At 41.4% G+C, this 1,089,387-nt stretch overlaps 5 protein-coding genes, 1 long non-coding RNA gene, 2 other non-coding genes and 2 pseudogenes across 19 annotated transcripts; 3 read left to right on the top strand and 7 right to left on the bottom strand.

Annotated features, from left to right (window-relative positions):
- Nucleotides 1-32,370: 32,370 nt before the first annotated feature.
- On the bottom strand, nt 32,371-33,724 carry LOC105738435 (annotated as a pseudogene).
- A 110,219-nt stretch (nt 33,725-143,943) lies between these two features.
- PALM2AKAP2 (PALM2 and AKAP2 fusion) lies at nt 143,944-670,843 on the top strand. Of its 7 annotated transcripts, XM_030823136.1 has the most exons (12): nt 144,017-144,074; nt 289,507-289,552; nt 380,918-380,998; nt 394,205-394,335; nt 437,391-437,505; nt 438,715-438,736; nt 445,562-445,663; nt 520,442-520,527; nt 634,492-636,892; nt 654,645-654,823; nt 660,416-660,454; nt 666,737-670,843. In XM_030823136.1, exons 1-12 carry the CDS (start codon nt 144,070-144,072, stop codon nt 666,833-666,835), a joined length of 3,306 nt encoding a protein of 1,101 aa, XP_030678996.1. In that variant the 5' UTR covers nt 144,017-144,069; the 3' UTR covers nt 666,836-670,843. The 7 variants fall into 7 exon arrangements, with proteins under 7 accessions (XP_030679081.1, XP_003260388.1, XP_030679150.1 ...); XM_030823221.1 differs by lacking the exon at nt 289,507-289,552 and having other exon boundaries at nt 143,944-144,074; XM_030823172.1 differs by lacking the exon at nt 660,416-660,454.
- A 22,655-nt stretch (nt 670,844-693,498) lies between these two features.
- On the top strand, nt 693,499-693,571 carry TRNAR-UCG. Its single transcript has one exon. It is a non-coding gene; the product is annotated as a tRNA-Arg (tRNA).
- A 963-nt stretch (nt 693,572-694,534) lies between these two features.
- C1AH9orf152 (chromosome 1a C9orf152 homolog) lies at nt 694,535-702,444 on the bottom strand. Its single transcript, XM_003260344.4, has 2 exons — nt 702,252-702,444; nt 694,535-696,393 (listed from the first exon to the last, which is right to left on the bottom strand). Exons 1-2 carry the CDS (start codon nt 702,442-702,444, stop codon nt 695,867-695,869), a joined length of 720 nt encoding a protein of 239 aa, XP_003260392.2. The 3' UTR covers nt 694,535-695,866.
- A 26,623-nt stretch (nt 702,445-729,067) lies between these two features.
- On the bottom strand, nt 729,068-729,557 carry LOC100588806 (annotated as a pseudogene).
- Nucleotides 729,558-734,825: 5,268 nt separating this feature from the next.
- TXN (thioredoxin) lies at nt 734,826-747,974 on the bottom strand. The gene is made up of 5 exons (XM_030823116.1): nt 747,745-747,974; nt 742,032-742,136; nt 741,495-741,554; nt 735,517-735,582; nt 734,826-735,028 (listed from the first exon to the last, which is right to left on the bottom strand). Exons 1-5 carry the CDS (start codon nt 747,766-747,768, stop codon nt 734,966-734,968), a joined length of 318 nt encoding a protein of 105 aa, XP_030678976.1. The 5' UTR covers nt 747,769-747,974; the 3' UTR covers nt 734,826-734,965.
- Nucleotides 747,975-748,244: 270 nt separating this feature from the next.
- Nucleotides 748,245-803,986, top strand: LOC115837365. The gene is made up of 5 exons (XR_004032438.1): nt 748,245-748,317; nt 750,767-750,876; nt 766,593-766,775; nt 767,273-767,403; nt 803,834-803,986. It is a non-coding gene; the product is annotated as an uncharacterized LOC115837365 (long non-coding RNA).
- Nucleotides 794,579-829,444, bottom strand: TXNDC8 (thioredoxin domain containing 8). 4 transcript variants are annotated; one of them, XM_030822988.1, is made up of 6 exons: nt 829,333-829,356; nt 825,741-825,845; nt 820,739-820,798; nt 817,370-817,435; nt 795,584-795,649; nt 794,616-794,808 (listed from the first exon to the last, which is right to left on the bottom strand). In XM_030822988.1, the coding sequence occupies exons 1-6, from the start codon at nt 829,354-829,356 to the stop codon at nt 794,782-794,784; spliced, it is 348 nt and encodes a 115-aa protein (XP_030678848.1). In that variant the 3' UTR covers nt 794,616-794,781. The 4 variants fall into 4 exon arrangements, with proteins under 4 accessions (XP_030678930.1, XP_030678848.1, XP_030678952.1 ...); XM_030823070.1 differs by lacking the exon at nt 795,584-795,649 and having other exon boundaries at nt 794,579-794,684; nt 829,333-829,417; XM_030823092.1 differs by lacking the exon at nt 820,739-820,798 and having other exon boundaries at nt 829,333-829,362.
- Nucleotides 829,445-857,111: 27,667 nt separating this feature from the next.
- Nucleotides 857,112-1,089,050, bottom strand: SVEP1 (sushi, von Willebrand factor type A, EGF and pentraxin domain containing 1). Of its 3 annotated transcripts, none has more exons than XM_030822826.1 (48): nt 1,087,727-1,089,050; nt 1,055,910-1,056,165; nt 1,052,179-1,052,355; nt 1,010,093-1,010,251; nt 1,009,090-1,009,269; nt 999,384-999,563; nt 995,386-995,583; nt 993,180-993,298; nt 986,016-986,145; nt 979,978-980,085; nt 978,755-978,886; nt 977,650-977,844; nt 976,050-976,171; nt 972,653-972,764; nt 968,606-968,770; nt 967,803-968,036; nt 965,389-965,550; nt 962,633-962,794; nt 949,625-949,786; nt 949,145-949,236; nt 947,934-948,030; nt 946,259-946,372; nt 941,982-942,095; nt 940,758-940,959; nt 937,629-937,786; nt 936,568-936,769; nt 934,307-934,482; nt 927,198-927,322; nt 926,055-926,178; nt 925,106-925,276; nt 923,242-923,415; nt 922,695-922,829; nt 921,060-921,236; nt 920,693-920,777; nt 919,924-920,115; nt 918,341-918,508; nt 894,861-895,533; nt 890,040-892,831; nt 888,589-888,814; nt 886,517-886,672; nt 881,316-881,379; nt 879,062-879,235; nt 877,666-877,842; nt 871,185-871,355; nt 869,127-869,222; nt 867,238-867,333; nt 861,787-861,880; nt 857,112-858,416 (listed from the first exon to the last, which is right to left on the bottom strand). In XM_030822826.1, exons 1-48 carry the CDS (start codon nt 1,088,255-1,088,257, stop codon nt 858,395-858,397), a joined length of 10,731 nt encoding a protein of 3,576 aa, XP_030678686.1. In that variant the 5' UTR covers nt 1,088,258-1,089,050; the 3' UTR covers nt 857,112-858,394. The 3 variants fall into 3 exon arrangements, with proteins under 3 accessions (XP_030678686.1, XP_030678728.1, XP_030678780.1); XM_030822868.1 differs by having other exon boundaries at nt 922,695-922,814; nt 1,087,727-1,088,451; XM_030822920.1 differs by lacking the exons at nt 857,112-858,416; nt 861,787-861,880; nt 867,238-867,333; nt 869,127-869,222; nt 871,185-871,355 and having other exon boundaries at nt 877,714-877,842; nt 879,060-879,235.
- LOC115836011 lies at nt 861,460-861,566 on the bottom strand. Its single transcript, XR_004031015.1, has one exon. It is a non-coding gene; the product is annotated as a U6 spliceosomal RNA (small nuclear RNA).
- Nucleotides 1,089,051-1,089,387: the final 337 nt, after the last annotated feature.

Below are 1,089,387 nucleotides of genomic sequence, written 5' to 3'. Positions count from 1 at the left end.
TAAACGATGCCCTCAAATTTGAGCTAGGAACATGCTTACACCTAAAGGAAAGACCTAAATATTTTAAAAATCATGCGTTTTAAATCACCATAACAGAAGCAGGAACAAAATGAAAGAATACTCCCCAAATTGGAAAGAAATTAAGTACTCAACAACAGAGGGATGATTAATTAGGTTATGGTACATTAGTTGAAATAATAACTATCTTACACTAAGTTAAAAAGACCATGTTGCAACAGGGAAAACTTACCATACAATGTTAAATGAAAAAAAAAAAACTCAGAAAACAGGTCGGGTGAGGTGGCTCATGCCTGTAATCCCAGCACTTTGGGAGATCCAGGTGAGAAAGTAGCTTGAGCCCAAGAGTTCAGGACCAGCCTGAGCAACATAGCAAGACCCCAGTTTTACAAAAAAAAAAAAAAGTATCCAGATGTGGTGGCATGCACCTGTGGCCTCAGCTACATGGGAGGCTGAGGTGGGAGGATCTCTTGAGCCCGGAAGGTCAAGGCTGCAGTGAGTTGTGATGGCACCATTTGTACTTCAGCCTGTGTGACAGAGCGAGACTCTGTCTCAAAAAAAATAAAAAGCTAAAAACACAAATAGATTGTATAAACATGGTGTTGACACATTCACCAAGACTAGAAGGAAATATGGGAAAATATAACTAGTCATTTTTCTGGAGTAGTAAGTTTGGGTGTTTTTTTAAAGTTTATTAACGTCACAATGACATGCTTGCAATAATAAGCATTTAAAAGATCAAATTAAAAATTATTGTTTTGTGTATATCTAGTTACAATAACTGCTATTATCAAGCTCAAGTATGATGAATATTTTATATATATTCTGTCTTTAATCCTTACCATCACTCTACAGGGTGGGTGTTTTAGCTCAGTTTTACAGAAGAGAAAACAATCTAGGGGCTGTTCACAGCTGTTAAGGGGGTGAGGATTTGAACACAAGTCAATCTGATCTCAAAGTCAGGGTGTTAGATTTTAGGACAGACTGCCTCTCTGTGTAGTAGATTACCGTGTATTGATGATAAGAGAAGCTATATGTCATTAAATTTTGTGGGGTTTTTTGCCTTATTTTCTCTACCCTTTGATGTGTTTGTAGGCTACAGATTACCTTTAAATGTTCTAATCTCCTGTTACTGTTTTATTCTTGGGGCCAAAATGTTAAAGTCTATCCTTTTAAGCTGTTGCACCTGGAGTGACATAAGGTTATTATTACCAATGACAGTTGATCTTATATCATAAGCTCCCAAACCTTACGTAAATGGGGCTTTTGAATGGGCACATAATCTTCTTAGGCTATTGTTGAACTCAGCCAAGTGTAGAGCAAATTAAAGCCCAATTGGGAATAGAGCTGTACTCAGTCTCATATCGACTGGTCCAGAGAGGACCCACATAGATTACCGTCTCTGGGCAATCACTTTGGAGGCAGGATCACAACATGATGGAACCACCTGGACCATGGACTCCTCAGGGACTTTTCTGTGATGAAATGACAGAGAGCTGATAGTCCTGATGATGTTTGCTGAGAGAAAGCCAGGACCCTGAGAGCAGCCCTCCTCTTGCGAAGCTCAAAAATATAGTCAGCTCTCTCTCTTAGTGCCGGTAGACTGTACCTGGCTGAAAAATCCAGAAACCATGAAAAACAATAACAACAAAGAAAACAAAAGAGCATCATTTTATTGGAGAGTAAGATACACTACAAACTGAATATACATCACAGGTAATGGACCAGATTTGTACAAGAGGAACAAGAGATGAACATCTAAACATAGTTATTAGCAGCATTCCCAGAAGCTGCCACTGGGGCAGAAAATCGAGTGCCAGGCACTGTATGCAGGCAATTGGCTAAGGGAATTTATAGGAAGAGTTTCCTGGAAGAATCACTGAGGATTGTCATTCACATCAAGACTTGGGAAGTCTGTCCTACTTGTACTGCTCCAATGATTTACAAAGCAGTGCTCTGAGCTGAGACGCTAATGCTCATCAATTATTTGTGCTGTTAACACAAGCTTATGAAGAGCCCGAGAATCCATAAATACATGGGCAAGTGGTGCTGTTAGAATGACATGAAAAGAATATGATGTAAAATGCACATGGCATGGTATGTGGGAATTAAGTAGGTTGAACTATAAATTACCAGGCAGGGTGCAGTGGCTCACACCTGTAATCCCCGCACTTAGCGAGGCTAAGGTGGGAGGATTGCTTGAGGACAGGAGTTTGAGACCAGTCTGGGCAATGTAGCGAGACCCTGTCTTTACAAATAAGAAAAAAATTAGCTGGATGTGGTGGCACCCATGTGTGGTCCCAGCTACTTGGGAGGCTGAGGTGGGAGGATCACTTGAGTCAGGGCAGTTGAGGCTGCAGTGAGTCCTAGTTGTGCCACTGCACTCCAACCTGGACAACAGAGCAAGACTCTGTCTCAAATAAATATAAAATTGCCATTTTATGGGTCGAAATGGTTGAACGTCGGCAACTTCTTGTATTTCAATTTAATGCATACACATAGAACAAAAACTAGAAAAACTGCACCAAAATATTATTGGTAGTGTGTCTGAGTATTGCATTTATGTGCAGAGAGGCAGGCTACAGAAGTTATCTTTTACAAATTAGGAGAATTTCAAGTCTCTGGGCGTCTATTTTTTTGTATGTCTTTATAATTCTCTAAATCTTTGTTTCATAATCTGGAAAAATGAAACAAATTCAAAAGTTGGCAAGCTAAAGAAAATGATGTAAAGAGAGGGAAAATGGCTACTCCAGAATTGTTCAAAAAAAAGTGAGAGGCTCCTTTCATGGAGGGTGAAGCCCACCCTGCCTACTGACAAAGAGTCACCAGGCGTGGTAAATGACGGCAAGATGTTTATTTCTGGCTCAGGAGCGAGAGGGTGGTCAGCCAGGAGCGTGCTAGAGAAGTGTTAGTCAAATTCAGGACACTTCATTCCCTGAGCCTGTGTTCTGAGGCTCCTGGACTTGATGGATCTCACTTTGAGAAACACAGACATTTCAGCCTAATGTTTTATCCATTGAAAAATGTCTTTCTCGGCTGGGCAAGGTGGCTCATGCTTGTAATCCCAGCACTTTGGGAGTCTGAGGCAGGCAGATCACCTGAGGTCAGGAGTTTGAGAACAGCGTGGACAGCATAGTGAAACCCTGTCTCTACTTAAAAAAAATACAAAAATTAGCCAGGTGTGGTGGCATATCCCTGTAATCCCAGCTACTCGGGAGGCTGAGGCAGGAGAATCGCTTGAACCCAGGAGGCAGAGGTTGCAGTGAGCCGAGATTGCACCACTGACTGCACTCCAGCCTGGGCAACAGAGTGAGACTCCATCTCAAAAAAAAAAAAAAGTCTTTCCTCTGCAAATTATCACTGTAAAAGAGGGATTTTGTCTGTAAAACTGATAAATTTAGTATGAGTACAAAAGCAGTGATGAAGGGATTGTTGTCAATTAGACATTGGTAAATTCATTCATTAAATGTTTATTATATACCCTACTATGTATCAGGCACTACTCTAAGTGCTTGGGAGACATCTGTGAACAAAACAAAAATATCCCTGCTCTCATGGAGCATGCGGTCTAATAGAGCAAGGTACAAGGAATAAACATCATAAATAAATGAATTGCAAAAAGAGCAGGGTAAGTATAGTAGGGAGAGGGATGGGGGGCAGAGAGTTGTAATTTTAAATAGGATTGAGAAACATAATCTCTTAAGCAAACACTTAAGCAAAGACCTGAAGGAGATGAGGGTGTTATTCTTGCCAGTATCTGGGGGAAGAATCTTCTGGTCAGAGAGAATAGGATGGGCGATACCAAGGCCCTTGAGGGAGCCTCTCTAGATTAAAGAAGCTGGTGGGCAAGGGAGAAAGCTGCAGGAGATGGAGTCAGAGAGGTATGAGGCACCAGAACCCGTAGGGCCCTCCCTTCATCCTCTAGTCCCAAGAAGGACAGCCTTTCAGTCTCAGCTGGACAGGGAGCCAAGCCAACCTCATGGCTGCCAAATGTGCTTGTCAACTCATCAAAAAGTAAATTCTTTCCCTTGGGGTGGTCAGTTGGTGCCAGTTTGGTGGTAAACACAGATTCAAATAAGGGAACCAAAATTATATAGCAGCCCTCCGCTATAAGGGGGTCAGCCAGACAGTCCAGATTATGCGTGTATTTTTAATATTATCATAAAGATGGAAAGATGACATTAAAGAATAAACTCAGATGATTCCCAGACCTTCAAGGACACTTGTGGGAACCCTCAAGGATGGAGGGAGTTTGAAAAACACCCTTTGGGTGTCCATACTGTAAAACTGACAGAGGACCAGACTGTAATGGACCTGTGGACCACCATATGGATTTTCTACCACATGGGAAAACAGAAACGTAAGTGTAGGGACTTTAAGATCCTGCTCTGGAAACTCAGAGCATTGAGGATGCTTCCATCAACAGAAGCTGAGACGATGAGACATGCAGAGAGTGGAAGTTGGCGTCCTGAACTGCAGCTGCCGGAAACAATCACCTTCCCTGAAAGGGGTGGTGTCATCTTACAAAACCCAGGGAAAATGGGTTTGTCAGGAGTCTCTCAACCACAACTTCAAAGTTCATATACTGAAAACAGAGGAAAACACCCAGGTAATGTAGAATAGTCATACAGTGGTCATGGCTTTGAAAAACCAGCAATGATGAAGGAAATACTCAGTAATCCCTAATAGAGGATTCTAGGGATGAGAGTCAGTAATAATAGTGAAGGCAGTGTTTCTGGAAGTGTGATCCAGGAGCCATGCAGATCACAGTCACCAGGTCACCATGGGAGAAGAAGTCCGTGTGGAAAACCAGACTCCTGGCCTGAGCCATGAACCTTCTGAATCTCTGGGTGTGGCACCCAAGAACCTGCATTTTATAATTTACTATAATAATTATTTTTGGTACAGAGTCTTGCTCTGTCACCCAGACTGGAGTATAGTGATGTGACCATGGGTCTCTGCAGCTTCCACTTCCTGGGCTCAAGTGATCTTCCCGCCTCAGCCTCTGGAGTAGCTGGGACTAGAGGCGCACGCCACCACACCTGGCTAATTTTTTTTGTTTGTGTCTTTGTTTAGATGAGGTCTTGCTATTTTGTCCAGGCTGGTCTCGAACTCCTGGGCTCAAACAATCCTACTGCCTTGGCCTCCCAAAGTGTTGGGATTACAGGCATGAGCCACTACACCCAGCCTATAAGAATCTTATGTACACCAAAGTTTTATTAACTTCTGTCCTATGACCTCCAATATATGTACACGAAAAACATTGTCTGAGTAATAAACTAAAGAATGGGAAATTTTACTAATGGTCTTCTAGGTATCACTGATGCTTGGATGGATGGAACTGAGGATCAGAACATCAACTTCTTTTTTTTTTTTTTTTTTTTTTTTTGAGAAGGAGTCTCGCTCTGTTGCCCAGGCTGGAGTGCAGTGGCGTGATCTCAGCTCACTGCAAGCTCTGCCTCCCAGGTTCACGCCATTCTCCTGCCTCAGCCTCCTGAGTAGCTGGGACTACAGGTGCCCGCCACTATGCCCGGCTAATTTTTTGTATTTTTTAGTAGAGACAGGGTTTCACCGTGTTAGCCAGGATGGTCTCGGTCTCCTGACCTCGTGATCCGCCTGCCTTGGCCTCCCAAAGTGTTGGGATTACAGGTGTGAGCCACCGTGCCCAGCCCAGAACATCAACTTCTTAAAGGAGGTGCCCATAGAAAGGGGTAGAAGGAGAGGGGAAGAGGAGATGAAGAAAGGGCACGCCCCACCCGCAAGTAGGGACCCTCAGCTCTCAGGCTCTCTGCTCTTGACCTTGGGTCTCTGATGTCATCCACCATGCTCTCCTGGGACCAGAAGCAAGCTAACCATGTGGCTGGAAAGGCAGCAGTAGTAGGGATAGTAGTGATGATGTTTGCTAAGAGCAGTGGACCTTAAAATAAACACATCGAAGTATGCAAGATACACACAAAACTGAAACTGGAAAGGTCATCACCTCCCGAAGAGGAACTGTATGAGTGGGGCAGAGGAGGGATGGAAGTTTACTTTTTGCCATAAACCTTTTTGTACCTTCTGAATTTTCTTCCTTTATTTTTCTTTCTTTCATTTCTCTCTCCTTCCTTCCTTCCTTCCTTCCTTCCTTCCTTCCTTCCTTCCTCCCTCTCTCCCTCCCTCCTTTCATCCCTTCCTCTCTTCCTCCCTCCCTTCCTCTCTCTCTCTTTCTTCTTTCTTTTTTTTTTTTTTTTTGAGACAGGATCTATCTCTGTCACCCAGGCAGGAGTGCAGAGGTGCAATCTCAGCTCACTGTGGCCTCAACCTCCCAGGCTTAAGCAATCCTCCCACCCCAGCTTTCCAAGTAGCTGGGACTACAGGTGCATGCCACCACACTTGGCTGATTTTTGTATTTTTTGTAGAGATGGGGTTTCGCCTTTTTGCCCAGGCTGGTCTCGAACTCCTGAGCTCAGGCATTCCTCCCGTCTTGGCTTCCCAAAGTGCTGGGATTATAGGCATGAGCCACAGTGCCCAGTCTAAATTTTCTACCATGTGATGTATAACCTATTTTAAATAAAAACATTCTCATTTGGAAAAAAGTAATGAAGCATGCCTAATATTTTTTCAGAATTATTTTGTTTTCCATCTTGGCTGCCTCCAAATTTTGCTGACCAAGTGCAAAGCCCAGGTTTCTTAACAAGCCAAGGCTCTAACTGTGACCAGGGCACAACAATGCATACCTTGCTTGAAGGAAACAGCTTGAGATCAAGAACTCTCACTACTACTGGAAATTGATGTGGCTGAGGGATGGAACAGAAGGGAGCTTTTGGATAAGGATAAAAGAAAAGGAAAAATGGTTTCAGTGACCCAGGGATCAGGAATGATGCCTCCCTGATACAGGTGGTAACAGAATGGCCAGAGAAGTAAGATGGAGAATTCCAACTGCTCAGCTCTGCTGGAAGTCACATCCATGAAAAGACAGTCATCTGAAAACCTGTTCTTGCTTGGCTTACCATTTCATTGCTGAGAAACTGGAAACCTGTCCTGGGCCCAGGAGAACACTGTGCTCCGAATTCCTGGTGACATTTTAAGAAAGGGGGATGCTATTCAGCCTGCCCAGTGATCTGGTGCTTCTAGTGTTGCACGGATGACACACCACAGGATTTCCTCAACTGCGCCCTGGCGTCCTGCTAGGATGTCTTTCTCATTTTTTCCATGGTACACACAGTCATTGCATCACAGTCCAAACGGACTGTCCAGCGATGCCTTTGTAAACATGAGTCACATGTGAAGTTAAAGGAATCCGTGTTCAGCCAGGGACAGCAGAGTTCCTAAGGCACATCATCTTCACATAAGGGGTGCAGATTGATAAGGGTCATAGTACTTCCTGCTGAGATGCCCAAGCAGTGCTCAGGGACTCACTTTGTGCAGCAGCCACTGAGGCCTCCATCCATAACACTCTTCTTCATCCCTGTGAAGTTCTTCAGCTATCATATCAGAAAACATTACTGTTTCCCCATTTTTCACCTTCTTGAGTGTCTCTCAGTTGGGTCCTGAATGTCACCCCCTGTCCAGCCTTGGTCATCCCAGCCCAAGTACAGGCACAAACCTCTTTCTTGCTTCCCCTTGAAAAATGAAGGTCACCTATATCAACCTCCCAAAACAACACATTCGACTGTCTCTGCCTGTTGAAATCCTGGTTAAGGTCCATCTTAGAAACTGCCTCTTCCCAGATTTTCTCCACTGGCTATGAGCTCTCTGATCCCTGCACCAGAGAGTATTTGGTCTGTTTCTCTCTTTTTTTTTTTAAGACGGAGTCTCGCTCTGTCACCCAGGCTGGAGTGCAGTGGCATGATCTTGGCTCACTGCAAGCTCTGCCTCCTGGGTTCATTGCATTCTCCTGCCTCAGCCTCCTGAGTAGCTGGGACTACAGGCGCCCACCACTATGCCCGGCTAATTTTTTGTATTTTTAGTAGAGACGGGGTTTCACCGTGTTAGCCAGGATGGTCTCGATCTCCTGACCTCGTGATCCGTCTGCCTCAGCCTCCCAAAGTGCTGGGATTACAGGCTTGAGCCACTGCGCCTGGCCTGGTCTGTTTTCTTTTATGCTTCTCATCACATTTTGACTTGCATTGAGTTATCAATGTGTGTGCCCCTTTTAGAAAGATCTTCTTGAAGCCACACAGGCTGTGACTATTATGTCTAAGCAAGATTTGTAAAGGGCTATGTGCCCCTTACAAAAAATTCCTTGCTTTTCTGCAGTGAGCAAGAAGGGTGATGTTGTATCTAAATGTTCTTTGTCAAAAGTCCTTCCAGAATTTTTCTTGCTAGCTTAATAATCAGTAGATATATAGAAAAGAGATATAGATAGATGTAGAAAGATGTGTCCAGCAGTGTCCCAAATAAGGTATAACTAATCTGTGATTGGATATCACTATGCACTCTAAATTTCTTCCCTATGTGTAACAAGTAAGTCAGGATGTCCCCCCCACCCACCAACCTCCACACCCAAGAGTCATCTAGTTGTGTTAGAAGGGCTACAGGTGGGTAGTGGCTCATGCCTGTAATCCCACTACTTAGGGAGGCCGAGGTGAGAGGATTGCTTGAGGCCAGGAGTTTGAGACCAGCCTGGGTAACATAGTGAGACCCCATCTCTATTTTTTTTAAAGGAAGATCTACAGGTGAAGGGCACATTCCTTTGTTGTCCACCTGTATTGCTGAGTGAGCGAATTCCAAACCAGCTCTGGGGCCTATGACCTCCATATCTGAGCAGAAGAATTAAAAAGTCAGTAAAATCCCTCATTAAAATTATCGGGAAATAAAGGGAAGCTAAAACCCTCTTAGTGTCTCATGGTTTTGATTTCATTGCAATCTAGAATTGTATATAGTGCAATATCAATCATGGGAAGCTGCCCCAATGTTGTCAGCCTCTGTGACAGTATTCTCACACTGTAGGGTAAATGCATTGAGGCAACCTTCATATTTCTCTCAATCCTGCACAATCTGCAGTAACCAGCTTTCTTTGATTACCTAGGTAGGCTCAGGGGCCTCTCCCTCTGCATTATCTACTAGATTCTCACTTTAACACATTATATACAGTTGTTTAAGTCTGCTACTCTAACTGTTAACTGTCTAACATCTTTTCTTCTGCTGGGCTCCTAGATAGAATCTAGCACTTACTGAGAGTTTGATGAGTGAGTGAATCGGTTGACACTGGATTGCCTTATTGATATGCCGAAGTCAGGCCAAGTTCCTTGACTTACTAAGGCCAGTGTATTATTTTCCATTACATTTAGTTCAGTGATATTTTAAAAATGTGCATAATACTAGCACATATTCAAATGCCAATTCACATGAGGGAGTAATTTCCCAACAGTGTTATCTAGCTTCTTCTCAAGTTCTCTGGGTGGAGGTCAGTCTTTGTAGTTCATGTTGGGTTCCTGACCCAAACACAGCTTGTGCCAGTTATGGAAAAGAAAAAAAAAAGGGCAGTTTTCCATGGTTTGGATAAAGAGGTGACCGTGGGAACATGTACAGCTCTGTCTGTAGTTCTGGTAAAGTCACTGAAAACCCAACCCAGCCTGGCTCTCTTGTGTACCCGCACGGAAATGGGGATAGACAAGGCCTGTCAAACAAGAGGAAATGGAGCAAAAGGAAATAGACCCATTCTGCAAAGCCATATGGCATATGCAGCAGAGGGAAGTGTTGGTCCCATTCAGGAGGGAAAATATCTCTTTAGCTATTTATTAGGAAACATTGAAGTAAGCTTAAAAACTGTGCTGTATAAAGAAAAGATATGAACCCCATCTATTCAATGGAAAAATCCAAATGCAGATAAAGGCTTATGAACAGAAATGAGTCATTATAGCACTGCTGATAATTGCCAAAATACATGTAATAGCCGGGCATGGTGGCTCACACCTGTAATCCTAGCACTTTGGGAGGCCAAGGCAGGCGGATCACCTGAGGTTGGGAATTCGAGACCAGCCTGACCAACATAGAGAAACCCTGTCTCTACTAAAAATACAAAATTAGCCAGGTGTGGTGGTGCATGCCTGTAATCCCAGCTACTCATGAGGCTGAGGCAGGAGAATCCCTTGAACCCAGGAGGCAGAGGTTGCATTGAGCCGAGATTGCGCCATTGCACTCCAGCCTGGGCAACAAGAGCGAAACTTTGTCTAATATATATATGAAACAAGCAACTGGATGATTATGAAATAGTATGTCTCACTGATTGTTATATAACTCAAAATTATTTTACAAGGAGATTGTAATGACGTGGGAAAATGCTAGCACTAGTGATAATGCTAGTGATTCAACTCCTGTTGAATCACTGCATTATTTTAAGATAGTGGTTCTCAAACTCCAGCATTCAAAGAGTGTAAGACAGAAAGCTGTATTCCTGGCCTAACTCTGTAAAGAAGAACACACTTATGAGCAAAAATGTGAAAGCAAATGTGCTAAAAGATTTTTCTAGATAATGCTATGACTAGTGATTTTAATTTTTGTTTTTGTATTTTTAAAACTTCTACAACATATATGTGTTATTCCAAAAATCAAAAAGAAACATTAAAAAATCCGTGTAATCAATATCAAACACAAAACTTTAACTTTGCTCCCAGCAACAAATACATAAAATATTTAGGGGCATATTTTTATATCAAGGTGATTAAAGCACTGACCATGGGAATTTTATGACTCTCCTATGGGAGGTTTAGCCATGGTGCTTAAGATACCCCTAGTGTCCTTCTCATCTCCTTTACACCAGCTCTGCTTGCAATCCTGCTGAGTCCTAAAATCCCCATGAGTAGGGGTGACTGTGAGCCATGGACGTGCTTAGCAAGACCAATTGGATTCCTTCACCTAGGAGTTTAAACTAGAGAACAGGGGGGGAAGTGAGAAGATACACAAAGAGATGCCAGGTTCAAGGGGCAGCCACAGTAACTGTGACAGAATGCAGTGATCCCCAAAGAAGTGACTCTCTGGTGTCCACACTCCTGTGAATTCCCCTTTCACGCTGAGGCTGAGCATGGCCATAGGACTTGGTTTTGCCTGTGTGCCAATGCCTATCAAATATCTACCTGCCATGTTTGTCATAGGACAGGTAGATATTTGATAGGCATTGGCACATTGGGGTCGGCCCTCTTGGAAACCTGAAACCACCATGCCCTAAGAAGCCTGAGATGAACAACTTCATGGAGAGGGGCCCAGCCATGCCAGGTTTATCTCAGTCGAACCCAGAGCAGACCTGTAGGAGAATCACCCAACCAACACATTGCATCATGAGGGGGGGAGAAATCATTGTCATTTTCAGCCACTAAGTTTTAGCAGTGTTTTGTTACCAGCAATGGATAACTGAGGCAGTCCCAATAGGAACTTCGGTTGAATCCCTGTATTATTTTAAGATAGTGGTTCTCAAACTCCAGCATTCAAAGAGCTGGGTCAAAATGCAAGTGTCTTTAGGGGAGAGACATTGTTGGCCTCATTTGCCTTTACATCCCAGTGCCTGGAATGGTGTTTACCACATACCTAGAACTGAAGAAATATTTGTAAATAAACGAACAAATGGATCTTGGGAGTTTGTTTAAAATATGCCCACCTCTGGAGATTTCTAATTTGGTAGGTCTGGGCGAGGTCCAGGAAACTGCATCTGAGTGATGCTGAAACAGGTGGCTTACAGACCACATTTTTATCATCAGGGCCTCAAATTATCCTTGCAACCAAAAGAGGCAATTGACCAATCTTCCACCTGGCCGTGCATCAGAATTACCTGAGGAGCTTCTTAACGATATTCCTTCCAGATTCTCACCCCTGACCTACCAAATCTGAAAACCTCTGGAGGGGGAGACTCACACTCTACATTATTAAGAAGCTCCTGGGTGCAGCTGGTGCAGCTGGTCCACAGATTGGAGGGCATTTTTGCTGGCCTAACCAACACAAGTCTCCAAAAGCCATCTGGCAGCCAAACACACTTTTCTCACTCCTGAGAACAAAGAACACACACCTACTCAGTTAAACATTATCACACTAATCTTTAAGGCTTTTTGAAAAACAGCTTTCATTTTTACGTCGAGAAGTGTTTGTTAGGGACTCCTAAATCTCAGTGTCTCATCTGTCAAACAAAATTTGGTAACACCTGCTTCCTGAATGCCATGAAGACTACATGAGGTAAGGTGTGTGAGCACACATTGAAACCGGAAATACCAAGCACAGGATTTTTAAGACTTTAATCATAAGTATGACATACAGGAGATTAAAATAGTTTATCCATTTTTAGGTAATCATTCAGGGTTCTTTAGGGGGTACTTTGTCCCTCCTTAATCAGGGAGAGCCAGGCCTTTGGGGCCTCCTACACAAAATGTTTCAGCGAAGGGAAACCGTGGACACATTTCTTGTTCCTGCACATGGTGTTTAAAGCGCTGTATGCTCTGAACCCTGCATTACCTTGTTCTTTCCTTCCCCTGGTCCTTTTCCCTCCCTCCTCCTGTCCCTAAGTGTCAGCCCTTCCGAAACACTAATACAGTATGCTGGTTCACATCTTTCACTAGCCCTGGCTCAAGCTGTGTACTATATCTGAAATGTTCTTAATTCATTAATTATTATTGAAACAGGGTCTCACTCTGTTGCCCAGACTGGGGTGCAGTGGCACAAACACGGCTCACTGCAGCCTCAACCTCCTGGGTCTAAGCAATTCTCCCACCTCAGACTCCTGAGTAGCTGGGACTACAGGTATGCGTACCACATCTGGCTAATTTATCTTAAAATTTTTTTTTTTTTAGTAGAGACAAAGTCCCGCTGTGTTTCCGGGGCTGGTCTCAAACTCCTGGCCTCAAATGATCCTCCTGCCTTGGCAGTAATCCCAAAGTGGTGGGATTACTGGCATGAGCCACCACATCCGGCGTGGAATGTTTTTTGTTGTCCATCCCGTCCACTTAGACCTCTCCAGAGTCTTCGATGTCTGTTGCTATCTCCCACCCTCTGGTCAGATGAAATTGACTAGCCCCTGTTTCGAGCTCCCCTGGACATTTATCCTGGCCCCCCCCGGAACACCTGGTTGCACTTACCTGAGTACATAACCTTTCCTTCCTCACTGAGTCCAAGCTCTTTGAGGGCAGGGGCTTTTCCTTACTCATCCCCAGGTCTCTAGTCCTTACTGTGCCTAACCCAGAGAATGGACTAGTAAATACTTGTTAATTGAGTGTATGAAAGTTAGGGGTTGTCTTTGGTGGGTTTAAACTTCTGAAAAAAGAAAGCTGTTTATTCCTGGATGTAGTCATGTGTTTGTCTCTGATCCTGATATCCTGATGTTGGCCTTTGTCTTTTTCTGCTTTCTGTGCAGAGACTTATGAAAATCAAACAACATGCAACAAGCTGCTTGCTTGATCTTTAGCTAGTGGGGGTATCTAGCAGGTTTGGAAGAGTTTGCATATTATATGTAAATATAATATTTGATGTAAATATCTAATTAAGATATTAATGAGAAATCTCTTTTGAGGGCCAGTTCTGAATTTTTGTTGCTCCAGCTGGGTGTCCCACATGTACTTCAAGCTCAACAAGCCCCAAGCTAACAGATCAACTTCATCCTACAAGCCTGCTCCTTATCTATAACTATCCACCCAGTTGTCTGGACTCCAAGCCGCATGTCCCAAGATCTCCCTCTCTCTTGCCAAACAAAGAAATGACATGTTCTCTCCATTTGGCACCCCCCAGTATTTCTCACATCCTTCCCAAGCCCCACTTTCTATTTCAGGACCTTCTTGTTTCTCACTAGGGCTCTTGCAAATAGCCTCCCAATTGATCTGCAGACTCCTCTCATTTTTCCCCCCAAATACTGATAACATTTTAATGTTATTAAGGCATGGATTTGAATAAGCTACTCTTCGGCTTGAAAACTTGCAATGGCTCTCCCCATGGCCTACATACTGGTTAAAGTCCAAACTTCTTAGTCTGTGCCATATTTGAGGGTAACAAACGTATCTAATCAGAAGCCTTCTCTTGGGAAGTGAGAATGTGAAGAAGTGGCGAGGGGGTTTTCATTCATTCAAGAAATATTGATTAACACTAACTCCATGCCATGTACTGTTCTAGGTTCTGGGAATACAGTGAAGACCTTGACTCTGTGGAGCTTATCATATGGAGGAGAAGCAAAATAGTGTCATTGATATCTGCTTCTAAGATGACCAGGTAACTAGAGCTCCATCGTGAAAAATGAGGAGTGTGGTAGGCGCATAGACTGTGTTAATGGCTCAAGTTCTTTGCTCCTCTCTGGAGCCATGTTCTTTGCTATGTGACTTTGCAGTTCCTTCCACTAGAGGTAGATGGATTTCCCCGTGCTTGACTTTGGGCTTGGCCTTGTGACTTGCTTTGGCCAGTGGGATGTTAGATGTGAGGCAATTAGAGGCTTGAAATATGCTTATGGGGTTAAGCTTATATTTCTGCTTCTGACATAAAAGACTGCCCAGTAAACCATTGGTCCCAGAAGAATGAGAAAAAGTATGAAACTGCAAATAATGTTGTTGTTTTAAGACACTGAATTTTTCGGGTGGTTTGTGATGCAGCATTAATGGGGCAAGAGCTGGCAGATACAAGAGGTTTTGTTTTTGACTGAGTCTCACTCTATATTGTCTGGGCTGAAGTGCAGTGGTGCCATCACTGCTCACTGCAGCCTCAACCTTCCAGGGCCAAGCCGTCTTCCTACCTCAGCCTACCGAGTAGCTGGGACTACAGGCACTTGCCACTAGGCCTAGCTAATTTTTGAAATTTTTTTTGTAGAGATGGGGTTTCACCACGTTGCCCAGGCTAGTCTTGAACTCCCGGGCTCAAGCAATCCGCCCACCTCAGCCTCACAAAGTGCTGGGATTATAGGTATGAGCCACCATGCCTAGCACAAGAAACTTTAATTCCATCCTCCATGAGATCTACCTGCTGTGCCTGCATTGGAGTTGCTGCTCCAGAGGTACTGGGCTACTGCTGAGGGCAGGGGCGTCTTATACTTCTCCATACAAGAAACACTATCTTAATCTAGCCATTTACATCATCACCTGAGAAACCTGAGTATGTCTTTTCCTTGCAGCCCCAAAGAGCCTGTGTTAATCCATTTTGTGTTGCTATAAAAGAATACCTGAGACTGGGTAATTTATAAAGAAAAAAGGTTTTTTGGCTCATGGTTCTGCAGGCTGTACAAGAAACATGAGGCCAGCATCTGTTCAGCTTCTGGTGAGGGTCTCAGGAAGGCTTCACTTAGGCATAAGGGAAGAGGAGACCATGTGTCACATGGCAAGAGAGGGAGCAAGCAAGAGAAGAGGGGTGCCATGCCCTTTTTAACAACCAGCTCTTAGGTGAACCAATAGAGTGAAAGCCCACTCGTTAACCTTGGAGAAGGCACCGAGCCATTCATGAGGTATCCACCCCCATGACCCAGACATCTCACACTGGGCCCAACCTCCAATACTGAGGATCAGATTTCAACATGAGATTTCAGGGTACACATATCCAAACTGTATCACTAATGAAGACAATGTCTCCCCTGTCTATCACAAAGACCTAGAGGGATGAGTTTGCTCTTGATTACTATACCGGCACAGAATCTGTTGGGGTGTCCGGTGCACTCCGCTAGCTGTGAAACCAGATGTCACTCCTGTCAAAATTAGCAAATTTAATGAAGCCGTCTGCCCTAGGTCTACTCTTGGAAGACCCCTTTCCATGCAAGAGGCTATTACTAATTCAATTGATAAACCAACCCACTCATTCACTCATGATGATAGGAAGATGCTCTGCCAGACACCGGGATACAAAGGCCAATTAGACATGGCTGATCCATTCCTTATAGAGATCATAGGCTAATAGAAGGGACAGATAAACTATTATAAGGTGGTGAGATAAAAAAGAAGTGCGAGCGCGATACTGAGGGAGTGGAGAGTAATCTTGTCTGGTGGGTTAGAAAAGCTTTCAAGGATAAGATGATACTTGAAATGGGTTTGACAGGCAAGGAGGAGTTGACCAGGTATAGAAAGGGGAGAATATTCTTGGAAGAAGGTGACCAAGCATATACATTTAAGATCCATGGTGAGGGTGTAAGGGTGTGTGTAGGGGGATGGTGGAAAGTGGTGGAAAATGAGGTGGAAACTCAGGCATAGCCAGGTGTACAGAGCTTGTATACTACAACCAGGAGTCTGGACTTGGTTCTGAGGGCACTGGGGAGCATTGAAGATTTTAAGAAGGGGAGTAACATATTTGTATTTTGCTTATTTAAAAGACCCTCTGGCAATAATGATTGTGGAGAAGGCAAAGAGTCTTGCTGGGTCATTGCACTAATAAAGGGGAACAATGAAGACCACCGGCAGGCTGGTGGAAAACAAGACAAGTGAAGGGATGGGAGAGGTAGACCTGGTTACTGAAGAATGGGAGAGCTCCCAGGTTTCTACTTAAACTACTGGGCAGATGGTGACACCATTCATTTAGGTTAGGGGACTTGGGAGGTGAGCAGGGATGAAATAGGGGTCCTCTTAGGCCCATGTGGATAGGAGGGAGCTGTGGGGCCTCCAAGCATTCTAGGCAGCTGAATACCCAGAACTCAGGAGACATAGGTATTCGGGTGTCATAGTGTGTAGATAGTGGTAGAAGCCATGGGTTTGATTTGTTACTTTGCCTGGCCATAGCTGGTGCTTGCAGAGGCACTGAAAAGTCAGCCTCACATGTTGAGGATGATCTTTGGAGCCCCAGAAGAATCCCCAGATGGCATCTAAGAGTTATCCTAGGAAATCCCAAGCAGGGACCATTTTTATTCACCTTTGTGTGGCCAGAACTCTCCACAGGGCTTGGAAGTTAATACATGCTTAGTTACATTGGATGAATGAATTGAGGTTCCCTGATCCTTTGAGGTCCCCCAGGCCTGGGGAACCAACATCATCAGGTCCCAATACATGGAGGTGATGCTGTAGGTTCAAATTATGAATTAACCAAGTTAAGAATTATTGTAATTCTGTACTTCCAGAGATCCTCTATCAGTACCCACTGCTATACCATCCAAAGTGCCTGTTCAAGATAGTGGTTATCAAAAATGCATGTGAATTAAAATCAGCTGAGGAAATGTCCTACAACTATGGATTCCAAAGCCTCATAGGTATTTGATTTAGGTCTAGTTTGGAGATAGGTATTTTGATTTAGTAGGTCTGGGTTGGAGCCCAGGAAGTCTGCTTTTGAAACAAGCTCCTGAAGTAGTTCTGATTCTGATGACTATGTGATGGAAACCATAATTTGGGGAAACCTCTGGTGCTGGCTGTTCTCCCTTGCCCATCCAGATGTGCTCTCTACTTCTAGTCACTCTGTCCTGTGCCTGCACAGCTGCCTTCTGTGGCCTGGACCATCTGGGCTTCTTTGGCCTCTGGCTTCCATTGGGTTCCACCAGTGGGAGACCCTAGCAGAAGCTGGGTAGGAGGAGAGAGAGGGTGGACATTGAGTCTCCTGGCCCCTCCCTGCAGGCTGTGGTTTGGCAATGACTGCATCCATGATGCCTGTCAAGCAGGTCCTCTCTCCTGGCTGCAGCTCTTGCCAAATCCTTCACCAGCTCCCCTTCTTCTCCCCTGCAGGCCTAGGGGTGGTTATGGCTTCCTGCAATGGCTGGTCTCCGGGTGCTTCGCTATGGTTTCCTTTAACCCTGCTCAGGTCTGTCTAAATAATCCCTTCATTACACACTCTCCAGTTACCTCTTTGTTCCCTCTGCTCCTGCCAAGACAGGAAAACAAAAACATTGACTGGAAAGAGTAAAGAATTCTGGGCTCAGTTCAATTCAATTCAGCAAACATTTACTGAGTGAGGTCCTCTCAGCTAGGCTCTGTGCCAGGAGCTGAGGTCACAGAAAAGAACTCAGACATGGCACCCACCTCCTGCAGAGTTCACAGCTTCATGGGAGGCTAGAGGGCCCCCAGTGTGACTGCACTGGAGGCGCAGTAGATGCTGGGATTGTCACGCACAGTCCAATGGGAGGCAGAGAGATGCAGAGAGCCTTTGGCCATAGGATGCTCCTGTGGGACAGGTGCCAGTCAGGGTGACCCAGCCTCTAGGTGATCTGTGTGGTCTGGGTGCCTCCTGCCATCTCCCAATCACCGTAATTAAGGCCTCCTTCCTTCTAAAGCAGGTTTAATTCACCAGCCTGCCAAGGCTCCCCTGCCTCCATCCAGAGGGGTGTTTGGGAGAAAAGAGGAACACTCACTGGAGTAATGGGCTTGAGGGCCCTGAGGTTACAACTGAAGTAAAGCTCTGGCTGGTATGTGCCACAGACCTCCCATTCAGGGCTCATAATTCCACAAACCATCTCCATTGACTTTAAAGAAGGGCATGATCTTGAGCAAGTTCCTTCTCTGCCCTGGGCCACAGTTTCCTCATTCCTCAAACAGGGCTGAGAAGGTCAGTGCAGGGAGGCTGACCAGTGCTGTTCATCCAGGAGACTGAGAATAAGAAAGAGCATACTTTAAAGGAGTCTGGCAAACAGCTATTCATCCTTCAAAAGCCAACTGAACGTTTTACTTCCTCCAGGAAGACTTCCTGGAGCCCCCTAACTTCTTCCCTTGTATTCATCATAGTCTCTGGTAACATGACCACCAGCCTGCCTAGTCTACTTGACCTCTAGATTCCTCAAACATCTGTCTCTTTCTCTCCAGGACCCAGCACTGGGCCTAAGGCATATCAGGGCATCAGAAAATGTGTTATGAACTGAGTCAAAAGGAATTCTTTCTGCAACAGAAGAAGTAGTACAGAGGGTTCACGTTACAACTTTCGACTTTACAGTGGTGTGAAAGCAATACACATTCAGCTGAACATCAATAAGAGATACCAATACTTCATTATAAACAAGCTTTGTGTTAGATGATTTTGCCCAACCATAGGCTAATGTAAGTGTTTCAAGCACGTTTAAGGGAGATGGGGCTAAGCTATGATGTTCAGTAGGTTAGGTGTATTAAATGTATTTTTGACTTAGTGTATTTTCAACTTATGATGGGTTCGCTGGGATGTAACTGCATCATAGGTCGAGGAGCATCAGTAGTAATACTAGTGACCTTATCAGCCTTGTTTGAAGAATGAGGAAACTGTGGCCCAGGGCAGAGAAGGAACTTCCTCAAGATCACACAGCCTGTAAATGACATGGTAGCATTGGGACTTGAAGCCAAACAAACTTGCTGACTGCAAGGGCTGGACTCCTCATAGTGCAGGGAGGCTGACCAGTGCTGTTTAGCCAGGAGACTGACAATAAGAGGACACTTTGATGGAGCAAGTTCTCCTTGCCAGGAACTGTTAAGAGCACATTTGCATCAACACACTTAACCCTGACTGCCTTGTGAGGTATATGTGTGAACAATGCCCAGTTTGACAGATTAAGATCCAGAGCCTTGAGACAATTAAGAAATACATCCAAGGGCATGGTGGCTCACACCTGTAATCCCAGCACTTTGGGAGGCCGAGGTGGTAAGGTTCACGAGGTCAGGAGATTGAGACCATCCTGGCTAACACGGTGAAACCCCGTCTCTACTAAAAATACAAAAAATTAGCCGGGCGTGGTGGCAGGTGCCTGTAGTCCTAGCTACTCAGGAGGCTGAGGCAGGAGAATGGCATGAACCCAGGAGGTGGAGCTTGCAGTGAGCCGAGATGGCGCCACTGCACTCCAGCCTGGGCAATAGAGCGAGACTCTGTCTCAAAAAAAAAAAAAAAAAAAAAAAAGAAATGCATCCAAGATCATACCAAGAAGAGGCAAAACTTACCTAGATTTATCTAGAGCCCATGCTCTGCACCATTGCGTTTTCCCCAGGGAACTTGACTCCAATTTCAGATTTAGGAAGAAAGACAGCACACAGCTCAGTGTTATACTGTACTGCATTTGTAAGAGATTTATAAACAGAAATATGCCTCTACATCATGGCTCCCCTACCTCCCCAAATAAAAATAAAGAAAGAAAGAAATGGAAAGGAAAAGAGAAAAGGAAAAAGAATAGTGCTTCTAGGAGCATCCTGAAGTATACGAATTGAGAGTTTGGAAAATTGACAGCATGACAGAGTAAACTGCAGGCGCCTGGCAGAACATGCTTGCTGTGCTGGGGATCAGCTGTGTGATCCTTTCCCTCTCTGGGCTTCAACTGTTTCCTCATCTTTCTTTCAGAGCCTTCTTGACAGTGTTTCCTTTTGGATTGGCAAGTATGGGACAGTTTGTGTCAAGCACACAGTCTCTTTGCGCCCTCTACTGTTCAGTTATAGCACTGTCCGTGGCCTGGTTTGTTAAATTCACGTACGTTAAGGGATGGTGAGCCAAAAAGTGCGTCCCCAGAAGGCCACAATGTCACTAAGCAAAAGCCAGTCCTCTTCCATCCTAGCAAAGACTTGAAAGTCCTGTTGATCCTGTCCACACAATTTCAATTATTTTCCTAAGTGCTTTTTCCTGAGTGCACTTGCAGACACGCACTCTACACCCACACCCAGTACCACCTCTGTTATTAGAGTTATCACATTGTATGGGAATTGCCGGCTGACATGTCTTTTTAAGCATGAGGCCTGGCATTACTCACCTTGATAGTCTCTCGCTGCCCTGTAGGAGCGTGTGTGACATGTAGACCCTCCACTCAAGTGTATGGAATGTATGGAATGGAGAGAACAATGAATCAACAAAAAAAGAGATGGCAATCTGGAGAAAGGTTGGGGTAAAGAGTTGCAGCCAGAGGGGGAAGTTCTGAATTCAATACTTTTTTTTTTTTTTTTTAAGGCAGGGTCTCACTCTGTCGCCCAGGCTGGAGTGCAGTGGTGGAATCATGGCTCACTGCGACCTCCACCTCCCAGGCTCAAACAATCCTCCCACCTCAGCCTCCCAAGTAACTGGGACCACAGGTGCGCGCCCCCACACCCAGCTAAGGTTTTGTATTTTTTTGTAGAGATGAGGTATCGCCATGTTGCCCAGGCTGGTTTCGAACTCCCGAACTTAGGTGATCCGCCCTCCTCAGCCTCCCAAAGTGCTAGGATTACAGGCATGAGCCACCATGCCTGGCCTTGAGTTTGGAACTATTGCATCCCAGTTTCAGTAAGTTTCCCTCTGCCTGCAACATGTCCCACTTCCTTTGCCCAACTTCACCTGCATCACACCTCTCATCCTTGGGGTGTCAGCTTGGGAATGATCCCTTTGGGAAGCCTTCTCTGATTCCCACTGGTCTGAGTGAGATCTGTTTTCTATTTGCTTCCTCGCATCCTGAGGTTTTTCTACCAAAATACTTATCAAACTATATTCCAACTCTGATTTTGTTGTCTTTCCCACTAGACTTGAATTTCCACAAAAGCAAGGACTAGGTCTAGCTTGCTCATCCTGGTACTCCCAGTGCTTACAAGCGTGCTTGTGTTCAACCTTTTATTTGTGGAATGACTATTATGTAGAACTAATATGAATGGGCTAACAAATTCCAAGATGGAAATGGAAATCATAGAAGGGACTCAGGGAGCATCTAGTCTTATCCCTTCATTTTACAGATGAGGAAACCAAGGCTTAGGGAGGGTATGACTGGTCAAAGGTCCTAGAGCCTGTCAGTGGCAGAGCTGTAATTAACGAGTTCTAATGGGGACTTTCTGGGCTTTATTTGCTGTCTGATTTGTCTAAGGAATAAAGGTGTCTTAGGTTCTTGTGACTCAAAGTGTGGATGGCAGACCATCAGCATTAATCACACCTGGGAATATGTTAAACTCTCAGGACCTATCCTAGACCAGGAGGGCAGCTATCTAGGCTTCTAAATCATTACAGTTCCCTGCAGGAAAGCCATCTGGTCAAGTGGAAAAAAAATCCTAGCCAATGTCTTGCGGCATTAAGTGCAGGCTATAGACCAAAGGCCAAAAGTGTGGGCCCTCACCTCTCAAAGTTTCAGACAGTTTGGAAATCCAGGGCCTGGCCTGTTGGAGGGTGATGGCCAAGATTCAGGTGAGCTGACTTGGTGAATAAAGAGGCCGCAAATAAAGAGGACTTCCTGGAAGCATGGCAAAAGCTGACTAGCACGCCTGATGCTGCACATTTCCAACCTTGTAGCTATTACACTAAACAAATATTTTTATAAATGTATATTTATTTGTACAAAGAATTCCACCCACACTGCTCAAGGTGGTGGTGAAAGTAATATACGGGTACCTGCTAGTGGCATTGTAAACTACAGCCTGTTTGGAAAACACTACAACAACATGTAATAACAACTATAAAGTGATTTATCTCCTCAGACCAAGGAATGCCACTCATAGGAAACCATCCTAAGGAGATAATTCAACACAAGTGAAAAGCCACATGCATGAGATGTTTATTAAAGTTAAAAGTGGAAAATACTAAATCAAAAGGGAATGGTTGAGCAAATTATGACACGGTATCTTCATGAAGACCATTCAACTTTAATTATAATATAATTAATATGTCCCGCTTCACCTGCTTGGGGTGCAATACTGATTAAGAATGTGATCTGTGGGTATTCAGTTCTGACTCTACCATTTACTGTGTTACCTTGGACAAGTTTACTTAGCTGTTCTATGCCTCAGTTTCCTTATCTGTAAAATGGGGATAATAGCAATACCTATTTTATAGGATTGTTGCGATGATTAAATTATTTAATTACGTTCATTAAAGTGCCTGGAATAGTGCTTCTCTATAAATTTATATCTTTTTTTTTTTTTTTGAGATGGAGTCTCACTCTGTCGCCCAGGCTGGAGTGCAGTGGCGCGATCTTGGCTCACTGCAACCTCTGCCTCCCAGGTTCAAGCGATTCTCCTGCCTGAGCCTCCTGAGTAGCTGGGACTACAGGCACGTGCCACCACGTCTGGCTGATTTTTTGTATTTTTAGCAGAGATGGGGTTTCACCGTGTTAGCCAGGATGGTCTCCATCTCCTGACCTTGTGATCTGCCTGCCTTGGCCTCCCAAAGTGCTGGGATTACAGGCATGAGCCACTGCGCCCAGCCTATATCATTTTTTAAACAGTCAGATTAAATGGCTTGATAGTCGCATACCACCTGGTACAAGAATGCTTTTCTTTCGTCTTCAGAGTCTGATCTCCTGATAAGTTTCAGCCCTCCAGGCATATTTCCCAAGGACTCCTTTGAAGACTCAAGGAGAGAAAACATGAGAATGTCTTCAACTGGGCTCTGCATTTCATTCTTTATGGCTCTTGTTGCTATGTTGTGTGGCCGTTGAAACAGGTGACCTGAGGACCCTCTGGAATTCTCCTTTTCCAGAATTATGCTCAAATGTGGTAACTTCACCCCATACATGCCTAGACTCCCAGATGTTTAGAGCTTATATAAATGTGTACACACATGCACAGACAACACACACATAGTGTATGTGGCCTTCTGCAAGTCTCTTCCTGAGGGTCCCTGAGTCCCAGTTGCTGAGCATGGATGAGATTCTTTCCTTCCTCTTTCAACCCCTTGGTCTGTTTGCAGTGACCTCCCTGGGATGTCATTCCTTTCAGTGGATAACTGCTTGGTCCAATGACAGTAACAACTGCTGCTGGGCATGGTGGCTCACACCTGTAATCTCAGCACTTTGGGAGGCTGAGGTGGGAGGATTGCTAGAGCCCAGGAGTTCAAGACCAGCTTGGGTAACAAAGAAACTCTTGTTTCTACAAAAAATGAAAATGTTAGCTGGGCCTGATGTTGTGCACCTGTGGTCCCAGCTACTCAGGAGACGGAGATGGGAGGATCACTTGAGCCCAGGAGGTCAAGGCTACAGTGAGCTATGATCACACCACTGCACACCAGCCTGGGAAACAGAGTGGGACCTTGTCTCAAAGAAACCAGCAGTCAAACAAACCAACCCAGCTGCCATTCACTGAAAGCCTGAAGAGTGCCAGTTGTTTTGCTGCTGTGCCTTTACAAACATCCATCCTCAGAATGAACCTATGAAGGAGGTACTATTATTCCTATCTCACAGCTGGAGCCTCTGAAGTTCAGATACATTAAGGAGCTGGCTCAAGACTCACTACTCATATGTGAAACACCTGAGATTTTAACCCAGGTTTGTCTAACTCCAAAGCCCACACTCAGAATCATGACCCTAAACTGCCTCCTGTGTAGGGATATAAACAAGAAGTTTATAATAAATGGTAACTGAAAAAGTAAAAGCTAAGTTGCATTGCCACAATGAGTACAACTGTGTAAAAATATGTCTGCATGTGGACAAAGCCGTGAGAATATTTGCTGTGCAAGACTGAGGATCATTACTGATTCTTTTCCTTTTAAGTAATTTCCTTTTGTGACAGTTATATAGTTTTTTGGTTTTGGTTTTGTTTTGTTTTTGAGATGGAGTCTCGCTCTGTCGCCCAGGCTGGAGTGCAGTGGCACGATCTCAGCTCACTGCAACCTTTGCCTCCCTGATTCAAGTGATCCTCCTACCTCTGCCTCCCGAGTAGCTGGGACTACAGGCATGCACTATCACAGCTGGCTAATTTTTGTATTTTTAGTAGAGACAGGGTTTTGCCGTGTTGTCCAGGCTGGTCTCAAACTCCTGGCCTCCTGGCCTCAAGTGATCCGCCCACCTCGGCCTCCCAAAGTGCTGGGATTACAGGTGTGAGCCACCTTGCCCGGCCAGTTTATTTTTATTATTTTTTACAGGGTCTTACTTTGTCACCCAGGCTGAGGTGCAGTGACATGATCATGGCTCACTGCAACCTTGACCCCTCTGGCTCAAGTGATCCTTCTGTTTCAGCCTCCTGAGTAGCTGGGACTACAGGCATGTGTACCACCACACCCAGATAATTAAAAAAAAATGTTTTTGTAGAAATGGGGTTTCACAATGTTGCCCAGGCTGGTCTTGAATCCCTGAGCTCAAGCGATCTTCCCACCTCAGTCTCCCAAAGTGCTGGGATTACAGGTGTGAGCCACTGCACGTTGCTGTTATAGACTTTTTGCCATTTTAAAAAGCTACCTTCACCTGCAAAAATTAACCTCCTCTAAAGTCCAATAGTTCTCAGCCTTGGTTGCACATGAGGATCATCTTGAGGAGGTTTTAAAGGATACCCAATGCCAGGGCTCCATCACAGATGAAGTAAATCAGACTCTCTAAGGGCTGGGCCCAGGGAGGGGTATTTTAAAAGAGTCCTCCCATTGGTTTTATGCGCAACCAGGATTGGGAAACAACTTCATGGAGAATCTTGGCCTGCCACTCTCCCTCTTCAGGAGAACGTAGCTGACCTATATTCTGCAACCTCGTGCTAATTAACTCAAGCTTTTCCCTCTGTGTTCAGGAAGGGGCTAGCAAGATGACTTTTTCTCTAGTCGTTTTTGCAAAAGGGCACTAGGAGAACTTTTTGGGAGATAGAAATTTTCTATAGCTTGATTGTGGTGGTTACATGACTGTATACCTTTGACAAAACTCCTTAATCTGTATACTTAAAATTGGTGAATTTTGTTATTTGTTCCTTATACTTCATTGGGCTTTAAAAAGTTATGACTCTTGAAAAGGAAGAAATAAAACTTATTTACAGATTATATGTTTTAATATGAAGAAAACGTGAAGTTTATAAAGTATTTGATAAGTAAATTTAGCAAAGGAACTGAATGCGAGGCCAATATGCAAAATTCATTTGTATGTGTATTATACATCCTAGCAATAAACAACTAGAAAATAAAATATTTTAAATACCATTTACAATAACAACAAAAGCCACAAAATATTTAGGAATAAATCTAATGAAAGATTTCAAAGACCGGTACACTGACAACCATAAAACATTGCTGAGAGAAAGTAAAGAAGACTAAAATAAATTGAGGGATAAATCATGTTCATGGATTAGAAGACACAATATTGATAAGATATTAATTTACTTTAAATTGATCTGCAGTTTTAATGCAAACTCAATAAAAATTTCAGCAAGTTTTTTTTTTTAAAGTGGAATTGACAAGTTTATTTTAAAATATATGTGAAGCTGGGTGCGGTGGCTCATTCCTATAATCCCAACATTTTGTGAGGCTGAGGTGGGAGGATTGCTTGAGCCCAGGAGTTTGAGATCAGCCTGGGCAACAAAGTAGGACCTCATTTCTACAAAAAAAGTCAAAAAAATTAGCTGACCATAGTGGCACACACCTGTGGTCCCAGCTACATGGGAGGCTGAGGCAGAAGGATCCCTTGAGCCCAGTAGGTTGAGGCTGCAGTGGGCTGCGTTCATACCACTGCACTCCAGCGTAGGTGACAGAGGGAGCCCTTGTCTAAATAAATAAATAAATAAATAAATAAATAAATAAATAAATAAAATTTATGTGAGAGCAAAGGACCTAGAAGAGCCAAGGCAATAGAAGAAGATGAACAGAGGACTTCTAATATCTGATAACAACTTATAAAGCTATAGCAATTAAGATAGTTTGGTACATGGATAAATAAGTAGACAAAGGAAATAGAATAGAGAGTCTAGCAACAATTCCAGCCATAAATGGTCATTGGATTTATGACAAATTTTCTACAGCAAGTCAGTGGAGAAAGTATCAACTTTTCAGTAAGTGGTGCTGCGTCAACTGTATATCCATAAAAAAAGAAAGAAGAAAGCTAGATCTTTCATACCATACACAAAAAGTCGTAATGAATCACAGACATAAAAGGGATAAAATAATGAAGATTCTAAAGGGCAACATAACAGGATATCCTCATGATCTTGAGATAAGCAAAGATTTAAAAATAGGATATAAAAAAGTATAAGTCATGAGAGAAAAACTTGATAAGTTGGACTTCATTAAAATGAATAACTTCTGGCTGAGTGTGGTGGCTCACACCTATAATCCTAGCACTTTGGGAGGCCAAGGTGGGCGGATAACTTGAGGCCAGGAGTTCAAGACCAGCCTGGCCAACATGGCAAAACCCTGTCTCTACTAAAAATACAAAAATGAGCCGGGCATGGTGGTGCACGCCTGTAATCCCGGCTACTTGGGAGGCTGAGGAATGAGAATTGCTTGAGCCAGGGGCGGGGAGGTTGCAGTGAGCAGAGATTGTGCCACTGCACTGCAGCTTGGATAACGGAGCGAGACACTGTCTAAATAAATAAATAAAAATTTAAAAATAAAATAAAATGAATAAGTTCTTATAGTTAAATAGAAGGAATAAGTTCTAGCATTTGATAGTAAGCAGGGAAGTTATAGTTAACAGTAGTTTGTTGTATATTTTTCAGAATAGCTAGAAGAATTGTAATGTTCCCAACTGGAAGAAAAGATAAATGTTTGAGGTGATGGATATTCTGATTACACTGGTTTGATCATAACACATTGTGTGCAGGTATGAAAGTATCATATGTACCCTTAAAACATGTACAACTATTACATATCAATAAAAATAGATAAGTAAAATGAATAACTTCCATTCATCAAAAGGCACAATTAACAGAGTGAAAAGGCAAGCCACAGACTGAGAAGGGATAGTAGCAATGCACATATATCCGACAGAGGACTCATAATCAGAATATATAAAGAACTCTTACAAATCATTAGGAATACCATCTAATTGAAAAAAATAGGCAAAAAACTGTAAAGATTACTTCACAGAGGAGGACATCCAAATAGTTAATAAGCAAATGAAAAAGTGTTCAACATCATTATGCATTAGGCTAATGCAATTTAAAAGCACATGATATCTCCCCAATCACTTGCCATTAAAAGCATTATAATATCTAGTGTTGGCAATGATATAGAACAAACTGGAATCCTCATACCTTAATGGTGGATACAGCCATTTTGGTCAATTATTGGACAGTATTTACTCAAGTTTAGCAAAAGTAATCTTATGTCCAAACAATGTCACGTGGCAAATACCCAAGACAAATGAGTTCTAATGTTCAGCAAAAGACATGTATTTGAACATTCTTAGCTGCATCATTTATAAGACCCAAACTGGAAACAATGCAAATGTCCATTAACAGTAGAGAGAAAAGATAAACCGTGTTATGTTCATCAATGGAATACTACAGATCAATTAAAAAGGTCAAACTACTGCTATGCACAATGAAGAGGACCCATCTCATAGATGAGCAAAAGAAGCTAGACACGAAAGTGTACACGATCTCTGATTTCACTTATATGAGGTTCAAAAACAGGCAAAACAGATCAATGGTGAGGAAAGGCAAAATAGTGTTTATCTGTGGCAGTTTTTAATTGGGAAAGAAGCCTTTGGGAGGGCTGGATATATTCTTTATCAGGATGGTCATGTCAAGGGTATATAGAGTGTAAACAAACGTTCACTGAGCTGTGCTGTTAAGTTAGTGCACTTTATATATATATATATATGTTATGTCTAAAAAAATTCAAATCTATGTGTGTGTATAATAGCCTTTCCTTTTCCTTCTCCTCCTCCTCCTTCTTCTTCCTTGTGTGTGTGTATATGTGTGCCTTTAGAGTCTGAAAGTGTTAGTTGTACATATCTAATCATCTTAATTCTACTTCCTTGTGTGTTAATTTTCTTTCTTGATAATTGGTGCTCTTCTCTGATGTTGGCTTTCCTTAAATATTTGGCTACTCTTGGCTGCCTACTCTTCTTTGACTTTAGAAATCTCTGTTAAGCTTATCATTATGGTAGATATGGTCCAAGTAAGTGCCTCCCATCATCGTGGGGGAAGGACAGGCTGTATGTTGGTAGTTGTTCTCTGGTATGAGGATTCCTTGTCTTCCACCCCTTGAATTTTCTAGGAACCTGGGACTTCAGTATCTATACTCAGCACTTTCACCTGGGAGAGGTGCTGCTCTCTGTCTCTCATGACACATGAAAGAGGGAGAAGGGCTGCAGGTCCAGCAGCTTCTCAAAGTGGTTCTGAAATTTTGGTCTCCGAATCAGCTGCATCAGCACCATCAGGGAACTTATTAGAAATGCAAATTCTCAGGCTCCACCACAGACCAGCTGGATCAGAAACTCTGGGCTAGGGCACGGCAATCTGTGCTTTAACCATCCCTTCAGGTGATACTGATGCCCACTCAAGTCTGAGAACCACTGTCGGAGAGAGTGCCCCAGTTAATTTCCTAGAAAATCACTCCTCCTCCTCCTTGATCCTTTTTCACAGCAGGAATTCTTGTATTTCCAGCAAAGGCTCCTTTATTCCTCTTTCTCCTTCAGTCCATTCCTATCTGTTCTCTATCATTCAGAAACTCCTCATCATTTCTGGTGGGTTGGTAGCAATTGCTCTTGCTTTCTAGGCTTCTAATGAATTAAAACTTTTTTTAATTGGTAAAATACACGTAGTATAAAGTTTACCACCTTAAGCATTTAAGTATACAGTTTAATAGTGTCAAGTACATTCACATTGTTGTGCAACCATCACCAATAACCATCCACAGAACTTTTCATCTTGCAAAACTGAAACTGTACCTATTAAACAACAACACATCATCTAATAGATTTTCTAAAAGCATATGAAATGGAATGTGTTTGGGGTGGGGATTTACAGTTACTAGATGCACATGCTCTGCATACCGTCTTTTCTTATTTATTTATTTATTTATTTATTGTGGAGACGGGCATCTCACTATGTTGCTCAGGCTGGTCTTGAACTCCTGGCCTCAAACATTCCTCCTGCCTCAGCCTCCCAAAGCACTGGGATTACAGGTGCGAGCCACCATGTCTAGCACATCCTTCCTTATTTTATTGTGGCAAAATATTAATAACATAACATTACTAGTATAACTATTTGTAAGTTATAGTCCAATGGCATTAAGTTCATTCATTTTTTGGTGCCACCATCACCACTAACCACTACCCATCTCCAGAACTTTATCATCCCAAACTAAAATTCTGTACCCATTAAACAACATTTCCTCATTCCCCCACTTCCATCAACCCTTGGCAACCACCATTCTATCTTCTGTCTCCATGAACTTGACTACTCACATAAGTGGAATCATATTTGTCCTTTTGTGATTGCCTTATTTCACTTAGCATGTTTTCAAGGTTCATCCATGTTGAAGCATGTGTCAGAATTTCCTTCTTTTTTAAGGCTGAATACTATTCCATTTACGAATATACCATATTTTGTTTATTTATTCATCTGTTGATAGGCACTTGGGTTGCTTCTATTTTTGGGTATTGTGAATGGTGCTGCTATGAACATGTTGTATCAATATATCTTTCCTCTTTCAATTCTTTTGGGAATATAGCCAAAAGTGGAATTGTTGGATCATTTGGCAATTCTGTTTTTAATTCCTTGAGGGAGTGCTATACTATGTTCCATTGCAGCTGCATCATTTTACATTCCCACCAGCAGTGCACAGGGGTTCTCATTTCTCCACATCGTTTTCCTAACATGTGTCATTTTCTGGGTTTAAAACAAATAATATCCATTCTAATGGGTGTGAAGTGATATCTCATTGTGGTTGTGATTTGCATTTTCCCAGTAATTAGTAATGTTTAGCAACTTTTCATGTCCTTATTGGCTATTGATATATCTTCTTTAGAGAAGTGTCTTTTCTAGTACTTTGCCTATTTTTGAATTGGGTTGTTTTGTTGTTTTTGTTGAGTTTTATGGATTCTCTATAAATTCTGGATATTAATGCCTTATCAGATATGTGATTTGCAGATATTTTATCCCATTTTCTGAGTTGCCTTTTTACTCTGTTGAGAGTGTCTTTTAATGCACCAAAGTTTTTCATTTTGACGAAGCCCTATTTGTCTATTTTGGCTTTTGTTGCCTGTGCCTTTTATGTCTTATCCAAGAAACCATTGTCAAATCCAATGTCATGAAGCTTTTCTCCAAAGTTTTCTTCTGTAGATGTCATCTCGATCTAACCCCTAACAGCAGTTTTCAATTGTCCGCTAGTTATACCTCAATAATATCTAGCTTTTTCCACCCCCATTCTGCCCCTACCATAGCATGAATGTTGAAAACCTGGCAATTTTGCTGTCAGCTCAGAGTATAGATAGGGTGCTCTCTGATGAAGGGCTAAGACAAGCTGGACTAAGGTCAGAAATCTGGATGGCCTTGATCTTATTAACCCTGATCATGCCAAAAGGGTCCTGGGAATTGCAGAATAGGCAAAACTGTTGGAATCAGTTGGTTCTTGCTCAGAATCTTGGTTTACACCCACTTGCTGCCACTATTAGCTGGGGGGTCTTCGGCAAATTCTATAACCTCTTTGGGCTTCAGTTTTGGTTTTATTTTTAATCTTTAAAATGAGGATAATAACACCTACCTTCAGGTGTAGTTTTGAGAATGAGAGATAATATATGGCCAGGCTCCTAGAAGCTGGGAGCTCTACTTACATTAATTACATCATGTGAGATATGGTTGTTACCCAGTACATCCCCTAGATGCTTGGCCTCTAGCCTGTGAGCATCTCCCCAGGCTAGGCTGGTACATCTTCATCTCTGGATCCCGACACTTGATCCTCAGTCTGGCACATGGTAGGACCTCACTAGACATTTGCCAAGTGATTGATTTGGAGGTTAAAAAAAAATCCCTTGCATTCTTCCTGAAAGCCACATCACTGTAATGGGACACGGGTTTGGAGTTGTGAGTATGAGAACTCAACTGAAATGTATTCTACCTCTTTGAATGTATTTCGTTCCACGTTATGGATACCAAAGAATGCCTGAGTTTTCCTTTTTCCTCTTCATTTCTGCTGTTAATTTTTACTTTCCAAATGAATGAGTCTTATGTGTAAGAATTTTAGAAGAGATTTTGGTGGGAGTGAAACTGGGTGCCCAAATGTTCCGATCTTAGCACTGAAAGTCCAGAAAACCCCTCAGTCCTGGGCTTTCTGTCAGTACAGCTGGCCACTCTCAAAAGACAAATGGAAGCTGGCTGGCAGATACACTAACTACAAGATGGAGATTTTTTTGAATCCCCTTTAAAGTGTGATTTGATAGATTCTTTATGGTTCTGGTCAGTTCCATTGAATTTGCTACTTCAGGAAGTATGGAACAGATTAGATTTTCATTCTGGTTTCATCCAGTTTTTTATTCTCTGTACAAAGTAATCCCATTGGCTCTTTTTATTATTATTATTGTTTAAGACCTTTGTTAACAGGTGCTTGCAGTTTGTTGACTTTTTGAAAAAATCAAGTTGTAAATTTTTATTACAAATTAAAAATGAAGTTCTTAAACATCTCAACTTGACCAGATAGGAAACAATTTAAAAACCTTTAAAGGCGTATTGTGAAAAAAAAAAACCAGGCTTTAAAAAAAAACCAACCACCACCACATTTGTTATTACCAAAAAGAGACGTCTTTAGGTGAAAATAATAAAAACCCCATGCTGCTTAGATAATACAGATAGTTCTATTTATCTGGTCAATGGGCAAAAAGCAAGCACTTAAGGTCTTCAGCTCCAACTTTTGTTCATTTCTTATTGCTGGAATTTCATATTTCTTCTTGTTGGATGACTAAACCGGGTGATGATAGAGATGATAAGTTGGCATTTACTCAACCCCGCCCTGCTCAGCCTCGGGAGCGGACTAATTCTCACCTGGTGGATCGGCTGCTTTTGTCTCTTTGCCACCTTGTGGTTTAGGGTTTTCTTTTCTGGGTCACTGCAACCTCCGCCTCCCGGGTTCAGGCGATTCTCCTGCCTCAGCCTTCTGAGTAGCTGGGACTACATACAGGCGTGCGCCACCATACCTGGCTAATTTTTGTATTTTTAGTAGAGACGGGGTTTCGCCATGTTGGCCAGGCTGGTCTCGAATTCCTGACCCCAGGTGATCCGCCCGCCTCAGCCTCTCAAAGTGCTGCGATTACAGGCGTGAGCCACCGTGCCTGGCTGGTTTAGGGTTTTCTGTGCGTCTGCGTCGGTAATTGAAGTTGCGGCGGTACCGACGTTGAGGTGGCTGCTGACCTTGGGTCTCACCTCCTTGATTTTCTTTATCCTCTTCATTGTCGTCCTCTCTAGGCTGTCTTTGGCGAGGAGGGCCCCTGCGGAATCGTGGTCTATATCCCTGATACGTACTCTGCCGCACTGATCTACCTTGTTTTCCTGCACCCTGGTTGTCAGCACCCTCCATCACTTCTCCCTGCACAGGAGGGTTAGAATACTGTGGTCCACGCCCATAGGGTCTCCGCATGTAGGAAGGTGGGAACCTTCCCTGCGGCAGGGCCGGCGTGGTTGAGCTTGGCCTTCGGGAGCACGCTCCCATCCCTCGTTCTTTCCCCCACTCTCACTATTCTGGTAATTTTGCTGGTGATTGGGTGGAGGACACCTGCGACCTGGATAGCATCTATAAGGCTTACGGTCTGCTGCATATTTACTGCCTTGAACTGGAACACCACCAGGACCTATAACATGTGCTGCCTCTGCACCCTTTTCTCCTTCAACCACATCAAACTCCACAGTCTCTCCATCTTCTACACTGCGAAGGTACCTCCTGGGGTTATTCTTTTTGGCAGCCTGGGGTACAAATATATCTTCCTTGATGTCATTCCTGTTGATGAAACCATATCCGTTCCTTACGTTGAACCATTTTACTGTTCCCCAAACCTTCGTTGCGATGACCTTCTTGTCCCCGCCGGCAGGTGCCGCTAATGTGAAGCCGCCCGGGCCACCGCTTCCTGTGCCGCTGCCCGAGGGGCCGGGTGTGGTGTCACCGGCGCTGAGGACGGGGAGCGCTGAGCGGCGGGCGGCTGCTGGGTCTCGGCCTCGCTGCTCAAGGTTGTGGTGATGGTGACTGGGGCGGGCTGCGGCAGCTGCGGCTTCTCCCGGGGTGTGATGGTAACTAGGCCGGTGGTGGTGGGGCCGCTCAGGGCTGTCTGGGGTCCGCTCTCCACTCCCGCTACCGATTGAACTCTTGGCTCTCAAAAAGTTAGTGTGGCCGGGCGTGGTGGCTCACGCCTGTAATCCCAGCACTTTGGGAGGTCGAGGCGGGTGGACCGCCAGAGGTCAGTAGTTCGAGACCAGCCTGACTAACATGGTGAAACCCCGTCTCTACTAAAAATACAAAAAAATATAAAAAATAAAAAATTAGCTGGGCGTGGTAGCTTGCGCCTGTAATCCCAGCTGCTGGGGAGGCTGAGGCAGGAGAATCACTTGAACCTGGGAGGGCGAGGTTGCAGCGAGCCAAGATGGCGCCATTGCACTCCACCCCGGACAACAAGAGCGAGACTCCATATCAAAAAAAAAAAAAAAAAAAAGTTAGTGTGCAGTAGTTTTGGACATGCTAAAGTGACTAAAATTGAGACTAAGAAAAATAATTGTATTAATCGTGGGTCATAGCTTTTTTTCTAAACCTATTTTTGGATTGCATTTTGCTCTAATAAAAAGCAGCCTTACTTCCTTAGTGAAGTATTTGTTCAAAGACAGGTCTTTATGAGTAATCTTTGGAGGAAGATGAAGTGGGTTAATTTTATTTTAAAAGCTCTGTGGGATGCCAGAGCTGGTAGGATGTGTGAAAAGATGGGCTTATGGTATTTAAAAAATCAATTTGAAAAGAATTGTGGCTCGTATTTCTCACCTCAGTTAATATTCCTGAGTTTGAATTTTGTGAAAGATCATTACAACGACTTAACTGAAACATGATCAGGCAGGTATTTCATATTCTGATACATTGTTTATGATCATTCACTGGCTGGCAGACTCCACATATCGTTTCCATGGGTCCAGGAACCTCCCTGCTGTTGTCAGCCTCCACTCAAAAATTTTAGTGTAAAATATAGACCTGATCCAGTCATGTTCCTGCTTAAAAATCTTTACTAGCTCTCCCACTTCTCCCAGGATAAATAAAGTCCAAAGACATACCAGGCTTGCAAGAGCTGATCTTCAGTTGATCTGTTAAGCTTATTTTCTGGCTTTTACACATCCTGTTTTTTTTTTTTTCTTTTTGTTGAGACAGAGCTTCTCTCTGTCGTCCGGGCTGGAGTGCAATCGCGTGATCTCAGCTCATTGCAGCCTCTGCCTCCGGGTTCAAGTGATTCTGGTGCCTTAGCCTTCTGAGTAGCTGGGACTATAGGCGTGTGCCATCACGCCCAGCTAAGTTTTGGATTTTTAGTAGAGACGGGGTTTCACCATGTTGGCCAGGCTGGTTTTGAACTCCTGGCCTCAAGTGATCTGCTTGCCTCAGCCTCTGAGAGTGCTGAGATTACAGGTGTGAGCCACCACACCTGGACATACATCCTCTTTAGAGCCCTCTGCTTCCTCTTTTTCTTTCTCTTTTTAAAATTAAGATGAAATTCAGTAACATAGAATTAACCACTTAAGCAGAACAATTTGTGACATTTAGTACATTTACAATGTTGTGCAACCATCACTACCGTCTAGTTGCAGAGCATTTTCACCACCCCAGAAGGAAACCCTTTACCATGAAGCAGTCACTCCCCATTCTCTACTCCCTTAGCCCCTGGCAACCACCAATCTGCTTTCTGTCTCTATGGATTTGCCTATTCTGGATATTTCATATAAATGGAATAATAATAATATTTGACCTTTTGTCTGGCTTCTTTCACTTAACATAATATTTTCAAGGTTCATCCACATGGTCACATTTATCAGAACTTCATTCCTTTTTATGGCTAAGTAATATTCTGTTGTATTGATATATCACACAACTTGTTATCCATTCATCCATTCATGGACATTGGGTTATTTCTACCTTTTAGCCATTGTGAATGGTGTATGCATATCCATGTACACCGATCTTCAATCTTTTTGGGTATATACCTACAAATGGAGTTGCTGGGTCACACAGTAATTCTGTTTAACATTTTGAAGAACCATCAAACCATTTCCCCTCCTTTCTCTTGTGTTACAATAATACAGTACATTCAAGACAATTTTTGTCAAAGCACAGTGATACGATGCCTTTAATTATAACAGGCTGTATTTGTGTCCAAGGGCAAGGACTGTGTCATCTGTTAATCTCCAGTACCTGGCACAGGGCTGCACAAAGGTGCTCAATAAATGTTTATGGGATTGAATGGGTTACACACAGCTTTATCCTTAGGGAAGATATGGTGTATGTAAGGCTTTGAATATGAGAAGAGATAAGTGGGGGTAGGGGTAGGTAAGGCAGAAAAGACCCTGCCAACTCCTTTGAACAAAGGGAAAGGAAGAAGGTATGGTAGAACTGGTTCCCCTTAGACCTGGCTTCTCTTGCTGGCTTGCCTTTGATGAACTTATTGTAAGTCTCTGGGAAGTTAAATTCCCCTCTGTCAATGAGAAGATTGAATATTTTAGTGATATTCAATTTTTTTGTTTGCTTTAAGTTGTGGAAATATTCCCTGCCCCTCCCTTCCCCCCATCCCCCAATATGAAGTCGTAAATGAAAGCCCAGTGTGGTTGGAGTGTGCATTTGAGGGAAGGGAAGGGGGCAGGGCAGAGTATGGACCTGGCTTCCTCTCTATAGCCCCAAGGACCTTGGCAGGACTCCAAGACTCCAAGGTCCTGGCATTTTCTGAGCCTCCATCAATAGCCTACAAAGCCTCTGTTCTAAAAAGATTAAGAAAGCATTAACAAACACAAGTACACATTATTGTGCAAAAAAAGTATTTTTCCAAGTAGTAGAGGGGTCCTTAAGGATTTACATAGCAACTTAAACAAGAAAAGAACCAAAGTCTTTCTAAAAAATTATAGTGAGTAGTACCCTTGGCTAAAAAGAGAGTTTCCAACCCTCTTCTCAACTCCTTACACTTAAAAAGAAAAGATGTAGGGCATATTACTTGAATAGAATTGTCAAACATTTTTATTTTCCTAGCTGAACGGATTCCTGCACCATGAGAGCATTTCCTCTGAAAATGTCCTGCTCTAAACCAAAGCTGAACATGTGAGTGGGCAGGTCGAGTCTTGTCCATACATTCCGGGTTTCCTTTTCTTTCTCTCTGTCTGCCTGGCTCTCTCTCTCCTGGTGAAATGACTTGAAATTATGACATCTACACTCTACTCTCACGTTGTCTTTTCTTTCTAGTTCTTTGCTTCTGAATTAATCTGAAAGATTGGGGCTTAGCTGAGTCCTCCAGATCACTTCCTGACACGCCAATTGTGTTCGCAAGCCTTACTGGTCCCTCAACAATGATCATTGCTGACACTTGACTTCCTTTGGTCCTGTTCAATTCTTTATTTCCACTGAAGCTCATTTGTAGGCAGCACTTCTGAAAATATACTGCCCAAACTTCAAAATCTTCTATTTGTTCAGGTTGAGAGAAGTTATTCAGGCAATGAGATCGGGAGATGGTTTACACAGATGTCTGAATGAGCCAAAACCATGTTGTTCTTATCACTGACATTCCCACTTGCTGTCATAGAAGTGTAGTTTAAGCCATGATAACCACAAACATTATTCATATTCTACCATTAACCCTCTCATTCACTTTTTGTGAGACTTCCTGAAATTCCAGAATTTCTCCTAAAAGGGAGTTCCTATGCAATGGCTGCCTCTTTTTGTATTAGAGCCCTATTATAGCATAGAAAAGAATTTCAGTTTTAATATTCCTTCGATTTTCCTTCCTTAGTGTTGGCTTTCACTTCAAAACGGGCATAAATGTAAGCACTGCAATATTTTCATCATTTCTTTAAATGCAGTTTTTGAAAGGAACTTACGGTTTTCCGGAGGATGCCCGCAGGATAATCCCTCTTGCTCCACCATGATGCTGTTGGACTACTGGAGAATTGAATGCTGTAATCCTTTACATAGCACTTAAAAAATGATTTAGAAAAGCTAAAGTCTGTCTTAGAAACCTCAGAACTTGTCTCAGAAATCTTGCCTCAATCGGCTTCCAAAGTGTAATGTAACATGATTATTTTGGGGAAACCTGTGGAACAGGTCTTGGAGCTCCATGTAATGTGTCAGAGTTTTAATTGATTCTTTGCTGTGTCTGTTCACCCCATAATAGCAGCGCTAAGCACAGGACGTGTTTTACAGGAATAGTCACCCAGAGCTTAGCTTGTTGTCACATAGCAGGCAGACAATTTCACAATGAAAATAAATCTGTTTCATGCCCCGAGAATTTCTTCCTGATGAAGTGTTCTCTGCTGATGTTGAGAGTGCGATCATTGATATCTGCCAGTTAGCACTAATGTGGTTCCAGGGAAAACTTAGTTGCTATCCCTTGCCGGTTCTAGAAAAACAGTTTGATTCACAAGAGGGGTACCATGGAACTCTGATCCTTGAGTTCATTTACTTTTCTCTTGCTTCTTGGACCACAAGATAGGAGTGATTCTCATGCCCTTATTATAATCTCATGTAAAGTAGCTTCATATATGTTATCTCACTTGATCCTCATGATAACATTGTAAGGAGGGCAGGACAGGTATCATTATCCCCACTTTACAAGCCAGAAAACTGAAGTTCAAAGAAATTTGTAACCTACTCAAGGAACCACAGATAATAAGTGGCCAAGAAAGGACTAAAAAGCAGATGCTCTTTTTAGTAATTACCATTTTCCTGGGAGAGCAGCCAAGACTGCTTCACCAAGAGCTTGCTGCAGCAGAACCTCCCTACCCCCCACATTCATTCATTCCTTCATTCATTCATTCATTCAACAAACACTTGTAGTGCGTATGATTTTTGGGGCTCAAAATTCAGATCTGTAAAACAAAATTAGTTTTCTTCTTTCTTTCTTTCTTTCTTTCTTTCTTTCTTTCTGTCTGTCTGTCTGTCTGTCTCTCTCTCTCTTTCTTTCTAGACGGAGTCTCACTCTGTCACCTAGGCTGGAGTGCAGCAGCACTATCTCCGCTCACTGCATTCTCTGCCTCCCGGGTTCAAGCATCCTGAGTAGCTGGGACTACAGGTGCACGCCACCACGCCTGGCTAATTTTTGTATTTTTAGTAGAGATGGGGTTTCACCATATTGGCCAGGCTGGTCTCGAACTCCTAACCTTGTGATCCACCTGCCTCGGCCTCCCAAAGTGCTGGGATTACAGGCGTGAGCCACTGCACCTGGCCATCTTTTTCTATAACTTTAATTAAACCCTTTCTTGGGCACTCACTCCTCCTGATGGCAGAAACTTAGTCAACTCCAGGTTTTCTCATGCAGCTTAGGGATCTGCCCCTCTTCCCTTTCCCCCCAGGTTTGTATATAAGTTCAAGCCATTGGGTATATGTGTGTTTGTGTGAGAGAGAGAGTAAGAGTGAGACAGAGACAGAGACAGACACAGAGGACATCTGTTAATGACTCGTAATATCCCAAATTCATTTGCGTAACATGTTTTAGATTCCTGTTAGGTAGGGGTACACAGAGATGAGCAGCAGCATCCCTTCCTTAAAACGTTCAGTCTAGTGAGAGAGGAAGAGAAAGGACAGAGGTTGGCCTCACAGTGGGATGCAGGCTAAGAGGGATCCTATGATCAAAACCAATGCAGTAGGACTTGGCTGATTGAAAGATGTGTAAGGCCGGGCGCGGTGGCTCATGCTTGTAATCCCAGCACTTTGGGAGGCCGAGGTGGGCGGATCACGAGGTCAGGAGATCGAGACCACGGTGAAACCCTGTCTCTATTAAAAATACAAAAAAATTAGCCGGGCGTGGTGGCGGGCGCCTGTAGTCCCAGCTACTTGGAGAGGCTGAGGCAGGAGAATGGCGTGAACCCGGGAGGCGGAGCTTGCAGTGAGCCGAGATTGCGCCACTGCACTCCAGCCTGGGCGACAGAGCAAGACTCCGTCTCAAAAAAAAAAAAAAAAAGAAAGATGTGTAAAGTGACACTTGTACCTTCCTCAAAGACCTAAGCAAAGACTGTGATTCTACAGTTTCCCTGTTACCCAAGCTATTTGGTGTTCACAACACTGGGTAACTGATCTGAGCTCAGATTCAACTGGAAAGCCAAAAGAAACTTAATAATAAAACAATTATAATTTTGTATCTATGATCTCATTGGACCTTCTCTACCTCTGTGAGAGCTAAAAGGGTTATTCCTCTGTGGTCTATATCCAGTCACCTGTCTCACATGCAGCTTCTCTTTTCCAGTCCAAACTCATAGCCCAAATCTTTCAAGCTAGCTTGGTTTTAAAAAATAAACATTCCTGTTTCAGTTTCCTCTAACTTTTTTTTTTGTGTATGTGTGTGAGATGGAATCTCGCTCTGTCACCCAGCCTGGAGTGCGGTGGCACTATCTCGGCTTACTGCAATCTCCGACTCTCAGGTTCAAGTCGTTCTCCTGCCTCAGCCTCCCGAGTAGCTGAGATTACAGGTGACCGCCATCATGCCCAGCTACTTTTTGTATTTTTAGCAGAGATGGGATTTCACCATGTTGGCCAGGTTGGTCTCAAACTCCTGACCACGGGTGATCTGCCTGCCTCAGCCTCCCAAAGTGCTGGGATTACAGGCATAAGCCACTGCTCCCAGCTCTTCTTTTTCTTCTTCTTCTCCTTCTCATTCTCCTTATTCTTCCTCTTCCCCTTCCCCTACCCCTTCCCCTTCTCCTTCGTCCTCCTCCTCCTTCTCCTCCTTCTTCCTTCTTTCTTCTTTTCCCTGCAACCTAGTAGCTCTATGTCTTTCCCATATAAGTTGAAATATTAAAAAAATTACTTTGATTTACATAACAGACCTGGGGGAAAAATCTGGTGAAGACAGAACCATCCTTTACATGCTGGGATGAGGGGTGGGGTGATGGGGTAGAAGAAGGAGAGCCCAGGGAAAACAAGACAGAACTTTCCTTGGTGGATGGAGAAGGAGAAGAGGTATGACTACAGTGTTTGCACTGTAGTCTCTCTTCAGTTATTTTACAGATGGGAAAACTGAGGCCCAGAGAATAAAATAAGCTGCCCAAAGTCACACAGCTGGTAAGTGGCAGGACTGTGATTTAAATCTGGATCTCTGACACAAAGTACTATGTTCTTTCTACTCACAAGTGGAGTAAATTCCTGGTTTCTACATAATTCAAACAAGAGGAAAATTCACATAACTGATTTCTCCCCAACCCAAAGCAGTAAAGGAGAAGTCACTTAATGAAAAAAACACATAAAGCCTAACATGAGAACCATGATTTTGGTTCTTGATTTGGAGAAGGTGATGGCCACCTGCTGCCAGAAATGAGGCATGAACCAAGAGAGGCAGTGAGGTGAAGGGAGCTGAGGGCACTGGGTTTCTTTTTTGTTTTGTTTGTGATTTTTTCTTTTTATTTTTTTTTGAGACTGGGTCTCGCTCTGTTGCCCAGGCTGGAGTGCAGTGGTGCGATCTCAGCTCACTGCAACCTCTGCCTCCCAGTTTCAAGCAATTCTTGTGCCTTGGCCTCCCAAGTAGCTGGGATTACAGGTATACGCTACCACACCTGTTTAATTTTTGTATTTTTAGTATACCATGTTGGCCAGGCTGGTCTTGAGCTCCTGACCTCAGGTGATCTGCTCGCTTTGGCCTCCCAAAGTGCTGGTATTACAGGTGTGAAATACTGTACCCAGCTTGTTTTTTTTTCTTTTAGATTCAGGGGGTACATGTGTAGGTTTGTTACCTGGGTATATTGTGTGATGCTGAGGTTTGGACTTCTAATGATCCAGGTAGTGAACATAGTACCCAATAGGTAGGTTTTCAACCCTTCTTCCCCTCCCCTTCCCTTTTATGGAATCCCCATGTTTATCGTTTCCATCTTTGTGCTTGCGTGTACCCAGAGGGTATTGGGTTTTAACGTTACTGGAATCATATGGGTTCCAATAGTCTAGAGAGTTAAGTGTTCCAAGCCATGGGGAAACTTGAGAGATCTGGGTTACTGATGAGGAAAAACATGTCTATACCTGTCAAGCAGTAAGGATAGAAAGCCCCCAGGGCTATTTTCTGATTACAAAATAATACATAAACCTTATTAACTATTGAAATACAAAAGTGTATAGCAGAAAGTAAACAGCTCCTCTAATACCCCAACCCACATACCAATGAAAGTCATAAGAAATCTTCCATATATTTTTCCTGTACAAATACAGATGCTTCTGGATTTACAATGGGGGTATGTCCCAATAACCCATAGTAAGTTGAAAATGCAGTAAGTTGAAAATGTGTGTAATATACCTAACCTACTGAGTTTCATAGCTTAGCCTAGCCTACCTTAAACATGCTCAGGACACTTACCTAGCCTATAGTTGGGCAAAATCATCTATGATATGGTTTGGATCTGCTTCCCTGCCCAAATTTCATGTCGCATTGTAATCCTGAATGTTGGAATTGGGGCCTGATAGGAAGTGATTGGATCACGGAATGAAGTTCTCATGAATGATTTAGCACCATCCCCCCTTGGTGTTGTATATTGAGAGAGTTCTTGTGAGATCTGGTTGTTTAAAAGTGGGTGGCACCTCCCCCCCTCTCTCTTCCTGCTGCTCTGGCCACGTGACATGCAGGCTCCACCTTTGCCTTCCACCATGATTATAAGTTTCCCAATGCTTCCCCTGAAACAGCAGATGCCAGCATCATGCTTCCTGTACAGCCTGTGGAACCATGAGCCAATTAAAACTCTTTTCTTTATATATTACCCAATCTCAGTTATTTCTTCATAGCAATGCAAGAATGGCCAAATACAGTCTGGTAACACAGTTCATGGTTGAGAATCTGTTGTTTACCCTGGTGATTGCATGGCTGACTGGGAGCTGTGGCTTGCTACTGCTGCCTAGCCTTGTGAGAAAATATTATACTGCATATTGCTAGCCTGAAAAAAAAAATCAAAATTGAAAATTTAAAGGATGGTTTCTCCTAAATGCGTATTGCTTTCACACTATTGTGAAGTTGAAAATCTTAAGTCAATCATTGGATGTCAGTAAGCATCTGTACTAATATGGTGGTAGAATAGTAGAATATTATTCACAATTTGTCTGATTTCAACTCTTTTAAATTTGTTAAAGTTTATTCCATGGCCTAGAATATCAACTATCTTGTTGAATGTTCCATGTGAACTGAAAAACAATGTATATTCTTCTGTTGTTTGGTGGCATGTTCTTGGCATGTTCTAAAAATGTCAATCAGATTAAGTTGGTTGAGGCCGGGCTTGGTGGCTCGCTCTTGTAATCCCAGCATTTTGGGAGGCTGAGGTGGGTGGATCACTTGAGGCCAGGAGTTTGAGACCAGCCCCGCAAACATGGTGAAACCCCGTCTCTACAAAAAATACAAAAATTAGCTGGGCATCGTGGTGGGTACCTGTAATCCCAGCTACTCAGGAGGCTGAGGCAGGAGAATTGCTCGAACCTGGGAGACAGAGGTTGCAGTGGGCTGAGATCTCACCACTGCACTCCAGCCTGGGTGACAGAGTGAGACTCTGTCTCAAAAAAAAAAATATTAAGTTGTTTGAGAGTGTTCAGGCTTACTACATCCTTACCAATTTTCTGTGCTTGTCCTATCAATTTCTGAGAGGGAAATGTTGAACCCTCCAAGTAGGATTGTAGATTTATCTATTTCTCCTTTCCATTCTATTATTTTTTTTGCTTCATGTATTTTCAGGATCTGTTTTAAGTGAGTGTGCTTTTAGGATTGTGATGTCTTCCTCTTCCTGGTTAAAGTGACCAATTGACACTTTTATTATTACGTAATGTCCCTCTTTTATACCTGGTAATATTTGTTGTTCTGATGTCTACTCTATCTGATGTTAGCATAGACATATTAGCTGTTTTTTTTTTTTTTTTGAAACAGGGTCTTGTTCTTTTGCTCAGGCTGGAGTGCAGTGGTGCGATCACAGCTCACTATAGCTTTGGCCTCCTGGGCTCAAGTGATTTGCGTAACAGACCTGGGGAAAAATCTAGTGAAGACAGAACCATCCTTTGCATGCTGGGGATGAGGGGTAGGGTGATGGGGAGGAAGAGGTGTACGCCACTATGCCTGGCTCATTTTAAAATCTTCTGTAGAGACAGGGTCTCACTACATTGCCCAGGCTAGTCTCAAATTCCTGGCCTCAAGAGATTCTCCCATCTCAGCCTCCCAAAGTGCTAGGATTACAGGTGTGAGCCACTGTGCCCAGCCAGCTTTGATTTGATTACTGTTCTGGTACATATTTTCCTATTCTTTTACTTTTAACCAATCTATGTCTCTATGTTTAATTTTTTTTTTTCTTTTCTGGGTGCTGTGGTGTGTGCCTGTAGTCCCACCTACTTGGAAGGCACAGGTAGGAGGATCCTTTGAGCCCTGGAGCTCAAGGCTAGCCTGAGCAACATAGCAAGATTTGGTCTCTAAAAAATAAATAATTTAAGTCAGTTTCTTGTAGACAGTACATAGTTGGTTCTTTTTTAAAAATCCAGTTGGATGACCTTTTTTTTTTTAGAGGGAGTCTTGCTCTTGTCGCCCAGGCTGGAGTGCAGTGGTACAATCTCGGCTTACTGTAAGCTCCCGAGTTCAAGTGATTCTCCTGCTTCAGCCTCCCTAGTAGCTGGGATTACAGGCTTATGCCACCATGCCTGGCTAATTTTTGTATTTTTAGTAGAGACAGGGTTTCACCATGTTGGCCAGGCTGGTCTTCAACTCCTGACCTCAGGTGATCTGCCTGCCTTAGCCTCCCAAAGAGCTGGGATTACAGGTGTGAGCCACCATGCCCCATGATCTCTATTTTTTAATTGCTGTGTTTAGACCATTTACATTTGGTATAATTTTTGATATATTTGGATTTAGGTCTGCTATTTTATTACTTATTTTCTGTTGGCTCTTTTAGTTTTTTGCTCTGGGGTTCCCCCTTTCCTGCCTTTTTTTTTTTTTTTGGATTATTTAAGTATACTTAGTATTTTATTCAATTTATCAATTGGCTTTCTGGCTATATATATTTTTTGTATCTTATTTGTTTATTTGCTTACTTATTTTTTAGCATTTGCTCTAGGGAGTATAGCGTACATACCTAAACTTTTACAGTATATTTAGAATTAGTATTTTACTACTTTAGGTAAAATGTAGAAACCTTACAATGATATGGTTCTCTTTACCCTCCTCCTTTTATTTTATAGGTATCATATTTATTACATCTACATATGTCAAAAACCCCACCAGACAATCCTATAATTTTTGCTTTCAATAGTCATGCATACTTTAAAAGATTAAGAGGAAAAGATAGTATTTTACATATCTATATTTTTACCTTGTTTGTTGCTTTTCTTTAATTCCTGAAGTTCCAAGTTTCCCTCTAGTATTATTTCCTTTTAGCCTGAAGAATTTCCTATAGCAAATATTTTAGAGCCTATATACTAATGACAACTTCTTTTAGATTTCTCTCATCTGAGAATGTCTTCATTTCACTTAAATTCCTTTGAGATACTTTCACTGGAGGCCAGGCGCATTGGCTCATACCTGTAATCCCAGCACTTTGGGAGGCCAAGGTAGGAGGATCTCTTGAGCCCAGGAATTCAAGACCAGCCTGGGCAACATAGTGAGACCCCAATTCCATGAAAAAGTAAAAAAGATTAGCTAGGTGTGGTAGTGCACACATGTAGTTCAAGCTACTTGGGAAGCTGAGGCAGGAGGTTGAGCCCAGGAGTTTGAGGCTACTGTGAGCTATGATTGCCGCTGCACTCCAGCCTGGGTGACTCCAGCCTGGGTGACTAGTGAGACTCTGTCTCAAAAAAAAAGAAAAGAGGAGATTTTTCACTGGATATGCAATTTTTGGTTGAAAGTTATTTTCTTTTAACACTTTAAAGATGTTAATGTAGCCACTGTGGTTTATAATGAGAAATCAATAGTCATTTGAATCACTGTTCTTCTGGAAGTAATTTATTTTTTTCTCTAGACTCTTAAGATTTTACAATATATATATTTTTGTTGGTACAGTAAGTTTTCACAATGTTTTCTTGGAAGTAGGTACTTATAGTGACTTTAAGCAAAATGACATATGACAACATTAATTTTACCATAGGCTAATTGAAATAAATGAGTTAAGTTCCTATGGTATATTTCTGGTCACAAAAACATCATCCAACTTCCAAATAAAGGTCAAAACATTTCTAACATTAAACACTGAAGTAAGTGTGAGCTATACAGACATTTAAGAAAGATTAAGTAAAGGCGCTGGGCACGGTGACTCATGCCTGTAACCCCAGCACTTTGGGAGGCCAAAGTGAGAGGATTGCTTGAGTCCAGAAGTTCAATACCAGCCTGGGCAATATAGTGAGACATCTCTATAAAAAACTAAAAAAAAAAAAAAAAAAAAAAAAATTGCTGAGTGTGTTGGCACACGCCTGTAGTCCCAGGTACTCAGGAGGCTGAGGTGAGAGGATTGCTTGAACCCAGGAGGTCGAAGCTGCAGTGAGCTGTGATTGTGCCACTGCACTTCAGCCTGGGTGACAGAACAAGACCCTGTCTCAAAACAAACAAGCAAACACACGCAAGTAAGATACTTATTTACCTAATTATTCCAGCTCAGGGTTGCACGTGGCTGCAACTTAACCTGGCAGCTCAGGGTGCAATGTGGGAGCTGACCCCAGATGGGGTGCCATTCCACTGGAGGGTACACTCATACACACTCACAATCACTCATACTGAGACTATTTAGATATGCCAGTTAATCTAATATGGACAGCTTTGGGATGTGGGAGGAAACTGGAGTACTGGACCAAAAAACCCTGCAGATATGGTGAAAATGTATAGATTCCACACAGACAGTGGTCCCACCTGGAAATTCATTTTTTTCTTTTCAACTTTATGACAAAATGACATTAAATGAAACATTATTTGAGGATGAGCTGTATTTATAAGTTTTATTATGATGTGTCTGGGCATGGTTTTCTTTGAATTTCTCTTGTTTGGAATTTACTGAGTTTCTTAAATCCATACATTTAAGTTTTTCAAGAAATTTGGGAAATTCTGGACATTATTTGCTTAAATTTTTTTTTTCCAATCTCTTTTCTTCTTTTAGGAGTCCAATGACATGAACATTAAATCTTCTGATATTAGTTTTTTTGTTTGTTTTTCTTGCTGTGTTGCCCAGGCTGGTGTGCTGTGATGTCATCATGGCTCACTGCAGCCTTGAACTCCTGGGCTCAGGTGATCCTCCCACCTCAGTCTCCTGGGTAGCTGGGACTACAGGTACATGCCACTAAGCCCAGCTAATTTTTTGTAATTTTTTTTTAGAGATTGGGATCTGCCATGTTGCCCAAGCTGGTCTTGAACTCATGGGCTCAAGAGATCCACCTGTCTTGGCTTCCTAAAGTGCTGGGATTACAAGGCATGAGGCACTATGTCTGGCCACCTTTCAATATTGTTTCACAAGTCTCTATGGCTCAGTCCATTATTTTTCAATCTTTATTTCCTCTATTATTCAGATTAGATAATTTCTATGCATCCGTCTTCATGTTCACTGACTTATTTCTGTCATCTCCATTCTGCTATTGAATCCATCTAGTGAATCATCTATTTCAGATTACATATTTTTAAATTTCAGCATTTCCATTTGGTTCTTTTTATAGGATTTATTTTTCTGCTGATAATTTTTACCTTGCTATTAATTTCAAGAGTGTTCACCTTTATCTCATGGACTATGGTTATGATAGTTGCTTTAACATCTTTGTTTGATAATACAACATCTAGGTCATCTAAGGGTTGGCATCTTTTGTCTTTCCATTGAGAATTAGACATGTTTTTCTTCTTTTTTTCTATACTGAGTAATTTTGGATTTATATATATATATAATTTGGAATAATATTTAAAAATATTATTTTATAAGATTCTGGGTCTCATTAAAATCTATAGAAAATGTTGATTTTTATGTTCCAGCAGATCCCATTAGATTCAAGTTGCAAGTTCTTCATCCCCTTCAGTGGGTGGTTGTTCCAATGTAAATTTATTTTTCAAACCTTTGCTATGGTGTTTTGGGTCTGTCTAATTAATCACTGAAGCCTCATATCAACCCCTAATTGTTTGTGCCACTTAGGGGTTAATATTAAACTTGGGAGATTAAATAATAATTCAGTTCCCAAAGCCTTTTCTATGTTGCTCTGGGTCTTTCCTGTGTATGCACAGCTCAAGATTAAGCCTGGGACTTGTGCAGTCTCATACACAGAATTAGGGAATTCCTTTCCCCTTTGACCCAGCTCACAGAGGACCTTTTTTGTTCTGATGCTCTGGCCAGGAAAATAGGGTTTTACTTAGAGTTTTAAATCTGTTATACCATTGCTGCTGTAACACGGCTCCATGACTGGACCCACAGTTTCAAGGCAAAGAAGCAAAAGGAGAAAGAGAGAAATACAACAACACGGATTCTTCTCACATGTTTCGACTACAGGGGCCTCTTTCCCCGATTACCCTGGCCAGAGAAACAGTTTGGGCTGCCTGCACTGCCACCACAACAGTTCTATGACTGGGCATAAGAGAAAAGGGAGGAAAACTTGGGAAATACATTTTTGTTTGGTTTGCTGCTCCAGATTTGACCCCCATTCCCTATCTGTATGATTTTGTTTAGTTTTCAGGTAACTGCTTTTTATATTTTGTTCATAGTTTTTAGTTGTAACTAGAGATTAGGGAGAGATAGGGTGTAGTGGGCTTGCTTCATTTTGTCTGGTACCTGAAGTCCTTCTAATACTTTTCATGTTTCATCTTTTTACCTTTAAAACTTTGATCCTTCTGGAATTTATTTTGCTGCAAGTAGTAATGTAGTGTTACTATTATTAATGTGGTTGTTATTATTGTTATAGGAAATATTTGGCAGAATAGTAAATTAGGAACCTTAGTGGAAGGGCAGTTAGAGCAGTCTGGGTTCAAGTGGCTCCACCACTTGTAAGTTTATGACCTTGACCATAACCTCTCCTAATCTGTTTTTTCATTAGGATAGTAGGGATAATGATAATATCTGCCCCATGGAATTGCTGTATTAAGTGAGTATTAAGTGAGACAATGCTAGTAAAATATTTTTTATTTATCTGGCACCCAGTAGGGGCTTAATAAGTGGCAATTGTTGTGGTCATGACATGGTGATAATTATTGTTATGATGTGTAATAAGACCAAGTCACCACACTGTGAGTCAGGCCACCACACTGAAGCCTTGGGAAGATGTTTCTTAGCCACAGTATGTACTTGAAACAAGCCAGAAGCTGCTCTGTATCTCAAAATGTATGTGAAGTCTGAATCAATGAGATAAGTTTGAGTTTGTAAGATTAGGAAATATCACTGGGAAATGGAGGATGCTGTAGATAACACCATTCACACCTCACTCAGTTGATGTTAGTAGATAAGGAAAATGAAGACTCCTACATTTTCTAAGATAGTGTTTTGCAAAGTGGGATCAGAATCAACTGGTATACTTGTTAAGATGCAGATTCTTGGGCCCTACTCCTGACCTAAGAAATCGTAACTGTGGGTAGAGCCTGGAGATCTGCATTTAATAGGCTTCCCAGGTAATTCTTTCATGCATCAAAATGCGAGAGATACTTTTCTAGAAAGAAAAGGGAAAAAGGTGGATGTAGGGTAGGAAGAGGAAAAAGAAAGGAAAGAAGGAGACAAAGCAGGAGGAGAAAAAGAGGAGAGGAGGGCTACTACTGAACTGGAGTAGATTAGCAACCTACCTTTCTAAATCTTCATGGGCCCACTGTTAACTACCATAATAAAATATAACCTGGATCCCAGTTCTCCTGATTCACAGATCACTCACAGATCCATTTAGTTAACCAAAAGTTTTTTAGTCTGGCTGTGTATCAGAACACTGGAGAGAGACAGAGGAAAAAGACACATCATCTACTGTTGGAGAGGGACTCACACTCACACTCCACAGCCAACCAGAATGGAATATGGTGGTGCTGTAATAGAGATATGCACTGGGCACAAATGGAAGACTGAACTAGTGGCACCAAACTCAGATTGGAGGAGATCAAGAAATGGCTTCTAGGAGGAGAGATGCCTGGGCTGAGACTTGTGGAGAGTAATCATTCATTAGGAAGAAGGGAAAATATTAGCAGCAAAAGAGGGGAGTGGGAGGTACTCACAGGGAGAAACAGCAGGATATGTCTGGGGAGATGTTGGCTCATTGTGAGGGGGGAGGCTATATAGTGAGAATAGTGGTCAGTAGCCAACATTCCCATATTAGGAGCCACATCACAAATACCCTGTGGACTGTGTCAAGAAACTTGATCAATGAGGAACCATGGAAGAGTGGAAGCAAAGGGTGACTTGGTAAACTTTTCATTGGCATTAAAAATTATTTTTTCAAAATGGAAAAATAGCTTTATTGATTTTTTTTCTGAAAATAAGGGTAACACACTCCAGTTGTGGAAATAAAAGGATAATACAGAAAGATATAAAGAAGAAAGTAAAAGTCACCTGGAATTCCAACAGCCAGAGAAAATCTGCAAGCCTAAATAAATTTGTTTATCCTTCCAGACATTCATCTAGGTATGTGTACATCCAACCACATGCACATACACATAACACATTAAATTTTTTTTTGAGACAGTCTCACTCTGTTGCCCAGGCTGGGAAGCAGTGGCATAATCTCAGCTCACTGCAAACTCTTCCTTCTGGGTTCAAGTGATTCTCTGCCTCAGCATCCCAAGTAGCTGGGACTACAGGTACATGCCACCACACCTGGCTAATTTTTGTATTTTTTGTAGAGACGGGGTTTCACTCTGTTGGCCAGGCTGGTCTTGAACGCCTAGCCTCAAGTGATCCACCTGCCTCAGCCTCTCAAAGGGCTGGGATTACAGGCATGAGCCACTGTGCCTGGCCATATAACACATTTTTAAATGAAGTCATTTCACATGTGTTGTGAAATGCTGCCTTTCAATCCTTTTTCACTTGACAATACTTAGTGGACATCTTTCTCTGTCAATAAATGTAGATTTAAACCTTAATCATAATTTCTGCTATCTCTTTTGCTCACTTTTGACTTGCTTCTCATTCCTTCTCCAGGTGTGGCCTTTCCATTTGACCTCACTCCAAATGTTAGCTTCCTGCTTTGTTCCTTTGTGTCTTCTTGCCCACCACCTCTTCGGTGCCCAAGTCCCTTGCTTTGTCTCTACAGTCATAGCAATTTGGTTCTGAGTAATGCACTTCCTGTCCTATCGCTCATCTGCTTAATGCTTCCTTTTCTTCCTGTGTGTTCAGGATGAAGTCCCAGCTTTCTTGGGCTGGCCGTGGTAGCTCTCTTGTCAACCCCTCCAGCCTCCTCTCCCATCACCTGCAACCACGTCTCCCTGACCGTTGTCCCTGATTTATGGCACAGCAATATTGAACTGCTTCTTTTTCCTACTTCTTGCTTCCCTGCTATTCCTCATGCTATTCCTGCTGCCTGCCATTCCTTCATTCCCCAGAGTATCTGGTTGACCTGGCTAACTCTGATTCATCCTCTAAGACTCTACCAGAGGTATCTCTGACATAATGTAGCCTGGATGAGCTGCACCTCCTGTGTCCTCCAAAGATACTCTGTTTCTCTTTGTTGTTAGCAGGTTGTATTAGAATTATCTCATGTGTGTCTATCTTCCTTATTGGCTTGTAAGCTCCTTGACTCATTCAACTTTGTCTTCCTAGAGTCTCAAATGCAATTGGTACGTGTTTGTTGAATGAACAAACTTGAGTCTTTGCAGAAGGGGTTCTTTGGTACCAGGAGTCAAACTCTTATCATACTACCGGCCCTAGTGGTTCAGATCTCTGCCTTGTGGTTTCTACTTAGACTTCTGCTGATTGCCTCTGTCTCCTGCCTACATGGGCACCTGGATCTTGTACTTAGTTTGGACCTTGGCTTGTGATGCTCAGTTCCTGCCTCTTCCTTCGTTCTTGTACTAATCTAGTAATTTAGGTTCATATGTCTAACCCCTCCCTGTAAACTGATGATCCCCTGTCATCTGGATCTGCCTGAATTCCAAAGCCCAGGCATCTGCATCTAGTCTACCTTGTCACCTCAAAAAAAAAAACAAAACTCTGTCACCTCCAAATTCCCTGGTTCTAATCTATAGACATTAAATATTATTGTAAATTTTATATGATTATGACCTTGACAAAAACGTCCTTCAAAACAACAAATCTGTGCATTTGTGTGGTTATGTGATATTTACAAGATGCTTTCACACAATTTATTTCATCAATTCTCATAACAACTTTGATAATAACTTTGTGAGTTATTATCCCCATTTTAGAGATGAGGAAACTGAGGCTCACTGCAGTTAAATGACTTGCTTGAGGCCTCCTGGTCAGCGAATGACAGAGCATGGACCTTAGTGGAGATCTTTGACTCTAGGGCTTTGAACTCTTTGGAGTTCACCATGACAGTAAAGCATTAGACATATTTGATGAAAAACATATATCTGATTGTGAAGCTTAAAACATGCCCTCTTTAAATCGATTCTCTGTATTACTGTGAGCACAGCTTTTGTTTGTTTGTTTGTTTTGTTTTGTTTTGAGATAGAGTCTCGCGTTGTTGCCTGGGCTGGAGTGCAATGGCGTGATCTTGGCTCACTGCAACCTCTGCCTCCTGGGTTCAAGAGAGCTCCTGTCTCAGCCTCCCGAGTAGCTGGGATTACAGGTGCCTGCCACCACACCCGGATAATTTTTTGTATTTTTAGTAGAGATGGGGTTTCACTATGTTGGCCAGGCTGGTCATGAACTCCTGACTTCATGATCTGCTTGCCTCGGCCTCCCAAATTGCTGGGATTACAGGCATGAGCCACCGCGCCCCGCTGAGCACAGCTTTTTAAAAGCTTAAATTCAGGTCAGATTTCCTCCCTGATTACAGCCTTTCAGTGGACCCTAGACTCTCATCCAGTTACATGAGGTTCTGTTGAACCCAAGACCTCAGTTTTACCACAAATTTTAGCAATGACTACCACTTACCTTTCTTTAAAGGCCAAAAATGGTTCATGCCTTTGTGCCCCTTTGACCTTATCCTCCGCCCCCTAGCCACCAATCTGAGTTTTGCCTGACCAGTGTTTCTTTTCTATCTAGCTCAGGTATCATCTCTATTCTGGAGCCATTTTTAACACAACTTTATCCTCACTCTTCCTAGTAGCCCTTTCATGGTGTAATTGAGTGAGTTGTACACTTTTGTCCCAGCACCTCTAACCCTTTGTGGTATTGTTTTGATGATCTGTCTGCCTCCTTCTGAAGATCTCTGTATCTCTTAAGGTTAAAAATAAGGCCCAAGCCTTCTGTGTTTATAGACACAGTATTTAGCACAAGTCCAGCATAGAGTGAGAGATAGTAGATGTTTATTGGATGGACAGACAGGTGGATCATTGGATGGCTAGATGGGTAGATGAATGGATGGATGGCTTGGTGAATGGATGATGGGTGGATGGATGAATAGAAGGATGCAATAGTGAACTTCAAGTTGTCATTTCAAATCTAGGTATTTGTTCAGTTAGAATGCATTTCCTCTTCTTCCTCTATTTTCTCCAATGAAAAAATAATCAAATTTCTTCAAAAGAATATAGGAAATGGGGTTACCTTCTTTTCCGTGTAGAATAATACATTCATTGAGCTATAGAGGAAACATAATTTCACCTGTTTCAGCCCCGAGCCTCTGACCTGTCAATCTTATTCCTAGCTCATATTAATAATATTCCAATTGCTAGAAGGAAATCCTTATACTGAACCCAAGCCTATTGCCCTGACGTTTCTGCCTTTGAGTCCAGTTTTTGGCTTTTTGTACCAATACAGATGACTAATCCCTGTTTCACAGAGTAGATTTTAACATATGGCATCATGGCTTGCATTACTCAAGGCTCTACTGCAAGTGACAGAAAACCCAGTTCAAACCAGGTAAATAAAAACAGACACTTGTTACCTCCTGTAAGCCAATGGCTGAATGGCGAGGACAGTGCCATCTCCACAGTTGACTGGACCCAAGCACTCCATCTCAGCTTGCCTTCTGGATGGGTGTTTGCTCCATTATTTCTAGCTCTTCTGAGTGGCTGGGATTATGAGTACCCATTGTCTCCGCAAACAATTTCTTTTGTTTTGATATGGAGTCTCACTGTCGCCCAGACTGGAGTGCAGTGGCACAATCTCAGCTCACTGCAATCCCTGCCTACTGGGTTCAAGTGATTCTCCTGCCTCAGCCTCCCAAGTAGCTGGAATTACAGGTGTGCACCACCATGCCCAGATCATTTTTTTTTTTTTTGGTATTTTTACTAGAGATGGGGTTTCACTATATTGGCCAGGCTGGTCTTGAACTCCTGGCCTCAAGTGATCCACCCACCTCAGCCTCCCAAAGTGCTGGGATTATAGGCATGAGCCACCATGGCCTGCCTTGCAAACATATCTTTTAACTCACAATCCAAAAGGATATAGACAAAAATATCAGGGAAGGGCTTTGATTGGTCTCATTCAGTTCATCTGTCTGTGCCTGTAGCTGGAGGTCAGAGTACTGCAGTTGAGAGCCCCACCAGAATCCCAAGGAATGGGAAGGTGCATGTCCTTTACAAAGCAGGAGAGTCAGTTACCAAAATAAGGACACAAACGATTCTGGTTAGACCGAAATAGGACATATTCCATAGCCAGAATTTCCCTTATCTTCATGCTTTAAGTTTATTAAAACATGGGATTAGAGTGGGGCACAGGCATTTACTATCCTAGTTTTTCCTTGGATGTGCTCAAATTTGTCAATATCCCTCCCAAAATGTGACCCTCTACTCTGAACATAATCTGCTGTTCCTCAAGTGGTCTGATAGGCGCAGAGCGTAACAGACCCATTGCTGTCCTTGTCCTCAACGTGGCTATCACAGTGTTAGGCCCAGAGTAGGTGTCCAATAAATAGTGAATGAATAAAAGGATAAATGTGATTCTCAGGCCAATCCTGCCTAAACACTTCTCCCAAAGGCAGATAAGGAGGCCCTTGTGAGATCAATAATATACAGCAGAGGAGATGGGACCAGCTGGACTGAGAATGTGGGAGTGCTGTGGGAGGCTGCAGCTGGCGTATCTCACCGGGTGTGCCTGGTATGACTGCTTCCAGGGAATACTGTGCCCTCCTTAAACTTTTGGCTCATTGGAATAAACTGTTCCTCCCTAAAGGCAGCAACGTTGGAAGATGAAGATATTTGTGAAACAAAACTAAAAAAATACATATCCTTTTCTTGTCTAGGACTTTGGTTGCAAGTGACAGAAAACCCCAAATGACACTAAACTAAATAAGACAGATTATTTATCATTTAAACAAAGTTCAGAGGTAAGAAATCAAGGCTGGAATGGCAGCTCCACAATCACTGGGGAGCCAGGCTTGCTCTTTCTTGTTTCTCCCATCTGGTTGGTCCATCCAAGGTGATGGCATAAGTTCCGACCATCATGCTAACATCCTTTTTAGTAGAAAACGGAGTTCACACCAGATAAATAAAAGGGATAAAAGAAGAAAGGGGGTGAAGACATGTTCCAGTGGTCTTTTAATATTTCCAGACAGCTTCACAATGCTCTCATTTACATTTCACAGCTGAAACTTAGCTTTAGGTAAGAGGGAGGCTGAGGAGTGTGGTTGTTATTCCAAGCAGCTTAGTGCTCTGCTAAAGCAGGAATCTCTATTACTATGCAAGAGACAGGAAATGGATATTGGCCTAGGCAACTAGGATCTCTGTCAATGATGCCAGAAAGAAAAAGGCAATTTAAAAGTGTAAAGGCAAAGGTGGGAAAACAGACATATCCTGTTGTGGTCTGTGTTACATTCCTGGTAGGGGTTTTGTGAAAGAAGGCTTCAGTTCATCAGTCACGCTCCTGCCCAAGGCATCGTCTACAAAGTTAACCTGATCAGATCCAGGATATGATCTTGGTTTCCTATATGCGAGACTCCCCAGCATGGTATGCAAGGCATTCTGTGCCTGTCCCAGTTCTACCTCCCTAGCTTCAGCAATCGCCACTCTCCTGTACTACAGCCACACCCAGCTCCTTGTCATTTCAAAACATGCGCAGGCCACTTGTTTCTCTGTACATACACAGGCAGTTCCTGGTGCCTGGAATGCACTTTCCTCCCCTATTTGAACCAAAATTCCCCAGCTTCGAGTTTGCAAATTGAAATTTTTCTCATCAGCTTGTAGGGGTTCTTTTTATAATTAATAGAATAGTTATGAATATAGGCTATCAATGTGTGGCTCTTTAGCAAAAGTTTACAAATGCCTTTTCTTTCAGTGTGCCTTTCTTCCAAAATATTTTCCTCATCCTGCTGCTCTTTCTGCAGGCTCTTGGTCTGCTTTTTAGGCAGGAAAAGGGTCCCTAATGCCTACTCCTTGTGGTTCCAATGGCTTAAAGCATGTGCCAACTTCCTAGTTGGTGAGAAAATGACTAGAGTCACATGGAAAGAAATCCTTCCTTCAGAGGATGTGTCCACTGGAAACCTCCTGTCTGAGTCTGATACGGAAGAGGCAAACCTAGAGGAAAGGAAAAGAGAAGATAACCATCCGGATCCCTTGACTGGCTGGTCATTGCAGCTGCAGCCTGGAATTACCTGCTCAACACTGGGTTAGGAAGAACTTTGGCATCTTGACTTCCACTTTATCATGGGCCATCCAGCTAGAAAGCAGCCAAAAGCAGAGACAGCATCTTTTCTCCATACCTGGACAGCACTGGGGATTGTGGCTGTGAAGGTAGAGGCGACCCAGCTTAAATGCCTTCTACATGGAAGACCAGCAGGCCATGTGCTGGGCAAATCCTTTCAGCAATTTATTTGTAGAAAGGAACCACATGATAGCTGATCAGAGAATGAGGGTGCTTTTCCAGACATAAGATTTGAGTGTAGAGATGCCAAAAGGAATCTAAGCCCTTAGGAAAACTTGACCTTTGTCAACCTCTGCAACCCCAGAAGCTAGTAGAGGTCTTGTTTCCAGGGACAATTAGCCACAGCACAGCATGGGGCCCAGGAGGACACTGATTCCTGAGAAACATCGGCCATGTCCAGGCTGAGACTGAGACTATCTGCCCCTTGGCTGGGGACCTCGCTCATGGCAGTTCTCCTGCTAGACAGCCAGTGTGTGCGCAGGGAGGCCCAAGCCCACACAATCACGTTCTTAGCATGCAAATCTCATTCTTTACTTGTGTGTCAGTGGCAAGGGTTGCAGTCACACTCTTGGAAACTGGAGAGAGCTGGACGAAAGGAAAGAAAGACAAGTCAGAGTAAGCAGCCCTGAAATGCATGTGGCGCTATTTTAGTGAATGGATTGGGTAGGGAGAGGGCAGTGAGTTGAGGCAGTGGCCCAGTTCCTTGCCCAAGTGTATGAACAACAAGCTTCAGACTACAAGGCTGTTCCAGAAAATTCACCTTAAGGGTGGAAATGTTTTAAGTCTGCATGTTCTGACATGGTGGCCACTAGCTACTTACGGCCCTTGAGCACCTGGAACGTGACTATGACAATAAGGAAGTGTATTTTAAATTTTACTTAATGTTAATTAATTTAGACTTCAATATAAATAGCTACTGTAGTGGCGAGGGGCTGCCATACTGGACAGCAAAATACCAGAGAACAGGGGGCAGGAATTTGGGCTTTAGAGTAAGACAGAGAGTCTTGCCTTCCTCCCTGGCTACCCCTGTGAGCTCAGATAAGCCATTAGACCTCTTTGTGCTTTAGTTTTCTCTTATTTAAAACAGGGCTGATGGTACTAGCCTCTTTGTCCTAGTGCCTGCAGATAGAAGTGCCCAACAGAAGATTGGCTTCTCTTTGCAGACACCTATTCAAATTCCTGTGCACTCAACAACCATCATTTAGACAACTCTGTTCCAGTCCTGAGAATCTCCAACTGTAAGTCAAGGTATAGCTGCCGGGAACTTTCCAGGTTCTATAGGAAGCCCTTGGAGCTGGAGGCAGGAATAAGGAAATGGTTTCTGAGAAACCAGTCTCCTGTTTGGAAGGATCCAGGTTCATGGGCTCCTGTACCTCTGATGATGGAAAAGAGGGTCCCAAGGAGCTTTCCCAGGAAGCAACCATCCTAGGATGCTCAGTTCTGGGCAGACTCCTTTCATGAGATTTGTCTCCAAGACCAAGCTGAGTGCTGCGCAAGAGACTTTGAGAAACTCTAATGAGACCTCAGGGGGCAATCGCACTGGGGGAGGTTGCAGAGGGAGGTGTTGGGATTCATGTCCAATGAGTCTTACTTGCAGGAAAGGGACCATGATGCCATAGGTTGGAGGCAGGTTCCTGCTTCCCAGGCCCATGGCCTTGTCCATGAGGCAGGAAGGAAAGACTGGCCACAGGCACCCAAGACATCAGTGATGGTACTAGTCCCTGGCATGTAAAGTGAGCTTCCAGGGCAAAAGACCTGTGCCCACTGGCTGCCAGGGAGGGGATGGGTACAGAGGAGCCAAAAGCCTGGGAAGACTGCAAGGTCGAGTCCAATTTCCTGCCTCTCACTGTGAACTGGAAAGCAAACGCCTAGCCTGGCTTATTCAGGAAAGATACTGAGGGAGGACAAGATTTCACAACTCAGTGTTTTCTCAAATTTCTGAACTCCAGCCTCATTGCCTGTAGGTGACCTTCAGTGTGTCCGCAGGGGCTGGGAGCTGGGTCCCATGTTAGGCCCCCATGACTGTGGGAGGCAGTGATGTCACTGGCCTCCTGTTTCCATGTCTTCTGTATTCAGCACGCCCTGCGAGTTTGGTGTTCCTGCGAAGCCACTCCTCTCATGGCACTACCTGGCAGCCTGCCATCTCCTCTTGCTCTCATTCCAGGGCCACTCTGCTCTGATGCTTATATTCCCATGGAGTCCCCAGCCACATATCATACCTCTCATCTCTCCCCTTTGGTCCTCTTTCAGGATAATCTTTCATTTGCTGTGTTCTCTGCTAAGAATGTCCTTCTTACCCGAATGCTGTCCCTTTGCTTAAATACATCTCTCTGCTTTTCTGAAAACTTTTCCTATGCTGTGGCCTGAATTCGTCTCTCCTTCCTTGGACTTCTTCAACACTTGTATTTTGACCCTATATCACTCAGTAGGACATTTGATTCTACATAAGGAAGCACCTCATTAGTCCTGCTGTCATAAAATCCTCCCCATCCCACTGCCTGTCCACATCCCCCGCCAAATCCAGCCTCATTGAGGAGTGCTGGGAGCCTGCAGATCAGGTGCAGTCTCTTCTCAGGAAAGAGCTTAAAATGTTTTTTCTATAAGCTCATGCAGTGAAGCCTCCAGGGTTGATACCAGGGAGCAAGAAAATCAGAGCACCCTCAGGGGGTTGAGGCAGGAGCCTGAGAACCCCCTGTGTCCTACTAGATCCTCACTGTGGCCCTCCAGGGCATTGAATCCAGCCAATGCCATCAGGATAAAAGCCCAGACAATGGCAACACCTGGCAAAATCGGAGTCATTGCCTGCAGTAGTATACCAAAGACATGGATCAAAAATGGCAATTTCAGCTGCAACCAAATGACTAGTTTCTTCTTTTCTCTGGCAGCAGTGTGCTACCAGGTTCAGCTGTTTCTTGATCCCAATCCTGGGCCTGAAGGGTAAAGCTACATTGTCAACATAGAGAAGGGTGTCTGTCTGTTTTCATTAATAGGAGAGCATGTGTCTCATTCATTAAAAATAATAAGACATAGTATAGCTTAGATCACATATAAGACATAGTATAGCTTAGATCAGAGAAAAGATTACCGTCTGCTTTATAATTGATTATGACAGGGTGAGTGTGGGAATAATAATTAGAATAACATTCTAACATTCAGGCAGGCTTGGGTTCAAATTTCTCCCCTATTATTTCCTAGTTGGGTGAGTGATTCTGTGTCTCTGAGCCTCAGTGTCCTCATCTGTAAAATAGGAATAATAATGGTAACTACCTCACAGAGTGTTGTGAGGGTTAAGTGAAATCATGCATTTCAGACATTGAGTACAGTTCTTGGGACAGGGTTATATGCTCAGTAAGTATTAGCTATTATTGATATTATTGGGAGAGCAGTATCAATCATCAGATAAATCTGTAGTATTAGAATATAGACACTTACTAGGTTTCAGCAGTAGGTACATGAAATGTACTTGGTTAGAAGACTGTGCAGTTTTGGCTTTCTTGTGACCACAGAAGTGAAATGAACCAAGGACACCAGTGGAATCTGACGCAAGGGTCTTGCCTAAGGACAGATGGCCTGAGTGCCCCTTCTGGTTGCCCATTTTTGAGTTGCTTCCTTGTGCTAATGACATCATGCAGAGCAAAGCCATGCACAGAGAAGTGAACAACGGTCAGAGGCCGAGCACCAGGCGGCTCACAGGCCCCACCTGGAGGAAGGGATTGGGTAGAGTTGGCAGTGGATGGAAGGGGCCAGTGACTGAGATCACCTGGGGAAGAATGTGAGTTCCAGATAAAGGGAAACCTTGGGCCTGGAGTTTGAAAGCCTCTTGAACATGTACCTGTCTGTACTTTCTCCTCTCCAGGCATGGCTGGGACCTGCGACAATCAGCCTCATTCCCCAGTCCCTCCTGCTTGCCTGTGCTCAGGCAGAAAGAACACTCTGGGTTGGGAGAACGCATCAATTACTGCTCTAGTGGCTTCTGCGAGAGGGCTTAGGTTGCCAGTGACCAGGGCAGTCTGCTGCCTTGTCATGTTCCCTGCCCTTTGCCAGGTCTAAAGAGGGAGGGATAGGAAGCCAAAAGGATTATCAGTGTGGCCATTGTTACTGGCACTGCCACCATTCTCAGTTGTAAAGCCAGACAAGGGAATTGGCTAGATCAGAAAACTACCTTCAAGTATGAAGATTCCTCTAATTAGATCAAAGAAGAAAAGAGAAGAAAAAAGACACTAATGAGCAATGAGAGACCAGAATGAACACTGAAGTCCATTTATTCAGAAGCAAAGGTCAGAGAAGGCAATGAGATGTGGTCAAGACAGGAAACTGCCCGGCAGGATACAACACTCCTTGTCTTCCCTATCTCCTTCCTCCTGGCCTAAGACCATTGTCGATGGCCTACTGTGTGGTAGAATTGTCTTATGTAATCCTAGGGACAACCCTATGACCTAGGTGTCATTGTACCTATTTTACAGGTAAGGCAAAGGAGGTTCAAAGAGCGTAGGGGATTTGTCCACATTTATTTAGCTAGTAAGTGAGAGAGTGGAAGTTGAACTCAGGTCTGTTTGCATCTGAAGTTCTCTAATTGGTAATTTGGATTTCACCTCCCATGGCTCCACTTTCCTTCTCAGTAAAATGGGAGAGTGAAACTGATTTTCAGGTCATGCTTCTAACCCCCAATGACTGTAAGTGGCCATCAAGTATTGGAAAATGGGGAAGTATGGGAAAGAACCATTGTCATGAAGCAGCAGCTCTGTGACTGGGTAGAGTAATCCATGCGAGAGGCCTGTGCCAGAGGCTGGCACTTGGCACCAGCAGCATTAGGAGGGAGGAGGGAAGTTCTTAGGATGTAGGGATTCGGACATGTAAGACCATCTGGGTCCTGAAGGAAGGACAAGTCTCCTCTGTGCCTCTCTACCTGTTTCTCCAGCCATGAATCTTGGGTTCTCACTCCTACTTCCTCCCTAGGAGAGACTCAGTCCTGTCTAGCTAGATTTGTGCTACCATACCAGACCCTCAGTTGTTAAAGCTATGTCCTCCTTACCCAGATATTTCTCTTTCCATCCCTCTTTATCACAGCATCAGCACCAGCACCAGGAGGTTCCTGGAAAAGTGGCTGGAGACATGGTCCCCTTGTCCATGTAGCCAGGCAGGTCTGGCTTCTCTGAGAATTGTTGGAAATGACCCAAGTACAAAAGTGTAAATCAAAGCTCCTCACATGCCTTGAGACCTTCACATTTTCACTGAACTGGCAATATCAGCAGCACTGCTCCATGCCCACTACACTGGTATGACTGTTAGGATTTCAAACTATCATCAAAGCCCCAGCAGGAAGGCTTCTCTGACTTCACTAGTGATGCCAGAATATTCTGTGGTCCAGCTCACACTCATATCCACCTACTATAAGACCCTCCAAGGACAATTCTTCTTCTCCTTCTCCTTCTCCTTCTCCTTCTCCTTCTCCTTCTCCTTCTCCTTCTCCTTCTCCTTCTCCTTCTCCTTCTCCTTCTCCTTCTCCTTCTCCTTCTCCTTCTCCTTCTTCTTCTTCTTCTTCTTCTTCTTCTTCTTCTTCTTCTTCTTCTCCTTCTCCTCCTCCTCCTTCTTCCTTCTTCCTTCTTCCTTCTTTCTTCCTCTTCCTCTTCTTCTTTCTCTTCCTCTTCCTCCTCCTCCTCCTCTTCTTCTTCTTCTTCCTTCTTCCTTCTTCTTCTCTTTCTTCTTCTTTTTTTAAATAAAACCCCCCACGGTTCACTTTTGGAAAAAAAATTTTATTGAGGTATGATTTGCATATTACAATGCACCCATTTTATGTGCACATTTGATGACTTTTGACATATTTATACACCTTAAATTTTCATGCAACATAATTGTGAAATAATCAGTATATGGAACATTTCTATCATTCTAAAAAGTTCCTTGTGCCCTTATTTAATTTTCCATGCATTTTTGGTCCTAAGCATCCACTGATGTGCTTTCTGTCATAATAGATTTTTCTTTTTTATACTTTCATATCAATGAAGTCATACATTATGTACTTTTTTTGTGTCTGGTTCCTTTCAGAGCAGCATAAGAATGTTGAGATTCATTCGTGTCATTGCATGTAACATAGGTTGTTTTTATTATTGTTGCATAGTTTCCAATCTTATGGATAAGCTACAATTTGGCCACTCGCTATTAATGGTCATTTGGATTATTTCCAGTATTCGGTTAGTATGAATAAAGCCACAATACTATGAATATTTGCATACAAGTCTTTGTGTAGATAAGTTAGCATTTTCTTGGTAAATACTTAGGAGTGGAAATTGCTGTCTTGCTGTACATGTATGTTTAACTTTATAAGACATTTGGGTTGTGTCAAATGATTCTTCTGCATCTATTGAAAAAATCATATGAGTTATCTTGTTAAGTCTGTTAATATGGCGAAATACAGTAGTTGAATGTCAAATGTTAAATATTCAGCCACTTGGTCTGTGATGTATTATCCTTTTTATACATTGCTGGATTTGATTTGTCGAGATTTTACAGATTTTTGCATTTATATCATGAAGGATATTGATCTCTGCTTTTTATTTCTTGTAACGTATTTTGGTTAGGTATCAGGGTAATGTTGGTCTCATAAAATGATTTGAAAGTGTTTCCTCCTCTATATTCTATAAGACTTTGTGTAGAATAGGTATTATTTCTTCTTTAAATGTTTTATAGAATTTGTCAGTAAAGGTTACTGGGCATGGAGATTTCTTTGTCAGAAGGTTTTAAATTGTAAACTTACATTTTTAAACAGATATTGGGATACTCAGATTTGCTACCTTCTTCCTGAGTCATTTTTGGTAATTTGTTTCTTTTAAGGCATTTGTCTATTTCTTCTAAGTTATTACCTTTATAGGCTAAAAATTGTTAATAATATTCTCTTATTATCTTTTTAATCGCTGTAAGCTCGATAGTAGTATCCCTCTTTCATTTCTAATATTGGAAATTTGTGTTTCCTCTTTTGTTTCTGATATTGGTTGTATTTTCTCTTTTTAACTTAATCAGTCTAGTGGTGTATCAATTTTATTGATTTTTTTTTCTGGGAAATTAGTTTTTGGTTTAATAGATTTTTTTGTTTGACTGTATTCTGTTTTATTAATTTCTGCTTTTGTTTTTATTTTCTTCATTCTACTTACATTGCATTTAATTTGTTTTTTTTCCTAGGTTAAGGTGAAAGTGTAGATAATTAATTTAGACCTTTCTTATTTTATAAGGAGATAATGCTTTAAATTTCCCTGTAACTGTGGCTTTATTTGTATGTACAAATTTTTATATGTTGTGTTTTAATTTTCATTCAGTTCAAAATGTTTTACAATTTTCCAAGTAATTTATCCTTTGACCCATGATTTCATTAGAAATGTGTTTATTTAATTTCCAACTATTTGAAGTTTTTTCAGATTTTTTTGTTATTGATTTCTAATTTACTTCCATTGCAATCAGAGAAGGGGCTCTGTAGTATTTAAATCTTCTGACATCTATTGAGACTTGCTTTATGATTGAACATGATATATTTTGGTGAATGTACCATGTGCACTTGAAAAGAATGTATGTTCTGCTGTTGTTGGGTTGAGTATTCTATAAATATGAACTAAGTCAAATTGATTGATAGCATTATTTAGTCTCCTATGTTCTACCTAATTTTGTGGCTACTTGTTTTAACAATTACTGAGAGAGGAATTTTGACGTCTCCAGCTATAGTTGCCAATTTATCTTTGCTTTTTTGTCAGTTTTTGCTTCATTCAACTTAAAGTGCTGTTATTGGATGTATGCACAATTAGCATTGTTATGTCTTTGTTATAATAAAATGTCCCTCTGTATCTCTTTATCCTGAATGTCACCCTTTCTTATGCTCAATCTTAACATGATATTTTCTTTCTTATGCTCAATGTTAACATGGCATTTTCTTCATAATTTAAATTTTAACCTACCCATATCTTTATATTTAAAGTTGCTATTGTCTAGACAATATGTAGTTAGGTCTAACATTTTTATCTCATCTGACAATCTCTGTTTTTTTAGACCAAGAATCTTGTAACAGGATTTTTTTCTTTCTTCCTTCCATCCTTTTTACTACTGGCATTATACATTTTACTTCTACACATGTAATAAATCCCACAATATATTATATTTGCTTTAAATAGTCAATCGTTTTAATTAAAAATGAAGAAAAATTTAATTTTACTCATATCATTACTATTTCAAGTGTACTTAATTTTATTATGTAGATCTAAGTTTTCATCTGATATTATTTTCCTTCCCCTGGAAGATGTTCCTTTAAAAATATGTCATGGGCCGGTGGCTCACGCCTGTAATCCTAGCACTTTGGGAGGCTGAGGCGGGCAGATCACCTGAGGTCAGGGGTTCAAGATCAGCCTGGCCAACATGGCAAAACCTCATCCCTACTAAAAATGCAAAAATTAGCCAGGTGTGGTGGTGTGTGCTTGTAGTCCCAGCTACTCGGGAGGCTGAGGCAGGAGAATCACTTGAACCCAGGAGGCAGAGGTTGCAGTAAACCGAGATGGCACCACTACACTCCAGCCTAGGCAACAGAGTGAGACTCTGTCTCAAACAAATAAACAAACAAAAAAACATGCCTTGTAGAACAATTTAGCTGGTGATGAATTTCCTTATGTTCTGTTTTTTTCTAAGGGGGTTTTAATTTGGCCACACTTTTGAAAGGTATTTTTACTGGACGTAGAATTCTAGGATTATAGTTGATTTTTCTTTCATCATTTTAAAGATGGATTCCATTGTTTTCTGGCTGCTTTTATTTCTCATAAAAAGTTAGTGTCATATCTTTGTTCCTGTCTATGAAATGTGCTTTTTTCTCCTCTGGCTGGTTTAAGGAGGGTTTTGTTGTTGTTGTTGTCATTTCTTCTTTATTGCTAGTTTTCAACACTTTGATTCTATGCCTTGATGTGATTTTCTTTAAGTTTTCTCTGTTTGGTGTTTGTTGAGCTTCTTGGGTCTGTGTATTTATGGTTTTTATCAAATCTAGAAGCTGTTTGACCATTATTTTCTCAAATATTTTTTCTGCTTATCTCTTGCCCTCCTGCTCCCTCCTGCCACCCCATGTGTGCTGTTTTCCACCTTTGTAGTTATAACTGGGTAATGCTACGCTTAGTACTCTTAATTTGTTTTTCTTTTTATTGACAAGGGAAGCTGGTCAATTACAAAAGGGCCCAAAGCTGGTCCTTTTAGTGACAAAGGAAACTTCCTAGGTTTTGGACCTAGGAGGGGTAATATTAAAAATATTTAACAATCATTACAGTATGGGCAAGGAGCAAAAAAGAATGGTTACTAGCCTAAAATAATAGGCAAGACATGGGGCGTCATTGCAAAAAACAGTCCTGGACCAGGTTCTAGGAGGAGAGAGGGGTGGGATACACCACCTGTGATCATTCTTCCTTCAACAGCCAGCCAAGAGTTGTCTTCATTTTCATCCTCAGGAGTGGAAGTGGTGGGTGATAGGGCAACAATTTCACTTGGTAAAGAAGAGCTGGCTGTCATTCTTGATTGGCTGGTGAGCTGGAATTTTTTTTCTTTGGTATGAGATATTGGAGTATGACTTCTGTGGTTGCACGGTTATGCTTTTTAATATCATTATCAGTTAATAAATTCCAACACATGTATGCTGCATGGACATCCAGAGTTGCTCAGGGGTGTCACAGCTCAGTCACCCATTAATTAATCCCTACCACCTGCCTATGGTCACTTTTCCTTCTCCTCCCTTCCTCCCCTTCACCTCCATGTCATCTCCACTCCCAGATTTGATGACAATGCATCCAGTGATTTTGTGCGATATGGCAGCATACAGACAAAAATCTTATTTTAATTTATATAAATTAACTTTTAAAATAATTTAAAAATTAGAAGTAACTTATTATTTGCAGCTATGTATAAGTTGTGAATATCCTTCCTTCCAGAAACAACTTCATTAAAAATTTTTCTTCTGTTTTCTTTAGTTTGAAAAAAAATGTTATCTACATAACTCCAGATTGTTGTAAGAGAAAACATTACACTTTACAAGAATATATAACTCAAAACTGCAAATTCCTATAATCATCAGAGATAATTATTCTTACAGTTAGCTTATAATCTTTAATTTTTTAATGCTAATCTTTTTTCTATTGGTTTTTATGAGAAGTAATATATGGTTAGTATAATAAAATTTATTTGTAGTTTTCAGGGTGAAAGTCTTCCAAACTTTCCAGAGCTTCCAATGCCTTCTTTGGAAAAGCCTTTTAATTAACATTTTGCTTTTTTTTTCAGAAATAAAATATCTTTGTTAACCTTTCAAACTTACAGAAATGTGTACCTTAGGAAGTGAGAATTTCTCACAATCACATTCCCCAAAGACAACCGCCTTTTAACCTATACCTTACCCACCAAAGACACACTAAAGAGCTTGACACTCTTCTAACACATCACATGCCTTTGAACTGGGCATTATGCTCATGGCATTCCTCCAGTCTGGAATACTCTGCTCAATGTTGCTCACCTGGTAATTTCCTGCTCATTAATTTGCTCCTGCTCCTGCTCCATCTCAAATGCTACCTCCCCCTTAAACCCTCCTTCAGTTCTTCCAATCACAGTTAGTTGTTTTATTCTTGGTGTACCATTGAACTGTGTACATAGCTCTCCTCCGGCGTTCATTGACTCTAAAGGGTAGAATTTGAATATGATCCTTCTGTCCCAAAGTGTACACTTTTTTTTTATGTACTCTGCTGCTTCCATGGAGCTTTTCTATTAGGATTTAGAATGGTTATCTGTGATTCTTGATTTGCCATACTCTTCTTTTTAAAAATTGGGAGATAATTTACTTGCCATAAAATTATCCTTTTAAAAAGTACACAGTTAATTCTAATTATTATAGCTTTTAAATCCCAATTATCTTTATGGAAAGAATTATACTTATCTTCGTATTTCCAGTTCCTAGGACAGAACTTAATATTCACTAGTAAAGCACTCAATAAATGTTTCCTGAATAAAAGTCTAAGTGTTTTACTATACACTATTAGCTAGTACTTTGCAAACTTAAAGTGCATACAAATCACCTGGGGAGTGTGATAAAAATGCAGATTCTGACTAGAAGATGGGACCTGAGATCTAAATTTCTAACAGAGAGGAACTAAAGTGGCTGACTAGATAGAGCCAGGAAAAGCATCTCTCACCGAGAGACCAAACCATTAATAAAAGTGGCATACTCCAAGCAGGTCTTCAGAAGGAAGGCAGTAAGAGTGGATAGAGGGAGGAGGCAGATCTTGGGCTGCATGGGGAGGAAGCTTGGAACCCTGCACAGGGCTGCCGAGCAGCAGGACTCATGCGTGGCCCTTAGCAGCTCCTGGGAAGGGGTGAGTTAAATAGGTGAGGAGTGGCTCACTCTTGCCATAAAATCCTAGAATCCAGAATCCTAGAATCTTAGCTGCAGGAGACCCCACGGCCCTCATGGACATTTGGGCTTACAGGGAGAGCTACTTGGAGAGGTGGCAGGGACAGGACTCTTGCCTGTGCAGAGCCCAGCGGGGTGGTGTGGGTATAGCTGCAGCAAACCACAGCCAGGGATGCCTATTCCCCAAGGCTTACCATGCTCCTTTAGGTGGTGTTGGCCTTTGTTGACTATCTGCTGGAAGTGCAGCCTTGGATGCCCAACCAGGGTGCTTTCTGTGGGCTGCTGCCATAGCTCCTTCACCAGCAGACCCTGCCTAACCACTGGAGAACTTCGAGAGACAGGCCCACTGATGTTCATCTACCTGCAGCCTCCCCCCACTGCTTTGCCAGTGCACACACTTGCCTGCAGCCTCCCACCTAGTGCATTGCCCATGTGCATCTGTGCACTCATGGACCTTACTACCCTTTTGCCACTGGTGCATGTGCATGAACCCCGCTTCTGCCACCCACCCTACCCCCACCGGTGTGCACACATCCTGCTGTGCCACTGTTGCCAGGCAGCATGTGTGTATTTGCCACCAGCCCAATGAAGTGCTTTTGCCAGCACCTCCTGCACTGGAGTGCTGTTGCCAGTGGACTGGGAACACCTCTGCATGAGGAGCCAGAGGACAAAGTCATAGGCCTGGTACCAGACCTCCAGGTTTAGAACATGCAACCCCGGAGTGCTGAGCTGAGACTTGCCCTGCTGATATTATCCAGAAACAAAGCCAGCAACTGAACCCAAAATATAGCACAGTCAAACTTTCAAGGGCATCAAGGAATGTAAAAGCAAAAAACCCCATCCAAAGGACAGCAACTACAAAGGTTAAAGCAACATTAGCCCAAACAGATGAGAAAGAACAACTGCAAAAACTCTGGCAAGTAAAAAAGCCAAGTGTCTCCACTCCAAACAATCATACTAGCTCCCCAGCAATGGTTCTTAACCAGGGTGACATGGCTGAAATGACAGATATATCAATAGAATTCAGGGCCTGGATAGCAATGAAGATCATCAAGATTCAGAAGAAAGTCAAAACCCAATCCAAGGATTCTAATGAATCCAAGAAAACAATACAAGAGCTGAAAGATAAAATAGACATTTTAAGAAAGACCCAAACTGATCTGACAGAGCTGAAAAACTCACTACAAGAATTTCATAATACAATCAGAAGTATTAATAGCAGAATAGACCAAGTCGAGAAAAGAATCTCAGAGCTTGAAGACCAGTTCTTTGAATCAACTCAGTCAGATAAAAATAAAGAAAAAGGAATAAAAAAGAATGAGCAAAACCTCTGAGAAATGTGAGATTATATAAAGAGACCAAATCTGTGACTCAATGACATACCTGGAAGAGAGGGTGAGAGAGAGAGCAAGCAACTTGGAAAACATATTTTAGGATATTGTCCCCAAAAATATCCACAACTTCACTAGACGGGTCAACATTCAAGTTCAGAAAATTCAGAGAACCCCTGTGAGATACTATGTAAGATGTCCGTCCCCAAGACCCATAGTTATCAGATTCTCCAAAGTCAACATGAAAGAAAAAATATAAAAGCAGCTAGAGATGAAGGAAGGTCACCTACAAAGAGAACTCCATCAGGCAAACACCAGACCTTGCAACAGAAACCCTACAAGCCAGAAGAGATTGGGGCCTATATTCAGCATTCTTAAAGAAAAGAAATTCCAACTGAGAATTTCATATTCAGCCAAACTCAGCTTCCTAAGTGAAGGAGAAATAAAATCCTTTTCAGACAAGCAAATGCTAAGGGCTTTTGTTACCACCAGGCCTACCTTACAAGAGGTCCTTAAGGGAGCGCTAAACATGCTAAGAAAAGATTTACCAACCACCACAAAAACACATGTAAGTACATAGACCATTGGCACTGTAAAGCAACTGCACAATCCAGTCTGCAGAACAACTGGCTAACAACATGATGACAGGACCAAATCTACACATACCAATATTAACCTTGAACATAAGTGAGCTAAACATCCCCCTTAAAAGGCACAGAATGGCAAGTTGGATAAAGAAGGAAGACCCAACTGTATGCTGTCTTCAAGAGACCCATCTTACATGCCATGGCACCCACATACTCAAAGTAAGGGGAATGAGAAAAATCTACCAAGCAAATGGAAAACAAAAGAGCAGGGATTAGAAACAAAAGAGCAGCTTTGTTCTTTTGGCTTAGGATTGACTTGGCGATGCGGGCTCTTTTTTGGTTCCATATGAACTTTAAAGTAGTTTTTTCCAATTCTGTGAAGAAAGTCATTGGTAGCTTGATGGGGATGGCATTGAATCTATAAATTACTTTGGGCAGTATGGCCATTTTCACGATATTGATTCTTCCAACCCATGAGCATGGAATGTTCTTCCATTTGTTTGTATCTTCTTTTATTTCATTGAGCAGTGGTTTGTAGTTCTCCTTGAAGAGGTCCTTCACATCCCTTGTAAGTTGGATTCCTAGGTATTTTATTCTCTTTGAAGCAATTGTGAATGGGAGTTCACTCATGATTTGGCTCTCTGTTTGTCTGTGATTGGTGTACAAGAATGCTTGTGATTTTTGTACATTGATTTTGTATCCTGAGACTTTGCTGAAGTTGCTAATCAGCTTAAGGAGATTTTGGGCTGAGACAATGGGATTTTCTAGATATACAATCATGTCATCTGCAAAGAGGGACAGTTTGACTTCCTCTTTTCCTAATTGAATACCCTTTATTTCCTTCTCCTGCCTGATTGCTCTGGCCAGAACTTCCAGCACTATGTTGAATAGGAGCGGTGAGAGAGGGCATCCCTGTCTTGTGCCAGTTTTCAGAGGGAATGCTTCCAGTTTTTGCCCATTCAGTATGATATTGGCTGTGGGTTTGTCCTATATAGCTCTTATTATTTTGAGATACGGAGGTATCACGCTACCTGACTTCAAACTATACTACAAGGCTACAGTAACCAAAACAGCATGGTACTGGTACCACAACAGAGATATAGATCAATGGAACAGAACAGAGCCCTCAGAAATGATGCTGCATATCTACAACTATCTGATCTTTGACAAACCTGACAAAAACAAGCAATGGGGAAAGGATTCCCTATTAAATAAATGGTGCTGGGAAAACTGGCTAGCCATATGTAGAAAGCTGAAACTGGATCCCTTCCTTACACCTTATACAAAAATTAATTCAAGATGGATTAAAGGCTTAAATGTTAGAGCTAAAACCATTAAAATCCTACAAGAAAACCTAGGCAATACCATTCAGGACATAGGCGTGGGCAAGGACTTCATGTCTAAAACACCAAAAGCAATGGCAACAAAAGCCAAAATTGACAAATGGGATCTAATTAAACTCAAGAGCTTCTGCACAGCAAAAGAAACTACCATCAGAGTGAACAGGCAACCTACAGAATGGGAGAAAATTTTTGCAACCTACTCATCTGACAAAGGGCTAATATCCAGAATCTACAATGAACTCAAACAAATTTACAAGAAAAAAACAAACAACCCCATCAAAAGGTGGGCAAAGGACATGAACAGACACTTCTCAAAAGAAGACATTTATGCAGCCAAAAAACACATGAAGAAATGCTCATCATCACTGGCCATCAGAGAAATGCAAATCAAAACCACAGTGAGATACCATCTCACACCAGTTAGAATGGCCATCATTAAAAAAACAGGAAACAACAGGTGCCGGAGAGGATGTGGAGAAATAGGAACACTTTTACACTGTTGGTGGGACTGTAAACTAGTTCAACCATTGTGGAAGTCAGTGTGGCGATTCCTCAGGGATCTCGAACTAGAAATACCATTTGACCCAGCCATCCCATTACTGGGTATATACCCAAAGAACTATAAATCATGCTGCTATAAAGACACATGCACACGTATGTTTATTGCGGCACTATTCACAATAGCAAAGAGTTGGAACCAACCCAAATGTCCAACAACGATAGACTGGATTAAGAAAATGTGGCACATATACACCATGGAATACTATGCAGCCATAAAAAATGATGAGTTCGTGTCCTTTGTAGGGACATGGATGAAACTGGAAAACATCATTCTCAGTAAACTATTGCAAGGACAAAAAACCAAACACCGCATGTTCTCACTCATAGGTGGGAATTGAACAATGAGAACTCATGGACACAGGAAGGGGAACATCACATTCCAGGGACTGTTGTGGGGTGAGGGGAGGGGGGAGGGACAGCATTAGGAGATATACCTAATGCTAAATGACGAGTTAATGGGTGCAGGAAATCAACATGGCACATGGATACATATGTAACAAACCTGCACATTGTGCACATGTACCCTAAAACCTAAAGTATAATAATAAAAAAAAAAGAAACAAAAGAGCAGGGAATAGAATAGAAATTGCTATTCTAATTTCAGACAAAACAGACTTTAAACCAGTAATGATCAAAAAAGATAATGAAGGGTATTACATAATAACAAATAGTCAAATTCAACAAGAAGGCTTAACTCTCCTAAGTATATATACACTCAACACTGGAGCACCCAGATACATAAAGCAAGTTTGTAGAGACCTATGAAGAGATTTGGATAACCACACAATAATGGAGGAAAACTTCAACTCCCCAATGACAGTATTAGACGGATCATCCGGGCAGAAAACTAACAAAGATATTTAGAACCCTAACTCAACATTTGACTAAATGGACCTAACAGACATCTACAGAACACTCCACCCAACGACAACAAAGTATACATTCTTCTCATCTGCATATGGCTTATACTCTATAAAACAAATCTCAACAAATTAAAAAACACCAAAATCATACCAACTACACTCTCGGACCAAGCACAATAAAAATAGAAAATACCAAGCAGATCTCTCAAAACCATAGAATTACATGGAAATTAAACAACACACTCCTGAATGACTTTTGGGCAAACAATGAAGTTAAGGCAGAAATCAAGAAGTTATTTCAAATGAGTGAAAACAAAGATATAACATATCAGAATCCCTGGGACACAGCTAAAGTAGTGTTAAGAGAAAATTTATAGTGCTAAACACCCACATCAAAACGTTAGAAAGATTCAAATTAACAATTTAACATCACACCTAGAGGAACTAGAAAAACAAAAGCAAACCAAACCCAAAGCTAACAGAACAAAAGAAATAATCACAATCAGAGCTGAAGTAAAAAAAATTGAGACATGAAAAACCATACAAAAGATTAATGAAACTAAAAAGTTGTTCCTTTGAAAGGATAAATAAGATTGATAGACCATTAGCTAGACAAATAAAGAAAAAAAAGGAAGAAGATTCTAATAAACACAATAGGAATAACAAGGAGGACATTACCACTGACCCCACAGAAATACAAAAAAGCCTCAGAGACTATTATGATCATCTTTAAGCCCACAAACTAGAAAACATAGAAGAAATGGATAAATTCCTTGAAACATAAATCTCCCAAGATGGAACCAGGTAGGAATGGAAACCCTCAACAGACTGATAATGATTTTCAAAATTCAATCAGTAATAGAAAGCTTACCTACCAGAGAAGGCCCTGGACCAGCTGGTTTCACAGTCAAATTCTACCAGATGTATAAAGAAGGGCTGGTACCAATCCTACTGAAACTATTCCAAAAACGTGAGGAGGAGGGACTCTTCCCTACCTCATTCTATGAAGTCAGCATCATTCTAATATGAAAACCTGGCAGAAACGCAACAAAAAAAGAATTCAGGCTAGTATCTCTGATAAACATAGATGCAAAATATCCTCAGCAGAATAACAGCAAACCAAATCCAGCAGCACATCAAAAAGCTAATCCACTATGATCAAGTAGGCTTTATTCCTGGGATGCAAGGTTGGTTCATCATATGCAAATCAATAAACGTGATTCATTACATAAACAGGACTATAAACAGAAACTGCATAATCATCTCAATAGATACAGAAAAGGCTTTTGATAGAATCCAGCATCCCTTCATGTTAAAAACCCTCAACAAACTAGTCATTGAAGGAACATACCTCAAAATAGTGAGCCATCTATGAGAAACCCACAGCCAACATCATACTGAACAGGCAAAAGCTGGGAGCATTCCTCTTGAGAGCCAGAGAAAGACAAGGATGCCCATTCTACCACTCCTATTTTACATGGTACTGAAAGTCCTAGCCAGAGCAATCAGATAAGAGACAGAAATAAAGGGCATCTTAGACCAGGAACGGTGGCTCATGTCTGTAATCCCAGGACTTTGGAAGGCTGAGGTGCGAGGGTGGCTTGAGCCCTGGATGCAGAGGTTGCAGTGAGGTAAGATAATGCCACTGCACTCCAGCCTGGGTGACAGAGTCAGACCCTGTCCCAAAAACAGACAAACAAAAACAAAAAGAAGGCATCCAAATAGGAAGAGAGGAAGTAAAATTATCTTTGCAGACTATATGATTTTATACCTAGAAAACCCCATAGTCTCTTCCCAAAAGCTCCTACAGCTGATAAACAACCTCAACAAAGTTTCAGGATACAAAATCAATGTATAAAAATCAGTAGCATTTCTATATGCCTACAGTGTCCAAACTGAGAGCCAAATCAAGAATGCAATTCCATTCACAATAGTCATACACAAAAACAAAGTACCTAGGAATATACCTAATGAGGGAGGTGAAAGATCTCTACAATGAGCATTACAAAATGCTGCTGAAAGAAATCAGAGACAACACAAATAGAAAAACATCCCATGCTCATGGATAGGAAGAATCAATATTGTTAAAATAGCCGTACTGCCCAAAGCAAGTTATAGATTCAATGCTATTCCTATTAAACTACCATTGAGATTCTTCCCAAAACTAGAAAAAACTATTTTGAAATTCATATGGAACCAAAAAAGAGCCCAAATAGCCAAGGCAATCATAAGCAAAAAGAACAAAGCTGGAGGTATCACACTACCCAACTTTGAACTCTACTACAGCGTTACAGTAACCAAAACAGCATGGTATTGGTACAAAAACAGACACATAGACCAATGGAACAGAATACAGAACCCAGAAATAAGACTGTACACCTGCAAGTATCTGATATTCAGCAAACCTGAAAAAACAAGCAACAAGGAAAAGAATCCTTATTCATAAATGGTGCTGGGATAACTGGCCAACCATACGCAGAAGGTTGAAACTTGACCTCTTCCTTACAACATATACAAAAATTAATTCAAGATGGATTAAAGACAAATGTAAAACCCAAAACCATAAAAACCCTAGAAGAAAACCTAAGAAATATCATTTTGGACATAGGCCCTGGCAAAGATTTCATGACGGAGATGCCAAAAGCAATCCCAACAAAACCAGAAATTGACAAATTGGGTTTAACTGAACTAAAGAGCTTCTGCACCACAAAAACAAATACAAGCCTATCAACAGGGTAAACAGGTAACCTACAGAATGGGAGAAAATATTTGCAAATTATGCATCCGACAAAGGTCTAATATCCAAAATCTGTAAGGAACTTAAACAAATTAACAAGGAAAAACAAACAACTCTATTAAAAAATGGGCAAAGGATATGAACAGACACTTCTCAAAAGAAGACATGCACATGGCCAACAAGCATATGATAAAATACTCAACATCACTAACCATCAGAGAAATGCAAGTCAAAACCACCATGAGATACCATCTCACAGCAGTCAGAATGGCTATTTATTAAAAAGTCAAAAAGTAACAGATGCTGGAGAGGTTGTGGAGAAAAGGGAATGCTTGCGCACTGCTGGTGGGAGTGTAAATTAGTTCAGTCACTGTGGAAAGCAGTTTGGATATTTCTGAAAGTACTTAAAACAGAACTACTATTTGACCCAGCAATCCCATTACTGGGTATATACCCAAAGAAATATAAATCATTCTATCATAAAGACACATACATGTGTATGTATGTTCATTGCAGCAATATTCACAATAGCAAAGGCATGGAATCAACCTAAATGCCCATCAATGGTGAACTGAATAAAGAAAATGTTGTACATATACACCATGGAATATGATGCAGCCGTAAAAGAGAATGAGATAATGTCCTTTGCAGCAACATGGATGGAGCTGGAGGCCATTACCCTGAGTGAATTAACACAGGAACAGAAAACCAAATGCCACATGTTCTCATTATAAATGGGAGCTAACCATTGAGTACACGTAGACACAAGGAAGGGAACAATAGACACTGGGACCTATTTGAGATTGGAAGGTGGGAGGAGGGTAAGGAATGAAAAACTACCTATCAGATACCATGCTTATTAGCTGGGTGATGCAATAATCTCTACACCAAATCCCTGCAACACACAATTTGCCAATGTAACAAACCTGCACATGTACCCCCTGAACCTAAAATAACCTAAAATTAAAGAGAGAAAAATAAGTATATAAGTTTCTAACAATCATGTATGTGATGCCCATACTGCTGAACTAAGGACCAAACTTTAAATTGCAAGGCTCAAAACCACCTACTCTCTTGAATAAAGGTAGTTACCTTGAGCTCTCACAAGGGGGTGCAATGGGCAAACAATTCTATTGCTATTCATAATGCATTGAATAAATTCATGGGATGTGCTTTTTTCCCCGCAGCTGCTTTGTTAATTATTATTTATTCCATGGAGGAGGCACAGTAGATGTCTCAGTGTGCTAAAAATAGATTTTCCTTTAAGCCATATTTTCTAAGAATTCACCAAGATTATGTTCACAGAAAAGAAACATTTGATACCTCTGTGATTAGAAGTGTCAAATAAAAATATTACTAAAGTTATTAGATATGAAAGATTGGAAATATGTGAAAATAATAATAGTAATAATAAAAGCATAATGATAAGAGCAGTCATTTATTCATACCTATTAAATGTGTGGTAGAGGACTAGCTGTTTTACTTAGATGGTTTCATTTAATCCTCACAACAACTTTATAGGATAGATAATCTTGCCTTCATTTTACAGGTAAGAAAGCTGATGCTTAGAGAAGTTAAATAAAATGCTCAAGTTCTGGAGGTCATAGTGTAAGGGAAGAATTTAAATATGCTTCATCTTTTCCCAAAGTCTACACTCTTTTGTGTTGCTTCCAGGGAATTTTCTGTTGGGATATAGAGAAGTGATATAGAATTATTGATTTGCCATACCATTAAAAAATTGAGATATGATTCACAAACAATAATGTGCAATTTTGACGTTTTCAGAATAAGTACGAGGCTGTGCAACCACCACCGCTATCTCATTGCAGAATATTTTATCATCCCTCTTTTTGAGCTGGGTCATCCATCTTCTGCTCTTAGATGTTTGAGTTCCTGGTTCTCAGGCTTTCAGAATTAGGATAATTACACCACCGGCTATCTCAGTTCTCCAGCTTGCAGACAGCATATTATGGGATTTCTCAGCCTCCATAATTGCATGAGCCAGTTCACATAATAAATTGCTCTATCTATCTATCTATCTGTCTATCATCTATCTATCATCTACCTATCTATCTCTATCGATCAATCATCTGTCTTCTGTTAGCTCTGTTTCTCTATATAGTCCTGACTAATACAATCCCCAGAAGAAATCCCATACTCATTAGCAGCAACTCTCCATTCTCCCTCCTGCAGCCTTTAACAATTACTGATCTACTTTCTATTTTTAAAGATTTCCCCATTCCAGGTATTTCATATAAATGCAATAATACAATATGTGGCCTTTTTGTGTTTGGCTTCTTTCACTGAGTTCAGGGTTTTCAAAGTTTATCCATTGTTGTAGCGTGTATCAGTGCTGCACCCCTTTTTGTGTCTGAATAATATTCCATTGTATAGATATACCACATTTTGTTTGTCTCTCCATCAATTGATGGACATTTGGGTTGTTTCCATTTTTTAGTTGTTATAATGCTGCTACCAATGTTCATATGCAAGTTATTGTAAGCATATGTTTTTAGTTCTCTTTAGTATATATTTAATAGTGGAATGGCTGGGTCCTATGTTTAGCTTTTTGAGGAAATGCCAGACTGTTTTCCACAAAGCCTGCACCATTCTACATTCCCACCAGTGATGTCTGAGGGTTCCAAGTAGTCCATATCCTTTGCCAACACTTGTTATTGATTAACCATACTCTTTTTGTTTGTTTGAGACAGAGTCTTACTCTATCACCCAGGCTGGCATTCAGTGGCATGATCATAGCTTACCGCAGCCTCAAACTCCTAGGCTCAAGTATCCTCCTGCCTCAGCTTCCTGAGTACCTGGGACTACAGGCGTGTGGCACTATGCCCAGTTAATTTTTTTTATTTGTGTAGAGATGGGGTCTTGCTGTGTTGTCCAGGGTGGTCTCAAACTCTTGGGCTCAAGCAATCCTCCTGCCTCAGCCTTCCAAAGGGCTGGGATTACAGATGTGAGCCACTGTGCCCAGCCTGTCATACCCCGTTGATAATAAATTAATTAAAGAGAAAATCACCAAATTCTTAAAATAAGATGCCCTTTAATTTTTTTTTTTTTTTTTTTTTTTGAGGCAGAGTTTTACTCTGCAGTCCAGGCTGGAGTGCAGTGGTGCAATCTCGGGTCACTGCAAGCTTCATCTTCTGGGTTCAAGTGAGTCTCCAGTCTCAGCCTCCCTAGTAGCTGGGATTACAGGCATGCACCACCACGCCCAGCTAATTTTTTATATTTTTAGTAGAGATAGGGTTTCACCATGTTGGCCAGGCTGGTCTTCAACTCCTGACCTCAGGTGATCTGCCCTCCTTGGCCTCCCAAAGTGCGGCAATTACAGGTATGAGCCACCACATCCGGCCTAATTTTTTAAAAACAGTGAAGGGACTTCTGCATGCTTCTCTGTCATTGACTGTGTGACCCTGTAGCATGATGTAGCCCTTTAGATTATCAACTGTGTATTTGGGATAATAAAATACGATTTGTCTCCCTGGTCATCCTGCCATGAAGCTAACACAAAACAGCTAAGGCATGAGAAAGCACTTTCGTGAATGAAAGAACTGTGAGTGCCCCTTGTCGCACGGGCGCTTTCCAAGGCCCTGGCCTGGATCTGCTCTGTAAACCTTCTCCCTTTGCAGAGTGGCATGGGCATGGCCAAGGGCATGTTGAATCAGAGCTAAGTTAAGTTGGCTTCTAAATGACTTGTTTCTAGTAAGATGAGTCCTAGATATCAAGTACCTCAGGGCAGTATTTCCATTTATTCAATAACAAACTGTAATGCGCTTAGTACCTGTACCAAGTGCTGGGAATACAATATTGAATAAGATAATTGGAAATTTTAACAGTCTTCTTGGATACCAATGGACAGAGCAGATATAAAATAAGCAAAGAAAGACACAGAAGAATTAAATAAAGTTATTAATAAGCCTCAGATAGTAGATATATATCACACTTTGTATTCAACAAATCGAATATATACATTTTGGGCACACATTGTATGTTTATTAAAATTGGCCATGTTCTAGGTAACAGAAAAGGCTCCAACTTATTCCAAAGATTCAGTATCATCATGCAAACTATATTCTGTGGTCATAATGCAATAAAATTAAAAATCAATAACAATAAAACTGGTGACAGGGAATATTCCAAAAGAGCTAAAACATTTTCCATTTTCTGGAAAACCAACCAACTAACCAACAAGAACCAAATCAAAACCAAAATTTATAAAAAGTCCCTTAACTCCTTGGGTTAAAGAGATTATCACATGTCAAAATGCATGAGGCACAACCAAAGCAGTATTTACAGGAGAAATTAGAGTTTTCAATACACTGATCAGAAGACAGGAAACTTTGAAGGAAAATAAGCAACACATTCAACTACAATAGTTGGAAGAAGCAACAAAAGAAACCTTACCAGAAGAGGATATAGAATAATACAGCATAATTAATGCTCTGAATTATACACACACAGGATGCTGAAGGAGCCCACTGCAGGGGCAGTTAACCTGGGAGAAGTGACCCATGAGCTGAGTTTGATGAGTCTGATGAATTAGATTAGGATATGGTGGGAAATTTCTGGGAGAAACAAAAACCAAGTGCATGGAGGAGAGAAGCAGCTAGTTGTGCCCAGCTTCAGGGAAGGGTCCCTGTGGATGAGTGGTGGGGGAGAAGGCTGTAGCCATGTCAGAAAGCTTTGTTGTGAAATGGATGGTGAGGAATAACACATTTTTTTTAAAAGAATTGGCCAGGCGGGGTGGCTCACGCCTGTAATCCCAGCACATTGGGAGGCCGAGGCAGGTGGATCATGAGGTCAGGAGATCGAGATCATCCTGGCTAACACGGTGAAATCCCATCTCTACTAAAAATAGAAAAAATTAGCCGGGTGTGTGGCGGGTGCCTGTAGTCCTAGCTATTCGGGAGGCTGAGGCAGGAGAATGGTGTGAACCCGGGAGGCAGAGCTTGCAGTGAGCCAAGATCATACCACTGCACTCCAGCCTGGGCTACAGAGTGATACTCTGTCTCAAAAAAAAAAAAAAAAAAAAAAAAAAAAAAAGGTCAGCATAAGAAGTAGTTAAGGTGATGAACTCTAGAATTAGATGGTGCTGGGTTCAAATCCCATTCTTCCACATATTAGCTGTATGCCCATGGGCAAGCCATTTAATCTCTCTAAGCTTCAGTTTCCTCATCTGCAATTAGATAATAATAATAGCTACTGGATAAGTTTATTGGGTATGTAAAGCACTTAGCACAGTGCCTGGTATGAAGTGAGGGTTTGTCTGTTGTTCCAGTGTAATTACTCATAGCGCACACCCTTTCACTATCAGAGGTGTCTCAGTTTGGCTGATGAATGATATGACCACATCTGGTTGGCACTGTATGTGATTTTTTTTTTTTTTAGAAAAGTCATTCTGAATGCATGTTGGAGAATAGAGTTAATGAAGGGACACTAGACTGGAGACAGAGAGGTCAGTAGGAACGGCCTGAACCTGGCTAGTGGAAACTGATGGGAGAGTTTCTGAACAGAATTTTTGTAAAAAAGGCCAGGTGCAGTGGTTCACACCTGTAATCCCAGCACATTGGGAGGCCAAGGTGGGTGGATGACCTGAAGTCAAGAGTTTGAGACCAGCCTGGCCAACATGACAAAACCCTGTCTCTACTAAAAATACAAAAATTAGCCAGGAATGGTGGCGCATGCCTGCAATCCCAGCTACTTGAGAGGCTGAAGCAGGAGAATTGCCTGAACCCAGGAGGCGGAGGTTGCAGTGAGCTGAGACCATTGCACTCTAGCCTGGGCAATAAGAGCAAAACTCTGTCTCAAAAAAAAAAATTTTTTTTTTTAAAGAAACAGCATTGATACAAGTGGTATCAGCACAATGCTTCTAAATGTATCCCAGTGCTTCCGACTTAGGTGACTGAGGGGATGGTGACAGGGAATTTGCCAAAGTGAAGCCCACAGCACAGATTTGGGATGAAGTCATGTGGGATGGTGAATTTTGGACATGTTGACTTTGACATCTGAGGGATTGCAATGTGAGGAGTTCACTAGAGAATCAGAAAACAGAATCTGACGTTCAGGGAGAGGCTGGGTCTGGAGATGGAGATATGGATCTTCCTGTGTGTGGGAGTGAATGAGATCACTCAGGGACAGAATTGAAAAGTGAGAAGAGATAAGGACTCAAGACCAAGCCCTGAGGAAACTTGGTGCCAGGTAAGAATCCATGAAGGATGTTGGTACCTGGGAGCTTGTGTAAACCAGGAGAAATGAGGGTTACAGAAGCCAAGGAGGGAAGTGTCTTAAGAGGCAGCGCATTGTCAATTGTGTCAACACTACCAAGAGGGCATGCTGTTGGACTCGGCCATGTGCGTGTCATGGCCTCTTCGGAAAGAAAGCTTGTGTGACTTGGCAGGGCTGGAAGCAGATAGCAGAGTTTAGTTTGAAGGGCAGCTAAGGAGAAATGAAGAGTTGTATAAAGTTTCTCAGAATAGTGTAGGTTCAAGTCAAATCCGTAAGTCTGATAATTAAAATAATCCATTAAAAAGTTTTGATATGATTCACCTGGCTGACGTATAAGCATCCCTAAACTGTTATTTATTGTGCCCTGATATTGTGCCTGGCATTTTGCACATATTGTCTTATATGATGCTCACAGCGACTGCCTGAGGAATGTGTTCCCTTGACAAACACAGAAACTGACAAAGACTCTAAGTGATCTACTTAATATGATACCACTCCTGAGGGATAGAGCTGCAAGTTGCATTTATCGCTGACTCACTGCAAAGTCCACGTTCATTCCTCTGAACCTCAACTCCAACTTGAAAACGCCCCTCCTTTTTTAAGTATCTAAAAAAAAATTCAAAAGCACATGCTACACGGTGATGATTTAAAAAATAAAAAATGCTAAAACGTCATGTAAGTATCAAAGAAGGCAATCACTTGTTTGTCACAGCACAACTTGGGGACCTCAGAAATATGAAAGGCATTAAAAAAAAAAGTCACTGTGCTTTCCTGTGCTGAGAGTGGACAGTGGAAAAAGACCTGCCATTTCCACCTGAGCCCCACTTTAGGGAAACAAGGAAACTTTGTGTATCTTTCAGTTCCAGAAAAGGGAGGCTTGTTCCTGAGTTAAAGAGCAAGTTTCATCTTAGCCCTCAAGAATGATGCCTTTTCATGTCTTCATGGGGTACTGGAAGCCCTGCCAAAACTCATGAGTGGAAAACCAGACCCAAATTACCCTGGGCAGTCTGCACTACTAGTCCCTGCCAAATATGAGGCTCCCTCAGGGATGTTAGTACGCTGTTGTCCTTGGGCCTTCGTACCTGTGTTATTCTTCATGTCGCGTGCATATTATATAGAGCCTTTTGGATGTATGGAACATTTCATAATACATTTCAAAATGCATACTTAAAAATGTAAGCAAGAAAGTAGGGGCAATATTTTCAAAAGAAAAAGAGATAAATTTCCGTGGTAGAAGAACCGATAAAAAAAATGGAGTTAATACATTTCATGCAATACTATAGAGTTAAAAGAATGGAAAAGATCTGTTTGAACCTAATTGAGTAGATTTTTTTTTTTGAGACGGAGTCTCGCTCTGTCGCCCAGACTGGAGTGCAGTGGCGCTATCTCGGCTCACTGCAAGCTCCGCCTCCTGGGTTCACGCCATTCTCCTGCCTCAGCCTCCCGAGTAGCTGGGACTACAGCTGCCCACCACCTTGCCCGGCTAATTTTTTGTATATTTAGTACAGATGGGGTTTCACCATGTTAGCCAGGATCGTCTCAATCTCCTGACCTTGTGATCTGCCGGCCTCAGCCTCCCAAAGTGCTGGGATTACAGGTGTTGAGCCACTGCGCCGGGCCCTAATTAAGTAGATGTTAAAAAATACATTGTTACGTGAAAATGGGACATTGCAAAATAACATGTACACTATGATATTTACCTAAATGGAGAAAAAAAAACCCTATGTATTTTCTATGGATATAGTCATATGTAAAAGTATATATTAAGGATCTATGCCAATCTTGCATTTGTGGTTACTTGATGGCTGGGAGGCAGTAGTGATGCTGGAGGAACTGGGGTTACTGGAGAATTAAGAGAAATTCAGCTTGATCTGTGACACTGTGACAGCTTTTTTTTTTTTTTTTTTTTGAGGTGGAGTTTTGCCCTTGTTGCCCAGGCTGGAGTGCAGTGGTGTGATCTTGGCTCGCTGCAACCTCCACCTCATGGGTTCAAGCAATTCTGCCTCAGCCTCCCGAGTAGCTGGGATTACAGGTGCCTGCCACCATGCCCGGTTAATTTTTTGTATTTTTAGTAGAGACGGGGTTTTGCCATGTTGGGCAGGCTGGTTTTGAACTCCTGACCTCGGGTGATCTGCCCACCTCGGCCTCCGAAAGTGCTGGGATTACAGGCGTGAGCCACCATGCCCGGCCAACAGCTATTTTTAAAGTGTGGTCCCTGGACTTTTAGGAGTTCCTATGACTCTTTCAGGGGATCTTCAAAGTAAAAACTGTCTTAGTCCAGTTGGGCTGCTATAGTAAAAGACCACTGATTGAGTAACTTTGAAACAACAGAAATTTATGTCTCATAGTTCTGGAGGTTGGGAGTCCAAGATCAAGATGCTGGCACATTCAGTATGTGATGAGGGCTCAGTTTCTGGCCCATAGACGGCATCTTCTCACTGTGTCTTCCCATGGTGGAAGTAGGAAGGCAACTCTTTGGGACTTCTTTATTAAGGGCACTCATCTCATTCAGGAGGGCTCCACATTCATGATATAATCACCCCTCAAAGCCCCACCTCCTAATATCATTACATGGCCTATTAGATTTTCGATGTTTGAATTTGGGGGGAACATAACATTCAGTCTATAGCAAACACTAAGATGCCATTTGCCTTGTTCACTGGGTTGACATTTGCACTGCGGGTGTGAAACCAGTGGTGTGTAGTACTGCTGGCGGCCTTAGCAGAAATCAGGCAATGGGATCCAACTGTGCTGGTCATCGCTGCCACAGCACTGCCACACAGTTGAAGTGAAAAAACAAGCCTGCCAATTTCACTTAAAAAGTGGTAAAAAATTGCCGGGCGTGGTGGCTCACACCTGTAATCCCAGCACTTTGGGAGGCTGAGGTGGGCAGATCACTCGATGTCAGGAGTTTGAGACTAGCCTGGCTAACATGGCGAAACCCCTTCTCTACTAAAAATACAAAAATTACTTGGGAGTGGTGGCAGGCGCCTGTAGTCCCAGCTACTTGGGAGGCTGAGGCGGGAGAAGCATTTGAACCCTGGAGGCGGAGGTTGCAGTAAGTTGAGATCGCGTCATTGCACTCCAGCCTGGGCAACAGAGTGAGACCCCATCTCAAAAAAAAAAAAAAGATGGTAAGAAAATTATTACTTTTATTAAATGTGGCCTTCGTGTACACATTTTAAAAGGATATTCTGGGTGATGAAGTATGCACAAAGATCTTTTGCTGCATTCCAAAGTACAATAATCGCCTTAAGAAAAAAGCACTTGTGTGTTGGAGTTGAGAGCTTTTTTCCATGAAACACCATTTTTATTTAAAAGAATGACTGTCAGGGAAACTGTGGTTACTCAGACTAGGGCATTTGGCAGATATTTTCCTGAAAATGAACAAAGGAGCCTGTCACTTCAAGAAAAACAACTGACAGTATTTGTTACCAATGATAAAATACAAGTTTTCAAGCAAAAACTAGGATTTTGGAAAACTTGTTTCTGCCATCATGATCTTGACAACCCAAATACTTAAAGACTTTTCTGGTAAGATCAGTAGTAATATTGACAAATGGGATTGTTTTAATATTGTCTAATCAAATGAGCCAACATTTGGAAGATTTGAATAGCTGGTGAACCAATATTTTCCAAATGATCTATATGTTTTGTTACAAAACAAATTTTTTCTTTGTTTTACTGCATTTTCTTTTTTTTTTTATTATACTTTAGGTTTTAGGGTACATGTGCACAATGTGCAGGTTTGTTACATATGTATCCATGTGCCATGTTGATTTCCTGCACCCATTAACTCGTCATTTAGCATTAGGTATATCTCCTAATGCTGTCCCTCCCCCCTCCCCCCACCCCACGACAGTCCCCGGAATGTGATGTTCCCCTTCCTGTGTCCATGAGTTCTCATTGTTCAATTCCCACCTATGAGTGAGAACATGTGGTGTTTGGTTTTTTGTCTTTGCGATAGTTTACTGAGAATGATGTTTTCCAGTTTCATCCATGTCCCTACAAAGGACACGAACTCATCATTCTTTATGGCTGCATAGTATTCCATGGTGTATATGTGCCACATTTTCTTAATCCAGTCTATCGTTGTTGGACATTTGGGTTGGTTCTAACTCTTTGCTATTGTGAATAGTGCCGCAATAAACATACGTGTGCATGTGTCTTTATAGCAGCATGATTTATAGTCCTTTGGGTATATACCCAGTAATGGGATGGCTGGGTCAAATGGTATTTCTAGTTCGAGATCCCTGAGGAATCGCCACACTGACTTCCACAGTGGTTGAACTAGTTTACAGTCCCACCAACAGTGTAAAAGTGTTCGTATTTCTCCACATCCTCTCCGGCACCTGTTGTTTCCTGCTTTTTTAATGATGGCCATTCTAACTGGTGTGAGATGGTATCTCACTGTGGTTTTGATTTGCATTTCTCTGATGGCCAGTGATGATGAGCATTTCTTCATGTGTTTTTTGGCTGCATAAATGTCTTCTTTTGAGAAGTGTCTGTTCATGTCCTTTGCCCACTTTTTGATGGGGTTGTTTGTTTTTTTCTTGTAAATTTGTTTGAGTTCATTGTAGATTCTGGATATTAGCCCTTTGTCAGATGAGTAGGTTGCAAAAATTTTCTCCCATTCTGTAGGTTGCCTGTTCACTCTGATGGTAGTTTCTTTTGCTGTGCAGAAGCTCTTGAGTTTAATGAGATCCCATTTGTCAATTTTGGCTTTTGCTGCCATTGCTTTTCGTGTTTTAGACATGAAGTCCTTGCCAACGCCTATGTCCTGAATGGTATTGCCTAGGTTTTCTTGTAGGATTTTAATGGTTTTAGGTCTAACATTTACTTCATCCCTGGGATGCAAGGCTGGTTCAACATACGCAAATCAATAAATGTAATCCAGCATATAAACAGAACCAAAGACAAAAACCACATGATTATCTCAATAGATGCAGAAAAGGCCTTTGACAAAATTCAACAACCCTTCATGCTAAAAACTCTCAATAAATTAGGTATTGATGGGACATATCTCAAAATAATAAGAGCTATATATGACAAACCCACAGCCAATATCATACTGAATGGGCAAAAACTGGAAGCATTCCCTCTGAAAACTGGCACAAGACAGGGATGCCCTCTCTCACCGCTCCTATTCAACATAGTGCTGGAAGTTCTGGCCAGGGCAATCAGGCAGGAGAAGGAAATAAAGGGTATTCAATTAGGAAAAGAGGAAGTCAAACTGTCCCTCTTTGCAGATGACATGATTGTATATCTAGAAAATCCCATTGTCTCAGCCCAAAATCTCCTTAAGCTGATTAGCAACTTCAGCAAAGTCTCAGGATACAAAATCAATGTACAAAAATCACAAGCATTCTTGTACACCAATCACAGACAAACAGAGAGCCAAATCATGAGTGAACTCCCATTCATAATTGCTTCAAAGAGAATAAAATACCTAGGAATCCAACTTACAAGGGATGTAAAGGACCTCTTCAAGGAGAACTACAAACCACTGCTCAATGAAATAAAAGAGGATACAAACAAATGGAAGAACATTCCATGCTCATGGGTTGGAAGAATCAATATCGTGAAAATGGCCATACTGCCCAAGGTAATTTATAGATTCAATGCCATCCCCATCAAGCTACCAATGACTTTCTTCACGGAATTGGAAAAAACTACTTTAAAGTTCATATGGAACCAAAAAAGAGCCCGCATCGCCAAGTCAATCCTAAGCCAAAAGAACAAAGCTGGAGGCATCACGCTACCTGACTTCAAACTATACTACAAGGCTCCAGTAACCAAAACAGCATGGTACTGGTACCACAACAGAGATATAGATCAATGGAACAGAACAGAGCCCTCAGAAATGATGCCGCTTATCTACAACTATCTGATCTTTGACAAACCTGACAAAACAAGAAATGGGGAAAGGATTCCCTATTTAATAAATGGTGCTGGGAAAACTGGCTAGCCATATGTAGAAAGCTGAAACTGGATCCCTTCCTTACACCTTATACAAAAATTAATGTTTTACTGCATTTTCAACTTAAAGCAATTTTTTGCTGCAAGCTTGCTGTTGTGGACTGAATTATATCCCCCCCAGTTCATATGTTGAAGCCCTAACCCCTGGAACCTCAAAATATGACTGCAGTATTTGGAGACAGGGCCTTTAAAGAAGTGATTCAGTTAAAATGAAGCCATTAGAGTGGGCCCTAACCAGATATTGCTGGTGTTCCTGTAGTAAGAGGAAGAGACACCATGGACATTGCATACAGAGATAAGGCCATGTGGGGACACAGTGAGAAAGCAGCCTACTGTAAGCCAAGGAGAGAGGCCTCAAAGGAAACCAACCCTGCTGGCACCTTGGTCTTTGACTCCCAGCTTCTGGCACTGTGAGAAATTAAACTGCTGCTGCTTGAGTCATCCAGTGTGTGATATTTTGTTAGGGCAGCCCTAGCAAACTAACACAGTAGCTTATCTTATAAGGAATCTAGATTAATAGAACTAAGGTTATTGAGGAATAGGGCAACAATTTCTAGCACATAAAGATCCAAAGAAGTTTCTCTAACATTTCCCCCCGATTATTTTATACTTTATCTTCCTTTTCTGTCATCTCCCTCTTTTCCTGTTTCCCCCCCTTTTTTATGCCCCAAAGCCAAAATGTCAAATCTAGCCAAGGGTTGCTGCTGTTGCTGGTGTGTATGTGTGTTGTGTGTGCGTGCACATGTGTGCAGGGAATGTAGAATTGGAGGGTGTCAAATAATTACTGTTTTTGTTTTCTTTTTCATGTCTTGGCATTAATACAAACCTTTTACTCTGACCTACTATTAAGAGAGCAACTTGGAGATGAGAGAGAAGAAATTTGATCATAAAGCTTTTGCCCCAAATGTCTTAGGCAGAGGTATTTGGGATTAACATAGAGAGCCTTTAAAAAAAACGAAGTAAAGAGAAAAATATGCTTCTAGAAAAATAAGGCCAGGGCTATTATTTCTCAAGGAGTGAGGCCAACATCAAATTAGTGGGAAGAACATATATCCTTCTTGTAGTCTGATTGGGTATCTTTGGAAGGATAATTAATTTTTCTGTTTGCAAGTCTTGTTAGCCTTCCGGTATTTTCAGAAGAATAATTGCCACAGCATGGTAGGTGGAGATAATTTTTTTTTTTTTTTGAGACAGAGTCTCACTCTGTTACTCTGTCACCCAGGCTGGAGTGCAGAGGCATGATCTTGGCTCACTGCAACCTCCACCTCCTGGCTTCAAGCAATTCTCCAGCCTCAGCATCCCGAATAGCAGGGACTACAGGCATGTGTCACCATGCCTGGCTCATTTTTCTATTTTTAGTAGAGATGAGATTTCACCATGTTGGCCAGGCTGGCCTGGAACTCCTGGCCTCAAGTGATCCATCCACCTAGGCCTACCAAAGTGCTGGGATTACATACATGAGCTGCCATGCCTGTCTGGTGGAAAGAACTTGAACTGCAGTCAAAGCACTTACTATTTCCCTGCCTCTTCCTAACTTGGAACTGAAACCACTCCCTCCCTTGCCCAAGGGAAGTCAGCAGAAGTGTGAGAGTGAGTTGGCCACCCAGAATCTTTCATGAGTGTTGTGTGGGTCCAAGCAAGACAGAGCTGCCCTCCCAAGCTTGAGACCCATGTCTGTCCTGGGACCCATATTCGCTCATGGCATCCCCAGCCAGTTCCCAGGGTCCTGTTGAGTTGCCCTTGTTGTAATAATATCAGCAGCAATTAGTATCTATTAAATACCTGCTGTACACTTGAACTATTTATTGCCTTTGTTAAGTCAACCACAATCCTATAAGGTTATCGTCCCTTGGAAGGGACTGGGTAGCTTCTCCCAAACCCGTTTCCCATTGTAGGCTCACAGCTAAACTCTATTTCCCAGACTCTTTTACCACTAAGCATGGCAACACGATTAAGTTTTAGCTATAGGCGTGTGCGTGAAATTATTGTGTGTTACTTCCAGGCCTGGGCTAAACAGTGCTCCCATATCTGACTCTCTACGTTCTTTTCTCCTCCTCCGTCTTGTGCAGACAGGCGCCAGAATATTGGAAGCTGCAAGCTGCTTTTATAATCACATCTTGGAAGAGAGCTGCCACCCATTTCGGACCCTGTGAGAGCAACAAATAAACTCCTATTGTGTTAAGCCACTGAGATTTTTAGGGTTTATTCTAATAGGTTTTTAGAGCAGCTCATAGTAATACTTAGTAAAATACATAGTAATACTTAGCAATACATAGTAAAACTTACACTGTAATACATTCCCATTTTACAGGTTACAAAGCTGAGCCAGGCTGGGCGTGACTCATGCCTATAATTCCAGCACTTTGGGAGGCTGAGGCAGGAGAATTATTTGAGGACAGGAGTTTGAGACCCCCCGTCTCAAAAAAAACATTAAAAAATTAGCTGATGTGATGGTGTGTGCCTGTAGTCCCAGGTGCTTGGTAGGCTTAGGCGGGAGGATTTTGTTTGAGCCTAGGAGTTCGAGGTTGCAGTGAACTATGATCATACCGTTGCACTCTGGCTTGGGGTACAGGGCGTGACCCTGTCTCAAAAAGAAAAAAAAAAACAAGAATAAGCTGAGCCTCGGAACATTTGTGTTGTCCAGATTCTTACAACTAATCAGCAGCTGTACGTAACCTTGAATTGTTTGTATTTCCTTGAGTGTGTGAGTGTGAGTGTGTCTGTGAATAGCACTGATCCATTAGTGTTTATGGGCACTATAAGGTCCCTGAGGGTCCCTGAAGTCCCTCTTAATCTTAAACAGGGAATGAGAAATGCCAGTTTGGGGTACCATACTGTACCTTTGTTAGTGGATGGAGAGCTACACCATATGCTTCTGCTTCTAGGCACTGCTGAGCAAGAAGCAGTGACCCCAAAGCAACTAAAACTTCCTCCCCAGTGTGTCTGCAGCCATGGTGCCGACTGACAAGATCCCAATTCTTATCTGCAATGTGGAGGGCCTGGCTAAGATGACGCTGGCTTATGGGAGAATGTAACTCTATAAGATGCTAGCCTTTCCCAGGGGTATCAGTTTCAGGAGCCTGGCAGCATGTGGAAGGAAAACAATCTCTGGTTGTCTTAACGTGCTCAGGGAAGGTCCCCCTCCCACCTTGCCATGTGGAATCTCTATTGGAGCATAGCAGAAAACAAACCACCCCCAAGCGCTACCATTCCACTTTTTTCTGAGAACTGTATCAGCATAGAATCACGTATTGTGGAAGCCTGGGCAGTGATGTGGCTGGTGTCTGTCTTCTAAGCCTATGCCCAGCTCTCTACTGTGTAGATTTAGAAACTTAGAATGTTGGTGCTCAAAAGGATATTAGTGACTATTTTGGGCTGATAACCTCACTATAGAGTTCAGAAAACTGAGGCCAGAGAGAAGTGACTCAATGAAGGTCACAGAACTTGTTAGTGGCATATTTGAGCCCTTATTACATGCTTAGCATTATCTCATTGTTTCAGGATCGTGTTTCCAAGAAAAGAGACTCAGAGACTCTAAGGCTTGTGTGTAAGAAATTCATTTATTGGATAGACCCCTTGGGAACACACCTGAGAAGGAGTGAAAGAAGCAGGACTGGACAGAAGGAGAAGTTGAACTGTGTGTAGTAGCAACAGATACCTCAGCTGATGCCATGGGGAGCTCTGAAGCTGGAGTGGCCATTCAGAGATGTCCCAAGTTGAGGCAAGAGGGCTGGACTTTCTACCCCACCTGGACCAGTCACTGCATGTGTGCTGCTCCCAGAGAGGGGTGGTAACTTTGGATGAGGTAGCCCCCTTTGGCAGAGGGCAGTTTCCAGGGCTAGTGGAGTGAGTGCCCCAGTCCTAGGTCCTGGAAAGGATCTGGATGGAAGACTGCAGCATTGGCTGTGCTCACATTTACACTCAGAGCTTGGGATGATAGAAACTGAAGCTTTGGTCACACAGCCACTAAGAGAAAAATTCAGGTCTCTGGGTCTCAGTTTTCAGCTTGAAGGCTCAAAGTCGTAAGGAGGCACAACAGAGAGGACAAAAAAAAGAAAGGTTGCTCTTGAGGCTGATGGACTTCCAGTTTAGGGAGGCGGCCTCAGGGGGATGCCTGTTAAGGACTGGACTGATCGCTGAAGTGTATACTGGAGGAGAGAAGAGGTCGTGGGGCTGGGGAGGGGGTGTGTAAGGGAAGGAGCTTGGCAGCAGGGGCAAAGGGTGGGAGAGAAAAGATTGGTGCTGAATTCCAGAAATCCTGGTCTCCCAGGAGGAGCCGAGGAATCCCTGTAATCACAGAGGAATTTCTGTTTCCCTGATGTTAGGGTCTTGGGAGCAATCTAGGTTGGGTGGGTTAGAGGCATCATTCCTAATAGTTCTTGAAACTTGAAAGAGGTTGACCCCTCCCCAGCCAGCAGACCACCACATCCCCTAGGGACATAAAGGCCTTAAGTAATTGATGGTATCTGCCGTATTCTTAGCACCTGGGAGGCATATATTCTGCTCGGAAAAATTGTGAAAGACTTTGAAATGGGCAAAAAAGACTACTGGGTGTCTTATCTAGGGCACCCTTCCTGGTTATCTGCATTACCTTGGAGTTTTATTTTGTAACTGCAATTTGTAGTACACTGAGAGTAATACACGTGATTCTTACCCATAGACGTGCAAATGAATTTTGTCCAGTGGAGATGCAATTGGTTGTTGCACTGTGGATATTGACTAGTTTTACACTTATTTGTAGACTCATTTCAGCATTCCAGATTACTTAGATATGTGTGTTCTTGGAATGATCCTTTGACCTGGTTATAACCTCTTACTGGCTCTCTTAATGAGTTAAATAAATCTTTGACCCATGCTTATTTAAGAAAAGGAGGATAAATAAATCCAGGTTCTCTGTCTCTGTTTAGTTGCTCTAAAACCAGGGAAAGTTGAACCACACTCTGCAGAGACCTCAGAGACTGCAGGAGGAAGGTGGTACCTAAAGGATGGATGGGGAGAGGCTTGAGAACATCCACTCCATACCCTCATGTCAACCAGAGAAGCTCTACCCTTGTCTATACTGTTCTCTTTTTTCCAGCAGGGAGCATCTATGTAACATTTCATTAGAACCAAGGTGTCATGGGTTGAATTATGTCCCCACAAAAGATGTTGAAGCCCTACTTCTTAGTACCTGTGAATGTGGACCATATTTGGAAATAAGCTCTTTGCAGATGGTCAAATTAAAATGAAATCATTAGGGTGAGCCTTAATCCAACATAACTGTGTCCTTATAAAAAGGGGATATTTGGACATAGACATAGGCATGCCCACAGGGAAAGCCATGTGAAGATAAAGGCAGAGTTTGCAATGATACATCTGCAAACCAAGGAATGCCACATTGCCAGAAAGAAACCAGGAGCTAGGAGATAGGCACAGAACAGATTCTCCCTCACGGTCTTCAGAAGGAATCAACCACACTGACACCTTGATCTCAGACTTCTAGCCTCCATTACTGTAAGACAATAAGTTTTTGTGTTTTACTCACCGTGTTTGTGACAGTTTGTTACAGCAGCCCTAGGAAGCTAATACACAGGGTTTCTGCATACATATACAATATAAACCACCAGATTTTGGCTTCTACTCTCTCTTTACCATGAGAAGTGGATTTAGGCCTGTAGAGTGTTACAGTGCTTCAAGTACCTTAAATATAGCTTCGATTCAAGTGGGGAGGCACTTTATCTTTTTGGTTGTAAAACTCACCAGGAAAATACGAGATCCAAAATAGCACATCCAGCTGCAGTTTGACATGGCATAATTACAGCTCTCCTGTTTGTTGTAGGCAAAAGAAGAGACCCTTGCTGTGTCTTAACAAAAGGAACAGAGCATTGCCTAAAAGGCACCCAGTTACTGTGTCCTCAATTTCCCAATCAGAACTGTCAGAGATTACACTTAATTAAGCCATCTTCTCCCAGGCTTGTGGGATCCGGTGGGTTCCAGTGGTAATTACTAAGGCTTCCCAGTAGGACTGACTTTCCTGTGTCTCTGTGCACACTCTCATGGCAGGCAGGGATAGTTTGGGCTGAGATGAGATCTTGGCTTTTTTCACAGCATATTCTGGACCAAGCACTGACTGTTTTTAAACACTATTTTAGTTGAATCTAGGTTGACCTGGTTTTTCAACAAGCATGTAAATGCTGAAGAGAACACACCAGGGCTTGAAGAGAGAGTGACTATGGGTAGGGCAGGGCCACTTTCTTTTTGCCTTGCAAGGAGTTCTCTCACTGTTCTTTAAGGTGCTTTGGGCAATGAACCTGGGGAATCTGCTTCATGCTTATCTGGGACTGAAGAGTTGTCAGCTGTTCAGTTATCCTCTCTGCTTATTGATCCATTTGATGCCTGTCAGGTGCCTATGCATTGCTTGCATTCCCTGGGTTGATTATGCATTTGACTCTGATGGAGATCCTATTATTTGTTTTTCTGCAGGAGATTAAGTAAATGTCTAGAGCTGGAATAATGGCGAGGGCAACGAAGGTGAGGCAGGAATAGAGAGTTGAGATTCTGTTTTGCATCTTCCTTGCTTGCTACAGTGCACTTGGGATAAGGGGATTTATTTCTGTCTTCTGTATTCTGTCCCAGTGGTTTATGTGTCTTTTTATGCCAGTACCATTCTGTTTTGATTATTATAGCTTTGTAGTATATTTTGAAGTCAGATAGCATGATACCTCTAGCTTTATTTTTGTTCAGGATTGCTTTGGCTATTTGGGGTCTTTTGTAGTTTCACACAAATTTTAGGACAGTTTTTCCTATATCTGTGAAGAATGTCATTGGTATTTTAATAGGGATCACATTGAATCTGTAGATCACTTTGGGTAGTGTGGTCATTTTGACAACATTAATTCTTCTGATCCATCAATATAGAATGTCTTTCCATTTTTTGTGTGTGTCTTCTTCAATTTTTTTCATCAGCATTTTACAGTTAAGTAGAGATTTTTCGCCTGCCTGGTTAAGTTTATTCTTAGATATTTGTTTTATAGCTATTGTGAATGGGATTGCTTTCTTGATTTCTTTTTTAGCTAGTTTGTTACTGGTATACAGAATTGCTACTGATTTGTGCATGCTGATTTTGTATCCTGCAACTTTACTGAATTCATTTATCAGTTCTTTTTTTTTTTTTTTTTTTTTTTTTTGAAACAGAGTCTCGCTCTATTACCTAGGCTGGAGTTGGAGTGCAGTGGCTCAATCTTGGCTCACTGCAACCTCCAGCTTCCAGGTTCAAGCGATTCTTGTGCCTCAGCCTCCTGAGTAGCTGGGACTACAGGCTCACACCACCATGCCTGGCTAATTTTTTATATTTTTAGTGGAGACAGCATTTTGCCATGTTGGCCAGGCTGGTCTCCAACTCCTGACCTCAAGTGATCTGCCCACTTCAGCCTCCCAAAGTGTTGGATTACAGGCATGAGCCACCACTCCCGGCCTCATTTACCAGTTCTAAGAGGTATTTAGGTGGAGTCTCTAGGTTTTTCTATATAAATGTCTGCACACTGGGACAATTTGACTTTCTCTTTTCCAGTTTGGATGCTTTTTATTCTTTCTCTTGTTTAATTGCTCTGGTTAGGACTTCTAGTACTATATTGATTAAGAGTGGTGAATTATAGTCTTCTCTTTAAGCTTAGAGTTCCCACTCCATCTTTGGGACTTAGCACATGTTCACCAAAGAAAAAAACCCAGTCGCATCTTGTGTCATGTAAGATCTGACACCTTGGCCTTCAGCTAGTGTTTAACTGAACCTCTCCTGAGTCAGCTAGCCTCCAGGGCACATCTCATGTGAGTTCCTCCATTGAACTGTCAGCACTTTTGGCCACCTCTAATCCTCTGCTGTGAGTTTCTCTCCTGCCTTCAGAGGAGTCTCTTGATCCCTTTGCCTATGAGACTTCATAAAGTAGTGCCTCAACTCTGCCGCTGCTGTGAGCACTCATGGGATGCTGATGTTCATGGCAAGGGGTCTGTCTCCTAGGGATGCTGAAGCTGCCAACTCTTGAAGTGCTCCCGTGTTGTCCCTGCACTGCTTGGCAGTGTTCTGGGCAGGAGTGGGGAAGAGGTTTCCTTCCCACTATGGGCCACACTTTGCCTCTGGTCTGATTTTTAGTTCAGGTTTAATCTACAGAGAAATATGTGCTGGGCTGGGTCAGGCCCAAGCCAACACCAAAGTCTCGAGCCAATGCCAGCGCACAGTCACCAGGCTAGTGGCATGTTCACGTAGGGGCCTGGATCCCTGGCGGTGGAGTCCTATGACCACAGGGATAAAATGGGCTGAGATGACAGTGAGTGATGGCTCCACTAAGAGCTGTCTCCATCAGGATGTCTGCTCTTCTCATCACAAAAGAGATAATACACAAGGTATTTGCTTTTCCTGGCGCAAAGCAGAAACTATTACTTGAAAGTTTCTGACATGCAGACCTAATGGTGCCAGTCACTTTGTGGCTGCTTAGTAAATATTTATCCAAAAAATTGCAAGGCCAAAAAATATGTCTGTCTAGTAGCCTGTGTTCTCATAGCAGAAACTTCTATTGCATTTCTGCTTTTGACTGGGAAGAAGGTTCCAGAACAGACAGTTCCATCTCTAAGTAAATCTAGCAGGAGAAGCAGTAACTTAGACAGGGAAAGCTGAAATCACAATAAAAGAATTCATCCAACAGCAACTCATGAATTTTTGGGAGGAGCTAGAGGAGCTACTCTGAGGGAGATTTTCTCTTATGTTTCAAACCATTTCTGACCCCTGACTTAGCGAATCATTATGTTTCAGTTACAAAAAAAAAAGGTTATCCAAGACTGTGGAGGTTGTCCAGATCTGTTACTTCTCAGTCTAAGAGGAAATCCATCCTGCACGAAACATGGGACAGCCTTCATTCACCTTATCTGGCCCTTTGAACTGCCAATAGAATTTCACCCAGAAAGGAAGTTTACAGCTCCTTATTATGGTAAGTGCTAACATATATCAATCAGGGTCCAGTCAGAGACAGAAACCACACCTGGTATTTAAACAGAAGGAATTATACTAACAATGCATATTTGCATAGAACTTACAGTTTAGAGAGCACTTTTCTTATATTTTGCCCCGTTTAAAATCATCACAAAATTGGAGTGACATAGACAGAACATTTTTTTCTTTATGTAACTAAGTAGATATCTAATTATTCTAAAACTTTTTTGCATGTGTGTGAAAAGCTATACATATGCATGAAAAATATCAAATGGCACAAAAGGGTAAACAATAAAAAGAAACTCTCCCTGCTACCTGTGATCCCTAGTTCTATTCTCCAAAATTTTGTTTTCTTCCAGCAATTTTCTTTGCATGTACGAGTTTACACCCACAAACACATCCACACATAAACATATATAATAGATACATAGTTATATATATCTCCAGTAGTTAAAATTAATATAATTCCTTATAATATACACACATGTAATTTTGTATAAATACATCAAAGATTATGTCACATTAGTCTTTTTTCCTTTTTATTTATTTTTTTGTATGGCCTCCTCCATTCCTCATTCATTCATTTATTTGGAAACTATTTACTGATAAGCTACTATGTTCCAGGCATTGGATTAGGATGTGGGGATACACCAGGGAGCAAAACAGCTCAACACCATGGTGCTGATGTCTCCTTTCCTTTTTCCAGGTCAGCATGTGGCATTTTCATGCCTCAATGGGGTATCTCAGGCAACCCTTCACAGCTCATGGCATGGTGTGGGGGCTTCGTTCTATCTTCCTTTTTTGCAAGAATGTGAGGCTTTGCCGTGTGTCCCTGAGCCTCCCAACCACTAGGGTCCAGGTCTAGTTACTATTCTTCTATGAGCCATTTGGCTTTCATTTTGCCCCTCCAGTTGAGCTGGACATCCTTCTTTCATTATTGGTATCTGTGAATTTCTTTTCCTGCTTTCTAATTCATCTGTGTATTTAAAAACTTTATTTTGAGGAGTTTGTGCGTTTTTATTTAGGATTTCTACATGCTGATGGCTGAGGTGGGAGTGAGGAGGTCCTTCCATGACAGGTCACTTTGTCATGGTGACCCAAAGTGCCCAGGAGTGTTTTGACAGATGCTGGGAGAGACTGATAGAGAGTTATGCAAAGGGAATGGAAAGGTGTTTTGCTGGGCACTAAAAATGTGATCCTCTGCCTTCCACAAAGAATGGTTTAAATTGCTTTTTCTTTTATTTTTATCAAGCTGTATTTTAATACAGTTCCACGCACAAAATGGAGTCACACAGTGCTCCAGTTATATTTGAAATCTGCCTTTAGGTTTCCAGTGATGGAGATGGTGAGTTTATTCATCTCGGTGTTTGCCATAGAGTAGATCCTCAACACATATTGTGGAACAAATGTATGAATTCATGGATGAATGAATGAGTGTTAATTTGTTAGGATAAAAATCTTGCTATTGAGGTCTTCCATCCTTAATAATTTGACAATGCTAATGATTGGAGAAGGTGCTATAACATTGACCATCAGCCTCAAATTAAGTTAGTGATAAACAATGGCATTCCTGATAGAGGCAGCACAGGGAAAATATAAACGGCAAAACTAGAAAGAGGAAGCATGAAGAGAAAACACTTCTCCAAGTGTCTTAGTCCTTTTGTGTTCCTACAAAAGGATACCTGGGGCTGGATAATTTATAAAGGAAAGGTTTATTTGGCCCGTGGTTCTACAGGTTCTACAAGAAACATGGCACCGGCATCTACATCTGGTGTGGGCCTCAAGCTGCTTCCACTCGTGGAGGAAGGCAAAGGGAAGTCTGCCACATGGTGAGACCAGGAAGCCAAAGGAAAGGAGAGAGGTGCCAGGCCCTTTTTAACAATCAATTCCTCCAGGAACAAATAGAGCAGGAGTTCACTCATTACCACAAGGACAGCAATAAGCCATTTACAAGGGACCTGCCCCCATGACACAAACACCTCCCACCAGGCCCCACCTCCAACACTGGGGATCACATTTCAATGTGAGACTGGGCAACTCAAACTGTGGAAGTGACAAGCTGTAACATCAAGGAAGTGACAAATGGAAGGCCAGTTAAAAAAAGAGAAAGAAATGGCATTGATCACCTTATGGCAGAAATGCTTTATTGTCTCTGTGGAGAAAAATCAAGTAGAATTTTAAAAGTGTGAAGAAAAGAACCGTGGGTTTCACATCCCACATTGCCTACAATGTGGTGTAGTGACAGATTTGCCTCAGGGATGTTTTCATGATGACGGGGAAAGGCACCATTACCAGGGGAGTTGCAGGCCAGCTGGGCAGCAGTTGCAATATACACTGAATGGCAGGTTCTTCAGAACATGAAACCAACTCAGAAGAAATTTAAACTTAGGTGTTGTGGGGAAACTAAAAAAGAGGCCTTTGATTCCAAAGAGGAGAGAGAGCTTGATAATCACATGAAGTTGGTGAGGATGAATGTCAATGAAGCAGGTGTGAGATTAGAAGCTAAATCAATGGCAGTTTTCAGTGCACTGGGATCAGAGAGGAAGCCCTGGACAATGGGCAGAGTGGACCACACTTAGGAGGAGGGTGGGTGATATGGTTTGGCTGTGTCCCTACCGAAATCTCATCTTGAATTGTAGCTCCAATTATTTCCATGTGTCATGGGAGGGACCCGGTGGGAGGTAATGGAATCATGGGGATGGGTCTTTCCCATGCTGTTCTCGTGATAGTGAGTAAGTCTCACGAGATCTGATGGTTTCATAAATGGGAGTTCACCTGCACACATCCTCTTGTCTGCTGCTATGTAAGATGTGTCCTGCTTCCGCTTCACCTTCTGCTATGATCGTGGGGCCTCCCCAGCCATGTGGAACTGTGAGTCAATTAAACCTCTTTTGTTTATAAATTATACAGTCTCGAGTATGCCATTATTAGCAGCGTGAGAACAGACTAAAACAGTGGGAAGAGGAAACTTGTGAAGAAGGTACCCCAAAGTGTGTAAAAGAATAAGAGAATGATAAGTCCACAACTGGACCCAGAGGCTACTGACAAAGGAGACAGAATGATTCCAATCTGTTCTCCTGTCCTCTCTCTCAAGGATATGGTCTTCAAACTGAAAAGGGCAGAACAAAGAGTATGTGAAAAGGAAACAGCAGCCAAATAAAGTTCAGAAAATAGTGAGAACCGGGCCCAGATTAATTATCTTCCAGAGATTACAAGAGCTAGAACTATATGAAGCTGTTGTCAATAATCTATGAGAAATTGTAGAAAATTGGTGCTGGCCAGCAGATTGGAGCTGAGTCAACATGATTTTCAGCAGATTGAAGTCTTTATGTGAATTAGAAAAAGGCACCCCTTCATCAAGATGCTTTTCTTCCATCTGTTGGGAAATTATCATAATATACAGATTTTGAAGAATAGGATACTTCATGGCCACCTGCCGGAAGAGTCTTATAATATTCAATCCTCCAGTCTATGATATCTGCTATGCATATGGTCCCTCCTAATATGTGGGCACTCTTAAGTATATAGCACCTGCACACCCTGCTTCTGAGTTTCAGGACAGGAAAAGGGTGGGTTACAGAAATTATAGAATAAGGCCGGGCATGGTGGAGGCCGAGGCAGGTGGATCTCCTGGGGTCAGGATCTCCTGACCTGATCCACTGAGGCAGGTGGATCTCCTGACCTGATCCACCGAGGCAGGTGGATCTCCTGAGGTCAGCCTGGCCAACATGGTGAAAACCTGTCTCTACTAAAAATACAAAAGTTAGCCAGGCATGGTGGTGCGTGCCTGTAATCCCAGCTACTCAGCAGGCTGAGGCAGGAGAATTACTTGAACCTGGGAGGCAGAGGTTGCAGTGAGCTGAGATTGTGCCATTGAATTCCAGCCTGGGCAACAGAGCAAGACTCCATCTCAAAAAAAAATTATGGAATAAGAACATGATGTTTATCCTTAGAAGAACTGAACACTCCACAATCCTACTTGGGAACATTTAGAAAGTAATGTGCTGTTATAAGAATTCATCAAGAATGTTGATTAATGGAGAAGAGTTAACTTGGAGAGAGATTTCTAGGGCAGATTATAGTGCTCTTTGCTTAGCTCTGCCATCTTTAGCAATTTCTAGACAGCATGGGCCTTAAATTTTCAGATGCGATGCTAGGAGTGGGTAGAGGCTGGGCAATAGAACTGGGTGCACAGAACGTTGACAGACTGAAATGATGGACTAATCTGTTAAAATTATATTTAATAGAGAAAACTTGTAGATCTCAGCCATTATACAATGTCGTAAGTATAGAACAGGGGAAGATATGAGTTAGTAGAAACATGAATAAGAGAATTCTGTTGCCAGGAGCCTCAATATAAATAACTAGTGAAAAGTGATCCCTATAAAAGTTTTTGGGGTCCTAGATCACAACAATGAAAATAAAATTATTAGAATGATAGAGGTGAGGGCCCTATTCTACTTTTTTCAGCTCAGACCATGACTTTACATTTTATTCTGGGCCCCACACCTGAAGATGAATATAACTACTGGGAGTAAATTGAAATGTTTATCTAAGAAAGTAAGAGAAATGGAAATTATGTTTATATAGCAGTCTAAGGAATTGGAGATACTACCTTTCGTGACAGAGAAAATTATAAAAGAAAAAGTTACTTGTGATTGATAACTTTCCAATGAGTCAGCACGGTTGAACACTCTTTTGTTTGTGGAAAGCAAAGTCATTCTTGGAATAATGGTCTCTGGCTTTCTGGGATTTGGGGAGAAAGCTAGACACCAAATAGAGAGCAGCCAAAGGGAAAGATGTGGAGGAGAAGGGATGGACTGGGTGGGGATTGGTGGGCTGTGAATCTTCCTTCCACCACGTCAATAAAATCTTTGGTCAATTACATCCTTTCTTTTGTTTGGCGGAAGGTATTTGTTGCTGCAGGCTGGGAAGAAGTGTTGAGTTCTGCTTCAAGATGGATGAGTTTGGCCAGGTGCGGTGGTTCATGCCTATAATCCCAGCACGCTGGGAGGTGAGGGTGGGAGAATTGCTTGAGCACAGGAGCTTGGGACCAGCCTAAGCAACACAGCAAGAACTATCTCTACAAGAATTTTCAAAAATTAGCTAGGTGTGGTGGCGTGCACCTGTAGTCCCAGCTACATGGGAGGCTGAGGAAGGAGGATTGTTTGAGTCTAGGAGGTTGAGGCTGCAGTGGAGCATGATGGTGCCACTGCCCTGCAGCCTGTGTGACAGAGCAAGACCCTCTCTCAATGAAAAAAAAAAAAAAAGATGGTCACCTCAGAAAGGAGAATTTTCATAAGGCAATAGCTTCAAAATGCTTTAAGTTGAAAGATTAGTAAACAATCAATGTAAGCCAGTAGAGCCGAATTAAGACCAGTGAGCAAAAGTTCTAGAGGGGCAGGGTTGTTCTGTGGCGAAAAGGATGCTTTCTGAGAGGTAATGAGCTCCCCCTCCCTAAGGGGTACAAACAGGCCGGATGATTTTTTTAGGAGATAATTTTTGGGAAGTATTAAGCCTGAGAAAGGAATTAAATTCTCATTTAAACCCTTAATATCTCTTCCCAACTTAAAATCATTGGAGTTGCTGGTTCTAATTTGCAGCAGAGATAGCCTGTGGTTCTAATTTGCTAGACTCTACAGACATTCTTTTTTCCTTCTTCCATTTAGGCAGGCCAAATAAGCTCCACCCATTATGTTTGACTGATATATCTTCTCCTTTATATTGAGATGAAATTCATATAACATAAAACCAATCATTTGAAAGTGAGCGATTCAGTGGCATTTGATATATTCACAATGTTGTGCACCTTCCGCCTCTATCTAGTTCCAAAACCCTTGCATCACCCCAAAAGGAAACCCCATGCCTGCTAAGCAGTTCCTCCCCTAAGTCTGTGAATCTACAAGTTTTCCTTTCATCTCCTTTGTCATGCCATTTATTTGTGAAAGAAATGTGATCATTTCCACTGCAGAATTTTCTACATTCGGAATTTGGCTAGTTGCTTCCTATGGTGTTTAACTTGTTTTTCTATTTCTCTCTCTCCTATATTTTCTATAGACTGGTAGTTATGTCTGGAGACCTGGTTGGATCCAGAGTCAGCAGTTACTTTGGCAAGGATAATTCACAGATTTTGCTGCATAGCTCCCAGGCCTCACATCAACATACACAGTGTCCTGATTTTCCATTTTTTTTTTTTTTTTTTTTTTGAGATGGAGTCTCGCTCTGTCACCCAGGCTGGAGTGCAGTGGCGCAGTCTCGGCTCACTGCAACCTCCACCTCCCAGGTTCAAGCAATTCTCCTGCCTCAGCTTCCTGAGTAGCTAGGATTACAGGCATGCGCCACCATGCCTGGCTAATTTTTGTATTTCTGGTAGAGACAGGATTTCACCATGTTGGTCAGGCTGGTCTTGAACTCCTGACCTCGTGATCCACCCGCCTTGGCCTCCCAAAGTGCTGGGATTACAGGCGGGAGCCACTGTGCCCGGCCCCAATTTTTGCGTTATACTGAGATGAGCAGTGGGTTCAATAGCTGTCACCCTGATTCATTCTACATAAGTTTTCCCACCCACCACCCGTTATTCAACGATTTTAGTGTTCACCAATGATTGCTTAACGTTCTAGAGAGGAAGAAGAGACCCCAAAATGTGTAAAAGAAGAAGAGAATTAGTCCTAATGATTATTCTATTAGGGATTGCTAAGTGTCATTTCTATCATTTCTTCTGCCCACATTATCTGGAATTCTATAAAAAAGTATACTTTGGCTGGGTGCGGTGGCTCACGCTTGTAGTCCCAGCACTTAGGGAGGCCGAGGTGGGCGGATCTCGAGGTCAGGAGATCAAGACCATCCTTGCTAACAGGGTGAACCCCCGTCTCTACTAAAAATACAAAAAATTAGCCGGGCGTGGTGGTGGGCGCCTGTAGTCCCAGCTACTCGGGAGGCTGAGGCAGGAGAATGGCATGAACCCGGGAGGCGGAGCTTGCAGTGAGCCGAGATCACGCCACTGTACTCCAGCCTGGGCGACAAAGCGAGACTCCGTCCCCAAAACAAAAACAACAACAACAAAAGTATACTTTTATCGGCCCGGCACGGTGGCTCATGCCTGTAATCCTAGCACTTTGGGAGGCTGAGGCAGGTGGGTTTCTTAGCTCAGGAGTTTTAGACCAGCCTGGGCAACATGGCGAAACCCCGTCTCTACTAAAAATACAAAAAATTAGCTGGGCTCAGTGGGGCGCGTCTGTAATCCCAGCTACTCGGGAGGCTAAGGTACGAGAATTGCTTGAACCCGGAAGGCGAAGGTTGCGGTGAGCTGAGTTCGCTCCACTGCACTCCAGCCAGGGTGACAGAGCAAGACTTTGTCTCAAAACAAACAAACCAACCAACCAACCAAACAGTATACCTTTATCAACTGTTTCGTTTCCCTGAAATACAGTTCATACAGGAAAAACAGGATAAATGCTTGATCCTAGCATGTCATCAGTTTTCTGAATAGTGAGTCAATGGCCTAGAAAGCTCCAAGAAATGACCAGTGCATGCTACTATTGTTATTACTAATTACAAAAATACTGTGGTGTAACCTGGGTAGCACTCTCGGGGGGTTTTACTATTTCTTTAATTATTGACCACACACCCTGTAGTGGTTTAATCTGAATTCACCAGGCTTCCACTGTTTATTCCTTCATAAAGCAGTTTGGAGTGGGACAGCTGATGGTGGAAGCATCTATTGGGGGTGGTTAAGTGGCCTTGGCTTTGAGTTCTGGTCTATCTACATCCAAATTCTGGCTCCAGCACTTAGCAGGTGTGTGGTCTTGACTGCATTGCCAAACTTCTCCAAGCTTTAGTTTCTCCCCTGTGAAAAACAGGATAATAGTATTCATATCGAGTGTTTTGGTGTTAAATAAGATAATGGCGTATGGTGCTTAACACAGAGCCTGGCAGGTAGTAAGGTTAGAAAAACGGGAACTATTATCATGAGAAGCCTCTTGAAACAGTCTTGCACCGCACAGATCCATCCAGAAACACAAGAATCTCCGCCAAATGTTAGTACTTCCTCACCACCAGTCACACGGGGACTTGGCTTGCTCCATCTTGGATCTGAATTCAGCTGTAGCTTTAGTCACCAGATCAGGCAGCTGAGCCCTCTAAACATGTCCCGAAAAGAACTCACTTTCCACCACCCACTGTGCTCACCAATATTATTGAAGTTATTTACCATCTACTTATCTTTCTTTAAACATAAGTTTTGATGAACTCTGTGCATAAGGATGAGAAATATATCTGATGGTTGTAGCATATTTTCCCCTCCTGCCTCGCTCTCCATCCTTTACCCTGCTCCATGCTGGAAGGCTGACCATATGGGCCACATCAATGGGCTTCCGTGTTCTCAGGCTTCTGGCTGGGTTTGGCCGATGGGAGGCACAGGCAGGGGGCCTGGAGTAAGGCTGTGGTTTGATTCCTGCAGCTCCCTCCCTGCCAGGTCATTGTGGCTTGGCTGCATTCCCCTACTGCAGGCTGCAGCTCCTGTCTGGCAGCCCTCTCTCATGCTCTCTGTAGTTTCCAGACATTTTGGCCTGTGGTAGGTAACAGCTCCCCAGCATTTCCAGCCACAGGATGGTGCATCCTCTGAGGTTGCTTTTCCTAACTCCTCCCCTTGACTTTGTAAATAGTACTTTCACTAAACTCTGCTTAAAAGTCCCAATGTAAGTGTGCCACTGTGTCCTCCTGAGTGTTACATACAAAGTGTTCGTGATAGTAGAAGATCAAAACAACCTAAAATAATCAAAAATCATAGGGAACTAGTTTATCAAATTATAGGGAACTAGTTTACCAAATTATGATGTAGTTATCAGATACAATAATACATAGATATCTGAATTCAAGTTTTGTTTGTTTGTTTTTTAGTGACAAGATCTTGCTTTGTTGCCCAGGCTGGAGTGCAGTGGTGAGATCATACCTTACTGTAGCCTTGTAAATTCAAATTTTTGAAAAAGTATTTAATGACAAATGTGTATAGCATAATATTCAGGGTTCTCCAATTTTGTAAAATGTAATGTGTGTCTATGTGTGTGAGCACATAGAAAAAGGTTAGAAGTTGACAGTTCTATATAGGATGTAGTTGAATTTAACTTAATTTGTGCTTTTTTGTTTCTCGAATTAAAAAATGAAAAAGTAGTTGAGTTTTGTAAGAATAAAATCAATACATTTTATGATTTTTACAGTATTTAAATCAGTTTTCTCATTAATGTTGTGATGTCAATTATAGCAACACAGAATAGTTACTTCGCGCAGATGTTTGTTCCTATCTGTATATTATTATGATATTATTATGATGTCTGTAATTTACTTTAAATTACTTTAGTGTAGATATGTGTGTGTGTGTGTGTGTGAATGTGAAGGTGTATGTGTGTGAATGTGTATGTGTTTGTGTGTGTGTGAGCATGTGTGGTTTAGTCTGAGCTATTCTCTAGAGGCTGTCAGTTTGCCTTAATCAGCAGTTCACACTCCAGGGGTGATCAGTACGGCCATACTCCAAAGGCAGCTGCTATCTCATTTCAGTTGTCTACATCTCAATCACCAGCAGAGATTTCATTAATTAACATATCAACTGTCAGAAAAGCATTTTCATGGATAAAATTTATGTCTTGTTAATCCAGATAACAGATGTTAGATATAAGCTCATTTTATTGAAATTAAAGATTTTCCAGAAGTGTGGATTGGCCGTAATATTTTAGAGACAGTCACCACCCCAGCAAGTCCTATAGCCTGTCCTTTTAGGGGTAGCACTTGAAGCTTAGTCCCTAAGTGGTTTTGAGTTGAGCCACGGCGTGGGATGATTCTGGTGCTTTCTTTGGACAATAAGGGTGACAGAATCCTGCCTCTGGAATATTGTGGTATCTGCTTCAGGCATGAAAGGTGGGGTCAGAGCACCTAAAAAACAAAAGAGGTTGTATGATCGGTTTTATGCCTACTCACTAATAAAAATTTGTTTTATTGATCTCTATGGCAGATAGATACATGTGGCATGAGACTTACTTTATTTTTTAATTAAAAAAAATTTTTTTTGAGATAGGGTCTTGCTCTGTTGCCCAGGCTGGAGTGCAGTGGAGCAATCAGCTCACTGCAGCCTCTACCTCCTGGGCTCAATTTAACCTCCCACCTCAGCCTCCTGAGTAGCTGAGACTACAGGCACATGCCACCACACCTGGCTAATTTTTGCTTTTTTTTTTTTTCTTTTTGTAGCAGTGAGGTTTTGCCATGTTGCCTAGGCTGGTCTTGAACTCCTGGGCTTAAGTGACTCGCCTGCCTTGGCCTCTCAAAGTGCTGGGATTACAGGCATGAGCCACCGAGCCCTGGCTGAGACTTGCTTTCATAACAACCAGATAGCAAGGTTATGGGGGTAGCTTACCATCTCCTGGACACCTAAACTTTTTGGCCAAGACAATGATCCTGAAAGTCTTAGATGAACAAAAAAGCTTAAGTCCATTTGCAACATAGAATATTTGGACTCCAAAGTACAGACACTTTCTAGAGAGGTGTTTGGAAGACTCTGAGTTGCAAAAGAGCTATTTGAGGATCAAAATAGGATGGAAAGCCAGTCAAAAATGAAATAATTAAAGAGTATGGAGCAGAAATGAGATGTCAATCATAAGTAAAAAAGTTAATTTATTGTCCATTGTGTCCTGTGACTTTGTAGAGTTCTTGGCACTTACCTGCTCCTAAGACCAGTATGTTGCAGGTAGAGAACAAAACAGAACAGAGTTTCAATTGGGTGGGATCTGAAGCTTGAACATGACTGGAAGAAGATGGCAGACCCTTCCAGGTCAGAGGAGGAGCAGAATGCTTAGGAAAATAATTTCGGGGTGGAAAGGAAAAATGTGGCTTCTGAGGATACTTGAGTATCTTCAGGAGACAGCAGATAGAAGTTAAGTCCTCTAAGACATCAGTGCCTCCTGAAATTAAGAAATAAAACATCAGTAATGATGGGCTTGTCAAGTCTGTTTACAGGCTGAACTTGCTTAGGATTTCTCAGCATTGTCTAAAGTCTCTCAATCCTTATAATAAGCATGGAATATGAAGTCACATATAAGCAATATTTTTATTTGCTCAAACTCTGCCTTTGTTCTAAGACATTGAGGCAGCTGAATAATATTGCCTATATTTGAGGATACATTTTTGTGGGCTATCCTGATACACCTTTCAGATGCATTTCTATTCCAAAGGGTGTCATATGATTAGCTTATTAAACAAGCTCAACTTTTTCTCACCGTTGTCCCTTTGAACTTCTCTGTTGACTCATCCTTTCCTGACCCTGGATGAAACTTCGGAAAGCTCCCTGAGCTTTTTCTGTCATGCTCAGGTTAATACATTGTCTAACTTTCCAGGCATTAAGCCCAGACTGGTTGAATAGCAAACTTCAATCTTTCATCCCCTCCTGCAGCTTGGACCCATATCAGGCAGGAGACCAGCAGTGGGGAAGGGGGTCGGGGTTGGATCACTCACTATTTTCTCAGTCTTCCACTCTTCCTCTTCTGCTCTGTTGCGCTGGCTTCTCCAGTATTAGGGCTCGAAAGGCAAAGAGGGTGAGGGGCAGAAAATGGCTCCTTTGACTGCTACAGTTGTTATTTACATTGGTGCCCTCTGGGGATGGGGCAGTGGACCAATGCCAGTCCCTCCTCTCCAGAGCTCGTTCTTGGGTTCCTCAGAGGTTTCTTTCCTGGGGTCCTCCTACTGCAGTTCCCTAATGTAACATGTTCCTAGGACAGCCTCTGGCCCTCAGTGACTCCCCATCATCCCCTCTGGTGGCATCACTTTATCCCTCCAGGTAACCTGAGACCTCCTCCCTTCTGATGGATCCATATCTAACACCTGGGAAGAAGATATGCATTTTTGCCCTTCCATACTTTTCAAGTGCAAGCCTTTCAAGGCAGACTTCTTCAATCTGCCACCAATTGCTCCTCTGGCCAGCCAGCCAGCATCTCACATTTTGACAGTATCAGGTTTGGGGCAGTTCTAGATTCTGTTTTTCAAACTCCAAAGTATACCTATGAAGCTCTCTGAGACCTGAAACCCATGCTCATGTGGCTTAATATGAGAGTGACTTCCTACATTGGCAGCTGAAATAGCTCAGTTGGGGGAGCATTACACTGGAGAATGACTTCTTACTTCTTTCCCACTTCCCAGTGGGAAGGGAGGGAGAAATGGCACAGCACATCAAGTCTTTTTCTAAAAAGCTCCCACTTCCCAATCTCTAACAAATCCTCAGGCTTGTCCCACTGTGATGAGTAAAGGACTGCAGCACCTGTCTCACAATGCTTAGCCCATCCTACATAGGTGGTCTCGTCCTATTGTTCTCAGCTGAAACTCTGATGAAAAGAAAGATCACATTTAATATCCTGTAACTCTAACCACACACACCCATTTGGAGGCAGTTGTGTTCCAACTGAAACATTGCAGAGGAGTGATGATGATTAAGAGTCTACTACAATGGAAGTGGTGGGTAATGCCTGTCAAAATCTACTCAGCTAACATCATTGCACTCATTGTAACTCACTGTAAAGAATTTGGAGACATAAATCAAGCACATTTAAGACTCAGGGTTACTTGTCTTTGGGAGCTCCCTAGTGACTTCCATTTTGCATCGACTGCCAAGTAGTTTCTGTCAATATCCCTAACAAAGTTAGAGCTGTGCCAACCATCTCTCTGTTTGAGACTCGAAGCAGGCCAGAACAGGCAGCTCACTGCATGGTCTTTATAGAATATGACCTAACTCCATGGCTTTCCTGAGGGCCAGTATGATGAACAACCATAAACAATTTCATTTTAGCTATATGTAAAATGTCAGAAAAAAAGCAGGGCTAATGGAGAAATAGCCTTTAGTCTTCCTATAGACATCAAAGTTGTGAGACAAAACTGGCAATTCCAGAGACCAAAAGTAAAATCCATTGCCTTACAACAACAACTGTGACAAGAAGGGAACATGTAACAAAGAGACCCCAAACTGAAAATTGGCACATTGCCAGTGATTGTTCTGCCTCATTTTAAGACAAATCCTATTACAAGTAGATAGCCAGACATTTTTTTCTGGAATTTGTGATAGTTGTGTCTGAGCCAGAATGGAAGAAGAAACAATCAGAAATCTTTATTTTAAATGCCAAGAACAAGAATAGCAATTTAACAGCAGTAGAAAGTAGCCTTTGATTAAATTAGTCTTCCAATCCCCCAGGCTTCCTCAAATTCTTCACAGCCTAGAGCAGTGTTTCTCAACCTTTTATCTATTATAGCTGAATAAAGAGCTTGTTTCGACATTTTTTTCTAATCTCTTCCTGCCTATGAAATCTTAATAACATGGATATAGCTATATATAGATGTATGAGATTGATGTTTATGTACTGTAGGTATATCTGTTCTTTAGATATAAAAAGAGTAAGATTTTTTTCACCCCCTAGTAAAATTTCCTAGGGCTGCCATAAGAATGCACAGGCACACCTTGTTTTATTGCATTTTATTACACTTTGTAGATATTGTGTTTTTTACAAATTAAAGGTTTCTGTCAACCCTCCATTGAGCAAGACTATCAGTGCCATTTTCCCAACAGTGTGTGCATACTTTGTGTCTCTGTCTACATTTTGGTAGTTCTTGCAATATTTCAAGCTTTATTATTATTATATCTGGTATGGTAATCTGTGATCAGTGATCTTTGATGTTACTATTATAATTGTTTTGGGGTGCCACAAGCCACATGCATATAAGACAATGAACTTAATAGACAAATGTTGGTGTGTTCTGACTGCTCCACCAATTGGTCATTCTTCTGTCTTTCTCCCTTTTGTTAGTCCTCCCTTTTCCCTGAGACGCAATATTGAAATCAAGCCAATTAATAACCCTGCAATGTTCAAGTGTAAAAAAGAGTTTCACATCTCTCACTTTCAATCAAAAGCTAGAAATAATTAAGCTTAGTAAGCAAGACATGTCAAAAGCTGAGATAGGCCAAGAGCTAGGCCTCTTGCACCAAAAAGTTAGCCAAGTTCTGAGTGCAAAGAAAAGTTCTCAAAGGAAATTAAAAGTGCTACTCCAGTGAACACACAAATGATAAGAAGGCGAAACAGCCTTATTGCAGATATGGAGAAAGCTTTAGTGGACTGGATAGAAGATCAAAGCAGCCACAACATTCCCTTAAGCCAAAGCCTAATCCTTAGCAAGGCATTAACTCTCCTCAATTCTATGAAGGCTGAGAGAGGTGAAGAAGCTGCGGAAGAAAAGTTTGAAGCTAACAGAGGTTGATTAATGAGGTTTAAGGAAAGCAGCTGTCTCTATAACAGAAAAGTATAAGGGGAAGCAGCAAGTGCTGATGTAGAAACTGCAACATTGTCCAGAAGATCTAGCTAAGATCACTGATGGAACTGGCTACACTAAACTACAGATTTTCAGTGGAGACAAAACAGCCTTCTATTGGAAGAAGATGCCATGTAAGACTTTCATAGCTAGAGAAGAGAAGTCAATGTCTGGCTTCAAATCTTCAAAGGACAGGCTGACTCTTGTTAGGGGCTAATGCAACTGGCGTCTTTAAGTAGAAGCCAGTGATCATTTACCATTCTGAAAATCTCAGGGCCCTTAAGAATTATGCTAAATCTGCTCTGCCTGGGCTCTCCATAAATGGAATAATAAAACCTGATAATAGCACATCTGTTTACATCATGGTTTACTGAATATTTTAAGCCCACCGTTGAGACTTACTGTTCAAATAAGATTCATTTCAAAATATTACTGCTCACTGACAATGTACCTAGTCACCTAAGAGTTCTGATGGAGATGTATGAGATTGATGTTGTTTTCATGCCTGATAACACAACATACATTCTGCAGCCCATAGATCCAAGAGTAATTTTTACTTTCAAGTCTTCTTTAAGAAATACACTTTATAAGGCTACAGCTCCCATAGACAGTGATTCCTCTGATGGATCTGGGCAAAGTGAATTGAGAACCTTCTGGAAAGAACTCACCATCCTAGATGCCATTAAGAGCATTCGTAATCCAGCCAGGCGTGGTGGCTCATGCCTGTAATCCCAGCACTTTGGGAGGCCAAGGTGGGCAGATCACGAGGTCAAGAGATAGAGACCATCCTGGCCAACATGGTAAAACCCCGTCTCTACTAAAAATACAAAAATTACCTGGGCATGGTGGCGTGTGCCTGTAATCCCAGCTACTTGGGAGGCTGAGGCAGGAGAATCACTTGAACCTGGGAGGTGGAGGTTGCAGTGAGCTGAGATCGCACCACTGCACTCCAGCCTGGCCACAGAGCGAGGCTCCCTCTAAAAACAAAAAACAAAACAACAACAACAACAAAAGAACACTTGTAATCCGTGGGGGGTCAAAATATCAACATCAACAAGAGTTTGGAAGAAGTTGATTATTCAACTCTCATGGATGACTGAGCAGTTCAAGACTTCAGTGGAGGAAGTCACTGTAGATGTGGTGGAAATGATGAGAACTAAGAATTAGAAGTGGAGCCTAAAGGTGTGACTGAACTGCTGCAATCTCATGATTAAAACCTGAATGAAAAAGAAGGTGCTTCTTATCGCTGAGCAAAGAAAGTGGTTTCTTGAGATAAAATATACTCCTGATGAAGATGCTATGAACATTGTTGCAATGACAACAAAGGATTTAGAATATTACATAAACTTAGTTGATAAAGCAGCATCAGGATTTGAGAAGATTGACTCCAATTTTGAAAAAATTTCTACTGTGGGTAAAATGCTATCAAGGAGCATTGCATGTTACAGAGAAATCTTTCATGAAGAAAGAATCAATCAGTGTGGCAAACTTTATTGTTGTCTCATTTTAAGAAATTGCCACAATCACTTTAACCTTCAGCAGCCACAGCCTGATCAGTCAGAAGCCATTAACAAGACCCTCCACCAGCGAAGATACTATGAAGATATCGTATGACTTGTTGAAGGCTCACATGATGACTAGCTTTTTCTTTTTTTCTTTTTTTTTTTTTTTAGCAATAAGGCATTTTAAAATTAAGCTCTGTACTTTTAGCAAAGACAATTATATTGCAAACTTAATAGACTACAGTATAGTATAAATGTAACTTTTATATGCACTGGAAAACCAAAAAATTAGTGTGACTTGCTTATTATGATAATCATTTTATTGTAGTGGTCTAGAACTGAACCCACAATATCTGCAAGGTGTGCTTGTACCACAAACTTCATGACTTAAAGCAACACAGATGAATTCTCTTACGAATCTAGAGATTAGAAGTCTGAAATCAAGATGTCAGCAGGGCCATACTCGCTCACTCACTCACTCATTCACTTACTCATTTCCTTCCTTCCTTCCTTCCTTCCTTCCTTCCTTCCTTCCTTCCTTCCTTCCTTCCTTCCTTCTTTCCTTCCTTCCTTCCTTCCCTTCTCCTTTTTTTCCTATTATTCAACAAATATTTGTCATATGCCAACTATGTGGCAGAGACTGAATTCGGAGAATTAGGGAGATAGAGGAGGCAGCTTTTAGCTGATTAAGAAAGGACTTTATAATGCTCAGACCTTCCCAGAGACAACAATTACCATTTGTACTAAAACTTTGCAATTTACAAATTGCCTGTGTGCACATATAACCTTATTTTCCCTTCACAGCAATGCGCAATGGTAGGCACTATTATTATCTTCATCAATCAAGAAACTGAGCTTTAACAAGAATTTTAGCCAGAGTAACTTAGTCAATTTTGTGCTGCTGTAACAGAATACCTGAGACTGGGTAATTTATAAACAACAGAAATTTGTTCTCTCATAATTCTAGAGGCTAAGAAATCCAAGATTAAGGCACCAGAAAGTTAGAGCCTGGTTTCTCTGTTTCCAAGATGGTAGCTTGAATGCTGTGTCCTCCAGAGGGGAGGAATGCCATGGCCTTAAATGGCAGAAAAGCAAAGAGAAAGAGAGGATGTCTACTCCCGTGAGCTGTTTTTATAACAGCATTAAACCATTAATGAGAGCTCTGCCTAAACACTGCCCATTAGGCCATACCTCCCAATACTGTTGTTCTGGGGATTAAGTCTTCAACACATAAATTTTTGGGGACATATTTAAATCATAGCAATAATTCAGCTGCTAAATGAGGATAGGTGTTGTCTCATGTTTTTCTGGTTTTAAACCTTTTGTATGACCTTTCCATTACCTAATATGCCCCATCACCTATCCATTCCCTGCTCCCTGTGTGATGGGCTTACCCTATCAATCTGTGTGTGTTTCCATTTCACTCAGACAAACTTTTTATTCAGAATGTGAATAACATTTCACATAGTGTCATTTCTATTTTTATTCTCTGTGACTTAAAAGCCAACAGCAATATGCCAAATATATTCCTCCTTTCGTGCTTCAAAGGTTTGTTTCAGGAGACAGCATCTTCCATACAGGGACCATATGAATACTGGTTGGAAAACAGGTGGCTCAGTGTGGCAGTCCCTCAACACTGCATTAGCTGCAACACAAAGTTTTTCAGTCACCACACACCACCACCTCTACCTGGGAGGTGAGGCCTAGTTTGCTTTTCATATACGAGCATATTGTGTGTTGTCTTAGGGAAGGTAAAGCCACGTGTTCTGGAACAAAGCTAGTGCTTGTTACAGTGTGCCCAAATAGCAACTATTAAGGCACTTCTTTCTCCAAAGCCAGTAGAAACCGGGAGAGCATTATTATTATCTATTTATTTATTTTTTTGATACAAAGTTCCACTCTTGTTGCCCAGGCTGGAGTGCAATGGCGTGATCTCGGCTCACCACAACCTCTGCTTCCTGGGTTCAAGTGATTCTTCTGCCTCAGCCTCCCAAGTAGCTGGGATTACAGGCAGGCACCATGCCTGGCTAATTTTGTATTTTTAGTAAAGACGGGGGTTTCTCCATGTTGGTCAGGCTGGTCTCAAACTCTCGACCTCAGGTGATCCACCTGCCTCAGCCTCCCAAAGTGCTGGGATTACAGGCGTGAGCCACCGCGCCTGGCCATTATTATTTTTTGATAGTGGGGTTGGGGAGCTTCCACAGTATGTTCATATTTAGCATGGAGAAATAAAAATGTCTAGGCATTATTTATTTGAAGGTAACTTAAATCATCCCTTTTTTCCTTTCCTTAATCTCATCTTATCTTACTGAAATTCCTCAAAACTATGACTTGTGGATGACATTCTTCCTTAGCTTTCAGAGAGATGCAATTTCCCCCTATTTTATTTATTCCTTTAGTCATTACAAAATGTAAGCCCCTGCATGTGGTGTATCAGTCATGGAAAATTAGGTTATACTTGTGGTAATAATCTACCTCAATAAACAAAGGTTTACTTCTTACCTGTGTCCACTGTGGGTCAACTGGGGGATTTGGTCCTCATTGCTTTTACTCTGGAACCCAAATGGATAGAGTAACTACCATCTAATAGGTGCAGGTTGCTGTGGCAGAGTGAAAAGGAGTGTCACAACCCATGCATTGACCCTTAAAACTTCAATTCACTGAAGCAAATCACATTACCACATCTAACTTCAGAGAGCAGGAAAGTGTAAGTCCACTGTATGCCCATGTAGAAAACTTGTGCTGTCTGCTGAAGTGAGTTAGATACCTGTGTTACACTCGAATCTTATCTGGAAATTTCAGCATATATAATTTTGGCAAAAATCATGGAAAGTTCTACTAGGGTTTTGTAATCTGGAGTCTTACAACACAAGGAGACCCCATCTCTACAAAAATAAAAAAAATTAGCCAGTCATGGTGGCATGCACCTGTGGTCTCAGCTACTTGGGAGACTGAGGTGGGAAGATCACTTGGGTCCATATCTCCAAGTGGGTAGCATATTTGCCTCGCAAAAGCTAGCCCTTTGTTATTATCATCTTTCATTCACTAAACACTAATTAAAAGCATCAAGCACTGTGCTAGTGACCAAGCTAGTATGGATGCATGATTAATAAGACCAGCTTGCCCCTGAGCAGTTCACATCAAATGGAGGAGACCATGATACAAGTAAGGATTCCATGTGCATGTTAGAGATGTCTAAGAACTGTGTCTGAGTGTCCTGGCACTGTAGACAGGGGGAGCCTACTAGTCTTTGGAGGTCAGGAAGAGCTTCTAGTATGAAATAAAATGCACGCTGCATCTTGAGAATGACCAAATTGCCATCAATGCGGAGAAAGAGAATTAGGGGCAAACAAATAGAACATATAAAGCCCTAGAGCCTGGGAATACTTTATGTTATGAAATTTGTATAACTGGGGTCACGATGCCCTGCAGAGCTAGAAGGGCAGGCAGGATTAGCTGTGTGCCAGGGAGGCCCGAGTCTCACTCAGAACCAATTACCACCATCGTGGCGGGGAAGGTTAAACAAAAGTGTAGTATATATGCATGACAGCTTGGGTTGCGGCACAGAGAATGCTTCCAAAGTTTCCCTCCCTTTTTTCTCTTCTGCTCCTTTGCCTCCTGCCCAGCCTCTAATTCCACTCCCTGGGCTCTGGTTCCATTGAGCTGCTACTCCTTACAGCGAAACCCAGGACCTCTCCATTCCTTTGGTCTGAGGTTGCAGAATCTTGGGAAGATTAAGAGTGGCTCCTTGCATCCTTCAGAACAGGGCACCAGCCAGAAAAATTCATCTCTCTCTTGCTAATGCTCATTACCTTGAAAACTTAATTTTGATTCATTATTATGCTAGAGGAATTTCTTCCCATAAGGGAAGAAGACAGGAAGAGACAAAGCATGCAAACAATACAGAGAACCACATCTGTTTACTTTCTGAGGAGGAGATGACAATCTCAGACATCTTTGCAGTTATATCTTTGCATTTGCTCTCTGCCAACTTTGTCTTATCATGGTAAGACAGGTGAGCCCTGCTCTTGGGACAGGGATGATACAAGTTCAAGAGCTTACTTAGCCAGCTCATTCCCAAGGACAAGATTTCTGTTAGACTTTTCCATATTGTATAAGCCAATGGTGTGGAACTCTGACTTGGGGTAGGCAGAATAAACCAAAGAAAAAGTTAGTTGTAATGTCTTGGCAAGGCATTTGGTCTTAGACCATTGGCAGTTGTTCTTTGGAATGTTGAGAAAGGCTGCAGGTCTAGTTATCCCGTGGGCAAGGGTTCTGTTCTTTTGCTTAGCTCCTGTCCTAACTAACAAGTGTTAAAGGCTGAAATGATCCTAAATGATTGTCTATATTTTCAGCCAGGTCCCAGCTGGTCATTTTCTGTCAGTTGTGCCTGCTGAAAATGAAAAAAAAAAAAAAAAGTGCAGCTGACCCATATTACAAAGGCTGCTGTATTCTTAGAGATTTGTTGATCTGATTTTAAAGTCCCGGAAGCTAGCACTGCATTTTGAAACGGCACATTGCTTGACATGAGATTTAAATTCATTTTGGAGTGAACTCTTCACCTCCTGCCCAGGTTCTTACTGACATGTCCTTGAAGCAGGTATCAGAGCGAGTGCTGCTCATCTCTTTCCCCCATGATATGGTTTGGCTTTGTGTCCCCACCCAAATCTCATCTTGAAAATTGTAATCCCATAATCCCCACATGTTGTGGGAGGGACCTAGTGGGAGGTAATTGAATTATGGGAGCAGTTTCCCCTCATGCTACTCTTGTGATAGTGAGTGAATTCTCATGAGATCTGATGGTTTTATAAGGGAGCTTCCCCCTTCGCTTGGCATTCACTGATTCTCTCTTCTGCTGCCCTGTGAAGAGGTACCTTCTGCCATGATTGTAAGTTTCCTGAGGCCTCCCAAGCCATGTGGAACTGAGTCAATTAAACCTCTTTCCTTTATAAATTACCCAGTCTTGGATATTTCTTCATAGCAGTGTAAGAACGGACTAATACCTCCCACATACCATTACATTGTCTTTCAGCTTGCCACTTTGCACTGTGATCAAATTATGCAGTGATTATAACTCAGTAATATCTGTTTTCAAATTTCTCCCCTCTGTGCCAGCATTTAGGGCAGCAACTATGACTCCTTTTTCTTACCAGTAGGTTTCTAATTCCACCACCATGCCTGGTACATAGTAGGTGCTCAATAAACATTTGTTGAATAAATTTTATATAACGTCTCTGCTTACACATTTTCAATGGCTTCCCGTAGACTTCCTGCTGACTTAGGCAGAATTAAGAATCATATTGTGTAGGGTGGGGCAGCGGGATTCAAAGGATTTCCTTGGGTCTATGACCCAAGGCTTCCTTTATTACTGCTAAATACTTATAGAATCTAATAAAACTAGGTAGGCTACTCCACCTCAGATCCTCTCTAGTTCTCACTTGTATTATTATTAAGGCTCCTTGCCTCCTGGCTCTCCCTCATTTTACTCACTCAGCCTCCATCTCCTGAGTTAAGGAGCAGTCACGTAATTTGCAGGGCCCAGTGCAAAATGAAGAGCCCCTTATTCAAAAGTATTGAAACTTTCAACGCAATAGCAGTGCATTAACCAAGTCCAAGGCCGTTCTGTGCATGGGGCTCTTTGTGTCTATGTGACTGCACTGGTTGTATATCCATGAAGCCAGTCCTTTCAGAGTTCAATTCTTTTAAAGCACAGTTTTGGTCATGGTAAGCCCTTGCCCAAAAACTTTCAATAGCTCCATATTGTCTAGGGTTCTAATTTTAGGGTCCTGTGAATTCTGATCCCAGTCAACCTTCCCTGCTTCCTCTCCTAGAAGTCCCTTTATATGCCTTATGTGCCTTCCAAACAGAACTACTTAACCTTTCCTGTATCTGTGCCTTTATTTGTACTATTCCATTACTTAGAATGTGGAACCTCCCACTTTCCATCAACACAAATCCTTTACAAAGTCTTCCTTGATCCTTTCATTTTTCAGAAATCTTTTCTCCATTTGAATTTCTAATAGAATTTTAGCAGAGTTCTTTTTGTGTTCATTCATTCCCCAGTGAGCTCTCAAGATTGTGCTAGACACTGTGGGAGGTACTGAGAAGAGTGCTGTCTATTCTGTTCTGTGACTTTGCTGCTAGACTCCTTTAAGCTCCCAAGGGCAGGTTTTGCCTAGATTCGCCTATGTCTGGCCTTCCAGTCAGTGGGTATGTACTCACTAAATATTTGTCAATTCAATAAAAGAATGAATAAATCAATGGCTGCCAGATGACTTTCAAGAAAGGGGCATACCAAATTAAACCTACAGTGAGATATCACCTCACACTTGTTAGAATGGCTATTATCAAAAAGTCAAGAGATAACAATTATTGATGAGGGTGTTGAAAAAAGGGAGCCCTAGTACACTATTGGTGGGAATGTAAATTAGTACAGCCATTATGGAAAACAGTATGGAGGTTCCTCGAACAATTAAAAATAGAACTACCACATTAACCAGCAATCCCTTCACTGAGTATATACCTAGAAGAAATGAAATCAGTATCTCAAAGAGATATCTGCACCCTCATGAACATTGCAGCATTATTCACAATAACTAAGATATGGAAACAACCAAAACATTCATTGATGGATAATGAGGGAAGAAAATGTGATACATATATATATATATATCACAGTACATACACAATGGAATACTGTTCAGCCTTAAAAAAGGAAAATACTGCAATTTGTGACAACGTGGGTGAACCTGAAAAACATTATGCTAAGTGAAACAAGCCAGATATAGAAAGATAAATACTGCATGACCTCACTTATATGTGGAATCTTAAAAGAAAGGACACATAGAAACAGAGTAGAACAGTGGTTTCCAGGGATGGGGAGGGGAAGGAAATGGGAAGCTATAGGTCAAAGGGTACAAACTTGCAGTTATGTAGGGTAAGTCTAGAGATCTAATGTACAACACGAGGACTACAGTTAATAATATTGTATTATATATTGAAAGCTTGCTAAGAGAGATTTTATGTGCTTTTACCACACAAACATACACGCACAACCATACACACACACACACACAAAGTTAATTATGGAAGATGATGGATATGTTAAATTGCTTAGTTGTAGTAGTCATTTAAGTATGGACACATATATCAAAACATCATATTGTACATCTTAAATTTATACAATAAAAATAAATTTAAAAAGAAAAGGGCATACATTCATTTGTTAAGTAAATATTTTTTGAGCACCTACTACGTGTTAGACTCTAAGTGTTGGGAATACAGAAATGCAAAAGGCAGATTTCTCCCTGTTTGCATGAAGCTTACAGTTTTTATGGGGGAGGCATAGAATAAACAGACAATCAAAGAAACAAACCAGAAAAATAATAACTGCTCCTAAGTGTGTTGGATATCATTATGAATGGATGGTGTGTTTGAGAGTGTCTGAGAGATTCTTTTGGATTGAATTATCAGGGAGGTTGATACCACCAGGTGACATTTAAGCTGAGCTGTGAGTATCAAGAAGGAGAAGCTTTGGGAAAGTAAAGAGCAGAGGGTTTAATGCAGAGAATCTGGGCAGTGAAAAGTCCTCAAGGTGAAGATTAGCTTAGGGTATCAAGGAAGAGAAAGGTCAGAGTGGTCAGAACAAAGTGGACATAACGAGAGAACTGAGATGAGCTGAAAGGGAGTCAGAGTGGATACTTAGGGCTCTATAAGCCAGAAAAAGAGTTTTGATTTTTATTCTAAGTGTGAAGGAATGCCTTTGTGGACTGAGAAGGCTGGGCTTAAGCACAGGAGGAATGATTTGAATTCCATACTGTGGCTTGTGAAGTGGAAAGAATGGAAACAGGAGAGTTTAGGCTGAAATAGTCCAGGGGAGAATCACTAATGGCTTGGACTAGGATAGTAGAGACTTGATTACCCAGGTGTTTGTGCTGTTCTGGGAGATAGAGGAGAATAGGACGGTTGCTACAGAGAAGTTCCACCAAGCAGATGAGGAAAGTCTGGGTGGGTGTGGCATGCAATAAAGGATTACCTTGCCCAAAAGCAGGTCTGACATGTGTCCTTGGCCACTGGGAGGTAACCTCTAATGCCTTGGAATGTCCTGCCTGATGTGTTTACTTGGGAGCCTTGGGCCATGCTAGATAGTCCATGCTAACCATAGGATTTATAATGGGGGGCCTTGGGCCATGAAGTATCAGCTCATCCTCTGGAAGGGCTGGAGACTAAGGTCAGTTAAGGGGGCAGCCAAACATGTCCATGTTACTGGGCCCCAGTAAAAGCTTTTGGACACCAAGATTCAGATGAGATTGCCTGGTTGGCAATACTCTGTGTGCATTGTTATACATCACAGCTGTGAAAGCAAGCACTAGCTGCATAATTCCATGCTTGGAACTCTCCTGAACCCTGCCCTATGTTCCTCTCCCCATGGCTGCTTTTAATCTGTAGCCCTCTGCTGTAATAAACTGTAATCTTGAGTGTAATGGCTTTCAGTGGGTTTTGTGGGTCTTTCTAGCAAATTATCAAGTCTGAGGATGGTCTTGGAGCCCCCTGAACTTGCAGTTGGTATCATAAGTGAGGGTGGTCATGGGGATCCCCAAACTTTGCGATGGGGGTAAAAAAAACCTGACAAAGGGAAGCCCTGAGTGACCAATATCAGCTTATATGCCATTGGTCAGCTGAGTCTTAGGAGGATTGAGGAGTGAGAAGAGAGTAAAGAACCCTGCTGTCCCTTGGCAGTTGTCTCAGGGAATTTTTTTCTCCTCTACACCCACGTTACATTGAGAATAATCTAAACTCTTCTGACCAGAGAGCTCTCTATAGTGTAACCTGGAGAGACAGCAATGAAGGATAATGTCTTTAGTCATTGCACGTGTGGATATCTGTGGGCAGAAATAGCATTTTTGATAAGCCAGTAGCCAACATGGTCTTCATCTAATTGAATTCATTCACTGCTGCATTAAAAAAGAAGCTGACACAATTGAAGAATGAGTTCAATAAATCTATCTTGCCACAGAGACAGTTGTGTGTGTGTGTGTGTGTGTGTGTGTGTGTTGACATGGATCTCATCCTAAAGAAAAAATAAATCTTGGCTTCAATCAAATGAAGACTCATTTCACATGGCAGCCTCCTCGCATATAGCTGACGGTTGAAGCATGTGGAATTACTTAAAATTGAAGCCTTTGAAAATGAGGACATGGCACTCAATATATCATCCTCTTCTCTGAGGCTTAAAGGGTTCTTCAGAACATAAGCCAGACCAGTTGCTATTTTAGCTGTAAGTATCATTTCATGGGCTTAATGAGGGCTTCCCCATTTGGCATCTCTCAGCATCCCCACAAACTTGGCTGTAGACATTGCCATAGATGTGTTGGATAGAGGCTGCTTGGGAAAGTGTGTCTTCTTTCACAGGCTCTACCATGGACAAGGGCAGCCATAACAATTGTTCAGAACTTCAAAAACCAGATATTCCCTCCTGGATACCTCAGCTTGGATCAGGATTGTATTAGTTTTCTACTGCTCCATAGTAAATCACCACAAAATTAGTGGCTTAAAGCTTCTTTGGGTCAAGAGTCTGGGCTCAGTGAGCTGAGTCTTCTGCTTTAGGGTTTCTTGCAAGGCTGCAATCAAGTTGTCAGCCAGGGCTGTGGTCTCATCTGAAAGTTCAACTGCAGAAGAATCCATGATCTGCTTCTCAGCCCATTCAGGTTGGCAGAATTCAGTTCCTGGAGGACTGTTTGATTGAGAGCCTTAGATCATTGATGGCTATTTGCTATAAGCCACCTTCAGATCTTTTCCATGTGGGCCTCTCCAACATAGCCATCTCCTTGTCAAAATACGCAAGTGAGGAAGCAAGAAAGAAAGTTTGCTAACCAATATGGAGATTATAACCTCATCACATCCCATCACCTCTGCTGTATTCTGTTGGCCAACCCACACTCAAGGGGAGAGGATTGCACAAGGGAGTGATACCAGGACATGGAGATCACCAGGGACTATTTTAGCATCAGCCTGCCATGAGGAGGCTGTCTCTGTTTGGAGAAGTTACAGCAGTATCCTCTTATAAAAAATATGCTGCATATTCCTGAGTTTCAAAAATATTCATGCAGCAGGCAAATTGTATCTTTGAAGAAACTGTGATGTCCTGGTGGCAAACTTATGTCTCTATATTTTCATTTATCTTCTCATCTTTCTCATGAAATGCTATTTTCTATTCTCTCCAGAATCTATTTCCTTTTATTCCTCCCCTTATCACTAACCTAGTTGGGGAAGTAGCTGGTCAAATTAGAATCTGGGAAGAGCTCTGATTCCTAGAGGTTGGACAGAGTAGACTAGAACTTAGCTGGTGGGTGGTATTGTTTCTGCTTAGGGAAGCTTCCTGACCTTGGATTTCACAGTTTCACCATTTCTCTTTTATGCTTATGAGGCTCTGAATCGGACACCCACACAGTTCCAGAGCTGTTTCCTAGAGCTGTCTTCATGACAAAGGATTTCCAGGCAATTCCATGCTCTATCTTCTGTAGTTTTAAAACATATTGAATCTGTTCCTGCCAGTTTTCCTTGTAGATATGAGTTAAAGTTACAAATGACATTCAAATAGAAAAACCTACATGTCTTTTTCAACTGGTCAATTATATCAGGGATTAGAAAATTGTTGTTATTGTTTTGTTTGCCGTAACAATCAAGCACTAGACTAACTCATTCAATCTCTCATTCACACAGTCACCTTCTACTCATTCAAGAATAGTCATTAGCTGCGCACTGCAGCTGCTGAGAGTGACAAGATGTCAAAGGGAAAGTTACTGCTCTTACTGGTCCTTGTTCTCCCCATCCTCATGGTATTTCTTCTTAGTGCCCACAAAGTTGCCTGCACACTGCTCTGCCCTTTCCTAGAAATAGTATTTTATCTCTAGTGCCTGGTATGGAATTAATATTTCCTTTGTCTGAACAGAGGGAGTCAAGGGCAATTCTTAGGCCCAATCAAATCAGCAGCCTCTTCTGCAGGTTCTTCTGGGGACCCAGATGCTATCAGGAGCCCGCCTACACTGGGTCTGGGTCTGACCCAAGAGTTTGCAACCATAACCTGGTTGTGGGTAGAGGATGGAGAAGAGAGGGAAATGGGAGGGATGTTAGGATCTTGCAGGCTAGAGAGGGTATTAGAGCCTTTAAAAGACAAGACAAGATGGTGGATCCCTGAGCCTGTAGGGGTCTAGAGGTAGTTCTCAAACACATTAGTGCACATTAGAATCCTTTGAGGGAAGGTTTTTTGAAATGAAAATTATCTGTCTCCATTCACAGATATTTTGACTCAGGGGCCAAAATATGGCCTAGGAGTCTGCATTTGCATTTTGCATTTCTCATAATTCAGATGCTGGAGGTCCACATTTAGAAACAGTGGGACTTTAGCAAAATAGATAGATTACATGTAAACCATAAGAAGAAAGAATCCAAGGAATATATTTACTGCTTGTTTTTCCCTTCATCGATTTCAGATATATAATCGCAAACTCAATACAATCTACTTGTTTTTGACCAGAGGTAGAGTGACTGCAGTGCTTATTAGATGAGTGAGATCTGAAAGCTGAAATTAAACCAACTGGCTACTTAATTCAGTTATTCATCTACTCCAGGAAAGGAGCATTCATTCACTACCTTTCTTTTCTTTCATTCAAGAACGTAGTCACCTATACTTTATGAATGAAAGCCAGCAGCCTTTCACAGCTAGACAAATAATGCCAGCTTTGGACAACCAGACAATGTCTCCTCTGTACTGATGTCTCTAAATCACGCCCTGAGTACCCACTGCTGTTATTCTCTCTGAAAGAAAGCAAACCAAAGTTTTGGAATTGCAAAGACTGAGAGTGGGAATTCTATGGGCTACTAAAGAGAAAAAGAACAGGTTTAAGATGATGAATATAATACAATGTAATATAACACAATATAATAAAATATCCATCCATATGTGTGTATACATGTTTTAATATTTCATGATGTAAACTTGTGACTTTTAAGAAATATTGTGGTATAATATTTTTATGAGCGAAACAGGTGGAAGAAAAACTCCATGCTGTTAATTTTTTTTAACCTAATTGGGGGATTGGGGATGTAGGAAATTATTACTGCTTTTCATATCTTTGTAACATTTTTCCTAAGGTAGAATCCATATTTTTGTATTAAAATTTTTAACAATAGAATATTATATAATAATTACAAGGAATAGGTTTCAGGCATGTCAAAGTTAAAGGAAGAGCCCAAGTTCAAAGTAGATGCACTTCCTAGAAAAGATGTGTTTTTGTTTTGTTTTGTTTACAATTTCACTTGAAATCTGGGTTGCCTTGGCTTCCTTTAATTTAAGATTTTATTACCAGTGATTGTGTAGGACCTGGATTTTATTAAAAAAAAAAAGATTTTGGTATGAATGAATAATTCGAATAAGGAAATGGTGCAGACCAGGCTTAAGGACATAATGCAGAGGCTGACTGTTTTGAATGTGTCAGAGCTAACCCCTCAAGTCTTCTGGAGAATACACAGACGACTGAAATTGCTTCCTTTGACAACCCATTTGGCTGCCATAGGGTAGAGGCCCCAGACTGGCCTTTTTGCTAGCTTCCAGCTAAGCGATGTTTTACCCAGAGCATGAAAATCTAAGTTTGTGTTCCAAAGTGACTTAATTTTTCTGTTTTCCGTCTTCCTTTTCTTTTATGTAAATCCCGTGAGGTTTTTTTTTTTTGGAGGAAATCAACCTATTATTATTTTTCACTGTATACAAATAAACAGTATGCTAATAATTTTACTGTATGTTCTTGAGTTATTTTTTGTTATTCTGGAGATTCTGCTGTGATATAGCCCTTCAGAAAAATGTGCAGATTCAAGGGCACCTGGTCTGAATCTGGTCTGTACCTGCTCCTCTTGGATCCTCGGCTCATCTCTTGGCTCCTGTGATAAGTCTTGGGTGGCAACTGAGCTCTTTGGCTCTCACACGCTAAATCTGATTCTTGGTTACATCTGTTTCTGCTTCTGATTCTTGGTCTGCTTGAACAGAGCTGATTTAATCCATCATGGTGGGAACTATGGTGGAACCTGGGTTTTCATCTTGTGGCCAGACCATTGAATGACTTCTGTCAATTGGCAGCTGACAGGAAATATGGAATCTAGTGTCTGTTAACTTTTTGTTATTTGGCTGAGAATTCTGATGGTTCTTGGTCCTTGATAATATAGAGTCATAAAGTTTTTGGAGTTTTTCTTACTATTGATATAATTCTCTGTGTTTACATGTTTTGCTTTGTATCAATTTGATGTCCTCTATCTGATTCTAAAGCTCAGAGACTTTTTACTTATTCCATAATTAAGTTTTCATGTGCATTTATTCTAAACCCAATAGTGCCAATATCTGTAAAGCTAAAATTCTTGCACCAAAATTGAAAGGAAGTAGAACCCCTAGTATTCAATGATTCACTTTTATTTCTCTACACAACTGAATAATTCCAAAATTTCTCTCTTCAGGACTTATAAAGTAAGGCTAATGAAAGGATATTATCACTATTGCAAAAATATAGACACTAGAAAAACAGAAAAAATACTATTTTGGTAAATTTAGAGGGAAATTGCAAAAGCATATAGATCTATCAGCAATGATGCTTCTCCGAAGGAAATAGTGTTGATCAATTGCATATCTTATAGTATTTGAAATTGAGAATATTGTTTACTTGACCAATATCCTTAATACTGGTGCTGTATATTTCTGCCTTAAATTCTGCTGCTTCTAATGTATAGATTCAATGCTATTTCCAAATTAAATTAAACTACCATTGGGATACTTCAGAGAACTAGAAAAAACCATTTTAAAATTCACATGGAACCAAAAAAGAGCTTGAATAACCAAGGCAGTCCTAGGTAAAAAAAAAAAAAAACAAGATAGGAACTGGACCCCTTTCTTACACCATATATAAAAATCAACTCAAGATGGATTAAAGACTTAAAGGTAAAACCCAAAACTATAAAAACCCTGGAAGACAATCTAGGCAATACCATTCTGGACATAGGAAAAGGCAAAGAATTTCATGATGCAATTGCCAAAAGCAATTGCAACAAAAGCAAAAATTGACAAATGAGATCTGATTAAACCTAAGGAGCTTCTGTGTGGCAAAGGAAACTATCAACAGAATAAGCAGACAACCTACAAAACAGGAGAAAATTTTTGCAAACTATGCATCCAACAAAGATCAAATATGCAGCATCTATAAGGAACTTAAACAAATACGCCAGTAAAAAACAAACATCCCCATTAAGAAGTGGGCAAAGGACATGAACAGATACTTTTCAAAAGAAGACGTACATGCAGCCAACAATCATAAGAAAAAAAGCTCAACATCACCAATTATTCAAGAAATGCAAATCAAAACCACAATAAGGTACCATCTCACATCAGTCAGAATGGCTATTATTAAAAAATCAAAAAATAACAGATGCTGGCAATGTTGTGGAGAAAAAAGAATGCTTATACACTGTTGGTGGGAGTGTAAATTAGTTCAATCATTGTGGAAGACAGTGTAGCGATTCCTCAAAGACCTAAAAACAGAAATACACTGGACCCAGCAATCCCATTACTGGGTATATACCCAAAGGAATGTAAATTGTTCTAAAGATACATGCACACATGTGTTTATTGCAGCACTATTCACAATACCAAAGGCATAGAATCAACCTATATGCCCATCAATGATAGACTGGGTAAAGGAAATGTAGTACATATACACTATGGAATACTATGCAGCCATAAAAAAAGAATGAGATCGTGTCCTTAGCAGGAACATGGATGGAGCTGGAGGCCATTATCCTTAGTAAACTAAAGCAGGAACAGAAAACCAAATACCACATGTTCTCACTTATGAGTGGGAGCTAAACAATGAGAACACATGGACACATAGAGGGGAGCAACACACAGTGGGGCCTATCAGAAGGTGGAGGATGGGAGGAGAAAGATGATCAGGAAAAATAACTAATGGGTGTTGGGCTTAATACCTGAGTGATGAAATAATCCATACAACAAACCCCTGTGACATGAGTTTATATAACAAACCGGCACATGTACCCCTAAACTTAATATAAATGTTTAAAAATATTCTGCTGCTTCTCATAATTAGCTTCTCTAACTCATATAAGAGTTGATAAAAATTCTCTATTTATAAATATAAAATAGTTTTTGAGCAAATAAACACATATACTTTCTGCCTCTAGAGAGAGATATTAGTAACAAATTATAGGAGCTTCTAATATCTAATGGAGTAAGTACCTTTTCCAGTTAGTTTTTATTAAAAATATCAAAATATTAAGTGGTTATACAAATGTAAGGTAAGATAAATTTAAAATTCTAAATAGATTTACATATGTTGACTATAAAAACTTTTTCTTGCTAAAACTGTAACTCTGGGGGGAAAAAAGTTACACTGTAAGTTTCATTAATGACCTGGTTACTAAGTTAGAATATAAAATACAAATATTTGTTTTTAAACATGTCAGATGATTTAATATATGATAATTTGAAGGTATAGAAAACAGCTTTTAAAATATTCATAATCAAGATGACTGTGATAATTAGACTGATTTAATTAATTTGTTTAAGGACAACTTTACCTCTTCCCTCCATGACAGCCTTGAATGTATTTTTTCATGAAAAGCCTAATAAATTTTATTTTCCTAAGTTCTTTCTATTCTCAGATAAACTAGCATCGCTCTGTTAGATGCCAGGTAAACTAACATCACTTTGTTTAAGATTGTAAAATTACAAAATTATGTGTTCAACTAAATTCAATTATAAAAGGTAATTGCTTTATAAAAAGAAATAATGTTACCGTGAACAAAAATAGCTATATAGTCCCTGGTTTTCTGCTTTCAGGCTTTCTGTGGAGAAAATGTTGGTTTCTTTGGTTAAAAATAGCAATTAATAAAAATGCTGAGATTATACAGTGTAACAATTTAAAAAATAAATATATGTATACAAAGATAATATGTTTTATCTTTATCAGGGAAATTGTTACAGTTTATTAATATGACAAATATACACAGTCTGATATATTTTGCAGATTAAACAATTACAAACTTATAGAAAAGTTGGAAATACTTCAAAGACCCTTTACCTTTTATTTTCTGAGCCATTTGAGAATAATTTACCAACCCAATACCCTATCACTGTGATTACTATGTACACTATTTTCTACAAACAAAGCTATTCTTGCATAAAACCACAATACAACTGTTAAAATTGGGAAATTAAACTTGATATATTATTACCATAAAACTATTACCATACAATCATTGAATGGCATTCAAATTTCCTAATAATATCCTTGATAGCAAAAGGATCCAGTTCAGAATTACAAGTCACATTTAGTTGTCATTTCTCTCTTATCTCCTTCAGTCTGGAACAGTTCTTCACTCTTTGCTTGATTTTCACGACCTTGACAATTATAGGTCAGTTATTTTATAGAATGTCCTTTAGTTTGATTTTGTCCAATGTTCCCTTGTGACTAACACAGGTTCTAAGCCTTTGGCAGGAATATCATAGAAGTGATGATGTGTTCTTCTCACTGCACTCCCTCGGATGGTACATAATGTCAATTTGTCCTATCGCTGGTGATGTTCACTTTGGTCACGAGGTTAAGGTGGCATCTGCCTGCCTTCTCCACTGGAAAGGTACCAGTATTAGTTTGTTCTTTGGATGCTAATAAAGACATACCTGAGACTGGGTAATTTATAAACAAAAAGACGTTAATGGACTCACAGTTCCACATGGCTAGGGAGGCCTCACCAGTCATGGTGGAAAGCAAAGGAGGAGCAAAGGCACATCTTACATGGTGACACGCAAGAAGGCATGTGCAGGGGAACTGCCCTTTATAAAACCATCAGATCTCATGAGACTTATTCACTATCAAGAGAACAGTATGGGGAAAAACCTGCCCCCATGATTCAATTACCTCCCACTGGGTCCCTCCCATGACATGAGAGGATTATTACATTTCAAGGTGAGATTTGGGTGGGGACACAGAGCCAAACCATATCAGTACCCTTCTCCATAACCCGTTTGTCATACAACTAAGCACTTTCCCCCCCTTCCCTTCCCTTCCCTTCCCTTCCCTTCCCTTCCCTTCCCTTCCCTTCCCTTCCCTTCCCTTCTCTTCCCTTCCCTTCCTTCCCTCCTTCCATTCTATTGACTCATGGATTTGTATTTTATTCAATGGTTCATAATCTGCTTCTGTCATTTTTTTTCTATTGCCCCTAATTTGGCCCTTGAGAGAAGATCAATTCAAGTGAGTCCCTATGTTCTTTTGAAATGTTCCATCATCCTTTGAGTACTTCTTTGCTTTCTGGCATAAGCTGTTTCAGGCTCATCTTGCACTTTTCCAGTCCTAGCTCTGGAATGAGTCATTTCTCCAAGGAGCTTTGGTTCCTTTTTGTGGAGAATGATATCTGGAAGCCCAGATTTGTGGGCCAAGTGTCCTCATTTTTATTGGGATATTACTGCTCCCAGACCCTCTCTTAGTGGACAGAACTAGGGGATATATGTTTATATATACATATTACATGTACAAACAGATATGCATACATTTGTTTCTATCTATCTATCTATCTATCTATCTATCTATCTATCTATCTATCTATATCTATCACTACGTATTAACACCAACACCACTAATTCCAATCCAACCGCACAGGTTTCATTCTAGTTTTTCCCTTTCTGTCTATATAACTCCCTTCTCTGACACTGAGAAACCCAGCACCCTTATCCATAATGTATTCACTTATTTGCTCAATCTTCCTGTCAGTAACAAATCTCCCATCTGTGCCACCATCTTCATTTTGACTAGACTGATGTTCAACCTTGATGATAATCTTAATATGATATTGTTGGATAATGTTTCACATATGAAAAATAAGGTATACTTTGTTCTGATATACTATAAATTTAAAATACTTTATTATACATACATATATACATAAACATATTTTACTTACAGCTTATTCCATTCAGATAGCCACATTACTAGAGGTTCAAGAGTTAATATTTATACCAATAGTGAATATGTCTTCAGGATTGGTTGTGACTTTGACATGGTGTAAAAATTTTTTTAAAGAAGGTAATAACCTATTGAAGATACTTCAACATCTGAAGAAAATCTCAGTTACTAAGATTAAAGCTTCAGTGAAAGAAAATGCTCCAAATGACTGATATATGAACATCTAACCATTGTTCATATGGACTCCAGGATTCTGTCAAGGCAGAATGAGCTACAGGTAAGTTAAAATCAAAACTATCTGGATTTCTAGAAAAGCTTATTCATTACATTTAGCTGTAATTATAACAATACAATTGATCCGTGAAAACTCCTGTGTTCTCACCCTATAAATGCTTACTGGAGGACCTGTTGGACTTCCTTGACTCTTCCCTTCAAAAACTCTACCTCATTGGACTTCAATTATGCAACTAGTGAGATTTATCATATTTCTTGGGTTTCTTGGGATTCTCACCTTGTACTGCCTCAAGTTTGCTGGCTGTGACCTCAGGCTCTTGCTAATTCTTGTGTCCTCCCTCACCTCTGCTTAGAGTGGCAGACTGCTTTTGTTTCAGTCCCTGACTTGGCTCTGGAAGTGCTGACTGGGGCAGGGGCCACTCTCTTTTTCACAAGGGAATGAAAGGCACATGGCACAGAGCAGAACATATTCTAGAATGTTTTTGCCTTGTAGCACAGAGAGTCAAAGCCCAGAACTATTCTAAAAAGGCTAGCTAGCATTTAATTTAGATGGGAGAGTCCTGTGATTTGTACAGTGTTAAATTTGATCTGGTCAACCTTGCTCCTTTATACTGTAATATAATATTCATTTTAAAAGGTGATATTATTTGAGAACCTTTCCTGGACCAAATTATTTTTCTTGAGACCAGTCACAGTGTTTGACATCAGAACATCAGAGATTCATCTGATGAAAAAGGAGAGCTTTAAAATATTCTTGGTCCTTAATTGCACTCCATGGAAATATTAATTTCCAAGGAAGTATTGTGAGGCTGAGAAAGGTTCTGGAGTTCTTGAGATAAATTTCATGTTTCAGAGCCAGACTGTCTCCTGCCCACTATTTTTGTTTTAACTTCTCAGATATTTTTTAATGTTTTGGTTTAGGAGTGCAGTGGAAATGATGCTTATGAATATGAAAAATTAAAAGGGAAGCAGGACAAACACATTTAGTTCAAGTTCATCTTTTTAAGTTGTTAGCAGAGAAGGGTTTTATCTTAAGTTAAGGAATGCCCAGGAAAAAAAAAATCTGTAATGTTAAATAAAACCACATGTCAAGGCAGGGGGCCCAGAGAATAGGGGAATAGTTTAGGGAGGCCTCAAGGAAGGCTCAGGAAGCAGAATTGCCACACTGGGCAGAGGGTCTAACCATTGGGACAAAGGGGCTTCTGAGCACCATCTCGCACATCACTCCCACAATCGACGGAGCAGCCTTCAGGGCAGTCATCTCATGGCCAAGGACTGCTGCCACCCTGAGTCTGTGAGAGGCACCTTATTCCCCTCCTCTCCACTGGTTGGCTCAGAGCCCAGAAAGTGGCATGTCCTGAAACCCTTGACTCCGACAAGCAACCTTGTGTGTGCCCTGAATGCTTTTACTTCCTAACAACTGACACCTTTTAAAGAAGCCCAGCACCTACCTCTTCTAATCCATCATTAAGTAGCCACGGAGTGTATGTAAACTGTGTGACTCTGCAGGAAAGCTATGAAAATTGATGTGGTCTGTGAAATTCAAACCCATCGCAGCTGATCCCTTAAGCCAGAGCTGACCCCTTAAATAAAAATGGCCACAGGATCCACCGGATTACTTTAAAACTTTTACTTCCTTGTCATTTTCTAGGGGGAGATTTTATACAAAGATAAAGATTTTTCTTGTTTTCCTAGAGAAAATTCAGGAGATTTGGACACACCAGATCTGTCTATACTCCTGCATGGTGATGGTTGACTGGCCTGAGTAGAGGTTAACCCTGTAGATGGTGTATAGTCTCCTTGTCACCACCCCCATCATTTCCTATGGTCTCTCTACCTGGCCCACTTTACTCTTTTAAAGTGCCTGACTTCTGTATGCTGAACTCTCAAAACTCACCCCAAATTATCCTGGCCGGGTTGGGGTAAGGTAAGAGAAAATAACTCAGAGGATGAAAAAGGGGTGGGGAGGACTCCAGAACAAAATTACCCTATTTCAAAATGTTTGAGCAGGACATTCCCCTGCCTGCAGGCCACAGAACCTTAGCCTGATCCTGACTTGGACCTTCTCACTGATTCAGGTTCACTGCCCAGATCTGTGTCAGTGTCACTGGGCAAATATTGGAGGTGGGGGGTGTCAGCATCCTCTCTCACTCTTTGGAAAGAGGCCAGGGTGTAGTTCCATTTTCACAAAACAGTCTTAGAGTTCAGGGACCAAGAATATGGGGTCAGGGAAGCAAGGAGAGAAGCTGCCCTTGTTCCATACCTCCCATCCGCTTCTGCTCCACAAACCTGTGTCCCCAGGGACAGCTGACACATCAGGGGTGGCTGTGAGGGAGACAGCAAGTAGAGTGTGGGAGTGGTACTGCACTGTCCCTTTCCCAGGATTTGATCCTCAACCCAGGAGTACCCCCGCTATTTTCATGTTGCAGTAAGTTTGTAGGTCATGTTTACATTTGGCATGCGAACATGAAATCTGTTGGGAGTAGTTGGCTGGAGTAAAATGGAGGTAAAGTTTTTGAGGTTGAAGAGGTCAAGGAACTTTGAAGGAAGGTTTGCATAAGGCATTCACGCTGCCATTTAAGTCAGTGATATGAGGATGATATAGGCAGAAAGAAGAGTTCTTGGAGTGTTGATGAAGGTGGGCAACTGGAAAAGGAAGCGGGAAGGAAAAGTTGGTATAATTCACTTGGTTAAAAGGAAGACATTTTAAAGTTTTATCTGAGAATGGAGGTGTAATGGGAAGAAGTGGCAAGTGGTAGCTAAAAAATGCCTAGCCCAATTTGCTGATCTTTCTAATGATAGAAAGTTTACTACCTGAAAGCCAAGTTATTTCTTATTGGGAGTGACTTACTTAGTTCTCTAGATTAACATATAACAGAAAATGCAATTTGTGAATAACCAGTTGCATTACTTATTTTCCCCCGAGCCGTCTGATACTATAATTTCACAGCTCTCCAGGAGAGTGTATTGCAGAAAACCAAGTTCAATCAGTTCCTCAAACATTCCAGACTTCTTTGCACAGCTCTAATGCAAAAAGCTGGAGATATGTCATAGGTCACACACAGAACACAAGGTGGTCCTAGTCCAGAGGAAAGTGATGATAAGCTGCTGTTCATTTGCCGAGGTCAGGATCCTCTAGTGGCACCTGTGGGCCTCTCTTGCTGCTCTGCGGAGCTTAGTTGGTGCTATCGCCTTTCAAACTGAGTCATTCGAGCCGTGAGAATCAGGCTCAATGCCTTTCTCTTACCCACACATTCTGAGTCCTGGCATATTTCTTGATTCTCTTTCCTTTCCATGCCAACTTTCACTGCCCTAATTTAGGATCTCATCGTTGCTTGTCTAAACTATTGCAGCAGCCTTCTCACTTGCTTTCCTGCCTCCAGTCTTGTGTACACTAAAATCCACCATCTACACTGTATGCCAATACCTTGTGGACATGACACAGAAGCCATATCATAAGACTGAGTGGGAGATATGAGATCCAACCTCCAGATGATACTTTCCTCCACGTCACAATATACTGTCCCAGTTTCCCAGGGGGGAGAAAATCTAAACTACTTGAAATGAGATAGAACATAAATGATGATTATAGATAAAACCAGCTATGTCAATCATGAAACATGGTTCTATTTGTTCTGTATGTGTCTCAAAAATTTCAAGGAAATAAAAACTATAAACGAAGGAAGACTATGAGTGTCTCCAGTTATGATGGTCTGCTTGTGATTTGGAGGTGAGCTTAGTTAAGCTTCTACATTCAAATCCACTTAGTCTCATTTCCAGCCTTAGCTTCAGCCTCATCTTTAACCACTTCCTTCAGGACCACTGCATTGCACAACCCCAGGGGGCGCTGTCACACAGTATTTTATGTTAATGGTACCACTGGAATTGAGCAATACTGTGGTCCTTCTCTGTGCCTCACATTCAAGCAATTGCCAGAAATATGTAGACTTCATCCTACTGATTCTTGTTCCTTGGTCTTTGATTTTGCTGGTCTCTCTTCCTGGAAAACATTCTCATGACTTTTTTCTAAATTCTTGGACACACAGGCACACAGAGGTGCACGTGCATGCACACACACACACACACACACACTCTCTCTCTCTCTCTGTCTTTGCTGATCAAGTATTAAAGACATAGTCTAAGTATCAGCCACTCCAGTAAGTTTTACCTATTTCTCTACTCACCGTCATTTCTGTCATCACTAACAACCTTGAACTGCAATTTTAATCATATATGTAATCAGATGATTTTGATTATATAGATTCATTTAAAATATACATTTATATTTATAGATATATAAATATATGTATTTCCCCCACTGAACCCTGAGTTCCTTAGGGGCATGTCATGCATCATTGCAGTCCCGTATTCTACTGTAGGACCTGACACCAGTTTTCCTTTAACCCAGTGCTAACATCCCTCTTGGCAGGTTTCCTATCCTGAAACTGACCCTTTCCCAGAATGAGAGCGACACTGTCTACTCCCTTCACTGGAAACCCTGCCCTATCTATAGGGATATGATTTGGTCCTATGGATTATACATTATACATAATACTTCTTCAAACATATTCCCAAAGTCTAGGTTAATTGAATATTAATACCATAGGTGGAACATTAACAATCTAGACCATGTTGTATTGCCTCAAATGTAGTTAAGTTCCTTTTCATAATTTTCTCCAGAATCAAATGAAGAGAAGACAGATTTGCATGTTTTCCTGCATATCGTGCATGTGTGTGTGTGTGTGTCTGTGTGTGTTCACATGGGTCATGTTCTTGATCCCTTAGCTAGCAACATATACACACAAAACAGATAACACTATACAGGCATAAGGCAGTCAGTGCATGCTTAGAGAAAAAAACATTTCTATGGAAGCCATCAACTGTAATGACTTTGATTTGATTAAAGATGCATCTAAGAAAGTACAACTTCTTGGGGTCTTGCTCAGGAGGATTTTTTTCATTATTTTATTCAACAAATATTTATTGAGATCCCACTATGTGATAGGTACTATTGTAGGGAACATGTGAATAAATAAAATTGAAAAATAAATCCTCGCCCCCTCAGGGCTTACATTCAAATGGGCCCTTGATTGTATTTGTAGAAGATGTTCTACTCACATTTTTCCAAGGGTTAAATAACATTCTGCCTCAGGAATAAACCCCAATTTTCCACTCTCAGAAGGGAGAAATGAGTTTTAACTTTCATATGATCCTCCTCAAAAGAGTTTCCAAAAAAAAAAAAAAGTTGAGGTCCATCTCTGCCACAGTTGCTTTTAATATTGACATTTATCCCGTGTGTGGTGGCTCATGCCTGTAATTCCAGCACTTTGGGAGGCCGAGGTGGGCAGATCACAAGGTCGGGAGTTCGAGACCAGCCTGACCAACATGGTGAAACCCTGTCTCTACTAAAAATACAAAAATTAGCCAGGAGTGGTGACAGTGCCTGTAATCCCAGCTACTCAGGAGGCTGAGGCAGGAGAATCGCTTGTACCCAGGAGGTGGAGGTTGCAGTGAGCTGAGATCGTGCCACTGCAAACCAGCCTGGGCAACAGAGCGAGACTCCATCTCAAAAAAAAAAATTGACATTTAATATTGTATTAGATGAAAGTATTTAATGATGATATACATAAGCCTCCCTTCAAAGATATCACCAGGTAACCAAATAGCTTCTCCATCTTCATGTAGGATGGCAGAGCTGATAGGATTATCCTGAGTTAAGTATTAATGGCCTTATATCAATTAAACATCACCGATGTCTTCTGGCTCTCAGCTTAACCAATGTACAGCATATTCGGGTGACATTGCACTTGCCTCTCTCTAATGTGTGGTTAAGGGGCAGCTATTTTCCTCGGCAAAGTCCCCTTGATGAGTCCATGGTGTCACTGGATTATCTCTGAGAGGTCATTGTTTCGCTTCCATCATAGGTCAGACTTGGCAGTGGTGAAATAAATGTTCTTGCTACATCTGTACACACATAATCATGAGCTGTTCTGAACACATACGTCATTTTGTGGATGTGTGAGTGGATTCTCAAAACAAAAAACAAATAGGTCTTTTCAGCTTTCTGAGCTAGAAAAAAACAATAAGTATGCTGCAACAAAGAGGATGATCCCAGGTCAAGTGCAGAAATTTGTGTTGGCTGTGGGACTAAGTCACCCCCAGGATCCCTCCATCCTCAATAGACTATGATTCCAAGAATTACCCAGAGTTAGAAGCCAATGCTTTCAGTGTCTGGTCTGAGCATACCCATAAATGTATATAGAAATCAATAGAAAGACTGTGAAGGGGAGAGATCAATTTTGCCCATGTTTAACCAAAGAAAAGACCAATTTGCATTTTCCCAACATCCTGTCACAATCTATTGGCCACTTTTACCCAACGTCTGCAGAATTATAAGGGACCATTTGAGTGACGTATTTCAGAGAGAACTTACTAGTGGTAGAAGACTGAGACATGAAGGCTAACAGTGACTCCATGATATTAACTCCAGCCCTATAACCAAGTGGGAAGTCTACAGATTAACAAAACTCCATCCATTATTTATTTACTTATTGAGACAGGGTCTTGCTCTGTCATCCAGGCTGGACGACAGTCATGTCAAGTACTCTAGTAATGTCAGGTAGATGAGAAGACTGCCTGTTTTTATATTTTAATTATCAATCTGACAGTTTGCTTTTGGTTTGTTAACATAGTTATAATATAAAGTATTATAAATTTATTTATTTATTGTAACAGGATCTTGCTCTGTCATCCAGGCTGGAGTGTAATGGCTCTATCATAGCTCACTTCAGTCTCAAACTCCTGGACTCAAACAATCCCCTGATTCAGCCTCCCAAGGTGCTGGGATTATAGGCATGAGCCACTTTGCCCAGAACCATAAATTATTGAATTACTCCCTCTGATCCCCCCTCCACCTTACAGTGCTAGATGAACAAATACCTAATTTCCGTTAGAGATGTTTCTTTTCTACACGTCTCTAACAGTAACATTATGTACATGGTAATATAAAAAGGCAAAGCAGTGCATGGTATAAAATGTAACAATGTATAGGAAGCTCCATTGGATATAATACTTCCTACTGTAGGAATACAACTGAAATCCACTAATACCAAGTAGATGAGAAGACTACTTGTTTTTACATTTTGATTATCAATCTAGTGGTTTGCTTTTGGTTTGTTAATACATTGGAAGGCTGAGTTGAGCTTGACAGTGATTGTGCTGGTTCTTATTCCCGTCATCCTCAGATAGACAATTTAAATTATAGTGATCTGTCCATTCATCCAACACTGACAAGGAACAACAATGCCACTTGAACATGGAAATGAATACATTTTCCAAACAACTAAATTTTAGCCTAGCCAAATTGGAAACATTAAGAGCCTAATCTGAATGGAAAATTGTGACAGGCTGTTTAGTTAAACACGGGTGCTGAACATTGTTACTGCTTAATGTTCTTGGGAACTACTGAGATATGTAAGCCTGTGGATTCCCCTTTTAAACAACCTTCACACATGTTGAAGTGTGGTCCCAAACTGGTGTTTTGGTGGCTGTTGTTGCCTTGTGTGCATTTTCAGTTTTTCTTCCTTGTAATGGTTACTGCCTAAAGTACCACTTTTCCTGTTTTTCTCCAACCCCTTCTCATGTGTGTTTCTATTTTTAATAACCAGAAAACCATTTAACCAAACATCCTAAGTGTTATATCTAGTCATATATAGAATTGTGTTTGTTTTGAATCAGGGAACACTGAGATCCTGGTGAGAGGTGTGGACCCCTCTTCTCTACCCCCTACCTCCTCCCAAGCCATAATTCTATCTATAGTCTGAGCCAAATCCCTGACACCCATACATGGCCCCCAGTTCAGGAGTTTCTGTTCTAGTATGGATGTTCTTTAAAGAACTAAAAATAGAACTTCCATTCCATCCAGCAATGCCACTACTTGGTAACTATTTGAAGGAAAATAAATCATTATATGAAAAAGACACATGCACACGCATGTTTATAGCAGCACAATTCACAATTGCAAAGATATAGAACTAACCTAGGTGCCCATCAACCAAAGAAAATATGGTGTATATATACACTGTGAAATACTACTCAACCACAAAAAGGGACAAAATAATGTCTTTTGCAGCAACTTGGATGGAGCTGGAGGCCATTATTCTAAGTGAAGTAACTCAGGAATGGAAAACCAAATATTGTATGTTCTTGCATGTAAGTGGAAGCTCAGCTATCAGGATACAAAGGCATGAGAATGATATAATGGACTTTGGGAACTTGAGGGGAAAGGTTGGGAGGGAGGTGAGGGATAGAAGACTACATATTGGGTGTAGACACTGCTTGGGTGACAGGTGCACTAAAATCTCAGAAATCACCACCAAAGAATTGATCCATGTAACCAAAAACCACCTGTACCCTCAAAACTATTTAAAAAATTTTAAGAAAGTATTTCTGTTGTAAAGCTCATGCATTTTGCCTATGTGAAATCCCATTAGGTTTTTCTGTCCAAGGTGAATCATTCTTTGATAGATCAGGAGGTTGAAGACTTCGGTTCTGTTGATGAATTTGACTCTTACTGCTATGACTTGAACAAGTTTTTAACTACTCTAAACTTAAGTTTTTTCATCTATAAAATGGTGATAATAAATAACTGTCCTATAGGATAATTGCAGGATGAATATAAAACAACATTTAAGCAAGGAAATTGCAAATTTCAGACTAGTAGAACTTAGCCCAAGGTCCATGGACAAGGGATGAGCTTCAGAGCGTCAGCAAATGCCCTGATATTTTCAGCAAAACGTGGGTTTGTGCCACCTGTGTGTTTTTCATCAGAAGTTTATGACCTCAAGAAAGTAAGAATAAGTGCTTCTAGCATGGACTTTATGATATCATTGTTTTGCTTCTTTCCCAATTCTAAACTACATTTCAGATAGGAAGAGCTGTTAGTTTACTGACTTCCAGGTTGGAGAGGCATTAACATGCACTTGGTGTGCAAAGGGTCCTCAGTGAACTCAGCTTAATGAATTAACTGTGATTTCATTAATTAACTAGTTAATGAATTAACTATTAGAGAATGTGTACCCATGTATCTGCATAGTCATACTCTGCTACTTTGTAGCTGATATGGTCTGGATGTGTGTCCCCTCCAAATCTCATGTTAACATGTGATCCTTAGTGTTGGAGGTGGGGCCTAGTGGGAGGTATTGGATCATGGAGATGGATCCCTCACGAATGGCTTACAGCCATTTCCTTGGTGATGAGTGAGTTCTTGCTCTGTTATTTCATGTGATATCTGGTTGTTTAAGAGTCTGGGACCGCTACTCTCTCTTGTTCCCTCTCTCTTGCTCCCACTCTTGCCTTGTGATATACCGGCTCCCCGTTTGCTTTCTACCACAAGTGTAAGCATCCTGAGACCTCACTAGGAGCAGATGCCAGCACCATGCTTCCTGTACAGTCTGTAGAACTGTGACCCAAAATAAGCCTCTTTTCTTGATAAATTACCCACTCTCAGGTATTGCTTTATAGCAATGTAAATGGACTAACACAGTTAGTGATAACATATAGTTCACAAACGGACTAATGGATATAGATAGCTATGCTATATTTACCAATATAATCTATATTATTTTAAGTAAATAAATAGATTACCTGGGCTAACATTCTTACTTCATTAATGAAGATAAACAAATTGGTCTTCTCAGTGTCTGTTATCTGTACTTTTTCCCTTTCTTCAAAGGGATATCATAAAGATAAATAAAGATATGGCTATTAAAATGTTTGAAATTTCAGGGAAAATTGCAATGTAATGAGGATGATATGAGGATTAGCTAATTAGAGTTATTGTTTATTGAGTATCTACTAAGTACCAGACTCCATTCTAGGCATTTAATACACTTTGTGTTTAATTTGCAAAACAACCTTTAAAGATAGGTATTATTGCCCTCATTTTGTAGGTAAAGAAACCTGAGACTTAGGTTAAGTAATAGGTCCAAGTTCACAAAGCTAGTAAATGTAAAGCTGGAATTTTAATCAAAGTCTGTTTGACTCTACAGTCTGTTATTTTTTTTTTCCTACAGTTAATATAGCAGAAAATATATTTGCGACTCTTAATAAGGCATAACCCAGCCCTATAAAATGAATTTTTCTTATTTTCCTATTGCATTTGAAAATTGTAATAATCAGTCTACTAACTTTAAAAAACTTAGGATGTTCCTAAAACTCAATTTAACCTTTATATTAAAGTTAAGAAATGCCCTTGAAAGATTTCAGGCAAGGGGATGATAAGATCAGATTAGTGTCTTTGGAAGTTTGCTCTGGCTGTAGGGTTGAGTGGGTTGGCATGGGATGTGACTGGGGGCAAGGAGGCCAAGAGGGAGGCTGTTTTAACAATATCAATGGGGTTGGAGAGAAGTGAATGGGCTTGATGACTTTTTAGAGGATAGCCTGGATAAATCTTGTTCATTGACTGGATGTGGGAGGTCAGGATGGTTAGAAATCAAGACAGACACCCAGATTTTTGGGTGAGGCCTTACATCCTTTCTGGTATTAGGATAGGGGGCAGGTTATTAGGGAGAGATTTACAGGTGAAAATGACAAGTGCTTCTGGGACATTGAGGTGTTTGTGAAGATGTTACAATGACCTTTGGGTATCAGTTTTGAAGTTTAAGAGCATGATCTGGACTACAAACTTAGTTTTGGAAGTCAGCATCATATTGGTGGTTAAGTTAAGCCATAGAAGTAGATGAAATTGCTCAGGGAGGGTATGTATAGTGAGAAGTGAAGAGAATTTAGGCAAGAATCCTACAGAACACCAAGATTTAAAAGACAAGTAGAAGGGGTAGCTAGAGGTGTGGTACTGTGTTGTCACAGAAAACTGTTTCAAGATGGAAGGGATGATTCTAAATATTTACCACAAAGAGAACACATTTATTCACATAAAGACCTGTACATGAATGTTTATAGCAGTTTTATTTCATAATTGCCATAAACTGAAAACAACAAATATCCCTCAAGTGGTGAATGGTTAGACAAATTGTGTGCATCTGTACAATTGAAAGCTATACTTATCAATGAAAAGGACCTGCTTACCTATATACACAACATGGATGGATCTCAAAAGCATTTGCAATGTGAAAGAAATTGAACATGAAAGGCTATATACTGTCTGATTCCATTTATATGATATTCTAGAAAAAGCAAAATCATGAGAACAGAGATGAGACCAGTGGTTGCCAGAGGCTGGAGGTAGGAGGAGTGGATTGACTATGAAGGGACTTAAAAGAACTGTTTGGGGGTGATGGTCATGTAATATATTGACTATGGTGGTAGTTACATGATTGCATAATGTATCTAAACTCATAGGCCTGTACACCTACAAAGGGTGAATTCCACTGCATATAAATTATACCTGAATAAACCTGACTTCAAGTAAAAAACCAGAAACAAAAGGGAGCTGTTAAAATGTTCAACACAGCTTTAAAATGACATAAGAAGAGGACAGAGACATATCCATTTGGCATTGGGGACTTTACAGGGAGCAGTGGCAGTGGCATGGGGCAGGCAGAAGCCAGAACGCTAAGCATTGAGGAGAATGGCAAAGATTACTGGTTGTCTGTCCCCCATACCCATTTTCCCCTTCTTACATGGGAATGGAGGTCTCAACTTTTGGATAGGCTCATGACTATGCAGAGCAAAGACTTCTTTGTCTACTCTCCCTGGAAACTGAATGTAGCCATGTGATTGAATTCTGGCCAAGGAGATCTAAGTGTCCTGAGGCAGCTTCTGGGAGCCTTTCTTAAGAGGCAGCTGGCGTGCTTCCTTTACCTATTTTTCTTTCCTCTTTCCGCATTTATGTTGGCTGGAATGCAGACATAAGGGCTAGAGCCAGAGCAGCCAATTTGACCATGAAACAATTTTAGGAAGGGAGACCACATATGATAGAGCAATGTTTTGTAGGAGCCTGGATCTCTTTGCTCTTTTTCAGGAGTTGAGCTGATAAACTGGCCCAGGACAGCTTATCTCTGAACTTTTAAGACAGAAAAGCACATCTTTTTCCTGTTTAAGCCTCTTAATTATTCACACATGAACTTAATCCTATATGCAACTGGAAAGGGACATGGATTGGGGGAGGATTTTATGATCTCCGAATTCACATAGAATTTCCCTGTGAAGGGAAACCTGGAGTTGATCCAGAATTTCCTTCCACAAAACAGCTCTTTGAATCTTCACTGGGTTTGACTTTGCAGCTCACTCTCCAGAGGAAAATGAGGAGCAGTGAATCCACTGAGAACATTTTGCACGGTTCTCTTTCCAGCCCCTTGACATGTGGAGCTGTCTCCCATCTAGAGCCACCATACAGGCTGTTGGCTGGCAGGAAAACCCTAGCCCTGTGGCTTGCATATCTGAGCCCTCTCCCCTTTCAACCCCAGTCCCTCAGGAAGGCTTTCCCTGAACACCTACCTAAACACATCCACTTCCCTTTTATTCTCCATCAAAGCATTTTTAAAAAACACGTCTTTATTAAGACATAATTCATAGACCACAAAATTCACCCAGAATGTATAATTCAATAGCTTTCAGTATGTTCAGTTGCACAATCGTCACCAAAAATTAATTCTAGAACATTCATCACAGCATCTAATTACTTAATTTTTATAGTAATATTTTCGGCCTGTGACGATATGTTTATTTTTGTCTTTATCTGTGCTTTGCCTTTCTACTTTAACCCGTGAGCTCCTGCAGGGCAGGGACTGTGATGGCTATGCCTATGCTTGGTGCTGCGTTTTCAGCACCTGGCAGACATCGACTCACAGAGGGACCCGGCTGCAAGATACAAGAAAAGCCTGAAGCTGTCCCATCTACTCTTCATTGTAGCAGGTGCAGGACACCTGGATGAGAACCAGGTTCCTGCTCTGGAAACCATTAGGAGTAGAGGATTCTCAGAGGGGGTGGAGGCAGGGAGTACGTACTCCAGGTGGCTAATTACCGCGGGGCCGGGGCCGTGGTAATTTGGGAAACCATAGTCAATATAGCTATTGTTTTCAAGTAACAGACTAGGGAAACTGACCCTGGACAATGTCTTCCTGGCAGGCGGGAACACGCAGAATTTGGAGTGAAACGGAAAGGGCATGGGGTCGCCAAGGTGGTGAAACGCCGCATTAAGGCGCTGCAAGATAGCTGGAGTTTTGCTTGGGAAACTCAGAGGGATCTCGCCGGGCCGGCACAATGGCGTTTCCGAACCCATGCCCAGCCCACTGGGGGCAGTCCTTGCTGCTTGCAGAGGCCAGACGCTTCTTGCAACTTCTAAGCGGCGATAGCTGCCACCTTGCCAATGACTCACCCGTTTCCCTATGCCCTCTGGGCTGTGCCACCCGCCGCAGCCGCCCTACTCCCCCACCCACCCTTCTCCCCAGGCTCCGCGCCGCGCCGCCAGTCCCAGGGGAGCCCCGGCGCACCTGGCGCCTAGGGCGGGCGGCACTGAGCGCTGGTGGCCACCTCACCCCAGGCGCAGCTGCCAGCGGGCTCCCTCCCCGAAACCCTGAAGTGGGGTGGCTTGTCTAGCGCCCAGCGAACAACATTATCCAATTGCTTCCCGTTTTATTCGCAGGCTGGGAGCCGAGAGAGCCTGAGCACTCACTTTCAACCCTCCAGGGGAGGAGGGGGTGCGGGCGGGGAGGGGAGACGCTCCCAGCTCCACCTCGCACGCGGCGCGGCCAGTGCACTCCGCTCCGGGAGAGGCGAGCAGCGCCGGTGAGCCCCGCAGCAGCGCGCCCGGCTGCCGAGCCCCGCGATGGAGTGAGTATCCCCGCGCCGCGCAGCCAACTGCTCTACCCTCGGCATGTTGCCATGGTGACCGCGGCGGCAGGCAGATCCCGCTCGGGTCCGCGTCCAGGATGGGTGTTTAATTTCAGCCCCGTGTGTACGCCTGGTGTTTCTATAGCAGCCGCCGCGGCGGCAGGAGGCAAGGGGTGGGAGCCCCGGGTGGCGTGGTTTTTGCGGCTGCCCCTTGGCCAGCAGGGCCTGGGGGGCGAGTGAGGGGAGTAGATGATGTTGCTAAGGACGGAGGCACGTTCTGGGCTTTCCTATCCCTGCCCCAAGCTTCCGCTTATCGGGGAGTTGGCCGCAATAGCCATGACTTCCGATTCCTAACCATGTCAGCATTATTGGACTGCAGTTAAAAAAAGAGGGAGGGGGTCACTGCGGATCGGAAGCAAACGCGGTTCGGTGTGAAGCGTGTAATGGAAGAATGATGAGTTAGTGGGTAATATGAGCCAGGGCTGCAATGTCCTGGCTACTAGAAAACATCAGAAGATCCAAAACAATTGATTTGTTCCTGGGGTATTGGAGAAATAAGACAAACATATTGGCGGCAGCCCGGAGTGGAATTACAACGTTTGGCACCGTGGATACTGCATGGATGGGTGGGGAAGAGAGGACATGAAGACAAGAGAGGCGTTAACCAGAAAAGATGTAGTAAAGGGCTCCGGTTGTGGGTCTGGTCTGGGCTTCCTCTTTTCTCTGTGTTTGCATCCCTGCATTGCTTTTTGGACACTCTCTCGAGCTGCTGCCACTGCAGGACCACTCTGACAGGCGACAGCCAGCCGCTCCAAGGAAGGGTCATTTTTGGAGCCGGCTATTAGATGCCGCTCACTTGGTCAGCTTCTCCTCTTCCGTCCTCTTCCCACACTACTCCTTGACATTGAGGCCGTCTGAAATCATATTTCAAGTTAGAGATAAAGTCATGTTTTCAGACATCAGGACCTTCATGCCAAACCCAAGAAACCTTAGCGGCCTTTATCCCTCTGCATATCTGATTGTGTAGATGCAATTTAATCCTCAGAAAGGCTGCTAAAGCAGAAGTGAGAGATGGTGTGGCATTGTAGGAGTCATGGTCACGGATTTCAGGCCCCACCTAGCCTGATACTGGTGTTATTGATTTCCTACTCCAGTAATTGAATGTCTCTGAGCATCGGTTTCCCTATCTGTGCAATGGAAACAAAGATGTTCCTTACTCACTTTGAAGCATTATTGAGAGGATCATGTAATATTTGTATCTCTTCCAAAGGGCTTTGTAAATTGTAAGATATGTACAAATTTAAGGAACTAGTGTCATGATTAAGAGCTGGGTTCTGGAGTCAGATAGGCTGGTTTGAGCCTTCTGACACTTTGCTGAATGGCGTTAATCTCCCTGGGCCTCATTTTCCCCATCTGGAAAATGGGAATAATAATAGTAACTATTTCTTGTACTTTTTGTGAACATTAAAGAAGTTAATGCATGTAAGTTGATACATATACATATAAGGTTCTTAGAACAGAGCCTGGCATAAAGCAAGCTCAATAAATATCTATTATCTATGAATATTATCTATTATTATTAGGTTGGTGCAACAGTAATTGCAGCTTTTGACATTACTTTCAATGGCAAAAACCACAAATTACTGTTGCATCAACCTAATATTATAGTCTACAGCATTTAATGGGGTTTCGGATTGGCATCAAGCTATTTTTTGTTTTAGACAGGGTCTCACTCTGTCACCCAGGCTGGAGTGCAATGGCACTATCATGGCTTACTGCAGTATTGACCTCCTGGGCTCAAACAATCCCCCCACCTCAGCCTCCTGATGGGACTACAGGCATGCACAACCATGCCCAGCTAATCTTTAATTTTTCATAGAGATGGGATTGCCCTATGTTGCTCAGGCTAGTCTTGAACTCCTGGGCCCAAGCAATCCTCCTGCCCCAGTCTTGCTGGGATTATAGGCGTGAGCCACCATGCCCAGTCTTTTTTTTTTTTTTTTAATAAAGAAATACATGGTGTGGTGGTTCATGACTGCAATCTCAGTGCTTTGAGGACAGAGGTGGTAGGAACTCTTGATGAGCCCAGGAGTTCAAGGATTCACTGAGCTATAATTGCACCACTGCACTGGGTGACAGAGCAAAACCTCATCTCAAAAAAAGAAAGAAAGAAAGAAGGAAGGAAGGAAGGAAGGAAGGAAGGAGAGAAAGAAAGAAAGAAAGAAAGAAAGAAAGAAAGAAAGAAAGAAAGAAAGAAAGAGAGAAAGAAAGAAAGAAAGAAAGAGAGAAAGAAAAGAAAGAAAGGGAAAGACAATGCCTGGAGGTCAATTGAGAATAACATAATTCCCAAGATACCACTGTAGATGTGAGAACCAGCAAGAAGCCACAGCAGGCTTGGGTATACAGAACAGACTTGGCCTGATGCACACTTCATTCTTGTTCCTCACTGTCATTTTCTTAGACATGGAGACTGTCCTTTACAAGAGACTGAACATAGATCTAGTCCTCTCACTGGGTAGGGCTAAAGGAGAGGCTGGTCGTTTGCCAGGGCAGCAACTTTCATCTTTATGCTCTCACATGGATAATCTAATATTTGATGTGTTTCTCCCAGACTTACCACTTGGGTGCTCAATAACTGGAACAGCACACAGGATTGGTAACTTTACAAAGGTCCTCAGCTCTTTCCCACATTCCCTCTGAGTCCCCTCACTAAGGTTTCCTCCAGGTGTTCTAAGCTCACACCTGGAACTCCTTGTGAACAAAGACCTTCCTCATCCCATTCTTCTCGCTCCACAGGATCCAAATTGCGGCCTCAATTAGCCTCCTTCTCCCTAATCTACTTGGCCTTGGCTTTCCCATTCCCAAGTGACATTCCAAAGTTCTCACTTCCTGGTTAACCTTTCCAATTTCCAACTCTGTTTTCTGCCCTACTTCCTTTGCTTCCTTAATGTATTAGGCCGTTCCTGCATTGTTATAAAGAAATACTTGAGACAGGGTAATTTATAAAGAATCTGGGTGCTCCTATATTGGGTGCATATATATATAGGATAGTTAGCTCTTCTTGTTGAATTGATCCCTTTACCATTAGGTAATGGCCTTCTTTGTGTCTTTTGATCTTTGTTTGTTTAAAGTCTGTTTTATCAGATACTAGGATTGCAACCCCTGCCTTTTTTTGTTTTCCATTTGCTTGGTAGATCTTCCTCCATCCCTTTATTTTGAGCCTATGTGTGTCTCTGCATGTGAGATGGGTTTCCTGAATACAGCACACTGATGGGTCTTGACTTTCTCTCCAATTGGCCAGTCTGTGTCTTTTAATTGGAGCATTTAGCCTATTTACATTTAAGGTTAATATTGTTATGTGTGAATTTGATCCTGTCATTATGATGTTAGCTGGTTATTTCGCTCGTTAGTTGATGCAGTTTCTTCCTAGCCTCGATGGTCTTTACAATTTGGCATGTTTTTGCAGTGGCTGGTACCGGTTATTCCTTTCCATGTTTAGTGCTTCCTTCAGGAGCTCTTTTAGGGCAGGCCTGGTGGTGACAAAATCTCTCAGCATTTGCTTGTCTGTAAAGTATTTTATTTCTCCACTTATCAAGCTTAGTTTGGCTGGATATGAAATTCTGGGTTTAAAATTCTTTTCTTTAAGAATGTTGAATATTGGCCCCCACTCTCTTCTGGCTTGTAGAGTTTCTGCTGAGAGATCAGCTGTTAGTCTGATCAGCTTCCCTTTGTGGGTAACCCGACCTTTCTCTCTGGCTGCCCTTAACATTTTTTCCTTCATTTCAACTTTGGTGAATCTGACAATTATGTGTCTTGGAGTTGCTCTTCTCGAGGAGTATCTTTGTGGTGTTCTCTGTATTTCCTGAATTTGAATATTGGCCTGCCTTGCTAGACTGGGGAAGTTCTCCTGGATAATATCCTGCAGACTGTTTTCCAACTTGGTTCCATTCTCCCCGTCATTTTCAGGTACACCAGTCAGACGTAGATTTGGTCTTTTCACATAGTCCTGTATTTCTTGGAGGCTTTGTTCATTTCTTTTTATTCTTTTTTCTCTAAACTTCTCTTCTTGCCTCATTTCATTGATTTCATCTTCCATCACTGATACCCTTTCTTCCAGTTGATCGAATCAGCTACTGAGTCTTGTGCATTCATCACGTAGTTCTTGTGCCATGGTTTTCAGCTCCATCAGGTCCTTTAAGGACTTCTCTGCATTGGTTATTCTAGTTGTCCATTCGTCTAATTTTTTTTTCAAGGTTTTTAACTTCTTTGCCATGGGTTCAAACTTCCTCCTTTAGCTTGGAGTTGTTTGATCGTCTGAAGCCTTCTTCTCTCAACTCGTCAAAGTTATTCTCTGTCCAGCTTTGTTCTGTTGCTGGTGAGGAGCTGCATTCCTTTGGAGGAGGAGATGCGCTCTGATTTTTAGAGTTTCCTGTTTTTCTGCTCTGTTTTTTCCCCATCTTTGTGGTTTTATCTACCTTTGGTCTTTGATGATGGTGACGTACAGAGGGGTTTTGGTGTAGATGTCCTTTCTGTTTGTTAGTTTTCCTTCTAACAGTCAGGATCCTCATCTGCAGGTCTGTTGGAGTTTCTGGAGGTCCACTCCAGACCCTGTTTGCCTGGGTATCAGCAGCGGAGGCTGCAGAACAGCGGATATTGGTGAACAGCAAATGTTGCTGCCTGATCGTTCCTCTGGAGGTTTTGTCTCAGAGGAGTACCTGGCTGTGTGAAGTGTCAGTCTGCCCCTACTGGGGGGTGCCTCCCAGTTAGGCTACTCGGGGGTCAGGGACCCACTTGAGGAGGCAGTCTGTCCATTCTCAGATCTCCAGCTGCATGCTGGGAGAACCACTATTCTCTTCAAAGCTGTCAGACAGGGACATTAAAGTCTGCAGAGTTTTCTGCTGCCTTTTGTTTGGCTATACCCTGTGTCCAGAGGTGGAGTCTACAGAGGCAGGCAGGCCTCCTTGAGCTGTGGTGGGCTCCACTCAGTTCGAGCTTCCTGGCTGCTTTGTTTACCTACTCAAGCCTTGGCAATGGCGGGCGCCCCTCCCCCAGCCTTGCTGCTGCCTTGCAGTTTGATCTCAGACTGCTGTGCTAGTAATGAGCGAGGTTCCGTGGGCGTAGGACCCTCTGAGCCTGGTGCAGGATATAATCTCCTGGTGTGCCGTTTGCTAAGACTGTTGGAAAAGCGCGGTATTAGGGTGGGAGTGACCTGATTTTCCAGGTGCCGTCTGTCGCCCCTTTCTTTGACTAGGAAAGGGAATTCCCTGACCCCTTGCGCTTCCCAGGTGAGGCAATGCCTTGTCCTGCTTCGGCTCACGCTCGGTGCGCTGCACCCACTGTCCTGCACCCACTGTCTGACACTCCCCAGTGAGATGAACCTGGTGCCTCAGTTGGAAATGCAGAAATCACCTGTCTTCTCCCTTGCTCATGCTGGGAGCTGTAGACTGGAGCTGTTCCTTTTGGCCCTCTTGGCTCCTCTCCCTGAGACAGGGTAATTTATAAAGAAAAGAGCTTTCATTGGCTAATGATTCTGCAGGTTGTATAGGAAGTGTGGTACAGGAGTCAGCTCAGCTTCCGGTGAGGCCTCAGGAAGCTTTCAGTCATGGAGAAAGGTGAAGCAGAAGCCTGGCAAGTTGTATGTTGGGAGCAGGAGCAAGAGCGAGGGGTGGTGGGGGGTGTCACAGACTTTAAACAACCAGATCTCAGGAGAACTCACTCACTATTGCCAGTGAGCACCAAGGCCCCATCCCCAGGTTTCACCCCCAGGAGCAAAACACCTCCCACCAGGCCCCACGTACAACACTGGGGATTACCTCTCAACATGATACCTGGAGGGGGACATCCAATCTACATCACTTAATATAATGAGCTTTTTCATTCTCACTTTTTTCCCTTTTAGAATATCATCTTTCCCTGTCCCTCCTTGGGTCTCACAACATTTCCCTTGTGCTGAATACTGCCCCTTCCCTTCAATCTAAACACTCCTCAAATTTCATCCCAGGTAGGAAAGCCCACTTTGAATATGAGTGAAATAGGGACTCCATTCCCCTTACTTACTGTAACCAACTTATATTTATAAACATTTATTAAAAGAGGGAATAAAATTCACTTCTTTTATGTTTTAATTTAACCAACAAATATTTGTTGAGATTAGCACTGGTCAACAAAACAGTCATGATTCGCATTGTCTGATGAGAGATAGATGTTAAATCAGTAAACTCATGTGTGTGTATGCTGATTAAATTTCTCGTCAGAAAAAGGGTTTTTCTTTTCTATCACACTGTCAGGCTGCAAATTTTCTGAACTTTTATGCTCTGCTTCCCTTATAAAACTGAATGCCTTTAACAGCACCCAATTCACCTCTTGAATGCTTTGCTGCTTAGGAATTTCTTCCACCAGATGCCCTAAATCATCTCTCTCAAGTTCAAAGTTCCACAAATCTCTAGGGCAAGGGAAAAATGCTGCCAGTTTCTTTGCTAAAATATAACAAGAGTCATCTTTGCTCCAGTTCCCAACAAATTTTTGATTTTCATCTGAGATCTCCTCAGCCTGGAATTCATTGTCCATATCATTATCAACATTTTGGTCAAGGCCATTCAGTAAGTCTCTAGGGAGTTCCAAACTTTCCCACATTTTCCTGTCTTTTTCTGAGCCCTCCAAACTGTTTCAACCTCTGCCTGTTACCCAGTTCCAATGTTGCCTCCACAGTTTTGACTATTTTTTCATCAGCACCCCACTCTACTGGTACAAATGTACTGTATTAGTCTGTTTTCATGCTGCCGATTAAGACATACCTGAGACTGGGCAATTTACAAAGGAAAGAGTTTTAATGGTGAACTCACAGTTCCATGTGGCTGGGGAAGCCTCACAATCATAGCAGAAGGCAATGAGGAGCAAGCCACATCTTATATGGAGGGCAGCAGGCAAAAAGAGAGCTTGTGCAGAGAAACTTCCATTTTAAAAACCACCAGATCTCATGAGACCCATTCACTATTATGAGACCAGCACGGGAAAGGCCTGCCTGCATGATTCAGTCATCTGCCACCAGGTGCCTTCCACAACACATGGGAATTGTGGGAGCTACAAGACGAGATTTGGGTGGGGACGCAGACACAAACCATATCACCAAGGTTTCCAATTTAAAATGAAACTTAGTGAAAATTAGGATACATAGTCATTTTTTTTTTCACAGGCATTGTTGGTTTTAGTAAAATAAGAGCTTCTTAGTTTAAATAATAAAAAAAAAACCCAGCCATAAAAGAGAATGAAATCATGTCCTTTACAGCAACATAGATGGAGCTGGATGCCATTATCCTAAGTGAGCTAATTCAGAATCAGAAAACCAAATATTGCATGTTCTCATTTATAAGTGAGAGCTAAATGATATGTACACATGGACATAAAGATGAAAATAATAGACACTGGGGACCTCAAAACGGGGGCAGGGGTGGGAAGGGACAAGGGTTGAAAAATTACCTATTGGGTAGAGTGTTCACTATTTGGGTAATGGGTACATTAGAAGCCCAGTCTCCACCAGTATGCAATATACCCATGTAACAAACTTGCACATGTACTCCCCTGAATCTAAAATAAAATAAAATTTACAAAAGGTCTATCTTGGAAAATAAGAAAGGTCTAATTTCCATCTTAAGAGGCTAGAAGAGCAAACAAAAAAGCAAGCAGAAAAAGAAATAAAAAAAAGAAAGAAAAATCTAGGTAATAAACAAGAAAAGAGGGTACTAACTGATTGAAGTTAAAATTTTTCTTTGTGACATGCTCTGTACTGGATGTGTAGAACAGAGAAGACCTACTGGAAAACCAGAAGGTGGGGTTGGTGTCATGTTCTGTACCATGTCAGCATTCTTGTATGGTACATGAAACATCAGGCAATGGCAGGTACTTGCTGCCCTCCTGGGTGGGTTGGGTATGAGATCCATGTGTTTGTAGGAATGCACTTTAATACCTGCAGTTATTAATTTGATGCCACACCTATAGATTTTGCCTCACACTTCTCTGGAATGGTCTTCAAAACAGTATGGGATCCAAAAGGCACAAAGAACGTAACACGAGAACTCTAAGTTGTTGCCATCCCTGTAAGCCCTGGGGCTCTGACAATGTGGGTGGCAGTCTTGGACCAGAAGTGGCATTCCCCATCACCAGTCAGATGCCTGTTATCACATGGACTTAGGCGTATAGCATCCAGTGGTGGTCATGAAACATCTGAAGTTTGATTTTGCAAATGCACAAATCTAGGTTCGTGAAAGAATAAGTGCAGTAGGGACATTAAGTTACAGATAACTTAAGGTTCTTAACATATGCCTTCATTCATTCATCCAGTAACTCATTTAGTTAGCAAATATTTATTGAATACTTTCTATGTATGAAGCACTGTGATAGGTACTTGCGATAAAAGGTGATGAAAACATCCCTTACCCTGTCTTCAAGGAGCTTATGGTTTAGTCTACGTGTGACTATGGATACTTTGTGAGTTTGAACTATTTTTCTTGCTAAATCAGTCTTCTGATGACACAAAATGTGGCATTTTGTGTGCTCAGCATATGGTGGGCATTAAACAAATGTGTTTAGAAATGTGTAAGACTTTTAGAAGTTAATTTCTATGATGAAAGTAATGTATGCTTTATAAAACAATTCAAATATTGTAGAAGTTTATGAAGTAAATATCCCCATTTTCCATTCTCTCCCTCATATCTCAGTTCCTAGAGGTGATTACCATGAACACTTGGGAAACCTCTTTCCAGATATTTTTCATGCAAACATCATAGAGTTGGAAACACTTATATATATAGGTTTAAATATTTCTTTTACATAAATGAAATCATACCACATATGTTGTTCTACAGCTTGCTTTTTCCACTTCATATTATATTCTACATACTTTTACTTCTCAATATATGTCAGCATTGTAGCTCAGTGGTAAAACACATGCTTTGAATATCAATATATACACATCTACTTCATTCGCTTTTATAAAACTGCTTAGTATTTACTTTTGGAATATCATTAACCAGTTCTTTATGATGAAGAGTTAGACTTGTTTCCACTTTTTGCTACTATTTTCAATGCTACAATGAACATCCTTGTCCACACTGCAAATGAATCTGCATACAATTTTCTAGAAATGAAGTTGCTGGGTAAGTGAATATGCACATTGTAAATTTTGTTAGATATTGCCCAGGTGCCTCCAAAAGTGTTGTATCCCTTTACATTGCCATCATCATGTTTGAGAGCCCCTGTTTCCCCAAATCCTTGACAACCCTAGCCACATTATATATTCATATTTGAATATTTGTGTTTGACTAGTCTAACTTGATGTACATCATCAAGTGGTGATGATACACTGTCAGTGGTCGTGGTCTGTGCTCTTGCTCTCTCTACTTGTCACTTTCTCAGAGAGCCCTAGGAAGCCACAAGGTGCAAATGTTCAGAAGATAGTGTAAATCACTTACAAAGACAAAGCTTAAAATATCTCATTGACTTTTAAAAGTGATCAAGTGATTGTTTTACAGTTTGTCAAATGTAGACTTTATTGATAGATTTCTTACTCTTAAAGTTGAGGAAATGAGCACACGTCACTTAGCCCCACTTTTACCATTTGTTGCAGTTATAGTGTGATATAGTTTGGCTCTGTGTCCCCACCCAAATCTCATCTCAAACTGTAGTCCCCATGTGTTCAGGAAGGGACCTGGTGGGAGGTGATTGGATTATAGGGATGGTTTTCCCCATGCTGTTCTCATGATAGTGAGTGAGTTCTCACAAGATCCAATAGTTTAAAAGTGGCAGTTTCTCCTGCTCTTTCTCTCTTTCCTGCTGCCATGTAAGACATGCCTGCTTCCCCTTTCGCCATGATTGTAAGTTTCCTGAGGCCTCTCCAGCCATGCAGAACTGTGAGTCAATAAAACCTCTTTGTTTACAAATTATCTAGTCTCAGGTAGTAACTTTATAATAGTATGAAAATGGACTAATACATAGTGTTAGTTTTATGTTTTCAAAGGTTTTAGCCTTTGCAAATTTGAACATAATTATCTTAGTTGATTCAATCAAGAGATTCTTTTTGAGTGCCCTTTTCATCCAAGGCACTGCTCTGAGCACTGAGAATACAACAGTAAATTGTCAAAGAGGCAAAGGAGCTTATATTGTTTTAGAGGAGACAGACAATACATATATTACATATATACTTTGTCAGGCAGCAATAAATGTTAAAAAAAAAAGCACATTAGGAGACTGGAGAGTGATGGGAGGGTTATTTTTGATAGTGTCATCAGGGAACAGCTTTCTGACGTGGCAAGTTTGGATAGAGACTTGAACAAGGTGAGGGGGTGAGACAAACAGAAGAAGGAAGAGCAGTTGTAAAGGTCCTGAGGCAGGGCCATGCTTTGTGGGCTGAGTGTTAGTCTTGGATCTAAATGCGGTCAGAACACCACCAGCCCTTTCATCAATGACATCCTCTTTTTTGAGCATCTTGTAGGTTGATTTAGTGTTTAGTTAAAAGGGTTTGTTTTCAAACAGGGCCAAAGTGTATTAAATTTTAAATGCCTGTTGGTTGTTTCTATGAACAAACAAGTTGAATGTGTATAAAATTATAGAATCATGTTTTTTTGCCCCTCATAATTCTCCAAGATGTCATTCCATTGTGTTCTGGCATTGACCCTTGCTCTGGGAAAGTCTGAGGCTAGACTGACTATTTCTTCTTTGTAGATGGCTTGCCCACTCCCATCCCTCCCAGTCCTGCAATTTTTTTTTTGGCTTTGATGCCGATCAAGTTATTTTTAAACACTGAAAGTTTGGTAACTTCTCTTTGATATTTCTTACTGTACGTCATTGTGTTTTTTTCTCTGGAAAATGGTCGTTCCTTTGATTTGAAGAGTCATATTTTCCTTTATTTTTTTGTAAAGATATTTTCCTTGTGGCTTTCAATTGAAGAATCTATTTGTTCTGTTATCTACTACAGGGACATCTGTTACCCATTGCCCTCCATAACTATTAATTCTGAACTTTTCTCATTTTTTTCCTGATGTTCCTATGAGTTTCCTTACATTTAAAAATCTGTCGTGTAGATAGTTGACTCTCTTTTTAAGCAACAGTTTCTAAGTAGGGTTCACTTCCGAAATGGTTTTATGGTTATCTTCAATTTATTTTCTGGTTTGGCTAGCACATTTTGCACTTTTCTTAAAAAAGAGTTCATGTATTCAATTTTTTTGAATGTATGGAGAATAATTTATCAGAAAATTATCTGTATTTCTTGAGCTATTTATTTATCTGCCATTTGCTGGTAACTCATTTTTATAAAAATAATAACTCTGCATATAGAATCTGTGCATGTTAATGGCTTTGCATTTATTATCCATTTCCACATAGAGGTAATTCTATCCAAACCTACTATTTGCCCAAGAATAGGTAGAGGGGATGGAGACAGTGATTTGGGGGAGACATTAGCTTTTTTTTTTTTTTTTTTTTTTTGAGACGGGAGTCTGTCTCTGTCGCCCAGGCTGGAGTGCAGTGGCGCAATCTCGGCTCACTGCAAGCTCCGCCTCCCGGGTTCACGCCATTCTCCTGCCTCAGCCTTCCGCGTAGCTGGGACTACAGGCGCCCGCCACCACGCCTGGCTAATTTTTTGTATTTTTAGTAGAGACGGGGTTTCACCGTGGTCTCGATCTCCTGACCTCGTGATCCGCCCGCCCCGGCCTCCCAAAGTGCTGGGATTACAAGCGTGAGCCACCGCGCCCGGCCGACATTAGCTTTATATTGGATATTTTGTCTCATAAAAAATTCTTACAACTCTGCAATATCTTCTGTTTAAAAAAGTTGCGTAGAGAGTGAGCAGATCATTCAGACAGGTCACATATCCCAGCTTACTGAGTGTGTGTGAGTTGCAGGAGGGTAGACAGATATCTGGCGCTTTACCACTGCTTGATGACTTGGTTTAGCATTTATGAAGAGAGTGGTAGGGCAAATCAACTACAAAGGTAATTACTCTTTTCCTTCTATTTTCCTACATCTCTTGCCTTGAGATGATTCCTCCATGTTAAGGTTTTCAGTTTTCGGGTTTTGCAGATAATAAACATGAAGGATTCACACAGTAGTGCCATTGGTGTCACTTTCTCCATCAGTTCACTCTGGTAGGAAACCAGCCCCTTCACACAGATGTCCCCCAGTTTTTGCCAGTTCTAACCACAAAATGTTGGGCCTTTCTGTACTCTCTCCTTACTTAGAAATTTGAAAGCCAGTTAAGATCTGTAGAGGACTATATCACCTTTTAGGGTTGTCCACTGATTTAATAAAAATTATACTCTGTTTGGCAGATAATTCTTATAACTTGTGATTTGAGAATTGTAGCTGTTTGCTAGTTTCGTAGTAGATCAATTTATTCATTTATTTATTTGTTTTTTAGAGATGAAGTCTTGCCCTGTCACCTAGGCTGGAGCATAGTAGCACAATCAGAGCTCACTGCAGCCTTGAATTCCTGGGCTCAAGAGATCTTCTTGCCGCAGGGCTCCAAGTAGCTGGGACTATAGGCTTACACCATCATGCCTGGCTAATTTTTAAATTATTTTCATTTTTAGTAGAGACAGACTCTCACTAAGTTGTCCAAGTTGGTCTCAAATTCCTGGCCTTAAGCAATCCTCCCACTTCAGCATCCCAAAGTGCTGGGATTATAGATGTGAGCCACCATTCCTAGCCTCAGAGTAGATACAATTTTCCTTCTAATTTTTCCTTCTTTTAGTTCATTTCAGCAGCTTTGAGGGAAGTACAGAGAAGACTTTACCATATCTTTGAGTTAATGAATCAATGAATCTTGTGTTTCTACAAAAATAATATTAATAACTACCAAATGTCATTGTTGTTAACAAATCTGTTGTTATTATATATCTTTATTCTCTCTCAATTCTTAGGAATGTGTATGGCAAAAAAAGAGTTCATGAATGAGATTATAAATACTTTGCAGTAGAAGTATTTTGGAAAGGGTGTATCTGGTGATGTTCTCCATCTCATCCTTCAAATCCATTTTCTACCCTTCCCTGCCTATGTGCCTCATGAAGCTGTGCTTTGTGCCCTATGAGGCTGACCTCTATAGACTCCCTCAGCTTGCCTCTCCTACTGTTTGACTTCCTATTGAGTTGGATCAATGGAAGGCACCAGCAGGAGAACCATGGATGAGAGAAAATTGAGGTCAGTGTACGGTTTAATCTATGGTTTCCCTTCCTACAGGGCAGTGGGTTGGCCAGGGCATCTTTCCTCTTCTGAAGGCCGCAGCAGCCCTTCCTACTGCTACAGCTACAGCTCTCTCCCACTGCTGGTAGCCACTTCCTTCCTTTGCTCCTTTGGGACTTGATGTGGCGATGGTTCCCTCATCACTTTGTTAGCCCCTGGGTGCTTCACCATTGCTGTGGGTTACTGTCAGCTCTGCCTTTGCCTTTGTAAAGCAGTCTCTTTATTAAGATTATTTCAGTTATCCAGTTGGAGTATGCCATCTGCTTCCAGCTGGGATCCTAGCTCACACAGCATGTGAGGATAGAAGCACTGAAAGTCTTATGAGAACCCTTCTTATTACTGCGATGGAATCTGGTGATTTCTGTTTGTTCATGCATTCTGGTCATTGGACCTCAATGCTCCAATATAGGGAAGAGATATTGAGTGTTGTTATGTGCATACTCAAATATTTAAGAAGGAGACACCCCTATTCCACAGATATCAAAGTGCTCATTTACTTCCCACTGAAAGATGTCATTTTCTTATATATAACTTATAATAAAAATTCCCCAAATTTGAAGCCTTAGAGGGAAGACCAATCTCAGTTGTAAGTAGGCTTAATCAAAATTTGATTTTATTTAAAGAAATGAAATCTTATTTCTCTTCATTATAGGAAGGAACATTCCTGGTCAAAATTCTGCTTTTGTAAATAGGTCTTTATAGTATTTGATGCACTATTTAAAAATGTGATAATTTAACCTATTAATAGTATATAAACGGATGCTACCTAAATTACTACCAAGTCAATTAAGTCTATACCATCGTGTGTAATCTTCTTCACAGACAGTACAAAAGCATAAAATATAGTGTAATGAAAATGTGTGTTTCACAAGTTCTGAATAAATGGGTTATAAATTAAATATATTACAATCCACTGACTTTTATATAGTATTTTGATATAGTTTGGATATTTGTCCCCCCGCCCAGATCTTATGTTGAAATGTGATCCCCAGTGTTGGCAGTGGGGCCTAGTGAGAACTGTTTGAGTCATGAGGGTGGGTCCCTCATGAATGGCTTGGTACCTTCCCTGAAGTAATAAATTAGTTCATGCCAGAGCTGACTGTTTAACAAAGCCTGGCACCTCTTCCCCTCTCTCTTGCCATGTGACACTCCTGCTCTCCTTCACCTTCTGCCATGAGTGGAAGCTTCCTGAGGCCTCACCAGAAGCAGATGCTGGTTTTATGTTTCTTGTACAGTCTACAGAACTGTGAGCCAAATAAACCTGTTTTCCTTATAAATTACCTAGTCTCCAGTATTTCTTTATAGCAATGCAAAAACAGACTAATACATATCTCATACTTGAAAAGTCAGTTGTTGTTTAGACTGCTTGCCCTACTTTTAATACTTCAATTTCTCTGTCAATCGTGTTTATTTATTAATTCATTCAACTCATAATTATTAAGTACCTAGTATGTGCCAGACACTTTTATGGGTATCTGTGGTACAAATGGGAGTAAGACATCGTCTTTGCCTTCATAGGGATCACAATCTAATGAGAAACATAGTTGGTCAAGTAATTATAATAAAACGTGGCAAGTGTTATGCAAAGGAAAGGTTTGAGGGAATACTATCGGTCAGAGGCACATAGCATTGGGGCAGGAGCCTAAATGGATTTTAGGAGTCCAGGGTTTCTAAAATGAAGTCAAAATCCAAGCTTATTTCATAGCCCTTGAAATTAATGTAGCATAAAAAATCTTTAATGTTTGGACTAGTCATCTTACAACTGGTTAAGTCATTTTCTTAAAAAATTAGCAACCCAAATCCTGTATTAAAACTAGTTTGAATAATTGACTTAACCTTCAAATCTTTTTTTTTTGCACTTATGAGTCTATGACTAATGCTGCCTCCGTGATCATGGGTGCAGCAGCATTGTGGAGAATGCCTGCCCCCTTGAGGAATCAGAAACTCAGCTTTCAGATGATGGTGCAAAGTGGGATCACAAACAAAATGAAACAAAAAACAAAGAACAAAAAGGAAACAACACAAAAACCAAAACAGAACAAACAAAACCATATGAAAATTTGGTGGGCACTGCTAAACCCTTTGTACATACTTGGTTTTAGTCACGCTTGCTAAGATCACATCAAAAGCCTCTGAACCTCTGAAAGGCATTAAAAGTTGTCCCACTGCACCTATGAGCCATCCAGAGAAGCGTTAAATAAGTTGGTCCAGAAACACTTTTGAAGTCCTCCATCCTTTCAATACTTTTCTTATCTTCTTTGCTTCTGAGCAGGAGGTGCAGCATTTAAAATCAAAGACATCAATAATAAGGTCTCATTTCCTAAGACAGCATCTTTCCCACTGTAATGTGCATGTGAATCATTTGGGATCATGTTGAAAAGCAGATCCTGATTCTGTAGATAGGGGGTGTGGCTGGGGGGTTCCTGGGTTCCCAACAAGCTTCCCAGGAGGTGATGCTGATGCTGCTGGTCTGTAGACCACACTCTGAGTAGCAACGTTCTCAGTGCAAATATAGAGCACAGGGCTTTATATAACACAAGAAGTGGATGTGGAGTTCCTCATCCTTTTATATTTCCCATCCCAAGACAGTCTCATAGTAGGCGAGTCTGATGATGAATTGGAGTTCAACAATCTGTGTGTGGAACAAGGAAACACACAGAACAAAACCTGGCTCTTCATTTTAATTGGCACAACTTAGCAGTTACATGTGGATAGGCAAAGTTTCTATTTTTTGGGAAATCAGAATGGGGTAGGAGTTAGCCAATAAGTGTATATGAGATAGATAAATGCAATCTTATCTTTTAAAATATGATTTGAAAATTTTGTGGTCATAAATAATTTAAATCCTAAAAATATTTTTCTTTGGTCAGTTCTTTAATATTTTAAAAATAGTGAATCTCATTATTTATGGCCTCATGTGGCTGTAAGCCATAATATCTTGGTATAAATCTCTAGTTATAATTATATGGATATAATATGAATATGATGTGTTAGGCCCAAGAAGCTCATGGTATTCCATTTTCTAAACAAGATCAATAAACTCTGGGATCCTTACTATTAAAAGCAAGGGAAAAGCAACTTGTTTTGTAAAAGATAATTCAAACATGTTAGGAAGTTGTGTTTTCATTTATGTGAGATGAGAATTATCTCCAAAACTCTTTCATTGTAATGGGAGCTAAGCGTTATAAAGACAGTGCATATTTGATAATTAGACTGCACAGAACAAGGTTCAGTTATGGATTCTCGATTGCTTGGTAAAATGATGGCTCTTCAAACCTAATTACATTTGGGTGAGTTAAAGCACAGTTCCGAAGAACTCAGTATGTTCACTCCCAGCCTTCATCAACTGTACAATTTGCTTTCCTGTTAGTTTTACTCCAGATCTTGAAATTAAAAGCATTTTGTTATATCAGGATGGTGTGTCTATGACTTCAGTGCAAGTAGAGGAGGAGTGTTCTATCCTGGAATAACACAAATTAGAGGTGCATATATGTATGTGTATGGTGTGTGTGTGTGTGTGTGTGTGTGTGTGTGTGTGTGTGTATGTGTATTAAACTTTATGCTTTTTAAAGCCTCCTTCTAAAATGCCATCTTTCAGATATGCCTATCTGTGTCTTGTTTTGGTAGTTTTTCTTTTCTTTCCCCATTCAACCATCTCTTGGGAATTAGAAAAGGATTCCTAAGATCAAAATCTCCAATTTTCTGGAAAAGCTTTGGCACTTGTCACTCTCTCCCCACATTTTCCTGCTTCCTAAGACTGGTCAAGGGCAGGGGCTGGGCGCAGTGGCTCATGCCTGTAATCCCAGCACTTTTGGAGGCCGAGGTGGGCGGATCACGAGGTCAGGAGATCGAGACCATCCTGGCTAACATGGTGAAACCCTGTCTCTACTAAAAATACAAAAAAATTAGCTGGGTGAGGTGGCCGGTGCCTGTAGTCTCAGCTACTCAGGAGGCTGAGGCAGGAGAATGGCATGAACCTGGGAGGCGGAGCTTGCAGTGAGCTGAGATCGCGCCACTGCACTCCAGGCTGGCGACAGAGCAAGACTCCGTCTCAAAAAAAAAAAAAAAAAGGTCAAGGGGAGCCATAGGCCCTCTGGGTGACAAGGAACAGAGATTTATACAGTCCGTCTTACAAAATATGGATAAAGGGTCTCTTTCTCTCTATATATGTATTTTGTGTGTGTGGTAAAATATACATAGCATAAAATTTACCATTGTAACCATTTATAAGTGTATAATTCAGTGGCATTAAGTACATTCACCATGTTGTGCAATCATCACCATTTCCAGAACTTTTTCGTCATCCCAGACTGAAACTCTCTACCCATAAAACATCAATTCCCTATTCTCCCCACCCCCTATCCCCCATTCTACTTTTGGTTTCTGTGAAACTGCCTACTCTAGGTGCCCCATATACTTAGAATCAAATACTATTTATTCTTTTGTGTCTGGATAATTTCACTTTGTGTAATGCTTTGAAGGTTTATCCATGTTGTAGCCTGTGTCAAAATTTCATTCTTTTTCAAGGCTGAATAATATTCCATTGTATGGCTATACTACATTTTATTATTCATTCATCTATTGATTGACATTTGGGTGGTTTCCATCTTTTGGGTATCATGAATAGTGCTGCCATAAACACTGGTGTACAAGTATGTGTTTGAGCTTTATATTCTTCTGGGCATAAGGGTTAACAGATATTTATTGAAAGCCTATTATGAGCCAGTACAGTATTTTCTAGAAGTTGAGGCTATTGAGGAAATGGACAGCATCCCAGCCCTTGTATAAACACTAGAATGATAAATAAGCCATTCTAGATACCAATAAAATCCTACCAGAAAAAGAAAATTTAAAAATGGGTTAGACTATCTGAAGTTGGGGCAAAAAGTGGGTGTGGGCAATCTCACGTAACATAGGAGGAAGGCGAGCTCCAGGCAAAAGGAATAGCCAGTGCGAAGCCTGAGCTAGAAAGGGCACCATTGTGGTGGAAGGGGCTCGAGGGTGGCGACTGGGGGAGATGCTGGGGGAGAAGAGGTCAGAGGCTAGGTCAGCCAGACCTTCTAGGTCACTTAGGTCCAGGTGTCACAAGGCTCAAAGTTTATGCAACTTTGAAGGGCTTTGCAGAGGAAGAATAAAAACGTATCTTCCTTTTGCAAACTTTACAAAAACATGGCCATCCCTTGAAAACACATTACTAGGTATCTTCCAGAGTTTTCAGGGGCTGTCCAAGTGAGGGGCCGTGGCTCTTAAGCTTCAGTGGGTCCACAGTGATCTGTCTCTGAGTGCTGTAGCAAGAGCCTGGCTTTTGTTTAGATAATGAAAGGAAACTATTGGGGGATTTTAAGCAGAGAAGTTACACAATCTGATATGTAGTTTAGAAAGATGGTTACGGTTGTTGTGTGAAGAATGGACTGTAGAGGGCAAAGAGGAATTAGGGGATGAGAGGAGGCTGGAGACCTGTTGCAGGTGAGAACTGATGGGTGTGATTGATGGCTGTGCCAGTCCGGATGGTGAGAAGTGGTCGGATTTGACAACAGTCTCTGAGGAAAGAATTCAAAATTGGTACTGCTAATGATGGCGTGATAGACAAACACACTGTGATACTGATGAGAAGGATTCTTCCTTTCCTTTCGTCTTAGCCTCCTCAAGCCCCTGGTCTCACCATTATATTGTAGCAATATTGTCAGTCATTTGAGTTTAGGAGCTAAGAGGTCCCTCCCAACTCTATTGAAGCTGTATGATGTTCACCTTGGCTACAGTCAACACCTATTTCTCAAATGAAGTTACACTGCCTTGTGGCTAAAAGCTTTGACATTGAAAAATGTATTCTCTCTAAAAGAGATGTCAGTGTATCACATTAAAGGTCAGAGACGCCCCAGGGTCAGAATCTCTGTGGTCCTAGCCAAACATTTTGTAAGAAAAAAATTCTCAACCACTATGAGATTGTTTCAGATTCAGGAGCAAAGCAACCATTTGTCATTTGCAATTTATGATTTTTTGCTTCTTCAGGCACCAGCCTGATGGCCTTTCATCTGGACCGTGAAATATCATGACTGATTGGTTTTTTGAGGAGGGAGAATGTTCACACTTTTCAAACCAGCACATCTGGGGGCTAAGAAGGAAGGTTTGCTTGGGAGGAATCAGCCAGTTGTTTAGTGTGGTAGCTTTATGTTTTCTGAGAACAAAAGTGATATGGTGTGTGTGTGTGTGTGTGTGTGTGTGTGTATAAAATCAATGGAGGGTCTTGGGAGCAGGGGAGACAGAGGGAGAGAAATACAGAGGAAGAGAGGATGACAGAGAGAGAGAGACAGACAGACAGAGACAGAAAGAACATACCCATACTGTGTAAACACATTTCTAGGAAACAGAAACAGAAAGACGGGTTGATTGCCTTGGGGGAGGGAGTTGGTATAGTTAAATGATAGGGTTTGGGGTTTTGAATCCTCAGAGAAGCTCAGGTAGAGGCAATGATAGTTGGGTGTTTGCTGATGAGCAGAAGGCTAGGTAACTGAGTGCTAGAACCTAAGCTCTCCCTGCTCATAGCAGTTTTTCTTTGGGTCTTAGGATGTCAGGCAAGAAGTGACGATGGCTGGTAGCTAGGGAGTGGCATGTCATCCCTGGGGAGATGAGAAAGGGTCAGACTTGGCATAAGTTTTGGAGACTGAGCTCACAGATTTGTGTGTATGTGTGTGTGTGTGTGTGTGTGTGTCAGGTTGTATGTATATTGTGGCAAAAAGAGAGGACTCGCAGAGGAGGCCAAAGTATTTTGGCTTGAGCAGTAGGTAAATGATGTGCAATTTGCTGAAATAGGGAACCCTTGTTTGGGGGTGGGAAAGTAAGATTTGGTTTGGGAGCGTGTTAAGTTTGAAATGCTTATTAGACATTCAGATGGAAATGCTGAGAGGGTGGTTGGCTGTATGAGTCTTGTGTTCAGGGAGGTTCAGGAGTTCAACTGGGGAGTCGTTAGTCCATGGATTGTATTTAAGGCCATGGGATGAATGAGATCACTTTGGTATTGAGTGTATAGACAGAGACAAGATTCAAGTTGATAGGCAGAAGTTTCTAGTATTCTGTAATCAGGTTTTCATTCCCTGTATCAATATAGCCAATTTTATAAATATCCCTTCTGGCTTCTCCAAAAATCTTATAAAGATAGAAAGATATATAAATAATATGTGCATGTCTCAAGGGAATTTAGGAATAATGGGTTTGGCACATGAATGTCTACATAATAAAAAACTCTTAGCAAACTAGAAATAGAAGAAAGTTATTTTATTAGTTCACTTTCATACTGCTGATAAAGACATACCTGAGACTAGGTAATTTATAAAGTAAAAGAGGTTTAATGGACTCACAATTCCACATGGCTGGGGAGGCCTCACAATCATGGTGGAAGGCAAAAGGCACATCTTACATGGCAGCAAGCAAGAGGGAGAATGAGAGCCAAGTGAAAGGGATTTCCCCTTAAAGAACCATCAGATCGTGTGAGACTTTAACATCGTTGCTAGATACATGATGAATATAAAAAAATCAATTTCATTTCTACAGTCCCATAATAAGTTGAAAATCTAATTTTTAAGAAAAAATACAATTTCAATAATAACAAAATCCAGAAAGTACTTATAAATAAATATAGCACAAACATGCAGGACCTTTATGTGAAAAAATAAAGTTTAGTACATTTACAGATTGTTTAACTCCATGTATCTCTACAGAAAGTTTCCTTTGAGAGTAAATAAAGCAAATATCTTCCAAACAAACATGAAATATGAATGAAAAAGATATTAATGCTCAATCTCTCTTCGTTATGTCCACCTCCAAATACATATTTCATGTCCTAAAAATGGTAAAAATGCTATGTAATGGGATTTTTTGTGTGAGAAGGAGGGATTGCTTCAGAGAATAGGTTAAATCAAAGTAAGCAGAATTTTTAAACAGCTTTTATGAGAGATGACTTAAATACCACACAATTAATCCATTTATAAAGTGTACAATTCAATGGCTTTTAGTGGTGTATCCACAAAGTTGCCCAGAAAGTCCATCCACAAAGCCATATTGCCCAGGCATCCTTCATCAAAATGAATTTTAGAACACTTTTTTTAAGCCCAAGAATCCCCCCTACTCCCTTACCCATCCCCTCCCAATACCCTATCTTTCCAGCCTTAGGCAGTCACTAATCTACTTTCTATCTATATAGATTTTTAAATTCTGGACATTTCATATAAATGGAATAACACAATACGTGGTCCTTTGTGACCGGCTTCTTTCACTTAGCATAATGTTTTCAAGGTCCTTCTATACCATAGTATATTATCAGTATTCCAGGTCTTTTATTGCTGAGTAATATTTCAATGTATAGTAGAATTTTATAAACATTTAACACTTTGCAAAGATGGGAGCCAGCTCTAAGTAAAATGATATATCCATAATTATAAATTAGACAGATTGTACTCTAACTAAAATTCATATTGCTCCGCTAAAAAACTTTTTATAGAAAATTCAGATAAAATGCTTATACAAAGCATACAACTGTGCATTAATACAAATACAATAAGTGCACTTAGAAAAAACTTTTTAGTTTTATTTATTTTTTTGAGACAGAGTCTTGCTCTGTTGCCCAGGCTGGAGTGCAGTGGTGCGATCATGGCTTACTGCACCCTTTACCTCTCAGGCTCAAGTGATCCTCCTCCCTCAGTATCCCAAGTAGCTGGGAATACAGGCATGCACTACTGCACTCAGCTAATTTTTTTGTAGAGATGGGGGTCTCGCCATGTTGCCCAGGCTGGTCTCAAACTCCTGGGCTCAAGGAATCCTCCCACGTTGGCCTCCCAAAATGCTGGGATTATAGGTATAAGCTACTGCAACTGACCCAAAAACAACTCTTTTAGAAAAATGTGTGGCTTCTTGAGATAAAAACCCCAGCAAAGTATCTTTTTTAAAATTATTATTATACTTTAAGTTCTAGGGTACATGTGTACAACGTGCAGGTTTGATACATAGGTATACATGTGCCATGTTGGTTTGCTGCACCCATCAACTCATCATTTACATTAGGTATTTCTCCTAATGCTATCCCTCCCCCAGCCCCCCAACTGCAGACAGGCCTTGGTGTGTGATGTTCCCCACCCAGTGTCCAAGTAATCTCATTGTTCAGTTCCCACCTGTGAGTGAGAACATGCTGTGTTTGGTTTTCTATCCTTGTGATAGTTTGCTGAGAATGATGCTTTCCAGCTTTATCCATGTTCCTGCAAAGGACATGAACTCATCATTTTTTATGGCTGCATAGTATTCCATGGTGTATATGTGCCACATTTTCTTAATCCAGTCTATCATTGATGGACATTTGGGTTGCTTCCAAGTCTTTGCTATTGTGAATAGTGCCACAATAAATATACGTGTGCATGTGTCTTTATAGTAGCATGACTTTTGATCCTTGTCAAATGGTAATTCTAGTTCTAGATCCTTGAGGAAACCCCACACTGTCTTCCACAATGGTTGAACTAATTTACACTCCCATCAACAGTGTAAAAGCATTCCTATTTCTCCACATCCTCTCCAGCATCTGTTGTTCCCTGACTTTTTAATGATTGCCATTCTAACTGGCATGAGATGGTATCTCACTGTGGTTTTGATTTGCATTTCTCTGATGACCAGTGATGATGAGCATTTTTTCATGTGTCTGTTGGCTGCATAGGTGTCTTCTTATGAGAAGTGTCTATTCATATACTTTGCCCACTTTTTGATGGGGTTGTTTTTTTCTGGTAAACTTGTTTGAGTTCTTTGTAGATTCTGGATAGTAGCCCTTTGTCAGATGGGTAGATTGCAAAAATTTTCTCCCATTCCGTAGGTTGCCTGTTAATTCTGATGGTAGTTTCTTTTGCCATGCAGAAGCTCTTTAGTTTAATTAGATCCCATTTGTCTATTTTGGCTTTTGTTGCCATTGTTTTTAGTGTTTTAGTCATGAAGTCCTTGCCCATGCCTATGTCCTGAATGGTATTGCCTAGGTTTTCTTCTAAGGTTTTCATGGTTTTAGGTCTAACATTTAAGGCTTTAATCCCTCTTGAATTAATTTTTGTATAAGGTGTAAGGAAGAGATCCAGTTTCAGCTTTCTACATATGACTAGCCAGTTTTCCCAGCACCATTTATTTAATAGGGAATCCTTTCCACATTTCTTGTTTTTGTCAGGTTTGTCAAAGATCAGATGGTTGTAGATGTGTGGTATTATTTCTGAGGCCTCTGTTCTGTTACATTGGTCTATATCTCTGTTTTGGTACCAGTACCATGCTATTTTGGTTACTGTATCCTTGTAGTATAGTTTGAAGTCAGGTAGCGTGATGCCTCCAACTTTGTTCTTTTTGCTTAGGATTGTCCTGGCAATGTGGGCTCTTTTTTGGTTCCATATGAACTTTAAAATAATTTTTTCCAATTCTGTGAAGGAAGTCATTGGTAGCTTGATGGGGATGGCATTTTGAATCTATAAATTACTGTGGGCAGCAAGGCGATTTTCAAGATATTGATTTTTCCTATCCATGAGCATGGAATATTCTTCCATTTGTTTGTGTCCTCTTTTATTTTGTTGAGCAGTGGTTTGTAGTTCTCCTTGAAGAGGTCCTTCACATCCCTTGTAAATTGGATTCCTAAGTATTTTATTCCCTTTGAAGCAATTGCGAATGGGAGTTCACTAATGATTTGGCTCTCTGTTTGTCTATTAATGGTGTATAGGAATGCTTGTGATTTTTGCACATTGATTTTGTATCCTGAGACTTTGCTGAAGTTGCTGAAAATCTTAAGGAGATTTTGGGCTGAGATGATGGGGTTTTCTAAATATACAATCATGTCATCTGCAAACAGGGACAATTTGACTTCCTCTTTTCCTAATTGAATACCCTTTATTTCTTTCTCTTGCCTGATTGCCCTGGCCAGAACTTCCAACACTATGCTGAATAGGAGTGGTGAGAGAGGGCATCCCTGTCTTGTGCCAGTTTTCAAAGGCAATGCTTCTAGTTTTTGCCCATTCAATATGATATTGGCTGTGGATTTGTCATAAATAGCTCTTATTGTTTTGAAATATGTTCCATCAGTACCTAGTTTTTTGACAGTGTTTAGCATGAAGGGCTGTTGAATTTTGTTGAAGGCCTTTTCTGCATCTATTGAGATAATCATGTGGTTTCTGTCATTGGTTCTGTTTGTGATGGATTACGTTTATTGATTTGTGTATGTTGAACCAGACTTGCATCCCAGGGATGAAGCCAACTTGATCGTGGTGGATAAGCTTTTTGATGTGCTGCTGGGTTCAGTTTGCCAGTATTTTATTGAGGATTTTTGCATCGATGTTCATCAGGGATATAGGTCTAAAATTCTCTTTTTTTGTTGTGTCTCTGTCAGGTTTTGATATCAGGATGATGTTGGCCTCATAAAATGAGTTAGGGAGGAGTCCCTCTTTTTCTATTGATTGCAATAGTTTCAGAAGGAATGGCACCAACTCCTCTTTGTACCTCTGATAGAATTCAGCTGTGAATCTGTCTGGTCCTGGACTTTTTTTGGCTGGTAGGCTATTAATTATTGCCTCAATTTCAGAGCCTGTTATTGGTCTATTCAAAGATTCAGCTTCTTCCTGGTTTAGTCTTGGGAGGGTGTATTTGTTGAGGAATTTTTCCATTTCTTCTAGATTTTCAAGTTTATTTGCGTAGAGGTGTTTATAGTATTCTCTGATGATAGCTTGTATTTTTGTGGGATTGGTGCTGATATCCCCTTTATCATTTTTTGTTGCATCTATTTGATTCTTCTCTCCTTTCTTCTTTATTAGTCTTGCTAGCGGTTTATCAATTTTGTTGATCTTTTCAAAAAACAAGCTCTGGATTCATTGATTTTTTTAAGGGTTTTTTGTGTCTCTATCTCTTTCAGTTCTGCTCTGATCTTAGTTATTTCTTGCCTTCTGCTAGCTTTTGAGTGTGTTTGCTCTTGCTTTTCTAGTTCTTTTAATTGTGATGTTAGTGTGTCAATTTTAAATCTTTCCTGCTTTCTTTTGTGGGCATTTAGTGCTATAAATTTCCCTCTACACACTGCTTTAAATGTGTCCCAGAGATTCTGGTATGTTGTGTCTTTGTTCTCATTGGTTTCAAAGAACATCTTTATTTCTGCCTTCACTTCTTTATGTACCCAGTAGTCATTAAGGAGCAAGTTGTTCATTTTCCATGTAGTTGTGTGGTTTTGAGTGAGTTTCTTAATCTTGAGTTCTAATTTGATTGCACTGTCGTCTGAGAGACAGCTTGTTGTGATTTCTGTTCTTTTACATTTGCTGAGGAGTGCTTTACTTTTAATTATGTGGTCAATGTTAGAATAAGTGTAATGTGGTGCTAAGAATAATGTATATTCTTTTGATTTAGGGTGGAGAGTTCTGTAGATGTCTATTAGGTCTGCTTGTTGCAGAGCTGAGTTCAGGTCCTGGATATCCTTGTTAACCTTCTATCTCATTGATCTGTCTGATATTGACAGTGGGGTGTTAAAGTCTCCCATTATTATTGTGTGGGAGTCTAAGTCTCTTTGTAGGTCTCTAAGGACTTGCTTTATGAATCTGGGTGCTTCTGTATTGGGTGCATATATATTTAGGATAGTTAGCTCTTCTTGTTGAATTGATCCCTTTACCATTGTGTAATGGCCTTCTTTGTCTCTTTTGATCTTTGTTGGTTTAAAGTCTGTTTTATCAGAGACTAGGATTGCAACCCCTGCCTTTTTTTGTTTTCCATTTGCTTGGTAGATCTTCCTCCATCCCTTTATTTTGAGCCTGTGTGCGTCTTTGCACATGAGATGGGTTTCCTGAATACAGCACACTGATGGGTCTTGACTCTTTCTCCAATTTGCCAGTCTGTGTCTTTTAATTGGGGCATTTAGCCCATTTACATTTAATGTTAATATTGTTATGTGTGAATTTGATCCTGTCATTATGATATTTGCTGGTTATTTTGCCTGTTAATTGATGCAGTTTCTTCATAGCATTGATGGTCTTTATAGTTTTGCCTGTTTTTGCAGTGGCTGGTACTGGTTGTTTCTTTCCATGTTTAGTGCTTCCTTCAGGAGCTCTTGTAAGGCAGGCCTGGTGGTGACAAAATCTCTCAGCATTTGCTTCTCTGTAAAGCATTTTATTTCTTGTTCATTTTTGAAGCTTAGTTTGACTGGATATGAAATTCTGGGTTGAAAATTCTTTTCTTTAAGAATGTTGAATATTGGCCCCCACTCTCTTCTGGCTTGTAGAGTTTCTGCCAAGAGATCTGCTGGTAGTCTGATGGACTTCCCTTTGTGGGTAACTCGACCTTTCTTTCTGGCTGCCCTTAACACTTTTTCCTTCATTTCAACCTTGGTGAATCTGACAATTATGTGTCTTGGGATTGCTCTTCTTGAGGAATATCTTTGTAGTGTTCTCTGTATTTCCTGAATTTGAATGTTGGCCTGCCTTGCTATGTTGGGGAAGTTCTCCTGGATTATATCCTGAAGAGTGTTTTACAACTTGGTTCCATTCTCCCCATCGCTTTCTGGTACACCAATCAAATGTAGTTTGGTCTTTTCACATAGTCCCATATTTCTTGGATGCTTTCTTTGTTTCTTTTTGCTCTTTTTTCTCTAACCTTGTTTTATCACTTTATGTCGTTAATTTGATCTTCAATCACTGATACTCTTTCTTCCACTTGATTGAATCGGCTATCGAAGCTTGTGCATGTGTCACAAAATTCTCGTGCCAAGGTTTTCAGCTCCATCAGGTCATTTAAGTTCTTCTCTACAGTGTTTATTGTAGTTAGCCATTCGTCTAATCTTTTTTCAAAGTTTTTAGCTTCTTTGTGATGGGTTCAAACATCCTCCTTTAGCTCTGAGAAGTTTGTTGTTACCGACCTTCTGAAGCCTCCTTCTGTGAACTCGTCAAAGTCATTCTCTGTCCATCTTTGTTCCATTGCTGGCAAGGACCTGCGATCCTTTGGAGGAGAAGAGGTGTTCTGATTTTTAGAATTTTCAGCTTTTCTCTTCTGGTTTCTACCCATCTTTGTGGTTTTATCTACCTTTGGTCTTTGATGTTGGTGACCTACAGATGGGGTTTTGGTGTAGATGACCTTTTTGTTGATGTTGATGCTATTCCTTTCTGTTTGTTAGTTTTCCTTCTAACAGTCAGGTCCTTGAGCTGCAGGTCTGTTGGAGTTTGCTGGAGTTGCACTCCAGACACTGTTTGCCTGGGTCTCACCAGCGGAAGCTGCAGAACAGCAAATATTGCTGCCTGATCCTTCCTCTGGAAGCTTTGTCCCAGAGGGGCAGCTGCCTATATGAGGTGTCTGTTGGCCCCTACTGGGAGGTGTCTCGCAGTTAGGCTGCCTGGCGGTCAGGGACCCACTTGAGGAGGCAGTCTGTCCGTTCTCAAAGCTCAAATGCCATGCTGGGAGAACCACTGCTCTCTTCAGAGCTGTCAGACCAGGATGTTTAAATCTGTAGAAGTTGTCTGCTGCCTTTTGTTCAGCTATGCCCTGCCTGCAGAGTTGAAATCTAGAGGCAGTAGGCCTTGTTGAGCTGCAGTGGGCTCCACCCAGTTTGAGCTTCCCTGCTGCTTTGTTTACCTACTCAAGCCTCAGCAATGGCGGATGCCCCTCCCCCAGCCAGGCTGCTGTCTCACAGATCGATCTCAGACTGCTGCGCTAGTAGTGAACAAGGTTCCATGGGCGTGGGAGGTGCAGAGCCAGGTACCGGAGAGAATCACCTTGTCTGCCAGTTGCTAAGACCTTGGGAACAGCACAGTATTTGGGCAGGAGTGTCCTGTTTTTCCAGGTAGTCTGTCACGGCTTCCCTTGGCTAGGAAAGGGAAATCCCCCAACTCCTTGAGCTTTCCTGGTGAGGCAACACCCTGCCCTGCTTTGGCTCACCCTCTGTGGGCTGCACCCACTCTCCAACCAGTCCCAGTGAGATGAACCAGGTACCTCATTTGGAAATGCAGAAATCACCCATCTTCTGCATTGATCACGCTGGGAGCTGCAGACCGGAGCTGTTCCTATTCGGCCATCTTGGAAAGCCCTCACAAAGTATCTTTTTAAATGCAGTTGGAGGTCCTTTGTGCCTCTTTTTGATGAATCTCAATTTGGAAAAACAACTCTTAAATGCTTTCTGTATTTTTCATTAAATGGAAGGGTATAGCCCCAGGTGAATGAATGAAAATGCTCTTATACTATTATTTTACATAGAAACCAGAGATGATATCACAAACAGTTAAGCTTATTTCACATTTGTTGGTTGTAGTAAATTTCACTTCTCTCCCACTCTCAGTTCTGGTGGGCTGACTCCATCCTTTATGCCATTGCTCTTGGTTCTAAATGTCCAGGTTCCCACTTGCAATTTGGATTTGCCATTACAGGTGTCTACTCCTTTTGGGTCTGGCACCCTTGTTAGCAGAAGCCTTGGGAGTCAGCAGAAGGCTCCCAATCAATAACCAGTCTGGATTACCAGAGGAAGAAAACATAGCAAAAGCTGGACAAAGGTGGTGACCCAGAGAAGAATCAGGCACAAGAGCCAGACCACCAGAGAAGCACAACAGGAACAGAGTAGTTAGATGTGTTCTGTGTGTGCAGGTGACAGAAGCAAGCAACAGAAATCAGCTCTGCATAACTTGCGCAGAAAATAAATGTTTAGAAAGGATGTTGGGGACCTAACAGCCCCCTTCCTAACAGAAGGAAGAGGTGAAGCATCAGTCTTTGGAAAAGACAGAAGCCAAGGCAACTCCAGGTATCTAAGTACCAGGATTCAGTGGACAGTTCTTCAAGGACCCACAGCTGGAATGAACAACCTCCAACAATGTTCATATTCTGAGCCACTCAATTCAAGATTCATAGGCCCTCCTCTGGAATCAGAGGGAGAGTGGAGGAGAGACAGAAATAGGAGAACAAGGAAAATGTGAGCTATGTTGCTAGAAGAAAAGAGAATGATGACAGATAGATAAAAAGAACAGCTATCCCCTAAAGGAAGACACAGACACCACCCTACTGACACCCAGAGATGACCTGAAGGAGTACCTAGCTGTAGGCTAGGCCAAGATGTTCTTCAAAAATTACTTTTGGATTTTCTTCTAATACAGAAAGACAGCACAGACCTAGGCCCAAAGATCTACACCAGAGGTCATGGTTCAATGATTTTATTCTAAAAGCAAAATGAAGCAAACAAACAAGCAAGGCCTTTTAAACAAATATAACCCAGCTGGGCGTGGTGGCTCATGTCTGTAATCCCAGCACTTTGGGAGGTCAAGGCGGATGTATCACTTGAGGTCAGGAGTTCGAGACCAGCCTGGCCAACATGGTGAAACCCCATCTCTACAAAATAATACAAAAATAAGCTGCGCATGGTGGCACACACCTGTAATCCCAGCTACTCAGGAAGCTGAGGTGGGAGAATCACTTGACCCTGGGAGGTGGAGGTTGCAGTGAGCCAAGATGGTGCCACTGCACTCCAGCCTGGGCATTGGAGTGAGACCCTGTCTCACACAAACAACAACAACAACAACAACAGTAAAATAAATATAACCAGAAGCCTATAGCTCAGGATAGGTTAGCTGTAAAATATAAACAAATGAGGTAATATGCATGGAATTATTGGGAACACCTTTAAAATGATGGCTTTGGTTTTAAAGTAATTGAGCTACATCTCCCTCTGCCAACAACTAGAGAGAAAAGATGGAAACTCACTACTATTCTGTTTATAAAACTGTCATTTGCATATAGCGGAAAACTTAATTTGCTGTTTCTTTCTAGCAGGAGGGCTTTCAATTAGCTCATCCCAAAGAGAAAGGAACAAAACACATTCTTGTTTTATCCCACTGGAAAATATCATGCTCTCTATTAAGAAGCCTGTCAAAGCATAACTCAGACTTTTAGTCAGAGCACAGCTGAAGCTTAATCATATGTATTGGGAGATTAATTATGTATAGATTTTGTGTCTGGGCAAAGGCAAAGCAGAGTGCAGGATACATAAAAGGAAAATCCATTGTCTGGGGCACATAGAGTCTGTCTGTCTCTGTCTTTTTTTTATTTGGTCTGTGGGCAAACTGATTAGCCAACCAACACTATCAAGAAGGCACTATGGCACTATTAGCCAACAACACTATCAAGAAACACTATGATTAGGGAAGGCAGTTTTAGTTATATGAGGGCTTCCAGAGAATGTTGTGATTTCAGGTTGCAGGGTATACAATGCTCATTGTCTGCTCTCTTTCCATTGGTGCCTCCACCTTGGTTAGACCAGGTCTACACCATTTTCTGATTATGTCTTAAGCCCTGTCGCTAGACTTTGACTTTCCGGGTAGCACTAAGGTGCAGATTCCATGTGATCACCAACAGCTGGGACCTTTCTTGATACTCTCAAAGCTCAGGTCATCACTGATTTTCATTCCTAAAATTCTATGGGGTGGAAAAGTATAAACCAGAGATCATGGGTAAATCATTGCCTCAAGTCTGCTTAGCACTGGAATGGAAGATTTGGCTTGCAATTGATGAAGAAAACTCACCTATACTTTAGGGACGTAGACGTAAGCTTCAAAACAGGTCTACATTTGTAGAGGGTAAAAGACCTGCCCTTTTCACTGTTAAGTAGGATTTTAGTTGTAGGTTTTTCATAGGTACTCTGTATCATCTTCAGAATGTTCCCATTTATTCCTAGTTTCCTGAAAGTGTTTTTTTGTTTTTCCTTTTTTTTCAATGAATACATGTTACATTTGTCATATACTTTTTTCTAGATCTAATGAGACAATCATATGGATTCCCTTTGCTAATATTCTGTTCTGGCTTCTGTATCTATGTTCTTGAACAAATATTGTTGTAATTTTTTTTCTTATAATGCCTCTATCAAATTTTGGTTCAGAGTTATGTTGGCATCATAAAACTAGCTGGAATGGGGTGTCTTCCTCTTTTATTTTCTGAAAGAGTTTAGGTTGAAGTGCTATTGTTTCTTCCTTAAATGTTTGATAGAAATCACTAGTGAAATGATCTGGATTGAATTTTTCTTGGTTGAAAGGTTTCTAATTAGAAATTCAATTTATTTAATAAATATAGAACTACTCAGATATTTATATTTCTTTTTGTATTGTTTCAATAAGTTGCATTTTTCAGGAAATTTTTTAAATATCATCTACTTTGTTAAATTTATTGACATAAAGTTTTTCATAATATCCTCTTAATCTTTTTAATGTGCATAGGAATCTATACTGATGCCCCCTTTCATTCCTGATATTTGTATTGTTTCTTTTCTATTAATTTTAAGAGATGTTGATGTTGAGCCTTTTTTCATATGATTATTGGCCACATGTATGTCTTCTTTTGAAAAATGTCTGTTCATGTCCTTTGCCCACTTTTTAATGGGGTTGTTTGGTTTCTTTTCTTGCAAATTTGTTTAAGTTCTTTATTCATGCTGGATATTAGACCTTTGTCAGATGCATAGTATGCAGAAATTTCTCTGATTCTGTAGGTTGTCTGTTTACTTTGTTGATAGTTTCCTTTGCTATGCAGAAGCTCTTTAGGTTTAATTAGATCCCACATGTCATTTTTTTGCTTTTGTTGTCTTCATCATAAAATCTTTGCCCATGCCTATGTCCTGAACATATTGCCAAGGTTGTTTTCTAGAGTTTTTATAGGTTTGGGTTTTACATTTGTCTTCAATCCATCTTGAGTTAATTTCTGTATATAGTATAAGGAAGGGTTCAAGTTTTAATCTTCTGCATATAGCTGGCCAGTTATCCTAGCACCATTTATTGAATAGAGATTTCTTTCCTCATTGCTTGTTTTGTCAGGTTTGTTGAAGAACAGATGGTTGTAGGTGTACAGTCTTATTCTTGGGTTCTGTATTCTGTTCCATTAGTCTATGTGTCTGTTTTTGTACCAGTACCATGCTGTTTTGGTTACTGTAGCCCTGTAGCATAGTTTGAAGTCAGGTAGTGTGATGCCTACAGCTTTGTTCTTTTTGCTTATGATTGCCTTGGCATTTTTGGTTCCATGTGAATTTTAAAATAGTTTTTATTCTAGTTCTGTGGAGAATCTCAATGGTAGTTTAATAGGAATAACATTGAATCTGTAAATTGCTTTGGGCAGTATGGCTATTTTAATGATATTGATTCTTCCTATCCATGAGCATAGGATGTTTTTCCACAGTTTGCATCATCTCTGATTTCTTTGAGCAGTGTTTTGTAGTTCTCCTTGTAGAGATTTTTCACCTTTAACACAGCTAGCTGTATTCCTAGGAATTTTATTCTTTTTGTGGCAGTTGTGAATGGGAGTGCATTTCTGATTTGGCTCTCAGCTTGACTGTTGTTGGTGTATAAAATTGTTAGTGATTTTTGCCCACTGATTTTGTATCTTGAGATTTTGCTGAAGTTGTTTATCAGCATCAGCTTCAGAAGCTTTTGGGCTGAGACTGTGTGGTTTTCTAGCTATAGGATCATGTTGTCTGCAAACTGGGATAGTTCAACTTCCTCTCTTCCTATATGGATGCTCTTTATTTCTTTCTCTTGCCTGATTACCCTGGCAAAGACTTCCACTACTACGTTAAACAGGAATAGTGAAAGCGGGCGTCCTTGTCTTGTGCCGGTTTTCAAGGGGAATGCTTCCAGCTTTCACCCATTCAGTATGATATTGGCTGTGGGTTTGTCATAGATGGCTCTTATGATTTTGAGTTATGTTCCTTCAATACCTATTTTACTGAGAGTTTTTAATGTGAATCAATGTTGAATTTTATCAAAAACCTTTCTGCATCTATTGAGATAATAATGCAGTTTTTGTCTTTAATTCTGTTTATGTGATGAATCACATTTATTAATTTGCATATGTTGAACCAAACTTGCATCCCAGGGATAAATCCTACTTGATCATGATGGACAAGCTTTTTGATGTGCTGCTGGATTTGGTTTGCCAGTATTGTGTTGAGGATTTTTGCATTGATTTTCATCAAGAATATTGGCTTGAAGTTTTCTTTTTTGTGTTGTATCTCTGTCAAGTTTTGGTATCAGGATGATGCTGGCCTCATAGAAAGAGTTAGGGAGGAGTCTCTCCTGCTCATTTTTTGGGAATAGTTTTAGTACGAGTGGTACCAGCTATTCTTTGTACATCTGGTAGAATACAGATAGTCCCTGACTGATGATGGCTTGACTTATAATTTTTTTTACTTTATGATGGTTCAAAAGCAATACTCTTTCAGTAGATATCATACTACAAGTACACATATAACCACTCTGTTTTTCACTTTCAGTACAATATTCAATAAGTTACATGAGATACTCCACATTTGGTTATAAAATATTCTTTGTGTTAGAAGATTTTGCCCAAATGTAGGCATATTTGAAGTAAGCTAGCCTAAGCTATGATGCTTGAGAGGTTAGGTGTATTAAGTGCATTTTTGACTTAACAATATTTTCACTTATGATGGGTTTATTGGAATGAAACTCTGATGTAAGTCAAGGAGCATCTGATTTTCTAACCCAAATAGAAAACTTATCATGTTCAAATATGGTGGGTGAATGCAAGCCCACTGCTGTTTCAATTGCTTTATGTTTTATTTGTAATATTTTCAAGCATCTTAAGCCTGTTATCTATTAAAAGACACTAAGATGCTAAAATTTTCTTCTGAAAATATGCATGTATCTTTCTAGCTGTTAATTACCAATTTTGATAATTATTGATAGGCTATATATTGATAGGCTAAATGCCAATCTAATATAATAATTGGAAAAGTTCTAAGTAGGCAAAAGTTGCCTCCATACTTGTTTGGCCGTGGTTGGCATATGTATTTAGTTTTTTAATCATCTCTTTTTCTTTTTACTACATATTAACAAAATGTCTCTTCATTATGTTAGCAGAATCCTGCCTTTTATTTAGGCACAGAGTTATTCAGCTGTAACATTTCAGTCAACCAGGTGTGTTTCTACTTTAGCATCCCAATCATCATTGTTTTAATTATAACATTTGTTCTTACAAAGATGTTCATACATTTTTGACAGGAACATGTTCCCATCAGACTTTGCTTAGTCCATACTGTCTCCAATTATGCCTGGACACAAGTGGGCATTTTGCATACCTCTTCTCCAGTTGTGCTAGTCAACACTTACCTATGCCTTGTCCCCCTTTGATGACTCTTTACCTTTACCACGTTTATAGAAGTTTTTCAAATTGTGATGGAAAACTGCCACATTAAATGGTATCCTAAGAGCTCTTAAAGCATGCTACATTTCTTAATAAAATATTGAAAGATACCAAAAACAAAAATTTTCAACACCCCAAATTGAGACAGGTGACCTATTGTTACCTTCTAGAAGGAATTTTCATTAATTGTAGTCAATGGAGTTGGGTAGAGAAAAGCAGTCAGGGTCCTAACCATGCTGTGCTTCAGGAAAAGAGAATAGTTTCACTTTCCTTAAAGAGGTAGAACAAGAGTTCCTCACTTGTTCACGCTCTGCTCCTTCATCTGTATTATTCAAAAAATTGGGCAGCTTTATCTCTATTCATTTCAAGGCATGTGTTCTATGATCTTATATTATACTAGAAAAAAATAGGGAGGAATTATTTTTTGTCTGCTGTAATCTTGGAGTGTAGCTAATGAGAAAAGTAGTCCAGGATGAGGAAAAGAGAGTAGGGTAGATGGAGGCACCTTAATGAAGATAGGGAACATGGGATGGGAGAGCAAATTTGGATGAAATATGATTACTTCTGTTTTGTATATACTGTGTTTTTTTGCAATCATTGAGACTTGAGGCACTTCACATTTTATCATCGTTGAGACTTTTCATATAGAATCAGGTGAAATTATGGGTAGGAACTTGGCCAGGTGAATAGACTTTAAGGTGGAAGTGATGTGGATTTGGAAAACATGTTATAGTTGAAACCATGGATATGGATGAGAAAAGAAAAAAGGGCTTGCATAAATCCCCAAGATGCACCAACTTTAAATTTAGGCAAAGGAAAAGGAGCAGGCTAAGTTAAGGAGGGACAGAAAAAGAGATGGAAACAAGTCAAAGAGAGAGTGATCTCTCAGAATCCAAGGGAGAAAAGTGTTCCAAGAAAGAAGGAATAGATCACAGTGTGAAATGCTTCAGATTAAATAGGTATGTAAGCTGTGTGTATGCATTAAGCAAGTATTAAATAAGAGTAAGTAAGATGAATGCTGGGAAGTGATTACCGTAATTGAGTATTATTTGGTCATTGATTATCTTTGGCAAAAACATTTCAGAGGAATGGTGGAGGCAGGAGAGATTCCCATGAGTTGAGTGCATGAGAGGGCCGAAATAAGGGTCATAAAAGTCTTTCTAGAAATTTCACTTTTATCCATGTCCCTACAAAGGACATGAACTCATCATTTTTTATGGCTGAATAGTAGTCCATGGTATATATATGCCACATTTTCTTAATCCAGTCTATCGTTGTTGGACATTTGGGTTGGGTCCAAGTCTTTGCTATTGTGAATAGTGCCGCAATAAACATATGTGTGCATGTGTCTTTATAGCAGCATGATTTATAGACCTTTGGGTATATACCCACTAATGGGATGGCTGGGTCAAATGGTATTTCTAGTTCTAGATCCCTGAGGAATCACCACACTGACTTCCACAATGGTTGAACTAGTTTACAATAATAATAATAATAATAAAAAGAAATTTCACTTTTAAAGTAAAATAATGGGCAGTAGCTAGAAGGTTATGCAGGATCAAGGGAGGTTTTTATTGTTTATCAGAAAGACTTGAACACATTTATATTTTTAAGGGAAGGAAGCAATGAGATTGACAGGAGAGAGAATAAACAGCATGTTCATTCTCTGAACCTAGAGAGGAACAGGTATATTTATTGGCAAAGAGACAACTTACTCTGTGATTCACAGGACCAATTTAGAGATTTTTGGATCCTTGAGTTCTCAAGTGAAATTAGGTTGGTGCTAGGGCTCATAGAGGGCTTTAATGTAAAGTTTGACTTGGCTATAGAATTTTTGCCATACCAGGCTGGGCGCGGTGGCTCATGCCTGTAATCCCAGCACTTCGGGAGGCTGAGGCGGGTAGATCACCTGAGCTCAGGAGTTCCAGACCAGCCTGGCCAACATGGTGAAACCCCGTCTCTACTAAAAATACAAAAATTAGCCGGGCGCAGTGGTGGGCACCTGTAATCCAAGCTACTCTGGAAGCTGAGGCAGGAGAATCACTTGAACCCAGGAGGCGGAGGTTGCAGTGAGCAGAGATAGTGCCACTGCACTCCAGCCTGGGTAACAGAGCGGGACTCAGTCTCAAAAACAAGAAAAAAAAAAAAAAAAAGAATTTTTGCCATACCAAGAATGGGGTTGACTTTGTCCTGCATTTTAAAACAGAGGTTTCTTCTGCCTCAAGCCCCTAACTTCAGCCTGAAATCATCAACATTCATCACGGTAGCAGAACAATAGTAGGAATTGTTTCATTCTGAAAAGGCTTCGAGATGATTAAAATACACAATACAAATGGGTAAAAAGAAATCGGTGATAAAATCAAGACAAAAGGGAAATTAGGTTTGGGAATATTGACTAAAGCAGGCAAAATTAGTACCTGGTAAACTCATAGTACACTGTTCTGCTCAGCTGTTACAGGGAGCCTGCAAATTGCCTCTAAGCTTGTTAGTGGCCTGAGCAAGGAGGGGGGATAACAATTGGTTACAAGAATCAGAATGTCTAAATGACAAAAACAAGCTAGTCATTAAGGAGGCCACACAGCTTTTCTTAGTAGTGAGGCTTGAGAGAAGGGTTCTTTCGTGGATGTTCTACATTTCCACAATAAATACACAAACAGGTTTTATAGGGATTTTCTTACAATGCCCCTCACTGAAAAGTGGATGGCAACATGACTGTCCACATCACTTTTTGTAGAATGAAGTGTCAGCAAGGGCCATGTAATAGGTACTAAATACTTAAAAGATTTTGATCATTTTAATGGGTCTTATTACTTACACTGAATTGTTCCTCAAACAACATCTGTCCACTGTTCCACTCTTAATTTTCATGTTCTTTAAAACTCCTGAGATAAAGATGATTCCCATTTCACTTTAGAATGGATTTAAAAATTGTCTCAATTTCAATTGCCTTTCTCATTGTTTACCATGCTTTATATTCAAGGTGAGCGAAGCAAAGCACTTGTTACTAGGAGATAACAGCATTGGGTTTCATTTATAATCATTAAGATTTTCAGATAGATGCTGTTTTGGGGGGCACATCCTCATCTAGGAGACGTGATCAATGGGCCTTTGCTAGTGTCCAGCAGAGACAAGGTACAGACAGAGGAAATTAAAATTCTGGGAAGAGGAAATCTTTGTTAGCCCCAATGTTATAGTGTTGTTTTCTTTTCTTTTCTTTTTTTTTTTCTGGCTGGAGGTAAGCTAAAATTTAATTACACTCCTGATGGTTTGGGCTTGATAAATGTAATGGATGATAAGTCATAGGTGGCTGAAAATCAATATGTTTTTTCAGCAAATAATAACATGTTTGCTTTGGAATATTTTATCTAAGTGTGAGATACAACGTGCAAAGGCTTTCATATTCCTTTGAGGTGAGAGCTCTGGGAAATGCAATAGGGCAAAGGCAAACTCATGTTTAGGGCTTAGATATGCCCTGGTAGACCTTTGTCTTTAGATTTTAGAAATCTTCATGCACCAAAAGCTTTGCCTCTGGTTACTGGGGACAATGTCTTTATGTGTCTGAAACTACATTAGCTTTCTGCTTGCGCTGCTTCTTATGAGTTTTCCAGATTATGTATTGCCAGGCTGTGGCTGTGCTTCCTGCCGAGAGCACCAACTTAAATGAAAGTGTTTTTATTTTGGAGCTGTACCAGATTAGAGGGAAGGTATTCTCAGAAATAGCTGCTGCAGAAGTGAGAAGAGCAAAGATTTACAAAGAGACAAGTGGTATGAGAACAAGAGCAGTCAATGTGTAGAGCAAGAAGCCATCAGAAGAACTTGAATCTGGTTCCTTCCCTAGCCAGATGACTTTGTTCTCTTCTGTTCCATCGATATGGACCTTGTCTTTCACCAGGTCGGAGTAAATTGCCACTTCCCTTTTAAGAAGAGAACCCATGTATACCTTAGATCCCAATCACTGAGTTTTGCCATCGAAAACTCTGACTTATATAATATGATGTTTGGAAAGGAATTGAACTTCTGGGCTTCAGATGCCTCTTGAGTATGATCTAGACTAATAATATTGGGTTTTTCTTACCCCAGTGGGAGATGCAGAGCTACTCAAAGCATAGAATTCTAAAGCTCAAAAGTCATCTGGCTTAGTCTAGCCCCAGGTATGTGAGCTCAGGGGTATGAGCTCTCCATCACAATTGGACCCACACTAAAAAACAAAAACAGAAACAAAAAAACCAAAACTCTCCTCTTCTTCCCTAGGGTAAAGAAACTCCTCTGGTTGATTATTAGACTATTTTATTAGTCTTATGCAAGTATATTCTCTTTGTTATAAGAAATATGGTTACTGGAGCTGGAAGTAAGATAACATAGATAGTATCCTTTAGTTTGACAAGATGCTTCATTTATTAGCTGCGTGACTTTGTAAATTACCTTGATCATTCTGAATTATTCATCTGTAAAATGGAATAATAATCCTTTCTCTCTAGATTCATGCAAAAGGAGAGAGTTTTTCAACTCATATGTACAAATGTTACTTTATATTTTGTTCACATTTATTCTGGGAACTAACCACTTTACATCAATGACTCACATTTGCTTTGTGGTGCACCAAGATTCCCAGGTGCTTCTGGCTACATCTGGGGCTGTCCAGTTAATTTCTTCCCACCTGGGATATATATGGTTTGGTTTTCATTCAAATGGTGCAGATTATGTTTAAACTCATTTTTCTGAATGAAGCCCAGGCACACAGGCAGACAGGCCCAGAGATACGTGCAGATGGGTCCATTTTATCTCATGGGTGGTCACAGCAGGACAGTCACACAAGGTGCATAGACGCGTGATGTCTCACCTGCTCCCAACACATGGCTGTTCCACAGCAGGTAACCCAAAGCTCAGCTCTGTCTTTGGACATTAACTCAAAGAAAGGTCTCAAATGTATGTTAAGAGTTGAGAATACTACTCTCAGGGCATAAGAGTTCATAAACTTTTTCTGTGCCATGGATCTCTTTGGCAGTTTGGTGAAGCATATGGACTCCTTGAATCATATAAAATATCTAGAATTACAGTTTTTTTAAAGAAGCAATTATATTGAAAGTTAGTCATTAAAATATTTTAAAAACAAATCTGTGCTATTGTAAGGCATGTATTTTTTATTCATTAACTAAATACTAAGCCAAATAGCAAATAGAATAATTTAAAAGCTGTGGTGTGCATAATAGTTATTTTAACTTATCTACAAAAAGTATAATATAATATGAAAGCATCTGTGATTTCTGTTGGTGACAAGGTCACAGGTACTGCTAATCCTTCTGAGGTTTGTTATCTACAATTGCAATTGAGAGGAATGCTAAATTTCCGTTCAAGATTAATGAAAGTAAATATATAATTTTTTACTATCCAACTTCATATATTCCCCTTGATTCCATCCCAGGTAAAGATCTCAGAGTTAGATAATAATGAAAATAGAAGAAAAGGTAAGTATAAGGAAAATGGAAAGCCTTATTTTTCAATGTACAGTTATCTGACAGTTAGTTATATTTCAAACCAATAACATTAAATGTGTTCCAGTTTAGTGATTAGCACAGCTTTTTGCATAGTTTTCTCTCAATAAATATCTTTTGAAGAAATTAACAAAAACTTTGCTTTGCATTGTAATTATCCATCTACTTGTCTTTTTCTTCCACTGGTCTATGAGCTCATTGAGGACACATTAACTGCCCACACATCATTTGTTCAGCTTTTTAATATCCTATTAGATAGGAAGGAGAGAGCTCTCATGAATTTCTGGCAGAATTCTGTTCAATAGCTGCCATTGGTTATTTATTATAAGTCAGAGTAATAATGTCATTTAATACTCACGATAAGCTTACAGGTATACATTATTCCAATTCAATGATGCAATTCAAATGTTGTTGAGGGTTTATGTGTAGTAAGCCAGGGCAGGCATTGCACTAAGCACAATGTCACAATGGGGATGTAGAGATGAAAAAGATTCCTGCCTGCAGATAACATACAATCCAGTAGGGTGGAAAGACATGGATATGCCTAATTATGAGACAAGGTAAACAAGGGCAGGCTGGGGGATCAGCATGACAAAAGACACTAGGGCAGGATGGAGTGTTCATTTTTACAATGGGTTTTTCAGAGAAAGCTGAATAGATAGGCTGAATTTTGAACTGCAGAGCTAAGTATTTTAGACTTATTATATGGATAGTTCAAAAATATCACTGTTTCCTTCAAACCATATACCAATTCTATATCTCATTCCAAATCACTGTACACCAGATGATAATGATTTTGTAGGAGCCTCTGAGAAGACCATAATGAATTTTGATGTTTTTAGATTAAGTTTAATCAGCACCCCTCTCCCCATCCCTAATGTAAGTGTTGCTCAAAGCATTCAGGTGACTGGATTTCTCACAAGAACAGAAGCATTTAAATGCCATCTGTTACCAACCCAATAATTCTAACCTGAAGCCCTGCTTTGCTGTTGGATTCAGTGGTTAAGCATCATAGTAGTGGTTCTTGGTAATTTTTCCAAATCAAAAGTTTAAGAGAATTAATAACATGTAGTAATTTGATCCAACTTTATTCTCTTGGACCAGTCAAGACAATTAAGGAGCCACCATCCATGCCATGCCTCTGTTTATCCTGATGAGAAGTGCGTGGATTGATAAGGAAGGCTGGCAGCTTAATGTAGCTCAAAACATAATTTGTAAACTCTAATGACCAGAGTGTTAGCCATAAGAATGGTATAAATGGAACTGCTTCTCAGAATATATGCTGTTGTGATGTTTCTGGATCACTTTGCTTCATTCACTCGAGGAAAAATATTGCCTTGTACATAATGCACTAGGTAATCATACAGTTGCATCTTCTACTGAAAATGTTTCTCCCAGAATCATGTTTATGTACATATTTGGGTTTTGAATATGTAAAGTCATGGGATATTTGAGCAGAAAGGGCTTATAAGCTCTCTCATCAAATTGCCTTATTTTACAATTAAGATTCTGAGGCCCAGAGAGAAGGGTCTTAACCAAGGCCATCTGATGCCTTACTACTAGACCTGGGATAGGACTCAGGCCCACACATTTGCTCCACACTGAGTAGTTTTTAGGGCAATTGATCTTTTATTTTTTTGGAGTACCTTATGTTGCATGATAAAATTTTTCTCTGTCAGGTTTCCAGAAACTTCTGGCCTAGTGCCATTTTGTATTTTGCACCAAGTGGAGAGATAACGTCATTGACAAAGCATCCTTTCCTCTCCTTTGACTTCTTGCCTTTATTTCTGAATATCCTTCTTGCAGTGGGTTGAATAGTGGCCCTCCAAAAAACATTCTTATGTCCTAATCCCTGAAACCTGTGAACATGACATTATTTGGAAAAAGAGTCTTCGTAGAGGTAATTATTGTAATCCCCAGTATTGGAGGTAGGACCTGGTAGGAGGTGACTGGATCACGAGGGTGGATTTCTCATGGATAGTTTAGCACCATGTCCTTGGTGCTGTTCTCATGTTAGTGAGTGAGTTCTTTTGAGATCTGGTTGTTTAAAACTGTGGCACCTCCCCTCCCGACTTGCTCCTGCTTTCACCATGTGAAGTGTCTGCTCTTTCTTCGCCTTCTACCATGATTGTAAGTTTCCGGAGGCCTCCCCAGAAGCCGAGCAGATGCCACTATGCTTTCTGTACAGCCTGCAGAATGGTGAGCCAATTAAACCTCTTTTCTTTATAAATTACTCAATTTCAGGTATTTCTGTATAACATAGGAAAATGGATTAATACAGATCTTGAGATGAGATCATACTTGATTTAATCCAATGTCAGATATCCTTGTAAGAGAAGCACAGAGGGAGATTTAGACACGTAAGAGAAGGTCATGTGGAAATGGAGGCAGAGATTGGAGTTCTCCTGCTACAAGCCAAGGGACAGAAAGGATTGCTAACCTCCACCGGAAGCAGGGAGAGAAGGCAGGAATATATTCTTCCTCATAACCTCCAAAAGGACCAAACCTGCTGACACCCAGATTTCAGACTTCGGCTTTCAGCACTGTAGAGAATACATCTTTGCTGTTTTAAGTCACCTGGTGTGTGGTGATTAGTTACAGCATCCCTAGAAATCAAATATGCTTCACAAGCCATTTTCCTTGGGCCCCACTGAGGACTGGGCACTGTAGAGGCCACGTATGTGAGCATTGAGGGGAGCTGACTCATGTTCATGTTCTTGTTCCCACAATGACTGGAGCTATGATGCTGGTAGGTTAGATTACTGCTCTGTGACTCAGATTTTTCAACTATAAAATGGGGATCGTTATTGGTTATGATAATGTATATAAATTATACATGATAATGTATAATATATATTATATAGTGTATATTCGTTATATTATAACTGATAATGATCCCCATTTTACAGTTGAAAAAAATGAGATAATGAGATAATGTATATCTCATAATGAGACAATGTATGTTAGTGCTTAGCATGGGTCCTGGAACACACCAAATGTTTAATAATGTGAGCTGATATTATAATGTTGCCAGCCACTTTTGCTTGCTTCCTTGCTTATAGAAAGGGGATTCATAAGCATTTCCTAGCCCGATGAATGGAGTATGTGCTGCTGCTTTTGGTGTGGCAAACTCTGTGTAGGAAGGTAGTCCTTTCTGATACACGGGCTCTGCCCTCTTTCTGCCAGTCGATTCTCATGGCCCCAACATGCCCTCAGCCCTGATGAACCTTCCTTGAGAAACTCTCTTCCTGCAGCATCTAGGGCAGTGGTGCTCATCTCTGGCTATGTGTTGGAACCACCTGTGGAATTTCTAATGAGCTAATGCCCGGGCCCCACTCTAGACCCCTCGGAATCAGAGTGTTTTCAATAGAACAGGCTCAGTGACCACAGGGAGAAGGGCTCAGCTATGGTTCAGGTAACACACCTCATTGGAGTTTCTAATCTGAGAAACTGCAGGGGCAGGCAAGGAAATAGGAGCTGTCACCTAGAGCAGAATTTTTCTATCCAAGGTGAATTACCAACTTTAAGAAAATTTCTAATCCATCACAGCCAATATGTTAGTAAAATACAATAAAAAGTGAATTACGCAAATTCTACCAAATACCCGACCAGTACTCCTCATAAGTTAATTACTTAAAAAACAAAATTTAAAACACACACAAAATAAAACCTCTTTTTGATTATTACATTAAACAGATATAGATCATTTTGTCAAATTGCTGAAAAGAGGTTAAGCATATACTTACTATATGAACTAGCAATTCCATTCTAGGTATCTACCTAAGAGAAATGAAAACATATAAGCATACAAAGAGTTGCACATGAATGTTCATGGCAGCTTCATTCTTAAGAATCCTAAACTGGAAATGATCGAAATGTCCATCAGCAGGTGAGTAGATAAGCAAACTATGGCACATCCATGCAATAAAATGTTACTGAACCATGAAAAGAAATAAATTACTGATACACACAAAACATGAATGAATCTCAAAGGATTATACTAAGTAGAGAAACTAGATCTCAAAGATTACAGTCTATATGGTTCATTTATGTGCAATTCTAGACAATACAAAATTATAGTGATAAAAAGCAGATTAGTGATTACCTGAGTCTAAGGGGTGGTCATAGGAATGGAGTGCAAAGGGACAGAAGGGAGTATTTTGTGGTGATAGAAATGTTCTGTATCTTGACTGTAGTGGAAATCTCATGACTGTGTATGTTTATACACATACTGTGTATGTCATTGAACTGGACACTTAAAATATATGAATTTCATTTTATGTAAATTACACCTTGAAAAAGCCGATTTTTTACTTGCTGTAAAACTTTTTAAATATACACAGTTATATGTCAGAGATATTGTGAGTTCAGTTCCAGACCACCACAATAAAGTGACTATTGCAATAAAGCAAGTCACACAAGTTTTTTTTGGTTTCCCAGTGCATATAAAATTTATGTTTACACTATACTATAACTATACTATACTAAAGTAGTTATAGTATACTATACTGTAACTACACTATACTCTAAAAACTATATAGTCTTTTAAGTGTGCAATAGAATTCTGTCATATATATATTTACACATATGTATATATACCTTAATTTAAAAAATACTTTATTGCTAAAAAATGTGGACAATTACGTGAACCCTCAGTGAATTATAATTTTTTTTTTGGTAGTAGGGTCTTGACTTGATGCTGATGGCTACTGGCTGATCAGGGTGGTGGTTGCTAAAGATTGGGGTGGCTGTAGCAATTTCTTACAATAAGATGACAATGATGTTTGCTGCATTGACGGACTTTTCCTTCCATGAAAGATTTCTCTGTGGCATGCAATGCTGTTCGATAGCATTTTACACATAGTAATTTTTTTTTTCAAAAGTAGTGTCAATCTTCTCAAACCCTGCCTTGTAAACTAAGTTTATGTAATATTCTAAATCCTTTCTGTGATTTCAACAATGCTCACAGCATCTTCACCAGGAGTAGATTCCAAGGAACCATTTTCTTTGCTTATTTGTAAGAAGCAACTCCCTGTCCGTTCAAGTTTGATAATGAGATTGCAGCAATTTAGTTACATCTTCAGACTTCACTTCTAATTTGAGTTCTGTTGCTATTTCAACCACATCTGCAGTTACTTCCTCCACTAAAGTCTTGAACTTCTCAAAGTCATTATGAGGGTTGGAATCAACTTCTTCCAAACTCCCATTAATGTTGACATCATGAATGTTCTTAATGGCATCTAGAATGGGTAATCCTTTCCAGAAGGTTTTCAATTTACTTTGACCAGATTCATCAAAGGAATCATTATCTGTGACAGCTATAGCCTTATAAAATGTATTTCTTAAACAATAAGACTTGAAAGTTGAAATTACTCCTTGATCCATGGCTGCAGAATGGACGTTGTGTTAGCAGGCATGGAAACAACATCAATCTCCTTGTACATCTCCATCAAAGTCTTGGGTGACTAGGTGCATTGTCAAGGAACAGTAATATTTTGACAGGTGTCTTCATTCTGAGCAGTAGATCTTAACAATGGGCTTAAAATATTCAGTAAACCATGCTGTAAACAGCAGATGTGCTGTCATCCAGGCTTTGTTGTTCCATTTATTTATTTATTTATTTATTTATTTATTTTTATTTATTTATATTTTTTAGAGCATTAATCTTTGCAATTTATTTTTTTTATTATACTTTAAGTTTTAGGGTACATGTGCACAATGTGCAGGTTTGTTACATATGTATACATGTGCCATGTTGGTGTGCTGCACCCATTAACTCATCATTTAGCATTAGATATATCTCCTAATGCTGTCCCTCCCCCCTCCCCCCACCCCACAACAGTCCCCGGAGTGTGATGTTCCCCTTCCTGTGTCCATGTGTTCTCATTGTTCAATTCCCACCTATGAGTGAGAACATGCGGTGTTTGGTTTTTTTGTCCTTGTGATAGTTTGCTGAGAATGATGGTTTCCAGTTTCATCCATGTCCCTACAAAGGACATGAACTCATCACTTTTTACGGCTGCATAGTATTCCATGGTGTATATGTGCCACATTTTCTTAATCCAGTCTATCATTGTTGGACATTTGGGTTGGTTCCAAGTCTTTGCTATTGTGAATAGTGCTAATAGAACACAGGCAGAGTAGATTTCACATAATTCTTAAGGGCTCTAGGATTTGGGGGATAGTCAATGAGCATTAGCCTCCGTTTAAAGTCACCAGCTATATTAGCCCCCCAAAAGAGAGTCAGCCTGTCCTTTGAAATGTTAAAGTCATGCATTGACTTCTCCTCTCTAGCTGTGAAAGTGCTAGATGACCTCTTCTAACAGAAGGCTGTTTTGTCCTTATAGTGAAAATCTGTTGTTTAGTGAAGCCACCTTCATTCCTTATCTTAGTTAGATCTTCTGGATTATTTGCTGAAGCTTCTACAAGAGCACTTGCTACTTTGTCTTGCACTTTTATGTTATGCAGACAGCTTCTTTCCTCAAACCTCATGAACGAACCTCTGCTGGCTTCCAACCTTTTTCCTGCAGCTTCCTCACCTTTCTCGGCCTTCATAGAATTGAAGAGAGTTAGAGCCTTGATCTGGATTAGGCTTTGGCTAAAGGGAATGTTGTGGCTGGTTTGGCCACTAAATCTTTCTTGATATCAGCAATAAGACTGCTTCACTTTATTATTCATGCATTCACTGGAGTAGTGCTTTTAATTTCCTTCAAGAGTGTTTCCTTTGCATTCACAACTTGGCTAACTGTTTGGCACAAGAGGCCTAGTTTTCAGCCTGTCTTGGCTTTCAACATGCCTTTCTCACTAAGCTTAGTTATTTCTAGCTTTTGATTCAAAATGAGGGATGTTGTGACTCTTCCTTTCACTTGAACATCTAGAGACCATTGTAGGGTTATTAGTTGGCCTGATTTCAAAGTTGCTGTGTCTCAGGAAATAGAGAGGCTTAAGGAGAAGGAGAGAGACAAAGGAATGGTTGATCAGTGGAGCAATCAGACAACACACAGCATTCATTAAGTTCACCATCTTACATGTGAGTGGTTTGTAGCACCCCAAAACAATTATGATGGTAACATCAAAGATCACGCATCACAGATCACCATAACAGATATGATAATGATGAAGAAGTTGAAATATTGCAAGAATGACCAAAATGCGACATAGAGACACGAAGTATGCACAAGCTCTTGGAAGAATGGTGCTGATAGATTTACTCATCGCAGTGTTGCTGCAAACTTTCAATTTGTAAAAAATGTAATATTTGGGAAGCACAATACAATAAGGTATGCCTGTGTTCTTGATTTCTGTATGTATCTTGTTGCAGATGAACAATAAATCATTTGTAAACCCGTACTGGTCTGTGAACCAAACTTTGAGAACCATTGAACTAGATGATGGAGTGCCCATAGGGTGGCATTCAGAGCCTTGCTCTATCTTGAGTGTCTTAGGAGATTATTGTCAAGGACTTGAGTGCAAGGAACAACACAGCAGCCTGATCCCTCAGAATAGTCCTGCAAAGGGTTGAAAGAGCTGCTCAGGCCCATATTTGGAAACACCAGGTTGGATGTCTGCTTGGCTGCAAATACAATCCAAGAATAGACATTTAAGCCCCCACTTGAATTATGATGAGGCCATCAGACCTCCAGTTTTAAGAAGATATTTAATTTTGACCTCCCTGAAAAGGGGCAGCGAGATTAAGCTTGCAGTATGAGTAGAGATATACTTTATGGAAAGTATATGCTAACAAATAATTATAGGTTGAATGAAAGGCAAATAAATGCTTGCTTCTAAAAAGTACATAATGGTCCAATTCATCAGCCTGCCAAGAAATTAGGCCCTGTAGAGAAGATAATAGAAGGTTGAAACTCTCAAAGGAGAGGCAAATTCGGTTGTAACCTTTTTGATGCCAAATGTATTTTTCTGCAATAATCGATTATGTGAGTTTGAGACTCCAGTTGTTATCATCATCTGGGAAAGATCCCGCAGTTCTTCCATACTTCGCCACCATCAGTCTGTAGGAGGATTACTGTTTTTTCTTTAGGATGGAGATAGGCGCTGAAGGATCACATTCCCACAAGAGGGCTAGTGGTAATAAGAAGAACTAAGTGAGTCCAGTGGTTGACTCTGGGTCTTTTAATAACTTCTGATCTTCAATTTTTTCATCTGTAAAATGGAACAATACCTTCTTTTTTTTTTTTTTTTTTTTTTTTTTTTAGATGGAGTCTGGCTCTGTCGCCCAGGCCGGAGTGCAATGGTGCGATCTCAGCTCTCTGCAACCTCCCCTCCTGGGTTCAAGCGATTCTCCTGCCTCAGTCTCCTGAGTAGATGGGATTACAGGTGCCCACCACGCCCAGCTAATATTTGTATTTCTGGTGGAGACTGGGTTTCACCAAGTTGGTCAGGCTGGTCTCAAACTCCTGACCTCAGGTGATCCACCCGCCTCGGCCTCCCAAAGTGCTGGGATTACAGGCGTGAGCCACTGCTCCCGGCCAAAATTAATACGTTCTTTAAAGCCTTGTAGAGATCCCAGTGTGAGGTGGGTGTGATATATATTTTTAAGAGAACACAATAAATAGCACTCCATTACTTGCCTGAGTTCTGAACACATTGAGAAATAGGACAAAAGATTCAATAGATGGAAAATGAAAGTATCATCTTCATGGTTAATAAAGTTCAAGATGAGCTCAGTGTGAGACTCACCTGAGGCTATAAATCCCAGCCTGGGGAAGACCTACCTTTCCAGTCTCAGGCCACATTGGACCCTGCTGTGGGGACAGAACCTGTCTCTGGAGGAGCTGAGTAAACTTCACGTTCTCTATGTTCTGGCCAACTTCCAAGAGGAAGAGGCAGGATTATGCACGTTAAATTTATGTCACCAAGTTCACCACCCAACTGAATGACTCCCAGGGGAGGAGTAAGCTAGAAGCGGAATGAGGCCAGGAATGTCATGGAGATAGAGAGTCTTCCGTACAGAAAGAGACATCAAGAATGGGGAAGAGTTTTTTGTTTTTTGTTTTCTCCTCTTAAACAATCAGGACTAACCCCTAAACCTGTGCTTATCCATGGAGTGGTTTTCCCCCTGCCAGAGGGGATCAGTGGGTCAGCAGGGCTGTCCCATTCCCATCCTCATGAGGCTGTTCCCCATACCAGCCACTGCTCACCAGGACAGCATCTTGCCTTGGTTTATATACAAAGTAATACTTGTAGTTTAGTTCACAATCTAGAAATATGTACTTTGAAAATTTCTAATAGTTGGTATAGATTTTGAAAGAAATCAGTTGTAGGTAAATATGTCTTCATAATTATGAAGTTAGAGGAATAAATCTTTTTCTTTTCAGAATATTGGCTAAAAAGGGAGGTTGAGAATTCTCTCTTTCTCTGTCTCTCTCTGTCTCTTTCTTGCCTTCCTCCAAAGGCCCATCTGTTCTCTGCTCCAAATTTATGTCTCTCAATCCCAAAAAATATAGTTGGCTTTAAAACTCTTTATAATTTTGAAATGATCTTCTATTTTCCTATAGTTGTTATAGCTTAATACTATGCAATCAGGAAGATTGCCTAATGCTCATAATTTGTAATAGATATGCAATTATAATTGATCTTGTATACACATTTATGATTTTTCCCTCTTCAAACTGAATTCAAAGATAAAATTAACCTAGGGTATGTGGAGACCTGGGATTAAATGTTTTGAAGAACTAAGTAAAGCTGAATTAGTATAGCTTATAAGTGCATAAATTATAAAGACTCTCTCCCTTTATGTGCACCCAGTACCCATGGGAACTGGTTATTAAGTTCGGATCACATCCTATACCTTTAAAGATGAAACAAGATCTCAATTTTACATGTTTTATGTTCTGTGACAGCAATCTGCTCGTCTGTGATATGTCTCCTAACTTCAGCATATGCACACTGGTCACTTCTCAGCATGAGGAATGGATTTATATGTTTCAGAATAAAAGCTGTAAAAATGGATTTTTAGTGTCCTGTAAAGAAGCCTGGAAAATCTTGAAAGAAACAGAAGGGGGGAAGTTGAAGGGGCAGTGGAAGAATTTGCTATTGGCACCAAATCGGAGGAGGCTAAAACATAATCACAGTATAAGATTTGCAAATGTTCTCTTTCAAAAGTGCTTCGATCTCTGAGAAGTACCAATGTTGCATTACTTTGAATTTTACGCACACACACACACACACGTGTGCACACACAGCTTCATATATCCTGCAGCGAACTGTAATCTGTCAGCACAATAGCTGGGATGGAGTGAGAATCAGTATCTGATTTAATAGTAAAGTAGAAATTTCCTTCCTGTCTTTTTCTTTCCTCTTTGAATATTCTACCTATGTTTATTTACAACCTAGCCTCTTGGATCTTTGAGAGATAGAAGGGACCTTGCTTAGAAAGGCAGTCTAATTTCCCACCAAATTTAGGAATGCTCTTTCTAGCATTTCAAATTTTGGTCTTCCTACCTGTATTTGAACAGGTCTAGGAAAGGGATGCTTTCAAATGCTAAGGACAATGGTGTTCTTTGTAGATGCTGCTAATAATTAGAAAACTCTTATATCAAATTTGACCTTTCTCTCCCCGTAATTTCTAGTCTATGGTCTTCATTCAGTCTTTTGGAAGTTAGGAACCAAAAAGACTAAATATAGTTTCCCCCAACCCCTCCTTCTCACAAGACTCTTTGATTTTGGAAGTAACCTCTCATATTACAGTAAGCCTGCCTTCACCCCACCCATGCTTATGTTCAAATACTGCCCATAGTGAGAAGTGGCGTTTCTAGGGGAGAATTAACATCTTATATCAATTTTCCAATCCAGAAAGATTTTATATATATATATATATATATATATATCTGCATCTCAGTATTCATTGATTTGCTTCAGTAATGCTTTTTAATCATTTTAATGTGCAGGTTTGGCATAATTTAGTTAAATTTATCTCTAAGTATTTAATAAAATTTTAAAATTGAGATATAATTCACATATGATAAAATTTATCCCTGTAAAGTATATGTCAATGGTTTTTACTATATTTATAAAGTTGTGCAAAAATCACCATTTCATAGTTTTAAATTTTATTGTAAATTTCAATTTCCAATTATTTACATATAGTATCATAGTTGGTACTACATATATATACAACTGAGTTTTGCATTTTGACCTTGTATCTTGAGACCTTGCTAAACTCATTTATTAGTTCTAATAAGGTTTGTTTTTTTTTACATTCCATAGGATTTTCTATACAATCATGTCATCATTGAAAAATATAGTCTTAATTATTCTTTTCTTATATCTATCTTTCACTTCTTTACTTTGTGTTATTATTAAACTTCCATTAAAATGGTGAATGGCAGTGGTGAGAGCAAGCATATTTGCCTCATTCCTGATCTTAGGAGAAAACATTTATTTTTTCACCATTAGGTATTATGTAGCTATAGGTTTTTTTATACATGCCCTTTATGAAATAGTAGTTTCCTTCAACTCTTAGTTTGCTGAGAGTTATTTTAATAAATGGATATTTAATTTTGTCAAATGGTTTTTCTGCACCTGTTGGTATTACTATATGGTTTTCCTTTTAAAATATGTTGATATGGTGAATTACATTAATAAATTAATTTGAAAATGTTAAATGAAACTTGCCTTTGGGGATGAACCTCACTTGGTCATGACGTATTATTCTTTTTCTTTATTGGTTTATTTTTAAAAAAATTTAAAAGTTTTGCATCTATGTGCACAAGGAATATTGATCTGTGATTTCTTTCCCTTCCCCCCCTCCTCCCTCCCTCTGTCTCTCTTTTCCCCCCTTCCTTTCCTTCCTTTCTTTTTCTTCTTTCTTTTGCTAACAATTTAATGGTGGCCTTATAAAATGAACTTGAAAGTGTTCCCTTTCTTTCTGTTTTCTGGAAGGTTTGTGTAGAATTGGCATTGCACTCCCATAAATGCTTAGTAGAAATTACCTAGAGAAACGTTTTGGGCTTGGTATTTCTTTGTGAGAATGTTTCCAATGCTGAACTCAATTTATTTAATAGATATAGGCCTATACAGGTTATTTATTTATTTATTTCTTGAGTGAGTTTTGGTGGTTTATATCTTTAAAAAATTGCCAATTTAATCTTTGTCAAATTTGTTGTCACAAAGTTTTCTTACAATTCTCTCATTATTCTGTCTGTAGGATCTCTGAGCAGTTTTCCTTATTTCACTGCTAATATTGGTAATTCATCTGCTCTTTTCTGATCAGTCTACCTAGTGTTTTATGAATTTTGCTGACTTCTTCAAAGAACTGTAATTGATTTGCTTTATTCTTTTTCTTGGTTTGTTATTTTACCGATTTCTAATCTTATCTTTATTACTTTCTTTCTTCCACTTACATTAGATTTAATTTACTTTTTAATTCTGGTCCCATAAGGTGGAAGATTAGATAATTGATTTTAAACTTGTCTTCTCTAATAGTGATATTCTACACTATAAATTCTCTCTAGTCATTAGTTTAGCTGCCTCTCATAATTGTAACACACTGTGTTATCATTTTCATTCAGTTTTAAATATTTTCCAAATTCATTTGTGATTTTTTTTTGATTCATGCATTACTTAGAAATATGTTGTTTAATTTTTAAATATTTGGGACTTTTTCAGATATTCTTCTAACATCGATTTCTAGTTCAATTCCGTTGTGGTAAAATTTCAGTCCTTAAACTTATTGATACATGTTTTATGGACTAGACTATAGTGTCTTCGTAAATGTTTCATGTATACTTGAAATGAATATACATTCTGCCAGTACTGGGTAGTGTGTTCTTTACCACAACGGATTTCCTTTATTCGTTCCACATCACTTACCACCATATGATATGATATTACAGATTTATTTATTTACTTGGCTTGTTTTCTGCTCCCCCAATCTCCCCCTTCCCCACCGTACAACTGGAATGTATACTCCGTGAGGGCAGGAGCTTGACTGTTTTGTTTACTCCAGTATTCTCAGTTCCTGAATGATTAAATAAATGAGTGGATGAATTCATGAAATTTTCTCAAAACATCGAGAAAGCGTATATACTAGAAGTTATGTACAGGCTAGACCATAGGGGTCAGATGAGTACTTTAAACTTTTCCTCTTTGGTTAGAATAAAAAATGTGAAAACTTACATCACGTACATATTTACCTAAAAAGTCAGCCATTAAGAAAAATAATTTGTATATGTCACACACAATTACTTCTTAAATTCAGAATTCAAGAAAATACTAACCCACTTCATTTGTCAAAATTTATTTATAGAATTAAGAGGGGAAATATAAACAACAACCACTATAAAATATAATGGAAAATGATCCCATTTACATTAGCAACATTAAAGAAAATGTAGTGATACACTTAACAAAAATGTTTAAGATCTACATGAAGAAATCTTCAAAACACTATTAAGAGATACAAAAGTTTAAATAAATGCTTATTTCTTGGAAAGGAATACTCAGTATTATCAGTTCTCTATTCATATTATATTAATCTACAAAGTTAAAATAATGCCAAAAGAAATACTAAAGGTTTCTCTGGTGTATCAGGAAAGAGAAATCTTCCAGAGTAGAAAGGAAGATTCTGAAAAAGAAGACCAATAGTCAGTGGTGACTGGCCGTCCATGTGTTCAAGTTTATAACTGCTGTAATTCAAACTGTGTAGTACAGAATCAGACTTAGACAATGAATAGATCAATGAAAAAAAAGGGAGTCTAGAAACACACCCAAATACTTATAGGAACTTATGCTATCCCAAAGACACCATTTCATTTTAGTGAAGAAATGATGACTTAATTAATGCATGGTATTAGGACAAGTGAGATGTCACCTGGAAAAAAAAGTATTTTAAAAAGTTGGATTCCTACTTTACTCTTTATACCACAATAAATTCCAGCCAGATCAAATATTTAAATGTAAAAAATAAAGCCATAAATTTCAAGACAAAAATAACTGAATAATTTTTTATAATCTTGGAGACTTTGGAAGCATGACACAAAATTGAAATGCCATTAAAAAGAATAACACTTGACTATTAAAATGTTTTAAATTGTCTTATAAAATGCATAAGCAAAATCAAAAGCGACTTTGGCTATGGTGAATAGTAGCTGCAAAAAACATGGGAATGAAGATGTCTCTTCTATAACTGATTTCCTTTCTTTTGGATGTATTCCCAGCAGTGGGATTGCTGGGTCATGTGGCAGTTCTATTTTTAGTTTTTTGAGAAATCTCCATACTGTTTTCTATAGTGGCTGTACTACTCTACATTCCCACCACCAAGTATATGAGCACGTTCCTTTCTCTGCATCCTCATTGGCATTGTCATTTTTTGTCTTTTTGATAATAGTTATTTTAACTGTGGTGAGAGGGTATCTTACTATGGTTTTGATTTGTGTTTCCCTGATGATTAGTGTTGTTGAACATTTTTCATACACCTGTTGGCCATTTGTATGTCTTCTTTTGAGTAATGTCTATTCAGGTCTTCCTACATGTCCATCAATGAAAGAAGAGTAAAGAAAATGTGTTATATGGACACAATGGAATATTATTTCATATAAAAAAGAATCAAATACTGTAATTTTCAACAACATGCATAGAACTGGAGTTCATTGTTTAAAGTGAAATAAGCCAGGCACAGAAAGACAAATATTGCAAGTTCTCACTCATATGTGGGAGCTAAAACTGTAGATCTCATGGAGGTAGAGAGTAGAACAGTGGTTACCAGAGGTTGGCAAGGGTGGGGGTGATGAAGAGGGGTTGGTTAAGGGGTACAAACATACAGTTAGAAGGAATAAGTTCTAGTGTTTGATAAAACACTAGGGAGACTATAGTTCACAATAATTTATTGTATATTTCCAAATAACTGGAAGAGAAGTATTGGAATGTTTCCAATACAAAGATCAGATAAATATTTGAAGTAATAGATTCCCGGTTATCCTGATTTGATCATTACACATTGCATAAATGTATCAAAATATCAAATGCACCCCCAAAATATGTACAACTATCACATATACATAGAAAATCACTTTGAAAAAAACTGTGAATATTTTTGACAAAGAAAGGCTAACGTCATTGATGTCAAGAGCACTCATGTTTCAGCAAGAAAAAAAAGCCCAGTAGCCAAATTTTAAAAATGGGCAAAGGACACCACCAGTTCATCGAAATGGAAATAAAAATAGCTTTGAAACATATTGAAAAATATTCAGAACTTCTCATAGTAAAAGAAATGTGAATTAAAGTTGCAACAAGATGCCATTTTCTGTCCATCAGATTGACAAAGATTAAAAAATTTAGTAGCATATGTTTTCAGCAGGGGTGCGAGGAGACAAACTCATATGTTTTGGGTCAGAATGTAAATTGGAGAGCAATTTGGCAATATCTATCAGAATTTTAAAGTTTATAGCTTTTGACCTGGTTATTTCGCTTCTAGTCGTTGATCACTCAGCAGTGTTGGCACACGTATACAAAGACATGTATCTACAAGGATATCAGTATTGCTTGTCCTTACAAAATTGGAAAGGATCTAATATCCAATGTGGTATTCCACCTGCATCCCCTTCCCTGGGCCAGTGCATCTGTCTCCCGCCACTGTGAGTGTTGGCTGCTGATGGCTCACAGCTCACCCTTCTCCAGAGAATTACCCTCAACTGACCAGGACCTTCCTGACCTGGAAGTAGCTGGGAGGTTACCCAGACATCCATTTCTTTGTGTATTGGCAATATACAAAGCCAATGCCTATTGTATATTGTGGTACAAAAACTCAAAACGTTTTCCTGCTGCCATGCATGCTCCAGTGCTCCCCATGGGATCATGTTTGACTTGACTAAAACCACATCTTTGCTTAGCTTCTTCCCCAGCCTAACTTTTCTCTCTGGTTTCTATATAAGATTCTCTTGAAAGCACTTCTCGACCAATCGCTTGCATGAGAGTCTCCTCCTTAGGTTGTGCTTCTAGAGAATCTCACCTAAGACATTCATCAACAGGGTACTGGCTAAATAAATTACAGTATTCCATATAATGGAGTACCACCTAGACATTAAGAAGAGAGAAGCAACTATTCTCTATATACTGACATGGAAGTCTCAAAATAGAGTGAAAAAAGCAACTTACAGATTAATATGAATAATATATTACCATTTATGTTAAAATGGCAATTTACAAATATAGTTGAATATTCATAGAATATCTCTTTGTATAGAATATCTCTGCATAACAGTGTTTGCTTGTTGCAGAGGGGAGGCCAATTGGGGTCTATGAAATTAGAAGGAAGAAGATAGAGTGAATATTGCACTATATACTTTTTCTACCTTTTAAATATTCTACTATGTAAATAAATTATCTGTTAAATTATATTATTTTAACAGTGGTAAAAAAGCATTAGTATTTTCAAATAACTTCAGTGTTTTGAAACTGAAAGCGTCAGTAATATCAAATATCTTCAGTTTAGGATAATGTCATTTATCAGAAATCTTTTCTTCTGCCCTCGGGAATAAATTACATTAAAAAAAATTAGCATGTCAGTACTCTAAATGAAAAAGTATGTTTTTGAAGTCCCTAGAGGGTGCAAAAAAACTATCTCATTATCTGTATCTTAATAATTCTCTCTGCAATTCTGTTAATTTTCTTAGTAAACACTTCCCTTATAGATAATGGCATTGCAACTTCCAGCTGGCCCTTTTAAAATGATCACAAATTGCCATGTATCTTGATTTAAATGAATGTGCTTTTTCTTAACCTGAATTTAATTACCATTCATTTTACCGCATTAATTATGATAGATTTCCTGCCTCCTTCATACCTGTGGCCACATAGACATTGCACCATTATTAGTGCTGTTGGCCTTTGGTTACAAATTATACACACACATCTGCTGTGAACTGTGGATTACATTAAGAATCAAACATAATGGATTTAGGGCTTCAACACAGAAAGTGATGTCAATGCACAGTCCTGAAACATGAGACCACACATTGTCTCTGCCTCATAGAACAGAGGTCATGACTATATAAAAAACCTTTTTGCAGCTGAGACAGGGTTCAATATATTTCATGCATCTCTCACTGTCCATTTCATGAGACTAGGATGTGTAACAGCCCCCAGTGGCCTTACCCTTCACCTACAAGTGTGCTACTTTTTATTTGAGACGGAGTTTCGCTCTTGTCACCCAGCCTAGAGTGCATTGGTGTGATCTCGGCTTGCTGCAACATCCGCCTCTTGGGTTCAAGCGATTCTTGTGCCTCAGCCTCCTGAGTAGCTAGGATTATAGGTGCATGCCACCACACCTGGCGAATATTTTGTATTGTTAGTAGAGATGGAGTTTCAGCATATTGGCCAGGCTGGTCTCGAACCCCTGACCTCAAGTGATCTGCCAGCTTCGGTCTCTCAAAGTGTTGGGATTACAGGCGTGAGCCACCGCACCCAGCCTGGTGCTAATCTTTGAGGCAGGCAACACACATCCAAAATGCTTTACCCTACCATCTCCCCTCCCTGCCTCTCACTCCTGCCACATTGGTATATCCATTCAGAGACGGCACAGGAAATGCAGAGTGGGAAGGCTGGTATGAATGCTCTTGTGGCAGTGGTGGTCATTTGTTTGTTCACTTGTTCTTTCATTCAATAAACATTTAGTGATTCCTGTGATGTGCCAGGCACTGTGCTAAAGGAAAGGACAAGCCATGGTGAATATAGTGTCTAGCCCTGAGGGGTAGAGACTTACTTTTGAGAGTCAGAGAGTAAGTAAATGTCTTTTCAATGTACAAAAAGGAGAGGGGGAAACACTGTGAAATTTAATGCTATATGCATGTATAATTATATAAGTAATTTGACTATGTAACATTTAAAAATTCTGTGCACAAGAAATAGAAGAAATAAAGTTGAAAGGCTAAAGATGACAACTTGATTGCAGCACATAGGACATTTTTATGGGCAAGTCGTGCTTAAAAATAACAGAACGACAAAGGGCAAAAAGAAAAATGGGCAAAGACACAAGCAGATGATTCACAAAGAAGGATCACATTAAATCAAACACAAGATACCATTTTCACCCACTGAACTGGCAAAATGTTGTAACTGTATTACCTTATGAAGCAAGAATGTAGTTGAAAAGATTCAACACAGCTGTTAGTAGAATTGGTACCTCTTTTCTGATGCCTGTCTGGTGGACAATCAGACAGTATAAATCAAAAGCTTGAAACCAGTTCTTGCCATTGGAGTCATAATTCCACTTTTCAGAATTTTATATTGAGGGAATAATCAGAGATGTAAATAAAGATTTTTGTACAAGGATGTTTATTGTAGCATTATTTATAATTATGAAAAATTGCAAGCAATTTATTCCAAAATTAGATGATTAAATTTACTGACAAAATTACAGGCCAGAACATTATTCCACCATTAAAATCCGTGTTTTCAGAGAAAAATATGAGAAAGCACTTAAAGTATATTATTAAGTGAAGAAAGCATGACAACACAGTAAGAACCCAAATGGACATAGAGAAGAGGAAGCCAAAATATTAAGATTGATTATTCAGAGGTGATTGAATAAGGAGTGGTTTTTATTTCCATTTTGTTTTTTTTCCCTATATTTTCCAATATCAACTGTCAGCAGCCATTACCTTTTTTTTTTTGAGACAGAGTCTCACTCTGTCACCCAGGCTGGAATGCAGTGGGCATGATCTCGGCTCACTGCAACCTCCGCCTCCTGGGTTCAAGCAATTCTCCTGCCTCAGCCTACTGGGTAGCTGGGACTACAGACATGTGCCACCACACCAGGCTAATTTTTGTATTTTTAGTAGAGACAGAGTTTCACCATGTTGGCCAGGATGATCTTGATCTCCTGACCTCGTAATCCACCCACCTCAGCCTCCCAAATTGCTGAGATTACAGGCATGAGCCACTGTGCCTGGCCTACTTTTATAATAAATTAAAATATTGTACCAAATGGGAAGGAAGAGATACAAATACCACCAAATTCATTCTGCACTTGATATGGTTTGGCTGTGTCCCCACCCAAATCTCATCTTGAATTGTAGCTCCCATAATCCTCATGTGTCATGGGAGGGACCTGGTGGAAGGTAATTGAATCATGGGGGTGGGTTTTTCTCGTGCTGTTCTCATGATACTGTATAAGTTTCACGAGATCTGATGGTTTTATAAAGGCAGTTCCCCTCCACATACTCTCTTGCCTGCCATCATGTAAGACGTGATTTTGCTCCTCCTTCGCCTTCCACCATGATCGTGAGGCCTCCCCAGTCCTGTGGAACTGTGAGTCCGTTAATCATCTTTCCTTTATAAATTACCCAGTCTCAAGTATGTCTTTGTTAGCTGCATGAGAACAGACTAATACAGCACTCCATCCAATATTTTAAATGATTTTTTGCTCAAACTCTTTAATGATTTCTTATGTCCTTCTGAATACAACTGCCCCATGACATCTCTAAATTCCTCTTGGGTAGATTCCTTGTTCACAATTACACTTTGTTGTCTCACTGGAAAGCTTGGGCTCTTTCTAAAAACTTACTCTAAAAAGTTCTTGGCATCCTCCCCAAATATTTATTTGAAAATTTTTGCTGGGCTGTCTCTGTCTCACCTGGAGCTCTTTGGAGGCTTCCCATCCTTTTAATCCAGGAAAGCAGATGTATTATTTCTCTGTTTTCTTTTTCACCACTCTCATGTTTTCAAAGTGTGCATTTTAACACCAAATAAAATTAGCCTTTTACTGGAAGGTCAAACATGAGTGTAGCTGGCAAAAATATACTATGTCAGTAATATGACTGGCATCGTAACAAGAGCAAAGTATGGGGTATTGCATATGATAGGCATGGAAATAAAGGCTGAAATGCAACATTTTGTAGTTCGAAAAGAGGGAATATTTTAAAGAATATTTTGTATTAAGTATTAAATTTTAAGAGATAATGTAAGGTTGGGGTATATAAATTATGGATAGAGACAACAAAACAATCTACAAGATACTATGGTTAGAAAATAAATCCTTGGGCATGATGATGTAACTTTTTTTTTTTTTTAACTTTTTCTTTTCTTTTCTTTCTTTTTTTTTGAGACAGAGTCTCACTTGGTCGCCTAGGCTGGAGTGCAGTGGTGTGATCTTGGCTCACTGCAACCTCCGCTTCCAGGGTTCAAGTGATTTTCCTGCCTCAGCCTCCCAAGTAGCTGGGAGTACAGGCGCATGCCACCACGCCTAGATAGTTTTTGTGTTTTTAGTAGAGACAGGGTTTCATCATGTTGGCCAGGTTGATCTTGAACTCCTGACCTGAAGTGATCCTCCCGCCTTGGCCTCTCAAAGTGCTGGGATTATAGGCATGAGCCACCGTGCCTGGTCTATTTTTTACCATTTCTAAAAGACATTTCCCATTTGGTTGAATTCAGAAATTCAAATGTACATATACATAACTTGGAGTTTGCTGGTATTCAGGTCAGTATTCCTAGTAAAACGTATTCAGCATAATATAACTTAACATAAAAATATTTTCCAGGCTTTATCTGGCATGTGCAGTTTCAGTTTGGTATGTATTTCTGTTGTGACTAAAGAGAAGGATTTTTCTTACTATCTAGGTTTTCTATATATAAGATCCTAGAGTGGTTCTCATTCATTCAAAACATATTTATTGCATACCCAGTATGTTTCGGGCAATATGTTTTTATGATAATTTTATTATGTCCTGAAAATGTCTTACAGTGGTATTTTATAATAGCAAAATTTTTGGCAAGGTTCACAAGTATGTACTTTTTTTCAAAATAGCTTCTTCATTCAATGCCAAAAAAACAGAAATTGGACAAATCATCTTGTCAACTTCAATGACTAATTCGGAATCACTGAGAATAACTGTGCTTATTTATGAAAATCAGAAATAAACACATTCTCTAAAAGACAGGGGGATGGTGTTAGTGTGAAATATCCTGCAGTGTGGTTGTGTTTCATGAACATATATAAACTTTAGATATATCAGTTTAATATTTATAAATGATGGGCAGGTCCTGAGGTAAAAAAAATTAACCTACTTGAGAATATGTTAACTAATCTACAGAGGATATTAGTTTATGCAATCCTTGGATATGAGAAAATTTTTATTATTTTATTTCCTGAAACTATATTAGTCTCTCTGAGCCTCTACATCTGTCTGAAGGAAATTCAATTTTTGTTTTTTCAACAGTCTCCACTTCCACTGACTAAAGGTCATACAAAAATTAGGGGGTCTTTCATAGTCCAGACCCCTGGAGAAGGATCCGCTTGCCTTCAGTCCACACTGGTCACTTTTGAAAGGCTCCTTGGCCGGGCTCTTGTATCTTGGACCTCACTCCGTGAGCCTTGCGGTTTTAGGACAGTGGCGAGGGGACATCTCTAAGAGAATAGATAGATGAGTTCCTGGCACTGGGAGCTTGAGATGGAGTATAGAGCAGAAAAAGCAAGTACTCAAGGGCTGAAAGGAAGAACAGAAGATGCCCTTCTTCAGGCCAGATATTTACCAGCTGGGCAGGTGGGCTGGTGCTCAGAGAAGTTCTCAACTATGACCATAAAGTCAGCAGATTCATGCTTCTTCTAAATTTCCCCACTTTTTAGCCTGTAAAGCCACAGCTAAGCCAGTCCTGGCTCTGAATTACTTCCCTATGCACGATGTGTAAATGATTGAAATCAGATGAGCCATAGACTGTGAATTCACTTGTATAAATGTGTGAATTATTGACATGGATCCAATTAAATGGGGAATGGTAGCAAGAAGTAGTCCTTGGTCCTTCATTGTAGGGGGAAAAAGTTTTAGAGGGAGGATACTGCAGAATGGAGTTTCTGATGGAAAATGTTTCCGCCCTCACAGATTTTAAAGAACTCTTCTTTAGGGAGGTCAGTGAGGCTGCAGGGAGCCAGAGGGTGGCCCCTGCTGACTGTTTCAAGGCTGTCCTTCCCCTCATCTCAGGCCTTTCACCCATTGGTGTCATTTCACACGCGTGATAATCTTCAAACCGAACTCTGCCACCATCTACCTTCCCCATTGCTGCCCTTCTGCCCCAAAGGATTTGAGAACAACATAAAACAATAAATACTCAGCTCCGCATGAGCTGCCATTCACTTCAACTTGGCTCTCACCAGTGCTTGACACATCTTCTCTCCATTTCTCCCTGGCAGGTCTCCAAAAGGGCTGCTTTAAACCATTCCTCTCTCCTTAGCCCCCAGTCCCACATGCTGAGAGTCAAGAGAACATGTGTGAGAACGTAGGTGTAGGCATCAGATGGAACTCAGCACTCACCAGCTGCAGGACCTTGGTTGCATTTCCTAACTACATCTGGAAAAGAAAGATGATCATAAATAGAACTTAACCTTTGAAGGTTTTATGAGCCTGAAAAGATGTCTGGAAAGAACTTAGCCCACCAGGACAGGACTCCGTGAATGTCATCTGTGACTGTGGGTACCCTTCCTGCAAATGAGTGAACAATACCCTCCTCATTGACTTGGAAAACAAGTGCCCCTAGCATGCTCCTTCAACTACTTGATATTAATTTCCACATATAACTCACTATTTCCACTTAATCGCCTTTTCCAAAATGTACCTCCACCCCTGAGTTACTGGATGCCATTGTTTGTGCCTCAGGCTCCTTGTTGTTATCATTATCCCGTCTTCTCTGGGATCTTCCTTGGCCTTTAGGAAAACTTTATACTTTGAAACAATTGGGCTGAAATGCTGTCTTCTCTTGGATGACCTGGCACTGTCGCTACTATGTGTCACTTGTGTCCCCCACTTCTTCCTGTGTCATCTCCTGTGGTTCAGTTCTTAGTGTTTCAGTCTTTGCTTTTGACCCATTCACTCCAAGGGCTTCCAGAGGATGTTGAATGGGACAAAATATTGCTTTGTGACCCACATTCTGAGAAGATCCAATGACAGTTGGAGCCAGACATCTCCCTATGACTTACCATTGGGAGGCAGAACTACCCAGTTAAGGAAGATGGTATTTGTCCTTTTCCAAAGATAGCATAGTGGTTAAGCGCATAGATATTTGGAGTCAGACTACTTGGGTTTGAATCCAACCTCTGCCACTTACTAACTGTATGCTTTTAGTTGAGTCACTTAACCTAGTTGAATTATTTAACTTCTCTGTGCCTCTGGTTTCTCATTTGTTAAGTAGAGATAATAAAAGTTTCTTACTCCATAGGTCTATTGAATTAAATGAATCCACTATTAAGAACAGCAATGATATCACTATAATTCCCCAATCCTTCTGCCCTGCCCCAAGTCCCACTAAGGGAGGAGAGAAGAAAAGAAGGAATGAACCATGCTTGCCTCTAACTTTAAGTCTCCCCAGCAAGGGGTCAAAATCGTGTAGAAGGGAAGGGGAGGGGAAGAAGTGAGATTTCAATCAACATTTGAGATAGAAACGTTTAACGGGTTTAAAATTTTAATACCTTTTCAAAAAAATGCCTGGAAAGCTATGAGATATGTTCACGATGTAATTAAGAACTAAAAAGGCTTTATTGCAGTTTTTTAGAAAAATAAAAATGATTTCATTTAAATTCACCAACTTGATTCCTCAGTAATACTCATAATAATGATGATGATGGTAGCTAGCTGAATTCAGGTATGTTTTTTTGATATTCACTACCATGGCAAACTATCAAATTTAAAAAATCATTTATAACTCATATCCACTAGGCTGGATATTATGAAAAATACAAATAATAACAAGTATTGGTAAGGATGTAGAGAAATGCAAATACTCTTACATTACTGGTGGGGATATAAAGTGGTGCAGCCACTTTGGAAAAAAGTTTGACTCTTTCACAAAATGCTAAACCTAGAGTTACAATATGACCTGGGAATTCTACTACCTACATATATTTCCAGGAGAAATGCAAACATATGTTCACACAAAAACTTGTCCACAAATGTTCATAGCAGCATTATCCATAATTGCCAAAAAAGTAGAAACAACACAAATGTCTGTCTATGGAAAAATGGATAAAGAAAATTTGGTATGTCCCTAAATAAAATATTGTTTTGCCATGAAAAGAATGACATATTTATACATGCTACAACCTGGATGCACCTTAACAAACACGCTAAATGAAAGAAGCAAGTCACAAAACCTATATATTGTGTGATCCCATTTATTTGAAATGTCCAGAATAAGTAAATCTAGAGAGGCAGAAGTTAGATTAGTGGTTTCCTAGAGCTGAGTGTGGGCTGGGGTGGGAAGTGACTACTAAGGGTACAAGGTTTCTTTTTTGGGTGATAAAAATCTTCTAAATTTAGATTATGGTGGCGGTTGCACAACTATTTTAATATGCTAAAAACTATTGACTAGTACACTAAGTGAGTGAGCTTTATAGAGTATGTAAATTTATATCTCAGTAAGTTATTAAGAATCAGTTTATTATTCTCCAAGTTTTGAAAACAGAGTCACAGTTTCCCTGACCTTGGGCTTTAATCTTTAGAATAAATAACCTTTGCCTTCTCTCTCTGCCTGGCCTCTCTTTCTAGTTGGTGATGGCAATGGACATGTGTCATTTTTCTGGCTGCCAGCATTTGAATCCATTTCCAAGTTTAGAGAACTGCCCCCCTACCACCACCATTTATGAGTCTTGGTGGAGTGCATCAGCCGCCTCCCGTTATAAAATGGAAAACACGGGTACCTGCTTGCTAAAGTTTAGAGGCCCCCACCCTGCCCCAGATTTGAAGTCAGGCACTAGGGACAGATACAAAGAAGCAAGGACAGTGGGAAATCCATTCTGATGGCAGTTGAGCAGTGGCAGCAGTCAACTTGGTTTCCAGGGACAGCGTCTATGTCCAGTGCCAGGTAGTGCAACGCATGGCCCCACCGTGCTCAGCAGCAATGATCTCACCACATTGACTTGGCTTGATTTTGCCTGTGATAAATGCTACTTAGTCTTATGGTCCTGCCTGTTTCCAAGCCTGTTTCTTTAATTTTCCCACTAATTGTGTGAGCTGATTAATAGCCTTCCCATTGGTTCCTTTCCTTCCATGCTCAGTTTCTCTGCTTGCTCCTAAGAATCCTGTTTGATACAGTCAGCAGGGCAGGATGATTTTCACCCCAGTCTCCAGGATCTTTCTTTTTAGATTCTGTAAGCATTTACTTATTCAGTGACTCCTTTGTGCCATCCAATAAATGATCTCATAATCGCATAGTGGCGCCGATACCAATAGCTCCCATTTCACAGATGAAGAAACAGGCTCATTGAAATGAATAGCTTGTAGATTCAAACCCAGGCCAAGCCCAGTGCCTTTCCCATTAGATCTTTTTGGTCCCTTCTCCATTTTCACCGACACCACATCTCGCTCATTATTTACGGAACAAAAGGTCCCACTCTTCTCCCTCCCTCCACTATCTTTCTTCTTTAAATCGCTGTGGGCATCATTGTCATATTTCATCCTAAGAGTATTGTTGATTTCTGTGTGCAACAGCTGATGATGACTCCCTATTGTTTAGGTGATCAGACCTCAGGAAGGTGTTTCCTGCTCACATCCAATGCCTCCTTTGTCTCTGGCCATATCTCTTAACTAATTCTAAACAAGCCCATCGCATGCCACAAGAGTAAGTCCTGTTTTCTCTTAGTCTGGCTCAACTTACTATAGACAGCAGGACCTCAATCAATATCCTTAATCTGGAGGGAGACTAAAGACAAAATATTGAATTCACTCTTCATGTTTCTATCATAAACCTCAAATTCTATGACAATGAAGATTTTGGAAACAATAAATTAAGCATCAAACATCATATGGCAAAATCTATTGGAATGTGATATTTTTGGCTGGAAATCATTTCAGAGTGGAAAATGTTTGCTAAATATAAACACTGCAAAGCCATGTGCACCGCCAAGACTTTATTATTAGATTCTCAGGGATTTTTATTTAGAAGCTGAGGAACTTGTGAGGCTGTACAATTCTTGGAATGGAATTTAGGTTTGCTTTCTGAAATCAATCTGGGCAAGCCTTTTTGCACATGAGCATTCTTAGAAAGTCTTTGAATGTCTATTCTTACTCACTTCTACGGGTGGCACAAAATCCAAAAATAAAATTACCATGAGGTTCTGCTTGCTTCCTGCTTTAGCAACACTGGAAATCCTCCAAGGATAGCTCATGTACTTTGTAAGTTCTCCTTTGCCTCTCTCATTGCCAGCATTGGGTAGTTGAAGCCTAGACTCAGGGCAAGGTCTGGGATGGTGTGAACGTCAGGAAGGCTGTGCAGGAGAATTCAGAGGACTGGGCCACAACTGCTAAAGGTAGACCTGGAATGCAAGGGCAATTCACAGAGGGTTAGTCAGCAGGGATGGGGCCAGCTATAGTGGTACTTGAGCCTGTCAAGGGGCTGAGCAGAGAGGCCTGGCCTGACTCCTACCTTGCACTACTCTTCTCTCAAGTGGGGATACCGGGGGATCCAAACAGATCCTGGTCATTAGCAGGAGAGATTGGAGAGACCACAGCCCACATGCTGGGGCACTGCAGCATGTTCCTTTTATTGCTGGATCTGGCTCTAACTTTGGGCCCTGAATGTGACACCCTGTGTAGTTATCTTGTCAAATCCCCTCGTAAGGCCCAGCCTGGTGCTTGGATGCCTGACACTTGCGTCTTCTTTCTGTATGCTTCTTCCTGCCTCCCATGTGACTTTCTCAAGATGGCTATCACTCCATCTTTGTTGCTATGAGCTTTGAGCCCATTGGACAACTCCCCTGGATGCTGCTTGCTCACCTGGGCCACTGCCTGTTGTTCAGGCCATGGCTTTCCATCAACACTATCTTTTACTGTCTCTTGCCAAGTCAAGCCTGTGCCCTCAGGGCCAGTCTTCCTCCATGCAACCCTGTGAACAGACCTAATTTCAGACCCTGACCATGTGTTGACTTCACTAGGCTCCGCTCCTCAGAGGGGTAGCAGGAGCTGAGGAGGCTGTCAGGGGCCCAGGCATGGGTTAAAGGCTTTGGTAGCATGAATAGAAAGAATGGGTCAGAAATCCAGACTGATGGACACAGGCATCAGGGAATGCACTGAGGAGACCAGGGCTTCATTGGCTCACAGGTCCCTGTGCTAAAGAGGAAAGCACATCCATAGTTAAAAAAAGCTGCTCTTCCTTCAGGTGTATACAACCTGTAGCGATTTGAATGTTGGCCCAAAAAGATATGTGCAAGTCCTAACCCCTACTACCTGTGAATATGATCTTATTTGGAAAAAGGATCTTTGCCGATGTAATTAAGGATCTTGAGATTGAGATCATCGTGGATTACTCAGATGGGCCCTAAATCCAACAAAAGGTGTCCTTATAAGAAGAAAAGAAACAGTGAGAAGAAGGCCATGTGATGATGGAGGCAGAGATTGGAGTGGCGTAACTACAAGCCAAGGAATGCCAAGTATTGCTGACAGCTGGCAGAAGCTAGGAGAAAGGCACGGAACAAATGCTTCCTCAGAGCCTATAGAAGGACCCAATCTTGCCAACACCTTAGGACTTCTGGCCTCCAGAACTGTGAGAGGATAAATTTATGTTGTTTTTAGTCAGTTTTTGGTAATTTGTTAAAGCAGACTTTGGAAAGTAACGCACAGCCCCAGAAGGAGACATGGCTTTTTGGGTAGAGCACAGGCTAACTTTCAGCCCTTCCTGCCCTGCAGTCTGGTTTCTTTGTGGAAGGCACAAATTACACCACAATTTATCAAGGCTCTGATGGAGACTGAGGAACCAGAGCCCAAATTCACAGAAAGAATTAAAGGAGTCAGCATTTGGTAACAGGAAAAGAATGAACTCTATAGGCAGATGGAAGCCTGGGATTCTGACACTGTCGCAAGTTAGTATGACGTTGAGCATCAGTTTTTTTCACCTGCAAGACGGGGTGGGAAGGGAAGTAGCACTTATTGATCACCTTTTGGGAATGATGATTCCCTTGAATTCACTGGATGGCTGTCAGGGTTGGATGACAGAGTACAGTGCTTGGTTTCCCATCTGTCCTCAATAGATATTTATTTCCTGCCCCCTCCTCTCCTCACCTTAGGTAACTGGTATTAGTGTTGCAGGAGCAATAAGGACACTTGAACTCTGCTACAACGTTGCTTAAGCTCAGAAATATTTGGAGCCTCTTGAAATTGCAGCCAATGGTGTCTGCCATTGGCTCCATGGGCATTGCAGGGAGAATGAAATCGATATACTGTCTGGAAAAGAAAGAGCAGGGAAAAAAGCAGGAGCTACAGTTTATACATTCTGTTTCTCCAGCATGGCCACAATTTGAAATCTACATTGCATATTTATTCTGTTTGTAGCATTAAATACATGCATAACTAGTTGAAGACAGTTTCCATGATGAACACAAGCATTATAATTGCCATGTTGATATCCATAGGAATTCAAGTGGAAAAAGGGTTCTTTATTCCAGGATGCCCATATTTGGACACTGTTGCCCTTGCCAGACAAGAAGGAATGACTTTGTTCTTAATTAAAAAAAAATGGAAAGGTGGTGGTAGTAGCCTGGTAGTAGCCTTGGTTAAAAGATTATGGGTTCACATTTTTCCACCAAGTGGAATCTGTGTGGCTATTCCGAAGCATAGAGACATTCTGTGTCTTCTGAACATAAACAGGAGACTTTGTTGAAATACAATATTAATATGCACTACTGAGAAGATTTTGATGGTTCATAAAACCCTCATGAATCACGGATGAGGGAGTTACTGGAGTCTCACAGATCAATTAATAAGATGTACAAAGTGTATACATTTTTCATTTGATTATATTTTGGTGTTGTGTTATAGATATTTGGTGGATAAAGTGAATCCAAGTATTTATTTATTTATTTAAAAAACTACTGCAAGACGACATTGGAGGGTGGTTAGTGAGTTTGAATTGAAGGATTATGAGGGCCCCAAGGCTGGTCCTGAGTGTGCTGGTTAAAGGGGTGCTCAGGCACCTGACATAACAGAGCTGGGAGTCCAGCAACTAGCAGGAGAGAGAAAAGGTGGCATCCTTCTCCCTGTGAAAGTCACCTTAAGAAAGCTTAGGCTCCACTTATGGCAGAGAGAGCTAAACGTGCATAAGCATTTCCAGGGAAATCCTTCGGGGTACTCTGAACACATTTCTGTTGGATTCAAGAGGGCCCTTAGTGAGATGGTGTTAGGCTATCCAGCGACTGGGATCTTCCATTTCTTTCAGAGTAGGAGACAGCAAAATCATGGCTTTTGTTATCTATCTATATGTACTTATTAATGAAGACATTCCAAATGAATGATGACTTCCTGAGCTATCCTTGTGGCATGTGCCTGTCCTTGTGTGAGTGCTTGTGTGTGTGTGTTTGTGTGTGCATGTGTGTGAGCAACTCACCTAAAAAGTAGGCTCTCAATTAGGCTCTAAAGGACTTGGCTGTGCCTTTTGAACCGACAGATACATATATTTTTTAGAATTGTGAACTTTTTCACCCAATAAAACAGGGGTAATACAAGAGTCTTCTATATCTTTATGTTTCATGTCAGTATTACCAGGAATTCTGAGGCCAAAGTTCATTGCTTACAGGGTAGTTAAATAAAGATGCTAAAGGATTAGCTAAAACGTTATCCATGTATTATCCCAGAGTCAGTGGTAATATCTACTGACAAAAGAGCAGATTAACCTCAGAGCTTTTTGCTAAACAGCAAGCTGATGCTCAAGTCATGTTTTAACATATTTCTTTGCAAGGAGGCTGTTTTATCTCTATCCAAGGTGATACTGATAGACTTATGGAATACGTTTCCCTGGTCTCCAGAAGTGTGTCAGCTTTCCAGTGACGTGTTTTTTCCAATAATTCAACTCATCAGATCCATCTGGAAAAAGTTGTTTTGATGCCTTCTGTCTTTCATGTGATGCCCTAATAAAGGCTGCAGAAGGAATATGGTTTGCAGAAAGATTAAGGTGTACCAAAGATGTATTAATGCCCTGCTGACATTCAAACAAGCCAATGGCTTTTTCTTTGGAAGTTTAGGTGTTAGTAGGAGGCGGCACAGAGGCTTGGAGTTACAGAATGTTTGGCCCAGAAGAGCTTAGAGATCCCATACCCACCTCGCATTTGGGAGCCCTCTGTGGTTCCCCATTTAGGTGGTCTCCAGCCATAGTTTCTGCACATTCAGGTCAAAGAAAGCTCACTACTTCCCCAAGGCAATCTATTTCCACTGTTAGACCATGATAACACAAGAAAATTACTGAGCTGAGCTGAACTGAAATATGCTTATGTAACATTTGGTCCTAGTTCTGCTTTCTAAAGCAACAAAGAATAAATCTCTTTCACCTTGATGGGCCACACAGTCTAGACGAATGGATAGAGATATTGGGTTTGACCCCACTCCATCATTTAAGTAGCAGAGCATATTAGAATCTCTCAGAATCTTGGCTTTCTGATCTGTTAGACGAAGATCAGGATCCCCATCACCTGGGCTATTGTGGAGTTTGGGCCAAATAATATATTTTAACCATCTATCATGGTACTTGGCACATGGCAGGCATTTATTGAATGCTCCCTTCCTCCTTCTACTTGGCAGCTCTTCAAACACTTGGAGGCAGCAAGTCTATTTTCCTTTGGTTTTCTCTTTTCCCAGCCTTTATGCTGCAGATCAAAGGGATGGAGCTGAAATTGGGGGCTGGGAAATAGCTAAGTCAGTGTCTCCTAAAGTGTGGGCATCAACAGGTGGTGAGAAAGGTTATTTTTAGATAGCACATGCATGATCATTTTATAATTTAAATATAAATCTATCTATTTAAATGATATATTTCATAGCTGTCCTGTATTATGTCAGGGAATACTATTTTTCTATATATGCTAGTGATATAAAGTCTCTTTTAAAATAAGGTTTTTTAGGAATAAAGGCAAATCAAGTACAACAAAAACTGTTATTATTACCTTGTTGAAAATCAAATGAGTTTCCAAGCAAATCAAAGTCTATTTCAAAATCTCATTAGCAAGCAGATCTGAAGAAACGACATGGTGTGTGACTCCAACTATGTGATATTCTGGAAAAGGCAAAACTAGAAAGACAGTAAAAAGATCAATGATTGCCAGGAACCTGGAAGGAGGAAGGGATGAATAGGCAGAGCACAGGGGATTTTTAGGGCAGTGAAACTACGCTGCATGATACTGTAATGGTGGATATTTTTACATATTACATTTTTCAAAGCCCATAGAATGTACAACACAAAGAATAGGTCTAGTAAACTACAAGATATTAATATTAGCTCAATTGTAGCACATGTATCATACTAATGCAAGATATTAATAATAGGAGAAACTTGAGGGTATATGGACACTCTTTGTACTTTCTGTTCAGTTTTTTTGTAAGCCTAATACTGCAGAGTCTATTAATTAAAAAAAATTAATTCGCTAGACAACTTTCCAGCCTGATTGTTTATTCACTGCCATTTCTCCATCTGTCTTGGGGACATTGCATGTCAAAAACCAAATTAGTCACCTTTCTCTACAGAAGAGTACTGCTATTTAGTTACTTCCAATTGCTAACCTCTGAGATCCTCCCAACCTTAGAGAATATTGTGCTCCTATTCCTCCTTAATTTACCACCTTAGGTTCATTACTAAATCTCTCTGTCCCTCTACTCCCTCCCTTTACTGTCTCTGGAATCCCAAACCTTCACAATTTCCACACTATTGCCATGGACTGGGAGCTCTCATCACTCCAAGCCCGGGCTACTCTGGTTGCCTCTTGGATGGTCTTCTTATCTTTAATTTCTCCTCCATTCCAAGATCATCCATGAACAGCTGTTAAAATCAGGTTTGAATACCAATTTCACCCCATTCCTTCTTTGCTTGAGAATTTGCAAACCTCTGTTTCCAACCATCCAAGTGGGTGGAATGGTCAAAGACCTGGATATTACCTGTGCCCACCAAGTCAAGACAAGGACTTGGATGATCAGCTACTAGCTGATCCAACAAGGATAATTAACACCAATAATTATGACCATGTATTGAACACCAGTAGAGGATGCTGTGGTGCATGCCCAGGATGAGGTTCTCATTCCCTCACCCAGTGGCTGGCACTCTCAGTTGAGCCCCTCTCTAGGAATTGCCCTCACCTGAAGGCAGCCACCTCCCAGGGCCAGCCCAGATTTGATGACTGGTGGATGAGGAGGAATAAGGGCCCCGCCTCCTAGCCGTGAAGCAAGATACTTCAGAAGGGTCAGCTGAGCGTGAGAGCTCCCATGGGATGGGCTGCCCCTGTTGTGGCTGCATCAAAGTTTAGCTTCTCCCCAACTTCCTCACAGCTCTTGCATCCTACTGTGCCAGCCAATAATCTCCCTGCACACAAATCCCATCTGGGCATCTGCTTTGTGGAGAATGAGCCCTGCAACAGCATCCAAAGTCAGTTGGACTCTGAGTTTGTGCTATGTCCACTGATCTACACTATCTTTTGAAAACAGGCATAATAATAGCTGTCTGCTCTCAAATACTTTCTCGGTTCCAGGTGCTCTCCTAAGATATTTTATTTACACAAATTCTAACCTTCACATCAACCCTGTGACATAGGCCTGCTTTCCAGATGAGAATACCTAAGAATTAGAGAATATGGAAATGTACAAAAGTGGTCCAGTCAAAAAGATTTTGGGGACTTAGGGAAGGCCAGTCCGCGGCACCAGGGAGATATGAAATACAAGTGACTTGACATTGAATTATTCACTTCAGACTCATTTACTTCTCCCTGCCCAGGGACAGATCCTAAGAGGGGTTAGGAGGGCTGGGCAGTCGTTCAACGTTCCCTGCTCATCTCTGTTCTTCTTCCCAGGGATGCATCCTCATTAGCTCTTCTTCTGACTACATGTGAGCATTCCATTCCAATCCAGCCGCTCAGCCTGCTGTCCACTCCCTGCAGTGTAACCCAGCCCAGCCCCTGCCTTATGTGTGTGTCCTGTTTTGTCTTCTGACATGCTCATTCCTCTGCCCATGCCCATCATGTTCCTTTCAGTTTGGTTAAAAAAGGATCTCCTTCTGAAAGGACTTTCTGGTGCTATTTCCAGAAAGACAATTCACCTCCCCAAGTACTTAAACACTCATTGTGGCCCCAGTTGTTCTAGCCTCTTTCATATCCATTAGAGGTCATACTTAGAATTCAGACAATTTCTTCTTCTTCTTTCTTTTCTTCTTTCTTCCTTCTTCCTTCTTTCTTCTTCTTTGTTAAGCAAATGTACTCTTCTCTATTTATTACCACTTCTATGTGCCTGTGTGATTTTGAAGTGTTTTTCGTATGCCGTTAGACCTGGTCTTTTCTGCCAGATTGACTGGAACTGGTAGAACATTTTAGCATCTGCAGCTGGGAAATCATAGAAGAAATGCCTGAATGTTTTCCTATGTGAGTGATTCTTATCTCAGCCAAAGCAGAAGTAAGATTTTAAATAAGCCAAAATTGTTCCATAAGGCAATTCTAGGAGTGAGCATTGTGTAAAACTCTGGAAAAATAAAAAGTTTAATTGTGATAACTGGGGTTTTATGTGGTAACTCTCTCCTCTTTATGTCGTATTATACCCAAGAAAATCTTAATATTTCTTCCTATATTTATAGTATTACTGAGGGTCAAAATTACGCCTGATAAAGGCGTAACTGTGCATGGTTCCTGTAGCCACTGAATCTGGATAAATAGACAGATAAACTCTATGTCCAGAACCAAGGAGTCTATTTTGGTTGTCTATTGTCTGGATCCACTCATTAGGCTAGAGAAGGGTTACCAGATAAAATACAGGATTCCCAGTTACAAGTGAATTTCAGATAAACAGCAGTATAAATGTCAAGTATCACATGGGCTATACTTATACTGCTGTTTATCTGAATTTCAAACATAAATAGGCATTCTGTATTTCACTTGCTAAATCTGGCATCTGTAAGCTGGCAGTTAGCTGGAAAGACTCCTCCTTCCAAGGAGGAAACCAGGTCGTGGGTGAAGGCTTTAGTCAGGGATACGGGGAAGGAATATTTTTTAGTGGTAGCCAAGTAGGTCAAAGTAATGCATGTTGTCTCATCAAATGCCTTTCTCCCTTTGAAAAACAGAAACAATTACAGGAAGGTGGGCCTAACCAATGATCTGTGAAAGTTGGAGGATGAGACAGAGGGCCCACATGTGTACATCTAGAAAACCAGCTGGGTGATGTGGATAGGTTTGGCTTTTGGTTATGCGGGTATCCTAGCAATATTATGAGTAACTGAAGAAAAATGAGGTTTTGGGGAATCAGAAGGGCAGGGCTGGCTTGCCAGAAGGACTAACTCCTGATGGGATGTCTGTTTTTTTTTTAACATCTAGTATTGAAAGTTACAGGGCAAATTTGGCCTTGGTTTGGGCAAGCTATACAATTCAATGAGATCCAATGTGGCAGGCTGGTTGTGGGAGAAAGGCTTGACTCCCATAGAGAGCACTGGCAAGAGTTAGAGTTAAGTGTCATAACTCTTGACCCAGTAGGGGCCTGGAGAACATAGAAGGTCATGATGAAAGAAGCTGAAGGCTGGAGAAGGGAGTTAATGAGGACACCAGCTTAAAGCTCTTGGACTCCTAGGCTTTTCCCAACACTCTAAGGATCCTTCTAGGGAAGCCTGTTTGATTCTGGGTCTAGCCTAGGAGTGGAGTTGAGGCAGTTCATGGCCTATCTGCTTTGGTCAGCCTGGCTCAGAGTTCAGGAGGTGGGAGGCCCATGAGATAGACCAAACAGTCAAGATCTGAGTAGCTCACAGAAAGCTAGAGGAACAGCTCCCAAATCATCTTCATTTGTGCCAGGAAGGTGTGTGGGGTAGAGAGTAGGCAATGTACCAGACACCACATGAAGGAGTAGCAGAAACAGTTGGAGAGGCAAGACTGATTGAAACAGGAAAGTACAAGCAAAAGAGGCAGATGAGTCATCATATAAAGATAGCACTAGATGTCATACAAGGTCTTCTTCATTTGAAAAGCAGAAACAATTATGAAAAGGTGGGGATAGGCTTTTGAAGGTTGTGTGTGATCTCTGGCTAGGCTCACAAGCCCAGCAGGAGCCTGTCCTACAAAGCCTTTCCCTGAGGAGAGCTTGCAGGTTGGGCAGCCTAAGCCCTCGACAGAAAAGCACGTTTCCATGAAGTCTGAAGCCTCAAATGATTGCATTTCATGGAGTTTGCCTTGTGCAAAGTCATAGAAACAAATCCAGGTGCACTGTGGGCACCAGAGCTAATAAAGAAGAGAATTTTGTAGACATGAAAGAAAGTAAGAGAGATAAAATGAGATATGTGGAAAGAGAGAGAGAGAGGGAGGCCATAAACTTTGGTGGTTTTTGCCTTTAGTTTCACTGATGTAGGCCTTTTGACTAAAAATTCTGAAGATTAGTGTTTGCTAGACCTTCAGTTACCTTATTTTTCTTTTCTTTCTTCCTTTTTTAAAAATTTTTCTGAGATGGGGTCTCATTCTGTTGCCCAGGCTGGAGGGCAGTGGTGCGATCTTGGCTCACTGCAGCCTCAACTTCCCAGGCTCAAGTGATCCTCCCACCTCTGCTTCCCGAGTAGCTGAGACTGCAGGTGCATGCCACCATGCCTGCCTAATTTTTTTGTATTTGTAGAGATGGGGTTTTGCTATGTTTCCCAGGCTGGTCTCCAACTCCTGAGCTCAGGAGATCCACCTGCCTTGGTCTCCCAAAGTTCTGGGATTAGAGGTGTGCACCACCATGCCCGGCCCCAGTTACCTTCTTTTTCAATATTTAAGTTAGATATAACACAAAAATGTTTGCAATGTAATCATCAACTTTTATAAGGCATTCCTTACTTGTTTACTTTGCACTAAGTTGATTTATATTACAATGTCCAGAAGCTCACTGTCTGGATGTGGACTGTGCTGGGCCCTGAACACTTGCTTGTCTAACTTCCTTTTTTTAACATTTAAAAAATAAGCTTTATTTTGGAGTAATACTAGATTTGCAGAAGAGTTGCAAAGGTAGTACAGAGAAGTCTCATATGCCCCTTGCCTAGTTTCCCCATTGTTAACATCTTAACAATACCAAGTACCTTTGTCACAACTGAGAAACTGGCTTGTCTAACTTCTAAATGTGCTTCTAAATGCCCAGGCTTTGAGGAGTGGGGAAATGCTCTACTCAGGTTGATGTTTTTTCTTGCTCCAGGAGCCTGAACTTTGCCACTCTTGGCTTTGGTATCCCTGTGTGGTCCCTTTTCCAGTGGTGTTTTCCTTTCTTATTTGATTTTTGTATTTATCATATCTTGATTTACATTCCCATATGTAAAATAAACTATTTCAAAATGATTTTTTCATACTTCTAGAGTTGAAACAGAGGAAAAAAAATGCATTGTTCTGGCAAGGAAAAATATACTAACAGGAGTAAAATAAAAACAGTCACTTCATATTCGAGGCCAAATTCTGGAATTTAATCATCTCTCATAAAAAATAAACAATTTTTGAAAATTACTTAATTCATCATCGATTGAGTATGGAAATTAGATATCAAGGAGCAAAAACAATAAAACTCTGTTAGTTAGCATGAAAAGGCCAAAGCATGTTTAGTCTAAGTGTTTAGGTTAATAGACAATCATTGTGTGTTCACTTTAAAATAAGAGATCAGTTGTGAAAGAGGGCTCTAGTGAGTGGGTTAGGAAGGTACAATGCATGAGAGCAGTGGGCTGAGAGTCTACTTCCAGTTTCTCAGGCTAATTCTACTACAAATGCTTTGTATCCTCCAAGGCAAGCAACTTTATCTCAAGCTCTGATGTCTTCACTTGTAAATAAGAGACAGTTAGAGATAAAGAAGTGGCTCAAGATTTCCCCAAATTCTTGGGGAAAATAGATTCTGATTCCGTAACAAAATCCAATTCCCTAAACACTCAGGAGTTTAACTGAGTATTATTGGATGATTCACTTGGCAGTTTGGATCTTGCTGTGGAAGAGGGTCACCAGTATGAATGTTCACTATGGTGTTGATGAAATGTATAGGTGAGAATTCACGGATAGTTGGAGGATCAAACACAAGATCAATGCTTCCAAATCTGCTTTATGATGTGGCACACATAGAAAACAGAGGTAAACAGATAAGGATGCCTAGACCTGGGGCATACTTAGATTTTCTAAACTATTTCCAGTTCCTCCATGGGCTCATACTTAGATTCCCTAAGCTCTTCCTAGATCCTCCAAGGGCTGAGAGGATTGATTTCTTAGGTAACAACTTATAACCCAGTAATAGCATAGCCTAGCCCAACAGTCAGGAAGCTCTTGACTATGGACCAGAATTTGCTCTAGAATGGAGAGTGACATGTAACACAATAAACATGATAGCTACTAAAGATAACAATGCCTTTATATTTTTATTCCTTTTTTTTTTTTTTTTGAGATGGAGTCTCGCTCTGTCACCCAGGCTAGAGTGCAGTGGCATGATCTCCGCTCACCACAACCTCTGCCTCCTGGGTTCAAGTGATTCTCCTGCCTCAGCCTCCTGAGTAGCTGAGCTTACGGGCACATGCCACTGAGCCCGGCTAATTTTTGTACTTTTAGTAGACATGGGGTTCACCATGTTGGCCAGGCTGGTCTTGAACTCCCGACCTCAGGAGATCCACCCGCCTTGGCCTCCCAAAGTGCTGGGATTACAGGCGTGAGCCACCGTGCCTGGCCTATATTTTCATTCTTTAGTTCTTGTAAAAAAAAAAAAATTCAGAATGAATGAGAGGGAACAGATGAGGTGAAGGGGGTATATAGTAAATACAGTTGGTGACACACTGATTCTGAGATACCTCTGAAGCATCTGAATGTAGATATTGAGACTATTGGTAGATCCTCAGAGCTGGAAGTCATGAGGGAATTGTGGGCTGCAGACAGTTTTGGAAGTCATTAGCCTATATAGATCAGAGTTGAAGCCATGGATGAGGTTTCTCTGAAAGAGAGAAAATGAGAAGAAGCCAAGGATAAAGCTCAGGGAAACACTAATATTTAAGGAGCTGGCAAAGAGAAGGAGCTAGCAAAATCTATAGGGCTCATTTAGAGCTACTTACACAGTGATTTAAAGTCATTTCATATGTGAAAAACGTAAGACCAATGGATATCCACATATAGATTTGATTTGTGTTGTGTAAGGATATACACAAATGCAGGCAAAGGAACCCACATGCTGTGGATTTGTTCGCTCATTTACTCATTCACAGTGGATGCACTGATTCTTTCAACGAATATTTACTGAGCGCTTACTGTGTTCCTGGCGTTATTCTAACCACTAGGGATAGAGCAGTAAGCAAAACAGGTTAAGTCCCTTCCCTTGCGGAGTTTTACTATGGCACATACCACCACACACACCACTAAATACTTTAGAGCTTGTTGTCCAAGAGGGAGAGCAGAATGTAGACAGGCTCTGTATTTTTACCACTCAAGGATCCTGTGTCTTCCTAAAGGATTGCTCGTCATCACACCAACTCATCATAGCTTTGGCCCTGGTGCTATATTTGACTTTTATTCACTTAAAAGGTTAACTGGATGGCTGAATTACAGGATTCTAGCCAAAGTATGCTCCCTAGAGGATTCCCAGCTAATCAGTCAGCTGAGCTGAGCGGACGTCTGTCTTCCATTCCTAAGGAGCTGGGCATCTGCAGGCTGAGCTCACACTGTGAAGGCTCAGCAAGACCTTGATCTCCCTTCACAAGTCATGGCTGAGTGACAGGGAGCAGCAAAGGTCATGGTTCAAATCTGAGGTGGCAGATTCTGAGGACAAAGCCTGCGGAGATCCCTTTCTATTGGGAACTTTCTCATTTTAATCCATTGTCAGAATATTCCAACTCCAGGCCTTCCAACTCCAAGGAAACTGAGGCAAAAATCTACCTTCTATCTTTTTATTTCCCTCAGATTAATATTTTTCCTAAAATTTTCTCAGATAATTAGTAGATCAGAGATTTTCTTTATTTTGGGGCTGGTATGTTTTGGGTTTTTGTTGGCTAATTAGCCAACTTCATCTCTAGAATTTTCTATTTCTATCAATATCTATCCAAGGATGTCTCTAATCTCCCTGGTTCTTTAAAGTAATTCCCATACGTGAAGCCTCCCACACCCACTTCTCTCTCCATTGTCTAGTTGAGATGTAGTGGAAAGCCTACGTGGCAGTGGAGATGGGAAAGTAAACACTCTTTGGGTGAAAATATGCTCCATTATGGCTAAAGCGTTGGCTGTGCCAGTCCTTTTAATTAATGAACTTAAAGTAACCTTAGACTCCTTCCTCTTCCATCATCTGTCATATCTAAATAATTATATATGAATTAGATTTCTTAAAATGCTGCATGTGCATGCATGCTTTGGCAATTAACTTTTAATACATCCCTATTACAGATTGGAACCCAAATTTATTAGGTGATTCTTTGACCTAGTGATGAGTGCTTTCAGGATTTATCTTACAAATAGAGTCATACATGCAAAATGACCTATTTGAAAAATTATTGAAAAATTTTGAAAATTTTTGAAAATATTTGAAAAATTTGAAAAATTTATTGTAGCATTATATGTAATAGCAAAATACAGGAAGTGATTTAACTGTCCATTTATTGGGGACTGTTAATAAATTATGATTCATCTTTACAGTGGAGTACTATGCAGCTGTTAAAAAGGAAATTCTTTATATACTGATGATAATGACCTCTAAACTATACTGTAAAATGAAAACAGCTAAAATTTGTGAAAAAAGAATACGCACACATACATACATGCATATCCAATTTCTTGTAATATGCACTTAATATCCCTGGAAGCATACATAAGAAACATCAGTTTCCTCAGGAGTGGAGAGTTGGGTAACTGGGGAATAGGAGTGGGAGGGGAACTTTTCACTATAATATGCTATAGGAACTTTTGATTTTTGAGCCATGTAAATTGTTACAGATAAATATACAAATAGGAGCTAGGCGAGGTGCCTCACACCTGTAATCTCAACACTTTGGTAGGCTGAGATAGGCGGATTGCCTGAATCCAGGAGTTCAATACCAGCCTGGGCAACATGGAAAAACCCCATCTCTACAAAAAATATGAAAATTAGCCAGGCGTGGTGGCATGCACCTGTAGACCCAGCTTCTTGGGAGGCTGAGGTGGGGGTTTCGCTTGAACCCAGGAGGCTGAAGCCGTAGTGAGCCTTGGTTGCATCACTGCACTCCAGCCTGGTAGACAGAGTGAGACCCTGTCTCATAAATACATAAACAAACAAAAACACTTTAAATTTTAAAATTCTTCACCTGGCATTTGAAAGCCCCTCACAATCTGCCCTTGGTTATATTATCAGGCATATTTCTAGAATATCACATTTTCCCTTGCACAAGCCCTCTGCTCTGCCCACCAAGCACCTCCTGTCTCATGTATGATTCCATTTAGGTCCTTTCAAAGCCAAGTTGCCAGGTTCTAGTTCCCATTCTACCCAACTCACATCTTCTGGAACCTCCGCGAAAAGCACTGTGCCTGCAGCTGCAGGCTATACTCTCAACTTAGCCTTTCCTCACTTTGTATTCCCTGGGCATGTAAATTTGTTAGGGCAACATCCTTGATCTTAGACCCTTTTGTGGAGGGAAGGAAAATAAATGGGGTAGAAAGAGCTGACAAAAGCTTCAAACTTCTTCAGTATCTTCTTAAAGGCCCATCTCCCCTAGGAAATCAGGCCTACCCATTCAGCCATGGAGATCTCCTCCCCTGGCTCCTATAAGTCTAATTATCATGACCCATACCACTGCCCAGCACCGACCTTATGTAGCCATACATTGACATGTGTGATCATGCTGTGTCCCCCCACCAACTCAATACATCTATGTCTTTACCAAATATTTAATGAACACCACCATGCTACCATGTTACCAGGTAGCAAAAGATGACCAAGATCCCATTCCTGCCGACAATGGAACTCATAGGCGAATCAAATAACAATTGTATTTTATTTTATTCTCATAAAACCCTCTGAAGGGGGTCTTGTTATTATCCCCATTTTATATATGACAAAGCACACATAGATTACGCTACATGCCTATGGTTTCAGAGCTGGTGAGTGACATCCAGGCTGTCTGACTCAAAAGCCTTCATTTTCAATCACAATAAAATGGTCTTTCTGCAGGTAAAAAGCAGAGGCATTCAAAACATAAGAGACAAATTTGACTATATAAATATTTAAGGCATCGATCCTGAAAAAACAGTGTTAAATGAAAAACGAAAAGCTAGGAAAATATTTGCAAAGTACGTGATAGCAAGATTACTATTCTCAATATAAAATGAATTCTTACACATCAATAAAATATGAACACCTAAATAGACAAAGTAAACAATCATTATGAACAAGACAATTTATACAAGAAGAAATGCAAATGGCCAATAAACATATAAGATGCTCAATCTCAATAGCAATCAAACAAAGAAAATTAAAATGAGATGTCATTTTTCTCCCATCAGAATGATAAGAATGAAAGGCAGGAGCCTAGGGTTGGCAAGAACATGGTGGGAACAGTATCAAGCCAACAATATTGGAGCTTGAGGTAAAATATAAAATCAATAATATTGATTCTACCTTTATTTCAAATGTTGATATTTTGTTCATCATGGACTTTTCTTGCATGAATTTTGATTTAAAAATATTGTATCAAAATATTTGTTTTGATTACTGAGGTTTGTTTATGGCACGTTAAATTTTGTGTCCAAGGAAAAGTGCCTCACTCGTGTCATCTTAGTCCCAACTCTGCATGGACAGTCTGCAAATATAAATCAAAATGTTTAGGTGTGCTTAGCCACTACTAGCACAGCAATTCTTTTTCTAGGAATTTAACCTAAAGGAATAACTCGTCAAGTGCACAGAGATAAAAGTACAGAGATGCTCATTATGGTACAACTTGTAAGAAAAAGTTGTAAACAATCATTGGGAGATTTGTTAAAGTATTATATATTTGTACACTAGAATACTATATAGGCATTAAAATGATGTCATAGAGGTGTGCATATTTAAAGGAAAAGATATCCGTGTTGCATTAAAGAGTACATAAAAAAGCAAGAATATGTACAATATGTACAATAATTCCAATTATGCAACACACACATATAACTCCAAAAAAAGTCTTAAAAAGTAATAAGTTTGTATTGGAGTGACATGAAAAAGTAGCAAAATGGAATGTCACACTTCACACGGTCTCTTTCATTGTGGCAGCTATTTTATTTTCTCTCACAAAACTCCCTTTTGCTAACATACCCTCTTATAATTTTTGACATATTTTAATTTCCCCATGGTAGCAGGTAATGCCTCATATGCCAGCATTTAATCTGCCCCCATGTTTTCAATTCTGTAGCTCTGCCCATCACCCAGGAGGACTAGTACCTTTAACACATTAGCCTTCTTTCCTACAAGGCAGGTGTAACAGACATTTATTTTTCTTAGGGGAACTCCTTGGCTTATGAGTCTGTCTCCCTCTATAGAAGCCAGACTCTTGTTATTCCAGCCTCCCTTTCCACTTGAGTATAGACATATGACCTGGGCTCAGTCAATCAGCTGCCCCTGCCCAAAACTTGCAATCAGAAGCTAGTGACTGAAAGCAGCAGGTGCCACGTAGAATCCAGTCTGGTGGTGGTGGTGGCAGCTGATCCCTCCAGTTTTCAGAAGCAGCAATTGCAGGGCTTCTGGTGGAGGCAACCAGTGCCCAGCATCTGCCGGGTCAGCAGAGCAGGCTCCTGTACTGTGTTCAGTGGTGGGGCTGTTGTGTTTCCTCCAGACCAGCTCTGCAGTATGACTGGGACTTCTCTGGCCATGCAGCCTCCACGCCTGGGTTGCTGACCATTCCAGAGATTCTGTGAGTGACTTCACATTCTTTAACAAATCTCTTTCCTGCTTAAATTAAATGTTTGCTTTCCATTGTTTTCAACTAAGAATCCTCACTAATACATAGTTATTTTTGGTACTGCCATATATGTGTGTATGTGTGTAGAAATCTGATTTCAACACCCATTATAGCATACTCTCCCAAAGAAAAACAAGTGTATAGGTTAAATCAAGTTGATATGCTTGGGGATGCTTCATTCATCTAGAACTGTATAGTCAAATACAGTAGCTATTAGGCATGCATGGCTATTCAAATTTAAATTAATTAAAAGTAAATAAAATTTAAATTCAGCTTCTCAGCAACTCTAGCCACATTTCAAGTGTTGAAAAGCCACATGTGGCTATGGGTACCAAATTGGACAGTGAGATTTAGAACATTTTCATTATTGCAGAAAGTTCCATTGGACAGGACAATCTAGGGGGATCTTGAGATTTCACCAGCCCACCTCACTGAACCATCACAGAGAGTGAAAAACCACTTTGGGATACATGCATTGCACTATCTAACCATATCGCAGAAATTTTGTGTTAACAGACAAGTAACCTTGCTAACTAGATTAGAGTGTATTTTACTTCTCTATTTAAATTATTCTTGTTTTCTTGCTGTCTGCCTCGCAACCTCCCATTCTCTTTCTTTCCTTGCCAGGACTTTGAATTTTTTCAGGTTACTTGGCCATATGCTTTAAGTCTTCTATGATAGTATCTGCCCCACCAACTTTACAGGATTGCTGTGAGCCAATAATATAATTTGGGAGGGAATTTTATATTCATGATTGGTCTGAAATGAGCCCTGATATTAGATGATTCTATGATTCTAGCCATCTGACTTTGAGCAAATCACTCAACTTTCCTGGATTCCTGTTTCCTCACTAGTCAATTGAAGAAGTTGAATAAGATAATTTCTAAGTTCCATGAACAACATTAAAAAATTATCTTATTTTATATAGAGCCCCAAATACTTTATTTATGATCTCTTCAGCAGAGCTGAGAATAGGAGTTCTGATGCGGGTGGCCAATGATGAGGGAGGTAGAGATGACAATAATCAAGAATGAGTCTTTTTTCAGGATTTGATGGGCACTAGCCCATTTTACTAGAGGCAAAACGGAATATAAAAGGCAGAATAGCAAAGTGAAAGCTTATACTACAACCTCTTTCTCTCAAATCACTCAATGGTCATATTTTTCATGCACTGTAGTTAATGTTTAAATGTTTAGAAGAAATTGCAAATAAGTGAAGTTTTTAATCTCTTTCTTTTTGAGATGCTCAGCTTCATGCTTGGCAACGCATTCCTTGCTACGGGGACACAGTCTACCTGAAAATGATTCCATTGTTGTTCTAACTAACCATATGTTCTTCTAAAAAATTTAAACACATATTTCAGAGGTAACCCCTTTAGATCAGTGCCAGGTCCATCCCGGAGAAAACCGCTTGAGCCTCTGCAAAGGGCTTTCTATTCGGGAATTCAAATACACGCGACAGTGTCAACCTGTCTCTCTTGAGTCTCCTCCACTACAGTTTCTATTACCAGATTAAAATGTTAGGCTGAAGCTTCTTGAGAAGCAAGGGTATTCTAGGTGAGAGTGTGTTCGGGTCTTGCAGATTGGATAGCTTAGAATATCTTTTTAGAACTTTCTATCAGGAAAATGGACAGTCCTTATTGTTATTAGGGAATTGTGTTATGATAACAACATTCATTAAGCATTTTCTACGTGTTAAGCACGTTATATGCATTATAGCAGTCCCATTTTACAGATGTAGAAACAGGGATGCAGAGTGGTTTGGCAACTGCCTTGCCTTACATCTCATAGTTAATCAATGGTGTGAAGTTGAGAGGATTTGAAGCTTGGAGCTGCTGCAACCATCTTGCTCCTACTTCCAGGTGGAAAGTGATCACAACACACAGAAGGAAGAAGTAAAAGAAGCGAGCTGAGAAAAATCTCATCCTGATGCAGCAAGTGAGCCCTAAAATCAGTTGTGCCTGAAGCCAGCTCTATCCCTGCATGCTGAAGCTTTGACGAATCAGTCCCAACCCTTTTCACTTAAGCTTTGGGTGTTAGTTCTTCTTTAATATGTACTCTCGAGAATTTTACTTGATCTAAACTTGTTTTAGTTAATGTTACCAGTGAAAATATACATAACCTTATCCAAGGGATAAGTTTTAATTCAGGAATGTGCAGAAAAATAGTTCAAATTTTTTTATTGTGGTTGAATTTAAAACCACACCACCCCCATTGTGGCTCCCATAAGCTGGCTGGACATGGAGGTTTGTATGTCACACTCACCCCCTATTTCCTCATTCAGGAACCTAAGCCCTGAATTGCACTGGAGAAATAATTTAATGTGGCATTTTACTGAAACATCCTGTGGATATTTTAGGTATTTGCACAGAGAATTTTTTGACCTTTGAATAATATGTGTGCTGAGAAAGGTCTTGGGATATTTTAACAACCTGTTAAACTGAGATAGTCCTGATGAGATTTATTTTGGTCTCTGTTGGCTGCTACGTTTTTTTCAAATCCTGTTGGAATTTTTAGTTTTTATGAGGACACTTTCAAGATTTTTTTACTGCAGCATATTTCGTGCTATTTAATGGTCCCTTTATCAAAGATGACAGGCAGGCAGTTGATAAGCTCTCCGGAGAGTGACTCCTCATAAAGCCTTTCCTCTGTTAATGTGCTAGGTACATTGCTACTGACCTCCCATGGCCACCTGAGCCTCCAGTATGCCCCTCCAACTTGACGTGTCCTAAAGTGGGTACTGGGTACTTAAAATGAATAGACAATTTTCTAACATTTAAAATCTCTGATTAATTCTCTGAAAACATAAGTGCAGGTGATCACAGGCATAAACTGGCCAGTATAGCCAAAGGCATCGTGAGGATTGGCTCGCTTCCACAGGCAGTGGACATTAGATGATTCTGTGATTCTAGCCATCTGACTTTGAGCAAATCACTCAACTTTCCTCGATTCCTGTTTCTTCACCAGTTGATTGAGGAAGTAAATATTAATTAGATTAATTAATTGAAGAAATAAATATGATCAGACTTCCCTCATCAGCCCCTTAGTAGAGGAGGCCAGAAGTAATTCTGTCAGTGCGGTATGACAGACTGCAGCTTAAACAGAGGATTAATTGAAGGTGCATGCATTTAAACCACAAGGCACATATTCTCCCAGAATGCAGAATAGTTCCTAGGCTAGGGTTTGGTATCTTTGAAGGACCTGTTTACATTTCTGTGCAATTAGGCTGCCAGGAAATACATTCCTGCCCCAGAGGACCCTTTGTCTCCTAAAGAAAGGAACTTGCATTGCGGAAATTTGTGGGTGAGAATGCAGTAGGTTTGTTCTAAATTATGTTAACTGGATTTTCTTCCAAATTAATAAAAGAGCATGGACTGGACCTGTTTGCTCATTGCTGAGTTCCTAGAAACGATCACATTGTTTGCATACAACAAGCATGTACTAATTATTTCTTGAGTGAACAAATGTGCTAAAGTGGTGAGCAAACGTCTTGAGGAGACAGGAGTTACCTTGCAAAGGAGACTTTTGGAACTGGGTGTTCAAGAATGTGTAGGAGCTCTCTTGATGAAAGGAAAGAGGAGTAATAGGAGAAAAAGAATTGTAGTCAAGGAAACAGAATGCACAAAGGAATGGAGACATGGATTTCAAGCTTCTAGTAATTCAGAGCAGGAATGTATAAGGAAAATCTTGCACAAAGTTATGAATGACAAGCCTTCGCAATAAAAGTGCGAACAAAATCCCAATTCATAAATGTATTGCTGTGAATATTGGTCAGAAGCTGGACTTTAGCCAAAATATAAGCATTATACTAGGTCAATTACCTTTGTGAGGTGATGAACCATTTCTAGAAGTTGGCAGGGTCCTCTATGCTGGTTTTATAGACTATTGCATAACGTCAACCTATTCTAGAATGTTGCCTGAGGCTGCATCACTCAGATTCAAGGATTGGTCAGGAACATACATTAACCATCTGTGTTTGATAAAGTGGGAAATTCTTCTACAATTTGGTCTTTGGCTGATTGCTGTGTTTTTGCCAGTAGTGTACTTCTGACAATTTGGATTTGGCTTAAGAAATCTAAGACAATTTTTAGAAATCAATGTGTCTTAGAAACCATTAAACACATTTATCTCCTTTTATAAGTTTAGGATATGAATAAGAAGAGTCCTTAAGGAATGATAATCACCCTTTCCTCAGGCCAATGGGATGTGTCGCAAAAGAGAATGGGGATAATCTCCAAAGATGTTAGGGTGCTGGGCACACCAGAGCATATTCCCTACTCAAGCAAGGGTGGAGATGTCTGCAATCTTTCTAACCAACAACATATCTTGAATAGCACTCATTTGCCAATGGAAAAAAAAAAAAGGAAAACGTAACATCCCTTATACTAATTAACAAACCATCTGGTGCATATTTAGATAACTATTCCTGAAGTGTTTGCCTTTGCTTTCCAATTGGGGACTGTCAAATGCTAACCAACCATTCTGAAGCATGAATTGTGTGAATTTCTTATTAGAAAGTGCAGATGTTAAACTAATTACACCTGTAGTGTATACTGACATTAACTTATATACACGTATACATACAGACATATACTGTCTGTGCTGAACTACTCTGAAGTAATTACAGAGGAGATTGTGTCTTAATTCCTGATTTTTTCCTAATGGTTCCATCTCTACCTCTACTGCCAGCAAATAATGGAATCAATAAGGCTGCATGAATGAACCAACTTATACTGGATATGATTTTGCTCTTCTCTGTGTCAAATGATGCAGTTGTCAAACTTCTTATTATAGTAGTTTAGTTCTCAACAAATTTATTCGTTATCCTGTTGATCTCATCTTCCTACTCTTCTGAAAATGAAGAAAAGTAAACTGAAGAAAAAACTGGTCATGGCTCCAATACCCTAACATAATCACCTTTTGAATTCAGTAAAAAGAACGGTGAACTACAGTGTTTAAATTGGAGTGAAATTGTAAATTAAAGTATGCTTTTCTTTGTATAGTCTGATTACCTGATTATCTTTTACCTCAGTGGACATTAGGGGTGAGTTATGTTACATCTAATTTACTACCAATGCTATTATTATTAATAGTAGTATTTCTTGACTATAAACAATAATTTATAATTTATAAGTAAATAGTATTATTTATGAAATGCTGAACATTGTGAAAAATTTTGTAATATAAACTGTAATAGAATAAACATGTTATACTCCTACACCTGTTCTCAGGTGAGGAAATGTTGAAGTTAGCCATGGTGCAGGTTGATATTCATATGTGTGGCATGTGTGTCAGGGGAGAAGAGAGGGTAAGATCTGTGTCTGGTTTTGGACTGAGATGCTTATGTATGAGATGACCTTGGCTTTGATTCTGCTCCAGCCACAGAGCTGGATGGGGACTGTGGATGGTGCCACAAATAACGTCCTGGCCAGATTTCAGCCAGGTCTGCGATTTGAGAAACTGGGTACTTTCGTGCCTTCAGCAGGAGCCACTTTGGCAGGAAGGACAATGAGACAGGAAGACCCCAACAAGACCTGTCTTCCTCAAAGCAAATTCAAATTACCTGCTTCATTATGTGCAGGGCTGGAAATTGTGCAAAGACCAATGTACAGATCAATGGAAGTGAAAGACATTGCACGTAAGAATAGCATTCCTTCCATGTGTACCTAGCTCTGTGGTTTCCCCAAAGCTCTCAGGTATATTGCCTCAGATGGCTGGGAAGGTAGTGTGCTGTGATGGAAATAGCACCAGCTTTGGAGTCAAACAGTCTGAAAGCTCAGTTGTGTCTTCCCTGTGTCCCTGCATGTTTATTATTTATAATAACACATCCATGACAAGGTTTCTATGATGATTAATGCGGTATCTTTGGGGGAAAGTAGCTTTTATTTATAATTGATTGCTGTCACCTAAGAATGGGTGGATGACAGTAGTTGGAAGACTTTTTGTTTGTTTATTAGATTGATGGGTGGTGGGCATGCAAGGTTAGACTGACTAGTTAGGAAAGAGCTAAATTGTTTCCACTCATTCATTCAACACATGGATATTTGGGATATAGATGAACAAGGCAGACAAAGACCCTGATGATATGGCGATTACCTTCTAGCTGGGGAAAGAGATAATAAAGAAATAGTCAAATAGAAAAGCCATATAATGCGGGTAATGATGAGTGCTATGGAGAAAAAGAAAGTCAGGGGAGGGGTTAGAGAATGGCTGTGATTGAAAGGGTAGCAGGGAGAAGGTCTCCCTTTCAAGATGCTCAGAGAAGTCCTGTTTCTGAGGTGGTGGAGCAAGCTGTGCAAAACTCAGGGTTGAAGAGTGTTCCTGGCAGAGGTTGCTGAGGTATAAAGACCCTGCAGTGGGCATGGGGTGGGTGTGTGTGACAAATTCCCCAGGGAGATCAAGGGATCAGGAGTAGAATGAGGCATGCATGGTAAGAAGTGAGTTCTGAGAGGTAGACAGGACCCAGATAATGTTGAGAGGCTTAAGTTAGGGGCTCAGATTATATCCTATAGGGGCTGGGAAACCATTGAAATGATTTGAAAAGAATGATTCCATTAATGTCTATAAGAAAAGGGGAGGGATTTAGAGGCCTAGAAGGAAGAATGAGGAAACTAGAATGGGAAATAGAGTAATTTAGATGCATCCTGGAAAGGGGTTGAGGGAAAAATATATCCCTTACCTTATCTTCCCACTGGCTTGGTCAAAGAGGGTCGTTGGGGAGAAGAGAAGTGACCAAAGAACATTTGTTAGATTGTTCAAAGTATGGTGTATAATGAGAGCTCTTGCCTCTATCTCTGCTACAGAATCTTGAAGAAATCTCACACTGGTTAACAATACTTTAGGGTGAGTAGATCCTGAATGGTGAGTGGGAGGAAGTGTTGTGTCTGGCTTAATGGCTAGGCAGAGTGAGAACAGAGGCTGGAACACACGTGGAAATACCCTGGCATGGTACAAAGCAGAGACTCATGAAGTGTGCCTTTCCCCTTCCATAGTCCTTGCTTTGTTTTCAATTTGTGTGTAGGGCCATCTCCCTGTTTGTGGAATGGCATTCAACCAGCCTGAGTTCCTTTCAAGGCTGACAGTTTATAACCCTATGGCCTATGGCTTTTATCTCCCAGACAAGGGAACTCTCTCTAAATGTAATTTTTCCCTCAATTTTAATCACAGCATTTAATGTAATCATTTGGGGGAATCAATCTGAAAATCATCAGGGATTCATTTTTCTTTTTACTGCTACCACAAATAGTGATTGTGCAACAGAGTTGGGGAAAGACTTTTGTTTTTGATGTTGCAATAGCAGGAAATAGAAAGTTGCTGCTGTCAGCCACTTGGTCAGTGTTACATTTCTTTTGCACCACAAAAGAAGACTGGAATATGGTTCCAGGTAACCCAACTATACATCCAGTGATAAATGCACCACTGCATAGGAGAGGTGTGGCCATTGTTGAGTAATTTGATGAAAGAACAACTAAAACAGATTCTAGATGATTTAACCTTGACTTAAAGTAAGCCCGAGGGGGAGACCATAATTATAACTAACTTCCATTTTTCTTGGCAGAATCTACAGTCCATTTTGTTTTCATTTCACTTAAAGTATTCCCAGTACTGGATTTTCTCCATTTTAGATCAATAATCCCCTTCCTCCCCTTGCAGTGGCTTTAAATGTTTTAAGAATTTGTAGTCATTTTTTTCTTTCAGCTATATCCTGAGGAATCAATCTAGACTACCACTTAGGAACAAGAAATGCATCATAACTGGCATCTTGCAGCTAGTATAAATCGAGTAAATTACAAATTAAATATTGAAACTAACATTGAACTGTGCTAATAGATAGCCAATAGGCACATGTGTCAATTTAAATTTAAATGAATTACAATTAAATAATATTAAAATTCAGTCCTTTATTTGTCACATTTCAGGTGCTCAAAATAGCCACATGTGTCTAGTGTCTACCACATTGATGTAATAGATATGGAATATTTTCCTCTTTGCAGACAATTCAATTGGACAGCCTGATTTAAGAATATTAATTGTTGGAGTCAAGAGAAGAGTTCTTTAGAGTGTATAAAGAGGCAGGAGAGTCTCATCAAACAGATTCCATGACATTTTAATTTCATTAAACATGACATCTTCAGCAATGGATCCATGTGTTAGAACCAATTAGCTATCCCAAACGAAGAAAAGTGAAGATAACTTTCCCACAATTTCCGATGTGTTAGTATTGCCCAGATTGTAGGTTACTTTGCAAAATGGCCAAAAGCATTTGCAGCACGTGGAAAGAGGGTCCCTCTGCCAAATAATCACAAGGACTTTCCCCTCCCTGGAGAAATAGATTGAAACCTCTTCCCCTCCCTGGAGAAATAGATCGAAGCCTCTCCACTGCCATCTTGTCAGACATATTTACATTGCTCAACTGACATGGGAAGAAAACAAATTTCCAGTATGAGACTCTCTGATGGGCCAAGCTGTTTCTCAAGGAGCATTGAGAAATAATAGCAACTCCAAATATTACCTTGGGCAAAACAAGGCAAATAATATCCTTAACTTTGTTATCCAAGCATAGTTGAGAGTGTCTTCTTCCAGTTCTCTGTGTCTCTGACTCTGGCTAGACCCTCAGGGCCTGGCTACTGCCTTGAATACTAGATTCATGGGTATTTTCCTGAAGCTCCTTTGTAGTTCAAGCTGGGCCTGCTCTCCAGCAACTCAAACTCAAGTAGAGAGCTTTGGACCCACCATCTTTTATGATCTCCTAGCACTGTGGGGAAGGACACACTGTGCATATATGCACATTTGCACACTTGGGATACGTGCTCTCTGAGGGGCTCTGGGAGGTCATGTTTCAAAGGCTTCCGGCATCTGGGGAGTCTGGGTTAAAGGCAGTGTCATGGGACAAACTCTCAGCTCAAATCATGTCCTGCAGGGAGCTATGAGCCCTGAGTCCAGTAACTTTAATCTTCAATGCTATGGAATTGGGTAGAAAAAGACTAAATGAAATGCCTATAATCACACAGCAAGTTAATTATGGAATCAAAAAATGATTTTTTGGCTGAAATGTCTGTTGCATGATTAAGAAGTTTCCTCTTCATTTTGCACTGCTCTTTATAAAGGAGTTTTGTGTGCCCAGAGGAAAAGGGAAGATGGTGTAGATACTGATTTTCACGTAATAGAGTTTTCTTCGGATGTTTGTTAGTTTTGTTCCAGGCATTAATGGTAGGTCTGCCTTCATGCACCTTTTCACCGTGCTGATAGAAGGAAGAGAAACAGAAAAAAGAATCCTTCTTTCCCTGCTGTTTAAGATTGTAACTTGGGTTTGCCTTCTGTTTGTGTGCAACAGGCTTGGGAAGACAGGCCATCTCTCTGGTTCTCAGATGTTAAGGACTGGGACCAAATGAGAAGAAGAAAGCCAAGTAGGCGTTTCTCCCACGGTAGTTATCTTTAGTCTATGCTGAGGTCATGTCCCAGCATAAGAAAGTTGCCTACTTACGGGCTTGGGGCCAAATTCACACTGATTCTTGAAGTCTGGAAAATCACCAACCATTCCAGCATCTAGGATCAGACTTCTTCACAGGCACAACGACGGTTAAAATCCCCTGTGTTTTTGTCTTGCCTTTGTACATTTATATGTGGAAATTAGGTCCCAGGGGGGCTAGTCTTATACAAAAAAGTGAATTATTATAAATACATATAATTTGTGAATATATACATGTACATATAAACACACACTATAAAAGTTTTCTGTAGCGACAATGAACGTGAGAGAAATTGATCATTTACATTTAAATTGAATAAATTGATGATTTATTGGAAGGCATGTTCCAAGAATGGTCTAGGTGTTATGAAAGGGCTTAATCTTCCAAACCAAAAGTGAATTCAGATCACCACTTGGTCACTATTGGCCAAACAATAGTCTAAGCAAGATTAGTTATTCTTTCTTTAGTTTTAGTAGAAGGCCTTGACATAGAGCCATTTTTGCTTCATGACTGAAAATATTTGACTGCCATTTTCTTTTTTTACTTTTATTTTTATGTATTTTAAAATTTAATTTATTTTTAAGTTTTTATGTATTTAGGGGGTATAAGGGCAGATTTCTTAAATGTATCTATTGCATAGTGGTGACATCTGGGCTTTTAGTGTACCCATCACGTGAATAGTGAACACTGTACCTAATAACAGGTGATTTTCAACCCTCACCCCAACCTTCCACTCTCCTGCCCTCCCACATTTTGTAGTCTCCGGTGTTTATTATTCTGGTCTGTATTTGACTGCTATTTTCTGAAGGCTGGAGAAAAGCATCTCTTCCCATGATTACAGCTAACATATGGTGTGAATGTGCAACCCAAGAGCAATTGACAGGTAATACATAGCCTTAAGGAACCGAATCACTACCACTGTAGCCATCTCTTTTGTATATTAGCCTTGGCCATTCTAATCTTTAACATCATTGGGAACTAGAAAACATTTGAAAATTGATTATAAGGACAGCATAGTGTAAGATGATTTTATCGCTAGGGAGGCATCATCTAGGAAAGTCTTTGCCAAGAAGCGTTCTTTCTCATCCTAAATCCTAGGAGGCACAGGAGGAAAGCTAGGGATGAGTGTTCTGGATCAGAAGGCACCAAAGGGATCCTGGAAATGCTATGATTACAGTGGCTTCCAGAGATGTGGTAGGAAAAATGTGAGCACCAGTGGTCAGCATGACCAACTTACAGGTCCAGCAAACTGGGTGGCCTGAGTGGTCATCATGATGGGAAAGAAGTGACCCATGGATCTGTTTGTTCTGTGACAGCACAGTTAGGACTGTGCAGTCATGGGAGGTGACTAACAAGCTCACTGACTCCATGGCCATGTGGCCAAGGGTGAGGTTCAGCTTGATTGTACAAAGCGTCACTCACTCTGCTGTGTGTATTTGGAAGAAGAAAGAGGCAAGTGAAATGTTAGAGAGAGCAGCAGCCATTGGAAATGGAAATGAAGCATGCCAGGAGACCTGCCACAGATGAAAAGAAGCAAGCCAGGCACACAAGAAAGAAAGGTTGAAGGAAAACAGGACAAGGACTGGAACTAGGGCTTTGCTAATTTTAACTAGGTGCATCTACTGACCTCATAGTAAGAGTAATTGACAGTCCAACGAGAACAATAACTAGTTAGCACACAGTCAATTAGTTATTTTTCATCCTACATTGTTTAGCAAATCTGTAAGTAGTTCACTCATAGGGTTCCAAGGCTTGTGCTTTCAAAGAAACAAATTAAAGAACTCTGTTCAAACATTATTACTAACCTTAAAATGGGCAGTTGCCATCCAGCTTGAAGGTTTTATTCCAACTGTGTTTTCTCGAAACCATCATAACATTTGGGTGTTGGAAACAAAAGACTTTAGGTGGATGGACACCAACCTGACTAGCATGGCTTTGATGCCTCAGCATGGAAAATCTTTACTGAGTCTTCCAGATGGCAAGAGGCACAGACAATCATTATATATTTGGCCTCTAAACTGAAAGTGTTCCTGATACCAATATTGAAAAAAAAAAAGTGATACTCATTTACTGAGCACCAACTATATATAATCTATTGCACTTGCTATGAATTTCTTTATATACTCTTATGTTTCCCTCACAGTATATCTTGGAGGTAGAATTACTATTCCTCTATTAAAGATAAGGAAACAGTGGTGTAAAGTTTCAAGTGAGATCTTCAACCCACTTTCTCACAGTTGCCCCCAGAGCCTGCCGCTGAGAACTTACAGTTTGGAGAAATGACAGCTGCCACCAGGGGCTTACTGATTGGTGTGCTCTTTTTGAAGAATGAACAGAAGTAAAAGTCATACAGTTAGGAAAAGAGAATAAAACTGTCTTTATTCACAGAATAATGATTGTTTATGTAGAAAATTAAGAAATCTACAAAAAACTTACTAGAACTAATAAGTGAATTTAGCAAGGTCTCAGGATAAAAGGTCAATATAAAAACATCTATTTCTATACACTAGCAATGGATGATTGAAAAATGACATTTAAAAACATTTCACTTACAGAATTCCTGGAAAGCATTAGGATCTGACTCATTTATCATTACGGTAGTCTTCTATCCAGAAGAAAAAGGGAGTCAACAGAGAATAGTTGCTAGGAAAATCAAATGTCTACGTTTTACTTCCAAAGAGCTGAGAATCCTCAGACTCTTTACACCATGCCCAGAGATACTAAATAATTTGCCCAAATCCACACAACTAATAGGCCCAAAAACTGGGATTTGAATTTTGGCGTCTTTGATTAAAAAAATCTCTAGTTTTTTCCACAGCGCCCCTGCCATTAATTAAATTCTTTCCCTGTGTACTGCAAATGGTAGAACACCTTATCTACTCTTTATTCCAAGTGTCCAAAGGTTCAAAAATTGTTTCTGAACTCTCAGAATTTCCATTTGGCTCTTGGTTGGCATTCAAAGTCCAATAGTATAATAATACTGTCTCATATTTGAACAATATAGTTTATTAAACTTTCCCATGTATTACCTCATTTGGTTCTCACAATAACTTGTGGATAAGAAATAGGTAAAATTATTATCTCAATTTTATAGCTGATGCATAGCTAGACCCAGATGAAAATCTACTTTGAAAACATCAATTCAGAAAGAGCACCAGACTTTGCTGACATAGACAGGGTTTTGTTAATTCAAGTAGTTCATTGACTTGGACAACATCTAAGCATTGGAATTTATTTAAGAAAGTATAGGTTGTTATATCCATTTACTTAAACCAGCACTCTAAGAAAGATGGGGAAACGGAAGTGCGGCCTCATGTTTTAGAGAATGCCATCAATTGTAAAAAGAAATAGGAAACTCATTTGTAATATGCCTATTTAAAAAAAAAATAGATGTCATGACTGAAGGCTTTACTCATCCAAAGCTGAAATATTCCTTGGTATATAGGTGTATAGATCACTGATTCAAAACATTCAAGAGTTAGAAAGGGATCTTAGAGGTCTCCTAGTTGAACCTGCTCTTTCCTGGTTGAGGGAACAGAAGCTCCAGGATTTTCAATGATTATTTCTGGTCACACCACTAATTACTGGCAGAATTGGTCTTAGAATCCAATTAGAGCCAGACTCCAGCCCAGTTCTATGATACACCCCAAGCTCAGGAATTGCTTCCTCCTCTTTTTAATTTCTATTAGACAGTTTCAATAACAACTTTGAGGTCTCTAGTTCTGAGTGGCCATGATTTTGTAATGCAAGTGATGCCAGCTCTGAAACTCCATGCCTGGCCCTCTGTAGACACCCAAGGGAAGGGCTGCAGAACGTGGGCAACTCCCAGGGCTTTTCAGGCCCTGGAGCTTCCCACTCGGAACACAAAATACATTCTCATGTGTCATCTTGCTTTGTGACTTCTCATCTTAAGGTCTTGTCAAAGCTGGCCACGTAGGCCTTTGAAAATATCATAGAGTTCTTTGAAGTAGGTTGTTTACTTTTCTTGAAACACGTCTGTGATTCATCTTATTTGTATTTTAAAATGCAAGTGTTTTGGCCAGCAATTTGAAAGCGAAGTCCAATAGAATATCAGTATACCAGTCCAATTTGACAGCTTTCATCTAATCTACCATCACTTTCTATTCATTTGCTCACTCATTCATTCAACAACTACCTAATGGGTATTTACTACATGCCAGGTACTGTTCTAGCTGCTTGGGAAACAGCAGTGAGCAAAGCAAGGTCAAGAAGTTTTCATTCCAGGGAAAAGAGACAGATAATAAACAAAGGTATAAATTTTTTATGTGTCAGACGTTGATGAGTACTATAGCAAATAAGCAGGGTGAGTGAGGATAGGGAGTGTGGTGTGGATGGTGCTGATTAGGATGGTTAAAAAGCTTCTTTGCTAAGGCGGCATTTTGTGCAGAGACCTGATGTAAGGGAAGAAACAAGCCATGTAGCCATTTGGGGTAAGAACTTCCAGACCGAGGCAACAACAAGGACTGGCTCCTGAGGCTAGGAGACTGCTCGGTATGTCCAAGAAACAGCTAAGAAATACTAAGTGGAGTGAGTGAGGTCTGGAATGGTAGAAGATGAGGTCTGGGGAGGTTGCAGGGACCAGGTTATAGAGACGGAGTCTCGCTCTGTCACCCAGGCTGGAGTGCAGTGGCGCGATCTCGGCTCACTGCAAGCTCCGCCTCCCGGGTTCATGCCATTCTCTTTCCTCAGCCTCTCCGAGTAGCTGGGACTACAGGCGCCCGCCACCGCGCCCGCCACCACGCCCGGCTAATTTTTTTGTATTTTTAGTAGAGACGGGGTTTCACCGTGGTCTCGATCTCCTGACCTTGTGATCCGCCTGCCTCGGCCTCCCAAAGTGCTGGGATTACAAGCGTGAGCCACCGCACCCGGCCTAATATAAGGACTTTTACTTTTTTTTTTTTTTTCAGACGCAGTCTCACTCTGTTGTCAGGCTGGAGTGCAATGGTGTGATCTTGGCTCACTGCAACCTCCGCCTACCAGGTTCAAGCGATTCTCCTGCCTCAGCCTCCTGAGTAGCTGGGACTACAGGCACGTGCCACCACACCCAGCTAATTTTTCTAATTTTGGTAGAGACGGGGTTTCACTATGTTGGCCAGGATGGTCTCAATCTCTTGACCTCGTGATCTGCCCTCCTCGGCCTCCCAAAGTGCTGGGATTACAGGCGTGAGCCACTGCACCCGGTCAGACTTTTGCTTTTTTAAAAAACTAGGTTTTTAAAATTGAAGTATGATTTACATCCAATGAAATGCACAGATCTCAAATTTGTTTTGAAGGTACCTGGCAATTTTATAGTCTGCAACTATCATGCAAACCCAGACATAGAGGATTTTCATCACCTCAGAAAGTTTATTTGTGATGCTTTCTAGTCAATTCTCCGCCTGCTCCCAGCCCAGAGGTAACCAGTGTTCTGATTTCTATCACTATTCTGGAACTTTGTAAAAATGAAATTATGCATGCTTTTGAGTCTGGGTTTCTTTCACTCAATGGAATGTTTTAGAGATTCACCCGTGTTGTTGCAAATATCCATCGTTCATTGCTGGGTAGTACTCCATTGTGTAATTATATCACCACAAGTTTATTCATTTTCCTGTTGATGGGTAATTAGATTGTTTCTTGGTTTTGGCTATTTTCAGTAAAGCTGCCGTGAATATTCTTGAACAGGTCTTATTGTGCATATATGTTTTCATTTCTCTTAGGTACATACCTAGGATTGAAACTGCTGGGTCATAGGGTGACAGATGTTTTAACTTTATATGAAACTGCTGAACAGTTTTCCCAAGTGATGGAACCATTTTATGCCCCCACCAGAAAAGTGTAAGAGCTTCCATTGTTCCACATATTCACTGACATTTGGTTATGTCTGGTGGGTTTGTTTGTTTTTGTTCTAATCATTCTGGACAGTGTTTTGTATAAGAAATATCTGCCTACTCCAAGATCGTGAAAGGATTTTCTCGTAGAAACATTATAGGTCTTAGCATTTAGGTTTTAGCTCTAAGATCCATCTTAAATTAATTTTTGTGAATGCTGTAAGGTGGAGGAAAGAAGCAGATATCCAATTCCACATTATTTGTTAAAAACACTGTATTTTCCCATTGAATTGTCCCAGCAGAAGGAGTTTGCTTTTATTCCAAGTGAGAAGAAAGTTGCTGGGGTGTTTTAAATTTTCCTCAAGGCAATAATAGTTGTCTTGCATAGTAGTAGTCTACTTTGCATATTAGTTGTCTATTGCACTTTTGATACACATGTGCATGCACATTGCACACATTTTGAGAACAGGAACTACATCTTGCATTTATTTTTATCCTCAACTTCAGTACCTAGAGCAGTGCTTGGCAAATCATAGATAATCAATGAAAGAATGAATGAATGAATTCCAGCAAATGACATAGCTTTTTATTTTCCTGTGTAGCCTGTGGATGTACTCATTTGTCTGTGATGTACTCACCTGTATGTACTCACATGTACAAATGAGTACATGTGATGTATTCCTACACACACACACACACACACACACACTCACAGCCACTAGAGTCGACTGAAGAGATCAGAGAAGAGAAGAACTGAGGCAGCATTCACTCCAACCTAGAAGCCAAGCCTCAGAAGAAGTGAGAGCCTGGAACTATGAGCCTTATGTATGAGCAGCTCTTGTACAAAAGAGAAGTGAGATAAAATGGGTCAGGAGTCTAAAAGATGGCAATCCCAGTTTACCTTAGCTTTTATTCTACTTTGATCAAATAATGAGTACATGTGACTCACTCTTTGTCAAATGTACTCATTTGTCTGTGTTCTATATGGCTCCCACACATACTGTGACCATTTCCACTTGAGGTTGTTAGTCTCAGATTTATGGGTCATTGATAATGTACATGCAGGATTATATATTTCTTATATATACCACATAAACCTATGCTGGCCCCTTACATGGTTAACTTAGCTGCTATTTTTGTTTTCATTTCTACATGCCATATTTGGGGTAGAGAAGATTAAAAAGCATATGTGGACAACACAGAAATGGCATCTGGAAAGCAGCCCTGTTGCAGCGCTCTCAACTTCCCTTGAAAATTTCCAGAAAGGCTCAGAAACAAGAAAAAAAATCTCACCACAGCCACAAAAAGCATGCTTGTCAGACAGCCTATTGCCAAGACCCAGGAGCCACCTCCCTGAGGGAAGCAGAGGTAGAGAGAGTGGAGAAAGGCTTTTATGCCTCCCCTGGAGTTTTCCATTTACAGAGCCCTTTGGTCTATTACAGCCAGAAAGCTGAGTCCCCCTCCCATTTTTCAAGGAGCTGCTTCCTTTTAAGGCAGGCAAAAAGCTGCTTCTCATTCACCCTTCCTTCTTTCTCTATTCACCCGACCTCCACAACTCCCCAAATCCAGTAGGATGAAAAAAGGGAGGGATCTTTTTCCCTCCCTTGAAGCATGTGTAAAGCTTAACTGTATCCTGGGAAGTGTAGTTCCAGCACTTAGGTGGATCCGAGAAGTAAGATTTATGGCAGAAGTACTCTACATGCTGGGATTGCAGCCTTTCATGCACAGGGTGTTGAGTCAGCGTCTCAAAGAATCAGACAATGATGGGTAGGAGCAATGCCCCCTCAGGGGTGCAGAGCTGCATTAGAATTTAGAGTTAGGTTAGAAGCTGCACAAACACCTGTTCTCCAGCTGCAGGTGTGAGATCATCATACACACGGAGGGCCGGCATTGATGAGGCCAACCCCATACCACATATGACTGCTGCCTCAAAGTCTCAAGAAAGCTCGCCTTATTTAAATATTTATATTGAGAAGTAAGTTATATGAAAGACTACTTGGAATCAGTGAAAAAATTGTTGAAGACCCCAGGATGTTTATTTCAGGAACCAGGAGAAAATTTCAAAAATTTTCAAAATATCTTTTGAAATGTAAGCCTTCCTTAGGCAGGCAACACTTTCTACCTTGCATTATGGTTGTTTGCGTGCAACGTCTTAAGACACATAGGCATATACATCTGCCTGCACACTTTGATAACAGGAGACATATCTTTCTTTTATTTACATTCCTAACATCAGAGCCCAGCACACTGTTTGGAATGTCATAGGAACTCAATGAATGAATAATGAATGAATTCTAGCAAATGACGAAATTTGCTCTTTTTTTTCTTATTGAGTATGTGGATGTTCTCTTTTGTCTATGTTCTATATGGCCTTTAAGAAAACAGAAATGGAAAACCACAAGGTCATAGGGATGGGAGTGGGAGTGAGGTGAAAATGAAAATGTGAAGTGGATAAAATCTGACTGAAAGTTAACAACTCAAGAGCAGAATTAAAATTCGTATTAGAGTCAACAAATAACTGAACTAAACCAGAGAAGAACTGAATAATGATTGGAGAGGATAAACTGGAAATCTCTCTCAGAATGCAGAGAAAAGGGAAAAAGCTATCCATGTGATGAGAGAGATATTGTTAGATGTGGAGGGCAGAGAATGGAGTTCCAACCTCAAAATTATAGGTATTTTGAGTTAGTAAGAATAACTGAAACAGAAATGATTATAAAGACATTGAAGAAACAATTTTCTGTACTAAAACAAAGAATATAGTTGTCATACTCCAGGCAAAATGAATAACAATTTTTTTATGACAAAGAGAAAGAAAAATATCTTGCAGATCTCAGCTGATATCATCTAGCTGCATATCGTGGGCAATTTTTGGAGCCTAATTTTCTTCATCTTCAAAGGGGAAAGTTTCCAGAGAGTCAGTAGATCCCTGCTAGACGTGACTGTTTTATGATTTCATAAATGTTTGGAGGACTAGAGGGTCTAAGACAGTGACTGACTATTTTAACATCTCATTTGAGATAAACCAAGCAAAGAATGATTGCAAGTCCTCCCAAACAAGGCTTTATTGCCCCTTAATATAATTTGCTCCAGTACATTAACTGGGATTCCAGGAATGTTCTATGCACCCCAGATGTTCTCATAGTAACATCAGGACCTCACAGCCTCTGGCAACACAACCTGTTTTTGACTTCATGTGGAGCAGAAACCTCCTGATCATGATGATGTCTGTCAAATCCAGCATTAAGATTTTGAACACTAGGACCCTCCAACCTCCCAGCAGATTTTGGTGCACTTCTTGCTCTCTCCTTTCTTCCAGAAGACTCTAGGACTAAGGCATCTTCTCCACGAGCTCCCTCTAAGTCCATGCATGCCCTCAGCCCCAATAATTTTTGGCTTCCAGAGCTCCTTCCTCTCAGCCCAGGCACCAAGCAACTTTTCAGCATTTATTCAGCATTTAAATCAGCCTCAACAGTGAACACAGGCTTCATTTTTGCTCATCTTCAGAGCCCAGCGATTTCATAGAATGGCAGGGCAGCAAGTCCAGATCATTTAGACCACTGCCATGACCAGCGATAGGTATGGGATCCACTTAAAAATAAGGCTCATAGCTGGGCATGGTGGCACAAGTCTGTCATCCTAGCTATTCAGGAGGCTGAGGCAGGAGAATCGCTTGAAACTAGCAGGCAGAGGTTGCAGTCAGCTGAGGTCGTGCCACTGCACTCCAGCCTGGGCAACAAAGTGAGACTCTGTCTCAAAAATAAAAATAATAAAAATAAGGCTCATAGTTCCAGGCTCTCACTTCTTCTGAGGCTTGGCTTCTATAGGTTAGAGTGAATGCTGCCTCACTTCTTTTCTTCTCTGATCTCTTAAGTCGACTCTAGTGGCTGTGAGTGTGTGTGTGAGTGTGTGTGTGTGTGTGTGTGTAGGAATAGGCATGAATTCACCAGCCAGAATGTACACACACACCCTTTCCTGTCTTGCCACGTCCTGTTTTAGGTTATTCAAAATGTTATTCGGTGGCCACATTTGCAGCAATAATAAAAATAGGCAGAAGTCATCAACACTATGAATAGTAAACACATTTAGAAAAAGGTGGCAGACAATAACGACGTCTGGGAAGTGTTTCAGTGGAGTCTTTCCTCACATGAGCACACAGTGGTGTGGCTGCCAGAACTCCCTGGCTTCTGCACTTGATTTACACAATGGTCTGGGTTGCCCTAGTTGTAACCATGCAGCTTGGCTCTGGGCTTCATAAATTCAGACCCCAGAATACAGTTTATTTATGTTATGACTCCATCCAAAACGTTGCAAAGAAGCCAACTCCCCTCATCCCATTAAAAAGGTATAATATGTATTTTTACTAGCCTGCAGAGCTTGGCATTCAGAGGTAACAATATGTGCTTTGTTACTCCGCAAGTTTGCTATGAAGTGTGCTGTAATCTTTGCCAGGGGTGTGCTGCTCTCTCCCAAGAGGGTTCACAGCCCGGGAGGAACACTTCAGACTGCTTAACGACTTGCTCGGGCCTTGCCTTATATGGAATTTTTCCTTCTGCACAAGAGAATGACAACCACTTAGAGTGTCAGCCAGCAGGGAACAGATGACAGCCAAAAATCCACTCTGCTCTTGGTCCCAGGATGTCCTATCCGACTTGAACTTTTGCTCTTTAGGCTTGCTCTCTGATAATGAATTTGGGAATGCCAACAGGTTTGGAGGAATAGGAGTCACTTAGAGAAGCTAGCCAGATAACTCCATTTTAGAAAGCACGGGGGAATGTCTTTCCCATTAATCCTGGTAAGTTAGTTAACAAGCACAGGGCACAATAGGTCCCCAAATAAATGGAAGAAATGGTGCAAAATGCAAGCTATAAAGTAGGTGTTTGATCACACACATTCATATTTCATCATTTAATTTAATTCAATCTTGAGGTCAGAGCTAACAGAAATAAATATATTTATTATCAATTATTATTGATCAATAATTATTAGAACCATAAAGACGTGTCCTCACACTCAAAGTTTAGTGTGCTAGCCCAGTAGAGAGAGACACCAATGATATCCCCAGGAGGTTGAAGGGAAGATGGTGTGGATCTGGTTCAGGCACTGCTGTAAATGCTTTAGATCTACTGTCTCAGTGAATCATCACCACAACCCTATGAGATAGTCCTATTTAATCTTCATTTTGCAGATGAGTAAACCAAGGCACAGAGAGACTAAGAAACTTGCCCAAAGTCACACAGCTAGTTGTAGCTAGTTGTGGCTTCTAGTTGGCAGCAGCCAAGAGTTCAAATACAGGCAGTCTTGCTCTATGAAGATTTTAACAGGCACAGGTGGAAGAGGGCAGTGTGTGTGGCAGAGATGTCAGAAAGAACATGAGAAAGGCATGGAGTAGAGAACAGGGACATGTCCAGTTGGATTGGAGTATGGGTAAGAGAGTTGGGGGAAAATTACACCATAAACACAAGCTACTGCCATATTGTGGAGGGCCATGAATGCTGATGTGAATATACTCTAATAAATATTGCTAATAATAAAAGCCAATATTTCTATAGTTTTATATTGTGTATAATATCTGTAATAGTCTAGCTTTGTTTTTACAGGTGCCCAAAAAGGCCACCAGCAGATGGACTCACCAGGCTCATTTCTCTTTGCTCTTGTCTTACAAGTGGTTGATGTCAGGCCAGCCCCCAGGCCACCACGCTGATTTTCAGTTAAAAAGTCACTGGTATTGAGGTTTTTTTAAAATTGTAAATGCCTTCTTAAACAGATGCTTTACTCTAGAAATGTTTTTAAAAATATATTCTATTCAATTTCTAGTAATGGTTAGCAAATTCGCCTTGATGTTCTTGGGGTTCCTGTCTTGGCATTCATGCAGAATTTGATATAAAATTATATACACTCATAAGAAGAACCAAAGAAAAAAATAGTTCTTCTTGACAGTCACTTGGAGATTACAAAACAGCATTTCTGAGTAGAAGGCATAATCAAATATGATTTCATGAACTGATGCATATATGAGTTAGAGCCCAAGAAATGTTGAATCGTGAAGTAAGGTTCTTCTCATTTCTAAAATACTGTAACTCCATAATTTTTTTCTTTTTTTTTTCTTTTTGAGACAGATACTCTGTCACCCAGGTTGGAGTGCAGTGGCATGATCTTGGCTCACTGCAACCTCCACATCCCAGACTCAACGGATCCTCTCACCTCAGCCTCCCAAGTAGCTGGGAATACAGGTGCTCACCACCAGGCCTGGCTAATTTTTTGTATTTTTGGTAGAGACAGGGTTTTGGCATGTTGCCCAGGCTGGTCTTGAACTCCTGAGCTCAAGCGATCTGCCTGCCTCAGCCTCCCAAAGTGCTGGGATTACAGGCATGAGCCACTGAGCCCAGCTGGCTATATCTCCATAATTTTAAAGATTACAAATGACTCTATCAAAAGTTATTCTGTTGATAGTTTCAACACAATATTTACTAGTTGAAACTGATGTTTATGCTCTTGGAAGCGGGTGGCCAACTTCTTATATATATATGTTTAGTTTATTCTAGGACACTTAGTTGATTAACCACTTGGAATGAAGTAGAATTGTGTTTTCTTTTTTTTCTTTTTTTAACTGTAGCAGAGTGACCAAGCATGCAAAGGAGGTAGAGAGAATATGATCCATGACAAACACAAATACCCCCTATACTCTTTCCATCTGGACTTGGTGAATTGGGCTGCCCTTCTGTAGTTGAGGGAACATGAACAGCCCAGTTTCTCATTCCCAAAAGGACACTAGGGTTTGCAGGGAATGAGGCACTACAGAGGGTCCCAAGACAACTGGGGCATCGGCCTTAAACATGAGGTGATAGGAGCAGCTCTTTTACAGAAGAGGAGGGAGATAACATGGGTCAGGAGTCTAAAAGATGGCAATCTCAGTTTACCTTTGCTTTTATTCTACTTTGATCAAATAATGTGTGACGCTGACATCATTGTATTGGAAATAGAATCATGATACTTCCTAAGTTAAATGGCAGATTGCATGTACTATCATGTGTCCTATCTGTCATCATGCTGACAGTTACACATTTTTGCTCTGGAAATTGGGAATTACACTTTGATATTGGGGTAGAGGGTGTTGTATTGGCTTGCTAGGCTGCCATAACAAAGTACCAGAGACTGGGTGGCTTAAACAACAGAACCTTGTTTGCTCACAATTCTGGAGGCTGGAAGGCTGAGATCAAAGTGTTGGCAGGATTAGTTTCTTCTGAGGCCTCTCTCCTTGGCTTATGGATGGCCATCTTCTCCCTTGTCTTCACCTGGTCCTCCCTCTGTGCAAGGTTATGTCTTAATTTCCTATCCTTATAAGGACACCAGCCATATTGGATTAAGGCTCACTCTGATAATCTCATTGTGACTTAATTGCCTCTTTAAAGACCTTATCTCCAAATACAGTCACATTCTGAGATACTGGGGATAAGGACATCAACAGATGAATTTTGGGAGTACACAATTTAGCGCATATGAGATGTGCTCTCCCTTAGGGGTTCTAAGACAACTGGGGCATCGGCCTTAAACATGAGGCGATAGGAGCAGCTCTTGTATTTCTGTCTTTAGTCCCTTGGTCTGCCCATTAGTCCTTCTAGAAGGAGTCCACTTGACAGATCATGAGGCCCTTCAGAAGTACCCAGGTCTCTCACAGTATCTAGCAGGGCATCCGCAGGCTACTCTAACAGACTATTGAAATTAGTCATGTGCCCCACCATATTAGAACCACTTTCCTGGGCCTAGGCAAGCCCCTGGTGCTGGAGAATAATCACTGGACTAGTGATCAAGAGATCTCGTTCTTGTCTAGATTGCTGCTGGCTTGCTCTTGGGCAAGTCTTTTTCTCATCTGGGGCTGATTTCCTTACCTAAGAAATGTTGAGCTTTATGATTTCTGAGTTTGGCTATATGTGAATTGCCCTAGTAAGTGCAAATGTGTTTTCATAGGTTAGAAAAAAAAAAAAGCCCAAAAAGCATTTTCTGGGAATTGAGAGTTTTAAGCACCTATAATTCTAGAATATACTTTATTATAAAAGTTAAAATATTATGCAATCCTATAGAAAAATACAGGACCATTTTGCTGTTGTCTAAAATCAGATGTGTGATCTCCATCTTCTTAATTTGACAGACTTTTGCCACGAATCAGTTCCACACAAGGCAGAGTGCTGAGCACTGTGAGAAGGATGTGGGAATTCGGAGGCTAATAAGTTCTAGTCCCCTGCTCCCAAGGAGTTCTTTGTCAACCTGTTTTCATCATTGGATGTTTAGAAGCCTTGGATAATATCAAAGGCATCTACGTTGGAGACCATGGGCTTCAATTTCTGGCTGTCTTTTGGCATTTAGAACCTAAACAGCTCTGGGCTGGTAGACATCACTGACATGACTTTATTGCTCCCATGAGTGAAAATTATACCCCTCCATCTGCATGAGATCACGAGTAGTGATTTCAGTGTTGCCAATATTGAAAAATACAGAAATTGAGATTGTAGGTAAACCCCTGGATGGTTATAGTTAAGGACAGAAAGACAAGGAGTGAAAGAAACTCCATGAAACAGGAAATGCCAAGAAAAACATTAAATGCCTATAGCTTCCCTGGCTTGAGACAAAGACTGTTGACTAGAATCTCTTGATTCTTAGTCCAGTGATTATTTTCTAGCAATAGGGACTTGCTCAAGCACAGGAAAGTAGTTCCAATATGGTGGGGGCACATGGCCAATTTCCAATACCCTGTTGGAATAGCCTGGAGATGCCCTGTTATATACTGGCATGTCAATACCCTGTTGGAATAGCCTGGAGATGCCCTGTTATATACTGGCATGTTTGATTCCTTATTAAAGAAAGATAAAATACATACAATTGCAAAATTCATATAGTTCTGCAAAAGTAGTATAATGTAAAGAAAAAAGAGGAAAAAAAGTTCTGCTATCATGTTAAAGAAATCATGCAATACTAAGTATGATACCTGAATTAGAATGGTCGAGGGTGGCCAACAAATGGAGACAAAACTCATTTACTTCTCATCCTCAGAGCTCTGCCCTAGGACGTGCGTGTGTGTGAGTGTGTGTGTACGTGTGTGTGTCTGTGTGTATACCAGGATGCTAGCCTGTGTGAAATTTCTGGGCTAGATGGAAGAGAGGGGTTGGGATTGAGGCAAGTTCTGGAAAATAATTTGTTTTTTTCTAAAGGTCATGATAGCTACTTGGATCTAGCCAATTGTTACCATGAAGAAATTTTTAAAATGTTGGCAATCAACTTAAGATATTCTTTTGTGAGATATAGTATGGTCCAAACAAAACCATGCCTTGGTCACTAATTTGCAATTTCTGTTCTACAGCATCTTCCAGATCTTTATGGTTACATTAATGATCTGAGGCAAAAAGTGCAATTCAAGACAAGTTTCTTTCCCAAGGAAGAAATACCAGTTAGGACCCAATGCAGACAGAGACCCTTGCATCTCACCCTCACCCCTGCTTCTGGCTTCCTAAGCAAACTGTACAATCTACTTAAGTGTGATATCCATGTGAGTCTTTCAAAATATACCTGAATCCAGCCAGGCAACCCTAGATTTTCAGTTCTGTTTTGTTTGCTTTCAAATGATTTTCATTCAGTATTCCACTCAGAAAATGTCTAAACTGAGTGGGGAACTGTGGTTGAGTTGGGCATATACAAGGATATCCTCAGTTTGAATCTTCCCTAAATATCCATAAGGGAAAAAAACCCACTTTAATAATAAATTATTGAAATGCGCGTTCGTTCTTGAAACATTTTAAGGATGTTTACATTGAAACCAGATGCCCGCTGCACAGACAGCCCCTGTTTCTGTTGATTTTACAGCTCTCCTGCTCACTTCAGTTTTCTCAGTAGGGTCTTTGTTTTACTCACTAGTAAAAAGAATGTTTCTTTTGTTTGCTTTTCTTTGCCATCCATGCTGGCCAGACTCTAGAGGGAACTCCAGCCATGCTGTGATTTGGCTAGCATCCCCTTCATTTCACTCCTGAAAGTCATATGTGCACATAATAGTAAATCGTTGCTGAGACCTCATGCACTTGGGCTTTTCCTAGCTCGTTCTTCTTCCATTTGGTTGGAGTTTTGCAGCAGTTTGAGTAACAGTTCGATCATGCTCTCAATTAAAGAAGTTGAGTCAGTTCATGAGACCCATCTCATAGAGCAAGATGAAGCTAGGATTTCTAGGGAATTTCTGGCCCTTCAAAAATGTCATCTGAACCCAAAGCTTTTATTTCTAAGCTGAGCTGAATCCATCACCAAGTAAAGAGCAGGAGGGAGAACTCATTTGTTCAAATGCCTGCAGGTATTGGCCTGAGGGAATATGGGGAGAATAGCTATTCCCAAGGATACCCTTGTTCTTTCTTAGTGGTTGGCCATTCAAAGTGTAGCAAGAACCAGAAAGGTGAGCTATCTAAGTCTAAGAAAAAGTAAAAGTCATAAAGATAACTAAGCAAACCTTTTCTACTCACACTCTATTTGGCCTGATTGGTCCTTTCATGTATTCATTTGTTTATTCAAAAAACATTTATTGAGCACATACTGTGTATTGCTAGGTCTGTGCTAGGTACTGTAGTGCATATCTCTTGGTGGAGGTGGCAAAAGAGTCCAGAAAATTTTAGTGTGCTAACTAATATGGAGAGAAACACACAGGATAATGGGACACTGGAGAAAGGCATTCAATGAAGACCAGTTAGAGTGAAAGTAGAATGCAAGAAGACTTCTGGGAGGAGGTGGAGCCTGAAGTGACCATGAGTAGGAATTAGCAAGCCACAGCTTTTCAAACTTTCACATGCACAGGAATCTCCTGGGAATCTTGCTATACTTGTGATTTGGACTCAGGTCTGGGGTGGGTCCTGAGAGTCTGCATTTCTAAGGAGCTCCCATGTGAGGCCAATGCTACTTTGGGTAGGAAGGAGCTAAATGATGACTTGACATGGGAAAAGAGAAAGAGGGATTGAAGAAAACATTTCAGGTAGAGGGAATGGTGTGTCAAAAAGCCTAGAGGTGTAGGAGTAGGTGGAATGTTTGGTAAGTTGCAAATAACTCAGAATGGGAGAAGCCCAAGGGGATGAGGGGGAATGATGACCTTGAAGCTGGAAGCAGCCATCAGATTATGAAGGACCTTGAAGGTGGTGCTAAGGATTTGGGGCTTTTTCCTAAGAACAAGAGGAAAGCACTGAAGAGTTTTATATAAAGGAATGATAAGAACCACTTCATTTTGAGAGGATTACTCTGATTGCAATGCAACAGATGGACTGGGGAAAATGCCACCCAGAGGCAAGAGACAAGTGGCCGGGCAATCTTATTAATCCAGTTGAGAAAAGATGAGGTCCTGAACATAAAGAGTAGCAGTGAGTAGAGAGAAAAAGCAACCGGCTTTGGAATATTACAGAGGTTAAATGATGAGGTGTACTAGCTGGTCAAGGAGAGGAGAGGCAAGTTCAAGAACTGCCTGTTTTCCGGCTTTAGATGAAGTTCACTCCATTTCAATCCTGGTCATAGTGTCCCGCTTCCTCAAGATAATGATTGGTGAACCAAGATGCCACTTGGAGTTTCCAAGAGAAAATACCAGAGCCAGGATTTGTACCCATGACTCCTTGATTCAAAGCCCATGTTCATTTTACCATGCTCCATTGCTTCTCTGTGGCTTTCTTAAAGCCAGAGAGGAGAAATTAGGAAGTTCCCACCCAAGTTCAGTCTTAGAGATTTTACTACTGAGCGCTGAAGCACAGGGGAGGGATCAAGGCTTTAGGGAATCAGAGTGGCTGGGGTACTTAGTGGTTGTTTCCAAAACAGTTCCAGTTCTGCTCTAATAATGAGGGAGGGGGGAAAAGAGGGTGCCTCTTTCCTCAGTTTGCCTTCTTTTTCCGGCTTCCGAAAGCATACTCGAGGAAAGCCATTGGAAACCTGTCAAGCTGTTCCCTACTACTGAAAGACAGTTTGTGACAAAACAGGCATTTCTGCCCCCTTAGGCTTTCTGTGAGTTTCTGAAGATGTTTGCAGTTGATGATCTGCCTGCAGCAAGCCACGTTGACAGTTTCTGACCTGTTTCCAGCACCTTTGCAAGTGTATGTGGAAGCACTGTTCAGATTCATTTTGGATGCTTTTCCGTATATCATGGGGAATTTGATCTATATATCTCAGAGTCACTTAAAGTTAACTCGTCAAGGCAGTTAGAGATTGTGCCCATCATTTACTAAATTATAAAAAGGATTAACTAAGACTAAAAGCCATCCAGGCATTGGAGTTCTTCACTTATTAAAAGTAATTGAATTCAGCCCTTAACTTTTTAAAAATCAAGGATACTGCATTTTTTGGATTTCAAAAATGATACAAGTTTATTGTAGAAAGTTTGAAAAAAATACAGAAAAGACTAAAGAAGAGAAAAGAGTAATTATAATTTCACTGCCCCGGTATAACTACTGTCAACACCTTGGCATGTGACCTTTCCATCTTTTAAATAGACCTGCATATACACAACTTTTCAGTGATTGATACTGTACTTTGCACATTGCTTCCTCACTTACTGTACATTAAAAGTTTTCCCTCGATTTTTCCTTTATTAGATTTTATTGGAGTGCCAAATACAAAACATGTGGCATGAAAGATAAAACAGAAAAAGTACCTTCTAAGGTATCCAAAGTAGCTTGGACTCTCATTTGTAAAATCAAGACCAGTTAAGCTACTTCTCTAAGATCACATTAGTTAGGAACTGAGCAGGACTACAAAGTAGAACTTACATTAAGTCCATTGTTTTGGTTACTATGAATCCTATAACAGAATCCAAAAGCTGAGAACCGGAAGTAATTTTAGAAGTGATCAAATTCAACTTCTTCATTCTTTCTTTTTTGTCTTATTATGGTAAGAACACTTAATGGGAGATCTGCCCTCTTCACAGATTAAGCGTAGTATACAGTGTTGTTAATTATAGTCACAGTGTTCTATGGCAGATCTCTAGAACTTATTTATCTTGCATTTTGTCATTGACTTCCTCCTTCCCATCTGTCTTAGTCAGTTTGGGCTGCTACAACAAATTGCCATAGACTGAGATTTCTGAGACAACAGAAATTCATTTCTCACAGTTGTGGAGGCTGGGAAGTCCTAGATCAGGGTGACAGCTTGGTGAGGGTTCTCTTCCTAGTTGGCAGATGGCCTTCTGGCTGCATTCTCACATAACTGAGAGGAGAAGCAAGCTCTCTTGTGTCTCTTCTTATGTGGGCACTAATCTCATCATTAGTGCTCCACCCTCATGACCCAAATACTCCCCGAAGGCCTCAACTCCAAATACCATTACATTAGGGATTAGGGTTTCCACATATGAATTTTGGGGAACACAACATTCAGCCCATAGCACCATCCTAATAAATGGCACCACCATCCAACCAGTTGTACAGACTGCAAACCTAGGCATCATTGCTGCTTCTAGTTCCCCTTGCCCTATAGCCTGTGTATAAGCAAGTTCTGCTGGCTCTCCTGCCAACACCAAGGGCTCCTTAGAACCTCCACCTCTGCCACCTGAGTCTAAGCCACCATCACCTCTTAGCTGCACAAATTCATTGGCCTTCTACCTGGTTTCCCTGCTTCCTCTCTCACTCACCCATTCCCACTCCCACATACATAGCAGCCACAAGTATTTTTAAAATGTAAACCAGACAATGCCACTTCCCTGCTCACACTCCTCCAACAGCTTCTCATTCAACTAAAATCCAAATTCCTTATGCTGACCAACAAGGCTCTTTATAATTGGTCCTGCCAGTTCCTCTTTCCTCACCTCCCACCACTCCCCGTCCATTCATGTTGTTCCAGCCACAGTGGCCTTCAGACTCTTTCTGTAATGTGTCCAGCTGGTTCCCATCCCAGACTATTGGTCTCATTGTTCCCTCTGCCTGAAACCTCTTCTCCCTCATCTTTGCATGGCTCACACCTTGTCATTTGAGAATAGGAACATATTTCCTGACAACTCTATTGAAAACAGCCCACAGCCAGGTGTGGCGGCTTGTACTTGTAAGGTAGGAAGATCATTTGAACCTAGAAATTCCAGGCTGCAGTGAGATATGATCATGCCACTGCACTCCAGCCTGAGCAACAGAGTGAAACTTTGTCTCTCAAAACAAAAAATAGAAAAGCAAAATAAAATAGTCCCCAGCCCCCACCTCCACCCCCTCAGTATCCCTTTACCCTGCTTAACTTTTCCATAGTGCCCTCATGACTATGTAACATGAAATATTTATTTATTTATTTATTATATGTGAGGGGAGCCTCGCTAGAATGTAAACCTGGTGAAGACTTCAAAAACCCTGAAACAGTGCTTTTGCACAGAGTAATCATCATCAATACATACGTGGTGAAAAACTGTAAAAATGGCAGCACAATCTTTTATCACAGAGATGTACCATGATAAGCATGCAGATTGGTTTTGATTTTTCATCATTGCACATGATGGTTTGATGAGCTTCCTTATATATAAACCCTTGTTCCCATCTCTAGTTATGTTCATTACTGATATTCCAAGGGGCAGAATCACCTAAATCAAGGGGTATATATAGTTATAACACTTTCGATTCACATCACCAAATGGTTCACCAGAAGACTTGCACTATTTATATATATACGGATACCAACAGTATGTAAGTCTGTTCCTCAAAACTTCACTAATGCTGAATGTGATTGCTTTTGAAATCTTGCCCACTTTGATAGTCAAAATAACAGCATCACATTTTGTGTTTCTTTGGATATCTGTGAAATGAACATTTCTCTCATGTCTGTTTGCCATAGGTATTTATTTGTATGTGAATGTGTGACTGGACCCACGTTCTACTATTAATCTTCATCTTTTTTCTTATTGATTAATAAGCACTGAACTGTTGATCTGTTACATACAGATGTTGTGGATATGTTTTCCTATTTTGTTGTTTGCCTTTTGATTTTGATTTATAGACATGTTCATTGGCTTTTGGCCAATTTTATCAGTTTGTTCTTTTAGGATATGTCCTGTTCCTTTTACACCCAAAAGTCACTTTTCACCGTGAAATTAGGTGTTTACTTTTTATGCTTAACTCTCTAATCCATATGGAGTTTATCTGAGTGCCAGTTGTGGGATATGAATTCTATCTGTAGTTAATTTTTCCCCAGAAGTTAACCAGATACTCTATGCACTTTACTGGATATCCCATTATTTCACCACCAGTTGGAATTTCAAGATTTATCATATACTGGTTGCTTTGAATCGCTTGAGATTGTTTTATGCATGGTTAGCTTTTAGTAATTCTGACTATCTTTAATTTTTTATTGATGAGTACGTATTTATAGGGTACATGTGATATTTTGAGTACATGTATAGAAAACTTAATGATCAAATCTGGGTATTTAAGATGTCTGTCACCTCAAGCATTTATCGTTTCTATGTTTTGGCAACATTTCAAGTCCTCTTTCTAGCTATTTTGAAACATACAATACATTGCTGTTAACCATAAGTGACCTATTCTGCTATTGAACATAACGTGTTCTTTCTGTCTATCTGTATGTTTGTGCCTATTCACCAACCACTCTTTATCCCCACCTACCCTCATACACACCCTTCCCAGCTTCTAGTAACTATCATTCTAATCTCTACCTCCATGAGATTAACTTGTTTAGCTCTCACATATGAGTGAGAAAATGCAAGATATGCCTTTCTGTGCCTGGATAATTTTACTTAACATAATAACCTCCAGTTCCATCATGTTGCTTCAAGAGAACATTTAGTGGCAAAGAATACTTTGTAAGAATCCCATACTGTATATCCTTCTTTCATACCAATGCATGGTTTAATATATAATAACCTTGTTTGAAATAAAAGGCTTTGATGCCTGGTGCCCTTACCACATATGAAGTAACCATTGGTTTCTACCACTAAAAGTCTCCTATGGTCACATAGTCCTTTGTGAAAAAATCCAAAGGCAAAGAGAGAGGCAGGTCTGCCCCATACAGAAGTTCAAGCTGTGCATTGCACAACTCCAAGGAGTGTCTATCACATAGCAAGTTATATAAATGGTGCCCCTGAGTTTGACAGTCCACAATATGTACAGTTGTGTGCACTGATAATGAAGAGAGAATCCGTGTTCACATCCCAACTCAGCCCTCAAGAAAACCAACATGAGGTCTTCGAGAGCTTACTAGATCTTAGAGATCAACTTCATCATTTACAGCAAAGCATGCCAAGGTTCAACAAAAAGGTATAGGCTTGTCTATGGTCATAAGACTTAGTGATAGAAAAGGGGTAGATCCCAGATTTCTCTTTTTTTCATTGATTTATCTATGTAACTTTTTATGTATTTCATTGATTTATCTATTTCATTTTTTATTTATTTTCAAGTAGGTAATATATTCTCATGGCCCAAAATTCAAAAGGCACAAAAACTTACATCCACAAAAACTGCTTCACCCATCCTAACCCCCTCCCAACCCCTCTGAGAGTTCCCATAAACAAACCCTAATACCAGTTGGTGACATATCTTTCCAGGGATAGTCCAAGTATATACAAGCAAATACAGCCATACATTCTCCAATCACTCCCCTTTTTAACCTAAATGCTAACATACTGCACACTATTCTGCATTTTGACTTTTTGATTTATAATATATCTTCATGCTTGCTCCTCATCAGTGCATGAAGCATTTTTCCATCCTGTCTTACAGAGAAGTTGTGGACTATTGTATGATATACAACAACTCTTTTAACCCTATGGATGGACATTCGTTTGCTATTAGAAATAGTACGACAGTGAATAACGTTGTTCTCATATCATTTTGAGCATGGGTCATCTGTAGGATAAAATTTATGGAAGTGGGATTGCTGGGTCAAAGTACATTTGTAATTTTAATAGACATTGCCAAATGGTTCTCTATAAAGGTTGTTCCATTATTAGCTGATTTTCTTATATCATCATTAACACTGCTAGTAAACTTGGTACATTTTGCCAGCCCAATGCATACAAGAGAGTGCAGTTTGTGTGTGTGTGTGTCAATGTAAAGACAAATATTTCTTTAAATAATAATGTATTTCTATTTTTTTGCAGTGGAATTGGAAATTTTCTCATAGTCCTTTTCAGATGTGCAAAGAAGTGGTAGTTTATTTCTATAAGTGACCTAATCATCCACTGTGTACATTTGCCGTTTAATGAAATCTCAGCTTCTCCCAGCTTTAACATGTATTCTCATTTAAAGATATAGAAAGCTAAAGTAAAATCATGGGGATCAGATTCTGCCCTTCCTCTATTCTTTCCTACAATTTGAGTCTCATGTTGGCTCTTTTGTTCATTTGTTTTTAATTGACTCATAATAGTTGTACCTATTTATGGGGTATAATGTGAGATAGTGCAGCTTTCATTTGCCTTTCTCTTATTATGAGTATGTTTAAGCATCTTTTCATGTGTTTCAAGCTATTTGTATTTTCTATTCTGTGAGCTGTCTATTTTGTTCCTTTGCTCGTTTTTTTAAAAAACTGAGCTGTTGGTCTTTTTGCTTACTAATTAATAGAAAGAGAAGTAACTTTTTCACTAATTATATTGAAATAGAACATCTTTTCATAGTTTGAGAGCCAGTGTATTTTCTCTCCTGACCTGTCTGTTGGTATAGTTTTCCCCTCTCTTCTTTTAGGGTATTAATCTTTTTCTTCTTGATGTATAGGGTCATTTATGCATTATAGAACCTAGATTTTTGGAACCCCATTCCCAGCCTCTTACACTTAGAAGTGCTGTGTCCTCATTTCTTCATTGCACATTTCTTCATTTCATAGAATGGTAGAATGTTTTATAAGTATACCTGTAAAAATTAATCAATTCCAGAATCACCACAAACTCAGAAAACATAGCATCAAAATGGTGATTCTTTAAGGTACAAGATAGTGTGAATCCTTTAGTCTCTGGCAAATGCATCCATCATAATATAAGACCTTTTAGAATTAGAAAAATAATCAAATCTGTAACAAATTTTGCAAGCAATTTATAAACAGGTGCTAGAATCTAAGATATTGGTGACAGTAGAGAAGCAAACAAACAACAACAACAACAACAACAACAGCAACAACAACAAAAACCAACCAGTGATTAATTGTAATCTTTTAGGCCTATTTTAAATGCATCCTCCTCCATGAAATATTTCTTGGTTTCTCTGGATGGATGTTGTTTCTCTTGCCTCTGAATTCCCAGAGAACTTTGTACCTCTCTTAGGGAAATTATCAATGTCTGTCTTTTATTATAGTTAGTTATGTACATGAGTATTTCCAGGAGCACTGCCAATTTCCTATACTGATCATAGATTTTTCCTAATGAAAGGCTCAAAGGTCCCAAGGCAAAGTATTCTTTTTTGAAGCAAAGTTATTGTGGTGTAATTTATATATGGTAAAATTCACTCTTTTCAAATGTACAGTTCAGCGTGTTTTGACAAATGTATACATGCGTGTAATTACCTCCAAAGTGAAGATACAGAACATTTCCATCACCACAGTGTTCTCTTGGTACTTTTGTTGTCAAGCCACCCTCTTCACCCTCAGCCCCTATTGATCACTGATTTGATTTTTGCCCCTATAGTTTTGCCTATTCCAGAATGTTGTATGAAAAGAATCATGCATTCTGTAGCATTTTGTGTCTATTTTTAGTCTAAACCGCAGTACTTTGAAATTAAACACGGGAAATAATTTACTCATTGCTTTGTGGAATTTAGGTTAAGTAGACTTGCTCACCAAAGTCATGCCAGTGGTTAGGCAGTGGTCAAAAGGAAGGAACAAAGAGGAAAAGGGAGGGAGAACAGAAATTGAGAAAAACACAGCAGGAAAGTTTAATATTTATTATAATATTCTTTATTGTTTAGAAATTATTTTCTATAGAGCACGTCCAATGTCTCCAGCATTTTGTGTCATCTTCACGATAACTTTACAAACTGTTATTATTCCCGTTCTGCAGATCAGGATGCTGAGGTTCAAGTTATTTGACTGACTTGTCCCCAAACAGAACCATAGAAAAATGAAAAATCAGCATTGAATAAACTCTGATCTGAAGGACATTGTTTTGTGGACTCCTTCAGGCTTCCTCTTCCCCAAATTCTAGTAAGGGAGAGTTAACAAGAAGACCTGTCAGCTCTGGAAGGAAGAGCTTCTAGCTTTCACTCACCATTGTAAACCCAGAAACTAGCACTGTGTTAGCCCACTGTATAAGAGGTGTTCATTAAATATTGTTAAATGAACTCATGAAACAAGTATCTGTCCTTCGGATCCTTAGAGTACAAGTGCACTCAATTTTCCTCCCCAAGAGCTCACTGGGAGTTTTTCTCAACTGTTGCATTTTTTTCTCATTTTTTAAATTTTCCTTTTTTACTCAAAGTAAAACACAAATGATTTCTCAATTCCTGTAACTTTGTGTCAGGGCACATTATCCCGACACATGCATTGAAGGCATGTGACTGAGTACCACCTTTTGGATTGTCTGTCATTTGAATAAAGAATATGGTTTATGTTCATTAACGACCACTCCAGAGCTAACCTTCAGCTAATCATTTCTTATGTTCTTCATCTAGACCAGTGGAGTAATGATCAAACATAAAGTGATCTATTTGAATGCAAAACAGGCTGTACATAAAATGGTTTTAAAATGAAAAGAAAATCTAATCTTATGGCATTTTAAGATGCTGACAAACCAACAGGGTATTTGGAAAATTCCTTCCAAAATAATATTATTGCTTTCCTAAAACCAATCTGAATGTTTGAAGGCAGATGAATAGGTCAGGAATTGTAACAGTATCTATCACTTTGTGGATTGTTGTGATGTCTGAAAACAAGGATAGTATTTTTTTTTAATTTTACTTTAAGTTCTGGGATACATGTGCAGAATGTGCAGGTTTGTTACACAGGTGTACATGTGCCATGGTGGCTTGCTGCACCTATCAACCCATCATCTAGGTTTTAAGCCCCGCATACATTAGGTATTTGTCCTAATACTCTCCCTCCCCTTGTCCCCGACCCTGACAGGCCCTGGTGTGTGATGTTTGCCTCCGTGTGTCCATGTGTTCTCATTGTTCAACTCCCAGTTATGAGTGGAACATGCGGTGTTTGGTTTTCTGTTCCTGCATTAGTTTGCTGAGAATGATGGTTTCCAGTTTCATCCATATCCCTGCAAAGGACATGAACTCATTCTTTTTTATGGCTGCATAGTATTCCACAGTGTATATGTGCCACATTTTCTTTATCCAGTCTATCATTGATGGGCATTTGTGTTGGTTCCAAGTCTTTGCTATTGCAAATAGTGCTGCAATAAACATACGTGTGCATGTGTCTTTATAGGAGAATGATTTATAATCCTCTGGGTATATACCCAGTAAAGAGATAGAAGACATTTATGCTGTCAACAAACATATGAAAAAAAAGCTTGTCATCACTGGTCATTAAAGAAATGCGAATCAAAACCACAATGAGATACCATCTCATGCCAGTTAGAATGGCAATCATTAAAAAGTCAGGAAACAACAGATGCTGGAGAGGCTGTGGAAAAATAGGAATGCTTTTACACTGTTGGTGGGAGTGTAAATTAGTTCAACCATTGTGGAAGACAGTGTAGCAATTCTTCAAGGATCTAGAAGTATAGAATTTTGTTTTTAATGGTATTGTATCATATAAACCTATGTAGTTGCCAAAGAGGTCTTAAAAGTGTTTTAGGTCCCTGGGAAGTTTTTGATCTTTTGAATTTCTCATTTTCTTTTTACATAATTATGTCTCCAAAATGGCTCCTCTTTTGGCAATAAACTTTGATCAATGGAAGACTAGTGACACCTGGATTCTAGGTCTAAGTTTCCACTTTTAATTTAAATATTTGTCTATTTAACACCCTGGAACTTTCCAGTGAAATTCCACCCTAGAGTATAAGAAAAGTCTTTATTAATCTAGATGTGTGGGGCAGTATAGATATTCACCTTTAAATTAATTGATCGATTATCGTCACTGGCAAATTTACCACCCAGACCCACAGAAGGGATTATCGGAGCTGGCAATCTCTTGAAATGGCAATGTCCACATGGAAGTGGCAGTAATACAGCAGCCTTTGTGCTTTGTCATTGCAACCCAGGCCAATGTAAGTCACTCACTGTGAGGCAGGAAAAAAGCCCTAAGTTATTATAAAGGGGCAAAAGCGACTTTTATATACTTTTAAGAAGTCTCTTGCCTTGGAGCTGAGATAATGGGACATTTTAAAAAGGAAAATAGGAGAATGACATAGACGAAGTGACTTTTTGCCTTGGCAGACATGGCTTTCCTACCCTCCTTTTATCTCAATGCCTCTCCTTCCCATTCCCCAGGGGGGTGGAAGGGAGGAAAGAGATGGGAATGCTGAGAACAGAAACCAGAGTAGGGGTGGAGCCAAGATGGCCGAATAGGAACAGCTCCGGTCTCCAGCTCCCAGCCCCAGCGACACAGAAGACGGGTGATTTCTGCATTTCTGCTTGAGGTACCGGTTTCATCTCACTAGGGAGTGCCTAACAGTGGGTGCAGGACAGTCGGTGAAGCGCACTGTGCGCGAGCCGAAGCAGGGCGAGGCATTGCCTCACTCGGGAAGCGCAAGGGGTCAGGGAGTTCCCTTTCCTAGTCAAAGAAAGGGGAAGCAGACGGCACCTGGAATATCGGGTCAGTCCCATCCTAATACTGCGCTTTTCCAACGGGCCTGGAAAACGGCACACTAGGAGATTGTGTTCCGCACCTGGCTCGGAGGGTCCTATGCCCACGGAGTCTCGCTAATTGCTAGCACAGCAGTCTGAGATCAAGCTGCGAGGCGGCAGCGAGGCTGGGGGAGGGGCGCCCGCCATTGCCCAGGCTTGCTTAGGTAAACAAAGCAGCCAGGAAGCTCGAACTGGGTGGAGCCCACCACAGCTCAAGGAGGCCTGCTTGCCTCTGTAGGCTCCACCTCTGGGGGCAGGGCACAGACAAACAAAAACTCTGCAAGAACTTCCACAGACTTAAATGTCCCTGTCTGACTGACAGCCTTGAAGAGAGTAGTGGTTCTCCCAGCATGCAGCTGGAGATCTGAGAACGGTCAGACTGCCTCCTAAAGTGGGTCCCTCACCCCTGAGCAGCCTAACTGGGAGGCACCCCCCAGTAGGGACAGACTGACACCTCATTCAACCCTGTACTTCTCTGAGACAAAACTTTCAGAGGAACTATCAGACAGCTGAATTTGTGGTCTCACGAAAATCCGCTGTTCTGCAGCCACCGCTGCTGACACCCAGCCAAACAGGGTCTGGAGTGCACCTCTAGTAAACTCCAACAGACCTGCAGCTGAGGGTCCTGTCTGGTAGAAGGAAAACTAACAAACAGAAAGGACATCCACACCAAAAACCCATCTGTACATCACCATCATCAAAGACAAAAAGTAGATAAAACCACAAAGATGGGGAAAAAACAGACCAAAAAAACTGGAAACTCTAAAAAACAGAGCACCTCTCCTCCTCCAAAGGAACGCAGTTCCTCACCAGCAACGGAACAAAGCTGGATGGAGGATGACTTTGATGAGTTGAGAGAAGAAGGCTTCAGACGATCAAACTACTCTGAGCTACGAGAGGAAATTCAAAACAACAGGAAAGAAGTTAAAAACTTTGAAAAAAAATTAGAAGAATGGATAACTAGAATAACCAATGGAGAGAAGGGCTTCAAGGAGCCGATGGAGCTGAAAGCCAAGTTTCGAGAACTACGCGAAGATTGCAGAAGCCTCAGTAGCAGATGCGATCAACTGGAAGAAAGGGTATCGCTGATGGAAGATGAAATGAATGAAATGAAGAGAGAAGGGAAGTTTAGAGAAAAAAGGATAAAAAGAAATGAACAAAGCCTCCAAGAAATTTGGGACTATGTGAAAAGACCAAACCTACGTCTGATTGGTGTACCTGAAAATGATGGGGAGAATGGAACCAAGTTGGAAAACACTCTGCAAGATATTATCCAGGAGAACTTCCCCAATCTAGCAAGGCAGGCCAGCATTCAGATTCAGGAAATACAGAGAACGCCACAAAGATACTCCTCGAGAAGGGCAACTCCAAGACACATTATTGTCAGATTCACCAAAGTTGAAATGAAAGAAAAAATGTTAAGGGCAGCCAGAGAGAAAGGTCGGGTTACCCACAAAGGGAAGCCCATCAGACTAACAGCTGATCTCTCAGCAGAAACTCTACAAGCCAGAAGAGAGTGGGGGCCGATATTCAACATTCTTAAAGAAAAGAATTTTCAACCCAGAATCTCCTATCCCGCCAAACTAAGCTTCATAAGTGAAGGAGAAATAAAACACTTTACAGACAAGCAAACGCTGAGTGATTTTGTCACCACCAGGCCTGCCCTAAAAGAGCTCCTGAAGGAAGCACTAAACATGGAAAGGAACAACCGGTACCAGCCACTGCAAAAACATGCCAAATTGTAAAGACCATCGAGACTAGGAAGAAACTATAGCAACTAACGAGCAAAATAACCAACTAACATCATAATGACAGGATCAGATTCACACATAACAATATTAACGTTAAATGTAAATGGGCTAAATGCTCCAATCAAAAGACACAGACTGGCAAACTGGATAAGGAGTCAGGACCCATCAGTGTGCTGTATTCAGGAAACCCATCTCATGTGCAGAGACACACATAGACTCAAAATAAAGGGATGGAGGAAGATCTATCAAGCAACTGGAAAACAAAAAAAAGGCAGGGGTTGCAATCCTAGTCTCTGATAAAATAGACTTTAAACCAACAAAGATCAAAAGAGACAAAGAAGGCCATTACATAATGGTAAAGGGATCAATTCAACAAGAAGAGCTGACTATCCTAAATATATATGCATCCAACACAGGATCACCCAGATTCATAAAGCAAGTCCTGAGTGACCTACAAAGGGACTTAAACTCCCACACAATAATAATGGGAGATTTTAACACCCCACTGTCAGCATTAGACAGATCAACGAGACAGAAAGTTAACAAGGATATCCAGGAATTGAACTCAGCTCTACATAAAGTGGACCTAATAGACATCTACAGAACTCTCCACCCCAAGTCAACAGAATATACATTTTTTTCAGCACCACACCACACCTATTCCAAAATTGACCACATAGTTGGAAGTAAAGCTCTCCTCAGCAAATGTAAAAGAACAGAAATTATAGCAAACTGTCTCTCAGACCACAGCGCAATCAAACTAGAACTCAGGATTAAGAAACTCACTCAAAACCGCTCTACTACATGGAAACTGAACAACCTGCTCCTGAATGACTATTGGGTATATAATGAAATGAAGGCAGAAATAAAGATGTTCTTTGAAACCAACGAGAACAAAGACACAACATACCAGAATCTCTGGGACACATTCAAAGCAGTGTGTAGAGGGAAATTTATAGCACTAAATGCCCACAAGAGAAAGCAGGAAAGATCCAAAATTGACTCCCTAACATCACAATTAAAAGAACTAGAAAAGCAAGAGCAAACACATTCAAAAGCTAGCAGAAGGCTAGAAATAGCTAAAATCAGAGCAGAACTGAAGGAAATAGAGACACAAAAAACCCTTCAAAAAATTAATGAATCCAGGAGCTGGTTTTTTGAAAAGATCAACAAAATTGATGGACCGCTAGCAAGACTAATAAAGAAGAAAAGAGAGAAGAATCAAATAGATGCAATAAAAAACGAAAAAGGGGATATCACCACCGATCCCACAGAAATACAATCTACCATCAGAGAATACTACAAACACCTCTATGCAAATAAACTAGAAAATCTAGAAGAAATGGATAAATTCCTCGACAAATACACCTTCCCAAGACTAAACCAGGAAGAAGTTGAATCTCTGAATAGACCAATAACAGGTTCTGAAATTGTGGCAATAATCAATAGCTTACCAACCAAAAAGAGTCCAGGACCTGATGGATTCACAGCTGAATTCTACCAGAGGTACAAGGAGGAACTGGTACCATTCCTTCTGAAACTATTCCAATCGATAGAAAAAGAGGGAATCCTCCCTAACACATTTTATGAAGCCAGCATCGTCCTGATACCAAAACCTGGCAGAGACATAACCAAAAAAGAGAATTTCAGACCAATATCCTTGATGAACATTGATGCAAAAATCCTCAATAAAATACTGGCAAACCGAATCCAGCAGCACATCAAAAAGCTTATCCACCATGATCAAGTGGGCTTCATCCCTGGGATGCAAGGCTGGTTCAACATACGCAAATCAATAAATGTAATCCAGCATATAAACAGAACCAAAGACAAAAACCACATGATTATCTCAATAGATGCAGAAAAGGCCTTTGACAAAATTCAACAACCCTTCATGCTAAAAACTCTCAATAAATTAGGTATTGATGGGACGTATCTCAAAATAATAAGAGCTATCTACGACAAACCCACAGCCAATATCATACTGAATGGGCAAAAACTGGAAGCATTCCCTCTGAAAACTGGCACAAGACAGGGATGCCCTCTCTCACCGCTCCTATTCAACATAGTGCTAGAAGTTCTGGCCAGAGCAATCAGGCAGGAGAAGGAAATAAAAGGTATTCAATTAGGAAAAGAGGAAGTCAAATTGTCCCTGTTTGCAGATGACATGATTGTATATCTAGAAAACCCCATTGTCTCAGCCCAAAATCTCCTTAAGCTGATTAGCAACTTCAGCGAAGTCTCAGGATACAAAATTAATGTACAAAAATCACAAGCATTCTTGTACACCAATAACAGACAAACAGAGAGCCAAATCATGAGTGAACTCCCATTCACAATTGCTTCAAAGAGAATAAAATACCTAGGAATCCAACTTACAAGGGATGTGAAGGACCTCTTCAAGGAGAACTACAAACCACTGCTCAATGAAATAAAAGAGGATACAAACAAATGGAAGAACATTCCATGCTCATGGGTTGGAAGAATCAATATCGTGAAAATGGCCATACTGCCCAAGGTAATTTATAGATTCAATGCCATCCCCATCAAGCTACCAATGACTTTCTTCACAGAATTGGAAAAAACTACTTTAAAGTTCATATGGAACCAAAAAAGAGCCCGCATCGCCAAGTCAATCCTAAGCCAAAAGAACAAAGCTGGAGGCATCACGCTACCTGACTTTAAACTATACTACAAGGCTACAGTAACCAAAACAGCATGGTACTGGTACCACAACAGAGACATAGATCAATGGAACAGAACAGAGCCCTCAGAAATGATGCCACATAGCTACAACTATCTGATCTTTGACAAACCTGACAAGAACAAGAAATGGGGAAAGGATTCCCTATTTAATAAATGGTGCTGGGAAAACTGGCTAGCCATATGTAGAAAGCTGCAACTGGATCCCTTCCTTACACCTTATACAAAAATTAATTCAAGATGGATTAAAGACTTATATGTTAGACCTAAAACCATTAAAATCCTGCAGGAAAACCTAGGCAATACCATTCAGGACATAGGCGTGGGCAAGGACTTCATGTCTAAAACACCAAAAGCAATGGCAACAAAAGCCAAAATCGACAAATGGGATCTCATTAAACTAAGGAGCTTCTGCACAGCAAAAGAAACTATCATCAGAATGAACAGGCAACCTACAGAATGGGAGAAAATTTTTGCAACCTACTCATCTGACAAAGGGCTAATATCCAGAATCTACAATGAACTCAAACAAATATACAAGAAAAAAACAAACAACCCCATCAAAAAGTGGGCAGAGGACATGAACAAACACTTCTCAAAAGAAGACATTTATGCAGCCAGAAAACACATGAAGAAATGCTCATCATCACTGGCCATCAGAGAAATGCAAATCAAAACCACAGTGAGATACCATCTCACACCAGTTAGAATGGCCATCATTAAAAAATCAGGAAACAACAGGTGCTGGAGAGGATGTGGAGAAATAGGAACACTTTTACACTGTTGGTGGGACTGTAAACTAGTTCAACCATTGTGGAAGTCAGTGTGGCGATTCCTCAGGGATCTCGAACTAGAAATACCATTTGACCCAGCCATCCCATTACTGGGTATATACCCAAAGGACTATAAATCATGCTGCTATAAAGACACATGCACACGTATGTTTATTGCGGCACTATTCACAATAGCAAAGAGTTGGAACCAACCGAAATGTCCAACAACGATTGACTGGATTAAGAAAATGTGGCACATATACACCATGGAATACTATGCAGCCATAAAAAATGATGAGTTCGTGTCCTTTGTAGGGACATGGATGAAACTGGAAAACATCATTCTCAGTAAACTATCGCAAGGACAAAAAACCAAACACCGCATGTTCTCTCTCATAGGTCGGAATTGAACAATGAGAACTAATGGACACAGGAAGGGGAACATCACACTCTGGGGACTGTTGTGGGGTGGGGGGAGGGGGGAGGGACAGCATTAGGGGATACACCTAATGCTAAATGACGAGTTAATGGGTGCAGGAAATCAACATGGCACATGGATACATATGTAACAAACCTGCACATTGTGCACATGTACCCTAAAACCCTAAAGTATAATAAAAAAAAAAAAAAGAAAAAAAAAAAAAAAAAAAAAAAGAAACCAGAGTAAACATTAGGATTTTAGGGTCAGGAAAGAGCTCAAAGATGTTAAGAGCATGTGGCCAGAGCTGGCCACATGATCAGAGCCAGGCACGTGCCTGTGTGGACAGAGAAGCCAAGAGAGACCAGAGGGCAGCACTTTCAGGGAGTCAACAAGGGTTATATCCCTTTCAAGGATATAAGTGGAGAGAGCAAAGGACTCCTTGAGAAGCAGGTCCCAAAAGCAGGGCTAGAGAGTTGGACAGGTTAACATATCCTGGGGGTCACTGTGGCATGAGAAACAGAAGCTGAGGGAAATTCAGAGGGCAGAGGGACCGCAAAAGCCTGAAACCCAGAAGGCTGGCCTCCTCTTGCCCACCCTCCATCACCAGGCCCTATTCATCCTCCCCGCCTCCTCAAATCTGCCCTTTTCTCTCCATCTCCATAGAGCTGAGACCACCGGCTATACACCCAGACTGTCGGTAGGTAAGACCCTGCCCTGCCTCCTACTTGCTTTGTAACCCTAGGTCAAATACCTAACTTCTCTGTGCCTCAGTTTCTTCATCTGAAAGATGGGAATGATACTACCATATCCACTTTAGGAATTGTTTGAGGTGCCAAATGAATTGACACTTGTGAAGCATTCACAGGGTACTTAATATTAGTTTGTTAGCTATGTTAATTTCCTAGGGATGCTGTAAGACATGACCTCTCACTGGGTGGCTTAAAACAAGAGAAATTCACTCTCTCATAGTTCTGGGAGTGGGAAGTCTGAAATCAAGGTGTCAGCAGGGTTGGTTCCTTCTGGAGGCTCTAAGGAAGAATCTGCTCCTAGCTTCTCTCCTAGCTTCTGGCAGCTGCTGGAATTTCAGAGATGCATAGGCCCTCAATGGGGGGTGGAAGGGACGTAGGTGGAGTTCCTTGGCTCGTGGACACATTGCTCCAATCTCTGCCTCTGTCTCCATGTGGCCTTCCCCTCTGGGTGTGTGTGTGTGTCTTAAATCTCTTTCTCTTATGAAGACAGTGGTTATTGGGTATAGGTCCCACCTTAAATTCAGGATGATTTATCTCAATATCCTTAACTAAATTACTTCTGCAAAGACTCTATTTCTAGAGTCACATTCACAAGTACAAGGGGTAGGACTTGGACAGATCTTTTGGACAGCCACTATTCACCCAGGTACAGTCATCATAATTATTACTTTCAATTCAGGCTCCTATTATCTCTTGACTATACTCTTTTTTGTTTGTTTGTTCAGTTTTATTTTCATCTTTTTTTTAAATTTTATTATTATACTTTAGGTTTTAGGGTACATGTGCACAATGTGCAGGTTTGTTACATATGTATACATGTGCCAGGTTGGTTTGCTGCACCCATTAACTCGTCATTTAGCATTAGGTATGTCTCCTAATGCTGTCCCTCCCCCCTCCCCCCACCCCACAACAATCCCCGGAGTGTGATGTTCCCCTTCCTGTGTCCATGAGTTCTCATTGTTCAATTCCCACCTATGAGTGAGAACAGGCGGTGTTTGGTTTTTTGTTCTTATGATAGTTTACTGAGAATGATGTTTTCCAGTTTCATCCAAGTCCCGACAAAGGACATGAACTCATCATTTTTTATGGCTGCATAGTATTCCATGGTGTATATGTGCCACATTTTCTTAATCCAGTCTATTGTTGTTGGACATTTGGGTTGGTTCCAAGTCTTTGCTATTGTGAATAGTGCTGCAATAAACATACGTGTGCATGTGTCTTTATAGCAGCATGATTTATAGTCCTTTGGGTATATACCCAGTAATGGGATGGCTGAGTCAAATGGTATTTCTAGTTCTAGATCCCTGAGGAATCACCACACTGACTTCCACAATGGTTGAACTAGTTTACAGTCCCACCAATGGTGTAAAAGTGTTCCTATTTCTCCACATCCTCTCCAGCACCTGTTGTTTCCTGACTTTTTAATGATGGCCATTCTAACTGGTGTGAGATGGTATCTCATTGTGGTTTTGATTTGCATTTCTCTGATGGCCAGCGATGATGAGCATTTTTTCATGTGTTTTTGGCTGCATAAACATCTTCTTTTGAGAAGTGTCTGTTCATGTCCTCTGCCCACTTTTTGATGGGGTTGTTTGATTTTTTCTTGTAAATTTGTTTGAGTTCATTGTAGATTCTGGATATTAGCCCTTTGTCAGACGAGTAGGTTGCAAAAATTTTCTCCCATTCTGTAGGTTTCCTGTTCACTCTGATGGTAGTTTCTTTTGCTGTGCAGAAGCTCTTTAGTTTAATTAGATCCCATTTGTCAGTTTTGGCTTTTGTTGCCATTGCTTTTGGTGTTTTAGACATGAAGTCCTTGCCCACGCCTATGTCCTGAATGGTATTGCCTAGGTTTTCTTCTAGGGTTTTTATGGTTTTAGGTCTAACATGTAAGTCTTTAATCCATCTTGAATTAATTTTTGTATAAGGTGTAAGGAAGGGATCCAGTTTCAGCAAATCAATAAATGTAATCCAGCATATAAACAGAACCAAAGACAAAAACCACATGATTATCTCAATAGATGCAGAAAAGGCCTTTGACAAAATTCAACAACCCTTCATGCTAAAAACTCTCAATAAATTAGGTATTGATGGGATGTATCTCAAAATAGTAAGAGCTATCTATGACAAACCCACAGCCAATATCATACTGAATGGGCAAAAACTGGAAGCATTCCCTTTGAAAACTGGCACAAGACAGGGATGCCCTCTCTCACCACTCCTATTCAACATAGTGCTGGAAGTTCTGGCCAGGGCAATCAGGCAAGAAAAGGAAATAAAGGGTATTCAATTAGGAAAAGAGGAAGTCAAATTGTCCCTGTTTGCAGATGACATGATTGTATATCTAGAAAACCCCATTGTCTCAGCCCAAAATCTCCTTAAGCTGATTAGCAACTTCAGCAAAGTCTCAGGATACAAAACCAATGTACAAAAATCACAAGCATTCTTGTACACCAATCACAGACAAACAGAGAGCCAAATCATGAGTGAACTCCCATTCACAATTGCTTCAAAGAGAATAAAATACCTAGGAATCCAACTTACAAGGGATGTGAAAGACCTCTTCAAGGAGAACTACAAACCACTGCTCAATGAAATAAAAGAGGATACAAACAAATGGAAGAACATTCCATGCTCATGGGTTGGAAGAATCAATATCGTGAAAATGGCCAAACTGCCCAAGGTAATTTATAGATTCAATGCCATCCCCATCAAGCTACCAATGACTTTCTTCACAGAATTGGAAAAAACTACTTTAAAGTTCATATGGAACCAAAAAAGAGCCCGCATCGCCAAGTCAATCCTAAGCCAAAAGAACAAAGCTGGAGGCATCACGCTACCTGACTTCAAACTATACTACAAGGCTACAGTAACCAAAACAGCATGGTACTGGTACCACAACAGAGACATAGATCAATGGAACAGAACAGAGCCCTCAGAAATAATGCCACATATCTACAACTATCTGATCTTTGACTATACTCTTATAATAGTCTCCTTGCCTGCAGTCTTCACACAGCAGTCCATTCTCAGTAAAGTAGCCCCAGTGAGCTTTCCAAAACATCTTCCTCATTTACACCCTAAGATGGCTCCCTGTCACTTGCAGGGGAACATCTGACATGCTGAACCAGACCCAACCTAGAGCTTATCTCATCTCTCCAGGGCCATCTCCCACCTCCCTCCATCTTGTACATCTTTCTCCAAAACAGGGTGGCTCCCAGAACTCTAAACACACTGCACTCTTTTACACCTCCTGGCCTTTGCACAGCTTGTTCCCTCTGCCTATATACTACCTCCCCCCAGCCCCCATTGAGAGCCTATGCATCCTTGAAATTCAGTTCTTATTTCATCGCCTCTGAGATGCCTTCCTGGACCCTTCTCTGGAGTTCCCCTAGATCCCAAGAACTGCCTCCTTATCCTCACTGATTCTTGAGCTCACCCCTGTCATCAAACTGTATCAACTGATTCCCAAAGGTCTGTTAATGTTTCTGTTGCCCCTTGAGAGTTGCACCTTATTCAACTCTACCTCACCGATGCCAGTGCAGTAGTGGAAGGTGTTGAACGATGAATGACTGGTGGATGGATGGATGAATGGATGGACGGACGGATGGATGGATGGGATGGGATGGATGGATAGATGGATGCATGGGTAGATGAATGAACGGATATACGGATGCATATTCAAAAAAAGAAAAGAAAACTCTGAGTCAGGAATCATTTGGAACTACAAGATGAAACCTGGACTAAAGCTAGGACCACCTGTGATGAGAAGACCTGAGCAGTTATTAGTGAGGAAGGAATGTGGATACTCAGGATTCATATCTTTGTCATATAAATAATGAACAGCCATGTATCTGAACTGCCCCATAGATGATGCCAAGAGTAACTGCTGAGCAAACTCATTATAGCTCTGATTCTTTTTAATGTCTAAAGCCTTAAATTAAAGAAGCCCCTTTGGGAGTGGATAAAACATGGTTCTCACATCTTACACTTTAGTATGAATTAGATTTACCTGGTGCATAAGTTTAAAATGTGGATACGTAAGCTCCACCCCCAGAGATTCTGAAGAAGTTAGTCTGAGACAGGCTCAGTGGTTTGTGGAGAGGTAAAAATTGCAAATTCTGGCTCTGCCACATCTGTGCTATATGACCTTAGGCAGTTCCTTAATTTTTCATCTCTTAAGTGGAGACAATGCTAGTACTTCTTCACAGAATTGTGATGAGTTAAATACTAGTAAGAAGAGTTCAGCACATGTAAGTGCTCAGCAATGTTACCTGCAATCATTGCCGTCTTCATCACCATCATCATCATCATCATCATCATCATCATCGACATCTGTGGTTTTTAATACTGGCTGCATAGTAAAATCACCTGGGAAATTTACAAATAGATCCTGATATAGTTAGTCTGGAGTGGGCATTGGGTAAGGGTAGAATTTTAGAGCATCCCACCTTTAAAAGTCTGATGTGCAGTCACAGTTGAGACCCAGTAGGCTCTTGATCTGTGCTTCTCAAACTTGAATTGTGCACAGGTCACTAGGGCAGTTTGTAAAAATGCAGATTCTGATTCAGAAGGTCTCAGGGTGTTGATAATCTGCATTTCAAACAAGCTCCAGGTAATGCTGCTGCTGCTGCTGTCACAGACCACAGTATGAGTCATCAGGTTTTAGGGGATGAGTAAAACCCCCTGAGCCTGAGATGCAACGCACAACATGGTCGGGGACTTGGTATCAACCCAGTGACCAATTGTGATGGAGGCCACATGGTTCCTGGTTATACCCAGGCCTGTCACATGCAGAGTGTCACATGCCTTCCTTCTGGAATTTCCCTGGCTCCTCACTAATGTCCCAGGGAGGAGAGGCAGGCAGGCTGTCTTGGGCTTCTCTGATAAGATATGTCAATTGTATATGCATTACCTTCCCTACTGTCTGGGGAGTCCTTTCGGAAACACTTAAGGACATGCTATGCACTGAGCACTTAACTCTTTAGATTGTGGAGCTCAGGGTCAACGTTTTGCCCATAAAAGGGCCACTTGTGTAGGTCAAACTGCCGAGTCAATGACCCTGCCCAGTGGGAATAGTATTGTCACCCCTGTTTTTGGCACAAATGATTTGAGTGTTTTCCAAACACCATTAAATGCCAAGGTCCCTGACCCTAAATGTGGTTCAGGTGTAGGGACTCAGAGGCCCACAGCTAGGCTGGGCAAGGGAGGGGTAGAAGATTAAAATGGGAATGACTGACAGCTATAGGCTATTAAGTCTCAAAAGTTGGCTCTGCATCTTCTTGCAGACTCATTGCGATTTCCTCAAAGCAAAGGCCTTCACTGCCTGATTGTGCATCGTAGAGTTCACAGCATTGTGAAATCACCCTTAAGGCAAAGCTGACAGCATCTTTATTTATTGTGCATGGATTTCATGTTAGCCTCATCATCCTTTTGCTGCATGTTGATAAGGCAGAAATAGCAAGTCATTTAAATAGCGGATTACAAAGACTCTGATGTAGTAAATCTACCCTCTAGGTTTTCATTTCATAAAGAAGCTATCCATTATTTATCATCCTCATCAGCAGAATAGTAAAAGCCAACACAGACCTTCTCTTGAACCCCATAATGTAGATATTATTGTCCTCAGTTTACCCAGGATAAAATTGAGGCACAGAGAGGTTAAGTACCTTGCCCAGGGCTCCCCCATGCCAATAAATATGGAGCTGACGTTGGAACCCGGAGCCTTGCAGTGCCAGTGCTCTTAGCCACTGTCCCCGACTCCATTTGTGAGAATGCTGCTGACTGGCATTTATGACAGTGCTTAGTGCCTGCCAGGCACTGTGCCAGGGGATTTACATGGATTATCTACTTTTACCCTCAAAACATCGATATGAATTAGGCACTATTAGTTTCATTTCTGATTGAGAGAGCTGATGTGAGAGAAATGCAGTGATTTTCTCAAGTTTAAACTCACCTTGTAAGCTTCAAAGCTGTGATTGGAACCCGAGGGGTCCATGTTCCCTTTGCTCATGTGTTCTGGCCCCTCCTCAGCTGACTTTGGATTTTTGTCCCCTCCTACTGCCCCCTCCAACCCCAGAGTGAAGGTCTCCTGGCTTTGTCCAAACATTAGTTCCATCAGGGCCACCCCACCGGCCTGTGCCCACCCTAATACCACTTCCTTGGAGTCCCTTTTGCCATTGGAGATGATGCATTCACAGGTTCCAGGGATTAGGGCGTGGGCATCTTTGGGGGCTGTTGCCCCGTCTACCCCTACCACACCATTTTGCAGGTCTCTCACATGAATCCTGCAGGATCCTGCTGGCTTCCCTGCTTACATCTTCTTCCCTGCCTCATCCCTGGCAGCTGGAGTGATCTTTTAAAATGTGAATACATTACTTTGCAGTTTGCTTAACCCCTCCCAAGGCTGAGATCTGGTGGGGCCACTCTTTGGCCTCCTCTCCCTGAACCCCTCCCCTCGCTCCCTCTGCCCTGACATGACTCCATCGCCGGCTTCATTTGGGGCTCTCTGATTGTCACTTCCTCCTCCCATACCTAAACCATCACCCCCATGCCACTCTCTCCCCTTAGTGTTGGCTTGCTTCAGAGCATTCCTAAGTTACAGTGTGCACTTCTCTACGCTTAATGTCTCTCTCCCTTCCCTGGATTCTAGGTGGAAAGAAGGGAGCTGATCTCTAGCACATGGGACAATGCCTGGTTCAAAGTGTGGGCTAATACATGCAGCAGGATGGAAGGAGGGAAGGCGGGATGGAAGGAAAAGAGGGAGAGAGGGAGAAAAGGAGGAAGGAGAAGGGAAGGAAGGAAGGAAGGAAGGAAGGAGGGAGCAAAGGCAGGTAGGTAGGAAGAAAGGAAGGAAGGAAAGAAAAAGAGTAAAGGAAGGAGGAAGGGAGGGAAGACAGGCAGGAAGAAAGGTAAGAAGAACGGAAGGAAAGAAAGAGAAAGAAATGGAAGGAAAGAAGGAAGGAGGAAGGAAGGGAGGGAGAGAGAAAGGAAGGAGAAAGGAAAGTAGGAGGGCAGGAGGGAGTAAAGCAGGCAGGCAGGGAGAAAAAAGGAAGGAAGGAAAGAAGGAAGGAAGGATGGGGAAGTCGGGAAGTCAGCTCAGTCGATTGTCCTTTTAATGTTTGTTATCTGAGGCCTTATTCCTTAGAGAGGATGACAGTCCAAGTACTTAAAAAAAAGTATCCCTTTTGCCTCTTTCAAATGCATATTTTTATTCTTAAATTTTTTATTGATACATAATATTTGTACATATGTATGGGGTTTATGTGATATTTTGTTACATGCATAAAATATGTAATGATTAAGTTAGGGTATGTGGGGTATCCAGCACCTCAAGCTTTTATGATTTTTATGTGTTGGGAACATTTCAAGTTCTCTCTTTTAGCTATTTTGAAATATACAATTTTTTTATAATACTGCTCAATGTTCCTGATACTTAAATAGTTCCACACAGTCACATACTGCAAACAGTAAGCTCACCACCTGATATTATTACATCTGCCACTTAGAAGCTGTGTGACTGGAAGCACTCTGTGCCTCAGTTACCTCATCTGTAAAATTCAGATAATAATAGTGCTACCCTCATAGGCTGATATGAGGATTACATTAGTTAATATATGTAAAGCACTTTGAATGAATTCAATAATATAGTCTGCACCATGTAAGTGTGTATTAAATTTAAAAATAGACCAGGCAAGGTGGCTCATGCCTATAATCCTAGCACTTCAGGAGGCCGAAGTGGGAGATTGCTTGCACCTAAGAGTTTGAGACCAGCCTGGTCAACATAGTGAGACCCTATCTCTATTTATAGTAAATAAATAAATACATTTAAAAACAACTTAAGTTCAAGACTATCCTTTCCAATCTTCTATTCATACTTTTATTTAATTTAAAAAGACTATTGGAAACTTTCAAGTTTTTACTTGCATTAGTTTGTTTCTGCCTTATCAGAACCCATAAAAATACTAGTTTTTGCTCCTATGAAAGTAAAATGGCAAAAGTGTACCTTTGCACATTTTTTTTTCCACCAGTGGTCATATTCTTAGCAAATAAACATTTTCTCTGTGGAGACATTTTTCATCGCTGTTACAATGTTTTTTAAATAGTGGGATTATCAAGTTTAGGGTTTTATTGGCTCAGAGGGCAAGTGTGAAATCTTGAGTCTGTCTGGTGCTGGGGTTTGAAACCTGATGCCCGTGTGTCACTTGCTTTATTAAGTCACCACCTTGGAAGGGCTGCTTCCTTCTTATTAATGAAAAGCCTGCTCCATTTGTTTTGGCTTGCACCAACCTAACAGTGTCTTTAAATCAGCAACAGACTGTTTTCCTTGGAAGTCACAGAGTCCAATACTTTTGGACTAAGCTCAGATTCTGGCTGGAACTTCCAAACTGGAAGTAAAATGACTTCACCCAACAGTGGTTGGGGGGAAAAGCCAGGCAGGCTTTTGGAAAGTGGATTTTTAATATTGGAGGATATTTGTGAAGGTGCCTGATGAGATGGACCTAACACTGTTTAAGGGTGATGTGGACAAACCGTTTTCTTATTCTGTTTCAACATAGTGGTATGTTTTATTTAAACGAATTTGCAACTTGGGGTCCTGAAATCTATTTTTGTTTTTGTTTCCACCTAGAATAGAAAGCACTTTCAAGCTTATCCTGGGAGGCAAGAATAGATTGAAAGGATAACTACTGTATGTAGATGCAAAAGAGGTACCTTCTCGGGGAGATCGGGTGAAGGCTGTTCTCCCTAGAAGAACTAAAGGCTGGGTAGACATGGAGTCAGAGGAAGCTTTGGTTGGGAGAAAGACAGTGGCGGTAACCCAAGCCCAGAGAGGGGATTCTTTGGCATTTATGCCTTTTCTGTGCCATCAACAGCAAAAAGAACTAGGGAAGGGCAGCTCTCAGAGCTCAGACAGCCAATGGTTGGCTAGGTCAGAGGGGCTCTTGGGCTGGGTAGGAGTTGGCCAGACTTCTTGTGCTCTTCCATTCATACCCAAAGGGAGCTTCTGGGTCTTGAAGATAAACCCACTTTCTCTTGTTCCCCTCAGTTGCTCTGATATTCTAAGACCCAGAGCAGATTTTTTTTTTTTTAACCAGGAGTCCATGAGTCTTCTAAGAACGTCCTCGGAAGAATTCAAGGAATTCCTGAAACCCTAGAAACTATACATAAAATGCTGTATGCATGTGCAGTGCTCTGAGAAGGAGTCTATAGTTCTTACCAGATTCTTGAAAGGATTCTGTGAACTCTTCTCCCCTAAAGCTTAGAATCACTGTTCTGGATGGTAGCAAAAACCACATAGTAAAACACTTTGTACTTTTGTCTTCCACCTCTCATAATAAATGCAGAATTTGGCATAGTCAAAATGTTACAAAAGGTTTGTACAGCATCAAAAGAGCTTGGATTGTAAATTTTACAGGTAAGAGGCAATGACCAGGTTAGCAACCAGTCAAGAACATTCATGAGCAAATGCTGGTCTAGTCTGAAGGGCCATCTTGGGTACACTTGGGCACAACTGGTGCTGGGCTGAACATGCCACTCAGGAGTTTTTACTGGAACACAGGCACGTAGAAACACATCCAGAAGGATATAGGTGTCAACATCCAGAAGGATACAGGTGTCAACAGATAAATAAGATTATGCTCGTAATTAGAAAATAGAATTCATTGAGCATCTGCAATATCCCAGGAGCTTTGTATACATTATCTCATTTGTTTGTCACAATAATCTTATGAAATGAATACTATTGTCTTTCCCATGTTACAGACAGCATGGCTTAAGCTCAGAGAAGTGAAGTAAATTTCTCAAGGTCATTAAGTGGTAAGAACTGGAAGATAAGGTCAGGTTTGTCCAATCTATGCTTCCTCCCAACTTAAGTAGCTTCATCACATGCAAACAATGATCATGGTGGCTTATGGGACGCCAATTAATCTGACAAGAGCTCCTTCGAGGCTGTGACTTTATAATTTTTAGAATTAACTGAAAGAGTGACAAGTTGAGCATTCAATTTGCAAGTCGCGCTATGTTTGGAATTAGGACGGATAACCACTTTTCCTTCCCAAAGGGACTGACAAGCATACCCAGAGGGGGTGGGATTTCTGGAACTCTGAAGTTAACAAGAAGGGACTTGGAAAGTTAGAAGAAGGAGGGGGAGCTGCATTCCAAGCATAGCTCATGGTATGAGAAAGCACCAAATTTGGAATGGGATGAACAGATGAAGAAGGTGTCAAGTTCTCTGGGGAGGAGTGGAGGGTACTAGACACCAAATACAGGTTAAAGCTCTGGCAAGATGCTGTGGTGACTTATCCGAGCCTAAAACAAAGGAGAGCCATCGCAGAATCCTAGAAGTCTCCCTTCCCCCAAATCAATGAAGGGAAGTTTCATAATGATGGACAGAGTCCCAGATGGAAATTGACTACCTGTTCTACAGAAAGGTCTTCAATTCTAACAGAGAAATCTCTGATCACAGGAAAAGCTATCTCAATTTCAATGACTTGTCCACTGACAGAAAATAGTGTAAGAAGGGCTCACTCTGGAGGAGTGAGAAGTAAGGAATTAGAGGAGGAAAGATGATAACTGAGTGGGAAGAAAGAGAATCATGAAGGACCAACAGGAGGCACCTGGGTCACAGCCCGGGGAGCATTAATGATCCTACCTCCAGTTTTAGGGGCACAATACTTAATCCAACCCAGAAGGTGGAATGCAAAAACTTCCCTCTCCTCCCCTCCCACCCCAGAGGCATTACCCCAGCAGATAAACAACTGGCATGACCCTCCAATAGAAAGCAAGATCACCTTTGCAGCAGAAGTGGCCCTGCCAGCTGCCCTTCTTCTTTCCATGGGGACAGACACTGTTTTCCTTGGGGAGGCCCAGAGAGCTGCTGAGTCTTCATTTCCTGAAGGGTTGGGCCAGATTTGGGAGCTCATGGGTGTTATGGAACGCTTTTTCTAATTTACAAGTTCTAAAGTCTTGTTCCTGGTCACTCCCTTCTCAAAAGCGAAGGGCGCAGAGGCTCCTGTGGAAACACCTTCCCTTGTGAAGTCTGCACAGGGTCCTCACAGAGCCTCTGGAGTGGCTACCTTCCATGTGCTGGCTCCCACCGTCTTCTTCCAGGGAACTCCACAAGGCTCCTGGCTCCCAGTCAAGCAGCCGCCTTTGTGTCTGCTCTTTTTCCACCCCCACCTCCCCAAGTATGCCTTCTCCTCTAGTGGGATAAATTTAGCTCTGAATGAATGCAGAAAGAAGAACACAGTAAAGTAAACACAGACCAAACAGCATTCAAATATAGGTTTGGCACACACACACAACTGACAAAAGATCCAAGTTTTTCTGTTTCCTTCTCTTCTGCTTATCTCTGTTTCTCCCATCTCATCCTCTGACTGCTACACTCTTTTCTGCATGTATTTAAGCTAATTAGATATGTAGATCAGAATGTGGGGCTGTTGGTCTTCAGACCCCATGAAGGAGAAATCACTGGAGTGACTGAGAAACATCAAGGAGTGAATGAGAACCCCAGGTGGTGCTGGCATTTTCATTTACTGGCTTGATCATCTGAGAAACCCATCCAAAAACCTGAAAGCATAGTTTATCTTATGTGTTGGCACAGCCTTTTCTCCCGGTGCACTGAGTCTACAGTGGCTATAGAATGTTGCAAGGTCAGGCCGGGTGTAGTGGTTCATGCCTGTAATCTCAGCACTTTGGGAGGCCAAGGTGGGTGGATCACAAGGTCAGGAGATGGAGACCATCCTGGCTAACACGGTGAAACTCCGTCTCTACTAAAAAGACAAAAAATTAGCTGGGTGTGGTGGCAGGCGCCTGTAGTCCCAGCTACTTGGGAGGCTGAGGCAGGAGAATGGCGTGAACCTGGGAGGCAGAGCTTGCAGTGAGCCGAGATCACACCACTGCACTCCAGTCTGGGTGACAGAGCAAGATTCCGTCTCAAAAAAAAAAAAAAAAAGAATGTTGCAAAGTCTTTTTTTTTTTTTTTTTTTTTGATATGGGGTTCTCATTCTGTCATCCAGGTTGGAGTGCAGTGGCACGATCATGATTCACTGCAGCCTCGACCTCCTGGGTTTAAATGATCCTCCTGCCTCAGCCTCCTGAGTAGGTGGGACTACAACCATATGCTGCCACACCTGGCCAATTTAAATTTTTTTTTGTAGAGGTGGGGTCTCACTATGTTGCCCAGGCTGGTCTTGAACTCCTGGCCTCAAACTATCCTCCCACTTCAGCCTCCCAAAGTGCTGGGATTGTGGGCATGAGTCACTGCACCTGGCCTGCAACGCCTTCTAAACATCTTCCCACCAACCAGTCAGCATGTCCCTAAGCCCTACTTTTGAAGTATTTTATTTCACTGTAGTTCTTCACTCTCAGAGCATTTGTAGTTCTCAAAGCACTTTCTCATTCACGAACTTTAAACTTATAAGAATCTAATGGGGCTAGTTAGCTATCCCTGTTCCCAGTTTACAGATGGAAAACCTATTCCCATTTTACAAATAGAGAACCTCAGTTCAGAGCAGGCAAGTGACTTGTACAAAGTCACACAGTAAGTGGCAGAGTTAGGATTAGGACCTAGGATTGATACTTTGTCTTATGTTCATTCCACTCTACCATGAGCTGCTTTGGGGAAAGGTAGTTTGTCCGGGAGGCCCTGGCTGGGAGGGTCACACATTAGTAATGAGCAATTTTTGAGACTGGCTGGCTACTTCTCAGTGAGACAGGCTCAGAGGGGTCCAGGATCCGTTTAGTCAATATATGGAGGGTGTGCAAGGGGTGGTCAGGCAGTTGAGACCTCTGTCATTCCCAAAGGTGTCAGGCAGGCACAGCATCCATAGGTGGTAGGAGCTGAAGCTAGGCTTTCCCAATTTCATTATTCATTCCCCAGCCAGCGGGGTGGACAGGATTTAGTGGGCAGGCCACCATCCCTCCACTGCCAACCCCGCAGGAAATTTCTCTCTTGTCAGCAGTGCTGACTTGCAGAATGCACACGGCATTATTGAAACATGGTTAACAATGAAAGTGTTGATGGCCACACTACCAAAAGGGATTCCAAGCTGACGGGGCACATCGTGGTCATTGTGCTAAGGTAAACTAGACTGGCCCCTAAGCTCTCTGAGAAGCCAATGACCCGACTGTGTTTACTGGCATCAGATAACCAGGCTAGGGTAGAACCTGGCCTTCCCAAAGACTTTCTAGTTTGTAGCTAATTCATAGCCAAACCTAGAATTGTTTCTAACACAGAGCACCTTCAATATGTAGGAATGTAGCTCTCTTCCTAATACTCAAAAATTAAGCTGTTTTTCCCATATTTTCCTAGGATTTAATCTATCTCCTCTTAAAATTTTTAATTCCTTCTTATTTATAATTGTTAGATTTACCCACTGTAAAATATAAGACTGTAGATGTCTAAGAATCATTAAAAACAGAGTCTAGTAAAGATGTTTCTAGATAATAAATGACATGGGGCAGAATCCTCTTGTTTAAAAGATGGAAAATGAGAAGTACTGACTAACGGGAGGAATGTTAAGAATACCAATAGCTCACCCCTTAAAAAAAAAAAAGCCTACGTAAAAGGGTGGATAAAATCAAGTCATTCACTTAACTTGGTCTATGGCATTTTCCATGAAGCAATGATTGGGTTGAGTCATCAAGATTACCATTTCCAGAGCACCTCCCATGGCCAATCACAAGCCTTTTACATGTGTTATCCTTATTTATTACAACATCCCTGTGAGAGGGCTGAGATTCCAACTTGTCTTCAGAGTTCCTGTCTTTTCTGTGTCATATCTACCTCCTACTTCCTAATCCCACTTTTCAAAACTTTTGTCATTAACAGGAATACTACTCTGGACCAATATCTGAATAACACAGTATTTAAACTCATCAGATATGACAACCCAGTGAGACTGAACATCACATATTTTCATTTCCATCTTAATGTAAGGAAACTGTCATTCTAATCTATATGTGATTTGTCCATACTACCACAGCAAAGTAAATGTAGAATGATCTCTAAACATTCAGCTCTAATTGATTCCCGTACACTCTCCTTATCTACCCAGTTTCCTCTAGGGACTCATGTTGATCAACTGACATAGCCAAACCTAACCAAGAGAAAAGGAAGCCATCACAGTGAAATACTAATATTCATTTCTAGCCAGATTTCCAATTGCTCATTTTCAATCTGCTATGTAAAGACCTTAGCCACTATATACCTTAAGCAACATTCAGCCTAGTTTATTTTTCACAATGGTGCGTTTTCTGACTTCTTTCTGTCTTCTTGCTCCATGGGGACTCCCTAAATGAATCTATCATTTGGATCCCATGGAGAAAAATAGCATATACTTGAAATCCAATCAACTTTCCCAAAGAGCTAACAACCACAGGAGCCAAGAGGACCACAGGCAATGTTCTCCTTCTTTTGATTCTGTGCAGCTATCACATATGTTTTAAATGACCATTTATTTTCAAAAGATCCCAGGCAAAAGAGAACTAACACAAATATAAACATTTGAGGGGATCCTGGCATTCCTTTCAAAATTACTTTTGTCCAAAGGAAGCTTCAGGTTGCTGGGAAATGTCACACTCATAGCTCTTGCTGAACAAGACTGACTTTTACTCACACAACAGGCCTTGGCAAGTCATTTCCCTTTTGGTATACAGAGCTCTTGTTTTCCCCACAAGGGAACTGGCTATGATCGTTTGTGATTCTCAAAGGACTTATGTTCTAAAATAGATTCTGAAATTTTTATTAACAAAACATCTATTTTGCATATCTAGCATTCTGTATCCTTTTTGTATAATGTTTTGCAATGAAGCAACTATCATAAAAACCACTAAACTGTACAGATGGTGCTTATGCAACACAATTTAATGTCCCAGCGAGAACTAGTGATTTGTTACATACATTATGCATCATTGTGATGTATATTTCCAGATTTTAAATGTTTGGAGGGCAAACAGTCACCAATATCGTTGTGGCACTAGACTATGATTTTTTTTCTTAATACCAGGCCGTGGCCTAACATCTAATATAAAATAATTATACAATATAAGCTTATCAGATAAATAGCATGGTTTGGGTTTTAAATGCCTGTGTTTGTAATGGGTTCAAAGATTTTAAAATACTAAAATTTAGAAAGTTGAAAGAAGTGCTGGAAGAGGAGAAAAGATTTTCCCTCTGCTCCTTGGCCAACCATCAGGCAGTCATTTCATGTGCCTTCCTGTTTCACCTAGGGTTCTTGGTCCCAAGCAACAGAAATAGATTCTAGTTGATAGGAGCAGAAAAAGAATGAAATGAAATTGTATTAGATAGCTCACAGGAGAGATGGAACGTCCAAAGAAGGAAGCTTGGGCAATGGGTACAACCAAAGGTGAGCTAATAGCCTGAAGGAATTCTCTAAAATGTTGAGTCTCCAAAATTCTTGGCAGGCACACACGCCTGACTGAGCCCAGATTGCCTGCCATACCATGGCTTCAGGGGCATCTGGGGAACAAGTGTCTGATACCTCCCAGCTTCTACCACAGGATGTGGCTCTGCCTCTCACTATGGCTTGTAATATGGGAATTCCCCAAAGATGGGAAGGAGTTCACAAATTGGCCAGCCAAAAAAAAAAAAACATGTGTATATGAACAAGTCTGTTACACTTCCTACCTGGCCAGAAGCATTTTGAATTTCCTGTCTTCTTTGGCTTTTGGTCATACCTGCTTTGATAATCCGCAACACTGAATAAACACAAGCTTTTTTTAAATTGTGGGTCTCAGGGCAGTTAAAAATCACTTAGGAAGTACACACAATTGGCCATGAGTCTTTAGCCTATTCCTAGTCAATTCAATTAGTACAAAGGTTCTAAACCCATCCCTAACTCCCACCTCACCCCGTAGAAATTTAATTCTGTACAGGTCTTCAGGAGATTCTGATGTAGATTTCTGGTTAGGAACCATGTTTTTGTCTTTCTCATCTTTCACAGTTTCTTTACAAATGAGTTCTATTTTTCTGAAGCCCCAACCCTACGCCATCCGTCTTAATCAATGACTCTTTGTTCATTTGGGAAAACCAGTCCATCTGATGCAAATTCACTTAACCTCTCTCCTGAGACTTCAACTCAAACTTTCTTCTTGTCTTTATCCATTTCTTCCTCCTTCCCTGCTTCGTTATTCCTTCTTCCCAAGGCTAACTGGCTAATGTGGTGCTCATCTGAATGTCCTCTCGACTAATTAGACTTTGCCTAATATTCACCTTCCTTTTTTACTGTGTCTTTGGCCTAATTTCCCTGTTGTCTAATTTGCTTTGACCCCCAAACATCCAAGTCTTGCCTGACCTAATAACCCTTTCCACTAGACCCTGCTTCCCATAGGCTATGTTCCTGTTCTCCACCTTCATCTTTCACATCCGAAGAGCTGAAAGAAGCAGTTTGTACTCATGGTTGCTTCTCTGATCTCTCGCTCATCCCCATTTTTGTTTGTTTTATTTTCAACATTCACTTGGTAGCAGTCATTTCTCAACTCTTGTAAGTGCTTCCAAGCTCATCTTCTGGACACAAGTCACTCATGGTTTCCTGACAGCCCTCCAACGGCCTCTTCTTCATCTGCATCCCCCATGACCTTTCAGAAGCATATGACCCTGTTGAAAACCTCTTTCATTCTTTGTGGCTTTTTGTGCAAATCCCTTTGGATTTTTCCTTCTACTTCTCGGATGATGCTTTATCAGTCTTCTTTGCTGGGCTCTCTCCTCTTCTTGGTCTGTTTTCTCATCCTGGCTGTTCTCATTTTTTTAGCTGTAACTGCAAAGTAGATGACACTTGGATGTGTGTCCCCAACCCCAATTCTTCTATTCAGAGTTCAGATATTTCCAACTGATCACTTCCAAAGGGTGCCCAGGCCCTTTTCCTTCTCCATCTCCCCATTCCATCACTCCTTTTAAAAATTTATTGCGGTTAAAAATACAAAACTTAAAATTTACCATTTCAACCACTTTTAAGCATATGGTTTGATGACAGTAAGTACATTCACACTGTTATGCTCAATCATACCTTTTAAATATCTGTATAGCTGGGAGTAGAAGGACCATTTCTGGTTCAATTGTTTATTCCTGGGGCCTGCTTCTATCTCCATATCATTGGCCAAGCCTGGTGCTTAATGGTTAAGAGCATGGGCTCTGATGAGTGTGTTCTGAGTTTAAATCTCAGCTCTATAACTGTAGCTGAGTCGTTCAGCCTCTCTGGTCTCATTTTCCTCATCTTGATATTCTCTACAATCACTCTGCTGAAGCAATAACAGCCTTGTTCATTTGTGAGCAAACCCCCTTTAAATAACTTCTCCTGCTGGGGCTTGTGCTGGAAATGAAGAAAAAAGGATGCATTTGAAGAAAAGGATGGGCTTAGCCAGAAAGTAGAAGTTTCTGATATATTGGAGTGGGATGTAGAATCTGGCACTGGCTTGGATTTATTAAACAATCAGCTCCACCTACACTTGTTATGAAAAAGATGGGAAAACAATCCATCAGTAAATGATTTTGGTGAGTGCTTTCATCTTTGGTCAGAGGAGTAATTGTTCATCAGTGACAGGTGAACCTCTGTGAAAACTGAAAGGGCAATTTAGTTGAAATGGAAGCATTTATTCAGGAAACAGGTGATTTGGAAAAATTTGATGTGCTTTTTTTTTTTTTTTGAGACAGAGTTTCACTCTTGTTGCCCAGGCTGGAGTGCCATGGTGTGATCTCGGCTCACTGCAACCTCTGCCTCCCAGGTTCAAGTGATTCTCCTGCCTCAGCCTTCCAAGTAGCTGAGATTACAGGCGCCTGCCACCATGCCTGGCTAATTCTTTTTATTTTTAGTAGAGAAGGGGTTTCACAATGTTGGCCAGGCTGATCTCGAACTCCTGACCTTAGGTGATCCACCCGCCTCGTCCTCCCAAAGTGCTGGGATTACAGGCGTGAGCCACCGCATCCGGCCCGATGTGTATATCTTTTAACATGCCTTTAAATCCTGTGGCTGTAAAGAGGCCATATTAGTTATTTCAGTGTTTATTTCATTTGATGAAGAAACGTTTGCATATGAATGTTGGGAATTCTAGCAGGTCCTGCCTCAATGTGAAGAGGCATTTTTTTTGTCTTTGGCATTGATCTCCTTTTGGACTGGGCCTAATCCACTCCTCACATCCAGTCCAGGACCTGTCACAAAAGACTCACATTAGTACCACATGGTATCTGTTTTAGTAAAGAACAGGTGAAATATTTTAGTGAGTAGATCCTACTTTTCCTTTCAGATGCAATGAACAGAAGACCCTGAAAAGATTTTAATCCAGAATGTCACAGGATAATGATAATAAGAGCAGATATCTGTGATGCCCTTTACAAAGCACCTTTACATACTGTCTCTCATTCGTCTCTAATGACACCTATGTGATCCTCTACTTTTTTCAGATGAGGAAACTGAGGTTCAGAGTGGTTAAGCGAGTTGCCTGAGATTTCACAGCTAACACATTGTGAAGTCTAGTCTAGCACCCAGGACTAAAAACTCTCGGCTTCTTTTAAGGCCACATATCGCCTCATCAGAAGGGTGGCCTCTCTGGAGATATACCCTACCCTCGGCCGACTTGATGTTGAGAACTTGGTCATCTTAAGCACGTGGGCCACTTGGGCAAGGCAGCCCTTCCCAAATTGTAAATGTCCCCACGTGGAGCTCAAGCGTCTGGCTTGAGCTAGAAGGTGCCCTGAACACTCGGTGGCCTCAGCCCCCACGTAACAGCACGTGCTCGGGTCCCACATTCGGTCAGACGCCCCTCTCCACTGGCATCTGCCCAGTGGAGGCGCCACTGCGCTCTGCCTCCGCCCCGGCAAGTGCGTGTCCAGCGGAGCGCGCCACGCCACGCCAGCCGTGCGCCCCAGCAGCTCGCCGTGCGCCCGCGCCCCAGGTGCCCACTGGCTCGCGCGCCCTCCGTCTGCGCCTTGGAGACCCGCGGCGGCGATCGCTCGGAGCCGCCCTGGACCGCGGCCTTGGGTCCACCACACTCCAGGGGCGGAGCGAGGCACTGAGACGTCAGGGCGGAGAACTAGCGCCGGGCTAGCGCGCCCTCCCGGCGGCTGCCCGCGTCCCACGTCCTCGGCTGGCGCGGCCGGCAGCGGCGGCGACCCGGAGATGCAGTGAGCGGCGGCGCTGGGGCGCAGCCAGGCGGCCGGGAGGGCGGGGGCCAGAGGCTGAGCCCGGGCGAGCCCGCCGTGCGCACAGCTCTGCCCGCCGCCCCTGGAGCGGATCCCCAGCCGTCCCTCGGTGTTCTCCCGGGTTCTAGCAAAGCCCCCCGGGGTGCCCATCAGTTTCCTTGGGTGACTACAGCGTGTGTTTTTTCTTTCCTCTTTCCCCTGCCTGTGTGCCCTTCTCCAGGATGGCAGAGGCGGAATTGCACAAGGAAAGGCTGCAAGCCATAGCAGTAAGTCCACTTTCATTTTATTTTCTTGCTCTATTGTCTGGGGTGGAAGGGGGCCCCCGAGGGTTTCGGGGCAAGCGGCATGCCAGCACAGTAGCCGCAGGTCATATGTTCCGGGGGTTAAAACTCTGTCAGGGCTCAGCTAGGCTGCCTTTTCTTTTCTATGTCTGTAGATGGAAACCCCCAAGGGCGCGCTTTGGATTGGGGATTTGAATGTGGAAGATTGGCTTAAAAATAAGATGCTTGCTGCTGGGCTTTGGGGAAGGACTAAACAGAGTCTTGGGGTGGGGGGACGACTCCAGGAATATTATGACCGAATGCTCAGGCATACGTTGACTTCATAGCCTGGAGAACCAAGAGAAGGGTGACCCGAACGGTGGCTGCCATCCTTTCTGCGGAAGCCGTCCTCCTGTTAAGTGGAAAACCAGGAGTCAGCGACTCAGCCAGCCACGCGGTAGAACCTCTTCCCAGAAACCGGGAATGTTAGTTTTCCCTTCTCTGTTTGATATTGACAAGGGCACTGGCGCGAGCCACCACCCTGGAGGTCTCGGGACTTCATACAACTGGGTCCTGGTTATAATATTCCATGAGAGCCTCCTTCTTATGGTGTGGAGTATCTGAAAACCTATTTTCAGCCTACAAAGGAGCAGCCAGTTTTGGCAAAGTTTGTAGGCACTTTCAGAAAAGTGTACCCATGTGCATCTTGGGTTTAAAAAAGAACTATCTGAGACTGCCTAGATTTGAGCATTCTTAACACAGTGTTGCCAATGATCCACAGATGTGGTATTTTTACTGCAGCCACCACAGCTGGATTATATATTTCCTTCGAGGATGAGGGAATGATTACTGTTGCCATACGAAATAGTAACAATTAAAAAAGAAGGTCCGTTAACATATTGGCATAAAAGAGTCTCCAGACACTCTTCCACCTAAATACATTTGTTTTTTTTCAGTTCGGAAGTTCTCTGGAAACACATATAAATTTTTTGGAGAAATAGTGTGTAATGTTTTGGAAGCAAGGTATATTACAGTGTTTTCCAAAACCTTTTTGGACAGATTCTTCATTGGGAAAATGCACACAGACCCTTCTTTTTTTAGAAGCATTTGACGTGGTCTCCACGGCTCTGAGACCCTCTTTCTCAAACGCCTCAAATCTGAAATGTCTTGGAGACTTCACCGCTGAAGTGAGAGAGATGTTTGCTGGCAATATTGAAATGCCATGGTTTGCCTATTAGGTAATCTTTGAACGTGGTGCTCCAAACTCAGGAAGGTTGTTTTTTCATGTTTGTTTCCTCCTGTGCATGTGTATTTTGATGGTTTGTGAAGTTATTTGTGGTTTCTAAAGTTGGTGGCAAGGCAGCATGGCCAGTGTGTCATGAACTTGATAAGAATGGTGATATTGAGTTAATGGTGCCATGTAGCTGGTGGGTGTTTTGTGTGGGCTGGATAATAGGCTGCTTTAACTGTTGATGCAGTGGCTGTTCCCATTGGCCGCTGCTGAAGGCTTCCAACAGTTGTCACATTTTCTGCCTTTGCACAACCAGCTTTACTGGATGCCTGAGGAACAGCTGAACTCCATGAAAGGACTTGCTTTCCAAACATGGAGCCAGTAGCTGCTAACACTGGGGCTACCCTTTTCCAAGTGCGGTTGAGTAATCCCAGCAGAGGCCAAGTCGATTTTCAAGAAAGATCTAGGAAAATCTTTGGGAATTCTCTTGAGTGTATAAGAATACACATAAATACTCACTCGTGCCTCTTCAGTTATTGAAGAATTGAGTTTGTCCTGTGTGTCTGGGGAGCTGTTGATTATTCTCATGAATGTGCACCTATACAGTCTGCCCTCCCTATCCATGGGTTCCATATCCATGCCTTCAGTCAACCTTGGATTGAAACTATTGGAAAAAATAATGGATAGCTGAGTCTGTACCGAACATGTACAGGCTTTTTCTTGTCATCATTACCTAAATAATACAGTATAATCAACTGTTTACATCGTATTTACAGTGTATTAGGTATTATAAATAATCTGAAAATGATTAATGTATGTGGGAGGATGTGAGTAGGTTATATGCAAATACCATGCTATTTTATAGGGACTTGAGCATCCTTTGATTTTGGTATCCAAGGGGGACCTGAAACCAATTCTCCGAGGATACTGAGGGATGACTGCATGATGTTGTCAGGACAGATTTGCTAACAGTGTGTGTGTGTGTGTGTGTGTGTGTGTGTGTGTCAGAGAGAGAGAGAGAGAGAGAGAGAGCCAATTAAGAGACAGAGGGAGTTGGGTGGGGGGACTTATGGTCACATCGGTAAATGGTTTTATGCTATGCTTTGGCCTAGTGCCTATTCTCTGAATTCTGCAAACCCTGACTCTCTCACCACTTTCCTGGAGTTCTCAGGGGACCCTGAGGAGATCACAAGCCTGCCCTCAGAACCTAGCACTCCTGAAGTCTCTCTGGAGATGTGAGGGAAGAAGAGAATAGGTCCTCACATCTTCACCTACTTGGGCTTCTCTCCCAGAGGCAGAGCATCGACTGGGATTCCAGTCTGCAGGGCCTTGGGCAGTCTTTAGTCTGGGTCTCAGATCCTTTATCTGTAGAATGCGTTCATGAGTTCTACCTCCTGGGCTGGTTGTAAGGTTTAGTTAGGATGGAGGTGAAGCACCTGGCAGGTAGCTGCCATTGGATGGTGTTGAGCAGAGCCCTTAGCTTTTGTCTGTATTGCTGTCTTGTCCTGTGGGGGGTCAGAAGCAACATCTCAGAAGTGGAATATGTATGAATGACTTTTTTTTTTTTTTTAAGACAGAGTCTCACTCTGTCACCCAGGCTGGAGTGCTGCCATGACAGCTCACTGCATCCTGAAACCATCCTCCCACCTCACCCTCCCTAGTAGCTGGGATTACAGGCATGTGCCACCATGCCCAGCTAATTTTTAAATTTTTTGTAGAGATGGGGTTTCGCCATGTTGCCCAGGCTGGTCTGGAACTCCTGGCCTCAAGTGATCCTCCCACCTCAGCCTCCCAAAGCACGGAGATTAGAGGCATGAGCCACTATACTCGATCTGAACAGCTTTTTTTTATCCCTTCCTTCAACTGACTGAAAGTCAGGGCCCTGCCCAGCATCACTTTCTCTAACTGCTTTAGACAGAGGCAGAGATATGACTTGAGGATTCATTCATCCATTTGTTCAGTAGGTATTTACAGATTGCCTCCTCTGGGAAGGTATTGGCAACATTGAAAAGTTGGTGTCCCCAAGTTTCAGCCACCTGAGGCTGAAACCGTTATTTCACCTTTTGCACATAATTTCTTGAAGGATAGATGTCTCGAGACCTAAGATGCTTGTCACATGAACATCTGTGGAATATCCCACCCCGGCCAGCAAAACTGAATTAAATACTTAGAAACTACAGTGTTTTAATGGAATCTTCCATTTGGGTCCAGGAACTAATCAATGAGGAAAGATGACTCTTATCCTAATTTCTGCCAAAAGAAGAGCAGAAATGATCTTTGACAATGATCTCTACACTCACATGCTCCTTTCTTCTGTAGGGATACTCCCCAAACTTTACATTTAGAACATGGTAAAAAAGCCTCTGAAACAGCACGAGTGAGAATGGTAATCCCAGGGACTAATAACAACAATTGCCATTTATTGAATATTGTTCATTCAGAAAGGCACAGTGTGAAATACTTTTTGTTTTTCACCTAACATTATTTATAGTCTAATGGAAGAAATAGAAAAGCACATAAGCAGTTACTATCCAGGAATACCATGAAAATGAGCATCCAGCAGGAACATGTAAACCAATCTCAGAGTTGTGAAACAACTCTCCAAAAAGAAGACATTTGAGTAAGTCATGAAAATTGGGTAAAATAAAATATAAAATAACATCATAACCTTCCCAGTTACCAGGAGGCATTTGTTTATTGGTTATTTGATTATTATTTATTCAGGACATTTAGTGTGAGAAAGGGAAAGGCTAAAGCATGAAGAAGTTAAGTCAGTAGCTAAAGACACAAACTCAGAATGAACACTGAAATGCTTTTCAGCATGTATTGTCTCATTGAATCCTAATAAGAAGCTTATGAGGTAGGCACTACAGTATTACTCATATTTTATAGGCGAGGAGGTTCTAGAACTGGTCTAACATTAAACTGATAGTATCAAAGCCAGGATTTGAATGCTGCCCACGGCAGGCCATTGGAGCCTTTGCTTTGACTGCTGCCCTGAGCTGCCACCCAAGATGGCGGCAGCATCTCGCACTTTTCCCATGAGCACACTGTGCAGTTGGTCTCAGCAGCCTGAGTGTGAGCCACAGACTGATTCTATTGCAATGGGAAAGCTTGAGACAAGCCAGGAGGCCCACCTCCTTTTGAGAGTCTTTCAAGCCTGGATTCAGTGCATAGAAACACCCAACATAAAATTTAATGGAACGAGTAACATTCCCATGGGGAAGAAGCTGTTGTATCTCAGTGGAAACTAACCTTGGGGGAGGGTGCTGTTATGTCTGCACATTGGAGAGGAAGATAGTTTTCTTTGGGCATGAGTGAAAATAACTAAATGTTATAGAAATTGTCTTGGGTGAAACTCCTAAGAGCCACGTCAACAAGGCTCAGGCTACACCAGGGACCGGCATGAGTATGTTTATATATGTGCAGAAATAGGAAATGCTAATCTAACCTATGCTGTTCTTTAGGGAATTTTGTCATTTAATTAGAACCCACTCTGCGAAGTAATAAAAATGATCTTTGCATTTGTGCAGTACTTTGTAATTTATGAAAACCTTGTATATGCCACCTTCTTCCTGAGGTGTGTAGGGCAAATCTTATACAGGTGAGTATTCAGAGCTATCCAAGCTTACACAGATAGAGGTGGAAGAGTTGTAGTAAATCCCAGCCTCTCCTGACTCCCAATTCTTGTATTAGTCCGTTTTCACCCTGCCGATAAAGACATACCCGACACTGGGTAATTTATAAGGAAAAAGAGGTTTAATGGACTTATAGTTCCATGTGTCTGGGGAGGCCTCACAATCATGGCAGAAGGTGAAAGGCACATCTCACATGGCAACAGACTGGAAATGAGAGCTTGTGCAGGGAAACTCCCCTTTATAAAACCATCAGATCTCGTGAGACTGATTCACTATCACAAGAACAGCACAGGAAAGACATGTCTCCGTGATTCAATTACCTCGTACCATGTCCCTCCCACAACACGTGGGAATTCAAGATGAGATGTGGGTGTGGACACAGCAAAACCATATCACTTGTGTTAATGGTACATCCAGCCTTGGAAGAGTGCTTTGATACGGGCTGAAACTGCCACTAAGATCCTGCTGGACTAAAATCTTCTGGCTGGGAGGAGAGGAGTGAGCTTGGATGTGTCTCTGGAATATGCCCTTGTTAGGATTTCACTTTCGGCCTCTTTCATTCTTGAAACTCTCACCAAGGGGTCAGCTAGTGAGTTTATGGCTTTCATCTGATTCTATTCTCAGTCCTGCATAGACCTGGGTATACGTTGTTGGCCTAGGCTGGCTGTGCCATGGGCTTACAGAGAAGTGCTCACTGGCCTTTCGTTGGATTCGCCTCTCCATGCCTTTTCTTGCCTGGGAGCATTACAGCCTTGAGTACCAGGCTTGGAGCGTGGGGCCAGTGGCCAAGGAGGCCACCACCCTGCTTTTGGTCCAGGCCTTTTAGGCCCACCTGCCCAGCATGGGCAAAAGTCCTTGCAATGATTTACGTGCTATCCAGTCCAGCTTCCCAAGGATCTCTCAGAGGGGCTAGAGACCCAAACCCAAGCCCTATAGAAACAAACACTGTAATTCATGTGGGAACCATCCCTATCCATGTTCCTTGTGGACTTGTGTCATTGGTATGCAGCTGTCAGAGAACTGGAGAATTTAAGATCCTGGTCGTTCATCTGTTATCTTCTATCTCAGACATGCAGATGACACCCTGCTTCTAAAATTCCATGCTAAGGCCTACAAAATCATTTGCGTGGGATATCGGTGCTGAGGAAGGGTTCAACTTGTCTGAGTCTGCGGAGCTGCCCACTGGATAGGTGACACTTTGGGCCCATGCAGGGTCATTGCTCTGTCTGGGAGTGCCAAGGCAGGCCTTACACAGCATGCATAAGGGTCACACACCTCCCTGCTACTTATTTGTACCTCTGAGTATTTCAGTCTTCAGCTTATTGGGACAAAGAGCAGCTGCTCTGACAAACTTTAAAATGCTCTGAGAAATAGAGCAATTATCATGAAAAAAAAAGTCATCATAGAAAAAGCTAAGCGAGGGGAGTTGTGGGTTATAGTTTGTCAATATTTAAAGGAAAACCAGGGCCCAGTAGCGTTGTTTCTATATTTCTTTGGGGGCTACTCAATGCTTTGGGGCCACTGCTGTTGGTCCTTTGAACTCTCCACATTTCACCACTGATCCCATTTGGGAATGTTGATGAACTTGCTTGGCAGTAAGAGTTGGTCATTCTGTGGTATGAAATTGACTGAGACAGCAGATGGACATTGATGCACAGAGATGGTGGTCCCAAGGGCTGACAGTCTGGTGGGGTAGTTACCAGCATGGATTTTGGTGTCAGGAAGGCCTGGCGCAAGTCCTGGCCTTTCCATTAGTATCTGTATGATGTCACTGTACCTTGGTTTCCTCACCTGTAAGATGGGGCTAATGATCATACCCACTTCATGGTCTTGTTGTGATGGTTCTTTTAGAGGTTTCTTGGGAAATGCTCAGAGAAAGCATGTATTAAGCACTCACAAACTTTCCTATTTATAATAAGCAAATCAACAAATCAAAACTCATGCATCTATAAACAGAAAGTGAACACAAAGAGTGAAAGGAGAATTCTATTAGCCACAACATTTTTGCCAAACTAGGAAATTAGATAAATACTAGGAAATCAGATAAATGTTGTAACTCCTGAGTTTTCAATGCATGAAGATAGTATTAATAATAATAAAATGGATTATTTATAGTGAGCAGGAGTAGTAAACTCAACAGGCCAGGGGGCCAGCATGCAATGTAAATGAGGGACACAGATTGAGTTGAAAGTATTGGTCCCTAGAGAGCAGATGCCACCTCTCAGTTAAGATGTAGTTAATTTATGCCTTGTGAGAACGTGGGTCTTATGTTGTTACATCAACTCATTTTCAAGAGAAGCCAGAAATCTGATTTTTAAAATGTGAGATCTCCCACTTAAAAAAGAACAGTATTAACTAGTTTAAAAACTTTAAAAAGATTGGCAGTCACAACACAATTCCTTTTGATCAAGAGGCTGACATTTTGTGACCTTTAGATATAGATAGAGCTTTGGCCGGGCGCGGTGGCTCAAGCCTGTAATCCCAGCACTTTGGGAGGCCAAGGCGGGCAGATCACGAGGTCAGGAGATCGAGACCACGGTGAAACCCCGTCTCTACTAAAAATACAAAAAAATTAGCCGGGCGTGGTGGCGGGCGCCTGTAGTCCCAGCTACTCAGAGAGGCTGAGGCAGGAGAATGGCGTGAACCCGGGAGGCGGAGCTTGCAGTGAGCCAAGATTGCGCCACTGCACTCCAGCCTGGGCGACAGAGCGAGACTCCGTCTCAAAAAAAAAAAAAAAAAAAAAAAAAAAAGATATAGATAGAGCTTTGAACTTTACAGTATGCTTTCCTTATGCATTGATTTATTTGGATTTCATAAGGATACTGTGAAGTAAGCCTATCGGCACCCCTGAGATATTTCATAATGTTGTAATATCGGGTTGCATTTTCACCAGAGCTTTGTGAGTTTGGTGTCCAGATGTTTGGATCATTGGATAAATGGTGCTTATTTGCGATATCTTTTGACATTAAATGAGCCCTTGCAAATCACCGACATTATTGAAACTCAGAATACTCACATCTAGATAGGTAATTGCTCTCTAACTCAACCAAAACAAATCTAAACCACATCAAGTCAGCACCTTAATTTGGGAAATTCCTCTTATTAGAAAAGAATCTTTAAGAACCTATACTCAAGGTATGCAAATCTGAAATGCAAACCTGATATGAAGTCCAAGCCTATCTCATGTCAGCCAGGATGTTTGAGTTGATCCTGATTTATTATTAGCCTCAAGTAATATACATTGTAGGGAGATTCTGCTGGGCTCAGGACTCATAGTAGCAGCAACTGCCATTTGGCCAATGTTTTTGTCATGTATGGTATAGAACAGTGATTCTCAAATGTTAGTGCATTAGGATCACCTGGAGCGTTCCTTAAAACACAGATTGCAAGAGCACACTCCCAGAGTGTCTAATTCTGTAGGTCCAGGGTGATGTGGCCTGAGAATTTATATTTCTAACAAGTTCCCAACTGCAACTGCTATTCTGAGGAACACACTTTGAAAATGGCTGGTGAAGTGTAGGAGATCCATAGTAAAGGAAGATTATGACCTGGGTCCTGATATGCATCACATGCCCATTGTGATATGCCCAGGAGTTTGTGTGGTGTGTGTATTCTGAAGAGGTGAAATAGAATAAAAGGCCAAATTTAGTCTTGATTAATGAGAGCCTAAACATAGCCCAGTTTGGAAGTCATGCAAGCCAGGTGCACTGGCGCACTCCCATAGTCCCAGCTACTTGGGAGGCTGAGGTGGGAAGATCGCTTAAGCCCAGGAGTTCAAGGCTGCAGTGAGCTATGATCACTGCCACTGCACTCCAGACTGGGCAAGAGTGACACCCTGTGTAGCTGTATCCTTCTCACATTAGATTGGCTAATCAAGGAGAGGTCTTTGCTTATCTCGGGAGCTTGCTTTAATCTATTTAAATAAAGTAAGATATCTGTTGTTACTTGACAACACTGGTTTGGAAGGTTTGCCCAGGATTGGCTGAGCAGGTTGAGAGAGTTTGCCTGGGATTGACTGACTGAAACTACGGGCTACAAAATTCCCTTGGGGAGGCCTTAGGGGACACCTCAGTGAGATAAGAAGTCATGCGGTGGAGAAGATATCCAGCAACACCATGATAGCCCCATTGGGAGAGGTGTGCCATATATATGATGGTGCTGTAGATGAAGACATCCCATAGCAGATCAGCCCATCAAGCCTGGTGGCCCCTCCTCCAGCCTGCAGATGCGAATTCATGATGTGATTGCTTCTCACGTGGGCAACTCCAATAGGATGCCAGAAGCAGCAACTGATGTTCATTTACTTAATGATGGTTAATATTCTGTGAAGCCAGTCTGTGTATATACAAGTACGACTTGTTATTGGCATATCAAGGACAAGTTTATTCTTCCATGGATGTCATGCAGGCTTCCCTCACTTGTCTTTGTACCATGCATTTTTTGAGCTAACCCTTCATTTTTGGAAGGATTCTGCCTCACCGGATCTCTTATATATCTTAAAACACAAAGCACAGAGGCTGCACTGTACAGGATGAGGCCTAAGAGAACATGGAGACTGTAAGGGATGGGCCACACAGCACGGGGGAGTTTGTAGAGGAAAGGTTGCTCGTAAGTGCTCTGGGTTTGGGAGAAGACCACACAGCTGAGATCTATTTCTGACAGGAAATGCCGGCAGGAGCAGAGGGTGGTGTGGGGCAGTGCATGTTGGAGCTACAGTGCCCTTGGTTAATTATTGTCTCAGTATTTCTCATTAGTCTCTTGTTGAATTAAAATGCTCAAAAGGAGATTATTAAATACACACAGAAAGGGAGACAGACTGACAGACACAGAGACAAGACTACAGCCTATTTACATAATGCTTGAACATATATTAAAAATACTTTGGATTACTCTTTGACCCTAGTATCACTGTTTCTATAGGATCATATAAGTTTAGTTAGAAGAAAAGAATAGGGAATCTGTACCTTTCTTTTGCATAAGATCGAAGGGGAAAGAAAAGCCACGTGAGGCCCAAGATAAAAGCCCCAGCTGTAGATGAAAAGGCTGTGGGCCAGACGTCGGAACACATCTTCCTGTCCATCATCTCCCTTGTGGAAGCCTATTTCATTACCCTGCAGGCTTTTAGGCTCTAGACAGCCTGTGCAATACCAAATATCTTGAAGGCATTTGTAAAACCTACTCTTATTTTTTCCTGGAAAAAAAAAATTATACTGGTTTACTTACTATTCTAGGTGGGTGGGATTTTTCCCCCCTCTGCTAAATTATAACCAGTCATCTAAGTATTCACTTTATTTTAAAATTCAGGGCTGAAACTTAAAACCCTGAGGGTTACCAAAAAATGTTATTCTTAAGAGAAAAACATGCTTGAAAACTTAACCCCTTTGGTGGCGGGCAGGGGATTTTTTTTGTCTGTGTTTGAGTGCTAATGTCGACAACTTTGAGGCCAATAAATACCAGATGGGGCTCTAGGATTTGGGCAACTGTGATAGTGTGTGTGTCCTGCATGTGACATGAGAGAGAGAGGCCAGGATTTAAGAAAGGTGCCTCTTGGCTGGGTGGCATGAACTCAGTCAGCTGGCTTTCCCCAGGCACCTGATTGGCCTTAAACACCGAGTTTTTGTGGTATGACTTGACATACATCTTGGGCTGATATCACGTGCTATTTCTACTGGGGTGGGAAGTGCTTTGAAAATGTCCTTGCTCCAGTGGAACTGTGAGACATATCTAAAAAGCTTAAGGCTAATATGAGTGATGCTAAAAGGAAGTCCTGCTTATCCAGGTAAGCAAAAGCATACTCTAGGATAGCAGTGCTCCCGTAAACTGCATGGCCTATTTTTCTTTTCCAGGTGGTATGCAGGCAGTCTTGTTCATGAACATTGATGTCTGAGCATGTGTGTTCAAAATTCAGTGTTGTTAATCAAATAAAACTCACCACAAAACCCAAAGGATATTTAACAATATAGATGGGATAGGTTTGGCGGGGATGGGTCAGAAGACAGAGGAGGTCCTGGAGGCAGCAGTAGAAAGTACTTTCCAATCTTACTGATGGCTAGAGATAAGACACTAGTAGCCTGTTTACTCCCCATTGTTATTTACACTGGAGTGAGAATGATGTATTTCAGATCAGTATTGGATGTGATGAGGGAGAATAAAGAGAAAATATTGACTGAAAAATATAGACAAGAGGAGGCAAAGTTGAAAGTAATGTAAACTGCATAATTACCTGCCTTTCTCTCTTTCCACCATCATCTCTCTTTACTTGACATGTTCCTACTTTTGCCTCTGGATGGTTCTATCTCTTATCCCCTCTCAGCCTGGGTCCACAGAGAAAAGCAGGAAGCAGCTTGGCATGGCAGTGGAGGGAGCATTTTCCAGGCTTCCTCCAGCACAAGTGGGCCCTCTCCCCTATAGGCAGATAGGGCACCCCAGGCTTCAGAAAGCAAGGGAAAGATGGTACTTCATCATGTAACTTTACTTAAGGGGACGGAGGGAAGGGCTCCCAGTTCCAGAGAGGGTCCATTTGCCAGCCACCCTGATGAATGCCTTATGTTAGGGGGGTGAGATCTCAGATGTGTACAGGTACCAGGTTGACTTGGCTGAGCTTTTGGGACTGTGGTAGCCAAGAGAGGGCAGACTCCTGAGGGGACAGAGAGCACTCAACTCCAACTGATGGGTACTGTGTGGGAATTTGAGCCCAAGGTCTCCTGCTTTTCCAAGAGAACCTGGAAATCCAATTTTGAAGGAAGTCCGTTGATGTTTAAATGCTCACAACAATTTAAATACTGTATGGGCCAAACCAAAGATAACACAGATTTTAACACGGTGTGGGCTGGATTTGTTCCCTGTCTCAATGACCCTCCCCCTCTACCCCCAGCCTGGGCCACCAGTTTTCCATGTCTGCATGTCACAACCTATTTTATTTAATTACAAAGCCAATAGTATGTGGGAATGGGGGCTGGGGGGGGTGGTACAGCATAAAGCCATGTGAGATGTAGATACACTTAGGTATGTTGGGCACCTTGGTGGGATGGGCCTGCAAGAAGGCCATTTTTAATAGCAGTGAGGGCCCTCTGGGATCCATACCCTATAAGAAAACCATAGTCTTGGGTCAGAGTCAGGGCTGCTACTTAAATCAGTTCCTTATCCAGCATGCTGGATGAACTCATGAGTTCTCTGTAAGAAGTAAAAACTACAAGCACTCTTTAAAAAAAAATGAAAATGAAGAGAAAAATAGACTTATTAAATTTCTTTAATTTGGAAGACTGGGCCTCTCTATGTTGCTCAGGCTGGTCCTGAACTCTTGGGCTCAAGCGATTGTTCCACCTCAGCTTCCTAAGTTGCTGGGATTATAGGCATGTGCCATTGCTCCCAGCACTAAAATTGACTTTCTTGATGTACACCTCTCTCAATTTGAACACGTGTAGATTTGTGCAATCACTGGTACACTCAGGGAGCAGAACAGTTCCATCACCCCCAAAAGTCTCCCAGGAAGCCTGATTTTAAAACTCTAACTGGAATCTAAGTAGTTCTGCTTGGCGCTACCTTATACCCTAACTTTGAAGATCCTAAGAATCAGTTGAGGGTGGGAGGGTTGACCAGAACATGAAACTTGGGTTCCCAGCCATTGGTGGGGAACTGTTTCACAATGAGCACCCTACCATACCTATATAACAAGTTTTTGCTTCTTCCCAGTACATACCTTCTGCTCCAGCCTGGGTCATCTTTTCACTATCCCCTACTAGGCTTGTTCCATTTAGCAACTAAACATATAGGATGCCCAGTGATTCCATGGGGACATATTTATATTAAAATATTATTTGTTGTTGATCTGAAATTCACATTTAACAGGACATTCCATATTTTATCTGGCAAGCCCATCCTCTTCACATTCATGCCACATTCTCATGTAAGTTCAAAACCTACTTTCTCTGTTTCACCAAAGGGTGAAAATACTCTTTGAAAATACTCTTTGATTTTATTACACTTAATCTTAGCCAAAGGCCAAGAAGCGATTATATGCTTTGATTTTAAATAGTAGCATGTTTATAGGGAGATAGGGAAAGTGTTGGAAGGATAAGAGTGCTTTCTAAACACATAAATGGGTTTTCAAGAAATGTTTTGTGACCAACTGGTTATATCCTTTCCGGAGAACAAGAAATGATCTAATATGTGCTCAAGGAAGGAGGACAACTAGATTTCAGATATTGGTTCATGTTACAGCCCCTCCTCTACCCTTTTTCTCTGGCCCGACCTTTGAATAATATAAGTCTGAAAAGACTAAACAAAGAGATTGCTCAAACTGGATGAGTTTAAAAATAACATTGGAATGCTAGCCTTCAGCAAGCCATATATCTTATACTGCACTGAGCAGGACAGTGACTTGTGGTGGGTAGAAGATGAGTCACACAGTGATCACAACCAGATCCTTCCCAGCCTGGGTACTTTGGTGGAGAGTGGTGTGATGGCTGATTTATTTGTCTTATTGGTTTGTTGTTTCATTTTCCCATTTTACTAGTGTGATTTCAGAATCACAAGGAGGCAAGAAGGAAAATTGATTTTAGATAGCAGTTCAGAATGAAAAATGGGTGGTAATTCCAATTTTCGGTCTAGACCAGGGACCAGCAAACGATAGCCCATGGGCCAAATTCAGCCTGCAGCTTCTTTTCATAAGGCCTGTGAGCAGTGCCTCTTTTTTATATTTTTACAAGTTTGAAAAAATTCAAAAAAGGATCTTTTATGACACATGAGATTTGTATGAAATTCAAACGTCAGCATCCATAAATAAACTTTTACCAGAGCATAACCATGCCCATTCATGTATGTGTTGTCTATGGCTAAGTTTGTGCTATAATGGCAGAGGTGAATAATTAAAACAGAGACTCTATGGCCTGTAAAGCCAAAAATATTTACTATCTGACCATTTGGAGAAAAACTTTGCCAACCCCTGCTTTCCACATGGCATATTTCAACGGCTGTATTTGCGATGAAGGCTCCAGGAGTCTTTTATCTAAAGAAATCACTATTGCCTCATTGCTTACAGTCCAGAACAATAAAGCATCTCAGACATCCTTTTCACTGTTTTCTGGGCTTACTGTGATGAGAGGTTTTGTTTACTGAAGCTGGCGTGTGAGTTTTGCCGCTGTGGAATTTTCTCATTATATCCTTTGCTATCTAAGCCAACTGCATGGTTTTTTTTTTTTTTTTTTTAACCAGAAAATCTGATCTCTTAGAGGGTAACAGTTTGGCCCATCTAAAATAAGTCCATACAATTAAAAATATTTCTTTCTATTGACAGGGACTGAGGGTTGAGGGAAAGCACTGCAGATTTTCCAGGTGAATTTTTTTTTTACCCCCTGGATTTTGCCTGAATCCTCACTTTTCTGTCTCAGGGAATTTGAAGCACACTTAGTGAAAGACTAAAGGTCAGAGAGCACACCAGCCACATTCCCTGAGTCCAAGCAGGGAGCCAGAGAGGCGTGGTTTCTGGCCAGCCTTCCCTGTTGAGTTACCTCATTGAACCCTAGGGACCAGTGCCTTGATTTACAAATAGAGTGGCCACCAGGTAAAAGTTGCCCATGGCCAGTGGTAGCAGGGTTGACCCTAGTGTCTCTGAATCATTAAGTACTTCCTTTCTGCCCTCTTCCATTTCTTATTTGAAAACACCAGCTACAATTTTGAGTCTGGTCTGCCTGGAAATTTCCAAAGGGACTTTGGTGCCTTAATAAATATTTTCAAATTGCTCAAGGTTTTGGAAGATAGCAGAGCCATAATTGTGAAATCGGGTTAAAAAATGATTGCTGCAGTACTTGTGCTGGCCCTGTGGCCATGCTGAAGTGGACAGGGTTGTGGACACTCACAATTGCTCACTGCAGATGGACAGCCTTTGCTTTTCTGGTCATACATATGCTTGATCTTGAAATTCTCTAGATGGGCTACTTCTGAGCAGCTGCTTGGAGAATGGGAAGCCAACCCTATAGTGTAAGGTTTCTTAACTGAAGTACTATTAACACTTTGGGATAGATAATTTTCTGCTGTCTGTGGGGCCGATGTTTTGCATTATAGGATGTTAGTGACATCCTTGGTCTCTATCCATTAAATGCTAGTAGTACCCCCCACTCTTCAGTGTGACAATCAAGAAGGTCTCCAGACATTGCCAAATATCCTTTGGGAAACAAAATAACCCCTTTGAAAATCACTGATATAGTATAACATAAAGGTTACCTGACCCAATGTACTTCCCATTCTTTTACCTTAGGGATTTATCCCTTTAAGTCTTCACTGTCATCATTAGGGATTCATTTCTTTACATGTCAAAGTCTTTTTTATTTTCTAGAATCCCTCACAACAATATTGATTCTCAAAAATGGTAAAGCCTTAAGCCTGGGATGGCAAATGGTTTTCAACTCTTATGTGAACTCTAACTGATAGGAAGTGTCCATCTATAGTGCCACTGTGGGAAGATCTTTGAAGCTGCATTTTAGGTGTTGGAGGAAGGACATCAAGATAGATTAGAGCTGTCTTCCATGGGCAAGAGATGAGGGAGTTGGCATACATGTGTAAGGAACCTTCTTACCTAACATTTCTGCAGAGATTCACTATAGTCAGGCCTTAGGCTGGTGCTGTAGTTCAGCCTTACTGCTGAGCCCTGTGCCAGGGCACTGTTCACACAAGGTCCCTGTAGCCTTGTGTATTTGTTAGGGCAATTTTCCAGCAGGTTTTGAGGAAGGGGCACCTTTTCTAGGTCACAGAGTGCCATATGGACAAGCAGAGGTGCTGTACTCTGTTGATGGGAATAGAAGTCAGGGAACAAAAAGAGAGGGGCAAAGAATATAACTTCCTGTCTCTCCCGCCTGACTGTAAACTTCTTGAGGCCACTGACTATGTCATATTCACCATTATCTACTCTCTTCCTGTCACAACACATTTTGCATAGTGTCAAAGCAAGTTTAATGACTTTTAGCAGAGTTCTTGTTCTGTATCTTGGACTCCTTAGCAATCTTGTGGAACCTATGGGTCCCTTTTCAGAATAGTGCTTAAATGCACAAAATAAAATATTTAGGATTAAAAATATAACCAATGAAATTTATATATAGTCAGCAAAATATTAGAAAACTGTGATAGATAACATGCTTTGATTGACTGATGTACAGTCAGCAAAATATTAGAAAACATAGATAACATGGGCTTTGATATACAGTCAGCAAAATATTAGAAAAGTTATAGATAATGTGCTTTTTATTAAGTAAAATCTAGTGGCAGTTCTAATACTTACTCTAACTGCAAATTATTGGTGAATGTAAGTGATATTTCGAGCTGTCTCCAACAACTGTAATGCTATATAAAAAGTCTGTGATTCCTACTCCTAATAAAGTCATGGTATATTAGTCCAATCTCACACTGCTATAAAGAACTTCCCCTAAGACTGGGTAATTTATAAGGAAAGAGGTTTAATTGACTCACAGTTCTGCATGTCTAGGGAGGCCTCAGGAAACTTACAATCATGGTGGAAGGGGAAGCAGGCACATCTTACATGGCAACAGATGAGAGAGATCATGTGTGTAGGAGGAACTGTCAAACACTTATAAAACCATCAGATTTCATGGGAACACACTCACTATCATGAGAACAGCATGGGGGAAACTGCCCCCATGATCCAATCACCTCCCACCAGGTTCTGCCCCTGACACATGGGGATTATGGGGATTACAATTCAAGATGAGATCTGGGTGGGGACACAGAGCCAAACCATATAATATAGGTACTAATGCTCTACCTGGGGCTTGTGCTTACATTCATAACTGAAGGCAGTGCTAAATGTTAGCTAGGGGGTGGTAAAAATAACCTTTAGCTGGGTGCCCTAAATTCTGTCTTATCCCCAAACGCCCTGATTTCTCTCTTCTTTCTTTTGTAACTGGGCCCCTGCTCTGATGGTTTCCTCCTTTCCTTTGCCTGATGCTACCTCTGTCACCTTCTTGGGGTTCTTCCCCAGAAAATTTCTCTAGGTTCTTTCTTCTGCATTCACTTTCCATCTCTCCCAGCTGGGTTGTGTCCTTTGGCCCCTATCTAAGTTCTCACTCAGCTTAGCACAGGAAGGGAAGCTTCCAGGCCCAGCTTGGGGTTACCCTGAGCTTCAGAGGCGAGAGGGAAGTTGGCACATCACAGATACTCACTGAATGCTTTTTGAATTGAAACAGTTGCTTTGCCAACTTCACCTTTTTTATCAGGGGCTCTTCTTGGATGCTCGGACTGTGTTTGAGATCAGTTCACTCTTGGTGTCTCCCCTCCACATGGAAAGCATCCACAATTTCCAGCTAGAGCATGAACTTGCAGTTTGGTTTGCCTAGATCCTGGAAGTCTACAGAGTTAGAACCTTTCCTGGTTCTGAACTCAGAAGCAGCAGTGAGCAGTGGAACTGCTGGGACCTTTACCAGCAATTACCCACCACATGCACCAGCTTCAAGCAGCTCTGCAGAAGCCGTCACCGTCCCCGTTGCACACCTTGGCTGTGAACTGCCAGGACAGGGGCATGTGTGGGAAGCAGGCGGCCTGCAGATTCATTATTGCTACAAGTGAATTTTGTAATAAACAAACAAAAACGGGCCATCTCTAGTTTAGTTCCCTTTGAGCATATAGGCCATCAGGTCCCCAGATGTCCAGAGTTGGGTTAGTATCTGTGGCTTTCACCAGGTAAACACATCAGTGTTCCTAATTTGGACTGTTGTGGCTTCCCTAGTTCTTTTTTCCCCTAGATTGTTATAAAGGCTCTGTATTAGTTTTCCAGGGCTGTTATAATAAAGTGCCACAAATTGGGTGGCTTAAACAACAACAATTTTATCATCTCATAGTTCTGGAGGCTAGAAGTCTGAAATCAAGATGTCCAGCTACATTGGTTTCTTCTGAGGGTTGTGAGGGAAGGATCTGTTCCAGGCCTCTCTCCTGGACTTGGGGATGGCCAACTTCTCCCTATGTCTCATCACATCATCTTCCTTCTACATATGTCTGCTGGTGTGTCCAAATTTTCCCTTTTCATAAGGACACCAATCATGTTGGAATAGGGCCTACCCTAATGACATAAGTTGATGACTTCTGAAAGGACCCTGTCTCAGAAATATCCTAAGGTACTGGGGGTTAGGACTTCAATATATCTTTCTGGGGACAGGGTCCTTGCATGCTGTCAGATGATACCTGCATCTCGCAGTGATGGTCAAGCATACTCTACTCTGATTCTGGCTATGGCAGTAGAAATTGTGTCCCAGGGGAATGGCTAAGGGGCCTGTAAACGATGGGTGCCATTTGCCATTAATGGCTCAAACCTCTGCCTTATCTACACACTCATGTATCCCATAACCCTCCGTCTCCTGTCAAAGCCTTTTATCAGGAAAGGCATAGAACCACATTTCACGCTAAGGCAGAATGAGTATTAAACATACCCTCACCTAGCCAGTTAAAAACATTGGGCAAAGCTGTAAACTACATCACAGGGGTTCAAAATGTCAACTGAGCCACCCCCAGTCCTGTCTGTGTTTTTGCTCAGGACACAGTGTTGTGTCACTACTCCCCATTGATAATAAGCAAAACATTCCTCATATGTTCACAGTTATTTAGAGTTTACAGAATTCTCTCCTTCTATCAATTTGTTTGTGCCTGAAGGAGCAGGAAAGGTATTATTTTCTGCATCTTATTTCAGAGAAAACAGAAGCTCAGCTGAGTAATTTGTTCAAGATCATCCAGGCTATGGCCGGAGCCCACATCGTCCATGTCTCTATGTCAGCTGTCTTTCCACTGCTCCAAACCACCTGCCCTGCTGCCTTCCATTTCCCCTCCAGGTCACTGTTGTGTGGACCATGCAACCTGAGTCTCAAAGACTCACAGATCCCCTTGCTGTGCTCTAGGACCCAGTCCCAGCACCTCCTAACCTCCCCAAGAGGGCAAAAAGCAGGCTAGGTCTGGTGAGGGTGGCCAAGGCCAGAGGATTCTGTTAGTATGCAGATCAAACGAGGAGCATGGGCAAAGTGACGAGGTTTGTGATGGAGCAGAACAGTGTCAGGAAGTGATGTGAAGCTCAGCGTGGCTCATGGATGTTGAGAAGTGAGGCTGATGGGCAGGGGGTGCTGGACCACAGAAGACCAGGTGTTCCAAGTGGGGCAAAGATGTGGTCTGTGAGAGGATGAGAGCCACTGAAGACCTGTGGTTTATCAGAGACTGCTGTGGTGGCAGAGTGGAGGCAGGATGAGGCAGGGAGTTGCTCCGGGTTCCTGACTGCCCATCCCCGCCAGTGCTGATACGTTCCTCAAGGCTTCTCAGTGGCTCTCCATTATTTCCATAGAGGGGTCACCTTTAGTTTTGGGGAGTTTATTTTTGAGACGGGGTCTCACTCTGTTGCCCAGGCTGGAGTGCAGTGGCACGACCATTACTCACTGTAGTCTTGACCTCCTGTGCTCAAGTGATCCTCTCATTTCAGCCTCCCAGGTAGCTGAGACTGTAGGCATGCAACACAATGCCTGGTTAATTTTTTTGTATTTTTTGTAGAGATGGGGTTTCGCCATGTTACCAGGCTTGTCTCGAACTCCTGGGCTCAAGCAGTACACCTGCCTCAGACTCCCAAAGTGTTGGGATTACAGACAAGAACCACCGCGTTGGCCACCATTAGTTTTTTAACTGTTTAAGGCATTCTCTTTATACTGAAACCCAAAAGAAGCATCCTCCCCAGCTTCAGTGGAAAGCCTTAGAGCTGATGGAAAACCAATTTCGAGTTGGAATGTGGAGGCTATTTCTGGCCTTTGTGACATCCTGTTCAACTTTCAGAGGAGCCTGGGAAGAAAGGGGTGACTCAGACTATAAGCTTATTTTTAGGGAAAGCTAAGAATTCAGTCAGAGCCACTCAGATTCCCCGTTGCCTGCCATACAGAATGTGCTGTTGGTGGAGAGATTGCTGGCAGAAATCCTGTGTTTATCACCTGATTGTTACCTAGCACCTCCCGTGTGCCAGTACAAGGTTTACTGATTTGAAAAGAGGATGGAGATCAACACAAACACACTTTTAAATCAGAGGAGCATATTTCAAGGCATTTATATTTAAGAACTAATTTTAGGGCCAAAGAACTAATATTGTAAGAGCTTCTGTGATTAGGTACTTAATATATACTGCATGTTATGGTAAGTGTTTAGCAAATACTACCGCATTTAATAAAAACAATAATACTCTGTTAGAGGAATTCTTATCACTGTTTTAACAGAAGAGGAACTGTTAACTTGAGGAGGTTTAACATTAGCCCAAGACCAGGTAGCTGAGCTCAGATTTGAACTCAGATCTGTCTGGCTCCAAACCCATGCAAATGACCCCTCCAGGTTTGGCAATTAAACAACTCACATGTTGCTACCCTTTGTTCCTGTGTATCACTAATTGATCATGGAATTATTTCTTGCTCAGCTCAGATTTGACCTCAGGATCCTTTTCAACACAATGCTACAGGTAGCCACTGCTCCCAGCTGAGCAATGGTAGTACTTGAAGTAGCATCTATCTGCCATCTTAGCTTTATCTTTCTCTGTATTTACTCAAAATAGAATCTTTAAATCTACAGAGGTTTGTTGTTTATTTCTACAGATGTATTTGTAATCTTGTATTGATTAAACAATTGTAAGAAATGGAGTATTCAATACAATTTCCTTTTATAGTCACTGGAAACTCTGCGTGCTTTAATAGAGGATCCTAACTGCCTTGGAGGGAAGAATGACGTCTTAGGACTCAAAGCCTTGATACAGGCAACTGGCTTATGTGTCAGTGTGGTGGTGATGAGTGGGAGATGGAGAACCAGCCTGAAGAACTCAAGCTGTATAGCAGTAAAGCTTTCAATTAGCCCTGTCTGGTTAATTACAACTGGATGGTGAGGTGGGGTTGGGGGATGTGGTGGGAAGGCTAAAGAAGCAAGATGACGTGGTAGATTTGGGGGTTGCATACATACACACTTTCAGTTGCCGTGAAACATTTCAGCTCAGCAGACAGACCTGTTGTCCTAAAAGTATAGCACCATGTAGGGCTGTGGGTCCCTCCAGGGAGAAAGGAGTTCCTTAAAAGCAAACTCAGACAAGAGAATGGGGAAGATACCCCCAGGGATGGTGGTAAAGGGAGAACCTAGAACCCAGCCATGCAGGAGGATGAGGTAGAAATTGGTCCAGGAGGAAGTCCATGGACAATATCTAAAACTGGAACATCAAGAAATAGTAATAGAAATATGTTGCTTAGAAAGGTGGATTCCAGATGATTGAGCTGAAATGGAGTTGGACAGTTACAATGTATGGTAGGTAGTGCAGGTGCATCACCAACACAGATTCGTTTGATAAAATTAAAATGTTTTTGTTTTACCTTCAAAAAAATAAATAGCAAAAAAGCAAGCTCAGGCCAGTGGTGGCTGGTGGCCTGTCAGCATGGAGCATGGACCTTAGCCACAGGCCAGGGCTTTAAAGCCAGGACTCCAGGACCTGGGATGGGTCATTCTGAAAGCTGATTATCAGAATGCTGAGGCCAGAGCTGGGCCAGCTGCCCAGGTGTTGATGTGTGTGTGTGTGTGTGTGTGTGTGTGTGTGTGAAGGGCTGAGAACTGCATCTACTAACATACTTCTTGTGTGATGTTAGGGTTAGTGAATTGACCTATAGTGGTACTTGGCCTGCAGGCAGGGGATAAAAATGGGCATCATGGTAAGAAGTTGGGCCAGCAAACAGCTCTAGTCTCACAAAGCCTTTTCCTAGACTAATGAGAGGGACCATGGGTAGGGATGATCCCCCCAAAATCAACCAGATCAAGTTCCTCATGAATGGGCCATTTATGACTGACCAGCTGGACACAAAATGCCAATGAACAACCCAAATGAACAGCACTTGTCAGTCAAAATGCTGCTTTGGAGAGTCTGTGTATGCAAATATACCCCATATATTCTTCTCACTGTAGGAGGGAGCAAGAAGGCTCTGAGTGTGTTTCTTTAAAAATGCATAGCAATAATCCTAGTCTTAATTTTAGCCTCTTCTGGACATCTGAAATGGGGTTGCTACAGTTAAAATAATGCTGTATAACTAACATGATATTGGGTATTCAGGTCAGAGCAGGGCTGGCTTCAGCAGCACATGACTTCTGTAGTCATGTAGTTTCCCCACTTTGTTAAATGCTCCACAGCCATATTGAAATTCTTAATAACTTTTGGACCAAGGGCCCTACATTTTCATTTTACCTTGGGCCCTGCAAATTATGTAGCCAGCAGTGGGTTGTCACACCCCAGAGTCCCAGACACCAGCCATAGCTTTGCTGTGTTGAACTTATATAGGGGAAAAATATAATTTAGAGCATAAATAAACCCCCATACTTTCAGCAATTTAACAGTCTAATGCAGGTATTCCTTGCCAGCGGACAGCTTTCCTCCATGTGGTTTCTGCTATTTCTGACTCTGCTATCTCCCAGGGCCTCAGAATCCTTTGCCTCCAGCCTGTCAAATGAGAGAGGATGAAGAGGTGCACTCACTTCTTAACTGCCTTGGTCTGGAAGTGACCCACATCATTCCTCTCATAGTCTGGAGAACTAGTCATATGACCACACCTAGGTGCAAAGAAAGCTAGAAAACTTGGTACCTGGCTGGGTGGTTACTTTCCAGGGCTGCCTCCATCCTATGGGAGGAAGAGCCTAAATTTAGATGGATCATTAGCCTTCTCTGCCACATAGATTGTTCATGAAGGAATGCTGATGCAAAAGCAGGTAACTCAGTGCAGACTACTGTGATGGATCAGGAAAGGTAGGAATCCAGGTCTTTTTAACACAGAGGCCAGTCTCTTAGCCTCATCAGTTCATTATTATTAAGGAGGCTTGCTAGTTCCAGAATAGGAAGAAACTAGAATCAGAATAGTCTGTGTTTGTTTGCTTGCTTGCTTATTTATTTATTTCCAAAAACAGGTTTTTGGGGAAAAAAAAAGAAACACTAACACATTAAAATGTACACATTAACTGTAAGACGCATTGCTATTTCAGTAACATTATAATGCGAGGGGAAACACAATAGCATATCTTAGAATTGAGGAAATCTAGTAATTGTCACTGTGAATTATTGGTTTAGTAATTTTTCACAAATCCTTTTGCTAGCTTCATGAACTCTTTTAATAGTGCCCATAGGGGATAGCCATGTGTTGGCACTTGAATCTGGTAGGTTCTGCCTGACCATTTTAATCAAAATGCTGTTAACCAAGGTAGCCACCACCTGTTGAATAGCACACCTTCTTGGTGAATTTGTCTCGTGGAGCCTCATTTCTGGGTGTGTCTTATGCAAGCTAGGAGCCCTCAAGATCATCTAGACCCACGCTGGAAAGAGGTCTACCTTGGAGATGCAGTTACATTCCCCCCTGAGATGCTGGTGATTTTGCAAGTAGGGATCAGAGATCTGGAAAGCTTCAAGAGTTCTGTAGGAAATTTGTCCTGGTCAGTTCTCATCAGCTCAACAAACTGATGTGGCTCCTGAGGGAACCAGCTGCAGGAGGCAGGGAAGCAAGTTAGCATCAACACAAGTGGTCCGGCACCATAGTCCCAATTCTCCTCTTTCACCTGCTTCTCCTCCACCCTAGTAGACACCTTGGGAAGACAAGGTAGAGACAGTGGCTTGAAATTCCTCCTGTCTGCCTTTGATGGGTATGTACTCCTGCAGAGTTAAGGGAGTAGATGAGGTTAACTGTCATCTAAACAACGGCAGTGGCTGTAAATATATTCCTTGGAGCTTGGGAGCCTCATGGCTATGTTCCAGGCCAGAGAGTCCAAAGAAAATCAAAGACTGCCACTTAACAGCTTTTTTGGCCATGCTGAAAGTCCCCACCTTCTCCCAGGTAGCTCCAGAGAAAGACAACTCCCAGCCAGGCTTTGACAGCTGAATCGAATGGCCCAGTGGTCGCACATTCCCCAAGGGGCTTCAGGTTCAGGATGCAGCCAAGTTTCCTGCTTTATCCTGAGTTAAGCAGAGATCATCACCTGCCTGGATGTTGTTTTGTCTGTGTCACCTCATCACTGGAGAAAACACATTACCACCTCCTGCAGTTTTTTTCACAAAACAGAGCATGGCATCGAGGAAATAAAATAGTCAGCATGGCATCTCGGTTGGTCAGAAATAATATCATCTGTATACTTTGATTACATTTTAAATTCAGTTTGCACACAATTGGTGTTCATTTAATTAACTCTAAGCCATAATCTCAGTCTGGGTTTGAATGGATCTGCATTTTAATAGCTTCTTCCTCCAAAATATTATTTCTATGGCAAATAAGCAGCCCTTCCTTGTAATGCTGAAATCATAGAAGTTAGTTGTTTTCCTCTCATTTTTTGACAGTCATTCTTTTGCAGTAGTAATGAAATCAAGCAGTTTTCATTTGGCTTTTTGGTAGTTGAAGTTAATTTGTCAATTTCCTCCTAGTCTTCTATTACGTACACATTTTTCTGGTTAGCTGACAAATCAGAATGCTAATGATGGCAGGGCAAAGAAGACTGGCAAATTTTACTTCTGTGGGTTTTACCAAAATCATAATTGGTTGATTTTTCCTTAAGGTTTTCCAGGATAAAGGATTTTTTATTTTTAATAATATTTTCTTTATTCTAAATAAAGAAGTGAAATGTACAAAACAGTGGAAAGAATAAAATAACTTAAATGTGCCTGGCATGGGGCCTTACACTCAATCAGTATGTTAACATTTTTAAAGGAAAAAAAAAAATGCCCGTAATCTCATCACCAAACACATGTGGGGAATTTTTTTGGCAAAGATTTTATATATTTGTAGTTATATCTCTATAAATTTTGCATCAAGCTTTTTCATTTCACATTTTCATAAATAATTTCTCATGCTGTTATAAACTCTTCATAAACATAATTTTAATTGGCTATGTAATTGTTTTTTAGGAATACATTTGGCTGCCAGTACCTGAAAACCTGGGAAGAAACAGCTTAAGGGTTTTTGTTTGTTTTTTCATGGAAGAAGACATTGAGACAAGGGGATAAGGGGTCATTGAGGCCATCAGAGAACCTCCTCTTGCAGCTCTGTCTTTCTTAGTGATGGTGGCTGCAAGCCAAGCACAGGGCTCTCCCAGAGAAAACAGGGAATCACTCCTGTCTGCAGACTAAGCCATGTGATCACCCTAGCTCAAAAATATCTGGGAAGGTGAGTTGATAACTTTCTAGCCTTTGTAGTAGAGGAATATGGGTTTCTTAAAATAAAAATGACCTGAATTAGAATTACTGTTCAAAGAGCAGTTGATTATTTTTTTCCCGAAATTCTAGTCTGATTGCTTATTTGGTGAAAAGCAGGATTTAAAAACCTGTGCTCCATTTACTACCATCTCATTTGGCACTGGAAACACAAATGTACAACTAGTTATAAAAGTACGATCAAGCCCAAAACCTGTGGCTATCAGTTTCAGGGAGGCAGCTGTCAATGCAAGATAAGGAAAAAATTCCTCAATATTTAGAGCTGCCCCAATTTGGAATTAACTACTTCATGGGATGGTGAGCAACCTTTCTCAAGATGCAGAGACTGAATAGGTACTTGGTATATAGACAAAAGAGGTAATTTGCGCATTTGGTAAAGTAGACCAGGTGACCTGTACCACCTAGACATCTCCATGATTTTAAAATTAGGGTACATTTGCTAAAATATTTCCCGAAGCACACAGGATATCCTTTGTATGGTGGAACCTTGTTCCAATGTTGCTTCAGATCAAATAGTAGCCTGAAATGTGGCTGCAGTAGAGTAGTTGCCTGAGGTGGGAAGAATTCACCTCTCAGGCTCCTGACTCCAGGGCCATGGAAAAGCTCTATCCTGGGTTTGAGACCAGCCATTACCTGGGTCAGGCCCATATACCAGCCCCATCCAAGGTTACGTATCTGTTTCCTCACTGCCTGTTAACATGACTTTATTATTTTTCCTGATGCCACGGATTTCTTCTTTTGTATCAACAAAATGTGCATGTTCCTTATGTAAAAGGTGGTATAAGTTCTATCTTTGACATTACCCAATTATAAAATGAAGTAAACATAAAAACAATTTTCTTTTTGATTTATTTGCAAAAGTGGTCTTTCCAAAACAGTTTTACTAGTTTAACTCATTTTATCTGAACTCCAGCTTAAAGCTATGAAGTCATGTGTGGCAAATAAACATGCGTCTGAGTTTATGTAATTCAGCCAAGAAATATTTTTCGAACATTTTCTATGTTATAGATATATTAGTGGGTGCTGAGAATGTTCATGGTAAATACAAGTCTCTGCCCTCATGGAGCTTGCATTCTGGTGGGAGACTAGGGAAGAATAATTTATGAATAAACTATTGAATATATACTATGTTTGTATAGTTTGTAGTACAGAGACTAGGTTGTGCTGGGGAGGGGGTTACCTTCATAGAATGTTCAAGAAAAACCTTACTAATAAGCTAGTGTTGGAGCTGTGATAAAAAACAAAGAGTGAGCCATGTGGATATCTGAGGGAAACACACTTCTGGTGGAAGGAACAGCAAGTGCTGGTCTGAGCTGAGATCATACTTGGTGTGTTCAAAAAGCAAAAGGAAAGCCCAGTGTGGCAGGTGGGGAGTGGGCGGAGGAGAGTGGTAGGTGATGTGACCAAAGAGGTGGTGGCTGGGGCTGGATTATGAAGGCATCTATATACCGTGGTAAGGATGTTGGCCTTTACTTGACATGAGATCAGAATCCAGTGGAAGATTTGGAGCACAAGAATTGCACAATCTGACCTATTTTTTAAAAAGATTACTTTGGCTGATGTGGTGAGATGAGTTAGTAAGGAAGTGGGCAAGCATGGAAGCAGGGAGACTAGTTGGGAGGATGTTGTGGTAATTCAGAGGGAAAAGAGATATATGTGGGCCAAGCTGAGGAGATGGTGAATCCTGGATTGATGTTGATAGTATAGTTCAGGGGATTTTTCTCATCCAGTAGATCTAAGTGGAATGTGAGAGAGAGGAAAAAAAAGTCCAGAATGTGCCAAAGGTTTTGAGGTAAGCAACTAGAAGGATGGAGTTTCACTGGAATGAGATGGGGATCACCATGGGAAGGCCTGCTGTGAAGGGAAAATAGGAGTTCAATTCTGGAGATGTTAAGTTCAATTTTTGGAGATGTTGATCTGATACCTAGGTGGAAGTGTTGAGTGGTCAGTGTCTTAGTCTGTTAGTGCTGCTGTAACAAAATACCATAGACTGGGTGGCTTATATACAACAGAAACTTATTTCTCATAGTTCTGGAGGCTTGGAAGTCCAAGACCAAGGCATTAGTAGATTTGGTGTCTGGCAAGGGCCGGTTTCCCGGTTCATAGATGGAACCTTCTATATATATGTTCACATGATGGAAGGGGCAAGGCAGCTCAGTGGGACCTTTTTTTTTTCTTGTCTGAAAGAATTCCAATATTATGAGCATGTAATATAGACAAAGGTAGTGCTTTAATCTATTGGGAAAAGGATGAATGATTTAATCACTAGCAATGACATGGAGGGAGAAAATCAATATGAACCAAGGGAGCCTCTTTTATAAAGGCACTAATTCACCCCCGATATGGTTTGGCTATGTCCCGACCCAAATCTCATCTTGAATTGTAGTTCCCATAATCCCCACATATTGTGGGAGGGACTATGTGGGAGATGACTGAATCATGGGGGTGGTTACCCCTGTGCTGCTGTTCTCATTATAGTGAGTGAGTTCTCACAAGATCTGATGATTTTATAAGGGGCTTTTCCCTGTTTTGCTGGGCACTTCTCCTTCCTGCCCCCATATGAAGAAGGATATGTTTGCTTGCCCTTCTACCATGATTGTGAGGCCTCCCCAGCCATATGGAACTGTGAGTCAATTAAATCTCTTTCCTTTATAAATTACCCAGTCTCAGGTACGTCTTTATTAGCAGTGTGAGAACAAACTAATACAGTAAATTGGTACTGGTAGAGTGAGGTGCCACAGTAAAGATACCTGAAAATGTGGAAGCGACTTTGGAACTGGGTAACAGGGAGAGGTTGAAACAGTTTGGAGGGCTCAGAAGAAGTCAGGAAGATGTGGGAAAGTTTGGAACTTCCTAGAGACTTGTTGAATGGCTTTGACCAAAATGCTGATAGTGATATGGACAAGAAAGTCCAGGCTGACGTGGTCTCAGATGGAGATGAGGAGCAAAGGTAACTCTTGTTATGTTTCAGCAAAGAGACTGGTGGCATTTTGCTCCCGCCCTAGAGATTTGTGGAACTTTGAACTTGAGAGAGACGATTTTTGGGCATCTGGCAGAAGAACTTTCTAGGCAGCAAAGTGTTAAAGAGGTGACTTGGGTGCTATTAAATGCATTCAGTTTTATATATTCACAAATATATGGTTTGGAATTAGAACTTATGTTTAAAAGGGAAGCAGAGCATAAAAGTTCAGAAAATTTACAGCCTGATGATGCGATAGAAAAGAAAATCTCATTTTCTGAAGAGAAATTCAAGCCAGCTGCAGAAATTTGCATAAGTAACAAGACGCCAAATGTTAATCACCCAAACAATGGGGAAAATATCTCCACGGCATGTCAGAGGTCTTCATGGCAGCCCCTCCAATCACAGACCCAGAGGGCCTATGAGGAAAAAGTGTTTTTTTGGGCTGGGCCCAGGGCCTTGCTGCTTTGTGCAGTCTTGAGACTTGGTGCCCTGTGTCCCAGCCGTGGCTATAAGAGGCCAATGTAGAGTTCAGGCCATTGCTTCAGAGGGTGTAAGCCCCAAGCCTTGGAGGCTTCCACCTGAGCCTGCGGGTGCACAGAAGTCAAGAATTGAGGTTTGGGAACCTCTTCCTGGATTTCAGAGTATGTATGGAAATGCCTGGATGTGCAGGCAGAGGTGTGCTGCAGGGGTGGGGCCCTCATGGAGAACCTCTACCAGGGCAGTGTGGAAGGGAAATGTGGGATTGTAGCCCCCACACAGTGTCCCCACTAGGGCACTGCCTAGTGGGGCTGTGAGAAGAGGGCCATTGCCCTCCAGACTCCAGAATGGTAGATCTACTGACAGCTTTCATCATGCCACTAGAAATGCCACAGACTTTCAATGCCAGCCCGTGAAAGCAACTGGGAGGGGAGCTTTACCCTGCAAAGCCACGGGAGCAGAGCTGCTCAAGGCCATGGGAACCCACCTCTTGCATCAGCGTGACCTGGATATGAGACATGGAGATAAAGGAGATAATTGGAACTTTAAGGTTTAATGACTGTCCACTAGATTTTGGACTTGCATGGAGCCTGTAGCTCCTTGGTTTTGGCCAATTTCTCCCATTTGGAATGGATATATTTACCTAATGCCTATACCCCCATTGTATCTAGGAAATAACTAACTTGCTTTTGATTTTACAGGTTCATAGGTGGAAGGGACTTGCCTTGTCTCAGATGAGACTTTGGACTGTGGACTTTTGAGTTAATGCTGAAATGAGTTAAGACTTTGGGGGACTGTTGGGAAGGCATGTTTATGCTTTGACATGTGAGGACCTGAGATTTGGGAGAGGCCAGGGGTGGAACGATATGGTTTGGCTGTGTGCCCACCTAAATCTCATCTTGAATTGTAGTTCCCATAATCCCTGTGTGGGATCATGTGGGAGATGATTGAATCACAGGGGTGGTTACCCCATGCTGCTGTTCTCATTATAGTGAGTGAGTTGGTTTTATAAGGGGCTTATCTTCTTTTTGCTGGGCACTTCTTCCTGCCACCATATGAAGAAGGGCATGTTTGCTTCCCCTTCTGCCATAATTGTGAGGCCTCCCCAGCCATGTGGAACTGTGAGTCAATTAAACCTCTTTCCTTTTTAAATTACCCAGTCAGATATGTCTTTATCAGCAGTGGGAGAATGAACTAATACACCCCCAAAGGCCCTACCTAATATAATCACATTGATAATTAAGTTTTCAACATATAAATTTGGCTGGTGGTGGTGGGGAGGTCATAAACATTCAGTCTATAGTATGCAGATAAATTTAGGAGTCTAGAATTCAAAAGAGATGTCTGGGCTGGCTGTATAAAGATGGAAATCATCAATGTTTGGATGGTACCTCAAGCTAGGAGGTTGGATGAAATCACCATGGGAGTTAAGGTAGGTAGAGAAGAGGTCTGAGAATAGAGCTCTGGACTGTTACAGGAGATGGTGAGGCACTAGGAAATGAAAATAAGAAGGGCTGGCCAGTGAATTAGGAGAGGACTAAGAGAACTAGGGACCTAGAATTTAAGAAAGTATTTCTAGAAAAGGGCAGTGACCATCCTTATGAAATGCTGCTGACATGCTACGAAATCTGAGGCCAGAGGATTGTCCACTGGATTTAGTAGCAAGGAGGTTACTGGTGCCCTGAACTGGAGCTGTTTAGATGGAGAGGTGGAAGTGAACACTGGGAGGTCTGGATTTAAGAGAGAATGAGATGAGAGGAGGCAGCAGGAGTGTTGACTCCTTCAAGGAGTTTGCTATAAAGAGGAACGAAAAAACGGAGTTGTAGATGAGGGAGAGTGTGGGCTTCGAAGGGGATACTTTTAGAGATATGTCAGTATGTTTGAGGGCTGCAGAGAATGATCTAGAGCCTGGGAAACATTGATGAAAGAGGAGAGAGATGAGACAACTGCCAGAAGGAAGCACTTGAGTTGGGAAATGAGGAAGGCATCGAGTGCACGCATAGAGAGGCTGTTCTTGTGCAGGAGTGATAGCAGAGCCCACAGAATGAGTGCAGGTGTGCGGGAGCCCATGGTGGCTTGGTCTGTGGATGAACCTTCTGACTGCTTCCATTTTCTCAGTGAAATGGGAAGCAAGGTCATCAGCTGGCAGGGAGGGAGGGGGAAGAGGTGTTGGAAATTTGAGGAGAGAAGAGAAGGTGTGAAATAATCCTCTCGGGCAGTTCAGGACTAATTGACCTAAGGCAATATAGTCAGGTTTCTGGATACCTCCAACAGCTCCCCTATGATTAGCGATCTTGAATTTAAATAAGAGCAGACAGTAGAAATCAGGTCTTGGGTGTGTCTCCAGTGTTTTCAACTCAATAGGTGCAAGTACAGGTAGGCAAAGTATTGGATTTAATCTGAGTTGGGCTTTTGCCAGCTGAGTATGACAGAGAGGGGTGCAAGGGAATTGAGGGTGTGGATTGTGGTATGATGACGGTTATTGATCATAGAATCTGAAAGCTTGTCAGAGAGGGACATGAGGTGGGTGCGGGGCAGTGAAGGGGTGGTAGAAAGAGTGCTATGCTATATTTGACTTAACAAACTGGATTCCTTATTATAAATTCAATCACATTTCTAATGCATGGTGGAAAGTTGGTATATTAAAAAAATCTATAGTACATTTTTATATGTTAAATATCCTATATAATAGTAATAATTATCTGCTGTGTTGCTGTTTTTATTATATTCTTTTTCTTTATGTTTTTAGAGATGGAGTCTTGCTCTGTTGTCCAGGCTGGAATGCAGTGCCATGATCATAGCTCACTGCAGCCTTGAAGTCCTGGGCTCAAGCAATCCTCCTGCTTCAGCCAACTAAGTAGCTGTGACTACAGGTGTGTGCCACCATACCTGGCTAATTAAAAAAAATTATTTTAGAGACAGTGGCTTGCTATATTGCTGAAGCTGGTCTCAAACTCCTGGCCTCAGGCCATCCTCCTGCCTCAGCTTCCCAAATAGCTGAGATTATAGGCATGAGCCACTGTACCCAGGTATATTGTATTTTCTTAAAGCAAGTCATGGTATACCTGAAAGAAACCAAATATAAGGCACTGTAGATGAATCCCAGTGCTGTTGGCAGAAGGGACAGGGAGTCCACATGTGAACCAGGGGTCACTGGCCCTGCCCCAAAGGCTGGACTTGAATATGCAGCTGGTGCCACTGGCCAACAGAGCCACAATAATAGAACTGTTGACCTATGAGGTTTCTGGTATAGGGGCAGAAACTGCCAACAGGGAGACAGGGAGAGGGCAGCTGGCCATCTGAAGCCAGGATCTGTCCCATCCAGGAAAGGAGAATTGGCAGGAGTTGGGGACATCTTGCCATGGGTGAACACTCCTCTGAGAAGGGAGAAGGGAGGAGGCAGCTTACAGACAGAACCATGAAGGAGGGACAACATGGAACCCAAAGCCCTGCTCCTGAGCTGCTGGGTCTGGGTCTCGGGGTCAGGGTTGTTTGTGAGATTGGAGAGACAGCAGAAGTAGCCCAGATGAAAGGGAAGAACCTGGGTTGGTTTCTTTGCTGGGCAAACTCTTTGCACCACAGTCTGGGCTGGCTCAGGCATTGGATAGGAGTGAGCCTGAGGGTGGGGGTACTGACCCATCCAGCGGCACAATTTGGGAAAGGAAGGGGCAGAAGAAGCAAGGCGTGGCTGATGAGAAACATCTGCTCTCTTCCCACAGTGCAGATGGAAGGCCTAAATGCCAGCACACCGTTTATTTCACTTTGGCAAAATCCATGTTTATTTCATCCTTCACCTCATTGTCTAGACTTAACATAAATCAGGACAGTGCAAATGGAAACCACAGGTCCTTCTCTTGGCCTTGCCAGCTTTATTCTTCCCTAGGGCAGGTGCTCATGTTGCATTAGTGTCATAAGGTGGCATGAGACTGTACCAGGCCATTAGTCCTGATTCTGATCCAGCAGCATCACTGCCTTGCTCCGTGATCTTCCCATGTTTGAGTCACCTCATCCTTGATATGGAAGTGGCAGTACCTGTTCTCTCAGTAGCATAAGATAAGAGATAGGGAAGTGCTTGGGAAAATGCAATAAAAGACGCTGCAATAAAAGCCTTCAGCAGTAGGTTGGGATACAGAGGCCCTGGCCTTGCAAAATGAAGTGAGGTCAGCACAGATTAAGCAGACCAAATCAAATCTTTGATGGTTGAGTGATTTTTAAAAATGATTGCAGGTCTGCACAATTTAACAAGACTGCCCATAGCAGCTGAAAACATTTCCAGAGCAGATCAGATAAAGCCAAGTTAGAAATTGGTCATTGCTGTAAATCAAGTGGCAGACTATCAATGACCTAGATTACCCCAGTTTTCCCACAGGAAGTGAAAGGAAAACCACTGTGTTGCTGCTGAGGCTTGATTTGTCAAGAGCTGAGAGAGCTACACAACATTAAAAGATTGCCCATTTCTCAGCTTGCCCTAATGAATTGGGACTCATTTAATTCAGAAGCCGATGAGATGTGTAAATCACATCTATAGAATAAGTGGTCAGATTTAAATTCCAGTTGCCAACAATCTGTAACAGCCTCTGGTTGCATTGTTCATCTCTTAGTTAATAAATGCTTGGCTTTTTGCTGAAGCTGCCTCTTTTTAATGTCTAACACCATGACGTCAGCATTTTTCCCATTTTCTGCCCTCCCTTTAAGGAGGTAGGGATGAGAAATGGTAAGAAGATAGGGCTTGTTATGGGCCTTGACTTGGAAGACCCAGAGCATGGGTCTTGAAGTAGAGCCTTGATGGCTCTTTTCTGTCTGTGCTGCGGGTTTAGGGGCCTGCATTTAGACTGGCCCATAACTATGGGAGCTGTTCCCAGCCATCCTAGACTTCTCAAGAAGCCCATATCTCTTAGGAAGAACTAAGAGCCTAACTCGTCTTGTCCTGGACTTTTCAAGAAGCCGATAACTCCTAGGTAGAACCAGGAACCCAACTCTACTCATCTGTCCTATGTAGGGTCTACAAGGCAGTGTAACACAACACGCCCTGCACCCTAACCGATCATAGTCAGCCGTGGTGAACACAGGATGGTTCATCCTTCTTGCTGGTTCCCAGCATCCTTCTTGCTGGTTCCCAATGTGCTCTTTTGGCACTTATCACTCCCACATTCTGAACTCCTGGCCCTGCAGTTGACTTTGACCCTACCTTCAGCCCTTTGAATTTGTGCAAATACCACTGCTGAGCTGACTTGACTCATTCTCCAGCTCCCACTACCCTTTGCAGTAGAGGTTTGTAATGCCCTTGATGAGAATGAAGCTCCCAGTTTCACACTGGGACACAGCGGGTAAGCAAATGCCACACAAAAGAAGGCACATAGTGCCTTGTACCATCTTGTACCATCTTTGGTACAAGATGGTTCCCTGAGGGCAGCCAGGGAAGCAGCTTCAGCAAAAAGCCAAGCATTTTTTGTACCACTTGTACCATCATCTAACATCTGCATGGTTCTATTGCAGGGCTATACTTTCTTATCGGTAGATACATGGAAATGGAAATGCACGTGCTTTTAAATATATACTTAATGCACAAGTGTCAATGATATAGTTTTCACCTGAAGAAAATCTAGAGCCATCAAAGTGCAGGGCCAGACATACTATATGAGCCTGAACGATTGTGGCAGCATTCTAAGAATCTGGATGATGAATCTGAAGAATTCTGTAACAAACAGATGCAAAGATGCCATATTTAGACCTCAGAGGAAGTGAGCCTCCTGTCACTGGGAGAATCCATTCATTCTCCTGATTCACTCATATGCAGAATAAGTGTTGATGGCCTGCTGTGTGCTAGGGATTCAAGGACAGTGCAGTGGAAAAGATGGGCTAGTATGAAGGATTTAGAAGGTGGTGTGGGACAATAAGTACTCTGATAGAGAAGCATGTGGTGCTCTCAGAAGTAACTTGTCCATGATCACAAACCAGTAAGTGGCAATTTAAGTTTGAACACAGGGATATCTGATACCAAGACTCATCTATCAACCATTAAGCTATATCATTGCATAAGCAGTTCCCTGTAACTGGATTGGAAGTTTTGACATAATGGTGAGAATGGTGAGAAAGGATGATGGAGAGATGGACTGCCTTGTATGCCATTTTAGGTAGAGTTTGGATTTTATCATGTGGGTCATGGGAATCTCTCAGGAAGTGATCTAGTTGGATATGCATTTTTGAGAGAGTACTCCACTGTAGTATATGAAGTAATTTGAATTGGGAGGGATGGGGAGTGGGCAGTAAGACCACTCAGAGGTGGCTATCCTGATACTGATCCAAGAATGAAATAGGGATGGATAGACTGACATAAGAGAGTGGCTGTGGAGATGGTGAAGAAGGCATGGATTTGATAGTTATGGGGTTGAATTGCTGGAACTTGGTACTGATTGAGTAAAGGGTGAGAGGTATGGAGAAATAAAGTTAATAGCCATGTTTCCAGCATAGACAAGGGGATGGTTGATGTTGAACATGGAAAGAGGGACATATTTTGGGGAAAGGTGATGAGTTTATTTTGGACATGTTGAGATCATAATACCTTCGGAATATACATGTGAGATGCCTGACAGGAAATAACATGTAGGTATGGAATTCAGGAAGGAGATCTGGTTTTGGGACTTCAGTAAATCTGCATCGAATAGTAACTGTAGCCATGGATGTGAATGAGGCTATCCAGGGAGAGAATGCAAAATGTAAGGTCAACCTGGTGACTCACCGTGCTGAGGGCAGCCAGGGAAGCAGAAGGGGAGTCAGAGTAGGCAGAAACAGGGGGGTGGGTGAAGATGAAAGAACTTTCCAGGAAGGAGGGAGTGATGCATGGTGTGAAATGCCACTGACAGGCAATGGCACACATTCTAAAAAGTGTCCATTGAACATACCAACTAGAAGGTAACTGGTGGCCCTCAAGAATGGAAAAGCAGGTTCAGTAAGGTTGTTAAGTGTGGAGTTGAGCTGAGAGGAAGTTGGGGATTGAATGAAGTCTTTGTCTCCCTTAAGTGGTGTGGCTGTGAAGGAAAGAAGAGAAGTAAGTCTTAGCTAGAGAGGGCATAGGATTTGCATGGATTGTTTTAAGAAGAGGAAGTCTAAATTCTTAGGTGAAAGAGTTAGGAGAAAATAGTGAAAGAGGTGAAATGCAGGTGAGTGGAGGATAAATTATGGTATGGGGTCCCTGAGAGGTCAGGGCATGGTGGAATTCAAGGTACTGGTTATTAGCCTTTTTATGTACAAACAAAAAATATATTGATATTCTATTTATGCTAAGTATGAGCTTGTCCTGGGGAGAAAGTATCTTTAACTGAAGCTAGAGAGTTGACAAGGAACATGTACAAAGATCCCTGGACAGTGTTGAGAGCTCAGATAAGGTTGGAGACCACAGATTTGTAGTGTCGTTCTTCTACACTCCACAGCACCTTATGTAGGTGTTTGATCTTGGGAAATGAGACTGTGCTTAGCTCTCATTTGGGATTTTTGCCAGATACCTGGATGTAGCCAAAGGATGAGGAGGCAAGATTGTTGAGGTTATAGGAAGACAGTGCAGTGATTGAAACGGATTGTTCACATGATCTTAGGTGAAAAGACATAAAAATGAAGACAGGAGGGCTATGATGAACTGGGATAAGATAGAGGAAGCTGGAGATTAGAAGATTTGAAAAGACCCAAGAGCAGAGGTGTGAGGACAAGCCAGTGAGAGACAGGGAAAGAGGCGAGGCTGTGGCTGGAGTCTGGGCCATTGCACCTGAACAGTTCCACATTTAGTGATGAGGCCAGATTTCAGCCCTGAGTACAGATGGTTGAGGAGAGTGAAGATCAAGGTCATCAGAGTTGAGGTTTTCAGGAAACTGTGGGAATAGAGTTGAATGAGTCATGGACACAAACACTGAAGTCACCCCGGATGATGGTGGGATTTCATATAGCTCCTGTGAGCCAAGGAATGAAGTCATCAGTGGATGTACGGAAGTGACCAGAAGATCAGCTGGGGACAGAGTTAAGGAGAGAGGGAACAAGGGAACAGATGAGACTTTTTCCATGAGGGCAGAGGAGTCATGGTCTGGAAATGACATGAAGGAGTAAGAAAAGTGCCAAGGCCACTTCCTGATCCTAATGCCATCTGGCTTAAGAGCCCATATTCATTGAGTCTGAAATGCAACGGACAACTACCAGTTTGCTTGGAGGTGGTACCGATATTTTCTAATATTTTTTAAAAACCTATAGGATGTAGTCTATTTTCAACTTTATTCAACCAGTTTTATTTGCCCCTACTGAGTTTTCTAAATCAGTGAATCAGTATTTTAAGGAATAAATCTTAGGCACATAAAATGATAGGAATAAAATATGTATTATAAAGCTTCTTTAATCAATACAAGCTATTCTTATAAGTCTATTGGTTAACGTCTAGATTGCCATGCCCACTTAAAGTGGGAAAACATTCCAGTTGGCACTTTGTGGATGTTGAGTTGCTACTTGGACACAGTTGCTGGCCTTTTGGTCTGATCTGAGGCCAATTTTGAGCTAGGAGTTTCCGATACATATGCATGATGTCCTACTATCTGTGATACATGCTGGGCATCTAAGCCTGCCTAGTATGCTAATTATCAGACCAGGGAAATGCACATCACTGTGAGTCACAAGGGTAGCATGTATAATCTAAAAAAATTCAAACCCCTGTAATTAGAGTTCAGATGTCTTCATAGCTCTATTCCTCGGTTTTTTTTTTTTAATCTGAAAAACAAAAGCAAATAAACAATCGTGTAAAAGTAGACAGTCTAGGCTTGTGTAAATTTGCAGTGGAAATCTGCCTCTCTGATGAGTCGTTTGGTGTCTATGGGTTGAAAAACGAAATTCAGAAAGCAAATAGTTGGTCACCTTAGAGCCCAGAGGGATGCTCAGAATTTCCTAGCATCACAGTGGTGACTACTGAAAGTTTCATTCTGTTTTATGACTTGACTTGCAGCGAGGAAGGTAGCACAGCTGTAAACCAGCTGTATTTTATTTATGCTTGGAAACAGGGCCCCTTTGTTCCAAATGTTCCTGGCCCCCTCCCTCAATTTCATGGATTTAGGTTGTTAGTGGAAAAGTAGTTGTTGAAATATCAGTTCACTCTTGGAACCTGCCACTCACCAGGACTTCTGACAACCAGTGAGCCTTTTTGTGATATGCAGCAAGGTAAAGAAATCGTTAAGTGGATCTCCCACATGTTTCTCTGTGACTCCATTCGTAGAAATGCACTGATAACTGAGTTACATTAAGCGCAGTCTTCCCAGCTGTCTGAGGACATAAGGGATGTAGCGCCTCCTAGTGGAGGGAATTTCTTAGCATGTGTTCAACTCTGCACATATTTTTGGAATGAGGCAAGGTATTTAAAAATACTGTACGCTAATGAATGTATTTATTATATGTGGGTAGCAGCGAAACAGAAAAGGTATAAATAAGCCTTTCGAAAAATGTACTTACTACACAATCTCTTTTTTTTTTTGGCAAGTCAGCCCTTGAATACAAATAATCTTTTAATGGTGAAAAAAATGACTGAATCATAGCATTTTATAACCATAGGAGCTATGGGTATCAATAACATGGAAACTGAAACTGTGGTTATTTTTGAGTGGAAGAAGAGGGATTAAAATTGGCATGGGGCACATGGAGAGGCTTCTGGAAGTGGCTGGCAAGTTCTATTTATTTTTAACTGGGTGGTGATTACAAAGGTGTTTGCCTTATAAAAATTCATTTAGCTAAACATTGGTTTTATGATGCTTCTGTATCTGTATTGATAAGAAGGTAAAAAAACATAAAAACTTTTCATTAAACATACTACCTGCTAAATTTGCTTTTTAAGGAAAAACCTCAAAAATGCTAATCCATGTATAGTTTACTTTTTATTTTTAGAGATGGAGTCTCACTGTGTTGCCCAGGCTGAAATCAAACTCCTGGGATTAAGGGTTTCTCCTGAGTAGTTGGGACTACAGGCATGCCTGGCATGGTTTTGACACTTTATTTCACTGTACTTTTAAAATAAGACTTAGGTACCAGTGAACACCTACATTGACAGGCCTGGTAATATCATTAAAACTTGAGCTTTTATGTTGTCTGTGGCACAGACTCTCTTCTTTCTAGTTCTTCAGAGAACTCCAAATTCAGTATTTCACTCGGAACATCTAGTTTCCATAGAAATGACCATGTAGATTACAAGTTCATTTTTGTAACCAGTCAAAAGGAGAAATTAAGAATGACACAAAGGCATCTTTCCATTGGAAAAAATCCTTTGCAGAGTCCCAATTTGAGAAAAATTACATTTTGCTTTAGAAACTAGAGGCGAACAGATGAATTAGTAATGCTGAAATATTTGACTCCTTCCCCCACAGGTGAAAACTCCTGCAGAGCATCTTATAAGAAAAATTATTTTAGAGTAATATAGGTGATGGCAAATTGACATTGGGTTGTAATATTCTATTCAACATAGTTTAATTCTGAGTTGTTCAATCATAACTAAATTTATTCAAGACATAGAATACATTTAAAAATTCATCTTAAAGGAAATTTCACAAAGGCTTTTACATTCGTGTAATCCAGATGAGAAATGAAGAGGGGGGGTGAGCAATAAAGTTGAAAGACCCAAATTGATTCCAGAAGGACTTGCCAAGTTTCTGTAATGCCTCATTAGCTGCTTAGGTGGGAGGGAGACCTGGGAAGAGCAATAACTCTTTTCTAGGTTCTCAGGTTAGGGAATGAGATTTTGACGTGGCCAATTTGATCTTATATGTCCATTCATGTCTTTTACCTTATCATTTTCTTTTACCTTATCATGGACAGAGTGGCCCCTCAGAAGCACAGGATGCAAGGGCAACACACATTTCAGTGGCTGCTACTTCTACATACATCGTTGAGCTCTGCCAACCACCCAGGGGTTTGAACACACACGCACGTAAATAAAGGCCTAATTATGTATGTGTGTGTGTATTATATGTATTAAGCTCTTTTTTCTTTCTCCATAGCACTGCATATATAAAGGTCAGCAAACCTGAGTTGAAATAAACTGTCATGATCTGTTTGGCATTGTGAGATCACCACTCACCAAAAAATAAGCTTTTTAAAATGTTAAAATTGAAGTGAGAGAATGAGCACAAAGAAACAAGGACCAGAAGGTGTTTATAATCATGAAAAATTGGGAACAATTCAATAGGAAAACAGGAAAATGGTTAAATATGATATATTCAGAGTATGGAATATGATGCAGCAGTTACAAATAGTATGTACTGACATGAAGAAAATAGACTTACACATACCTTATGTAAAGGAGGTGAGGAAAAGGAACTTTGGTCTTTTCTGTATTATTAGAATTTGAATATCAAAATTGTATTCATATATTACTTATATAATTAAAAAATTTAAGTTAGTCAGACTTAGAACTCTTTGAAATCTAATTTTTGAAAGTAATTTATGCCACCTGGAGGCAAACTTGCCAATGTGATTGAAGTTTCAGTGGTAACCTGAATCCTCAGTCTTGTTGCACATTTACTCTGAAGACATTCTCAAAAGAGAATTGGAGAGGAAATCCACCCAGTGAGTCCCCTCATGTATGTCTGTCTGAGATGCTCCAGAGGTGAGGTGCCGTCACCTCAGTCCATTATGTTAGTTTATTGCAATGTTCTAGGGTTCAGTCCCAGCCCCATTCCTGCCAACTGTTAGCTTAAGGCCCTTGGGCAAAGGAGATAAAATTGTTCAGGGCCAACAGATCCCAGAGTTTCTTGGAACCTTAAAAGGAGATGACCCCAACATTTCTTATTCAAGATGCCACCAGCTCTGAGTGACTTGCCACAGAGGCTAGTGATGTTAGCTGCTTCCTTGGCATCTGAATTTTGGCTTGTGAGCAGATCTTATGCCCAATACATCAGAAACTCCAAGTCTCCTTCAGTTGTAGTCATTGGGAGAATCCATGGGTTGACTGGAGCCTAAGGAAAGCACCAAAAAGTCACTAGAGGCACTGGAGTGGATATGACCTTTTCCTTTGAACAGCAGTTTGCACAACATATACCGATGGCTTTGTAGATCTGGTTTTCATTACCATTTCTGTCCCAGGCCAGCCATGGAAGCCACCTGGATATTTCAATTAGTGCAGCAAGCTGGAACTCATTTACTTTAGAGTCTACTGCCTGAAGCTTCTCCCAGCTGGGCACCCAACTACGCCCAGGAACTTCTAGATATAACACAGCATCCTGATTTCAGTCTAATAAGTAGATCTATTTTAGTCTTCTCGATTTCCAATCATTTTGAAAGTGCTCCCCTGTCCCCATACCAGGCATGGGTTCCATTCCCAACTTCTATCACTATCAGTGGAGGTGGCAGCCTTGTGAGCTGCCAAGTGGGACCAGGTGCAACCCACAGCAAGGCCACTTGATGTCTCAGTCTGTAGAGTAGGTGCTTAATAATTGTCTTTGACGAGTTAATGGGTGCAGCACACCAACATGGCGCATGTATACATATGTAACAAACCTGCACATTGTACACATGTACCCTAGAACTTAAAGTATAATAAAACAACAACAACAACAACAAAATAATAATAATAATTGTCTTTGAATGGCTGACTGAATGCACATTCATATTATCTGGTCAAATGAATGTCCACCCACCACCACAGAGCCTTTGTAACTGAGCTACTGGGGTCTACCTCATTTCAGAATCCCTCAGAGTCCATAGTGTATCCATTCATGCATTCATTGAGCAAATATTATGTACTGTTCTGTGTTAGAGAATATTTGAAGTGGTGGGAATATAGTGGTGAGAAAGGCATGTTTCTGCCTTCAAGACATCACCATATAAAAGATACTCTGGGATGGATGGAGGGTGTTATAGAACCCCAGCAAACTGACAAGGCTGCTCCCCCTGTGTCCTCTGACTAGTAAGGGACTGGTGGCTCCATGAAACAGGGAGCTGCCCTGTGCTGCCCAAGGCTCCAGCCCTGCTTCCTCCTCATCTCCCCGCTGGACGTGACTCTGCCTCATGGGGACCCCATTCTCTTAGGGACCTTTGTAAAATGATCTTCTCGTGTCAAAAACATAAAATGCCTCAGATTCCATTGCTTATAATAAGCACTTTGGGACCAAAGGAATTTTTTTAATGAAAAAAGCAGTTTTTCATAAGTTAATGTTTTTCCTTTGAGACCTGGATGCCCTTCTCTTATTCATCCACTGCCCATGCAGCTAATCAGATGTGAAGGGTAAAATAATACCAGACTTATCACTGCATGTTACATGAGAAATGTATTAGTTAGGAGTCTGGGGTTCTAAGGCATAGAGACAGCATGAGCTAGCTCAAGGAAAAAGGGGAGGGAATTGTTATAAGGGCACAGGGGTGCCTCACAGAATCGAAAACAGAAATGTGACTGGGCCCAAGGAAAGCATCAAAAAGTCACTAGATTTTTTTTCTCTCTTTCATCTCTCTTCCCATCTTCCCCATCCATCTATCCATCTATCTATCCATCCATCCATCCATCCATCCATCCATCCATCCATCCATCTATCCATCCATCCATCCATCTCTCTTTCTTTCTCTCCTTCCCAGCTCCTGCCTCTGTATTTCTTCCTCTTTTTTTCTTCCAAATTTTATTTCAGGTTCAAGGGGTATATGTGTGCGTTTCTTATATGGGTAAATTGCATGTCACAGGGGGTTGGTGTACAGATTACTTTGTCACCCAGGTAATAAGCATGGTACCTGAAGGTACTTTTTGGACCTCACTCTTTTCCCACCCTCTACCCTCAAGTAGGCCTTGGTGTCTGTTGTTCCCTTCTTTTTATCCATGGTACTCAATGTTTAGCTCCCACTTATAAATGAGAACATGTTGTGTTGGTTTTCGATTCCTGTGTTAGTTCAGTTAGGACAACGGCCTCCAGCTCTATCTATGTTGCTGCAAAGGACATGATCTCATTATTTTTTATGGCTGTGTAGTATTCCATGGTGTATATGTATCACATTGATGTCCACCATTGATGGGCATTTGGGTTGATTCCATGTCTTTGCTGTTGTGAACAGTGCTGTGATGAACATATGTGTGCATGTGTCTTTATGGTAGAATGATGTATATTCTTTTGGGTAGATACCCAGTAATGGGATTGCTGGGTCAAGTGGTAGCTCTGTTTTAAGTTCTTTGAGAAATCTCCAAACTGCTTGCTATAGTCTGCCTCTGTATTTCTTCCTCCACCTAGCTTCCTCTGCTTTCTGGTCTGTGAGGTCAATCAAATAGGGCTGTCCCATAGTGTCTAAGTTTTCATGTCACCAGCCCAGCCACATTAGAGAGACTCTCATCAAATCAGCTATGGCCAGAGGTCATATTGTTCCATAGTGGCTCCTGGATGCAGATTAGCTTCCAGCGAAAAGGGACACATTTTGAGCAGGACAGACATGACCAAAGCTATCTAATATGCCCAAGTCTACACACACAGACACATGCCCAAATCCCTCTCATGGCTACACATCTAACTAGAGATGGTCAAATGGACCCTGCCCTGAACCCACATGGGAGGATGTGGTTCTGACTTGAGCTGCAGGATCCCAGGGTTTGTGTTGAGGTGGGAACAGCCCTGGACCTGAGCCAGAATACTTGGACTCCAGTCATGGCTTCACCATTAAACAACTCTAGAGTCTCAAACAAGTTCTTAGCCTGTCTGAGTATTTATTTTCTGTATAAACTGGGAGTCACAGAGGCAGCTTTTTTTGGACCTCACCCTTTTCCCACCAATTCAAATAATTGAAGAGGCAGCTTTCAATTATTTAAAGGACCACATTATGGGAAGGGGATAGGTGTGTTACCTGTCTAGTGTTGGAAGGTGAAACCACAGTGGAGACCACAGAGTGGCAGTTTGTGGCTGGAGATACAGAAGAACCTTCTCCCAATCAGGCTGCCCCACCATGTTCAACCTGCCTGCCTTGCAGAGAGTTGGCTCTCCCTATTACTGTGATAAATCCAAGGGGTCTCAGAAAACATCTACAGAATGGAGATACTGGCCCATTTCCTAGCAGGATTATCTGTGTTTGTGTGGGGGTGAGGGGAGTAAAGAGAAGTTTGAGTGCTACATAAAAATGAGTATTTTCTTGCATTATGATCTTAATGAGAGAAAGAAATATTTTGCTCCAGTTTGTATATTCTTTCAAAGCCTTTGAACCACACTTTATTTTTTTAGACAGGATCTCACTCTGGCGCCCAGGCTGGGGTGCGGTGGTGTGATCATGGCTCACTATAGCCTCAACCTCCCCCAGCTCAGGTGATCCTCCTGCCTTGGACTCCCGAGTATCTGGGACTACAGGCATATACCACTATGCCTGGCTGATTTTTGTATTTTTGTAGAGACAGGGTCTCACTGTGTTGCCCAGGCTGGTCTCAAACTCCTAGACTCAAGTGATCCTCCCACCTCTGCCTCCCAAAGCCCTAGGATTACAGGTGTGAGCCACTGTGCCCAGCTGAAGCACACTTTTTAGTGTGCCTGCCACAAGGGTTTCCAAGGCCACTAGCTGGCAGAAGGATAAGGTGGAAATGTAAATGACATGCCCCTCTCTTCATGAAAACAATGTCAGTTGTTCTGCCGAGTCCCCACCATAACAGTTTCTGAAATTCTTTCTCACCTCCTTCACTTATTTATCCTTTCTGCTCCCTGCTAGACTGCTGGGGGTGGGGACAGGAGTGATGTCTGATCACCACTGCCTCTGTGACCATAAACTCTGATACTGTCATTTCTTCTTTCCAAAGTCTTGGCTATATTTGAGGAGCTGAAACAGTAGGATAGTTCTGCTTTCACAGAGCATATTAGCAAATACCGTGTGTGAGGCCCCAATGACATATTTGGCCCTTTCCATCTTTGGGGCTGTAATATTCCCTACAGATGGACCCTTTGGTTAAGTCTCCTTATGTTGCTTTTAGTTTTCATCAATCTCTGGTTAGTTTTTGGAACTAGTAAATGGAGCCATTAGGTCATTCAAAAGCAGGCAGATGTATGTATGTTTGTGAGCCATGATAGGGATCCAGAAATATTTACATAATTTTCATCTATTAAGAGATTTAACAGCTGTGCCTGCCATGTAGTTACTTTAAAATATAAAATGCAAGGTCAGATCTCTTGGGGATACTGTTTTGTTTTTCTTTTCTTATGATTGCTGTTAATTATGTCGTGTTTAAGTAAGGAAAGAAGGTTTTGATATTCCTCTAAGAGTTGCCAGCCTATGGAGGAGTTGTGCTCCAAGATGATCGATGGCTTAGAATTCAAATGTAAAAGTGTTTACCTTCTTAGGCCAGTCATCTGATCAACACATAATGTAGCTGAATTAGTACACATTTCCAAAGAATTTACAAAACAAGACACCTTGCAAAACTAGCAGTCAAATAAAACAGAACTCTAAAACTGAATTTAAAATACAGTTTTTTCTGGCTAGCCATATGTAGAAAGCTGAAACTGGATCCCTTCCTTACACCTTATACAAAAATTAATTCAAGATGGATTAAAGACTTAAATGTTAGACCTAAAACCATAAAAACTCTAGAAGAAAACCTAGGCAATACCATTCAGGACATAGGCATGGGCAAGGACTTCATGTCTAAAACACCAAAAGCAATGGCAACAAAAGCCAAAATTGACAAATGGGATCTAATTAAACTAAAGAGCTTCTGCACAGCAAAAGAAACTACCATCAGAGTGAACAGGCAACCTACAGAATGGGAGAAAATTTTTGCAATCTACTCATCTGACAAAGGACTAATATCCAGAATCTACAAAGAACTCAAACAAATTTACAAGAAAAAAACAAAAACCCAATCAATAAGTGGGCGAAGGATATGAACAGACACTTCTCAAAAGAAGACATTTATGCAGCCAAAAGACACATGAAAAAATGCTCATCATCACCGGCCATCAGAGAAATGCAAATCAAAACCACAATGAGATACCATCTCACACCAGTTAGAATGGCCATCATGAAAAAGTCAGGGAACAACAGGTGCTGGAGAGGATGTGGAGAAATAGGAACACTTTTACACTGTTGGTGGGACTGTAAACTAGTTCAACCATTGTGGAAGTCAGTGTGGTGATTCCTCAGGGATCTTGAACTAGAAATAGCATTTTACCCAGCAATCCCATTACTGGGTATATACACAAAGGATTATAAATCATGCTGCTATAAAGACACAGGCACACATATGTTTATTGTGACACTATTCACAATAGCAAAGACTTGGAACCAAGCCAAATGTCCATCAATGATAGACTGGATTAAGAAAATGTGGCACATATACACCATGGAATACTATGCAGCCATAAAAAAGGATGGGTTCATGTCCTTTGTAGGGACATGGATGAAGCTGGAAACCATCATTCTCAGCAAACTATCGCAAGGACAAAAAACCAAACACAACATGTTCTCACTCATAGGTGGGAATTGAACAATGAGAACACATGGACACAGGAAGGGGAACATCACACACCGGGGCCTGTTGTGGGGTGAGGGGAGTGGGGAGGGATAGCATTAGGAGATATACCTAATGTAAATGATGAGTTAATGGGTGCAGCACACCAACATGGCACATGGATACATATGTAACAAACCTGCATGTTGTGCACATGTACCGTAAAACTTAAAGTATAATAAAAATAGATAAATAAATAAATAAAATACAGTCTTGTTTTGTATCATGAATATTGTTGCTACTTGGGGAAAAACATATTTAATCAGGCGCTAAAGGGGCAGCTGAAGTGTTTGATGATGATTCTCAAAGGGATTCTTGGACCCCTCAAGAGTTTTAGAAGATAATGATGCTAGTATTTTATTATGTATAATTATACTGGAAAATACATTTTTGATACATTATAATTACTTCTGTTTGTGACTTAGTTAGTTTCGTCCTTGCGAAAGGGAGATAGGGAAAGAAAGTTTACTTAAATAATCAGAAGAAAAGGGGGAATGAGGAGAAAGCTAATGAAGATGTGAATATTTGTGAGGAAAATTGCCTGTAAGTGTGAATAGGGTGTGAATGGAGAGTGGATGTGTCTGGCAGCATCTCTTCTTATTCTTATAATCTTATCGGGGTGATTAAAGTTGAGAACACATGGCCCTTCACTTCTTTTGTAAATGGACATAACTGATTCAACACAGCATGATTGCATTCTAGTGCAGCAATTTTCAAAATACTGCCTTCTCAAAGATATGGTTCTCCTGATTGATTATGAAATGAGATAAAAATATAAGTCCTTGGTTTAATAAGTGATGAACAAGCCCATAAAATACTAGGTTTTTACTTTTGCTAGAGTAATCTAGTAAGTGAGTTATTAAGGGCCTTTCTGAACTCAAGTTAGTGTGTCACCATAGACTCTAATTAGTCTGAGGACTCTAATTAGTTCTGCTAAAATGTCTCACTGCTATTCGGTGACAAAGCTCCTATAATGTGGCATGCATGTAGACAGTTGTAGTTTCCAAAAAAGAAAGAAGTAGGTGGAGCATAGGATGCCCAAAGTAAGCAATGATCAAAGACTTTTGAGAGTCATCAGTCTAGGAAAGTTATTCTCAACCCTGGCTGGGTATCAGAATTGTCTGTAGTGCTTCTAAGAATTATGAGTTGTGGCCAGGCGCAGTGGCTCATGCCTGTAATCCCAGCACTTTGGGAGGCGAAGGTGGGTGGATTACAAGGAGTTTGAGAGCAGCCTGCCCAATATGGTGAAACCCCTTCTCTACTCAAAATACAAAATTAGCTGGGCATGGTGGGGTATGCCTGTAGTCCCAGCTACTCAGGAGGCTGAGGCAGAAAAATCGCTTGAACCCGGGAGGCAGAGGTTGCAGTGAGCCGAGATCGCGCCACTGCACTCCAGCCTGGGTGACAGAGTGAGACTCTGTCTAAAAAAAAAAAAAAAAAAAAAATTATGAGCTGCTGGACTGCATGATGATCTACTGAATGAGAATCCATTCTCCCCCCAGTAGACTTTTCCTTTATCTCCTTTATTTCATTGGCAGGCACTCATTCACAGGTCCACTCAAGACAGTCAGGGACAAAAGGAAACAGGATTGTGAGGATTTAGCCCCATGGGGCTAGAGCACTGCTACTGAAGAAAACCACCCTAACTATATTTGTAGCTTTACAGTGTGTAAAACTTCAGTTTAAAAACAAAAGGGAAAAAAGGTCTCTGCCTTCAAAGATTATATGCTATTCATTCAAAAAGACCAAACATTGTAAGAAATAACTGGATAATTAATCCATAAAGGGCAAGAGAAGTAGAGCCAGCCTTCATTGAGTACCTGCCTACCTGTGTGCTGTGTGCTGAGTGAGTACTTGATATATGTCACTTCCTTTAATCCTCATTTTAATCTTCAGAGGTCAGTAGTGTCACTAGCATTCTACGGATTAAAATACTGTAGTTGAGGGAATTTAGGGGATTTGAATTCCATTACCTCTCTAGAATGGGGTGAGACAGAAGTGGTGTCCTTCTTTCAGGCATCTGGGTTTGTTTCTTTGGGGTTGTATGTGTGTATGTTTCCATGTGTGTGGCAGCTTACCAGGCTATCTCCCAATTAATAAGGAGATGTATCATCCTCATTCCAGTTTTTCAAATGTGACTTGACCAAAATGCATTCTATTCCTATTCTTTGAGTTTATATGCCAGAAATGGAGTGGGCATGTGTGTCTTCTCAGGACTAAGCCATGCATGAAGCTCTTTGAATCAGCACAATATTGTACAGCCTAGTTGCGTTCTGTTCATCAAGCATCGGTCAATGATTTATTGACAATGCAAACAAGTGGTCTGTTCATGTGAGTTCATGATGATTTGTGAGTAACAGCATGCTTCCTGCCCATCTGCTCTCTCATTTTAAGTGTGCTCTGTAATATAAAAATGATAGTCATACAATAATTCTATTGGAGTAGATCTGTACCACTACCCAGAGATATTTGTTTGACTTTTACTATTATTTTACAAAATGGGAATTTCTTTCACAAAGAAGATGAGTTCATTGTACTTTGGCTTTTTGTAAGAGAAAGTGAATGTTGTGACACTGACATGAATAAATGAGTTCATGTTTTCTGATCCCATGGAAAGGAAAGAATAGAATAATATCAGCACGTGGATCTCATAATGAAAGGGGAGTAAAGTGAGTCTTCAGAAACAGACTTAAAATAAGCTCAATTCATTGTAATTAGAAAATGGATCTTGAAAGGGCCTTGCCAAAAGGCGACGATGTGATGTTGGGGTGTAGAGGTTTTTTTTATGGTGGACTATTTTATCACAGAATGTGAGGTGAGGCAGAGGAAATATGATTCATGTTATAGTGCTTTAGTTATTGATTACATAGGAATTTGCTTTCTCCAGCTCTTGTTCATAGCTGCTAACTGGCATACAGAGGAAATATTGTTTACTTATTTAAATAATTTTTAAGATAGTCAAAATTCTGTATGTTTGTTTAAATTAAACTTGGTTGTTTGCATAGGCTGTCTCTCTCTGAGATGGTCACCTCACTTCTCTATGGGTCAGGGAAGCACATACCCTGTGGAATCACCTCCCCTATAAAACCCCATGGCAACGTCTTCCAATAATTCATCCTTTGCATTCCATCCAAGTATGTATTGTTATATCCACAGCATTTAGTGCATTTATTATTTCCTCTCCTGCTTTCCTCTACTAGATTATTTGAGCCTTAAGGACTAGAGAGTGACTGACTTATCCTTGTTTCCCCAGCACCCTGGAGCAAAGAGCCCGGCACATAGTAGTTGCTTGTGGTGAACGTAATTCAGGGTATCTTAGGACTATTCTGCTCATTGTGAATAGAGGATAAAAACAGATTTCTAAGTTCTCCATCTGCCATAAAATTCTGGGAAGAAAAAATATGAAGTATTCCTTTCTGCACACACAGAAGTCTTCCATTTTGCAATTTTCTATCTAGTCTGCTGTCTTTTCTCTCTCTTCTTTATCAGGGCTACACATCCTCTCTCCTGGCCAGAGCGTCATTTGAGGCGTGCTTACGCAATTCTCATTGTCTTCAATTAAGGTTTGGGACTGAGATTACCAGCTTCGCTTGGTAACCCTGTTCACTTATTAAAAAATCAGTCAATCCTTCATTTTTATGAGAAGATGCAATGCAAAATAACCTTGATTTAGAATTTAATGAGGCTGACATTTAACCTGAGTTCAGTTAGGCAGGCAAACGAAAAACACAGACAAAGTTGAGAGAAGGGAAATAATTACCTACTTAAATAGCGTGGGCTATTCTCCATCCATATGCCCCAGGAGAATATGAGGTGGGAGATGCATGAATTACCTGAAATCTCTTTTAGCCTCTGTTTATGATTTTAGTCTTTCAAGATGCAGGTATGTTTTTCATGCCTTGTGGTCCCTAAACACAAGCGAGCTTTCTTTATCTGATGGTCAAAAGAAGTGATGACCCAGTCCATAGTAGGAGAAAAATGTGCCTGCATGGACTCTTTGTGAGACAGTGTCGTTGGATACTTTATGAACATTTCAACGGATTCTCACGAGTAATTTTGATTATAGATGATTTTTACTTTATGCATCGACTAGGAACCAAATGTGACTTTCTTAGAGAGACACAAAATTCATCATCCAAATAGACCATAGGGTCAGCAGGCTTTGTAAACATGTTTTGTATGTGCCTGGGGGTTGAGAGCAGGGGCGGGAGAGGGTCTGGTCAGTTCACCAAAACAGGGGCTGGTGCTAATGTTTGATCAACAAAACACATCTAGGCCTAGGCTCTGATCTAGGTCCAACTGCCAACGTAGCCTTTTTGTGCCTGCCTTTCCTACTTCAGATAGAGAGAGGAGAAAAAGAAAAAACCTATTGAGGAAAAAATGAAAGAATAATATTAGCCCAAGCAGTGGTTCTATTCACTTAAGGAGAGTGGAGTATGTTTATTTAATTTTAACTGAAAAGTCCTGGCCAATATTTCTAAGCCTGGCTTGGGATAACAGAATGAATGGCATTGGGGGAGAGGGAGGAGAAAGAGGATGACTGGTTTTAGTGTCTGCTTTATGGTGTGCTGTGTTTAATCCTCATGACAATCCTGAGTGGAAGGAAGAACTCACCATGTTACCAGTGACTCAGTGGAAGCCCAGGTGCTACTGAAGGTCATGCAGTCAGCATTGACGAAGTCTACACTAGAATCCAGCCCTGACCCAACCCAAAGTCTGTATTTTTTCCCTCTGCAGCCTCTTAAAATTGGCAAAGGGTAAACCTTCATGCGACCCTAGATTTGATTGAAACAGCAGATTTAGGGGTCATGCAATAGGAGAATGAGTGGATTATAAGTCTTTGAGTCCCCAGATCTTTGGAGAGAAAACCCAATTCTGTTGAAGTAGGAGCTGTTCATTTGGAGGTGAGATTTTTAGTAGGGGTTTCTAATGCATTCTTTTGTTTCCCATTGATGGTTGTTAATACTTCCCCTACACACACACACACACACACACACACACACACACACGCATAAATAGGGCACATGTATTCTCCTATGTAAGGGCTGCTGTCCCTTCTCCCTCCCACTTACAGCAATGTGTGGCTCTCTGTAGCTGAAGGTTGCCTTGTATTAGGACACTGACTGATGAGTACTCCCCACTAGGGTCCAGAGAGTGTGCTTCATTCACCTTTCAGCCTCTCACAGTTCTAGCACAGGGGAGATAAAGATGTTGATGGTTTGAGGTGCTTTTTGATAAATAACATAGGCAAACACTTGACACCCGTAGGCTACCACCTGTCCTGTTGTGTGGATACATATTCAGTGAAGCCAGATAACTTTTACAAATCACAATGAATACCTCCTCAGCAGAGCCAGTTGCCTGAGGGAGGTTACTGAGTCTTATGGGAGTCGTTTGCAGTTCTTTAGACACTGGGCTTCTTTCTGGACCACCCCCAAACTAGTGACAGATGCAGTCAGAGTAACAGAATAAGGAAGTCTAAAATCACCCAGGCCTCTTAGTTCTTGATAATTCACATGTCCAGCATTTCTTGACCATCAGTGGAAAATACTAAACTTTACAGTGCATAAAATAATCATTCATTCCTCTGATGGGCCAACTATGTAAGTCAGTATGGAACTCTATCTTTCTGATTGCTTCATTAGTCCCTTTTTTTTGTTTATTTTGCTTCTTAGTAGAAAAAACAATGTAAAAGATTCTCATTTTAAGTGACTTGAGCCATCAGTTAAATTTTAAAAGCCAATTATTTTGAAGCAGTAGAGACTTACGAATTCTAAAGTCACACACTGGAAGCCAAACTATCCAGAGTATAAATATTTCCTTTTGAGGGGATACTGACAGATTCTTCTATTTCATCCCGATTCCAGTTCCTGCCTTCCACTCACAGACAGGGAGGCAAGGGGAAGGCTCACTAACTGGCAAGGCTGAACAAGCATAAAGGATTCAGTGCATAAAGAATCAAGCTTCTGATGCTCTCAAGAGGTCACACGCAGAGTGTCTATGTGCTGGACAGCTTTGGCTGTACACAGCAGAAGTGTTCCAGGCTTGAGATTTTTGGCAAGTTTCATTGCCTACGTTCAAGTCTCTCTGAGTCGCTTACTAGTATGTGAACATAGGTGAGATATATAATGTTGCTAAGCCTCAGTTTCACTGTCTGTAAAATGGGGTTGACAATAACTGTACCCACCTCACAAGGATGCTGTGTTGTGAGGTGTGAACGAGCCATTTGTGTCAGAACATAGCACAGTGCTGGGCTCACCCTAAGCATTCCATTCATGTCAGCTACTAGCTCTTGGGAACTTTTCAACTTTGGTCCCTAGGGCTACATTAACCCCTCTTTCCTGCCAGACAATAATCTGAGGTTGATTGCTGCTTTCAGAAGAAACAGTGTTTGAAAGTTAATAAAAAATACCTAGAAATCTAATTTCTAATTTCATTGTCATGCCTTAACAGAACACCCAGATGCCTTAAAAGACTTTTACAAAATGCAAATTTCTGATCCAGAAAACTTCTCAGCCATAGTGCCAAAGAACATTATTCAGACCCAATTCCCTTTATCCCAACAAAACCACTCCCCAGTCACAGATTATCTGACACAATTTCATTGGGGTTCTCAAATGACAAGAGTTTGTTTAAAATGCAAATCTCTGAGCCCCACCCTCAGAGAGGCCAGCAGGGCAGTGGAATATGCACTGAACACTTCGGGCACTAACTCGGGTGCCAGTGGTTGCACTTGGACATATACTACTCTAGGCCTTTGAGCTCCTTTCGTTCCTGCAGCACCTTCTGTTCTCAAGACAGAGGCTCTCTTGTTTTCCTCATGCGAAAGCCGTTGCCCAGCTAGTCCATCCCACTGAAGACAAACTCTGACTCACCTTTTAAGATGTAGTTCTCTGGCTGGGCACAGTGGCTCACACCTGTAATCCCAGCGCTTTGGGAGGCCGAGGCGGGTGGATCATGAGGTCAAGTGTTTGAGACCAGCCTGACCAACATGGTGAAACCCTGTCTCTACTAAAAATACAAAAATTAGCCAGGTGTGGTGGCATGCACCCATAATCTCAACTACTCAGGAGGCTGAGGCAGGAGAATTGCTTGAACCTGGGAGGCAGAAGTTGCAGTAAGCCAAGATCACGCCACTGCACTCCAGCCTAGGCAACAGAGTGAGACTCTGTCTCAAAAAAAAAAGAAAAAAGAAAACATGAAGTTCCCAACCATGTGCTGTGTAGTGAGCACCATGGTGGCCCTGCAGTGTACAAAGGTGAATTGGCCATGGTGTGTGTTGGCATGGAGCTCCCAGTCCAGCTAAGAATACCCTTCAGGGCCAAGCTGGCTCCAATACCCTGTTTTCTAAGGCCCAGTCCGTGGTCCCAGCTTCTGGTCTGTGGGCTCACCTAGTTTAAAGACCCCCTTTAGCCTCAAAGGATGTTCCAAGCATGATTCAGTTGGGAAGTTATTGGTCAACATGGCGGGACAATTCTTTACTGTGTGGTACTGCCCTACACAGTACAGGTACTTAGCATGTCTGCCCTCCCAACGCTGAGTACCACTGGTGCTCCACAGTCATTGTGATAATCAAGAAAAGTAATGATTGCCACATGTTTCTGAGTATCCCTGACCTCTGGGGAATAACACTGCCCCAAGTTGAGAGCCTCTGTCCAGTTTAGGTCTTTCTCCTCAGTCTATACCTCTGCTACCTCCTTAAGGGACCAGTTCCCTCCAAGGGGGATGCTTTCTTAGAAATGTCATTTGATGGCCGGGCACAGTGGCTTGTGCCTATAATCCCAGGACTTCGGGAGGCCAAGGTGGGCAGATCACCTGAGGTCAGAAGTTCAAGACCAGTCTGACCAACATGGTGAAACCCCATCCCTACTAAAAATATAAAAATTAGCAGGACATAGTGGCATGCACCTGTAATCTCAGCTACTTGGCAGGCTGAAACACAGGAATCGCTTGAACCTGGGAGGTGGAGGTTGCAGTGAGCCAAGATTACAACACTGCATTCCAGCCTGGGTGACAGAGCGAGACTCCATTTCAAACAAAACAAAACAAAATAAGACAAAATAGAAAAGAAAAGAATGTCATTTGACAGTGTACAAAGTTTATATATTTTAATGTACAAGTGAAGTTGACATTATATCAACCAAAGGGAAAGAATGGCCATTTTGTAACAGGCAGAAACCAGTTGGGATTTAAGAAGCACTTTAATTACCCTTATTTTTTTTTCTATAAAGGAAAATACTTTTATTTCTTTCACTGATGTGCCAGTGAGAGTCTTAGCAGGCTTGCCTTTGTAGGTAAATATGATGGCACTTCCCAATCATCATGTATTGGGATGTGAAGTTGTGTGGAGTCTGAGGCTGACCCCTGGTAGTGTGAGGACCTTGGGGGATTGCCTTGGAGAATAGAGGGCCAGCCCAAGGCTCTGGCTTTCAGGGTCGGGGGTTGAGATGAATTTGTCACAGCTCTGCCTGAGCTCACCACATTGGGAAGTCAAACAGAGGCAACAGCTTCTGTTTGCTAAGTGTTACCACATGCTAGGCACTGTGTTGAGTATTATGAAGGACCTCTTAAATCTTCAGAACAACCAACGTTTCAGCATTTTACAGCTGCAAAAACTGAGTCTTAGCAAACATGGTCTTAGAGCCATGAGAATGGACCTGGGACTTAAATCCTAAGTCTAGAGCCTGGACTCGACCACAGCACCATCCAGCTTCTCACCCATCTTTCACTCAATTCATCCTTTTAATCATTTATTTTAAGATTCAGTTTGATTCCTCCAATCTCAAAACTTTCAAAGATGAGCAATACTTCTGACACAAACACACCTTCTACTGAATGCCAGGAGGGGTCTGCACTTAGATTCCTCAGCTGTCACAGGGCCATTGAGTCTGAGGCTGCCTGACTGCTCGGTTGTGGTTTTTTGACACCTGGCATTTGTGTTTAATGGCCCCAGTGGTTGAGACGCAGAGGGGACCCACACTGGCAGAGATGGAGGGAAAGAGGAGAGGGTGTAGGGAAAGAGGAGACGGTGTAGGGAAAGAGGGGAGGGTGTAGGGAAAGAGGGGAGGGTGTAGGGAAAGAGGGGAGGGTGTAAGGAAAGAAGAGAGGGTGTAAGGAAAGAGGAGAGGGTGGAGAGGGAGAGGGGAGGGTGGGGGGAAAGAGGGGAGGGTGGAGTGATGGAGGGGAAGGTGGAGGGATAGAGGAAAGGATGGAGGGAAAGAAGAGAGGGTGGGGGCAGTTCCAAGATGGTCGAATAGGAACATCTCCAGTCTACAGCTCCCAGCGTGAGCAACGCAGAAGATGGGTGATTTCTGCATTTCCAACTGAGGTACTGGGTTCATCTCACTGGGGCTTGTTGGACAGTGGGTGCAGGACAGGAGGTGCAGCACATCAAACATTAGCTGAAGCAGGGCAAGGCATCGCCTCACCCGGGAAGTGCATGGGGTCAGGGAATTCCCTTTCCTAGCCAAGGGAAGCTGTGACAGACAGCACCTGGAAAATTGGGTCACTCCCACCCTAATTCTGTGCTTTTCCAATAGTCTTAGCAAAAGGCACACCAGGAGATTATATCCCACACCTGGCTCAGAGGGTCCCATGTCCACGGAACCTCACTCATTGCTAGAACAGCAGTCTGAGATCAAACTGCAAGGTGGCAGCAAGGCTTGGGGAGGGGTGCCTGCCATTGCTGAGGCTTGAGTAGGTAAACAAAGTGGCCAGGAAGCTCGAACTGGGTGGAGCCCACTGCAGCTCAAGGAGGCCTGCCTGCCTCTGTAGACTCCACCTCTGGGGGCAGGGCATAGCTGAACAAAAGGCAGCAGAAACCTCTGCAGACTTAAATGTCCCTGTCTGACAGCTTTGAAGAGAGTAGTGGTTCTCCCAGCATGGAGTTTGAGATCTGAGAACCGACAGACTGCCTCCTCAAGTGGGTCCCTGATCCCCGAGTAGCCTAACTGGGAGGCACCCCCCAGTAGGGGCAGACTGACACCTCACATGGCTGGGTACCCCTCTGAGACAAAGCTTCCGGAGGAACGATCAGGCAGCCACATTTGCTGTTCAGCAATATTCGCTGTTCTGCAGCCTCCACTGCTGATACCCAGGCAAACAGGGTCTGGAATGGACCTCCAGCAAACTCCAAGAGACCTGCAGCTGAGGGTCCTGACTATTAGAAGGAAAACTAACAAACAGAAAGGACATCCACACCAAAACCCCATCTGTACGTCACCATCATCAAAGACCAGAGGTAGATAAAACCACAAAGATGGGGAAAAAACAGAGCAGAAAACCTGAAAATTCTAAAAATCAGAGTGCCTCTCCTCCAAAGGAATGCAGCTCCTTGCCAGCAATGGAACAAAACTGGACAGAGAATGACTTTGACAAGTGGAGAGAAGAAGGCTTCAGAAGATCAAACTTCTCTGAGCTAAAGCAGGAAGTTCAAACCCATCGCAAAGAAGCTAAAAACCTTGAAAAAAGATTAGACAAATGACTAACTAGAATAACCAGTGTAGAGAAGTCCTTAAATGACCTGATGGAGCTGAAAACCATGGCATGAGAACTACATGGCGAATGCACAAACCTCAGTAGCCAATTTGATCAACTGGAAGAAAGGGTATCAGTGATGAAAAAAATGAATGAAATGAAGCGAGAAGAGAAGTTTAGAGAAAAAAGAGTAAAAAGAAATGAACAAAGCCTCCAAGGAATGTGGGACTATGTGAAAAAACCAAATCTACGTCTGATTGGTGTACCTGAAAGTGACAGGGAGAATGGAACCAAGTTGGAAAACACTCTTCAGGATATTATCCAGGAGAACTTCCCCAACATAGCAATGCAGGCCAACATTCAAATTCAGGAAATACAGAGAACACCACAAAGATACTCCTCGAGAAGAGCGACTCCAAGACCCATAATTGTCAGATTCACCAAAGTTGAAATGAAGGAAAAAATGTTAAGGGCAGCCAGAGAAAAGGTCAGGTTACCCACAAAGGGAAGCCCATCAGACTAACAGTGGATCTCTCAGCAGAAACTCTACAAGCCAGAAGAGAGTGGGGGCCAATATTCAACATTCTTAAAGAAAAGAATTTTCAACCCAGAATTTCATATCCAGCCAAACTAAGCTTCATTAGTGAAGGAGAAATAAAATCCTTTACAGAGAAGCAAATGATGAGAGATTTTTGTCACTACCAGGCCTGCCCTATAAGATCTCCTGAAGGAAGCACTAAACATGAAAGGAACAATCAGTACCAGCCACTGCAAAAACATGCCAAATTATAAAGACCATCGATGCTAGAAAGAAACTGCATCAACTAACGAGCCAAATAACCAACTAACATCATAATGACAGGATCATATTCACACATCATAATATTAACCTTAAATGTAAATGGGCTAAATGCTCTAATTAAAAGACACAGACTGGCAAATTAGAGAAAGAGTCAAGACCCATCAGTGTGCTATATTCAGGAGACCCAACTCATGTGCAGAGACACACATAGGCTCAAAATAAAGGGATGGGGGAAGATCTACCAAGCAAATGGAAAACAAAAAAAAGGCAGGGGTTGCAATCCTAGTCTCTGATAAAACAGACTTTAAACCAACAAAGATCAAAAGAGACAAAGAAGGCCATTACATAATGGTAAAGGGATCAATTCAACAAGAAGAGCTAACTATCCTAAATATATATGCACCCAATACAGGAGCACCCAGATTCATAAAGCAAGTCCTTAGAGACCTACGAAGAGACTTAGACTCCCACACAATAATAATGGGAGACTTTAACACCCCACTATCAACATTAAGCAGATCAACGAGACAGAAAGTTAACAAGGATATCCAGGAATTGAACTCAGCTCTGCACGAAGCAGACCTAATAGACATCTACAGAACTCTCCACACCAAATCAACGGAATATACATTCTTCTCAGCACCACATCACACTTATTCCAAACTTGACCACATAGTTGGAAGTAAAGCACTCCTCAGCAAATGTAAAAGAACAGAAATTATAACAAACTGTCTCTCAGACCACAGTGCAATCAAACTAGAACTCAGGATTAAGAAACTCACTCAAAACCACTCAACTACATGGAAACTGAACAATCTGCTCCTGAATGACTACTGGGTACAGAACGAAATGAAGGCAGAAATAAAGATGTTCTTTGAAACCAACGAGAACAAAGACACAACATACCAGAATCTGTGGGACACATTCAAAGCAGTGTGTAGAGGGAAATTTATAGCACTAAATGCCCACAAGAGAAAGCAGGAAAGATCTAAAACTGACACCCTAACATCACAATTAAAAGAACTAGAGAAGCAAGAGCAAACACATTCAAAAGCTAGCAGAAGGCAAGAAATAACTAAGATCAGAGCAGAACTGAAGGAAATAGAGACATAAAAAATCCTTCAAAAAATCAATGAATCCAGGACCTGGTTTTTTGAAAAGATCAACAAAATAGATAGACTGCTAGCAAGACTAATAAAGAAGAAAAGAGAGAAGAATCAAATAGATGCAACAAAATTGACAAAAGGGATATCACCACCGATCCCGCAGAAATACAAACTACCATCAGAGAATACTATGAACACCTCTATGCAAATAAACTAGAAAACCTAGAAGAAATGGATAAATTCCTGGACACATACACCCTTCCAAGACTAAACCAGGAAGAAGTTGAATCCCTGAATAGACCCATAACAGGCTCTGAAATTAAGGCAATAATTAATAGCCTACCAACCAAAAAAAGTCCAGGACCAGACGGATTCACAGCCAAATTCTACCAGTGGTACAAGGAGGAGCTGGTACCATTCCTTCTGAAACTATTGCGATGAATAGGAAAAGAGGGAATCCTCCCTAACTCATTTTATGAGGCCAGCATCATCCTGATACCAAAGCTTGGCAGAGACGCAACAAATAAAAGAGAATTTCAGACCAATATCCTTGATGAACATTGATGCAAAAATCCTCAATAAAATACCGGCAAACCGAATGCAGCAGCACATCAAAAAGCTTATCCACCATGATCAAGTGGGCTCCATCCCTGGGATGCAAGGCTGGTTCAACATACGCAAATCAATAAATGTAATCCAGCATATAAACAGAACCAAAGACAAAAACCACATGATTATCTCAATAGATGCAGAAAAGGCCTTTGACAAAATTCAACAACCCTTCATGCTAAAAACTCTCAATAAATTAGGTATTGATGGGACATATCTCAAAATAATAAGAGCTATTTATGACAAACCCACAGCCAATATCATACTGAATGGGCAAAAACTGGAAGCATTCCCTCTGAAAACTGGCACAAGACAGGGATGCCCTCTCTCACCACTCCTATTCAACATAGTGCTGGAAGTTCTGGCCAGGGCAATCAGTCAGGAGAAAAAAATAAAGGGTATTCGATTAGGAAAAGAGGAAGTCAAATTGTCCCTGTTTGCAGATGACATGATTGTATATTTAGAAAACCCCATCGTCTCAGCCCAAAATCTCCTTAAGCTGATAAGCAACTTCAGCAAAGTCTCAGGATACAAAATCAATGTGCAAAAATCACAACCATTCTTACACACCAATAACAGACAGAGAGCCAAATCATGAGTGAACTCCCATTCACAATTGCTTCAAAGAGAATAAAATACCTAGGAATCCAACTTACAACAGATGTGAAGGATCTGTTGAAGGAGAACTACAAACCACTGCTCAACGAAATAAAAGAGGACACAAACAAATGGAAGAACATTCCATGCTCACGGATAGGAAAAATCAATATCGTGAAAATGGCCGTACTGCCCAAGGTAATTTATAGATTCAATGCCATCCCCATCAAGCTACCAATGACTTTCTTCACAGAATTGGAAAAAACTATTTTAAAGTTCATATGGAACCAAAAAGAGCCTGCATTGCCAAGTCAATCCTAAGCCAAAAGAACAAAGCTGGAGGCATCACACTACCTGACTTCAAACTATACTACAAGGCTATAGTAACCGAAACAGCATGGTACTGGTACCAAAACAGAGATATAGACCAATGGAACAGAACAGAGCCCTCAGAAATAATACCACACATCTACAACCATCTGATCTTTGACAAACCTGACAGAAACAAGAAATGGGGAAAGGATTCCCTATTTAATAAATGGTGCTGGGAAAACTGGCTAGCCATATGTAGAAAGCTGAAACTGGATCCCTTCCTTACACCTTATACAAAAATTAATTCAAGATGGCTTAAACACTTAAATGTTAGACCTAAAACCATAAAAATCCCTAGAAGAAAACCTAGGCAATACCATTCAGCACATAGGCATGGGCAAGGACTTCATGTCTAAAACACCAAAAGCAATGGCAACAAAAGCCAAAATTGACAAATGGGATCTAATTAAACTAAAGAGCTTCTGCACAGCAAAAGAAACTACCATCAGAGTGAACAGGAAACCTACAGAATGGGAGAAAATTTTTGCAATCTACTCATCTGACAAAGGGCTAATATCCAGAATCTACAAAGAACTCAAACAAATTCACAAGAAAAAAACAAACAACCCCATCAAGTGGGAGAAGGATATGAACAGACACTTCTCAAAAGAAGACATTTATGCAGCCAACAGACACATGAAAAAAGGCTCATCATCACTGGCCATCAGAGAAATGCAAATCAAAACCACAATGAGATACCATCTCACACCAGTTAGAATGGCCACCATTAAAAAGTCAGGAAACAACAGGTGCTGGAGAGGATGTGGAGAAATAGGAACACTTTTACACTGTTGGTGGGACTGTAAACTAGTTCAACCATTGTGGAAGACGGTATGGTGATTCCTCAAGGATCTAGAACTAGAAATAGCATTTTACCCAGCCATCCCGTTACTGGGTATATACCCAAAGGATTATAAATCATGCTGCTATAAAGACACATGCACCCGTATGTTTGTTGTGACACTATTCACAATAGCAAAGACTTGGAACCAAGCCAAATGTCCATCAATGATAGACTGGATTAAGAAAATGTGGCACATATACATCATGGAATACTATGCTGCCACAAAAAAGGATGAGTTCATGTCCTTTGTAGGGACATGGATGAAGCTGGAAACCATCATTCTCAGCAAACTATCACAAGGATAAAAAAGTAAACACTGTATGTTCTCACTCATAGGTGGGAATTGAACAATGAGAACACTTGGACACAGGAAGGGGAACATCACACACCAGGGCCTGTCATGGGGTGGGGGGAGGGGGAGGGATAGCATTAGGAGATATACCTAATGTCAATGACGAGTTAATGGGTGCAGCACACCAACATGGCACATGTATACATATGTAACAAATCTGCATGTTGTGCACATGTACCCTGGAACTTAAAGTATAATTAAAAAAAAAAAAGAAAGAAGAGAGGGTGGAGAGATAGAGGCGAGGGTAGGGGGATGGAAGGGAGGGTGGAGGGAAAGAAGAGAGGGTAGGGGGAAAGAGGGGAGGGTGGGGGGTGGAGGAGAGGGTGGAGGGAAAGAGGAGAGGATGGAGGGATAGAGGGGAGGGTGGAGGGATAGAGGGGAGGGTGGAAGGAAAGGGGGGAGGGTGGGGGATGGAGGAGAGGGTGGAGAGAAAGTAGAGGGTGGGGGGATGGAGGGGAGGGTGGAGGGAAAGGGGAGGGTGGAAAGATAGAGGTTAGGGTGGAGGGAAGGAGCGGAGGGTGGCGGGATGGAGGGGAGGGTGGAGAGATAGAGGAGAAGTTGGAAGGATAGAGGGGAGGTTGGAGGGAAAGAGGGGAACGTGGGGGGGATGGAGGGGAAGTTGGAGGGATAGAGAGGAGGTGGGGGATGGAGGGGAAGTTGGAGGGATAGAGGGGAGGTGGGGAAAAAGAGGCCTGGAGCTGGTGTTAGGAGGCCAGGGTCTAAACCCCACTCGAAAACCTACCTGGTGGATGACATGCACAGATTCTCTGGGCCTCAGTTTCCCATTCAGATGTAAGATGGGGAGACCTTTATCCACTTCCCTAAGAGGGTTGTTGTGACAATTCAGAGCAGTGTTAGAGTCCAAAGTGGGGTGAATGCCCCTGGGGAGTGTACAGGACCCTCCTTTGTAGTGTGAGTAGAAAATCTTAGCATTTTTATTTTTTACTCAACAAGAAATTAGGTTTTACAAATATTTGATGTATGGATGTACCGTGACATCCACAGTCAGCTGCATGTTCTGGGCATGTCCTCAAAGAAAGAAGGGACTTTGCAAACGGGAAGGGGTTGGGAGCTCCATCCTCATTCATTCCCTTGCAGCCTTTGTGATGTTTGATTGCAATTTGCCACTTCCGGTGAGGCAGGTGCGTAGAATACATTATCCAGCTTAAACTCAACAAACCCTGTTTCAACAAACTGAAGAAGTGGCTTAAAAAGTTTTCATGAATTAAAAGCTAATTAAAATCTATAATGAACAATATCCACATAAACCAAAAAATGACAGAGTTAACACTTCACTGGGAAGAAGTTTTTGTTGTCATCATTGTTGAATCAGCCCCAGTAAGATGTGGAAAAAAAACAGACTAATGATATCTGACAAGAAGTTGGCCCAAGAAGTTCAAAATTATCAAGGTCAGGTGCAGTGGCTCATGCTTGTAATCCCAGCTCTTTGGGAGGCCAAGGCAGGAGGATCACTTGAGGCCAGGAATTTGCGACCAGCCTGGGCAATATAGTGAGATTCCATCTCTACTAAAAATCAAACAGTTTGGTGGCTCACGCCTGTAATCCCAGCACTTTGGGAGGCCAAGGAGGGCAGATCACCTGAGGTCGGGAGTTCGAGACCAGACTGACCAACATGGAGAAACCCCATCTCTACTAAAAATACAAAATTTGCTGGGCATGGTGGCGCATACCTGTAATCCCAGCTATTCGGGAGGCTGAGGCAGGAGACTCACTTGAACCTGGGAGGTGGAGGTTGCGGTGAGCCGAGATCGCACCATTGCACTCCAGCCTGGGCAACAGGAACGAAACTCGGTCTCAAAAAAAAAAAAAAAAAAAAATCGAACAATTAGCGGGATGCTTGTAGTCTCAGCTACTCAGGAGGCTAAAGAGGATCACCTGAACCCAGGACTTTGGGGCTGCAGTGAGCTATGATGGCACTACTGCACTCTAACCTGGGCCACAGAGTGAGACCCTGTCTCAAAAAAAAAAAAAAAAAAAAATGAAGAAGACTTTTTGAATGAAAGATTTACATCTCCTCTCATTAATAGCACTATTGATTTTTATTTAACACATTATTTCATTATGTTATTACAAATTATGTGTTTTAAATGCCTATTTTGATGCATATTCTATAATGTACACTTAGTTCAGTAATACATGTGTATTACTTGTATTTATCATGTGTGAATATATATATACACACGGTATGTGCTCAAAATATTTTACAGATTAGAGGATGTGAAAAAAATTTGAAGACCACTCTGCGTAATAAATGTGCAGGGGCTGGCCCATGAGACATGTTCAGTAAATGCTTGTTTCCATCCTCTTTCTCCCTGGAATAAAGTCGGTAGTGTGTGTGTGGACCTTGCTGATTAAAGGAGAGTGGCTGATTTGATTTCTGGAACAAGGTGCATCTCAAACTAGCTGGCAGCACTACCTCGGCCTGTCCCCATCCCAGCTGTTCACACCGAGTTCCAGACATTTGTAGGAGCCCAGACGAGGCCAGCTGGCTGCCTATCAGTGGCCTTCTTCTGTCAGCACTACACAGTTGTCACGGCTCACATCCAACCGCCAGACAGCCAAGAAGGAGATGCCAAGATTTAAATCTGCAGTTCCTGACCTCCGCAACCACACCCGATTCTTTGGTTGGTCCTGGACAAAAACAACAGTTTTGCAGATTTGGGGTCTCTTTCTCAAACTGCCTTTTGATGATTTATTTGTGCGATATGATTGCTCCCCTTGCAAATCAGAGCTGGTTGCTGTAGCTAACATTTGTTGAGCGAGTAGTATTCCCAGGCTTCAGCTAAGTGCTTTCTGGAATTATTTAATTTTCACAGCAACCATGTAGAGTAAGTTCTGCCACTGGCACCACTTTACAGATAAGCAAATGGAGACTTAGAAAGGTTAAGTGATTTTACTAGAGGAACAGAAACTAATGGTAAAAGTGAGAAATCTCAGTCTCATTGGTCTGACAGCTATATAAGGAACTGAAGGGATGTAGCATTGCAAATTGTCAAAATGGAAATACCCCAAATGCAATGGAGGACTCTGGATGCGATTCTGGAACAAAGAAAGAACACTTGTGGGGGAAAAAAATAGCGCAACCCAGAGTCTTTAGTTAACAGTATTGTATCAATGTTAATTTCTTAGTTTTGACAAATGCGTCCTGGTTATGTAAGATGTTAGGATTATGGGAAGCTGGGTAAGGATAGATGGAGAGTTTCTGCGCTATGTCTGTACTGTTTTTGTTAATGTAAAATGATTCCAAAATAAAAGGTATATTTAAGAAATAGAAATGCCAAGCGTATGTGAGTACACACGTGCTCGCACATGTGCGTGTGTACACTTGTGCACATGTAAGTCTTTGAAACCCACCCTGCCCCTTGCTGCACACCCTCTGCTGTTCTCTGTGTGCTGCTCCACTCAAGCACCTGGGACTTACATGGATGTCAGCGAGAGGGAAGCCCACGCAACTCACATGTGACATGTCCGCCATGCTCTTGTCATACCTCACCTGTGCTGTAGAACCCCTGGGTCACAGGTGGTAGTCTTGTTCCCCCATAACAAATGCCAGAAAATGATGTGTGTGTGTGTGTGTGTGTGTGTGCATGTGCACGCACGCACGTGCGCTCTGGTAGGGGGGTTTCACGAAGTCATTCGTGAAGATGCAGTGTAGCATCCAGAATAAAATAACCAATTTATACCTTAAGCGCTCTTCTCCAGTAAGGCCACTACAGCCGCCTCTGCTTACTAAGTGCGTTTGAAGAGTCCTCTGCTTTATCCATTCTTTATCCTCCTGAAAAGCGGCACTGACCTGAAAGGCAAGCCCAGGAGCTTCTGGGCCCAGACTTTTGCTTTGTTTCTCACCATGTGCTGTGTCAAAACTGAGAGAATATTTTGGTCACCTTTTAGCTAAGAGCTATCTCCTGGGCAGCAGCTTAAGGCTGGAGTAAGGACATTTCACAGTTTAGGAGAGAGCAGTCACTCCCCCAAATGGTTCTGAGGTGGCCACAAAGTGCTTGACTTGCAAAAAATTCCTCCATTAACTAGATTCAGGGATTTTCAGGATTTATGGGCTAGGCTGTGCTAATATTACTATGGTGCTTCTCAGTATAATTGCTAGAGGCCTCCGGTGAGCAGAGGAATTGTGTGTTCAGTCTGTCCTGGGTGACCCTTACTGTGTAGTTCTAGGGAGAAAAAGAAAACCCACTCAATCCAGGAGGCTACAGAAATAATGTTTGTGGAGATCTCAGTGGGTATCTAATCTGTAACCTCAGGGGGAGAACTCTAGCTGGGCTCAGTCTTTGCTGGAAACAGAACTTACTGGATGTGTATGTTTACTCATTTATTCATTTATTTGTTTATCTATTTACTGTGACAGGGTCTTGCTATGTTATCCAGGCTGTTCTTGAACTCCTGAGCTCAAGCGATCCTCCCACTTCATCCTCCCAAGTAGCTAAGATTACAGGTGCACGCTACCACACCCAGCCATCATTCATTTACTTATTGAGTGTCTACCATGCACCAGATGCCCAGGTTAAGCATAAAGGATATAGAGCAGGACAATCAAAAAGTCTCAGATTCAGAAGGAGGAGATGGATAAAAACCAGCAAACATCTAAAGTAGATAATTTCAGATTGTGATAAGCACAAATAGGCAGGGAATACATTGATGTGATAGAGAGGGCCATGTGGGGAGCAGTATGATTCCTTTAGATTGGGTGGATCAGGGTGATGGCTTTTCAGTTGAGATTGGAGGAATGAGAAGGAGGAAGGAGGAAGAAGTGGCAGCCAGGTAGGACAGCAGGTCTTCTCTGTCCCCCCAATTCTTCTGATGTCCTGCACAGGAACCTGAGGGGTAGAGTAGCAAAGGAGAAATCCAAGCTCAGGCTGGGAAAAAAGCTCATGGCACAAAGGTTAGGGCTTGTGATAACAGGGACCTGCTTCAAGAGAAAGGGAGGTGGGTGGCAGATTGGTCTCATGGCTGCCACCCACATAATTCTAAAAGGCTTCCAATGGGAGAACAGCCACCCTGGTAGGTGTCCAGCATCATACAAGGAGTCTCTGCCCATTGTGGCTCTTGCTGGAGCCCCCACACTTAGCCCTCACCAAGCTGTGTGATTTAGGATTCAGGTGTTAGAACGGAGAATGCACCAGGCCTACTGCACCATATCACTGAAGCCTTTGCTTTGGGGAAAACAGAGCTGGATACAAATACCAGTGCCACCCTCCATGCTCTGGACATTCAATCCATCTGAGTCTTAGTCCCTTCATCTGCAAAGTAAGGACCATGCAGTCTTCCTGGTGGTGTTGTAAGACTCAAATAGAATAACCAGACAGTTCCAGGTGCATATGGCACTCAGTGAGAATCCACTCACTTCATCCTCCCTCACTCCCTTCCTTCCTCCAGGAATAAAGAGTACACTAGTTGAAGAATATTTCTTTGCCTTCCTTCTTTAATAGCTCCAATACCAGCCTAACAGCACAATGAGCATCAGATGTGCTTTTTTGATGTTTGAAATTTATAGTCTCTGTTGAATGTTGGCCACGACAGCACTTCATCATTTGAACAATTTCCATTTTCCACAAGCTCTCTGTGATTGATGATCTAACCGGCACATGGCATTCCGTTCCACCAGCAATGTGGCCAGTGGGGAGATGGCTATGTCAGTAACACCTGTTTGTGGTAGACCAACAATGGCGCCCTAAAAGATATATCCACATCAAATCCCTGGATGTATGTGTGTGACCTTATTTGGAAGAAGGGTTTTTTTTTGCAGATGCAAGTAAGAATCTTGAGATGCAGAGAACATCCTGTGCTATCCAGGTGGGCCTTAAATGCAATGACTACTGTCTTCATAAGAGACGTATAGGGACATCTGACAGATAGAAGGGGAGAAGGCAATGTGATCACCACTAGGTAGAGGTTAGAGGGATGCACCCCTAAGTCAGGGAATGCCAGCAGCTGCCAGAAGCTTAAAAAGGCAAAGGATGACTTGTCCCCTAGAGCCTCCAAAGGGAGTGTGGCCCTGCTTACGCCTTGGCTTTGGACTTCTGGCCTTCAGAACTGTGAGAGAATAAATATCTGTTGTTTTCGCTGGGCACGGTGGCTCACGCCTGTAATCCCAGCACCTTGGGAGGCCAAGGCGGGCAGATCACAAGGTCAGGAGATCGAGACCATCCGGGCGAACATGGTGAAACCCCATCTCTACTAAAAATACAAAAAAGTAGCTGGGCATGGTGGCAGGTGACTGTAGTCCCAGCTACTCGGGAGGCTGAGGCAGGAGAATGGTGTGAACCCGGGAGGCAGAGCTTGCAGTGAGCCGGGATTGTGCCACTGCACTCCAGCCTGGGCGAGAGTGCAAGACTCCGTCTCAAAAAAAAAAAAATCTTTTGTTTTAAGCCAACCAGTTCGTGGTCGTTTGTACAGCAGCCCTAGAAATGAAGACAGCCTGCGAGCACCTTGCCCCACCTGGCTGTAGGTGACTTTTGGTGCCACCATTTTTGTCTCTTGTGGATAAAGAGCAGATTATATTCTTTTTATAAGTCCACCTTTTACAAAAAAATTAATAGCCTGGATCATGGTTTTGGAACTCATAGAATATACTCCTTTTGTCCTCTAGTTCTTCCACCCCCGCCCCCCGCCCATTGGCTTATAAACTTGTTCCTATGAAATAAGTCAGCGGAGTTGAGTTTGTAAATGTATCTTGAATAAATGTGTCGGGTGGGGTCACAAACATGCAGACACCTGCCTGTGAGTGTCACTAACCTGCACTCTGAAAGGTGCCTATATTGGTGATGCTTCTTAATCTCCTGTGGCTCCTCTTCAGCCCTGGGAGCAGGGGAGTGCAGATTTTTGTTCAACCCCTTTTACAGATGTGCACACTGAGGTCCCAGTGTGTCCAGTGACTTTCCAAGGTCATCATCACTGTCTGGTGGAGCTGGGACTCAAACCCAGTCCTCCTGCTCTCAGCTGTGGGAAATGGAGACAGCAGTTGCCCTGGAAGATGTTTCCTGTGCTGCATGTTTGTAGTTGTCTCAGGATTTGTGAGACTTACTGTTTTCTTGTGTCCCCTGTCCCTGTGACTTATCTTTGTGCCCACTTAGCCACCACCACTTCCAACACACACCCACACCTGTGGAGAGACTGCAGCCTCCTAGAGCTCATGTCATGGCAGGGCTGAGGGCAGTAGTCAGTTCTTGGTGCTCTCTAATAGGGCTCTGAATCGCAGCCTGGGCCCTGCCCATTCATTTATGTATTGTCTGTAGCTGCTTCTGTGTTACAAGAATTGACAGAGACTGGGTGTGGTCACTCACACCTGTAATCTCAGCACTTTGGGAGGCTGAGACAGAAGGATCACTTGAGCCCAGGAGTTTGAGATGAACCTGGGCAACATGATGATACCCCATCTCTACAAAAAAAAAAAAAATACAAAAATTAGTTGGGTGTTGTGATGGAGGCTGAGATGGGATGATTGCCTGAGCCCAGGGGGTCGAGGCTGCAGTGAGCTGTGATTGTGCCACTGTCTCAAACAAAACAAAACAAAACAAAACAAAAAAAAAAAATGTTGACAGAACAAGTTGATTCAATTACAGACTTGAGTAGTTGTAATGGAGACTATAAAGCCTAAAATATTTATAGTGTGAACTTTGATAGGACAAGTTTGCCAGCTCCTGCACTAGAGGATAAAGATTAAGAGGATTGACTCCATATAGAGGAGAGGAGAGGAGAGGAAGGGGCAAGGATGGAAGAAAGGAGGGAGAAGAGGCAGAGAGAAAGAAAGAGAGAGGGGGTCACTCAGAGACTTCACAAAATATGTTATTTCCTAAAAACTGTAATGCCCAGTGATTACCTGTGGCACTGTCAGCCTTCTGCCTGGGAACAGGAATCTTTCAAATATCAAATGCAGGGCCCAGAGCCCCAGGACTCTGCAATGGCATTTGTCAGTAAGTTTTGAAGGAGGCAGACATCTCAAAACCAGCCTAAGCATAAGGCGCCCAGCAGGTGATTTGAAGATAGGCATCTTCCCCATTACTAGTTGGCCTCACTTTAAAAAATTTTGTTTCTTGGATAGCAATTTTCTTTCACAAGTTGGTTGGCTTTCACATGTCAAAAAACAAAACCAGGGCCAGGCACGGTGGCTCACACCTGTAATCCCAGCACTTTGGGAGGCCAAGGTGGGTGGATCATCTGGGGTCAGGAGTTCGAGACCAGCCTGGCCAACATGGTGAAACTCTGTCTTTACTAAAAAAAGAAAAAATACAAAAATTAGCCAGGCATGGTGGCGTGCACCTGTAATCCCAGCTACTCAGGAGGCTGAGGCAGGAGAATCGCTTGAACCTGGGAGGCGAAGGTTGCAGTGAACCAAGATTGTGCCATTGCACTCCAGCCTGGACAACAAGAGTGAAACTCTGTCTCAAAAACACAAAAAGCAAAAACAAATAAACGGAAAGAGAGAGAGAGGAGAGAGAGAAAGAAACACATACCATTTGCCATATTTGTGGTTTCTCATTCTTGCGCTATTTTTTAAACCTTTCATTACATTAGGCCTTTATCAGATATTAGTGTTGGTTCTTCAGTTTTCCCCCTGATCAGGAACTTCCCTGAAATAAATGCTGGTAAGATCGTGGAAAGTTCCCAGGAGAAGGATAGAACAGGTGTACCCCAGGGAGGCTGAGCCAGTACAGAGAGACCTATGGGTTTCACAGGCCCTCAGTAGAACTGATTCCCTCTCCTTGTCTCACGTTGTCATCAGCCACTGAGCAAGACCGAATAAGGGATCTTGTGAGGCTTTGGAGGTGGATGCAGGATCTGTTGCCTGTGATTCAAAGCTGGTGGAGGACTTGCTTAGGTCATGTTGATTAGTTTTTCTCAGCTCTCACCAGGTGTCATTCATGGAGGTTGCATAAAAGAAACTCATTCTTAGGGATGAGCTTTTTCTTAAATATTATCTTTCTGAATTTTGAAATTTAGTATAGCATTGAGACATTTAAACACATTTTTGAAGCACAAAACTTATTTATCCTGGTTCAAAGCCAGATTTGGTTTGATCTGTCTTGGTGGCGTTTTCTGTGGTTCTGAGATCCAACCCCCAACTTCGTCCCTTTTGACCTGGTTTATCACCCATGTCCTTGGGTTGAAAATAGTAGTCTAATCCCTTTTTCTATTATTCTTATTATTATACCTTAAGTTTTAGGGTACGTGTGCACAATGTGCAGGTTTGTTACATATGTATCCATGTGCCATGTTGGTGTGCTGCACCCATTAACTCATCATTTAGCATTAGGTATATCTCCTAATGCTGTCCCTCCCCCCTCCCCCCACCCCACAACAGTCCCTGGAGTGTGATGTTCCCCTTCCTGTGTCCATGTGTTCTCATTGTTCAATTCCCATCTATGAGTGAGAACATGCGGTGTTTGGTTTTTTGTCCTTGTGATAGTTTACTGAGAATGATGGTTTCCAGTTTCATCTATGTCCCTACAAAGGACATGAACTCATCATTTTTTATGGCTGCATAGTATTCCATGGTGTATATGTGCCACATTTTCTTAATCCAGTCTATCGTCATTGGACATTCAGGTTGGTTCCAAGTCTTTGCTATTGTGAATAGTGCCGCAATAAACATACGTGTGCATGTGTCTTTATAGCAGCATGATTTATAGTCCTTTGGGTATATGCCCAGTAATGGGATGGCTGGGTCAAATGGTATTTCTAGTTCGAGATCCCTGAGGAATCACCACACTGACTTCCACAATGGTTGAACTAGTTTACAGTCCCACCAACAGTGTAAAAGTGTTCCTATTTCTCTGCATCCTCTCCAGCACCTGTTGTTTCCTGACTTTTTCATGATGGCCATTCTAACTGGTGTGAGATGGTATCTCATTGTGGTTTTGATTTGCATTTCTCTGATGGCCAGTGATGATGAGCATTTTTTCATGTGTTTTTTGGCTGCATAAATGTCTTCTTTTGAGAAGTGTCTGTTCATGTCCTTCGCCCACTTTTTGATGGGATTGTTTGTTCTTTTCTTGTAAATTTGTTGGAGTTCTTTGTAGATTCTGGATATTAGCCCTTTGTCAGATGAGTAGGTTGCGAAAATTTTCTCCCATTTTATAGGTTGCCTGTTCACTCTGATGGTAGTTTCTTTTGCTGTGCAGAAGCTCTTTAGTTTAATTAGATCCCATTTGTCAATTTTGGCTTTTGTTGCCATTGCTTTTGGTGTTTTAGACATGAAGTCCTTGCCCATGCCTATGTCCTGAATGGTATTGCCTAGGTTTTCTTCTAGGGTTTTTATGGTTTTAGTCTAACATGTAAGTCTTTAATCCATCTTGAATTAATTTTTATATAAGGTGTAAGGAAGGGATCCAGTTTCAGCTTTCTACATATGGCTAGCCAGTTTTCCCAGCACCATAAACAGAACCAAAGACAAAAACCACATGATTATTTCAATAGGTGCAGAAAAGGCCTTTGACAAAATTCAACAACCCTTCATGCTAAAAACTCTCAATAAATTAGGTATTGATGGGACATATCTCAAAATCATAAGAGCTATCTATGACAAACCCACAGCCAATATCATACAGAATGGGCAAAAATTGGAAGCATTCCCTTTGAAAACTGGCACAAGACAGGGATGCCTTCTCTCACCACTCCTATTCAACATAGTGCTGGAAGTTCTGACCAGGGCAATGAGGCAAGAGAAGGAAATAAAAGGTATTCAATTAGGAGAAGAGGAAGTCAAATTGTCCCTGTTTGCAGATGATATGATTGTATATCTAGAAAACCCCATCGTCTCAGCACAAAATTTCCTTAAGCTGATAAGCAACTTCAGCAAAGTCTCAGGATACAAAATCAATGTACAAAAATCACAAGCATTCTTGTACACCAATAGTAGTCTAATCCTAAGAGAAGCGGCCTGAAAGGAAGGGAAGAGAAATCAGATGTCAGCTGGCGAGGATGAGAAATACTGCAACAAGGGAGCAGCGTTGACCCTTGAGAGCTACATGCTAGGTAGAGTCAAGCTCTACCTGCCCTAAGTTGAAAATTTCATTGACCTGTGGCTAAAGCTCAGACTTTGAAGACCAAAGAAAGCAAGGATTTAACTGCAAAAATAGAAAAGTGGCTGACCCAGTGCTAAGGCTTTTAACAAAATTTACCAAATAGTTTATTTGAGACTGAGAAAGAAAGAGCTCAAACAAGCTTAAGCAGCAGCAAATGCTATCAGCCTGGGCCATGAGATTGCATGTGCCCTGCAGTGATTTTCCGCCTTGACTGACATTAAAACTACCTGGTGGTTGCCAGGCGCGGTGGCTCACGCCTGTAATCCCAGCACTTTAGGAGGCGGAGGTGGGCAGATCACGAGGTCAGGAGATCGAAACCATCCTGGCTAACACGGTGAAACCCCATCTCTAGTGAAAATACAAAAAATTAGCTGGGCATGGTGGCAGGCGCCTGTAGTCCCAGCTACTTGGGAGGATGAGGTAGGAGAATGGCGTGAACCCAGGAGACAGAGCTTGCAGTGAGCCGAGATCGCGCCACTGCACTCCAGCCTGGGCAACAGAACGAGACTCCATCTCAAAAAACAACGACAACAGCAACAACAACAAAAAAAACACTACCTAGTGGTGTTTACAGCCTTGAGTGCCCAGACCAATAAGATCAAAATCTCTGAAGGCGAGGCCTGGGCTTGGTGCTTTTTATTGATCCTCAGGTGATCTTAATGGTCTTCCAGGGTTGAGCACTGTGGGGAGAATTGAGGTCAAGATGTGGAGGCATCCAACTGGCTCGTGCATGTTAAGAACTGGATGAGACGGGAAGCCAGACATTAGAAATAATGGGGTCAGGGCACCACTTACATGCTATTAATAGCCAGAGGTCTTGAATCTTCCTTCAGTCTACAGCGAAGAGAGATATACATATGGGGCCCAAAGGGAAGCAAAGTTCCACATTATTCTGAGCCATTCTTAGTATGGACCCCCACTGCTTGCCTGCCATCCATTCCTGTCCACGGCCAATCTCCAGTTATCTGGGCATGGGTGAGACTGTCCTCTTTCCTGAACCACTGCCAACCCAAACCTGAGTCTGACTACCGCAGCTACATGAGAGGACAGACAATTCAAGTGGGAGAAGCACCTGGGTAGCTTGCTGTGCTGTGGCACAGGTGGAAGAGGAAGACCCAGAGAACCATGCTCATGGGTCTGCCCATTTGAAGCAGGGACCAATCCACCTTTGTGTGCAGGAAATACCCCAGTATGAGCAACTCCTCTCAGGAGCCCTAAGGGTTCAAGGAGGAGGTTGGGGAAAGATAGAAACACAGAGTTCTCCTCTCTTAGATCCCTACAATAAAGCTAAATTTTACAAGGAATTTCTACCAACTATCAACATGCTGAAGTCTGTGTGGGAGACCCTTGCCAGAAAATTCCTATTCACCCAAACTTGAATCTGGAACATGGTAAAAGACTGGCAGAAAATTGGAGGTCATCTGGTCCATGGGCGGGAGCTCCTAATGAGAGGGAGGAGAATAGGAATGCATCTCACAGCATGGAGAGTGCTTGCCTCTTGGAGATGGGCTTGTTTCTGCCATCTAAGAAGGTTCACGGAAGGAGATAGGGCCTAGTAGCTCCTCACTGCTTGCTCTGAGCAGGGCAGTACTGATGGGCAGACCTGGAAGAGAAAGCTGTCCAGGAGGCTAGACAGAAGAGGGGAAGAGCCCAAAGTCCAGTAGGAACTTCCTGGGAACTCTAGAGGTGGCTAGAGTGGGCCACATGCTGCAGAGACATGAGTGCCCAGACCAGTAAGATCAAAATCTCTGAAGGTGAGGCTTGGGCTTGGTGCTTTTTAATGATCCTCAGGTGATCTTAATGGTCTTCCAGGGTTGAACACTGTGGGCAGAATTGAGGTCAAGATGTGGAGGGATCCAACTGGCTCATGCATGTTAAGAACTGGCTGAGACTGGAAGTCAGACATTAGAAATAATGGGGTCAGGGCACCACTTACATGGTATTAATAGCCAGAGGTCTTGAATCTTCCTCCAGACTACAGTGAAGAGAGATACACATGTACCTACCTGGTGGTAGATACCAAAGGGAAGCAAAATACCACACTGAAGCAAAGTACCATGGAAGGACGGCTCCCCACCTTTGATGCATGATAAAGACCAACCTGCCTGCATGAAGATGATGGCGCACTTCTGCTGAACTTCACCATCATGACCACAGTCAAAGCCAGGGCGACAGTGGTGATGGAGTATAATCACACCAGTAAATGAAGTTCCCCTGCTGTCTTCTGACTCACTTCTAAGTGGCCTGGACCCTGGTGGTTAAGAAAAGTAAACCCCCAAAGCAGTCAGTCATTGTCGGTTTGCTAACTTGACCATCCTGAAATACAAGGACTAAGTACTTTAACTGGGTCACCTCTATTAGTGGGTAAAAAGCTGTGTGGTCTTCGTTCACTTCCTTAAAATGCTGCTATACATGGTGGCAAGCGACAGAACTAGCCACGAGAAAGCAACATGGAAACGACTGAAGTCAAGACTTAATCCTACCTGGTTCCGCATCAATAGGTAAAACAAAGTGGTTCTGAGCACAAACTCTGAAGCCAGATGATCAACTTTTAAAAAAATAATTAAAGAATATTTATTTATTTACATTTTATTTTAGATTCAGGTGGTACATGTGCAGATTTGTTACATGAATATGTTGTGTGATGCTGAGGTTTAGGCATCTAATAATCCTGTCACCCAAGCCATGAACATAGTACCTGATAGGTAGTTTTTCAACCTTTGATCCCATCCCTTCCTCCCTCCTTTTGGAATGCCCAGTGTCTGTTGTTCCCACCTTTGTGTCTGTGTGTACCCAATGTTTAGCTCCCACTTACAAGTCCCTGTTGCTGCAAAGAACATGATTTCATTCTTTTTTTTATGGCTGTGTAGTATTCCATGGTGTATATGTACCACATTTTCTTTATCCAATACACTGTTGATGGGCACCTGGTTGATTTCATGTCTTTGTTCTTGTGAATAGTGCTGTGATGAACATACGAGTACATGTCTTTTGATAGTATGACTTATTTTCCTTTGGGTATATATCAGTAATAGGATTGCAGAGTCCAATGGCAATTCTGTTTTCAGTTCTTTGAGAAATCTCCAAACTACTTTCCACAGGGCCTGAACTAATTTGCATTCCCAAAAACAGTGTATAAATGTTCCCTTTCCTCTGCAACCTCACCAACATCTGTTGTTTTTTGACGTTTTAATAGTAGCCATTCTGACTGGTGTGAGTTGGTATCTCATTGTGGTTTTGGTTTGCATCTCTCTGATGAATAGTGGTGTAGAGCATTTTTTCATATGTTTGTTGGCTGCTTGTATATCTTTTGAAAAGTGTCTGTTCATGTCCTTTGCTCACTTTTTAATGGGGTTGTTTTTTACTTGTCAATTTGTTTAAGTTCCTGTAGGTTCTGGATATTAGTCTTTTGTCAGATGCATGGTTTGCAGATATTTTCTCCCATTCTGTAGGTTGTCTGTTTACTCTGTTGGTAGTTTCCTTTTGCTGTGCAAAAGCCCTTTAGTTTAATTAGGTCCCAGTTGCCAGATCGACAGCTTTGAATTCTGGTCTTAATACTTCATAACTGGGGGATCTAGGGGCAAGTTAGCTAACCTCTCTCAGCCTCAATGTCCTCATCTGTAATGGAGGGATAATAGAAGCTTCCCCCCAGGGTTACAGTGAGGGTTGATGAGGTAGTTCATTTAAAGCACTCAGAACTGTGCGTGGCACCTGTAAACACTCCCACCCCCAGTACCTTTTCACAATTACTATTAGGATGATGCTGTTTAGCAGCAATTATCAGCACCTCTCAACTCAAGTTATATTGCTAGTGACAAAACCTTTGGCATTTCAGTATGTAGCTTTCCAATCTTTTCCGTAACTGTATTTTTTCTTATAAAAGTGAGATTATACTGAGCATACTCTTTGCTTTGTAAACTGACTGTATTGAGAATATCTTTCTGTTTCATGTAATCTTCTACAGCTTCATTTGTAATGACGGCATAATGGTGCAGATATATCATAGATTATTTAACCAAACACCTGTGGTTTAATGCTTAAGCCTCTTTTAAAAGTCTTTTTTAAAAGCAATGCTGCAGTAAATATCATTAAGCAAAAGTACTGCTCATTGGCATAATTTCCCCTTTAGAATCAATTCCTAGAAGTGAAATGTCTTGTTCAAATAGCATATAAACTTGAAAGTGTTTGCTATTCCATATGACTGCCAAATTATCCTCTAGAAAGATTCTACCACCACCAGCAGGGAATAAAAAGCGAGTTTCCCCTCACTATACTTGACACTGGGTATTATAGTTTTTAAACTATAATCTTTTATATTTGTTCTTGACCTAAAGCTGAGCTCTGCTGTTTGAGGCTTGGCTTCTCTGAACTTGGTGCTGATTCTTGCTTTAACTGGAGCTTCCTACTGGAGCATCCTAGGTGGGCCCTCACTGGCTCAAACAACCCTATGAGGCTCTTCTTAGTCTTCTAGGACTAGAGTAGGGCTCAGCCAAGCACATGGTGGTGGCAGGACCCTTGGAGCTGTCCCTATACCAGCAGCAATCTTTTGTCTTACTTATTTAATTAACTTATCCTAAAGTACATCTTTACTAGAAATTTGCTGTCTTCAGTGAGAAGCAGTACCTTTCCCTTGTTCCCTGCTGAACCACCAGGGTCACCATCAGCAGATCAGAGCCACTTCCCTGTCCCTGGGGGCATCGTCTTAGACTTCGGTCACCACCAAAGAGGAGACATAAGGAGAAGGGCAGGAAGAAGTAGCATTGAGAAAGAGCTCTGGATATGCCATCATCAGCTGAGGATTCTGAATTAGGAAGCATATCTATTTAGGTTTAAACTACAAAATATGCAAGGGTTCCTATTCCCAGCCTCTCAGAAACATCCCTCTGGCCGCAGGCAACTGTCACTGGTGATGGTTATTCTCTCAGAAGTTGCTGAGGATCAGGGTGTCTAAGGAGTGGCTTTGCTTTAATCTCAGCTTGGTATGTTACATTTTCCATGTTAACCTACCTAATAGGGTGGGTTCACATAGAAATACTAGAAAACACAGAAGGATATAAAGAGCAAAGATGAAAACATTCCAAATCCTACCATCTAGGTACAACCTATGTTGATATTTAGCATCTATCCAGAGGTAGAGCTGTAGCATGATCATTTATATGCAGGTACATACACATGCATTTACGTTTTATAAAAATGAGATAATACTGAACATGCTATTCTATAGTCAGTTTTTAAAAGAATGTATCTTTTTTTTTTTTTTTTGGACGGAGCCTTGCCCTGTTGCCACGCTGGAGTGCAGTGGCACAGTCTCGGCTCACTGCAACCTCTGCCTCCCAGGTTCAAGCAATTCCCCTACCTCAGCCTCCTGAGTAGCTGGGACTACAGGTGTGTGCCACCACGCCTGGCTAATTTTTTGCATTTTAGTAGGGATGGGGTTTCACCATGTTGGCCAGGATGGTCTTGATCTCCTGACCTTGTGATCTGCCCGCCTTGGCCTCCCAAAGTCCTGGGATTACAGGCGTGAGCCACCTCGCCCGGTGCCCCCCCCTTTTTCTGGGGGGGGGTGGGAAACAGCTTCTCACTGTGTACCCAGGCTGGAGTGCAGTGGCACAATCTCAGCTCACTGCAACCTCCACTTCCCAGGCTTAAGCAATCCTCCAATCTCAGCCTCCTGAGTAGTTGGGATTACAGGCATGTGCTACCATGACTGGCTAATTTTTGCATTTTTTGTAGAGATGGGAATTCACCATGTTGCCCAGGCTGGTCTCGAACTCCTGAGCTCAAGCAATCTGCCCGCCTTGGCCTCTCAAGGTACTGCGATTACAGGCATGAGCCACTGCTCCCAGCCTTAAAAGAATTTATCGTTAATGGCTGTGTTTTATTTATACATTTTCAGTCATTCATTCATCAATAAATACTGATTCAGGCCCAGTATGTGTTAGGCTTGATTCTAGGCAAGAGAGAGAAACCATGAATGAGAGACATGGTCTCTGCCCTTGGGGAGGGTGTAATGAAGCTCGTCAGTTTTGTGCTTTGTGGTTTCTTTCTGTGCGTTAGGTTTTTAAAGTCCTCTTCTGTCCTAAAGTCAGACAGTCACTATATTTTCTCATGTTTTCACTTTTTACATTGCCTGAGTCCATCTAGAAATTGTTTTGGTGGATGAAAAATTTTCTACTTTTAAACCATTGGAGGACAGCAATGACCACAAAAGGATTAAATCCTCTTTCCTTATAGACAAGTGGGCACAACTTGGCTATGCGATAATTCTAACGTTAGCAGTGCAAAGAAGGGAAGTATAGTATTGATTCTTCATGGGAGACTGGTGGAGTTATAACAGACTTCGGTTCTTAAGGTAGCAAATTATCATTTTTTTAACCTGAAAAGATAGAGTAATAGTCTATGATAAGGACAAATTACCCCAATATGTTTTTAAAACATTGCAATTATTAACAAAGTGGTAGATTCTTTCATTTAAAACCCCCTTGGGCCCTAAAGATATAGCTAACAAGAGGAAAAACTGTCAAAACTCTTATTAGTTGGTTGAGTTTATTTTCTGCTCACAATTGTGTCATTTAAAACCCTGAGAAACTGTTTTTTTGGAGAGCAATTTGTCCCTATTAGAGTTTTATGTGTTCAAATCCTTGACTTAGCAGTTCTGCTGGTAGAAATCCACCCTATATATGGAATCACAAAAGTACGTCTAAGAGGAACATAGAGGAAGATTCGTAGCAGTCCTGTCTATAATGCAAACAAAGCACTGAGAACCACCTAAATTATCTATTAGCAGCAGACTGGTAAAGTAAATTAAGCTACATCTGTGAATCGCCATGCCGTAGTTGCAAAGAATGTGGTGGGATTCCATGTGCTGAATGAAATAGTAAAATCTCTAAGATACATCATGAAGTGAAGAAAGTAAGCTGAAGGGCAGGTCTTTTGTGTTAAGAATAAAAGACCCCAACTTATAACATGTTGGTGTATCCATTTTTTCCTGTAGGATACATAAAGGACTAATAGGAATCGTTGCCTGAAGGAACAAAGCTGGTAGGGATGAGGTGAAGAGAGAGTCAAATGTTCATTTTATTCCTGTGTGGATAGTGTGAATTTTTCTACCCTGCACATTTATTACTTTTATTTATATTTTGTAATGCTTACTCCATTTATCTAGGCAGGGAGATTATAGACAATTGGTGTTTCCTTCTTTATACTTTTCTATAGTAAAAAATGAATATAGATCAGAAATGTTCACCAGATACTGACATCTAAGAAACAAACAAAAATGTGATTTGTCAAAGTCAGAAAAGGAGTGTATGTCTCTGTTTGGAATTATGCTAATTTCTTGGAGTTTGCGTTCCTTTGTTGTCATCAGAATGCTGCACATTGTGTTCTCTTTCTATTTTTGTGCACACTATTTTGTTTTGCATTTCCAACCACGACAGCTATGTTCAGTCGTGCCCCATCCCCTCCCCTGTTCTGTGGCCTGCAGTGCTGAGAACCGCGAGCAGCCAATGGGATTGCCGCTTACTGTGAGGTCCATGCAGTGTCCACCCCCGCTTACTGTGAGGTCCATGCAGTGTCCACCCCCGCTTCCTGCCCTGAGACTGCCTCCAGGCCTGGCACGTCTTCCTTAGACAGGCCTGTCAACCCAGTGGATCCTTCTGCCCCTTCCTCCTCTTGTCCTCCAACTTTAGGGAGCCATATTCTGATATCCAGAGATCCTGGATTTAGAGCATCTCCTCCACTCTTGGTAAATTGAGAACTTTCCCAACTGCCGCCTCATCTGCAGTAGTTCCTTTCAGATGAAAAGTTAAAATGGGAGAGAAATATTTTGCATTTGCTCTTTTCATTAGACTATTCAATCCCCGTGGAAATGTCTTCTACAGGGATTAAAAGAAACAGATATATTGGTTCACCAGACATTGCTGAAGGTTCCAACATAGCCTTGACCTATTTTTGTTTGAAATTGAGAAATGCTCACAAATGTAAGAGGCCTCCTTTTTTGGAGACTGGAGGGATTTGACATCAAGATGTTTTGCATTTTCAACAGCTCATTTGCTCTAGATGGCTTTTGGCAGATAAATGTGGAGGTGCTGGTGTAATAGGTTTCATGTGTCCTAAGTGCAATTCACTCAGAGCCAAACAAAAGCTAGTAGCTCTGAACATGTCTCTTTTCATGGTAAAGTACTCTGGAGTGAGACTGTTTAAGTTTCAACCCCTGTTTGGCGACTTCTTAGCTCAAGGGCACTTCCCTTACAGTAGCTAAGTTTTGGTTGTTTCATCCATAAAATGGAAGATATTAAAGTATCTACCTCAAAGTGTGATGAGGATTAAGTGAAAAACTGCAGGGCAGTTCTTACTATAATGCCTGACATAGCAAGGCATCAATAAACTCAGTTGCCATTATTATTCTTACCGTTATGGTTTATACCACTACCATCATTGGGATTATTAAGTTCAACCACTACACAACTGAATTGTTGTTGCATGAGTAAATTGCAGTAGTTTAGACAAAATCCTAAGCCAAAAACTTGGTGCTAGGTAGAAAGGAAGCACCTTCATTTTTTAGGTCCCTGCACTCTACCAGGTGATGTGCTTAGTTCCATCTTTGCTGTATCTCATTTCAATCCTGCAGTAGCATTTTGCAGGTAGTTCTATTTCAGTATTTCAGACAGAGTTCCAATTGTTTGATGATTACTAGCCATGTGACCCTGTCTATCTTCCTGTGCCTCAGTTTTCTCCTCTGTAAAATGGGGATAATGATAGTACCTAACTCATTAGGTTGTTGTGAAGATTAAACATGTTAAATCACACAGAACAGTGCCTGGCACACAGTGACCACTATGTAAATGTTTGCTAGCATTATTTTATAACTCGGGAAGGGCACATGTGACTTTCTGGAACGTGTGAAGTCATTGTTCTCCTTAGCACTGTGGAATGTTAGTGATGCTGGAGGAACCTTAGAGCTAAGCTGGCCCAACTTACTCATTTCACAGGCTGGGGATCTAAGGCCCAGAAACAATGAGGGACTTGTCTAAGTCACTCAGGGAGTTAGTGGCAGAGCCCCTACCTGATACGATATCTCCTGACTCTGCTCACAAGACTTCATGGTGGGAATAAGGCAACAGACGGAGAGGGATGAGATGGAGATCACATTCTTTGGGAGAGTTTGATTCTGTTATTCCTGGCATTTGGGACTTTTTCAGAGTCCTCTACCATTCTGCCTACCTGTACAGAAAGTGTTGGATTTTTCCACCACAAGGGGCTTATCAATGTGGTGTCATAAAGCAGGTCTTACTTTCTCACCAGAGCCCATATCAGATCACTTCCCTTCTTGGTCTTTAGAGGAAACCAAAGAGAAGCACGCCTAGCAAAGAATTTGATGTTATGACCATCAAAGCAAAAGTATAGCTCTATGGTTAAATAATTACTTAAAGGGTCACACCGTGGGCAGACCTTAAAAAATAGACTTAAGATATAACCCATATGGGCTATAAAGTATCTATAAAGGATCCTAAATGGAAACTCTGCTGTGTTGTACATTTGACTTGGCACTAATAGGCCAGATATATTAACTGTTGGGTGAAATTGATGATAAAATTGCATCTAAATTCTATGGGATGTTTCTTAAGGTTTTGGGTGTTGAATTACCCCTTCTAAAAGCCAGTATTGAGGCTCGAACTAATCAATGTCTTCTTTGTCTTTTAAAAATTCTCTTGACTGTATTGTTTCTATTACAAATGAAACATGAAGGTACAAAGTAGAATGATAAGTTACAAGAAGTGGAGAAGGGAGTGCGTGTAGTGGAGGATGAGAGAGGTTGGTTAATGGGTACAAATATACAGTTAGTTAGAAGGAATAAGATCTAAGGTTGGATAGCACAGTAAGCAGATTTTAGTAAACAACAATATATTTTAGATTTTAAAATAGCTAGAAGAGAGGACTAAAAATGTTCCCAACACAAAGAAATGATAAATACACAAGATGGTGGATGTCCTAAATACCCTGGTTATTATACATCCTATGCATGTAACAAAATATTACATGTACCCAACAAATGTGTACAAATGTCATATGTCAATAAAACCTTTAAAAGTAAATAACTACAGTAAACAGTACAAAGCTGGCAGTTCCCTCTTTTACAGATGGATGGCAAGCTCAAGTCCAAATAATCAGTTGAAGAAAAGAGAAGTTACGTAAATGGAAATGCTGGTCCGAACTAAGGGATGAGGAATAAATAGAGTTGTGGAATTATCCACTTCACATGGTGATGTTGCGGGTTAAATGGGTACACGGCTAGGCAGAACAATGTAGAAAACCTACCTTACTTGTTCTTCTGGCCAAGCCTTTTAAGGCTATCATTTAAACTAGCTCTGAGTTCTGTTCCTTAGTTTTGTAGGATAAGAAAATCACATGCCAACTTAGCTTTCAGCTACTTATCTACAAACCCAAGTGTCTATTTATTTTTCAGTGGATGGACACTGCAGGGGTCTTAGCAAGTACCATCCCTCCATTTAGCTAACTACATAGGAAGCCTGAATAGAAATCAGGATTATGATTGGTGATCTTGAAGACAGAGCCAGGAGAGTGAGTTTTAATATCTGATGGTGTTGAGATGAGGTAACTGATCTCAAACAGGCATGTGTCTGCTGAGCAAACTCAGCATTACTTGTTAGCTGGACAGGCGATTGGACAAAGCTGAGTGAGCACCTCTTCAATTTTTTTTATGCTTGATTACTCAGGTTTTCAGTTTTTAGACAGACTGGTTTTCTTTTTTTTTCCCCTCAGATGTATAAATAGCATTGAATCTGCAGTAGCGTTAAAAAGGTAATTATAACCCAACCATGCCTGAGATGACATTGTGATTTCTTAATAGAAAAAGCTTGTTGGGTCCCCACTTGCAAGTTGATTTTTCATAATTTAATTCTTGAAATGTCACCTTATTTCTTGGTGTAACCCAGATAAAACCTAGGTACCCTGGCAATCCAGTTTCAGCCTGAAGTTATATTCAAAGAAACACAGGCTAGTAGGCCAAAGTAATTTCAGTATCCTTACTGGAATCTTCTGGAGAACATCAGAGGGGTTTCATTTTATAAGCCACAGTAAAATATCTCAAGATTCTCTTTTCCTGATTTCCTGGCCTTAATATCTCAGCCTTTTCATTTTAAACTCTTGAACTTTAAACTGTCTCTGACCCCTTTCAGTGCTTTACTTCTTCATCTCTCCTTTTCTTGATCATTTTTCCCCCTAAATAGCGTCCCCCACCCATTCCCTTTCCAAGTGCAACTATATAAAACAGTCTGTTTCTCGCAGTTTTTCAGTACTTTACCTCTTTCTCTGATTCTTCATTGCAAAAGCCTAGGAACCCGCTGGCAAAAAGCCACTTAAAAGGTTTGGGGCAAGGGCACAAGATTCCCTTTAGCTCACATGGAAGGAAGTCAAAGCTGAATTATCTTCATCTAGCAATAGAAAGAATAAAGATTGCAATGTTTACAATTTAATATCTTTTCTTTACCCTCCTCTTGTCTAAATTCTGTGATCTCATGATGGCAACAGGGCCTTGAGTAGGTCTTCTGGTCCCTTCCCACTGCTGTGCCCTGGGGCGCAAAGTATCAGCGCAAGCTGGAATGCGGGTTCAGTGGAGGAAAGGAAACACCCTATTTCTGCTTCTGACTACCTTCCCTGCTTAGCTTCTTTCCCTGTCTCCCTGTTTCTCACACACTCAGTTGGGACACCCACCTTGTCCACAGCCACAGCCTGGCATCCCCTAGTCAGCAGGAGAGAAGAGGGAGTCTCAAGGAGCAAAAAGGTGGAAATAGGCTTTCCTAACAACGGGTACTTACCATATCTGTCTTCTCATCGTATTTATTGAACAGTGTGCTTCATTCTCTATGGTTGCTCTTTAACAATAGTTTACGTGTTCATCATGTTATAATCCTTCCAGAAAATACTTGCCAGGAAAATACATAATTTATAGAAAGCGAATGAAAGTGGCTTGTTAGTCTTCCCAGATAGTGGAGGAATCTGGAAGTCTTTCTAATGGATTGAGATCACGTCATTCCAGATGTCTCTTGAGGCACACTGCCCCGAATGGTTGCTACTGTCAGCTCATTATGCTTTTCCCTGGAATTTCCACTTCCCCAAGCCTTGCTCCCCAGAATAAGCTTTCCATGATTCTTTCCCAGAATTAGCCTTTTCAACTCTTTCCTCATATGCATAGCAACAGTAATTTATTTCATGTGGGTTAATGTCTTTAGCATTAGGACACTTCTGGTTTTATGGACTGATGGCCAATGTGTTTTTAATAATGTATTTTGCTTCTATTGAAGTCATGAGTACAAATTCGTAATTCATTTGAATGAGGGATATGGACAAACAGGAACACAAGTAGAAGAGAGAAAAAAGAGGATAGTACACTCAGAGTTACTCAGTAAGCATAAATTACATGTATTCATCAAGCAATATTCTAGGCTTTAGAGATGTGTCAGCCAAGATCCTTGTCCTCAAGGAGCCCATAGTTTGTTAGAGAGAGAAGATGTGTAAATAGTTACGTATATAAAGTGTTACAGTGCTTGAGGTCTAATGTAGAAAAATCCACAGCCTGTGGGGAGGGAAGAGAAAGGAGGGAGTGATGCAATCTATTTGGAGGGAACAGAAAAATCTTCTGTATTTGTCAGTACTCTTTGAGTTGTAAGTGGTAGAAACATCACTCAAACTAGCTTAAGAAAATGGGAGATTTATTAGTGTATATAATTTAGGAAGCCTGGATGGCTCTGGCTTCGTGCATGACTAGATCTGGGACTCAAACAATATAGTAGAACTCTTTTTTCTCTTTCAACTCTGCCTCCCTCTGCATGTTGACTTTATTTTCTTCAATGTAGATGCATTTCTTTTATGTGACTTGGAAAAATTGCTGCTCAGAAGTACATCATCTCAGCTTAATCCTAGTGATATGTTTTTTCGCTTTTCTCCTGGTATCCATGTATCTGTCCCTAGAAATGTCTCTACCTGGTGTTTCTCAGTTCACTTAGCTATCCCTTGGATCAATAGCTATTGCAAAGAAACAAGGTAGCATGATTGGCCTAACCTGGCTCACAAACAAGTCCTAGTGGCAGGAATGAGCTAACCATGACTGGCATTTCCACCAGAGCCATTTACAGTGAGGGTAGATATGTTTCCCCAAAGGAAAGAAGACTAGGCAGATCAAAATTGACAGAGGTTCATTAAAGCTTCATGGATATTTAAACTGCCATCATAGATGAATTGTTTTTTGTCAAATGGAGCAGCAATGGACATCGATTATTGTTAGAGGAAGCAATAAGAGCAAAACTAAGAGGACATGAACCAGCCTAGAAGATCAGGAGACTGCAAGTAGTCTTTGAGGTTGGATCATGGTAGGGGGCCATGGCTTGAGATGAAGCTGTGAAATAGACAGGAGCCTCACTGGCTATGCTAGGGAACCTGCTCTTTGCACTGTAGGCAATGGGGAGACATTCTTGGTTTTAGGCAAGGGTTGGAGGTGGTCAGATTTCCATTTTAGAATATCGCTCTGGCAGCAGTGTGGAGATTGAGTTGGAGAAGCCAAGAATGGATGCAGGGAGACTAATAAGGAAACCACTACAGTAATCCAGCTGGAGATAAGTTCTGTGGTGTGCTAAAGATGCTAATATGGAATAGTCTGCATGTCCAGGTAGGAGATAAAGGAAGGAGTGTTAAGGCAATACTCAAGGTTATAGTGGGGAAGCAAAAGATGTGGAAACTGGCCAGCAGAATCAACATGACGTGGTCTTTTAAGAAAGTAAGTGTCTGGGATGACTTAGATTTCTGACTTAAGTAGTGTCATTTGCTGAGATGAAACATATAGAGGAAAGAACAGGTGTGAAGGTAGAGGGTGGGGGATTGCTTGAGATGGTGACTGCATGTGTTTGAGTTTGGGGGAGTGACTATGAATAGTTGGCAGTTCAGTATAGGGATCTGCAGTTCAAAGGAGAGGTAGAGTTGTAGAGTTGATGAGAATGAAGGGCCCAAGAGTTACTGGTTTTGTCCTGGTTAAGGGAAGGAGAAATCTGGAAACCAGTGGGCTAGCCAGGTGAGGAGCACAGCTCAGACCTCAGCCATCAAACAAGTGCCAGAAACTGCAAGTGAGTTCCTTAATGGTGTCCTATGCAAACTTATTGTCGTTTGACTCATATCTAATTCTGAGCATAGGCTGGTTGCCTCTTGTCCACCTAGAAGTGACTTTAAGACCATCACTATGGGCCGGGTTCGGTGGCTCACACCTATAATTCCAGCACGTTGGGAGACTGAGGTGGGCAGATCACCTGAGGTCAGGAATTCGAGACCAGCCTGGACAACATGGCAAAACCCCATCGCTACTAAAAATACAAATATTAACCAAGCCTGGTGGCACACACCTGTAATCCCAGCTACTCGGGAGGCTGACACAGGAAAATCACTTGAACTCAGGAAGCAGAGGTTGCAGTGAGCTGAGACTGTGACAACAGAGTGAGACTCTGTCTCAAAAAAAAAAAAAAATCACTGTGAAAGGGAGCTCAACTAGTCAAAGAATCCTGCAATAGCTATGGATGCACAGTGGGTCCTTGTCATGGGGCCAGGCCCAGGGTCATCAGTTAGAATGCAGTTGTAAACATGCTAATGCCGCTGCCTGGTTGTATGTGCTAACAACTGCTTAGTTCCAAATTCTAACCCAATAAGGAGTTTCCTCAGGGGAAATGTATGACTACAGCACAAATGGGCTCAGCCTTACTGCTTTCCCACTGTTACCCCTTCCTGCACCAGCGCTCTTCTGGTCCGTGTGACTAAAAGCCAAAACACCACTTTGCCTAACCCCCCAGATCCTATTAGTCCTCAGTCTCATCAATTCTGTTTCTTGCATTTGTCCTTCCCTTTCCATTCTGATTGGTACAACTCTAAGCTGGGAGGCTTGTTAGTTCATCCATCCTCACTGCACAACCAGGTGAATGGAACATACTCCTAAGGCACTTAAATGATATTTGAATCCACAGGTCAGCAAACTAGGACCCGTGGGCCAAATCTGGCCCACTACCTGTGTTTGCAAATAAAGTTTTATTAGAACACAGCCACACTCCGATTCCTCAGGGATCTAGATCTAGAAATACCATTTGACCCAGCCATCCCATTACTGGGTATATACCCAAAGGATTATAAATCATGCTGCTATAAAGACACATGCACACGTATGTTTATTGCAGCACTATTCACAATAGCAAAGACTTGGAACCAACCCAAATGTCCAACAACAATAGACTGGATTAAGAAAATGTGGCACATATACACCGTGGAATAGTATGCAGCCATAAAAAATGATGAGTTCATGTCCTTTGTAGGGACATGGATGAAACTGGAAAACATCATTCTCAGCAAACTATCGCAAGGACAAAAAACCAAACACCACATGTTCTCGCTCATAGATGGGAATTGAACAGTGAGAACACATGGACACAGGAAGGGGAACATCACACACAGGGGCCTGTTGTGGAGTGGGGGGAGGGGGGAGGGATAGCATTAGGAGATATGCCTAATGTTAAATGACAAGTTAATGGGTGCAGCACACCAACATGGCACATGGATACATATGTAACAAACCTGCACATTGTGCACATGTAACCTAAAACTTAAAGTATAATAATAATAAAATTTTAAAAAAAGAAAAAAAAGTTAAATTTTAAAATTAAAAAAAAGAACACAGCCACACTCATTCATTTAAATATTGTCCAGGACTGCTTTTGAACTACAATGGTAGCATTCAGTAGTTGCGACAGAGACTGTATGTCCCACAAAATCTAAAATATTTACTTTTGTTTTATAGGAAAAGTCTATCAGCCCCTATTAATCCACCTTATATATGAATGCTAGATTAATGTTCCTAAAATGCCATTTCACTGTGTCATTCTGTAGCTTAGAACCCTGCAACGACATTGCATTGTCCGTGCAATAAAATCTAAACTTCATGGCCCTCCGTGGTATAGTCCTAGCCAATCTTTTGAGTCACTGATCTCTGTTCCTAAAGGCAAGCCCTACAACCAGTTAGATTTTCCTCCTCATTGTCCCTGGAATATGCAGTGCAGTTCTACCCTTGTTCACCTAGTTCCTTTTGCCTGGAATGTATTGCCCATTTGTATCTACCTAAATCCTACTCATTCCTTTTTTTTTTTTTTTGAGACGGAGTCTCACTCTGTCGCCCAGGCTGGAGTGCAGTGGTGTGAGCTTGGCTCATGGCAACCTCCACCCTCCGTGTTCAAGTGATTCTCCTGCCTTAGCCTCCCAAGTGTCTGGGATTATAGGCATGCACCACCACGCCTGGCCAATTTTTATATTTTTAGTATAGCTGGGGTTTCGCCATGTTGTCTAGGCTAGTCTCAAACTCGTGACCTCAGGTGATCCACCCACCTCAGCCTCCCAAAGTGCTGGGAGTACAGGTGTGAGCCACTGTGTGCCTGGCCCTAAATCCTACCCATTCTTTTTTTTTTTTTTTATGTCAGCATGATTTATTACATGACTACAAAATACAACAACAGTATGTAAGTACAAAATGTGTAAAAAAAAATTAATGCTGCATACGTCTGTAAAAAGCCAAAAACCAATTTGGAAGAGAAGGCAATTAGGGTAACATTTATGTACTAACAAATCATTTGAAGTTGGGATACAATGTTATTTTCTTTTTTTTTTTTTTATTTTTATTATTATACTTTAGGTTTTAGGGTACATGTGCTCAATGTGCAGGTTTGTTACATATGTATCCATGTGCCATGTTGATTTCCTGTATCCATTAACTCGTCATTTAGCATTAGGTATATCTCCTAATGCTGTCCCTCCCCCCTCCCCCCACCCCGCAACAGTCCCCAGAGTGTGATGTTCCCCTTCCTGTGTCCATGAGTTCTCATTGTTCAATTCCCACCTATGAGTGAGAACATGCGGTGTTTGGTTTTTTGTCCTTGCGATAGTTTACTGAGAATGATGTTTTCCAGTTTCATCCATGTCCCTACAAAGGACATGAACTCATCATTTTTTATGGCTGCATAGTATTCCATGGTGTATATGTGCCACATTTTCTTAATCCAGTCTATCGTTGTTGGACTCTACATCCTTCATGACCATGTCAGTTACAGTGATCACCAATGAGCCTGCTGCTTGAGCATGTGAAGGTCCACTGCCCATACTGCCTGGTAAGGTTTCTTCTGCTCAGAGAATAGTTCACCAATATGATGATGGGCAACTCTGGAGTGAGGACTTTCTGGTAGAACAAAGTCACAGCTGTGGGAAAGCCTGGGAATGGTTTGGCAATGACAAGACATGTAATGAGAACACATTACACTCAATTAATATTTGTGGAAATCTTGAGTCATCAGCCTCTCATATCTATGACATACATGTTGGTTCTGTATTTAAATGTAGGACAACTACATATCTTGATAGCCAGTGGGAATGACTGACAAAGTCTAGTAAGTCTACTCTTGAGAGATTCTAGAATGTAGAGATAGCAGCTGGACTGGGAAGCCCTAGCTTTAACATGTGCTATCTCTGAGATGCTGGATGTGGGCTGTTCCCACTGTGCCTCACTTTTCCCACCTACTGTCATATATTATATGGTCTTGCACACACTCTGGGATTAAGTAACATCAATTATGCACCATTGATTGGAGTTCTTTGGTAAATGGTACTACATTCCTAAAATATTCATGCGTCTTACTTTGTCAGGGAGATTATATCCCTGACTTAGATATCATATTCTAGTGGCTTAAGATTATGAGCTAATGTTTTGTAAGGTCTGGGCATTGCACAGAAAACCTTGGTTGTAATACACATTATGATTACATTGATTTGAATAGCAATGGTACAATCATAGCCCCGGAAACATAGCAACTACATAAAATAAAAGCTTCCATTAACACCAAGCACAGCAGCCAGGCTTCCGCATTGTTGTTGTCCCTAGGATTTGGCTGTTGTATTGTCAAATGCCATTATGTCCTGTCTAATAAGTTTCTCCCTGCATATGTGAGTAAATGAAAATGCTCCAGTATAGTAAATGTCTCAGCAAACCACTCCTGTACGCTTTGGAAACAGAACATTAACGAGGAAACTATCATGAGAGCAGACCTTTATGTTCTTATGAATCACATTCATATGATGTTTGTTGTCCACATTGGAGAAGTATAGAGAAGAAAAATATGAAGGGTACACTCTAATGGAAAGGTTATAGTGGAAATGCAAGGAAAATATATCCCTTTACAACCAGCTTCTAGGCATTATCTAGAAGTAAACCTATGACAATAAGACTAACAGCAAATAACATTGAGCACTTACTCTGTGCCAGGTATTGTTCTAGGCCTTTTACGTTACATCATCTCATTTAATCCACTCCACAACCAAGTGGTTTGGGTGTAGTTATTACCTCCACTTTATGTACAAGAAGACCAAGACCCAGGGAGGTAGAAGAACTTGTCAGAAGTCAGACAGGTAGTGAGTGGTAGGGCTGGGAGTTGGACCCGGACAGACAGATTCCAGATTTCATATTTATCATAACCTCAGCTGCCCCACCCACATGAAATGGTACCCCAAGGCTAGTGGCAGCAAAGATAACCCATTTCATTTGCATTGTTTGGTATGTCCAACTGGGTGATTTGTCCTACAAAAATTGGAACAACGTCTGCTTATTTATGTCTATGATTTTGATCAAATAAATCTCACCCAGAATTTCCCACTGTTTTATTCTATGGTATTTGCAGTTTGTAAGAACCTCTGTCTTTTGGATTGAGACATTTTTATTCTTTGTGTCCAAATTAACACTGCACAGAACATGGTTCTGTATGTGTGTGTGTGTGTGTGTGTGTGTGTGTGTGTGTGTGTGTGTGTGTGTAGAAACCGTCTTTTCTTTTGGATTAAATTCTTGCAGCCTGGCTGAGTGAGGAGAATTTCTCCCACTCTTCGAGCCTACAGCAGACATGTTAGGAGAATGCTGCTGCTTGCAACACACCCAGAGACGGTGGGGCAGGTGACACTGCGTGTGTGCCCGGTGTCTCTGGAAGTGTCTATACAGATGTGTGCTGCTGCTGCTGCTGCTTTCTGCCTTAAAATTTCTGGAGCCAACACCCACCCACTCTTACAGCCTCTCTCTCTTTATTTTCAAGGAAAAAAGAAAGAGGCAGACTGAAATAGAAGGCAAGCGACAACAGCTTGACGAGCAGATACTTCTGCTGCAGCATTCCAAGGTAAGTGGCTGATCCCAGGAACCTATTCCATTATTAGACATGCAGATCACACTCCGGAGAGCTGGGCAGTGCCTGCCCTGCCGTGAAGGCACTGCCGCCAACCAAACCAGCCTTTTTCATTCAATCAGGAAACCATCTCTTGGCTTTTCTTGTGAATTTCTCAAATTCAGGGCATTATTACAGCATTCCAATTTCTGCAAGCATAAGATTACAGTGTGCATGTGGACAGGGTGGAGGGTTTGTGCATGTGAAGTGTGGTGGCTATATATAGAAATTGGATGAGAATACTTCACAGGGTGGGTGAGGCAGCATTTCAGGATTGTTTCTCCCATGCGAAGGTGCTGGGTGTGTTTGCTCAGAGACCCCAAAAGATATATTTCACAGAATGTTCTTTTTATTCACTTAAAAATATTAGTATTTCCTTTCTTGATATGGAGGAAAGGGAGATTAAACAATGTGATCAGATAAAGGAACAACACTGTATTTCAGATTATTCATTTATTTTATTTGTACTTTAACAATTTTGAAAGTGTTCTGTGAGAGCAAGCAGTTGGTCAAAGATGGCTTTGAAATGATTTGACTCAGACGGGTCTCCATGGTACCATCTAAAAAGAGAGAGAGAGAAAGAGAGACAGCACACAAGAGCTGTTTATTTTTTCTTTAAAACATGATGCACTTAAGCATCGTAATTGATTACAGCTCAGGAGAAAGCTCTGTCACTGTCACAAGGACCCCACTGGTTGCAGAATGTTGCTTTTCACATGTTCAGAGAATAATGTGACCACATTCCAATGGCCAGCCGGGAGTTGCTGCTTGCCTTTGACTGCTCCTGGGCTTTTTGGCAGGAAAACCCTCTCCTGCTTACCCCATGTTGCTGTGACATTGCCTGCACAGAGCTGCATTGCTCAGAGGGCTGGGTGGGAAGGTGGTGCTGACTTTCGGGGTGATGCTCGGTATGAATTATTTGAATTTTTTTCAACAAGATAAACCTTTATGGCTTCTTTTCCTATCCTTTTCTAGAAAACAGGATTGTGCTAAAGGAATACCCAAAATGAGAACCATCAGCAAGCGAGTTACTGATTGAAAATAGCAGCATGACCTATATCTGCTTAGCATGTTTATCAGTTTTTGCCATTAACCTTAACCAGAGAAATGTGCTTAAAAGGAAGAGAAGCAGCATGATACTGAGGATATTGCCTGTTTCTCTCTGTTCATCATATAAATTCATTGACAGATCTTTCTTTGTAGGAGCTTGCTCTGTATCCCCGGTGCTGTTGCTCTTTCCCCACAACGTTCCTGAGGGAGGATAGAGGGCTAAAATTAGTATCCTCTTCTCACAGAGAGGGGGCCTTAAAAACACCTAATAGAACTGAGTGAATTGTTCAAGGTCAATCTGGGCAGAGCTAGGTCTCTGGCTCAGAGTACAGTCCATTCAGTAGGGTGCTTGTAAGAGACCAACATGTACTAAAACCTCAGTGAATTTCTGGTTAAAGGTGAACTTCTAAATAAGAGGACCGAAGGGAAAAAGAGAGGCTGCCTTGGGCTAGACAGCCTCACTTTAAGCTCAGTGTAGTTCTTTGCTTTTGTATTCCCTGAATCCAGTCAGGGAATAAACGTATGTGAAAACATCAAGGGATGGTTTTTTTTTTTTTTTGGTCTCCCTTCTCATGATCCTGGGTGCCAAATAAGATACCAAGGGCTCATTTATTGCTGATGTCCAGTGCAGTATTAGTATATTCTGTTCATATTACATCTATTCATTTTTTGTTTGTTTGAGATGGAGTCTCGCTCTGTCACTCAGGCTGGAGTGCAGTGGCATGATGTGGCATGTAAGCTCCACCTCCCGGGTTCACACCATTCTCCTGCCTCAGCCTCCTGAGTAGCTGGGACTACAGATGCCCGCCACCACGCCCAGCTGATTTTTTTTTTTTTGTATTTTTAGTAGAAATGGGGTTTCACCATGTTAGCCAGGATAGTCTCGATCTCCTGAGGTTGTGATCCACCCGCCTTGGCCTCCCAAAGTGCTGGGATTGCATATTCATTTTTCATCTATGCATCCGTTCATCCATCTTTCCGTCCATCCATCCATCCATCCATCCATCCATCCATCCATCCATCCATCTATCCATCCATCCATCCATCCATCCAATCAACAGAAACAGCAGTAGAAATTAACTTGGTCTTGTATGGGGAAGCAGTGAGGTTTTTCTCAAGGACTTGGAAACAACGGAATCAGCTAGTTCTTTATGGCTATCTTGGTAAACTTCTCGCACAGTTGATGAGATTGGCTATCTGAGGGAACGCCCAACACTCGCACCATGGCAACCTTGCTATTGCAGGGCAGGAGGTGGGTGAGGTGGGGAGGACTGGAGGTGATGGTAACTTACTAAGCGGAGGTGAGTGCATTGTATGTCTCTCTCTGGGAAAGGCTTGTGTGGACAGAATGAGGGTGAGTTATTTGCCTTGAATACTGAAAAAGGAAAGCTCAGAGGTTCCAAAGGTGGCAGTGGTTGTCTAGTACTACCTGCAGAGAGACCCCCAGCTTTGGGAGGTCCTGAATTTCTGTATGCTGGTGAGGTGGGGTCAGTGGTAAGGTGAGGGGGGTCCTCAGGCCATAGTGAGGCCCAAGTAAAACTTCTCTCAGGACCTTGCCTCTGTTTGTTCTGAATTCGCCCTCCTTATAATTATTCAGTTATTTTGATATGAGGAAGGGATTGCCTGATTGAAGGATATGACCACTTTAGGAACTAGGAAGGAATATGTTTCACTTTAAATCAATAAACTGGTGACTGAACTTGAATAGCATGAGACTTTTTCCCTGTAATCATCCAGTTTGCAGCCTAGTGGCCTCGCCCCTGGATGGAAGTACATTTGTAGAGATTATATTTTCTTCTCTGTGAGCCTCTCCAAGGAGTTGGCCAGTTTTCTCCTGGTAGCCTGTTAGCCACCGTCAGTAACAGTCACAATTTTTTTGAGTGCCTAATACGTGCCTGGTACTTTAAACACACACCCTCAATAATGACCACAAGACCGTTATTACTCTCTTTGTCTTACAGGTATGGGAACAAACTCATGAGGTCAAGTGATTTGCCCAAGACCATAGATACTATAAGTGAGGGAGCCTGAGAGAAACTCCTGGGCTGTCTGCTTTCAAAGATAGAGCTCTTTCCAGGCCACTGTTCTCTTTGAAAGAAATGTTTCCTTTGGAATAATTCGTCTAGTGAGATGCCAGTTACCATCATTGCTGTCTCTCTTACTCTAAATATATTGTGATGGACTCCAGAAAATTTAGATCACGTGGAGACATGTCACAGTGATTACTGAAATTCCTTGACGTGGAGAATATTAGGAAATATGTCAGTAATCAATATTTGTTTCACTAATTTGCAAAATCCTAGATATTCTCTAAGAAAAAAATATTCTCCTTGCATTAGAGTTAGTTGTCATGTTTATAAGATATAACTTTCATATTCTTTATATAATTCTCATATTCTATGTCTTAAGATAAAATTCTCACATGTGGGAATTATCAGATAGCCTGTGGACCCTTATTCTCATGCAATGAGATGAATTATTTAGAAAGATTCACTGGTCTCTGGTCAAAGCAAATAAATAGAATGCAAGATAGTAGTTTTGGCATTCATAGATATTTTTAGAAGACTTACTCATTGCAATATTTAGGAGCATATAGTGAGCAACTCTGCAAAATGGAATAGCATCACTTTGTATATGGACTTTGAGCAAATTCCATAATACAATAAAAGACCAAAGTATAAAATGGTGAAATACTAGCTGCTACATCCCAGTGATTAGGAAACCTCAAGACACTTTGAACTCCAGGCCAAATTAAACTCAGATGTATTTTTAAAGCATCCTTAGCTATATGTAGTGTGGTGTAATAATTTCTAAGCATTACAAGTAGAACTAGTAAGCAATTTTTGTAGCTATATTATTTTTGATGATTACAAAAGGAAAGAATGTATAATCATTGCCAAAACTAAATTAAAAAGTACAGCAAAATATAAAGAAAAAACATATGTACTGTATACTTACCATTCAGATAGAACCCATGCAGAGGTATATCCTTCTATACTTTTTTCCCTGATATATTTCTGTAGATTAAGATATGTAACCATTGTTCACAGGGCTCACCAACCTGTGGGTAAAATGAAATTATATTAACATTAGCATTGGAATAACATTAACTTTTACCTCTTTTTTATGTGGCTTCTTTTTAATTCCCATACAAAAATTTATAATTTTTATAAAATCCCGTGGAGCATTCTTTTACTTTAGGATAACTGACTTTGATGTCTTCCTTGAAAAGAATGTCTCCATCTCAAACTCTTAGCTATTATGTTTCTTATACTTCAGTAGCATTAATTCATCTAGAATTTATTTACACACGAGGTATGCAGTAGGAATATAACTTTACTTCCTACTGATGCTGAGCTTCTTGTCTCAATGTGATTTATTGATTAATTCATCCTTTCCCTCACTGATTTAAATGTCTTCTTTATCACCTACATATTTCTGACTTACATTTGAGTCTACCATTTATGGATTCTTTTTATTCCATTAATCTGCCCATTCCTGTGCCAGTATCGTTCTCATTTAATCCCTATAGGTTTTTAATATATTGTAATATTTCATAAGACAAGAACTATCATTATTCTTTTGAAAAATTGTCTTGGCTTTTTATTTCATAGAAACAATTATTTATTTTTATTTTTTTTAAATGAGACTTGTGATGATATGGATTTTTTAAAAATAAATCAGCTACTATATCATACTAGAGCAGAAGGAATTTAATATTTCCTTCTGTCCCTTGGTTGAATTGCCAGAGATTTGTCTATTTTATTGGTCTGTTCAAAGTCTCAGCACAAGAGTAGGCACTCAGGACTTACTGCAACATGAATTCCTTGGAGACTGGCATATTTACAAAGGTTTGCCTGACAGAGTTGGCCCCGTCAGAATCAAATTGCTAATACCACGTCTTCAATACATAAACTGCCTTTGAATTACTTATTCATGAGTAGGGAACCCTCATTAGAGTTTTCTTCTAATCCAAGCCATAAAAATTGTCATTATATTTTGAAGACCACAGCCTTTTCTTCCAAGAAAGCTGAATGAAAAAAGATGAAAGGCTGAATTGTGACCCTGTGAAATATTTATTGTCAACCCACTAAGGTCATTTGCTGAAGAGCCCGAAGGTATCAGAAGACTTGCTACAAAGATATTACAGTGTCTTTCCCGGTTTTGAACATTTAGCACTAATTTTAGACTTTTCCTTGTTACTGGGATGTGTGAAAGGCGTATTTCAAATTTTAAAATATTGAACAGATAGGCACAGTACACAGTGTAAAGTAACCTTAGATTTCCTCCCTTGTTTCCATACCCAGAGCTTGAATGGAAGTTAAAACCTGATTTCTTCTATCAGAAGTCTTGGGTCAGCTTGTCCCTGTGTGGACTGAAGCATATGACAAAATCTCAAAACCAAACCAAGATCTTATTTATTGAGAGTCAAGAAAGAGAAAGGAAAGAGTGGGAAGGATAGGGGAAGAGGATGAGGGACAGGACACAGATGAATGACTGAAAACACAAACGCAGCTATTGCCTCATGCTGAGTTTAACCCATTTTCTGTTAGAAAACTGAATTTAGGCCAGGTGCGGTGGCTCATGCCTCTAATCCCAACACTTTGGGAGGCCAAGGCGGGCAGATGACCTGAGGTCAGGAGTTCGAGACCAGCCTAGCCAACATGGTGAAACTCCGTCTCTACTAAAAATACAAAAATTAGCTGGGCTACTTGGGAGGCTGAGGCAGGAGAATCACTTGAACCTGGGAGGTGTAGGTTGCAGTGAGCCAAGATCACGCCACTACACTCCAGCCTGAGTGACACAATGAGACTCCATCTCAAATAAAAAAGAAAAGAAAATTGAATTTAGCCATATTCCAACCATCATCCACTAGAATAGCCAATATCAGCTTCAGCCAGATTACAAATGAATGAAAGATCCACAGTAAAAAGTAAAATCATGAAAGTATACAAAGGAATCACAGGTTAATATTTTTATAGTGAGGGTAAGGAAGTCTTATCTATGTATGACATCAAAGCCAGAATATGCAAGTAAAAAAGATTGCCAGATATGACTTTAAAAAAATAACAAACATCTGACCAGGAAACAACTGGAGACTTATTACAAGTTCTGATTCACCTCCTACTTCCCCACTCTGCCTCACCCAGCCTCTCCAGACATGCCTCACTATTTACCGGGGTCACCTCAAAAAGTGGTATCTAGGCTGGGCACAGTGGTTCATGCCTGTAATCCCAGTACTTGGGAGGCTGAGGTGGGAGGATCATTTGAACCTAGGAATTCGAGGCCAGCCTGGGCAACATAGATTCCATCCCTACAAAAATAAAATAAAAAATAAAGGAAAGTAAGAAAAGTGACTTCATTGCAGTTACCTTAGCTGTAGATGAAAAAGATTGGGTTAGATGATCTCTGTGATCTTTTTTTAGCTTTAGTGATCCAAGATTTTATATTTGCTAAAGTACAGTGTATGTGCATGATTTTCCAAGAATTCCTCACATGTCAGCCTCCGTGGATGAATAAAAGATACAGCCCTGACTGCAAGAACTCAGGGGCAAGTAGGGGAGAGAGAGCATCAGTATGGAACCCACCACTAGAGGAGCCGAAAAATAGTTTTCCATGTTATGAAGTGGATCAGTGGCACCTGATGATTTTGTAAATCCTATTTGAGCAAAAAAGAAAAAAAGGATTCTTGGGTGATCTTACACAGAGGCAAGATAGCAGAGTGTACCTCTTGGCTTCAAATCCCAGATCCACAGCTCACTCGGTGTGATACCATGGATAAGTCAGTTAATGTTAGCACCTACCTCGTGGGATGCTTGTGAAAGTTAAGTGGATTTACATGTAAAGCACATAAAGCAGTAAGAGTTCTATAAGAATTATCATTATTGTCACCATCATCACCCAGTACTATGGCTGCAAATACCATTTATGTATATATGACTGCCAAATTGAGAATCCCAGTCTTCCATGTTCAACTGCTTTTCTGACATGTCCACTTAGATGGATGTCACTTTCATTTAGAAGCCTCTCAAACTTAACACGTCCAAAATGAAAGATTTTATTTTCTGCTTTTCTATCATTTGTTCTACTCTTCCCTGTCTCCAATTGATGATACCACTATTCACCCTTTCACTCAAACCAAATATCTATGCATCACCCTAATCCTTCCCTTTTTCTCAGCCCACATCTAACCTATTACAAGTCACACTGATTCTACCTCCAGAATGTACCACCATGCCTTTCGATTCTTCTGTCTCTCTTCTGTTTCAAGCTAATATGCTCTGTCACTTGAACCATGCAATAAACTCCTATCACTTGTACTTTGTAATCCTGCCCCTTGCAATGTGTTCTTCCTATTGAGCTTAGAAGATGCCGCAAACTCCTTAATAAGGCTACAGAATCCTACCTAATCTGGCCCCTGCCTTCTTTTCCATCTTCAGTTTGTTCTGCCCTCCCACCCCAACCTCACTTATTATGGTCCAGCCACTCGGGCATTTGTTGCGGTCTGCAAGCACACCAAACTCTGTCCTACCACCAGGCTGGTACATTTGCCAGTCCCTCCACCTGGAACACCCCTCCAGATCTCAGATCTCAGCTTGAATGTTCAAGTCATCAGAGAGACCTTTCCCACTTTAAATGTCCTCCCCTGGTCCCTCTTTGTGACATTGTCCTGTCTACCTCTTCCTAGGCAGCATCATAGTCTGAAATTATCTTGCATCCTTGTTTATTGGGATGAAGGCTTGGGTGAGAGCAGGGACTTGCCTGTCTTCCTGAGCTGTGACTTCAGGGACTGGCAGAGTTCATGGCACCTAGGAAAGGGATAAGAGAGCCACTGCTCCTGAGTTGGGGACACAGAAGGAGAGGATGGGGAGTTCTTTTAGATTATGGTATTTGACCAGCCATTGAGAAAGCTTGTGTATTCTTCAAGCATTTAGATAGTCATAGGTCCTCATGCTGTGCTACTCAAATTGTGGTCCTCAGTCTGGCATTGCCAATGACAGCATCACCTGGGAGCTCGTTAAAATTCAAATTCCCAGGCCTTATGCGAGACTTAGAGAATCTGCATCTCCATGGGTGGGTCCTGGAATCTGTGTCTTAGGAAGTTCTCCTGGTGGTCCTTATGCATACTGAAGTTTGGGAAACTCAGTTCTTGCTTTTTGTTTTTCCAAAGCTGGCCAGGCCAGTAGAGCAAGAAACAGATTTACTTTAGGAGTTCCCTCTGTCCTCCTTTCAGAAGCCCCTGTCAAGGTTCCCTTTGTCGAGCTGCCAGCTCCCCATCTGCTTCTTCCTTGTATTGACTTGCCATGGTGACATTCATTTGACAAATGTGAAGTTTGACAGTCCTTAGCACCTTGGGAGGAGTTCGAGACCAGCCTGGCCAACATGGTGAAACCCTATCTCTACTAAAGCTATGATACTATGTTAGCTATGATACTTTTTAAAATGTATGTATGTTTAGACAATAAAGGCCACAAACAGAGAAAAGTTTTTTTAATTTTTATTTTTTTTATTTCTATTGAGCTCTGCTTCCACTAAATTCTGAAACACTGAGGCAGCCAATACAAGCCAGCACAGTATAGGGAACACTGTGCTTCGGATGGTGCATTCAGTATACACCACTCCATTTGGAGACATGTTGGAGACAACATGAGGGGGATCTTTTGTTGTCTTTAAGGAAGACTTTTGAATTGGTGATTTCCCCTGACAGCATGACTTTGGAGCTAAGTAGAAAATCAACTATGCTTTTTTGGCTTCTTAAAAATGTCTAAACACCTTTGTGAAACAGGATTCTCTGAGACCAGGCCTACTGCCTTTTCCAGTTTTTTTTTTTTTCTTTCTTTCTTCCTTTCTTTCTTTCTTTTTTTTTTTTTTTTTTTTTTTTTTTTTTGAGACAGAGTCATGCTCTGTCACCCAGGTTGGAGTGCAGTGGCATGATCTTCGGCTCACTGCAACATCTGCTTCCTGAGTTCAAGCAATTCTCCTCCCTCAGCCTCCTGAGTAGCAGGGATTACAGGTGCTCGCCACCACACACAGCTAATTTTTGTATTTTTAGTAGAAACGGTGTTTTGCCATTTTGGCCAGGCTGGTCTCGAACTCCTGACCTCAGGTGATCCACCTGCCTTGGCCTCCCAAAGTGCTGGGATAACAGGAATGAGCCACCGCACCCAGCCCCACTACTGCCTTTTCCTGTTGGAGCCTCTCTTCCTGGCTCCTCCTGTGGGGATGTTCTTAGTGATGTCATGCCTATATCAAGAAAACAGATGGAAGTAGAAGGACATGCACCTCTGGGTGACCAGAGTCACCAGGCTGCTCTGGCCAGAGCTACCTGCTGATGGTGGCAGCTAAGTTGGTGAGAAGTGAGGGGCTAGACCCTTCATGTGGTGGCAGGAGGCACTGTGTGAAGAAGAGCAGAGAGAACATTCCAAGAGCAGCCACTTATGTTGCAAGAAGATGTGGCTGCAGAGCATCCCTGCTGGTGTGCAGACAGCCAGGACTGTCCACGGCTGCCTTTCCAGAAGGGTCCACACCAACACCAAGGCTTCCAGGATGTCTGTCCCCCAGAATCCTAAGGTTTTTACTATCTGTGGTTTGGACATCTTTAGCACAGGAAGCACCCTGAAAGTGTGGTCCCTACCCCTCCCAAATAATTAGAGAGAAGGAAAGTTGAGAATTTCCCAGTTCATCCATTTACTCATTCATTCTAGGGAATTGGACTACAATTCCATTGACTGAATGAAAAAATGGATGAACTGGGAAATTCTAGGTGACACAATGAATGTGAAGGTGGATAAAGGACAGTCAGTCCCAGCCTTCCAGGAACCGGCAGGCTACAGGGGGAACAGATGTAAAAAGAGAGAATTTGTGGGTAGTATGGAAGGGCCATAGTGTGTGTCTCAGAGCCAGTAGAGGTGGAAGGCTTCTCTGGTGGTATTTTACTTGTTCTTTCTTAGGTAAATAAAGCAGAGGCCAAGGGAACAGGATGAACAACAACAATAGTAAACATTTCTATAGTACTAAGTATGTGTGTGGCCCCTTTAGCCTATAAACTCCTTTAATCCTCCTAACAACCCTCTGAGATGGGCACTGCTATTTTCTCCATTTTACAGATGAGAAAACTGAGGCTCAGTGAGGTGAAAGAGTCTGTCCGAGCTCACTCAGCTGCTAAATGGCAGACTGGTTTCAGAGCTCAGGCTGTTAGCCACTGCTCAGCATGGCCTCTTGCAGTCTCTACCCTCTTCCTGAGAGTAAATTTCAGAGCCAAGTTATAGTTCAAGAAAAGCAAAGCAATAATCATTCTTCTACTTCAGAAATGCTACCAATGAACAATTTATTTTGTGCCTACACCAGATTAAATTATCTGAATAAAAATATAAAAACATTAATTGACTAAAAAATTGCGTCTCATAATGTGCAAAACAGGGTCTGTCTGGGAAATTTTGAGAGGTTTTTGTGGAGAACAATGGTTCTGAATGTTTTGTAGAAAGAGCAACCGATTTGCCCCACCCTTTTCCACTTTCCAGTGGAAAAGAATCTCTGATAAAGCTTTGATAGGCAACCAACGTAAACAAATTGTACTGCACTCTTTTACACATGATTTTATATTATCAAACAATGCCCTATAATGTAAAAACTGTACATTTTAATACCTACCCTGGTGGTAGATGCACACTATTTATACGGAGCCCATTCAACAGGCAGCATGTTACCACTGATGCATAACTGTTTACGCATATTGGGGTGGGGGTGGCTCCTGTCTATAATCACTGTAAGAGTATAGTTAGGATGTGAACAAACTCAAGTCTTTAAGCGTAATTATTAAAAAATTACAGGTCAAGTACCATAAATTTGCCTATGTGCTGCAAGAGTAATCAAACAGATCTCTACAAACAATGATTTGTGGGTGGGGGGAGATGGGAGGGATAGCATTAGGAGATATAACTAATGTTAAATGACGAGTTAATGGGTGCAGCACACCAACATGGCACATGTATATATATGTAACAAACCTGCACGTTGTGCACATGTACCCTAAAACTTAAAGTATAGTAAAAAAAAATGATTTGTAATGAAAAGGCAAGAATAACATCAATAAAACCCGTGGTCACCTGAACCCACACTGATGATGTATTGTCAACGCAGAGTCTATCCTGGAAGTGCAGGAATTCCAGGCTGATTGAACTTGCTCCTGGGCATGGAGCAGGGTGTCTACAGCACCAAATGACCCCTGGACTTCTCAATAGAGTGGTGAATCAGGACCATTAGTGAAGTCTAACTTACTAATACTAAGTGTTGGTAATTTTTTTTTTTTGAGACGGAGTTTCGCTCTTGTTGCCCAAGCTGGAGTGCAGTGGCATGATCTCAGCCCACTGCAACCTCTGCCTCCCAGGTTCAAGCGTTTCTCCTGCCTCAGTCTCCTGAGTAGCTGGGATTACAGGCGCATGCCATCACACCTGGCTAATTTTGTATTTTTAGTAGACATGGGGTTTCTCTATGTTGGTCAGTCTAGTCTCGAACTCCTGACCTCAGGTGATAGGCCCGCTTCGGCCTCCCAAAGTGTTGGGATTACAGGTGTGAGCCATCACACCCGGCCCAGTGTTGGTAATTTTTAAAGATTCATCTTATAGGTTCATAATAAAGTGCCCTTAATGCCGCATACAAATGAGAGTCTATGGAATTGTGCATCCTTTGCTCATAAGAGCTTCAGGGAGTCTGCTCCAAGCCTGCATTCCCTGGCTCTCAGTCATTAGAAGAGTTCTTTCCTTTCACCTCGCTCACCCTGCCTGATGAGATCAAATGAAATTCTGGACAGAGGTGATGCCAGGGAGCCAGGGAACCAAAAAGCCAGGTCTTTATTCTGTGTTAGCTGGCTTAATAGCCATTGCCCCTGCTCTTCCTTTGGTTGCTTACTGTTTCTGGGAAAAATTGGTCATGTGCCCTGCATCCTCACTTTGGTCCCCTCTGGTGACCACTGACCTGCCCATGGGCATGCTCACAGGTCCTCTGCCATTATGTACAGGGTTAGTGGCTGCTGCCATCAGCCATCTAGGGACCATATAAGTGGAACCTGAATCAAAATTATCCTCTCACATCTACCTCTCCTTGCTCTTCCTTTTAGGGAATTTCAACATGCTTTTTTCTTGAACTGTTTTCATTTCCCTTCTCAAAGCAGTAATTGCTGCCTCCAAACCATCGACCTGAAACAAAAGCTTTTTATTCCACTGTACTGTATTGTAGTACACCTGCAAGCATGGGATGTATGGTTTTGTTTTTTTTTTGACAGGGTCTCGTTCTATCACCCAGGCTGGAGTGCAGTGGCATGATCAGAGCTCGCTGCAGCCTTGACCTACCTGGCTCAAGCGATCCTCCCACCTAAGCCTTCCTGAGTAGCTGGGACTGCAGGCATGCACCACCACACCCAGCTAATTGTTTAATTTTTTTGTAGAGACAAGGTCTCACTACATTGCCCAAGCTGGTCTACAACTCCTGGAATCAAGCAATCCTCCTGCCTCAGCCTCCCAAAGTGTTGGGATTACAGACATCAGCCGCTGTGCCCACCTAGGGGCATATGATTTTTATAACATTTAGAGATTATTGCTGAAGATGATTGGGAGTCATTAAAGAAGGGAGTCATTGAATAAGAGTCTTGACAATCTTTTTAAAACACTTTAATATGGATCAGATATTAGGTGGTTGTAGGAAGTTAATTAAATTACAGTTGCATAGAAAAATGTTCTTAATTTTTATAGACTCATACTGACATATTGTTGGGTAAAATACGATTGTTATTTACTTTAAAATCATTTGATGAAAAATATATGGGAAAATATGGCCAAATGTTCATAATTGTTAAATCTAGATGAGGTAACATGGTCATTCATTATACAGTTCACTCTGCTTTTAATTTTTTTTAATAATAGAAAATGATGTAGAAATAAATCTCTTTGGGTGTTGGTGTAGAGGGAAGTAAGGAGCCAAGTTAGTGAGGAGGTGAAGGCAGCGATTCAGGCAGCGCTGATGAGGGGTGGAGCTAAAACAGCACCAATGCAGAGGGAGAGGACAGTGTGGACTTAAAAGTATAATCTTGTTTGTTGTCTTCCCTCACTCCCACAGTCCAAAGTGCTTCGGGAGAAATGGCTGCTGCAGGGCATACCCGCTGGAACTGCGGAAGAGGAGGAAGCCAGGAGGCGGCAGTCTGAAGAGGATGAGTTCAGAGTCAAGCAACTTGAAGATAACATTCAGAGGTAGGTGGCTTCCAGCCCAGGGAACCCCTGCTAGTTTTTCGTTGCAGTAACCACTGCTCTCCTCTAGGTGGCCTTTCTCAATACTGTTACCTTCTGTACTTGAGAATTTTCTTCCTAAACAAAGCACATTGATGTTGTTTAAACTTTTCCAGATCACCCAGAGTTATGACACAGAGTACTACTAATTTTTTTTTTATTTTTAACTTTTATTTTAAGTTTAGGGGTACAAATACAGGTTTGTTACATAGGTAAACTTGTATCATGGGGATTTGTTGAACAGTTTATTTTGCCACCCAGGTATTAAGCCTAGTACCCGTTAGTTATTTTTCCTGATTCTCTCCCTCCTCCCTCCCTTCACTCTCCAAAAGGCCCCAGCGTGTGTTGTTCCCTTCTACGTGTCCGTGTGTTCCATCATTAGTTCTCACTTATAAGTGAGAACATGCAATATTTGGTTTTCTGTTCCTGTGTTAGTTTGCTAAGGATAATGGCCTCCACCTCTATCCATGTCCCTACAAAGGACATGATCTCATCCTTTTTTGTGGCTGCAAAGAGTACTAATTATTACATTGGGCTGTAATACAGCACAGTGATGGCTTCATGGGACCACGAGGTGTTGTGAGCAGGTTGCCCCTTCACTAGGTGCTCCCTTTGAGTTCTTATATTAGCTTTCATTTTTTTCCTCCTTCAGGTCAGGTTGTTAGCTGTTATTGCTGCTGTAGTGAATCCGTTTTCAAATTTACTATATTTGGTCAATTCGAAATGGGAAAACTGTAGTCAACAGTCTTGGGATTGAAATGAAGAGTGCGGAAGTGCTGAGTGAGAGCACTTCTGTAGGTTATGTGCCCGTGCTCTAAAAATTAACTTTGTATTGTCTGCTTTCGCTGCTCAGAGGGTGGTTTCTTTATGGTTCTCAACCAGGATCTGATCACTTCAATCTGGGAGATAAGCGACCTGTCTGTGGGCAATGACTGGCCAGGCTCATACAAGAGCAATAATGTAGGCTTTTACTTGGGAGCTATAGCCACTCCAGGTCCTAGGACACCCAGCCAGAGAGATATGAGATAGGGATGGAAGGTGGTAAGCGTAGATACCTTAGAACCAAATCTATCCCTCCAACCCATCCCACCAAATTCTGCCTGAAATCTCACCATCTGGAGCTTCATCTCTGTCTTCTGAGCTTATGAGCTCTTTTTTTTTTTTTTTTTTTTTTTTTTTTTTTTTTTTAGATGTAGTCTCACTCTGTCACCAGGCTGGAGTACAGTGGCGCAATCTTGGCTCACTGCAACCTCCGCCTCCTGGGTTCAAGCGATTCTCCTGCCTTAGCCTCCCAAGTAGCTAGGACTACAGGCGTGCACCACCACGCCCAGCTAATTTTTGCATTTTTAGTAGAGATGGGGTTTCACCATGTTGGCCAGGATAGTCTTGATCTCTTGACCTTGTGATCCGCCCGCCTCGGCCTCCCAAAGTGCTGGAATTACAGGCATGAGCCACCGCACCGGGCGTGAGCTCTTTTAAAATACAAAAGGTAATAGCTAAGCTGCTACCAGCCATTTATAACCAACAACAAATTAAGACTCTGAGGGCACCTGTAATAGTGTTACTAAAGGGAAAAGCAAGCCGAGTAAATCCCAAAGGCATACGTCAGCCTATGTCCCTACTTTGCTTAGGTCCTCATGTGTCTTAAAGAGCTTTCAGAGCAGCTTGGCTAAACACTGTGAAGGAAACTGGCCAAGAAAAAGTTTGGAGGGTTTGTGTATACATATACATATATATACTTACACACACCCGTGTACATGCGCATGCTTTTTCTTAGAATACAAAGGATAAAGGCTAAACTGTTACCAACCATTTATATCATACATATGGATATCCTATACATATATATATAGAGAGAGTAGGTGTTATTATAGACAGAAGGCAGAAAGGATTTGGAAAATAGGATAAAGTTAGTTACATGCCCTTTTCTATTTTTCTTTTTGTTTCTTTTTTTTTTTTAAGAGATAAGGTCTCACTCTGCTGTCCAGGCTGGACTGCAGTGGTGCGATCATAGCTCACTGCAGCCTCAAACTCCTGGACTTAAGCTATCCTCCCACCTCAGCCTCTCAAATAGCTGGGAATAAAAGCTCATGCCACTGTGCCTAGCATTTTTTTTGTTTTGTTTTGTTTTTTGGTAGAGAAAGAGTCTCACTATGTTGCTTAGGCTGATCTTGAACTCCTGGCTTCACGTGATTCTTCCCTCTCAGCTCCCAAAGTGTTGGGATTACAGGTGTGAACCACCGTGTCCGTCCTATTCTGTTTTTCTTAAATAGCACTGAGAAGCATGGTCTTCCAATCAAATGGGCAGTTTAACCTTGGCTTGAATGCAAATATGTTGTTATTATGGTCCAGTAGGTGGTAACTTGCACTTGTAGAATGAGCCATTGCCTACGGAGGCTAGAGTCTTAAACTGAGACTCAGTTTCTGGGTAAATTGACCATTGGAAGGAGGTGTTGCGAGTTAGGGGCTGGTTTATTGTTCAGGTGGTCATGATTATACTCAGAAAAAAATTGTTAAAGTTCTTTTTATCCTTTAAGTCAATGGAATAAAGAGCACACTCAATGTATGCAGGCAGTCTCACCCATTTAGAGCTAGAATCCCAAGCCAGAGGAAGGAAATCACGATAGCCTACAGGGGTGGGTGGTGAGGCCTGGATCCAGGGGCCGTTTCTTCTGTTCTAGTCATGACTTTGGGCCAAATGGGCACCGGATGTGTGCTGGGATGAGCTGTGCTCCCTGGAGCTGCTTTCTGTAGGAGCAGGACTGTGGTGAGCATCGTTTCCTCTGCAGGACCTCCTGAGGGAGGAGTTTCTTCTACCCTGGAAGTCAGCTTCTGCTTCTCTTCATCTTGCTGGCATCTTCTCTGCCACAATGTTTATTAGTGTCTTTACTCTTCAATCCCATGTGAAGAAAGAGCTGTTATCTCTCTTCCGATAAAGGACACTCAGTCACCTAAGACATTTCCCTGTAGTTGAACATAGCTTAGTTCTCACTCACAGAATGACATTTGAATAGTTCTAAAGGCTCATTGCAAACATGAGCACCCTACAGTGTTACAAAGTCCCTGTGGATTGGCTGGCATGGCTCTGCTGATAGGGTTGAGCTCACCTAAGTGACTCTAATCTGCATGTTGCCTGAGTCCACTCTTGTTTACCCTGCACTAACAGGCTAACCATGATGCTGTCTCTTTCTAGCAATGGGAGAGGTACAAGAGGGCTGAGCAGAAACAAGGCCTAGGCTCAGAACTGCCCACAAGCCATCTGCCAAACCAAGTCATTGAGCAAGCCCGAAACCAAGGGAGGAGACAGCCAGCCAACTTTTAGTGGAAGGAACACAGATCAGAGAAGGGTGAAGAATGGGGATGAATAATTCAGTCTTCCAGGAGCATGATTGTTGAATTGAAAACTGCAAGCATTCAGGAAAATGGACCGGCATTAGGGAAACTACAGAAAAGCCATTTAAAAAGAAAGAGGACTAGCTGGGCATGGTGGCTCATGCCTGTAATCCCAGCACTTAGGGAGGCTGAGGCAGGTGGATCACCTGAGGTCAGGAGTTCAAGACCAGCCTGGTCAACATGGCAAAACCCCATCTCTACTAAAAATACAAAAATTAGATGAGTGTGGTGATGGGCACCTGTAATCCCAGCTACTCAGGAGGTTGAGGCAGGAGAATCTCTTGAACCCGGGAAGCGGAGGTTGCAGTGAACTGAGGTCATGCCGCTGCACTCCAGCCTGGCAACAGAGTGAGACTACGTCTCAAAAAAATAAAAATAAAGAGGACTAACTAAAACAATGCAAGAATGCAGAGGGAAAGGAAGAAGAGAGTAAAAGAGAATATAAGTGACTTCAAGATCAAATTTGCGATCTGATCTTTATATAATAGGAGTCTTGAAAACCATAAGATCAGATGCAGAACCATTAAATAAAGGAATTTTAAGGGAAATCTTCTTTACTCAAAGCAAAACATTAATCTGTAGATCTTTAGATTTGGGCCCACTAGTCTAAGTCACCCCCAGCAATCAATTAGATTCTCCTAAAGAGATACATAAACTGTTTGCAAACTATAAAGTATACTAGTACAGTTGTGCCCTGAAAGTATTTTCGTCCTTGTTGTTGAACTAAGAATAGCTTGAAGACACTGAAGGAGGAATAGAGAATAGTAACCAAAGAACAAGGAACATTTCTACAAAGAAAGACTAAGGGAAATTGGGTCATTTAATTTAGATCACAAAAAGATAATGGTATCATAACTCAGAACTTCAAGTGTATGTAGGATCTAGGCCATATCTTAATTCTTTATGTGTAGGCCATTTTGAGTATGGCAAAGACTTCAAATAAAGCATGCAAATTTCTACTTAGACAGATGTCTATTTCCCTAGATACCTCCTAGAAGAAAGAACATAATCACCTTTTAATTCTTATTCTGTGATTCTTTACAGTGCCAGTAACTGCACAAGAAGTTCCAGGTTTACAGACATGTTTTTTTCCAAAATGTTATTTATAAATTGGTGGTGGTTTGGAAGGGTGAATGTTGTTCTTCTGCCAGAATTATTATATGTGGTGCTTAGCTTTTGAGGGCAGCCCACGAAGAAAGAAGGAATGGAGGAAGGAAGGACAGAAAAATGTAACTAGAATATTAAACCTTGGGCATTAGAATCACTTGGGAAGGTTTTTAAAAATAAGAATTACCAGGCCTCATTCTAGGAAATTTGGATTTAGTGATCCAAGTAAGGAGTCCTGTAATCTGTTTTTTAAAAGGGCATTCCAGATAATTCTGTTGCATGGTCAGGTTCAAGAATGATTGCTGCAAATTGAAAAAAGGATAGACCATAAATGAAATCCCATTTTAATACCTAGAAACCCCCCAAGGAGAGTGGGAAGTAAATCATGTTTATAAGAAAACTGGCTTTACACACAAGGATAGAGGACAACCCAACCCCTGATTCAGACTGTTTCTGAGCCTTCCTACTTTGACCCAAGGAAATGTGAAACCTGCTTTGGGGATTCCTGTAGGTGAGGGTAGCTCTGGCTTAGAGCTGAAGTCTCTCCTCCATAGGCCTCACAGTAGAGCCAAGCTTTCATTTGAAGTGGATCAGAAACAGCCTTGGTTCTAATGATGATCCAGGTTAGGAAAACTGTCTACTTTACCAAAGGCCAGAAAATTCTACCATTCTTCCAAGGTTTCTTGCTAAAATTCAAAGTAATGTGGTCTTGAAGGGGTGACACCAAAGCAGCTGCAAAGGAAGAGGAAAACCCGGGTGCCACAAGGGAGAAATAGATTGTCATTCCTTTGCACAGCTTTTCCCTGGGTAATGTCAGGATATTTTTGGCTCCCTGGAAACCAGAATTAAAATAGGCTAAATAAGATTGGAATTGTTGAAAGCAAAATCTGTAGACGTTTCCTTTTTTGAATTTTTTGAATGTCCACATCTTCTGTATGCTTTGCTTCTTGTTGGAGTGACATATTGAGAAAGCCCAAGAGATTGTTTCTGGCTTGGGCCCATTGCCAGCCATTGTCCATGTGAATACTGTGTGTGGTGGGTCCCTGGAGGCCACATGTGGACCTGGGATTGATACTCTTGGAGATTTTAGGTAGTTCGATCCACACTAGCCCTGTTTACTTCATGTCTGCCCCAAGCATCAAGTCTTGTTGCTTACCTTGTCACTTTCCCACTTAAGATTCTCTTTCATTTCATTGGGTTTTACTAAAGTGTTTGAAATACAGAGTTTTTAACTTCCTTTGATTAGTGAGAAATATGGAGAAAATTTGTCTGCCAACCTCATCAGTTGGGGGCAGACCAACCCCAGTGAAGATGAGAAACTTCATGGAGTGTTAAATGAAAATGGGATGAGCTGTCACAAAGCCAGGGTGTTAATTCTAGCTCTGCTGATCATTTGCTGTGTGACCTTGGGCAAGTCTTTCACTCTCTCCAGTCTCAGTTTCCTCATATCTTCAGTGAGAGATCTCTCAGGATCTTCCAGCTCTGGTATTCTGAGTTTCTCCAATTTGAGGAGTTGGTTAGAGATCTCTTTTCTCAACAGTGTATCTGTGCCGAGAAATGTTACTGTTATAGAAGGAAGTGGTTTTGGAAACGGGTCAGAGTGGAGGAAAGAGGTTGAGTTCTCAAAAAACAAAAGGCTAGGTATAAGTAACTGATTCATCACAGAGATGACTAATTCATCAGAGCAGCTGTCTGTTCTAAAATATGTCACATCAAGTATTCATTGAATAAAATATTGAAGTCTCAGTTGCTAACCTAGAGAGAGCCAAGCAGCTTTAAAAAAAAATCAGGATACAAGTGTACTCTTCATTTCCGCATTGGACCTATGATTCTCTGAGTACCTGTGTGGGTCTCTGGTAAATACCAGAATTCACTTAATTTTCCACATGGTTAGGAGGCTCAAAGCCAAAGACATAGAGACATCAGGCATAAGCTTATGTATCTTATTAAGCATCTGTATGTTATGTTGTGGGGTTTGGCAACCAAGAAGATGACAGTTACTTACAACTGTTCTAGAAAAGGCAACCACTGAAACGTTCATTGAAATCACAAAGGACGCTTGCTTGGGATTCATTGTGTTCTTCACATTTGCTATTTTTAACTCCGTGATTCACTGTTCTTTTGAGCAGGGAGGGGAGCCCTCCACAGTGGCATTCCACATCTGTGCACTTCCAGCTGGGGTCCCCACCCCACGTTCAGCCACATTTGCAGCCCAATTATTGTTTCCATTCTTTTGTTTCCTTCCAAAATAAAACTGTATGTGCTATGTATACAGTAAACTACGTAGTAGTGTCACTATATTGTGTAATATTTCCTGTTTCGTCACTCCCTTCTGGGTAGCGGCCTAGCTTTTCTGCCTCTATTTAATTCATTAATTTTCTAATTTAAGCGTCATAATACTCCCATGAGGTAGTGATGATGATGATGATGATGATGATGATGATGATGATGAAGAGAGAAGAGAGGCACAGGAGGTGAAGTAACTTGCTGCCCCCCCTAAAAAAATTCAATGGAAGGACATACAAGATGAATGAAAAATAATTTAAAAAAAGTGAAAGAGCAAGTATTTGAACCCAACTCTGTCTAATTCTAAAGCATGTTCTCAAAAATCCCAGCAGAAGTTGTTATTTTAAGCTAAATTTTTTTGAGACCTCTGATATTGAGTGAAATTACACTAACGTGCACCTCGTGATGTAGGAGGAGGGACAGGTAATGTGATTGTCCCTCCTCAGCCTCCACACATGCTTCTTCAGAAGGCGGTGCATCAGACGCACCACGACCCTGGGGGTGCCGGTCTTCAGCCTATTGTGGGTGGTCATCGTGGTGGTGAGACTGCCCCCTTCAGGTTCTTTCATGAAGTGCAGGTTTCATTTTAGGCTTGGCTCCCTTCTGTCTCTTTTGGAAGCCCTTTGTTCCTGATTGCACTTTCTAGCCTGTGTACAGTCTAAACCTCTGCTGGAAACAGTGTGTGCTTCTGAAAAGGGCTCCAGCATAGCAAACTCACTAGAAAGCCGGACCTCAGAGCTTGACCAAACTTGGTTGGAATCCTAGTTCTGTGTTTACAAGTTGTTTGATCTTGGACAAGCCATGTAAACTCTCTGGACTTGTGTCCTCGCCTGTACATTGGGGAAAACTATACCCACCTTGCAGTGCTGTTTAATGTGTAGAGATCAGGTGTGTTTGTGAAGTGCCAAGAACAGCAGGCTGTCAGTAAGAATAGTGCTGTTGACTGGGCACGGTGGCTCATGCCTGTAATCCCAGCACTTTGGGAGGCTGAGGCAGATGGATCACCTGAGGTCAGGAGTCCGAGACCAGCCTGGCCAACATGGTGAAACCTCTTCTCTACTAAAAATATAAAAAATTAGCCAGGCGTGGTTGCAGGCGCTTGTAATCCCAGCTACTCAGGAGGCTGAGGCAGGAGAATCACTTGAACCCGGGAGGCGGAGGTTGCAGTGAGCTGAGATCGCGCCATTGCACTCCAGCCTGGCTGGGCATCAAGAGCAAAACTTCGCCTACAAAAAAAAAAAAAAAAAAAAAAAAAAAGAGTAGAAAGAATAGTGCTGTTGTTGTTTCTTCCATCCCCCTAGAGCAGGGTTTCTTAACAGCTGTGCTATTGACATTTAGGGCTGGATAGTTTTTTGTTGCGAGTGGCTGTCTTGAGTATTGCAAGATGTTTAGTAGCATCCCTGGCCTCTACCCAGTGGCTTCCAGGGGCACCATCGCCCTTTTCCAGTCATGATAGTAAAACATGTCTCCAGACATTGCTGAATGTTGCCTTGGGGACAAAATCTCTCCGAGTTGAGAACTACTGCTCAAAAGACTGGCATTATGTGTATTGATACTAAGATGAGAATCTCACCACCAAGTAGTTTCAGAATACAGAACCCTAAAAAGATTTATGAAGATAACATTAGTGGTTCTCAGTGCAAAATGACAAAGTGTTTCAGTTACTTGAAAATACAGGGCTTCTCTTACGCACTGAGCCATGAAGGTCTGTTCAGAGTTGAAATAGTTGCTTTTTTGGTTTTTGCATTCAGTATTGTGCTGCTTTTGCAAAGGCAGTAATTTTATGACAGTTCATAAAACCATAGAATCTTAGAGTATGCATAACTGACATGTTATGTGGATCAACTCCTATCTGATTCTTGAATTTGCAATGAATGTAATGAGCGGGAGTCAAAAAACAGTCTCTCCCCAAAGCCTGAAAGTGACAGGAAACTCATTTACTTGCAAAATAAAACCCAAGTCTATACTGGAACAACTCTAATTATTACAGAGGATCCTCCTTTGGGATGAAAGCTTTGTTCCTTGCAGCTCCTACCCTCTCTCTGGTCCCTGCCTTATCCTCCAAGGACCACACAGAAAAAGCCCTCTTCACTGACTGAAAAAATCTAGATGCTTAGGGTTTGTGGTCAGCTTTGCAAGCTGGCACAGGTGAGGGAGGAAACACTCTGAAATTGCAGTCCAGCATTTCAACATTTCATGTGTGTTACTTAGCAACAATAGCAGAAGGCCTGCCAGATGTACCAGAGTCATCGTGCCTCACTCAGGTTTTGTAGGACCCATTGTAATCATCTCATTATTGGGCTGGCAAATTGGGTTTATAGTGCCCAGAACTATGAAAATAGTAGTTGAATTTCTTCCATACACTGAGACCATGTAAGAGCCATATATGGGAAATACATGCATTTTCCAGCCCTCAGAACAATTGCTGCAATGGAAGGAATTCTGCAAAGTCAACTTTTTTGGTAGCCAGTTCCAGGCTTTTTGGCCTATGATTGCCACACCCCCAGTTTTCTCTCTACAAAAAGCTTTTTCCAATATTAGGTCACCTTGCATAGCCCCTCTGGCTTGTAATGTGGTCATTTCCAACCCTTCTACATTCTTGATGGAATGAAAACATCAAGCCTCCTGTTGACATACTCTTCCACAGTTTTCATGAATTACGCATTTTGAAGGCAGCAGAGAAGAGGTGTCTCGGTCCTTTCCAGCGATCTTCCAGCATGGAGGTCTTATTTGGTACCTCCATCACAAGGGCCCAGAGCCAAGATGATCTCTTGAGCACAATCCCCACTTTGTGTTTCCCCTTTTCACTGTGTAGGCCACAGGGAAGAGTACTGTGGGACCTGAGCCTGCTTGATGCTCATCAAGGCCCGCTTCCTCCAGCCTTCCCACCTTCTCTTTCCCTCAGGTCTAGGCATGGAGCCCTCCAGGACAGTGAATGGGTGATAAAATACACAAACCATCTCTGATTATGGGATTTTAGCCCCTTAGCAAATGCACGCAAGGATGCTAGAAAAAACACTCATCTTCCTTCTACTATCCTAAAAGCAACTTCCGATATCAAGAATGTTTTTGGATCTCTCACCCAAAGGTATAAACCTTAACAGTGGGAAATTCAGGCCAGGGGAGAGGAAAGGGTTACACATTAAGAGATGACTTAGGTTTGGGTAGGTTCATCAGGAGAGGTCTGCCTGCATCCTAGTTCCTGTCCTTGTTTTGGGAAACTCTTTTTAGCATACTTGGAGTACATGTTCAGTTAAACTTGCAAAGTGAAGAATCAGGGAATGGAGGCCTAAATGTGGTTCACCTGAGGCCACACGCAGAGTGAGGCGATACCAGTGTGCTTCCTGCAGAAGCATCTCCCACATCTCTGCCAAGCCTTTTTATCTCCTTTGAAACAGAATCTCTAATGGAATAAACCACTCCAGGGATCCTAGAGTCTTGTGTTTGTTCCTCCTATGCAGAAAGGCAAAGGAAAAAATTAAATAATATCTGAATACCGCCTAGTGCACAGAGAGTACCTGTGAAATTACAGGGACATTCAGCCAGCAAAGAATGTCCCCCTGGCCAGGGTGCCTGGAGGAAGGCTTTTAAGCATTACCATGCTGTGCAGCATGGGGCTGCCAGCTTGACCAGATTCTAGCTGGAAGGATCAGGCATCTTTAAAGACCAGTAGCATTCAGGGCCATTGCTGGGCCACATGGCTCCTTTGTACAATTAGAAAATGCAGTTCCAGAGGGTACGCACCACTTAGAAAGCCACTGGCTGGACTTCAGCTCCCTTCGTTCCCTTGGCTGGCATCTTGGGCAACAACAATCTGTACAAGCATGCACCATGGCCCTGCTGGCTTCTTGGTCTCCACGTGCCTCCTTCTTGTTGGTCATTAAGGTTATGCCATTTTTCCCCCATTATTAAGTAATGTCAGGTAAGGCCTGAGGAGATGGAGATGAAGATTTTTACAGGTCACAGGGGAACACTGACATGTCACTCATCATTTTCTGTGTGTGTGTGTGCGTGTGTGTGTGTGTGTGACAGAGTCTCACTCACTCTGTAGCCAGGCTGGAGTGCATTGGCACAATCTCAGCTCACTGCAACCTCCATCTCCTGGGTTCAAGCGATTCTCTCCTGTCTCAGCCTCCTGAATAATTGGGATTACAGGCACCCGCCACCCTGCCAGGCTAATTTTTGTATTTTTAGTAGCAATGGGGTTCTACCATGTCAGCCAGGCTGGCTTTGAACTCCTGACCTCAAGCGATCTGCCCACCTTGGCCTCCCCAAGTGCTGGGATTACAGGTGTGAGTCCCCGTGCCTGGCCATCACCCATCAATTTTTAAATGGTAGAGTGGCTCCCATGATGGATGTTATGAAAGGGTCTATGGGTGCATATGAAAGGGAGTGATCATTACTACTCAGTCCAGGTAAAACTCCCTGGATGGAGGGTGAAGACAATGTGGTTTGAGTTGTTAGGTAAATGTTTCCTTATCATTTTTCATTATATGTTACATTTACATTCTGTACATCCCTAAGATACAACTCTTAAGATTACATCTCTCAGATGTAAACTCCACCAGAGTAAGGACTGTCTTGGTTACCTACTGTGTTCATTTCCTGAGACTGATGTAACAAATTTCTACATGCTTGGTGGCTTAAAACAGCTCCAGAGGCCAGAAGTCCAAAATCAAGATACTGGCAGGGCTGTGCTTTCCCCAGAGCATCTAGAGGCAAATCCTTCCTTGCCTCTCTCAGCTTAGTGGGTCCAGACATTCCTTGGCTTGTGGCTGTGTCACTCTAATCTCTGCCTTTCTCTTCACGTGGGCTTCTCCTCTTGTCTCTGTGTCTTCTCCTTTGTCTCTTATAAAGATGCCTATCATTGGATTTAGGGCCCTCCTAAATAATTCAGGATGATCTCATCTCAAGATCCTTAAATTAATTACATCTACACAGACCCTTTTGTCCACATAAGGTGATATTCATAGGTTCTGGGGTTTAGGATGTGGACATATCTTTCTGGGGCCATCATTTAGTGTACTATATCTGAGTGCCTAGATTACTGTTTGGCACCTAGGAAGTTGCTCAATAAATAGTTTTCAATTTAATTTATCTGTGTCAGCCTTAGTTCATCCATAGGATTGCCATGAGGTTCAGAAACCATCATTTATATCCAGAGATGGTATAAGGCAGTGGTTGAGGGCATGAACATCTGCATAATACTTGCTGGGTTCAAGTTCAGAATCTCTGCTTGCTGCCTGTATAATTTGAGGCAAGTTCTTTAGCTTCTCTCTACTTCAGTGTCTTCTTCCATAAAAAGAAATAATAATAATAATAATAAAGATCAACTCTACTGGGGAGGGGTGACTATTAAGTCAATATATGCAAAGAGTACCTAGAACTGTCTTGGACTTGGTGCCCAATAGGTTTTGGCTTTTATTATAAAAGTAAAAGCATGATATGACAATGTACAATATATAAACAATCTCAAATTGTTTGATTTTATCAGACTCCCTCTCCACTTACAGAAACAGCTGAGAGGGCTGTCATGCCTTGAGATTAGCATGGCTTTCCAGAACTCAGCCACGGCTGAGCATCCAGGTCCAAGGGTGCCTTGGAGGGGTACACCTCACCTTTGCGGTCCAGAGCAGAGGAAGGCAGGGAGGCTAGGAGTGCAGCACTGAGAGAGGAGTGGCCACTGCCTTACAAGGCCAAGAAGCGTCCCATCTCCACAGCAGCTGTCAGGTTCCTTCCTGCCCTGGGAACAGCTCTAATCTGTCTGTTTACCACCTACCTGCCAGCCTTCAGCAGGATTCCAGTACGGCTGGGCCTATCAGCTAAAGTAGAGGATGAAAAAGAACCAATTCAAAGGCGGAAGAAATAGGATAATGTGATAGATGGATTTGACAAGAATCCAGACCAATTGTGGGCAGACCAAGTTGAAAAGGGTGAGAGGCTAGAGTTATCTCAGCAGGGGTTTCGTTTTGTTTTGTTTTTGAGACAGTCTCACTCTGTCTCCCAGGCTGGAATGCACTGGTGTGATCTTAGCTCACTGCAACCTCTGCCTCCTGGGTTCAAGTGATTCTCTCGTGCCTTAGCCTCCAGAGTAGCTGGGATTACAGTTGTGCACCACCACACCCAGCTAATTTTTGTATTAACACCGTAGAGATGGGGTTTCACCATGTTGGCCAGGGTAGTTTTAAACTCCTGAGCTCAAGTGATCCATCCACCTCAGCCTCCCAAAGTGCTGGGATTACAGGCATGAGGACTGTACCCAACCATCTCAGCAGTTATTTTAAAAAATGTTTAGCCTTCTGATGAGAACACATGGACACTTGGTGGGGACAACAAACACTGGGGCCAGTTGAGGGGGCTGCGGGGAGGGAGATCATCAGGAAGAATAGCTGATACTTAGGTGGTGGGCTGATCTGTGCAGCAAGCCACCATGGTACATGTTCATCTGTGTAACAAACCTGCACATCCTGCACATGTACCCCAGACTTTAAAATAAAAATTGAAGAAAAAAAGAAGTTCACTTTTCTGCTTTCCAGTTTCTTATTAAAAAAAAAAAAAAAAAAAAGAAGAAGAAGAAGAAGAAGCATCTGGCCGGGTGTGGTGGCTCCTGCCTGTAATCCCAGCACTTTGGGAGGCCGAGGCAGGTGGATCGCCTGAGGTCAGCAGATTGAGACCAGCCTGGTCAACATGATGAAACCCCGTCTCTACTAAAAATACAAAAAATTAGCTGGGCATGGTGGCAGGCACCTATAATCCCAGCTACTTGGAAGGCTGAGGCAGGGAGAACTGCTTGAACCCAGGAGGCAGAGATTGCAGTCAGCCAAGATCACACTATTGCACTCCAGCCTGGGCAACAGAGCGAGACTCCATCTCAGAAAACAAACAAACAAACAAAATGCATCTAAGTTGTCTGAGTGATGTCCTGCTCAAGTCCACAGGGGACTTGCTTTATTACAGAAAAGTGGCCAAACCCAGTAATATTGAAAGTATGGTCCAGAGACTGCTTCTGGTCAGGCAACTGTTTATTACCAGTCTGTGACAAAGACATAAATTGCCAGTAAGGTGTTTAGAAACTTTAATAGCAATATGATATCCCAATGGGTGATCAATGGACCCATCTTACTGAATAGCGTAGAGGCAAGTTTGAGTGTCGTTGCACTCACGTGGTGAGCTGCATGTGTCGTGGGCTGAGTGCTAGTATTGGTCTATGATGGATTGGGATCAGACCCTTGTCCATGACCATAAAATCTTGAGCAATATTGCGGCACTATTCACAATAGCAAAGACTTGGAACCAACCCAAATGTCCAACAATGATAGACTGGATTAAGAAAATGTAGCACATATACATCATGGAATACTATGCAGCCATAAAAAAGGATGAGTTCATGTCCTTTGTAGGGACATGGATGAAGCTGGAAACCATCATTCTCAGCAAACTATCGCAAGGACAAAAAACCAAACACGATGTGTTCTCACTCGTAGGTGGGAATTGAACAGTGAGAACACATGGACACAGGGAGGGGAACATCACACACCGGGGCCTGTTGTGGGATGGGGGGAGGGGGAAGGGATAGCATGAGGAGATATACCTAATGTTAAATGACGAGTTAATGGGTACAGCACACCAACATGGCACATGTATACATATGTAACAAACCTGCACCTTGTGCACATGTACCCTAAAACTTAAAGTATAATAAAAAAAAATCTTGAGTAATATTTCAGCAAGCCAAATGGCAAAGATAACTACATGCCCCAAGACCACACTTTTTTTGCCTACATTTTTTTTTAACAGAGACATGGCCTCGCTCTGTTGCCCAGGCTGGTCTTGAACTCCTAGGCTCGAGTAATCCTCCCATCTTGGCTTCCCAAAGTGCCGGGATTACAAGCATAAGCCACTGTGCCAAGCCTCCCTAAATGTTTAAATCTTGTCATTGCCACCTTCTGCAACATTTACTTTTGAATCTAGAAAAGAACTTGGAGTCTTTCTACCAGGCCTATCCCCACACCACTTCCCATCTCAGAGGTGAAGAACCTGAGGCCAGGACCGGCCACAGAACTCTAAGAAGGACACAGCCAGTCAGTGATCTTCCTGGCACAAAACCCAGTGTTCTTTCAAAGCTACCATTCTTTTCCTGTAACTAATGCAAAAGCAAATCTTAGCCCATGACAGGGAATCACAGTTTCCAAATGAGTGCCCTCAGAATGATTGGTTTCCTTGAAAGCAGCTGTTTCATAAACATGACTTTGCGGGGGCATCTCAGGCCTTCCGTGCAATGGAGTCTGCTGGTCTTGGGGCTGCTCTGTTAAGCAAAGGGTGGGAACCAAAGGTACTGACATTTTAATATTAGCCACACAGATGTCTTGGCTTGTAATCTGGAGAAAATCAGTCAGTGTCCCAGCTGAATCTGTAAATAGGAAAGAGAATAAGATTTGCTCTCTCTCGGGACATACTAAGAATTTTTGTCAGGCTAGAAGAGGCAGCCTAGAGAGATTTGTTTGATCTGGGAAAGCAGAAGTCAAACTTGGTTTTTCATTCGGTAAGATCCGCTATGGTTAAAATGTGGTCAGAGGGCTCATTCAGCCTCTTACTTCAGGTTGAACTATACTTACTTTCTCTTACTTTTAAAGAAGGAAGGGAGATTCTGTAAATGAGTAGCTTTTCTTTTAGTCAGTGCTGTCATATGCAATGACAATATTGTATTTAAGTCTGTTCTCACAGTGCTAATAAAGACATACCTGAGACTGGGTAATTTATAATGGAAAGAGGTTTAATTGACTCACAGTTTAGCATGGCTGGGGAGGTTTCAGGAAACTTACAATCATGGCAGAAGGGGAAGCAAACACATCCTTCTTTACATGGCAGCAGCAAGTAGAAGTGCTGAGCATAAGGGAGGAATATCTCCTTATGACTCATGCCTGTAATCCCAGCACTTTAGGAGGTTGAGGTGGGTGGATCACTTGAGGTCAGGAGTTTGAGACCAGCTTGGCCAACATGGTGAAACCCCATCTCTACTAAAAATACAAAAAATCAGCTGGGCATGGTGGCAGGTGCCTGTAATCCCAGCTACTTGGGAGGCTGAGGCAGGAGAATTGCTTGAACCTGGGAGGCGGAGGTTGCAGTGAGCCGAGATCGCACCATTGCACTCCAGCCTGGGCAACAAGAGTGAAACTCCGTCTCAAAAAAAAAAAAAAAAAAAAAAAAAAAAAAAGAAACCATTAGATCTCATGAGAACTCACTATCATGAGAACAGTATGAGGGTTACCACTCCCATGATTCAATTACCTCCCCACCAGCTCCCTCCCATGACACATGGGGATTATGGGAACTATAATTCAGGATGAGATTTGGGTGGGGACACAACAAAACCATATCAAATATTAACAGAGTCTGGCAGGGAGGAAGCATGACTTCATACTGGTGGTGAGTCAGAAGGGGCATCTTCATATTTTAAGGAAGGTGGCACTTAGATTCCAAGTGTGTCTTGTGTGCAGTGGAGTCCTTTGCAGCTCTAATAAAGAACATTATTCAGGCCAGGCATAGTGGCTCATGCCTGTAGTCCCAGTTTGTTGGCAGCCTGAGGTGTGAAGATTGCTTGAGCCCAGGAGTTCAAGACCAGCCTGGGCAACATAGTGAGACCTCATCTCTACAAAAAATACAAAAATTAGCCAAGCATGGTGGTACGTGCCTGTCATCCCAGCTACTCGGGAGGCTGAGGCGGGAGGATCACTTAAGTCCAGGAGTTTGAGTCTGCAGTAAGCTATGATCATGCCAATGCACTCCAGCCTGGACAACAGAGCAAAGCCCTGTCTCCAAAAAATAATTAATTATTTAATTTAAATGTTCAAAAGAACATTATGCAGATGCTTCTCAGGCTTCTCTTCAGATGGCAAAATCTCACTGGTTTTCAAATATCCTAATGAAATGTTCAGTTCCAGCTATCTTTTGCTTCATCCAGTAATTAGTTCCAAGTTTTTTTTTTTTTTTTTTTTTGCCTCTCTTTAGATGTGAATCCCATGCTAGGTAACAAATTATAGTGACAGGAAAATGTGGATTTTTTCCATAAAGTTTAAATATTCACCACTCAACCTTTTAGCAGAAAGCTGTGGGACCAACCTAGCATAAGTATAGAGTTGAGGGTTAAGAGTAAGCATTCTTCCCTTCGTCACTTATGTGGCCTTGAACCAATTAGTTAAGATTTTGTGCCTCATTTTCCTCATCTGCAAAATGGAAATAATCATAATGTATACTTTGGGGATTAGTGTGAGGGGACAAATGAGTTAACATGTATAAATTGCTTAAAATAGTATTTGGCAGCCAGGCGTGGTGGCTCATGCCTGTAATCCCAGCACTTTGGGAGGCTGAGGCAGGTGGATCACGAGTTCTGGAGTTCAAGACCAGCCTGGCTAAGATGGTGAAACCCCATCTCTACTAAAAATACAAAAATTAGCTGGGCATGGTGGTGGGTGCCTGTAATCCCAGCTACTCGGGAGGCTGAGGCACAGAATTGCTTGAACCCCGAAGGCAGAGGTTGCAGTGAGCCAAGATTGCATCACTGCACTCCAGCCTGGGCAACAGAGGGATACTCCATCTCAAAAAGAAAAAAAAAATTGTATTTGACAATGATGATAGCTGCTGTTATTATCATGACCCAAATGCTATATTTTATTCAAGCAAATGGAATGATTCTCAGACCAAATTTTTTCACTAGCCATTTATTAGAAGGAGGTTTCATGTAATCCTAAATTATGCTCTGAATCATATTCACTTCATTCAATATGAAAAACAAGTATAGATTTACAGTTTAATTGTTTTGAGACAGGGCAGGATTCCTAATCACACTTTTATAAATGACTTTTGTGTCTCGTATTGTTCATCTCCTCTCACCAAGATTCCACTGTGTTCCATACCAGCTTGTTCAGTTGAACAAGGTGGAGAAGCCCATTTACTGTTTGGATTAATTTTTTTTATCAACAGTGTATGAGGATTTGCATTAAATAAGTTATAGGTAATTACATTAACAAACCAAGAAGACTTACAGTTAAAGAGGGCAAAAATATAATTAACTGCTCTATGAAATCTATTTGTGGATTTCTCTCTTTTCAAAGGAGAATTAATCAGAGAACAACTTTGTTGTTGTTTAAGAAAAAAAAAAGAATGAATGAAAGGTCACAGAGTAGCAGTGGTACCCTATTCACCTTGCAACAGTTGTACTCTTTGCACCTGCCCCAGGTTATAGCAACATCAAGGTCAAGCTCCCAATATTTCAAGTACAAATAAGACTTCACCTGTGCACAAACATGTGCTTACACACTTCCGTCCTCCCAAATTTTCTCTCAGACTGTTCTTCAGATAAGGAAACAGCTCTCAAAAGACCTCTCTCAACCATTTGAAAACACTTTTTTTTTTCAGAGTGCTAAATTCATGCTTCTTATTTTATGTATGTTAGAAATAAACATATAAATAATAAACAGTCTTGCCTGGACTGGTTCATGTTCACATTCTTAGGCACTGAATGTTCCTTATTAGGACATACTCACTATTGTTTGTTGAATTATTGTACTTTTAAGAAATCATTCTGAAGATTAAACGTTAGGAGTCTTGATAAAAAACCAGTCTCGATAAAAAAACAATTCTCTATACTTTATGAAGATCTTAGGAATTTCTAACTGACTTTGGAACAGCCATTTGTTAAAAAATACTTTCCCATCCCAAACTCTACTGACTCCATTTTTCTTCTGCACTAACTCTCCCTTCCTCCCCCACCATATTTGAAGCAGCGTCTCTATGTCCCATTCACTCTCCTACATCTGCCAGATCACCAGTGACTATTTAGGGGCTAAGTGCAAAGGAGACTTCTAAATCCTCACTTTCATCAGCTGTTGAGCAGCAATGGAAACTGCTGAATGCTCCCTATTTCTTCTTGAAACACACTCTCTCTTTGTTTACTTGAGATGACACTATCCTTCCTCTGTCCATCTGGGAAATATTGGTGCTTTGAGGTTCTTGACTTGGGGCTCTTTTCTTCACTTCTCCCATTCTCTGAGTGACGTTGTCTGTTCTCATGGCTTCTGAAATATAGGCATTCTTTGATCTATTTTTTTCTCCAGACCTACCCATACAGCCAACTGCCCCCTAACCATATCCATCTGGATCCCCCCAGACACCTAGAACTCAGCATGCTAAAAATTCATTAGTCATTACTTTCTCTGACCAATTCCTTTTCATTGATTCTTAATCTCATTGAAAAGCATCACCGTGCACCCAGTTGCCCAAGTCTGAAATCAGGACATTGTCCTTGCTTCTTTTCACCGTTTCAACTCTTCTATCTAATCAGTAATTTTATATAATAAAAGGATTCTTGATTCCTTCTACACTTTTTCCTTCCCACTTCCATGACACTAGTCCAGGCCACCATTATCTTTCATGGGGATTGATGCAAGAGCTTCTCACCTAGTCTCCCTTCCCCTAGTGTTTTGTCCTTCTGACCTAACCTCTGGCACCCAGCAGAAGTATCTTTCAAAGTTCATATTTGATGATGCTACTCTCCAGCTTCAAACTCTTTACCTGTTTTCCTTGGACTATAAGATAAAGTTCAACTTCCTTAATATAGCTTAGAGAGTCTTTTATGATATGACCTCCTCTTACTTCTCTGGCCTTGTCTCTCATAATTGTGTCATCCCATTGCCGGCCACTCCAGCAACTACCTGCCATTCCTTGGATGTACCAAGCTCTCTCTGTGTCCTGTTCTTTGGATCTACTGTCCCTTCTCCAAGGAACATTCTTCAGCTGCTCTTTATGTGGTTAACTCCTACTGAACCATCAAGTCTCAGCTGAGATACCACTTTCCCTGAGCCCTGAACCCTGGTTTAATGTTTCCTGTGGGCATTTTTACCTTAGAGCTTACTGTGTCCTAGTACATTGGAAGCTAATTTCTTTCTCTATCCTCCTCTAGCCTCAGCTCCCTAGGGGTAAAGAGACTATAGTGTTCACCCTTGTATTCTCAGATCTTAGTACACTGCCAGGCTCAATGGCTTTTTCTACATATTTACATAAAGAAAGGAGAAAACAATGACAAAAGTACAGATGACATGCCCATGGACATAAATGCTTGTAATAATTCTCTCTGTAAGCATTACAGCTGGGAAGTTCAGCTTTCGTCTCAATTATTCTGATTGGCATGCAATCATGACAAGAAACTAAAGGAAGGAGATTGTTTTCTTGACATTTGCCTAGAAGTATAGACGAGTACTGCCATGAACAAACATTCTTGCTAACAATTCTTGCTCTAAAGTGGTTGATGTAACATCCACTTGAATCAAGATGATTAAGTAGGTCTCCATTGAGTGTCACACATAGCAGTGGCAAAGTATTGGAGTTACAGAAAATAAGTAAAATCTTCTCCCTTGCTCTTAGAGATCTGACAGTCTAGGCACCCAATAGATAGGTAAACAAGTACTGAGAGATGTCATACTTGTCCTCAAGATAGTAGAAATTCAAGAAAGGAGTGACCATGGAGGACCTTAGGATTTGGGGTTTTATCCCAGTGGTGTTTGGCTGAGTTAATCTTTCTAAAATGTATTCATCATTCAATCAAATGCTTCTTCTGGAGGCCAAGCATAATTAGGGATACAGAGATGAAAATGACAGTCATTACCCTCACGAGACCTATAATCTACCCAATAATAAAGGGAAACAAGCCTTTAGAGTTTTTTAATTTGGAGCTTTCAGAGATTTCCTGAAGCTTCTGGACTGACGTTTCTATTGTACTTGAGTCCCATCATTTGACATTAGAAGGTCTCCTTCCAAGAAATATTTCTTACCACCAAAAGACAGTTAACTTTGACTTCAGACAGAACATTCTGGTCTGCACCCTGAACCTTTAATACCTGAATCTTTTAAATCAGTGATGGTCCCTTCTTCTAAAAAGTAAAAGATAAATCAAATTCAATATGTCTCAATTAATTGGAAGGGAGTTTCAAGCTCATAGGAAATGAACTATGAAGCCATGTTGGGATATGAACTGAATGGTTGCTATTGAGATGGAGCCAATGTACCTGGATATCATTAGGTGGAACCGACTGGAAAATGGGAGTCCTTCCTTGACCTCAGTGAAGCTTTGGCCCTTTCAGCCTCAAGTAGTATCCCAGCTCCAGAACTGGACCTGAGTTACTAGATAATGCTGTCATTAGGAAACTGTGACCACCTAGGAGTTGGACTGCTGAATGGGCAATGTCAGCAGGTTGTCACAGATACTCTATGCAGACCAAGCTCATTTGGCTCTTCTTAGCTCAGCCACCTGTTGTAAATAGCTGAGGGGGCTTAGCTCCACGTGGAGGTTGTCGCTATCTCTGGTATGTTGTCTCTCCCTGGGAACGGACGTGAGTGTGGAAACAGGGAGGACACAGTTGATTCCTGCCTTCACTGAGTCACTCTGTCCATTAGGAGAAACAGTCCAGGCATGGCCAGCCGAAGGGTGGTTCTTCTTCACAGGATCTTCTGTCTCTTTGAAGATGGGATCATCTCAGGCCTAACCACGGAAGCAGTTCTGGAGAAGAGTCAGAATAGCAGATTGGAAGCAGCACACAGAGGCCTCTGAATGCTAAGTGGAAAGACTTAGAATTTATCCCAGAGGCCATAGAACACTATTAGAAGTTTCAGAGGTATAATAAAGGCAGTCGTGAAGTTAGGATGCTGGTTCAGTGTCACAATTAGAGCAAGGCAGGAGGTAGAGAAGTCAAGGACAGACTGGGAACCAGCTGGGCAGGCCACTAGTTTTGGTTGAATTTGGCAAGACTGAGGAAGACAATCTACCAATGGAGGATGGATCAGGACACCAGAAAGCAAATAAAACAAGTCATTCAAAAATCCCAAGATCATCGTGGCTGGGCCAGAGAAAGAATCAGACAGAAGCAGCACAGGGCTCTGGAAAGTTCCAGGGAGAAGCATTGCTGCATCCACTGTCTCCTTTTCTTTTTCTTTTTTTAAATATCAGCAATATCTTGGATCTGAATAGAGTTCTATCATGGATTAGGGTTTCTCTTTCCCCAGGGTTCCCAAAGACTGAGCAGGATCTTATTACAGATGCAGTGAAAAGAGTGTGTTTTTCAGTATCAGACTGACCTCATCTGAATCTCAGCCTCACATCTCATTAACTACATGGGACCTTGGGCAAGCTAATTCACCCATCTGCAAAGTGAGAATCAATGATATGTATCTCATTTGGCTGTTGTAAATCTTAATCAAGTTAATATATGTAAAGTGTCTAATCAGTGCCTAGCACATAGTGAGTTCTCAGCTTCCATAGCACCCTTTCATCTTTCTCTCCTTATAGCATCAGAGAGCTTGTCCTCTGTGGCTCCTGTTTCTCTCTGGCTAGAGGCAGAGCCTCCATGGGAGCGTGGGAGGGATATAATCAGAATAGCAACATTCTTTCATTATGAAGTCAATTCAGCCATCCCTCAATTTACTGGGCCCCTGAAAGACCATACAGTGAGCCATCATTGTAATGAAGTAAAAGTAGCTGGATACTCCAGGAAGCCCTTCTAGTGGCCCTTTGTTAGGTGAGAGATGTCAGCATTGACTTCTTTTGTAAGTGCTACTTCTGTTGAGTTCAGTGCGTTGAAAGGTGGAATGCATTGATGAATGTATTCAGTGCCTTGGCCACTCCTCAGTTAGCTTTTAGAGTAGAGGACCTCATGGCCACATGCCAGTATCTAACTGTCAGTTTCCAGACATTTACTGTGCCCTTGGCCCTGCTTGGACTTTGGAAATCCAAAGGTACATATGACCGATGCCTGCTCTGGGAGGAATTCCCTGTCCATACGGAACACATCTATGCCCTTCTGGTCCAAGTGAGAAGAGAACATGAGGGAGCAAGTGTGCACGCCCATAAATGCTGGTCCCTACTCAGTTCCCACTCAGTTCCACAGATACCCAGGTCTACTTTATGCTGGTCCTTGTGTTGGTTTCTGGCACTGCTGAGATGACAGAGGCCCCAGTCTCTGGAGCCTCAGAGATTTCATGGGCCTCTTTTTTGCTTGAGCTCATGAGCCAGATATCACTCCTGGCCCAGGTCACTGGGTTACCACATGCACGGGTGAAAGAGCTGCTCTTGAGCAAAGGGCCTGGGACACACATGCTGGAGAAGCATGGTGAGCCAGCCTGAGGGAGGAAGAGCACTTTGCAGAAGCATGCTGTGTGGGGTCTTGCTGCTGCTTTTCAGAAGCAGGAGAGCCATGAGCCTTCGGGTTTATATCAGCACCGAGACTGGCCTTTGGTGGCAGGGAGGATATGTGTACCGGGAGGGGTTGGCCATACTGGACCACAGGGCCACCGGTTGGGTTGTTCATAATTGGTCTTTGGGGACACCTACTGCAACCCATTTATTAGGTGCCCCCTCTAAAGTGATGCTCTCAATGAAGATGGTTCACATAGGCCCACTACTTCTAGAAGGCCCGAACCCCTGGACCTTCCCAACCACTTTTTCTCCCTGTTCCTGGGTTACATGGCTCAGCTGGATATTTTTGCACACAGCATTAAGGGCAAGTGCACTGTTCCTTTGAAAACAACAAGGGAACAAGGAATTCAGTGTTGTGGATATTTAATGAACTTTCTCCTCCTAAGTACACAGTACCAAATCTGCAGAATCACAGCTGTCTCCTTCCAGCTTTACCTAAATTCGCACACGTGCTACCTCAGTTAGGGAACTATGACTTCACCTGCCACTAGATGGCCCTCCATGTGCACATAAAGCGCTCCCACATAGCGAACTTGCATCAGATTTTCTGGATTTTTTTTTACATGTAGACACACATGTGCATACAGAATCTTAACTTTTACCGTCCTTGAAGCCAATAATCAACACTTTAATTTTCCTTTTAGCATTCAAATGATGGAATGTATTCTCATTCTCTGGAAAATCGATTTAACATCAGAATCTACAGATATTCCTGAATATTGTGGGCCACAAAGCACATATTAAGATGAATTTGAATTTATTCTATTAAATAGTATGTTTTGGTTTATCTTATAAATGCTGTATTTAACAGACTGGTTTCTAAATTAAATTTTTTTAAAGCACTGGAAGAGAAAGGAAGCACGAACATTTGAACAGTACTTGCTCCATGGAGGGGGGCAGTGTTCTGAGATATTTTAAACATTAGCTCATTTAAGCTTCATAACTTTGATGTAGGTATTCCATATGCATCATTATAACCATTTTATAGATGAGGAGAAAATCAGATTGCAGCATGAAAGGTGTTTAGATTCCCTTTTTCCTTCCTGTCAATTTTCTTACCTATAACATGGGAATAAAATAATCCCTAATTGCTGTGAAAGGATGTTGTGAACTCTAAAGCATTACACAAATGTTGTTATTATTATTATAACTTGGGTTTCATGGTAATATAATTTTCTTATGTGCTCAGGAGGCTCGTGATCATTCATTCATTCACATGAAAACATTTATGCGGGTCCCAGATCATTGCCTCTGCATGAGACGTCTCGTACTATTTCTAAAACAAATCTAGTCTGTCTTGAACTCTCTTATAGCTGAGGGTTCCAGGGAAGTTGCTGTGTGCTTTCAGCAGGTAATTCTTCCTTAGTCTCAGGATTTAGAAATGATGGATGTGGTAGGACAACTTCAGGGGTGGGACCTCTGCTGAACACAGAGGTGGCCGGTGCTGATTTCACATAAGCCAAGCCAGCGGGAAGAGGCAGGCTGTTTTTTAAAATTATTATTCTGGAACACGATGTACTATCTCTGTACCCAAGAGTTCACATTTCAAGTGGACTATCAGATCATCTCTTTGACAGAGGGCTTTAATTAAAAGCATGAGTCTCTGGATGGATTTTAAGTGGCATTGTTTTTCTTTGAACATTATGCAAGCCACTTCCGTGCTGTAAAAGGGCTTTTAAAATTTGGCTTAAGGAATGCTTTACCCCTCAGGCTTTGATCCCTACGTGTGAATCATTTTGTATCTGGAGGTTCCAATTTGCAGTCTCCTGGTGTAAAGAAAATTCTACCCTCACAGAACATTTTGGATTTGAAAACTAAGAAATCTGCATCATTCTTGACATAACAGCTGTTGTAAAATAGAATTAGGGCTGATAAGTCTATAGGGATAAAGTTCACCAAAGAATATTTTAAACTTTATTTTTAGTTCCTAAAGTTTTTGCCTCCAACTCCCATGATAAATGTATTGGGACAGTGACCCACCCACTCAACTCCTGAAGCCCAGTGTTCTCTGCACTCAGGCCAGGTGGACTCAGCCATTGAGGCCATTGTCCCTGTCCAGCCTCCCAGGGGGCACGCATGAGCCAGGGCCAGGATATGGATGCTTCTGCCTCAACACCGTCTGTACCACCCGAAAAGGGCCCCAAAGGCCCTTCTCACTGCCGTTTGTAAGGCAAAATATCTCTATTTTATCTAAGATAGGAAAAAGGCAGAGAGATGCCAGAGAGAATGCAATGACTGTGCCCGTGAGAAACCAACAGTGCAGGGTGGCGATCTACCCGCAGCACATGCAGGATGCAGCGTTAGATGCTGACTCAGTTTCTCAGCCATACAGGAGAAAAGTTTCAGCATTTCTCAAACTCCATGACCATCCTTCAGTCGGCTACTCCAAGCCCTGTTTTGCTGCAGCTGGGTGAGGGCAGTAATGCAGCTCAGTAGATTAAGGGGCTAGGCTGTCCTTGGGCTTGAGATGATTTCAGTCCCTGGGACATCTTAAATTAGGGCCTCAAGCTTCACATTCATGCCTTGGCCAACACTTTACCATAAATGATCACAGGGAGAAGAAACAGGCCAGGGATGGTGGCTGGTTCCTGTAATCCTAGCATTTTGGGAGGCTGAGGTGGGAGGATCACTTGAGGCCAGGAGTTCAAGACCAGCCTGGGAAACATAGCGAAACCCTGTCTCTACTAAAAATAAATAAATTAACTTTTTTACAAAAAAAGAGAAGAAATGGTCAGTTGACATTGCATTTCCTCCTTTTCCTCAAGAAGGGGTGCTCTGTGGTGCCTGGGACAGCTGGGCCATCACATGGAAGTGGCTGAGAGGTGGGCTGGAAAGAAAAGGAGGAAAATCCAGGGCTCCCACCAACCCCAGGCAATCTCTAGTCACTGGGCAACCTCAATCTACTTCTGGTCACAGTTTTACAATTTTGGGGGGGTGGGGGGATGGAATCTTGCTCTGTCACCCAGGCTGGAGTGCAGTGGTGCAATCTCGGCTTACTGCAACCTCCAACTCCTGGGTTCAAGCAATTCTCCTGCCTCAGCCTCCCCAGTAGCTGGGATTATAGGCCTGTGCCACTGTGCCTGGCTAATTTCTGTGTTTTTAGTAGAGATGGGGTTTCGTCATGTTGGCCAGGCTGGTCTTGAACTCCTGACTTCAAGCGATACACCTGCCTCAGCCTCCCAAAGTGCTGAGATTACAGGCATGAGCCACTGTGCCCAGCAATAGTTTTACAACTTAATGTTGCCAACTTTTTTTCAACCCAGCCTGTGCAGCCACACAAATGCAAAAAGGTTAGCTTAGGAAGTTGTCAACATCATTATACTATAAAAATCAATAAGTGGAACCTTCTTGCTTCCCACAGTAGTCCACGCTAAGTTTGGCTTCACCATCCCTTGCTTGGACAACTCCTAATTGTTCTTTATGATTTCACTCTGTACCCCTTTCACACATCCAAATCCATTCTTTTCACAGCTGTCCACATGGTCTTTCTAGAACATAGCCAATCCTATCACTGACTTAAAGCAAACACATAAAGAGGCAGACAGACAAACAAGAAACTCAAATGGCTTTCTGTTACTTTCCGAATCAGACTCATTAGTGTGGCATTCAAGAGCCGTCATATCCTGGACCTGATCCTCCCCGTCACTTTCTTTCCCTCATGAGGGCACTCAGGCCAGTCCTACAGAGGTCCTCATTCACTCACTTGAGCCTGCCTTGCACATTTCTGCATCAAAGCCCCTTTGTCCATGTTATCACCCTAGCTTGAAATGCTGTCTGAACACCTCTATGCCTTGATCATTTTTCTCATCATTCAAGATCCTACTGACATGTTCCAACCTCCTGAAATCCTGCCCTGCCTCCCCGCAAGCAGAGTTACTCAAACTCTCTTCTTTGCATTCCTGCAGCATTTTGGTCTTGCAATTTGAGCTCTACTGTGCACTGCATTGTAACTATTCATATAGCTTCCTCCCTCATGAGATGATGAATTTCTCAAAAGTAGAGACTGGGCAGCTGTTACTGAATATAGCACAACACTTGCTTGATAATGCTCGATAAACATGAATGAGTGACCCAGAACATTTCAAATTTCTCTTCCAAGACCAGAAAGACTCACATTTCTGGGTGTTTTAAGCTCTGTGATTTCTGCTGTGGTCGCCTGGGTCAGGAACTGCCTGCCTCTATTTTCATTTCAGGCCCTTCTCTCTCTGCCAGATGCCTTGATCTCTGAGCCGAGTATACCTTGACCCAAAGCCATGATGCAGCCCTCAGCTTCTGAGAGGAAGGGGTAGGGTTCAGTAGTTGCGCCTCTGAGAACATGACAGAGAACAATAGCAGGAAGCGGCCAAGCGGGAAACAGTCAGCCCCGCACAACCCATGTGGAGGAGCTTCCTGATTGGCTTGATCTGGTGGGAGCAGGAACTCTTACAATAACTCTGGAATTATCCCAGTGGGATGACAAATTTCTCCACTGAGGAGAAGCTGTCACCTGGTTATGTCAAGCATGGAAAACACAGTTAGCAAAAAACAAAACAAAACCCAAGACTAAGTTCTCTTGAGGAAGAGCAGTTTGGATCAGTTGGAAGCCTCCCAGCCACTGCCATAGCACCCCATGCTGACCTCCTTCCTAGTCTCTGTTTCAGGTACAATTAAGTCGTCATCTCTACCTTCCGAATAGTTATCATTCTCCTGTCCATGGCTCAAAGGTCAGAGGTGCTGTTTATTCTTTGGTGTCGTTTTGGGTAGTTTAGGGAAATCCATGCTGTAGGTGACCACAAGAGAGAATGTTCCCTTTTAGAACTATGTTGATTGAGCACAGGCTGCGTGCAAATACTCTTCTAGGCACTGTGGATGCTATAGCAATACATGCTGTTTCTGCTTTCATAGAGCAGTGATTTCCAAATCCTGCATATCCTGTGGAAAGACCAAGCAAGGCAAGGGGTGGAGTGACAGGAGCTCCCAGTCAGCTTTCTCCTTAAACCATAGCAGCTCCCTTTGATCAAGATGTTGGAAAAGAAAAATCTACCCCAAAAAGAGGAAATGCTGAAAACATTTGGATTGGGAGTGGTTTTATTTGCTCTTAGGCAGGACACAGCGCAGGGTAGCAGTTAATATTCTAGGCTCTAGCTACAAGCAGACCTGGGTTTGAATCCCAGCTCTGCCACTTACTGGTGGAAGGTCGTAAGTTGCTTGAACTCTCTCAACCTCAAGTTCTTCATCTGTCAAGTGTGAATAACAGTAGTAGATATTTTACCAAGTGCAAAGAATGGAATAATGTTTACAAACCATTTAGCATATCATCTGGCATTGTCTGTCATAGTAAATGCTCAATAAATGTGAGCTATTTTACCACTGTTGTTTGACGTTAATTTTTTTTCAATGAATGACTCATTGAGATACTAACTCATGCGTCTTAAAAACACTACCAGTCTCTCCAGAGTAACCTCCAATATGGACAACAGGCAAAAATGTGGAGATTATTCCCAGTTTGGGCATTTGTGAAAGGTGTGGCTGAGGCTGTATGGATGCACACACACACACCACACACACACACACACACACACACAGAGGCCGATGGGAAAATCTAACTCAGCAGGAAAGCTATCACAGAGTGCTAGATTTAGGCACAATGAGTAAAATGGGATTTGGAAGAGAGGAATGCACCACATAAACAATTTTCACAATCTGGTATGAAAGCCCAGATGCTTCCTGCATGAAGGGTGAACTCAGAGAGAGTCACAGGGCAAAATGAAGTAAATGCTGAGACTGTCCATCACTCTGGCCCAATTCCTACATATCTGTGCATCTTCTACTTATGGTTTTATTTAGGTGAGAGTAAATTAGAGTACCTCACAGTAGATAAGAATAGTACATTACACACACACACACACACACACACACACACACACACCCCTGGGGTTAGATGAAATTGTATATTTGGGGAACTTGGGGTAAAGAGTACAGAGCCACACAGCAGTTACTTTCTGCATCCTCCTGCTTCAGAGAAAGCAAATAAGACCAGTTTCTTTTTAATCTGTTGTTTTTACTAAGTCCAGGATTGATGTTAATTTGAATTTGTTCTTTTAAGATTCATTTTTGACTGAAAGAATTGAGCCAGAAGGTCTGCTGGAGGCTACTTCCAGTTGAGAAACAATTTATGTGTTCATTGAGACGGTCATTTACTCAACCAACACTTACCGAGAACTTTCAATGAGGCAAGTTCCTTGCTAGATACAGGCCAGCTAGATGCTAGAAGCCATCATCAAAGAAAGATGAAAAAGAGATGGTAATTATCCTCTAGAGGTTTGTAAACTGGAGTTAGGGAAGGGAGCCCAAAATCCGTGAATGAGTGATTAAAATACAGTGGGATAAAGTTGGTGGTAGAAATATGTCCATGAGATATGGCAGCAAAGAGGAAGAGCACCTTCATGGGAAGAGTCCAAAGAAGACTTCCATAAAGAGATGATACCTGAGCAGATGCTTTAAAAATGAGTAGTAATTACCCATGGAAAGGGGAAGAGAGAGAACAAGGGCAATCCAGGCAGAGGGGTGGTATGAGCAAAGGCATTGAGCCAAACAAGGAAATCTTCATTTCTGCAGGTAAATGAGAGGCTGGGAGTGTGTCATATCCATGAGCTTTAGCAGAGAGCCCATGAGGGGTTTTCAGCAGGGGAGTGCTATTGTGTTGTGTCTAGGCACATTCTGGATTTTAGGGTGATGGGGCTGCACAGAAGCAGAGAGATTGGTTAGAAGGTTGTCGCAGGCATTTAGGAGAGAGCCTATACCAGGGCTGAAGAGAAGGAGCTATGAAAGGAGATTTGTGGGGCAAATTGGCTTAGTGGCTAATAAGACACTTAGTTGACCTGGTGACTAATAAGATACGTGTGTGATGATAGTAAGCGAGGGGCAAGCCAGAGGTGAAGAAAACATCTAGGTTTCCCTCCTAAGTAGAATGGATTAACGGTGGTACCAGCATCTGAGCTAGAGAATAGGGAGGAGCAGCTCTATGGAGAAAGATGAGTTTGGTCTTGTATATGTTGTGTATGTGGACCAACCAGGTGGAGACATTCAAAATACAATTGTACATAGAGGCTGGAATTCAGCAGAGATGCTGAAGATATAGTTTGGATAGATTTAAGCATGTTCGGTAGGAATTAAAGCATGAGGCTGGACGTGAGTAGCCAAGAATTAAATGTTAATCAATAAGAACAGTAAACCAAATAAACCTTTAGTGGTGGAGTAGGAGAAGAGGTGCCCATATGGAGAACATGGCGTCATGGTCTCTTCATCATGGAGGACGAGTGATCAATGTTTTTAAAAACGAAGAAGTCAAACAGATCCACACCAAAGAGGGTCTGCTGTACGTGGCCGTCATGGACTTGACTAGGAGCAGACGCAGCAGGGCGGTGAGGGCGGAGGGACTGAGGCCGAGGCATGGACTTGACTAGGAGCAGATGCAGCAGGGCGGTGAGTGCAGAGGGACTGAGGCTGAGGAGGGGTCAGGATGTGAGGATGTTGAGGCAGTAAGAGAGGACTGGCCTTGGGGAAGTCTGGAAGAGGGATTCAGCAGCAACTAGAACAGGATGCAGGGTCAAGAGAAGTTCACTTATTTTTAGTATGGAAAGAAATAATTCTTGTTTATTGACTAGCAGGAAGGAGGCATCTTGGAGAGAGGTGAAGACACAGGGGAGAGGGGATAGTTCATGGGGTACCCTCCCAGATCAGTCTGCACAAGCTCAGGTACATGGGTGGAGGCACTGGCCTTCAACAGACAGTCTGAGTCAGAGGCTGGAGGTCAGAAAGTGTGGCTGGATGGGACTTTTTCTCTTCCTAGGAAAAAGGGACATTTCTAGGGGGAAAAGGGGGGATTTAAGCTGTTGAGAAAAGTATTGCTTTGAAATGAAATAATCTCACTTTCCTGTAATCAAAGCTGTTTATTTCTGATGAAACAGACTCAAATAAGAATCACAACGAAGAAATCAGTGCTCAGCTCAAGCCTGGAAATGATTTCCTACATGGAAATCCACTTGCACAGATTCTGATAGTGTGAGTCATGTGATTCCAGATGGAGTAAATACACATGAAAAGGAGAGAAAAGCTGGTGTCTCCATGGGCTGAAGCACACTCGTGGAGAGAGAAATTTTCATTTATTTGTTTTTGGGCTTCAATATGATTACATCACCATCAATAATGAAAAGTGCTGCCATGTCCCAGCTGTATACTTAGATCAAGATATAAATCAGTCCAATATCATTCTTTTTTCTCACTGAATATCTAAATTTGTATATTTGAGGGGAAAGTGGAAAAACCAAGCCAAGATTTTAAAAATTGCATTTACTATCACCATCTCCAAGTTACATTCACTATAGAATCCTTTAGAAGCATGTTCTTGGGTAGCTTTGCTTTTTATGCACTCAACAAATATTTATTGAGCATCTGTATGTACAGGGAAGAATGTGAGGTACAGTAACACAAAATATATAGTCCTATCTCTTAATAAGCCTGCACTTGGGAGAGAGGAGGTACAGGTAGGGTTGGGAAGGATAAATATATTTTTAACACTCTAATACAAGGCAGAGTGTACCAAAAGTTAGAAATGCTGTGGAGAATCGGAATGAATGAACATACCAGGCTGGGCGGGGGGGCTGGGGGAATTAAGGAAAACATTCCTAAAGAGATGTAATTTGATTTGGGCTTTTATTATGATATCTGTTTTCAGACAATGGAGTTGAGAGTGGGGAGTCCTTCCTGGCTTTGTCAGGAGCAGTTTGAGGTCTTAGCTGAAGACAGGAAGGCATAAGGCTGGAAAGGGGTGGGAGCAGAACATGGAGGGTGTGAACTTCCAGCCGAAGAAGTTTGATGGGGTTTGGGAAGGAGGTGAGAGGGAGCCACCAGGAAAGGATGTGAGCTGGACCTTTGGAATTCTTAAAGGGACCCTTGTCTTCTCTGCCATATTTCTGTCTCAGGGATGACGTGAGGGAAAAAAAAAAGAGGAGGAAATGGGCTTGAGTTTCCACTGACACCTAACAGTCAAGGAAGGCCCTGTTCTTTCATAAGGAAAAGTGGAAATCCTCTGTTTGCTTAAGGGCCATTAACATGTTTTCATATTAAAATACCAAATGATCTGCCCTGGCTCCTGATAGACTCATCTAAATAAAAGGAAGCTGTTTCCTTACAAGTTGAGTCACAAAGGATAAATATTTGGGGAGTGCCATAGAAACAAATGCACTGTCTTCCTGAAATGTGGAAAATGAATTTTGTAGCATTGATTTGCGTGAAAACAATATTCTTCCCAGTGCTCTACCTAGAATATTGAAATGGTGGTATTAAGATATATGATAGATAGAACAGATAGATTGCTGGAGAGCCAGATTAGATAGACAGACAGACAGATAGATAAGATAGATAGATCGATGAGGTTAAATATTCTCAGGATGGAAGAAGGGGTCAGATAATCACGTCTCAGATAGATCAGGAATTCCAGGCAGCAGGAACTAATGAAGTGGTCTCTTCAGAGTTTTACTATGGGACGAATTCACCCCCGAGTAGTTTTTATTCTTTGAGTCACTTCTCTCAAGACAAAGATCTTTGGGCAAGAGTTCAGCTGGCCTAGCTTAGATAACATTTCTACTCTGTGGCCAGGGATGTGAGCCCTCTGACCAATAGTTTCACCAAATCTACAAGGAACCCCAGAAAGACTTTTTTCCCAGTGGAGGAACTGGATGTTGTTCCTAGAAGAAAAGGGCAGAGGGACGCTGGGCAGGCAAAATTTTCAGCTGCCTGCCACCTTAGCCCCTGTCTCCACACTCACTTCTGAACCACATGTGATCAGTCTTCCCACCACATAACTGAAACTTCAAGGTCATGGGTGAGCCCTATGTTGTTAAGTCTCATTTATAGGAGCGATCAGCTCACTGCACTGCAAGGCTGGAAAGGTGTTTAAAATGTATACTTAGCCATGTCGTGGCTCTTTCTGATATAATTTAATTGGCAAAGGCTCTGGCAGGAAGCCAGACGGACACAAATAGCGCACCAAAGAGATGCTAAGATATGGGTGATTATAATTGTGCAAGGAGTAGAAAGTTCTCTGCTGAGACTTTGGATGTGGCAGAGATTTGGGGAGTAGAAGGGGGACAAAGCACAGTTCCAGCCAACCCCATTTACAAGCGTTGATTAGCAGTAATGAATTCACAACCTTGCAATTGCTCATTTTTTTTTCTTCTGCTGCTGAGTCATGGATAAGACTCTAAGCTCTGATTAGCTGTGATCCCCAATTCTCAGCACAATTCTAAGAGCATTCATTCAAATTCAACAATATGTGGTAAGTGTCTTCTATTAATTAGGATTCCATGTGGATGCAAGGAACAGAGACCCACAATAACAGTGGCTTAAGCAAGATGCTTATTTCTCCTTCCAATAAAAATCCACAGGTATGCAGTTATGTAAACATCCACAGGCATGCAGTTAAGAGCTGTTTGGTGGCTGTGCCCTATGAATTCCTTAGGGACCCAGACCTGTTCCACTTTAACCCTAAAGATTGATCCTTGTCAACAGTGACCAAGATGGCAGTTAGTGCCTCAGCTACATGCATGTGCATTTCAGGCAAAGGATAAAGAAAGAACTGGAGAAGAAAGGGCTAAAGAAGATTCTAGGACCTGATATATAGCACTTTCACAAGGGTCCCTTTGGCCAGAGCATGGGGCTACAAAGGATGCTGAGAGATGTGGCCTTTACTCTGTGTGGCCATATGCCCAGCTCAGCCACAGGAATGACATTGCTTTGAAAGAAGGGGAGGATGCAGTCCCCTTTCCACTTTTACTTGTGCTGAATTCATAAACATGTGGGCAGCTTTCCTCTCCTCTGAGCAGCAAACACTTCTCCTGAGGTTCTTGTTTTGGCAGGTTGGCCAGACAGGCACCCCACTTGACTGCTCAACTATGAAATTGCAGTTCCAGAGAAGAGAACAGGTCTGAATTAAGCACCTTAAGCCAGTTGGTCAGCATCTCCTTTTATTCTGAGAGCAGTTACTGAGATTCAAACCCATGTCAACTGAGTAGCAATGTGTTTGGCTATAGGGTAGGGCATAATCCTAGTCTATGTCCCTCAATAGTGAGTTATTTCATAAAGGCTCAGCCCATCGTCAGGAATATGCTGGTCTTGCTTAAAGCTTTTTCAGAAGTGTTCATAGGGTCCTGAGAATTTTGTGAGCACTTCTTTACTGCTTCTCTTGCCTCCTCTTTTAGTTGGTGCTGAGTTCACTGCATGAAGCGTCCCAGGAGTCCTCTTTCCCCTTGGTTTTTCTACTTTTTTCCTTTTCTGCTCTTTCTACCACCTCCTACTGCTGGGCCTCTTTGTATCTGTGCTCCACCATGGAAAATAAGTTTTGTTTGCCCCAGATCTTCCCATTTTCCAGAGTGGAGCCCTTATAATTCATGATGTTTACTAAATTTGATCTCTGCCCTTTCAAGGGATGGAACTCAGATAATGAAAAATATAGGGAGGGATACATTGCTTAAATCTGTGAATGGGCATTATGATGGGCCTAAGTGTCCTAAGAGGGATTGGCTTGCCATGGGAGGTGGTGAGCTCCCCATGTGTGGAGAAGTTCAAGTAGGTGTGAAATAATCATTGGGTGGAGGACAGTTCAAGGACTTCATATTTCTGGAGAGCAATTAGGTTCAATGGCTTCTACTCCCAGTCTGACCTGTGCTTCTGTGAGCTTGAAAAATATATATTGTGTTGCAATGTGTGTTCTTAAGGGAATGAAGGTAAAAGGGCAAGTGGTCATAGGAGGTTGTCAAGGATAGGGGCAAAGGGTACTGGTTCCCCAGCCAGACCACCAGTGTCCAAATTCTGACTGCACATCATCTCTGCAACCCTGGACAAGTCAGTGCTCTTCCTGTGTATCCATCCATTTGTGTCATGGGAGTTGCAGATTTTTTTACTTCATGGGATATTGTGAAGATTAAGTATTATAATGTATGTAAAACACTCATAACAGTTCCAAGCACACAGTAAGCACTCAATAATCCTAATCCTTATGATTATTATTGTTACATATATTACTGTATCTAGCAAAAACAATATTAGAATTGTTAGTATTATAATAATTATTATCATCATTGATGGGGAAGGAAAAATGAAGCCCACCTGAGTTGACAGGCAAGACCCTCTCCAAATAGTAAAACGATTAAAAACCAAGTTGTATTTGTCTGTGCTCCTTTGGATTCAACTGACCAACACCCACGCAAAGGGAAAATATATTGGCTTTTTTTTTTTTTTTTTTTTTTTTTTGAGATGGAATCTCGCACTGTCACTCAGGCTAGAGTGCAATGGCATGATCTCGGCTCACTGCAACCTCCGCCTCCCAGGTTCAAGCGATTCTCCTGCCTCAGCCTCCCATGTAGCTGGGATTATAGGCGCCTGCCACCACGCCCAGCTAATTTTTGTATTTTTAGTAGAGATGGAGTTTCACCACATTGGCCAGGCTGATCTGAAACTCCTGACCTCAAGTGATCCACCCGCCTTGGCCTCCCAATGTATTGGCTTTTGTAAGTCAGAAGGGCAAAGGAGTAGCTGAGGATCTGGGAAGCAGGAACTGGAGATTGAATGGCACGGTGTCCCCAGCAGCCAGCATGCTCTGTCTTCCCTTCTCTTTGTTTGGGCCTTGCAGGAAGGTAGGCTCTCAGCAGAGCCTTGAAGGCCAGGTATTTGAGAGCCAGGCAAGTAGAGCAGAAGGAGAGCATGAGTGAGCCATTGGGAGTGGGGACAGGAACGGCGAGAACCTATCTGAGGCACCGTGCTGAGTTATGAAGCTGGAGGGCAGCGCAGGCTGTGACCCAAAAAGGCCACACAAGGCCACATGCTCCTGAGTGACAGGAGGGACATGTGATATGCTGGGCCTTGGCCCATGCTCTCTCCTCTGCCTGGCTCATTTTCTCCTCTTTTCCACCTGGTGAATGCATCCTTCAAGGCCCAGTTAATGCATCATCTGCTTTGTCAAGTTTTTCTCACCACCTGTATCAGTTGAGAATTGCATTCAGCTATGATCACAACAGAGGCTTAAGCCCATAACAAGCAGTCTGGAGCCAGACATTCCAGAAGTGGTGTAGTCTTTCCATCGTGCCCTCTGGGACCCAGGCACTGTCTCTCTTTCTGCACACTCAGACATACTATTGCCCCTGTGGACATAGGATTACTGCTCTGCCTATAGCATCAGATCCCTTGCAGTAGGTAGAATAATGGACCCCCAGAGATGTCCACACGCTGAGCCTCAGAACCTGTGAATATGGTAGGTTCCATGGCAAAGGGGAATTAAAATTACAGATGGAATTAAAGTTTCCAAACAGCTGACCGTAAAATAGGGAGATGAGTATCCTGGATTATCTGAGTACACTTTGTATAACCACAGGATCCTTAAAAGTGGAAGAGGGAGGCAGAAATCAGAAGGAGGGGTGGCTGCAGGGAAGGTCAGAGAGATGCAACAGTGCTGGCTTTGAAGATGGAGGAAGGGAGCCATGAGGTACGGAACGTGGGTGACCTCAGGGAGCTGAAAAGGGCAAGGAAATGGATTCTCCCCTAGAGCCTGCAGAAGGGAACACAACGCTGCCAGCACCTTGATTCTAGCCTGGCAACCCCCGTGTCAGACTTCTGACATACAGAAATATAAGATAATAAATTTAGATTGTTGTAAGCCACTAAGTTTTGTAGTTGTTACAGCAGGAATTGGAAACGAATGCATCTCTTTCACACCAGGTCCCTGTACCTGGCAGGAAGGAAGGAAAGGCAAATGTCACTTAAGCCAACGCTCCTTTCCTTTTTTTTTTTTTTTTTTTTTTTGAGACAGGGTCTCGCTCTGTCACCCAGACTGGGGTACGGTGCTGTGATCATCACTCACTGCAGTCTTGAACTCCCGGGCTCAAGTGATCTTCCCACCTTAGCCTCCAGAGTAGCTAGAACTAAGGGTATATGTCACCATGCCCAGCTAACTTTTTATTATTTGTAGAGATGGCGGTCTTGTCTTGCCATGTTGCTCAGGCTGGTCTCATCTCCTGGGCTCAAGCAATCCTCCAGCCTCAGTCTCCCAACGTGCTGGGATTACAGGCATGAGCCACCGCACCCAGCCCTCCTTTCCCTTTTAGAGAGTTGTGTGGAAGTCCCTTCGGATCATTTTTACTTACATCTCATTGGCCAGAGCTGTCCCATGGCCAGCTTTATCTTCAGTGGAAGCTAGGATACATAATTTTTTTCAGGTGGGCACGTTGCCATCCCCAACCAAATAAGGATTCTGTTAGTTTGGAAGAGGGGAAGAATTGATATTGAGAAGACCACTCAGCATCCCCACCACACACTCCCAGGCAGAACCAACTATTCTACAGCATGTTGTTCTTTCCTCTATTATTGCTATTTTTGGTTTGTATTGTAATTTATGTGTTCACACGGCTGTTTGCATTACTTGAACAAGAAGTCTCATGAGCAGACACTGTGTCTGATTTATTTCTCCATCCCTAGTGCTCAGCATAGTGCCTGATACAGGCATGAAGTTAGATGGATGAACGTCTAAATAAACTTTGAAATAAGAACATGATCGATGCACTTTCCAGAGCGAGAGTTCTTTTCTATTTTCTTGTGAGGATGATCTATTGGGGTTAGGTAGATTTTATAAGACCATTTGGCCATGATTGCAACCTCATCTCCAGTAAATTAAACCTACACAGCTGCAGTGTGTCACCTTTCCTTATGGCTTATTACAGTTTGCTTTTTGCTCAGAAGGAACTGAGCAAGCAGGTTAGAGGCTGTTATGTGCACCTGCCACAGCCTACGGATCCTCAATTAACCTTGCGTATAAATTACACTTCCTGCCCATTCTTTATTTTTAGCACAGCAATATCTACTTGGCTCTTCCAGAGAAGACTGCATTAGATTTCAGTCATGAAACTACAAAACAGTGGCATCTGCAGCCTGGCTGGGATGACTGTTGTTAACCCCATGACACTCTGTTCCTTGGGAAGCTGCTTTGCCCCAGGACTCAGGTTTTCCTGAGAAAGAGAGCAGCCTGGACTGACCACACCTTCAGAGCCTGGCCCAAGGCCACATGTGAACTTATAGAAAAATCTGCTATTGGATCTGACATAAACTCTCCATTTCCTTCATTTGTTCCATTTGGGTTGAAACTCAGTTGTTGTTATCACAAAGGTTTCATTTCGTTCCTTTTTTTTCTCTCCCTCTCTCTTGGTTCCTTCTCAATTACATAGTATCATGACCCAAATCTTCAGCACCTGAACTATATAGCGGACAGCCTTGAAACCCATAGGGCCAGGGCACGCTGTGGAGACAGGCCAGCCAGTGGGCATGAGGTTGCAGAGAATTCTTAACCACTTGAGGTTGCTTCACTGGAAGAAGTGAGTTACTGAGAGACAGCCATTTTCGGTTTTTGTTAGCCATTTTTATCACGATCTTGTTTGTTTTAGAATCCCCTGTAGTGCCTAGCTCAGAGTCCAACCAAACAAGCTCCGTAAATGTTGGTTTTGAATTTAAATAGATGTTGGGGTGCTCCCATTTCCCCTTCACTAGACACATGGGAAGCTGAGGCTCTTGGCCCCTCTTTCATGCCACAGCCTGGGAGATGCTGCCTTCTCAGCAGAAAGCCTCAGGAGGTATTTTGAAAAGGGAATTTGTTGTTTTCATTCTGGTTAGATAAGTAACAAATGAATTTTTTAAATTGGGAAAATATTGAAAATTATTTTTTAAAAATGAAATCACCTTTAATTCCATTACCCAGAGACAACTACCACTGACATTTTTCTGTTTCTTCAGTCTTAATTCTCATGAAGGGGTGCCCTGTTTCCCTCCAGATTTCTCAGAGGATTGAGGATTAGCGAAGGGAAGAGAGAGGGTGCCTTATGTTCTTTCTAATCGTTTAGCTTCAGGTATTATTGGGATATATATAAATACATATAACACACATATAAATATATGTGTATATGTATTATATAATTGGCATATACATTATTGGGATATATATTAGTAGGATATATATATAATGTATACACACTTCTATTTGACCTGTACCAGTTCATTATTACCACAATAATGCTAGCTAACACGCCCTCAAATTCAGTGGTTTAAACCCAAAGTCATTTATTCTTGCCCACACTTCTGTGAGTAGGCTGGGTATTTGCTGATCTAGGCTGGGCTTAGCTGAGTGGCTCTAATTTCAGGTGCATCTGAACTATATAGCTGAGAGCCCTGAAGCCCATAGGGCCAGGGCACACTGTGCCTATCTATGGCTTGGCCTCAGGTCTATTCCGTGTGTGTTCTTTCTGTGGTCCAGCCTGAAGGGGCAGCAGCTGCCCAGATAAGTTATTGTCTTGGCATTGGAAGGGGTGCAAGAGGACAAGCTCAACTGGGCAAGTACTTTTCAAGCCTCTGCTTGTGTCTTATCTGCTCACATCCTATTGGCTAAAGCAGGTCACATGGCTGCAGCCAGTGTCAAGAGACTGGGAAGTGTATCCCATCCACCATGAGCCTAGAGCAAATCACATGATCAAGATTGACATCAGTGGCTTGGGGAAGCATGTACTCTTCCCATGGAAGTAAGGGAGGAAGGAAGGGAATATTTTTGAGAGTAATGTAATTTTTTTTTTTTGAGATGGAGTCACACTCTGTTGCCCAGGCTGAAGTGCAGTGGCACAATCTTGGCTCACTGCAGCCTCTGTCTCCTGGGTTCAAGTGATTCTCCTGCCTCAGCCTCCAGAGTAGTTGGGATTACAGGTGTGCACCACCATACCCAGCTAATTTTTGTATTTTTAGTAGAGACGGGCTTTCACCATGTTGATCAGGCTGGTCCCAAACTCCTAACCTCAGGTATCCGCACACCTCGGCCTCCCAAAGTGCTGGGATTACAGGCATGAGTCATCGCAACCGGCCCAAGAATAATATAATCTACTGCACACCCTAAATATCTGCTAAAGTACTCTGTACTTTGAGCTTTAAATCAAATCTGCTCAGGCCAGGCATGGTGGCTCACGCCTGTAATCACACCTCAAATAAATAAATAAATAAATAAATAAATAAATAAATAATAAATAAAATCTGCTCACAGCCCAGCTGGTTGGTGGTATCATCCAGTCTACACAGGGACCTCTAGTCCAGAGCTCTTCTACTCATTGAATTAATTCAGTAGATGGATAATTTGACTGTCTCGTATTGTGTTCCTATTTCATACTCATATCTCCTTACTTACTCCCCCCAAAATAATTTACACAGATGCGTGTAGAAGATTTTGCTGAACATCTGGAACAGCAAAGAAGTTTTATATCTCTATGTTCATATCTCTAGATTGGTCAGCCCCCTCTCCGTAAATTATCTTTGTGTCTCGCCCACACACAGCCTCTCAAGTTAAAGCTTGCTGAAGAATTCACTCTTGTCTCCAAAATTCTGAAAGTCTTATCTTGGCTGGGCCACACCTTTGTGCAACTTAGCTCAGCTTTTTGAATTCATTCAACGTAGGTGTATTGAGCATTTGTCCCCTCCATCTGAGGAATTTATAACCTAGTAGGGGAAATTAATAATTTATGTTATTATTTGGGGCCAGAAAATTCTTTGTTGTAGGGTGCCATCCGGTGCACTGTGGGATATTTAGCAGCATCCCTGGCCTCTCTACCCATTAGATGCCAGTAACACCAGTCCCACCCCCTTGAGCTTTGGACAACCAAAATATCTCTAGACATTGCCGAATATCCCAAGGGACAAGATCACCTCAGTTGAGAGCCGCTGCTCTAATACATGGTAGACTTGATAAGACTTCTGATAAAACAAAATAATGTGCTAAGAAACGTTCAGAGGGAAGCGATGTTATTTCCTGGCAGTGAAATCTGTGAATGCCTCATGACAGGTGGCATCTGAGCTGAGACTTCAAGAATGGTTGGGAGTTTGAGTTGAGTTTCCCAGAGGAGGAAAAGACATGGGGTACATGTGGGCAAATAAGAGTGGCTCTATTTGACTAATGCATGAAGTGAAATAGGCATGTTGGTGGAGTGGAGCTGATAGGTACTGGGAGGCTAGATACCATGGGGACTTATAAGCTATAGGACTTCTACTTTTACCCTGAGTGAAATGACAAATATATCAGAGCTGTGTTCATTTGGAGGAGGTTAATTTGGATGTAGGGCTTGCCTTCATAACCCAAAGTAATGGATTTTGATTTGCTGCAAAGACTTATCCCTCCAGAGGTCATTTTTCTGACACCCAGGAAGGAAACAGAAAGGCCATCTGAGGGGCACAGTATGTCGCTAAATAAGTTCATGCCTGGATCTTGGTGTTCCTTACCTTTCAGAAAACCCCACTCTGAACTCCTTATTTTAGGTCTAAGTCTAATGGCCAGTTCCCAAGAGCAGATTAAAAGATGGAAAAAGAGGGCCAGGCATGGTGGCTCACGCCTGTAGTTTCAGCACTTTGGGAGCCTGAGGCACGAGGATTACTTAAAGCCCAGGAGTTCAAGACCCACCCGGGCAACATAGTGAGACCTCACCTCTACAAAAAAAAAAATTAAAAATTAGCTGGGCATGGTGGTGTGTGCCTTTAGTCCCAGCTCCTTGGGAAGCTGAGGTGGGAGGATTGCTTGAGTCCAAGAGGTAGAGGCTGCAGTGAGCTATGATCATACCACTACACTCCAGCCTGGGTGACAGAGTGAGACTCTATCTCAAAAAAAAAAAAGATGGAAAAGGAGGAAGGCAAGGGAGGGGACTTATATAGGCAGACACAGACTCAGCAGCAAAGCTTCTAGCACAACAGAGGGGAAAGAGACCAAAAGAAAAAATGAATGAATGAGTGATTGAATGAATGAACCAATGAATAAATTCAGATCAACTAATTCAAGAGGCACAGCAGTCTAGAGTTTTAGCAAGAGAACATTTATCCCTTCATTATTCCTGAAGACATTGCTGCATATCAGTGCCATCCTACTATGCCAATATATGTAATGTTTAACAAGTTGGGGGATGTGGAGAACACTTTAGAACTCATGTGGTAAGAGTTGCTCAATGGTTAGGAACAGAGTCTAGAGTCAGAGCATCTGGCTTGAATCCTTGCTTCAAGGCTCTGTGGCACTAAAGCCTGCTTTACTAGGTTACTTCACCTTGCCAAGCCCTAGTGATCTCATTGGTAAAATGGGGATTCCCTACTCACAGGGTCATTGGGAATTTTGGATAAAATAATCCACATGAATTCTTAGCTCAGTTCCTGGCACAGAATAAGTGCTCAGTAAACACTGGTGGTAATTATTATCATTTCACTGAAAGAATATGGCTGTTGAGACTTTCCCCAAATCATAGCTGCAGCTGCTGTTCTGGAATATTTCCAGAGGCTCCTGGCAGTGCTGAAATTTCCCTTTTATAAAATACATAGGATGGCTGTGAAAATTGAGGAAAGTTCCAGAAGGCAGGGCAGTTGCATCTGTCTTCTTCATTTCACCTCTTTTTGGCAGTAGAATCCAGGCCACAGAGGGAGAGGACACTAGGCTCCCAAGGGTAGTGGCCACCAGCTATTTCTTGGCAACATACTTCCTTTGAGCAAGAATGGCCCTTTACTTTTTGGCCAACCTGAGAGAGCACTTACTCTGAGCCGGCCAGGAGAATGTGAAGCTATTTTCCTTCTGATGTTATGTCCTATGCTATGTAAATATAATCTCCCTCCAAATAAGAAAGGTGCGCATGCATAGGGTTGGCAGGGAGACATCGAAGCATATTGCATAGTGGTGGCTGTGAACCAGTGGAGGCAGTGCTGTGTTGATTTCCCTTGACCAATGTCTGCCCAATCGCAGAGCTGGAAACACAGGATGCTGTGTAATGTAAAACCTTGGCCTGGCTCTTCAGCATAATGTAAAAGGAAGGCTGCCAGGAAGGTACAAATCGCCCAGCAGGAAGGAGCTGCTCTCTTGCCCGTGGATGGCAGGACAATGAAGTAACTTGTCCTTTGTTTGTGTGTTTTCCAGGCTGGAGCAAGAAATACAAACGCTAGAAAGTGAAGAGTCCCAGATATCTGCCAAAGAGCAAATCATCCTAGAGAAACTGAAGGAGACAGAAAAATCCTTCAAGGACTTTCAGAAGGTGAAGAAAACAAACACGATTTCTCGAAGTTATTTCCATGGGGAAGTAAGGCCTAGCAAAATGGTGCCAACTGGGAAACAGGCCAGTTGGCATTGATGAGAAATCTGAGCCACAAACTCTATGAAATGAGGGGCAGATGTGTGAGGACCAGGGGCCATCCCGAAGCTAAGCATGACATATCTTTGGGTGTGGGACCATCTGGCCTGCTGCAAGGCATAGGGAAGAGTCATTAGATTACCCCATCTGCCTGCTCTCCGGATCCCTGATATGCCTCGTCCTGAAAAGCCTTCTCTTATTGGACTCTAGAATTCTAAAACCAATTCTGATGAAGCAGAATAAACATGCTCTTTGTGGCTTTAATTATAGTTTGCTTTTTGAGTCTTTCATTATGAAAAGGCCAGAAGCAACACCCTATGAAGTGGACATGAATTCCAAATACAAAGAGTGTAAATACATGAAATTTTACTGTATATAAAAACAGATGGCGCCTGTAATCCCAGCACTTTGGGAGGTCGAGGCGGGTGGATCACGAGGTCAGGAGATCGAGACCATCCTGGCTAACGTGGTAAAACCCTGTCTCTACTAAAAAATACAAAAAAATTAGCCAGGCGTGGTGGCGGGCGCCTGTAATCCCCACTACTGAGGAGGCTGAGGCAGGAGAATGGCATAAACCCGGGAGATGGAGCTTGCAGTGAGCCGAGATTGCGCCACCGCACTCCAGGCTGGGCAACAGAGCAAGACTCCGTCCCAAAAAAAAAAACAAAAAAACAAAAAAAAACAAAAAAAAAAACAGATGGTACCGTGTATCAAAGAGTAGAGTCTGTAAAACCATTAGGCTCTGAACAAACATCTCAGGACCTCTCTCCATTTTATAACTGTTTCTGCTGTACCTATGAGTGACAGAAAAGCAATCTAATGAAATCAATTTAGGATGGGATTTTCTGATATCATTCTCCAACATGACCAAGGATATTTGCCAGATCATTGAAATAAATCTCTACTGGGAGAAATTTAGTATAAATTGGAAATTATAATTTTGGAATTCTAAATAAATTGTCCAGAAGAAAAGAGATCATTGCGTTTTCCTAGCACAGTCAAATTCTGGGCCTGGGCATGGGAGAAAGATGGGTTAAGTCTTTAAAGATGGGAAAAGACGGGATTGTACCCCTACATGTAGAGTAACGCTCTGCCTTGTTTTTGTTCCTACAGGGTTTCTCCAGTACAGATGGAGGTAAGTGCTCTCTGCCCCGACTGTAGATGAATGTTTTAATCCTGGTCATCTTAGGGGGTTTCATTAACAGGGGCTTAAGGAAGAGGTACTGTGTTGATTTGTAAAGGCATCAGAAGAAGTAGCAGCGCTGGTCGCAGGCCACTGAGGAGGTCCACGTTCCAAGCCTTCCTGCCTCTCTTCTTCAGGAACTGTCTTTTGGCTCACTGTTTCTCCTCTTACAAAATTGGCCTGGCTCTTCTCCTTCCCATTAGTCCCAACGCTCACTGCTTGGGCCTCCCTTGAAAGGTACCCAGCAAAGAAGAGTACTAACATCAGGACCTGGTCCCTTGTAGGGATGAGCCCATTTGTCTTGGTGGTTAGGTCCTCACGTTGAAACACACGTGAGAAGTTTAGGAAATTTGGGGAAAATATTTGGTGTTTGGAAACCTTTCTACAGCTTCTGGATTTTCTTTGCTTTCTCTCTCTCTCTCTGTCTGTCTGATCAGACAACTGTCGTTTCTTCCATAGAAACAGGGCTGGGCAAAAACTTCCCTCCCTGTGTGGGATTGTTGGTTCAGAGCATAGGAAGGCAGGAGCGGGGTCCTGGCTTCCTGGTGGCAAGAGCAGGTCTTTCGCCTTCTCTCCCTTCCCTACCTTTCCTCTGTCCTCTCCTCTCCTTACCTGAATTGTGGGGATGAACTTGAGATTGTGTACTTCTCACCCTTCACCTTGCTCCCTATCCTCAGCTGCAAACCCATGATTCCTACTTTCATTTGGCCCTCAGCTAGACCTGCTTTACAATGCAGGGACTTGTTGGAAAGACCAGATATTGTCTGCTCACCTGGCTCTTAGAAAGTCACATTCTAGGGCTGGGTGTGGTGGCTCAGGTCTGTACTTCCAGCACTTTGGAAGGCTGATGTGGGAGGATCCCTTGAGCCCAGAAGTTCAAGGCTGCAGTGAGCTAAGGTCACACCAGTGCACTCCAGTCTGGGTGATAGCAAGGTCTTATATTAAAAACAAACGAAAAAGGTCAACCTCTAGACTAGGAAGATGATCAGGAGCCAGGATAAGAATTGGCATTCAGTGTTTTCCCAGTGTCATTTGGAAATATATGGGGAAAGGTTTAAAAATGTGTTTCTCTGGATTAGTCAAAGGTATTTGCATGAAGGATAGCTCTGACTTTGGCAAAACAAACAAACAAAGAAACCTGTGATTTTTAAATTTTTTTCCCCTAGCAGGAGACCTGGATTTTGTCTCACCAGGTGATCTTTAGGAAGGTACTAAATTAAACTTCATGCTCTGAGTGCATGTAAGCAGGGCCAAGTCATGTCCAAGCTAGCAAGGACTCTAGGAAAAGCAGACCTACAATACTTCTAGGAAGTCTCTATGGTGTGACCAAGTCAGGCACTTGTTCTGTGCTTTGGGGGTGGGGCACAGATTGAGGAAGTGGCCTTGGGGAATTGTGGGTACAGCATGGGGAGGATGGCAGGCTTCCCTGAGTCTGGGAAGACCTGAGACGTGCCACACAAATAGCAATAATACAGTGCATGTCAGGCTGGGATGCAGTGTGGGACACGGACCCATGAACACCTACCCAAAGAGTGCATGTTGGCCTTTTATGCTTTCACTTTTTTTTTCCCTTCCCTTCTCAAATCAGGAATTTCCCTAGACATCTCTCTGATAATTAGGGAAGGGAAAGACCCTGTATGTCATGTTCCTGAGAAGTCTGTGTGGGGCATGGAGACCTGTCATACTCTATAACTTGTTAACAAGCAAAAATGCAGCCGCATCATAAACTCTCACCATCTCTTTCATTTTTACCTCAAACTTCTTTCATTTTCTTCTGCGTTGCTTCCCATTATTTTCACTCATCCACCTAAGCCATTCATAGAGGTGGTAAGAAGCCTAGTCGTAACTGAAAAGAGCCTGCAGAGAAAGTTGCCCACAGACTCTGTCTTCCAGGATGGGGGAGCTCAGGCTTAAGAGGATGCAAAAGTCTTCGGGATCTCATTTCTTAGGAAATGGCCCAGGGAAGAGTTTCTGTGGTCTTACCTGTCACCCTGCATTATAATTCCTGCCATCTGTGGTTATCACCAAGCCTGGGTGACCTCTTTGTCTGTCATACCACATCTATTAGCAAAGAAAGAAGTTTGAAGGCGGGAACACGTACATCCCAGAATGTGATTGATGTATATAGAGTCACACTGTGGTGAAGCACATCCCAGTTGAGGGACTTTGGGATGTCTCTTTATCTTCTCGTTCTTCAATTTCAAAGGCCCCAAGTTGCCAAGACCCTCTTAGAATCAATCAACTTGCTACAAAAAACTAACCAGATATTATTATAGAACAATGATGACTTAAGAAACACAGTTAATTTCTGTTGCGTGCAGATTACAGAATCCAGGTCCAGTTAGGATTATATAACTATACAGACACTGCAGATAAGCAGCAAAAGCATCCCAACTCGTGAGGTGCTATGAGATAGCTGCTGGTGTCTGGGTGTGTAATGATCCCATCTCAGGTACCGTAAGTGTGTCCCTCTATGCATGGCAGAGGAAACAGAGGTACCGTACTGCTAGATCACCAGTGGCTTTTGATTGCATGATAGCCTGGGCAATCAAGAACAATTTATTCTATTCTTGAGTAGAATCTCCTGGTCATATACATTCTGACACCCCCTCCCCTCCCTTGCCAACACACATTGTTGTTACATAGCAGAACACTCATCTATTGGGTGGGTTGGTTTTCACTGTCTTAGGCATAATGTCTTCTACAACTGTAAGTTGCATATAGTATATATCTGGTGCTAATTCTGTTCTTTACCCACTGAGGAGGGAGCTGATGCAAAACTCTTGCCAGAACAGACAAAGGAAAATGTCTGTCCTGGGCCTATCTCAGTCCTTGGTGTATGATACGGATCTTCTTAGGTTCCCATCCCGTACCAGTCTGTGGTGGCTTAGAGCGTTTCCCACATCAAAACCTTCATACCAGTTATTTGCAAACCTCAGTCTTCAGTTGCCTATAAGTTATGTGTTTGTTTGTTGATTTATTTTGAGATGGAGTTTCACTCTTGTCACCCAGGCTGGAGTGCAGTGGTGCCATCTTGGCTCACTGCAACCTCCACCTCACAGGTTCAAGCCATTCTCCTGCCTCAGCCCCCCGAGTAGCTGGGATTACAGGTATGAGCCACTGTGTCCAGCCTAAGTTATGTTTTAAGAAGAGTTTTCATCAGTCTTGTTTCTCTGGCTTAGCTGTTTAGATTCTTCATAGCTACTGTAAATATTTCAGCAGGATTAGAACTAAGAAGCAGCACTCATCTTTAATTTCTACTCTGTAAGTTACTGCCTTCCACCTTCTCTGTCAGTGGGGAGAATAGTGTTAGACTATTCTGACTTTGGCAGGAAGAGGGCAGCTTATTAATTGAGGCCACCTGAAGAAGTTTTTCCCATTGAAGGTTTGGCAGGCCTGTTTGTTACTCTTTATGCTGGTCTATCAGATACTTCCTGTCTATATAACCTTAGGGTTTAGTACTTAATCATATATTGAGGGGGCTGCTCTGTCCTCTTTCCGATGCCCCATTCTCCACTCCTTCTCTTGCTCTCTCTCTTTTTTTTTTTTTTTTTTTGAGTCAGGATCTCACTCTGTCACCCAGGCTGGAGTGCAGTGGCGTGGTCTCAGCTCACTGCAACCTCCGCCTCCAGGGTTCAAGCGATTCTCCTGGCTCAGCCTCCCAAGTGGCTGGGACTACAGGCACGCACCACCAGTCCTAATTTTTGCATTTTAGTAGATACAGCGTTTCACCATGTTGGCCATGCTGGTCTCAAACTCCTGACCTCAAGTGATCTGCCTGCCTCAGCCTCCCAAAGTGCTGGGTTTACAGGTGTGAGCTACTGTGCCCAGCCCATTCCCTTATCTCTTAACAGAAGCCATGTAGCCCAACCCTCCAAGTGCTGTAGCCTTCAAGCTTGTAGCCAGTAAACATCTGGCAAAGGTAACTCCATCATCCACTCCCATCTGACAGGGAGCTGTCTCCTGGAGGAGGCTGAGACATAAGCCCTGGGAATCACATGTTCTTTCAGATGGAAAATTCCCTGTCTGTAAGTAGTTGTTTTTGGTTTTTTTTTAACTGCTAAAACATTGAGTATGCAGACACACATGTGACCAGTCCATGAGATCTCACTTGGGCTCCAGCCTCCATCTTATTTGAATGCAGAAAGTCAAATTCATCAAGATCCCATTCCACAGATTTCTGGAAATTATCAGTGAATCTTGGAAGTTCTACAAATCTGCTCTGGTCATCCCTTCTTTCCTAAACTGACCCTCTAGTCCTAGATTACTGCTTCATTCTTCCCACAGACAATTGTCACCCACCTGCCCCTAACCCCCCCCGCCACCCCCTCAGGACCACTGACCTCAAGCTGCTGCTCTTTCTAGTTCTGCCTTGTGCTGCTTTGGGGCACAGACCCTTCCCGCAGCCTTCCACAGTGAGAGTTAAAGGAAAGAAGTCTGTGACCTAAGTTTAAGAATCATGGAGGTGGCTCACACCTGTAATCCCAGCACTTTGGGAGGCCGAGGCAGGCAGATCATGAGGTCAGGAGCTCGAGACCATCCCGGCTAACAAAGTGAAACCCCATCTCTACTAAAAATACAAAAAATTAGCCAGGTGTGGTGGTGGGCGCCTGTAGTTCCAGCTACTCAGGAGGCTGAGGCAGGAGGATGGCGTGAACCTGGGAGGCGGAGCTTGCAGTGAGCCGAGATTGTGCCACTGCACTCCAGCCTGGGCGACAGAGTGAGACTCCGTCTCAAAAAAAAAAAAAAAGAGAGAGAGAGAGAATCATGGAGGTGCAGTTCAACATGGAGAATAATGCACAACTTCAGACATGTGGCTACACCCACAGGCCCTGACTCAAATCCAAAACCATCTTCAGGGGGTCCCTGCAGGCTGCTTTCCAGCCATCTCCCAGTCCACCATCATCTCAAAGGCTCAATTTCCTTCCTTGCAGTAAGGGGCGCCTTCAACCATGTCTGCCTTATCCAGGATCCAAGCTCCAACACATATAAGGCACCTGAGAGGGAAAGCAACTTGAGCCTCACTCCACCCTAAGTCCTGCGTTCTAATCTTCCTTTCTCATTCCTTCTCCCCAAATGGTTAATATGGAAAAATCTATTTTTTTTTTTTTTGAGACAGATTCTCACTCTGTTGCCCAGGCTGGAGTGCAGCAGCACAATCTTGGCTCACTGCAACCTCTGCCTCCTGGGTTCAAGTGATCTTCCTGCCTCAGCCCCTCTAGTAGCTGGGACTACAGGTGTGTGCCACCATGCCCAGCTGATTTTTGTATTTTTAGTAGAGATGGGGTTTTGCCATGTTGGCCACGCTGGTCTCAAACTCCTGACCTCAGGTGATCCACCCACCTTGGCCTCCCAAAGTGCTGGGATTACAGGCATGAGCCACCGCGCCCGGCAAAAAATCTGTTTTCTTAGAGATACTCTACCTTTGCCTATGAACATAATGGTCTAATGTCAATACATTCTGGATTGTTCAGACTCATTTGCAAGTCAGCAAAGGGTCTGGTTGGTCTAGAACAGAACTAAGCCTAGTCCAGTGTCTGCAATCCTCTTCAGCAAGAAATGAAAAAGAAAGCTGCTAGAATGGAAGCAGTATGAGTGGGGATGCAGAGGAGGGGTCAGTGATGAGAAATGCGGAGGAGGCAGAGGCTATTGAACAGATTGGATACCAGCAGGGGAAAGAGTGAAGGGTGCTGCTGAGGATCCCAGGTGAACTGTGGTGCTCATGAGCCAAGATAGAGGACAGGAGAAGCAGCAGGTGAGCAGAGATACAAGGTCCATTTTGCGCATGTTGAGTTTGTGGTGATTGTGGGATATTCAGTATAGACCTACAGTGAGCAGTTAAGATGTAACCATTGATGACAGATGGACGTTCCAGGATTTTGTGATATGGTCGTGATGCAAGGAAGGAATCACATCTCATGGTGCCCAGCTTTCTGGAATCTTCCTGCTTTCACTTTCCCACTTCTTTCTGGGGTGTACCCAGATTTGTCTTGTCTTACCTCAGGGGTTTCCTCCTTTCCTCCAGTACCTTGGCATGCTTGCTGATGTTCATGCTCCCCAGGTCTCACCTCCCTAAAGAGGCTTGTCGAGGTATTTGCCCACGCAAAGCTAATGGGCTCCTTCTTTTGCATAGCAACATTCCCTGCAACTGGGCTAATGGTGGGCTCAAGGGGTGTTGTCATTCAGAAGCTCAGGACTTTCTAGCTGAAACACCAGCCTGCAATATTGAAAACATGAGATCTATTCTGAAGTCTATTTGTTGTAATGCTTATAAAATTGGTCTTTTGAATGAATCAGGCTCATAAAGCTATATTGCCAGTTCAGGGAATGAACCGCATAATAATCAGACACAGAAAGCTTTATTTCTGGTTCAGAGAATGGATCTGTTTTTCAGTGCTGTTTAATGCACATTTCCAGTTTGATGTTTTCTATTTGTCAATCCCACCAAGCTGATAATGGCTCCCACAAGCCCATCTCTGAATCTTCCCCCCGTCACTGAACTCATTGTCCTCCTAGAATCTAGAGCTTTCTGATGACTCTTCTAATACATAGAGCCATCCTGGGGCTTGAGCTCTCTGGCCAGGATCCCTCCTGCCTCAGCTACTCTGCTGAATACCAGTCACTGGGCAAATGCTTGTCTTTGTTTACCCTGATCCTCCTGTTCAGTGGCCACCTCAGCGGTCCATTATGTAGGGCAGACAAGCTGCTGTCTCGGCAGTGAACCCATTGGGCCTCCCAACACTGTGACTAATTGTATTCCCTGTTCTCTGCTACCAGATGCAGTAAATTACATTTCCTCCCAGCTTCCCGACCTGCCAATCCTCTGTTCACGAACAGCAGAACCATCACCTGGGCAGGACGGGACCAGCAGAGCAGCTGGTAAGTCCTGGGGACCTTTGGACGCTAGGATGGTCCAAGGGGCTTGCATTTCACTGAGCTTTATTAATGAGATGAGTGCCCTGCTATCCTTACATAGGGGGACCTCGCCTTCAGCCCAGACTCAGACGCAGCCTTCACAGTGGCCACACAAGGCAGGCACCGGCCCCAGATGGGTAATTGAGGACCAAATGGGAAGGAGCCCTGAGGAAATCATAAGGCATTTCACCTCTGACTTCGGGGGAGTCTTTCTTTGGTGTTTGTGGTCCTTATATCTGTGTTTATTCTCAAAGTTAATCTGTATTCTGCCTCCGGGGATTTTCATTTTCCTCATTGGAAATATACAAATTGAGAGAGCCATCCATGATGGAAGCTGGATGGGAAATATTTTCAAAGCCTATGATATCTTTACAGAATCCTTTGGGAATTGAGCTATTTGTATATTATGAATACATATATTCGTAAGTCTTCCCATTTCTGGAGTTATTTCTTAGCCACCGTGGTATATTTGGGAGGAAAAGAAGCAATTTAAAGAACACATGTTACTTGCTAATGTGTCTCACAATTGGAAATTTTGCAAATAATACATTTATGAGTGTTGAGTATAGGGAGAACCATGCTTTGCTCTGCTTAATGCAGATGTACCTCAGAAATCAGAACTGGAAGGATGCAAACAATAAATCTCTGCACCAACCCTTATGATCTACACAGAAATGTGCTGAGGGCTGAGGGTTAAATGGAAAAATGAATTGCCCAAGGTTGCATGGTTAGTTACAACATAGGTGACTTCAAATATGAGTATCAGATTCCGCTTTGCATATTCTAGGTAAGTGTACGTTTAAAATAAATCACATAATGACAGATTTTATAAAGTGAAACAATCATGGATGTTTAAGCCAGAGGATATCTTTTGTATAGGCCAACCTGAATATTTCATAAAGCAAAGAATCCCTCATTTTAATACAAAAGTAAAATAAAAGGCAAGTAAGAATTAACATAGTTGTCATGTCCACTGGCTAATTTAAATATCTGTTGGGCATCTCTGTAAACATCTTAGCAGATTACTTTTATGTACAGACTCACAGAGTCCTAGAGATGGTTGGGACTGTAAGTGGTATCTGGTCAATCCAGAGCCAGTTCCACATCTTCCTGGACAGTGACAGGATGGATAAACAGGAACCCGCAACCTGCAGTTACGCTTCAAAGGACTCACTGGCAGTCACTTTAACATTGGACTCTTTAAGTACTCCAGGGTACACTTCTGAGGTCAACTTAGGTAAAATGTGTTTAAGAGTCACACACCTTCCCTCTGGTTATTAGAGACATGGGTGTTGATGGTTCCTGATAGTTGTGGGTAAACAACTTCTCAGGTCCTCTGCACAAGTTCCTGCACTTCAAAGGACACAGGATATAATCTAACATATGGATCAGCTCATGGGAGGGTAGGGACAATGTATGAGAAATAATTTTAAGGGAGAGAAAAAGAATTTGAGCAGTGTGGGTAGTCAAAGAGTTTAAAGTTCAAGAGTAACACATGAATGTGATTGTAGTGCTGTGTAAGCAGGAATACACATTATTACCACAACCCAGCTCCCTTTATCTTTGAAGATCCTACAAAACATGATTTTAAAAGCCAATGCATTTTTAAAAGTATAATGTGATCAGAATCTTTTTCAAAGTAAGTTTACATATGTTTCTGTTGATTAGTTAAGAGTTAACTTGCATAAATGCATCTACTGTGGGATTACATATAAGCAGAGCTGTGGAAGGAATTGTATTTGTTACGATGAACTCCTTTGTCCAGGCTGTTTAGGGAATGGGATGTTCAGATTCATGATCAATTATGGTTAACGGTGACTACACAGAGCATGTGTGGCTTACCAACCAAGGGTACTCACTAGAATTCTCCTAGATACAGTCCATCTTGCTTTAGGAATGTCCTTTTGGAAATTTATATAACCTCAGGGACATTTTGACAAATGTCTCTTGTCATTACTGAGTAGCATAACAAATATCCTGGTTGTTTGGCATTTGGAAGGTTTGGGACTCTGTATAAATGGGAATTGCTTTAGAATCATTGCTTTTCAGAATTAGGAGACATCTATTCCAATCCTTTATCCAAACATTGAATCCTTGACATAGCAGCCCTGTGAAGAGGTCCTCAAACCCTGGCCACACACCTCTGTGATCCATGTTTAATCTTCTTCCAAGTTGCCCATTCCATCTTTAGTTGGTTCTGACTATTGGGAAATTCTTCCTCTGATGGAGCCATCATTTATCTGCCTTCATCTTCCACCCACTTATCCTTATCCTGCCCCCTGGAGCTACTCAGAACACATCTAAGTTCTAATTTCCCTTCAAGTATTAGAAAGTCACTGTTATTTACTGTTTTTCCCAGATCCTCACTCTAAATCCCCTTCGTGCTCACAGCCCCAGTCTCTCCAGCTAGTATTGAGATGATGAGATTGCCTTTGGACACCCTTCCCATCCCTGTCCCTCCCCTCTGCACACTCTTCACTTTGTTGCTAGTCTTCTTGATGTATCGTGCTCAGAGCTACCCAATGCCTTCTGAGCTATGCTGCTCACCCCCAAAATAGAGCACGACGCTGCAGACCATGTGGCTGACTTTGCTGGCAATGTGGCCTTTCAGCTTCAGTTTTGAAAGGCCTCAAAGTCATTTCATGTGTGCCACTGCTCAGCCTCACTCCGTTTATCCATAGAATTGTTGCTTCTGAATCATTTCAGTTGAAATGTTCAGTCTGTTTCCCCTAGCTATACATATACTACTTTACCTGCTCATACATAGAAGGACCTACAGAATTCTTTTGCTTTTTAATCTCAAAAGACAAAAGTAAGCATGAGCTATGCACTTTTCTGTCCTTTGTAGATTTGCTATGACTATTAAATTTCTTCTTGTTAGATTGTCTCTCAAGAATGTTGCGGGTTTCATGGAGGCATTGAGGAACCACAGCAGGAAGGGGGGTAGGGGAGTGATGTCATGGGATTTGACAGGGCTCTGACATTCCCTCCCATTTCAAACACGCGCAGTTCTTCCATCCTTGTGTTTACATGTTGTGTTTCTGCATCAGATTTCCCTTGAATCTAAGGCTTAACAAGTTTTGAATGTAGAAAACCCTCTTCTCTATTGTTAGGGTCTTTGTAGCTCACGATTATGGTATCCTCATAGCCTCACTTTGCTTCTCAGTTTAGTACCCCCTCAAATCTGAAAAAGCAATCTTTTATTATTTTTTATCATCTCACTGCTGAAAATGTTGCATGTTGGAACCAAAGTCAGAGCCCTGTGGCACACCATTAGAGATCTCTTGGCCCTTGATAACCCTAAATTCACATCTTTGGGGTATGATCATGCAACCACTAACAAGTTAATTGTCTTAACACCCAAGGCTCATGTTTCTGTGTAGTCCACAGGAATATAAGGGATTCTGTGATGATCCAAATACTCTGGATCTTTTCAAATGCAATTTGCCTATTCTTTCCAGAGACCTTGAACAGAAAAGAAAATGAGATTAATCTGCATAGTTTCTGCTTGATGAACCCATGCTGGCTCCTTGTCATCTCTGTTCTTTGAAGGCTAACTTTAGAATTTAGCTAGTCATGATGTCAAGCTCCTTCTGTGTAGTTTAGGATCCCCTCATTCTCATTTTTGAAAATCAGACCTTTGAGTGTGAGCTTCCAGCACCTTTCCTGGTGTTCAAGATTCTTGAGACAAATTCAACAAGGGAACCGGGACCCTGATCCCAAAGCACTAAAAGCCTTTATATCCCTGCAGTGCTATATTATTTTTCCGATCTTCTCTGCTCATCTAGGCTTCACTTCCCTTTCTGCCATTTTCTTTCTGGCACTTTACAGGCTGAAAACTCTCCTTCTTGACCAAAAATAGAAGCAAAATCAGACACAAGAAATTAGCTTGCCTTTATTATCCATCAACATCACACCTTTGCTGACTTATTTTTGTTACTACTAAGGTATCTTGGAAAAACAATTGATTCACAGAAATTTTTGATCACTGTTTTTTTGGGGAAGAGTTACAATTTTTTATTGATACATAATAATTGTACATATTTATGGGGTACATATGGTATTTTGATACATTCATACAATGTATAATGATCAAAAAGGGTAATGAGGATATCCATCATCTCAAACATTTATCATTTCTTTGTGTTGGGAACATTCAAAAATCTTCTAGCTATTTTGAAGTAGACAATAAGTTATTGTTGGCTTTAGTCACCCTACTCTGTATTGAACATTAGAACTTATTCCTTCTATCTAAATATATTTTTGAAGTTAGAGATTGTGCTTTGGGATGAGAGGGAGAACCCATTCTGAATTAATTTCCTCATTTTTATTGTCATTGACATCACAATAGCCATTTTTATATTTCCAGCCCAAAGAGAATATGTGAACACATATTTAGATGTATAACCATTTGCTCGAAGGATAAAACTACCCATATGTATGTTCATTCAATAAGTCAAGCATGTGCATTGCTTGTCTATCACATGCCAGGTGCAATGCCAACTCCTGGATGTTTCTTTTACTGAGATGACCCTGACCCCCCATGGACGACACTTACGATCTGCTTCCGTCCTACTGTACTTTACACATCACTGACTCGTGAACCACGCAGGGTGTTCACAGCACCATAAAATATCAAAGCTGGATAACTTTCATTGTACAAATGAGAAAATGAAGCCCCAAAATGGGGTGTGATCTGGATAGGAATTCAGATCCTATCTTTCTCCCTCCTCCCATCTCCCTGACTAATGACAGCGGAGCATGTGGTGCTTATATTTTAGATGTGGGCTCTCAGCCTCTTCCTCCTCCCGTAATCACAGTGAGTAAAAGGAACTGAGCTGAGAAAAGCCTGAATCAATGATTGAACTTTCCATCCTCTTGGAAGAGTCTTGTTTCGTATGCTCTTGGACTGATGCTCAAATGTATTCATGTCCATTGCTCTTCCTGCCTTGCTTGTGTCAGTTACTCTTGTTCCCTCTTCTCTAGGCTCCCTAGAGCCCTTACAGTTGCTTTCTCTCTGCCAAAGGTGAAGGCAACAGGCAACACGGGTATGTGTAGAGCCAGGGGGATAAGTTTGAATCAGAATCAAACATTCTCTGCTCCTCAGACCCATCTCTCTGGGTCCTGCAGAGCAATCGCTTCTCTGCTCAAAACTACCACCTTGGTTTTTAGATGGGCACCTTCCCCAGAGGCCTCACACTCTGCTCCACACCTGGGTGTTTTCAGAACCTAGAGACTGGAATTCTCAACCTTCACTTAATGTCTGTACTCCTTCAGGGCGTTTCTCTATTGATGAAAGAATTATTAGGGAGCAAGAACCAAGAAAACCAAATGCGGAGGTCCAAAATCAAAGTATCCATGCAGTCATTCATCTGTATCCATTTGAAGAAGCTAGCAACATTCGTTCTTATTCTCTTTAATAAAAAGAGCATATCAAAATAAAATAAAATAAAATAATTCTTAAAAAAGCATATTATTCAGCTGTCTCGCTGGCTTCTTGGAAGGAGTAGCAAACGTGCTTTATATACTCCAATCCCATTGTCATCAGTATATAGGGTTTGGAAATCAATAATTAAATACATAATTTAATAAAAATGTACTTCCAGATTTCAGCCAGCCTATCAGTGAAACTTCCATTGAATTGTCTTCTATTTCTTTTCCTCCTTCCCCAGGCCCTTCATCCAGGAAAATTTCCAGAGCTTTCCTTCAAATACTTTTCTGTATGTCCATGTATGTGTCAAGATTTATTTCAGGGCTCCCCAGAAAGCCCTCACCCCTCAACAGCACTCACTTCTCATTTTTTTAATAAGATGAACAAAGGCACCAAGCCCTTTGACCCTCATCATTATACAAATGGAGATCTGACATTATACAGACTGTACCTCTGACATGGAGAAGCTGGAAGGAAGACAGGGCAGGTTAGAGAGTATGCTTTGTGCTTTGTGGTTAGAGATGAAGGGATGATAAGTGTGAGAGGCCATTGGTATAAACTTTTGGCAGCAACAGGAAGTAGAAGAGTTTTTAAAATCGTGTGCATCAAAAATAAGACATTGCACTGAAAACGTAAGTCTTATTTTCCTATTGGTTCATATGCACTCTAGTTCATGCTTTTGAATATTATTGGCTAAGAACTGAAGCAAAATATAAATGCTTACTCATAAAGATGACATTTAAACATTCACACCTCTTGCATGGCTTTCTAAAAGGCCTAGATAACATTCTCATATATGTATCCATGAAAACTAAATATTGCCTTTGGGTTAAGCCAGAGCTTCTCAAAGTATTCGCCTTTGTTCTCCTTACTGGAGGAAAGAGTGAATGCAGAAAGGAATGTAGAATCACACTCTTAAGTGTGATTTGTGATTCCTCTGAAGCCTTATGTTTTATCTAGGAAAAAAATACGTATGCATTTTGTGACATAATGTATCTAAGTTTATTTTATTATAAAATTATATTAAAATTCTTAAAATATTCTATGCTCATATTCTAGGAATATTGGAAGAATAGTGTACAACATGTAAATATAAATATGTAACCCTAAAAAAACCATGTCACATATGGTTCAGTCCCAGAGCCATGTCACATTTAAAGAAATACAGCTTAAAATCGCACACCAAAAAACCATTAAGAAGGTGTTCTGTTCTTTAGCTATTTCTCCTGAAGGATATTAAAAGGGACCTTGGCCGGGTGCGGTAACTCATGCCTGTAATCTCAGCACTTTGGGAGGCTGAGGAGGGTGGATCACTTGAGGTCAGGAGTTTGAGACTAGCCTGGTAAACATGGTGAAACCCTATCTCTACTAAAAATACAAAAATTATCCAGGCATGGTGGCGTATGCCTGTAATCCCAGCTACTTGGGAGGCTGAGACAGGAGAATTGCTTGAACCCAGGAGGCAGAGGTTGCAGTGAGCCAAGGTCACACCGCTGCACTTCAGCCTGGGTGACAGAGTAAGACTCTGTCTCAAAATAATAATAATAAATAAATAAAAGAGACCTAATTTATATCTCCTCTAAGCAATACTTCTCATATTCGCTTTTCTTTCCTCCACATATCACCTGCTCTAAAGCATCATTTACCACCACAAAATACTCCTTCTCTATGCATATTTCACACAGTTTTTACTCTCTCTCCCACGAAACTCCTTCTTTCTCATCTGTGTGTTATGTGGATATACTTAACCTTTCCAGCAAAGAACTTTTCATCATCATCTCTCCTTTCTTCCAGACTCTGATTCTAGAACAGGCAAAGATTACAATGAGAGAAAATTGGACCAAGAGTGATCAGCATTCTCATTGGTGGGCAGAGGGACAGGGATATCTGTAAACATCCCCATGTTAATAATTTGTATTTTTATCCTATCACATATGGATATAAAAATAGAAAAATTTTGTTCCATAGTCTGTATTGATTGCAGGCCAATATGTGGATTTGTTCACAGTTTACTGAATATTTGCACAATAATTAGATATTGTACCTACAAACTAACAATTACTTTCTTTATTTATAATTGTGTCCCATGAGTGTGTTAATAGTGATAAGATATAATATTCTAATCCCAAACTGTGCTTTTTAAAATAAGTGTAATATTTCAAGAACAGGCTTTTGGAGTCCATGCAAATTTTAAATGCCTATTCTATTCCTATGATGGCACATTTTGTGAGAAATCAGGAACTAACTGAGATAAATATTGATTTGGATACACAGTCATTGTGTGCGTCCATGCACCTCTATGACAAATACTGGTTGGCCTCCCATTGTGTCACTTGAAGAAACTTGAGATCTTTATGCTGAACAAGTGAAACTTTCAAAATGGATCTGATGAAAACCAAACATGGGATTTTGTTTCATAATCTTTTTAGTTAAGTGTTAACCAGGAACAGATTGCATCTTATTATGCAAGCAGATGGAACAATATCATCGCTGTTATTTTTTCAAACAAGTTCAAACATTAATTACTGTGTGTACTGTTTCATTGGTGTTATATTGTACAAAGTATTTGTTACTAGATTACAACAACCATATTAGACTCTTGAATTATTAGCCTTTGTTTCAGAGATGTGTATATTGGGTACCTACTATACAAATGGCTCTAAGGTAGGTGCTGACAGGGAGGGGGCATCATGGATAGGTGTTGGGCAAGAAACTAACCCTCAAAAGATCCTAAAAATCTATGAAGCTGATGAAACATTCCCACAAATAATTATACAACTGAGTGGTAATTGTTAAGAGCCTTCAGAGAAGTTTAGAAAAAGTATTGAGAAAATTTTAAGAGAGGGATGACTTAGAGATGGAAGGATCAAAGAAAGCTTATGGAAGAGGAGGCAGTTGACCTTGGCGTTAATCAATGGGCCATATTTGGATATGTAGAAACTCAAAGACATTTCAGAACGGAATCTTAACAAAAGCAGATGATATTTAGGTCTGGGATGGTGTTATTTGGTTGTGCTAAAGGGAAAAGGAGCACTAGAACATATGGTTGAAAAGATAGTTTGGATCTTCTTAACACAGGGAACTTACTCAGAAAGAGATAGGGACTCAAGACAATGACAAGTAGACATGGGCTAGATCTCTAGAAGTCGAGGAGCAACAGAAGGCTATCTAGGCAGAGGGACAGTAGGCACACAGATGAGCAGCCGTGGGAGGAAGTTGAGTGTCCTGGGAATTGTGAGAAGTTGTTATGGCCACAACGTGTAAAGAATGAGAGAGCCCGCAAGACAAGGCTAGAAAGGAAGGTTGCAGACACATCCTGAAGGGAACTATATGCCATGCTGGGGAGTTTGGTGTTTATTTTCTAAAGACACAAGGAACCAACAGAGGGTTTATTACTCAAGTAACTGTGAGCAGCATGGAGCACAGGCTGGCAGGGGTCACCAAAATTTTTGTATAAATGGCCAGATTTTAACTATTTTAGACTTTGTGGACCATGTAGTCTTTGTCACGCATTCATTGTTTTCTTTCTCTTTTCTCTTTCCTTCCTCCATCTTTTCCTCCCTCTCTTTCTTCTTCTTCTCCTTCTCCTTCCTCTTCTTCTTTTTTCTCCTTCTCTTTCTCCTTCTCTTCTTCTTCTTTCTCTTCTTCTTCTTTTTTTTTTTTTAAAAAAAAAAAAAACAACAACCTTTACAAATGTAAAACCACTCTTAGCTCCTCTGGCCATACAGAAACAGGGTCAGGCTGTCTTTGGCCCTGGGGCCACAGTTTGCAGTCTCCTGGACTACAGCAAGAAGACAAAAGTGTTAGGTAAAATAAAAAGCAAGGCTGTTGTGCAGAGAGCAGAGGAGGGCCTGGACTAAGGCCTTGGTGACAGAAATGGTGGTGAGGAGATGGATGAGATGTATCTGAAGTAGAATGATTTACTGTCAGTGAGTGTTTGGCTCTAAGAAAGTAGGAAGAAAACAACAAGTCAGGTATGATTCTCAGGCCTCTGGCTTGAGAGACTAGGTAGTAGTGCTGCTGTTATTTGGCACAGAGACTGTGGAATAGTTTTGATAGAAGAAGCTGGAGTCAGTTTGGAATCTGCTGAGTTTGATGGGTTCGTGGCACATCCAGATAAAGGGCACCTGGAGCCTGGTGGCACTATGGGCCTGGTGCACAGTTTCTTCCCATCCAAGAAGCCTATGAGGAAACCCGTTTGGAAGTATTAGGTGTCATAAGAGTCTATAGGACAGGAAAGAGCTGTCCTTGGCAACCCCAGACTGGCAGCAAGATTTGGGATGAATTAGAAAGGATACAAGACTTAGAGGCAGGGGCAAGGGGAGGGGGAGACCAGGTAGGAAGCTCTTCCAACAATCTAGGGAAGAGGAAGTGAATGTCTTACATTGACTAGTAGCAATGGAACAAAAAGAAGACAACAGATGGGAAAGCTATTATGGGCAACAGGACTTGGCACTCTGTGCATGGAAGATGAAAGAGGCCTTCTGCGATCATTGTCTTCAAATTCCAGTGTCTTATGTGATGTTATTTCTGTCTTGTTCTTTTCTTAGTTCTTATTTTAGGTACCTAGCTTAGTGACTGAAGTACTCACAGGGCACATAATATGAATGCTCTCATGCCTTTTCAATTGTTGAAAATATTCTATTGTATGGTACAGTGGAGGATAGCCATGTCCCACCTACAGAAACCTTTGTGGAAATGTAGTGAAAATGAAAACACTTGATAAAAGAGGTTTTTTTATTTATTTAAAATTTTGGACCTGGAACACATTTTAACCAAGGGTTTGTAAATTATCTGTCAGCCTGGGAAGCCCTCAATCAAGGTAATTTGCATGTTGCCAGCCTCCCTGAAATTCTTCACACCAAGATCTAAAGTCTCTTGTGCCCTTATTTTAGCAGATCTTCCTTAAATGTGTGAGTGCCATTGAGATATAGCAACCGTGCATCTGTCTTCCCAGTGCATTAAACTGCTGTGTTAAAATACAGATATAACCACCTTTGTTCACAGTGCGCACCTCACTCTAACACTCAAGATGCTTGGCAGTTAGAATAGAAAGGGCACAAAACCTTTTTTTTTTGTCTGTTTGGCAATTAACCATTCACTGGCTTTTTTTGTTGTAACATGCACTTCCTTTCTCTTGTTTTCATTCAAGCTGTGTACGCCATGGAAATTAATGTGGAGAAAGACAAACAAACAGGAGAGACCAAGATTCTCTCTACATCTACCATTGGCCCAGAGGGGGTCCATCAGAAAGGAGTCAAAGTCTATGATGATGGTACCAAAGTAGTGTATGAGGTGCACTCAGGAGGCACCGTAGTAGAAAATGGAGTGCACAAATTAAGCACAAAGGATGTAGAAGAGCTTATTCAGAAGGCTGGACAATCAAGCTTAGGAGGAGGGCACGTGTCCGAAAGGACTGTGATTGCAGATGGGAGCCTCAGCCATCCCAAGGAACACATGCTCTGCAAAGAAGCTAAGTTAGAAATGGTACATAAGTCTAGGAAAGACCATTCTTCTGGGAACCCAGGGCAGCAGGCCCAAGCCCCCAGCGCTGCAGGGCCGGAGGCAAACTTGGATCAGCCCGTCACCATGATTTTTATGGGCTACCAAAATATCGAGGATGAAGAGGAGACGAAAAAGGTGCTAGGCTATGATGAAACCATCAAGGCTGAATTGGTCCTCATTGATGAAGATGATGAGAAGTCATTGAGGGAGAAGACAGTGACGGACGTGTCCACTATTGACGGGAACGCGGCTGAGCTTGTGTCCGGGAGGCCGGTCTCAGACACGACAGAGCCCTCATCCCCAGAAGGGAAGGAAGAGAGCCTAGCCACAGAGCCAGCCCCAGGTACCCAAAAGAAAAAGCGCTGTCAATGCTGTGTTGTCATGTGACCACTTCTTTCTTCTCCTTTCTTCTGGGCAGCCTGTACTCTCCACCACTCATGTAGACCTCACTGTTCCACTAACTGCAATACTGTGAACTGGAAGCAAACACCTGCCTTGCCTTGCAGTTGGATTGCTTTGATCTCTCTCATTTTTTTCCTTTTCCTCACCTGAGAGACAACGTGCATGTGTGTGCTTCATTCTCTCCAAGAACTTGCTTTTCCTCTAAACCTTTCCTTGTGTCTTCAAGAGTGAATCACTTCCTTCCTGCTCGATTGGAATGGACTCTTCGTATCAGCCAGTGATATGGTAGCCTTAACTCACTTGACTGGAATTGAACCCATTGGCACTGGGGGTTTCATTTTGTAGTGTGTTCCTGTAACGTAGTCACACACTGCCATGTCCCTGGTTTCTCACTTGCCTCCTTTGCTGTGGATCTTTGTTTTTATATCTTGTGTGGCAAAATGCTGTTGGCTCTAGCCGGTTGCTAGTGTAGCCAAAAGTGGACCTTACTTAGTCTGTCCAATCTAGGGTGATGCTTTTTGCTGCCTTACATAAGCTTCCAGATTACAGTATTGTGCATTCATGGCTTTCTTTCTGTTAAAACTGAAATGAAGTCGATGTGGAAGAACCCAGAGCTTGTCACAGCTGAAATGTAGGGACTGATTCCATAACCTGCCCATCAGCGGTTGTCTCTCTTTCTATGGTTTAACCGATGAACCCTTTATATAAGAAGCACCATTTTAAAATTTCTAAGGACATGAAACAAACATTGTTTGAAGCATCAGTAGCAATTGATCTCCAAACTTAGGCAAATTCACAAGCCTTGTTTCTATTCTCTTAAAAAAATGTAAATTTTTATATTGTTTCTTTTTTCATGGATATTTTCTGGTCATGTTAATCTATTTTCAGTGAGGGGATCATCTTGAGAAGTATCTTTGCAGTGACCATATTTCTAAAACAGTCTTTCCGACCTACAGTGGTTGCCATGATGCTCCCACTTCATCATGGATGGTGCTGTAATGCATTAACTGTTCATCTTGTCCCCGGTTGATTACAAAGCCTTGCATCCGTACTCTTTTCTTTCTGGCCCCATGAGAAAGAGAATGTTTTAGGTAACTTCAACTTGTAGGTTTATCTGCCCTTCAAAAAAAAAAAAAAAACTTTAAAAAACTTTTAAAAATTAAGAAAGACCTGTCTTCTCAATGTTAAGCACTTAATTTCATAACAAATATTGAGTGACAGATAGCTGAGCTTCTTAGGGCATTGTTTTTGTTTTTAGCTTCTAGAGATTCCAGAAGAGCAAAGAGTATTTTTTATCTAGAACACAATGAACAGTTTTTGAAATACCTTCTCAGCACTCCCCCAAAGCAAAAAGCCACCTATGTAGTAAAACCAAAGGGAAACAATTTAATAAAATAACAATAGTATAGTAATGAAATAAAGATATAACATGATTACTGGTTTTAATAAGAGTTATCTTAACTTTAAGTTATTTGCTCAAACATTTATAGCATTGTTATGAATTATTCATAAAATTATGTCCCATAGTATATAGTTTTGAAAAAACATATGATATACTACATCAAGTCTAACTTCTGTGGAAAGCAGATCAGAAAAAATAAGATAGTCTTGAGAGAATTTTATTATAGAAGCTGTCTAATTTGACCTGTTTCGCTTGCTCAGTGCTAAATCTATTGTTTTTTTTTAATTTCCTGGCTTGAAATTATATTTACTTCAATAGGAAAGGTAAAAACATCAGTTTTTACTTTTCAAAGTTAATTTTCTGAAATAATTGCATTTTAATGAGCACAAAATGGGTCATTTTATTATACTCATTTTGTTTACGCCTATACATGAACAGAAAAAGTTAAAGAAGAGAAAAATAAAGGAGCTAAGTTCTGCTGTTGAAGATTATTTCATCCAAGGCTTGATTTTGAATAACTGAGGGAAATATCTCTAAATCTCAAGTTCATCAAAGCAGCTACAATGGAATAAAACTGCTATTTTATCGAGAAACCTGGTTTGGATGCCTATAAATTCCGCTACTCTCAGCTTCATTTTCCTGAGTACGTGGTCATTGAAGCATCATTTAGACATTACATAAAATGGCATGCAGATAAACCTATTTACATAGAGGGAGAAAACAGTTTCAATATCTTGGACAATCTGTTATTTTAATGATTTACTTAAGAAAGAAACAATCTGAAAGTTTACCATAGCTTATCTTTTTTACTCACTTGGAGATTCAAGCTATTCAATGTGAGTTTTAAAAATTTAAGCACAGTTAGTGAGTGAAATGGTAGAATGTAGAACCCTTAAGCTTGCTGGTTGATAAACAGAATCAATCTTCCAGGACAGATAATTCCCTGAAGGGACCTACCCTTGCATAAGTGAACTAGTTACTCATAAAGAAAATGATCTGCACATCTTACTACAACGCTACACACAAGAACTAAAAGATTAATGATTATCTGTATTCTCTTCCCTAATTACTATTATGGGGGAATAATGATTAGCAAATTATATGAATTAGAGTTCTCTCTATACTTTTATTAGTAAAGCTTATCATTTAATGGACTTTGAAGTAAGATGTGTTACCTTTATTCAAGCTATTTGTAGCCACAGTAAATGAAGGTGTGTTTGAATATGGCGTATATATTTGCATATGTCCCATCGTTTTCTTGTCATAATGGGGGATTCAGGCTTAGCCAGTACTTCTATGGGATGAGACCTATAATCCCACCTATAGCAGCAAGTAACTACCCTTCATGATGATAGTGTACATGGAGCTGTGATTGTGAACATACTGCTTTTCGTGCTGCTGTTGGCATTCTCTCTGTAAATTTTATTATGTGTGGTATCACACTATCCAAAAATGCAGGGTATTTGGTTACATAACCAGACTATTTAAAGAATCAGTAATGAAACTGCAAAACCATGATCTTTTTTGAGCTAATGATTCGTTGGGCTTTCCTTTAAAATCATATAATCAGGCCGAGTGCAGTGGCTCACACCTGTAATCTCAGCACTTCGGGAGTCCGAGGCGGGCGGATCACCTGAGGTCGGGAGTTCAAGACCAGCCTGACCAACATGGAGAAACCCCTGTCTCTACTAAAAAAAAAATACAAAATTAGCCAGGCGTGATGGCGCATGCCTGTAATCCCAGCTACTCGGGAGGCTGAGACAGGAGAATCGCTTGAACCTGGGAGGCAGGGGTTGCGATGAGCTGAGATGTGCACTCCAGCCTGGGCAACAAAGAGCGAAACTCCATCTCAAAAAAAAAAAAAAAAAAAAAAAAATCATATCATCAGTTCCCTTTTAAATAGACAGAGGAGAAAAAAATAGAATGGGGGGGGTATCTAATTTGTATATAAATAGATTTTCAATGGCATTTAATAAAAGATTCTTTAATGGTTAAAATGATAAAGATTAATTCTACATATCTTGAAAAATCTTAATGACTTCTGTATTCTTGACTTCTTAAAAATATTCTCTTTCTTTTAGTGTGCAATAAGACAAACTAAGGGAAACTTTTTCAGCTTGTATCTCTTTTACCCATATTATTTTCCGTGCATAAGCAAAAAAATAATAATTGCCTCTAAAACTGATTTGACAGTGTCCAGTGACGTCATTTAATATTGGTGATGGGGAGGAAGAGAAGGTAGGGAATGCCCTTATGGCCAAACCTAAAACAGTTTCCTTGAGCCTTCTGAGCAATCTTAGAATTATTCAGAAGCTTTCAGGAAACTCAGATTCTATTAATTTGATTTGGTTCCTTTCCGAAATGTTAATAGACATGTATTTGCTTAAAATGTCTACCTATTCCATTTAATTTCCTGCTGATAAATGCATTTTATCTACAAGCAAGTAGAATATTTTGTTTTGGTTAAAGTCAAGTTTTTATAGAAGGAGGGGAAGTATATAGAGAGAGTTTCCTAGAGATACAACATCATCTCTGGAGCAAAATGTTGAGGCCAAGTGTAAAAACAGACTATTTCTCTTTACTTCCTGCAGAATTTCATTTCAAGGGACCACAGCACACCCTTGAAAATTACCGTTTATGTAATGCCAGTTGAACCAATGGGTAGCAAAAGAGGAGGGAGGGAACATGGTCATAGAGACAAAATCTAACTACTATAGCAGGTCTTCCTTTGTAAGAAATATTAGCCCTGCCAATATAAAACGCAGATGGACATAGACAGAATAAGCATCGAGGACTTTTTCTTATTTACTTGAAATCTAGAAGCTCAGTCATCTCTGCTCATCCCTGGACCCACTGGAGAGTTTTACTCACTAACAGGTCCTTTCCTGGAAGAAATAATCTCATCTCCTGCAATATTAGTTTACAATAAAAATCATTCCAAAGTGAGCCATTTCACATTGTATTTTTGCCACATGCACATTTGCTATTGAAACCACAGATTCTCAGCATATGTAAGAAACTTCATAAATACACAATCTTTCGGGTGCTCCTCAATTTCTTAATCAAGGTATATTGAACTCCAGTGATTAGGATAGAACCTGAAAACATCCTTTGTTCTATTGGATAGTACAACACAGCAAGAGCACACAGTTATTTGTATAATAAAACAACTTAAGTAATGAGGAAGATGGGATGTTTGATTCCTGCTACCACCAGTTCACTTCACAAAGGCCTTCTTCTGGTATTACCAGGAAAACTTTCCTGCATTTTCTAGGGAAAAAGAAAAGTTATTTATTAGGAGCACAATGCAGATATGTATCTGTGTTTTCATAGCTTCAGCAAACTTCTTAATAAAATTCCCATTTCAACAAAAACCAAAATACTGATTTTTTGAATGTAGAAAGGTATAGAATAAAGACTACAAAGGGGAATTTTACCAGGGCTCCTTAGACCAGCTCCCCTCGCATAATTTTTATGTAACTCAAGTAAGCCTCTGCTTCCCCTCTCCCTTCCAGTCTAACATAAGAAAGACGAAACTGTCGCACAAAAGAACTTGGTTTCAATATGAAAATATAATATGTAATTTTGGGGACTGCAGACTTTCTGCATCAAAGATCTGGACAGCCTTAACTTTTATAAAAATAATTTTTCAATGTTCTCTTTTACTAACCAGGAAAACAAGATGTTTTCTGAAATTAATGACTTTTTCTATTTTGTGTCTGTTTTCTAAGTTTTTACAGGTTGAGGTATAAAGGGTCGTCTCCTCATATTGCCTCTTCATAATCACCTGGGGCTATTTTTTGCAAGTCACTGCATTTTTACAAAAAATAAAAATAAAAAGTATATCTCACAAATCATAAAATTCTCCCTAGACTTCAGACAGTCCTTCTGGAGTGAAAGAATAGAAATACAGAAAGAAAAGAATTACAGGGTGGCTTTCTTTTTATTTTCCTATGGTTAATGTACTGTATGGTATATATGTTTACAGAATGTATCTGCCTTGTGATGTTAACAAAATGAATGACAAAAAATAGTACTAATGTGCCATTTGACAGTTTGCCTTAGCATCACTGTTTATGTTCTTCTTTTCTGTCCTTTAAAAAAAAAAAAACAAAAAAAAAATGCAGGTTGTATTCCAAAGCTGTATTAACACAACATTCTCTTCCCCACTCCTACCCAGCCTTCTTCAGAGCTGTGAATTTCATTACAGGAGCACTGAGGCAGAACCTTGCAGGTGTGGCCCAAAGGGGCTAAAGTGGGCATAGGTTGGGATTTACTTCTGCCTGTCTACCAACCAAACACGTATCTGTGTTCTCATATGAGCCTGCAAAATCACACCCTGCCTTTCAGGGAGACAGGCCACATGGAGCGCATGACCTTTTGCAGTCATCTCCTCACAGTCTCTCACTGTGAGAGAAGGAAACTTGCACACCCCCAACTGGGTCTGGGAGCATATTTTTAAGCACAGTTGGCATTGCTTGAAAAAGCAAGAGAGATGGACTCAAATTCTATGATTGAGCCATGACTGAGGAATATGCCCATTCATTATAGTCTAAGATAAGTAGGATGATATGGGTGGGAATAGGAGTGGCTATAGAAATGGAATATTTTACAGTTATGTATTTTTTTAAGGAATAGTATTTTTATAATGAAATCTATATGCATTATGGAGCTTGAGTTTGAAAACACCCTTGATTGAGCTATTTCTTCATTCCATTAAAGGTAACTTTCTGGGGAGTCCTATAGCACTAGGCCAAGCCTTGGGGGCATGAACAAAGGGCCTGTCACTTGGCCTTGCACTGCCATTACATGAGATCCAGTCTTTCCAAATAGGCCTTGGTTGGAAGATTGAGCTTTCTATACCTGCCATTAGGTAGATTAGATAGATGGCTTGATAGCTCTCTGGGCTTTACTTTTAATAGTATATAATAATCTTTGGGAAGGAGATAGCTATTTTAAATGCAAGCAAAGCCCAGAAACTATCAAAGTCCAAATCTTTCACATATTTAAGGAGTAATTGCCACATTTGAGGTTAAGGGACCACTCACTATGGTGCATTTGAGAAATATGTATGAAACGGTGAGTCAGAGCCCGCTGACCATCTTCAGTCTATACATAAGCAGATAAACCACCAATATAAATCTTACAGGGGCCAGACATGGTGGCTCATGCCTGTAATCCCAGCACTTTGGGAGGCCAAGGCAGGTGGTTAGTGTGAGCCCAGAAGTTCAAGACCAGCCTAGGGAACATGTTGAGACCGTGTTGTTTAGTCTCTACTAAAAAATACAAAAATTAGCCAGCATGGTGGCACACACCTGTAGTCCCAGCTACTTGGGAGACTGAGGCAGGAGGATCACTTGAGCCCAGGAGGTGGAGGCTACAGGGGGCCGAGATCTCACCACTCCATTCCAGCCTGGGCAACAGAGCAAGACTCTGTCTCAAAAAAAAAAAAAAAAAATTATCAGTTGGCCCTCTACGTAACACAGGGCTGCACCATATTTTTCGAGTTAAGTAGATACAGGAAAAGATTGTCTTTACCCATAGAGGAGATTCTGAATTTTTAGAGTTCCTGAATATTTTCCCCCAAGTTTCTGTCAAATTCCTGAAGTCACATCCCTATGACACTCAGTTTCCTGAAGCTCTTCCCCAACACCTGCTCCTCTGTCTGGCTAACAGAGTTGTTATGTCTCAGAAACTACTCACCACTCTTGTGAGACTCTTCCCAAGCATCATCCTTCCTCAGGATGAGGCCTTTTTCTACTACCCAAGAGATCAAGACCCTTTTTCTAACAAGACAAGGTTATATCTACTCCATTTTCAAGAGAAATAACCCCTCTGGTTCCCATGCAAACCGTTTAAATTCCTTCATCACCAGAATCTCTCCAACAGGCCCAACTCCAGCCCAGCTGTGAATATTGCTGTCATGGAGACAACTCCAAAAATGAAAGAACTATGCAATTGCCTGAAGGTGCTAATGGAGAGCCAGTTTACTCTAATCTCTTATTACTAAGGAACCTCTCCGTTTCGAGATTAAGTGGGCAGGGAGACATCCAGTCACTTAGTTTTGCAATGACAGGTCTTGATATACACCGAGGCCACCAGGCAATGCCTGATCCGAACTATTCTGTATGTAGCTCCAACTCCAATTCTGTGATATCCTATTCTGGTAGGTGGGAAGAGTTCTAGTCTTTGCATGGTTCTGGAACATTCTTTCCTCCTCTCAAGCTCCTGACTTAGGAGAGTCAAAATCGTACAGGGGTTCCAGAAAATGTTGTGTCTGATGCAGCTTTTCAGTGAATGTAGGTTGTTGGTGAAGTTTTCAGCTTTAGCATCTCACTCGGGGTGAGTGACGTCTCTGTAAATACTTTCATTTATGGTTGGTTGGTGGGGGTGGGGGTGGGAGCCTGTCGTGCTTACTCTGAATTAGCTTACTGGGCTAGCTGCTGTACTTTGTAACCTGAAGTGTACTTTGACTGTTCTGTTTCCTTCAGATGAAAAACAAAATAAAAACCGACTTCAGAAAAGACACTGCCAGCGACAGCTGATGCTGTACTTGTAGCTTCTCTCTGTTCCTCTGTACAGTATTAATAGACAATAAACTGCCTTTTCACTGCATCTACCTCTGTGTGTCTGTGCCCTGATTCTTTCCCCTTCTCACCTGCCTCTAGTGGATTTCAGGCCAGACCGTGTTGGGAGCACCTTCCGCTGTTCACTAAAACTAAACACTAACCCAGTGCCTCTCAAACTCCAGTGTGCTTCAGAATCACCCGGGGGTACCTGTTAACAATGTGGAAGCTTAGTCACACCTCTGGAACTCAGATTCCGATTCCCAGGTGGGGCCCAGTAGCGTGCATTTGTAATAATGTCTCCAGGTGATTCTGATACATGTGGTACCTGGACTACCGGTTTGGGTGCCCCTTGGTGGGAATCCTCATGGCCCACATGTTGTAGTTGGTTTCTACACTAATCCAATCTCCCAACATGTCCTCCCTCTAACCCCCTTTGCACGTCTCTCTCCACACCTGTCATCCTTTTCTTGCTCCTTGCAAGCTCCCAGCAGCAGCCCAGACCGTGATCAAACTTGGGCTGCCGCTTAGGCTAAGTGACAGGGTTCATCTGGTGCAGTCTGCTGTTTAAGAGCATCTGAAGACACGTGGGGACTTTGTTTCTCTTGTTCACCTCTCTTTACCTGGAACAGGGTCAGCATAGTTTTTCAATAAATGGCCAGATAGTTTTGGCTCTGTGGGCCAAATGATCTCTGTTACAACTACTCAGCTCTGCTGCAAAGCAGCCATAGATGACATTTAAATGAGTGAGTATGGCCATGTTCTAATAAACTTTATTTACAAAAACAAATGCTGGGTCCGATTTGGCCTATGGGCTTATAATTTGCCAACCCCTGGCCTCAAACAGGGCCTGGTCCATAGTAAGTGCTCAAAAAAAAAAAAGTTTCAAAAAATTATTGCATGAAAGAATGAATGAAGAGTAGATGTGATGCCTACCACCTGCAGAGCTGTCACAGAAAATGGTTTTCTTTGAGGATATTAAGTAAATGAATCAGTTGGGAGTTCTCATCTGCTTGGGTTCCATGGTAGATTTTTTAAATGTCTTTATGCATGGAAGGTAACTTTAAAGATGGAAATATGAATGGTGTTTTATAGATTGCTCAAACCGCCAGGTTAAGATTGACAAGAGTTTCAACTAATAGAAAGTGGAGGAAATGCAAGAACATCTTGTCCTCATCAAAAGTGCTGGGGTTACCAGAAATGGGTGCTCCCTATGTACCTAAGCATTTAGTGCAGTTGTTTGTGGAGCCATGTTTTGTCAGATTCATCTTACACAGTGAATGGCAGGGCTTTCTTTACATTATTCTCTTTGTTAATTGAAGTACTTTTTAACGTGTAGTTAAGTAGGCTGGAACCATGATAGCACATTACACATCCCACAGTTCTAGAGCATACCAATGGGTTCAAATGTAGGAGCATATGGAAAGTCGTGTGCTTACATTCATCCCTGGTGTTGTTGTGAAGTTAAAGGAAATTATATTTATTAAAAGCACTGTGTAAGCTGGAAGTAGATGACAAATGTTAGTTTAGTTATAATGAGAAAGTGTCTGTTCCCCAACCAAAGGTCTCACCCTGCCCAAATATAGAGATTATAAGCTGTTCAGGTGTGTTTCAGAACTAGTATAGAAAGGGAAGCTTCTTTGTCCTGCTTTAGATTTGTGACTGCTTTTGTAGTACATTGAACCTTATGAAATTGCCATTGTGTAGATCCATAATATTGACTATTGACAGTTCCATATAGTTCAACCTCGTAATTCTATTCTGGGGATTATTTCTCATCATGGAGGGCAAATGATTACCAGATGAACTCTAAATATAGCAGGAGAAATTAGATGAGAAAATTAGAACTTTGGAAGGGAATGTAGTTCAGTACTACCAAGTAGACCTAGGCATTTCACCTGATAGGGTAGGATTTCCTTTAATCTCACATCAACTTTGTAAGGTAGCCATTGAGGTTACTTCCTTTTATGTATGAGGAAACCGAGTTATAGAGATAGTAAGTACTTTGGCTAATGTAGCAGGACTAAAAATCCGTGTGGGATGGAGGAGGGCCAAGTTCCAACCTCAGCTGTCTTTACTTCCTCCCACACAGAGGGCTATGTTATGAAAGTGGTGTGGAGACCGGGCACTGGAGGCCGGGTGCGATGGCTCATGCCTGTAATCCCAGCACTTTGGGAGGCCGAGGCAGGTGGATCATGACGTCAGAAGATCGAGACCATCCTGGCCAACATGGTGAAACCCAGTCTCTACTAAAAATACAAAAATTAGCCGGGCGTGGTGGCACGTGCCTGTAATCCCTGCTACTCAGGAGGCTGAGACAGGAGAATTGCTTGAACCTGGGAGGTGGAGGCTGCAGTGAGCTGAGATCGCACCACTGCACTCTAGCTTGGGTGATATAGTGAGACTCCATCTCAAAAAAAAAAAAAAAAAAAAAGAAAAGAAAAAAAAGAAAGTAGTGTGGAGATGCCCCTGAGACTGGAGACACAAAGATTTAGATAATGAGGTTATTTACGCAAGAAAGACCCAATGGCACCAGTTCTTATTTTGCACTTTACCTACTCAAGCAAATGCTCTGTTAATTATACCACCCCCTGGAGGCTGGGAGGCGTCTCTGCAGCACTTCCTTACCAAAGGAGAAGCAGAGAGTAAAATCACTTTGTTTTCTTATCTGTTCCTCAGGAGTCCTGTTGTTCTATTTGGCAGTTTTTCCTTCACCATTCATAAAAAGGATTAACAAAATTGCCCGAAACAACTCTATAAAGTCTAGGAGTGGCATGTCAGTCTCTGAACAAGCAAAGGTGGTTTTGTTATTGTTGCTGATGATGGTATTGTTATTATTTCACCACTGTCATAACAGCTAAGAGGAACAACTGCCCTATGGCGTTATGCAAATACCTTTTGATTTAGGCTATATCACCCTTCTGCAGCTATTAATAGACCACATCATCTCCCCAGCAGCCCCCAAGCCCTAGCTTCTGTCCTGCTTTTCTCAAACAGTATTAAATCTTCCATTTTATCAACAGCACAAAAAAGCAAAGATTTGCTATTTAGAATTTAAGGTTGCAAGATCTTAAGTGATCATGTAGGGCAGAAGTCAGAAAATGGTTATGCAGATTCTGGGCTGAATCTGGCCTACAGTAAGGTTAGTTTACCTGCACAGCATTTAAAAATTATTTTGAGTTCATTGCCAATAATAATAAATTCAGAGAGTTCTTATTTTAAAAGTATATTTCCTACGTCTCTTGAGAATTCAGTCTCTAGCAATAATAGCCTGTTCTACTGACTGGCAATTGTCTGGAGCTGATGGTGGTTGCTAACTTTAGAAGAGCCATACTCCATTGTTCATCACCACCACCACCAACACCACCACCTCCTATTATTCTTACCACCTTCTATTATTCTTACTCTTGGCCCACTTCCTTTGTCTGTATCACCTGCCTGGCCCCTACTGGCATTTGAGCGTATGACATCTAATCTACCATCATTCCCTCATTTTTTGGCTGGGTCAAATAAGTCCTAGGTGGAAATGGGACTTAACTTAGCAAGATAACAGCAGAGTCAGAACTAAAGTTCCCTGAACTCTTTGGAAGAATGAGGCTTTGTACTATGTTGGGATTTGAATCTTCTAAGGGCATTTTTAGTTTTAAACAGGCTACAAGCAGAAAGCTAATGCCAGAATCTAGTGCTTTTGCTACAGAAGAACCCATGTGACTCATATAATGATGAATTAACCTTGGGTTAAATGAACAATGTAAGTTTGTAAGGAACTTTGGGGTATCCTGTGTTTCATGGTAAAAAGTTTTATTCCCAGGAAAATAAATAGAAACTTTGTAGTCAACACCTCAATAGTTCTGGAGGCTTCATGTTCCTTCTTAGCAAAAATAACAAGAGGCACAGCCCATACACATTTAAATTGAAATGTGATCTTCCATCCCTTCCTAATCCTTAGTGTTTGATTGTGTTCCTGAGGTCATGTGGTTATAGAATACTACTATTCTCTAATGTCCACTTTTTTATCTTTCTAAGAGCAATAATCCTCACAGAAGCTTGATAATTCAAAGGACTAGTGAAACAGAGCTCTTTACTTCCAGGGCTTGTCATAAATCCTGGCCAACATGGTGAAACCCCGTCTCTACTAAAAATACAATAAAATTAGCTGGGTGTGGCAGCACGTGCCTGTAGCCCCAGCTACTCAGGAGGCTGAGGCAGGAGAATTGCTTGAATCTGGGAGGCGGAGGTTGCAGTGAGCCGAGATCGTGCCACTGCACTCCAGCCTGGTGACAGAGCGAGACTCCTCTGTCTTAAAAAACAAAACAAAACAAAAAACTGATATGATTTAGTGTTTGTTTGTTTTAAGTAAAGACTAATTTTTTTTTTTTTGAGACACAGTCTCACTCTGTCACCCAGGCTAGAGTGCAATGGCATGATCTCAGCCCACTGCAACCTCCGCCTCCCAGGTTCAAGCGATTCTCCTGCCTCAGCCTCTCTAGTAGCTGGGATTACAGGCGCATGCCACCAGGCCAGGCTAATTTTTGTATTTTTAGAAGAGACAGGGTTTCGCTATGTTGGCCAGGCTGGTCTCAAACTCCTGACCTCAGGTGATCTGACTGCCTCAGCCTCCCAAAGCGCTGGGATTACAAGTGTGAACCACCACATCTGGCCAAGGCTAATTACATTTAAGATGATAATTGTATTTCCCAACTTTAAAAAAAGATTTCCAAGTCACTGAATATTAAAAACACGAGCTGTGGGCCTATTCTCTTCAGGCCAGGGTTCTTAGGTCAACCTCAGACAACCTGAAAGTGAGATAAATTCTGCAGTCAGTGTGAATTATTCATACTATCAGAATCTGCCAAATCAAATTCCATTTCTTCAAGAACTTACTTCCAGTCAGAGTACAAAGATAGAGTCAGCGTTTCTGCTTTTCCTGAAAGACTGCCTAAATTCTAACTATAGCTCAGAGACTCAGTGTGAGGTGCTGTCACATACCTTAACTCAGTTTTTCCTCAAACTTCAGACTTTTGGGCATCACATTTGTTATTTTTGTCCTGTGTGTACCAGCTCGCTCCTATTAAAAGAAGGAAATAGCCAGGTTAGAGAGGTGTCAAAAACATAGCTCCATCTCTTTAATATAATCAGATGGGAATGAAAGAGAATCAAGATGGCAGTAACTTTCTTGCTATGTGAGTCAGTGTTATGTAATGCCATGCCCACTTACCCCCAAAATTTGGGAAACACTGTCTTGCCTCCTTGTATTCTCTTAAAAAAAAAAAAAATCCCAATTCTTCATTTCAAAGAGACTAGGGTTAGAAATAGAAAGTGACTTGCTCAAAGCCACAAGAAGGGCAGAGACACAGAGCTGGGATTCAGACCCAGGCAGGGTGACTTCAGATTCTTTCCGTTGCACCAGGTGCCTGTCATGCTGTTCCTTTTATAATGATTGAATCGAGTACATCAGCAGCAAACTTAAACTCTCCAGTAAGATCACGATCGTTTAAACAAACAAAAGTAACATCTGTTCCAGCTAAAGAGCTGTCTCTGGCATAAGCAATTTTTCACCGATGGAGGCTAGATCTGATTGGGCTCTTGCTGAGTTATTTGGGCAAAGTTACGTGGCCAGATGTGAGTTTTCAGATAGAAGGGGAAGGGAATGCAATATACAAGCACATGGGGAGACTGATGGACCCAATGGCTGGCTCCACTATAAAATACTCCAGCCTTTAGCCTTTGTTCTGCCTCCTGGGCGTTAGCAAGCTGACTCCCGCACTGAAGACTTCTTGGTTGACTCTTGAAGAGTCAGGGATTTAAGTCAATGCAAGCTGTAAACTGGCTCAGCACTAGAGAAGCAGCAGACATGAGTAGAAAAAGGTTCTCCCAAAGACAGCTCAGCTTCACTTTTCTCTTCTCTCTTCACTCCTTTCTTCTCTCCTCTTTTCTATTGAATGAACTTAAACATTTTTCAGCTGAGATGCATTCCCACCTGCAGGGTGAACTGAACTTTTAAGAAGCCTATTAATTCTCCCAGGAAGCACCAGGCTGCAGCTCTCTGGTTCTCATTTCTTGCTTGCTATATATTATAACCTGGGACATTTTCTCCAAAATATAATGCTATGAGGGTCCCCACTCCAGAGATCATGATTTAATTGGTAGGGTGAAGCCTGGCACAGTTATTAAATGGTTCCAGATGATTCTAATGGAGATTCAGCCAGTGTTGGAAACAGCAGCACACAGGTGCCCAGGGTAGGCCGCGGTGAGTCCAGGCTATGATTCTTGCCTCAATTCTGCAAGCCAAGAAAAATAGGCTTTGAATTGAGGAACAAAGTCAAAGCCCAAGTCTGTCATTGGCCAGCTGAGTAATATTAGGCAATTAATTTCAATTCAAGCCTCAGTTTCCTCTTCTGTAGAATGGGAATTATACCTACCTTGCAAGGCTTCTGTTAGGAATGTTTTGAAGACTTTTCTTTCTGCTTTCCCCTTCTCCTTTCCTTCCCATTACAGAAGAAATATATTTGAGGGAGTTGATTGAAAAAACACAGCAGAAAAAGAAAGAGACGGAGAAATTAGGCCAAGAGAAAAATAAGATGAAATTAGAAAACTCAATCTAGCTTATATTACTGAACGTTTACCTCTCTCATTTGTTTGAGCAATTCAGTTTGTAAAATGTACCACATAATACTACTTTATCAACCAAACCACTTAATTCTAAGATCTTGGGTCTATTTTGAAAACAACAAAAACACGATGTGATAGAAGCAGCATTTTTGAGTATAAAGGGACCCATGGGCTGAGCTTTGTCTCATTTATGCCTTTATCATATGACTTAGAGGAAGGCATTTTTCCTCTCTTGGTCCCAATTTGCTCAACTATAAAATCAGACAGTGTGATTGTGGGTGACATTCTGGGTGGACACCAACCTCAAGAGTATTTTTCTATAATTTAAAAAGAAAGGAGAGAAGAAAAAGAGAAAGCAGAAGAAAAGGAAGGGGAGAGAGAGAAAAGAAGGAAGGAAGAAAGAAGGAAGGAGGGACAGAGAGAAAGAAAAGGAAGAAAGAAAGGAAGGGTGAAAGAAGGGAAGGAGAGGAAGGAGAGGAAGGAAAAAGGAAGGAAAAGAAAGAGAAAGACATTAAGAGGAGGGGAGTTGTTCCTTGAAGGTGCTGAAGTCCCTGGCCTTTAGAAGCCATCACATCAGCCATCTGCTGTGCCTGGCCCTGTGAAGTTCCTAGTAAGCCGCCCATCACTGCCTTATTCCAGGGTCTTGAAACCCCGTGGCTATTTTCCTGTGTATGAAATTCAGTGGGGGGAATACCTGCCTGACCAAAATTTGTAGTTCCCCATGGTTGAAAATAAGAGTCTGAATCTTCCTTTTAAAAATATGAACAGAATGGTCTTTGCCTGCCATCTTTGTGCCCCCACTTTCTCCTTGGAGACTTGGCAAACCCCCCCACCTCGAGGGAGAATACTGCAGACACATGCCACTGCTCACCTATTCTAGACGGTTTCTCCAAAGCAACGTTGAGTTTGTGAGCAGCAGGCTGACAGTGCTTCTCTCCACAGACAATGTTTAACTCTGGACAAAATACAGGCTCCTTCTCTTGTTCTCACTTGTGACTCCCTGCTCCATGAATGTCCAGTGTAACTGGATCTGAAAGCAGTAAGCCAGTTCTGCTCTTTCATAGCTCTCTGTCTTTGGGTCAGACACTTAGCCTCTTTGCTGTGTAATACACCATAGACAGTTGTCTTAAGTATAAAGATCCAGGCCGGACACGGTGGCTCAAGCCTGTAATCCCAGCACTTTGGGAGGCCGAGGCGGGCAGATCACGAGGTCAGGAGATCGAGACCATCCTAGCTAACACAGTGAAACCCCGTCTCTAATAAAAATACAAAAAAATTAGCTGGACGTGGTGGCAGGCACCTGTAGTCCCAGCTACTCAGGAGGCTGAGGCTGGAGAATGGCGTGAACCCAGGAGGCGGAGCTTGCAGTGAGCCGAGATCGTGCCACTGCACTCCAGTCTGGGCGACAGAGCAAGACTCCGTCTCAAAAAAAAAAAAAAAAAAAAAAAATCCAAATATTTCCATTGATCCAAACAGTTTTAGAAGTGGTAGATAAAAAGTTAGGCATAGAAGCTCCAAGTTGAATGGGGTTAGTTAGCTGAAGTTTGGCTGAAGAGAGTTTGTTTTCATGTCTTTTCACCTACCAGGAGAAAATTTCCCTTACTGAATGTTGGAAGGAGACGTGGGAATTTTTAGATCATTTCCTGAGGCAGTGGCTGGGTAATGGAAACTCTCATTGTGAGAGTACAAGCATCCATCCTCATCACTGAGGCACTCTCCTACTCAGTAAGAACAGAGAATCACTGCTTTGTTCTCCTTCTCCAGAATTAAGATCAACCCCTTCTCTCTGGAATTCAACATTTGCTAAAATGCAACAACTTCTTCTCCATCATCCCTCTCCACCAAACCTTAGTTCCCACTGATTCCCAACATAAATTTTTCTTTTTAATTAAGGATCCCACCCTGGCCCTCACTGGCCATATTCACCCCTCCCCCACACTTGGCTCATGCTGTTCTGTGCACACTTGGAATCATGCCCCTCTTCCCCTGGAGAAGCCTTCATCCGGCTCAGCCCAGCAGCAGTGCTTTCATCTCATACTGCCCCCCTGCACCCACCCACCTTTCGCTATCAGCCCTCCTCTGCATGCTGCACTCTTGCTGTCTTTATCATATGGCTGACGCTTCAGTGGGGCTCCTCTGTATTCATTGGATAAAATACTAATTTTTTAGTTCCAAAATGGATCAGGAGCAGCACTTTTGATCTCTGAAGTAGATGACTTTCACCTTGAGACACAGACTTACAGACCATAGATGAAAAATGACAATCGAGATATAATGCACAAGTTGAGCACGGTGGTATGTGCCTGTAAGTCCCGGCTACTCAGGAGGCTGAGGCAGGAGGATTGCTTGAGCACAGGTGTTTAAGTCTAGTCTGCACAACATAGCAGGACCCTATTTCTTTAAAAAGAAAAAAAAAATGTAATGCTATCTTTTGGCTCCCAAGAGTCAGTAGGAAGGATGGGAGAGGAGGGGACAGGAGCCCTTGCCGGAAAAGGAAATTGTAGTTTAATTTTCACCCATGTGTCAGGAGAGAACAGATTGGTACGGTGTGCAGGTAGCCATAGGTCTTCTCTTACCAGGCCAGAGGAGAGGCTGAACTTCCCTCAGCAGTTCTCAAGCAAGTTTAGCAGCAGAAGCATAAACAAATTGTCTTCCTGTGCCTTGCAGTGTGGGTGCTTGTTTACTATTTGAGGGAAAAGTGTTTAGGCAAACAGATATCCTGAGGGTGACCAGCTGTGCAAGGATTAGGCTACTGAAGTACACCCAGTTCTGGCTGGTGGGAATGGGACTGGAGCTCCCCACCAGGGCTGCCAAGTATGATTGTTCAGGTTGCGTACTGAACAATCCTAGAAAGCTCCATTCACCTCAAGTACAATGTGAATGGTGCTCTTAGAGTTGTTCAATGCATAACATGCATACTATACCTGCCCAGGCAAAAGCAACCTATCCATTCTTTGGAACATATAGCTAAAATTCAACCAGAAACTTACTTTATAATCATAGCATTGCACATATATTAAACTTGCTGTAGCATGTTAAGTTGCAGGAATCAGTTTAAACCCTGAAGACTATGGACTTGACTTCTAGGAACCGGTAATGAAGACATACTTCCAGGGACCAGGCGTATTCTTCCTTGATTTTCTCCAGTGAAGTTTAGCATGGTATAAACACATGGTATGGGGTAGATATTTCATGATGTTGTAGCTGGGATCATGGAGCAGAATGAAAGGGCAGAACCAGTTGCTCTTTTCTCAGGGGCAGCATTGCCCAGGCATGAATTGTTATTGAGTGGCCACTTAGAAAGATTTATCTGACCGGGGTGACCATATGTCCCAGTTTGCACATGTTTTCCCAGCCTAATTTTTAGTAATGTTCAGTTGGGATGATGAACCATATGGTCGTGTGACCTCTGGCATGGAGATGGGCATCTCTGCTTTGTCAACTACTCCACATCTGCAACCAGCCTTTCCTTTTATTGATGCCTTGGCAATTCTCCATGATACAGACACAATGCTGAGGGCACGACAAGACTCCTATACTCAAACTGTTCTGAAGGATCAGAGTGTTGTAGGGTGACAGTCAGCCTCATCGATATCAAAGCATTTCCTTTTTTTCTTCACCATTTTTGATCTGTTTCATATTCCTATGAGTACTAATGAAAAGGAACAGCAGAACCACTCTCAAGTCCAGTACTTACTAGGCAGATAAAGACCCACTGGCTTCTGGCCTGTGCCACTTGCTGCTGCCCACACTAATCAGTGGAGGATAATTCCCTACTAAGTTTTCAGTAGTTATAATTACCACCAACATGGCATGGGAGAGAGGAGCGTGACTTGAAGTCCTTTGCAAATGTATGTTCATCCGACAACAGTCAAGAAGCATACCCAAGACTGTGCAGGTGCTGCCCAAGGCCCAAACACATTACTGCACAGTTGCTCAGAGTTCTGGTTCGACTGCTACCGCTTGTACCCCAGTTTCTTCATGTGTAGAGTGGCAATGAGGGTTAAATCTCTTACAAAGTGTTTTGGACACCGCCTGGTAAATACCGGCAGAACTAAAATATAGCTATTAATAAGGATAGTAACAGCAGCTTTGAGAGCCAGGGAACAACCCCTAAGAATGGTATGAAGCAGGGGTCAGCAACTATGGCCTTTGGAGCAAATGTGGTCCTCTGCCTGTTTTGTAAATAAAGTTTTATTGGAACAGAATTATGTCCACTTATTTAAGTATTGTTTATGGATGCCTTATTGAGTAGTTGGGAAAAAAATCATATGGCCCATAAAGCTAAAATATTTATTGTCTGGTACTTTACCAAAAAAGTTTACTGGCCCCCAATTAAAGCATAAGAAGATACTCAAAATCTCATTCCTATTCCTATTCCACTAGCAGTTACTGAGCACGGATTAAATGCCCTGAACTGTGCCAATTTTTTTTTTTGTAAGACAGAGCATTACTCTGTCACCCAGGCTGGAGTGCAGTGGCACGATCTTGGCTCACTGCAACCTCCGCCTCCTGGGTTCAAGCGATTCTCCTGCCTCAGCCTCCTGAGTAGCTGGGATTACAGTTGCGTGCGACCAAGCCTGGCCAACTTTTGTATTTTTAGTGGAGATGGGATTTTTGCCATGTTGGCCAGGCTGGTCTCAAACTCCTGACCTCAGGTGATGCACCCACCTCGGCCTCCCAACAAATGTTTTAGCATAGATTATCTTATTTAACTTTCACGAGAAGTAGCTCTTCAAGGTTAATGGAAATATCCCATTTTACATGTGAGGTTCAGAGCACTTGTGCTTGTGTACAATTGCAGAGCTAGGATTCATACTCTGGTCTGGAATTTTAGGAGTTATGAGGACAGACATCCTGGAGGAGTTGGGTTTGCACTTGTTCTTGAAGAATGAGTATGGTTTTCAGTAAGCAAGGTGAAGACCCAGGGGAGGGTATTGCAGACAGAAGGAATTGACTGAGCAAAGGGCGTGAAATAGGAAGCTTGGGCTATCTCTGGTTGTCTGATTTGTTCAGCCTGAAGGGACTGAAGGAGACAAGGTGAAAGAAGTGGCTCTATGCCAGGATGTAGAGAGACAGGTACTTCCTCGAGGAAGCAGCTATAAACTGAAAGTTCAAGGTCAAGCCCATAGACATATTGTGTTTGGCCTTTACTGTATTGACTCATGCAAGGGTGTTTGCTTTGGTTTTCACTTGAATTTATAACCAGCACATCCTACATTTCATCTTCTCTTAAAAGATTGGAAGATCTAGCCAGACTCAGCCGCATTTCCAGGAGGTGGTAACTAGCTAGAGTTGAGTTTAGCTGCCCTCTTTAGCTGCAGCATTTGCTTTCCTATGGGCCTGATCAGTATCATCTTAGACTCAAGCAAGCACAGCCCCCATCCTGGGCCCTGGGCTTTATAGGGCCTTGCTCTAGTCACACCCTTTTCTAAGGGGTGAGGAGTCTTTGGGCCAAGGCAACTTGCCTGCTCCCTACCCCTGTCCCCTGACTGTGCTTCAGCTCCCAAGACTCTGAATCGTCTCCTGAACAGCCCCAGCTCACATCTAGAACTTACGTGGGCCTCTTCTCTGCATCCGTCTTCCCAGGGGTGGGCCACACTGAAGGGTGTACCAAAGGGAAGCAGTTTGCCTTGAGGGTAGCATATGTGTGGATGGAGCTTTGAGGCTGCAGGCTAGGGTGTCCACCATGGGTGTGCAAGGCCTCTAGAGGTGCAGGACAGAGCAGAGGGTACGAAGAGAAGGGAAGAAGGTAGCAGGCCATAGAATCTCGCTCTGCACCACCAAATCTCAATATGGGACCCGGAGGAATCCAAGAACTCACAGTTCGAACTTGGCCTTCTCAGTCAGTATGAAGTATATTTGCCAACTTAGTAAGAAAGAACATAAAATATTTAATAATTTTGAATTTCATTTCAGATATTAAGATATACCGCATGTCAGCATCTATTTGTGCACTTGCTCCAAGCCCCAAAAATGTTCATCCTAGGCCTGGCTGCAGCCCTACCAGTCCCTATTGCCTTACACCAGAGCTGCGTCTCTCAGGGACATGACCTGTCTGGTGCTTACAGGAATGAGAGGTTTTGGCCCTAGCTAAATCGGTTTAGTGGTGAAGAAGATTGAAGGTTTTTGATCAGGGCAGATTGTGCCAAGTGGGCTACTGCAGGCAGAGGCAGAGGCAGGAAGGCCAGCGAGGGAGCTACTGCAGGAGACCAGCTGGGAGGTCAGAGGTTTGAACCAGTGGGAACAAGAGAAGAAAGGACAGATGCAAGATTAATTATGTCTTTTCCTTCCACAATGATCTTTAGGTTAAGGTTACCAAGTTATCCCAGTTTAGCCTGTGACTTTCTTGGTTTTTGCTCTGCAAGCTTCTGTCCCAGGAAACCCCACAGTACTGGTCACACTGGGGAGGCTGGCCCGCCTACCTACCACCTAATAAATATCAGCCACCATCATATTGAGCTCTTACTATACCTCAGCTGGGAATTTGAGCTCAAGGCTTTGGACTTGAGTATAACTTTGCTCCTGGAAGCAAACTGTCTGGCTATTTCTATTCCTTGACCCTCAATCAAAAAATGGCAAATAACTGTCAGGCCATGGAGCTTCCCTTGGGTGTTACAGTTACAGATTTTCAAGTCAAGGGTATGTTCAGGATCTAATTAGCTCATCCAGACACTTAGAATCTAGATTCATGCTGGAAGGGAAGAAGATGTCTCCCTGCCCGCCTTTGCTGGACACAAGGATCTGCCATCTTTCATCTGTTTCTTGCCATTGTCATTACCATCAACATTGACAGAGACAACACATAGAACCTTGAATTATAGAATCCTTATTAAGTTAGATACTCATCTCTTCTAGAAAATAAAATGCGTATTAGTAAAAGCAGAATCCTCAGGAAAACAATATTTAAACCCTAGGCACATGGCCCTGGAAAAGTCACTTAACTTCTCTGAACCTCTTTTTCCTATGAAGTGGGACTAACAATCCCTACCATAGATTTGTTTGGAGAATAAAGTTTAAAATGCCTCGTGCACAAAAGAATTGAGAGCAAGGACTCGGACTCAAACAGATATTTGTATACCAGTGCTCACAGCAGCATTATTTCCAATAGCCAAAAATGGAAAAAACCCCAAGTGTCCATCCACAGATGAATGGATAAACAAAATGTGATATATCCATACAATGGAATATTATTCAGCCATAAAAAAGGAATGAAATTTTGATATATGTCACAACATGGATGGACCATGAAACATAGTGCTAAGTCAAACAAGCCAGAGAGAAAAGGACAAATATTGTATTATTCCACTTACGTGAGATATCTAGACTAGTCAAATTTGTAGTGACAGAAAGGTTACCAGGGGACCTGGGTACCTGAGAGAAGAAAGGAGAGTTATTTTTTAATGGGTACAGAATTTCAGTTTGGGATGATGAAAAAGTTCTGGAAATGGCTGGCGGTGATGGTTGCACAACAATGTGAATGTACTTAATGCTACTGAACTGTAAACTTAAAATGGTAAATGGTATTATGTATGTTTTACCACAATAAAAAAATAAATGCCTCATGCAGTACCTGGCCATTGAAGATACTCAGGGGAAAAAAAAAGAGCTAAAAAGAGATATTAAGATGTTTCTAAGTGTTACTGAGTTCAGAAGTGGGAGTTCATACTTTAAACTAAAAGTAGTCAACGAAGGATTTGCCAAGGAGGTGGGATTTGAGATGGAGTTTGTAGGACCAGGCAAGGGAAAAGGCAACCCAGCCAGGAGGAAATGTGTAAGCAAACCACGAAGCTGCTGTGTGTGGTGATGCAGACCTGGTGATGATGTTGTGATCTGTTTTGTTTTCTGTTGGAGACTAGAGTTGGGATGGGGTTTCAAGGGACTTGGAGTCCAAGTTGACCTGTTTAGGTGCCAGGCAGAGCAGAGGCACTAAAACTATCTGGGCAGGGAGGATGATAAGATCAGTGTCGGCAGAAAGATCAATCTGGGGCATTGTAGAAAATGGACTGAATGGTGCCATACCAGAGGTTCAAGGCAGCCAGGGCAGCGTTGCACAAGTCCTAGACTAAACTAGGATGGTGGCTGTGCAAAAGAAAAGGAAGAGATGGAGACTAATTTCAAAGGAGCCTTGATAGACTTAAGATACCAAGGAAGAGGTGGCAAAGTGTTAAATATTTAGCAGAATAGCTCAACCCTGGAGCCAGGTACCCTGCATTTAGTACTGGCTAATGTGCTAATACCAGTACTGCTGCTTATGAGCTTGTGTGACCTTGAGCAAATGACTTAATCTTTCTGTCCTGTTTCTTCCTCTATCACATAACAATGAATGACAAAGTAGTGCCTCTCTCACAAGGCTGTCATGAAGGTTAAAGGAGTCAATACTTGTAAAGATCTTACAATAGTATTCAGCACAGAATATATGCTTGCCATTTTTTATCTTTTAAATCCGGATGGTTGGTACGTTGGTGTCTGTTACGTTATTTTTTGGTGTTTGAATATTTTAAAGCGTGACCTTAAAATAATGTACTTTCAAAACAGTCTTGCTAAGCAGTGCTTCTTAAAGCTTAACATGCATGTGAAATGTTTGGCAGTCTTGTGAAAATGCAGGTTCTGGTTCAGTAGGTCTCAGGCAGTACTCAATGGTCTGTGTTTGTAACAAGCTCCCAGGTGGTCTGGTGCTGCTGGTCTGCCGGCCACTCCTTGAGTAGCAAAGTTGTTAAGGAACAGAGTTCCATGACAGTGTTTCTAGGATTGTTCCGGTTGTCTTTTGCCACATAACAAATCATCCAAACCTAGAAGCTAAAACGAAAACGATTTATGTTCTATGCTGTTGCTGTTATTATTAATATTATCACTTGCAGTTCAGCTATGTAGTTCTTGGGATCTGTCACAAGCTGGTGGTTAGATGTAGCTGGGGCAAGAGTCAAGAGTCATCCTGAAGGCTTCCTCCCCCTCGTGTCTGGTGGTTGATGCTGGCTGGCTGTTCGGACCTCAGCTGGGGCTGTCAGTGAGAACATCTCCTCAGGGCATCTCCATGTAGCAAGGGGCTCTTCACAGCTCAGCAGCTGTATCTCAGGAGGGAGAACCAGGCAGAAGCTGTATTACCTTTTCTTGCCCAGCCTCCAAGTCTCACAGCATCGCTTCTGCCACCTTCTATGTATTAGAAGCAAGGCACTAAGGCCAGCCCATATGCAAGGGGAGGGCAGTGAGACTCCGTGTCTTTTTTTTTTTTTTTTTTGAGACAGAGTTTCATTCTGTTGCCCAGGCTAGAGTGCAGTGGCACGATCTTGGCTCACCACAACCTCCACCTGCTGGGTTCAAGTGATTCTCGTGTCTCAGACTCCCAAGTAGCTGGGACTACAGGCAGGCGCCACCATATCCAGCTAATTTTTGTATTTTTAGTGGAGACGGGATTTCACCATATTGGCTAGGCTGGGCACAAACTCCTGAATTCAGGTGATCCGCCCACCTTGGCCTCCCCAAGTGTTGGGATTACAGGCGTGAGCCACCCCACTTGGCCGAGACTCCATGTCTTGAAGGGAGAAGTGTCAAAGAATTTTTAGACATGTCTCAAAACCACCACAACAGCCTGCTTAAGGAAGTTCTGGGAGGAACAGAAAGTGGTGGATGAGTCAACCAGGGAAAGTTGACTTTGTTGTGTTTAAATTTGTGGGTTTGGGGTGCCATGAAGACCATTTGAAGTGATTCTCCAACAGACAGGATGGTGTGTGAGTATCTCAGTATCTATCTATCTCTCACACCGGATTATAAGCTTCTTGAAAGCAAGGACTTGGTTTTTTTCTCTGCAACAGTTCTAGTGTCTACCACAGTGCTTGGCACACAAAAGTGACCCAAACAATGTTTGTTTGATGAGGGAATGAGTGAATGAATGAATGAATGGTAAAGGATTTAGGACTGAGGCTCTGTGGTCTGAAGAAGAAAGGATACTGGAATTCTGGAAATCTCTCCTTCTAGAACAGGCCTCTCTGGAACTTCTCCCAGGGAGAGGGACTCCTGCATTTGCTCAGAGGCCACCATGGCCCTGGGGGTCTGGCCTGCCTGCTTTACAACTTGGGGCCCTCGTGTATCCCATAGGCTGTGGAAGGCCTGGATCTTCTGGGAAACCTCCTTCTTCCACTAAATGGAAACTGGAATTCCAGGAGAAAGCAAGAATCAACAAGAGCTATTTTGATTATAATGATATCTCATTTCTAAGCAGCTCTCTCTATTTCCTGTTTATAGCCCAAACTGAGAGCAGAAGTGACTAGATCTCTCAGGGAAAGGTTTTCTCCAGAGACTTCTAGCAATATCACCAACAGGAAACAGCACTCTCCCAAGACAAAAGTCCCTGTCTCTGGCCACTCTGGTGGGTTTCATTGCACCCTACAAAGGGAGGTGGGAAACCTGGGTTTCTGAAAGAGGCCCTGATTTTGTGTTCAGCCTTCAGCATCTACCACTTGTACCCAGCAACCAGTCCCCCAAATTTCTGGGGACTCCATGTGAAATCAACGCACAGGAATTGTCAGGGGAATCCCCAAGGAGTCCAGCCGCGATTTTCAGCGCTGACTGGGCAACTATATTTCGCTTCAAAACTCCCAGTAAGTCTGCCACTAAGACCCCTGGAAAGGCTGGCTATGTCAGCTGTCTGTCTTCATTAGAAGAATCTCAGGATTTCTTCCAGTGACAGAACATGATCCTCAGATTCCAGGGAGTGACCCCAGACCCAATTCCTCTCCGGGCTATAAAACTGTGGAGTGTAACACAGACAGAGAGACTGGGGGAATTCAGAGACTAAGAAAACACTGACTAGAAAGCAACTGAATAGAACAGCTGCAGGAATGTAAAATGCAAGGCCCTCTGATCTGACAGTCGTTTCCTGCACCTCTACAAATGTGCATGCACACACACACACACGCACACACACACACACACACACACGACTCCCAGAAAGGACCCTCTGAAGACAGGACATTTCAGCTGACATCTGAAAGATGAGGAAGGCAGCCATGCCAAGAGTATTCCAGAAAGAAGGAACAGGGGTTGCAAAAGCTCAGCAGCTCCACAGCTGCTGGTCTCGGCCAAAGAGGACAGCCTGTGGCTCTCCCCACACTTTGTGCTTCCTCACTCAGCCACTGTGAGTCTCCTCTCCCCTGAAACAGCCTCCCGCTCTGTCCTAACCTTCCAGCATCTTTCTCATTCACTCTGTCTCCTGAATGCCACCCACTAAGGGTAGCAGTATCAATCTTGGTCCACACACTTATGCAAGAAATGCCACTTTGTTTTCTTTAAATCAAATGATATCAGACTCTGTGCCCCAAGGCTGCTGGTCTGGCAGGCAGTTCCAACTCAGTCATTCATGGGGCTCTCTCCCACCCAAGGTCATGCAAAGGTGCCATGCTCATCTTGGGGAAGGCCCACCATCACTGGTCCTCACTGGATTTATCCATGGGTGTGCATTGTCCTGGCTTTCAGAGCCCCTTCGGGGCTGAAGTCTGTGTGGCTTCTGAGTCAAGCTTGGAGACAGGAGCCTTGGAAGAGGCTGGGAGCCTGGAATCAGCATCCAGCTTCCCTGCCTACACCACAGTGTAGCACTCCCGCATCCCCACCCCACCCCATCCCAAGTGCAGCCTACAGCCCCTCCCCTCTACTGCTTCTGGGAGAAAGTGCACCCCTCCCCAAACACCACCAGGATGCCTAGCTTCATTTCTTTAGTGAACTTTTGGCTTTTGCAAAAGACCTGAAGGCCCATTGACCAAAAGTAGCCTCTGCCCAGGCAAGGGAGCACAAAACCCACTGATCTTCTAGAAATGGACAGGAGAGTACAATACAGGAAGTGCCCACACAGATGTTTCCTAGACCTTGCCTTTAGAGTCCCTCTGTTCTCAGGGATGCAGTCTATCCAGCCCAGGGAACTTGAACTCCCTGAGAACAATGTCCCTCTCTATCTATGGTAAAGGATCAGGTTTTGTTTTTTACTTTTTAAGCTTCCAGTTCATCTCAGAACAGTACTTTTGTAAAGTACAATGAAAGTGAATGATGAGAAAAGTGAAATTTTTAAAAGACATACAGAATACAGGTACTGATTTTTTATTATTAGATTCAATAAATTGTTATTAAGGGTTCTAGACATAATTCTTTCCATTTCTCTACTCACTTGGTCACAGATCAGTAACCAACTGTGGAGGGACACGGATTGGTGGGCCACTCACTTTGAGGGGCACTGCCTTAGAGCACTCAGGAGGGAGCAGTGAGTCCCTCTTCACCTCTAGAAATGTGGAGCTTGGTGAAGTGTAGAATCTTCAAGGGGTTAGGGTAGAAGCTGGAAACAGGGACAGCCTTTACCTAGTGAGCCAAGAAACTAAAATCCAGCCTCCTCTTACAACTACTTACAATGCAAAAAGAAGTACAGTGTAGGGCTATGGAGCCTGCCTCTGGAGCAGGCTGCCTGGTGATACATTCAGCCCTGCCACTTACTGGATGAATTAACAGCTCACAGCCTCAGTTTACCCATCTGTCCAATTAGGATAGTAGTACTATCTCAGAGGGTTTTTGTAAAGACTGAAGTTAATAAGTGCATAATCACATAGAGTTGCTCTTGGAAAATAGTAAGTGCCTGCGAATATTAAAAATGTCCTGGACAGGTGCTGTGGCTCATGCCTGTAGTCCCAACACTTTGGGAGGCCAAGGCAGAAGAATTGCTTGAGCCTAGGAGTTTGAGACCAGCTTGGGCAACATAGGGAGACCGACTTTACAAAAAAAATTTTAAAAATTATCTGGGCGTGGTGGCATACACCTGTAGTCCCAGCTACTCAGGAGGATGAGGTGGGAGGATTGCTTGAGCCCAGGAGGTTGATCACACCACTACACTGCAGCCTGGGCAACAGAGCAAGACCCTGTCTCAAATAAAATAAAATAAAATAAAATATAAAATAAAATAAAATAAATAAAAGTTTCCTTAGAATGAAAGCTTCAGGAGTTTAGGGATCTTTATTTCCTGATGTTTCCCAAATGCCTAGAACCATGCCTGGCACATAGCAGTGCTCAATAAATATCAGTGAATGACTCCATCTCCTTATCCAATGCTGAACTTCACGCTTCCATATTTATCCCGCTCTTAGTCCTTTTTTTTTTTTTTTTAACAGAGAAAAGGGGTCTGTTTGCTCTTTGTGTTCTTTGTGTTCATAGTGTTTCCAAGCCCCAGGCCATTCAGAGCTTTTGTCTCCAGTGCCCCACACATTCAAGAAAGACTTGAATTGCCTCTCAGGTCTGAACCTGCTTTGTGCAGGGTGTTTAAGACTGGACTCAAGATATATATATATATTTTTTTTTTTTTTTTTTTTTTTGAGGTGGATTTTCCCTCTTGTTGTCCAGGCTGGAGTGCAATGGACCGGTCTTGGCTCACTGCAACCTCCCCCTCCTGGGTTCAAGCAATTCTCCTGTCTCAGCCTCCCAGGTAGCTGAGATTACAGGTGCGCGCCACCAAGCCTGGCTAATTTTTGTATTTTCAGTAGGGATAGGGTTTCACCATGTTGGTCAGGCTGATCTCGAACTCCTTACCTCAGGCAATCTGACCGCCTCAGCCTCCTAAAGTGCTGGGATTACAGGCGTGAGCCACCATGCCCAGCCAAGATACATTCTTGCAGAGTGTAAAACCAGATCTTGTTGACCTGGCATTTAGACCTTCCAAAATCTGATTTCCACCTGTGTTTCTAGGCATGTGACCCACTGCACACTACACAGCCCCCACAGGGACCATTTCTCCCACCCTAAGCAAGCTGTTTCTCCAAGACACACTTCTTTGCAACTCCTGCCTGTTGAAAGATTACTCATTCTACCAAGCCAGGCTTAAATGCTGCCGACTCTCTGAAGCTGTCTCTGATATTCCGCCAGAGTTTGTCTCTCATCTGCACATCTACTAATTCTCTGTTCTCGACTCCTGTTCAGAAGACCTTGTAATCAAATTCATTGTTTGCATGTCTGTCCCTTTACTAAGGTGGAACTCCTTAAGGACAAGGGACCATATCTTCAGCAGCTCTGAATAACATTGGTGCTTCATGCAGGGCCTCGCCTATAAATACATCTTCACTGGGTGGGAGTCAGTGGTGGGTTCCCACCTGCAAGCATAAATCAGCAGGCTTCACAGTGAGTGGCCTAACGTAGGTGTGGATCAGAAGGAAATGAAAGCTTCATTCTAGCTTCCCCAATACTACTTGTCTCTTACCATTCCTTTGTCTTGAGTATTCTCTGGGGAACCTGCTGATATAGGAGGAACAGTGGCTTCAATCTGAAGGACTATGCCAGCTTAGGGTGAGTGTGACTCAGTCTGGAAGCAGAAGCAGAAGGGAATATGGTTTTGTGGATGAACATGGGAGACAGCATGGCATGAGGTTAGTGCTCTGAGGTCTGGTGCGTCTGGCTTCCTGTTTAGGCTCTGCTGCTGACTGGCTGGATGACCTTTAGCATATTCTTCATGCTTTGATGCCTGTTTCCCCGTCTGTATACTATGGACAGTGTTGGGACCTCCCCTAACCACTGCCACTAGGGGCATAATGAAGAGGAAGACAAGGGATGTGCATATGACTCCACCACCAGTCTGCAGGGAGTGCCACAAAGATGCTAGCCTTTGCAAATTCTGGTGCAGTGTTGCGAGGAGACAAAGTTCACAAGCATTACCTTGCCCCTGGGTACCATGTGACTTGTGTCTCCCTGTATCTCCTGCACAATTGCAAGGATAAAACACGCTAATATGTATAACGGACTTAGCACCCTGCTCTCCAATAATGGCTTTATAATACTCTGGTTTCTCTTCAGATCATATAAATCTTTCACCTTTTACCAATAATGGTTTAATACACCTTTTGCCAATAATGGGTTAATACACATTAGCAAAAAGACTCAGTTAATATAGGCTATAAGTTGGAATCAATAATCCATAAAAGAAACCCTGGATAGGGTTTTTAGGCCACAGGCACTGCTATACCCTAATAGAATGGATCAGCTTTCATTCAGTTAAAACAAATCTACTTCTCTTTTATGCCACAATGTGCCACCTTAAATTTATCTTAGTGATTGAATGTCATACCCAAAAGAATCAAAAGCACTGGAGCAGTTGATCTGGTAGAAACTTCAGGATGTGTTTGTTCATTCCACAAAGGTTTACTAAACCCTTGCTTTGTGACAGGCACTGTGTACCAGTTGGCATTCTCTCTACATTATGCTGCTGCAACAGGCAACCCCAATAATGGTTTCTTTCTTGCTCATGTTTGGCACTGCATGCAGGGTGACTAGAGCTCTCTTCTAGGTGTCTTCATTCCAGGACCCAGGCTGCAGGATCAGCCCCTATATGGAACATGCCATTCTTATGACTGAGAGAAAGGGGTACTAGGAGAACCATATAGTGGCTCTTAAAGTCATGCTTGGATGTGGCACGTGTAGCTTATATTCCATTGGCCAAAGCAAGTCACATGGCCAAGCCTGGCACCAATGGGGTAGGGAAGTATCCTCCTCCCATAGAGCAGCACTGCAGAACTCTTGACAATGAGTGAGGACATATAATCCTCCTACAGGGAAGGCAGAAAAGAACTGGGAGCAATAATACTGTCTGCCACATGCTGTCATGAGTGCTATCTACTTTTAGTCTCTTGATAACTCTGTGAGGAAGGTATTATTATCCTCATTTTACAGAGTGGAAAATTGAGGTTTGGTGTGGCTAACTAACTTGCCCAAGATGTATCCAGTAATAAGCACAGCCGCCTGAATGGAAGCCATTACCAATGGTATATAACCAGCCTTGGGCTTCTTGAGGACTCATTTTCATATAGATGTTGTCATTCAGTAAACATTGATAAAGCATCTACTATGTGCCTGGCACCATGCTGAGCATTGGAAACATAGTGATGTGCAAGGCAGACACTCTTCCTACTCTCATGGAGTTTAGAGTCCAAAGGAAGAGAAAGGCAGACAGGACACATGTAAAGTATGGCTGGTATGTGCTTCTATGAGGGAGATGCAGACTACAGCAAGAGTCCACGGAGAGAGCATGCAACCAGATTCAGGGCATAAGAAATGGACATGTCTTTGATGACTGCCCAGAATCTAAGAGCTGGAGGACTGGGTTACATGGCTCTTGTCAAGGCCCTGCCCGGCAGGGTGAGTGCCAAGGGCAGTTTCTGATTCAGAATTCTAAAGGGCACTCATAAGAGTTCAATGCAGATGGGCATATGCCCGGCCTGTTGCTAACAGGACTGGACAAACCAGTGGCTATGTGGCAGGAACCTACCATGTGCTTCCTACTAGTGAGTCTGACCCAAAGCCCTTTTCAGGCTTCTTCTGGGAGTGGTGCCTCTGCCTTATCTACACTCAGGGCCATGCATGCTGAAAAAAAAAACTCAAAGACCCAGAGATGTCAACAACAACCTGAGAGAGAAAGAGAAACCCAGATTTGATCTGATTTTGAATTGGCAGAGTGACACACGTTGCTTAGACTGCCAACTCACGCCACTCTCACTTCCCTGAATGGTTTCCATTTTAGTGGCATGGTAATAAAAAGGAGAAGGAAAAAAATCCCCTGCCATGGTTTACAAAGTGTACCACAATAGTAAGAAATACCATTTTGTCATCACTGCAGCTGCAGCACCATAGTATGGGGCCCAGCACTAGGCCTGTCTTTGCAAACACGACTAATTACATAGTAAATGATTGCCCCTCAAACAGAGATGGCATGTGTGCTGGGAAATAGGTCACTTCTTAATGAGGTGAAGCCCTAGCAAGAAGCAAGCACAGATGCAGACTGCTCCTCTTGGGATGCAAAAGGCATCTGAAAGGTGAGCACATATGTCCCATAGGGGAGCCTCTGGCCAAATGTCACATCTCCAAGAAAATGTCTTTGAAACAGATGACTCTACTTTCAGCTTGGTTATGGACACACACAAACTTGAAAGTTTCAGAAAATATCACAAAGCCAAATATATATGTATATGCACGCACACACGCACACACACACACACACACGTTTATGTATGTTAGGATTCTTAAGAAAAGCAGAACCAATAAGATGTATGTAGACATATGGAAAAAGATTATGAGGGATTGGCTCGCTCAATTATGGAGGTTGAGAAGTCCCACGATCTACTATCTACAAGCTGGAGGCCGAGGAAAGCCAATGATGTAATTCCAGTCCAACCCAGAAGGCCAAAAACCAGGGGAGTCAGTGGCACAAGTCCCAGTCCAGGTCCAATGGTACAAGAACCAGGGGCACCAGAAGACGGACATCCCAGGTTAAGCGGAGAGAGAAAATTCACCCTTCCTCCACTTTTGTGTTCTATTCTGGCCTTCAACAAATTGGATGATTGCCCACCCACACTGGTGAAGGCCATCTTTTTACTCAGTCTACCAATTCAATGCTAATCTCTTTTGGAAACACCTTCACAGACATACCAAGAAATAATGTTTTACCATCTATCTAGCCATTCCTTGGCTCAGTCAAATTGATACATAAAATTAACCATCACAGTAGGTATATATATCTTCTTACCCTTGATTGTGTCTGAAAACTACACATGGTCACTATTGGGCCTTGAGTGTAGACTTGCTTTAAAAATAGTCTTAGAGCTTGGAAAGGAGCCCTTCTTGGAGAGACAAGCAAACTAACTCAGCCCAAGGTTTATGGGCAGAGAACCTGCAAAAATTGTGGTTCACAGCCACCATCACACGTTCCTTGCTAACTCTGACACAAATGGTAAAGCGATGAAGAGCTACACGTTGCTGGGGAACCACAAGGCCTGTGTATTCAGGGTCAGCCCGTGGGGAGGAGGAAGAGCAGATTAAGCAATTATGTCCCATGCCCCATGCCTCAGTAATCAAGATAAATCATATTTTAATAATGTAGTATTTTAAAAAATCAAATTAGCAAACTATGGCCATGGGCCATCTGCCTGTTTATGAATAAAGATTTATTGGAAGCATTTTTTTCTGAAACTATTCCAAGTTTTACTGGAACGGAGTATAGTGTGCCTGCTTAAGTTTTACACCCAAGCCAAGTCCTTACCACCTCATCTTAGTCCTGGCCCTGCCCCATGTCCATTCACTCATCATTCCCCTCTCATCCAGCACTACAGAGTGCCAGGCACCAGGAGACAGAGCTAACAGTTACTGAGCACTTAATATATGCCAGGTACTATCATTAGCAGTTTACACATATTACCTCACTTAATCCTCAGAACAACTTCATAGGTAATTACAGTTATTCATGCCATTTTACAAAGGAGGAAACTGAGGCATAGAAAGGTAAAGAAGCTTTTCCAAGATCAAACAAGTAGGAAGAGGTAGAGTCAGGGTTCATATGAAGAAGTTTTAGGGCTTTGATGGAGATGGATGCCTGGAGGAAGGAAGGATTACTCAGCTCTGAGAGGTCATCACAGAGGAGGTGACTTTGAGCAGGGTGTTGAAGGGTGAGTAGAAGTTTGCTAGGCAGAAATAATAAATCTAGGTTGCTGTAGTGTTTCAGAAGAGCAAATATATCTGGAGAGGTTTTCTCTGGCTTCCCTAGGCCCAAGTGTTGCCCTAAAATTAGAACAGCAGCAAAATAATACAAATAACCACCATTTATTGAGTGCTTACCCTGTGTGCTAGGTACTGAACTAAGTACTTTATATGTGTTATCTCATTAAATCCTCAGATAAACCTGCGAAATGGGTACTACCCTTATTTCTGTCTGACATATGAAGAGTCTGAGGCTCAAAGGAGTTAAGTAACTTGCCAAAGCTATACAGATAGTAAGTGGCTGAGCCAGGATGCAAACCCAGGGGATGCCACAGTGTGAACCCCAGTGGGAACTGCTCATCTTATAGTCTGTGCAAAACCCAAAACCTTGGTGCCAGAGCTTCAGGCTTAGCAAAAGCAATATGCCAGTGGTGCTCAAATTTCACAATGCGTCCAGTTCATCTGAAGGGCTTGTTTAAAAAAATAATAATAAAATAAAAAGAAAAAGAAAAAAGAAAAACAGATTTCCAGGCCACCTTAGAATCAGAGATTCTGATTTAGGAGGTCTGAGGTGAGGCCAAGAATTTTTATTTCTAGTGCTGCTTGTCCTGGGACTGGACATTGAGAACCACTGTATCACATTGACTCTCAGCAACAACAATAGTACTGTCCTCCTAAGCTGCACCAGGGAATACAACTACAGGAGGTAGTTGAAAGAACATGCTTCTTCCTTCTTGGTATATAGATCAGGATCAACCTACTGAGAAACATTTGACCTCCCTTCTTTTTATTCCAGTTGTCCTTTTCTCTGATACTTGCATCAATTTGCTTGATTGCCTAGGCTCTTAATATTGCTTTCTGTTCATGTGGGCTTTAATGATTTGCTCCACATGCTAGTGCTTTTGCAGAATTAGGCAGCCCATGTCCCACCACTTCTGCTCTAAGCCTGATGTGCCTCTTAAATTGACACAAACTTCAGTTATCAACGTGAGAAGGATCACGTGTTTCCTGGTGGTTCTCTAGGATCCACAGGGGCCAACTTACACCAAATAGTAATTGGTTTCATGTATTAGTCAGGAGTCTTTTGGTTGCAAGTGACAAAACTCAATTTGAACTGATCTGGAAAAATTGACATTTACTGACTTACATATCCTGATCACAGGAAGAGCGAGGGTGCCACTGGTCTGTAAGCGTGACTCATCAGGGCTTTAAATGCCGCTGGGACTCTGCCCTTCACCCCCTGCCTCTCTCTGGGTATCAGCAGCATCCTTTCAGGCAGGCTCCCAACAGCTGCCTTTGACTCCCAAGCTCTGTTTTCAGTCCCACCTTGAAATAGGGACAAACAGACCTTGTTTCTGTATTCTGGGGAAGGGCTCTCGATGGCCTAGCTTAGATAGTTGTCCATCCCTGGACCAGGACCTTGGCCATTTTGGATGTCTACCCATACCCAATCTGAGATGGAGTGGGACAGGGCTTGTGGAAGATGTTAGCTTTCCCTCAAGCCATAATGTCAGAGTGAGTGAAGGAGCATTTCTAGAAAAGAGAGGAAGAGATATTAGGTAGGAAAATAAAGCCCCACAGGTGACTGGGTGAGTGGAAGGAGGGATGCATGCCTTCTCAGGACCAGGTGCTGAGTTGGCAGAGGGGAGATGGAGAGAGGGGAGAAGGAAAGTCTCAGCCTTCCTGGAGCTCACAGTCTAGAAAGGCCAAGTCATGCCAGAGATGTCAGTGGAGGTTGGCAGACATTTCTGTGGATCACAGCAGGAGGCATAGCAAATATTTCATCTCAAATATTTTGAGAAAACCTGGGTTCTTCTGGATGGGCTCGTCTATTCACCCCCACCCCCAACCAACTTTTGAGCATCTACTGTGTGTTAAACAACATGTCTGCACTCAAGAAGCTGAGCATTAATGGAATGCCCTAAGGTGGGATCAAACCTTCTCTCTAGTGGATCAATCACTCCCAAAGATGCATTTAAAGCTCCCTGAAAAGGAGCATCTGCATCTTCACTGGCTACTGTCCCCACCCTCCTTATGTTGCCCGTAAGGACTCTCTTTCTACATCCACTCAGGCTTTCACAGGCCAAAGCTCTACCTCACTTTTGCAGGGTAATCTCACTGAGAATGAAGAGTCCCCTCGCTGTGGCCTTCTGTTTTCTCACTCTGGGTCTGTAAGTGGAGATAGTCTTTCTATCCCTTTATGTCATTGCCTTTGATTTCCTTGGGATTCTCCCTGAGATTCCTTGGCCATCTTAAGCTGTGGCTTCTAGAGCTTTGTATTAAAAAATGGAACAATTGAGGCCGGGCGCGGTGGCTCATGCCTGTAATCCCAGCACTTTGGGAGGCTGAGGCGGGTGGATCACGAGGTCAGGAGCTCGAGAGCATCCTGGCTAACACGGTGAAACCCCATCTGTACTAAAAATACAAAAAAATTAGCCAGGCCTGGTGGCACGTGCCTGTAGTCCCACCTACTCGGGAGGCTGAGGCAGGAGAATAGCATGAACCCAAGAGGCAGAGCTTGCAGTGAGCCAAGATCATGCCACTGCACTCCAGCCTGGGCGACAGAGTGAGACTGTCTCAAAAAAAAAAAAAAAAAAATGGAGCAATCATTGCAAAGCCCCCTCAGCCATTCAATAGTGTCACTAGAGACACGCTTGACTCCATTTCTCTGACTGAGCTGGCAGATTTTGACCCTGAGAGAGGACAGGAGGCAGATGCCACTGGGCCTCTGTTTCCCTTTCTGACTTCTCCACATGCCTCTCTGGTCCAGGCCTTCTTTTTTTTTTTCTTTTGATTTTGAGGCAGAGTGTTGCTCTATCACCTGGGCTGGAGTGCAGTGGTGCAATCTTGGCTCACTGCAACCTCCTCCACCTCCTGGGTTCAAGCAATCTTCCCACCTCAGCCTCCAGAGTAGCTAGGACTACAGCTAATTTTTGTATTTTCAGTAGAGATGGGATTTCACCATGTTGGCCAGGCTGGTCTCAAACTCCTGACTTCAAGTGATCCACCCACCTCGGCCTCCCAAAGTGCTGGGATTACAGGTGTGAGCCATTGCGCCCAGCCTCAGGTCTCCTCTTTTTAAGAGTCTAGCCATGGGGGTGGAGGAAGAATGCAAGCCTTGCTCTCAAGCCCTGCCTGTCTAAGAGTCTGAGAGGCAGTGTGGCCTGAGGAACTTATGTGTGGCAACGTGGGGATATCAGTCACCTGTCCCTTACCCCACTGGGAATGTCAGTAGCCCCTGTCTCTACCTCTGCAGCAATGTAGTAAACCAGGTTTAAAGGTGTCTTACATCATCTTTGTACTTTCCATATTGAGGATACCTTTCTCTCTGCCTGTCTGCCTGGGAGCTTCTATTTGGTGGCTGTCTTTACTGTCTTTATTTCCTCAATGCCTAGCATAGTGCTTGGAACACAACAGGTATTCAACAAATGACTGATCCCATTAATGAAACTAATCAAGGAACCATCTCAACCATTCCCTTAAAAGTAAGGGATGAGCAGGAACAATATTGTAGGAGCTTCTGATGTTATTGTTGGATTTGGTAAATGATAATTAAGAGCACCCCTTAAGTTCCCTTTAAATTCAAAATAGATTGAAAAACGAGACAACATGAGCTTTTTATTTGTACAGCTGATTAGTGAATATGATTTAGATCTGTGTGCTGAATACATCCTCAGCTGAATTAAACTCTCCCCCAGATGCAGACAGGCCTAGATGACACAGGCATCCTCTGGGAATAGGCTGCTTTTCAAAGGACACAGGAAAGAAGTGTGTCCTCAGGATATTCCCAAAAGGGTAGAAAGGCCACCCCACACATGCCCATCCCTGTCATAGCTGGGCCTGCTCTGAGGTCCCTAATCCCTCACTGTGCCCTGTGCCCATAGTAGGCCACTCCACTATCACTACTCTTGGTTCTCAAGTTCCAGGAGCTTTGCAAACAACAGATGCTTCCCTAGTACAAAGGAAAGAACAAGTCTTTGGGCCATGGGTCCTCCTCTTCTCAGTGTCCCTGGACAAAGTCATCTAATCGCCCTGAGCCTTGCTTTCGTCAGTGAAAGAATGGGGCTGATCTCAACCTTGCCTGCCATTGAGGCTCAGATGACCTCCAAATGCATCCTAAACTGCTCACATTCTTTGGCAAGGAGGGTTTTTCTCCCTCAAAGCAAATGGGAGGGCCAAGTAAGAGAATTTATACAAGGGCTTTGAAAAGAGCTCTGCATGCTTCTTTTGGAAACTGAAGCAAGTGAGCGCTAAGTAACTTTCTGGAGGCCTCATCATACACCAGCTGGGATTCAACCTCAAGTTGTGCATGTTGGCCTCCAAAAGCCCTGACTTCTCGCTAGAAGGAGCCTCCTCAAAATGAATCCTATGACGACCTAATGCAGGCTCATAGGTCTCACTTCAGAATACTGAATCAGAGCATCTGAGATCAGGGCCTGGAAACCTACAGGTTAACAGGTTCCTCGGGTGCTTCTTACTGCAGAAGCTCAAGCTGTCCCATGGAGATGGGTTGGAGCTGCCACATACAGGCCAATTGTTCTACTCAGTTATTCTCATCTCTGCCATTTCCATAATGACTTAGCATCTATACCCATCTCTAAAACGTTAAGGCGCTTTGCCAAACATTATTTTGTTTAATTGACAGACAGAACCATATAGTGGTTAAGAACCTAGTTTCTGGAGCTAAGCTGCTTGGTACCCAGTTGCAGCTGGGGCGCCTGCTAGCTTCATGGTTTGTGCCTCCATTTCCTTCTCTGTACCATGGGAATGCGCTTTGCATCCTACCTCGTAAGAGTTGTAAGCAGTGAAGACTTCAGTACACTAAAGTACATAGAATAGTGCCTGTTGTGGAGTAGGTGCTTAATAAATCTCATTTATTATTCCTAATGAGGAAATGGAGGATAGATTTGTGTAGGATACAGTAAAAAGTGGACTGACCACAGCCAACACCCAGGTTTTCTGGTTTTACTTCTACACTTCCATGAACTTAATCTTTGTTTGCCTTTCAAAGTCACTTAGAATTTAAAGCAGTAGTAAAAATACCTCAAATGCAGTCAACCAACAAATATTTATTAGGTTTTACTGATGTGTGCAAGATGCTGTAGGAAGATATGAATGGATATTATTAGCACACCTAAGCTGCTTAGATGGGCTTGAAGGGTTGAGAGAGCAGAGAAGTAGCAGAATGAAAGCAGGTTTGAATGGCAGGAACTTGTCTAGGGAGCAGAGGCCTAGGTCTAGCTGAGCTGCTCACCTGGTCCCCATTGCCTACAAAGCTTTAATCAAGATATTCTGATCAGGCCAATGCCTCTTAACAGGCTAATAAGTCATTAACACATAAATGTTGCTCAGCAAACTTCTCCCTAGCATGGAACTGAAACAGGGACAGTGCTGAGAGGGAGGTTCTGTTTTGTTGTTGTTTTGTTTTTGTTTTTGAGACAGGGACTCAAATGGAAAACAGGTATTTGAAAAGGTGCTCAACATCATTGATGATCCAAAAAATGCAAACCAAACTACAGTGAGAATAATCTCACCCCAGTTAAAACGGCTGTTACCTAAAAAACAGGCAATAACAAATGCTGGCAAGGATTAGAGGAAAGGGAACACTCTTGGTGGGAATGTAAATTAGTATAACCGCTATGGAGAACAGTTTAGTGGTTTCTGAAAAAACTAAAATTAGAGCTACCATATGATCCAGCAATCCCACTGATGGGTATATACCCAAAAGAAAGGAAATCAGGATATTGAAGAGATGCCTGCACTCCCATGTTTATCGCAGCATTATTCACAATAGCCTAGATTTGGAAGCAACCTAAATGTCCATCAACAGATGAATGGATAAAGAAAATGTGGTACGTGTACACAAGGAGTACTATTCAGCCATAAAAAAGAATGAGATTCTGTCATTTGCAACAATATGGATGGAACTGGAGGTCATCGTGCTAAGTGAAATAAGCTAGTCATAGAAAGACAAACTTTGTTTATTTTCACTTGTTGGTGAGGACTAAAAATTAAAACAATTGAACTCATGGACATAGAGAGTAGAAGGATGGTTACCAGAGGCTGGGAAGGGTAGTGGGGATGGGGAAGTGGCCATGGTTAATAAGTACAAAAATATGATTAGATATATAACTAGAATGAATAAGATCTAATATTTGATAGCATGACAGGGTAACTACAGTCAACAATAATTTATTGTACATTGTAAAATAACTAAGAGTATAATTGGATTGTTTGTAACACAAAGAAAGGATAAATGGGTAAATGCTTGAGGTGATGGATACTCCATCTACCCTGATGTGATTATTTTGCATCGTATGCCAGTATCAAAATATATAATGTACTTCATACATTATACCTACTGTGTACCCACAAAAATCAAAACAGTAAAATTTTTTTTAAGAGAGAGAGAGACAGGGTCTCATTCTGTCACCCAGGCAGGAGTGCAGTGCGTGATCATAGTCCACTGCAGCCTAGAGCTCCAGGGCTCGAGAGATTCACCAGCTTCAGCCTCCCAAGTAGCTAGGGCTATTGGTGTGTGCCACCACATCCAGCTATTTTAAATTTTTTGTAGAGATGGGGTCTCACTGTGGTTGTGTAGGTTGGTCTTGAACTACTGATCTCAAGTGATCCTCTTGCTTTGGCCTCCCAAAGTGTTAAAAATATAGGCATGAGCCACTGCACCTGGTCTTTAGTCTGGTTTTTGACAAGAAAGAGCCAGCCAGCTGTCCGCCCATTGAAAGTCTTTGAGCTGCATGAAGATTAGATCCCATTAGTCTTGAAGAGGGAGCAACAAGAAATGGAAGAGGGCACAGAACTGCATGTAGCCTCACCTACTTCAAAAGTTTCCCCTAAAATCCCTTAGGCGTTCAGGAATGGGTGAGAAAAGGGTTTTCTTTCTATGAGAGTGGGGATTCCTCTATAAAATTTCTGGCTTTCAGGCTAGCGGACTTACATTAAAGTGTTAGGGGCTCGCCTGGAAACCTAAATTGTTGTTTTCCTTGACAAAATGTGCCATAGATGTGAATACCTGATTCTGGTTAAAGAGCTGGTTTTTGCTGATTATATAGTATAAAATGGAATCTGTTTTCCACTTTCCTTCTCTTCTGCCATCCCTTTGCTTTTTCTATTACCTCTCCTCTCTCACCATTTGTTCCATTCATGCTCTCTCTCTTCTTTTTCGTCTCCTTCTTTTTCCTTCTCACCCCACTCCTCCTTTCTTTTTTCCTCTCTCTCCCTCTTCTTTTCCTCTCTATCTATCTGTTTTTGTTTTCTTAACCCCATATTCTACAAAGCATTTAGGGTGGCTTGCAGAAATGGAAACTAATATAGTAAAATGTGAGTAAAACATGTAAGATCTGGCTGGGTGCGGTCTCATGCCTGCAATCCCAGCACTTTGGGAGGCTGAAGTGGATGGATCACTTGAGGCTAGGAGTTCGAGACCAGCCTGACCAACATGGTAAAACCCCATCTCTACTAAAAATACCAAAATTAGGCCGGGCACCGTGGCTCACGCTTGTAATCCCAGCACTTTGGGAGGCCGAGGCGGGCGGATCACGAGGTCAGGAGATCGAGACCATGGTGAAACCCCGTCTCTACTAAAAATACAAAAAATTGGCCGGGCGTGGTGGTGGGTGCCTGTAGTCCCAGCTACCCGGAGAGGCTGAGGCAGGAGAATGGCGTGAACCCGGGAGGCGGAGCTTGCAGTGAGCCGAGATTGCGCCACTGCACTCCAGCCTGGGCAACGGAGCGAGACTCCATCTCAAAAAAAAAAAAAAATATATCAAAAATAGCCAGGCATGATGGCACATGCCTGTAATCCCAGCTACTTGGGAGGCTGAGGCATGAGAATCGCTGGAACCTGGGAGGCAGAGGTTGCAGTGAGCCGAGATCATGCCACTACAGTACAGCCTAGGCAATAGAGCCAGACCCTGACTTTAAAAACAAAAAAAAAAGAAAAGAAAGAAAAATTGTGAGTCAGATGCTCAATGGCATCAAGGAGATAATTTATATAGAAAACAAGTATTCAGGAATGAATTTATTAAATAAATCATCATAATTAATGTATTTTCAGGATCAAGAGGAGCAAAATAATTTAGGAACAAATAGTTCTGATGAGATGCTAAAAACTCACCTAATGTGTATATGACTTCATCTTTTTTCTTCAGTTTTGACCACTTTTTGGAGCGAACTTCTCCATCGACTTTGAGACCCTTAACCCTATATATTTTTAATAATACTATTGGGGTAGCTAAAACAAATTAGTACAGTGAAGTATATCTGTAGTCTCTTAAATACATCTCTAAATAACGAACATATTCCTGAAGATCTCTTTGTATTTGTAATTATTGCAGATCGAATATTTTATTTCCATAGAAAACTGACCTTCTAAAGATGATACAAGGTGTCTCTCTTTAGTATTAAACAATTTATGCTTTAAAACTTTAGATACTGGGTATGGTGGCTCTTGCCTATAATCCCAGTATTGTGGGAAGCTGAGGTGGGAGGATCACTTGAGGCCAGGAGCTCAAGACCAGTTTGAGTAACAAAGCAAGACCAGACTGAGCAACAAAGTGAGGCCCTACAAAAGAATTAAAAAAAAAAAAAAAGAAAAGTTAAAAAAATTTAAATAAATAAACAAATAAAATTTTAGAAACTCTGGGCCAGGTATGATAGCTCATGTCTGTAATCCCAGCACTTTGGGAGGCCAAGGCAGGAGGATTGCTTGAGGCTAGGAGTTTGAGACCAGCCTGGGCAACATAGGAAGAACCTAGCTCTATAATTTTTTTTTTTTTTAAAGAAAAATCAGCTGGGTGTGGTGGAGTGCCTTTAATCCCAGCTACTCAGGAGATTGAGGTGGGAGGATCACTTGACCCCAGGAGTTTACTGAGCACTATGATCGTGCCACTGCCACTCCAGCCAGGGCAACAGAGCCACATCCTGTCTCTTAGAAAAAAAATTTTTAAAAGGCTGGGCGTGGTGGCTCATGCCTGTAATCCCAGAACTTTGGGAGGCCAAGGCGAGCGGATCACCTGAGGTCAGGAGTTCAAGGCCAGCCTGGCCAACATGGTGAAACCCCATCTCTACTAAAAAATACAAAAATTAGGCAGGCGTGGTGGCGCACGCCTGTAGTCCCAGCTACTCGGGAGGCTGAGGCAGGAGAATCACTTGAATCAAGGAGGCAGAGGTCGCAGTGAGCTGAGATCGCGCCATTGCACTCCAGCCTGGGTGACAGAGCAAGACTCTGTCTCAAAAAAACAAAACAAAACAAAAAGAAAAAACTAGTTATTTTGCATGTTACCTTTTTTAAAAGCCGGACATATCTGTATGATATCCCTGCACTAAACATTTGCTATCCATAATGAAGTAAAATGTGCTTAGGATTTTTCCCCGATGTGAAATATGCTTAATTGTCTTGTAAAACTGTCTTGAGTAATCCCAGCACTTTGGGAGGCCGAGGCGGGCCGATCGCAAGGTCAGGAGATTGAGACCATCCTGGCTAACACAGTGAAACCCCGTCTCTACTAAAAATACAAAAAATTAGCTGGGCGTGGTGCCGGGTGCCTGTAGTCCCGGCTACTCAGGAGGCTGAGGCAGGAGAATGGCATGAACCTGGGGGGCGGAGCTTGCAGTGAGTGGAGATTGTGCCACTGCACTCCAGCCTGGGCGACAGAGTGAGATTCCGTCTCAAAAAAAAAAAAAAAAAAAAAAAAAACTGTCTTGAGTTTTTCTTTTTTTTTAACAGTCTTGCTTTCTTGCCCAAGCTGGAGTGCAGTGGTGTGATCTCTGCTCACTGCAACCTTCGCCTCCTAGGTTTAAGCAATTCTCCTGCCTCAGCCACTCAAGTAGCTGGGATTACAGGCATGCACCACCATGCCTGACTAATTTTTGTATTTTTAGTAAAGATGGGGTTTCACCATGTTGGCCAGGCTGGTCTTGAACTCCTGCCCTCAAATGATCCACCCACCTTAGCCTCCCAAAGTGCTGGGATTACAAACATGAGCCACTGCGCCCGGCCTTTGAGTTTTTTTTTTTTTTTTTTTTTTGGAGACGGAGTCTCGCACTGTCGCCCAGGCTGGAGTGCAGTGGTGCAATCTTGGCTCACTGCAAACTCCGCTTCCCGGGTTCACGCCATTCTCCTGCCTCAGCCTCTCCGAGTAGCTGGGACTACAGGCGCCCACCACCACGCCCGCCTAATTTTTTGTATTTTTTACCAGAGACGGGGTTTCACCGTGTTCTCGATCTCCTGACCTCGTGATCCGCCCGCCTCGGCCTCCCAAAGTGCTGGGATTACAAACATGAGCCACCGCGCCTGGCCTTTGAGTTTTCTTTTATTCCGGCTGCATACCTCCTAGTTAATGTGACATCTCTCTCACCTCATTAAACTGGCTCCAACTGGTAATACGTCATCAAATTCAAAAGAAATGTGACCCGCTACCAAAATCCAGATCTGAAAACATTTAACCTTAGGCTGTGGTTCAAGGTACAAAGAAAGCTAATATCTAATAAAGCCTTGGTATAGTGTGTTCCTTGAGTCAACGTTTGAGAAATTGAATGACATAGAGCTGTGTGAAAGTTTAGGGGTAAAAGTGTATTTGATTGAATGTAATTAATGTGTTTTTCTGAATGATTTTCTTACAGTTCATAATGAACCTTCCAATTTTACATTAATTTTCTTGGCCTTGATTTTCTGATCTGTCTTAATTTAGCTGTCAATACTGTGAGTAACAGAATTCAGTTTCATTGGTGATCCTTGAAAGAGAAATTCCAAAAATAAAGGGCTATAAGCACCTCCTACAAAAAGATTCCTGCAGCTGTTTCATCTAATATGGATCTGATAGGTTTCCTTTATGTCCAGTTCTTCCTTTCTCAACATTTTCTCTGATTTTCAGGCAGATGCAAATAGACTTTTCAGTGCTACGGCTTCTCTGACTTAGATTTTCTATTTCCCTTGTGTTTGTGCCAATTAAAACAAGACTCAGTCTGTGCTTGTGACATATTTTTGGAAATTCATTGTGTAAGAAATATTGACATTCTCTTGTATTATTTTCCCCGAGTCTTTACCCACTTCCTCACAATTCTTGCCTTTCTTTTCTTTGAAGTCTGTGTGTTTCATATGTTTTGAAAACTTCTTTCACATATTTTAGTTATTATAATAGATAACTGCATTGAGGAGAAAGCTCTAAATCATAGGCTTGGAATGACTAGTTCTAGAAGCATTTCCTAAAGCACATGCCCCTCCTCAACAGACATTTCTCTGCCATTTATTTTGTGCAGCAGTTCATATTTGTGGCCTGATGCTATCTCTTTTCTCAGAAATTTCAATAAATATTTCAACTTGAGTAATCATTTATAGAAACATAATATAGTGGACATTCAATAATAAACTATTGCCATGACGTTGAATTGTCTTAAGATCTTTTGTGGAAGCCATGTGAATATTTACATTGTCAGGATCATGCACCTACCCTTTATGTTCTGCCTTCCTTTCTGTTTTCTTTTCTTTTTTTTGAGACAGAGTCTCTCTCTGTTGCCCAGGCTGGAGTGCATTGGCACAGTCTCAGCTCACTACAACCTCCGCCTCCCGGGTTCAAGCGATTCTTCTGCCTCAGCCTCCTGAGTAGCTGGGACTACAGGTGTGTGCCACCACACCTGGCTAATTTTTGTATTTTTAGTAGGGAGGGGGTGTCACCATATTGGCCAGGCTGGTCTCGAACTCCTGACCTTGTGATTTGCCCACCCCAGCCTCCCAAAGTGCTGGGATTACAGGCGTGAGCCACCATGCCCAGCCTGCTTTCCTTTTTCATAATGTGATTTTCATGTACACAGGTCTCTGCATTTTTCAGCTTGAGATAAAAACTTGCTATCTTTTGGGCATTTCTTTGATGTATCATCTCCAAAGTGACTTATTAAGTCAAAAATATAAACTATTTTATCATTTCCTGGAATGCTTTTGCTACAAGTAACAGAAAATTATATCTCAATTGGCTTGAACAACAAGAAAACAATATAATTGCCCATAACAAGAATTCCTGTGGTAGGGCTGCTATGGAGTTGTTTAATTTTACAACACAGTGACATCCTCAAGGGCCCAGTTTGCTTCCATGTTTTTGTTCTGCCATCTTTGGGGGAACATCTCTGTCATGAACAATATCCTCATGGTCACAAACTGGCTGCCACAGCATAAGCATCACCATACATCACAGGTATGACAATGTTCAGTGGAAGAAGAGAAGGAAGTTTCTTCATCTGTGTCTCTTTTAATGAGCAGGAAAATATTAGAGATTCTTCATCAGTCTCTGTTTCATTGTTCATTCAAGATTTCTTTGGCCAGTCCCTTTCCTAAACCAGTCCCTGGCAAGGGACATAGCTTTTCTACCATGAATTTAGTACAGGTTCTGTTTTACAGAGTAAGGGTGCTTTCTGCTACATGTGGCCTAGGTTATTATTATCTCAAGAGGCGAAATCACTTTACAGTGCCAACCTGCAGTCTAATAAGTGTGTTTGTTCCCTGACAAAGCTGTTTCTATATGTTTTGGCTTATTATTATAAATTTGAAGGGTCCTTGTATAATGAAAATATTGTTGTAATTTATGTTTCTTCAGTGATAACAAAGTCATATGCAGTCTTTTTAGAATGAGTTAGTTTGTTTTCATTTTCTCTAGTGTTTTACCTCCACTGAATTTGAAAACTCCATTCTAACCAATCTTATATAGTCATTGTGCCAGGATATTTGCCACCACTCATTATTCTGTAACATTTTTGAGTCACAGACCATATCTACTAAATAAGCCAATATTCCAAAAGTCTTCCTTATAAGATTAACTTAACATTTAAAAGTAGGGGAAAATAAAAGAAAGAAAAAGAAGGAAGGGAGGGAAGAAGGAAGGCAAGAAGGAAGAAAGGGAGGAAAGGAGGAAGGAGGAAGGAAGGAAGGAGGAAGGAAGGAAGGAAGGAAGGGAGGAGGGAGGGAGGGAGGGAGGGAGGAAGGAAGGAAGGAAAAGAAGGGAAGGAAGGGAAGGGAAAGGAAGGGAAGGGAAGGGAAGGAGGAGGAAGGGAGGAAGGGAAGGGAAGGGAAGGAGGAGGAAGGGAGGAAGGAAGAAAGGAAAAGAAAAAGCAAGCAAACAAAGAAGTAAAGGGATAGTAATGTAGTTTGGTTGTGTCCCCACCCAATCATATCTTTGAATTGTAGCTCCCATAATTCCCATGTGTTGTGGGAGGGACCTGGTGGGAGATAATTGAATCATGGGGGTGGTTCCCCCACTGTTCTCATGTTAGTGAGTAAGTCTCACAAGATCTGGTGGTTTTATAAGGGGAAACCCCTTTTGCTTGGCTCTCATTCTCTCTTGTCTGCCTCCATGTAAGATGTGCCTTTTGCCTTCTGCTATGATTGTGAGGCCTCCCCAGCCAAGTGGAACTGTGAGTCCATTAAACCTCTTTTCCTTTATAAATTACCCAGTCTCAGGTATATCTTTATCAGTAGCGTGAAAACAGACTAATACAGATGTGTTGAGAGGTCAAAAATTCTAGATACTTTGGGATTGAAAGACATATTGAATCTGGAGCAAAAAGGACAGGACACCCCTTTAACAAACTGCCAAATGCCCCTCTCCCATGGGCCCCTCCCTTCCCACCTTTATCTGAACATCAAATTGTGCCATCCTGTTGTCTTGCCCAACAATGATTGGCAAGGCAAGCAGCTGGGACTATCTACTCATAGCTTGTCACAAATGTGCTCCAACTCGAGAGGATGGTGCAGTAATTTCCTCCCTTTTTCTTTTGGGTTGTGCTTTCTGCTACTCAAAAGTTCTGCTCTCCTGTGGTCAAGATGGTAAGTCCTGTTTCATGCTGTTGCCCCTTTGGAATTGTGCCTCCAAATTCCATTTGCCTGGAACAGTCACATTCTTTTTTTTTTTTTTTTTTTGAGACAGAGTCTCACTGTGTCCCCCAGGTTGGAGTGCAGTGGCACGATCTCAGCTCACTGCAAGCTCTGCCTCCTAGGTTCACACCATTCTCCTGTCTCAGCCTCCCGAGTAGCTGGGACTACAGGCGCCCGCCAACACACCCAGCTAATTTTTTGTATTTTTAGTAGAAACGGGGTTTCACCGTGTTAGCCAAGATGGTCTCGATCTCCTGACCTCGTGATCCACCCGTCTCGGCCTCCCAAAGTGCTGGGATTATGGGCGTGAGCCACCGCGCCTGGCCACAGTCACAGTCTTCAGAGTGATGGGCCTCAACCAAAAAACAGCAACAGCAAAAAACATTTTTCTCTAATATTTGTTACTCCAAATAGGTTATCTTCAATGCGTTATTGTGGTAAGAGATTCTTCTCAGGAGTGTTTACTGCTGTCAAGGGTAACATGATGAAGGATAGAGCGAACTCTGCCATGCTCCACTCATGGCTGGCTGTGTGGATTCCACCCAGGAAAACCCTGCCAGCTTCTCCTACTGCGGGTCCATCACGGTCTGTCCATTCTTGTCCCATCTAAGACGTAAGTTGCCATAGATGGCTGCCCCCTCCACCATTCGCCACGTGGGCACGTAGGTCACATCTCAGTATGTCTCTAAAGATCCCTCTCCTAATCTAAATGCTGAACTTTCACTTCAGTTAAGGATTGTTTCGCTAAACACACACCAAAAGGGGCAAACATAGTTACTTCCTAAATTCTTATACCCAGAATGGAAATAGTTTTGGGAATAACAAACTCTTTATGTTTACCACTGTTCCACTGTTTAAGTCACTGTTTTCTTTTTTCTTTTTTTTTTTCGTGGCAGGGTCTCACTCTGTCACCCAGGCTGGAGTGCAGTGATATGATTTTGGCTCACTGCAACCTCTGCCTCCTGGGTTCAAGTGATTCTCGTGCCTCAGCCTCCCGAGTAACTGGGATTACAGAGCCCAGCTTATTTTTCCATTTTTGGTAGAGACGGGGTTCCAGCCATGTTGGCAAGGCTGGTCTCGAACACCTGATCTCCAGTGATCCGCCTGTCTTGGCCTCCCAAAGCACTGGCACTACAGGCGTGAGCCACCATGGCTTGCCTGAATGCATTGTTTTCTTAGGGGTTGGCTAGATGTCTTTGCGAAGATGTAACAGGCTGCACTTCAGTGTGTCAGAACAGGTGTGGCACAGTGAGCCCACATATTTCTGTATAGTGTCGTCAAAGCGCTTTCTATTAGTGACCCTATGTAAGGGTACCCCAAGTTGATCCCAGTCTAAAAAGCAGAGTCTCAGGGTGGAGTTCAGAGCCAGCTCCTCAGATTCTTAGTCCTCGCTTCAAGAGCTACCTTTAAAATGGCTCAAAAATTCAACTTTCTGTCAAAGTAAAAGTGAAGCCATCTGGCTAGGTTGAACAAAGGCAGCTTCGCTTTACTGCAATAGGCATCAGACCAAAGCCACAGATCATCTGGGTGTGGGAATGTAAAACTGAGTCAGTGACGTTGCCAGAAAATGGTGCATTTGCCAGAATACTTTGCCTTTTGTTCCTTGTGAGATAAACATGAGCCCAGAATCCTGTAAATCTGTGGTAATATTTTTACTCTTGGAGAAAAAAATTAGAAGACAATGTTGAGAGGCTTTTTCCGCATTTTCCAAATTTCCTTTCGGTGCCGAGTAATTTGTTTTCAACTAGTGTAAGAGGGCCATCTTGGGCTAGTAGGGAAGTCCTCTAAGTTAGGGCCCAGGGATATGGGCTCCCTAGGGCAATTACCGCTTACCTCTGTTTCTGAATGTTGGGGGATCTTGCAGCAGCTCGACTGGGGTGGGACTGGTGCAGACAGCAACATTTCTGCATCTCTGGTTGGGAAGGGAGCCAGGTTATTTTTTTAAGTGCTACCTATTGACAACATTTTCTCTATGTCTCAGTTTTTATTCTTCCTCTAAGAGCTTTTTATTATAGCCTTAACCATCATCACATATTTTTTCTTTTTTCTTTTTTTTTTTTTTAAGATGGAGTCTCCCTCTGTCACTCAGGCTGGAGTGTGGTGGCATGATCATGGCTCACTGCAGCCTCAACTTCCTGGGCTCAAGGCATCCTCTCACCTCAGCCTCCCAAGTAGCTGGGACTACAGGCAAGCACCACCACACCCAGCTAGTTTAATTTTTTTTTTTTTATAAGAGACGGGGCCTCCCTATGTTGCCTAGGCTAGTCTAGAACTCCTGGACTCAAGCAACCCTCCTATCTTGGCCTCCCAAGGTATAAGGATTACAGGCATGAGCCACCACACTTGGCCACCACATGTCTTTAAGATTATGAATAAAAAGTTGTCACTTTCGAAGATTCTCAGAGGGAGTGACTCCTCCCCCTAATATGAGCTGCAGTCCATCTTAAGCCTGGCTGGTATACATCTCAAAGAAGAAGATTTCGAGGGTAGCTTGTGCAACGTAGCTCTGGTGGCCGCTAAGAAAAGAGCAAACAGCTCTATGGCTGCAGACATCAGGGTTTAAATGACACCAGGATGGTGAATGACCTAGGAACATAAACAAAGGGATGTCTCAGCTGGGACATAATCGCATCCTGGAATGCTTGAAGGCTGTTTTGTAGAGGAAGAATAGACTCCAGAAGACCACGCTAGGACCAGTAGTTACATAAAGTTAAATTCTAGCTCAGTATCAAGAACATTCTGACCTGAAAGTTGCTAAAAATGGAATGGGCTGTGTATTGGTTTCCTAGGACTTCCATAGCAAAGTACCACATATCGGGTGGCTTGAAACAACCTTGTTTTTTTCTGGGTTGAAATTCATTTCTTCTCTCACAGTTCTGGAGCCTAGAAATCCAAAATCAAGGTGTTGGCAGGGCTATACCCTCTCTGAATGTGTAGGGGTGCTTCCTGGCCTCTCTCAGCTTCTGCTCCCCGAAGCATTGCTTGGCTTGTGGTAGCATAACTGTCATCTCTGCCTCTGTCTTCAGGTAACCATCTTCTTGGCTGTCAGTCTCTCTTCTTATTAAGGACTCCCAGTTATATTGGATTAAGGCCCACCCTGATGACCTCATCTTAACTTGGCTACATCTGCAAAGATCCTATTTCCACATAAGGTCATATTTTGAGGTACTAGGGGTTAAGATTTCAAAATATCTTTTTAATTTTATTTACTTTGTTTATTTATTTTGAGACAGGGTCTACTTCTGTCGCCCAGGCTGGAGTGCAGTGGTTTGATCACGACTCACTGCAGCCTTCCTGGGCTCAAGTGATCCTCCTATCTCAGCCTCCTGAGTAGTTGGGACTGCAGGCATGCACCACCACAACCAGCTAATTTTTGTATTCAAAGTATCTTTCTGAGGAACACAATTCAATCCATAACAGGCTGCCTCTATGAAAGTGAGTTCCTTATCCCTGGAAGTGTGCAAATGTAATCAGAGTTTTTCAAAATACTTGAAGAGGTGTAAGAGCTAAAGAGAGAATGCAACTAGATGACTTCTAGCATCTCTTCTGACCATAGCATTTCCTAATGCTATGAGTCCTGTAGTAAGTGACTCTACTAAATCCTGGGACCACACTTGGGAAGACCACATAGTCTTGGTGAAATGTCGCATGCACGGAAGCATAGTCTAGCTTCCAAAAACCATTCAAAGGAGTTTCAATCTTTTCTTTTAAATTCACATATATATATATATATATATATATATATATAGAGAGAGAGAGAGAGAGAGAGAGAGAGAGAGAGAGAGAGCAGAGACAGTTTATTTGGGCCAAGCCTGGGGACTGCAACCCAGGAGCATAGATCCAAGTTGCCCTAAATATACACTCCCTCCTTTTAATTCTTGAAGAACATCAATGAAGATCCCTTTTTCTGTCCCCTGCAGCTGCTCCTCTTGGAGTCTCTCTGTTCAGTACTCTTTTGGTCACACATGACAGAATCCTAATTCAAAGTGCCTTAAAAAAAAAAAAAAAAGATGGTATCTTCCTGCAAATTTGAAAAGTCCAGGAGTTGTTGTTTTGGCTTGGACTCCATTTCCCAGCTTTGCCTTCCTCTCTGTGGGCTTTCTCTTCTGCATAGTGTTTGCCCTAAGAGGTGGCCACCAGGACTCCCAGGCGTTATTTAGCAATTGAGCAATTTAGCAAACTCATTGAGAAAAGTTTCCTTTTTCCAGCATTCTAAGGGAAGTCCCAGGGCTGGCTCTCATTGGGCCAACTCTGTCACCTGCATTTATCACATGCCCATCCCTAAACTTGTCAGTGGGACTCTGACCACCTCCTGAGGAAGGAAACATAAGAATTGAGGCACCTCTATGTGAGTTACATAAACTAGGAATAGAAGAGGGTAGCAGCCCAAAGGGAAATTGGAGTGCTATTAACATAATAAGGGGGAGTTCAGTTGGGAGGGCCAAAGGCCAAAACAATCACTGTCTATTCTGATTCCTCCCCTCAAACCACTGTTCTCTCTCTTCCTTCCTCTCCTCATTCTCCCTCCCCTTCCTCTCTCCCTTTCTTCTCTCCCTCTCTGTTTTTCTCTCTCTCCTTCCCTCTCTCTCTCCCTCTTCTTTTTCACTCTCTTTCTCTCTGTCTCCCTTTCTTCTCCTCCTCTCTCTTTTACTCTCTCCCTCTCTTTTTCTCCCCTCACATCTCTCTTCATCTCTCCCTCTCTCTCACCCTCTTCCTCCTCTCCCTCAAGTCTAGGCAGCTCAGCCTCTGTCTTTTTTCTCCTTTCTTTTTCCTCCTGCCTTTCCAGCTTATCTCTTCCTACTTATTTTCCCAATTCAGTATTATAAATACCTACCTACTGGGCTGGGAAATACTGAACTCTCCCTTAAGGGTAAGGAAGGGAAAGAAATGGAGCCTGCCAGTGCCAGGTTCCTTTAGCAGCTGAGGGGAGGGAGGAGAGGAGGAACTCCCATTAATAACTTTTATTCCCATCGTATATCAAATCATCAGAGTGATCCTGCGTCATTTTGAGTTGTGAGTGCTTTAAAAATTTGCATTTGTGTCCAGGACAGAGATAGATGAATTTGCACAAGACAGCAGAGGAAGACTTCGGGATGTATCCACTTTGATGCTGTTATGGATACATCCCAAAAGACTAGACAAACAGTGTCTGTGTTTTAGCTTCCAGACTTCTGTAGTGGGTCCAGCCAAACTCCCAAATGGGTTTTTAAACTTGAGAAACCTCAAGCTTTTTTGTTTCCAATCATACAAGCACTCTTGAATTGAAAGCAACACTGGGTCATAAAGCAATATGAAAACTACATAACTAATATCTTGATCCTTCTGCTTTCAGCACATTTAGCTCCACAGCAGTTTAGACTCAAACCCTCTAAACAAACCAACCCCCTCACGCCACTCACAAACAGCCTGCCAAGAGCACTGAGCGTCCAGTCCCTGGACTCCATCTTGACCACCTCCTATTCCCCCGTCCTGCATCACTGGTCTTGCTTTGGTCATCTGTGTGTTCTCCATTGCGCTGTCTCCCCTCCGCCACCCCATACCCACAGGCTTGGTGAGTTGTCCCCCAACGCTCATATTTAGACTCTCCCTTCCTCAAGCCCCCTTGCTTTCTGACTCTGCTGGGAGGCTCTGATCCCGAGCCCTGCCATGGACCTGGTTCTGGGAGTTGACCTTTGCCCCACACCCATCAGCTGTGAGTCAGGGGCTCTCTTGTTCTATGCCTTGACCTGGTGGTACCCAAGTGTATTCATTTGTTAGAATTCATTTGCCATAACAAAATACCACAGCATGTCTACAAGCCACCAGGGCTGCCATTTATAACTCTGGGTGGATGATTACCCTAAGACCCTTCTGGAACTTTCCAGATAATTCTTTTAAAAATATTCTCTTTTATAGGCTTCTACTTGCTTCAAGTGAGTTTCCTGAATGGCTGGGTGAGCTCCCATAGGTGACCTGACACTACCACAGCCCTCTCCCACCCAGGGACTGGAGAGGAAGCTCTGGCAGGACATCCAGAACTCAGGGTGGAAATGGAACATCCTGGCCACCTACCCAGGAGAGGCCTCATGTAGTAAGAAAAGGGAGAGGAAGGAGCAGTGCTGGAAATCAGATTATCCAGACAGAAAACCACCTCCCAGACTGCCTGATGGCAGGGGGTGGGTCATTCCATCTTAATCTTTCCAGCCCAAGCACCATACCTGCAACACAACAGAAATGCAAGGAACGCAGTTGAGGTGGTGCATTAGTGCATTCTAGCTGCTAAAAGAGACACACCCAAGACTGGGTAATTTATAAAGGAAAGAGATTTAATTGGCTCACAGTTCCACATGGCTAGGGAGGCCTCACAATCATGACAGAAGGCGAAGGAGGAGCAAAGTCACATCTTACATGGCGGCAGGCAAAGAGAGCATATGCAGGGGAATTCCCCTTTATAAAACCATCAGATCTCATAAGACTTATTCACTATCAGGCGAACAGCATGAGGAAGACCCGTCTTCATGACTCAGTTACCTCCCACCAGGTCCCTCCCATGGCGTGGGCATTATGGGAACTACAATTTGAGATTTGGGTGGGGACACGGCCAAACCATATCAGGTGGGGAGTGATGTGAGCACAGCTACATTTCTGAAAAATAATGATGGTCATGGAATGGAAGACAGATCTGAGCTAGGCACCTTGGAGGCCTGAACTGGTGCACTTGTCATGAGGATGGAGAGGAAGGATGAGGCAGGAAAGATACTGCAGGTCCCAGCTTCTCCATGAATCCAAGGGCTTTGCTCTCCACTCTGCCTTCAGCCTAGTGACACAATTTATACAGCAAAAGAAGGAATGTCACAGACCACCAAATGGGTAGCTGACCCTTCCAAGAGCACAAAGACTCTAAATATGTCCCTGTCACCACCTGCTATTTTAACAACTAGTTGTTCAATACATCCCCTCTGGATGGAAACTAGATCCAAGACAGTGACTTTGGGTTTTGTTTAATTTTATGTCACATTTTTAGGGAGCAAATGTCAAATATGTTTCCAGCCTAGTAAAATAAGGGTGGCAAACTTAATCATTAGTGTATGTGGAGAATATAACAGGATCTTTTATTGGATCTGAAAAGGGGCCCCACTGAATGGTAATATCTGTGAAATAATTGGAGAGGAAACCAAGTTTTAAGCTGTTAGTTCTCTAACCTTTGAGTAGGGAAAAGGAACAGTCCCTTGAACTTGCTGCAAGTCTCATGGTTGCCTAAAAAGGCTTTAATTTCTGAGGACTGGCACAGGCCAGCCAAAACAAACCATTTCCAAAATTAGTTTGGGCCTCAAGGGTCCTGTAAAACTCATTTTAAACAATGTACCATGATCCTTTTTTGCTCTCATTTTGTGCATTTGGAGTCTGCTTCCTTCTTCATATACAGAAGGATGTTTAAAATGCACCTTTGAGAGTAGAGTGTTGAAACACCCAGTTTTCTGACCCACTCTCAGATGCTATGACAGAGAAACGCTCTTTTCTCCTTCAAGAGAGGTCCAAGCTCCTGAGTGTACTGTGGTAGCTGGAAAGCTATTGCAGCTTCATGCCCAGATATGCATCTGTGTGTGCACATGCACATGGGTGTGTGCATGGGCTGTGCACAGGTATGTGTGTGGGTTGGCATGTGTACACACAAGCCCGCACATAAATGTCTAAGAGTGTGTGTGTGCATGTGTGTACATAAGAACATATGGGCCAGGTGTGGTAGTTCATGCCTGTAATCCCAGCACTTTGGGAGGCTGAAGCAGGTGGACCGCTTGAATCAGGAGATCAAGACCAGCCTGGCCAACATGGTGAGACCCCGTCTCTACTGAAAATGCAAAATTTAACTGGGCGTGGTGGCATGTACTTATAGTCCCAGCTACCCAGGAGGCTGAGGTGAAAGGATCACTTGAGCCCAGGAGGTTGAGGCTGCAAGTGAGTCATGATCACGCCACTGCATGCCAGCCTGGGTGACACAGCAAGAGCCTCTCTTGAAAAAATAATAAATATATAATAAAATAATAATAAATATTGATTCCATCACTTGTTAGCTCAGTCATTTTAACTTTTGCAAGCCAGTTTTCTCATCTGCAGAGTGGGGATAATATTGTATCTACCTCATCAGGTTGTATGAGGATTAAGTAAGGTAATACACATAAAGGCTATATATAGTACGTCCTCTGGACAGTCTCGCTGTCATTACTGTTGCTATTGCAGCCCCGCTTGCAAACAGAGCAAGGGGGTTGAGAAGACATGGGGCCACACTGGCAAGACATTGAGGGTTTTATATACATATATATATATATTTTTGAGATCCTTTAACATCCACTCAGAGGCACTCAGAGAGGACTCCCCTACTCAAGGAGAAATAGTTGGGGTTGCAGGAGAGGTTTCCAATAACCTATGGGGGAGTTTGAGAAAAATAACTTATCCAAAAGATGGACCTTCCTGTTTCCTAATGAGCTCTCCTCGGAGAGAGGAGCAGAGGGAGAGGGAATTGCCTTCTATTTCGAGGCCCCAGGGCCTGGTCCTCACAGCTATCCCAAAGAAGAGAAAGCTCAGGACCAAGGAAGAGCCACCACCTGGAGTGGGGAGGGTGGGACGGGGTTGCATCCTGCCCTCCTCCTTCAAACCCGTGGCAGAGCTTCCCATCCAGAGGAAGCAGGCCCCATCAGCTTATCCTGGGGTGGGGCTTCCTAAAGCCAAGTGTTTAAAGGCAAATCATTGTTCTGAAGTTCCGCTAAGTTTTAATGCCCACCCTGCTGAGAAATTCTCCAAGAACAAAGTGAGATTTTAAAAATCCACAGGGTTACTTGGAGCCAGAGGCAATTAAGAGGAAGAGAAATAACTGGCCGAGTCTCAGTGTGATGGCTCTCTGTGCAGAGACTCTAGTGAGGAAGAGAGCTAACCCCATTCTTTTTTTTGTGATCAAGCAAGATGATTTCCCAGTGGGCCAATCTTTTGCCTATAAAATGGGGTTGATATGATTTTGTCCAGGAAGAAGTCTAGTTTAGGAAAAGCAGAGGCATTCTTGTCTCCTTCAGTCCCAGCTTAGTGGCTACTGACTGTGAGATCTTGACAACTTATTTTCCAACTCAGAGCCTCGTATCTCTCCTTGAAACCCAAAAGGCCGGGCTCCAGACTTCCTCAAAGTTCCTTGGCTGTGTCTATGACAGTGGGCTGATGAGGGTAGAGGCAAGGGTGTGATGAGGAAGAGAATAACCAGGTTGGATAGGAAGGCTGGAAGGCTGAGAAGGGTCTACCAAAGTCCCAGCAAACAAAAGCGAACAATAGCCGTGGAGGGCGCCTCACACTGTCCTCTCCATAAGCCAGGCTACATAGGTCATCATCTGGAATCTTTTTTTTTTTCTGAAATGTTTGTGGCTCAGCTCTTCTTAATACAGTCCTTTCTGACTGGGGCAGGGGGGTGGGGGGGGGGGGTGTGTGCCTGTAGTCTCAGCTACTCAGGAGACTAAGGTGGGAGGATTGCTTGAGCCCAGGCATTCAAGGCTGCAGTAAGCTATGATTGCACCACTGCTGTCCAGCCTGGGTGACAGTGAGACCCTGTCTCAAAAAAAAAAAAAAAAAAAAAAAAGGGATAGTCCATTCTAGCTGCCCAATGTGCACGACCTTGTGAGGTAGTAAGAACCGTGACCAGGAAAAGGCCATGTCATCCATCAGGTGACTTTGTAGAGGAGGCTTCTGCCCTGATGGGAGAGTAGCTTAGGCAGCCTCGAGGCCCCTTCCACTTCAATTTGGGAAATATTTAATGAGCTCCCACTGTGTGCCAGCCCAGACTCTGCTGACTGTGGCCTGGGTGGGACAGCAGGGAGGACGGTCCCTATCTTCAAAGTGATCAGGGTCTGTCTGGGCATGGTGGCTCACGCCTATAATCTCAACACTTTGGGAGGCTGAGGTGGGTGCATCACCTGAAATCAGGAGTTTGAGACCAGCCTGGCCAACATGGCAAAATCCCATCTCTTCTAAAAATACAAAAATCGTCTGGGCTCGGTGGTGTGCGCTTGTAATCCCAGCTACATGGGAGGCTGGGGCAGGAAGCTCACTTCAACCTGGGAGGTGGAGATTACAGTGAGCCAAGGTTGCACTAAGATCACACCACTGCACCACTCCAGCCTGGGTGACAGAGCAAGACTCTGTCTCAGAAAAAAAAAAAAAAAAAACCACACACACACAAAAAAAAAAACGTGCCTGGGTCTCACCACCCAGACATGGTCTAATGTAGTCCACCCATGTGGTTCCTGCATCTCCAGTTTAGGGGGATGGACTGAGGCCTGGGACCATCTGTTCCCAGTGCCCTCCGCCTTCTCTCTTGTAGCATTCTTCTTTTCTCCTTCGGCACTCTCTGAATTTCCTGTTGCCCAAACCTTCCTGCCCAGAACTAACACTTCTCATTTAACAGACACTTGGATGAGACTAACTGTGTATAAACCCAGTTCCTGCCCACAGGTGCTTGGCCTGGAGAAGGGCCCGCTGAAGCAGCATTGACCAGGAAACACCGTGAGACACATGTCAGGGCTCTCCCTGCCCAGGCCCTAATTTGTGTCCCACTAAATGGGGCCATGATCAGAACTGTGAGTTCCCAGCAGAGGGTGGAGGTGGAGATGCCACACTGGGGCTGAGCTAAGACACCACCATGGAGGAGCTGGCAGCAAAAGTCTGAGTCCCAGGATCCCCTGTGTACTTAGCTTACACAAATTGGAGTGTAGATTCCTTCTTTTCTTTTCTTTCTTTCTCTCTTTCTCTCTCTCTTTCTTTCTCTCTTTTTCTCTTGCCTGCCTACATTCCTTCCTTCCTTCCATTTTTTCTTTCTCTTTCTTTCTTTCTTTCTTTCTTTCTTTCTTTCTTTCTTTCTTTCTTTCTTTCTTTCTCTCTCTCTCTCTCTCTCTCTCTCTCTTTCTTTCTTCTCTCTTTCTTTACAAGATCTTACTCTGTCATGCAGTGTTGCAAACACAGTTCACTGCAGCTTCTACCTCCTGGGCTCAAGTGATGATCCACCTGCCTCAGCCTCCCAAGTAGCTGGGAATACAGGCTCAGACCTGTGCCACCATGCTCAGCTAATTTTTGTTGTTGTTGTTGTTAGAGACGGGGTCTTGCCATGTTGCCCAGGATGGTCTCGAATTCCTGGGCTCAAGTAATCCTCCCACCTCAGCCTCCCAAAGTGCTGGGATTACAGGCATGAGCCACCATGCCTGGCCCTGAGTGTATATTTCTAACTAAATTAATGAGAACAAGAGAGAAAAAAATAGAAATGTATATAACATAAGTGATTCTGCCTGCCATGCCAATCTACATGTGCATCCTCTTGTGACAGACCAACTCTACTAGGTGCTTAACTGCTGGCCACCTACCTATTCCTCCTATTCCTGTCTTTCTTGCTAGTCAAGACCCTGTTTCATTCCTTTGTTCATCCTCCAGGTGGCCATGTCCTCAGGGAAGGCTGAGACCTTCCTCAACCCAAGGGGTTAGTCTTGGTTCATTAACTCCAAGCCAGTTTTGATGATTCTATTCCCTTTCCCTTACTGGTTTAGAAGCAGGTGTATGTGGTATTTTTGATCAGTGAGACTTTGGGGGTCAGCTTTGGTGAGGGGTAGGGGGTGCTTTGGGGAAAGCTTCTTTATTCTTGAAAAGGAAGGAGAGGAGAATCCTCCCTTTTCCTGTCTCTGAACATTTTCATGACGCATGGAACTGCTGTGTCCATCTTGGGACATCAGAGGAAAGCCAAGAGAATTGCAGAGAGGTCAAACTGAGGCCATCAGGACATTGAGCCACTGAATTAGCCACCTCTGGTGCCATACTACCTTGGGACTTGTTGTTACATGAGCCAATCAATCGTCTGTTGTTTAATGCTCCATTAAATAATCTTTCTACCACCTGCAGGTAAAAGCATTCTAAATGATACAGTATGAGGATGACTATTCCCACAGTTGGTCTCAGCCTCTTGTATCTCTCAAAATCTGACCATCAACAAATCCCAAGAAATTCTAGAATTTCAAGATATATATTTCGGTACAACATGATTCTTAGTACAAGCCAACAACATCATCTGGTATTTAACATAAGAAAAGGAGGTCTGTTCCTAGGCTGGAACTTTTGGGTTTTAGTGAGGTATGATACTATATTGTACTTACTGGGAGATTTAAGGAGTTTTCAAGAGGAGTTTTGACTATGCAAATGTCTGCCTTTTCTCTTTAGAACCTAATCCTTTTCTGAGATGCTACTGTAGGGAACTGAAAGGAACTTTCCCTTTCACCCTGTGAAGGTTCACTGAAAAATCAACTCATGAAAGGCAGATTAATTGGTGGAAAGACATAAATTTATTGCCGGGCGCAGTGGCTCACACCTGTAATCCCAGCACTTTGGGAGGCCGAGGTGGGCAGACCACGAGGTCGGGAGATGGAGACCATCCTGGCTAATACGGTGAAACCCCGTGTTACAAATGAATTTGTAAACATTGCTGTTCTGAAACGTCCTTTTTAGGCTGGGCAAGTGGCTCACGCCTGTAATCCCAACACTTTGGGAGACTGAGATGGTTGGATCACTTGAGGTCAGGAGTTTGAGACTGGCCTGACCAACATGGCAAAACCCTGTCTCTACTAAAAATACAAAAATTGTCCGGGTGTGGTGGCAGGTGCCTGTAATCCCAGCTACTTGGGAGGCTAAGACATGAGAATTGCTTGTGCCTGAGAGGTGGAGGTTGCAGTGAGCCGAGATAGTGCCACTGCACTCCAGCCTGAGTGACAGAGAGAGACTCTGTCTCCAAAAAAAGGAAAAGAAAAGGAAAAAAAAAAGTCTTTTTTTATTACCCCCTGGTAATTTCTTACTGCCAATTTTTGCTCTAATTTCTTTCAATTTCTTTCCCTCTTCTAACTGCACCTCTTCCTTCTTATCTTCCTTCTGTGATGTGGGACCCACATTTTCATACCCAAATGGTCCATAGACCTGCTTTGTTCTCCAAAATACAGTTTTCTCCTTGGAAGGAATTTTACCTCTAGCTTTTAAAATAACATTTCTGTTCTCACAAATTTATCATCAGGATTGATCATATTTTTAAATTAAAATGTTATTGCTAAAACATTTTAAACTAAAATAGCATTTTTAAACTAAAATGCTATGTCTGTTTTCTCTCACTCTTGTTATGAAATGTTTCCTAATGCGAAGTGTTTTCTTGATGGAAGACTAAAATATTGAGACAACATATATATTTATGTCTCACATCTCCTACTTATGGCCATAGAACCTTTAATAAAGGTAATGTTGCTTACAAAAGGAATGATTGTATAATAGCAGAGAAATATTCTTTCCAAAGTGAAATAATATATAGAGATGAAAACCAACACTTGTGAATGACACTTTTATATGAGAATTATATTTGCATAGTTAAAGGTAAAAATACTTGATCCATAATGATTTTCATTTATAATTTTGGTTATAGATTGTATCTATTAGCTATTGTTACAATAATGCTGCTTGACAAACCATCCCAAAACTCACTGGCTTTCGTTGTCATGCATATGCAGTTGGCTGGGGCTTGGCTGATCTAGACCTGGCTTGGCTTCCAGGTGCAGATCGGATCCAGATCTGCTCCCCGGGACTCTCATCCCCTTGCAGGCTGACTGGGGCTTGTCCTTCTCATGCTGTAGCAGAGTGCGAGCCTCACCTCTTAAGCCCATTTCAAACCTTTGCTTGCATTATGTCCTCTAACATCCCTTTAGCCAAAGCAAACATCAGTGAGACAGGGAAGACCATTAGTCCCACAGCAGGAGAGGAGGAGAATGAATATTTGCTGAACAGTAATTCAGACTCTTACATAAGTGAAATATCATGATTGTCCATCATGCCCAACATCTGTGTCTCTCTGCCAGCCAAATCCAACAGCTATCAAAAGTGGCTTAAACTGGGAGGGGTTATTAGTCGGTTAAAAGCAAAGCATGTCAAGGAAATAATCTATTCATGTAGGAGCAAAGATTTTTCTTCTATAAACATGCATTTAAGATAGAGCTGACAATCTCCTTGCAGCAATTTCTTGAGAAGAAAGTGTAGGTCAAGGCACAACACTCCTCCGACCCAATTCCTGCAACCTAGTCAGAGAGGACAACTATTTGCACCATGAAATGAACTATAACCCCCAGGTCTTGAGTAATTCATTGTGCATATATCCTATGAAATGAAGCTCTCAAGGACCCGGAATGTAAAATTTAAAAAGTAACGAGTGCTAAGACATTAGAATTTAATTAATTTCATATTAGTCTATTTAAAGCATCATGTAATTTTAAGCCATTATTAGTCATTCATATGACTAATTCATATGACTTTTGTTCAGTTGATTCTTAATAGAAATGCTGGAGAATGGCAATCTTACACATCTCTGGGTTCTTGATTTAGCACAGAGGCTGGTAGAGTACATCTCATGGGACAAACTAGCTCACTATCTGTTTTTGTAAATAAAGTTTTATTGGAACACACTCCTGCCCATTTGTTTCTATGTTGTCTGTAGCTGCTTTCACTCTACAAGGGCAGATTGAGAAGTTGCAACAGAAATGCTATGAACTCAAAGCCTAAAATGTTTACTATGTGGCAAACAAGAAAAATGGCCAATCCTGATTTAACATAATGCTAGACAGTAGAAATTTTGGAATTTGGGTTATTGACACAGTTCTGGGATGAATATTGTCCTTGAGTTATTCTTAGATAACTATCTAAATACTTAGAGAAAAGTATTTTTTAGGAAAATCAATAATGTAAACAAATATTACACAGATAATTTTAACCTCCTTAAGAAAATAATCTTTTTAATACATTAGAATATGAGCACTTATTTCCAAACAGTTATTATACCAATCATAAAATTTGTATTTGCTTGTTAAAGGAGACCCTGAAAAACTCTATCAAATATTGCTTTATTAACCTTTAAGGAGATTATTCTTCTTGCAATAAACCTATGATTTTTAAAAATATATACTTGCCAGTTGGGCGCAGTGGCTCACTCCTGTAATCCCAGCACTTTGGGAGGCCGAGGTGGGCACATCACCTGAGGTCAGGAGTTCGAGACCAGCCTGGACAACATGGTGAAACCCTGTCTCTACTAAAAATACAAAAATTAGCTGGGTGTGGTGGCACATGCCTGTAATCTGAGCTATTTGGGAAGCTGAGGCCAGAGAATCACTTGAACCTGGGAGGTGGAGGTTGCACTGAGCCAAGATTGTGCCACTGCACTCCAGCCTGGGCAACAGAGCGAGACTCTGTCCTCTGTCTCAAAATATATACATATATATTATATATACATATATATGTTATATACATAACATATATATGTATATATAATATATATGTATATATAATATATATACACACACACACACGCACACACACATATCTTGCCATTTCTTCAAACTTTTCACCAATGTAGATCATTTTAACTCTATTCACATACATAATTGCATCTGAATTAGTACAATTTTACTATATTGTGTTTAAAGATATTTCAAAACACCACACTGGCCCCTGATCTTTTCTTTGATATTAGAAAAAACAAAATCTTGTGTCTTGCCAGACGTCCACTCTTGGAGACAATCTCGTAGCTTTAGAAGAAAGAAACATTAGCATTTCTAAAGACTTGGAGAGAGAACATGGGCAGATTTTAAAAGTGACAACACATTCTTAGTTATTTCCAGTAGATATATTGAGAACACAGAAAAATCTGCAGTCATATCTATTGGGTATTGAATTAGATGTATGTATTTCTGTGTTATGGAATTCACTTTAAAGCCCCAAATGAGACCTCAATATGAGGCCTGAACTGGAGAAGAAGAGGGGTTCGTGGAGAAGAAGAGAAGGGTGGTTCACACCTGTGATCCCAACACTGGGAGGCCAAGGCGGGTGGATCATCCGAGGTCAGGAGTTCGAGACCAGCCTGGGCAACATGGTGAAACCCCCATCTCTACTAAAAATACAAAAATTAGTCAGGTGTGGTGGCAGGCGCCTGTAATCCCATAATCCCAGCTACTTGGGAGGCTGAGGCAGGAGAATTGCTGAGGCAGGAGGCAGAGGTTGCAGTGAGCCGAGATCATGCCATTGCACCCCAGCCTAGGCAACAAGAGTGCAACTTGGTTTCAAAAAATAAATAAATAAATAAAAATAAATAAAAAGAAGACGAAGAGTTCATCCCAGCCTCTTCTCCACCCTGGGCTAGGAATAGTTCTCTATAAGATATAGGACTTAGACAATGGATCCTAAATTGGAGATTAGGTAAAAACAAAAGAAGTGCTCCAGGACTACACCTCTGAAAGGAAGTTTTCCTGGCCCAGTAACTGCAAGATAGGTATAGAGCTATAGGTCATCATCAGCTCCCTTTACAAGCCACATGGGATTGTAATCTGAGAAATAACTGTGTATCCATGTCAGCTGAATGACTTGGCTCAAATGGCACTTCTTTTTTTTCTTTCAGGAGTCGGGTGGGAGAATGTGCTGCTAAAGGGAGGTGAGTCAGCCTCGAACGCCACAGAAACATCCGGCCCAGACATGACTATCAAGGTAAGGGATTCTCTTCAGGTTGATTCTCAAAGTGTATCTCTAGAGTAAAGGCAGCCTATGGCAGGTTTTTCTGGGGGTAAAATGAACACTACCAATCCACCTTGCTGGAGTTCTCTCTCTACTCACTGAGGTCTTAGGGAGGCAACCGTACATAAGATTTCCGGAAATTTGGGATTTGGTGTACAGCCATACCACCCTGAACATGCCTGACCTCGTCTGAAACTTGGGATCTGGTTTAGGATACTGCTTGAAAACCAGAATCTAAGATGTGATTTCCAATGGGCCTGTCGTAGGGTCTTCAGTGAATATCTACACGTAAGCTCTTTGTAAATGGTAACCCCAGTGGGCACAGTGGAGCAAATCTGAAAATTCTGAGCTGAGAATTCAGGCCCCACTGTGCATTGTGAGGAAAGGTCAGAGAGGCATAAAGTAGCTTTGATCTTGGCTCAAGATTTCCACTGATGTCAGCGGGAAGGCAGCACATGGCCCACTCCAGCTGAAAAGCTAATGGCCAAAGGTTTACAAAATGAGTCATCTGGAAATCCACTTAACTATCACTGTTCAAATTAAATGCATCAATTTGTAAGCACTGGCCAGATTAAAGAATCTGTAGCAAAAGTTATCAGAGGCTCAACCATTTCCCCTCTGTTACGGGATTAGACACAAAGGAATGGTCTTCCTCTCTTAGAACTCTGCTTACATATTAGTTAATAAAGGATGGGGGTGGGGGGGCTTTCTAACATTCTTGCCTGAATGATTATAATTTGAATATATGCTACTTATGAATTTTTCTTTGAAAAACAAGAAGTAATGTCTTATTTTATATAGAGCTGTAACTGGAGATATTTCTTTTTCTTTTTTTTATTTTTTTGTGACAGAGTATCAGTCTTTCACCCAGGCCGGAGTGCAGTGGCGCTATCTTGGCTCACTGCAAGCTCCGCCTCCTGGGTTCACGCCATTCTCCTGCCTCAGCCTCCTGAGTAGCTGGGACTACAGGCGCCAGCCACCGCGCCCGGCTAATTTTTTGTATTTTTAGTAGAGACGGGGTTTCACCGTGTTAGCCAGGATGGTCTCGATCTCCTGACCTCGTGATCCGCCCACTTCAGCCTCCCAAAGTGCTGGGATTACAGGCATGAGCCAAACTGGAGATATTTCTCTCCTGGATCTATTACTAGAAGTTGTACAAAAGAATATATAGCATGGATTTATTCAAGTTTTCTTTTGTAATGTGAAGGCTAAACTTGTGTTGTCTATGTTACAAATGGTAGAGAAGGCAAGCAAATGTTACCATAGTAAAGCTAAATGAAAGATAGGATAGTAGCCTGATTAGTCAAAAAGTCAACTAATCTGAGTGGTAACTACCCAGTGCTGAAAGAACTATAACTATGTTTAGCAGAATTTGTAAGACAATAATATAAATTGCAATGACATGTTGGTATTTTATTGGCTATTGTTGCAATGATTGACAAGTTTGAGTCTATGACCACGCTGGACGAAGGGGAATGGGTGCCAATAGTAAAACCTGATGGATTTAGATTTGTTATCTCAAAATCTGTTATCATCTTGAGAATTAATTTTTGAGATGAGTTGCTAGTGGGAGAGGAGACAGCACATTGCCAGTGTAGCTGCAGATGTGGTATAGACAGACATTCAAGTAGTCAGAAAGACTGGAGTTTGTTTTTATAAAGCAAATGGCATATTCTTTTTTTTTTTTTTTTTATGACAGAGTCTCGCTGTGTCGCCACGCTGGAGTGCAGTGGCGCAATCTTGGCTCACTGCAACCTCCGCCTCCTGGGTTCAAGCAATTCTCCTGCCTCAGCCTCCTGAGTAGCTGGGACTATAGGCGCCAGCCACCATGCCCAGCTAGTTTTTGTATTTTTAGGAGAGACAGGGTTTCACCATGTTGGCCAGGGTGGTCTCCATCTCTTGACCTTATGGTCCGCCCACCTCAGCCTCCCAAAGTGCTGGGATTACAGGCATAAGCCACCGCACCAGGCCACAAATGGCATATTCTAATAGAAGCAAGTTTTGTCCAAATCCCATTTGATAAGAATGCTACTTAACCAGGCTACTCATCCATGGTACCAGGATCTTGACTGAAGTTGTATTTGGGTCCCTCTAGTTTAGACATCATTCTCTTTTTCTTTTTCTTTTAACGAATACCTGAAATTTTCTCATGAGAAAAGATTTCTTTTACCCCTGCCCTACCCCAGGAAGATTTTTCATCCATAAGAACTGAACTCATTCTGAGGAATAAATACCATACACTTTAAATAGTTGAGCAAAATAGAAATTTATTTCTTTATTCATTTTGAGGCAGAGTCTTGCTCTGTCACCCAGGCTGGAGTGCAGTGGCATGATCGTGGCTCACTGCAACCTCCACCTCCCAGGTTCAAGGGATTATCCCACCTCAGCCTCCCAAGTAGCTGGAATTATAGGCATGTGCCACCATGCCTGGCTAATTTTCATATTTTTAGTAGAGATGGGGTTTCACCATGTTAACCAGTCTGGTCTGAAACTCCTGGACTCAGGTGATCTGCCCGCCTCGCCCTCCCAAAGTGCTGGGATTACAGGTATGAGCCTCTGCACCCAGCCAGCAAAATAGAAATATATTTAAACACATCAATAAACCCCTACAAATATTCTAGAGTTCTTCACTTAATGCCAGTTCCTTCTCACTAAGGAATTTGTGAATTTTCTAGGTGGATGTAACTACAGAAAATGCTTCTGTTTCTATTTTCTCCTTTAGGATTCTCAATTATGGAGCAGTCATTGACTTTTTTCCTTTGGGTATCATGTTGTTTCCCACCCCACACTGCCTTACATAACCATCGTGTCTTTGTATACAAATGAAAGTATTATTTTTTCTGCTCCACTTCACTAATCAGGTAAGTGCAAATTAAAACCACGATGAGATACCATCTCATGGCTGGGCGTGGTGGCTCACACCTGTAATCCTAGCACTTTGGGAGGACAAGGTGGGTGGATCAGAGGTCAGGAGATCGAGACCATCCTGGCCAACATGTGAAATGCCGTCTCTACTAAAAATACAAAAATTAGCCGGGTGTGGTGGCGTGTGCCTGTAATCCAAAGCTGCTCAGGAAGCTGAGGCAGGAGAATCGCTTGAACCCGGGAGGCAGAGATTGCAGATTGCAGTGAGCCGAGTCTGCACCACTGCACTCCAGCCTGGCAAAAGAGCGAGACTCCGTCTCAAAAAAAAAAAAAAAGAGAGATACCATCTCACATCAGTCAGAATGGCCATTATTAAAAAGGCAAAAAGTAACAGATGTTGGTGAGGTTGCAGAGAAAAGGGAACAGTTATACACTGTGGCAATGTAAATTAGCTCAACCCCTGTGGAAAACAGTATGGAGATTTCTGAAAGAACAAAACTACTGTTTGACCCAGCAATGGATATCTACCCAAAGGAAAATAAATCATCTTATCAAAAAGACACTCACACTCATATGTTTTCTGTAGCACTATTCACAATAGGAAAATCATGAAATTAACCTAAGTGTTCATCAGTGGTAGACTGGATAAAGAAAATGTGGCATATATACACCATGGAATACTACATAGCCATATAAATAATGAAATCATGTCCTTTGTAGCAGCATGGATGCAGAAGGAGGCCATTATCCTGCATGAATTAATGCAGAAACAGAAAATCAAATACTGCATGTTCTCCCTTATAGGTGGGAACTACTACACATGGGCATAAAGATGGAAATAGTAGAGACTGGGGACTCTAAAAGAAGGGGCAGGAGAGAAAGGAGACAGGGTTGAAAAACTACCTATTGGGTACTATGTTCACTATTTGGGTGATGGGTTCAGTAGAAGTCCAGATCCCAGCATTACGTAATATGCCTTGTATCAAGCCTGTACAGGAACCCCCTGAATCTATAATAAAAAAATTAAAATTAAATAAAAAGAATTTTTTTTTCTTTCTATATATAACTGCCAGGAGCTCATTAAGCGCAGACTTCCTCTCTTACATTTAGCTACAGGTATTCCTACTTCTAATAGCTACTTTATATATCTTTGCAATATCAGCTATTCCTGCCTTTTGCCTGAAAAAGCAAAATATTCTGTTAATAAAACCTGATACATTGACACTTTTCAAGGGAAATATCGGCAGAAATTACAAAGATAGTTGGGTTTCTTCCATATTGCTCTTCTTGTGATAGAGGTGTCTATCTTAGTATTTAGAAGTTTTCTTTCTGAAAAAGGAATACAATATTTTGAAGGTGCTTGCTTCCTCTTTGCCTTCCATTTCCCTTGCCATGATTGTAAGTTTCCCGAGGCCTCCCAGTCATGCTTCCTGTTAAGCCTGTGGAACTGTGAGTCAATTAAGCCTCTCTTCTGGCTGAGTACGGTGGCTCATGCCTGTAATCCTAGCACTGTGGGAGGCCGAGGCGGGTGGATCACCTGAGGTCAGGAGTTCAAGACCAGCCTGGCCAACATGGCGAAACCCCATCTCTACTAAAAATATAAAAATTACCCGGGCATGGTGATGCATGCCTGTAATCCCAGCTACTCAGGAGGCTGGGGAAGGAGAATTGCTTAAACCCAGGATGTGGAGGTTGCAGTGAGCTGAGATCACGCCACTGCACTCCAGCCTGCGTGACCAGAGCGAGACTCCATCTCAAAACAAAAAACAAAAAAACCCTCTCTTCTTCATAAATTACCCAGTCTCAGGTAACTCTTTACAGCAGTGTGAAAATGGACTAATACACCTGTGAATGTGACTTATTTGGAAAAAAGTCTTTGCAGATACAATTAACAATCTTGGCTGGGTGCGGTGGTTCATGCCTGTAATCCAAGCACTGGGAGGCTGAGGTGGGTGGATCACTTGAGGCCTGAAGTTCAAGACCAGCCTGGCCAACATGGTGAAACCCTGTCTCTACTAAAAATACAAAAAAACTAGGCGGGCATGGTGGCACACGCCTGTAATCCCAGCTACTCCGGTGGCTGAGGCACGAGAATCATTTGAATTCAGGAGGCAGATGTTGCAGTGAGCTGAGATCACGCCACTGCACTCCAGCCTGGGTGACAGAATGAGACTCTGTGTCAGAAAATAATACTAATAATCTTGAGATGAGATCATCCTGGATTTACCAGATGGGCCCTAAATCCAATGACACATGTCCTTGTAAGAGACAAAAGAGGATACTCATATACACAGAAGGCCATGTAAGGGGACAGAGGCAGAGGTTGAAGTTATGCAGCCCAAGTCAAGAAACACATGGATCCACCAGTAGCTAGAAGAGGCAAGGAAGGAGTCTTCTCTAGAGCCTTTGGAGGCAGAGGAGTGCAGCCCTCCTGACACCTTGAATTGGAACTTTTGGCCTCCAGAATTCTGAGAAAATAAATTTCCGTTGTTTTAAGCCACCAAGTGTGTGGTAGTTTGTTATGGCAACCCTGGGAAATGAATGCACTCAGATTCTGCCAAGAATCACACCTACGCTTCTTGAGTGCTAATGCCACAGAGGCTGATAAACCAATATTACACAGATCCACATAATTTTCTTATTTTACTCTACTTACCCTTATAAATTGTTTTTACCTGTTCTTGTTTTGGGAGAACCACTAACTTTTTTCAGCCTGTATTTATCATCCTTCACTAGAAGAAAAGCGTAGCTGTATCTCAGAATATCTTCTATTTGATATCATATTCTGTTTTCTTGCTTGTCCAGACATTGAATTTCAAAAAAAAAAAAGGAAACAGGTATGGATCAGTATTTCTTGAAATGCCTGACCCTGAGAATCACCTGCAGCAATGTAGAAAACAGCAATAACACAGCTTGCCAGACTTCTTTCAGAATTCAGATTCAGAAGACCTGGGCTTGAGAATTAGCATTTTTAATAAGTGCTCCAAGTGACTTTCATGATTAGTTTCAGAAAATCTTGTCTTAGCACATCACTAATGCAGTCTGGGGGTGGCCATGTGAGCCCTACTATTGCTCTTGGCTCTCCAGTTGTCCAACCAATGTGAGGGAGGATTTGGATACTTCCCTATTCAATGCCCTTTGATTACTTCCCATTTCAACACTGAATAAGGCTCAGGCTTCCCCTGGCTTCTAGACTTCCTTACTCTTCACTTCGATTTCATTTTTAGCGTTGTCTTTCACTGTGTCTTTCTCTGTACCCATTCTTGCTCTCTTTATCTGTTCTACTTGCAGCCTGGATACTGTAGCTTTCTTTTTAAAAAGCTGAGCTGAGCTGGGCATGGTGGTGGGAAGATTGCTTGAGCCCAGGATTTCAATCCTAGCCTGGGCAACATACTGAGACTCCATCTCTAAAAAAATAAATGAAAAGATCAAGCTGATAATATCCCTCTGCTAAGGCCCTGCTGGCCTTCCCATGGCTCCTGGAACAAAGACCAACTCTTGCAGGCACTGTGTTTTTTAAAAGCCCCTGGCTTTCATTCACTTCTCCCTTGATCTTCCTGCTCTCCCTCTCTCTTTATATTCACATCTTTGGCTCAAATATTCTCTTCTCCAGTGGCACATTCTTTTCTTTTTTTTTTCTTTCTTTTTTTTTTTTTTTTTGAGACGGAGTTTTGCTCTTGTTGCCCAGGCTGGAGTGCAATGGCGCCATCTCGGCTCACCACAACCTCTGCCTCCTGGATTCAAGCAGTTCTCCTGCCTCAGCCTCCTGAATAGATGGGATTAACAGGCCTGTGCCACCACACCTGGCTAATTTTGTATTTTTAGTAGAGACAGGGTTTCTCCATGTTGGTCAGGCTTGTCTCGAACTCCCGACCTGAAATGATCCGCCTGCCTCGGCCTCGCAAAGTGCTGGGATTACAGGCATGAGCCACGGCACCCAGCTCCAGTGACATTTTCTAACAAGCACTGTTTGTTTCATATTCTCATAGGACCTAATAGCTCTCCTTCATAGCCGGTCACATCAATAACCATAGAAGTCAGGCAGGTGTGGTGGCTCACACCTGTAATCCCAGCACTTTGGGAGGCCAAGATGGGTGGATTGCTTGAGACCAGAAGTTCGAGACCAGCCTGAGCAACATGACAAAACCCAGTCTCTACGAAATACATAAAAATTAGCTGAGTGTGGTGGCCTGTGCCTGTAGTCCTGGCTACTTGGGAGGCAAGAGATGGGAAGATCACTTGAGCCCAGGGAGACTGAGGCTGCAGTGAGCTGTGATAAAATAAAAAATAAAATTAAAATAAAAATAACCATAATTTTCATTGCATAAAATCCAATTGCCCTTGCTACAATATCATTTCCATAAGGGCCATTTTGCTGTTTCATTTTTTACTTGTTAGAGGCTCTAAATTGTAGTTCTTTTTTTAAAAAACACAACTTTGTTAAGGACAAAATTTGCATGCCATGTGGTTCCCCCAGGTAAGTGTACAGTTCAATAATGTTTCATAAATTTACTAACCATCACACAATCCAGTTTTAGAACACACACAGTTTTAAATAATTTGCATCATTCCAATAAGATCCCTCATGCCCTCTTATAGTTAATCTCCATTCTACGCCATCCCCAAACACCCACAAATTCCTTTCTGTTTCTATAAATTTGCCTGTTCTGGACATTTCATATAAATGGAGTCATACAACATGCAGTGTTTTGTATCTGGCTTAGGATGATGATCTTTTTTTTTTGAGATTTATTCATGTTGTAGCTTCAATCACTATCCCTTTCACTCTTTTCAATGCTGAAAAATATTTCATTTAATCGATATGCCAGGCTTGGCATGGTGGCTTACGCCTGTGATCCCAGCACTTTGGGAGGCCAAAGTGGGTAGATCACTTGAGCCCAGGAGTTGGAGACCAGCCTGGACAACATGGTGAAACTGTGTATCTACAAAAAATACAAAAATTAGCTGGGCATGGTGGCATGCACCTGTAGTCCCAGCTACATGGGAGGCTGAGGTGGGAGGCTCACCTAAGTCTAGGAGGTAGAGACTGCAGTGAGCTGTGATTGTGTCACTGCACTCTATCCTGGGTGATGACAGAGTAAGACCCTGTCTTAAAAAAAAAAAAAAAAGATAGGGCAGTGTCTTGGGTTTTTTTTTTTTTTTTTTACAGCCCAGAGATCTTTTATTTATTTATTTATTTTTTTAACATCTATTATGCCATGAATTCATAGGGAATAGGTTCCAGCAGCTCAGGCTCCTTCCCATTTGTTCTCACAAAGTGTGCTTCTCTGGGTGGAGCAGGCTGGTGCTTCAGTTGAACCCAGGTACCTTTCTCTTTGGCTTCTTTCTTTTTCTGGTCATTTTCCTTCACGCATTTCAGGAAGCCGTCTCTGCTCTTAGAGTGCTCAATGTGCTCAATACGCACATGAATTCTCTTGGCAAGAATCTTGCCCTTAACTTGTTTGTTTATAACAATGCCAACAGCATGCTGGGTAACATTGTAGACTCTTCTGGTTTTGCCATGGTAGCCCTTGTGGGGCACTCCTTTTTGAACAGTACCCATTCCCTTGACGTCTACAATATCACCTTTCTTATAGATTCGCATATACGTGGCCAAATGAACAACTCCATGTTTTCTAAAAGGCCTAGAGAACATATATTGGGTGCCTCTCCTCTTTCTCTTTGTGTTCGTCATTTTGGCGAATTACTGGAAGATGGCGGTTCCGGCCGAAAGGCTTTTTTTTTTGTTTTGTTCATTCACAAGTTGATGGATCTTGAGGTCGTTTCTACTTTCTGGCAGTAAGTATTCTTGCTATGAATAGTCGCTGCTGTGGATAGTCACATGTAAGCCTTTGTGTGGACATAGGTCTTCCTTTGTCTTGGGATTGTACCTAGGAGTGGAATTGCTGGGTCGTATGGTAAATCTGGGTTTAACTTTTTATAAAGCTGTCAGACTCTTTTCCAAAGCATCTACACCACTTTACACCTCACCAACAATGAATGAGGCTTCCAAGTTTTCTACATCCTAGCCAACACTTGCTACTGTCCATCTTTTGATTACAACCATCCTAGTGGGTGTGGAGTAGTATGTCATTGTGGTTTTGGTTTGCATTTTCCTGGTGGCTAATGACACGGAGTTCTTTTCATGTGCTTATTGGCTATTTGTATGCAGTTAATTTTTAATGGCTTGATTTCCTTTTTTGCCATAGTTTGTTCAATTATTAAATTGAAGCACTCTCTCATTTTAGCTGCCCAGTCAGTGTTTTCTGAGTGAGGGACCCTCTTCTTGACTGTGGCAGGAGGGTGCACTCAACTCACCCTTCCCCTTTAAGATCACCGTCCTCTCCACCACTACGTCCCTCTGCAGGGGTCGCATCAATCTCTCTTCTTTCTATTTCTTTTCTTTCTCTCACTCTTTTCTTTCTTTCTTTTCTTTTCCTTCCTTCCTTCCTTCCTCCCTCCCTCCCTCCCTCCCTTCCTCTCTCTCTCTCTCTTTCTTTCTTTCTTTCTTTCTTTCTTTCTTTCTTTCTTTCTTTCTTTCTTTCTTTCCTTCCTTCCTTCCTTCCTTCCTTCCTTCCTTCCTTCTTTCTTTCTTTCCTTCTCTCTCTCTCTCTCTTTCTTTCTTTCGACAGGGTCTCGCTATGTCACCCAGGCTGGAGCACAGTGCGATCATGGCTCACTGCAGCCTCAACCTCCCAGGCCCAAGCAATCCTCCTACCTCAGCCTCCTGTGTAGCTGGGACTATAGGCGTGCAGCACCACACTTGGCTAAATTTTTATTTTTTGTAGAGAAGGAGGACTCCCGAGGCCAGGCACGGTGGCTCAAGCCTGTAATCCCAGCACTTTGGGAGGCCAAGGCGGGCGGATCACGAGGTCAGGAAATCGAGACCATCCTGGCTAACGCGGTGAAACCCCGTCTCTACTAAAAAATACAAAAAATTAGCCAGGCGTGGTGGGCCGAGATTGCGCCACTGCACTCCAGGCTGGGGGACAGAGCGAGACTCCGTCTCAAAAAAAAAAAAAAGAGAAGGAGGACTCCCTATGTTGCCCAGGCCAATCTTGAACTCCTGGGCTCAAGCGATCCTCCTTCCTCGGCCTCCCAAAGTGTGAGATTACAGGTGTAAGCCATCACACCTAGCGATTATCTCTCTTTTCTATTTTCCCTTCACATCTTAGCCTTTTTTCTTTAATTATCTTTATTAGCCTAATCAGTGCTATTTTTTATTGTGGTAAAACAGATATAACATTTACCATTTTAAGCACTTTTAAAGGGTACCCGTCTGTGGAGTTAGGTACTTTCAAAGTGTTCTGCAACCATCATTGTCATCCATCCTTCTCCAGAACTTTTTCAACATCTTCTTCAACTGAAACTCTCTACCCTTAAATACCAGCCCCCCATTCTCTCCTACTCCAGCTCCTGTCAACCACCTAAATGTTACATTTTACACCTAAAATGTATTACTATTTAATTGCCTTCTCAAAGGGATTTTTAATACATTATGTTAATAGTAAAAAGCCAATAAGGCCGGGCATGGTGGCTCACTACTGTAATCCCAGCACTTTGGGAGGCCAAGGCATGTGGATCACTTGAGGTCAGGAATTCAAGACCAGCCTGGCCAACACAGTGAAACCCCATCTCTACTAAACATACAAAAATTAGCTGGGTGTGGTGGCACACACCTGTAATCTCAGCCACTCTGGAGGCTGAGGCACGAAAATCGCTTGAACCCAGGAGGTAGAGGTTGCAGTGAGCCGAGATCACGCCACTGCACTCCAGCCTGGCCAATAGAGCGAGATGCAGTCTCAAAAACAAAAACAAAAACAGAAAAGCCAGTAAGATGGCTACTCCTCAGAAATAAAGTAGGAAGCTGCTACAAGCTAGATTTTTAAAGATATTGCTGGTTACAGAAGTTCCTTTCTTCTGTGGCATGAACTGCCCGGGGCCCTCATACTGGAAATGTCTTGGCCTTATCCAGCTGGTGCCTTGCTGCAAGTCCCAAATCACACCTGCTTGGCTCTGCATCATTTTCTTGAATTTTGTTTATCCAATGACTGGAAAAAATGACATCAAGTAATCCATGTTAAAGAAATATCTCTAGGATAAAAATTTTGTGATTTGGCTGTCATTTTCATCAAATACACCAACTAAATCCTAAATGCTTTCATTATCTTGCCCTCTTGTCCATATATACTAAGACTAAAAACCAAGTGTTTGCAAAAAGGAATACAAAAAATTTTAGCACAGCAGAATTTTCCTCAGAATGAAGTCTGGTATTCTTATTTACATGTGCAATATTTCTCATTTATGCTTGAACAAGAAACAAGGTTGGTACCCCTTAGGCAAGCTAGAGATTCTGGCTGTAAAACCATTTGAAAAGGGTACAATTTCTATTCAAGGACATGGGAAAGCCACATTTAAAAAAGGATGTTGCTTCTCTACACTTAAAACTTGTTGGAAGACAGATTATCCTCCTAGAAGGGCAGATGTTCTCTATTACAAAAGAGGAAAAGCATTTAGACTCTTCCGGTGGTGAATAGAGGCCACAGGTTACAGCTTTCTTTGGCCTTTGCTTTTAAAAAAACATTCTGCTGAAGGCCTTTTGTTGCCAGTGGTGTCCAGCCAGTTGCCCTTTGTATTTGATGATGACGACATTGAAAGGATTGTTTTGTGCAGGGACTCTGGACAAAAAAGGGACATTTGGGACAGAAAACCTTTCTACATTGTGTATATACATAAAGATCGCTCTAAATTTGGTTCCTTGCCAAAGGAAATGTTTTTGAAGATTTTTTAAAAATCCTCAAAACTATTCAGGGTAGTGGATCTCAGAGGGGGTTTGGCAGTGGTGGGTAGGGGGCATATCAGTACTATATGGGTCAGTTTTTGTAATACCTGCCTTTGAGAATCATTGTCTTGGATTTTCTTTAAAATGAATATGAAGAGCTCTGTTGTAAACTGAAGAATCATTAATGTTTATTTATTGTTCCTGTGTGTTACTCCCTATTTGTCAAATAAAATAAATGTGAAAGAAATGAAGTCACAACCATTGACAGCTTTCAATAATCTATGTATAGATAAGGAATATTCGTGGCAAGTGAATAATCTCAGGTACCTTCTTCTTTGCCATTTTATTTCTTCACTGTGTTCTCTTGCCAACAATAATAGCTAACATGAGTGGAACGTTTGCTTTGAGCTGAGTACTGTGCTACACATACACCATCTCATATAATCCTCCAGATGACCCTGCTAAGGAGAAACTGTTATTAATTCCATTCTACAGATGTGGTGACTGTGGCACAGTAAAGTAACTTACCCAAGATCTCAAAGTGAGTGTGTGGTGGAGCCAAGCTTTGAACCCAGATGGAAGGACATTTTGTAGCCTCTCTGTTTGGGTTTTAGAAGTGCAAGTTTATTTTTTTTATTAGCTAAAGCAGGGGAGCTCCAAGGACAGGGCAAGTGTAGCTTAGCCAGATAAAATACCAGATGCCCAGTTCGATTTGAATTAAATTACATGGGACATACTTATATTAAAAAATTATTTGTTGTTTACCTAAAATTCAGATTTTACTGGGTGTTCTGTATTTTTATTTGCCAAGTCCAGTGGCCCTAGGCAAGAAGAGTGTTGCAAAGGAAATGAAGGGAACTGTGTAATGTGTTTTGATTATTGTCCTTTGGGATTATTTGTGGTTTTGGGTTCTTTTTTTTGTTTTTGTTTTTTAAAAACTTTTTTCATTTTAAACACGACAGTGTATTTTATTAAGCTTTAAACCAGACAGATGTATGCTTTAAGGACCTGCAATACGCTGATAACCTATCAAGGGACATCCCTTGATATGCTTCTTTGCTAGGAATCCAAATCTGATCCATGCCAAGATTTGTACCTCATTGGTTTTTCTATGAAGTGAAACTATGAGAAACACTACCCTCTGGGTGTTTGATTGTTTTTTCTTTTGAACAACAACAACAAAAACCCTTTACCTCAATCTGGGTATATCATGACTTTTTGGAAGCCTTATTCTAGGATCTTCTTTTTAGTTGGGATATCAGTGTTAGCCTAATACCATTTTCTGCGATATCTTCATCATATCAATTTTTAAAATGTTGATGAAATACTCTTGTGCTTTTACCAACTCCTAGTTGGTAAAATCCCCTGTCTCTGAGTGGTCACCCTAAAATAAATGACATGGGCATGGATATTCCCAGCAAAAGTTCTAACACATTCACAAATGCTTCCTGAGGACATCTGTCTGTTTCCTTCTATGCACATTTTGAACATTCCAGCAGTGGGAATGACTAATGATGCCAAAACTCTAGAAACTGTCACGTGTTGCTGTTCAGTATGTCAGAGCCTGTCTGCAGATAAGCCTCATTTCTTAAGAATGATCTGTCCCAATCCAACTAGTTTGCAACAAGGCTCATTTGCAAGTACCAAAGTCTATGACTTGTGAAAGAACCAAGCCACACAAACCAAACACAGAACCCAGTGACAGAAACTATTGGTCTTTAGTGCTATTGGAACGTAGCCAACCTGGTTCCCATTTAGGCAGGGAACCAGTTTGTCTCTCCAGTTAAGGTCTGAATAAATTATCATTCATGTCCCTGAGGGTTTGGAATGATTGCAAATTATTTCTGAAATCCTGGGTAGAACTCATGTGGCCACTTACGATAAGCCTTGTCCTTCTGCAATTGGTCAGGTATCAGAGAGGTCTCATAAATCAAGATCGTAGTTATCAGGAAAAGTTGTTGGATTCACAGAGTAGGGGCCAAGGGAAAACTTTCCCTTTGCCCCCTGAAATTTCGTTGAAAAATCAATTGACACTAGATAGATTAGCGGGAGAAATGGCATAGAAGTTTACTAGTGTGCAAAGAGAGAAAATTACACACAATGGGGTACAGATGGTTATATACCCTTCTTCTTAGAGGAAACGGAGATAGGAAGTGTGGAGATAGGAAGTTGGGGGGGGGCAGTAAATGATTTATACTTGAAGAACAAACAGTGACCTGAGACAAAGTCTGTTGGGCCCACAGAACAGACAACAATTTGTGACAGAAGTCTGTTCAGATATGTTAACAGACTTCAGTGTTTCTTCCTGCTATATGAGTTTCAGTTAATGAAAACTCAAGGAAGAGACCAGAGGTAATTGTTTTCTTCTCTGGAGGGTAAGATTTTAGGCAGATAAGGGAACTTCACAGAACCATTTCCTCCTGTGCTTAGGGGAGAGAGAAGATTGAGAGACAGGAGTGAGGGGAGGTCAGAGAGACCTTGAGCCTTCTTCAGGTTCAGAATATCAAAGCATCATATTTGGGGATATAGGTTTCTGAGGCCTAACAATAGGAAGAATGATCTTTCTGTATCATATGAATACTGAAGATTGTTGAAGTCAGCATCTAGTGCGCCTATCTCAGTAAATTATCCAATGCCTTTCCCATCTCTTTCTCCTACCCATTCTCTAGTGGCCTGCCCCCTTGCCCTTTTTATTGTAGTGAAAACTTAGTAGTAAAAAACACACTTGGTAAAAATCATGACATACATGTAAATTGTATGTAAAAAGATGACATGCTCATACAAGATGCTTGATTCATTGCCTAGCAGAGCAGGCCACTGATAGGTTTGCATACCACAAGCTGGTCTGTTTCGAGGTCACTTATGCTTACTATCATTGCAACTACTTCTTCCTCAGAAATGAGTCAGTGGAGATGTGACATTTATTTTATCTCAGCATTTTTATGTCTGTTTCTGAAAAGAAAAAGGTACCAGCAGTTCTAGTTCCCACTCTGTCTCCCAAAGGGATCTGGGTTAGAGGGTAGGGTATTGGATTTGTCATCATACTTTCTATCTGCTCACAGATTGTGAGGTTTATTTTTGTTTCTGTTTTTGTTTTTTGAGACAGGGTCTCACCTTGTTGCCCAGGCTGGAGTGCAGTGGCGCCATCTCGGCTCACTGCAACCTCCACCTCCCAGGTTCAAGTATTTCTTGTGCCTTAGCCTCTAGCCTCCCTAGTAGCTGGGATTACAGGTGTGCGCCACCACGCCTGGCTAATTTTTGTATTTTTAGTAGAGACAGGGTTTCACCATGTTGGCCAGGCTGGTCTCGAACTCCTGACCTCAACTGATCCACCCACCTCAGCTTCCCGATGTCCTGGGATTATAGGCGTGAGCCACTGCACCCCACCAGAGTGTGAGTTTTGATTTCCAACAGTATGCATTTTCTAGTGAAATTCAGTTTAATAAAATGAATAATGAGACAATAGCTAACATGTATTGAGAACTTCCCATGTGTCAGGTAGTGCTCTGGGTGTTTAGGGTATTCTACTATTTAATTCTTACCACAACCCTATGAGGTAGGTACTAGGATATCTCCAGTTTACAGAGAAAACAAGGTGCAGAGAGATTAAGTAACTTGTCTAAGGTCACACAGACAAGGAGTGCCGGAGCCTAGGTCTAAGCCAGACAGCACTGGATCTTCATGACTTTGTCACAGTGCTTCACCTTGGAGAATAATGAGATGATGCTGGTATGCAGACATGCTAAGGCGGTCTTCCATGCCTCACAGTCCTGATCAATGTGGGGGCTTTTATGTAGTTCTGTTTGCATTCATTTTTCCAGTGCAAAGCGGGGGTTTACCTGGTGGGATAAGATTTGATTTTCATCCTTCAGAATGAGTTGTTCTTCAGGCTTGCCCATGAGTCTTCATCCTGTCAGCATTCTGATTATATTTCTCATTATCATTCTCCTGCAGTGATTCATGAGTATGATAAAACTGAACAGCCTTCTCAGTAAATAAGCAAAGCTTAGCTTACGGTAAAAAAAAAAAAAAAAGCAGAGCTTTCTTTGAATCTGGAGAAATTGAGCACACAGGTGTCCTGCAATATTAGTTAAGAGACTACTGCACCCATCATACTGGAGCTTAAGACAGTTTCTTCTTTTAGTTTTTTCTAAAATGTCTCCATGTCTGTCTTATGCCACAAATCATACAGCCTTGGTTAACTTTTGGATTAAAAAAAATCAACTTATTGGCCAGGCATGGTGGCTTACACCTATGATTGTAGCACTTTGGGAGGCTGAGGCAGGAGGATTGCTTGAACTCAGAAGTTTGAGACCAGCCTGGGCAACTTGGCCAGACATTATCTCTACTTAAAGAAAAAAACTGCCTGGCGCGGTGGCTTATGCCTGTAATCCCAGCACTTTGGGAGGCCGAGGCGGGCGGATCACGAGGTCAGGAGTTTGAGACTATCCTGGCCAATATGGTGAAACCCCGTCTCTACTAAAAATACAAAAATTAGCTGGGCGTGGTGGCGCGTGCCTGTAGTCCCAGCCACTCGGGAGGCTGAGGCAGAAGAATCACTTGACCCCAGGAGGAGGAGGCTGCAGTGAGCTGAGATTGTGCCACTGCACTCCAGCCTGGGCGACAGAGTGAGACTCTGTCTCAAAAAAATAAATAAATAAAATAAATAAATAAAATAAAAAATAAAAAAACAAAAAAAAATAAAAAAACAAACAAGCCAGGTATGGTGGTGTGCGCGTGTAGTCTCAGCTACTCAGGAGACAGGTGGGAGAAACACTTGAGCCTGGGAGGATGAGGCTGCAGTAAGCCACAATCCTACCACTGCACTCTAGCCTGGGTGACAGAAGGAGACCCTATTTCTATTAAAAATAAATCAATAAATTTATTGAATGTTGTATTATATGTGGCATACCATATTTAAGCAGGGTCAAATTTTTGGTCTGACTTTTCAAATTAATGTGAATAGGTCATTTTGAAATTTTGGAGACAAAACCTTATTTAAGTTGAGAAATAGACAAACATTCATCCACTAAGAATTATTCTTTTTATTATTCTTAGTGTGTTTGAGTTGGTTCTTGCAAAGAAAATATAAACAAATCCCAAATATGAAAAAGTTTCTAAGTTTATATTAAGTGTATCCCATGAGTGACAAAGGAAAATCCCTTTTAAGAGAAATGGTATTGCAAAAGACACAACAAATCTTTTTCTCTTTGTAATAAAAATATGCATTTTGTGTCTAAGCATTTTCCAAACCTTTCTCGTTTGTGTGGCTTTTACTGAACCTTCTATCCTATAACAGTCATTGACTTCTTCCTACTTTCTTTTCTTCTCTTTCCTTCTCTCCCTTCACTCCCTTTCTTTTTCCCAGTGTTTACTGTGGGCTAGGCACTGTGTTAAACACTTTACCTGCATTACTCTCTTTAACACTCAAAATGATACCATGAGATAGGTACCATTTTTTGTCCCGTTGTGCAGATGAAGAAATCAACACTTTGAGAAGGTAAAGACTTTATAAGGTCACAGATTCTGGAAGAGCAGAGTCAGAATTCAATTCCAGGTTTGTTATATTTCAGAGCCCACAGTTTATTGCTTTCTGTGTAATGAGTAAATATTTCTTTTAGAATCAAAAAATATTTTAATTAAAATGTAATGACAGGAAAATAGTTATGATCCTGGGAGCAAGAATTAGTCAAGAATGGACCTGATCTAAGACCACTCTAGTTTTTTGGACAGGCTATGAACCAGTGGACTGGCACTGGTGAATACAAATAACACATAGCTAATACTAATTGAGAATCTAAAAGGTATATTCTGTGTCCTTTATAAGCATGAACTTATCCAATGAGTTCCATGAACTCGTGATATAGATACTATACACTTGTTCTTATTTTAAAGACTAGGAATCTGAGGCACAGGGAGATAAAGTAACCTGTGGAAGGTCCTGCTCAGAATCAGTGGAAGAATGAGGATTCTGCCTTCATTCCTAGCATTCTTCATGTGGTTAGCATAGTCCCCTAACCACAGTGCCAGGGCACCTCTTGCCTGTGATCCCTAAGTGCTCTTCTGCATGTTTCTTTCTTTCTTTGTTTTCTATTGTTTTTTTGAGATGGAGTTTCACTCCTGTTGCCCAGGCTGGAGTGCAATGGCGTGATTTTGGCTCACCACAACCTCTGCCTCCTGGGCTCAAGCAGTTCTCCTGCCTCAGCCTCCCAAGTAGCTGGGATTACAGGCATGCGCCACCATGCCCGGCTAATTTTGCATTTTTAGTAGAGACAGGTTTTCTCCATGTTGTTCAGGCTGGTCTCAAACCCCCGACCTCAGGTGATCTGCTCGCTTCGGCCTCCCAAAGTTCTGGGATTACAGGCGTGAACCACCACATCCAGCCTCTTTTGCATGTTTCTTGGGGAATGCAGAGCCATTCACTTGGAATTCAGATCCACAGCATAGAAAAGACTGTAGCGTATGATTTCCCTATGGAGAGAATCCAGTAACTATCAAGCCATATATTCCTTTTTTTTTTTTTTGAGACACAGTATTGTCGCCCAGGCTGGAGTGCAGTGGTACGATCTCAGCTCACTGCAACCTCTGCTTCCCAGGCTCAAGCGATTCTCCTGCCTCAGCCTCCCGAAAAGCTGGGATTACAGGTGCCCACCACCATGCCTGGCTAATTTTTGTATTTTTAGTAGAGACGGGGGTTTCACCATGTTGGCCAGGCTGATCTCAAACTCCTGACCTGGTGATCCGCCCGCCTCGGCTTCCCAAAGTTCTGGGATTACAGGTGTGAGCCACCACGCCCGGCCGCCATATATTCTTTGTATAAGTGACATGTATGAAAATAGCTGTGTTTATGATTACGGAGTTAAAGGGAAAAGAATGCCATAGCTAATAGGAGAGAAAAATGAAAGGCCAATTGAATTAGCCCATGGTAAATGTTAGAAATTTAAGGGTCAATGTGATCCTTTCATATGAAATACTAAATTCTTGGAATCGACTTATGGGAAAATCTAGTTTGTTTAATGTTTTACAAGTGCTTTTTTTTCTGCCTAAAATTTACAAACTACTTTACCCAATGTACTAAATATATATGTGTGTGTGTGTATATATATATATACTATAAATATATATAATATATATATTATAAATATATAATATATATTATATATATATATATTGTTTTGGTGAGTTGGTATTTTTGTGGTTGTTGTTGAGATGGAGTCTTGCTCTGTTGCCCAGGCTCGAGTGCAGTGGCACGATCTCAGCTCACTGCAAGCTCCGCCTGCCGGGTTCACGCCATTCTCCTGCCTCAGCCTCCTGAGAGTACAGGCGCCCGCCACCACGCCCGGCTAATTTTTTGGTATTTTTAGTAGATACGGGGTTTCACTGTGTTAGCTAGGATGGTCTCGCTCTCCTGACCTCGTGATCCGCCTGCCTCGGCCTCCCAAAGTGCTGGGATTACAGGCGTGAGCCACCGCGCCCGGCCCTGTACTTTGTTTTTTTAAAAGAAACTTTCTAGAAACCCTGATCAAGTGGGAGTTTTTTTGAACCCATTAATAAGAACACTTTATTGTAATGAAAATAAGAAGTGTTTGGGCATGCATCTGATAATTATGTGTTGAATGCCTTCTGAGGGCAATGCTTTGTGCCATGTGTCATGTGCCCGGTGCAGCTTCTGCTTCCAATTATGTCTGGAATCTGATTTCACCATTGATGTCACCACTCCACCATTACCATTCTGCTTTCAGCCATTATCATCTCTTGCCCAGATTATTACAATGGCTTCTAAGTGGTCTCCCGGCCACTCCTTTCCTTTTCTGTAACACAGACTCCACCCAGAAGCAGCCACAGTGATCTTTTAAAAATCTAAACAAAATCAAGTCACTTTTCTGCTTGCAATAATGCAGTGGCTTCTCATCTTATTCAGGAAAATAAGTAATCCAAATTGCTTATCAAGGTTTGCAAGGACCTTATGATCGGGCTCACTGCCAGTCTTCTCTCACCCCTCCTTTCTCAGCTCTGAAGTCCTCCTGGCTGCTCCAAACATGATTGCTCAGGGTCTCCACACATGCTGTTCCCTATGCTAGAATGCTTTTCCCCTTGATATCTCCCTGGCTCACTTCCTTCCGTTCTCCAGGTCTCTGCTCAAATGTCGCCTCAGTAAAGAGTCTGTTCTTGACCATTACATAAAATAGTACTCACCTCCTACTGCCATCAATATCTATCCCTTTACCCTGTTTTATTTTTCTTTATAACAATTACCACCTCCAGACACAAAATACATTTCATGTATCTGCATGAGTTAATTCAATTGGCCTTTGATTTTCTTTCCTGTTATCTATGACATTCTTCTCTTGCTTATTGTTTATCTTACCTCATTATCCATGCCATATTAGGATGTAAGCTACATGAACACAGGGACTTTCCTTTCTTTTTTTTCAACAAATATTTTTTGTTGTTTGTTTTTTTGAAACAGAGTTTCACTCTTGTTGCCCAGGCTGGAGTGCAATGGCACAATCTCAGCTCACTGCAACTGCAACCTCTGCCTCCTGGGTTCAAGCAATTCTCCTGCCTCAGCCTCCCGAGTAGCTGGGATTACAGGCATGCACCACCACGCCCAGCTAATTTTGTATTTTTAGTAGGGACGGTGTTACTCCACGTTGGTTAGGCTGGTCTCGAACTCCCGACCTCAGGTAATCCACCCATCTTGGCCTACCAAAGTGCTGGGATTACAGGCATGAGCCACCACACCCGGCCTCAACAACAAATATTTAATGAGCACCTACTCTATGCCAAGCTCTAGGCATCTAGAAATTAACAGAAGAGACCAGGTCTTGTACTTCTGTAGATTACACTTCAGTAGGGTGAGATAGACAAGAAACAAGCAAGTAAATACTATCATATGCAAGATGGTCATTAATGCTCTGGAGAAAAATCAGAATATTGTAGAATATGTGGTGATGTGGTTATGGCTAAAAGGATGACCTGTCTTTAACAAGGTAGGAAAGACTATAGGAGGAGCAGGTTTCGAGAGGAAATTAAGAATTTGCAATATACTTGTTAATTTAAAAATGCCTTCTAGGCATTCAGTGGAGAGGTTAAGTATGAGTCTGGAGTTCCATGGAGAACATAGGCCGACATATAAATTTGGGATTCACCTGTGCACAGCCATTGACTGGATGAGATCACAGAGAGAATGGCCTGAGGGATAGAAGGGATCAAGCTCAAGTCATTGCTCATCCCAAATTAAAGATTTGGAAAATGAGGAAGAACTCTAAAAGAGGACTAAGAAAGAATGGTCAGTGAGACTGGGTGCAGTCGCTCATGCCTATAATCCCAGCACTTTGGGAGGCCCTCAAGGTGGCAGGATCGCTTGAGCCCAGGCATCTGAGACTAGCTTGGGCAGCATAGCAAGACCTCCCTCTCTACAAAGAATAAAAAAATTAGCCAAGTGAGGCAGCACACACCTGTCATCCAAGGCTGAGGTGGGAGGATTGCTTGAGCCCAGCAGGTCAAGGCTGTGATTGTACCATTGCACTCCAGCCTGGGTGACAGAGTGACCCTGTCTCAAAAAAAAAAAAAAAAAAAAAAAAGGTCAGAGAACTCTGAGGAGAATCAAGAAACTGTTGTGAAAGCCAAATGAAGAAAGTAGTTCAAATGTGACTGACTGACTGATGGCCTGTGTTAAATCCTGCTGAAAGATCAGGTCGGGTGAGTTTGGAGAAATGACCACTGGGTTTGGCAACCTCAAGGTCACTGATGATTTTGACAAGTGCTGTCTTGGTGAAAAAACATCTCTTTTAAGAACTTTTGCTTTAAGGGGAAACAGAGAATTGAGGTGGTAGGATCAAGAGAATTTCTCTTAAAAAAATTATTGTAGGCTGGGCATGGTGGCTCATACCTGTAATCCTAGCACGTTGGGAGGCCGAGGTGGGCAGATCACCTGAGGTCAGGAGTTCGAGACTGGCCTGTCCAACATGGCAAAACCCCATCTCTACTAAAAATACAAAAAAATTACCCGGGCCTGGTGGTGGGCGCCTGTAATCCCAGCTACTTGGGAGGCTGAGGCAGGAGAATTGCTTGAACTTGGGAGGCAGAGGTTGCAGTGAGCCGAGATCATGCCACTGAACTCCAGCCTGGCAACAAGAGCAAAACTCCGTCTCAAAGAAAAAAAAAATTATTGTCGTAGAAAACAGTAATAACGTTGGCCTGGTGTGGTAAACCAGCAATTTCAGAAGCCAAGGAGGGGAATTGCTTGAGCCCAGGAGTTCAAGACCAGCCTGTGCAACATGGGGAAAGCTTGTCTCTACAAAAGATACAAAAATTAGCCAGGCATGCTGGCACATGCCTACAGACCCAGCTACTCAGGAGGCTGAGGTGGGAGGATCACTTGAGCCCAGGAAGTTGAGGCTGCAGTGAGCCATGATCATGCTACTGCACTCCAGCCATGGGGACAGAGTGAGACCCTGTCTCAATAAATAAATAATTTTAAAAAGAAAATGCATAATATACAATCTACCCTCTTAAAGTGTCCATTTAGTACAGTATTATTAACTGTGTGCACATGAAAATTTTTTTTGATAGAAGAAATCACAGCATATTTGATAAGGTGAAAGAAAATTCATGTTTTGGGAAGGATAAAATTGCTGGAACAATGTCCTAGAGGAGATGAGAAGGGAGGGATGGCGAGGCTGAGCGATTTTCCTAAGGTCACACAGCCAGTAAGTGACAGGTCAGGATTCCAATCCAGGTCTTCTGGCTCTCTGTTTTTTACTGACATTTTGCTATACCGTAAAATGAGAAAAATGGCTTGGGCGACATGTAACTTTCCTCCTAGCTCTAACTTTCATGTCTCTAACATTTTGATATGCCTTCACCCATCCCAAGCATGTAAAGAAAATTCCCAAGTCAAACATAGTAGCAGCAGCAGCAGCAGCAGGAGCACCTATCTGAACCCACAGTTCTTATCTAGGTGCTCACTTATCTCATCTCAACCACTCTATGAATTACTTAGCAGTCAGCACTTGGACTCCTCAATGCCTGAGCCCTTTATAGGCATCACAAACTGTTTCTGATACCTGGCAGCTTTACTCATTTATGTTATCTGTCTGGCTTCCTAAGGTATTTGAGTTTGCAATGCTTCCTCCTAAAATTAACTAGGCAGTGGTCTAAAAAGAAAAGGAAGGAAGGGAGGGAGGGAAGGAAGGAAGGAATGAAGGAAGGAGAGAAGGAAGGAAGACAGGAGAATACAAAGAAAGGAAGTACAAATGAAGGAAGGAAGGAGAGGAGAAGAGGAGAGGGAGCTATAAAGAAGGTGTTTACTTAATGAGTTGGAAAATCTTCAAAGACAATATGGGTATAGGTACTTTAGTTGAATGTATTATAAGCTATTGTGGTTTCTAAAGTGATTTTACGTTGGCCATGGTCCCAATTCAACAGAGGCTTTTAATATGCTATGGAAGCTATTATTATTCTCTGTATTTAAATGATCTTAACACCTTATAATCGTAATGGTTACTTAGAGAAGTAATTAATTTATTCTGTGTATATAAACATAATATGCCTTCATAATATTGTCCCATCATCTTCAGTGAACTTTCCATTAATGCTAGGAAAGTCATTTAATATGTTCAGTATATTAGAAGGAAAAAGCCCATTTCTCAGTGGATAGTTCTCAATACTAAAACATTTGACAAGCAAATCAGAGACTACCGCAAAGACTATCTCTGAGAGAATCAGAATTCTTAAAATTTAAAATCTCAAGATTTGGTCTTTTTCCCCCTAATGTGACTGAAAAATCCTTATGGTTCTTCCCTTAAATTAACAGCTTGCGCTTAAAAGTTCTGAGGGAAACACTTGCAAATTACTAGGAAAATGTTACAGTCCTATTTTTTTTTAACAAAAACTAAAAAAATAATTTCCTGTTTTATCTAAAATTGAAAAGAAGTTAAGCACCACTGGAAAAGAAAAATACATTTGCATCTAAAACACAGGTCCCTAATGAGAAGAAATTCACTTGGTTGACTCAGTAAAAGCTGTCTTCTGGAACTCCACACTATTGGCACTGTTCTCCAGCATTCTATCTGTGAACAAGCTGTGTACATTCCAAGTATATTAGGCATATTTTATGTTTTCAGTGCCATGCTTAAAGAGTACCTTGTTGTATGCTGTCTCTCTATTACAGCATGAACTCTGGAGTGTTTACTAGATTTTTTAAATGCTTCAGTTGCTAAATGAGATAAAAGTCTCAGCCAAGAACCAAAGAACTTGGACCTCATAGGACTTTGCTCCTGTTTATTATCAAAGTAATACATGGCTACATTCTTGTCATTATTCCACAAGATTTGAGGCCTCTGGAATCAAGGTGCCATCTTGCTTTCCTCACCAGGGGACTCCGTCCTCTGGGCTCTTTCTCATTTCCCAGCTCTGTCTTTCTCCTACATAGATACCCACTTTTCACTCTTTCCAACACAGGTCTTCCCATGCTGCTTTTTTGTTGTTGAAGATTTTAGTTTCGAATAGTGTTTTTTTTTTTTTTTATTAGTATACCGGTGCCATTTACATGTATATTACAATGGGCAGTTTGGGTGGTACAATGTTATGTCAATGTCAAGAAGGCACAGCCCAGCTACAGTCTGGAACACAGTGTAAACAATTCCGTGGGGAAATGTTGCTTGGGTTTTGGAATGTTTCTTACGGGTGTTTTTAAAAGTCTTTTAAAGAGCCTCAAGCAGCTGCAGTGAATATAATCAGGTCACCATTTCCTTATGTTTAAGGGTTTGGCGGAGGAGAGGCCAAGTGTGAGGATGCAGGGAAAGGAAATAAATGTGGAACAGGCAGGAAAGAAACTTACTTGGGCACAGGAAGCCAGAGACCCTGGAGAGGAAATAAAGGAAAAGCAGGAACTACAAACTAGGCTAAGAACCACAGTAAACACAGTCTGAGAGCCAAGTGTTCTCTTATGACACCATCCCTGTTGCTGTGTTTGCTTCTCTGTCCTTTCTTCAAGTAAGGGTGACTGTGTCCACCTCCCGTGGTTCCAAGCCAGGCTGTCACGGAATCAGATGGAAAGCTTAAGCAAACACAGATTCCTGCTCTCCGGATCACCTAGAAAAAGGAACCTGGAAATTTTCTTTTCTTGTTTTCCAGCTACTCCCAACGTAAGCCAACTTGGAAACAACTAATTTACGACATCTTAAAAGCTGACCACCTTATCTTAGGGAGAGGCCAACCCTTTGGAGAAAAGATGGTTTAGAAGGGTGTTTTCAATTGTATAACACACAACTATAAGTCAATGCAAACAATCCATAGACTAACATATGCCAGTCTTGGATGTGCATTCCGAAAGCTGATGGTTAAAATAGTCTATGGGGGCAGGATGCAGTGGCTCAGGCCTGTAATCTCAGCACTTTGGGAGGCTGAAGCGTGCAGATCACCTGAGGCTGGGAGTTTGAGACCAGCCTGATCAACATGGAGAAACCTGGTCTCTAGTAAGAATACAAAATTAGCCGGGCATGGTGGCGAGTGCCTGTAATCCCAGCTACTCGGGAGGCTGAGGGAGGAGAATTGCTTGCATTCAGGAGGTGGAGGTTTCGATGAGCCGAGATCGTGCCATTGCACTCCAGCCTGGGCAATAAGAGCAAAACTCCATCTCATGGATGGATCATGCCTGCTATAGAAAAGCCAATGATGCTTAATCCAGAGATGAACTTTTTGCCATTAAGTAAGAACCAGAGATCAGTGAGAAATGTCTTACTTTGGAAATCTGTAAACATACAAATCATCCATATGGATGGTGTAAAACCACTAGTTGAGCTAGAGTAAGCAAATGATCTTTGCGGATTCTAGGAATTAATTGACTAAATATCCCATGTTCTCCTGCTTACACTCCTACCAACATAGTATTGGAGGTTGTCTGATGCTCACCCCACTATTTTTATCTTGAGGCACAATGGGTTGGGGTTAGTTCTCCTGGACACTTGTTGTTCTGATTTCCTATTTCTTCTGAAATCTTTTTTTAAAATTATTTTTTAATTTTTGTGCGTACATAGTAAGAGGCATGTAATGTATAAATAATTACATCAGAGTAAATTGGGCATCCGTCACCTCCCCAGTACTTTTCTTTTGCGTTACAAACAATCCAATTATAGTTTTAGTTATTTTTAAATGTAGAATTAAATTATTTTTGACTGTGGTCACTCTGTTGTGCTAGCAAATACTAGGTCTTATTCATTCTTTCTATTTTTTTGTATCCATTAATCATCCCTACTCCCCCGCCTCCCCGCTACCTTTCCCAGCCTCTGATAACCACCCTTCTACCCTCTATCCTTGTGAGTTCATCCTCTGAATTCTTACTGTTACATCCATTTTGCCTCCTATGCCTGGTCTTCACCCCACACCAACTCACACATAAACCCCTTCCTTCCCTTTGGTGCCCCAGACAAATTCTGTTATCAGAAGTGTAGGGGGTGACAAGAAGTGTTTACATCACAACATAACACTCAAACAACTTTAAAAGTGTATATTAAATATTTTCTTTTGGCCCTATCTGTGATCTGGAATTTCTTATTTACTGACTCCTCCCCACCACTCTGGTCTTTCATCCAACTTGAGAGATTTTATAAACTTCTGAATTCCAAAAATGAATTGCAGGTTCAAGTGTATAAACATTTTCTATCTCTAGAGTTATCACCAAATTATCTTTCAGATTTACCAATTTATTATCAATCTGTATGCCCATCAGTAAAGTACAATCACTTGATTTTCATCATTCCCTTGCCAAAAATACATATTTGTATTTTATATATTTACTCATATTGTAGGCAAAAAAAAAAAAAATTGCCCAGTATTTCACTTGCACTTTTTTAATTATGAAGAGTTTGAGTATCTCTTCACAAGTTCAAGGGTCAGTTATACTTATTTATCTGTACACTACTTTTTTTTTTTTTTTTTTTGGAGACAGTGTCTCACTCTGTCACCCTGCTGGAGTGCAGTGGCATGATCATGGCTAACTGCAGCCTTGACTTCCTGGGTCCAAGCAATCCTCCCATCTCAGCCTCCCAAGCAGCTGGGACCACAAGCATGTCACCACACCCCACTAATTTTTTAATTTTTTGTAGTAACGGGGTCTCACCACGTTGCCCAGGCTGGTCTCAAGTCATCCTCCCACCTTGGCTTCCCAAAGTGTTGGGATTACAGGTATGAGCCACCACACCCAGCCCAGGTTTGTTTTTTCTATTAAGGAGTTGGTAGTTTTCTTCAATTTTCTTATTGATTTGCAAAAACTCTTTACATATGAGGAATAGTAACATTGTCATATATGTTGCAAATATTTCCTCCAGTTTGTTTCTTCTCTGAAATTTTTAGTGGTGCATCTGATCCCATGAGGATCCCCCTGGGCTTGGGAATACTGCTAGCTTTTCAGTGAGCTCACCCACTGTTTGGTGGGAAAGCCCCAGGGACATAGAGCTATTTGTTTAGTGTGAGCAAGTCTTTTTGTTTCTGTTGTTGTTTGCTTTTCCTGCTTTTTCTTTTTCTTTTTTTTTTTTTGAGATGAAGTCTTGCTCTGTTGCCCAGGCTGAAGTGTAGTGGCGTGATCTCAGCTCACTGCAACTTCTGCCTCCAGGGTTCAAGTGATTCTCCTGCCTCAGCCTCCCAAGTAGCTGGGATTACAGGCACCTGTCACCACACCCAGCTAATTTTTGTATTTTTAGTAGAGACAGGGTTTCACCATGTTGGCCAGGCTGATCTCAAACTACTGACCTCAGGTGATCTACCCGCCTCGGCCTCCCAAAATGTTGGGATTACAGGCATGCCACGGCACCCGGCCTTCCCTCTTTTTCTTACTTTTTTTTTTTTTTTTTAATTTTCAGCCAGCCATTTTCTGTGGGACACATTTAGCACTTGTGAGTTACTCCCAGCTGATACTTTTTGGTCTTTCGCCTTGCTAGGAGGAGGAAATAGTAAATTCCCTTTTATGATGCACTGTCTTGCCCCCACCTTCTGGTTTTCAGATCAGTTCTCTGACACACTTATAAGTCTATTTTTCAGCTTCTACTGTTCTCTAAGTTTGGTGGCATGTGTCTACTGCTAGACCATTATTATTTGCTGGATTTAGTTCATTTTGCTCAGTTTGGGGAGAGAGGGAGAAGAGCTTCTCTCAACCTGTATCTAGGCTAACTTCCTCCCCAGAAAGCTATTCTTTACTTTGTGTGTTTTTCTAGAAAGAACATTCTACTTCTTGGGTCCCCTGGAGGCCACTCTTGCTCAGGGGTGTAGTTTAAAGTGGGCCAGCAGCATGGGAGAGGCAATGTGAGTAAAAATGTACACTTAGGCCACAATGAAAGAAATCTTGATCTCCTCTCCCCCTAAAAAAATTTCCATGGAAGATTTTGTGCCCTTGATGGTATAGGGCCTGTGGGAACATGTAACATTTACACGTTCGAGTTATATTTATCTCACATGATTAATAGCCATTTATTTTATTCAAATATGCTCCTAAAGTACATCTAGGAGAGTAAATATGCTTCTTTTATTATAAAATATTCTCAGCTCTAATAATCATTATTATGTTAACACACATATGATGTGATGAACCACAAGCAGGCAGTGGGTGATAAAGCTAACCTTGCCCATTGCCAGTGTTTCCCAAACTTTCATGTTTTTAAGAATCATCTGGGAGCTGTTAACGCAGTTTCCTTGGCTCGCCCCACACATTCTGATTCAATAAAGGTGGAGCCCAGGAATCTGCCTTTCTTTTTTCTTTCTTTCTTTTTTTTTTGTTTGAGGCAGTCTCTCTCTGTCGCCCAGGCTAGAGTGCAGTGGCGCAATCTCGGCTCACTGCAACCTCTGCCGCCTGTGTTCAAGCGATTCTCCTGCCTCAGCCTCCGGAGTAGCTGGGATTACAGGCTCCTGCCACCGCGCCTGGCTAATTTTTGTAGTTCTTTAGTTGAGATGGAGTTTCACCATCTTGGCCAGGCTGGTTTTGAACTCCTGACCTCGTGATCCACCTGCCTCGGCCTCCCAAAGTGCTGGGATTACAGGCGTGAGCCACCACACCCTGCCTTTTTAACAAGCACTATCTGTGGTCTTCGAAAAATTCTGGGGCAAGATATCTCAGCCTCAGCATTACTGACATTTAGGGCTCAATAATTCTGTTGGTGGGGCGCTGTCCTGTAAATGCCAGTAGCAACCCCCCTAATCGTGACAATAAGAAATGTCTCTAGACATTGCCAAAATGTCCCCTGGGGAGTTCAATCACCCTCAATTGGGAACCACTGGCCTAGGAGAAAATAAATGAGAAAATGTTAATTAAAAACAGTGTTTACTTTTGCATGCAGCCATTCATACTCTTGCATGGATTTCATTGAACAAATTAAACAACTATTTCTGAGCATCTGGTATGTACCAAGCCTTTTATATTAAAAATGTTTAATCATGGTTACCTCTTTAATAATTTGGAAGGTGGAAGAAAAGAAAATGTTCTTATAAATTAATATCTATTGAGCATATATTTTTCCTAAATTAATATTCCTAATAGTTTTCTGAAGACTATTCTAGAACTTTAAAATATTAACAAAGCATTGACGTTGTTTTAGTAACGAAGCAATTCAGAATAAAGTTGGTATGATTGCTTTACTCTTTTTTTTTTTTTTTTTTTTTTTTTTTTTGAGACGGAGTTTCGCTCTTGTTGCCCAGGCTGGAGTGCAATGGCACGATCTCGGCTCACTGCAACCTCTGCCTCCCAGGTTCAAACGATTCTCCTGTCTCAGCCTCCTGAGTAGCTGGGATTGAAGGCATGCACCACCACACCTGGCTAATTTTGTATTTTTAGTAGAGACGGGGTTTCTCTATGTTGGTCAGGCTGCTCTCAAACTCCCGACCTCAGGTGATCCGCCCGCCTCGGCCTCCCAAAGTGCTGGGATTACAGGCGTGAGCCACCGCCCCCAGCCTTGCTTTACTGTTTCTAATAATGAAACTAATTATGTTTGTAAATTTTACACTTATTCTAATTTAGGAAAATATGAGAAGAGAGTGATGAAGTACCTGCCATGATACTGTTTATAAAATCTCACATCTGATGTAATTCTAAAATTCTTCCTTAGAGAGTCTATGGTCCATATAAATAAATAAGTGATATCCAAGCACACTCATTTTAATGTGAGTTTTTCACATGATATTGAAATGTTAAAAATAGATCAGTATGTAGGGTACCCAAGCATTTGATTCCTTAATTCGGAGACATGAGGAGAAAAAAATGAAAAGGAAGAAAGAAAAGAAGGAAAAGGAAGGAAGGAAGAAATAGTTGAGTCAAGGCTGAAGCTCTGGCATCTCTAGCCACTGGTCAGTAAATTCTATTGAAATTCAATAGTATAAGAGACAAACAGGCAAAAAGGATGGTGAAACCATTTCCAAATACCAAGATAAAGGAGCCTATTGACATTCAGGAACCCTGAGAACAGCTGATGTCCCATTGTAGACTTCATCCTCTTCCTTGGGTGAAACTGTGAATAGAGCTCAAGGCAGGGAAGAAGTCTTTTCTCTAGAGGTGCTATTTATGGTGTCCTTGGCCTGGATGGGCTTTCTGGGTAGTTCCCCAGGGTATCATTTCTTTGTATTGGAAATCAGGGACATTTGTGGGTTAGGAAAGTAGAATCAGGCCATGGCTATTGTCTTTCCCTGCTGTGTTTCACATGTAAAATTGACTCCCAGAAGAGCATCCTAGGGCCTTGTCAAGGAGTGGGGAAAACAGCAGACTGCCCTAGGGTGGAAACCTAACTGAGAGTGCAAGGGCGACTTGCAAAACTGGGGAGAGAGAATTACTGGGAAAATCGTGCCTAGGGCAAAGCGGAATTCAAGAAATCTGACTTTTGTGATCTTCCTCTGCTGAGAATGAATGCCGCTACCTACAGCGGAGTAAGACCACAGCTTGCTTTTGAAAAGTGTTGCTCTCTAGGTGGGGTGTTTGTTTGTGTGTGAGTGTCCTCTCTCAGGATTTCTAGACGGTTCATTTTCAAAGGGTCATTAACATTATTTAAATATTCATGGTGGAGGAGGGGATGAGAGACTGAAATTTCAGACATCTCAAGAGTGAGGGATGGCTGGCCACCCGCCTAATACAGCCCCAGTCTGCGGATCAGCTGCCTCCTTCCCCTCCGCTGACTTTGTTAGCACACGCGCTCTGACACCGGGCCACCGGCTGCCACTACACGGAGGGCAGTAGGAAGGCTCTGGCGAGCCAGTGAGCTGGAAGCATCTCTGTCCACACCTCAGCCTCTGAACCCCATTGGGGGAGTCCTCAAACACGCGGGGACACCATTACTGCCACAAAGACGCACTTCCCAACCAGTTCCGGGGGTCGCTCTGACCCTGAGGACAGTCGTGGTGCTAGGTAAGGGACGAGGGGCTGTTTCCCCCCCTGAGTGGGAACTCAGCAGCTCCTGGCATTTGAGCGCACACAGGCACTCACACACCTCCACATACACTCATGCGCACATATGTGTACACCAACACACACGTCCACGTGCACACACAGCGACACGCCACCCCGCCCCAAAGCCCCGTGCGCTAACAAGTATCCACATACCCAGACACAGCGCTCCCCTGAGTTAGGAAATACTCAGCTTTGCGCGCCCCATCCATCCCTCCGTCTTTCCCTCTCTCCAGTCTCTCCATTTATTCATTTCTTCGTTTGTGCATAGATTCCGCCGAAGCCACTGAGAGGAGAAGGTGTGGGTAGATGGGGAGGGGAGGGGAGGGGCGGCCCGTGGGCGCTGGGCTACTGGAGGGGAAGCGAGGAGGCGGGGAAGGGGCGGGCCCCGGGAGCAGGCGGGCGGGGCTCCCCGCCCTCCAGCGCGCCCCGAGGCTACCACTCCCTGCAGATGCGCTGGCCCCAGCCCGGGGCTGCCGCTCGCCTTCCCCCGGAGTCTCCTGGCCCCCCGGCGCGGGAGGCAGCGGCCGCGCGGCGCTGGAGCAGAGCCCCAGGACTGCGCCCCCGGGAGCGGGCGCCCAGAGGGGGGTGTCCAAGCCGGTGGGGGGGAGGGGGGGCTGGAGTGTCCTCGAGTGTGAGGAAGGGGTGGCCGAGGAAGGGCTGGAAATCTGGGAGTCCTCGGAAGCACCGCGGGCTTTTAAAGGGCTTTTCGTGGTCCTTGTCGAGCGGAGCGTGTGCTGGGAGAGGGCCCGCGTGGAGGGGCCGTGGCCATGTGGATTTGAATTCCTAGATTTGTGGGAGGGCCAAGCCTTTGGCTGCTTTGTTCAATCCTTATCACTTATATATGCTTTAAAAAATAAACGCAGGACTCCGCTTCTCCCTGTATACACACAGAGCTGGGCTGTGTGTGTCCTTTTCAGGAAAAGCAGTGAAATCAAATGTGGTCGTGGCCGCGTCTCCTGCCCCGGTAGCACCGGGAGGTGCAGCCGTTCTTTCTAGCTCGCGAGGAAGGCGCGGGTCCTGCCTGTTGGGTGGCAGAGCCGGGGGCATTTTCGCAAGTCCTGAACTTTTCAGAGAGACTGAAGTCAGGGAGGGCCGGGCCCCGGCCCCGGCCCCGGCCCCAGCCCCAGCCGGAGTCTTTCGGAATAGGGTCCGGGGAGCTGAACTCAGGAGATGATGCAGGAGGAGCCAGCAGCCTCTTCTGCCCTGGGAAGGAGAACGCGGTCCGGGTCCGAGCTGAGCCAGAAGTTCGGCCTGAGGCTGGGACCTCAGCAGTTACAATGTGGTATCTTATCCAGGATAAAGCCGGAGTTTGCGTCTCTGTGGGCCCTTCTTGGGGACACTCTGGGGTATGGGAAGAGCAGACCGTGGGGGAGAGCACTGGGCAAGCCGTGCCTGTAATGTCCGTGGAGGCGACGCGCCTGCAAGAACCAGAGCAAGGAGACACTGGTGGCCCCGAGAAATCCCAGAGAAACGGAGTGGACAGGAGGGGAGTAAAACGGAGCCCGAGAGAGCCGGAAGCCCGCAGCAGGGAGCTGTGGCGCTGGTGGCCGGGTGAGGACTGAAGGCAGAGGGCGAGGCGGCGTGCAGCCGGGCTGCCGAGCTCTCCAACGCGGATGCCAGGCGCTCGCCAGCCCGAGGGATCCCTCCCGACCCACAGAGAGGGCATCTGGGAGGTGACTCGTTTAGAGAGATGGTGGATTCCCTCTCCAGACCCAGGAAAGCCCGTTTCCCGTGTGGGGTAGCATGGATTTGGCTCTGATAGGCTGCGTGGTCAGATCATACTTTGACATATCACTACCTAGCTTCTCTGTAGCAGTTTTAAATGCAGCACAGGTGATTTGGGAAGACTTCCCAAATGTATAATATTTCTTTTTGAAAAGAAACTTCACCTACTCATAGGTCTATACGCCTCTCTCTGTATTGCATCTTGGAATCTGTGAACAAGCCCATGTCTCCCAAGGAAGCGCTCTTCTATCCCAACTCCCGTTTCACAGGCTCCTGGAGACTGCATGAGTACAAACTCTTCTCACCATTGGGATCCCAGGGAATTTGCTTCCTTGTCTTTTGTTCTGATTAGAGTTCATTTAAGCATCACACTTTTCTTTCTGGAAATGTTCTTAATTTAAATTTAACTAAACTTCTCTGTCTTCCAGTCTGGCAGCTTCCCCATCATTCATGAATACAATTTCATAATAATATCTCTAGAAATGAGGCGTATCCAGCCAGGAGTTTTACTCTGTTTCTTTAAACATAAAGACTTGGCCTAAAGTGTGTTTTAAGCAATGTCCCGCTGCCGGTTGTCTCCTCCGCAGTTTTGACCCTTGGCCCTTTCTCTCTCTCTCTCTCTCTCTCTTTTTTTTTTTTTTTTTTTTTTTAACGAAGTTTTGCTCTTGTTGCCCAGGCTGGAGTGCAATGGCATGATCTCGGCTCACGGCAACCTCCGCCTCATGGGTTCAAGCAATTTTCCTGCATCAGCCTTCCGAGTACCTGGGATTACAGGTGCCCACCACCACACCCGGCTAATTTTTATATTTTTAGTAGAGATGGGGTTTTGCCATGTTGGCCGGGCTGGTCTCGAACTCCTGACCTTAGGTGATTCACCTGCCTCGGCCTCCCAAAGTGCTGGGATTACAGGCATGAGCCACCGCACCCGGCCTGGCCCTTTCCTTAAAGGGCATCTTCTCCTTTGAGTGGACGCACACCAAGTTTCCTGCAATTATCTTGGACAGCACCAACAAAATTAGTCCTGAGCCAGGGACAACAAAAGTAAGGCTGCCTGTCTCCCAGTCTTTACTGAACTGACTCTGCTGGAGAGTTCCTTTCACTTTCTTTCTGGGATGCTGAGATGCTAGGATGAGAGGAATAGCTGGGCTTTGAGATGCGACAAACATTTTGAAATACACATTATCTCATAGTTCTGGCATGACAGTTGGCACCACTTCCTGCCTGCAGAGTTTGAAGTTATTTCACTTTCATAAGTGGCTTATTCTGACTCAGTAGCCTCAGGACCTCTGGCTAATAAAGTGAAGTAGGTTGTCTTAACTTCGTTATCAAATGAGGGGAGAATGAATCCACTGGCTTTATTTCTGAAAGTTTACATATTTTCTTATAGAACTAACATTAAATATTACTTCCAAAAATGCAAACACTTTGGACTCTCTAGTCATTGTAATTATTGTCTAGATAATTACAATAATCTAAACAATAACCATTGCAGATTTGGTGAGCTCTTAAAATACCCATGTCCCAGATTTCTATCAGGGTTATTACCAGTCTCTGCTTATTAAGGTAATGAGAAATGTTTCAAATGAAGACGAAATTGAATTTGGATGGAGGTTGTGTTGAGGGATTTTAACAGTTGAAACAGGAGCATGCTAAGAAGTTACTTCTGAAGACCAAGGATAGACTGTTTAGTTCCAGTCTTTAACTTTATACATGACTCAGCACCAGTAGAATTGATGCTCTATCTTGAATTAGCTTTTGGAATGATTGTTTTTTGATCTTGAGAAACATAGTACTCACTGCTTAGATTGTTGATCAGGGATTCTGTGTCAGCTATTGGAAATTTGAAGTAATTGATTAGTATCCTGATGAGCTTCAACAATTTCAGTAAGTTTGGGTAGCAAATCGCACCTTTTTTTTTTTTTTTTTTTGAAACGGAGTCTCGCTCTGTCGCTTGGGCTGGAATGAAGCTCTGCTTCTCCGGTTCACACCATTCTCCTGCCTCAGCCTCCCAAGTAGCTGGGACTACAGGTGCCCACCACCACGCCCAGCTAATTTTTTGTATTTTTAGTAGAGACGGGGTTTCACCGTGTTAGCCAGGATGATCTCGATCTCCTGACCTCGTGATCAGCCCGCCTCGGCCTCCCAAAATGCTGGGATTACAGGCATGAGCCATCATGCCTGGCCCACCATTTTCTTTATACTGTGCAAACTCAACACCCAGAGGCAGAATTTCTATAAAGCTAAAAATAAAGGAACAACTTCAACTTCAGTTTCTCTCATTGGCATGAGCCTCACCCAACTGCACTTCGGGTGGCTTGGGCCTCAGGGAAGAATGTTACCATGGACCATGATGGGAGTTAAGGTAATCCATATACATGTATATCTTACTTTGTAAAATAATCCCCTCTATGAACATGTAAGACTACTGTTCACATTTTGGACATTTTCCTTTCAAACACATTTTTCATAAATATATTATAGGAAAGTTAAAACCATCTCTATTCTAAAAAGAAAATCTACCATTTTGCTCAGAGAGAAAGTTACTGAGTTTGTCTATGTGATTTTAAGTAGTATTTGATTAGAGTATTAAAGAAATGGGATGCTTCAATTAACATAACACCTGATATTTAAATCTAAGTTTTAAAAATGTATTTCACCCATTGTTAATGAAAGTGTTTCTAAGATGTAACCCCTGGTTAGTTATTCTGTCTTCTTGCCTTGATGGGTTGACTGGTGGTGAATGTGCTGTTGTCGTTCCATTGACAGTTCAGGATTTTGTGGTGGTCTCAGCATATTAGCGTAGATGTCAGTTGTAATTTTATAGGATTATGGAACTGTAATTTTTGAACTCCTGCAGGGCAGACTCTGGAGGCTAGCTTTTCAGAAAACTAAAATCCCCAGTATAAACTTAATTTCTGTCATTTGCCCCATTTTCTTGAAAGTTAAGTGCCAGAAAAGAAAAGGATCGAGTCTCTCTTTTCTTTCTACAATATAACAGAATGTACTTTCTCCAGGGTTTGGTGGTGGGTTCCTTTTTCCTGTTGAGGTGGATTCTGTGATTGAGGAGGGGCTGGAGAAGACAGAGCATGAGGGAAAGAGACTGAGAACATACTCAGGCTGCCCTCGCCTCCTTTTCCCTTTTGTGCTCCTGTCTCCCATCTAGGAGGACCAGGGCTACCAGTCCTTGTGGGGACAAGTTTGAGTAGGATCAAGAGACATGTAATTGGGCCAGGTGCGGTAGCTTACGCTTGTAATCCTGGCACTTTGGGAGGCTGAGGCAGGTGGATCACTTGAGGTCAGGATTTCGAGACCAGCCTGGCCAACATGGTGAAACCCCGCCTCTACTAAAAGAATACAAAAATTAGCCAGGTGTGGTGGCAGGTGCCTGTAATCCCAGCTACTCAAGAGGCTGAGGCAGGAGAATCGATTGAGCCTGGGAGGCAGAGGTTGCAGTGAGCCGAGATAGAGCCACTGCACTCCAGCCTGGTGACAGAGCAAGAACTCTGTCTCAAAAAAAAAAAAAAAAAAGAAAGAAAGAAAAAAAGAGACATGTAACTGGAATTTGTTCCCATCTTGGTGACAGTCTCAGAGTGCCCTGCATAGGCCATGCAACTGGAGAAGGTGCCCTGTGGAGGCAGAATGTTGCTGCTGGGGTCCTTAACCAGGCAGAGGGTGGGTATGAGGATGAGATGATGTAGCTTCTTTTGAGTAGGTTTGAGGGGTTGGATTTTTTGTTTGTTTTTTCTTCTAAGCCTTGGAAGGATGCACAAACTCGTTGAAGGCGTTGTGACACGAATCCCAGGGAAGGAGAGAGACCTGTGGAACTTACTGGGGAAGGCCACTATGCTTTGAACCCTTTTTTTTTTTCTTAGATATGGGCAGGGGCTTTGTGGTTGTTTTTGATGCCTGATTGGAGCAGATGGGGTGGCAAGGCCAAATATGCAGATATTGTGGTGCCCCCTTTATGTAGAACCAGGGCATGGCCAAAGCACCCTAGTGCCTCAGCCAAGTTCTCTGTGAGATCTTGGTCTGTCACATAAACAAAATCTTAGTTCATTCATCTATAAAAATGGAGATACCAGGCCAGGCACGGTGGTTCACGCCTATAATCCCAGTACTTTGGGAGGTGGGGGTGGGTGAATCACCTGAGGTCAGGAGTTCGAGACCAGCCTGACCAACATGGAGAAACCCCATCTCTACTAAAAATATAAAATTAGCCGGGTGTGGTGGCACATGCCTGTAATCTTAGCTACTCAGGAGGCTGAGGCAGGAGGATCGCTTGAACCCCGGAGGCAGAGGTTGCGGTGAGCCGACGTGGTGACATTGCACTCCAGCCTGGGCAACAAGAGTGAAACTGTCTCAAAAAAAAAAAAGATACCAAAACCTACCTGTTCAAAACTTGTGTAAAATCAGATGGATATGGAAGCACCTTGTACATGTTGTATTCCTCCCAAAGTTGGTTGTTCTTAAATTAACCAAAGCCTTCTTTCATCTTCATTACAGATGCAAATGATAAGTAAACCGTTTTTAAATTAATTTTTTTTTCTTTTTTTTGGAACAGGGTCTCACTCTGTCACCCAGGCTGGAGTGCAGTTGTGCGATCATAGCTCACTGCAGTCTCGAACTTCTGGGCTCAAGCGATCCTCTTGTCGCAGCCTCTTGAGTAGCTGGGACTACAGGTGCATGCCACCATGCCTGGCTGTTTTTCTATTGTTTGTAGAAACAGGGTCCCACTACATTGACCAAGCTTGTCTTGAACTTCAGGGCTCAAGCAATCCTCCCACCTCGGCCTCCCAAGTAGTTCCACAATTGCACTCCCAAAGTGCTGGGATAACAGGCATGAGCCATCATGTGCTGGCTTAAAGTTAATACTTAAAATGCTAGCAATTATGCAGCAGATCAATTGTTCATCCTTCACACTGATTAAGTAGCTTTGAACATGGAAATTCTCTAAGCCTGACTGCCCCCCGCCCCCACCCCCCGCTTTGGGGGTGGCTAGCTGACATTCTCTTACCCCCGAAGCACTTGCACTATTAATAATTCTTCTATTTTTTATTACTTGATCCTTCTTTAAACTTTGAGTAAGTCAGGCATTGGTCCTCATTGGGACAATGGAATGCAATTTTCAGAACCATAATCCTGGTTTTTTAGTTGTTTTTTTTTTTAATTTTTATTCATTTATTTATTTATTTTTTGAGACAGAGTTTTGCTCTTGTTGCCCAGGCTGGAGTGCAGTGGCGCCATCTCAGCTCACAGCAACCTCCGCCTCCCAGGTTTAAGCCATTCTCCTGCCTCAGCCTCCTGAGTAGCTGGGATTACAGGCGTGCGCCACTATGCCCGGCTAATTTTTGTATTTTTAGTTGAGATGAGGTTTCATATGTTGTCCAGGCTGGTCTCAAATTCCTAACCTCAGGTGATCTGCCCACCTTGGGCTATCCCAAAGTGTTGGGATTACAGGCATGAGCCACCACGCCTGGGGAAGGGGCCTCTTTTAGTGAAAAGGAAAGAGCACTACTCCTATTCATTAGTGTTCTACGCTTACGACCTAATTACCTCCCAGAGGCCCCACCTCCTCATTCCATTACATTGGGGATTAGGCTTCAAAATATGAATTCTGCGGAGGCACAAACATTCAGACCCTAGCAGGGACCCTGGAAAGGATTCTCATTGTGCAGAGTATGGATAAACAGTGATGCTAGAGCAGTTTTTCCAGGGTTGTCAGGGCTGAACTAGAAGTTTCCCCACTGTGCCTGGAGTGCCCTGGGTTGGTTGAGTGTAGGGTTTCGAAGATAATTTTGTTCAGGACTCCTAAGTTTTCAGTCTTTCATGAGTTAGAAGAGTGTGCATATGTAACTGCCACCACACCACAGCAAGTTCCAGCAAGAGGGAGGATTCCTCAGGTGGCCATCCTTTCCAAACTCCGTGGCTCTTTCCAGGGTATTTGTGGGAAACCTATGGGGCTAGGACTGAGCTAGACTTTTTCAGTAGCTGAGACTGGTCCTGCAGACCCATGAAAGGTGCCGTGCCGTTCCCCAGTAGAGGGCAGGGAGGGACCCTCATTTGCCCCTCTTCCTGCCCAACAGTTGCCTGACTTCAGCCTTAATGCATAGCTCATCCAGGGTCCTCCTGAGCTTCCACCTGGTGAGGTGTGTGTAGAAGGTGTGAGGAAGGCCAAACCACGTTTTCCTGGTACTGGTTAACTGACCGTTTTCAGCCCGCCTCCCAGCGCAGCTGACTGCGTCAGCTTACATTACCGTGATGTCATTCCCATGGTGGGATAATACAGCATCTTACTTTGTCTGGAGTAGTGCCTCCCATAAGTTTTTTGATACCTCCTACAAATGGAGAAAGACACCATTGTTTAGCCATTTTTATTTGGGTGGGTTGGAGGAATGACTTTCCCAAAGGAATAAATCTTAGTTAATATTCCAGAAAATTCAAGTACTTCTCAACCCTAATTGAAAGGCACTCTGTGTGTGTGAATTAAAATCAAGGTGGAGTCCATGTGCCATGTGCTATGTGATTCCAAAGCCATATTTTAGCTTGGCATATTAGTATTTTGCATCAGAACATTTTATACTTGCAAAGGTTAGCAAGAATTTTCCTCAGACACAATTACAGATGAGCAGAATTTATTCATTTTGGGGGAAAAAATGAACAGACTGTATTTGGAAACTTAGATCACATCCAAAGCACTTGATGATTCCTGTTTGGGATCATTTTTCCTTTAAAGAGTAGTTCAGATCAGTGTTAAATGCAGGGCAGAGATGGACTCAAGAGTGGGAGGCATTGCTTTTGAATGGAATCACAATGTGTATATCATTTTAAATATTCTTTTTATGGTATGTTTCATTATCAAAACAATCCATAGTCTCCAAAGGATGACAGGTGTTACAATGTGAGTGGCGTAGAGGGTGTTGAGATAGAGGAATGAAAAGAGAAGAGATCTTTCCCTCTCCACTCACCATTCATAGAGGAACTAAGTTTTACCTTCTGGGGAATTCCCTGTAATTCCCAGGGACGCCTTGTTCTTGCGGTTCCCAGGCAGGATGGTAGGAGGAGCTAAATGGGAGGGAATTAATATTTCTTGAGTGTCGGTTGGTAAGTTGGTTGTTTTACCTCCACCTTTTTAGAGACAGGATCTCACCGTGTCACTCAGGTTGAGTGCAGTGGGGTGATCATAGCTCACTGCAACCTTGAACTCCTACCTCCACTATTTTACTTAATCTTTATAGTCACCATCATTTTTCAAATGGAGATACTGAGACATTTGGAAGTCACATAACCAGCCAGGGGTCCCACAGCTACATAATGTCAGGTCAGTTTTCCTACCCAGCTCCTTCTCTTACTGTTTTTTTTTTTTGTTTTTTGAGACAGAGTCAAGCTCTGCCAGGCTGGTGTGCAGTGGCGCCATCTCAGCCCACTGCAACCTCTCCCTCCTGGGTTCAAGCGATTTTCCTGCCTCAGCCTCCCCAGTAGCTGGGTCTACAGGCGCGTGCCACCATGCCCGGCTAATTTCTTGTATTTTTAGTAGAGACGGGGTTTCACCGTGTTAGCCAGGGTGGTCTCCATCTCCTGACCTTGTGATCTGCCTGCCTCGGCCTCCCAAAGTGCTGGGATTACAGGCGTGAGCCACCGCGCCCAGCCCTCTCCTTTGCTTACTAAACCAGTGCTGTAGGGGCTTGCTACTCCAAGTGTGGTCTGGGGACCTGCAGCATTCCTATCATCCAGGAGCGTGTTAAAACTAGAGTATCCTGAGCCCCATCCCAGACCTACTTAATCAGAATCTGCATTTTAGCAAAATCCCTAATGATTCCTGAGCATGTTACTGTGTGAGAAAGCTCTGCTTAGAGGAGGAAAAGTCTGGCAATTACCACAATGCATCCTGGCCAAGACTCAGGACTTGAATCCATGGACTGGACCCGAAAGATTGGTCTATCTCAGTGAGGGAGGAAGGGTGCTACTAGAATCTGATGGGTAGAGACCAGGGATGCAGCTAAACACCCTACAACACACAGGACACCCCCTTCCACCAACAAAGAATTATCCTGCACAAAATATCAATGGTGCTGATGTTGAAAAACCCTGGTTTAATTGTCTAGATCTAGAATTCACGTCCTGTAGATACGTTTCGGTAGCCTCAGATGTATGCAAATCTCTAGGAAGTAGATCTTAAAGGAGTTGATACAAATTGCAGTGTGCTATGCAAATGGAATCTTTTTATTGGGACTTGAAAAGAGAAAAAGAGCTTAAATTGAAGCATGAAAGATTTCCATTAGAGTTTTGAGAGTGTCAGACTCTCAAACAATAATATCAAGGATGCAGTGGAAAAGTTTCTAAGCATGTACTGAGTACCCACCATTGAGGGTGCTACAAGGCAACATTCCCTCCCATTCCCAATCCTGTCTGGCAACAGTGCCTTCTGTTTCTTTGTTTTTTTTCCCAAGACTTGCCCCGGCCTTTGTCCTACCTTTCAGTTCTCAAGCAAGATATGCTGGGTCAGTTGTGCCACCTGGAGGTTGGGGGAGGAACGCAAATAAATGAATAATTGGTAACGGGAGCCAAAGCCCTGTTCCTACCATCTTTTCCTCCCTGCCTGCGTGGATCCACGCCTCACTGTTTCTTACTCAACTCCTTCAATTCCACTTCCACTGTAGCCACTTCCACTGGTGGACACATATCCTCTCTCCCTTCTTCCTTCCCGTTCTCTTTAGATCCTGGCCCAGAACATCTGAAAAGATCTGTCCTCCATCCCCTGTCTCTCTCCCTTTTTTTCTTCTCTTTCTTCCTTTTCTGAGCTGAAAAGCAACCTGTATCAATACTGGGAAGTAAAATGAGCATGCTTATTGTATATTGATGGAAAGGTTTGTTTTTTTTGAGACAGGTTCTCACTCTGTGGCCCAGGTGAGAGTGCAGTAGTGCCATCATAGCTCACTGCAGCCCCAAAGTCCTGGGTTCAGATGATCCTGTTTAGCCTCCTGAGTAACTGAGATTACAAGCATCCAGATAATTGTTCGATTTTTTTTTTTTTTTTTTTTTTTTGGAGATGAGCCTTGCTCTGTTGCCCAGGCTGGAATGCAGTGGTGCGATTTCGGCTCACTGCAATCTCCACTTTCTGTGTTCAAGCAATTCTGCTGGCTTGGCCTCCCGAGTAGCTGAGATAACAGGTGCGTACCACAACATCCGGCAAATTTTTGTATTTTTAATATTCACCATGTTGGCCAGGCTGGTCTCGAACTCCTGACCTCAAGTGATCTGCCCGCCTTGGCCTCCCAAAGTGCTGGGATGGGCCAGGTAATTTTATTTTAGCCTCACAACTACTCTTTGGGGTCCTTGGATAGTTTTTAATTCCATTTTGAAGATGGAAAAGTGAGATGAATTGGTCAAGGTCAGGCCCACAGACCCTATTTTTTTTCCCCTTGCATTGTTTCTGTGCTGGGTGACAACTGGTGCTGAGACAGCTGCTGTCTCCATCACCTCTCATGAGGAAAGAGGGTCGACGGGTCCAGGAGTTTTCGTTTGTTTGTTTTAGATGGAGTCTCACTCAGTCGCCCAGGCTGGAGTGCAGTGGCGCGATCTCGGCTCACTGCAACCTCCGCCTCCCAGGTTCAAGCAATTCTCCTGCCTCAGCCTCCCAAGTAGGTGGGACTACAGGTGCACGCCACCAGGCCCAGCTAATTTTTGTATTTTTAGTAGAGATGGGATTTCACCATGTTGGCCAGGATGGTCTCCATCTACTGACCTTGTGATCCACCCGCCTCAGCCTCCAAAGTGCTGGGATTACAGCAGGAGTTTTTACTCTAAATATTAAGTTAAGCTTACACGTTAAGCTACTTGTAAGCTGTCTGAAGGTCTGTTTCCCTGAGTGTGCAGTTCCTTAATGTTGAAGGCAATCTCTGCCTGTATGTCTTCTTCCTTAGAGACCTTTGCCCCGTTAAGGTAACCTCCTCTCCCAGCCCACACCCTCTGAAGTACGTTGTCACATCTCATGAACTCCACAAGGGTCCTCTCGGGCATGATAATGTGTGTCACCTCTTGCAAGATCCACTAAACCCTCTTTGCCACAGTTAATGCTTTTCAAATTCTGCCTGGAAATATGCTAACAAGAATCATTGTACAACTGACTTGCAAATACTTGAACAAATACAAATTAACAATTACTGCAGCTTTATGAGGAAAGCATCCAAACCAAGGACAGAGTGAATGGAGGAAGACATAATACAATGTATGGGTACAATTTAATAAAACCTTGAACCTTTAACATGGGCCCATTTTCATCCATGCATTGTGATCAAGTTTTGTTCAGAAGGGTGTAACTTAACTTTGAAGAAAACTGCACATTTTTATGTGTTTTCAGTGAGTTTAACCTTCCATAAGCACAGATACTCTGTTATAAAAGTGAGTTTAAGCTGCTTCTTGATAATGAATGTTGACTGAAAGTCAGGCCCTATTTCCAGTGTCATATGTGGATTGTCATATTTTACCCCCATAACAACCTTTGATAGAGATACCATTATTTTTTATATATATATATTTTATATATATGTGTGTGTACATATATATGTGCGTGTACATATGTATATATGTGTGTACAACAGGTACACACCACCACGCCTGGCTAATTTTTGTATTTTTAGTATAGGCAGGGTTTCACCATGTTGGCCAGGCTGGTCTCGAACTCTTGACCTCAAGTGATCTGCCTGCCTCGGCCTCCCAAAGTGCTGGGATTATAGGCATGAGCCACCATGCCGGACCAATATTATTATAATTTTTTGTTACAGATGAAGAAACAGACACAAGGGTTTAGGGCAAGGGTACACAGCTAGTGGCAAAGCCAAGCTTGGAATCCCTATAGGCTAGTGGTTAGAGAGAGTCTCTTAATCATTCCTGTTTTTATTATGCTCCTTCTTAGTGCTTAATACGAACTAAGCTTGCTCTCTCCTTTTACTATGGTTGGGGGTATAAATCTCAGTCCATAAACAAAGGCTTACAGAAAAATAGCATTAAAAAAATTTTATTTTAAGTTCCAGGATACCTGTGCAGGACATACAGGTTTGTTACATAGGTAAACGTGTGCCGTGGTGCTTTGCTGCACCTATCAACCCATCACCTAGGTATTAAGCCCCACATGTATTAACTGTTTATCCTGATGCTCTCCCTCCGCACCCTCTCCAAGAGGCCCCAGTGTGTGTTGCTCCCTTCCCTGTGTCCATGTGTTCTCATTGTTCACCTCCTACTTATAAGTCAGAACATGCCGTGTTTGGTTCTCTGTTCCTGTATTAGTTTGCTGAGGATAATGGCTTTGAGCTCCGTTCACGTCTCTGCAAAGGACATGATCTCATTCCTTTTTATGGCTGCATAGTATTCCATGGTGTATATGTACCACATAAAAAATGGCATTTTCAAACTTATGTAAATTAATTTTATCTCCAAGCCTTCAATCTGGTCCAACTACAAGAAAATGTAACCTATTATTTTTAGACACATCCACCCTAGGATTACATGCAGGGCCTAAGGTTTTAGAATGTGCTAGGTTGTGGGAAGTGGTCCATCCATCACCTATCTACAATGGTTTCAACAGTGATTTCTAGCACATGTGTTGTATTAGTTTGCTAGGGCGGCCACAGCAAAGTACCACAGCCTGGGTAGTTTAAACAACAGAAATCTATTTTCTCATATAGTTGTAAAAGGAAATTAAATGTTGGGACCCCAAACTCATTTAGCCAAAGGGAAAAGTCAGGCTGAGAACTGGGTCACGCAAACCTGCCTCCCCTCTTTGGTTCCTAAATAAGATGGCTACAAGATGAAAAAATACCTGCCTTTCCCATATTTTGCCCACAGGGAAATTCCTGGTGAGCTGTTAAAACTTCACCATGGCAATGCAAATTGATAGTTTATCTTATACCGGTGCAGTCACCCAGGCCCTGCCAGACTCAAAAGCATATCTGATTGTTCCCCTACCCCATTTTGTCTATGCTATCTTACGTAAAATGCAGATTCTCCACATTTTTTCCTCTGCCCCTTTTGTTTATGTGAAAACTGTGTGCTTCTCAATATCCCACCTTTTCTCCTTTAAATTTGGAATCCTCAAAATCATCTTTGGAGAAAGGGGTAGATCTGTCTCCCAGGCGTGGCAAATAAATCTCCTAAAATGATTGAGATTTGTCTTGTTATTTTCTTCCATTGACAGAGGCTAGAAGACCAAGATCAAGGTGTTTGCAGGGTTGGTTGCTTCTTAGGGCTGTGAGGAGAGGTTCTGTTCTAGGTCTTTGCTTGTAGATGGGCGTCTTCTTCCAGTGTCTTCACATGGTCTCTCCTCTGTGTATGTGTCTGTGTCCAAATTTCCTTTTTTTGAGACAGAGTTTCACTCTTGTCGCCCAGGCGGGAGTGCAATGGCACGATCTCAGCTCACTGCAAACTCTGACTCCCGGGTTCAAGTGATTCTCCTGCCTCAGCCTCCCAAGTAGCTGGAATTACAGGTGCCCACCATGCCCAGCTAATTTTTTTTCATATTTTTAGTAGAGATGGGATTTCACCATGTTGGCCAGGCTGGTCTTAAACTCCTGACCTCAAGTGATCCGCCCATGTTAGCCTCCCAAAGTGCTGGGATTACAGGCGTGAGCCACCGCGCTTGGCTCAAATTTCCTCTTCTGTAAGAACACCAGTCATATTAGAATCATCCACTCTAAAGACTTCATTTTAATTTAATTACCTGTTTAAAGACCCTGTCTCCAAATACCATCACATTCAGAAGTCTTGGGGGTTAGGACTTCAACATAGTAAGTGGAGCAGGGATTGGGGTAGGGGTGCACACAATTCATCCCATTTGAGGCTCTCTACCAGTTCATGCAGGCATGGGACAGGTCAGGGAAATCCTTGGTAAGTCTGGGAACCTGGAACCTGGAGCCACTCTTCTCTGAAGCCTTGCCAGTTCCCTTAGGAGCTTCCAGGGACCAAAGTGAAACACCCAGGGGTGGAGGGGGTAACGAGCCTTTTTAGAACACCTTGCAAATCTTGTTGATGGCTTAGATGTTTACAAAACTCTAGAAGCATCTTATCTCCTTGATATGAGATCCTGGAAGCAAGGAGTTAAAAGCCTGGCTGCCTACCTAAGGAGGAGGAGGAGGAAGGAGTGGAAGTAAACCAAGACATTGATTATGATAGAAAAAATGTTAATAGAAGGCGATTTTTGGAAGCCAAAGAGAAAATTCAGCTTGAATCCCCTGGTAGTGTGTATGGTCATCTTCCCAAGACGGAAGCGCCTCTCCTGTCCGACCCCCTAGCCCAGCCTCGGTCTGGAACACGTTGGGTCCTAGGCACCCAGTAGTGAATTGGCTCAGAAAGTGTTTGAGGGCTCAATTGAGTCCAAGAACGATGGCTCAAGCCTGTAATCCCAGAACATTGGAAGGCTGAGATGCGAAGATTGCTTGAAGCCAGGAGTTCAAGCCTGTGTAGTTAGCAGTATGTCTTCAGCAGAGGCCACAGGACTGTGATTTGAAGAGAAGGATATGGGGTTGAACTGCTTCTTACTGCCACGGCAGCTCTCTGGCCCCAGAACTGGGGCAGTTCCTTCATCGTCCCACCTCTGTCATCGCAGGAATCCCAAGCTGTCACACTTCTCAGTATTGTTTCCTCTGCCATTTGATGTGGACTTGGCACATTTCCAAGGTGGAAACAACCCCTCATTCGTTATTTTTGGGACCTCGGTGGCCCCATGATAAGGGAAATGATGGATGCCTGGACTTGTCTTCTGGCATTGAGCACCAGATATCAGGGCCTCCACAGGACCAGCCTATGAGACAGGAAGAGGCTGAGGTCTTAAAGACTTACTTTCTTGGGAGTTTGATGTTTCCTCTTGCTTCCACAGCTGTCAGAAAGAGCTTGTTCTGAGGGTGAGCTGCAGGTTGCAAGGCTGTGGAAACACAGCGGTGACAGTGTTGAATGGCTTGTCCCCATCACTGAGCTTTGGTGTCACACCAGCAGGATGACTTTCTGGTGGAGGGCCAGCTTCCTGCACTTCCATGACAGCAGCCTGACAGCCCCACGGAGGCATTGCTGTAGACATTAAGACATTTCTGTAGACATTTGTCCTAGTTGTTGTCCCTTTTTGTCTGTTATTATTTATTTAGAGACAAGGTCTCACTCTGTCACCAGGCTAGAGTGCAGTGGTGCAATCGTGGCTTATTACAACCTTGATCTCCTGGGCCCAAGCGATACTCCCACCTCAGCCTCCTGAGAGGCTGGGACCACAGGTGTGCACCACAATGCCTGGCTAATTTTTAAATTTTCTGTAGACAGGGTCTCACCATGTTGTCCGGGCTGGTCTCAAACTCCTGAGCTCAAGCGATCCTCCCACCTTGGTGTCCCAGAGTGTGGGGTCATAGGTGTGAGCCATCGTGCCTGCCCTGTTTTTTATTTTAATTGTTGTAAAATACATAAAATGTAAAATGTACCCTCTAAACCATTTTTTAGTGTCCAGTTTTGTAGTATTAAGTACATTCACATTATTGTGCAACCGTCACCACCATCCATTCACAGAACTCTTTCAACTTGCAAAACTGAAACTGTATGCATTAAGCAATAACTATCCCTTCCTTCTTTCCCCTCCCCCAGCTCTTGGCAACCACCATTCTACTTTCTGTCTCTATGAAGTTGTCTACTCTAGTAACCTCATATAAGTGAAATCACATATTTGTCTTTCTGTGACTGGCTTATTTCACTTAGCATAATGTCCTCAATGTTTATCCATGTTATAGCATGTGTCACAATTTCCTTCCTTTAAAAAAATTGAATAATGTCCCATTGTGTTTATATGCCACATTTTGTATATCCATTCATTCATTCATTCAATACTTGGGTTGCTTCCACCTTTTGTCTTGCCCTTGTTTTTGAGAGGTTACTCCATCTATGAGGTCCTCCAGGCATCAAAAGAGTTCCCCAGTTCCCTACTTTCAAGAAGTTCACTATCCCTAACAAAGATGCAAAGAACAGGTACATGAAAAAGTAAATCATGGTGCAAAAGTTGTATGAGACAACAGTTCAAGATGTATCCTGTGAGCGTAGGTGTAGATTTGCAAAATGACTGGTGTGGAGTTTTTGGAAGAGGATGGCTTAGAGAGAGTATGGACTTAAAGCAGAGTTAAGAAGCCCAAGCTCAAATCCTGACTTTGTGACTTCCTGCCCTTGTCACTTTGGGTGAATTATTGAAGCTTTGTAAGCTTTAGTTTCCTCATCCGTAAAACGCAGATAATAGTACTTACCTCATAGAGTTGTTGAGAGGATTAAGTGAGTAAATGTAGGTAAAAGATGGGCATGGTGACTCATGCCTGTAATCCCAGCACTTTGGGAGGCTAAGGCAGGAGGATTACTTGAACCCAGAAGTTCTAGACCAGCCTGGGCAGCATAGTGAGACCTTGTCTCTAAAAACAATTTAAAAACTTAGCTGGTCATGGTGGTGCACACCTGTAGTCCTGGCTGCTTGGGAGGCTGAGGTGGGAAGATCCCTTGAGCCAAGGAGTTCTAAGGTGGCTGTGAGCTATGATCACACCACTGCACTCTAGCCTGGGGAACAGACCAAGACATTGTCTCTTAAAAAAAAAAAAAAAAGTAGGTAAAGATTGAAACAGCTTGGCATACGGTTAGAACTCAGTACTAAAATATAAAGGAGATAACATATTGCCCACTAACATTTTGGCTATTTTAAATATATTGTTCTTGTCTTTTTAATGACCACAGATACTCTTTAGTATCTGTTTGCTGCAGTTTTTGCAGGTATTCATGATGCCTATTATGCCTTTCCTATTTTACCTCCTTTTCAGATTATGATAGTTTTAGCAAAGAAGTATTCAGTTCTAGAGACTCATTATCAAGGAAAGAGAGAGCTCTTCATTTGGTTTTATCAGATAATAGATAATAATAAATATGGCCTGGCTTTCTTTGCACTGTGAAGATAGAGAATGAGGAAGGAGAATGACTATTAGTCATTCTAACGTTAGTCTGTTTTATCGAACTGACGAGGGAGTTAGCTTTCTCCAACTCTGGGCAGATTACCGAGAGTAGGATGCCAGGTTACAGTCTCTTTTGGGAGAACAGTGCTATCATGGCTGATCTCTCAATTAAGGACTTCATATTTAGATTATTTAAATCTCAAATATTGAAATACTCTCACTTTTCTAGCAATGATAATTAAAACTTTGTAAAGTTACAAATAAAGTGAAATTGAAAAGGTTTGCTGAATGAAGTATTTTACTACTGAAAGGTCTTCTAGAATGTAGGTTTCAAACACATCGTCTGGCTGGTGCATTACTTAATCTATTCCTGTTTGGCTGCTGCTTGGTATATCCCACCCAGGAGTTCATTGACTTCAAGGCAATTGAATCCATTATTAGCCAGGAGAAGAAAACATGTGAGTCTCCCTCACCCAACAATAGATTTTTTTAAATGCATTGTGCACAGTCCTCTTAAAAAAGGCATCAATGGGGGGTGGGTGTGAACAGAGGAATTTCCTCCTCCACCCTGGCTGTTGCTAAGCTGTAAGCTAACATTGTGAGAGACAAAAAGTATCAAGGTCTCAACTTTCTTTCGGATATTGCTTTGTATTTCTGTTTACTAGTATGAATGAAAATTTCCCTGAAAATGCTGGCTAAAACTGAATTTTGGTGTTGTCTTTCTAATGGAATTTCTGATCAACAATTTCCTTTATGTTGACAATTGCTTAATCTGCTGAAGTAGGTAAGGTAGTTGTGCTGTCTTAAAATTTATTTTTATATTTGTCATTAAAAACAAACATGAAACTTGGAGGTTAATTTTGTCTATTTAAATTTTGATGCTTTCACTTTGACAAAATCTTTTAAGAATAATGATGAGGCTGCAGTGATTGAAATACAATTTGTGTGGCTTTTAGGCAAGTGAGCATTTAGCAAGTAAGAATTTCCCAGATTGGGTTTAGAGTTGTATTTGCTTATGTTCCAAACTCTTTTTTTTTTTTTTGGAAGGATAATTTTGAGTATCAGTAGAACTTGGGGCAGATAGAATTACAGAACATGGAATGTATAATCCTTTTGGGATTTGTATCTTAGTTAAGTAAACTTTCATGACGGATTAAGGAAGACAAAGTCTCCAGCAGATTTCACTTGGCTGATTTTGTTTTTCTGTTCTTTTACTGTTTTCCTGATGAGGCTTCTGTACTTCTCCCTTTAAGGAGGCAACTGAATAGCATGAAAATAAAGGGTATGGGTGGTGGTAGTTGCTGAGGGGAATGACAATGGATGTGGTAACACAGCATGCTAATATCATGCAAATAATGAGGTGATATAGAAATCTCTGCTCTAGTGGTGGGTCTGAGGTTTTCTCTAGTGAGGGCAAAATTGGAGCTTTTTTAAAAAAAAAAAAAATGCATTTGATTTTTTTTGAGACAGGGTCTCCTTCTGTTGCCCAGGCTGGAGTGTAGTGGCGCCATCACAGCCACAGCTCACTGCAGCCTCCACCCCCACCCCCGCTCAAGCGATCCTCCCACCTCAGCCTCCAGAGTAGCTGAGACCACAGGTGTGCACCACCATGCCTGGCTAATTTTTAAATTTTTTTGTAGAGAGAGAGTCTTGCCATGTTGCCCAGACTGGTCTCGAACTCCTGGCCTCAAGTGATCCTTCTGCCTCAGCCTCCCAAAGTGTTAGGATTATAGGCATGAGTCGCCACACCCAGCCTGGAACTTTCTTAAAAGAGAACTTCTTTCTTGTTTTGCCACACCTCTGGGTTAACAAGGTGCCAGAGATAATTAGCCCTTGGTTGGGAGAGTGTGGGACTGTTCACTATGGAAGGATCTTACAGTATAGAAATGAGACCCTAGTGTAGGAAGGGAGCTGACATTTTTCAGTGTCACCTTGACTTAATTTGCAAAATGTTTTATTTTCTGAAGCCACAGTGTAATTCACAGATGCACCAAGATCAAAGGTCTCTAAGAAGAAGAGGTTGTAGGGAAAGAGCCCAGCAGAGGTAGGGAGGCCAGAATGAACCCATTGAGTTATTACACCTGTCAAAACCTTGGTTTTGTAAACTGCAAAATAGGGCCAGTAATACCTATGATTAGCTGCTGCTGTTAAGAATTAAGTTCAGTAACAAGTCTGACATGGCTGGCGCATACTGTTTTCAATAAATATAAATTCTGCTCCCAACCATTCAACATCAAATGAGTTGACCTGCAAAAAGTGTTTTGAAAACTACAGATACTAATTTTCATTTGTGTATGCCTGTTAGTTGACTTCAAAACATTTGTTTGTCCCAGGAACAGAAGAGAAATATCCTTTGATCATGAGACAGGTTCATTTTTAGTATGTTAAGGCCACTGCATGTCATTCTTGTGGCTTGTTAATGTGGTTAATTTAAACCCTTCCATATTCTTGATTGGGCAGAACCTTCAGCTGTTTTCATGTTCATGTTCTGGGGTGTAAATTTCTAGACGATCTTGTGGGCCTCTGTCAGCTCGGATATTAAACGACGTGTGCATTTGCTTATTGGATTCTTAACTCTAAAATCCTGGGATGAGGACTAGGAAGGAGAACCAGGAGGCGCTGAGGGAACAACAGCTTCCACGTGGCCCATCTGCTTTGCAGAACCTGTGTCTTTGGGGCACAAGTGAGCTGGAGGTGGAGCTGCAACAGAGTGAGTCCCCGTGGTCAATCACATGCACCGGCTTCCGCCTGGTCTGATTTATCAGCAATGATGCAAACATGATTCAGAGATAGTTTTATAAGAATTTTTACTTTGGTTAAATCATAGGCAGCTATTTCCGTTTTTCTAATGTCACTTGATTAGCTCAAATGCCCAACCCTTATTGTCCTAACTCATGGAGGGAGGCTGCTTGCTAAGTAATCATGAGACCCAGGAGAGGAAGAGGATTGGCGGCCATCCCCACCGGAGGGGCATCCTGGAAAACTCCAGAGAGGGAAGCTTGTGACCATGACTCCTAGCAGAGTGTTACTGACAACCTGGTACAAAACCCATAGTGGAAACAGTTTCACCTACTCTCATACATTCATCTTCCCCTGAGAGGAAGCGGAGCTGAAATTGTCCAGTCCCATTCTGCACTCAAAGAAACGCAGTCTCAGAGAAGCTATGGGAATGGTTCAAGGTCACATGCTTGCATATGGCAAAATTCCAAATGCAGACAGACCACTGAAATTAGGGGAGAGGGGAGATCTTCTCTTTCTACTTGAAACTATTTTATATTGTTTGGGTAGTTTTCAAAGAACAATGACTATTTTAAAAAGAATTTTAAAAAGTAAATTTAAAAACTAAAAAGTTTTAGAAACTATAAAATCTCTGTTTATTTGTGATTATTCAAATTTTAGAAAATGAAAAAAGAGCCTCACCAATTCTTTCAGTCGATCCTGTCATTTTTACAGAAGAGAGGACTGAGAAAAGTGTAAGTCGGTCAATTGTGATAAGCTGGGTAGTGGCAGAAAATCTGTTTTAAAACTTAGTAGGCTCACTGGGATGATTGAAGCTCTGTGTTCTGCTTAATACATGTTTAGCTGCCAGAACTAACTCAGATGAGTCCGTGCTGTATCATAGAGGTGGCTGATCTTTGGCTTTGGGGTCTATGAGACCCCAGTCAGAACATGGCACTTTTGATGTCTTCATGACCTTGGGCGTGCTACTCTTCCTCTTTGCATTTCTGTTTTTTTCATCTGTAACTGGGACTTATAATGCCCATCTTGCAAGGTTCGAATTAGAAATTAGAGGCCAGGTGCGGTGGCTCACACCTGTAATCCCAGCACTTTGGGAGGCCGACGTGGGTGGATCACTGGAAGTCAGGAGTTCAAGACCAGCCTGGCCAACATGGTGAAACCCCAACTCTACTTAAAAAAACACAAAAATTAGATAGATGTGGTGGTACGTGCCTGTAGTCTCAGCTATGTGGGAGGCTGAGGCAGGATAAATGCTTGAACTCGAGAGGCGGAGGCTGCAGGGAGCCCAGATCATGCCACTACACTCCAGCCTGGGTGACAGAGCGAGACTCTGTTTCAAAAAAAAAAAAAAAAGAATTGGTGGAACCCATCTGAAATTGTCACTTTTATGGGTCAAATGGTCGAATATTAGAAATTTCATATAGTTCAACTCAATATTTAGAGAGTCTGATAGGTACTCAGTAAATAGTTACTCAGTAAATTAATTACTATTAATAATAGTAATAGAGGATACAAATAAAATTCTTATGGCTGCTTTAGCAAGGTCCCAAATGTTATTTTCTCCTCTCAAGGAAATGACTAACAGGAATATAGCTTTTCACTTTCTTACATTGGTAAAGATCTTCTCTGACTTTGGAAAGCCTGCCACTTACTGAGGGCCACCTCTACTCATGGCTCCCAGGATGTAGTCTATCTCATTGACGTCCTTGACAGTTCATAACTCAGTTCACTTTCTCCCTCTCTATGCTTGGTCACTTGGATGGATACATGTCCTCTGTAACTCCTCCTTCTTTCAGTTCTCTTTCAATGAAGATCAATTATTTTTCATTTAAGAATCTTCCTGTGCAATGATTGCTCTATGCCCTGATACATGGAAAATGGGCATATTTTCCAATTAGCACTACCATTGTTTCTTGTGGGTAAATTTCGGCTAAAATTTCTATAAAATTCCCTTAGACTTAACTAGTACTATTGAGTGATGGGAGCCTGAGGGTGATTTGGGAGATACTTGTGCTCTGCCCATCACTGTTGTTATTAACTAACCTTATATAGTCTTCATAGGACTTGTTCATATATATACAAGATCAGTAAGATCATTCTAAGTCAAACATTTGGTTATCTGTGATTTTTCTCACCATTTTGCGTTTATAGATAGTTCAGATAGTGAGTGTTAGGGAAACAGTGAAAGGTGAGTTAGTAGTAGTTCATATTAACTCATTTTATTGGAATTTCCAGTTTTTCCTTCTCAAAAGTTTTCTCAGAACCAGTATAACCCTAAACCTATTGGTAAAATATATAATCTTAAGCCTATTGGTAAAATATAGAATCTTAACTACATTCCAATATAAAGCAAACTGTTGATGTGGGCAAAAATGAGGGGGAGGAGAGAGACAAAGAAGTGGAAGAGAAAATGAGAAATTCTAAGTCTTCATCACTTTCCATAGGACTCGGCCAGGAGGACAAAAAGAGCCTCTCATAACCCAAAGTCAAGCTGCCCACTGTTGCTTGGGATGGCGGGCTCTCTCTGGACCAGCTCTGTGGCTAAGGGTGGCAAGGGGCCCATCAGAATGCAGCAGTCCCTGATCTATCAGAGGTCTCAAAAAACTGCCTGCTACTAAACTTGGATCTTTCCAGAATCATGTGGATGATAGAATTTGCCTATAGTGACATGCATGGAAAAGGAAGAGAAAGTAAAGGCAGACTTTAAAGGAATTACTTACTTATCTGTGCCCTCTAGCATCTCTGAGAATTGTGCTAAGGATTTGTTGCAAGGATAGGGGTAGATGAAGAAGCCATTGGTTTGAGTGAGATTTGGAGTTAGACGTAGTAATCCTTGGGTGCTGGAGTAGTGTCTTGTTTGAGGGAGCAGTGTTTATAGGGCATAAATGCTATAGAGGCGTCTGAACCACCTGGAGCCACAATCTGTCCTCATGATCTTGCCCTTCAAATGCAGCCTGCATGCCCACATAAACCATCTTGGGGAGTAGCCAATACTCAGGCTACTCTGTGGGCTGGCATTCTTTGTCTCCTGACTTCTGCCCCAGCTCTACCTTGGTTGATACCCCAAATGCCCCTTTTCCTCTGGCCTACCTAGCCTGCTTTCTCCCCTTCTTCCTTGGTTAACTTTGCATGTGACCATTTTGATTCTCTAAAGAGAATCATTCAATTAGGAAATGGAAATCTGAGGCAATGAGAAAGAGGAGACATGCATCACTATTTATTTTTAGAAACTTCACACAACACCAAGCCCAAACTGTTAAGCATTGCCTTAGGAAAGGTTTCTACCATTGTGCTTGCCAGGTATAAGAAAGGAAAATTACAATTGATTCTGTAATTTCTTTTGTAATAATCATCATAAATTCCAAAACACAGAATGAGTCTTTAGTGCGAAGACCTGAAGCCTCTATCTGCAAGTCCATCTTAATGACAGTTTTTGTTCTGAGCAAGAATGCGTCATTGCTGGTCTTGTGTTTTCAGACAAACACAAAGCTTTTAGGAAATAAGAAGCTTAAGTAAAAAGACTACAGGTTGTTCTCTCCTGGGAGTTCCTGGACGCCCTCTCAACTGGGACACTTGAAGTGAGCTTCATGACCTGAGCTGAGAATTGCCATGGCCGAAACAGCTTTTATAGGGTGTTTTACATGGACACTTGACACTCTTCGGATCACATTGTGTGTGATCCAGACTCAAGCCAGGGTTAGCCTAGCTTGTTGTTTTATCTCAGTTAAAAGCCTTTTGTTAAGAGAACAAACAAGAAAGTTCAGATAAGTCAAGAAAGCCAGCTCCGAGGATATATCTAGAGGGCAAATCATATTTATTTTTCAAAGTTTCCCCAGGAATTAAAGGTTACACATCTAAATGTCACCACTTCTGTGACTTTTGCAGATAAACGTTAGATTTACCTTTGGCAAACTGCAGTGTCTACATATGGGATTTCCCTCCCCAGAGCCTTTTCTCTGGGGAAGTTCCGAAAAATTGTTTCAGGGATACTATAGTTCTTAAATATAACTAACAAACATATTCTGAAATTCTGTTAGTTTTTTTCTGGAGGCTGAATATTGATTGCTACTTAGTATACCTTTTTTAATGATTATATTGTCCCACCAGGATATTTATACAGCTTTGTGAGTCTTCCCACAAAATACATATGAATTGCAAAGGGAATGTAGTAAGTTGGCAGTAGAGAAACTTGGCAGATACCACCCTAATCAAATAATCAAATCTAACACCATTAGTAATTGGACAAATTGGCAGCATGCACCATTTGATGAGATGCACAGAGGAAAACACAGCATTGCTTCTGTGATATTCCTGCACAAATGCATGAGTTAGATCTAATCATGAGGAAATATCACGTAACCTCAAATTGCGGGATGTTCAACAAAATAACTTGTCTATAATCTTTAGAAGTCCCAAGTCAGCTGGGCATGATAGCTCACACCTATAATCCTAGCTACTTGGGAAGCTCAAGCGGGAGGATCCCTTGAGGCCAGGAGTTTGAGGCCAGTCTAGGCAATATGGTGAGACCCCATCTCAAATAAATAAATAAGTAAGTAAAAGTCATGAAAGACAAGGAAAGACTAAGAAAGTACCCCAAATTGAAGGAGACTAGAGACATGAGACATAGGAGGCTGGATTGGATCATTTTATTGGTAAGAACCTCATTGGGACCAAGATTGAAATTTTCATTAGGCCTATGGTTTATGTGGTAGAATTCCATCAATGTCAGTTACAAGATTTTGAGGCTGGACTGTGGTTAGGTGGAAAAAGTCCTTGTTTTTAGAAAATGTACCTTGAAGTATTAGGAATAATGGGGCATTATGTCTGCAAAAAAACTCCAATAGTTCACAAAAAAATTATAAACACACACACGCACATACACACACCATGTAGTATTCTAATTTTTAGAACCAGAAATGAGTTTTTAAAAAGTCAACATAGGCTGGGTGTGGTGGTTCACGCTTGTAATCCCAGCACATTGGGAGGCCGAGGCAGGTGGATCACCTGGGGTCAAGAGTTGGAGACCAGTCTGGCCAACATGGCGAAACCCCGTGTCTACTAGAAATACAAAAACTAGCTGGGTGTGGTGGCACGTGCCTGTAATCCCAGCTACTTGGGAGGCTGAGGCAGGAGAATCTCTTGAACCCAGGAGGCAGATGTTGCAGTGAGCCGAGATCGCGCCACTGCACTCCAGCCTGGGTGAGAGTGAGACTCCATCTCAAAAAAAAAAAAAGAAAAAAAAAAAAGAAGTCACTTAAGAGATGAATTAGAAGAATGTGTCTTGAATGCAGGCAGTATTATTTTTGTTGTCAATTGACAATCTTGAAAAAATTCTGGCTCAATGTTGGTATGCCAGCTGTTTCATGCACCAGACCTGTAGTTCACCCCTACTCTTCTACCTGTAGTTCACCCCTACTCTTCTAAGGCTTGAATGGAAAATAATTTCTAATGTGTTGTAAAATTTACCAATTTGGTATTGCTGCTGTAAACAGGATTTTATCTAGGGTTTAGATGCCTTATCTTCAAATTCCACTATCAAGCTAGTACATAAAATTGTTTGAAAACTGAATCAGATGTTTATGTAATTCATAAAAACATATAATTTCCCTCTAATATTTCATTTTTCCTGTTTATGAAAATAATGCATGCTTATTATAGAAATGTAGACATAAAAAGGTATAAAAAGAAGAAAACTCAATCTGTATCTTACCACTCAGAAATGACGTGCCACCTTTTAACATTTAGACTTATTTCTTCCTAATATGTATATTTTAAACTGCCCTCATTCTCTTTTTTTATTTCTTTCTTTTAACCTCTATAGTCGCTCCTGTAAAAGCTGCTCCTATTCTTGTGACATTATTCACAATGGACTTTTGTATCTTAACGTTTTTACTCACTTTAGCATGAGCATTTTCCCATGTAGCAATATTTCAGATATTTTACCTTTTCATTTTAAAATAATTTTAAACGTAGAAAAGAGTTGCAAGAGTAGTACAAAGAATTTTTGTTTTCTCTTCACTAATTGTTAGCATTTCTCATATTTGACATGTTATATAATTTATAAATGTCTATATTATATGCAGATGTATAATTTTTAATATTTTTTTCTGAACCTTCTAAAAATAAGTTGCAGATATCATGCCCCTTTATATTACTTTATATAGTCTCAAAAGTGTTAAAAAAAATTCAGGAAGATATTTCACTTGCACCCTTATACTACTGTTAACTCAAATAATTAACAGTAATGGCTGAGTAATTTGTTCTTTCGAAAGTACACAACCTCCCTTTGTAATCGAGAAAAGAATCAGCTGGTGATACACATGGAGTGTCTGCTCCAAGAACATTCCTCATGGTGTGGAAACCGGCAGTGGTGGCCTCCTGACTTTCAGGCTGAAATACATTTAGCTGATCTTTGTCGGCAAAGGTGTCCAACAATAGCAACTGCTTATGACAACTAATTTTAGGAAACGTGTGTAGTTAATTTGAAATATCGCTCTGGGCAGTTCAACCTTGGCTAAATAAGGATGTTTTCTTTTAAAATCAGTACTTTGCTTCCTTCAGTGATTATTCCCTATTAGCCTGCCAAGAAATATTATTTCCCTTTTGTATGATTTGATGAAGTACCTCAAAAATCTCCTGGTTATGGTCAACATTTCATCTGATAGGAAGCGAATGTATCTTTCTGGTATACAGTGAGGCGTGAGGACACAGAGCTTATTTTAATCTTCAAGCTCGCCTGTAATCCTAGCACTTTGGGAGGCTGAGGTGGGTGGATCACCTGAGGTCAGGGGATTGAGACCAGCCTGGCCAACATGGCGAAACCTCCACTCCACTGAAAATACAAAAATCAGCCAAGCATGGCGGTGCATGCCTGTGATCCCAGCTACTTGGGAGGCTGAGGCAGGAGAATCGCTTGAACCTAGGAGGCGGATGTTGCAGTGAGCCCAGATTGTGCCACTGGACTCCAGCCTGGGTGACAGAGTGAGAGTCCATCTCCAAAAACAAAAAAAAAAAAAATCTTCAAGCTGAGATGTTAGGTTAATCTTCAGTCTCCCTGGGTTTTCCCACAAGGAATAGTGTGGAAAAGACTTGGGGAAAAAAAATCATCATGATTCAGCCAATGACGAGGGCAGAGGTATAAACGGAGCATGATTCTATGTATCTGTCTAGAAGGTATATACGGAGCATGATTCTATGTATCTGTCTTTCTGTACTTGTTGCCTACTGAGAAAATACAGATTTTTATTAGAAGATTGCTGGGCATGGTGGCTCATGCCTGTAATCTCAGCACTTTGGGAGGCCAAGGCATGCAGAAAACCTGAGGTCAGGAGTTCGAGACCAGCCTGGCCAACCTGGTGAAACCTTGTCTCTACTAAAAATACAAAAATTTGCTGGGCGTGGTGGCAGGAGCCTGTAATCCCAGCTACTCGGGAGACTGAGGCAGGAGAATCACTTGAACTGGGGAAGTGGAGGTTGCAGTGAGCTGAGATTGCACCATTGCACTCTAGCCTGGGTGACAGAGCGAGACTCTGTCTCAAAAAACAAAAAAAAAAATAGAAGATTGAGGATCCCTATCTGAAAAATCAACTTCGTTCTTTCTGTTCATCAGTTTTGTCAGTGTACATTTAGCAGCTACTACACGCTAGGCATGGTGCCAGGCAGCCCTGGGGATATAAACATGTAATCTATCACCACTGTTAACCTACTGGTGATTTGAAGACTGCATCCCAGGAGACCAATGATAGTGATGGAAATTGGCAGGGAAGGTTGCTTTAAGGTCTTTAGTATCTTCTATTTTCCTAAGAGAAAGAGAACTTTTGGGAGAAGAAACCATACATTTTATCTCTTTTCGTCGTTATGCCTTATGTTATCAGGAGAAGATTTAATAGGAGTTGCCAATAAGGTTGATAATTCTAGACCATCAAAACCATACAGGTGTGATGTCAGGTATAATAAGAGATGGGAAACACAATGTAAAATGTCTGCATGGCTCACACAGGAAACCTGTGCTTAGAGTGCTATGGCGGAAGTAGAAATTGCTGTCAGCCAACTGATTTTCTGATTCTTCTGTCTAAAAGCTGCGCCCATTGTTAACTTAGGTGATAAGTTGAATTTTTAAATTTTTTTGTTTGTTTGTTTGTTTGTTTTTGAGGCAGAGTCTCTCACTCTGTTGCCCAGGCTGGAGTGCAATGGTGCGATCTCGGCTCATCACAACCTCCGCCTCCCAGGTTCAAGCGGTTCTCCTGCCTCAGCCTCCCAAGTAGCTGGGATTACAGGCACCTGCCACCATGACCAGCTAATTTTTTGTATTTTTAGTAGAGATGAGGGTTCATCATGTTGGCCAGGATAGTCTCGAACTCCTGACCTCAGGTGATCCACCCACCTTGGCCTCCCAAAGTGCTGGGATTACAGGCGTGAGCCATCGCGCCTGGCCAAATGTTAAAAGTATTTTTGAGCTTCTCAGAGGAAACCAATGAACTGAAGTCCAATAATCCGTGGTTTGTGTTATAATATTTTGAATCCTTCCGGAGACTGAATGAAAGATACGTCTTTAAAGTGAATGCAGTAAGTAGGAAGAGGCACTGCTTCAGCCTGGTAACATGCAGTTGTTGCTTTGAGGGTCTTACAGAAAGAATATGCACATTGAGTAAATAGGAGAAGGTGTGTATTTTGGAAAAATCAATCAACTTAGTTCAACTTGAAGGTTTTCCTATCTGAAAAGTGATGTATCGAAAGATATTTTTTCTTAGGAGGAAAAAATTCACAACTCACACCAGAGCATTTCATTGAGAATTACTGTTGTTTACATTTTGGAATTTACATTGTTAAAAAGAGAGATTTTGGAAAGGCAGGGGTGGGACTAGAATTGTGGCTTGCATGTTGCCTGTAAACATAGATTCCTTTTTTTAGATGTCTGTGTTTCTTAGTGGATTGTGTTCTTAAAATAGAACATACCACATTACTCTCTGGCCTGGCAGGGTGTGGTGTTTTGTTTACTGCTTGGGTCAATGTTCTATGAACATGAGTCTTTTCACAGAGAATCCCAGGGCTAAAAGAATTCTTAGAGGTGAGCCAGTCGAGGCCCCAGCACCCGCTTCCCAAAGGCTCTTCCTGCCAGCCACCAGGCCTCATGCTCCAGAGGCAGTCCAGCCCAAGCGACAGGAAACTCTCCCTTCTTTTAAACTGGAATCTCATCGCCAGTGGCTTCTCTGCCTGTGCCGGGTCCCTGCTGGGGCTTCCCAGAATTCTGTGCAACTCCTCTTTCCTGTGAGAGCCCTCACGATATTAGAGATTTGGGGTGGGGTTCTCATGCTCACTCCAAAGCCCCCAACTCACCAAACCTTCTTCACCATGCTAAATTGCCCCAGTTCCCCCATATGTGTTCTTATTTGATAGTTAAAGCCCTTTGCCACTGATTTCAACCTTTTAATGTGTGCAGTCAAGAGAGGAACCTGTGTTCTGATCTAGAACATCACCTCTCCGGTTCTTTGGTTCATACTTTTCTTAATATATCCCAAGGTAGTGCAAGCAGTGGCTTTCTGTTTTGTTTTGTTTTTTTGAGACAGAGTCTCGCTCTTGTTGCCCAGGCCGGAGTGTAGTGGCGTGATCTTGGCTCACTGCAACCTCCGCCTCCCAGATTCAAGCAGATTACAGTAGTGTGCCACCACACCCGGCTAATTTTGTATTTTTAGTAGACACAGGGTTTCACCATGCTGGCCAGGCTGGTCTCAAACTCCTGACCTCAGGTGATCCATCCGCCTCAGCCTCCCAAAGTGCTGGGATTTATAGGCTTGAGCCACTGCACCCAGTCAAGCAGTGGCATCTTAGCATAAGAGGGTCAGGCTCTAAAACACCGTAGGAAGTGAAACCTGATATGGTATAAAAATCACCCCTGAGATCACCTATAAAATAAAGTATACAAAAACAACCAGTAGTTTTGTGTCAGAACCCTTTGTAAAAATTAATTCTTATGTACCCTAAAGTTTAGAACGGCTGATCTGGCCTAAAGAGTAGAAATAAGGGGAAAAATCTCATCTACAAAAAACTTCTGCATGAAGATAGTGGATTGAACACAGGCATCTACTTGCACCTACCACCAAACAAAACCTCATTTAAATGATACAAAGAGAATTTTTGGTTTGGTTTTGTGGCAAAATGTATGCAACATAAAACCTACCATTTTAATCATGTTTAGGTGTACAGTTCCATAGTGTTAAGTACTGAACATATTGTGTAACCGTTCCCAACATATTTGTCCAGAACTTTTTCATCCTCCCAAACTGAAACTCTGTACCCATTAAACAATGACTCTGTAGAGCCGGGCGTGATGGCTCACGCCTGTAATCCCAGCACTTTGGGAGGCTGAGGCAGGCGGATCACCTGAGGTTGGGAGTTCGAGATCACCCTGACCAACATGGAGAAACCCCATCTCTACTAAAAATACAAAATTAGCCAGACGTGGTGGTGCATGCCTGTAATCCTAACTACTTGGGAGGCTGAGGCAGGAGAATCGCTTGATCCTGGGAGGCGGAGGTTGTGGTGAGTCGAGATCACGCCATTGCACTCCAGCCTGGGCAACAAGAGTGAAACTCGGTCTCAAAAAAAGCAAAAAAACAAAAAACAAAAACAATGACTCTGTATTCCTCACTTCCCCCAGCCCCTAGCAGCCACCCTTCTACTTTCTGTCTCTATGGTTTGGCTGCTCTAGGTACCTTGTATCAGTGGAATCATACAGTATTTGTCCTTCTGTACTAACTTATTTCACTTAGGGGAGTTTTTTTCAAAAAGCGTAAGTCTATAAGCACAAGGATAACAGAAAACGAGGCAACAGCAGTGTGGTTTTTGGCATTAGGATACAAGGGTGTGTGTGGCTAAAATAAGGAGGCCTAGTCTGTTTTAATAATGTTGAAACATTTCTGAGCCTTTGCACTTCTTTAGATGATATCAGTTGATTCTCAGCCGTCCCCATTGACAGCCTAGGATACTGTTTTGTTTTTGTTTTTAAGTCTGCAAAGTTTTTTGTTTTTTGGTTTGGTTTGGTTTTTTTTTCCTACTTATCTGTCTGCTTTCTATCTTGCCAAGTTTTGTTGAAAAATTCCATTGGTAGCAAAGAGAAGATCCTACCTATAAGCTTCCAGGGGGATAAAATAGATCACATACAAAGAGTCAAGAATAAAAATGGGCTTGACTTCTTAACACCAACACTGGCAGCTAGAAGACAATGGGAACAAGGCCTTTGATAGCATGGAAGAGCAGGATTTTAAAACTAGAATTGTATATTCCATCACACTCTTGTGAGGGTAGAATAATGCATTTCACGCACAACAAGTTTTCAGAAAGTAAGTGGAGAAGATGGTCCACTGAGATGAGGGAGTAAACCAGGAAAGAAAACAACCGGCGGTAGAGCAAATGGGAGATCCAACCTGAGAGAGGCAGAGGAAATTTCTAGATGCCTAGGGCGGGAACTCCTAGCTCACCGCTGTGCTCCTGAAGTATGCCAGAGGCTCAGGAAGTGACTTCCTTTGTAAGGTGGAGTTGATAGAATATGTGAGGCATCTTGGTGTCATGAGAAGAGATTTAGAGATATGATGGAAAAGTTTAGGCTTGAATTAGCAAGCGCTAAAACACTAAGCAAAGGTGGGGAAATACCGTTACTAACCCTGAAGAAAACAGTAAGATGTTCAGGAAAGGAAAATTGACCATCATTCACCATGTGGCTTAGCTGAAAGTAATGTTATGTTATTATAATACTGATCTTTAAAAGTTTCCATATAATTATTTTGGGAAGAGTACCCTCGTATGGTGAGGGTGTAGATAGGAAAAACCATTAAATTATCATTCTCCATATTGAGAAGTTAATAAATAATGCCAACAATGGAAAAATCACAAAGAAGCAATGTAAATTGTTACCAAAAATTACCTAAAAGAGGTTAAAGTACCAAGGATACCTTTGGTAACTATGGGGGGATTGGTTCCAGGAGCTTCCTCAGATACCCAAATCTACAGATGGTCCTTAATATAGAATGGTGCAGTATTTGCATATAACCTGTGAAGATCTCTAGATTACTTATGGTAACTAATGCCGTGTAAATGCTGTGTAAATAGTTTTTATATTGTATTATTTAGGGAATCATGACAAAAAAAAGTCTGTGGATGTTCACTACAGGTGCAACCATACTTTGTTTATTTGTTTTTCTTTTTTTTTTGAGATGGAGTCTCACTCTGTTGCCCAGGCTGGAGTACAGTGGCGTGATCTCGGCTCACTGCAACCTCCGCCTCCCAGGTTCAAGCGATTCTCTTGCCTCAACCTCCCGAGTAGCTGGGACTACAAGCGTGTGCCACCATGCCCAGCTAATTTTTTTTTTGATATTTTTAGTAGAGATGGGATTTCACTGTGTTAGTCAGGATGGTCTTGACCTCCTGACCTCGTGATCTGCCCGCCTCGGCCTCGCAAAGTGCTGGGATTACAGGCATGAGCCACCGTGCCCGGCCTAGATGCAACCATACTTTAAAAAATATATTTTCCATCTGTGGTTGGTTGAGTCTACAGTGTGTAACCACAGAGGCAGAGGGCCAGTTGTACTTACTCTTGGGAGGAAAAATTGGAGGGAAGCAGGCTGAGGTGGTGACCTATAGGAATAGTTGTTTTCTGTAAAATCCATAGAACTATTAGGCACTTTAAACTATGTACCTGTATGTCTTTAATAAAAAATAGTAATTAAGGTTAAAGAGAATGTGGATAAAGGAAAGGGAAAGGTACTGGAGGATATGCTCCAGCAAGGTGAAGGGGTAAGTTGAAAAAGTATAAGAGGTGGGATACAGTAAACCAGGGATATAGAAACTCAAGAGAATATAAAGTCTAGCAGTCAACTAAGCAAGACTGGAGCAGGAAGACCCATGGCTGTGGGACAAAATGGAACAGGTGGATTTCTTGATGTATTGATGTAGAAAATGCTACCGTGATGTTTCACAGATCTGGAACTTTGGGCCGAGTTAGCAATATGTAAGTAGAGAACTAAGCAATTGAGGAATATAGTTAACTTCAGAGGAAAAACCCCCAGAAAATTAGACAAGAAAACATAATATACTCTGTAAGTCTTTAGTGCACAAAATGTATATGAACCTAATAATAAACACTGAATAATAAATTTGTGAAGTAAATAAAAATATTGGGAGGACAAGCTGAGGGGTATGCCAATGGATAATGCCTAAAACTGATAAATAGAAAGCAAGATAGCCTAAACATCATATGTAGTATAGTGTGGCAAGTACCAAAAAGAAATAACTACAGGCCATGTGAAGTGGCTCACACCTGTAATCCTAGCATTTTGGGAGGCCGAGGTGGGCAGATCACCTGAGGTCAGGAGTTTGAGACCAGACTGGCCAAAATGTTGAAACCCCATCTCTACTAAAAATACAAAAATTAGCTGGGCATGGTGGCGTGTGCCTGTAATCCCGGCTACTCGGGAGGTTGAGGCAGGAGAATTGCTTGAACCCGGGAGGCAGTGGTTGCAGTGAGCCGAGATTGCACCACTGCACTCCACCCGGGCAATAAGAGTGGGACTCCATCTCAAAACAACAACAACAACAAAAAAAAACTACAAAGAGTTGCAAGTGGTATAAGACTGAGAAGTGGGAGGGTGTGAGGCACTTGTTTGACAATTTAACCCTTAAACTCTGTTTGATTTTTAAAAACCATGTGCTTGCTATTTCCATTTTAATCTAATGAAGGTAAAAATTGATTAAAATATAAAAAAGAAAAGCAATCTATATGCAGATGTCTGGGCAGTATAAAGGGTCTAAGAGATGTGCTTAATACTATGATTATTAAAGAAGTTAATGTCAATGAGAGCACCCAGCACATAGCATGCACCAAATAAATGTTTACTGGATTTTAATCTAAAGCATGCTTGATCAGACCTACACAGAGGCAGTTCCTTGAAAAGCTGCAGAGAATGACTTGTACCATTTGCTGACTTTCCAAGATGGCATTTCTTGCTGGGGCTCCACTGATTATTACTGTTGTACCCGTGGGCATTGGGCTCATGACCCCATAGGTGCGTGTGTGTACATGCACATGCATTAAGTTGCAAAGTCAGTCTAAATGACATGACTCTCAACCTGTCTTTGGCAGCCATATCACTTTTGGCCCAGTTTACACCATCAGGTTTCTGGACATAGGGGCAGTATTTTCCATCCCTGTTCTGCAGAGTGTATTTGTTTCAAGTGTTACGTACTTTTCCAGTTTCTTTGCCCCCAGTTAATCTCTAGGGTCATGAAAATCATTACAAAACAGATAGTCATTTCATCTCTCTTCTTAAAGCCTCTCACCCATTGCCCTAGGAAGAAGACCCCAAATCCTCAGCATTCAAAGCCTAGGTGGTCAATGATTTGACCCCCTACCCATTGCTCTGGCTTTATTTCTTGCCACTCCAGACCTCACTCTTTACACTAGAGTAAAACCAGAGTAATTGCAATTCTCTGTAAACACTACACCATTCCATACCTCAGATGACTTTGCTCTTGCTATCCTTCCTGCCTGGACTAACTATCTCACATCTCCCTGTCACACCCAACCCCCAATTCTCTCCACCATGCTGGTCCTTCTCTCAAACATGGCTAACTCTACCCCACTTCAAGACTCAGCTTTATCAGCCCTTGCTCTGAGAAGCCTTCCTTGATTACCCCAGGAGGAGAAAGGTGTCCCCTTTTGTGCTGTCCATCAAGAGCGTCACAGAACTAATGCATCATCTTAATATTATTAATGTGTCTGATGTGTCGGAGAGGCCCCAAAGGTTTGAGGACCACGTTTGTCTTGATCACTGTGCAGTACCTGACACAGCTCATTCCCAGTAGGGCTGGGACTAATCTTGCAGGTCTTCACAGTTACAGTCATTTGTTCAGAGGTGGCTCTTCCCCACTCTATTAGAGAAGCCTCGTGTCTATTCTTGGAGAGTCCCAAGACCATGACCTCTAAGGTTCCAGCCTTATCGTGGTTTGGAGGCTCCTTCACTTCCTTGTCATTTGAATGCAGAACTGGATGCTGTGTAGAACATGGTTCCATGGAGCAGAGTTCTGATTTTTAAAAAGCCATTTACTAACCAAGCTGCATGGATTTCTCTTTTCCCATTTCATCAAGGAAGCACCCCGGCTAGGTGAGCTGGTTCCTTTCATTCATTGACTGAACAAATATTTACTAAGTGTCTGCCATACGTCAGTTACTGTTCTAGGCATGTAGGAGACAGTAGTGAGGAAGACAGATGAGGTTTCTGTCCTCAGAGACCTGAGATCCTAGAGGAGGGAAGCAAACACAGAGCCATTTGGAGTGGTAATAAGTGCTGAGAAGGGAAGAAAGGGAATGTGGAATGAGGAGGCTGCTTAGATGTGCTGATCAAGGGAGGAGGTCTCTGAGAAAACAGCATTTGTATTATACGGTTCTGAATTGCAAAAAAGAGCTGTTCAAATTGTTACTGGTGGAGGGTGTCCAGGTTCTTGGTGTCTTGAACAAAGAATTGGACAAAATGCACAAACAAAGCAAGGAAAGAATGAAGCAACAAAGGCAGAGATTTACTGAAAATGAAAGCACACACCACAAGGTGTGCCTTCGCAAGCAGCAAGCTGCTCAAGGGACTGGTTACAGAATTTTCTGGAGCTTAAATACCCTTTAGAGATTTCCCATTGGTTACTTGGTGTATGCCCTATGTAAATGAAGTAGTGGCTCATGATTAGTCTGATTGGTTGCAGGAGGGGACCAATCAGAGGCTGAAGTTACAAAGCTACACCCTATGCAAACATCTGATTGTGGAAAGCAACCAATCAGAGGCTGCAGTGAAGTTACAAAGTTATAGTTCTATGCAAATGAAGATTTGTCCCACTGCCAACCTGATTGGTTGTGGGAAGGGAGCAATCAGAGGTACTTTCAATTTTTCATCTGCCATGCAAAAAAAGGGTGGGGGATTTGCAAAGAGAGTAGTCTGGTCCTTTTGTTACTTTGGTGTGGAAAGTTGAGGTTTTCCTTTTGATTCAGTTCTAGGTAGTCAGCGTGAATTGGCTTTAGGTTCCCTGCCTCTAGACCCTATTCTCCTGCCTCAAAATAAAGAGCTATTTAGCTGCACTCTCTAGCCACTGGCCACAAGTAGCTATTAAAGTTTGCATTTACTTTTTTTTTTTCTTTTTTTTGAGACAGTGTCACTCTGTCGCCCAGGCTGGAGTGCAGTGATGCGATCTCAGTTCACTGCAACCTCCGCCTACCAGGTTCAAGCAATTCTCCTGTCTCAGCCTCCCAAGTAGCTGGGAATACAGCTTCAAGCCACCACGCCCAGCTAATTTTTGTATTTTTAGTAGAGATGGGGTTTCACCTTATTGATCAGGCTGGTCTGGAACTCCTGACCTCAGGTGATCCACCTGTGTTGGCCTCCCAAAGTGCTGGCATTTCACCATGAGCCACCGTGCCGGCCTACAGTTTGCATTTAAGTTAACTAAATACAATTTTAAAAATCAGATCCTCAGTCACACTGGCCACATTTCAAGTAGTCAGTAGCCAGCCTATGACTAGGAGCACCATAAGGGGCAGTGCAGAGCAATGGGGAGAAAGGGCACTGGGGAGGTGGATGGGAGAAGCAGTAAGAAACGGAAACTAGATCACTTGTTGGAGAGCACATGTATGCATTTCATAGAATTGCCTCCTTTAATTTCACTTGTTGAAAATGGGGCTGAAGCCAAGACTAGCTATGTCTGATAGAATGTTTTAAAGTGGAATGAAAATGATCTCTAGAGATAATATAAAGCAGGTAAAAACCAGCCATGAAAAGATCTTTATTAAGGAATTTGGCATGGCCACAGCAAGTCCTGAGATGGAGATAAGTACTAGTTGATTCCAGGGGCCAGTGGATGAGGTCAAAGTTACCCCTTGGCCTTAGAAGGAGGGAGCCAGACATCCTAACTCTGACACCAGGAGCATAATTTACCTAAAATCTTAAAGACAGGACAATGTTTAAAAAAATCCCTTCTTAACACAATTCTTAACAAAAATAGGATTTTGACTTTTGTGTCTTAGGAGGCTAGAATTGTATTCTCACGCCATTACCAGGGGCGCCTGTGCCTTGACTTCATTTTGTATCGTGTTTCACAAGCTGCTCATCCCTTTTTGCACCTGCCTGTTTGCTAAACAGGTTTTCTTCCTCTCTGTAAAGGTGCCTTTGTTTGAACCAATAGTGTTACTTCTCTTTACTGTAAACAGTGTCCAGTGACTCTTCCTTATCGTGGAGAGCCAGCAGCCTTTTACAGGAGGAGAAAAGTCTTGAAGGTCACTTTCTGATGTTTACATTATAAGTCATCATGACTTTAAAAAATGAAAACTAAAACAACAACAACAAAAAACCACAACTGCCTACTGCTTACCCAGGGCATGTTATCCTATTACATTTGAATTCAAGTAACAGCTAGTATTTGTCAAATCATAATTGATCTGATAAAATGTAATCTGATCATTAGTAGCTGTGTAAACGTAAATACATTCGACTCCTGTTTCATTTGCCCTTGAAGGCTGTAACATGGTTCCAAAGTGTAACTTTGAATCGGAGAAGTCGGGCCGGTTCACATTGCAGTCTGTGTGCTTCCTGGGGCAGTGTCCACCAGGTGCGTGCGGGGAGGTACAGGATGCGAGCTCAGTCCTGCTTCACCTGAAATCCTGTGACCTGGCAGAGGGCTGTGTTCCTGTGTCGTTACACTGGATGTCCTACTGAAGAAAGGGAAACTAGGATGAAGCTGTAGGCACAGTGGGTTCTGAAGATCAGGTATCACGGAGGGAAAGTTAGGTCATGATTGCCACCTGGATGCTGTTCTCTCTCTTCACGGTAGGTCTCAGTTACTTTTATTGTGGACTTTTGCTTGCTGCGGAGGGAACTTACACCTTTCATGCCTCAAGCTCATTAAGGCACATTTCTCTTTTATTCTTCAGGGACATTGCATTTATGGACTCAAGGCATTGAGTCACCCAGAAAGAAAAACACATCCCAAACATTTCAGTTTCTGGGAGTTCTAAAAAGCTAATGGTATGTTCCCATGGCCAACATTTCTTTAAGAGAGCTAAAGCAGAATAACTCTAGGTCTATAAAAATGCTATTCTGCTTCAAGTTCTAAATTTATTGTGAATTATTTATTTTTCTGTAGTAATTACTGTAGTACCTTAGTACCATCAACTTATATAGCATTTTTCAAGGAGGCAAAGCATCAGTAGAAATGTTCTCTGGGATTTTTTTACCTGATGTTTTAATGCTGTAATGATTTCTCAGCCCCTTAGTAATAATGATAGATGCATTGTGGAGAAACTAGGTACATAGCTGTTAAGCTGGGAATGCATGAACGGTATACATGCTATGCTTTAAAATCTAGCTCAAATTTTTTTGCATTGACCTTGAACATGCTGACAACGTAGGTCGGCATGGGTAAAGCTAAAGAATAGCCTTAGGGTTTGAAAACAACTACATGAGCTCTGTTTCAGACCTGCTTCTAGTCAGGAACTTAGCACTTTGCAGGGGTTTGGGGCAGGTTTTGTATTTGTGTGCTTCTCTTAGAAGTCAAAGAATTGGGGAGGTAACTGCAATCCTGTCTATATCAGTGTAGTGATAATGCAGTAGTGTAATGAAAAATGGAGCTGCACGTGTGAGCTTTTTCAAGTCCGCAAAAATCAGGTATTGTCCACGGTCAATAAAAATTGTTTTAAAAAACGCTCTTAACTAAAGAGAGGTAACTTCCTTTTTAAAACTCTGAAATTTACATGTGCTGACTTATAATGTGTGTGATCCTCGTTGCTTTTCTGATCCTTGGTGGTTGGGGTGTGTGTGTGTGTGTGTGTGTGTGATGGGCTTTTTAATCTTTAAGATTTATTCTTTTTTTCTTTTTTCCTTTTTTTTTTTTTTTTTTGAGACAGAGTCTCGCTCTGTCGCCCAGGCTGGGGTGCAGTGGCACGATCTCCGCTCACTGCAAGCTCCACCTCCCAGGTTCATGCCATTCTCCTGCCTCAGCCTCCTGAGTAGATGGGACTATAGGCACCCGCCTCCATGACTGGCTAAGTTTTTGTATTTTCAGTAGAGACGGGGTTTCACCGTGTTAGCCAGGATGGTCTTGATCTCCTAACCTCGTGATCTGCCTGCCTCGGCCTCCCAAAGTGCTGGGATTACAGGTGTGAGCCACCGCGCCCAGCCAAGATTTATTTATTTTTTACTTACACATAGTGAAATTCATTCTTTTTGCTCTACATCTCTATGAGTTTAGATAAATGCTTACAGTTGAGGAAACATCACCACAATCAAGATAGAGAACAGTTCCATGATCCCCCAAATATATTTTGCTTCAAATTTCTATTGGCATGTTTGAGTATCAAGTTTACTACCACTTCTGAAGATGGAGCCAAGCCCTTTTGTAACAAATAGCACAGCTATGTCTGACACTTTTCATGTGAAAGGTTGCCTGACATGTCAGAAGTAAGATCCGGCCAGTTGCAGTGGCTCATACCTGTAATCTCAGCACTTTGCGAGGCCAAGGCGGGAGGATCACCTGAGGTCAGGAGTTCAAGACCAGCCTGGCCAACATAGTGAAACTCCATATCTACTAAAAATACAAAAATTAGCCAGGTGTGGTGGTGCATGCCTGTAGTCCCAGCTACTTGGGAGGCTGAGGCAGGAGAATTACATGAACCCCGGAGGTGGAGGCTGTAGTGAGCTGAGATTGCGCCACTGCATTCCAGCCTGAGTGACAGAGCAAGACTCCATCTCAAAAAAAAAAAAAAGTAAGATCTGATTGACTTATCCTTTTCTCAAAGTTATAAATGGGAAAATTGTACCATCTGAATACTGTTTCTTTGTATTTTAATTAATGAATGTAGAATTGTATAATGTATTATATGCTTTTTTAAACCCAAAGAAATTTGTAATAAATACTTTAGTGAAAAGAATATACTGAAAGTGAAAAAAGTCAACTTTTTGCACTTTAGTATTTTTTTTTAAGTGAGCTTAGTTCTGTGTGGTTTTAAGGGCAGTGAAATGCTGTAGAAGGACTGTACACTGTATAACTCAAACTGGCTTTATAAGGGGAATTTATTGACTAATATCACTGAAAGGTAAAGGTAGAGGGATAGCCTTGAGGCATTGTGGTATCCAGAAATTCAAAGGACGTTATCAGCCTCTCTCTTTCCCCACTCAGCTGTGCTTCCCTCTGTGTTGGTTCTATTCTCTGGTAGACTCTTGCTTCCTGTATCAAGGTGACTGACGGCAGCCTCTGGCTTTTATTCTACTTTCTCAATTCCGTACAGTTCCAACAAGTCTCAGAATGGGGTCTCATGGGCTCTGATTGCTTCTCCTGCTCCTTATGGCCCCCAGGGAAGGGGTGGGGGTAAGCGGCAGTGCTCTCATTGGTCAGACTTAGGTCACCTGTTCACTCCTAGAGCTGAAGGAGTGAGGGCTCCCCCTAGACCACAGTGCAGAATGAAGGTAGAGAGTGGCAGAAGAGGTGGTTCTTTAAGGGAAATTAAGGGGCATGTATGTCAGATCAAGAAAACACATGTCCTCTGCAGGGACATTCAGGCCATGTAGCCAGTTGTTGTCTTTGTTTTTAAATAATTTTTATAAACACCTACCCTAGGCTAACCTTCCAAATAAGCAAAGGTTATTGATAGTTGAATTGATAGTTGGTTGATTGATTGTTTTATGGCTTATGAGATGACAACTGTTTACTGGATGTGAGATGTAATATTTTGGGAGGAAAATAGTGGAAATCGAGTGACTGCGGGACTCAGCTAAGATGGGTTGATGGGGCATGAGGAGAACTGGTCCTGTGCCTGTCAAGGGATCAATGAGTAGGGAAAATGGGCTTCAAGGACAAAAAGCCAGGACAAAAGAAAAAGAAAATACCAGAGATTGGCAATTGACCAAAAATTTAGCAACATTACCGTTGCTGAAATAGCAGAAATATTGTCTTGGATAGAAATGCTATCAGGGACATTTAATGAGAATTCATGAAGATTCAAGGCTGGCATAGCTGCTCTAATCATGTGAAGAGTGATTGCATCTAGAATAAAGCCCAGATTCCGAAACCTGACATTTGGGATCTGGGGCCCATCTCCCTCTCCAGGCTCATCTCCCCTGCTGCTGCCTTGCACCTTACAACAAGCTGTTTATAGTCTAGAGGGCATCACACTACCCTGTTTCCTTCACTATTCATGCTCTCTCCTCTGCCTGGAATCCCTCTCTGGTTGACCAGACTCATCTTTTAAGACTCAGTTCAGATGACAGTTTCTCTGAGAAGCATTCTTTGATTATGCCTCTCTGGCTTAAGAATTCCTCTTCTGTACTCTCATGATACCTTGTGTGTCTTTCCCAGTGGTCTCAACCGAGGGCTATTTTGTCTCCAAAGGGACATTTGGCAATGTTGGGATACATTTTTGATTATCATGACAGGTGGGTGCTACTAGTTGGTGGAAGCCAGGGATGCTGCTAAATATCCTTCATACAGCACACAGGGCAGCCCCAACAAAGAGTCACCTGGCCCCAAATGTCAATAGTACCACTGTCGAGAACCCTGGTTACCATTGCACTGGCAACATTGTTGGATGCATCTGTTTTTAGTCTTATCTTCACCACTAGGCTGAGGCCCATGTGTGTGATCTGCATCTTTGTATGTCTAATACCACAATGCCCACTGTAGGGTAGTTCCTCAGGAGAGAATAGTTTAAAGATGATTGTATACATTTTCTTAGTATAGTGACCAATGAACAAGGCAACTGGAGGCCATACTCATCTTTGCACTAGGTAGCCTTAAACTTGAGGCTCTCTGTATTAGTTCTCACATTGCTATGAAGAAATACCTGAAACTGGGTAATTTATAAAGACAAGAGGTTTAACTGGCCCATGATTCCACAGGCTGTATAGGAAGCATGGTTCTGGTATCTGCTCAGCTTCTGGGGAGGTCTCAGGAAACTTACAAACATGATGGAAGGCAAAGGGGGAGTGAGCACCTCACATAGCCAGGGCAGGAAGAAGGGGGGCGGGGAGGTGCTACATACTTTTAAACAACAAGATCTTGTGAGAACTCTATCAATCAGAACAGCACCATGGGGGGTAATCTGCCCCCATGATCCAATCACTTCTCTCCAGGCCCCACCTTCAACATTGGGGATTACAATTCGACATGAGATTTGGGTGGAGACACAGATCCAAACCGTATCACTCCTTTATCTTGCCATGCCTTTGTCTTCTCACTGTTCTGCAAAAAGAGCCTTGGGGTTTACTGTAGCAAATAATGGAAAACATTAAAGAAGTATTGTTAGCACAGTTCTTTTGCTTTCAATTTTTACCTAAGTTATTGTCCAATTTTACATTCTGAATGGTGAACTGGGTGGCCTGGCCACATTATTTGGCTGCCTCTGGCAAAAACTTCTGCCCTCACTTCTGACCATTACATTTTCCCCCTACCATATGTGTAGTACTCTGGATTGGTAACATTTGATGGGAAAGAAAACAAAATCAGAAAGCAACGATTCTGAGATCAGGAATAAGGAATGTTAAGTCCCCGTTTTGGCGGCTGGGCTTTTTTTCTTATGCCAAGTATAAGTGCAAAGCAGCAGTTCCCTTGTGCCCTGGGACTTTTGCCTAGGAACAAGGGACGGCCAGAAAACCTCAGAAAATCCCCATGGCGATGTCTCTGAAAACCATGTCAATAGGGACATTGTCTAAGTGGGTCATCCTGAATATATGATGTAGGATGGAAACCTATTTAGTTATTGAATATTTCAGATTAAGAAGACACCACAGCCTTGCTTTGCACAATCTTGTTATCTTTGTGAGTTTCACTGGGGATTGGAGGGGAGGCCCGCCTTCAACTTGAGCTGCTTGTGTTTTGGTTGGTGGTAATGCCTTAGAAACAGAAAGGAGCCGGCTCCCCTTCAGCCACTCAGGCTTCTGCCTGGGTTTCCTTTTAACCCTGGAATTTCACATGGACCCTCAGCTATGAAAGCAGATCACATATGGCCTGCTGTCAAGCGTAAGAATTGCCTTTTTGTCCTTAGGGAATTGCACAAAGCAGGTAGGAGACGGGGAAGAAGACCTTTCTAAGCAGGAAAATATATTGCATTAATTCTTCCCTTCCATTGCCTCCTCCCCATCTTGTGCTATTTTCTGGGCACTAGGACTTTGGCTTTTTTCTAGGCTGAATCACATTTGGCCATAGCAGAAGAAAAGTGATAGTTGTTAGGGGTCTTAGAAGGAGGGAGTATTGAGTTCCTAGAGTGGGACCATCTTGGCCAGGCCACTTCTTGTCCTCTTTTGGGGCTGGGACTGGCATGATGTTGAAGTAGCCCATCTCTAAGTCTTCCCCTCATCCCTGCCAGCTTAATTGTGCAACACTGTTCAATCAAGTCACTGAATCATCAGCCCTGTGATATCTACAAGCACATGCATGTGTCCGAGTGAGGTGAGCTGTGCAGTTCCATGATACCCTTTTCTATGTATGGAGGGTGAGGTGTTTCTCCTTGGTTTATCCTGACCCATTTATTATTACTGTTCCAAAAAGGAAACTGCATGATTAATGTCAGAATCAGGTCCAAAGGCCTCTGGCTCTGGTGATGGCTAATGTGATTTGGATCTAGATTCTGTTTAATAATCTGCCAAAGGCACCTAGCTCTTTATCTTTTTTTGCTGTTTTTTGTTTGTTTTGATTTTTGTCTTTATAAGACAGGGTCTTGCTCTGTTGCCCAGGTTGGAGTACAGTGGCAGGTTCATGTGTCACTGTAGCTTCAACCTCCTGGGCTCAAGCGATCCTCCCATCTCAGCCTCCCAAGTAGCTGGGACTACAGGCGTGCACCATTATGCCTGAATTTGTTTATTTATTTATTTGTTTATTTATTTTTTAAGATGGGGTCTTACCATGTTGCCCAGGCTGGTCTTAAACTCCTAGGCTCAAGTGATCTTCCCACCTCAGCCTCCCAAAATGTTGGGATTACAGATGTAAGCCATCACACCTGGCCTTGGCTCTTTCTTCTGTCCCCTTGGTGGGGATGTTGGGGTGGCCCATATATGGTGCATGGCAGGTAATGTTCTTTTCATACTAGCCAGTCTTCTGTTGTGATTCCACCATGTATAAGATGTGTCCAAAATGAGGAGATGCATCCCCGCACCTAGGGGTGTACAGTCTAGTGGTCTTTCTGCTTTTCCTGCTTTTTTCTGGGAAACAGAATTTTTTTTGGGGGGTGGAGGGAGTGCAGGACAGCAAGTTCATCATGAATGCAAATGGGAAGGCTATTGATATTTTTATTCATAGCATGAATGATGTAATAAATGAGTCATGATGTCAGCCTCTTTTAACAGAATCACAGAATTTTCAAACTGGTTTAGAATGCTGGCTCTGCAGCCAGACTGCCTGAGCTCAAATCTCAGTTGACTTTTCTGTAAAATGGGACAATAATAGTACCAATTTCATAGATTTGCAGAAGATGTGAGATTACCTGAATTCACTTATAAAAAGTGCCTGATACTTAAAGCCATGTTACCTTTAAACTTCCAATCCATTCATTCATTTATTCAACAAAAACTGCATACTGTGATGGTTGCACAAGCCTGTGAAAATACTGAAAACTAATGTATTGTATACTTTAAAAGGGTGAATTCAATGGTATGTAAATTAAGTATATCTCAATGAAGCTGTTTTAAAAAAATTAATTGATTACCTATTATGTGCTGGACACAGCTCATTTAAACTGAGGCCTAGAGCAGGTGACTTGCTCAAGGTGAGTGAATGGCAGAGATAGTTGTAGAACTCAAGTCCTCTGACACATCAGCCAGGCTCTTTGCAAACTGTCAGGGATCCAAATGAAGATCGCAATCCAGATTGGAAACTAAAGTCGCTTTCTGTCCTGGTATAGAACCAAAGTTTAACTTAAGAAAGAATCGTGATGTGACCTAAGGACCTTGGCATTCTACTTCACCACCTCTCTCCGCAAGTATTCTCATTTCCACACACCTCCACATTTTCCAAGACTTCAGACAAATATATCACAAATAACCTATATAAATTCACTATATGAAAAACAGGCCAACATTTCTACCCCATCCTTCCTCTTTCCCCCAGCTCTGGATGTAAAACACATATTTTTCAGTTAGATTTTTTCAGTTAAGTGATTACTTTCAATTCCCCTGTTTTTGGCATTTAAAAATGTTCACTTCTTATTTCAAGACATGGACAGTCTTTAAAGATTTTTCTGCTCACCACCACTACCAAAAACTAATAACAAATTTTGTCCTCACAGGGAAGAAAATCTTACTCATTCTTGAGATTCACAGCCATGTGTAAAGATCTAGGCTATATAAGAAGAGAGGAGTGCCTTAGAAATATAATGCTGTTTTTCCTACAGAATCCATTTCTATAGTAATAGAAACCATGGTGCATCCAGAGTTACCCTGCAGCCTTCTGCTCCTGGCAGCCTGCTGTGTGTTCTCTGCCACATGCTTTCTTCTGGGATTTCTTCCTTCTACTGACATCTGGTACTTAGGATAAGGGAAAAGGCTTTCCCTGAACCAGTGAAATTACTATCAGGAAAAAATGACTCAAGTTTCCAGGCAGCTATGAATGAGGTGTTTTTCTGGGCGGTCTGAGCAACTATCTTTCGGAAGGATACATAAGAAGGTACAAGCTGCCAGCCCATCCATTTCCCTAAGATGAACTTGAAGCATAGTTTTCTTTCAGCAGCCCAGACAACACAGGCTTTTCCTAGCAGATGGGTGGCATTACCTCACTGACATTTAATGAATAGATTGCCCCCAGGGGGTGGAATTGTAGCAAAGTCTATTATGAAATCTCATTTGATTTGCATGAATCAGTTTAGGAGTCCCGAGAAAACAAAATCTGAAAAATGAAAAGTGGCCACATAGCTTGCCCTATAACTGCTTGGACACGGCAGGTAATAATCATAGTCAGTTTGTGCTTTTATGATGGAGAGGGCTTTCGATCGATTTATATTTCTCGTAAGTAGGAACAAAGCCAGTTGTAAGTACCTTTTAGCTTTGTTCCCTCCTTTCTCATTTTCTAGGACTGTAGCATCTGGGGCATATAATTGAGCTCTGAAAGCCGAGAGCTGGAGGGGGACGGGGTGGTCAGAGGAAAATTATTCAATTCCCATATATAACATGCATATATATATATGTGTGTGTGTGTGTGTGTGTGTGTGTCTTAAACATATATGCATATGTATGTGTGTCTATATATATATATAAACATAAATATTTTATTTATGGGAGAATAGATTTCTTTCAGCAAACAACCTCAAGCCTTTTATACATCTGATTTACCAAGGGTGAGAAATTCAACCTTAACCCAAGCAAAGGTTTAAAAAGGCAGCATGGGTATTATTGGGCTTAGGAAAAGGTGGAGGCTGCCTTGCTGCCGTCCTGGAAGATTGAGACAGTGGTAACGACATGTGCAGCAACCCCCTGCACTTCTAGAAGGAGGCTGATACCTGTCTACATGTTTCAGCGTTTGTCTCTGAACCTAGTCTTTTCTTGGTCACATAGGGGAAGCAACAGAGGTGGCTTATCATAACAGTGCAAAAGCCTTTCATGAAAAATGGGCTCAGGTTTTGGTTCCATAAGATGGTGATTCCCTTCCCCCACAAAGGCCTTTGTGTCCATGGGGTGAGGTAGGGGTCTGAGAAAAGCCTTTGGAAATGGAAGGCTTAACTGCCAGTTCTCTGCTATGTCCCAGATAGAAAGCTCCTTGTATCTAAGAAAGGCAGGAAACCATGTCACCTGGCCTCTGATATGTAACAACTCCAAATTATTCCCCGACCCATTGAAGGCCAGCTGGGCTCTTTCGCATCAGGGGGATTGTGTTTAAAATTTGTGTCAAGTGTCTTTGTAGAGATCCTTCTGGATAACTAGTACAATTCCTGGGATATTCTTATAGTGGGCACATGACAAAGACATGTGACACTGGCCCAAACCCCCCCCAACTTGGAAAAGGGGTGGATACCCCCAGCTGACTTGAAGATTCTGGTCTGTGGATTCAGCAAGAGTCTGACACCTCTGCTGAGTGAGCCGAGGGTGACTTCTGGGGAGGTGAGTGCCTGGAGGAGAACATTCCCAGAACCAAGATGGGATGCCTCCTCATATCAAAGTGATGTTCAGACTTTTTCTGGAAATCTAGAATAGGATAAATGTGAATAGAGATTAGAGTGAACATCTTCTAGGATTTGAAGCTCCTGAGAGCTACCAAGCCTCTGCAATGCGTCTGGGGGCTGTTGCGCATGTGTGTGTCTTTTTACCAGGTCTTATCCCCGCGTCAGCCTTTTCTCTCCTGTTAGGGATCAAAACTTGCTAAGACAGAAATTTTAAAAAGTAAGACACGCAGGATGTGGGGCTGCTCCTGGGAGGTTTGCTGTGTGTGTTTGGGGTCCTGCACCCTCCACTCCACTCCTGAGTGTCCAAGCGTGGATGTCCAGAAATTTAGCCACCTACTCCCATCAGTGTAGCCAGAACCTTTGCTGGGAGTTAATCTCTCTCTCCTTATTACTTTCTCATCTGCTTGAAAGACAAATAGAGGTTAGGGAAATATATTAGTATCAGTACGTCTCCATGGATGGCCCAGGTCAAGGCAGACAAAGGTAGTCACACGCTTTCAGGGGCTGAAAGACAAGTAGAGGTTAGGGAAATATATCGGCGCGTCTCCATGGATGACCTAGGCCAAGGCAGACAAAGAAAGCCACGTGCTTTTAGGTGCAAACAGCGGCCGCCTTTTTTCACTGGAAATCACTGGGCAGCTGTTGCTGTCATTTCCCACGGCCTCTCTGGAGGGGAAACACAGCTGGCTTCTGTGGGCCAGCCTGAAACCATCTGCAGCTGCTTGCATGCTTTCAAATGTAAGTAAAGGAATTTCAGCAGAGGTTAATCTGGGAAATCCTCTGTATGAAACATTTTCCTTTTCACTGTTCCCTTTCCTTTTGGATATAACATATGACCCACTTGCGAGGCAGCCTGTTGGATCACTGGTCCCCAAGGAGCTGTGGATGTCTTCCCAGATTACTCCTGCCACCACCAATGCGTCTGGCACCACGAGAGCTGCTGCTGATGGGCACTGCACTGTGCATGTTGCATATGTGATCTCATTTAGCACTGTGACACTCCAAGGACCACACTCTCGTCTCATTTTCAAATAAGGAAGCTGAAGCTCCAAGAGGTCCAGCAGCTTGTCTTAACAGTGAACAGGTGCAAAACCAAGATTTGAAACCAGTTTTTGATCTAGGTTTGATCTTGATGCCACATCCCAGCCTCTTTCTACCTCTGCAGGATGGTTTTGTGTCTCCTGCATTTTCAGCCTCCATTGCTAATCTGATACCATCTGAAAGCAGGACTATCCTTATTAATGGAATAGTGCTTAATGGGATCAGGCTTACTTCTGTATTCTAGACAATATTTACTGAGCTGTTCGATGTAATGTGTTCAGAAATAATACAGGGATTTATTAATATGTATTAAATATTAGAGTATAAACTTAAGCAGAGAATATATTTGTCCTCCAGTGTTGTCGCCATTGCATGTTTTTTGTTTGTGTTACCTCCAGAGCTGGCTTTTGAAAGATTAAGCCAAGAAAAAAAGATCAGACATTCAAAAGTAAATAAATTAGTTTAGGCTTGGCTTTTCTGGGGCCATGGAGTTGTTATCCCAAAGTCCTTGCTTGGACCTCTCCTCCTCTCCACCCCTCCCCTCCCCTCCCCTGCCCTCCCCTCCCCATTGGGCACTGCCAGGGCCCAGTGCAAGTGAAACAGATGCTCAACTCCTAGACTTGTGGAGGCTTAGGTAGACCAGCAAGTCACTATTAGGACAGAAAAACAAGACCACGTCATTCCCCAGCCCCATCCCTTATGCTTTCTTTCAATGACACTTGAAATTTAAGACCCAAACCTACATGATCTGGCCCCATCTGCCTCTTCAGACACTTCTTCCGCCTCGAGCCCCTTACCCCATCCTAGCCACCGAAGCCAGTGATGCCACATCCCAGCCTCTTTCTACCTCTGCAGGACAGTTTTGTGTGTCCTCTGCATTTTCAGCCTCCATTGCTAATTGTCCTCTCTTGTCCTCACTTCTTTCACTCCCATCTCAGGGTCTCTACGTGCTGGTTCTCCTGCCTGGAACAGCCTTCTATCCACCCTTTGTGACTTAGTTCACTTCCCAGATTTCAGAGGGCAGCTCAGCTTTCACTTCCTCATGGAAACCTCCCCTGACCTCCCTGAGTAGCCCAAACTCTCCTATTGTAGGCACTGTCTTTCAGAGCGCTTATCATAGATGCAATTTTACATTTGTTTGTAATTCTGTTTTATTTTTTCACAACAATAAATTTTGAGAGGGCAGCTCTATGCCTAGTCCCCACCCTGTGTCCCCGATGCCCAGCACAGTGCCTGAAACACAGTAGGTATTCAGTTGCCTCAGTGAATGAATGAATAAAGCCAAGCCAAGCACAGTACTCAGATCTCAAGCTCATAGGCGCTGCATAGTTTGTGCTAACCTTGCAGCAAGTGAGACACTAAGCAAGTGAACAGCTTACATTTATTTCTTAGTGGTGGTGGTAAATTTACAAGGAGAGCATGTCACCTCTCACTTCAAGTTTCCACACTTTTAGGCCATTCTTAGTGTTAATAGCCTATGGGGAGGACTCTTTGAGGAGAGAAGAGGGAAATTCCAAAGATTCAGCTTGATAAATCCTTCATCTTTGACCTCATGTGTATTCTGCTTAGGAATTAAAACGTAGAGTATGGCTGCTGCTACAAATCGTCTTTGCAGTTTTTCCTCTGGCTGATTTTTCTACTTTACCTGGAATTTTTATCCTGCATTTTTGTCCTTTTCTGAATCCATGTGGCACACATACATTGCCCTACCAGGTTTATTTGTGTTTGAGATTTGAGATGCTATCTGAGGCCAAGACCTCCAGAATTAGATGGGCCTTTGTTCCCAGAGCCTCTTTGAACAGAGAGAAATTCTTTGCTATGTTGGCAAAAGATCCTTCATATCTATCTGTCCTTCTTGTTCAGACTTCTCTTTTGGCCACGTGAACATGGATCCACCTGTCCCCTCTCCTTTCTGGCCTATGCTGTGATCCCTGGAACATTTCAGGTTTGAGTGTCAGCCACATCTTCTTTAGGACCATTCAAGGGGTCTGCCTCCAGGAACAGTGGAATCTATTGAGTGCCCCCCAGGGAGCTCCCCATATGCCGGTTTGTTTGTCACTTGGTCACACAGTTCTACTTTTTCCTCTTTGTCTGCAACTGAACAGCCTAGGAAACTTACAAGATTTCTGCTTTTGTTTTTTTTTTTTTGAGTAAGGTGTCATATTTTGAGTTCAATCTGGTCACAAACTGGATTCTGTCCAGATTTTTGTTGGGATTTCAGATGTTTAGCCCCAAACAAATTGAAAGTTAAGTTGAAACTGGTCCAGATGAGGTCATGCTTAAGATTTCTCCCACAGCACAAATCGTACCTTACTGGAAGCTACTGTAAGGGCAATTCTTGAATCTCTGCATTCCCAGTACAGACTCATGGTAAAAACAGTTAACAATTAATTCGCTTGTGTTCCAGTGACTTGAAAAATAAGCATTAGCACCCTGGAGACCTCGTCTTATCAAGTTCTGAAGGATGGTTTTTATAGCTACTATAAGCCCTTAGTTTATCAGCTTCACTGGCCTAGAAACCCCTCAGACCTGAATATTTGGGATCAGCAGAATGGGCCAAGCTTAGGAATTCCAAGAAGGCAGACTCAAGATAGAGGGCTGCCAAAGCTCACAGATGTGGAATGAAACCAGTTTCAAAACCTGATTCTTCGCTCAGTTGGAATGTGTTTTAAAACCTGACTCACTTGAGATGTTTGCACCTGGTAAGAATGTTTCAAACCTTGAATTCTACTTTGTGTAATTATCTGTGAAACGTAGTGATGATAGCTCCAAGCTATCTCATAAAGCTGCTGAAGTCTTCAAAGCATTCATTCTATCTTCCTGGAGTTACAGAAACACAAAATGGTAACAGGTGTGTCATACGCATCCAGAGACTACCTCAAACTTTTCTCTCTAGAACTCAAGCTCCAGACTTGAGATATTAGTTAATAGATTGATAAATTGACTCAGGTTAAGTGGTATTATTTCTTAGATTATATAATGTCATCCTACAGAGTAACCCCATTTTACAGGAGAAATAAAGTTGGCCAGAGGACCAGGCTAGAAACCCTTTCTAGACTGTCAATTCAGGCAGAGCTCTGTATATGTTTTAATGGTTAGTTTTCTAAAGAGTTTTACCTAGAGGCCTAATAAATCAGAAGTTCAAACACATATGTTCTCTGTCTTCTTTTTGGACTGGCTTGTGAGAAAGCCCTTGGGTTAATTTTTGCCAGAAAATAGCATGCAGAGTGAACTTGTGACATAATACATTCCTTGAAGCTACTACGTTATAGTTTCCTGATAGCATAGAGTTGTTTATATTATTGCTACTTAAAACTTAGTTGCTTTGTAGATCCCACTTGGGAATTGAATTAAGTTCAGTGAACTTGATAGAAGCTTCATCTTTCTCTAAAGTTTTGGGCAGGTTTTGTCACTGACATTAGGTGGTGAGGATTTTAAAGGACTCCCACTACTTATCCAACATGTGCACGCATACTGTATATATGTCATTAGAAATAATTAAGAGTTAATTTTCAATAAGGTCCATTTGGTGGCTACAAATTAATCCATTTAAAACCCCTGATATTTGACCCTATTAATTATATCCTGCTGTTCATTGGTGCTTAACCTGCCGAGCTAATGAGATGCCTAAGTACCACTATTTTTCATTGCTCTTTACTGTAGGGAAGTAGGTCTCTTTAATGTGAGTGGACATAAAATTTATCAGCAGGCATACCCACAGAGAACTAACTTTATTACAAGTATCCTTTTAGACTTGCAAGCTCCCTCAGCTAGTTAATTTTGCATAAGTCTATGTGATTTTAATTCTAATGTCTTTTGGAATTAAATGTAATGCTGTAAGAAAAGAAGCGTCTGACCAATAAAGCAAGGCAGTCTAGGCTGTTTTTTATATATGTGCACTATATCCTGTCTAATCTAGTGCTCCTGTTTTCTTTTTCATATGCTTTCTGTTAGAGCCAAACTCACTACTCTGACTTTGCATAATATAAATACAGAAATCCTTACTCATTAAGAGCCTGTGTTGTTTTAGAAATTAGTAAGTGGCTACATCTGCATTATTTTTGCATTGGTGAGAGTTGGCTTCTTTGGCAAACATGATTTTGTATTTTTGGAGAGGAAAACCTTGGGCCCATCAGGTTAGCCTTTTCTGAGATGGAGACTCAAGTGGGACCACCCAGGATGGTCACAGCTTCAACTCCCACACAATGAGAACTTGTGACTATAGCCTGGGAGAGCTGACTATGCAGGAGACAAGAAATCCAGAGAGTTGGGTCCAGAGGTGGCTGGCAGAAGGAAGATTCTATTAATATTGTAACCTCTTAAGAGCAGCTTCTAAATCTGTGAAATGGGTGCTGGTCTAGAGGGGAAGGGCCATACTCTTAACCACCTCAAGCTGGTCTTATCATTATTGCTGGGGGGATGTGTAAGGCTGCAACCTTCCCTTTTAGGTAGAGGGAAGAGAGGACTCCCTTGTGGGTGTGCACAAAGGAGTATGATGAGAAGAGGGTGGTGATGGGTGCTTAGCTTGATGCTTACGTTGTCCCAGTGCAGCTCCATGATTACAGGTACCTTGAGAGGACCCATGTGCGGCAAGGTGGGAGGTTAGGAAAAGCAGAGAATGCCAGCCATGAGTGGATTTGAGAGGTCTGAAGGACAAAGGCAATGTTGCTTTGTATGGGTGCACAAGGGGATGTGTGCATTTAAATCCGTCAACAGTCCAGAAATTGGATTGCCATTTCAGTTCCCAAACAAATGGCTTGTTTATTAAACTAAAAGCCCCTATCTCCCTTAGGAAATATTCAATTCCAGCAATTAGCCCCAGGGTGAAAGAGGTCTCCCTCTCTCCAGTCTGTTTTTGCTCTGTTCCCAAACAATGCTTTGATGTGCAAGGCACTCCTAATGGAAGATAAGTCATCAATTAGCCCAATGGAAGGTTAAGCTGAAAACAGACTTTTCAGGGAAGGGATTATCACTGAGCTGTTAATCACTGATTGACATTATCTATTGGGGATATATTCTTATGGGAGACTTAATCTCCACCCACGCAGAAGGTAGCAAAGATGCAAAAATATTCTAGTTGTTTGGTTTTTTTAAAAAATGAGTTTTAGTGTTCTATAGCACTATAGAATAACTATAGTTAACAATAATATACAGTTTCAAATAGCTGGAAGATGGGCACTGAATGTTCCCCACACAAAGAAATGGCAAATGTTCAAGATGATGAATATGTTAATTGCCCTGATCTGATCAGTATACATTGTATGTATGGAAACATCACTATGTACCCCATAAATATGTACAAGTAATATATAATACGTAAATTTTAGAAATAAGAGAAAAGAAAAAATGTGAGTTTAGAAATAGGATCTTAGATCAATTGAGTCAGGGGTAGAGATGATAATAGTTTTCTTTCTAAACAAGTATCTTTTACTTTCTTTAAGAATTGTTGGTCATAATCTGATTACATTGCTAATTTATGAAACAAAAAGTAAGGAGAACTTCTAAGTTTTTTTTAGAGTGGGGAGACAGTGTCTCACTCTGTTGCCCAGGCTGGAGTGCAGTTGTGCCATCTCAGCTCACTGCAACTTCCGCCTCCCGGGTTCAAGCGATTCTTCTGCCTCAGCCTCCCGAGTAGCTGGGACTGCAGGTGTCTGCCACCATGCCCAGCTAATTTTTGTAGTTTTAGTAGAGACGAGGTTTCACCATGTTAGCCAGGCTGGTCTCAAACTCCTGGCCTCCGGCAATCTGTTTGCCTCGGCCTCCCAAAGTGCTAAGGATTACAAGCATAGCCACCATGCCCTACCAGAACTTCTATTTTTATAAGTGTAAGTTGATATGGGCCGGGCGCGGTGGCTCACGCTTGTAATCCCAGCACTTTGGGAGGCCGACGCGGGTGGATCACGAGGTCAGGAGATCGAGACCACGGTGAAACCTCGTCTCTAACAAAAATACAAAAAAATTAGCCGGGCGTGGTGGCGGGCGCCTGTAATCCCAGCTACTCGGAGAGGCTGAGGCAGGAGAATGGCGTGAACCCAGGAGACGGAGCTTGCAGTGAGTCGAGATTGCGCCACTGCACTCCAGCCTGGGCGACAGAGTGAGACTCCGTCTCAGAAAAAAAAAAAAAAAAAAAAAGAGTAAGTTGATATGAACAGTATTGTGAATGTAAGCACAGTGCACATGAGGCAAATTTGTAATTCTGTGCTTGAGATTTACAAGTGAAATAAGTTGATTTTTTTTTTAAACTCTAAGTAGTGGCAGATGAGTGTTAATTTACATACAACTTCAGGAAAATATCAATTGCATACATTAAGCTATTTTGCTGTTATTTTTTTTCCTTTGTGCCTTTTGTTTTTCTTTTTTTCTTTTCTTTTTTTTTTTTTTTGAAATGGAGTTTTGCTCTTGTCTCCCAGGCTGGAGTGCAATGGCGCAATCTCGGCTCACTGCAACCTCCGCCTCCCGGGTTCAAGCAATTCTGTCTCATCCTCCTGAGTAGCTGGGATTAAGGTGCCCGCCACCACGCCCAACTAATTTTTGTTATTTTTTAGTAGAGACAGGTTTTCACCATGTTGGCCAGGCTGGTCCTGAACTCCTGACCTCAGGTGATCCACCTGCCTCGGTCTCCCAAAGTGCTGGGATTACAGGCGTGAGCCACCCTGCCTGGCCGCCTTTTGTTTTTCTAGTATGCTGATGAGACCAAAAAGAAGATATAATAAAATTAATTGCCAAAAATTTAGAAAATGGAATAGAGTAGTTATTCTACTACCCTAATATAATCAATAACTATTGTACTCCCTACCACTCTTTTTTCTCCTGTTTGCTACAGAGGTGCAATCCATTTACCTAGATTCTGTTTCCTAATTAGCCTCATAGAATGTTTCAAAAATCGTGACCCATATTGCTTAATGAGTACAGAGTTTCTGTCTAGGGGGTGATGAAAAACTCTTGAAAATAGTGGTAATGGTTACACAACATTGTGAATATAATTAATGCCACTGCATTGTACATTTAAAATGGTTAAAATGGCAAAATTTAAGTTATATATTGCATGACAATAAAAGAAAGTGTATAAAAATTATGCCCCTGCATTAAAAAAAAATTTTTTTTTTTGGTAGGGGGAAGTAAAGGATTGACAGATTTTAGAGTCTGTGGTGCTAGGAGAAAATTTTAGGGCGGAGTTAATTCTCCATGGGGCTCAAAACCCAAAACTTTTCAATACTATTGAATATTAGCAATAATAAGCCTGTAATTCGAAGCAGCAGGGTGGCAAGTTGTTAAAACTTTGGAAACTGTTCTGGCGCGGTGGCTCATGCCTGTAATCCCAGCACTTTGGGAGGCTGAGGCAGGTGGATCACCTGAGGTCAGGAGTTCAAGACCAACCTTACCGACATGGAGAAACCCTGTCTCTACAAAAAATAGAAAATTAGCTGGGCATGGTGGCACATACCTGTAATCCCAGCTAGTCGGAAGGCTGAGGCAGGAGAATCGCTTGAACCCGGGAAGCGGAGGTTGCGGTGAGCCGAGATCTCGCCATTGCACTGCAGCCTGGGCAACAAGAGGGAAACTTCGTCTCAAAAAAAAAAACAGAAAGAAAGAAACATTTAAAAAAAAAAAAACCAACTTCAGAAGCCTTCTGAGGTTCAGAGGTCATGTTTCAGGATGCGGTATTTGGAGCCCTCCTGGAAACACAAAAGCCTCCCTGGTGACATTCTTAGCCCCTAGGAAGGGCAGTAATGACAGCCTAGGACTGACAAGTACTGATGAATAGTTCTTGAAGGCAAACCCTGCCCTCAGGGAGCTCTGACCATAGCTTGGCGTGTCTTCTAGAACTACGTGCAAGGTGTCACAGAGCAGCTAATTCTGCCGCGGTGTGGGCAGTCACCAGGAAACTTCAAGGGGGAGCAGGCTTAACCTGAACCCTTGCTGAAAATAGATGAATTTGCCTGGGAGTGAGAGAGGGAAGGGCATGCCTATGTGGAGGTACCAGCAAGGGGACAGATACAGGAAAAGGGTGCCAGGCCCCTTAATTCCAGGTTTAGGAGTTAAAAAAAAAAAAAAAAAGTTCAGGCTCAAAAAACTAAAAATAGAAGTACCATATGACCCAGCAATCCCACTTCTGGGTATAGATTCAAAGGAAATGAGATCAGTATGTTGGAGAGAGGGACTGGCTGGAGGGGAGGGGGATTGGGGAGATATTGGTCAATGGATACAAAATTTCAATTATGCAGCAGGACTAAATTCAAGAGCTCTATTGTACAACATGGTGACTATAGTTAATAATGATGTATTATATATTGTACTTGAAAGTTGCTAAGAGGGTAGATTTTAAGTGTTCTCCTCACACATATGTGAGGTAACATATAATAATTAGCTTGATTTAGTCATTCCACAAAGCATACGTATTTCAAAATATCATGTTGCATACCATAAATGTATACACTTCTTTTTTCTCAATCAGAATAAATAAATAGTCCAAGGGACATTTATTGAGGGCCTAGTTGTTGGGCAGCATCTTAGGCTTCTTTTGGTTTCTGAATGGTGCCCTGGTCAGGGCTTGGTGAGTTTCAGATCCCCAGAAAAAGTCTCTTCTTAGCTTTGATGGGGGAAGGAAGACCCAGAGCAAACCACTGTGGCACTGCTGATCTAGAGCACCCTTTAGGGTGACTGGGGTTCAGATTACAGACTGGACCACACTCCTAATTTTCTTTACCCCTGAGACCTCTGGAGTCCTAGATGTGGACGTGGTGTTTATGGTGCATTCATGCTTCTGAATTCTTTTTTTTTTTTTTTTTTTTTTTTTTGAGATGGAGTCTCACTGTCGCCCAGGCTGGAGTGCAGTGGCGTGATCTCGGCTCACTGCAACCTCTGCCTCCCGGGTTCAAGCGATTCTCCTGCCTCAGCCTCCTGAGTAGCTGGGATTACAGGCACCTGCCACCATCCCTGGCTAATTTTTGTATTTTTAGTAGAGTCAGGGTTTCACAATGTTGGTGAGGCTAGCCTCGAACTCCCGCCCTCAAATGATCCACCTGCCCCAGCCTCCCAAAGTGCTGGGATTACAGGCGTGAGCCACCATGCCTGGCCTATGCTCCTGAATTCTTAAATACTCCAAATGATGCGATCCAGGCTTACAAGAGAGGAAGGAGAGTTAGATCTATGAATCTAATTAGGCTAAATGTTTTAAACAGCTCCTCTCTCAGGATATTGTTTTTGTTCATATCCCAATTCTGAAATTCATTAGCCTTATAGAAATTTATTAAACCTGAATTACAGAGTGAAATCAAGAAGAATTTTTTTTCCTTTTTTCTTTTCTTTCTTTCTTTTTTTTTTTTTTTTTTTTGAGATTGAGACGGGGTCTGGCTCTGTCACCCAGGCTGAAGTACAGTGGCAAGATTACGGCTCACTGCAGTCTCAATGGCTCCGGCTCCAGTGATCCTGTGACCTCAGCCTCCTGAATAGCTGGGGTCACAGGCATGCACCACCAAACCCGGGTATTTCTTTTAATTATTTGTAGAGATGGCATCTCATTACGTTGCCTAGGCTGGTCTTGAGCTCCTGGCCTCAAGTAATCCTCCTGCTTTGGCCTCCCAAAATGCTGGAAATATAGGCATAAGCCACTACACCTGGCGTCAAGAAGTAATTTTAAATAATGTTTTTCATAAGAAGTTGAGCCACGTTACTGAAATGATGACATGCTGAATGGTGCATTGCAGCATTGCATAGTGAAATTGAGGGGACTTGACTAAGTTGGGAGCTGGCAAACCCCTTGCCACCACCACAGCCTTTGCAGATAAAGTCTTTGCCTTGCTTCCCCATCCCCTAATGGCAAAATGAATTGCTAAGATGAGAAAAAGGAGTTTTGCACCATCTGCACCAATTCTGAGGTTTTGCAAGTGATCAATGTGGAGAGCATGGTTCAGGGCTACATGTTTATTTTTATTTTTATTTTGCATCCAGCGTGCTCAGAAAAACTACAGGAAAAAAAATGGAAGGATGAACATTTTAAAATACAACAAAGCTGCATCATCCTCCAGTCAACGTTTTGGTTCCAGCTGCCTTCTAGCATTGCACAGCTTGAGATGTTTGTTGCTTGTGTTCCTGCAGCACTGAAACTCCCACTCCCACACCCAGCCCCGGTCATTTCCTGTTTTTAGATCCCCACCTTCTGCCCTGCATGTTGGGGAGGGGTCCATGGCCAGAATGGACTGGCAGCTCTCTGCTATTGTAGGATCCCTGCTGTTGTGCTTGAACCTGTATATAAGACAGTCATTCTTGGGAGTGGCCAGACATTATCTAGAGAATTCCAACCACTCAGCTGAAGAGAAAGTCACTCAGCTGGAGTATTTAGAGGAGAACTCCAGGCATCTTTAAGCAGGTGCAGGTGAGAGACACAGCCCTTGAAGATTACCATCCAAGATACAGCTAAGAGCTCAAAGTGAATTCTTAGATTCAGTGAGCCATGGCACATCATGTGTTTTGGAAGGGCAAAAAGGATGTCAAGATGTGCTTCTTTATAGTGGGCTTTGGAGAGCTGGACAGGCCAGGGCTTGGCTCTCAACTCTGCCCCTCCTTGTTTTGTGTCTTTGGGCAAATTACTTAAGCTCTGAGCTTCAATGTGTTCATCCACAAAATAGGGATTAGCCCTCTTTCACAGAGTTGCCATGAGGATTTATTGAGATAATGTACGTAAATGCCTACACATTGTAGGTATTCAATTAATAATTGTTACCATCATCATCCATATCATCTATATTTCCTGTCAAGGAAACTGGCATACCAGCTAAGCCAGCAAGCACGTGCAAATAGTTCTGGGACCCGTTTAGAGTATATGATAAAGTAGAAAAATAATCTTGAAGCCAATCTTCCTTGATAGGCTTCCAGTTGAGATTGTCCCAGTTTCCACCTTTCTATCTACAAGAGGCAAGATAGTGGTTAAAGGCCCTGAAGACAGACTTTCCTCCAGTTCAATCCCAGCTTTAGCACTTATGGCTGGAGCCCTTGGGCAAGTCACTTAAAACTCTCTGAACCTTGGTTTCCTGAAACGTAAACTAGAGCTATCAAGAGTACTGACCTCCTACGCTTGTTTTGAGGAATAAATGTAATTATGCATAAAAATCGCATGGTCTAATGCCTGGCACATCATAAATGCTCAACAAAGGTTATGAGCACCTCATCATCAACTAAAGTTGCTAATGCCTTTGAGGACTCTTGGGCCCTTTGTTCCTTCTCCAGTTTGACAAGGTACATTCCCATTTCCAGCTCTGTGACAGGCTGTCTTTGTAACCTGGCTTCTGTGTACAATAGCATACATGTATGCTTCTGCTTCAGTTGGGCAGTCGATAAGCCTGCAGCCTTTGCTGCGTTGATATGCCCTTATTCCACAGGTATTCCTCTGCTGTTTCTGTTTTATCTACAGGTTTGTGTTTTTGTTGTTGTTGTTTGTTTTTTTTCCTTTTTTTTGAGACGGAATCTCACTCTGTCACCAGGCTGGAGTGCAATGGCACGATCTCAGCTCACTGCAACCTCCACCTCCCAGGTTCAAGAGATTCTCCTGATTCAGCCTCCCGAGTAGCTGGAACTACAGGCGTGCACCACCACGCCCAGCTAATTTTTGTAATTTTAGTAGAGATGGGGTTTCACCATGTTGACCAGGATGGTCTCGATCTCTTGACCTTGTGGACCTTGTGATCAGCCCAACTTGGCCTCCCAAAGTGCTGGGATTACAAGCATGAACCACTGCACCTGGACTTTTTTTTTAAATTTTTTTAAGACAGAGTTTTGCTCTTGTTGCCCAGGCTGGACTGTAGTGGCACAATCTCGGCTCACTGCAACTTCTGCCTCCCGAGTTCAAGCAATTCTCCTGTCTCAGCCTCCCAAGTAACTGGGAGTATGGGATTACAGGTGCCCGCCACCACAATGGGCTAATTTTTTGTATTTTTAGTAGAGATGGGTTTTCATCATGTTGGCCAGGCTGGTCTCAAACTTCTGACCTCAGGTGATCCACCTGCCTCGGCCTCCCAAAGTGCTGGGATTACAGACGTGAGCCACCATACCTGGCCCTGTCTACAAGTGTTAAAAAGCATGAATATCTTGGGGCAACCCACCTCTGAGAAGGCTCGAAAAATGCTATAATTAGCCTGTGGCCAGAGTAGAGGGCAACAGTGAACTACCTGGCACTGAAGTCCTACCATGTTCCCATTGTGGGGCCAGCTGCCTTCACATTCTGTCTTTTTGGAAATCCTCCTAACAGCCTCAGAAGGTAGGTGTATTGATTTCCTAGGGCAGCTGTAACAAATTCTCACAAATTACGTGGTTGAAAACAATAGCAATTTGTTCTCTCACAGTTCAGGAGTCCTGAAGTCTGAAATTATAGATGGCAGGGTTGGTTCCTTCTGGAGGCTTTGAGGGAGAATCCGTTCCATGCCTTTCTCCTAGCTTCTAGTGGTTGCTAGCAATGTTTAACATTCCTTGGCTTGTAAATGAATCATTCCGATTTCTGCCCCCAGATTCACATGGAGTTTCCTCTGTGTATATGTCTGTATGCCCTCTCTTCCCCTTATAAAGACACCAGTCATTGGATTTGGGGCCCACTCTCACCCAGTATGATCTCATCTTAACAAATTATATCCGCAAAGATCCTATTTCCAAATGTTACATTCTGAGGTTCCGGGTGGACATGAATTTGGGGGCGGGGCACTATTTGACTCACCTCAGTACTTATTATACCCATTTAACAGATGAGGACCCTGAGTCTCAGGGAGGAGAAAATCCCTTGCATAAGCATCACACAATCAGTTTGTGATACCCAAGGATTCACAAACCCTGACCTTCTTTTCTCTAGATTTGTGTACTTCCCACCGTATCACTTTACCACATATAAACAAACGTAGAACAAAGAGTCTAAAACCTATGGCAGCAAAACGGTCAACAGCAGGCAGCCCTGGGATCAAAGAGGGTCTCTGGAGGGTAAACAGGATGAAGCAGAGGCTTTGCAAGCAAATGGCGATCCCTTCCTTGTTTCTGGTTCTCAGACTTCATCCTGTTTCCATGATCAGTATTACTTATTGGCTCTCAACCACCCGGCTCTGCTCCTGGGATTCCACAGTTGGGCAGAGAGATTTTTCATAAATGAGAGAAGGTAGTAGTCGGTTTCGTTTGCATTAAGAGAAGGAACACATTTCTTTGCCCAAAGTAAAATACCCTCCCACGACTCCCCACTGCTCCCCATATCCCTGCTGGCTTATGCTTATCACGCATCCCAGTGGTGCCTGGAGAAATTCCACGCTTTCCTTCTCCTGCAGAGGTTCCTTCCTGGCATTCAGAGCCATAAAAGCAGTGGACGGAAACAGGTGACCAGCCCTCAACTGCTCCCAGAGTCTGGCTGCCTAAACTTTTCCCAGAGCGTGGTCCAGCAGTGCTGGTCCAGGGTGGGCTTGGGAGAGCAGAGCTGTGGGCAAGAGAGGTGTGAGTCCATGTGGTTCCCCTGGTTCTGGCTAAAGGCCGGGGCTGGGGCAGAATCACAGAACCAGGGTCAGGTCCTCAGTGTCAAGGGCAAATATCTTTTGCTTTAAACCACAAGTGCGCCTCTGGTACTGTGCTCAGAATCCCTTGTAGAGAGTGGCATCCGTTTGCTGCATGAGATGGGAGAAAAATTAGCAGCCCTGGCTTGAGTCGTCATTGCCCCTTGGCTGCCTGCCGTGTCCTGTTTCTCATCAGGCCAGTGTCCCCAGTGCCTGTCCTGATCCAGAATTACCACTTAACCCTAGTGGAGCAGGACTCTCAGACTGACCATCTGGACTTTCCTCGAGTTCTCTTTTCCTGCCAGAGTGTGTCAGAGTGAATTGGATTAGAGGTCTGTTTGCTGCACAGCCTGGCTTCACATGAGGCTTTGTGCTTTTGAAGAAACTTGAGACAGGACTGTTCACGAGTTCCCAGAGTGGGTGGCAATTCACAGTGATGCTGATACCCACGATGGTGGGGTGGTTCTTTGCAGGGATCTCTAAACCTTTTAGAACCTTCCGCCAGTTTCCCTGCAGTCAATAGGTAGCTGATTCCATCAGATCAAACCGTTTTCCTGTTGGAAAGTGGTAGGTCCTTTTGTTAAGTATTCTTAGAACTCACCAATGATTTCATCGAAAAAGCATCTCTGATGGTTTTTCTTTCTCCTCTGGAATTGTGAACATTGTCTTGGAGAAGTGAAGGTTTGCCATGTAACACCTGCCTTTGAGCAGGGAAGAGCATGGTGGGTAAATCTATGAGAGAGACCTGTTCTGTTCCCTGGACTCAGCTCCCATAGAGTCCACCACTGACCTTAGACCCTCAGGCTCCACCGGATGGATAGGAATTAAGTAACAGAAGGGTAGGAATCCCATACATAATCGGTATGGAATTTGGGATTGCGTAAGTGCAGAGTTACATTCTGTTCCAAGCCCCAGCATTCACTTCAAACATTAATAAGAGATGAGATATGGTGCTTTTTGCCTATGGAAGACTAGATAGAACAAACCCAAAATATTATTTTTAAAACTTTACTCAAAATTTTAAAATACTAAAAGAAAAAATGGGACTAATTTAATGAACCCGTGTATGTGTGTGTGTGTGTGTGTGTGTGCACGTGCGTGCGCACCTTGTAGGTAAGTGAGGAGATTACTAGATTGACTCTCCTGTACATTTAAGTTAAATGGAACAAAAAAAAAAGTGACTGTTGCTTAGAATAATGGATAAGCCGGCCTCCTATTTTTTGTTCTCTACTTGACTGATCAGTCCTTGGGAAATTCTTCAATGGGATTTTCCTGTGACATATTCTGTCTGTGACATAGTTCATGAACTCCTACGACATTTGATTCCCAAGGGGGAATCTGGTTGCTCACAGCGTGTTTCACAACTTTTCTGGGAATAGGCAGCTCTTGGAAGGAAAATGTCTATGTATAGCAGTGAGCCAATAACTTATCTTCAGTGAAAACGGAAGGTGATATTGTCATACAGCTGTGTAGAGTGAGAGTACTCCTAAACAGATAATAAATTACAGCCAGAAAGCAAAACCTCCTCAAAAGATGGCCAAGTTTTGGTACACATTTGTTCACTGTGGCTGATTAAAGACCTCACTTTTTAGTTTGTGGATGGAAAATGGAGATCAGAGATGCTGTGAAACCTAACAAGTAGATGAGCCCTGGCCGTTTAAAAGTCTAAATGTATTTAAAGCTCGAATTTGTGACTTTTTAATTTATGTATGATACTGTCAATCCTTGCTTTTCCAATTACATTACTAATACATGCTCAGTAATATGCATCTTTGTTTGTTTTTGTTTTGTTTTGTTTTTGTTTCTTGTTTGTGTTTTGAGACAGGATCTCACTCTGTTGCCCAGACTGGAGTGCAGTGATGTGATCACAGCTCACTGCAGCCTCGAACTCCCAGGCTCATGTGATCCTCCTGCCTCAGCCTTCCAAGTAGCTGGGACTATAGGTTCATGCCACCATGCCCGGTTCATTTTTTGAAATTATTTTTTGTAGAGATGGGGTCCCACTATGTTGCCCAGCCTGGTCTCAAACTCCTGGGCTCAAGCTATCTTCCCACCTCAGCCTCCCCAAGTGCTGGGATTACAGACATGAGCCACTGTACCCTGCCAATAATCCACATCTCTATGAAATAAAAACTATGGATTCCACTTCAGCTTTTCATCACCCCTTTAGCACTGAGTTTCCCCCATTCCTATTCTCCAGGGTTAACCACTGTCTTTATCTAATTTCTGCTGCTAAAAGAGGATACCTGAGTCTGAGTAATTTATAAAGAATGGAGATTTGGTTCTTACATTTCTGGAGGCTGTCTCATCCCATAGAAGAAGGTCAGAGGGCAAAAGAGCATACAACCTGTGAGAGACAAGAGAGGGCCAGTCTTACTTTGATAATGAATCCATTCCTGGGTTGACCATTCGTGAGGTCAGAGCCCTCATGACCTTATCGCCTCTTCAAGGTCCCACCCCTCAACACTGTTGTATTTGGGATTAAGTTTCCAACACATGAATTTTGGGAGACACATTAAAACCGCAGCAGCCACAGATTAGCGAGATATATATATATATATATTTATATATATATATATAGAGAGAGAGAGAGAGAGAGAACTATAGAGAGAGGGCAACCTATATATATACAGAATAAAGTATATATGTAGTGTAAGATATATATATATAGTGTAAGATATATATATAGTGTAAGATGTGTATATATATATATATATATATATATATATATATATGTCATTTTGTGTGTGTGTGTTTGTATATGTAGTTCTACTTCCAAGAATTTATACTACAGCCATGGAGGCACATGTAGAAAATGATCTATATTCAAGGATCTCCAATGCCACAATGTTTGCAACAACAAAAGACTAGAAATAACCTAAATTAATAGGGAACTGGTCTTTTTATAAAATGGAATATATATTTTATATATATATATTCCATGTATGTATACAGACACACACACACACACAAATGCTATCCTTATTTTATTATTTAATTTAATTTAATTTTTGTTTTTGAGATGGAGTCTTGCCTGTCACCCAGGCTGGAGTGCAGTAGCACAATCTTGGCTCACTGCAACCTCTACCTCTCAGGTTCAAGTGATTCTCCTGCCTCTGCCTCCTAAGTAGCTGGGACTACAGGAGCCCACCACCACGCCCGGCTAATTTTTTGTATTTTTAGTAGAGACAGGATTTCGCAACGTTGGCCAGGCTGGTCTCGAGCTCCTGGCCTCAAGTGATCTGCCCACCTCGGCCTCCCAAAGTGCTGGGATTACAGGTATCAGCCACTGCGCCCAGCCTTCTTGACTTTTAGAGAGTGAATTTATCTCCTCCAGGTGCCTAATCACCCATCAGGAGTGCCATATTTCCTTTTAGTGCTTTCCCACCTGTCTCTTTGTATTTTTAAATGCTTACTTCCTTTTTTCAGAAGTTAATATATGCACATATTCTAACATTGGAAAGGTGTAGAAAAGAACACAGTGAATAGAAGCTTACCTACACCTGATGTCCAGTGACCCCTTTCCCCATTCCAGAGAAAATTTTTGTGGTCAGTTTCTTATGTGTCCTGCCAGGGATAGCTTATGAATATGCAAATATATATACACACATACCTACATATATACAAATAAAAATATATACATATAAGATTATTCATATTCATGTTTGTTAACATCAAAGGTAACATGCTCTTCATAAAATGTTCCATAGCATTTATTAGTAGATTTTGAAGATTGCTACATATAAATTATTATAGAGCTGGGAGTTCTTCTATTCTTTTAAACTTGTATAATATTCCATTTAATGAAAATATCAGGCCAGGCACAGTGGCTCACACCTGTAATCCCAGCACTTTGGGAGGCCGAAGTGGGCAAATCATGAGGTCAAGAGATCGAGACCATCCTGGCCAACATGGTGAAAATCCGTCTCTACTAAAAATACAAAAATTAGCTGGGCATGGTGGTGTGCGCCTGAAGTCCCAGCTACTTGGGAGGCTGAAGCAGGAGATTTGCTTGAACCTGGGAGGCAGAGGTTGCAGTGAGTCAAGATCACGCCACTGCACTCCAGCCTGGTGACAGAGCGAGACTCTGTCCCCCCCCCCCAAAAAAAAGAAAATAACAGTTCCTTATTAATTTAGGTTATTTCTAGTCTTTTATTATTGTAAACATTGTGGCATTGGAGATCCTTGTGTATAGATCATTTTCTACATGTACCTCTATGGCTGTAGTATAAATTCTTGGAAGTATAACTACTGGGTCAAAAGCATTGTGTACTTTAAAGTTGGGTCTATATTGCCAAATTGCCATCCAACTTTATGGAGTTGGATGAGGGTACCTCTCTTACATGCTGATAACTAATTTAGAGGTGGAAAACTTGTAATTTTTATTTTGTGTTTCTTTTTTATAAATGGGATTGAGAGTCATTTTGTATGTTTAAGAATATATTTCTTTTTGTGAACCAGCAATCCATATCGTCTAGTTTTATGTTTGGGTTGTTGACCTTTTTTATTGATTGCAAGGGTCCTTTATATTTTAACACCATCAAGCCATTATAATAACGTGAGTTGTGAATATTTTCCCAGTTTATTTCTATTTGAGCCACCATGGGTTGAATCATTTTACTGTATGACAAGCCCTGTGGTGAGCATGTCATGTTTTACAACTGCTCCCTAAGTCAGCAGTGGTATTATGCCATTTTACAGAGAAGGGCCCCAGGTCTGTCGGATGCCAAAGTTGATTCTTAACTTGAACTCTACACCCCTTTTGCACATACCTATTTATATAGCATAATTTCAGGTTGTCATGCAACTATGATAAATATCCTTTCCACAGGCTGCATAGCATTCTAGTTATACAAATTAAAATTTTCAGATGCTGATACTTAGATTACACATTTTCATCACCTGTAGGTTTTCACTGTTATAAATAAGATTGTGATACATTTCTTCTAAAACTCTGTCCTCCCCAATGCAACAAGATGATGCCATTACTCCTGCAGGAGATAAGACATCATGCCTGAGGCAGACAGCAGAGTCATCTTTTGAGTCTAAGATCCTTGGCGGGGGAACTCAACAGACTCAGGGTAGAAATGGGGTGCATGTCAGGGGATGGGGACATTTTATTGGCCTGCTAGACTTCTCAGTGCCTTTTCCTTAAATGTCACCAGTAGCTTCATCTGGTTCTGGAATAAAATACAACACACATTAGGGCTTCAGACCCTCTTCTCTCTGAAAGCCTGCCCTTTTTTTTTGAGACAGTCTTGCTCTGTTGCTCAGGCTGGAGTGCAGTGGTGTGATCTCGGCTTACTGCAACCTCCGCCTCCTGGATTCAAGCGATTCTCCTGCCTCAGCCTACCAAGTAGCTGGGATTACAGGCATGCGCCACTACACCTGGCTAATTTTTATATTTTTTAGTAGAGACGAGGTTTCACCATGTTGGCCAGGCTGGTCTTGAACTCCTAACCTCAGGTGATTTGCCTGGCCCGGCCTCCCAAAGTGCTGGGATTACAGGCATAAGCCACTACACCCGGGCCAAAAGCCTGCTTTTTGAGCAGCAATATTGGAGACAGTTGGAGGAAACACTGGAAGACTGCAGGATGCAGTGGGGAGGGCGAAGACCGGGAGTTGTCAACTATTTATTTATTTTTTATAAAATAGTATTTCAAATAATATTTCTAACAGGAATAAATGAGATCATGGTGCATGACATAGCTGAGGGGTCCATATATTTGTATGTTCTTGTGGATTCTTCTCAACCCTCTGCTCTGTAGCTTTCTGTGTCCTGAGCACTGGAGAAGGATTATCAGGTCTGGGTGTTCTTTAAGCTTTTCTAAAGAGAGTTGCTGTTTCTGTTTGCCTTTTCTCACCATTTTCCCCTTAATAAATCAAGGGCTAAGTGTGTCTTAGTTTCCCACACTTTACTCTAATCAGGGATTCCTTTGGGTAAACAAACTCCTGTCTTAAATTGTAAGTATTCCCATCTGATTCACATGTAAGTGCAAATTGTTTTAAAGACCTGGCTCCGTGCTGAGATGTAGGGTCTTTTGGTGACGGGGCTTGGAGGAGGAATCTACCTGAAGGGTAAGGAGGGAGAGGACAAGACTGGGCATGTGAGGAGGAAGGGCAGTTGTGAGGCCCAGGCTTCCTTCTCTGTGTGCCTTGAATTGGGCCTTGGAGGAGCTTGAAAAGCTGCCCCAGCTTCCCTAAGCGCCAGGAAGCAGGGAGGGGAACCTTCCCAGTGCCACCCTTTCCCCTGCACCCGCTACTTTGCAATTCCAGGCAATGGGCTGGCTCTTCACTGTGTTTGAAGCCAGCCTCTCTACCCTGCGGGCCTCATTCCTTCCTGACCCCTTCAAACCTGTTTTTGGAACTTTCTGTCACACTAAGGTACTAGTGACTGGTGACTGTCACAAATGGGATAGTTACATTTAGCAGAATAAAATCCTTCCGTTAAAGAGAGAAAGTTCTGACAAGGGGATTGTCTACAAGCCGCGCCTCCTTCTGGGAACTCTTAAAATCCCTCTTGGCAAAAGTATCACCTGGTTTCCAAGGCAGCTGCTGCTCCTATCCTCTCGCAGGCTTTCTTGAGACTCTGCCCACTCAAAACGAGTTCACCTTTGCCCAAAGTTCATGCTAAAACCACAGAACTTACAGAGATTAGGAGAAGTGAATTGTGAGGGTTTATGTACCTGGGATCTCATTTACCGACCAGAAAACTAAGACCTAGAAGGGAAATGAGGCCTTCCCAAAGCTCCTAGCAGCTGGCCTACACTTTCAAAGTCGTCTCTTGCTGCCTTACATTACAGACACTTCTTAAGGTTTTTTCTTTTTTGATCATGGCTCACTGCAGCCTTGACCTCCCAGGCTCAAGTTCCTCCTGCCTCAGCCTCCCAAGTAGCTGGACTACAGGTACATGCCACCAAGCCTGGCTAATTTTCAAATTTTGTAGAGACAAGGTCTCACTACGTTGCCCGGCTGGTCTCAAACTCCTGGACTCAAGTGATTGATTCTCCCGCTTCAGCCTCCCAAGGTGCTGGGATTTCACAGGTGTGAGCCACTGGTCCTGGCCTTAAGAATTTTTTCTTTTATTTGCATTAGCCCAAACGCTTCTTGGATCTGCTCCTTCCTGAGCTGCCTGGTGCAGCGTCCATGAGCCCTGCTGCGTTTTGGGGATTCATGGCTTCTAGCCAGAGCTCTGTTCCTAACCAGCGGGGTGACCCTAGGGGGTAGGTGGCCGCCATTGGCTGGGGTTTGCCCCTCTGCAGAGTGCATGATAATCCCCACTTCTTCACTTCTATTTAATCGAGGATTAAATAGAAGGTATGGAAGGGTATGTGGCACAGACAAGGCACACAGCAGGCGCACCATAGGTATTGGCTGCATGATGATTGTAATGGTATCGATTATCTTTAAACCACAGTGGCTAGACTCTCATAAATTGAAGTTTACTTCCCAGTCAACCAGGACCAAGTTTCAAAATGGCTTCTTTCCCCCCAGGGCATGGCACCCTCAGAAACTAACGAGATCAGGTTACGGCAAAACAGTGCAAATTTATTTTCAGAAAACCCACCCCAAGCTCAGAGTCTACACTTAGAGGTTGTAGAGGTGTGAGCTGCAGCTAGATGTTACCTGCTGGATTCCACTCTGCTCATTTCTCTCCAGAGACTCCACCGTCATCAAGTGTGGGATGGCTCCGTTTATGCTTTTGCAGCCTGAGGCCAGCTTGCTGGTTGTTCATGTCTCCCTCTGCCTCTGAGTAGAATCCACTTTTCTGGAGTACCTAACTTTGACTTTGCCATAGAGTATTTTTCTAACCTCAACCCTATTTTTGCAGCTTGGGTTGAGGGGAGACTCAGGGAAGTGTGTGAATGTGTGTGTTTTTGTGTGCATGAACAAATACAAATGCATGGATGTGTATGTGTGAGTATATAGATTAGTTTGCTAGGGTTGCCATGACAAGGTATCACAAATTGGTGGGGGGAAGCTTAAACAACAGAAATGTATAGTCTCACAGTTGGGAGGCTAGAAGCACAAAATCCTCAGCAGAGTTGGTTCCTTTGGAGGGCTGTGAGGGAAGGATCTGTTCCAGGCCCCTCTCCTTGGCTTATAAATAGTCATGTTCCCTCTATGCACATCTCTGTGTCTACATTTCCTCTTATTCTAAAGACCCTAGTCATACTGGATTAGGGCCCACCCTGGTGACTTCACTTAAACATGATTACCTCTGTAAAGACTGATCTCCAAATAAGGTCACATTCTGAGGTCCTTGGTGTTAGGAGTTCAACGTAAGAACTTGTGGAGATGACTCAAGTCAACACACAACAGTGTGCCTGTGTGTGGGTGGAACATATGTATGTTTGTGTGTGTAGTGGACTCTGGCGTCGCCAGGTCATTTGCAAACCTTGGAAAATAGTACTTTAAGAGCACATACAGTTGTCTCTTGTGAATAGGACAGATTTAAAACCTTTTTCTTAAACAAATCTTCCCACGGGTTTGGAGGGGCAGGTGTGGTAATGGAGTGGGTCCCGGGTACCCCTCTTGCATCACTGGTCGAGGGCACCTCATAATGGAAAGTCCTTCCCTGGTTCTTCATTCTCAAACAGAGCAATGCCATTGGCATGTGATTTCCACCTCATTTTACTTTAGATGACTAAGTAGCATCTTGAAGTGCCTTTGGCTACACAACAGAACATTCCAATTATTCCACAGGGCAGCATAAATTCGGAGTCCCCTTGGAACTCCCTGGTGACTTGATACCACCAAGTCAGTCACTGAGGAACTCCCCAATATTTCTAAATAAATTTGGAAAATGTTTTTAGCATATGGAAAATGTTGTTTAGATGCTGTAAATAGTTGTAAAGTCTACTTTTAGCCTCCTTTTCAAAAGAGCCTTCCTGGGCTCCATCTACTCTGATTATCCCTTCCTTGACTCGTGTGCTTGGGAGGGTCCCAGGAGGACTGCTTTGCTGGCTGGTGTGCAGACCACAGGTGAACCCTGTTCTATCTTTCAGCTGCTCACCAGGACAAACTGCTCTAAAACTGACCCCAAATGAGCTGGCCCCATAGAACCATGCGTGGCATTTGTCATCTTTCCCCCAGTTTACTGTAAATCTCAGTTCTCTTTGACCTCTAAAATCTTACTGAAAAAGTGAGTACTTCATGGTACTGAACTGACCTGGAATTCTGACTGACTTTCTAGTTCTGCCTGTAAGTTATGCCCCAAATTTTCCAGGTCAACGTAGAGTTCCAGGGAACGAGGTGGACGGAATCTGGAGGCAGAGTTGAGCCAGCGGGTGTTATCAGGCAGGGGGCACTGATAAACACGCCAACTCCCCGTTAGACTTAGTGTAGTGCTGGGGGCCCTATTCCGAGGTGACACTGATGTCTCAAGGCAAATGCACATCTGTTTTCTTGATGGCAGAGGACTGTTGTTAGCCATGGGATGGTGCAGCCACTTCCTCCAGATATTCCTTGAAATTAGAGCACTCATCTCAGACTTCAGATGCGTCTGTCCACTTTGGCATGGACTATAATGTAGCCACTTAAAATACATCTTACAAGGGCCATTAAATAACATAAAAAGTGCTTGTGAAATGATATGAGTGAAAAAAAAAGTTGGCACAGAATTGCATTTGCTGTCTGGTCTCAATGATATTAAATATGTATTTCTGAGAAGATGACAATGGAATGAAATAAAATATTAACTTTTTTTCTGATTGGAGGGGTAATGAATATTTTTTATTTTCTAAATGTTCTGTGGTGAGCATTTGTTATCACACACACACATGCACACACGCACATACCACATGCATGTACACATGCACAAGCACACACCACAAGCTGTCCTGAAAAGTCTAACTGGAGATTTCTCCAGGGTCTTTCAGATTTTTTGCTGCCTCAATACCCCTGGGATATCAATTCCCTGCTTGTCCCAGGGCCCACCTCTGAATTGCCAAGAAGACAGCAGTAGCTGATTCACATCAATGCCACCAGCTCCCGCCTCCCTGCTCAGCTCTGAGTGTGACAGGAGCAGGCCGGGCCTGCTCTGGCTGTGGGAATGCCGCTGCCCTCCAGCTCCGGCCAGCGAGGGAGGGGCCAGGCCTCTCCGAAGGAGGTTAAAGTCCTTCTTTGTGTGAATGGCCTTTTAGGGAGCAGAGGGAGGGCCCATGGTGACATCACAGTCTTCCGTCAGGAGGCTCAGAAGGAATTTGTCCAGCTTGAGCCAGGGTGCACACAGGAATCTGTCTGGAAAAAGGCAGTTCTCACTGAGGAGGTTTGAGGCGCGCGCTCTGGGCAGGGTAAGCCGAGTCTGCTGACTTATCTTCTTGTCCTTTTCTTTCTAATTTGAAAGGACAGGGGGTCTTTTTTGAGGCCAGTGTCTTTATGGAGGAGGTTTTCTGAGTCTATCATGTGCTGTAGAGTCCTTTCTTGCTGGAGAGTGGGCAGCCGAGCTTGGACTGGTGTCTTGCCTCTCTCTTTCTCTCTTTTTTTTTTTTTTTTTTGCAAATCTTGTAAAACTCTTAGCTTTTGTGCTAAGAGGCAAAGAGGACGCTCAGTCCTGCACATACAGTGCAAAGCTGTATGAGTCGTCTGTGGCAGATCACGCTTTGAAGATGGTGCGAGTGTGTCTGTGAGAATCCGTGTGCCCTTTTCCAGAACAGAACAAAGTGACTCGGTGATTCTGGTGCCTCGTTTCTTAGCCATCCTCTAATATTTGTTCAAGAGACTCAGTCCTGTGGCCTACAGCTAGCTTTCTGTTTCCATGCTGTGGAACTCACCACATTCACAGGGTGGCTTGGGGGAATGTGTGGTGCCTGTCTCTTGGAGGTCCCATGGGTATGGAAGGAGACCTTCACCAGCTTCGTTCATAGGCACAGAATCATCTGTAGACAGAGGGTTAACCACAAATGTGTCTGGCACTGTTTTCTCTTTTCTTGGGGCTCTGCCCCAATATAGTGGATTCTGCTGGGTCCACAGTGGTGCTTGGCATTTGATCCCTGCCATGACCTGCTCACCAGGCGTGAACCCAAGATCCGGAACTATATTTAAACCAAGAGGGACACAGCAAATTTATAAAGAACTGAAAAACTAGGCTTGCTTTTGTCTTTAGCAGAATCGATTACCCTAGAAATCTCAGCTTGCAGGAGCCAGAGTTCCCTCTGTGGCCTTGAGCTTGGTTTATTCTGGGGTGGGGACTACCTTGCAAAATAATCTCCAGTGAAAGGGGCCTTTGGTGAGAAGAGCGTCCGAGGGCTCCTTGATAGGGCCCTCAGTATCCCCCATTGAGGAAAACATGAAACTCACATCTCTCCTCACTCACGGGAAACCCGGAAGCCTCCCAGTCATTCCTATAAGAAGTGGGTCTCCAAGTAACGGAAAGAAACAACCCTTTCATCAGCTGCTGCAGAAAAGGCAACAGCAGCTTCCTCCCTTTCCTCCCCTCCCCACTGCTGACCCCCACCACACACACCATGTTCAGTTTCTTTCACAGAAAGCCCAAGCTGTAAATGTATTCATCAAATAACACCTTAACATTTTCCAGATGTGATTGGAGCCACTGACTTTTCAGCAGGGCTAAGAGGAGGTTATTAATAGGCTAAAGTATGGTGCTGGGGGAGACTCCGTTCTATGAGAAATTGACCAGTCTCCTTCACTAGGAATGTGGGTCAAGACACAGGGAAGCCTTGTTTCCAGTGAAAGGGTGGGGAGTTCCAGAAGTATTCTCATCCTGTCTTCAGACCTGTACCTGAGGCATAAGACAGAGAGAATAGCAGAACAATGATTGTTCTTTTGACCAATGCCGTAGAAGCTCTCAGAAAAAAAGGCTGGACCTGCAGGAGCAGGAACAGGACTCCTGGCCTCCAAAGGGTTGAGTTTTTCTTTTTAGAACTGCCCTAGTCACATTGAGCTGTAATGGCTTCATGGCAGGAGATCCATGGAGGCAAACCAAGAAGTGTTTTTAGTATCTGCCCCTTTTAAGGCTCACAGCATTGACCTGAGCCTGCCTGGTCCAAATTTAGCCTGCGTTTGCCCTGGGAGTGCTTGAGGTCTGGAGTCTGGCCGGCTGTCTTCCATCAGCCAGGAAGGGAGGCTCTAGCCTCCTTAGGGAGTGGCTTAGTTCCCAGTTTCCCACAATCAACACGGGCCCCTAGTTCTGCAGGCCGGAGGAAGCTCTGCTGGGGGGATGGAAGAGGAAAGCCTGCTCAGGACTGGAATGTGGCCCAGGTTATCACCCGGGGCCTCTCCTCTCCTCCACTTCCCGCTTGTAGGCTCGGCTTAGAGGCCCAAGTCTAACCCTTGCAGCAAGCAGTTCCCAGACTTGCCTGCTGTCAGTGCCTTCAGGGGAGGGTGGAATGGCCCACTTGGAGTCCCAGCTCCTTCTACTTCCTGCCGTCTTCAGCAGGGAGGGCCAGAGGAGGTGCAGCCAGTCTGCTTAGGAACTTTGGTGCACCGCGCTTTCTTCAATTCTTTTTCCCCTGCACAATTTGCGCCATTGAAGAGGGCTGGAAGTTTATTTCCAGCTATTGCTGCAGCACTTCCTTCCCCTAGTGCTATTTGTTCTTCTTATGGGAACTGGTACTCACTCCCTCCAAGTCTGTGGGCGTCTTGCTGGAGATGGGGGATCACCTTGGAGCTCTGAGGACCTCGCATGGCCCAAGCTGAGAGCATATAGCTCTGCAGGGTCCCAGGACATGCTTATGGATCCAAGGTAGTGTTGACCTCTTCAACTTCTGTTCCCCTTCCTTATGCCTCGGGTTCCCTCGGTTTGGGGAGTTAGCCTCCCCCAGACCTCCTGTCTGCAGCTTTGCCTCGTTTGTCCAAAGCTGATGAGGTTCAGCTGATGTGGGCATCTTTTAGGTCTCTGGGCATCATCCACCAGCCAGGTGCACTTCCTCCCCCCGCCCACCCCCACCCCTTCTGCATTTGCCTTCGTGCTGGAGACATCCTGACTTAACCAGTAAGTTAAAAGTTTAGGAAGAACCTCTCTAAAGACAGCCACGCATAGCTCGTGGAACCAGTTCTTCATCATGATTGTCGTTGCGTCCTGTGTACTGAAAACGTGACTTACAAAAGGCAGGATGAGAAGGGAAAACGGAGATACTCTCTGATTTCACAGCTATGAGGAAGTTTTGTTTTATAGCCATGCCTCTGTTCTTAGGCCAAGAGTGAGTTTATATTTTTGGTGGAACTTATAAATAACTGGATTAAAGGATCGAGTCACCTATTATCTGGAGAAAAGCATTTCTAATTTAAATGTCATGGCTTTAGTAGGAAGTAATCTGGGTTATTCAGAGCAGAGAAACCTGGTTGTACAGCCTGATGTTGGAGTAATTTGGGTCACACTGTGCATTTAGGCTAGGAGCCTGGGAGGTCGAGATGAGTTAGGGACACTGTCGAGCTTTAACAGCCTGAGGATGGTGGGGCAGAGGGGAGGCTGTGAACACAGTGAACGTTGTCCTTGTGGTGAAGGACACCTTTCTGCTCCCCGCCTGGGCTCAGGCAGGCCTGCTAAGGAAAATGCACTTCCTTAAAGTTATTTCTGTTCATGACATGCCTAGCTGTAGGCCTAGGTACCCTGGGCAGAAAGAACACATGGGTGTCTATGCCCAGTGGGGCAGGGATCAGGGCCCTGCTGTTGTGTTTTCTGTGCAAATGTAAACAGGCTTCTAGAATCTCACTTGCAGTGTTGGTGAGGAGTTGCAGCCTTTTCCCACAGTGTCCATCACAATGACAGAGGGTGAAACCCCTAGACTGTGCAAGAAGTCACATTTCTAGCTGACACGTAGAGCAACAGATATGTCTCCAGAGAGTGAACTCTCTAGGGAGTTCATCTATTTCTGACCAAGACTGAATAAAGAAGGTAAAGGGATCATCAACTTTTAAAGCTAAATTGTGAGTCTCACATCATCTGTAGAGATTCAAGCAAGCAAAAGATCAACCAAAAAGCCAAGCTAACTCTCTTTGATCCACCCACTCTTCTTACCATTTCCCATGTCATTTTAAAAGCCTCCTATTACTGAGAATACATTTTGATATATCAGGATAGAATGAGAAGAACCCACCTTCAAATCCTGGCTAGGGTACTTACTAGCCAGGTGATCTTGGGAAACGTCCCTCTATTTCTCTATACCTCTTATTCTGAAGTTTTAAGACTGAAATAAAATTCATGGCTTTCACACTTAACAGAGGGCCATGTTTCAAGCATCAGCTGACATACGTATGTGCGTGTACTGTGAAATGATAAGCTATTAGACACGTGTCAACCAGAAAATGGGGATGCCACACTTGCAGCATGCCCACAGGACAGGCTTGTCAGGGCTGTCTCATTCACTCGTACATTTACTTGGCTAGTTTAGTGGTGGAGATGGACCAGGTTCTGTTTTATCCAATGTGTGACCCCTCCTCTGCTTCCCATGTGACTGGAGCCCCAGGTCTGGGTGGTTCTTGACTGCTCATTCTACTTACTGCATTTCAGGACTTAACTTTTAATTTGTGAAATTACTCTCTCTGTTGCAGCACAACTGTATCTTCCTAGTCGTGTTCAGCTTCAACTCAAATTCACATGTAAGGGATCTGGGGTTGGGGAAAGATTAGGGAGATTAGAGCTGCCATAGGTTCTGACTTTGAGTCTTTCCTGGGCCTTTTTTCTTTAATCTTTTCTTCTTGATTTCTTTTCTTCTAAAAATCTCCTGCTCTTTTCCCAAAAGAAAATCAGTCTGCTACCAGAAAGAATATAATATCTGTCATTTAAACCTCAGTGTAAAATGGCTTAATAATAGTGAACATTTGCATTAACCGTTTTACAGTTTACATAGTACTTTTAAGTACATTTTCTAACTTAATTCTCAAAACAGATTTGGGAGATATTATTAGTCCTGCTTACGAAGGAGTTTTATTCTCAGCAGAATTCCATAATTACAGTACAAAAAGTCTGGTAGGACTTTTATAGGTAGAGCCAAGAAATGACCCCAGACTCTGGTCTTTGGACGCCAAACTCTGAATTACCACATTTTCTGCATTATTTAGGTGGAGACATAGGCACCTGTGTTGTAAATTAAGCCACGCTAATTTGCTTTGCAAAACTATTAAACATTTTTTGGTAAATAAAGGTGACTTTAGTTGCAGCCTGGCTACCAGGTTATATTAAACACAGGTTTCTGGGACCAAATTCTGGCACTCATACATACTTGTGTTAAATAAACATTTACAAAAAATGCTATGAGGAAATCTCAGCTCCCTAAATTTCTAGATGCTCCAACCCCACCTTGCCTGAAGACAGATGTGGCAACTTTATGAAGACAGGATTCTATTACCATTTTAGTGGGTGGTAAGCAACCGAAGTCCCCTGAGCCAAAGGCTAGAAACAAGATTGTTTAGTTCTGAAACCTCAAACACCATCCCTAAGGGTGGCATATCCCCTTTATGAAAGGGTGAGGAAGATCTCTAATCCACAAATTTGAACACTACCAATTTCACAGATTTCTAACATTCATTATGCTAATTGACAGGCCACTGATTTCACTAATGAAAACCTATTTCTCACCTTAATTATGCCAATTAGCAAAGCTTCAGGGGTTCTTGGGAGTTAAAGGGAGCTAAGTACTGGAGGAAGCCACCTGTGGGGCGTGGGATCTCTCATTAGATCCTAGATGACCATCCCTCGAGTTTATATTCCCAGTTAGGATGGTTGTCAGACCCTGGAATGTAATTTAAACTAATGTCAGAAGCACACAGCTGTATTAAATTGCCCCTGATCAAGTATTTGAAAGTAAATGGTAGACATCCTAACCAGCTGTTAACTATTCTAGGAATTTAGTGGAAAGGGCAGATTTCTGTGTCGTGGTGTTAGGGCTCTACCTGGAGGGTGAGCTGGGCTGATCTAAAAAGCTCCCACAGCCCCTTTGCACCCTAGTTTTTCTCTGACCTTAGAAAACCCAGTTTGATGATTCTTTCATATCTTCCTGTTTTTGCAATGGGGCATAGTTCATTTCAAAAAGGGCTTTCCTGTTGATTGAATGAATGTGCATCTTATCTGAATCTGGAATCACGTTCACCTAATCTGAAGCATGGAGAAAATTCTGGACCTTCTTATCTTCAAAGAGAGCAATAAGCATTTGTTGGTTTAAACAAGACATCATCTGACGATACCAAGCCCAGATTCCTGCCCAATCTGGATAGGTTAGATTTCCAGCCCATTTCCATTTACCTGGTGTAGCTGCCGGTGGCTTTGATTCCATCAGGCCATCATGCATGAAGGCAAATTCTTACTGCTGACAGTGGAACTCAGGAATTCGCTCTTTTGTTATCATTGTTGTCTAACTTTACAAAACCTCAGGACCTCTGGTACATGATTGTGAATCAGTAATTCAGAGTTGTTTATCTCCTTAAATACTTCCATGCCAATTAGAGGTTAAACCTGCTGCTTCCTGAGTAGATGGAATTGAGTGTCAGGAAGAATTTTCTGAATTTATGGGGAAAGGGGGACTGGATGCCATATAGCTCACGAGAAGGAGGGCCTCTTTCCTATTTACACCCTCCAGTGTCTAGCGGTTTAAAAAAATGTATCAAAAGGAATCATCTCAAATTACACTGTAACCCCCAAACCGTGACTTTTAACAAGTAACTAGTGTGTGTGTGTGTGTGTGTGTGTGTGTGTGTGTGACGGAGTTTCACTCTTATTGACCAGGCTGGAGTGCAGTGGCACGATCTCGGCTCATTGCAACCTCCTCCTCCCAGGTTCAAGCAATTCTCCTGCCTCTGCTTCTCAAGTAGCTGGGATTACAGGGGCACCTGCCACCACGCCTGGCTAATTTTTTGTATTTTTAGTAGAGACGGGGGTTTCACCATGTTGGCCAGGCTGGTCTCGAACTCCTGACCTCACCTCAGGTGATCTGCCTGCCTTAGCTTCCCAAAGTGTTGGGTTTACAGGGGTGAGCCACCACGCAGGCTTCTTTTTTTTCCTTTTTGAGACCGAGCCTCACTTCCTCGCCCAGACTGGAATGCTCTAACCTCCACTCTCCGGGTTCAAGCCATTCTCTTGCCAGATAGCTGGGATTACAGGTGTACACCACCATGCCTGGCCAACTTTTGTATTTTTAGTGGAGATGGGGTTTCACCATGTTGGTCAGGCTGGTCTCAAACTCCTGACCTCAAGTGATCCGCCCATATTTGCCTCCCAAAATGTTGGGATTACAGGCGTGAGCCACCACACCCAGCCTTTTTTGAGACAGAGTCTCACTTCCTTGCCCAGACTGGAATGCAGTGGCACTATCTTGGCTCACTGCAACCTTCACTCTCCAGGTTGAAGTGATTCTCATGCCAAGTAGCTGGGATTACAGGTGTACACCACCATGCCTGGCTAACTTTAGTATTTTTAGTGGAGAGTGGGTTTCACCATGTTGATCAGGCTGGTCTCAAACTCCTGACCTCAAATGATCCGCCCATCTTGGCCTCCCAAAGTGCTGGGATTACAGGCATGAGCTACTGCACCCTGCCAACTAACTAGCATATTTTAAAATCTCAGTTTGACCAATCACAGAAGACATAACTACTTGTAAAATAATTTCTGATTCAAAGATAATGGCAGTTTTGTATTTTTTTTCAGACAGTTGCAAAAGTATATTGTCAAATTGTCATCTTAAGATTTTAAAAATTTGGTACCAAAACAACTATTTCTAGTTCAAAAAGTGTGCCTTGGAAAGAGCTGATACAATTTTTGAATCCTAAAAAGAAAACATGGAGAGGCATCTGCTCATTCATCATCGAGCACTCGAAGTGTGAAACATTCAACAGAAAGGGACAATGCTGATGTGAGGAGCGGAAAAGTGTTCTTGGGAAATGGCTTTGGAGATAAGCCCCATCACTCCTTCCTCTGTGATTAGCAACAAGAGACAAAGAGAAGCAATTTCTTCACTTGCCTGATTCAGACTAAGAAAACTCTAAAATAGACTTAGGGCTTTCTTGGAAGTACAGGGAACTCGATTTTTTTTTTTTTTAAGGGTGTTGTGTTCTGGAGCTTATTGTTGCTGCTAATTTCATTATGACCCTGCAGAATAAGTTCCCCTCATGTTTAATGAACGGATTAATTAAACTATAGAACTAATTATTTGCCTTTTAGTTTCCTTTACTGTTACGTTGCCCTTCTTCCTCTCCTCAAGTATTCTAAAGCATCTTGTGTTTCAGGGGAGCAGTGTTTTCTAACTATATTTCAGTTCTACCAGCTTCCTACTGATTTCCCACTCCCCTCCGCCCACCCCGGCCCCAAAGCCAAAAAGGATAGAAGGAGAGCTCTGTTGTTCCCATACAGAATATCAGCAGTGAGTCATCGGCCAAAAGAAGCCAGGAGTAAGGGTGCCATAGGTAATCTGACTCATCTTAGCAGTACCATGAATCTCTGTTTGTCTTCTTATTCCAATAATAATTTTCCATGGAGTGGGCTAATTTTGGCCTAGGTTTACTTGAAATCGAATGGCAGCCAGTAAGTTTCAGCATTCAAATTTTGTGTAATTCTTAATGATACATGAGTAGAAGTTACTGACAATGCCTCATCCAACAAAAAGTTTAGTTAATAGTTTTAAAAGGGCTGGCCGTGCAGGGTGGCTCATGCCTGTAATCCCAGCACTTTGGGAGGCCAAGGCTGGCTGGACTGCTTGAGTCCAGGAGTTTGAGACCAGCCTGGGCAACACAGCGAGACTCTATCTCTACAAAAAGTTTTAAAAATTAGCCAGGCATAGTGATGCCCACCTGTAGTCCTAAGGGAGACTGAGGCAGGAGGATCCCATGAGCTCAGGAGTTCAAGGTTGCAGTGAGCTATGATCACATCACTGTGCTCCAGCCTGGGCAACAGAGCAAGAGCCTGTCTCTTAAAAAAACAAAAAAAAGGAAAGTGGCAGCAAAAACTACTTTTTAATGATGGTCAAAAATAAAAAATAAAGATATTAGCAATTATAAATATTAATTGTGTTAAGTATCACTCTTTAACAAAGACCAGACCTAGACTGGAAGAAAATCAGAGAACAGAGATGTTGACAAAAGAGGAACACTTATTATTTGTGCCTGTTAATGGAGAAGACATCTACGTTACTTGAATAATTTAAGTCTGAAAGGAAATGTGGAAAGTGAAGAGTGAAGGAAACCCCCCAGTTCATGGATAACTCGGAGAGTTTTTCAACATTCTGACAGCAGTGTAGAGCACTTACGGTGAACTCCCTTGTTTTCTTAGGTCTCAAGAACAAATCCGTAATTATCCACTTTTCTGGGAAGGATTTTGAAATTAATTTCGTGAGAATCATCCTAAGGTGGTATTTTAATATTCTAAGCATTTAAAATTGTTGAAACCTTAGATAAATGAAAAATTACATCCTTTTGCAATTTTGCATTGTCCTATGTCAGTAATACCAGGCACATTATAAACTTGAGACAGGGAAACAAAGCTGACCTAGGTGTTAGTAAGTTCCTTGATGGGAACTCAAATTAAGTTTATACTTTACTGGAATTCTTTAAGATAAGCCAGAGTCCTTTGATATGAAAAGGAAAATCATCTTATAATTTGAAAATTAATGTTTCTAATGCCAAATAACAAAATTACATAGGCTAGATAACTGGTAGAAAAACAGGATGGATAGGTTGGGTGTGGTGGCTCGTGTCTGTAATCCCAGCACTTCGGGAGGCTGAGGCGGGCAGATTGCTTGAGTACAGGAGTTCAAGACCAGCCTGGGAGACATGGAGGAACTCTGTCTCTACAAAAAAAAAAAAAAAAAAAAAATATATATATATATATATATATATATATATAAAATCAGCCAGGGGTGATGGCACACACTGGTAGTCCCGGGAGGTGGAGGTTGCAGTGAGCCGAGATGGCACCACTGCACTCCAGCCTGGGCCACAGAGCAAAACTTCATCTGAAAAAAAAAAAAAAAAAAAAAAACCCAAAACAAAAAACCTCCTTTCTTAAAAAAAATAAGAAAGAAAGAAAAAGAAAAATATGATGGATTTTAAAACATTAAGAAGATAGGGTTTTCTTATTGAATCACAAACTGAAGATATCACATATAAACCAGTTAAGAAACTGGAGGAGAGGTACTATTGGCCATTAGCTTTTCAAAGCAATGCTGACTTCTTAACTAAAGAGTATTATTTTGTTGCAATCCCAGAAAACAGAGCTGTGCAGTCAGTGGCTTTGGTGATCATGTTTATAAGGCACATGGTCAATTACAGCCATGGCAGTGAGGCACTGTAGTCTGTGTGCTGCCATTAAAGGGATCCACTGTTTTCCAGTATTTTATTCTGGAAAGATTTTCCAAAAAGTTTCTTGTCTCCAGAATAACTGCATTACATCTGGCAGAGAGTCATATGTTTTAAAGATCTGTTCATACAAAAGGACCTTCTTTTTGCAATCCTATTAATAGTCCTATTGCATAGCCTGCAATCATTTGCTACAAAATACTTGGGAAGACTCTGGTACAATAATGATGTAATCTCTTCCACCTTAGTAGATAAAATTTAAAAATGGCACTAGCATGTAAACAAAATGGAATCCATAAATTAGAGAGGATTGGGCACCTGTTACTACAAGAAAATGAACATTTAAGGGATTATTAGGAAATTTCTATTCAAAAGAATTTGTCACTGTGGTTTCCATTTTCCTTCCTCTTAGTTATGACACAGTTTGTCAGCATTCACATCCATAAGAGATGCAGTATTTAACCCTGACTTTTGTTTTCTCTTTATTCCAGAAGGCTCCCCAGCTTTCTGAGGATGATATCCGGCTAAAAAGCGAGGGAGACAACTATAGTGCCACCCTCCTGGAGCCTGCTACCAGCTCTCTTTCCCCAGATCACAAAAACATGGAAATTGAGGTGTCTGTTGCAGAATGTAAAAGTGTTCCTGGAATCACCTCTACCCCACATCCCGTGGACCACCCCTCCGCTTTCTATTCACCCCCCCATAATGGTCTCCTTACTGATCACCACGAATCCCTGGATAATGATGTCGCCAGAGAGATCCGCTATCTAGATGAGGTGCTAGAGGCCAACTGCTGTGATTCTGCTGTGGATGGAACGTACAATGGAACATCGTCCCCAGAGCCTGGTGCAGTGGTTCTGGTGGGCGGCCTAAGCCCCCCTGTCCACGAGGCGACCCAGCCAGAACCTACTGAGAGAACAGCTAGCCGGCAGGCACCTCCTCACATCGAGCTCAGTAATAGCAGCCCTGACCCCATGGCAGAGGCAGAAAGAACAAATGGCCATTCCCCCAGCCAGCCTAGAGATGTGCTGGGGGACAGCCTGCAGGCTCCTGTCAGCCCCAGCTCCACAACCAGCTCACGGTGTTCTTCCCGAGATGGAGAGTTCACTCTCACCACACTGAAGAAGGAGGCCAAGTTTGAGCTGCGTGCCTTTCATGAGGACAAGAAGCCCTCCAAACTCTTTGAGGATGACGAGCATGAGAAAGAACAATACTGCGTTAGAAAAGTGAGGCCTTCGGAAGAGATGCTGGAGCTGGAAAAGGAGAGGAGAGAGCTCATCCGCAGCCAGGCCGTCAAGAAGAATCCTGGCATTGCAGCAAAATGGTGGAATCCCCCGCAGGAAAAAACCATTGAGGAGCAGCTGGATGAGGAACATCTGGAGTCGCACAAAAAGTACAAGGAGCGCAAGGAGAGAAGGGCACAGCAGGAACAGTTGCTGCTGCAGCAGCAGCAGCAGCAGCCCCCATCGCAGCTCTGCACAGCCCCTGCCTCTTCTCATGAATGTGCAAGCATGATTGACAAAGCAAAGGAGGACATTGTCACAGAGCAGATAGATTTCTCTGCTGCTCGCAAGCAATTTCAGCTGATGGAGAATTCCAGGCAAGCGGTGACCAAGGGCCAGAGTACACCCAGGCTGTTCTCCATCAAGCCTTTCTACAGGCCTCTGGGGTCAGTCAACTCAGACAAGCCACTGACTAATCCGAGACCACCTTCTGTCGGGGGACCTCCAGAAGATAGTGGTGCCTCAGCCGCCAAGGGACAGAAATCCCCCGGTGCCCTGGAGACCCCATCGGCAGCAGGAAGCCAGGGCAACACAGCCCCTCAGGGGAAGGAAGGGCCCTACAGCGAGCCTTCTAAACGTGGGCCCTTATCTAAACTGTGGGCTGAGGATGGAGAATTTACAAGCGCCCGGGCCGTCCTCACCGTGGTCAAGGATGATGACCATGGGATTTTGGATCAGTTCTCAAGATCTGTCAATGTCTCCCTGACCCAAGAGGAGCTTGACTCTGGTCTGGATGAATTGTCGGTGAGGTCTCAGGATACCACAGTCCTGGAGACCCTATCCAATGATTTCAGCATGGACAACATCAGTGACAGCGGGGCCTCCAATGAGACAACCAATGCCCTCCAGGAAAATTCACTGGCTGATTTTTCTCTGCCCCAGACGCCACAAACTGACAACCCCTCAGAGGGCCGAGGAGAAGGCGTCTCCAAGTCATTTAGTGATCATGGTTTCTATTCCCCTTCCTCCACGCTGGGGGACTCTCCGTCGGTTGATGATCCCTTGGAGTATCAGGCTGGCCTCCTGGTGCAGAATGCCATTCAACAAGCCATAGCCGAGCAGGTGGATAAAGCTGTGTCCAAAACCAGCAGGGATGGAGCAGAGCAACAGGGTCCTGAAGCGACTGTAGAGGAAGCTGAAGCTGGGGCTTTCGGCTCGGAAAAGCCTCAAAGCATGTTTGAGCCACCTCAGGTGTCTTCTCCTGTACAAGAGAAAAGGGATGTATTACCAAAGATTCTGCCTGCTGAAGACAGGGCACTCAGGGAAAGGGGGCCCCCCCAGCCACTGCCAGCTGTGCAGCCCAGTGGCCCGATTAACATGGAGGAGACCAGGCCGGAAGGAAGCTATTTCAGCAAGTACTCAGAGGCAGCTGAGCTGAGAAGCACAGCCTCCCTCCTGGCCACTCAAGAATCTGACGTGATGGTTGGGCCTTTCAAGCTGAGGTCCAGGAAGCAGCGGACTTTGTCCATGATCGAGGAAGAGATCCGAGCAGCTCAGGAAAGGGAAGAGGAGCTGAAGAGGCAGAGACAAGTCTTGCAGAGTACGCAGAGCCCCAGGACAAAGAACGCCCCATCGCTGCCCTCCAGAATGTGCTACAAAACTGCCCCAGGTAAGTGAGGTGCCTTACATGAGAGATAGATGCCACAGCAGTCTGTTGTTGTTGATTCCAGCTCATGGGTTTCTATGTGGAGCCTCCTGTGTGTGTGTCTGGAATAAGCGTTGGGGGGACACTGGCATGAGAATTCCAGCATACAGGGACATGCAACAAAAGTGTCAGAGTGTCTTCTAGAAGAACCGTGAGGTTGGATGGAGTTTGCCACTTTCCAGAGAATGCAATAGCTCCTTCTTTGTTGTTCTGCTTTAGCCTTGGTTTATTATAAATAATTGTTCTCTTTTACTTGAAAGCCTGCCTCTTGTCTGAAGGAGAGGCTCTTTGTGGCATAGAACCAGAGTGGACCCATGTGTGGACTATGTTGGAATCAGTAGCTTGACCCTCAGTATCTAGTTAAATCAGACCCATCTGATTTGGGAGATGTCCTCTACTAACTAACCCCCTCTGAATGCTGGTTCCCTTCCCAGCAATGATAGTCATGGCGTGGCATTGCAGACTGGTCCATGCAAAATGTTTTGGTCATCTTCTGTATAACTGGGTTTTTCTTCTGAAGTCACCACAAAGCAACTACTTTGGAATCAGGGGTGGGCACATCTATTCTTGTCATGTGACCCATTTGGAGAAGTTGAATTACTCTTCACAAAGGCAGGTCTTTAATCCCTTCAGATTGCCTGGGTGGTCCCTTTTTTGAATACTTTGTATAGATGGTTGATGTTAATTAGGGTGCTAATTATTATTGCTACCATATGGATAACAGTGTGACCAGTTGTTTTTATTTTCCATGTGAATGTGATGCCAATCAGGGATCCACAGATCTTCAACTATAGAAAACGCTGCTCAAAGCGTGGTCCAAGCTAGTCCAGGAATCATTTCCTACTGGTTCATTCTAAGTTCAGACATTGAGAGTAAGCATTTGAAAACTCTTATTGCAATGTGATAGTGTCCTGAAATCAAGCGTGGGATTTTTGTATTTTACAAAACTATTGCTTCATAATGGACTGGTGGGGGAAAACTGATGCTTCACCAGAGAAAATTTAAGAATCATTACCCTAAAGGATAATTGTTGACACTTATCTTGGTCCATCCAGATCTTAATCTTATCTTGACACTTGGCTTCCATCAAATCTACAGTGACACAAGGTCACTCTTCTCATTAACTTTTTAAATTTGGAAAGAATCTCCAACCTAAAGAAAAGTTCCCAAGTACAGTACAAATGTCTTTCTGTTTTGAATCATTTGAAAGTAAATTGCCAACATGATGCCCCATCACCCCCAATTTTGTAGACTGCTCCCTAATGTGGGTCTCTGATGCTTTCATGTGGTGATTTTCAGGTTGTGCGTCTTTGATAGGAATACCACCAAATTGAGGCTGTGTTCTCACTGTATCCAAACAGGAAGCATGTGGTATTAGTTTGTCCCATTATGGTGACAGGTGTCAACTCGGATCACTTAATATTGATTATGATCACTCTATTGAGGGAGTGTCTGCCAGGCTTCTGCACAGTAGTTACTGTTTTCTTTTGTAATTAATATATATTTTGTAGGGCAATACTTTGGTATTCTGCAATTTTCACCCCATTTCTTATCAAACTTCATTTGTTTATGTCAGTATGATCTCATGGATTCCTGTGATATTCAATGGATTCCTGTGATAGTCAGTGGATTATATCCATTTCTTTTATTATTTTTATCCTCAACTTGTTCAGTTACAGCTCACGGGAGCCCTTTCTGGCTAACTTATATGTCCTTTGGAGATGTCACTGTTATCCTTTGAATGCTTCCTCAATTTCTGGCATTGCAAGATATTCCAGTTTCATCTTATACTTTCCCAACCCTGAAATCAGTCGTCTCTCTGAAGAGCACTAGTTTCTGATGATGGAGAATGGTATTTAGAAACAAAGATCTGGGTGCTAGCTGTGCTCATTGTTACTGCATTGTCGCTAGCCCCAGGCACTCTCAGTGGACAGAATTAGAAATTATACACATCTCTCTTGAAAACCATGAGTTTGCCCTGATGCTTTTTAATTCTTATTTAATAAAAGGTTTATTCACAGTTTCTCCCTTTCCATGTTTGTGACCACCTTCTTGACAGCAAGATACTTAGTTTTTATTATCTGTAATATGTTTATTATTTAACTAGCCCTCCTTCCCCCACACTCCAGTACAACCAGTCTCCTGTTTTCCTCACCAAACTTGGGCTCCAACATCATTTTCTGGGTGGCCACTGCCAACCCCCTTCACCAACACCCTCCTTACCCTACCTGGGCTCCAACACTACAGCAGGTACCATCTTATTCAGCCTGGCCTAGTGACTTTTGGACTGAATTGTTTGGGAAGGAAAGGAAAGGGAGGAAGAAGAGGAAGAGTGCAGTGACTTTTTTAATATATGCCATCAAATTGGTGATAAAGTTTCAACAAATGAATGGTGGGGGGCGGGGGCGGAGGGCAGGCACAAACATTCAGACCATAGCATGAGTATTTTCAGGCTTCTCTGGCTCTGTCTCTTAATCGAACCCCTCACCATATTACCTCCAACTTTATTTCTAGCACATAAACAACTGTCTAATATAAAGACATTTCAGTGCTTTCTCCTGATTTCCCCACCAGCGGCTGTTGTCCATCAGGCTTCCCCACCAGGACCGAGGTTGCCTTAAACAAGTCAGCATCCTAAGGCTTGCCACTGGCATCCCAGCAACCCAGTATCAATCTCCCCAGTACTTCCCTCTATGGCAATGCTCATCTCTTCTCCCATATCCCACCCCCATAGGGTTGATTTCTGGTCCCTACAAGGGGATGGTAATTCATCCATGCAAGTCTGCTCCAGTCTTGATGTCATATTGAGTACAATCATGATGATATGTATACATGTCATTCCTTCAGGTTTATCTCTAGAACATTTAAAGCAGGCACCCGGGCTTCCCAGAATTACAACATGAGTTGAAAGAAACGGAATGTAAAATACAATTTTCTTCCTGTTCATGCCTGGAAATCTTTGGAGTATTGCTTGGCTGGCCAACCTCCAAGTTCGTGATCAGGGAGAAGGCTGACACATGACTCTGAGCAGCCAAACTAGAGAATTCATGGCTAGGGTCAGAGCTCCTGGCTTCAGTGGTTTTGTGAATGGAGACATTATCAAGTTCCTGCGGCACATTTCATATTTCATGCTAGAAGAAGTGACTCCACTAGTTTGTTGTGTGACTCAGATTGATGATTGGATACTAGGTGATGAAAAACATAATTTTTAACTTCTCTGGTAGTAATCATGCTGGTGGCATGCTGGAATCCTAAAACCTTAAAGCAAATAAAGTCCACTGAGAGCCAAGATGTGGTAAGGAAGGAGAAATCTTCTAATTCTTTCCATACGAAAGTTATCTAGACAGAAACCCCATCCCCAAGGTGTGGAAATGATATTTGTTTTTGCGTTTAGTGCCTTTGCTTTTAAAAGATGGAAAATGAATGATAGAAGTTCCATTTTGAAAAGGATATAGTCATTGTTAATGGCCAGGTATCTAGAAATTATCTTGTTGGTTCTTATTTTACTTTTTTTTTTTTTTTTGAGGGGGAGTCTTGCTCTGTCGCCCAGGCTAGAGTGCAATGGGGCAAACTCGGCTCACTGCAACCTCCACCTCCCAGGTTCAAGTGATTCTCCTGCCTCAGCCTCCTGAATAGCTGGGATTACAGGTGCCCATCACCATGCCCAGCTAAACTTTTTGTTTGTTTGTTTTTTGTATTTTTAGTAGAGACAGAGTTTCATCATGTTGGCCAGGCTGGTCTCTGACCTCAGGTGATCTGCCCGCCTTGGCCTCCCAAAGTGCTAGGATTACAAGCATGAGCCACTGCGCCTGGCCCTTATTTGACTTTTAAAGGAAGAAGCTCCACTTAAATAGAATTTGAGTGACATTTGTTTATACAGAGGTGAATAAAAATGTATAGTCCCTGCTCTCAGGGAACTTAATGGTTCAGTAAGAGAAACAACATTAAACAAATGAGGCAATTTTATGACAGAGAAGCACAGAGACCTGTAGGAGCACAAAACAAGGAAGACCATATCATTTGGAGGATAAAGAAAGTCTTCCTTCCTTAGGAAATTACTAAGCGGAGAACTGAAGGGGTAAAGTTGGGCTCAGGGTGTAGGGGAGAAGGAAGGTCACCTAAGAGAGGCTCAGAAGGAATAGAGAACTTGGCACATTTAAGAGTTAGTTAAAGGAAGAGATTTAAAACAAAACGGAAATAGATTTGGAGCCAGACAACCAAGAGCTCTATCAATCATGTTAGTGGTTGTAGACTTTAGAGTTTACCCTATGGTCAGTGAGAAGCCAGTGAGAGTTTTTAAAGGAGTAATTATCTGAACACAACCCCAAGCTGTCCTGCCTTCACTGTGAGTTGATGGACTAAATGTCTTCCTTTTGTAATACATCCATTTCGTAGGCTTGGATTGAGCTCTTCCTGCTTATGAGCGCTTCCGAAGGCAGGCGCCATCTTGGTGAACACCCTGTATGTTATGTGAGGGGCCATGCTCCCAATAGTGTGTGCATGTGTGCCCTCTGCTGATGGCACTTAGAACTAGAGACTAAAAGGAAGAAGGCCAGGGGTGATGCTGCATGCCTGTAATCCCAGCACTTTGGGAGGTGGAGGCAAGAGGATTGCTTGAGCACAGGAGTTTGAGACCAGCCTGGGCAACATAGCAAGTCCCCATCTCTAAAAAAAATAAAAAAATAAAAAATAAAAAATTAGCTGAGTGTGGTGACACATGCCTGTTGTCCCAGCTACTTGGGAAGCTGAGGCAAGAAGGTTGCTTGAACCCAGGTGTTCAAGGCTGCAGTGAGCTATGATCGAACCGTTGTACTCCAGGCTGGGCAGCAAAGTGAGACCCTGTCTCAAAGAAAAAAAAAAAAAAGAGAGAAAGAATAAAGAAAGCACCTTTGCAGGTACATGAGCCTGATTTGAATGGGTAACTCACACAGTGCTGTAAAACACCCTTGAGGAAAGAATTAGGGGGTGGGATATCCAAACATTGTATTGAAGTTGCAGTTTAAGACCTTTTCAAATGTCTTTTCATATTGGGGTTGCCAACAGTTCTCACTTTAGTATCTATGTCTATTATTAGATATCCTGGTTTCACTTCCAAGTTCTAAGCATGCCAGAGAAACCCAGTTAGGTGATGATTTGTTTGGTTTTTTTGAAAGTTTCTGTTTTCATGCCAGATGTTGAATTTATTTACCAAGTCAGATCATTCACCCCATAAGACCTACATTATGGAGAGTGGCAAAAGAGAAGGTGTAGGTTGCTGTTAAGTTCCACAACTTGGGGTATCTGTTCATGTCTTCTAATATGTGGAAAGATGTGATAGTTATAAATCTTACTTTTGTAAGATGTACAGGAAGTGTTGACTTCTGCTGCTGTCTGTTTAGATTAAGATTAGACATGAGGTGATCATTACATTATTATAAAGATTCTTAACTGGGTCTTTGTTCTTTCCCCTTCATTATCTGCAAATACCACAAAGGAAAGTCTTAGGAAAAATATATTTGTGACTCTCCACACAATGTTCGTGAAGCAGAGCTTGGTGGAGTGTGCCATGTTAAATTAGAGCCCCATGAGGCACAGTTTCATCTGAGGTGCCCTCATTGCTCCATGGGGGAAGTCCCTGTGTCAGCATCTGACAGAAGGATTGATGATGAGAGAGCTCTCCATCAGTAGTACACAGTGTCTCTCTTTCCTGCAAGGCAGGCACCAACTGTGCAGCTTGCAGGAGCCCTTCTGGCTGTGTGAAGCTAGCTAAAGCTTATTGTGGAGTGTCCACAGATGGTTATTGTCCATCACTATGTTTCTAGAACATTCTCTGGTTACAAAAGTCTAATCATGGTAGTTACAATTATCAAGACCTTAAAGCTGCATATAATACTAGTTATTTCACACTTGTCATTTCTCATTTTCTCACTGAGTCCTCCCAACAGCCCTCTAAGATACAAATTATCTCAACCCTTGAGGCCAGATATATTTCTAAATTCAGACTTTTTCTGATTTTAGAGAATTTATAAAGTATATACTATTATTTAGAAAAGTAATACAATGAACATACTATTATGTAACACAACTGGCAGGTTCTGGGTCAACACCCTGTGATCAAATTAAATTTCTACTCTAAAACTTGAGAAGAAGAATTAGTTACATTAAGTGGGTAAAGACTAGGAGACCCTGATGTCAGCTCATGTCAGGTTTTGCTGCCAAATAAGTTATGAAAAATCTTTCTTTTCAGAGTTTTTTGGATTTGGGAATTATACATGAAGAGCTGTAGACCTGTAATATTGTTCTTTTTCAAAGAATTACTACTAGAGCCCAGAGAGATTAAGTTGCCCAAGGTCACTCAGCTTGAAAATGGGAGAGCCTGGTTTCAAACTCAGGCTCTCATTTGTCTCCAAAATCCATCTTCTTTCCCCTACCTTCTCCTTCCCATCTGTTGAGCCTCCTCTATGAGGTATACAGTAATAGCTTCTCTCTCCAACCTGTAGCTCAGGTTCCCTCTACCCTTTCCCAGTCTCATGCCCAACCCCTGCATTTTCCTGGATCCTTCCTGATCCTCCTTTTAGGAGCCACTGTAGCTCTGCAATCCTTCTCTTGCAGTGGCCTGGGTGTATAAATTTGACTCTCAGGGGCCATGAAACAGTGCTTCCCTAGTGACCCAGGATGATTCCTTTCTGCTTTCAGAACTCAATTCCAATGCCCCAGATTACAGTAGGCAAAAGCGTTCGGGCTGTCCAAAGATCTGAGCAGATAGCCAAGGGACTAACTTAGTCCACATCAGCCATCTAGCCTAGCTGCTCTTGTGAGATCTTTTTGAAAGTTTATTTCCCAGGAAGAAGCTCTGCCATTTACTCCAGAAACAGGCTCATTCCTTGAAAACTTTGAAAGAACTGGGTACTCAAGCAAGGAAGCAATTTTTAAATTTGAGGATGAGCAGGGATAAGTGTTCATTATTCTGTTAACTAAACATGAACACTTTTGGTGTACTAGGGTCAAAGTCAACTAAGTCAGTTGACTGGTGATCATTGAGCACCATGACTACGTACTGTTCTCCTTGCCTTTTAAAAATTGATCTTTCGACCTTGGCCCAGAACTTCCCTGTGTTCTCTTTATCTAAATCCAGCAAGTATGTTTTCTTGAAAAATGCATGCCATTTGGAAAGGAATTGGTAAGAAAAGACTATGTTGAAGCTGTGTTTGGCAAGGGGTGAAGGTGTGCAATGAAATCAGGACTTTTCAAAGTATAGAATTCCACATTCTCTTTAGATATTACCCTTAAAGCCTTGGAAAAGGCAACTGCCATGGTTAAACCTGCCTGTCAGTCTCACTCTTTTTTTTTTTTTTTGAGACGGAGTCTCGCTCTTTCGCCCAGGCCGGAGTGCAGTGACGCTATCTCGGCTCACTGCAAGCTCCGCCTCCCGGGTTCCCGCCATTCTCCTGCCTCAGCCTCACGAGTAGCTGGGACTACAGGTGCCCGCCACCGCATCCGGCTGATTTTTTGTATTTTTAGTAGAGACGGGGTTTCACCGTGTTAGCCAGGATGGTCTCGATCTCCTGACGTCGTGATCCGCCCGCCTCGGCCTCCGAAAGTGCTGGGATTACAGGCGTGAGCCACCGTGCCCGGCCCAGCCTCACTCCTGAGATCCTATGGGCCCAGAAGTCTTTCTTCTGTGACAAGCCTGCGGTCACAGCTTCTGGGCAGCAGAACTTTGGAAAAAGCAGAACGTTCCCCACCAGCTGAATTCCCTGGTGCAAGCAGGTTCTGCTGTTCCTGCTGATTGTGCTGGGTCTTCGGATAGATCCATGTGTCTGGGTTGGCTCCTGCTGGTGCTGGGCCACCATGTCATGTCCTCATTGCCTACTTCTGCATGGCCTCTCCATGCTGCAAGTCAGTTAGGGGAGCATCTTATGAGGAATCAGACTCAGCCATGTACAAAAACAGATGCATAGTTTTCAGGTGACAAAGAGGAGGTGAATCAAAGAACATAATTCTTGCAAGTTCCTTGGTAAGAAATAGGAACTAATCAAAACCGGGCTTGGGAGAGTAGGATGTCCTCTGTGACTGCTGGGGGTCAGGGCAGAATATGACTGTGTCTTTTACTAGCCATAGTTACTTGCTGTGTACTTCCCTAAGGAGACTGGCATTGCAGGTCTATTTGGTCTTTGTGTGCTACATACTTATGGGGTGGAAGACTAGGAGGTGAGGTGGGGCAGGGAGAGAGTGTGTGGGACAGACCATTAGAGCACCAAAGAATAGATGTGTAGTTCTTGTAATGAGATTTTCTTTCTCAAGGCCTTGAAGGTAAACTTAAAGGTTTCCCAAAACGTGTGTGTATGTAACTCACAAGTATTACCAGTCTTTCTTTTATTTCTCATTACTCAAGTATAAATTTATGTGTGAGGTGGCTCATGCCTGTAATCCCAGCACTTTGGGAGGCTGAGGTCGGCGGATCACTTGAGGTCAGGAGTTCAAGACCAGCCTGGTCAACACAGTGAAACCCCATGTCTACCAAAAATATAAAAATGAGCCGGGCGTGGTGGCACATGCCTGTAATCCCAGCTACTCGGGAGGCTGAGGCAGGAGAATCGCCTGAACCTGGGAGGCGGAGATGGTAGTGAGCTACAATCCCTACTGCACTCCAACCTGGGCAACAAAGCAAGACTCTGTCTCAAAAAAAAAAAAAAAATCACGTGTGATGGTCAAGGAGAATACATGCTAAAATGTGACAGTCACTTCTCTGGATTCATATCTCAAGCTTAATTCCTGACTCTACCGCTTGCTAGCTTTGTGACTAACTTCACCTCTGTAAACCTCAGTAAAATAGGAATAAAGTTATTCCAACCTCATAAAAAAGTTGAGACAGGGCCTGGTACATAAAAAGCTCCCAGTAAGAGTTATTATTGTTGTTGTCATTACAGCAACATTACAGTTGCTCTTTTGTTTTAAGAAAAAGCCTAGAGGCTGATCACTTGAGACCAGAAGTTCAAGGCCAACCTGGGCAACATAGTGAGACCCTGTTTCTGCGGGGAGGGGGAAATATAGCTGAATTTACTGGTATGTACCTGTAGTCCTAGCTACTCAGGAGGCGAGGTGGGAGGATTGCTTGAGCTTGAGTTCAACACTGCCGTGAGCTATGGTCATGCCACTGGACTCCAGTCTGAGTGACAAAGCAAGACCCTGTCTCTAAAAACAAAGAAAAGGCCAGAAAGCCTTAGTAGAATTATTTATGAGTTGCTCTTTTGCAGCAGTTGTGAGCCTGAAATAAATAACAGAACACACATGATAAAATTGCTTTCTATTCCTAGCTGAGATTTTTTTCAGTTACTTCCTTAGAATTAACATTTCTCTTAGAAACTTGAGGTCAGGAATAATGAGTTTTCAGTAGTCCCTTATGATTTGAAAAACTAAAGAGTAAAAAAGTCCATCATTAAATGTATTGAGTGAATAAAATTACATGTATTACCATAAAAATGTTTTCCTTTTCGGGGGAGGTAATCTTCACACAGCCAAGCCCACCATGCTAGTAGAAATGTATTTAACGAGAGGATCTTGGTGGAGAATTACTATTCACCATAATTTTCATTCCTACTGTTTTAATTAACTTTTTTTCCTTTTTGGCCTTAAACCCTGCTTGCCCTGTAAGAGCAGAGCTCTTTCTTTGCTTCTAGAGTTTTCAAAGTCTTCCAGTTGTGTTCATAGGGATAAACCCAATATCAGCAACTCATCCAACAACCCGACTTACCTTTAAGCAATAATATTTGACAGTTTCTCAGACTTGTTTGCCAAGCAGGGGTATTTCTCATTTCTGAGCTAGGTTTATAATCTGAAGATTCATATCGTCACATTCTCCCACCCCTGGGGCCTTCAAAGGAGGAGATGAAAGAAGAAGGGACCAGCTCTTGGTGTGCAGGTCACAGCTGGAACTGCACAAGTCCATGCACTCTGGGGCTGACAAGCAGGATGTTCCCTTGTACTGAGAGGAAACGAAATTGAAAATGCAAGTCTGAGCTCATTTCTTTCTGGTGACTTGTGGGTCGCTTTAGATGTTTGCAACCTTATCCCAATGCTGTGTGAAGAAAGGAGGTCATTGAAGGAGGCCCCGGCTTAGGCGTGTCCTCTGGTGGGTGCTTTTGTTCGGTTCAGTTTGGTTTTTAAATACGAGTGGGTGATGGCTTTTTCTTTTCTTTTGAGAAATGTGGAAACAAAGGCTCTTTGATTTAAGACCTCAGACTTCACGCATAGAGAGAGTAATAATCACCCAAATCATAATATCTGACCAAAATTTTCAGAACTTTTGGAATCCCCATTCTTGGCTTTTTAAAAGTTAGACCTGAAATCCAGAAGGAAGATTTGGGCTGTCAGGGATGACAACAGCTGTATTCTGAGTGCATGCAGCCCTTTCTCAGGTTCTTTGGGTGGGAGGAATTGCAGATTCTTTTCTCTCCCTCCTGTCAGCACAGCCCGCCACAGATGCCCAAGGGAAATCTGTCTGGCCTGGAAAATCCAGAAACACAGCCAAGGCATGGCTTGCTTTCTCTGGACCACAGAGTGGTATAACTATTTATGATAAATAAACAGGAAACACCAATTTATGCTTTCCCACTCATGATGGGACTAAACTAGCTAGTTTGGAGTGAAACTCTTTGGGCTTCCTTGCTCCTTAGTCTACCTTGCAATGCTACAGTCTTGTGAGCGCCACCATTGCAGAGATGAACAGTTTTTTTCCTTCTGAGCTCCTCTGGGTATGCACTGCCTGGGATGATGGAAGGGCTTGTGGATCTGCCTAGTCCATAAAGGTTAAAGCAAGCAGGTTTATCTGCTTTTCTCAGCATGGGCTAATAATATTTACAAGAAAACTTTTCTGGTTTGTTTTCTATTTAAAAATTAATTTGTGCTTACTGTAGAAAAAAATGTAAAAAGAATCAAAAGTGATTCATAATCCTACTCCCCCAGGAATAGCCAGCCACCTTTCTAGATTTTCTCCACGCCCATAGGTGCATGGAAGGCAATATTGGGTTGACACTTGCATTCATTTCTATTGCTGCTGTGACAAATTACCACAAATAGTAGCTTAAAAAATATGCATTTAGCTAGGCACAATGGCTCATGCCGGTAATTCCAGCACTTTGGGAAGCTGAGGCTGGAGGATCTCTTGAGCCCAGGAATTCAAGCCCTGGGCAACATAGCGAGACCTTGTCTCTAATAATAATAATTTTTAAAAATACACATGCATTATCTTATAGCTTTAGAAGGCAGAAGTCTGAAATTCATTTGCTATGGATAAATATCTGACCAAAATAATTTTCAGAACTTTTAGAATCCCCATTTTTGGCTTTTTAAAAGTTAGACCTGAAATCCAGAAGGATGATTGAGACCAGCCTGGTCTCAACTGAGACCCCCGTCCCGCAAATTCATATACTGAAGTCTTAACCCTCAGTGTGGTGGTATTTGGAGGTGGGCCCTTTGGGATATAATTAGGTTTACATGAAGTCATAGAGTGGAGCCCTCATGATAGGATTAATGCCCTTGTAAGAGGAGACATCAGACAGCTTCTCTCCCCACCGTGTGAGGACACAGCTAGAGGGCAGCTGTCTGCAATCCAGGGAGAGAGCCTTCAGCAGAAACCGACCATTCTGGCACCTTGATCTTGGACTTCCAGACTCTAGAACTGTGAGAAAATAAGTGCGCGTTGTTCAAACCATCCGGTCTGTGGTATTTTATGGCAGCGCAAATAAACTAAGACTGGGCTAAAAGCAAGGTGTCAGTGGCTAGTGTTCCTTCTAGAGGCTCTGGGGAAGAGTTCACTTTCTTCCTTTCTTCCCTCTTTCATTCTGTATGCTGCCTACGTTCCTTGGCTCATGGCCCCTTCCTCCATCTTCAAGACCAGCAGTGCAGCATCTTCAGATCTCTCTCTCTGTCTCTGACCCTCCTCGTTTCCTCCTGCAATTACATCAGACCCAAGTGGATATTTCAGGATAGCTTTCCCATCTTAAGTACCTAAACTTCATCACAACTGCAAAGTTCTTTTTACCTGTAAAGCAACGTATTACAGGTTTTGGGGATTAGGACTTGGACATTGTTGGTGAGGCCACTGTTCTGCCCACCACAGGAGGCAACATATAATGTTCATCTTTTGCTGATTGAGTGTCTGCCATGTGCCATGCACTTTTGCTTTCTTTCACACAGTTAATAAGTGGTGAACTAGGATTTGAACCCAGGCAGTCTGGCTCTCCCGCCTGCACTCTTGAACTCCTGCAATATATCTACTTCTGCAGTCTGCTTTTTCTCTTAGTATAGTTTGAATATTTTCTCACGACCTTAACCATTCCTCTAAGTTTGAGAGTCTGAAACATGATTTATAATGGCTGAATAATACTTCATTGCCTAAGTGAGCCATAGCTAACTTAACCATTCTTCAATAGGAAGATACCTTGGTGTAGTTAAAAAAACACAGTGCTGAATGTTCTTGTACATGAGCTTTGTTCCCATACTTACTTATTAAATGAACTTGGGCCAGAAAAGTTCCTTGGAAGCTGGTTAACAACTGTACATCAGACAACAGTATTTCCTAAACTGTTTTTCTGTTTTTCTTCCCCCCCCCCCCCCCTTCTGTATTCATTTACTTACTTTAAAATTTTTTAGAAATGAGGTCTCACTATGTTAACCAGGCTGGTCTCAAACTCCTGAGCTCAAGTGATGCTCTGACCTCAGCCTCCCAAAGTACTGGGATTGCTGGCATGAGCCTCTGCCCCTGGCTTTTTTTCTTGAGGTATTTAATAGATTCTATGAAGTGAGGTTTTCTGGTTAACTAAACTTGAGAAATGCTGCACTCCCATTCCTGAATTAGAGCTTCACAATCATAATAGCACTAAAACCAGAAGTCCTCTGGTAAACAAATCCCTCTCTCCCTCCTTGTTTTCTTTAACCCAGTGTTTCCCAAGCTTAATTTGACCAAAGATTTTTTTCTTTGAGGCATCGAGTACTATCCTACAAAGCTAAGGTCACAGGACACAATGTTAGAAACACATCTTTGGAGTCAAACAAGTGAAGCCACTTACCCTCAAACTCCTTCAAAGGCTTAAGTCTAAAATTACTCCAGATGGAATAGTTTGAATATAATCACATTTATGAAATAAACTCAAATGTTTCCTATCCTCCACTCAGAATTTCAGTCTAACATTGTTCTAGTGGTTCCTTATGTTCGTTATAGAGGTCACATTATACCTGTTCCCTGCTCTGTAAATGTCAGGACTGGCCGTCAGCCAAGACCAATACAGATCTGCCCTGAGGTCTTCATGGCACTGTATGTTCATGTTGTTGTTCAGGGATAGTGACTGAGGTCCTTCAAAAGAGCCATTCTGGCTGGGCACGGTGGCTCATGCCTGTAATCCCAGCATTTTGAGTGGGCAAGGCAGACTGATCACTTGAGGTCAGGAGTTCGACACCAGCCTGGCCAACACGGTAAAACCCTGTCTCTAGTAAAAATACAAAAATTAGCTGGGCATAATAGTGGGTGCCTGTAATCCCAGCTACTCAGGAGGCTGAGGCAGGAGAATCGCTTGAACCCGGGAGGCAGAGGTTGCAATGAGCCAAGATCACTGCACTCCAGCCTGGCCGACAGAGCAAGACTCCGTTTCAAAAAAATGAAAGAAAAAAAAAGTGTTCTATAGAGTGTTCAGTGCATGTGAGGAACTGGATGGCAGGATGTTCTTGTTGAAAATGGGGCAAATTTCAGGCATCACAAGCTATTGAATCATTACAGGTGAATAAACCCATAGCAGAGCAAAGTTTGAGGGAGTAAGCAAAGCTGGACCTGGGGTTACTGGGGAAGTGCTGGGTGAGATGTACACTGGAGCAGTGAAAAAGAAGTACCAAAGATAACCATCACGGGTTGGGGAGTCTAATGGGGCATGTCCTCTGGGCCAAGGGACTTCAAGGGGCCTTATGGGGTCATGAAAAAGGATGTGATTGAGCTCCCAGGCCTGTGGCACAGACTATTTGCATCACATTCATGTAATGATCTTCGAGACCCGAACAGTGGTGCTGTCTGCAGTGTCCACTACTAGGGGAAGAGCATCCGGAGTGCTGTCACCATCCTAATGGAGAGGAGCTCTGGCTGCAAACTCTGGACCTCTGAGGAAGTTGTCAGGTGTGGAACACGTTTCTCTCCAGCCTTTTGGCAGCCTGTGTGATTCCTAAGATGGCACCCAGAATTCTGGTGCCTGGTTTGAACCATACTTGGGGAGGATCGCCAGAGATCACAGGGCCCAGCAGAGAAGCCTGGCTGAGCTAGCTTCCCTCGATGCTGACCAGAATGATGGCCGGAAGTCTGGGGATGAGGCATAGTGTCTTCTCTCTCTGGGGACCTATGATAGCCTCTCCTAAGGGGGTAGATAGAACCAGAACATGGGCTCAGTTATCCAAAGTGACCATTCTCAGCCCGCTTGTCCCTGGAAGCCCCTGCTCCAGAACTGCTAAGCCGGCCTTTCTTTCCTGCTACTTCTCTGACCTCTAGTGGCTAGAACTGGAAAAACTTGCTCAAGGGATGAAATCATCAATAAGCAGGAAGTGTCTTTGATGTTTAATGGCTGACCACTTCTCTATAGTAATCCTTCACCCTCTTTACAACATTCTTCTGCATACATCCCATCATTTAATTCAGCCATCATCAACACTGGGTTTGGGCTCCAGACTGTGACTGTTACTGTCTCATGTAACTTGGGCTGGAGTTGGCATCTGAGCGTCTGTGGTCATAACATCCAGGTGTCATGACATCCACCCTAACTACATTCCAGGGTTGTTGCAAGGCTCAAATGACATGAAGCCTACAAAAGAAGTGATGTATAAATCCGCTTGTTACTACAAAGCCATTGAGTCTGTGATTCTGTAGACCTAAAATATTTTAATTCATATATTTTTGTGAAGGCATTTAAGCCTTTCCTCTGATTCTCTATGGGAGATTCTTTCCCAATCCATAAGCATTTACTTGTAGTTGTTATGTATATTTCATAATGGACTTACTGATTACTCAACAAACATGAATTTCCTACCTCGTGCCATGTACCACAGCTACTGCTGGGATCTGGCAATGATCAGACAGGCAAGGCTCTACCCTAATGGAGTTTACATTCAAATGAATTAAGGGGATTCATAGACAGGTGAAACATACCCCCCTGTCCTCAGGATGACTTTATAGCTTAATTGAGAAGACAAAAGCTTCAATAACCAGATAAGATTAAAGTCAGTATGTGAAAAATGGCCTTCACAGAAATTTAAACAGGAGTTCCTCTGTGCTGTATGTGAAAGGGAGAAGCTAGAAGCAATGAATCTAGACTGTGCTTTCTAGGTGTTTAACGCTGGAAGAATGGCTGGTGGAAAGTGATCTGGACACTTGAGAGGTCAACTGGAAAACGATGAAAATTAACCTGGTAATTGGTGTCTATTTCTGGTCCCAGAAGAGATGCAAAAATTTTATGCAGAATATGCATGAAATTTTTCATCTCACCCTATAGTCATATTATTCTTTGAGATTCCAATTAAATGGTAGCTAGAATCATTAGATGCTTTCTGTTCTGAATATTAACCTTATAAGTATTAACTTTGTCCTCATAATAAGTATCTGAGGGTAGGTACCCTTATCATCATACCCATTTTACAGATGAGGAAACTAAGATATCAAAAGAGTAAGTAACTTGTCCAAAGTGATTTGGCTGCCAAGTCATGGATTCAAGCCCAAACCGGCTGGCTCCAGAGCTTGCATGCTCACCACTGTGCTGTATTGTTTCTTAAGGCTTCAATTAAAAAGTCAATCGGAATTTTCAGAGATACATACTAAGCGTGCAGGAATGAGGTGACCTGAGGTCTGGGATTGGTTTAAAATAATTCAGCAAGTCTAAGGAAGGAAGGAAGAGCCAATTATGCTAAAATCTTGATAAATGTTTACTCTGGATGATGTTTATAATGTTTATAGGGGTGACTATAGCATTCCCTAATTTCTGTAATAAAAAATAGAAACCGTTGCTAGTGAACTTGGAGATTTTGAAATACTTATTATTGTACTGTTAATATCAAAAGACTTTTCAGTTATCTGAGTAATTTAGATCAAAGCAACAAATTTCACTGTTATTAAGGTAATGTGGCCATGAAATGGAGTGCCCTTTTCTGTATATTAAAACCTATTTTCCACCTAATCCCCAAGTGTGACAGCTAAATACCTTAAAAAAAAATCAAGAAGGGTATATCCTGCCAAATGTATTTGATAGAATAGCAAAATGTTTGAGTTAGAAGAGACCGCAAAGATAACTTCTTCCAAAATTCCCATTTAACCGCTATGGCAGTTAAAGCTAGGAGAATTTAAGTGAGCAGCCCACGATTGAAGTGGGAATATGAAATGATGCTCTATAGTCAGTCACGTAGCCAAGTACTGGAAGAGCAGGAGTTAAAAACCTGGGTTTCCTGGACCCCAGGACTTTGTATCTCTCATCAGAAGGAGGTTGTGCCAGTAAAGGGCTAAGCAGCCCACGTGGAAACATGGACACCAGGCTTCACTTACGATTCCTGCTGCATCAGGCAGTTGCCAAGTTAGAAGCCTGGGATGTAAGATGAAGAAAGGTGAGTCCCCTTCGGCTTGGAGCTGGAAGAGGTCAAATGGCCCTTTCCCCTCCCAAACGGGGCCATGCAAGCCCCATTTATCTTGTGTGTTTTCTCCACATTCCTTGTTCACAGGTTCTAGCCGCGTCAACCACAAAGGGCATAATTGGAAAAATCATAATTGTTGCACTTGAAGATACTTCCCAGAAGTGCATTTGGGGCTCTGTGTCAATAAACCCACCCCTTGAAGGACCAGAAGCCAGGGCCAGGCATTTCTTGGGAGGGAGGGATGGAAATGGTCTTGGTGAGGGTGCGTAGAGTCACCACACCACTGTTGAATTAATCGCTGACCTCATCTCTCCATCCTGAGGATTCTTGGAGGACATTGCAAGAGCTAAAATCTCCTCATTCTCAAGGCTGGTGTGCACCTTTTCCACTGCCTCTGTTGGTGTACACTTCTTAAGGTGTGGGGGGCCTCAAACTCCAACGTTTCAGGACCCCAGCAGGTGAGGTAAATGAATGAAGCTGGCCAGTGTAAGACCGGGGCGAACTGAGAAGAACAAACTTCATCCTTATTCAAAGGTTTTATAACACTGGGCTGTCCACACAAAAAGCCCGGGCAGGTCAGCAGACAATTGGCTTCCTCTGCTATAGAGGATAGAGCCTGGTGAGGAAAGCAGGAGGCCTGGGTACCATCACTGGCTCCCTATGGCTTGAGTACAGCCTTCCCTTGGCAGAGCCTCAAGCTCTTTCAACTGGTAAGAAGTGGGTCTGTGAGTCTCCAAGGCACCACCATCTCTGACAGTCTAATTCTATGATCTATGATAGAATACACGTCTCAAAACAACTGGAGCCACTGTCGGTCTGTCCAACATATATTTGCAAAGTGCGTGCTGGGCCTGTTTGATCTAACTGACTTTTTGGAACTTGGTGTCCTTGGGATCTTTGGATGGGTTTGTGCATTAACCTTAAGTGCTTTGATCCCTGTAATATAATAAAATGGCCTACACTTAACCATCATTCTGGTACCACTCTCTGTGTCAGAGGTTGTTGCTCTTTTATTTGCCAGTTTTCTTTCTAAAAGCAGTCATGAGCAGACAAGCTTAGAAAGGGTATTCTCTTCGTGTTGTTTCAGGGAAAATAGAGAAAGTCAAACCTCCTCCATCCCCCACCACTGAAGGCCCCAGCTTGCAGCCTGACTTAGCCCCTGAAGAGGCTGCCGGAACCCAGCGGCCCAAGAATCTGATGCAGACCCTCATGGAAGACTATGAGACACACAAATCTAAAAGGCGCGAGAGAATGGATGATAGTAGTGTAAGTTTTTCCTCCTTTCCTCTTTCACTTCTCTGAGTGCGGCCATCGGTGTGGCGTGTGGCATTCCAGTTCAGGTGCAAATGTGTATGTGGTTGTCTGGTCAGCATTAGGGTTCCAATATCAGTTTTCAAATATGTGGTTTCACATGCCTGGAACTGGGTTTGAGTTTTTGCCTATTTCAAAAAAAAAAAAAAAAAAAAGTTGATCATGCAGGGAGCTTGTCCTTTGCTGCCAAGTATAGCTGGAGTTGACCAGCAAGGCTAGTGCGTAAGATGTTTGGTGTGTAGAAAGACAGCATGCAAGGGCCACGCAGGGAGAAGGTTGCAAGTGCCCTGAAATCATCCCTAAGCACCTGGGAGCTGATTTCTACCATTGCCCATTAGAGATTTTATTTCTCTAGAGAAGGATGAAGATGCTGTTCCTTCAAAGCCGACCCTCTAGGCAATCCCTAACAATGTTACACAGTGCTTAAAAGACTGAGCGTTTTTGGGGCTGTTAACAAGCCCATGTACATAGCTTGACAGCAAAGAGCCAGTTAAAATGACAGTTGAAAACCACATGGCTACTCTGCTACCCCCAAGCCCTCAGAACTTTGCACATAACGTTCAAATTAACTGTGAAGGAAGTCATCTGCTCTGTGGTTTCTTTCTCCGGTTAGAGACATAGGAACTGTTGCTCTACACAGTCCCAGGAGCCTGGAGATCAGCCTCAGCGTTCATGCCAACCTCCTGTGGGTCTTCTGGCACCAGTCTCTTAGCACATATTGAAGTCATCACCTCTTCCCCTGACTGCACTTAAGTCACAAATAGCTTGGGTTGGTTGAGGATCCTACCGAGTTTATCTGAGACAGTCCTGACTTATGCCTGTTGTGGTGTTGTGATTATTAATATCCCCTTTCGCTCTTTTGTTGTTTTGTTGTTGTTGTTGTTGAGACAGGGTCTGTCTCTGTCACCCAGGCTGGAATGCATTGATGTAATCATGGCTCATTGCATCCTCGGCCTCCTGGGTTCAGGAAATCCTCCCACCTCAGCCTCCTGGAGAGCTGGGACCACAGGCGTATGCCACCACACCTGGCTTATTTTTTAACTTTTTTGTAGAAAGGAGGTCTCATTATGTTGCTCAGACTGTTCTTCAACTCCTGAGCTCAAGGGATACTCCCACCCCAGCCTCCTAAAGTGCTGGGATTACAGGCATGAGCCACTGCACCCAGCCCGCGTTTCCCTCTTGAAAGTGTCCCAGTTTGGGTAATAAACCATCTGGTCACCTTAAACTTGAATGCTATGAAGTTCACAGTAAGAATTCCCTGCTGCTTTATTGCCTTTTATATCCTAGCTGGCTAAGTTAAAGGATTTCTGGAGTTGAAGCCCAGATACTGAAAGTTGCTTTCAAAATATATGGCGGTAAGGAAAGGAAGAAAGCAAATGGATATCTGGCAGCCTGGCTTCTCACTTGGCATCTCCCAGGCTTCCCCTTGCGTTTACACCTGAACTGCGTGGAGCGCTGGCTCAGCTGCTGTATTAGGCTGCAGCTATTCTACTGGGCTGTTCGCTGTATTAGACAGTGGGATGACGCCTGGCCCTGGGTAGCTGCTGCAGACATTTCCACTGCCGAACTTCACTGTAGGGGAGCCAGCAGCTCCTTTCGTGAGCCTGTAGGATTTTTCCCTGGCTACTCAGTCACTTTCACCAGCCCTTCTCTGAAGCCCCACTTCAAAGGATAAAGTTTGCCTTAAGAATTTTCTGGAGGTTAAATCATTTTGAAGCTTGATGTTCTAGGTGTCTGGTTTCTTTTCTCCCAGTGACTCTGCTCTATACATCAGCAGCTTTGGTAGAATTTAGCCAAGTGGATGGCCCACACTCTGATGTGGATAGGGAAGAACAAGTAGAACCACTTAGCATGTGACCCACGCGAGTGTTTGCTGAGCACACTCTACTTGTCACTTGTGTATGTCTTTTGTGTTGGACTGCAGATGATAGGGAAAAATACTCCATACAGAAGGGTAGAGGCAGTTCTCACTCATTTCATAAAGGCAGAGGGCTGGAAGCTCTTTCGCGCACACGCTGACACTCTGGCAGCCACCTAACAAGTGCCACCCAGGTTGAGGTTTTCCTTTGCATGAATGAAGCTGCTTGGAATCAGCGTTTTAATATGCTGGTTGCCCTTCACTTACAAAGCAAAGAGGCAGCCTCCTGTCTCTATATTTTCCAGTAAATAAACATTTTGAAAAAGAAAGAGACCTAACTAATTAAGCTGTTAATATCCCTGGATCTTGGATTCAAAGCCAAATGTTTTGCACTGTTATTGCTATTACAACAGAACCAAGTTTGCTGTTGTTGAAAATTCTTAGGATCAGGACAAAATCTACCAATCCACTGTATGCACATTTAAGAGACCCAAATCTAAAACAACAAATTCAGATTGCTTCTAAAGCAAAGATATGATCATCAGTCAGGCTTCAAGTGAGAGCCCTCTCCTAGCCCTTCCAATTCAGGGGAACTTTTCTCCGGTATCTGTGTCGATCACTGGTGAATGTGTTGAAGTTTACCTGTAGGGATGAACAAAGATTCATTTTTTTCCTAACCAATCTGTGGCCCCTTTTCCATTTTTTCTTTTTCTTTAATACCAGAAGGATAGTAATAGAGAGCAGATGGATTGCTGGGGGGTTGAGTTGTGTAACTGGCTTACCTGTCCGTAGAAGCATAAAGTTAATTCTCTTAAAGGTAAAGTCATTCTGGTCTCTAGCCTCCATTTACATACACTATTCTCACAGAGAAACATGGCTTCTTAGACTCTCCACCCTCTAAGCACCTCAATGGTTCACACCTACACACCCAGCATCTCCCCATGTTATGCAGCATCACCCCTGGCCACCTCCATTTGCCAATATTTTTTCCAGTAAGCCACTTGGCAGCATTTTGGCATGCCGTTTTGGAGATGATAAACCACACCTGAGAATCAATGCCTGTCACGCGGTTAGAACACAACCGTGTGTTTGCCCATCGAAAGTAACAGTTGTTTGTGAATTGAGCAAAAATAATTCTTATTTTTTATTCTTTCTAAGGAGAAGGCAGAGTTAAAAACAAGACAGGTGCTGATCATTGGAATGTGTATAAAGTGTGACGTGTTAGACACAATGATATTGAGGAGAGTGAAAGACAGAAGGAGAAAGATAGAATGTAGCTATGGCTGAAGTTTTGCTGAGTGATCTTTGCCATCAAAACAAGTTCAGTGTCCCCTGAGCCCCCATCAGAGTTGTGGCGGCCTCTGGGGTCCTGTCCACAGGGACTCAGCTCAGGGCCCTGCTCTCTCCAGTTTTCCACTTTATAAAAAGTCATATGCAGAGAGGCCCCTGGCTTATGGGAGCCAGGGAGTGGTGTTATCCAAAGGTTATCCCCAACCGGTCATATTTGTTACTAGCTCAGAACTTGAGCAAAGTACTCCCTTTAGTTGCCACTGTCTTCACCCACCTGGGCTGATTTCTTTGTCCTGTATATTGGAGTCACCAGTGAGTGTCTCCAGCCTCACTTATTAATGGACCTCTTGGCTAATTCTGGAGGCAGGAGGATTACTATCCCCACCCCTACCCACTTACCCGAGGCTGTTTACCAACCTATGCAAGGCCTTTGTGTGAATTAGGAAAAAAACCACCCTTGTTCCTCTATGAAGATGCAGCCCTGCACCAGCCACACATTTGCGGGGTAGAGTAGAGGACTGGGCTTTAGTACCCTACCATTCATCCCTTTAGTCTGACGCTTTTGTGCAGCGCACGCACCACACACCCAGATGCAGCAATCCTATTCATATTATGGGTGTCTCTTATCCGGAAATGTTCTCTTATGTGGAAATGTCTCCTTATCTGGGTCTCATACCATTTCTGCTCAGTCATGCAATTCATAATGGACTAGTGAATACGAGTTTCCTAAAGGGCTTCTTGATGCCTTGCAAAGGGACTGCCTCCAAGGTGGGGTTGCCCACTCATGGATCTGGAAGACATTTGGATCAGTGGGCACAAATGATGGGCTATTTGGATGTTTTTCCTTCAGGCATGAAGAACCCATCTGGGAAACTCTGATTCATTAGTCCATCCTGAGTGACATGACTGTAGTTAGGCAAACAGTATTTTTCCAGCCAATTGTTTCCCTAACCTGACCTGAGCCTCAGAAAGTGAAGATGATGGGTCATTGAGTCAATGATGCTCATAAAAATCTCGAGGGTTTGCTTTGCCTTTCTCAGTTGAAGGGATGCTGACCAGAGTCCAAATCACAGCCTCCTGGTTGTTCAGCCCCATCTTTACTTCTAGCACAGGATCTGCTCTCAGTGGGGTTTTCCTGTGTGCTCTCTCTCTCTTTCTCATCCCATGACTTCATTACTGAGAGGTCATCCCACCACTCTGTCTCATCTTAGAACAAGAGAAGACCTTGTCGGTTTTCCTGGGCTACATCAAAGCTGAGAGTTCCTGGCACACATTACCCTTCCAGACCAGGACATGCATTGAGAGTTGTGGCCATACTCTCGCTCAGTGTGTGAAGGAAGCCTATTTGCCTCCTGTTACCCCAGATGCTACAGGAAGCTCAGTGATGCCTTGTGCTTCCCTAACTCTCTTCTAGGTTCTCACTTTTACCCTAGTGGAGATGCAAAGGAGAGAAAAGAGCTCCTGACTTCTCAGCTCCCAGCCGTTAGCCCAATCACAACAGAACTATAATTCCTAAGTGCTACATCTAAGAAGCAGTCAGCAAGCACAGATGTGTGATCCCACCTAACTAGTCTATGGCTATCAATGCCCCAAACCGATAAATGCTTTAAATGCCCCAAGCAGTGTAATGTATGCTCATTACCATAATTCTGGAGAGGGATGTCCCAAATTGGTCCTGCTATCTCATTTTCCATAGTCAGGCCATTTTTTTCTGTACTTTGAGTAAGACTTTTAGTCCCCTATAGGAACTAAAGGATCATTTCAGTTCCTAAGTGCTCATACTAATAATCCTATATAATCACCCGAAATTGCTATCAACGGATGATCCCACTCTCAGGAACTTACCCAGGCCCCCGGGGTTCTGACGAGGGAGGCTGTGTGGTCTCCCTAGGCAAGCCTACCCTTAGGCCGGTTTCAGAGAATCTGCCTCCACAAACCAACTGCTGTGATTAGGATCTTCTTTTAATGGAACAACAGGTTACAAGACGGCTTTGGGGTTCAGAGAATCCTACGGGAAGAGAAAAGGGTATTTGGCTACAGATTCTAGCAAATCCAAAATGGCCCCCAATGACCTTGCTTGTGGGCAGCTGATTGTGTACAGAGGGGAAGTAATCTTGTTAATTCAAAGTACAGAAGCTGAAAGCAACGTTTTGAATTAACAAAGTATGGCTTATCTGATATTTCTATTGGTGAACAATAGGGTATCTAGTTGCTGCAAAGAATAGACTTATAAATAAACTAATATCAGATGGAGAAAGTTTTGGCATGGGTGTAGAATGGCCTCCTGGTATTACTTCCCCTCCCGTCCTCTTCTGGTGTGGTGCCTGTTCCTGGCTAGAGGGTGTTCTGTAAGTGTGTCACTGCCATGTACTAACCCTGGTCTTTTCCCTCTCTGCCAGTACACTTCTAAGTTACTGTCTTGCAAGGTGACTTCCGAGGTACTTTTCAATTTGTTTGTCTTGGTCTTACTGAATGCATGATCCAGGTGCATGCTGTTGTGGTTTGCCATTTCCTGATGAGTTAAATGAAAATGGCAAGAAAAATGACTTGTCTCCATATGTATTTTTTTGTGCCTTTTCTGAATTATGGGACTGCCTCAAAATGTTGGAGTCCATGCAACAGTGATACACAGTGGTGTGGTTTGCTGTGCTGTGCTGTGGGGGCGAGTGGGAGGGTACTGGGGAAGACCTTGCCTGCTCACGGATCTTGAAGACGTTTGGACCAGAGGACACAAGTGATGGGCTATTTTGGTTTTTAAAGTTTCTTTAGGCATGAATAGCAAGTATACTTGGCCTGGTTGGAAAACAGTGCAGCTCATGCAGATTGAGCTATTGATTTTCACCCATTCTTTGTTTACCTTAACATAAAGCTAGAAAGCTCCATTCTATAGATTTAAGATGAACCATCCTAATCTATAGATTTATCAAACATAAACCACCCAGACCTCCCTCCCTCCAATCTTTAAACGTGTATTTTTATTTTAGAAACTCTAAGCCTTGATTTCTCCAAAAGCCTCCTTGTTTAAGAGACAAAGTCTTACTCTGTCGCCCAGGGTGGTGTACAGTGGTGCAATCATAGCTCACTGTAGCCTTAACCTCCTGGGCTCAAGCGATCCTCCTATCTCAGCCTCCCAAAGAGCTGGAACTACAGGTGTGTGCCACCATGCCCAGCTAATTTATTTTTTTATATTTTTTTTGTAGGGACGGGGGTCTTGCTATGTTGCCCAGGCTGGTCTCAAACCCCTGGCCTCAAGTGATCCTCCTGCCTCAGCCTCCCAAAGCATTGAGGTTACAGGTGTGAGCCACTGTTCTTGGTCCCCAAAAGTCTTCTTTCCTTTTACACAGATTTCACAAATATATGTGCTATAAATATGTGTGCTGTGAGAAGGCATAATATTTTTCTCTTTTAATTTTTTTTCTATTTTGTCCATTTTTTCTTTTTGCTGAGAAAGCACAATATTTTTCATATTTTTATTTCTGTATTTTAGTTTGATTTTAAAAGAATTATTTCAAATATACAGAATGGTAGAGAGAATCATTCATTCATTCATTTAAGAATTTTTGAGGCTCTGCTATGTTTCAGGCATTGTTCTAGGTTCCAAGAATACAGCAGTCAACAAAACAAGTTCCTGATATCATGGAAATGGCATTCAGAATAATATACGATAATAAAATAATAAAACCCACCTACCCAGCTTTGTCCATTCTTATCATTTCATGATATTTAATAGTTTTAAAAGAAATTAGTATTGCAAATACAATTTAAGCCCTCCTGTTACTTCTCCCAGTTCCCTCCTCCCCTACAGTCTCGCAGAGGTAACTATTTTTGAGCTTGTTGTTCGTCATTTCCATGCATGGTTTTATACTTATACTACAAATGTGTATATACATAAATAACACCTTATTTTTGCATGTTTAAAGACATTCTATAAATGGTAAATCATTTTGCAGTATCTTCTGCTCCTGACTTTGTTCTGTCTGCATTGTTTTTAGATGTGTCCTTGTTGATCATTGTGGCTCTGGTTCATTCTTTATAACTACTGTATGGTATTCCATTGAATGAATATATCACTATTTATTCAATCTTCTATTATGGAAATGTAGACTATTTCCAGTTTTTCTTACCGTTAGAAGTAATACTTTCATGAATGTTATTATACATGTCTCTTTATGTACCTATGGAAGAACCTCTATCTATATCTAGGAGTAGAAGCACTGGCTACTAGCCTGATACATCCTAACATTGACTAGATATTGTAAATTATTTTTCAAGTTGGTTGCATTAACTTGTAACATAATAAGTTTTTTGGTCTCTCTATTTAGTCAAAGAATTATATTTAAATATAGAGCTGACCTGCTGATTATCAGTAATTTTCTTTCATAAGATATCAAATGAACACTGAGAATATCATTCTGTACCTTCTTTAATGTCTAATTGTGGTTCTCGTCTGGAGGATGGCAGTTTGAGAATTAGGACTAAGCCCGTCTCCCCTTTGAGTCCATTTAAAACAATGAAAATCTGGTCAAATATATCCAAGGAAGATAGAGTTGGACCCACTCTGTCTTCAATTTAAAAGCAGATTGGAAGATGAAATATAAATATTAATATGAATAGGGTGATATTAAACATATCTGTCTTTTGTTTCATATGTCCAAATTAAAATTTTTTATATTGATTGCTATTCAAAGTTAAGCAATTCACTTGAATTCCCTAAACATTAGAGAGAAAAATTAATATTAAAGGGTTGTTGAGAGATAATTGTTTTTCATTCCCCACCAGACCTGAATGTGAATTTGTGAAAACAATAAAACTTTATTTATTGATTTATTTAGTTTACTTTTTTTTTTTTTTTTTTTTTTTGAGACACAGTCTTACTCTGTCGCCCAGGCTGAAGTACAGTGGTGCGATCTCAGCTCACTGCAGCCTCCGCCTCCCATGCTCAAGCGAGTCTCATGCCTCAACCTCCTAAGTAGCTGGGACTCCAGGTGCCAGCCACCATGCCCAGCTAATTTTTGTATTTTTAGTAGAGACGGGTTTTCACCATGTTGTCCAGGCTGGTCTTGAACTCCTAGTCTTAAGCAATCTACCCGCCTTGGCCTCCCAAAGTGCTGCAATTACAGGCTTGAGCCACTGCACCCAGCCACAATAAAACTTGAAATCAGATCCTTTTTTTGTTTTCCCTTTTCCATTTCCATGGGGAGTGTTGATTGCTCTTCTCTGATGTGTCTCCTTCTGGACTCCTTACAGCTATTGGGCAGCCATATAGTCTGGTGGCCTCAAGCGTCAACTCTGCACTCAGAGTGCGGAGTTCAAATCTTGGTTTTGCCTTCTGCTAACTGGGTAATTCTGGGCAAGTTACTTAACCTCCCTGTGCTTCAGGTTCTTCTTATAAAAAATTGGAGTAATAACAGCATAAATTTCATAGACTAGTAGTGAGGATTCAAACAGTAACATAGTACTTAGGACGTGAGTATGACTGTTATTAGAGCCCCAGAGACATGTGCCTTTTTGCCCAGAAAATAAAGGAATGAACTTTAGAAAGTAAAGTTAATATGCAGTAATAAACAAGTAATAAAAGCTCTAAATTTGCTAGAGATTCTCACACACACACACACACACACCATGCACATACACACACACACACGTCTGAATTAATTACAGAACAGATGCTCATTCAAATATCTTGGTTTTTGAATCTTCTGAAGACCAGTCGTGAGGCGGCTTTACTGCCAGACAGCCTTGGGTCATAAGCCTTATGAACCCAAAGACAGCTTTATATCAAGGTTGCCAGGTATTTCAGTAATGATGTTTATTTTCTTGTCTGTGCCATTACTAGAGGCTTTAGATTTCACTAGAAATTTATTGTATGGCCATGGTAAGTGATTGTATGACCATGGTAAGTGGGCATACGAACTAGGGGAATGAATTAAGAAAAGAGAGCTCATTGTTGGTATAAGTGAATCATTTGGGCTCTTGACAAGTAGATGTCCAAACCCAAGCTATGCTAAATGTTTCCATAATTATGAATATTATTTTTCTGCCCATTACACTTTTCGTCACTAAGCTCCATGAGGGAAAGGGACTATGCTATCCTCAACACAAAGCACTGTGCCTTATACTTGGTAGGAAACTAATAAATACGTGTAAATTGGATCAATAGATGGCTTGTAACAAGAGTTCCTAAAAAGGAGAGCAAACTCAATTTGCTCAAGTTGTTTGAGAATTAAAATAGGGTTTAAATAACAAGACAAAGAATATTCCAAGAGGATCGGGACCATAGTTTTTGGAACTTTAGATTTATTTTTAGCTTTGACGTAAACCTTTCTGTTTGTATCTGCAATCTGAAACGCAAAGAGATGATCCTTTTACACAGTGTAGAGTTCTTTATAAAATGTCCTATTTGTATGCCACTTCATAATTTATAAATCCCTTTCACATGATGATAGAAATAATTATTCCATCATAGTTTGAGAGCTTACTATGCACTGGGAACTATACTTTACATACATTGCCTCATTGATTTATCTGTCTAACTTTATGCTCTAGTTTTTATGATCCCCATTTTACATGGCAATACTGAAGCGCAGGGGTAAGTGACTTTTCCAAGGTCATGAGGATTTAAAGTAGACCTGCCTGGACTTCAGAGTCCACAGTGCCTTCTGAGAAAGCCTGTGAAGTGAGGTAGCTGTGTTCTCCATGTTATAGATAAGAAATGTGAGATAAAAGATGAACAACAAAGGACAGAACTGGAAATAGAGCCCAGGACTTCCACGTGCAGTCCAGTGCTGTTTTTCAATTCCATGCTACCACACATTAGACTATTAGAAAATTTCTCTATTTAACTATAGCAGATTTGGAAGCATGCTTTCCTCCTACTAATTTGTTATTCTTAGATATCTGTGGATATTGAGTGAGTGACCATGATATGCTTATATACAAAACACATGATGCAAAACACACATGGCTTAAGTGCTTAACAATGCATCATTCATTCAGCAAACATGAATGAGGAGGAAAAGGGGAGGCTTCCCAGAGGAAGATATGTTGAAGCTCTGCGTGGTCCATTCATTTGGCAAAGGTGCAGAGAAGCAGGTTGAGATGGACCCCCTGATCTCCCATCTACCCAGAATCTGCTTATGTCTGGGCTCCCACCTCTGCCTGTAACTGCATCTCCTTGCTTCTCTGGAGTTGCCAACTGTATTTGTCCATTTTCATACTGCTATGAAGAAACAACCAAGACTGGGTAATTTATAAAGAAAAGGAGGTTTAATGGACTCACAGTTCCACATGGCTGGGGAGGCCTCACAATCATGGCGGAAGGTGAAGGAAGATCAAAGGCACGTCTTCCATGGCAGCAGGCAAGACAGTGTGTGCAGGGGAACTGCCCTTTATAAAACCATCAGGTCTGGTGAGACTTATTCACTGTCACAAGAACAGCATGGGAAAACTCGCCCCCACATTGAATTACCTCCCACGAGTCCCTCCTGCTACACAAGGGGTTTATGGGAGCTACAATTCAAGATGAGATTTGGGTGGGGACACAGCCAATCCATATCACCAACATCACTGTCCCTTGCTTAACTGATTATAATTAGAATAAGCAATGCCTTCATTGCAGTTTGGATAATCAACCAGTGTTGGCTCTACTGGACTTTTCTTTAAAATCAGAAACTATACATCCTAAGCAAATGCCAGAGCAATTGGTAAGAATGCCTGGGCTTGTTTTTGCTGCATTGTCATGAAATAGAACCATTTTTCATATGTTGGCAACCTAAATGCCATTAATCTGGAATCCCTTCTTGATCAAACTGAAACTGGACCAGATAGGCTGAAGTCTCCTCTCAGGAGTCCACGGACTGCCCTAGTGAATGGGAGGAAGGGAGGCTGTCCCTCAGTAGTGGTGAGCCTACTTGTCCTTAATGTTGTCACCTTTTCATTTCATTGATTAGCATGTGGGGTCTGAAGTTGCATCAGAATGCTGAGATTGCTTCTATTGATCCAAGAACTTTTTTTTTTTTTCATGTAATGGCTTTTTTAGTTTAATTTTGCCAAAGTAGGTTTTTGTACTATAAATATCATCATGGCTTATATAGGTTTGCAAAGCTTGATGGACTGAATCCACACTGGTCCCATTGTGTGGAATTATTTTCTGGTTTGCTTGTTTATGAAGAGACTAAGACCATCTATATAGTGTGCTGTCTAATATGGTAATCACTAGTCACATGGAGCTATTCAAATTATAATTAATTAAAATGAAATAAAATTAAATATTTAGCTTATCAGCCACACTAGCCCTATTTCAAGTGCTCAATAGCCACATATGGCTAGTGGCTACCATACTGGATAGCAGAGACACATTTTCATCATTGCATAAAATTCAATTGGACAGCACTGATCTGTTGCCTGTAGAGATCTGCTTTATCTGAAAACTTGATGCAGAATCACGGCTAGTTCAAAGAAACTTGCAGAACATTTCATGAAAATTAAATTTATGGTGAAAACTAGGGGTCAAGTAGCAGATGAATATTGGCTGTGAGATGAATGCATAACCAGAACCTCCCATTCCCCTTTTTCCAGAGTCTCTCCTGTCTCCCAGCAGTGCTTTATCACTTTCTCCTCTCAAGTTGATAAAGAGAAAGGAAGAAAGAAACAGAGAAGTTGGTTTATGTTCATAATTAACATCCATGAACTCTGCATAATTTTTTCCCCTCTCTTTACAGGTCCTTGAGGCCACACGGGTTAATCGAAGAAAGAGCGCGCTGGCTTTGCGCTGGGAAGCAGGGATCTATGCCAACCAGGAGGAAGAAGACAACGAATAAACTTCCTTCAACCCAGGAAGTGTCTTTGGTGCTTGGGAGACCAAGAAACCAAGAAATTAACAACTGAAAGCATTTTAATGGACTATTTATTAAAGTGCAAACAAACTCAGCAATCCTTATGTAGACCAGAAGCTGCAATACATAATGATGAAAACGAAACGAAAAGGAAGTCCACCTATCAGACTCTGGACACCCAGGAGTCAAAAGAGAAAGGACTTTTTTGGTGACTCAATCCCAGTGTCTGGTTTTGGGCCAATCTACAATGGATCCAAAAGGACAAAACATGTTACAAGCAAATCAACATAGTTGCTACAGGCAGAGCTGAGACCAGCCTCTCTGGGTGATGAAGGACAATGGTGATAGGGCCACTTAGAGAGCAGTAGGGCCCAGGCTGGTGCAGCCTACATGGCACAGGATATTTCCCTGCACCAGTTTCCCACCTGTCTCTCGCAGCATCAGAGGGTGTTGCATTAACTCCATTTTCTCCAGCAGCCATAAAATGAATGGCATTTCTCTCCATGTTTGCCCAGAAGAGGCAGTTATGATTCCACTTGTCTTACATTTAATTATTTTTAATTGAGAACAACTCATGATCACAATTCATAAAATCCATATTTTAAGACAGTATTTCTTCATGTCGCAAACACAATCTATTCTACATGAGGAGGCTGAGAAAGGGGAAGAGAAAACCAAACCAAATGGATGATGTTAGCTTTAGGATCGTGTCTGCTTATAATATTCACTGATCTGCAGTTTATGAGAACACATTTTCAGTTATGTTTCTTCACAGGAAAACTATATTTAGTGGGCAACAACTATTTTTATGATGGGATGGGGGAATATATACATGTATAGAATCTGTACACATTGAAAAACTTGGTTCAAGATGGTGGGGGCATTTTTAGAGTGGCAATAATTGAAAAAATAAAAGGCGAACTCTGCCTTGGAGAGGTAGATGATAAGAAATAAAAAGGTGTTTATAACTATTTTGTATTATAAAGTGGGCCTTAGAGATAGGAAGAAGAATGATGGATGCTTTTTGGATCAATCAGAAAGGAAACACGAAAGAAAAGTCATGAAGGTAGAGAGAGAAAAAGGGAGGGAGGGAGAAAGAATGAGAACAAAATAAGGAGGTAAGAGATACTATTTTTGCTGAGCAACCAGTGTTTTTCAGGATGATACAAAGAAAAATATAGAATAGAAATTTAAGTGCAGGCTTGGAATCAGCTACAAATCCTAAAGATGGGGTGTGTGTGGATGTGTGTACACCATTGTGTGTTTGTGTAAGATGTGTATGTTCATGAGTAAGGGTGTGTGCATGTGTGTGTGTGTGTGTGTGTGAGTGGATTAAAATTCCAGAGTGACCGTGGCATTTGGGTATACAGGTAATTCCTCCAAAGCTGTTTGCTGGCTTCAGGAGTGGAGTGAGAATTTCTTTTTTATGAAAAGGGATATAAAGGCACCGAGCTGATGCAGTATTTGTAATATTAAATTGACCTAACAAGGTATTTGCATGAGTCACAATTACAAAGTTTTGAGCGGTTTTGTAATTTGACATTTAGGAAAGTCTCCTATTTATTCTCATACTTTGCATTCATGCTTAGTATACTATAGAGGATGCCAGCTTTAATCTGTCATTTAAAGCAATATGATAAGGGTATTCAATAATTGGGTGCCCTAAATTTCTGGATGAGAAAATTTTCAATTCTGGCCATGAGAAAAAAAAAATAACCAGCCTTCTTTTTTTTTTCCTTTGTTTTAAAACTGTGGTTTTTAAAAAAGCAATAATTAAGTCAGACCTCACTAAAAATCATTTTTGTTTTTATATTGTTATGTCATAAGCTCTAGTATGTTATTCTAACAAGTAGCAATTTCACAAAATTTGTATGTAGATGTTAACGCACATTTCCTTTGCTTCTTTTATTAGACTAGTGTTGACTTTGGGGGGGACATTTGTTCACAGATGAGAAGTAGGCACAAAGTAAAAAATGGAACCATCTACTAACAAGGATCCTTTAAAACTGCCAAGGGAACCTCTAACTTGAAGCCACATTCTACAGATGGCAGCCCAAATAGCACATGGGCAATTGGCACCATCTTTATATGATTCGTTCTCCTGAGTATTTTGAATGAATTCTCAGCAAAATGTGCTAGCCACTGGGGACACAAAACAAGTAAGATCCCTGTTGCAAGAAATGCATTTTATAGTGAGGGAGGCTGGCATGGAGACTAACATTCTCAGGAAAATGAGATCCGTGTTAGATTAGAAGTCCTGACATGAAATGGGAGGACCCAGGAAGGAGGATCGTCTTTACCTGAGGATTTCCAGCCAGAGGTCCCAGATGCCTGGGCTGAGAACCCAGCGATAAGGGGGCGTTCCCAAAGCAGACACAAGGATAAGAACAGAGCAGGCAGCAGCGTTGCACAGCCCCAGGCACAGTGGCAGGTTAGGATGGTTGGAGAGTAGGATAGTTCTATGGGTTGCACAAAAAATGTGATGTGCTTCGTTTTCTCTGACTCATGGATCTGGTAGAGACCACAGACATGATAAACACTAACTTCCCCATTTTTCACAAGACTAAACCATCCTTATGACTTACCTTAAAGTTTTTTGTTCTGTTTTGAAGGAAACCATGTGCTACGTGAAACCTACATTTGACAAGAGAATGTACAGCTAAGGGAAAAGCTTAAGAGGCCACACTATTCACGGAATCGCTTTAGAGGCAGATGAAGTGGTCTTTGACCACAGTTGATTGAACCAGAGCACATATTGCTTAAAGAATATGAGAGCTCCAGAGCTGGGGGTTCTTGGGCCATGCTCCGTGTGTGGATAAGGAAAGAAATACTGTTTCTGGGACTCTCCCACAGTCACAAAGCTGTTTTCACTGTGGCCCCTACATCTCTTAACTTTTGCTATTACTCCTATGCTGCCTTCCGGATTACTGCTGTCAATCTTCTTGCTCCACTCATTGAAGATCCTATTATAATCCCATTAAAATGTAAATTACAGTTTACTTGGGAGAGCCAGATTTTCTCTGTGCTCTTGAGTTTTTTATTCATTCAAGAAACCTTGGGCCACCGCTTTGTACATAGCACCGTGCTAGGCTCTGGGATCCCAAATGGACCCTTTTAACTTTCTGAAGATGGGACCGTCCCCTGGAGGAAAGTCATTCCTGCCTAATCCATCGAGAGAAAGAGGCTTACGAAAAAATTTGCCTCTGATGCTCAGCCCCACCCCCAAATAGCACGCAAGCTTGTTAACCCCACCTCTTACAAAATGTTTAGATTCTGTAGATGTTAAAAGCCTTTCTGGAAGTATTGCATTCTGCCGTGTTTATAGGTGTTCACTTTCCTCCGGAGCTGATTAACTACTGACATGCCTTGGCTTTCTCATCCAGAAATTATGGAAACAGGGTCTGTCAGTGGCAGGAGGCCGGGCTGTGTTTTACTTGGATGACACAATGCAATTTACTTGCCTCTTCATACCCATGCATGCTGCTCACCCTAGACAATGACATATAAGCCGTATGTAGATCAATGTCCACATATATACACACACACACATATATATATAAAGTGTAACAAGGAACACTAAAACGGTGTTGATTCTTGTCTCTGAAGACAAATAAACCTTTTTTTCCCAACTAAAGAATGGATTTAATTAAACTATGTATTGAAAAAAAAGTAGCCTAAGTGTTAGAGATGGTGAATATATTCCATTTTAGTTAAAGAACCAATTTCCTGAATTTTAAGCATTCAGTGAGCTGCCAATTTTGATTTTGTGTTGCTCTTTACCCAAATTATTTTTTCTTTGTTTTTCTTGGGGGAGGAGGGGGAAAAAGCAGCAATACTGTGTTTGGAAATTATACTCTGTATCTGGCTTTCCTGTGTATGTTAACCACTTAAATGTTATTATCCTGCTTTGGTTTTATAGTGATTGTGAGGCATTCAATGCAAGTATACAGTTATTTTCTCATTAAAATCCAATGTGTGTTGAGTTTTTATAAATAATGGCTGCTTGTTTGACTGTGAGGGAGGGTGGAAGGCTGGGCCAAACAGTGGCATGCCAGTGTCCTTGGCCGCTACTGTGTGACAGCTTCTGCTTCCTCATGTTTGCAACAAAGGAATCAATCCGAGCTGAGGGGGCACTGCTGCACCAGGCTGTTCCCACAGCCCCCTTTTCAATGCTGTCCCCAGCCACCCTGGCTGGATGCCAGAAGCTGCAAGTGCCTCTTGAGCCACAGCGAGAGCGGGACAAACAGCAGGACGAACCGTAAACTCTAGCCTTGCCTGTAGCTTGTGGCTCTAACCTTTAGAATACATTCTGAGCACCGGCCGGGCGCGGTGGCTCACGCCTGTAATCCCAGCGCTTTGGGAGGCCGAGGCGGGCGGATCACGAGGTCAGGAGATCGAGACCATCTTGGCTAACACGGTGAAACCCCGTCTCTACCAAAAATACAAAAAATTAGCCGGGCGCGGTGGCGGGCGCCTGTAGTCCCAGCTACTCAGGAGGCTGAGGCAGGAGAATGGCGTGAACCCGGGAGGCGGAGCTTGCGGTGAGCCGAGATCGCGCCACTGCAGTCCAGCCTGGGCAACAGAGCGAGACTCCGTCTCAAAAAAAAAAATACATTCTGAGCACCTGTATTTGGCTCTCCTCTGCAAAGAATAGCTGATGGCTACATGTTGACATGAAGGACTCCTTTTGTTGTATTCAACATAAAGCCCCTTTCCCCAAACTCTTACTCTGGTTTCTTTATTTTCCTACTCTTCTACTACCCCCAACTCTTTTTCTTTTCTTTCCTTTTTTTTTTTTTGCTAGAGCTATATTGTGGTATAATTAACAAAATTTAATCATTTCAAGAGCATGCGAAGACCATAAGTTTATCAGGAAGCGTCCTCCCCACATTTCCGCCTGTCCTCCCTTCTACTTCCTCCCTCCCCCTTCAGTCTCCAGCTGCTCTATCCCATCACCCAGCCCTGGGCCCCTGACCCCTGACCATCAGTTTTCCTAGTCTTTCCTTCGGCCCCTCCTCTTCCTGGTACTTCCTTTCCAGCTGCCTTTTTCTCTCTCTCCCCATTTGTAACTTTTCCAGCCTTTTTCTCCCCAGGATTTCCAACCATATCTTCCTGTTCTGAGCATCTGGGGATGTTCTGTGGCACCTGTCGGGAGTGACATCTTTCAACCTCTAAGTGGTGAGAGTTCTGAATTTGGAAGTGGGGGCACCCCTTTAAAAATTTGATCAAAGTCTAGTAACAGTGGATAACACTTGTGAATGTCACTGAGAATGTGACAGGCACTCCAGGCTTTCCATCACTATGATATATTTATATTTATATTGATTTCCATTTTACATAGTAGGAAACTGCAGCCCCGGGAAGTTAGTTTTTCAATGCATAGCTTGTAAATGGTAGTGCTTGCATTTGAACCCCGGCTCTTAACCGCTCTTCCCACAGAAGCACACATTGGCAGCTTCACATGTGTGTAAAGTCAAAATGGGCTTGCACCATCTCCCGCACTGTACTGTCCAGGAAAGGGGCTCTCAGGGATCAAAGCCAAGGCTGTGATAGGAGCCCAAGTCTAGGGGAAGAGTGGGGTTTTGGTGGGAGCAGCAAAGAACTTTCTTTGGATGAACTTTGTCTGGGCTATTCTCTTTGAGATCATCTCTCCCAGGAGATGGTGACAGCAGACAGCCCAGGCATCCCAGCTGCCAAAAAAAAGGACCCAAAATTGACTGCAAATAGGGTGATAAAAATGTGATAAAATTAAACTGTGGTGATGGTTGCACAATTTTAAATGTACTGAGAATCATACACTTGAGTAAATTTTGTTAAGTAAATTGTACCACAATAAAGTTCTAGCAAAAAAAAAAAGAAAGAAAGAAAAGAAAAAGAGTTGGAGGTAGTACAGGGAGTAGGAAAATAAGAAACCAGAGTAAGAGTTTGGGGAAAGGGGCTTTATGTTGAATACAACAAAAGGAGTCCTTCATGTCAACATGTAGCCATCAGCTCCCTCGCTAATGAGGAAGAAAGCTTGCTCTCCAGGCTGCCTCCAGGAACCAGGGGCAGTAGTGCTGTGACCACCTACGGATTCAGTCCTGGTCCTGTTTCCGTCCATCACTACTAACATCTAGAGGCCTCAGGCAGAGGTAGCGATTGAGATTTGGCAGGCAGGTGTGCTGGGAAGGAAGGAACTCAGGCCATGTGTGAAAAAGCAAGTCTCCTGCAATGGTAGAGGAGGGTGCAACACTCACTATAGAAGTTATTTTTTGGGAGGCTCTAACCGCAAAACTACCAATGTTAAGAGGCATTAACCCTTTACCCAGTGGAGGGCAGTTATGCAGGCTCTTTCCTCTCTGATGTGTATCTGTGGGAAGGGATGGGGGCCTGTGTCCATTACCCAGGTTCATGTCCCCTGTTTTGTATTCGTGACAGAGACCGTCATTGTGAGACACACAAGGCCATGAGGTTACTTCGGAGCACTGCTCATTTTAATGATGAGATTCCTGGGCCATGAAAGGGTGGTGACTATGCTCCTCCCTACACAGAACCCACACCAAATTCAGAATTGAGCTGCTAGGGACATAGAGAACAAATGGGAAATTGAAAAGGAGAATGCAAAAGGTTTTAAATGTAAAAGATGACACCAAGTGAAAAAATGGGGACTCAGGAAATACCTGGAGATGCCACACCGGCAATTTCTAAATGTTGCCCAAGCATTCACATGCTTTCTCCGGGAGAGAGAAGAGTATTTGCATGGTGCACATTGTTTCATGTTGCGAAGACGTGGTGATCTCAGTGTCAGTTAACCTTGATGGGAGAGTTATCCAAACTCTGGGTGGAGAGTTATCTTTGTTCTAAGTTCAAAGTGGGTGGACTCTGAACAACTGGAATGAGTCTACTGCTACCCGAGGCAAGTAAAAGCACAAATCAGTTTGTTTTTTTCTCTGTCTGCTCATGTATGAAACATTCCGTCTCTGCAGCGGTCTTCAGCTGGTTATATCAAAGAGCCTCTGGTGAGCCCTGGCTCTCAAATTGGAGTGAGTTCTGCATCACCTGGAGGGCTTGTTACAAATCTGGGCCCCATTTCTGATCTACTGAATGAGATCTACTGATTCTGGGTCCCATCCCAGAACTTCTGATCAGTAGATCCGGAGTGAATCCCCAGAATTTTCTAGCTAGCTCCCTTAGATGCTGCTGCTGCTGGTCCAGGGACCTCCTTTGAGAACCATCGGTCTAGAGTATAAGAAATGAATAGGTCTGGGCCTGCCACTTATGTTTGAAAATGAGGAAACTGATACATGACTGATAAGCTGCAAACACAGCCACATGTGGTTCTGGGGTGTCTTGAATATTTGTTAGGGGCTTTTGTGTGTCTGTGCAGCCTATCAACTCACCACTTTGTGGGCCTTGGTGAAGCAGAACATTGACTCCACTTAGATTCTCGAATGAGGCCCCTCCAACTGTGGCTAAACAGATTAAGAAGAAAGTCGGAGAAAGAGGAAAATATCTCTGTTTGTTCAGACTTTAATTTCAGGGTAAGATCAAGGAATTCATTTGACCACTGGAAGAAGTTTTTATTGTGTGGGCTGATGCACAATAACATAAGTTTGGACTTAATAACACAAGGACCAATAACATAAGTTTGTTTGAGTGACACGGTTACATAATTTGAGATGAAATGCAAAGTAAGAAGTTATTCTTATTTGGTCGAGGGCAGCACATCTCAATTCTGACTCCACATTAGAATCACCCAGAGAGCTTTAAAATTTGGATTCAATTGACATGGGTTGGGGTCCAGGTATTAATATGCTCTAAGAGCATCCCAGGTGACCCATATGCAGCAAGCCTTGAGCATCACCACCCTGTGCAGTGGCTCTAACCTGTGCTTACATTAGGATCAGCTCAAGTGATTTTAAAAATACTAGTGCTGGCTGGGTGTGGTGGCTTGTGCCTATAATCCCAGTACTTTGGGATACCAAGGCAGGTGGACCACTTGAGGCCAGGAGTTCAATACCAGCCTGGCCAACATGGTGAAACCCCATCGCTACTAAAAATACAAAAATTAGCCAGGTGTGGTGGCACATGCCTATAATCCCACCGACTTGGGAGGCTGAGGCATGAGACTTGCCTGAACCCAGGAGGCGGAGGTTGCAGTGAGCCAAGATCACACCAATGCCCTCCGGCCTGGGGAACAGAATGAGACTCTGTCTCAAAAACAAATAAACAGACAAACCAGTGCTTGGGCCTCAGCCCTAGATATTCTAGTTTATTTAATCTAAATTGGTCTCAGACATGAGTGTGAACATGGGTATGGTGGCACACGCTTGTAATCCCAGCTACTCGTGAAGCTAAGGCAGAAGAATGGCTTGAACTCAGGAGGTGGAGGTTGCAGTGAGCCAAGCTCATGCCACTGTACTCCAGCCTGGGCGAGAGAGCGAGACTCTCGTCTCAAAAAAAAAAGAAAAAGAATATAAAATGTGAAATAATTGATCAGCATACATCAAATACATATAAAATACATTAAATGAATGTTAATAGGTGGTGCCATAAACAAAATATTTAAATAGATAATATAGGTAAATACAAACAAACAAATGTATGGTGGGTTGTTTGTTTGTTTTGAGACAGAGTCTTGCTCTGTCACCAGGCTGGAGTGCAATGGCACGGTCTCGGCTCACTGCAATCTCTGCCTCCCAGGTTCAAGTGATTCTCCTGCCTCAGCCTCCCGAGTAGCTGAGACTACAGGCTAATTTTTTAGTGTTTTTAGTAGAGACGGGGTTTCACCGTGTTGGCCAGGCTGGTCTTGAACTCCTGACCTCGTGATCCGCCCACCTCATCCTCCCAAAGTGCTGGGATTACAGGCATGAGCCATCACGCCTGGCTGTTTCTTTCTTTCTTTCTTTTTAAGTCTCACCTGGAAGCAGGCAACTAGTTCCTGCACAGAGGTCTCTGGACAGGACCCTCAAATAGACTTTACTTTTGCAAACGTCTGCCCATCCTCACCTGACCCTCCAAATTCAAAGGAAGGATATGAGCTTTTCCTGAGGTTCTGCAGGCCACAGGATGCATCCTTTGTTGCCCTATGATTGTTTGACTCATCTTTCACCTCCACACCTAAGAATGCTGGGTATTGGGAGGAGTACAGCCAAGGTTGGGTTTTTTTTTCTGTGCCCTGCAGCCTCTGGTGTTTGCCAGTGGCTGACACACCACAGGTGGACCCAGCTTATTCAGAGGCAATTCTTAGGATGGATGCTGGTTGGCATGGTAACACTGAAGGTTTCTTTTTGGAATCCTGGGCACCATAGTCATATTGCTCGTTGTTACACCCTTTCTGACAGTTTGAGTAAAGCAGAATCATAAAAGGGACAATGCTAGGAGAAGCAATAAAAGAAGAGCATCACATGCCACCGTTTCTAAGGGTCTCACTTCTGAACATTTTATTATCTCTGCAATCAGAATGTGTCTTACAATCCCTGCTGCGTGGGCACAGACATGATGTACCTGGCCTGGCCTAAGCAAGGGGAAACTTGGGTGTGGCTATTTCTATTGGGGTCACCGTAATTGAGTTTTCAGCCTTGCTGGCCATGCATATGTTGTTTACATACTAACCCATACAATGGAAAGCAAGAGGAATGGACAAGCCTTAGAATAGATTTTAAACATGTCAAAGAGTGAGAAGCTATTGTAAATAACTTGTTCATCATTTGGATCATTTTTAGGATGGCAAGCATGAGTCTGATGGAAGCTGCCTGCTTATTTAACTATGAGCTTAGTCCAGTGGGAAAGTGCCAGTCACCAAATTTACAGAATGGGTATGGCTGACTTGGAAGGAAATACCAGATTCAATAGTGGAGTACCCCCTTAAGAAATACTGTGCCGGCAAGGCACAGTGGCTCATGCCTGTAATCCTAACAACTTTGGCAAGCTGAGGCAGGAGGATTGCTTGAGGCTAGGAGTTTGAAACTAGCCTGGGCAATAGAGTGAGTCCGCATCTCTACAAAAGCAAAAAATTAGCCGAGCATGGTGGCACATACCTGTAGTCCCACTTGGAGGCTGAGGCAGGAGGATCACTTGAACCCAGGAGGTTAAGGGTGCAATGAGCTATTATCATGCCACTGCACTCCACCTTGGACAACAGAGCGAGATCCTGTCTCAAAAAAAGAAATTCTGCACCAACACACATGGCCACAGAGGATGATCATGTGTATAAAAAAGGAAAAAGAACCCAGGAGAGCTAGACTTTAAACATAAAGATGTCTTAGGAATACCTTAGCCAATTTATTTTGTTTGAACTTTCCTTTTTTATGCATGCACAAGAGTGATGTATCATAAAAATCTATATTTAAGTAAGCCCAAAGGAGCTATTCAATGGGCACAAAATAAACATTCTCAGTGATCAGAGGGTATTGGGTTGTGGTCTAAATGGCAGTGCTTTTTCTTAATGGTTATATTTAGAAATTCAAATTCCAATTGATGGCGTCTGAGATTCGATGAAATGTGGTAATAAGGCAGCTACAATTTATTACAACTATATGCTAAGTCATGTTATTCCTCCTTTTTCACTGTTAAGAAAATGAAGCACAAATAGTTGAAGTGATGACTCATGTAAAGTCATCCCTATCTAGGCAGTCTTACCAAAGTCAGAGTTCTTAACCACAGAACTAAAGAGAATTATCAGTAAGGCAAAGACATTTTAACTTTGTGATAAATCTATACATTCGAACAAGAGACTGTAGTCACCTCTCTTCTGTATTGTGTTGAGAACAACACAATTTCTCTTTATACTGAGAATGTGGTTTGGGGAAGAGCTTGAGCTTATTAAACCTGGAGCCTATCATCTCCCTAAAGGTAGTAAGGGACCAGGTGCTGTGGGTCACACCTGTAATCCAAACACTTTGGGAGGCCGAGGTGGGTGGATCTCTTGAGGTCAGGAGTTCAAGACCAGCCTAGCTGGGTGTAGCGGTGGGAGCCTATAATCCCAGCTACTCAGGAGGCTGAGGCAGGAGAATCACTTGAACCCAGGAGGTGGGGGTTGCTATGAGCTGAGATCATGCCACTGCACTCCAGCCTTGGTGACAGAATGAGACTGTCTCAAAAAAAAAAAGAAAAAAAAAGATAGTAAGGGAGCTAGGATGCATAGGAAACCCCTAGTTACAATTCTAAGTGTCTTTGTAGCATCTGCAATTGCTTAACACATTCTTCCTGCCCACTGCAGAGAAAAAACCATTTCACTGAGACCATGGTATTGCAGTAAAGAAAGAGTGTAATTAATGCAAGGCTGGCCATGCAGCAGACAGAGTTATTACTCCAATCAGTCTCCCCAAAGGCTTGGGTTTTTCAAGGATAGTTTGGTGGGCAGGGGACTAGGAAATGGGGAATGTTGACTGGTTGGGGATGAAATCATAGGGATGTGGAAAATGATCCTTGTGCACTGAGTTCACCTCTGGGCGGGGGCCACAGTAACTGTTGAGTCACAAGTCACATGGATCCAGGTAGAGTCAGTTGGTTGCCAGAAATGCAAAACTCTGAAAAACATCTCAAAGGCCAATCTTAGGTTCTACAATAGTGATGTTACTTATGGGAGTGATAGGCCCGGCGCGGTGGCTCACGCTCGTAATCCCAGCACTTTGGGAGGCCGAGGCGGGCGGATCACGAGGTCAGGAGATCGAGACCACGGTGAAACCCCGTCTCTACTAAAAATACAAAAAAATTAGCCGGGTGTGGTGGCGGGCGCCTGTAGTCCCAGCTACTCGGAGAGGCTGAGGCAGGAGAATGGCGTGAACCCGGGAGGCGGAGCTTGCAGTGAGCCGAGATCGCGCCACTGCACTCCAGCCTGGGCGACAGAGCGAGACTCCGTCTCAAAAAAAAAAATAAAAAAAATAAAAAAAAAAAACTTATGGGAGTGATTGGAGAAGTTACAGATCTTGTGGCCTCCAGAACAATGACTGGTGTAAGTTAATGGATGTGCTTTGGTCAAGGATAGGCCAACGTAGGATGTTTACATCCTGTATGACTCAGTGAGTTTGTAGTGCAGGTGCATAACTCTGCTTGTTATAATGTAAACACAGCTATGTAGCCATAACATGGGAAGGCCATCACTTGGCTCTATGCCACTATTGTCTGTAAAAGGTATAACTGCCCTGCTGACACTGTACAGATACTCACACTCTGAGAAAGAGAGTCAAAGCTGTCTTCGCAGATGGACAGAGGGGATCCAGGATGCAGCTCAGCTTGCTTGTGCCCAGAGAGAGAGTTAAGCTGCTGACCCTGAAGGGAGAGCCGGCCATGCAGCTGTGCATGGGAGCTGCCAGAGCAAGCAGCCAAGACAGAGCAGACAGTGTGAGAGAGCTGCTGAATAAAGCTGTATTTCACCTACCTATGGCCCCCCAAATGTTCTTTCAGCTATCTGCCGTTTATCCACCCACTCCCTTCAGACCTCAGCATGGGCTGGAACCGGACCATGGACCTAACGGCTGGTTATCATTTAACTACACCTATATCTTAGCAGAATTCAGGCCCCTCTCATAATCCTGATCTTGTGGCCTTTCATTAGTTTTACAAAGGTGGTTTAGTTCAGGGAAGGGCTATTATCATCCTTGCTTTAAACTATAAACTAAATTCTTCCCATGGTTAGGTTGGCCTACACCCAGGAATGAGTGATAACAGCTAGCCTGTGAGGCTAGGGGCAAGATGGAGCCAGCCATGCTAGATTTCTCGCACTGTCATAATCTTTGCAAAGGTGTTTTCAAATCTCTATATCTTTTGACCCAAAACTGGTTAGGAACAACACAGAGCAGGTGTTTATGTGACCAGCTGGGTTCATTCTAATTTTTCTTATTTTGCAAAGCTTTTTAGTAAAGGGTCAGTTAGTGAATATTTTAGCCTTTGTGGGTCATACAGCCACCCAATTCTGCCACTGTCACCTGAAAGTGGCCATAAACAACATGGAAATGAAATAGTGTGGCTGTGTTCCAGTAAAACTGTACTTATGAACATTAAAATTTTCATTTTATGTAATGTTCACATGTCACAAAATATTTTTCTTTGATCTCTGTCAACCATTAAAAAATGTAAAATCGGGCTGGGCGCAGTGGCTCACACTTGTAATCCCAGCACTTTGGGAGGCCGAGGCAGGCAAATCACCTGAGGTCAGGAGTTCGAGACCAGCCTGAAAACAAGGTGAAACCCCAGTTATACTGAAAATACAAAAATTAGCCAGGCGTGTTGGAGGGCACCTGTAATCCCAGCTACTCGAGAGGCTGAAGCAGGAGAATTGCTTGAACCTGGGAGGCGGAGGTTGCAGTGAGCCGAGATCACACCACTGCACTCCAGCCTGGGTGACAGAATGAGCTCTGTCTCAAAAGAAAACCGAAACAACAACAACAAAAAGTAAAATCCCTTCAGGATGTTCAAAAGCAAGTGGCAGGCCAGATTTGGATCCCAGACTTTAATTTGCCCCTGCTAGAGGGTTGATGTCTTTTCTCACAAGGGTTCAACCTTGGGATCAGGCAGGGAACTCAGATTAGGGGCCTGACACGTTTTCTGTGGCATTGTTGACAGTTTGCTTATTTTAAATCAGATTTCTGACTTACAAAGTTGCCATGAGAATTAAACCATATGTCATATGCAAAGTGTTTGGTGAGAAGTTGATACAGATGTGCTTAGAGTTCATTCCTTCTAAATTTCCTACATTTAGGAATACTTATTTGAATGCCTACTATGTGTCAAATTCTACGAATATAAAGAACAAATTAAAAAGGGGGGGTTCTTAGGATGCTGTCAACTGGAATTAGGGAAGTATGTTAAGTTCTCTCTTAGCGCTGGGAGTTTGGGAATATAGCTGCTCTGAGGTCAGGCAATGTTTTCACACCTGCACTTCCTTAACTATTAAATAGGCCATCCAGTGAGAACCTGTACTGTCTTAGCATGCTTTTAATTTTTCCACTCACTATTGGATTCATCTAATTGTGTATTCTTCTGGACATGAGCGAGACTGCTAGGTGATAAGATGTTTAGTAAAAACGAGAATTATTTCAGAATTCATTAGTAGAGGATCACAAGGTTCCAGGCGCTCTAAAGGAGAAATTTAGGAAGGAACTTCCCAAGATAAGCATGAAGGTGGCAGAAGCTCCTTCGTTGATAATGGAAAGGGTTGAAGATCAAATCAAAATTATTGGCAGGCTCAGGGAAAATGCTGGCTTCAACCCCAGGTGGCTACAATCCCTCTTTAATGAATTAAAACCTACAGGTACTTAAAGATAATGGAAAGGGTTCCTCATACTACTTTCAGGGTTTTCAGTTGACATCAAGATGCTCACCTTTACCTGCAAGTATACAATGTGACCAGGAGGTGGCAGGGTCCCTAAAGGAAAAGCAGCTCTACAGCTAGGAGCCTTCCTAGGAGGCCAGGAGGACTTTTCTTACCCTTCACACTAACCAGGAATCCATGAGATGCACATATAGCTATTCCCAAAACACTACAATGAGCACCCGCATGTGTGCAGTCCTATCTGTAGATCAAATGTGGCCCTTACACACATTTAAATAGAAAACTGACCTTGTCGCCAGATGGCAGAGGATACCTGCATGCTTCTGTCAATCACGGCTCATCCTTCTTAGGGGCTAGCTCTGAACTAGGCACTGTGCTAAGCATCTGCTATGGATTATTCCATTAAATTTTTACAATACTCCTTTGAGATACATACAACTAGTTTCACCTCCGTTTTACAAAGGAAGGAACTCACTCAGAGAGTTTGATTAACTTGCATGAAAGGAGAGATCAAAACCCAGGCAGTCGGAGCCAAAGCCTGTGCTCTTACCTCCCAAACTTTCCTTCTCATCAACTTCATTCAATAGCAAACAAACTCCTAGTCTTGGTCCTGGGCCAGGTCTGCTTTTTCTCAGACCACTGGCGCCTACCTTCAGCACAGACCAGTGCCAAGAAGGGAGATGGTGCAATGAGTTGGAAATTAGGCCGTGTACAATGAAGTGGCTCAGGCATGGGGATAAGGGTGGGGTGCTGACAGTGTCTGATACAAGCACCCACTGGGCCAGGCGCAGTGGCTCATGCCTGTAATCCTAGCACTTTGGGAGGCCGAGGCAGGCGGATTGCCTGAGCTCAGAAGTTTGAGACCAGCCTGGGCAACACAGTGACACCCCCATCTCTACTAAAATACAAAAAAAAAAAAAGTATCAGCTGGGCAAGGTGGTGGGCACCTGTAGTCCCAGCTACTTGGGAGGCTGAGGCAGGAGAATTGCTTGAACTGAGGAGGCAGAGGTTGCAGTCAACGGAGATCATGCCATTGTACTCCAGCCCGGGCAACAGAGCAAGACTCTGTCTCAAAAAAACGAACAAAAAAAAGTAATAAATTATTAAGAGGAAATTCGCATAACATTAACCATTTTAAAGCAGACAATTCAGTACATTCACAATGTTATACAACCACCACCTCTAGTTCCAAAACCTTTTCATTATCCCAAACAGAAATCCTGTGCTGTGTCCTGTAAATGGTCACTCCCCATTCCCCTCACTTCCAGCTTCTGGCAACCACTAAGCTGCTTTCTGTCTATGAATTTGCCTATTGTGCGCATTGCATATAAATAGAATCATACAATATGTGCCCTTTTGTGAATGAGCTTCTTTCTCCTAGTATAATGCTTTCAAGGTTCATCCATGTTGTAACATGAATCAGTACTTCATTCCTTTTGACGGCTGAATAATATTCTGTCATATGGATAGACCACATTTTGTTTCTCCATGCTCTGTTGGTGGGCACTTGGGTTGTTTCCACTGTTTGGCTATTGTGAATAGTGCTGAAAACATGGGTGTACATGTACTTATTTGAGTCCCTTTTTTCCATTCTTTTGGGTGTACACCTAGGAATGGAATTGTGAGGTCATGTGGTAATTTTCTGTTTAACTTCATACATCACTTTCAAGCTCAGCCGCATCAGCAGTTGGCAATTAGAAGAAGGTTGTTGGAGTGAACTGTCAGTCAGTCAGCTGAGAGTCCTATCCCCATAAAGAGGGGGTAGTAGGGGATGCCTGCCTCATTTCAAGCTGTGGGAAAGAGGTTTTCAAAGGGGCCCCTCAAGCAGCTTTTATTTGTTCCTTGTAAATTGGAGAACATGACACATCTGAGAACTCCAAAGGGCTCCAGGTCATAGCTGATGGTGTCCCTAATGGCTGCATGAGGTTGGCCTCCACTCCTGAGTTTGTGAGCACAAAGCATTTGTGGGACCCATGAAGCAGAGAGGGGCTTCGCATTTAAGACGGATGGTGTAAGATTTTCTTGGATCCTGGTTACAGCCACTGCCTTGGAGGGGTGAGTTGTGGAGCAAGAGCAAAACCAAGCTGATGGTTGACTCCCGCATGCCGAGCTGCTGCAGATGGGTTCTAAGCAACCAGGAAAAGCAGAGAGGCCTCCTCCCGTGTCCAGGGAAGATCCCATCCATTAGAGGGTGAATTTCCAAAACCAGGAACGAAAAAGTGTCAGCATTTAATTCCTTCCCCGTGCATCTCATGACAGTATTACTCAAGTAAGGTCCTACCCCACCTCCCTCCCAGTTATTGCACACTCCCAACCCTGGAGAGGATGAAACTTCTCTAAGTAACTTGGGATGAGAGCTAGAAGCTCAAGTTGGGAGAGCAGTTAAACAAGCTTCCCGTCCTTCCTCACTGCAGACGTCCAGCCCAGAGCTCCTGAGAAAGAAGTTGGAAGGCTTTTTTGTTTTTAAACTTGTGCTGGGCAGGACTTATTAAGTTCTGAACTGAAACGAGTGGTTTTCATTCCTATGAGTGACACACCCAGCCATGAATTTCATCCAAGGCCTTGGAAGGTAAAAATGAAGTTGTTTATAATTAATTATCTCCTGTTATGGAGTAAATGTTTGCATACCCCAAAATTCATATGTTGAAATCCTGAACCCCAATCTGGTGATATTAGGAGATGGGGTATTTGGGAGGTGATTGGGTCATGAGGATGGAGCCCTCATGAATGGCACTGGTGTTCTTATAAAAGAGACTTCAGAAAAAAAAAAAAGAAAATAAAAAAGGGACCCCAGAGAGATCTCTTGATCCTTCCACATGTGAGGACACAGCCAGAAGATGGCCGTCTATGAACAGGAAGCGGGACCCCATCAGACACCGAGTTTACCAGTGCATTGATCTTACACTTCCCAGCCTCTAGAACTTTCAGAAACAGATTTCTGCTGTTTATAAGCCGCCCAGTCTACAGTATTCAATTATGGCAGCCTGAACTGACTCAGACATATCCCAGAAGTTGTACCTGTTCCAAGTGATTAAATTTTTGTTACTTATCCTCCTTAAGAACAAAGCTCGTGACTTCCTTTTTATCTGTTGCTTTTGTACCAGAGTCTGGCATGCAGAGACACTGAGTACATGTTCTCTCTTTGTGCATAAACTCTGTTTACTTCCTCATCAAGCACTCCAGCCGGAACTCAGCAAGCAAACACAAGGCGTGCTTCACAGCCCTAGGCCTGGAGGCTACTGCAGCAAAGGGTGAGACGTTCTGTGCCATTCCTATGGGGATAGGTAGGGAGTGAATCTTTTACCCTGCTACCTCTTTCCCCCATCAGCAGAGATAACAGAATGGACATTCTGTAGACTGGATAGGAAAATGGAGCTGAAAATTACTTATCTTGCAAAAATGTCATAATCTCCCCAAAACTAGTAAGCAATTCTCTGTGTCTCTGTCCAAATGCTTGGGACACTAAGGCAGATTTTTTTTTTTTTTTTTTTTTTTACTCAAAAAAGAAAAAATGTTTACAAGGGAAAATCTACCAAATGTGACTTCTCCATACCGATCACCCATTAAGGCAGGGGGTAGACTCTATCACAAATGGTGGTTCTCAAAGTTGAGTGTGCGTCAGAATCCTATGGAGGGCTTGCTAAAACGGACTGCTGGCCCTCGCCTCTTGAGTTTCTGAGTCAACAGTTCTGGGTGGGGCCAAAGAATTTTCATTCTGGACACGTTTCCAGGTGACACCGATGCTGCTGGCCTGCAGAACACACTTTAGAGCCACTGAGTGAGACATAGGAGATTTGATGGGATTCGAAATCACTCTGAAATTAACCACCCTAAAATTTTTGGAGTGTCTGAAAAATACCCTGAAAATAACTCTTTGCCCACCCTCCTCACCTCTGGCTAAATACCTGAGAGAGGTTTTTCCAGAGTTTCTTGCCCAAATCATTCCAGGCTCTTGCCCTGAAGCCTGCCTCTTTGTAATCACTGCATTCTCTCCGATCTTCATATGACTTCCAGTTCATCTCAAGAATAATGCTGAAATTAGAGAAACTCCAAGACATGAAGTCATCAGCACACTTCTGGTTCTATGTAACGATGAAAGGCAGACAGGTCAGCTCTAGTGCGGAAGCTCAGGATTTTCCAAAGCTTTGGGATGAGGAAGCTGCATCCCAAAAGAGGGTCCTCTGAGATGGTTCTCAAGGATACAGCCGGGCCTACCTGTTGGTAGGAGGGACAAAAAGGGTCTTCTGGCCTACAGTCTTTTTCAAAGACTCATCTGGGTTACTTCCTTGCCTTCTACTCACAGAGCTGGTGTGATAAAATGTGCATGGGGCTACCTCCCTCATAGGACCCTCCCCAACCCCTTCTTCCCACCATGGGAACTCAAGTGGAATATAAGAGTGGCACCCAAAGGAGGAGGGAAGATTCCCACAAGTTCTGTACTCAGCCTTGCATGGAAGCCTTTATTCATTGAGCACATTTGTGCCTCAGTTGATAATCAGTATGGTCCTAAGGCAGTGGGTCTCAATGCTGAGTCTTAGAATTCTAGAATCACCAGGGGGAGCTTTCAAAAAATACCCATGCTTGAAACCAGCTCACCCAGACAGGCATCTGTAAAAAAAAGGGGGAGGGGCAGAGATTTAAAGAGAAATGGAAGCAAATGTCCACAAAAGGATGTGAAAAATGAACAATGCTTGCTGTATGCATACGGCAAAAAAGTAGAAACAGGAGAATGGAAAAATAAATTGTAGTTAATTACTGGGAAGAGACTGAAGGTGACTTTCTAGAATACTCAAAATGTATATCTTGATCTATGTCACACATGTGTGTATGTATCTCTATCTGTGAAAATAAGCAGATATAGATGTACATATAGATACAGATATGGTTTGACTGTGTCCTCACCCAAATGTCAACTTTTTTTTTTTTTTAGATGGAGTCTTACTGTATCACTCTGTCACCCAGGCTGGAGTGCAGTGGCGTGATCTCCGTTCACTGCAACCTCCATCTCCTGGGTTCAAGCGATTATCCTGCCTCAGCCTCCTGAGTAGCTGGGACTACAGCTACAAGCCACCAAGCCTGGCTAATTTTTGTATTTTTAGTAGAGACAGGGTTTCACCATGTTGGCCAGGCTGGTCTTGAACTCCTGACCTCAAGTGATCTGCCTGTCTCGACCTCCCAAAGGGCTGGGATTACAGCTGTGAGCCACCACGCCCAGCCCCAAATCTCATCTTGAATTGTAGATCCCATAACCCCCACGTGTCATGGAAGGGAGCCAGTGGGAGGTAATTGAATCATGGGGGCAGGTTTTTCTTGTGCTGTTCTCGTGACTGTGAGTAAGTCTCACGACATCTGATGGTTTTATAAAGGGCAGTTCCCCTCTACTTGCTGTCTTGCCTGCTGCCATGTAAGACATGCCTTTGTTCTTCCTTTACCTTCTGCCATGATTCTGAGGCTTTCCCAGGCATATGGTACTGTGAGTCTATTAAACCTCTTTTTCTTTATAAATTACCCAGTCTTGGGTATTTCTTCATAGCAGTATGAAAATGGACTAATACATATATAATACATAATAACTAATACATATGTTATACTCAAGATTAACACACTTCCCACACTTTACATAGTTTATGCCTTGATCGACAGAAACAATACCAGTGCTCAAGCCCTACTTCAGAGATTGTCATTTAATTGAATATTTTCCAAGCTTCCTGATGATTCTCTTGTGCAATCAATGTTGAGAAACACCATCTCAGAGGATAGGGCCACCTTGGTCTGGGCCTGAGGCTAGTGAAACAAAAAGAGGCCTTGTCGGCCATCTAAGACTGGCTGGACTCATCAGGGTTTTGCCATAGTACACACTTGTTTGGAATTTCCTCTGCACACGCACCCTTTGGGGACTGGTGGTGGTGCCTGACTGGTCAGGGGTCTTCTCATTGATCTTGTTAATTTGTGGCAATGCTCAGCAGAGAGGATCCTGGGATTTACGGGGGGCATCCCCACAGCCCTCAGGTTGTAAATGCAGCCACTGGTATCATGAACAGTGCTTTAAAAGGAGAGCAAGGCTCCAGTCTTGGGGGAGAATCCAGCAAGTGGAATCTGAAACTGGCAGAGAAAGGGACCCATGGCAAGAGAGAGACAGGTCTCGCTCTTAGAACCCTCCCAGCACGAGAGCACCTGCATTTCCTTTTTTTTTTTTTTTTTTTTTTTTTGTGGTGGAGTCCCACTCTGTTGCCCAGAGTGGAGTGCAGTGGCAAGATCTCGGCCCACTGCAACCTCCACCTCTCAGGTTCAAGCTATTTTCTTGCCTTAGCCTCCTGAGTAGCTGGGATTACAGGCACACACCACCATACCCAGCTAATTTTGTATTTTTAGTAGAGATGGGGTTTCACCATGTTTGCTAGGCTAGTCTTGAACTCCTGACTTCAGGTGATCCGCCCGCCTCTGCCTCCCAAAGTGCTGGGATTACAGGTGTGAGCCACCATGCCCATCGCACCCGCATTTCTTGTAAAGAGAAGCAGTTTCTGCATTGGGAGAAAATGTGCTAATCTGGATCTGGGGCTGACTGATTTTGAGAGCCAACTCTCCCCCGCTTAAAAACATTTGGGGTTTGGGTTGGCAGAAGACAGCATTTGCTATGACCAGCTTTTTCCTCCTTCTCCTATTTCTCACCCAGGGCTTGGGGGCTGGTGTGCTACCAAGTCTTAATTATGATCCTAGATTTGAGGAATTCAGGGGGTGGATTCATACAGGATGGGGGAGTTATCAGTGAGCAGACAGAGGAGAAATACAAGGATTAATAACAGAATAAATGATGGTTAATTGCTGGGAAGAGACTGAAGGTAACTTCAGTGGCTATATCATCTTATTGGATGGAATTGGAGGGGGAAATTTAATGTAATTGTCACAAACACAAGGCCAAGAAAAAATATTACAAGTTCAGTTCCTTGAACTTTCTGTTTCTAGGAAGTGTGTTGTTCATTAGCTGTGGGAGAAACACAGTCACAGCTGGCGAAAGCTTTCAGAATTTATGTGCAGACAGAAAACGCTGGAAGTCACGACTGAGTCTTTCTCAATAAGGAAGTAGTCTGAAGGAGTATTTGTGAAGAATGTGGAGGGTCAAGCAGCGCCTGAGAGGCTGGGGAAAGGTGAGGTTTTGTGAAGAAGAATTTAGGAAAAGTCTTAGGATTCTCTCCGGCCTCCAGTTAGAAGCAGCAATTTCACCATTGGCAGTTTCAGTTCAAAAATATTTGGAGGGTGGATTTCCCAGCTATGATGTTATAAAAAATAAGTGAAGGGAAGGAGTCAGGAGGAGATAGTTTAACGTTGTTAAGAGTTTAGGCTCTGAAAAAAAAAAAAAAAAAAAAGGCCAGGTGCAGTGGTTCACACCTATAATCCCAGCACTTTGGGAAGCTGAGGCGGGCGGATCACCTGAGGTCAGGAGTTTGAGACCAGCTGGCCAATATGGTGAAACCCCATCTCTACTAAAAATACAAAAATTAGCCGGGCGTGGTAGCTCGTGCCTGTAATCTCAGCTACTCAGGAGGCTGAGGCAGGAGAATTGCTTCAACCTGGGAGGCGGAAGTTGCAGTGAGCCAAGATCTCGCCACTGCACTCCAGCCTGGGCCACAGACCAGAGCAAGACTCCATTTCAATAATCATAATAATAGTAAAAAAGAGTTTAGACTCTGGTATATGGCTTGTGGCTGCCTGAGTTTGCTGTTTCCTTGTCCAATTTGCTAGCTGTGCCACCTTAAGTGATATCAGCTTGTTAGACTTTTTACCTTCAATATGGGGCACCCTACTCACAAGCTGGGGTGCAGGGATTTTTAAACAAATGAACAGAAGAAGCATCCTCTCGGGAAGAACCTGAGGCTGGAGGTGCCACTGGAGAAGATTTATAATTTTTCCGGACTAAAAGAATTGCAGATGCTTCTCTCAAAACCCAAGAAAAGCAAGTAAAAATCAATGTTTTTCAAATATGAAAGATCAAAACAGGGACCAGACATAAAGAATTGCTCTGAGACAGGTCTGAATCAATTTATAAGTTAATTTTTCCAAGGTTAAGGATATGCCCAGAAGGAAAAATACGGAATCACAGACACAGTCTGTGTGGTCTGTGCCTTTCACCAAAGATGACTTCCAGGACTTCACTATTTAAAGGGGAAAAGCGGCCGGAGGGGAAAAAGGAAGGGTCTGGAAATCCACAAGTTGCAAGGGAAAAGGAGAAGGTAGGGGAATAGTCAATTATGGATTTGTTTTGCAATCAGTAAATCAGTGTTTACATAAGATAAGGTGAAAGTAGAGTAGCTGCCTGTGGAGATATTTAACCTTTTATCTGTGCTATCTGTTTAGGAACAAAAGGAAAGGCAGTTTCGTTGTATGAGTCAGCTTTTAGCGGTTTTTCTTTTTTGAGACAAGTCTGGCTCTGTCGCCCAGGCTGGAGTGCAGTGGCACGATCTCGGCTCACTGAAAGCGCCGCCTCCCGGGTTCACGTCATTCTCCTGCCTCAGCCTCCCGAGTAGCTGGGACTCCAGGCTCCCGCCACCATGCCCGGCTAATTTTTTGTATTTTTAGTAGAGACGGGGTTTCACCGTGTTAGCCAGGATGGTGTTGATCTCCTGACCTCGTGATCCACCCACCTCGCCTCCCAAAGTGCTGGGATTACAGGCGTGAGCCACGGCGCCCGGCCGAGGTCCTGAGTTTTCATTTCTTTTCACAGTATTAAGTAGTGGCCATGACCCAACCCCTCTCTGAAGCAGTTTCTCCCACCACCATGGGGACATGTCCTGGATGGGTGTGACATTCCGAGGGAGTTTGACTCTAGCTCCCCAAAGAGGGAAGGAGCAGGACTTCTTAGTTCCCTTCTCTCTACTCAACCCCACCTACCTCCCCCTTGGCCGCTGTGGGGAATCTCCCTCCACACACACATGCACAACACAGGTACTAACGAAGTCCTAGTTTGTGAGTGAGCAGGGACCTTGGAATAAGTCCTTTCCTAAGGTAGGATCTTAAGTTGGTATCCCCCCAGGAGCCTGAGTGCCTAGAGGGAGGGCGAGGAGACAGCCACAGGCAAGTTGCAATATTTTCTCTACATATTCTGCCTGGAATCAAGATGCTCAGGAAATGGCCGGGGACGGTGGCTCACGCCTGTAATCCTGGTACTTTGGGAGGCCAAAGTGGGCGGATCACGAGGCCAGGAATTCAAGACCAGCCTGGCCAACATGGTGAAACCCTGCCTCTACTAATAATACAAAAATTAGCCAGGCATGGTGGCACATGCCTATAGTCCCAGCTACTCAGGAGGCTGAGGCAGGAGAATCGCTTAAACCCAGGAGGCGGAGGTTGCAGTGAGCCAAGATCGTGCCACTGAGGGGGGAAAAAAAAAAAAAAAAAAGACCCAGGAAAGAAGTTCTGGACTTAGAAAGTGGCTGGAGTTTTGTACTGTTTTTTTTTTTTTTTTTTTTTTTTGTGTGTGTGTGTGTATTTTTAGGTGGGATGCAATTATCACCATGTTGGCCAGGCTGCTCAAACTCGACCTCAGGTGATCCACCCAGCTTGGCCTCCCAGAGTGCTGGGATTACAGGCGTGAGCCACCGCACCAGGCCAGGGTTCTGGTTTCTATGACCCACCTTAGGGAAGAGGCATTCTAGTTTCTATGGCTAGCCCTGGGGGAGAATGGCACTGAGACAGGAGGGCAGGAGAAGGTCAGAGAAAAGTTTTTGCTTCTGAGGCCTCCTCTTGGGGGCACTGTTTTCTGAGCCACAATAGGGACATTCAGTGTTTGTATGGAGCTCATTCCCTCTTCTCCTCTCCGTGGAATTAAACACCTGACTAAGGCCGGATGCTATGGCTTATGCCTGTAATCCCAGCTCTTTAAGAGGCCGAGACAGGTGGATCACTTGAGCTAAGGTGTTCGAGACCAGCCTGGGCAACATATTAAGATCCTGTCTCTACAAAAAAAATACAAACATGGCCGGGCGTGGTGGCTCACGCCTGTAATCTCAACACTTTGGGAGGCCTAGGCGGACAGATCACAAGGTCAGGAGATCAACACCATCCTGGCTAACATGGTGAAACCGCGTCTCTACTAAAAATACAAAAAATTAGCCAGGCGTGGTGGCGGGCGCCTGTAGTCCCAGCTACTTCAGAGGCTGAGGCAGGAGAATGTCATGAACCCAGGAGGCGGAGCTTTCAGTGAGCCGAGATCGCGCCACTGCACTCCAGCCTGGGCAACAGAGCAAGACTCTGTCTCAAAAAAAAAAACATTAGCTGGCTGTGGTGGCATGCACGGATAGTTCCAGCTACTCAGGAGGCTGAGGTGGGAGGATCGCTTGAGCTTGGAAGGTTGAGGCTGCAGTGAGTTGTGATTGCACCACTGCACTCCATCCTGGGTAACACAGTGAAACCCTGTCTCAAAAAAAAAAAAAAAAGAAAGAAAGAAAACACCACATATACACATACCCCACTTGACTAGTTCTTCTCAAAGCCAAAGGGGAAAGAGGGAGGGCAAAGAAACTTTCTTTTTTTTGTTTGAGACGGAGTCTCATTCTGTCGCCCAGGCTGGAGTGCTGTGAGGATTGTGACTCACCACAACCTCAGCCTCCCTGGTTCAAGTGATTCTCCTCGCCTCAGCCTCCTGAGTAGCTGGGATTACAAGCAGGAGCCACCAAGCCTGGCTAATTTTTGTGTTTTCAGTAGAGACGGGGTTTCACCATGTTGGTCAGGCTGGTCTTGAATTCCTGGCCTCGTGATCCGCCTACCTTGGCCTCCCAAAGTGCCAGGATTACAGGCGTGAGCCACCGCACCCAGCAGAACCTTTCTTTTAAAAATGGTGTTGGCCAGGAGAGGTGGCTCAAGCCTGTAATCCCAGCACTTTGGGAGGCCAAGGCAGGTGGATCACCTGAGGTCAGGAGTTCGAGACCAGCCTGACCAACATGGCGAAACCCCATCTCTACTGAAAATACAAAAATTAGCTGGGCATGGTGGCATGCACCTGTAATCCCAGTCACTCGGGTGGCTGAGGCAGGAGAATCGCTTGAACCCGGGAGTCGGAGGTTGCAATGAGCTGTGATAGTGCCATTGCACTCCAGCCTGGGGAACAAGAGCAAAACTCCACCTCAAAAAGAAAGAAAGAAAGAAAGAAAGAAAAGAAAGAAAGAAAGAAAAGAAAAAAGAAAGAAAGAAAGTAGTGTCTGCAAGAAGGAGGACTGACACATTATCATCGCACTAGATGATTGCTCAGAAGAAAGGAGAGACTTCAGTGGAAACAAGACAGTATAGGATGGCCAGAAAGAGAAGGTGCAGAGATGATCATCTCACATAGGTGCAGAAAATGCCTCCTGCCTATGTGTCTACAGGCCGAGCTGGGCTAGCAGAGGTAGATGAACTTGGGGCAGAGGGTACAAAGAGTGGGCTCCTGATGCAATGGGGTGGAGGCAGCTTGACCAGGCATAGCCATCTTCCCAAGAGACCCCCAAACACACTAGCTGCCTCCTTGGGATGAGTCCCTCCTCGGCAGGAGCCCACTGGGGCCACCACCTGTCCATACCAAGCCTATAGATGACAAGCCAGGCCAGCGTAAATGGCCAAGGGGAGAGACCAAAACTACACCATAGCCAGTCACATAAAGGGCTGTCTGTGCTGCCTCTCCATCCTTCCTACCCCATTGTCAAAAATCTGTGTAAACAGAGACAGAAGGGTGTGGGAATGAGCCTCTCCCTCCAGCCTTAAAGGCATCAATCAAGGCTGTGCTGGGAGGAGGTGGAGCCTGGTAGACTCTGACTTGACTATGAGATGAACTTTCACATTTGAACAGTTCCAAGCTTTAACAACTGAAATGAATGGCTTTAATGTAAGGGAGCGACTGAAAAGTTAAGGAATCCGACTGAGATAGTGTGAGGGTAGCCTGTCCCCTAGTGGGGAAGAAGCTGTTAGATCCAGCTGAATTGGTTCTTGGAAAAGACCTTTTCTGTTCCTAGCTTGGGGAAAACGTCACTCCTCTGCATACCTCACCACCCCAGGGAAGATTATCACCTTCAGTTAAGCTGGGAAATCTGTGGCTCTGAGATTTGGCTCTGAAATCTCTGGCTTTAATTCACCCAACAAAGGTCACACCTCTACCAATGGCAGTGCCCAAACTAGAGCCTGATCCGTCTTCCTCTGCCAGGGGAGACTGAAGCATGGTGTGTGCCAGGCAGCCACATGGGGAGTCCACACTGGGAAGTGGAAGCCTGGGGAACCCTAGGTAAAAGTGGCCTGCCTGATGCAGGACTTACAATGTGAGCTGGTTTTTTTCTACCTTAGGAAGAGAAGAGGAAAACCTTCTTCTGCTAATGTTATCAGTGGAGGCCATCCAGGCTCTTGGCATTTTGAACAAAGACTTGGGTAGCCAGGTGGCCGCGTGGCCTAATGGATAAGGCGTCTGACTTCGGATCAGAAGATTGCAGGTTCGAGTCCTGCCGTGGTCGGGCTATTTCTTACCTTTTGCTGGGCGCGGTGGCTCACACCTGTAATCCCAGCATTTTGGGAGGCCAAGGAAAGCAAATCACCTGAGGTCGGGATTTTGAGGCCAGCCTGGCCAACTGGAGAAACCCCATCTCTACTAAAAATACAAAATCAGCCGGGCATGGTGGCGCATGCCTGTAATCCCAGCTACTCGGGAGGCTGAGGCAGGAGAATCACTGGAACCTGGGAGGCAGAGTTTGCAGTGAGCTGAGATCACTCCATTGCACTCCAGCCTGGGCAACAAGAGCAAAACTCTGTCTCAAAAAAAAAAAAAAAAAAAAAAAAAGGGCTGGGTGCGGTGGCTCACACCTGTAATCCCAGCACTTTGTGAGGCTGAGGCGGGCAACATGGTGAAACACTGTCTCTACAAAAAAACCCACAAAAATTAGCCAGGCATGATGGCACACGCCTGTAACCCCAGCTACCGGGGAGGCTGAGGTGGGAGAATCGCTTAAACCCGGGTGGTGGAGGTTCCAGTGAGCCGAGATTGTGCCACTGCGCTCCAGCCTGAGAGACAGAGCAAGATTCCATCTCAAAAAAAAAAAAAAAAGATGTAATTATTGGCTGGGCGTGGTGGCTCTCACCTGTAATCCCAGCACTTTGGGAGGCCAAGGCAGGCAGATCACCTGAGTTCAGGAGTCTGAGACCAGCCTGGCCAACATGATGAAACCCCGTTTCTACTAAAAATACAAAAAATTAACTGGGATAATGGTGCACGCCTGTAATCCCAGCTACTTGGGAGGCTGAGGCAAGAGAATGGCTTGAACCTGGGAGGCAGAGGTTGCAGTGAGCCGAGACTGCACCACTGCACTCCAGCCTGGGGAACAGAGCAAGACTCCGTCTCCAAAAACAGGAAACAAAAGCAAACCTATAGAAAGATATGTTACTTGTGGGACACTTCTTTAAAAACAAAAGCAAAGGACAAATTTTTTTGAGAAAATTTCCTTTTTTATTAGAATATTTTAAAAACAACTGAGTTGTATTAATTATTCACAAAAGGAATGACAATCCCCAAATTTGAGTGGATTTCTGGGTGGTTCAAGGAGGCTTCTACATGTTTTTCACAGGTAATGACACTACTAGTTAACAGCTCTGGATGTAGGTGGGCAAGACTGGATGGCCATGCGGAGAAAAGAAAGGTGGGGGTGAAACTTTACAGAGAAAGCACCTGAGATGAGGGAAAGGCACCTTAGGTGTGTTTAAATAGCATTACAAAAGCTAAACATTAACCAGGAAATACAAGCTTTTTTCCCTATCACCCAAGTGACACCTGCTTTGCTTTGTCTTAGGTTTAAAAATATGTATTTGATCCCAGAAAGGATATGAGTGATCCAAGTTGGACTAAATAGGGAATGCGTATTTTTCAAGCAGGAGCATTTCTTTGCCTCTTTTGTTCAGGATCCCATCATTATATATTGTCAATGATTGGCAGTTTTTAATAAGAACTTAATTTGCAGAGAGAGAGAGAAAAGATAGACAGGCAGGAAGGCAGGAAAGAAGGCAAGAAGGAAGAGAGGAAAGAAAGAAGGAAGGGAGGGAGGGAGAGACAGAAGGAAGGAGATAACTCTGTGATGATGCTGGAATGTACATGTCTCAGTGAGCAGTGACAGATGATCAGCCCTTTCTAAAGACCCCTTAAAGACACAAAATGGTAGGTAGCATTGATCTGACCTTCATACCCAGGGTGACCATACTTTGGGAAGCCCAAATTGAAATGATGTGATCACTGCCAATGAGTGTTGTGATTTCTAAGTGAGATGGCCCTCAAGACACAGCCACTAGAAAAAGCGTCTGAATTCTCAGAGCTTGTCTTCTCCAGAATATGTGAGAAATCATCAGAAGACACTGAAAACAAGAATGCCCATGCCCATTGACCCCTGGGCATTGCTAAGGCATTCTGTTGGCTAGAGTTCCTGGTTTATGTTCCAAAATTCTCCAGTTCCAGGGATGGAGCAGATGTCTTACTGATCCTCCCCAAGGAATGGATATCCAGGACCTCATAGTAATGTCAGAATGGGGCTGCACTGACCAGACAGTCCTCTTCATCCTAAACTGTGGGCAATTTGGCCTGGGAAGTCTCTTCTTATTGGAAGGGTAAAACCATGTTACCACTGTAAAGTTCATCTCCCACAATTCCTATAATTAGGTTAGTCCAGTTCTTGCTCATGGCTAGAGACCTCGTGTGGCTCTGCCTCCTTGGTTCTTCTATAAGGCCATAGGTGGCCTCAAGGTCAAGACATCTGGCAGAATAGAAAACTTCAGGCTGAGCCATATAAGCCCAGGTTCCGGGCAGCTTGGGAGATCCTGGGAGTTTTCCTCCGGGGAAATGGATAGTAAGCTGGTTTGCCAGACCTGTGTGGGTTCTTTATGGAAAGAGGACATTGAGTGCTGAATTTTAAGCCAGATTCCACTGCCTTTGTTTGGGTATTGCCCACCTGGCATGGAAGCTGGGCAGCCTCTGGGATTCCAGTTCCTTGCTGAGTCATCTGATTGGTTTCAAACAAGTGTGCGCTTCCTTCAGGTGGGAGCCTTTTGTCAGATCCCACAAGCTTGCCCCTATGATGTACTTGATGACTGGTGTCCTGGGGGAAGGTTGGGACCAAACGATGCATCTCCAGGTGCGTGTGCCATGGAGACTCGGGGGCCTGAAGACAGCCCTGGGCAGCCTCCTCCAGCCTCCCCTCCACCTCGGAATCTGCCTCTTCTAGGGACAGTGAGCTCCTTCTCTCCTTGTTAATCCAAACAGCATTGACCATCGATTCTGCAGGAGCAGATGTGTTTCCTCCTGAAAAGAGAATGCACCAAGCAGGGTCATCACTGGAAGGGACAGGGGCAGCTCTCACTTAGGGGGTCTCACTGCTTTTAAGCTGAAGGAAGGCCATTCCCAGAAGGTTCCTGGTACATTGCAAGTGTGTACATGTGTACACACACAAGATCTCACTTGCATGCTCACACACATGCCCTTTCACACCTCACCCATATACTCACACACACACAATTATTCATTCATTCAACACATATTTATTGAGCACTTAATATGTGCCAGGCATTATTTATTCTAGGTCCTGGGAATACAGCAATGAACATTGAGACAAAACCCACACCTTCCTGGGTGTGTCCTAGTTGAGTAGAGACAAAATTGCATATTTATAATAAAATTTCAGGTGGCAATCAATGCAATGGAAAATCTCAAGCATACTAGAAAGTCAAACACTGAAATGGAGGAGTAAACTCTGGGAGGAGATAGGGAACTAGCATTTGGGGCTAAAAGAAAGGCAAGGAACAAGGGCACACACAGACTCACACACATGTGGGTTCACATATGCTCACCAGTGGAAAAGATTATTCTTAACTTACTGGGTTTTGTGTTCTGGGATTCTTTTTTTGGTTTTTTTTTTTGAGACACAGTCTCATTCCATTGTCCAGGCTGGAGTGCAGTGGTGCAATCTTGGCTCACTGCAACCTCCACCTCCTGGGTTCAAGCGATTCTCCTGCCTCAGCCTCCCGAGTAGCTGGGATTACAGGCACCTGCCACCAAGCCCGAACTAATTTTTGTATTTTTAATAGAGACATGGTTTTCACCATGTGGGCCAGGCTGGTCTTGAACTCCTGACCTCAATTGATCCACCCGCCTCAGCCTCCCAAAGTGTTGGGATTACAGGCATGAGCCATTGGGCCTGGCTGTGTCCTGGGATTCTGATAGTGGGTTTACAACCCAAGGCAGAAGAGGGAGGAGTTGCGTTTTGAAGCAGTTCCTTTTAGAGAACCAATCAGTATCCTTCTCTTAGTCCATAGGCACTGCTCTGGGAGGACATCTGCAGCATTTACTGCTCCTCAGAATTGGCTTTAGGGTGGCAGAGGCAGACCAATGTCTCTTTTCTTTCTGGGGGACATTTTTTAAACCACCTAGTGGAATATGATAGTTCATTGTTAACTCTTGGTGGTGGTGAGAGGGGTTGGAATGACTGAAAGGCATTTTCCTTATAGAAAGCAGGTGTGTGACCAGCCTGGTGCTCCTCAGAGGTGTCACTTAGGTTCACTTGTCTGTTCCAGCACCTGTTATCACAGGAGGCCCTGGAGGTGACAATGTGCAGAGCAAGAGGGGGAGATGATGTTAGAAGAATAAAGTCAGAAGGAAGCCCCTGAGCTCCAATTTCAGGAATCCAAAAGAAACAGAAGACCAGCTGCAGCCATCTCAGCCAACAACTACTCTTCTGTCAACACTAACTCTAGTGTGAGGCTCTCAAGATTTGTTCCAGCTTTGTAACTGCTTAATTCCTTAGTATTATTTTCCAGCATGAAATGAAGGAAACACTTTTTTTTTTTTTTGAGATGGAGTCTCGCTCTGTTGCCCAGGCTGGAGTGCAGTGGTGCGATCTTGGCTCACTGCAACCGCCGCCCTCTGCCTCCCGGGTTCAAGAGATTCTCCTGCCTCAGCCTCCCAAGTAGCTGGGTCTACAGGCCCCCGCCACCACGCCCGGCTAATTCTTTTTTTTTTTTTGTATTTTTAGTAGAGACGAGGTTTCACCATGTTAGCCAGGATGGTCTCAATCTCCTGACCTCGTGATCCGCCCTCCTTGGCCTCCCAAAGTGCTTGGATTACAGGTGTGAGCCAATGCACCGGGCCGAAGGAAACTTTTATAAATATCCAACATGTTATGTACTTATTTGAGAACAGGGAAGGAGGGAGACCCAATGGGAGAACCTAGAAACTGGTATCCTCTCCCAGCACAAGTTTAGAAAGAAAGGACTGAAGGTAGACAGGCCTGTTCAACTGTCAGTCCCAGCCTGTGGTTCAGAGGAAAGGAAAAAGAGTTAGGTTGGGAGGTACACAGGGACCCCACCCCAGAGCAGCCTCTGCTGAGAATCACCATGAGCCTTCTGCGGCAGTACCCTCCACATCTTGGGATGGTGCCTGCTCTTCACTGTATAAGCGAAAGAGAATTAGGGTAATTGCCTGAAGAGTACAGGGAAATTTCGTATCATGTTTTTTATCTGTTTCGTTTTGGTTTTGGTAAGTCAGGGACTGGAGATGAAGGAAATGTACTCGTTATCTATAATACTTTCTGTATTCTCCACCCTTGATTCACTTTGCCTGAAGATACAAGTTGGAGAAGGGGTATTTTGAACCCCTCCTTGATTTCTCTCTTCAGTAGGGATGAAGGAAGCGGATGGAGAGAAGAGGGAAGAGAGTGGTAGAGAGACTCAGGGAGGAAAGAAGAATCAAAATTCACCCTAACTGCCTGAGACCTTTGGTGGAGCCTCTCTCATCAAGCCAGAGTCAGGCAGACATGAGGTCTGGTCCTGAGTTCACCACTGACTCACTAGGAGACCCTAGGCCTCCATTTCCTCATCTATAAATGGAGATCTTAAAAAGGGTGCTAACTTACAAGGTTGCCAGGAATGTTCAATGAAATGTAATATAAAACATCCAGCCCAGATATAAGTCCCGACCCTAATCCCTTTTTCTACATAAGGCGAGTCACACAGTGTCTGACTGTGACAAAAGCATATTCCTTTTGGACACCAATCACTGGGGGTAATTGGGGCTCCACAGACTTCTGAAAGTAGCTCAAGTTCCCCTGGGAACTTACGTTGCATCAGGGAAGGCACGCTGCTACTTGTAACTGCATTTCCAGAACCTGGATCCATCGCATAATGCTAAGACAGGGCGAAGAAAGCTAATTGAGGAGCCCTTCCTTTCACTGATCAGCTCCTAGAATTTCTGAGCTTCTAAATGCAACCCAATGTCTTGAGACATTGACTTCTAGCTTTAGTAGGAGCCCAATCTCAATGCTCACTCTGTCTTCCTGGGTCTGTCTGCTGCACTGGGCACTGAGGATCACGGTCCTCTAAAATCCATCTACCAGCTTGCCTTCATGACATTAATTGCTCTTGATCTTCTTCTACCACTTAAAATATGTTTAATTGTGGTAAAATACATAGAACATAAAATGTTCCATCTTAACCATTTTTAAGTGTACAATTTAGTAGTGTTCAGTACATTCACATTATTGTGGATCCAATCTCCAGAACTCTTCAGCTTCTGGCAACCACCATTCTGCTTTCCTTCTGTCTCTTTAAATGTGACTACTCTACATACCTCATGCAAATGGGATTATACACTATTTGTCTTTTTGGGACTGACTTACTTCACTCAGCATAATGTCCTCAAGTTTTATCCATGTTGTAGCATATGGCAGAATTTCTTTCCTTTTTATGGCTGAATGATATCCTTCTCCTCCAATTTTGACTGCTCTCTCCATCTTCCCTGGCTTCATTTGCTCCTCTTGTTCCTTAAATATTTGAGTATTCCAGAACTCTAATTTTCATCCCAGTTTCTTATCAATTTACACATGGATTTGCCACAATTTTATCCATGCCCATGGCTTCAGCTACCATCTATAGAGGAATGACCCCAAATCTAGCTCTCTAGCCCGAATGAGATCCAGGCTGGATGGAAGGTCTATAGGCAACTATCTCCAATATGGTATATTGAAAAACAGGTTCATCTCTCTCTACTAAAAACCTTTTTCTCCTGTATTCTCAAGGAAAGATACCACCATCTATCCTGTTGCTAAAGTATAGGGGGCAATTAATTGCTCTTTTGCCTCCTTAGTGTCATTTTCACCTTATTTTTGTCACCTTACCCTGATTTCTCCCTGGAGAATTACCTACTCCTTCACATTCAGTGCTAGTGTTTCAAGTGGCCTTCCTACTTAGATGCATGTGACATACGTGATCTTGTCCTCAGCCAATCAGTGCATAAAGCCTTGATGAGCTTTATACATATTAGTTCATTTGATTCCTACAATAACCCTATTATTTGGGTACTACAGTTATTCCCAATTGACAGGTGAGGGAACTGAGCCCCAGAAAACTTATGTAACTTGTTTAAAGCTGCTTATTAAGTAAATGGCAGAGCTGGGACTCAAACTCAGGCTGTGCTCCAAGACCCAGTACATGACCACTCCATTACACAGTGTGCTGCCTCTCACAGTTAGATAAAGAATGTGGAACTCGGCCAAGTATGGTGTGGCTCATGCCCAGCACTTTTGAAGGTCGAGGCGGTTGGATTACCTGAGGTCAGGAGTTCAAGACCAGCCTGGCCAACATGGTGAAACCCCATCTGTACTAAAAAAAATACAAAAATTAACCGAGTGTGGTGGCAGGCGCCTGTAATCCAGCTACTCAGGAGGCTGAGGCAGGGAGAATTGCTTGAACCCGGGAGGCAGAGGTTTCAGTGAGCCAAGATTGCACCCCACTGCACTCCAGCCTGGGCGACAGAGCGAGAATCTGTCTCAAAAAAAAAAAAAAAAATGTGGAACCGCAAACTGCTGAAAGTGCCCTGAATGACCCTGACCTAGCTGGGAGGTCAGAAGTCTTCTCGGAGAAAGCTGCACCTGGGCACTCCTTGCATGAACCATAATTTAGCACCTAGTAATGATGGGAAAGGGGGCACTGAGTTACCAAGAGCAGGAGAAGGGATGAGCACAGGGGATAGTGAATTCTCTGGGGGCATGTTGAATTTGAGATGTCTTTGGATCATCCCCACTAAGCAATTAGATTTGTGAGTCTGAATTGCAGGTGTATTAAGCATGGTGTTTCCATTTGATAGGGATTTAAATTAATAAATGTTTGTCGAATAACTGAATGAATAAATACCCTCAAGGGTGGGATGGAGCTTTTGGAACCTTTCAGTTTATGCCCTGCAGAGATGGTGACTGTTTGGCTGTGCCAGTTCACTCCTGTCAGGAAAGAGGATTCCATTGGTTGGCAACAGCCCAGGTAATGGGAGATGGACTCCTTCAGCTCAGAGGTGCCACTTTTGTTGCCAAAAGGCAGCACACTTCCTGCCCTAGACAGAGAGGTCCCTCTGGCCCCTGATTCCTCCCCAGTCTGGCCTGGCAAAGGGCAGCCCAAAGAGTCTACTGAATTCTACAAATAACCATAGAATCCCACAGATCTCAGCTTTGACCTTTCAGGGCATCTTCCCTTCTCCCTCAACCTGTTCCTCTGTTAGAGGAGGAAGGGCTGGGATTTGACAAGCCCTTGCTTTCTGAGCCCTGTGCCTCTAACTCCCTCCTGGAATGAAATCTGAATTCCCAGAGGGAAGAGGTTTCTCCCCATGAGTGGGGTAGGGGGTTTCTGTGTCCAATCACACCTCCCTGCCTGATGTTTAAGGCTGGATGAGCCTGGGATGCCTCATGGGTCTCTGAGCCCTAGGTGTCCTCTGGCCCAGAGAGTTCCCAGGCTGTTGGGAACGCCATGTCTTTTACCTCCAGAGTGAATTTCTCTGGTTTGTAGGAGGTGCCTTAGTTAGACCCAGCCAGGAAGCAGAGCTCCTATCACCATACCTGGGCTAGCAGGGGGGCCAAGCCTGGCTCACCAGGCTGACCAGTCTAGCAAGATTAGAACATCAGAGCAGAGGCCAGGAACAGCGTTGGCAGCCAGGTGCTTGGCTGAGGCCCCTGGCTCCCTTAGCAGGTGGGACAGCTGAGCAGAGCTGCCCTGAGCCCGCCTCCCCTGCTCTTCCCCACTGGGAGGGAGGGCTGGCAAAGCCCTGGCTCTGCCTCCCTGCAGCTCTGCCACTCAGGCCTCCCATGGTAAGTCTCTCCTTCCCCAGCACCTGTCCATCCCTACCTTTCGGAAGCACCAGGAGGTGGGCCTGGGTCCTCTGCTGCCTCTTCAAGCCTTCATACTGGGCTCGCAGGACCTGGATGCTGAGTGCGGGCCCTTTCCCAGGGGCCTGAGTCCTGGAGCCCTCAGCCATGAAGTGAGACCCAAGCTGCCAGAAGTGGGGCAGGGCTGGGCACGGGCAGGGCAACCCCTCCATCCGGATCCGGGAGAAAAGCAAACAGAGCTGGGTGGGGCAGGACCTGGGGAGGGGGGAGAGAGGGAGGGGGCAGTGAGGGAGAAGGAGAAGTGATAGGCAAAAGGAGGGTGGAAAGAGGAGTGGGACTGAGGAAGGAGATAGAAAAATAAAGGGGAAGGAGAAAGATGAAGGAGGAAGAGGAGGCAGGGAGAGGGAGAAATGGGGGAGAGGAGAAAGGTGGGAGACGGGCAGTAAGAGGAGAAGGAAATATTGGAGGAAAGAAGGGGCAGCAAAGGGGGAAAGACTGGAGGAAGGAGGTGATAGTGACAAGGGGGGATTAATGGGGTGAGAGAAGAAAGAGAGGGAGGAAGATGGAGACAGGCAGGAGGAGGCAGGGAAAGGAGTGATGGGGAGTGGGAGACTGAGAAGTAAGGGGAGGACTGGGGGAGCAAAGAGAAAGGCAAGCCCAGCTGCTCAGAGCCCTTCAGGGAGGTCAAGAAGTTGTCTTATTCCAGGTCCTTCCATTGCTTGATCCTAAAGTTTAGAATCCAATTCCCAGTGCCACGGTGAAGTCTCCCATTTCCTGGCAGAGCTGGGACTGGGGCTGGGGAATGCTAAGCACCCACTCCACTCACACATTTTGGACTGGAACGTGGCCACTTTTCAGCAAACCTGCCGGTTGGGTTTGCAGTAGTTCAAAGAACACCCTTGGGAGCTTCACAAGGCCGGGCCTCTGGATGTGTGCCCTGCGGCCACGCCCTAAAGAAACCCAGTAGCGAAGATCTCCCCCAGATCTCCACTCAGACCCCAACACACACCCCAGGTGAAAAATCCAGCCCCAAAGTCAGCCGTGGGACAGAGCCCAGGGGAATCTTGGCCTCTGGCCAGCCCCACCCCTTGGACATTTGGTGTAGCCTCTGCTGTCTCAGCATTTTCCAACCAAGAGGTAAGTTAGGCATCCCCTCCCCCTCTGCTTGCCAGCCCCAACATTTCCACATCGCTTTTGAATCCCAGACCCTCTCCCTCTTACACCAGCTTTGACCTAGCCTTGCTGCATTTGGTCAGCTAAGTCCCTTTCTATCTTCTCCTATCACAGTGCTTACTGATTACCCAATTACCTAATATGTCTAAAGAGGCAATAGAAACAGAGTAGAGCCTGAACGTACAAGACAGTTTGGACATTAACCAGACAAGATCTAGTCATTTGATGTGGCGGGGGGGCAGTGGCAGATGGAGAACAAATCTTCACATGTTAGTTTTGCCAGGGCTGCCATAACAAAATCCCACAAACTGGATGTCTTAAACAGCAAACATGATTGTCTCAGAGTTCTGGAGGTTAGAAGTCCAAGGTCAAGGTATGAGCAGGGTTGGTTTCTTCTTGAAGCTGTGTGAAAGTATCTGTTCCATGCCTCTCACCTTGCTTCTGATGCTTTGCTAGCAATCTCTGGTATTCCTTGGCTTGTAAAAACATTGCCTAATCTCTGCCTTTATCTTGACATGATGTTCTTCCTATGTGGGTGTCTCTGTGCCCAAATTTCCCCTTTTTGTAAGTACAGCAATCACATTGGATTAGAGCTCAATCTGTCTCAAAAAAATACCGAGAGAGATAGCCAAAGCTTCCTCATACCTTTTTATCGGTAGGTCCCTCTATCATGAAGGCAAGAGCAACCCATCCACGCTGGACCAGCTTCACCTGCCATGAAATCATGGCAGTAGACATCATGGCAGTAGGCCGGCCACAATGGCTCACAACTATAATCCCAGTACTTTGGGAGGCTGAGGTGGGTGTATTGATTGTGCCCTGGAGTTAAGGACCAGCCTGGGCAACATGGTGAAACTCTGTATCTACAAAAATTAGCCAGGCACGGTGGTACATGCCTGTAGTCCGAGCTACTTGGGTGGCTGAGGTGGGATGATCGCCTGAACCCAAAAGCTCGAGGCTGCAATGAGCCATGATTGCACCACTGTGCTTCAGCCTGGGTAACAGAGTGAACTCCTGTCTTAAGAAAAGAGAAGAGAAGAGAGAAGAGAATAGAAGAGAAAAGAGGAGGAGAGAAAGAATGGCAGTAGAAATTTCTGCTATATTTTGGCATTTACTTGTCAGCCTTCATCTTTTAGTATTAACAGTTTTTGTCTTTTTCTATATGGGCATGTTTGTGGATATTTTGATGAGAAGTAAATTGAGGCTATCTACTGCTGATTGAATGCCTTTCCGGAGCTTAAATTCCTTCTTTTAGTTCATATAGTTCCTCTTTCTTTTAAAACTCAAATCTTTAATCCATTTGAAATTTATTTTAGTGTTGTGTTAGGTATAAGGCAAGGATCTAGGGGTTTTTTTCCTCCAAATAATTGACCAGTTGTTTCAATAGCACTTACTGAATAAACCTTCCTTTCCCTTGGCCTGTGATAACAATAACAATAGTATAAGAAAAAATTGGCAATTCTATCTCATCCCAGGGAGTCTTCAGAAATAAATGAAGATGATCAAGCCTGGAGTTTGTTCTGGGTGGCTGCCACTAAACGGGTGACTTTCATTATCCAGGTAGATCTTTCAGAGGAACTGGAAATAAGCTTCAAAGTTGTTCAGGGCTCGAGACGCTGGAGTAGGAATAAGATGTCTTGTTATTCTAGGGAATATTTTGTTTTTCTGTATGTATGTAAACTGTATGGAACCTGAAATGTCCCATTCTGGTTGAGAGATAAGACTGTGCTTAATGTAGCAGGTTAATTTATTACAGGAACCAGCATCCCTACAGTCCTCCCTGGAGCTTCCAGTAAAACAACAGACCAGAGGTTCCAGGTCCACTGTTGTCCAAGGGATCCAGCTATTCTGTGAGACTTGAGTGGCAACAGGTATCACTCACAACTGGGGCACCACTCCAGAGAGAATGACTCAGACAATAACCCTGTCCATGCAAAGACCAGTCATTGGTGGGTAGAGACTCAGAGACTTGAAGAAGGAATCCCTTAGGGAGCTGGCTTGAGAGCAGCAGGCTGGGTCAGCCCAGTATACAGTGGGGGCAGGACAGGAGTGGTGGATCCTGTTCTTGTGAAGAACTTCAGTTTGGGGTTCTTTCCACTGGAGACTCCAGGAAAACTTGAGTTACCCTGTTCTTTCACTTTTCCTCTCCCCTGTAATAAGGTCACTCTGAGATTATCCCATCCCTGAAGCCTAGTGACCTAGCCTTAGAGAATCCAAGAGGGCAAGATTGCAAGGGATGGAAGCTTGCCTGTGCTCTCTTCTCTCTGGTTCCAATGAGGAGGGGACCTTGTCCTGTGGAGTGGACTGTGATTTGCAGGTGTATGAATGACAGTGTCCACAGGAGAGCCAAGTATGACAAAGAAGGACTCAGGATGTCAAGAAGTGCTTCAGGGCAGACAGACTCAAAAATTCAAAGCTCTCAGCCTTAAGAGTAAGGGAGATTCCTCTCTGAAAAAAGAAAGGCTAGGCTAGACATATGAAAACAATAGTTACAACCATTGAGCTAAAACTGCAATGGGTCAGATATGTGCAAATCACGCTATGTAAATGATCAGTTTTTTCATTATGGTAATGTTTGTGTAAATGAAATTGACTATTTTAACAATTTTTCAGTGTACAGTTCAGTGGCATTGCATTCGTTCACAGTGCCTTGCAACAATCACCATTATTTCCAGTGTATCCATCATCACAAACAGAAACTCTGTACCCATTAAATAATAACTCCCTACTCCCCACTTCCCTACATCCCTGGCAGCCTCTGCTATACTTCCTGTCCCTACGACTTTGGTACCCAACGTAAGTGGAATCATCCAATATTTGTAATATATTTGACTGGCTTATTTCACTTAACACATTGTCAAGGCCCATTCATGTTGTAAACATTCATCAGAACTTCATTCCTTTTTATGGCTGAATAATATTCCATTGTATGGATAGGCCACAGTTTGTTTACCCATTCATCTGTTGATGGACATTTGGGTTGTCTCCACCTTCTGGCTATTGGGAATAGTGCTGCTATGAACATTGGTATACAAGTGTGTGTTTGCATTCCTGCTGTGAATTCTTTTGGAAAAGCTGGACTATATAATAATTCTATGTTTAGCTTTTCTGAGGAACCTGGACAAAATTAAATTTAATTTCTCATGAGAACACTGTGAGAGAAGCAACATTACTATCCTTTCTCCTTCACCTTTTACACCCAAACCATCTCTAGGCCTGGGAGATACAAGCTCTAAAAGATACCTGAAATCCGGCCAGGTGCAGTGGCTCACACCTGTTATCCCAGCACTTTGGGAGGCCAAGGTGGGTGGATCACCTGAGGTCAGGAGTTCAAGACCAGCCTGGCCAACATGGTGAAACCCAGTCTCTACTAAAAATACAAAAAATTAGCCAGACGTGGTGGCAGGCACCTGGTAGTAGTCCCAGCTACTTGGGAGGCTGAGGCTGGAGAATCACTTGAACTAGGAGGAAGAAGTTGCAAAAAAAAAACAAAAAAACAAACAAATACCTGAAGTCCATGTATTTCTCTCCACCTCCACTGTCATCCACCTAGCCTATGATGTCCTCATTTCTTTTTCCAAGACCACTGCAACAGCCTCTCCTGTCCCCTCCCTCCCACTTCCACACCTGTCCTCCCATCCACTGATCCATTGACCTCACAGCAGTTAGTGTTCTCCAAAAGACACAGCAAATTGGATCTCATGGCTTCTCTCCCAGTTAAATCCTTCAGTGGCTTCCCAATACACGCAAACTCGCGTTCAAATCCTTCTTATGGCCCAGGGGGTTGTGCCTGTCTTAGGTCTGTCTCACCTTTCCAGTCTCCGTGTCAACGTTCCCCTTGCTCTGTACTTTCTAGACAAGATTTCCTATAAGTGGGTTCCAGATATGCCTATGACTGAGACTCACAACTCCTGGGCCAGGTGTCTCCAGCCACAAACAGCTTCTGCATTTATTCCAGTGATCTATACAAATAGTGTCATTTTCTAGGTGTGCCATGATGTGAAAGAGGGGAGAAAAGTATTCTCACCGCTTTAGCCTTCTCTGAAGGAATTTCTTGAATTCCACCAATGTCTTTCCTTCCTTGGAGATTTGGTATGTGCTGTTCTTTGTCTTCTAGAACACTCCTTTACTTACTTTCACCTCAACCGTATCTTCATTATATTTCCATCCTTGGCAGCACCCACATGTCCCCTAGCTAACTTGTAAACACCTTCAGTTCTCAACTTTAAAAAGTGGTACAATGTAAGGATTGAGAGCATGAACTATGAAGCTAGACTATGCAGTTTTGCGTCTTATCTTCCCTATTCTTAGCTACTCTCCCCTTGCTCTCTAGAGTCAAGTGTGCCTTTGGGTTAGTTAAGTAACTGGAGTCTTGCTCTGTCGCCCAGCCTGGAGTGAAGTGGTGTGATCTCGGCTCACTGCAAGCTCGGCCTCCTGGGTCCAAACGTTTCTCCTACCTCAGCCTCCTGAATAGCTGGGACTACAGTTGCGTGGCACTACACCCGGCTAATTTTTGTATTTTTAGTAGAGATGGGGTTTCACTATGTTGGCCAGGCTGGTCTTGAACTCCTGACCTCAGGTAATCCGCCTGCCTCGGCCTAAGTGCTGGGATTACAGGCGTGAGCCACCACACCCAGCCTAAGATGTTCTCTCTTAGCAGTATGCCTTTGGGCCAGTTACTTAACTTCACTGTGCCTGCAGATAGAGCGATTACCAAAGAGAGGGAGACGGCTTGAGCTGAGCAAACAAGCAAAACAGATTTCATCGAGTATTGCCTTCCAGGTGCTAGGCACGTGACAATATTGCGCATGTGTTGACTCATTTAATCTGTTTAACTCTATAAGGTAGATGCCAAATTATTATTATTATCATCCCCATTTTCCAGATGGGAAACTTGAAACTCAGCAAGGGACTTTCCAACTCCAAATGCTTTTCCTCTCCAGAGCGTCACTGCTCTATGCCAGTTACATACAGAGTAATATATTGGAATGCTATTTGCCTGGGGACAGTAAAGTCCTGGCCTCCAGCCTTGATCAGGATCCAGGTGTAGTCAACAGATCCCAGTCTGGCTAATTTAAGCAGAAAGAGATTTCACATGGGGAATTGGTGCTGGTAAGATTATTAGCAGAGCAGAAAGAGCAACATTAGGCCTCCAGACCACTCTTCCTCTACCCTTGTAGTTTTTCCAAAGATGGATAAACACTATCTTTCATCTCATGTACCCTTTGGCAACTGAGCTTGCCATTCTCTCATCAAGAGGTGGCACCTATATTACTTTCTTTTTTTCTTTTTTCTTTTTTTTTTGAGACGGGAGTCTTGCTCTGTCGCCCAGGCTGGAGTGCAGTGGTGCGATCTCGGCTCACTGCAAGCTCCTCCTCCCGGGTTCACGCCATTCTCCTGCCTCAGCCTCTCCGAGTATCTGGGACCGCAGCGGCTAATTTTTTGTATTTTTAGTAGAGACGGGGTTTCACTGTGGTCTCGATCTCCCGACCTCGTGATCCGCCCGCCTCGGCCTCCCAAAGTGCTGGGATTACAAGCGTGAGCCACCGTGCCCGGCCCTATATTACTTTCTTAAGTGTGAGTTGGTTGAGTGGTATCATTTGGCTAACAGAATGTGGTAGAAATGACTCTGTGTCTGTTCCTGGTGTAGCCCTAACTGCGGCTTCTGGCAGCTTCTGATTCCTGCTGTTTGGAATGCTGACTGTTGGGATGTGCCTCCTCTGAGCCTGGACACCATGTCATGGGCAGCCTGAACAACACAGTGAGGCGTGTCACGGTAGGTGCGTCAGCCACCAAATTCTGGTGAATTCCCAGCCAATAGCTGGCTTCAACTGCCAGGGAGTGAGCCCCCAGGACATCCAGCCCAGTTGAGCCACCAAATAACTGTAGCCGGGTGCACATCTGAATGTAACTTCATAAGACAACCCAGGGGAAACTTACCTACTTGAGCCTAGTTTATGCTTAGACCATGAGAAGTAATAATAGATTTTGTTTTAAGTCACTAAGTTTGGGGATGGTTCATTACACAGCAACAGACAACTGTAATATTTCTGATTATGAATGAGTATACGACCACTGCTGCTGAAGCTGCTGAACAGGAAAACCACCTGCCAAATTAGGAAACTTCCAGGACAGCTCTTTGCCCCCAAACCACACCCCCTGGGCCACGAACCACACCTACAAAATGGGTGCCTGCATCCTGCCTCTTTGCCCATAGAATCTTATGAAAGCTCAGCTGATTGCTCAACCCAAAGCATGTCCAGAATCCTAGCTGCAAGGAAATCTGGGAAATGTAGCTTTTAAAAGCTCCCCAGCCTTTGTAAGATGAAAGATGTAAATGGATATTGAAATAAGCAATCCACAGTACAGCCACCCATCCTAATTCCTAAATAACCAAGCAATAGCAAGACTCAAGAAAATAGAGGGAATGTTTAAAAAAGTTATGCTACATAATTCAGACTCTTTTCACCCAAAATATCTTTTGTATTTATTACTCTATAGGCCTTTGGGACACAGCTCAGCACACTCAATTATTATCATGTTCAAAGAGATCCTAGCTATATCTAGCTGAATTTCTATATCTCTTCTGAAAGTTCTTTGCTATCCACTTAGCAAATACACAAGGCAAAAGAAACAAATGATAGCACCTGGTGATTGGTTACATTTTAACCAAAAGGATGCAGAAATCTTTGTAGGTTGTCATTGTACATAAAAATGGAGTATTTTATAGTCTTAAAACACAGGTAGATTTTATTTTAAAATTGGTTGTAGGTTGAGTTTTTTATTTATGTGGGGTGAAACTCACATTATAGAAAACTCACCATTTTAACCATTTAACATAAACAGTTCAGCAGCATTTAGTACATTCACAATGTTGTACAATCACCACCTCTACTTCTAAAACATTTTCACCACCCCAAAGAGAAACCTCATATCCATTAAGAAGTCATTCTCAGCCAGGTGTGGTGGCTCATGCCTGTAATCCCAGCATTTTGGGAGGCCGAGGCAGGTGGACCACCTGAGGTCAGGAGTTCGAGACCAGCCTGAGTAACATGGAGAAACCCCGTCTCTACTGAAAATACAAAAATTAGCAGGGTGTGGTGATGCATGCCTGTAATACCAGCTACTGGGATTACTGAAGCACAAGAATCTCTTGAACCTGGGAGGCGGAGGTTGCAGTGAGCCGAGATGGAGACACTGCACTCCAGACTGGGTGAAAGAGTGAGACTCAAAAAAAAAGAAGTCATTCTCCCTTCCCTCTGTTCCCAGCCGCTGGCAATCACTCTGCTTTCTTCCTTTAAACATTTGACTACTCTGGATATTTCAAATAAATGGAACCGTACAGTATGTGACTTTTTGTTCTTTCTGTTTTCTTTCACTCATCGTAATGTTTTCAAGGTTCATTCTATGTTGTAGCATATATCAGCACTTCACTCTTTCTTATGGTTGAACAATACTCCATTGTGTGGATATACCTTTTATTGTTTATCTATTCATTCACCGATAGACATTTGAGTTGTTTCCACCTTTTGGCTATTGTGAATTGTGCTGATATGAATACTCATGCTAAGTTTTTGTTTAAATACCTATTTTCTATTCTTTGGAGTATATACTCAGGAATGGAATTACTGGGTCATATGATGGTTGTATGTTATTTTTATTGCAAAATTTACTTGGCTGAAATTGTGTTGCATTTTGATGATACTGAAAGATTTTTGCATTGTATGTTTTGGCTTTTCTGTTGATATTCCAAGAGCTCTGCCCTACAGCAGGCTGGCTTTTGTGTATTAGTTGGTTAGTGTGTTTGGTCTTTTAGAAAGGGGATTATAGTTTATAATTTTTCATCATGTACTGGCAAAATAACTCCCTGGCTAGAAACAAGATTTGGACAGGAAACCACAGCTTCTGACCTATTTATAATTCTTTTTCCATCCCTATTATTTCAAATGGATTGAAAGTCAATTAGAAAAAATGCACAGAAGTTCTCCCAGATTTATTTTTCTGTGTCCTATCAGAATCATTACCAATGAAGCTATTGCTTTGTGTAATAACTGTATAAAATCATTAAGTGAAATGTAGAGGCAGCGTAGCAATTATGTATTTGGAGTTCACAGCCAGAATACCTGAGTTTGAATTCCAGCTGTTCAATTTACTACTTGTGATATATTGGGCAAGTTTCTTACTATCTCTGTGCCTCAGTTTCCTCATCCGTAAAATGGAGCTAATAATAGAAACGTTGTAAGGATGCAGCCTTTAGAACAGTGTCTGGCATGAGGTCAGCGTTTGTTGAATACAAATCCACAAATTCCTCCAGATAATTACAATACCTATTACCAAGATAACAAATTAGCTCTTAATCTATGAGGAGGTCCTTATTTATTTTAGTTTGACAATGCCTATCAATTTTCTACAAAAGAACAGAGCTTTCCCCAATAGATATCATATAAAAGATATTGAAGGAACACTATGGGACAACCAAACTTAATAATTCATCTAAAATACCTAAGAACAGATATTATAAAATTTAAAAACAGTTTTACCAATGACAAAACACAATGTACTATAACAGCCACCTGGGCGTGGTGGCTCATGCCTATAATCCCAGCACTTTGAGAGACTGAGGTAGGTGGATCACTTGAGCCCAGGAGTTTAAGAGCAACCTATGCAACATGGCAAAACCCCTCTCTACAAAAAATACAAAAATTAGTCGGACATGGTGGTGTGCACCTATAGTCTCAGCTGCTTGGGAGGATCGCTTGAGCTCAGAGGCTGAGGCTGCAGTGAGCCATGACTGTGCCACTGCCCTTCAGCCTGGGAGACAGAGTTAGACCCTGTCCCAAGAACTAAAAAATAAACAAATAAATAAAAATAACAGCCCCCATCTTTTGGTTTTGAAGTCAGGATTCTTTTATTCATTCAACAAGTACTATTCAGCCACTACAATAGTCCAGACACAGTACTAAGTATAGAATAGTGACTAAAACAGACACTATCCTCATGGAACTTCCAGTCCAGTGGTGGGGGCAGAAGTGAAGAGCAAGTTAACTGATAATTGTACGGCTACAATTTATGGTAAGAACTAGGTAAAGAGAATACAGTAAATAAACTTAAATACTATAATGCATATAAAGTGCTTAGAGGAGTGCCTGGATCTTAGAAAGTGTGCGACAATTGTTACCTATGACTATGATTTCAATAATCATTATAATTTATCCAGTTTAAACTTCAGAACAAAATCCATCTTAAATGTAAGTTTCCTGCCCTCTAGTGGGGACTTTGAGTCATAGCCAGACAAAAAAGGGTTTTTGACGTTTCAGCTGCTTTTTTGTTGTCCTTGTTTGAGACGGACGGAGTCTCGTTCTGCTGCCCTGGCTGGAGTGCAGTGGTGTGACCTCGGCTCACTGCAGCCTCCACCTCCCGAGTTCAAGCGATTATTGTGTCTCAGCCTCCCAAGTAGCTGGGATTACAGGTGTGTGTCACCACGCCGGGCTAATTTTTGTATTTCTAGTAGACCGGGTTTCACCATGTTGGCCAGGCTGGTTTTGAACTCCTGGCCTCAAATGATCCACCCGCCTCAGCCTTCCAAAATGCTGGGATTACAGGCGTGAGCCACCACACCTGGTCTTTTTTTTTTCTTTTTAATTTAAATTTAATTTAATTTAATTTTTTTTTTTGAGAAGGAGTCTCGCTCTATTGCCCAGGCTAGAGTGTAGTGGTAAGATCTTGGCTCACTGCAACCTCCACTTCCTGGGTTCAAGTGATTCTTCTGCCTCAGCCTCCCGAGTAGCTGGGACTACAGGCGCCCGCCACTGTGCCCTGCTAATTTATGTATTTTTAGTAGAGACAGGGTTTCACCATGTTGACCAGAGTGGCCTTGAACCCCTGACCTCATGATCCACCTGTCTCGGCCTCCCAAAGTGCTGGGATTACAGGCATGAGCCACCGTGCCCGGCCTAATTTTATTTTTTAATAGAGATGCGGCTTCTCTATTCCCCAATAGATATCATATAAAAGACATTGAAGGAACACTATGGAACAACCAAACTTAATATTTAATCTAAAATACCTAAGAACAGATATTATAAAATTTAAAAACAGTTTTACCAATGATAAAACACAATGTACTGTAACAGACACCTGGGTGTGGTGGCTTATGCCTATAATCCCAGCACTTTGAGAGACCTAGGTAGGTGGATCACTTGAGCTGTTTCCCATGCTGGTCTCAAATTCCTGGCCCTAAGCAATCCTCTGTCCTCGGCCTCCAAAAGTGCTGGGACTACCGATGTGAGCCACTGCGCCTGGCCCAGCTGCTATTTAGTGAGCTCCTAAAGGCTGGAATACGCAGAACAGAACCAGACAGGCCAGACCAGACACTTGCCTGCCACTGACTCCCCTTCTGGGAAGCACAAAGGCTCCCCACCCAAGCTCAGGGCCATGTGACCTCAGCACTCTCCCTGAGCAGCCATCTAGGGTCAGCCAGCAGCCTGTGAAGTGGCCTGGGGTGGAAGCTCTAGTAAGCAGGGCTCCTATACAGGAGGGTAGCAGGTCCAGCTAATTGGACTTTCAAAATAAAACAGGAAAGAGACCCTTCATCCACAGTCAAAGACAAGACATGGAAAGTATATGAACCATGATTATGACAGAACACCAGAATGAATGATGCCTGATGCGGAGGTGGCCAGGACTGCCTCCCATCCCAAAGACAGTACAGTAGCCCCAAGGAATTCCAGCTAGGGCTCATGACTGTTACCTTCCCTGAGCATCCTCACCAAAACCCCACATTAACCAGGTGGCTCTGACATCAAAGAGTCTAACCAACAAACGTGCTTTAAATACGCCATCCTATTTCATCCTTACGAGCTTCCTAAAAAACAGGTATTATCATCCCCATCTTACAGATGAAGTACTCCAGGCTCAGAAAGGTTCAGTGAGCCACCTCAGGTCCTGCAGCTAAAAACTGGCAGCACAGGTTTTGTACCTACTTTGTTCTGTTCTCAAAGCTCGTGTTTATTCCACTACCCTATACCTCATATCCCATGGTATTGAAGCCTAAGTTTATTGGAGTCATGAGATGTTCTCCCCGTGTTTTAATATAACAAAAGCCTCTTTAAAAAATTACTAGGTTAAACAACTTTAGTCAGCTTGTCAGATAATGTTTTGTACAAGCTTTAAAATAAGTTAACACCTAGGTACAACTTGATCTTTTGCTGCATAATCTTCAAGTATTCCTTTAATCAACTCACCCTGAATCTAATCATTGAAAAGTCTTTCCCAGCAGTTTGGGCCCACACTCTTGGGGGCTGTTCTCTGTTTAATATGTGGTCCGGTGACTGCTGTCCTAAGTTGCTTAAATTAAATTCGGGAGCTCTCAACCCAGACCGCACGTTAAGAATCACTTCGGTAACTTAAAAAAATTACTTACACTGGGGCTTCATCCCACACCAATTGAATCCAAATCACAGGAGCAGGTGGAGCCCAGGCTTCAGTACTTTTAAAACTTGCTAGGGGTGCTGGGTACAGTGGCTCATGCCTGTAATCCCAGGACTTTGACAGGCTGAGGCAGGAGGATCACCTGAACTCAGGAGTTTGAGACCAACCTAGGCAACATGGTGAAACCCTGCTTCTACAAAAACTACAAAAAATTAGCTGGGTGTGGTGGTGCACATCTGAGATCCCAGACACTTGAGAGGCTGAGGTGGGAGGATCGCTTGAGCCTGGGAGGCAGAGATTGCAGTAAGCCGAGATCGCATCACTGCACTTCAGCCTGGGCAACAGAGTGAGACCCTGTTTCAAAACTTGCCAGGGTGCAGCCAAGGTCAAGAACCACTGAGCTATTTAAACAGTTGCTAGTCAAGCTACCTACTTTCAGATAAACTTTTTTTTCCTTTTTTTTTCTGTTTTTTTTTTTTTTTTTTTTTTTTTTTTTTTTTGAGACAGTCTCGCTCTGTCGCCCAGGCTGGAGTGCAGTGGCACGATCTCAGCCACTGTAACCTCTGCCTCCCAGATTCAAGGGATTCTCCTGCCTCAGCCTCCCGAGTAGCTGGGATTACAGGCGCACACCACTATGCCCAGCTAATTTTTGTATTTTTAGTAGAGGCGGCGTTTCAGCATGCTGGCCAGGCTGGTCTTGAACTCCTGACCTCGTGATCCACCCACCTCAGCCTCCCAAAGTGCTGGAATTACAGGCGTGAGCCACTGCTCCCGGCCCAGAGAAACTTTTTTTTTCTGTTCATGGTCTTGTCTGGTCTGTTTGCAGAAATGCATTTATATTGGGGTAGTAGTGGGAGGGGAAGGGCTCTGCTTCCAATCTCCATCTTCCTAGATTCCCGGCTCTGAGTTTTCTGCCCTGTTGTCACATAGGTAGATGTGGACCCTCTGCACTGCTCCTTGAACTTTGAACCTGTCACACAGATTCAGAAAAGAATAGTGAATCCAATTTCACAGATTTTCAGCCTGGACTTTACCCATAGATATCTGAACTGTATATTTTGCCCTGCCTTGTTACTCAGGCTGTGAGCTTCTGCCTAGGCTATTATCCCAGTGTGGGCATCTGCTCTGTTGCTCACCTACACTGGATGCATCTGAAGAGCATGCTAATTTGTGTGCAAATCTACATGCGTGCACTACACACCAGAGAAATTAAAAAGTCCTACTAGTTTCTGTTTTGGTTTTTACCAAAGATTTCAGCTGCATCTGTGTCTTTTGGAGAATAACTTTTGGGTCCCAAGAGGTTTTGTTAATGACTCCTGGACTTATAGAAATTACCCAACTTGAACTAGACAGGTAAAAGTTGTTCATTTTGGGATACTTTCCCTCTTGGGTTTTGGCATTTAATTTGGCCCTTTCTGATATTCTAATTGGCTATGTTTGTCTTTTGGTGGATTTGGGGATGTGATAAGCCCAAGAACAAAAGGAACTTTAAGAATTGGAATTAAGTTAGATGTTTGCTGGACTTTGAGCCTCATGGAAATTTTCATTTGTCCTCAACTGCTGGGTTCTTCCCAGAAACTCTGGGTGGAGACAGACCTGGATGGCCTCCCCACTTCCTCACTGGAAAATCACTAAGGAATAAGTCTTTATTTTTATTTTTTAAAAATGGGGACTTGCTCCATTGCCCAGGCTAGAGTGCACTGGCACTATCACAGTTTATTATAATGTTGTACTTCTGGGCTCAAGCGATCCTCCCACCTCAGCCTACAGAGTTGCTGGGGCTGTAGGGATACACCACCATGTGTGGCTATTTTTTTTTTTTTTTTTTTTTTTTGTGGAGATAGGGGTGTCACCATTTAACCTAGGCTGGTCTTGAACTCCTGGCCCCAAGCAATCCTTCCATCTGGGACTCCCAAAATGCTGGAATTATTACAGGCATGAGCCACCATGCCTAGCCTAAGGAATAAGTCTTTTATGTGTCTCTATTTAGCTCCTGTGTCCCCAGCTTTAGCTCAGCCCTCCTGAGAGAGTGGGTATTCTTTTGAATGGTCAAAGGAAAAAGAAAATATCAATAAAACTGTGACAAAAAGGTAAGCAATTTGGGCCTTTAGAAGTTTGTGAATATGGAAGACAGATAACCAACTAGAACAGTCCTGTCATCTTCATAACTGCAGTCTGCAGAAGGAAAAAGCCATGAGGTAAGAGTTGGAAGAAAGTTCTGATCCATTCAGAAATTAGAATTGGTACTTTACCTTGAAAGCTAATTGATATATTACATGAAGACACTCTCTGATGATCTAGTGACAATAATTAAACTCCCAAACAACTCCTGTATTGAATTCACATGGGGGCCCAAGGAGAGGGGAATCTAAATCAAAGAGAAGTCAATTTCAAGCCATGTACAAATTTATATCAAAACAGGAAACTCCCTTGAAATAAAACAGCATAATATGTTAATGACAAAGGTGGCACTTCAGAGCAATGAGGAAGGAAGGGATGACCTTTTCTTTTTTCTTTTTTTTAAATGGGGTCTCACTACATTGCCCAGGCTGGTCTTGAACTCCTGGACTCAAGTGATCCAACTGCCTTGGCCTCCAAAAGTGCTGGGATTACAGGCATGAGTCACCATGCCTAGCCGAGATGACCTTTTCAATAAACAGTATTTAGCCTAATGGATAGCCACATCTTGACCCCTACCTCACATCATACACAAAACTCAATTCTAAATAAATTGTAGGTCCCCATCTAAAAAGACAATACATCTTCTAGAAGAAATCATAGAATATTTTTATTTATTCAAGGAAGGAAAAGATGGTTTAAATGGGACAGAAAAGCTACCAATGATAAAGGATATGATTGATAAAATGGACTACATTAAAATTTTAAAATTCTTAATTTCTCACCACAGATACTAAGACTAAAAATGCAAGGCACTGAGTAGATATAAAAAGTCAGTCAATGGACTTGTACCTAGAATATATAAAGAACTAATTAATAAAAAATAGGCATCTAGGCTGGGCATGGTGGCTTACACCTGTAATCTCAGCACTTTGGGAGGCTGAGCAGGAGGACTGCTTGAGCCCAGGAGTTTGAGACCAGCCTGGGCAACACAGTGAGACCCCATCTCTAAAAAAAAAAAAAAAAAAAAAAAAGAAAGAAATAGACATCGAATACAGAAATTGTCAGAAAACAAGCAGGCACTTCAAAAAAGAGGCCAATAAGCATATGGAAAGGTGCTCAACTCCCCACATCACTAAAGACAATAGCTATGCTTTTTACAAAAGGTATAAAATGAATAAAATATTCACATCAACTTTCTTGTTTTCTTTTTCTGGTAGTTCAACAATACATATAATAATGATTAGTTGAAATAACATTTGTCTCTGATGATCAAATTGAACCAAATATAAATTTCTTTTTTGAAAATATTACAATCTTCTTTTCTACCTATAAATTCTACTTTGAATTTTTTACCTATAAATTCTATTTTGAATTTATAGGTAAAGAATGATAGTAATATTTTCATATTACAATCATTATTATCAATATTATCCATCCAAGATAATAATCATTTGCCTCCCTGTTTTTATCTATTTGGCCATTCTAGCACCAAATTTCAAAAGCATTTATAGTACTTTCCATTGTTTTCTTTAGACATTGTGCAGTCAGTTAAGCAAAGATTGCTTAAAGAGGACACAAAAATGCTTGGCTTAATAATGTTGTTTTTCAAGAAACTTAAGCCAATATTCCTAGCCAGTATTGACTTATTATTTTTCAATATCATCAACTGTTAACTGTTGACTAACCTACTCACCTTTTCTCCCCAGTTTTAGTAATTGCATATGTGCTTCCTTTTTATGTACATGTGATGTTTCATATTCCTTTAATGAAGAATCTAGATTACTAAGTTCTAGTGCAGAATCTAGTTTAGGTAGTCATCAATACACACCTTGGCCAAAGATAATCCTGAAAACTAGGTTTGTCAGACACATAATGGGAATACAAAAATGCTTTTCCTTGGACTTAGAATATAAAAGCCAGTTTCTACAGGGTCTTTCTCTGTGCTTTAAAATGTAGGTTTTATTATTCAGGTATGCTAAGGCCAACAGATCAGGAGATGACTGCCATTGAAAAGATAGTTTGTTATTCACAGTTCCAAGAAGAGGGGTGATATGGTTTGGCTGTGTCCCTACCCAAATCTCATCTTGAATTGTAGCTCCCATAATTCCCATGTGTCGTGGGATGGACCCAGTAGGAGGTAATTGAATCATGGGGGTGAGTCTTTCCCATGCTGTTCACATAGTGGTGAATAAGTCTCACAAGATCTGATGATTTTATAAATGAGAGTTCTCCTGCACAAGCCCTCTTTGCCTGCCACCATGTAAGACTTCCCTTTGCTCTTCCTTCATGTTCCGCCATGATTGTGAGGCTTCCCCAGATATGTGGAACTGTGAGTCCATTAAACTTCTTTCCTTATAAATGACTCAGTCTTGGGTATGTCTTTATTAGTAGCTTGAGAACAGACTAATACAAGAGGACATGCCACACAGGTAAGCGCCAGCGTCGGTCAAGAAGCAAAAGGAGTGAGGAGAAAACATATGCAAGAGCCTGTACTGTGGTTTCTACAGGAAGGAACAGATGAGGCAGGGTAAGCAGGTTTAGGATTCGCTAGTTTGAATAATTTCAGTGGTCTCTAGGGGTATAGGGGCTGTCCCTAGTTGCCTGGTACCTGGCTCTGGGGTGACCAGGGTAGGTGGATAGTGGCCTTGAGTGTAAGAGCAGGATGTGGGATGTGGGCTCTGGATCAGTAGGTTTGCATATGAAAGACAGCTCACAGACGAGTCCTTTACCCTCCCTAGGAATCCGCTGGCTAGCCTGTGGAGGGCCAGTCTCCCAACAGTCAGTAAGACCCTAGATGTCAAAACAACAGAATAAAAAGTAATGCTTAATACCCTCTTTTTAGAAGAACTAGTGTTAGATAATGATGTGGTTTGGCTCTGTGCCCCCACCCAAATATCATCTCAAATTGTCATCCCCATGTGTCAGGGGAGGGACTTGTAATCCCCATGTGTACAGGGAGGGACGTGATTGGATCATGGAGGTGGATCCCCCCATGCTGTTCTCGTGATAGTGAGTGAGTTCTCATGAAATCTGATGGTTTTATAAGCATCTGTCATTTCCCCTGCTTGCTCTCACTCCCTCCTGCCACCTTGTGAAGAAGATGCCTGCTTCTTGCCTTCCACCATGATTGTAAGTTTCCTGAGGCCTTCCAAACCATGCAAAACTGTGAGTCAATTCAACCTCTTTCCTTTAAAAATTACTCAGTCTCAGGTATTTCTTTATAGCAGTGTGAAAACAGACTAATACGGATGAAATACCAAATTTTCTGTTATGTTTATCTGAGGAAAAATTATAATGATTAATTTGAAGCACATTTTGTTTTGCTGCAAAGAATCTCATGCTGTCAAAAGGAGTAGGATCAATTTCCAGAATCATTATCCAACAAACCTAGTGACACTCCAGAAGTTCTAACTTTTTGACCAATTTGCTGATTTCATGGATATAATTTTCTCTGTCTTGCAAGGTGCAGCCCACAGTTACATTTGTTCCTTCTGAATTATGTATTTGATATGAATAATTCTGTTTTCTATCTCACTTGTACTTTGGCTCTGTGTCCCCACCCAAATCTCCTGTTGAATTATAATTCCCAGTGTTGAGGGAGGGACCTGGTAAGAGGTGATTGGATCTTGGGGGTGGATTTCCCCCATGCTATTCTCATGATAGTGAGTGAGTTTTCACAAGATCTGATGGCTTAAAAGTGTGTGGCACCTCCCCTCCTCACTCTCCTTCTCTCTCTTTCCTGCCACCACGTGAAGAAGGTGCTTGCTTCCCCTTCACCTTCCACCAGGATTGTAAGTTTCCTGAGGCCTCCCAGTCTTGCTTCCTGTTAAACCTGCAGAACTGTGAGTCAATTAAACTTCTTTCCTTCATAAATTACCCAGTCTCAGGTAGTTCTTTATAGCAGTATGAGAATGGACTAATACAGTAGCTAAAGAACCATTTACCAAATAATTTGAAGTTGCTAAGATAGAATCTGACTTGAAGTTCAAGTTGTGAATTTGATAAGAATAAATACCTGTTTCATTTTCATGAGTAATCTTCATTCATAATTTACAATGCCCTATTTCTGAACTTCACATGAGTCATGCTCAATAAAGTCTGCTAGTTTTTATTGTTCCCAGTTTTAAAATTTTAAATAGCCTCTTATTTGAAAATTTTCTATTTTTCCCTTGCTGTTTGTTTCTCTTCTGATTCTATTTACTTATCTATTTATTTTCAAGATAGGGTCTCACTCTCTCACTCAGGCTGTAGTGAAGTGGCACAATTACAGCTACCGCAGCCTCAATCTCCCAAGCTCAAGCAATCCTCCTGCCTCAGCCCCCTGAGTAGCTGGGACTATGTGCCACCACACCTGGCTAATTTTTAACATTTTTTTTAAGAACTAAGGTCTCCTTATGTTGCCCAGGCTGGTCTTGAACTCCTGGGCTCAAGGGATCCTCCCTTGCCAGCCTCCCAAAATGCTGGGATTACAAGCATGAGCCACTATGCCTGGCCATGAACTTTACTTTTATATTACCTATTTCTGTCACGGTCTTGACCTGTACTCATTTCAATGATCTAAAGGCTTAAATAATGATGTGTAGTTGTTTTCAAATATTCAAACTTTGAACATATTTTTATCTAAAAATGTAAATTAAATGTTAGAAAATAAAAAAATTATAATGGTCTCATATTTTCAAAAGTTACTTTTCTCTTTAAATATCCAAAACTGTCTTAAAATTAAAAAGTGAAAATGTGAAGGAATTATTCAATAAAGCCAAAGATTGTAATTATTAAAAAATTATCTTATGAAATATTTTATTTTATTTTTATTTATTTATTTATTTTTTGAGACACAGTCTCACTGTCGCCCAGGCTGGAGTGCAGTGGCACGATCTCGGCTCACTGCCGGCTCCGCCTCCTGGGGTTCACGCCATTCTCCTGTCTCAGCCTCCCGAGTAGCTGGGACTACAGGCACCCGCCACCTCGCCTGGCTAATTTTTTGTATTTTTAGTAAAGACGGGGTTTCACTGTGTTAGCTAGGATGGTCTCGATCTCCTGACCTCGTGATCTGCCCGCCTCGGCCTCCCAAAGTGCTGGTGAGCCACCGCGCCCGGCCTGAAATATTTTAATAGAAAATAAAACTACTCAATTCTAGTATTCAATGTCTATCTACTTTCCAATGGAAAGAATTATGATTAGTATCACCATTCACATTACCTCTAGGTCTATATATTTATACACAAATTCAAGAGTAATATGAATTTTGTGATTTTTGCAAAATGTTCCTCAGCTGCTATGTGCAACTGTTGCAACACTATACTAATTTGTGAGTATCTCAGAACTGAGGACTGAAACACAAAGAAAAGCAAGTAAGTGGATTCTCTGGCATTATAAGGAAATGATATTTTGTAATATGAGTATAAACTGCTGGTAGGCTAAGAAGAGTCAACAAGTTAATTATTCTCTGCTCTTACCGATTTGATATGGTTTGGCTGTGTCCCCACCCAAGTCTCATCTTGAATTGTAGCTTCCACAACTCCCACATGTCATGGGAGGGACCCAGTGGGAGATAATTGAATCATAGGGGCAGTCTTTCCTGTGCTGTTCTCGTGATAGTGAATAAATCTCACAAGATCTGATGATTTTATAAGGAGGAATTCCCCCGCACCAGTTCTCTCTCTCCTGCTGCCATCCATGTAAGATGCGACTTGCTCGTTTTTGTCTTCTGCCATGATAGTGAGGCCTCCCCAGCCATGTGGAACTGTGAGTCCATTAAACCTCTTTTCTGTTTAAATTACCCAGTCTTAGGTATGTCTTTATTAGCAGTGTGAAAACAGACTAATACACTATTGCTTCTTCCACTCAATTTCCTTCTGTACTCTGAAGTAATGCTCATCTCCTGCGAGGGCAGCAAATTGAATACCATTCACAGCTATGTTCGTTATATATTGCTATGTAACAAACAAGTTCAAAACCATGGCTTATAAGAGCAATGATGTATTAATTTTCTGAAGGTTGGCCAGATATGTTCTTTTGCTGGTTTCACTGAGGCTTATTCTAAGAAATGCCTTTTGGTGAATTATTCACGTATTTCATTTGGGTATATGACACTCCAGTGAATTCTTGAAGTCAGTTTTAAAAATCTTTATATTATTACCCGTAGGTAATGATAGAATGGTGTAGGTTCTATCTGCAAATTATCTATCTGGTTTCAAACATCAGTGTTCTAAGAATCACCTGGGGAGCTTATTTAAAATGCAGATCACTGGGTCCCACCCAAGACATTCTAATTATATAGATGAGGCTCAGGAACCTATATGTGTTAGAAGTTCGGATGATTACACTCTAAAAAATACTGGTCTACACCAGCACTCCCGCTTCAACTTCGCAGACACAGTCCAGGTCCTCCAGTTTCTTACTTACTGCATATGATCCCCAGTGATATCCCTGCCCTGGAGCACACTAATCTAGCAATTTTCATGACCAATTGCTTATTTTAATCATCTGGAGAACTCTAAAAAATTACTGATGCCTGGCCAGGCAGGGTGGCACACACTTGTAATCCTAGCTACACAGGAGGCTGAGGTTGGAGCACCACTTAAGCCCAGCAATTTGAGACTAGCCTGGACAACATAGCTAGACCCCATCTCAAAAAAATTTACTGATGTCTGTGCCTTACCCATAGCAATTACATCAGACTCCCTGGAAGTGAGGCCCCAGCTACCAGGATAATTTTAAAGCAACTTGGTAGATTTGACTATGCAGCCAGAATTGAGAACAGCTGTTCTCATTCATCCACTGCCTCCAGTGGTCTTTCTTACTACACCCTAAAGTATTCTAAGGTTTCTTCTTTACTAGAGCATAGCTTCCCAGCCTGTATCCCAGGGAAGGGAAACAGGCTACAGGTGTGGTACCAAACATCAATTGGCCAGTGATCCAGGTTGCTCCTGGGCCTATCAGCTTCAGGTAAAAGCAGCTTCTCCTGAGGCTTCTTGGATGGTAGCCTGAGTTGGGCCAGGTTTACCCATGTCCTCCACTGCCCACTGCAGATGTGTTACCCGTAGAGATGCAGAAGGAGAATGTTGCCCAGGTGTCCAGGAAGCTCAACCCAAGGTATGGCTGGTTGGGGAAGGGGGAATGCTGCAAACTGGCGTACTGGTCCAAATTGCTGTCTTCACATGTATTTGATTCTTTTGCTCAATAATCACTGATGTGCCCTCTGTGTGGCTACAGGGTGATTGCTCTAACAGTGCGTGTGCATTTTTAGAATTAGTTGTATTATTTTGAACAATTTGATGCCGGGAGTGGCAGCTCATGCCTGTAATCCCAGCACTTTGGGAGGGCTGAGGTGCACACCTGTAGTTCCAGCTACTGCGGGTTAGAGGGCCTGGCAGGGGAGTTTGAGGCAGGAGTATGGCTTCAGCCTGGAAGTTAGAGGCTGCAGTGAACTATGATCACACCCTTGCATTCCAGCCAGGATGACAGAGCAAAACTGTGTCTCAAAATATAATTTAAAAAAAGAAATAAATAAAAATTTGATTGGAAGACATAAAATTGGATTTGAAATCTATCAGCAGCATTATAACAGTAAATTTTAATACTACATTGGACAAAGAAAAAACTCATGTTTCTTTTAAATAAAATTTTAGATTTTTTTATTATACTTAAAGTTTTAGGGTACATGTATACAACGTGCAGGTTTGTTATATATGTATACATGTGCCATGTTGGTGTGCTGCACCCATTAACTCGTCATTTAGCATTAGGTATATCTCCTAATGCTGTCCCTCCCCCATCCCCCCACCCCACAACAGGGCCCGGTGTGTGATGTTCCCCTTCCTGTGTCCATGTGTTCTCATTGTTCAATTCCCACCTATGAGTGAGAACATGAGGTGTTTGGTTTTTTGTCCTTGTGATAGTTTGCTGAGAATGATGGTTTCCAGCTTCATCCATGTCCCTACAAAGGACATGAACTCATCATCTTTTATGGCTGCATAGTATTCCATGGTGTATATGTGCCACATTTTCTTAATCCAGTCTATCATTGTTGGACATTTGGGTTGGTTCCAAGTCTTTGCTATTGTGAATAGTGCCGCAATAAACATACGTGTGCATGTGTCTTTATAGCAGCATGATTTTTAATCCTTTGGGTATATACCCAGTAAGGGGATGGCTGGGTCAAAAGGTATTTCTAGTTCTAGATCCCTGAGGAATTGCCACACTGACTTCCACAATGGTTGAACTAGTTTACAGTCCCACCAACAGTGTAAAAGTGTTCCTATTTCTCCACATCCTCTCTAGCACCTGTTGTTTCCTGACTTTTTCATGATCGCCATTCTAACTGGTGTGAGATGGTATCTCATTGTGGTTTTGATTTGCGTTTCTCTGATGGCCAGTGATGATGAGCATTTATTCATGTATCTTTTGGCTGCATAAATGTCTTCTTTTGAGAAGTGTCTGTTCATATCCTTCACCCACTTGTTGATGGAGTTGTTTTTTTCTTGTAAGTTTGTTGGAGTTCATCGTAGATTCTGGATATTAGCCCTTTGTCAGATGAGTAGATTGCAAAAATTTTCTCCCATTCTGTAGGTTGCCTGTTCACTCTGATGGTAGTTTCTTTTGCTGTGCAGAAGTTCTTTAGTTTAATTAGATCCCATTTGTCCATTTTGGCTTTTGTTGCCATTGCTTTTGGTGTTTTAGACTTGCCCATGCCTATGTCCTGAATGGTATTGCTTAGGTTTTCTTCTAGGGTTTTTATGGTTTTAGGTCTAACGTTTAAGTCTTTAATCCATCTTGAATTAATTTTTGTATAAGGCGTAAGGAAGGGATCCAGTTTCAGCTTTCTACATATGGCTAGCCAGTTTTCCCAGCCCCATTTATTAAATAGGGAATCCTTTCCCCATTTCTTGTTTTTGTCAGGTTTGTCAAAGATCAGATGGTTGTAGATGTGTGGTATTATTTCTGAGGGCTCTGTTCTGTTCCATTGGTCTATATCTCTATTGTGGTACCAGTATCATGCTGTTTTGTTTACTGTAGCCTTGTAGTACAGTTTGAAGTCAGGTAGCATGATGCCTCCAGCTTTGTTCTTTTGGCTCAGGATTGACTTGGCAATGCGGGCTCTTTTTTGGTTCCATATGAACTTTAAAGTAGTTTTTTTCCAATTCTGTGAAGAAAGTCATTGGTAGCTTGATGGGGATGGCACTGAATCTATAAATTACCTTGGGCAGTATAGCCATCTTCACGATATTGATTCTTCCTACCCATGAGCATGGAATGTTCTTCCATTTGTTTGTGTCCTCTTTTATTTCATTGAGCAGTGGTTTGTAGTTCTCCTTGAAGAGGTCCTTCACATCCCTTGTAAGCTGGAGTCTTAGGTATTTTATTCTCTTTGAAGCAATTGTGAATGGGAGTTCACTCATGATTTGGCTCTCTGTTTGTCTGTTATTGGTGTATAAGAATGCTTGTGATTTTGTACATTGATTTTGTATCCTGAGACTTTGCTGAAGTTGCCTGTCAGCTTAAGAAGATTTTCGGCTGAGATGATTGGGTTTTCTAGATATATAATCATGTCATCCGCAAACAGGGACAATTTGACTTCCTCTTTTCCTAATTGAATACTATTTATTTCTTTCTCCCTCCTGATTGTCCTGGCCAGAACTTCCAATGCTATGTTGAATAGGAGTGATGAGAGAGGGCATCCCTGTCTTGTGCCAGTTTTCAAAGGGAATGCTTCCAGTTTTTGCCCATTCAGTATGATATTGGCTGTAGGTTTGTCATAAATAGCTCTTATTATTTTGAGATACATCCCATCAATACCTAATTTATTTAGAGTTTTTAGCATGAAGGGCTGTTGAATTTTGTTGAAGGCCTTAAATTTCATTTAAATTTAAGTCTAATGGTACTATGGAGTATGTAGAATAGCAGGGACTCATTCCTATAAGTACTTGGGAAAAGTGGTTATCTAATAACATTGGTCAAATTTGTACTCTACTCACCGTATGTGGTTCCTGAACCAGCAGCATTGGCATCTCCTGAGTGCTTGTTAAAAATGCAGAATCCTGTGCCTGTAGTCCTAGCTACTCGGGACGCTGAGGCAGGAGAATCGCTTGAACCCAGGAGGCGGAGGTTGCATTGAGCTGAGATTGTATCACTGCAGTCCAGCCTGGGCGACAGAGACAGACTCTGTCTCAAAAAAAAAAAAAAAAAAAAAAAAATGCAGAATCTCAGATTCTGCCTCAGACCTGCTGAAACAGAATGTCATGCGCATGTTAATATTTGAGAAGCACTGATCCATGACCCAGAGATTTTACTCCAAACACATACCTTAAAGAACCTCTTTCACCTGTGTTCCAGTGATGTGATCAAGTATGTTTGTGGCAGCATTTTTTTTGTAAATAAAAACTGAGGCTAACTCCAGTCCATTAACAGCAGAGTGGACAAACAAATTATGGTATAGCTATATAATGGAACACTATGGATCGGGAAAACAAATGAACTACAATTATACACATTAACACGGTGACACTCACAAGCATGGTGTTGAGTGCAAGAAGCAGATCACAGGATGATACCACTTACATAGCATTCAAACAGGTGAATTATCCTGTTTAGGATATACAAATATGAAAAAAGCGAGGGTGCCAGGCGCAGTGGCTCACGCCTGTAATCCCAGCACTTTGGGAGGCCAAGGCAGGTGGATCACCTGAGGTCAGGAGTTCCAGACCAGCCTGACCAACATGGTGAAACCCTGTCTTTACTAAAAACACAAAATTAGCTGGGCGTGGTGGTGCATGGCTGTAATCCCAGCTACTCAGGAGGCTGAGGCAGGAGAATTGCTTGAACTCAGGAGGCGGACGTTGCGGTGAGCCGAGATCATGCTATTGCTGCACTTCAGCCTGGGCAACAAGAGTGCAACTCCGTCTCAAAAAAAAAAAGAAAGCAAAAAGCAAGGGTGTAATTATCACAAAAGCCACATAGGGTTATCTCTGGGCGGGTGGAGGAAAAAGGCATGATCAGTATACACTGGGGACTTTTCAGACATTGGCAATGTTCTATTTCATAACCTGGGTGATCACTACATAGCTAGCCATTTTGTTGATATTTCTGAAATCCTGCATGTGTTTTATATATTCTTCTGTATTTCACAATGAAACATTTTTAAAGAAATTACATTCATGAAAATCAGCTTGAAGTTTCACACTAAATAATTAGGTAAGATATTTTTGTGGAAGTTTTATACAAATTTAGTAGTTAACAGTCTCTGCAATAGTTTCCATTTGGTTTTTGTATTAAAATGATTTAAAGTAAAAATGTCATTTTTTCACTAAGCCACATATAGATGTTCCCAAATCCTTTCCACTGTAACCCAGTAGGGGGTTCAAATATTGTTTTCTTTGTGTGCCATGACATAAAACACATTGTGATGCAGGGAACTAGAGACCAAATTATTTCCAAGGCATTCAAGGCTCCAACCTTCCCTTGCAGCTTTATCTGTTGCTCTGCTTCAAATTCTAGCTGTTGGATTCCTGGCCTTCCTCCAAAGTAACTGCCATGCCATTAAGCTCATGCTTCTTCTGGATGACCACGAACAACTCTAGGGTAGTGTGCTATACCATACATTTTGGAATATTCATGTAACAGAATAGTGTGTTTGCCCCTCCCCTCCCCTCCCCTCCATTGCTGTGCCCTGGCCTCCCCTCCCCTGCCCTCCCCTCCCCTCCCCTGCCCTCCCCTCCCCTCTCCTCCCCTCCCCTCTCCTCCCCTCCCCTTTCCTCCCCTCCCCTCCCCTCCTCTCCCCCTCCCCTTCCCCTCTCCTCCCCCTCCCCTTCCCTTCCCTTCCCCTCCCCTTCCCCTCCCCTCCCCTTCCCCTCCCCTCCCCTTCCCCTCCCCTCCCCTCCCCTTCCCTTCTTTTTACACGGAGTCTCACTCTGTCGCCTAGGCTGAAGTGCAGTGGCGCAATCTCAGTCTCAGCTCACTGCAACCTCGCCTCCCGGGTTCAAGCAATTCTTTTGCCTCAGCCTCCCGAGTAGCCGGGATTACAGGTGCCCACCACCAAGCCTGGCTAATTTTTTGTTGTTGTTGTTTTGTTTACAGCCCAGAGGTCATTTTTTTTTTTTTTTTTAACACCTATTATGCCATGAATTCATAGGGAATAGGTTCCAGCAGCTCAGGCTCCTTGCCATTTGTTCTCACAAAGTGTGCTTCTCTGGGTGGAGCAGGCTGGTGCTTCAGTTGAACCCAGGTACCTTTCTCTTTGGCTTCTTTCTTTTTCTGATCATTTTCCTTCACGCGTTTCAGGAAGCCGTCTCGGCTCTTAGAGTGCTCAATGTGCTCAATACGCACATTAATTCTCTTGGCAAGAATCTTGCCCTTAACTTCTTTGTTTACAACAATGTCAACAGCATGCTGGGTAACATTGTAGACTTCTGGTTTTGCCATGGTAGCCCTTGTGGGGCACTCCTTTTTGAACAGTACCCATTCCCTTGACGTCTACAATATCACCTTTCTTATAGATTTGCATATACGTGGCCAAACGAACAACTCCATGTTTTCTAAAAGGCCTAGAGAACATATATCGGGTGCCTCTCCTCTTTCCCTTTGTGTTCGTCATTTTGGTGAATTACTGGAAGATGGCGGTTCCGGCCGAAAGGCAATCCTGGCTAATTTTTGTATTTTTAGTGGAGACAGGGTTTTGCCATGTTGATCAGGCTGGTCTTGAACTCCTGACCTCAGGGGATCTCCCTGCCTTGGCCCCCTAAAGTGCTGGGATTACAGGTATGAGCCACCACACCCAGCCAATATTTGCCTTATTTTAATGACTAGTTAGTCATTAAAATTCTATTGGGGACAATAGAATTTATGTGACATTGAATTGTGCTGTGCAGTTACTGAGATTTTTTATAAAGTGCGGTCTTTAGTTAACTCTAATATCTTTAATATTTTAAATAGGTAATAATATATTCAAGTTATGAAGCATCTACTCTAAACACTTGTTCCATAACAAAGCAACGAAGTTTAGTATCTGTGAATTTTTTGGAGGTTGGCAGTAAAAAGCTATGAAACGATATGAATGAGAAGAAACACCATGATATTTATGTTCTTCTCTTAAACTGCTTTTGAATCAAGAAATAAAAAGCATCTGTTAACTACCTTCTGCAACAATTAGGATGTTTCCCATCTCATGCTAAGAGACTATCAGTGAATTTCATTGTGTTGACCACAATCACTGCCAGAGATGGGTGATCAGCTGGTCACCCATCATCTCCTGGCCATATTGTATATCCCTTAAACTGCTGGTTCTCAACTTTGAATGCACATCAGATAGTGTCCAGGCAACACCCAAGACCATTTACAGCAAAATCTCTGGGAGTGGAATCCCAACATCACTTTTGTTTTTGGAAAGCTCCCTAGTTGATTCTAAGTGCTGCCAAAATTTAGAGCCATGCTCTTAACCTGAACAAACCCTCCCTACCCCTTGTTGTTTCTCCCTCCCAGTCCCTTTCACAGTACGTGCTGGAATCTTTCTTTGGATCAGGAACCGTCTCTGTATCTTTAATGCGTTCTTGGAACATAAACTCCTTCCTTAACAGAAATATCCTAAGGGCTCCCCCTCTCCAACACTTTACACTCCACGTACCCAAGTCAGGAGGTGACTGGATTTTTTGCTTGCCTCTGCACCTAAGGCCCCTTCCAAACCACTTCTCCTTCTTGCAAAATCTCCTACTCCTTTGAAACTCATTCATGAAGTTGTACCAACTTCCTACCTTCCTTACTGCTGCCATCTGCTATCAACCTCCTCACTCACTAAAGATGGTTCACCTCACAGACTTCTCTTTCCATCCCTATTCCCATTTTCTTTCCCTGAAACCCATGTGTGCTCCTGGCCTCAAATCCTTGACCTGCTGAGTTCCAGTCTTCCTCTACCCCACTTCACCTCCTTCTCATGGTCACCCCAGTCTTTGTCTTCCCTGGAAATTTGTTTCTCAAATCTGTTTTTAAATCTCGCTCTGCTCATCACCTCCTATTCTCTTAAAGTTTGCTTGCTCAGTCACTGCCACTGCCACCGTTCTTTGACCTTGTCAAGACCTCTAGGCCGGGCGCGGTGGCTCAGGCTTGTAATCCCAGCACTTTGGGAGGCCGAGGCGGGTGGATCACGAGGTCAGGAGATTGAGACCACGGTGAAACCCCATCTCTACTAAAAATACAAAAAATTAGCTGGGCGTGGTGGTGGGTGCCTGTAGTCCCAGCTACTCGGGAGGCTGAGGCAGGAGAATGGCGTGAACCCGGGAGGCAGAGCTTGCAGTGAGCCGAGATCGCGCCACTGCACTCCAGCCTGGGCGACAGCGAGACTCAAAAAAAAAAAAAAAGAAAAAAAAGACCTCTAATCCTCAGATACTCCTTTTTCTCTGGCTCACCAGCCTCTTCTTAGCTTCTCCTCTCTACTTCTCCAGCCTTGATTCTATACTGCATCAGTATAATCAATCCCTCGAAAGTACTGTCAGCTTCTCTGCATCCCCACTTGCTACTGGACTCAACTACCAAGACCCAATCCTGCTCCGGCTTCAACTCTCCACCTTTGGTTGCCTGCACACGCAGCAGGGCTCTGAGGTCCTAACAAACCTCATGCGGGCACTCAGCTACGCCCAGAAACCATGCTCTGCTTAGCCACTGTGAAGATAACAATTTCATACCTTCTCCTCAAAACTGCCTGCTTGGAAAACAGAAACTATCAGATGGAAATGCCATCTTCCCATCCCCAAATCGACAATGCTCTCTAAGCTTGTGCTCACTTTCATCCCACTGGTTATGGTGGAGGAAAGACATAACCAACACCCATCTGTCCCATTGTGCTCTGAATCTATTCTTTTTTTTTTTAAACTTCTAGCTTTATTGAGGCATAATTGACAATAATTGCTTATATTTAAGGTGTACAATGTAATTATTTGATATATGAATGCACTGTGTAGTAATCACATTAATTAACATATCTATCACCACAGTTACCATTTGTGTCTGTGTGTGTGGAGGGTAGGGTGAGCACACTTAAGACCTACTCTTAACAAATTTCAAGTAAACAATACAGTATTATTAACTATAGTAACCATGCTGCACATTAGCTCCCCAGAACTCACTCATTTTATAACTACAAGTTTGGGCCAGGCACAGCGGCTCATGCCTATAATCCCAGCACTTTGGGAGGCCGAGGTGGACGGATTGCTTGACAGATATGAGAAGTGTGATTTCTGTTCCCTCCAGTCTGGCTTCCTTCCCCATCACTCCATAGGAATTTTGTGTTGCAATCACCAACCTCCATTTTGTTTTCTCAACCTTACCTTTTTTTTTTTTTATTTTTTTTGAGACGGAGTCTCGCTCTGTCGCCCAGGCTGGAGTGCAGTGGCGCAATCTCGGCTCACTGCAAGCTCCGCCTCCCGGGTTCACGCCATTCTCCTGCCTCAGCCTCTCCGAATAGCTGGGACTACAGGCGCCCGCCACCACGCCCGGCTAATTTTTTTTTGTATTTTTAGTAGAGACGGGGTTTCACCGTGGTCTCGATCTCCTGACCTCCTGATCCGCCCGCCTTGGCCTCCCAAAGTGCTGGGATTACAAGTGTGAGCCACCGCACCCGGCCTCAACCTTACCTTTCTTAGCTCCAAGGGAATTTGGTAAATGATACTCCTTCCTTTTTGAAATGCTCTCCTCTGTTCTTCCAGGATAAAACCCTCTTCTGGTTTTTCTTTCCCTTCTGGCTACCCTTCAGTCTCCTTTGTTGGTTCCTATTCTACTTGATCTCCAAATATTGAGTCCTTCAGGCTATCTTGAGCCCTCTTCACTCTGGACTCTTCCTGGGTGATGTCGTGTTTGTTTCTAAGTGCCAACTACATGACAATGTCTTGCAAATTTCTATCCCAGTCCAGACCTGTCCTTGGAGCTCTCAACTAGGTAACCAACAGCCTGCACAGCACCTTCAGTGGGATGCACACCTCAGAAGCACCCAACTCAGAAGGGCCAGAGACTCCCTCACCACCACCCCTTTCTCCCTCCCATCCTCACCTCACTCATGACATCACATCATACCTCGACCACCCAGGGCTTCTGCCAGAAACCTGAGATTCACTCCTGGGTCTTCCTCTCACAGGCCCTTAGACTTTGTTCCATCTCTATCACTTCCCCACTGTCCTCCTAGTCACAGCCATCCTTGTCTCTGATCTAGGTAATTGCAAAAGCCTAACTGGGCCTGGGCGTGGTGGGTCATGCCTGTAGTCCCAGCACTTTGGGAGGCTGAGGTGGGTGGATCACCTGAGGTCAGGAGTTCAAGACCATCTTGGTCAACATGGTGAAACCTCATCTCTATTAAAAATACAAAAATTAGCTGGGCATGGTGGCGGGTGCCTGTAATCCCAGCTACTCAGGAGGCCGAGGCAGGAGAATGGCTTGACCCTGGGAGGCGGAGGTTGCAGTGAGCTGAGATTGTGCTATTGCAATCCAGCCTGGGTGACAAGAGCGAAACTCCATCTCAAAAAACAAACAAAAAGCCTAACTGGTTTTCCACTTTTTAGTTTCCATTTTCTATACAGGTGCCAAAATAACTCATTATCAAAGCATGTACCCTGACTTACCCTTCGATGGTTTCTCATCCCTTCTAGACAAATAACGCCCTGGCTGACCTGGCCCTGCCATTCTATCGAGCTTTATTTCATGCTCCTCTGATGATTCTACAAGGTACCAAGCTCTTTCTTGACTCATGCCTTTGTGTCTGTCATTCTCTCTGCTTGAAAGCTGATTCCCAGGTTGGAGTACTTTTTATCCATCAGCTCTGTTTACAGTCACCTCAAAGAACCCAGGTCCAACCACCTGATGCACAGCAGGTTCCCCTATTCTTTTCATTACTGTGCCCAGTTTTTGGTTTTGCCTTGTAGAATATACCAGTCTATTATTCACTAGTTTGTCTCTGCTTCTAGAATGTAAGCTGTATGAGGATGAGGGTGTCTTAGTCACAGCTTTATCCCAAGCCTAGCATGATGCCTGGCACATAATAGGCATTCCATTAGTATTTTGAGAGATCATCCAAGTTTGGCATCCTAATTTCACGTAAGGAAAGAAACTCAACTAAGGACCCATCATTTTCCTACTCACTCAGATTGTTGCACTGAGGGCAATGTAGTAGTTAAAGGAACATATTCTGGTACCAGACTTCTTTGGTTCAAATCCCAGCTCCTCCAATGACTAGTTGTGATGCTGGGGAAATTACGACCCTCTGTCTGTTTCCTCACTGGTAAATGGGGATTACAGTATCTATATCTAATAGGAGTGATACAAAGATTAAATGAATAGAAAGATGATGCCTGGCATATGATAATTCTGCTCTTCATTATTATATAAACCCAAAAAGTTTCTTCAGCCCCCCAACCCCTTACTGTGCTTAGAACACAAGAAACAATGTTCTTTGAATGATATAACCAATAATTTCCCACAACTTTTACCACTCAAGACAGAACCTATGTCTGGCCCATACAACTAGACTTTCTCAGATACTTCGAGGACAATCAAGATCCTCGTGGCAAAACAAACAAAACGAACAAGTCCTTCATGAGAGGACATCAATTTTGGTCGTGCTGATCTTTTGGAGAGCGTAGAGGATTCACCTGCTAAAACAGAGAATGCTATTTTCTCTGTCAAAAGATAACAAATAACAACATACTACTTTATTACCTGCATTGCCCCCAACAAGAGATTTTTGTAGCAATACATTAAGGTAGCAATAATAATTTTTAAAATCTTAAAATAATCAGTGGCCTATAAGGTTACTAAAAAATGATTGAGAATATAGGAAAATACATTAAATGACCATTTTGCATTTATTTTGAAAGCTATTCAGACACCAGACGGATTTAAAAAGTGTTAGAATTAATGTTTTATTGTCACGCAGATGGCAACTGGGTTTATGTCTTCATATTTTATATTTTTGTAAATTAAAAAAATTACAAGTTTTAAATAGCCAATGGCTGGTTATGTTTTCAGAAAACATGATTAGACTAATTCATTAATGGTGGCTTCAAGCTTTTCCTTATTGGCTCCAGAAAATTCACCCACCTGTTAAGAGAATATTGAATTGACATTAGATGTAGCACTGTAGTACTGTTTTATACATAAAATATCAGCATAGAATGAAGGAAGAATAGGGGTGGAGGGAAGAAGAGGTATAATTTTATTTAAAATAAACTTCCCTGAATAACATACAGTTCATTTAAGTTATAAACAAAGAAAAAATATCAGAAAAGTCAAAAGGCTCAAGTACAAATTTTCTTTTACACAATACTTAACAACAAATGAACTGCCCAAGTCTAAGAAATTCTATGTGCTTTATGATATAAATAGGACTAGTTCTAGGAAAGATTGATTTTCAGTTAGATGTCACATTATGTACTTAAGCCAATGAATTTTGGCATATTTAAAAATTCTTAAAAGCGGAACTTGGCGATATGCCTCAATCTTTAAAGGGAACATCACTCCAGTGATTTATTCACTTATACTGGGTTTCCTATTGCCCAGTTAGAGTTTTAAAGGTCAGATGTACGTACCTTTTGTCCCTTCTTAAAAAACTGGAATGTTGGCATGCATTTGACTTCACACTCTGAAGCAACATCCTGGTAGGGAAAGTAGCAAGGGGAGAGGATTAAATACAAGACTGTGAGTACTGAGCTTTGACAGAAGTCATCCAAAACCAGAATCTTTTCCCTGTCATGTGCCCCACATTTCAGTATGAGGACATTTTTCAGCACATGAAAATTAATATGATGAATATAATGGCAGTACGAAAGCCAAACCGGTTATATTCTCAATGAAGAAGTTTTGTTGATATTTACTTCCTTTGATAGGCACATCAACAGGCAGAATATTCAGAATGTTACTAGCATCAGATACTCCGGCGATCCAATATGTTGTTTAATCCAATCAAATTCTCAACTATTTTAAGTATCATACAAAGAAGCAACAAAAATTCTGCTACAATTGGACTCAGTATTATAACCTTAACTATTCCTCAGAACTAGTACCTCTTATTTCTTGCTCATAATTTTTCCAGTTTTATTATGAAGGCAGAGTACACAGAATGATTATATAAGGGCTAAAGTCTAAAAATATAAAAAGCAATTGTTCAAAAACAAAATAATAGTAATCTAAAGGAATAACCGCACACTGGGTTTACTGATTATTATTATTTTTGAGACAGGGTCTGGCTCTGTCACCCAGGCTGGATGGAATGCAGGGGCACAGTCTCAGCTCACTGCAACCTCCACTTACTGGATTCAAGCCATCCTTCCTCCTCAGCTTCCCCAGTAGCTGGGACTACAGGCACACGCCACCACACCTGGCTAATTTTTTTTGTATCATATATATATATATATATATATATATATTTTTTTTTTTTGTAGAGACAAGGTCTCTCCATGTTGCCCAGGCTGGTCTCAAACTCATGAGCTCAAGTGACCCACCTTCCTTGGGCTCCCAAAGTGCTGGGATTACAAGTGTGAGCCACCACGCCCAGCCTCCTGCTTATTTTTAATTAAAAATTGATTTGTGAGGCCAAGGCTGGTGGGTTACCTGAGGTCAGGAGTTCGAAACTAGCCTGGCTAACATGGAGAAACCCCATCTCTACTAAAAATACAAAAATTAGCCAGGTGTGGTGGTACACATCTGTCATCCCAGCTACTCAGGGGGCTGAGACAGGACTATTGCTTAAACCTGGGAGGCGGAGGTTGCAGTGAGCTGAGATCATGCCACTGTATTCCAGCCTGGGCGACAGAATGAGACTATCTCGGGAGAAAAAATAAAAAGACTTTGTGGATTCTCAAACCTTGCTGCAGTATCAGAATCACCTGAGGGGTACTACAAGTTTCCCCACCAACCCCCACCATTACAGCTAAAGTCGGGCTTCAGGTGACTCTGACGCTCTAACCTTTGAAAGCCATCCTACTAAGAAAATCGACAAATTCCTAACACTGCAAATTGGGCTAGTTGATCCGTATTTTCTCCTCTCCTAGAAGTGGCTCTTACCACAGCTAAAGATTTTTCTACAGCTCAAAGGTAATTGAAGTAACAGACATTCCTCAACTGTGGAATGCTAAATGAGAACTCTTATAATACCCCATGCTCAACACGTTATTCATGCTATAAGAGGGCAAGGTTTGGAGGACAATACCACGAAACTGGTTTGGTTTGGAGCCCAACAGGGGTTGAAAATGTCAGCCAGGCACTCAAAAGAGGACTGGGAAAGAAATATAGAACCACTCAGCACCTAAGCAGCAAAAGCTATACAGGACAGCAAGCGAGCAGGCAGGACTGTTGATAACCAAATCATGGATAACAATGGAGAATTCTCAAGGGGAAGAAAGGCCAGCTGCAAACACTATGACGACCTCTAGGATGGTGGGTGGCACTACTGTTGAGTTATTTCTAGGTAATCTTTACTTTTTCTTTTAAAGCTGGACACCTGCTGAGCATGAAAGTACAGGTTCCAGTAAGAGGCACAAGGACAGTAATGGCTGGAATAAAAATGGTGAATGTATATTGAATGCATACTATTGAAAACTCACTCCAAGTGAGGGTCAGAGGGAGGTTACCATTTATAAAATAAGTATCATAACCCTGTTGGCTGTCAGAGAAATAAGGTTGGTCTATCATTTTCAAAAGGGCTACTACTCATACTTTTCTATGAATCTATGGAGGCAAAGTTAAAGTTCCTCAGTTTGTCAGAGTGTCACTTCAAGGTTTTAAAAGACACCTTCAGGCCAGGCGCGGTAGCTCACGCCTGTAATCCCAGCACTTTGGGAGGCCAAGACGGGTGGATCACTTGAGGTAAGGAGTTCGAGACCAGCCTGGCCAACATGGCAAAACCCCATCTCTACTAAAAATATGAAATTTAGCCTGGTGTGTGTGGTGGCAGACGCCTGTAGTCCCAGCTACTCAGGAGGCTGAGGCAGGAGAATTGCTTGAACCCGGGAGGTGGAAGGTTGCAGTGAGCAGAGATAGTACCACTGCACTCCAGCCTGGGCGACAGAGTGAGACTCTGTCTCAAAAAAAAAAAAAAAAAAAAAAAAAAAAGATACGTTCAGGGTGATGAGGGTGCACCAAGCAGACATGAAGGAGGAGCTCTGTCATGTGGAAGTCCTCGAGTGCTTTGCATACCTATAGTAATGCACCATATAACATTTAGGTCGACGACAGACTGCATATATGTGATGGTCCCATAAGGTTATAATGAAGTTGAAAAATTCCTCTCACCTAGTGATGGGTTAATGTCATAGCCCATCGCATTAGCTGGTGCAAACAAATCTGCACTGCAATTACACACAAGGTATACCACTACAGACTGCTTTACCTACAGAGTAGCCATTCTTTTGTTCCTTTACTTTCTGAATAAACTTGCTTTCACTTAAAAAAGCATATCGCTACAATTTTGTGTACAGTATATACTGCTTGATAATAAACACCTAGGTTACTGGTTTTTGTATTTACTATACTTTCATCATTAATTTAGAGTGTACGCCTACTTATTTTTTTAAAAAAGACAGTGACTATAAAACAGGCTTAGGCAGGTCCTTCAGGAAGCATTCCAGGAGAATGCGCTGTTATCACAGCAGATGAAAGGTCCATGCATGTTACTGTCCCTAAAGACCTTTCTGTGAGACAAGATGTGGGGATGGGAGACAGTGATACTGATGATCCTGACCCTGTGTTGGTCTAGGCTAATGTATGTGTTTGAATCTTAGTTTTTAACAAAAAGTTTGAAAAGTCTTTTTTCAAAAAGCTTATAGACTAAGGATATAAAGAAAATATTTTTGTAGAGCTGTACAATGCATTTGTGTTTTAAGCTAAGTGTTATTACAAGAGTTAAAGAGTTAAAAAATAAAAAAATTATAAAGTAAAAAAGTTACAATAAATTTATTGCTGAAAAAAGAAAATTTAAAAATAAAATTTGTAAGCATACAGTGTTTATAATGTCTACAGGTTCTAGGCCTTCACATTCACTCATCACCCACTCACTGACTCACCCAGAGCACCTCTCAGTCCTGCAAGTCCCGTTTATGGCAAGTACCTTATACAGGCATACCATTTTTTAATCTTTTATATCATGTTTTCACCATACCTTTTCTATGTCTAGATACACAAATACTTACTGTTGTGTTATAACTGCCTACAGTATGCAGTACAGTAACATGCCTTACCTGTTTGTGGCCTAGGAGCAACAGCCTTTACCACATAACCTAGGTGTACAGGAGGCTATGCCATCTAAGTTGTGTAAGTACACTCTATGTGTGCACAACAAAATTGCCTAACATTTCTCAGAAAGGATCCTCATCATTAAGTGATGCATGACTGTACTTCCCAAAGGCAGTAAGAACACCTGTCCTCAGTACAGTATGGTGCATTGCTGTGCCTCAAGAGACTGACTTTACCTTCTGTGCTGCAGTCCCATTACCTGTTCAATGAGGGTGCTAATAAAAAATATTCTTATAGTTATTGTGAGGATTAAATGACAAAGTGCATGCAAAGGGCTTATCATGGCATCTGGCACCTATTATTACTTTCCAATAAAAATCAAGGCCGGGCGTGGTGGATAATCCCAGCACTTTGGGAAGCCGAGGCGGGTGGATCACCTGAAGTCAGGAGTTAGAGACCAGCCTGACCAACGTGGTGAAAACCCATCTCTACTGGGGTTTTAATTTTGTAAAAATACAAAATTAGCCAGGCATGGTGGTGACAGCTACCCAGGAGGCTGAGACAGAGAATTGCTTAAACCCGGGAGGCAGAGGTTGCAGTGAGCCGAGATCATGCCACTGCACTCCAGCTCAGGTGACAGAGAGAACTCCGTCTCAAAAGAAAAAAAAAATACAGTTGCTATCTGATAGGATCAGTGGCAGTTAGAATTTCTCTATTCCAGGTGCAATTTTCCCCGAGCTAATTTGACCTTAATAGAAGAAATAAGACTAAGTTTGATTAAAACAAGGAATAAGGATTTTTCACAAAAGTACAATTACACTCTATTTAAAAAAAAAAAAACTCTGGGACACATCTAGAACAGTAACTTAACAACCATATCACATTCATCATTCATTCATTCCACACCTATACTACACGCAAGGCACGTGTGCTAGGTGAAGGGGCAACCAAGGCAAATTAAGACAGGGTCCCTGATCCTAGGAATCTACTGAGACTAATGGTAAAGGACAGACATAAAGATCATTATAATAATTGCCAAGATTCACTGAGTACTCAGGGCACACAAGGGGGTAAGTGGAGAAGGGGTGAAGCTCATGACAAGGAGTTAGTCAGGTAGGAAAGGAAAGGACAGGCCAGATGGAGAAGACAGCACAAGCCAAGGCAGGGGTTGCCCAAGGCACAGAGTCAAAAACCCGCTAAGAATACGCAATCCGGGGTTGTTGCACCCTCCCATGTTTAGAGAGCACTGCCACATGCCTGTTTTAAGTGACCCTTCAGCCTTTATTGGATATTCCATGTTTGCTCAATGAATAAGCAACCTTGGGAGGTTGATGGGGCGGGTCTTAAGGCTCAAGGAAGAGAAGTGACTGGCCTAAGCAGATGCTAGTGAGCCAGGACTGGAAGCCAGGTCCAGCGCCTCTGTTGCCACACTGCACCCCTCCCCCATCGCCTTTCCTTCTCCAATGGGGCTAAGTGGAAAAGCTCACATATCTGTAAAGGGCCCCGAAGTGATACCTCCTCAACAGGCTCTCCTAGGTCTGTGGTCATGTGCTAAGCACCAGATCTACACTCACCACAAGACAGAGCATCCTCTAATGGGTAGTGCTTAAGGTCAAGGTCTGGGAAGCCAGACCACTTCATTTTAAATCCTAGCTCAGCCACATACTCACTGAAACTTCATGAACAACCTCTGTGTTTCAGTTTTCTCATCTATAAAGTGGGGATGATAACAGCACTCAGGATTAAATGAACTAATACTTAAAAACTACCCGGAACACTGCCTGGTATATACCTAGTGCAAAACAAGTATTTGTTAAATAAAACCAACGCTGGAATTTCTTCCAAATTATTCTCTCAGGTACCTTGGTGTTTATTTGTTAAAACATTTGTGGTTTCTAATTGACTAAAATCAACCAAGACTAGAATAGGCTTGCAAACGCAGGTTCTCATGCTACTGCAAGTTCACAAAGAGCCCTACAAGCGGTCTCATAATTTGGTGACTCCATCAAGCCTATGGATGTAGTGACCATAGCTAAATTCAATCTCTATTTATTGCTCATTTCAGAGTGTAAGGTAGAATGTAGGGTTTTAGAAAGGTGGGTGGCCGATAAGATTCAGAAGTTTCACTCATTTATTTTTGTTTACTTTAGGATGTGATATACAGCTCCTGATAGCTAGGATTAAGCTCCTACCTTGCCTGCTCTTCTGAGATAGAACTTTTTGATAGGATTACAGTTTTAGAATTATTTGACATATTTATGGAAAAAAGCACTGTGCAATCCAGAGAAAAAGGCCAATGTGAACAGCTCAGCAGTATCTCATATTTCCAGCTACGTACCTGACAGTCATCCACATCTACTTCAAGGAATATCACGTTGGAATACTTTTCAGAGAGGGACTGGAAAATTTAAAATGAAAAATCCAAAAAGATTTAGAACTAGGTAATGGCAATCAACATACTCAAGCTTCTTAAATGGAAACTTAATAAAAGTAGAGATTAATTAAAGATCCACAAATTTAGATCTTTGGAGACATAGATCTAAGAGACATAAATTTTCTCTAAATCAAATTTTTCTTAGTATAAAACAGTTTGGCGTATCAAATTCTGAGGCTGAATTTCAAATAAGGCCCATGTTTCAATGTAGGAAAAAAAAGAACTATTTAAGACAAAATTAACTTCTAAAATTTGTTTTCAACGGGCTACATGTATCAAACCTAAATTATTTGTTATACTACTACTTTTAGACCAAAGATCCAGCCAAAGAAACCCCCCCACCAAAACCAAAATCCTTTAACTGTCTTTCTTTCCTATCGTTGTGACCACCAACCCAAAAAACACGCATCTCTTACAAAGTAGACATTGTTTAATACTCACATGAAAGAAAGGCTTGATCATTTTGCAAGGCCCACACCACGTGGCTGAGAAGTCAACTACTACAAGTTTATCACCTGCAGCGTCCAAGGCTTCCTGAAAAGCAGTCTAACAGCAAAAGAAAAGCTTAAATAAATAAATATTAAACCTTCAAAAGAAAGACTCGACACAATGACACAAAGCACATTCTGGAGGTCCTCCTTTCAGGACCTACTTTTTAGCCAAAAAAACAAAACAAAACAAACAAAACACCCCAAACAAGCCAAATAAAACTCAGTTTGAAGAAATTCAATACATTGTTGGTAGTGTTACTTGATAAGATGAAACAAGATATAATTGTGTAGAGTATACCGACATTCTCTTCATGACTATTTTATAAAATATTGTGAACTGGCTATTTTTTCTCTACACCAAACAAAAGGAAAATAAAAATAGACATTTGTATTAAAAATGTTTCCATGTCAAGCCTAGGTATATGGTAGACATTCACTAAACACTTATGGATTATGAAAGGGGTCACTTGAAGTCACAAAGGCATAGGATTTTGCAATTGAAACATCAGAAGTTACTTAAAAATAAAAGTTGGCTGGGCATGGTGGCTCACGCCTGTAATCTCAGCACTTTGGGAGGCTGAGGTGGGTGGATCACTAGGTCAAGAGTTGACTAGCCTAGCCAATATGGTGAAACGCTGTCTCTACTAAAAATACAAAAACAAAACAAAACAAAACAAAACAAAAACTAGCTGGGCGTGGTGGCATATGCCTGTAGTCCCAGCCACTCAGGAGGCTGAGGCAGGAGAATAGCGTGAACTCGGGAGGCGAAGGTTGCAGTGAGCCGAGATTGCGCCACTGCACTCCATCCTGGGCAATAGAGGGAGACGGAGTCTCGCTCTGTCGCCCAGGCTGGAGTGCAGTGGCGCAATCTCGGCTCACTGCAAGCTCCGCCTCCCGGGTTCACGCCATTCTCCTGCCTCAGCCTCTCCGAGTAGCTGAGACTACAGGCGCCCGCCACCACGCCCGGCTAATTTTTTTTTTGTATTTTTAGTAGAGACGGGGTTTCACCGTGGTCTCGATCTCCTGACCTCGTGATCCGCCCGCCTCGGCCGTTATGAGTTTTGATTAAACTCATTTGTCTATGGTAGACCATACGAAAATCTAAAATTTTTTGAAAAGTCAAGGAAACTCACCTTCCCCAAACCTCAATACTCAGACATCACTGTTGACATAAGCATAATGGGGTTTCCAGAGTTGAGATCACGCGTTTACCAACCTTTGATTTTTGCCCTTTATTTTAAAAACCACACCCTCGTCATTCATTAAATGAAAGTTTTCGTTCCTCATGAAGGAAATTTTTCTTAGATATTATTTTTCATAAGGAATGCTTGTTTTATAAAATTCTCAGTAGAAATGATCAAGAAATCTCTTACCACTAACTTCCCTGAATTATTTACTATCTAGATACTGTAACCCTGGGAACCGAATATTCTAGTTACCAAGGACTCATTTTTGTTTTGTTTTGTTTTTGAGACGGAGTTTCACTTGTTGCCCAGGCTGGAGTGCAAAGGCCTGATCTCGGCTCACTGCAACCTTTGCCTCCGGGGTTCAAGTGATTCTCTTGCCTCAGCCTTCCGAGTAGCTGGGATTACAAACCTCTGCCACCAGGCCCAGCTAATTTTTGTATTTTTAGTAGAGACAGGGTTTCGCCATGTTGACCAGGCTGGTCTTGAACTCCTGACCTGAAGTGACCCACCCGCCTTGGCCTCCCAAAACAAAGGACTCATTTTAACCACATTAGTCTGTTAGTGCTGACCAAACCCAAAAACCAAAGCAGAGCAATTAAGATAAATCCAAACATAAACATCTATATCTGAAATCTAGGTTTTCTTCAAGGAAACAATGCTGGTCAAATAGGTTTAATAAAAAATGAACATTCCCCGCCCCCCGCCGCCACAAGAGGTCTCCTAAAGAAAGAAATCAAATAAATAAAACACCATAAGATAAAAAATCAAATAGGGCCGGGTGCGGTGGCTCATGCCTGTAACCCCAGCACTTTGGGAGGCCGAGGCCGACGGATCACGAGGTCAGGAGATCAAGACCATCCTGGCTAACACAGTGAAACCCCGTCTCTACTAAAAAATACAAAAAAAAAACACCAAAAACCAAAAATCAAATAAACAAAAAAACCCAACAAGAAAACACTAATATGACCTCATGTAATAATAGTTACTTCTCTAGATTTCTAATTTCTAACTCATGTTTTTGGGAAAATAATTCACAAATGGTGTTCCTGAGAAAGGCAGGACAACACTTCCATAAAGTTTTTAGTTACGCAAATCCCTGAACCCCACCTCTAGAGGTGGAGACAGGGGGAGGGCTGCAGCAGGGTACACAGAAGTATGGCCATTGTTTTTCCAAATCATCACTGATTGTTCCAGATCAATTTCATTCAAAGCCTTCCCTAATGTGATTTTCAAGAAAGTTAAACCAGGCATCCTTTACTGCAAGATCCAGGTAAGACAGGAAAAAAGGTCAAGAAATGCCAATGTCTGGTTGAACAGACATTTTTGTTTTTTTAACATGATTGACCCTCATTAAAAACTTGAGATTACTTTCAAGAGGGAAGGTATTTCTTTTTTTTCTTTTTTTTTTTTTTTTGAGACGGAGTCTCGCTCTGTTGCCCGGGCTGGAGTGCAGTGGCGCAATCTCGGCTCACTGCAAGCTCCGCCTCCCGGGTTCACGCCATTCTCCTGCCTCAGCCTCCCGAGTAGCTGGGACTACAGGCGCCCGCCACCGTGCCCAGCTAATTTTTTGTATTTTTAGTAGAGACGGGGTTTCACCGTGGTCTCGATCTCCTGACCTCGTGATCCACTCCCCTCGGCCTCCCAAAGTGCCGGGATTACAGGCGTGAGCCACCGCGCCCGGCCAAGGGAAGGTATTTCAAACATACTCAAGGCTTTTCCAAAACAGTTCTGAATCAAATTTAAGCACAAGTACCTAAAATTCTGAAAAGAGGCATGCAACAATAACTTTTAGCCTAACTGAACATGAGTTACACCCCACATATGTGCAGGCTTCATGTACAAATCCTCTTCTGATACTTCTAAACGAGTATCAGCTTGAAAATTATTCAAGATTGTATTACTAAGAAGAAATCACAATTTCTAGCTCCCAGAAACTAACAGGATTAATAAATGTCTCCATCACTGACACCAATAATCTGGGGGAAGCAAAACAATGTAGCTGGGGTAAACAGGAGCAGAGTCTAAGATCTCGTTGCCTAAACATACCTACTCCGAGGGTAATAAGCATGAGTGGTTTCTGAAGTACTTAGCCAAGTGCCTTGTAGATGGGAGTTCAATAAATGGTAGGTGTCATTTTTTTTTTAAAAAAGTGTTTATTTCTTCCTCATCACATTTACAATCAATTATTCCATTCCTCTCTGAAATAGATCCCAATTGGCCCTAAAGCACCAACAGAGTGCTTCAGAAACAGAATTGATCTGAATGGCCAATGGTGCCAATTTAGCCCATTAGGATGAAAATGTAACATGTATTCAACATTTACAAATAACAGGCTGGGCGTGGTGGCTCACGCCTGTAATCCTAGCATTTTGGGAGGCTGAGGTTGGTGGATCGCCCGAAGTCAGGTGTTCAGGACAAACCTGACCAACATGGTGAAACCCCGTCTCTACTAAAAATACAAAATTACTGGGCGTGGCAGCACATGCCTCTAATCCCAGGTATGCAGGAGGCTGAGGCAAGAGAATCGCTTGAACTCAGGAAGTGGAGGTTGCAGTGCGCTGAGATCGCGCCCCTGCACTCCAGCCAGGGCAGCAAGAGAAAAACTCCATCTCAAAAAACAAACTAACAAACAAATAACAATCAAATTAGTGTAACTTTCGATCAATGACTTTGGATTGTTATTTTGAGGATTAACTGATTATCAGGGCCTTTGGGCCCCAGGCTGTAGTGCTTTTTTTTAAAGTTCCTGTCACCCTTGTACACCTTTGTCACTGGTAGAGGAGGAAGGTGCCACCATGCTCTGACAACTGGGAGGACTAAACTGTGCGCTCCAGAAATCCTAATCAACTTTGTTTGTAGTGTCTGGATTTTGTGACAGCTAACATAGACCACTCAAAGGTCTTCTGGCTCAGTGGAGGGGGTTCTTAGCAGTTGGGTTATACTGAGGTTGCCAGACCCTGGAGAACAGAATCTCCCAGCCCCACTCCCTTCCCCAGGAATGGACTAATAATTTGTCACACAATAGGTGCTTGGAAAAAAGTATATGACAGACAATTCACTACTAAGGATCTTTTTCAACACATGAGGGTTGCTAAAATGAGAATCCCACTAAGAAAAAACTGAGAGGAAGATAAAAGATGACAGTGGCAATCAACATATGAGAAAAAAATACTGAGAGTCAATAATAATCAAAGGAACAAAAGGATCGGGGACACATTGCAGACACACTTCTGCTTCCGAAGCCCACCCGGCACCAAACAGGTCAGGGCACCCGAGGCGGGCGAGGACCCGCCCTCCTCTGCTTCCCGCGGGTGGGGAGGGGTAATCGCAGGGTAGGCGCTGGCGTGGGGTCTTCCACCGTTCGAGCAGTATCAATTTCCTCCACTCACTTTTCTGACGCTGCATTTAACAAATATTTCTGGAGTGGCTACATTAGACTAGACACTGCGCGTTAGGCTCTGGGTTTCCCAGTCTAGAAGGTTTTAGGCTTGCAATAACTTTCAAACATGGGAAGGCTGTTTTGCCTTGGGCATTTTTAAGAGGACAAAACAACGATCGGGATACCGATAGGTCGGCGAGCAGGCAGCAGGGCGCGGCTGCTCCCAGGAGGAACCCTGGCTCCAGCAAAACCCACCGACTGAAAGTGAATCATGGACGGGCAGGGCAGCCGAGGCCCCCGGGCCCAACCTTGGGGACTGAGTCATTCCAAAGCCACTGCTGCCGGAAACGCGCCCTGCGCCACAGGAGTCCCGTGGGCGCGGCCCGGACCTCACTTCCTCGCAGTCACCTGGGGCCCTCGGGCCTCCTGGACAGACCTACACGTGCCAGGGGGTCTCCAGCCGCAATCCGCCCCCTTAGTGCGGATACAGCACGCGTCACCTTTGGGGCCGGACATGGGTGGAGGCAGCCGGGGGTCTCCGGCCTAGACCCGCTCCCAAGGGAGATCAGTCCCCCCGCTGCGGGTGGATCACTTCACATACGGAAAGGCAGCGGCGACCAGCGACCCGTGCCTTCTGCGAGGGCCCTCCCTATCCTTGCCTGGGGCCTGAATCTGGATACAGATGGGGGGGCCAAGGGCGGACCCCTTCCATTCCCTCATCTTCCTCCAGTCGGGGCTGCCCGGGCGGGAGGGTGCAGGAGGCGCAGGGTGGGGACTCCTCACGCTGTCTGCGCTCTCACATCCCCCGGGCGCTCCCCGCATGCGTGCAATCCCCCGGGGAACAGGGTGCGAGCAACGCTGGGCACCGCCACTCCGCCCTCCAGGGGAGCCTCGTCTCTCTCCTCCCTTCCTCCAGGGCAGGCTCCACTGCCTCGGGCGCGCCCAGGCCGCTGCTTCCCTCAGTCCCAGGCCGAGATGCCGCGTCCCTTTCCCCTGGCGATGCGGAGGGGCGGCCTCCGCACCTCCCGCCACCGCCTTCCCCAGTTACAGAGGCCGCGCGCGGCGCCGGCGCCCTGGCCTTCCCCGGGAGCGCGTACCTTGCTCTCGATCTGCTTCACCATCTTGGCTGCTGGGATCTGACGAGCGGCTGTGACGACCGATGGAAACGGATCCAAAGCACCAGACCGAGCTTCAAGAGTCGCCGCTTGCTCTCCCTTTATAAACTGGCACGCCCGGCGTGCGTGTGGCGGGGGCGCGCGCGCCCGCCCGGACCTCCGCGCCCGCCGCTTCGCCCCGGCCACGCCCCGCCCCTGGAGCCTGCGAGCCGGGATCAGGGCGGGGCTGGCGCAAGCGTGGGGCGGAGCTCCAGGGCCTCCGCTCCTGCGCCCCCAAGTCCAGCTCGCACCCCAGCTGGAAGTGGGGATCAGCACTGCGCGTGACAGTGGGAGGCGGGGAGACGGACAGTCACCCCCAGAGACACAAGGTCTCTCCCGGGTCACCTGGGGAGGCGTCCGCCGGGCTTGAATCGAACACGCCCACGCTCGAGATGAGGACAGTCCTGGGACCGCCCAGGCAGGGCTGGATTCCTCGAAAAGGCCCGCCACGCCCCGGCCCCCCCAGCCCCGTGAACCCCACAAAGTGCTGAGTAACGGTGACCAGGAAGTATCTTGGTGTGTACGTCCTTGCCTCCTCTCCGGAATTTACCGTGACCGTTCTCTTCTCTGTAACCGCCTTCTGTTCTTTCATTTTCACTGCTGAGCCCGCTGCTCCAGCTTGACGCAGCGGTTTAGTGCGGTAGAAACGACCGGGGGAGGGGGGGGGTACTGGTTTGGCTCTTGACCATCAGACAGCTGCGTGTGAGATGGAAGTGCCACCGGGTTGAGCTCTGCAACTTAGTTACGCAGTTGTGACCCTAGAAAGGTGCTGACCTCCCAGAGTCTCAGTGTTCCCTTCTGTAGAACGGGAATCATGATGGTCTCAATCTCACGGTGGTGGTATTTTGAGGGTTAATAGTGCTTGCAAAGTGATCAGGACCGTGCTTGGCACATAGTAAACACTCCATAGATAGTTCTTATTATTCGGTGTCTTGCAGGGACTGCTTGGGCCTAGCCACCTTATACAGCATTTACAATGGCACAGCATGCACATTTGTGTGAAATTCTTTTAACAGAGGCAGACTCCTGGAACAGAAGTCGGAGTTTGCATTGATCCAGGAATGCCTGTTGCAGGTTATGTCTGGCAGGGCTGGGGATTGTGGAAGGTGGGTGTGTTAGCTGGCCTTGTGGAGCCAGGAGGGCCTGTCAGCGGCTGGATGTGGAGGTTGAAAAGCTGCTCACAGGAACGAGAGCCAGAAGGCTGGGAGGGAGAGTCCCAGGTCTGTATTTTCAGAGCTGAGCTGTTCCTGATGAAGCTGCAACTAGGTGTGATTGCCTAGGGGTGGTGATACTGCTGCCTGGCTGCCCCCTAAAACCCCTGACTTCCTTCTTTCACTCTTTCAGACAGAGGAAGGGAGGAAACCAGAGGTTTTGAACCTATTGTGCAAAGTTTCTAGGGGGCTGAGGAGCACGGAGCATGAATATGGATATAGGCAAGGGACACATTCTAAAGACAGCCCATAGGGAGGGAAGACAGACTGCCCTGAATGCAGCAGTGTTCCCAAAGAGAGGGAAGTTATTGGGGCAGAGAGGAAGGAGCTGTATGGAGCACCCAGAGCAGAATCTATAACCTGCTTTTCTGCTGCTGGGTTTTCAGTTCAGCTGCATCCCAGCTTCCTGACTTTTATCTGTTTGTTGGTGAATTTGCATGGGTGATGACAACAAATCATTGAGTTCCAGGAAGGGGCAATGCAGGCCATCCTCACCTGACTTCTCTCCAAAGACCTTCCAAATGTCCAGTGACTCAGTGAAGGAGGTACTCCCTCTCTCCCACCTCCACAGAACCAATGCAAAGTAGATCTGGAGGATGGTACAGTTATAAGGAACTGGGAGGCCAGTCTGGACTCTGCAATTTGACTCCCTTGTCCTCATCCCTACTCTACCACTTCATGACTGGGTAACTCTAGGCAAGTCTAAATAGGCTTTTTGTGCCTCAATTTCCTTATCTGAGAAGTGGACATAATAATAGCTTGTGCTATTATGAGGGTTGAGTGAACTAAAATATATGTAAAATGCTTAGAACCATGCCTGGTGTGTAGTGAATGCTACATGAACTATGATTATAGGCTATTAAATGAATGATGAGATCCATCTGGAATGATGGCAGAGCTAGGGTGGAAGGAGAGACTATAAAACAGGTGTCAGTCTTAATGAATTAAGTAATGAAGACAGTAGTAATGAACGGTGAGCTCTGTAACATATGCCTCAAAGGAAAAGGGCTTTTTTTACCTGCAAGAAAGAAAGAAAAGTGGGCTGGACCTGGTCCCAAGGAGCAGGTTCCCTGCAGTTGTGGCAGGGAGGTGACGTTCTTTGAGGAGAGTGAGGTACAGGGGAATTATTTGGGACTGCCCAGAGAGGAAGGGTTCATTTGTGCAGAGAAATGTAGAGGCTCTGTGTATTAGTCAGAATTTTCAGTTGCAAGGAGAAATTCTAGCTCAAACTGATGTAAAGCAAAAAGAGAATTAGTAACTCAGATTAGCAAGAACCCCAGGGGCCTAACGATGTCACGGGGCACCATCTCTCTTTGTTTCATTCTCAAGTAGGCACTCTATGTAAGAGTGGAGTAGGCAGCTCCAGAGTTAGGTTCCTACTAGTTTAGTATCTCTACAGGAAGAGTGTTCCTCTTCCTTGTTCTTGTAAATGTCTGAGAGGGTGACCTTCACTTTCATGGTGGGGAAAGGGATTAGCCTTGCTTGAAACTTTGGACTAAGAGTAGGGAAAATCCAGGGGGGTTACCAGAAAAAGGGGAGATTGCTGCCGGGCCAGCAAAAATGATATTTTTATGTCACCCAGAAGGGCAGAAACATGTAACAAGAGTGATGGGACTGCTTCAGGCCTGGGTCAGCTGAGTCCAGCCTCCACATGGGACTGGAGAACTGGGTCAGCTGTCTTTGTTTGGGTCTCAACTCGAATTGAAGAAAATGCAATTGTAGGATTTCTGAAACGAGTTTTTCTCACATCCCAGGTGTCTCTGAGTGGTTCTTGACCACCTAATTCATCATAGCCAAAGGTGCTCGATGATACTGCACATTCCTGGACCACACCCAGACAGACATACAGAATCGGTCTTTTGAGGTAAGGCTTTGTAATCTGCATTTTAAAAAAGCATCTCAGGTGATTGGATACACTAAGATTTGATGAGCTTTGCCATGGGACCTTCAGAGGGAGGCCAGCATTAGTGTCTAGCAAGAGAGTTGAGATGGGGACTCAAAAGAGAATGTGGTAAGTGACATAAAATCAGGAGCTCAAAGTACTACAGTAAAAAACGTGGTAGAAGGAAAAGGAACAAATTAACCTGGGTAGGACAATCGTTAAATGCCAAGCCTAGAGCTGGGTGTGTCGTATCATTCCTCTCAATATCCCTTAGAAGATAGACGTTATTTTTCCTATTTTACAGAGAAGGAAATTGAGATTCAAAGAGGTCACCTAGTCATATCCAATGTTCACTAATTCTTATACTCTGTCCATGAAGGGTGGGAAGTATCCACACAGTTTTCATTCCCATCTGCATATATTAAGTACCCCTCATTTCACCAATGAAAAATATCTAACATCCCTTATGCTAATGTGCTGTATATTACAACACATCAAATGTTAACTATTTAGATTGTAAAAACTAATTTATGCATAAATATATATCACACTTTAATTGCCAAGTATTTTAATGTAAATATCAGACGCTATAATAACCCCTGTGAGTAACCTACCCTGCACGTCACTGCTCCTTATAGCTCTTAATTTGGTCCAGTGGTCACCCTTGCTGCCCCCTTGAGCCCTTTCACCGTGTAGCATGGAACCATCTGGATTCAGCAAGCACCACTGTATTCCCAGATGTTTCTTTTGCTTTAACCGAAAGTTTTGCCCCTCTCAGTGTCTGTCATTGTATGACATACAATGCTCCATGTATGTCATGGCCAGGTGGTAAGGCAAGTGCTTCCCTTTGCTGCATCCAGACTCTTTCTCCTTCCAAAATCCCACAGATTTTTAGAAAGGAAAAAGAACTTGATCTTTACAGCATGCCATAAAATTACTTAAAATTTACCAAGGAACTCCTGGAAGAAGACATTAGAGATAATCTTTGCAACCTTGAGGTAGGCAAATATTTCTTAGGCAGAACACAGAAATCACTAGCTATAAATAAAAAAGTTAATAAATTTGGCTTCTCACAACACACACACACACACACACACAAATATGTGAGGTGATGCATATGTTAATTTGCTTGATTTAGCCATTCTACATTGTATACATATATCAAAATATGTTGTACACCATCAATATATGCAAGTTTCACTTGTCAATTAAAAAATAATTTTTTAAAAATGGGGGAAGCTAGCAGTCTTGCATCCTCTGTGAAGGGATGTATGCTCTAGTGGGTGGCTTTTACTTTATATTAAGTATTGTTATAAGTACTTAGATAGGCATGAGTGAGGCAGGAGAGGGCTCTCCACCCACCCACTAGGAATGTCAGGTGATGGCTGGACAATTATCACACCACCACTCTAAAAACGATAATGTGGCGGCCTACCCAGGGTGCCAGGGAGAGGCCATTTCCTGGTGATCCACAGCTGTTAACATTAGAGTGTTAAATGAATCCAGATGCCCGGGAGAAGAAACTGCCTGGGCATGTGCACCAAGAGACAAAATGGCAAAATAAGACATTCCAGGCAGGCTCTTCCGGAAAAAGGGAAGAAAGTCTCAGATAGGCATGCATATGACTTCCTAAACACACTGTGTGTGCTCAGTTCCCAAGGGTAAGGGGGCAGGCACTACACAGGCAGGCAGCCCACCCTGAGGGAAGAATCATGGGAAAGAGGTAAGCCTATAAAGTCCTGAGATGAAATCGAATTCTTCTGGGGAGGCAAGGACGAAGTTGCTGCAGATGTATACAGATTAGCCACTAATAATTCACGTTAATTTGGATCTCTTCCGCTGGTAACAAAATCATCTAAAGAAAATAAAAATAAATAGAATGAATTATAAAAACTAAAAATCTCTGCTCTTTGAAAACCATTGCTTAAATGAAAATGAATAAATAAATTTCTCCCTGTCTGTGACTGGGAGAAAGTATGCTCAATACATACATGTAACAAACGACCTACATTCAGAAAGTATAGGGATCTGTACGACTCAATAATGGGAAGACAACCGGTAAAAACATGGCAATAGATTTGAACACATACTTCTTATTTATTTATTTTTTTTAACTGTGGTTTTTTTTTTGATTTTTATTTTATTTTATTTTATCTTATTATTATTATACTTTAAGTTTTAGGGTACATGTGCACAATGTGCAGGTTTGTTACATATGTATACAGAACACATACTTCTTATATATATCAAGAGGCTGAGGCAGGAGAATCGCTTGAATGCAGGAGGCGGAGGTTGCAGTGAGCCGAGATGGTGCCACCGCACTGCAGCCTGGGATTCCGTCTCGAAAGAAAGAGAAGATATATAAATGACCAGTAAGCGCATAAACAGATGGATTGCTCAACATCATTAGTCACCAGCGAAATTCAAATTAAAACCATAATAAGATACCACTATGTGACCTCTAGGCTGGTAAAATTAAAACAAAACACACAGACACTACCACATGCTGGCAAGATCGTGGACTAATTGGAAATAATTCATACTTCACTGGTAGGATTATAAAATTGTACACCCACTTTGAAAAACAGTTTGGCAAGTTTTGTTTTTTGTTTTTGTTTTTGTTTTTAATGAAGTTAAATACACATTTACCATATGACCTAGTAATTCCACTTCTAGGCATTTACCCTCCAAAAATTAAAACACATGTATACAAGGACTTGCATATGAATGTTGGTAGCAGCTTTATTCATGATAGCTCTAAACTAAAAATAACCCAAATGTTCACCAACAGGTGAAATAATAATAAATGTGATATGTCCATACAATAGAATACTTCTGAGCAACAAAAAGGAACAAAATGCTTATATACACAATAACATGAGTAAATATAAAAAGCACTGCTGAGTGGAAGAAGCCAGACACTAAAGATTGTATGAACTCATTCCTATGAAGTTCTAGAATAGGTAAGTCTATAGTGATAGAAAGTAAATCAGTGGTTTCTTGGTGTTGGGGTGGGAGGATTGCAGAAAGGCATGGGAATCTTTTTGGTGATTACATAGGTCTGTACATTTTCTACACCTCATGGAAAAATGCACTAAAAAGAGGTACATTTTCTTATGGATACAAATAATACCCTCAATAAAGTTGATTTAAACTGTAAAAAATGTGATCTTTGAATAATCCTGTCTAGGCACAAAAACCGTCTGTAAAGACATTAAAATATATAAAGACATAAAAATATATAAAGCAACAAAGATAAGTTGAAACATTTCAGCAGAGCTCTTGGGCCACAAAAATTCTAAGCATGGCTAACTGAAAGTGCATGCAAAAGTTGATAAGCCTTTTATAGCAATGGTAGCCTTTAAATAAGATACAGATGTTAAACATAGACAAGTTAATTGGGTGATCTACCAAACTTACCTTAAATGCTGAGACATGGAGAACCACTGAGGGAAGCATACGAGTAAAAAGAATTTGGTGTCCTCTTTACAAAGGAGATGGAGCCATCTACGTTGATGCTTCAAGAGCTGCACATAACTAAGAAAGGTAGGGTAAGAATCCTCCTTATATGCTAGGATCAGGTAAAATACAGGGATGTCCGTTCTCATTACTTCTACTCAATGTTGTGCTACCAGTTCTCAACAGAGCAACTGGGCAAGAAAAATAAAGGGATCCTAGCGGGGCGCATTGGCTCCTGCCTATAATCCTAGCACTTTGGGAGACTGAGGTGGGTGGATCACTTGAAGCCAGGAGTTTGAGACTAGCCTGGCCAACATGGTGAAACCCCATCTGTACTAGAAATACAAAAATTATCCACGCTTGGTGGCTCGTGCCTGTAGTCCCAGCTACTTGGGAGGCTAAGGCATGAGAATCGCTTGAACCGGGGAGGCGGGAGGTGGAGGTTGCAGTGAGCCAAGACTGCTTTACTGCACTCCAGGCTGGGCATGCCTAAACACAAACAAACAAAAATCTGATTAAAAAAAGAAAAGGAATCCAGATTGGAAAAGTAGAAGCAAAACTGTCTCCAGTTGCAGATGACATGAGTGAAAGAAGCCAGACACTAAGGATTAAATGAATTCATTCATATGAAGTTCTAGAACAGGTAAGTCTATAGTGATAGAAAGTAAATCAATGGTTTCTTGGTGTATATAGAAGATCTTAAGGAACTTGAAAATTATTATAACTAATAAACAAGTTCAGCAAGGATGCAGGATATAAACTAAATATATAAAATTCAAAAAGAATGAATTGTTTTAGTATAAATTTAATAAAGGAAGTACAAGGCTTGTACAGCAAAAGCTATAAAATGTTGTTGAAAGAAATAAAGAGGGGCCGGGCGCGGTGGCTCACGCTTGTAATCCCAGCACTTTGGGAGGCCGAGGCGGGCGGATCACGAGGTCAGGAGATCGAGACCATGGTGAAACCCCGTCTCTACTAAAAATCCAAAAAAATTAGCCGGGCGTGGTGGCGGGCGCCTGTAGTCCCAGCTACTGGGAGAGGCTGAGGCAGGAGAATGGCGTGAACCCGGGAGGCGGAGCTTGCAGTGAGCGGAGATTGCGCCACTGCACTCCAGCCTGGGCGACAGAGCGAGACTCCGTCTCAAAAAAAAAAAAAAAAGAAATAAAGAGTTCCTGGGCACGGTGGCTCATCCCTGTAATCCTAGCTTTTTGGGAGGCTGAGGAGAGTGGATTGCTTGAACTCAGGAGTTCAAGACCAGCCTGAGCAAGATGGTGAAACTCTGTCTCTACAAAAGCATACAAAAACTCGCCAAGGCCAGGCACGGTGGCTCATGCCTATAATCCTAGCACTTTGGGAGGCCAAGGTGGGTGGATTGCCTGAGCTCAGGAGTTCGAGACCAGCCTGGGCAATATGGTGAAACCCCGTCTCTACTAAAATACAAAAAATTAGCCAACGTGGTGGTGTGCGCCTGTAGTCCCAGCTACTCAGGAGGCTGAGGTAGGAGAATTGCTTGAACCTGGGAGGTGGAGGTTGCAGTGGGCTGAGATCGCACCACTGCCCTCCAGCCTGGGCAACAGAGTGAGACTCCGAGACTATCTCAAAAAAAAAAAAAAAAATGCTGAGCATGGTGGTGGGTGCCTGAAGTCCCAGCTACTTGGGAGGCGGAGGTTGCACTGAGCCAAGATTGCCCCACTGCGCTCCAGCCTGAGACCCTGTGAGAGTGAGACATTGTCTCAAAAAAAAAAAAAAAAGAAAAAAATTAAAGAGTTAAATAAATGGAAATACATCTCATGTTTATGGACTGGAAGACAATATTGTTAAGATGGCAGTACTCTCCAAATTGACATACAGATTCAACATAATTCTTATCAAAATCTCAAGTGGTTTTTTTTTTTTTGCTGAAGTTGACAAGCTGATTCTAAAATTTATATGGAAATGTAAGGGGCACAGAATAGCCAAAAACAATCTTGAAGAAGAACAAAGTTGAAGAACTTAACACTTCTTGATTTCAACACTTACTACAAAGCTACAGTAATCAAAACAGTATGGTATTAATGCACGACTATTATGTATCCATAAAAATAAAAACAAACCAAACAAACAAAAAACCACAGTATGGTACTAGCATAAGGCAGACATAATAGAATTGAGAGTCCAGAAATAAACCCATAAATCTATAGTCAATTGACCTTAACAAAGGTACAAGATCATTCAGTGGGGAAAGCAGAGTCTTTTCAACAGATGATGCTAGGACAGCTGTACATAGACATGCAAGAGAATCAAATTGGGTCCTGCCTCACACCAGTAACAGAAATTAACTCAAAATGGATCAAATACATAAAATTAAAACTCTTTAAAAGGAAATACAGGTGTAAGTTTTTATGACCTTGGATTAGGCAATGATTTCTTAGATATGACACCAAAAGAACAACCATATAAAAAATAGATAAAATTAGACTTATTCAAAATTTAAAAAAAAATTGTGTTTCAAAAGATACCATCAAGAAAATAAAAATATTGATTCTACTATAGAAAAGTAAAAAAAAGGGCTGGGCACGGTGGCTCACGCCTGTAATCCCAGCACTTTGGGAGGCTGAGGCAGGTGGATCACGAGGTCATGAGTTCAAGACCAGCCTGGCCAACATAGTGAAACCCCGCCTCTACTAAAATTAGCCTGGTATAGGTGGTGCACACCTGTAGTCCCAGCTACTCGGGAGCCTGAGGCAGGAGAATCGCTTGAACTCAGTAGGCAGAGGTTGTGGTGAACCAAGATTGTACCACTGCACTCCAGCCTGGGCAACAGAGTGAGACTCGGTCTCAAAAAAAAAAAAAAAAAAAAAAAAAGAAAAAGAAGAAGAAGAAAGTAAAAAAAACCCACAGTGTGGGAGAACATATTTATACGTTCATAAGGGACTTGCATCTAGAATACATAGAGAACTCTTACAATTTAACAACAAAAAGAGAGCCCATCTTAAAAATAGGCAAAGGATTTGAAGAGACATTTATCCAAAGAAGATATACAAATGGACAATAAGCACATGAAAATAAGGTCAACATTAGGAAAGTGCAAATAAAAACTACAATGAGATCCTGTACATGTACCCTGGGACTTAAAAGTTGAAGGAAAGAAAAAAAAACACAATGAGATATTTTGCACCCACTAAGATGGCTATAATAAAAACTACAGACAATAACAAGTATTGGTAAGGATCTGGAGAAATTAGAGCTCTCATACATCGCTAGTGGGACTGAAGAATGGTGCAGCTCTATGGAAGAGTTTGATAGTTCCTTGATAAGTTAAACACAGTTACCATATGATCTAACAATTCTGTATATATCCAACAAAGTTGAACACACATACACAAAAACACTTGAATGTGAGTGTTCATAGGGGCATTATTCTTAACAGCCTTGATAGAAACAACCTAAATGCTTATTAACTAATGAATGGATAACAAAAGGTAATATATTCATATGATGGAATATTATTCAGCCATAAAGTGGAATAAAGTTCCAATATGTGCCACAACATGATGAACCACACAGAAAAGGCCACGTTTGTATGAAATGTCCAGAACAGGCAAATCCGGAGAGTCAGTAAATACTTTAGTGGTCCAGAAACCAGGGGACGTGAGAATGGGTAGTGACTAGTAATGGTATGGTAGCAGATTCTTTTTGAGGCCTTGAAAATATTCTAGAATTGGGCCAGGTGCGCCCGTAATCCCAGCACTTTGGGAGTGCTCACGCCTGTAATCCCAGCACTTTGGGAGGCCAAGGCAGGCAGATCACGAGGTCAGGAGTTCGAGACCAGCCTGACCAACATGGTGAAACCCCATCTCTACTAAAAATACAAAAATACAAAAATTAGCTGGGCTAAAAATACAAAAATTACTAAAATACAAAAACACTAAAAATACAAAAATTAGCTGGGTGGGGTGTCGTGCACCTGTAATTCCAGTTACTTGGGAGGCTGGGCAGGAGAATCTCTTGAACCTGGGAGGTGGAGATTGCAGTGAGCTGTGATGGCGCCACTGCACTCCAGCCTGGGCAACAGGGCGAGACTCTTGTCTCAAAAAAAAAAAAAAAAAAAAAAAAAATCCTAGAATTGGATAGTGGCGATAGTTGTGTAACTTTGGGAATATGCTAAAAACTACTGAACTGTTAAAAATAAGGATAAGGATATCTATTTTGACTTTACCAAATAATCTAATGTAAATAAATATGCTTTGCAAATTGTAATGAAAAAAAGAGAGACAGAAGAGAAAAGAAAAAGGAAAAAGAAAGAGAAACCTTTCCCATAGCAGCCAGGTGAGACCAGTTCCTTGTAATCATACTTTGGAAACCTTATCACTCCTAAAGGAGTGGATACCAGAAGAGTATCTTTGCCCAGTACCATTAACAACTGGTCTAAAGCCAGGAGATAGCCTGGCTCCGGTGGGAGGACAACTTGCTTTTCCATGTCTACTAACCAGTAAGTGTATATTTCTAATCTGCTCCTTACCTATACAGGTGTTGGTGTTCTGAATCATTCCGTGGCACTCTATGAACAATGCAATCATGCACAATTATTTTTATGAACAGATAAACTTTTTTTGTTTGTTTTTTTTTTTGAGACGGAGTCTCGCTCTTTCGCCCAGGCAGGACTGCAGTGGCGCTATCTCGGCTCACTGCAAGCTCCACCTTCCAGGTTCACGCCATTCTCCTGCGTCACCCTCCGGAGTAGCTGGGACTACAGGCGCCCGCCACCGCGCCTGGCTAATTTTTTTTTTTTATTTTTAGTAGAGACAGGGTTTCACCGTGTTAGCCAGAATGGTCTCGATCTCTTGACCTCATGATCCGCCCACTTCGGCCTCCCAAAGTGCTGGGATTACAGGCATGAGCCACCGCGCCCAGCCATGAACAGATAAGCTTTAAGGAAAAGAGACTGATCCCAAAAAAGACTTTTTACATGATTGGATCTTTTAGACATAAAAAAAAGTAAAAGTTCCATTAAAATGCATGGTTGTCAAGGATGTCTAACCTTAGAACCATTCAAAAATCACTTGACTGCAAAAAAGTCATTAAATGCTCCAAGTATATTCACAATTTTTCTTTTTAAAAATTTATTATTATTATTTTTTGAGACAGGGTTTTGCTGTGCCACTCAGGCTGGAGTGCAGTGGTGCAATCTCGGCTCACTGCAGCCTCTGCCTCCAAGGCTCAAGCAATCCTCCTACCTTAGCCTCTGGAGTAGCTGGGACCACAGGCACACATCACCATGCCCGGATAATTTTTGTATTTTTGTAGAGATGGGATTTCACTATTTGCCCAGGCTGGTCTCAAACTCCTGGGCTTAAGCGATCCTCCTGCCTTGGCCTCTTAAAGTTCTGGGAATACAGGTGTGTGCCACCAAAACTGTGCCTGGCTGACTCAAAATTGTTCTTGATGTTGGCAACTTTGAGGGTACAGTCAAGGTGGCATATGCCAAGATGTAACATGTTATCACTGGATTTTTATGTTGTATTGGCCTTGAGCTTTTATCATTGTAAATTGGCATGTTTACAAAGCGTATGTTCTATCATAACCCTCCTCCTAAGGAAACAGTGTCAGTGCTTGAATAAGAATCTTTATCAGCAAAGGGAAATAGAATAGACAACGTGATTAAAAAATATAAGTAACTTTTGCCAGATATGAGGTCCTCTTGATGCCTTTACTCCAATAAAGTGCTTGGAAAGCCTAATTCGTAAAAAGATGCTGTAAATTTATTGAGCTAACAAAAGTGTTTCTGAGAGTTCACAATTGGTGGTTTGCAAAAACACTCTCCAGACCAAAAAATTAGGAAATATTTAATAGGAAATATAAAGCTTTAATGGCAAAAAGGAAGAACTTTTGATCGATTGAAAGCGTTCTGGCTAAAATGACTGTACGAAATCTGATATTATTTGAATTGTGTTTAAACCACCAATTTTGTTCTACATCATGGCTTAACTTCTATAGTGATCAAACTTGACTGTAGTCAAATAGATAAGAAGCATAAGTGCCCTGAAGATAAAGTATTTAAAGTAAGGAGAGGCCCGGCTCAGTGGTTCACATCTATAAGTAATCCCAGTACTTTGGGAGGCTGAGGTGGGAGGATCATTTGAACCTGGGAAGGGGAGGTTGCAGTGAGCTGCAATTGGGCCACTGCACTCCAACCTGGGCAACAGAGCAAGATGCTGTATAAACTAACAAACAAATAAATAAATAAAGTAAGAAGAAAGGGAAAAAATCACTTTGGCAGTTTTCAGTCTTGATTTAGCTCTGGTTTGCTCGTCTTTTGATTTTTGGGAAAAAAAAAGTTCAAATGGAAGAGCTTTTATATTGATTCATTGTAAACTTCCAAGGCTGGTAACTTTTAAATAATAAAACCAGAAAATTGGCCGGGCACGGTGGCTCACGCCTGTAATCCCAGCACTTTGGGAGGCCGAGGTGGGTGGATCGCCTGAGGTCAGGAGTTTGAGACCAGCCTGGCCAACATGGCGAAACCCCGTCTCTACTAAAAATACAAAAATTAGCCGGGTGTGTTGGCGGGTGCCTATAATCCCAGCCACTCAGGGGGCTGAGACAGGAGAATCGCTTGAACCCGGGAGGTGGAGATTGCAGTGAGTCGAGATCATGCCATTGCACTCCAGCCTGGACGACAAGAATGAAACTCCTTCTCAAAAATAAATAAATAAAACCAGAAAATTAAATTTTTAAAGAATCTAATTTTGTATTTGGAGTAGCTCCTGGTGGCTCACGGCTGGGCACTTGGGTCTCCTCCACATGGCCGTTCATCCTCCAGTAGGTTAGACTGAGCTTCTTTTCAGGGTAGTGTTTGAAGAGGGTGAGAATGGAAGCTACAGGCTTTCTTGAGGTCTAGGCTTGTAAGTCCTGCAGTATTACTTCTGCTGTACCTACTGGTCAAAAAAAGTCACAAGCCCTGTCCAGTTTCAAGGGATGGGGAAATAGACTACATCTCTTTATTCAAGAAGTATCACAGTTATATCGCAAAGGTGCATACCTATAAATATTAGATGAATCACTAGGACCATCTTTGTAAGCAATCTAGTCCTTATTTTCATGGCTCAGGAGACAGCTCTAGCCATAAAGCCCATGTTCTAAGCATCAGGATGGGGGAAGAGAAAAGGAGGGCATTCCCTCTCTCTTTAGGGATATGTCCCAGAAGTTGAATGTATTATATCCCTATCATTGATTAAAACTTAAGGACCAGGCACAGTGGCTCACGCCTGTAATCCCAACACTTTGGGAGGCCGAGGCAGGTGGATCATGAGGTCAGGAGTTCGAGACCAGCCTGGCCAACACAGTGAAACCCCATCTCTACTAAAAATACAAAAATTACCCAGGTGTGGTGGCATGCATCTGTAGTCCCAGCTACTCGGGAGGCTGAGGTCGAAGAGTCGCTTGAACCCAGGAGACAGAGGTTGCAGTGAGCTGAGACCACGCCATTGCACTCCAGCCTGGGTGACAGAGTGAGACTCCATCTCAAACAAACACTTAATTACATGGCCGCATCAAGCTACAAGAGGCTGGGAAATATAATCTTTGTTCTAGGTAGCCAAGTGCCCAGGTAAAAAGCATGAGTTCTGTGTACTGTAGAAAAAGAAGACTGGATTTTGGTGGGGCAAAAACCAATAGTATCTGCCAGACATAATTGTACTAATTCAACTCCAAAAAATATTTTCACCTAATCCACATTTCTTAATTTCAAGTTCCACTACTACTGCCATGAGTTAGACTGGAAATGCCTTTGCAAAAATTATGCCAGTGAGAGAAATCTAACATAACTGACTTTATCTTGCTTCTAACCTCACAAGATAACTGCCCTTGCTCATTCTTGGGTGTAGGCCAAGATAACTACAGGAGGAATTTAGTTTATAGTTTAACCTTCAAGCAAGGATGATAATAGCTGCTTCCCAAAACTATTCCCCTCCTTGTTTGGGGACCAAAACCACCTTTGTAAAACTAATAGAGTCCACAAAATTAGAATTTGGGGAGGGGCCTGAATTCTGTAACACCTATGCATAGTTAAATGATAACTAGGCATGGTTTCCTAATGTGCTTACTGCAAAGGAGTCATGTAGCTGGTGTTCAAAAGATTTATAACTTCCCTACTTGCCCCTCGAGATAACATCACACTTGTAAAACCCAAGACTGGTGTTGGAGATATTTTTCAGACTTTGCATTCTGATGGAACAAATGATACCACCTGTCTGGTCACCCTCACCCAGGAATGAACTCAGTGCCTGTGATTTCATTCCTGCCCCAGCCAACCAGCATTTCTCATTTCCTAACCCTCTACCCACCAATCTAGCCTTAAAAACCCTAGCCTCTGAGCTCTCAGGGAGGCAGATTTGGGTAAACCTCTCCTGTCCTCCTGCTCAGCTGTCTTGCGATAATTAAACTCTTTCTCTGCTATTTCAGTGTATTGGCTTTATCTATGCAGTGGGCAAGAAGAACCTATTGGGCTTTAACAAGATTACCTCATCTCTTACCTGGACCACAGCCATACTCTCGTAACTCATCTCCCTTCTACTATGTTTGATCCCCTATAAGCCTTTCTTTACACAACTCTATAAAAATCTTCATATGTCACTCCTCTGCTTGAAACCTTTCAATGTTTTTTTCATTGGCTCTGAATAAAACTAATACCATGGCCACAAGACCATGTATGATCTGGTCTCCATCTATCCCATGAACTCATCTCATTCTGCTTTCCACCTGCACTCACTCTATCTCCAGGCACACCAGGCTTCCCTCAGGTCATCTCTCTAAGCACTTTCCCCCTTGGGGGCTTTAGGAGAGGTAAGTGATCACACCCGTCTCGTTTCATGAGTTTGGAATCAACTAGGAAGAAAACACAGGAGTCAGACTGACAGAGATAAAAATATCAGCTTTATTCTTAAAATCACTGGGTTGGAGAACAAGTTTACATGTGCGGCTATAATCAGACCTTCTTGGGAGCCAACATTTTCTTGTAGAAATACAAGGACTAGGCTGAGCGCGGTGGCTCACGCCTGTAATCCCAGCACTTTGGGAGGCCGAGGCTGGCGGATCACGAGGTCAGGAGATCGAGACCATCCTGGCTATCACGGTGAAACCCCGTCTCTACTAAAAGTACAAAAAAAATTAGCCAGGCGAGGTGGTGGGTGCCTGTAGTCCCAGCTACGCAGGAGGCTGAGGCAGGAGAATGGCGTGAACCCCAGGGGGCGGAGCCTGCAATGAGCGGAGATCGCGCCACTGTACTCTGGCCTGGGAGAAAGAGCAAGACCCCGTCTCAAAAAAAAAAAAAAAAAAAAAAAAAAAAGAAATACAAGGACTGAGGAATAGAGTTTCATCTCTATTTACTTCAGGCCTTTTTCTGTTTTTTTGTTTTTTGATTTCACAAACTACTACTTTGTGTAATAATAAAAAGGGTTGTTTTATGGTACCAGGCATGTTGTTAACACAATTTTTTTTTTATTCTTTTTAAGACAGAGTCTCGCTCTGTCACCCAAGCTGGAGTGCAGTGGCGTGATCACAGCTCACTGCAACCTCCACCTCCCAAGTTCAAGTGATTCTCCCACCTCAGCCTCCCAAGTAGCTGGGATTACAGGCGTGCACCACTGCACCACCACGCTGGGCTAATTTTTATATTTTTGGTAGAGATGGGGTTTTGCCATGTTGGCCAGGCTGGTCTTGAACTCCTGACCTCAGGTGATCCACCTGCCTCAGCCTCTCAAAGTGCTGGGATTACAGGCATGAGCCACTGCGCCTGGCCTTGTTAACACAATTCTTAAACAGTTGTGAAGACACCAAGATTTTTCTCTCCTTCAGTATCACCTTTGCAAATTATAGGATATTTATCACTTTTGTAATTTACAAAAGTAGTGTTATTCACATTTAGTCATTTTTTCAAGAAACACATTTTGAAATTGTCAACTTCTCTGGAGAAACATGATTAACCAAAACATAATCTAGCACTGCCCCTCCCTCCCAGGAAAAATAAACAAACCAGCAAGTCAATTTAATCCTAAATTGAGGGTGTGGTTTTGTGAAATAACACTTGTTGAACATTAGTATCTAAATTATTCATAGAACTCAAACAGTTATATTTAGCTTTTAACCATTCCTCCTTCAAAACAAACTATGAGCTCTTAGTGGAAAACATGATTTGACCACAAAAATATATGAAGCAAAAAATGAACTTCAAGGTCAATGAATTCAAAGGTGATTGGTCTTGTAAATGCTCTGATTTTGGAACAAATCATGCCCTTTAGGAAAAACAAAAACAATGAAGCTACTCCTTTTGGTAAAGCTTCCCAGGCTGCTTGGGAAGCAAATACAAGAATACTACCTTAGAACAGAATCCTGTTGTACCGAGTGCTTTTCCCTACCTGCTCCGTGCACATTGCTCTCCCCACTATGACCATGCGAGTCTCTAGGGCAAGTAGGAGTACTTCCTTTCTCAGGGAAGGAGACGGAGACACTCATGTGAAGTGATTGCCTGAAATTATATGCTACCTTAGCAGGAGATCCTAAATAAGACGGCCTCATCGTCATCCAGAAGTCTAAGGCCTTAGCCCTGAGCCTGGCTGTGCCTATTCATTCTGGACAGCCTCATCCTTACATGTGGGGGAAAGCCAGTGGTATCAGTTAGAACTCTCTTTTCCAAGACCAGAAACCAAACTGACCTAGAAAAGGGGATTTTAAAAAGGGGATTACTGTCTGGCTTCAGTGATGGCTTGATGAAGTAGGTCGTGTTACCAAGACCTAGTCTTTCTTTTGTCTTTTTGTTGTACATTCTCTGATGTGTCTTGTTTTCAGCCAAGCTTCTTCATTGTGGTAGCAGTTTGGTTGCTGTAGTTCCAAACCTAACTTTCTATCACTTCAAATCCAGTGAAAAAAAGAGCAAAAAATTTTTTTGTTTTTTTCCCAGAAGTCCCAGCCCAAGTTTTATTTGTGTCCCATGGACTCTAATTGAGTGGATCAGTCACTGTGTTACTGGTGACATATGTCACTATGGCCACATGTTGTACCGGACCTTGGTCACTTGCTCCTCCACTTTGACTAGGCAAGAGGCAATTCTGCAGAATCAAAGATTCTGTAGCATCCTGCATAAAGAGGCTTCAGAGAATCCTGAAAAGGCAGGCTTTAGTTTTACTGTTCCTTTAAACTTTCCCATAGTTTGGGAGCAATACTTTTGTGTAAGAAAATCAAGCTGTGTGAGAAAAGAAGGATGGATGCTGGGTGGAAAAACAACCCTCCACCCGTATATACTTTAGCAGCCTGTTCATATTTGAAGTTCTCAATTGGGAGAATCTTTGCCTCAGATTTGGCTTCTAGAGCCATGTCAGCAGCTCTAGCTGTGAGGAGATGAAGCTGGAAGAGTCTAGAGAGGCTGTGTCCACCTTAGAAGTACCACTCAACCTCAGCAAACAACCTTTAATCTCACTTAATAAACCACTAGCTCAAGAGACCTACCACTCCCTGGCATGCGTGCTAGGTGACTAATTTCATGATCAAGAACGAACATGCTTCCTTCATGATCTAGAGAAGACAGAAGGACGGTATTTCCAGTCTGCCAGCCATTCGTTAATTACATTGCTTAATCACACCATTCCATGACAACTGGTAAATTAGCATCATCCCTCGATCCGAAGGGAATTAAAAACCAGGAAGATAACATTATTCTGGGGCAGTAAGACAAGTTAATAGGAAGGCAATATGATTTAGGAGCCAAAAATATAAACAATGCTTTTCACACTATAGGTTTTCAATGTATTCATAGTCTTAAACTTAATAATGATGAGATTATTATTTATTAGAAGAATTTAGTTGTATTAGTTTAGAGAGCTAAAGGAAAAGGAACAGTCCTAGTAAGGGAAAGGTTTCATCTATTCCAGAATTTTACAATCCTTGATTTTCAAGTCATCTAGTGTTCCAGAATTGTTTTCATTTTACATTTAGCTTAGTTGAAGCAGGAAACATTGCATGAATTTCCTTTAACCACTGACAAAGCAGAAACTTGCAAACAACCCTGTTCTCCTGAGGCCCAGACTTTAGAAGGCTGCACCATGCTACTCATGCTTTAAAACAAAAATTTCCCCTACTTTGTGTTTTATACAGATCTCAGTGCTAGAAGACAGGTTCACATTTTTGTAGAGGATGTTGGGGTTTGTATGACCAGGGTTTATAGTTGCAGACAACTGAAGCTTACATTGTATGATTTATTCTCACAGAATTTCTGGTAATGATGCAGAAGTAGGCTTAGAAACCAAGCAGAAGACAGGAAGGTATTTAGCAGCCTGGAAGATGCCTGATAAACCCAGTCTGATGAGGGCTCTCCTGCCTTCACCACTCAACACTCTGCTGCCGCCAGAAACTGGATGCCGTTGGATAAGGGTTGTCAGACAAAATACAAGGTACCTAGTTATACTGGAATTTTAAATAAATGATGTATTTTTGAACATAAATATGTTCCGTGCAATATATCAGGCATACTCATACTAAAAAAATTATACTAAAAATATTTGTTCTTAGGCTGGACATGGTGGCTCACGCCTGTAATCCTAGCACTTTGGGAGGCCTAGGTGGGTGGATTTCTTGGCACTTTGGGAGGCCGAGGTGGGTGAATTGCTTGAGCTTGGGAGTTTGACAACAGCCTGGCCAACATGGTGAAACCCTGTCTCTATAGCGGGGCATGGTGGTGGGTCCCTATAATCTCAGCTACTTGGGAGGCTGAGGCAGGAGAATCGCTTGAACCTGGGAGGTGGAGATTGCAGTGAGCTGGTATGGTGCTACTGCACTCCAGCCTGGGCAACAGAGCGAGACTCCGTCTCAAAAAAAAAAAAAGAAAAAGTTGTTTATCTGAAATTCAGATTTAACTGGACCTCTTGTATTTTCGTGTTAAATCTGGCAGCCCTGTACTGGATGTCCCATTGTTACTACCACGGCTGTCCCTGTAAACTAGGCGCCACCTGCCACTCAAATGGATTTTCCAGGTGGTTCCTGGCTCTTTGCATCATGGGTTCTGAAAAGAACCTGAGTCAGGTATGTGTGATTGGTGTAGCCTCTGCTACAAGCCCCTGATTCGAGGGAACAGAAAGCTCATGGTGTCTTCAGCATCATTGGTGGGAAGTGGCCCCTGTCTTCTACTGAATCTTAAATTTCTCAAACATGGGGGGTGAGCAGTAGTGAGGTCCAGATATTGGAGTGCTGGTGGGGAAGACAAATGCCTATCCTATTTTCTCTTTAACATATATCCCTCCTCTTTTTTACTGTCTAGTGGCCTGTGAGTGGGGGCCAGGCATGATTAGTGTGTGTGCGTGTGTGTGTGCATGTGTGTGTGTGTGTGTGTGTGTTTGCCAGTGACTGGTTCAAGAACCCACATCTAAGCCAGTTAACAAGGCTGGGAGCGGTGGCTCATGCCTGTAATCCCAGCACTTTGGGAGGCCAAGATCGGCAGATTGCCTGAAATCAGGAGTTCGAGACAAGCCTAGGCAACATGGTGAAACCCTATCTCTACTAAACATACAAAAATTAGCCAGGTGTGGTGGTGGTAATAGACGCCTGTAGTCCCAACTACTCAGGAGGGTGAGGCAGGAGAATCGCTTGAACCTGGGAGGCAGAGGTTGCAGTGAGCCCGGATTGTGCCACTGCACTCCAGCCTAGGCAACAGAGCGAGACTCTGTCTCAAAAGTAAAAGAAAAGGAAAATAAAAAATAAAATTTCATCAAGCCACTTAGCAGATGGCACTGCCTTGGCCACTGGGTTATTTTAAGACTGAGCGGCCGGGTGCGGTGGCTCACACTTGTAATCCCAGCACTTTGGGAGGCCGAGGCGGGCGGATCACGAGGTCAGGAGATCGAAACCACGGTGAAACCCCGTCTCTACTAAAAATACAAAAAATTAGCCGGGCGTGGTGGTGGGCGCCTGTAGTCCCAGCTACTCGGAGAAGCTGAGACAGGAGAATGGCGTGAACCCGGGAGGCAGAGCTTGCAGTGAGCCGAGATTGCGCCACTGCACTCCAGCCTGGGCGACAGAGCGAGACTCCGTCTCAAAAAAAAAAAAAAAAAAAAAAAGACTGAGCACATGACCCAGTCTGGGCCAATGAGATGAGAGGAAGGTTTGCTGGAGGATTTCAGGGAAAGTTACCTTATTCCCGATACCTGAATAAAGAAACGATCTTGACCAGGTGTGGTGGCTCACACCTGGAACTTCAAAACTTTGGGAAGCCGAGGTGGGCAGATGGCTTGAGCCCAGGACTTAAGAGACCAGCCTGGGCAACATGGTGAGACCCCCATTTCTATTTATAATAGTAATAAGAAAAGAAATGATCTTATCTTCCTCCAGATATTGTTGTGTGTAGTGGCGAGGTCTAGAAATTTTGTAGCCATCCTGCTTCCAGCCAGAGATGAAGAACGCAGAGAGAAAACAAAGGCAGAAAGCATCCTGGTAGTTGCTCAGGTGTGGAGCTGGGACCACTGGGTTAAGTTCCCTGAAGCCTGTTCTCCATCTGGATATCCAGTTATGTGCACAGATTCATTTTTATTTGGCTTAAGCAACTTCAAGTTGGGTGTTCTGGTACTTACAGCCAAAACCAACCCAACTAAAAAGAAGATTCATGAATATGTGAAGTGCTTTTGTAACCTTATCATTTGCTGAATTCTGAAAGTTTAGCATAATGTTGTTTTGGTTGAACTAGAAATTATTGATATTATGAAACTGTATTTCAAAGATTAGTATTTAAATTAATGCAACTCAAACAACTGGAGATCTGCTTCATTAGGCCAGAGAAAGCAATTTATGATGATTGCCAGATTCTTGCTCTTTTTGCATGAATGCCTGGAGGATGAGGGGCATGAGACAGCCTCTCAGGGAGTACCCTCTGAGGAGTGAAACATATTTAAATTTTTGGAAAGGCCTACAGTGCAAACATAAACAGGATTTTAGAGAACACTGCCCTCCCTCCGTTTTTCTTCATATGGTGGACAGCTGCTACTTTGGCCTGCCTAGCAACTTGCCCCACTTCTTTGAGAATAGCATTTTGCTTTTCCTTTGTATAACTCTCTCCTTCATGCCCTGCAATCCTGTTGGGATCAGCCACCCAGGTCCCACATCTGCTCTCAACCATTAGCCCTGAAGGTGGGCACGTGATTTGTCACAGATTTTAGATCTCCAGGGGAGTGGTGCAAGAGGGAAAATCTTCTTGGGATTATTCCCAAAGGAACTCTCCATGGATCCCTGTTCTTGAAATCCCCAGAAATGGAAATACCTGATTCCTGTTCTTTCTGTGTGGCTTGATTCTAGCCAGCCCCTCTAATGGCTTTGCTTAAGGTAGCCAGTGTGAGTTTCTGTCGTATGTGACCAAAGACCTTAGCCCATACTCCACCAGAACAATCTGTGAAAAAAAATCAAGCCTTCATGTAGGAGCTACATTTATGTTTTCACTAGACGTGCAAATACAAGTCTGATATAAACCTGTTTATAGTAACTTCTATCACGTGCCTAAACTGTCATATAATCAATTGTTAACAAAAGCTTTTTGGGAGCCAAAGTGTATTTTGTTTATTTATTTATTTACCAGTTATGTGACACTTAGTGTGTTGAAGGCATTGCTTATTTGTTTAATTCTCATTACAATCTAGTAATGTAAGTACTATACTTATTCCTATTTTACAGATTCTGAAACTAAAGCACAGAAAGGTTAAGTAATGTGCTCAGTGTCACACAGCTAGTAAATTATGGAGCTGCGATTCAAGCTGTGAGAGCCTGACTTCAGTCTGTGCGTTTTTTATCCATTGTGTAAAACTGCATCATTAGAAGACTGAAACTTAAAATATAAAATCAACTTCTAATAAATAGGATTAGATATATGGAAAAGCAGCTTAACAATAAAATATCTTCCGGGCCAGAAGCCAGAAAGAGAAACAGAGGTGTCTGAAGCCCTTGGATTGCAGCTTTCAATTTCGGAGCCAAATAAAACCGCTTAGGATTTCCAGGGGGGCGGGAATCCTCATCTAATGAATGAACAAGCATGAACTAAGTCCAAACACCTGCTACTTTTTTTTGTTTCTTTCACTGTTGCCAGGTGATCCATGATGAACCTTGGATCAATAAATAATTATAATTGACATGGTATATAATTAATTATATAATTTCAACTTACCAAGTTTATTTCCACTAAGATCGTCCCATAAAACTGGGATATTTTAAAGGCTTCCATGGAAAAGGAGAGACTAAAGATCAAAGCCTTTTTTACATTTGACTAAGCTGTGAGTCATATCCTCTACAGTGTGAATTATCTCAGCCCACCATTATTAACTCTACCAAATATTATGAAATTATTCCGTCGTTCATTCAACTTTATGCAGTTGGTACCAAGTGCCAGCCACACTTCTGGGCACTGAGGATATGGCAGTGAATAAACCGGTTAAAATTCCTTCCTTGATGCCACCAATATTCTAGTGGGCAGTTGTAATCTCACCACTGCACAACTGAACAAGCCTGAATGTCTCCAGGCTCCAAATTGTTTCCATTACTATACAGAATGAAAGAACAGATTCATCTGGCCAGGGGTGGTGGCTCATGCTTGTCATCTCAGCACTTTGGGAGGCCGAGGTGGCTGGATCACCTGAGGTCAGGAGTTTGAGACCAGCCTGGCCAACATGGTGAAACCTCTTCTCCACTAAAAACACAAGAATTAGCTGGTTGCGGTGTCACATACCTGTAGTCCCAGCTACTCGGGAGGCTGAGGCAGGAGAATTGCTTGAACCCCGGAGGCAGAGGTTGCAGTGAGTTGAGATGGCACCACTGCACTCCAGCCTGGGTGATAGAGAGAGACGGTCTAAAAAAAAAAAAAAAAAAAGAAAAAAAAAAAGAAACAGAAAAAAAGAGAATAGATTCCTCTGACAGCTGTGCTGAGTGTTTGGGGGAGACATCAGTTGGCTTGGTCCTTCTAGAGGTGCCGAGAGAGGACACTTGGTGGAAGACTGCCTGGCAGAGGCAGTAATATCTGCTTGGAGATAATGATGATTTGTTATTGTATGTTTAAGATTTCACAGGAAGAGATTGTGCCCAAAGGAACTCTCCATGGATCCCAAATTTTGAATATATAAAATTTATATACTTTAATGTACTTAATTCTCACAACAACCTAAGATCTACCATAGTTCATACATTTACTGACGATTTTCATATCTTAACTTTTCTGAAATTGAGATGCATCTTCCAAGCCATGGTCTCTTATTATTACTGTCAGAAGAGTGGAAGTGCCAATGGAGATACTGGGGGTGTTGCACTTGGCCAGAGCTGTTCATATTTTCAGCAGTTCAGGTGAATTATGAACATTGCTGATACAGCATGTGTTGGGTTACTTGTTGTTTATATGTTCCTGGTTCTTGTCTGAAACCTTCTGTTGACACCTGCTGTTCAGATCATCTTGCAGAATGGGTGCCAACGGCATGGAAGAAAGTCTCCAAGATGGAGCTGAGAGTTAGATGAGGCATGCACAGTGGAGCATTTCTCTAGGAAATGCAGCTTCACCAGTCCTATTGCTAGAACAGATGGTAGTTTTGTATGGAAAAAGTCTGAGTAAGCATTGGATTCTAATGTAACAGGATTGTTTTTCTTTATAGTACATGGCGTGTATTGTAATCAAAGACATCCTAGATTCAATGAAATACAGAACTATTACCTCATTTTACAGAGGAGGAAGCTGAGCCACAATAATGTGAATTAACTTGCCCCAAACTTCACAGCTTGAGATGGCAGAGCCAGGACCTAATCCTGAACTGCATGGTTTCAGAGTTCACATACTCAGTTAACTATTGTACTATGCTGCCTGTCAGTATAAATGCAGCTGGCTGAGGGAGGTTACCACAGCCTGATTTACTTACTTAGTGAATCAGTATTCATTGCGTGCCTACCATGTGCCCGATTTTGGCATATATTTGGGGACATGTACGGTGGTGAGAAAGAAATTAAAGCCTTTGTGGAGTACATAGCTTAATAAAAGGGAATAGGTCTTAATCAAATAACAACAGGAGAGCCAGCCACGGTGACTCACACCTGTAATCCCAGCACTTTGGAATGCTGAGGTGGGCGGATTGCCTGAGCTCAGGCGTTCTAGACCACCCTGGGCAACATGGTGAAACCCCATCTCTACTAAAATACAAAAAAATTAGCCAGGCGTGGTGGGGCATGCCTGTAATCCCAGCTACTTGGGAGGCTGAGGCATGAGAATAGCTTGAACCCAGGAGGTGGAGGTTGCAGTGAGCCAAGATCACACCACTGCACTCAAGCCTGGGTGACAGAATGAGACTCTGTCTCAGAAAAACAAAACAAAACAAAAAACCCAGGAGTAAATGTCAAGTTGCAAATGTGCAGTAAGCGGCAGGAGAGCCACATCGTGCCGTTAAAATGTAAAAGCAAGGGGCCCTTTTATAACCTGAGGAATCAGGGAAGGCTTCCTGGAGGGAGAGTCCTTTGGGCTAAAGGTAAATAGGCAAACAGGGTACAGGGAGAAGCATAGCAGAAGGAGGAAACAGCATGTAAAAAAGGCCCTGTGGTAGGAAATAACTTATTGCCTTTCTTTTATTTATTCAACTTAAAAAAAATAGAGACAGGGTCTCACTATGTTGGCCAGGTTGGTCTTGAATTCCTGGCCTCAAGCAATCCTTCCACCTCTGCCTCCCAAAGTGCTAGGATTACGGTCATGAGCCACCATGCCCAACCAAACTTACCACCTTTCCATATTGGAAAGAAGCCATTGTGGCATGTCTCTGTGTGTGCATGTGTGTGCATGTGTGTGTGTGTGTGCATGTGTGTAGGTGGGGGTCAGAGGGTTATGAGATGAAGGTAGAGAAGTAGATGGAGATGAGATCACATATGGCCCTGTAGCCATGTTAAGGATTGTAGTCTCCATCCTGAAAGGAATGGGGGCCTTTTGTACCCCAAAATGAGTCATTGACTATGGATGCCTTTGGAAGCATCATAACCTTTTAGACAAAGCACTCCCATCAGACAAGGGTCATTCTTGGGAGAAGTGGGGCAGCTGAGAGCCATTAGCAGCCAATAGCCACAGTAAGCAGTGGTTGAGACCTTCTGCTTGGTACTGGGGATTTAGGGAACATTACAGCATCCACTGTGAGAATCGTGCTCAGCTTCATGGTTCATAGTGTCCATGAAGTAAAAACGAGCTACTCTGAAGAAGAAGAATTCCTCTTGCTGAAACCAGGATAAATCTGTTCCGTTGTGGTGTGATTTGCAGTGTTCTCAGTAATATCCCTAGAGTAGACTCGGGGCTGTTTCTTCCCGTTCTCCTGAGAACAGGGCAATCAGATGCTGTGAGAAGCCACAATTGCCACAGGTACAGAGATTTTTTGATCTGTATGTGGCAGATTTGGCTCCCAATGGAATCCACTGACTCCTCACTTCCAGGGGGCAGTCCAGAGGTGAAACTATAAAGTCAGTGGAGGGTATCTTCTCTGTCCCTGCCTCACCACCACCCTCTCAGCATCCTTTTCTGTCCCCACTTCACTACTACCTTTCTTCCATTTGATCTCCAACTTTAAATTGTTTTCCAGATATTTCTTTCTTTCTTTTTTTCTAAAGGAACCTAGCTTTAAAAAAGCATTAGAGATTTATGGTACACATAGGATGTTTGCATTTTAAAGACCTCTGGGAAACGACAATGTTTATCATAGGGAAATGAATAACTATTCATATAATTTAAGGCATCTGGACCCCTTTAAATTATGTAAGATGACTAAGCTCCTCATACAAACTACATATACAGGGTGATCGAATAAGCAAACAGCAGAGAAAAGTTGGGGAGCTCTAATTCTGCACTCTCACTTTGCATATAGAACAATCCAGGCCATTACTCTTAGCTAATCCTTTTTCCTCTCCCTTCCTGTGTCTTAGTTTTCTCTTCACCAAGTAGAGAGAGTGGCAGGGTAGATGGCATTTCTAGGCCTAATCAGAGACAGAGACAAGGATGGAATAATTCTGATACATTCATTTTCCCCATGGCAGTGATAACCAGTATAACAGCAATGGCACAACCAACAATTACTGAATGAAAGTCAATTTCCTTTCAGTTTCCAAGTCTTGTAAAAAGGAAGATGTCAGTGGATTTTCTGGCTAATGAGAGCCAAACCTCAACCTTTGGATCCTTCTTAGTTTCATCAGCTTGATTACACATACAAGCTGACCTTGAACGGGTGCTAAAATGGCTAGAAAAAAATAGACCACTGTAGTCTTTCTTAGACTTACACTTAGCACTGGGGAGAAGCTGGCTCAGTTAAAAATTTACCTTACAGGCAAAGTAAACCGTCCAAAGCCACAGAGTTCTAAGAAGAGGCTTTGAGGCAGGGGTGACATTGGCAGGTGACAATGAGGACTTTGCTAGGGTTAAGTTATTTTATTATGGAAAAACAAATACAATGATAGTTGCAGTTAAATTAAGCTAGGAACGAATAAGGACTAAAACTGGAGACTAGTTTCTCCATGGTGAGTGTTCATTTGCCCAGAGTAGACTATCAATCACTTTGAACTCTTTTCTTGAATGGCTGGGCAACCACCATCTATTTTGAGATGTGTTCGCAATAGTTGGTGTCTGTGGTTAGGGCATGTATCCAATAGAATGTCTTGGTGGGAAATGTGGGAAGAGGAGTTTTTATGCCAAAATCGTCCTTCTCTATTTTAAGAAGTGCCTACTTCTTTATTTCTTTCATGTCTCTTATCTGCCCAAACTCAGCCGATCAATGATTTAGGAAAGACAATTTGCAGTCCACTCGTCACCTACAAAGGTTAATTTTTGTTCATACCTTACTCTACGGTGGGTAAATATTGTCCGTTTTATGAAAGGCACTAAAACACTGATAATTTTTTTTTTTTTTGAGACGGAGTTTCGCTTTGTTGTCTAGGCTGGAGTGCAGTGGCACCATCTCGGCTCATTGCAACCTTTGCCTCCTGGGTTTGAGCGATTCTCCTTCCTCAGCATTCCAAGTAGCTGTGATTACAGGTGCATGCCACCATGCCTGGCTAATTTTTGTATTGTTAGTAGAGACAAGGTTTCACCATGTTGGTCAGGCTGATCTTGAACTCCTGACCTCAAGTGATCTGGTGGCTCATGCCTGTAATCCCAGCACTTTGGGAGGCTGAGGCAGGCGGAACACTGAGAATTTTCTAAACTTTGGTCTTTTGGGATGTGTGCAGGATAACTACTCTTTGTTGCGTTTTACACTAGAGGCTTCTGGGGAATATAAAAGAAGTAAAGGGCTGGGCACAGTGGCTCATGCCTGTAATCCCAGCACTTTGGGAGGCCAAGGCGGAGGAGCAGTTGGGCCCAGGAATTCAAGACCAGCCTGGTCAACATGGTCAGACCCCATCTTTAGAAAAGATAAAAAAATTAGCCAGGCATGGTGGCATGTCCCAGCCACTCAGGAGGCTGAGGTGAGAGGATTGTTTGAACCCAGGAAGTGGAGGCTGCAGTGAGCTATGATCACACCGAGGCACTCCAACCTGGGAAACAGAGGGAGATCCTTTCTCAAAAAACAAAAGGAAGTAAAACACAAAGCAGTTAATATGTTAAAGGAGATTGTAAATCTAGCTGGAAAAGTAGAAATGAAAATACAATCATCCTCATCACCATCATCATTACCACTCTTGAACACTTGCTATGGGCAGGGACCATACAAAACACTTCATGTACCTTACCTCACTGAATACTCAAAGTGACCTCTTGGAGGTAGCCATTATAACCTGGTTTACAGGTAAGAAAGCTGAGCCCCAGAGGGGTCTTTAGCTTGGCAGTAACTGAGTCATAACTGCAAACCTAGGTCTGTCCAACTTCAGAGCCTGTGATTGACTCTTCCGTTACTGCACTCTGCCCTCACAGGAAAGCTTTAAACCCAAGCACAGTGATTAATTATCAGCCTGATTAATAGAGACAGAACAAGTCTCAACATGGAGTACATTCGCTCCTGGCTGCTGTTGCTATTTATTCTGCCTGGCTTTGGACTGAGTGTAAGTTCTCACCTTCATAATGCAATCTGTGTGGGAGCAGATTGTAGACTCGTAAAGTATAGGGAAACCATGCAGTGTGTGAGTTGTTATTCTGTATGTTAAAGACAAGATAGAGAATAATACAGACGCCTTTGCTCCTTCCTTCAGGACCAGTCTATAGATTTTGAATGTATTATATTTGAACACATGATCTTTCCCCCTTCCAAACCTGCATTTCTAGGTAGAAATAGAACTGTACTCATGATCTTAGTTGAAATCCTATGTTATCTCATAGGTGAGTTCGGTGCAGTCATTCATGCAATGATTCATAACCAAACCTTCACTAAGTCCCTGGTAATGTCCTAGGTACCGCACACACAAAGCTGGAACGCCACAGTCTTTGTCTTTAGGAAGCTGAATCTCACTGGAGAAAGGCATAGCATTGCCAGATTTAGCAAGTAAAAAAATACAGGACACTCAGGTAATTATTACACGAGACATAGTAAAAAATTATCTCTTGTTTAACTGAAATTCAGATGTAACTAGGCACCATGTATTTTATCTGGCAACTCCGGGCAGTCATAAAAATCCACCACACTTGACAAAAAGATGGCTGCTGTCAAGGGTGTGTACCTGTCTCTGTAGCTACTGAAGGGAAGCAGCACTTTTCCCTGCCAGGGTAGTCTGGGGAATGCAGAATTAAATAACCTCGACTTACCCAGAGAGAAGATTAATTTATTTTAAAAAATTTAAAAGTCTTAATTTTATTTCTATGTGTACACTTTTTAAAAATTAAGACTTTAATTTTTAGAAAAGTCTTAGGTTTGCAGAAAAATTGAGGAGAAAGTGAAGAGAGTTCTCCTATAGACCCCTCTTGAATCCTTTTCATTCTCTTCCAAGTCCAGGCTTGGTGGTGCATGCCTGTAATGCCAGCTACACGGGTAGCTGAGGCACTAGAATCGCTGGGACCCTGGAGGCAGAAGAAAGTTCAATGAGCTGAGATCATGCCACCGCACTCCAGCCTGGGTGACAGAGCAAGACTGTCTCAAAAAAAAAAAAAAAAAAAAGCCGGGCACAGTGGTTTGTGCCTGTAATCCTAGCACTTCGGGAGGCTGAGGCGGGAGGATCACCTGAAGTCAGGAGTTCAAGACCACCCTGGCCAACATGGTGAACCTGTCTCTACTAAAAATACAAAAAATCAGCTGGGTGTGGTGGTGCATACCTGTAATCCCAGCTACTCAAGAGGCAGAGGCAGGAGAATCGCTTGAGCCAGGGAGGCTGAGGTTGCAGTGAGCGGAGATCATGCCACCACACTCCAGCCTGGGTGACAGAGTGAGACTCAATCTCAAAAAAAAAAAAAAAAATCAATCATCTTTCAATACTGACTGATTACTCAAGAAGAAAGTCTTAGTTGGTGCTGTTGTATCTTTAACATCTCTCTGATAATTGCTCATCCTGCTGAAGGGGGTCGGGGAGGGAAAGAAAGAGACAGGGAAGAAGAGAGGGAAGAAAAGAGAGAGAATGAACACTCATGTTTTGAGTCTTTGACAAGCCACATATCAAGTTAGAATTGAAAAAAAAGTCATTTTGTTGTCAATGCACTCATGTTTGAAGTTTTCTTCCACTTCTAAGAGCAACACTCATTTTCTCTTTAAGGCGTGGTGATAAAAGGTTTCACTGTAAAATAAATCTATTCATATACAAAAAGTGAATAGGTGAAGTAAATGATGATCAAGGTGACTTGCTGATGACTAAAGCTTGAAAAGTTAAGGGCTAAGGAATTCTGGCAGACGTTGCATTCTTACCTCATGGTAAATTGCCATCTGATCTTTCCAGGGTTGATGGAATTTTCTGGAGAAAAGCCCCACCTTCTTTACTAAGAAGGAATAAGGATCGCCCCAGGGGAGCAGTGGCTTTATAAAAATACTGTACCGTATATTGCTTAAATCTTCTTTCCTTGGCTGCTCTTCTCTGCCCTCTCATGCCCATCCAGTCTTTTCTTTTTTATAAGTTTATTATTATTATTATTATTATTATTATTATGAGGCAGGATTTCACAACTGTCACCCAGGCTGGAGTGCGGTGGCACAATCACGGCTCACTGCAACCTCCACCTCCTGGCTCAAGCGATCCTTCTGCCTCAGCCTCCCAAGTAGTTCGAATTACAGGCACATGCCATGACACCTAGCTAATTTTTGTATTTTTTATAGAGACGAGGTCTCACTATGTTGCCCAGACTGGCCTTGAACTCCTGGGCTCAAGTGATCCACCCACCTTGGCCTCCCACAGTACTGGGATGACAAGCATGAGCCGCCGTGCCTGGCCAGTCTTTTCTGTAAAGCCTCGATGAGGAATAATAAAACTAATGCTTCCTTTTAAGAGGACACCTAATGTGAACAACAACAATGGCAAGAAGACAGGCTCAGGATTTTTTTTTTGAGAGTGAGCACACATAGTATATTAAAAAGCTATCAGTGGCACACACAGATTTTCAGAAACACTCCTGGGAGAGGGGAATATGCTAGCCAAGGCAATTTCTCTGAAATCCATTTCCTGTATCCTAGGGTACATGGGCCCGAGGGTGACACCAATAAAAGGATCAACTGAGGCAGTAAATTTTCTTTGCTTTGAGAGAATCTTTGTCATATTAGCGTATCATGCTTTTAATTTTCTCTAGCATACCTGGGTTCACATCTACACTCAACCATTTGCTGGTTGTGTGACCTTGGACAAGCTACCTCAACCTTTAAACTTCGTGTCTGTACAATAAGAAAAGTATTACTGATCTGTGGAGTTCAAGACCAGCCTGGGCAACATGACAAAACCCCACCTCTATTAAAAAGACAACAGTATTACCCAGACGTGGTGTTGCATGCCTGTAGTTGCAGCTACTCGGGAGGCTGAGGTGGGAGGATTGCTTCAGCCAGGGCCTGGTCAACATGCTGAAACCCCGTCTCTACTAAAAATACAAAAAATTAACTAGATGTGGTGGCTAATACAGGTACATGCCTGTAGTCCCAGCCACCCAGGAGGCTGAGGTGGGAGGATTGCTTCAGCACGTGAGGCAAAGGTTACAATGAGCACCACTGTACTCCAGCCTGGGCAATGGAGTGAGACTGTCTCAAAACCCTCCCAAAAAACAAAAAAGTATTACTGATCTCATAGAGTTGTGTAAGGAGTAAATGAAATTGTGTGTGTGTGTTTGTGTGCATCCCTTTTGGGGAATGAAAAGTTAAACCAAGTAAATGGTGGATAACTGGAATTGCATCTGCTGCAAAGGTAACTTGTGGTGACTTCAACTATGTGAAGAGAGAGAAAAATAATATAAACACCTCCTACTTCCAACCACACACACATACTGGGAAATTAGTTTGTTTGCCCAGCTGGGTACCATCTCACTGCACAGAACGGATTCTAGTATTTTCAGTTAATATTTGTGGAACAATACAGCCCTAGACACAAGCCAACTACTCCATCTGGCCCTCCGTCAAGGAAATGATGATGGGTTTCAGTGCAGAAGAGCAAAAATGACCACGTGGACCTTACTGGGACACAGGACTGACTGTACTTTATGGAGGATCTTGACTGATGTTACTTTTTTCTTACCCTCTATCTTTAGATCCTAGCCTTGTGTAAGATGCAACTCTATTAAAGAAAACTTACTTACCCCTGTAAGAGTTTTTGTAGTTGTTTTTCTGGCTATTTATTTGGGATTCTTGAGCCGCATTGTTTATCAAAGGGTTGCAACTTGTTTTTGTCTTTACTCTTTTGGTTTTAATGCCTCATTGATATTTTTAATCAGTCCTTTGGTGTACTTCACCAGGGTTGCTCAGAAGCGAGTGTGCATCAGAATCATCTCCATTTTCCTTGCATGTGTCTTCTGCTTCCACCTCTAACAGCTTCTGGTTAGGGGCATCTGGAGTGGGGTCTGAAATGTGCATTTCTTACATATTCCCAAGTGATGCTAACACTCCTGGTCCCAACCCTTAACTTTGAGAATCCCTGAACTAGGTCATCACTAATGAAGATGAGGCCCCTACCACAATGACTTTCAAACTTGACTACCAGAACCCACATTATTATAGTAGATGCACTCTGATTTTTTTTTTTTTTTTTTTAAGACGAGGTATCACTCTGACACCCAGGCTGGGGTGCAGTGACGCAGCAGTCTCTGCTCACTTCAACCTCTGCCTCCTAGGCTCAAGCAATTCTTTCACCTCAGCCTCCTGAGTATCTGGAACTACAGGCTTGTGCCACCGTGCCTGGCTAATTTTTTTTTTTTTTTCTGTATTTTTAGTAGAGACAGGGTTTTGCCATGTTGCTCAGGCTGGTCTTGACCTTGGCTCAAGTGATCCGCCTGCCTCAGCCTCCCAAAGTGCTGGGATTACAGGTGTGAGCCACCACACATGGCCTCAGATTTTTTTTGTTTTTGTTTGATTTTAAGAAAATGCTGACCCACTGATTGCATTTGATGAGCCGTTATTGGGTCATGTTCCAGCTGGAAACAGTTAGTGTTTGATAAATAAAAATTGCACTGGTAATAATAGATGACTCTTCATTAGACAACAGGCAAAAATTAAGTCACCTCTCTCTTTTTCCTATTACAACAGAAAGGCCATTATAAAAGCATGGATCCTTCTACTTGTAAGCAAGTGAAGTCACATCGAGACTTTGGCTGCTGAAAGTGAGATGGAGAAGCCTTTGGTTTCCAGAGAATTCTCTTGGATTCTGACATATGGCTTGTTTTATTGTTCCAATGTAAGGCAGAACTGAAATAATAGTGAAGAAAACTGAACATCTGCCTGCTCCAACATGTAGAGAGATGCTACAGAACGTAAAATGCCTGAGCTGCCAGAGTGACTCCATGTGACATCTGCCACATATGGGCATGAAATTCATTCTCCATCCTGTTCTTCTTCTCTAAAGACATTTTCACAGCTGCTCTTTCCAGAGGTCCTGTGACTTTTGAGTGTTGGCTTGGGTTTACAGGTGGTCTTTGACGTTAATTTGTCTTGCACATTCTACACATCGACATTAAACTTTCATGCACGTAATTTGGCCTTTCTATTGTCACTGGCTATATAATGATTTTTCAGCCATCCTCGTTACAGTGGCCTTTGCTCTGGAATGGTGGGGCATGAGCCAAGGTGCCAGGCATATTCAGTCACTTTTACTAATACTAGTGCTGCTCTAAGTCCAGGGGCCTTGTTTTAGTCTACACCTCCTTGGTCATATTCTTCGCCCTTCAGCAGCCTGACTCTCTAGAGCAAGCTAGCTCCAGGCTTCCATCCTTGGCATGGAAATCTTGTCTGGCCCCACTTCTGTCTGGTTCTCACTTCCATATCACCTGGGCTTGGAAGAATGGCATGCATGGGGAATGGGTAAGCAGTGATAGGCTGCTTTGGTGGAGTGAAGAACACACTTCATTTGTCCTACGTAATGGACCCATCACATCTGGGCCCAAATATTTAAAGATTACAGGCTGTAGAGTTTTCCACTCCTGTCTCTGGCAACATCAGGTTTGTGGGAAAGAGAAATGGCTTCAAAAGAGTGCACAGTCTCCTCACCCCCTGAAGGTTTCCATCTGCCTCACCAGGCAGAGGTCTGGGCTGAAAATGCACAATGCATCAGCAATAATACTTATGATCTTTACTTGAAAAACTTTCTCGGAAGCAAAATGCTTTGTGTGTGTGTGTGTGTGTGTGTATGTTTGAAGAGATAGGTCTTGCTATGTCACCCAGGCTGGAGTGTAGTGGCTGTTCACAGACGCCATTGTAGTGCCTTGAACTCCTGGCCTCAAGCAATCCTCCCTCCTTAGCCGCCTGAGTAGCTGGGACTACAGATGCACACCACTGTGTATGGCCAAAATACTCTTGTAATGTCTAAGTGTGACTTTGTTTGACTTTGAGAACTGCGGTTTTCAAAAATGCTCCCTCATTCTTAAGGTCTCAGGTCTACAGTTATCGCATCAGGAAGCCATCTCTGACTTCTGGCAAGTTCAAATTTCCTTTCCTTAGGACATGCTCACAAAGCATGAGTGCTTCTCCTTCATAGCACATCCCCTTACAAATGCATTTTTTTTAAAAAATGGACTTTATTTTGGGTTTTTTAAAAATTTATTTATTTTTGAGACAGAGTCTTGCTCTATTGCCTATGCTGGAGTGCAGTGGTGTGACCTCAGCTCACTGCAGCCTCTGCCTCCTGGGTTCAAGCGATTCTCCTACTTCAGCCTCCTGAGTAGCTGGGACTAAAGGCACTTGCCACCACGCCCGAATTTATTTTATTTTTTTTTGTATTTTTTTTTTTTAGTAGAGATGGGGTTTCACCATGTTGGCCAGGCTGCTCTTGAACTCCTGACCTCAGGTGATACACCCACCTCAGCCTCCCAAAGTGTTGGGATTACAGGCGTGAGCCACCGTGCTGGCCTGTAATTTATTTTTAAAAAGTTGCAGAGATGGTAGAGAGTACCTGTATATTCCTCACTCAGTCTCTTGATATTAACATTTTTTTTTCTTGAGGCAGGGTCTTGCTCTGTTGCCCAGGCTGGAATGCAGTGGCATGATCTCAGCTCACTGCAGCCTCGACCTCCTAGTCTCAAGCAGTCCTCCTACCTCAGCCTCCTGAGTAGCTGGGACTACATGTGCATGCCACCACATTTCGTTAGTTTTTGTATATTTTTGTAGAGATGGGGTTTTGCCATGTTGCCCGGGCTGGTGCTGAACTCCTTAGCTCGGGTGATCCATGTGCTTTGGCCTCCCAAAGTGCTGGGATTATAGGTGTGAGTCACCGTGGCCGGCCCTGATGTTAGCATCTTAAGTTACCATGCTGTATTTGTCAAAACTAAGAAACCAACATTGTTACATTACCTTAGACTAAACTCCAGCCCTGCCCACAGCCCCCCGCTGCCCATGCACTGTCCGGGGAACCAGCAGCAAATAGGTGGAAGAACCACCCAGTGCCTGCTCCCCAGGGCTGCAGCAAGCAAGGTGGAGCCAGAGACCACCACCAGACAAGTGAGACCCAGCCCCACTTCCACGTGGGTAAAGCTGCCGCCACCCCGGCCTGTCCAGGACGGCCACAGAGGCCCCACCTTGTCCTGCAAAGGAGGGAGCCTGCCACGCTCCCGGCTCTGCCAGACGCTCCTGCCCGAGGGCCTGCGTCCTGCAGTTCCCCAGTGCGGGCTCCCGGTCCCTCCCACCAGGTGCCCCGTCGGTCGTAGGGGACAAATTTCTAACCAGCAGGTACCTACAGGAAATAACTCTTTTAGGAATTCTTCGGAATGTAATTCTTTTAGGAAATATATCTCTCCTAATTGGCCACCAGCACCTTTTCATTTGTCCTCTTGAATAGTAAAACCCAAGTTGCAGAGGCAACTCAAATCAGTTTCCCACCCCACTGTTGCCAGTGGCCTCCATGTTGCTCAAGCTAGTGGTCAATTCTTACTCTGCATTGTACTTGATCCATTGTTTGGTATAGTTGGTCACTCCCTCTTCCTCTATACACTTTATTTACTTGGCTTCTGGGACACTACACTCTGTTTTCTTCCTACCTCACTTGTCATGAATTCTCAGTCTTCTTTGTAAGTTATTCTCTTCTTCTCACCCTCATAATGTGGAAGTGTCTAGGATCCTTCATCCTCATCTCAATCTGTATGCACTCCCTTGAAGGTCATATTCAGTCTTGTGATTTTAAAAGATTTATGTGCTGACTACTTCGAAATTTATATCCCAGGCCGGGCGCGGTGGCTCACGCCTGTAATCCCAGCACTTTGGAATGCCGAGGCAGGTGGATCACTTGAAGTCAAGGTTTCGAGACCAGCTTAGCCAAGGTGGTGAAACTCCATCTCTACTAAAAATACAAAAATTAGCCGAGTGTGGTGGCGTGTGTCTGGAATCCCAGCTACTCGGGAGGCTGAGGCAAGAGAATCGCTAGAACCTGGGAGGTGGAGGTTGCAGTGAGCTGAGATTGTGCCATTGTACTTCAGCCTGGGTGAAAAACATAAAATAAAAATTTATATCCCCAACGCAGGCTTCTCTCCTGCACTGCAGATGTATATATTCTACAGCCTATTCACTGACAGCACTTGGATGCCTGATAGATGTCTCAAACTTAACATGTCCAAACCTGAACCCTGATCTTTCCCTAGAAACCAGCTTCACCCTCAGCCATCTCTGTGAGAGTGGTTGGCAACTCCACCCTTCAAAGTGCTCAGGTATTATTCTTCTTTCTCTCAGGGCCCCCATACAAGCCATCAGGAAATTTAATCCCAATTTATTTATACGTATAAAAAATCCATTTTTCACCCCCTCTGCAGTTACTACCTTGGTCTCAGGTCCATTCTTTTTGTTGTTGTTGTTGTTGTTGAGACAGATCTTGCTCTGCTGCCCAGGCTGGAGTGCAGTGGCACCATTTTGGCTCACTGAAACCTCTGTTGCCCAAGTTCAAGCAATTCTAGTGTCTCAGCCTCCCAGGTAGCTGGGATTACAGGTGTGTGTCACCACGCCTGGCTAATTTTGTATTTTTAGTAGAGACAGGGGTTTCACTATGTTGGCCAGGCTGGTCTCGAACTCCTGACCTCAAGTGATCCACCTGCCTCGGCCTCCCAAAGTGCTGGGATTACAGGCATGAGCCTCTGTGCCTGGCTGGCTCCATTAATTCTTGCCTGAGTTACTAAAACAGACTCCTCCTGGTTTTCCCTTTGTCCCTCCTCTGCTCAAAACTTCACCAGCCCCCATTCTGACATAGAATAAAAGCAAAGTTCTGACGATGTCCTGCAAAACTCTATATGATCTAGTCTTTTTTTTTTGAGACGGAGTCTCGCTGTCGCCCAGGCTGGAGTGCAGTGGCGTGATCTCGGCCCACTGCAAGCTTCGCCTCCCGGGTTCACGCCATTCTCCTGCCTCAGCCTCTCCGAGTAGCTGGGACTACAGGTGCCCGCCAACACGCCCGGCTAATTTTTTTGTAGTTTTAGTAGAGACGGGGTTTCACCGTGGACTGGATCTCCTGACCTCGTGATCCGCCCGCCTCGGCCTCCCAAAGTGCTGGGATTACAAGCGTGAGCCACCACGCCCGGCCTATATGATCTAGTCTTCTCAGATACTTCTGTGACCACCTCTCCCAGCACTCTTTTCCTCATTCCTACTTCAGCCAGCCCTCCTTGCCGTTTGTCACCTGCTGACTTGTCACCTTTTATTAAATCTACTCTTTACTTATTTATTGTTTTCTGTCTTTTTTCATTAGACTGAGAGCTCCTTAAGGTAGAGGATCTTTATTTAATTTTTTTTCACTGTTATATCCTTTCTCACACACACCAGGCACACTCTGTCTTGGGGTTTTTGTTCCAGCTGCTCCTTTTGCCTCAATTCCTATTCTCTCCATAGAGTTTGGCTAATTTCCTTACCTCCTCAAAACCTTTGCTTAAGTCTTACCTTCCCACCTGGAACTACCCAACAGGTTCTCCTTGCCCGCTGCCTAGACAGAGCTGATTTATCAAGACAGGACAATTGCAATAAAGAGTGTAATTCACACAGAGCCAGCTGTATAGGGGACCAGAGTTTTATTATTACTCAAATCGGTCTCACCAACAATTAGGGTATGGGGTTTTTTAAGGACATTTTGGTGGGTAGGGGTCAGTGAATTGAGAGTGCTGATTGGTTGGGTCGGAAATGAAATCAGAGAGAATCGAAGCTGTCCTCTTGCATTGAGTCAGTTCCTGGGTGGGGGCCACAAGACTAGATGAGCCACTTTATCAATCGGGGTGATGCCAGCTGATCCATCAAGTGCAGGGACTGCAAAACATCTCAAGCACTGACCTTAGGCTTTACAATAGTGATGTTATCCCCAGGAGAAATTTGAGGAGGATCAGAATCTTGTGGCCTCTAGCTGCATGACTCCTAAACCATAATTTCTAATCTTGTGGCAAATTTATTAGTCCCGCAAAGGCAGACTAGTCCCCAGGCAGGAAAAGCATTTGTTTTGGGAAAGGCATATTATGTCTTTGTTTCAAAGTTAAACTATAAATTAAGTTTCTTCCAAAGTTAGTTTGGCCCACGCCCAGGAATGAACAAGGACAACTTGGAGGTTAAAAGCAAGATGGAGTGAGTTAGGTTAGATCTCTTTCACTGTATCACTGTAATAATCTTCACAGTTACAATTTTGCAACAGTGGTTTCACACTGAGGCCAACTGACATCTTATTTACCTGCCTCTTTCACCCCCTCATTCCTGATCCTCTTTATCCCATCTCATGTTTTCATTTGTTTTGCAAGACTTGTCACCTTTTATTATAATCTGCTCTTTACTTATTTATTATTTTCTGTCTTTTTTCGCTAGACTGTAAGCTCCTTAAGGTAGAGGATCTTTGTTTATTTTTTTCACTGTTATATCCTAAGAACTTTGATCCATGCCTGGTACATAATAGATGTTAAATAAATGTTTGCTGACTAAATGAATTAATCAAAACTGACCTGTTACATATACTGTGTCTTCAAAAACTTGCTCTATATTCTTTAAGCAAAACTACTAAACTGTTAAAACTCATTCCTCCTCTACAAGAGACAGGAATCAGGAGAGGCTAGAGAGACTGAAGAGGTCTTTTGGAGAAAAGAGAAATGTTTGAGTCTTCTTGAATCACCCCGTGTAGATGGCTACATATACGAGTAACATTATGGTGCTATCATAGCAGTATCTCAAACGACTACTCCATCACTTACTAGCTGTGGAGAACTTAGACAAATTCTAAATCTTAGTTTCCTCATCTATAAAGTGGCAATCACGATAATATCAATTTCAGTCATGTGAGACTTAGATGAGCAATGTAAATTGAGTCTGAGGTATATTGCTTGGTACAGTGCTTGACATATAACATGCACACAAGAAGAATGAACACTATTCTGCACAGAACCTTAATAGACATTGAATCTATAGCCCAGAGATGTGAAATGAAGGTCCAGAGACATGGGAAATGCGTGTCTGTTTGTTTTGGTTTCCCAGGGTTGCTTGGGAGCCTTGAGAACACTACTGCCTAAGAGTGCTCAAGTGTCTTCAGGAGGACCTTCTGCCCTTGCTGAACACACCGAGAATCAAGACGTCCCAGGTGGCAACAGTTCTGAGCTGGGCTAGCTTCAGGAAGGCCTTCAACTCTGGACCAAAGTGCTATTCAGAATATTCACCCACGGAGAAGGCCAACTGCCTTAGTCCACTGTTTTTTCTGGAGATGAGTAGTTCTGTCCAAGCATGTTGTCTGAAACAGTTCTTTCCCTTTTTCCCTGGAGGAAAGGACGCCTGATACTACGGCTCAGTCATAAAAATGTAATGTGAAAAGTGATTCTGCTCCTCAGATGGGCTTTTACAAACTTTGTTGTAGTTTCTTCTTTCTTTTCTTCTCTCTCTCTCTCTCTCTCAGAGCCTTACTCACTCTGTTGCCCAGGCTGGAGTGCAGTGGTGCAATCTCGGCTCACTGCAACCTCTACCTCCAGGGCTCAAACAATTCTCCTGCCTCAGCCTCCTGAGTAGCTGGGATTACACCACCATGCCTGGCTAATTTTTGTATTTTTAGTAGAGATAGGGTTTTGCCGTGTTGGCCAGGCAGGTCTCGAACTCCTGACCTCAGGTGATCCACCCACCTCAGCCTCCCAAAGTGTTGGGATTACAGGTGTGAGCCACTGCATCAGGCAGAGTAGTTTCTTTTATTGAGCACAATTTTTTTTTCTTTCTTTTTTTGTTTTTGAGACTGCGTCTTACTCTGTCACCCAGGCTGGAGTGCAGTGGCATGGTCATGGCTCACTGCAGCCTTGACCTCCCAGGTTAGGTGATCCTCCTGCATTAGCCTCCTGAGTAGCTGGGACCACAGATGTGCACCACCACACCTGGCTAATTTTTGTAATTTTTGTAGAGACAAGGTCTCACTATGTTGCCCAGGCTGATCTCATTCTCCTGGCCTCAAGCAGCCTTCCCACCTCAGCCTCCTGAAGTGCTGGGATTACAGGCATGAGTCACTGCACCTGGGTGACAACTTCTAAATGAGCTTAGCCTAGCACTGTATGTTCGTTAGTGCCCTATGCAATTTTTTTTTTCCTTTGACACTGTCAGGGAGGACCTGTTTCAGATTTAGCTGGGCTAACTATGATTTTGGACAACAGCTAAACAACTGGACCACACAATAGTGCTTACTCAGGAGTGGGGTTTGAATCCCATGCTGAGCTTTCTCACAATCCACATGTGAGGTCTCATAATAGACCCTGGAGTGTGTTCTGCTCCTGTGAAGTGTGGGGCTGAATAGGAGCACCACAAGCTGTGGAAAGCAGCACAGAGAACATTATTTCTGAGCTCAAGCATCACTCCTTTGAAATAGTACAAGTTGGTCCACAGTGAAGATGGGTTTTTATTATTTATTTATTTATTTATTTATTTTCAGACAGAGTTTCATTCTTGGTGTCCATGCTGGAGTGCGCACGATCTCGGCTCACTATAACCTCCACCTCCTGGGTTCAAGCAATTCTCCTGCCTCAGCCTCCTGAGTAGCTGGGATTATAGGCACGTGCCACCACGCCTGGCTAATTTTTTTGTATTTTTAATAGAGATGGGGTTTCACCATGTTGGTCAGGCTGGTCTTGAACTCCTGACCTCATGATCCACCTGCCTCTGCCACCCAAAGTGCCAGGATTACAGGCGTGAGCCACTGGGCCTGGCCTTTTATTTTTTAATTTTATCTTTGGAGACAGGGTCTCACTCTGTCACCCAGGCTGGAGTGCAGTGGCATGATCTCAGCTCACGGTAGCCTCCACCTCCTGGGTTCAAGCGATTCTCTCACTTCAGCCTCCAGAGTAGCTGGGATTACAGGCATGTACCACCATACCTGGCTAAATTTTGTAATTTTAGCAGAGTCGGGGTTTCACCATGTTGGCCAGGCTGGTCTCAAACTCCTGACCTCGTCATCCACCGGCCTTGGCCTCCCAAGGTGCTGGGATTACAGGCATGAGCCACTGTGCCTGGCCTGTAGATATATTTATGAGTGGGCCTTTTAGAATCCTTACTCCAGCTTCTCCTCCTAAGTGTTGAAAAATCAAACAACACAGCTGCTAATAGACTATGATGAGAACTCATCTTCTGATGGCCAATCAAGCATGCTTTCTAATACTGAATGTTACTGTGCTAAACTTTGCTCCTATGCAAACAAATGCCTCTGAAAAGGAGACACTTTAAGCCTTTTAGGGGGCCTACTGAGATTAGCTGGTTTTTTCCATTTTCCCCAAATTCCAGTACTGCAGACTCTGGCACTGTCCCTCCGCCCTCCATTTTCAAATCACTGTTTTTTCTGTGTTATCAGCCTTTTCTTCCCTTGGGTATCTAACAGACTCCTCCTAGCCTTCAAGCCCAGCCTAACTGTCAGCTCTTCCCAGAAGCCACTGAAATGCAATCCCATTCCCTGCCCAACCTCCAGGCAAATCAATCACTCTTACCTGTTTTTCTACGTCACTTTGCCTTTGCATAAATATTGATTAGAGCATCTGTTACTGTAATTCCTTTAGCTTTGTTTGCGCATGCCTGTCTCTCTTGCTGAAATGTGAGCATCTCAAGGAGAGTATTCATACTCTATGCATCCCTAGGATGGGCCTACTGCTAGCATCAAACCACCCCATTAATGACTGTTGGATGAATGAGTGAATGAATGATGGGAGAAATGGATTTTGGTAAGAACAAGAAAGGCTTTGGGGAAATAAGACATAAAATGTGTGCTGGGTGGTGATAGCAGATTAGGATGAGGGAAAAAACCTGGGTGAGAAGGTACTGAAAGTGAAAGTGAGGAAGGTCCCAACTTGGTTTTTAACCCACCTCACACTTTTCCAAGACTAGTGGTGAGTGTGCCCAATATAAATGTTTGGGGAGGAAGATTTTAAATTTAGACTGAAATTTGTAAATCCTAGGTGAATAAATGTTAACAATAAGTCAGAACTTTCTTAGCATGTTAAAAGTGTGTTCATTGGAGATACAAGAGCTAGGTAAATTTTTTTTTTTTTTTGAGACAGGGTTTTGCCTCTATTGCCCAGGCTGGAGTGCAGTGGCACAATCTCGGCTCACTGCAACCTCTGCCTTCCGGTTTCAAGCGGTTCTCCTGTCTCACCCTCCCAAGTAGCTGGGTTTACAGGCGCCCGCCACCACGCCCGGCTAATTTTTTTTTGTATTTTTAGTAGAGACGGGGTTTCACCATGTTGGTCAGGCTGGTTTTTTGTTTGTTTGTTTTGTTTTTGAGAGGAGGTTCTCACTCTGTTTCCCAGGCCGGAGTGCAGTGGCACGATCATGGCTCATTGCAGCCTCAAGCTCCTTGATTCAAGCCATCCACCCACCCCAGCCTCCTGAGTAGCTGGGACTATAGGCGTGTGCTACCATGCCTGGCTAATGTTTAGGTTTTGTAGATATGGGGTCTTGTTGCATTGCCCAGGCTGGTCTCAAACTCCTGGACTCAAGTAGTCTTCCTGCCTCAGCCTCCCAAAGTGCTGGGATTACAGGCATGAGACCCGATCCCTGGTCCTAGATAAAACACTTTGTTGTGGTTAAGTAATGTTCTTAACTTCACTTAAGGAAGGAGGAAATGATGCAGTAAATCTGGATACATATTTTTCTTTGCATTTTGTCATTAATGCAAACTTTGAGAAGTGAGAGAACTGTGCTTTGGAGCCAGGAGGTTGGGGCAGATATTGTTGAGTTGTTCGGTGCACATGGAAGAAATCAGGAGGCTGTCAGGAAAGATGGTGGGCTTGCTTCAGTGAATACTGCAGGGTACTATGCTGGAGTAAAGCAGACTGCTGGCTTAAAGGGCCCATGGGATCCGATGGAAGAACTGCAATATATATATATATATTTTTTCCGAGACAGTCTTGCTCTGTCGCCCAGGCTGGAGTGCAGTGGCTTGATCTCAGCTCACTGCAACCTCCTCCTCCCAGGTTCAAGCAATTCTCCTGCCTCAGCCTCCGGAGTAGCTGGGATTACAGGCACCTGCCACCACACCTGGCTAATTTGTGTATTTTTAGTAGAGGCAGGGTTTCACAATGTTGGCCAGGCTGGTCTTGAACTCCTGACCTTGTGATCCACCCGCCTCGGCCTCCCAAAGTGCTGGGATTACAGTCATGAGCTATCATGCCCGGCAGAACTGCAGTATTCTTTCTGGAGGTTAAAAAGAGGCCCCAGGCCAGGCATGGTGGCTCATGCCTGTAATGTCAGCATGTTGGGAGGCGGAGGAGGGCAGATCATTTGAGCCCAGGAGATCTAGACCAGCGTGGGCATTTTCGTGAAACCCCATTTCTACAAAAGATACAAAAATTACCTGGGTGTGGTGGCACATGCCTGTGGATTCAGGTACTTGGGAGGCTGAGGCGGGAGGATCATTTGAGCCTGGGAGATGGAGACTGCAGTGAGCTGTGATCGCATCACTGCACTCCAGCCAGGGCAGGGCAACAGAGTGAGAACCTGTCTCAAAAAAAAAAAAAGAGGAAGAGAGAAATGATCTAGAGAGAGATGATCTAGATACAGTATGGTGCAAAGAATTCGGTAGATCACAATTATGGTTTACAAACTTGGGCATTAGCCCTGAAAGTTCAAATTGATATGTGTTACTTACTCTAAGCCCCTCTAAATGAGGTGTTATTAAAATGAGGTCACCATTATATGCCATGTTTATAAGCTTGACTATACAACTTTGCTTAAACCTTTAGTCTTAACTTTGGCATCATAGAGCTGGGGTCCAATGCGGATTTTTCTGGGGAAATTTGGGCAAGTCATTTAACTTCTTTGTGTTTGTTTTCTCCTGTGCAAGAAAATAGGGATAAAAGTAGTACCTCCACTATAGGTACTGGTGTGCTACAGCTAAATCTTACCAGCTTATGAGGGCCTATTGTGTACATCTCTTCCCAACTGCATGCTCAGTGATGCCACTGGGTAGCTTGAAATCTACCAAGTATTTACACCACAGAAATTGGCAACCACTTCAGACCAGGCAGTATTTTTCTCCCAGAGAGCCAGTTGTTAAACATTTCTCAACACAATTCCACTTATAGGATTGCTGCAAAAGTTAAATGAGGTAATGAATGCAAAGGGTTTAGGATATTGTCTAGCAAATACACTAAATATATATGTGAGCATGGCATATACAGATTTTTATCAGACAACTTTTGCTTTAAATTGTTATTTTATTTTAAAAGTTTATTTTTTGCAGTGAGCACAACATTTTAAGTCTTTTCAGCCTCTTGCTTTTCCGGGGTTCCCACCATCTCCACCCCCACCCTTATAATAGGAGCAAAATTGCCTTTATTGTTGTGATCCTGCCCCCTGGCTAGAGTTGTTCAGGAAGGAATAGTCTGGCTGGTCTCTTGAATGAAGGAGATAATACATGCTTGGGAGTTATTGGCAGGGACTACTTTCCAGCACGAAGACTGGAAAATAAAGAACATCTATCTGTAGCAACATAAAGGATGATTCAGATGAAAAGCAGAGGACAGAAATACTTGGAAATATCCTGAGTCCCCCATAGCTTTCCTCTCCCTGCTTCTAATCTCATGTGAAGGCTGACTGTATCTCTGCATTTGGATTCCATGAATCAAGTTTTATTTTAAGTGCCTATTCCAGTGTTTGGCAGAGTCAGTGCTCAATGCATATTTGTTCTCCTTTTCGCTTAAACTAGTATGTGCTGGTTTCCTCTATAGCCCAAAGATTTTTTTAAATTTTTATTTATCTGTTTATTTATTTTATTTTTTATTTTTGAGACTGAGTCTCGCTCTATTATCCAGGCTGGAGTGCAGTGGCATGATCTCAGCTCACTGCAACCTCCACCTCCCAGGCACAAGTGATCCTCCCACCTCAGCCTCCGAAGCAGCTGGGACTACAGGCATGAGCTACCATGCCTGGCTAATTTTTGTATTTTTTTTTCTTTTTTATAGAGATAGAGTCTCGCTATGTTGCCTGGGCTGGTCTCAAACTCCTGGGCTCAAGCGATCCTCCCACTTCAGCCTCTCAAGCAGCTGGGACTACAGATGCAAGCCACCATGCCTGGCTAATTTGTCTATTTTTTGTAGAGACAGGGTTTCACCATGTTGCCCAGGCTGGTCTCAGACTCCTGGGCTCAAGCAATCCACCTGCCTTGGCCTCCCAAAGTTTTTTAAGATTACAGGCGTGAGCCACTGTGCTCTGCCTACTCCAAAGAATTCTAAAAAAGCATATGGAGCCTATGCTTTATCAAAATCTCAGTTATTAATGCCTAGGAAAGCCAGCTCCACTCTGTCTATGACTTAAGACTCCAGTGTTCGTCTGGTGGCAGCCTCAGCATAGGCACAATTAGTATAGTATAGAAGCCATCTCCTCTGGGCTCTAAATGTCTGAGTTATCTTTTTTTTTCAATAGGCAGTAAAAGGACTTTCTGGTTTGTATGTGTGTGGGTCTGTGTGTGTGTCTGTGTTTATAGGAGGACTTTAGAAAGGGAGTGAGAGAGATAGAAAAATGACAGAGGTCAAACATAAAATGATGCCTGGGCATGGTGGCTCATGCCTGTAATCCCAGCACTTTGGGAGGCTGAGGCAGGAGGATCACTTGAGGGCAGGAGTTCGAGACCAGCCTGGACAACATAGTGAAACCCTGTTTCTACTAAAAACACAAAAATTAGCCAGGTGTGGTGACGCCTGCCTGTAATCCCAGCTACACAGGAGGCTGAGGTGGGAGAATAGCTTGAACCTGGTAGGCAGAGGTTGCAGTGAGCCGAGATCATGCCACTGCACTCCAGGCTGGGCTACAGAGCAAGACTGTCTCAAAAAAAAAAAAAAAAAATGATGCATTGGAGAAGAATTTTGTACCATAAGAAATGGCTGAATGGGGGGAGGCTTTCATATATTCAAAGTGCACGAAGGCATTAAGGCATTTATTTGTTCCTTGACCACTGGGAAGAATTGGATCTTTGCTGATCTCTGGAAAATCTTGATGACTTGGTATTACTTAGCTGTGCAGGACCTCTCTTGTGAAGGTCATAAAAACACTGCCCAAGGAGTGTGCTCAGAGCAAGTGGGAAGCCCAAGTTGGAGAACGGAAATGACACAATCTCTGATATTGCAACAGTTTTTAGCAATTTTGCAGTGAGATTGCATTATGGTATTCAACCAGCAAAGCATTAGGGGAGAGACCAATAGAGCACTACAATATTTGCTGGAAATGAAAGCATAAACACATTTGCTCTTGCCTTTTCAAATGTCACAAGTGTATTTTGCCTTGGAGATCAGCTTACATTAATTCTTGAATCTTGGCTTCCAATTTTTTAGCATCAGCTCCACAAAATTCAAAAATCTGTTCACAAATGCACAAAGGTGAAACATTTATTGATTCAAGTACTGCAAAAATGTTGAGGCTTTAAGGAATTTTATTCCTGAATGAAAAGTTAATCCTACTCATTTCCATCATCTGCAAGACACTTTAAATATAAATGCACATTAAACACATTAAATTCATAATATTTTCATATTTGGCATCCTTTCAAAATTACTTATGCTAAAACTTTGCCAGATCTCTATAATTCTCCATAATATACCTTTAATCTAAGATCTAAAACATATAATGATGCTGGAAATAAACAAACTCCATCATTGGAACTTCTCAGAGCTCTTATACATTGGTATCGAGGATTTGTTAATTAATATACACAATCTCCTGAAATCAAATGGCTTGGGATTTGTCATTCCCTGACTTCTCCCCAGGTAAGAGTATTATAGTTCACTGATTCTAAGAAGCACATGTTCTTTTCAAATGTTTACATCTCTGAATCAGAATGCATTTCATAGTGGATGGTATGTTATATTTCACTTGGAACACTTTTTAGTGGTATATAAAATAAGAATGCATCTTTCACGAGTGTCTTATGTTTGAAGAAAGATGGAATTCAAAGACTTTAGTACTAAATATATTACGTGGTTGAAGACAAGGAAGAGTGTGAGGTTGCGATTGGGTGAAAACTTGAGTCCCCAGTAAGGGGCGGTTGAGCCACCAGGAATAGTGTTAGGACTTTGGGGCAGGGGCTAGAAAAGTCTAGAACTAACTTTAGTGCCCAGTGTGCTGCAGGGAGAAACCATCCCCACACCTAAGGCTTCTGCTTCTCCAGGCAGCAGCATTCTGCCTGAGTGTGTCATTGTATTTATTTCTTCAAAGTAAACCCCAGATTTGTAACTCTACCTTGATCCCATTTCACTTACCAGGTTGCTCATGAATCCACTTCTATAACAGCAAATTATTCTTTTGATTCTTGAGAATAGGGTTACCTAAGTGTGGGTGCAGAATTTCATAATTTATCTGAATTGCCTGGTTTGTAACCATCTCCCCTATAACTATTTCTTTTGGCCTTGCCAGGGGAGGAAGTTGTCAGAAAGGATCTGCAAAAGTTTCTCTTTGCTAAGAGTTAGGTGGCAGCTAGGTGGTGGCTCTTTGGCATGAAGGGAGGTTCATGATCCTCTGCAAAATCTGAGGTCAGAGCTCGTGCAGAGATAAGAACTTCTGGTGGGAACATAGGCAGGGCTTGGCTACCTGAATGACCAGTCTTGGCAGGAAGCATGATAAATTCATTTTGCCTGTTTTTGGACTTTTAAAGATGGACGGCCGGGTGCAGTGGCTCATGCCTGTAATCCGAGCACCTTGAGAGGCTGAGGCGGGTGGGTCACTTGAGATCAGGAGTTTGAAACCAGTCTGGCCAACATGGCAAAACCCCATCTCTACTAAAAATACAAAAATTAGCCAGGCGTGGTGGTACACACCTGTAAGTCCAGCTACGTGGGAGGCGGAGGCACGAGAATCACTTGAACCCAGGAGGTGGAGGTTGCAGTGAGCCACGATCAAGCCACTGCATTCCAGCCTGGGTGACAGACAGAGATTCTGTCTCAAAAAAAAAAAAAAGAGTATGGTGCACTGATTCAAATTCAAATGTAATTGTTTTTAAAAAATAGAAAAAAAGAAATATGGAATTCTACGATATGTATTCTTCTGTGTCTGGCTTCTTCCACTCAACATGATATTTATGAGACGTACCTGGATAGTGTCACTACAGTCATTTTTCAGTGTTTCTTTGGTATTCCATTGCATGAATGTTTATCCATTTTCGCTGTGACAAATAGTGCTACCGTGGATGTTCTTGTCCATATCTTTGTAGGGATATCTTTGTGGGCACATAAGCACTGATTTCTGTTGTATAGCTAAAAGTGGGATTGTGGGTTCTGCTTCAGTAGAAGCTACCCCACAGGTTTTGAAATTATTCTGCATGTATTTTCTTCTTTCTTTTCTTTTTTTTTTTTTTTTTTGAGACAGAGTCTCGCTCTGTCGCCCAGGCTGGAGTGCAGTGGCACGATCTCGGCTCACTGCAAGCTCTGCCTCCTGGGTTCAGGCCATTCTCCTGCCTCAGCCTCTCCGAGTAGCTGGGACTACAGGCGCCCGCCACCACGCCCGGCTAATTTTTTGTATTTTTTAGTAGAGACGGGGTTTCACCGTGGTCTCAATCTCCTGACCTCGTGATCCGCCTGCCTCGGCCTCCCAAAGTGCTGGGATTACAAGCATGAGCCACCACGCCCGGCTTCTTCTTTCTTTTCTTTTCTTTTCTTTCTCTCTCTCTCTCTTTCCTTCCTTCCTTTCTTTCTTTCTTTCTTTGTTTCTTTGTTTCTTTTTTCTTTCTTTCTCTCTCTCTTTCTCCCTTTTCTTTTCTGCCGCAATCTCAGCTCACTGCAACCTCAGCTCACTGCAACCTCTGCCTCCTGGCTTCCAGCGATTCTCCCACCTCTGCCTCCCACCACCATTCCTGGTTAATTTTTAAAATTTTAGCAGAGACGGGGGTTTACCATGTTGGCCAGGCTGGTCTCAAACTCCTGACCTCAAGTGATCTGCTCATCTCAGCCTCCCAAGGTGCTGGGATTACAGGCGTAAGCCACCATGCCTGGCCTGCATATATTTTCAATTTATACTCTACCAGCAGAGGATGAGTGTTCTAGCTCTAGCTCTGCATCCTTGACAACACTTGATATTGCCAGTCTTTTTCATGTTAACAATTCTGGTGGCTTTAGGGGACAAGTTTGCTACCGAATTCCATATGTTTTACCTTGGTCAGCTTTCACCTGACTTTAGCAATGGCTATATAACTTGTCTCTCTCGGTCTCCAGTCTTGTACCACTTAGGTCCTTTCTCATCCCTGAAGCTCAAAACCACAAATCCAGGCATGCCATCCTTCTTTGTAAACATCTTCAGTTTTTCCCCATCACCATACAATCCAAGCTTCTTCCAAGGTCTCCCTAATTTTGTCCTGTCTCCCTCCCTGTTGCTCCTTGCCATAAACCTTGAACTCAGATCCATTTGTTCATTTAACAAATACTTAATAAGTGCCTACTATGAGCCACACTTACTGTGAACAAAACTGACAAAATCCTCTCATGAGCTCATCTGCTAGTGGTAACTTTTTAGTATTGTTGTATTATTATCCAAAGAATTCCTGACATATACCCATGTTATTTTATAACACTGCTTCCTGTCATCTTTTCTCACTTGCTAATCTTAACCATGCCTCAAGATGGTTTGAGTAACTCATGGAGGCTTCCTTGAACCTTTTCTCTGTTATCCCATAGTACTCTGGGCATCGCAGTATTAACTAATTTTTGTCGTCTATCTTTCCCACTACACCAAGGATGAAGACTGTACCTGAAATTTTTTTCCATATATTATTTATTTGTTTATTTTAGAGATGAGGTCTCGCTCTGTCACCCAGGCTGGAGTGCAGTGATGCGATCATAGTTCACTGCAGTCTTGAACCCCAGGGCTCAAGTGATCCTCCCACATCAGCTTCCTGAATAGCTAGGACTACAAGCATGCACCAATACAGTGGCTTTTTTTTTTTTTAATTTTTAAATTTTTTTGTAAAGGCGAGATCTTGCTGTGTTACCTAGGCTGGTCTCAAACTCCTGGCCTCAAAAGATCCTCCTGCCTCCCCTCCCAAAGTGCTGGGTTTACAGGCATAAATCACTGTGCCTGGCTTTATAGTTTTAGTATCTAATCTAGTACCTTACACAGAGTAAGTGTACCATTGATGACCATAGGCCTGTGTTGAGCTAAGTTTCGGCAACTAGGTATTACCTGTCTTATTCTATCTTTATCTTGTTTGCCAAAGAGAAATGTTACATTTGTGTCTCCCTATCCAGGGCTGGGCTTTGCATACAGGAACTTAATAGGTGGAGTTAATGGGTAAGGAGCAATTTACTGATAAGAGCTTATTGCACAGATAGCTTTCTTTTGAAGAGAGATGTATGCAAGGCAAATAGTTTAATTTCTGCCCAAAGTGTTGTGAGAGGAAAATAAATAAATCTTGGGGTCCCCAAATCATGAAGCTAAAGGGAAAAGTCAAGCTGGGAACTGCTTAGGGATAACCTGCCTCCCATTCTTTTCAGTCACCTCTCCGCTCACTGAGATAAATGCATATCTGATTGCCTCCTTTGGAAATGCTAATCAGAAACTCAAAATAATGTAACCATTTGTCTTTTATCTACCTATGACCTGGAAGCCCCCTCCCCGCTTCAAGTTGTTCTGCCTTTCCGGACAAACCAGTGTTCATCATATATGTTGATTGATGTCTTATATCTCCCTAAAATGTTTAAAACCAAGCTGTGCTCCAACTGTCTTGGGCACATAGCATCAGGACCTCCTGAGGGGCACACATTCTCAACCTTGGCAAAGTAAACTTTCTAAATTAACCAAAACCTATCTCAGATGTTTGGGGTTCACATTTGGCAACCACAAAGGGATTCTGAGTGGAGGTACCCCTGACCTTTGGCAAATCTCCTATTGGTGCTTAATACCAGCATGAGCTAACTTTATGGCTCAAACCAATAGGACAATTTGCTGAGGCCTGGGAGCACCCCACTCTAGAGAATACCAAGTCTTCCCAAATTTGGTCAAGAGCTAGTTTATTTTGCTGTACAACTCCCTTTTTTTGGAGTTTTACTTGCTTCCAACAAGGAAGGCAAGATTTCCTGCTTTCATGATGATGGAAGGCAGGTAACTCCTTTACAGAGTCTGAGGTTGCTCCCAACAGGGAAGACAAGTTTGATTTTTTTCCTGCTTCTTCAGCGCAAGACCCAACCCTAGGTAAGTAGCTGAATTTGGGTTTTGTCTTGGCTAAAGTTAACAACCAGCTGATCGCCGGGCGCGGTGGCTCACGCTTGTAATCCCAGCACTTTGGGAGGCCGAGGCGGGCAGATCACGAGGTCAGGAGATCGAGACCACGGTGAAACCCCGTCTCTACTAAAAATACAAAAAAATTAGCCGGGCGTGGTGGTGGGCGCCTGTGGTCCCAGCTACTCGGAGAGGCTGAGGCAGGAGAATGGCGTGAACCCGGGAGGCGGAGCTTGCAGTGGGCCGAGATCACGCCACTGCACTCCAGCCTGGGCAGCAGAGCGAGACTCCGTCTCAAAAACAACAACAACAACAACAACAACAACAACAAAAAAAAAAACAACCAGCTGATCTTAATTTCTCCTTATTATTAGCATGCTCAGAGATCACATTGTTTTGTTGTTGTTGTTGTTGCTGTTTGTTCTTTTCTTTCTCCCATCAGATTTGACCTACTGTACCTGACTTGATCAAATCTGGGTGAGAATTCCAAATTATGGGTAACAAGGCCTCTCTAATTTGGCTAAAATTCCTCGCAGCTGCAAAAGAGGGAAAACAAAACAGAAAACCATGCACTTGGTTTCTGTGTTTGCTTCCTGTCTTTAAAAAAAAAAGTTTCTTTCATTTACATTTCTTCTACCGCATACCTCCTTCCCCTTTGCCACCTGCAGTACCAGAAAAATGTAGAGAAGGCTTCTAATGAGTTGAACCCCTTTAATGAATTCAGAACAAAGGTGCCACTCACCCCTTTTGATGTGTTTTCTTTGTGGAGTTTCAAGAGTCATGGGCAGATTCTTCTTAGGTCTAAAGCTCTGTTTTCCTGTATTGCATGACCTGACCTCTTTGGCTTTGCGGGTACCAGAGATGACCTTGTACTGTGAGAGGTGTTGACCTTGGCGTGTGTAATGGCGAATAAGAACTACAAAGTTAGGGATGGCTGAGCACAGTTTACAGGAAGTGGTCTTGGCTGTTATTTTATTTTTTCTCCTAGGAAGTTGTTAAGGATCCTAATTCTAGTTCAGATATGCATTCTAAAGGATCTTCTCCATTGCTTTTTCTCTGAAAATTAATCTTGATTTGGCTTGTCTGTGTATATTTGCATAAGAGACTGAATTTTCTTAGCTCGGAAGAGAGACAACATTTGCTCCTTCCAGCTGAAAGTTGCCCCTGGGTGACTGGGGCCTCAAGGGAGTGTCGGGAGGCTTGACCCCCCCCACAATATGCTGCAGCCCTACAGGAAAATCCCCCCCAAAATTAATTTTATTTATTTATTTATTTTTTGAGATAGAGTCTTGCCCTTCATCCAGGCTGGAGTGCAGTGGCACGATCTCAGCTCACTGCAACCTCTGCCTCCCATATTCAAGTGATTCTCCTGCCACCGCCTCCCTAGTAGCTGGAATTACAGGCATGCACCACCATGCCTGGCTAATTGTTGTATTTTTAGTAGAGACGGGGTTTTACCATGTTGACCAGGCTGGGCTTGAATGCCTGACTTCAGGTGATCTGCGCATCTCGACCTCCCAAGGTGCTGGGATTACAGGCGTGAGCCACCACTCCTGGCCTAAAAATTAATTTAAGGCCGGGCACGGTGGCTCACGCCTGTAATCCCAGCACTTTGGGAGGCCAAGGCAGGCGGATCACAAGGTCAGGAGATCGAGACCATCCTGACTAACACGGTGAAACCCTGTCTCTACTAAAAATACAAAAAATTAGCCGGGCTTGGTGGCGGGCGCCTGTAGTCCCAGCTACTCAGGAGGCTGAGGCAGGAGAATGGCATGAACCCAGGAGGCAGAGATTGCAGTGAGCCAAGATTGCACCACTGCACTCCAGCCTGGGTGACAGAGCAAGACTCCGTCTCAAAAAAAAAAAAAAAAAAATTTAATTTAAAAAAAGGCTCATCCAGGAAACACATATAAGGGCTGATTACCTAGTGTTTTGAGCCCTCTCAGAGATGACAGACCTCTGGAGAGAGAAACTGAGGCATGTAAGAGGGTAGAAACAACTCGGTGGTGTGGAGTCCCGCTTACAAGCAGCACACATCGATTCATCACACAGAAGCTCTAGGCCACGGCTCAGTTCCTTTTATTAAGAAAAAAAATGGGAAACCAATAATCTAAGTTCCTTATTAATAATCTCAGTTCCTTTTATTAAGAAAAAGAAAGTGGGAAACCAATAATCTAAGAATGAGAAGAAAACAAGGAGAATGACTCCCTTTTCAAGCACTCCGTAGGTTTTGTGGCACCTCTGCTTGCCAGAGTTTATGTAAAATGGAAGTAATATGGTCTTTGTGCACATTCACATTAAAGAAAAACGAGTCCTAGGGGTCCATCTGCAAACTTTGGAGTTCCTAAGTTATAGGATCTGTGTGTGTGTGTGTGTGTGTGCATGTGTATATTGGAAAGGCCTTTATAATTTCTGTAATTTTTTGTTTAATTGGCAATTAAATCCATTTTAATTTCCCTCTAGCACACCAGACATTTTCTCTCCATACTTGATGATGTAAATTTGGCTGATTTTCACCTGAGTTGTTTCCTTTAATATGCAAATTTAAGGCGATTTAGCTGACAATTGTCTAGGGTAGTGAAACAGGTTATCAAGAATTTGAAAGTCTAAGATAGGAAAAAATAGAGTCTTTATGAATCTACAAGATGTACTTCTATTGGCATGCCTAATACATCTATGTATTTATGTGTTATGTTACACAATGTTTTATTCCTGAAAATATATAAAAGAGCTCTAATTAATTGGCTTAAGAAAATAAAAGCACTTGAATCAAATACTTTATCAGGAAAAAAGAAAAGACTAGTCAAATGCTTTTTCAAGTTTATGTAACTTAAGTAAAATCTTTAATAAATAAGCTAGCTTTAAAATTATTGGAAACATAATATTAGAAAAGTCTTAAGAATTGCCAGCATACATTTTTGTTTGCATTTATTAATCAAGCAATTTCATACTTATCCCTGCTAAACACTATAAGGTGTCAAAATTTGGCATAGCGGTTACAAAACTATAAACCCAGCCCAAAACAGAATGAACTTTGCTTGTGTAATTTTTAATAAGTAAGACATTGATATTGGTTTAATGAAAATAGTTACATCTTGAATTTAGTAACTTCTAATCTTTTGGCTTCAAGCAGTCTAGTCTACAGGTATTAAAATTTGTTTTAGGAAAGGACTGTTATCATCTTTGTTTCAAAGCTAAACTATAAACTAAGTTCCTCCCAAAGTTAGTTTGGCCTATACCCAGGAATGAACAAAGACAGCTTGGAGGTTAGAAGCATGATAGATTCAGTTAGGTCAGATCCGTTTCACTGTCTCAGTAATAATTTTGCAGTGGTCGTCCCATAACTTTAAATGATGACTATCACAGTTTACGTAAATAATCTAGGTAAATGATTAAAATAATTAGGTAAATACAATGGGAAAAATACTTGTAGACAAACTCATCATAATTTAGAATCTAAAGTTATATTAAATTAATAGATATTTCATTATTTCGGTATTTTTCAATAAAAATATATTGTAGGAAAACATTCCTTTTTAAAGAAAAGAAGTGTGTCCTTTTTAAAAAGGGGAACAATTTTTGTCTAATTCAAAGCTTATTTAAAGTTTATGTATAAAACAATGTAAAAGAAACCAGGAAATAAGAGTGATGTAAAGAAAGTTACAAAAATAAAGAGGTATATATATATATCTCCATACTATATATATATCTGGATATACTATATTACTATATCCATATATATACTATATATATACTATATAGTATATCCATATATATATCCATATATATATCCATATAGACTATATAATGTATATATATACTATATTACTGTATCCATATATGGAGATATATATATGGATATAGTAAACTAATTTAACTTTTTTTTTTTTTGAGATAAAGTTTCACTCTTGTTGCTCAGGCTAGAGTGCAATGGTGCTATCTCGGCTTGCCGCAACCTCCACCTCGCAGGTTCAAGCAGTTCTCCAGGGAGAGCTGAAATGTTCATGAATATCAAGCAGAACAGGAGTTATCTGCATGGACTGAACTAAAAAAAAAGCCGAAGTAATATTTTTGACTTTTTCTTAAAATGTTGCTGATCCTTTGTATTGTTTTTCAGAGTCAAGGAAACTTTTGCTTTATTGACAGCTTTTAACAATTTAGTATACTCCTATGAACAAAATTTGGAGCATATTTATTTCTCTCTACCTGATTTCTCCAGAATTTGGAAATTATTTGTGAGTATTCTTAACTTATGGCAATACAGTTATGGCATAAGTGCAATAAGAACCTGTTTTCATTTGTAACAGGACACAATTGGAGAAACCAGTTATTTTACCAAAGCTTTGGAATGGTGTACTTTCCCTTAAGGAATCAAATTTGACTTATGGAAACAATGAAAGTCCCTTGGGAAAACTGGCCTCATACCTTGTGTCTACACAGTTCCTCTACAGGATTCCTGACCTGTGGTAAGTAAAGAATGTCACTTTCTGACAGGCCCAGGAGCCCCAAGTTTATCATGGAACCTCAAGAGGAGAGGAATTCCCATAGGCATTTGATGGTACAAATCCATCTATGGCTGCGCTCAGCTTTAAAAAAGTCTTATCTGAGACTCTTTCTATGGAACAAAGTTCCATCAAAGTCAATTTAAAAGCCTATGTAAAAAAAATTATTCTTGCTACACTGTATACAAATGCTCAGTCCAAGTATAATAAAGCAAATCAGTCCTATCATGATTTGTCTTTAGTAGAAATGGGAACCTGGAGAGAGAAAATTATGTTTCAAAAATTATAGTACATCTGTTGTTAGATTCTAGTCTTGCCTAATGTTTTTCCATTTATATTATTTTCTGCAGTTTGGACTGAATTCTAATTTCTCTTGGCTACAAGTCTTTTTTTTTTTAGTCGTTTTTGAGACAGAGTCTCGCTGTTGCCCAAGCTGGAGCTCAGTGGCATGATCTTGCAATCTCAGCTCACTGCAACCTCCGCCTCCTGGATTCAAGCGATTCTCCTGCCTCAGCCTCCCAAGTAGCTGGGATTACAGGTGCCTGCCACCTTACCCAGCTAATTTTTGTATTTTTAATAGAGACAGGGTTTCACCATATTGGCCAGGCTGGTCTCGAACTCCTGACCTCAGGTGATGTGCTCACCTTGGCCTCCCAAAGTGCTGGGATTACAGGTGTGAGCCACCATGCCTGCCCCTACAAGTCTTCAAAATAATGTTTCAATTTTTTTCTTCTCTTTTCCTCCCGTTTTTCCTAATTTGGAGTCACTGAAAACTAAGCTGTGCTTTTTTAAAGCCCTGCAAACTGAAGCTAGACAATTTAAACTTCCAAAGAAAATAACAGCAATCTATTTACATACATAAGCCACTTTCTGAAGTCCATGTGTGGACTTCAGAGTAATATGACTTAGGCTGGACACAGTGGCTCACACCTGTAATCTCAGCACTGTGGGAGGCCGAGGTGGGCAGATCACCTGAGGTTAGCAGTTTAAGACCAGCCTGGCTAACGTGGCAAAACCCTGTCTCTAGTAAAAATACAAAAATTAGCCAGGTGTGGTGGCACACGCTTGTAATCCCAGCTACTTGGGAGGCTGAGGCAGGAGAATCACTTGTACCTGGGAGATGGAGGTTGCAGTGAGCCGAGACCGTGCCACTGCACTCCAGCCTGGGTGATAAGAGCAAAACTCCGTCTCAAAACAAACAAATAACAAACAAACAACCAAAATGGAGTAATGTGGCCTATACAGATTTTCCAGGGTTGTTCTTTTGTTTGTTGTTGTTCTTCTCCCTTCTTCCCCCTATTTTCTTTTCATAGGATGTGAGGCTTCACAAGCTGCTAAAAATAAGCTTTCCTAATAACTTGGGACCTACTTGTCTAGGAATAAACCATCCTAGCCATGAGAGATCAGATGAAACCTGAGACCAGAGACTCATTTTCTTCTAAAATGATTTCTCCAAAAGATTTTTAAATAGAAAAGGGGGTAAATGTGAAAGGAAAATAAATCTTGGGACTCCAAAATCACTAAGCTAAAGGGAAAAGTCAAGCTGGGAACTGCTTAGGGCCAAACTGCCTCCCATTCTATTCAAACTCACCCCTCTGCTCACTGAGATAAATCCAAATCTGATTGCCTCCTTTGGAGAGGCTAAGCAGAAACCCAAAAGAATGCAACCATTTGTCTTTTATCTACCTATGCTGGAAGCCCCCTCCCCACTTTGAGTTGTCCTGCCTTTCTGGACTGAATCAATGTTCATCTTACATATGTTGATTGATGTCTCATGTCTCCCTAAAATGTATAAAACCAAGCTGTGCTCTGACCACCTGGGCACATGTCGTCAGGGACTCCTGAGGCTGTGTCACAGGTTGGCGTCCTCAAACTTGGCAAATTAAACTCTCTTTCTTTTTTTCTTTTTGAGACGGAGTCTCGCTCTGTCGCCCAGGCTGGAGTGCAGTGGTGCGATCTCGGCTCACTGCAAGCTCTGCCTCCCGGGTTCACGCCATTCTCCTGCCTCAGCCCTCTGAGTAGCTGGGACTACAGGCACCTGCCACCCCGCCCGGCCAATATTTTTTTTATTTTTAGTAGAGACGGGGTTTCACTGTGTTAGCCAGGATGGTCTCTATCTCCTGACCTCGTGATCCGCCTGCCTCAGCCTCCCAAAGTGCTGGGATTACAGGCTTGAGCCACCACGCCCGGCCGGCAAATTAAACTTTCTAAATTAACTGAGACGTGTCTCAGATATTCAGGGTTCACGTTCTTTTCTCATTTTATTCTGATGTCGGGTTATGCCTCTCAAAGGCATGCTCCACTCTGAAATATTAAGGGAGCGAGTTTACTTCTCTCTCCTCAATGCCTTCACTTCTCATGTGCTGCTGCAACCCTAGTAATAACTGCTAATGAAAATTATAAGCTCTGGTTTGCTGAGACCAAGAGAATGGGGTGTGGCTGTCCATGCATAATAGAACCAACTAAGCTCAATGATCAGTTTTTAAGTCTTTTATTATGAATATTTTCAAACATCCACAAAAATAAAATAATGAAGCGAACCCTCCTATCCCCTGCATTTGTCCATCATCCAGAGGCAGGTTTTTTTTTGTTTTTTGTTTTTTGTTTTGGCTCTTGTTGCCCAGGCTGGAGTGCAATGGCGTGCTCTTGGCTCACTGCAACCTCTGCCTGCTGGGTTCAAGCGATTCTCCTGCCTCAGCCTCCTGAGTAGCTGGGATTACAAGCACCTGCCACCACACCCAGCTAATTTTTGTATTTTTAGTACAGACGGGGTTTGCCATGTTGGCCAGGCTGGTCTCGAACTCCTGACCTCAGGTAATCCACCTGCCTCAGCCTCCCAAAGTGCTGGGATTACAAGCGTGAGCCACTGCACCCAGCCCAGGGGCAATTTTTTTTAATGCCAAAGACATTCAATCACCTGCAAAAATTCTAGTACTGCTGCTGCGAAATACGAAGGGGCTGGAGACAGTGGTCCCCTCCTCACAAATGGACTTCTGAGAGTACCAGTTAGACTGTAGAGTCTGACTAATGACACACTCAAAAGATAATTATAGCAAAATATCTTGGCCAGTTGATATGCAATTTTGGTTTTGATCCTCTTGCCTCAGCCTGCCAAGTAGCTGGGACTACAGAAGCCTGCCACCACGCCTGGCTAATTTTTGTATTTTTTTTTTTTTGTAGATGTAGGGTTTCACTATGTTGTTCGGGCTGGTCTTGAACTCCTGGGCTCAAGGAACCCACCTGGCTTGGCTTCCCAAAGTGCTGGAATTACAGGTGTGAGCCACTGTGCCCAGCCACGAGATACTTTTATTTTTTGGCAGCAGGGGAGGGGGTTGTGGGGGCGCAGGCTGTAGAAACATATGTACAATATAATTTCTTTTTTCTTTTTTTTGAGACAGAGTCTTGCTCTGTCACTCAGGCTGGAGTGCGGTGGTGTGATCTTGGCTCACTGCAACCTCTGCCTCCCGGGTCCAAGTGATTCTCCTGCCTCAGACTCCTGGGTAGCTGGGATTATAGACATGTGCCACCACACTCAGCTGATTTTTTTTGTATTTTTAGAAGAGATGGGGTTACACCATCTAAGCTACCATCAGCTAGGGTGGTCTCGAACACCTGGCCTCAAGTGATCTGCCTGCCTCGGCCTCCCAAAGTGCTGAGATTACAGGTGTGAGCCACTGCGCCTGGCCTGTGCAATATAATTTTATATTTTATAATGATATTATATTCTCTTTTTTTAAAAGTGGAGTTTACTAAAGCATTAAATGGTATGAATAAGATGGAAAGAATATGTCTAATAAGAATTTTTAAAATTCCTCTACCTTCTGTGGAGAGGTAGGCAATGTTAATTACTGTTTGGTCCTATCTGGGCCCCTTTCTCTGACTCCTCCCCACCCATCTGTTCCCCAGAGCCATTTGCTTCACGTTGCAGGTGTTTGGACACTTCCCCTTTGACTTTCACAAGACTCAAGGCAGGCTTTGCAACTGCAAGGGACTTGATTAAAGTTTTTGGAGGAGCTAAATAAAAATCAGGCAAGCAGCTTGAATTTATATGCACTCGAATTCAAGAACAAGAGCCTATAAAAACAATGTTAATTTTTTTCCTTATCTATACTAGCTTTCTTCCTGACTTGTTCTAACAGTGTGATATCAGCAAAATACAAATTTACTTGCATTTTCTTGTAGCTGATTTAGAAACTCTGCTTACAGATCTGATTCTTTGAGCACTGGTGGCATAAATAATGCAAGAGTGCTTTTCTTCTGTGTAGGGGTTGACAAGCTTTTTTTTGTAAAAGATCAGATAGTATCAGTTTTAGGCTTTGCAGGCCATTTGGCCTCTGTTGCAACTATCCAAATTTGCTGTTGTAATGCTAAAGCAGCTAGTGGCAATTCATAAACAAATGGGCATGGCTGTGTTCCAGTGAAAGTTTATTTACAAAAACAAGTGGAGGGTCGGATTTGGCCTTGTGACCGTTCACCAACTCTTATTCTGTGCCATCAACTGAAGTTGTTGAGGCTTCATGCAACTGCCTAAGAGCTAGGTACTCAGTACAATGTGGCTTTCTGTGGAAGGGCAAAGGCGTGTGCATCTAATGCTGTGGGAATTCACCTCAAGCCACACCTTGAACAGGAAAACTGATTTTGGACTCTGGCCAGAGGAGATGTCATTTTTCCCGTTACTGGAAGTGTAGGGTGAAACTTTATTCTCAGGGATAAACATGGTTTAGGAGCCATTCCCTTCAATGGCTCATATACTTGTTCTCATGTTTCCAGTGGAAAATCTGCTCGAATGCCCAGTATTGAGAAATATGCCTGTTTCCTGTATCTCTTCACTTCTCCCCACGTTTAGAGGTGAGCTTATCTGTTAAGCTGACACAAAGGAAAGAACTTGTGCCTATCCGCTCTCCTTTTGGGGATGCTCTGCTCAAGGGACGGGTATGCTGTCTTCCCACTGTCTTTCTGCACAACACATGGGAAGTGGGCCCTAAACCTGCCCAGATAGATCTGGAAGGGCATCATACTATATCCTCACTTTTGGGGCTTGATAGTTGTGCAGAGCAACAATACCTCTTTTACCTGCACAGGTAAGTTTCTTCTTTGCAGCCGCAGATTCTCCCACAGGTGGGCCACCTCAATGTCTAGGCTTTAAGGGAATAGTAGGAAGTCTGTTGACATAGATCCCAGCCACATTGTTCAATGAGCACAGTATAGCATCATGACTACTTATAATAAGGTGATATTGTGATTAGCCACATGACTCCTTGGGAGGAAAGAGTTAATGCAGCAGGTCTGGTTGCTTTCTTCTTGTGTGTCTCCAAGAGAACTATGTTTGACCCTTCACCACCCCCCAGAAATGTGGCCCTCCAAGTGTTCTTTGTGTTAGTGATTGACGGACTTTGTTATACATTCCTGGAGGGATGGACCATGCCATGCTGGCATGTCAAGTTGCTTTGCATACACATCAATATTGATGATATGCCCCTGGTTTTATTGTTGGGATTCTGAGTTTCTATTGCCATGCCTTGTTGTGTAGCAATGGTTGCACAAGATAGGTGTATGTGACAACTACTCCCCTACTTCCACAAAGACCTCAGTCCCTGAGTTCAAAGTGGTATTCCTAAGTAGGGGCCATACCATATAGCTACCTCAAGTTCATTGCTAGAGAGAGAGCATTCCTATGTGTCTGACAAGGAAAGACCTCAGAAGTCTCTGCTGGACCTTTCTGGACTCCATCAATGCACATCTTTTTTTTTTCTGCTGCTTTTACTCTGTATTCTTTGCTGTACTAAATCTTAGCTATGAATATAACTTGTGATTGGGTCTTGTAAGTCTTTCTGGTGAATCACCAAACAAATCACTCCTATAGTTCAACAACTTAAAATTCAGAGAAGAGCAGGGTAGGGACTGGGGTAAAAAATTTAAGGGGTAGCTGCCAAAAACTCAGTAATCAAGATAAACATTATGTTAATAAGTATTATATGAAAGTATTAAAACCCAATGCAAAAAATCTATGATGAACAAAATATCAAAAATTTAAATAAAGGTAAGATCTAATCCTACACTTGTCATATCCTGACTTGCTTGCTGCACCCTAATTCTTGCCTGGGAGAAGAGACACACGTGAGCCTTTCAATTGTCAAAGCAGAGAGCAGCATCTTTAGCAATGGTGCTAAAGGTTGCTAGATGTTTCTAAATAATTACTACCCTTTGCCCACTTTTGTTCCATCTCACTTAGTTCTTGCCCCCTGACCCCCAGTCAATCTCTGCCAGTGCATCAACTGTTTATGGAGTTGATAGGAACCCCTTTTAGGGATCTGCACCCTTCAGAGTCCTGCACGTGAGAGGTTTCTTTTTTTTCTCATGCAGAACATCTCTGTGTGTAACACAGTCCTCGACAGGTTAAATATTATTGGGTAGGCAACTCCTGAATGCTAAGATGACTTAGCTTAAATGGATGTTGTAGTTATTGAAAGAGCCTTAGAGGTCTCTCATAAATTTATTTCTAAATTACTATTTATTTATACATTTTCAGAGAGATGGGCGTGCACAGCTAGATCCTGGGACTCTAATGATAGCTACATCGTCTAGTATTTACCAAGTCCAGTGCTAGGCACTTTAGATACAATATCACAAATTTGCCTGACAGTTGTTTAAAGATAGGTGGTGTCCTCATTTTGCAGAGAAGGAAACTAAGCCTCAAGGTGGTTATGGTACATTGCCACTAATAAGAGGCAGACCTGGGGCTCAATCTGCAGTTGTCTGACTCTATAGATGGGAAAAACTTACTGAAGATGCTCTTTTGGGAGATGGATGAAGCCCTGTGTTTTATGAAGTTGAACAGAGAGATTTGGGAACGTGATTCTCCAGGCACCAACATCTTCCTCAAAAGTATTGTTTCACCTTATTGTCCCTACTTGGTCCTTGAAGACACAGTGTATGTGACCCTTGCTTCCATTCTTGTCTTCTTTCTAGCATACCACGGTATCACCTCCTTGAGATTCTTTTAATTCCTGTACCTACTTTAAGGAGCATGCTGTTGAAATGACTTTTATAATCTCAGCAAGAGCCCTACAGTTCATAAACATAAGGGCACAAGCTTCCTCCCACTTTTTATGATAGCTCAGTCTAGCAGATGAGGTTTCCTGAATTATTCATTTTTGACTAATCTGTTTAGTAGCATCTATGTACTCATCATCCCATCTCACTTATGAGTGAACCTAAGTGCTTTGTTATATAATCAAAGAATGAAAGATGGAGTCAACTTTTGAGCTTTTGATGGTTGGCTTATATTTAAGCAGTTGCCCCAAATTTGCTAATTCTTGGTTTCTCTTTCCCTACTCCATAGACATACACCAACCATGAGTTGTGTATCCAAATCTCATCTTGAATTGTAGCTCCCATAATTCCCATGTGTCATGGGAGGGACCCGGTAGGGACCCGGTAGGAGGTAATTGAATCATGGGGGCGGGTCTTTCCTGTGCTATTCTCCTGATAGTGAATAAGTCTTATGAGAGTCTGATGGTTTTATAAAGGGGAGTTCCCCTGCACACACCCTCTTGCCTGCCGTCATGTAAGACATCCCTTTGCTTCTCCTTTGCCTTCCACCATGATTGTGAGGCCTCCCTGGCCATGTGGAGCTGTGAATCAATTAAACCTCTTTCCTGTATAAATTACCCAGTCTCAGGTATGTCTTTATTAGCAGCATGAGAACGCATTAATACAATGGGTCTACAACCAAAGTTACTTACTTTGGGGATCCATTGATAGGCTTCAGAGGGTCACTGAATATCCTAGTATTATCTGCACATTTTAGTTTGTGTGCCTATGTTCTTTTGTCCAGATGGAGATGGTTCATAGCCTTTATTAGATTTTAAGAGGGTCTATAAATCCAATTTACGAACAACTTCCAAGAGAATACAGTTTAATATTCTGGTTACAAAAACCAGACAAAGTTTTGGGTCCCCCATCTGGAAGAAACCACAGGAATGATCTTACTCACCACAATTAATCTTCCTGAAACATGGTGTGATGTCCTAGATGAAAACACTAAGGAGTACAGCAGGAAAGAACAAGCTCCCCTTATTTATTACCTGGAATTTGCTTAGGGTCTTCTTTGCCCTAGAACTAGGACATAACTTCAGCCACTGCTTATATTGCATCCCTGCCAGATGTTCATTCAATCTCTGCATGAAAACTTCAGCAACCAGGAAAGGCCCATAATCTGCCATGGTCCTAGGTCATTGTATATAGCTTCATTTGTTTTAGTTTTTTCAAGTTCTATTTTATTGATGTTTTATATACTTTGAAAATAATTGAAATGAGCTAGAATCAAGGGCAAGAAAAAATAATGAAACCATTCAAGGATGTTGCAGTGTGGGGGTGGCTGATAGGGAGTGCCAGGAAACTGCTGGTAAGGGAGATTACTGTGTTTGAGCAGAGGAGGCAATCCTGAGATTCTTGGCGGCCATGGCAAAAAGAGAAGCCCAAGGGATTCCCTAATTTTTCTGATCCAATGCAGAGAAGAGAGCCATGTTTTCAAGGGAGGTGAGTATTCTCCTAACTCTTGTGTTCTGGGAGAAATTATCACAAAGCTTTTTATACAATGTACATTTAAAAGGGTATAATGGACAAGTGGCTCTTTGCCAGATGTTTTACCAGAAATGTAAGACATTTCTTGTAAGAAGACTTAATAGGAACTGGACTCTAGGTTTTATTTTTTAAAATAATAAAAGACACACAGTACTTAACTACTTCAATAAATCAGTTTTCAGTTGTGCTGTCCCCGATAAAAGAGAGGAGCACATTTATGGAGGTGGTCCTCAAAAAAGTACACTTGATTTTTTCTTGACCTACCAGGAAAACAGTGGATGTTCATGGACACCTTCCTAGTCAGTTCTATGAAAAAAAAAAGGAAATTTATAGGAACATGTCTTTTTGGCTGGCCGTCCAAACCTGCCTCCTCTGGTTCTAGTGACTTTCCTTGCAGGTCACTGTGAAGTAGGACCAGGGGAGAGTTTCAGAGGTGTCATGGCTTAACTGCAGCTCTGGAGGTGATATAGAAGTGGGGACCTCACTGACCCTGACAGTGCTGCTTAGATACCAAACCCTGCAGGCTGAGTCACAAGAGGTAAACAATTTGTAATACTCTCTCTTTAGGATCTCCTCCTCCTTTTTGTATCTTTTGCATAGAAAATTGATATTCTTTGTCAAATGGAGTCAGTATTATAAATTTTTCTGGAGGTTTTCAAATTATATCTAAATTGATCCAGGTATGAATCTGTCAAAGATATGATTACAATGTACAAAACATTTAGAAGTAGACTCATTTGTATAATGTGACATAAATGGTCTCAAGTTTTTTTTTAAATTCATAACCAGGATGCTAAGTTACTAATATTCAATGAGAAGTTGAATACTCAATAAAACTTCTTGAGCTATGAGTATCCACATTATAATCAGAGGCTTGCTGGGTGACCCTGGAATTAGAATATGGAGGTGTAAATCATCTTAATGACAGTGCCAGCCATTCAGTTCAATTTGTTTTCTAATAGCTGCCTGGCAGAAAATTCAGATTTGAGATCTTTAGTGGTCCCTGGAATGCAGGATCTATCAATTCAAAAGAGATACATATCCATTAGAGGCCAGTGAAGATATAATTGTTATAATTCTCCCCAGCTTATTGAGGGCACTTCCATCTCCATACAGAATTGAGACCAAGCAGGGCCACGCCTTTCCTCAAAAGCATAGCTTAGATTGGTTCAAGAGCTTAGACACATAATCAGTTGAGAACTCAGAGTCTTGCGTCATCATAGAATGGAGTAAAAACTGTTGAGTGGCAGCAGCTACCAAACAATATCAGTAGCAGAAGGAATAAAACCAGAAAATTATACTGAACTGGAGAGAAACTTGCCCTGAATCAGATTGGTACCAGGACAGAATCAGGAGGGGAGGCTGAGCTGGCAGTGGAATGCAGGGAAAAAACAGAAGCATTCATTCATTCATTCATTCATCCACTCATTCATCACACACACGATGAGTATTTTCTGTCCACTTGGGATTCTTCTAGACACTGAACTTTCAAATCAGACATGACCTCCTTCAGGTGCTTGGACTAGTATGAGAAAAATACATGAAGATCTGAGTTAAACAGAGAAAGGCTTGGAGCAGTAGATTGGGTCAAAATTATGGAGAAACTTGAATGCCAGACTTAAATACAATGGTTTAGCCTTGATTCTATAGGCAATGGAAGGGGAGGGCATCACATGTTAAAAAATGGGAATGCCATACAGGGAGCTGTACCCAAATCTGGAGATGAGAACAGAGCTATGGTGCTAAGTTGAAGGTAAGGAGGGGGCATTGCAATTGTCTAAGTAAAAAAGTGTTTATAGCTGGAACTAGAAGTAGGAATGACATTGATAAAGGAGAGAGGTAGAATGGGAAATGGATTGAACCAAAAAGATAGATATCCAAAACGGATGTATTTGACTATAGCAGGAGACAAGCCAGAAGAGAGCATAGGGAGGGATGAGAGATAAAGTCAAAAGAGAAGAAAGTTTCCAGAATATAGAAGCTCACTAGTTAATGGGGCTTCTGTGTAGCTAAGGAATCAAGAATTGAGAAATGGCTGTTTAAATTAGGTGCAGGGAGATCCTTGGTAACTTTAGAGAGGACAGATAGATAGATGAGGGAATGAATGGAAAATGAGAATTGGAAACTGTAAATATATTCTACAATTACACCATGAAATGAAGGAGAGTAGTCTGGGAGAACACCAGATATATCAATCAGAATTTTTTTGGTTGCAAGTGACAGAGAAACCAACCCAGAGTTTACATAACTGAAGAATCTATGGGGATAGTGTAGGCTTCAGGCATGGATAGATTCAGGGTGCAGTCAATGCCATTAATACCTCTTGGCTTGACTCTGTTTTCTTCTGTGTGGTAGATTCATTTTCAGGTTTTACATGGTGACAAGCTATAGTAGCTTCAGACTCATATCTTCCCAAATTCAAATCCAGTGATATCAAAAGAGAAGGTTATTTACCTAGCTGCTTAAGCAAAGTCCTGAAATTAGCTCTGGTTTGACTTGGATTGGCTTGACTGGAGTCAAGGGTCCATTTCTGATGGGGATGGAGTTCACTGGGTGGTGTAGGCCTGGAGATAGAGCCCTAAGGAAGCACATGGGGTAAGAATGCAAAAGGGAGTGGTTCCTTGGAGGAAAATCAGAGTACTATTAATAGAGAATGGATGCTGGGTGCCAAAAAGAAGTGTCTAAACTCCAAGTTTTAAAGAGAGTAACTGATGGATAGAGGCCTGAAGCAGAAGGTAGGAAATGCGATCAAGCTGCGTGGATAAAACTGATTTTGAAAGGAGGAAGCATTCTCATTTCTGAAATGGGAGTGAAGGAGAAGATAATAAAAGATGATATGTAGACAGTTGGACCTCTAAGTCAGGTAAGTTGAGAGAGCATATGTTAAAGAACTTTAGTTTTCAAGTAAAAACCCAAATGAGGGACCATGAAGTGTTATTTTAAAAAATAATTTAAATATATTGCACCAGCTATATTACAGAAAATACTTAGAAGTTGAAAATAAAATTCTGCAGCTAGCATATCCAATGCTTTCATTCTTTACACTGCAGACACAATCTTTACAAAGCTTAAGCATGAATTTTGCTTTAAATTATTCTTTATAACTTTTTTTTACTTGCATCCTATTTCATGGAGTAGACGTATTAGAATTCACTTAGTCTTTTTACTTAAAGACATTGAGATTGCTTTCATTTTTTAAAATTAGATACAGTGCTACAAATATTATTATATACTTAGCTGTTTTTTTTTCCTTGAGGTATTTCTGTACCAAAAGTTCCCAGAAATGGGGTAATTGTGTAAAACAGAATAAACATTTTGTGTCTCCTACATATGTTTGCAAAATCACCTTTCATAAGGTATGGAAAATTGCCAATGCCCCCGGCCATATAAGAAAGTGCTAGTTTCCACCAAGTGTGGTGGCACATGCCTGTAATCCCAGCACTTTGGGAGGCCAAGGTGGGTGGATCGCTTGAGGCCAGGAGTTTGAGACCAGTCTAGCCAACATGGTGAAACCCCATCTCTACTAGAAATATAAAAATTAGCTGGGCGTGGTGGTTCTTGCCTGTAATCCCATCTACTCGGGAGGCTGAAGTAGGAAAATAGCTTGAACCCAGGAGGCGGAGGTTGCAGTGAGCTGAGATTGTGAGATCATGCCACTGCTATCCAGCCTGGGTGACCTTGCAAGACTCTATCCATGCCCCCCCCCCCCAAAAAAAAAGAACAAAGTACTAGTTTCATAACTTGCTGAATATTTTAGGTATTTTATTCCATTAATATTTTTAAGATAACTAACATAGCATAGTAAGCACTTAATGCCACCATGGGTCTAAACACCTGAGTCATGTTAATTCATTTAATTATCACACCAACCCTATGAGGGGAAAATTTATTATGATCCATGTATAAATAGGGAAACTAAGATATAAACAGATTAAATACACTACTCAAGGCGCTACAGCTAGGAAGTGCTAGAAGCAGTATGTGAACCATGGGAACCTGAATCCTGAGCCTGCGTGCTCAACCACTGGGCAATATTGCTTTGTGATAGCTTTTGGTTAGCATTTCCTCAAGTATTGTTTACAACTTGTATACATTTTTTATTTATTTATTTTTTTTGAGACGGAGTCTTGCTCTGTCACCCAGGCTGGATGGAGTGCAGTGGCGCAATCTTGGCTCACTGCAAGCTCCGCGTCCCAGATTCATGCCATTCTCCTGCCTCACCCTCCCGTGTAGCTGGGACTACAGGCGCCTGCCACCATGCCTGGCTAATTTTTGTATTTTTAGTAGAGATGGGGTTTCACTGTGTTAGCTAGGATGGTCTCGATCTCCTGACCTTGTGATCCGCCTGCCTTGGCCTCCCAAAGTGCTGGGATTACAGGCGTGAGCCACTGCACCCGGCCTACAACTTGTATACATTTTTGTGAGAATTTCAGAATGTCTTTCTCTGAAAGAGTCTTTCTTGATGGTTTTGCCCCAGTGTAGAGATAATAGTGGGAAAATACTTATGGACTTGGATACCTCAGATGGTCTGAATGGGGAGATTTATTAATAAGTCATACATTTTTTAACCCTTTGTAAAGTTGTATGTAAAGTTGTTGTACGTAAAGTACAAAATACTTGTATGTAAAGAATTATACTGATAAGCATTAAAAATAAATGTAGTTATTTCATCCACCCAGGATAGCCAGGCTTTTTTGAGGGGCTCTGATGGTTCTATAATCTAATTCAACCCTGCTGGTTACCATGGAAACATACCTTCTGGCTTTTCTTGAACATCTGAAATGTGGGTATTGTTTTGATGTGACAAGTTTCAGCCAGCTCCTGGGAAAGCAAAGAAATGGCATGAAGTTACGGTATTGGTGTCCTCTCTCTGTACCAGGCATGTTATTTGGTAACTTCTCAGGAGGCATGTCTGAAATTCCAAGGACACCTGACACTTTACAGACTCTCCTGCTATGAACTTTTCTAACATTCCTCCAGGAATGTCACAATGATTGACATGAAATAATTGATAGAAAATGATTGTTACGGCCGGGCGCGGTGGCTCACGCTTGTAATCCCAGCACTTTGGGAGGCCGAGGTGGGCGGATCACGAGGTCAGGAGATCGAGACCACGGTGAAACCCCGTCTCTACTAAAAATACAAAAAATTAGCTGGGCGTGGTGGCGGGTGCCTGTAGTCCCAGCTACTCGGAGAGGCTGAGGCAGGAGAATGGCGCGAACCCGGGAGGCAGAGCTTGCAGTGAGCCGAGATCGCGCCACTGCACTCCAGCCTGGGCGACAGAGCGAGACTCTGTCTCAACAAAAAAAAAAAAAAAAAAAAAAAAAAGAAAATGATTGTTACAGCATTCCTGGGCTTTTTCATCCTATAGAACCAGGAGGTGGGTAAGAGTTGGAGGCCACAACAGAATAGATGCTTAATAACAAAATGAACTGCATTTAAAGGACCTTGTGAAAGAGTACAGAGGGGCCCCAGTGGAACTTACTATAAGAAGAGCTTATTGCAAAAATAGAAAAGAGTAAACACATCTTTATAACTCTACTTGAGACTTGGAATGCATCCTGATCTCGCATTTTAAGTAAGGCTTATGCATATCTTTCTTTTAAGTCCTTCACTGCCCATCTTTGTGAAAGATTTGGAGCCAAAATCTGAGAAAATATGCCAGAATCCCAATTGTTTTAATCTATTTCAAACTACTTTCAAAGGTTAGTTTTTGTTTTTCTTGTATAGGGGTCAAAAGAAAATTAGTCACCCAGAGGATCAATAGAACTGGACATCTCTCTCTAATATACCAATCATTTTATTGGCATTAAATCTCTTGCCCTGCTACTCACAGCGCACACACACACACACACACACACACACACACACACCTGAACACATACTGCATTATAATTTTTCATGACCACACAGTGATAACAAGTGATACATAAATTACTATTAGACAATTATGCATTTTGTTTTATCTTAAAAGACAATGAGCTCTAATAAAAAAGCCAGACAATAACACAGGTTGGCAAGGATCTAGAGAAATCAGAGCTCTCATACATTACTGGGGAGAATGTAACATGGTGCAGCTGCTTTAGAAAACAGTTTGCCAGTTCCTCAGAAAGTTAAACACAGAGTTACCATATTACCCCAAAATTCCAATCCTGGATACATACCCAAGGGAAATGGAAATTTTGTTTACATAAAAATTTGTACACTAATGTTTATACCTTTTTTTTTTTTTTTTTTTTTGAGATGGAGTTTCGCTCTTGTCGCCCTGGCTGGAGTGCAATGGCGCGATCTGGGCTCACTGCAACCTCTGCCTCCCAGGTTCAAGCGATTCTCCTGCCTCAGCCTCCCAAGTAGCTGGGATTACAGGTGTGCATCATCACGCCCGGCCAATTTTTGTATTTTTATTAGAGATGGGGGTTGCCACATTGGCCAGGCTGGTCTTGAACTCCTGACCTCAAGTGATCCACCCATCTGGGCCTCCCAAAGTGCTGAAATTACAGGTGTGAGCCACTGTGCCTGGCCAAAGTACTGATACATTCTATAATATGAATGCACCTTGAAAATGTATGCAGTGAAAGCAGCCAGTGACTAAAGACCACATATTCTATGATTCCCTTTATAGGAAATGTTCAGAATAAGCAAATCTATTTTGCTTAATGTGGATTTGTGGTTGCCTAGGAGGATGGAGGGAATTGGGTGTAACTACTAAAGGGTACAGTGTTTCTTCTTGGAGTGATGAAAGTGTTCTAAAATTGTAGTGATGATTGCACAACTCTGTGAATATAGAAAAGGTAAAGAGATAGTCATACTAGCTGTGTATTTTGAATGTATAGGTTATGATTCATCCTAAAGGGCAATTAAACACTCACACTTTAATGAAGCTTGAAGGAAATGGAGAAAGGGAACTTCTATTATGCTCTGGGCACCGTGTCATTTAGTTAATGTATTTTATCTCATTTTGTCTTCGGTTGAGTGTTCTTATCCTGTTTTACAAATGAAGAAACTGAAGTTTATGGAGGTTGAACTATAATGGGTCAGAAAATCATTAAAGGGCAGAATGGTAGATATCACTTTTTTCATTCTAAAGCTCAAATGCATTCTAACATGTGGATAGGCCACCTGTTGGTACCTTTCATCATTACAAATTAACAGATGTTAAAAATAATAATTTTGTAGAAACATTGTGTGTATTAATAAGACACAGTTTGAGGTTATGGGGTTGATTATTTTTTGGGGGGAATGGGATGAGGAAGGATGGCTCCAGAGACAGGAAGAAGGGATTTCTGGGAATTTCTCGTGATGCTTCAGAAAAACTCACAAAAAGCATAAGATATTGCAAGAGAAAAGAAAATATATTAAGATGTCTGTAATGCATTGAGTTAGGTTTTAGAAATTGATTAACAAGGCCGCATGCGGTGGCTCACGCCTGTAATCCCAACACTTTGGGAAGCTGAGGCAGGTGGATCACCTGAGGTTGGGAGTTCAAGACCAGCCTGACTAACATGGAGAAATCCTATGTCTACTAAAAATACAAAATTAGCCGGGCATGGTGGCACATGCCTGTAATCCCAGTGACTCAGGAGGCTGAGGCAGGAGAATCACTTGAACCCAGTAGGTGGAAGTTATGGTGAGCCAAGATCACACCATTGTACTCCAGCCTGGGTAACAAGAGTGAAACTCCGTCCCCACCCCCACCCCCCCCCCCCAAAAAGAAATTGATTAACAATCCATCACAGGGATGAAAACCATCTTTTACCTTGAGCTCAACTTTAACAGATTTCTATTGTCTCCCTAGAGCAACTCTGCTGAGGAGGATTCTGGGGCAGAACCCAGAGCAAGCGGTGAAGAAAACTGGGATTGATTAGTGAGGCCTTCCACACAGCATAAGAGGGGAGAGGGGTATCAGGAGAGCTAACCTTTTTTTTTGCTAATCTTTTTTTTCTTCTTTTAAGTAATACAAAACATATAAGAGCGTAATGAGGAAGTTTACTGTAGTTATTAGAAAAAAATGTAAAGTCTGCTTGATTTTAAATTGATCATGTATTAATAATTACTGAGACAGTGCTATTCAATTATGATGCCTTTGGATTTTGAGTATGTGCACGGAAGATTTAAGATTCTTACCGGAGAATTGTTCACATCCACATTAGCAAAAAGTACATTTTGGCATTTCACAGACATAACCTTCAAAATAAAAAACAAATATTTCCCATTAGTTTGATGTTAATATTAAAATACACACTGGAAGTGTCTTTTCAGTAGAAACGAAAATTGAACAAAAAGGCTGTTAAAGAGGACTAAGTATCATTCTGACATTTCACTACAGCCTAGAGCCTGAAGCATCAAGTCAAATACCAGATGATGCAAAGGTCAGATGATGTAAGGACCAGTGGCAGAAGCAGAGTCAAAGAACCAAACTGAAGATTAGAGTTTCAAGGTTGGCAAAGAAATAACAGAATGTGCGTGGTGGATCCAGACTTACGTTGTGGGGTGGAGGAAGGGATAGTAGAGTAGCTTTCTCCTGGGAGAGCAGTTGGGGGAGTCTGTCTTCAGTGATCTTTGAGATACAGTTCTCTGAGCCAAACTCTACCTTCTCTTGCCTGGCATTTTGGGAGGTGCTGGTGCTACTGGTGCTAGAAGGCTGTTCTGCTTGAAGCGATGTCAACATTTTAATGCTGACCATTAGCCTAATTTATCTGCACCCCTGTTGCCATCTTTCTGTGCTCTACTATGTATGGAAACTAGATTTCCAGGTTCCATTGCTGGCTGACTTCCAATTAGCTTCTTCCAATGGGAAGTATTTGCAGGAAATGGAAGGGGAGGAGGGAAGAAGTAACTCCCTCCTACTTCTGTTTTGTTCTGGAATCATCTTTGGCAGCGGTGGTGACCATGGTGCTGGTAGTGGGTCTAGGGGAAGAGGAAGTGGCAGCAGCCATAGCAGCAGCAGTGACAACAGTGGCCTGTAAATGTCAGCTCCTGGATGTCTTTTCAGATAGCTGTGTTCATACCTTAAGGACACTTGATGGCATCTTGAATTGTTTGCTTAAAATCATATTTCATGCATTTCTAGTCGCTTATTTCGTTGATCTAACTCTAAAATGTTTCCTGAATTTGATCTTTCCTTTTTCTCTGAAAGTCACTGCTCTAGTTTTGGAAAAACCTATCATTACTGACATTCACTCTGGGTTTCCTGCTTTTAGAGTTTCCAACCTATTCTTGTGCAACCTCCAATAATATTTTCTAAATGCCACATTTGATTGTGGCAAAATCCTTCTTAAAATTGTCCTATTTGACTCTCCACAGCAGTTTGTTAAGTTATAACACAAGATCCTACTCGATCTGGCCTCAGCTTCCCTTTTGAGGCTCATTCTTTGCCAGTTCCATTGCACACTATATGTAAGCCTCACAGACTACATATTGCCTTTCCCTGATCACACCATACAATTTTTCAACAAAATTATAGCCTCTCCTTTTCCAGAAATGTTCTTTTCAGGGATCTGTGCCTAGTGATCCTCTTAGCCCAGGATCAGCAAACTATGCCTTGTGGACCAAATCCAGCCCTCTACCTGTTCTTTTAAATAAAGTTTTATTGGAACTAGTTGCCCATCTGTTTTTGTGTTGTCACTGGATTTTGCACTACAGCAGCAAAGTTGAGTAACTTTGACGGAGATCATATGGCCTGCAAAGCTGAAAATATTTTCTGTCTTGTCTTTTACAGGAAAAGTTTGTTTGACCCCTGCTCTTGCATGATTTAAATCACTTCTTAAAGCCCACATTTTCTTATGATTCACTGTTTTCTTTTCTTGTTGTAGTACATCCATTAGCAATTTCTTCAGAGAGATTCTGTGGCTAGTAAACTTTTAGTTTTTGAGTGTCTGAAAATGTCTTGAATTCTTTCCCTCTCTTGAATAATGGTTTTGCTAACTAACTTCCATTTCACCGTCCTGAAGAGCCTGGAAAGGAAAAGTGGTGAAGATTTCTTTGCCTCCCTTGCAGCTAGTTCTGGATGCAAATTTCATTTTACCAGTTAGATGCATGCCAGTGAAATTCGAAAGACAGAATGAGACAGAAGCTATTTTCTTCTTATTTTTTGGTGGAAAGCAAGGTCGTGGGTACTGATTGTGCTAGAGGCAAGCAGTGGTGGCAGCCAGACTCAGAGCCGAGAAATCAACTTCTTAGATGTTCAGAGGCCACAGTGGCTGTAGTAGCTGCCTAATCCTGCTTCTGACTCTCTGACCACAGCTCTGTTGGTGGTTTTTAAACTCCCAATCATGGCTTCCCGTTTCCTGTGACTTCCGGTTATGGCAAAGTTAGAATCTCCACAGGTGGGTCTGTGGTGTTCTGAAGAGTGGTTCGTGGAGTTTCTGTCCCAAGCCCATTCACGCAGTCTTCTGATGATTTTATGAGCATTTAATTCCTTGTATTAAAATCCTTTTCTAATTAGGTTCTAATGTGGTTTATGTTTCTTGCTTTGATCTCTGACTGATACAGTCATTTAACCTTTTTGATAACAGGGGCCAGTTTCATGGAAGACATTTTTTTTTCCTCAGACTGGGGGTGGGGGGATGGTTTCAGGATGAAACTGTTCCACCTCAGATCATCAGGTATTCGATTCTCGTAAGGAGTGTGCAACCTAGATCCCTTGCATGTGCAGTTCACAATAGGGTTTGCACTCCTATGAAAACCTAATGCTGCCACTCATATAACAGGAGGCGGAGCTCAGGAGGTAATCCTTACTTGCTGGCCGCTCACCTCCTGCTGTGTGACCAGTTCCGAATAGTCCATGGACCTGTGGACTGGTACTGGTCCATGGCTTGGGGGTTGGGGACCCCTGATCTAGGGTAAGTAAAGCCTTCCTCCAACCCCTATATACTATGAGTTAAAAAATATTACACACATGATACAGGAATGTCTTCTTTTGCAAAAGTTCAAACATTACAAGAAAAAACTGGTTATGGCAAAGTTAGAATCTCCACAGGTGGGTCTGTGGTGTTCTGAAGAGTGGTTAAAAAAACTGAACACTAGATATTCTGTGGCAAAGTCAAGGAGATTCTCTTTCCTAAGTTTTGAGTGTCAGCATGGTAGGACCTGTCAGAAACCAAAATGTTCCCTCAGGATATTCTTCATTTTTTATTCTTAAATACAGACAGGATTTCACTATGTTGGCCAGGGTGGTCTGGAACTCCTGGCCCAAGCAATCCTCCCTCTTTGTTCTCCCAAAGTGCTGGGATTACAGGCATCAGCCATCATGACTGGCCTCCCGTCTGTATATTCTAAGAATTTTAGGCAGATAAGGGATGTTGTGATGTTATGTAGCCAGTTTCTCTATTGGAATACAAGTTCATTTTAAATTAAATATCAAAGATTGTGACTGTGGTTAAAATTAACTCAGGCTGTGACTGAGGCTCAGGTGGATTAAAAAAGGTTGAAATGTTAGAAACCTTGCTGAAAATAAACCAGAGTATGTTTAGCTGTATAGAGTATTCTTTATATTGGAAGGAATATACTTCACAAAAGTGACCATAAAAACACGTAAAGTTTTATACCATAAGGAAAAATGAAAAAAAGTGCCCTGAGATTCTTTCTGCAGTATGTTTTACCAAAAATGAATAAATAAAATGTTAAAAACTGCTAAGTAAGATATTACAGAAATTAACCAGATAAAATATTGTATAGATATTAAAAGGTTCATTTGGAGACTATGAAAACATGAACCAATGTGTATGTGGAAAAAAGATTTGAATATAAATATATGATTACAACTCAGTAGAATATTTTACAAAGTAAATCAAGGACAAGAAAGGAACATGCAAGGCATATTATTCGCCTCATTGCAACAACATGTGTGGACCTGGAGGACATCATGCTAAGTGAAACGAGTGAGTCACCATAGAATAAATACTGCATGATTCAATTTTTATGAAGTATGTAAAATATAGTCAACTTACAGAAGCAGAAAATATAATGGAGGTTGCCAGGGAACAGGGAAGGAGTAAATGAGTTGTTTAATGGGTATAAAGATACAGCTGTACAGGATGGTAAGTTCTAGAGATCTGATATACCAGGCATCCTCAATCCCAGGGCCAGTCTACGGCCTGTTAGGAACCAGGTTGCACAATGGGAGGTGAGTGGCGGGCGAGCGACCATTACTGCCTGAGCTCTGCCTCCTGTCAGATCAGCGTGGAATTAGATCCTCATAGGAGCAAGAACCGTATTCTGAACTGTGCATGTGAGGGAGCTATGTTGCGCTACTTATGAGAATCTAATACCTGATGATCTGAGGTGGAACAGTTTCTTCCTGAAACCATCCCGGCACCCCCTACCCTAACCCCTAGTCCATGGAAAAATTGTCTTCCACAAAACTGGCCCTGGTGTCAAAAAGGTTGGGGACCACTGTGATATACAACATAGTGCTTAGAGTTAACATTAGGGTGTTGCACACTTGAAAATTTAGTGTAGATTCCATGTTAAGTGTTCTTATCAAACATACACACACACACACAAAAGCAAATAGACACAAGGTTTCATTTGGAGGTGATGGATTTTGATTGTGGTAATAATATCATGGGTGTATACATATGTTCCAACGTCAATTGTATATATTAAATAAACAGATTTTGTTTATTTAACAATTATACCTCAATAAAGACATTTAACAATTATACATCAATAAAGCTGTAGCAAAAATAACATAAAGACATATGGTTTGTTCTGATAATAAGGTTGAAGAATTGGGAGAAATTTATTCTTTTATGTTATATTTAAAAACAAATATCATATTTATCTGTATTCTAATCCAGTGTTTGAAAGTTCTGAACTCTTAAAACTTTGGTAAAATATCATTGCTATAATATGAAGACTCCATTAATTTGTACAATTGGACTCCTTTGCACATCTTGAGATGTTCTTGCAGAATTACCCTGGACAAGTAGCATTAATCTTCTGGTGTGTACACTCATTATCTAATTAGATCTCAGTATATTATCTTCAAGTTAATCAGGGTGCTTCAAAAATCTGTGGCTCCATAATGGCTCATAATTGCCAAACTTTTAAGAATTACTGGGAAAAATATTCTGAAGCTTTAAATTTCTTCTAAAACTATGAGATAGCTACTGGTTGTACTTACATGGAAAACAGGAAACATCCTTTTGCAGGGACCACACCGTTTTGAAGAAAATTCAACCACCGCGAGTTTGTGTCCGGCAGCTGTCAAAAATGTTTTAAATTCATTCTGAAACCAGAAAATAAATGAGGAAATGTGCATAATCACTGAATCTCACGACATTTTGTAGAGAATAAGATGACAGGTTAGTTTCATTTTTGTTTTTGGTTTTTTTAAAGCCAGGGTATCACTGTGCTGCCCAGGCTGGTCTCAAACTCCTGGGCTCAAGTGATCCTCCCGCCTCAGCTTCCCAAAGTGCTGGGATTACAGGTGTGAGCCACCTTATCTGGCCATGTTAGTTCTTAAAAACCTTAACCAGGTGTACCATGCCATTGTTCTCTAGCTGACCCCACCTTAGATGTCCCTCATGTCAAATATATTTCTTTTTGTAAGTACATATAAATCATGGAAGTCTATGCACCAAAAAGGTTGGTAATGGAAGTTGATAATAGTGGTTACCTCTGAGGAGAAACAGGTTGGCCAGGGAGGGATGGGGGCTGGAAGGTGGAGGTGAACTGCTGTTCAGGGCGGATATCTATAGTACTGGATTTTTATTAAACAAGGGCCTAAACATGCATGACTAATGAACTTTAAAAGGAGAGGAATTAATCTCACACCTTGAGTCATTTCTTGTTTTTTTTGGGGGGAAGTGATCAGTATTACAGCTACAGTTAAAACTATACATTTAAGGATTTGACATGCTTATTGCTGACTGTCAAGTGAATTTCCCATCAACTGTTTGTATCATCTAAGTAAATAAAGGTTTCCCTTCCTGGGACTCAGATGACTGCATCTATATTTGCTTGCTTTATGACAAGTGACTGGTCCTATACTAGTTATTTCATGCATGATTGATCTCCCCAAGTCCTTACAGGACTTAATCTTGATTCATTCCTGTACCTCCCATGATCCCTAACTGACACATAAGTGCTCATAGTGTACTCATAGAGTAAGTGCTCATAGAGTGTTTTCTTTATTTTAATTTTAATTTCATTTAATTTTTTGGAGACAGGGTCTGGCTGTTCGTCCAGGCTGGGGTGTAGTGGTGCAATCTCAGCTCACTGCAGCCTGTGCCTCCTGGACTCAAGCCATCTTCCCACCTCAGTCTCCCAAAGTGCTGGGATTACAGGTGTGAGCCACCCCGCCCAGCCTGAGTGTCTTCTTGATGAATGGATGATTTGCCAATATATAGTACTCTGTTCAAGATTTTTCCTTTTCTCACTGGAGTTGCAACAATTGTAGTTAATTTACTCTGTGCCCTGTATTATCTCCCATCATCTTTACAACAACACTACAATGTGTGTACTATTATTGTCTCCATTTTACAAATGAGAAAACTGAAGTTCACTAACTTTATCATGATCAATTAGCTGGTGAGTAGTGTAGTTGGCATTGGTATCCTAGGCAGCCTGACTCCAGTTCTTATTTCCTTAACAGCTACAGAAAATCCACTCCTGAGTTCATTATAGAATTAGGACTTTCCCTTTAATTGGCCCTAATTGCGTTGTGTGCTTATTCCTGGACCAAACATTAAGAGGAGGGGGATGGAATTGTTAATTGTATTAAGTCAAGCAAGGCCTATTCCCACTATGGATGGGTTTAATCCATACAAATGACATGTGATACAGTTTGGCTGAGTCCCCACCCAAATCTCATCTTGAATTGTAGCTCCCATAATCCGCACATGTCATGGGAGAGACCTAGTGGGAGGTAAATGAATTATGGGGGTGGGTTTTTCCCATGCTGTTCTCATGACAGTGAGTCAGTCTCAAAAGATCTGTTGTTTTTATAAAGGGCAGTTCCCCTGCACATGCTGTCTTGCCTGCCGCCATGTCAGACATGCCTTTGCCCCTCCTTCGCCTTCACCATGATTGTGAGGCCTTCCCAGCCATGTGGAACTGTGAGTTCATTAGATCTCTTTTTCTTTATAAATGACCAAGTATTGGGCATTTCTTCATAGCAGTATGCAAATAGACTAATACAACATGCCTGCTGTATAATAGCCTTGACAATTATGTGGCTACTTTGTTTAGTTTCAATCAGGTGAAAGTGATGACTCAAAGAAGATGCACTCTCTTTCTTTATCAATATTCCTCTAGGAGGGAGTAACTAACTTTTCAGAGAGCCATGCCAAGCCTTTATTTCTCACTTGCTTCTGAAGTTGTAAGGTAGATGCTATCCTCACAAGCTCCCAACGCTCTTCACTTTCCAGTAGTTGTTGTTTGGGTGTGAGCTGGCCTAGTTGGACCCGTGAACTTGACTTGACTAAACTATCTGAAGGGAATACTCTCATAGTATAGGTATTTATTTAACATATGCCATATGCTATGCCAGCTACTGCACAAACTGCTAGGATACCACTGTGGACAAAAACAAAACAAAACAAAACAAAAACTATGCATTCTCTCTCCATGAAGTTTACATTTTAGAATGGAAAGCTTACTGTAAGGTCAATAGGTAATATTTGTAGTATATTAGTGATAATTGCTAATAAAGAAAATGAAAATGAAGTAGGAAGGAAGAATGGGGGTTGTATTGCAACTGTAGTCCAGATGGCCACGGTCAACCTCAAAGAGAAGGTGGCATCTGCATAAAGATAGGACAGACAGCAGGGATTCCGGAAAGGTCCCTGGGGAGGAGAGGAAAGGTCTTCTGAGGGAATAAGGCTCCGGGCTATTCTGTGACATCCCCAGAACATTAAAAAAATAAGTGTCAAAAGCATTAGCAAATGTGTGATGTTTCAAAACATGTTCTTATATCAAAGTTACAGGGCAGTGCTGTCTTTCAATCTGGTCAGTGTCATTTTTGTGATCTGTATAGCCACCTTTGGGAAATATGTCACAAGTCCAAATCTGAGGGTGCTTGTGGACATGAGGCTCAGGCCCTAAACCCTCTCCCCTCCTCCAGCTCTTGACTTCCTGTAATGAGGGCAGGCATCAGAAGTTCTGGGTTCTAATGCCCACACCACCTCTTAAACGAACTAGCCCTGAACCTCTCTTTTAGAGGCAATTTTCTCCTTTATAAATCAAGAATTATCTCTGTCCTATACATGAATTTAGATTTGTTGTGACAGCAACATTGGGCAATGAGTAGAAGGTGGCACTACAAAGTACCCACCTAAGGGATTCTTGATACTACTGGTCACAATTTTCCCTCCTCATTCCACATCTGGGGTTTCTATTCTCTTTCCTAGGACAAGAGAAAAGATGTGGGCTCCCTTACTTCCATGGAATTTTCCAGGCATAACTGAGGTAGGATCCATGGGATTAGACACAGGATGGGATGTTCTAGGAGCTGGTCTGGAATTCATCTGAAGTCAGGCAGGAAATAAGAATCCAGGAGGAAGAAAGCCCTTCTTTATCAATTTGCCCCTTGGCAGCTTTTCTAGATAGTACCATCCCTCAAGGACCAAGATAAAGAGCAAGAATTTAAAACTCCCCTTGCTACAATGCAATGATAGAATACTGGATAGAGAGAACACATTCTTAAAGTTTTTCAAATCTGTTCCCAAGATGGCCACATTTGAAAGACTCAGTGAAGTCAAATAAATACTTGCCAAGTCTTTAATAATCTGCACCATGATTACACCGGGGAAGTGCTGATGAGAATCCCCTGTTGGTTTAGTTGGATCACTGTAGCTGTCTCCTGTTTATTAGAGTATCCTGCCTGGAATACATGGGTAACTTCTCTGTGACATCATTAAACATGTCATCTCAGAACCTGGAACTTTGGCAGACTTTGGATCCTATTTCACTTTTATGCCATGACTAGTTCACTTGTGGACAGCCAAGAATCAGAAAACTGAGGGCCTTATATGCAGAATCAGTAATGTGTTTGCTTTATTTTCATCGTTTATAACCTATTTCTAAATATCCTTCTCCCTTCTCTAATCCCTCCATCCCATCACCAAATGAGAAGTAAGCAGAGTAATATTAAATAGCTGAGATTTTCACTTAAGAATTTGAAGATGCGATTTTGCTGTTGAGAAAAATACTAAAGTCTTAACCCTATAATAATGAGTTTCCTGTAAGTTTGATTTCATGAGTCATAAATTCACTGAACTTTGTTATTTTGCTCTAATTATTTAGAGAGTAAAGAAATGTCACTTTTATGCACTAGATCAAGGGTTGGCAAATGTTTTCTCTAAAGGAACAGATACTATTTTAGCTTTATGGGCCACATACAGTGTTTGTTGCATGTTCCTCATTTTTTTGCAACCTTTAAAAAATGTAAAAACCATTCTCAGCTAGTAGGATGTACAAAGAACAGCAATAGTTTGCTGACCCCTGTACTTGATGATTTGACATTTTCAGAATTGATGTCAGAAAAATTCTGAACATGGCTATGGCCAATGTTCTTCAAATCTACAGAGCAACAAGAACAACCAAAATGAGAAATAGTAGATTCTATAATAAAACAAAAATAGCAAAATCCTTCCTTCCGTTTTTCTGTATATGCAGCTCTGGGCCTTTAGTCATGTGTTGCATGAAAACTTTCAGATGGAGACAGTGGCTGCCTCTGTAGAGGTATTTGAAGTATGCATGTAACAAAATATCACATGTACCCCATAAATATGTAGAAGTATTATGTATTGATATGGTTTGGCTGTGTCCCCACTCAAGTCTCATCTTGAATTGTAGCTCCCATAATTCCCAAGGATTGTGGGAGGGACTGGTGGGAGATAATTGAATAATGGGGGCAGTTCCTCCGTACTGTTCTCATGGTAATGAATACATCTCATGAGATCTGATGGTTTTATAAGACGTTTCCCCATTTGCTTGGCTCTCATTCTCTCTTGCCTGCTGCCATGTAAGACGTGACTTTCGCCTTCTGCCAGAATTGCGAGGCCTCCCCAGCCACATGGAACTGTGAATCTATTAAACCTCTTTTTCTTTATAAATTACCATACCCTCTTGGGTATGTCTTTATCAGCAATGTGAAAACAGACTAAAACATGTATTAACACAATTTTTTTTTATTATACTTTAAGTTTTAGGGTACATGTGCACAATGTGCAGGTTAGTTACATATGTATACATGTGCCATGCTGGTGTGCTGCACCCAGTAACTCGTCATTTAAGATTAGGTATTATCTCCTAATGCTATCCCTTTCCCCTCCCCCCACCCCACAACAGGCCCCGGTGTGTGATGTTCCCCTTCCTGTGTCCATGTGTTCTCATTGTTCAATTCCCACCTATGAGTGAGAACATGAGGTGTTTGGTTTTTTGTCCTTGTGATAGTTTGCTGAGAATGATGGTTTCCAGCTTCATCCATGTCCCTACAAAGGACATGAACTCATCATTTTTTTTGTTATTTATTTTTTTTTATTTTTTTTTTTTTTTTTTTTTTTTTTTTTTTTTTTTTTTTTTTTTTTTTTTTTTTTTTTTTTTTTTTTTTTTTTTTTTTTTTTTGTTTTTTTTTTTTTTTTTTTTTTTTTTTTTTTTTTTTTTTTTTTTTTTTTTTTTTTCATTTTTTATGGCTGCATAGTATTCCATGGTGTATATGTGCCACATTTTCTTAATCCGGTCTATCATTGTTGGACATTTGGGTTGGTTCCAAGTCTTTGCTATTGTGAATAGTGCTGTAATAAACATCTGTGTACATGTGTCTTTATAGCAGCATGATTTATAATCCTTTGGGTATATACCCAGTAATGGGATTTCTGGGTCAAATGGTATTTCTAGTTCTAGATCCCTGAGGAATCGCCACACTGACTTCCACAATGGTTGAACTAGTTTACAGTCCCACCAACAGTGTAATAGTGTTCCTATTTCTCCACATCCTCTCTAGCACCTGTTGTTTCCTGACTTCTTAATGATGGCCATTCTAAGTGGTGTGAGATGGTATCTCGTGGTTTTGATTTGCATTTCTCTGATGGCCAGTGATGATGAGCATTCATGTATCTTTTGGCTGCATAAATGTCTTCTTTTGAGAAGTGTCTGTTCATATCCTTTGCCCACTTTTTGATGGGGTTGTTTGTTTTTTTCTTGTAAATTTGTTTGAGTTCTTTGTAGATTCTGGATATTAGACCTTTGTCAGATGAGTAGATTGCAAAAATTTTCTCCCATTCTGTAGGTTGCCTGTTCACTCTGATGGTGGTTTCTTTTGCTGTGCAGAAGCTCTTTAGTTTAATTAGATCCCATTTGTCAATTTTGGCTTAAAAAATTTAAAAAGGTATTTGAAGTATTTTCAATGTCTTTGTTCATTGCTTGTTCTCTCTCTCTCTTTTTCATTGCGATGCATCCTCCATCACAGCCAGAAATTTTATTCGTGCTTATATATTGTAGATCTTATCCTCATCTATTTCTCCTCCATCTTTTCTGTCATTTTCATTCAAGAAGGAAAAATGGATGTTGACACAAACTGAACATCTTCCAAGCAGGGTTTCTTAACCACAGCATTCCTGCTGACGCTTTGGGCCAATAATGCTTTGTTATAGGGGGCTGTCCTGTGCATTGTAGGCTGTTTAGCAGCATCCCTGACTTCTACCCACTAGATGTCAGTAGCACCTCCAGGTGGTAATAACCACAAGTATTTCCCGGGGGGCAAAATTGTCCCCACTGGAAAACTGCTGCTTCGAAGTGTGAGCTTCATTGTCAGCATTATTTTCATACATGTTATCTTATAAGTGCCCAGTTAGCTAAGGTAATTGTATCCATCTGCAGGTAAGATGGTCCAGGTACAGCAAGTTTAGATAACTTATGATTGCTAGAATTAATTTAGAATCCAAGCCTGTGTTGCTTCTCATGTAGGAAGGAACACAGGGTCAGCTAAAATATATAGGTCTCTTAGAAAGCCATTTAGCACTGGATGATCTGAATTCAGAGTGAATTCCTTTTTTCTCTGCACCAGGAAGACATCTACCATTTCCATTCTCCTTTTCCTTGTGGAATTAGCTCTTCTTGAAGTTCTCTCCACAGCATTTGAAAAGAAGATGGTTCATAATGAACGCTCAGACACAGCTGCTACACCAACAAACTCTGGCCATGTCCCTGGGGTTTCTGGAAGTCAAGCAAGGCTGGGCCAGTACCTCTACCTTTCAGTGCTAGGGCTTGTAGACTTTTTCGTGGAATTTGCTGCTAAGAAGCTTGCCTAGCCCAAGGACAGGGAGAGTACAAGCTGATGGCTCACAGAGGTTTATTTATTCTCAACTAGAATAAACACTACTACAATCCAGAAAATGGCCAAATTCACTAAAATTGATTTTTTTTTTGTTTTGCAGAGAGAGAGCTAGTCAGTAAGCATGGCAAATTTCTAGTCCTGGAAAAACGCTCCTGGCCTAGTATTTCCTAGAAAAGAGCCATCTGGGCTTTCCCTTTGCACTTGACTGCCTTCTTTGTTTCCTTAGATGAATTTCTTACCTCGTTGGACTCACGAAGCTCCAAGACAGTCTGGGCGGAGTCTCTTTTTGAGAAGTCAGGGTTGCATTTTTTGTTTTTGTTTTTGTTTTTATTTTGTTTTTTAAAAAATTTAACCAGGAGAATCCTGAGAGTGGGTTGGGAATTTTAAATCTTGAAAAATCTACAAGAAAAACAGACTGGAAAGAAAAGAAGTAAAAAGAGAAAGGAAAGGAAAGAGAAGAAAATTGGTAAGGGGAAAAGGGAGAAAGGAAGAGCAAAAGAAGGCAAAGCAAAGTTTAAAAATTAAATGAAAGAAGGGCGAAAAAGTAATTATAGACAGAGGATAAAGAACTTATAATTAGGGGTTGGGCGTGGTGGCTCACGCTTGTAATACCAACACTTTGGGAGGCCGAGGTGGGTGGATCACTTGAGGTCAGGAGTTCGAGACCAGCCCTGCCAGCATGGTGAAACCCCGTCTCAGTATACTAAAAATACAAAAATTAGCCAGGCATGGTGGCATGCCTGGAATCCCAGCTACTCAGGAGGCCGAGGCAGGAGAATCACTTGAACCCAGGAGGTGGGGGCGCAGTGAGTTGAGATCGCACCACTGCACTCCAGCCTGGGTAAAAGAGTGACACTCTGTCTCAAAAACAAAAACAAAAAACAAAACCAAAAAACATATAAGTAGGCCTTTCATTACGTGGTCATACATAGACGTTAGCATCACCTGGGAGCTTGATAGCACTATAGAACTTCCAGTTTCACCCCAGAAGCATTGAATTATAATCTGTGTGATTCTTGTGAACATTGATGTTTGAGAAGCACTGTTCTGGAGACAGAAAATTTCTAACAGAGAACTGTTCTGTGGACCTGTGGACCTGTGAACCAGCAGCATCAGCACCACTTGAGAACTGTGAGAAATGCCAATTCCCAGGCCCCACCCTGGACCTGCTGACTCAGAATCTCTGAGGGTAGGGCTGACAGTGTATGTTTTAACAAGCTCCCCAGATGACGTTGCTGCCTGCTCAAGTTTGAGAACCACTGGGCTAGAGTTTTTTTTTTTTTTTAAACCACTGGATGGGTTTATGTTGCTCAGGTGTATCATGTCTTTGACACCATGATGGCTCAGGATTATTATTCAAAATATTTAACAATTTGAGTGGCTTGGATGCTGATCAGTCAGAATGAGCAACAGCTATGCATCTGCTCAGCTAATTGCTTTGCCAGGCATAAACCCTTTTAGTTTCTGGATTTGGGGAAGATACAGGGTGTCATAGGGAACAGATTAGGTCAGCCTCAGTGAGGTAGGACGTGGGAATAGGGTGGGGGGCAGAGCCTGTTTATCAACCATTATGTATTTCAATAATTTAACAACTGCTATGAGCATTCCTGTGTGTGTCAGCTGAACATTAGCCTTGTGATATTGATGATAAATTCAACAACTGCTCTTCCTAAATGCAACAAAGTGACTTATTTATCAGAAAAAAAAAGTTTATTCGAAATTAGTGGCAGAGCGCAGTGGCTCACAACTGTAATCCCAGGATTTTGGGAAGCTGAGGTGGGCAGATTGCTTGAGCCCAGGAGTTTGAGACCAGCCCAGGCAACATAGTGAGATACCATCTCCACAAAAAATTAAAAAAATTAGCTGGGTGTGGTGGTGCATGCCTGTAGTCCCAGCTACTCAGGAGGCTGAGGAGGGAGGATTGTTTGAGCTTGGGAGGTCGAGGCTACAGAGAGCCATGGTCATGCTACTGCACTCCAGCTTGGGTGAAAGAGCAAGATTCTGTCTCAAAACAACAACAAAAGCCCAAAAAACAAAATCAGTTTGCTTGGAATCTCAACATGAACATGGGGCTCCTTGATACATTTATAACCTTCAGTGACCCTCCTTATTGTTAGGAAGCAAAACTCTTCTAGGTCCCTGGGCCAATAGCTGATCTCAGAGACAGGACCGGAAAAAGCTCTATTAATTGAAGGGCACTGAATGCTGGCTCCAGGTTATTGAGCAGGAGTTGAGGGGATGGATTCCATGGATAGTGCACATCTTGAAAAGTGTAGAGAAAAAGAAATCCACGAGGCCAAGAACTGAACAAAATACCAAGACAGAAAAGACCATTCTCACTCTTCATGCAACCCCTGCAATGTGCATTAAGGGCCATGAATGAATTTACATGTGCAAAACCTGTGCCAAGGACAAAATGTTCCACAAAAGTGAGTTATGTAGTATTAACGGCAATTATCGCCAGCATGGGGCAAACTCATGCCTCTGGCTTTTGTAGGCTGTATCTTTGTGTGCTGTTGTGAGATATGCAGAAATTGATCATAGTGAGGACAAACATGTACATCATTATCTAAAACTTTGTAGATTCTGATCCTAAAAGTCCTTGGATTTTCCTTTAGGCATGAAAAGAGCTGGGACACAGAGACTGAGGTCAGGGAAATGCCTACCTCTCTGTAGTAAACAAGCACTTAGAGTAAGGGAGCTGCTGCATGTGGGTCAGTTTAGAAAAATAATTCAGCAGGCCAGGCACGGTGGCTCACGCCTGTAATCCCAGCACTTTGGGAGGCCGAGGCAGGCGGATCACGAGGTCAGGAGTTCGAGAACAGCCTGACCAACATGGTGAAACCCTGTCTCTACTAAAAATACAAAAATTAGCTGGGTGTGGTGGCATGCACCTGTAATCCCAGCTACTCAGGAGGCCGAGGCAGGAGAATCTCTTGAACCTGGGAAGCGGAGATTGCAGTGAGCTGAGGTTGTGCCATTGCACTCCAGCCTGGGTAACAGAGTGAGACTCCATCTAAAAAAAAAAATGATTCAACAAACGTATTTCATGAAAATGGAAATGAACCTCAGTGTGCCCTTGCATAAACCAAGGAATAGGGACAAGAACGTTAAGAAAGAATATCAAGTTTTAACGTTTTAGCAAGAAAAAATGTCACTGTAATAAATTCAGGAAAACTGCTTCATTGGAGCAGCCTACTATTGGGAAAGGATAGAAAAACGTGAGATGGTATTATTTTATTTTTTATTTTATGTATTTTTTTTGACGGGGTCTTGCTCTGTCACTCAGGCTGGTGTGCAGTGGCGCCGTCATTGTGCAGTGGCGCTGATATGCAGGTTGCCCCATCACTGCAGCCTCAATCTCCCAGGCTCAAGCCATCCTCCCACCTCACCCTCCTGAGTAGCTAGAACTACAGGCATGCACCACCACGCCAGGCTAAGAGATGGCATTATTAAAGAGGGTCCCCAAATGCATATTGCTTGTAGACAGAACTTATAATGTGTTATCAGTGTAAGAGTCTATTCCTGCACAATTCTGTATCTTGTATCTGTCTTGTGCACAATAATGTGGCTCAGTAATATTATACCATTGTATAGAAAAAAGCTTAGCAGTAGCAGAAAAGGCCTGGAGGGAAATAATTTTAAAGTGTTTTTTTTTTTGTTTAGGCATTTCACAAAATAGTTTTAAAAATAACATGTATTTCATTAAAAGATGAATATACATTTTTGAAGAAAATTTGGTTCATCAGAGATAAACCGAATATATGATAATGGTCTCATAGGATTAGAATTCCTGTCATCTACTAACACTTTACTCATGTGTTTGTGGCAATGCTGTTGTAAAACACGTTGTGCTGCCAGATCTGCAAAATATAGCTCACGCAATTATGTATAGCGCAGAATACTCGATAATGGCGACAAACAACTATGTTACTGATGAATGTATTTATTATACAGTTGACCCTTTAACAAAATGGGTTTGAAATGTATGGGTCTACTTCTATGTGGATTTTTTTTTCAATAAATATTTTAGAAAAATTTTTGGAAATTTGCGACAATTTGAAAGAACTTGAAGCCAAACTGCGCAGCGTGGGAATATAAAAAAAATTAAGAAAAAGCTATGTCATGAATCCAAGAAACACACATAAATACCAATTTTATAATTTACTACCATAAAATAGACACAAGTCTTTTTTTTTTTTAGACAGATCCTCGCTCTTGTCACCCAGGCTGGAGTGCAGTGGCGTGATCTTGGCTCACTGCAACCTCTGCCTCCTGGGTTCAAGCGATTCTCCTGCCTCAGCCTCCTGTGTAGCTGGGATTACAGGTGCCTGTCAACATGCCCGGCTAATTTTTGCATTTTCAGTATAGACAGGGTTTTGCCATGTTGGCTGGGCTGGCCTCGAACTCCTGACCTCAGGTGATCCACCCACCTCGGCCTCCCAAAGTGCTGGGATTACAAGCATGAGCCTTCGCACCCGGCTGACACGGAATCTATTATAAAAACTTAAAATTTATCAAAACTTACATACACAAACAGATCGCGCATGGTACGTTTCATAGTCGAGAGAAATATGAACAAATGCAAAGATGCAGTATTAGATCATTTAGTACAATTTAGTACAAATTAGATCAATTTAGTACAACTGTACTACTGTAATAATTTTGTAACCACCTCCTGTTGCCATTGTGGTGAGCTTAAGTATTACAAGTATTCTCTTAAAACACTGTGAGATGCTCATCATCTCTGAGTGAGCCGTTGCCACTCCAGTAAAGTGTGTCTCACCATAAGATGTGATCTCTGGCAGTTCTTGCATATTTTTCATAGTGTTTAGTGCAATACTATAAAGCTTGAATAACACCATGGGACCCATATGAAGTGCCATTAGTGATGCTGGAAGTGCTCCCAAGAAGCAGAGAAAAGTCATGACATTACAAGCGAAAGCTGAATTGCTTGATATGTACCATAGATTGAGGTCTGCAGCTGCGGTTGCCTGCCATTTCAGGATAAATGAATCCAGCATAAGGACCATTATAAAAAAAGAAAACAAAATTTCTGAAGTCATCACTGCAGCTATGCCAGCAAGCATGAATACTTTACACTTTTTGCAAACTCCCTTTTTATCTCATATTAAAAATGCAGCATTTATATGTATGTAGGATTGCTGTAAGAAAGGCCTACCTGTAGACTCTAATATGATTAGAGAAAAAGTAAAGTAATTGTGTGACGACTCTGTCAGCAAACTTTTTCTGTGAAGGGCCAGATAGTCACACAAAAGTGGCCATAGATAATAGATAAATAAACAGGCATGGCTGTGTTTCCATAAAACTTTGTTTACAAAACAGGCACTGAGCTGAATTTAGCCCACAGGCCTTTGTTTCATGGTCCACGTCCTAGATTAAAATGTAGTTTAATCATGCTGGGCATGGTGGCTCATGCCTATAAACCCAGCACTTTGGGATGCTGAGGCTGGAGGATTGCTTGAGGCCAGGACTTTGAGACCAGCCTGGATAACATAGCTAGACCCTGTCTCTATTTAATATATATATATATAATTAATCAAAGAGAACACAAATACTGAGAGACATAAATAAGTATGTGGATCACTGCATATCAAGTTGGACACAGTGGTTTATCATAAGGTGACACAATCGTATCTGAGCACCTTACAGTCATTCCAGATTGGGAAGAATTGTGTGTGATTCGATAGATAAGACCGGGATGGGTTAGATGGCTTCTGCTATTGAAGTTCTAGAGCCATTTGAATTTCAATCACTTTTCTTTTATATCTCCTAGATTACTAATTGATCTTTAAGATTTTCATACTAGCCAGGTGCAGTGGCTCATCCGTGTAATCCCAGCACTTTGGGAGGCTGAGGCAAGCCGATCACTTGAGGTCAGGAGTTCAAGATCAGCCTGGCCAACATGGTGGAAACCCATCTCTACTAAAAATACAAAAATTAGCCAGACATGGTTGCAGGCACCTGTCGTCCCAGCTACTCAGGAGTCTGAGGCATGAGAATTGCTTGAACCCAGGAGATGGAGGTTGCAATAAGCTGAGATCGCATCACTGAACTGCAGCCTGGGTGAGAGTGAGACTCTGTCTCAAAAAAAAAAAAAAATGATTTTCATGCTAACTAAATTTCAAGAGGCTACTTGGTCTCATGGAAAAAGGATTGAACTCTGACTATGTTACTGATTACTTGTGAGACCATGAGAAAGCCACTTAATCCCTTATGAATCAGTATTTTCACTTATAGGCGTTGGTCTCAAACCATGCTTCTCCAGAGCACAGGTGTTTCTTTAATTGAACTGAGCTGTTCTGCTGCTAAAATGCCCAGATTAAATATTGTTTCTAGGCGTGTCTGTGAAGGTGTTTCTGGATGAGATTAACATTTCAATCTGTGGACTCAGTCAAGTAGATTGCCTTTCCCAATTGATTGGGCACCATCTAATCCATTGAGTGCCTGAATAGAAAAAAAGGCAGAAGGAGAAGTTCACCCCTTTTTTTTCCTGTCTCACTGCTGCAACTGAATAGCTCATCTAATTTGTATTCTGGGACCGGGATTTATACCATCAGCTCCTTTGGTTTTTAGCCTTTGGACTTGGAATGAATTATACCACTGTCTTTTCTGAGCCTATAGCTTGAGACGGTAGATCGTGGAACTTAACCTCCATAATCCTATGAGCCAATTCCTCATAATAAACACACACACACACACACACACACACACAATCAGTTCTGTTTATCCAGAGAAATTTGACTAATATACCCACCAATAGTCCTCATGGTTTCTGCCTGACCTGTAGTCAGACATTGCCTGCCCCAGAATCTACAATTTAAGTTGCTATCTAATTTAAAGTGCCAGTGGATCATGTTGTTCCTCAAAGGATACCATGACCCCTTATGGCTTTAAACCTAAACACTGTGATTTATAAAAATAGGGATAGGGCCAGGCACAGTGGCTCACGCCTGTAATCCCAGCACTTTTGGAGGCCAAGGAGGGTGGATTACGAGGTCAGGAGACCATCCTGGCCAACATGGTGAAACTCCATCTCTACTAAAATACAAAAAAAATTAGCCGGGTGTGGTGGCGGTGCCTGTAGTCCCAGCTACTCAGGAGGCTGAGGCAGGGGAATTGCTTGAACCTGGGAGGTGAAGGTTGCAGTGAGCTGAGATCGCGCCACTATGCTTCAGCCTGGCAACAGAGCAAGACTCCGTCTCAAAAAAAAAAAAAAAAAAAAAAAGTGGGGATTAGATGACTTGGCCTACCTAACATACTGAGTTCTCGCAAGGTAAAAATAAAAAGAGAAACTGGCTTTGAAAGCAATGAAGTGCTCCACAAATGCATGAGATTGTGATTCTCATTCATTTAATACTAAGCCAACTGTCACTGTGCACCTATACTAGGGCCTAAAGATGAATGACAGAGTTAAGACATTTAGAAGTTAGGTAGAACCTAGGTCTTAAGTTTACTGAAACAGAGTTTCCCTTTGGCCTGTCTAGGAAAAATCCTCTTCTGGATTTTGATAATGCTATTTCATGATAAAAGCAAAACAACTCAAATAGAAGATTTAGAGCACACATCTCCTTAGCTAGGCTACCTTCTGTCTTTTTTTTTGGTGTGTGTGTGTGGGGGGGTCTCAATCCACACTTTTTCACATGTGATGTAACAAGTAAAAGAAGTGTTTGGGTCATAGAAGAGGTAGATTTTAGTGTATGCGAGTCCATTTTTCTAGAAGCTCTTTGATGATCAGGTATGTAGCTCAATCGCTTGTGACTTTCTAGACTTTTACCATTGTTACTTTTTGAATGATGCTCCTTGGGACATTTACTGTCATCGAGAATTCTACCAGAGTGTACTGCATGTGCTGCAGGACGTGGGAAAGGCACAGGGCCTGTGATTCCTGGGTTGCCTAACATGAATTCTGGAACACAAACACCTTGTGGGAGCAGTTCTTGGTCCTGTAGTTGGTGCTTAATCACCCAGCCCTGTCACTTGGAAACAGTTTGGTGCTTGATCAAAATCTTTTGCGCTTCTTTTCCCCTATCACTTCCCCAGTTGCTTTCCTTTCTTTCTCCCCTCCATTCTCCTCTCCTCTCACAAGAGAAAAAGACAAAACAAGGAGCAAAGCCAATGCAGACATGTGGAGGGGATTATATTACCACTTTTTGTTTTTTTGAGATGAGGTCTCACTCTGTTGCCCAGGCTGGAGTGCAGTGGCATGACCATGGCTCACTGCAGCCTCAACTGCCTGGGCTTGAGCAATCCCCCCAACTCAGCCTCCTGAGTCGCTGTGACCACAGGTGCATGCCACCCTGCCTGGCTAGTTTTTTAAAAAACTTATTACTTGCAGAAATGGGGGTCTCATTATGTTGCCTAGGCTGGTCTTGAACTCCTGGGCTCAAATGATCCTCCCATCTCAGCCTCCAAAAGTGCTGGGATTCCAGGTGTAAGCCACCGCACCCTCCCCACACACACTCTTCATAAGATGTTGGGAATGTGAGCCGTGCTCCTTGGTGATCATCGTGCTACACTGCCGCAACAATCAGTGGGTGGGAAAAGGGCTTCTATTTCCCTAGTAGTGTGTCATAAGCCAGTGTGTTGAGCACAGGACAACTGCAGGGACATGGATTCCTGGCAGGGAAGGACAGTGACAACAAGTGTCAAAAGTCACTTCACAACATAGATTGCAGAGATGTCTCATGTTAAGGATCCAGAGCTGAAGAGAGGTGGAGACTTCTGGAGGGAAAGAAATGTTGAAAGGAAAGTGGGAAGAGGAGAGAAGGGGGGATTTGGACTGGGCCTCTCTCCTTGATGTTAGGGAACATCTACGAGGGAACATCATGAACATCTGGGCAGGGAGGCCTCCTACTTTTCTGGAGAGCAAGAGGACTAAGTTGGAATAAGAGGGGCAAATGCCAGATTCTTTTTACTCCCAACTGTTACTAAGTCTGTTAAGTTTTGGTTTCTTGCCTTTATTTGAGACAAAATTATTGAAACTTCTTGGGATTGTGTGTGTGTGTGTGTGTTCCCATGTGTTTTTGTTCAAAAGGGAATGCAGCCAAGATGTTTCCTAGCATGGGAAAGGAGAGTTCATCCCCAAGTCAATGTCATATAATTTTACCATAAAGAATGGATGATAAAGGGACCTAGTCAGGCAAGATCCCAAAATGGGGAAGGCATCCAAAGGGTCAAAGATGAGGAACCTATTGCCTGGTTGAGTGAGGATGCCAAGGACATAGGTTGGGTCATGCTGTTACCCTTTCCACATACCCTCCATGCTTCAGTGCAGACAACTGATTCTTTCTTAATCTTAAATAAAGTCATATGCACATGTACCTTCAAACTCCACTTCCAAGCACACTGCTACACTTATAGAGCCACCACCTTTTGTATTATAACAGTGATGTCAAGTGCATTCTCCTACCCTTTTATTATAATCCAGAAAGATTACAAAGAGCATGATAGCTGTCCAGGATTGCAATTTATCTGTTGTTTTTGAGACTGTGATTGGGGAGAATCTAAACTGAGGGAAGAAGCACATCCTCCTGAAGGAAGGGCTGGAGGTGATGGCCAAGGTTCTGTTCTTCACTCTCTTAGAAGTGACGGTGTCACTCTGGGTAAGTCCCTCACTCTCTGAGCCTCATTTGTAAAATGCGAAAATCAAGAGAGGCCCTGGTCCTTAAGGATCTTAAGGACTTTACTAATGCCTTTTCCTCCTCTGGTTACGGCATTGCAGAGACTTGTGTTGTCAAGGATACTGACTAGTTAAGATTCTTACTGCTGAAGCTGCTTTGGGGAAGGACACATTTCCTGGGAGAGCATGTGAAGCTGAAGGTCATCATACCAGGAGGAACAGGAGAAATTATCACATCAGCAATAGGAAGGCAAAGTAAGGGTGTAGGGTGTAGCCTAGATATTGCTGCCAAAAAAGACAGGCTTCCAGTGCCTGTCGATGTGAATCACCAGGGAGCTTGATGACAAGGCTGATATTGGGTGGAGAAGGAAGTGTAAATGTATGAAAGGGAAAGACTCTATTATAAGAGGCATCTTAGCAGGGAAGAAGCTGGATCTAGCCAACTCCTCCTTTTTATATTCTCCACTCAGCTATTAGGGAAACCAATGGGGTGGGGGTTGGAGAGGACTTGTTAAGATCTAGAGTGGCATTCTACAATGACTCATACAAACCAAAACAATGACACTTAGGAAAGAGCCTTTCTCAAATCAAGGCTCAGGTTTTTAAAGAGCTCATATGTTGTTTTTTTATCTTGATGATCATTTTTTGTTAGAAACAGCAGGGCTTTGAGAACATAGCCCTAGAGAAAAACACCATAAGGCTTTTCACAGACCTGGAAAATACCTCTATTTCTGGGTAGAGTAAAAAACCTCTGAGTCTTTGGCCAGTAATTTGCCTAAGCCTGTAGGTTTCCATATGCCAAATATTATATTGATACAATGCCAGGTTCTGAAGATTTAATCTTTTTATTTTTTTTATTTTTTATTTTGAGACAGAGTCTCACTCTGTTGCCCAGTCTGAAGTGCAATGGCATGACCTCAGCTCACTGCAACCTCTGCCTCCTGGGTTCAAGTGATTCTCCTGCCTCAGCCTCCTGAGTAGCTGGGATGACAGGCACCCGCCACCATGCCCAGCTAATTTTTTGTATTTTTAGTAGAGACAGGGTTTCACTATGTTGGCCAGACTTGTCTCGAACTCCTGACCTTAGGTAATCCACCCGCCTCAGCCTCCCATTTCACTGTGTTGGCCAGACTTGTCTTGAACTCCTGACCTCAGGTGATCCACCCGCCTCGGCCTCCCAAAGTGCTGGGCCACCAGGCATGAGCCACTGCGCCCAGCGAAGATTTAATCTTATCAGTTCTTGTTGAACCTAAGATATCATGTTTGTAAGATAAATCATTAAATTGCCAATCATACTATGCCATGCTATTGTAAGATGCATTCCCATTTCAGAGATGTTCAGATATGTAAAATATATATTATATTTATATTGGATGAATAAAACATGTTAAATAGCTTAACTCTGTTGAATTTTGTGATTTGTGTTTAAGTCTGACTGCTACCTGGACACTGCTCTGAGAATACGGTGAGCTGACTCTGCCAAGAGTTTATTAATCCCCAAGGCTTTATTTTAATACCTGAGTCAGAATCCTGAACACCAAGCCTGTAAAATTCCACCAGGAGAGTCACTGGCATTGTGTTGACAGCAGGGACACCAGGTGGGTAAGTTACAGGAAAATAGATTGTCTTGGCGAATTGATAGCACAGCACAGCAGGCCAAGGACAAGAGTATTCTTCAAGTTCAGTTCCAAGGGCTTGACAAAGTACATCTCTCAATACTGGCCTTTCTTTTAAGGACACTAAAGCATAAAATTCATAAGTTTGTGTGTGTACGTATTGTTTGTGAGACCCCTTAATCCTTACAGCAACATCAGTAAGAGTGGGCCCTATTATTGCTTCCATTACACAAATGAGGAAAGAGGCATCCAAATCACATGGCTAGTAAAGGGAAGGACCAGGGTTTGAATATGGGCGGTCAAATTCCAGAGCTTGTGCTTTTAATCACTGCACCCATCCATGAGAAATAAACCTTGCTATCAAAGCAATTCAGACATGTAAACTAGCCATGATATAAAGAAAAAAGTGCTTTGATAGAGATTTGTGTAAAGTGATGCACAGCCTGAAGGATAAAGCAACTAAGTTCAGGGATCTTACATATTAATAAAAGCCCTGAGGCTGGGCACGGTGGCTCACACCTGTAATCCCAGCACTTTGGGAGGCTGAGGCGGGTGGATCACTTGAGGTCAGGAGTTTGAGACCAGCCTGGCCAACATGGCGAAACCCCATCTCTACTAAAAATACAAAAATTGGCCAGGCGTGATGGCACATGCCTATAATCCTAGCTACTCAGGAGGCTGAGGCAGGAGAATCATTTGAACCTGGAAGGCAGAGGTTGCAGTGAGCCGAGATCACGCCATTGCACTTCAGACTGGGCAACAGAGTGATACTCTGTCTAAAAAAAAAAAAAAAAAAAAAAAAAAAGAGCAAGCCAGCTACCTCATCTTTTTAAGAAGGGATTCATCTTAATATTCTATAATTTCAGACCATGGGCTTCCTAGATACCATGGCTTTGCGTATTTGTGGACTGAATAGTCAATGTATTTACTCCAAGATTCATAAATATCGACACAAGGCTGATTACTTCATAGTCAGTAAATGTGGTTTAAACAAATTTTTTGGTTGTAGAAAATTTCCAGCATACACAAAAGTAGAGAGGAGCATATGCTGAACCCCCATCTACTCCTCACTCAGCTATCGTCAATATTTTGCTGTGCTTGCTTTAGCTATATTCACCTTCCCCATCTCCTTATACACTTTTTTCTTTTGGGGGGATTTGAAAGCAAATCCAAGCATTTACATAATCTCACTAGTAAATACTTCAGTATAGTTATCTAATATACAGGATCTTAAAAAATAATCTAAATTATTCCTACCAAAGGCATTAACAGTAATTCCAAATATTCATCTAATATCCAGTCTTTGTTCAGTTTTTCCTGATTAATAAATGTGATTTAATGGAAAAACTTTTACTTCTTTTGTGTTGACTAGAAGTAGATAGTTCTTCCTCTCATACCTATTTAGTCCATATTTGCAAAAACGCAAAACCTTTCTGATGAGCAATTTAGGCTGTTAGGAAATGTAAATAAAATGAATAGTTTTTATAAACAGCGCATGCAGTATAACTTTATTTTTAAGATGAAAGACCCAAAGTAGATTTTAAAACAAACACCTGGTGATGATAGAGCTGACCCAGCATGTGCCCAGGTGAGTCCTGTTGAGGAAGTTAACGGTAAAAATTCACAAATTGAGGGGTAAGACGGTCATTTTGCTCAGGAAGGCTGAGCAAGTAACTCTTGAATTCTGATTCATGCTTTTTCTTTGATCAACGTCATTTGTCATTACTGAATGCCTTCCAAAAACTCATTTGGATGTCGTATGTGCTAAACTTTTCTCAGGCGCCCTCTGAACCAACCCGGTCTTCAAGGTAACTGTGCTCATTTTATCTTTCAGTGTTTTTCTGTCTTTGACTTTAGAAAGGCAAATGATGAAAACAATTGAAAACTTAGGTTGTTTTCCTCTGTGAAAAAATGTATATAGATGTGTATATGTACATGTACAGAAACATGTAAAATATTGTATTGTTTTTTATGACACTGTATTCCTGGGACCTTCCCTAAATTTTTATTTATTATTTTTTTTAAGACAGAGTTTTGCTCTTGTTGCCCAGGCTGGAGTTTAATGGAGCAGTCTCGGCTCACTGCAACCTTCACCTGCTGGGTTCAAACCATTCTCCTTCCTTAGCCTCCCAAGTAGCTGGGATTACAGGCGCCTGCCACCATGCCGGGATAATTTTGTATTTTTAGTAGAGATGGGGTTTCACCATGTTGGACAGGCTGTTCTCAAACTCCTGACCTCAGGTGATCTGCCTGCCTCGGCCTCCCAAAGCGCTGGGATTATAGGCATGAGCCACCGCACCTGGCCTCCTAAATGCTTTTTGAAATTGTTTAAAAGCTTTTCTTCTCCCATCAGTCTCTATTATTTCATTCTTTCCTCAGCATTTATTGAGCGTTTACTACATGTCAAGTATTACCAAGTATACATTGGTGAAAAAATATAATGCTTGTCTTCAAGGAGGAAGAGAGACAGGCAAATGATAAATGTCTGCCATGGGCTAACCCTGGGACCATCGTGGAAGGGCAACTATTGGTCAGGGGGAGATCAGAAAAAAGGTTTACTATACAGGAGGAGGGAAAGGCAGCAGGAAGGAAAGGAAACAAGTTGGTGAGTTCAGGTGTGCCATATATCAGAAGATGAAATGAGGCAAGAAACCAGATGGAACTATTCAGAATGACTTGCAATTTTTTTAGTACAAGAGGATGGGAACAAGAAATAACAGTAGGTTTCTGTAGAGTTCAATGTCTCATTCTCATTCCTCCTTTGGGCACTTTTATACCCTGGTTGTCTTATAGGAACTGTAAATTATAAGAACTGTATTCAACTGTCTTAAAATATAAAGCATAAAGTAAATATAGTCTGAAGAACAACTATCTGTGGTCTAGTTAGCTTCACCTTGGAGGTGGGTATGGTTTGCGATGCTAGACTAGTTCAGCTGGACCAGACCACAAAGATTGGTGCTGCTTCCTAAACTAGGGAGAAGGAAGACTCTGACTTGTACAGATTGGCTTTTCCTTTAGTTTACTACCAAACTAGCAAAATATTAGAATGTTGATTTCCATGAGATCAAGAATACAAATGAGTGGGTGTGTCTTCCTGTTGCCTCCCTAGTTCTACCACGTGGGGTTATCAAAGTTAGATGATCTCGGCAGCCTGTGTAGAGTGAAGAATCGACCACAGCTGTTGTACCTTTCACTCTTCCTGGAGACACCTTAGCACCCAATAATCTATTCTATTAACATGAGCATCATCTTGCACCATAATGAGAGGTTTCTGGGTTTTATTTCTGTATTTTTGGACCTACTCAAGGTTCAAGTATAGCAAGCTGGGTAGTGGCTTAACACCAAAGTCAAACTATTCTGATAGGGACAAAATGTTTGTGGCAAGTGTGTGTGTGTGTGTGTGTGTGTGTGTATTTGGGTTTAAGAGTGCTTCTGGATATATCTCATCTGTCACACTTCTTTTGGATCTCAATGTCTCTCTTTCTCTCTCACACACATACACACACACACACACAGTATATTCATTCTATAGTTGGATGTCCACATTGGCTTCTGATATGGTTTGGATTTTTGTCTCCACCCAAATCTCACGTCAAATTGTAATCCCCAGTGTTGGAGAAGGGGCCTGGTGGGAGGTAACTGGATCATGGAGGCAAGCTTCCCACTTGCTGTTCTTGTGCTAGTGAGTGAGTTCTCATGAGATTTGGTTGTTTAAGTGTGTAGCCCCTCCCCCTTCTCTCTCTTCCTCCTCCTCCAGTTATGTAAGATGGGCCTGCTTCCCCTTTGCCTTCTGCCATGATTGTAAATTTCCCCAGGTCTCCTCAGCCATGCTTCCTGTGCAGCCTACAGAACCATAAGCCAATTAAACCTCTTTTCTTTATAAATTACCCAGTCTCAGGTAGTTCTTTTCTTTTCTTTTTTTTTTTTTTTTTTTTGGAGATGGAGTCTCTGTCACCCAGGCTGGAGTGCAGTGACGCAATCTCAGCTCACTGCAACCTCCGCCTCCCAGGTTCAAGCGATTCTCCTTCCTCAGCATCCCGAGTAGCTGAGATTACAGGCACGTGCCACCACGCCTGGCTAATTTTTGTATTTTTAGTAGAGATGGGGTTTCATCATCTTGGTTAGGCTGGTCTCAAACTCCTGACCTCGTGATCCTTCTGTGTTGGGCTGCCAAAGTGCTAGAATTACAGGCATGAGCCACCTTTCCCTGCCTCAGGTAGTTCTTTATAGCAATGTGAGAACAGACTAATACTTCTTGGTTCTACTCATTGGCATTGTTGGCTCAAAGGAACCCTGGAATGGGAAAGAGCAGAGTGCATTCTCCCAGCACCCTATGAAAGTTGGACTTGGAATGGGGATGGGAGGTTTAGGGCAAAGTCAACAGCATCTGAGACCTCAAGAACAAATGGTGGAAAAAATAGGGTAGGGGATGGTGAGTATGATGGTAGGGTTAGGTGAGAACTGGGAGTAAAGGGAAGTGGCAGTGGTAAAGGAGATAACTTGTGCAAAGGCCTCAAGAAGAGAACGTGGTGTATTCAGAGAACTGAAAGCTGTTCATCATGAGGTCTTCTCAACGTTGCAGTGATGACTTATGGAACATTTTGTGCTGTCTTTTAAACATAGCCTAAAGTTATTTGGTGGAATTCTCACAGAAACTAACACCACTTTGTGATTAGGAACACTTTTTTTTTTTTTTTTTTGCAAACACCAGAAACATAGACTGTAATAATAAACCACCATAGTTATAAAGCTTACGTGGTTTTGAAAATGCCAGGGACATGGCCTAGCTAAGGTTCATTCTCTGGAAGGGGTGTTATTACTGACTGCTCTGAGCCCCAGCCTTGGGTCTCAGGTGTTAGGCTGTAATTTCCAGGTCATTGCTTCTCTGTGCCTCAGGTTTCTTAAATGGGAAGAAGAGGAAGCTTTGCAGAATTCACTGAGACAGGTTGAAGAAGGGTTGAGCAGAGAAAGGGACACTGACATTTATTCAGCCATTATCACAGGTTAGGCATCCACATAGTTATTAGTTCCCACAATTTATGAGATAGTGTGACAGAAAATATATTTTAAATTACAAAGCAGAATGCAAACTATAAGGTATGTAATAAAGATTTTGGAAGTATTTCCCCATTTGAACATATGATCTATAGATTCTCAGTCATCGCTCTTGTGAAGAATGTGGTATGATTGAGAAATGCATGTGGGTAGCTTTTGCTACTTTTTTGTGGTCTTTACCTTAATCCATTCTTGCAGGTTTTTCTGGTTTATATATTGCCCTTGCTGATAGGATACACTTTAACTTACAGAAACATAAACTAGCTTGACCACTGCTGGGAAAATAAAAAGATCCAGGGGGACATAATGAAAGGTGGAATGTGTATGATTCAGAAGGGTGAGGATTCGGCATTGTAATTAGACAGGTCAGGACTTAGGAGGGTGGAGTGAACTCACTTGAAAATGATGTCTGCAAGGACTGGGTGTGATCAGCAGTTCCTCCAGAGAGACAGCAGTTTGTACTGTAACTCTTATAAACACCCAGACAGCCTATATCTTTGTGTGTCTTTCTTTTTTTTTTCTTTTTTTTTTTTTTCTTTTTGAGACAGAGTCTCGCTCTGTTGCCCAGGCTGGAGTGCAGCAGGGGCGCAATCTCGGCTCACTGCAAGCTCCCCCTCCCGGGTTCACACCATTCTCCTGCCTCAGCCTCCTGAGTAGCTGGGATACAGGTGCCCGCCACCGCACCGGCTAATTTTTTGTATTTTTCTTTAATAGAGACGGGGTTTCACTGTGGTCTCGATCTCCTGATCTCGTGATCCGCCCACCTCGGCCTCCCAAAGTGCTGGGATTACAGGCGTGAGCCACTGCTCCCAGCCTTGTGTGTCTTTTTAAAGTCGGTTTGCTTCACACAACTTAAGAGCTCAGAAATGTTGCACCCAGGAGCATGTATTTTAAGTGGCTTTGCCTGCTGATTCTTGCAGCTGGGAACATGTAGCTGCAGTACAATGTGTTTGCTTTTTTTTTTTGATTTGTATAAATTTATAGAGTACAAGTACAATTTTGTAATATGCATAGATTATATGTAGTGGTGGAGCTCAGGGCTTTTAGGGTATGCATTACCTGAATAACATACACTATACCCATTAAGTGATTTGTCATCATCCAGCCCCCTCCCACTGCCCTCCCGAATCTCCCTTGTCTGTCAGTCCACATTCTATGTCCATGGGTGCACATTATTTAGCTCCCACTTGTAAGTGAGAAATGTGGAATTTGACTTTCTGTGTCTCAGTTGTTTCAACTAAGATAATGCCCCCTAGTTTCATCCATGTTGCTGCAAAAGACATAATTTCATTCTTTTATATGGCTGAATAGTATTCCATTTTACATTTTCTTTATCCAATCATTTGCTGATGAACACTTAGGTTGATTCCGTATCTTTGCTAATGTGAATAGTGCTACAATAAATATATATGAGTGCAGGTGTCTTTTTATTTTTATTTTTTCATTATACTTTAAGTTTTAGGGTACATGTATACAACGTGCAGGTTAGTTACATATGTATACATGTGCCATGTTGATGTGCTGCACCCATTAACTAGTGATTTAACATTAGGTATATCTCCTAATGCTATTCCTCCCCCCTCCCCCCACCCCACAACAGGCCCCGGTGTGTGATGTGTGTGATGTTCCCCTTCCTGTGTCCATGTGTTCTCATTGTTCAATTCCCACCTATGAGTGAGAACATGCGGTGTTTGGTTTTTTGTCCTTGTGATAGTTTGCTGAGAATGATGGTTTCCAGCTTCATCCATGTCCCTACAAAGGACATGAACTCATCATTTTTTATGGCTGCATAGTATTCCGTGGTGTATATGTGCCACATTTTCTTAATCCAGTCTATCATTGTTGGACATTTGGGTTGGTTCCAAGTCTTTGCTATTGTGAATAGTGCCACAGTAAACATACGTGTACATGTGTCTTTATAGCAGCATGATTTATAATCCTTTGGGTATATACCCAGTAATGGGATTTCTGGGTCATATGGTATTTCTAGTTCTAGATCCCTGAGGAATCGCCACACTGACTTCCACAATGGTTGAACTAGTTTACAGTCCCATCAACAGCATAGTAGTGTTCCTATTTCTCCACATCCTCTCTAGCACCTGTTGTTTCCTGACGTTTTAATGATCGCCATTCTAACTGGTGTGAGATGGTACCTCATTGTGGTTTTGATTTGCATTTCTCTGATGGCCAGTGATGATGAGCATTTTTTCATGTGTCTTTTGGCTGCATAAATGTCTTCTTTTGAGAAGCGTCTGTTCATATCCTTCGTCCACTTGTTGATGGGGTTGTTTTTTTCTTGTAAATTTGTTTTGAGTTCATTGTAGATTCTGGATATTAGCCCTTTGTCAGATGAGTAGATTGCAAAAATTTTCTCCCATTCTGTAGGTTGCCTGTTCACTCTGATGATAGTTTCTTTTGCTGTGCAGAAGTTCTTTAGTTTAATTAGATCCCATTTGTCCATTTTGGCTTTTGTTGCCATTGCTTTTGGTGTTTTAGACATGAAGTCCTTGCCTGTGCCTATGTCCTGAATGGTATTGCCTAGTTTTTCATCTAGGGTTTTTATGGTTTTAGGTCCAACATTTAAGTCTTTAATCCATCTTGAATTAATTTTTATATAAGGTGTAAGGAAGGGATCCAGTTTCAGCTTTCTACATATGGCTAGCCAGTTTTCCCAGCACCATTTATGAAATAGGGAATCCTTTCCCCATTTCTTGTTTTTGTCAGGTTTGTCAAAGATCAGATGGTTGTAGATATGTGGCATGATTTCTCAGGGCTCTGTTCTGTTCCATTGGTCTATATCTCTGTTGTGGTACCAGTACCATGCTGTTTTGGTTACTGTAGCCTTGTAGTATAGTTTGAAATCAGGTAGCATGATGCCTCCAGCTTTGTTCTTTTGGCTTAGGATTGACTTGGCAATGCGGGCTCTTTTTTAGTTCCATATGAACTTTAAAGCAGTTTTTTCCAATTGTGTGAAGAAAAAGTCATTGGTAGCTTGATGGGGATGGCATTGAATCTATAAATTACCTCGGGCAATATGGCCATTTTCACAATATTGATTCTTCCTACCCATGAGCATGGAATGTTCTTCCATTTGTTTGTGTCCTCTTTTATTTCATTGAGCAGTGGTTTGTAGTTCTCCTTGAAGAGGTCCTTCACAACCCTTGTAAGTTGGATTCCTAGGTATTTTATTCTCTTTGAAGCAATTGTGAATGGGAGTTCACTCAGGTGTCTTTTTAAAAATAATGATTTGTTTCCCTTTGGGTAGATACCTAGTAGAGGGATTGCTGTATTGAATAGTAGTTCTATTTTTAATTCTTTGTGAAATCTCCGTACTGTTTTCTGTGGAGGTTGTATTTATTTACATTCTCACTAATGGTATATAAGTGTCCCCTTTTCTCTGAATCCTTGCCATCTGTTATTTCTTGTCTTTTTAATAATAATCATCCTGACTGGCTGCTTCTCAATATTTTCAAATTACTCAATTTCTTTCTAGTTCCATCCAAACCTACACTTTCGGCCCAGGCCACCTTGAATGGTAGCTTATAGGATAATTAGGGAAAAAAAATGAACAGCCCTGGCTTAAGGTCAGAGTTAGGAGAAAATCATGAGTAATTAAATATGATCTTTTCAAAGAAATGAGTGTTGCTGCTGCTATGTTTGTTGTTGAGGAAGCATAAAAAAGTGATTCTGATGTAACTTGGCTGGAAAACTTGAGATATTATAAGTGTTTCCACCTCTTTGGATGTCTCTTACCTGGAGAACCCATAAAGTACAAGGATATGCTGTAAAAATGTACTGATAATTTTAATAATTGATTTTTAAGATTCCTTGACAAGCAAATATTTTCCTCTTGTGTACGCAAATGGCTCAAAATTTATCAATATTTTCTCTTGGTAATAGCTTCTGTTTCTATATTAAACTAATCATATTGATCCGAACTCTTCACTACAGATTCCTAAAGTTGTGTTTAAACAAAACTAAACAGAGACAAGATCTTTACATTTATAGAATAGAGCCAATGTGCTTGTCAGGTTAATTAGGGTAAATAGAAAAATTATATATGCATACACATTAATGTGGGACTTTTACTTCAATTAATTTTTATGAAGATGATTACTTTTATGAATGTGAAAACATATTTACAAATATAAAAATGGAAAAGGAAAATGTGGTATACACACACATAGACACATATAGTAGAATACTATTAAGCCATAAATGGAAGGAAATCCTGCCATTTGCAATAACATGAATGAATCTGAAGGACATTATGCTACATGAAATAAGCCAGACACAGACACATACTGTATGATTTCACTTATATGTGGAATCTAAAATAGTCAAACTCACAGAATTGGGGAATGTAATGGTGGTTGACAGGGGCTAGAAAGGGGAGGAGTGGGGGAAATGGGTAGATGTTGGTCAAAGGATACCAACCTTCAGTTATAAGATGAGCAAGTTCTGGGAATCCAATCTACAGCATGGTGCCTATAGTTAACAATACTGTATTGTATACTTAAAATTTGCTAAGAGAATAGATCTTAAATGTCCTCACCACCACCTAACTCCTCCAACAATGGTAACTATGTATGGTGATGAATTATGTTCATGAATTTGATTATGCTAATCATTTCACAATGTATACATGTATTAAATCATCACATTGTACATTCTTGAATCTATACAATTTTTGTCAATCATACCTCAATAAAGCTGGAAAAAATAGGCAAAAAATTATGCCAACTTACACTCTCACTGACAATGCATAAAATTTTCTATTTCATCCCACATTTGCATTAGTTATTAACATTAAAAATAAGTCTCTGCTAATCCAAAAAGCAAAAGGGTTTCCACTGTTATTTGAATTTGTGTGCTGTGTTTGTGAGGTGGAATAGTTTCTCACATACAAACGAAAATGAGTTTATTGCATTTCTGTGGTGGGTTGTCTGTGTTCTTGAGCTTTATTAAGTTTTTTTTTCCCATTTACATGATAAAGGTAGTATAACATGATTCCTTGGTCTGTTGTAAGAAATTTGACAACATTTTGATTACTATTTTTTGAATGACATCCAGAACTCTCAATTTACTTATGCTGTCAAATCTGCTCACCATTCCCACTGTGATTTTACTGTAACTTCTAGGTTTTTTAATCCTTCAAATGTTTGAGAAAATTAACTCTAAAGACAATTTTTATGGTTTTCATATCAATATTTACATCACAATCCTCCTTGAATTTATTTTTATGTGGTAAGAATTCAAACAGAAAGATTTTCAAATTTTTACTCATTGTCTATTACCAGTCACTCAATATTTTTCTCTCTTGCTTTCTAATATTTTATGATAAACATTTCACTGACTATCGAGGCTTCATTTGTTTTTTTTGGAAGGCTTTCTTGATCACTTATGAGTTTTTTTGTTTGTTTTTGAGACAGAGTCTCACTCTGTCACCCAGGTTGGAGTTCAATGGCATGATCACGGCTCACTGCAACCTCCGCCTCCTGGGTTCAAGCAATTTTCCTGTCTGAGCCTCCCAAGTAGCTGGGATTACAGGCATGTGCCACCATGCCCAGCTAATTTTTTGTATTTTTAGTAGAGAAGGGGTTTCACCATATTGGCCAGGCTGGTCTTGAACTCCTGACCTCAAGTGATTCACCTGTCTTGGCCTCCCAAAGTGCTGTAATTACAGGTGTGAGCAACTGTGCCTGACCACTTACGAGTTTTTAAATAAAATATTTGAATTCATATATAGAGACTATCACATTGATGCTTTTGTGATTCTTGTTCCAGCATATACTGTTTTAATTACTGTAGCTTTTATTATGCTAATTTTTAAAAAGATCTTTTTGTTTTTCCCTAAAATATTTTAATTTTCCATTTTGCTTTTGTTTGTAATAAACATTAGAATAAATAATTTGGTCATGATCCCCCCAAAAACCCAATATGGCAAATATAATTAGAACTATATGAAGCTTGTAACTTTATTTGGAAAAAAAATCACATCTTTAGGACATACAGTTCTCTCATCCAAGAAATGGCATGTTTCTACATGAGCTGAGCATTGATGAATGTTTGTAGGTATATTTTTCTAATTTTCTTCCTCGAGACTACATATATTTCTTATTTGTATAATCCATATGTATATATTTACTGATATTGTGAATAGAAGATTTTTACTATATTCTCTATTTATAATTAATATGCAGGGAAGCTCTCTTTTTTGGTATGTATATCTGGTTCTCATCCAGTTTACTGGACTCAGTGCTTCTAATGGATTTTCATGCCTTTGAGTTTTCATCTTACAAGACACATTATTATATCTCCTGCCAAAATGAAACTGTGACAGTTTTCTCATTTCTATACTCTTTATTTATTTCATATATTAGTGCCCTGGCTAGAACTGAAGAATAATACTCAAGGTGAGTGGGAATAGCTATTTTGCTTTGTTTCTGATTTTAAAGTGAGGCATGTAGTGGTTCATAATAGGATTGATTATAATTGAAACAGATAAACTTCAGTATGCTGGACACTTACTACTTTTTTAGAAATTTAAGAATGTGCTGAATTTTATCAAATGCCTTTTCCGTATTTTTTGCTCTTATCATGCATTTCATATTGTATCATTATAAAATACCATCTGCCTGTCAAGTATTGTTTTAAAACATTAAATTTGCTAAATATTACCTAGTGTTAGATGCAGGTCAAAAATGCAGAAACAGTAGAGTAGGAAGTTCATGAGTTTTAGAGTAAATCAGGCTTGGAGTTCATTTGGCTTTGCCATTTATTTTAGATCAATTATTTGACTTCTCAGTTTCACTTTCTTCATCTATAAAGATAATAATACATATCTCAGTAGAATTGTGAAGATTCAAAGACCTAATCTCTTTAAAACACCTACTGCAGTGTGTATCATGTATTATGAGTTGTTCAAAAACTAGTTTGAAAGCTAAATTATATGATTGATGTATAGTTCATTTTCATCTTTGTTAGGTTTTTGCATCAGAGTGATATTTGGTAAATATTTGGCAAATATTACTCAATGTTTGTCATCTTTTCCAGCTTGTGGGATAGTTTATATAGCATGGGGAATGGCTCTGCCTTCAAAAATTCACTAGAAGCTATACCTAGTATGAAAGATTTTAAAATTTCTTTTTACAGTTTTTGTTTTCCTACACTGGTCTTCTCTGCATAGTATGGAAGATTAAAAAATAATATTCTTCAACTATTTTTAAGTATCATTACTCTGTGACTCACATTTCTAAATATGTATTATTTCCACACCCCACTTGTATGGTGCTTTACTTCCTTATATTCTCTATATGCCAGGACTACTTTGACTTACTGTGTAAATATAAACCTTTCAGCCTATTCAAAGTATCCGAATACAAACTTCACTTTGAAGGTATACTTATTTAGTAGGTACTTTCATAACTGAGTGTTGTTTCCAATTGCTTAGCTTAATTTTTTCTGGTACTACTTTTTTATTACTCAGATTTGGGGCTGTATTTTCTTTTCTTTTTGAAATAGGGTCTCACTTTGTCACCCAGGCTGGAGTGAAATGGTGCGATCGTGGCTTGCTGCAGCCTCGACCTCCCAGGTTTAAGCAATCCTCCTGCCTCAGCCTCCCCAAGTAGCTGGAACTACAGGCATGCACGACCATGCCCGGCTAATTTTTGTATTTATTTTATTTCATTATTATTATTATTATTATTTAGTTTTTAGAGATGGAGTTTCTCCATGTTGCTCAGGCTGGTCTCGAACTACTGAGCTCAAGCTATCTACTCACCTCGGCCTTCCAAAGTGCTAGGATTATAGGTACAGAGACATCGCACCCGGCTTTTTTGGCTGTATTTTTGTTTTTCTGATTATAAATGACAAAGATCAACAAGGTTTGGAAGTTAATGGACTATGAGTAAATTTGTTGGAAGGTAGACTCATAAGCATGTAAAACTGGTCAAGGAAGTCAATGTCAAGAGAAAGAAGGAGGAGTCAATGGCTGAGGGATGCCTACGGTGGTGAAGAGAACTAGGAGAATCAGGATTTCTTTCATCCTTTCTGCATTCCTCCACAGTGCTACAACACACTCCAAGGCCTGTGTGGGAACAGTTTTCCCAGAGGATGAAGGCAAGTTGATTGTAAGTTTCCTATTTTAAAACAAAATCTAGGGTTTCACTTTATTTTCTGAAGTCTGGGGAAGTCTTCACCTTGGTACAATTATTATGATAGAGGTAGGTGACAGTGAGGACTGAGGGTCAGCTCAGCTTTCTCTTAGGTGGCTGCAATTCTTTTTTGCAGGTGGGACCAGGAGCACAGCTCTGGGTAATGTTTCCCATTTGCCTTTTTCCTTCTCCTTCCCTGTCTTCCCCTTCCTATCTCCTTTCTCCCAAAATACTGAGTTGTGGGATTGCCAGTCCAGGTATCAGCTCTCTGTTAATCTTCCAGTTCTTGCATCTCTTATTCCAGCCACGAGAAAGACAGCTAGCACTTTCATTGTGAACCAAGGTCATTATGCTGTTTCTCCACATCCATGAAGTTAATGCCTACGGCTTTTCAAATGTTGAGAAAAGAATTAGCCAGGCTACCCTAAGTCCTAGGACATAATTATGTGGTGGAGAGTACCAGGTCCAACAGTTACTCTCTGATTAAGTGAAAGAAAAAGCTTTTATTATTACACATATTGTATAGAAGATGGAACAGGAACAAAGGGGTCTCCTTTATTGTAAGGGGTCTCCTATGTGGTGCCAGTGGCACAGATGAAAGACCATGAGTCCTCTCTATGAATCCCTTGGCCACCTCATAAAATGGTACTATCCAGCAAAATATTATTTAGTAGCAAAATATATTTTAATTGAAAAATCATTTTAAGTAACTGAATAAAAATGTGTACCAGGAACTTTCCCAATAGACAGCAGAATATGTACATTTTGTGAGGGTAGAGCAGCATCTATTTAATATAATTTTTATATAGAAAATACAGGCATATTTAAAAATGGAAACATGTAAGAAAGTATGTCACAAGGAATAACAAAATATATCACAAAATAAAAAAAGTAACCCCAAGTAACAAGTTTACTAAACAGGACCCAGCACCATGTTGGACTTTCTTTGCATAAGTTCCAGGATGCCCAGGCACTACCAAGGAGAGATGATCCTGCTTTTGGGAGAGCCAGCTGGTCGTGAAGTGGTTAAAACCCAGTCCTCCTTTTCCTGGAAAAAAAAAAGCAACCAAATAGATTCAAAAGAAAAAATTGAACTGAAGAGCTAACATCTCTTTAGGGGTTGATGAAAACAGGACTGAAAGTCCCAGATACCTGGGCATTATCTGTGATGTTTATACGGATGGGGGTCATTCTTTGAGATAACTAAGAGGCATGGGAAACACGTGCCAACTTATGGAAAGATCTGAGAAGCATCAGACCTGAGTTTTAGTCTTGACTCTGCCACGAGTTTTCTCTCTTACAATTCTCTCTTCTGTAAAATGAGGGGTTTGGATCTAAAGAACCTAAAGGTCTCTTAGTCCATTAACAATCTATGGTTTTTCATTATGATATTTGCTTAGGATCAGTTTTCTGAAGATGCGCACAGAGGTCAGAGGAAACACAATTTCCTTCTGAACAACTGAATTATCTGGGGAAAAGGCCAGGTCAGTCTTATTTATCAGTAGAGAAGGTTAAACATTGAGGGATTTAATGGATGCCACAAGGCATTTCTCTACCAACTGACATTCATGCCAGGAAATTGCTCCATCTGTTAACAAGCCTCTATTGAGCAGCGACTTTTGTGCCTGTACAAGGCACTAGGCATATTATGTATTTTTAAAAACAAGATCTTACTCTGTTGCCGAGGCTGGAGTGCAGTGGCACAATCTTGGCTTGCTGCAACCTCCGCCTCCTGGGTTCAAGCAATCCTCCCACCTCAGCCGCCTTAGTAGCTGAGACTACAGGCGTGTGCCACCATGCCTGGCTAACTTTTCTGGGTATTTTTTGTAGAGACGGGATCGTCCTATGTTGCCCAGGCTGGTCTTGAACTCCTGGGCCCAAAATGGCTGGGATTACAGGTGTGAGCCATCACACTCGGCCCAGCACACAAACTTTAAGGCATTCAGTCTCGTAGGAGAGAAGGAAAAAATTATACGGTAACATTTATTGTTTATTTCTCAGAAAAGCACTCTTCCCCCTCCCGCTTTCCTTTCTTCTGGGAATTGCCAGACTCTCCTCCCTTTTACCCAGTTTTTTGCCAAAATTACCCTTTATGTTGGTACAACATAATTCAACCTGGGACTACAGTTCATTGATTCATGCTTGGCCATTGAGTCAATCTGGACCAATCAGAGTCCTGGATTTTTAAACCGGGACAGTGTACTATGTCTCCGGATACGTATGGTGACATGTAAAAAATTCTGTAAGAAATTTTGTCCTGGCCAGGCATGGTGGCTCATGCCTGTAATCCCAGCATTTTGGGAGGCCAAGGTGGGTAAATCACCTGAGGTCAGGAGTTCGAGACCAGCCTGGCCAACATAGTGAAACCTCATCTCTACTAAAAATACAAAAAATTAGCTGGGTGTGGTGGCATATGCCTGTAGTCCCAGCTACTCAGGAGGCTGAGACAGAATCGCTTGAACCCATGAGGCGGAGCTTGCAGTAAGCCGAGATTGCACACCGCATGCCAGCCTAGGCATCTGAGTGAGACTCTGTCTTTAAAAAAAAAAAAAAAAAAAAAAAAAAAAAAAAAAGAAATTCTGTCCTTCCCTTCCACGTGAACCAAACAGAAGAAAACCATTCTGCAGCAAGACAGAGGATGCAGCAGACCCTGGAAGAGGCGGTGACATGGGAAGTGGAGAGGTACATGTGGCTTTCAATCCCCAGTCTGGTCCTCCTGATGCTCAACCACTCCTCTGTCTTTGGGTTCCATACGAGGTCCCTCTATTGTGATAATAAATTCTCTTCTTTGCTTAAACTAGTTAGAGTTTTAACAAGAATTACAGTATATGGAGGAGGAACCTGCCTGGTCCTCTGGGTTGCTAGTTAGCCTTCCCTTGAATGTGGGCTACACCTCTCAGCTAATTTGCCATTATTTTTCTTGGATGCCTACATCAAACTTTTGCGTAAAAAATCTAGATCTTGTTTTCCTTATTATTTAATGTACAATATTTTAATACAAGCTAATAATTATCCTTTCCTCAATCAAGAAAGAACTCCTATGGACAGTTTTTAAATCACGCAAACTCTCTCTGGGCTTCCTTTTCTTTATCTGAAAAATGAAGAGGTTGAAATATAAAATCTAATATTATAAGAAAATACTAAATACTTTTTTTGAGTCACTGTTTTTTTCTCTTTTCTCTTTTTTTGGCTCTCATTTTCTTAAATTCAACTCTGCTCTCAGGTAAAGGTATAATCTTGGCAGCTTCTAAATATATTTGTCCATTTCAAATTTGCTGTTTAGGGTTCAGTTTATTTTTTCTCCTTTTGCAGAGATGGCATACACTTGAGATGATGTGAGGAAATTCACTGGCATTAGACAGATCTGTTGTTGTTGTTGTTAAGCTAGGTTTTACTTTAATTGCTTTTTTATATTTGCAAGTTGACTTTGACATTCCAATCAAAATAACAAATCAGGAAATGAAAAATAAAAGTTGTTTTCAGTTAACTGAATTTTTCCCACTTTAAAAAATTGAATATGGAAATACCCATTTGTTTTTAATGAGTCCTTATATGATAGGGGTAAGTGTATATGATACAAATCTAAGTGCAGTGATATATATTGAAAGTCTTAAAATATAGCTGATATTTCAACATTGCAACATTGGTGAGGACGATGTTTGAATATTGAAAATATTTTATCTATGGTATGTCACAATATGGCTGATATTTTCCTGATGTTTAAAAAGCTATAAATGATCTTTTAACTATTTTCCCTTTGACTTATTTTTGGGATAGTATTTTTAAACTATGATATTTATCTGGTCAGAAATGAGAAACCGATGAAAAAACATATTTTTACATAACCTTTTTGTAGTCAATGAAATGCTACGCATAGAAACACTAAAATATAAAACAAAATATTTTACTTTAAAATAAACGTTTCCTATCAATTCAATACTATTTTTATTGTAATGAAGAACTTAAACATCTATTGGGTCATTTTCAATAAAATACATTGAGTTTCTTTATTTTACATCCTTGCATCTGTAGGATGCAATCTTCTGTTCAAGAAGATGATTTATTTATATAACCTTTTTTTTTTAATTGCAAAAAATGTGGAATGCTTCACAAATTTGTGTGTCATCCTCTAGCATGGGTCATACTAATCCTCTCTGTGAAGTTCCAGTTTTAGTATATGTGCTGCTGAAGTGAGTTCAAGACTGCTTATTTTTGAGATATTCTTGTTTTGTCAATCCTGAACTAATATTTCTTAGCTTTGGCTTTAGTTCAAATTTAGAGAGCCTGTCTCAAAATGGACATTTTCACATACAAAATACTTACAGTCAAACTAGACAGAACTTTTGGCTCTTACGACAATTTACTTGAATTTTTGAGTCTTCATGTTATAAGCGAACATTAGTTTTTGGTTATCTTACCTGGAACAGTTATGTCCCGTCCAAGAAGAAAGACAATGACATCGGTTTGGTCTTACACATTTTCCACCATTTAAGCAGGGAGACTGGCAAACAGCTGGAATAAAAAACCCATGCATTGATTTATTTAATACTTAGCAATTCTGGCGATATCCATATAGCAATTCTGGCGATATCCATAAAGGCACGTAGGATAAGATCTGCCTCTACTTCCTGCAGCAGCCACTGCTGGTCTTCATATGCCGTTAGCATTATCCATTTCTGCCGCTCTGCTTGACCTCACATCCTTACGTGGTACCACCTCCCTTTTTCCTTCCAAGCTGGTCAATTTTCACATTTAAGTCCCAGATTAAGTTCTACCTACTTATTGAAGCCTTTGCTGATCACTCCAAGTCCACTGATTTTCCTCTTCTCTAATCTTTTTTTATTTATGCAACCAATCTGACACTTTGAATATTTTGAACTATAAATTTTTTTGTGTTCAATTAGATTGTACATTTCTTTCCACTGACTTGAAGCTCAAGATTGTAAATTCCTCGAGGGAGTTAGCATTGAATTCTATGATTGATTGATTGGGTGATTAAGTCAGACGTCAACTTTTATGATAATAAATTAGGCACATGGATTGTCTAAAATAACAGATGATTCAACATCCCTTTGTGTTTGGTGAGGAGACATATTTCACGGCTTTTGTCAGCTTTAACTAGAATTACAGAAACTGGTTAGCCACAGATAAAACCCTGAGAGGACACTGAAAGATTCACTATCTAGGTGTCTTTCTCACAAATCCATAATCTCATAACCAAACTCTTCATCTGCATAAATTTATTTGTTAAAAAACCTGAAGATGCTGGTATTAGGTCTAGATGAATTTTTAGCAAGTGTAACATATCAAAGAGAATGGAGAACTCCCTGTAGGAAGGAAATAAAATGTCTGTTGGGAGAAAGCTGGAAATAAGAACCATTCCAATATCTGTAGCACAGAAAGGCAGGCTCTTTCCTGGATGAAAAACTCCTTTTTGGTGAATTATAAGTAAATGTCCTTTCTTCAGTCATTCATTCATAAAATATGGAGAAAACGTCTGCTAAGCAAGTAGCAGGCACTTGATAAGCACTGGTCCTTGTCCAGAGAGAACAAGAGAGAAGACAAGTAAAATACGTCTTTCCCCTTGCGGAGCTCTCTTGGTAAGTTAAGAGTAAGAGCTGGCCAGCAGAATGCACTTATTAGCAATCTAATGGGAAAGAAAATTATGAAACAAGGCAGGATTAAAACAAGCAAAACTAAAACTCAATAATTGAAAACCAACTCCCCATAGTTTCTGCTTGCTGATACAAGAACACGTTACTCCTTTTCAGGACTATGCTGAATTAGCAGTGCCTGACTGCACTAACAAACTAGTCATTACGTTTACTTCCTTGTCTAAAAGCTTAAGCCTCCTTCCCTATCACATCAGTGGTCCCAGTGTTCCATTCAGGGCCATCTTTTCATGTTGCATGTCTTCTGCAGTGTTTTTTCCTCCCATAAGTATTTTTCAATGATGACTTATAAATCTCTATCTTCATCTAAATGAATTTTCTGGGAACCTAAACTATCATCCAACTGCCTGTCACTCCGCTTGTATGTTTCACAGTCCTCTCAGACTCAGCGTGTCCATACTTAACTCCTTATCTCTACTCTCAAGCTTGCTTCTCCTGGCTTCTCTGTCTCAGTAAATGGCAACACCTTCCACTCCAGTGCCCAAGCTGGAAACAGCTTTTACTCTTCCAACTAGTTTTGACTCTTCTTGGATTCTACCCCTCACAACAGATCTGTAACCAAGTAGCATTGATTCTTACTCTTTACTGTCTCTCAAATCTACTTTTTTGTGGTTTTCTCCAGACTTCATTAATTCTTGCCAATTCTGCTTTTACAACCCCCCAATGAATCTCTCTATTGTAAGTCTTGCCTTCTTCCACTTTTCATACTGCTGCCAAAATCAGTTTTCTAAAAGAAAATCCAATCACATGATTTTCCTGCTTAAGATCCTTCAGTGGCTTCTGTTGCTCTCAACACATAATTTAGCATCTTGCACTTGGCATGTGATGTGTTTCCTGATCTGATGCTGCCCATCTTTAGATTTAGAGCTTCATTCCAGCCACTCCCCTGCATTTCCTCTATGGCTTTGGTTATCCTTTGCTGAACACACCTGTCTATCTTGTGGTCCATGCCTTTAGCTGCAACGAACTCCTTTTGTTTCTCCTCAGATTCTATGCTTGGGAAGCTTTTTCTGAACTTCAACATTTGGTTAGTTTACCCATTTTCACTGTTGTCATAGCCCATTTTACAGATTTTGATTAGCCTCTATCTTAACACATTCTAGTTATCTATTTACAGGCCATTCCACATCCCTTCCCCTTTCCTAGATTGAAATTCTGGAGGGCAGGAGCCCCTGTTTTATATGCTTATGGTATGCTTAGTACTCAGGGGTGTAAGTAGGATCTATGCTGAGGTAGCTGCTATAAGATTTGGAGAAACGAAGGCTATAGAGTTCAGTGTCATTAAGGAGCATATTCTTGTGAGACAGCCAAGGTGTTAAAAGAAATGTTAAAAGAAATGCAAATAAATCAGATCTATTTATTAGCTTTAAACTGCATGATTCTAACTAGTTGTGGAACATTTATAGAAATGGAATGTTAGAAAGTAGATTATTGTGATATTGAAAAGTTTAGAGATCAGAGGAAACTTAGGCAGGACTTGGGGGTTGAGTGAGGCTAAAATAGGTGGGGGAAAGAGGAAGGTCATGCGCAAATGTAAGGAGACTGGGGAGGAGAAGAGGCTGCTTGCAGGGGTAGTGAGAAAACCGTCACTGCAGGGCACCGTGTGTGATGGTAGGGTAAGAAGTGAGTTGTGCTTCAGCTGTGCTGAAGCTGGCTTATGCAGCACCTTGGAAGTCAGAAGAATTCAGGGTGGATGTGGAGACTAAAACAGAGAACCATTTTAGGCTCTTAAACAGGGCAAAGACATGCCAAAGTAGTACATTGATGATGTTCAGTCTGGAGGGACATGGAGACAAGAAGGTCAACTGGGCCATGATCCAGAGTCTTTTACTGACTGGTGACAGTGGTGTGGAGTACAATGTGAGAGATGCTGAGCAGGAAGGAACAAAAATAGTGATGGTGCTGTAACCTCAGATGAAAGGGAGGGTGAGTCAAGAGTAATTCATTCATTACCTGCACGAGTAAGGTACCTGGAAAAAAGCAGAGCTTGTTTATAGATCAACAGGAGAAACGTGGGTAAATATCAAAGTTGATTTGTTATAAACAAACACTATAGACTGCTTTCAGAGTCTCAAATAAGGCCTTCAAATTCAGCCTCCAGGACATTTTTCCTTCTCTACATTCATGAATGGCTCAATTTAGGCTTCAGGCAGGGTGACGACTGCATGTCTGCTTTTGTCTGTAACAGTACTTTTCAGTCTCATTTCTCTGGTTTACTTATTAATAGTGCCTCTTTTACTCTCAAAAATGTCCTGGTTTGGAAGCTAAATTATATGGTCTTCCCAGCCTTAGGGTTCATGACAAGCTCTGGTGCCAGGAAGCCCTGTCTATACTTTACATGCCATTTATGTTTTACTCCACTGAGGAGGTGGTATAAACATTGTTTATAGGAGGAATAGTGGTATGTCAGAATTAATACTTCATAAATATAGCAAGCCCTATTTTTTAAATGGTGGCTTAAAATTTGAGGACATTAGAAAGGTAGTTTGTCATTTTAAATTGAGTTATTTGACATTTACTAAAAGTATCTACTATATTTGGGCACTATGCTAAGCACTGGGGATATAAAGATGATAAAAAAAAAATCCTTGCCCTCAAGTGGCGTATAATCTACTGGGGGAAGGGATAGATAATCAAGCAACTGAACAGATGTCAAAGTACAGTGGGCCAAATGCTGTATTTGAGGTCCACAAGAGGATGTTTGTTACTAATAAATCAACTACCATTTGTTACTGTTGTCCATGATAAGAAACGATCTCTTTGATGAGTTTTGTAATTTTTTTCCTTTTCTTTTTCTTTAAACTTTTTGTTAACTTTTATTTTAGGTTCAAGGGTGCATGTGCAGGTTTGTTATATAGGTACACTTGTGTCACGGGAGTTCGTTATACAGATTATTTCATCACTCAGGTACTAAGCCTAGTTCCCAATAGTTATTTTTTCTGATCCTCTCCTTCCTCCCACCCTCTACCCTCAAGTAGGCTCCAGTGTCTATTGTTCCTATGTGTTTATGTGTTCTCATCACTTAGCTCCCATCATTTAGCTCCCACTTATAAGTGAGAACATGTGGTATTTGGTTTTCTGTTCCTTTTCTAAGGATGATGGCCTCTAGTTCCATCCATATCCCAGAAAGGACATGATCTCGTTCTTTTTTATGGCTACGGGGCTATTACTAAAAAGTAAAAAAATAGACTGGATGCAGTGGCTCACGCCTGTAATCCCAACACTTTGGGAGGCCAGGGTGGGTGGATCACTTGAGGTCAGGAGTTCAAGATCAGCCTGGCCAACATGGTGAAACTCTGTTTCTACTAAAAATAGAAAAGTTAGCAGGGTATGGCAGCAGGTGCCTGTAATCCCAGCTACTCGGGTGGCTGAGGCAGGAGAATTGCTTGAACCCGGGAGGTAGAGGTTTCAGTAAGTTGAGATCACGCCACTGCACTCCAGCCTGGGCGACAAGAGTGAAACTCTGTCTCAAAAAACAAAACAAAACAAAAACAGATGCTGGCGAGGTTGTGGAGAAAAGGGAACACTTACACACCATTAGTAAGAGTGTAATTTAGTTCAGCCATTGAGGAAAGCAGTATGGCGATTCCTCAAAGACCTAAAAACAGAACTACCATTCAACCCAAGCAATCCCATTACTGGGTATATACCCAAGGGATAGAAATCATTCTACCATAAAGACACATGCACATGTATATTCATTTCAGCACTATGCACAATAGCAAGGACATGGAATCAACCTAAATGCTCATCAATGGTAGACTGGATAAAGTGTTTTTTTGTTTTTTTTTTTTTTTTTCATTTTAACTTAAATTGTATTTATGTATAACCTTGTTCTTTCCAAAGAGTAAGCATAAATTTAGTAATTTAGCTTCTTAGAGATTAAAATAAATATTATTCTGAACCTCTGTGTAATGTCTTCTCTATGCTCTGCAAAATAAAGCAGATGACATAAAGAAGACAGGTAATTGAGTAGACTTAGATGCTATTCTTTGGCATATGACCTGGAAACGTGTTTAGGCAACCATAAAATTCAGCATTGAGACACCAATCAAGGGATCATCTTGAGGAATTTTTGAGAAACATCAGTACTTTTTCACTTTGCCACCACTTCTGAGTCTGAGTCACACTCTTCAGTGTCCTCTGGAGTTTCATGGGACTGAGCCACCAAGAAAACAAACCATGAAAGAGGCCTACCTGTATGACAGCGAGACCCCGTCCAGCCAGGCGGGCAGTCACACTGGTAAGGGGCCACACAGCGACCTCCGTTCAGACAGGGAAGAATGCAGATTGCTTAAAAAAAAAAAAAAAGGGGGGGGGCATTGAAATGGCGTTGATCAAAGTACACATCTGAGATAGGTTCAAGGGTTCAGAAAACATTTTGCAGGAGTGAAACCTTGTATGACTCACTAAATAACTTTCCTGCATGTGTTGTGCTTATTAATGAGTATCATTGGGAAAACACAATCAGGAAAGTAAGCCTGGATTCTTAGCCAGATGTAATGACTCTAAGGCCAAATCCACTTTCAGTGAAGACATTCGGTAATCGGTGTCTGCAAAGTGCTTTGCTTTAACTCTTCACAAAAATATGCAGAACGGTCTCCATTTATTATAGTTTCAAATTTCCATTACAAATTACATAAAATGTTCTAAGAGGATTTGGCTGCCTTGAGGCTCTCTTCCTGTCGAACTAAATGTGAGAATGGAATCAGATAGGCTGTAATATAGGGTTGGAGTTTGCAACATTTTGGTAACAATGTGACAACACGCCCTTTATTTCCGAGAAGCTGAGGACTGATGGTGACTGAATGATGCCTCCCCAACACTGTTCATGACTATCATTCCTCCTCCTAGAAATCACTGAAATCTTTAAAGAGGCATAGTCTGTTTAAAAGACGTGAGATTGTTGCCTTGCTCCCCAAAATCAAGTTCCCTAACTCCAATAGTCTTTGCATCACCTAGGAGTTGGTTAGCAATGCAGATGTCAGGTACCAACCCAGATCTGCTGATCTCCCAGATGATCTGTATGCACAGCAAAGCTTGGGAAGCGCTGGTGTAATGAAGGAGGGCAGGCACATGCTCAGTGAGCCAGACCAGCTAAGGCAGCCAAGCCAGGCCTGTCGTGGGGTACCCCAAAGTCAATGCTCACTAAGTCTTTGGACTCTTGACATAAGAGCAGGTTAAGTCTGGGAGCTGTAGGTGAAATGGAATGACTGGGGTGAGCTGGAAGAGAAAAGTGTGATTTCTCTTCTTTTTTAATCACTTGAGAATACTTGTTTTGGTGAGTTGTTAGCAGCCTAAATTTATTTCCATCATACATTTTCCTTTAAAGATTAGTTGAAAAAGTCACACTTAAAACATTTTAGTCTCTTATAAAATTCCTGCCCTGTAGGAAAAACTGGTATAGACCAATGGCTATCACATGAATCACTCTTAGTGGTTTACATACACTGCTCCTGTTGAAATATGAAACCATTTTATCCTTATATATATTTTAAGATATTGAAATAAAATGTAGTTAAGATATTTAAAAAATTAACATCACTATCTATACCTCCCTGGAATTTCAAATTCATATGTTTCTATAAGGATCAAAATTCTATATTAATTTACCAAGTATGGATATAGGAGTGCCAGCTTTCCTTATTTTCTTAATTAGTAGAAACAACAACAAAGAGGAAATGGTGAGCTGCAAATAGTACCGGGAAAGTACATGTTTTGCAGTGGTGCACGTTTATACCAACTGCAGCGATGACTGACATAGCACATAGTAGACCCTGAGTTAAGGGAAGAGGATAGCTTGGAGACTTTACAACAAGCTCCTTCTCAAGAAGACTTTTGCAAATTTGTGCCAGGGAGCATGTGAAGATGACTTTAGATGGATCTTAATAACAGTATTTTCAAAGTCATTAATATTCTAGATCTTCTGCAACCTGTTGACACATATGTGCTCTGTTTGGTGTAGACAAGGACTTACAGCAAATGAATTCTTCCCAACAGTACAACCATTTCCTGGTAACTCCCCTCAGGTGGGAGCATCCAGGCAATTTGTCAGGACTCAAAGTAAGATCTGAAGAGCAACTCACGTTCTTCACAGAGGCGCCCCATCCAGCCCTCTGGACAGGAACAAGCATTTGGGCGTTGGCAGATGCCCCCATTCTGACATGGGAATCGACAGACAGCTGGAAAAGAAGCAGGTTGGGTCACAAATGTAGGGAATTATGAAGGGAAGGAGTCAGAAAATAGAATTGCCCCTTTATATCTCATACTATTTCCTTGAGTCAAGCTTTCAGGAAGAGTGACAAAAATCGAATCTCAAGAGGGAATTTCAGTATGTGGAGAAGTACAGCATTTTATTGGCTGCTGCTATTTCAGTTTTCCCTGTAGCTTTATCAAGGTGCAACAAATAAAAACTGTATATATTTAAGATTTACAACCTGATTTATGTATAGATTGTGAAATAATCACAATTGAGCTAATTAGCACATTCATCCCCTCACATAGTTATTGTTTTCTCTCTTTTTTTGTGGTGAGAACACAAGATCTGTCCTTTCAGCAAATTTTCAGTATACAATACAGTATTGTTAACTACAGTCACATTGCTGGACATCAGAACTCCAGAACTAACTCATCTTGCATAACTGAAACTTTGATACCTTGACCAACATCTCCCTATCCTCACCCCCTCCCAGCTCCTGGGAACCACCATCTACTCTCTGCTTCTATGAGTTTGACTATTTTAGACTCCACCTATCAGCAAAGTCAGGCAGTAGATGTCATTCTGTGTCTGGCTTATTTCATGTAGCACGATGTCCTCCAGGTTAATTCCTGTTGTTGTAAATGGCAGGATTTTCATCTTCTGCAAAGCTGAATAATATTTCATCGTATCTGCCTATTTTTATCTGCATGTCTATCCAATCTATCTTCATCATCATCATCATTCTGTCAACACACTTTTATCCATGTATCTGCCAACAGACATTTATGTTGTTCAATATCACACACACAACACTCATTCTGACTTTAGACTTCAAGTGAAGTCTGGGATATTCCTTTAAGATGTCCCCCCTCAGCAACCCTCTCAAAAGGCTCTACATTCTCTTACATCCCATGTATTGGTGATCTCACTTCTCATTGTTGCTGCCAGACAATGAGTCCTCTTTCTCTCGCAATAGCCCGTTTCTTTTGAGGCTCATGCCATTCATCCATTGACTTCCTCAATCTTCCCTGCCTCACCAGTTATTAAAGTCCAAATCTGTTTTTCTGGTAAATTTGAGTTCATTGTAGATTCTGGATATTAGCCCTTTGTCAGATGAGTAGATTGCAAAAATTTTCTCCCATTCTGTAGGTTGCCTGTTCACTCTGATGGTAGTTTCTTTTGCTGTGCAGAAACTCTTTAGTTTAATTAGGTCCCATTTGTCAATTTTGGCTTTTGTTGCCATTGCTTCTGGTGTTTTAGACATGAAGTCCTTGCCCATGCCTATGTCCTGAATGGTAGGTGGGAATTGAACAATGAGAACACATGGACACAGGAAGGGGAACATCACACACTGGGGCCTGTTGTGGGGTGGGAGGAGGGGAGAGGGATAGCATTAGGAGATATACCTAATGTTAAATGACGAGTTAATGGGTGCAGCACACCAGCATGGCACATGTATACATATGTAACAAACCTGCACGTTGTGCACATGTACCCTAAAACAAAGTATTTTTTTAAAAAAAAACAGTCCAAATCTGAACATTGTTTGTGGTCAACTCATCCAACAACTCAATTATTTAGTTCCTTGGTTTTATCTGTGTGTACTAGCATACTTCTTTACTTCTGGCAAATATTTGTAGAATGAATGAAATATTATGATGTATAAAAATCATATTTTATTATAAAAGTGTAAGTTTTAGAAGGACATAATACTAGCGTGCCTCATTACCTCTATTTTGCAGAATTTCAAGCACAGAACCCAAGAGTTTTATGTGTTTTTGAAACTCAAACCATAACATTAAAAGAAAATTACACAGCTGCTAAAAGAAATTTTAAGGCCAAGGAAAAATAAAGTAGTATGCATATTAGTTGTTGGACAAATCAGATTTCTATACACATTTCCCTGCAGTTTCACTAAGAAATAACCATTCAAATATTTCCTTACCTCTGCAAATAGGAGGTGATGTCCACGTTCCATTTTCTAAACAAACACTCCTCAGGGAACCCTCCAACATGTATCCACTGTAACACGAGTAGGTGATCATGTCTCCATATTGGTAATGTATGCCTCGAACAATTGCATTTTCTACGTGAGCTGGTGGACCACATGAGATTTCTACAGGAAAACAAAACAACAATTAAGCTTGTGTTATTAACACAGACTGAGAACACAGTCTCATCTCTCAGAATGAAAGAGCAAAAATAAAATACATAAGGGAAACATTTTCACCTACTTATCTAGAATAGTAAGAACTAAAAGAATTAACTGCTGCTGCTGAGAAAAATTAGACATACACAGATCAAAAGTTTTTTTGTCTTCTGATTCAAATGTGGAAGGTGAGCCTACTTTAAACCTAAGGAAAGCAGTCTGTAGGACACCAAGAATTAGCTCTTGTACCTCATCAAATAACTGGCTGCAAGAGACTTTCAAAACAGGATGCGTATTAAATTAGAGAAAACATGATTGTAGTCTATTGTTTCAGTGTAAAGATCATTAATTGTAGTACTGCATATTGTATCAGGGCTATTTTATTAATGCCTAGAACAGTGCCTAGCATGCAACATGCTCTTGAAAATGAGTCAGTGAATGAATATTGTCTCTAGTCTATAGATGCTCAATGAATACAACTTGACGAGGTTTATGAAATTCAAGGTTTCATGTTAGTTTTCCTCTTTTCAATACTGTAAAAGAGTGACTTTCTGCTTTTGGGATCTGTGTGAGACTGGATGACAATCCTCTCTTTTAAAAGGGACATATGCTGTATATTTAAATAAGATTTTTATAACTGATATTGTTTTGAGAATTTTACAAGAAGCCTTAAGATAATTAGAATTATTCTGTGGTGGGACACAAGGCAAGGGCTAGACTGGTGTCAGGATTCTCATCAGAATCCAGTTTGTTCAATTTTGAATGAAGAGTCCTTATGAGCTGGCTTCTAAAAGGTCGCTTTGTCGTCATAATACTACCAAAAGCTTGTTAGAGGAGATAACAAATTTGTATGATTTTTCTCAATTTTTTTCCCCTCTAAGGTGGACACAATGTCTACTATACAACAGAAATCAGAAGGAAATAAATGAATTATGTTTATTGATTTGCATATGTTAAACTAGCCTTCCATCCGGGGGAAGAGGCCAACTTGATTGTGATGGATAAGCTTTTTGATGGGCTGCTGGATTCGGTTCTCCGGTATTTTATTGAGGATTTTTGTATTGACGTTCATCGGGGAAGTTGGCCTGAAGTTTTCTTTTTCTTGTATCTCTGCCAGGTTTTGGTATCAGGATGATGCTGGCCTCATAAAATGAGTTAGGGAGGAATCCCTCCTTTTCAATTGTTTGGAATAGTTTCTGAAGGAATGGTACCAGCTCCTCTTTGTACCTCTGGGAGAATTCAGCTATAAATCTGTCTGGTCCTTGGCTTTTTTTGGTTGTAGGCTATTTATTACTGCCTCAATTTCAGAACTGGTTATTGGTCTATTCAGGGATTCAACTTTTTCCTGGTTCAGGTCTTGGAAGGGTGTATGTGTCCAGGAATTTATCCATTTCTTCTAGATTTTCTCGTTTATGTGCCTAGAGGTGTTTATAGTATTCTCTGATGGTTGTTTGTATTTCTGTGGCGTCAGTGGTGATATTCCCTTTATCATTTTTTATGGTCTGATTCTTTTTTTTAATTAGCTAGTGGCCTATTTTATTACTTTTTTCAAAAAAACAGTTCCTTGATTAATTGATTGTTTTGAAGGGTTTTTTGTGTCTGTATCTCCTTCAGTTCTGCTCTGATCTTGGTTATTTCTTGTCTTCTGCTAGCTTTAGGGTTTGTTTGCTCTTGGTTCTCTAGTTCTTTTAGTTGTGATGTTAGGGTGTCAATTTGAGATCATTTTACCCTTTTGATGTGAGCATTTAGTGCTATAAATTTCCCTCTTAACACTGCTTTAACTGTGTCCCAGAGATTCTGGTACATTGTTTCATTGTTCTCATTGCTTTCAAAGAACTTCTTGATTTCTTCCTTAATTTCATGATGTACCCAGGAGTCATTCAGGAGCAGACTGTTCAACTTCCACGAAGCTATGTGGTTTTGAGTTTCTTAATCCTGAGTTCTAATTTGATTGAACTGTGGTCTGAGAGAATGTTTGTTATGATTTCAGTTGTTTTGCATTTGCTGAGGAGTGTTTTACTTCCAATTATGTGATCAGTTTTAGAGTAAGTACTGTGTAGCAATGAGAAGAATGTATATTCTGTTGTTTTGGGGTGGAGAGTTCTGTAGATGTCTGTCAAGACCACTTGATCCAGAGCTGAGTTCAAGTCCGGAATATCCTTGTTAATTTTCTGTCTCGATGATCTAATATTGACAGTGGGGTGTTAGTCTCCCACTATTATTGTGTAAATGTTAAAGACTCTTTGTAGGTCTCTAAGAACTTGATTTATGAATTTGGGTGCTCCTGTACTGGGTGCATATATATTTAGGATAGTTAGTTCTTCCTGTTGAATTGAACCCTTTACCATTATGAAATGCCCTTCTTTGTCTTTTTTGATCTTTGCTGGTTTAAAGTCTGTTTTGTCAGAAACTAGAAGTACAACCCCTATTTTTTTCCTGCTTTTCATTTGCTTGGCATTTTGTGTCTTTTAATTGGGGCATTTAGCTCATTTACATTTAAGGTTAGCATTGTTATGTGTGAATTTGATCCTGTCATCATGATGCTAGGTGGTTATTTTGCAGACTTGTTGATATAGTTGCTTCATCTTGTCATTGATCTTTGTACTTCAGGGTGTTTTTTGTAGTGGCTGGTAACGATTCTTCCTCTCCATATTTAGTGCTTCCTTCAGGAGCTCTTGCAAGGCAGGCCCGGTGGTGATGAATTCCCTCAGTGTTTTCTTGTCCGAAAAGGATTTTATTTCTCTTTCACTTATGAAACTTAGTTTGGCTGGCTATGAAATTCTGGGTTGGAAATTCTTTTAAGAATGTTGAATATTGGCCCCCAATCTCTTCTGGCTTTTAGGGCTTCTGCAGAGAGGTCTGTTAGTCTGATGGGCTTCCCTTTGTAGGTCACCTGGCCTTTCTCTGTGGCTGCCCTTAACATTTTTTCCTTCATTTTCACCTTGGCGAACCTGAGGATTATGTGTCTTGGGGTTGATCTTCTCATGGAGTATCTTACTGGGGTTCTCTAGATTTCCTGAACTGGAATGTTGGTCTTGTTTTGCTAGGTTGGGGAAGTTGTCCTGGGTGATATCCTGAAGTATGTTTTCCAAGTTGGTTCTATACTCGTCTCTTTTGGGTACCCCAATCAATCATAGGTTTGGTCTTTTTACATAATTTCATAGTTCTCAGAGGTTTTGTTCATTCCTTTCATTCTCTGTTCTCTAATCTTGTCTGCCTGTCTTATTTCAGCAAGATAGTCTTCAAACTCAAATTCTTTCCTCCACTTGGTCCATTCAGCTATTGATACTTGTTGCATTGTGAAGTTCTCGTGTTGTGTTTTTCAGCTCCATCAGGTCATGTACATTCCTTTCCAACCTGGCTAACAGCTCCTGTAATGTTTTATCCTGGTTCTTAGTGTCTTTGTGTTGGGTTAGAACATGTTCCTTTAGCTCAGTGAACTTCATTATTACCGACTTTCTGAAGCCTACTTCTTTCAATTCATCAATCCCAGCCTCTGCCCAGTTCTGTGCTTTTCCTGGAGAAATGTTGCAGTCATTTGGATGAGAAGAGGAACTCTGACTTTTTGAGTTTTCAGTGTTTTCTTCATTGATTTTTTTCTCATCTTCCTGAGTTCTCCAGTTTTGATCTTTGAGGCTGCTGACCTTTGGATGATGCTTTTGTGAGGGCTTTTTTGTTGATGGCTGTTGTTGTTGCTTTCTCTGTTTTTCTTTTAACAGTCAGGCCCCTCTTTTGTAGGGCTGCTGTGGTTTGCTGGGGGTCCATTCCAGACCCTATTTACCTGGGTCCCACCTGCACCTGAAGGTGTCACTAGTGGAAGCTGCAGAATAGCAAAGATGGCTGCTTGCTCTTTCCTCTGGGAGCTCTGTCCCAGAGGGGCACTGACCTGATGCCAGCAGGAACGCCCTTGTATAAGGTGTCTGGTGACCCCTGTTGTGGCGGAGGGGGGGTGTCTCATCCCAATCAGGAGGCATGGGATCAGGGACTCGCTTAACAAAGCACTCTAGCTGCCCCTTGGCAGAGCAGGTGCACTGTGCTGTGGGGAATCCCACTAGTCCAGCCTGCCTGGATTCCTCAGAGCCAGCAGGGGAAGGACTAAGCCTGCTGATCTGTGGAGACCATGGCCACATGGGGCCCCAGGGGCTCCATCTCAAGGAGATCAGAGTTCTGTTTGTAAACCCCTGGCTGGAGTTGCTGAAATTCCCACAGGGAGGCCCTGCTTAGTGAGGAGGGAGGAGTCAGGGTCCAGCCTAAGGAGGCAGTCTGGCCACGATCTGTCACAGCTGCTGTGCTGCACTGTGGGGAAATTCCTCTTCTGTCCAAATTGCCTAGTCTCCCTGGCACCAGCAGGGAAAAAAATGGCAGACTGGAGCTGCAGTGATGGTGGCCGCCTCTTCCCCCAGAAGCTCAGTCATCTTAGGCAGCAGGCGGCCACAGTGATGGTGGCTGCTCCTCCCTCGGATAACTCGGTAGTCTTAGGCAGTTTTCAGTTGAGTGGTGCCAAGAATCGGCATAACTCTGTGCTTGGGACGCAAGGCCCTGGTGGCATGGGCTCATGTGGGGGGTCTCCTGATCTGCAGGTTGCACAGATCCATGGAAAAAGTGTGGTTTCCTGAGCGGGATAGCACATCGCGTACCGCCTCCTTTGGCTGGGGTTGGGAGCTCCCCTTGCCCCATGTGGCTCCCAGGTGGGCCGTTATACCACCTTGCTTTTTCTCGCTTTCTGTGGATTGTGCCAACTGCCTAGTCAGTCCCAATGAGAGAACCTGGATACCTCAGTTGCCGGTGCAGGATTCACTCACTGTTTTTGTTCATCTCGATGGGAGGCTCTGGCCACAGCTGTTTCTAGTTGGCCATCTTGACCTCTCCCCGCAAAATAAACATTCTAATACTGCAATAGGCTGCTAGCTGAAAATTCAGGGACTTGGGCTGTTGTGTATATCTTCCTATTAGGAAATATTGCTAATATGCACCAATTCATTTATTCTTCAAATCTATAAGATATCTATAATAACTACAAGATAGGTATAATTGAGACTCTTAACAAATGACAGCCCTAAGACTCAGAGAAGTAAGGCACTGGCATAAGTTTAAACGTTTTGAGGAGAGAATTCGAACTCAAGTCTTTCTGATTCCAGAATCCCCATGACCTTCACAGGCATATTTCTTATCTCATTAAGTGGAGTGCAAGTGTACTGAAGATGAAGACCATTGTAGGCATGATACATTCTTATACTATGCAGCCTTGTGCCTTGCCCCTGGTTGGACTCAATGAATATTTTAATTGATTACTGTAGAGAGAGTAGCTTGGACAACAAATTAGTCTGGAGGGCAGATGTTGGCAGGGGGATTTTTGTTTTTATTTATTTTTATTTATTTTTTGAGATGCAGTCTTATTCTGTCTCCCAGGCTGGAGTGCAGTGGTGCAATCTTAGCTTATTGCAACCTCCACCTTCTAGGTTCAAGAGATTCTCCTAACTCGGCCTCCCGAGTAGCTGGGATTACAGGTGTGTGCCACCACACCCAGCTAATTTTTGTATTTTTAGTAGAGACGGGGTTTTGCCATGTTGGCCAGGCTGGTCTCACACTCCTGACCTCAGGTGATCCGCCCACCTCGGCGTCCCACAGTGCCACTGCACCCAGCTGGCAGTGAGATGTTTTAAATGGAGTTAGAAAGTGTGTGTTAGAAAACGTTGCATTATCACAAGGCTGCAAAAGATGCCTCCAGATTGCATAAAATGCAGTAACAAAGCACTAACCTACAGTGCTAGTGCTAGCAACATAGTGCTTGCTAGTGGTTCTCAGACTGTGTTTCCTGGGCCAGCAGCATCCTCATCAGCAACATCTAGAAATGTGTTTTAGCAGGTTCTCCAGGTGGTTCTGATGCAGGCTCAAGTTTGAGAACCACTGTGGAATAATTTTTCTATTGCAAAACATTCATAGTCTGTTAAAGGATGGTTTGGGGACTCTGACAGTGTGGAGAAAAATTTGTATTTTGAGTTTAATATCTTGCTCATTCTTAGAGGAGCAGATTTTGAAAATCTGTTCAGTGAATCCTAGTCAGGTGGGTTTTAGTTTAGTTCTGGAAAGCTTTTTTTTTTAATGTTTGAAATTCGAAGATTAAAAAAATTTACAAACATTAATGAGGAAGATGATAACTGTGATAGCACAGAGATCTAAATATCTACAACTAAGTGACTTGATTGAAAACAACCTCACAGGGATGGGAAAACATTTCGCACTAGCGGCACGAACTGGCTTCCGCCTGCTGACTTACTTTCACATTTGGCGCTTGTCTGTGTCCACGTCTCGTCGGGGTTGCAGGTAATGATACCGTGGCCCTGCAGCAGAAAGCCTTCCCTACATTTGATGGACACATTCTGATCAACATAAAACTCCTTTTCAGACAGCAGAGCATTCTCGGGAATCACAAAAGGAACAGGGCATGGATTTGCTGTCAAAAAGAAAAGAAAATGCTTACTGATATTTCCCCCCTTTTCTTAATGTATTTCTTTGAAGGCAGAGTAGTAGTCCTATAGGAGATGGGTTCTCAATAATGATCATATGAGGTTTAAAAATATGGAACTTCAAACATTAGACACAGACTTGTTTTGCATCCTCATGAAATTACGTGTAAAGATAAAGCCAGATAAGATCAGAAAACATGAAGTTATTCAACCACTAATGCAAGGTCCTAAAAGTTGAAGATGACAATTTATGCCTGAAATTATGGGCCACAACGCTATTTTAGACTGGTTTTTTATCAGCATTGTGAAAACAAAAGGCATACTAGAAGTCAAGGGATATATCAAATATTCCCTTATTATTTGAAGAATATGAAATACTTCTCATTGTCACTTTACTTTCTTTTATTGAACATCCTTCAGGAGTATTGAACATCCTTCAGGAGGATTGTTTACTTTCTTTTATTGAACATCCTTCAGGAGGATTGAACCAGGAAATCATCAGACATTTCTAGGTGAGCTGAATATGACTTTAGACTCACACTGCTATGGGCAGGATATTAGAACTAGTGGAGTTTGCATGCTTTATTGATAAAGATGGATTCATTTTTATAGGCCTGAGGGAAACACAGGAAATGATGATGGCATTATGCGTGCTTAGCGCAAGTGTGTGACACACATGTCAACACATATTTCAAGCAATTTAGGATTTTTAAATGGGCACAAAAGTATTTGAGGTACACTTCCGCTGTTACTGCATTATAATGATACTTGAAACAGTAACAAGAGCAATCTCAACTTATACCTTGCTTGTGAATATTTTCTTTCGAATGGTTATAACTCATTATCTTAATTTATTATATTTATATATACTTCATTATATTAACATCACATATTAAATGTATTTTCTTTCATTTCTTTCCTATCCCCAGTAGAATTCATGATACATGTATGTCAAAATTTTTTCATTAGGTTGCATTTTCTCTTAGTAATCACTCAAGGAATCTGACAAAAGCTGATTCTCAGACAGGACTTAGATAACACTAATATATTTTTAAAATATCCCTGAGAATTCAGCTTGGATAGGCATTAATTGCTTTCTCTGGGCCCATATCCCTTATGAGTGGAGTTTCCTCTATGTTTTGGATATGTGGGAAGCTAATCGTGAAACTGAATCTGATAAAAATTTCTCCTAAAGTCAACACACACGTTTGCAGAGAGGGACTGGGTGGCTCCAGGTGCCATTTTCTGTGCAGTGTGCCTCAGATGGCCCTTCAAGACTGTAGCCTCTGTTGCAGGAATATACCACGTTGGGTCCAGTCGTCGTGTTTTCAATGTCAGCTTTCCCATTGAGAAATTCAAGTGGTGCTTCACACCTGGTCTCTAAAAACAAGAATAAAAAGCCTCATATTAATTGCTTCCCCAATTCCTCTTTCCTTCTTTTCCTATGATTGCTGAAGATACTTCATGGAATACATAAAATATTATGGCTTACTCATGTGTGAAGCACAGTGATATTCATTGAAGGAGAAAAATATAGCATACCTAAGTATTGGATTAATACATGCATGCAATTAAAGATTGGGATTTAGTCCTATTGACTCCAGCTGTCTTTATGTATTATTAATAACGCTGGGGACAGGGACTATAGATGAGCAGGTGGGTAAAATAAAACGGTCTCATTGTAAGTTGCTAACAATGGCCAAGAACTTTTCAAACAATACTAAATTTATTTCTTACAACACTTAAGTTGTAAGCCCAAATAAAATACAGGATGCCCTGTTAAATTTCAGTATCAGATAAATAACAAATACATTTTTAGTATAAGCATGTCTCAAATATTGCATATTTATCAGTTTACATTTAAATTATTTTTCATCTGAAATTTAAATATAACTGCATGTCCTGTATTTTTGTTTCTTCCAAATCTGGCAACCTTACTTACAGCAACTCTGAGATTATCTCATGTAACAGCTGGCAAAAAGTGAGGCTTAGAGAAGTTAAATAATTTGGTCAAGGTCATACTGCTTGTAAGAAGAGAGAAAATATAAAATTATCAGAAGGTAAAAGATAATAGGAAAAGTATAGAGAACAGGGACCCGAGAGCTTGTGGGGAATTAGAATAAATGACATTTTATATGGCTTTTGAGGAATATGCTGACTTCATAAACTGGTGAGTATTATAGTAAAGTTATAAAGAATGATTTTGCATTATTGTGAGAAATGTTATTTATTAACAGGGATGCGATGAGGAAAATAGGATCACCCTTTCAAGGATCTCAAAAAATGGGCTTGAGTCTTAATTTTATAATTTTTGTGAAGGCAGAGAAGGTGGTTCTAGACTAGTGGTTCTCAAGTTTGGCTGTGTACCTTAGAAAACCTGGGAAGTATTTATGGCCTATCACAGACCAAATGAGTCCAGATCTTTATACTGAGGGCTACTTTTCAGTATTATATTAAAAATTCCCCAGACAATTCAAATGTGAACTCAGAGTTGTGAGTCCCTGGACTAGAGGTGAATGGACTTCTTTCAGCCCAAAGTTGAGTACGCTGGCATCACAGATCTTAACCTTGCCTGCACTTTGAAACCACCTAGGGAGCTTTAAAATGCTATTGATGCTGCGCCGGGCGTGGTGGCTCAGGCCTATAATCCCAGCACTTTGGGAGGCTGAGGTGCATGGATTGCTTGAAGCCAGGAGTTCGAGACCAGCCAGGCCAACGTGGTGAAATCCCATCTCTACTGAAATACAAAAAATTACCCGGGCATGGTGGAGCATGCCTGTAGCCCCAGCTACTCGGGAGGCTGAGGCATGAGAGTCGCTTGAGCCCGGGAAGTGGAGGTTGCAGTGAGCCAAGGTTGCACTACTGTGCACTCCACCCTGGGTGACAGAATGAGACTCTATTTAAAAATAAAAATAAAAATAAATACGTACGTACATTGTCCTTTGGCAGAGAAGGGAATACTGGGGATAAAGTTAGGTACATTAACCCACATTTTGCCAAATAAACTTGGTTGTTCTCATAAAATGAGTTAATGTAAAATTCCATGCAAAATATTAATATTAATTGATTTGACAGATGGACCAACAGTACATTAAAAGTATTGGCTAGTATTGTCAACAAAAAAACAACAGCTCTAAGCCTTCTAATTTATAATTATTTGAGAAAAACCCCCACAAAAATGCTAATAATCTCAATAGTTTAGTTTTGAAACAAAATGTTTGCCATTCCAGAGTCAGTAATCTTGTGTCCTACTGCAGTTAATTGTTAATCCCTACTACAGTTTTTGACCCTTTTATTGGTTTATTGCCCTTGAGAAAAAGCCCATTAAAAGGTTCTCATACGGCTTATGGAGTTGGCTTACCTTTTAATTACAAAACTAACCTATAAAGAAAATGTAGCCACACTGTTATTTTGTGTCCTCAGTGTCATTTTGGGGGTTGCTAAGTATCATTCAACTCACCTTTGCATATTGCCACCCCTCCACTCCACTCTCTGTTCCCCTGGCAGACACGTTCCCTGTTCCCCTGTGAAACAATGGAGAAAGGTCATCAACAAGATCATAACTCTATAATAGATAATAAGGAAATGCAAAGTAATCTTAGCTATGGCCTCAAATCGCTCAGCACTGGAATGCTGAATAAACACATTAAATATAGTTTAAGGAGTAGGTTTAGACTTTGAAAAATGTTTTTATCAAATTGCTTCAAAATTCACACCCTTGTAGACCGGTATAATTAAGGTATAGACTTTGCTTCATCTTTTATTTTAAATGGCAACTAATTATAATCTGCAGCTAAGACTGACAAAGAATGCATTGGAAGTGGTCAAATAGTATTCTATTGTGTATGTATGTGTACATACCTTAGAAATGTATGAATCATAGTACATCATAATATATGTATGTACACATACATACACAATAGAGTACTATTTGGCCATAAAAGCAGATGTGATATATACACATAAGTATATCTCACATTTTCGTTATCCATTCATCCATCGATGACACCCAATGCTTAGGTTGACTCCATATATATCTTGGTAATTGTGTATCCCAAAAATGTATACAATTATGATTTGACAATCAGAACTAATATTAAGCATACATTCTAAAAATGCAAACCCCCAGAAACTATTTGGTTCAGATGATCTTGGCCTAGCAATATATACTCTTTTCTTTTTACAGCTTCTCAGGTGATTCTCAAGCCGATGGTAGTGAACTCTGCTGATTATAAGAGCAGCAATCTGTCAGTGACTCTCAGTCCTGGCTGCACAAACGAATCACCAAGGGAACTCTGAAAAAGGTACTGCTGCCCCAGACTCAACCCACAGAGATATTGAATTAATTAGTCTGACGTGAGAACAGGTATTTGCATTAAAAAAAATGCTGTCTGATGGAAAAATTCAAACATATGAGAAATACCAACAGTAGAAAGAACAGTTTAAGAAACTCCCGTGTAGACATCACCCAGTTTACCCAATTAACTCAAGGCCAACCTTGTTTCATGTAAGCCCCACCCCTTCCACGAACTCACATTATTTTGAAGCAAATTCTAGACTTCAAATCATTTAACAACAATTATTTCAGTATGAATCTCTAAAAGAACTCTTAAAAATTATAACCACAACATTATCACACCTTAAAAAGTAACAATTCCTTAATATTAATAAAATGTCCGGTTTTCAAATTTCCAATTGTTGCATACATTTCATAATTTTTTAAAAATAATTCTGTTGAATCAGTACCAAATAAGATCCACACACTGAGACTAGTTTATGTTTCTGTGATGATTAATTTTATGAACAAATGTACAGCAAACTGATGGGTCATTACTTTTTTTTTTTTTTTTTTTTGAGACAAAGTTTTGCTCTGTTGCTCAGGCTGGAGTGCAGTGGTGTGATCTCGGCTCGCTGCAACCTCCACCTCCTGTGTTCAAGCGATTCTCCTGCTTTAGCTTCCCAAGTAGCTGAGACTACAGGTGCCCGCCACCACACCCCGCTAATTGTTGTATTTTTTAGTAGAGATGGGGTTTCACCACGTTGGACAGGCTGGTCTCAAACTCATGACGTCAGGTGACCTACCCGCCTCAGCCTCCCAAAGTACTGAGGTTATAGGTGTGAGCCACCATGCCCAGTCTTGATGGGTCATTACATTTGAAGAAGTATTAATAGATAATTTACCTTTAAACTTTTGGAAACATCCTGGTATTAACTACGAAACTGAGAGAGTGATAATAGTGATTGCTGTCACTCAGCTCCATGTTAGAATCACCTAAGAAACTCCTTTTTTTTTTTTTTTTTTTTTTTTTGAGACGGAGTCTTGCTCTGTCCCCCAGGCTGGAGTGCTGTGGCATCTTCTCGGCTCACTGCAAGCTCCACCTCCCAGGTTGATGCCATTCTCCTGCCTCAGCCTCCCAAGTAGCTGGGACTACAGGTGCCTGCCACCACGCCCGGCTAATTTTTTGTATTTTTAGTAGAGACGGGGTTTCACCGTGTTAGCCAGGATGGTCTCGATCTCCTGACCTCGTGATCCACCCGCCTCAGCCTCCCAAAGTGCTGGGATTACAGACGTGAGCCACCACGCCCAGCCTAGAAACTCTTTACAAATACTGATGTGCAGCAACTTGAGTGGGCCATGAGGTGCCCAGCTTAAACACTGCTTCTGGATGTGTCTGTGAGGATGTTTCTGGATGAGATTAGCATTTAAATTAGTGGATCATGTAAAGTAGATTGCCCTCCCCAATGTGGAGGGTGGGGGGCATCTTCCAAAACACTGAGGTACCAAATAGAACAAAACATGGAAGGAGGAGGAAATGGCCCTTTTTTCCTTCCCCACCACTTGAGTTGGGACTCAATCTCCTCTATCCTCAGACAGGGGTTTACATCATCAGCTCATCTAGTTCTCAGACCTTTGGACTTGGACTGAATTACACCACCAGCTTCTCAGGGTCTCCAGTTTGCAGACAGAAGATCCTGGGATTTAGCCTCCATTAACGTGTGACCCAATTCCTCATAATATATATATATATATATATTATGAGGTGTGTATATATATATATATATACACACACCTATCTCTTCTCTCTCTCTCGCTCCTATTCGTTCTCTTTCTTTGGAGAATCATGACTAATGCAATGTCTCTTATGTCTCTCTAAACTTAGGTTTCTTCTCTATTTACTCCCCTCTGCCCTGTCAATTTATTTGTCTTGGACACTGAAAAACTGGGTCACTGGTCCTGTATCTGTTCCCACAGATAGAATTTTGCCAGTTGCTTCACTGTGGTGTCTCTGACACTGTTTGTTGGATTTAGAGGCTTGATAAGTTCCATATTCATTTTGTGTGTGTGTGGTGGAGGTGGGAGAGCACAAAATGTTTTCACAGATGGGGCTGTTCACCCATCCAGAGACACATAATGTCTGGTTGTCTCCATTTTTTGTGACGTCAGCAGCCATGGATGATCATAACCTAAATCCATTAATTCTTAGGAGTTGTGAATTCTGCTTGCTATTTAAATTCTATTTTATCATTATTAACTGTAACTTCCCCTCATCTACTGTTTGGTTATCTAGTCAAACAGGTAGCAGTGGAAAGACAATTCTTCCTCTTGAGCTGTCTGTATTTAAAATAATGATTTTGTTCATAAGCACCCTTTAAGAGTTTCTAAGTAAGTTTTTAAAGTATCATTATAAGCCTAGTGTCATTTGTGACCTATTTGATGTGTTTCAGTCCATTGAAGTTCTTACCCTTGTTAATGTTAAAATGGTCTCATCTTGACCTGTGGGAGCCTTGTCCAGTGGCTTCTGAATCCTTTTGACATGTAGTCTTTGTTAGGTTCCCTGCTATTTCATGTGACAAGAGTTTCCAGGCAATCTTTTACATTTCTTGCCCCAGACCTGGAATTGGTAATTTCTCCAAGTAACTTAACATCAATATTTTAAAGTTTCTCAAGTGATTCTAACATGTATAATAGCTTGGAGTGAGAGCAATCACTATTGCACCTTTCTCAATTTTTCAGTTAACATATGTTTCCACAAATTTTTAAATTATCTGCTTCAAATTTAATGACAGTTTGCTATATATTTGTTCATAATTTTATATTACTTAATAAATTGCAAGATTAATATTCTTGCATGAAGAACGAGGTTTCAAAAATAGGAAAACACTCCGAATGTAATCACCATTACATTATCATCTTTTTTACATTATCATCTTTTAAGAAAGAAGATACATATAAGCCTTGTCCCAGATTGCATATACCTATTTTATGATAATTCTCGTACTGCATGGTCAGAAAATAATGGGACATGCAAAACATTTAACAGAAAACTGGCGATGAATACTTTTTTTTTTTTTTGAGACAGGGTTTCACTCCTGTCACCCAGGCTGGAGTGCAATGGTGTGATCTTGGCTCACTGCAACCTCTGCCTCCTGGGCTTAAGCAATCCTCCTCCCTCAGCCTCCTGAGTAGCTGGGACTACAGGCATATGCCATTGCACCTGGCTATTTTCTGTATTTTCTGTAGAGACTGGGTCTTACTATGTTGCCCAGGCTGGTCTTGAACTCCTGAGCTCAAGTGATCCACCCTCCTTGGCTTTCCAAAGTGCTGGGATTACAGGTGTAAGCCACGACACCCAGCCAAAACCTAACTTTAAATACCATTATAACAATAAAAATAAAAAAGAGTTTCCTGAAAAACTAAATGACAACATGGTGTAATGTAAAATAGGCCTCTTAAGTTTCAAGTTTAGTGATATGGTAATGCTTTCAGCAAAACTGATGGATCCAGCTTTCCCACTAAAGTAAACAGAGACCTAGGTGCTTCGGAGGGGATTTTAATATTACAGAGCAAGAGTTGTCTCAAGAATGAAGTTGGTATTAGTTAAAACTGTTCTGTGGCTTTTTCAAGCCAGATTTGCTTATGGGAACTTGGCATCTCAGTGCCAAGGTATGTGAGCCCATTGTTTGAGGAAATCCTGGCTTTGCATACCTAAATCCTTGTGGTTACCTCTCCATGGTGACCGGTGGACTTCCCTGTTGCAGAATATGATTACCAGCAAGCCGAAACACAGTTTAAACAGTCAGCTGAAGTCACAGCATCTGTCTTGTGGTTTGCAAACTTACTTTTTTCCTTCCTTATCATGGCTTTCACGTTTTTTCATTGGAGACTTATTTTGCTTTTTTTTTTTTCTTTGAGATGGTCTCACTCTTGCCGCCCAGGCTGGAGTGCAGTGGCATGATCTCAGCTCACTGCAACCTACGCCTCCCGGGTTCAAGCGATTCTCCTGCCTCAGTCTCCCAAGTAGCTGGAAATACAGGTGCCCGCCACCATGCACAGCTAATTTTTGTATTTTTAGTAGAGATGGGGTTTCACCATGTTGGCCAGACTGTTCTTGAACTTCTGACCCCAAGTGATCTGCCCACCTCGGCCTCCCAAAGTGCTTGGATTACACAGGCATGAGCCACCGCACGCAGTTTAATTTACTTTTTAAAACTCTAAGTTGCCTTAAATATTTCTTGGAAAATGTTAGAGTATAAGGGAACAAAGTATAATAGATTCTTTTGAGACCAAAGTCAGTAAAACAAATTTGTGCTAATACTGAAAGTATCCCCAAGTATATAGGAAAAACAAATTAATTCTAGTTAAACAATTTGTTTGCTTACCTCTAGTTCATAGCCAGGCTCACACTGATAAATAATTGTGCTTTCAAAGGTGTATTTACTGCCAACCACAAATCCATGTTCTGGACTTTCAGGTTTCCCACAAGAAACTGGACTGCAAGATTCATCAGATAATGGTGGCTCCCAGGTTCCATCAAGCTAAGTGACAAATAACAAAATGTAAGTTATGTTTAGAAGTTAATACATATGAATGAAGAAATTTGCAAATATTGATTATTTGCAGAATAATCTCCAAAATGATAGTCAAAAGCACCTAGAGTTTGGTCCTACTTTTGCTACTTATTATCTGTGGGCTTAAAAAACACACTTTAATTATTAGATGGTCTTAATTGTCACCCATAGACAATTTTAGACATTTCTTAAGCCCATAAGACAGGCATTTTTCTTCCTAATAGAATCTATTCAAAAATCACGAACAACAAGAAATATATTTTCATTATAATGCCTGAGAACTGGAGGTTATTACAAATATTCTATAACTTACATGAATGCACTCTTAAATTTCACGATTCTATATTTTATAATAAAGTTTATGAGAAACAACAAATTTTAGGCACACTACTCAAAGTTTAAGAAAATCAGCTTCCTTTTCTCCATTCCAACGAGAATACTTGAAAACATTTTATCACATATTTTTGAAGGGGTCATGTAGAAAAAAATTTATATATATATATAAAATTTTATATCTATAAAGAAATCAATAATGATTAAAATAAATTTTATAAAGAAATGCTTAAATGATTAAAATAAAAATAACCAAAATAAATTCCAGATATAGCAAAAGAAAACAATAATATGTAGCTTTTAACAGTTATTAGTGTTATAATTACCCAGAAAGATTTCTGCAAAAAAAAAATTTATTAAGGCACTACTTACAGTATTGAAAAATTAAATGCAACATATATACTAGGAAAATGGTTAATCTTAAAAATGTTAACATATATATATATATATATATATGAGAGTTAACATTTTTCAGCCTGTTGGGTAAGGTGAGGCACACACAGATATATCTCTTGAAGATTGTTATTCTATTGCTAATATTTTTCTGTTTTCTTTATGGAAATATATATGAATTGGATAACAGTTTTAAACAGGATTTGAGGCTAAACCCTCATTCTACATATGAACCAAAAGTAATTTTGTATATAGGCCTGCGTCATTATTAACCATTTTCCTAGTATATATGTTGCATCTAATTTTTCAATATTGTAAGTAATGCCTTAATAATTTTTTATTTTGCAGAAATCTTTCTGGGTATTATAACACCAGTGACTTAAAAGCTACATATTATTGTTTTCTTTTGTTATATCTGGAATTTTAAACTAAAAAATTCCCATTTTTAAACTAAAAGTGCCAAAATTAGGTTAAAAAAGTTAAAATATCTATAATAAGATTTCATGACAAATTCATCACAAATCTTATGTGCAAAAGAATGTCTTTGCATATAAATCAGCCATGGGTTATGCCCAGTATGTTTCCAGTTTTAGTGGAAAGACCAAGGTTGTAGAAGCAGGCACTTTCCTCCATTATTTACCTCATTTCTCACCAACAATACAAGATATGTGTAATAATACATTTTTTTTTTTTTTTTTACAAATAAGGAAACCAAAGCTCAGAAATTTTAAGCAGCTTTCTCTACTACTTACAAGTAGCAAATAGCAAATAGCAGAGAAGAGGATTTGACACCAATTATCTGTCTGCTTCTGCAAACTTGTCTTTCCACTAAAACTGGAAACATATTGGGCATATCCCATGGCTGATTTCTACACAAGGACCCTCTTTTAATAAGATTTATGGTTAATTTGTTATAAATATATTGTTATAGAAATCTTAATATTTTACCTAACCTTGGTACTTTCTTAAAGTGGGAATACTGCAGAAAAAAAGATACATTTTACTATATTTTCTACCAAGAAATTTCTCAAATCCTTTGAAATGAGTGAAAACTTGAGACCTTTTTTTTCTTTTTGGGATTACTATTATAGATACTGCTTGCTTGGCAATATATGTATATATAGGCGTTACACATTCTAATTAAGACAGAATCTTACCTGACATACTGATATGTTAACTCCCTCAAAGGTATACCCTTCTGCACATGACACAGAAACTTGCCTATTCACACTGAAATCGTCCCCATGAACAAGTATATGTGTTATGTTTTCCGGGAAAGGACATTTTTTAGGACTGCAGGAGATTCTCTCAGGGAACCAGCGACCATCTTTCTGACAGGTGAATGTATCTGTATCTGTATCCATTGTATAACCTTCCAGACATCTGCAATGGAAATGCAAAAATGAGTGCCTTAAAGGAAGTGTACAATATAGTTTCTGATCTATCCTTGGATTTAGGAAGCTGTTACAAGGCTCAGTAGACATTTTGTGCAACATATTGATTCTACTGTCAGGCGGATGGCGTTGCCATGCAAAAACATCAATATAACAATAACAACCAGTTGAGCTCGTGCCTGTAATCCCTGCACTTTGGTGGGTGGCTCGTGCCTGTAATCCCTGCACTTTGGGAGGCTGAGGCAGGAGGACCACTTGAGTCCAGGAGCTTGAGACTAGGCTGGGCAACAGAGTGAGACTTCATCTCTATAAAAAATAAAATTAGCTGGGCATGGTGGCACATGCCTGTAGTCTCAGCTACTTGGGAGGCAGAGGTGGGAGGATTGCTTGAACCAAGGAGGTTGAGGCTGCAGTGAGCCAAGAACATGCCACTGCACTCCAGCCTAGGTGACGGAGCAAGACTTTGTCTCAAAAAAGCAAAAAACAAAAAACCAGTAATAACCAGATCAGTTCTCAGTTATCCACATGAAAGGCTAGTCAAGACTAAAATTACTTTAAGTGTTTTTGATGTTATTTACCTTATTGTGGATAATATTATTATTGAATTCATTTTTATTCTATAAACAGCTAACAGTTCAGGAAATTCTAGACAGTCCAAAATGGACTCAGATACTAGTAGGAATACAGCATAATTAATATGTATTATGAATACCTACTTTGTGCCAAGTGCTGTTCTAGTTCCTTTACATAAGATATTTCTTTTAATCCTGATTATTTGGCATGATCATGGCCTGAACTCTTCAGTTTTTTTGCCTTATGTCCCCAATATTTGCATGTGTAAATATAATCACAAAGTTATAATCATAAAGAAATTTACTATCATGATGTTTAAAAAACAGCTTCACGATTCCAGAGCTTTTCAAGCTAGCTAGAGGATCTTGCTGTTGGTTTCATGAAGCTCAAGAGAATATGATAGTCATGATAATTACATTAGAAACATGTCTGAAAAAAGTTATCGATTTATTTTTATACTCAGTGGATTCCTACATAATTGTAGGTAGAATAAAGCCAAGTGTTAAAAGCACCAGTGTCTGGAGAGCAGTTCAGAGATGATGTTTTCTTCCCAATCAGCAAAATGTTTGATCTATCACATTTCATTTTATAATCCTCCTGCTTGCACCCCTCCCTTGGAGACGCTAGAGCCATGACCTTACCTGACTTTCACTTCACTTTCATAGGTGTGTGCCTCTCCGGTTGCCACTGCGTTGGCGACAGACGGTGGGGACCCACAGGACAAGGGCTCACAGACTGGATAAGGCTGGCTCCATACTCCTTTCTCTGTACAAATCAGATCTGAACTGCCTTGTATGACATATCCAGACCTGCAGCTGTAAGTTATCACATTTTCCTTCCAAGAGCTGCTCTCACTGATGAACGCATTTGGTATCATTGGAAGAGAACCACAAGAAGTGTGTTCACAGTGGGGGAACCCAGAGCTCCACTGGCCATTGGCTTCACAGGTGATTTCAGAAAGTCCTAGGAGTTTGAAGCCTTGGAAGCACTGAATCTGGGCTGCCTTTCCACAGTCAAAATCGGTCCCATTGACACTTCCATATTCAATTACTGGTGTGGAACACCTGCAAGGCAGGCAGGAAGGTGAGCTGCCACTCCAGGAGCCATTGGAGAGGCACCTTCTTGATGAATTTCCATGGAGCTTATAACCAGGAAAGCACTGATACTGTATATGGCCCCCATGAATAAAGGAAAAACCATTAGGGAAGCCATGGGCAAGATCTTCAGGAGGTCCACAGTTGACTGGTTTACAGAGAGGAACCTCTGCATCCCAGCTGCCATCTGACTGACAGGTGAGTTTTGGAGCACCGTGCAAGATGTAACCCTCGTGGCAGTGGAATGCCACTTCCTTCATGAAGCCATAGTCCAGGCCTTCCATCACCCCATTGGCCAGTTGTGGTGGGGTGGCACATCTGACAGGCACACAGTCGGGAGTGGCTCCACTCCAACTTCCATTGGCTAGACAAACCCGACTCCTGGCTCCCTCAAGCAAGAACCCTTCATTGCAAGTGTATTCAATCTCTTTTTGGAATGTGTACTCGTCTCCTCTCACCTGGCCATTGGCTGAGACTGGGGGTGAACCGCAGTCCACAGGAATGCAAATGGGCTCATCCTCATCCCAGTTTTTGTCATCCTGGCATGTTCTCCTCTCAGTGCCATTCAGCACATATCCAGGGTCACACTCATAGTACAACGTGCTCAGGTATGTGTAGTTGCTTCCTTTGATGGATCCATTCGTGATTGGATTTGGCTTTTTGCATGAAATGGCTTCACAGTGTGGGGAAGCACCACTCCACTTTCTATTCTGTAGACAAAGCCTTAAGTCGGAGCCCACTAGAATGTGTCCAGGTTTACAGCTGTACTGCACAGCACTTCCCATGCTAGTCTCTGTAAAACGCAAAAAGCCATTTTCAGGAGCAGTAGGCAAGTCACATTCAATTGAAATGCAGGACGGTGCACTGCCATTCCAAGTTCCATCTTCCTGGCAGATCAGCACAGGGTTCCCCAGAAGTTCATATCCTGGATTACAGGTGTATGAAACCATTGTACCATACAGAAAGTTTGATGAATGTGTAGCAGGAGACTCCTTTGTATTTTCCCAGGTTTTAGCCACTGCTCCCAAATGATAAGGAGGGTGAGGAGTCAGGTATGGAACTTCCATCATGTCATCTTCTTGCTCAAAATATCCGTGGTCATCTTTGACTTTAGTACAATCTCCAAAATCTATATGGGGAGGGAGGCCACAGTCTATGGGCACACACGTTGGGATGGAACTTGACCATCCTGACTCTTCACAGGTCTGCATGGCATGACCAGCCACCTGAAACCCAGGGAAGCAACTGTAGATGATTATGGCACCATAGCTGTAATCTGCACCTTCTACAAAACCATTTTCAATGGGTTGTGGGGAATCACAGTGGATGGCATTGCAAGATGGAGCATCTACATCCCAATCACCTGTCTCTAAACAGGTCAAGGCACTGGGACCTTCGAGCCGAAAGCCTCGGTTGCAAGAGTATGTAACGGTCTGTCCATAGTGCAGGTCTGTGTAAGAGAATTTGCCATTCAAAATCTCCTTGGGTTTCAGGCACTCAATGGCTTTACATGTTGGTTTTCCTCCAAGCCAGTGACCATTTTCTCCACAAAGGGTGGTGGTATTTCCCACCAATTCAAAGCCTGGCTTGCAGGTATAGAGAGCTGTGCTGAGATAGGCAAGGCCTTGCACATCAATGATTCCATTGGGGATTTCCTCAGGTTGGGGACATTCTACTGGAACACATTCTGGCAGTGGAGAGCTCCAGGTGCCATCAGGTTGGCAGAGGGTGGTAGAATTTCCTCTTAGGAAAAACCCACCTACACAAGAATACTTGACAGTACTTCCAAAATGAAGAGCAGAAGAAGGAACAGGGACACCAAAGGAAATTAGGGGAGGTGGGGTACAAAGAACCATCTTACAAACAGGGAAAGAGTCATTCCATTGCTGGGATGGCAAGCATTTCAGGACAGAAGGGCCTTGCAGAACATGTCCTTCTTTACAGGAAAATGTCACGACTCCTACCTCGGTGGTCAACTCCTTTAATACTAGCTGGTTTTCCAAGAGGGGCGGCTCTGGGCACTTGGCAGGTACGCACTTTGGATTTGACTTCATATTCCACTTGCCAGATTTCTGACATGTCCAAGAACTGTCACCAACAAGCTCATAACCCTCATTACAGAAAAACTGAACCTTGGACCCTACTTCAAAGTTTTCTCCTTTCATGAAGCCATTCTGGATCAGGGGAGGTTTTCCACAGTCGAGAGGAACACACATCAGAGGGGATTCACTGTGCCAGTGGCGATTGGCTTGGCAGACAAATACAGGACTTCCGACTGACTTATAGCCCGGGTTACACTGATACCTCACTTCACTCTCAAAGATCCTGCCAGTTGTATGCTGTGCAATAGGAAGAAAGCAAGTGAGTGCGATTTGTATAACAGATGATGGCATTAACTAAATCCTTGGAGAGTGAAAAAAAACTAAAAGGTCTACGTTAAAATGAATCAATTAGGATGTAAGCAAATAATGATTTATGGTTTTTCCAATAGGTCCATTCTATTTTTTCTTAATAAGTGAAAATGATAGTAGAAAGTCAAAATAGGCTGGGCACGATGATTCATGCCTACAATCCCAGCACTTTGGGAGGCCGAGGCAGGAGGATCACTTGAGGTTAGGAGTTTGAGGCCAACATGGTGAAACCTGTACAAAAATTAGCTAGGCATGGTGGTGTGTGCCTGTAATCCCAGCTATTCGGGAAGCTGAGGCAGGAGAATCACTTGAACCCAGGAGGCAGAGGTTGCAGTGAGCTGAGATTGTGCCACTGCACTCCAGCCTGGGAGACAGAGCAAGACTCTGTCTAAAGAATGAAAAAAAGAAAATCAGATTAAGTAATCCCCACTTCAGAAATCTTTACTACAGTGTTGAGCCCATAACAAGTAAAAGATCAGTAATCTATATATTGATTGGTGAACTGATGAGGCAACACTAAAAATGATAAATTACTCAGTTCAAAACAAATTTCTGCCCAAAGAAATGCTAGTAAAGAAGCACATAAACAATTAACATGTATTTGTTAATGTTGTTAGATCATAAATAGGCAAAATGTTTTTATGGTTATGTCTTAAGAATACTATCAAAATTTTGTTTATATTCTTAACATATTTCTTAAAAATTGCTGCTGTAACACAATAGAAAATAAACAATATTCTATCTTTTAAAACAAAAAATTAATATTCGTGATCTCAAAATTCAAACACATGTACTATAACAGGTCATAAATAAAATTACTCATTTTGTTTATGCATTGCTTGTGTGTCTCCCATGCATGTAAGCACCATGCCATTACACATCTAATCTGTGTTGTTAAATGCTAGGTCGCTGATTCTCAGAACTGTACCTGGTACCAAGTAGGAGCTCTAGAAATGTTACTAAAAATAAATGAACACCTCTCTACTTATATTCTATACCCTCTTCCAATGAAAAGCTACTAAATCTAAGCAAAAGCCTTAAATAAAAGGCTTTCACTGTTGTTATTTTGAATGTAAAGGAGAAAAGGTTGTACCATGTATATATATGGGTTTTAAAAAAGTGTTTAATTAGAATATGGTCAATTTCAAATGGCCCTTGATTTGGGGGAATAGATTCTCATTCCTATTTTCTTGGTAGGCTTATTGAGAAGACACACATTAGTGTGAAAGCAGGCCATATTTGGGTTGGACTGGACTCTTTTTGTCCATCACAGTGAAATTACCTTTAGGTTTACCAAAACAGAATTGTAAAAACTACATTATTTGGTTTACCCTATCTTTTGTCTAAGCATTTAAAATTATATTTCTCTAGGTTCCATTTAGACCTTGCCTTCCATAAAATAAAGCATATATCCATCCTGAAAAACCTCTATAAAACAAAATAATACTATATTAAAATTGGTTTATTCTAACTTCCTATTTAGGACTAAGCTGTTGCCACAAAGTGCTTGAAATGCCTATACACTAGTAAAATGCAGAAAGTTATATATTAAAGATTCATAATCTTCATTTTTTTCCAGTCTTCACTACCTGTAGATTTTAGCCATTTCTGTTTTTCAATAATTAATTTGTTCATTGCCCCTGCTTCTGAATAGTGGGTTCATCACAGTGGGCTGGCCCTGTAAGTGATGAAAGCCACAGACCATTTGCTAATTAGTCTCTTACCTCCAGAAAATGATTCACAACCTTAGGCAGATGAATTAATTCATCAAGAGATGAATTAATTATGAAAATGTTAAAAAGATTATCATGATTCTTTGTTAGTGATAATAGTAAATTCCAGTTTCCATGCCTTAGTGAACTTGGCAGTGTTTGGACTCAATTATTTGTTTTGTTTATTTACGTATTGATAGGCCCTGTGACAAAAGCCATAGACCATTTGCTAATTGGTCTCTTACCTCCAGAAATCCATTCTCAACCTTAGGTGGTTCACCGCAAGATACCGGGTGGCATGTCGGTATAGGATTACTCCACTGCCCTGTGGCTTCGCAGGTGCTCTTCTTTTCCCCTTTGATGTAGAACCCCTTGTTGCAGCTGTAAGCCACCATGGCTCCAAAACTGTAGTTTGATCCACTTGCATAGCCATTCATGATGCTTGGTGGCTCTCCACACCGCACAGGGATGCACTGGATGGACATGGGGGAAGGGTTCCACTGCCCACCTCTCATACATTCGATCTTTGCTGAGGTGTTCAGTACAAAGCCTTCCATACATTTAAAGCTCACAACTGAGCCAGCTGCAAATTTTGCTTTGCTCACAGATTCCAAGATGCTATAGGAAACCGATGGAGGTTTTTCACAGAAATGAGCTATACAACGGGGCATGTCTTGACCCTCTGGGGGTACCCACTTGCCCTGGGCATTGCAGAGAAGCTGGGAATTGTCTGCTAGGCTGTAACCATCAGAGCAGTAGTAGAATGCAATGTCTCCAAAGAGCCGATGGGCAGTCTCTGGAGAGGCGTGGTCCACATTGGGCGGCTCATCGCAGGAGACAGCCAGGCACTGCTGGTCACTTCTACTCCACTTACCGTCGGCCAGGCATTCAATGGTGTCAGGACCAGCAAGAGTATAGCTATGAGATTGGGAAGAAAGAAAGAATAACTAAGCATAATATTTGAGAGAAAGTGTTTGTGTCTTCTTCTTCTATTTTTTAAATCTTTCCCACAATGACTTTAAATTTATCTTTAAAATAATATTTCCTCTTTGAATACTGAGCTTATTGATCAAATGACTTTCACTTGAGATATGTGAATACATTGTGATATTAATGTTTGTTCAGAAACATTTATTTAAATCTTCCCAACAATGACTTTATCTTTAAAATAAAAATAATATTGACTTTGAATATTGAGCTTATTGATCAAATGACTTGCATTTGAGATATGTCAATACATTGTGATATTAACATTAATATTTGTTCAGAAAGGGAAATGGACTTAAGATTTTTTGCTACTTAAGGAACTCTAATAATTGCTATACATTAAAAAAATCGAGGAGTAAGCTATATGGTGCTATTTGACTCAACTTAAATATTGAATTCTATCTGCCTTTAGATGGTTTTAACTTGATTTTAGCATTTGTCTTTATTGTTTGTTCTTAAGCTATAATGTACAATGCCAAATTTAGCCTACATATAGCTCATTTTTATGTACCGACACCTAGAGAACTTTAAACAGTGATTATAATTTCAGTCTCCAATGTCTCCTAAACCTTTACCCCATGTGGCTAGAGTTAAAAGGTGTCTTCTGCATATGGCTCTGCTATTCAGTCAGTATGAATAAATTTAGTAATTCCCAGTCTTTCTTTATGCACAGGTGTTTGCCCATATATAATGATGGATTGATGACTTACAAAAATCTAAAATTACTCTCAAGTGCTCTGTCAATGAGACAGACCAAAAGATTAGGATATGCAGTATTAGAATAATTATATCTGAGTCATGCTTATTTTCATCATTGCTTGCTGACTGAACAAAAAATTGATGGAGTTTTGAAAAAATCTCTAATACCTGATTAGCCTGTCATTTTGATGCTAATGAAGGTAAGGGAAATAAAATAATTGAGCCCCTAGTTTAATCCTGCTTAGACATATTGATTTCTTCATTGTAAGAAAATAAAGTGAATGGTGGTTCAGACAGGCTTAGAAACTTGCCTGAAGTCACACAGCTGTAAGCAGCAGAGTTAGGATCGGAATTTGGTTGATCAGATTCCAACACCTACACCTTTTCCACAACACTGCTCTCTCTCTCTCTCTGTTTTGAAAGTGAAGCAGGTTAGATCATGCTTTCTGGGTGTCCTGGGCAAACTGTATTGCAGTGTCACGAATGCAAATTATTTGACCCACCCATTAGCAAAGATTAATTCATTAGTTATGAAATATTTCTCCTGAGATCTCTTTTAGTTTTATAAAGCATCAGCTATTATAGAGAGGTTGAAATTCCTTCATCCTAACTGGCAATATTTATGAAATCTATAAAAGACAGAGAAATCAGGAAAAAAATAACAGTGTATCAGCAGAGCTATATGCAGCCACCTTACCTAAGTTCACACATCATGCTATGGACGGAAGTGGTCTCAAAATGAATACTCAGACATCCCCAGTAGTTGAGTACAGCCCCCAGTTAGGGCCTGCTGCATTTCATTGCTTTAGACAGGCTCAGTCCTTTGTATGAAGATCTGAACTTAGCTTGTAGATGGCTTCTATCTGAGAGAATTCAGGAAGGTATACACAGAAAATATACTAAGAGCATAATTTTATTATTAAAAAATCTATCCTGGTCTGAGTACCTAGATTCTACGATTCTTGTGTAGGATGTGCTTTGGATAGAAGTTCCCTTTGTTGAGGCTTCTGATGTTTTATAGCACAATTGACATCATGTGGACACTTTGAACCATGCATCATTATTTTCATGAATTCCTTGATGCTGCTAGCATATTTCATTGGCTGAAGTTCACAGACGTGGCCTTAGCCATCCCTGATTTATAAGGGTCCATTGTGCCATCTATAAAATTCTTCCTTTATTTCATGGGATCAGCTACTTTGAGGGAGAAGTATCTGCCTCCAGAACCTTTTTGACTCCTCAAAGTCTCTTGAAAACGCAAGAATTTGTGTTTTATAATTTGGCAGCACTTTGTTAGGCCTCTGACCCCTGAGCTTCTGGAAAATCTCCACCAACTACTTATCCCTAATGGAAAATCACAGCAAAGCTGCTCTATGATTTAACGGAAGATCACCACTAAATACGTAATTTTTGAATAAATGAATTTAACGTATGCATTTCTGACACTACCCATAATTTCTTAGGACCTACAATAGCTTTTGATCTGACCTAAGATCTTGACTTTTCTTGATGACTCTCAATTAACATTTAGTTCTTCTTAAATAATTCTTAAGAGCCCTGCTATGTGCCAGAGTTACTTCCTTAGTGCACAGATGCAAAGCCAAAAATGAATTTACTTGTTTACACTTCTGTTCTCTTCACCCCATCAACTACCTGGTGTGTTGTAGGTCTCTTCACATCTAAAGTGGTAGCTTAAAGGAGAAGTGACTGATTCTGAAGAATGGGAAGGGGAGGAAAGGCCTCACAAATAAAATGGCTCTTCAGGGGAGTCATGATTATCTCATGAAGAAGTGGAAGAGGAATCATTCAAGACAGAAAAGTAGCATTAGCCAATGGGAGTGTGACACAGCCAGAGAACATATTGGGAATTTACAAATAATTAGGAATGGCATACAAGCATCTGGAAAAGCGAGTGGCAAAAACTAGGATCTTGTGTATTTTTTGACTGGGTTGCTGTCATGTTTGATAGATGAAGAGGTGGCAGGAATAGATTAACTGTGTCACATCACAAGAAATACATATTTTATCTCTGTCCCCAGTACCTGACACGGAGCTCCTAAAGCCCTCGTAATTTCCTGATAGGGATACCACGGCTTTAAATAACTAGATTACCTATCTCATGAAAATGAGGATAGGAGTTTATTAAAAATAAGTATCTTCTAAAATCGATCAGTCTTTTAAGATGCTAAAGACAGGGAGCATTGGCTCATGCCTGTAATCCCAGCACTTTGGGAGAACGAGGTAGGCAGACCACCTGAGGTCAGTAGTTCGAGACCAGCCTGGCCAATATGGTGAAACCCCGTCTCTACTAAAAAATACAAAAATTAGCCAGGCATGGTGATGGGCGCCTGTAATCCCAGCTACTTGGGAGGCTGAGACAGGAGAATCACTTGAACCCGGGAGGTGGAGGTTGCAGTGAGCCAAGATTGTGCCATTATACGCCAGCCTGGGCAACAGAGTGAGACTCTGTCTCAAAAAAAAAAAAAAAAAAAAAAAGATGCTAAAGAAGGGTATAGTTTCCAAATAACAAAAAAGGAGAAATTGTTAGCTATTGTGTAGATGGCACTATAACTGGACACTGATAAAACTGCTGCACTATTTCATGATGTTAAAAGTCTGAATGTGTGTTAAAATTTACAGGGGACTTATTTTACCCACTTATTTTATTAAAGAATCACTTAGAGAAGGATAAAGTTTTCTGCAAAGAATGAAATATGCTCTTCAAATGTTTCCTGCAAAAGGAAGAAAAATTGGAACTGGTACAAATCTAAAACAATGGAATATTTAATTAAATTCTGTGTAGCATTTGGTATTCTCATTCAAGAGACATTGGGGACACTCCTGCACACATTTACTAAAAACCATGCTATACACATGATAAAACAGATTGTTTTACTCTATACTTCCAAGGAATAATAGCCTATCAATATCACAGTGATGCTTTAGAAGAACACATCTTAGGATAAACTGGCTGGAACAAATTTGCATTTTTCTGGAATCATAACAAAAAAAATCCTTTGAAAATGGGCAGAATGCAAATTTCAGACGCAATTTGCAGTGATTTGATTGACACACTGGGTAGAAGCTTACTAATGAGCATGTGCCTGGAGAGCTTTATGAGAGAGCTCCCAAATGCGTCATTAGCTCTTCTGTCTTAGCAAAAGAGCCTTAGAAGAGCAGCCTACTAGATATTTAAACAGCTGCAATTTAATAAGAACAACAGGAAGCATAAATCAGCATCAATAATTATGTTTTCAATAAACAAAGATTTTTGTTTGAACATATCGAATAATTGCATTTAGAAGTTTATATTTGAGAAGAATCAAAAGGAAAAATTTAATTAGGATTTTAGGGTGGCAATAACCCTTTCTTCCCTCTGAGTTTCTCACCAAAGAGTATAAACATGAACATGAAAAGGAAAATGAGAAACAAATGACCACTTACGTATTTGAGCAAACAACTGAAAACCCCCTATGTTTGAGGGTTTTGATAAAAGGTTTAAAAAAGATAAATGTTTCGATAAAAGATGAATTTGGAAGGCCAAGTTTAGGGTAGGACACAGAAATGAGACTTCTTGCTTCTTTCTTTCCCTGGTATTCATTATATCACTTAAGTCTCCTAAAGTCTCTGTGTTTCTGTCCTAAGCTTGAGAGTAGATCTTGCCCTTATAATTCAAGGAAAGGCCAATGAAAACCACAACACCCGGTATAGGAGGAAAACACGGTAAGACAGTTGCAAAAATGTGTATGTACACATGGTAAGCATGTGGCTTATATAAGGCCCAGGAGGCTTACATTGTGTGCAGGGCAATGGTCTGTGCTAGGCAGCCCCGAGGGAGGAGACAGTTAACAGGGACTGGAGAAGGAAATAAACTTTAATAGTCTAATAAGGCCAACAGCATCTTGCGAAGTGGAAGAAGACAGTAAGACAGGTCATATTTTACAAAGGCCATGACTTGAACAGAGTGATGCCATCATTGACGGGAACAAGACACAGGGCATGTAGACCTATGCCAATCAACTCCTTGGGGGAAAGAAGTAGAAAATCAGTAAAGAGAGATAAGATGAGTTCTGACTTCTTGTTCTGCTATACAAAAATCTGAAAACCCTCCCTCTATAATACCTGATGAATTATAACACAAATTATTTTAAATGCATAGCTGAGCTGAAAAGAAAGGAAATTTCCATGTGCCAGAAATGAAGAGCAAATTACAAACAGAAAAGTAAACTTGTGAATGGATGCTATGGTTGACCTTGGATTAGACAAAGAAGGGAAGTCAAGATGATAGAAAATATAGCTTCAGAGTTAAAACTGAGAGCAATAGCAGAGTCTGTATCTCCTGTGGATTGGAGTTTAGAATTTACGCCATTCACTTTGTATGGAAAATCTTCAAATTGATAAATTAATGTAAAATTAGGTTCTTGGCTGGTGATACTCCTGAAACACCTGGTAGAAAAAAACATCTACATACTCAGAAAATAAGGGGTTGCCATAGATAAAACAAGCCCTGTTTACTATAAGGGTGGGATCGGAAATTATAACACACACAAACATGTTTTCCATCACAGATGGGTCGGCGGGAAGAAAAAACTGCAAGGTTAGAACACCAATAAGTAAGATAATAGAAAAAAGTTCTAAAACATAGAAAATAGTATGAAATAAGTATGTCAAAATAAGGACAAAAGAAAGACTCAAAACTCTACTAAAAGTGACTATGAAAAAAGAAATGTTTGAAAAATAAATAGAAATTCTGGAAATAGAAGATGGCCGAATAGGAACAGCTCCGGTTTATAGCTCCCAGCGTGAGCGACGCAGAAGACGGGTGATTTCTGCATTTCCATCTGAGGTACCCGGTTCATCTCACTAGGGAGTGCCAACAGTGGGTGCAGGATAGTTGGTTTAGCACACCGTGCGCGAGCTGAGCCAAAGCACAGCGAGGCATTGCCTCACTCAGGAAGCACAAGGGGTCAGGGAGTTCCCTTTCCTGGTCAAAGAAAGGGGTGACGGATGGCACCTGGAAAATTGGGTCACTCCCACCCTAATACTGCGCTTTTCCAACAGGCTTGGAAAACGGCACACCAGGAGATTGTGTCCCGCACCTGGCTCAGAGGGTCCTATGCCCACAGAGTCTCACTGATTGCTAGCACAGCAGTCTGAGATCAAACTGCAAGGAGGCAGCGAGGCTGGGGGAGGGGTGCCTGCCATTGCCCAGGCTTGCTTAAGTAAACAAAGCATCCAGGAAGCTCGAACTGGGTGGAACCCACCACAGCTCAAGGAGGCCTGCCTGCCTGTGTAGGCTCCACCTCTAGGGGCAGGGCACAGACAAAAATCAGCAACAACCTCTGCAGACTTAAATGTCCCTGTCTGACAGCTTTGAAGAGTAGTGGTTCTTCCAGCATGCAGCTGGAGATCTGAGAACTGGCAGACTGCCTCCTAAAGTGGGTCCCTGAACCCCGAGCAGCCTAACTGGGAGGCACCCCCCAGTAGCGACAGACTGACACCTCACTTGGCTGGGTACTCCTCTGAGACAAAACTACCAGAGGAACTATCAGACAGCTGAATTTGCGGTTCACAAAAATCCGCTGTTCTGCAGCCACGGCTGCTGACACCCAGGCAAACAAGGTCTGGCATGGACCTCTAGCAAACTCCAACAGACCTGCAGCTGAGGGTCCTATCTGTTAGAAGGAAAACTAACAAACAGAAAGGACACCCACACCAAAAACCCATCTGTACATCGCCATCATCAAAGACCAAAAGTAGAAAAAACTACAAAGATGGGGAGAAAACAGAGCAGAAAAACTGGAAACTCTAAAAAGCAGTGCAACTCTCCTCCTCCAAAGGAACACAGTTCCTCACCAGCAACGGAACAAAGCTGGATGGAGAATGACTTTGACAAGTTGAGAGAAGAAGGCTTCGGACAATCCAACTACTCCGAGCTACGGGAAGCAATTCAAACCAATGGCAAAGAAGGTAAAAACTTTGAAAAAAAAATTAGACGAATGTATAACTAAAATAACCAATGCAGAGAAGTGCTTAAAGGAGCTGATGGAGCTGAAAGCCAAGTTTCGAGAACTATGTGAAGAATACAGAAGCCTCAGTAGCCGATGTGATCAACTGGAAGAAAGGGTATCAGTGATGGAAGATGAAATGAATGAAATGAAGTGAGAAGGGAAGTTTAGAGAAAAAAGAATAAAAAGAAATGAACAAAGCCTCCAAGAAATTTGGGACTATGTGAAAAGACCAAACCTATGTCTGATTGGTGTACCTGAAAATGACGGGGAGAATGGAACCAAGTTGGAAAACACTCTGCAAGATATTATCAGGAGAACTTCCCCAATCTAGCAAGGCAGGCCAACATTCAGATTCAGGAAATACAGAGAACGCCACAAAGATACCCCTTGAGAAGAGCAACTCCAAGACACATAATTGTCAGATTCACCAAAGTTGAAATGAAGGAAAAAATGTTAAGGGCAGCCAGAGAGGAAGGTCGAGTTACCCACAAAGGGAAGCCCATCAGATTAACAGCTGATCTCTTGGCAGAAATCCTACAAGCCAGAAGAGAGTGGGGGCCGATATTCAACATTCTTAAAGAAAAGAATTTTCAACCCAGAATTTCCTATCCAGCCAAACTAAGCTTCATAAGTGAAGGAGAAATAAAATACTTTACAGACAAGCAAATGCTGAGAGATTCTGTCACCACCAGGCCTGCCCTGAAAGAGCTCCTGAAGGAAGCACTAAACATGGAAAGGAACAACTGGTACCAGGCACTGCAAAAACATGCCAAATTGTAAAGACCATCAAGGCTAGGAAGAAACTGCATCAACGAATGAGCAAAATAACCAACTAACATCATAATGACAGGATCAGATTCACACATAACAATATTAACTTTAAATGTAAATGGGCTAAATGCTCCAATTAAAAGACACAGACTGGCAAACTGGATAAGGAGTCAACACCCATCAGTGTGCTGTATTCAGGAAACCCATCTCACATGCAGAGACACACATAGACTCAAAATAAAGGGATGGAGGAAGATCTACCAAGCAAATGGAAAACAAAAAAAGGCAGGGGTTGCAATCCTAGTCTCTGATAAAATAGACATTAAACCAACAAAGATCAAAAGAGACAAAGAAGGCCATTACATCATGGCAAAGGGATCAATTCAACAAGAAGACCTAAATATCCTAAATATATATGCACTCAATACAGGAGCACTGAGATTCATAAAGCAAATCCTGAATGACCTACAAAGAGACTTAGACTCCCACACAATAATAATGGGAGATTTTAACACCCCACTGTCAACATTAGACAGATCAATGAGACAGAAAATTAACAAGGATATCCAGGAATTGAACTCAGCTCTGCACCAAGCGGACCTAACAGACATCTGCAGAACTCTCCACCCGAAATCAACAGAATATACATTTTTTTTTCAGCACCACACCACACCTTTTCCAAAATTGACCACATACTTGGAAGTAAAGCTCTCCTCAGCAAATGTAAAACAACAGAAATTATAACAAACTGTCTCTCAGAACACAGTGCAATCAAACTGGAACTCAAGATTAAGAAACTCACTCAAAACCTCTCAACTACATGGAAACTGAACAACCTGCTCCTGAATGACTACTGGGTTCATAAGGAAATGAAGGCAGAAATAAAGATGTTCTTTGAAACAAATGAGAACAAAGACACAACATACCAGAATCTCTGGGACACATTCAAAGCAGTGTGTAGAGGGAAATTTATAGCACTAAATGCCCAAAAGAGAGCAGGAAAGATCCAAAATTGACACCCTAACATCACAATTAAAAGAACTAGAAAAGCAAGAGCAAACACATTCAAAAGCTAGCAGAAGACAAGAAATAACTAAAGTCAGAGCAGAACTGAAGGAAATAGAGACACAAAAAACCCTTCAAAAAATTAATGAATCCAGGAGCTGTTTTTTTGAAAAGATCAACAAAATGGATAGACCACTAGCAAGACTAATAAAGAAGAGAGAAGAATCAAATAGACGCAATAAAAAATGATAAAGGGGATATCACCACCGATCCCACAGAAATACAATCTACCATCAGAGAATACTACAAACACCTCTTCGCAAATAAACTAGAAAATCTAGAAGAAATGGATTAAATCCTCGACAAATACACCCTTCCAAGACTAAACCAGGAAGAAGTTGAATCTCTGAATAGACCAATAACAGGTTCTGAAATTGTGGCAATAATCAATGGCTTACCAACCAAAAAGAGTGCAAGACCTGATGGATTCACAGCCGAATTCTACCAGAGGTACAAGGAGAAACTGGTACCATTCCTTCTGAAACTATTCCAATCGATAGAAAAAGCGGGAATCCTCCCTAACACATTTTATGAGGCCAGCATCATCCTGATACCAAAGCCTGGCAGAGACATAACCAAAAAAGAGAATTTCAGACCAATATCCTTGATGAATATTGATGCCAAAATCCTCAATAAAATACTGACAAAACAAACCCAGCAGCACATCAAAAAGCTTATCCACCATGATCAAGTGGGCTTCATCCCTGGGATGCAAGGCTGGTTCAACATATGCAAATCAATAAATGTAATCCAGCATATAAACAGAACCAAAGACAAAAACCACATGATTATCTCAATAGGTGCAGAAAAGGCCTTTGACAAAATTCAACAACCCTTCATGCTAAAAACTCTCAATAAATTAGGTATTGATGGGATGTATCTCAAAATAATAAGAGCTATCTAGGACAAACCCACAGCCAATATCATACTGAATGGGCAAAAACTGGAAGCATTCCCTTTGAAAACTGGCACAAGAGAGGGATGCCCTCTCTCACCACTCCTATTCAACATAGTGTTGGAAGTTCTGGCCAGGGCAATCAGGCAGGAGAAGGAAATAAAGGGTATTCAATTAGGAAAAGAGGAAGTCAAATTGTCCCTGTTTGCAGATGACATGATTGTATATCTAGAAAACCCCATCGTCTCAGCCCAAAATCTCCTTAAACTGATAAGCAACTTCAGCAAACTCTCAGGATGCAAAATCAATGTACAAAAATCACAAGCATTCTTGTACACCAATCACAGACAAACAGAGCCAAATCATGAGTGAACTCCCATTCACAATTGCTGCAAAGAGAATAAAAAACCTAGGAATCCAACTTACAAGGGATGTGAAGGACCTCTTCAAGGAGAACTACAAACCACTGCTCAATGAAATAAAAGAGGTTACAAACAAATGGAAGAACATTCCATGCTCATGGGTTGGAAGAATCAATATCATGAAAATGGCCAAACTGCCCAAGGTAATTTATAGATTCAATGCCATCCCCATCAAGCTACCAATGACTTTCTTCACAGAATTGGAAAAAACTACTTTAAAGTTCATATGGAACCAAAAAAGAGCCCGCATCGCCAAGTCAATCCTAAGCCAAAAGAACAAAGCTGGAGGCATCACGCTACCTGACTTCAAACTATACTACAAGGCTACAGTACTACAGTAACCAAAACAGCATGGTACTGGTACCACAACAGAGACATAGATCAATGGAACAGAACAGAGCCCTCAGAAATCATGCCACATATCTACAACCATCTGATCTTTGATAAACCTGACAAAAACAAGCAATGGGATAAGGATTCCCTATTTAATAAATGGTGATGGGAAAACTGGCTAGCCATATGTAGAAAGCTGAAACTGGATCCCTTCCTTACAGCTTACACAAAAATCAATTCAAGATGGATTAAAGACTTACATGTTAGACCTAAAACCATAAAAACCCTAGAAGAAAACCTAGGCAATACCATTCAGGACATAGGCGTGGGCAAGGACTTCATGTCTAAAACACCAAAAGCAATGGCAACAAAAGCCAAAATTGACAAATGGGATCTAATTAAACTAAAGAGCTTCTGCACAGCAAAAGAAACTACCATCAGAGTGAACAGGCAACCTACAGAATGGGAGAAAATTTTCACAACCTGCTCATCTGACAAAGGGCTAATATCCAGAATCTACAATGAACTCAAACAAATTTAGAAGAAAAAAACACACAACTCCATCAAAAATTGGGTGAAGGACATGAACAGACACTTCTCAAAAGAAGACATTTATGCAGCCAAAACACACATGAAAAAATGCTCATCATCACTGGCCATCAGAGAAATGCAAATCAAAACCACAGTGAGGTACCATCTCACACCAGTTAGAATGGCCATCATTAAAAAGTCAGGAAACAACAGATGCTGGAGAGGATGTGGAGAAATAGGAACACTTTTACACTGTTGGTGGGACTGTAACCTAGTTCAACCATTGTGGAAGGCAGCGTGGCGATTCCTCAGGGATCTAGAACTAGAAATACCATTTGACCCAGCCATCCCATTACTGGGTATATACCCAAAGGACTATAATTCATGCTGTTATAAAGACACATGCACACGTATGTTTACTGCGGCACTATTCACAATAGCAAAGACTTGGAACCAACCCAAATGTCCAACAACGATAGACTGGATTAAGAAATTGTGGCACATGTACACCATGGAATACTATGCAGCCATAAAAAATGATGAGTTCATGTCCTTTGTAGGGACATGGATGAAACTGGAAACCATCATTCTCAGTAAACTATCTCAAGGACAAAAAACCAAACATCGCATGTTCTCACTCATAGGTGGGAATTGAACAATGAGAACACATGGACACAGGAAAAGGAACATCACACTCCTTGGACTGTTGTGGGGTGGGGGGAGGGGGGAGGGACAGCATTAGGAGATATACCTAATGCTAAATGACGAGTTAATGGGTGCAGCACACCAACATGGCACATGGATACATATGTAACAAACCTGCACATTGTGCACATGTACCCTAAAACTTAAAGTATAATAATAATAATAATAATAAAGAAATTCTGGAAATAAAAATGTGGAACATAAAAATTAAAAACAATGGACATATTCAAAAAGAGACTACAGATATTAGAAGAAAAACCAGTGAACTGGAAGAAATATATGAGGAAATTATCCAAATGTAATAGGTTTTGAAAGAGATGAAAAATGTGAGAGATTAATTAACATGAAGAATAGAATGAAAAGGCCCATCATATATCTAGTAAGACATCCAGAAAGATATAAAAGAGAAAGTGAGAAAGAGAAAATATTTGCAGTGAAAATGACTGAGAATATTCTAAAATTGGTGAAAGATATAAATTCTCAGATGTAAGAAGTACAATGAGTCCCAAACAAGATGACAATAAATACACCATAGTCATCTCATAGTGAAACACTAAAACAACAAAGACAAGTTTTAAAAAAGTAACCAAAGAGTAAATATATTACTTATACAGAAACAAGAATTTGACCAGAGTTTCTCAATCTCAGCAGTACTAACATTGTGGACCAGATACTTCTTAGTTGTGGAGGACTGTTCTGTGCATTGTAGGATATTTAGCATTTTTCCTAGATTCTAACTATCAGATGCTAGTAGCATCTTCCCCCCAGTTGTGACAACCAAAAATATCTCCAGACATTGCCAGATATCCTTGGAAGGCAATATTGTCCTTGATTGAGGATCACTAAATTAGACTCATAATGGAATTCTCAATAGCAACATTAGAATCATAAGGCAACGGAATAATAGCTTCAAAATACTTACAGAAAAATTGTCAATGTAGATTTGTATACTCCGCTAAACTACAATTCAAGAGCAAGGGCAAAATACTATTAGTGTCTGACAAAGACTGTATAATTCATGACTCTTGCTGGAAAAGATGCAAAGAACATCTTCAGGAAGTAGAAACATGAAACTCAAATGGAAGGAGTGTGATGCAAAAAGAAATAGTGGTGAAAAAATTAATAGACATGTAAATAAACATAAATAAGCAGTGACTCCATTTAAAAAATGACTGATTTGGAAAGCTGTAAGATAAAAGGGAAGTAAAAAGGTAGATAGTGATAAGACATTTAAGATGGGAGTGCTGACAGAAGTTAATGCTTTCTAAAGTCTTCAAGTTGTTCAAGAAGAAGGCAGAAATATTAAGTATGATCACAGAGTATGGAAAAATGTCTTAAAGCTGACAAAAAAAACCCTAAAGAAGTCTAAAGGAAACAACTGATAAATATGGCTATATTAAAATAAAAAAATTCTATGACAAAAGGGAATGTAAAAGGGAAGCCACAGATAAGCAGAGTATCTTTGCAACTCATGTAATAAAAAAGGGATTGGTTTCCTGAAAATATAAGTCAATATGAAAAACAAAATGGGAAAGAGACACAAACAATTCAACCCTAGAATAAGAAATATGCACTTTCAATAACCCTTTGGAAGGTTGTATACCCAGTTAAACTACAATTTGAGGAGTGTTTATAGTCTTAAAGTAATTTTTGGGAAGAAACAATGGGACAACCTTAAACAATGATGAAATTGGAAAGAAGAATCAACTGTGATAAACACCATCGTAGGCAAAGATGTGGAGCTAGGGAAGCTCTCTCACACATTACTTTTTAGAGTGTTAACTGGTATGGTCACTTCTGGGAGCATTTGGTACTACCTTGTAAAGTTAAAAATGTGCATCTTCCATGACTGGACAATTCCAACTCTTTGTGTGTAGGTCAGAGATGTTCTTTTATATGTGTGCCAGGAAAAGTATGCAAGAATATTTACTTCAGCACTTGTATTCAAACAAAGTAAATAAATTAACCCTCTACCAGTAAGGAAGATGGTAATTTAGAGATAGTATTTTCTTGTGAGAACGAGCTATTTATCAGTGAAAATAAATTCAGTTGATTTACATGTATCAAGAGGGATAAATGTAAAAAAAGGTAAGGTTAAGTGAAAATCAAAGCTTCAAAAGGATGTTTAGAATATGAAGCAACATATGCAAAAATTAAAATGCATAAATCAATAGGATATTTGTTTATGGGGGAATATGTATTTAATAAAGACAAATATCCATGTTTGTTACTTTGAGGAGCGTAGACGAGTGATGAGAATGGCTTCTAATTATATCTGTAATATTGTGTTTCTTTTACAAATAAGATCCAAGGTAATGATGACAAGAATTTAACATGCACTTTTATCTCAGCAATGGATATATGGGTAATTTTAAACAGAGAATTTTATTTTTTTGCATTTTTGTTTTTTTTTGGTTTTTAGGCAGAGTTTCGCTCTTGTTGCCCAGGCTGGAGTGCAATGGCGCAATCTCAGCTCACTGCAACCTCTGCCTCCCAGGTTCAAGCAATTCTCCTGCCTCAGCCTCCCAAGTAGCTGGGATTACAGGCGTGCACCACCACACCCAGCTAATTTTGTCTTTCTAGTAGAGACAGGGTTTCATCATGTTGGTCAGGCTGGTCTTGAACTCCTGACCTCAAGTGATCTACCTGCCCTGGCCTCTCAAAGTGTTGGGATTACAGGGGTGAGCCACCACGTCCAGCCTAATATTTGCATTTCTATATATTTCAAACGTTTTGTTAAAAATTTGGCCAGGAGAGGTGGAGCCAAGATGGCCGAATAGGAACAGCTCCAGTCTACAGCTCCCAGCCTGAGCGACACAGAAGACGGGTGATTTCTGCATTTCTGTTTGAGGTACCGGCTTTCATCTCACTAGGGAGTGTGAAACAGTGGGTGTAGGACAGTCAGTGAAGCACACTGTGCACGAGCCGAAGCAGGGTGAGGCATTGCCTCACTCGGGAAGTGCAAGGGGTCAGGGAGTTCCCTTTCCTAGTCAAAGAAAGGGGTAACAGATGGCACCTGGAAAATCGGGTCAGTCCCACCCTAATATTGCACTTTTCCAATGGGCCTGGGAAACGGCACACTAGGAGATCGTGTCCAGCACCTGGCTCGGAGGGTCCTATGCCCACGGAGTCTCGCTGATTGCTAGCAAAGCAGTCTGAGATCAAACTGCAAGGCGGCAGTGAGGCTGGAGGACGGGCGCCCGCCATTGCCCAGGCTTGCTTAGGTAAACAAAGCAGCCAGGAAGCTCGAACTGGGTGGAGCCCACCACAGCTCAAGGAGGCCTGCCTGCCTCTGTAGGCTCCACCTCTGGGGGCAGGGCACAGACAAAAAGTCTGCAATAACCTCTGCAGACTTAAATGTCCCTGTCTGACTGACAGCTTTGAAGAGAGTAGTGGTTCTCCCAGCACGCAGCTGGAGATCTGAGAATGGACAGACTGCCTCCTAAAGTGGGTCCCTCACCCCTGACCAGCCTAACTGGAAGGCACCCACCAGTAGGGACAGGCTGACACCTCACTCGGCCGGGTACTCCTCTGAGACAAAACTTCCAGAGGAACTATCAGACAGCTGAATTTGTGGTCTCACGAAAATCTGCTGTTCTGCAGCCACCGCTGCTGACACCCAGCCAAACAGGGTCTGGAGTGGACCTCTAGTAAACTCCAACAGACCTGCAGCTGAGGGTCCTGTCTGGTAGAAGGAAAACTAACAAACAGAAAGGACATCCACACCAAAAACCCATCTGTACATCACCATCATCAAAGACCAAAAGTAGATAAAACCACAAAGATGGGGAAAAAACAGAGCAGAAAAACTGGAAACTCTAAAAGGCGGAGCATCTCTCCTCCTCCAAAGGAACACAGTTCCTCACCAGCAATGGAACAAAGCTGGATGGAGCATGACTTTGACTAGTTGAGAGAAGAAGGCTTCAGACAATCAAACTACTCTGAGCTACGGGAGGAAATTCAAAACAATAGCAAAGAAGTTAAAAACTTTGAAAAAAAATTAGAAGAATGGATAACTAGAATAACCAATGGAGAGAAGGGCTTCAAGGAGCTGATGGAGCTGAAAGCCAAGTTTCAAGGACTACGCGAAGATTGCAGAAGCCTCGGTAAGGGATGCGATCAACTGGAAGAAAGGGTATCGCTGATGGAAGATGAAATGAATGAAATGAAGCAAGAAGGGAAGTTTAGAGAAAAAAGAATAAAAAGAAATGAACAAAGCCTCCAAGAAATTTGGGACTATGTGAAAAGACCAAACCTACGTCTGATTGGTGTACCTGAAAATGACAGGGAGAATGGAACCAACTTGGAAAACACTCTGCAAGATATTATCCAGGAGAACTTCCCCAATCTAGCAAGGCAGGCCAACATTCAGATTCAGGAAATACAGAGAACGCCACAAAGATACACCTCGAGAAGAGCAACTCCAAGACACATAATTGTCAGATTCACCAAAGTTGAAATGAAGGAAAAAATGTTAAAGGCAGCCAGAGAGAAAGGTCAGGTTACCCACAAAGGGAAGCCCATCAGACTAAAAGCTGATCTCTCAGCAGAAACTCTACAAGCCAGAAGAGAGTGGGGGCCGATATTCAACATTCTTAAAGAAAAGAATTTTCAACCCAGAATTTCTTTTTTTTTTTTTTTGAGACGGAGTCTTGCTCTGTCTCCCGGACTAGAGTGCAGTGGCATGATCTCGGCTCACTGCAAGCTCTGCCTCCCGGGTTCACACCATTCTCCTGCCTCAGCCTCCCGAGTAGCTGAGACTACAGGCGCCCACCACCACGCCCGGCTAATTTTTTGTATTTTTTTTTAGTAGAGACAGGGTTTCACCGTGGTCTCAATCTCCTGACCTCATGATCCACCCGCCTAGGCCTCCCACAGTGCTGGGATTACCAGCGTGAGCCACCGCGCCCGGCCACAACCCAGAATTTCATATCCAGCCAAACTAAGCTTCATAAGTGAAGGAGAAATAAAATACTTTACAGACAAGCAAACACTGAGTGATTTTGTCACCACCAGGCCTGCCCTAAGAGAGGTCCTGAAGGAAGCACTAAACATGGAAAGGAACAACTGGTACCAGCCACTGCAAAAACATGCCAAATTGTAAAGACCATTGAGGCTAGGAAGAAACTGCATCAACTAACGAGCAAAATAACCAACTAACATCATAATGACAGGATCAGATTGACACATAACAATATTAACTTTAAATGTAAATGGGCTAAATGCTCCAATTAAAAGACACAGACTGGCAAACTGGATAAGGAGTCAGGACCCATCAGTGTGCTGTATTCAGGAAACCCATCTCACGTGCAGAGACACACATAGACTCAAAATAAAGGGATGGAGGAAGATCTATCAAGCAAATGGAAAAAAAAAAGGCAGAGGTTGAAATCCTAGTCTCTGATAAAATACACTTTAAACCAACAAAGATCAAAAGAGACAAAGAAGGCCATTACATAATGGTAAAGGGATCAATTCAACAAGAAGAACTAACTATCCTAAATATATATGCACCCAACACAGGAGCACCCAGATTCATAAAGCAAGTCCTGAGTGACCTATAAAGGGACTTAAACTCCCACACAAAAATAATGGGAGATTTTAACACCCCACTGTCAACATTAGACAGATCAATGAGACAGAAAGTTAACAAGGATATCCAGGAATTGAATTCAGCTTTGCACAAAGTGGACCTAATAGACATCTACAGAACTCTCCACCCCAAATCAACAGAATATACATTTTTTTCAGCACCACACCACTCCTATTCCAAAACTGACCACACAGTTGGAAGTAAAGCTCTCCTCAGCAAATGTAAAAGAACAGAAATTATAACAAACTGTCTCTCAGACCACAGTGCAATCAAACTAGAACTCAGGATTAAGAAACTCACTCAAAATCGCTCAACTACATGGAAACTGAACAACCTGCTCCTGAATGACTACTGGGTACATAATGAAATGAAGGCAGAAATAAAGATGTTCTTTGAAACCAACAAGAACAAAGACACAACATACCAGAATCTCTGGGACACATTCAAAGCAGTGTGTAGAGGGAAATTTATAGCACTAAATGCCCACAAGAGAAAGCAGGAAAGATCCAAAATTGACACCCTAACATCACAATTAAAAGAACTAGAAAAGCAAGAGCAAACACATTCAAAAGCTAGCAGAAGGCTAGAAATCACTAAAATCAGAGCAGAACTGAAGGAAATAGAGACACAAAAAACCCTTCAAAAAATTAATGAATCCAGGAGCTGGTTTTTTGAAAAGATCAACAAAATTGATAGACCACTAGCAAGACTAATAAAGAAGAAAAGAGAGAAGAATCAAATAGATGCAATAAAAAATGAAAAAGGGGATATCTCCACTGATCCCACAGAAATACAATCTACCAACTGAGAATACTACAAACACCTCTATGCAAATGAACTAGAAAATCTAGAAGAAATGGATAAATTCCTTGACAAATACACCCTCCCAAGACTCAACCAGGAAGAAGTTGAATCTCAGAATAGACCAATAACAGGTTCTGAAATTGTGGCAATAATCAATAGCTTACCAACCAAAAAGAGTCCAGGACCTGATGGATTCACAGCTGAATTCTACCAGAGGTACAAGGAGGAACTGGTACCATTCCCTCTGAAAGTATTCCAATCAATAGAAAAAGAGGGAATCCTCCCTAACACATTTTATGAAGCCAGCATCGTCCTGATACCAAAGCCTGGCAGAGACATAACCAAAAAAGAGAATTTCAGACCATTATCCTTGATGAACACTGATGCAAAAATCCTCAATTAAATACTGGCAAACCGAATCCAGCAGCACATCAAAAAGCTTATCCACCATGATCAAGTGGGCTTCATCCCTGGGATGCACGGCTGGTTCAACATACGCAAATCAATAAATGTAATCCAGCATATAAACAGAACCAAAGACAAAAACCACATGATTATCTCAATAGATGCAGAAAAGGCCTTTGACAAAATTCAACAACCTTCATGCTAAAAACTCTCAATAAATTAGGTATTGATGGGACGTATCTCAAAATAATAAGAGCTATCTAGGACAAACCCACAGCCAATATCATACTGAATGGGCAAAAACTGGAAGCATTCCCTTTGAAAACTGGCACAAGAGAGGGATGCCCTCTCTCACCGCTCCTATTCAACATAGTGCTGGAAGTTCTGGCCAGAGCAATCAGGCAGGAGAAGGAAATAAAGGGTATTCAATTAGGAAAAGAGGAAGTCAAATTGTCCCTGTTTGCAGATGACATGATTGTATATCTAGAAAACCCCATTGTCTCAGCCCAAAATCTCCTTAAGCTGATTAGCAACTTCAGCAAAGTCTCAGGATACAAAATCAATGTACAAAAATCACAAACATTCTTGTACACCAATCACAGACAAACAGAGAGCCAAATCATGAGTGAACTCCCATTCACAATTGCTTCAAAGAGAATAAAATACCTAGGAATCCAACTTACAAGGGATGTGAAGGACCTCTTCAAGGAGAACTACAAACCACTGCTCAATGAAATAAGAGGATACAAACAAATGGAAGAACATTCCATGCTCATGGGTTGGAAGAATCAATATTGTGAAAATGGCCATACTGCCCAAGGTAATTTATAGATTCAATGCCATCCCCATCAAGCTACCAATGACTTTCTTCACAGAATTGGAAAAAACTACTTTAAAGTTCATATGGAATGAAAAAAGAGCCCGCATCGCCAAGTCAATCCTAAGCCAAAAGAACAAAGCTGGAGGCATCACGCTACCTGACTTCAAACTATACTACAAGGCTACAGTAACCAAAACAGCATGGTACTGGTACCACAACAGAGACATGGATCAATGGAACAGAACAGAGCCCTCAGAAATGATGCCGCGTATCTATAACTATCTGATCTTTGACAAACCTGACAAAAACAAGAAATGGGGAAAGGATTCCTTATTTAATAAATGGTGCTGGGAAAACTGGCTAGCCATATGTAGAATGCTGAAACTGGATCCCTTCCTTACACCTTATACAAAAATTAATTCAAGATGGATTAAAGACTTAAATGTTAGACCTAAAACCATTAAAATCCTACAAGAAAACCTAGGCAATACCATTCAGGACATAGGCATGGGCAAGGACTTCATGTCTAAAACACCAAAAGCAATGGCAACAAAAGCCAAAATTGACAAATGGGATCTAATTAAACTAAAGAGCTTCTGCACAGCAAAAGAAACTACCATCAGAGTGAACAGGCAACCTACAGAATGGGAGAAAATTTTTGCAACCTACTCATCTGACAAAGGGCTAATATCCAGAATCTACAATGAACTCAAACAAATTTACAAGAAAAAAACAAACAACCCCATCAAAAAGTGGGCAGAGGACATGAACAGACACTTCTCAAAAGAAGACATTTATGCAGCCAAAAAACACATGAAGAAATGCTCATCATCACTGGCCATCAGAAAAATGCAAATCAAAACCACAGTGAGATACCATCTCACACCAGTTAGAATGGCCATCATTAAAAAAACAGGAAACAACAGGTGCTGGAGAGGATGTGGAGAAATAGGAACACTTTTACACTGTTGGTGGGACTGTAAACTAGTTCAACGATTGTGGAAGTCAGTGTGGCGATTCCTCAGGGATCTAGAACTAGAAATACCATTTGACCCAGCCATCCCATTACTGGGTATATACCCAAAGGACTATAAATCATGCTGCTATAAAGACACATGCACACGTATGTTTATTGCAGCACTATTCACAATAGCAAAGACTTGGAACCAACCCAAATGTCCAACAACGATAGACTGGATTAAGAAATTGTGGCACATATACACCATGGAATACTATGCAGCCATAAAAAAGGATGAGTTCATGTCCTTTGTAGGGACATGGATGAAACTGGAAACCATCATTCTCAGTAAACTATTGCAAGGACAAAAAACCAAACAACGCATGTTCTCACTCATAGGTGGGAATTGAACTATGAGAACTCGTGGACACAGGAAGGGGAACATCACACTCTGGGGACTGTTGTGGGGTTGGGAGAGGGGGGAGGGACAGCATTGGGAGATATACCTAATGCTAAATGACGAGTTAATGGGTGCAGGAAATCAACATGGCACATGGATACATAGGTAACAAACCTGCACATTGTGCACATGTACCCTAAAACCTAAAGTATAATAATAAAAAAAAAAACTAAAAAAAAATAAAAATAAAAAATAAAGTGGGAATAATATTTCTTCTTCCAAACTCCATCTTTGTAGAAGGAGGTACATGAGATGATTCACATAGAATTCTTCTAAATAAAAAATCCTCTTCAAATGAATAGATTTTTAAATCATTCTCATAATTGTCTTAATTGATTCTTTAAATCACTTTTAGATAAGCAACATTAGGCAGACATAAAACTCTTCTTACTTTATCTTCTAAGTGAACAATTTGTGAAGATGTGTATGATTTGTGAAGAGGAAAAGGTATAAATCTGTACATGTAGCATCATCTTTAATATTCAAAAATACATGCAAAGACAAAATTCTAGGAAGAAATGAAGTAAAATATTACCAATATTTGTCTTTGGGTAATAAAATCATGGGTGACTTTTAAATATAGATTTTGTATTTTCTAATTTTATATGGTGATCATGCATTACTTTTTAAATCAGAAAAAGCCCCAGCAATAGTCAATATCTAGATATTGTTTGGAACATGTATATTTGCTAAGATTTCGCAAACATTTAAATGACTAATTTAAATAGTCCTATCATTAGGGGCAGTTCTTATGTGAGTGAGTCCACAGGGGATAGATGGGACTATCAAAAGCCATTCCTGCACTGACATTTTAATATTAAAGATTCCTTGTTCACTTAAGAAGATGTTAAGATTTGGGCTTCAGTTATTTATGCAAGTCTTTAACTCTTATTATCTTTTTGCAAGAAAATATTGTTGCCACCTGCTGGCAGTCATGTATTAGTGGAATAGTTTTCTGTTCCCGTGAAGTAAAATCCAACTTCCATGAAAATACAGAAACTGCACCAATCATCATAATAATGGCTATGTTTGTTGGGTTCATTGATTTTTTTTTCTGGTTAGGCCATGTATTAGATCATTTTATTTCTCACAATATCCATAAGTATGAACTCGTTTTATGCAGGAGCGCAATCAAGGCAGAGAGGTCACACTGTTTCCCTAAGGCCCCGCAGTTAGTGAACAGAGTTGAGATACAAATCCAGAAAATGGCAACTTTTCTGCTGTGGCAGCTTGTGAAAAACAACTGTAGAAATCTGGAGTGTGAAAGCACTATTGATGAAAATATTTATTGAGGATGCACAGAGAAAAAACAATGATTGCAATGAAATGCAACTCAGATGACCTGAGATTTAGCCACCCCTCCATACCTTATTGGCTGCATTGAGACCCTAAATTGATCATCCCAAAGGGAGCCTTTCCCTTCTCTGTCCCTCACAGGGCTTTTGTGAAGATCAAATGAGACAATGAGTCTGAAAGCCCTTCGTAATTTGTTTCCTGGTTTCCAAAGATTATTTCTAAATTAAATAAGATCCTTAGAAATGTAAAAACCTGAACTTTATTATCTTTTTTCCTCCCTGTAGATATGTCATCTTTATGTTATGACTTAAGTCTTGCCTTTGGTTTGGCAGAATATAAATACACAAATGCCCACTTAAAGGTACTTTTTGCATCTTTAATAATACAATATAAGGCTGGGCGCAGTGGCTCATGTCTGTAATCTCAGCACTTTGAGAGGCCGAGGTGAGTGGATCACCTGAGGTCAGGAGTTCAAGACCAGCCTGGGCAACATGGTGAAACCCCATCTCTACTAAAAATACAAAAAGTAGCCAGGTGTGGTGGCAGGCGCCTGTAGTCCCAGCTACTTGGGAGGCTGAGGCATGAGAATTGCTTGTGCCTGGGAGGTGGAGATTGCAGTGAGCCAAGTTCGCACCAATGCACTCCAGCCTGGGCAAGGTGATAGAGCAAGACTCTGTCTCAAAAAAAAAAAAAAAAAAAAAGAAAGTATAATATGAAGATATTTTTTCACTGCATTGCCCAATGTCCATTATTAAGGGTCTAATTTGATATACTACTCAAATTCCAGGAAAATATTATTTCCACAGGAGAATATACTCCGTCTCTGCAGGTAGGAAATAAAAGCATAAGGCTCTCTTTGTCTTTGGCTGCCAGGAAATTAAATTTCGTGTCCAGTGGAGCCCATCTCTGCAGTCGGGAGCATCCACTTCCCTGGCTCTCAATGATCCTTTCCTTCACAGGCTCTACTCACCCTTCTTTGCAAGTGTAAGTGACGGTGTTCCTGAAAGTGAAGTTACTCCCCATAATGACAGCATCTTTGATGGCAGGCGGCTCTCCACAGAAGACAAGGTGACAGGCAGGTGGCGCTCTGTCCCAGATGCCAGAAGCCATGCATTCAATAATGGAAGGGCCCTGTAAACTGCAGGAAAGAATGATGTTACTCTTTCATTGGCTATGGATTTGCTGCTATAGGGATAAAACAGGAAAAACTCAGAAGAAAATAAGGAACATTTGAGGAATTTGAGTACACAAAAATAGCATTTCTCCATATTAGACTGCTTTATACGAAAGCAAGAGAAATCTAAACAAGCTATATACCATTTGAAACAATGGGTGAAAACAATGTAACAACAGTAATCACTTGGTGCATAGTAAAATATTGAATCCGCTTATGGACAGTGGTGTAAGACACTCCAGACCTGTGAAGAGCAGATTACTTGGATGAGAAGGGGTCCATTAGACTGGTTAGAATCCAACAGGAAGAAAGGCACTCACCTAAGTAGCCAGGAAATCAGGGCAACTAAGGTCAAAGGGAACTGTCCAGGCCATGAGCCTGGGCATTTGAACCATGCTGCCCCTGACTCTGACCTCTGGTCTTCCTTTGACTTAAACCTCACATCCCTATGCCATGGCTTATCTGCCTTTCTTCTCAACCTGATTCTGATAGCATGCTTTAATTCACTCCACTTTCTGTTCACTCAGTCTGTTCCACTTCAGCTCCTGTTGATCACATTTCTGATCACAGCCTTTCTCCACTGTCTCTTCTGTTTAAACACACACACACACACACACACACACACACACACACACACACACACAGACACACACACACACACACACCAATAGTTAATCTCCTACAGTATTAAGAACTTAGCCCCTTATCTTGACATGATTTTTCATAACATTCCATGCAATGTTGAATATAAGCTTGGTAAGCTGTTTATAAAGAAATCCATCACAAAAGCATTTATTGGGTATTCTGTTTATGCGTCATAAACAATTTTTGCTTTCATGTTTAAAGTCTGAATGCTTATAGCAATTGAACTAGGACTCCCAGAGTCATAGTTAGATAGAATATTTCCTTGGGCATTTACCATTAGCTAGGTAGGCCTCAGGAAGCATACAGATTTGAGAATATCCTCGTATTTATAAATTTGTTTTTAGAGTCAGCCAGTCACGTACAAATGAAACCTATTGAGTAAAGAATACAGGCACGGTGGCTCACACCTGTAATTCTAGCACTTTGGGAGGTTGAGGCAGGTGGATTGCTTGAGCTCAAGAGTTCGAGACTAGTCTGGGCAACATGGCAAAACCCCCATCTCTACAAAATATAAAAATTAGTTGGGCATAGTGATGCACACCTGTAGTCCCTGCACTCAGGAGGCTGAAGTGGGAGGATCACTTGAGCCTGGGAGGCGTAGACTGCAGTGAGCTGAGATCGCGCCACTGCACTCTAGCCTGAGTGACACAGTGAGACCATGTCTCTGAAAAATTAAAATAGGGAGCGAGTGACACAGTATTGTAGAAAGCTTGGTTAGTGTCTACAAATGTTACCTGTATCCTGTATCGCATGAATACGATGCAGTAGAAAGGTAGGTAAGCCCACTCAAAATATATTTTCCATTATTTATGTTTTCCGGACTAGAACACTTCACTGGTTCACACACAGGAGGGGAATGACTCCAAGAACCGTTAGCAAGACAGGATGATTCTTTATCACCGGCCAGATTATATCCTTTATTACACCTAAAGAAGATAGAGGAAAATTACGGGATATAATTTGTTTTATTTTGCATGCTTTTGTCTGTGCCAAAAACCTCTAAAAATATTAAGAATTTATACATATTGGAAAAGTTGATTTTTTTCCTACTAAAATAATGCTTTTAAATTAATTTTTTTCAAGATTGAATACTGTATATCTTCCTCACAGGGAAGTAGGATAGATTTAAGAATTTGACTTGCCTTCAGTTTGTGTCATGGGTTAGTAACTACAAACAGGGAATCCTTGGCTTGAGAGTGGTGTGGTCTAGTCTGTTTCTGAGACATCAAGATTATTCATTAGCTAGGAGCATCCACTCTCAGGGTGCCTCAAGGGGGCACTGGAGGTAATGATAGGTTATTGGTCAGGGGATTTAAGGATTCTAGATATAACTGCCGTTAAATTATTGGATTAAGATTTGTTCACACTACATATCATTCAATTAATTACATATTAATTCAAAAATGTCCTCTGGAATTATTTTTGCACCCCCTTTCTTTATTATATCACTACCAGTATGTCATCAACATCTTCTACAATACAGTTTTAATATTAGATACTTACCTATATGTCACTTTGCTGCCAAAGGTAAATGCTAACTCCTCAATGCAACCATTTTCTGGAATAGCCGGTTTACCACAGGAAACAGCTTAACAAAGGAAAAACAAACAAGTGACTTTTTTGAGACTGTGTGTGCAAAAATCTTTGAAATCTCAAGGGGCAGCTCAAGATCTTTTTTTGTTTGTTTTTTCTTTTTTTTTTTTTTTTTTTTGGTGTGTGTGTGTGTGTGGGGGGGGTCATGTTTAAACATGAGCCTAATACCTCAGTTCAAATACAAAGAACATTGATATAACATAACACTTTATATGTCTACACCTTACCTTTCTAGGATTGCCAAACATAAGAAACGTGGTAAATTTACTAAACATACCTTTACAATATGGTATTAGATGATTCCATTCTCCAGACTCCAAACACGTGATTTTGGTTACTCCCATCAACTGATATCCTTCCTGACATGAAAATGTGACTTCAGCACCTGCTGTATAAATCTCACCTGAGGAGTGGCCATTTTCCGGATTTCCTGGAGCCTTACATTTTATAGGTTCTAGAAACAAACAGTTTTGGTGGAATAATAAGTGGCTTTCACACAACCACGCAAAGTCTCACAGCAAAAGAATTCCACTATAGTTAAGAAACCTGTTAAAATCACAAGAGAAAACCTCGTGAAGGGAAATGCATGAGGGCCCAGAAACACATTGGACATTAGGCCAGAACATACATTTAATAAGCATTTAAGCAATAATAGTTTGAAACAGCAATGCCTAACAACAATATACATAATTTTTCTGGCCCCAAAGGTAGGTGCTCATTGGGAAAGTAGTGGTGGTGCTACAGCATGGCTTAGAAAGGCGTTAGCCTCTTTCATCTGTTCCCTCTTCATACCCAGTTTTTCAGAGCAATTGACTTGGTGTCAGGCTGATGGAAAGGCTGAATAAAGCAGATTCAGGAAAGTTTCCAGCCTCCCTTCCCAAATAGAGTGTGGGCTCTGGGCTCTCCCTATCTACAGATTCAAGGTCGGTCACCACTGCTATAACAGGAAGGAGAAAAGGCTAAAGCAAGGTTTGGGCCAGCGTTGAGCAAGAAAAGTGAATATAATACTTGAATTCTCAAAAGGGGAGGATATATTGCATCAATCTTTTCAAAGGCCATTCGAGCTATATAAGTCAAGGAGTTTAAACAAATTCTTCAAGTAAACGCAATTATGAGCTGATTTTGAGGAAAACAGCCAGAGGTAAGCACAAAGATGTATGTCCAAAGATGCTTATTAAACTGTTTTCCATAGTGAATATCACTTAATATTAACATACAGAGAAAAGTTACTTATGGAGAATCCATAAAGTGAATTGTAGAACAGGAATTAAAATCCTGCTCTCAAACTATTTTGTGATATCAAAAATGTGCCTGATATAATATTACATGAAATAACTAAAATAAATGTTTATATGGTGTGTTTACATAGACATCTTATTGTTTTCCAGGAGTCACTCCTCACAACAAATGAAGAAATACTACAATGGGTTGAGAGATCATCTAGTATTATCGAAGCTATTTCAAAATATTGTAACGCAAGATATCTTGGGGAGGCAAGACGTCATTTTTTCCGATGATATAATTTTGTGTGATTGAGACTGAGGAAAGATATTGATAGTGAAGATGTGATAAAGCATCTTTCTTGCTCTGATTGAGGCAGGGAGGTCACCGATTATATTTCTATATCCACTCTATTATTCTTGTACTATGTAGACATTTCAACATTCTAGCAGCATAGTTGGCTATCAGTTTTGTTTCTGAGAAATTGGGAAGTTGGGGGAGGCACAATGCTACTTTAAAGCACTTTTAGTTGTTACTGATGTGTCTTTTGTAAGAACTTTATCTTGTCCGCCTACCTGTATGCCCTTTGAAGTTGAAACTATTATCTCACTTAGAAATAACACACACTTAAAATATGTACTTGAATAAAAGAATGGAATTAGGAACTTCTAGTTCTACATATATTAGTTACCTGCACAGTTTTTCCCATCTCCTGTGTACGGTGGGATACATGAACATAAGTAGGATCCATCTGTATTCAGGCAAGAAGCATGCTCACTACAATCTGATCCAACTGCACACTCATCAACATCTAAAATGAAGACAGCTGATAAATATTAAAGTTGATTCCTTTTCCTTATATATCAGACATCTGTTTTTACTTTTAAATCATTACATATAATGTAATGCACAACACTTCATATATTTGTATAGAATTTAAATATAACAGTCATAATCACATTGCAGATATACAATAAAAGCTATTATTTCCCTAGTTTATAGGTGGGCAAGTATAAGACAGGGATATATAAATATAGTCTTAATATGGAGCCTGATAAAAATTTAAGACATTTCTGGCACCTCTACATACAGGTGCTTTGTCACTATGGCTTGGCCAGAGCTTACTGGGATGAGATAAAGTTAACAAAGCAATGCCTCAAGAACCTCAGGAATTTGGGATGACTGTCATCTACAGAGCTAGAATAATCTCGTATAGTAGTTGCCAACATTTATCTCACCAAGGCAGGATGGTGAAACGCCGTTCCAGCTCCCATTATCTGTACAGAACATCCTTGAGTCACCCAATAGATAGTAGCCATTGTTGCACTGGTAGGTTACTGTGCTGCCAGCATAAAAGTCATCGGCTGAATGGAAGCCATTCTCCAAAGGAGGTGGCACCCCACAGCTAATGCCTGTAAGGTGACCAGGAAGAAGACAATGACATTAAGAGCAAAATACTCCAAGAACACTTTATTTGTATTAAACTAGCAGTTCAGTTAAGCATGACATTTTTACTGAATGCAAACATCAGACTGAGGGTGTCCTAGGGATAGCAGCAGCCTGAACCCTCAGCATCTAGCACATTGCCTGGCTCATAGTAGGCATGCAATTCATTTATTCAAAAAACATTTACCCACTAGACGCTGATAAAGTTTGGATATTCGTCCCTGCGCAAATCTCATGTTGAAATGTGATCCCCAATGTTTGAATTGGGGTCTTGTGGGAGGTGTTTGGGTCATAGGGGCAGATCCCACATGGCTTGGTGCTGTCCTTGCAATAGTGAGTGAGTTCTCGTGAGATCTGGTTAAGTGTGTGGCATCTCTCCCTCCACTGTCTCTCTTGCTTCTGTCATGTGATGTGCCTGTCATGTGATGTGCCTACTCTTGATGCCTTCTGCCATGAATAAAAGCTCCCTGAGGCCTCCCCAGAAGCTGAGCAGGTGCCAGCACCGTGCTTCCTGTACAGTCGGCAGAACTGTGAGCCAATTAAATCTCTCTTTTTATATATTACCTAGTCTCAGGTATTTCTTTATAGCAATGCAAAATGGCCTAACACGCAGACACTGTTCTAGGTGCTGGAGTTACAGCAGTGAGCCAAACAAACAAAATCCCCGCCTTATGGAGCTTATTATCTAGTGGGGCAGATAGGCAAAAAAAAAAAAAAAAAAAAAGGTGAATATATCAGGTGGTAACAGGTGCTTATCTAAAATAGCAGTCTAGCCTCCACCCAACCCTCATTTTGTATTACTTTTTTTTTTTTTTTTAAGATAGGGTCTAGTTCTGTCACCTAAGCTGGAGTGCAGTGGTGCAATCTCAATTCACTGCAACCTCTGCCTCCTGGGCTCAGCGATCCTCCCATTTCAGCCTACTGAGTAGCTGGAATTATTGGCACACACCACTATACCTGGCTAATTTTTGTATTTTTTGTGGAGATAGGGTTTCATCATGTGCCTAGGCTGGTGTTGAACTCTTGGGCTCAAGCAATCCACCCACCTTGGCCTCCCAAAGTGCTGAAATTACAAATGTGAGCCACCACACCTGGCCACACTTTGTATTTTCCTAGCCTTTTTAATTTTTCTTCACAGCTCTTGCTTCTAGCCCTTACCTTTATTATTTACTATAAATAAATATATTTATTTATTTTTCTGTCTCTCCTAATAGAATGTAAACTACATAAGAATAGGAGCTTTTTCCCCCCAACTGCTGCATCTCCAGGACCTAGATCAGTGCCTAGCACATAATAGGTACTTTAAAAGTTGCTGAATAAATGAACGAATAAATGCACTCGACTGAAGATGTCTCTCCCTGTTTTCCCCTCCAGCAATGACCCATCTATCTCTGGGCCTCCACCTGTAGGGTGTGTCTTTCCAACCCTTTCAGTTCCTTGCATCACCTTGGATGCATCCACAAATGGTCCCTTTGGATCCTAATCACCCATCTCCTTCACGATGCCCAGCACAGTTCATTAAACAAAGAAAAGGTTCAATGAATATTTGGTATATTTGCTACTGTGAAGTATTCACTCTTTGTCTAGCATTCCTGAAAAGAGTTCCTATGTTTTCAATATTTTTCAAAAGTCACTGCTTCAAGAAAGGCAGCTCACGTTCACAGTGAGGAAGTGGTTGTGTCCACTGTCCTTGATTCAGACAGTACTGCACAGGGTTCCCGACCAGCTGGAAGCCTGGATCACAGAACAGATTGATTTTGGAACCTGGCTTTAAATCTTCTGATGCAGTTCTCAGATGAGGCACTGACCCTCCTAAGCGTGGGCAATCTGAGGGCAAAGAACACAGGTGCAGAGCTTGTCAGCAACATAGTGGTAGCATCACCAAGTCAATGATTTCAAACTGTATTCTGTATCAGCATTTGAGAGCCACCTTACTGATGTGAAAACAAGTTAACATGTAACCAGATCACCGGCAAGCAAAATTACTAAAAAAAAAAAAAAAAAAAAAAAAGAAAAAAGAAAGAAAGAAAGAAAAAAAAAGGCATTTGAGTCAATAACTCTCCCTCTTTCAAAATATTTTAGGAATGTTAATAACATGTTCTTGTATAAGTTATCAAAAGCCATAAATTCTAGGACAGTCTAAGAAACTCATTTAAATAAATTTAATTTTATGATACAGTTTTGATCATTCAGTTTTAGTGTGCAGATTACAATATCCATCGCTTTTCTCCCTGTGCTACCTGTTCTGATACCTTCTACAAATTATAGAACCAAAAGAGTACCCCATCTCAAACAGGTGCATAGTATGTCGGTGGGCATTGAAAAAAATACCCTCATCTCTTCTCTAATCTTATTTTCCTGATTTTATTTTACTTTCATCCAAATTTCCTCCCTAATTATATCTTGTTATACAGAATATATCTTAGCATTAAAAAAAACAAATCCTTTGGATGAAAATAGGGTAAATACGAATTACTAGTTACAAAAAGTTGATTGACAGTCACATACAATTGGACTGATAGAGAATTCTGAATTGTATTCTTTTGCTAAACAGTCCCAGGGTGGTCAAGAGATAGTGGAGTCTATGAAAGAAGGAAATTCTCACCAGAACAAAATATGCTCTTAGAATCAATCTTCACTTTCCCCACAATTCCCGACAAGAAATCAGGCCATGCTAACACGTTTCCTTTACTGAGTTCCTCTGGGCAGGAGGTAGCCAGTGACTTCACCTGAAAGTTTAATAACACTTTAGATAAGCCTTACTTGTTCCATTAAGATGGAGTTATTATACGTTAAATTAGTCCTATTGAAAACATTCACAGATTTTTTAGAGATGGGGGTGGAGGGAAGCAGGTATGATTTCAGGGGCAGCAGGAGATTCTCTTCCGGAAATTTCCCTCTCTCCCAGCTCTATCATTCCCTCTCCCAGCTACTTCTCCCACTAGACTCATTGTTGTCTGAAATTCTGAAATCCTACACCTAGAATTCCCTATGTAAAGCCATGTGGTTTGTTAAGGGGTTGTAGGGGCTCTGCCCTTCTTCATTCTATGTCTTTGACCTCTGACATAGAATTGAGGAAGCTGAGGCTTAGAGATTCTTAGAGGCTCAGCCTCTGTAGTAATAAGAGCGAACATTTATTAAGCCTTTACTATGGGCCAAATAATACCACAAATGTATATGTAGTATTTTGTTCAGTCTTGTCAAAACTCTGCTATGTAGTTCTATTTATCTTTTATAGATAAGAAAACTGAAACTTAGTGAGATGGAATAACATGTTCAAAATCATCACAGTGAGTTTGGGGTAAGACTGGGATTTGAACCCCAGCTGTTTGACTCTAGGCTGGTTTTAGCCACTAGGTCATATGTTGCTCTCTATGGATGATCTCGTGCCAGCCTTAAATTTCTGCATCTTCAGTCAGAGGGATTTGAAGCATTACTCTTTATGACTTTCTCCTGCTTCTTTGGTGATATTCTTAAATTTTATTGGAAAACATTATTTTGCAAAATCTAAAATAATGTTTTCAAATAAAATTTAAGAATATCACCAAGAAACTAAAAAGGGTGTTCACTGAAAATTACTGTAACTTCTGCCTAACTTCATCTATAACCACAGCATCAAATGATACTGGTGATAAATTCTGATAACCAAGAGCTTACAAGAAGTTATGTCATCATTAGGCTGTTCACATTTTTACTAGGTTTGTACCTTTGCATCTCATTACTGTCATACACTGAAAATGGAATTGACCTGCTGTGGAGACAGGACATAGTCCCAGAGGTTGAGCTGGCTTATGGAGCCCACAAAAGACTCAGCTGGGCTGAATCCCTCTCCTTTTTTGTCTTGCTCTTGCCCCAGAACTAATGCACCACCACCTAAGGAGAGAGAAAGAAAAAGAAAAGGAGGAAAACTGGCCTGATGGTCTGTTATTCCTAAAATCTAAATTTAATGAAAGCATGGATGATACAGATAAATGAAAGAAAATTACTGAAAAGCAAAATTCTGTAAATTTACTGCAGGTTTTATCAATAAGAACAAATTCAATGTTTTATATAGCAACTTAAAAATAGACAGGATTTAGAATGTTGATTTATAAACCTGTAACTACAAAAACTATATTCAATACATATATATATGCATATAATATTTTATGTTGACAAATTAGGTGTTATTTTGCTTACTTTCTTGTAGAAAATCACCCTCCATGGAAGTGGCTGCTCTGTATTTTTCTTATTCCTTAAGCTACAATGATATAATTTCTATCACCAAGTCCAGGGAACTTTCTAAAGTTGCCAGGGGTCTCCTAATTGCCAAATTCAATAGAAATTTCAGTATTCATCTCTGTGACTTCTCTGTATCATCTAAGCATTTCATCCTATTCAACTTGCCTTTCTGGTTGTGCCAGACAGTCTTTGCCTGCACTGCCAGACTTACCCTCCACCCTTCTCCACTCAGCTTTGTGTCCCAAAGGTTGTCCCCCTGAGCTGCATCACCCGGCTTCCTTGTCCCCTGGCTTCTCTTTGTTTCTGGCCAGTGAAGAGCCAGCATGAGATAAGAAAATGGGATGAGAGAGAACTTGAATCTCCTGTATCCCTTCCTGCCAGGCAACCAACTAGGAGTGGCTTTTTCTTCTATTTCTGAAGAGATCAGGGGATTCTCTCCAGCACTACAGGTTCCTAACTTCTGGCAACAATGCCTAACCCTTGTCACTTCAGGCCCATCCCTTACAACCATCTGTTGTTGCTAGTCATATGTGTTTTACTGCCATATTTTGGTCTTCTTAACCATGCTCACACCTTTGAAAACAGCCCTTCATTAAACTCACTTTAGTGACACTACCTGTTTCCTGCCAGGAGCCTGACTTGATTGCAGTACGCTTGATTTCTATCAGAGCATTCTGTCCTGGTTTTCTTTGAACTTTTCTGCTCATTCTCAGTCTCCCTTCTCTGCCTCTTAGAAGTGATCCCAAGATTCTGCCCCGTGACTTTCTTCCTTTAACTACTCTTTTTATTTCAATAGTTTTTGGGGAACATGTGGTTTTGGGTTACATGGATAACTTCTTTAGTGGTGATTTCTGAGATTTTGATGCACCCATCACCTGAGGTGTGTAAACTGTACCAAATGTGTATCCTTTTATCCCTCACCCACTTCTCACCCTTCCCTAAAGTCCCTAAAGTCAACTACTCTTTCAATTTGATCTCACTTGTTGGCCAATCTATGTCCATAGATCCCTCCCTCATGATTTCCCGATCTACGTGTTTTTAAACTGTATTAATAATTTTAGTTAATACATGCACAGAAAATTTTTAAAATAAATTATAAAGAACTCCTCTTACTTAGAAATAATTAAGTTTTTTGTATTTCTTTCCAGTTTTTATTTTGTTTTAGTGCATGTGTATGTATGTGTGAGGTATTTTAAAACACATAACTCAGTATCTTACTATACAGAATGTTTGAATATTGTTGAAGGTGTTGTGAGACCATCTTGAACATGTTCTCATTTCATGAGTTTTAGTAGTTATGCTATTTTTTTTTTTTTTGAGACAGAGTCTTACTCCTTCACATAGGCTAGAGTGCAGTGGTACGATCTCAGCTCAACGCAACCTCTACCTCCCAGATTCAGGTGATTCTCATGCCTCAGCCTCCAAAATAGCTGGGATTACAGGTACGCACCACCACATCCGGCTAATTTTTGTATTTTTAGAAGAGACGGGGTTTTGCCCACCGTCACCACCCATGTTGATCAGGCTGGTCTCCAACTCCTGGTCTCAAGTGAGCCAGCCACCTCAACCTCCCAAAGTACTGGGATTACAGATGTGAGCTACCACGCCTGGCCTAACTATGCTATTTTAACACATGAATGGACAACAAAACATAATTTGCTTCATTAATTAAACAGCCCCTTATTACTGGATGTTGTCCTTGTTTCTAAGTTTAATACTAAAATAACACTGAGATAAACATGTTTATATATAATTATACGTATGTTTGAATTATTGATTATTTCCATTAGATTGATTTCTGCTAGTTAAACTGATGGTTACAGGCAAAGAATTTCTCTAAGGCTTTTGATGCAAGTTTCTAAATTGCTTCCCAGAAAGACTGTATCAACTTACATTCTTGCCAGTGCTCTATACACCAGTTTGCTATGCTGAATCCTAGCCAGTTTTATCGTGTCACTAAAAACAACTTCGCCAATTTGATATAAAGCAGTATCAGACCTATATCTTTAGTTGTATTTTTGTGAGTAGAAATTCAACATAGACCTCAAACTCAGTATGTCCAAAACCATATACACAATCTTTTCCCCTCTCACCAACTCCTTTTCTTAGAATTCTTACCTTAGCTAACAGACACTTCAATAAACTTGGTCACTCAAACTGAAGCCAGTCATTCACTGCTATGCACTGAACTGTGTCCCCGACAAATTCATATGTTGAAGCCCTAACTCCCACTGTGGTGGTATTTAGAGATGGAGCCTTTGGGAGGTGATTGGATTTAGATGATTCATGAGGGTAGGGCCCACGTGATGGGACTAGTGCCTTCATAAGAGACACCAGAAAGCTTGCTCTGTCTCTCCCTGCCATGTGAGGATATAGTGAGAAGGTGGCTGTCTACAAGCCAGGAAGGGGGCTCTCACCAGGAACCAACCATACTGGTACCCTGATCTCAGACTTCTAGCCTGCAGGACTACAGGAACATTAATTTCAGTTATTTTTATTTTTTTATTTTTGAGGCAGATTGTCACTCTTGTTGCCCAGGCTGGAGTGCAGTGGCGTGATCTCACCTCACTGCGACCTCTGCCTCCTGGGTTCAAGCAATTCTCCTGCCTCAGCCTCCCGAGTAGCTGGGATTACAGGCACCCGCCACCATGCCCGGCTAATTTTTTTTTTTTTTTAGTAGAGACAGGGTTTCACCATGTTGGCCAAGCTGGTCTTGAACTCCTGACCTCAGGTGATCCACTTGTCTCAGCCTCCCAAAGTGCTGGGATTACAGATGTGAGCCACTGCGCCCGGCCAATTTCGGTTATTTAAGCCACTTTGTGTATGGTAGTTTTTTATGGTAACCCGAGCAGACTAAGACAGCCACGAAGGGTGTCAATTGGAACTCTGCAATATTTATGGATTCTCAATCATCCTGGCCATCCTTATGCCTCTGGTCAGCAAGCTATTTCCTTACGTGGTTACTGTAAGAGTTTCTTGGTTTTATTTTCCTGTTCCTTCGATCTACTTTTTACTCTTCCATCGTTGTTGATATTTTAAAGATAAAAATGCTTTTTTTAACCAGAAAAGAAATATACGTTCATTATGAAAATATCATAAAGTCAATAAAAATCACCTGTAGTCGCACCACTTAGAGAAGAGATAGTTGAAAACAAGAACACACTAAATTAAACGAACACAAAAAAACCCACCGCCCCACCTCACTTGATAATGCCATTTCCTTTTGAAATACCTTTAATGTCTCTTAATTCACTGAAGGAGAAAATGTGCATTTCTTGGGGAACATAAACAGGCTCATTACAGCCCAACACTATGTTATGTTTCAGCTTCTTTCTCTATCATGTCTTCCTTTTCTTCTCTTCTATATACACTATGCTACTGCTTTGGGGATCAGCCAACCATTCTTCCTCACACAAACCCCATTCATGGCTCCCTGCCTCTGCATGCAGAGCTCCTTCTGTCTGAGCTGCCTTTCCCTGTTCTTCTGACTCATCCTTCAAGACACAGGCTGGTTAAATTCAGCAGATGTTTATGAAGCTACCAATAATGTGTTGTCGACAATACCAGGCACTGGACTTACACAGATGAAAAAACATTTCTTCTTCTACGAGATGATAATTCTAAGGGAAAATTCATACATAAATACTTTCCGATACAGTGTGGTTAATGCAGCAATGGAGGCATGCAGAGTCAAAGAAGAACTGAAAGAAAAAGCTCAGTGAGAAAGGGCTGGGCTCAGGGAAATCTTTCAGACCTGGATCTTGAGGATTAAGACTTAATCTCATGCAGAAGGAAGATATAGAGAGTTTCTAGGCAAAGGAGTGGGTAGAATGCCAGAAAGAATTCTATAGCGTGATGTGTATGGTAGATACGGAGGGTGTCCATCCACATCCCCTGAGGTCCCCTCTTCCATTCTGAGTGCTACAGCTTCTAATGGTCCCACACCTGCTCCGTCTGTGGGCATGTATGAATAAGCTAATCTAAGTGGTGAAGGCAGAAGGGGCCATGAAAAGGGCACAGCCATAAATTAAAAGAGGCCATAGGAACGCAATTTGAGAGACTCATTTTAACTCTTCTGGAATTCTGTTTCTTCATTTCTAAAATAGTAGCATAACTACTCTTTTAAACTCACATGATCATTGTGACAAAAATATTGTGTAAATTTTGTAAAAATATTTGGGTAATTAGGCATAAATGGTATTACAAGGAAGTTTTGGTTTTGGCACTGGCTTCCTGTTCAAGCATATTTTACAAAGAGGCAGAGGATGATACACCACGTTTTAAATTTATCAAGAGTGATTTCATCAAAATTATCTTATTAGATATTGCCCTAGTATTATAAAATAATGACATGATTTTCAAAAGCAGCCTCTATATTAATCTCCCAATACTCCCATCTTACAACAACCTAATATTTCTAGTTTGTCTCTGTTTTTCTTTTCTTCCCCTCCAAATTAATCTCCCCAATCCATTTCTTCATAAATCACCCTTGCTCCCTAAATTCATTAAACATCCTGAGCCTCCTTCTCTGCCCTCTCCTCATAGCAAAATGCATGTGTCCTTGACTCTACAGTTCTGTCCTTTGAGTCTTCCATTTCTGGAACCTTAACACTCAGATGTTGCCTTACTGGCTGGATTGGCGCTTGGCAAATGCTCAGTGTGTGGATACACATCCAAGGATCTGTCTGTATGTTTCATTCCTCTCTTCAGTTGTTCTGGGGTTTAAGGAAGAGTGGCTTTCTCTTTTATTTTTCATTTGTCCCAAGTTTCCCTCCCAGGAGAAGCATAATAAATGCTTCTTAGAGTTCAGATACTAACTCTCAGTGCTGTCCCTGCACTGGGGAGTCCTTTTGTCCTCTGGTTAGAAACCTCTTTGTTGTTTAGGAATTTTCACATACACCCTATTACTTTTTTCTGCTCGTGCCCAGAACCACCTAAGCTGCCCTTCCTGCCATCTCCCCCAGCCATCTTAAAATGCTTCAGTAACTCCCTATTGATTTTAGGGTGAAAACCTCAATCCTTAACCTACACCACATGGCTTTACGTGATTTGGCCATGTCCACCCTCTCTACCTGCATGCCTTGCCTTCCCTCTTTCAGCCTGCATTTCAGATACATCAATCTTTTTCTAGCGCTTTCAACAAGGCCCAGTCTCCTTCACTAAATTAGTGCCTGATCATCCTTGAGAGTTAGTGACATCTCCACAAGCCTCGATGGACTCCCCATTCTGCATCAGCTCCTTGGGTACAGGCTTTCATAGAATGATGTTCCTTTCCTCCATGGTGCTTGCCTCAGTGTGAAATTACACATCATTTAGTGTGATTATGTGATGAACACCTCACTCCCTGACCACAATAAAAGCATCTGGAGAGCAGGGACCACGTGACTTTTGCTCACCATTGGGTTTCCAGTGCCTTGCATAGGTGCCTGGCTCTCCTAGTGAGTGCTTAGGACGTATTCTTTACATTCACAAGTAGATCAATTTTGATTTGATCTGCATGGATTTTTGTAGTATTAAAGTGAAACAATGCATGGACAATAATTTCTTTCTTTCTTTCTTTCTTTTTTTTTTTTGAGACAGAGCCTCTCTCCATCGCCCAGGCTGGAGTGCAGTGGCGTGATCTCGGCTCACTGCAGTCTTCGCCTCCTGGGTTCAAGCGATTCTCCTGCCTCAGCCTCCCGAGTAGCTGGGATTACAGGCATCTAACCACCATGCCTGGCTAATTTTTTTGTGTGTTTTTAGTACAGATGGGGTTTCACCATATTGTCCAGGGTGGTCTCAAACTCCTGACCTCGTGATCCACCCTCCTCAGCCTTCCAAAGTGCTGGGATTACAGGCGTGTGCCACCGCACCTGGCCAATAATTTCTAATAAATAAAATAAGTATTGTATTTGAGGTTTCGCAAAGGTCATCTCATCACAGTTTTATGAAGTTTAGTATTTTTGTGCTACATTTATTAGTATACTGATCCTAGTTTCATACAACTTACTTCTAGAATATATTAGTCAGTTTCTAATACTTTAATTCATTTTTGTCTATTTAATTTCCTTTCAGTATACCTGAAACAAATGAGCAAAGTAAAAAATAATGTCGTATGCATATACTTCTATAGATGTATCCAGATAGAACAAGCTTATTGCCATGTACAATGCTGAGAACCTGGGTCACCTAATGAAATTTAGTTTGCAATTCTTCAAACTAAAACTCCTGGGATATTTATTAAAAAGTATTTTTTAGAAGACAAGCCAAGATCTATTTGAAAAGAGCCATAAAAGATGGATAGCAGTAGTCCTGCTTATATACTGATTACAAAACAATCCTTAAAATAAACAAAAAATACCAGTAATTAATCTCCTTGGAAGACAGTTTAGCAACCAGCTGTTAGTTCAGCATGCTTCTTGGTAGTCTTAATGTAGATCTTCAAAGGCATTTCTCACACAGAGAGGCAAACAGCTTACCTAGGGAAAAAAGTTTCTAATAACCCATAGTTAGGATAATCAGGGAGTAGGAAATGAGAGAGATAGCTGTTAATCTTTGTTTGAAATCAAGGACAACAATGCTAGCAAACCTGATGTTCATTTAAGCAGCATTACCTCTAGAGTCCAACAGAATTATACTCATTTTGTTAAAACATACCAGGTATGGGCAAACCAATAGAGAGGCCAGCACCACCGTCAGATAATTTCCCATCGATATAGACTTTCCAGATGCCATTGGCACTTGTCCAAGTGATTGCAATATGATGCCATCTGCCATCATTCACCGAGGGACAGTTTGTTATCTTTTCCCTGCCATTCACATAAAGAACCCAGCTGTAGAGAGAAAGATTCCAGGGAATGTAGTCATTAGCCATATGTTGCAATCCTTACTGTGGGGCATGTTACTATTTTTCCTCTTTTTCTTTTTTTGTGGGTAAAGTACTTTGTGTAAACCCATTACTCTTTTTTTTTTTTCTCCATTTGGTCACATTTTGTAGAAGCAGACTTGATTTACTAATTACACTTTATTGTAGCTCACTGAAAATTGGTTTGTGTTTCTTAAACACTGAGGGGTAGGAAAAAGTCTTAGGATGAGCCAGGAGAAATTGCTCCAATTTGAGACAGTTTACCAACTGGCTGTTTTGGAGAGAATGAATCAAGAATGGAAAGGGTGAGAATTGTGTAAATGTCAGACTGACATCCTTCTTCCAGAATGTAAGTTTCTTAAGACCAAGAACAAATTTCAGATGTTTCATAGATACTTCATCAAACAAACAATAAGTCTGTTTGATGGTTGCTGCTATGATATGAATATTTGTGTGCTCTCAGAATTTATATATTGAAATGTTATCACCAATGTGATTAGGAGGTGGAGTCTTTGGGAAGTGATTAGGTCATGAAGGCTCTGAAGAGACCACTTGTACCTTTGCCATGTGAAGACAGAGTAAGGAGGTGCCATCTGTGGACAGGAAAGTAGGGCCTCCCCAGACACTAACTATGCTGGCACCTTGATCTTGAAGCCTCCAGAACTGTGAGAAATATATTTCCATTCTTTACAAGCCACCAAGTCTATGCTATTTATTATAGCACCCTGAATGGACTAAGACAGTTGCTCATGTAGTCATATGTCAAACAAAGTATGCCGATCCAAAGAAAAGAATAATTGAAACAACAGGATGGCCAGCCAGAAGATGTTTCCAATAACTGTGTCGTTCAAGGAAATGAAAAAGCTAATAAGCAGTTTAAAGTAAAAAATCTTCAAAATCAAATGGAGAAAAAGAAACGATTAGAAAAAATTGGTAATGAAGATAAAAATTCATTGACTACTTCTCCCAGCATCTTATCAGATCCTGTTTACAGATGTTTATGAAAAAATAATATTTTTTGCAATATTAATGGTTTCCTTTCTGCATTTTTCCAGTTTCTCTCCTTATTCAAAGAGGCAACAGGTTCTCTCTTTATATATATTTTGCCTCAAAGGAGGATTTTTGCAAATACTAAGAATAGTATTCGAGGATGCGAGACTTCTACCAGAACAGTGAGATTCTCCTGGATTGGGGATAGAAAAAAAAGCTCGGTGGGTTTTGAACACCAACAACCTGCTCATAAGTAGGCCAATGATTTCAGTGGATCTGAGAGGAAAAGGCCATGTGGTGCACCGCAGAATCTAACCACACTGAAGTTATGAACCTGAAGTTTTGCCAAGGATTTCACATGTTTAAAAAAGCAGTGGTTTTAAAGGGACCACAAAGGCTGGGTCAGTGTACAGCTCAGTGATAAATAATGTGGACAGTTGACCAATGATGGAAGTCCTGCTCAAGTCTGTGGCTCTTTGGCAAGACTCTGGGTACAGCTAAGGTTGGCTCTCCTGACAACCCATGGGGATGGGGCCCTGGAATTGGAATTAATGGATTCTAAAAAAAAATATGCACGCTGAGTTTGTATACTGATTTGTATGCAATACACTTGTCTCCCAAGGGTCAATGATGTCACTGAAATCCCTTAACTTTTAGAGATCCTATTATATAAAAGAAAGAGAATCAGTATTTGAGTCAGAATTTGAGACTTAGCCCTGCTACTCCCAAGGTGTGAGATTTGGGGTAAGTCATTTAGACTTTCTGAAACTTTATTCTACTGTCTGTAAAATGGACACAGTTCCTCAAGTCATTGTGAAGATCAGATGAAGTAATACATATGAAAAGACTTAGTAAACAGCAAAACACAATACATGTTTGAGGTATTATCACTAACATTTTACCTTCTTACAGAACTTGTTCAGATGCTCCATTTGATTATTGACACCCTGCTGTTTTCTGGGAACACCTGACCCTCTACTTTCCCATTTCCCATCCTCAACATCAGTTCTAATTCGGTTCCAGGAAAGGTCTTAAGCATAGCCTTCCCGACACTTCTGCTTACCCATTATAATCAGTCAGGAGCAAGGTATTGTCACTGCCGTTATCAATTGCATAGGAGATTGGTGTTCCATAGTTCATGTCATCAGAGGATTTCATCCAGAAGGTACAGGTTAGAGCGTGGAGAGATGGGAGCACGCCATCTAGCATGACGTATCCATAGATGCCAGAAACTTCGAAATCCAGGTTAAAGCCTGTAGACTGTTCTGCAATGAATAAAAGTGTGCAGACTGTGGCACTTGAAAGACATTTCCAATTGTCAGAGGAAGCAGTACTATTGTCAAAGAAGCTCATTTCGGTGAATATGATTATTTATCTAAGAAGCAGTTTCAAAATTAAATACATATTATTTACAAAATACATACTGCATTCTTTTAAATAAAATAGCCATTGAGTATATAAGATAGGAAAAACATTCAATAGTGAAAGGAAGCAGAGAAACAGGAAGTAGCTGGAAGGAGAGGTGGAAGTGAAATGCTACTAAAGCCAGGAGATACTAAAGCGTGTCTGTATGCTGATGAGAATGACTCAGTAGAGAGGAAGTAATTGATGTCACAGGAGAGAAGGAGGAGGCGCTGCAAGGGCAACATGCTGCCCTACTCAGGATTCTGGCTTTTCCCTATTTCATGAGCAATTCAGCTCTGCCCCAAACCTGCATAGACCACTCAATAAAACAAGTCTTACAGCTAAAAGACTCTAGTATCCTGAGAAAGTATTTAGATTTGATCTGTTGATTCTCAAACATGTCCATGGATTCTCACCTCTGAAGTCAAGCGGCTTATCAAAGTATCCTTTCTATTATAAATAAGTAGAACGGGAAGAGTTCTAAAAAATTAAATTTTCTCTATTTCCCCCCTAAATTTTTAAGCTTTAATTTCATCATCTGTGCCACTGAGGATAATAGTAGTAGTACCTAGTTTGTTGGATGGCTGTGAAGATTAAATGAGTACAAAGTGCTTGGCATAGTTTTTGGCCTATGGGCAGTGCTTGCTGCAGGCAAAATTGGTATTGTTATTATATTACTATTGTTAGTATTGTTATTAATAACATTGAGTTGATACATACCTGTTTCACACCTTTTGCCTGAAAATCCTGGCTGACATTTACAACTGTATGAATTTAATTCATCCACACAGGTGGCCTGATTTCTACATGGGTTAGACTGACATTCATTGATGTTCAATTCACAGTGTGATCCTGTGAAGCCAGCTGCACACAGGCATCTAAAAGAAAACAAAATGTTGTAACAATTAGAATAGTTGTAGGAAGTCTCCCATTTATGATAATCTTATCTCAAAAGACTTTGAAAATCAAAATGCTGGAACACATTTTCCACATCAAAACAATGCTTTAATTGCAGGTTACTTTTTCCAGTTCACTTGATTAAATCTATGTAAGACAAGATGTATTAGAAATGTCACAGTAGCAAAAATAAAGTAGAAAGTAGTTCTGGTCCAGGTGAAATATAATTCATACATTGTGGTTTCTCTCCTCATAGGAGTTATCAGAAAAATATGAAAAGTTCAAATGCTGTTCTAAAGGCTTTTATATGTTAAGGCAATTTTCATAACAATGAGGTAATACTAGTATTATTCCCATTTTACAGATAAGCTAAACTGTGGCTCAGAAAGATTAAAGAATTTGCCCAAGTTCTATTGCTACCAAGTGGTGGAGTGGGGTTTTGAATCAACCGATATCCTTTTTCTTAATCAGGATGCTATGTAGTTTCTGTGCTATGCAACAAACCATTTTAAACTCATCAGAATGGAAAGTATATCTGGTAATGTCAAATGTTGACAAGAGTGTCATAAAATAGGAAGTCCCATATAATGAGTAGGACTACAATTTGGCAATGTCATGAGAAGTTGAGAGTTTGTGTTCCCAGAGCCCTATAAATCCGCTTCTTGTTTTCTGCTCTAGGAGATAATTGCACAAGGTGCACAGGGACCCATATAACGAATGTTCATAGCAGCATCATTCTAAATGTCTATGGAGAGGAGAATGAGAAAATGAATCATAGTGTAATTAATTCCATCATGTAATGGAATACTAAGGAGCAATTGGAATGAACGAACCAGAGCCAAATGTAACCACCTTGATAATACTTGAAAATATCATGCTGAGTGGAAAAAAAACCAAATTGCAAAAAGAATATGTATGTTATGATACCACTTCTGTAACATGTAACTTATATACTGTTTATAGAAGTCATATATGTAGCAACATACAAAACCCAAATAAGAAAGATATATTCAGACTTCAGGATGGTGATTACTGCTGGGGGAAGAAGGTGAATATGAATGTGTGTGTGTGTGTGTGCACGTGTGTGTATGCATGTGTCTATGTTGGAGGAAATCCAGCCCTACCTTTAGAACTTATGTCTTTAAAACAAAAGATGTGAATCAAATATGGCAAAATACTAAGGTTTGATAATCACAGTGATCAGTACATGACTTTTATTATTGTAATTTTCTGTGTGACTGAAATATTTTGTAATTTAAAAGGACTGGTCCAATAAATGCGAGTTAATGTTATTGTTACTAGCACGTCATATGAAGACCTCTTTCATATTGACCTAACAGTGACTAATAGAAATAACTGGTGTTTGGGGGATTTAAACAAATCTCAGTTGGAATTGGGGGATCTTTACTGGGTCTCTGCATTTGATGGTAAATCTATTTTGACTATAATTTCACTCACCTTTACCCTCCTGTGTTTGGTGTCTTTACAACACTATCATATCCTCATCTATGAAATAGATTCACTTTGTCAACAACCTACATTCCTTCTGAATTGGGAGCGTGTACCTTCCCCTTTCTTCTAGTTAGGATTTAGACAACTTTAGTATTCATCAATCGTTTTAAACCCAGGAAAGAGTTTGGAACTCTTGTTGTTCATTTGGAAATTTCTCATTGCCTACAGTTAGGTATTATATGCCAGAAAATGTCAAACACCCTTCAGAAAGCGATGCTACATGGTAAGACCTCACTACCATATTGAAGGTGAAACTCTCATCGGCAGAGTTGCCTTCTTATTTCTTCTGGATAGTGCCTTGGCTGTTTGTGGGAGGATGGTAACGGAAGGGGGCTGAACTAGAAGGAAGGGGATTGGGAAATGTTGCAATTGGGCTAGATCTCTTTTTTTCTTTTTGGTTTTTACTTTTGCAAACTTATAAATCCAGCAGCATCTTGAGGACAATACAGTTTTCTAAAATTTTGCAAGCAAGAGAAATCTGTCTTGTGCACTACAGATGTGCTGTCTTCTGTAGTTCCCTGCAAAGAGTGGGGGATGGAACAGGATAGTCTTGATAATGACAACAGGAGAGGGTTGTTTTTCAAACTGTATTCTACTGGCACCTAGGAGCTGCCTCAGGGAGACATAGTCTTTCTCCCCCTCAAATACTGCTATTTTCAGCCACAAAAGCTTAGCTTTGATTATTTTACTTTTTTACATTCATGTTAGATTTCTTTTGAACCAAAGGTTACTAAACTAAAAAAAAGTTTGAAAATCATGGACACAGAATAAAGATGAGCACTATCACAGTATGATTGCAGATTCTATTTTGATTTTGTCTGGTATAAAAACTTTAGCTAAAGCACAGGTGAATCACCTGGAGTTCAAGACCAGCCTGGCCAACATGGTGAAACCCTGTCTCTACTAAAAATATAAAAGTTAGCCGGGCGTGGTGGCGGGAACCTGTAATCCCAGCTACTTGGGAGGTTGAGGCAGGAGAATTGCTTGAACCCGGGAGAAGGAGGTTACAGTGAGCCGACATCATGCCATTGCATTCCAGCCTAGGCGACAAGAGCAAAATTCCATCTCAAAAAAATAAAAAAAATAAATAATTAAAATATGGGCTTTGTCTAGTGCTACTGTATTTGCTTCTGAGTGATTATATTTCCTTTCATCTTTTATGACTTTCCAAGTATAAAACGTTAGTTCCCAAACATGGCTGTGCATCAGAAGCATTGGGAAACTTAAGCCATAACAGGTTGCCTATTTTAAAATGATAGGCTCTACTTCAGGCTTAGTGAAGCACAAATAGCGGTGGGAATATTCAACTGTAGCCTATCCTCGGGCCAGCATTTGAGAATGACTGACTTTAGACTCAAAGCAATACTCCATAAAGGCTGCAGAATCACTGAATAGTTTAAAAAATAAAAACAGTGAAAAGAATCAGACTTAGCCTTTTACCTGAAGCTATTGGCACCGTCTTTACAGGTAGCTCCATTTTTGCATGGCTGACTGAGACACTCATCAACGTTCTTTCCACATCGGGTACCCAAAAATCCAGGTGGGCATTTGCACAAGAATCCCCCAACCTGGTCTTCACAGACTGCATTATTTAAGCATGGGTTTGACTGGCATTCATTGACTTCTGTTTCACAATGCAGGCCTGAGGAAGGAGAAGGAAGAGAAATAGCCCAAATGATTAACTCCCTGGGAACACTGTAACTAAAGTGTTGACTCCCTGGAGGATGCTGCTTCTAGAGGATTGGAATGGAGGCTGTGGAGCCCATCGAACTGGTTTGAGATCCATTCTGTAATGGGCTCTGGCTTTTCTAAGTCATTTTTTTGTGGACTCTGAGTTTTTGATAATGTTTTTTGTTTGTTTGTTTTGAGACAGAGTCTCGCTCTGTCTCCCAGTCTGGAGTACAGTGGCGTGACCTCGGCTCACTGCAACCTTCACCTCCTAGGTTCAAGCGATTCTCCTGCCTCAGCCTCCTGAGTAGCTGGGACTACAGGCACCCACCACCACACCTGGCTAATTTTTGTATATTTTTAAGTAGAGACAGGGTTTCACCATGTTGGCCGAGGTGGTCTTGAAATCCTGAGCTCAAGTAATCCACCTGCCTCGGCCTCCCAAAGTGCTGGGATTACAGGCGTGAACCACCAGGCCCAGCCGATAATCTGCTTTTTTAAATCTTACTTTTTGTTGAAATTAAGTTTTGTAATAGACAACTAATTGAGACAATGTTAAGAAATAAAGCTAGTAAATTCCATTCAAAACTTGCCTGTTTCTTTGATGTTGCCTTTTTCCTTCACTGGCCACTTTCTTGGATTTACTCTTTAGAAATTAAGCATACACTTTTAAACCATATTATTGTGCATCTGTTTGCAATATATTACATGATTTGTCTCCAGTTCCTTCTTGAAAGTTTGCCTTAACACACACACACACCACACACACAAATTATTTTTTGCTGAACCATTTGAGAGTAAATTGCATACCTGCATGCCATTTTACCCCAAACACCTCAGCATGTATTTCCTCAAAAAATGAGGACTTTCTCTTACATAATCACCATACAGTCATAAAATCCAAAAATTCACATTAATATCTATGTTAAGAAATGTACTAATTTGTGGTGGTTTACAAGATTTTAAGATAACATAGGAAGACTGGAAACATCTTACCTACAAATCCTTTCACACATGTGCAATGATAGCCAGCCACACCATCAACACAGATTCCTTTATTTAAACAAGGACTGGAACTACACTCATTGATATTTTCTTCACACCGCTGACCTGCAAAGAATCATTAATCTTTGAGCTGGAGAAAACTTGACAGGACTTTAAGACCAATAATTTCCAAGCAAGTTGTTCAGGCATTGGAATAGGGCAACTGGAAATCATGGCTAACATGTTAGTGACAAGTTTAACTATTTGACAAACATGTTGAAATAAAATGTTTCTTCTATTCTGTGAACTGCAAAATTTTTCTAGCAAGAAAACTAACATATTCAGCATGCAATGGAAAATGATAACCATGAATATCTGACCATATTTTTTTTAGTTAAAAAGATGTGTGATTTCGTTTTAAATTTTTTCTCCTTATTTGTTTGCTAGTTGTTCTCTTTTTGAGTTTATTCCTTTTAGAGTTAAGTGGTAACAGTTACAGCGTTACAGTTACAAAGTTGGCAGGAATTATGGGAGAAATACATTGAATGAAGAAAATAACTCATTTTCTTCTGCAAATTAGGGAAACACAGCCAAATTTCTGTGCAGCTGTCCCATGTTTTGTGTGAACATAATTTGGGAACAACTAATGTAATTCATATCCTTTATTTTACACATCTAGAAACAGATCCAAAGAGGTCTGTGACATTGCCAAGGACAGGCACAGAAATGAGCCTAGAACCATAAATCTTCACATTCAAGAACAGACGTACAAAGACTCGTTGGGTTGAAGAGTTCAGGATGCTTAAATTTATAACTCATGGAATTATGTAACACATATCTAATAATTTATGTACCTTGACATTAAAATATGCTAAAAGGAAATTTCATAATAAAAGTTGTTTTTTGAGAATAGTAAATCTAACATAAAATCTACACTTTCATACAGACCATTATGAACACTTGTTTTTTCACAGTAAATCCACACAATAAATTTAATGTCTAATAAATAACATACATAATATATTTCACGTCTAGTAAATGTATATTTATTTTATTTAGAAACTTGGTTCTACTTTTCTCATAGTGTCTTGCCATTCTTGTCACAAATTTTTACTATGATTCAACACCAGGTATCGCTAACATGAGATTTGGAATTTTAAATAAAGAATGTGGAATACAGGTGCATAATTTTAATACTGTCTATGGAAATGCAACCATAGGCAGACGGTGGAGAGGAAAGAGTATGAGAAAGAAAATGGAAACCAGGCAAACAATCTGGATGTGGTTCCAGCAGTTGAATACACACCCTTGGTTAGGGGTGATGAGTCTACTGGTCTGCAGTTGGTCTCACAGCATGTGGGCCTCTTAGAGTATAAGCCAAGAGAAATTTGTTTCAAGATATATGTGATGTGGCCCCTAAACGCAAGCCACACACTTTGGTGTTCATAAGACAAAAATGATTTCTTCTGTTGTTGAGGTGAAATAGGCATATTTCAAAACAGCATGCCTGTCCACTATAATTGATAGAGTATGCTATCACTTTATCAAGTGCAATATCAAGTCCACTCTACTTGATGGCTGATTTGAAGGATTTTCAAGGGCAACTTTGACTATTTAAAATGTCTCCCTATATATAAACTTTCAAATTACACTTCCAGATGAAATGTAATTTTACTGTATAAACTCAATATATCTTTTCATAAGCCTAGGACTATCAGTTTTGCATGGATGTGAAACAGAGAAAATATATGAGTTGTTCCAAATGATTACTACTGTAAATTATGTTAAACATTTTCATGTCTTTATGGAAATTGTTTTTAGATAAACGATAAAATTATTAGAATCTGGTTCCTTTGAAATGTTATCAGGATTTTACTAAACTTTTTAAAATATAGAAAATTATATACCCACCTGTATTAAAATATATATTCAAATATCTTTTTAGTATAATAATGATTTTATGAGTTAGGTACAATGCTGGGTGATTTAGATGATCTCAGTACTCTCCATAATAATATTATGGGGTCATTTCTATTTATAAGGTAGTAAATCCTAGTCTATTTTATTAGAATATATCATCAATATTATAATAATTATAATGTGGGTTAACAAGGGAATTGAGAATAAGATCACTGTTTCTGAACCATTTTTGTGAGAAGGTGCTGGAAGCTGCGACTCTTAAGACATACACTTAAGGAAATCTCCAAACTTCTTTCCAGAGTGGCTGAACTAATTTACATTCCTAAGAAAGTGTATAAGTGATCCATGTTTTTCTACAACCTTGCCAGCATGTGTTATTTTTTGACTCTTTAATAATAGCCATTCTGGCCAGGGGCGGCGGCTCAGGCCTGTAATCCCAGCACTTTGGGAGGCTGGGGCGGGTGGATCACCTGAGGTCAGGAGTTCGAGACCAGCCTGACCAATATGGTGAAACCCCATCTCTACTAAAAACACAAAAAATTAGCCGGGCATGGTGGCGTGTGCCTATAGTCTCAGCTACTTGGGAGGCTGGGACAGGAGAATTGTTTGAACCTGGGAGGCAGAGGTTGTAGTGAGCCGACACTCTAGCCTGGGCGACACAGTGAGACTCCATCTCAAAAAATACAAAAATTAAAAAAGAAAAGCCATTCTGACTGGTGTGAGATGGTATCTCATTGTCGTTTTGATTGGCCTTTTCTGATGATTAGTGATGATGAGCTTTTTTTCATGTCTGTTGGTTGCTTATGTGTCTTCTTAGAGAAGTGTCTGTTCATGTCCTTTGCCCACTATTTAATAAGGTTATTTGTGTTTTGCTGGTTGATTTGTTTAAGCTCCTTATAGATTCTGAATAGTAGGCCTTTGTCAGATGCATAGTTTTCAAATATTTTCTCCCATTCTGTAGGTTGTCTGTTTACTCCATTGATGCTTTCTTTTGCAGTGCAGAAGCTCTTCAATTTCATTAGGTCCCACTTGTTAATTTTTGTTTTTCTTGCAATTGCTTTTGGGGACTCAGCCATACATCCTTTGCCAAGGCTGATGTCAAGAAGGGTATTCCCTAGGTTTTCTTCTAGGATTTTTATAGTTTGAAGTTTTACACTTAAATCTTTAATCCAAGTTAATTTTTGTATACGGTGAAAGGCTGGAGTTCAGTTTCATTCTTCTGCATATGGTTGGCCAGTAATCCTAGCAATCCCATTACTGAGTATACATCCAAAGGAAAATAAATTGTTCTACCAAAAAGACACATCCCAGTGCTATGTACAATAGCAAAGACATGGAATACACCTAGGTGCCCATCAATGGTGGATTAAAGAAAATGTGGTACTTATACATCATGGAATATTATGCAGTCATAAAAACTCCACAAAATCATGTGCTTTGCAGCAACACGGATGGAGCTGCAGGCCATTATTCTAAGTGAATTAAAGCAGGAACAGAAAGCCAAATACTGCACGTTCTCATTTAAAGTGGGAGCTAAACAGTGAGTACACATGGAATAAAAATAGAAACAACAGATGCTGGATACTATTAGAGGGGAGAAGAAAGGCAGTGTGGGCTGCAAAACTACCTATTAGGTACTATTCTCACTACCTGGGTGATGGAATTATCTGTACTCCAAACCTCAGCATCATGCAATATATCCGTGTAACAAACCTACACTTGTACTCTCTGAATTTAAAATAAAAGTTGAAATTATTTAAGTCATAAATAAAGACAAATATTTTGAATGCTAAAAAATAACACTTAAATATGTATTTATTTAAGTTAAAAGGAGAGGCATAGTGGTCCATAACAATTTCAAAGATACATGCGCCTAAAGTCCACAGTCAGTAATAATTACACACACACACGTTCACACACACACATGAACATCCACAGAAATTAGCATATACACTTCATAAATTCAGTAAAATACTAGTAAAAAGCTTGGGGATGACCTTGTATTTGTAGTAGGCTTTACATATTTTCTGTCATTTCCTCACCTCCATTTTTACAAATGAAGAAACAGGTTCAGTGAAGTTAAATGTCTTGTCCAAGGTCACACATCTAGCTGGCAAAGATGGGAACACGCCTGCCTGTTTTATAAAGCAATTACGTAGTGCCATATTGATATCTTGTTCTCCTTACAGAACAGGATAAGGACAAGAACACTTTCCCAATGCATATAAGTAATATTAGAAAATATGCTTCTTCAATATGTTTATAATATTCTATAAAAGTATCTTTGACACATTCCAAATTTATCTCAGTGATGAAATCTTAATGATTCAAAGATTTATATTGTTGAAAACAAGAGACCTTCCCCTTACCTGTGTAACCTGATGGGCACTCACAAATGAATTCCCCAACTAGGTCTTTACAAACTCCATTGTTGAGGCAAGGCAGTGGGCTGCACTCATCGATGTCTGTTTCACACTTTAAGCCTACAATGTAAACCAAATGCTGAGGGACAATCCAAGGATGGGATTAACCGAAATAGAACAATGATCATTTAAAGGCAATTATCTCAATAATCAGAATTTTTAAATGGGTAGTGCTAAAGAAAAGGGCAATATTCATTAAGTGCTACCATCTGTTAAGTATTTAATGAAGGTAATACCTCTTTCTAAACAAATTTAAGATATTCTTATAAAGATACATAGAAGATAGCAAAAGATCCCAAATTAGAAGTGGGATAGGGGCACTTGGAAGCATAAAATGGAGCCAGGAATTATGCTAATTTCAAAGTGAAAGCTACAATATCATCTGTACTAGCTACCAAGGTCACCTGGCTCAGGGGTGGAGGTGGGGCTAAAGCCTGCCAGATCGCAGCTCACATGCCGGGTGTCCCCGAGTGGCTGCATCTTCCCACAGGGTGCGCACAGGCTTTCTATGGGCTAGCTATGCTGGAAACCCATATTCTTTCTCAGGGTCCTCCTCACTAGCATCAGCATTACCTGGGAATGCAATAAAAGTACAAATTCTCAGGCTGTACTCCAGACCTACTGAATCAGAAATTCTGGGGCTGGAGTCCAGCAATCTATGTTTTTAACAAGCCTTCCAGATGATTCTGATGCACATGACTGTTTGAGAACCACTGTCCTATATTATACCCTTTCTCAACCACCACTCATTTACAGAATTCCCAAACAAGATCCTTTATTTCTTATGGAACGTCAAGGTAAATATTTTTATAAAAATTCACAAAGACACACACGCACACAACACGAGCCAGCTATAATAAATGGAATGCCAACATTCTAGATAGATCTTGGCTATACTTTGTTTTTGACTTTCCTTTTGCTTATTTTGTGGTGAATTTCTTTACTTAAATACCACTTCTCATTAAAAACTTTCAAGTTGGTTGTGTAACATTGAAAAAAACTGTCTAGAAGAAAATGGTTATTTTAAATTAATTGCAATTTTAAGGTATAGTTCATTTCCCCTCAAAAATTATGTTTCTGGACTCAAGTCGAATGTGAACCAAGCTGTTAAAAACCCCCATAATTCAAACATAATTCCTACATAATAAAGTCCAAAGCCAAATTGTTTTTCTAGGCACAGCTTCCAGAAAGATAGAAACAAAGCAACAAATCATAGCTATTCACAAGAACTTCTATTAGTGTGTAGCAAATGAGAGAAACTGCCAGTTCATTTAAAAATATTTACACTGGACAATCTGTTCTATGTTGAGTATCATGCATATAATTTTTGATAGAATGAAACTTTGAACATGACCCCTGTATTTCAATTTAAATTGTGGGTTATGATAAAGACTCATAGGGAAGATGAGTCTTTATTCTTTATCCAAAATAGGCAAAGAAAACTGTCATTTGTGAAGTATGTATAATTTTTTCACCTATTGTTTATCTTGTTCAACAAATTTTGGCACATTTACATGGTCTAATGTATCTTATCAGATATAGTTAATGTACTAAAGTTTGATACTGCAAGTCATAATGATTTCATATAAAATATATTAAAATCTACATTCCTGTTATTTACCTGTATATCCAAGTGGACAGAGACAAACATAACCACGCCCAAGTTGTTGGCAGGTTCCACTATTGTGGCAAGGGTTAAAGAAGCATTCATGGAAAACCTGCCAGCAGCATAAAAAAAATCAATCAGAGACAAAGCACTCTATTTATTTCAAAGCAGTCCTGATTAGAGTCAGGTTTGCAACATTAGACAGCTCGTTGCTGTTTCCAGGTAAGTTCATTCAAGCTAGGTGGGTTGCTGCCTGAATAACACTGATGTCTGCCATATAGGGGAGCAAATGATATGTATCATTCTTGGGTGATGTTCTGGCAAACCTAAGGAGCGTTTCTAAATGCTGGCTGCATGCTAGAATACAACTGATATTTTAAAAGCATACTAAGGTCGGGGCATCAACCCAGATCAGCTAAATCAGAATCTCTGGGAGTGAAGTCTGCACATTACTGTCTTAAAAACTTGGCCAGGATTCTATTACGCCTCCACGTGACAGCCACTGCTTTAGGGGATCCTACAAATTCCTATGTCCACTAGGCTCAGTCTGAAATATGACTTATAGAGTCCTAACAAGTCATTATGTTTGGACTAGGCTGTAGGAAGTTGTAATCAGAAATATATCCCCATTATCTATGAAAATACTAAAAGGCAAGGAATTCATGACATTGGGCAAGGTGAGTTCAGAGTAACGACTGAATCTATTAAAGTAATCAAGACTTAACAACTAGTCTTTTAAAAAATATAAAGCATTTGGTTTAGCTATATTCTTAATTTATGTTTCTTAATTTTTAAGGACTCATACTTTTCCCCAAGAAATCTTTTCTTTTCTGGCAAAGAAATCAAAATAATTTTCATGAAAGTTGGGTAACTCTGCCTGCCAATTAGAAACGGCCTTTCATTAAACCAAATTCTCTTACTCAAATGACGGGTTGTGCTTGTGGTAAGTGTTTATAGTGAATCAAAAGGCTCCCCGTATCTACTCATTCTTATTGCCAGGTATTTCTGGGAAAAACTCTCATTTTTGGTACTTAGAACATCTAATGTTGCATTTCGGTAATGTTCTAAACAGGAATCATTGTAAATACAATTATTCATTTATAAAATTCATACATCTTGATTACTTAAAGTTTCAATCCTGGTCCTTTTCCTGTGTGTGACGTGTAAAATGACAAATTGCTTTCCAAGCATTCCACTAGAGAAAATTTTATGCAAAATGAACTTGCCTGGCTGCTGATTTCATGCCTTTTTTTAATATGTCCAAGAGAGGCAAGAGGCACCACACTTTCCTCTGCTGCTGAGAAAGTTGAACTAAAACCTAATCAATTAATAGAAAAACATGTCAGTGTGGTACATATGCCAGTAAGTGGACTATATCTAACACTATGGTCAAGATTCTGGTTGCCAGAGTGGGTAAAGCCACATACATTTTGTTACACTTATATTTTAAAAAAGGAAACAGAGATGGATGGCATACATCATTACATCCTAGACTCTTAGAAAGAAATTTAGAAGTTATCAAGTTCAGTGTTTCCAAAACAAGACTGTTTGTGCCATGGTCAACAAAAATACCTCAGAAGGACAATTTAACAAGTCCAGATGCCCAAATCCACCGAAAATAGTAATATTCAGAACTGAAGCTACAACAGAGACGGGAAAAGTAAATGTCCAACATAGGATTACATAAGAAATGAAGTTCATCTCACTTGAACATTCTGTGATGGATCTGGAACCAGCGAATGGGGTAGTTCCATAAAAGGGACAGGCCAGGCAGAAGGCCTTCCCTGCATTAGGTTGGTAATAGTCACGAGGACATGGGTGACAGGGCATTAATCCAGAACGCGAGAATTTTCCTTCTGGACAAGGAACTGCAAAGGTAAAAACAAATCATATTTGCATATAAAGTAACACACCCTACATTTGAAAGAAGTGATTTAATCTGTGTATATAAGAAACATACTGAATTATCTATATAATCTCTTCCATATATTTAATACCCATACCGTCTTGTCACCCAGGTAAATGTTTTGTTGGGTTTCCTTCCTGTCTTTAGTAACACACGTTAATTTAATAAAGTTTAGAATTGGCCATATAATTGTCTTCTGATTTTTCCACCTAATACTATATCATAAGTGTTTCCCAAATCATTCCCCCAGATTATTGAAGAGTATAGATTTTAATAAAATAAAAATGTTGCATCTCATTGACAGACCATGATTGATCTAACATTTTTTTCTACTATTGGATATTTAGATTGTTTTCATTTGTTTGCTATTATAAATAATGCTGAAGTAAATTTTTACAAAAATCTTTGTATTTAGCTCTGATTATTTCCTTGGGATAATAGTTGACTTTGAGTAGCTGAATTAGAATAATTGGATTTGAGTAATTGAATAGTTAGGTCTAAAGATTTGAAAAGATTAAAGCCATTGATATATACTGCCAAATCATTAAAAAAATAAGTAGTTCCAATTTACACTCCCATTAGTAGTGTATGAAATCACTCTTTTCACTGCATTCTCTTCAGCGTTGGTACTGATTATTAAATTTTTTTTCCAATTTGAGGGTGAAAATGGAATTATAGTTATTTCAATTTGCATCTTGGTGATAAATGAAGTTGCTTTCTGCTACTTATTAGAAATTTTATTTCTCCTCAATAGTCTGTTATTTATGGAGGTTTTTTATGATTATTTTATATATTAAGAATATGAGCATTTGCAAGATGGCTGAATAGGAACAGCTTCAGTCTACAGCTCCCAGCGTGAATGACACAGACGACAGGTGATTTCTGCATTTCCAACTGAGGTACCGGGTTCATCTCACTGGGGAGTGTCAGAAAGTGGGTGCAGGACAGTGGATGCAGTGCACTGAGCATGAGCCGAAGCAGGGCGAGGCATTGCCTCACGCAGGAAGCGCAAGGGGTCAGGGAATTCCCTTCCCTAGTCAAAGAAAGGGGTGACAGACGGCACCTGGAAAATCGGTCACTCCCATCCTAATACTGCGCTTTTCCAACAGTCTTAGCAAACGGCACACCGGGAGATTATATCCCGCACCTGGCTCGGAGGGTCCTACACCCACGGAGCCTCCCCCATTGCTAGCACAGCAGTCTGAGATCAAACGGCAAGGTGGCAGAGAGGCTGGGGAAGGGGCACCCACCATTGCTAAGGCTTGAGTAGGTAAACAAAGCCAAAGCGGCTGAGAAGCTCAAACTGGGTGGAGCCCACCACAGCTCAAGGAGGGCTGCCTGCCTCTGTAGACTCCACCTCTGGGGGCAGGGCATAGCCAAACAAAAGGCAGCAGAATCCTCAGCAGACTTAAATGTCCCTGTCTGACAGCTTTGAAGAGAGTAGTGGTTCTCCCAGCATGTAGCTGGAGATCTGAGAATGGACAGACAGCTTCCTCAAGTGGGTCCCTGACCCCTGAGTAGCCTAACTGGGAGGCATCCCCCAGTAGGGGCAGACTGACACCTCACATGACCACGTACTCCTCTGAGACAAAACCTCCAGAGGAACGATCAGGCAGCAACATTTGCTGTTCACCAATATCCGCTGTTCTGCAGCCTCCGCTGCTGATACCCAGGCAAACAGGGTCTGGGAGTGGACCTCCAGCAAACTCCAACAGGCCTGCAGCTGAGGGTCCTGTCTGTTAGAAGGAAAACTAACAACCAGAAAGGACATCCACACCAAAACCCCATCTGTACATCACCATCATCAAAGACCAAAGGCAAATAAAATCACAAAGATGGGGAAAAAACAGAGCAGAAAAACTGGAAACTCTAAAAATCAGAGTGCCTTTCCTCCTCCAAAGGAACGCAACTCCTCACCAGCAATGGAACAAAGCTGGATGGAGAATGACTTTGATGAGTTGAGAGAAGAAGGCTTCAGACGATCGAACTACTCCGAGCTAAAGGAGGAAGTTCGAACCCATGGCAAAGAAGTTAAAAACCTTGAAAAAAAATTAGATGAATGGCTAACTAGAATAACCAATTCAGAGAAGTCCTTAAAGGACCTGATGGAGCTGAAAACCAAGGCACAAGAACTACGTGACAAATACACAAGCCTCAGTAGCCGATTCGATCAACTGGAAGAAAGGGTATCAGTGATGGAAGATCAAATGAATGAAATGAAGTGAGAAGAGAAGTTTAGAGAAAAAAGAATAAGAAGAAACGAACAAAGCCTCCAAGAAATATGGGACTATGTGAAAAGACCAAATCTACGTCTGACTGGTGTACCTGAAAATGATGGGGAGAATGGAACTAAGATGGAAAACACTCTGCAGGATATTATCCAGGAGAACTTCCCCAATCTAGCAAGGCAGGCCAACATTCAAATTCAAGAAATACATAGAACACCACAAAGATACTCCTGGAGAAGAGCAACTCCAAGACACATAATTGTCAGATTCACCAAAGTTGAAATGAAGGAAAAAATGCTAAGGGCGGCCAGAGAGAAAGGTCAGTTACCCACAAAGGGAAGACTAACAGCTGATCTCTCAGCAGAAACTCTACAAGCCAGAAGAGAGTGGGGGCCGATGTTCAACATTCTTAAAGAAAAGAATTTTCAACCCAGAATTTCATATCCAGCCAAACTAAGCTTCATAAGTGAAGGAGAAATAAAATACAGACAAGCAAATGCTGATAGATTTGGTCACTACCAGGCATGCCCTAAAAGAGATCCTGAAGGAAGCATTAAACATGGAAAGGAACAACCGGTACCAGCCACTGCAAAAACATGCCAAATTGTAAAGACCATCAAGGCTGGGAAGAAACTGCATCAACTAACAAGCAAAATAACCAGCTAACATCATAATGACAGGATCAAATTCACACATAACAATATTAACCTTAAATGTAAACAGGCTAAATGCTCCAATTAAAAGACACAGACTGGCAAATTGGATAAAGAGTCAAGACCCATCAGAGTGCTGTATTCAGGAAACCCATCTCATGTGCATAGGCTCAAAATAAAGGGATGGAGGAAGATCTACCAAGCAAATGGAAAATAAGAAAAGGCAGGGGTTGCAATCCTAGTCTCTAATAAAACAGACTTTAAACCAACAAAGATCAAAAGAGACAAAGAAGGCCATTACATAATGGTAAAGGGAACAATTCAACCAGAAGAGCTAACTATCCTAAATATATATGTGCCCAATACAGGAGCACCCAGATTCATAAAGCAAGTCCTTAGAGACCTACAAAGAGACTTAGACTCCCACACGGTAATAATGGGAGACTTTAACAGCCCACTGTCAACATTAGACAGATCAACGAGACAGAAAGTTAACAAGGATATCCAGGAATTGAACTCTACTCTGCACCAAGCAGACCTAATAGACATCTACAGAACTCTCCACCCCAAATCAACAGGATATACATTCTTCTCAGCACTGCATTGCACCTATTCCAAAATTGACCACATACTTGCAAGTAAAGCTCTCCTCAGCAAATGTAAAAGAACAGAAATTATAACAAACTGTCTCTTAGACCATGGTGCAATCAAACTAGAACTCAGGATTAAGAAACTCACTCAGAACTGCTGAACTACATGGAAACTGAACAACCTGCTCCTGAATGACTACTGGGTACATAACGAAATGAAGACAGAAATAAAGATGTTCTTTGAAACAAACGAGAACAAAGACGTAACATACCAGAATCTCTGGGACACATTCAAAGCAGTGTGTAGAGGGAAACTTATAGCACTAAATGCCCACAAGAGAAAGCAGGAAAGATCTAAAATTGACACCCTAACATCACAATTAAAAGAACTAGGGAAGCAAGAGCAACACATTCAAAAGCTAGCGGAAGGCAAGATATAACTAAGATCAGAGCAGAACTGAAGGAAATAGAGACACAAAAAACCCTTCAAAAAATCAATGAATTCAGGAGCTGGTTTTTTGAAAAGATCAACAAAATTGATAGACTGCTAGCAAGACTAATAAAGAAGAAGAGAAGAATCAAATAGACGCAATAAAAAATGATAAAGGGGATATCACCACCAATCCCACAGAAACACAAACTACCATCAGAGAATACTATAAACACCTCTACACAGATAAACTAGAAAATCTAGAAGAAATGGATAAATTCCTCGATACATACACCCTCCTAAGTCTAAACCAGGAAGAAGTTGAATCTCTGAATAGACCAATAACAGGCTCTGAAATTGAGGCAATAATTAATAGCCTACCAACCAAAAGAAGTCCAGGACCAGATGGATTCACAGCCAAATTCTACCAGAGGTACAAGGAGGAGCTGGTACCATTCCTTCTGAAACTATTCCAATCAATAGAAAAAGAAGGAATCCTCCCTAACTCATTTTATGAGGCCAGCATCATCCTGATACCAAAACCTGGCAGAGTCACAACAAAAAAAGAAAATTTTAGACCAATATCCCTGATGAACATCAATGCAAAAATCCTCAATAAAATACTGGCAAACCGAATCCAGCAGCACATCAAAAAGCTTATCCATCATGATCAAGTGGGCTTCAACCCTGGGATGCAAGGCTGGTTCAACATACGCAAATCAATAAACGTAATCCAGCATATAAACAGAACCAAAGACAAAAACCACATGATTATCTCAATAGATGCAGAAAAGGCCTTCAACAAAATTCAACAACCCTTCATGCTAAAATCTCTCAATAAATTAGGTATTGATGGGATGTATCACAAAATAATAAGAGCTGTTTATGACAAACCCACAGCCAATATGATACTGAATGGGCAAAAACTGGAAGCATTCCCTTTGAAAACTGGCACAAGACAGGGATGTCCTCTCTCACCACTCCTATTCAACATAGTGTTGGAAGTTCTGGCCAGGGCAATCAGGCAGGAGAAGGAAATAAAGGGTATTCAATTAGGAAAAGAGGAAGTCAAATTGTCCCTGTTTGCAGATGACATGATTGTATATCTAGAAAAACCCATCGTCTCAGCCCAAAATCTCCTTAAGCTGATAGGCAACTTCAGCAAAGTCTCAGGATACAAAATCAATGTGCAAAAATCACAAGCATTCTTATACACCAATAACAGAAAAACAGAGAGCCAAATCATGAGTGAACTCCCATTCACAATTGCTTCAAAGAGAATAAAATACCTAGGAATCCAACTTACAAGGGACATGAAGGATCTCTTCAAGGAGAACTACAAACCACTGCTCAATGAAATAAAAGAGGATACAAACAAATGGAAGAACGTTCCATGCTCATGGGTAGGAAGAATCAATATCGTGAAAATGGCCATACTGCCCAAGGTGACATAGATTCAATGCTATCCCCATCAAGCTACCAAGGACTTTCTTCACAGAATTGGAAAAAACGACTTTAAAGTTCATATGGAACCAAAAAAGAGCCTGCATTGCCAAGTCAATCCTAAGCCAAAAGAACAAAGCTGGAGGCATCACGCTACCTGACTTCAAAGTACACTACAAGGATACAGTAACCAAAACAGCATGGTACTGGTACCAAAACAGAGATATAGACCAATGGAACAGAACAGAGCCCTCAGAAATCATGCCACATATCTACAACCATCTGATCTTTGAAAAACCTGACAAAAACAAGAAATGGGGAAAGGATTCCTTATTTAATAAATGGTGCTGGGAAAACTGGCTAGCCATATGTAGAAAGCTGAAACTGGATCCCTTCCTTACACCTTATACAAAAATTAATTCAAGATGGATTAAAGACTTACATGTTAGACCTAAAACCATAAAAACCTTAGAAGAAAACCTAGGCAATACCATTCAGGACATAGGCATGGGCAAGGACTTCATGTCTAAAACACCAAAAGCAATGGCAACAAAAGCCAAAATGGACAAATGGGGTCTAATTCAACTAAAGAGCTTCTGCACAGCAAAAGAAACTACCATCAGAGTGAACAGGCAACCTACAGAATGGGAGAAAATTTTTGCAATCTACTCATCTGACAAAGGGCTAATATCCAGAATCTACAATGAACTCCAACAAATTTACAAGAAAAAACAAACAACCCCATCAACAAGTGGGTGAAGGATATGAACAGACACTTCTCAAAAGAAGACATTTATGCAGCCAAAAGACACACAAAAAAAATGCTCATCATCACTCGCCATCAGAGAAATGGAAATCAAAACCACAATGAGATACCATCTCACACCAGTTAGAATGGCCATCATTAAAAAGTCAGGAAACAGGTGCTGGAGAGGATGTGGAGAAATAGGAACACTTTTACACTGTTGGTGGGATTGTAAACTAGTTCAAGCATTGTGGAAGTCAGTGTGGCAATTCCTCAGGGATCTAGAACTAGAAGTACCATTTGACCCAGCCATCCCATTACTGGGTATATGCCCAAAGGATTATAAATCATGCTGCTATAAAGACACATGCACATGTATGTTTATTGCGGCACTATTTGCAATAGCAGAGACTTAGAACCAACCCAAATGTCCAACAACAATAGACTGAATTAAGAAAATGTGGCACATATACCATGGAATACTATGCAGCCATAAAAAATGATGAGTTCATGTCCTTTGTAGGGACATGGATGAAGCTGGAAACCATCATTCTCAGCAAACTATCACAAGGACAAAAAACCAAACACTGCATGTTCTCACTCATAGGTGGGAACTGAACAATGAGAACACAGGGACACAGGAAGGGGAACATCACACACCAGGGCCTGTGTCGGTGGGGGGACGGGGAGGGATAGCATTAGGAGATATACCTAATGTTAAGTGATGAGTTAATGGGTGCAGCACACCAACATGGCACATGTATACATATGTAACTAACCTGCATGTTGTGCACATGTACCCTAAAACTTAAAGTATAATAAAAAAAAAGAATATGAATCCTTTGACACACTTAGACTAATTATTTTTGGCAGTTTGTGTTTTGCCTGTTAATTTTGTTTAACTGCTTTCATGAGCAAGTAATTATTACTCCTCCTTATTTAATACTAAAATAATGTAAGGTAATATATTTACTGATGAAAGTTGGTTTAGCAAAATCAGTAGTTTTATCATTAGTATTTTCATTTGCTATTTTCTAAGTAATATGAATTGTAATTTGATTTTTTGACACAATTATTTTTCAGAAAGATGGTTTAAAATGTATATTTGGAATATGTATTTTTTATTATTAATTTCTGTTTTTAATCATCTTATGGTCAGAGAATTTATATTGCATAATTGCTACCTTTTGAATTTTATTGAGTTTTTCATTATATCTAAAGATAATTAAAAATAAATACTTCATTAAAAGTGTTATCACAGTAAAAAGTATAATGTGTATTATTAGTTCAGCCTTATCAATCATGTACTATAAGTTCTCTGTGTCCTTACTGATCGCCTACTTGATCTTTATAAATTCAAGGGAGTGGTGGGGCGTGGTGGCTCACGCCTGTAACCCCAGCACTTTGGGAAGCTGAGGTGGGTGAATCACTTGAGGTCAGGAGCTCCAGACTAGCCTGGCCAACATGGTGAAACACCATCTCTACTAAAAGTACAAAAATCAGCCAGTGTGGTGGCAGGCACCTGTAATCTCAGCTACTCAGGAGGGTAAGGCAGGATAATTGCTGGAAACCGGGAGGCAGAGATTGCAGTGAGATGAGATGGCGCCACTGCACTTCAGCCTGAGCAACAGAGTGAGACTCCGTCTCAAAAAAAAAAAAAAAAAAAAAAAATCAAGGAAGGTATTAAAATCTTCCATGAAAATTTTATTTTTACAGTTTACCATTGTGAGACATATAGATTTTGTTGTATTTTACTGTTGTTATTTGATGACAAAGCTTTATTATGACTAACTTATACTGCTTGTGAATTTTGTAAAAATAACTCTTTTCTTCCTCATGTGATGCTATTGGGTTTTGAATTGAACTTTTTCATAAATTCACTTTACCACCCCCACTTGCTTTTTTGTATTCATGGATCTGCAAATATTATTAACGTTTCACCATCATTTGTGTTAGGCTTTTTGTAAGTAACGTTCATTTGAGAATTGTCGTTTAACCAAATCTGAAATTCTCTTGCCATTAACGAGTAGAATATTAACAAAATTAAAAATGGCCTCAAACATAAAACGAGCTTGGATATTCTTCCATGATGCTCTGTTGCATTTAGCAGCGGGCAGGGGGACAGAGTACTCATGGCTTAATTCTTTGGTTGGGGTTTTAGACAGCAACCCAAGTATGAATTCAGGTTGGGTGTGTCCTTTCCTTGGGTGAACTGGCATCATCTGGAGAGATATTAAAGCCATTATAAACTGAGAAAACTATTAAAAATACTAAGACTTGTCTGCTTAAATGTAAGTATGGAAGACAGAACACAAAATGTAGCTACTCAAGATGTCAGCATCCTTATCATTTAGGGTTTGGTGTCCTTATAATAAAAATAGTACAGCAGAGATAATTAGCAGTATGGTTGAAAAATTTAGAGATGGACTGAGGTTCAAGGGAGCAGGGTATGCCATGTCATAGCATCTTTTTTTAATTGATTTGAGAAAAAAAAAGCATTTGTGATAATCTCAAGACATTTAAATCAAAATTTTAAAACAAAAATAACCAAATTTTTTGCTAAAGAGCTCTTTTACCCAATTAACAAGAGAGCTCAATGAAGAGACGGTAATTCAATCAAGAGATGGCAGAAAATATCAAAGATTTTAATGCAAATTTAGAAAAAAATATTTCTTGCAGGTTTGGTCTTTACACGCATAAAATTTACATTTTTAAACTGTATCTTTGTTTCACTAAGAACAAGCTAATTTACTCTTTGATAGATCTCAGAGTGCTAGGTAGAGCTCTGTTATCCACACAAACTGTAAACTTGCTTAGTTTAAAATGGGTTTCCTCAATCTTAAGTTTCCAAAACTGATTGCCTATTTGGAAAAGGTAACTTACACACAGCTAATTAGTTAACTGAAAGCATAAATCTTCCACTGGTAAAAGTATAAAACTTTTGTCTGAGAGAATATCTCTGAGTATGTATGAAATACTGAAAAGATAAATTCCATGGGTAAAACTCAGGATGCTATAATGAATTAAACTTTTTTTACATATAATTTTCAGCACAAAGATGCTCAGAAAGAAAAGATGTTTATGCCCCTAGAAACTAACAGAAGGTAAAAAATTGTACTAAGATGTAATAGTAATAAAATACTAACATTAAAAATAAATTACTAGCTTCTAAAAATACCTAACTCATCATTGTAATGTCTATACTTTTTAGCATAGAAAATATAAAATAAATTTGCATGTGCAATTTTATTAGTTTAAGTTATTGTCCAAGGGCAGACAGTTGTCTTCAGAAATATATTTTCCTGCAGTGATCAATTAGCATTTAATAGAGTATTTATATATGTAGTAAACATATATACACACACACGTATGTATAAACATACACATATACATAATAGTGGCACTATCTAGTACGTAATACAATACTAAACATGTACATATACACACACACACACATAAATATGCAATTCCTAATGAACTAGTGTCATGAGAAAAGAGGGGTGAATGTTTCATTTCGATTCTTTGCCAAAGAAACTAGTCTCCCAGTCAAGAAAAATGGAACAAAACCCCCTTTTCACCTCCTCTATTGGAGAGAGAGAGAGAGAGAGAGAGAGAGAAATAATCTAAGTACGCCAAAATCATATTAAAATCAAACGACAAACAGTGCATGGAAATGACCAGGAAAAAGATGTCACATCACTTGTGCTGTTCTCTGACAGTGTTAAGGGCAACACATATAGACCTGGAGCCAAGTGTATTTTGCCTTTTCAATGGGTTTTCTGACTATGATTAATAATACTATATTGTATACTAGAAATTTGCTAAGAGAATTTCAGGTTCTCTTACCACACACATCCAAAGAAGGGCAACTATGCGAGATAATGTATATGTGCATAAGAATATCATAACATCATTTTGTATACCTTAATTATAGATCATTTTAAATAAATAAATATATCAGTTTCCTAAGATGAGGTCAGAGGTCAATGACTTCCTGAGCCTCCTTTTAACTTCATCCTGGAAAGTCAGAGTAAAAGGTGGTGTCATCCTAGTCTAAACATCATCTTTTCTTCTCCTATAGATCATATATTAACAACAACAACAACAAGTCACCTGTCAAACTTATTCTTCCGATGAAAATCATTTTTAATGAATGAAAAATTTCAGACTCGAGTGTGTACCTACAAGCCCAAGAATATGTAATAACCTAAGAAGTTATAAAAAGTAAAATGTACAAAGAATATATTACTTTAACAAACTAATATATTTTGTGATACTTAAATGATTGCTATCTTGAATAATATTTTAAGTGCCATATGATAGAGAAACGCAAAAGCAGTGTCTTGGCAAAAAATAAGATAAACAGTACACTATAAAAATAAATCAATACTGATAGAAAATATATCAATAATAAAAATAATAAATCAATACCAAAAGAGAAAATAAAGAAAAAGGAAGGAAAGAAAGGAAGAAAAAGAAAGGCTGAAGAAAGAAAGAAAGAAGGAAAGGCAGGGGAAAGAAAGGCAGGGTGAAAGAAGAAGACAGAAAGGCAAAAGAGAGAAAGAGAAAGAAAGGCAAAAGCAAGCAAGCAAGAGAAAGAAAGAGAGAGAGGAGTTAAAAACTAACAAAAAAAATATATATAAGGGACCGTCTTAGAACTTATACACATTTAAGTTTAAAATAAAACGTTTTCCAGCACTGCAGAAGAATGTTAACTTTTGTCATTCCCAATTCCCACTCATGACAAGCAGAATGTGGTTAAACTTATGCTAGGAATATTAGGAGAGTAGGGCCAGAAATTTAGAGACTTTTTGGGAATTATAACCCCTTAATTATAATAATTTAGTATTAGACAAACCTCAAGGTTTATTTAGAAAGCTAAAAAAAATTGTCAAATATGAACTTGTTTCACTATAAAAATCCTAGTTGCTTTTGTGGTTGAAGGAAGTGGGCAGGAAGAGAGAATTTTTTACTGTGGACTTTCTGCCAAAATTAGTTCTTATATTGACAAAAGAGTCTCTAGCAGATCTATTTCAATCAGAATGTGAAGGCTCGTGAAACTTTTAATTGAAAGATCCAAAGCTGGTATTATCCAACAGACATGGTTTATGAGTTTCAGTTAGGCCCTAAATTTTCTTCTCTTCAATGAAACTATTAGGTTGACGAATATTACTTGCCCAATGCCTCAGGTCTCAGACTTGTATGTACCTTGATCCTACTAGAGTGAGATAATTTAAACAGATGGAGTATATATAGACCTATAATTCAGAGTGTGTTTTGCCTTTTCTCCCAATGCACTTAACTTATGAGGACTACAACTTCCAAGATGCAATGCTGGAAACGCCCCTTCCTGCCCTTGCACATTAACTTTTCCTACCTCTTGTTTACTGGTAATCTCTCTCTAACTGGATGAAGTCAAGCATGGCTGGGTGCGGCGAGAGTAGGAAGTATGCCTATGTGTCTCTGTGTAGCCTGAGAGAAGTAGGGAACCAATAGGTTGGCTTCTTAAAAACATCATTTATTCAATATGGGAACAGCTTCTTCATTTCTCAGTTGCCACAGACCTTAGGCTTTTAAATAAAACTATAGAGGTAGGATACACAATTTAAAAAAAAAAATCTTTCATCAAGGAATGTTTGTTTGGTTCCCAGTGAGTAGCAGAGGTAGGCCAACAAGCTTTTTCGTGCAGTTCTATTGACTTTGCAAATTACAGAAGCTGCAATTTTTTGGAATTTCTGGAAGTAGACTGACCTTGACTGTCAGTCCTAATTTCATTGTCATTTTAAGTTTTCATCTTTTGTTTCTGTTTACATGTTCATGAGTATTTTGCTGGAAAACATCCCTCAGTAGGGATGTTAGTCAGAAATACTTAAAAATTGGAACGCTAATCTTTTTTTTTTTTTTTTTTTTCTATTTAAACCAGTGGTTCTTAATGTGTGGTCCCTGGACCAGTAGAATCAGCATTACTTGAAACCAGTTGTTAACAGAAATACGAATTCTCAGACCCCTCCCCAGACCTACCAAATCAAAGACCCTGGAGGTAGGGCCTCACAATCTGTCTTAAAAAGCTCTCCATGCTGGCATTTGAGAACCAAAATTAGTGGCTCTCAGATTTTCCTAATCACTTCAAATAATCACCTGGGGAAACTTAAAAAAAAAAAAAAAAGAAAACCAATTCCCAGCCTCTACTCAGACAAGTTAAATAAGAATCTCTGGGAGAGAAGATCAGGTTTCAGTATTTTTAAAATACTCATGTAAATGTGAAGATGATTCTAACGTGCTGCCTGACTGAATAACTACTCATGAAAACTTCCAACTCATAAGGAATGAAACGTCATAATCCACAGAATAAAATACTTTTAGAGTTTCAAGAAAGACTAGACAGAACTTCACTTTATAAAGGAGGGAATGAAGTTCCTAGTTTAGATATATTTCTACCATATCACGAAGCCACATGTTTATTACTGTTTGAGGCTTGGGACCAAGTCTTGTACTTCTTTTGTGTTCCTAACCCAGCCCAGTGTTTACACAGCAGGTATTTATACCTAAGTGTTAACTGGCTGAGAAAAGAAACTAAACAAACAGAAAAACCTCTTTATGAAGAGACATTTCCATTCTGTACATAGAGTAGATGTATGTTTTTGCTGAAAATATGCCACTCCTTCATGCATAGAACCTAGTAGGTTTAAAGAAATATCAATGCCTAAGGCTTTGATAACCTCCACATGCAGAAATGTTCACGGCTCCTCTTTTCACAGTTGAGGTGTTTTCTGGACATGAGAGGCAGCTCCGGGAACCAAATTTTGGCTGATAAGTGCCCAGTGGACACGATTCACAAGTCTCAAGTCCACTGTAGGAGTAGGTGCCTTGTTTACACTGAGCTGAAAAGAAAAAGGTAATATTATCAATAATGATATTAAGCTGCACAAAATTAGCACTGTGTGGGATAGGGTTTTCTGCATTTTAGCACAGAATGAGGGACCCAGAGAGCTCTTTCTCCTGTTAGCTAAGCATACACATATTGTGGCACCACCATGCTTCTCTATACTGTTTTAGACTGCTTCCATTTACTTCCATTATGACCTTTTACAGTGTTTGATGCATAGAACACATTCAATAAATAGTTATCGAATGAAGTTAGAAATACATAGCACAGAAGGACACTATGATAGGAACAAGTTGTACACTGGGAATTTGTTCATGTAGAAGTTCTCAATATGTACACTGTTATCCTGAGTGGCAGAAACAAAACCCCAAACCTAGCTAGAGCCTTATAAACTACTCTGAAATCTCTGCTTTAAAAAAGAACTGGCTACTGTAAATAAGAACTGGCTCTGCTACCTCCTCCTACCTAGACACGCCGTTTCATCCAAGGGCCAGTGGGGAGTAGAACATAAAAGTAGACATACCTTCAGGCACAGAGAGGTGAAGCAACTTTCTAAAATTCATAAGGATGATTTGTAGAAGAACAGGACTTTGGCCAGATGCCCTGACTCCCAGACTACTGGCCTTTCTTTCTGCTTTTGACCTCCAAACAACTCTCCTTTTCACCATTGCTAACATGTTTAGTGCATTTCCAATTACGTAGCACTGCTCGAGTTTATATCAGTCATTAAGCACCCACACCTGCATTCAGAACTAGGGCAAAGAAGCACACTTTTGAAATTCCTTATTTTAGGCATGTCTTGCTATAGCCTTAATTATGAGAGAAAATGTTTCCATCAGGAACTCTTATTGAGAATAATAGTGAAAATATTTTGAAAATATTGAATATTTTAGTAGCAAGAATATGTGCAAACGTGCCTGTAGTTATTCATTTCCAAGTAAACTGAGAACTGATCTCATCACATCAGACACTATTCTAACAAAAGGCAATCCAATAATTGCAAAGTATCACGAAACTTCTTTCCATTAATTAATGTGAGATTCAAGAAAAGAATCCAGCTGATAGATATAGTTTGGATGTGTGTCTCTGCCCAAATCTCATGTTGAAATATAATCCCCAGTGTTGGAAGTGGGGCTTGGTGGGAGGTGATTGGATCATGGGGGTGGATTTCTCATGGATGGTTTAGTATCATACCCCTGGTGCTGTTCTAGTGATAGTGGTTGAGTTCTCGTGATACCTCATTGAAAAAAAGTATGTGGCACCTCCCCTGTCTCTCTTTTTTACTTTTTTTTTTTTTTTTGAGATAGGGTCTTGCTCTGTCCCTCAGGCTGGAGCGCAGTGGTGCGGTCACAGCTCACTGCAGCCTCCACCTCCTGGGCTCAAGCAATCCTCCCACCTCATCCTCCCGAGTAACTGGGACTACAGGTGCGCACCAACATGCCTGGCTAATTTTTGTATTTTTTGTAGAGACAGGATTTTGCCATGTTGCCCAGGCTGGTCTTGAACTCCTTGGCTCAAACAAACTGCCTGCCTCAGCCTCCCAAAGTGCTGAGATTACAGGTGTGAGCCACCATACATTCCTCCCTCCCGCCCCAACCCCCTGCCTTGCTCCTACTTTCTCCATGTGACATGCCTGCTCCTTATTTGCCTTCTGCCATGATTGGAAGCTTCCTGAGGTCACCCCAGAAGCAGATGCTGCTATGCTTCCTGTATAGGCTGCAAAACCATGAGCCAATTAAAACTCTTTTCTTTATAAATTACTCAGTCTCAAGTATTCCTTTATAGCAATGCCAGAATGGCCTAATACACCAGGCTAACTAATGAATGTGGATTGGAGTTTGACTTAGAGAGAGCAATGGAATATTTCCAAAAGGAAAGCTAAATGGACTTTTTAAAGTGGGGGAAACAGGTAATATTTTATGTTTAAAAGAAAGAAAAAATAAATAAAATTGCTTTCTGCATACTATTATTTCATTTTATTTGCTATTTAGATTTCAGGACTGTGATGGGGCTTAGAACACCCTACCCCTAAATATCGTACCTTGCCTTGGCATACTGAGTATTTCAAGCTGAAGGAAATTCGAGAAAACCATAGAAGCAGGAGAGTGTCCCTGAACTTCTGCCTTTCTTTCCTTTAGGAGATCATAAAACCTAGAAATAATTCTTGGACCTTCCCATTTGAAGCAGACTGTAAAACCCTCATGTGAGAAATGCCCACCTTATACTCAGAGGAAAAGAATATTCTCAGCCCTGAAGACACAGGGACACATTGAAGAATCTGAACAAACAAGACTTGCTGAGCTCCATCTCGCTTATTCCCAATAGATCATTCTTCTCCACAACTATCCTCTTCTTCATTGAATTTAGCATAAAAATATACAGGTTTCCCTGATTCATTTCTGAAGGCTCCCATGTCACCTAAAACTTATATTGAATAAATGTGTATGCTTTTCTCTTGCATATCTATCTTTTGCCATAGGAGCCTCAGACAAGAGCCTAGTATTGGGTGAAGAAAATAAATCTTTCTTTCCCCCAAAAGGGAAACAAAAATTGGGCTGCTTCTAGGGGAAATGTCCAGTAAGCCTCTACCTTTACAATCAGAGATGTTTCTTGAATGGATATATTCCGTGTACATCCCGGAGGGGCAAAGCTTGCACTCAAGTTGCCCTTCTTCATCTTGATAGGATCCGAGCCGGCAGCTTTCACAGGTGAAATGTTCCAGAGAATAATAGGTTCCCAAAGGGCAATTGACTGCAGAAAAAGCAAACAGGAAACACTGAATAAACTCCAACAGCGGAACACACTGGGCTCTTTTCTCCTAAGACATGAAAGTAATAAAGCATACTTGCAGGTGCTATTGTTTATGGGTTAAATTTTATGGCCAGAGGTTTACTCACAAGGTAAACCTTTCAGAAATATAGTCCCAGAAACCAATAGTAAGACGTTCTTTTTTTTTTTTTTTTAAAGAAAAAGCAAATTCTTATTGACCAAGCTTAAGGCTTATATGATGGGGGTTTAAAAACGTGGGTTAAAGCTATGATAAGCCAGATCATCATGCGAAAGACAGTTAACAAAGAAAAAGCTGATGGACAAAAAGGAAAAAATAGTTAGGTTCCTTTGAGGATTTCAGATATTACAAACATTTTCTTAGTTGTTTCTCTGAATGCTTCCCCATTGAAACTGACTGCTTGTCAGTTAGCACCCTCCTTTTTTTGAGATTTGTTAGGTTTGGAGTGGCTCAGAAATTCTGAGATGAAAATAGAACATTAAAGTGAAAAGGCTGCTACCAAAATTAATATCCTTAATGCGAAGACACTTGAAATTAGCACCTAGGTGATTCTGAGATCAAGTGTATAATAATTACCCATGTACTTGTTAAACATGCAGATTTCAAGACCCTACCTCCAAATGCATTAGTCCTAGGATGGGGCTTGAGTCAAGATGCATTTTACAAGCATTTTATGTGATGCAAGGTCACACTGAGAAATGAGAAACACTGGTCAATGTGATTCCTGATTTTTAGTCACAAGGTGGGGAGGAAACAAGTGCAGGCTTAGAACAACAATTTTAATGTGTTTTTGATGGGCTGAATTTGTCACACTATAAAAAACCCAACTGAGCTCGTGGACTAGCAATAAGAACTGTGGAAGAAGGACACAAGAACCCAAGTTTACAGAGAGATGAACATAAGACTCATGCCATTCGGTTCAGCTGAGTGTACACAGTTCCATTACAGGAGATTTCCTTATCTATAAATGATGATTTCTTTGGGGAACAGGCTGGAATTGATCCAGATCATGGCAGTCTAGAATAGGGGTTAAAAGTTAAGGGGTTGGGAGTGGGGAGGGGGAATAGGGAGTGACTTTAATGGGCATAGAGTCTCCTTTGAGGGTGATGAAAATGTTTTGGGAATAGAGGTGATGGTTGCACACCATTGTGAATGTACTTCATGCCATTGAATTATACACTTTAAAATGGTTAATTTTATGTTATGTGAACTTCACCTCAATTAAAAAATAAAAGCTAAGACTGGTGTTGGCTGCCTGGATGGGAATTTTTGCCACATTACTTACTATCTTATTTTATTTTATTTTTATTTTTGAGAGAGTATCTCACTCTGTTGCCCAGGCTGGAGTGCAGTGGTGCAATCATAGCTCACTGCAGCCTTGACTACCAGGGCTCAAGTAATCCTCCCACCTCAGCCTCCTGAGTAGCTGGGACTACAGGCATGCGCCATCATGCTTGGCTAATTTTTGGGGTATTTTTTGTAGAGAAAGGGTTTTGCCATGTTGCCCAGGCTGGTCTTGAACTCCTGGGCTCAAGTGATCCTCCCGCCTTGGCCTCCCAAAGTGCTGGGATTACAGGCATGAGCTACTGAGCCTGGCCTCCACTTACTGTCTTTATTTTTTCTTTTCTTTTTTTAAAATATATATATATATATATTTTTATACTTTAAGTTCTAGGGTACCTGTGCACAACGTGCAGGTTTGTTACGTATGTACACATGTGCCATGTTGGTGTGCTGCACCCATTAACTTGTCATTTACATTAGGTATATCTCTTAATGCTATCCCTCCCCACTTATTGTCTTAATGGGTAAGTCTTATGGGCAAATTCTTAGCCTCTCTGGCTTCAGTTTTCTCGTCTGTAAAATGTGCTTAATAATAATAGTGCTAAACAGGATTAAACATGACAGGTGCTCAGCTGGAATACAGAAGTGGTCAAAAAGTATTCATTATTATTATTGGAGCTGTTACTGAAAGCTGTGAGGTCTAAAGATCTTTAAATAAAAATAAGATTTGAGTCCCTCCCTGAACTAGATTTCTTGTCCTTACCAACAGTAGTTCTTTAGACTCTTGAGACAAAATAGTAATAGTAACAACCACACAACAAGAGCAAAATATGTTTCATTTCAATATCCCTTTATAGTTGTAAAATGGCTACACCCATCTCATTTGACCCAATATGCACCAAATATTTTTGATCACTGGGAATAGTCTTACCACACATACGTCCTCTCAGCACTGAGCCTGGTCTGCAGAAGGGGGAAGCCTTTTTTGTTTCTAATGAATTGCTGTCGGCTATAAGTATTTCTGATGCAAGCTGAAAGGAATACATGGGGTCTTTATTGAGAGTCCTTTTCAGTTTATTTGTGATAGTTTCCAATGTCTGAAGGAGTCGTTGCTGATTTTCCCATTCAAGGGTATCATTTCTTTCATCGGGTAATGGCACACTAGCTGAGATAAAAACAAAACAAAATAAAACATAACACAAACACATGGTGTTTCAGAAAGTCATTTGTAGCTAATTTTTGTACCAAATAGAAATATTTAAAATCTTTTAGTACTAATAACTGGTCTATAGAAAAAAAATAAAAATCTTTCAGGAAAAAATAATTCAAAATAAATTTAAGCACTATTCACTGAACAACTAAGTAAGTACATGTTTAAGACTCAGAACTATACAATTTGTTTCAGTCCTTCTCTCAGATGCTAAATCTATATCACCTTTTTTGGGAGTTCTTCATTATAACACAATAAATTCCTGTAAATTCTTGCATTTTAAAAGCATGCCTTAATCATGCCAAGATGAAAACGAAGTAGGGTGCTTATTGCCGTGAGACCTACAAAAGACATCTATGATACTGACAGCAAAAGATGACAAGACTTAGTTAACTGTGCTTTCCCTAATTCTTAATTCCAGAGTCATTTCCTAATAATGATAACGAATGGAAGATTTGAGAAGCAGGTTTCCAACCAAGAATTTTCCATAATATTACTTTTTCAAATAGACAGTTTATCCTTACCTGTGATGTTAAAAATTAACTTAATTTTATAGTCAGATAATGGGGCACTTCTTTTAATCCGTGAAGACCTGGCATTGCCGATGCTTGTGGCTGTTTCTTGCACAGTGTCCAGGAAGTCATCATAAGAGTAATCCAGCCTATTAGCTGCACCCCAGCCACCTGGTCCTGGATAGTTGCGGCAGAGACACAAATGATCACACAGTTGCTTTTTCATCAGCATTTAGGTTCTAATGTTAAGCCACAAGTGAAATTACACTTGACCATTTCCTCCAGTGCCCATAATATACTGAATACAGGGTCTGGTCTACAATGTTATATATATTGTAATTTTTGGTCACTTCATATTTAATACAGATTACCAACGAATAATACTAAAAAAAGAAAGAAAAGTCTTATGGAGCCACCAGGGCATTTATACCACTCTTTGAGTTAATAGTCAATTATTTTAGCTTTAGAGGTAAATAAGAGCTGGGTGCAAAATTCTATTCAATTTCTATTTCTTTGCAAGGCTTTCTCCAATCCTTTTTCTTTTTTTAAAATTGGCCTTATAAACTATTAATATACATAAATAGATCTCCTCTTGTGAAGATTACTCAAGATGCTTTCATCATATTTTAAAGGTAAGGGTAGTTTTCAAAGGCAGCACGTAAGTTAAATGATTCTATGACACAACCACACTGGAGGCAACAAGGGTACATGGAATTCTCTAGATGCCGTTGATATCACTGTGATTAACTGCATGGGTTCAGATTGTGGCTTCTCGATGTAGGCTGCCGTATAATCTTAGTCAAGTTACTTTCATGTTTCTGAGCCTCAGTTTCTTCATTTATAAATTGGGATGATTCTTACCTGATAGATTTGTCTGTGGATTAAATGAGACAAAATATATGAGCTGTCAAACTCAGTATTTGACTTATTATAAAACTATATTAATATTATTCTGGCCATTCTATTGTTTTGTTATGTACTTTAGACAATAATTTATATTTATATAGGCCTCTCCACTTAAGTAAATTGTTTTGTGAACTTTTTGGCTTTATTTATGCTTTGGCTATTAAAATTAACTGGGATTAATATTGTCTTTTTATTTAAACATTTTCTCCACAAGCATTAGGTAGCTGTTATAAAAAAAAATGAGCAAAGAGAAAAGTACTAAAAATTACTATAATTCTACCACATAGAAATAATCACCATGAATATTTTAGGCAAGCTTTTTTTCCCCACTATGAATGTATAAATATACACACAGATATACATTTATGCATATGTACATACATACATATACACACACACAAACCTGGAATAAAAACAAACAACACACTTTTAACAAAACAAGATTATACTATGTATGTATTATTTAGTAATCTTTTCCAAATTTTATGGCATTTCTATGTGAAATGGCCACATAATACTCTCTTGTATGGCACAACACAAACAACCTACAGTTTCTATTTTTAGACTTGCACGTTATTTCAAATGTTTAGAACATCCTTGCACATACAGTATTTAATCAAATCTAAGATACCATCGGTTAGAAGATACATCCCAATTTCAGGTCTAAAGGAAAAATACGCATCTCAAAATTTATGAAATGTGGTACATATTTGCACAATGGCATGATTTTTACCTTGAGAAATATTCTTAGAAATGAAATTTCTGGGTCTAAGTGCATGGGCATTTAAAATCCTTTAGATACATATTGTCAAATGCCCTCTTAATTTCTCCTTTCTATACAATGTATGAATACGATTTTTTCCCCTACACTCTTGCCAACTGTGGGTGTTATAATTCTTGTTTGTTAATCTGACAGGTCAAAAATTGCATTTCACTTTATTTTATTTTCTGAGATGGAGTTTTGCTCTTTTTGCCCAGGCTAGAGTACAATGGCATGATCTCGGCTCACTGCAACTTCCACCTCCTGGGTTCAAGTGATTCTCCTGCCTCAGCCTCCCGAGTAGCTGGGATTACAAGCACGTGCCACCATGCTCAGCTAATTTTGTATTTTTAGTATAGATGGGGTTTCACCATGTTGGCCAAGTCAGTCTCTAACTCCTGATATCAGGTGATCTGCCCACCTCAGCCTCCCAATGTGCTGGGATTACAGGCGTGAGCCACCTTGCCTGGCCTAGTTTTAATTTTAATTACATGATTATTATGAAGTCAAATCGATTTTACTATATTTATTGGTTGTTTATTTTTCATACATTATGACCTGCCAAGGCATGGTTATAAATGTTATGCCGATCTTGTGACTTTCTACTGGGAATACATTTGGGGAGCAATGCTTATTTTTTAGGATCACAGGATCACGTGTGCCACCTGCCCAGGCTTTTTTCTCAAGAACTGCCATTTGGCCATTTGGACCCTTATTAGATGACAAATATCGCTCATCTCATAGACTTGTGATGACAACTGACTCTCTCTAGGTGTAACCTTGTGCCCCCAAAACCTACCCCAACAAACTGGGAGGGGAAACCTGGATCGTGTTTAACAGAAGAAGGTTGATTATTCTAGATATGTTACTGACAATACCACCTTACTTTTTCCTATCTAAAACCTTAATTTCCAAAATGTTCACTAAAGTGCTGTACATAACAGTAAACAACTGAAAATAACCCAAAATCTACCAATAGGGAACTATTTCTATAAATTATGGTAAACTGATCGATGGGATAACATGTGGCTATTCAAACTGTATTGAAGTAGGATATTTGGTGAATAAAAATGTCCTCAATACAATGTTAATTAAGAATTTGTGTTCAAAATAGCATCAGTATATACACAATAAACAGTTTCATATATATAGTAATATGTATATATCATAGATAGTATGATATATATATCGTATATATAGTATGGTGTATTTATATGTGTATCTACATACATATATAGTTATAAACATATACGTGTATTCACAGGCTTATTTCTGGGGTTGTAGATTATCTTGATTTCATCTTTTGTTTTTAAGCATTTTAAAAATTGTATAATAAACATATGCATAAATGATATTTAAAAAAATTTAAAAATCGAAAGCAACAGTCAACATCACTCTTAATGCTAAATCACCAAAAATATTACAAACATGATTAATATTCGAAATGGAAAAGATGCCTGCTGTAATGTGAATTAATACTTACCATCTCATAACCTTCTAAGCATATGACTTGTACTTACTCATTTAATGCTTAAAATGGTCACATGAGGTGAGTACTCTTATATACCCATTTTATAGGTGAGGAAACTGAGGCACAGAGTGTGTTGATAGCTTGCTCAAGATCACACAGCTAGTAGGTAGTGAGGCTAGGATTTAGACTTAAGTAGTTGGTTGTAGAGTCCACATGTTTAACCACTACACAACTTTGATAACACTATTATTATTATTATCTTTTTTTTTTTTGATACCAAGTCTCACTTTGTTGCCCAGGCTGCAGTGCAGTGGCATAATCATGGCTCACTGCAGCCTCGAACTCCTGGGCTCAAGGGATCTTCCCACCTCATCCCCCTAAGTAGTTGGGACTACAGGTGTGTGCCACCTTGCCTGGCAAAAAATAATCTTAATAAAAATGTTCAGAGTATACATAAAGAAAACATCAAAATTCCACTTAAAGATATGTGAGACTCGAATAAATGGAACCTTAACATATTTTTGGCGAGGAATCTGAATATTTTACATGTGTAATTGTTTTATGTTAATGACTTCATTGTAACTTACAGTGAATGCCATATGAAAGTTGCTGTTAGGACTTTATTACTATTCTCTTTTAGGATACATCAACATTTGAATTTTATCAGCATATGTGACTTAGTTTTCTTAGTTTTTGTCATTTTTAAGAATCCTGGCAAATAATTTTAAATAATTTATTTGTTACCAAAATTTGATATATCCTTAATGATCATTCAGCACATTATCAAATTATTTAGCCATCCTAAAATACTTGATGAATAAATTAATAGAAGTTAACGTTTCTAGTTTGCCTCACTTTTCTGGAATTATTCTCATTTTGCAGATTAGTCTTGCCAACTACCGATGCCACAGAATTTAATTACCAATTGCAAAGCCATTTTCATAGTCATAATTATATTCTAGGCAATATTTTTTGGTCAGGTTCTCTTCCAGTCTGCAGTCAATGTCCTCTGCATCACTACAAAATGATGGGACCTGCAAGTAAAAAATGAAGAGGATAAAGTGTAAATCACTTTTCTGCACGCCTTGGATAAACACTTTGCTCTCCTGGCCTTCATGTCTCCATCAGCAGGAGGGAAGAGAGGGCCCCAGAGCTCTGCACATTCCTCAAAGGGATTCTGACCCTCCTCCCCTGCAGCCTCTAACTGTCTGTTGGTCACCAAGATTAGTTTCACACCTTTTATCTCTGTTTATGTCACTCACCATGAGAAGCCCAGGGCTCCTGGGATATCTCCCGTCTCTAAACTTTCATCCTATATGGCTCTTTGGAACCCTTTCTCTGACCCCATCTTCCACTCCTCTTCCCCAATCCCCCAAGCCTTCCTCTATGCCCTCTGAAGCTCAGTCAGTAATCAGCAAATCTGTTATTTTCTACCTCCTCTCTTTATGTTCTCTTCACCTTTGCCCTAAAACCTTTCCAATTTTCTGGAATATTTCCCAGGAAATATTCTAGAAATACTAGAAATTCCAGAATCCTGGAATTGGGGACAGGCCTGAAGGTGGAGGAAGGTCCTTCTCACGCGTTATTGCTGTTTCCAGATCACCCTCTCTCACATCCCCTTAAAGGCTTACAGTTCTGAAGCTCATGCCATCAACTCTACCACTCACTGACCCTTCTGGTGACAGTCCCCTGCAGCATTTCCCCTCTGCATCACTCCCTCATTCCAAGAACATTTGGTAACTGTCCCTGTTATAGCTCTTGGTGATTTCTATAGCCACCTAGCAAATCCTTCCACCTACTTGGATTCTCAGTTCCTTTCCCTCTTCTCTCTTGTATTCCAGCCTTACTCTGTCACTCACTCATGTAGTCATACACTCAGACCTCGTCATTGTCAGAAACTGCACCTTCTCCTTTTCTCAGGAATCCAACAGTTCCTTGACCTCATCAGAATGTAGAATCCATCGACCCTAGTGCCTCTCCTTTAGCTCCTCATGTCTTCATGCCCTTGTTTACCCATCTAAGAGTCTATGGTCCATCACCATGGAATGTCTCCTCCCTTGCATGCCTCCTCCTCAATTTGTTTGCCTGGACAACACTTACCCTTGGTTAAATTAATCATTCTGCTTTCCCACACCTGTACTACATGGTCAACTAAGGCTTGAGAAAAAGTGTAACCCTGCTGGCTGCCAATCGTACTACATTTCTTTAGCATACTTATTCATCCTTTCTTAGAAAATTATCTTATACCACCTTCTCTCTTTTTAAGCCTCTAACAACTCCTCCCCATTCTTACTCTCAGATGATCATCTTTTTATTCTGATCAAAATTGAACTCAGAAAAGAGCTTTTGTTCACACACTTCCATCCCCATGAGTACCCAGTACCTGGACCTATGCCCTTGTATGCTCTACCTCCTTGACTCTTCTCTTTATCCCACAGTCTACTTCCAATGTATCAGCAAGTCCTACTGAATCTACTTTCAGAAGACATAAAATAATCCATTCACTTCTCACCACCTCCAGTGCCACCCAAGCCACCATCATCTCTTGCTTTCATTACATATGTGGTTTTCTTACTCTCTTCTTTTACCCTCTGCTTCTCCTAGAGCCCAAAGTCATCAGTAAGTTTTTCCCTCAAATGGCTTTCCATCTCAATTAAAGTAAAAGGCAAAGATTTACAGTGACTTTCAAGGCTCTCCACAGTCTGATTTCTCTTCTTACCCCCATCTCCTCTTCCACATGTGATCTCTTTGACCATCTATCACTCAGCCCATCATCCTCTCTACCTTTGCCACTCTGACGTCTTTACAGTGGTTCGAACTCTGAAACACACTCCCGCCTCGGGGCCTTTGCACTTGCCGCTCCCTCTGCCTGGAACGCTCTTCCCCTAGACATGCTCATGGCTCACTGCCTCACTCTTTCAGGTCTCTTCTTAAACAGGAACCTAGTGAGGCTTTCCCATCTTCTGCTTTATTTCATTCCATAGCATACACCATTTGACATGCTACGTATTTTCCTTGTAATTTGTTTATTGTTGGTCTATTCATTAACATGTAAATTCTATAAGCACAGGGAGTTTTGCCTGTTTATTCAGATCCAAATCCATAGTGTCTAGAATAGGACATACTTACTAAATATTTATTAAATGAATAAATAAGCATTTAATAGCACATTCTAATCCCTTATAGCATCTTTAACCTGCTACAATTTAGTGTCTGATAGACACTGAGTCTAACACACACAAAAATATTTAATATTTTAAAGATTTCTTCACCATTTCGGGGTGGAGTATAATTAGTATGAATGTATTGCTGCCTTTCAAGTATAGGTCCATAGTAACAGAGGCCTAATGGGTATAATATTTTCTCAGTTTGCTAGCAACAGTGACATTATTTCCCTTTTTGGAATTTGGTTTTATTGAATAGATTTAAATATAACATTTTTAACAAGTGTTTTTGAATGGACATTCATTAATATGTTAGGTGTACTTATAATGTGCTTGGCATACAGTAAGCAGCACAATAAAATGTTAGCAAATAAATAAATATGTATCTAGCATGGTTCCTGCCTTGAAGATGTTCAATACAGTTACATATATTGCTCTGTTTTCTTTTTTTTTTTTTGAGATGGAGTCTTGCTCTGCTTCCCAGGCCGGAGTGCATGGCATGATCTGGCTCACTGCAACCTCCACCTCCCAGGTTCAAGTGATTCTCCTGCCTCAGCCTCCTGAGTAGCTGGGATTACAGGCACACATCACCAGGCCTGGCTAGTTTTTTTGTATTTTTAGTAGAGACGGGGTTGCACCATGTTGGCTAGGCTGGTCTCGAACTCCTGACCTTGTGATCCACTCATCTCGGCCTCCCAAAGTGCTGGTATTAAAGGCATGAGCCACCACACCTTGTCTGTTTTTTTTTTTATAATTGTTGTAAAAGTCCTTTCTAAACAAAAACGCATCTTTTAAATCTTTTAAATGTACAATTATCTTTTAAGTGTCCAATTATCTTATCATAAACAAAATACTACCTACAATATTAGGCAATTTTTGTCAGATTTTAAATAATAAAGGCATTCTCAAACCATCCAGACCTTAAGCTTCTCTGACTTCCTAAGGATGTTTTTAAAGATTCAAAAAGGTTTTAATGCATATTTACTTCTAAGTCATTCTAGAAGTTCAAAGTCTATGAATAATTTTAAATATTAGGTACATGTCTGGATCACAAAGAAGAGGGAAATAGGATGAGAAATTGCAGTTGTAAATGACTCAGAAAGGCTATGAAGGCCTTACAAAAGGACGCACAATAAATGACTACTATTGATGTACCATTTTTCCCAGGGTCGTCTCAAATGCTTCAGAAAACTTCTTCATCAGATCTGTGTCATCACAACGAGCTGCTTTGTAGAACATCTCAAAGGACTTGAACCCGTGGTTTGCAAAACGTTTTTCTAGAAAATGTTGGACAAAACAGCTTCAGTTGGTTAGTGTTTTTAAAACAAAGATTTGACTTTCTATGAAATAATTAAAACTTAATGTTTTAATTCTAACATAATTTGTGGGATTGTTATAAAAACAAGAGATGACAGTTAAGGAGAGTTTCTAGGCATTAACTGATCATAATAAACCATGCACCAAGCAGCACTGGACTCAGTTATCCAGTGAAGAGTTTGCTTTTGATATATTATTATTTATCTTCCATTCATACAAAAAAGTGAGTAGTTAAGGGAAGAAGATATATAAAAATTGTTTTCATTATATTCCTAGGAATTTTTGAAAAATCCTGGCTGGCTCAAAGTTGTTATATCTTATATAGCAAACATATTATAATTTAAAAAAATAGGCATTGAAACTTTTCTAAATATTATTTTTGTGCAATCATATTCCTTGAAAGTGTAATTGTCATAAAGACAAATTTCTCCCTGGATCAAAAGCTTGCATGGTAGACTTTGCAAAATGCCCCTGAAGAATTCAGCGACAGTCTCCTACTAGCATCACACCGTCTCAATCTGTGAAAGAGGTGAATGGTATCGTTTCTATTTACTACTGCAGTTTGGGGGGAAAATAGCTCTGTTAAGGGGGTTTCATATTTTTTTCCAAGACACTGGTATTTAAATTCCATCTATGGTAGTGGATCAAAGATTCACTTCAGAGAATATTTATTTACACTAAATGAATACATTAGGCTATTTTTATAACAATGTATATTTAAGATTATAGAATAGTTTAAAATCTAAATCAAATATGAAGAGACTATGACTGATGTATTTTATTCCATCATGTATGTTAGATTTTATTTTAAAGTAGCTCTTCTGCAGACTATGAGAGTTTTTTCTCTATTTTTTTGTGCAACAAGGTCTCATTCTGTCACCCAAGCTGAAGTACAGTGACGTGATCAAAGTTCCCTGCAGTCTGGAACTCCAGGGCTCAAGCGATTTTCCCACCTTTGCCTCCTGAATAGCTGGGACCACAGGAGCACACCACCAGGCCCAACTAATTTTTTTTTTTTAATTTTTTTGTAGAGATGGTAGGCTGGTCTCGAACTCTCGGGCTCAAGTGATCCACCCGCCTCAGCCTTCCAAAGTGCTGGGATTACAGGTATACGTCACCATGCCTGGCCACTGTGAGACTTGAAATTCATGTTTACAGGTTCAGAATTACACATTGTCAAGTCTCCAGATATTTCTGATAAATAACGAGAGGGCTCAGATGGTTCTGCCTTAAACTGAATCTTGTCCTACAGCAATACGATCTATAATAAGACTCTAGTGGCTAATATTTTAAATCCAGGAAAGAGTACTTCTCTTATTCACAAGCATTTCAAATTCATGGCACCATTTTCCACTAATTCCTATCATCAGGCATTTTCCTCTTTAACACTTAGAAAGGTACACACATTAAAGAAGTCTAGAATAAAATTAAAACTTACTGGCACAGTCTGGCCATTCAGTGGTATATGTTGGTTTCCAGACGCCATCTTCATAAGCACAATAATACTTGTCAGTAGACCCTTCTGTGAAATCATAGCCCTCCAAGCAAGTTAATGTACAGTTGACTCCAGTATTATCTGGAGAGCATATAAAATCCCCATTTATAGGTGTGAATGGAATTTCACAGGGAGAACCTGCGTAAAAAATAATTGTATTATTCGTATATAGTAGTACAAGAAGTATAAATTAAATTCCAGGAGCTTAAGTGGAATTTTGAAAAGGACTCCTCCTGTCTTTTACTATTTCTAGAAAAGATTTTACCATATGTCTTTAGTGCAGGAGAAGGACAACACCTGCTTTTTGGTTCCTAGATTGACATACATTGAAAAGCTGTACCTACGTGTAATTAGAGGTTGTGCACATTTTTATTAAAAAGTTAAAGTACTTCTGACTTGGAGTTATTATTATTATTTTGAGACAGAGTCTTGCTCTGTTGCCCAGGCTCGAGTGCAGTGGTGCTATCTCAACTCACTGCAGCCTCTGCCTCCCGGGTTCAAGCAATTCTTGTGCCTTGACCTTCTGAGTAGCTGGGACCACAGTCACATGCCACCATGCCTGGCTAATTTTTTTATTTTTAGTAGAGACAGGGTTTCATTACATTGGCCAGGCTGGTCTCAAACTCCTGATCTCAAGTGATCCACCCGCCTCGGCCTCCCAAAACACTGGGATTACAGGCGTGAGTCACCACCCCCTGCCCTTATTTTTGACATTCCTTTAATAAAAACAAAAACTGGATAACATTGTGCAGCAAATATATTTTCAGAATCTGTCTTCTCAAACATTTAAAATAGGATTATGTCAATAATACATTGTAACCTTAGAGAAAATGTTAACGAAATGTTAACCAAAGACTATTCTGGGAGAAAACATTTTTATCTATCACAAGGTCAAGGAATGACAATGGAAAACCTAAATAAAACCTGTCAGTCTTCTAACTATAAAAATCTAATGCTCGTAGCCTATTTTCTTTCATAAAACAGAGCACTATAGCAATGACATGTATCAAATGTCAACTAGAATTCTGGGGGCTTATGAAGACAATACCTTTTATGACAATATGGATATCACATGTCCTGTTATTGCCCGAGGGGTCAGTGGCTGTATACTGTACTATAGTCTCCCCTTGAGGGAAAAGGTCTCCTTGTGTATGACTTCTGGTAATGACCAATTCAGCCCCTGGAAAGGAAAGAAGGCAGCTAATTTTTGGGTTGTATTCACATTATTTTTTTTTTGAAACAGTCTTACTCTGTTGCCCAGGCTGGAGTGCAATGGCATGATCTCGGCTCACTGCAACCTCCAGCTCCCAGGCTCAAGCGATTCTCCTGCTTCAGTCTCCCAAGTAGCTGGGATTACAGGCACTCGCCACCACACCCAGCTAATTTTTGTATTTTTAGTAGAGATGGGGTTTCACCATGTTGGCCAGGCTGATCTTGAACTCCTGACCTCAGATTATCTGCCCACCTTGGCCTCCCAAAGTGCTGGGATTACAGGCGTGAGTCACCGTGCCCAGCCTGTAGTCACTTTGTTAGTCTCTTATTTAATTCGAAGTTTCATGTCCTACTTATGCAAATCAGTTGGGCATTCCGTGTTGCTTTGCCCACTAGTAGAAAATAAAAGATTTAATTTTATGCAGTAACACAGAAATAGTAGATTCAACAACCCCATTAAATTAAGGCTTTCTTTGATAAACAACTGATTTTCTCAAAGTCCTTTGAGATGTCCTACAAAGCAACAAGGCAATAGGTAAGTCTGCTACGACACTGGGACTTAAATTAAGAAATTACTTAATTTGCATTTTTTGTTGTTTTCTGGGTTTTACTGAAACCTTTAAATAAACTTCAGTTGTATTTGCTTAGTTTTTTTCTACTTTCTTATGACCTTTTTTGAATACTTGTCAAGTATTTAAGAACTGAGTCTGAATATATAGATGTGCAGTAGAGATGCCGATAAAAGGCATGCTTTATGCCTCTAGAACGACATAAGCTTGGAGACTAAAGAAATTCATTAGAACCCTGCTAGGTACAACACCTAGTGCAGGTTCAACAAATGCCCATGAAATACTGAATTAGGAAAACTCTCATGGATAGGTAAGATTGATAATGTTAAATTATAATTATTCTGGCATTAAAACATGTTAACTTATATAATTATTCATTCTTCCTAGACAGTTGTTATTTGCTTTTTCTCCTTTATCCCATTAGAAAGCTTTCTAAAGTAAAAAAGAATTCAGTGCTACTATGCTGAGGACAAAGTCCTTGTCATCTCACCTGAGTTGTCTGAGAACTGAGGCTCATCCCAGCTTGCGGCATGCACCTTCTCTGAGACCTGGATGGGAGGTGGAGATCTGCACCAGTCTATGACAGGTGGTTCTACATCTAAAGAACGTGAAATCAGACAAAGAAGTCACAACTGATATTCACAAACAATGAGGAGGTTTTCAAAACAGAACTGAAGTCGGCTTGTGCTAGCAGACAGCCTTGAGCTTGCAAGAAACAAGGCTGACCCTGTGGCTCCTTTGCTATCTTTTCCCTGATCCCCAACATCAAAGGAAAGAGCTGCTTTTGCTATACTTCCCCCATCTGTTGAAGAAAAAAATGCCACCTTTCTAAAATCACCTTGGGCACAAGTGTATGAAAGGCAATTCCTGATGCGGTGACCATTTAAATTGTGGGTTCTGTCCACGGTTGTTGAGCTGACCCAACTGGAAGGGAAGAGAACCATTCCAGACAAGCTGAAGGAATGAAATGACCACACCTGTCCTTCCCATGATGTTCCTCTTATCTGAAGGGTCAAGACAAGGGCTAATAGATGGCTAAATAGAAGGACCATGGGCCAGAGATCTGAGTCATGTTGCAGAATAAGCAAGATGTTAGTGTGCGTGGGCTATTGCTGGGAGGCTAGGAGGTTATGTCCAGAGGTGGAACATTGGAGCTAAAGATTTCTAAGGTTGACAAATTTTAGATGAAGACAAATTAAAGGGTGGGAACCTGGAAGTGAGGAAAGGAGAGAGAGGATGAAAGCCACAGTAGAAGTTAAAGCACTGGGAGTCTGTGTTGCTGAGCACTGGAATTCTGGCTGAAGCATGGATGTGAGGTGGGGTGAGTGAGCCAGGTTTCAAAGCCATGATTGAACATGGTGGAGTTTTTAGGATGTCAGTAAAGAACAATAAAGTGGGTATGTAATCTAGGCAATACCATTCAGGACATAGGCATGGGCAAAGATTTTATGACGAAAATATCAAAAGCAATTGCAACAAAAGCAAAAATTGACAAATGGGATCTAATTAAACTAAAGAGCTTCTGCACAGCAAAAGAAACTATTAACAGAGTGAACAGACAACCTACAGAATGGGAGAACATTTTTGCCATCTATCCATCTGACAAAGGTCTAATATCCAGAATCTACAAGGAACTTAAATTTACAAGAAAAAAAACATTAAAAAGTGGGCAAAGGACATGAACAGACACTTTTCAAAAGAAGATATTTATGCAGCCAACAAACATATGAAAAAAAGCTCAATATCACTGATCATTAGAGAAATGCAAATCAAAACCACATTGAGATAGCATCTCACGTCAGTCAGAATGGTGATTATTAAAAAGTCAAGAAACAACAGATGCTAACGAGGCTGTGAAGAAATAGGACTGCTTTTACACTGTTGGTGGGAATGTAAATTAGTTCAACGATTGTGGATGACAATGTGGTGATTCCTCAAAGACCTAGAACCAGAAATACCATTTGACCCAGCAATCCCATTCCTGGGTATATGCCCAAAGGAATATAAATCATTCTATTACAAAGATACATGCACGTATATGTTCATTGCAGCATTATTCACAATAGTAAAGACATGGAATCAACCCAAATGCCCACCAATGATAAACTGGATAAAGAAATTGTGGTACATACACACCATGGAATACTATGCAGTCATAAAGAGGAACAAGATCAGGTCTTTTGCAGGAACATGGATGGAGCTGGAAGTCATTATCCTCAGCAAACTAACGCAGGAAGAAAACCAAACACCGTATGTTCTCACTTATAAGTGGGAGTTGAACAATGAGAACACATGGAAACAGGGAGGGGAACAACACACACTGTGGCCTTTCAGGGGTTGGGGGAGAAGGGGAGCATCAGGATAAACAGCTAATGCATGCAGGGCTCCATACCTAGGTGATGGGTTGATAGGTGCGGCAAACCAACACGGCACACATTTACCTATGTAACAAATTTGCACATCCTGCACTTGTATCCTGGAACTTAAAATTAAATTAAAAAGAGGGTGTATAGGAAGTAATTTTAATTAATTATACATTTTATACATCTGAAGTGTTCTTATTACATGCCTTTGAGGTTTGAGGGAGATAGCAAAAACATTATTTTTCTAATTTTGTAGGTGAGGAATATTAGACGAGGCAAACTTAAGAAACTTGCTTGAGGTCAGTAAGCTATTAAATTGTAGCCACAAGCATTAAGACCAAGTATTCCTATCCAAGATATATGCAAATACATACTCTGAAATTAACTGAACTGCACCTGTGAGAATATATGGATTCCCATTTTAAGCTAAGTCTCACGAACATATGTTCAATTTTTGTCTTTTCCTCATGTTTGTTATTTCATTAGTGCAGACCTTAGGTTTATTACTTTACTACACTGTAAACTCTGTAGACCAGTGATGCAGTCTCTTTTGTTCATGTTTAGATCTCCACTAGATAGCACAGCATCTGGCCTATAACAGGTGCTGAAAACAAGTTGCCGAATAAAGGATAAAGCAATGCTCATAGCAGGTCAGCGTACTTTGAGAATGCTGAATCAAATCAATTCATAGCTAAATTTACAAATCCAGCAGTATTTACTATTTTGCCAAAAGAAACGACAATTGAATATTCAAAGATTTTCTGGGCGTATCTGATTTTATTCAGACAGTTTCAAGTTAAATCACAGGTGCAAGAGGGCAGTAAGGCTCAGTCAATTACTGTCAAAAGAATTGGAGGTGCCAGCAGATGGACTATGTCCAAAGGAGAGGGACAGCCTACTTCAAAGCAAGTGAGACAGCACTCTGTGGCAGCCAAGGAGAAGCATTCCTGGCTTGACTCTCATTTATCAGGGTGACACCAACACGCTGAAGAAAATAAGAAAAATGTAAGCTTTGGTGTATTTTCTTTCTCTCTCTGTCTCTCTGTCTCTTTCTGTCTCTCTCACTCCCTACATCCCTCTCTGCTTCTGCTTCCCTCTTCCCCTGCTTCATCTTCCTTCTCCTTCCTTGTCTTTCTCTTTCTCTCTCTCTCATTTTTTTTTTTTTTTTTTAAAGATGGAGTCTCTCTCTGTCGCCCAGGCTGGAGTGCAGTGGCATGACCTCGGCTTACTGCAACCTCCGTCTCCCGCGTTAAAGCAATTCTCCTGCTTCATTCTCCTGAATAGCTGAGAATACAGGCATGCGCCACCACACCCAGCTAATTTTTGTATTTTTAGTAGAGACAGGGTTTTAATATGTTGGCCAGGCTGGTCTCGAGCTCCTGACCTCAGGTGATTCATCTGCCTCGGCCTCCCAATGTGCTGGGATTACAGGTGTGAGCCACCACGCCTGGACCTTCTCTCTCTCTCTCTCTTTTTGAGACGGAGTTTTGCTCTTGTTGCCCAGGCTGGATTGCAATGGTGCGATCTCAGCTCACCACAACCTCTGCCTCCTAGCTTTAAGCAATTCTCCTGCCTCAGTCTCCTGAGTAGCTGGGATTACAGGCATGTGCCACCACACCTGGCTAATTTTGTATTTTTAGTAGAGATGGGGTTTCTCCACATTGGTCAGGCTGGTCTGGAACTCTCCATCTCAGGTGATCCACCTGCCTCGGCCTCCCAAAGTGCTAGTATTACAGGGTGAGTCACCATGCCTGGCCATCTCTCTTTTATAATTTGGGAATTCAGTTAAAGTCTAGTAGTCACTCGAGTACACATTTCACATTTCACTACGCTGACTCTTCATTATGAAAAATTAAAACTTGGCAAACTCTTGAACCACATTTCCAAGTCTAAAATGACTGTGTCAGATTTTTGAGAATCCAAAATATTTTTCATGCAAATGGTAAGGCTCATGTTTAAAACAACAGTGAAAAAGGAATTTTTAAAAACGAAGCATTGTGAAATAGTCTGATTTTTACTGGATTTCTTTCATCTACTTTTACCAAAACCTGTAATGTATAGGGTAAGGAACCAGTTTAATATATGTTAGTTATTTCAATAAGTTATGTAACATTTTTAAAACAAAATGAATTTAACAGAGTGAATTTTAAAATAAACATAAGAAAAATAGACCTGAGATAAATGTTGCAAAATGTCAGTATGTTGTCATCTAGCTTTCACACAGAGCTTAAAGTATGGCAGGCACTAGATCAAGTGGTTTATATATTATCACAAATTAAAAATCTCACAACGAGGTAATACATTCATTACTTTTATTTTTGGATAAAGAAATTGAGGTATAGAGCAGCAACTGGTCCCCTTGACTTTAAGTGGTAGAGATGAACCTGAACCCAAGCAGCTTGGGTTCACAGCCCATGCTCTTGTCCACTACAGATTGCTATGTAGCCAACCTCTCCATGTATTTTGTTTTGGTAATGAGCAGAAGACCAGTTGAGAGATGATACAGTAAACCTGCCTCAAAAGATTTCAAAGGACTGATCTGCAGTGGTGGTTCTGAGGATGGAGAGAATGGGACAAACTTCAGAGATATCAAGTAGGTGAAACCAACAGCACCTGATACCTTCTTGGATATTGGTGAGAGGGCAAGGAGTCAAGCATGATTCCAATGTTTTCTCTTGGTAGCTAGGTGGTTGGTTATGTCCTTTTCTGAGCTGGGAAATAATTTAGATTTGGGTGAGTTTGAAATGCCTGTGAGACATTAACATGGGGAAAGTCCGGGAGGCTTTCAGAGTCCAGTTTGGATTCCAGAAAAGAGATTCGTACAGGAAATAGGAATATGGGAGTTGTCAGTTAACAAGATCACTCAGGAAAACTACAGAAAGAGAAAGAGAAGGCCAGGGCTGAAACTCTAGAGATGATCAACATTTGAGAATTAGCCTGAGGAAGAGAAGCCTACAAAAGAGATAAAGAAGGTTAGGTAAAACTAATGGAGGAAAAAAAAAAGACGGGAAAGACTAACATCAAAGAAGCTAAGGGAAGGAAAAAGTTTTGGTAAGAAGTGTGTGGTTAATAATGTAAAATGTAACTGGGTGTGGTGGCTCACACCTATAATCCCAGCATTTTGGGAGGCCAAGGTGAGAGGATCACTTGAGGCCAGGTGTTTGAGACCAGTCTGGGAACACAGTGAGACCTCATCTCTACAAAAAAAAAAAAAAAAAAAAAAAAAAAAAAAAAAAAGAAATTAGCTGGGTGTGGTGGCACATGCCTGTAGTCCCAGCTATTTGGAAGGCTAAGGCAGGAGGATTGCTTGAACCTAGGAATTTGAGGCTGCAGTGAGCTATGATTGTGGTACAGCATTCACTCCAGTCTGGAGGACACAGTGAGACCCTGTCTCTGAAAAAAATTAAATCAATGTAAAATATGAGGAAAGATTATGTAAAATTAGGACCAGAAAGTGTGCAGAGTAACACCAGAGATCATTGGTGACTTTGATGACAGTAGTTTATATGAGTGAAGGGGATAGAAGCCAGATTTGGGTGACTCAGAATAAATGGCAATTAAGCAGAAAGACATGGCAAGCATTGGGAACTTTCATGTGGGCTCATATGGGAAGAATCAAAGAGAAGTGGTGACAGTTAAAGGGTATGTAGGTTTCAAACAGGGAGTGCTTTGAGCAAGTTTCAATGCCAGTTGGAAGAATCAGTGACAAGGGAGCTGTTGATCATAAAGGAGAAGTGGTCTCTGGGGTTCTGGATTGCTTTCACAAACCAGCCCAAATGATTCAATGAAGACTTACTGTATTAGTCTGTTCTCATGCTGCTAATAAAGACATTCCCAAGACTGAGTAATTTATAAAGGAAAGAGGTTTAATGGACTCACAGTTCCACATGGCTGGGGAGGCCTCACAATCATGGCAGAAAGCAAAGAAGGAGCAAAGCCACGTCTTACATGGTGGCAGGCAAGAGAGCACATGCAGGGGAACTCCCCCTTATAAAACCATCAGATCTTGTGAGACTTATTCACTATCATGAGGACAGCATGGGAAAGACCCACCTCTATGATTCAATTACCTCCCACTGGGTCCTTCCCATGACACATGGGAATTATGGGAGCCACAATTCAAGATGACATTTGGATGGGGAAACAACCAAACTATATCACTTACCAATAACCTTGATATGGAAAATGCAGCTGGCCTGGTTGCCGGATAGGTCAGTTGCCGTGTATACAATAGCAACATCCCCAATTGGGAAAAGGTAAGGTGGGGTGAAAGCTGGATGAACGTGGATTGACACCTTTTGGAGATACAAAAATATTTTGAAAGTTAATGTCAAATGTGCGTTTATTCTTTTCTGATTTATATATTATTAGTAATGTTAACAATGATACAATATTTCACATAGAGGAAAGGAAAAAGGCACAGCTTTCCAGCATATTTCATTCCAGATTATTCTATTTACATAATTGGCACACATACGAAATGTTACTCCTTGTTTTTTAAACATAATACCTTAAAACATCTTTTATGCTCTTATGTAGTCTTTAAAACTTAAGATGACTCTTAAATGTTTCCATAATGTTCTGTAGAATAAATATAATGTAAGAAAAACCTGTTGAAGGACATTAGTTTGACCCAAACATTTCCATTGTAAACAGTTTTGAACAGACAATTTAAACATATTTTTTCTTCTTCTTTTCTTTATTGATGCATAATAGCTGTACATAGTTTCAAGGTACATGTAATAATTTCACACATTCATATAATTTATAAAGATCAAATCAGTGTACCTCAGATATCCATCACCTTAAACATTTATCTTTTCTTTACGCTGGAACCTTTAAAATTCTTCTCTTCTAGCTATTTTGGAAAATACGATCGATTATTGTAAACTATGGTCACCCTACTGATCTATGTAAGACAAGGTCTTATGACTTCTATCAAAACATATATTCCTACCCATTAATTCTCTTTTCTTACCTCTCCCTCCCCCACCTTTCATGGCCTCTGATAACAACCAGTCTACTCTCTATCTTAATGAGATCCACTTTTTTTTTTAGCTCTCACCTGAGATATTTGTCTTTCTGTGCTTGGCTTATTTTGCTTATTTATTATTCCCTTGTAATAGAGTTCCATGAACAGAATTATTAAACCCAACCATTAGCATTTTATTAGTAGATAATATAAAACTTATTTCCAAATGCATGGTAACAATTCATATTCTCACTGTCAACCACATTTTCTGATCTATATTAAATATCATCAATTTTTGGTAAGTCAAAAATCTGGCACCAGGTCATTGTTTTAATGAACTGTTTCTTAATGCCATATGCTAAGATTAAATTCTCAAGTTTGCATGTATTATATTTTTTACTTCTTGAATTGGATGTTTATTTTCTTCATCCATTGAAAATTGATAAATTACCTTTTCATTGTAGTTTTAAAAATATTTCAAATAAGATTAGAAAGCTATTCATGAAATGATTTGATAAGTATCCAAATATATTTGATGGTAGTTTTTTTTAATGATTTAAACCATAATTTGGAAATATATTTTCTGTGTGGTATGATTTGAGAGTATAACTTTACATCTTAAAAACCACTCACCGATTCCCCTTTATGATATTTTAAAATCCATCTATTATGAAATAGTACTGCATATTCTGTTTATTTTTATTTTATTAAATATTTTGATTTCCGATAGACCCAGTTGTTTCTTATTATTCTCTTCAATACTTTAATCTAGGTATTCTTCTACTTTCCATTACAGAATCACTTTTCATGCTCAAAAATATATTAACAGTACCTTTGAAATACATTTATTCTATAAATATTTTGCTTTTTTTTCTTTCAGAAAAACTAGAATGAAACATTTTGTTTTTTAATCTACAAATACGGCATGTATTTCCATTTGATTTCATTATTTCACCTGCCAATGTTTTATATTTTCCTTTAAGGTGCCATTTACCCTTCTTTTTAAATAGAAACCTAAATATTTTACATTTTATCTTGCATTGTAAGTAGAATCCCTTTTTAACCTATTTTAGTAACCTATTACTATATATAGCATTACATATTTTATAGAATGGTGTGTGTGTGTGTGTGTGTGTGTGTGTGTGTGTGTGTGTGAATTTATCTGTATCTTGGTAGTCAAATAGTTATTTTGCTCCAGGAAATTAAATCAGGGATACAAAGAGTAAGTTTAAAAGTCTCATTCAGGACACAGAGGAAAACTTAGAGTACAAATCATGGAATATATAATAGACATACAGAACAAAAAATTAGAGATATAACTTACGAATCATCAGTGTTCCTAAAATAAAACAGAATGAATGGAATAGGAAAAATGTTCTAAAATATAGAAGACAACTTTGATTTGAAGAAAGTTATGACTGTACATAAAAAGGACTCTTGATGTACCAAAGTTGATAAAGAATAATCATCACTTAAACAAATCCCAGGTAACTTAATGTACAATAAAAAATTCCCACAGCATTCAGGAAGAAAAAAAAGCAGATTATCTAAAAAAAGATAATAATCAGCCTATATTATTTCTCTTAGTCATTAAATGCTAGTCTGGAAATAAAAGACGTTCTTGTACATGCAAAGGCTTAATAAATATACCACCTGTATATACTTTTTCTGAATGAGATGTATCCCAACAAATCCTTCATAAGAGAGAAAAGTCATGGTGTGAACTGTCAGCAAACACCAAAACTATGTAAACACATACTCAGTGTGAAAAATTGTGGTTGTTAAGATTCAAGTGTTATCAAAGATTTTTGAAGGAAATATACATAATGTAAAAAAACTATATTAATTAATCTATAATAAATTAGAGTAAGAATCCTAGATTATATCAACAAACTATAAGTGGCTGAAAAGTTAAACTGATAATTTACTCATTTTACTTGGGTGAAATGCAATAGATACTCTTATTTTTTTGCCACAGATAATCGGGTAATGAAAGGCTCATGCATGTTTTTAAAACTTTATTAAAAAGACTATATTCCTTCCATATATAATTGTAGCTACAGTCACAAAGCTGAAGAGTATAAAGGTTAAGTAATCGCATATTCTAAAGAGAGCTCCTAAGAATGGAAAAATTGCCAGGAGGCTGACACAGCAGTGGCTGGATATATGTATTTCATATATATGTGAAATAGGAGAATTCACTTGGGTAGAGTGTTGGGACATTTCCCCTGTCTTCTCCATGGGGCAAGGAATGGGGAGGAATACTGCCTTAAACCAAGTGGCTGGGCTTCAGACAACCACTCATAGAACATTGGCAGGGGGCAGCGGGTGCCTACAGAAAAGGGAGACCAGCATCCCATTCCCAGGCTGGATGCTTGCTGGGCAGTAGAAACCCATAGATTCACCCCAATGTGAGGAGTGCTAGGTGAGACTGACACCCATGCCTGGGAGTTTAGGGGCATATATGAATGTAGACAGGTGGCTGCATCTCTCCTGGTGAATGTTGAAGGCAGGAGTCTTATTTGAGCAATATGGACAGACTGGGAGGAAGGCTGTTCTGAAAATGGGTCAGCCTGCACTCCCAGTTTTTGGCATGGTGAAGACACATAGGCTGAAAGGGGAGATGGCAGTATTTGAGTTGTTCTGCCCTACACTCTACTGTAGGGGTTTTGAGAGGTTGTGGGATGTATGACAGGGCCTGAAGCTAAGGGGAAGGGCAGAAGAGGTCCTGCCAGAATGCACCTTCATGGCAGTGAATTGTAAGGGGTTGGGGAGGGGGTGGTGCTCCTACAGGTCCTCCTGCAGAATCTGCACATGGACAGCACAAGACAGACAATTTTTTTTGTTTTTCGCTTCTCAGAGTACATCAGCAATAGAGAGAGGGCCACACAGCCTTAAACAAATGAAAGACTTTTGAACCGTTGCTCAAAAATACTCCTTTCCCAGCTGTGTTCATTTCCTATTGTTTCCACAGCAAATTCCTAAAAATGTGGCAGCTTAAAACAACAAAAATGGGCCAGGCACAGTGGCTTATGCCTGTAATCCCAGCACCTTGGGAGGCCAAGGCAGGAGATCACTGGGTCAGGAGTTCGAGACCAGGCTGGCCAACATGGTGAAAACCCATCTCTACTAAAAATAAAAAAAATAGCTTGGCATGGTGGCATTTGCCTGTAATCCCAGCTACTTGGGAGGCTGAGGTAGGAGAATTGCTTGAACCTGGGAGGTGGAGGCTGCAGTGAGCTGAGATTACACCACTGCACTCCAGCCTGGAGACAGAGCAAGATTCTGTCTCAAACAAACAAACGAAAAGCAAAAAACAAACAAAAACAACAAAAATGTATTATCTTGTGGTCTTATAGGTTAGAGACACTGATGGGTCTTACAGGGTTGAAATGAAAGTGTTAGTAGGGCTGAGTTGCTTTCTGGAGGCTCTGAGGGAGAATCTGTTTCCTTGCCTCTTCTAGCTTTTAGAGGCTGCCTGCATGGTCCTCCTCCTCTAGCTTCAAAGCCACTGATGGCAGATTGAGTCCTTCTCTCTGCACATCTCTCAAATCCTTCTGTTACTGCAACACTCTGTAACCACAGCTGGGAAAGGTACTTCTCTTTTAAGGACTCATGTGATTAAGTTGGATTCACCTGGATAATCCACGCTAATCCTCCCATCTCACAGTCCTTACTTTCATCACATCTACAAAGTTCCTTTGCTATGTAAGGGAACGTATTTGTGGGTTCTAGGGATTAGGACAAGGATATCTTTGAGGTAGCCATTTTTCTGTTTATCCCACCAGCCCTGACCCTAGAGAGGCCAGAAACAGAGATAGGGAGGTATAGAAGGAGGAAAAGAGCATCAACTGGTCCTCTTTCCTCAAGTCAGTCAGGCCTCCTCTGAGCCACAAGAGGAAAAAGCTTTGAAGTGGATACAAGATTCAAGCTTTTATTTAGACAGCAAGACTGTTCTTTTTAATCCTTGAAAGTGGTTTTTAATTATGGAAAGAACTATTGGTATACCCTAGAGTAACCAAAGCTTGTGACTGTAGAATAATGGTTATTTTCTACTGGTGCCTTTCCTAGTTCAGACTGTTCAATATCAGTTACACAATTACAGTTTTGATTGCACTGTACATATAATTTAGCATCCTACTTTTCTACCAAGAAATTTCTCTTTTTGGAAATTTTCTGAGGGAATAATCAGAGACAAAAGACAAAGACTTAGTACAAGGAAGTTCATGACAACATCATGAGTTGTTTCGTTTTATTCTTTCTTACCCTGCTTTGAGTTCATGTTCTATTATTACAATAAATGTAGTGGGTTTTTTTCCCCCAATTGTCTAAACTGCCTTGTTTCTCTGTCTTTTTTTTTCTTTCAAAACTCTACATTATAAAGAAACCCAATTATTTACTTTTTTCATGCCTGTGCTAGAGAATCACATCAATTTTGGAGAAATTCACACAGTAGTGCAGATTAATCTCTCTATAAGTTTATGATCACAAAACTCTAATGGACCCCCATCTGTAGCCAAATAATCCTAGTATATTTCTCTGGTCTGTTCACTCTCCTCCTCAGAATGAGTTTTTCAAAACTTCTCAATTCTCCTAAAACTTCAAAACTCTCTTACTAATTCCCTTTAGTTACACTTCAGGTCTGATCACTTTCTGAACAGAAGCCATTCACAATGAATTGCCCCCTCTTTTCCTTGTATATTCAACTTCTCCATCTCAATTGGTTCTCTCCATTTCTATTTTTATTCTTTTAAGCACATTCAAGTTCTTCCCCCATGTGGTAGGCTGAATAACGGCCCCACAAAGATCATCCATGTTCTAATCCCTGGAATCTGTGAATACGTTACCTTACATGGTAAAAGGGACTTAGCAGAATGACTAAATTAAAATTAGGAGATTCTCCTGAGTTATCCAGATGGGCCCAGTGTAATCTCAAGGGTCCTTATAAGGGGAAGGCAGGAGGGTCAGAGTGAAAAGAAAAAGATGTGGTGGAAATATCACACATGAGAGACTGCTCAACACACAAATCACCTAAAGTGCATTCAGCCCTAGAAATCACATTTGCCCTTTTCAAATCAGATTTAAAAGCTATCTTGATTGTAAGTATATTCAACACAATGATCGGAACAGCTATTTTTTCCATGTTGCGCTCTACATCCCCCCACCCCCAATGTATCCTGATTGGTACAACTTATATATATTTACAGGTAAGTGTAGAAATAACATAATATTTAAGTGCATCTTAATGTATATGAATACTAACCATGTACATATAAGAGGAAGTAAAATTCCTAAATGAACTATTTTTCTAACATCTGATGGATGATTATTTCAAGCTACTATACAAAGAAAATTAAAAAATTGTGTTCTGAATAATGCCGGATTTAGACAAGCTTGAAGAAGAAACACCAATGCTATCTCTTTCTGACTGAAAAATACACAATCATTTTGGGCCCATATTTTAAAAGATACGTTCATAAATAGGAATTAGGATTGAATCCCCATCTTTTCTTTTCTTAAAAGATCCTCAGAACCTAGTAAAGGGCAAAGAATTCTTAGTCAAGTAATCTTAGTGGCTACAATAATACAACAAATCGATAGAATGAAAAGTTTCTGGTTTTGAGGATTTTATCTGAGATTTCTAATTAAAAATTCAAAATTGATCATTATTCTATCAGATGCAGCATTCACATTTATGAGTAGAGTTTATACACAAGGAGTATTGTGATGGTTAATATTGAGCATCAATTTGATTGGCTTGAAGGATATGAAGTATTGTTCCGGGTGTGTCTGTGAGGATGTTGCCCAAGATTAACATTTGAGGAGGACTGGGAGAGGCAGACCCACCCTCAGTCTGGGTGGGCACCATCTAATCAGCTGCCAGCTTGGCTAGAATAAGGCACGCAGAGGAAGGTGAGAAGAGCAGACCTGCTGAGTCTTCCAGCCATCTTTCTCCCGTGCTGGCTGCTTCCTGCCCTTGAACATCAGACTCCAAGTTCTTCAGCTTTTGGACTCTTGTACTTATATCAGTGGTTTGCCAGGAGTTCTTGGGCCTTTGGCCACTAACTGAAGGCTGCACTATCGGCTTCCCCACTTTTGAGGTTTTGGGACTTGGACTGGCTTCCTTGCTCCTCAGCTTGCAGATGGCCTATTGTGGAACTTCACCTTGTGATGGTGTGAGTCAATAGTCCTTAATAAACTCCCTTTCATATATACATCTATCCTATTAGTTCTGTCCCTCTAGAGAACCCTAATACAAGTATTATCATGAGCATATTAGTAAGTCTTCAACACACATATCTGCAGTATATTTAGAATTCATTTGAAAAAGGATGCACATAATTGCGCAAACCTTACCTTTTCACCTGAGTTGTCTTTAGCTGTTGGAATCTGCCAGGTAACATTGGCAGAATCTTGCTGTTCCAGAGTCTTAGCCTCTATGTCCTTAGGACAGTTGATTTGAGGAGCCTCCACGTCTAACTCAGAAAATACACAAGTAGATTAATACACTGATATGTGGTCCTAGATCATTTAAGGAAGAGGTACAAATCTAGTTATATTAATACATTGTGACACATTTGTACATCCCAGTTACTGATTGTTTGGAATCTGCACCTGCTTTCCTGATCATTTATCTCAGCATGGTTTACGAGCCCAATCCTGAGCTGGTACCTATTGACCTCTTAGCCTCGTTTCTTCCTTCTCTCCTACAGGATTCACTCTCCACATTGTTACTGTCAGGCCATCGCCTTTCTTTTACCTGGGCCCTTGCCTATGTTCTTTTATTTGCCTGAATTAGTGCCCTCTTCTCCCTTTACCTGGATGTCTAGTGCTTGCTGTTGAACTCTCAGCTTAGACACAGCTCCTCAGGAAGCTCTTGCTGATTCTCCAGGCCCATTTGAGGTCCCCACTCCACAAGTTCCCATAGCCCTCTGGACTTCCCAACCATAAAGCTCAACAAGCTATTTTGAAATTGAATTTTCTCCCCCAATAGAATTTAAGTTAATTTGAAGGTCAGGATGTCTTGCCCCACTGTCTTATATGGTACCTGGCATATAATAGGAGCTTGAGAAATATTTTTTGAATGAAATAAATTAAAAAATGAATGTTAACTGTGACAGGAAGAAACTACACTTGAAAATGAGGCTGTCAAGTAGAATTAACTAGCAGAAACTGAAATGTACTGCCAAAGCAAACAACAAATTAAAGCCAATGATATTTTTTACTTTATACTATGGTGCTGAATTAGACGTGCTATCATTACACAGATGCACACCAGTTATGGTAGTGCTTAAGTTTTTGTTACATGATAAAATACATCTTTTATTTTATGTTAAATTAGGTCTTCTATAACTTCTAGCTGAATATATCTGAATTGATTTCATTGTATCTCATGTCTTCTTGTTTCTTCAAAATTTTATTCAATTTATATTTTCTTTTTCTCAAAGGGGCTTATACTTGGACAACTTTCTCCCACAGGAATACATAGTAGCATATTAATTCTGAAAAAAATTTTTTAAAAGTATTTGATTTTTCATTCATGCTTAAACAATAGCTTGACTGGACCTGGAATCTAAAGTTTATATTTATTTGCTCTCCATATCCTGTACACATTGCTACATTTCCTTGTGGCATTTAAAGTTGTAAATGAGATATGTAATGTGAGTCTAATTCTTGTTTCTTTTGTGCAATTTCTTTCTTTCTCCATGAAAAGTTATTTAAGATTTTTCCATTAACTCTGCAACTCGGAAATTTCACTAGGAGTAGTCAAAGTATGCTATTTGTGGTCTAAAGGATTAAGCCATTCTCTAGCTCAGAGAAATTTTCTTCTCTTGGTAGAAAAATTCTTCTCCATCTCCTCTCCTCTCTCCTTCTGGAACTCCTTATTAAATGGACATTGGGGTTTTTCCTTCTGTCACTGGCAACCCTCAACTGCCATCTTTTTGGTTTGATCAGCTGGGAAATTCAAGCACTTTCTTTGTTTACTCATTCAGTTCTCCATCGTGAGGAAACTCTCAGTTTGGTCTTTTAAATTACTAATACAGTTTTCAACAGCATTCGTTCCATTCATCTGCCCTTGTCCTTCTCTTAGAGATAGTTAGGACATTTTTTACTTCTAAGAACTCTTTTTTGTTTTCAATAACTCCTTTTTCATAGTGGTCTGCTCTTGTTGCAGAGAAAATGGCAACGTCCTCTTGTGAATGGAATATGATACCAGGTTTCAAAGTGCTGATAGCTTCTTTTTGAAAATCAATTCAGTCTCATCTGCTTTATATAGACCAAGACTTCCCTAAAGATTTTAGTCTTATGGAAAACTTACCTGATTTTCAGCTCTACTATTTTCCTTATTTGTGTATTTCTTCTGTCATTGTCTGGCATTTTGTAATCAGATTTTGTAAATCCACCACTTTGAACCAGAAATCCTCACAGAGGATATCGGGGTAGCACCTACCATATTATCACGGGTTTGCAGCAAAAGGTGCAAAGAAGGATTGTCCTACACTGCACCCATATGGCATTATTAAAAAATTTGATTTTTAACCTGACTAGTGTAGAGACCTACCTTTACACACAGCTGCCTGAACTCCGACATTCCATTTTCCAGAAGTGGTACATCTCAGCATTTCTTTGACTCCAGATAAAATGAACCCTTGGCGGCAACTTACATAGCAGATAGTCCCAAATTTGGCTGGCTGCTTGCCACAGTTGTGGGGGGATATGATGACATCTTTGGGTGTCTGAAAGGTGGAACAGTGGCGCTCTATGGTAGGGAAACAGACAGAATGTTATTCGTGTTCCCACAAATTGGAAATGCCATGGAATCTTTTTACTCAAGAAAAATACAATTATGCTGCCTTAGGATTTACATAAATTGCTAAATGATAACTATATATGACATTGAATGTATAATGTATTGTAAATAATGCTAACCTATACCTCTTTAGTTATCTTTTGCTATTTTTGCCAGTGCATCAAAACTTTCAAAAACTTCTGATATTTTAATTAACACTGATTGTGACTTTTATCATTTGCTTGGAGCACATTCATTTAGTTTGCAGAATATTATTTTATGGCTTAGAAGTAGAAAGTCATAAATCGAATTCCATATTTCATGGATTAAATGATACATTCAGCAATCTCTATTTTATGAGCTTTTTGGTGCTATTTTTAAGCAAGCATACAATGAGAAAAGTTTCTAATAGCCTTCCTAAAATCACTATGTTATATTTAGGGCCTTGACCTTGAATGCTATATTTAGCACAGAAAAAGAATAGCAGACGAATTAGGCAGAATGCAGATGGAATGGAAAATCAAGGCTAGGACTTAATACAGGGAGTGTATGTGAGGGGGGCAGCGTGTGCACACACCCATAGGCACGTTTGTTTTTTGTAGTAGAGAATCTACTGGCAGCATTACTCACATCTTTAGTCTGTATTTTCCATGTTATTGGAATAGCTGAATAAATAGCTAACATTTATTCAGTACCTACTATGTGCCAGGCATTATTCTAAGCACTTTGCATGTATTATTTAATCATATGGTGTAAGAAGTATTCCAACTTACAAATGAAAACTGAGCACACTAGTAACTTTCCTAAGGTCACCATGCAAGTAAGTGGCAAAATCTGTGTGCCACTAAACACTCCACTATCATACTTCCTCCATGAAATAATTTCTTTCCAAACTGTGCCAGCAAAAGCCATTTATTTTTTCCAAGAAATGGTTTGTCTCCTTATTTCTGCACAGTGTGAACTGCATGCCTGCCCAGACCTCCTAGTCTACTTTGATCAACAGGAAAATCAAAGCCAAATTTGTGGTTCGAAGATAATGACAATGTGGGACTCAGTATCCTTTATTTAGGGCTGGGCCTATATAAAGTAAGAAAATTATCCTTTTGGCTGTCAAAGTTGTTGAAAATTTTATTCTTTTTTTATTGTTTGCTTATGGTACTTTCGGTGAGCGTGTTTTTAACTTTTATATAGTCTAATCTACTGAGTGTTTTTCTTTTTGAAGTATTTCCATTGCTTTTATGCTTAGTAAGTTCTGAGATTGGTTAGCATTCACTTACATATGTTAAATATATTCTCTTCTAGGTTGTAATGGTTTTATCTTTTATCTTATCTTTAAAATCTATGAAGAATTTATTTCTGTGTTCAGTGTGAATTGAAAACACACAGGAAACTTTATTTTGTTTCGTTTTTCACAAGGAGCTAGTCAATTCTCCCCTATGATCAGTTAAATAATTTTTTTTTCCCTCAACTGACCTGTGATACTTCCTTAATTGTGATCTGTATGGCAAACCTTGCATATTCTTAATCTTTACAGATTAAAAAAGATTTGAAAACCTGATAGAGCTACTTTCTATTTACTATTCCTATTGCTCTTCCTTTTCAAACTGATTTTAGTAATTTTTCATTACAATATTTTTCTATATGAACCCTAGAATCACTCCCTAATTCCAAAAGAAGGGCAAAAAAGAAAATCCCTTTTGAGCTATTGAATGAGTTTGCATTCAGTGTATTACATATATATGTAATGGATATATATGTGATGTGTTAAGTTCTTTCCTTATGTTAATTTGGAAAGAACTTAACATAAATATATGTACTATATATTAATATAATTAATATACATACATAAATTATAAAATTATAATACATAATAAATTTTGTGGTAACATAATATATACAATTAATATAAATAATTTATATATAAATACATAATTTGGAAAGAATTTAACATTTTGAAAACATTTTATATAAATATTAAAATGTTATTTTCATCTCTCGGTAACATTTTTCTGGTTTGCTTAATACAGGTTCCACACATTTCTATTTAAGGTTATTCTGACATATTTTATATTTTCCATAGATCTTTTGAATGTCATATTTTACCATATGTTCTGTTTATCATTGCATATAGAAAAGCTGTTTGTTTTTGTTTATTTTTTCTAATCTCTGCTGGCAGATATATTTGCTATTCTTATGACTTTAATGAGCTCTCGTTGATTAGTAGATTCATTCTATTTTGTGGGGGAGGGGGCAGGCTTGTAGTCTACAAATGATGATGATTTTCAATCCCAATATGTCTAATCTCATAATTTCTTACAAGAGCTAAAGCTTAGGGAATAGTACTAAACAATGTGAGCATATTTTTCTTTTGCCAAATTTGATAAGACTGTCTATATTGTTTCTCCATAAGTGGCTGCAGATTTCAGATTGACATTTTTTATTAAGTGAGTTATATCAATATGAGTTTTAAAACATTTTACTGAAAATGTGTTTTAAATGATAATGAATGTTTATCTTCTACTAAGCAACCATACAATTTTTTTCCAATTTGCTATAATGAAGTAATTTATTATACTGATAGATTACTTAATTTTAACTCCTTTCTGCAATCCTAGAATAAACTCTACTTGTTTTGGCAGACTATTCTTTTTTTAATGTGGGTTGCTAGTATATTTGCTTTTACAGCTTTTACAGACCAACGTAAGGTTGGTCTATAATTTTCTATCTTTTTTGGTAATAATTGTCAGGTTGACAATGAAATAATAATACTTCAAGAATATGAATTGGCTGGCTTTCCATTATTTAGGCCAAACTATACGGTATGGAAATTTCTTAGAATTTTTTTTTTTTTTTTTTTGGACAGAGTTTTGCACTGTCGCTGGGGCTAGAGTGCAGTGCCACAATCTCGGCTCACTGAAACCTCTGCCTCCTGGGTTCAAGAGATTCTCCTGTCTCAGCCTCCTGAGTAGCTGGGATTACAGGCATCTGCCACCACACCTAGCTATTTTTTTGTATTTTTAGTAGAGACACGGTTTCACCATGTTGGCCAGGCTGGTCTCCAGCTCTGACCTCATGATTTGTTCACCTCAGCCTCCCAAAGTGCTGAGATTACAGGTGTGAGCCACCTTGCCAGCCAGAAAAATTCTATTTTTGAATTGTTCTTACTTATATTTTAAATTCTATTTTATTACTTTATTGAAAGCTTTGCTTCTTAACCATTCTACTGCATCCCTTCTCCCTTTATAGTTCTTTTTCATTTACTTAAACAATTCTGGTTATATCCTTCTTTCAATTTTCCTTGCAGTTGTTTTATTTTCCTAACTTTTCAGTTGAATGTTCAGTTATTTTTATTTGTTCTTGTTTAATAATAAAGCAATTTTTAAGATTCACTGGTTCCTAATTTTGTCCTTCCATTAATAAGGTAAATGTAAAACACATTTAACAAAGCAAGGGTATTATGAGTCATTTGCGTTTTAAAAAAAATCCATCCAAATTGGCCTCAATTAAAACCAAGAAAAAAGTCCTGGTCATTTGAAGGTATAAACTTCTGTGAGTTAGAAAACAGAATTCATTGTAGAAGTTCCTTTACTAGTGGAGAGGAGTAAGACAACACATTTGTTTTTGTATCTATAACACCTGCACCTGTACATATGGATGTGTATTTATACTCATTACCAGCTAGTGTTTAGTTCTAGGTCTTCACAGAATACTGGAGAAATCAGAGCAGAGGAAATGAATCACTCAAGGCATTACACTTTCTAGAAACTTACCCACACACCGGGGTTCTGGCCCATCCCACTGGCTGTTTCCTTCACAAGTAAGCTTATCACTGCCTTCTAGTCTGTACCCTTCATCACAGGCAACCAAACATGTTGTCTTATATAACATTTCCCTTGTAGAACAGCTGATGTGGCCATGCTTTGGCTGACGGAGATGAGGACATGTTTTTACTACATAAAATGAAAGCAATTAGATCACATTTTACTAAATAAGCATAAAAATAATAATTACAAGTTTAGCAATGCCTGCACATTGCAAGCAAGACAACTTTCTTTTCTTAAAATAGCAAACGATACATAGTACACCACCATTTTTTGAGTTCTTATGGGACAATTGAAAGTTCATATTTTACCAAATGCATTGCCTAAATAATATCACCGCATGCAGCCCTCTGCTCATAGGTGGGAAACTTAACCTGTCTAAGAGGCCTGGCCCTACATGGAAGATGGTAACTGTAGATTAGAGGTGATCACAAAAGGGAGGTACCTGATGCTCTCAGCTGGGCCTTTCCTGTGATTTTTTGGGCTACATTCCAACAAAAGGAAGTGGTCTTTTCCAGGACAGAGTTTTCAGGTTCATGATCAACTTGGTTCTTAGACCTCATAGGCATATCCTAGGCCTTCTAATAGTGTTAGCCTCTGCAAAGCTGCCCAACTTCTGCAATCTTCAGTTGTGGTATTCTACTGTCCAACCCCAATTCTTGTTCTTCTAGCTTTTTCACTTCACCTTCCCACAAATATTCCGGCCAATCATAGCTCATGATGCAAATCTTGATTTATGCATTAACATCAGTTTATTTTTGTTGCTGTGGTAGAGGCTTATAGTTGCCCACCCAGTAGCCATTCTCACCAGTTTTATTAAGCATAGTAATATGCCCAGCTAGAAGATTACAACTCTCCACCTCCACCTCAACTGAGAGCCAATAATATATAGCTGAGATTGAGCAGGACTTCTTGGAAGGCTTTTTTTGTTTTGTATTGTGTTTTGTTTTTTGTTTTTGAGACAGAGTCTCGCTCTGTTGCCCAGGCTGGAGGGCAGTGGCATGATCTCAGCTCACTGCAAGCTCCGCCTCCTGGGTTCATGCCATTCTCCTACCTCTGCCTCCCGAGTGGCTGGGACTACAGGGGCCCACCACCACGCTTTTTTTTTTTTTGTATTTTTGTATTAGAGACGGGGTTTCATCGTGTTAGCCAGGATGGTCTCGATCTCCTGACCTTGGGATCCACCAGCCTTGGCCTCCCAAAGTGCTGGGATTACAGGCCTGAGCCACCACACCCGGCCTTGGAAAGCTTTTTAAAGGGGGCTGTCTCAATTGAGAGAGTACTTCTTTCCCTTCCCTGCTTCCTTCTCCTTTTCTTCCACAATACAGACATGAGGAATGGTAGCCCAGCATACTAGAGTATAAGTATATGATACCATGGGAACATATCATGCCCCATGATGGCATAGCAAAAAGCATAGGAAGTCTGAGTCTCTGATGACAGTGGAGCTATTATACCAACTTTGGATTACCTACTTCTGTCCTTCTTTTAGTTAAAAGAAAAATGAACCCTTAATTGGCTTAAGACATTGTTATTTGGGTCCTCAATACCAGCTATACACAATTTCTAATTCCTTCTGCCCAGCATTTGGGTCCTTGATACCAGCTACACACAATTTCTAATTCTGTCTGCCCAGCATCCATTAACATTTCCTTTGTTAATTTTTTAGGAAAAGATCTTTCCCCTTTCTTGGATCATGGGATGTGTTTGTGCTCCAAACATGCTCGGGGTAGAGCATGTATCTAGGAGCACATTCCCCTGGCCAGAGAAGGGAGCAGCCACAACTGGTGACATGGTTTTCTTCATCTTCTTTGAATTCACCATGAGAAAGCAGTAGGAAGGATATTCACTAAACTGCGGATGCTGAAAATGCCCCCATACCTCAGCCAGCCTCAACATCACCATCAGAAAAAGTGCCACGAGTTATCCAGAGAAACCTGCATTTCCGCGGTTCTGCCACCTTTGAGTCTCTGTCCTCAACATTACATCAGAGAAGCTACTGGAGAGCACTCACACTGCTCCAGCCTCTGCAGGTTCCCAAATGATGTCTGTGCTCTGAGTTTTCCTGGTAAGAGTCTCCAACTGCCCACTCAAACCCAACAATGTATGTTAGTGTCCATTTCCATTGACTCCATCATGCCCTCTATTCCTGTTGATGGCAATCACTTAGAAAGTCCAAGGCTCCATAGTTATCCCTCATCCACCAGGGTTATCCACATATAGCTGTGTTCCAAATCTATCTCCATAGACCCTTGGACCTGCCCTCTGGAATAACGATGGGTTTCAGTAAATCCCCTCATATCCTAAACTTCCTTTTGAGCTACTTTTCCTTCACTTGATTGCCCTAATAAAAATCATGTTGCCTTCTGTAACAGGGACTGGAGGTGAGGAGGTGTCTCTGTTGCTCCTGATTGTCTTCCCAGATCATTCTCTCTCCTTCCTTCCTAAAAACTTCCAGCTCATTTGAAGTATCATATTATATATCCAATACCCTTTTTTAAATTCTCTATCTCTCTCTCTCCTCTTTTTTCTCTCTCTCATTCTCTCACACACACATACACACACACCTTAGTGACTTCCTTATATATGTAAATGATCATTCCAGTATCCTGGAGTTATATTCCTGATCTCTTCTTTTCTTTTCTTTTTTTTATTATACTTTAAGTTCTGGGGTACAGGTGCAGAACATGCAGGTTTGTTACATAGGTATACACATGCTATAGTGGTTTGCTGCACCCATCAATCCGTCATCTACATTAAGTATTTCTCCTAATGTTATCCCTCCCCTAGTCCCCAACCCTCCGACAGGCTCTGGTGTGTGATGTTCCCCTCCCTGTGTCCATATATTCTCATTGTTTAACTCCCACTTATGAGTGAGAACATGCAGTGTTTGGTTTTCTGTTCTTTTGTTAGTTTGCTGAGAATGATGGTTTGCAGCTTCATCCATGTCCCTGCAAAGGACATGAACTCATCCTTTTCTATGGCTGCACAGTATTTCACGGTGCATATGTGCCACATTTTCTTTATTCAGTCCATCATTAATGGGCATTTGGGTTGGTTCCAAGTCTTTGCTATCGTGAACCCTAGAAGAAAACCCAGGCAGTACTATTCAGGACATAGGCATGGGCAAAGACCTCATGACTAAAACACCAAAAGCAATGGCAACAAAAGCCAAAATTGACAAATGGGATCCAATTAAACTAAAGACCTTCTGCACAGCAAAAGAAACTATCATCAGCATGAACAGGCAACCTACAGAATGATCTCTTCTTTTCTAATGATCATATCCTTCACCTTATCTCAGCTTCTACCATTGCCATGCCCTCTAGACCTCGCTGTCACCAATCCAAGTTTCCTAGTCTCTGACAATCACCTCTTACCTTCTGGGATCGCTCCTTCAAGTGCTTCAACTCCATCAGTTCCCACACCCTCCAGGAGCCTCTGATCTATCATGTTCCGTGTTCTCCTCTTTAGAGAAAACCCTCTAGAAAGAGTTTATAATCTTGTCCTACACTTGTCCTCTACTTCTAAATTAGACTCTCTCCAATCAGGGTTTCCAAGCAGGGGAAGGAGGGAGGAGCGTAAAGGAGAAAGGAAAAGCTGTGAAGAAGGGAGGGGAGAAGAAAGGAATGAGAAAGGGAGGGGAAACATATGTGGAGGAGATGAAGAGGAGAGGAGAAGAGGAAGAGCAGGGGGAGGGGAAGGGATAGTCAGAGTAGGAAAGGAGGGTAGGGGAGGGGGAGGGGGAGGGGAAAGAATAAACAGGGAAAAGAAAGAGGAAGATGGGGAAGCTGTCAAGACCCATGGAAAATGCACTCTCTCAGTCAGAAGGCACAGAGATTGGACAGGAATAAAGAGTTGGCGCCTGTTGAATATGCCAAATGATGGGGACATATATTCATCTTGATAGATTATAGATAGAACCTACAAGCATTGGGCATCATACAAAAGACAGAAATAACCCCTACAAAAGAATAAAGTTCGGTTTCCTCTCAGAGAGCTCTTATAACAATCTCTAAAGATTTTTGAACAAAACATTTGGGACTCAAGAATTTTGTTGAGACTCCGGGTGGGATATATTTTTTCTTCTTCTACTTTTCTGCATTTGCCAATTGTTCATACCATGCATATATTTAGTTATGTCAAAGACAACCTTAAAATATCAGGAAAGGAAGCTGGGGGCAAAATGTTCAAGCGCATATGCAACTGAAGCCATTGTTTGAATTTATTCTACAATGAACCCATTCAAATTATATTAATCAGCACAGCATAAATATTGTGTGCATTAAATAAAAGTTTAGGATCGATTACTCCTTACAGAAAATGCAAGAGTTAGATTAGAGATTAGATCATAAGCCCTAGCCTCTTTTATCCCTGGAATGGTTTGGACCAAAGTCAAGTATTAATAAAAAATGATCAGAAACATTTTGCCTTCCGTGTTTTAATTTTTCCTGAATGTGCCCATTATGCAAATAGAATCTTTATTGTGTCTATCAAGTGCATGAAACATCTTGTCTTCTGCATTTTGACTTTTATTGAGTGTGTCCTTCATGTGTATCACAATGCCAAGTGTGAGGTGGGATTAAAGGGTGAATCAGATAAATTCTGATGTATAAAATTTGGAAAACCACATTAAACAATGTTTTGGCTTCAACAAACTGCCAAGATGACTCCAGCTTTCCTAACCTGAGACAAAATGGATTTATTACTGATAATAAATTAGAGTCGGTGCCTCATATAGATGCAAATTATACTGCTTCTCAGATGTTGGTATTAATAAACTTCCACTGCTCCCCAGTGAAAACAAAGCATATGCAATAATTCCTATTTATTCCTTAAACATTTCACTCAAGAATGAACACTTAATACCATTTTAATAGGAACACACTATTTAAAGAATTTTCAACTTTTTTTTTCATTTCAACATGCTGAAAAATCCTGCAATTAATATTTCTTGACTTACATTTATGTTATCACAATCCCTAAATATTTATTTGGCCTTTTTAGAAAACAGCAACTTAGACTTTTAAGAGAACAGTCTACTTGTAGTAGACAATGTAAGAAGCTACTCTGGTTCCCATCTTAAAGACTAATCAGATTTTTATTTTTCCAGGCACATGCTTCCTTTCAATCTCCAAATTGTGATAGTATCTATTACTGAAAATAAATCTGATGTTAAATGTAAGGTTCTCATTGGTTGAACCTTTTTTCTCAGGTTTAGTTAGTTAAGACTGAGAAACAACAAAAGAATCCTTTCCTGTTTAGAAAGAAATGCAGAATTCAGATAAAACTGAAAATGAGTATAAGTGCTTTATGAAAAGTGCATAGGAGAAGTGAGATTCAAGTTTACCAATTATTAGTCAACATCCACAAAAACATTAAAAATGTAACATGATATTTGTAAAAGGCTTTAGATTTTATTCAGGTCTTTCATTTCTGCCTCAATCTTACAAATATTTTTGAGAAAGTATAATATAACTAAAATTATTCACTGTTCTTATAATTAAATCCGTAAAAATATACTACTTTCTCCATACTACCCACCATGAAACAGACATGAATTCCTACCCAACTGCCATATTTCATTGAATCCCCATTGTAAGACACAACATTATTTTATGTGCCACTAACAAAGAAACAATAATGCCAATTAAAGGGTTTGCGGCCACTGATTTTAAGATTCATCTCCATTTTAGAGATGTTAAAATGTTTTAAAAAATGTGTTTCAGATTTAGTGAAATATGGTATGTGTTTCATAGAGCAATATCTGATGTAACTAAATACACTGAGCATTAGTGAAAGTGTAAGGGCCTGGGTAAGTACCTTCATTCAGTACAACTTTGTATACTGGTAAGTCAGCAGTAGCTTTGGTGGTGAAGTTGAATTGTAGCATCTCTCCTTACTCTGCTTTATTTTATTTATATTGGAATTGCAATTGAAATTACATAGAAGAGAACAAGCATGCTTTTTCGTAGTCAAGGTCTCAATCTATCACCCATGCTGGAGTGCAGTTGTGTGGTGATGGCTCACTGTGGCCTCCAACTCCTGTGTTCAAGTGACCCTGCTGCTTCAGCCTCCTAAGTAGCTGGGATTACAAGCTTGTGCCATCACACCCATGCATGCTTTTTAATATGAAGTGACAGAAGCAGGTCATCAGTGTATATACTGTATTTATCAATGCACATCAATGCATACATTTATTGATATGTGTATTTGTTAAATTCAAGTTTCCATTCATTCACCAGCGGTATCATCAATGACTGAGGGGCAGAAATACATTCTGTGCTCATAATGAATTCAGTTTAGCAGAGGGGGTAGAAAAGTTAATTACCAATAAAAGTGTGGCGCTTTGTATTGCAAGAAGTTAGTTACATTGGGAAATATGTTTGCCAGAATCCCTTTATTGTGGTTGCAAGTCAAGGTTGATCAAAAGAGGAACTTGCACTTGATTTTGGAAGGCAGAAGTGAGGAAGTGGTCATTGTTGTCAGAGTCAGTGATAGAAAGATGCAGTGGCGCCCAGGGGGTTCCAGCTTGCCCTTGCTTGCCTCCATTCCACGTCCTCACTGCTGATCCCATGACCAGTAGTGGCCCCATGTTCATTGCAAGGTTCTTGGCTGCAGAGCCACACGGGCATAACTATGCAGAGGTAAAGCTTCTCTTAGACCTTCCATGAGTTTCTCCTTAGCGATTCCACTTCAAAAGCTGGGCAGCCTCTCAAGTTGACTTGTCAAGAACTCCTCTGATTCTCCCACTCCTCTTCTGTTTCCAAGCTCCTTCTAAAATTGTGTAAGCTCCATTCCCTGAAATAAATCCCTCATCCCATAACATGCATGGTGACTGTACTTCCTTGACCGACCCTGACACATAGCATAAGAAACATAATGAGGGGTGGGGGCAGGTCTGCAGATGCACAGATGTACGTGTAGAGGTCACCCCATTCAGGAGGAGGAAGTTGGCAAAAGTGGAGGGTTGAGAGGACCCAGAGCAAAGCCAGAACCAAGCTGTGGGAACAGCTTCAAATGGCCAGCTTCCTGAGAGAGCATGGCTATTTCTTACAGCTTTAGGGTCAGACACAAGGCTTGGTTATGGAGGGTGGAGGCTTGAGAGGCAGGGGCCAGACCTTATCCTGAAAGGGCAGTCTTCTCTATTTTCTCACTCCTCTTTGGAAGGCTACTGAGTGGCAAGTTAAAATGTAATATTTCCCACCCTCTACCGTAAGGTATTTGGAAGAAGGGGTAAAGATTTTACACAGAACTTAGAACTATTGACTTTACAAAAATATATTTTACAAGTTTTCAAGGATTCATTTTTTCAGTAATGGTATGTGGCTTTTTACCATTTGAGGCTGCATGACTGAAAATGTCTTTCCTTTGCCTTCACACATGAATAGTAGCTTGCCTGAGTTTAGAAATCTAGGGTCTATTCTTTTCCCTCAGAATCCGGGCAACATAGTCTTATTTTCTAACATTGAGAATGGCCAACAAAAGGGCCTAAGGCTAATCTGATTCTTTCTCCTGGGTAGGTAGTGTTGTTTCTAATTATGAAATGGACACAGTTTTCTGTTTTTCTAGGGCATTCAGAAAATTCACTAAGATTATTTCCAGACATAAATCTGTTTTTAATATTTTTTTGTGGCACTTACTAAGTGATTTTAAACTGAATATCCAAGATTTGGGTTGTGAATATTTTCAAAATTTCAGCTTGGGGATATATCTTTAGATCTTCTACTGGTGCATGTCCTCCATTCTGTTCCTTCTCTGGATTCCTCATGTAAAAAGAGTCTATTTCCTGTGACTATTCTCGTGTTACTTTATTCTTTCATATTTTTTTTTTTTTTTTTTTGAGACGGAGTCTCGCTCTGCCGCCCAGGCTGGAGTGCAGTGGCGCAATCTCGTCTCACTGCAAGCTCCGCCTCCCGGGTTCACGCCATTCTCCTGCCTCAGCCTCTCCAAGTAGCTGGGACTACAGGCGCCTGCCACCACGCCCGGCTAATTTTTTTTGTATTTTTAGTAGAGATGGGGTTTCACCATGGTCTCGATCTCCTGACCTCGTGATCCGCCCGCCTCGGCCTCCCAAAGTGCTGGGATTACAAACGTGAGCCACCGTGCCCGGCCTATTCTTTCATATTTTTATCTTTGGATTTTTTTGATTGACTTTCAAATGAATTTCTTGAGTTAGTTTTCTAATTTATTAATTTGACTTCTAACTAGGTCCATTCATTGTGTCAGTAACCTTTTTTTTTACTTCTAATACGTATTTTTCCTCTCAAATTTCTTTCATTGCTTGGAATCCTGGCCTTATTTTAGCAATGTAGTTGCCTTTGAATCTCAGTGATTCCATTTTTCTTTCTTTTCTGTCAGGTCTCATTTGTTCAATCTGCTGATCATTTTCAGTTTTCCTTGTCTTTTGGGGATACCATGTAGGCCAATTTACATTTATAGACGAGTTCAGTATTGGTACCTAACAAATTGGTACCAACACAGATGTCTCCTGGGATTCACAAATGATCTTGGAGTCATGAGTAGGTGGTTCTCCCTTATGGATATGGATGCCAAGAAAAGACCAGAAGACAGAACTAATCTTTAACCAGTGGTCCAGCTGATTTGTGGGGTTTTGGAGTAGTCAAATCCTCAGCGAAGTGTTCTGCCAAAAAATGACTAGGGGATGTAGTGGGAGTAAGGTTGCCAGATTTAGTAACAAATAAACCAACGAACCAGCACGCCCAGTTGCTGATTTAGTAACGCCCAGTTACTAATTTCAGAAAATCAACAAATAATTTTTTAGTATAAGTAGGTTCCAAATCTTGCAGGGGACCTACATATACTAAAATATTATTTATCAAAAATTCAAATTTAACTGGCATCTTGTGTTTCAACTGGCAACCATAGGTAGGGAGCAGATACTGTACTGAGAAGCTTTGTGGGCAGGGATTCTGATGGAGTTCCTCAAGTCCCTTTGCTTGCCCCCCTCTTACCTTTTCTTAAATATCCTCCTCTTCTAACTCTACTTATAAAACCCTAGGAATTTGGTTGTGTGACAGTTGTAAGAAGTAGGAAAGTAGGTCCTGGAGATGGCAAGTGGAGGCAGATGGAGGCACTTTTTTTTCTTTTATTGCTTCTCTGTATTTGACATGGGAGCCTCAGATTCTATTGGTGGTGCCCACTTTCTATTGGTCTGAGCAGGCTCCTTGGACTTTCACTTTGACAAATTCTCTACTTTCTATAACAGGTCGACTAGTCGAAGTAAAGGCTGGAGATTACAAGTTGGCTAACTGCTCTTGTTGCAGGATACTTGTGTGATTCCTTAAGTCCTACAATTCCAGGAGGCATCGGTCTCCACTCTGATTCTAAACTCTCCTTTACACCATGTCTTGGAGGCTTGACATTTGAGGTTTGGGGTAACCTGTCCATTTACTTCCCAGGCAAACTTTTTCTTTGCTTGTTCATAAAAGGGATATAAAAGGTGTAGTTTACAATTATGTGGTCAATTGAACTTGGTAATTCTGATTTCAAATTTCCTATAATTTTTCTCTTTCTGTAGTATGGGGTCTATGAAATCCAACAAGAAATGAAGAACTGACTGGTTTACTAGAGTTTAAATCAAGGAAATCAAGCAAGACAATAAATAAACAATGTAAATTGGCAGTTTGCATACCTCTGCAGTAGCTCTCTGAACCGGACCACAAACCATTGGGTAGACATAAGATGATGCTGCTTCCCACAAGGTCAAATCCAGGGTGACATCGGACCCCACAAGCTGCATTGAAGTGGTTGTTGCAAGTGTTTTGGATAAAGTAACCATTTTCAGGAGGCTTCAGGGCAGGGCAGTGGACAACTAACATTTACCAAAATAAAATTGAAAAGCAAAGTTAGCCTTTCGTCTATGATATATCCTGTTTTTTTTTTTCTTTCAAGGGGGCATTTATGCATATGTGTCAATTGCCTACAGCATTTCCATTTACCGCACTTGGATTTTCAAGTACATATTTGGAAGAAGAACCCTTATATCCGATTCCTATTAGGTACTAACTTCCAATTAAATTTTAAATACAAACTAAATATTATTTTCTAAGCTTTAAAAAATTTATTTCGATATCTATATGGATATGAGATTTTATAGTTCTTGACCTTCATATGTCATTAGATATTTTTCCTCTTGACTAAGGTAGAATAAAACAAAGAACAAATAAGGCTAGCAAAGTATATTTGCTACAAACCCCAAGAGCCACAGCTTCTTGCACATGGTATATGCTAAATATTTTAAATTTTTGATATGAATAATACTGACACCCTTTACTTATAAAAATATATTATTTCAAAGATAAATGTGACTATCACCAGAGCCAAGATGAGCTCATTTTTATTCAAATTTGTTGTTGAAATTGTGGCTTTTCTTTTTTCGATTCATTTTAAATGTTTTCCAAGTACTAAGCCTTTCTGATTTCAAGGTGATGTTACTCCCAGCATCTCAGTTCCCCTTTCTCTAGAGCAGGATAGGGATGTGTTCCATGATAAGAATGTTATAAAATCAAATCATCCCACTCCCCCAAAAAATATGATTAGAGAAAAGAACATTAAAGATCATTCTAAATGAATTAGATGCAAACACAAGGAAATCAGCTTTTATATTTCCTATATTCCAACAGTGGGAGACTCACGTTCACAGGTCTGGCCAGATGCCCTATATCCCTCTCTGCAGACACAGTCTTCAGGGGACGTGCTTCCAGGTGGAGAGGTGTGATTTTCATCAGGACATGGAATGCAACTGCTGATTCCTCCTGGTGAACCTTCAGGTTTGTATGTCCCTGATGGGCAAGCTGGGGACAGACAAGCCAGAGAAGTCCATGTTATGTGGCACATCAGCTGGTAGTTAACAAAACATTTGAAATTAATACGGAAGAGAAAACCAAGCAATAGCTTTCCACAGAAATAGTGAAGTAGGCTGGGCACGGTGGCTCACGCCTGTAATCCCTGTACTTTGGGAAGCCGAGGTGGGTGGATCACCTGAGGTCAGGAGTTCGAGACCAGCCTGGCCAACATGATGAAACCCCGTCTCTTCTAAAAATACAAAAAATTAGCTGGGCGTGCTGGCATGTGCCTATAATCCTAGCTACTCAGGAGGCCGAGGCAGGAGAATCACTTGAACCTGGGACCCAGAGGTTGCAGTGAGCCGAGACAGCACCACTGCACTCCAGCCTGGGCAACAGGAGCAAAACTCCATCTCAAAAAAAAAAAAAAGAAAAGAAAAGAAAAGAAAGAAAAAGAAATAGTAATATAATTCAAGCAAAGAGAGAAACCAACATTTTTGTTTTTTAAAGAATGACGTAATTTGTTATTTGCAAGGCATGAAGTGGCCTCTTATGTCCCACAATTAGTTTCAAATACAACACAACGCAGCATGAAATGTCTGGGCTGATTTGTGGGAAAATTCAAAATAGCAACTTCTATTAAGTCACTAGGAGGAATCAATGATCCTCAACAGATAAAAAAAAACTTTGATAAGTATGATGTCCCCTATAGCCCATCTCCCCTATCCTATGCACCTCATCTCTACCACTGAGCCCCAGCTCCTCTCTTAGCAAAGGAGAATAACTGCAGATATGCAAAATGCACTTAGCCCATTGTTTCTGTTCAAGGATCTTAAGAAAGGATGAGGAGAAAGTGAAGAGCTTGAGGGACATAATCCAACTGACAGGAACTAGGCCTTTTGAAGAAAAAAGAATTAAAGACCCTGCTTTTCCCAGGCTCATGGAAAAAAAAAGATTAAAAGCAGAATCTAATTGACCTTGCTTCAAATCTTTCCTCTGCACAGACAATGTAGCTTTGAATTTGTAACTTAATCCCTCTAGAGTTATGCGTCGGTAAAATAATTTAAATTTCAGAAATTTAATAATAGAGAAATCGTGGAATCAAGAGACTTGCACTGCTCAGTTAAGCCAATTAAATGTGGCATAGTCCCAGGTTGCGTTTTATTATTAAATAACGGTTGCAACCAAGCAATGTGCATTTACGTGGGGAATTTTTTTTTTTTTTTTTTGAGACGGAGTCTCGCTCTGTCGCTCAGGCTGGAGTGCAGTGGCGCGGTCTCGGCTCACTGCAATCTCCCCCTCCCCAGTTCATGCCATTCTCCTGCCTCAGCCTCCCAAGTAGGTGGGACTACAAGTACCTGCCACCATGCCTGGCTAAATTTTTGTATTTTTAGTAGAGACGGGGTTTCACCATGTTAGCCAGGATGGTCTCAATCTCCTGACCTCATGATCCGCCCGCCTCGGCCTCCCAAAGTGCTGGGATTACAGGCGTGAGTCAGCGTGCCTGGCCTATGTGGGGACATTTTACATAAATTATCTCATTTAATCCTCACAGTATTAATAAGCAGCATTTCAGGATTAATACTATCAATATTTGCATTAACTTCATTAGTATTATTATATCCATTTAAACATCAGAAAATGGAGGCTTAAAGAGATTCAATGACGACTAAAGTTACTCAGTTAGTGGGTGACAAAGATAGAATTTTAAAGCAAATATTTATATACAATTCACTATGTCCTAGGGACTGTTCTACATACTTTATAAATATTATCTTGTGAACTTCCTAATACCTTATGAAGTAACTAACATTATTAATCCCATTTGTAGATGGGAAGACAAAGGCACTAAGAGTTTAAATAACTTGTCATAGTTACACAGTGAGTTAAGTGGCAGAGCTAGGATTTGAATCCAGACAATTCAGAACCAGAGTCCATGTTCTTTACCACTACACGTGCTGTGACTGAAACCCAGGCCTCTTGGATGCTAAAGCTAAATCATTATAATATACTAAATCATTATAATATACTAAAACTAAAATATAATATACTAAAACTAAATCATATAATAAACTAAAACTAAAATATAAAACAAAAATATACTAAAACATTATAATAAACTAAAACTAAAACATTATAATATACTAAAAAAATCATATTAGAAGGTGGGATTCATAATGTTATTATTTGAAAAGCCATGCTTCTAAAATTTTTGACTTTCTTTAAAAACAAAAGATACCATTTTCATGATATATGGTAGCAAATTCTAGATCTGGAGAGATTTGTGATTATGAATGAAGGAAACACTTAAAAGTAGTAATAATGATATAAGACATGATAAATAATTTAGCATAAAGGAAACATTACTTTGAAGCATTGTATTAGCAATACTGAATTACTGAATTATTTATATTACTGGATATTAATTTTGTAATATTTCTTTCTATAAAATATCAGTAAATATCTGATCGGGATCCTCAAAGAGATGAAAGACAACATGGTTTCCTTTAAACAGGAGTCAGCAGCTGTAGAAGAAAATGATCGAGATAGAGAGATAGAAAAGAAAGTTTAAAATGTAAATGCAAAATTAGAATTGTGATTGGGCCAGTAAAAAGAAGCCATATAACTTCAGAACAAGGGAATTGAGTAGAAGTAATGGTTGTGATATTAATGCAAAGATATATTAATGCAAAGATATGAGAAGTAATGGTTGTGATATTAATGCAAAGATACATTCCTAACCTGGAGCTTCAGTGCAAAAGTACTCATTAAGTTCCAGGAAAAATTAACAAAAGTCACATCCAGGATGAAAGAAAAATATTGCAGGCTTATAGGAAAGGAAATTAAGATACTCATAAAGGGGAAAATCAAACTGATATTTCATTTTTTCTTTGCAAAAACAAATGCCAGGAAAAAACGGAATAAGATAAATAGCTTTGTGAAAAAAAATTATGAACCCCAAATTTTATTATGTGGGCAAGCTATTGTTAAGTAGGTGGGAAGAGAAAGACATTCGAGGATGTGCATGGCTTAGAAAACAAAGCCATTTTATTTTATGTCCAGGCACGGTGGTTCATGGCTATAATTCCAGCACTTTGGGAGACTGAGGCAGGAGGATTACCTGAGCCCAAGAGTTTCAATACCAGCCTGGGCAACATAGCTACACCCGTCTCTTAAATATACTTTTAAAATTAGGCCAGGTGGAATAGGAACAGCTCCGGTCTCCAGCTCCCAGCCCCAGCGACACAGAAGACGGGTGATTTCTGCATTTCTGCTTGAGCTTTGAAGAGAGTAGTGGTTCTCCCAGCACGCAGCTGGAGATCTGAGAACGGACAGACTGCCTCCTAAAGTGGGTCCCTCACCCCTGAGCAGCGTAACTGAGAGGCACCCCCCCAGTAGGGACAGACTGACACCTCATTCAACCGGGTACTCCTCTGAGACAAAACTTTCAGAGGAACTATCAGACAGCTGAATTTGTGGTCTCAAGAAAATCCGCTGTTCTGCAGCCACCGCTGCTGACACCCAGCCAAACAGGGTCTGGAGTGGACCTCTAGTAAACTCCAACAGACCTGCAGCTGAGGGGCCTGTCTGGTAGAAGGAAAACTAACAAACAGAAAGGACATCCACACCAAAAACCCATCTGTACATCACCATCATCAAAGACAAAAAGTAGATAAAACCACAAAGACGGGGAAAAAACAGAGCACAAAAACTGGAAACTCTAAAAAACAGCGCACCTCTCCTCCTCCAAAGGAACGCAGTTCCTCACCAGCAACGGAACAAAGCTGGATGGAGGATGACTTTGATGAGTTGAGAGAAGAAGGCTTCAGACGATCAAACTACTCTGAGCTACAAGAGGAAATTCAAAACAATAGCAAAGAAGTTAAAAACTTTGAAAAAAAATTAGAAGAATGGATAACTAGAATAACCAATGGAGAGAAGGGCTTAAAGGAGCTGATGGAGCTGAAAGCCAAGTTTCGAGAACTACGCGAAGATTGCAGAAGCCTCAGTAGCAGATGCGATCAACTGGAAGAAAGGGTATCGCTGATGGAAGATGAAATGAATGAAATGAAGAGAGAAGGGAAGTTTAGAGAAAAAAGAATAAAAAGAAATGAACAAAGCCTCCAAGAAATTTGGGACTATGTGAAAAGACCAAACCTACGTCTGATTGGTGTACCTGAAAATGATGGGGAGAATGGAACCAAGTTGGAAAACACTCTGCAAGATATTATCCAGGAGAACTTCCCCAATCTAGCAAGGCAGGCCAACATTCAGATTCAGGAAATACAGAGAATGCCACAAAGATACTCCTCGAGAAGAGCAACTCCAAGACACATAATTGTCAGATTCACCAAAGTTGAAACGAAGGAAAAAATGTTAAGGGCAGCCAGAGAGAAAGGTCGGGTTACCCACAAAGGGAAGCCCATCAGACTAACAGCTGATCTCTCAGCAGAAACTCTACAAGCCAGAAGAGAGTGGGGGCCAATATTCAACATTCTTAAAGAAAAGAATTTTCAACCTAGAATTTCCAATCCCGCCAAACTAAGCTTCATAAGTGAAGGAGAAATAAAATACTTTACAGATAAGCAAACGCTGAGTGATTTTGTCACCACCAGGCCTGCCCTAAAAGAGCTCCTGAAGGAAGCACTAAACATGGAAAGGAACAACCGGTACCAGCCACTGCAAAAACATGCCAAACTGTAAAGACCATTGAGGCCAGGAAGAAACTATAGCAACTAACGAGCAAAATAACCAACTAACATCATAATGACAGGATCAGATTCACACATAACAATATTAACGTTTAATGTAAATGGGCTAAATGCTCCAACCAAAAGACACAGACTGGCAAACTGGATAAGGAGTCAGGACCCATCAGTGTGCTGTATTCAGGAAACCCATCTCACGTGCAGAGACACACATAGACTCAAAATAAAGGGATGGAGGAAGAACTATCAAGCAACTGGAAATCAAAAAAAGGCAGGGGTTGCAATCCTAGTCTCTGATAAAATAGACTTTAAACCAACAAAGATCAAAAGAGACAAAGAAGGCCATTACATAATGGTAAAGGGATCAATTCAACAAGAAGAGCTAACTATCCTAAATATATATGCACCCAACACAGGAGCACCCAGATTCATAAAGCAAGTCCTCAGTGACCTACAAAGGGACTTAAATTCCCACACAATAATAATGGGAGATTTTAACACCCCACTGTCAGCATTAGACAGATCAACGAGACAGAAAGTTAACAAGGATATTCAGGAATTGAACTCAGCTCTACATAAAGTGGACCTAATAGACATCTACAGAACTCTCCACCCCAAGTCAACAGAATATACATTTTTTTCAGCACCACACCACACCTATTCCAAAATTGACCACATAGTTGGAAGTAAAGCTCTCCTCAGCAAATGTAAAAGAACAGAAATTATAACAAACTGTCTCTCAGACCACAGTGCAATCAAACTAGAACTCAGGATTAAGAAACTCACTCAAAATCGCTCAACTACATGGAAACTGAACAACCTGCTCCTGAATGACTATTGGGTACATAATGAAATGAAGGCAGAAATAAAGATGTTTTTTGAAACCAACGAGAACAAAGACACAACATACCAGAATCTCTGGGACACATTCAAAGCAGTGTGTAGAGGGAAATTTATAGCACTAAATGCCCACAAGAGAAAGCAGGAAAGATCCAAAATTGACTCCCTAACATCACAATTAAAAGAACTAGAAAAGCAAGAGCAAACACATTCAAAAGCTAGCAGAAGGCTAGAGATAACTAAAATCAGAGCAGAACTGAAGGAAATAGAGACACAAAAAACCCTTCAAAAAATTAATGAATCCAGGAGCTGGTTTTTTGAAAGGATCAACAAAATTGATGGACCGCTAGCAAGACTAATAAAGAAGAAAAGAGAGAAGAATCAAATAGATGCAATAAAAAACGAAAAAGGGGATATCACCACCGATCCCACAGAAATACAATCTACCATCAGAGAATACTACAAACACCTCTATGCAAATAAACTAGAAAACCTAGAAGAAATGGATAAATTCCTCGACAAATACACCCTCCCAAGACTAAACCAGGAAGAAGTTGAATCTCTGAATAGACCAATAACAGGTTCTGAAATTGTGGCAATAATCAATAGCTTACCAACCAAAAAGAGTCCAGGACCTGATGGATTCACAGCTGAATTCTACCAGAGGTACAAGGAGGAACTGGTACCATTCCTTCTGAAACTATTCCAATCGATAGAAAAAGAGGGAATCCTCCCTAACACATTTTACGAAGCCAGCATCGTCCTGATACCAAAGCCTGGCAGAGACTTAACCAAAAAAGAGAATTTCAGACCAATATCCTTGATGAACATTGATGCAAAAATCCTCAATAAAATACAGGCAAACCGAATCCAGCAGCACATCAAAAAGCTTATCCACCATGATCAAGTGGGCTTCATCCCTGGGATGCAAGGCTGGTTCAACATATGCAAATCAATAAATGTAATCCAGCATATAAACAGAACCAAAGACAAAAACCACATGATTATCTCAATAGATGCAGAAAAGGCCTTTGACAAAATTCAACAACGCTTCATGCTAAAAACTCTCAATAAATTAGGTATTGATGGGACGTATCTCAAAATAATAAGAGCTATCTATGACAAACCCACAGCCAATATCATACTGAATGGGCAAAAACTGGAAGCATTCCCTCTGAAAACGGGCACAAGACAGGGATGCCCTCTCTCACTGCTCCTATTCAACATAGTGCTGGAAGTTCTGGCCAGAGCAATCAGGCAGGAGAAGGAAATAAAGGGTATTCAATTAGGAAAAGAGGAAGTCAAATTGCCCCTGTTTGCAGATGACATGATTGTATATCTAGAAAACCCCATTGTCTCAGCCCAAAATCTCCTTAAGCTGATTAGCAACTTCAGCAAAGTCTCAGGATACAAAATTAATGTACAAAAATCACAAGCATTCTTGTACACCAATCACAGACAAACAGAGAGCCAAATCATGAGTGAACTCCCATTCACAATTGCTTCAAAGAGAATAAAATACCTAGGAATCCAACTTACAAGGGATGTGAAGGACCTCTTCAAGGAGAACTACAAACCACTGCTCAATGAAATAAAAGAGGATACAAACAAATGGAAGAACATTCCATGCTCATGGGTTGGAAGAATCAATATCGTGAAAATGGCCATACTGCCCAAGGTAATTTATAGATTCAATGCCATCCCCATCAAGCTACCAATGACTTTCTTCACAGAATTGGAAAAAACTACTTTAAAGTTCATATGGAACAAAAAAAGAGCCCGCATCGCCAAGTCAATCCTAAGCCAAAAGAACAAAGCTGGAGGCATCACGCTACCTGACTTTAAACTATACTACAAGGCTACAGTAACCAAAACAGCATGGTACTGGTACCACAACAGAGACATAGATCAATGGAACAGAACAGAGCCCTCAGAAATGATGCCGCATATCTACAACTATCTGATCTTTGACAAACCTGACAAAAACAAGAAATGGGGAAAGGATTCCCTATTTAATAAATGGTGCTGGGAAAACTGGCTAGCCATATGTAGAAAGCTGCAACTGGATCCCTTCCTTACACCTTATACAAAAATTAATTCAAGATGGATTAAAGACTTATATGTTAGACCTAAAACCATTAAAATCCTACAAGAAAACCTAGGCAATACCATTCAGGACATAGGCGTGGGAAAGGACTTCATGTCTAAAACACCAAAAGCAATGGCAACAAAAGCCAAAATAGACAAATGGGATCTCATTAAACTAAAGAGCTTCTGCACAGCAAAAGAAACTATCATCAGAATGAACAGGCAACCTACAGAATGGGAGAAAATTTTTGCAACCTACTCATCTGACAAAGGGCTGATATCCAGAATCTACAATGAACTCAAACAAATTTACAAGAAAAAAGCAAACAACCCCATCAAAAAGTGGGCAGAGGACATGAACAGACACTTCTCAAAAGAAGACATTTATGCAGCCAAAAAACACATGAAGAAATGCTCATCATCACTGGCCATCAGAGAAATGCAAATCAAAACCACAGTGAGATACCATCTCACACCAGTTAGAAAGGCCATCATTAAAAAATCAGGAAACAACAGGTGCTGGAGAGGATGTGGAGAAATAGGAACACTTTTACACTGTTGGTGGGACTGTAAACTAGTTCAACCATTGTGGAAGTCAGTGTGGCAATTCCTCAGGGATCTCGAACTAGAAATACCATTTGACCCAGCCATCCCATTACTGGGTATATACCCAAAGGACTATAAATCATGCTGCTATAAAGACACATGCACACGTATGTTTATTGCGGCACTATTCACAATAGCAAAGAGTTGGAACCAACCCAAATGTCCAACAACGATAGACTGGATTAAGAAAATGTGGCACATATACACCATGGAATACTATGCAGCCATAAAAAATGATGAGTTCGTGTCCTTTGTAGGGACATGGATGAAACTGGAAAACATCATTCTCAGTAAACTATCGCAAGGACAAAAAACCAAACACCGCATGTTCTCACTCATAGGTGGGAATTGAACAATGAGAACTCATGGACACAGGAAGGGGATCATCACACTCTGGGGACTGTTGTGGGGTGAGGGGAGGGGGGAGGGACAGCATTAGGAGATACACCTAATGCTAAATGACGAGTTAATGGGTGCAGGAAATCAACATGGCACATGGATACATATGTAACAAACCTGCGCATTGTGCACATGTACCCTAAAACCCTAAAGTATAATAAAAAATAAAAAAAATAAAATAAAAAAAAAAATTAGGCCAGGTGTGGGTGGCTCACGCCTGTAATCCCAGCACTTTGGGAGGTCAAGGTGGGCGGATCACCTGAGGTCAGGAGTTCAAGACTGCCCTGGCCAACATGGCAAAACCCTATCTCTATTAAAAATACAAAAGTTAGCTGGATATGGTGGCAGGTGTCTGTAATCCCCGCTACTTGGGAGGCTGAGGCAGGAGAATTGCTTGAACTCGGGAGGCAGAGGTTGCAGTGAGCCAAGATCACGTCACTGCACTCCAGCCTGGGTGACAGAGCGAGACGCTGTCTCCAAAAAAAAAAAAAATTTAAAAATTAGCAGAGCATGGTGGTACTTGACTGTAGCCTCAGCTGCTTGGGAGGTTAAGGCGCTTCAATGAGCTATGATTGCACCACTGCAGTCCAGCCTAGGGCCTGGATGATAGAACAAGAACCTGTCTCAAAAAAAAAAAAAAAAAAAAAGGCCATAGTTCATTGACTGAGAAAGAAATCAAAAAAAGATTTCAATAATGAGAAAAAAAGGTACTGAATTAATAGTTTGAGATTAGGAAACTTGTGGAACATATAGTAAATTGCTAACTAAAATAATTGTGGAAATGAAAACAAATATTAAAGAAGGTCTAAGAAAGCAAAAGATTCTATTTTGCTTATAGATATATATTTAATATATGAGACTTGAAGAAAATGATCTTTATGGTTTTACAAGGTATGTATTCATGGGAGAATTATCAGGCTTTCAGGTTTATTTTTGCTGATCTACATTTTCTAGTTTTGTTACAATGAATAGGTATTATGTGGGCAAAACCAAAAGTAAACGAAGTTAGGCCCAGCACGGTGACTCACATCTGTAATCCCAGCACTTTGGGAGGACAAGGCGGGCTGATCACCTGAAGTCAGAAGTTCGAGACTAGTCTGGCCAACATGGTGAAACCCCGTCTCTACTAAAAATACAAAAATTAGCCAGGTATGGTGGTGCACACCTGTAATGCAGCTATTTGGGAGGCAGAGACAGGAGAATCACTTGAACCTGGGAGACGGAGGTTGCAGTGAGCCATGATAGCGCCACTGCACTCCAGCCTGGGTGACAGAGGAAGACTCCATCTCAAAAAAAAAAAAAAAAAAAAAAAAAAAAAAGTAAATGCAGTTATATATAAAAGAGAGTATAGTCTCAAATCATATATTTTGTTTGTTTGTTTGTAGACCCCACCTTGCTCTTTAACCAGGCTATGTTCAAACTCTCAAACCTCCCACCTCAGCCTCCCAAATAGCTAGGACAACAGGCACATACCACCATGCCCGGCTTCAAATCATAGATTTCATTTCATGGTTATCGGCTCTCTGACCTTGGAGACCACTTTGATTTCTCATTCCTCCTCTATCTCCTTCAATATCTAAATAAAACTTATGTACTTTGGTTCTTATTCCCTAAAAATCTTCTACGTTACTTTTATCTTAGATGTGACCTCATCATCTCTCTTCTGGTTTTTACAACATCTTCCTTACTAGTCCCTCGGCCTTACCTCTACCCTTCAATCCATTTGAGATGTTGCGACCTGAAGATTTTTCAAAACTATAAATTCAGTCAAATCATTTTCCACCCAAAGGCTGTACCAACCAGATAAGCCCCTCTCTCTTTAGCCTGGAATATAAAGATATCTTTGATCTGTCTGTAACCTTCCTACCTCTGCAGCTGCAATGAACCAGCATATCATAAGCTGGTTAGAACCTGCTTCAAGATCAACTAGTGCCTAGTTTTGTACTGTCCCCTTCCCCTGACTCCCACCACATTTTTGGGGAGTTTGAGCAATTTACTTCATTTCTCTGTGACTTGGTTTCTTCATGTGTAATAGGAGTAGTACTTTCCTCATACATTTTTGTTGTTGTTGTTAGGATTAATTGAAATCACGTGAGTAAAGCAACAATGCCTGGCATGTTGTTGGCATTTGGGAAATGTTAGAATAATGTCTCCAACCCTTCATTTTCTCAACCATAAAATTGATAATTATACTTCTTTTATAGATTTGTTGTGCCAGATAGATGCTCTGGCGCTTGGTAAATATTATCTTCCTTTCTTTCCCTTTCCTATTTTCCACTTCTGCATTTCTGCCTTCCTGCCTGCGAGTGAATCTCCAGCATCCTTCAAGACTCTAACTCATTCTTTAAAGGTTCTCTAACTTCTTCAGACAGATTTTGTTGCCTTCTCACGGAACCCACAGAGTACACTACCCATTCCTCTGCACTGGCACACATCACACTCTTTGTAACACACAGGTTTCTCATTCCTTCAGTGGGAATTATGCTCCTGTATGTTCAAAGAGTCTTCCAATTACCTGACCCGGCCATTGTCCAGCCAATTGCCTGAGCTGGCAGTCACTCAATCAAAGGAGGGCAAAAGAAAACACGCCTTGCTAGAGAGTGGAGGGTGGGTTTGGTGTGCAAGGAGAGTAGTAAAGTCAGGAAGACTAACAACAGAATGAAGTGAAAGGACAGTAGACTTGGAATCAAGACAACTGAGTTGCAATCTTGGCTCTTCCACTAACAAGCTATGGGGTCACTGGCAAGTGACTGTTTTTTTCTTTCACTATAATATACAGAAGTTACAAGTAAAGATGTCTGTGATCTTTCCAAGGCTAACATAAGATGATTCCATAAATAGAATAATACTAAAAAGCAACTTAAAGAAATCCTCCATATGAATGGTCAGATTCTGGCTACAGATTTTATAAATTATTTTTTAAAATAATACTGCATGAAAAGGACCTAATCTTATAGTATTACTCTCCAAAATCTTTTAAATAATCAAGAGTTTAAAACACTGGAGAACAGAGTTTTGAATAAAAATACCCAAAAGTACATTTGGAAATATATTGTGAAATTCATAATGATAATGAAAAACAGACTTTAGGAGAACTGTTTAAAGGCATTGCACAATTCTAGTGGGAGAGGTGTAATCAACTTCCTTGATTCCCAAGGGGGAAAAATTCCTCATCCCAAACCAAGCAAAAGTTGAAAAAAATGAAATAAATCTTTGGTTTGAACAAGTTTCACAAGTCTTCGTAAAGGTCTATGAATTGTTTTCCATTTTTAATATGAGATGTTTCCTCCCTGGAAATGTACCAAATATTATTTCTTAATTGCTCTTTTTGTTGTTGTTAAAATAAGCACTTTCTCTTTTCAGAAACATCTTGGCGGTTATCAGCTACTATTACTGGAAGTGTGAATTCTTGAGGTTATCACGTTGTACTAACATTAGATTTTTCTTCAGCTGACCATGCAATTCTTTGACTGAAGTAAATAAAAACACCAATCAGTTTGGAATTTGTAAAACACAAAAAAATCTCCACCGTCTCTAATATATCTTACCCATTAAATATCAATTCCTTAGATGACTATTTTAGTATTAATAACATATATTAGACAGTGACTTACATTTTACAAAATTTCTCCTCGTACATGTCTTAGATTAACTTGCAAAAATCGTGATAAATATTAGGAGCCCTTATTTCCTTGCACAATTCATCTTTAAAAGTTAACAAATCACTTTAAGGAGTTTTAGGGCAGTTGCATGAGCTGCATTTAGGCTGTGCACTCCACAACTTCAAGGGTGCCTGTTTATGTGAATAATAATGGCATCCCCTGGAGTGTACAACACCAAGGCTCTACTTTCTGCTATAAATACGTAAGAAACCAAGCAAATTCGGGGCCTGCATTCTCTTTTCGACTTTATGGATTTGATCTGAATAAGGAATCTGTTCCTACAAAGAGTCGTGCTAAGATTTTGAACATAGGAATACACTACTCTAGAAGAGAACGTGTTTTCTCCATGTAGAACCAATGTTTTCAAAATAAGACAAGGACCCAGGTGTGCATACAGGGACTTTCTTTTTATGAGGCAGCCAAGATCCTTTCTATTTTCCTCAATGAATTAGATGAGGAGACTTTCAATTGCCCTGAATTCTATACATCTGTACCTGTGTAAAATGCATTAACAGCCTGTCATTCTCCCTGTGACTGGTTAGCTCATTTGGCCGGAGTACAGACTATTTGGACAAAGTTGTGAATTTGGACCCTGGTGTGGTGCCATGGCAGGAAATGGCACCCTAACTACAGGATGCCATATTGCAAATGTAAGCACATGCTCAGACTTGCCAGATTAGTGATGGATCAGGACAAGTCTATCAAAAAACAAAACCCTCAAAGGACTGTGTACAAAAGAGATTGCATCAGCAAAGTAATTTTTATATGTTGGGGATCAATATATGTGTATGCACACATACACACTCAAAAATACACACATATATTCACACATCAATACAACCAGCTGTGTAGAGAACATTTAAATGAATCCTTTGTTGTTGAAAACTCTGTATTCTTTATTGTCTTAAAGTGTTTACCATCTGGATGAGAAAGGTGACATCATCCTGATTTTTATAATTAAAATTTCATTGGCAAGCACTTTTAGGAGAGGCCCTGTGGAGATTTTTTAGAATTATTTTTAACCTCATTTTTCTTTTCTAAAATAGCTAATAACTCAGAATCATGTAAGAAAGAAAAAAATTACTAAACAAGTTTGGTTTAACTATTCTTTTACTGTTTGACACTTAGGTTGATTCTAACTGTTTTACAAACTTGAACAGCTTTTCTCTAAACATTTCGTTCCCTTAAATATTTGATTCATTTTTAAAAAATTTTCTTAGGCAAAGGAATATTAAACTATTAAACTCACAAGTCTCTTAAACTATTTTATATTCACATTATCAGGATTGAAAGTACATGACTTACTGTACTCTTCATTTTCACTGGGTATTAACAGTTTTAAAAATTACTTGGATAATTATTTAAATGGATAATAATTTAATGGATAATTATTTAAATATGAAAGTATGTGAACTTCAGTGCAACAGGGTTTCAACTTGAACCTAGAGTAGATCCATCCCTGGGATTCAGACTTGTGTAGGTCCAACAGAAGTTGATTTGCGTGAAGAATTTGAGAGCCTTCTGGGAGAAAACTCCATCCATGGCAGGGATAACATTAAAAAAATTACAATTTAGAATGGCATGATTGTTGATCACTTAGATCAGACATCCACTGTAGCAGCAAAGCAAGGTTCTGCATACCAACTTATCTGCCAGATGTTACCTTTATAGATGCTGGATTGTGGGATAGGCCAGTGGGCCAGCAAAGGGGGTCAGATCAGCAAAGAGGCACTCAAGGCACTTGAACAATAGCAATTTACCAACCAGAACATAAGTATTTCAGGATTTTAACAACTTTTACAACTGTATTGTTGCATACTTGTTGAATGTTAGCCTGTCCTAAGGAAAGAGAGAATCGGCATATGTTGGCCCTAATGACCCTTGATTTTAGCAGCTAGGAAGGAGAAAAGATTCTGAGTGTACTTTGGTATTTATTGTCAAATGTGTTTCCCTTTGGGTCCTATAAAGAGTGGTAACTTATGGGTAATATTCAGGCTGTAGTTGGCTTTGATATTTTTCTTTCTTCACTCCTCTACCTCACATTCAATAAGAAATTAGCCTGTAGTAGTTTGGAAATACAGATTATATCAGTTGTTATCCATTTCCATTACTGGTACACTAATTTAAAACCCTTTTTATTTTAGGCCTTGATTGTCTCTAACCTCCACACATACGTTGCCTTTTCTACTTTACTTCACACTCAGTGACTTTCAGCCACAGGTGCCAAATTAATATTCCTATAACACTGCTTTTATCATGCCACTTTTCTGCCCCAAGATCTTCAATAGCTCACTATTGCCAGTTAACCAAAGGCCATGTCTTCAGCCTGAAATTCAAGTCCCAGTACAATTTAGAATATAGTCCTTACTCTTACTTGTCTTGCCTTGAATTCCACTATATCCATAGATTTTTCCTACCTTCCCATCCATGCAAGCTACCTCCACTCCCCATCACAGGCTTATAGTTTTCATTCTCTGCAAGTCTTCTTCATTTCTAACTGTCCAAATCCTATCATTCAAACCAGGTGGAAATCCTGTCACCCCCACAACTAATGGGAAACATTTTTGAATGCCTATAGCATTTTGTGTATGTTTTATGTCACATTACTTTTATTTTCATTCAATCATAAAATTCTAAAAAACATTCAATTTACTCACAGGAAGACAGAAAAAAATAAACAGAGAAACAAAAATCAGAGAGAATAAACAGAAAACAAAAAATAAACTGGCAGACTTAAGCCCTTCCATATCAATAATTACATCAAATATAAGTAGTCTAACTATACCATTTAAGTGATAGGGATTAAAAACATGATCCAGCTACATGCTCACTTAGAAACTCACTTAAACATAGTATAGGCAAGTTCAAAGTAAAATTATAGAAAAAGGTACATTGTGCAAACATTAATGAAAGGAAAGAAGGAATGTATGTTATATCAGATGAAGCAAGTTGAAGGGGAAATTTATAGTGCTAAATGCGTGCATTAGAAAAGAAATCTCAAATCGATAATCTAAGTTCCCACCTGAAGAACCTTGAAAAGGAAGAGCAAAATAAACCCAAATTAAACAGAGGGAAGGAAACAGTAAATATAAGAGCAGAAATCAATAAAATTAAAAACAGAAAAACAAAAGAGAAAATTAATAGAATAAAGATTTTGAAAAGATAAAAAAATGATTTAGGAACACTAATAGAGAAAAAGAGAGAAGGCACAAATTACCAATATCAGGTAAGCAGACTCCATGGACATGGAAAAGATACTATATACTATGCACAGCTGTACTTACATATCTGACAACTCAAATGAAACAGACCAATTCATCAAAAATTATAAACTATGATAATTCATACAGTATTAAAAATAATTTGAATAGCGCTATGGTTAAGACAATTGAATTCATAATTTTGAAATGTCCCAAAAATATCCAGGTCCAGATGATTTCAGTGGAGAATTCTACCAAACATTTGCCAAATATCTACCAAAAAAAATCAGCACCACTTCTACATAATTTCTTCCAAAAAATAACAAAGAAGGGAACATGTCCAAATTCATTTTATCAAGCTAGTGTTACCCTGATACCTAAGTGAGATGCAGAGTATAAACAAAAAACTGCAGAACATCTTAGAAATACAGACACAAAAAATCTTAACAAAATGTTAGCAAATGGTATTCAGCAATATGTAAAAAGAATTATACATCATGATTAAGTCAGGTTTATTGTAGGGAGGCAAGGTTGGTTCAATATTTGGAAATCAATCAATGTAATCACATTAACAATATTAACAGGCTAAAGAAGAAAATGCACAAGGTCATGTCAATTGATGAAGAAAAATTTCTGCAAACAAAATTGTCACGAATTTATGATAAAAACTCTCAGAAAAGTAGTAACAGAAGAGAATTTACTCAACTCAATGAAGAGAAGCCTCAAAATCATACAAATATTATTATCATTATTATTATTTTTAGGCAGGGTCTCACTCTGTCACCCATGCTGGAGTGCAGTGGCACAATCACGGCTCACTGCAACCTTGACCTCCCAGGCTCAAGTGACCCTCTCACCTTCACTGCCCATGTAGCTGGGACTACCAGTGTGCACCACCATGCTTGACTAATTTTTGTACTTTTTGTAGAGATGGGGTTTTACCACATTGCTCAGCCTGGTCTCAAACTCCTGGACTCAGGCAATCTGCCTGCCTCAGCTTCCCAAAGTGCTGGGACTTCAGGTGTGAGCCACAAATAATATTTTTCTTAATAATGAAAGTCCAAATGCTTTTCCCTTATGATTGGAACTAAAGCAGTTCTTTTTTAAAACAGTAGTGGAAGTTCTAACCAGAACAGTAAGGGAAGAAAATGAAATAAAACATATTCGGATTAGAAAGGAAGAAATAAAACTATACCTATTTATAAGTGATGTGATTCTCCTTATAAGAAATTTCAAGTACTCTACCAAAAGCAAAAAAACAAAACACTCCTAGAACAGGTAAGTTAAGCAAGGTTGCAGGATACAAGGGAAACAAACACAAATCAATTGTTTCTATGTACTAGCAGTGAACATGTGGACAATGAAATTAAAAATATGTTTATAATTATTTACAATTGCACAAAAATAATAAAGCAAGCATGTACAAAACTTATATACTATACAATGCTGAAAAGGAAATCAAATATCTAAATTAATGTATCATGTTTGTGGATTGGAAAGTTCAACATGTAAAAATGTTAATTCTTCCATAATTAATATGCAGATATAATACAACTCCTAGGAAAATCCCAAGAAGATTTTTTTAAATGTAGACAATATTATTCTAAAATTTGTATGGGAAGGCAAAGAAATTAAAATTAGCTAAGACAATTATAAAGAAGAATACAGTAGAAGGAATTAGTCTACTTGCTTTCAAGACTTATTATACAGCTATAATAATCAAGACTATACAGTATTGATAGATCAACAGAACAGAAGAGCAATCCAGAAATAGAGCTACACTAATGTGCCTGGCTGATTTTTTTTTTTTACTTTTTAAAAAAAATTATACTTTAAGTTCCGGGATACATGTGCAGAATGTGCAGGTTTGTTACACAGCTATGCATGCACCATGGTGGTTTGCTGCATCCATCAACCTGTCATCTACACCTGGCTGATTTTTAACCAAAGTGCAAAAACAATTTAATAGAGGAAAGATAGTCTTTTCAAGAAATGGTTTTGAAACAGTCAGATATCCATAAGTACAATAATTAACCTTGATCTAAGTCTCAAACCTTATACAAAAATTAAGTCAAAATGTCATGGATTTAAGTATAAAATATAAAACTATAAAACTTTTAGAAACAAACATAGGAGAAAATCTTCAGGAACCAGTATTAGCCAAAGAGTTCTTAGACTTGACACCAAAAGCAGAATTCATAGAAATAAAATTGATAACTGGACTTCAAACTTAAAAATTTTTGCACTATAAAAGCCTCTCATAGAAGAACTAAAAAGTCAACCCACAGAATGGAAGACAATATTTTCAACCTACATATCTGACATAGGACTAGTATGTAGACTATATAAAGAACTCTCATAACTTAAAAGTAGAAAAACAAAAACAACAATTAGACAATGAACAAAAGACATGAAGAGACAGTTCACTGAAGAAAAAATATAGATGGCAAATAAACATATGAAAAGATGTTTAACATCATTAGTCACTGGGGACATGCAAATTAAAGCCAAAATGTGTCATCACAACACACCTATCAGAATAGCTAAAACAAAAAATAGTGACAATACCAAGTGCTGTCAAGGAGGCAGAGAAACTGGATCACTCATACGTTTCTGATGGAAATGTAAAGTAGTTCAGCCACTCTGAAAAACATTTTGGCAGGTTCTTAAACAAAAATATGCAACTACTGTGCAATCCCACAATTACATTCCTGGGCATTTAGCCCAGTGAATTAAAGACTTATGTTCACATTAAAACCTATACACAAATGTGTATAGCAGCTTTATTCATAAAAGCCAAAACCTGGAAACAACCCAGATGTCCTTCAACAGGCAAACGGTTAAACTGTGGTACATTTATACTATGAAATACTACTCAGCAATAAAAAGAAATGAATTATTGGTACAAACAACCATCTGGAAAAATCTCTAGAGAATTATGCCATGTGAAAAAAGCCAGGCTCAAAATGTCACATTCTGCATGGCTCCATTTATATAACACTCATGAAATGACAAAATTATAGAAATAGAGAATACATTAGTGGTTGCAATACGTTAAAGCTATGGGTTGGCTGGAAGTGACTGGCTCTAAAAGAGCAACAAAAGGATTATTGTGGTGGTAGAAATGTTCTGTATTGTAACCATATCAATGTCAATATCCTGTTTGAGATACTGTACTATAGTATCTCAAGATGTTACCATTGGGGAAAAGGATATAGAGGATATCCTTTAAAGCAGGAAAGGATACAGAGGATCTCTGTATATTACTTCTTAAAATTGCATGTGACTCTACCATTATTTCAAAAGAAAAAATGTAATAAAAAATTTTTTTTAAAAGCAGAAGACAGGGAAGGAAAATTTCAAGTTACATCCAGAAATATTCAAAGCAGAGAAACTGCATTTTTAAAGGATTTTTATTTTTTCTTTAATGATTGATTCCTAAAAATTAATGAGGTGAATAGTATATTTTGATAAAAATGTAAAAACTGTGCTCCATAAAGGATTCACTAAGTTATACTTCCATCATCATTGTATGAAACTTCCTATGTACCTACATCCTTAATTAGAGGAAAGTATCAATTAATGTTTGCCAATATTATGGATCAGAAATGTTTTCATTTTAATTTGTATTTGTCCATTATTAGTCAGATTGTGCATATTTACTTATGTTTATTGCCTATGTGTAATTTTCTTAAGTGAATTTCATAAAAAATTTTTTTCAATAGCTTTAGGGGTACAAGTGGTTTATGTTCCATGGATGAATTGTATAGTGATAAAGTCTAGGGTTTTAGTGTATGCATCACGTAAATGGTGTATATCATACATGATTATAAAAAACTACTAGGTAGGTTTTTTTATCCCTCACTCCCCTCCCACTCTCCCCACTTCTGAGTCTCCAATGTCCATTATACCACACTGTATGCTTTGGCATACCCACAGCTTAGCTCCCGCTTATAAGTGAGAACATGCAGTATTTGGTTTTCCATTCCTGAGTTACTTCACTTAGGATAATCGTCTCCAGTTCCATCTAAATTGGTGCAAAAGGCATTATTTCATTCATTTTATGGCTGAATAGTATTCCATGGTGTATATATATATATATATATATATATATATATATATACACACACACACATATATATATACACATATATATACACATATATACACACACACACACATATGTATATACATACATATGCACGTGTGTGTGTGTATGTATATATACATATACATATATATACATATGCGCCACATTTTCTTTAGCCACTCATCAATTGATGGGCACTTAGGTTGATTCTGTATCTTTGCAATTGTGAATTGTGCTATGATAAACACACATGTTTATCTTCTTTATGTAATGGCTTCTTTTCCTTTGTATAGATACCCAGTAGTGGGATTGCTAGAATGAATGGTAGATCCACTTTTAGCTTTTTGAGAAATCTCCACACTGTTTTCCATAGAAGTTTTACTACTTTACAATTCCACTAGCAGTATATAAGTGTTCCTTTTCACCATATCCATGCCAACATATTTTGTGTTTTGACTTTTTAATAATGGCCATTCTGGCTGGAGTAAACTGGTATCTCACTGTGGTTTTAATCTGTATTTCCTTGATAATTAGTGATTTTGAGCATTTTTCATATGTTTCTTAGCCATTTATATATCTTCCTTGAGAAATGTCTGTTTAAGTTGATTGCCTACTTTTTAATGAGATTATTTATTTGTTTGTTTTCCTTGCTGAATTGTTTGAGTTCCTTGTGCATTCTGGCTATTAGTCCTTTGTCAGGTCCATAGTTTGCAAATATTTTCTCCTATTCTGTAGGTTGCTTACTGTTGATTATTGTTATTATTATGGCTATACAGAAGCTTTAAAAATCAATTTATTAAAATATATTGATTTTTAAATTAAAATTTAAATTACATTTACTAATTTTAAAAATGAATTTTAATTTTTAATTTATTAATTTTCATTTTTGTTGCATTTGCTTTTAGAGTCTTAGTCACGAATTCTTTGCCTAGGTCAATGCCCAGGAGAGTTTTTCCTAGGTTTAATTGCAGAATTTTCAGGGTTTTAGATCTTAGATTTAAGTCTTTAATCCATTTTGAGTTAATTTTTTTATATGGTGAGAGACAGGGATCCAGTTTCATTCTTCTACATGTGGCTATCCAATTTTCCCAGCACCAGTTATTGAATAGGGTGTCCTTTCCCCAGTGTGTATGCTTTTGTCTGCTTTGTTGAACATCAGTTGGTTGTAAGTATTTAGCTTTATTCCTCGGTTCTCTATTCTGCTACATTGGTCTATATGTCTACTTTTATATCAGTACCATGCTGTTTTGGTTACTATAGCTTTGTAGTATAATTTGAAGTTGAGTAATGTGATGCCTCTATATTTGTTCTTTTTGCTTTGGCTCTTTGGGCTCTTATTTGGCTCTGTATGAATTTTAAGGTTTTTTTTTATTCTGTGAAAAATGACATTGTTATTTTGATAGGAATGGCATTGAATCTGAACATTACATTGAGCAATATGGTCATTTTCCTTATATTGATTCTTCCAATTAATAAGCATTGGATGTTTTTCCATTTGTTTGTGTCATCTATGGTTTCTTTTATCAGTGTTTTGTAGTTCTCCTTGTAGAGATGGTTTACCTCCTTGGTTAAGTATATTCCTAGGAAGATTTTGTTGTTGTTGTTACTATTATAAAAGAGATTATTTATTTGATTTTCAGCTCGATTGTTGTTGGTGGTGTAAAGCAGTGCTATTGATTTGTCTATACTGATTTTTGTAATCTGAGACTTTACTAAATTCATTGATCAAATCTAGGATTCTTTTGGAGGAGTCTTTAGTGTCTTTTATGTATAAAATCATATCGTCAGCAGAGTTAGTTTGACTTTCACTTTTTCAATTTGGATGCTCTTTAGTTCTTCTTTCTGATGGCTCTGGTGAGGACTTCCAGTACTATGCTGAATAAAGTGTTGAAAGTGGGCATCTTTGTCCTGCTCCAGTTCTTAAGGGGAAGGTTTTAAACTTTTTCCCACTTAGTACGCAGGCTGTAGGTTTATCACATATGGCTTTTATATTTTGAGGTATGTTCCTTTTATGCCTTGTTTGCTGAGGGTTATTATTATAAAGAGATGCTGGATTTTTATCAAATGCTTTTTCTCCATCTGTTGAGATGATCACATGGTTTTTGTTTTTAATTTTGTATATATACTGAATCACATTTATTGAATTATGTATGTTGAACCATCCTTGCATCCCTGGGATGAAACCCACTTGATTAAATTGAATTGTCTTTTTGATCTGCAGTTGGATTTGATTTGCTGGTATTTTGGTAAGGATTTTTGCATCTATGTTCATCAGAGATATTGGTCTGTAAGAAACTACATTTTGGAAATTGGTATATCCTGGTCACTACAGAGACATGCTTGGGTGGACGTTAGGGACATGTCTTCATGACTACCCATTGTTTTATGGACACTTTGATACATGGAATAGAATATGATGAAAAGTATACATAAGTATTATAATAACTGGAAAAGGCAATTCCTTCTGCATAAATTCATAAATTGGTATTCTTATTCATACACCAGTTTTTTTTGTTTCTATTTTGTTTTGTTTTGAGACAGGGTCTTGCTCTGCTGCCCAGGTTGGAGTGCAGTGATATGGTCCTGGCTGGCTACAACCTCCACCTCCTGGGTTCAAGTGATTCTCCTGCCTCAGCCACCCATGCAGCTGGGACCACAGATGCACACCACCGTGACCAGCTAATTTTTGTATTTTTTATAGAGATGGGGTCTCACCATGTTGCCTAGGCTGGTCTCAAACTCCTAGGCTCAAGCAATTCTCACACCTCAGCCTCCCAAACAGCTGAGATTACAGGTGTGAGCCACCATACCCAGCCTTTATTCATATATCAGAATCAATAAAATTTTACAGCTTTTTACAACTTCTCATGATGGTCACACAATTTTCTTTCAAATTATTCTTAGAAAATGTATTTTTTTCTTGTTAGTATAAATGGAATTTTATCACATTTTAAAAAGTGTGATGTTTCTCCATAACAAATTTTATTGATTTTAAACTACCTTGCCACCTTGCAAATCTATTCTATTAATATTAGCATTTTTCAGTTGATTCCTTTGGATTTTCCAAGTGAACGATGATCTGGCATGCAAATAGTAAGGCAACTTTCTTTGAATATTAAATTAAAGCACAGAGTAACCTTGCTTTATTAGCATTTATGATTTTGTCTTAAATATTTCATATATAGTGATTTTTTTATAACTTGTTCTATAGTTCATGATTTACTTTCATTTAACTGCTTCCATATTTTGACAACATTTGTAAAACTCAAGTTTTATTGGAAAACATTATGCCACTGGTATGGTTTGGCTGTGCTCCCACCCAAATCTCATCTTGAATTGTAGTTCCCATAATACCCACATGTCATGGGAGGGACCCGGTGGAAGGTAATTTAATCCTGGGGGCAGTTACCCTCATGCTGTTCTTGTGACAGTGATTGAGTTCTCATGAGATCTGATGGTTTTATAAGAGGATGTCCCTGCATTTGCTCAGCACTTCTCCTTGCTGCCACTACATAAAGAAGGATATGTTTACTTCCCCTTCTGCCATGATTGTAAGTTTCCTGAGGCCTCCCCAGCCCTGCAGAACTGTGAGTCAATTAAACCTCTTTCCATTGTAAATTACCCAGTCTCAGGTATATCATCATTAGCAGTGTGAGAACAGACTAACACAGCCACCTATGATAGAAATAGTTTGATTTATGGATTTGTTAAATAGCTTGTTTAGTAAAAATTCACAGTACCCTGAATGCTATGTCTTGCACTGCTGCATGAATTAAAACACTACCCCAAACCATCAATATATGCAAATAGCTTTCGACACACACATGTGCACTACTGTGGTTTTAGGAATAAATTTGGAAACAATCTTAGTAACCAGATAACATAAAACAGATAAATGTGTGATTAGCCACTTCCTAATGTTGAACTCAGCCTTCCAGATGGCTTACTTCGATACTAAGCCAGTGCTTCCCAGGGTCAGTAGACTTGTTCACCTTCACTTCTCCAAAAAAGGAATGGAAAATTCCCAGGAAGTTGGGAACCAAGCAGAGTTCCCATATGCTGTGTTCTAGTATCTAAACATGCATCTCACTTTATTTATTTACTCCTTCATTCATTCACCAGAAATTTATTAATGCTTACTCCAAGTCCATATGTTTTTTAGCAGAGGCTATAAAAAATAAAGGAGGCATAATCTTGCCCCAAAGGAATTCATAGAATATTAGAGAAAAGAAAACCTACCAAACATTATAAAACCATATGGTAAGTGTGAACAGAGAGAAGATACTTATGACCCTCAAATTTCAGGTCTAGCTATGTCAGAGCTAGAAATCTAGTGGAGAAGGGATGAGAGGAAAGGTGTCATAGAAGTTAGTTTGTTGTAAGTCATGAAGGACTAGTAAGAAATGAACAGACACACAAGGCGTGGGGGTATTCTAGGCAAAGGGAACAAAACTGCACAAGCATGGATTCATGAAAAGGCTTGAAGTGACTGAGGAGCCACTAGCAGCTTGGGGTATCTGGAGCATAAGATGCTGCAATGATCATACCCAAGAGATCATTCAACCCTAGTAGAATCACAGAATTTGATATTTCTTCTAAAAGTTTTTAAAAAGAATTACAGTAGTGTTTTTTGAATCATTTTAATGCACTAATCCAATCTGTTAATACAGAACAGGGTTTCTTAACGTCAGTCTTATTGATGTTTATAGCCTCTCAGGGGCTGTGTAGGGCATTGTAGGATGGCTAGCAGCATCCCTGACTGCTCTCCGCTAGATAATAGTAGCTCTTTCCAGCTATGACACCCACAGTTTCCTCCAGACATTGCCAAATGTCCCCTAGGGTGGGGGCAAAATTGCTTCCTGTAGAGCAACAGTCCCCAGCCTTTTTGGTACCAGGGACTGGTTTCATGGAAGATAATTTTTCCACTGACTAGGGTACGGGATGGTTTCAGGATGAAACTGTTCCACTTCAGATCATTTGGCATTAGATTCTCATAAGAAGTATGCAAACTAGATGCCTCACATGTGCAGTTCACAATAGGGTTCACTCTCCTATGAGAATGTAATGCTGCCGCTGATCTGACAGGAGGCAGAGCTCAGGCGGTAAGGCTTGCTCACCTGCCACTCACCTCCTGCCATGCAGCCCTGTTCCTAACAGGCCACAGATCAGTACCAGTCCATGGCCCAGAGGTTGGGAACTCCTGCTGTAGAGAATTACCACTGATGGAGCACAGTAATTTATGCCAATCAGCACTTACTACATGCCTGGCACTTTAGCAAGCTTTTATTCACATCTTATTTAATGTTTCTCATGAGCCTACTATTATTAACCACATTTCATAGACTAGGAAACTCATGTCATAGAGATCAAAAACTGCCCAGAAAAACACAGTAGGTGACAGAATCAGGATTCATGCCACTAACTGGTATCAATAACTATATATGATATGAGCACACAGTTGCATAATGACAGAATCATTCACAAACCACATGTAAGGGAATTGAGCATCCTTGAATTTTAGTATCCTCAAACCAATCTATTGTGGATACCCGGGGTTACTATCTGTGTGTGTGTGTGTGTGCACATGTGTTTTTTGGCTGCATAAATGTCTTCTTTTGAGAAGTGTCTGTTCATGTCCTTCACCCACTTTTTGATAGGGTTGTTTTTTTCTTGTAAATTTGTTTGAGTTCATTGTAGATTCTGGATATTAGCCCTTTGTCAGATGAGTAGGTTGTGAAAATTTTCTCCCATTTTGTAGGTTGCCTGTTCACTCTGATGGTAGTTTCTTTTGCTGTGCAGAAGCTCTTTAGTTTAATTAGATCCCATTTGTCCATTTTGGCTTTTGTTACCATTGCTTTTGGTGTTTTAGACATGAAGTCCTTGCCCATGCCTATGTCCTGAATGGTATTGCCTAGGTTTTTTTCTAGGGTTTTTATGGTTTTAGGTCTAACGTGTAAGTCTTCAATCCATCTTGAATTAATTTGTGTATAAGGTGTAAGGAAGGGATCCAGTTTCAGCTTTCTACGTGTGGCTAGCCAGTTTTCCCAGCACCATTTATTAAATAGGGAATCCTTTCCCCATTGCTTGTTTTTGTCAGGTTTGTCAAAGATCAGATAGTTGTAGATATGCGGTGTTATTTCTGAGGGCTCTGTTCTGTTCCATTGATCTATGTCTCTGTTGTGGTACCAGTACCATGCTGTTTTGGTTACTGTAGCCTTGTAGTATAGTTTGAAGTCAGGTAGCATGATGCCACCAGCTTTGTTCTTTTGGCTTAGGATTGACTTGGCAATGTGGGCTCTTTTTTGGTTCCATGTGAACTTTAAAGTAGTTTTTTTCCAATTCTGTGAAGAAAGTCATTGGTAGCTTGATGGGGATGGCATTGAATCTATAAATTACCTGGGGCAGTATGGCCATTTTCACGATATTGATTCTTTCAACCCATGAGCATGGAATGTTCTTCCATTTGTTTGTATCCTCTTTTATTTCATTGAGCAGTGGTTTGTAGTTCTCCTTCAAGAGGTCCTTCACATCCCTTGTAAGTTGGATTCCTAGGTATTTTATTCTCTTTGAAGCAATTGTGAATGGGAGTTCTCTCATGATTTGGCTCTCTGTCTGTTATTGGTGTATAAGAATGCTTGTGATTTTTGTACATTGTTTTTGTATCCTGAGACTTTGCTGAAGTTGCTTATCAGCTTAAGGAGATTTTGGGCTGAGACCATGGGGTTTTCTAGGTATACAATCATGTCATCTGCAAACAGGGACAATTTGACTTCCTCTTTTCCTAATTGAATACCCTTTATTTCCTTCTCCTGCCTGATTGCCCTGGCCAGAACTTCCAACACTATGTTGAATAGGAGTGGTGAGAGAGGGCATCCCTGTCTTGTGCCAGTTTTCAAAGGGAATGCTTCCAGTTTTTGCCCATTCAGTATGATATTGTCTGTGAGTTTGTCATAGATAGCTCTTATTATTTTAAGATACGTCCCATCAATACCTAATTTATTGAGAGTTTTTAGCATGAAGGGTTGTTGAATTTTGTCAAAGGCCTTTTCTGCATCTATTGAGATAATCATGTGGTTTTTGTCTTTGGTTCTGTTTATATGCTGGATTACATTTACTGATTTGCGTATGTTGAACCAGCCTTGGATCCCAGGGATGAAGCCCACTTGATCATGGTGGATAAGCTTTTTGATGTGCTGCTGGATTCAGTTTGCCAGTATTTTATTGAGGATTTTTGCATTAATGTTCATCAAGGATATTGGTCTGAAATTATCTTTTTTGGTAGTGTCTCTGCCAGGCTTTTGGTATCAGGATGATGCTGGCCTCATAAAATGTGTTAGGGAGGATTCCCTCTTTTTCTATCAATTGGAATAGTTTCAGAAGGAATGGTACCAGTTCCTCCTTGTACCTCTGGTAGAATTCGGCTGTGAATCCATCAGGTCCTGGACTCTTTTTGGTTGGTAAGCTATTGATTATTGCCACAATTTCAGAGCCTTTTATTGGTCTATTCAGAGATTCAACTTCTTCCTGGTTAAGTCTTGGGAGGGTGTATTTGTCAAGGAATTTATCCATTTCTTCTAGATTTTCTAGTTTATTTGCATAGAGGTGTTTGTAGTATTCTCTGATGGTAGATTGTATTTCTGCGGGATCGGTGGTGATACCCCCTTTTTTATTTTTTATTGCGTCTATTTGATTCTTCTCTCTTTTCTTCTTTATTAGTCTTGCTAGCAGTCTACCAATTTTGTTGATCTTTTCAAAAAACCAGCTCCTGGATTCATTGATTTTTTGAAGGGTTTTTTGTGTCTCTATTTCCTTCAGTTCTGCTCTGATTTTAGTTATTTCTTGCCTTCTGCTAGCTTTTGAATGTGTTTGCTCTTGCTTTTCTAGTTCTTTTAATTGTGATGTTAGGGTATCAATTTTGGATCTTTCCTGCTTTCTTTTGCAGGCATTTAGTGCTATAAATTTCCCTCTACACACTGCTTTGAACGTGTCCCAGAGATTCTGGTATGTTGTGTCTTTGTTCTCATTGGTTTCAAAGAACATCTTTATTTCTGCCTTCATTTCGTTATGTACCCAGTAGTCATTCAGGAGCAGGTTGTTCAGTTTCCATGTAGTTGAGAGGTTTTGAGTGAGTTTCTTAATCCTGAGTTCTAGTTTGATTGCACTGTGGTCTGAGAGACAGTTTGTTATAATTTCTGTTCTTTTACATTTGCTGAGGAGAGCTTTACTTCCAACTATGTGGTCAATTTTGGAATAGGTGTGGTGTGGTGCTGAAAAAAATGTATATTCTGTTGATTTGGGGTGGAGAGTTCTGTAGATGTCTATTAGGTCCACTTGGTGCAGAGCTGAGTTCAATTCCTGGGTATCCTTGTTAACTTTCTGTCTCGTTGATCTGTCTAATGTTGACAGTGGGGTGTTAAAATCTCCCATTATTATTGTGTGGGAGTTTAAGTCTCTTTGTAGGTCACTCAGGACTTGCTTTATGAATCTGGGTGCTCCTGTGTTGGGTGCATATATATTTAAGATAGTTAGCTCTTCTGGTTGAATTCATCCCTTTACCATTATGTAATGGCCTTCTTTGTCTCTTTTGATCTTTGATGCTTTAAAATCTGTTTTATCAGAGACTAGGATTGCAACCCCTGCCTTTTTTTGTTTTCCATTTGCTTGGTAGATCTTCCTCCATCCCTTTATTTTGAGTCTATGTGTGAGATGGGTTTCCTGAATACAGCACACTGATGGGTCTTGACTCCTTATCCAATTTGCCAGTCTGTGTCTTTTAATTGGAGCATTTAGCCCATTTACATTTAAAGTTAATATTGTTATGTGTGAATTTGATCCTGTCATTATGATGTTAGTTGGTTATTTTGCTTGTTAGTTGATGCAGTTTCTTCCTAGCCTCGATGGTCTTTACAATTTGGCATGTTTTTGCAGTGGCTGGTACCGGTTGCTCCTTTCCATGTTTAGCGCTTCCTTCAGGAGCTCTTTTAGGGCAGGCTTGGTGGTGACAAAATCACTCAGCATTTGCTTCTCTGTAAAGTATTTTATTTCTCCTTCACTTATGAAGCTTAGTTTGGCTGGACATGAAATTCTGGGTTGAAAATTCTTTTCTTTAAGAATGTTGAATATTGGCCCCCACTCTCTTCTGGCTTGTAGAGTTTCTGCGGAGAGATCAGCTGTTAGTCTGATGGGCTTCCCTTTGTGGTTAACCTGACCTTTCTCTCTGGCTGCCCTTAACATTCTTTCCTTCATTTCAACTTTGGTGAATCTGACAATTATGTGTCTTGGAGTTGCTCTTCTCGAGGGGTATCTTTGTGGCGTTCTCTGTATTTCCTGAATCTGAATGTTGGCTTGCCTTGCTAGATTGGGGAAGTTCTCCTGGATAATATCTTGCAGAGTGTTTTCCATCTTGGTTCCATTCTCCCCGTCACTTTCAGGTACACCAATCAGATGTAGGTTTGGTCTTTTCACATAGTCCCATATTTCTTGGAGGCTTTGTTTGTTTCTTTTTATTCTTTTTTCTCTAAACTTCCCTTCTTGCTTCATTTCATTCATTTCATCTTCCGTCACTGATAACCTTTCTTCCAGTTGATCGCATCGGTTACGAGGCTTCTGCAATCTTCACATAGTTCTCAAAACTTGGCTTTCAGCTCCTTCAGCTCCTTTAAGCCCTTCTCTGCATTGGTTATCTTAGTTATACATTCATCTATTTTTTTTTTCAAAGTTTTTAACTTCTTTGCCATTGGTTTGAATTTCCTCCCGTAGCTCGGAGTAATTTGATTGAAGCCTTCTTCTCTCAACTCGTCAAAGTCATTCTCCGTCCAGCTTTGTTCCGTTGCTGGTGAGGAACTGCATTCCTTTGGAGGAGGAGAGACGCTCTGCTTTTTAGAGTTTCCAGTTTTTCTGCTCTGTTTTCATCCCATCTTTGTAGGTTTTTCTACTTTTGGTCTTTGATGATGGTGATGTACAGATGGGTTTTTGGTGTGGGTGTCCTTTCTGTTTGTTAGTTTTCCTTCTACCAGACAGGACCCTCAGCTGCAGGTCTGTTGGAGTCTGCTAGAGGAACACTCCAGACCCTGTTTGGCTGGGTGTCAGCAGCGGTGGCTGCTGAACAGCGGATTTTCGTGAGACCGCAAATTCAGCTGTCTGAGCATTCCTCTGGAAGTTTTGTCTCAGAGGAGTACCTGGCCGAGTGAGGTGTCAATCTGTCCCTACTGGGGGGTGCCTCCCAGTTAGGCTGCTCGGGGCTCAGGGACCCACTTTAGGAGGCAGTCTGCCTGTTCTCAGATCTCCAGCTGCGTGCTGGGAGAACCACTACTCTTTTCAAAGCTGTCAGACAGGGACATTTAAGTCTGCAGAGGTTCCTGCTGTCTTTTTGTTTGTCTGTGCCCTGCCCCCAGAGGTGGAGCCTACAGAGGCAGGCAGTCCTCCTTGAGCTGTGGTGGGCTCCACCCAGTTGGAGCTTCCTGGCTGCTTTGTTTATCCAAGCAAGCCTGGGCAATGTCGGGCGCCCCTCACCCAGCCTCGCTGCCACCTTGCAGTTTGATCTCAGACTGCTGTGCTAGTAATCAGCAAGACTCCGTGGGCATAGGACCCTCTGAGCCAGGTGCGGGACACAATCTCCTGGTGTGCCGTTTTCCAAGCCCATTGGAAAAGTGCAGTATTAGGGTGGGAGTGACCCGATTTTCCAGGTGCCGTCCGTCACCCCTTTCTTTGACTAGGAAAGGGAACTCCCTGACCCCTTGAGCTTTCCGAGTGAGGCAATGCCTCGCCGTGCTTCAGCTCGGCTTGCGCACAGTGGGCTGCACCGACTGTCCTGCACCGTTTGGCACTCCCTAGTGAGATGAACCCGGTATCTCAGATGGAAATGGGGAAATCACCCGTCTTCTGCGTCGCTCACGCTGGGAGCTGTAGAGCGGAGCTGTTCCTATGTTGTTATTATAAATAGTGCTGCAATAAACATTTGCATGCATGTGTCTTTACGGTAGACTGATTTATATTCCGTTCGTTGGGTATGTACACAGTAACAGGATTGCTGGGTCCAGTGGTAGTTCTATTTTTAGCTCTTTGAGGAATCATCATACTGCTTTCCACAATGGTTGAACTAATTTACATTTCCACCCCCAGTGTGTAAGTATCCCCTTTTCTCAGCAATCTCATCAGTATCTGTTGTTTTTGACTTTTTAATAATATCTATTCTGACTAGTATGAGGTAGTATCTCACTGTGGTTCTGATTTGCATTTCTCTAATGATCAGTGGTATCAAGCATTTTTTCATATGCTCATTGGCTGGATGTACGCCTTTGAAAAGGGTCTGTTCCTGTCCTTTGCCCAAGTTTTAATGGGGTTGCTTTTTTTCTTGTAAATTTGTTTAAGGTCCTTATAGGTGCTGGATATCAGGCCTTTGTCAGATGCAGCATTTGCAAATATTTTCTCTCATTCTGTAGGCTGTCTGTTTACTCTGTTGATAGTTTCCTTTGCTGTGTAGAAGCTCTGAAGTTTTCTTAGATTCCATTTGACAGTTTTTGCTTTTGTTGAAATTGCTTTTGGTGTCTTTGTCATGAAACTTTTGCCCATTCCTATGTCCAGAATGGTATTGCCTAGGTTGTCTTCCAGGGTTTTTACAGTTTGGGGTTTTACATTTGAGTCTTTAATCCTTCTTGAGTTGATTTTTATATGGTGTAAGAAAGGGATTCTGTTTCAGTCTTCTGCAAATGGCTAGCCAGTTATCCTAGCAGTTTATTGAAAAGGGAGTCCTTTCCCCATATCTTGTTTTTGTTCATTTTGTCAAAGATCAGATGGTTGTAGATGTGTGACCTTATTTCTAGGCTCTCTATTCTGTTCCATTGGTCCATGTGTCTGTTTTTGTACCAGTACCATGCTATTTTGGTTACTGTAGCCCCATAGTATAGTCTGAAGTTGGGTAACATGATGCATGCACCTTTTTTCTTTTTTCTTAAGATTGTCTTGGCTATTCTGGGTCTTTTTTGGTTTGAACTTAAAATTGTATTTTCTAGTTCTGTCATGAATGTTATTGGTAGTTTGATAGGAATAGCATTGAATCTGTAAATTGCTTTGGGAGGTATGGCCATAGTAATACTGATTCTTCCTACCCATAAGCATGGAATTGTTTTGCCATTTGTTTGTGTCATCTCTGATTTCTTTGAGCAGTGTGTTATCATTCTCATTGTAGAGATCTTTCACCTCTCTGGTTAGCTGTAGTCCTAGGTATTTTATTCTTTTTGTGGCAATTGTGAATGAAATTACATTCCTGATTTTTTTGTACATTGATTTTATATTCTGAAACTTTGCTGGAGTTGTTTATCAGCTGAATGATTTTTGGGCAGAGACTATAGGGTTTTCTAGATATGGAATCATGTTGTCTGCAAATTGAGATAGTTTGACTTCCTCTCTTCCTATTTGGATGTCCTTTATTTCTTTCTGTTGCCTGAATGTCCTGGCCAGGACTTCCAATACTATGTTTAACAGGAGTGGTAAGAGAAAGCATCCTTGTCTTAAGCCAGTTTTCAAGTATTTTCCTCATTCAGTATGATGCTGGCTGTGGATCTGTCATAGATGGCTCTTATTAGTTTGAGGCATGCTTCTTCAATATCAAGTTTATTAAGAGTTTTTAACATAAAGAAATGTTGAATTTCATCAAAAGCCATTTCTGCATCTATTGAGATAATCATGTGGTTTTTGTCTTTAATTCTGCTTATGTGATGCGTCACATTTATTGATTTGCTTATGTTGAACCAACCTTGCATCCCAGGGATGAAGGCCACTTGGTCACAGTGAACTCTACATCTTTATAGTTGAATGACATTAGAAAAACTACTCAAATTATTCAAAACTGTTTCCTCTTCTGCAAATGAGAAATTTATGTAAGGCAAAGGCTTTGCAAGTGGCATGTGAATGTTACATGCATCATTTTAAAAGAACCAATTTCCAGAACCTCAACATACATATATAACTAAATTATTACGCTGGGGAAAGTATCTATGGCACCTTTTCACAATTGCCTTTCATTTTTCAAAAGAAATGTGAACTTCTCACCCCTTCAAATTTTACTAGGGTACATTGCCCTGAGGTGAAAAATTTTCAGCATGATTCAAGATCTTGACATTTGGAAACCCTTCTTTAATCAACAAATAAGCAGGGTCTTTTAGAAGCTTTTCTTTTTTTTATTATACTTTAAGTTCTAGGGTACATGTGCACAATGTGTAGGTTTGTTACATATGTATACATGTGCCATGTTGGTGTGCTGCACCCATTAACTCGTCATTTACATTAGGTATCCTCCCTAACTCATTTTATAAGAAATTTTTCTTAAGTACAGGCACTGTTTTACAGCATATCTCCATAACTTATTCATCTTGCATAACTAAAACTAACAGATAGTCATTTAACAGTTCTAGTAAAGTCTTTTTGGAGGGCATCCCAGAAATTGAGAAAGTGAATGATTGCAATGATTGTGTAACAACTCCTTTTGCACGTCAAAATGTTTCGAATTCTTCAATTTCAATAAAGATGTAAAGGTCCTAAGGGACTTGTAAGCTAAGAAATCATTTATGAAACTTTTTTGATGATAGATAACCGATGTTATTTTTGGCATGCAACTCAGGAGGAACTCCAAGAATTGAGTGACATCAATTTAACACAACTTTTTCACACCCCACATACATATTTATATGAAGAAGGTTTTCAGCACTAAAATCCATAAAAGTGAAAATAGGAAATAAAATTGATGTTGTATGCTCTCTTAACCTAACAATGAATAATAAAAATCCATGGATACATGAACTAATTAACAATGCGTCTTATTAAGAAGTGAATTTTCAATAGTATTTTTATGTGTGTGAAAGTATCAAAATGTATAACATGTATGACAAATTATATACAAATAGCAATTGTGATAATAACTCAGTCTAGTAGCAACTTTGGTCACAGAACATTTAAAAATTAATTTCAATTTTTATCCACAATTTTTGTAGTGGAGAAGTACAATTCTGTGATTAATAGAAGGCTTTGGAAAAAAAATATTACATTAGAATAGAATTATGTAGTGGAAGTAGAATAGGACTAAGAAAATAAGAAGCCAGCAAAATTTCTGTAATGAAAAAGGTGCTTGTTAACAAATAGATACTAAAAACATTTGCTATAATATTTAGATTTTAGTGGGTATATTTGAAACTGATACAATAATTTTATTTTAAACTGTCAATATAGTATTATGAATTACCATCTTTTAAAGTCCTGCCAAAAAAATTTAGATGGCCATTTAAAAATCAACGAGGGATTTGTAAATTTTCCATTTTTTTTTTTCAGGGGTTACATGAGCAACAGTGTTTGAAGATCATGATTCAGTTAGTAGATGTTAAACGTTTTCCCTTTGTTCACGTATCATTTTTATTGGAGAGAGTCTCTTATAATGGGGCTAGGGAAAGGAAGAAGAGAAAGATAAGATCTTATAACAATAAGCAGATATTGATCACAATCCTTATCTTGAGAATTCTTGGCTACTGTATATATTTTTTGAGTATTTCTAAGGAACACAACACACTGACTTTGGGGGTTTGTGACGCTTCACACCAATAGTCTAATTTTATATGTGTTACAATCATGATAGACTGGAAAATGCACTATCAGGGCTGAATATCTACCTCATTCAATAGAAAATGGAACAAACTAGCCTAATTTAGGCAACAGTTACAAATTCTCCAGCTTAAGCTGATGGAACCAGTGTCAACATGCTAGCAATATTCCTTCATAAAAAGCAAATGGGAATACATTGTACAAATTCCTTATACCTTACAAATCCATTATTACCTACCACTGAGGATATTTTTGGGGAAAAAAAAATCAGCCAAGCTCTGCTTACAGAACAAGATTTCCAAATGTTTTGGTTTTCATTCAAGAATTTCTAGAGCTCTTTGTCCTCTCTCTTTCCAAAGAAATGATATAGTATTTAGACAGGAAAGTGTGTGTATGTGTGCAGGGTAGGGGTGGGGATTTGTGTGCATATATTTACATGTATAATAAGATTCTCCCAAATAAATATTCCAGTGTTTCTATTTTGATAGTGTTTCCTCCTTTTATGAAAATAATATACTGGAGCTTTGGCTCAAGTTATCTGGCCCTTAGCCTTGGCCTCTATCCAGCTATAATGCTCAATCTGCTAATCATGCCTAACTCATTGAAATATAGTCAATCTCTGCAAAAGAACACTGTCCTCAAGATGGCTGTTGTCTCTATACTTTGTGTCTCTCAAATCCCTCCAGGGGAAATTCAGAACAGCTGCAACTGCTTGGATTTACGACAAGAGTTCACCGACTACTCTCAATGTGATTTGATGATCTATCCATCTTAAAATGACTAATCTAGGAAAGCAACCACATGGTTTATTTGATTTGTTGTTGGCAAAGGTTAATCAAATGTAAATATTTGGTTTTAAATAAATTAAAAGCATTTTAAAAATTTCTTACCTAGTACCTTTGTGCTAGGAATCCTGTGGTGCTCAAGGCAAACATGAAAATCTTGCAATTGCCTAAGATTTCAGTAATGAGTTCTGTTCCACTTAAAATTCTGGTATTAAAGTTTACTTCTTACTGACATCCCTTTTCTTGAGCACTTACTTACTATAGGCTCTGAAGACAAGCAGTGGGGATACCGAATGAATTAGAAAGTCACCGCCTGTTAGCAACACTTCAAAGTAGGAACAAAGACAATAGTTAGGTGTGATGGGAAAGGGAGCCAGAAAAAGCATGAAGAAAGATCCAAGGAATGAAATAGCATGTGAACTGCAGAAAACTAGAACTAGTTCGAGCTCTCAGCTCAAAGAATAAAGGAGAGGTCAAGTCATGCTAAGCCTTTGTACCATGTGAAGGAGCCTGAACTTTACTGTATGAGTGGGTCATAATTCGAAAACTTAAACAGAGTACAGTATGACCAGATTTGAATTTTATATAACTCATTCTGTTCTTTTCCTTCTGAGTATTAGGTTGAACAATATGAAGATGCTACTTTGTAAGTTTAAAATGATCAAATATTGATAATAAATATTGATGATATTATAAGGGACAAACTAATACTTAACAGATTTTGAAAGTATATGTATATACACATATATACGTATGTGTTACGTATATATGTATATATGTACATTACATATATATATGCATATTTAAATAAAAAATGCTTCATGAATTTGCTAGTCACCCTTGCACAGACCCCTCTGTGAAATTTTCCCTGTATCACTCCAATTTTAGTATATCTGCTGCCAATGCAAGCACAAAAATTATATTCTTAATTGTGAGTCTGTTTGTTAAATTTCTATCCCTATGGTTAGACTATAGACTGTGCAGCCAGAAAACTTGAGCTCATATCCAAGCTCTATTAGCTGTGTGACCCTGGACAAATTGCTTAAGTTCTCGGACTTTTAGTTTCCTTATCTACAAAATGAAAAAATACTCCAGAGAGTTATTGTAAAGATTATGAGTTAATATAAATAATGCTTAGAAAACTGTCTGGCATATAGTAAGCACTATTTAATATTAGCTACTATTATTATTATTATCAGTTATTGCTATCATCATAATCATCATCATTCTCACTATCCAAATGCCTAGGTGAAAGGTAAAGGATGAAGACAGTCATACTAGTAACAGAGGTAGAAACGTAAGTAACACCTTCTTTTCATTAGATCCACAGTTTTGCAATACTGTTCCCTGAGCTGAAGTTTAATAACTAAACCCAGAATAATATTTTCCCCATCCTCTAAATCGAATTATGTGGTGTTAAAATACCAGACCTACATTCCTGAATCATCCAAAATATTTGCAGTAAATGAAACTGAGTTATGGAGGGTTTTTTTTTTTTAAAAAAAACCAGCAAAATACCCATGCTTTTGTCAAACATTGATTGATTTACCACAAGAAAAGTACTGATATCTGGGTATTCCTGTTTTTCTCCATTTCTGGTTTCTTAAGGAGTAATGTAACATCAAGAGAAAAGAACAAGAACGACAAGACCACCAGCTAAAAGCACATGATTCACTAGAAACTGATTCATTGAAGTTTTGAGTCAAAGGAAATTATAAATCATTTCAAACATATCATGTATTATAAAACTGAACTCTTTGACGGACTATTACTTGTCAATGATTTCTAACAAATACCTCTAACAAAGACTTGTATTCAAGCTAAGATTTTCATGACATGGAACAGATCTACAATTATTACAATATTTTTGTGCATCAGGATCTTGTCCATGAAGTAGCTAGCTTACTGTGACAGTGGCGTTCATTTCAAGGGAAGCCACCGCCTTGGCCACAGATTTGAGAGGTCATTGTTTGAACACTAAGTTAACCCAGATCACCAATCTCCAATAACAACGAGGAAGAAAGAGAAGACCACAGTAATATCGTGATGGTCAGCTATCTTTGGTCTCAAGGGTACCCTGTGAGATAGCCTTGGCCTGGAAATTGGGATACCTTAATTCTACTTCAGCTCTGCCACAAATTTACTATATGATGATGGGATGGGATTTCCTCATCTTCTGAACGAATGATGAGGAAAAACCCTTATGGGCATTTCTAATATTCTACTTGTCTATGGAACTAACAAATATAACTCTCTCAGCATCTGTCCTTATCCTAATCAAGGTAAACAACCTCTACTTTTTGTCTGTTTTATTATTTTTTAAACTTGTCATTGACTTGAAGCTTAATAACATCTGCTTTCTTCAACATTCAATGGCACATTATTCGTCTGCTTTCTCCCATCTAATATTCTTGCTTTTCACTGGATACTCATCAGATTAAAAGTGTATTCCACCTTTAGTAGGTGCCAGGGCTCTTTACTAGGTGCAAGTCCTGTGCACCAGCATGCACTGGTGAATGCACAGAATAATACCCCAGTCTAGCCTAGAACAGTAGAATTCATAAAATATATGGTTGTCACTTCATACTTGAAGTAATTATCTTAATGCTCATTCATTAGCTTTCTCATGACATTTATATTATCTCAAAATAATCGTTAATAATAAAATCCACCCCTGGTTGAGAATTGATGTGCCACATACCATCTTATGTATTCTAAGTATATTCTCTATTAACCCAACTAGTTTGCATACACATACACACATGCAATCTATATACATATCTACATACATCTATATACATAGATATCTACATATCGCATTTATACATATCTATGTACATAGACATGCACATATATGCATGTAGATACGTATAGAGTTATACTATAATTTAAGCCCATTTTACAGAAAAAACTCAGAACAGAAGAAATTAGTTGCTCATGGCCATGCAGTTTGTAATTGGCAGAGGCTGAATTTAAGCCAGCTCTTTCTGAGTTGTGAAACATTTTGAACACAGTTCAGTGTCTGTTGTCTCTGAGAAGCAATGTATATAAGACGTTATTTTCAAACATGGGGGAAGACAGCAGTGTGGTATCTTGGAAATAATATAGGACTTAGAGAAAAGTGTCTGGGGTTCTTCCCGGGGTTCTGCTGATGGTTGGATATGTTATCTTGAGCAACATACTCATCTTTCCTGAGGCCTCAATTTCCTCTTGTAGAATGAGGGATTTAGAGCAGATAATCTCTAGGGTTACTTCTGGATCTAAAAGGGAATGATTTCCTTCTGAAAGGCATAGTTTCTGTAGTGAGGATAAATACTCAGAATTCCAATTATTCAGAATGAAATTTAACATCCTTTCCTTAAGTAATAAAACAGCTATCGTCTAGTCATCCTTCAGATCTCAGCTGTCTAACTTGAAACTTCTGTGTCGTCTGTTCTTCATACTATGGACATTTAAAAATAAAATTTAATAACACACAACATTGTTGGTAATTACAAAGTGATTTTTGCAGTTAGACTGTAAGTCCCAAGAAGGTAGTGACCATATCTGTCTGCTCACTATTGAATACCTACCTCATACCTAGCAGTGGGCTTGGTGTGGAGAACATCCTCAACATTTATTTACCAAATGGATTTTAAAGGGGCTCACTGATGATGAGCATTTTTTCATGTGTCTGTTGGCTGCATAAATGTCTTCTTTTGGGGAGGGGGGAGGGGTAGCATTAGGAGATATACCTAATGTAAATGATGAGTTAATGGGTGCAGCACACCAACGTGGCACACGTATACACATGTAACAAACCTGCACGTTGTGCACATGTACCCTAGAACTTAAAGTATAATTTAAAAAAATATATATATATATAAATAAAGGGGCTCACTGCTTCCACGTTTTTGGTCCTGGATGACTTAGAGCTAAGATTTCTTTCTGCCTTTCTGAAAGGAGAGTCTGGTCATGAGTCCTTCGTGCCATAGGAAGGATATAATTTCTTTTCTCTTAGCTCCTACTATTCCAGAGAAGCCAGTGATCAGTACTGCCTCCTACAGCTACACAAAGACAGAGGCACCTCTTGGAGTTCCAGTTCCACATTTCCTAATCTCTTAGAAACAAATATTGAAGATGACCATATGAAAATTTGTGTTGATGCAACTCTATATAATTTAAATCTTGTATGTAAGAAAGCATCACTGAGTATCAGTAAGCTGAGGCTTACTAATTTAAGGGCAGGGATGGATAAACCAATCCTTATGTGCCTGGTGTTCTTGGCTAGAACCAACAGCAGAAGTGCTCCAGTCCCCTCTACTGATGCACTAATGACAGGCCCACCCAACTACATATATTTCACAGACTGCTGCACCTTTCATCCTGGAATGTGTTATTGGTAGTAGACAAGGCTACTTGGGTAACTGGGGCCAGTGGTTTTGTGAACTGCCCCCTCTTTCTTCCCGCTGCTTGTCCCCTGGGATGAGAAATTCTAGTGCCGTGGAACAGCAAGAGTCGCAGCACAGAGTGGCTAAAGCTGTAGGCAGCCACAGGCCACTGGCTGTTTGGCAGGGAGCAGTTCAGTCTAGGACCACACGGAAAGCAGACATGCTGACTACAGCATCCAGCAAAGAAAATGAGCTCTTCTGCCTGGGTTTGGTGGGCGAGGATGGGGGAGTAAGGAATGGGGGTTGGAGAGAGTGCCAAGCTGGGCTGTTGATGAGAGTGTGGGAAGATTCAAAGGGAAGGAAAAACAAGGGGAGGCACTCTGCCAACTCAGAGGCAGTTGAGCTGATCCCCTCCCAACCCCCCATCCTTTTTCTGCTTAAGTGAGAAATCCTGCTGGGTGGGGTGGGAGCAGGGCCAAGAAAGGAGTGATTCTGCTGGGTGAGCATAGATGGTTGGACCCAGGAAGGAGGTTTCTGCCAGCTGGGATCAAGGCCAGAGGAAGCAGGAAAAATTAAGGGAAAGGAGATGAGAGGCAACAAGAATAAAAGAGAGTAAAAGAAAGACGCAAGAGGAAATGTCCCAAGAGAAGAAGGAAAGAAGAAGGAAAAAAGAAAGGAGAAAAGAAGAGAGAACCACATTTCCGTGTGGAGAGCAGACCCATCTACAAAATGCCAGAATAAAATAATATTCACATGAAACAAGCAATGAATGACCACATGGTACAAAATAAAGCGAACCCAGTGCTCCTAAATTTTCCTTGTGGGTGTTAATTTCCATGGGAATACAGTTTTCCAAAACAGCAAATCATGAAAGAGCTGCAAGCTATAAAAAAAAGTTGCTCTTTAGGTAAAAAACAGATCCAACAAATACTATCCAACACAAAAATTATGTACTACTTCAAAATATTAGATTTTCTTAAAATATAATGTAGAGCACAAGATTCCTAAGTTTCCCTTCTTGCCTAATAAGATATAAAAATATAAAGATCTTCTTATAAGAAAACCTAGAGAGGGAAAAATTACAAATGTCAATGAATTAAATCCCATTCATTATTATTTTGTAATTGACGTATAACAACTATCCATACGCATGGGGCACAGTATGATATTTTAAAAACATGTACATAATGTGTAATGATCATATTATGACAATTACCATATCTGTCACCTCAATTATCATTTCTTTGTGTTGGGAACGTTCGAAATCCTCTCTTCTAGCTATCTGAAGATGTACAATAAATTATTGTTAACTATAGTCACCCTACAGTGTTACAGAACATTATAACTTATTCCTCCTATCTAGTAGTAATTTATATCTGTTACCCAACTTCTCTCCATCCCCCATACCTTCTACCCTTCCCAGCCTCTAGTAAGCACTCTTCTCCTTTCCACTCCTACGAGATCAACTCTTAAAAATTTCCACATGTGACTGAGAACATGCGGTGTTTGTCTTTCTGTGCCTGACTTATTCCACTTAACAACTCCAGGCTCACCCATGTTGCCATGAATGATAGGATTTCATTCTATTTTTTATGGCTGAGTAGTCTTCCATTGTGTATATAGACCACATTTTCTTTATCTATTCTTCCATTGAATAGACCCTGAGGTTGATTCCATATCTTGGCTATTGTGAATGGTGGTACAAGAAACATGGATGTGCAAATGTCTCTTTGACATACTGATTTCCTTTCCTTTGAATATCTGCCCAGTAGTGGGATTGCTGGATCATATGGTAGTTCTCTTTTTAGATTTTTGAGGAACCTGCATACTGTTTTCCATAATGGCTATGCTAATTCACATTCCAACCAACAGTGTTTAAGAGTTCCTCTTTCTCTCCATCCTTGCCATCATTTGTAATTTTTTGTCTTTTTGATAATAGCCATTCCAATTCCATTTTGAAGTGATGGCAGTTTTAGAACTTTTCGATGCACTTTTGTGGAGGCTCCTGAAGAGTTTAAAAAGCCATCAAGTGAACGATGCATTTTTTTGTGTGTTAATCTTACCAGTTACATGTGGCCTGGGGACAAGAATTCCACTGGCTTCAATCTCATAGAGAGACTGAGGCATATTTTGGTTTACATGCCTAGAGGACAGATTTGGCTGTTTTATTAGACTAATTACAAAGACCCCAAATCTTTCTCCTCCCAGTTCTGAACCTAGGCTTTAAGGGGCCTTACAAGTTCCATTCTTCTTCTTGGAACCCTGCCGTCCCCACCTGAACAAGCCTGGGCTAGCCTGATGGAGTATGAGAGGCCACATAAAGGACAGCCTTGTTGTCCTAGACAAAGCCATTTTAGGTCAGACTATTGTCAGACACCCAAACACATAAGAGAATCCAGCTGAGATCAGCCAGCAGCCTACTCAACTCACCGCTGATGGCAAATAAATGAGTCAGCACAGCTGAAGCCCCAAAGAGCTGCCCCACTGACCCCACACACTAATGAGCAATAACAAGCTTGTATTCCTTATAGCCATTGCATTTTAGAATCATTTGTTACACAGCAACAGACAACTGATATACATAGATTGGAGACTCACCTGTGCATTCATACTGCAGACCTTTCCCGTAATACCCCTTTTCACAGATGCACTCAAAATGGCCTGTGTGTGTCCCACATTTGCAGCTTGCCATTCGGTCACAGCAGTCCTTGCCTTCATCACAAAGATATGAGCAGTGGACCATATCGTCTTGAATAAAACTCCCAGAAGGTAGATCTACAAATAACATAAGACAGAGGGCGATAAAAAACTGAGTCGCAGTTCAATGTTACATTCTCTAGTCATTAAAATTTAAGTGCAAGCTGGAGAAAATATCTTTCCCTATCCGTCTAATTCCCAACTGCTTCCTACTCCCACCCAAATACGAATGTGTGTTATTTGTACTAGCGCACTCTGGGAATTCTTTGCAGCCAGTTAAGTTATTCCAGTCTGGGACCTCATCATAAGTTCTCAAGGCCATGCAGGGTCAGGCAGAAATTAAGTACTTTAGTGAGGAATCTCCAGATGCTGCAGGAAGCAGTGCAGTCGGTTCTGCAGGTCATTCCCCTGGCTTCCAAAGCAGCAGCATTCCACTGCCTCTGGGTGAGGTCAGGCCCCAGCAACCAGATTCCCCAAATCCTTGTTCCAGTGAGAAACAAAGCCACTATCCTGATCACTGCGCAAAGACATTAATTGTGAGCCACCAACTTCGGAATAAACACCATCACTTCTATGGTATTTGAGTAGGTAAATGAAGACCATTCTTATTACTTGAGCCATGCTCTGAAGTGAGGCATGCTGGGAATGCAATAACTCAGGCAGATCTGTTTAGAAAGTGACTTGACAGCATGCGTAAGGTTGAATATGATTGACCCAGAATGGATGGCCTAGAATCACACAAACAGTAAGTCCTTTACTCTTTTCAAGAAGTTTGAAAGTTTTAGACTAAATTCCAATACTAGGTCCATGGGGCTCTAAGCCCAGATATCGTGATGGGCTCATAGTAGGAATTCAAGTGGGTGAGTTCCAGCAAGACACATGGGCTGCAGCTGGACACCTGGGAAGGAGATTGATGGTAGACTCAAATATAGAACATCCATCTCCATGAATCTAGATAGGGGCAAAGCAAAGGGAAGACTCCATCCCCAAGGGAAAGAAACTAGTGCAACCAGGTACCCTGGTAAGCTCCTTCCAATAGACTGTGGTGTGGGTAAAAGATCTGTAACACAGGCCCCTAGGACTTAGCTCTGAGACACTGGACCACAGGTTTATTTGGCAGTAAAGCAAGTTAGGGAGCAAGGAAAACCTAGTTGTCCAGCCTGGGTAACATAGTGAGATCCTGTCTCTACAAAAACAATAACAATTTTTTAAAAAATTAGCTGGGCAAGGTGGTACACACCTGTTGCCCCAGATACTTGGAAGACTGAGGTGGGAGGATCACTTGAGCCTGGGAGGTGGCGGCTGCAGCGAGGTGTGATCACACCACTACACTATAGCCTGTGTGACAGAATGAGACCCTGTATCAAAAAGGGTGAGAAGAAAATAAAAGAAAAACATAGCTGTCAAGACTAGTGTACTAGCATTCAGGTCTGGAAGAGAGATAAGTGGAGGAGGTACAAATGGGGAAAGCTATTATTCTGTAACCTATGTCTATTGAGAATGGCCAGAAACATGAACAGTAGGGAAACCCAAAGTGGATCCATCTAAATTGAAAGTAGCTGCAGAGAACACAGAGGCAGGGGAAATGAGGCTCATTTCCTTTGATCTGATCATGTCTTTCCAGTAAAAACAGGGTTTTACTTACTAAACCTAGAAACTCAACTAAAGTATTACACATTTTAGATATTAGTTTAGTGTAATAAATGTGGTGTCTTCTAAAACCCTATTGCATTATGGTAACCAAAACCCTTTCCTTGTTGACTCTAGTTTCTCGGTCAACTTCCATCAGGACAGAAGTCCCCACTCCTAGAAGATAGAGGGATGATAGGAGCTGAAATTTGTTGATAGCACTCATAATTTCATAATCCCATCTGGCAACCCCCAGTATCTCCAACTGCAACCACCCTGTTTTCCCTCTTAACATATCACTTTCCTTGGAGAAAAGGAGAAACAAAGGTAGTCAGTTACCAAACTTCTTCCATATGCTAGATACTATATTGGTGATGTTTTAAATGTCTTATTTAATCCTCCTGAAAACCTCTGTGACACATATAATAATAGTTTCCATTTTTAAAGGAGAGAAAACTGAAGTTCATAGTTGTTAAATAAATTGCCTAGGGGAATTAATAATAATAATTTGTTAATAAATAATATCAGTAATAGTAGACAGTTATTGAGTGCTGAGTATAATAAGCCATCAGGAACTTTCTCATCACTTTATATGTATTAACCCATTTAATCCTTGTAACAATTTTATGAAGTAGGTACTATTCTCATTTCCTATTCTATTTACAAGAAACCTAAGAATATAAAAGATAAATGATATGTAAAAACAAAACAAACAAACAAAAAAACAAAAAACCTCAGCTAGTAGGTAACAAAATTGGGATTTAAATCCAGACATTCTGGATTTTTAAGGCTTAGCTCTTAAAAATTAGATTTCATTAAGTTGCAGGCCCGGAACTTAAATCCAAACTTGTTTAAACCCAAATCCATACTTTATTTCCCATACTCAGTTTCTTGCTGCTTCTAAGCCCTGTCCTAAGTCCTTGTTCACTTCACTAAAATCCTAGCCTCCAAAAACTTTGGCCAGCATCATCCCTCAGAGAGATCAATCTTTTTTGCTCTATACATGGTGACTCATGTCTATAATTCTAGCACTTTGGGAGGCCCAAGTGGGAGAACTGCTTGAGCCCAGGAGTTTGAGACCAGCCTGAGCAACATAGTGAGACAACATCTTTATTTTTTTTTTTAAAAAAAGAAACCCCAGTAGAGCTAACCCACTTATTATGAACATCACTAATTTCTTAGAACTCATGTTGCCATGGTTTCCCACTCAAACGGAATCTTTCACATGGATACCTGCAAGGATCAAGCCTAATGTGCCACATCACTTTAATCTGAGGCTAGATTTCCTGTGATCTCTTCCTAGTCTGTGTTTTCTTCTCCTAGCTCACTAAGACATAAACCTATATTCTGATAGGAGGTTTAATTTAAATTACATAGCTAACTTATTATAATGTATAATTATGATTTAATTTTTAAATTATAATTTATAATGAAATTATAAGTGATGCACAGAAAGCTCTAATCATGATGCATTTGCTGATTTCCTTCCCTTTTAGGGTTAATGCTCTTAAGCTTTTACATAAGCATATTTATCTTCAAATGGTCAGGGCAAGAAGTATGTGTTAAGTATTTATTGTTCCTATATCTTCGTGTGTATTTCTGGAAACATTCTGGTGAGTTTCACTGAGCATGTCTCTGAATGTTTACTTCCTCTGTCCAGATAACTGTAAAGAGATCTAAGTCAAGGCTTCCCACTCTGTGTGTGGCCTCAAAACACACCTAAATTCATTCCACTGATTCTAAGGTGGGAGGCATATGGATATTTTAGTGAAAACACATAACAGCTGCTAAGAAAAAAAAAACAAAAGGAACCCTTGCTGCAAGGTCAGAATGTCATCTCTGTGAAGTTTAGCACATTTCACAATGCCCAAAGGACACACGGGCATCATATTCAGCAAAGACCTTGTGAGGGTTTGATATTACCCTCCTGTGGGTTTCAAGCAGTGAGAGGGAAGGAAGCCTCATTTAAAAGTACCTTTGTGATGCCATTAGGTTTCCATTACCTTCATGCAATGCCCGGCGAGCTAAAGCCTCAAATTCTTCAAAACTGTGTAGCAGGTAACAGTGCTCCTCCTTTGGGGTGGAAGCCATGTCATTCAGCTCTCGAATGTTCCCTTGCCATATGCCAAAAGTGAAGATCTCCACTCCTGAATCTCGCAGTGACGCTGCAATTGGTCTAGGGTCTCCCCCATTGGAATATCCATCAGTGATGAGAAATACAACTTTTGTTGAGTTTTCTCTAGCATGAAGAAGAATTTGCTGTAATGAAATGGGAAAAGTTAGTATGAGTTTGTACTGTCTTGCCTACTGTGTGCTTCTCTTCTTACGTAAGGCAGTACTTGCAAAGATCATTAGTATTTCACAGGCATGAGGGATGGAAGCCCTAGTCAGAGAGTAAAACAGAAATAGGCACAGATGAGAGCCTACAATGGTCTTCTCACAGAGCCACAATAAACCCCAAAAGCATTTAAAAACTATCATCATCATCATCATCATCATCATCAACATTGCTGATGGAGCTTGCTAATGAAGCACAACAAACACTTATAGAACTTTTAATCAATATTATCACTTATTATTACATTATTTTTATTGATTCTCAGGCTCTCAAAATATGAACAAAATCTGAATCCAAATTCCACAAATTATCTATCTATATCTATCTATCTATCTATCCATCTACCTACCTACCTACCTACATATCTGTCTATCATCTCTATCCAAACCACTGCATGATCATACACCAAAATCCTAATGAGAAGGAAATTTAACAGAACATGTCTTTTCCACAGTCAATAATGGCTGACCTGCTTCCTATATTTGTTTTTCCACTTGCTCCTCCAAAAAACGTAGAATTGATTCAATACTTCATCTTTTTGGACCACCCAGTACTAGCATAAAAACAGCTAGTTTTGGTGGTATCCAGAAATACTGATTCACTAAATCTGACACTGGGACTTTATTATTTTAGGACAAGTGAATTCTGTTTTACAATGATCTATGCTCTTCTTTCTCTACAGATAGAATTTTAAAAAATGAAACCTTTTAAAAAGACATTTATATATTGCCACTGATGCTTTGTAACACCAGACTATGAAGGCACAAGAACTCCAGTGGTGAATGTGGCATTTAATTCAATTTGCTGTTGTTGCTTTTCACTACAGATGAGTAGAAAAGATAAACAAGCGCTGAGGCAGGAGAATGGCGTGAACCCGGGAGGCGGAGCTTGCAGTGAGCCGAGATAGAGTCACTGCACTCCAGCCTGGGTGAAAAAGCGAGACTCCGTCTCAAAAAAAAAAAAAAGATAAAGAAGCACCAGGGTATATTTTCTGGTAAGTTCTTAGAAGAAATTCCTGTTAAAAAATAAATTAGTTTTTAAAAAAGAACTTCATGTTTATTCAGCAAGAATTCAAGAAACACTACATGTTTTTCAGAAGGGAGGCAGGAAGAGTGATAACTGCATCCTACATTGTGTTAAAGTGAAAAGGAGATACTGTGATTTTTAAAATGTTTGATACAAGTCACTTTAGGGTGCAGACTCACTATAAGATCCAGATTCTCTCAGACTATGAGATTCATGTCTGTAGAAAGCAATCTTTATTAGTATATAATCAGTGGGTATTCATTACAATTCAATAATTCTTACCTAAATTTAATTAGTGTTTCTGAGGCCAAGCTAAAGCTGCTAAACCTGAATTTAAGGAAAATTAAATGAAACTAACAATGCCTCCAGAAATATCTGGAAAGCCAGCAGTTTGAGAAGAAGTATTCAAACACTTCACCACACTCTTTCTCAAAAACCAAATAAGATCAAGGAAAATCGTACAGATGGGATCACACCAAAGACAGGCACAGAGGGTGGCTTCTGTGACGGAGTAGCATTCGGGACGTTACCGGAGACATTCCCCAAACACACACACCAAGAGGCCCAATCAACACTCTCAAAATTCTTGGCTCTTAAAGTTTAAAAAGCTGCCCTCTTGATGAATGACAGGAAGATTTGGAATGAATGCTTGGTAAGTGTGAAATTTTTCCACACTCTAGAGAAGAAAAAACCTCTGAGGAGAGGAAGAGGGAAAGAGTTAGGGGAGAATGAGAAATGTGAGATGTTGCTGTGAGACCCTGAACTCTCCACACCCCTAACTCTGTCACAGAAGAAGAGATGATTGACAAGCCTCCCTTCAGGCATAGAGGTCCCCAGGTCCTCTTTCCATCTGGATATCTGGGATGGTGGTACATCCCAAAGAAGTGCCCTTGGTCATAATGACAGCGGACAATAGAGCAGTGATTCCCCAACCTTTTTTTTTTTTTTTTTTTTTTTTTTTTTTTTTTGAGTCAGAGTCTCACTCTGTCGACCAGGCTGGAATGCAGTGGTGCGATCTTGGCTCACTGCAACCTCCGCCTCCCAGGTTCAAGCGATTCTCCTGCCTCAGCCTCCCGAGTAGCTGGGACTACAGGCACATACCAGCACGCCCGGCTAATTTTTGGATTTTTAGTAGAAACAGGGTTTCGCCATGTTGGCCAGGATGGTCTTGATCTCCTGACCTTGTGATCCACCTGCCTCAGCCTCCCAAAGTGCTGGGATTACAGGCGTGAGCCACCATGCCCTGCCGCATGAGCCACCACGTCCGGCCAGTCTCCAACCTTTTTGGCACGTGGGACCAGTTTTCTGGAAGACAATTTTTCCACGGACTGGAATGGGGCTGGAGGACAGTTTCAGGATGATTCAAGCACATTATATTTATTGCGCACTTTATTTCTATTATTTTTACATTATAATATAGAATAAAATAATCATACAACTCACTATAATGTAGAATCAGAGGGAGCACTCAACTTGTTTTCCTGCAACTAGATGGTCGCATCTGGGAGTGATGGGAGACAGGGACAGAGTGCACAACTTAGATCCCTCGCATACAGTTCACAATAGTGTTCACACTCCTATGAGAATCTAATGCTGCCGCTGATCTGACCGGAGGCAGAGCTCAGGTGGTAATGCTTGCTTGCCCACTGCTCACTTCCTGTTGTGTGGCCCAGTTCCTAAAAGGCCATGGATCAGCATCAGTCCATGGCCTGGGTATTGACGCCCCCTGCAATAGAGTAAAACTACTCCATTGGGTGGTAAAGGAGAGGGCACCTGATGAAGCTTATGTATTCCAGAGAGGTGTAGCAGAGAAAGAATCAATGCAATTTTAAGACTCCTGAAGGAGTCTTGCAATAATAAAGGTATGGCAGTAGATGACACCACAGACCTTGTGAGCCAATAAGAGATGTGTGTCTCTTGGGCAATATCCATGGGAAGAGACCCTGGAAGCCCCAGGAGATAGCTACATCAAAGGTGACAAAACTAACCAATAAACATGCAGATGACCAACAAAGACCATCATGACTATTGATGAGACAACTTGGCATCTCAGAGGATGGGAGCACAGGACATGTCAGAGCTGAGAGATGAATATCTCTTCCTTTGCTGTAAGTTTGCCCAAGCCCCAGAGCTTCAAGTCAACTACAGGGAGGAAGGGAAGAGGTAATATTTCTCAACGTGACTTTGTTTTCAAAAGTGCCGTGCTTGAGAGCCTTCTGATTTTGAGTTTGCTTAGATGTGCCTACATGAGGTTTCTGTCATCAGGAGAACTGGGGTCACAAAATGTAAATTAAATTTAGTATTGGGGAAATAGAGATTAAAAAATTTTAATCAGCAGATAGTGAATTTGTTTATCTTTTATATACACAGTTTCTCTTCCTGATGAAACCTTGTGATATCTTGGAAAGTAAATAGAGAAAACTTTCTGGAATCCTACCATCACCATCTATTTAGAAGGAGAGGCAAGGGCTAGAGATGAAGGCCAAGGCTGGAAGAGAAGGAGGTCACTTTAACCCCCCTGCAACACAGTTCAAAGATATCCAGGGGAGACAGGTCCAGGTATTTCAAGGCCAAGGATGGCTTCAAACAGAAGCCTAGTCTTCTCCCTAAATGTAACTTCCTTGAAGGCACGTATTTTTGTGTATTTTTTAAAGTCATCAAAACCCAGAGACTAGAACACTGCTTGACAAATGATACGCACTCAATAAATATTTGTCAATAAGGAGTGGCCCATCGTGCAGCAATTCTTCCAGTTGCTCAAGCAAAAACCTTGGAGTCATCCTTATCTCCTGTGTCTTCCTATATCTTGCTTTAAAATGTTTCCCCACCCCAAGCCTATTAAATATTCTCACATACTTTTCCTTAATGCTTATATTTTTAAAGTATTTCTTAAGTCCAGATAGATATATTTTGTCTTTGCTGTGACATAGAGACTACTTTTACTTTTATTAAACAGGATAAGCAATTTTCCTGCAAATCATTTACTGATTAAACTGTTCTTTCCCTGGGTATAATCTCTGCATCCAGGTTTATTGCTCTACTTGCTTATTCTTGGCCTACACCACCCTGTCTTGGCTGCTATAACTTTATACTATTTTTTTTTTTTTTTTTGTATCTGGTAAGGAAAGTCTACCACCTTTTTTCTCTCTATTAAAATGTTTGTGGTTAACCTTAAATTTTTCTTTTCCAGTAGAGCTTGAGAGTCTGCTTATGAAATTCTTCATTAAAATGTTTCTATCTAATCATTTGATCCAGTAATCCCACTTCTAGGAATCTATCCCAAAGATACACTGGCAGATAAAAATGGACAGAACCAAGGACCAGCCCCAGTAGAAATGGGCATCTCTAAAGCCCCCACTGTGGTCTCCAAATACTGTTATCCACTAAGAGGAACCAGGAATTGGTGAAGAAATGGTTGATTTCAGGTCTATAGCAGGGAATGTTCAAAATGAGCTTACAACATCCTCTTATGTCAGAAAACAAAGATGGTGCTCAAGATCCCTAAAAGCATGCCCAGAAGAATCAGGAGCCAGCCTGAAGAGGCTCCTTCTGGCCAAATAAAGGTCAATTTGAGTATCAATAAAAATAATAATTGAAATGGATTTAAATGTATCAAGTATAATATAGACATTTATGTGTATGTATAGGTTGAGTGTGTGTGTGTGTGTGTGTGTGTATGTATGTATTTACATTTTCAGTTAGTACACATTCCAGGGGAAAAGTGTTATTGACATAAATAATAATTGGAACAAAGTGAAATATGCACACACAAATACACACACATTTCTGTAGTTGTTGTTCAGAACCACCTTTGAGGAAAAGTCCAATTATCTGTTATGAATGAGATTAAATGAGACATTATTTGTCTTTAAAATTATACTTTTCCATATTCAAAGGGTAACTCCTAGTTCTAGTATGCCAAGAGGTGGCAAGTCGTGTTTACACCGTCCTTGCTCTTTATCAAGTAATAAACTCGCTTTCTGTCTGAGTTGTTCCCCTCTGAAGTCATAGTCTCACCTCCACAGACACCCATCCTAAGCCTGTGTTCATTTTGATCACTGCTTCTTCTACAAGGTCACAGCAGTTAGCTGTAAGCAAGACACTAAAAACGTGAGAATTTTCCTAGAAAGGAGGAGAAGTGGAAAAAAAAAAAAAGGAAATTGTCTCTTCAGCATGATATTCTCAATAGTGCTGGGCACAGAGTACACGTTCATAACTATTTCTTCAATGAATGAATGAAGGAATGAGTGCAGTGGATAAACTACAGGATAATCTGGAGCAGAGTTACTTGAGTAAGTTGGTCTTGAGTGAGTAGTTAGTGTGTCTGGGTACGCACGTGTATATGTTTTGGATAGTTTTGTACACCAAAGATAAAATTATGTGCGCCTTTATTGTCCTTCTGAAACAAATGAATGCTATTTTTAATATTAATCTAGCTCCTGTCAATAACATTCTTTAACATCCACATTAGGATTTAGCAGTGATTTCTTGCTGTACTACTCATTACACACAAAACACTTCAAGCCATGATTCTATTTTTCTTCTGTTTTTACAGAGAACGGGTGAATATTTACAGGAACCATCACATCTGTTGGCAAGACAATATATTAAGCTTAAAATAGCAAGAAGAACAGCAGGACTAGTAGTCCAAGCAAAGAATTACACAAGATCTGGGTTTGGAATGCACTTTAAGGATAGAGGAGGGGTGGGGGATTTACTGAAAATAATTTACCCCTCGCCCCAATCTTTGTGCTTCATCATACTTGAATAAAAACATTAATTCAATCAAAACATTTTTATACCCCAGATTTAAGAAGTAAATAGATCTGTGGTAATGTCTGTGGAATGTATTAGAAGCCCAGCACTTGATTCTCTTTTCAATGTTCCTGAAATCGTTTACATCATCTGCTAGCCTTTGTGAGACATTTAAGAAACAGAATATTTTGGTCCAGAATACTGAATGAGACAAACCCTCTGCTGCCAAAGAAAAACTCAACATGGACTTTGTATGGCAAAAGGTTATCACCATCTGTATTGTATCAAGCCTCCGATTAGCTTGTATAAATATCTGGCAGGAAAGTAAGCTTCCCTTGTCCAGCAATAGTCATTAGAATGACAAAAATGCAGGGTTGTGTAATATTGTTCTAACACCCGAGATCCATCAGCATTACACAAGACTGCACCCCCACGCCATGTCAGGCTGCAAGAGAACTGTTTCGAAAAATGGTCTTGAAAGAAAAAGAGAGGTCACAGCAGATCTGGCGTGGGGATAGTGTTTGCTCTTGGGCTGCATTAATTAAACTACGTGCCGATATCATACCAACTGCAACACAACCTTAGCTGCAGTTACCCATTGTGACCAGCCTTCACTGAAAACACTAACTAGAGACGCTAATAAAGCCTTTTTTTGTTGTTTTGTTTTGTTTTGTTTTGTTTTTGAGACAAAGTCTCACTCTGTCACCCAGGCTGGAGTGCAGTGCTGTGATCTTGGCTCACTGCAACCTCCGCCTCCCGGATTCAAGCAATTCTCCTGCCTCAGCCTCCCGAATAGCTGGGATTACAGGCATGTGCCACCAAGCCCAGCTAATTTTTTGTATTGAGTTGGGGTTTTGCCATGTTGGTCAGGCTGGTCTTGAACTCCTGACCTCAGGTGATCCACCCAGCTCAGCCTCCCAAAGTGCTGGGATTACAAGTGTGAGCTACCACACTCGGCCATAACGTTATCTTTTAAAGAACTTGATCAATCTTGATGAGCCAATAGAAAGAAATATAAATAAATAAATATATATATAAATAAATACAATGAACTAATACCTACAATGACTACATGACAGCTATTCTCCAAGGGGCAGAAAATTAGTAAATTATGTCAGTGTTTCAATCTGTTTTCCACATATGTTGTTTCTGTGTTAAGAAACATTTAGTCCAAACAACACACCGTAAGCTACTGGTAATACTTCGCCCTTCAAATTCTAAAATTTCACCACGCTCTTTCTGTTATTTAGTTAATATTTCTAATTTGAATCTCAGGTGTTCTTCAGTTCAAAGATGTTAATGGTTTTATATTTAACATTATTTATGGGAAAAGAATCTATTCTGTTCATTGTTTTCTGGACTTCATATATTCTAGTATGTTTTCATTTTTATCTCATCCTGCTTCCAAGCTTTTCTTCTATATTACTGTTTTGGGTGTATGCAGTGTCGTTCTCTTCTCTACTTCTAATTGAGATTGAATCCCGGCATTGCATTTATTTTCCTAATTACAATATTTCTGTCTTTTATACAGTTCTCACTTTATTCTTTTCAGCTTCTCGGCCAGTTTTGTTTGAATTTTAATCTGTTGTTTATCTTCTCTTTTCTCATCTCTATTTCAAAGTTTTATTAATTCATGTTATGCACATGTAACCCCTTCCCTCCCTCCCTGCCTCCCTCTCTCCCTCTCTCTCTCTCTCCCTTTCTCTTTCTTTCTTTTCTTTCTTTCTTTCTTTCTTTCTTTCTTTCTTTCATAGGGAATTCTTATATTTTATATCTTACATTCTACCTTTATTTTATTTAGCAGAAAATTTTCAAAGAAGCCAGATAGAGTTGTGGATTTTTATTCTGCTTTTTCACCATCCATGAATGAAGACATATATTTAGTCATAGTGTTTGCAACAAACAATAAACAACTAACTGGGTAAAAGTAAAATGAGTGTTGGAATTTACGGCTGTAAATTTTGCTATCTATTATTATTAATATTACTAAAGCAAGCTGATAACCTACCCAAATGATCAGTGAAGAGGTTAACCCTCTTATTTGTAACAAAGAAGCCACAGCCTATGTCTGAAAATGGATGGCCTAGATCACCAAGCCCCAGTAGAACTTTCCGTGATGCTTGACATTATCATTTGTTCTGTTTCATACAGTAGCCACATATGGCTATTGAGCACTTGAAATGAGGCTATTGCAACGGAGAAATTGAATTGGTAACTTTGTTTAATTTTAATTAACTTAAATTTAAGTAGACACATGTGGCTAGTGGCTATAATACGGGACAGTGTAAACCAAGATAGATATATCCTCATCCCAGGATGAAAAAACACAAAACATCTAGAGAAGGCCTATGAAAATATTCTGTAAATCCAAGATATACAAAATCAACTGGAGCATTCGGAAGAGTATGTAATTTAATACTAAAATAAGAAAATAAGCATAATTGGCCTGGTGCTGTGGCTCACACCTGTAATCCCAGCACTTTGGGAGTCCGAGGCAGGCGGATTGATTGAGCCCAGGAGTTCAAGACCAGGCTGGGCAACATGGAGAAACCCTGTCTCTACAAAAAAAAAAAAATGCAAAAATAGGCTGGGTATGGTGGTGCACACCTATAGTCCCAGCTACTTGGGTGGCTGAGGTGAGAGAACTACTTGGGCCCAGGAGGTGAATGTTGCAGTAAGTCAAGATGGTGCCACTGCACTCCAGCCTGGGTGACAGAATGAGACCGTGTCTCAAAAAAAAAAAAAAAAAAAAAAAAAAGCATAAGAAAATGGTGCTTGTATTACTAGGATTTAGAAAGTCAAAACCTCTATAAAAACAAGAACTGAAAGCCATAGAAAGAGAATAGGCTAAAATGAAAAGAGAGATGTGTAAGAGAGGAATTTGATAAGAAACTAATGCATGAAAACTCGAAATAATCAAAGACAGAGATCCACATTGCTCATAGTGAGATAAAAATGCCAGAAATTCAAATTGATAAAGTCTAGTACAAATTTTAGTGTAGAAAGCTGCTGACTAATCTCACGTAGCCACAAAATTTTATATAAATACTACAAAACTGAATTCAAATAATATTAAAAGAAACTTTCTCGTTTATGTGATAAGGCTTATTCCTCAAATATAAATATATATTAAAATTGGAAAGTCTTTTGCTTCAATGCAACACAATTATTATCCCAATTAAAAGGAAATAATAATCCAATATGCTGAAAAGACATTCAATAAAATTAATTTTTACTTTGCTTATCAATAAAAATTAGGAATAAAAATATACCTCATTAGTATGATAGATTATCTATCTCAAAACAATAATGGAAACCATGTTCAACTATTAAAAAAACAGCAGATTTCCCAAGTAGATAAGAAATAAATCAGTATTAAGTATTTTCATTATTATTTAAAATCTTTTTGAACTTCCTAGCTAACATAATAAGGCACAAAACCATAGAAAGTGTTATACTTCTTAAAGCTTCTGCTCCCTCTAAAAAAATCAGAATTAGAAAGAAAACAACAAACTGGAAAATATATGTATTATGCTTATCAAATATAGTATTAATGTCTTTAAAATATAAATAATTTTTATAGATCTCTAAGGAGGAGAAAAGAGAAAAAACAACAGAAATACAGTTGAGCATTTTTGACCAAACAAAACAAAGACCAAAAAAGAAATTGTATTTTTCAGAAAATATGAAAAATGTTTAACTTCACTAATACCAAAATAGCATAAGTTTAAAAATAGTAACACTGTTTTTTTTAACTTCTCAAATGGCCAAGGTTTTCTTTAAATTTCAAAATTGCAAAATACATAGGAAGACAGATATTTTTGTTGGGAATGCCACCTGTCCTGGTAATATTTGGAGGATGGTTTGACAAAGGGATCAAAGCCTTAAAATTTTCACATGATTTGAACTTAAAATCTACAGCTAAGAATATCTTAAGGAAATAACAATGGATACACACACAAAATGATCAAAAGGATGTATGTGTATCCCGGAATAATTTGCAATGATAAAAAATTAGAAACAATACAAAGTTCCAACAATAGGACAAGTACACTAGTTAAATAAATTATAGGGTAATCACATATTATTACAATGATATTATTGAACACTATTAAATTTAAGAAGTAGGCAACCAAACACAATGATTTCATTACCTATATGGACATTATATTAGTGTGCATGTATATGGAAATGTACTGTATGTCTGTTTATGTCTGCATAAGTGTGACTGACTCATACAATATATAGTCATGTATACACTCATGTACCACATAATGATGTTTTGGTCAATGACAGACCACATATACAACCGTGATCTCATAAGATTATAATGCCATATTTTTACTCCGCCTTTTCTACAGCTATGTTTAAATACACAAATATTTAACATACTGTTACAATTGTCCACAGTATTCGGTACTGTAACATACTGTAAGGGCTTATAGCCTAGAAGCAATAGGCTATTCCATATAGCCTAGGTGTATAGTAGGCTATACCACCCAGGTTTGTGTAAATACAGTCTGTGATGTTCACACAATAACAAAATTGTCTAATGATGCTTTTCTCAGAAGGTATCCCCATTGTTAAGCGATGCATGACTGTACATCAAAATGTTGACTGCTGTCTCCTAGTAGTGTCTTTAGGGTTTTTCATTTACTTCTACATTATAGTTTGTTGTTGTTTGCCATTTCCAAATTTTCTCTTTTATGCTTCCTTTGGACAGTATCATGTGAACTGAGAACTTTGAGTCTCACTTACAGTCTAATGGCTCCTAAATCAGTGTCAAACTCTTCAACTTCCAGTGTGAAGTTCCAGTGGCCCAGTATACACTTCTGTCTGAATGCACCATGAGGCTCCTCAAACTCAACATACCCTCTCCACACACAAATAGGGGTTCCGTCCTCCTGTTTTCAACAGATATCAAATATCTTTCAAGTCTGAAATCTGGGAGTAATCTACGGTGCCTTCTTTCTGACCTATCTCACATTTAGTAACCATCCAGATGTGTACATTTCCAAGTTATCTATCTAACTCACAATCTAATCGCCCCAGCCATGGTTCAGGAATTTCAGTCTGGCTTTTTGAAAATTAAGTGTTGTTTTAAACATCTGTAGCTGAAGCTGTTCTTCTTTCAAATCCATTTTCTGACCTGCCATCAAAGTTATCTTTCTGAAATACTGATCTGATTGTGTCTTTAAACTTCCAATGTTTTCCCTCCGTCCACGAAATAAAGTCTAAACTTCTTTACATGTCCTTTTACTATCTAGTGCTAAATAATGCTTCCAACCGCAACCTTTACCACACCCTTGCCTCCTGTCTACCCTCTCCCCAACCCCACTTTTGCACTCTATTTTAGCTACACCAATCTATTTGGAGGTTCTGAAATATACCACGCATTCTTGATGTTTGCTGTGCTTGGAAATTCTTAACAACTCTTTCCATCTCCCAATACGTCCACCTCTGATTTTTACTAGCTCTTCAAACTTTACATGAAAGTTTCCTCTTTTTAAACTTTCCCAAATTCTTCTGCTATGCATAAAATCAGTGCCCCCACTCACATTCCATTATATTAACCCCATTGTAATAAATTCTTGTAGGTCTGACTACATCCCAAGCCAGATGGCAAGATACTCTATGGCAGGAATTGAATGTTATATTCTCACTCTATTGATAACAAAGATTAACTATCAAGTAAGAGAATGAAAGCAATTGCCTTAATTTGTGCTAGCTATATGTCCACCATGCAGAATAAACTAATACATTCTAGGCCAAAACGTTTTTAGTAAATTCTATCCTGCAATCACGAAATGAAAACTCATATAAATATTATATGTAAACTTATTTTACCAGATCCATATTGAGCATCTATCATATACCAGGCACTGTGCTAGGGATTTACCAATTGTATTATTTGATGACACAACCATTAACTAAAAACAAACAAAATAAGTAAATAAATAGATAAAGCAATGACAAAAGTATAAACTGGAAACAGTATTCTGCAGTAATTGAGCTTTCCTATTTATACTGTAATTTTAAGTCAATCACTTTTAGTATGCTTCATTTATTTTAAGTATTTACTTGGGCTTCATAGACTGAGAGTCTAGAAAGAAAGAAAAAAGTTGGTTGGCCCTATAACATCTAGGCTATTTATTATAGTCTAGCCAAATCACAGAAGAACCAGAGGGTCAAGGAAGAACTAAGTCTCAAATTTATGGTCACGAGGTTTTCCACCCACATACATATTTTAGTTATTAAACATGGATACAAATCATTTTGAAATGGACCCATAGGGACAGTACATCAAATTGGGAAATGGTATGCACAGGAGTTGATGAGTAGCAGACTTAATTAAAATGGTTTAAAAAAAACATACAGAAGACCAAACAAATTTCTAACAATGACAAATTCCACCATTTGGAATAAAAGCACATAGGGAATAAAGAAAATCTGAATAGCAAAAGAAAGTCATCAGAATCCAAATGAGAATTGGAGGCTAAATGACCTATTATTCTTAAACAAATGCTAATTTATTACAGGATAAAAAATCAAATTTAATTTTATTATCAATATTGTTATGAGTAACTCTATCATTTCAGTTGAGATGTTAAATTCCTGTGCAATATGATCAAGTAGCACATAGCCCAAAAAATCAAAGATATTAGAGAAATTATTCACATGCTAATGTCAAGAGGTCAAAGGAGAAAGTGAGATAATCTCAAACGGCCCAAGTATTACATATGGTATTTGGACATCAGTGTATGATTCTACAAACAAATTAGGGAAAGAACAGAGAGGTACTTACTTAATATGACCAAGAGAGCTATCATAAACCAATGATCAAAATCATGCCTGAAGCATTATTAAATTCAAGAACAAGGCAAGAATGCCTCATCACTTTTTATTATTATTATTATTATTACTATTATTGAGATGGAGTTTTGCTCTTGTTGCCTAGGCTGGAGCACAGTGGCGCAATCTTGGCTCACTGCATCCTCCGTGTCCCATGTTCAAATGATTCTCACTAACTCAGCCTCCTGAGTAGTTGGGATTACAGGTGCCTGCCACCACACCCGGCCAATTTTTTGTATTTTTAGTAGAGATGGGGTTTCATCATGTTGGCCAGGCTGGTCTTGAACTCCTGACATCAGGTGATCCAACTGCCTCAGCCTCCGAAAGTGCCTCATCACTATTATGTGAGAAGTTTAGCTGTTGTAACAAGGCAAGAAATATAAATAAGTGTAAAAGAACTTAATCATGTTTCAGATGAAAGAGAATAAATTGAAAGATAATATTGAGAGGTATTGAGAAAGATTTATATACAAGAATAACTATTTCAACTGCAAAATTTTGCAGTAACTGACCCGCAATAGGAGATTTCTAAAATTCAACTGTGGTATATCTACATGAAAAAATATACTTGAAAGGTAACTTTAGAGGAATCTATTATATGGAAAAATTTCATTATACAACTTTAAAAACAAAAATTACGGCATGTGCTTTTACTACATATGACATATAATTACGTATGCCCATACATATATAAAGAGTGAGAGACAAAAACTGTAATTATTATTATGTTTTCCTGCTTTATCTAAGCTATTAATTTGTATATTATTTCCATAATAAGGAAAATAAGCAAAAATTATTTTAGAGAAACATGCAAATAGAAGAAGAAAGTTAGTAAAGACTTTTAGTGGTTACCCTTGAATTAAATTTATTCACAAGTGTGTAAATAAATTTTGCAATTTATAGGGCCTTTGCAAATTTATTTGCCAAATTCACAAAGAATGAAGGCAACCACACTCTGTTGTGTGTTTGGATAATCACTTAATTAGCTTAAACAAAGATTTACTGGATGCATATAGGAATATTTTTTTCTAACCCGAAAGTAGGGAGAAGAGCTGGTTCTCAAGAGGGATTGAAACCAGGTACAAGCAAGCCAGTAGAAGCCGTGGTGGCTACTTCCTCCAACCTTACATTTATTTCCTCTGGAGTTACACAGTATGTTGTCTCCACTTCTCTTTATATATCTTCTTCATTCTCTCTTCCTTAGGTTGATGAGATTTCTATGGTTCTCTGGGCAGACTTAACACTGTAGTACCTGTCTACCAGTAACAAAACCAAAAAACACCTACTCTCTCAGGGTTCTTTGTGCCCTAATTCAAATTCCCAGGAAAAAGAATATAAATGAACTACCTCAATCTCTGGATTGCCACCTGCAATCCAAACAGAAAGGGACAAACCTCATGGGTAGGCAGTGGACTGAAGGCGGGGGGCATGGTCCTCAGCGAAAGTGGCTGTTGATTGACTGGACTGCAAAAAATATGAGCTACGAAGAGGAGAAATAATTTAATGCTATGCTTAGGCTTAGCCAGTAGAACAATTATTTTGGAAATGTGTCAGGTCAAACTGTTCTTCCAAAAGAGCACCAAATGCCAGGAAGCATGCATAGAGATTGGGAGAATTCAAGTGTAAAAATATTACTGAGAAAGAAGAAAAATGTGATTTATGATTCAAAGCTGTTAGAAAAGAAATAATGTCTTCTTACCAGGTATTTTAATACTTACCATAAAGAAAAAGTTTAGCAGGAATTTAGAACACATGAAAGACATGGAAAATCTAACCATTACCTTGCAAATACTTATGCTTCAGCAACAAGCCAACTCTGGAATGCTTCAAAAAGCCAAATATATTTCAAATCAAATCTGACACAAGGGGGATGCAAAGGAGTGGAGGTTGAAGGGAGATTTTTTAAGTTCATGAACTTACTGTGTACTTTCTTTGTTATAGTTATCTTAAATTCATTAAAAAACCACATTTAATTTGTGACATTTATTAGCATTCCAAATAAACGACATTTGGAAGTTTGTTACATTTTTTTTTGTTTGTATGATTGACCACATGACCACATAAATAAACCAGGATGGAGCAAAATATTGTTTCTTATCTTTAAAAAACTGAAATTAAACCCCAAATGATTCAGGGTTGACTTTGATTCATAGATTAGAAGATTAATTACCTGTATTTAAATTATCAATCAATGACAGTAGTCATATTTAAATATATTATCTTTCAAATGTGTTGACTTTTAAAATTATTTTGAATAAAATGTAGTCTCTGGTGGATTAAACAATCCCTACAATTCAGTTACATGCTTCCTCTTACAATGGGGGCGGTGTTCTTTAAATATGCACTGGACATATAAATGAATCTAGTTTATTACCTACCATACTTGAAGAAAGATTTTAGTAAGCACTGATGATCATGGAGCTAATTGCTACAGCAAGGTTTTGGGGTTTTGTTTTATTTTGTTTTTTACCTGAAGAAAGTACTAAAATAGTCAAAAGGAATTGGGTTTTTTTTTCTTTTGTGAAATGGGTAGTGTATGAAAAGAATAGGAATGTTATGATGCAGGAGAACACTGCGTATCTCAGATTAGGATAAACTGAATTTAGCTGGAAGACCAAGTCTTGTACTGAGGTTTGGCATATACATTTACAAACTTAAGTGTAGGCTGAATGATTGTTTGAGAGTAATACTTAAGGTCACTTAGGACTAAAAGAAAATTTTATTTTTGCTTGGGTTACATTTTATTTCAATAAAGGGTGTGAGGTGGGTGCTGACCTTGGATTAAAGGAACCCAAGACTTCAGAAAGCTAGATAAATAAAAAGGACAGAGGCAGATATCTTGCAGCTAAAAGATATGATCTCCTACTGCCTCAGTGGCTTGGTCTCTGCAAGGACTGGTAGAAATATCTGTTAAAGTATATGAGGCAGGAGATGCTAGCTGATAGGATTATATCATGTAAAAATGGCATCTGAGAGAGGGTGAAGTGGGTGTGAGATAAGGGTGGTCAGCTGGGATTATCAGGCAACTTAGAGAGTGCCCATTCAAATGACAATCTCCAAACATCCCCTTCTCTTAGTCCTGTATCTGCTCCAACCTCCCTTCCGCTTGGTCATGGGCATACCCAAGTCCCTTTCACGGCTGCTGTTTCTGCCTCCTGACTTTGCAATGAACTTCACTGATGAGTATGTATCAGTGTGTCTTGCATCTACTAGATCTGACAACGTAACATAGAGGTAGTTTTGCATGGTGGTTAAGAATTTAGACTTTGGCCCAGACTGCCTGGATTTGAGTCCTAGTTCCTCAACCTAACCAGTAGTATCACCTGGTCAAGTTACTTACATTCTCTATGGTTCAGTTTCTTCATCTGCATTTTGGTAATAATAATAATAATAATAAACTAACTGGCCAGGTCCGGTGGCTGACACTTGTAATCCTAGCACTTTGGGAGGCTGAGACAGGTAGATTGCTTGAACCAGGAGTTTGAGACCAGCCTGGGCAACATGGCAAAACCACGTCTCTACAAAAAATACAAAAAGAATTAGCCAGGTGTGGTGGCTCACACCTGTAGTCCCAGATATTCTGGAGGCTGATGGGAAAGAATCACTTGAACCTGGGAAGTTGAGGCTACAGTGAGCCATGATAGTGCCACTGCACGCCAGCCTGGGCAACTGAGCAAGACCCTGTCTCCATAATAATAATAATAATAATAATAATAATAAATAAATGATAACCTAAGTAAGAAAGCTTGCTATTGTGAAGATTTAATAAATTCATATGAGTAAAGTACTTAAAGTGGTGCCTGACAAGTAGTAATCATTCATTATCATATACCATGATTCATCCAAGGAACTTGTAACATGTTGCTAGGATACATCTGCCAAGTAGATAAATCAGTTACAATGCAACCAACATTTTATGTAGAACAGTGAATGAAAACCAGTAATCATGCTTATTACTGGTAGGACACAGGATTAGGGAAAATTGTGACTATATAACCAATAACCACACAACTCCACCTGAGCCAAAAAGTAGGTGGTAATGCTTTTGGCAGAAGAGCAGAAAAATAACTATTTGAATCTGTGTGATATTGAGAAGAACATTACAGGAGTGGTTAAAGGGCAGTTGTGACAGTGATATGGAGAGGGGACATGAATTTAAAAGCCCAGAGCCTGCAGGTTCCTTCAGAACTCACTGGATGAGCTTCTCTCTCCAGAGGTGCTGTAAAGTTTACCTCCTTGTTCACATTTTGTGGAAAAACAAGTAGGAGTCCACATCTGTCTGAGATCCTTCTAAACACTTTATATTGCTCTCTCGGGAAAGTGATCTGAAGGATGAATTTGCTAAAATTATCCTATCATTTCCAAAGTCAAGCATCCACTGAATAGTCCTTTGAGATGTTACAACTATTTTGTTTCAGTTATTTGCAACAGAAACCAATTCAGGAAAACACAATATAATGCTTGATATACCAAAATGAAATGCACTAAAGCTATATCTTTTCAAGAATTCTAAAGTTTTAATGAATATCATTTTCCAGGTCTTGTAGGAGGTACAAAGTCAACTAAGATGTGATCTTTGTCCTAAGCAAGCAGCGGGAAGACAACAAACGCCACAAGAGAGTTACAAACCATGTATATACGTCTCCGTAATTTCCTTATCTAATATCTCCCTACGGTATTTCCCCACATTTTGGGAAAATACCAAATTGGTGAATACAAATTACTCTGAAAAATTCCCACAAGAACCACGCTGCTGTGACTTCAGCCACCTTTGCCTACTAAATGTTGATACTCGGTCTCATCCCATGAAACAATAGGAGAAAGAGGAAATACTGAAAGAGAAAAAGTGAAAGGAAATAAAGAAAAAGGCATTGGTGCTTTCTGTGTTTGTGGATTCTCAAATGCTGGCCCATGTGTGAGTTCTTTGAAGAACACTCCACATTTTCTCAGATCCCACTTCCAGTACTGCACCTAGTAATTTCTTACTGCTGGAGTTGTCTGCTTAGTGGGCAATAAAGTGATTTCAGTTGAGCTATTTTCCATAGTTCTTCACCTGTGGAAATGTCACGTACCCTTGCTTTGCCAAAAGTTGATAGTGCAGGCTGGTCCTCTCAGCCTCCATTTCGAGCTGCCACAGAGGGCCCTGCTAATGGCCCACTCAGACTTCCTAGACATCCCCTGCCAGCATCTGCATCTCTGCCTGAGGGCTTTCTTGGGTTCCTGGAGATGACTCTGCCTACTTGCAGGGGACAGAAAAGTGACAGAGAATTATTGCCCTCCAGGGAGCAAACCTCGGCAGTGACTGACATGAGGTAGTCTCTAAATACCTGAGACCTATCACCCTTAAGTTGTGATACTTCTAAGGCCTGAATTCTACACTGGCTCCCAGTGTTCCCTAGTGGAATTAAGAACAACTACTGTTTTATGGTGCTGTTGGCTGGCTTCCTTTCCTTGTCTCATTTCCCCACTCTCACATCAATATTTACTAGGACCAACTCCCAAATAAGCTACTTACACTAGAATCCTCATCTTAGGTTGTGCTTCTGGCAGAGCCTAGATGGAGACATCAGATGTGTCTCCAGCTCACTTCTTCTTCCATAAGTAGGCACAGGGGCAAATCAAGGCTCCCGGTCAAGTTCTAAGAGTGCACATAGTTAATGAAATTGAACTTACATTATATAGAGAGTTTTATATACTCATGGTAAACATGCACAGAGTGTGCGATGACCATTCTTTTATAGGGAACTTTATCTCAGATTATTTTCTCATGGGAAATTCCTTGATTGGTAAATATTTAGTTTTAGGATTTATACTTTTACTGCAAACATATTGACAATTTACCATATTGCTCTGGAAATTTGATGCCAATTTCTTAAATATGTAGATAAATTGTGAATGCTCTATGTTCAGAGAAAAAGGCCTGTGAAGACGAAGATCTCGAATGCACAAGAAAGACGGGAAAACATGATGAAAGTTCTACCTTGCTGAGGGAAGGGACCCTTACTCTGACAAATGTAAGAAAATAAGGATGATTACAAATGCAGAAGTTTATGGGTTGAACTAGTGAAAATTTAAGAGTTTATATCTAATAAAATTAGAAGTGTTGGTATTTTAACCATGTACATACACAAATATACATTTTAAACACCATCTTTGAAATTAGAAAGACAGGCCAGGAGTGATGGCTCATGCCTATAATCCCAGCACTTTGGGAGGCCGAGGTGGGAGGATTGCTTGAGTCCAGGAGTTCAAGACCAGCCTGGGCAACATGGCAAAACCCTGTCACTACAAAAAATACAAAAATTAGCCAGGTATAATTTGTGACCCTGTAGTCCCAGCTACTTGGGAGGCTGAGGTGGGAGGATACCCCAGGAGGTTGAGGCTGCAGTGAGCCATGATCATGCCATTGCACTCCAGCCTGGGAGACAGAGTGAGACCCTGTCTCAAAAAAAATAAAATAAATAAAAATTAAATTAAACTAGAAAACAAACAAACATACTTGGCATTAGCAACTGGTACATCCTATCTGCTAGTGCTATAGGATGGGCAATTTAAAAAATTGGGGCTTTGGGTGGCCGAGGTGGGCAGATCACCTGAGGTCGGGAGTTTCAGACCAGCCTGACCAACAAGGAGAAACCCCACCTCTACTAAAAATACAAAATTAGCCGAGCGTGGTGCTGCATGCCTGTAATCCCAGCTACTTGGGAGGCTGAGGCAGAAGGATCTCTTGAACCCAGGAGGTAGAGGTTGTGGTGAGCCAAGATCGTGCCATTGCATTCCAGCCTGGGCAACAAGAGTGAAACTCAGACTCAAAAAAAAAAAAAAAAAAATTGAGGCTATTGGGACTGTTTCAGAGAAATTAAGAAAATAGTTCATCAAAGTCATGTCCTCAAAATATACTTTATATACTCTGGCAGTAGCTTACAACTGGAAAAATATTTAACTTGGTGTTTTTACTTTTTCTTAGTAAATGACTCAATCATGTAATAAGTCCTACTAAGAACTTCCCTGAAATTTTTTTTCTCTATTTATCTTGTAGGAATTAAATTTTTCCTTAATTAACTTCAAATTACATTTATTCACATAAAACAAGGTAGCTGTCACTATTTCAATATAGTAATTAGAATCTATCTTCAAGCTTACAGCTTATACATTTAGTGCATCTATGAAATAACTATATGCTCTGAGCTTGAAAAATCTTTATTGCTTCACCCTTTACAGAATAAACTATTAATTTCTTGAATGACCCCATGAGAAAGACATATAGCAGAGAAGATGAATACTTTAAAAATCTTTTCATAAAGATGGATAAGGGAAAATCCATCTACCGATGGTTCACATATTGCATTTTCTGAGTGCTATCTTTCATTTCAAGCAAAGCATTGTAACAACATTCGTGCTAAACAACAACTGTCACAGAGTTTTTCCTATCCATAGCTGACCTCTAAACCAGAGCAGGTTACTGTATGGAAGCGGACTCTGACTCTATGCCGGAAATCCAGTCTTTATATGGTCCGGAGAGATTTACAGAACAGTCTTTAAAATCTATGGGAAATGCAGAGAATACATAACAGGAAATTCTTTTCAATGTAGACATGTCTTCACCTGGCAGCTTACTAGAGAAAAGATGAAGAACCATGTCTTCCTGAGAAATGTTCATCTGTATTTATCAAATTAACACTAAAGTATTAATTTTATTTTGTAGTATACAATTTTCCCTGTCTCTATCAGTATCATCTTTTATTTGTGAGTGAATTTCATATTATTTAGAAGCTTCTGACTTCTGGGAAACTACGATAAAAAGTTTCTGTTGCGTGTGTGTGTGTGTGTGTGTGTGTGTGTGTGTAGACAGTCTTGCTCTGTCATGCAGGCTGGAGTGCAGTGGCGCAATCTCAGCTCACTGCAACCTCTGCCTCCTGGATTCAAGCGATTCTCCTGCGTCCGCCTCCCAAGTAGCTGGGATTATAGGTGTGCACCACCACTCCTGGCTAATTTTTGTAGTTTTGGTAGAGACGGGGTTTCACTATGTTGGCCAGGCTGGTCTTGAACTCCTGACTTCAGGTGATCTGCCTGCCTTGGCCTCCCAAAGTGCTGGGATTGCAGGCATGAACCACCAAGCCCGGCCACACCAATATTTAAATGAGTTCCTTAGGAACTTCGATAATTTTTACTAAACGAAGCATCATCTGCCCTAAGGACTAAGGTATTTTCAGTCAAGGCCAGACTCTTCTATCTTGATCCTGGCCAGGCCAGTGGCATTTGAGGAAGAAATGGAATGGGATTTCTCGACATCCTCTCCCTGCTTAGACATACACTCTTCCAGACGGCTCTTTTTTTTTTTTTTTTTTTTTTTTTTTTTGAGACAGGTCTTGCAATGTTGCCTGGGCTGGAGTTCAATGATGCGATCTCAACTCACTGCAACCTCCGCCTCCCAGGTTCAAGCGATTCTCCTGCGTCAGCCTGCTGAGTAGCTGGGATTACAGGCATGTGCCACCACAGCTGGCTAATGTTTGTATTTTTAGTAGAGACGGGGTTTTACCATGTTGGCCAGGCTGGTTTTGACCTCAGGTGATCCACCCGCCTCAGCCTCCCAAAGTGCTGGGATTACAGGCGTGAGCCACCATGCCTAGCCAAGCTTAGCATCCACATTTTCCTTCTTTTTCAGCAATAAAGCTCCATAAAACTAAGGGTAAGCATGAAACCAACTGTTCCCCAATGAGATCTATGTGAAAGTACTGCGTGGACTGCCACAGAGTCTCCGTAAGAGTGTGACTATCTCTGTCCTTTTCTCCTTCTTGGCATCTGGAATGAATCCCTTATGGTAGGAGGTCTAGTAGCCAACTGAGACCATGAGGTGACCTGAAGATGATGGAGCAGAGCTGAAAAGAGGGAACTGGATCCCAGAAGACATTTCAGACCTGTCATTTTCCCTCTGAATTTTCTACTCAAGGCTTAATTTGAGAAAGAAAGAAATGTCCATCATATTTTAGCTAGTGGTACCTCAGATTTTCTATTAGATCCAGCTAAGCTACTCCTAGCTACTTCATTCATTCTAGTTTATACGATCTAGGGGGTTAACACCATCTCAACCTCTGCCATTGATTGTTCCACGTCAGGCCAGGAAATAGCAATCAAGGACCACAAAATGAAATTCCAAGTGCCAGGTGGGGACTCCAATGAGCTGAAAGAATACACACCCACAATTGCTACAATTTGCTAAGAGCAAGCCAAAAAGCCAGATTTTTGAAAACATGCTATCTCCTGATTTTAAAATGTGTGATTAAATTATACACACATGCGCCAAGTGAAATGCACTCTTGGAATGAATATTTTACAGCCATGGTTTACGTTCTCTGGGTTACACTGTTCGGCTTTACATCTTGTGTAACAGTTTAGCAACCCTGGACATGGAATCCCCTACTTCTCCCTAGCTTTTGATACCCATCTCCAGAGGTAATATAGTAAGATATAGGGAAAGAGGGGGCGTAAAAAGATCAGGTGACAAATCAGAAGACTGGATAGACTGTCTTTGGCATTTACTTAGCTATGTGATTTGTGTGTAATTATGGTCATTGTTAAGATAAATCCTCTCTATGCACATTTGTATCATTAGGTCATTGGTGGAGAATTTTCCTACCCTTTGGCCACAGCTGTGAGGGAGGACAAAGCAGTTGGCCCTCTCCATGTGTCTAAGCATTCACAGTCTTTGACCAAGCATTTTCATCATGTATTTCAACCAAACAGAATATAACACTGGCAGCCAATAATAATAAGTGCCTTTAACAGTAGCAGCAGGTACATATTCTTATTACATACCAGTGTCCTATATGCAGGAAATAACAAAACTAATAAATAAAATACATGTAATGCTAGATTAAGAAGAAATCTGAATTCAACATTTAAGAATTATTCAATCTATCTTCAAATTAAAAATTTTAGGCCAGGCACAGTGACGCACACCTGTAATCCCAGCACTTTGGGAGGTCGAGGTGGGCAGATCACTTCAGCCCAGGAGTTCGAGACCAGCTGGGCCAACATGGTGAAACCTTGTCTCTACTAAAAATACAAAATTTAGTCAGGTGTGACGCCGAGATGGCACCACTGCACTCCAGCCTGGGTGACAGAGGAAGACCCTCTCTCACTCTCTCAAAAAAAAAAAAAATTAGTACTACTTTTTTGCCTGGAAAATATATGCGAGGTCTGGAATTGTACATACTGAGGATTTATTTTTTCATTATTCATTCATTCCATTCCATTCTATTCCATTCCACTTATACTTCTAAAGTTCTGATAAGGTTGAAAAAGAGATTCCTATATAATACTAGGGATGATTTGAGAATTCTTCAAAAGCTTAAGAAGCACAAAAGAGAGAACATTTCCAGATGTAAATTTGGAAATATATCTTTTCACCATAAAGAACTTAGCTTCTGCAACAGTGAGCGATTCTTGACATTAAAACTATCCTCTGAGGGAATCCTCCCTAACACATTTTATGAGGCCAGCATCATCCTGATACCAAAGCCTGGCAGAGACACAACCAAAAAAGAGAATTTCAGACCAATATCCTTGATGAACATTGATGCAAAAATCATCAATAAAATACTGGCAAACCGAATCCAGCAGCACATCAAAAAGCTTATCCACCATGATCAAGTGGGCTTCATCCCTGGGATGCAAGGCTGGTTCAACATACACCAGTCAATAAATGTAATCCAGCATATAAACAGAACCAAAGACAAAAACCACATGATTATCTCAATAGATGCAGAAAAGGCCTTTGACAAAATTCAACAACCCTTCATGCTAAAAACTCTAAATAAATTAGGTATTGATGGGACGTATCTCAAAATAATAAGAGCTATCTACGACAAACCCACAGCCAATATCATACTGAATGGGCAAAAACTGGAAGCATTCCCTTTGAAAACTGGCACAAGACAGGGATGCCCTCTCTCACCACTCCTATTCAACATAGTGTTGGAAGTTCTGGCCAGGGCAATCAGGCAGGAGAAGGAAATAAAGGGTATTCAATTAGGAAAAGAGGAAGTCAAATTGTCCCTGTTTGCAGATGACATGATTGTATATCTAGAAAACCCCATTGTCTCAGCCCAAAATCTCCTTAAGCTGATAAGCAACTTCAGCAAAGTCTCAGGATACACGATCAATGTGCAAAAATCACAAGCATTCTTATACACCAATAACAGACAGAGAGCCAAATCATGAGTGAAATCCCATTCACAATTGCTTCAAAGAGAATAAAATATCTAGGAATCCAACTTAAAAGGGACGTGAAGGACCTCTTCAAGGAGAACTACAAACCACTGCTCAATGACATAAAAGAGGATACAAATAAATGGAAGAACATTCCATGCTCATGGGTAGAAGACTCAATATCGTGAAAATGACCATATTGCCCAAGATAATTTATAGATTCAATGCCATCCCCATCAAGCTACCAATGACTTTCTTCACAGAATTGGAAAAACTACTTTAAAGCTCATATGGAACCAAAAAAGAGCCCACATCGCCATGTCAATCCTAAGCCAAAAGGACAAAGCTGGAGGCATCACCCTACCTGACTTCAAACTATACTACAAGGCTACAGTAACCAAAACAGCATGGTACTGGTACCAAAACAGAGATATAGATCAATGGAACAGAACAGATCCCTCAGAAATAATGCCACATATCTACAACCATCTGATCTTTGACAAACCTGACAAAAACAAGCAATGGGGAAAGGATTCTCTATTTAATAAATGGTGCTGGGAAAACTGGCTAGCCATATGTAGAAAGCTGAAACTGGATCCCTTCCTTACACCTTATACAAAAATTAATTCAAGATGGATTAAAGACTTATATGTTAGACCTAAAACCATAAAAACCCTAGAAGAAAACCTAGGCATTACCATTCAGGACATAGGCATGGGCAAGGACTTCATGTCTAAAACACCAAAAGCAATGGCAACAAAAGCCAAAATTGACAAATGGGATCTAATTAAACTAAAGAGCTTCTGCACAGCAAAAGAAACTACCATCAGAGTGAACAGGCAACCTACAGAATGGGAGAAAATTTTTGCAACCTTCTCATCTGACAAAGGGCTAATATCCAGAATCTACAATGAACTCAAACAAATTTACAAGAAAAAAACAAACAACCCCATCAAAAAGTGAGTGAAGGACATGAACAGACATTTCTCAAAAGAAGACATTTATGCAGCCAAAAAACACATGAAAAAATGCTCATCATCACTGGCCATCAGAGAAATGCAAATCAAAACCACAATGAGGTACCATCTCACACCAGTTAGAATGGCCATCATTAAAAAGTCAGGAAACAACAGGTGCTGGAGAGGATGTGGAGAAATAGGAACACTTTTACACTGTTGGTGGGACTGTAAACTGGTTCAATCATTGTGGAAGTCAGTGTGGCGATTCCTCAGGGATCTAGAACTAGAAATACCATTTGACCCAGCATCCCATTACTGGGTATATACCCAAAGGACTATAAATCATGCTGCTATAAAGACACATGTACACGTATGTTTATTGCAGCACTATTCACAATAGCAAAGACTTGGAACCAACCCAAATGTCCAACAACGATAGACTGGATTAAGAAATTGTGGCACATGTACACCATGGAATACTATGCAGCCATGAAAAATGATGAGTTCTTGTCCTTTGTAGGGATATGGATGAGACTGGAAATCATCATTCTCAGTAAACTATCGCAAGGACAAAAAACCAAACACGGCATGTTCTCACTCATAGGTGGGAATTGAACAATGAGAACACATGGACACAGGAAGGGGAACATCACACTCCGGGGACTGTTGTGGGGTGGGGGGATGGGGGAGGGATAGCATTAGGAGATATACCTAATGCTAAATGACGAGTTAATGGGTGCAGCACACCAACATGACACATGTATACATATGTAACAAACCTGCACATTGTGCACATGTACCCTAAAACTTAAAGTATAATAAAAATAAAATAAAATAAAATAAAAACTATCCTCTGAGTGTGGAACAACTGAGTCCACTGCAGATTACGTAAGTACCCCCACCCCTTCTCATAGAAAAAAAAGAACCCAAACTTTCCTTATTACTTCAGCACTGGGGCCATCAGAGAGACCACTGCAAAACATACAAAGGCTATTATCAGCCTATTGTATGAACAAATCCTAGTGGCATCTCACAGATCTTCAGGGTTTGTTAGAAAACATAAAAGGAGACACTTTCTTCCCATAAGCCTGGGAGAGATTACTCTCCAGGTAAAGGTGTGAATATCTGCTAGTGTGGACACATCATGGAAGACGCTCTTTCCCTGAGCTAGGAAGCACTTCCGCCCATACATTCCCAGTCCTCTGACCATCTAAAGCTTGGATGTTTGGCAAGGCAGCGCATCCCCCACCAGAGGATCACATTTCTGCAATTCTGGAACAATGAGGAAAGCAGATTTTTTTTTTTTTTTCAAAGGAAGCTTCATGCGATGTTTGTTTAACTGATATTTAGCAAAAGTGAAATGGAAATGAGGGGCTCTGGTTTTATTTTGACGTGAGATACGTAGGATTGAGAAGAGCCTGGCATTCACAGTGGGACCAATTCAAACACATTCACTTTAGGAAAGGTAACTTACAAACACATGGCAGGAAGAAAAACCAAGAAGAAAGGTTGTTATGAGATAATTACTCCCCTGGAACAAACAGCTGAAGAGCTTTTTATTAATTCTGTAAAAGGATTTCATGTAATTAAGTTCAAGGTGCTAAACTTTCCCCTAGGCTATTGATTGTGTACTAATTACAGAATTCACTGCTTTAGTCCTTGTGCTCTTTGAAGAGACTATGTCTACACTGCACTTTATCCATTCAAATCAGGTGTGATAATGGTGAGCACCCATTCATATACTACCCCTCGAGTTGTCCAATTCTGACACCAAATAATAATCATTTAAAAAGTGAAGCAACACTGTTATCCTTTTTGTTTGCTCAGTCCCATCTGCTGAGAAATAACAGCAAATTTCATGTTGTTAAAGAAAATTCTACGTCTGGCAGTTTTTATGTAAGAGGAATAAGATGTCTGACTGAGGGGTAACTGTGTGCTTGCACGGTGTGCCTATGCACCATACATGTTTATGTGTTTGCCTGTGATTGTGTCTGTGAACAGTTGTGTGAGCATTCAGTTTCAAACAGAAAAGGTTTGAAAAACTGATTTTTCCAGGGAGTAATTAATAATCTCAAAAATGTCCCTGTGATTTTCAATTTCACCCAAAGGCTAGGTCACAATCAGTTATTACCATTCTGCACATGTGGGAATCTGACAAACGATCTCATTTCCATGATGAAATATACAAAGTTTCAGGTCAAAACCCACAGAAGATAGCTTACCATTTTCAAACTAACTCGGCAGCTAAATGCTTCTGCCTGATCCCTGTGCAAAAATTCAAGCCTCAACCAACACCATTTCTAAATGTTGGTCGTCTTCTACCAATTTTCTCTAAATCTTATATTTTAGTAACACCTAAGAATGCTCATCAGAGGCTTTGAAAAAGTTACAATGAAGAATGTAGGCTTCCAGTTTAGACAGGGACTGAGTCCAGCTGACCTTTTTTTTTTGTTTTTTGATACGGAGTCTCACTCTGTCACCCAGGCTGGAATGCAGTGGCATAGTCTCAGGTCACTGCAAGCTCCGCCTCCCGGGTTCACGCCATTCTCCTGCCTCAGCCTCCCAAGTAGCTGGGACTACAGGCACCCGCCACCACGCCTGGCTAATTTTTTGTATTTTTAGTAGAGACGGGGTTTCACCATGTTAGCCAGGACGGTCTCGATCTCCTGACCTCGTGATCCACCCGCCTCGACCTCCCAAAGTGCTGGGATTACAGGCGTGAGCCACCGCGCCTGGCCGAGTGCAGCTGACCTTCTTTTGTACCTTCTCATAGCCCAACCAAAATGAGAAAAAATAAAAATAAAAAAAGTCAAAGGGTAGATCAGCTAATACAAACTTTTGAGAAATCCCTGCTTGTTAGATTACAAATGGATCCAGGCTGAAGAGCAGCACTGGGAACCTTGTTGGCAATTCCCCTTTTCAAGACAGGATGTAGTAGTTGGAAGGGGAAAGCTGAAGACAGAGGAGGTCTTGAGGGGAGCACTGTGTACTCGACTCATTACCCATTTTACTGTTTTGGATCAACATTCTCAGAGGCCCCGGGCAAGTCTGGCCAAGCCAAACAGAGAAACTGGTACAGGGCAGGTTTTTCCCTGATGCAGCAGGGTTCTTCCTTGATGGAGCAGACCATGGCATTAGGAATAAGGCCAGCCATTAGGGCCTCATGAGTATTTACAGCCGAGATCAGGTCCAACAGGGAACTACAGCTGCAAAACTATACCCTGCCTAGTGCGACTGCTTCAACACACAGAGAGCATTTTTAGAGTAGCTATTTATCTCTTAAAGGCAAAAGCCTTTAAACCTTCATAAGCAATGAAAACAGCACAAATGAAAAAAAAAATAGATCCAACAGACTAACAAAACATTTGTTGCTACCACCTTAAACAAAATTAAAGTGCTGAGAAAAAATATTTGCCACATACTTGGGTCACTGACAGCTGAGGGTTAATATCATTAAGATTTAAAAAGCATTTGTGAATCAATAAAAAAGAGAGCCATCCCCAGTTAAAAACTGGATAATAATCCTCAAATATCTTCATGAGTATTCAAAAAAAGGAGCTATATATGGACAATAACATGTTTTTAGAATATTCAGCCTCACTAATAGGGAAATGCAATTTAAAATGGGACTCCATTTCTCACTTAGAAATTTGGGGGGTAGGGGGTGGAATCTTCAAATGATATTAGCCTGCACTGGCTGGTCTGCACCCCAGGTCCTGACACTGGGACTGCATGTGGAGGGCAGGTTGGCACCATTTTCTGCAGAGCAACTTGACACATGTATTAAATGCCTTAAAAAAACATGAATATTCTTTGATGCAATAATGGCACTTCAAGAATTTGCCTTAAGGAAATGATTAGAGATATGGGCAAAGATTACTCACACAATGTTTGTAACAGCCTAAATATATAATAATAGGTAGTCTCTCTCTCACACACACACACACACACACTCACACACAAAAGCACATTCTACAGTGGAAAACTGTGACCCTGAAAAATAATGATAGTAGAAATATGTTCCTTATTTTGGAAAGAAGACTGAAATATATGGTGGGAATACAAAGTCAAATTACAAGAGGATGTACAATTGAATCCTTTCTCCTGGGTAAACATAATTTAGGCATAATATATGTATGAAAACATGTCTGTTACCTAGACAACTGAATGAAGTCAAGGAAGCTATATACCAAACTATGACAGTATATTTCCAGGAAATAGTTTTCCTGATTATTTTATTTTCTGCAATAAATATTTATTATCAGTAAAATAAAATATATATAAAAAGAGAAAAAAGAATGAAAGAGACTTCAACAAGAATCCAAATATAGAAGGCATATTTTTAAAAATCAATGTTTCTATACGTCAAGAAAAGTTGTTTGAAATTTAATTTTAAAAGATGCTATTCATGACAGTAATATTGAACAGTATTTAGATCTAAACTTGAAAAAAATATACAGGACTTAATTTCTAAAAATCTACAACTTTGTTAAAGATGTATAAATGTATATGTATAAAGAATACGCATAAATGCTATTAAGCAAATTATATGAACCAAATAGTGCTGGGACAACTGCTTATTTAAAAAATAAAATTAGACATCTTTGTCATACTATGCACAAAAGTAAGTTCCAGATGGATTAAACTGCTAAATAGAAAACTATTTCTCTGATTTGGGAAATGAGGTTATTCTAAGACTTTGAGAAAATATAAGGTCTTACACTTTTGAAATGGAAGAATTATTACTATAAAATATATATAATCCCCAAGTTAATTCAATATTTTCTATATTGAAATCAAAATCCTTACTGACTTCATTGGTAATGTGTAAAAATGAATTTAAAATTCATATTAAATAATAAGTGGATAAGAATTAACTAGAAAAAGAATAGATTTTTTAAAAGGAGAATTTGCACTACCAGATATTTAAATACATTGTAAAGTTACGATAGTTAAATCATTTTGACAATGATAAATGAGATAGAGAATGGGATGAAATAGAAAGCCAGGAAGAGATCGAATACCCATAAGCATTTAGCACATGATAAACGTGACATTCAATTAAATTGGAAAAGGACAGATGGCTATTAAGCAAGTAGTGCTGGGACAACTGGTTAACTATTTTTTAAAATTAAGTTAGACCTCTTTGTCATACCATACACAAAAATAAATTCCAGATGGATTAAGCTGCTACATGGAAAACTATTTCTCTGATTTGGGAAATGAGAGAGCTATTCTAAAACTATGAACAAATATAGGATCTTAAAGAGAATGTTTGATAGATTTGAGTGTATAAAAATGTAAACCATTCATCTAACAACATTTCCATAAACAAAAAGAAAAGGCAGTGAACTGGAAAAACATATGTAGCACATACACAAAAGAATTACTGGCCTCACTATATAAAGAGCTTTTGCAAATCATTAAGAAAAAAAACAAGCCAGTGTGCACTATAATGGCAAAATGGGTAAAAACTATGATAATTGTCAAAGGAAAAAATACAAATGTCCAGTAGATGTACTGGAAAATGTTCATCCTCACAAATGAAAAATGTGTATTTGCTAAAATGATGCCTCTATCACCTCTTAAATTGACAAAGATATTAAAAATAATAGTATATGATATTGGTGAATACGTGGTAAATTTACTGCTGAGATACTCTGCTGATGAGAATATAAATTTATACAACCCTCCAAGGGAGAAATGGACAATATGTATCAAGAAGTTACAAATGTTCATAACCTTTAGTTCAGGAACTTTTATAGAAATTCTTCCTAAAGATGTAAACAGAGGAGTCCAAAAATATTTATGTTCACGATAACTTAGGAAAAATCCTAAGTGTCCAACAATAGGTGATTGTTGCATGCAATGGAATAGTATGCAGCTAATGTAGAACATTTTAATTAGAATATAACAAATGAAAAATGTAGGCCACAAAACAGCAAGATACCAAGGGTTAAAAGTATGAATGGATGTACATACTGGGCAACTGTTCAACAACCTGCAAACAGTGGCTTTTTTAAAGTGATGAGATTTTAGGGTTTTTTTTTCCTTTCCCTCCTTTTTGTTTAATTCATTCTACAAACACTGGCTTGCTTTTATGTGTTAGATATTTCCATATGTTCCTTTTTTCCCCACTGAATATGAATTAATTTGTAATCAGAAAAACAGACACATTTTATAAAAGTCCGACATCCCAAACTGACTTTCTCTTCCAGATATTAAAAATCTAATAAAGGATTGGAGCAAAAATAGGAAGGGCATGAATCTTACATTGAAAGCATAACTTTAAAAAGAATTGGGGTTACGTTCGTATCACTCCATGTCCTACCTGTAGAAACACTTTGTAAACCATACTCACCTGTTTCAGCTTGGATACCGTCTGTTCCTACAAATGTGAATGTGATTAGCGTTTCAAGGATCCCTTCCTAACAGGGTCCTCGAAGCCGACTGTTTAAGGAGCCTGATATCTTCCCTAAGCGTTTTAAAATCCATTATCCCATTGGAACCCCCACAATAATAGGCGGGTAGCGATGACTCTGGTTTTGTGGATGGGGACGCTTGACTTGGGGAGGTTATGCCTTGCCCAGGACTGAACCCCAGGATACAGACGGGCAGGCAGCGGTGGGTCGAAGGGCCCGGGGACTAGGGCCGGGGCCGGGAGGGGCGGGCGCCTTACCGCGGCTTGCTGGAAGGCGCCCTTGGTGTAGGTGCCGCCACCTCGGTAGGAGATGGCAGGGATCTCTTGGAGAAGCAGCGCGCACTTGTGCTGGCGCGCGCGGCGAGTGGAGATGTAATCGACGCGCGGCACCACGTAGTTCTTGGACGAGAAGGTCACGATGGCCACGCGCGTGGCCGTGGGCACCACGGGGAAGTCGGACAGCAGCTTGCGGACGAACATGAGCTCGCTGCGGAAGTTGACTTCGCCCACGCTGGACGAATCATCCACCAGGAAGACGAGCTCCAGGCGCTCGCTGAGCTCCCGCAGCCGCCGCACGCGTCGCCGGAACGCCTGGCCCAGCCGCTCCACTCTGCTCCCCGCCGCTTCGTCGCCAGGAGCCGGCGGCGCGGGGATACTCCCGGGGGCCCCGGGCGCGGTCTCGGGGAAGAGGCGGAAGCTGAAATTGCGCGACGGGGACATCTGCTGAAAGGTCGCCCAGCCCGAAACGAGCGCCAGACCCCAGCAACAAAAGGCCAGGCGAGGCCACATCGCGCTGGAGACACAGTGGCTGCCCCGGAGCGCAGGCGGCGGCTCGGGCGGGAAGAGGCGCCCGGCGGCCGGACTCGCAGAGAGGGGCGTGCGCGGAGCTGGGCGCGGGGCAGCGGCCAAGAGCCTCAGCGCCCTTTCATCTGACACTGGGGACAGACACAATCCAGACTCCTCAGCAGCTCGGGAACTCCGGAGGGAACGGCGCGCGCTCTCTACCCCTCTCGCTCTCCTCTTTTTTTCTTCCCTCTCTCCTCCTCCTCTCTCTCCCTGAAGCCTATAAAATGTTTGAAGGAAAGGGGGCAGTCAAGAAAAATCACCCGCTTCCCTCCTTCTCTCCCTCTCTCCCTCTCCCCGCTCCTGTCTCCTTTCTGTATCTCTGACTCTATCTCCCTCCTCCCCCTCTCATTCTCCTCCCGGGATAAAGCCAAAGGCTCGGAGATTCCATGACACCAGAACCCCGCGTCTGTCAGGCTGTCAACATTCCCGCAGCAAGCGCACCAGCGCGGAAGCCCTGATTGATCCCATATGTCTGGCAGGAGCTGCAGAGGAATTCACTGGAGATGGATCCAGATACCGAGAGTGCCACAGTAATTGGAAACACTTTGTAGACGAAAACATACACGCCGACTGGCCAGGGAGTTGAAAGCATCCTTTGAAAACTGCTTGCTCACCTTTTGTGTTTCTTTTCCCCCATTCAGTGTCCCAAAGCCCTTACCAAATAAATGATCGTACACTCTTCCTGATGGGGATTTCTAATCAGTGGTGTGTGTGAGCGTGCAGATTAAGTCCTTAAGGGCCCCCTCAGATCACACCATAAAGGAGTTGCGTCTAACCTTATGCATTCCGAAGGAATGATTTGTCATGGTGCCTCAGTCGTGCATTTATTCATTCATCTGTTTGTTCATTCTTTCCTGATTTTAACACACATTTTTTGAATGCCCGTTGTGTGCCAGGAGCTATGTGAGGGACTACAAATATAAGGAACAAAAATTGACACGGATTCTTTCCTCAAGGAACTTCAAGGGTAACAAGCGAGGTGACCATTAACCAGATATTAACATACAAAATATATGTAATTACAACTGACCATGCTAACTAAAGAAGAGTTTAGATAGACAGACGACCTTGGA

Source organism: Nomascus leucogenys, chromosome 1a (genome assembly GCF_006542625.1).
Source record: "Nomascus leucogenys isolate Asia chromosome 1a, Asia_NLE_v1, whole genome shotgun sequence".
NCBI lineage: Eukaryota > Metazoa > Chordata > Mammalia > Primates > Hylobatidae > Nomascus > Nomascus leucogenys.
The sequence above is the reverse complement of the archived record's forward strand: the minus strand, read 5'-3'. Positions and strand labels throughout refer to the sequence as shown.

What these genes read in the sequence shown, in the direction of transcription:
- PALM2AKAP2 (XM_030823136.1), top strand. An exon ending in GTGCTACAAAACTGCCCCAG is followed by an intron (nt 636,893 to 654,644) that starts GTAAGTGAGGTG and finishes GTGTTGTTTCAG; the next exon opens with GGAAAATAGAGAAAGTCAAA. An exon ending in AGAGAATGGATGATAGTAGT is followed by an intron (nt 654,824 to 660,415) that starts GTAAGTTTTTCC and finishes CCTCTCTGCCAG; the next exon opens with TACACTTCTAAGTTACTGTC.
- C1AH9orf152 (XM_003260344.4), bottom strand. Translation starts at nt 702,444, where the DNA reads ATGGAGGGGTTGCCCTGCCCGTGCCCAGCCCTGCCCCACTTCTGGCAG. An exon ending in CCTCCTGGTGCTTCCGAAAG is followed by an intron (nt 696,394 to 702,251) that starts GTAGGGATGGAC and finishes TTCTCTTTTCAG; the next exon opens with GAGGAAACACATCTGCTCCT.
- TXN (XM_030823116.1), bottom strand. Translation starts at nt 747,768, where the DNA reads ATGGTGAAGCAGATCGAGAGCAAG. An exon ending in TGATCAAGCCTTTCTTTCAT is followed by an intron (nt 741,555 to 742,031) that starts GTGAGTATTAAA and finishes TAAATTTTCCAG; the next exon opens with TCCCTCTCTGAAAAGTATTC. An exon ending in TAGATGTGGATGACTGTCAG is followed by an intron (nt 735,583 to 741,494) that starts GTACGTAGCTGG and finishes TTTCCCTACCAG; the next exon opens with GATGTTGCTTCAGAGTGTGA.
- TXNDC8 (XM_030822988.1), bottom strand. Translation starts at nt 829,356, where the DNA reads ATGGTGCAGATTATTAAAGACTTG. An exon ending in TGCAGATTATTAAAGACTTG is followed by an intron (nt 825,846 to 829,332) that starts GCAAGTATTTAT and finishes TTCTGGTTTCAG; the next exon opens with AATGAATTTAAAACATTTTT. An exon ending in TGTTCAAGAAAAGCCAGAAG is followed by an intron (nt 795,650 to 817,369) that starts GTATGTTTCCAT and finishes ACCCACACTTAG; the next exon opens with GTAACCCTATTCTCAAGAAT.
- SVEP1 (XM_030822826.1), bottom strand. Translation starts at nt 1,088,257, where the DNA reads ATGTGGCCTCGCCTGGCCTTTTGTTGCTGGGGTCTGGCGCTCGTTTCG. An exon ending in ACCACTTCCTCACTGTGAAC is followed by an intron (nt 923,416 to 925,105) that starts GTGAGCTGCCTT and finishes GTCACCTTACAG; the next exon opens with GCATTAGCTGTGGGGTGCCA. An exon ending in AGATGGGAAAAACTGTGCAG is followed by an intron (nt 921,237 to 922,694) that starts GTAACTAATATA and finishes GTTTGTTTCTAG; the next exon opens with AACCTATAAAATGTAAGGCT.